The sequence below is a fragment of the Pteropus medius genome, unplaced genomic scaffold, assembly GCF_902729225.1.
Source record: "Pteropus medius unplaced genomic scaffold, Ma_sr-lr_union100, whole genome shotgun sequence".
NCBI classification, from domain to species: Eukaryota; Metazoa; Chordata; class Mammalia; order Chiroptera; family Pteropodidae; genus Pteropus; species Pteropus medius.
Window position 1 is genome coordinate 2,456,754 of NW_024355523.1, and position 1,108,184 is coordinate 3,564,937.

The 1,108,184-nt window shown below is 35.1% G+C and overlaps 7 protein-coding genes, 2 long non-coding RNA genes and 10 pseudogenes across 24 annotated transcripts; 8 read left to right on the plus strand and 11 right to left on the minus strand.

Moving 5' to 3' along the window:
• Positions 1–8,524: 8,524 nt before the first annotated feature.
• Positions 8,525–22,983, minus strand: MSANTD4 (Myb/SANT DNA binding domain containing 4 with coiled-coils). 7 transcript variants are annotated; one of them, XM_039858735.1, is made up of 6 exons: positions 22,855–22,975; positions 22,455–22,587; positions 22,068–22,160; positions 16,821–16,965; positions 11,127–11,737; positions 8,525–10,769 (listed from the first exon to the last, which is right to left on the minus strand). In XM_039858735.1, the coding sequence occupies exons 5-6, from the start codon at positions 11,586–11,588 to the stop codon at positions 10,194–10,196; spliced, it is 1,038 nt and encodes a 345-aa protein (XP_039714669.1). In that variant the 5' UTR covers positions 11,589–11,737; positions 16,821–16,965; positions 22,068–22,160; positions 22,455–22,587; positions 22,855–22,975; the 3' UTR covers positions 8,525–10,193. The 7 variants fall into 7 exon arrangements, with proteins under 7 accessions (XP_039714669.1, XP_039714668.1, XP_039714671.1 ...); XM_039858734.1 differs by lacking the exon at positions 16,821–16,965; XM_039858737.1 differs by lacking the exon at positions 22,455–22,587 and having other exon boundaries at positions 22,855–22,957.
• Positions 22,984–35,662: 12,679 nt separating this feature from the next.
• On the plus strand, positions 35,663–35,781 carry LOC120599704 (uncharacterized; annotated as a pseudogene).
• An 11,508-nt stretch (positions 35,782–47,289) lies between these two features.
• KBTBD3 (kelch repeat and BTB domain containing 3) lies at positions 47,290–72,693 on the minus strand. The gene is made up of 3 exons (XM_039858768.1): positions 72,476–72,693; positions 55,854–56,098; positions 47,290–52,037 (listed from the first exon to the last, which is right to left on the minus strand). Exons 2-3 carry the CDS (start codon positions 56,072–56,074, stop codon positions 50,435–50,437), a joined length of 1,824 nt encoding a protein of 607 aa, XP_039714702.1. The 5' UTR covers positions 56,075–56,098; positions 72,476–72,693; the 3' UTR covers positions 47,290–50,434.
• LOC120599705 (uncharacterized) lies at positions 60,465–60,580 on the plus strand (annotated as a pseudogene).
• Positions 72,694–72,738: 45 nt separating the features above from the next.
• On the plus strand, positions 72,739–97,550 carry AASDHPPT (aminoadipate-semialdehyde dehydrogenase-phosphopantetheinyl transferase). Its single transcript, XM_039858769.1, has 6 exons — positions 72,739–73,070; positions 74,674–74,899; positions 85,742–85,863; positions 86,483–86,644; positions 93,518–93,589; positions 95,377–97,550. Exons 1-6 carry the CDS (start codon positions 72,888–72,890, stop codon positions 95,539–95,541), a joined length of 930 nt encoding a protein of 309 aa, XP_039714703.1. The 5' UTR covers positions 72,739–72,887; the 3' UTR covers positions 95,542–97,550.
• Positions 97,551–143,237: 45,687 nt separating this feature from the next.
• LOC120599655 (uncharacterized) lies at positions 143,238–604,834 on the plus strand. 4 transcript variants are annotated; one of them, XR_005651960.1, is made up of 6 exons: positions 143,238–143,334; positions 252,133–252,234; positions 357,929–358,024; positions 358,868–358,912; positions 593,460–593,524; positions 603,525–604,834. It is a non-coding gene; the product is annotated as an uncharacterized LOC120599655 (long non-coding RNA). The 4 variants fall into 4 exon arrangements; XR_005651961.1 differs by lacking the exons at positions 593,460–593,524; positions 603,525–604,834 and adding an exon at positions 536,998–537,298; XR_005651959.1 differs by lacking the exons at positions 593,460–593,524; positions 603,525–604,834 and adding an exon at positions 437,861–438,184.
• Positions 401,485–426,370, minus strand: LOC120599656 (uncharacterized). The gene is made up of 5 exons (XR_005651962.1): positions 425,905–426,370; positions 425,547–425,606; positions 409,068–409,171; positions 402,830–402,891; positions 401,485–401,865 (listed from the first exon to the last, which is right to left on the minus strand). It is a non-coding gene; the product is annotated as an uncharacterized LOC120599656 (long non-coding RNA).
• Positions 504,559–766,043, minus strand: GUCY1A2 (guanylate cyclase 1 soluble subunit alpha 2). Of its 2 annotated transcripts, XM_039858726.1 has the most exons (8): positions 765,255–766,041; positions 737,658–737,719; positions 729,932–730,053; positions 696,268–696,986; positions 605,560–606,045; positions 583,736–583,879; positions 537,117–537,271; positions 504,559–518,507 (listed from the first exon to the last, which is right to left on the minus strand). In XM_039858726.1, the coding sequence occupies exons 1-8, from the start codon at positions 765,567–765,569 to the stop codon at positions 518,300–518,302; spliced, it is 2,211 nt and encodes a 736-aa protein (XP_039714660.1). In that variant the 5' UTR covers positions 765,570–766,041; the 3' UTR covers positions 504,559–518,299. The 2 variants fall into 2 exon arrangements, with proteins under 2 accessions (XP_039714660.1, XP_039714661.1); XM_039858727.1 differs by lacking the exon at positions 605,560–606,045 and having other exon boundaries at positions 765,255–766,043.
• LOC120599707 (uncharacterized) lies at positions 540,607–540,718 on the minus strand (annotated as a pseudogene).
• On the plus strand, positions 592,753–592,872 carry LOC120599701 (uncharacterized; annotated as a pseudogene).
• LOC120599703 (uncharacterized) lies at positions 594,720–594,838 on the minus strand (annotated as a pseudogene).
• On the plus strand, positions 600,668–603,380 carry LOC120599654 (endogenous retrovirus group K member 24 Env polyprotein-like). The gene is made up of 2 exons (XM_039858728.1): positions 600,668–600,866; positions 602,051–603,380. Exon 2 carries the CDS (start codon positions 602,052–602,054, stop codon positions 602,937–602,939), a length of 888 nt encoding a protein of 295 aa, XP_039714662.1. The 5' UTR covers positions 600,668–600,866; position 602,051; the 3' UTR covers positions 602,940–603,380.
• Positions 749,553–749,671, minus strand: LOC120599711 (uncharacterized; annotated as a pseudogene).
• Positions 766,044–776,298: 10,255 nt separating the features above from the next.
• On the plus strand, positions 776,299–776,417 carry LOC120599692 (uncharacterized; annotated as a pseudogene).
• A 50,941-nt stretch (positions 776,418–827,358) lies between these two features.
• On the minus strand, positions 827,359–829,143 carry LOC120599683 (UPF0538 protein C2orf76 homolog; annotated as a pseudogene).
• Positions 829,144–902,894: 73,751 nt separating this feature from the next.
• Positions 902,895–903,012, minus strand: LOC120599702 (uncharacterized; annotated as a pseudogene).
• A 56,487-nt stretch (positions 903,013–959,499) lies between these two features.
• CWF19L2 (CWF19 like cell cycle control factor 2) lies at positions 959,500–1,051,938 on the minus strand. Of its 6 annotated transcripts, none has more exons than XM_039858759.1 (18): positions 1,051,772–1,051,938; positions 1,050,154–1,050,264; positions 1,049,288–1,049,410; positions 1,043,613–1,043,726; positions 1,042,736–1,042,858; positions 1,037,014–1,037,107; positions 1,032,126–1,032,241; positions 1,028,340–1,028,992; positions 1,017,865–1,017,961; positions 1,016,085–1,016,174; positions 1,001,974–1,002,090; positions 1,000,254–1,000,391; positions 978,309–978,521; positions 975,021–975,137; positions 968,297–968,452; positions 966,357–966,437; positions 961,094–961,195; positions 959,500–960,319 (listed from the first exon to the last, which is right to left on the minus strand). In XM_039858759.1, exons 1-18 carry the CDS (start codon positions 1,051,874–1,051,876, stop codon positions 960,176–960,178), a joined length of 2,694 nt encoding a protein of 897 aa, XP_039714693.1. In that variant the 5' UTR covers positions 1,051,877–1,051,938; the 3' UTR covers positions 959,500–960,175. The 6 variants fall into 6 exon arrangements, with proteins under 6 accessions (XP_039714693.1, XP_039714694.1, XP_039714696.1 ...); XM_039858760.1 differs by having other exon boundaries at positions 960,176–960,319; positions 1,042,736–1,042,855; XM_039858762.1 differs by having other exon boundaries at positions 960,176–960,319; positions 1,032,126–1,032,226.
• LOC120599670 (geranylgeranyl transferase type-2 subunit beta-like) lies at positions 992,147–993,604 on the plus strand (annotated as a pseudogene).
• Positions 1,051,939–1,097,707: 45,769 nt separating the features above from the next.
• LOC120599662 (rho GTPase-activating protein 20-like) lies at positions 1,097,708–1,108,173 on the minus strand. The gene is given in 5 exon segments (XM_039858748.1): positions 1,097,708–1,099,336; positions 1,099,338–1,100,256; positions 1,101,295–1,101,409; positions 1,102,568–1,102,757; positions 1,104,940–1,108,173. Coding segments are annotated over 5 exon segments (1,359 nt in total). The 5' UTR covers positions 1,104,984–1,108,173; the 3' UTR covers positions 1,097,708–1,099,245.
• Between the last annotated feature and the right edge of the window lie 11 nt (positions 1,108,174–1,108,184).

Below are 1,108,184 nucleotides of genomic sequence, written 5' to 3' on the forward strand. Positions count from 1 at the left end.
TAGAAGGATAGGAACATTGAGAAAGTCTTTTCAATGCCAAAGTGAAACTCCCAATGTACAACTAATGCTAGACAAGCACAGCAGAAAATCTTATACTCCTACCACAAGCCCAGTACTGGTTAGCAAGCAATGCCTGTCTACTAATGAGGGGCAGGATAAGAGCATGGAGAGATGTCTCTACTATGGGAAAGATGGGAAGGAATGGCTGAAAACTTACAGAAGGAACAGGGACACAGAAAACCCTCTTGCACCTCATTCTCCACTTAAACCCAGGGCAACAGCAGCCCGCTACTAGATGACTTCAAAGCCTACAGTACGTTGAAGGTAATGATAGTAACAACAAGATCCAAATCCAGCACAACCTCTAACGAGATTTACTCAACCTCTCCTCAAATAAATAAATAAATAAATAAATAAATAAATAAATAAATAAAGTCTTGACAAAAAAAGAGAAGGGCCATTTACAAATGTAAATACTACTTATCTTATTTTCTACTGTTCTTATACCTACAATGTTCAGTATTTAATCAAAAATTACAAGGCACATACAAAAAGGAAAAAGAAAAAAGAAAAGAAAAAATAACACTGTCAAAAAGTAAAGTAATAAACAGAACTATACTCAAAGATTTAGATGTTGGTTTTAAAATAAATGCATTAGGAAGAATTCTAAGATGACCCCAATGATGAGAGCACTTATAAAAACTCTTTTAGTTGAGAGTGGGCAAGTCTCGTGGATATGAGATTAATCATAATCTTATACTGTCATTATATGACAAAAAGGATTTTTTTCAGATGTCATTAAGACCCTTAACCAATTGAGTTCATCAAAAAGGAGATTGTCCTGGGTAGGTCTCACCTAATAAGGTGAATTCTTAAAAGGGGATCTAGAAGTTGGAGATTTTTAAAAAGTCAGGGAGATGTTCAAAAGGAGACATGGATATTGGGTATCCCCCCAAAATGCCTGTTAATTAAAATTTGTCGTATTGCTCGTATAATACTTATATCACAATAGTAAAAGATTCCAGATTTCTCTTTCTTTCAGGACAGACTAGCATGGCTTTATGAGGCAATAACTCCACTTATTTGGTGATGTTTAGCCAAAAATAAAAACCAAACTCACAATTTATTAATGTGTATTTTAACAAGTATGGTAGACAGATACTACCAATACTATTTTGCTTACACTGAAGCAGTACTTTTACTAAAGCGGTCTTTCACATCTTGGCCCACATTAAAAGTGTTAACATTTTATCAGCACAGTTGTAGTAAACTGGAAGATAACTTTTCTTTTTCATCAGATAATATGTTTAAAGGCCTATCCCACGATTCCCAAAACGGGTGAGATAATCTCTTCAAATTCTTGATAGATGACATCAACCAAAAATGCTATTTGCACATGAAGGTGATTTAAAAAAAAAAAAAAAAAAAGTTTAAACCATTTTTACAACCATTCAAAATTTTACAACTAAAATTATATTTAAAGGCTATAACAAATCTTCCTTTGGTGGACAAATATTATGTTGAAAGTTCTTGCTAAAATGTGAATAGATTTGAATTCAATCAAACTTTTCTTATACCAAATATTTTTAAATAATGATGCACTATTTTGAAGAATGTATATGCTTTATACTGTCAAGCTGAAGCTGGTTCGGATGCCATTAATGAGCATATGTGCTACAAAGGGATGGAAGAGTCTGATAAATGTTTATAAGGACAGAGATTCTTTGCTGCTGCAGCTGAGAGCTCTGTTTAGTATAGCCTCCCCCTTCTCTCTCCACTTTCCAACCATAGATACCATAGTAAGACTTTGGGAGAGGTGCAGTGATCCTTGGGCATCTCTTCCAGCAGTTTTAGGGGCCACTTGTCCACAGTGGACACTGCAGTTGGCTACAGTGTCCTTTGGCCCTGCTTATACCTCTTGGCAAAGCAGCAAGTTTCAAATAAATCAGCAGAGTCTATAGGACTTATCCTCAGAGGTGCCTTTCATGAGGCAACTTCTATTTTGAGGCCCTTCATCACTATCTCCAGGGCTGAGGTATACTTGGAATCCATTCATGAACAACTATTAGTACACATTGCCCTAAAAGTAGAATGATAATGCCAGATGCTAAGAGCAATCCACATGATATCCTCCTAAATCTTGCTAATAAATAAAACAGTAACAGCGGGGGAGATGGTGCTTGTAGCAAAGACTGCTATTGTCCCACGACATCTATTTTCTCCTTTCAGAATAATTGAATCCCAAACTTTGATTGTTATCTGGGCACATAGCCAATTCCCAGCTTCCCTCTGTGGCCATATTCTGTCACTTAAGTGTCACTTGAAAAACTGGATGCCTTCTAAGGACATAGCTTCCCCTGAAGCCCTCTCAAATAATAGTTCTTTTTGTTCTCCTATTGGGTCTGAAGGTGGGATCCATGACCTTCTCACTCTTTATTACTGCCACAGGATCATTATTCTTCTCTTCTTCCTAAAAATCCAGTTCCATTGAAGCACTTAATATTTCTTCCATTTATTGCAGTTATCTACCATCTTTCTGGTCACTTCTCATTTATTGAAGATTCTAGCCCCCGACTTTCTGCCCTTCTATGTACATTCTTGTCAGTGCTATTGATTTCAGTATGCACATAGAGAAGTTACTCCATTCATGGATTCTCTGGTCCTTGCCCACATCATGGCCATGGTCCTCTTTCCACCACTTGGGACCGCCATCACAGGCATGCAGTCCATGTTTTGCACTCTACATAGAGGCTATAATGAACACCACACCGTATAATGAGACTACAGTGGCCATCTAGGACAGGGGTCCCCAACTTCTGGGCTATGGACTGGTACCAGTTTGTGGCCTGTTAGGAACTGGGCCGCACAGCAGGAGGTAAGCGGTGGGTGAGCAAGAGAAGCTTCATCTGTATTTGCAGCCGCTCCCCAGCACTAGCATTACCATTTCAGCTCCACCTCAGATCATCGGACATTAGATTCTCATAGGAGCACTGGTCCCTGGTGCCAAAATGTTGGGGACCACCGCTCTAGGAGACAGGTCCTTCATGATGCTGATGAGTTGTCAAACAGCTCTGGAACCATGTAACCTTGGACTTTCTTTTGTAAAATCATAGATTCCCTTATTGTTTGAGTCATTTAAAGTTAGTTTTTTCCTTAATTACAGCCAAAGGCATCCTAAATGATACAAAACAAAGTTGAAATAGATGTACCACCCATTATTAAGTAATGCCCAGATCTGTATTAAAACAAATCAAAACATCTGCATGGGGAACAAAGGATTGGAAGGCAAAGTAGTGCATTAATCCAAATGAAATAATGATAAATTTGGGATAGTGTGTTGACAATGAAAATGGAAAGTAAACAGAATAAAAAAATATTTAGAGGTAAAATCTATAAGACAATTATGATTGATTAAATCTGTGTGAAAGACAGGGATGAGTCAAAAGACGAATGCCAGGTTTCTAGCTTAAACACCTGGGAGGATGATATTATTATTTATTGAGATCTTGAGCAGTGGAGGAGGACCAGGTTTGCAGCAGACCATTAGTTCAACGTTGGATGCGATGAATTTGAGGTGTCTGTGAAACATATGAATGTAATGAAGTAGAAGTTTGGGCTAGAGGTGTAACTTTGAGAGTCAGTATATAAATAGTAATTGAAGCCACCAGAATGGCTGAGCATCTCAGTAGAAAGAGTAGAGCCATTGTTTTCAAATCTTAGCGTGCATGAGAATCACCTGAAGAACTTATTTAAAACATAGATTGTTGGACATAGTCTCAGTTTCTAATTCAGTAGGTGTGATGGTTAGTTTTCTGTCAACTTGGCTAGAAGGTCAGAAGCCTCACAGTTCAGGAGTCTAGAAGTCTGGCATCATGGTGTCAGCAGGGTTAATTCCTTCCGACAGATGAAGGGAGGAGAATTTACTCCATGCCTCCCACCCAGCTTCTGCTAGTTACCAACAAGGGCATTCCTTGGCTTATAGCTGCATCACTCCAATCTCTGTCTCCATCTTCTTCCCTGTGAGTAATCCTGTCTCTAAATCTCTCATAAAAATACAAGTCATCGAATTTAGAGTCCACCATGATCCAGTATGACCTCATCTTAACTGGACTACATTCATAAACACTCTATTTCCAAATAACATTACATTCACAAGTACCTGCTGTTAGAACTTCAACATACCCTTTGGGGAGACACAGTTCAACCCACAGGACATGGTTTTAGAGAATAGAAGATGGTGTAGGCTAAAGAACCAGATTGACAGAAAGTGTTGAGAGCCCAGATGGGGCTCTGAATTTAGAGTAACACCAGACCTCCTTGGTATGTGAGTGAAATGGTGGCCAGGGAATCTAAGTTGAGAAAGAAGAGTCGTGAGAGGAGACATTGGAAGGGGAATTAGATTACAAATCCTGAGTTTGTAAAACATTTGCAGTAAGCTAGAAGACTCGAGAGTTGTAGTCACTGAATTGGTGTTTGTATTTGCTGTTATGGAGAAGCAGAGGTGGCTCAGCACAGAATAATACTGTGAGACAGAATAGGTGTTTGAGATGAAGTAAAAGAGACAGAACTGGTGATGAGGACAGGGAACAAAGTGGACAAAGCTTTCGAGGATTCTCCACCTAGACACCAAAGTTATCTGGGAAGTTGCTAGGATGACCAAGGGTAGAGAAAAGATGAATCAATGAATGAGTGTGATCAAGAAAAGGAATGAAAAGATGACAGTGATTTTTGCCAGTGGGTGTCAGCCTCAAAGGAGCAGGATTTTTTTTTTTTTTTCATAAAAGAATGAACAATAATCCGGAAACACCTTGGGAAGCAGAGAGGACCTAAACCCAACAACTGACCCTCGTCTCATAGTAGGGCATTAGAGTACATAGCGAGTACATATAAATTAAAATCTTTGCCATTTTGTTTATTTGTAGAATCATCAAAAGAAACAGATCTGGGTCAGGACGCAGACCATCTTTAATAGGAAAGAGAATCTTCCAAATGGTACGATTACCTCAGGGAATGCAAGGCCATGCCAGGTCCACTCTTGGTGTAAGTGCAAACAGTATAGCCAATGAAACAGTCACAGAATACACACATGGCTGCCAAGGCCCACTCTCATGGGTTGGGAGCCGTACGCAGACAGGTGGGAAATCAGTCATAAGCTGGGGAGACTGATGTTGCCTTTAGCATTTCTATTCAAGATTTTTGGAGACTTTGGAAGACATAATACCATTTTATATGATAAAATATTCCACTTTTATTCAGTAAAATTTATTTTAATATTTTTAAATTATGGTAGAGAGTTGCAGACATGATAAAGTCTCTAGATCTGAAAAAACTTTGCTGAGTGTCACTCTAGGATATAAAATGGAAAAATCAAGGATGAAAGCAACATGATCAAAGAAAAAAGGAAGATGCATAGAGTATTTGGAGAGCAGCTTGACAAACATTAATTATGTTGGTAAGAGAAAATCTTAAACAGAGTAGGCAAAGAACAGTCAAGGACTTTATACTTGATACAGAAGGAAATGGGAGACTCATTTCAGGTAGGACGTAATTCATAATACCTTTAAGCTGCTATTTTTAAACTGCATTTTCACGTGTTAATTTTATAATTCCTTACACGATGAGAGTCAAGCAGGGGATATGTACCTGATGTAATAGAGACAACAACAAGGCTGAGACACCTCCTGCCCCACATCATCCAGCTGGCAAAGTGGAGCTGGGGCTGCACCTATGGTTTTGCCAGAGCTCTGCTCCTCTTCCACTTTTCTATACCCAGTTCACTCTCTGGACATAATGAAAGCAGTATTTGAGGAAATGTATTCTGGAAGTGGCAGACAGAGAAGATTAGAAAGGAAGGCACTAAGACAGGAAGCTGCTGAAGTACAGGTTGCCAATGCTACTATGCTAGGAAATACATGTGAGGTTGCAGGAGGTTGATCTGAAACATCAAAAGAAAAGACAGGACTTGATCAACAACTTGGATAGGATGAAGACGGCAAAGGATTAGAACAGGGCCAATCCAATCAACCCAGTACAAAGAATGCCACTGCAGAGGGAATTTATAGATAAGAGATAAGGTAAGAGATAAAGAAGCTAATGAATTTGGTTCTAGCATTCTTCAGGTATTTGAGAAAACAGCAAAATATACAGGGTGAGATATAACAATTGGATGTACTCTTTAAAGTTGTTTGAATGTTAGAACTGGAAATTTAGATTCAAAAGAAATTGACATTAGATGAGTTTTATATTTAAAATTTAAGAGGATGGCTCACATCGGAAAAATAAATGGTAAACAATAAAGGGCATTCTCTAATGAAATTCACTGTCAAAGGTCTTAATTTCCCAGAATATATTTATAAAAATTCAAATTTACTCATTGTCATTGCTCATTTCTTCCTAGGCTCAATTAGAACACCATGGTCTCAGTGAGTGCCTCCATCTCCAGTGGTCAATTAATCTCTTGATTTAAGCAGTCAATTAATTTATCAAGTAGTTATGTTCTTCAATTGTCTTCTTGCTATACATAAACTAATCCCTTTCCATATGCATCGGGGGAAATTTTCAAAGTGATACATTTGACAATCCTCATCTGGATTTTAATTAAGGCACTAACAAAATGTTACCTGGTATATTTGTGTATAAAAAATCAGCACGTGTCAAAAAGAATTTAGATGTCAAAAAAAGAAAGAGTATTCTGGGAGTTTTAGAAGTTATTAATTTCAGGTCTTAGGATAGTGACTAGAAAGCCTTGACAAATTAAAAGTTATATAAAGTTAAAAAATACTTTGGGGGAAATACAATGTTAAACCAAATGCAAAGCAACCCAGTGAAAATAATTTTGAGTTCAAAACAAAGAAATTTAAGGACAGAGAGACAGGTAAAGGTAGCTATTAATTTAAAATAAAATATTCTAGAAACACTATGATTTGCTTTTATTTTATACCCAAGATAGAAGTGACAAAGCATGAAGAGGTACAAAAATGAAGAAAGGAGAAGCAAAATAACTTAAAATGGACAAACTAGGTAGAAAATGAAAGAGGTAAAGCAAGAATTCTCTTCAATTACAAAGACTATAGTGTTCATTCACAAGAAAAAGTCTGAGAGGACGCTTTATCTTCAAATTTATGGCCCCTCCTTCTTCTAAATCAGCATTCTTACAAAATGGAAAGAAAGGAATTATTGATGACCACAATAACTATAGAAGTTAATGTCCATATTAGGGCATTTTGGTCCACGACAAAAGCTAAACTGGGTAAGCTACCAAGACCATTGGTATAATCAGAAGTTATCAGAGGCAAACCAAAAGGCGTGTAGTAGATTGACTGCAAAAATGGCCATGATTCCTCACCACTCCCTGTATCCCTATCTTTGGCAGAACAGCTTCACAGCTCTTCCTGTCAAGAGATGAACTTTATTCCCCATATTCTTGCCTCTAGTCTAGCCCTGTGATTTATTTTAGCCAATATGGTATAGAAGTGAAGAGACACCTTGAGCATCTCTGCTTTCTTTCTTGAACTCTTCTCATCCTCCTTAAAACAAGCTCAAGCTAGCCTGTTAGAGGATCAAACATCATAAGAAGAACTGACGACCCTCAGCCAATATCCAGTTAACCCCCTCAGAAGGTGAAACATCTAGCCAATCTGCAGCTGACCATGAGACCCAGGTAAGATCAGAACCACCAAACTGATCTCAGCCTAATTTTCTCTAAAATTGTGAGCAACAGGAGCCACCAAGTTCTGAGTGGTTTGTTACACAGCAACAGTTAACCAGTAGGACTCACTCCAAGTAGGCCCACCACTTCAGAAATGCAGCAATTAAGTTTTCTACTGGAGTGAACCAAACCAAACTATCTATACCTGGGGCAGGGTTAAGAAACCGGAAGCTCTTCAACAAAAGTCATGGAAGATATTAAGGTTTTTTTTTTTCTCTCTTACTTTCAAGAACCTGAGTGCTCCATCCAAAAATAATAGGGGCTATCCCCATGCTTATTTCTAAGAAATTGAAATCTACTGATCTTAAACCTAACACTAGTATCGGCTTGCATTTAAGTGGCGTTTTACAATTCGCATACCACTTAAAAAAAAAAACAACTAATAAGTATAAACAGAGCTGGTATCATTAAGCTCATTTTATAAATAATCAAATCACAGGGGCAAGTTAAATGACTTTCACAAGTCGAAAGTGGCAAAGCTACAATACTTACAACTACACCTACAAACTTTCACTACTCTTCCTCAGAGCTCTTATACTAAAATCTTGGGTCAGGATTGGTATATCATTTTTAAAGTATTTAGTTCATTAAATTAATGAGGTACCACTTCTTTTCTTATAAAAGGAGGCATAACATTACTTAGCTTAAGGGTTGTTCTGAGGAGCAAATAAAATAATGTATAAAAAGCACATAACACAATGCCTAACACAAATGCTAGGCTCCCTGTCACCATTCACCATGATAAGGCTCTCATCCAGACTTGATAATCTCAACCCTCATAGCACAGAGCATCACTTGAAATGATAAACTTTCAAATAGTTAGCATAGGCAAATTTTATTTCTATGGTAGAAGCATTTATTTCAGTAATAGAAAAATAACACTATTTCAAAGTCAAGGTAACTAGGCAGAACTATATTTTTTCTTTGTATACCTATATTCAAATATCACATATGGTTTCAAGACGTTCTTAAATTAACAAGGAACAAATGCAAAATCAAGGTAGTATCTGTGAACAGAAGAGATGTATTAAAGCTACATAACAGCCCTGGAAATCAGGAAATACAAAGTGATCTCGTGCAGTGATTCTTAACTTTAGTGTACATTAAAATCACCTGGATTGTGGAAAGAGCACCTTCCGGAGACTGAGGGCAAATCATCAAGTTAAGCAAGCCCTTGGTTTCAGAATAAATGCCAAAGAGACTGAAGATATAAACTTTGTTCCTCAGGGAGGGGCAAAGATAAAAATACACCACAATATATGAGATCAGTCATTTATTCACTGTGTGACTTCTCTGAGCCTTAGATTCAGAAATAATATTAGATATACTACTCTCAAGAATTATTCTATAGATTAGGTCAGATAGTGCTTCTCTAATTCGTAACACACAACTACTATCATTATTTCATCATCATCATCTGATTCAGCGGACTTTCTCTCCTGACCCTCACTTCTACTCCCAAACAGCTACTATTTATTTTAAAAATCAAATTCACTGAGTTCAAGCTCACGTATTACTGGTACCATTTTTATATTGGTATCATCTTTACTAGCTTCAACCATTCATTTTCATTACAATTTCAGCACATGGTTGAAATGATAATTTTCTAAACTGAGAAAATGGATTCAAAGAAGAAAGGGAACTAAAGCTTAAAAAATGTGTTGCTTCTAAAACATCAATAGCTAGATGAATCAACTGCTTTTCAAAATGACCCATTTTAGACAAACTCTGATGTTCCTTACACTGTTTATTTATTCAGTTCTGAATCTTGGTTTATAGATGGAAACATGAGAATAAAATACCTATACTCTTCATCATTTCCTATAATCTATATACTACACAGTAATGTTTCATAGTTAAAGTTTTTGGCCATTTAAGTAACTACCCACATAAACATCTGAGGTTTTAATATTCTGAAACTATAAAACAAAGCTATAGAGGTGCACAGTCAGGCTAGGAAAGGGTTCCTCACCCTTAGCAATACTGACATTTTGGGTTAAATAATTCTTTTTTGTGGGGGGTTGTCCTGTGCATTGCAGGATGCAGGCATCCCTGGCCTCTATCCATTACACGCCAGTAGCAAATCACCCCAGTTCCCAGTTTTGACAACCAAAAATGTCTCTAAACATTGCCAAATGTCTTCCAGGGGCAAAAATCACCCCTAGCTGAGAACCACTGAGCTAGAATTTTACATAGATATAACTGTAATCTCTGAGTGCACAGATTATACAAGCTCTATGTAATTTTACTAATTTAAGTACAGCACAATAGTTTCTGCTATACTGTTTAAGCTAGGGCACATAGTTTTTATATAATACACTACTTAAGCATACAGTTACCCACATATAACTATCTTTTTCCTATTGAAAACACTGACATTGAATGGGGGGAAAAACATAACTAATCCTGCAACCATTTTCCTATTACCCAATATAGAGAAAATCCTATGGTTTACAAAAATTTGCCAAATGCAGACCTAGATAAATCACTGCAAGTGTCCTTCCTTCTGAATTCGAAGTCTCTCCTTCTCTACTTGTAAGCGTTCCTTTTCAATCTGTAGCTTCTCTGATTCAAATTTCAAAAACTGCAGCCTATCTTTTTCTAGTTGCAAGCGTTCTCTCTCAAGTTTTAACTTCTCTGTTTCTATGTCCTGCGGCTGAAGTATGGACTTCTCTCCTTGACCAAGTTCATTCTCCAAGGATGGCTTCTCTGAGTTGACTATCTGCAACCTCAACTTCTCTCTCTCAATCTGCAGCCGTTCCTTCTCCAACTGAAGCCGCTCATGCTCCATGTCTAAATGCCGTAGCCTCTCTTTCTCAATCTGCAGGCGTTCCTTTTCTACCTGCAGTCTTTCAGCCTCGATATCCAGCCTTCGTTTTTCCAATTCTAGTTTCTGTTTCTCTATGCTTACAAGCACATGGGGCTCATCATATGCAGACTTCGATGGTGTTGAGTTTAGAGTGAAAAACTCATCAATGTGGGGGAAATCAGGGAGTTCATTTTCCCTCCTGGAATCTGGGATGACTGATGACAGTATTTCTTCCTCCTCCTCAATTTCAAACTAAAGAAAAGAGAAAAGCAATTTTCAGTATTATTTCTATGTCATGGTTGTTAACTTATCCAAATAGTTCTTAAAAGCTTTTTGTATTGTTTGAGGACATAAAACCATTTACTTTGAATCTTGAATAATATTTACAGTGAATTACTTGATGTCACTAATATTTATAATCAAAGGAAGTATATTTAGGTGAGAAGAGATTAATGCTATAAAGAAAAAGTGGAATGAGTTGGTTATGTGCTATTCTTAAGTTAGCTTGAAAATTTGGGACCTTCTTAACTGCTCCTGGACTATAAAAAAACTCCCACATGAAAACTGAAGAAATTAAATGAAAAACAGGGCTCGCAGGCTAATACTTACTTCAGGACTCTGGGGATCTCTTTCTTCCTCTTCCACTTTGACCTCAGTTAAGGATCCACCTGCATCCCTGAAATCTGCCACATTTTGCCATTCAAAATTTGTATCATTTCGGAATCCAATCTTTTCGTCTATCTCTTCAGTAAGAGAGTCATCTAAATCGGATGTAGGGAGGGGAAACCCCGAACCAACCAGTTTAATGTTCGCCTTCATCCTCTTTCTCTTCATAAGCGCTCGCCAGTCGAGATACCTTCTTTTCACTTCTGTCCCTGTCCTCTGTTCTCCTTCTCCCACAGCGTTCACACACTGCGCGATCTCCTCCCAAGCCATTCGCTTCATCACATTAATTGTTGTATTGAGTTGTTTGGAAAAAATGACTTCTTTCCTTTTTGTAATTTCTTTCAAAAGGGTCTGAGTTTCTTGAACACTAAAATTGCTTTTTCTCTTCCTTTTCAACTGCTTCATTTTTCTAACTTAAATGCAGTTTTACTGTAAGAGATGTGAAAAGAATTTGAGAAATGCTACAAAGTACAAAAATCAAAGAGAATCCCTTGTTGGCACTTTGTTTAAATCAGTTTTCTGTTCATTAGTAGCACAGGCAGGCTGGATAATTCCTAAAGAGAAAAAAGTAAAAATCGATTAACCCACAACTTCTGCAGGGTATCTCAACCCAATAAGCTTCATACATAATGTTTTAAAAAACACCTCTGAATATGGCTCAAAACTGCCTACATTTCTGTCTTTGCCAGCACCACCATAATCCAAGATGCCATTTTCTCTCACCTGGGCTGCTATAATGGTTCCTAATTGCCAGCATTCAATCTTGACCTACTTCCTACTTCTCTAATTCCCTCTCCCACTCTGCTCTCCCCAAATGCATCTTTCCTACCCCAACACGGGCCTTTCAGTCATCAATTATAGTCCGGCTGTTTCCTTGTTCAGGGCATTCGTACACGCTGTTCCCTCTGCCTAGGAAATGGATTCACCCTTCTTGGCCTATTTAATTCTTCCTCACGCTTCAGCTCCTAGATTAGACACCTGTTTCTCAGCGAAGCCTTTCTCAACAAGTCAAATTACTCTAACGGAAGCTATGACTACAAAACTTCCTTTCTTCTTTTTCCTTTTCTAAATATGACACTTGTGCTAAACATATAGCCAAGAGTCCTTCTCTTCCCCATTTCACTAGAAGTTTCATGAAAGCAGCAAGGTTTCTGCTCATCATCTCCCCAGAGCCTAGCAGCTTCTGGCACATGGCAGGCGCAGCATAAATAATTTTTTAATGAATGAATTAGTCGATTTGCCAGATAACCACTAGTTTGAGATATCAAAAAGAAAAATAACTTCAGACTCCGTAGAATAATTTTAGAGGAACATGGAAAGGCTGGGCTACAAAAATCAATAAAATTCAGAAAAGTTAAGACAATGTAATCCGATCAAAGAAATGACAACTACTAATATTTTACTACTTCTCAAATTAAAACTCATTTTTAGGCTAAACCTAAATAAAATTTAGGAATAAAATTTCCTAAAACAATGAAAATATTTTAAGGATACAACAGAATTAAAAGAGTAAGGCAAAAGTGGCAAGGATTTTCCTCAGCCACCCCATCTAATTAATCAGTAAAAGAAAAAGATCACCAATTAAAACAGGGAAAAACAAAACAAAACAAAACAAAACAAAAAAACAGTAATTCTTAAATGCTGTGGGGACCAAAACACATTTCATGGTTCTGCCCTTCAGTGCTCACCATATCTTCACCCTCCCCCAAACTAAACACATAAACAAAAGCTCCTAATACCAAACAAAATAAGGCTGGATGCTATATTTGTTTCTAATTAATGCTTTTAATTGTTTCTCTTTCTTTGAAGAACTTCTCAGTACTTCGTAATGTAATCTCCTGGGCCATTTTAATAGCAGAGTCGAAAATCATGATATAGGCAAGTAACTGTACTTGGAGTCTCTATGAAATTTTAAGATAGTAATGTGGCAAAATTTTAAAATAAATTCTGAATGGGAAAGATCCTCTTGTTAACATTCTTTCAGGTGGATGCAAGGCAGAATGTTTCTCCATTATCCAAAAACTCATTACCAGAGCACCTGAAACTTGTGAGAAAGGCAAAATTTTCAGGCCTGCCCCAGACCAATTGAATCAGAAACTCTGGGAGTGAGATCTACTAATCTATGTTCCAATAAGCCCTCCAGATGATTCTAACACATGCTAAAATTTGAGAACCACTGTGCTAGACTCACAGAAGCCAGACAAATGCTTAACACACTTGAATCTCGCACACTTTGATTTTAAGTCTTAAACGAGTGCATCTGATTGGCAGAATATAAAGCACATCCAAAATCCTCATTACAATGGAGCTGGGAAATATGGTTTTTCTGTTATCTAGCCTTGCATTATGGGAAAGTACACTAGGAAGCTGGAAAAGACGTTGAATGAGTCTTTTCCTTGGAAAAGAGATTTTAAAAGCAGGTAATGGGGAGAAGGGCTCAGAAAGGGATATATACACAAACCATGTTTTCTGAATTCAAATTCACTCGCTGATCACTATGATAGAACTTACTGTTCCTCTCCTACACAATAAAAGGGTAGGATGAGATTGCTAAGGTCCCTTCTAGCTCTATCATTGTATGATAATAAACATTTCCTATCAATACAAAGAAAAATACCAAATATCCATTGAGTTTCACATCCTGTCATTGAATCCCCACCAGAGCACTGAACGCGAGATATCAGCATTTCTATTTATAAATAAAAATCAGAGAAGTCAAATAATTTGCACACTACGCAATTAGTTTAAATGACAGAAGTTATATTCACGTTCCCTTATGACACATCTTCCACTTTATTAATAGCTTGTGAAAGCTAAGCTTTAGCAAGGTACTGCTTAGGTTAAGTTTTGAGGTGTCTTAGAATTTCAAAAAGAGCAGATTCTTATCTGAAAGATTCTTATGTGAAAGGTTTAGATAAAGTTCTGTAAGTAGGCAGAAAAACGCTTCAAAGGTTTAACCAATTACCATGTTTTCTTTAATACCTTAATCTCAGCCAATTTAACATTTTTATTAGTGTGAAAAATATTTCCCTGGTAATTGGTATTTCAAATGGTATCTTCCACTGAAGTAAAAACAATGGAGTTAAGCTAACTAAATTTAATTGAAAAATGAACAAATCTTTTCTATCACTATTTCAGCCTTTTATTTTTAAGACTTAAATGTGGACGCAAATTCCTTATTTCTAAACTCTAATAAAAAGGTGTTTTTTATTATGATTTCACTAATTTTTTTGCAATTTTTCCTTTTCAAGTTCCCAGTAATCTTTATTCAACTGACTCTGTATGTATCTAATAACATCACCAAAAATATGTCCATCACTATATCTTTTTGTTTCTAGTCACTCATGTGGCATAATCATCTCCTGAACTAAAAATTCAAAAGAGCGGAAAATGAACTCTCAGGAAATCACTGTCAATTTCACATACCCACAAAAAGGCCAAAGCATGCAAAAACAAAGACTACAAGCAAACCATTTCTAAAGTAGACTTCCAAAATTTCCCAGTATTTAATAATAAAACTGAAATCCACTAATTTGGAATGTATAATCAGTGGCAGCACTTTTGACCCTTATAGTCATATATAAGCCTATTGTCACTAGAATATAAGCAAATGTACTCATAAATTAAAATATCACCAAAAGAAGCAGTATAGTACAGTGGCTATGAGCACAAATTCTGTAGTCAGATTGCCTGGGTTAGAATCCTGGCTCTGTCACTTCCGAGCTGTGTAGTCTTAGTGACTTTAACTATCTGCAAGTTCGTTTGTAATATAATAATGTTACTTCATAGAGATACCGTAAGGATTAAAGGACTTAGTAAAATATGGAGAATAGTTTCTGGTACTCACTAAATAAGTTTCCTATTATTGCATCAAAGGCAAAATCTTTAAATAATTTTGACAAAGGAAACAGAAAGGTCACAATAAAACTGGTATTGTTCTAGTTCTTAGGTCAAGTGGTAGGTCTGTGGGTCTTTATTATTAGGCTTCAAAACATATATGCTATATTAAGGATATGTTAGGGCCTGCTGGTGTGAGCTGGCAAAAGTCAACTGTGTACTTCACTTTCCAACTCTACATTAAAAGATGTCATGTTACGAGCTAGAAATTGGCCAACGTGGCAGTATTTATACTACAGAAATGGACAAATGTTATAAACTAGAATTTATTTTGTTGAGTGGTGAGGGAGCTAGCTGGTTTACTTACAGCTACATTATTTTTGCATATTTCAAATATTACCTAATAAAAATTTAAAAAATGAAATATTTTAACATCTATATCCAAGTCAATTCAGTGAACATTCTTGAAGACTTGTAATTTTAGAGAACCATATTTAATTAGCACTCTAGCCTAACATTCCTTATGACTGGGTAACTATTCAGCTTTCTTCCAGAGACTGAAGAATACACATAAGGTACAATATTTATAATCCACTTAAGAAGTGAAGCTGAAACAAAAGAAATAAACAAATTGGACCACATTAAATTAAAAAGTTGTTGTACAGCAAAGGAAACAATCAACAAAACAAAAAGACTGAATGGGAGAAGATATTCACTTATGATACATCTGATAAGAGGTTAATATCCAAAATATATAAAGAACTCATACAACTCAACAACAAAAAAACAAACAATCCAATTAAAAATGGGCAGAAGATCTGAACAGATATTTCTCCAAAGAGGAAATACAGATGGCCAACAGATGAAAAGATGCTCAAGGTCACTAATTATCAGAGAAATGCAAATTAAAATCACGATGAGACATCGCCTCACACCTGTCAGAATGGCTCTCATCAAAAAATCAAAAAACAAGTGTTGGTGAGGATGTGGAGAAAAAGAAACTCTCATACACTGTTGGTGGGATTGCAAATTAGTATAGTCGCTATGGAAAACAGTCTGGAGGTTTTTCAAAAAATTAAAAATGGAAATACCTTTTGACCCAGCAATTGTACTTCTGGGTACTTATCCCAAAAAAAGCAAAACAATAATTTGTAAAGATCTATGCACCCCTATGTTCATGGCTGCACAATTTACAATAGCCAAGATATGGATGCAACCTAAATGCCCATCAATAGACGACTGGATAAAGGAGTTGTGGTTCATATATACAATGCAATATTACTCAGCCATTAAAAAAAAATGAAATCCTACCATTTGCAACGACATGGATGGACCTAGAGGTTATTATGCTGAGTCGAATAAGTCAAAGATAAATACCATATGATTTCAATTTATATGCAGAATCTAAGGAACAAAAAAAAACAAACAAATCAAAAACAAACTCACAAATATATAGAGGACAATCTGGTGACGGCCAGAGGGGAGGGAGGTTGGGGAGCTGGGAGAATGGAGTGAAGGGTTAGAGAAGTACAAATCAGTTGTTGATAGATGGTCATGGAGATGGGAAGCACAGCATAAGGAATGCAGTTAGCATTGATGTAATGGCTAAGTGGAAAACCAGAAGAGAGAAGGAGCAATTAGGAGGATCATTTTATAAACTATATTAATGTCTAACCACTGTACTGTATACTTAAAACTAATAATATAATAAAAAAATTTTTAAAAATCACCAAAAAAAGGAAGAGAAGCAAACAGATTTATATATAATTAAACCAGCCCCAAAATACTACTTCTTAGTACCTATGTTGCAGTATACTTCAAAGAATTACTGAAGTCGAAACTTGGCCTTTTCCTTTTTCTGCCATTTGCTCCATCACTATGAAGATCTGAGACATATGCAGCCGATCTGCTCAAAAGGCAGTATGTTCAGTATGGAACACCGTGCCTAACAAATATGAGGTAAAAATGTAATTTAAAATAAGAAATCGATTGAAGGATAGGGAAGAGAGAAGTAAAAAAAAAAAATAACTTAAATAACATTGGAAATTCTACAGGCAAAGTATATGTTTAAAAGAAAAAGTCAGCTCAAGTCAGTATAGGCAAGAAGCAGTTTATGAGATTAAGTGAAGACTTTAGATAAACTACCCAACCTATAGTACAAATGGTTAACAAGTTACACAAAAATCTGAAAAGAAAATTTTAAGTAAACAGGTTATGTTGCTACTTAGGCAGTATGGCCAACGATGAGCAGGTTATAAGACATATTTTCAAAACAGAATCAGCAGGTTAGATGTTCTTAAAAATAGAACAGAGAATTAAGGTTATATCAAATTCCATATCAAATTAAATACTTACCATGTATTAAGAATGACTTTTTGTTTCCAAAAGATATAAAATGGCTCAGCTCATTTAAATAGTTCTTTGAACCATTTAAAAAGCACTATCATATTTTTAAGGCAAAAGCATGGTAGAAATACAAATATTCATTAATAGGGACTGGATGAATAAACTATACTATAGCCATATAATGGAATATATGTGATAAATGCCATATGAGAGTATGAATATAGCTAAGTGTAACATTATTCTTGTGTAGATCCTAGCGTTAATGTAAGTCAACAAAATCAGAAAGGGAAATGTGTATGTATGTCTATGTGTGTGGTCACACTCACAGCAGCTCAATTTTCAACTTAGGAACAGGTGTAGACAAAATATGCTCTGCTCTACAATAGGTTTACTCTCTGTCCACCACCAATCACCAGCTCTAGGGGTCACATAAACAATCATTTCTGTCTCAGCCATACAGCTGTTCATTAGCCCAGAGAACATTTGTTTTATTTTACTTTGAGGTGATTAACATTGTTAAAAATACTAATAAGAGATTTTTATTATAGAAAAAGACATTTTTCTAAATCCCTTAAACCCAATACCCACAAATCTGTTGACTTAAAAAAAAAGCAAAGTACACATATATGGTTAGAAAAAGGTACAAAACAAAGTGAAAATTTCTCTCCACCACCAATGTAACATTAATATTAATTTTTTCAGATTCTTTCCAGAAAATTATACATTTATAAGAGCATATATGTATCTATGAACACACATTATGCATTACATATATTATATGAATACATATTCTATTCACAATCATTAACCAAAAGGGCAATGACTACTGAAAATGTTGAGACGTAAAAGTATAAAAAAGAGAATTAGTTAAAAACTGAAAAATTAGATGTATAAGAATGACTCTATAGGACAAATAAAGAGACAAAGAGGGAATTATGAATGTAAAAACTTATCGGCTTCTATAATAAAAAATAATCGAGATGAAAAAAATTAAGAAATTGAAAAAAATTCTGAAGATACTGCTAGAGCAGTGTCTCTCAAACTTTGTGTATGAATTGCCTGGAGTTCTTAAAATGAGGTTCTAATTCAGTAGGTCTCAAGAGGGGCCAGTGATTCTATATAACTGACAAACTCTCAAATGATGCTGATGCTGCTGATCCTTGAGCTACACCTTCAGGAGCAATAGTTTAGGCTAGTACAGCACTGTCCAACAGAAATACGTGACCTACACATGTAAGTAAAGCAAAAATGAAACAAAAAAGGTGGAATTAATGTTAATATATTTAACCCCATATAGTCAATGTATTATCATGTCAATATATAATCAATATAAAAATTATTAACGAGGAAGCTCCCATTCTTGTTGTTAACACTAACTCTTTGAATCCACCATGTATTTTACAGTTAGGGCACATCTCATTTTGTATTAGACACATTTCGAGAACTCAATAGCAGGTCTACAGCACATCAAAGTCGCCAGAGAGCTTTTTAAATATAACCATTCTATAACCATTCCCCATCTCTGACCAATTAAAACCATCTTTGGAATAGAACCAATAGAAGCAGGCGCTGAGAGTTTAAAAAGCTCTCCTGTAAATCTAAAGCATTCTCTACACACACACACACACACACACACACACACACACACACATAACTATGTGAGGTGATAGATCTGTTCATTATCTTGACCTTGGTAATCATTCTGCGATGTGTTATGTATATCAAATCATCATTGCTGTACAGTTTAAATATATACAATTATATTTGTTAATTCTTCAAAGCTAATAAACCCTCTCCAGGTGATTCTCATTTGCAGCCAGGATCAAGAATCTCCCTGCTAGAAAATCAGTGTTAAAAGCTTACTTGCTCGAATGTGTAGAGAGGCAAGGTGGAGTGCAAGTGCTATAGCTAGCTACTAAGAAATTTTCCTTCAGAGATCAGTAAGAAAAGGCCTCATCTGCCACGAAAGACTAACAACATAGACAAAACTGGTCTCCTTCTAGAAAAATATGCCCAGTAGAATGTCAGATGCAAGAAGAATATGCCTAATTGTAAAGACCAACTCATACTCCTATTTATTGGAAACACATCAAAGGAATACAAACTAAGTCAATTTAGACTTAAGAATCTGACTGCTCTTTTGAGAACCAAACTTCCTTCTAAATAGAATGTCTTTAGATGCCTCCTTATATCTTTATTAGAAAGAATTAGGAGTATACATCAGAAACAACCATTATTAGATTGAGTAATTAAGACACATTGCTTCATTCAATATGTATTGAGTGCTTAAAACCTTCCAAAGCTTCTCCATACACTTAGGAAGTAAATTTTCTTTCCCTACTCTTCCTCTCCCTTCTACTCTCCCTATTCCAAACCCTATCTGAGCCCCATCTCCATGTCCACCTTTGCCAGTCTTGTCTGTCACCTCCAAAACCAATCACAAATCCCCAATCTACTTTCCCAACTCACCCTCTCCAACACAAGTGGGCGCAGAGACACACACAGTACCCATCATTTTGAAATTCCTCTAAATTCTAATTAGCACTGTCCAATAAAAACATAACAAGTCATATATATGGTTTTAAATCCTCCAGCAGCCACATTAAAAAAAAGAGAAACAGGTAAAAATTATGATATACTTTATTTAACCTAATATATCAGAATATTATCATTTCAATACATAATCAATATAAAAAGTAATTGAGATATCTTGCATTCTTTTTTTGTACTAAGTCTTTAAAATCCGGTGGGTATGTTCCAGTACATTTTACAGCTCAGTTTGGACTAGCCGCACTTCAAGTGCTCAATAACTATATGTGGCTATTGGCTACTGTATTAAACAGCAGGGTTCTAGCTTTCATGATCCCTGCCTTAGGACAATCATACATGCATTTCTTTAGCCCATTCCCCCAACTTTCATGATCTCTGCTCTTCTGTCTGGTCAATGACTACTCATCTTCAGCACTTCAATGTCTGTTCTAGGATGCCTTCACTGTTCCCAGTCACCTAAATCCAATGTCTTTGCGACATGCTTCTACTATCAAGCTGTATTATAATCATTTATTTTACATAAGAGGCAATAAGGGATGAAAGAAGAATATATTACTCCTACTATCAAATAATGTATAACCAAGTAAAACCAGTAAAACGCATATGCATAAAAAAATTACGTGAAAAATTAGACTGGAGACTGTAAATTTAAAGTTGTGAATATGGACTATGTAGGCTTGTACATTAATTCTACCACTTACTGACTCTGTGATCTAAAGCAAATACTTAACCTTTCAAAATCATTTCCTCATCTGTAAATGAGAAATATGTAATAGATTAATACTCATGTTTTGAGGATTAAATGATATCATCCAGTAAAGAACCTTACAACGCCTAAGATCTAGTAAGCTCTTAATAAATATCAGCTATTATCCATTTCCTAGTAGTGTCTGGACACAGTAAGTGACTATTTCTTTACTAGAAATAATGCGAATATATGACGAGTGCAACAAGAGCAGTACTAACAAAATACCCTGGGTGCTCAGAAGGAGAAATCTTTGGTGGGATCAAAGAAGGTGGTGAGAAGGAATTATTAGTATTTGATTTGGATCTTATAAAACAAATAGACTAATGAGGGTCGGTATAAAGGGGAGAAACTAGGTTGGGGCCAAATGTCAGCAAATTAATGTTGGCTTAGTAAGACCCTATACTTTGCTAGAAAACTTACTGCAAGAGACAAAAATGTATCTACAAAAGTTCACATATTTCTGAAATTCAAGCAGGTTACCTTTTAAATGGAGGCAATGTTACTGTAATAATATATAAACTATAATAATATAAAACATAAGTACATAAAATATCAAGTAATGACTACAGTTGTCAAGAGAATCCTAATTTATGCAGATATCCATCATTAGATTTTGCTGCTCTTAGACTATGAGATCAATTTAGTAATTGGATGTGGTAAATTTATTGGCACATGGCAGAAATAACAGCTCTTTTAAAATATGCCTGAATCAACATATTTTTAAAATTTTGGCAGCAGGTTATTTGCATGTCCTATTTTTTCCCAACAATTTGTAACTCTATACCTCTCTTACAAAAGTGATCCCTTTGTCCCTGTTTTGTTAAATTGATAAACTATTTCATAGACAAAATACACTTTAACACACATTTTTAACCTCATTGAAATTGGTATCAGGATGTATCTTAGATTTCCAGTCAGTTATGGCTAACTTGTGTAAAAATATTTGACATCTTCTGATTAATATAAGGAAGTATCAAAATCAATGCACCTTGAATTGAAATTTGGTAGCTATGCTTACAGGAATAGAATCTATCTTTCCAGGAATTTTCTTTTCTGTCCTCTCCTTTACATTTTGATACTCATATCAACAGAGCTTCGGTTTTATGACATCCATTACCAAATAATTTGCTGAAATATTTATTGAGCTCCTACTATGTGCCAGGCACATATTCTTGGTGTTAGGGATATAACACGTTATAAAATGTGAAAAAATACCATTTTATATGTCAAATACTATCCTTTTTATATTGGTTGTCTTCTCTATCTTTACAGAAGGAATTCATTAGTTGCAACCTCTAAAAATTCATAAATCTTCCATGCCCGATCAGAGAGAACAGCCATTTTCCTGAAATTACAATCATTCTTTACTGGTTGGAAGTTCGTATGATAAGTAGTTCACTTACGTAATCCTTGTGAAGATGATGTACCGCCAATGGCATATTATAACTGGGAAATTTTTTTCAAGGACTAACACTTGAGAATGAAGTTCCTAAATACTGCGTGGTAAAACAGAATTAAGAGGTCTGAGGAAAATCAGGCAGTAAATTCTCGGTCCAAAAGAATTTTTAGGTAAATTCATTAGACTATTCAAGAAGAAAAGGACGAAATCTGTAAAGTTCCCCCATCCCTTATCCCAGTCCTCTTTAAAGTGTGTACCCCAATCCGCTCCCATGTTCTTACAGAAAATTTACTTCCGTGCCGAATAAGATGCTCTTCTCTAAAACTTGTGGTACGTAAAAAAAGTAAAGTTTACTTAGGGTCGTCAGTTATCAGATTAATAAAGTACTCACTCCCCTCCCTGCCGCTTCCTTTGGGAACACCTTGTCACAGCCCCTGGGAAGAATCGAAGGAGACTGAATTCCCGGGAGGCCTCCCAGGAGCAGGGGGCGCGCACCAGACTCGGTCACAACGCAGCGGCTGCACCTGGTGGGAGACGTAGCAACCTGGAAGGAGGTTCCTCTCTCTGGATACTAAATCATAGTTCCGACTAGGTGCCCAGAAACTTGCGCTGCCTTGTTTCAGCGGCCTGGGCCCGCCCACCCTCCCGGGTCCGGCGGCAGCCGCCGCCACTGGTACTACTCCCAAGCGTCGCGGTCCCGCTACGCTGCAGAGCCAGGGCCAGAGCCAGCAGCGTGAGGCCAGTCACCTGCCGCTGACCCCGTCGGGACCCCCCGCTGCGAGGGCACCCACCGTCAGCAGAGACGCCGCTTCCCTAGCCGCCTCCTTCTGGACGGAACCGCACACCTGCGACCCGGCTGCACCTCCGCCCCGTCGCCTCCAAGGGGAGGTAAGAAAAAAAGATGCTTCATTGATCCCCTCCCACCTACTTTGCCCGCCCACCCCTTCTGTCACCTATTGGCTAGCGCGGCTGCCACTCGTTCTTTGCGGCTTGCCCATTGGTCCTGAGGGTATTGCTATTCTGGCTGACGGCCCGCCCCAGGTCTGGCCTCACAATGGGATTCGAGTCCCAAACCGGTTCCGGGTTAGTGCCCTTGAATACCGCCTCCTTATGATTTGCGGCCTCCCGCTCTGCGCTGTCTTTGGCACCCAGCTCTGTCAGTCAAATGGGCTTTAGAAAAGAATTGGCCTCTAGCGATCAGCCTACTGCGCTGTTCCGCCTGATTGGGACACTGGCGCTCCATCTCCAAACTCTACACTTGTCCCTGACCTTCACCTTTTAAAAGGGCGAAGAGGAAGTAGGACCCTTACATTTCCCCAGCTGGTTCCTTGCCCAGCGTCTCTTCTGCTCAATCAAGTGCAACCTAGTTTGGCCTCAGCTATTTCTCTGAGACTGCCCCTGCCAAAGGTCACTGGTGATTTCTTTATGGCTAAATCTAGGCGTCACTTCTCAGTCCTTATCTTACTTGACTCCTCAAAAAGCATTGGACTTGTTCACTGTTTCTTCATTGTTTTCCGTAACATGTGCTTTTGGTTTTCCTTCATCTCGATCCACTTTTCTGTCCCCCTTTTCAGTTACCTCTTTTGCTGTCATCGCTAGTTCTTGTGTTACTAATGGGTCTGTCTTCCCATTGACTTTGTTCGGGCCTCTATTGAGATCCTGAATTGTATCAGTAGCCTCCTAACTGGGCTCTTAGTATCTTGCTAGCCTGACTGTAGTCCATTTTTCATGCTGTAGCCAAGACGGGCTGCTTAAAATTCTTTAATAGAATCACACTAATGATAAACTGCTGAGTCTTTACAAGAGTCTTCTGCTTTTCCCTCAGGCTTCATCTTTTATCAGCATTCCCCCTTTTCCTTCTTCTTTCTTCCTTTCCCCAATTCCTTCGCCTCTTTCAGTTCCTGTACTTGACAGTGGCTTTGGAACTTGGTTTGCACTGCATTGTTTCCAAAGATTTCTGTTGGTCTCCTTTCTGCTATGCCCAGGATTGCCTTTAGAAGTTATTTTCTGCAGGAATTCTTCCTTTCTTTCCATTCACTTTATGTCCACTTCTAAGTTGTCCCTCTAATATAGGTTTTCCGGATAAGAGGATGCTCAGCTAAATTTGAATTAAAGTAAATTCATATAAATAATAAATAATTTTTAGTATAAGTAGGTCCCGTGCAATATTTGGCATCGTGTATTTTTATTTGCTAAATCTGGCACCCCTTCCAGCATGCTCCCATCACACTCAGTACCTTCCTTCTGACAGTTCTTACATGTTCCATGTGGATGGATTTTTCTTGTTACTGTTGTAATTTCTTTGCCTAGCACAGTGCCTAGAATATAATAGGCACTCGAAACAGATTTGAATAATGGAATATTCTGGATGAATGGTGAATCCTTGCTGGATATTCCTGGAAGAACTCTTTTCCATGAAGTAGGAAATACTTGTGAAAGATGCTCTTTGAAATGTAATGATCAGTTTAATCTTTCAGACTTTTACATAAGATTTTGTGAATGAAGCCTGTCTATACTTTTGTCTAAATAGAACAAAAATAAAATTTATTGTTTTGGAAAACCATGAGAACATATATTTTCCAGTTTTGTTTTTTGCATGTGGTAGGTGTTTTGGGGTGAGTGCAGTGAGATAGTAAGAGAATTATGTATCCCCATTATGACCAGACAGACACTTTCCCTCTGTCCCCTTGCAGAGTCTGTTCATCATTTGAATCTATTTATTTACTTCTTTAATAGGGATAAGGCCTAGAATCAGTATGTTTTAAGAACCTTCTGCTTTCATGTCATGAACTCTTTAAGCTTTCCGCAATTAACCTCCATCTCCTTGCTGATTCCAAGACCTTTTCTAGATATCCTCACTATTTTTTCTCAGCTATATCTTGTTTGAGTGGATGTGGATCAACAAGGGAGAGATTAATGGTAATCCAAAATGCCTACTATTAGTACCCAATTACCAACCTGATAATCCATTTACTGATTCGGTTTTTGTTAACATTAATTTCAGGCTAGAGATTTGACCGAAAGGTACCTGTACACTTATTTATTCCAGAATTTACCTGTCCAACTGTGGTTGCCACTAGTCAGATGAGCCCTTGAAATGTGGCTAGTGCAACCAAATAACTAAATTTTAATTGTATTTAATTTTAACTAATTTTAATTTAAAAACATTCAATTCAGTGACTAGATAACTTCTAAGTATGTTTGGAAAACTTGAGTTATGTGAATCTACTTTTTTCAACTAAATTTTTTGAAATTTAAATAAGATTGAGTATTTCTGATAAAAAAATTAGCATCTGAACTGGGATGCGCTGTAAGTATAAAATATACACAGGATTTCAAAAATTTAGTATACAAATGTAAAATGTCTCGATAATTTTTATATTGATTATGAGTTGCAATTACAATATTTTGCATTTTTAGGTTAATGAAATTATATTATTAAAATTAATATTTCCTTTGTTTTTTTTAGTTTTTAAAATGAGACTAATAGGAAATTTAAACTTACATATGTGGTTTGCATTATATTTCTATTAGACAATTCTGTTCTTGATTGTGCCTGGTCACAGCTTATTAAAAGTCTTAGAACAAGAATATAAGTTAACTAAAATATTTCTATTTTATAGGTTATTATGTAACCAAAGGGAAAGAAAAAAAAATCACTTTTTTTCATGTCACATCTCTCCTCTAAACGCAATTTAGTTCAGAATAAAACCTAGCGAACACATTATAACATATACCAGAAATTGCATCAAACAGTATCATGCTGTTTTCAGTCTCCATTTCTGCCTATGTACATGCTGTTTCCTCTTCCTTTGTACATGCCCTGCTTCCTCATCTTGTCCTTATGACACACTCATTCTCCTTCAAAACCTGCTCTTCACTGACAACCTTAGAATAGATTTTCCTTTTTTAATATGAGTTTTATGCTTATACACATTCTATTTATATATCATACTGTATTGCTACTGCCTTTAACCTTTTTATCGCTATCACTTAGCGCATTACCTGGTACTTAGGCTGCCAAAAATATATTTGATGAATTGAACTGAACAAGATAAAACTCAGTCTGTTTTGTCCTCTGTGGTGTTCTACCAAATTCTTTGCAATTTTCATCATCCATCTGGTAAATTATAATGGTTGGTAAAATGACATGGAAAGCTTTTCATCAGCAAATTTCATGTTTCTAAAAAATTTACATTGAATGGAAAGCCAGTATGGTTCCTATAGAAATTATTGCAATTTTTCTTTAGATTTTATTTTTCTTATAGCTGAGAAAAATAGGAAATGTTAGAACACGAGCTATTTAAAAATGGTAATCATAATAGCTAGAAGTAGCATTGGTAGCTTTTAGTCTCAAAAGTCAGTCTGGTATCAAATCTTGAGAAGTAGATGGGTCTTGGCATTCCAACCAGTATCAACTGTAGTTAGGTTGCTATTTTTGTTTATGATGGGAGGATTGGTTTCTACTGGGATAGCCTATGAAATAACATGGGCCAGCGGTTATTAGGAGGATCATTACCAATACTTTTTTAGTAAATCATCCAGTTCTTCATTCCAGTACACCTATAAATGAAGTTGCCCATGGAAGAAACGATCAATTATAAATCTAGTCTTGCAATTTGGAACATACGCCCTGGTGACTTCCTATTTGGATCTCATTTTTAAAAATTGCTTTTGGTATAGACACATTTTTGGTTTATGTCTCCTGTTTGGCAGCCAAAGGGGCCTCTTGTTGAATAATTTAGTAGTTTTGTAGGATGACCACTCTTTTGAATCCCCCGTGGGATGAATTTTAGTTATGCAAATAGCTTATATTTTAAATCACCCACCCCAAATACATCCTGAATATTTAGCGAAAATTAATCTTGCCCTTTTTGCATAATATATTAATAAAAAATATATTAACAAAAAAGTATAATCTTTACATTTAGTAGTAAGGATTAATCATAATGTTTTCTGAGTTTAGGATATTACTGTGACTTTTTGTAACCTCCTGCTGTGTTTATGCATGTGCGTACTTGAGTACCTTTTATACGACTTGTACAGGTTTTTGGAGTTGGGAGGTTTTCCTTCACTGGCCAGTTCTCTTTCCTCAACTCCTTTAAAAAAGAAGTATGAAATACTATTCTATGCCAAGTATTGATCTAAAGACTTCATATACATTAATCTATTTAACTATTACAATAAACTTATGTAGAAACTTATGTAGAAAGTTATTAGTATTCCTCACACTTTTTTAGATGAGGAAACTGAGGCAAAATGATGTTAAATTGCTTTCCAAGATTGCAGATAGTAAATAGCAGAGCTAGAGTTTAAACTCAGATAATCTATACACTTAAACCTCACATTGTACCATCATTCAAAATGAATGTGATTGCTTACCTGCAAGAAGATTACTTTAAAGGTAGTCAAACATTTGAAAGATTTTTGTGGAGTAATGGGATAACAAAACTCCCTCCACAAAACACCATCTTTTTCCTAACATTTGTTGGACTGTGTTGTGAACTCCTCAAAGGCAGAAATCATGGCATTTGTCTTTCTTTTATCCACAGCACCTAGCACACCTTGCATTCCTGTTTATTCTCAAATAAATTTAGGTTTTGGGTAATGGAATGGACAATAGTTATATAATTCCGTTGAACCAGTAGCTTTAGTCAATGAATCTATCATTAGTTAGCAACTGATTAAAAGCTTTCCAGTACTGCATTATCTATCGCTTTTACTTCACTTCACCAGTTTCCATGGAATACCCTCTAAATACCACAGCCTGTTTTGTCCACAGTCAAATTTATTCTTGATTTTTTTTTCAATTCAGATTTTTTGTCTGTGGGGAGTAATAGAGGTTGTAATCAATATACAGTAACAATAATACAAATGTAAACAGGATTTTGAGTTGGCTTAGAAAACTTTCCTTGGGTTACTCTACTCCTTTAAATTTTTTAGAGACAAGAGCTTTGATTCTTGGCATGACTTTTTGGGTGGTTCAACTACAGAAGCAAGAGAAAAGGCAGAGGGAACACAGGAAAAGTGGGAAGAAAAGCATTTCACAGGATCCAGAAATAGGGAGTACCTCAAGTTTTAACTTATCCCACATTGCCAAATACTGCCTTTATACTATTTAACACATTACATCAGATATATGTCTATATTTACAAATATGAAAATACAGATTTAAACTATAGTTAAGATGGATGTGGGGAATCATGGTGAGTAATCACTTTTCAAAATAATTCTAACTTTATACGAAGATAAATCCAAAGACTATTTTATTAATTATTATACTTTTATTTATAGTCTGTATTGTTTCATTTCTGTTCTTAGGATGTTATCTTTTTATCCCTATTTTAGAAAAGAGAAAGCAAGTCCAAAATGACTTGTGATTTGTCTAATCACTAATTAGTGGTCAACCTGAGACCAACCACATCATGAGTCTGCTAGCTTCTGCTCTGAGTTCTCTCCACCATATTGTGTTCTACTTCAAAGAGTCATGTCCTGCCACTTCAAATAGCATGTTCTTCTACATCAAATTATATGATTTCTTGAAAACTTCATGACTTGAGAAACAAAAGATGAAAAATGTATGACAAAATAGACTCACGTTGTATCCTTTCCAAATTCCTCCCATTCTCATGATTCCTAACTTAAAACACAACAACCACTGTACTTGCTAGATGCTTACTAAGTACTAGACACTACTGAGTATATTATACATATTATCTCTTTAAAGAGATTTACGGTTAAGGAATCTGAGGCATGGAATTTAGGACGTATCACCATTTTATGAAAAAGGAAGCCAAGGCTCAGAAAAGTTAAGAGGCTTACTCAAGATCACATAGCAAAGAAGCAGTGGAACTAAGATAGCTCCTTGTGATTCCAGCCCCATGCTTCATCTAGCTGTTATGAATTCTCTTAGCAATCAACATTCTTTCTAAACTACTCTAGAGCTGAATAAACATTCAGAAATCAGTGGCAACTTGTACAGCTGTTGATAGTCCAAATAAGCTGATAATATATCAATAACCCATTTGTCATAAGCTATAGGTCATATAAAACATCTCTCTCAGAATTTTTGGCTGTCTTCTTTCAGATTCCTCTGTCTACATTTTTATATTTTTTTAGTTCTTATACTGCCTCAAGTTCTGTTATACTATCTCTAACTTTCCTCTTTAATATCCCTTCTATACTGCATTCTCACCACTCCCTACTTTTCCTTCCAAACGTCTTCCTACTTTTTCTCCATTAATCAAAAATGTGTAACTGAAGTATGCTTCTACAATTACATACAATAATTTAATAATAATGTAATAATATTCTGGTTTCTATTAATAAATTTAAAAGTGGATGAATAGATCATATATTTTCTTAAGCATAGAAGCTCTTCAAACCCTCATAAGAAGCTCTTCAAACCCTCAAGTAATTATTAACTTTTGTGGCCCTTTAAGTGCCGTTATTCTGTTTATTTCGCCTAGAAACTAAACAGATTCCTCTTAGCCATTAATATTTGATGTTAAATTTCAGTATCGCATAAATTAAAGCTATTTTTATACATGTTTAAAAGGCTGATTCTTAATAACAAAACTACTTTTGTTGTACTTTGAGTTTTTCCTCTATATTTTTGTAACTTTTAAGCATGTTTTTTAGTTTTATTAAAGTGCAGTAAAGTGTGTCTCGTCTATGTCCTAGTGCTAAAAAACATTCTTATATACCTTGTGCATTAATAGTACTGGCCCTCTCTCCTTCTTGGAGCTTGAAAGTGGCTTTATGAGCATCGGTTTTTATTAACCCTTAATAACTCCCTATGTGGGGTACTCAGAATTAGCTCTTATCCATATGAAAAACTAAAGCCTTTGAAATAGACCCTTACAAACCAGAAAACAGCCCTTAGTTTTGGAACACCTCTGAGACAAACAACAGGAGACTAAACTTTGAGAAACAGTGCTTAATCATTCTTCCTGCAAGTTTTATATAATAAATTGGAGAGGAGATGCTCATGGTGTAGATAAGGTGAGGAACCGTGAAGAGAGGTTAAAGGTAGGTGAAAAATTTTTTTTAAATTTTGATTTCTGAGAGATGATTCCATTCATTACATAGGTAATTATAAATTGATGCTTTTTCTTAGAACACTTAGTTTTGAACTTTTGTTTTTCTTCATCTATAAATCTTTTAAAATGTATATCTAGAAAGTAAGGAATATGATGTTATCACAATTTATACAATTAACAGTTGTTACAATCAGATCATTATTAGTGATACCCTGCCAGATAAAAAATAATGTGGTTGTGATGCTTTATTTTATAAAAGCTCCACAGAAAACTGATAATAGATGTTTTAAATATTAAGGTGGGAACCACTGAATCACAAGAATGGAAGGTTCTCTACAGATTATCTTGTTCCAATAACTGAATGTTTTATCCCACCTCTCCAGCACCACTAAAAATTTTCTACCTAAATTTTCTCATTTCTGTCTGAGTTTCCCCAATTCCTTTAATTCTCATAACAGGATTTCAAGCCTCTTTACACCTTGGTCCTTCAGAATACTTTTAGTATTCTTCCTTAAAATGTAACATGCAGTATTAGAGCTATGAAATGGATATCTCCCTAGAGAATAATCAAACCGTCATTTTCCTATTCTATTAATGAATTCTAAGATTACTTCAATCTGTTGTTTATCTATTTTGATTGCCATATTTATTCTTTCAGCAGTTTATTGAGGATCTACTATGTGAACAAATCAAACAAAAATCCCTCCTCATGGAGTTTACACTCCATGACCTATATCATCGACATATAAATGTATAAGTCTTAAATTTATTTTGTATTTTTTTGAAATCTACTCATCTAGATTCCTGCCAGCTTCACACTCTCTATAAGCCACTTTTTGTCTGTGTGATGTCTGCCTCTTCTCTATTCTGAAAGCATTTTTAAAGATTTTGTAGCTTTTGATGCGTAAGGGTTACCTTTCTTTTATAAATCTTCAAATGGAAGCATTTTTATCCACATTTTGCATTTGTCATTTAATTCAAAATTATTTACTATTTCCTTCCTAAAAATAATAACATCAAACGAATGAGCAGAACTATAGTGAGATGTTTTAGAAAACAAAAGAACAACAACAACAAAAAATCAAAAGACACAGACACAAAAGACACAACCTCGTCCCTTTGAGAATGATGAAAAACAAATTATGCACAAATGGAAGAAGAACCTAAGTTAATTGCCAAAACAATAGCAGTGCATTACTGAGGACAATTATTAAGAAGAACATCACCCAGCATACTCTATGTTGGCCAGTTGTTTTTACTTGTTTTCATTCATGCATGTGGACTTTGGACATTATTTTAAATTATGCCATAAAGAAAGCCGAACATGATTTTTGTTTTATGCAGAAAACAAAATGATCTTGCAGAATCACTGACTAAAGTCACAACTGTTATTTCAAGGCACTTCTCAAAAGCATGAGGCATTACGTTTGCTGGGAACAAAGATACCTAAGGTCATCTGATTCAACATAAACTAAACTACAGGGAGCTTCACAGCTAACAAAGGAAGGGCCTTGTTAACATTCTAACATGACTGGTATTTCTTCCTCCTCCAAATCTAATCTTTTTTTATTTTCCTCCTTTAGTATTTTTTTAAAATGATTACATTCCATGTCTTCTGTGTTCCAGTTCTCAATGTCTTTTGCCTGTAGAAAGGAATGGTCCCCAAATAATCTCTCTGCTCCAAATCATCCTGTTTAATGCTGTTGAGATTCTCATCTTGAAGCATAGATCCCATCTTGTCACCCTGTTCCTCATGAACCTCTCTACCTCTTATCCTGCTTTCTATTGTTTCTTTTCCATACTAACATCTCATTTACAACTTCTGAGTCTTTAGGAGGTAATTTTCATTTTGTTTTCTTACCACAGCTAAGTTCTTTGTCTCTGCCATGTGAGGCTTTTTGTCTCTCTGTATTGTTTGCTTAGGGGAGGGGGATATGAGAGAGGATGGGGGTCTACATGTTTTTAGGCTGTGCTACATTCTAATGAATGAGTAGGTTCCTGTCTCTTTGGCAGGAAGGTAGATTATAGTATCTTGGACAAGCATTGAAAGTTAGCGAGAAGAGTAGACAGGACAGTAGAGTCTGTCTGGCAGGACAAAAAAAAACAACTCATGGACGTTATAGGAGGAGGAATAAGAAATGGTGAAGAAACAGCAGGCATAGTTGGGGATCTGGTAAGTAGTAAGCTGGACCTCATTAGACAAATGGGTGTCAGGATCACAGCAACACAGGGTTCATAGTAGAGGCTGTATAAAAAGTGGGTTTGGGCCATTTCTCTAAGCATAATTAAGCTTCATTAGGAAAAGCAGTACAAGATACTTTACAGTCAGTGGTTGAATTAGAAATTTAATTGGATATATCTTAGCCATTAATATGCAAGTTTAAAAATCATATGCATTTATTGATTATTTTTTGTTGTTCCTGTGGAGCAGTTATGTGTGGTGAAGGTATTACTGGATATAGATTAAAAGAGATGTGGGTTTGTGGAAGATTATATTTTCCAACAATGGCCCCAACAATATCTCCCATGCCTTGTGCTCTTCTGCAGTGTGATCTTGCTACTCCCCCATTAAGAGAAGGAGTCTATTTCCCCTTCTTGAAACTGGGAAGGTCCTGTGGCTACCTTGACAAAAAAACAGAACAAACAAAACCAAATAACAGCAACAAAACCAGCAGAAGTCTCGCTATGCCAGTTCCAGACATAGCCCTTAACTGGCTTGGCAGCTTCCATTTCTGCCTCTTGCAAGGCAGTGCCCACATAAGAAGTGTGGCCCCTCTGATACTACCAAGCACGTGAAAAGTCCACATGTTGTGGAGAGGTGACAGAGGATAAAACGTGATGTGTAGATGGAAAGATGCCAAGAGGCACTGTGGTGGCAGACATGTGGGTGGAAGTTGAATCCTTACCATCTACCCGCGCTGATGCTTCTTGTATCAGAAACAAACCAAAAAGCCAAACCCTCTGGAGTGCCTGATTCACAAAAGTAGAGAGAGGGAGATACTACAGTGGTTCTATACCACTAAATTTTGACGTATATTGTTACATAGCAATAGATAACTAACATAGGGTTCTTGTTCCAATTCAGTCATTTAGTAATTCAGTGACTAAAGAAACTCTTTGTCTACCTTTATAAGATGTGGATGCTGATTCTTGCCAATCTACCTCATATACTTGCTGTGGTGTTCAAAGGATAGGTAAAAGAATTGTAGAGGCGAGATATTATTATTGCTCCTTGAAAAATTTCTGTATGTCTATAATACTTATTTCTGTGTGCCTGTCTAGGTATGTTTTCAGAACATCATGATCATTTTTTCCAATTATAAACATAAATATTTGAGATTATGTCACTGTGTTCCTTTTGCAGCCTTTCTGGTAGCTTTTAAGTTAGGAGAATTGTCTTTTATTAAATGCAGAAATTACCCTATTATGTTATTTGAATAACAATCTTTCAATTACTAGCATTTTCTCTTACGAATATATTTTACATTGCAGTTGAATATGATTAAAAAGCACCCCTACATTTTTAAGTCATCAAAATGATTTTCCAGTCATTTGAACAAATCATAAAGCCTTAAAAGAATGCTATGGCTCATTGTTTCTTGACTAAGGTAATTTGAAAGAGGAAATAAAAATCAATTGTGCTTCTCTAAATAATAGAAAAGCAAAAGAGAAATCAAAAAAGCAGTAAAATTATATTGGCTGTTTGTTTTTATTTCCATAGAGTAAGCATATTTTGAATTTATAGTCAGCTGAGAGACTTAATCTGAAGAATTGGTCAATAATATAGTTCAATCATTCTCAAACTTTGAGGCATTCCAGTTAATAAATGAAAGGCTGACTTTTCAATAATAATTCCCATGATTGATAACCTTATAATGTTGAACAAAAGCTAAATTTCTTCTAGTTATAAAGTAGAAAACATTGTCCAAATAAAATTTCAAAACTGTGCTATTTCCAACTATGGTTTCTTTGAATTAAGTAAGTGTTTTAGTCAATAATCTGGTTAATAAAAGTTTTCATAGAGAGGTAGTGTAGGTTAAAGAAAATAGTTCTAGGTTCTGTCCTGAGCTAACCTTCTTACTAGTTGTATGTCTTTAGGCAAGGTATACAACCTCTAAGCCGCACTTTACTCAACTCATAAAATGGAGATTACGATATCTATATGCTTAGGGTTATGATGGTTAATAATTGGTTAATGGTCAATAATAATTCCCATGATTGATAACCTTATAATGTTGAACAAAGGCTATGAGGCACTTATCATTATGCTTTATATCTCAGAGCTTTAATTGGAATTTGTTGCTTTAATATGTATGTTGGAGGGAGAACTGGCCATTTTGCTGCCTGTGTCACTACTATCAGACTTGTCACTGTTATAATCACTGTTATCCACCTTACTCCCATTACTTGTTATTGCTATTGATGGTTCAGAGGCAGACCCCTGGAAGGGGTTATTGCTATTGATGGTTCAGAGACTCCTGGAAGGGTAACTTCATATTGTATCTTTACTTATAGTCTCCTTTTTCTAGATAAGCTTCCCTTGAACTTGGTTAGTAGAAACTTGAATCCTGCCCCAATTCATCCTCACACCTGAACTTCCAGAGGTTGAGGCAACCAATGCTGCTTCCCTCTACCTTGCCCAACAAACACAAAACACACTTCTTTGAGACTCTTAATTCTAGTGTCTCTTATTTGACAATCCCAAAGTCTGTAGGCACACGTGAACAGGACTCCAAGTGACTTACCCCTCCTCATGGAGGACTTTCCAATAGGTGCAAACCCTCTCCTAAAGCCTTAGGGACACCGCATCTAAAGATTCCAGATAGCTCGTAGATGATTTTCTACATGGCAGTTCTTCTCTTGGCACCCTCTAGTCTTTACTCCGAAGTCACCTATTATATCAAGTCAGAGATCAGATCTAGGGTCAAGCTTGCTTTGAGAGTATCATAGGGCTGTGAAGACAGCCTAGTAAAAGATGTTTCTTTTTTTTTTTTTAATTAATTTATTTTGGGGGTGACAGTGGTTAACAAAATCCAGTAAGTTTTAGGTGTACAATTTAACAGTAAGGCATGTATATATTGCATTGTGTGTTCCTCTCCTATAGATAGATTTCTTTCTGTCACCACATATTTGACCCATTTTATCCCATCTACCTCCCTCCTCCCCCTTACCCTCTGGTAACCACTAGTCTATAGTCCATGTCCATGAGTCTCTGTTTGTTTGTTCTGTTCGTTTGTTATTTTTAGGTTTATATCCCACATATAAGTGATATCATGTGGTTTTCAACTTTTTCTGTCTGGCTTACTTTGCTTAGCATGATTATCTCGAGGTCCATACACATCGCAAAAGGCAGTATTTCATCTCTTCTTATGGCTGAGTAATATTCCATTATATATGTACCACAGCTTCTTCTTTGATTTGCCTTTCTAATACAGCTAAAAATAAACCAGGACAAAAAAAGGAAAAGAAAGCAGTGCCTTGAATTTTATTCCACTTAAAAGAAAACATTTCAGCAAGCAGGCCATATACATATTTGCATCTTTAAAAAATTAAATCGGTCTACAGCCATGCCACCCTGAACAAGCCCGGTCCCATCTGATCACGGAAACTAAGCAGGGTTGGGCTTGGTTGATATTTGGATGGAAGACCACCTAGAAAGACTAGGTGCTCTAGGCATAAAAATACATACATACATACATACATACATACATACATACATACATACATAAGGGATTGTAAGCTGACAAGGTCCTTGCAAACTGTGAGGTCAACCAAGGGTTACCTCATCTAAAAAACAATAAAAATAGAATAAAAATAAAAATAAGTAAATAAAATAAAAATTAAATCAATGCAGTAATCAAACAAACCCACTAAACTATGAAACAGCAGAGCTACAAATCTATGTTGTCTTTAAGGAATAAAATGTTCAGAGGTAAGGCTGAGTCCTTGATTTTAAATAGATTTAACCTGGCTAAAACCCTTTGTCTATGCAGCCTCTACTACTAAAAATACATGATGGTCAAAAATGCAATTTATTTTACCAAAAGATACCAGAACAAAACATAAAATACTATTTTTAAGAATGCTGAAATATTATCATTAAATGTTTACAGAGCATCCACAAGATGAACTGTATTGTAATGTACTTTGGGAACACTGTAATTTTAGTAATAGCAATCCTTGCCTCAGAAAATTTAGAATGAGATAAGCAAAGAAGCAGGTAAACATTAGGTATAATATATTAATTTATTTAATATTAAGTATAAAAATTACTTCTTAGATCATTGAGCAAAGCTACTATTTAAAAATTAGGTTACTTCATATTATTCTCTTCATCTTTAAATTGTACCCTAAATTAAAAAGCCATAGAATTATATTTGGAAAGAAATATATAACTTAAAATGTTTAAATTAGAAAGAGAATCAATAATAAAAACTAAGCCTTATATGGTGCTATTATGGGCCTGTTATCCAAACTGTTCTGTATGTGTTAATGCACTGAATTCTCAAAACAATCCTATGAGGAGTGGACACTTCTATCATTCCCATTTTTCAGAGGAAGAAACTGAGCCACTAAGATGCTTAAGAGCTTAGCAATACAGCCCTCTGGCTACCTATATCAAATGAAGGGAATTAAGAGTGAAAGAAGAACGACTTATTCAAATAAAAATAATTTCACATCAGAAAATTGATTTTTAAATCTATCGAATGTTCACAAATACAGAACAATGAAAGCATAAGATAGAAAACATTAGTTTAAGAAAACTATGAGTTTTGAAAATAAAATTTTTTTTATAGGCATTTTTCTGATGAAATACCTGCTTTAAGCCATTATGGATTAATACATTAGCAGGAATTAGATTATGTAGCAGATTTTTTTAAGATAGGATATAGATAAGAAAAATAAGATAAAGAGAGAAGCCTAGTGGAGGGAAAAGGGTCGTTAACCTTTTTTGATAATTTAGTTTGGAAATGGCCTTAAATAAGATACGAGTTACCTTCAGAACATAATTTCATCACCTGAAATAGTTAATATTGGCTATCAAACTGCTCTATAATATATTTAAGTTGGTTTGGTATTGGTTCTGATATTGGTACAGATAAATATGCAGGTTTCTAAAACCTTATCTAGTTATTCAACAAATATTTATTAGTCACCTATGATGTACCAAGTACTGAGATATATTGTGAAACAAAATAGACAAAGATCCTGGCCTTAAGGGAACTTAAAGTCTATCAGAGGTAGGCATAAAGTATAGTTATCTGGTATGTTAGAAGATAAGCAATGCACGGGATAAAGGAAGAGCAGAATGTGAGAAGTTGGAGACTTTAGGGATAGGGGTATGGTCACGGGTTTAAACGGAGTATTAGGGTAAGCATCACTGAGAAGGTAACGTTTAAGCTGAGCTTGGAAGGTGGGAAAGAATTTAGCCATGCAGATAGCTGGAGGAAGAGCATTCTTAGCAAAGAAAGCAGCCAGTGTAAAAAAGCCCTCTGGAGGAACCGCTTATGCTGAGTGAGTGAAGGGGAGAGTAAGAGAAGTCAGAGATAGGAGGGAATGGGTCCACTGTATGGGCTTTGGTTTTCTCAAAGAGATTTGGAGCTATTGGAGAGTTTTGAGAAGAAGAGTGGAATGATCTGACTTACATGTATCTTAATGGTGTCAGCCTGAATGCTGTGTTGAGAACAGACTGTAGGAGTAGTAGTGGAAGCAGAGAGACTAGTCAAGAGGCTATTACACTAATCCATATGAGAGATGATGGAGACAGAGGAAGTGGTGATTCTGGTTATTGCCTGAAGGGGTAACCTACAGGAATTCTTGACAGATGGGACGCAGTGCTGAACAAGAAAAGTCGAATGGCTACAAAACATTTGGCATGAGGAAATGGAAGGGTAAAAATGCCATTACTGAGTATCTGAGTTGTAAGAGAGTGTAGGAGTTTAGCTTTGGAAATCTTATGTTTTTCATGTCTATCAGACATCAAATGAGATAATATGTAGGAATCTTGATACATGAACTTCAGGAGCGGTGTAGATTAGAATTATATGTTTGGAAGCCATCAGCAGATGGATGGTATTTTAAGTCTTTGACTTAGATGGGATCACCCAGGGATTTAGTGTAGATGGGAAAGGTAAGTCTTAGAAGCCGATCCCTGGGGCACTCTACTGTTAGGAGCTCAGGGAGAAGGAGTCAGCATAGGAGACTAAGGTGGAATGAGGCAGAAGGAAAGCAAGAGGAGGGCAAAGTTCTCAAAGTTTCATGAAGAAAATACATCAAGAAGGAGAGACTGATGAACTAGGTAAAAACCTGCTGATAGGTAAGGTAAGAGAATTTATCAAGAGACTAATGGTGGTCTTGACAAAAGCAATTTGGGCGAAATGGTTGGCAAAAGCCTGAGAGAAGAAAAATAAGAAATGTATGCATACAGAGAAATGAGGCAGTTGTTGGAAGGTATATGGAATCGACATGGTTGTTTATGGCTCAGAATGATCTATAAAGATGGGGAAATGGATTCTGAAGGAGAAAGGAGCAAGAGTTGCTGAAGAGAGAGGGGATGTGATGTGCTGACAAGTAGGGAGTGGACACAACAGCAGTTCCTCTATTGTGGAAAGGGGGAAGGCAGAATATATGGCTTAAGATGCTGGTAGATGAGTAGATGTCAGTGGTAGTGGGAACTCATAGAGAAGTATAACAAAACAAGAGAGGGGTAAAAATTTGAACATGTAAACATGGGATTGACAGTGGAATTTAAGCAATTTTTACCTCACAGTGTAATTTTACCTTGCTCCTGAAATAAAGGAGAGAGAGAGAATATACAGGCAGAGGTTTGAGGAAATATGGCTGCCAAACAAGGATAGTACATGGAATGCAAGATGGTGAAGAGAGATGAAGTGAAAAGAGGTCAGATTCTGACGTATGTGTACTTACTTCCTAGAGAGAAATTACAGTTGAATTTGATACAGTGGTGATTGTTAAAAATGGCACTCAGTGAATCCTGCCTCTCTGTTTCTGCACCCTTTACAGTATGTCTTTGCTATTTGCTATGGAATCTATTCCCCACACCTGAATCTGTGCTATTTTGTAAATTGCTTTGACCAATTAGAATGTAAGAGTGGTGACTGGGATATCCAAAGCCACTATTGAGTCCTTGTAGCTTTGCTGCCAGTCAGAAGCCAGGGACCATGAAAAGAAGTCCAGGCTATCCTGCTGGAGAGAGACCTCTTGGAGAAAAGGCCCTAGAGCAGTGCTTTCCAACAGAAATTTCTGCTGTGATGGAAATACTCTACATCGTTGTCCAATGTGGCAGCCACTAGCCACACATGACTGTTGAGTACTTGAAATGTGACTTGGGACTAAGAAACTAAATTTAGCCACATGGAAGAGAACTGAGGTGTCCCACTGACTGCCAGCACCAAGGCACCAGATGTGTGGTGCCTCCAGCTGTAGGTGAATCTCTCTAGACAACACCACGTGGGACAAAGACAAGTTGCCCCTGCTGAGCACTGCCCACCACAGAATATGAGCAATAAAATTGTTTTACAACATTAAATTTGAGGTAGTTAGTTATGTAGCAATAGAGATAACTAATAGAGACAAGAGTCTTGCCATCCTATGAGGACCTGTCTGGTAGCCAGCTGGCCTTTTTTAGGTGACACCTTAATGCCATGTGCCTTTTCATTCAAATTGTGATGCTGTTATTCTCCAGAAATATTGACTGCACCTAGGCCCCTGTTTAAGAAATGAAAGTGCTTGAAGTAGAATGTGCAAGAAGAAACCATTTTCATTTATTAAGCATCCAGGCATTCATGTGAAGATTTCTCACTCCTGCTCAGAGAAATCACTATGATACAAGGGAAGTTCATAACCAGGAGATCCAGGCCTGGCCACTGGATTTGAATGTCTCTTCTTTGACTCAACAGAACCGGTGAGTTCATATCTCTCCTATTCCCCATAAGATACTCTACAGTCTTTTTTTTTCCCCCTCAAGGACATAGATTGTCATAACTCTTGGCCATATATAAGTGTAGACTGCTTAAGGCCAGAGATGCTGGCTAAGGAGAGCAGGGTTGAGGAATGACAGTTTACAGCAGCTGTTGATCTAACTTCTCTTATAGAATCACTGGTTTCTATCCTTTAGCCCTCTCCTTTCCACTGAGGTCCTGACCCAGTATTGTATAGATTCCTTCGATATTCCCGGTCACATGGAATTTATACTATTTGCCTCTGCTTCCTTTTACTTCCCCGATGCTGCATTAATTACAGTTGCAGGATCCACAAGGGCACTTAAATTATTGAGAGATCATTATACATCAGTAGAATTTTTTGTGACTGACCATCTCCATTTTTATTTCCAAATATAAATAAACTGACCTCTGCATATTTTCTTAAGTCATGCTATTTTGGTGAGGATGCATGCTTGGGGAACTGATGAGAAATGGTAATTATACCAAATTTACCAGGTGCAAAAATATTAAAGTAGTATTCTGCATGATATCTGAGTGTTTGCCAATATGTCACATTATATAGGGCTGGATACATATACAAAGGTGGGAGATTATTGAGAAAAATATTTTTGGATTTCCTTCATTCAAAGATTTACACATTTTCTACATTGCAGTTTGTTAAATATAAAATATTCAATAGATTCGAAAGACTTGTAGACTGCTAAGAGCTCTCACCTATTTTATAACTGCTCTACGGTTCTGTGATCTGGTTGTCTGACCTCATGTGTGTGCAGGAAATCTGGGCTTCATTCACCATCTGATATCAGCCACAACTTGAGAGCTGTGGGTCAAGGAGCAAAAGAGATTTCTCACCTGGGCAGGGCAACATGGAAACCACGGAAGTGACTAAGGCTCAAGGCCCTGAGAGAGAGAGAGTAGAATACAAAACTGGGGCCAAATCGAAAGTGTTAGCAACAGAGATCATGCAAAATCAAATCTGGAGACACTCACAGAAGCAGCTAGATGCTCAGTGAGTTCAAGGAGAACAGGGAACACATTTGATTTTCTTGCTATTACACCTCAAGCCTAGTATAGTGATGGCACACATTAGGAACTCAAGAAATGGTTGTTGAGGGGCAGGCAGAAATGGGCATTTATAAGTTTGAGGAGTAGAAGAGAACACTGCCCCTTCTTTTTCCACATCTTTTCACACTCCCTCACCTTCCACGGTCTTCCCGATCTTAGTCTGACTTGAAGAATAGAACATTGGGCTCCAGGTCAGTGCCTAGTACAACCACAAGTTCTCATTTCCTGCCAATAATTTACTCATTCATTTATTTGTTCAATTACGTATCTATAAAATAAGATAGGAAGGAATTACAGGAACTCAGTGGTTTCAAGGAAAGTAAAGAAAGAAAACCACAGTTGAGACAAATTACCCAGTCCCTGGTCCAGCTATTCCAATTCTCCCTCTCCTTTTCCCTCCCCACCCACCCAAAAAGAGAACAGGGAAAAAAGGAAAGAAAGAGAAAGAAATGATTGTTGAATGAATAAATGAATACATGAGGAACTGAGAAACTTATGATTGAGCTAAAGAGGGAATGTTTAGGGCCAAGCCAAAGCTAAACTGTGTAATAGGCAAAGTTCTGCTTTGTACCATCAATTCCATCCCCCAAGGTAGAACTGGATACTTTTCAGGTTTAAAATTTTATCTCTAATTGTACAATGTGTAGCGAGACTGTGTAGCATGTTGGAAAGGTAGGGGAAGATAGCTGCTGCTGGAATCAAACAAGAAAAAAGGGAGGAGACAGAGACACTTACTGAACATTTTCTCTTGCCAAGCCTGTCACATAACACTGCTTGATTTAATTCTCATTTTGTGGGAGGTACAACTATTATCCCAATTTTAACAGTAAAGAAACAAGGGCACAGAATCTTTAAGTAACTTGCCTTGCTCACTGATAATAATTACTTGCAGTGCCTGTTAAAAATTTGAGTTCCCAGGACCTGAATCTAGAACTTGCTAAATCAAAATGTGCAGGAGGTCCTAGATTTGGTATTTTTAACAGGCACCCAAAATAATTTGTTTTTGGAAGCAAGATTGAGAAACACTGCCTGACACTGTATATTCCTGGTAGACATCCCATTATAAAAAGTACTGGTTGGAGCTTCAATATTTCACTTATCAATGGAAGACATTTAGATGCTTTAAACTATTCAGTAATTTTCTTTGTAAAAATCCTTAGAAACGAGAATGCATATTAATTTGTGCATGTAAGAGAAATGTGAACTGATTTGTTAAAAGTTTGTTTAAAAAGGAGCTATATATAGTTTGAATTCCAATTAATGTTTCCTAACATAAAAGAGTAGTTTGTCTCTAAAAGGAAAACATTAAGGTTAATTGGTTTTTTAAATCTTAAAACCCTTCAGGGAAAGACTTTTCTTGATTAAAAAATTTAAATTCATTTTACAGCATACATTTTGGTCATGGTTAGGGAAGGGGTAATTAACTTCCCATGGAAGATTCACTAATTACCATTAGACTAAAATCAGGTTCAACAAGCCTTGAACTTAGAAGAAAAGCAAAAATATTTGTCAGGTGCAGTGGAATCTAACACTATAAATACTAGGATGATCTGTTTAATGTTTATGTCTAATTCTTGTTTTAAGATTGCTCCCACAGATTTCTTGAGTTTTTCATGAATAGTTTGCTATCTTAGATTTAGTTTCATTAAGCTTATGGAAGTCTTTAAAATTAAAAAATTCAGTAATTGAAAAGAAACTTTATCCTGGAACCATGGGTTTCATAAAATTATTTAACACATAATCTGCAGTTTTACTTAATTAATGTTCGTTAAGTAGATTGGTTGATGATGCAACACCTAAAAATTCATCATTTTATAGTTTCCAAAACTTCAAAACACTTATTTTGGAACTCTGTATTCATAGTGAAAAGAGCATTACGTTTTTAGGATTATTTTCTCTGGAAAAAATATACATATAAATCAGTTAAAATCTGTATATTGGCTAAATTGCTACAGTTTTTGACAAAAGCTATATTTTATAACTTACATTATAAAAGCATGAGAGCCTGTAACACGGGATGAAGTAAAATCTTAATGATTAGAAAGGGGACAAACCACTAGTTCATTTGTTCTTGGCAATTTGTCTTCTGTTAAGTACGAAGATTAAATTTTGTCATTGAGGGGCTTTTTTCTTTTTTTCTCCTATAGTGGGCAGAAAGGGGCAAGTTCAGGCAGGTTCAGAATTTTGGGAAAGCACTTCAAATGCCAGAGCATCAGACCGAGATTGTTAACTATTCTGTTTAATGACTTAAGAGGAAAGCTTCACTGGGGGCCTGAGTATTAAAATGTTTACTGAGATCTTTGATTTAGGGGAGCATCCCCCAAAACCCGGTAACAGGCCAATTCTCTACAATATCCTTATGTTTTTAATAAACTTTGTTAAAGGCTTCTGTCTAGGAGGACTAGAGAAGGGGGCACGGCAGTGTTTGAGGGCGAAGTGAACTGCAGAAAGCTGGAGGCACGTGGAGAATTGAAGATAATAAGGGAAGAAGTCCAGAGCAATGTTTGGACTCAGGATTAGTGAAAGAGAACCAGAGCGCCTCAGAAATTCAGAGAAGACCACTGGCCTTAGGCAGTCATGTGGGAATAGGGCCAGAGTTGGTTTTTCAGGGGTTAGGTTTCCAAGAAGGAACTCTGTTTCAATCTGGGTGATAGTCTAGAAGAGGGATTTAAGAGCCAAGGTCATAATAAATTATGGCTCATCACATAGTAAAAACAAAAACATGACAGAAAACTGGTCTATCCAGAAAAAGAAAAAAAATCATGGGAACTAGAATTAAGAGAGTGTCTGTCTAATGTAAACATTTAAAAAGTCTTTTCATCGTTTCATTTAGCCTCTCAGACTTTGACCCCTTCACTAGCTCCACTCCATGAACATTTGGGCATATGAGGTAGGAAGGAGTCCTGTACCCTCCCTGGCAGCTGGCTGGTCCTTGTGGGCCTGGTGTCCAGTAAAGCAGGGTTGGCCAGTAATTGCTCCTGTACATTCAGCTAGCTTCTGTGGCTCGTGGACATCTGGTCTGTTTTTTCTTAGCTCAGTCAAGGCCTGGAGTTCTCTCCTTACCTATGAGTCATCTCAAGTCTAGCTGGTATTCTAGTCTTTCAGACCAGGAGGTCCACACTGAAGTCTTATATTACAGGGTATGTCATCACAGTTAAGAAGCCCCTTCTGAAAATCCCCCCGCCTCCACCACCACACTTTCAAGTAATTCTGAGACTCATCAGAGCCACGCAGTCATCTGGGGGAGGGGGCGGCAAGAAAATGAGAATCTTAGCATCCACTTTTTTCTACCTCTTTTATTTCTAATAACAGTAAATACAAACAATATATTCTTTTCTGAGATACATTTTAATAAATTTGTAATTATAGAATTGCAATGTTTTACTACATGGTTAATATGGACTTGCAAAAATACTCTATCCAAGTTACTATGGTTAATATGGACTTGCAAAAATGCTGATTTTATTTTTCATATCATATGGCAAAAGCCCACATCTCACTAATAGGGAAATGATGTAAATTACTTGATTATGCAATATAAGTAGCTTTGAGCACTATTCCCCCAAGTGGAAAAAACGGTTATTAAAGCTATTATGTTCTTATAGGAGAAATGGGGGTTCCATATCTACTAATGAAAGTTGCAGTTGTTGTCTTATCTATTATTGCCTTTGAAAGGAAACAGAAAATTAGATATAAATAAAATTTGCTGAGAATGAATAATCCCTAAGCACTAAAAATTAGGTAGGTAATAACTTTGAATCTATAATTTCACTTTTGAGAACCAAATATACATATACTATACAATTATACAATCAACTGTACATGTTCTCATAAGGTGGGCAGTGCGCTATATAATGCAATTTCATTTTCAAGTAAAAAATGCTTCATTATTAACTTTTCCATATACTAACAAAATATGAAGTTGTATAAATTACCTAGCCCAATTTCTCAAGACTTTAAACATAAGATAACAAATATCACAAAAAGAAATAACATGTACATTAATAGATTACTAAAGTACAGTTGTGATAGCATTCTAAAATGTAAAATTCTAATGTAAATCAAAACACTTTCTGGATGAAAATACTTGCAAAATGTACAGTTATATCAAACCCATTCAGTAATAATATAATAAATATATTTTGCTTTACATATTGGCTCAATAGAATATCAGTGTTTTAGATGACTTATTATATGCAGGCACTGTGCTAATTGCTAAGTCTAGAAATGATGAATATATGTCCCTATTCCTAAGAGTTTCCAACAACATGAAGAAAGACATGTAAAGAAATATTTACACCAGTGTCATACTCAGAGAACTGTACTACTCTGAGTTTTTCCAGCAACCTTGTTACCCTTGGAACCAATAGCATAATTCGTTGAGCTAGTTACAGTTATGGTTGGGAATGTTGTCAAAGTTAATAAAATGAATCAGGCTACCTGACCCACAGTTACTTAATAATGGCATTGTTTTATGGAAATATCATACTCTATCCAAGTAGACTAACAGCACAGATGAATCTCCAAACTTAGATTGTTATTACCATAAGGCTGGTCTTTATTGATTTGTGGGCAAATTGTCCTCTCATTAACCACCAAGGAAGTGACTGCTTGGGGATCTTTTATAGAAGTGTTTTAAAGTTCTGAAAACTATATCCAATGACAAATGATAAAAAGACTTACTAAAATTTGGCTTTAGAATTCCTCTCACCCAAAAATATGTTTGTGATTATATTGTTTGGGGGTAGGAGAGAGAGACAGCAAGGGTCTAGCCCAAACTGGATTTACAGGACTAGAGAGCTGGTTAAAGGAATGAGTTGTTTGAATCATCAAGAAGTTCTGCAATGCTGGTCAGGAGCAACCTACCCAAAAAGGCGCTAGAACTAGGACAGACGCTGTTATACATGAAGTGGGTAACTCGGCCATTGTGGCAGGTTTTAACATGCTAAGCACTTAAACAAGAGGAAAATGAGGCCTTTTAGAGAAATGAGAGACATGATACGGTTTCAAATACTTGTGGAGACAGCAACCAAGACAAAGAGTTGGAAGTGATTACTGGAGGAAGAGATGCTTTTAACGTTAGGAAGAACTTTCTAATAGAACTGTTCGAAAATGGAGGTAGTGAGCTTTACCCCTGAAAGCACTGAATTAGAAATTGAAAAAAACAATCATCTATCAAGGGTGTTTTAGAATTTAGAAGAAGTTTTTATACCAGTTCAAAAGCTATATTAGATTCTAAGGTTATTTTCAAGTTTGAATATGAATCTATGATTTAGAAGTTATCTTTTGATAAGTGGTTAATAGTATCATCCTCTGATTAAATTCCCTATTTAGATATTGAAGTTGATTAAGCATCATAGTGTCATAAAATATAACTTACTTACAAATATATCCTGATTTTTAAAACATATTCTTTCAAATCACATGATAACCTTAACTAGAAGCACATTTAGCTAGAGAGCTACATTTGTGGTAAAATAAGAATAATAATTCAGGAGAAAATTTTAGGTATTGGACTTTCTATTTACTATAAAATAAAAGAGGGCCTATGGTAAACATAAAGAAAAATCCATATTAGCAAGCTTACTATGTCAGCACCATTTAGAGACTTTTTCCTGAGTAATTAGAAAAAGAAAAAACAAAGAACAAATTCCCTTTAATAAGAATGCTCCTGAAATGATGTAGTTTTAAGGCTCAGGTCCTATTGAAGTTTTGAACATGCAGAACTGTTGAAATCAAGTTACTCAGAATGCCTAAAATGCAAAATAAATAAGAGGAGGAAGTAACTAGTCATACGTCAGAAAATTATTAAGATAAAAACATGTAAATAGAATGTAAAAATCTTTGGTTGTGCATTCCGTATTTGGTTGTGTAGGAATTTATTGGGCTAATCATCTGCCATATGCCAGTTTTGATAACTTGTTTTATTCTAAATATGGCTTTATAAAGTGGAATAAAGTTGTTTTTTACATTGAACAGAAGTATTCCCCATAAATTCCAGCCTTTGTTTTTAGGTTGCCCTCCAGAGCAGCCTACTGGAAGACATTTTTGAGTTTTACACATTCAATTTTAAGTATAAAAGAGATTCCAGACACTGAGTCCAATTAAACTGAGAAAGATGATCTAAAAGTAACACTATATATTCAACAATATATTTAATCATTACACTATATTTATTGCTTCCAAATTCCCAAATGCAAACAAATATTTTCCTCTATCCTTGACTTTTGATTTTCTAATTGTATACCTTGAGCTAGGTATGCTGAACACATATTCAATTGCTCTTCTTGGTATCTGTGAAAATGAAATCATGTTGCAGGATGTGGCCGCTCTCAAATAATATTCAAGCTTTCAAGGGTAGCATGTAATGAATACCAGTGATAAAGACCTCTTTCTCTCCCCAAACCAGAATGTAGTTAATTTTGATTATGCAAATATTCTACATACTGCTCAGTCACACAGGCAATAGATGAACAAAAGGTGCTCCACATTTTAAATGAAGTTTGAAGATCGTTCTAGGAATGTCCATTAACTTTGAATTGATCTCATACAAATGTTGAATTTAATCCTTTTTATAGTTAATAATGCCATATTCCCACTTTCGATTTTAGAAGACATTTCATTAGAAATTTTTTTGCGTGCATAATCCAAATGTAGTGGAACAAGACAAATGATAAAGGATTAGAAATGTTAAACAGAATTTTTCCACAAGAATGAAAGCAATCTGGATAATGAGCACAATCATTTTGTCTCTTACACGGTGGCATTGGCTGAAGGACGGTAATAAAAGGAAAGCAGATTTTAAAGAAAAAAAAAGACCAAGGGAAGAGGCTATTGAAAAAGGAAGATTGTTTCCTCTTACCTAACCCTATAGACAGGAAAAACAGCTCTTTCTGGGGGTACTGAGACTTGCATTCAGAGATCCAGAATGAAGCGAGAGGCCAAAATGATAGATGTGGTTCTTGGACAATAAAGCCACTATGAATGGCAAGATCAGAATGATACAACCAGTTCAGCCACTGACCATGTGTGTGCATGGCTGGCTTCTTGCAAATTTTGAACCGGGGCAGACAGATCAAATATAAAGTTCTACCTTTTTAAGAAGATATAAAATTGGAGAGAACAAGATCAATTATTAACAGAGCTAAGCCCAGCACAGAGTGCTCTTATGTCAAGGAAAAAGAACAGTAAATAAAGGAAGAGTTTGAGGATTTATGACCTGACAGAGTACAGTTATAACTGATGAAGAACACCAGATACAGATGTAAAGGGATGGCAATAAGGGAAAATAATTAACAAATAATTGCAGCAATTGTAGAAACTAAGACAGAAAGCCTTGCACATTAGAAAATGTATTAAATCAAATGCAGAGGGAGCCAGGTAGGCCTTGATAACAAGGATACTTCCAGAAACATTACCATAAATCAATGGCCAATGAGAAGAATAGTGGAAATCAAGACGGTACAATAATGAAACAAGATCAGGGATTCTATTTTGCTTTAGTCTCTCCTTTTTGGAAGAGATGAACATTTCTTCCAAAAATGATTAAAACAATATTTATTTTAAACATATTTTAATTATATATGCTTAAATTAATAGTTCAGTAATTCCACGTAGATATGTCGCCCACTATGTTATGGTCTTAATTTGTTTTCAAACCACCTCCCACCTCGCCCGCCACAAACACACACAAAAGGGCAGAGTGAACTAAGGTAGGCAGGGGTGAAGGCCACGAATTCTACAGAATACTTTTTATGCAACTGTCAGCTGATTAGGGACAGTCCCTGATTTTGGAATTGCATGATAATGTAATCTAATATCTTGTTCTATTTTGAAAAATATATTTGAAAACTATGCTTGTATACATTTATATGATAAACTAAAAGAACCTTCACTTAAGCATATTTCCACTTTGGAACATACTTCTAAAGAATATGTATACTGACAAAAGATTAACATTTACTACAGAATGTGGGAAACATTTGATTCCAGAAAAATCCAATCAATACATTACCTGAGCTGTAAATCAGGGGTCTTAAAACCTAAATATGTTTATATCTTCTAAACTGATTATACATATCCTCTTGCAAATCAGAATTATCTTGGCTGAGAACAAGGATGACTGATACTTTTCCATTGTTTGGGTTAAAGATGATTAAACACCTAAACAGATATAGGTTGTGAATACTACTATCAATACCAAAAGCACAGTTATTTGTTTTAAATTTAGAAAATAATTCACTAATTTGCTAAAGTGGTAAACCAACATGGTGCTTTACAGTTGGTATATATCATGACAGAAAATGTATATGGTATTAATTTAAATGCTGAAATTCCTTATCGGACCTCCAATTTGGACATTTAAAAGTTTAAGAAATGAATGAATAATGATCCACTTATCTAGAGGTCTGATTTTCTACATCCTCAATTATGTTGGAACCCAGCAATGATACAGAAAAAGTATTTTAGCACTTCCATCCCGGAATCCAAGAATTTCACTCAGTGGGTGAAGATAAACTCAGGTCAGGTGTAACTTAGAACTAATAATTACATCATTAATGTTAATTTACTGAGCTTGAGCCAGAAAAATAAGAAGAGAGATATAATACTGTTAGAAGTGAAACCAACTGACACTGAGAATAGAGTCAGCAATTTTAAAAGCATTTCAGTAACAGTTGATGACATTATGGAATTATAACATTACGCTCTTAAGAGTTCAATCATAAGTTAAGCCATATTTAGTGTACAGTTTAGAACATTTTAGAAAAATTTCTGACCAGACTACAGCGAAAGAAAAGGACTTTAAAGAAGTTAACCAATGATTCGAAAGGACAGGAATTCAATAACTCTTATACTTGTAGTAACAAGGTAGAATTCTCCCCTCTAATTTATTTTTCACTTCATATAAAGTATAAATAATTCATTTTTACTACTCAAAGGGATTTCTCCCATCTAAACAGTACGAATCTGTGAACTTTATTTCCATTTGTCTTTCATGGATAAAGTACTTTAAAAACCAAAACACCAAAGCCAAGTTTTATTTACATACGAAAATACTAAGTATACTGGATTCGCCAAGATTAAATTATATTCAGTATATTTGGTAAAATGTATTTTGTATATTAAGTTTCTGGGAATCACTAATTCATATATCATGTACATTCATTGTAATTCTCTAATAGAAGGTACATTTTATCTTATTAAGATGGAAAGACCTTTTACCGACTATTAAGGTTAACAAATTCACGGTAAGTTTTTAGACTTGGAAGAGTTTTAGAACGTCTAAGCAGACAGTACATTTAGAAATGATTAGAAAACCATGGGTCCCTGTATTTATTAAACTGAATCACCTGGCAGTAAAATTCAGTTAAGGCCCTTGGCATTGGTGACACTTCTTCCCACTCGGACCTGCTGCTGTGGTAGACCTGCACTTCATCTGTGATTTCATCTGGCGCGTAATCACCACCTAATATATAAATTTTGTCTTCAATTCCAACTGCACCTGCATTAAAGCCTGCACATTCAAAAGATCCTTCGCCCTTCCAAACACACGTATCTGGACAGAAGCTATAAACCTTATAGGTGGAAAGGTCACATATATACAGTGTGCAGTTTACTGGGACAGCTTTAATTAACGTTGCATGAAAAAACTGCCCAAACTCTGCTACTAATTCAGACCACTGATCAGTTGTAGCGTTGTATTTAAAAAAGCAATCAAGTGATGGATTAAAGGCATCTGTAATCTCTACCTCTGATCCAAGAACGTAAATTACATTTTGGCATGCGCTGGCCTCAGGGTAGTATATGCCCCTGGGTAACGGGCTGACAGATGTCCATTCTTTGGAAAGAGGGTTGTAAGATTCAACATCTAAGAGACTTTTAATGTCCTGAGATCCTGTAGTTTTTCCACCTATGACGAACAATCGATTGAGAGCCATGACCGATGCATGCATCGTTCTTGGTGTTTTCATAGCCGACACAAGGAAGAAGTCATTTTTGACTGGACAGTAGCACCAGGCTTGATCAGTGGCATCGTGATATGACTCTGCGATATGAAGTCGAACTGTTCTACAACACGGCCCTTTGCAACCACCTGTCAAGAATATTTTCTCTCCATAACTTGACAGACTAGATCCTGGCAAATCAATCAGGTGTGACTGTGGCAGTATTTTCCACGAATCAGTTTTAATATTATAGCAAAACGTGTATTGATTTTCTCCATTTTCCTCAGTTTTATGAACAAATATGTATTTTTCAGTTGTGGATGGTCGAGCATCAGGGAAGAGTCCACCAGAACCTTGCACACACTTAATTGCATCCACGATTATGTCAAAACAGTTTGTGCTTTTGAGTAAACACTCTTCATTGAACAGGTAGTCTTGAAGTGTCTCCTCAGATAACTGATGTAATCTCACCTTTTTAATCAAATAAGGCAGATGCTTTTGCCTTGATTCTAAGTCATATTTAGTCCAACTAAGGACAACTTTCAGTACAGTTTCTTCTTCAGGGACATTTAATTCATCTGATTCCAGACATTTTTGCAGTATTCCAAAATTCATCTCTAAGAAATCACTAGATTTAAATAATAAAGAAAAATGATGTTGTACAAAGTATAATGCATGATCAAACAAACGGGTAGAGCCATAGCTATCTGATATAGATAATAACTGTAAACAGTTGACAATATTAATGCTTTTTATTAAAAAGTCACTGCAAGCTTTGGATAGGAAGGAAACTTGAAGAAATGATGACAACTGGAAGAACATTTCTACATTATCATCTGTTATCTTTGTTTTTCCAGTATAGGCATAATCAAGAAATGCTTTTACTGCTTTGGAGGACAAATTAGTAATAGTAACACTTCCACCATCTCTTTCCTTCATGTTTACTTCAAACATCGCCCTGCAAAAATAAAGAACACAGAAGAACAAGTAGACTGAAATATTTTATTCTATGATAATTTTCAATATTACCTTAAAAAGGTTTCCTTTACCCTTAGATTGATTTAAAATATATTTATGAACTATATTTTAAAAGCATCCTGATAAATTATTTAAATATCTAGAACAGTAATATACCATACTAGTAATCTGTAAAACACATATTACATAACTCTCATATTGCAAAACATATACATTATAGCTGAGCTACAGCAACTAATCCAAAGAAGGCTATAAAAAGATTCAAATTTTGTATACTGATCTAATGTTCTCTTATTCATAAAATTAGGGTAAAATCTCCCTATTGGCTGAATTTATTTATGGGTTAATTCGTATCAACTCTGTAGGTGATAATCAAAATTACTTAAAATACATAATGCTTCTGGGTTTAGAATTTAAAAGTCTCTTTCAAATTAATTTTCAATCTGGCAGGAGCGAGATCTGTGAAAGATGTAATACAGTGAGATATCAGATGTTTCCAATGAACCTGTCTGTGGGGGGAAATCCACCAAATGAGATAAACACATGTCTAAAAAGACACATTTCATTTAGCACTTTAGGAAAAAGAGAATGTTATTTCATAAAACTAAACAATAACAGTGTACCACATCCAGCCAAAAAGACTAAAAAATAAGTTTTTGTAGAAATAGCCAGAGAGAGATGGAGTTGGATCCCCATCTCCATGAATATTTAGACCAGCTTGACAGGTCTTCATAAGTTTTAATTTATTCCAACATGGTAAAGCTGACAGAATATAAAGAATTAGAAAATTTTTTGGCTGAGTTTCAGCAAAAATATAAATTATTTGGAAATGATGGGGTAGGAGACTAAGATATATTTTACTATTGGTTTTGATAACAATATTTTCATTCATCCTATATTAACTTCGTATCCAGAGTTATTCATATTTTACACCTTAAACAAACCATTATGGTGGTTGTCAGTGGAACAGCAAACAGAGATTATGAATCAAGTAGAAAGAGCTACAACAAAGAACTAAGGGACTGCCAGCTGAACATTCATTAACACTGTACATCAGCTGGTTTGGGTTCTGGTTTGATATCAGTTTGTATTTGTGACGGTATTGTCCAGCATACCTATGTGAGCGGGGCCCCTAGGTGTACAAGTAACCTGGGGGAAAACCAATTCCGTTCTTAGAGTCTACTCTAGAGAGTAACTGAAGCTATGAGAGACTAGCTTCCAACTGAAAAATATGCAGGGGCTTCCAAATACAGAATACCTCTGAGGAAAGGTAGCCGTCCCACTAAGCTACTCGGTACTTCTCAATACAAAAATAATTAGTTACAAAAATCATATACATGTTACACATTATGTAGGGTATTGCAATAATGTATACCAAATTAGAAATATAAACTAGGGATGATAATTATATTAGGTTGTTAAGACATCTATAGTCAATTTAAAATAATATTAAGAACATGACCTGTAGAACCTGGCTGCCTAGGTGGGTACCTACCCTCTACCACTTATTAGCTGTGTGACCTTGGGAGGTGAATTTAATTTCACTGAGCTTCAAATTCTTCATCTGAAAATGGGGATACTTGCCGTACCTATTTCACTGAGTTGTGAGAGGAATAAATGAGTTAATCAATGCAAAGTATTAGCTATTATTGTTGTTAAGAAAATAAATGTTTTCTATCAGATCCAATGTACTTTTAATATATCATCAGCTTCCACATTTTCCTTGAGAAGACACATGTAAGATCATGTTTCTCTACTTCATTCTACTCATCTTTAAAGTATCCAGATGATCTCAAATTTATTATAAAGTGGTTACAAAATATGTGTGATTCCTTTTCAATCTTGTCTCCAGTGACTTCACATTTCTATCATAATTTCCATTTTCCAAAAACATTTATAAAGGGCACTTATCATGCATTATGCACTTTCTGCGATTTTTATTTTATATTTTTCTTCCCAATACTCCAGTGAGTTTGATCATAACACAAGTCTTATGAATTAATGGCTTTATCATACAAGAGTATAAATTATAGAATTTCCATCTACATTTGTACATTAGTAAAATACTATATAATAAAGGATCTAGGTCACTATAGAAACATTACATGTAGAAAATTGTTTAAATATATTATGTTTTAATAGTAATTTTAAAAAATTTAAAACAGGTCCATAAAAAGCTAGGAGTGGGCTGAACAAAGCACTATGGACAAAAATTATCTGCAGATACTTAATAACTTCAGCATGAAGAGTAGGACTGCCAATTCAAATGCTTACATTAACTTCTTATTTTGTTAACATGAAAGCATTATAGGGAAATCAAGCTGTGCGTTCACACCAGATTATTTCCATTTTTTTCTTTGCTAGGTTTGAAAATAATAATAATAGTAGCTAACATTAATTGAATGTACTGGGCACTGTCCTACCATTACTTATACATTATGTCACTGTACTCTCATAATGATGAGTTAGGTTCTACTTTTATTATCTTAATATTTTACAAATAAGGAAACAGGCTAGAAGAGGTTAAATAATTTGCCTAAACTAAGGTCACATGTCTAATGAGTGGTAGAGCTGGGATTTAGATTTAGGGCATGTGTATTAAGAGGCCAAGTACTTAACCATTATACATACAGTCTCCTCTAATGAAGAGGTGACATGAAAGATAGGGAAACAGAAAAGAATTACTTAGAAGAAAAGCTGGATTAGAATAGAAGTGAGAAGAAACTGGTGGAACCTGAGAATGACAGAGAATAAGACCAGTTATGGCCCCAGTGGAGTATAAAGAAGAATAATTTAGGTTACCTCGGAGAAGAAATGGAAAGAAAAAAAAAAGACAAAGACATACAGCCTAATTAGGCAAACAGCTAGTAAAATTTGTATTTATACATTAAATATTAATCTGTTTCTATTGTTTATTTATTAGAGATTTAAACCCTGCTCACTTCAAATAAAAATTGCTTCTAACATTGAATATAATGCAAAATACTGAAATTACAATTTAAGTTTATTAGAGCATGACTAGGAGGGCGGAAGTCCAGGAGGTAACTAAAAGGTCTGTGTTTCTGACCAAGAGGCCACAGAGGATGGGTGATGTGTCTGACCATTAATTTGAAGAATCAGAAACCTGATGTCAAAAGAGTAGATTCTTACAATGTCATCATGACTAGGAAATTCCCTGTAAGACAACTGACATGTTCAGAAGGTTGCCCAGAATTAGAAGAAGCTGGGTGCTCTCCAGAAATGCTTTGGAGGTACTTCTCCCTACTATAGAGATATCTTTGCCAAAGAGAGAGAAATCTTAAAATCCTCTGGGTTTGAATCCTTTTCCCCATTGATACAATACATGACTGAAATGTGTTTTCCTCTCAGATTCTTTGTTTTCTTTGAACTTTGTAACCCTAACCCTCTCAGACTCTTCGTTTTCTTTGAACTTTGTCTCCATTTTGGATCAGGAAGTCCTTTCCTCTTTTTCTAAGTGATACAGTACAGGGATCCCCCCAAATAAAACTGACTCCAGATCAAAACTGTTTTTCCCCTGGAACATTTCAAGAGATTAATATTCTGTGGAATTTCAGGAAATGCTGGCCAGGAAAAACCTAAGCTTTACAAAAGTAGTCTTAAATTTTCATACTTAAAAATTATTGGTTAATGTAGGTTCTAATTAGCAATTTTTAAGAATTAAAATTACTGTTGGGCTCCGGAGGGGTTCGAGGGGGTGAATTGAATACACTTAAAAAAAAATAACTTAATTATCCGTATTATAAAATCTGAGGCACAGATAAACAAGGTAAAGTACCTGAAAAAGTCACTGCATGCTGCTAACACACAACGATGACATGGGATTATTTCGTCTTTCATAATTATTTTGAAATCATAAAAGACATTTTGTTCTCTAAAATTCTGTAGTACACTTAAGATTTTCTGTCCATGATCTTCTGACACAAGGAAACTGTTTATCTTCTCAGATGGAATTCCATTACATGAGCTTCGTTGATTGAAATCATATGAATTATCCATAGCCAATTCAATCTGTTCTTAGACCTGGAATGAAAAAAAAAAATTGCTGATGTCAGTAGAGTTCTAATTAAATTTCAGATCCAAAATTTGTACTTATGGTGTCAATTACATGAAAATGCTCACTAAAAACAATCATAAGTACACTTTGTTCTAAACATGACATTTCGTGACATTCAATAATAAATTCCTTTTGAATTTTCATAAATATTGTGCTCACTGGAATAAAAAGTATATTATTGATGGATAAAGTTCAAGGCTACATAAATTTGTTAAGTAGCACAATTTATAAGTTGTATAAATTAGGTTATATAGAATATCACTACATGACCAGTCTTGTTATATGTAAGAGCTATTATTTACATAGTAGTTACCATTTGGGTATATGCCCAACCCATCTCTCTCCCCTCTCATCTATTTTCTTCTGGTAACAAAACAGATGTTAAAATGTTGATCTTAAAGCACAGGTATATGCCTTCTGGGATTAGACTTTTAAAAGAAAACTGATTTTAAAATATCAAAGTGTTTTACTGAATTAACTAGTTATGGCCTTTACCAAAGAAGAAAAGGTAAGCGTTGGTCCACGTTGGTCTATTTGAAAGCAGGAAGGAAAAGAGCACATAATATTATTTCAAGAGGCCCTTTAAACATGACGTCAAAAATTCCAGATAGCTGAAGGCCAGATAATTGTGACTTCCCCAAACTGCAAATTCAGTTCTAAGCATGAAAGTTTACAGCACCAAAAGTGAGGAAATGGGAAGCAGAACAGAAAAGAAAACTGGGTACTAGGGGAGCCAAAGAAATAGAGAACCCTGATTCCTTAGTATATTTCTGTTATGGTTATCAATTGCTTTGCAAATCACCCAAAAATTAACAGCTTAAGACAACAATTTATTATCTCTTAAGGTTCTGTGGGTTTAGCTGGAGCTACTTGCTTGGGGGTTTTCATATGTTTAGGGTCGATGGTAGCTCTGACTGAAGTCATCTGAAGGTCTGACTGGGTTAGAGGTCAATATGGTTTCTTCATTCACATTTCTGATGCTTCAAATGGGATCGCTAGAACAGATAGGGCTCTGTCTCTCTCTTGATGCACCATGTGACTAGCTTATGCTTTCTTATAGCATGGCAGTCTCAGGGTATTTGGACTTCTTACTTGACAGCTTGGTTCGCCCACAGGGGAAGTTTCAAGATCAGGTGGAAAACAGACACCGGAGAAGCAGTCTGAATGGTTCTGCAGCATCAATCCGAGATGTGATCTAGGACTGGGACAATCTACTGCTGTGTACAGTAACCATGAGCCACATATAGCTATTTAAATTTAAATTACTTAAAATTAAAAATTTAGTTTCTTAGTTGCTCTAGACATATTTTAAGTGGTCAGTAGACATATGTAACATGAAGGTTACTTTTACGTGTCAATTTCACTGGGCCACAGGGTGCCCAGATATTTGGCTAAACATTATTTGTAGGTCTGCCTATGAGAGTGTTTCTGGATGAGATTAACATTTGAATTTGTAGCCTGAGTAACACAGAATGACCCCCTTAATGTGAGTGGGACTCATCCAATCCATTGAAAGCCTGAAAGAAACAAAAGGCTGAATAAGAAAGGGTTCTTCCTCTCTGCCCGTCTTTGAGTTGGGACATCAGGCTTCTCCTACTTTTGAACTAAGACTTGGACTGCAACTTTACTATAGGCTGTCCTGGGTCTCCAGCTTGCCAAATGCAGATTTCGGGACTTCTCAGCCTGCACAATCACATAATTAAATAAGCCAATTCTCTATAGTAAATCTATCCATCCACCCACCCACCCACCCACCCCTCCAACTGATTTTCTCTGGAGAACCCCCAACTAATATATGTGGTTAGTGGCTACTGTATAGTACAAATATAGAATATTTTCATCATCACAGAAGTTCCATTGGATAGCTGATATACTATATTAAGAACAGTATGCCTATATAAGAGAATGCGTGTGCATGTGCACGTATGCAGGGGGAAGTAATAGGATGTAATTGGTAGGATTATTGGGAAAATAAGTTAGTTACAGTAATTTTGTGAGCATTGTTCTGAGTAGCTGTAAGCAGAGAGACATTAAGAATGAGAGTGGGTGTCATGAAGGGAAAGAGATAATGAGAGGCATGGGGACAGTTCTGAAGAACTGGGTGTTATTCCCAGTCTATTGCTCAAGTCTAGCAATGGACTAGAGCATCAGTAATCCATAACAGCAATGTAGGGTCTTCCCTTCATGGCCTGCTTCATAGAACCACAGAACTCGTTGGGAGGCTCAGTCTTTACACCCATCCAAGTTAGCAAAAGTGGAATGGAGAACCTAGAATTCCACCCTTGACAGGCTACAATGAGGTGCTTCAACTCTCTTCCCATCCCCTCAACTAGAGTGGTGTCAGAGAAAGCTGAGTGGGAAGCCAGGCCATTAATCTCTGCTGGGTGGTAACAGTGTCCACCCACTTCCTGCACCATAAGTGGTGATTATGTGGTATGGGGGGAGCCTGAACTTCCATCACCACCTGGTGGTAACAGGGCATTCCTCCCTCTCCTTACTTATACTGAGTCAGAGGCCTCGTGAAGAGTCAGGATTTTCATGTCACTCAGCAGTAACATGGCTACCCTCACATGATGTCAGTGGAGACCATGTGGGTAGCAGTAACAAGGTACCCCTCTGTCTCCAAGCCAGAATGGTATCAGAGGATACAGAGAGGGAGACATGAACTCCCAGCTCTGTCTGGCAGTAAAAATGAGCTCCTCCTATCCCAGGTGTCAAGGTAGGGGAGGTGGAAAATCTGGACTTCTACCACAACCTGGAAGTAGTGACTTTAACCCAACAGAGCAGTGTCAGAAAAGACCCTCTAAAACACAAGATTTAAATAAGATTTAGTGTCTTGCAATATAATATTCTATATATCCAAGAACCAAGAATATGTCAAACTCAATGAGAAAAAACAACCAACAGATACCAACACTGAGATGACACAGATGTCAGAATTATCTGCCAAGAATTTTAAAGCAGCCATCACAGAAATGCTTCAATGAACAATTATAAAATCTTTTAGACAAATGAAAAAATAGAAAATCTCAGCAAATAAAAAGAAGATATAAAGAACCAAATGGAAATTTTAGAACAGATATAGTAACTAAATAGAATGGAGGAGGAAAAAAGGAAGAGTCAATGATCTTTAAGAGAGAACAACAGAAACGATACAATCTGAACACTATGTAACACAATGAAAACAAAAAACAAAAAAACAGACTGAAAATAGAAAAAACAGATTGGAAAACAAATGAGCAGAGCCTGAGGAACATGTGACTATAATGAAAAACCTAACATCCATGTCAACAGAGTGCCAAAAGGAGAGGGAAAAAAAAGTAGGACTAAAAAAGTACTTGACGAAATGATGACTGAAAATGGCCCAAATATGGCAAAAGATATACACTTATAGATTCAGGACTCTAAGTGAAGTCAAAACAAAATAAATCTAAAGAAATCTATGTCAAAGAACATCACAGTCAAACTTCTGAAAACTAAAGACAAAAAAAAATTTTTTTGCAAGCAGTGAGAAATGCCTCAGCTATAGGGGGAAATCAATTGGAATGACAACAGATTTATTACTAAAAACTATGGAGGCCAGAAGGAAGTGACATAATATTTTTCAAGTGTTGAAAGACAAGAACTGTCAACCCAGAATTCTATACTAATAAAAATATTCTCTGGGAACGTAGGGGAAATCAATACATTTTGAGATAAGGAGAAAAACAAGAGACTTTCTCATGAGCAGGCCTACTCTAAAAAGGTAGATAAGGAAGTTCTTGAAGCAGTTGAATGATAAAACAAGGAATCGTATAGTATGAAAAAGAAAAAAGAACAGAGTAAGAGCAATATGGTTAAATTCAATAGACTTTCTATTTCTTGCTTTTTATAATTTAAGATGTATATTTGAAGCAAAAATTATAACATTGCCTAATGTGGATCTCAATGTATATAAAGAAATTATTTTCAACTATTATATAATGAGGATATGAGGGAGAGTAAAGAGAAGTAAAAGAGTGTAAAGTTTCTAAACTTTACTCAAATTGGTAAAATGTTTACGCTGGTATTGTCATAAAATATAAATCATATACATATACACACATATATATATTTATGTAAATGATATAATACCTGGAACTACTAAAAGGTTTGTACAAAGAGATACACTCATAGTCACTATAGCTTAATTAAAATGAAATTCTAAAGGTTCATGTAACCCATAAGAAAGCAGGAAAAAAAGAGAAATTAAAAACAGAGAGATTGGACGTGGTTCCATAGTGTAGCGGTTAGCACGTCTGCTTTACATGCAGAAGGTCCTGGGTTCGTGCCCCAGTGGAGCCATGGTCCATGGTCTACGGCCATGCCACCCTGAACAAGCCCGATGTCTGATCTCGGAAGCTAAGCAGGGTCGGGCCTGGTTAATATTTGGATGGGAGACCACCTAGGAAGAACAGGTGCTATAGGCATCAATGGCAATCAATCAATCAATCAATCAATCAATAAAAACAGAGAGACTAAACAGATAACAACCAAAAAGCAAACTTAAGTACTAACATATCAATAATTGTTCTAAATGTAAATGGTCTATGTATACCAATAAAAAGACAGAAGTTAACAGCGTGTATTTTAAAAAATGACCCAACTTTAGACTTCCTACAAGTAACTCACTTCGAATAGAATAAGAGGTTGAAAGTCAAAGGATGAAAAAAAGATAGACTATGAAAGCGTTAATTTAAAATAAAAACAAATGTGGCTATATTAATATCAGATAGACTTCAGCAAGAACTATCATAGACAGAGAGGAATATTACATGTCAATCCACCAAGAAGATATAGCAAACTTGAACGTGTATGTACCAAACAATAAAGTTGCAAAATATGTGAAGCAAAAACTGACAGAACTGAAAAAAAGACAAATGTACTATTATAGCTGGAAATGTTAACTGCTCTCTCTCTAAAATTAATAGAACAAGAAGACAGTAAATCAGCAGTGATATAGAACTTAACATCATCAACCAACAGAGTCTAATCAACATTTATAGAAAATTCCACCTAACAACAGAAAATTCCACCTAACAAACAAGAGTAACCATATTCTGACCCACAAAACAAGCCTCAAATGATTTCAAAGAATTGAAATTACACAAAAATATGTTCTCTGACCACAATGGAATCAAACTAGAAGTAAACAAGAAAAAGATAACACAAAAATGTCCATATACTTGGAAAGTAAATAACCCACTTCTAAATAATCCATGAGTCAAAGAGAAAGTCTTAAGGGAAATAAAAAACATTGAACTGAATGAAAATGAAAATACAACATATCAAAATGTGTGAGATGGAGCTAAAACAACACTGAGAAGAAAATTCATAGCACTAATTGGTTAAATTAGAAAAGGAGAAAGGTCTGAAATCAATAGTCTAAGCTCTCACTGCAAGAAACTAGAAAAAAAAGGACAAACTTAAGTCCATAATGAAATATTACTACTCATCTGTTAGAATGATTGATATAAAAAAACAGTGTTAACACCAAATACTTGAGAAGATGCAGAAGTACTGGATCACTCATACATCTCTAGTAGAAATTACCTGACAGTTTCTTAAAAATCTGAACACAAGATAGTGATCCCATCTGGCTAGGGAACTTGATGCACGCTTTTGCCCGATTAGAGACCCTGAACAATCAGCCTTGCTGGCTTGGAGCCTGTTTTGCTGTCTGCCTGGGTAAGGAAGCTAATTCTTAGCCCTGTCTACTGCTGAATGCAGCCCTCAGCCCCACCCCACCAAGAAACCTAGCCAGAGCACATAAGAAACTGAATAGTCAGGCAGCACTTGAGTAGAACACCTGGCCAGAAATCCTGCCTGTCTGGCAAAGCTCAGGCGATGAACCCATCTGACCAGGGAGCTCAGTGTGCAGTTTTGCCTTATTCAGATCCCCAGCAAGCAAGCCATATGGGTTTTGGAGTCTGTTACACAGATCTGCCCAGGCTGGGAAGCAAATTCAAACCCCTTCTACCAAAATCCCTTGGTAGCCTCCAAGCCTACCCAACCAGAAAGCCTAAGAAGAATATCCAGGACATTGAGAAGCCCAACCTACAGCTCTGTTTATAACAGCACTGGAGCAGAGAGCCAAGCCAACATGACACCACCAAGGGAAAGTAGTAAAGCTCCAATAACTAACCCTAAAGAAATGAAGATCTACAAACTGTTTGCAAAGAATTCAGAATAATCCTCTTAAAGTTTAGTGAACTACAAGAAAACACATACAATTAAACAAAATGAGGAAAACAATGCATAAACAAAATGAGAAGTTCAACAAAGAAATAAAAACCATTAAAAAAATAACCACAGATATCTTAGTAGAAGATACAAAGTAGAAGAATACAATGACTGGCCTAAAGAATTCAATGGAGAGCTTAAAAATCAGACTCAATCAAGCAAAAGAATCAGTGAACTAGAAGATAGGGCATATGAAACTACCCAGTTGGAGGAACAAAAAAGGGGAAAAAAATAATGAAAAAGAATGAAGAAAGTCAACATCAAAAGAACAATATATATATATGTGAAAAGAATGCCAGGAGGAAGAGAAAGAGAAAGAGACAAAAAATATTTTAAAAGCCATAATGCCTGAAAAATTCCAAAACCTGGGTAGAGAAATGGATATCCAGAGTCATGAGGCCCAAAGATCATTCCTCATAGCGAATCAGCCTGAGGGTCAATCCTTCTCACTGACACTGCAACAGCAATCAAGGCTCAACTACAACAAGAAGGTACACACTTCCCACACAAGGGACACTCCTGTAGCACCTGGCCTGGGTGACCAGGGAGACTGTGCCACTGGGCCACACAAGACACATACTACATAAGGCCACTTCTGCCAAAACTAGGAGACATAGATCTACCTAATACATAGAATTAAACAATCAGCCAAAATGAGGAGACAAAGAAACGTCCGAATTGCAAGAGGACAAAAACTCCAGAAAAAGAACTAAACAAAATGAAGGCAAGCAATCTACTAGATGCAGAGTTCAAAACACTGGTTATAAGAATGCCTGATGAACTTATGGGCAGAGTAGATGAACTCAGTGAGAACTTTAACAAAGAGATAGAAAACATAAAAAAGGAGATGGAAAACATAATAGGGAGCCAGTTGGAAATGAATAATACAATTTCTGAGATGAAGAGTATGTTAGAAGGGATCGACAACAGATTACATGAAGCAGAGGACTGAATCAGCTTTTTGGAAGAGGACCCAATTAGGAAAGCAAAAAGAAAAAGAATTTTAAAAAAATGAGGATAGTTTAAGAGACTTTTAGGACAACATCAAGCATACCAACATTAACACCACAGGGGAACTAGAAGGAGAAGAGAGAGAACAAGGGATTGAAAACCTATTTAAAGAAATAATGATGGAAAACTTCCCTAACCTGGCAAAGGAAATAAGACATATAAGCCCAGGAATCATAGAGTCTCAAACAAGATGAACCGAAAGAGGCCCATACCAAGACACATCATAATTAAAATGCCAAAGGTTAAAGACAAAGAGAGAATCTTAGCAGCAAGAGAAAAGCAATTACTTACCTACAAGGAACTTCCCTTAAGACTGTCCATTGACTTCTCAGCAGAAACTTTGAGGCCAGAAGGGATTGGCACGAGATATTCAAAATGGTAAAAAGCAAGAATCCACAATCAAGATAATTCTACACAGTGAAGCTATCATTTAGAATTGAAAGAGAGATAAAGAGCTTGCCAGACAACAAAAAGCTATAGGAATTCATCACCAACAAACCACTATTACAAGAAATGTGAAAGGAACTACTTTAAGAAAAAAAATAAAAAATAGGAATAATAAAATGGCAACAACTGCAAACCAATCAACGATTACTTCAAATGTAAATGAATTAAATGCTCCAATCAATGGACATCATAGAAATACAAAGAATTATAAGAAAACACTATGAACTATTAATATGCCAACAAATTTGACAAACTGGAAGAAATGGATAAATTCTTAAAAACATGCAATCTTCCAAGACTGAATGAAGAAGAAATAGAAAATTAGAATAGACTGATAACTAGAAACTAAATCAGTAATCAAAAAACTCCCAACAAATAAAAGTCTTGGACCAGATGGCTTCACAGGTGAATTTTACCAAACATTCAAAGAAGAATTAACACCTATCCTTATCAAACTATTCTTAAAAACTGAAGATGAGGGAAAGCTCCTGAGCTCATATTACTAGGCCAGCATTACCCTGATTCCAAAATCAGTCAAAGATATTACAAAAAAAGAAAATGATATGTCAATATCTCTGATGAACAAAGATGCCAAAATCCTCAACAAAATATTAGCAAACCAAATTTAGCAATACATTAAAAAGATCACACACAATGGTCAGATGAGATTTATTCTTGGGATGCAAGGTTGGTTCGATATCTGCAAATAAATTAATGTGATACATAACATAAACAAAAAGAAGGAAAAACATTATATGATCATATCAATAGATGCAGAAAAAACATTTGACAACCTATAATCCATTTATAATAAAAACTCTCAGCAAAGTGGGAATTGAGGGAACAATACCTCAACCTAATTAAGGCCATATAAGACAAACCCACAGTTAACATCATACTCAGTGGTGAAAAGCTAAAACATTCTCCTTAAGATCAGAAACAGGATAAAGCATGTCCCCTTTCAGTACTTTTATTCAACATAGTATCGGAAGTCCTAGCCATAGCAATCAGATAAAAAAATAAATAACAGGCATCCAAATCAGAAAGGAATACTAAAATTATATTTTCAGATGACATAATACTACATATATGGAACCCTAAATAGTCCACCAAAAAACTATTAGAACTGAGAAATGAATTCAGTAAAGTAGCAGGATACAAAATTAATATTCAGAGATTGGTTGCATTTTTATATACCAATAATGAACTGAGAGAGAAATTAAGAAAACAATGCCATTTACAATTGCATCAAGAAATAAATTACATAGGAATAAATTTAACCAAGAAGGTAAATAACCTGTACTCAGAAAATTATAAGACATTGAAGATGCAAATAAATGGAATTATATACCAGGCTCATGAATAGGAAGAATTAACATCATTAAAATGCCCATAATACCCAAAGCAATCTGCAGATTCAATGTAAGTCCTATCGAAATAACAATGGCATTCTTCACAGACTAGAAAAAATAATTCTAAAATTTATATGGAACTACAAAATACTCCTAATTGCCAAAGCAATCTTCAGAAGGAAGGACAAAGTTGGATGTGTCACGTTATCCGATATCAAACTATACTACAAGGTTATATTAATCAAAACAGCATGGTACTTACATAAAAACAGACACATAGGTTAATGGAACAGAAATGTGAACCCAGAACTAAACCCACACCTATATGGTCATTTAATCTATGATAAAGGAAGCAAGAATATACAATGGGGTAAAGACAGTTTCTTCAATAAATGTTGTTGGGAAAACTGGACAAATATACATATATAAAAAAAAAATCTGAGTCATGTTCTTACACCATATACAAGAATAAACTCAAACTTTAAGTCTTTAAATGTAAGACACCAAACCATAAAACTCCTAGAAGAAAACAAAGGCAGTAAGCTCTCTGACATTGCTCTAAGTAAAAATTTTTTGGATATGTCTTCTCAGGCAAGGGAAAGATAAGAAAAAATAAACGAATGGGAATACAACAAACTAAAAAGGTTTTGCACAGCAAGGGAAACCATCAACTAAATGAAGAGACAACCTACTGAACGGGAGAAGATATTCATCACTGATATATCTGATAATGGGTAAATATCCGAAAAATATAAAGAACTTATATAACGAAATACCAAAAAGACAATCTGATTAAAAAAATGGGCAGAGGACCTGAATAAATCTCCAAGGAGGAGATTCAGAATATAAAAAGATGCTCAACATCACCAATCATCAGAGAAATGCCAATTAAAACCACAATGAGCTATCACCTCACACATGTCAGAATGTTTATTATCAGTAAATCAACAAGCAAGTGTTGACGAGGATGTGAAGAAAAGAGAACCCTCATGCATTGTTGGTGGGATTGCAAACTGTTGCAGCCTCTATGGAAAACAGTATGGAGATTCATCAAAAAATTAAAAATAGAACTACCTTACGACCTAGCAATTCTACTTCTGGGTATTTATCTGAAGAAATCTAAAACATTATTTCAAAAGATACATGCACTCCTAATTCACTGCAGCATTATTTACAATAGCTAAAATAAGGAAGCAACCTAAATGTCCATCAACAGACAAATGAATAAAGATGGTGTGTGTATACAATGGATATTATTACTTGGCCATAAAAAAATGCAATCTTACCATTTGAGACAACATGGACAATGGACCTAGAGTATTATTATGCTAAGTAAAATAATTTAGAGACAAATACCATATAATTTCACTTATATGTGGAATCTAAAAAAAAAAAAAAAAAACCAGACCAGAAACAGACTCAAAGATACAGAAAACGAACTGATAGTTGCCAGATGGGAAGGGGTTTGGGAGCCTGGGATTAAGAAATACAAATTGGCAGGTACAAAATAGTCACAGGGAGGTGAAGTATAGCATAGGAAATATAGTCTATCATATTGTAATAACTATGTATGGTATCAGCTAGGTACTAGGCTTATCAGGGGGATTCATAAGTTATATAAACACCTAGCCACTATGCTGTACACCTGAAATTAATATAATATTGAATGTCAACTGTAATTGAAAACAATTATTAAAAAAGATAGTTCAAGAAAATGGTAACCAAAAGAAATGGGTAGTTATGCTTACATCAGACAATATAGACTTTAAGCTAAAAATGGCTAAAACATACAAAGAAAGTACTATATAATGATAATAGGATCAATCTATCCAGAAGATAAAAAAATTGTAAATATTCATGCACCTAACATCAGAGCATCTAAACATATAAAGCAAATACTAACAGAACTAACAAGAGAAATAAATGGCAGTACAGTAACAGTTGGGGATTTTAATACCCCAGTTTCAACAATAGATCATCCAGACAGAAAATCAATAAAGAAACATGATTTGAACAACATTATAGATCAAAGAGAACAGATATATATAGAACATTCTATCCAACAACAGCAGAATAATCATTCTTCTCAAGCACATACAGAACATTTTCTAGGATAGAGCATATGTTAAGCTGCAAAGCAAATCCCAGCAAATTTCCAAAGAGTAAAACCATACCAACTATGTTTTTCGACCACAATTGTATGAAACTAGAACTGAGTAACAGGAGGAAAACTGGAAAATTGGCAAATATATGGAAATTAAACAACACACTCTTGAACAACCACTGTATCAGAAACAAAATTAAATAGGAAATAAAAAAGTATCTTGAGACACATGAAAATGGAAATACAACATACCAAAGCTTAGGAGATGTAGCAAAAGCAGTTCTAAAAGGGAAGTTTATGGCAATAACCACATTCATCAAGAAAAAGGACCTTAAACAACTTAATTTACATCTGAAGGAGCTGGAAAAAGAAGTATGGGAATTACAAAAACTAGAGTAGATATAAAAAAAATAGAAAACAGGAAAATAATAGAAAGATCGACAAAACTAAAAGATGGTTTGTTGAAAAGATAAAGTTGACAAACCTTTACCTAGACTTACAAAAGAGAGAACCTAAATAAAATTATAAATGAAAGAGGACAGAACTGACAGCACAGAAATACAAAGGATAAGAAACTACTATGAACAATTATACTCCATCAAACTGGACAACCTAGATGAACTGGATAAATTCCTAGAAACAAGTCTGAATCATGAAGAAATAGAAAATTTGAACAGACCAATTACTATAAAATTAAATAAGCAATCAAAAACCTCCCAACAAAGAAAAGTCCAAGATCAGATGGATTCGTGGGTGAATTTTATCAAACACTTAAAGAAGAATTAAGGCCAGTCCTTCTCAAACACTTCCGAAAAACTGAAGAGGAGGGAACACTTCTTAACATTTTACAAGGCCAGCGTTACCATGATACCAAAGCCAGACAAGGCCACTACAAAAAAATAAAACTACAGGCCAATATCCCTGATGAATATAGGTGCGAAAATTCTCAATATGATACTAGCAAGCTGAATTCAACTGCATATGAAATGGATCATATGCCATGATTCATCCCTGAGATGTAAGGATGGTTCAACAGATGAAAATCAATAAATGTGATTTATCACATTAATTTTAAAGATAAAAATGATATCATCATCTCAATAGATTCTGAAAAAGCACTTGAAAATTCAACACACATTCATGATAAAAATTCTTAACAAATTGGGCATAGAAAGAAAATATCTCTACACAAGAATAAAGGCCAAATATGAAAAGCCCACAGCTAATACAATACTTAATTGTGAAAGGTTGAAAGCTTTTCCTTTAATATCAGGACTGAGATATGGGTGCTCACTCTTACCATTATTCAACATAGTACTGGAAGTTTCAGCCACAGTAATCAGGAAAGAAAAACAAAAGGCATCAGAATTGGAAAGAAGTAAAACTGTCTTTGGAGATGACATCATTTTATATATAGCAAATCCTAAATACGCCGCCGAAAAAAATGTTAGAACTAATAAATGAATTCAATAAAGTAGCAGAATAGAAAACCAATATATAAATTCAGAAACTATTTCGACGTTCCAGTTTTGTTCTTGTTCAAAACACATAGAAAATGCAAAATAAACCTCACATCGTTTTATTTTTGGTATATATGGGTCCCTCAGTTTTTAAAAATAAGTTGAATGAAGACGAAACAGCTTAAAGTTACCCAAACTTGAGACTTTCAAAAGGATAAAAACTGTATTTCTGTAGTGGCATAAGTCTTGAGAATACCAATTTAAAAAATCCCAACAAACATTTTTATATTAACCTGTTATTAAAAACATGTATATAATTTAGATCTTGTATTAGATTAAATCAATTATTGTTCATGAGTAAAAGTTGAACCTAATGGTATATATATAATTATCTTTTATATAAATATAGTGACAAAAGGCATTGCAATGATAACTGGAAGTGAAGTTACTATAGATCACATTAGAAAGTTTACAGAGTAGCTATTCTTGTGGCAAGCACTATTCCAGATATTCAGCATACAGCCAAACACAACACAGAAAAGGTCACCACTCTGAAGTACCCTTTAGGATGGTGAACACACACAGACACTACCCCCTCTGCAATATCAACTATTTCTCATACCATACTGGACATTTTCCATCAGTGTACAAATTCTAGTATTTCACATAAGAAACAAACATCAAACGAACAAAAATCTATCCTTTGACTTTTTATTCCCCTCTAGCTGTCATCCTATTTTTCTACTGCCTAACCCAGAAAAACTTCTTTAAAGAATGATCTATAGTAACTTCACTTCCAGTTATCATTGCAATGCACTACAATCAAGTTCCTCTTTCTCCACACTAAAAGTGCTCATGTCAATGTCACCATATTACCATCTTTTAGTCAATGCTAACTTCTCTCTCCTTAGAAGGACTCACACTGTCAAGTAGTTCCCCTTTCTCTTCTGTGCTAACACTCTTCAGGTTTCCTATCTTGCTGGTCTGGCCTTCTCATTCTAATTAAGAGTCCACATAGCACCGAGATTGAAGGGCATGAACTTCTAGACATAGCTCTGAAAACAGATTGGTTCAGGAGTGCTCAAGGGATGAAGAAAGACAATGTTCCCCTATCTCATTCAGGATAGAAAACTAATCAGTATTTCCAGTGGGATATGATGGTGGTTCAGACTAGAGTGTTAACAGTGGAGATGGGAAGAAATAGATGGATTTAATCTCTGTTTTAGAAGTAGAACAAATAGAATTTTGGGGTCATCGAATATAGGAATTGAGAGAAAGGTGGAATCAAGGTTTCTTCCTTGAGTAACCAGTAAAATTATGAAGTAATTTACTGAAGTCCTGGAAAGGAAGTTTTGCAATGGAATCAAGTTTAAGCTGTTAAAAAAAAAAAAAAAAAGCTACTGAACATTACCTAAAAAAGTCACCAAGTTGTACAGAGAATCTCATTTGATGGCTTTCCACTGAAATTTACACCTGGGAGAGGTTATATGATTTACCCAAAGTCACAGGGCTAATTTGGTGGAAGAACTGAAAATAGAACACAACTCTCAGAATTCTAAGAAGCCACAGATCAGGACCTGGCAAGATGACTACTCCTCGCAAGCTTGCCAAACCTCTATCACGTTAGTCCTTTCCCCTACCTAACCAATGCAATAAAAAATGTTGCAATAAGTTTTTGGGTTTACTAAATATGGTTAGGCAAATTAACTGCACATATTTCCTTAAGAAAATGAGGAAAGTAGACAGAGTATAAATATCAGTGTTAGCTTGTGAAAAGAGTAAAATCTATTGCAAAAGTTCATCAAAAACATTAACCTATTTGTAAAATGTAAGGTATACATGAAATTCCCTCTCATGTAGTTTACATTTTAATTGGCAAGTTAACATTCAAATCATTTGGGACAATAGGTGTCCTAAGGCCGTACTAGAAAATTGCCAAATGAATTATATAGACTATATTTTAACTTTTAAAAATGTACTCTGGAGTACATTTAACAAAAGATAAGGTTTGAGCTAAGCCACGAAAGACAAGAATTTTAAAAGTAGACAGGGAAAGGGATTAAAGAAATCTATAGAGTGTCCAAGAGGGTACTAGGCTGGGTTTGGGGGTAGAGAGTGGGAAGAGTGAGCTTTTTAGATTTGTTGTGCACAGACATTCTCTTTGGTTTGACATTTGAGCTCAGACCTGAATGATACGGAGGAATGTGATGATGGGAGGAAAGAATATTCTAGGCAGAAAGAACAAGTACAAATAACCACTACATTGCCTGCCTGTATATTAGGCTATATAGACTGAATACATAGAGCTTAGTTCAGTGGTAAAAGAATGGACTATGAATTCCTAAACCCGAATTTAAATAATTCCACAAATTCTTTCTGATCTCAGTTTCTCCATCAGCAATACTAATTACTGCAATTAGAACATGTGAAATACATAGAATATAGAAGTGTTTTGGAAACAAAATATACCAAAATTATAAAAATGAGTTCAAAAAGACAATGGAAAAGTTATATGATACTTACATACATTATGATCATTGTTGATACCTTATACTTTACATATCTATACATTTTCTCATTTCAATTTTTTTGTACGTTTTATCTGCCTTGCCAGATTGTAAACTCTCTGCAGGTGGTAAACAGATCTTAAATATGGCACCTGACACAGATTTTCAATGGTATTATCTAAATTGATATTGTCAATCCAGTAATTCATTTTACAGCCCTATGAAGATTTGTCTGTGTGTTCAAAATCCCATTTACCTTCTAAGGACTGGAGAGGGCTCAAGTTACCACGAAAAGCTAATGGAAACAAGTATAGATACAAACTCAATAGAATCCATCTTAAAGAGGATAGGAGTAATCCTCAGATAATTGTATTAATTACTGCTGCTAGCCTTGTTTGGCATTCTTTGGCAGCCAAAGGAAAAGGGAATCTGAATCCTACAGTGTAGCATTTAATCTACCATAGACAGGCATTTACAATCTGCAGAAATCAACTTCTCCCTAGACCAAAAGCAGAAAGAGACTTTAATCACGAGGACTTTCATATAAGTCACTTATATAGGCTACATGGAACAACTGTGGAAATGAAGACATCAATACGTACCTTCATAAAGTTTAAGAAAATAACTGAGCAAAGGCACAGAGTAACTCTGAAGGGCTGCTGAAGTTATTTAACTTGGTTGTGCTGCTTTTAAAGCAAGGACCTCTGATGTGGTGGAACCACTGGTGCCTCAACAATAGAATCCTCAGTATTCTCCCTAGGGCTCTGGTCCAGGCTTGGCAATCACAAAACAACACCTGGGTCACTTGATGGCTGTAACAGGGGTCAGCATTAGCCCAGCTGCTCGATGGCAGCCTAGGATTCAGGCGGGGCGGGCGCCTGAATCCTAGGCTGCCCCAGCCTCCGAAGGGGGGTTTCAGGGTGGGTGGCTGCTTAGGGTAGGAAGTGTCCTAGGTGAGCAGGGGCTCCAACCCAAGGGGCTGGGGGTAGGGAGTTAGATGGCAACTCAGGGCCACCGTGCAGGGAGCACCATGAAGACCCCTCCCGGCCGCGGAAACCTCTCCTGGCCCAGAATATGAAGGGGCAGCAGAAGATGCTGAAGCCAAGGGAATAATCTTCTGTGGGTCATAGGTGCCGATCCTTGTCCCCAGAAATAAGGCGCTATCATCCCACTACTCCCACAGACCCCAGAGATTACCCACCTGCAACTGCAGTCTCGGAAGTCTCCACCCCAGTCTCTCAGCCTCCAGAAGACTGATTGCGATTGGCCTGCACCACTGTCCCGTTAGCACTTCTCTAAGTGCGAGTGGCGTAACTATCCGGCTCTAGGCCTTGGTCCCTCCCTTCGCTCGCCTCCGAAGCCCCGCCCCGCATGACGTCACACGTTGCCGCAGAGCGCAGAGGCGGGTCTCTGCCATCGCCCGCAGCGGCTTTTTCCTAGAGCAGGAGGCGGCGGAGTTGGGGCGGGGAAGTGAAAGCTCTCGGTGGGCATCGGGCCCTTGGACGTAATGCGACGCCCCGCCCCCTCCGCACAGGCGCAGGGAGAAGGGGGTGGGGTCACGTTAGTGTCCGCGCCATCAGGCCCGAGGTGTCGGCGAGTTACCTTCTTAGTGCATGGTTTTACCCGCCAAGAGATTCTGCTTGGTGCCAGCAATGGAGGGTGTGCGCTGGGCCTTTTCCTGCGGCACTTGGCTGCCGAGCCGAGCCGAATGGCTGCTGGCGGTGCGGTCGATCCAGCCCGAGGAGAAGGAGCGTATTGGCCAGTTCGTCTTTGCCCGGGACGCTAAGGCAGCCATGGTACTACAGGTCTTTGGTATTTTGAGCCGAGGAAACAGATGTTGGGGGAGGTGGGGTGAGCCATGGAGAACCACCCCACCCTCCCTTCCTAGCGTTGACGCCCGCGTTCTAACTCACTTGTGGGCTTCTGCGAGTTAGTGGTTGGCGCTGCCAAATCTGTGCGCACGGCCCGGTCTCGAGGGCCTTTGTAGTCGCTTAGGAGGCCTCGATCTCTGTAAAACTTAGCCCCTCCCCTGTCGTAATTGAAAGTAGAAACCCTGTTAAACCATAAAATAGGTGGGATTTTTTCCTCGTAATGCATATTTTTACATTTTTATTTGTTATCAAATATTTTTTTCTTGGCATGGACCCATATCACATCCTTAGTCTGCCCATTAAATATCCCACCACTCTTCCAAGGGCACTTTGCACATGGTAGGCCGCCCAAAATATTGACGGTATTACTTCGTTTGTCTTCACACACCCAGGAACGAAGAGGCCTAGTCCAGCTTCCTTTTACCAGTGAAATGGAAGCCCAAGGAGGGTTTAGTCTCAGGCATATAGCTTGGGAAACAGTATTTTAAATCGAAATGCTTATTTTAGTTATGCATTTTTAAGCACAAATGGGAATTTGGATTTCAAAATTCTATATAGTGCAGTTTGAAGCAGCCAGTAATTACCATCATCATTGCATTTCTTGACAGTCATTTCTTGAAATTGTCCCTATGTCGCAACACGTTTTCATTTGAAATGTAGACTAATTGGTAGTTTTTGAAGGTATGTTGGTGAATATTTTTTGTACTTTTTTATAAATTGTAAGAAATTATGATGTTGAAAGTGTTAGAGTTTCTATAAGTCAGTGTTAGAGTTGAAAATAAACTTGAAAGGTATTTTACAGAATATTATATACTTTGTCATCTTATACCCTTGAACATTTTTGTGTGATTTCGGTAATTTCTTAATTTATTAGGTGGAGGTGGGAAAGAGTGGATGGGGTATATATAAAAAAAGGTAGGTCATGCATAGCTAATGGTTGAAACTGGATGGTGAGTATATGGGATCTAGAAATACTTGCACATATGCATAAAGATCTAGGTACACCAGGTTTGCTCACTGGAGAATTTTGTAATAGCAAAAACTTGAGCCAGCCTGAAATGTCCAGTAATGGACAAATCAAGTTGTAGTTCCTTGATAACTATGAAAATACTATACTACAGTTAAAAGTGCACAGGCCAGATTGTTAACGTACAGACATGAAATACTCCCCTACTCAAGTTAAAAAGGTTATACGTGGTAGAATACTGCATGTGTTAAGGTCTCATATATAAGGTCATGTAGACAGCACAAAAGCTTATGCAAATGAACATGTATTTAGCTACTTAGAAAAAAGCCTGAAAGAATGCCTACTAGTTAACATTGGTTACCTCTTGAGGGGAGGGAATTACTAAGGAGAAACTTTAACTTTTTCTTTTATCCTCCTTGCATTGCTTAAATCTTAATGCAGTTTATTTAATTCTTACATACTTTTTTAAATGAATATTTTAGAAACCACAAAAAATAGACTTTTCTTTGTGTGTTACAGGCAGTGTACCTATACATACCAAACGTTTTATTTACTTAACAGGCTGGTCGTCTGATGATAAGGAAATTAGTTGCAGAGAAGTTGCATATCCCTTGGAATAATATTCGTTTGCAAAGAACTGCAAAAGGAAAGCCAGTTCTTGCAAAAGACTCATTGAATCCTTACCCCAATTTCAACTTTAACATCTCTCATCAAGGGGACTATGCTGTACTTGCTGCTGAACCTGAGCTACAAGTTGGGATTGATATAATGAAGACTAGTTTTCCAGGTAATGCTGAATTTTTGTTGTACGGAATAAGGTATCTTGTCTCAGTTCTTACCTACTGAGTAATCTCAGGTCAGGAGATGTAGATATTTAAGTTTAAAAAAAATGCGCTCAACACATTCAAAGAGAGTGTATTTGAGAGAGCATATTTCTGAGAAGGGTATATTTCTTTGAATATTAACAGACTTCTACATAAAGGATAGATTCTCCGTTATTGGGGAGTCATAATGCTTTGCCTAGAGGCAAAGTGAAAATGTAAAAATTGTCTTTTTGATTTATGCCTTAGCTTGTTAAATAAGACTTACTTTGAAACTATTTTTGAAGACTTAAATTTCATAAAAAATAGTTTTTAATAGCTTAATTTGTCTTAAGTAATAGATGTTAAATTGGACCTGAGTCAGTTTTGAGTAGCATTCTATTCAAAACAATTATATTGTAAGAACTTTGTTTCACTTAAGTATTTCTCAGAATCATCATTAAGTTGTTGATTTGTTTAAAAAATAATCTCGATAAAGTATATTGTTAGAAAGAGATAACATGTATTTGTGCTATATCTAAATACAGCTCTTTGTAATACATTTATATAAGTAAACATGAAGAGCAAGCAATTAAAATATTTAAGTTGCTTATATTTTGCCTCAGAAATTTGTAATCGGTGGCTGTAGGAACTGCTACCATTGTGAGGTTGAGTATGCCCAGGCAATTTTACTAGAACACAGGTTCTCTTAACTATAATATTCATCATCACTAACAATTTAGTGAGCACTTACTGTGTACCAGAGCATTTTAGTAAGTGCTTTACATACTCCAATTTAATCGTCCCAACCACCCTAAAATGAATATAGTATTATTTTTTATGAAAAGGTATGTAACAGGCCAAGAGGAAAGCTGTTAATAAGAGAAACATCTTCCTAATTTCATAGTGCAATTTCCTAATATCCACATTATCTCAACCTCAGGATCTTTGCTATGTTTCCCTGAGTCTGGAAGATGTGTATTAACTTTATCTCCCACCCCCATTACTGCTTTGATAACTTATTTACTGGTTACCTTTCACCTTAGTTTAATTATTTGTCAGGATGATCGTCTTATTTATCAGGATAATGTCTTTCCCCTGGTCCTTATAAGCCACACAAGAGCGGAAACGATGTTAGCTACATCTGAGTTTGGTCACTATCACATCTCAGCACTTTACATAGGTCATAATAATGCTCAATGAGTATTTGTCAAATGAATAAATACTCTGCTGCTGCTATAGTAAGGCTTCAGAGCATTGCTGTGAATTTCATCTCATGGTATCTTTACCTTGAATCTTCCTGCGGCTACTTTTTCTCTGACTTGCTCATAAACCTCTCTGTTACAACCCTAGTCTTTGCTCAGGAGGTTCTACTAGCAATAATGGGTTCTTGACCTAATCCCTGGATAAACATCAAGTAATTTTGTTAACTTCCTGAAATTGTTTTATTTTGTGTGTACATGTGCCTATTTCTCAGGCGAGAATCTGGTTTTCGGCATGGTCATAGAAGGCTTATTCTGAAAGAACCACTGGTGTAGAGGGTTAGAGTGAGCATGGGAACCGGGCCATAAGCTTTCATAGTTTACTGTCCTTATATGAACCTTTCCTAAAATCAGAAATTATCAGAGAGGCCATTGTTATTTAGAATGCTATCAGCATAATTATACAATAATGGTTGGCTCATCAGGTTGATACCTGTCTGGATATTATGTGAGACGCAGATTTTACCACCAGTTGTCTTGACGGACAATGTTGGCTTTGGTCAGTACTGGATAAACAACTAATTACTAATTGAAACTTAATAAATGATAGCATAATTGAGCATTAACTGTAGAGTCAGTTTCCTGTTAATTGTATTTTATTAAGATATCTGCGCGGCCCCCCACCACCTTCGACATTTATTAATCTTATTTGACTAATCACAGTGTCCAGACCTTTTCCTATTCTTTGGCTGGTGCATTGCCAAAAAGCTACGATGTTCAGTAGAACATAGGGCAAGAGATCATTTCTGATTGTCACTGGTATTGTTATTGTGTCACTTACTTCTGAGGTACGAATGGACACAGCATTTCTGAAGGTGGGAAGTAGACCCTGGTTTACTTCACTGGAGATTCATTCAAATTGCTCTGTTTATCAGAATAAGTGGGGAGATTGAGCAAGAGTTGCTAAATGATGGAGGATAAAACGATGGACAGCAACAAGGGAAATGTTGTACTTTGTATTGGACATTGTTATTAGATTGTCAGCTCTCAAGATTGAGTCAGTCTTTGGTGGCATCATTAGGATATTGAAAGCCTCAGTGCCATTACTCCCATTTTGTCTGCAGATAAACATATAGGAACTTGTGGCATCTTTCCTTCTTGTCACATTAGCCATTGCTGCTAGGTGGAAATCATTTCCCTCCCTCTCCCAGTTCTCCTATTGCAACTGTGGCTGCTGTATTAATGGATCTATGAAGCTGTGGGTTTCTTCTTTTAGCCTGTTGCCCACAATTAAGGAGATGATTGCAACCACCACTTTATTCTTTGCATAATGCAGAAAGTCACCTTACACAAAATTAACTGATACATAGTTGGCACTCAGTAAATATTTGTTAAAAGAATGTCTAGATTAGAGGGATAAGATATTGGGGACCCTAGTATAAATAAACTGCTAGTGCATTACATTTCTAACCCTGGAGGGAAAAGTGGTTTGTAGGTCATAATTTGCTGCACCCAGTTGAGAAATTTTGGTTGTTTTTTATTTTTTCTAATTTTTATCTACCATTTATCATTATTTATATATCATAAGAGCATAGCTGTAAGGACTGTTCAGTTTGTTTTCTTCCCATATTTACAAAATAAGGCAAGACAGATACAGTATAAAAATTATTTAAATTTGGGAAAAGACCAAAAAAAATTTTCCCCATGATTATACCTTTTTAACTTTATAAATTTTTCTGAATGTTAATTGGCAGCACAAAATGACTCAACATTTTGAGATTTAATACCAGTTTAATAGTTTAAAATGACCAGTATTGTAGAACCGTTTTCTAGAACAACTGTTATGTAATTTAAGTACAGTATGTATAAGCACGTGGTGGTATTATGTTATAGCTGGGAAAGTCTTTAGGCCTGTTTCTTGCTTCCTTCCACCCTACCATCACCTGTACTGTTTTCATGGCTTCCTAATTGGTTTCTCCTTTTCACTTTTGTCCGCACCCAGTTAATACATTCTCTGTACAGAGTTGGAGTGGTCTTTAAACAAACTAATGGCAGTTTTCTTAAAACTCCTCAGTTGGTTCATAATAATATCTAGTCCCTTTAACATGACCCTTTTGTTTTGTTCTCATTTATCTCTCAAGTTGCATTTCTGCCTGCTCCCTTTGCTCACTGTTTTCTGTCTACACGACATCTTTTATGACCTTGAATGTAACGGACTTTCATGTCCAGAGTCATTGCAAAAAATGCTGATACCTATGCTGTTCTCACTACTTTTTCCTTGGGTACCTAAGACTGGAAGGGTAAGTAGCCAGTGTCTCCTCAGCAAGGACTATTCTTCCTTATTAGGTAAGTCCAGGAACCATGTTGTTTTGTTTTTGCCACAGTATACCTAGTACCTAACAATGTCTAGCAATAGCATGTGTTCAATAAATATTGAATGTACAAATGATAGTATCACTTTCACTTAACATGCTACATTTGTTTAAATGAAAAAATGGGAACACAACTACAATGAAAAATGTTTTTTAAATCAGATGCTAGTTAGAATATAAACTGTTCTCATCAGTGAGTTATGATTAAAAATAGTTCTTTGGAGTCTTCTTCTTTACTCTATTTATCTCTCTAGCCTTTTCTCTCTTCCATTTTTATCTCCCTTAGATTCAGTTTTCAGCTTTGTTGCTGCTGCAGTCTGTTCCACCATCATTTATATCTAGGCTGATCTACATTCTTCTAGATCTGCATTTTGCAGGATGTGCTTAAGTAAAGCATTTTTTTAAAACTTGGAGATTCAGAGCCTGTAAATAGCTTAAATAAGTCACACTTCCCTTTGTACTTTGAACTCCTTACTGAAAAACCAGATTACCAGCAGGTTTTTCAGGTATTCCCGCTTCCCAGTTACTGGATAGGTCTTTTCTACTGTACAGGGCATTTGAGTGGAGTCACAATGTAGAACTAGTAATTACTGAGCAACTCCTATGTGTGTGACACTGTGTTAAATGTCTTCTATGCATTAGAAATTTCATTCACTTAACCCTAGGATGTAAGTACAGTTGACCTTTGAACAACTCGGGCACTGATCTCCCATGCAGTTGAAAATCATGTATAACTTTTGACTTCCCAAAAACTTAACTGCAGTCATCCCTTGGTATTTGCGGGGCATTGATTCCAGGACCCCCCACAGATACTAAAGTCTGCACATGGTCAATTCCCTTATATCAAATGGTGTAGAACGCTGCATACAGTTGGCCCTTTGTGTCTACACATTTCCAGCCTTGGATTGAAAATATTGTTTTCAGTCTGCAGTTGGTTGACTCCACAGTTGTGAAACTCGGGGATATGGAGGACTGACTGTATTTATTGGAAAAAATCTACATATAAGTGGGCCCGTGCAGTTCAAACCTGTGTTGTTCAAAAGCCAACTGTACTATAATTATTTTATAGACTAGATTAAGATACTTGCCGAAGACGATTCAGTTAAACAGGAGATCATGGATTTGAACCCATACTACAAAACCCATATATTTAGGCACTGTACTCTACAATATATGGCTTCTCAATGTTAGATTTTATTGATAACCTGTTTAAGGATTTGCAAGTACAAAAATCTGAAAAAATCTATGGAACTAGGGTAAATGTAGTTAAAGTTTTCATGGAAAAACGTATCTAAGATGAGTATGAAAAATATAGTGAAACTCGCCTTGCCATTTTTTAAAACTTATATTAAATTTTATAAGCAAAAGAACAGACAGCTAGGAGAGTTAAGAGTCCAGTATTTATATTATCTTTTGAATTTGGTTATATTTTTTGCTATATATGAATTTTATTTTGTATTTAATTAAATATACCTATCTTTTTCTTGATAATTCTGAATTCTGTCTTGTTTGAAAAGAAAATTGATAAAAGATTTACTCCTACTCCTAGGTTATGAAGTCTCCTAGATTTTGTTCTAAAATTGTCATTTTTTTAACATTTAAATCTTGAATTTCTCTAGAATTTTTTGTGTATGTGAATGTAGTATGTTTTACATCCTGATGGCTAAATAATTCTACCACCACCAGAGTTCGATAGATTAGGAATAAACATGTAAAATGCATGGAATTATTAAAAGTGCTTAATAAATGTCAGCTCTAAGGTGGTTGTGGTAGTTGTTATATGTATAGAATGTTGTGTCAAGAATGGTGGTCAGGATATTAAAATCAGCAAGGATGCTTATTAAAAGTGTAGATTCCTTGAAACCACCCCAGACCCCCTGAGCCAGAATTTCTTAGATACAACCAAGGATTCTATATTTAAACAATTTTCTAGGTTATTGTTAGACATATTAATATTTGAGAAGCACTTTATTAAATGTAATTTACAGAGCCAACAAAGAAAAAGGTTGTAGCCCACTTTTTTTATGAGTGAAATAATCAGAAAGCCATTAGATCCTTGTCTCACACTACACAACAATATAATTAGAGTTAGGTTTTAGTAACACTTTCTAGAACACAATAGAATTGTATACTTGGTAAGACTTCATAAGGAGGATACCCTTTAAGTGTAGAAGGGCAAGAAACCACAAAATCAGCAGATGTGATGGATTTCACATTAAATCGTTTCCCTCACAAACCGGGGAATATATTTGTGGCAAATATGACAGATAAAGGTTAACATTGTTAATATATAAAATGTTTGTAATCATTGATAGGAAAACCATTGAAGACTTATTTGATGAATGGACAAAGGACTTGATAAAACAATTTGCAAAAGCGGTTATACCTTTAACAATAATAAATACTCCTGCAACCTTAGAGCTAGCATTTATTAAGTACTTACTAGTTCTGGATACTTAACATGTTTATTACCAACTCTTTGGTTCTACTTTATAGCTTAGGAAACAGCTATAGAAATGGTAAATAAATAACATTAAAAGAAGTTATGAAGCCAGGATTTGCACATTTGACTACACCATCATAACGTGAAAGGTCTTAAGAGTGTGTGTGTGTCTGTATATAGGTTAAATTCTTCAGTGTATTCGTTTCCTAGGGCTCCTAATAAAGTACCACAGACTTGGTGTCTTAACAACAACTGAAATTTATTCCCTGACAATTCTGAAGGCTGGAGTCAATCAAGGTGTTTTCAGGGCCATGCTCTTCTGAAGGTTCTGGGAAAGACTTTTTTGCCACTTCCTAGTTTCCTGGCAATCCTTGGCATTCGTTGGCTTGTGCCTGTATCTCTTTAGTTTCTGCCTTCATCTTCACATGGTCTTTTCCCCTATATTCTCTTTGTGGGTCTAAAAGTTTTTTTCTTAAAAGGACACCAGTCTTTGGATAATAGGGGCCACCCTAATCCAACATGACCTCAATTTGATTATATTTCTTGCAAAGACTGTTTCCAGAGTATGTCACATTTTGAGGTTCTGGGTGGGCATGAACTTGAGACACTGTTTAACCCAGTATAGTCCATCCTCTGTGCCCCCAAATTACATTCATCTCTCATACAAAATCAGTTTACCCCACCCCAGCATTCTTAATGTTCCAGCATTAACTTTAAATCCAAAGTCATCTAAATATCAACTCAAAAAGTTCCTAATCTCACCATTTGATTCATCTAAATCAGATATGGGTGAGACTGTGTATAATCCCTTATGGGGAAAGATTTCCATCAATGAACCTGTAAAACTATTGAACAGTCGTCTGCATCTAAAATACAGTGATGGACCTGGCATGGAATAATAGATATTCCCCTTTGAGGGGGAAGTTGAAAGAAAAAAGGCATCATGGGTCCCTAGCAAGTTGGAAACCTAGCAGAGCAAATTACATGAGGTTTCAAGGCCTGAGGCTCCCTGCTGTCTTCTGGTCCCTCAGGGTGGCCCCACCCTTTGCCCCTCTAGTCTGCTTTTGGAGTCCTTCCCTTTACTTGAAGGATGACACAGTTGCAGCCAAGTAGCCCTAGCTCTGTAGGCCATTTTCTTGCCTGTGTATGTTGATACATGTAGTTTTTGATAAATGGACATTTAAATAAACAGAGTAGCTGCAGTTCAGGACTGCCTAAGTAGAGACTTTCAAGCCTAGGTCGACATTTCAATCCAATGCTTTTTCTGCTGTAAATCACTTGTGCTGAGGGTTCAAAGAGCTCCTTTGTCAGTAATGTACTACAGGCTTTGTGCATATGGTTTATGGAACCTATATTAGTTCAGACATTTATGTTTTATTCTAGGTTTGTACCTGGATAAATTCCTGGTCATAGCTGATAAATCCAGCATTATTGTGTACATATTCAAATTTTAGAAGACTGTCACTTCCCATGCAAGCGAGATTATATGTAATCCAGTACTTAAAAAATGAAACTCCTAGAATTTCTAATATGATTTATTCAAAGCTAAATTTCATTACTTCAAAGCACGCAGATGGACATTACTCAACTCTCCTCTGAAATAACCAGTCCCTCTTCTTTAAGAAAACTGGTAAACTTTAACTGAAATACTATTTATATCGGTGACCTTGTTTTGGAGAGAGATGGATATATAGATGAGCTTTCAGGTTCTAGTACCAGTAGGATTTTTTTTCCCATGGACTTGAAATAGCAGCTAAGGGTGTTGGCTATAAATTATTTTGTCGTAGGTTACTAAAGTATGTTTAATAAGCTTCCTCATTGCTCTGTGACTTTAATTAGTTGATATTGCTGCAGAACACTTAAGTTAGTATGTAACACCGCTTTCCCCAAAGATTAAGCTTTAAGGTGGAAGATCTGGTTTTTTAAAACTTGGTTAGTAGTTCTATGTAAATTTTGCTTCATTTTATCATACTTTGTGTATACCTCAGTTCTTACCTGTGCAGTAGAATGATTAAAGTGAAGATTGTACCAGACATGAGTGAATATGTGATGGTATTAGGAGGCTTTACCAACTTACGTCTCTGATAATTGTGCTGTCTTCTGATAGTTTCAGAGATAAATGTGCTATTCTGGTATTTCCAACTGTTTTTTGGTTTTTCTTTTTAATTTCAATTTCCTTGATAGTACTTGAGTACTCACCCTGTGTATTTCCACCATAATGCCACAGTGTGGCGCTTTTGTGCTTTGGCAGAATATTTACAAAATCATCTTTTTCTGTTGCTCTCAAACCTCTTGTGGAATAGATAAGATGCTCTCAAAAGTATGTGAAAACATGCACATCAGGTAGTTTTAGCTGCACATAATCAATTATATGATTGCTTTCTAGTGATTGTGCTAGATTGCTTTTTATGTTAATCAGTTTGTTTTTTATTAGCATGCATATTTAAATTTTTTTTCCTTGATTGCCTTATCGTGTTTAGTTAAAAATCAGAGGGCTTCTTGAAGGTTATGAAATTATAACTTGAAACCAGCAAATAAAATGACACTATAGATTACAAAAAGCATCTTTTTAAATTTTAGGCTTTTTGGTTGGTATTCTGTTAAACTACAGTTCCACTCAAAATTTATAATGCTGTCTTCAACATCCAAGATATTATTTTTCTTATTATTATTATTTCCACTGTTAGTGCCAGATTCTGTTCAAGAGGAAACAGTTCATGATTTAGGTAGATACAGTTCTCTCAGTATTTAAAATCTTCAGATTTACTTACATCACTTTTACAAGTTTGCTTGCTTTACTTTCTTTAGTATGTAATTTGTTAAGCCAGTATGTACTAGTGATGCTTGTGTTTTAACAAGACTGTTTTTATTAAGAGCTTTAAGGAAAGTGTAGAAGAATAAGCACTATACTCTCAAAGGGGTTCATGGCCTCAAAAGGGTAAGAATCCCCTGCCCTGAGACTCCTAAGATCACAGTTTAATATTTCAGCGACGTTCCATGAAGTGACTAGAACTTCGCTGGGTTACTTTTAGGAAATAATTTTTTATTTTAATATGAACAAATAAAAACAATAGACATTAATTGAATTCATAAAATGGATTGTAAAGTTATTCTTTAGAAAAGGACTAAGAAGTATAGTTAGATGAATTACATGAGTCTAATGAACTTGAAAATAAATGAGGATCTTTTTCTTGAATTAAAGGACCACATGTTATTGTAAGGCCTTTAGAAATATTTCCTGGCTAAACAAGAGGAGACTGTTTTGACTGTTTTGAAGTCAGGATGTTGGGGCAATCTTAATTTTGAGAGAGAACTGGCTATTAATATTTTCTGCCCTTGAGATAACTATGGGAAAAGTACTTGGTTACTGTAGGAGAAACTGTAAACTCTCTATGAAGATAAGGGCCATGTCTGTTTTCTCATCATGATATTTCCAACATCTAGCACTTGGATGTTTTTAATGTGAATAATCATAATAGGATTTCTAATTGTTTAATCCTCGTAGTGTGAGTTAGTAATTAATAATTAAATGCCAGTAAAGCATTAAATAGAGGGATTTGACATCTTTTTTTTTTTTAACCCAGACATACTATATTGGCACTTGTCCTTTTTTTAGAGTTGTAGTCAACCAGTTAAGAATGTCAGATTTTGGAGGTGGATATTTTAGAAATGAGAGTTGGAGTTAGAGTAGACAGATTGTTAATAGAATCTGCAGAGGGACTACCTTTAAGAGGTTTTCTGGAAAATAATGGGGCAGAAGAAAACTTAGGAAGTAACTTACAAGTAATAGTTAACATTCGTTTATTCATATAGTAAACATGTGGTTCACCTACCTTGGGCCAGGCTTTCTGATAGACCACTTAGGCTGTGAGTGTGTAAGGGCAAGAAACGTGACCCATTTGTTTTAATCATTAGTTCAGTACGTATTTGTGTAATATTTGTACATATTCTGCATATTTGCAGAATAAATAAATGAACGATGATAGTTCCTGCCTAATAGTAAAGGTCAATAAACACATAATTCTAATATTTAAAAAAATATATAATATGAAAGTCGTATGTTTTCATTTGTCTTAACCCTTAACTCTGGGAGTCAGATTCTTTGATTCTTTTATTTGTCATTTATTTTTAGAATGCTATGTGATATTCTGTCATCTATGAAACAACTAGGGATATACTTCAGATTTTTAAAAAAATAAGCCTATTTCATAGCATCCCCAAAATAATAGAAATTAAAATATTTTATTTGGAGAAGTCAAATTAGAAAACATGTTAAAACAATTATTTTGAAGAAAATAAGTGTATGTTTTCCAATCATGATGTTAACTTAGAATAAAAAAACAGTTCTTAGCTTTCTACCTATTTCCAAAAAACTTATAGTAAAGAAATTGTTCTCTTTTTGTACTGTTATATAACAATGTAAAATATTAAACCTCAGGATAGTATTACTTTATTTTAAGAGTTCTTACATGGCTTTCTGATATTCTATCATGTATAGGAAGTTTCCTTCTAACTAGAATTTAAACATGTTTGGCTTTTAAATTTTATCAAAATTTTTGGGGGTTGTCTACTGATATAACCATATGGTTTTTCTCCTTAATTATTTAGTAATTCATGGATTTTCACTGTTTCTATTAACCTAACCTTTTTCTGGGCTAAACCCTGCTTGCCATTGTGTGTTATTCTTTTAATTCCCAATTTACTTTGTCACTATTCAGAAGTAAGGTTGGCTTATAGTTTTCTTTTCTGCGCTATTTTTAACAGATTTACTAATAGAACTGCAATTTTTAATTCTGTTTCCTCAATTGACAGGTCGTGGTTCGATTTCAGAATTCTTTCATATTATGAAAAGAAAGTTTACCAACAAAGAATGGGAAACAATCAGAAGCTTTAAGGATGAATGGACTCAGCTGGATATGTTTTATAGGAATTGGGTATAATTTCTTTCACATTTTGAGACTAAATGTTTGATGGTTTCATTATCTTTGCTAAAAATAGAAAAATTTTTTGGTTACCTGGTAGTTCATCCAGTGTTGAAGTACATGTCATGACTTGGGAACTTCATGATTTTTTGGTTTACCTTATTACATTATAATGACATTTAAAAATTTTTAACATACATTTAACGCTCAATTACAAGGTATTTTTGAAGCTAAAGCAAGACATCTATTTATTACTCTTTATAATGTTTAATGTTTTCTATCTTAAAGGAGCTTAAACACATGAAGTCTTATTTAACAAACAGAAAATTTACTGTATGCCAAAAGATATGACTGTAAGCCCTTTATAAGTTGGCTAATTTAATGATCATAACAGCCCTATGAAGAAAGTACTGTTGTAACAAACACATGAGAAAATAGAGGTACAGGGAGCTTAAATGATTTGCCTTAAGATCCACAGCTGGTTTGTCTTCATGCTACTATCAGAGTGAAAAAATAGCTTATAACCATAATGTAGTGTAGAGTTTAAAATCCAGATGTGTTGGGCCTGTAGATTTTACGAAAATTCTTATTTATTAAAAGCTTTAAGAGAAAATGTTTCTTTGTATCTTAGGCGCTGAAAGAAAGCTTCATAAAAGCCATAGGTGTTGGACTAGGATTTGAATTGCAAAGGCTTGAATTTGATATCTCTCCATTAAACCTGGATATAGGCCAGGTTTATAAAGAAACACGTTTGTTTCTGGATGGAGAAGAGGAAAAAGAATGGGCATTTGAGGTAAGAAATATATCAGAATTGCTGTAACTGTAAGAATTTCCTTATTTTGTACATGTATGTGAGATTAATTTGGAGCGGCAAGACACAGCTGGAATCCAGTCCTGGTGCTCTGAATGTGATGTCACAGATACTCTGAGAACATAACATTTAAGCTGATACTTAATAAGTCCTAGTGAGTTAACTAAAATGGAAAGGGAAAAGAGGCCCTGGAATAGGAAGATCTTTTGTGTATAAACAACCAAAAGAAACTGTTTGGGCTCTATCGTGATGAGGAGATTTAGGGTTGTCTGGTAAGATCATTCAAACCGGTTATGGGCTGGGTTAAAGATTTTAGTCTCTTTCAGTCTTTGGTTTCTGTCACTAGCAATTCTTGGTTGCTAGTGAGAGAAAGCCAACATAAACAGATTTAAGCCACATTGCCATTATTATAGGTTATTAGAGTGTTTCATGTCACTGGGCCTCAAAATTAACTAGAATTAGGGACTGGAAACTCAGAACTTTTTAATATTTTACTTTTGCCTTTCTATATGCCCTGGCTTTGGTTTTCTCCCATCCCCTTTCTCATTCTATACACCAGCTTTTTTAACTTCTGTGGTCTGTGTGGCAGGAAACATGGCTGCCACATGTGTACAGTATAAAAACCCACAGAGGTTGGTGAACTCCCTTTCTGTTCCAGGTCCTAAAGTCCTGGGGAAAAGACTCCCTGGCCTAGCTTGCATCAGGTGCTTATCTCCTGAGCAATCATTGTAGCCAAGGAAGTGCTTTTCTTTGCTCGATTCAGCTTTTGTCAGGTGCCCAGAGCCCGGCAAATGGGTTGTATAATAATGTGGTCATTCCTGCAGTTATCACCTGAATTGTGTGCAGAGAAGGTCAATCCTCCGAATAAAGAATTAATGATGAATGGATAAAATATGAGGTGTTCACTAATTTTCTCAAAAGAATTTCACAGGTGTTAAGTAGAGAGTGATAAGATCAGATTTGTATTTAAGACCAAGTCCTGTCTGTGATGGTATGTGGAAGTTAAGGAATTGAGGTGTCAAAGATGTTATGTCTGTTCAGTGACTTACAGGACCATCAATTGAGAAACTGAATATTAGAGAAGAAGTGGGATTTAAGTTTGAGATGCCATAGACACATCCAAGTGAAAGTGTCAAGTAGGTGAATAGAATGAAGGGCTGGGCCAGAGGGGAAAAACTCATAATCGTTAACATGTGCATGGTAGTTGAAGCCATGGGATTTAAAGTTGCAGTTGTGAGATTACCTAAATTAGAAGAAATACCCTAGAACAAAGTCCTGAGAATGCTAACATTTAAAGGTGGATTGGAGGAGACCAAGAAAGAATGACCAAAATAATTAGAAGTAAAATAAGACAATAGTGTTAGGGGATCCAAGAGGAGAAAGTATTTTGAGAGAGCTGTGTCAAAACTGCTAACATACTAAATAAGGTAGGAAGTCTGTCAATTAAAGAGTGAATTATATTTAGGATACTATATTTTAAAAGAGTACAGCTTTTTAAATTATAACCAAAATTATTGTAAATTGCTTTAATACGTAAAGGGGTAAATCTCAGCCATTTCACTCGTGGGAAATCCTATATTGTTAACAGTGCCAGATGGAGTAGGCCTTGTAGCAGGGTGAGGAGGGAAGAGTCAGTGATTGGGCCAGCTGTGCTTCACCTTTCTGGGTTGCAAAGTTGTCTGAGTTCCTGAGGACCAAATAGATGCTATGGAAACTGGTAGCCATTAGGCTTAAAGTGTCTTGAAAGGGCTTTACTCAAAAGGAACTCCAAAAGAAAGCGGTAGTGAGCACTCCACTGTGTATTATTTGCCAAGGGCAGGAACTAAAAGTCAGGCAATGGTACAGAACTAAAGAACGAACTAGTTCTTTCTCTGATAATTCTACAGATGCCACCACCCCATAAGATAAGCCAGCATTTAGATACTTGATATGACCCAGAGTTCTAAAACTCCAAGTCAACAATAGCATTGGTCATTAGTTTGCCCTTTTCCTCCAATTTTGTTCCACTCTGCCACCTACCTCTGGGAAACTAGAGTGGAAGAAGAATAAGAATAGAAGAGCAAGATGAGGCCAATGTGGAGATGGTGCATTTGTTTTAGGATTGAAATGGGGTTTTTCTTTAAGCCGAATGTGACTGAAGAGTTATGGTGTTTGCCTAAAGGCTTGTTCAGGAGCTGAGAAGTGAGATCCATCAGGGCAACATTTGAAGGTGGCCATAGAAGAATAATTAAATTCTTTACTAAATGTCTGAGTGTTTTGTTCATTGTACCAGTTACAAAAATAAGAAAATCATCTATGTTAGGTGCGTATATTTAAGTGTAGATGGTTTATTACACTGTAAACAGGCCTGGCGGGGAGAGTGAATTTAACAGAATGAGTCTGGTGGGGTGGGCAGCCAGAAACCAGAGGTTGAAGGGGGCGATGATGAATGTAGAGCCAAGGGAGGCATACCTGGAGTCGAGCACAGATGGGAGGTTCCTGTCAGGGCATCTCCAGAACACCCCACAAGTTAAGAACCAGCCTTTGGGCATGGAGTTGAGGAAGAACTGCGATTTCAGTGTGTAACTGTGGCATGAATGATCTTCACTGCCCTTTCTTTCCTCCCTTCCCATTTTCACTTGTACACACTGAATTTACCTACTCTAGAACTAGAGGCAGCCTAGTGAGCAGAGGGGATCTGGAGTTAGGAAGAGAAATGAAATCAATCCTTTTCCCTATTGGAGGCTTCCAAACCTGAATTAGGTTTGAGCTGGGTTGGTGAGAGGAAGAAGTACTTTTTGAGGTGAGAGTAAAACTGTGGATCAAACAGGACAAGGTATCTCTATCCAGAGTAACTAAGTTGAGAGTGATTCAGAAGTGACTAACAGTACCATTTTATGAGATCTGTTCAAGATTTCATCCAGAGAAAGAGAAAATGAGTTGTTAGAACTTGTTTAAAGGGAAAGGGCAAGAGAATTCCCCCACTGTGGATTCTAGCTCCTTTAGTAAACTGAAAACAAGGTGTACGAAGAAGGTTGAGTCTTTCTCTACTTTTTACATGTAACTCCAGATGAAGAACTGCACAGGACAACTTGGCAGCGAACTGCTTCATTTCCTACTGTGAGATACCACTTCCTGAAACAGCCAGAGTCGTGACCAAATACCATTAGGCCCATGGCGAGGTTTTATTCTCATGTGTATTTGGTGACTGTCTTTAAGTACACAGGCCTTAAAGAAAGTATTATTGCCTGGGAGACAGGACAAATTCCTAGTAAGCGCTACATGTTAGAGACTGTAGTGTTTATTAATTAATGCATATAGCCAGTGAATAACTGAACTACTTCAGACTTATACATCTTCATAGTGTGAGATCTGGTTAGCTAAGCTGAAAAAAAAAAAGCCCTAGTTCTGCAGGCAACATTAAAAGAATGCCTGCAGGATACCAGAAATAGGGGCGAGGCTGCATATATGTAACCTTAACTCCAGGTGTGCTTCTGGAAGGTATCTACTGGCACTCAAGAAAATGATGCAGAAAGCTAGGATACTGTCCTCATTCAACAGAACTGAAGGACAGTGCCATCATATGATATATGGTAAAATTCTACATCCTAAGAGCAAAAAGAGCATTTATTTCCTTGAAGACTCAGCATTGTAAGTGAAAAATTATAAAGAATATGAAGATTTAAAAAATATCTGCTTAGCGTATTTAACAGCATTCAAGAAGAGAGCGTATGTATCTGTGAAATGGAAGCCAAGACCCTTAAGTAGAGAATAGGCTCTTCATTAAAAAGCTGTTAGTGGAAGGTAATCTATGAAACCATCTGTAAGTGTACCGAAAAGAGGACAAAACCCTTGAAACTCACTTAAAAAATGCACTTCTTTGCTGCCCTTTAAATGTGAACATTTTCCTAAGTATTCCTCTCAGGGATCTACACTCAAAATTAGTAGTCTCAAACACTCTACCTTTCTGTGTATAACTAGCAGGTCTTTAACTCAAATTCTTCCATTCTTCAGATGCCTCTATTTCTCACTACTGTGTATTTCTGTCTTAAGATTCCACAGACACCTCGAATTCTGCAGATTGCTCTGTAAGCTATTCTCTTTTTCCAACTTTGCTTTTTTGATGGTACTACCATCCAGGATAAAAAGCCCAGACCCATTTTTGGTTCCCTTCCTCCTCCTCCCCTTTTCATACCAGTCTGTCTAGTTAGCAGTGACATGCTTCCTTTTGAAAACTTGTGGCCCCTGCCACTTCCCTAGTGTGGGCACTTTTTGCATATGACATGGACTAATACGGATAGGCTCCTGTCTGGGTTTCTGTTCCATTATTTTGCTTCAGCCTTCTTCAGTCTTCAGCTGTCATTTCCTTAGATATGCTCCATATTGCAGCCAAATCACAACCTGCTGTCTGTTATTCCTTGACTATCCCCAGCCCGCTTCTCTTTATATTTGTTCTAATTCTTCCATGACCTCCCTTATAGCTACACACACACACCACCCACCCAGTTACCCCCAGTCTTCTTCCTGCCTTGTCCTTTAACAACTTATGCCCAAGCAAGGGTGCCGTCTCTTTATTTCCTTTATGATCAAGGTTTCTTTCTTCCTTATGACATACCACATTTTGCCTCATAATCTCTGTATTTATCTCTTTGTTTTATTTCCCCCAGTGCTCCTTGAGGGCAGGGGCAGTAGCTTATTTAGCTTGAACATAATCAAGAATTCATTGTTTATTACAACAAATTCAAAGGATTTTTCACTTACCTGAATATCGTTTCTCACACTTGGAAAAATAATACTCTAGAAAAAACAGGAAATATTATTCCAAGAAGAATTTTATATTTGTATAGGTTCTTAATTTTTATAACCAGTTTCTATTAAGAAAGTTACCACCAAAAAGTTTCAAATGATGCAATTAGATGAAGTAGAAATTCTTTATTTTTTGAAAGGAAAGTGCTTTAAAAAATAGAAATGTTAACATTTATGACTGATTGATTCCATTGGGACCAAATTGTGAAATTTGAATGTTTTAAGTTTTAGCTTAAAATTTTATTTCACTTTGTTCATAAGGTGGAATCACATATTAAGAAAAGGACATGTAATTTTACTGAAGCAGAATAATCTTTGTAACCTAATGCTAAACTATGTCTTAAAAAGATAAAATGTTCTTGGTTCCTTTGGGTTTGTTGGAGATTATAAAGACATTTTGTTATTCACAATAAATTTGTGGATAAATATAAGATTAGGAAAATCTTGAAAATTTAGAAAGTATAAAAATTAAACTTAAAGCTTAAGTTCAGTAGCATTGAATGAACTAGCTTACCTAGCTAGCTATAAGTCTTGTCCTGCGCAGAAAGAATTTAGGGCAAAGTTCATCCCCTCGTGGAGCTTTATTCTAGTGGGGCAGTGAGTATTAATGTTTGATAACTGAGCTGTTGTGAAATGGCTTTTCTAGTTTTGCTCTTGTCATATTTCATGTATATATGATACTGATGATGTCTGAGTAGATAAATCTTTATTTTGAAATCAATCTCATTGAAATTTGGCTTGTAACAAGATAAGTAAATAAATATAGCAGGGCATTTTAGTGGATAGGGTGAATGAGAAAACCGTTTATTGCCCACGATTACCTCTGATATTCACCTAAGGTACAGATACTACAGAACTGTGCTGATCTAAGTGGTTTTCCTAAAGTATAACCAAAACATCTCTTGTGTGTTATAATGTTCAGTGTAAAGAATGGGAGAACCAGGTATCATAAAGAATAGTTTTGTTTATAATAAATATTGTGAGCTTGTTTTTAAAGAGAAAATAACTTTGATCTATTAAATCTTTTCTGATAACTTAGTTACTTATATTTTTTCCTCTTTAAACATATTTTCCTAAATTTATCCTTACCGAATTTCATTTTCTGCTCATTTGGATATAGTAAGGTATGGAGATAAGAGGGGAAAAGATGAACAGTCTTGAAGTAATACGATTAACGATTGCAATTTCCTATTTCAGCTGATGTCTTATGGAAGAATGCCTTAGTAATGTGCTTTTTCAGTGACACTTGCTTAGTTTTTTTATAGTTGTTCATACCTTTCTCTGGTAACTGCTTTAACTCTCTCCTCCATTTTGTCTCATACATAGGGAAAAATAGGAAATTACATATTCTGTTTCTTAGCTATAAAATTCCACCATGGTTTTTCATAGGCTATAGTATGTAGTTGACCAAATGTTTATAAACCAGTGTTGGCAATCTTAACTTTTTTTAATGCTAACTTTAAGCATATACAAAATTTATGTCACCAGTGAGACAGATGGCTATCTAGATGTGCTTCTAAATAGGACACTTCATCTATGTAGGCTGCTGTTTGAAAATGTGTCACATAAATCTAATCATTAAGAAACATCAGACAAACCAGAAATGAGCAATAAGTGTCCTACTAGTAAAAGGGGGAGAATTGGGCTTCTATTTTAAAATATTCATATCAAAGGAAAGGCTAGTGAGACATGACAACTGAAGTATTTGACCCTAAACTGCCTCTTGTACTGGAGGAGAGGAAATGCTATAAAGGACATTATTGGATTAATTCAAAAGTTTGGAATGCAGATAGTAAATTTAAATATTATTTCCATGTTAAATTTATCAGTTATTAACTACTCTTGTTATGTGAGAGAATATTTGTTGTTGAAATATATCTTGAAATATTTTAGATTAAAGGGTCAAAAGTATGTGACTTCTTAAATGATTTGGGGTGGAAGGGTATGTGTGTATATATGTGTGTGTGTATATATATGTATATACAGAGATGTTGAGATTTTTTAAAAAATGTAAATAAAAGTCTAAGTTTACATATTTAGTAATTTATTTTCTTACCTTTTATTTTTCAGGAAAGCAAAATAGATGAGCACCATTTCGTTGCAGTAGCTCTTAGGAAACCAGATGGATCTAGACATCAGGATGTAAGATTCCTCTGACTTCTATTTTAAAAGCATGAATCAGTGTTGTTTGTTTTTTATTGGTAGAAATAATCATTTCGTTTATATCAGGTTAGAAGGGGTTTTTGTTTGTTTTTAGGTTATAGTTTTAGAAGTGGTTTTTATCAAATCCTTAAAATCATCTGCGATTTCACAGAAAATTTTAAGTATGCTTTACTTTCAAATATTTAAATGTTGCAAGAAAAACTTTGGTAATACTGCGCTAATGTTTATAGTTGAGGTACTAGCATAGTTGAAATTCAAGAAAATCACTTAGTCATCTTAACAGTGGTTTACTTGCTGGTGAATTGGGACTGTCTTAAATATAAGGGTACCAAGTTGACAGGTTGTGAGTAGTAGAATTATCTAGCAAATTAAACCCCTTTTCCCTTTTATAGTAATTTTAAATTATTCCCAAAGTTATAATGTCAAACATCTGAGGGACCTTCTGTCACATTGTGGAATAACATCAGTCTCAAATCTTCCAGTCAAAATCTGTTTTTACTTTCTTCTGCTGTTGATTGGTAAGTGGAGGGAGAGAAAAAAAACACTTAGGGTCAAGGACTCTCAGCCTACATATAGTTGCCATATAGTTGTGATTCCGCAGTGGTATTTCAGAAGTACTGATGATGTTAGAATAATCGAAACTACATGCATATCATTGTTTTTAGGGAATCCATGTGAGAGAATGTGGTGTGATCAATATATACATCATTCTCTCTAGAAAAATAGCTCAGTCCACAGACCATGCCTTTAATAGATTAACAAAGGATTAAAATTCCTCATAGATTATCTTTCTTAGAAAGGGGTGGCATGTTAAAATTGACCCCTGTTATCTGAAGATATTTTGATCCAGGTTACCTGTCTTTGTACCTGTCCTACCTTACCTCCTCTCTACCTTCCATACAAATAATTTACGTTTCCATAGAGCTTTACATTTTTTGTAACGTGCACATGGAGTACTTCCTTTATACTTCAGTGGAGGGAGCCTATTTAGGCAGCATGACATAGTGGGAAAAAGACCAGGATGCTATTCAAAAAGACCTGGGTTCCAGGCCCAGGTCTGTCATTTAACCTCTGTTGAGCTGGTGCAAATCGGTTGGTCTTCCTGAGCCTGAATTTGCCCATCTATAAAATTGAGATGACCGTATCAGCATAGTTGTGAGATAGAAGTCACATAAAATAGATACTGACCTTGTTAAAGCATTATTTAAAACCCAAGTAGAACGTATAGAATGTTAAAGAAGGTCTACATTGGGTTGAGTTGTGAACAGGGGCACTATCTCAGAGTAACAACTGTAGTTTAAATTTAGTGTCATACGATTCATTCCTAAAGAAGTGTTGCATCTCTATATGGTTATGGGAGTTTTACCATATCTACCCTCTAGAGTATTTCTAAGAAGTTTGCCTAGTGCCCCCTGCTATCAAAATAACTCACTTGCTTGTCACATATTTTGGGATCCCTTTTAACTCATCTATTGAATCAGAATTTTTGGATGTGTGGCTCAGTAAGTCTACATTTTAAACAAATACCACAGGGTTTTGTTAAGTACAGAAAGCTTGAGAATTGGGTTATTTTATATTTTTCTTAATTTGTTATATTGGCAACACTAATAAAGGGAATAAAAGCAGTCATCTAGAAATCCTGTGTTGTAATTTAATATTACTAAAATGTAATTTGGTCTTATTTCTTATATTTTCTCAATTGTAAAATTGATCATAAGATTAACATGCAGTGTAACAATGAGGTAATCTATTTTTATCCCTTTTAGGTTTCATCTCAAGATGATTCTAAACCATCCCAGAGGCAGTTTACTATTCTCACCTTTAATGATTTAATATCATCTGCTGTTCCTATGACTCCTGAAGATCCTTCATTTTGGGACTGTTTTTGCTTCACAGAAGAAATTCTAATACGAAATGGTACAAAGTCATGATATGATAAGTAACAAAGGGAAATCAAAACTTTGTAATATTCTGTATTCACTAAAATATAAATGCCTGATAATATCAAATTTCATTTCACAAAACAGTTTAAAAAAGAAAAAAACATAATTTTTCCTACTAAAAAAGCATACTCCCAGTTCAAGATAGCTTGGTAGAATACATGTTTACCTTTTCTTCTTCCCCAGAACTGCATTGGTTTGACAGAAGAAATAGAAAGGGAGACAGAATCTTAAAGTGATAGAGGCATACCTCATTTTATTGCACTGCGTTTTATTGCGCTTCACAGGTGTTGCATTTTTTTTTTTTTACAAATGGAAGGCAAGACCTCTCACCAGCAAAAAGATTATGACTCACTTGATTACAGTGGTCTGAAACTGAACCTGCAACGTCTCTGAGGTATGCCTCTACATGCTTATTTTAGAAAAAAAAGAAAATGCAAATATGCAGAAAGAAAACATTTAAATCCCCATCTTTCAGAGAGAACTGTTTCAGAGATAACTATTTCTAAAACCTGGAGTATCTTTCCAGACCTTTTTGTTGGCCGATAAGTTCACATTATTATACCTGTTTTTTCTTTTAATGGGAACGTACTGTTTTGTTATTTTTTCCCTCTTATTTGCACATCTACTGTTTATAAAAATATACTTCTGTGGCATAACTTTTACTGGTCTAAGTATTCTCTTGTGTGACTAATATCAGTTAGGATCAGTGGTAGCAGTGCCCAGATATAATTACTTAAGTATCCGAGGACATTACCTCACATAGCACAGTTCAGAGGTGTCATTAAGGACACTTTTTTGCCTCGGCCTTAGCTTGTTTTGCCTTAGGCTTGTCTCTCTCCTGGTCATAAGAGCTGCTGCTGTTACTTCCAGCTTTACATCTTCATAAAATTGCCTCTTGTTTTTTTCAGTGAGAAATACATTTCCCACAGACCCCCAGAACATTTTCCCTCAGTTTCCTTGACTCAGATCGGGTCACTGTGAAAGTCGATCTGACATAATTAGTCTCCATGGGAAGCAGACTCTTGGTAAAAAAGCTAAGGCAAGGTTGGGGGAATGGCTTTGAGGGGAAGCCCACTGCTTGCCAAAAGGAAGATGTGCCACAAAGTTCTTCTTCATTTTTTTTTCCCACTTTATTAGACATTTTGATTGTCTTCAGATTTTACTGTAAGCAGTGGTGCAATGAATATCCTTGTAACCACATTTTGATGTACATGCTTAATTATGTTCTTGAGAAAGTTTTAGGAAGTGGAATGATTGGTTCAAAGGGATTAAACATTTTTAGAGCTTTGGTAAGTATTGTCAAATTGCTTTCCAAAAAGGTTTTCCAATTTATGCTTCCAGTTTTATATGTATGACCACCCTGTCACGCCCCATCTACATACTTCCTGGTCAACTGTAGATACTTTTTTTTTTTTTTTTAATTTAATCTTTGCCTAAATAAGTGAAAAATTGTACCTTAGTTTTTTTAATTTGTATTTCATTACAAATGAGGTTAATACATCAGTGTTGTTACTGGTCGTTTGTATTCCCTTTTTATGAACTGCTTGTTTATTGTCTTTGCCTGTTTTTTTTTAGTAAATAGGACTTAATTTAAAGTGGGAACATAATATATAAGATGCCAAGACCATCATATTGATGACAGAATTCTAGTATATGGTTGTAGTGCATGTCTTGGGGAGTTAGTCTTGTTCTTGTTAAATATCAAGAAGTGAAATAATTTCATTGTTTCTGTTACTAAAATTGAAGGTTGTGTGTACATTGAATAAAACTAGATACTTTGCTTAGTAAAAAATTGGAATGTTTTATAATTTTTTATTTGATTAAGCATGCCTGAATATTACAATCATAGTAAATAATGTTTTAAAAAGGCAAAGTAGCATTTATAATAGAGGAAGCATTGTTATCCCTAGCATGAATGTAATTGTGATATGAAAAACTATCATCTGTCTTGTCATTATAATAATAAAATGAGTAACATTGAATTTTTATGAGCCAAATACTGTGCTAGATTTTGTTTTTCTATTTCTTAATCAAAGTTACACATACAAATAGTTTAAAGAGTCAAATAGATCTCAAAAATTTTTTTCTAAATGAAAAACACTACTACCTTCGTCTTCCTATTTCCTGTCACCAGAGCAAGCTTTCAATTCTTTTAGCTTATTTTTTGTTACTTATAATCATACCTCCAGATAACATGCATGTATTGCTTTTGCTTAATATAAAGCTTCACTAGTCTGTCATTACACATTCCCTGTGTACTTTTTTACCTAGCATAATTATATTGTAATTCAATGTTTACATTATTAACTGTGATTAAGAATGTTTATTAAGATTATGTAATGTTCTACACAGCTTTCCCTATACTGCATTTTTGTTTTCCTGAGTTAGTAATTGACTTTGCATAGATTCCTATGTACTTCTTGCTAATTCAACCCAAAACTCTACTAGATCTGTGACTTCTCTATATGTTTAGAAATATCAGTCGTTCCATCATTTTCATATATTTTCTTAAATCGTTCCTGTTTTGTCGTGTCTAGACTTCTTACCTTCTGTGGCTGGTGCGCAGCTGTCATCCATGAATCTCCTTTCACCATCCTCTCTTATGTTGGATTTCCTGACTTCCCATTTTCTACATCATGTCTTTCTTGGATTTACTCCATTTGTGAGGATCATACCCTCAGGTAGCTTCTTGAGAGCAAAAGGAACATAGGAAATTAATTTTTTAGACTATCTGAGGAAGGGGCAGAGTGGCATAGGAGATGTAGCTGCTTCTGTTCTCCTCCACAACCAAAGCCCAACTATGGAGTAATTGGTGCTGCCAATCGTTGAGTTCTGTACTGGGCTAGACCATAGTACTGTTTCATATCCATGTTTTGCTGAGTCCAAAACCATTCTTTACATTGTACCATATTGCCAAATATGTAGCTTTATTAGTTTCTTGCATAGGAACTCTGATGGATTGCTTTTTAAAACAGGACTGTGTATGTATGTGTGCATGTATGCATATTCACATACACCTTGCTTTTCAAACTCAAGAACAGGATAGATTTGGACAAATTTGCAATTAACTTTTTCACTCTCTCTACTACTCAGTATCTGAAACTTAGAAACTAATTAGATTTAGGTAACTCAGTAGCCCCTCACTGGCTGAACTTGCCATCTGAACTTAAAAATAAATTTATAAATATTATATATGTGTACATATATATATGTATGTATGTATGTGTATATATATATATACACACACACACATATATATACACACATACCTCTTTGATCGAAAATATGCCTGAAAACTATTCCATTTATTAGTAATCAAAGGGGATGTGAAGAGAACTAAGGATTTCATTTTATCGGGAAAATAAATAGTGACTGAATTTGGGATTGGCAAAAGTCTTTGGACATACCTTCAATTAACAACTTTGTCTTAGGGCATGTATATCATAACAGCTGACTTCCTTTACAAGTGCTTCACATGTATCAAGCAGTTCAGTCCTCAACACTGAGTAGGTTCAGTTATCCTTATTGTACTGATGGGAAAAATAAGGTGCTGAAATATTAAGCAACTTGCTTATTAGAATAGTGGACTCAAACATTTGAACCAAACAGTTTAGACCCAGAGCTTGCACTCCACTGTACTAAATTCATTGGTATGCTGGCAAATGTGACAACGAGCAATCCTGGAGCAGGGGTAATGGGGTCTTGGGAATCCTTATTTGTAGCTTTTGCTGATTTCATGAAGTAATGCCACATGAATAACACAACACCTAGGTTTAAATAATGTGATTTTGCCATATTTGCTTCAAATTTTTGTTTTTCCTCACAGATGGAGCTAAACACCTCTCATCCCTAGTTAACCCTTCCTCCTTCCCTCTCCAGGAATACTTCCCTCACTTATAGTTTTATGCATTAAGTACTTGTGTGTGCATCCGTAGTCAATGGATAATATTAAGTCCTATATTTCCTATTAGGGTTGAAAGATCAGAGTGGAATCTCTTTGGTGTTCCTTAACAGTGCAATAGTGTCAGAATAATGAGCTCACTTAAGTTCCCAAATTCTCAAAGGTTATTTATACTCTTAAGGGTAGGCAGTGGTATTGCAAGGTTATAATTGCATTTTTTTTCTCAATTTTTGGAAAGAGTCTTTTACAATAAAAGCAACGTAGACACTAGTAAGTAGAATTCAAACTTGTACACATTTTAAGACAAAGGGCTTCAGAAGAATTTTCCTGTATACAGTCACTTTTAGAATCATTTTTAAGTGGAAAATTTGGAAAGAAACCAACATTAGGAGAAAGAAGTAACATTTACTGACTAAACAGAGGTAGAGAGCCTAATGCTTGGCATAATGTACCCCTTGCAGGTCACCTTCAAGAGAATGCCCATGCGCTAGGTGTAAGGCCACTCTTCTGGCCTAGAGCCTAAGCAGTAGGCAAATGGAACCCCAGAACTTTGGTGGTATTGACAGTACCCTATTTTTTCTGTTGATACTTAGCATCCCTCCTGTGCTCTTTCCAGTATTGCATGAGCAGGAAGCCTGCTAAACTGGCTATTCTTTACCCCTCTAAATCCACTCCCCTCCGCCCACCCTGCTCAGTATTCCATGAAGTTGACTTCTATGCACTATATTCACCAGAATCCCTTTTCCTTGAGTTTTGCAAATGGCACAGGCCATTAGGAGAAGACCGAGTGGAAAGGAAAGAGGTGAGGGTGTTCAATTCTCTTGCCTTTTTCCCTGCCATGCAGTGATTTGGAAGTAGCTGTGTTTGTCTGCATCACAGCTCCCAACAGCCCTTTCTTCCAGATGTAGATCTCACAGGTTCAGGAACCACTTTTTCTTGCTTTTAAGAGTAGAGTCAGTCGTCTTTCGCTCTTAACTAGCCCAGGATGCTTCACCATCTCTTGTAGGTTTCTTTCATCCTTGCTTATAATCTTCACATTTTCGGGTGTACCATCTGTTTCTTGCTGCAATCCTGAATAATACAGTAATATGTACCATGAGCGGTCCCAGGAAACAACCTCAAAGTGGGATTCTGGGATTGGAGTTCTCACCTATTTGATACAAATAACTTTGTCAGGGGAAATGGATACTTGCATTTGGTGGCAAGAGATAATTTCACATTTACTCAAATTATCACTAGTGGTGGTGTGGGGTGATGGAAGACGGAGAATTGGAGGATCAAGTGGCTGAGGCATTTAGTCGCTATGGTCATGGTGGGGATTACAGAGAATGATGGCTGGTTGTTTTGGATATTCAAGGTATACACACAGGAAAGGAGATAAACTGAAAGCGAGGGTGAAACATTAGAAAATTTATGGCAACTAGGGGAATATCTTGTCTTTTGTAGCTGAAACAGCCCCTTCTGTCTGAGGGAAAGTCTTACCCCACCCACTACATCCCCAAGAAAGAAAAGGTGTCAATGACTGCAGCTAAGACAATTCTCATAAGGGGATATAAGATCTCGGGCTCCATGTCTACCATCTATCTTTAACTCCCGGAAAACGATAAATGGATGCCAGCATATCCCAAACAGAAGTACAAGATTAGGACCAAACAAAGGCATCTATGCAAAAGAGTTGTAGGATATTACTGCTTTGTGTTGGTAGGAGTCTGGGGAACAAGTATCAGACTCGACAGATTCTAAGAGTATTAAACCAAAAAGGATAATGTAATCCAGGCTAGATGTATTGATAACATATCAAATCATATTTCACACAGAAATATGATTTAATGTATTGGCTTGAGAACCTGCAAATGGTGTTAACAATGATTCAATGGTTGCCTACTGTCAACTAGGTTGAAATGTCAGAACGTTCCTGGCATGCTATAAAGAGAAAAGTCCATAGTCCTAGGGAGGGAGGAATGGTTATCTGAATTAGTTTCACTGGGCTGAGATTAAGATGTCAGCAGGGCTATACTCCCACTGGAGGCTCTCGGGGAGAATATGTTCCTTGCCTCTTCTAGCTTCTGGTGGCTGCCAACATCCCATGGCTCTTGTTTACATCACTCCAATCTTTGTCCCCATGGACACATTGCATCCTCTTCTGCATGTGTCAAATTTCCCTCTCCCTCTCTCTTATAAGGATGCTTGTGATTGCATTTAGGGCCCACTCAGATAATCCAGGATTCAAGATCTTTAATCACATCTGTGGTCTCTTTTGCCAGGTAAAGTAACAGTTACAGGTTCCGGGGATTAGGACTTGATATTTTGTGGAGGGAGGGCATTAATCAGCTTACTACAATATGTCCTTCAACAGGTAAATGGCTAACCTATGGTACAGCCATACCATGGGGCACTAAGTCAGCAATAAAAAAGAATGAACTATTGATGCACATTACAACCTGGATGGATCTCCAGAGAATTAGGCTGAGAAAAAGCCAGTTCTAAAAAACCAATGATCCTATTTGTATAACATTCTTTAAATGATGAAATTATAGGAATGGAGAGCAGATAAGTGATTGCCAGGAGTTAAAGAGGAGATGGGGCAGGAAGGAAGTGAGTATGGCTGTAGGAGGACAACATGAGGGAGATGTTAATGTTATGTATCTTGATTGTATCAATATTGAAATCCTGATTGTGATACTGTTCTGTAGTTTTGCATGCAAAGGGTACACAGAATATCTCTAGTATTTTACAACTGAGTTTACAATTATGTCAGAAGCTTAATTAGCACATGATATCACTTATATGTGGGATATAAACCTAAAAGCAACAAATGAACAGGACAAATAGAGACTCATGAACATAGACAATATACTAGTGGTTACCAGAGGGTGGGGGGAGGAGGTACAAGAGGTAAGGGGTCAAATATGTGGTGACAGAAAGAAATCTAACTGGGAAGTGAACACAGTGCAAATGTATATATGCTTTACTGTTAAAGTGTACAGCTGAAACTTATTGGATTTCATTAACTAGTCACCATAAAAAAAAATAATAAAAAAAAGTTAAAAAAAAAAAGCTTAGTTAGAAACTTCCTTTCTTCTCAAAATAACAAGCGTTTTTTTTCCTGACTGAACCCAGACTGACATAACCCCCATCTCCTATTCCCTCAAATTAATAATCTCCCACCACTGTTTGCCCATGTCAGTCATCGCAAGCCCATGATTCTCAGTTCATCCCTGAGGTTGGTTGCTATCCACATGTGTTTCCATCTCCCACTCCTCACCATCTACTGAAATCCTTTTATAGTGCCTTCAGGAATGCAGGGTCCATCATTAGCTGAACCCTCTTTATCCTCAACCTTTTCTCTGACATTCCTTTCACTCACCTGCTCTAATTGACTCTCCTCTGAAGGCACCATTTTCCTTCCATTCCTCTCAAATGTGGCTGTGTTTACTCCCACCTTCCTATACCACTCAGCCTGGAGGTGGCACAGGTGCTCTTTTTGTTCCTTAGTGAAACCTTCAAACTGTTCTCCTCCTTTCTCCTGTTCCTCATGTCATCAATCTATACCACCCACCATCTCTTCTTACTGCAGTCATGTGTGGATTGAGGCACCTGCCCCTATTCCTTGGCTCACTCTCCACCACATTAAACTCGGTGACTCTAATGAACATATAGGTGATCAGTCCAATATTCTAGCCTCTCAGGTCCTTGACCTCTCCTCCAATAATCTTATTCTTCATTTTACCTCAGCTTCTCTCCTCCACGAGCAATCCCTGGACCTTCGTATTAGCAATGACTGTAAACTCTCTATAATTTCATTATAAGACATCTCGCTTTCCATACACCATTTCCTATCTTTTTAGCTCACATCCTCTGCTAAATGAACTCCAGTAATCTTTTACTCTCACTGGATTTTTCAATTCATTGATCTTGCCAGTTTTACTATCTTTCTCCTTCATGTTCATTCTTTCTTTCTTGTTCACTTTGAATTCTAGGATCAAATATTAAAATATTTTCCTTGCATATACCATTAACTTCCTCACCCTTCTTTTGTTAAACATTTGGGTAAACCACAACCCCAGTTAAACCTACTCTCTGCTTATTTTGTGCCTGAATTCACATAACTGAACCTGGCTAGAGAAAACTAGATTACTTTAAATTCATGATTATCGACCACAAGCAGGGCATCGTTACTACCCAGTGAGTCGTCATACTACATAAGTCACTCAGTCTTCTATTTCATACCTTTTTCTAAATATCTACTTCATATCTTTTTCTTTGTTAAACCCTTGACAATTGCACTAGGTTATTCTTCAGCTGATGACATTACTTTTTATTTCACCGCACAAAAATTAAAGCTTTCAGAAAAGATCCACAAACTCTCCACAACATCACATCTGCCCACCTTCCTATATCTGTTTCCAGCTTCTCGCCTGTTACTGTAGGTGACCCATGTTTCTAACTAAGGCACCTCCGAACCACCTCCCATCCCCTCTTACTAATCAAACATGAGGCTCAGCAGTTCTTCCCTTTCACTTCTGTATCACCGTTTGTTTCTTCTGAACTAGATCGTTCTCTTCAGGATACCAGTTGTTTCTCTCTTCTTAAAGTTAATAATTAATCTCCATCTGGTACCACCCATTTTTCTCTTTTTACATTATGATATTGTACTCAGTAACTGCAAACTCTCTTCTCATTCTCTCTTAAGTCTAATTCTAAGTAGGTTTTTATTCCCATTTGTCCATAGAAATGATTCTTATCTAATTTATGACTGATAGTCACATTACTAAAGCTAATAGTCAAGTCTCAATCGCCATTTATTAACTAATTGGCACCATTTTACAGACACAGTTAATTATTCTCCTGTTCTTTTTTTCTTTCACCAGGTTTCAAGGACATGATAGGTTACTTGTTCCTCCTCTTACCCCACTAATCTTTGCTTATCAGTGTCTGTGTTGGTTTTTCCTTATCTTCCTAAACTGTAGAGCAGCCTAAATCTTGATCCTTGTACTTCATCAATTTTCTACCTATACTCACTCCTTTGGTGATCTCATTCAGTCTTAGGCTTCAAATCTACTGACATGCCAGTGCCTTCCAAATTGTCTTCTGCTCAGACCTCTCCAGATCTCTTACCTGTCTCCAGACTCATAACTCTAACTGCCTACTAAATATGCCCACTTGGTATTCACTGGCCTCTGGTACTTCTCTGACATCTATTATTCTCCCTGTGTTTACTGCAGCCATACCAGCCTCCTCCGTGTTCCTGGAATATGTCAGGCACACTCCTTCAGGTCTTTGCACTTGCTTTGCCTCTGTCTGGAATGTTCTCCCACATATCCACATGACTCACTCCCTCATTTCCATCAGATCTTTACTCTGATGTTACCTCATTAGTAGGTCTCTTCCTAGCTACTCTATCTGAAATTGAAAGCTGCCCCTCTCCTACCCCCACACTCTAATCTCCTTTCCCTACTTTATTTTTCTTCCTGGTACTTACCATCTTCTATTTTCCTTTTTTGATTACTGTCTGTCTCCTACTCCAGTCCCTGCCATACTATAAGCTCCATGAGGGACAAGACGTTAAACTAGTTTTGTTTACTGCTGTTTCCTCAGAGTCTTAGAATAGTGTCTAACTCATATAAAAGTTCAGAAAGTATTTGTTAAATGAATGGATGTTGGGATTTTCTATTAGTTTGCTAGGACAGCTATAATAAAATACCACAGACTGAGAGGCTTTGCAATAGAAATTTTTTTCTTGTTCTGGATGCTATAAATTGACATCAAGGTGTCAGCAGGATTGGTTCCTTCTGAGACCTTTCTCCTTGGCTTGTAGGCGACCACCTTCTCATTGTGTCTTCACATGGTATTCCCTCCATGTGTGATGGTATCCTAATCTCCTTATGAGGACACTAGTGATATTGGATTAGGGCCCACCCTAATGACCTCATTTAACCTTAATTACTTCTTTAAAGACCAATATCTAAATATAATCACATGGGAAGTTAGGACTTTGACATATGAATTTTGGGGGGCACAATTCAGGTTCCTATCTATATTACCTATTTAATCACTTCCTCAGATGGGTTATTTCTGTTCCCCTTTCCCCTATTATTTGCTCACACAGTACTGACATCTTTCCTTCTTTGCCTTTATCCCAATTTGTAACTATATAACTACATATTTGTGTAATGTCTCTCTTTACCTCTAGACTCTACTGTGTTAATACTTGAATTTTGTTCTTTTTAAAAATATATTTTTTATTTTTCAATTACAATTGACATACAATATTATATTAGTTTGAGGTATACAATATAGTGATTAGACATTTATATAACTTTCAAAGTGATCACCCCAATAAAGTACAGTACCCATCTAACACCATACGTAGTTATTACAATATTATTGAATATATTCCCTATGTTGTACTTTACATCCCTATGACTGTTTTTATAACTGACAATTTGCATATCTTAATCCCTTTCCCCTTTTCACTCATCCCCCAACCATCCTCCCATTTGGCAACCATTAAAATGTTCTCTGTAACTATGAGTTTGTTTCTGTTTTGTTTGTTCATTTATTTTGTTTTTTAGATTCCATATCTGAGTGAAATCATGTAGTACTTGTCTTTCTCTGTCTGACTTATTTCTTTCAGCATAGTACCCTCTAGTGTGCTGGCTGGAAAATTACTGCTTGGCTATCGCCCATGGGAACATAACATTCTAACAATAAGCTTTCTGCTTCTGTATCCTCTCTTGCACACCCGACCTGTGGGTTGACAGGTAGTGAATAGGAAAAAAAATAGACCTTTGTGTTTAAGACAGAATGAGGAATGGGATTTAGGGCTTAAAAACCCTGTACCTCTACAGTTTGGGGCTGCTTAATTTGGGGTCTGTGTACCCCTGGCAGATTTCATTCTTTTTTTTTATGGCTGAGTAATATTCCACTATATATATATATATATATATATATATATATATATATATATATATATATATATATCACCTCTTCTTTATCAGTTTGTCTATTAATGAAAACTTAAGTTGCATCCATATGTTGGCTATTGTAAATAATGCTGCAGTGAACATAGGGATGTATATGTCTTTTCAAATTAGTGTTTTGGGTTTCTTTGGATAATTAGCCAAGAGTGGAATTGCTGGGTTCTTCTTTGTCTCTTGTTATAATCTTTGTTTTAAAGTCTATTTTGTCTGATATAAGTATTGCTATGCCAGCTTTTTTCATTTGCATTTGCATGAAATATCTTTTCCATTTCTTTATTTTCAGTCTCTGTGTGTGTCTTTCAACCTGAATTGACGTTCTTGAAGGCAGCATATGTAAAGGTCTTGTTTTCTTATCCATTCAGCCATCCTATCCTTTGATTGGAACACTTAATCCATTTACATTCAAAGTAATTGTGATAGATATGTAGTTATTGCTAGTTTATTATTCATATTTTTGATCTTTTTTTTTCCTTTTTCTTAAAGAAGTCCATTTAACATTTTTTGTAATACTGGTTTGGTGTTGAGTAACTCCTTTAGCTTTATCTTGTTTGGGAAATTGAATTATATTCTTAACTCGAATGTCATAACCTTCCGACAAGGTAAGTATGATTACTCTCATTTTAGTAGTATATAATTTGAGGCTCAAGAGAGATTAGGTAATGTTTCTGAGGTCGTTTATTAGTAAATAGTGTCATTCTGATTTTAATTTAGTTCTGATGGATTCAAAACCCGTTTTCTTTCCTCCACCACACTGTCATCAAGATGAATGGCAAAAAGCCATACTTTTGCTTTACATATTGTAACTGAGACTGCCTTTGAAGCAGATATTACATTTCAGAAAATAGGATTAAGTACAGAATCTAAATAATTATACCTACATGTTGAATTTGAATCTTTTATCTATATTTTTTAACTGCTGCAATTTCTGTTGATGATCATCTAAATTTATTCTTCCCTTTGCAAAATTTAGCAACTAAAAATATTAAGAAAGTTTGTTTCCTTATTAAAGTGTCAGAATTATACAATGAATTCTTAATATCAAGGCAATAGCTGTTATTTTATTCTAAAATATAGAAGAAAAGGTCATTGCCTTTGTTATAAGAGTTTAACATATGTTCTTGAAGACGAGCCAGAGCTCTGTTGGTGAAAAACCATAGTAGGCTGTGAAAGCCAGTTATTTATAGTTTGGAGAATATCATTCTCTTTTTGGGTGTAGCTGATTGTTTAAAATAATAAGTAAAATTTTTCTTCATAGATTTTATATTTTAGAATAAGCTTCGCTGTGAAATGTATTTTATATTTGCATTGAAAAATTTAATTTCATTGGATATGAGTTGAGCAATCATTAACTCGACAGGAAAATAGCTGTCAATGATATGTAGTTGGAAATAATATAGGTCACGCTGTGACTACTTATAACTGTTGAACTCTTGTTTTCATTTGGCATTTTCAAACCCCGCTCTGAATTTATTGATGTTGATCAAGTGGACATTTAATGGTAGTTTTTAAATTGGCATCAGGGGTGCAGAAAAGGCTCTTAAACTGAGTATAAGAAGCTGTTTATTAGTTTTCTCTGTGTATGTGTAGCTCCTAAAAAACAAAACTAGACGATTATTCAAATAATTTTATTTAAAGCAAATGTACACTGTAAATGAGCTAAAGACTTAGATAATAAACAGTACACTTGAAATATGATATTAATTTAGGGATTTAAGCTGAATCTAGAATAAACCTATGGACGATTAAATACTTACAATGAATGGTAATTAAAACATAGAAATAGCCCGAATCTTTAAGCATAAATTCCTGTTATTTCCTTAGGAACCCCTCATAAATAAATGAGTCCAGTTGACCACTAAGTTGAATGAAAGCGTTAATCTTTTAGTAACTTGGGAGAGATAAGCCTTCTGTTTAGTAGAGTTTGGTTTGAATCCTTATTGAAGACCTGTTTTATTCAATGATCAAATAATTAATTTGAAATTTATCTCTTTTATTTGGATATTCAGGATTAAACTAATCAACCTTGAAGCAAATGAATTAAACCATTGTAGAATTGAGCTAGACTAGAAAAGCCAGATCCTGGAGTCTTGATAAAAGTAATTTAAACATCCCTTTTCTTCAAAAAAAAAGAGAGGAGGGGAGGAGGGAAGAGGAGGAGGAGGAGAAGGAGGAAGTACAATTCTCGGATGATAATCATCAAATGGAAGAGAGTTTCTGGGGTTCCAAAAAAATGGCATGTGATTTTGGATGGAGGATACAGCCTTACTAAATCTTCTTTCACAGAAATCATGGTTCAAATATCAAAAATGTGTCTGTTGGAATTGGCCGTTGCAAAACTGACATTCTCTGACTTTGGGCATGATGAATTTACTAAAGAGAAAAAAAATGTTTATCTCGTTCTGGATCTTAATCATATTTCTATTTAGAATTATCATTAAAAATAGTATTTCTCAAAATAGTTGATAAATTATAAGTCATAATAAATTTGTGACGTTATCAAATAGAAAAGTGTTCCCAAAGCAATTATTTCACATTTTACAGAAAAATGAATCTTTTATATTCTTAGTTCATTTATGTTATATCTCAGTTGCTTGTGTTTTATATTCTTTTTAGTGTGTGTGAAAATGTGCAGTGTTTGATTATTTAAAAGCTTCACTAATTTAGAAAGAGCCAGTCAGAAACAAATGTAATACATTATGTTCAAAGTAATCATGCAGATTTTCCATCACGAGAAATAATTTATTTATTTCAAGTGGATTTTTCTCTCTTCCTTCCTTTTCTTTTTAACAAGTTGAATCATAGGAGACTATTATCTTTCTGCTAACCTTGAGACAAGGCAAAAGCAGATTTGTTTCAGAGCACATGGCCCATATTTATGAGGTACCTAGGAAAATGAAAAAAGCCACTTAGATAAAAAACTTGGTGGGGACTCATGATGGTCAGATTTTTCAACAATATTCTATTAGGATATCTTTTTTTTTTTTTTTTTTTTTTTACCAGTCTGGTTTTATAAAGTGGCTTGTATTTTCTGGTTATAAGAAAGAGTTTTAAGTCTATGTATTCACTAATAAACTTTTGTCCATTGTGTTTATACCTACCAGAATTGTCTCTCTAGCAAACCAAATTAAATTATGCCATCACCCTGCTTGAAAAGCAAGATTAGTTCCTTTTTATCTTGTGAGTTCAAGTATAAAATCCATAATATGGCTTACAACACTTCAGTCACAAACACTTCATATCTCTACTTTATTCCACTATACTACTCCTTAGCCATGCCTGCTCCTCACTGCTCTCCAAACCCTCAGACCATTCACTCTCTGCCTCTTCTTTCTCTGTCTTTTCCAGCTGATTGGTCTCATTTAAATTCATCACCACTAATTTTAAACACGTTGTGGTGCTGCCCTGCAACCATACTATATTTTTTTGGTCCGCTCACTCAGATGACTATCCCATACCTTTCTTTCTCTCCTCCAACCTCTAATACGTCATTCTCGATCCTTACTCTCAGCTGATTACCTTTTCCCTTATTCCATTGAAAATGCAGAATCACTCAGAAGAGACCTTCCCAGAGCTAACCTTCATCACATCCACCCACCTCACTGCATCTATTCTGTTCATTCTGCCTTTCTTCTCACTGGTAGAGAGGTATTGTCCATGCTCCTGCCCAAGTCCATCCCCTTGGCCTGTACACTAGATTTATTTTTTTCTCCCTTACGTAGAATGTCACTTTGGCAATTTTCACCTCTTTGGAATGTCAGTATCCTTATTTTGACTGTATAATCACCCAAACACAGAAACATGTTATTGCTTTTCCTATTTTAAAAAAAGAGTTTCTCTCTTGATTCCATCCCTCACCCTTGGATACTGTCCCATGTTTCTGTTCTTCTTTTTTCTGCAAAAATTTGAGATACATTCATTATCTACAGTTTCTCCCATTCATTAATTTTTGAACCCACCCAAATCAGGCTTTTCCTCCACTCCAGGGTCTAAACCATTTCATGTTGATGTACATATTCTTAAACTTAGCTGTTCCTGTAATGATAGAACTCTAAATATATGCTTGATAAGTGAATGGACGAATGACTAAGTACATGGATGGACAAAGAATTTCTCTTTTAGATTATAATGTTATTGCTACTGGTCATACATTTTGTTTAAACAAAAACTTTATCAAGAAATGGTTTAATATTGAAGGAGGGATTTGTGGCAAATATTTTTGAGACAATCATTTTTTAAAAACATTGTTACCATTGGAGTGATCGGAGTTCCAGTAACACACACATTTCTAGGTCCTTTTCACTGCCGAAGAAATGAATTTCAACCCAGTGAACATGAGAAATATTTGTTTATTAAAAGTATATTATGAGGTAGAAGACAGGTCAGGCCTAAAAACGGCTAGCCACATGGAAATGTGGTTACATACCCCTAAGGAGGGGTATGGGTTACAGCCAGGGATGATGGAGATCTGTAACCCTGGGGAGGGAGATGTCTGCGTTATATTTGGGGGCTGTGATGGGGTGGTCCTAAAGACATTCCTGGGTGATTGGCAAGTGAGGTCACTTTGAATGACACCTGGCTGCTATATAACTTTGCCTACTGCACATGTGCTTACCCAGAATTCAGTCTGTTATCATTAGATTCATGAACTTCCAGGCATAGTCATGAGGTTATAATGATGGTATAATGAGGCTGAAGTTAGGGGCAGTACTTTCTGCCCATGTGTTTGTAGCTGGTTTAGGCCAGCACCTTTTATGGCCTTTGTGCTCTAGGATTTTGGGTAATTTATAACCCTAAAAGTGAGATATTTCTGGGAGGTCCTTAAGGAAGGTCTTCAAGGGAAGTTTCTATGGTTACAGAGCTGAGCCCCTATTCCTTTGTTCCCCTGTTGCTCAAGTCTGACTAGCTACCTAACATTATGTTTAAAAAGATGTTCCCCTTATACAAAATAGGCATCTAATACACATATGTTAAATCAATTGAATTGGATTTTTGGAACAGTGGAAAGCATCATTAGTAGAAACAATAGACTTGGTTATAGTCGTATTTTTGCCACTGACCTTGAACAAGGAAGTTCAAGGTCAGTGGCAAAAATTTCTAAAGTCCCTTCTGGCTTTTATGTTCTACAGTTTTATGAATTTACAGCTGGAAGTAAACTCTATACCTATTTTCCAATGAAATTAGTGAGAAAGGCAAACAAAAACTCAGCCCACTCAAAGCACAGCCTCTTTCTCCAACAAGTAAATATGAAGAGTTCTCTCTATCAGACTCTACTGGAGATGAATTATTTTGCAATTGGTGCACTAATCTCAGGAAAAGCTAGTGCTTGACCTTTGACTCATGTTAGATGTAAATAGAAACTCATATACTTTCTGTTGTTCAAATGGAACTAATAATTTTAACACCTTCAGAAAACTTTATAGATTGAAGAGTTCCATGGGACCAACAATGAAACTGCAATACAACCTATTATCTGAAGGACTTTAAGGCTCCATAGCTAAAAGAATAAAGTAATATCTTGGTAAATCAGGCATATATGAGGACCATTAAATCTTTCTACATTGATAATAAACTTGTCAAAAATGCCATAATGATGTTATGTTGATTGATATGGAAAATTCTACAACATGAGAAATAGTTGATTTATTTCAAGTTGTTCTCCATATAACTTATCACCACAAAATCTTATACTGATTCACTTCCTGGTATTAATTACATAATGACGTATATGTATATATTCTGAAACTCTATTGTTATAATTTAAGCCCAAGGGCCAGATTTAAGCTCATAGGCCTGTGCCCTGCAGTAAATTGAATGCTGCTAGCGCAGAGTAGAGCACAGGTGTGATGTAATCAAAAGGGCTTAGAGTCTTCATCAAATAAGCCAGCAAATATTTGGACTGTCACTTTGAAGTGATTTTCAAAGCAAACCTCAAAAAAAACAGTGCTTTGCAATAGTATTTGGGGTTCAGAAAGTCATGTATAACTAGGCTATTAGGTTTGCATTGGTAAAAAACATCTAGTTCTAAGAACTCAGGAAAGAGGGAAAAAAGCAAGCCCAGCCCCTAGTAGTCCCAGTGACTCCTAGGATAAACTATTGTCTGTTAATATCCACCAGCTGTGGAGAAATGGTTGTGAAACTTTAGGAAACATCTGGGAAACGTGCAAAAGCTGCAACTGCCAGGTTTTCACTCTCAGATTCAAATCCAGTAAGGCTGGGATGGGGTGTGGGAATCTGCATTATTAACAAGCATCCCACCAAAGAGAAAACTCGTTAAAAATAAGGAGCTATTTCCCTTGTAAAAAAGAAAATTAGTTGTTGTGTAAAGACTTGGTTTTCCCAAGAGAATAGAAAGATCTCTTTTGTATTCAACCTCAGACTTTAAAGGCAGTACATATATAAGCATAGTGACCTCAGGTTCTCTTTTAGAAATTTGTTCCAAACAGAAAGAATGTTCGTTTGTTTATTTTAAAGTTATGCCTTGTTGTCAGCTGAAATAGAATTTTTTAAAGGATGCTTGAGAAGTTGGAGCTAAGTTTTGCAGCTCAATCTTCCTTCCAGTTTGAATTTTAGTGTAGAAGCAAAGTTTATTCATGTATTTATTTCTCAGTTACAATTTAATTATGTTAAGCCGTACTTTATTCACTAAGGGTATCGAGATGAACAAAATAGTCCCTGTTCTCAAAGAGCTTATAATCTCTTAGTGGATGATACACATATAAATAAATAAGTGTAATAGTGTTATTGATGTTATTATAAGAACATAAGCCTGGGATGGTTGGAAACCAAGGCCCGAGTCAACTCTCTGGGTGGGTAAAGAGTCACTGGGAGGCTACATAAAGAAATCGATGTTTGACCCGATTGTTTTTTCCAGCTTTATTGAGATATAATCGACAAATAACATTGTGTAAATTTAAGGTAAATAATATGATGATTTGGTACACACACATATATATATTGTGAAATGATTACCACAATTAGTTAACACATCCAATAACTCACATAAATATTGTGTGTGTGTGTGTGTGTGTGTGTGGTGAGAATATTTAAGATTAAACTCTTAGCAACTTTCAAGCATTCAATATAATATTGTTAACCTATGGTTGCCATGCTGTACATTAGATCCCTAGAACTTATTCATCTTATAATTGAAAGTTTGTGCCCTTTGACCAACATCTCCTCATTTTCCCCATTCCCTAGCCCCTCGTAATCACAAATTTACTCTGTTTCTATAAGTTTGACTTTTTAAGATTCTATTTAAAGGTAATATCATATAGTATTTGTTTTTCTGTCAGACTTATTTTACTTAACATAATGCACTCAAGTTTCAACCACATTGTCATAAATGGCAGAATTTCCTCTTTTATGGTTGAATCATAGTATATGAGTGTTTGTTTATTTATTTATTTATTTATTTATTTATTTATTTATTTATCGCATCGTTTTTATCTATACATCTGTCAGTGAACACTTAGGTTGTTTCCACACCTTGGCTATCGTGAATAATGCTGCAGTGAATATGTGGATGCAGATATCTCTTCGAGATAATAATTTGTTTCCCTTGGACATATATCCAGAGTGGAATTGCTGGATCTATATTTCTATTTTTAATTATTTGAAAAACCTTCATATTGTTTTCCATAATAGCTATACTAATTCACATTCCTACCAACAATGCACGAAGTTTCCCTCTTCTCTACGTTTTCATCAACATTTAGTATCTCTTGTCTTTTTGACAATAGGCGTTCTAACAGATGTGAGGCAATATCTTATTTTGGTTTTGATTTGCATTTCCTTGATGATTAGTGATGTTGAGTACCTTTTCCTGTACCCATAAGCCATTTGTACGTTTTCTTTGGAAAAATCTTTGAAAAAATGTCTATTGAAATACGTTGTCTGTTTTTAGATTGGATGTGTGTATTTGTTTTTTGCTTTTGAGTAGTATGAGTTCTTTATATATTTTAGATATTAACCCCTTATCAGATATATGATTTGCAAATATTTGCTCCCATTCTGTAGGTTGCCTTTTCATTTCCTTTGCTGTGCAGAAACTTTTTAGTTTGATATAATCTTACTTGTTTATTTTTCTTTTTGTTGTACTTTCGTTGTCATATCCAAAAAAATATTGCCAAGATCAATGTCAAGGAGCTATTTCTCTACATTTTCTTCTAGGAGTTTTATAGTTTTATGTCTTACATTTAAGTCTTAAATCTCCTTTAAGTTAATTTTTGTGAAGGATGTAAGATGAGTCCAATTTCATTCTTCTACGTATGGTTAACCAGTTTTCCAAGCACCATTTGTTGAAGAGACCATCCTTTCCCCGTTGAGTATTCTTAGCTCCCTTGTCAAATATTAGTTTTATTATGCATAGGTTTATTTCTGGGTGCTCTATTCTGTTCCATTTATCTATGTATCCATTTTTTATGTCAGTGCCATACTGTTTTGATTGCTTTAGTTTGAAATCAAGAAGTGTGATGCCTCCAGCTTTTTTCTTCTTTATTAAGATTGTTTTGACTCTCCAGGGTCTTGTGGCTCCAGACAAATTTTAGGACCGTGTTTTTCTATTTCTGTGAAAATGCCATTGAAATCTTGATAGAGATTACATTGTTCTATAGATGGCTTTGGATAAAAAAAAAAATTTAACAGTATTAATTTTTCTGATCCATGAACACATGATATTTTTTCTATTTGTTTTTGTCTTCTTCAATTTCTTTCTTCAGAACTTTGTAATTTTCATTGTACAGCCTACTATCTCTAGAAATGCAGGTGCTACTAGGCCACATAGACTACGTAGATCATCCAAATGCCCCTGCCCCTATTCTTGCAGCAGCCCGTGCAGCCTATAGAGACGAAATGGGGAAAATTCCCTCTGATGTCTAGTATATAGATGAGTCTAGTCAAGGCAACCCACCCACATGAACTGCAGTTGCTACTCAGCCCAACACTGACATCATTTGGATGGAGGCAGGAACAAACTGCAGCAGCTAGCAGGCTGAACTCAGAGAGGTTTGGCTGATGATTACTCATGAGCCCTAGCCATTAACCCTTTGCACTGACAGTTGAGCTCTTCTATAGGGATTAACACTATGGCTTAGACAATGGGAAACCGAAGGGTGGATGGTCATAAATAAGCCCTGAAGGGGTCAGGATAGGTGGAAAGACATTTGCGTTTACTATAAGAGCCTGAAATAGTCTTCACTGTTTTCCATCTCCCGATTCATAAGGTGCTGACACCCCACGGAAATCAGAAAGCTGAAGCACTAGCTCAGGTATGATATGAGCCTTAACAACTGACCTTAGAGTAGATAGAGCAGATTGAGTACATAAGAAGAGCCACCACAGTGGCGCCTGGGTGGAATGGTACATTGCCAAGGATACTGGATTGCCCTTGAAATACAGTGACTTGGTAATTGCAGTAACAGCATCTCCTGTGTGACTAAACAATGCCTAAGTCAACTGCTAAAGATGTCTGGAGCCATCCACCTGAGTTTCCAACTGGTGAAGGATTGGCAAATTGATTATAATGGCTCCCTCTTTCCAAGGGAAGGCACGGTGTCTGCTCTAACCAACCTTTCCACTTTTGCCGCTCATACCAGGTTGCCACCATTAGGGTATTAGAGAAGCTGAGCACTATGCATGGATACCTCAATGAATACACAGCAATTAGGGGTCACATTTCAAAGGTCATGTTATGCAAGACTGCACAAAAGAACATACCAGTGAATGGAGATTTTATCTCCCCTACAGCCTGCAAGCAGCAGGGTTGATAGAAAGGGACAAGGAAATATTGAAGCAGAAGATTAAATTACTAACAGATAAAACCACAGTGGCTGGATGAACTAATGTATTGTCACAGGCTTTAACACATTTGAATGATCAACCAGGAAGGCCTCTTGCCCCAAATGCCAGACTGGGATCCCCTGCCAAGACACCCAGTGCTATAAAGGTACGGAAGTCATGGAAAACAGCCATTGCCCTGACTCTTACCGCGAATCAATGTGCTATGCTGCTGAGAACACCAAGTCTCTTCTTGAATGGGAAACACCAAGATGAGTCTCCTAAGTAATACCCCTTGATTATTAAACCTGCAGCTACCAATCTTGAGTAGTCTACCTCTTTGGTCTCTCCTTGCCTGACGTGTACAGGGGCCAGTTTGTGAAACAACAAAATTTATTCCTAAGTATTTTATTGTTTTTGATGCTATTATGGATGAGATTATTTCTTTTTCAGGTAGTTCATTGTTAGTGTATACAAACAACTTATTTTTGTGTTATTTTGTATCCTGCAACTTTACTGAATTCATTGATTTGTTCTAATAGTTTTTTGGTGGAGTCTGGGTTTCTGTATATAAGATCATGTCATCTGCAAACAGACAATTTTACTTCTTCTTTCCTGATTTGGATGCCTTTTATTTCTTTTTCTTGTCTGATTGCTATGGTGGGACTTCTAGTATTTTGTTGAATAGAAGTGGTAAGAGTGGGCTTGTCTTGCAAAAGCTTTAAATTTTTACTATTGAGTGTAATATTAGCTGCGGGCTTGTCATATATGACCTTTATTATGTTGAAGTACATTCCTTCTACACCCAATTTGTTAAGAGGTTTTATTATGAAAGGATATTAAATTTTCTTAATTTTTTGTGTCTGTTGAGAAGATCATGTGATTTTCATCCTTCATTTTGTTACAGTGACATATCACATTTATTGATTTGTGTGTATTGATTCTTTCTTGCAACTCAGGGGTAGTTCTTTATTTTATCACGGTTTATGGTCCTTTAATGTGCTAATGAATTCAGTTTGCTAGTATTTATTTATTTATTTTATTTTATTTTTTCCCCTTTATTATTATGCCCCCCCCTACTTCCACCCTTGACCTATGGATGTTGCCATTTCCCCTTATGAACTGGATCTCTGAAGGCAGGGCGTTTCCTCCCGCATGCTCGCAGTGTATATTGCATTTCATGTGTACTACCCAAAGTCAAATCTCCTTCCGACACCATATGTTTGACCCTCTTTGCCTCTGGTAGCTCCTCCTTCACCCTTTCCCTCTGGTAACCACTAAACTGTTGTCTGTGTCTATGAGTTTTTGTTTGTTTTGTTCATTTGTTGCTTTCAGTTTTATATCCCACATGTAAGTGAAGTTTGCTAGTATTTTCTTCAGAATTTTTGCATCTATGTTCATCAGGGATATTTTGCCTGTAACTTTTTTCTTTTTTTAGAGTTGCCTTACCTAGCTTTGGTGTCAGGGTAATGCTGGCCTTGTAAAATGAGTCTGAGAGTGTTCTCTTCAAATGTTTTTGGAAGAGTTTGAAAGGAATTGGTATTAATTCTTCTATAAATGTTTGATAAAATTCACCAGTGAACCATTTGATTCTGGACTTTTGTTTTTTGGGGAGCTTTTATATTAATGCTTCAATTTCCTTACTAGTTATTCGTATTTTAAGATTTTTTATTTTTTCTTGATTGGTAGGTTTTATAGTTCTAGGAATTTATTTGCTTCTTGGTTGTTCGGTTTGCCTGATTCTTGAAAGTGTTTGTTATTGTTGGGCTAATGGGAGAGAGAAGGTAGTGTGAATGAAGCAGCAGAAAGATACAGAGATAAGAAATAGCATGGAATGTTGGCTGTCTATGTTGAGTGTAGGTAGATATGGTGCAAGAATAATTAGCTTCTAAGGTTGTGTCTTCACAAGTTGGCTGCTGTGAGGGCTACAATGGAATATAAGTGATAGGCTGGTGGTCATCAATAATTTATTAGGTAAGAGATTTGAATTTTGTTCTTTAGATTATCGGAAGTCATTGGAAGGCTTTTAAGCAGTGCATTACTTTGATGGTTAATAAAGATTAGTATTATTACTTAAAAGTCTTTCCTCAAGCTTTGCTTGAATTTCCTATGAATCAAAAAAGAAGATTTAATGAAAATGTTAAATCAAATGCTTCTCCTTTCTGATATACTTGTTTGTCATCCACAGACAGGTAAACTAAAAAGTAGCTGCTGTCTAAAAAAGAAGATGAGCTTATTCATTGATAGATCAACCCTCTCACTGTCGGGTTACATGAAAGTGACCAACCTACCTGTTTATCGTTTTATCCATATGGAATTAACTGTTCTATAGGGTACCTCTTTGCTCAATAAAAGCCTTTAGAAGTATTTAAAAGCTCATACATCTTAATGAGGCTGACTTCATAGATGAGAAAAGTTCAAAAAAAATGCCTGAAAATAAAAAGCCATCTGCTTTCCCAAAGATTAATTCTAATCCAGAAAATGCATCCAGCTCAGCATTATGCATTCTTTACTCGTAACAGCAGTGACTATAGAAAGACATTGCTTAGACATTAGTGCTCAAACTTTAGGACTTTTTATATATTCCTATTTATTTATGTTGTCTTGAACATTGAAAACCCAATATAGACTAGAAATACCCTGTAAAATTAGACACAGCCAAATGTATTGTTGTTTCATTTGATTTATATTATACTCATTTAGTTGGTTTACCTTCATACAATATCTTTGTAAAGCTAGCTAGCATTTATCATCTCTATATGCGGAAACTCCATGAGAAACAATTCAAAAGGCAGTTCTATGCTGGGTTCTCTGTTTACAATGCCAAGCATAGCTGAAACTCCTTAACAAAATATATGCATCAAAAAGAAATTCTGTGTATGCAGTGCAAAGCCTGAAGGGATAAAGGTAAAGATAAACATGAGCAGTCTAAGCGATGGCTCCCAGACTAAGTCCTAGGCAAAGAAAACACAAGCTGAGACTGCTTCTGGGGCTGAGCCTTGAGTCCTTTCAAAGACTGGGGAGGACTTGAGAGTTCTGGTTTTAGGATGGTAAGAAGAGTAATAGACAAAGCTCTTATTGAATAAAGTGTTTATTTGATAATCCAAAGATACCATAGGCATGATCAGCAACTCTTTGGCCAATGAGTGGAAGAATAAGCATAGATTAACTACTTGTAAAGTTTAAGTTTATTATCTTAATGACAGTCGACATTTCAGATGAGATGCTAGCAATAGAAGGATAGAGAGGAAGCTCAAAATATGAACTATACATTGTAATCTATAAAGCTGATCTTTAGAAATTATATGTTTTTGAGTAGACATTTGAATGTTTGTTTAGAGAATATATATACTTGAGAAATATACTTTTGTTAAGCTTTCTATTGTTCCATTAAACAAAATGTTTTGCATGTATTTATATTAATAAATATAAAGTTACACTTTTTTTCATAAAAACTTTGATTTGTTGGTATGCAGAGACTCTCTTGTGCCTCCCTAATATTCATCAAAGTTGAACTCAACCAATTGGCAGATGTATTAAGTAAGACTCTTTAAGTTGCAAGGGTCAGAAACCTAACTTTATCTGGTTTATGCAGAGGGAAAAAATAGCTCAGATACTTTGGAAGATGACAAGAGCTAACAATTGTTTTGTATCTACTATGTGTTGGGTAAGAACCTATACTCTCTTATCGGATGGACTGGGTGCTATTCTTTGCTTTGCTACTTCCTAGCATTATGACGTTGGGCAAGTTACTTTCTCTTTGTGTCTCAGTTTCCTTATTTATGAAAGGAAGGTAATAATAGTACATCATAATATCATTGCAAGGATTTAGTGAAGTGATATATATAACATGCTTGGAACAATGTTATCATCTCATTAATCCTGATAACATCCTCAGTGAGGAATATATCATTTTATAAAGGAACAAAAGGCTCAGAAAATGTAAGGGATTTGCCTAGGGTCACAAAGTTAGGTAAGATGGGGCTTCTTTCTACCTCTCTTTGTTGGCTTATGACCAGTGATAACTGTACTTCGAGAAGGTTAACTTGGTGAAAGATTGTAAATGAGTTAGAAAGGAGAGAAAAGCAGCCCATTAAGAGGCTGTTGTTCAAAGAACAAGTGTTGGCAAGGATGTGGAGGAAAGGGAACCCTCATACACTACTGGTGGGATTGAAAATTGGTACAGCCATTGTGGAAAACAGTTTAGAGGTTTCTCAAAAAATTAAAAATGGATATTCTTTTTGACTCAGCAATTGCACTTGGGTATTTATCCAAAGAAAACCAAAACAATAATTTGCAAAGATCTATGCACCCCTATGTTCATGGCAGCACAATTTACAATAGCCAAGATATGGAAGCAACCTAAATGCCCATCAACAGATGACTGGATAAAGAAGTTATGGTTCATATATACAATGGAATATTACTCAGCCATTTAAAAAGTGAAATCCTACCATTTGCAATGACATGGATGAACCTAGAGATTATTGTGCTGAGTGAAATAAGTCAGACAAAGATAAATACCATAGGATTTCACTTATATGTGGAATCTAAGAAACAAAAAGAACAAACTAATCAAAACCAGACACACGAATATAGAGGACAATCTGGTGATGGACAGAGGGGACGGGGATTAGAGGTCTGGGAGAAAGGAGTGAAAGGTTAAAGAAGTGCAAATCAGTAGTTGATAGATGGTCATGTGGATGGGGAGCATGGCATAGGGAATGCAGTTAGCACTAATGTAATGGCTAAGTGGAGAGCCAGAAGAGAGAAAGAGCAATTAGGGGATTGTTTTATAAACTATATAAATGTCTAACCAATGTACTGTATACTTGAAACTAACAATAAAATTAAAAAAAAAAAAAGAAGCCATAGCAATGATTCATCTAAGAAATCATGAAGGTCTGAGTTTGAATAGTAGAAACTAGAATACATAAGATAGGATTGATTTGAATGATATTATGAAGATAGAGTTGTTAGACCTTAGCAATGAATTAGATAATAAAGGAAAAAGATATTAAAGGCAACTGTGGCAAGAATGTGTATCTAGCAGCTGTCATAATCCCCAATGTCTGGTGTATAACAGATTTGCAGTTAGGGATTTTTTTGATTGTTTGTTTTGTTTTTTCCAGTGAATGAATGAATAACAATTAGACCATAAGTATGAGTGTCTAGGAGCACTGAGTTGTAAGAAAATTTAGGAGAAAGAGCAGGTTTGGGAGGGAGGCTGGTGAGTTGCATTTTAGGAGTAGTTATTTGCAGAAGCCAGCAAAAAATCAGGTGATTCCCAACAGACAGTTGAAAATATAAGTCTGGCGCTTATGTGAGATTTCAGAACTAGAAGTAGAGACTTAGGAGTCTTCTGGGTGAATGTGAATGTTGAACCATATGATGAATTAATGTTTTCAATGGAGAAATACCCAGAAAAGAAGGACAAGGGAAGATCAATTGGGCAAGGTGAAGGAGGTGGGATACCTTGAGGTGTGTGCATAGGAGCAGCCAGAGAGAGTGGAGATGAGCCCAGAGGGCAAGGAAGCCAGAGTACCCAGAGCTACTGCTTAGAGCCAGGCAGCATGAGGTGAGAGAGTCCACAAGAACTGAAGATGAGAAGGCCATTTTTTTCCAGAGCTGTCTCAATAATATAATGGGAATGGAAGCTAGATTTCACTGGGCAGAGGCATGGATAGATGAGGTTTGCCAGCTATTGAAGTCATCTCCTTCCCACTGTGCCAGGTGTTTTCAATGGCTGGGCCTTTGTCAGACCGCATTCACTTAGACTCAAACTCCAGAGGTAAAAGTCCCTCCTAATAGTAATCACCTTACTATCTGAAAATGGCAGGAGAGAAAAGAGAGAAGCCCACAAGATAGGTGGGACATGTTTATAATCTCTTCGCTCTTCCAATCAAAGTTTGTTTTGCTATTTTGTCCTTGATCAAATGCAGAAAGACCAAATAAAGAAAGACCCTGAGTTTACCAAAGTAGTATTAAAGAATGTTTGTCAGGAGTGGGAGATTTTAATATGGCCAAGAACCATGTAGAAACAATGGTAACTTCAGGGTGGACCATGAGGATTTTGAGTTTCTGAAAGACAACCACATGTATTAAGTCTATTGGAGTGTTGAAATGAGGATCTGTGGTTTAGGAGAGAGGGTCAGCAATAATAACCATTTGATTGCCAGTCCTGTTGTTCCTCCTTCCATAATTGGTACCTGTAGACCACATCTCCGTTTCTCTTTGCCTTTGCCATGACCCCATTCCATGCCCTTATTACGCTTACTGAGACTATAACCAGACAGATGCCCTTTCCCCCAGTCCCTCTCTTCCCCTTTATCCTTTACATACTGCTCAGGTTAATCTTCTGGAAACTCAGCTCCAATCAGTGGCTCCAGTGGACCATTATATATATTAGAAAAGCCCATATACCCAACAAAAAAACTTTTTTTTCTAATTTCCTGTTTCCCCCCGCTCCCATGACCTGCTAAATGTTTATTTAATGATAAAGGCCTACTTTCGATCTTCCCCCATCCAATTTTGCAATTTATAATAGTTGAAGCAGGTTGAGAGGCAAGGAAGCATCTATTTTCCCTCTAGTTTGAGTGGAATCTTTTTTTTTTTTTAATACATAAAAATTTTATTGCTAAACATGAGGACATTTTACTTAGTAGAATATTATTGGGGTTGTACATAATGTGTATTCATTTTCTGTGGAGATTTACACACATATTTTTATGCATCACAGTTCGATGTAATAGCACCAGAAAGAAAGAAAAAATAACCCACCATCCTTAATGCTATTTTAACAAAATGTTTTAAATTATGTTTCTTCCAGTTAATGGTTTAGAAAGAAAAATGGGGAAAGTGCATGCATTTTACTAGAATGAGCCATCAGAGACCTAAATAAATGGACCAAATGAGTTTGTTTGAATGTTTCCATTTACACAAGATTACGCATCCAAATAAAACTGTGTACATTTATTTAAATATGTAATCGAGGAGCTGAACATTAGTGGCACTTATTGCCAAGTGTAACATCCCTGGTTTACACATGTGGGTACCTCAATGTGTTGTTAAAAAGCAGAAAATAGTTCTTTCTATATGCACTTTATGCAAATTTCACAGCTATTGCTATTGTTCATCGGCTTTATTGCTTCTCATACACAAGGCACCTGCACATATTAGTAGTAATGTTGCTATCAAAAAGAAGGCTATATTCAAGTTCCTCAAGTTTTCTGAGCCTTTGGGAAAGTTTGAGTTCATTCATCATCTTTCATTCAACAAATGGTACCAGACACTGTGCTGATACTAGATTAGAAAGGCATTTGAATCATCTAGGCATTTTATTTTATCTTTATTTTTTATTATTTTTTTTCATCTAGACATTTTTAAGTGTCTTTCCTACTGATCTCAGTACCGTTTGTTGGGATAAACCTGTCCTGGTCCATGACTCAAATCTTTTTAGGCCACTGACTTGTTAGGCCACCATTTGGTTGTTAAGACAATGCTCTAGGGAAATGCTTGTGCTATCGTGTGCATGATGTGGCACAAAAGTATGAATGGGGACCCACATATGTAAATATTTAAAGAGTTATCAACCAAATTAACAGTGTTAAAAAAATAAGTTCTATTCTCTTACCTTGTTCCTCTCTTCACAATGACTAGAGGCTGCATTTGAGTTAAAAATTCTTGGGTTCCTCAGAGTTCTATGCTGGAATGTGGCAGCATTGGGGAGCTAGCCCCTGGCCAAGGCCTGCAGCCTGCTCCATTCTTTGCATCCCTTGGCTGTGTCATGCACCACAAGGGGCTTTACATTCACATGAGTGGATACTGTGGCTCACACACCCAAGCTCTGTCCATGCTGCACGAATAGTTATCCCAGGCCTAGTGAAGAGACCTGAATAGACCCTGGAAGTAGTTTTTGGCCACTTGGGAAAAAAATTGGGGTTCCCGTGTTCCTGGAAGGTGATCTAGAAGAGGGGATGAATGAGGCCTTGTTGATGGAGGAGGATGAGAGCTCTCTCCCTATACCACCAAGTGGATCTCCGGACTGAAATGGAGATTTCTGGATAACTTGTGAGCATAATGTACTCCTCTTGCTTCTTAAGCACATGAGTATCCAGGCCTTAACTATGGGTACTTCTCTGGTCCTGTTTGGCCTTTTTTACACAGCTATAACATTAGGTGGAAGCAAGTGCAAAGAAGAAATTATATACATGAAGATTACTCTAACCTTCTTTTCTCCTGCCACCGAACTCCATCCCACTGTGGTGACACAGACCTAGTATGACTGAACCATGTTTGGAGGGAGGGGTTGTTTTGGCGTGAGTGCTATCAGTGTGTTTGTGATCATGAAAGATCACTGTGCAGTAAAGACGCAGCTCTTTCAAGGACTTGGGTTCTGATGACTTCTGCCTAATCTGTTTCATTAATGCTGAATAAAGCGTGAACAAAGGAAGGTTGAAGGAGAGCGAGATAGCAAGCTGACGGAAAGATACTGCTAGAGAAGTACAATTACTGAGGGATTTTCAGGGTTAAAATAGAGGTAGTTTCATTTGTATATTGTTTAAAAGTAATATGAATTAATATGAATTATCAATAAAGAAAACCAGTTGACTAAGATATTGATATTGAATAACTGAATGATAGTAAGAAATGCATATACCAAGTGATACAAAGCTATGCAAATATGTCTACATGACAAAAATTTGTGAGTAAGTGACATGAATTAACAAGATAATGATGTGATGATGATGAAGAACATTTATGGGGTGCTTGCTTTGTGCCATGCACTGTTTTAAGACCCTTACATATGTCAAGTCATTTAGTCTTTACAAAACCCTCGAGGAAGATACAATTAGTGACCCCAGTTTTCAAATGAAAAATAAAGCACAGAGCTATCCAGTAATTTGAATGAATAGTACAGATTGTAAATGTTAGAGCCATGATCTGACTCCAGAGCCTCCACTTCAAACCACTACGTGTAGAGACTGAGGTGTCGCCATCAATGAATTAGGGTAGAGTATCCTCTTTTTTTGTTTTAGTCTTTTTTTTTTTCCTTGTTACATAAATAAAAGAGTGGTAACATACTTATCAATAAATAGTTCATTTCTTTTTTTTTAGTTTATCTCTAATATTTTTCTCTGGGAAGTTTGTGGGCACCATAGTTCCTATTTTTCTCACCCACTCCTCTTCTCTTACCCCATCTGTTGCTAATTTTGTTCCCACTGTTTGTCCTCAAGATCTCCATTTTGTCCTTGACCCTTATTAGATAGATCTTGGGCTGGAGTGAGTAACAGACTCCAGAGCCCTTCATAGTGGTTATAGTGTTATGACTGGATTAATTAATGGGAAAAGCAAATTTGATTAAAAACAATGTTGATTTGAGGGAAGATTAAAATTTAGGACTGAAATATTGACACAAGGGGAAGGAATGGTATTTGATTCCCTTTTAATTCTTTTAATACTTACTGCTCTACTGAAGTTCTCTTTTTTGTACCATTTTTTTTGTATTTTATATGTTTCTAGGAATGTTTCCATTTCATCAATGTTTTCAAATTTTTGGTGTATGGTTGTTCATAATAGTTTTTATTATTATTTTTAAATGTCTGCTGTCTCCTTTTTTAGTTTCCCTTTTCATTATTGAAGTTTATTAATATGCATCTTTCCCCCTTTTTCTCTTGCTTAATCTTACTATGAATATGTTTGTTTTATTATATTAATCTTTTCAAAGAACCAGCATTTGGTTTTGCTAATCTTCTCTAACCTTCATTATTTCTTTTCTCCTTTTTTTGTCAGGATGTGGAGGTGGGGGGATACTCTCTGTTGTTCTAAGTTCAAGTTCTTGAGTTGAATATATAGTCATTAAAAAAACTTATTATGGCAACTTTCATATATTTTATATATTATTTTATACGCTATATAAAATAGATAACAATATATAAAATATTATGTGCGTATATGTGTATATAGACACATAATTTTTATATACACATGTATATGTGTATATATACATAATATTTTATATGTACGTATACACACACAGCTTTAGCAATTACAGTCTGGACAATCTACTCTCCTCTCTATCCTGTTCACGTCTCTCTTCCCTCAGATTGATTTGCAGCAAACCTTATATACCGTATCATCTAACCTAAAAATATCTACACATTAATTTCCAAATATAGGGATTCTTTTTTGAAATGTAACTACAATGCCATTATCCCTCCTAAATGGTTAAAAACTGAGTGATATCTCTTCTTTGTATTTTATTTTATTTCATCTTAGAAAGGACACATAACATGAGATCTGCCCTATTAGTAAATGTATTAATGCTCAATACAGTATGGTTAACTGTGGGTACAGTGTTGTGTGGCAGAGCTCTAGCACTCATTCGTTATATGTAACTGAAACCTTATTTTTGTTTAACAGTAATTCCCATTTTTCCTCTCCCCCTGGCCCTGGCCACCACCATTCTACTCTCTGCTTCTGTGAATTTGACTGTGTTATATACTTCATGTAATGGAATCATGCAGTATCAAATGACTTGCTAGGTCCCTCTTATTTTGCTTTTGCTGCATGTGCTTTGACACCATATCCATGAAATAATTGCCAAGACAAATGTCATGAAGTTTTCTTTTAGGAGTTTTATAGTTTTAGCTGTTACATTGAAGTCTTCAATCAATTGTGAGTTGATTTGGCGGATATCCAGTTTTCCCAGCACCATTTATTGAAGACACCGCCCTTTGCTCATTGTGTATTCTTGGCACCCTTGTTGAAGACCAGTTGATCAAATGTGCACGGGTTTACTTTATTTTATTTATTTTTTATTGTGTTTAATTGGTCTATATGTCTGTATTTATGAAAATACCATACTGTTTTAATTATTGTTGCTTTGTAATATATTTTAAAATCAGCATCTGTGATGTCTTCAGTTTTGTTCTCTTTCTTAAAATTGTTTTGGCTTTACAGAGTCTTTTGAGGTTTCATATGAATTTTAGAATTGCTTTTTCTGTTTCTGCAAAAAATGCTATAGAAATTTTGATAAGTATTATATTGAATCCAGATTACTTTGGGTAGTAAGAACATTTAACAATATTAAGTCTTCCAATCTACAAACACTGAATATCTTTCCCTTTATTTGTACCTTTAATTTTTTTCATCGATGTTTTGCAATTTTCAGTGTACAAGTGGTTTACCTCCTCGGTTAAGTTTATCCCTAAGCATTTTATTTTTTTTTGATGCTATTATACACGGGATTGTTTTCTTAATTTCTTTTTCTGATAGTTCATTGTTAGTGTGTAGGAATGTAACTGATTCTTCTGTGTGTAGATTTCGTACCCTGCAACTTTACCAAATCATTTATTAGTTCTAACAGTTTCTAGGTGGAATCTTTAGGGTTTTCTACATTTAAGATCATGTCATCTGTAAACGAAGATAGTTTGACATCTTCTTTTTCTATTTGGATGCCTTTACTTTTTTTTCTTGCCTAATTAATGTGGCTGGAACCGTGGCAAGAGTGAGACAAGGGTGGCATCCTTGTCTTGTTCCTGATATAGGAAGAAAAGCTTTCCATGTTTCACCATTCAGTATGATGTGGTAGGCCTTTATATATGACCTTTATTGTGTTGATATATGATATAATTTCCTTTTATTCCTTAGTTTGTTGAGAGTTTTTATCATGAAAGGATGTTGAAGTTTATCAAGTGCTTTTTCTGCATCTATTTAGATAATCATGTGATTTTCACTGTTCATTCTGTTAATATGGCATATCGCATTGATTGAATTCCATATCCCTTGCAGCCTAGGAAAAAATCCCCACTTGGTCAGGTGTATGATATTTTTTGATTTGTGCTTTTGAATTCATTGAGGATTTTTGTATCTATATTCATTGAGAATATTAACTGGTAGTTTTCTTTTTTGTAGTCTTTTTCTTTTTGGTATTAGGGTAATGCTGGCCTCATAAAATAAGTTTTGAAGTATTCTCTTTTCTTCAATTTTTTGAACAGACTTTGAGAAAGATAGTTGTTAATTCTTGAAATGTCTGATAGAATTAATCAGTGTAGCAATCTGGTCCTAGGTTTTTCTCTGTTGGGATATATTAGATGACTGATTCAATCTCCTTTTAAATTGTAAATTTGTTCAGATTTGCTATTTCTATATAATTCAGTCTGGGGAGATCGTATGTTTCTAGGAATTTATTCATTTATTCTAGGTTATCCAATTTGTTGATGTATAATTATTCATAGTAATCTCATGATTTTTTTTTTATGTCATCAAAACTGAGTGATGTCTTAATATTTAATTTCCCTAGTCTCAGGATTATTTTTACAGTTCATTTGTTTGAATCAGTATTGAAAAATATTCCCTACATTGCAATTTCTGAGATGTCTTTTAAGTTACTTTTGATCTACATATTCCCTCTCAATTATTTTCTTGCTATACATTTGGTGAAGAAATTGCATAGCTCCTGTACTTTAACTTGCCCTGCAAGTTAATTTGTTTCATTTTTGCTTTCAAATTTTGGAGATTAGTTTTTTAATTTAATTTTCTTTTAATTATGAAAATTAATAGTTACAAAGTCAATTTTATAAAACAAGATATATTCAGATAATTTCAACTTTTATCCCTGTTTGCTCCACCTCATTCGTTTTCCCTCCTTATAATTAAACATTTAAAAATGTTCTTGTTTATTCTTCCATTTAAAAACAATAAATAAGTACTCTGTGGCTTTTGCTGATTGCATCACTGTGGTGTCGTTTAATATGTCCCTCTGTGCCCTTCAATTCCTGTAAATTGGTAGATAGATCTAGGACATGCATTCTCAACAGGGGTGATATCACCCTCAGAGAAGTGAAAATTGGCTCTTTGGAAGTTGAACAAATCTTACTCTTTATCTATCTCTCTCAAATGTTAATATATATTGTTTTCATAACCACTAACATTAAATTAGAGAATTTCCCATGCGATTTCATTTTTTAAAAGAAATATTCTATTTAATGTTTTCAAATATATAAATGTTTAAGCTCCATTTCATTTTTATATAGTGAACATAATATTAACAATTTGACTTTTATTGCTGATTCCTTTTTTCTTAACATAATCATCTATTTTTGTGAATCTTTTGTAAATGCCTTACTTTGTCGGGTATGGGTTTCTCTTTCTGTTTGTGTGTGTGTGTGTGTGTGTGTGTGAGCACCAACATATTCATAATATTGTTCAAATTCTTGATGTCTGTTTATTTTTTATCTCTTTCATTTATCTATTTCTGAGATGGGTGCGTTAAAATCTCAAATTATTATAATTCATTTATGTATTTCTTTCTGTACTTATAGCACTTGCTGTTTGAAATTTTTCAAGCACCATTCTTAGATGCAATGATGTTAATCGGGCTATATTATCTTGTTCTATTGTTACTTTTACCAGTATGTAATATTCCTTTGTATCATTTTTTACCTTCCTTATGTTTTGTCAGATATTAATTGCTTTCTTCTGTTTCATTTGCCTAATAATTTAAAAAATCTTTTCATATTCAACCTTTAAAATTTTTCTAAGTTGTTTTGTCTCAAGAGAATCTTGTATATAATGTATTACTGACTTTTTTTTTTTTGGCCATTCTGAGACTTGTGTCTGTTAATTGGCAAATTATACCCATTGATATTTATTGCTATTACTAATATAGTAGGACTTATTTTTGACACCTAATTTCATATTTTACATTTGCTGTACTTTTTATTTCTTTTTTCCTCTCTCCCATTTTCAATTAAACACATTAAGTTTCTTCTACTGATATAAAAATTTTTATTTCTACTTTCATTGTTGCTATACAATCTATTCTCAGTATAGCATAGGAGGAATTCTTTCAAAACTTAAGTAAAACATGCCAGTTCTGCACTCTAAAACTTCCAATGCCTTTCCTATTCACTCAGATAAAAACCAGTCATTAATTTGTTTGAGTGTGTAGTACTTGGTTAAATATTACACTTATACAACCTGATCCCATAATAATTAATCAACCTCATCTCCTACACCTCTCCCTCTTGCCCATCAAATTCTTGCAACTGTGCTTTGCTTGCTTTCTTCAAATGCTTTAGGCATCTTGTAGCATCTAACAGCATCTTTACACTTGCTGTTATCTCTGCTTGAATGTTTCTCCCTTATATATCACTTGACATATTCCCTCACCTTTTTCAGGTCCCTGCTCAGATATCATCTTTTCAATGAGGTTTCTCCAATTATTTTGTTTTCCACATGACATAGACTATCTTTTTTTTTTTTTTTTTTTTTTCCCATTGCAGTTTTCACCACTGGATATTCTATCAATTTATTGCATCTCTCTCCCACAAGAAAATAAATCTCCATGCAGGCAAGGACATTGTTTTGTTTCCTGTGGGCTCTCCAGAGACTAGAACAGTGCCTGAAACATTACAGGCACCAAATAAAATATATATTATGCAAAAAAAGAATGAATTTGGAAGATTTGTATGCCAGAATCTTCAGGTCTTTAAGGTCTGCAGCTAGATGTAAGAATTAATGTGAGTTTGGATGTCAACCATGCCATGTGCCCCTAGGTGGTCTGTAGTATCTATGATCTTATATGATAAGATGAGTTGCACTTTTTTTTCCTCAGTGTAGTAGAATTTTGAAAACTTGGTTTTCTGGAAATATTTGTATGGCAAATCGTAATTATTCTAAAAAGATATTCTTGGTAACAGGAGAGGAACAAGATCAATGTAAAGTAGAGGATCAACTCTGCAGTCCACTTTCAGGATAGTTAATTATACCATGAGTTAATTATACCATGAGTTAATTAGATCCATCTTAAATAAAGGGGAAGTCTTGTTAAGCCAAGTTATAAAAGCATTCGGTTGGGTTTGTTTTTGACAACATGGAAGCAATGATTGAATTCCTGTAGCCCTTTTAGAATGTATTAAAGCTTGGATCTGGTAAAATGCTTTATAGATATTTATAAGTCAGATAGGCACATGCAGTGGAAAGAATATGAGCTTTGCAATTAGATTTGGATCCCAATCTTAGCAACACTACTTCCTGTTTATCACTGAACAATGAATTTGAACTTTCTGCATGTCACTTTTCTCATCTGTATCGTAGGGAAACTGCCACAATGGTAATGTGAAGGCCGAAAGTGAATGTATGCAAAAGCACTTAGTATGGTACTAGACATATAGTATCTAATGATAATAGTTAATATTTAGTGAGAGCTTATGTCTGTATGTTTACTTGTTTATTTCTCTTATCGACCCATTCCACAGGTAAGGAAACTGAGGTATAGTTAAGTAATTTACTCAAGTTCACAGAGGTAATAAGTGTTAGTGTTGAGTTTCCTGAATCCGGAGCCTATATCCTTAACTACTATACAATAATGCTTCTTGCTCAGAATAAATGCTAGTTTCCTTGACTTCTCTCTCTTCCTCCCCCTGAAAACTATTAAATTAATAGAAGCAGATTAAGTACTATGTTGTTTCCCCTTAATATTGTTGTAGATGTCTGGCATAGTGCTTGTCTGTTAACTAACATGCCAATAAACTAAGGAAAGAACATAAGAAGATGGTCAGGGTGAGGTCAGGAGAGAGGCAGGAGCCACAGTTCTCCTTTGTCTTTTGTTGTGAACACAGGGTCTAGGATCTAAATTTCCTTTCTGATAGTCACTAGCCTAAAACATGTATAGTTTGGCTAACTTGAAATCTTGGCATATTTTTAAACAGTAAAGGAATAGCTTCCTTTCATTGAAAGGATTTGGATGAAGAGAGCTTAACTGTCTGCCCTCCGATAATATCATGTATCATTTAGTGGAAATATGGAATGGTTAATTTTTAATTAGTCCCCATTGTTTAGCGAGCTGTTAAGTAGAATGGTTAGTGGTTAATGCTACTTGTTCTTTCCTGCGCCTTTAGTAGCTTTCCTTTCAAATTAACTCTCGGACTTGTTGGAAATATTAGATCCAATGTTTTTATTTTATCATTTTTATTACCAGAGTATATTTTCTAATTTCTTTCACAATTATTGTTTTCATTTTTGAATGTTTTGAGTCAGTTTAATAAAAACCTAAGCTAGATTGCACTTGTATATGGGCTGTGGCATTTTAACTAGATGGGGCAATGAGTTGATTTTCAGTAAAATGTTAGGCCTTTTATAGAGCCTGCAATGTTCGGTTACCTTAGTCCTCTGGAGAGATTAGATTTTCCCAACAGATAACATTTGTGTTTGGCACTGGGGAAGTGAATGCATTTGGAAATGAATTTCTTTTTATGCTTATTGCCCAGTTATTTCTTTATTGTCTTACAGGCTCGGATCTGATTTTACTGATATTACATAAGTTCCTCTAAGGGCAGAATAAACAATAAAAATTTTATTTACTTGGTTATTACTCAGATGACCAGGGCTTAGAAGACTTAAATTAGGATAAAGACAGATTTCAAAATATGGATTCTGTTAAGTCATTACTATCCACAATTAAGTGTTCTGGGGTTTCTGATAGTTTGGTTTTAGAATACAAGCCTTCCACATGAAAAGGCAAAAAGAAATGAAGACCCTCCAATTATGTTTCAATTCATTCAACTAATATCAATGTGAATAAAATAGACAAGAGATAATGAAAAACAAAACAAAATAAAACAAAACACCCAAACCAGCTATTGCGAGCTAAGAATTGCTACTAATTCCTGCTCTTGAGTCCTAAGTAGAAAATGGCATTAAAATTGTTCATTAAGTACATGTCTATATGTTTTCATTGTGTTTAGAAAATCTTGGATTGCCAAAACATATTTCCCATAGAACCATAAGGACAAGCTAATGAACTGGCTTGGTAGTGGATGGAAGAGAAAAAAATGAGTACAGAGATTCTAGGGGCTCCTAAGATGCTGATGATTATTATCGGATGCAAGAAAGCCATCTTTCCTCCATTTCTTTAGGTAATGAGTGGAAGTCATGAGTGGGTACAATGAAGACAGAAACAGATGTAACAAGTAGATAAGTAGCCATTTACAAATATTTTCCATTTAAAAATTAGCTGGACATGAAAAATGCATGATATGACTTATTAAATAAAGACATAGTGTCTTTCATGGGAAACATAAAATAATGCTAAATATGAATTAAAACTATGAGATGCATATTAATTTATTAATTTTTTATCAAATGCATGAATAGAAATAGAAGTTAAACTAGTTTTGGACACTGAATTAATAACAATATATAGCTATTAAAAAAAAGAGACAGTTGATATCGTGAAAAGGGTATTAGATTTAAAGTCTGTTTATTTGTGTCCAGCCCAAATTCTTTCTCTTATTATCTCTGTTATCTTTGAAGAAGTTCCTAAACATACCTGAGTCTATATTTCCTCATATTAAAAATGTGGCTATAATAATACACACATCATCATCATCATCATCATACTTATCTTATAGTGCTATTCAGCTATATATTAGATAAATTAATATAGAAGAAAACTCTTATATTAATGATCTTTAATAAATATCATTTCTCTTCTTTCTTCTTTTCACTGGTTATAATGCATAGCATTAGATTCATTCTGTAATGAAAATGGTATATCAATAAAGCTAGAATCTCAAACATGTTCTTGCCTACACTATAATTAGAAATTACATCTGAGAAAAAAAGCAATGAATTATGATGAATCATCTTGGTGCTATCATTGGTTTTAGTGTAATTGTTCATTAAGCCTTTAAAATTATTAGACTTTGTTAATTAAAAAGCCTTTCCTGAAGTGCAATGAGGATGCTTACTCATGTCAATGATTTACAATGAGATCCTTTCTATTACAGATGTTACAGCTTCATTTACGTAGTTGGGATAGTTAGCTGCCATATACATCATGTGCTCACTGTATCATGAAGTGGCTCCAACACATCACTGTAGATTAAAATGTGCTTTTGGAATCAGTATTAGGACTGGTAAAGAGAACAATGTTGGGCTATTTATGTGTTAATTCTTGGCCACAAGCAAGATTAGTGTTGGAAGAGAAGAACACAGGTATCAAAATTAAACATTTTTGATTTTACTTATTGGGCACATTATGATATCTTCTTGCCCAGAGAGAGAAGAGAGGGTGAATAAGAGAGTCAATCTCTAGTTAAGGCAAATGCTGTGCTAAGAAAATGTTAAATAATTTTCTATGTTTTGGTGTAAAAACCATAACAGTTGATCTCCTAGCAATTTATCTGATTTTATCATTCAATGATGCTTTTAAGGGACTTCATACCCTCATTAATAATTTTTAATGAAAACTGCCATGGTAAATGGAGCAGTACATAGACCTACTATTGAGAACTTCTTATCTATCAAGGGCTATGAATCACAGAGTGGGGAAAGAAATCAAACTAGGGTCAAAAAAAATTGAAAGCCATATATTTTGTTTTATATAGGAAAAATTAACTTTATTGGGGTAACATTGGTTAATACAATCATATAAGTTTCAGGTGTACATTATGATTTGACATTTGTATATTCTATTGTGTGTTCACCACCCAAAGTCCAGTTTCCTTCAGCTACCATGTATTTGATCCCTTTCACCCTCCCCTACCCCTATATTTGACCCCCTTTGCACTATCTATTTCCCTCTTCACCCCACTAGTAACCACTGCTCTATAGCCCTCTGGTAACCACTAGACTATAGTCCATGTCCATGAGTCTCTGTTTGTTTGTCCTGCTCATTTGTTGCTTTTAGGTTTATATCCCACATATATGTGATATCATTTGATTTTCAGCTTTTTCTGTCTGGCTTATTTCGCTTAGCATAATTATCTCGAGTTCTATCCATGTTGTCACAAATGGCAGTGTTTCATCTCTTCTTATGGCTGGGTAATATTCCATTGTATATATGTACCATAGCTTCTTTAGCCAATCACTATCGTAGAGCACTTCTGTTACTTCCATGTCCTGACCACTGTGAATAGTGCTGCTATGAACATCAGTGTGCAAATATCTTTTTGGATATGGGTTTTCAGGTCTTTGGGGTAAATACCCAGTAGAGAGATTGCTGGATCATATGGTAGATCAATTCTTAGTTTTTTGAGAAACCTCCATCCTGTTTTCCATAGTGGCTTTACCAATTTGCAGTCCCACCAGCAGTGTATGAGGATTCCTTTTTCTCCACCTCCTCTCCAACATTTGTTATTGCTTGTCCTATTGGTTATAGACATTCTAACAGGTGTGAGATAGTATTTCATTGTGGTTTTGATTTGCAGTTCCCGAATAGCTAGTGATGTTGACTATCTTTCCATATATTTGTTGGTCTCTAGGGAGAAGAGTCTGTTCAGATCCTCTGTTCATTTTTTTGATTGGATCATTTGTTTTTTTTGTTGTCGTTGAGTTGTATGAATTCTTTGTATATTTTGGATATTAGGATCTTATCGGAGGTGTTGCTTTCAAATTATTTTCCCATTCGGATGGTTGTTTCTTTACCTTGTTGAAGGTTTCTTTTGCTGAGCAGAAGCTTTTTAGTTTGATGTAGTCCCATTCATTTATTTTTGTTTTTACTTCCCTTGCTTTTGAGGTCAAATTCATAAAATTCTCTTTAAGATCAAGGTCCTTAAGTTTCATTCCTATGCTTTCTTCTATGCATTTTACTGTTTCAGGTCTTATATTCAGGTCCTTAATCCATTTTGAGTTAACTTTGGCGTGTGGTGATAGAAAACAGTTTAGTTTCATTCTTTTGTGGGTAGCTTTCCAGTTTTCCCAGTACCATTTATTGAAGAGGCTCTCCTTTCTCCACTGTATGTTTTTGGATTTTTAGTTGAAAATTATTTGCCCATATAAATATAGGTTTATTTCTGAACTCTCAATTCTGTTCCACTTGTCTGTGTGTTTCTTTTTCTGCCAATACCATGCTGTTTTGATTACTGTCACTTTGTAGTAAATTCGTCATGCAGAGTGATGCCTCCAGCCTTGTTCTTTTTTCTCAGGATGGCTTTGGTAATTCGGAGTCTTTTGTGCTTCCATACAAATCTGATGATTTCTTGTTCTATTTCTTTAAAAAATGGGATTTTGATGGGGATTGCATTAAATCTGTATAATATTTAGGTAATATTAATAAAGAATTAACTTTGTTAATTCTTCTAAGAACACAGAATATCTTTTTGTTTCTTTGTATCTTCTTCGATTACTTTTAATAGGGTCTTGTAGTTTTCATTATATAGGTCCTTCACATGTTTTGTTAAATTTATTCCTAGGTATTTTATTCTTTTTGTTGCAATTGCAAAAGGAATTATTTTTTTCAACTTCTTTTTCTGACACTTCGTTGTTAGAGTATAGGAATGCTATGAATTTTTAGACATTGATTTTTTATCCAGAAACTTTATTGTATTTGCTTATCTTTTCTAGCAGTGTTCTTGTAGAGTCTTTAGGGTTTTCTATATAGAGAATCATGTCACCCGCAAATAGTGATAGTTTGACTTCTTTGTTTCCTATTTGGATGCTTTTTATATTTCTCTTGTCTGATTGCACTTGCTAGGACCTCCAATGTTATATTGAATAAGAGTGGCGATGCTGGACAGCCTTGCTTTGTTCCTGAACTTAGAGGGACGGTTTTTAGTTTTTCACCATTAAGTATAATGTTGGGTGAGGGGTTGTCATAGATGGCCTTTATTATGTTAAGGTACTTTCCTTCTAATCCAATTTTGTTAAATGTTTTGATCATAAATGGATGCTGTTTCTTGTTGAAGACTTTTTCTGCATCTATTGATATGATCATACGATTTTTATTTTTAAATTTATTTATGTGGTGTATCCCATTAATCATTTTGCGTATGTCAAACCATCCCTGTGCCTCTGGGATGAAGCCAACTTCATCGTGGTGTATGATCTTTTTTATATGTTGCTGTATTCGGTTGCCTAGTATCTTATTTAGGAGTTTTGCATCTGTGTTCATGAGAGATATTGGTCTGTAGTTTTCTTTTTTGTGTTATCTTACCAGGTTTTGGTATCAGAGTAATAGGCCTCATAAAATGAGTTGGGAAGGATTGCCTCCTCTTCGATTTTTTGGAAGAGTTTGAGGAGAATAGGTATTAAATCTTTGAATGTTAGGTAGAATTCACTGGTGAAGCCATCTGGTCCTGTACTTTTACTTTTTGGTAGGTTTTTGATGATTGTTTCAATTTCCATACTGTTGATCAGTCTATTTAGATTTTCCAGTTCTTGATTCAATCTAGGAAGGTTGTATTTTTCTAAGTACTGGTCCATTTCTTCTAGGTTATTAAATTTGGTGTTAGATACTTTTTCATAGTGTTCTTGCATGATCCTTTGTATTTCTGCAATGTCAGTCATAATTTCCCCTCTTTCATCCCTGATTTTGTTTACTTGTGTTCTTTCTCTTTTTCTTTAGTGAGTCTAGCCAGGGGTTTGTCAATTTTATCAACCTTCTCAAAGAACTAGCTCTTTGTTGCATTTGTTTTTCTATTTTTGTTTGTTTGTTTGTTTTCAATTTCATTTATTCCTGCTCTAATTTTGATGATTTTTTTCTGTCTGCTGACTTTAGGCTTCATTTGTTCTTCCTTTTTTAGTTTTTTAAGATGTAGTGTTAGGTTATTTATTTGGGCTTGTTCTTGGTTTTGTAGGTAGGCCTGTAATGATATGAACTTTCCTCTTATGACCGCTTTTGCCGTGTCCCACAAGTTTTGATATGTTGTACTATCATCATCATTCGTTTCTATGTATCTCTTGATCTCTTTTTTTTTCTTCTCTGACCCAGTTATTCTTCAGTAGCATGTTGTTTAATCTCCATGTATTTGTGGTTTCTTCTGCTTTTTTTTACAGTTGACCTCTAGTTTCAAAGCATTATGATCAGAGAATATGGTTGGTATGATTTCAACCCTCTTATATTTGTTGAGGCTCTCTGTGTCCCAGTATGTGCTCAACTCTTGAGAATGTTCCATGTGCATGTATAAGCAGCTGTTTTGTGAAGAATGTATAAGCAGCTGTTTTGTGATAGAAAGCTCTGTAAAGGTCAATTATGTCTAGTTGGACTAAAGTGTCATTTAAGGATGTTATTTCCTTATTGATTTTCTGTTTGGATGATCTGTCCATATTTTACAGTTGGGCATTTAGGTCCCCTACTATGATGGTGTTTTGGTCTGTTTCTCCCTTTAGTTCTGTTAGTAATTTTTTTACATATTTTGGAGCTCCCTGATTGGGAGCATAGATATTAATAAGTGTTATGTCTTTTTGGTGCATGATTTCCTTTATCATTATGAAGTGTCCCTCAGTATCTTTCTTTTTTATTTTGAAGTTTATTTTGAAGTTTATTTTGAAGTTTATTTCATCTGATATTACTACCGCTACTCTCGCTTTTCTCTGAATGCCATTTGCTGGAAATATCATTTTCCTCTCTTTCACTTTGAGTCTATATTTGTCTTCAGAGCTGAGAGGTGTCTCTTGGAGGCAGCATATGGTTGGGTTTTGTTTTTTGATCCGTTCTGCAATTCTATGCCTCTTTATTGATGAGTTCAGTCCATTTACATTCAGGGTGATTATTGAAATATGAGGTTTTCTTATAGACATTTTATCTTTTGCTTTCTGATAGGTCAGTGTTTCTATTGCTTCCTTGTCCTTGTGTTTCTGTTTTCTTTATTTTGGTTAGCTTTTGTAGGTTTTCCTTCTGTTCTTCTTGTTTTATGTTACATATTTCGTTTCTGAATCTTTGGTGTGTGGTTACCATTACAAATATATAAAGAATAGTTATATATATACAGTCATCCGTTTTCTTCTGCATGTGCCTTATCTCCATTCCCCTTTGAGAATGGGGATCTTTGAATCCTCCCCTTTTCAGTCATTGTCTCAGTTTGTCCCTATTTATGCTGAACGTTCATTACTATCTTGTTATAACAATTCACTTCTTATTATTTAAGCTATAATGCCCTGCTCTTAATAAGGGTTGCACTCCTCTGCTACTATTTGCCTGATAGTCACTTTACTCCTAATTATGTATTTGTTGTTGTTATTGTTATTTTGTGTTAGATGAGCTGACCCCTTTCAGTATTTCCCATAGTGCAGGCCTTTTTTGTAGAGTTCTCTCAATTTTTGTATGCCTGGAAAGGTCTTGATTTCTCCTTCATATCTAAAGGAGAACTTAGCTGGATACATTATTCTACGCTGGTAGTTCCTTTTACTTAACAGTTTAAGTATTTGTTTCCATCCCTTTCTGGCTTGTAAGGTCTGTGCTGAGAAGTCCGATGATAATCTAATGGGTTTTCCTTTATATGTTGCCGTTTTCTTCTCCCTGGCTGCCTTGAGAATTCTATCATTGTCATTGATTTTTGATAACTTTAATACAGTGTGTCTTGGTGAGGGCTTTTTGGGTTGAGATAATTGGGTGTTCTGTTGACTTCTTGAATTCCAAGCTCCAGCTCATTCTTTAGATTTGGGAAATTCTCGTCAACTATTTGTCTGAAAATGCTTTCTAGTCCCTACTCCTTTCCTTGCCTTCGGTAATGCCCATTATTCTTATATTTCCTTTCCTGATGGTATCAGCTAGTTCTTGTATTTCTCTTTCATTATTTTTCATTCTTCATTTTCTCTCTTCTTCCTCCTGATTTATTTCTAGATTTCTGTCTTTGATATCACGAATCCTTTTCTCCATTTGGTCGACTATTTCCCAGGCTTGCTATTTCATTTTCAACTCTTGCAGTGTGTTCTTCATCTCCAGAATATGTATTCTGTTCTTCTTGAGGGTTTAAATCTCCTTGCTGTGCTTGTCTAGTTGTCTTTTTAATTCCTGAAATTGTTGACATGATTTGTTTTGGATCTCATTGAGATATTTCAGAAGTACCATTCTGAATTCTCTGTCATTTAAGTCGTATATTTCTATGACTGTAAGCTTATTTTCTGGAGATTTTTCTCTTTCTTTCTGAGATGCCTTGTCACCTTGGTTGTTCATGGTGTTTAATGGACTATTTCTCCTTCTGGGCATTAGTGGAAGTGTATTTTGTTGTTTTTCCAGAAATAAGGTTTATTAAATAAGGGTCTCTCTTTAGCCTGCTGCAAAGAAGGCGCTCTTCTTTTGGTTTCTGGTAGGTGGCTTCTAAGCCTCTTGGATTCCTAGCAGTTTCGGGAGTATTTGCTCAGATGACCCTGGGGCTCCATGATGATAGGTCTTGGAGAGTATGGGGGGAGGGGCCCTCTAGGTCAGGGGTTGTGGCTGCAGCTCAGCCTTGGTTTTGCAACTTCTGCCAGCAAAAATCAACTGTTGTTTCTCTGTGGTCCCATCCTGCTTCTCTGCTTTCTGACCTGATGACTGTGCCCTGCAGCTGGTCGGCCACAGCTCACAGCTTTCCAAGGCAGAGATGTTCAGGAAACTCTCTGCAGGAACTCGGCTCTTTCTCCTCTCCCCTTCCTTCTGCAGGGAGCTCCAGAGGCTGCGAGAGGTAGCTTCAGTCTTGTCAATGTTTGCTTAGATTCCCGTGGGGCTCCACAGTGATCGGTCTCAGAAAGTATTGGGAGAGGGGACCTCTGAGTTGTGGCTTGGGGACTGCAGCTCAGCCTCGGTTTTGCAACTGGGGCCGGTACAAATCAGATGTTGTTTCTCTGTGGTCCTATCCCATTTCTCACTTTCTGCCCTGATGACTGGGCCCTCTGGTTGGCTGCGTACAAGCCCCGGCAGTTCCAAGTAGGGCTGTTAGGAAAGTCACGGCAGCATCTACCCTCCCCCTCCTCATGCAGGGAGCTCCAGGGGCTGTGAGAGGCAGCTTCTTTATTTCTCCCAATCCACAGCCCGATACCTGAGGATCTAACCTGTGGTAGCTCTTATGTGCAGATCCCACGCTCAGACATGCTGGTGTGCAGTTTGGGTGTTTTTGTTGAGTTTTAGATGTTCAGCTTATTGTTGTTTCAAGGGGAAAGATCTAGGGACGTCCCTCACTCTGCCATGTTTCCGCCGAGTGTCCTAATGTCACTTTTTAATGCAATAAATGTTAATACAATGCTATTTATCATACTACATAAAATTATATTCTCAGGATAATGTTCTATATAGAAATATCTATTATGTCTGTTCAATATGTATCTGTCTAGAACACATACATATGTATATTTCCTATATTGTATAAATATAGGTTAGCAGATACTAGAAAAAGACTAAAACATGAGAGATCTTATCATGAAAAATATCCAATGGGAACCTGAGGGCATGAATAATTTCAAGGTACAGAAATAATCGAAATAATATTGCAAAATGATGAATCAGTTTATTATATGCATACTAATATATACTGAGCAATCACAGAATCATTTTGTAGTTTTCTTGACAAAAATGCATAATCTGAATCTAGTATTGAGGATATGATTAGACAAACCAAATTGAACAACAATCTGAAAACAACTGGATTGTACTCTTTAAAACATAGTGTCATGAAAAATAAAGACTGAATAATTACTCAAGATTTTAAAAAAGACCTTGTTTAAAGTCTTACTATACAAAAATAACCTAGAACAGGTCACAGATCTAAACATAAAATGTAAAACTATAGTGGTTTTAAAAGCAAATGTAAGAGATATTCTTTGCGACCTGGGATTGGGTAAAGAATTCTTAGACATAGTACCAAAAGCATGATCCTTAAGAGAAAAAAAAAGTTAAATTGACTTTTATCAAAATTAAAAACTTTTGTTCTGGGAAAGACTGTTAAGAAGATGAAAAACTAGCTACAAACTGGGAGAAAATATTTGTGAATCACGTATCTGACAAGGAACTTAAATCTAGAATATATAAAGAAAGCTCAAAACTTGATAAGAAAATAAACATACGATTAAAGAAAACAGGCAAAAGACTTTAAAAGACACTTCACCATAGAGGATAGATGGATGGCAAATACTCGTAGAAAAAGATGCTCAACTTCACTAATCAGGGAAATGCAAACACCAAATTGATACCAAGAAGTGGGTGCAGCTGTAACAAATACAGATGTGAATTGATTTTGAGATCAGGCAGTGGATAGCAAGGAAACAAATTGGAAGCTCAAAAGATTGTAGCCTATGTGTGCCTGTGGAAAATTTTTGTAAAACTATTACTTGTAATAACATAGAAGCAGATAATGTACCTGATGCCCTTGTGGTTTTAGGTGAAGAGGTTAGGAAACAGAATGTTACTTGTATGCCTTAGTTTTTAATAGCTTTATTTGGCCAAGGTTCTAATAGAAAGGAAGGAGCTTAGGAAAGAACCGAGAAGTTTGCAAGTAGGGATGGAAAGGAACAAAGAATACAGAAATTCTGGGACTTGACTGGTTGAAAGGTGCAACTGTGTTTTATCTCCAACTGGTTAGGAACAAGGAAAAACAGAAATACTTTAAACAATAAGGGCTGATTATGACTCCGCTTTGGGAAAAAGACCAAATCAAGTATGTGCCTGCCATGTATCCTTTGTTCAAACCTTTATATGGATTAAGTAGAGAGGAGGGCAGTATATTCCTTTAGTTTTATAAAATCAGCTCAGAGACAAAGACTAAAGAATTGTTCTCACAGAATGCGAATAAGTTAAAGTATCTGTTGTTAATATAGAAAGATATATATTACAAAAATAATTGGGTGTGATTACTGGCACATGAAGCTGATTGTAAGTCTAGTAAGTAAAAAGTTTTAAAGAGGCTCTTGCTATCAAGAGTTGCCAGCCTGGATTAAAAACAATTATGATGCCAGAAAGCTTTTTCTGACAGTATTTAGACTGAGAAATCTACCTAGCCCCAAAGGACTGCATATTCTTCATTGCTGTCTTCAAATATGGCCAAGGAGGATGTTGAAAAAGGGAATACCTCCTAGAAGGCTAAGGAGAAGCATGGATAATGGAGCTAATCCAAAATAGCAGAACCTGGCCCTAAACAAGGAATATTCATAACCCCAATGGTAGGAGTTTATTGAAACATTTGCCCAGTGATGTCTTAGCATTACTGTTAACCAACAACTACTGTGCCTTCTACTTATTCCCTTTGTTAAATGGGAATGTTTATCATAATTATCCTCTATTCCTTCATTGTTGGATGTGTGTAGAGAAGATAACTTTTTCATTGTTTTATAGGTGTCTGAACCAGGAAGGCCTAAATCTATTATAGAGACTGCAAGAAGATCCTGAATTTCAAGCCTGGTGTCATTCATTTTGTGTGAATAAAAGAGGTAAGCAACTGTTTGTGACCAGAAGGGTGGATTGTGTTAGACTGAATTGTTTAGACAAAGAAAACATGTATTGCCTTCTTTTAAGACATTGGGCTTGACCATGTGACTTGCTTTGGCCAGTGGTTTATGAGTCAGTGTTACTTATGCCACTACTTGTTTCCTGCATGAGTCTTGTTATTTCTCTCTGCTCCAAGAGTAGCATGTCTCATATAGGTTCTCCTTCAGTTTGGGTCCTGAAATGAGAAAACTTTTGGAGTAGCACTGTAGCTGACCTGCAGCCAACACCACATAAAGTAAGTGAGGCAGGCATATGTCGTTCCTATAAGATGTTGAGACTTCGAGGCTGTTTGAAACCTACTTATTTCACTTGACTCTTTTTCTTTCTGATAGTTCGTCACCAATGCTTCCAGTCCACTCAGTCTAGTCTTAATTTCTTCTAATGTTTAGAGTCTAATTCATTCTCTTTTCTCCATACTAGTGATAGTAATATTTATCCTGGTCAAAATGTAAAAAGGTGATCTTTTGCTGTTAGAACTAAATGTAACTCCCCCAGATTGGGGGTATAAGTCTTCTTTCTCTTTTCTCTTCAGCTATCCAAACTAAACTTTTACCATTTTCCTCTCTCTCATTGTCTCCTAAATTCTACCATATTTTATCCACCTATTATTTCTTTCGTGCCCTCTACATTGATCACCTTCCCCACTATTTTCAATAAATACTATTCCATCCTACTTACATGTGGTCAACTCACCTACTCACTGTCTTCCCTCTATAGGTCATCGTAAATGTCTTTTTCTAGGACCCCTTTCTCGACCTACTAAAGCTTGATTTCCTGCTCTTCTCTGGTGTGGAAGTATCTCTCTATGCTTACTTCACACTCATAATCATGACCTGCAATTTCAAGTTTTCTGGCTGTCTCTTCTCTTGACTATAAACTCCTTAAACTCATGGACTTTTGTTTGCCAGCTGCTAGTACCAACTTGTCTTCATAAATATGTATAGGATGAGCAGACTTCTACTAGACAAAGATGTAGCTGAGACAGGAGGAATCAAACAGTTGCCTTCTGTTGATATATTAGAATTTTAATTTCATAATACATGTGTGAATTATTCACTTTGTGAATCCTCTGCAACAAAAATTTAAGTCTAGGCTAACTTTACATCATATCTCAGCCTGATCTGGCACCATCTTCCTTCATTAACACTATGCATCCAGGTATCATAGAGAAGAGACAGACATTGGAAGGGCCACTAGAGTATAATACTCTTATTTTTCAGATGAGGAAATTACTAACAGTGTTAGTTGGTGGCTGAAATGAGACAAAAATGCTTTGCACTATACTCTTATGTCTTTAAAATATCATATTGTCAAATGTATCAGATGAATTCCAAAATCATCCTAATCAAATTTGTATTACATGAATAATAAATCCTTATATTCTTGCAGATTATTAAGAACAATGAGGTCTCAATGAGGTCTCCTTACACTTGTATAGAATTTACAATTTATGGGGGACTTTCATGTACATTAGCTCACACAATGACCATTTGCAATAGGCAAGAATTGTTATGCTTGGTTTTCTGTCCTTTTACCTTTTGTGACAGCACATTGTTTTGATTCTCTTTTGATTCTCTTCCAATTGCTATAAGACTTAGACTTCTTCTAAGTATTTAGGCTCAAAGAGAAAGAATGACTTATTAAAATAAAATGTTAGTAAATGATGATGTATGAAAAATATGTTGTGTTGTCTTATGCCTAATTCCAGGTTCCTTTCACTATATCTCTAAGCATTTCTATAATCAAGAATTGACTCCTAGATAAAAGTTGTACTAAAATGAATATCAAAGTCCAAGACTTAAATGGTTCATGATGTAGGCTCTGAATCTCCATTGACAATGTAGCTTGTTAAGATATTGACTTAGAAGTTCTAATATGTTCAGCGTTCCCAAATCAATCATGTTGTGCTAATTTAGGGACTCATGTTTGCTTTATGCAGGACAAATTCGAGATGTTTTAATAAATAAAATCACTGAGTCAGATAAGTTATATTATTGAATACCACTGTTTTCTGTTTTATACTTTTAAGATATCATGGAAATATCTATTCTCTATTTAAACTCTCTGTTTAAACTTCTGTCCTAAATAGTTACTCGTACTGAATAAAAGGTGATTTGAACATTTTTAACATTCTTGTCAATGCTGATCATCTATATGGTATGGTGCCAGACACTCAGCATTTTACTCTAGATTTAAGAGGCTCTTGAAGCTCTTTAGAGACTCAGTAAACATTACATCAATACACACACACACACACACACACACACACACACACACACACACACACTCACACTCATACAGATTTAGTGATCTTACTGGCTTTCTCTCAATGAGGGGCTAAGAGAGGCTATATCATAAGCTCCATAAAGGAAGGAATAGTGTCTGTTTTGTTCCCTGTCATATTCTCAGCACCAGTGTGCCTTAATAAATAGCTATATTAATCAATGCATATGTGTGAAATTAGGGTTATTTCTTATTGTCAGTACAGACCCTATAAGGCTTTCTTGGGGAAGAGAGAAAGAAAACACAATAAACTTTCTGAATGAGTTGAATTTATAAGGATTAAATGAGTTATGTATGTAAAACTTTTAGCATAGCACCTCATATATGTAAGGTTGCTAGATTTAACAAATAAAAATACATGATGCCCAGTTAAATTTGAATTTCAGATTCTTTATCTAAAATCGAACATATTTATACTAAAAATTATTCATTATTTACCTGAAATTCAAATTTACAGGAGCATCCAGGCAACCCTAGGCATATGTTAAGTGCTCAATAAATACCAGACAACTCTATTTCTGCTGCTACTACCATCTTGCAACCTGAATTTTATTCCCAGAACACTACAAAACTAAAGTGGTAAAAAATTCATGCTTTGTTGCAGACCTTTGAGGTAATTATCTTTGACCTATCTGGGGTCTCTGTTATTACAGACCACTCTCACTTGGCTTTCTGTTCCTGTACCTTTCATGACAGCACATTGTTTTGATTTTCTTTTGATTCTCTTCCAATGACTAGTGAGAGAGGTCCCCAGATCTCTTCCCTTGAAACAACAATAAGTTGAGCATCTAAAACTCAACAAAAAAACACCCAAACTGCACATCAGCACATCTGAGCATGGGATCTGCACATAAGAGCTACCACAGGTCAGAACCCTGGGTGTCAGGTGATGGACTGGGAGAAATAAAGAAGCTGCCTCTCGCAGTCACCAGAGCTCCCTGTAGAGGGAAGGGGAGGGGAGGAGGTGGAGTTAGTTCCCTGAACAGCCCTGCCTGGGAGAGCTGGGAGGTCCTCGTGGCTGGCATCAGTGCCTAGTATCAGGGCAGAAAGCAGAGAAGCAACAGTTGATTTTTACCGGCTGTGGTTGCAAAATTGAGGCTGAGCTGCAGCCCCAAACTCTCAACCCAGAGGGCCCCTCCCACAGTACCCTCCGAGACTGAACACCACGGAGCCCAAGGGGAATCTGAGCAAACGCTACGGAAACTGTTGCTGACACTGACAGGGACTGAAACTGAAGGCAGCGAGCATGATAAAATATCTATAAGGAAAAATAAAAGGCATTATTAAGACTTTATATAAAGCAGGGATCTAAGAGACTTCGACACCACCTATTGGAAACCAAAAGAAAAGCACCTTCTTTGCAGCAGGCTAAAGAGAGATCTTTATATAATAAATCTCCTTTCTGGAAAAACAACAGAATACACTTCCACTAATGCCCAGAAGGAGAAATAGTCCGTTAAACACCATAAACAACCAAGGTGACAAGGCATCTCAGGAAGAAAGAGAAAAATCTCCAGAAAATAAGCTTACGCAAAGAAATATGTGACTTAAATTACAGAGACCTCAGGATGATACTTCTGAAACAACTCGATGAGATCCAAAACAAGCCATATTGACAATTTCAGGAATTAAAAAACACCTAGATGAGCAGAGCAAGGAGATTGAAACCCTCAAAAAGAACCAAATAGAACTTCTGGAGAAAAAGAACACACTACAAGAGTTGAAAAAAGAAATAGCAAGCCTGGGAAATAGAGTCGACCAAATGGAGGAAAGGATCAGTGATATCAAAGAGAAATCTAGAAAGAAATCAGAAGGAAGAAGAATGAAACCAAAGAATGAAAATTAATAAAAGAAAATACAAGAACTAGCTGATATCATCAGGAGAGGAAGAATAATGGGCATTATTGAAGGTGAGGAAAAGGAGCAGGGACTAGAAAGCATTTTCAGACAAATAGTTGACGAGAATTTCTCAAATCTAAGAAATGAGCTGGAGCTTGGAATTCAAGAAGTCAACAGAACACCCAATAATCTCAACCCCCAAAAGACTTCACCAAGACACATTGTATTAAAGTTATTAAAAATCAATGACAAAGACAGAATTCTCAAGGCAGCCAGGGAAAAGAAAATGATAACATATAAAGGAAAACCCATTAGATTATCGGACTTCTCAGCACAAACTTTACAAGCCAGAAAGGGATGGAAACAAATATTTAAACTGTTAAGTGAAAGGAACTACCAGCATAGAATAATGTATCCAGCTAAGCTCTCCTTTAGATATGAAGGAGAAATTAAGACCTTTCAGGACATATAAAAATGGAAAGAATTCTCCACTATGAGGCCTGCACTATAGGAAATACCGAAAAGGGTCAGCTCATATAAAACAAAATGACACACACACACAAAATTATTAGGAGTAAAGTGACTGTCAGGAAAGTAGAAGCAGAGGAGTGCAACTCTTACTAAGAACAGAGCATTATAAGCTTAAATAATAATAAGATAATCGCTATAGCAAGATAGTAATGAATGTTTAGTATATATAGGGACAAACTGAGATAACAATGACTGAAAAGGGGAGGATTCAAAAATCTAAATTCGTAAAGAGGAATGAAGATAAGGCACGTGCAGAAGAAAATGGACAACTGTATATATATAACCATCCTTTACATATACGTAATGGTAACCGTGCACAGAAGATTCAGAACTGAAGCATATAACATAAAACAAGAAGAACCAGAGGGAAAACCCACGAAAGCCAACCAAAATAAAGAAATAGAAACACAAGGACAAGGAAGCAATAGAAACACTGAGCTATCAGAAAGCAAAAGATAAAATGTCTATAAGAAAACCTCATATTTCAATAATCACCTTAAATGTAAATGGACTGAACTCACCGATAAAAAGGCACAGAGTTGCAGAATGGATAAAAAAGAAAACTCAACTATCTGCTGCCTCCAGGAGACACATCTCAGCTCCAAAGATAAATATAGACTCAAAGCGAAAGGGTGGAAAATGATATTTCTAGCAAATGGCATTCAGAGAAAAGTGGGAGTAGTGGTACTAATATCAGACAAAATGGACTTCCAAATAAAAGTAAAGAAAGATACTGAGGGACACTTCATAATGATAAAGGGAATCATGCACCAAAAAGACATAACACTTATTAATATCTATGCTCCCAATCAGGAAGCCCCGAAATATGTAAAGCAATTACTAACAGAACTAAAGGGAGAAACAGATCAAAACACTATCATAGTAGGGGAAAATCAATAAGGAAATAACATCCTTAAATGACACATTAGACTAACTGAACATATTGACATTTCCAGAGCCTTCCATCCAAAAACAGCTCCTTATATATTCTTCTCTAGTGCACATGGAACATTATCAAGAATTTACCACATACTGGAGCACAGAGATAGCCTCAACAAATATGAGGGTTGAAATCATACCAGCCATCCTCTCTGATCATAATGCTTTGAAACTAGAGATCAATTGCAAAAAGAAAGTGGAAAGAACCACAAATACATGGAGATTAAACAACATGCTACTAAAGAATAACTGAAAAATAGAGAGATCAAGAGATACATAGAAACGAGTGATAATGATAGTAGAACATATCAAAACTTGTGGGACATGGCAAAAGTGGTCATAAGAGTAAAGTTCATATCATTAGATGCCTATCTCCAAAAACAAGAATGAGCTCAAATAAACACTTCATCTTAAAAAACTAGAAAAAGAAGAACAAATGAAGCCTAAAGTAATCATCAAAATTAGAGCAGAAATAAATGAAATTGAAAACAACGAAAGAACAATAGAAAAACAAATGCAACAAAGAGCTAGTTCTTTGAGAAGGTTAATAAAACTGACAAACCCCTGGCTAGACTCACTAAAGAAAAAGAGAAAGGACACAAATAAACAAAATCAGGGATGAAAGAGGGGAAATTATGACTAACATCGCAGAAATACAAAGGATCATGCAAGAATGCTATGAAAAAGTATATAACACCAAATTTACTAACCTAGAAGAAATGGACCAGTACTTAGAAAAATACAACCTTCTTAGACTGAATCAAGAACTGGAAAATCTAAATAGACTGATCAGCAGTATGGAAATTGAAATAATCATCAAAAATCTACCAAGAAGTACCAGATGGCTTTACCAGTGAATTCTATCAAACATTCAAAAATTTAATACCTATTCTTCTTAAACTGTTCCAAAAAATCGAAGAAGAGGCAGTACTTCCCAACTCATTTTATGAGGCCTATATTACTCTGATACCAAAACCTGGTAAGGATAACACAAAAAAAGAAAACTACAGACCAATATCTCTCATGAACACAGATGCAAAACTCCTAAATAAGATACTAGGCAACCGAATACAGCAACATATTAAAAAGATTATACACCACGATCAAGTGTGCTTCATCCCAGAGGCACAGGAATAGTTCAACATATGCAAATTGATTAATGTGATACACTACATAAACAAATTAAAAAATAAGAATTATATGATCATATGAATAGATGCAGAAAAAGCCTTCAACAAGATACAGGATCCCTTTATGATCAAAATACTTCACAAAATTGGTATAGAAGGAAAGTACCTTAACATAATAAAGGCCATCTATGACAAACCCTCAACCAACTTTATACTTAATGGTGAAAAACTAAAAACCTTCCCCCTAAGATCAGGAACAAGGCAAGGCTGTCCACTATCGCCGCTCTTATTCAATATAACATTGGAGGTGCTAGCAAGTACAAACAGACAAGAGAAATATAAAAAGCATCCAAATAGGAAACGAAGAAGTCAAACTGTCTCTATTTGCAGATGACATGATTCTCTACGTAGAAAACCCTAAACTCCACAAGAACACTACTAGAAACAATAAGCAAATACAGTAAAGTCACTGGATACAAAATCAACGTTCAAAAATTCATAGCATTCCTATATTCTAATCATGAAGTGTCAGAAAAAGAAGTTGAAAAAATAATTCCTTTTGCAATTGCAACAAAAAGAATAAAATATCTAGGTATAAATTTAATGAAACATGTGAAGGACCTATATAATGAAAACTACAGGACCCTATTAAAAGAAATAGAAGAAGATACAAAGAAATGGAAAGATATTCTGTGTTCTTGGATTGGAAGAATCAACATAGTTAAAATTACCATATTTCCTAAAGCATTATACAGATAAAATGCAATCCCTATCAAAAATTGGCATTTTTTAAGGAAATAGCACAAAAAATCATCAGATTTGTATGGAAGCACAAAAGACCCCAAATTGTCAAAGCCATCCTGAGAAAAAAGAACGAGGCTGGACTTCAAATTATACTACAAAGTGATAGTAATTAAAAGAGCACGATATTGGCATAAAAACAGACAAATTGAACAGAATCGAGAGTCCAGAAGTAAACCCATATTTATAAGGGGAAATAATTTTTCACAAAGAGCCAAAAACATACATACAGTGAAGAAAGGAAAGCCTCTTCAATACATGGTGCTGGGAAAACTTGAAAGCCACTTGCAAAAGAGTGAAACTAGACTGTTGTCTATCACCACACACCAAAATTAACTCAAAATGGGTTAAGGACCTGAATATAAGACTTGATATAATAAAATGCATCGAAGAAAACACAGGAATGAACCTCAAGGACCTTGGACTTAAAGAGGATTTTAAGAATTTGACCTCAAAGGCAAGGGAAGTAAAAACAAAAATAAATGAATGGGACTACATCAAACTAAAAAGCTTCTGCTCAGCAAAAGAAACCACCAATAAGGTAAAGAAACAACCATCCGAATGGGAAAATATATTTGTAGGCAACACCTCCGATAAGGGCCTAATATCCAAAATATACAAAGAACTCATACGACTCAATAACAACAACAGCAAAAACCAAATGATCCAATCAAAAAATTGACAGAGGACCTGAGCAGACACTTCTCCCTAGAGGACATACAAATGGCCAACAAATATATGAAAGGATGCTCAACATCACTAGCTATTAGGGAAATGCAAATCAAAACCACAATGAGATACCATCTCACACCTATTAGAATGGCTATAATCAACAGGACAAGTAATAACAAATGTTGGAAATGATGCGGAGAAAAAGGAACCCTCCTACACTGCTGGTGGGACTGCAAATTAGGACAGCCACTATGGAAAGTGGTATGGAAGTTTCTCAAAACACTAAGAATTAATGTACTATATGATCTAGCAATCCCTCTACTGGATATTTACCCCAAAGACTTGAAAACCCATATCCAAAAAGATATTTGCACACCAATGTTCATAGCAGCACTATTCATAGTGTCCAGGACATGGAAGCCACAGAAGTGTCCTACAATAAATGATTAGCTAAAAAAGCTGTGGTACATGTATACAATGGAACATTACTCAGCCATAAGAAGAGATGAAATACTGCCATTTGCGACAACATGGATGGACCTTGAGATACTCATGCTAAGTGAAATAAGCCAGACAGAAAAAGTTGAAAATCACATGATATCACTTATATGTGGGATATAAACCTAAAAACAACAAATGAACAGGACAAACAAACGGAGATTCATGGACATGGACTATAGACTAGTGGTTACCAGAGGGGAGGGGATGGGGGAGGAGTGAGGAGGTAGATGGGATAAAGGGGATCAAATATAGGGGACTAGGAGGAGTGTGAATTGGGTAAAGGGGTTCAAATATATGGTAGTTGAAGGAAACTGGACTTTGGGTGGTAAGCACAATAGAATATATAGATGTCAAATTATAATGTACACGTGAAAATTATAAAATTGTATTAACCAATGTTACCCCAATAAACTTAATTTGAAAAAATAAAAAGTAATAAAAAATAAATGGCTTGCTTAGCAGCAATGTATTATAACTGCGCTTAAATTTTATTTCATTTCTTTAATACATTTTTTTCTGATCAGGCTGGTTTTGCCCAGATAATGGCATTGTGTCTTACTTGCTTTTTCCACTCTCTTTACCTTTGTATGCCTGCTCCAGTAATCATTGAGCCTTAGGACTTAAGATTTATCGAGCCTCAGGTCTATAGTCATGGGGACAATAAGTTTTGGTTATTCTAAGGATAATATCTTAGCCTTAGATGCATTTCAGCCCCAGGCCCATCAAGGCAGAATAACAACCCTACCTGCCAGACTGATTCCAGAACCAGACACAATGATCAATTACACCAGGCCTGTCCAGTTGTTCAATCAGTAGCACCCATGCTCCCAATTCTCTTAGTTTCCATGACGATTGAATTTTCTCTATATAATCTCTACTGCCGAGACAAGGGGAGCGGGGACCAGGTTATTAAGAGCATTAGCTCGCCTGTGTCTCCGGCACTGGCAGCTCCCTGAAATTAATCCTTATTTTCTTTGCTGCAAATCTGCCAGTATCTTTTCTTCTTCTTAGACACGCACAGGCAAATGTACCCTGGTAACAGTATAACATTATTACTCCAAACCTTCAGCAAAATTTGCTAAACACAAAAATGTCTACAACTGGTTGATATGGAACAGATACAGAAAGGAGACATGGGTTCTGAGGCAGGAAAGAGATTTCACCTGAAACAAATGGAGCCGGAAGTGACCATGAGTATGCAGGCTCCTGGAAATTTGGAGAAATTTTAGAAACGATATTGAATTTTCTACATATTGAGACCTGAAATTAACTATATGTAAATCTCAAAGAGCAAAATAACTTCAGCTGACATTTGGGTGACATTTTTTAATAGGATCGTAGAATCTGTCTCCACTGCTACACCCCTTAGCAACTCACATCCAGGTGACAGCCATTGCCTCTTGATGGGTTCTCTTGGCCTCTATTATTTCTATCTACACTATCCATTCATTCTACACATCTGTCTTGATTTTGTGGACTCCAAGTTTGAAGTCCTGTTACTGGTTAGCTGGGTGACTCTGAGTTGGGTTCCTTGGTTTCTCTCACCCTAACACAGAGAAATTGATACAGTCAATTCCTGGTTTTCATTATTATACATTTCTGTAAATGCAAGGCCACATAACAGCTGCATATTGAAAGCTCTCTATGTTTTGCTTACTTATAAACATGACTTTACTCTTTATCTCCAGCAGATGGGGCCAGGGAAAGGATTTTGCCAGATTCCAAATCCTTTGTGAGGTTTGCTTAAACCAGCTGCTTTATTCAGTTTCTCACACAATCTTTACAACAGCCCCATTAAGTAGAAATTACAATCCCTGTTTTGTGAATGGGGGAAAAAAACTGAGGCTTAAAGCATTAAGTATTTTGACCAAGGCTGCATGAGCTAGTAAATGGGAGAACCAAGATTAAATCAGAAGTCTTTCTGACTCCAACTGCCATGCTCCTTCTATATTATGTTTTCTCCCAGGAGAAGAAAAATGCTTGTTTCAGCTATGTTCCCTAGACAGAAAAGCACTGAGCTTTTTTGGAGATTGCAGGTGAATTGATGATTAAGCAAATTAATCAGGAAAAAATGAAGTGTAAGGATTTTAGTGGAGTTGCACAAGCAGATCAGTGAAATGCAAAGTGGCAAAAAGCAGGAGCTCTGGGTACTTGTCTCTCTTAGCTCATGGAATTATTGTGAGAATCAAAAGAGAATTGTCAAAAATGCACACGAAGTATAAAATACTCTCCAAGTATGAGGTTTTATGATTTGAGTTATTGTTGTTTTTGAAATTATTCTTTGCATTCCCTTTTGTGCAGTGATTTCTTTTATAATTGATTTTTTAAATGACCCATTTGATTTCCCAGGGGAAGTATTTACTAGCTAACTTCATAAACCTTACAGTGGCAGGCAGATGCAATGCATGGCAGCAGCAACTTTGCACTTATGGGATAGCTGGAATCCAGGAGGAGATTCTATGGGTATAGGTGCCATGGAAATACAGACAGGCAGAATTTGACAAGTTCTAAGCGGAAGGTGCATACATTTAGGTCTGGATTTTAAGTACCGTTTTTGCTTTCGAGGCAATGACATTTTATGATAGTAGAGGGAAAGCAGTCACCACCAAGCTCTATCCTTGTCAAAATCCTGTGGTGTGCTGGTAATAGGCAGAATAAAGATTGGACGGTTTTGGAAATAATTAGTTTTGTGGACTCCAAATTGTGCAAAAGAAGCAATCTGGAAGTATTAACTTTTTTCTTTGTGAACTTGATAGACATTTATTATTAAAAAGCAAGGAAATTCATAGTTATCAAAGGAATGTCCCATTCTCCAATTTCCACCTTTCGTCACAATCCCACTGTTAAAAATTTGATATGTATTTTTCTAGCATTTTAATCTATTCTTTTTCTATATATTAATATATTTAAATTGACTATATTATGAATAGATTTAAATGATAAAAATAAATATATACTTGTAATTTATTATGTGTATCTATATAAATGAAAAATTGGACTCGCTGTTCTGATTTCTGTTCCATCCACTTACAATACTGTGAACATTTTTTGTTACTATGCTCAGCCATACCTCATGGTAAAAGCAATTTTAAAAGCTAGTTTAGAAATAGTGACAGAGAAAATGCAAAGTAATACTTTTCAAGGGTTGGGGAAAGCAAGAAGGGGAAGAAAATGAGTGGGAGAAATGACAATAAACAGAATGAGTTGGACAATTGTTTCTCTTTCTCTCTGCTTCTGTGTTTTATGCTTGGATAGATTTTTATTTACAAGGCGAAGTGCCTCGAGGACAAATGTGTGCGTCTAGTAAGTTTTTAGAGGTAGTAGTTTTATCATTAAAGCAATCTCCAGGTAAAAAGTTAAGAGAACAAGAAGTAGAAAGAACATGTGGGAAATCAAAAGCCAACAATTTTTTTTCTGTATAAAGCCTCTTGCTAGAACCACCCAATCTGTACAGATATCATTTTGGAAATAGGGTTAATTCATGTTACTGCTATTGCTTTGCTCACAGTTGAATGGAAAAGCACCCTGTGAGTTTAGCTATATAAAAACAAAAGACACTGCTAGAAAACTTGAAATAATTTTCTTAGGGAGGAGTAAAGTTCTCAGAGATGTTCTTTATGGAGTTAAATTTAGAATTTCTGAAAGGTCTAAGAACTAAGGTAATGTGAAAATAATTCTTAAAGGAAGTTTCTACATTGGCCAACTGAAACTGTAAATTCAAATGCTTTTTTACTTTCTCCTCTTGAAAATGACTCTGGAGATAAGATTAATGAAGTGTTGGAATTAGCAGTGTGATGTAAGAATTGTCATTGGCCCCTCTAAATATAGCCTCCTTGAGCTGAAGTACAGGGCCAACTTTTTCCCACTGTTTGCCTTCCAGAGATTTCTTTCCAAGGCGCATCCTTAATACTGAATGCAGATGGGGACAATAAAGAAATTCAGCTAAAAGTTTTCAGACATTTAATTGAACTGGTAGGGAGTGGAATGGGAATGGGATGTGGATTATCAACCAAAAATTAGCCAACCGATAGGTAACCAAATGCCCGGGGTGTACTTATAATTTAGCTGTAGAGAGCAAGCTAGCAGGAGATGACTATTTAAATAGAGAAGTCAAACAATGACTTGAAGATCAATGGTAAGATTTGAGATTAGAGATGATTAAATCTTTATGCCTTGTGGTGCTGCGTGTATTGGACAGATTCTAAAGAAGCCTCTAGGATCACTGTCTCCTGGTACTCACATCTCTGTGTAGTCCCATCCCCTCTGTGTAGTCTCATTGAGCATGGGAGGAACCTGTGACTTGCTTTTAACTAATAGAATGTGGCAAAGAGAATGGAATGTACAGGATTATGTGTATCTGACTATGTTATACAAAATCATAACTTCCAGTTTGTAAGGAGACACTTTTCTCCTTGCTGGCTTTGAAGAAGCAAGGTTCCATGTTGTATACTTTCCTTTGGGAGAGCCATATGGTTAGGAACTGAGGACAATCTCTGGCCAGCAAGAAACTGAGACCTTCAGCTGGGCAGCTTGGAAGTGGAGGCTTTCCCGGTAAGAGCCTCAGATGAGAACTCAGTCCTGGCCAGCATTTTCGTTGCAGAGGATTCAATTAAGCAATCCCTGGACCCCTGATCCATAGAAACTGTGAGATAATAAATGTGTTGTTTTAAGATGCTCAGTTTGAGGTAATACTGTTTGTTATACAGCAATAGATAACTAATATACTGAGGCATAAAACTTATAGTTTGACATCTGTTATCATCTAATTATATCTTAAGATCTTTTCCAAATGTAAAAGGCAGGAGGAAAGAATTCTAGGGCCTATACTAAATTTCTCCCTGCCAGTTTAACTTATTTCTGTTCTCCTCTCTAATTCCTTCCAAAATTTAAAAAATTTTATGCTTGTTTTTATCTTTTTCTTTTAGCATTTTGCCATACTAATGTCTCATGTTTATTTGACCAGCCAAAAGAACCTTGAAGGTGGAGGAAAGTTTCTTTCTCCCCCACATGATATATTGTGTCTCTCCCTTTTTGTCTTCATTTCTGTTATGGTTTTACTTTTTTTTACATTTTTTTTTCCTGAGCTTTTTCAGTTCATGTTTTATCTTTTACTTACTTTCTCATTGCTTTCTCTCTGCTTTTCCTTCTATTTCTCTTATCTCCTGAATCATAGCTTTACTTCTTTACAAAACGTAATGTTTTGTTATTTTTAAAATGTATTGTTAAAGACACGGTCACATTTTCAACTGTTCTATGATGACATTTTTCCCCCAGCTTTTTGTCCTTTATCTGGCTTTTGTTTTTCCTCCTATTTCTATGTTCTTTTCTGGTGGTGGGTTTTTGTAGATCTTGTGCTGGTTCCTTTTTGATTATCCATTTTTTTCTCCAGCTTTATTGCAGTATAATAGACAATTAGTTGATCATATTTACATTGTACAATTAAATGAGTTTTTTCAGTTATAGTTGGTATACAATAATATATTCATTTCAGTTGTACAGCATAGTGATTAGAGATCTATGTAACTCATGAAGTGGTCATCCCACTAAATCAGGTACATATATTTTACAACATTGTTGACTATTTTCCTTATACTACACTTTATATCTCCATGACTATTTTGTATGGATCCATTTGTACTTAATCCCTTTGCCCTTTTCACCATCCCCCCACCCCTCTAGGCACTCTCAAAATATTCTCTTTATCCATGAGTTTGTTTCTGTTTTTGTTGTTGTTGTTTATTTTGTTCTTTAGATTCCACATATACATGAAATAATGTGGTATTTGTCTTTCTCTATCTGACTTACTTTATTCTGCACAATACCCTCTGGGTCCATCAAGGCAACATCTTTTTCCATGCCCTTCCTTTTAGTTTGTGTGTGTCTTTTAATCTGAAGTGAATCTCTTGTAGGCAGCATATGTAGGGGTCTTGATTTCTTATCCATTCAGCTTCCCTATCTTTTGGTTGGAGCACTTAACTCTTTTCCATTTGAGGTACTTGTTGATAAATATGTAGTTATTACCATTCTTTATTCATGTTTTTGATACACGTTTTTTCTTCTTAAAGAAGTGTCTCCAACATTTCCTATAATATTAGCTTGGTGGCGATAAATTCCTTTAGCTTATTTTTGTCTGGGAAGCTTTATCCGTCCAGCTTTAAATGATAGCTTTGCTGGATAAAGTATTTGTTGATAAAGTAGTTGTTGATGCTGGGTTTTCAACACTTTGAATATTTTGTGCCAAACCCTTCTGTCCTGCGAACTTTCCTGTAAGAAATTGGCTGCCAGTCTTAAGGGAGCTCCCTTGTAGGTAACTAACTGCTTTTCTCTTGCTGCTTTTAAGATGCTCTCTTTGTATTTAATCTTTGGCATTTTAATTATGCTGTGTCTTGGTGTGGGCATCCTTGAGTTCAGTTTTTAGGGGATCTCTGAGCTTCCTGGGGTTGTATGTCTATTTCCTTCATCTAGTTTGGGAAGTTTTCCATCATTATTTCTTCAAATATATATTCAACTTCTTGTTCTCCCTCTTCAGATACCCCTCTGACACAGATGTTGTTACTCTTAATTTTGTCCCATAGGCTCCTTAAATTATTATTATATTCTTGGTTACTTTTTTCTTGCTGTTTTGGTTGGGTGTCCTCTATTTCGGTGGCTCGATCCTCTTCTTCATCCACTCTGTTGATTTCCTCTAACATGCTCTACATCTCAGATAATGTACTCTTCATTTCTGACTGATTCCTTTTTATAATTTCCATTTCATTTTTATTTTTTTTATCTTTTTGTTAAAGTTCTCATTGAGTTCATTTACACTTCCCTTAACTTCATTGAGCATCTTTATAACCAGTGTTTTGAACTCTGCATCTGTGAGATTGTTTGACTCCATTTTTCCTTGACCTATGTTCTGCTCTTTCATATGGTTTTTGCTTCTTTGTCTTCCCATTTTGGCTGCCTTTCTGTGTCTGTTTCTATGTTCTAATCAAAGCTCCTAAGTCTCCTGGTCTTATTAGTGTGGCTTTGTGAAGTAGGTGTCCTGTGGCACAATCCTGAGAGGGGTTCAGCTGCAGGGCAAATTTAGCCACAACCTGTGCCCCTCTGGGGTCACCTGTTAAGATTCAGCAAGCAATCCACAGATGCTGAGCTTATAGTTGTCTCAAGAAGCCATGCCAGAAACTGAGGTCAGCTGCCACCAGTGCCACCAGAGTGAGTCTTGGTGCTGCTTGGCAAGTGGCACAGGACTCGCCAAGGACACAACTGAATGTGGCTAGGGTGGGGCTGTGAGTGGGGAGAGGCAGAGTTTCAGAGAATCCTCTGGGCACAATGACCTCTATTATCCAGTTCGATGATGTCTCAGCTAGAGAGGTGCTGAGTTGCATACTGAGAGCTGGGAGGGCTCAACAGAGGAACAATGGGAACCGACAGCATGTCTGCCCGGGAGAGATGCTCACCTCTGGCCCTCACTCTGACAACTCAGTGTCCCCCATGTAAGTCCTTGGTGACCCTGGTGCAGCAAACCCGCTGCTGGTGCTTAGAGAGAGCCGGTCCATCACCAGGAAAGTCCAATCACAGGCCCGGTCTCTTTAAGAGGCATCTGCAGTTACCAACTCCAGCTGCTCCAACTATCATAACCTCTGTTCCACTCAGCCACTTGGGACCAGCCTTGTGTCTTGGCCCTCTCCTACCTCCAACTGTTGCAGGGTGATTGCTTATTTCTCTCTCTAGCAGTAGTGCTTCTGTTCATGTAGACACTGAGGCGACTCTCCTTGATGTTTGCTCTGTGCTTCCATCTCCCCTTTGATGTGGTTGCAAGAGAGAATGAGTGAAGCTTCCATCATCTATGTCATTTTGCCTGGTTCTCCCTTTGATTATCTGTTTTTGAAATAAGTGAACTTTTGTGTGTTTGCCTGAAGCTCATACTTGGGAGGGCCACAACTATGTTCCAAGTTAGTCAAAATTTTTATGATTTTGTGTACGTGAGTTTGTTTGGCCTTTACTTCTTCCCAGTCAATGGATAGAGGTAAAATCTGTGAAGTCTTTTCTCCCCTTCTGTCTCTGAAATAGATGGGTTAGTACAAGTATGGCTCATTTATATATGATTCTTCCTGTAGTCTCACCTCCTTTGCTTCTCAGAACTAAGTGGATCCAGGGAAGCATCTGCTGTCAGTTGTTCATCTTGTTCCTCTCATCACAAGAGGTTAGGTTTTACACCTCAGGGTATGCTGCTTTCCTTTCCTTTTCTTTCCTTTGAGAAGCTTATTTTGCTTGCTGTTTCTATTCCACTATGGCTTTCTCTGTCTATTTCTTCCCACTCACATTTCTACTCTATCTTCAGTTTTTGACAGCTATATACCACCTATTTTGTGTTTGGGGTTTTTAGCTTTTCTTTGTTTTCACAAAAATTGGATTAGTGATTTCATTTCTTTTTCTCCTTGTTGGTTTTGGAAGATTGCCGAGGAAGAAAAAAGGAAAATGCAGACTTTAAGTTACCATCTTCAAACTTGTAGTTATTCCATTATTTATGAATGTCTTCTATATGGCAAGTTCTATTAGGGTGGCTATTACAAGTTACAAGTTATTTGTAATCTGGAAGAATCTGATATGGGAAGGCTTATAAATTAATTGAGATATTCTTGTAAAGGGTGGCATTTGAACAATGAGATAAAAAAATTCCTTGAATAGTGACATTGCCTATCTTATACATTGATTTTTTAATTAGTTTTGAAAACTTCTGGATTTAGTTCTATAACTTACACCAGTAACTCCTTTATGACACCTCATGCCTTATGGTAATGATCACTTTTAGTTAATTTAGATATTCTATATAAAGCTTTTCATCTAAGCCCTGGTGAATGATTAGTATTCAATAAATGTTAGCTTTATTTGCTGTTTTTTATGCTTGTCATCCATTGACTACTTACAATAGCCTGTTATTGTTCCTATTACTGAATGAGGACACTGAGGATCAGAAAGTTAAATAACTCACCCAAGGTAAGTGGCAAAAACAGGTGTCACACCCAGATCTGCTGCTTATGTAGCCCGTGCCCTTAATTTCTTTTTCTTGATGTCTATGTCATGCTGCTTGCTTCGAGAATCATTGAGAAATTGACTAGGATTTCTCTTTTAAAAATAAAACTATCCTTGCTCCTTTGTGCTTTTATTGGTTTCCTTTCTTCAGCCTTTAAAACCAACTTTATGATAGAAAGCATCACCTAGTAAGTGCTTGATTACTGTTTATGTCAATAGAAAGATTGTTTCTTGTTTCTTAAAACTGTGTTTGTACTTACATATCCCATACTTAGGACCTCCTTTTGTTTCACAGTAACATGGCTTGGTGAATTCCTGTCTATTCTCCTTTCCATGGACCACACTTTCTCTAGTCTCTAGTTCTCCTTTTTCATAGGCCTCTCCTTTTTTTCCCCCCTCTCCCTCTGATCTCTTTTAGCTTTCAATCCCTTGAAGGGGTAATGTCACATTTTTAAGCATGATGTGAAATGATGGCCTCCATAGTCCACAAGTCAAAATATCTACAAGGCAAACACATTTTTCTCTTGTCGATATGGACCTCTCAGTAGAATATCATGCTGATGGGTTATTCTAGCAAAGTCACTTTTTATTCACATCCTTCAGAGAAGCAAGTGCTTAGAAGGGATCAGGTATGCAGATTAATGGGGAAATTCCTGTGAAGGTTAAAGGAGGAACAATTAGCAGAGAAAACCTTGAGGCCATGACCCAGATCTGGAACCCGTGAAAGAAGACAAAAGAAAAGATTGAGTAGGGAAAGTCTCTGTTAGGTGCTATTCTCGAAAGTTTCATTCAGGTTGAAAGGGGTCCCTCAGCCAGAGTCAAAGTTGCTGTTTAGAACAATCCTACATTGGGTAGGAAGGGGAGAGAACTAGTTTTCCTGTAGTGCTCAGTCTTTGCCTGCAAGAAGATTGGCTGAAGCATGGCTTCAAGCCTTACAGGGAGCAGCTCTGGGCAGTCAGCCAACTATGCTTCTTTCAATAGGCTCTTTTGAAGATAAGCTAACTGCATATCTCCCTGGCTATCATGCCACTTTACTCCCTCTTGGCAAAGATGCACTTACAGCAATAGGCTAAGAGTGAAACAAGGGCATAAAAGAAAACTTCATCTTGTCCCATTTATTTAACAAAAATGAACTCATTTTCATTTTAGAACTAGGCAATTAGACTTAAATTTAGAAACTTGGGCAAAGATGGCAGTATTTGGTATGTGTGTTCGGGAAACAGAAAATCGGGTGACTCAGTTTAGTGTTCAGGAAAGCGTTGGCCTAGCTTTCCAGTCCAGAGAAGACGTAGAGAGCAGAGGGCACAATTCCCTCTGACATTTGAGCCGAAGCATCTTCAACTGGTAGGGACTTTGGCTTCTGCCTCTTTTTTACACTCAATTAGTTGTCCTGAGTATATTGGGAAGTTGAGACTGTCAACCCATTAAAATGGCCAGGAAACAATGATCAGACAAAAGTATTTATTCAGGTTCAAAGAATTGCAATTTGAGGTACACAATCCAAATAATGTCCTACTAGGGAGCAATATCTGGGGTTCTTAAAGGGGGGTGGGGAGGAATGTTTGCATAAGTTGTTTACAAAGAGTTTCAACTAGTGTTGACTGCAGAAAGTTAGTATTGGTTAAACAAGGTAGTTGCTAAGGCTGTCACTAAGCAAAAGTCTGTAACTAGCAAGTTGCAGGTGTTCTTTGCAAATCCTTGGAATATTTGTGGTTTGGCCTAGATCAAAAGTTCATGGTTCCACCAAGTGAGGACATGCATAAGGCCCATCTCCTTAATAGCCTTCTGGCTTCATTTTAAAACCCTTGACATAATTGATTCCATTTTATTTCACCTTTCACGGGACAAAGGGGCTTGTATAAATTAATGTTTCTCATTATAGGACTCTCAAGATTAAAATCTGTAGTTTGAGAAAGAGGAGCTTTTAAAATAGAAAGAATATGTTTGGTTTATAAAAACACTCTTATTTTTTTCTATTTTTAAAGTATAAAATAATAAAAACTAAAGCTATTTTAAAACATAATTGCCTACCTCAGGAAAGGTGTCTTCTGCAGTGCAGGAATTCCTTCACAGCTGCCACCAAAAATAGTTTTCAAACAAGATGACCTCAAGGCTTTTTTATTCTTTGCATTTCAATTGGGAGTCTTAGAAAAGAGGACATTGAGTGCAGAAGGAGCCAATTCACTTTAAAGTTTATTCTTTCTGCCTCTCAGTGTGCCTCCCCATGAGATGGAAAAATCTCAGAAATTATTTTGTTAATTTGGCCGGATAAATAGAAATCGACTGATGCTAAACCTCTGTATATGAGAGAAATAAGGCAAACAATAGACCAAATTTTCAAGACATGAGCATGACCAAATATATACTCCTAGATTGCATGAGTATTTTCAAAGCTTTTTTTTTTGTCTTATTTACACACATTAATAACTATTTCAGTGATTTATATTATATGATTTATTTTTTCCCTACCTGTTCATAAAATACTATCTGCCTGTAGTAAGGGGCAACAAAACAAAACAAAACAAAACAAAACAAAACAAAACAAAACCCCAAACCTTTCTAATCTACATTTTCACCTAAATGCTATTCTAATTTACTATAGAGAATTGATTTATTAAATGATGGGAATTAACTTCTATGATGACAAAGAGTGGGTAAAAAAAAGGTCTTGCCAGTTTTGGTACTTAATAGTAAAATATTGTCCTATGAAAGTATTTGTCACGAAGATTCTTCAAACGGCTCTTGGTGAGACAAATCATATTAGCACTTAAGCATACATTTTCCTACTATGAAGATAAATGCTCTAATTTAATCTCATTTATCTAGCAGCAAGAGTTTCCTTTCTATGACATTTTGTTTTAGTGATATTCTTAATTATTTAAGAATTATTTCCCTAGCTTCTGCTCTCTCTCAATATTTCTTCAGTTATCACTTATATGATTCTATAGGATGTTATGTGCTGTCTTTTATTTAGATTCTCATCACCCTTGTCTTTTAGCAACTTTCTGAATTTTATTGCCTATTACTCACTGGTTAAGATCCTGTATATTTTAATAGCTTATATGGCTGTCCACGACAATGACCCTTGCCTATGTCTCAGATCTCACTTCCAGCCATTCCTTGTTGAGCATTTTATATTCTGATTTGCTCGTGTTTTCTCATATTCATTTTGCTGTTTTATGCTTTGCTAATGGTGGTAGCTTAATAGATTCCTCTTCCTGTTCCTCCTCCCTCCTTAACCATTTGTTCTATTTTCTTCAACTGACATACTCCAAATTATTTTTCAAACTTTAGTTCAGTGGTTGCCTCCTTCTTGAAGCCTTCCACGATTCCTTAATTTAGGATAGGGGCTCTGCCTCTGTATTCTCAAGGAAAACTCATACTTCTGACACTTTCCACATGTAGCGATATCATCTTTTATGTGTCCATCTCCCCCTAATGAAAGCAAAATTCCTGGGCCAGGGATCATATCTTATTCATCTTGCATTATACTCCTAAGGATGTGCCTGACACATAACAGGTGTGCAATAAATATCTGTAGAATTAGACTTCAGTTTCCTCTACTCCCTTTGGTTTCACACACTAGTGTCCTTAATGTTCTAGGCATCTGTATTTTTCAAAATAGAGTTTTTTTAGGAAATGTGGCTCGCTTGGGCATTTTGTTAACTCTGGATAGTGGTTTACCCAGTGAATTTAGCTCTCAGTTTTTCAGTGGTATCTCTCTAAGTCACATAGAGAGGCCTTTAGACTCTTTGGGAAATTACTGTACACTATGTGGTGAGCTCTAAAGAGTATCTGGCAGTATGATAAATAGAAAAGCAATATGGTTCAGTGTTAAAAATGAATCAGGCTTAAATTTTAATCTTTTTTTCTGCTGATGACTACAGTGCAACTTTCAGTGAATTGCTAGACTCTTTTTATTTATTTTAGGTAAATGAAGGTCTTAGCAATCTACTTCACAAAGTTATTGTGAAAACCAGGTTAACCGAGTGACTCAAAAGCCTCCAGCAAGTATATGCTTCCTTAGAAATTCTTAGTAAAAATGTAATACAATGACTTTTCTATTGATACTCATTAATGCATATTTTAACAACCTTATTGAGGTATAATTTATCTATCTATCTATCTATCTATCTATCTATCTATCTATCTATCTCTATCTATATCTATATCTATATCTATATCTAATCTATATCTATCTATATCTATATCTATATCTATATCTATATCTATATCTATATCTATATCTATATCTATATCTATATCTAGAGAGAGTACATGTTTAAAGGATACAAAATGATGAGTTTGGACATATCCATACACCTGTGATACCATCACCACCACAATCAAGTTAATAAACATATCTATCACCTCCAAACGTTTCCTTGTGCCATTTATGTGTGTGCATGTGTGTGTGGTAAGAATACTTAACGTGCGATCCATCCTCATAACAAATGTTTAAGTGCATGATACCATGTTGTTAACTATAGGCCTGTGTTGTACAGCAGGTCTCTAGAATTTACTCATCTTGGAACTGTAACTGTAGCTTTACATCCACTGAACAACTCCCTCCTTACCGCTACCCCAGTCCCCTGGCAACTAGTATTTTATTTTCTGCTTCAAAAATAAGTTTAACTATTTTAGATACCTCATATAAATAGAATCATGCAGTATTTGTCCTTCTGTGACTAACTTATTTCACCATGTTTTCCCAAAGGTGGGATTTCCATGTTGTGCCAAATGGTAGGATTTCCTTTCATTTAAGGCTGAATAATATTCCATTGTATGTATATGCCACATTTTTTAAAATTTAATTTTATTATTAGTTTTAAGTATATAGTACATTGGTTAGACATTTATATAGTTTATGAAATGACCCCCTATACCACATTTTAAAAAATTTGTTTATTTGTCAATGGATGTTTAAGTTGTTTCCATATCTTGGTTGTTAGAATAATGCTGCAATGAACGTTGCAGTACAACGTGATTTTGTTTCTTTTTGCTAATGTGTTCTATGAGTCACTATGAGTTTTGAAATTTCCCCTTTGTCAGATGTATGGTTTGCAAATATTTTCTCCCATTTCATACATTACTCTTTCCCTCTGTTGATTGTTGCTTTTGCTGTGCAGAAACTTTTTATTTTGATGTATTCTCACTTATCTATTTTTGTTTTTGTTGCCTGTGCTTTTGTGTGTCATATCTATGAAATAATTTCTAAGATCAATGCCATGAAACTTTCTTCCTACGTTGTATAGTTTCAGGACTTCAGTAAGTCTTTAATCCTTTTGACTCGATTTTTGTGTACAGTGTATGATGAGGAGCCAATATCGTTCTTTTGCATGTAGATATCCAATTTTCCCAGCACCGCTTGTCTTTGCCCATTGTTTATTCTTGGCACCATGAAGATCAGTTGACTATATATGTGTGGGTTTATTCCTGGGCTTTCCATTCTGCTCTATCAGTCTGTATCTCTATCTTAATGCTCATATATTGATGATAGAAATTAAATAAGATAAAAAGAAATGGAAATATATCCCACGTTCATGGACTGGAAAACAATATTGTTAGAACATCCATACTAGTCAAAATAATCTACAGATTTAATGCTGTTCCCATTAAAATCCCAGTGGTTTTTTTTTTCTTTTTTGAAGAAATAGAAAAACAGTCCTAAAATTCATATATAACTACAAAAGATCCAGAGTCACCAAAGCAATCCTGAGAAAAAAGAACAAAGCTGGAGGCATCATACTTCCTAATTTCAAAATATATTACAATGCTACAATAATTAAAACAGTATGGTACTCAAAACCCATCAATTCCAAATTGTACCAGAACAAGTATAATTAGTGTTTAGATATTTTCTGAATATTACACTTGAGGGATATAAGTTAAAATAACTTGATGGAGTGTTTTCCCTAGACATAATTTTCACTCTGGTTGACTCATTCTGCAGCTTTGCTGGGATCTGATTGGACACCAGATCATAGAACTGAGCCCATATAATCTCTTCTTGAGAGTGAGGAGGGAAATTGATAGAATCCTTCAGAGAAGAATGTTCTTCATCCTCTACTTAAAAAAATCATTGTTATTTTGTAATTATTAAAGAATCTGATTCTAGCTATAACTAGTGGGATTTGGTCAAGTCATGTTCTTGCCTGGGCCTGAGTGTCCTTATCTCTGTATTCAGAAGGATAGGATTGATGATTTTTAAGCTTTAACATTTTATGAGCTTTAAGGCAGCAGAAAAAATTGAGCTCCACAAGGAGATGGCAACAAAGAGGTTGTCTGGGAACATGAGGCAAAGAATCCATGTAAGTGTCTCCCATGGCCTTTCCACTATGTGCCGGGCTGGGCACATAGTCAGCTTTAGATAGAAACATCAAATGTCCAGGTTGACCGAAGACAACCAGAGGTTCTGTTTGAAATGTCCACAACAGATTTTCTCCCAATGGCTTGCCAAAGTGTTCAGAGGCTGTTTGTCTTCTTTAAGGCCCTGGTAGGCAAAAATAAAATGAATAGGAATAAAAGACAGTTGAAAGCACATACAGTAGATTTCTATCTATGGATTGTATATTTATTATTTGATGTCTGGTTTCCTGGCTCACGCTCCTATAAGTGCCATGATAACAATACTAATGATAATAACCACTAAAACTTATAGAATATGAACCAAGTGTTAGACATTCTTCTGATTATAAGAGTTATCTCAGTTAATTTTTACAATAGCGTTATGAAAGGCTATTTTAGAGATGAAGAAACAGAAACAGAGAAGTTGAGCAATTTATACAAGGTCAAGTTCTAGTAAGTAGAATTTAGACCTAAGTTGTACATCCAGAGTCAATTCACTTGATCACTTTGTTATACTTTCTCCTTGAATGACTAGATTATTGGGTTGGCATCACTTAGTTTCTTGGTTTCTGTGCTTAAAATTGACCCATTTACCAATTTTTGCAGAAATAGAAGAACAGTTGTTGACTGCAGCTTGCTCTTTTTTCCCCTTGTCTAAACTCTGTTCTTTTGATCAGCACACCTATGTACTGCTACATTTGGCCACCTACCAGTCCTGGGCCTCTTTCTTCCACTTTACTCTCTGGTCTCAGGAGACAGCTGAAGTTCCATTATCAAGAAGTAAAGGTATGGTTTATGGATAGAGAAACCCATAGAAAGCAGCACATCACCTCATGAGAGTCAGCGTGCCCTTGGGCAAATCTCAGCTTTTTTTTTCTCTTTTACAAGACAGAGTTTGACTTATAGAGATAGCAGATGCTTGGTTTATCAGTTACCTGTGGCTGCTGTAACAAATCACTACAAATTGCTGACTTCAAACAATAGACATTTATTTTCTTACACTTATGGAGGCCTGAAATCGAAGTGTCAGAAATGCTATACTCCTCTGGAGGCTCAAGGGGAGAATCCATTCTTGGCCTCTCCTGGCTTGTGGTGGCTGTCAGCATTCCTTGATTTGTGGCTGCATCACTCTCATCTCTGTCTCTGTGATTACACTGTCTCCTCCTTTTCAAATTTCCCTTTGCCTCAGTGTTATAGGGGCACTTGTCATTGAGTTGGGGCCTACCAGATAATCCAGGATAACTCCTCTAAATCCTTAACTTAATCACATCTTTTGCCATAAAAAAGTACTTTCACTCTGTCACCATATAAGGAAATATTTATAGGTTCTTAGGATTTATATATGGACATATTTTGGGAAAGTCGCCATTCAGCCCACTACACATGGTGAGTCTGCAGTCACTCTTCTTTATAGGCCCATGGCAGACATTGCTAATTGTTTATTGAACTCCAATAAGCCTCAGACTTCTCTCAGTATAGCATTCTGGGCAGCTGCTATTAATTGGCTGGTGCTTGCTTTGAAGATAAAATCAGTTTTCTTGATGTAGTGTGATAGTTTGGTATTCAGACAGATTTGATTGAACTTAACTTAACCCTGCCACTTAGTGAATGGGTGACTTTAGGCAAACAGAATTTGTCGTACTTACTCTGCAAGTTTTGGTGAGAGCCAGAAATGACATAAATAAACCCCCTTAATACAAATTATTGCATAAATCAGTGAACTCTAGAGGTAGATGAAAGGTAAAAATGTCCTTTGACTTAACAGAGCTGAATGTTTTGAAAATAGAGACACCTACATTTCAATATTCAGTGACAGAAAGTTATCATAGGTTAAAGACTATCTGCCAAACACTTTTGAACAACCATTAAAAAAGCCCTCCTCAGCTGGGGAAGAATAATTCTAAGGATAATCATTGTGTTGAGATATTTTTGGAAACAGAAATGGTGGGAAGCTCCTTCAGTAAAAATATTTCTATAGGAATTTTATTGGTAACAAAACAATTTTGCTCTGTAATTGATTGGCATGCTGATTTTAGCTAAAACCTTATTAGTCACATGTTGATTGTTTAGAACTAGAACTAGAAGACTTAAAAGTGATCAGAAAAATTACTTAATACATGTATAAAAATCTGTGATCTTTGAACATAAATCATTTTCTTCTGAATTCCTCTCATTCTATTATACCTCCTCATCCCAAAGTTTTACATTGTACCATATTATTTCTATTCCTATTTTCATACCCATTTCCCCATATGTGTTAGAAAGGACGCACATAGAAAGAGCAGAGCTATCTATTTTATAACCTTCTGGACAGCATTATTTGAACTCCATGTGGGCACTTATGAGATGCTAATTGCTACTGCTGAGCAGATCGATGTGCTCAAATGGGAAATATAAGATGATTGTGCCTAAGATCCCCTTGGACCCCGCCCCACTGCTCCCAGGCTCATGCTTCCAGGGCCTGCTGGCTGGGCCTGGAGGACTGGGGCATTCGGGGTGGGGCGCTGGCAAAGAAAGAATGGGGTAGTTTTGGGGGTGAGTGGGGTATTGGGGATGGGCTGACTACCTGCCCAGAGCTACAGAGGTGGCTGGAGCCCCCACACAACTCCCTCGTGGGCCCGGGCCTCCGCACCATGAACATCTCAGGGTACCTCCAGGAAAAGGTGATCCCCTTGGACCATGCATCATGCCCAGTGCTGGACACTCCACCAACTCCAGCGAGAACATGTGCACCACCCTGAACCCCACTGGCTCAGGTGCTGCAGGGTTAACTTTCTGCTCGGCCCTAGCTGGTAGGTAGTGCCCCAGGGCCGCCCTGAGTACAGTGGAACCTCACAACGGGAACAGATCACCAGGCTCAGGCAACATGGATGGGTTGTTAACGAGTGTCCATACTACCCCTCTGGTGCCGTGGCTGGCCTGAGCAATGCCCTGGGCACCCCCATAACAACGGCAAGATGGCGGCTGCCGGGACCTTCCTGCACTGATTCCTGAGCGAAAGTGTAAGCGACTACATTGACTGTCCCCGCCACTGTGGCGTCGGGGGTGGTGTGGGGACTAGCAGGCAGACCCCGGTATGTCTGCGGAGGGGCCCAGTACTCGTCCGGAATAATTACTAGAGTGTGATGGGCAGCAGCGCCTTGCCCACTGCCAGCCATGGCTTCTGCCCAGTGCTCCTGCCCAGGGCCAAGTTCTAGGGGTTTGGTTCTGTAGGGTGAGGGCATGAGGACACGCCTCGGGTAGCTGAATTCCAGGTAAAGATTTGGACAGCTCAGAGGCCCCACACTAAGGATTCTCATTTTATAAAATAACATTAGGCCCTCAGAGACATTCTTTCCTGGATGGATCCTTTGCGCCATTTCTGTTTCGTCCTGGGGTCAGAGTGCCTTGGGGACCTCCTTTCCCCTAGACAGCAGAAGAGTGGGGGGTCCCATCAAAAATGTAACTTGGTTTTGGTTTTTGATTTTAAAAAAAGAGGAGGAGGATTGTGCCTGACAGGAAGTACAGACAGAGAGGTGTTTAGAAAGATTGTGGGCTTTGAGGGCTGCAGACCTGGATTCAGACCATTAAAGTTGCTTTCCAAAGTTGAGCAACCCATGACAGAGTTGTTTTGGAAGGGACCAACCACATGGTACTGTGTTTGGTTCATAGCAGATATCTATTATCTAAATTCTCTTTCTCTCCTTCCTTCTGGATAGAAAATAAACAAAACCAAAACAACACGCATATTCTTAAATCAAATAAAACCAAAACAAAACTAAACCAAACATCCTTATATGAATATTTAGATCTTGCAACTGGCTTCTCTGTGTTTTTTAGAATTTTTTTGAATCAGTGTTGCATTTCCTTTCATAATAGAAAAAAAAAATCCATAAAAAGACTAATAGTTTGATCAGGTGTCAAGATTGCTTAGTATTATTCTTCAGTGGGATATCATGCTTTTTGTAATGCCTGCTTTGTTCGTAGCTTTGTATATCAGTTTGCTTTCTAGGAGTTTGAGTAATTTCATATCCAGGGGATATATTAGCTATAGTTAGCCGTTTTAGCTATATGTTGTAATCACTAATTCACCAAATATTGTTCAAAATATTTATTGAATAGAATGTTGAAACAAATAGATCTTAGGTGAGTAATTCTGAAAGCAGATTAAGTTTCATTCTTCTATCCCCACACTCATATTTTCATTCATTCAGGCCTATTTGTTTAAATTAGTTTATTCACTTCATGAATGTTTATTAACTGGATACAATGGCAAAGCATAGAAAATTAATCATATCTACATGCACATTCAAATATATATGTGTATATTCAAATATATATACATAAATATATTTAAACATATATTCACATGTCCTACCCATTTGAATGATTTGTAGTAGCTTGCTGAAGCTGAGATTAGCAAGTAAAACACCTGAAAGTAATATAATATAGAATGTTAACTGTAATTGAAAAAAAGTTAATAAAGAGCAAACAGTAGCACAGTACAGTGTAGCGGTAAAGAGTTTGTCTCTGGAGTCAAACAGGTCTAGGTTTGATTTCTGGTTATAAATCCTGACAAAGGTAAGAAATATATTTGTAGCCTCAGTCAAACTACATAGAAGATTCATGTGCTTGTACATGTGTATGTATGTGCCTGTATTTAAATCAGTAGAAAAGGAAGGTTTGATTAATAGCTGATTCTCAGACCTATAGTCTGGTGGTATCCTCACTTCTAGCTAGACCTTGGACGTCCTGGTTGTCTTCACTGGGGAAAGCCTCTTTACTGGGTTAATTTTCCTTAATTGAAGCTAGAGCCATTGTAAACATGGTCCTTGTTTTGTCTTTGTTCTCACTGGTTCCTCTATGCTAAATCCCCAGCAAGACATATAGACAGTCTGGCTTCAGTGTCACAACGTTCAATTGGCAAATATTACATTACATTATGAAAATCTGAATGTTGAACTAAATCAGAAACCAGATAAAGGGCTGATCAATTTATGTAGATGGGTTGCCTGGCTGTATTTTGGAGAGATTTCTCTTGTTCAAATTCTGAAAGAATAATAAGGGATTGAGACCTCAGAGTTCATCAGGTATCCTCATGTAGTGACAACTTTGCTTTGAAAGGATTAAAAGTAGATCTTATACAGAGTAACCAATCTCTGAGTTTGAGAACTCTCAGGAAAAGTTAGAGAGAAAATGTCATTCTCAAGAAAATGGAGATTAAAAAAAAATTTACTACTTTCCATTAAGGGAATATGAAAACAACTCAATTCAATAAACAATTTAAGTACACACTATATGTCAGACATCTTAAAAGCACTGGAAAATGAACATGAATAATATCCAAACTCATTATTTCAAAAGCCAATAATATAGGGAAAGAATCCTCATCTTTTAGAGGTTAACTATTCCTCAAGGTATCCAAATAGTTGATGAGAGGAAGATTCTCTTTATAGGAGTATTTAGGCTAATGAGTGAAGAATATATAGTAGAGTTAGATCATATTTTACAATGCTGTTATGGGCTGAATTGTGCCCTTCCTCATTCATATTTGGCAATAAGGCCTATAAGGATGTAATTAAGATTAATTGAAGTTATAGGACTGGTGCCCTTATTTATTAGAAGAGAAAGGGACACTAGAGCTCACGCTCTCTCCCCCATATAAGCACACAGTGAGAAAGTAGCCATCTGTAAGCCATGAAGAGAGTTCTTGCCAAGAACTGAGTTGGCTCTAACCTTGTTCTTGGACTTCCCAGCTTCCAGTACTGTGAGAAAATAAATTTATGTTTTTGAAGTCATCCAATCTATGATATTTTGTTATGGCAGCCCTGGTAGATAAACAAAATCACCTAATGAAATAATACTCCTAAGCAATGATTTTCAATGACTGCTAATGTCACAGAAAGAGAGAACCAGAAAATACATGTCTCATAATAGGGGTAGATATTACTGCCTTTGAAGTAGTATTGCCAAAATTCTTACCTGAATCTGTTATGTTTTTTTGGCCTACCACTTTATGGTAAATGCAAGGGGGTCAAGAAATGTTTTATGTGGCAACACGGTTGTATATTTGAAGAGGAAAATTAAAAAATATATAATTCAAAATGCTAACCAGCTCCCTGTTCTGCTTCTGTAAATATGCTTGCTGTATGCAGGAGCTCTTGCAAGAGCTCACTTGCACTTTGCTGGACTTGTAAATGTAACTGTACCCCTAGCAGCTCCCGTCTCCTGTAGCATATTGTACCCCTGGCAGCTCCCCGCTTCCTGTAACAATTTATATCACTTTGTACCGGCCCATAACCCATAACATCTCCCGCCCTTCCACCAGTGTTACTATTTGCAACCATAGCAACTCCTGCTGTTTGTCATGGTCTGAGTTCAAACTAACCAATCGGCTTGTGTAAAATCCCTGTATATAAGAAATGTTGCAACTGTGATCTGGGCCCAGATCTTCAGAGCCCTAGCTCCTCTGGGACTGTGTGTAATAAACCTGAGTTCTCCTTTTCTCCGAGTTACTGCTTGATTTTTCGCTGGTCTAACTTTGGAGCTTTTCCACAATATATTCAGCAAAAGCCTGGCTGTGGGAAACTTAATAAGACAGATGAGCCACTTTTTTCAACACAAACATTGTAAGAAAGACAAAAAGAATATGAGAGAAGAGGAATTCTCTGGATTATAAAGAAATATATCTACCAGTTGTGGCTTATGGGTTTTATTATAATCCTGATTCAAATGAGTATACAGTAAAAAATATTTCTGAAACAGTCAAAGAAATACGAATACTACCAGGATATTTAATGATCTTAGTGCATTAAACAATTACTAGCAGTGAAGAGGAATTTTTCACTCAAATGGCTAACCTTATAATCAGCATTTTGTTCTGCTTCTGTAGATACACTTGCTGCATAGGCAGAAGGGCAAGGTGACCCCGAAATTAACTAAAGACTCTTCCTCTCTTTTGCTTGTTTGTCTAGATAACAGATGTATTTGGCTGAGTTCCTGTTTGAAAATCTCGCACTTTGTAACTCTTTGTAACTGCCTGTAACCCATAGCAACTCCGCACTTTGTAACTCTTTGTAATTGCCAGAGGACAAATTAACCAGTCCACCCATACCAACTGCCAAATGTGACTGCATGGATAAGCCCTAGAAAAGCAAAGTTGCACCTGAGCTTGGGGCACAGATCTTTAGAGCGCTAGCTCTTCTGGGACTGATCTCTCTCTATTTCTCTATCTCTCTATCTATCTCTCTATCTCTCTTTCTATCTATCATCTATCTATCTTTCCATCTATCTATCTATCAATCATTTATCATAATCTATCTCAGAAACTCCTATACATAATAAAATTAGGCTGAGGGTGACACTATTAAGAGTGTACCTATATACCAATAATAAAAGGCCTATACTAATTATAAACAAAAGATTATATTCATCTGTCAGTGAAGCAAAATGTACAGCTGTTCATTTCAGGACAGCCATACATATCTCAAGTATAGCCCAACTTTCTTCTGAAATATAGTGAATTCACACATGCCTTCTACTTTAATCCAAGTACATAAGAAGCACTGTAGGTAGGGTCTACATTTGAGGCAACTCCTCATGAGGCCATAGGTGTGGGTTGGCAGAGAGCTAGCAATGCTGAAAGAATAGGCCACTGGGAGTGTATGCCATCTGCTCATGCAATTCAAATTTACCTTTAGGACCTGATCAAGTTTTATTTTATATGTAGCAATTCTCTTCGATAATGGCATATTGCCGAGGGTGATTTGCTCCCTAAAGGAGACTCCATTCCAGTCTCCTTTAAGAGTGACTTCTTGACCTGGGGAAACTGTCAAGTTAAAAATCTACATATTCTAGACTCTTTTACAACTAGGTTTTAGAGACAATCACACGGGGTTAAGAAGAAATAGGGCAAAGACCATCTTCTATCCCTGTTGGTTCTTTTCTGCTAGGAATCAGCTTGGTGGAGCCATAAATTCTTCCACCGGGAGTATTCCATTGTTTAGTCTTCATTGTCTGGGTATTGAGAGACATTTGTGGTGATGGTGACTTTCTGATTTTGGCTCTCTGATTCCTGGATTGCAGTTTCTATTGAGTGCTCTTGAACTCAGTTGTGTAAGTGGCAGACTCAGAGGTAGTTGTTTTCTAGAGGTCAATTATATAATATTCTAATAATTAGCTATCATCTATCCATGTGTGCGTGCACGTGTGTGCGCGCGCGCGCGCACACACACACACACACACTAGGTGGGCTTCACTTCTGGCTAAGAGAATTTTAGTGAAGACTAGAAATAAAGGAAGAGACATGAGAGAATCAAGAGCTGCTTAAAGAGATGAGCTTTTCTAGCTCTATTGTCAAATAAGCCTAGTTTTCAGAAATGAAGCAAAGAGTGATTAAAAAACATAAAACTCAGTCCTCTGTAGAAATTACTTATTCTTATAATGACATGTAGTTTAGAATTTTGTAGGCATTCTCTCTCTTTCTGTGTGTATACACTTATATTATATGTGGACTTCTCCGATAGACAAAACTTGAGAGTTTAAGATATAATAAAACTCTTTTTTTTTTTCTGCTGCTGAAGCATAGTAAAAAGTTCAATCAATGCGATGCATTGATTCCCAGGAAATAAATAGGAAACATCTGAGATCAAATGATTATAGGGACTCTGAGAAAGTAGGATGAAGTCAGGATAAAATGAGATAATAGAGGTGAAAACACTGAAAAGTTAAGTTTGTTACATAAATATGTTGTGATTGCTGTACAGATCCAGTCAGTCCTTTCCTACCCTATGTTGACCTATCCTGTTTCTGAAAAGACCATAAATTTGGGGGCAGAAAGGGTGAAGGGAGCTTGGTGTGGTGGGAGAGCGGCAAGACGTGCTTGTGCACCCATTGAATACTGTTTTTGTTGTTGTCGTCGTTTAATGTGGTCTTGTTAAACACATAAATACTAAGCCCTATTGGCTATTAGAGCTAAATGAGTTGAAGGCTCATCCTTGTGATGGCTAGTATAAAAATCTGGGTGCTAGATATGTGGACAAACTACTTCCAGGAAGATTCTGGCAGCTTGGTTTTATCGTTGGGGCAACACAGAGGGAGAAGGCAGGGAAGTATTTGCTCACTAGCTCTTTTAGGTTCCCAAGAGGATCCTAGTGTTAGGTAGCTAATCAGACATAAGCAACAGGGGGACAAAGGAATAGGGGTCCAGCCTAGAGACCGCCCAAAGAACACCCCAATGGCACTAGGCAAAGAATTATATAGCAGCCAAGTGTCAGTCAAAATGATCTTGCTTGCCAATCACCTAGGAATGCCTTTGGAACCACCCATCGCAGCCCATATATAATGCAGACATTCCCACTTCTGGGTCCTTTTGTAGCCTTTTTGGCCTTTTTGTGGCCCTTTTGTGTTGGTTATTGTGGTTACAGCGCTCTGTTACAGCTCTTCACTGAAACTGTGTGTCTCATTGGGGCATGCTTTATCTTTCTAAGATATATACCTTTAATAATTTTTTTTCTAAATCTCACTGACCTGTGATTCTTCACTGCGTCAATGAGGAAGAACCGAGGAAAAATGCTAACAACACTTCTACACTGTTATTCCTCTCCCCACCGTTGCTGTTGGGGTGACACCGAACTCTGATGGGCCCCAACAGTAACACTAGTCAGCTCTAAAATGCAGGCTGCTTAGAAGCTGGACTCTCAGGCAGCAGCTGAATCTGCAGTCAAATCTTTTTCAGGAAAAAACTGGGAGATGGGTGTTTTTGCTGGCTCTCTCTGTGTTGAGCCCAGACGGGGATAGCCATGGAAACGTGGCTCTATTTAACTACTGCTTTTTTGTTTGCTATGGCTCTCAGACCTAGGTGATTTGGGGGCCTGTCTTTCAGGTGTCAGCCTGAAAAATTGAGGTATTATATGTGTGGTCCAAACCCTGCGCTTCTCAGATAGAAGTTGGAAGTTGGTTCTCTCCCCATCGTAAGGCTCTGTGCCAGGTGTTGGGTTTATGGTGATCGTGCATCTCAGCCTTTCCTACCCATTTCATTGTGGGTACTTTCTCATTCACCTAATGTGTAAGAGTCACTCAGCTAGTTCCTAGATTTCTGTCAGAGGTAATTGCTCTGTGTGTAGGTGTATACTGGGTGTGTCCTTGGAAGAAAGGAAAGTCAGGAATCTCCTGTGTCTTCATCTTAGTGACGTTACTCTCTTGGTGAGTATTATTTCCCCATGTGCACTAATATGTGTTAAATGCACACACCTCTTTTCCATTTGGTTCTTGGGCTAGATCCTTAAATAAAGATTGGGTCTCAGGGTGAGAGAGGACATGCATGTCCTCCTCCAAGCAAACCTGTCCCTCCTTCTTGGACTTCCTTTTGTCTATTTGTTTGTCTTACTTTGTGGGTGGTTACTGTCAAAGAGGGCAGTAAATGATTCCACTCTATCATGGTGATACTGTGCTCCTTTTTTCTCTAGAGGGCACCAGTCCTCTTCCTGAGGGTTCTCCCTGCCATCTTATGTTTACCTAGGAGTTTAGGCTCCTACCCCCTTTCCGAGTGGTGTCCTGATGAGAAGCTGCTGTGAGCTGGGCTTAACACTAGCCTCTTCCACTGTTTTTGAGCACTCCTTCGGTAGAATAGCAACCTCCTTTGGAGTCTTGGGAGGGTCAGGAATATAAACTTTCTTGCCTTTAATCATTTTAAGTAATGCTTTAGCTGGTTCAGATTAAGAGTTGGGGTCTTAATATTCCTCTGGAGAGAGCTAGAATGACACCATTATCAAGAGCAATTCAAGTGAGACAGCAGTAGCTGCATGCCAGCTGTTTACAAAATTACCTTTCCCAGCTACCTTTAGGGAACCAGCTTCAGCCTGTTGTCTCTGCCTTGTAGGTACATTTACCTGCCATAGCAAGTTCCAAGGACAGGGACTTCCTCTGTTCTCATAATACTCAGACAGATCATTGGCCCAGTGAGATCCTCTCCTCCTGCTAGAGCCCACTCTTGGTCTAGAGACATGCACTCCTTTTTTTCTGTTCAGACCCATGGTCTTACCATGTCTGGCGTCTGCCTAGAGGGAGACCTGAGCAGGCAGGCTGACCTCCTTTCTTGGAAAACTCATTGCCTCTGACCCCAAATCAGTTCTGTTGAAATGGGTTCACTCAAATACTGGCCCTACTGCTTGGCCAGACTAATGAGGCATAAGGGGAGACCGTGAAAAAATATGGTGTAATGAAGCATAGAGTAATGCCACGCCAAACACATGTAGAAGCATTTTAAATTTGAGTCCCAACCGTTTGAGGCTGTTCAGGATCATTTTGCCAATTGATTATCCTTCTCATTATGTGTTCCCAAATCTGTTTTCTGATCACCAAAAATCCCATCTTGGTTGCCAGTTATAGGAAATAAGTTTAAAGGATATGGGGGGTGATCCAGGAAAAAATTATGACCATATGGTGGCAGTAGCACATACAAGCTTTATTTGGTATGCTTTGGCAGGTTCGACAGTGGGAGAAAGTAGCTCATGGCAAGAAACTATCCAGAGGCTATGGGGCATAGGGTGGCTATCCAGAAGAGGATGTGGGCAAGGAAAATACCAGGGGTGAGAAAGGTCAGAGAGGGGACTCACGTGTCTAGGCAATGTCCCTCAGCAGCACAGCAAGGGATCTCCAGGTCAAAGAACTTGGAAGGGCAGCCATGGTTTGGAGTCTTTATGGTGTGAGGTTTAGCTTATTTATTGTCAGCAGATGTTGGGAGAGGTTTTACAGTATATGTATGTAAAACAGACAAGATCTAAATGGCTAAAAGTATGCTTGCTTGGGATATTTCTAAAAATAATTAGATGTGCAAAAATTTTAGTTCGTTGCCAGTGGGCTTTTGAGCTAACAGGTTTCATGTCGCAGTGAAGAAATAAATGACCCAGGGGCCATATTTGGCTCATTTATATAATAGCACCTACTTTAAAGAGTGTTTGTGAGAATTAAACATGAATACATGTGAAGTGCTTAGCATAGTACCAGATGCATACTAAGAATACGACAAATGTTATAATTCTTATTGTGTTACAATACTCTGCCAAAATGGAGCTTATGAAAGAGAAATAAGAAGAAAGCAAGCACCAAAACTGAATAAAAGGTAATAAGTTGGCAGGTCTTATTAATTATTGATGGACAATTAAAGGAGAGGCAATAAAAGAAGCATGCTGTTCTTTAGTAGAATTTCAGTCTTTTTTCCAGCTAGAGTCAATGTGTTCTGGGTATTGATTTGTGAATTTGCCACCTAGAGGCAAATTCACAGAGATATGAATTTTCTCTGAAAAATTTGCTTAGCTATGGGTTTTAGACTGGCTGAAAGACGGTTTTCTCCTCATTCCTCTCCAATTCTTTGTTAGTAAAAGATGCCCATAAAGCGTCGACAGAGCAATGGTGATTTCTCCATGAAATTGTCCGTTAAGCAGAACATTTGGTATTTTTGTTAAATAACCATGGTTTATTATACCAAATAAGTGGTGGTTTGCTAAATCTCTTGCCCAGAAAACTGTAACACATTTTGGCTATTCTACAAGCGGACTGCCTGCTAAGTATGTCCTGCATCAACTTTGAAGATAAAAGAAAAATTTCATGGCATATCAACAATAAATCCTAAGTATTGAAATTGTGCTGTTGCTTGAGAAGTTTGCTATTTGGAGTTTGAAGAAATACACTTAGAAAGAGATTTTGTGATGATTCAAAGAAAGTTATTTCTAATCCTTTGAGCTTTTCACACCTGTATATTTTTGTGTCACCTAAGTTTTTGAGAGTTGTCAGGTAATAAGATACTGCACCAGCTCAATCTCTATCACACAATGCTGCTTGTCCTCTTCCAGGAAATAACTCATTTCACGCTCACAAATGAATCCAACCCACATTTTCTAACTTCTTGGAATTAGGCTTTCTGTTTTTCTAAGATTACCTGGTTCAATGACCACCCACGAGAAGAAAAGATTCCCACTAAAACCTTGGGCTTATTGGCTTCTCTGAAAGGTGTCTATAAGACCTAATACACACCTGCTTGAGGCTTCTCCATTGGAAAATGGAGTTAGGCATAAGCTCTCAGATTTGAAGACAAAAGGGACATGATTTAAATAAGGATTTTTGTCATTTAACCTTTCTAAGCCCCATTTTCCTTGTCTGTTGAGTTAAAATGCTAATTATATAAGAATCTCTTGAACATGATGATATATGTTAGTTCCCCTCCCTCCATGAGTATCGTTCATCACATGCAATACATTCTGGTTCTTTTGAGAAGAAAAAGGGGAAATTTTAAAGGACATAGGTAGTCAGGGAATATATTGAAGGATTAGAAAAGCAGGTTTGAAGCTTTTCAGAACCACACTCCAGAAGAGCTATAACAAAATTTCCCTGCCATTGCCGCCCTTACCTGTTCCTTGGGTGCCAGGAACTTGACCTTGCTGCAACTGTGAGATAGGCTAGGAGGATGCCAACTTTGCTGTTCCCTTATGCTGTCACCTATATCAGCAAAATGATGTCCCACTTAAGGTCTCTTTCTTTAGGTTACTAACTTCCCGATTGAAGTCCTGCATAGGTATTTATAACAAGTGAAACGTATGTCTCATGCCTTTATCCAGCAAGGGTACTGAGGAGCAAAATGTTCTGGATTTTACCTTGTGAAGATGGGACTCTCAGGGAGGATATTTATTAAAAGATAGGAAAGGTAGTCAAAAGATGCTGGATTCTTTCTACTTCTGTTCCTTAGGTCTAATAATACTAATAACCATCTTTTGTCTACATTTACTAAGTACTTAGCAATGGGCTAAGTGAGACTACAAATATCCCCCACTTTGCAGATGAGCAAATAGAGGCAGAAAGAGATTAAATAGTTTGCTTATGGTTGGTGAATGGCAGAGCCAGGACTTGGACCTCTGTCTATCTGATTCCAAACCCTGGAAGGGAAATCCCTATATGATGCTGTCTCATAAGTCTAAAGACTCTTCCACTGTACTTAAATTCATTTCCTTTTCTTAAGTCTTACCCCTAGGCTTATGTCTCTGATAGTGCTATTTATTCAAAGCTAAGTCCACCCAGCAGCCCTCCCACTCTGCAGAAGGGATTTAGGAAAGTAGGTCAGATAAGCACATAGGCTCTAGTGAGACTACGGTGTGAAGAAAACCATTTTGGTGTCATACACTTCATTTCGAGATGCTTTAATACAAAAGAATGTAAACCCTCTGTTTATGTTTCCCATCCTTGCCACCCACCAACCCCCACCCCACGGAGCTGTTGAACACTGGGCAGTGAGAAAAGAAAAAAGTCAGCGCATCATTCTGGCTTGATTTCAAATCCAGGTTTTGTCAGTAAGTGACAGTGTCAGCTTCGAGAAATGATTTACTGCTCTGAGTCTCAGGTTTCTCATCTATAAAATGTGTGTAACTTTCTGAGTTATGGTGAAGATGGTACCTACTGCGATATTTTGATCCTCTTCCTCCCCCAAGCATCTTAGTCCATTTCCTAGAACACAGAGTCTGAGACAGAGCTTATCTGAGCACACTTTATTAAAACCCCAGAGATGCAAGAGTGAGAGTAAAAGGAGGGTGAAGCAGAAAAGGAGGGAAAACGAATCCAGGAAATGTGTTATTAAGCTGGCCATAGCTTCTCATTAACACACTGGTGGTGGCTCAGCCCTGCAGAACATTTCCAGAGACCTTCTGGAATCACTGAACCTCAGAACAGTTTGTTCATGAAAAAAATAACACTTTACCATTTGGATTCTTCCTACCTCCTGTTGCATATTGATCACACCTTCCCCCTGAGACATTAACTGCCCTGTATCTCTGGCATGTGTGGTGTGATTCCTCTGGGCAGCCTCTGGAGAAGCTGGGGTAGAACCCGGATATCAAAGATGTGGAATCTTTTCTTTTCTCTCCATTCCTGAGACAATGCCAAAGCCCAGCTCCCACCTCGGAAGAGGGGGGAGTGCAGAGACAATGATGACAGGGGCAAGATGACAGTATCAGTGCCGGCTTTATGTTCCTGGGAAAAAATATGAGTCATTGTTGACCTGCTCTGGCAGGGAAGGAGGCACATGGCCAGGGTCTAGAGGACAGGCAGTGCTGAGCACATCAATACGCTATAGACTAGGCCAAAAACACTGTGTTCAGCGGATTAGCCATTTTAGGAGTCATTGGCGAAAGCAGCACTGATCCTGCTGTTGAAGTTGGGAACCCTTTCCCTGCTGTTCCTGTTGTCAGGGCACAGCAAGGCTGTATTCTGAGATGTACTTGTGACATATACTCACTCTGGATTTTGACTCAGGAGCTAGTGATTTCAAGAGGCAGGGACTGCACAGAAGCCATTCTAGTGAGGAAGAGGCAGCATGAGAAGCTGTATCAATTTCCAGGGACCATAACATCAGGTGTCCAGCGTCAGAGATGTTTGTGCTCATTGGTGGCAGTATCTTCACGAGTTTGGATGTCATTCCTGACATTTCCACACTCCAAGTCTGGTTCTCCCAACCTTCTTGGAAGATCCTGTCAGATACTTATATCATCTTTGTGTTTATGTTTAAATTAGCCAGGGTTCCTATATTTAAAAACCCTGACGCAGTGATGACACAGATGCTTTATTCCTTACTCAAGCATCTATGTCACTGTATGCCTATCTTTTCTGGGGGGAAAACATGAGAAGGTGAAAATAAAAGGGATAAAAAGGACAATTCCTGGCCTCCAAAGGCTAGAGACCTTGGGGAGAATAACAACAAAACTCCAGCAGACACAATATTTGGGAGATAGCAGAGGAAGGAGAGCTGAGTTTCTCTTCTCCTTCAAGCTCTTAGACTGGAAACTTATTTCCCCAGGGTAAAAAGATGAAGGAAATATGAGAAAACCCCAAACCACTTGAGATGATATTTCTGCCACTTCCAGGGAATAAGCTCTCAAGGCAGATGTTAACTTGAGCGATATGGGAAAATAAAGACTTATTTGCACCTGAGTGTGTGGCCTGAAATTTATTCATGTGTAACAATAAAAAGAATCACACACTAAAAATTTCACCAATGTTTGCATGAGTTTAGCATAAAATGAGTGCTCAGTGAATAGTGTTATTTTTATTTTACTTATCTCTAGTGAAAAATGGAGAAATGTGAACTCTGCTCTGGCTACTTGGCAAAAGGAAATCTAGATACCTTGGGTGGTGGCGTGTTCTGTAGGGAGAGGAGCATCAATGCTCCTGAGAAATCTCACAGTCACTAAATCTCACTAAGTACATTTAAGCAATAATTTATTTGATTGGGGGAGACAGACAACAACAATCTGATGAACATCCCATTCTTTTTGTCTTATGGGTACTAGGTAATCACAACTGTAACCTATTTCACATTTGCTTCTGTAACCTATTTCACATTTATTAATCTGGATGTAAGTGTTAATGGAGCCATCAGAGAAGAACCTATAAACTCGTCCCAGGGAACCATTTGTTCTCTGAGGAGAGGCCACACTTTTAAAAATATCTCATTTAATCCCTGAAGTACCCTCGGTATATCAGTCGAAACCCCTACCAACTCCAAAAGGTAAACGGTATCAGCCCCATTTTAGAGGCGAGCAAAAATCCAATCTATCCTAGGCAAATTGGCAGAGCCAATAACAGGTTTGTCCGATTCCAAAGCCAGCATATTACATAGTCTCAGATTTAATAATTTGGTTATCACAAAATAGATTAAGTGAAAAAGGATATTTGAGTGCATGTCTTAAGATAGGGAAATAAAAAAAACACTGATACAACTATAAAGTGGAGGCAATAAGCAGTGTGTGGGAGAGCCCTGCAAGTATCAGAGGAGGGGTGATTAGACAGAGAAAAAGGGATAGGAATATAGAGGTATATTTACATATATGTATTCAGACCTATGTATCTACTATACATATATATGTGTATATATACATAGATGTATCATCAGCTTTCTGTAAGTTAAATGACTTAAATATGATATGCCTATCAATTCCTGAACAAATGTGAGAAAGACCAAAATAAATATAATAGACTATTGAGTGTGTTTCCAAGATGAATGAACTCCTAAGTATGTTGGGGTGGCTTTGCAGGGTGCTTGCTTGGAAATAGAAGGTTGAGAAAAACTTAGCTCAAAAATAATTTATTTCCATATCTTTATCTTTGGAAAATTACTAGCGACTCTTACAAATATAAATTAGCTGGCTCCCTTTTAGCGTTGTAGGAAGAAAATATTCTTCACTTTGAGAAGCTCAGTAGTCAGCAAAAATGACAAAAATGTGATTTTCTTTGTTATTTTATTTAATTTTGGGCCATTTTTGTTACTCAAATTTAATTGTGCCACTGTAACTTGATTTTATTCTTTTAGGGATAGCCAGTCCTAAAAGCATACATTTTCCAGTGGAGCACTGAGAGTAATGAAAAGTGAGGCAATTCAAATGTGGAATAGGCCACTAAGTGCCACACACTGGTCCATTGTTCTCCTTGCGGATGAGTAGTACTCTACCGGGGACTCAGTGTTGGTTGCTTGCAGGTTGGATGTTAGGCAGCAATAGTAACTAGATAAGACTGAGAAAGCAGAAGTTCATACTGGTGAACTCGTGTAATTTTCGTCTCTGCCACCATAGCCACTTGATTCATGTGCTCATTTTATCATCACTGGTTGCCAATGATAGAGGTTAGAAGACAACTGGCAAACATATTTGTCTATTTGGTCATGTATTGCCCGTTTCAAGATCAAATCTCTCTTGTAGGCATTAACATGGGGTGCAAAGACCTCCACACTTTCTGCCCAGTACTATAAGTTCCTCAACATGCATACCCAGACTTCCTTGTCCCATATCTTCCAATCTTTTTCCTTTTAGGTTCCTGACCAGTAGGCCAGGCTATTTGCCACTGCCCATGAGTTAGTACATATTCTAATCTTGGGCCATTTCTCTTGTCACTTAGAGTAGATGACCAGATATACACTACTGAAGGCTCTACCCCACGGGAGGATTTTTTTCTTATCGCCGTCTTGCAAATCCACCCCTGAGTGAGGCTCTAGTCTTGCACCTATATATCAAGGCTATATATTTGTAAAATTTTCTCAGACTTTGTTTTTCCTTCAGCTGGTTGTATGGGTTGAGAGAGAGGGATGCTGGAGAAACAGTCATGGGTGTCATGGGGGTATGGACTACTGGTGCTATTAATATTTGATCTGAGATGTACCTCTTCCATATTAAGATGAATTTTAGATGGGTCTGCTCAACTTTTTGATTTGGTCAGTCTGACAGGATCCAATTCATGATAGGCAATTCCTGCTACATGGTCTTTTGATCTCCCATAGTTAACTTCCCCCACTCTATCAGTTTCCAGGAAGCACAATGTCTGGTGGATATTTTATGGAGTTCTACAAGGAGCATAATGTTGGAGTATCAATGGGGGGAAGCCCCTGCAGGAAAATCACAGAGCAGATCTCTGGGGCTCTGAAGTAAAGCCATGCCACTTATAGCAAGGAATTATATACATTTTGAGAAAAAAATCCTGTGTGTTTTCTGGGCTGAAATAGGAACACCAGTAGAATGTTGCATAGCAGAGGCAGTGAATGGAACTTCTTGACTTGTTCTCATTCTCAGACGGAAAATGTTCACTATTTCACCATTAACTATATTTCCTGTATGATTTTTGTAGATACTCTATCAATTAAAGGTAGTTTCTTCTCTTCTTCATTTGCTAAGAGTTTTTAAAATTGTTAATCTTGATTTTTATCAAATGCTTTTTTGGCATCTATTTATTTTTATTTTCATTTTTTTTAACATTTTATTTTTTTTATTTTCCCCCTACCTTCTGATAACCACTGGTCCATTGTCCATGTCCATGAGTCTCTGTTTGTTTGTCCTGTTCATTTGTTGTTTTTAGGTTTATATCCCACATATAAGTGATATCATGTAATTTTCAAACTTTTCTGTCTGGTTTATTTTGCTTATTATGATTAGTTCAAGGTCCATCCATGTTGTCACAAATGGCAGTATTTCATCTCTTCTTATGGCTGAGTAATATTCCATTGTATATATGTACCAAAGCTTCTTTGGCCAATCATCTATTGTAGGAGACTTCAGTTTCTTCCATGTCCTGGCCACTGTGAATAGTGCTGTTATGAACATTGGTGTGCAAATATCTTTTTGAATATGAATTTTCAAGACTTTGGGGTAAATATCCAGTAGAGGAATTGCTGGATCATATGGTAGGTCAATTCTTTGTTTTTTGAGGAATCTCCATACCACTTTCCATAGTGGCCTTACCATTTCCCACCAGCAGTGTAGGAGGGTTCCTATTTCTCCACATCCTCTCCAACATTTGTTATTAATTGTCCTATTGATTATAGCCATTCTAATGGTGTGAGATGGTATCTCATTGTGATTTTGATTTGCATTTCCCTAATAGCTAGTGATGTTGAGCATCTTTTCATGTATTTGTTGGCCATTTGCATGTCCTCTAGGAAGAAGTGTCTGTTCAGGTCCTCTGCCCATTTTTCGATTGGATCATTTGTTTTTTGTTGTTATTGAGTAGTATGAGTTCTTTGTGTATTTTGGATATTAGGCCCTTATCAGAAGTATTGCATGCAAATATATTTTCCCATTTGGATGGTTGTTTCTTTACCTTGTTGATGGTTTCTTTTGCTGAGCAGAAGCTTTTTAGTTTGATGTAGTCCTATTCATTTATTTTTGTTTTATTTCCCTTGCCTTTGAGGTCAAATTCATAAACTCCTCTTTAAGTCTAAGGTCCTTGAGTTTCATTCCTATGTTTTCTTCTATGCATTTTATTGTTTCAGTTCTTATATTCAGGTGCTTAATCATTTTGAGTTAATTTTGGTGTGTGGTGATAGATAACAGTCTAGTTTCATTGTTTTGCAGGTGGCTTTCCAGTTTTCCCAGCACCATTTATTGAAGAGGCTTTTCTTTCTCCACTGTATGTTTTTTGGTATTTCTGTTGAAAATTATTTACCCATATGAATATGGGTTTATTTCTGGACTCTCTATTCTGTTCCACTTGTCTGTGTGTCTAGTTTTCTGCCAATACCGTGCCATTTTGATTACTGTTGCTTTGTAGTATAATTTGAAGTCAGGAAGAGTGATGTCTCCAGCCTTGTTCTTTTTTCTTAAGATGGCTTTGGCGATTCAGGATCTTTTGCACTTCCATACAAATCACATGATTTTAGTTCTATTTCTTTAAAAAATGCCAATGGAATTTTGATGGGAATCGCATTAAATCTGTATAATGCTTTAGGTAATATGGTCATTTTAACTATGTTAATTCTTCCAAGAACACAAAATATCTTTCCATTTCTTTGTATCTTCTTCAATTTATTTTAATAGGGTCTTATCGTTTTCATTTTATAAGTCCTTCACATGTTTCGTTAGATTCATTCATAGATATTTTATTACTTTTTGTTGCAATTGCAAAAGGAATTATTTTTTCCACTTCTTTTTCTGACACTTCATTATTAGAGTATAGGAATGCTATGGATTTTTGAACGTTGATTTTGTATCCAGAGAGTTTATTGTATTTGCTTATTGTTTCTAGTAGTGTTCTTGTGGAGTCTCTAGGGTTTTCTATATAGAGAATCATGTCATCCACAAATAGTGAAGTTTGACTTCTTCGTTTCCTATTTGGATGCCTTTTATCTTTCCCTTGTCTGAATGCACTTGCTAGGACCTTCAATGTTATATTGAATAAGAGGGTGATAGTGGATAGCCTTGCCTTGTTCCTGATCTTAGAGGGAAAGTTTTTAGTTTTTCACCATTAAGTATACTGTTGGGTGAGGGGTTGTCATAGATGGCCTTTATTATGTTAAGGTACTTTCCTTCTATACCAATTTTGTGAAGTGTTTTGATACAGCATGGATGCTGTATCTTGTCGAAGGCTTTTTCTGCATCCATTGATATGATCATATGATTCTTTTTTTTAAATTTGTTTATGTGATGTATCACATTAATCAATTTACATATGTTGAACCATCCCTGTGCCCCTGAGTTGAAGCCCACTTGGTCGTGGTGTATAATCTTTTTAATATGTTGCTGTATTCGGTTGCCTAGTATCTTATTTAGGATTTTTGCATCTGTGTTCATGAGAGATATTGGTCTGTAGTTTTCTTTTTTGTGTTATCCTTACCAGGTTTTGGTATCAGAGTAATAGGCCTCATAAAATGAGTTGGGAAGTACTGCCTCCTCTTCGATTTTTTGGAAGAGTTTGAGGAGAATAGGTATTAAATCTTATTTGAATGTTAGGTAGAATTCACTGGTGAAGCCATCTGGTCCTGTACTTTTACTTTTTGGTAGGTTTTTGATGATTGTTTCAATTTCCATACTGCTGATCAGTCTATTTACATTTTCCAGTTCTTGATTCAGTCTAGGAAGGTTGTATTTTTCTAAGTACTGGTCCATTTCTTCTAGGTTATTAAATTTGGTGTTGTATATTTTTTCATAGTATTCTTGCATAATCCTTTATATTTCTGCCGTGTCTGTCGTAATTTCCTTTCTTTCATCCCTGATTTTGTTTATTCGTGTTCTTTCTCTTTCTCTTTAGTGAGTGTAGCCAGGGGTTTGTCAATTTTATTAACCTTTTCAAAGAATCAGCTCTTCGTTGCATTTGTTTTTCTATTTTTGTTTGTTTGTTTGTTTTCAATTGCATTTATTCTTGCTCTAATTTTGATGATTTTTTTCTGTCTGCTGACTTTAGGCTTCATTTGTTCTTTCTTTTTTAGTTTTTTAAGATGAAGCGTTAGGTTATTTATTTGGGCTTGTTCTTGGTTTTGGAGGTAGGCCTGTAATGATATGAACTTTCCTCTTATGACCGCTTTTGCCGTGTCCCACAAGTTTTGATATGTTCTACTATCATCATCATTCGTTTCCATGTATCTCTTGATCTCTTTTTTTTTCTTCTCTGACCCAGTTATTCTTCAGTAGAATGTTTCAGAACTCACTGAGTTTTTTCAGAAGTACCATCCTGAATTCTCTGTCATTTAAGTCACATATTTCTATGTCTGTAGGCTTATTTTCTGGAGATTTTTCTCTTTCCTTTTGAGATGCCTTATCACCTTGGTTGTTCATGGTGTTTAATGGACTGTTTCTCCACCTGGGCATTAATGGAAGCGTGTTTGGCTTTTTTTTTTTCCCAGTAAGAAGTTTTATTATATAAATCTAGCCTGTTGCAAATAAGATGTTTTTCTTTTGGTTTCCAATAGGTGGTTTCTAAGCTTCTTGCATCTCTGCTTTATATAAAGTGTTAATAATGTCTTTTTTTCCCTTATAGGTGTTTTATCATGCTCGCTACCCTCAGTCTCAGCTCCTGTCAGTGTTAGTGACAGTTTCGGTAGTGTTTGCTCAAATTCCCCGGGACTCTCAGCGTTCTGTCTCAGAGGGTATGGGGGGAGGGGCCCTCTGTGTTGGAGGTTGGAGGCTGCAGCTTAGCCTCAGTTTTGTAACGGTGGCTGGTAAAAATCAACTGTTATTTTTCTGCCATCCCTGCTTTTCTCCTTTCCTTCTTTCTCTGCCTTCTGCCCTGATGATTGGGCACTGCTGCTGGCCGCGTGGAGCTCACAGCACTCTCAGGCAGGGCTGTTCAGGAAATTCGTCACTCCTTCTCCCCTCCCCCTTCTCCTAAAGGGAGCTCCGTCTGTGAGAGGCAGCTTCTTTGTTTCTCCAAGTCCACCGCCTGACACCTGGGGTTCTGACCTGTGGTAGCTCTTATGCGCAGATTCCATGCTCAGACATGCTGGTGTGCAGTTTGGGTGTTTTTTGTTGAGTTTTAGGTGTTCAGATTATTGTTGTTTCAAGGAGAGAGATCTGGAGATGTCTTTCACACCGCCATGTTTAATCCAATCTCTCTTGGCATCTATTGAAATGTATTTTCTTCTGTAATCTGTTAATATGAAGAAATTCAACAATTTATTTTTAATATTAACACTCAGTCATAAATTTCTGGGATAATTCCTGGTCATGAATTTTACACATAATTGGTTTTGAGATAACAGTTTGTTTAGCATTTTTGCATCAGTGTTCTTAGATACTATGAGCCTGTATATCAGGTTTTCGCCCCTTGATTCCCAAATGCCTCTTCTTTATTTGTGATACTGGAACTCAGGCTCTGAAACTGCATGTGGGACATCGCTGTTTTGAAGTCTTTCCGCACCATTTTATTTTCTATTGACTGCTGTTTCTGTGTTGCCCACGGGTATCTTCTCAAACTACCAGCCTCAAAATGCTAGCCTCGAAAATGAATTGTGAGTGGTCCTACTTTTCCTGTCCTCTGAAATTATTCTGGTAAGATTAAATATTTATTACTTAATAAATATTTCTTAAGTAATAAATAATAAATAATAAATAATAAATAATAAATAATAAATAAATAATAAATAATAAGTAATAAATATTACTTAAGTATTCAGTATTGAAGCCAAATGAATCTGGAACTTTCTTGTGGAAAGATGTTGTACAGTTGACCGTAGAACAATATGGAGGTTAGGAGTGCCAACCGCCATTCCAACCCTGTGCAGTTGAAAACCCATGTATAATTTTTAACTTTACAAAAATTTAAATACAGGCTTCCCTCGGTATCCACAGGGGATTGGTTCAAGGACCCCCATGGATAATTGAATCTCTTTATATAAAATGACGGAACAATGCATACAGTTGACCCTCCACATCCATGGATTCCCAGCTGTAGCTTGAGAATACACAGTGTTTTCAAGCCACGGTTAAATCCACAGATGTGAAACTCGTGGATGTGGAGGGGAGACTGGACTACTAACTCAGTTTCTTTAACAGGTATAAAACAATTCAACATTTTTTTTCTTGAGTTGGTTTTCATGGGTTATATATTTTTCTGGTAATTTGTCTATTTAATTTAACTTTTCAAATATATTGGCATAAAGTTATTAATAATATCCTTTTATTATCTTTCAGTGTTTGCAGAACTTAGTGTAATATTCTCTTTTTCTCTAACCAATACTGGTTATTTTTATCTTCTTTACTTTTAAGAGGCTCCTTACCTATAAAGAAATGTTTAATAACATAAAATATTGCATAGATGTGGCAATTTGCATGACACCTAATGCCTCGGTGGAATGTAATTGAACTCTGTCCACAGTAGGAATTCAGAGACATATTGACTTGTTTTCTATTCCGTGGGTCTTACAAGAAATTTAGAATGAAGAGGGAAATAGCAGGACACAGAGTGTAGAAGAAATATGTTGGAGTTTCAGAATAGATTGACTGAGCTCAGAATGATGAAAGAACTAGTAGGTCCATAAATTAGGCTCACAGAAACTATACCAGCAACTTGAACAGGAGACATTTATTGTAAATAATTACTAATTATGTAAAATATGTTCAACTTTATAAAAGTAGAAAAGAAATGCAAGGCATAATAAAGGTAGCAACTGCAGAAAGTAGCTAACACTCATGAGGCTGAAAGAAAAGTGAGTAATGAAGGAATTAAGAAAGATAAGAAGAGGGCCCTGCAAAGCTGAGGTTCATACCTCTCAGTAGAGGATATGGCTGTTGCAAAAACATGCTACCAGTCACTCTATTGAAAAAGAAATTTGTTGGAGATCCCTCAGTGCAGAAGTGTGAGAGCCACCACTGCTTTCCTAAATTGTGCTGGGACCTGCTCATGATGATCCCATCATTGCCACCGAGAAAAGAAAACCGGGAAGAAAAAAAGCCCTTTCTTTCTCCTCCAGGCAGGCACTCTCCCTCTAGCGATCCACATTGGCAGGGCCTAACATTGACCTAACTGGCAAAGGAGAAATGTAATTTGCAGTTTGAGCTCCAGAATCACAAAGCAGAGCAAAAGAAGGGTAGGACCTGAGGGGCAATAACTTAATAAGTGGTACAGTTATCAAGTTTAAAGCTGTGTCTGACTAGCATACTCAATTCTAAAACCCTCAATCCTGGAATGTTTCTGCAATCTAGGAATTAGAAGACTGCCATATAAGAAAACAAAATAAAACAAAAATGGTGTGACAAGAGATCTGAAAGCTCTCCTGAACTAAACACTTTTGGGAAAGGTGGTCACATGAAGCAGGAATGACCCTCTGCCAGCAAAGAAGACATTAGAGATTTATATGAGATAGGCAGCTGTATGGATAGTGTAGTGGCATAAAAAATGGGCAGTTTAGAAGATATTATCAGTGGTTTGAGAAGGTCATTGTGGAGCAACATGGCAGTAGCAGTCGATAGAGTAGAAAGTTGGCAGCCCAGAGCAGAGAGACTGCAGAACAGCAGGTAGCAGCTCCGATCAGCTGTGAGAGCACATCTCACAGCACATATCTATCCTGGGTTCACCCATACACTGAAGGTACTGATTTCATCTCATTATGGAGCAATAAAGGTCACATTCCTTTTTTTCTTCTACATGCAATTTAACCTGCTCTGAGCCTTCTTCTCACATCTGGCTATAATAAATTTAATTTCAGTTACTTCTTTAGTTTTCTTTTCCACAAAGTCTTAAAACAAACTCAGGCTTATATGGTATCACAAGAATGATGTCCATTGTCACCTATCTTTTGGCTTCTTCTTTTGCTACCTAATGTTGCTCTCAAACTCTGGTTTTTGTTCTAATGAAAAACCTGACTCTGGGAATACTCAGATATCCTGGTCACAGGAACACTGAATTAACTGCAGACCCATCTCTAGGTTCTCTTGCTGCTAATCTCTCAGCATATGGTCCAATCTTTGCACTATTTTAGAGCTACCTTTTACTTACTACATAGGATGCAAATGCAGGATGTGTTCTATGTTTTCACCATTTCCTGGGATCTGGTAGTAAGGGAATAGGCCCCAGTAAATTTTACTCTCTGTCTCATATATTCAATATAATTTGCTTATATTTCAGCTTAGGCTTTTCTTCACCTTCAAAACATTGGGTGATGACTGTCACCTACAAGTTCAATAGCTTCTGCTTTGGGCCTTATGAGGCAGCAATGGGAGTATTTCACTCAGATCTCCCTTCAAGAGAGGACCTGATGCAAGGAATTTAGTTAGCTGATAGGCTCCAACTGCTGCAACATCAGAATCCAGTCCTCTGTTTACATCAGTGTTTCACTCTCCTCAGTTTGCTCCCAGTTAATGATGGAGTATGGTAGGGGTACCAGAGCTGGGCCATGCTGCCCACTGCTGGACTTCTCTAATGGACGATCTTTGTTCTGGGGCTCTATATTGACCTAGATAGGACTTTCTTAGAGCTTCACTGTAGTCTTAGACTCTTTTTACCCAATTCTCCTGCATTACATTTTCCCCTCACATATGTCAGACTTGCAATACAGTCTGAGATGATACCTGTGGGCCAACACGGAAACAGCAGTCAATAGAAAATGATTTACACCTGTTCCCTCTCTCTTTTATCTTTTACAAGATGAACTGGTATGTTTAAATCCATCTTGATGTTCACATTCTGGAGGATCTGAAGTGCCATGTCCTGCGATATAAAATTTGTTAGGACTGCTCCCCAATTCTCTTACCTCACTTTTCCTTGCATCGTAAAGCTCGGCTGCTTTATTAGGGGGAGCAATTATACAGCAACAGTGAAAACAGAAACCAAATTAATATCTCATTAAACCATACTGTCAAATAGGCAAATATAGTATGTACTAGAAAAATTGTCTATGTATGTTAAGACCTAGAAACCAAGGTAATTTATATTTTCATGCAAAAATAGGAGAAACAAATAAAAGAGACAATGGAAGTGAGAAGGCATTGCTCACGGCTAGTCACTATGGTCTTGGAAACCTTTCTCTCACAAAATTTAAAGTGGAAGAGATATGAAGAATAAAGATCAAAATGAATGCTAATAGTTAGTCTGGGTCCTGTTATAACTTTCAGATGATGTCATTCTGACAATAATAAAAGAGGTGCCAACATATAAAATATATGAAGATTATTCTTGGAACAGGAAACAATAAAACAAAGTCATATAAAGCAGAAACGAAAGGAAAAATGATTGGTACTGAAGATACAAAAGTGGAGAATGATCCAGTAAGAGTGATTGGTATTTACTTCAAGAAGTACAAAGCAATTGAGAAGTGGGAAAAAAAAATATTAAATGAGTATGTGTAGATATGTATTTATCATAGGAAAATAGACAAGGCTTATCAATCAAATTCTTCTGCCAATTTACCTATATTAACAGTGCTTCACGGTTGCCATCATTTCACTGGTGGTGGCATTTTAGAAAATCAGTGAAAATTTGGAGAAATCTCACTTTTCCGTCCCCAAGAATGGAACTAGGTATTATCCTCTCTAGCTGTCATATGTGTTTTTACCTTTAACATAATAAGAAGATTTCAGAGAAAGCAGGCAGGGGCAAACTTCAAATTCTGACAACTCTAACTGAAATACTGTGAGAAAGGAATGCTCTCAGAAAGAAAAGATTTTTGAAAGCTGAAAAAGAAAATATTACAAAAATGCAGAGAAGGTAGCATAATAGAAGGGTAAGGCCAAGGGCTGATAATAGGAAAATATGTAAGGGAAATCTTTACTTAGAAGAAGACGGACTTTAGGATGTGGACAATGAAAATATTTTTTAAGGGACTGCAGGGAATTGATCCAGGATAAAGTGAGTGTGTCATGCACTCTGTCTTACATAAGTGCTCTTAATATAGGTCAAGGTCAAAATCCAGGACAGGAGAGAGACAGTCTTTCACAAGAGAATGCCACTGAGAAGAGGAAACTCAGCAACACATAATCTTTGAATGATTCAAAACTAAAAAGAGTTTGAATTAGTCAACTACAAATATTAGGACAAAAGTAGAATAGGTAGAGATAAGTGAAGAGGCTTTAAAATGAAGAGAATGAGGATGAGCAAAATTCCATCTTGGGAACTGAGACTTTCTGGAAGAAGAGAAACATGAAAGTCTCCAAATGTATAAAGAAAAATAAAATACATAGAAAATATGATGGTAAATTGGGTGAAGTGAGAACAATGACAATTTGAGTATTTATAAGAAATTGATGTTCAATATTTATGGAAATTTAGTTGACACCTAATAAATTCTGAACATGTTAGGGAAAAAACTTCCCTATTTTTTTTCAAAAAACATTTCTGAAGGTTCTACTATATATATCTAACTCAGTTCTGAGTATACACCAATGAATGAGACTGCCTCCTTGTCTGAGATGGAATTCAGATATATAAACACTTTAGGACAATAAAATGTTTCACGCTCTGTGATGAGGTGTATCAGTTTTCTACTGCTACTATAAAAAATTACCAAAAATTTAGTAGCTTAAAATAACGTGACTTGATTATCTTATAGTTTAGAAATCTAAAATGAGTGTTGGGGCTAAAACCAAGATATTGGCAGAACTGTATTACCCGGGAGGCACTAGTGGAGAATCCATTTCCTCCTCTTTCCAGTAGCTACAGGTTGTCTGAATTCCTTTGCCTCTTTCCATCTTCAAAGCCAGCAATGGCCAGTTGAGTGTTTTTCATGCTGCATCACTTTGACACTGAATCTCTGGTCTTTCTCTTCCACTTATAAGGATCCATTGAGCCCACCCAGATAATACAGGATAACTGCCTCTATCTTAAGGTCAGCTGATAAGCAACCTTAAATCAATTTACAACCTTAATTGTCCTTGCTATCTAATAACATATTCACAATTTCTGGGATTAGAGTGTAGATGTGTTTAGAGGCCATTACTCTGTTTACCACATGAGAAGATTAACAGGATATAGTGAGGGAGTTATTCAATAATTATTTATTGAACACTGTAGGTGTACCTAGTATGTTTTAGATACATTAACATTGTGTTTTTTCATTCTAAAAACATTGAGAGCTTATTGGAAGTTTTTGTATAAGGAAGAGATGTGGTCAGTTTTGTTTCAGAAATAAATTTTGATTTTAATGCATAAGATAGATTAGCAATGGGGATAGACTGAAGATATAGAAATCAGTTAGTATTTCAATATATTTCAATGGCACAGATGAAAGATGAATTCTGAGATACGAGCAACATCAAATATAAAAGGAAAGTAAAATTGAGGAGCTCAGTTTTGTAAATCTGAAGACCTGTGGAGTTTGATATATCTGTGGACTTTCTAACCAACAGTGTCCAATAGTTGTCTTTTGTACAAACAATTTATAAAGTTTGGACTAGATATAATTTTACTTTAGAGTGATTTCTAACAAAGAAGAAAAATGGAGAATATCACTGCTGTCTCCCTTCTGTAGTCTTCCTAGCTTTCTCGAAAGCAGAGTAGGGAGAACCTCCTCACTGTATTTGCAAATGCAGATTAATCATATTATATTGAAATGTTATGCTTTCATGTATGTGTTTCCCTGGACTTTGAGCTTTTAGAAGTTAGTGATTTTTGTCTTATTTTTCTTGGCATTTTCATCACATAGCATAGTATACAACCCAGAGTAGTCCCCAGAAAATATTTTGAGAAAGAATGAATACAATGCAAGATGGGCTCTGGCTAGTTTGCCTACCATTTAAAGAAGGGCTTCAGTAGAGCAAAAACCTGTTAAGTATAAAGTTAAAAGAAAATGAGTTATAAAATATCCTGAGTGAGGAGATATTACAAAGAAGTTGGGATTGAGTAGTTTCATTATTAGCTTCTTTTGGAGCTTCTTTAGAAAGGAAATGAAGAAACACCTCTAATTTGTTTCATGAAACTGTCCTCAGTATCTGGATGTGATTGGCACTGTGACAGAATTCAAATTCTGGCTTCTATTGTTTATCAGGAAATTAGAGAAGATGAGAGGATTATAAGTCAGTGCAGAATTTGGACTCTTATGAGAAATCAACATTTGGAACACAGTATGATCTTGTAGCAGGTTAAGTGGATTAGACAGCTGTTTGTAGAATGAAATGAATATAATCATTGTATTTAATTCATCTGGCATGTAGCTCTTTCCTCAGATATACTGAAACCAGGTCAGGCCTAACTGATGGGACATTAGATGTTTTTAAATCTATGTTTTCTAAATTGTTGTTTAAAGATAAAATTACAGAATCTCTATGTACTCTGTGGGACTTGCCCACTAGCTTTTCAGTGGCAAAATTTCTCTGAGAAGAATAAAAGTATCTCTGGAAGCCTGTTTTCCTTGACCTTCTATGTGTGTGGGATAAGAGAGTTTGCAGTCTTTTGAGTGTCAGTTCATAAGCAGTGAATGCTTCCTGTCTCAGAGTTTTCCAAAGAAGCCAACATATGTGGTAGCTAAGATGATGACTGACTTTGAAGAAGACAACTCATAAAGTCAAAGGCTTTCTTCCTACTATTTTGCTAGCAAAATAATGACCAGGGCTCTGAAAGTGTCACTACCACTGACTGCGGCTTCTACAGGTAGATCAACCTGTCCAGTTATTCTAGTCAATTTAGTTATGCCAGAAATTCAGTTTGCTGGATTGGTGGTAAGATTGATTGAGCAGTCTGGCTAGGCCTAGGTGGGGTGCTGAATGAGTCTTTATTGCTTTGCTTTATTTGCTTCACCTATATAAACATAGCCTCAGTTTTACTCCTGTGAGATGAAAGAAGAGAGAACACATTTTAACGTGTTAAATATTTTAATTCCTGTCTCTCTATAATGATATAAAAAATGTTTTGAAATTATGCTCTGGCTCTTCCTTTTCTATCCTCTACCAGTGTGCAGAGGGGTCTAAATAATTCTTTATGCATTGGGAAGTGGTGATGAATCATTATCTTTTGGTCCTCTCATGCCACACATGCCTCTGGTTGGCTTCTGAGTTTTTTTGAGAATAGTATTCATGGTGTTTCAATTTCTATGGAAGACTTTGGAAACCATACACAAATGGGATGTTGTGTGGAAGAAGAATTAAACTTACTCTTTTTGGCTCTTAAATTTAGAACAAAAATAGATATGTATGTGTCAATTCAGTTTTCTAATTTCAATATATGTTAAGAAATATATATTGAGTGACAACCATATGCTAATACTCTGCTGTACCTAAAGATATGAAGATGAATAAGATTCTAAATTCCCTCAAAGATTTTAAAGTTTGGTAGGAAAGTCAAGCGAATAGAACTACAGTAGCAACACAATGAGATGAAAGGTATTTAGAAATATCTACACAACACTATAGGAGCACAGATATCTACCAAAGAGTAATCTAATTTAGAAGTTCAAAGATGATTTTTCCTCTATAATCCAAAAATATCTACTCAACAGCAGAATGTTTTTTTCCTATAAGAAACTTGGTTTCCTGTTACTGGAGCCTTGCAGGACATTTGGTTCTGTCCAAAATGTCCCCTGAGACATTTGGTCCACACCAAAAGATCCTTGATATTTACTCCTGTCCGAAATGTCCATGGAGACATTTGGTCCATGCCAAGGGGGACTTGATCCACGGTAGTATTTTTTAATGTATTAATCCTGTAAACCAAAAGTACAAATAAATTTAATGGGCTCTTTGAACTCAGAGATGTTTTCTAAGCATGGATGTTTTGATAGGACCAAATATCAAGGACCTTTTGGCATGGACCAAATGTTTTAATGAATGTTTTGGATAGGACCAAATATTCATTAATCTTACTAGAGGTTTTCAAGTAAAGATTAAACTGGAAGGATAAAACATAGGAGGAGGAGATGGTATATGGGTTAGCTGTGAAATCGATGGTCTTTTTAAGTTAGAAAGTTAAGGATTTTTTAATCGCCAGTGTAAGGCTTAAGTTTAACTAGTAAAGCCCTGTATAAAGTCAAGAAATTCCTTTGATGAGGTTGAGCTTCTCACTGCCTGATACTCCCTTTCTCCCTTCCCACTCCTCTGCCGGATACAACTAGTAATAATTCTCACTGAAGAGGACATTGAAGTCGATGCGCTCTATTCCTATTACCTTGCCTCTTCTTCTACTTCTAAGGAATCTCAGTGACTCAAATTCCATCACAAATAGCCTTTTCTAGAAACACCTTTCATTCCATCTTCAAAATGATACAACATATGTTAATATGAGAAAACTGTACTCTGTATTCAAGATTTTCACTATCTGATTTGCATCTGAAAGCATTAAGAATTCAGGCCAGATAATTAGATGTTTTATTTTTTCAAGTTTAGGATATTGCTTTGAGACAAAGATTAGTCCTTAAAACAGTAGTAACATTTATTGGCAAAGTGTGCTCATAGATAGCACACTTTTAAATTAGGTTTCCTGCAACTTTCAGTAAGATGCAATTTCTGCTTCCTATCTCTTTGCTCCTGAGACTCTTGCTAATTTCAACTCAGGTTGATAAGGGAGAGACAGAAATCTAGATTTTTTTTTTTTCCATAGATTTTCTTACATTGGGCCTGGGATGTGATAGTATGAGGAAGGGCATCAGGGTAGCAGTTTTTTGTGGGAAAGGCTTTGGCAAGCTACTGCATTTATTCCTTCATTGTGTTGACCAAGCAACCTCCATGTTTAAGACTCTATTAAATCCTGCTCACGTGAAGGAAAGTCAAATGGTTCCTGGTGCCTAAAAGTTCATAATCTAAGGCAATGCGGACTCTTCTTCCTATATATTTCCTAGAAACTGAAAGAAAGGAAGTTGGGCTGGTGTATTTCAATGTCAAGTTAAGATATAAACTTTATGATATATCTCAGAATGCGGAGGGAAAATTAGCACAGTCAAACCAAAAGTATTAGTTCATAAGAAATACAAAGTACACCAATAGGAATGTTATTCCTCGTATAAAATCAGCTTATGTAGAGAATCATCAAAGAGGAATAAATCCTCAGAACATCTAGTTACTTTGGAAAACTCTGAGATGGGAAAGTAGCAACATTCCAGAACAGAAGTTCCCACCATTTCATAGCCTCCCTCCATCTGCAGGATCAGGGCTCATCCCTCACCTTTCTTCCCTCCAGCCCCCACTGCTGGACACCACAGACTAGACCCAGCCTTTTTGCACAGCAGCAGATACTTGGCAGAGTAGTAAATCATTGACATTCTATGACTAATAATGAAAATTTTGTAACACATAACAGGGGTATCGAGACTGTATTATTTTTATAGGAATGCTTGGGTGAGATTGTGAGATAGAGAATAATGAGATAACTGTATATCAGAGGGCATCAGGTACATTCTCATGGGGTAGTCTTCCCTAATAGGAGAAAAGTCTCATCTTTGTGTGATAGTAGGGATCTAAGTAGCTATATTCATGACATGATGCTTGATTAATTCCTCCACTACTTGAAGCCATTCTATAAATGGCTTCTTAAACCATTAGCGGTATCCAGTAGTTATTTGATTCAGAGAAAGATAGAGGAGGCAGTATAAGGAATATCCTACTGGGAGGAGAAAATCTTCTAGTTATAGACATAGACCCAACTGAGAGAATTATGAAATCGTTTTCCAAATTACTCCCTTTCTTGATAATATCTATAGAAATACCATATGGGTGAAAGTGATAAATAAAAGAACCCATCGCATGGGTTATATATTAGACCCCAAATGGAAAATGCTAAACAAGTATGAACAAGAGCCACAGGAAAATCGAGGGTTCATTTACATCTTTCAAGACTCAAGTTAGACATCACTTCCACTGGGAAGCCTCCTTTGAACCCCCAAAGTATTTATCCTCTTCTGAACTCTCATGGTACACCATATATAGTGTATATTTATGTGGTTATACTTGTAGATTTACTTACCTATTTCCCATTCATTTATGTACCACCAAAACCTAGCACAGTGCTTGATATAGAATTTGTGCTCAATAAATATTTGTTGAATGAATAGATTACAGGAGTTGAAGGGTAGACTGGAAGTGAAGATATCAGATACTAATGTATGCAGAAACATTAGGAAATTAAAAATATTATCTAAGTGAGTAATGAAGGTCTGAACTGGTAATGGAATGAAGATCATGGATATAAGAGAGATAGGCTAGGAAATAAATAAAATTTAACAGTCTATCTCTACATGAAAGGAGAGAAATGACCTAGAAGACTCTGAGGTTGTGAGCCACACTCTGAGGTTGTGAGCCAGAGTTGGAAAGGCAACTGACTTCAAACACAGAAGCGCAAGCTTGTTTAGTGTGCAAATTGTGATCAGATTTGGTTATGTCGAGTTTAGAGTATTATTGTAATGTCCAGTTGTATATGTCTCAATTGTGTATGTGGGGCTTGAGTTTTGAGTGTGTCTATGGAAAGTGATGAAAATTTGGTAAACACCTGTAGAATATGGTATTTGAAGACATGAGAACCTATGAATTTACTGAATGGTAAACTATACATCGAGAAGAAAATAGGATCTATGATAGAATTGGGGCAATAGTGCATTTTATGGATTTGAAGAAGATGAAGACCCAGAAAAATGTCAAAGAGACCCAGGAAAAATCAAACTTTATCTTGATCAAAGGTAAAAAATAAAGAACTTCCTTAAGCAGATAAGTGCCCCAGCTGGTACAGGCTGGACATAATACAGATTAAATGTCAAAGAGACTCGGTCTTCTCTCTATTTTGCACTTAGTGGGAGAAATTTTTAACTTTTGAAGCAAAAAAAGAACAATACAATTTAAAGGAGTGATATGCATTTTTATAATAATGGTGATGGGAATTGAGGTTAGTTGCTAATTAATTACTCTGTTTTGTTGCATTTATAGTAGGCCACTTTAAGGCCCATGGTACATTGGAAAGTTTATTGGCTTTGGAATCAAATTTGCCAGGGTTTGAATTTTATTTCAATACTAGTTAGTTATATGACATTAGGAAATTTACTTAATCTTTTGAATCTCAATTGACTCATGGGTAAAATGGAGATAGTAATGTTTACCTTGCAGTACTGTTGTGAAGATTAAGATAATATATATTAATTACTTATCATTCGTAGTAAATGATAAATACATGTCTGTCCTTCCACTTCCCTTTGTCCCAAAGTCATTTAACTCTCATGGAAAGTCTCTAAAAATATACTTGCGTGTTCTTTTGCCTTAATATAAAAAGGCACTAATCAGAACGTTATAGGCATTAATGGAAGGGTATTGGAGAAGTTTGCAAAATAAAAGACAGCTGTAGGCACTAGGGAAACTCTATGGAAGCATGACTAGACTGGGATTTGTATAGTTGCTTCTGCCCATTCTCCAGTTTCTAAGGATAAAGATAGGTATAGAGAAAGAATAAAAGTCTGTAGAATGGGAAGAAAAAATATTTTTCAAGAGCCACTGAAACCTTAGCTCAAAAGAACAAGAACCAGAAAATCAGTATTTTTAAGATGCTTCTTCTATTGTTTTGTTTTTGCTCATCTGTGCTTGGCTATATTCTCCTATTGTAAATGGATTGAGTCTAAATGCGAGGAGATGTGGTTTGTTAGCAGCCAAATTATTTACCTTCTAGGTCTGTGAGAAAAGGAAAGCACCAGCATTAGAAAATTTCTGGTGAAGAACTCAACTGATCTAGCTTACTTCTTCCTATGCCCAATCCTGCAGTAATGACTGGCTAAGGCTATAGGGTCCTAAGACTCTCCCAATTTGAGCTGTGAACGCAGTTCTATGGATACTGAGAGTGAGGTCTGTTACCATAGTGTTGGAGGAGTTCATTGAGAGGACGTGACCACGTATTGACCCTAGAGCTGTATTGGGGCAATTGGAGGCTCCCCCCGCCCCTCCTCCCCTGTCCTTGGAACGTACTCTCTATCCACTGTTTCTGAGCTAGGAGCAGTTTCAAGGAAGTAGGCTTGAAAGAGTAAGATGTTGAGACCATCTGGTTGGTACATGTGTATGAACCCAGTTAAGAGGGCCTCCATATAAACTTTTAAGATTCCGGTGGGTGTGTGCAGAGACCTTACTTGTCTTGTGGTCACTTGCTTCATAAATGAATTCCCTTGCTTATTAAACCTGCCACCTTTTTCCAGAATTTCTTCAGATACTTTCATATGCTTATTCTTTTAGCTAAACTTTAGAATAATTTTGTCATTGCAAATTATTCTTTTGGTGTTTTGATTGGGATGATATAAACTTATACAGAATTGAACTTCCAAACTAAGAACAAGTATAATTTAATCAAATCTATTGTGACCTTTGTTACAACTTGATAATTTACTTAGGACATTATTGAGTTTATTTCTAAGAATTTTAATTGCTATTATTGTTTTCGTTGCTGCTGTAGATAGAATTTTGTCTTGCATTGTTGTCCAAATTATTTATCATTTGGATACGTTTTAACACTCATTTTCTCTAATAATTTTATAGCTCAGAATTTATAGTTGTCTACTCATCTCTTCTGCAAATAATGATAGTTTTCTATTTTTATTGGCTAATTCTTACAAAACAATGTTAAATAATATTATAAGGCAGGTATCCTTTTGTTTGCTTTCAAATTTAGTGGTAATGTTTTTAATATTTTTGGCTTTTGTTTTTATTTTATACTTAACTATACCAAGAGAATGTGTTAGTTATAACAGTGGGTATAAATAACAAAATTTATACCCACTAAAAAGTCCAACTAAAAGTGACATAAAAAGGAAAAAAGCTATTATTTCTCATAATACATTAGAAGGCAGAGTTCTAGAGTTAATTTGGTGACTCAACTCTATCATCAAGTATTCAGGTGCCTTCTATCTTTCTGTTCTGTCATCCTCGGCATGTTGATGCTGTCATGCCTTATGGTGGCAAGATGGATATTGTAATTTCAAGTATCACATATAGGTGCAAGAATATCTGATAATAAGAAAAAGTGTGTTTCTTCCCATGTATCTTGTTAATTAATGAGGAAAATATTTCCCTAAAGCTCTTCAACAGATTTTTTCTTATTTCTCACTGGCCAGGATATTGTGTTTACATACGAACTCACCCGTGGCAAAGGAAAAGAGATCAACCACTCTGATAGATATAAACTAATTATGATTCACTCCCTGAAACTAGGAAGAGTGTGATCGCAACCTCTGAACACATGGAATAGTGCAGCACTGGACCAAATTAGAGTTATGACTGTTAGAAAAAAGAGGGCAAGGGTAGAATAACTATTAAATAAGCAACAGTGTCTGCCACAGGGAATTCCCCACCATTGTTTCTCCAGAGAATTTATCAGTGGTCATTGTAGGTGTTTTCAAATGCCTTTAGGCAAGAATTAAGCTGATCATATCATTTTCTCCATTTACCATTGATAGGAAAGAATAGATTTTCTAAATTTAAACTATTTTTTTTCATTTCTTGAATGAATCCAATTTGGTAATTGAATATAATTTTAAAAATTCATTTCTGGATTTTATTTGTAAATATTTTAATTAGTTTTTAAAATAAATATTTATGAAATAGTTATAGCATCATGGCAGCATAAGATGTAATATTTGTAACCCCTCTCAACAACAAAAGTGCCTTTGAGGGAGCTGTGAGATCCAGCTCTAAATGCCGGGGAACCTGGGAATAGTCTTTCCCACTTGAGTGTTGGTTAATGGGCAGATAGACTGTGGTCCTGGATTTAGACTCTGTGGTATCCTGTCAACAGGCACCAGATTCTCTTGGCTGATGTCCAGGAGCCACTGAAAAACACTCTCTTAGACAATAACCCATCGACAAGAAAACCTTTTTAGAAGTCCAGGTTTCTGGAGAAGTTTCAGCACACCATTGCAGGGGGGAAAAATGAGCTGGGGCACATTGGAGTGGATAAGAAGAAGAGTGTGCCTTTACTTGCATCTCTCTCACAAAGTGATGCAGCTTAAGGCCAAGAGAGATCTTCCTCTGCACCTGATTTCTCTCACAGGGGAAATAGCGAGAGTGTGAGTGAGCACATGGCTTCCCCAGCTATGCAAGATACTGCCAAAAGGGCTCCTTTCTCTCTAGCCCTATGAAGAGTACTGAATGATGAGCTATGTGACTAGGAACGGGGAAGAGACTAGGAGAGCAGCAGATAGGATATTTGGAGTGCATTAAAGGGATGTGGATTTTACTAACTGAGTGGCAGACTCCATCAATAAACCTGCCATTAACCACCGGCATGCCTCATTCACATGTCTCTCAAACTGGCCCATGGCTGCCCCAGTGTTCTATGTACCTCACCCACATACACTCCCATCCTGTGGCTGGCTCCTTGTGAATGGTCCCAAAGGCAGTGGTGAGAGTGAGCTTTGGCAGACAGCCAGAAAGCACATAGAGAAAGCTGGCCTCGATTTGTGAGCCATGAAGAAAGCATAAACATGAGTTTTGGCACTACCTTTGGGAAAACAAAAGAGAGACTCTGTCAGCATACAACCCTGTGCATTTTAGGATCCAGAGAAGGTATGCAAGCTTAAGAATTCTGGCATAAGAAAGAGTAGGAAGCATGAAGTTAGGTCTACCAAAGAAGATCTGAGATACCCTCAGAATCTCTAGCAGGGCTGACAGAAACGATCTGTCTCCCAAAAGCAGTTAGTAAAAACTACAGGAAGTAACTGCTTCAAATGCCAGTGCAGTAATGCAAAACTTTGAGGAACATGAAAAATCAAGGTAACATGACACTACCAAAGGGTCACAGTAAATTCAAAGACATGAGATCTGTGCTTTTTCTAGTAAAAAATTCAAAATAGCCATTTTTAAGGAAACTCAATGAGCTATAAGAAAACACAGATAATTCCACAAAACCAGAAAAACAATACACAAACAAAATGAAAAGTTTTACAAAGACATAGAAGTCATAAAAAAGAACTAAATAGAAGTTCTGAAACTAAAGAATGCAATGAATGAAATAAAAAAAATGTAATAGAGATCATCAACAGTAGAATGGATCAAGCACAAGAAAAGATCTGTGAGATGGAAGATAGGAACTTTGAAATTATTCAGTCAGAGGAGAAAAAAAGAATGAAAAAAAGTAAAGAAATCCTATGTCTCCAATGGGAAACCATGAAAAGAAAAAATCTGTGAATTGTTGGAGTTCCAGAAAAAGAGAGGGAGAAGGGGCCAGAAACTTATTAAAGGAAATAATAGCTGACCATTTTCTAAATCTGGGGAGAGATTTAGATATCCAAGTTCTTGAAGCTTATATATCACCAAAAGAAAAAAAAAAGCAACTTAAATTAATGATCTTTAGAAACACATTATAATGCAAATGTCAAAAATCAAAGACAGAGAATTCTAAAAACATCAAGAGTGAAAAAAAAAAGTTATAACTTAACAAAGGAACCCCTGTAAGGTTATCAGTGGATTTCTCAGTAGAAACTTTACTGGCCAGGAGAAAATGGGATGATATATTCAAACTACTGAAAGAAAAAAGGCCAGCCCAAACTAATTTACCCAGTAAAGCTCTCCTTGAGAAATTAAAGAGAGGAAAAGACTTTCTTAGGTAAACAAAAGCTGAGGGAATTCATTACCACTAAACTGGCCTTATGAGAAATGCTCAAAGGTGTTCTTTAATCTGAAATGAAAAGATGCTAATTATAGAAAAGTAAGTGGTTAAATGGTTGGTTATCTGAAGTCCAGCAGACCTCTCTAAAAAAGGAAACTTCATGGATAAGGTGGGCTAGCTCTTTTCCTAGTTGTCTAGCTTGCAATGTGTTTAATTACATTATAGTCAAAGAGCTAATTGTCAGGTACTTACACTCCACCAAGCCTCATTGTTACCCCAACTTTGTGGATGAGTACTGAGTTCCTGGTGTTCCAGGGGGAAAATAGTAAAATGTCTGTGTAGGGAACTCCTTACCCCAAATAAATAGTGATTTGATAAAGCTAGACAGAGTGATTTGATAAAGCTATGACTCTTCATGTTTTTCTCTGATTCAGAAGAGAGAAAGCATGGGGAAAAGACTCAGATTTGGATAATACATAAAGGCTTGGCATAATTTGGAGCAAAACCCCCTAAACTTCTGGAGGTACAAGTGGAAGTACAAGTAGTACAAGTGTGTTAGTCAGGGTTCTTCAGAGAAGTAAAACCAATAGGAATGTGGATATTTTCTAAGGAATTGGCTCACACGATTAGGGAGGCTGAGAAGTCCCACAATCTGTTGTCTGTAACCTGGAGGCCCAGGAAAATTGGTGGTTTAATTCCAGTTAAGCCGAAAGGTTTGAGAACCAGAGAGGAGCTTGTGTAAGTCCCAGTCCAAGTTCAGGAGAAAGCAAATATCCAACTCAAGCAGTCAGGGAGAGTGAATTCTTCCTTTTTCTGCTTTTATGTTCTATTTTGGCCACCAACCTACATTGGGGAGGGCCATCTGCTTTACTTGGTGTACCAATTCAAATGCTCATCTCATCCAGAAACACCCTCCCAGACACATCCAGAAATAATGTTTAGCTAAATATCTGAGCATCCCATGGCCCAGTCAAGTTAACCATCACCAAAAGCAAACCTTAATATTCCACTGGAAAACCTGTATCCTCTCAAAGCAGATAAAGCTACTGACAAATTCAGTACTGGGAATTTTAAGCAACCATTGCTCAATGCTCCCACTATGTTGCCTAGATGTTTTTCAAGGACAGCACAGCTCAGCCTGCCAAGTCAATGGTGCTATCCTAAGAGTGAAGAACCAACCAGAAATTGAAGGTCACTCCCTGTAGGACACAGACACTTAACAGGAGAGAGTTACTCACAGTACAGCAGTTTGTCAAAAAATGCAGAGGAAAAAACTATCAACTGCAGTGATGCAAATACTTAATTGTATTCCTTTCCCAACTTGCATAAAACAGACATGTAGAATCGATAGTGTAATTAGCACCCAGGATTCAAGTATCAGGAAGGCTAAGAGTAGGGCCGAAGAAGACTAAGGGGGTATGGGAGAAATATATGTAGGGATACTTTTTTTTTAAAGGCTGCTTTATTTTCCTAGGGCTGCCGTATCAAATTACCGTATATCTGGTGATATGAAACAACAGAATACATTTTTGCTGTTCTGGAGGTCAGAAGTCTGAAATCAAGGTGTTGGCAGGATCTTGCTCCCTCCGAAGGATCTAGGAGAGAACAATTCCTTGCCTTTTCCAGGTTCTGGTGGCTCCTGGCATTCCATGGCCTGTAGTAACATAACTCTAATCTCCACTTCTGTCTTCACATGGCCTTCTTCCCTGTGATTCTGTAGGTCTTTTACTCTTTTGTACAGACATTCTCACTGGATTCAGGATCCACCCTCAACCAGTATGATCTCATCTCAATTCTTACATTAATTACATCCACAAAGATGCTATTTCCAAATAAGTTCCCATTCTGAGGTTCTAGATAGACATGAATTAGGGGAGCATTATTAAACCCACTACAAAAGGACTACTAAGAGAAATTATGAGCCATTTATTATTTAAATTGATCTTTAAATTGATCAATAAATGAGCCATTTATTATTTAAATTGATTTAAATTATTATTTAAGAGAAATTATGAGTCTTTTATTATTTAAATTGATGGCTGGTTTCTGTACTTCAGGTCTCATAAAACAGAAATGAAAGTTTTGGCCCACCTGAGCGCTTATTTTGAGGCTGTGGGGAGAATATCTTGGCATCCCAGTTTTATGCTCATTCAGGTTGTTTGCAGAATTTAGTTACTGTGGCTATTGGACTGAAATCCCATTTTCTTGCTGGTTGTTGCCTAGGGGTCATTTTTAGCTTCCAAAGGCCACCTGCAATCTTTTGCTCCTGGTCCTCTTCCTTCTTCTTCAAAGCTAGCAATGGCAGGCTGAGTCCTTCTTACACTTGAATATCTCTTCTGGCTTCTCCTTCTGCCTCACCTGTCCAAGTTCCCTTTCCACCACAGGTTTCTGCCTTCTTTCATCACATCTTCCTCTGATTCCAGCCAGGGAACGTTCTCTGCTTTTAAGGGCTCATGTAATTAGATTGGGGCCACCTAGACAATTTAGAAGAATCTCCCAATTTTAGGGGCTCTAACCTTAATTATAATGGCAAAATTCCTCTCACAATGTAATGCAACCTATTCAGATGTTCCAGGGATTAGAGTGTGAACATCTTTTAGGGATGCGGGAGCATCACTGGCCTACCATGCTTAAAGTATTCTATGGTTCTTTGTAACTATCCTCAATTATACATATTTCTAAGCTTCATATTTGTGACAGGTTTTTGCCTACAGAATCCCGTGGCCTGTTTACACTAAAACACTCCAAGGATATTGATAATATTTTTGCTTTTGATTTTATGTTTTTCCTTCCCTTTGCACTAGTAGACCCTTATTGGATATTTGTGACTGAGAGCCTAAAGAATAATATTAGTAATCCTCACTCACCTCTCAAGGGTGCTTTGAAGATTGATGTTCCATAAAAATTCTAAATTGAAATTTTAATTAAAGTGTGTATGTGAGTTAATGAGATTGGGGATCAGATTTCCAATTTAGCTAATCCACTGGATTTTTTTTTCAAAACTACAGGATTAATTATTTTTTTCCCTGAGAAAGTCTCATAGTATAAAAATTTGATGCAGTTCATTATTTTTCTGTTAGTGAGCAATTTGAATAAAAATACTGAATAAATATTATTTTGAATTATTGAAAGAATCACTTTCACTTTATTTTAAAATGTAAAATAAAAGTAGAAATTAAAACATGCACAGTATAGGTTTGTGTTTGTCTTTGCTCATTTTCAATGGCTCTGTCTACAATTTCCATAGGACAATACTTATATGGGCTCATTAGATTTGACTTGGTAAACTTGCAATTAGTGAGATATACAGGCTCACTTTCTCAATAGTTCGAGGCTTACTTTAATTTTAGATTTTATTATGGCTACTTCAAAAACTTATTAAAAGCAAGTTAGTATAATTAAACACATTATGAGACCAAATTCTTAAAAATAAAAGTTAGACACAAATATAGCCGAAATCATTATTTTTGTATTTCTAAAACCACATTTTCCATCTAATTTTATTTGCAGGGTAGATTATCAATATAGATATAAAATTAGGAGTTGGATCATTGCTATGATTTAAACTTACCTCTCCCCCCCCAAAGTTGTAATAAAATCTACTAAGTGCATGGAAATTGAGGAATGGGCCGAGTTTGATGTCTGGCTTTTAGGGAGAACCTTCACTTTTCTTGACTTAAGTCTCCAGGGAGGGTTTCAGTTGAAACAATGCTCTGGCTCTCCCCAAGGAAGGGAGAACGACTTACCTGATTAGTGAGATTGGGAGAAGAAATGTATTTAGAGTCTCCTGGGTATGCCTTTTTTTTTTTCCCTTTAGAACCAATCTCACTGCTCCTTCATATAGTAGACTCATAGGGAAAAGGTGGGAAGGATGGTGGTTTTTCATTTGTGAAAGTGACCAAATGAATGGGCCCATGTAATTCTATGAGGCATAATTAATAAGGGCATTTGGCTGTAGATCTAAAGAAACCTTCTACAATCAGCTTTTTTTTTTAGTAATGTAACTGACATATTGACATCTATCTCTCTAGCTATCAAGTTTCATTTCTTATTTGTTCTAACCAAGGAAGAAAAGATTCAATTTATTTATTTATTTATTTATTTATTTATTTATTTATTTATTTATTTTTAAAATCCCCAAATAGGCATCAGATGTGTCTAAGAAGAAATGCATTAGAGATTGAGGTGGCTCTAAGGCTGTAAAACATCCAGGAATTCTCAGAAACTGTCAGGAAGAATTTTGGACTTCCAAGGCTATGGAATTAGGGATTTGAAGCAAATTTTAATCAGACCTTGGTCAAATTGCTTAAACGTTTAGCAATTCAGTTTATTTATCTACAAAACAGGGATAACAGTACCAATCACAACAATTATACACACACACACACACACATACACACACACACAGAGCTTTGGAGAGAAAGCAAAAGATACATAGAGGTCCATAATGGTTATTTATTATTTATTATGATTATTATGATTACTATTATAAGGTCAGGGAGGCTGTAATTGACAATTAAATTGCACAAAGAATTTAAAAGAAGTAGGTAAATTGTTAGTACTGGACATTTAATGTAGGTAGCTGCAGGCAAGCACTAAATGCAGCTGAGTTTTCTGGCAAAATGGCAAACTGGTCAGCATTGGGTTATGTAGCTGTCACCAAAGAAAGAAAACATACTTCTTTTCTAAAGATAATGTTTGGTTTCTTTGGCATAAAAGGCACATTCTGTATTCTGGCCACCAAACTTAATCAGACTGTATTTGGTGAGAAGCTGAGAGAGATGGAAGATTCCAAGGATCTGGCAGAACTCGGGGACGTGTTATTTTTAAGGACACCTTTGAATACTCCAGTTAAAGAGGTGAGTGAAAGGCATAGTTACTAGAAAAAGTCTGGTTGCATGTCAAACTAGAAGAGGAGATTATAAACAGTAAAAAGGCAGTAAGGTAGGTAGCTAGAGGACTTGGGAACATAGAGCAGATGTAGACCAGATGAGTTTAGACTATTTGAGAACAAAATCTAATTACCTGGCTTGAGACCGAATATTTCCTCTATGAAATAAAATATTTGCCAGAGTATGTGCCAGAATGGCAACAAATTCTTGAAGAAACAACAAGGGCTTTCTCAAGAACAAAATAACCTTTTTCTATGTTCTGTATCCCTTATTTTATTAAGTCAGTCATTCATTTATTTCTTACTACATATTCATTGTTAGATATTGTGGGGAATATTGATGAAACAGAATACATGTATATTAACCTTCAAGTAGTTTCTAGATTATGTTTTGGAAATACTGTTCATTTGAATCTACCTTTCATGAACGTTACAACACTGATTATGTCCTGTGGGAAACACGGTATGAAAACCTGCTCCTAATATCCCTGGGGAGAAAAGCACCTGGAAATATCAAAGGTAAAATCAGTTTATTTTTGCAATATTCTAGAGAGGAAGAGCACTTACTTCTCAAAAAATTAAAAATAATTATGGCCATATTGTATATTGAGTGCAAGTACCACAAAGATGAAGGTTCCTAAAGGTTGCTTTCCCCATATTACAGTGGTTCTATGATGCTTCTACCATCTTTAGATCATGATCGTAAGACTTAAAATAGTCTTACAATGCAAATTTCAATAATCTACAGAGTTTATACAGACTTGCAATAGTCTGCAGAAGCTGAATATGAGGCTATTCAGTGAAAACTGTTATGGGCCAGCTCTACTTCCTGTGTTCATTTACATGAAGGATTTCCACTCAACTCTCCAGTATGAGAAGTGACATTGGTTCCCACCTGTTCCTCTTCTTGGGAGGAGTGACTGGCACCCAATGGATCATGCAAGCTGGGACATAGGGCCATTTTCTTGAAATGTGGCCTATACGAGTCATTGCTCTTAGTTTATATCAGTCCTGCCTTTGCTCAGGGAGGGTGTGTGTTCTCGCTTCCTCCTCCTTGAGATGGCAGATAAGGTAGGCCGCGTTTCTGGTAGATCAGCTCTGTTCTCTTTGAGTTTTTCCACTTGACATATGGTGGAGACTTCTGTGTCATGTGCATTTCAAGTCTAGGTTGTTGGAGAGGGGGAGAAGATCCCACTATGCTTTTCAGTTTAGCTTTCCTAGTAACAAATACCTGTAAGCATATTTTGACCCTCATTTGGTTCTTTAGGTTGATTTTCTCTTGGTTAGCAACTAGATGGAAGGAGGGAGTAATGGGTTAATGAGTGCCCAGACCTCCAACAAAGAATACAAAATAGGTTTTAACCTTGATTCTGCCCATACTCTCTATGAGATTTTGGATCAGTTACTTGGCTTCCCTAAGCCATGTCTATTTACTGAGAAAATGTCATATTGCAGGTGAAAATGCCCAACCCAGTTAGCAGTTTTTAGTTTGGTTTTCATAAATGTCGGCCTCTTTCTAGCTTTCTTGCCCTTCGACTCTTGCCTGGCAGGTTTACTCATATAGCCTTCTGCTGAGGAGGGTCTATTTCTCAGCTTTCTATCTGCCTTTAGAAATGAGCAGCTGGAAAAAGTGAGCTATTTAAGGCCTGTCTGAAGTACTGTGTACATGAGAGGAAAAATAATCCAAGAAATTGGTAATAGCCCCAGACTTCTTTCTAAAATAAAATTGAACCCAATTCCAAGTTTTTGACATCTTAAGACATTTTATTACTTTTTACTCAAGCTTCCTAGGGTAATTCAGCACTTAAATTTTCATAACGAATTTAAATGATATGTTGGTAAAAATCTTTCTGCAGCTGGAACTAGGAAGTCACTGAGAGCTGACGTAATAACTGATTTGTGGTAAGCATTGAATCCTTTTGCTCTTTATCTAGAAATGAATAGTTTAAAAGTTATTTCTCTGCAATACAAATGTTATCAATTTCTTTGAAACACAATTACATTATTTTTTAACTTCAGTATTGAAAACATTTAATTTAAAACTGGAGATTAATTTCATGGAGGGAGGGCTAGGATTACGTTTTATTTAGTAAATAAGAAGACATGATAGTGCTCTCACAATCCATGAATTTATTTAGGGATGGTTTTCTTGAGATAAGTTCTCTTTATCTGAAAGATTCCATCGTCAGCTATCAATGTGTCTAAAACCCGTCCAGTGTTTCAGTCTCAACTAAGGACTTGCTTCGTACATGGAACTTTTTCTGACAATTCTAGGCCAAATGGTCTTCATATAGCTGAACTCTTTTTGAACCTATAGTAAGTTGCACAAAGAGTGGTCCAGCAGATAACAAATATTCTTTTAGAGTCAGATCCGTGTTCACATCTTGGCTTTTAATTTATTAGCTGTGGATCTTTGGGAAAGTTAACTCCTTTAAGATTAATTCCTTAAATATAAAATAGGGATAATAATTAACTATTTTGCTGTAGAGATTGAATTAAATGATTGTATAATATATTTGAAGTAGCCAGAAGAATTACTGATCAAAAACAATGGACCCATTCTACTCATTCATTAATTTATTAATTTTATAAATATTTATCAAGTAACTATTATGTGCTAAGTACTATACTATGAGTTGGTAATAAAAAGTTAAAATAGAAAAAATCATTTTCCTTAGGAGCTCACCAGTTAGTGGAAGATAAATTAGTAAAGAGGAATATTATAAAGTACTAAAATCCATGATAGATGGATGTGTAGGATGCGAGGAGATATATTGGAGGAGTGCCTAAGCCATCAAGGGAAGGAGTCAAATGGGAAGAAAAGAGGAGAAGGTCATCATGTGTAAAAGAAACAGCTTGTATATGAGCAAGAAAGTGAGAAAAAGCCTGTCCTATTCAGTGCAAATTTCATAAATTTTAGCTTAGCTAAAGCATGGGAAAATTGGCAGTAAGTGAGATTGGAGAGGTAGGCAGAGAGCCCCAGGACAGCAGCATTAAGGAGCTTAAAAGTAACGTTATGGACTTGGAATTTTATACTAAGGGAAAAAACATGAATGGATTCTAATCTTGAGAAACCAGATTAGATTTACATGCACTTTTAGAAAGATAAGTGTTAAATTTGGTGGAGAATTTATTAAAATGGAGTTAAAGGGGAGGTAAGGAAATTGATTAAGAAGTTGTTATAGCCTAAGTTTGAATGATGAAGGCCTGATTTAAGACACTAATATTGGCGATAGATAGAAGATGAAGATTCAAGGAAGAGTAGGTTTTGGTGAAACATAAGGGAAAAGAATGAGTAATAGATAATTCTCTTATTAACAGTGTTAGGTCATATAAATTGGACCATCATAGGCAAGCATCATTAAGCTCTCAATCCTAGTAAATTCTCCTTGCTTTGCAATTAGGGGGATCATTTTGTAAACTACATAAATGTCTAACCAATGTACTGTATACTTGAAACTAATTAAAATAAATAAATAAATTTATTTGAAAAATTGTCTTTGCTTTGATTCCTGATGCATCTTCTGTTAATTCTGATTAACTTGTAATATTCCTAAAAGAAGACTGTGCTAGTGGGGGTGATTCGAATAGACATTTATTTGGCAGTTATAGTTCTCACTGTAAATTAATACATTTTTATTCTGGCTTAACAAATCAGCCTTATAAATTGGTCTAATGTAAACCTGCCCATGAAAAACTTAGCCAGTCTTGGTATGCTGACAGTATTCGATCTTGAGCTACTAACAGTGACCCAGGACTGAGGTGAATCCACCAAAGTAATGCCATTCTGTGAGGTGAGATATGGGGGACTCTGGAAGATAATCTTACCATCATTATTTAGTGAGATGCTGTAAAAATTTCAGCAAGTATGAATTCATATCCTGAGTGTGATTTGTAGGAGAAACAGCTAAGTCTCATAGGCAGCTAGATAAAGGCTATGCTAATTAGGATAAGTAACACTTGCTGTTGCAACAATCCCCCCAAATCTCAACATGTTAACTCAGTAAAAGTTTATTTCTTGTTCATGCAAAGACCAATGTAGATGTTTCTGCTTGGAAGCCTTCCTCGTGGCCATTTAAGAACAATGGCTTCTACGGTCTTGTGATCTTACAATTTCCTAGGGCTTCCAAGTCTCCTAGATTATCTGCATCCACTGGCTGATGGGAAGAGAGAAAGTAAGGAAGACGCATGGAAGGTGTTTTGTGGCCAATCCTAAAGATGGCTCATCTCATTAACACTATATTCTGTTTACAGAATTCACTCACATGGCCATATCAAACTACAAGGGAGGTTGAGAAATGAAGTCTAGCAGTATACCAAAGAGATAGAGGAAATGTTTGGGTGGACTCTTAGATGAATTCCACACTATTTTCTAGCATTACGTAAGCAATATAAGCCTACTTTAAACTCTTTATTTTAGTACTAAAAAGAATAACATCAAGGGTTATTCAAATAGCATATATAGAACTGGAAAAAAAAAATGGAGAGAGTGACTGTGAACTGTACATTTGAACTTTTCCCTGAATTTGTATCTTCAGAAAGGCTAAGACCATACCCCACAGTTCTTGTGTGTCTTAAGTACAGCCTTATGCTCTGAGGCTTCCCTCTGGTTCTACTTTTAAAACTTCTCATAGGTAGAGGAGCTGATGAACTCAGGCTCAGTAGGATGTTAATGACTGATACAGCTTAATATACTAGTTTCCTAAGGGAATTTGAATTGTGAGAAATGCAGGAAGCCATAACTTAAAGGAATGAATCTCTGTAAATTTTTAGACACCACTGAGTAGATGGAGACATAATTTTATGAGAGTCAGAGATGTCTTCTTGTTGACCCTGTAATTATATCACAAAACAGCTGCTAAGACTCCCTGCTGTTGACAGAGCCTGCACTTAAGAGACTAGACAAGATAAGGCTGAGCTGCGAAATTATGAAACCGTTGGAAAATCTTCATGTGAGAACAACATGGGGCAATCCTCTCACCAAAATAGCTCAGAAATCCATGTCAATCAGTTACAGTGAGCATCCAAGAGCCTCACTCATAAATCACAGCAACCATCCGAGGACAGAGGGAAGATAAAGAGAGATGGGGATTATGACCTTAGAAACAAAGGGATGTAAAATGAGGTTGTCTAGGCTGGCCCTCCAGGACAGCAGCATTATGGTGGGTTCAGCATGTTCCTGAGCCTTATCTTGACTTTGTTGGTTCCTACAATTTACCTAATTGATGCATCAGGCTTGAGGGAGTGGTTCAGGTCTGAAAAATCATACTATCTCAACTCACAAAGGACTGTTTTACAACCAGACACATTATTTATTTTATAGAGAACTATGGTTGGCAAGAGGACCTGAAAATTAATGTCAGTTGGTTAAGGCATTCTCTCTCTGGAAGGAAATTCTCTGTAGAAGGCAGCATAATGGAACTTGCCATTCAAGATTTTGCACACAGAGCTACAGACCCAGAGAATCTAGGCTTTGAAGACTACTTGCTTTGAAACCTGGGGAATATCACTTACCCTTCATGAGCTGCAGCCTTTTCATCTATAAAATGGATTTAGAAAGAGTAGGCTGAAAGAATAAAATGAATTTATATATGCAAAGTACTCACCATATGACTGGCAACTAGCTAGATATTTTAAAAATCTGTAATGGATTTTTAAATCTATAATGAAACACATAGGAATTAGGGGGAGAATCTGTGGAAAATGTCATTGTTCTATAATCTACGGAATCAAGGGAAGCTGATTATTGTCTGCTGGTCAGGTCACCATCTCCTCTAAGATGCCAAAGACACATTGACTAGTTCCTGATCATTGACTTCCTTCTTTCTAGACTCTGTATAGACAATAACGCATTCTTAAATGTGATGGATTAGGTCTTCCACTCTGTTGCATGCCAGCTCAAAGCATACAACAAAGCCATGTTGATCGGCCTTGAGCGCCAGATTACTGACAAATACCACATTCACAAACCATCTCAAGCAGAATTATTGCTGTAGTTGATTAAGTGTGACCATTGTATGCTCATTCTTACCATTTCCAAACATAGTGGGTGGCTTTATCTTATGTTATAGCACTTTATATACTGACTGTGGAGCTTAGTATGTATTTCTGACTAATTCAATTTGTCTTAAAAGGGTGAAATAAAGTTTAGTTACAGTTAACAGAAAAGGTCCTGGCTAGTTTGAGCAGAAAAGTATTTCATACAGGGAATTAGTCTGTGGCAACATTGTTCAAAATGGTAAAGAAACAGCGGTTAGGCTGAGCCTCTGGGGATGATTGCACAGTAAAAGTAACTGCCGAATTGACCCACCAAGAGAGCTGCCAGTCCTGTCACACTTAAAACAGACAGAGAATTAGGAAGCTGCTATTTAAACTGCTGGTTCTAGGTTTATACCACCTTGACTATAATCCAGGAAGTTAGTGCTGAAGTTTTGGCTCTATCCCCAGGTGCCTGCTGAAATCCACAACAGTAATGGGTGGCTCACATACTGCTTCTATTTAACTCATTTCCGAAACAACTCTGTGTGCTTGTATCTGGCATAATTTGTCATATCCATAACCAAATATGCAAGAGAGTCTGGGAAATGTTGTTTTTAGCTTTCTAGCCTTGAAGGATAATACAAGAAGAATGAGATAGATGTTGAGTGAGCCAATCAGCTGGATATGCCCCAGGGAAGTATCTTTGTAACAAAGTAATAATTTCAGGTCCTTCAGAGAATATAAAGATGAGTAATCCAGATTCTATCCTTGAAAGACCTATAATCTAATAAAAGAGAAGTGATTTTACATTTTGGATTGCTTCCTCAAGAATCTGGGAAGGTTTTCTTCCTAGGTATTCATAAAGTGTATTTCTTCTATCATAACTTTAACACACAGTATTGTAACTGCTGGTTATTTTATCTATGCATTTAGTGGGCTATTAGATATAGAAGGCAGGAACCATGTCTATCTTGCTTACTGTTAAATAGCCAATGTTTAATCCAGGGCCAATAAATATATGTTGAATGGGTAAACGAAAAAAATATTTTAAGTAGGAGTCAAAATTACAACCTTTAAGGATATAGGTATTGATTCGTAATACCATAGAATATTTTCTTCCTGCCAGATTTCAATCTTGTCTGTAGGCTAAATTAGAAGACTTTTCACAATAAAATGAACACTGATAGTAAGGGAATATATTTCCTAATTACAGCCCATCAGTACTAAATTCTCCCTAAATGACAACTGCATATATGTGGCTGAAAATACTGGCTGCATTTAATTTTCTTTTGCTAATTGCATGAGAAGTTAATAAAGAGAAAACTGTTGTGCTACCTGAGTGAAGCCACTTGCTAGTTGGTATGAAAATTAGATTCATAGTCAAGGCTGCCCATTCTGAGTTACTTCCGGGGAATAGGCAATCCAAGATGTTACTGGATCTGGGAAGATGCTCTGTATTTATAAATAATATTGGAAACATCATTTGCTGCTGCTGCTACTACTACTATTAATTTACATTTAAAATGTATGGTAAGTGTGAATCATAGGGCTTAGTGCTTTCTAGTTATGATCTCGTGTAATTCAATTTAATTTAAAATCACAACAGTTTATGTGGTGAGATGCTATTTTATCTCATTTTGTAGCTGATAAAACTAAGGCTTGGAGAGTTTAAATAATTTGTCCAATATTAAGAAGTTAGTGATCTAATAAGTAAGCTCACAAAGCCTGGTCTCTCTGATACCAAAATTGGCATTCTTAACTCCTAAGAATTTCACCAGTAGGTTTTCTTATTGTGTAAGAAAACTCTTCTAATCACAAATATTAACAGTGTATGGTAATCTCCCGCTTATACGATGCTTTTCTACCTGGCAACTCTTTTTAATCCTCACACTGTCCATGAAAATTATTCCTACCTCCACTCCACAGGTTCTCAAATAGAAACTTAGAATGAGTAGAGTTAAGCCTCTAATGGAGGTATCATGATTAAATGCTGATCTTGTAGCTTTTCATTACACTCCCTCCCACAATGTAAAGTAAAGACCTGCAGGCTGTAATCTTTTCCCAATGGCTCCCTGGGACCCTGCGGCCACCAGAGCTGGTGAGCTGATTCTTGGTTATCATAAGTGCAACCATCATGGCACATGGAGCCTTGGAGAGGGACATGTACATTGAACTCCAGTTTAAAAAATCTCACGCTTTTCTAAAATGACTTGTTATCCATTTTGTCCAGAAAAGATTCTGTAGTCTTTCCAGTGTAAAAAAGTCACTATTTTAAAAGGAAATCTTGTCTGAATTTCTCCTACTATAATTGAGCCCCACTTTTTTTTTATTGTCCACTTCTCACTGAAAATACAGAATAACCAATAACTGCCATTAAATTTAACCTTCCTGTATGCTCTTGAGGATAATTACCAGTTAAACAGAGCTTTCTCTGGGAATGATTTTTGAAATAAAAATATTATTGACTCAGTACTTTTGAGGATATTTGATGTATCATCCATCTTAAAAGATGTATGATAGACTGTTCTAGTTTGACTAATTTAGTTTTAAGAAATTGAGACTAATTCAGATTTTCTCAAATGGCAGAGAATTTGTTGTATGAAAATATAGGCATGAGACTTCAGAAAGAGCCAAATAAACTCAGAAGAGTGGGAGCCGAAGGATGGTTCATGGTCCAAGGTGGCTTAAGTGATCTCAGCAGCTTGAAATATATGGCTTTTCACTCTAGGGCTCCAACTCAATGTTACGCTCCATGTGTCTGGGCTTCCTCATAAGTTTAGACTGCTCTTGACTATTTAACTTATTCTTTTTGTATTTCTTGGCTGCAATTCCCATGAGGGATAATATGAATTTCTTTAAGGCAGACTATATCTAGCTTTGGGTCAGATACTCAGCACTCATACAACGAGATGGCTCTTCTTCAGTTGCCCGGAGCTGCTGGGTTGCGGCATCATATGGTGCAAAATATGGCTGTCCCTTTAGCAGAGGCCATGGGCAGAATCATTTTCAATAGAAAGAACTGTAAGAATGGCAGATTATTGTGCTAAGAAAAAAGCAGTTTATGTAAACTAGCATGTCCTGTTGATTCTGCCTTCCAGATATGACATGAATCCATCTGCTTCTCTTTCCCCACTGTCACTGCTGTAGTTCAGATCGCCATTATCTCTTGTCTTGATTATAGCAATAGCTTTCTTATATATGTCTCTACGTTTTATGGTGTCCCATTCATTCCATTTTCAATTCAGCAGTCAGAGAGAACTTTCCAACACACAAATCAATCTGATTTCTTCCCTGCTAAAAGGTTCCAGTGACTAGAATAAATCACACATTCTCTGGCATGACTTATGAGGCCCATGCCAGCCCTACCTAAATTTCCAATGTCATCTCTGAGCCGTCTTCTTCTGCTCTGGTTTAATCATTCTCCCTTTACCGTGAACCTTTTCCTAATCTATTACCTTAACTTATAAAGCACTTCCCCACCTATTTACCTGGTAAATATTTATTCATCTTTAGGTCCCAGTTTGGGTTAGTTGTCCCTCTTAGCATCCTGCATTTCCTTTATCATAGAATTAAATATTAAATACCTATTTATTGTGTTCTGGTGAAAACTCTAAGTCCCCATACATAAGGGTTGTTACCTGTTATCATTGGCTCTCCTAGTGCTCTATCAATAAGAGAAAGAGGTAAATATTTTTTCATGGGATAGTAATGAAATCCATATTATGGGCTGTCTCATCTCACATTACACCCATTACCATCTTGGTTTTGCTCTGGCTAGCCTGGTCTTTTCTCAATTCTTTGTGGCATACTCTCTCCTCCCTTTCCATTATCCCCTGTGTTTGCCTTTTCCTCTGCCCAGAATACTCTTCTCCTTTTGCCTGGGTAGCTGCCACTTTTCTTTCACTTCTTCAAGAAGTATTTCCTGACCTTACTCCTCATACTAGATAAAATCTTCCCTGGCTTATGTTCTTATAGCATCATATACTTCTTCACAATATTCATCCTAGGTCTAATTTTACATTTATTTTTGCAACTATATCTGTTTATGGTTATCATTAAAGTCCCAATCCTAGCATAGTATCTAATAGGAGGGGAAAATATTTACTCGATAAATGAGTAATTTTTAAAGTAATGTTGCCAGATAAAACATGCCATGGACATAGTGAATGAGGTAGTGAAAACATCAAGTTTTCAGAAGCCAGTTACCAGGTGTAGTAAAAAGAGGATGAGCAACAGTTAAGTGTCAAGGATTTGAATCTCCACCCCACAAATACACTAGTTCTGTGATCTTGAACATGTTACATCATTTCCCTGAATTTGAACTTATGTAGCGGCAAAATGGAGATTACAATGTTTTCCCTTTTCTGAAAGTTAGAGGAGATGAAACAGGTAAATATCTCTGAAGGCTGCCATATAAGGCACTGATATTCTCATGCAAAGTTTAACATCCCTCAAGGTGAAGTATCAGAAAGCATAGATCAGAGCATAGTAGCTCTCAACATTCAACAATGGCATTATGGTGAGAGAGACAAAACTAAGAAAGTGTTGTGATTTTTTTTTTTGAGTTTGTTTCAAACAGAAATCCTTTTCATGCCAAATCAGAGTTGCTAAGCTAGTCGTTGAATGAATGATATAAATGTATTGAGCTCTATGTTAGCCCATTTGAGAAATGAAGAAATTGTAACAGAATGCTTAATAATCATTCCTTTGTGGTTGGAGCTGATAAAGGGGATCTGGAAATTCTCAAGAAGTTGGTGTGAATGTGAAAAATCTGCCTCCCCTTAGCCACATTAGATTCTATGGTGGATTCTATGAAACTGAAAAAAGATTTGAAAGTAACTCGTATTTTATATATCTTTAATATGAAGAGCTTAAAGGACTTTATAATAATAACCCAATTTATTGAAGATGCTAGAACTTAAACCAAGTTACTTACATTGTTCATGTCCTTTAAGCCCCACCAACCCTTTGAGGTAGGCACAATTATCATTCCAATATTATAAGGAAATCATAGATAGATTAGAGGGGAAATAACTTACCTAAAGCCATTCACTCTTTTGTGTCCGGTATTCAGCCACCTATGCAACTAATAAGTAAGAAGGATCTCTTCTGTGCTTACTCTGTGCTCACTAATGTGAGAGTTAGGAAAGAGTACCAAACAGCCTAGGGTGAAATTACTTAAAACCATTTAAGTCAAATCCCGTGATCCTCATGTTACAGAAGGAGAAATTGAAATCTGAAAATTACGTCCCTTGACTGAAGTTACACAAAGAAAGGCAGATTGTGTACATGTCGGATCAAGAATAGTCCATAGCAGATAGTAGGGACTCAATAAATAAGTCTTAATTGATTGATCCAGCTGTATGTTCCTCTCAGTGGAGAGCTCCGAAGGAAGGATCTGGTGCTGATATCAGAGGAAGAATTCAGGGACCCTGGATCCTGAGTTCTCTCAGAGAAAGTGATTTTCCTCATCAGTTTCCCACATACCCAGGTTGATGTCAAACTTCTTGGTGTCAGCTACAGACAATGGTAATGAATTTTCTCTTCAAAATATTGTGGAACTCCTAGGCTTGGTAATGGTTTTCACATTAATCAAATATTGGACTCTCAAGTTTCTGAGACTACGGTAAGTGTAAGGCACACAGATAGCTTTTTGAAGATGCAATGAAATTTACATTTATCAGTGTTCACAGACTAATTAATTACAGAGTGAAATTATGTCCCAGTTTTATATAAACACATCAGTCCTTTTCAGCAATCACCCTTCCCATTCAAGAAAATCCGTATGCAATTATTTTCCGTCAGGGTAAGAAAAGTGAGTCTCAGATTCAGTTCCCCTTCTATAACTGCTGTCTTTCCTTCTGTAAGATGAGCATGGAATGGGATGGATGGTAAAATAAATGGACTATAGAGGAAGCACTCAGGCTCAAGCAGTCTGGTTGGTCTCAGTTCAAATCTCCTGAGCAATTTATTTACCCACAAAGAACCTTATTAATAAAATAGAAATATTTGTAATACTCCTCTCATTAGTACTCCGAGGGTTCAATTAGTTAATCCAGGTAAAATCCCTAGCACTTGTTTATTGAGTTCCTGCTCCCAGATTTCCATATGTCTCACTTCGTACCTCCTACGGATCCTTGGTTAAATGTCACCTTTTTAGTAAGGATTTCTATTTAAAATTGCCACACCTTACTCCACTGAAATCATTACCTTCCTTCCTTGTTTTGAATTTCTCTGCTTAATTTATCTCTCTCTGACTTACCTTTATTTGTTTATTCCCCTCCCTCCACAAAGGGAATTTCAGGACAGTAGAGATTAATGCTGTTTGGATCACTCATTGCTAGATCCCTGACATCTATGTACCTGGTATATATTAGGTGCTCAAAAAATGTTTGTAAAATATGTAATAAAGGTAAAATGTTTGTGAAAAATTGAATAAGGGTATGTCCTTTAAAGATGAAATAATTAGGATTCCCAACAATATATGATAGTTTAATTTGGAGGCAAGTGAAATTTATATGTCTCTTTGTGACACCTTCTCATTTAAAAATGAAAAATCTAAAGAAGAGATGGAAAGGGAACTACTCAAAGCCCACCTGCTGGTTAAAGCTCATGCTTCATGAACCAAAGTTGTTTAATCATCCAGGGACTATTTTTCCTGTTCCTTCTCACAAGTCAGCTTCTAAAGTTAACATTAGATAGTCTCATGTTAAAAAATAAAAAAAAATAGAAACAATTTATAAATACTAAACTCATTAAGTTCTGTTTGTTTAAAGATTCTTTCTTATTTGTCAGTGAATCTTCCCTATGTTTGTGGTCAAAAATAGCCAGCTCCCTACTGATGGCTAGGCCATCTGTTTCACAGCAAAACTCTATTGAAAGCCCAATTAGTCCTAATCCATGGAAAGGTTACTGTTCTAGGTCATGTAATATCTTCTGTCAAATGATATGTTGAAATATATTCTGGAAGGAGACCAAGAGGCAGCACATGAGATTTATAGTCTTTAAATCTTTACTTCAAATGAACAAAATACAGAATTCTCCCAGATCTGAGGCTTGACTTTTATCCTAGACTCTGAATTCTACTGGCTCATTAGCTTTAGATAGTGGGATTTTAAAGTCTAGAGCAAGATCAAAGAGCTGAGCTCTTATCACTCATAGTACAAGTCTTTGTGTGCTCATTAAGGTTTTTAGATTTATTTTAGGAAACTAACATTTCATAAATCAAGGTTGACCCAAGTTTGATGGGTAGTAAGTAACCTAATGCTATAGCCTGAAACTATGGAATGTCACTGCAAGGACCATCTTCCTTAGATGTTTACTTTTAAGGGAGTCTCAAGAGATTTGCAAAGCTTTTCTGTGTTTTTGTGTATTTTCATATAGTGTCATATTCTAATCAGAAAATTGGTCCTAGTTCATGTTACTGCTACCTAAAGCATCGCAGAATAACATCTTGGAAATATCCTCCCCCAACTGACCTTTCTGATGATTGTTCATTCTATAAGCTTGGTGATCAGATCAACACTTGTTACATATTTTTTTCTAGTTATTTGTTTTGTCTTTTAGGTCCTTCGGCCACACATCTAGCTATGAGACAATCCATGCTGAACACCTCCAAACATTGCACTTCAAGTTTTAAATGATTGTGCACTGTAGGATTGATTATGGATCTGCTACATGTTTTCCATAGGAACTGTAACTCTTCATGGAGAGAGGCATTTTCCAAAGGCCTGGACTGGTATATTTAGTAAGCAAAAATAAGAAAAGGTTTACATGGAAATCACCAATGATATGAAAAAAACCTAACAAACAGTAGAATCTGAGTTTTAATTCTCATTAAGGTGTCCCAAAAGTTGTGTTTTAGACTTAACCAGTCTACTTAATAGTTATTGAGTTAGGACCGTGCTAGATAATTCACATAATTATCTCATTGCACCATATAAGAACCAAGTGAAATAGATATTTCTCGTCCTTTTAGGTAGACAGGCACCAGAGCCTGAGAATAGTTAAGCCACTGTGATAGAGCAAGGATTCAAATCCAACCCAGGTTTTACTCCAAATGCTGAGGTCTTCTCCATTATATTGTATTGTCTCTTTCCATTGACTTCTCAATTTTCTTTTTAGGTCAAACAGGTGTTGTAAACTAAACTAACATAATAGAACTAATCTTATCCTTCTTCTTTTTGTCTTTGGTTCCAGGTGTCAGTGCTTGATGCTTAAATGAGTGGGATGGCCCTTGAGGCAGAGAGATACCTTTCTTCCTCTGTGCCATTTGAGCACTTTTTATAAACTTAACTTGTCTTACTATGACATTTAGCATATTGTGTTATCATTACTTGTATGTCCAAATAGCCCATATGAATTTGAATGTCTCTGGAGGTAAAGGATGATGACTTATTTCTATTTGCGACACCTATATGAACCACTAGTAGCCACTATTTGGAAACTGAACCGAAGACTAAGAGGTCATAGTGTTGAATCAGTGTTGTGAATACTTTTCTCATAGGCACTTTGAGAAGCAACAGCTAGCTCACGCCCAAGCTACAGTTTAACTCTCTCCACAGAGCTGAAATTATCTCATATTTAACATTCCCTGAATTCCACATCCAGAAGAGTTCAGGGTTATCAATGTGGTATTTTCTCAAAATAGACCCAAACTGTTTTCCAAGGCTCAAAATTTAGAAGTGTAGGGAATATTCTGCCATAAGTGTTTAAAAATGTCTAGTCACACACACAAATTATTTAAAATTGTAGAGCATTCAGTCTGGGAGAGACATAATCATGACCTTGTTAATCCAAAGTCAAAACTGAGTTCCAAAAGGTTAACTTCTTTGTTTATGATATCATAGGGTTTTTACATACTGTTCTCATTTTTATTCTTGTTTCTTCTGGAAAATTTACTGGGTACTATGCTTCTGAAAATCATTTGGTTTTTCTGGAATCTCCTTGTGGACACTAACTCATCTTTCTTATTGGAAGCCTCTATTTTTATTTCTTTGCAGCTATGGCCAAGCCATCAGAAAACGGCTTCTGATGTTAGTTGATCAGATTAACATTTTCGTGAGTCTGCTATGGGCTAAGCACTGTGCCAGGGGAGTTTACAGAGATGAGTTAGTTCCAGACCCTCCTGGAGACCATCTTCTCCCTCTTCATATTATTCTAGTTTTCTTGGTTCTGTTAACATTGTTAGAATATATATTCTAGTAAATTCTGTTTTAGGTAAAATTCTAATTCTTTATATGTTCTTTTCTACCATCTGTTTCAGACCTTCCATTAATTCACATTATGACTTTGAACATATCACAGAGAATGTCTCACTGTCATCTATCCACATGGTGACAGAATGAAAATGACCACACATGGGATGCTGCCATGTAGATGGATCCCACTGGGTTGTTTGAGGATTACAACTGAAATCTTTGGTGTAAAAATTTTGTTGTCAAGAATGAAAACACATGGTAGGAACTAGTAACTCACTAGTGCCTTATGTGCTCTACAACTTTTTTAAGGGAATTGACTATCTGTTCTGTTCGACATTCCCTCTTTGAAAAAATATATATTGCCGGCCCTATGTCTAATAGGCAGTTAGAACTTGGTCTCCCTCATTTCCTATTTCTCTGTTCTTTCACCTTCTCTGAAGTTATGCAATCTGTTGGTCTATTACTGTGTGATTTAGTGGCAGGAAAATTTGTGACATCTGTCATTAATTAGCCACTTTACTATTCTGGGGTGCATTAGTCTCAGTTATAAAAAAAGGGAAATACACTTAACCAAATCAGGATTTAGGGTCAAGTGATCTGGAGTTTATTTCTATTCAGTGATTCTTAAATATGATAGATAATGAATACCTTTGATGCAAGACCCCTTAGCCTCTGATTCTTTTTCCTGTTTCAGTCTCTAACCTATAAAACCTTCTTGAGGTTCATTTACTTAAGTCTCTGCTATGTTTCAGCTCTGCTCCATGTGTTTATATACAATTAGAATAAATAGTGGCTTGGATTTGTCTCCTTTATCTTTCTCTCTCTCTCTGACCTTCCTCTCCACTTTTTCAGCATGTTCTTTGTTCCCCCAAAAGTTCCCCAGAGCACTACTCTCATACGAGACAGATAAAGGACATAGTAAGCGAGCCGTATAAAAGACATAGTAGTGACAAAATTCTGGATAAGAGTATCTTTCTTGACTCTTGTACAGCTGTAGAAATTAATTTCTAGGTCTAATAGGAATATAATTTCACATGCTCTATTAACTTATCCCACAGAGAGGGGTAGACAGAAGAACTACTTCCTAGCCGACACCTTGCTTGATAACAAAAGAAACAGAACTTCACTCAGAGAGTTTATTAATACCTAAAATTCCAAACATTCTTCACTGACATTGTGCCACTGAGCTTTTCAGGTGGTGGCAGGTGGTCTGGGGTTTGTACATTTTCTAGCTGCTACAAGAGCACCTCAAGGTAAAGATAAATGGGAAACAAGTATAGCAGAATGAATGAAAAAGGCTGGGTTTAAGAGGAACACATCAAAGTCTTGGCAGTTCTTCCATGAGTAACCTCAGAGACACTGTTGAAGAACTAATAATCCACTGAGGATGGGAAGAGAAAGTCACCTTAATAAAATGGGGGTTTGGTGTCCTTCTGCCTCCTTTGTCATTGACCTTTTCTTTCCTTGAAACCAGAATGTCTGCATTATGGCTCACTTTTTAATCTCAATTGATTGTCAAATAAATTCTTCAAAGATGTTAGTTAGTCAAGAGCTTATGCCAACATCATATTTTTGTGTATTTCTTCATATTTTTTCAAAGCACTTTTACCTACTTTATTTTATTTACTTTTTGCAACAAACTTATGAAGTATTTTCATCTCCACCTTAAAGATATGGAAACTAATGTTCGGAAGTTATTTACCTAATATCTCAGTGTCAAATGTAATCAAGTTTTTTCATTCTTATGCCCACCCTTTTGTTTCCCTCTTTGGACTACTTCTGGAGTAATTTTCATTTCAGAGGAGACAGTGAGCCTTGGAATGAGATGGTAGTTATGGAAAAGTGAGAAACAAGGGAGAACATCTTCATTCATTATTTCTTCAAATCTCTTCAGGCATCAGCTAACTGTATTTGCCTTCCTTCACTTCCTGTGGCTGGCTCCACCCATCTAATCTCCATAGGATTTACTCAGTTACTTAGGCAGAATTGAATTGGCATTTTGGAGCCACTATTATTATTTATTCAAGTCTTTGAGACAATTTTCGAATTTAAATACTTTTATTATTGATGGCAGATGAATTCAACTCCAGGCCATATCTGATAGATTAGTTACTACCTCCTTGAAAAGGATCCTAAAACTGTATCTGAACTCAGCAGAAACACATCATAATAGATTATTGATGTCTGCACAACCTCTGTGTGGAGGAAGCAGTAAGAAACTGTAGTACTTACAGTGTATTAACCCCAGAATGGGTCCCAGAGATCATGTACTCCAGTCTCCTCAATTGACAAATTAGGGATCCAAGGCTGAGAGAGAGGAAGAGCCTCATCTCAATCTCACTAACTAAGTGCTGTGTCACTTAAATGCAAAGGGAAATTTTGATCTGGTATTGTAGTTTGATTTCTTAACTTGATGTAGAAAGTTCTAATGACTGTACAAGGAGTAGAAATATCTTCTGCCTCATCATAAATTCCCTTTGAAAATATCTTTTCCAGCTTTCCATAGTTCCTATACTCCAGCTATCACAAACTTTTCTTCCTTTTCCCCCTGTCGTTTGCCTTACTCGCCTGAACCTGTCTTTATAGACTGTGCCTCATACTGTCAATTCATCTTTCCCCAGTCTCGTCTCCATTAAAATTGATCTATCCTATGTCCCTTGTTATTAGGTCATTGTGTCACACACAAAAATTGTAAAAGATAAGCATTGTTTAATACCCTACTTCTCCTGTGGCTTAATTGAGTTATAAAAATGGGATTCTTAGAGACAAAATGCCTTCATCGTCAGAGAAAAATCCCAAATGATTGGAATTGGAGTACCAGAGGAACCTGGCTCTTGTAAGGCATGAGATATTTTGGTGGAAAGCAGTCATCAAACCAGGGCCAGAACTGATTGTATACATACATTAGTATATTTTGTTTCATCACTTCATTCACTGAAACTTCCAACTCTTTGTTTCCCTCACTTTGGTATGGTAACTCTTATTCATGTCCACATTTGACAGCTATAGAATCAAAGACATGCAGAAGCAATGACTTATTTGCCCTGTTTCTTGGAAAATTATAGGCAGCGCTGGGATGAATGATTGTTGCTTGCAGTTCCATAGCCACCTCTCTCTGCTCCTTAGCCTACAGAGCTATTCTTCCTACCTCTTTCAAACACCAATTTTTTTCATCAGTCTGCTCTATAGAGGCTCAGTGCACTTCGGTAACATATGAAAGTACTGCGTTCCCAATAGTGATATTTGCTTTTCAAAACTACTGTGACTCTTTAGTGGATACTATATTCATTTTAAACTCCTACCCTTTATTTAGTCTCAGACAAAGCTTCCTTCCAGCATGAAGACGTGGACTTAAAACAGAACCATTTATCTGGTAGTACTGGAACACAGAATATGAACAGACAAGCACTGTGTTACCCTGTCAGCCGTGTGAACTCTGTTTAGATCAAGTTGGTGGTCCTGAGAAATGCCACACATTCCTGCATCTGTGGCTGTGGTAGGGTGTGGTAGTTTTGCTCAGGAATTACAAACCTTGTGTTAATGTCAAAGATTATAGCCAAGGTTCTACATACCAGAATAAATTTTTTACAAGTCATCTTTGGAGTACATCTAGAACCAAAATTGCCACTTTTGACTTATGAGGTAGATTTCTAATTCATACAGCAACACAACAAATTACATATATCTGTTTAAAAGATGAGAAATCCAAGACTTGGGGATGTTACATTGACCAGGATTGTCTGCCACTCATCAAAGATGGATTTGAGATTTGAACTCAGTTCTCTCTGACCCCAGATACCCTATTTTTTTATACTAAACCACTCTGACTCCTATAATCTGTATGCAATATGTGTGACCTCAACCTGTGAAGAGACCAAAATAAGTACTACAGAGTTTCCTATATTATATTTTAAAGAATTAATTAGTATTCTACAGCAATATTTGGGCCAGCGTGAGCTGTGAAACATAAATAGTGATTAGCAAACCTGAACTGAGAAGAAAATATGCAAAATTAAACTCTCTTTATGATACAACTTGAGTAACAATGTGAAGGTCACTCTTGCTTCAGAATAACCCATCCTGTTGTCTTGGACTTCCATAAAATTAGTGACTGTCAGAACTAGAAGAAATCTTAGGTATCATCCATTTTATCAGTGAGGAAACTAGACTCAGATTTGCAAAGTGACATCCCAAGATCTTATAACTACTTAGTGTACAAACAAAAAGTCATGGCTTAATGCCTATAAAGCTTTTAGTTATCTCAAAGTCTTGATTAAATATGCAAGTAGCTAAGATACGCATTGAAAATAAAATCATTATATGTCTCTCAGATTCACAGGTAGTAGCTGTTTGATTTATTATGTTGATTTGGAGGCTGCATCTAGAATCAGTAGGAAAGAGTGCCATGATTCATTATCGATGTTTGTTATACCTACAGGAAGTAGAATATAATAACACATGTGCTACATAGTATATTTTTCTGACTTATAGAATAAAAAAAAGAACTAACCCAATTCCTTATTAGCAGAGTGGAAAAAGTCCAGCAGTAGCATCAGAAGACCTGCTTTCATATCCCGACTGATCTGGGTCCTTGGACGAATCACTCAATATCTTTAAATCTTAGTTTCCTGCCCTATTTCATATACCTGTGACAATTAAAAATAGGTAGCACTTGAGGATATATGTTGTAATTTTAAGAACTACTTTTTATCGAGCCAATAAATTACCAGGCCCAGAAGTGGGGGAAAAGAGTTCAAATTTAAGGCTGGAAGATATTACTTTCAATCTTTGCTGGAGCTAGTCATGTTGCCAAAATTGACCTAAAGTACAGGTTTCACCAATCATGACTGGGTATTATAGTGAAGAATTTAGCCATATTGAGAATGCTCTGAGTTTGATCTGATCAAACAATGGGAGGAAAAGGATAACCTTTTGAGAGGCTTTATTAACTTTTCAGGTTCTTGGAGTTCTTTTCAATACAGACTAATTTCCTTAGGAAACTGATGTTTTCACTCCTGTCCCACATCAAGGGTGGGGTGGTTGAAATTCATTCTAATGGTTCAATTTGAGTGAATGCATACTCTACTCTGGCCTGGCTTCCCAAGCCCTGTAGAGTCTGGCTCTGGCCTTTCTCACACATCTCTCCTTTACTGCCCAGCCAGACTCTTCTTTCCAGAGGCGTCTGCCTCTTTCATACCTCCATCCTTTTTTGGTGCCCCCTATCTTTGTGGAAACCAGCTCCAATGGCATCTTTTCAGAAACCTCAAAGTCAGCATCCTCATAACAAAATCCACATGGTTTTCCTCCAAATCTTATGTCTCTCCCAGTCTTCCCCATCTTCGTCAGGAACTTGACACTGAGCTGTACTTAACACTTCCACATTCTTTATACCCCATTGGTCTCTTTGCTTCCTAGAGTTGGAAAGATCCTTCCATTATAGATCTGTTTATATTCCTTTAGTGGCCCAGTGCTCTCTGGAAATAGAACTTACAAGTCCATCCAAGGTCTGTGCTCAGTCACATCTCTTGGTACTTCTTCATGCTCTTAAGCTAACATTCTGAACTTAGTTTAGTTCCTGGAAGCCACATCTTTTTGTTTGTTCATTTGTTTGTTTGTTTGTTTGTTTGTTTCACTTCAGGGTCTTTGAATACACTTTTCCTTCTGTCTGGAATGCTTTGCTGGCTTCTCTTCACCTGGCTATTTTCTATTTAATCTTCAGGTTTTAGCTTAATTGTTAGGTATTCCATTCGGCATTGCCTGATGCTCTGAAATAGATTTGGTCTCCTCCTTACACATTTTCCCCAAACACTGTTTATTTCACTATCATCATATTTTACCATAATTTTACATTCATTATTTGTCTTTGTCACTAGTATGTTACCTCTGTTAGGGTAGGGAGCTATGCTTGTTGTGTTTATCACTGCCTCCATTATTTCTAATTGCTTACTTGTGTTCAGTAAGTACTTATTAAGTAAATGAGTGGATGAGTGAATGAATGGATAGATTCTTCCCATCTCGGTGAGTCTTGATCACACCCTTCAAAGTGCTTCTTGAAGACCTAATCTATAAACATTTTTTACAATTCACCATCCTTATGTGATATTTCTTTAGAATTTTTAAGTATATTATTGGTTTCACTTATGTGGGACTTTTTTTTTCTATTTTGAGTTGTAGCTATTGTTATTCTTTGTCATCCCCTTTAGTCTCCCAAGAAATAGCATATCTCGTATACCTTGATATAGCCTCCTAGTGCCTAGCTTGGGGGCCTAGTGCATAAGATATTTAAGCAATACATGATTGCTTAAATAAACTGAAAAAACTGCTCAGGTAGGACTAATTCATAAACTGCAGGCATTTTATTGATGTTGAATTCCTTTAGACAAATACTTTTCAGTACATAGTAAGATGATATAACTAAAGCTTTTCTCCTGGTTTTTGGCATTTCTGTAACAATTTTAGATAATACAAGAGAGATGATTGCACTTTGGAAATAGACCTACCTGTATGCAACAGTTTCCAACTCATAAAAATCATGACAAGAATCAGTGACTACTATTTCTCTATTTTTCAATGTACAGGTTTATTCCAAAGATATCATTTCTTATAATACTTTCACCCTAAAATGGCTATGAACCTTTGTGCATATGCAGATAATCCCGTACAGAATGTTTTATTTCCCGTATTAATGTGTATCTGGAGACTAGATAAACTCTAAAATTCCTTCTGATTTTGAGTCTAGGATTCTATATGCTAATTTATTAAAGCAGGAAGCCAGCCTAGAGCTTTGGAACACATACCAGAATCAGGACACATGAGTTCAACCCCTAAACCTGCTGCTTATTATAATCTTAATATTGGCTAAATTCATGCACTTGACTTTTTCTTTTCTATCCTTTTTTTTTTGCATGCATTCTCTGTTCTGGGAATTGAAGATGTAGTAATGTAAAGATAAAGTCTATTGACAAAATAACCTAGCCTCTTTGAACTTTAGTTCTCTCATTTGTAAAACACAGTTAAAAGGAGATATGGGGTGCCCTACCAGAGAGGTGACTAACCCAAAGCTTTTGGGATGGGCTTGTTTGGGAATTAGAACTGGGGCTTTCTAAGTTATAAAATACTGGGTTTGAGTCTATTAGTGCTTGAAGGTCCTGCAACTATGTAAGTTATTGAGTTTTTTTCCCCTTAATTTAATAAGCTTGGTCTTCTCCAGCAGGCTTAGGTAGGAGCTTCTTTTATTTTGCTTTCCCTAGCTTATGTTTAGTGTTTGGTAGATTACCTTGCATATACTAGGCATCTAACATTTGCTAAGAAAGGAAAGAGCTCAGGTTCTAGCATCATGTGGAGCCACTGCAGAAGATTCATCTGTTGTTCTGCTGTGAGCCTGATCTCAAAGATACCAGGAAGCTTGAATCTTCTCAAAGAAACTAAACTGTTTGCTTATTGTACCTCTTTTTGCCCAAAGAGCAGCACTCTGAGTAACATTTACTCTGCCTCATGACTGGGAAACAGCACAATTAAAATAGCTTTAATCTAAAGAGCCCTGGCCAGGGGACCCTCTTCTCGAATGTAACGCTGGGGTGTGGGCACCTATGCCTTGAAAACTGGCAGTATGGGGAAGGATGTGGCCCTTGCAACTATGACCACTACTCAAGAGAGACTTGACCCAAGTTCTTGCTTTGAACATGATATGCTTAGTTGAGCTTCCAGAAGTCAGTGCCCCTCAGCCATAGTTAGTTTGTTGACATGCTGAAATTGCATATGAAAGTCCCCAAGGACCTTTAGGCAGAATAACAGGAAGAGTGGGATCCATAGAGGTGGATAGATTGGACTTTTGGTTTTCAGCCAGAGTTCTAGAGGCTCAGAATTTGTGATGATGGGGATGAATTAGGGAACATTTTTTAGACACAAAACTAAATAAAATGACTCCTAGGCATAGAAACAATGAATAACGAAGTGTTGTACAAGCTGTGAGGAGGCTTGCAAATATGTAAGATTAAGTTGTGATCCATTTAAAAGTGACACTGGGTTATTTACAGTTTTATCTTGCTATCATAACCTCATCCTGTGCCAGTTCATCTCCTGCCCCCTCAGGGATGACTGCAGTGATGGCCAGACAGACGGAAAGGATGTGAAGCCTGTCTGGTGAAGAAGTGAAACCATTTTTCTGGTCTAAGTTATTATTTTAGTTCATTTCTTTTTCTGTTTCTAAGAGTTTACAAAACTTTAGTGCCCCTGAATTTTTCAGCTATCCTGAGTGGTTTAACTTCTGAATGCTTTTAGTTAATCATAGTTGACTGTAAGGAAGAGTGTTGACCTATTTCTATTTAAATGGTAAACTAAAAGGAGAAAGTAGGGAAATGTCCACATTTAGAAGTCAAGTTTATATATATTTCCTGTGCCTATTTCCTTTTTTTTTTTTTTTTTTTTTGCATTCATTACATTGTGTAATTATTGCAGCAATCCTGCCACATAGGTATTATCATGTTTATTTCACAGGAAATTAAAATGAAGCTCTGAGAGATGTGCTAACTTGCCAACTTACACACATGTTAAGGAGTGTAAAAGAGAAATACATACAGCCCCAGTCACTGTGGGTCTATGGGGCATTCTGAAACACAGTTGTTTATGGCAGTTGTTCATCATAAATCCATATCGGCCAAAAAAACTCTCCATCTGCTCCTTGCCTTGGCTGTCAGTCTTATAAGATATGAATTTGGCTGTGAGGAAGGAGAAAGGAGAAATCCTGCCAGCTACTGAACCCCAGTTGACCTGAATGTCTTTAGAGAAAACTCAGAGGCAAAGCACCCAGTGAAGCTGGCTGTCAGGAGTCTGGAAAAAGAAATTGAGGTGCCAGGGTCTGACACAAATCAGAGAATCAGCGATTTCCATGTGCAGTGGGGTGTTGGGCTGTGGACATGTGATATTCTCTGGCAGAGATAGTGTCACTAAATTTCTCTGAGGAGCCTGCAAGAGATTAGAGATATGTCAGAAAAAAGGAACGTTTTAAATCAAACAAAAGGGCTTAGAAAGTAGATGGATATGTATATTAAAAGAAACAAAGATACTTTGAAATTAGTTTAATGAGAATTGGCCCCATTTTAGAGAGATGTCTGTGTTCTCGAGTTCAATAGTAAGAGTAGTAAAATATATTTTCTGATTCAAAGGCATTCGAATTGTCATTCTTTTGAGAATGCCATTAAATTAATTTATGCACAAAAACCAAAATAATCCTTCTGTTAGTCCCTTTTTATTTGAAATAATTTTATGAAAAGGAAAAAGATGTTCAAGTTTTAAGTCTCTCCATCATTTCAAACATCTTTTTGCATCTTTAATGACCTAATTTTAAAATTGATTATTAAAAGTTAAAAAAGAAAACTAGCATCTCTAAATATCAAGAAGTGTAGACAAAGTGAGAAAACACTTTTTAAATGGCAAGTAATCTATTTATAAGTCTTTATCAAGGTAAATTTCATAGAGTTAAGTTCTATTCTAGAACTCAGTAGAAACTTGCAGAAATCTGACACTGCTAAGCTCTATGGGTGATATGAAGAAATATGTGATATAATTTCTGCCATTAAGCAGTTTGTGGTCTGTTGATATGCACACTGAAATAATTAAAAAGTAACATCTGGCAGAATTTGATTAGATTTTAGAGGAATTATTTGCGATAGTCAGCCAGAGACTGCAGAAGCGACCATCTTCTGAAATAGAGAAAAATGATTTCATGGAGGAGGACAGATTCAGTGGAATCTTGAATGAAAGAGAAGGTGTAGAAAAATAAGAGAAAGACATTTCAGGCTGGAGGATACAAGAGCAGAAATAAGAAAGTTATAAAACAGGTGGTGGACCATGATGATTGAAACTCAGGATTGGTCTAGCCATGGGGGGCAGCAGGACATAAGCTTACATAGAAGGTACATGGTAAACACTCATTATGTGTTTGTTGAATGAATATGTACCTCATACACATATTTTTTCCTGAATCTATGATCTTAGAAAACTTATCAAGCTCTCCATTTGTAATCAGGATAATTCCTCATTTGGAATCAGGATAGCAGTCTAATTAATTTCATATTTCTATTGTGATTAGTAAACCTATATAAAGTACTGTAAGGTAGTTACAAAATAAACACTCAAAAAATGTCTTATTCCCTGTTGTATTTGCTTAACATTTGCTTAAATATTTTTGTTAAATGAATAAAAGAATTCAAGAAGTAAGCAAAGTCAAGGAAAGGAACGGCATATTCTACGCATAGTGAATAAATTAGTCTAGTGGATTTAATTTGTCCTCAACCTCTGTTTGGTCTCAACACTTGCAGAGATCAGCTCCAAACTATGCAGCTTTTGAAGACAGTATAGGAGTGTGAATCTTCCTTCTAGAATTAAGTAATATTATTATATATCCCTCTTTCCCACAATTAGGCATTCATGAATTCCTTAATCTGACACACCATGATGTTATATATCATTCTCAATTTCACAGGTTTCAATGGTTTTATACATCATCCTACACTCCTGAGTACTGAAATTTCTTCAGTGGGCATCACGGCTTTCCTGTGCCCTCCTCTGCCTTCTACTCCTGCACAGAGAATTGAGCCAGTGGGCAGTCCTGAGCTTTGCTTTTAATCACTCTTTCCAATATGATCCCCCTTTGGCTGAGATCACTGCTCTGAACCTAACAGTGGTATTTTTTACTTCCCTGTCACTGTACCCCGCTTTCAGCTTTTCAAGCACTGTGCAAAATCAGATACAAGATTGTTATTTCTTCATTCAGTTCACAAATTTCACAAATATTTATTGAGCATGTACTTAGTCAGATACTTACTCTAGTTGTTGGAGAGAGAGGGGGAAGTAAAAATAGACACGTTCTCTTCCCTCATGAAGCTTACAGTCTTGCTGGAGTCATAAACATTAGTGGAATCAATTCCAATAAATGTGCATTTGCAACTATGATAACTATCCATTACAACTTATATGTTTTTTGTAAATTGGCTATTCCCAGTCAAATGAATGTACAATTAACATTGTCTTGCATTCTTAAATTGATTTTCTGTGCCATTTTGTAATGTGTGTATATTTTGAGTATGAAAAGGAAAATTCATAGAACTTAATGATTGATTGTATTCATTAATCCAAAATATAATTACCCTCTACTATATTCCAGGCTCTTTGGAAGGATTAATAAGTAGAATGAGAAGAGAGGAGGGCCAGGATTAGAATCTTGGGGGTTGCAAGCTCTTGAAGAAAAGGATGTCTGAAAGGGCAGGGAGACCAATACTTTATCATGGAAGATGAGAAAGGAGAGCTTGTCCAGAAATGAATAGATTGCTGTATCAAATACTCTGTGAAAAAGAAGGAGGACATGAACTAAAAAAATATCACTTAGATGAGCGACTTAGAGTTCCTTGGTAAAATGAGAAAGTGTATTAACCAAACGGAATTTCTTTTTGTCTTATCAAAGAAAAGCTATTGATAGAATCCTGAAGATGCTCAGATGATCAATTCTGTTTAGATAAGGAATCTAATGATAAATTAATCATGAACTTCTAAAAAATGCTTCTTGAGAAACAGGATTATATTTTGTACCATCTTTGAATTTCTTACAGTGATTGCACAGAGTAGATCTTTATATTTTGAAAAGAACTATGTGTTTTAGCTGAGCTAAATATAATTTAAAAATGAAACAAAACTGAGTTTCTAAATTTGTTCTTGATATTCACCATCATTTGTCCATATTTCCATGTAACTATTTCCCTCTTCTAATCAGGGCTTTCTTTATGATAGTGTTCCATGAGTGTTATGAAAAACCACCCTGTAAGTGACCAGATCCGTTTTGATAACAACTTACAATTAAGGTCTTGCTTTAAACCTAACCTGGTTTCTTCCTGATACATTTTAAACCAATTTCTGAGGAGATATGCAAGTTCTTTGTTTCGGAGATATGCAGCTTCTTTGTTTATTTATTCTCTTTGTTGATTTTCTTAGTTTCTTTCTCACCTTAGTGTGCTATGTAAATTTAATAAGCTGTTTACTCCAATTTCTTAGGTGGAGTGATAGATATCCCACCTCCTGCACAATGAATGTTTCCATAAACACATTTTCTCAGAGGAGATGCCCAGGCACACACTGCCTGTTCTTTGTTTCCCATTATTTCAAGAGCACCATTCTTTGGAGGGTGCCAGAGATGAATTGTTCATATAGTTTGTTTATGTCTATTAGCATCTGCAACAGCAGGAAGCACACATACTCCTTTGCAGGATGGTCTTAACAACATTTCCCAGTTAAAGCAATTCAGAAATGTCCTCTTACCTTGGATACAGAGGAACAGTTCTTCTTACTGGGTTTCACTCATGTGGAAACATTCTGGTATAGAGGTGACCTCCATTGCCCCAAAGAATGTATAATAATTTTTTTCCAGTATTGTTTGCACTGATCCATCCATACTCTCCCTCGCTATTGCTCTTTTTCTTCATGATCAACGAAGCCATAGGAAAGCAGTTGGCCAAGCGATTGCCTTAAGTTTAACAATAAGCAGGTAGTAAATTACTAAATGGAGGGTTCACCCCTGAATAGAGAAAGAGGAATGGGGCAGCAGTGGACATAAGTGAATCAATGAATGTCTTGATGTTTGATTGTGCACTCTCAAATTCTCTCTCCATGACCATTATTGTTTTTGGAACATGGTTAGAATCTTGTGTAATTGGTCTCCATGCTTTTTAGTTCAGTGTCTTCTAATTGATGCTCTATTCTGGCAGGTTTGCCTTTCTGAAATTGCATCTAATCACATCACTCTCTTGCTTGTAATTCTTAATGGCTGCTATAAATTCAAGATATCCAGCCACAACTCAAGACGTTCTCACAATCTTCCTATTTCAGAGAAAATAGAAACCCTAAGGTAGAGGCTTCCCACCTTCACTCATTCAATCTGCTACCATTTAGCTTCATCCCTGATACAGCACTGGAATTGTGGCTGGATCTAATGGAAACTTTTGGTCTTTATATTACCTAATATCTCAGTATTATAATAGTGTTTCCCTTAAAAACACCCTCCTTTCTCTGCCTCCTTGTCACTTTACCTCTCTGATTCTCTTACCCACCCTTCTTTACAGGGATTTTCTTCTTTATATGTGCTGCTCCTCAGACTCTTTTCTCATTTCACACATTCTTCGTGGATAGAAAATGGCTTCAATCTGTAAGCTGGAGGCCCCTAAATCTATTTTTCAAGCACAGACGTTTCCTAAATACAGACACATATAGTCATTTCCCTACTTGACCTCTCGATTTCAATTTCACACAAGTACTTCAGACTTAATGCATACAAGACAACTCATCTTTCCCCGCATTGTGTTCTTTTCCCTCTATACACTATTTCAGAGAATGATGCAATGACCTAAATAGTCGTTCTAGTCAGAAATCTGAGCATCCTCTTGTTCCCTCTTTCTTCATCCCATACATGCCATCAGTCGCAAGGTCTTGTTAAGGTTATTGCCCGTACATTTCTTAAATTCATCTATTGTTCTCTCTGAAGTTAAAGGCAGAGGACAAGAAGGTTTTGAGTTATTTTTCTTGTGTATTCCTTTTTGTTCTGGGCTCTCAAACTTTAATTACTTTATAAATATTGATTAGGCTACCTTCTTCTATATTCTTCTCAACTTGTAGGAGGATAATAGTACAGAAATGGGAAATAAGTAGACTTTTATATGTAGACTATAACATATTTTGTATCAAATAATAGAATGCAGCTTATTTTTAAAATCTTTGAATTAATGAGGAACCAATAAAAATATAAAATATGGAATGATTTATTTGGATTTTCAGTGATAAGGATGTTATTATGGGAAGCATAGATTGGAGTAAATGTTCAGGGAAAAAAGTTATTTAGCAAAGAGGCAAAAGGGCCTGAATTAGGACACAAGCAAAAAGAACTTTGGATGTATATAAAGGAAACTTTCTCTCTTTTATATAAATATACCTATAAAGTGACATAAAGCCTTTAAAATCTACCTTTAATTTCCAAAAGATATTTCTCATAATTTATCTCCTTCTTACTAGCTTTTTAGGAGATGGGTAGGCTTTATCTTTTTTATCTGTTTAGCTAGATTCCACACCCCCCTCCCAACTCACACACACACTTTGAGTAACTTTTGATTGAATATATTTAATTTTCTCAAGAAAATAAAAGAACATAATTGGAAACCCATAGCTACCATGCAGACTTTTGACACTGCCTCAAATAAATTATCAGAAAACATATATTTTCACCTGAAAATATATTTTCACTTCAGGTGAAAATATATTTTCACCTGAAGTGAAACTGTGCTCCAGAATTTCCCAAGTATCATGCTCATCCAGAAGTTTAAATAAGAAGCCCTTCTCAGCATCAGTAAGAACTTCTTAGTTTTAAAAAGTGCAGAGTTTTTTTTTCTTTTTTAATGTTGAGTTCTCTTATGGGCTGAGTACGATGGTGCCAAATTGTTTAAAAATTTTAAATAAATCTTGAGATAAGTGGCAGAACAAAGTGAGAATTACTCCTATACATAGCATTGCAAGAACCTAGGAGCTCTAAGGCATTGAAGGGAACTATAGGTATCTGGGTGGACAAATATGCAAACAAACAAACAAACAAACAAACATACAAACAAAACCCAGGCTGTGTGAATGAGACTTTTCTGAGTTAAGAGCGTGGGTTTTATGCAGAAAACGATTATCTCCCATTTCTTAATATTAAATCTGAGCACTCAGCAGAGTTCATTATTTAGTGCACGCTCTGGGATATATTTCACACTGAGTACTCTTTGAAACCTGAGAAAGTAATTCAGTCATTTCATACTAGGAGCCTATTAAACTTTCTAGAGTTTAAATATGAAAATTTACAAAGGACTACTCCAATGCAACCCAGATCTTTGGTGGTTGGCCCACAATTGATCTTAGTACATAGACACCAAGGACAATTGCCAGTTGCCCACTGCTCTAGAGCGAATGGACCCAAGGAGGCCGTGGGCTTGGGTGGGAGATGTGTAGAAAAGGTGGTTCAGGGCAGTGTGATCTTGAGAGACTATTACAGAAACTAGGCTGGACCTTGGATAATGATGCAGAAGCAGAGATAATAGTTGAAAATATCAGCAATTAGCTTAAATAAAGAGGTGTGGTGAAGTAAATAATAATAAGGAAGTATAACACTTTCCACTTATATAATATTTTATATTCTTCAATAAATTTTATTGTTGGCTTTTACTTGTATATTTAAATTGTATAAATCATTAATTTTAAAGCGGAGAAAATCATCTCCAGACAGATATGCTTAGTAAATGCTTATTACTTGAACAAATTATGTATAAAAAAGGAAAATTAACACTTGCATTTTGTTTTTCCCTTTTGGCTACATTAGCCAGACCAACTGTTGCATTTTGTACTGAACAAAAATACTCTAAACATTTCCAACAGAGGGGGGGATCTGATACAGAGAATGAGTTACACAGGCTTTAGAAAGCTGAAAGAGAAAAGGGGAACACAGGTAAGACAGAGAAGATAACTGCAGAAAAAGGGATGAGGTACTAGAACTTAGGTACTCAGTTCTCTGAGGAAGATGCATCAGTGACTTTTGCTGACACCTCTGAGAATGAGATGAGGCCAGTCTGGGAGTGCTGGGGGCAGCCGAAGGCTGGAACCAGCTGACAGGAACAACAAAAGCCTAGTCCTGCCTTTCTACTTCCTCCTTCTAGTCACGCTCTAGTGTCTCCTATTAGCAGAGACCAATAAGAAAGCAGCTAACTTTGCAGTCTCTGAAATGTAGGGTAGAGGACAAGGATGAGTTTAGAGCTGAAAAATGATATGTAAAATTCTGCACAGGTATTGTTTAAAGGAAAAATGACTGCCTTGAAAATAAGACCAGTGATAAATTACACGTAAAGTAGCTGCTGTCTAATGGGTTATTTTTTTGGTCGATGGATTATCTCAACATTTATTGAGTTTAATTTTCTATGCTATTTGAACCCCAACATTAATTCTTTAAGTTACACTGACTCGCTCCCCAGGTGAGATAGCTCTTTCAGCAGATAGTGGTCTTTTTCACCTTAAATGCTACCATCTTCCCATAGCCATAACACTGAAGTTGTGACCACTTTTTTGGAAACGGTCACTTCTGATTACCATGCCTGTAGAAAAAGATTCCATCTCTCTCCTGGTTATGAATAGATAGATAACCCTCCTCCCTTGATTGTTACATTGCCAATGCTTCCTTCTCCTCTTGCTTTTCCAGCCATGGTAGGTCAACAGTGTTGGCTGCTGCCTCTCTGGGTCCAGCCTTTGCCTGTTCCAGCCCACTTATGTGTGTATTAGATATGACTGTTTCCTAGCAGTTAATTCCCTCTGGTTGGAAGAAGTGTACAATTGAACAGGTGTGTTTAATAAAATTCGAGATTATTTTACTTTCCATAATCTTCACATCATTTTATGTTATTATTTCTGGGTCTTCCAAATATGATTATACCTTGCATCAGTAAACTAAGACAGCTCTTCTAAGGAAAGACTACCTTGTCAAACTAAGCATGCATTCAGTCAATTGTGTAGCTTTATGCTAGTAGAAATGGACAAGCAGGATGGATTAAAAATAAAGATCTGGTACTTTTACATCTTAGGATTTCTTTGTGCTAAGTTTCCTGGAAAGGAACTTGATCCCCAGAATCAAAACTACTGATTTTAAATGTTGGCTCAGAATCAGAATCATACCTGCAGCTTTAAAAAAATGCCGATGCCCAGCCCTCATTCTAGACCTATTAAAGAGAATGTCTAAATGTTGGGTCCAAGTATATATGTAAAGCTCTACAGATTGCTTTGTTGTATAGTCAGGGTTGAAAATTACTGTTTTTTTTCTTTTTTTTCTTTTTTCCTCCTGGGAAAGTATAAGCATTATGTAACCCAGTATTGGCTGCTTTGTGTTGTTGGCTTCAAAGAACTGATTCAATGAATGTAAGCCTGAGGATCTTAACACCATGTAGCCGTATAAAGTACCAAAGACTATTTTCCTTATTGGTTTGTTTATTTTTTCCTTCTGGTGCTGCTTTTGGCTTTCACTCTCTCAGATGGCTGAGAATTAAGTCATATAGCAATATATATTCCACTCGGTTCTGTTGTGTGGATGAAAGCTTCCCTCAGGTGGCTGGGGTAGATGATAAAGTCTATTTAGATAGCAGCTCTGGACTCCGTGATATAAACTGTAATCTACAGTGCATTACTCAATAGGTTGTTGATGACTGTATTTATGGAGCTCTGCAAAACCTCACAGCTGAAGTACAGGGCCCTGAAATCCCTGAAAGGAAAGACGTTTCTGTTCCAGGAGACTGTATTGGACATAGATGTGGTAAGGGCCTACTCAGTGTCTACAAAAATAGAGGACAGGCAACCTGTTTCAAGGAGTTGAAGAAATTGGCATGCTATGAAAATAGTCATGTCACAGAGAAATATAAGCAATTATCTGAGAGAACAAAGGAAAGTATGCAGCATTAAGAATAAGAAAACAGCTCTATTGAAGTACTGGTTTCTGGGAGAAATAAGTACTTGGGAGTCAGCTGTCAAGGCTATGTTTAGCCATTACCAATTAAACCACCGGGCCAGCTTTACCAGCAAGTATTCAAAATTGTACTTTCTGTTCAGGAATGTAAAGATGGCTTAATATAAGGAAATCAACACATATAATACACTACGTCAATAGGTGAAACCATGTTTGTAAGGCTCTGACAGCTGCTGAAACACATTTAATACAAATAATTTACTATTTAAAAAAACCTAAAATAATAATAAAATGAGTCTCCCATACTTTAACGAAGAGCGCCTAAAATAATCCAGTGCTTACAAAGGCATAATGAAACATATACTTTCATTTATTGTTTGTGACAATGTAAATTGGTTAACAACTTTGGAAAACAATTAAATATATAAATTTCATGATGTATATATATTTACTTTGATTCATTAATGTAAATTATGTCATTCTTGTTTCCAAAGGAAAAAAAGTCAAAATAAAAATGAAAGCTCTAAGCACAGAAATGCAAATTCAAGAATTATATATTGCAATAATGAAAAATTGGAAGCAACCTAGGTCAGCGATTCCCAAAATATTTGAGTGTTCATGCCTTAGAATAAAATTAAATTTGAGCATACTTCACCTTTACATATTTAGTTATATATGTATAAATTATATGTATGTACTTGTGTTAATATTTTATGCGTAGCATATAGGCATATCCAAAAAGTAATTGAAAAAGGATGAATTTAAAATGTTATTATTAATACTATTTTATTTTAATAGGAGCATTGTGATTGTGAATATACTTTAAAATTTTAAAAATATTTGTTCGACATTTTATATTTTAGCAATTCCATGGTCTGCTCCTAAGATTATTATTTTTGATACTTTTTTAAAAAGTCAAGCTTATTGAAGCAAAATTCACATACAGTAAAATTTACTTTTTTTTAAGTGTACAATTTGAGTTTTGAAAAATGAGTACAATTGTCACCACTACCATAATCAAGATATAGAACATTTTCCTAACCTCACTAAGCACCTCCTCCAACGCTGAGCCTCCTTTCAGAGTCTGCCCCCATCCCTAGCTCCTGTAATTGCAGATTCAACTTTGTCCCTATAGTTTTTCCTTTTCCAGAGTCATGTAAATTGTACCATTTTTGTGCCTGCCTTCTTTCACTGTATCTTTTGTGTCTGGCTATTTTTAAACAAAGCACAATGCTTTTGAGATTATCTTAAGTTGTCGAATAATCAGTTTTTCCTTTTCATTTATGAGTTGCATCCCTTGTATGGATATATAATTTATTCATTCACCAGTTGATGAATATTTTGTTTTTGACTATTATGTATAAAACTGCTGTAAACTTTTATACATAGTCTCTGTGTGAACGTGTTTTTATTTCTTGTGGGTAAATACCTAGGAGTTATATTACTGGCTCATACAATAAGTACATGTTTTCCAAAATGCACATACCATTTTGTATTCTCACCAGCAATACATGAGCATCCTGGTCCTCCACATCCTCACTTGCACTTCTAAAGTAACCTTTTTTCTTAAAAAAAATTTTTTTTGTCATTGCGATAGGTATGTGTTATGGGCTGAATTGTTTGCCCCTGCATTCATATGTTGAAGGATTAACCACTGATGCCTTAGAAAGTAATTGTATTTAGAGACAAGGCCTTTAAAGAGGTAGTAATGGTAAAATGAGGTCATATAGGTGGACCCTAATCCAATATGATTCTTGTCCTTATAAGAAGAGGAGATGAGGACACAGATAGCAGAGAGGGAAGATCATAGGACAACACAGAGAGAAGATAGTATTAATAAGCCAAAGAGAGAGATCTCAGATATTGGAATTTTAGCTTCTAGAATTGTGAGAAAATAAATTTCTGTTGTTTATGCCTCTGTAAGAAAGAAAAATTTGCCACACTCCCCACCTCCCCCCGCCCCCACACCCAATTTTTCTCTCTGGTATGAAGATCATTTTATTTTTAAGAAACAAAGACTTGGGAAGAAACTTTGACCTTCCCTGTAACTGCCTAAAAGAATTTAAATTGAGGGTCTTTTCCAGGAAATAGAGCTATCATCAGAGATATGTACAAAGAATGCAGGCTGAGTGTAATGGGGGAAACTTGACAGGATCTAGAGATCAGAGTTCATTCTATGTCCCATTGTCTCTTCCCGGAGACATTTGTTCACCAAACATTTGCTTCTGGAAACATTGCTTTAACAAAGAAACATTTGTTTACCAAACATTTGCTTTTCCATGTGAATTACTTTCCTTATCTTTGAAGTCCCAAACCACTAACTCCTCCTTAGCTCAAGATGGCATATAAGTCTTAATTGTCCACCTTGCTCTTGGGTCCCGAATCCTCATGGAACTTCCATATGTATGTAACAAATTGAATTTAATTATTTTCATCTCATTAATCTGTCTGTCAATTTAATTCTTAGAACAGCCAGAAGAGACCTAGAAGGGCAAATAAAAATGTCTTTTTCCTCACCACCCATTCTGTGGTACTTTGTTATTAGCCCCAATACAGTGTTAAAGATATTTTACTGAAGTTTTATTTAAATATTCTTAATAACTAATACTATTGAGTATAGTATATATTGAGTTTTGTGTCCATTTCAGTCTATATTCTGCTTTGGTATTATATCCGCTCAAATCCTTTGCCCATTTATTTTCTTATTATTGATTTTTTAAATGTTTTTTTACATATTCTGAATACAAGTTCTGTATTAGATATGTAATTTACAAATATTTACTTCCAGTGTATAGCCTGTCTTTTGATTTTCTAGATAGTGTGTTTTGAAAAGTAGAGGTATAATTTAAGTCTAAATAATTATATTTTCTCACTTATGGTTCTTGCTTTTTATTGTTGTTTTCAATTTTTTACAACTTTATTGAAGTAAGATAAACTGTACACATTTAAGGATAATTTGTGACATGTATACAGCCTTGAAACCATCACCACATTCAGGATAATAAACATTTCTATCACTCCCTCCAAAAAGTTTCTTCTTGTCCCTTTGCAAACCTTACCTCTCTTCATTCCATCTCCAGGCAACCAATGACCTGCTTTCTATTACTATAAATTAGCTTGAATATCTTAGTTTTTGTATAAATTAAGTCACATAGTATCTCCCCTTATTTTTGCATGGCTGTTTTTACTCAGATAAATGATTTTGAGATTTATTCATGTTGAAGCATGTATTAATAATTTGTTCCTTTTATTTCATTCATGTGTTGATTGACATTTGGTTTAATGCTTGTCACACTTGAAAAAAGTTATCTCACTAAGGTAACTTGACTGCGGTGGAATGTAATATTTATTCCATTTGCTGAATTGTTCAGTTTTTCCAAACTGCCCACCAAATAATAATTGGTTTTGTTGAAATTTCAATCTGTCCTCACATTAGTCTGTTGACATTATGAGTAATTAGAATTCATTAAATAATAACATTTGTGATAAGTGTGTGAAATCTGAAGAGGAATTTTCTACTTAAATGACTAACCTTGTAATCAACTCTTTGTTCTGCTTCTGTAGACATGCTTGCTGCATAGGCCGAAGGGTAGGGTGACTTTGAAATCAACTAAAGACTCACCCTCCCCTTTGCTTGTTCTGTCTAGATAACAGATGTATCCCCTTTGCTTGTCCTCTGTAACTGCCCGTAGCCCATAGCAACTCCCACGCTCTATAACTGGCTGAGGACAAATTAACCAATCGGCTCCTGCCAACTGTAACTGCATGGATAAGTCCTATAAAAGCAAGATTACCCCTGAGCTCAGGGCCAGATCTTTAGAGCGCTAGCTCTTCTGGGACTGCAGTGTAATAAATCTGAGTTCTCCAACTCTCCGAGTATTGCTTGATTTTTTGCTGGTCTGATTTTTCTGCAACAAATCCACTGACATTCTTTATTAAAGAAAGATGTTTTTTGCTGAAAGAGTTTTAATCAGATTAAAAAATTCTGTTTCTAATTGTTTCAGTCATATAGGTAACAGAGATTTTATAGGTAACACACATTGTTTTAGACATTAAAATTGCTTAATGATTAAAACATTTCCAAACATTCTTTTAAAAATGTCTTCTCCATGCAAATCTTTTGAATATCAATTGCTTTTTCATTTACTAGTAAAATGTCATCTTGAAGTTAAATATTTTGTATATGTTTTTCTGAAAATATTTAAGTGGCAGATTATTTACTTTAATTTTCATTCCACAAACTTAAAAAAAAAAAAGAGCTTGTGTCTTTTTGTAAAAGAAAAATGAGCAATGTACCCTTAAATTAGCTTGACAGATATCTTAAGTACTTGCCACAGAATGTCCAGAGAAATATTTTTATGTTATAAAAGATTTTTAAGGTGGTTTCTTATTTATCATTGTATATGCTATAATTTGAAGACCTTTTGAAAAACATAAAATTAACCACAGTAACATTAGTAACATCCTGTAGCACTTTATGAATATAAGATTTCAATTTGTGTGCTGAAAAGACTGACTAATGATACGATAATTTCAAATACGTAATTACCTCTGCAATTTTATCCACATTTTTTTTTAAAGAAAATAGTACTTAAATTGGTTGTATCAACAGTGAGTACATTCACACAGTTTTTCTGTAATTTTTTTTTTTTTTGATAATATATCTTCTCCAGATCTTTCCTTTAATAACTCAGAGAAAGCTACTGCATTCTTAAAACAGAAGCTGGCAAATATCATAAACTGAGACATTGTTTTTAACTTGCAGCCAACTCTACAGCAAACCTCCTACACTGTGTAAGTGTTCTAATACTCATTTTGTTCAGATCTTTAGCAGTGTTGTCTATGAATCTTCCAACACTAATTAACAACAAAAGAAATGTTTCACTATGCTATATTCTTCTTATTTCAGTCATTTTTAAAAATCATGACATGACAGGAAAAGATATACTCCCCCAGTAGTATGTAAATTTTGTTTTTGTTAAGTAGGACACCCAAAAGATGGTCTAAACTTCATTTCTAAGTTTAGCATAATTTTGTAAATACTAAATTGAATTTTGCATGACTATAAACACTGGTGGAAAAATGATATTTTTTTAACCAAATTATTGTTAACTCTTATTAGAACATTGTTGATTTTTATGTATGAATGTGGCTGATGAAGTAGAAGTAGAACTGTCAGCTTTGCTGTTAGCTATTTACCACAGATCTAGAATTTCAACAGGGAGGAAATGTATATCTATTCATTGGCATCTTATTAAGTTAATAAAATAATAGATATGATGCTACATAGAAAAATGTGTAACATAAGTACTAGGTCAAAAAACTAATCTATGAAACTTTATGTGCTTTATAATAACAATTAACTTAAAAGACAGGAATAGAATATAGAAAAAATTAAAAAGCTCTACAAGGGTGTTAAGATTAAGAATATTTTGCTTTTTTCTTGGGACACTTTTTGTGCTATTTTTGTTTTATTGTTTAGAATTTTAAGGAGGCACTTTTGCATCATATTTTCCTATTTTCTTCTTACAGAAAGTTTTGAATCTGCATGAAAGTTTTGAATCTGCATGAAAGTTAATTTACCTTCCATATACAAGTACACACTTTCTTGCACCATGACCAATACTGGATTTTATAATTCTTTTCAATCACTGCTAATTTGATCAGGAAGGAAATTATATTGCAATGTTTTCTTTTCTTTATTTCTGTGAATACCAGTAATGTGTTTATAGACTGTTTGGTTTCACCTTTTGTTAATTATCAGAGTATGAGAGACCTCCAACTATGCTGTACAAGATAGTTCTCACTTCATATCAGTGCCAGGTGTATGTTTTTATTTTCCATATTTCCCTGGCATTTTATGTGTTTATTTTTCAATCTATGCTTGTATTTTCTTTGCGGTCAAATTTGGATAACAGGTGGCATATAGTAGTTCCTAGATGCTTTACAAATAATTGTTAAATGAATGGATGAATGAATAAATGCCCTTTATACATTTTCTAATGGAGTATTTAGGTTTTGCTTACGAATCTGTAAAACTTTCTCTGTATTAGAAAGAAACTCTTTAGGCATATGTCACAAAATTTTTAAAAATCTGTCACATTATTTTTATTATTTATTTTAATTTGAGAAACAATGAAATTTCATATAGTTATGTAGTCAAATGTGTTCTGTTTATGGTTTCTATATTTGGTGTTTTGCTGAGGAATTCTGTCCTTTCCCTCCAGTCCTTCCTTTCCTCCTTTGTATTGTTGTGTGTGTGTTTTTGAGCACATGGAGCTTAGTGTAGCAGGGTGAGATGTAAGGACCTGACTTCTCTCCAACCTGGAGACTTCACTGTACCAGCACCACTTACTGGATCATTATCCCTTGATTTGAAATGTAGTCTCGATGATACATCAAGTATTTACATATATTTAAATCTGCTTCTGGGCTTTCTCTACTCTGCCATGGAACTAATTGTAGTAGTGGTTTTGATCTTCTTTAGTGTAGCTTTGTTGTATTTTTAATACTCAAATAAATCTCTCTTTCATTTCTCTATTTTTCTATTGAACTATTTTTACTTTTATCCTTTCTGATGAATTTGGGGAATGCTTTTTTCATGAAAATTTTCATGTAAATGGGAATAAATTCTGTATACCTTAGATATGTTTGAGCCTTCAGCAAAGATTACACCCTCTGCCCTACGCTTTTAGACCAGAGACCATCTCCTAGTACCACTCCCTAAGTTTTAGGAGAGTTTTAGGAAGCACTGCAGACTAGTTCTCTAATATATAACATATTCTATGGGCTCTTAGATTTTGTTTGTTTGGTTTTTAAACTTATGAACTTTCAGAGTTCTTTGAGGGGTTTTTAAGTTGAGATTTTAATTACCTTTTCAGTAGCTGCTTGTTTTCATTTTTTATGGAAGATTTTGAAAATTCATTTCCATTTCTATTTTAAATAAGCTATAGATAATGGCTGAGCCAAAAGTACATTCACGAGGATGGTGTGTGCTTTTGGAAAAGATCAAGGATGCCTGTTTTTCTCTGATACCTCTAACCGGATGCTTCTTGTACCCAAAATAGATCCCTGAGGCTGGTCCTGGATGAAGCCTTTAACGCTAAATGCAGTCAGCCAGGAATAGTTAAAAAGGACATAATAAAACTGCTTGCTGGTTTATTGCTGTAGGCTTGCAGGAAAACTAGTCCTAATGTGCTCTGGGAAATTTCTTCTACAGCATGTTGTCTTGCCTCCACTTTTAAGATTTAATCCTAAAAAGTACAGGAGCATGCACTAGAAAAATGCTCTCCTATCTCTGGAATCATCTGACCAGGAAGAAGGGGCATAACCTTATGTCTATCAGTGTTCTAAGTGACTTTAAGGCAGCTTTATTCAAAGTCTTAACATATTTTGACCTTTCAAAATAAGAAACACCTGGTCAGTACATCTTTGGCAATAGGTCCCGTTAAATATGACGCAGGGGCTTCTTTTGTTATGATCGCTCTCTGACATAGAGATTGATAAATATGATGGCATAAATCTCACAAATGTGTCCACAGTTTTGTGCTATGTTGCTGCCCCGAAACTCTGACATCCTGCAGACCCAAATCAGATGGGCCTGTTGTTTGTTGCTTTGATTTTTCACACTGACTGAGTGACCCAAAGCAATTTGCCATAAAGAGGTTTTTAAAAAGTCTTAAATAATCATCCTTTCCTGGTTTCCCTTCTACATAAAAACTCAAGAGACACAGCAATGACAGTATAAATAAATGAATCTAAATGAACTGCTTCAACAGTTAAAAACAACAGTTGCCTTGAAAACTAATCACATTCACTGAATGGAATAGTTTTTAGTAGGCTTCCATATTATTATTATTTGTAGCTTTTAGAGCTTATTTGTCATCATTTCTTTCTTACAGACATAGCTGCTGATTTGCCTGAGCAGCCCATGGGGCACCTGCAGCAGCTTCCTGGGCTAGAAGGATTATGGCTCAAAGGCAGCTAGTGGCCTGGCTTTACAGGTAAGGTTTTAAAAACAAATTAGTGCAAATGCTTGACTTTGTTTATCGTTGTTTTTCTTTCCATTGAATTGTCTCTGATTTAATTTCTCTGCAGTGTACACCCTGGTTTGAACTACCTCTATTATCCAACTTAATTTGTGATTTGTTACAAAGTCATGGCTCTGTTATGGTGGTCTAAACCAGGGGTCCCCAACCCGGGTGTCATGGACTGGTACCAGTCCATGGTCTGTTAGGAACCGGGCTGCACAGCAGGAGGCGAGCAAGCAAAGCTTCATCTGTATTTGCAGCCGCTCCCCAGCACTAGCATCAAGGCCTCAGCTCCACCTCAGATCATGAGGCATTAGATTTTCATAGGAGCACCGGACCTTGGTGCCAAAAAAATTGGGTACCGCTAGTCTGAATAATCCAGCTCCAGAAATGAAACAGCACATTCTCCTGACTTCAGTTGAGGAACAAATGTTTGAGAGATTATCAAGTATAAGATAAAGAAAAAATCACTGAATTAAAAAAGTCAATATTGTTTTTAAAACTCACACTTTTAACAACTTAGTAAGTATATGAACATTTACTAACTGCCAATTATTTTCCAGGCACAATTTTTTTAAAAAGCCAGGCAGAGATAATAAACAATTGAATTCATCCTTTCATCTCCAGTCATTTACACAATTTACTCCCTAGAGAACAGAAGAACTTTTTTATTATTTATTACAAATTTTTTCAAATACTTCATGAAAGAAGATGGATTATAAAATACTCTATACAAATGGTATTTGGCATTTTATGAATTCTTTTAAAACCCAAGTCAGTTCAAGTCACCCTTACACTAACATCCTTCGGGACATCCCATCCGATTCAGATCGAAAGCCAACAGTGAGCCATATGCCCGTTTTACCACGGCCCTTCTCTGATCCCAGCTCTCCTGCTACCTCTTCCACTCTTGGCTTTGGCCACACTGACCAGCTCCCTTTTCCTGGACCCCATCCAGGTGTGTTCTGCTGCCAAGTATTTGCACTCACAGTCCTTTTTGTCTAGAAAATTCTTCCTGCAGGTGTCCACATCATTTCTTCCCTCCCTTTTCAGAGAGGCCTCCTGAACCACTTTATTTAAAATCACGACCTTGGTATCACCCCTTGACCCAGACACACACTGCCCAACACCCTCCCCTGCTTTATTTTTCATCATGGCCCTTATTTCTATTGAGTATGATAAGGTATTTATTTATTTACTTGTTCACTGATTGATTTTTCCACTGGAATATAAGCTCAGTAAGGGAAAGATTTTGTTTGTTTTCTTCACTGTAGTATCTTCAATGTCTACAACAGTGTCCAGCCATGGTCAACATTAAATTAATATTTAATTTTAATAGTTGTTAAAAAAAAAAGCAAAAAAGTAGAGGTAATGGCAAACCATACTGGGTGTTTTTCATGTTGATCTGATCTTTGTAAGTAGAAAGGAGAAGTTGATAGAACAAGAGTGAAGATGATATTTATACATTTAATTCATTAATTAGTTAATTAATTATTAATATATGCCCTGCCTAAATTCTAAAACTGATATTTAAAAAAAGATATAAAATAGTACTAGAAATGGGAGGGCAACAATTATTTTGAACATTTTTTCTTAAACTTTTTTACAACATTAATACCTTTTATGATGAAGGCTATAAGCCCTTTCTTTAGAATAATGCAAATAAATACATATCACACACACACACACACACACACACACACACACACACACACACACACAAATATTCCAAGGGTTTTATGAACCCTTACCAGTTCATTCATGGTGTAGGCAGAGGTCCCTAACCTTTTTTGGCACCAGGGACCGGTGCTCCTATGAGAATCTAATGCCTGATGATCTGAGGTGGAGCCGAGGTGGTGATGCTAGCACAGGGGAGCAGCTGCAAATGCAGATGAGACTATGCTTGCTCGCCTCCTGCTGTGTGGCCCAATTTCTAACAGGCCAGGGATCCTGGTGCAGAGACACGGAGAAGTATACCACATGGCAAAGTTAATATAATTGCTATGATTCAGCACCAAATTTTATCTGACAAGTTAAAAAAAATTTAAATAAAAACGGCAAGACAATGAATTCTTTAAGGAAAAAGAAGCAGTCAGGGAAAAGCGATATAGTTGTTACACACGTAGTCTGTGCATCATCTTATCCTAGGCTTTTAGAATATGTCCCATTTCACAGAATTCCCATAACACTCATTTGAGGAAGTTATTATTATCCACATTTTATATATAAGGGAAGAAAGAGCAGAAATAGAATTTGAATCCAGTTCTCTGTAATATCCAAAGGTTATGATCCTTTAAATTTTAAGTCAAAAATAAGTATACCAGTTTGTCAGTGAGGAAAACACATTGTGTAGGGGTGTGTGTGTGTGTGTGTGTGTGTGTGTGTGTGCATGCACATGACACTAAACCCTAATAGATTAGAATTTTCTATGGGGTAGGAAAATAATGGCATTTCAAGTTTCCTCAGACCTCTTTTCACTGGGCAGATTATAGATATAAAACTTGGGGGGCTAAGAAGTTTAATGTAGCAATTAACTTTTGTGTACTTTGATGGTAGATGCTGTGTTTTTATTTCTGACACATTTTCTGCTATCTCAAACCATTCTGCTTTGTATATGGAAGCCACTCAGGAAATAGCGGGCATCTGACTGGTCATATTTAGGTCATTTTAGATGTCTCAGAATCTAGTATATGTTAAATAACCTAGACATCTCATTTATGTTTGGAAGGGGTCTTGAGAAATCCAAATGCATAGCCGCAATTCATAGCAGCCAGCATTTTAATAGCTAATGTTAATTGAGCACTTACTAAGCTCTAGGCTGTGTTTTAACTTCATGAATTATCTTTCAACATCCAAACCATCTGTCAACTGAGCCAAAATAGACCGGTCAGTTCTGTCAAATTTTATTCATATCAGCTCAATCAAAACCACCCAGTCAAAATGAAAATTGGATACAGTCTTAAATCTACTTCCTAGAGGCCAGAGTAGAACTCATTTATATACTGTAGTTTCAGCTATTTTTCTAAGGCCCCAGTTTAAAATGATTCAGATTATGGCGAGACAATGAAGTCACCCTCCCCTGCCAAGCTGTCCTGTCAACTTCTTTCCTTCTAGGAGTTTGGCATCTCTTTAGGCAGATTGCTAATGATCAATCAAAAATAGAGCAACTGAGGGACGAGGCTCCAGGAGGCATCTGAAATAACAACAGCCTTTCATAAGCAAAACCTGACAGGTGGAGACTTGGCAATCCTACACTGAAAAGGGCAATTGTCATGTTGCATGGCTGATTTAAAAGGATCTTGGCATTTTGTTATCATATTAAGAGGAAACCATTAGTGAGAGTAACCTTTTAATATTAATGCAACTTACAAATCTAATTATTGCTGAAATTCAGCACTCTACACTGTAAAGACATTTGTCTAGATTTTTATTTAAAAAGAGAGATGGAGTTCAGTCATAAATGTATTCAAATTCATGAGATACTGGAGCTCTAGCACTCTAACTACCCACCCATGCTCTGTTTACATACTAAAATAGCAATTTAGGACGGGAGATGTCTTTTCAGTTTTACTGACTCCAGAGAGTTGTTGGGCAGGCTCAGTGCAAAGCTGTGTAGTTCGGGTCATTTTTGGCTATACCTGGTTTACCTAGCAAGCCTATATATTTCGAGTTGGCTTCATCTCAACAGATTTACCACTGGACCCACTCCTGCCTCACTAGAACAATCACAGGTGGAACTGTAGAGGACGCCCTGGTGCTGGGTTGAGGGGGGTGGTGGGAGGGGGTGAGATGAGGAAGGTGGAGCTAAATAAAGATGAATCTGCCAGTGACAGAAGGAGCAAGGACTAAGTGAAGAAAAAGACGACAGAGACGCTGGCATAACTGCGGAGCACATTCTTGGGTAAAATATTCTAGCTTTTGAGTGAAGCAAGCTTCGGAATTATGTTGGCTTGTAGCACTGCTAGGAAGAGTTACAGTCTGAGAGTTATATTCTCTATAGCCAATACAATATTAGAAGCAAAGGTTTCACTTTTCTTTGGACATTTGTATCAAATTATAATTGCATGAGCAGAAAGTTTAGTTTTTAAGCATTAGAAGAGTAAATTATAGTTTTTAAGATGCACCCAGGATTTTGTTCTTATTCTGAAAAGATACTTTATTACTCACAGTTCCAAGAGGAAGGAGCCATGCCATGCCACGCAGGGACACACTAGAGAACACTGAGGTTGACCATAGGCAAAAAGAGCAAGGGGGGCTTTGGAAAAGCCTTTATTCTGGTTTTCCAGGGAAGGAATGGGTGAGGCTCAGTAAGTAGGCTAATCAGGTTTAGGATTCACTGGTTTGAATATAATTCCACGGGTAAGGAGTTGGGGTGGTACTGAGGTTGCTTCTAGTTGTCAGATACCCAGCCTCGAGGTAGTCAGGACTGGGGAGTAGTGTCTCACATTTTAAGAGCTGATAAAAGGGTGGGAGAGGTTAGGCTTTAGAATGGTTAGTTTGCATATGAAAGGCATGCTCTGGGAAGAGTCTTTTTGCTATCTCTAAAATCTGTTAACCCAGAGAGGAGCAGCCCTACCCTAACCAGCAAGGTCCTAGTTGTGGAAACATCAGGTACAGAAAATGGAAAACTGTAGTTAATACAGTTATGATCGGCCTTCGCTGTTCTCTTTCTTTCTCTTTACACATGGAAAATAAGTGTACCAGGAAAATAAACACCACCAATCCTATCTCCTAAGGACCTCTTGGGTGTCTCTGCAAGGAGAAAGCCAATGTTGCCTGGTTGCACGACAGAAGAGTAACCAGTTCACTCTGATTTACTCAAAATTTGGGCCTACTTGGTCTGGAGAGAATCTTGAGCCTCCATCTGGCAGGTACTATGGGTGATTCTTAGATGAGAGATCTTTGCCAATGGTCGGGCTCTGATGTGCTATAGGAACAATACGCCTTATAGATGTGGCTTTGGGACACTGCCATTTCCATCTGAATATTTTCATGAAATATACAAAATAAACTCTTATATTTTCACTATTATAAAATTATCAAGAAGTATTTAAAAAAACACTCTTTGCTCGAGGTTTGCCTTTTCCTTGACTATCATCTCCCTCTGATATCCATTCCCCTTCCTCCACCCCATCCATTAAGTCATTCCTGTAGTGTTTATATTTTCAAAATGCTCTTATCTGTACTTACCTGGAGGAAAATACGTTCCATTACTATCTAAATTCTCTCTTTTCAGATACAGCTAAAGTTTCACCTTCAAGTTGTTCATTCATTCAGTTAATGCTAATTGGGCACTTAGTCTATGCCAGCATTGTTTTAGAGTAAAGCCAGGAACAAAACAGATAAAAATACCTTCCTACATGGTCCTGAGAGCCTAAGGAGAGAGTCAGACAATTAAAAAAAAAAGCAAATATATAGAATGCCGGATGGTTAGTGTCATAGAGAAAAATAAAGCCAGAATAGAGAGTTTGGGTTAGAAGAGAAATATTGCTACTTTATGTAGAGTGGCAAGGGCGGTCCCTCCGTCACTGGTAAAGTGAGCTTGGCTCTCTTGTTTTCCATGTAGAGGGAACAGCATATGTAAGTTCTCTAAGATGGTAATGCATTTGGAGTGTTCCAGGAAAAGCAAGGAGGCCAATGTGACTGAAAAAAGGTGATAGAAAGGGAGAAGAGCGGGAGATAAAACCAGACACTGATGGGCAGAGGATCGGGAAAGGAAGATGTTGGGCCCTGCCAACCATTGTGAGGACCTGTGCGAAATGGAAAGATATAGGCGGGTTCTGAGTGGTAGAATAGCATGGAGAGATTTACATTTTAACAGGACCATGCTGACTTCAGAGAATAGTTTACAGGGGTTAAGGACAGCATTTAGGGAGCTTTTGCCATATTGCAGGTGAAAGATGATGGGGGTTTAGGCCAGTAGTAGAAATGGAAGGAAGGAGAACAGTAAGAGTCTGGATATAGTTTAAAGGTAGAGCCAACAGGGTCTAGGTGAGACTTGGAATGTTGGAAGAAAGAGAAGTCTAAAATACGTTCAAGGGTATTTACTAAGTAAATGTAAGAATAAAGTTTCCACTAATTGAGCTGGGTAAACCTGCAGGAGGAGCTACTTACAATGGAGTAGGTAGGTGGGCGAATGGAGGCGATGACTGAAGAGTTCCACATTAAGTTCCACATAGCGGTTAGACCCATAAATGGAAATGGTGAGTAGGCAGTTAAACATACAAGTCTGGAGTTTGGGGAAAATATAAATTTGGAAATTATATAAGTAGTAGTTGTAGCCATGTGACTGAATAAGACCACATAGATAGTATAGACTTAAGAACATCCAAACCTGTAGAGAATTTTTATAAGAGATTATTTGAGCTGAACCGAAGACATGCCAGGAAGCAAGATCTCAAATCCTTGCCATAATGGATAATGACAGTTCGTTTTCCAATTTTCTCTTAGTTTCAGGTATACAGTACAATGGTTAGACATTTATATAATTTGTGACGTGATTCTCTGATGATTCTCGCACCCATTGGGCACCATACACAGATGTTACAATAATAGCGACTCTATTCCCTATGATATACTCTAAATCCCCATAACTGTTTTGTAACTATGAATTTGTACTTTTTTCATCCCTTCATCTTTTTCTGGATGACAGTTTTACAGTTCCTTTTATCCTTTTGGCATTAAAGAAGGAACCGTAAGGAAGATTACATGAAGGCGAGAGAAAGCAAGAAGGAGAATTAGATTACAAGATAGTTAATGATTGAATTTACTATCTATGATTGGATTACAGAATAGTTAATAAAAACTTATGTGCTTTCTTAAGGGTAGTTATGCTTCTGAGGGCTCTGAAAAAGAGGATTACTCCTGCATTTCAAAGATGTGTTAACCTAGATGCACAAGAGCAATGAACAGGACTTGCTTAAAGCAAAGATAAACCTTTTACTAAGCAAGTTATATGCCTGGCATGAGATTACTCACCATGACCTGCCCAGTTAGGAATTTACAATCAGATCACCCTGTGAGGTTACTTTGTTAGATTTATTACAGTGCCTCTTTTTTGTCTATGCTGCTTAAAATACTGTCCCAGCAAAGGTGCTCAGTAAGTGTTTACGTGAGAATAGGTGGGTACATTGTGACATAAATACCTGCAATATACTGTATTGTACTACTTTGATATTGTTTCATGGATAGATTTCTAGTTTAATCAATGTTGAGTGAAGTGCTACTAATCACACATCTTGAATGAGAAGCAGGAATGAAGTGAGTGCTAAAATGCCACATGATACGTGTGTGTGTGTGTGTGTGTGTGTGTGTGTGTGTGTATTACATGTGATCTTCTTAGTCCTGAAAACAAAAGACAAAGGGAAGATTGATTTATTTGCCTGTCTCTCTTCCTCCCTAGTCTATGATTCCACGTTGCCAAAGGCCATGCCTATTTGGTCTCTGTATCTTCAGTACAAAAACAGTACCTGGAGATTAGAGGCATTAAAAAAATGTTTATTGGCAAGCATGAATTAAAAGATGAATGAAGAGTAAGTGATAATACAGAAGGGGTAGAATCTTTGAAGAAAAGCCCTTTATGAAATTTGAGTAGGTCTTGGAGACTTGCACTGGTTTTGAACATCCAAAACTAAGAAAAATTATTTTAAGATTCTGAGTCTCGAAGATTGTTTTATTTAAATCTGTTGCATTGAGGATTCCACTAACACCTTAAGCACATTTTCTTATAATTGTTCTTCACAGCTCACTGATCATAATAATTTAATTTATTATTAACAGGAACATCACTCACTATAGTTAGAATTCCATTATAGTTTAACAACAATAAATCATTTTCCACTAAAGTTAAATATCACCAAAACTTCTAAGGCAATACTCCTATCTGATCTTGGTCCTTGGTCCCATAATGACAGTGTTGCTTTGCAAGCCTGAGTTTAGGGTTTTATGCTCAGTTGATATCCACTTCAAGAGGAAGAGCTGAAGACGCATATTCACCTCTGGCTAGATGTTCTGACTTGACCAAAATCTACTTCCAAGTCAGGATCTGTTTTCTCAAAGGAGAGTTATTTGCTAAAGAGCGCCATATAGTTTTGCCACAAAAATCTTAGGAAGCTGTACTGAGATTCTCCTAGGGATACTTGCTCCCTATGGCATTCGAATCTGCTGCAGACTCTGTAAGCCCCATCAGGTCTGCAGGCTCTGGAGTCCCCAGTGGTGGGGTTGCTTATTGCAGTCTAAAAGAGCAAGAGAGCTCCTCTTGCCCAGGGCCCACTGACTAAGTCCCCTCCGCTTAACTAAATTATAGACAGATTTCTTCCTGACTGTAGGCCCTTGACCTACCTTTTCTTAGAGCACTTATTTGAGAGAATTTGTGATTATAGATTTGTTCTCTGCCACTTTGGAATATAAATCTTCTTCCAGACTTTTACCAGCTTTACCATCTATAAATGTCTTTGTTAAGGACCTGGGAACCGTCACTTTGAAATATAAGTATTGAAGCGGATAACATCCTTATCTTCCAGTCTCTGTGGAGAGTAGAAGCCTAAGTTCCATATGCAACAATTAGCAGACACAGATGGTCTAATCACATTGACCAACCTCGTCTTATGTCTTCCAGTACTTTTCCACTGGTTCACTTGAGCCCTTAAAAGTCCTTCCTCTTTTTATTTCAGTAGAATTGAGTTTGATCTTTCTCCACTATTGCAGTAGCCTTGAATAAAAGTTTCCTTGCCAGTTTAACTCCATCCAGCGCAATTTTTCTTTGACCATTGAGAGCTCATGCATTATTTGGTAAATGGGTTAAAGCAATATCACTGAATATTGTATGTGTTGCCTAGAAATATAAAAGAAAAAAGAAATGAAAGCCCTCATCAAATATTGTAACATCATTCCCAGTAGCTTGAGCAAGCATATGAACTCAGAATCTGTGCTATGTACATTCATACTGATAAACTCTGCCCAGAGTAAAATTGTGTTTCTTTCTCCTTTGTCTAATAGTCTCAGGATCCATCACTGCACATTTCCCAATTTTCTACTAATATAAATTAGCAAAATTTTACAATTCTTTTGTTATGTATGTCTTCTTATAGGAGGGAGTCTCTCTATACTTGCTCCTCCTCTAGATTTAACTTTGGATATAGGACTAGAAAAAATGAAGGGTGGCAGTTATAGGCATAAGAGCAATTGATAACCTCAGGCAAGATAATTATTTCAGGTGAGATCAATATAGAGTTTTCAAGCTAGAGAGCATCATACTATTCACACAGGGAAGAAGGAGTTGTTTCCACTAACCAGGGTTGGAGGGTTCATTGATTTGGGGGATTCAGGGGATTCAGATTCATCTGGATTGACCCAAATCACAGGGCCCACTCTTTTACAACTGTCCCACTTGTCACATAAGCGACCTGGCAAGGCAGTGAATTTTACTTACCTTGTAGTAAAGCAACGCCAGATCTGGCTCTTCGTCTAAGTTTCAAGTTATAACAGCCCTATAACTACAAGAATTCAGAGGCTTTTAAAGGGAATTATAAAACCTCCCTGTACTTCTGACCATGTCTTGAAGCAAGAGTTGTAAACATTAGTTGGTTATTTTTGTAGCTCTCAGTGCAGGGTGAAGCAGCTATCTCATCCCATAGCATTTATGTATCACATAATAATTGTCTATTCAATATCATGTTTAAGCATACATTTGATTCACAGGACCACAGGTCATAATCTTAAAAAATGTTTTGCCACTTTAGGACTTAGACTACTTGTGTCCTAATCTCTCTATAACTGAACTGTTGCTGCATTCGAACCCAATTAAATGGGTAACCAAACAAAAATTAAGAACATTTATTACCGGAACCCTTAACTAAGAAAATTCTAGAAAAATATATTTTAGGAATAAGGAAAATCTCAGAAGGTGATCTGAAATACAAAAGAGAATAGTGAGCAATAGTATTAGTAAATTTCTAGGTAAATTTAAACAAACATTGTGTGAAAAATAATGATGACAATAATAATAATAAGTATAATTTGAAAGATTAAAAATCAGAAACAAAATAGTGACAACAGTACCACATAAGTGTAAGGAAGATAATTAGAATTTTGTGTTCCAATGTCTTTGCATTGTTTTGGGAGGGTAAGATATTAATTACCTTCAAACTTAATTAATTATGCATAACCACACTTGAAGGGTAACCACTGAAATAATAGAAATAAACTGTATAACTTCCAAATCAGTAAAGGAATAAATGAAATATGAAATCAAATAAAAGCATGTTTTAATTAATCCAGTAAAACCAACAAAAGAGAGAATAGAACATAAACAATAAATAAAATAGAACGTGCTAAGATAGTAGAAACATCACCAAATATATCACTAATTACAGTAAATGTGAAAATACTAAGCTCACTACTTTGAAAAGAGAGATTCTCAAATTGAGTTGAAAAATAAGTAGCTATGCTCTATTTAAGAAATGAGAGGGAAGTAAATGAAGATGGTCAAAAGGTACAAACTTCCAATTATAAGATAAATAAGTCCTGAGGATGTAATGTACAGCACGGTGACCACAGGTAACACTGCTATATGATATATTTGAAAGTTGTTAAGAGAGTAAATCCTAAGAGTTCTCACCACAAGGATAAAAACATTTTTTTCTCTCTTTCTTTTTTTTTGTGTTTATGTGATATAATGGATGTTAACTAAAGCTTTTTTGGTATTTATTTCACAATATAAGTCAAATTATTATGTTGTGCATCTTAAACTTATTCAGTGTTGTGTGTTAATTATATCTCAATAAAACGGGAAAAAATAAAAAGAAATATGCATAAACATAGTTGAAGAGTTGGAAGCAAAAGGAAGAAAAAGTATGATGGACAAGTACTGCCAAATGAAAGATTCAGTTGCTATGTCAATATCAGATGAAACAGACTTTAAGAAAATAACAAACATTAAAGAGAATTGCTACAAAATTATAAAGGATTCAACTCAACAGGAAGATATAACAATACTAAATATGTATAATTTTAAATAATATGGCCTCAAAATCTATAACAAAAAATTGATAGATTATTGAGATAGCTAGACTGAGATATTTCAGTATATGCCTCCCCTACTTAATGCAGACCTCAAGTTCAGCTCTGGAAGCTGGACTGGGTCTGGAGTTAGCCTCTAGATTCCAGAGCAGGAGTCAGCCTTTGCTTCCAGAGAGCTCCTGTTGCTGACTCCATTCAGGTGCTGTTTTTTTTCTCTTTTAACTTATTTTTAATTGTTTTCCTTATTATCTTGTGATTCAGCCTTTCGGGACATTTGGTCCCATCCACAATGTCCACTGAGACATTTGGTTCACACCAAAATGTCCTTGATATTTGATCCCGTCCAAAATATCCATGGAGACATTTGGTCTAAACCAAAAGGTTCTCGATATTTAAATCCTGCTTTTCTGCAAGATTCAAACCCCAACCCATCTACCTAAGCCCATGTACCATTAAGGCTACTAAGGCAAGAAAGGTTATTATTGGCAATATGGCCAGAACACAAATATTGAACCAATAAAACATGATAGTATTTTTTATCTATTAATTCTGTAAACCAAAAGTATAAATAAATTTGAACCAGGGATGTTTTCTGAGCGTGGACATTTTTGACAGGACTGAATGTCAAGGATCATTTGGCATGAACTAAATATACTCATGGACATTTTTGATAGGGCTATTTTGGCGTGGACCAAATATCCCTGTGGATGTTTTAGACAGGACCCAGTGTTTGCTAATCACGATCCAGTAACGTATTACAAATATAAATGCTATGATTTATCCAGTCGCTACTTGTATTGGAGCCAAAAGGGCTTTCAGAGAATCTAGTCTGCCTTGATGCTGGACTAGATTCACGTCTTCAGTCATTTCTTTACTGTATCTCCTTGCTTTCAGTTATATCCCCTCACTAATTGAATTCTCATTCTAAGTCCAAAGTGATCTTTCTAAAATGTGAATATAATCATGTCACTTACCCTGCGTAAAAGTCTTCTACGTCTTACCATCACGTTGAAAAATCTCAGTCATCTTAATCTGGAGAAAATCGTTCTTCAGAAACTGGCCTGTCTGCTTGTTTTACCAGCATCACCTTCTTTGAGCTCAGTGCTACAAGGTTTAAATTTGGAGCACCCTGGGACTCTCCGTGGTCTCTCAGCACTCTGTGTGTGCAGATGGTTTTCTCTGCCTCTAAGGTTCTCCTCCCACTCAGGACAGATATTTAGTGAATCTCCTCAGCATGGCCATGCCGGTTGTTAAGATATCAAAATGTTCTTATGCAGGTTTGTGAATTATCACTACCCTGTCTTCTTCCACAAGATTTATTGCTGCCCTTCCCCCACCCTTAGTCTAACAAATCAAACACCCTTAGTCTAACAAATCAAACACCTTGCTCCAGAGCTATGGCCTAGTTGGTTAATGCCTGGGCTGTCATCTGCTAAATCTTTTGAATATTATCCCTGCTCCTGCTGCTTCTTTTCTAGGTGAATTCTTGTGCTTCAAGATTCCAATAAAGCATCTCATGGCCTTCTTTCCTTACTCCTTCTTCTTTGTTGCACTAGCTCTCTGTGCCTACCTCTGCTGTTTTCTGTCACTGGATTATGAATGTCTCTCTGACATGTGTGCTCCTTGAGGACAGAACCATGTCTTAATTATCATGGTATACGTTGTTCTTGGCACCAGCTTTTGGCATATCATCAAAGTTCAGTGGACCCTAGGATTTTGTGCGGGCTCCACTCTTTTTCTTACTTGAAGAGAGAAAAGAGATTGAAAACGTGTATAACTCAGTCTTGCTTTGAGCATGAGGGAAGTAGCTGCAAGTGGTCTTTTTCTGGAATAGGTAGTACTAGTAAAGGGAGGTGTCTCTTCCTGGGCAGGAGACTCATCCCAATTTGAGCAGGAAAAGAGCACCCATAGAGCATTGTTCGTATATATTTCACATATAAAAATCATTTAGAATGATTTCTGATTCTTCACTGAAAATCTGGATTGTCAAACATAAGGATGAAAAAGATACACTGTGGGCAAAAATATTGTACTAGAAATTTAATTTTACCTTGGGAAGGTTTTTAATTTTGAAGATATTTTCCCTTAGATCTCATGCCTCACTGGAATTGAAAGGCTGGACTGTATTTTCGCATTGCTTTTGTTTTTGGTGATTGCCATGGTAACATAGACATATTCCAATGTATAGGCATTTTTAGCTAATCTTTTACTTGAGGAAAAATACCAAGGAAAATGCAAATAAAGCAAATTGTTTCTTTTGTATAGGTTTTAAGATGTTCGACCATTAACTTGGTGCCAACTAAAAGAAAATAATTTCTCCTTTCAGTAATTAAAAAAGGGCAAAAATGTATTTGTTTTAAAAGGACTTCTAAAATTCAGAGGAGTGAAAAAAAATTCCGATACCTAGGATGATAGATGAGAAAATTGAGTACAGAATAAATTAAGATTCAGAGAGGTATGTGACTTACTTTATAGTCACACTGAGTAGTAGAGCTCAGGTGAATGTTTTTCCTTCACGTCATGACCTCGTGGATGGCAAAGAAACTGCACTCAAAGAGGCATGGCTGAATTTTTGTTACAAAGGGTCATGCTGGTTTATTTGCATATTGATTCATTCATATTGAATGCTTAGTATGTGCCAGGCACTATGCTAGGTTCTGGGATTAAATGAGGAACCAAACAATTATGGTCCCTGCCGTCACTGAGTTTATAGTCAAATGAGAGAGACAGACATTGACATATAATTCCTCAAATAAATATGTGATTAGGTACTGTGAAAAAGGCATGAAGGTACAGTATCTAGAGCTATGAAAGCAGGTAACATGTGGACTTAATATAGCTCAAGGGGTTAGAGAGAGTCTCCTTCATAAAGTTATATTAGACTTGAATCCAGAAAATTATTATCTAAGCACTGAGTGGGCATAAGGGCATCCAGGCAGAGAAAACTAAGGTAAGGTCCTTAGAAGAGACACTTGTGGTCTCTTGGGACAGGGAATTCTGGAAAGTGTGCATGATGAGTGCTGGAGAGTGTGTTGGGGATGCAGTGGGTGTAAAGCTGAACCATAGGCGGGAATAGTGTCTTCTAGACACTCTTTTGGCAGCCACTGGAGAGTTTTATGTAGGAGAAAACAAGGATCAGAGTGATGGTTCCCCAGTCCTCACACTGACTGCTGATAAAGGGTAGAAGTAGATATGGGAGCTAGCTGGGACATCTTTTCAGTTACCTGTGTGGTTACCGATAGTAATTTTCTTTAAGGAGATGACAGTGGAAACTAAGTTAAGTGGATAAATTAAAAATACATTTTGGAAGTATAAGTAAATGAGACAGTTGGGAAATAGGGAGAAAGAAATGTGTCAAGGATGACACCAGTAAGTCTTTTTCATAATCAAGTCACCTAAACAGTAGGCCACTCTCTTGACTCTGGGTTTAGCTTATAAAAAGCATTTCCCATAAAGACTTTCTGGAAATTGCTGTTTAGATTTTGAATTGGTGACATGTAAGGAGAAATATTTTTGGCTTGTAAGAAGAAAGCTTTGGCAATATTTATGATAATATTTATAAATACTTTTTAGAAAGTAGAGTTGTTAGCAAAAGCTTTTTCTTGGTATACATAACCAACCTGTTATGTATACACTTATAGAGTTCTTTTCAGGAGTCCCTATAGCAAATAGTAAACCAAACTACAAAATTTATTCTTTTTCATCTTCCTTCTGATGAAAGTCAAAGTCTAGTAAATCAACAATTGTGCTACTTGGCCATATAAGATCTTTCAGTAGCTTCTTAATCTCTTTACGTTTATGTTCAAATCCCTTAACTTGTTTAAAGGGCCCTTTGTGATCCAGTTCTTGATTATTTCTTCTCTCATTTAGGATGTTTTTAATTACATATATCAGAAACTTTAGCTCACACTGACTTAAATACTAATATGGGATTCATTTACTCATATTACTGTAAAATCCAGAGATTTGGTGAGAATCCATTTCTGTTTCTCTGTGATTCCGCTGGGTACCTGCCTCATCTCCAGGCTTTCTTTGATGGGCAAGATGGCAGTGAAAAGAAATATGATAACATTTCTTTCTCATTCTTATCTAGGAGGTTAAGAGGACATTAATTCCTAAAACCCTGAAAACAAAGGCCCCAACTTTATTCCAAAAGGACCAACCTGATCAAATTGCATTGGGCCAGGCAGTTAGTTTCTTCTGATTGGTATAGGACAATCTGGGCCCACTTGTGGTGCTGGTGAGTGTTGATGCCATCGCAACTCATGATTGTCACAAAATGGAGAAGGACAGTTTTTCTTAAAGGAAAATCTCTATACTTTTGGAAAGTGAGAGGGGGAGATTGGATGCTGGCTAGACAATGAATATCTATACACCTCCATCTTTTTCTCACTGCCTCTGCCCCTGAAGGATACATTCCACCCATACTGAAGTTTTAGATCCTCAAAAAGGCCATAAAGTTTTTTTCTTTAGGCCTGACCTCATGCAATTTCCTTTGCCTGGAGTACTTTCTTCCACGCCAAGATAGCTGAGGAGGTGGATGTCATAAGTAAACTGTTTTTCCAATTGGCCTGGCCATTGTGGGCAGAAGAGTGATGAAGTGATATAGATGGATATGAAACTGTCCAAGATACAGTCAGGTTGATTAATTTTTTCATAACAGCAAATCAAGTGCTATTTCTTTGACAACTCCCATTTGTTTTCTTATTGTTATATAATCCAAAGAGGTGGGTTGTATCTTTGTTGATGTCGGTCAGCAAAGATTAAAGTGTGTGGCAAACCATTTTGAGCTCTGTTAGGTAATGCCTTCAAAACTCAGGCTTCTAACTTCAATTTGCTTTTCAGATTTCCAAAGGAATGACTTAACCAGCAACGGACAGAGGTTGGGGATGTGTTCAGGGGATGCTCGATAGCCCCGATTCTCTTCTTCAGCCTTAATTATCCATCTGGATTTTAGACAATTTATTGTATTCTGAAAATTCCGAATAGGTGGGCTTTAGCAATTGAAATGGGGTTAAGCAATGGGGGCTTTGGACAATGACAAAGGCAGAACCCAAAGAGCACTTAAGCCGTAAGATTTTATTTAATTCTCATGATACTCCTGAGAAGTAGGCATTATTAGTATTATTGCTGGAACTGAGCATCGACTGCTGGGATCAGGTTGATACAAGTGCAGATTGAGGATTGGGTGGTGCAGGTAGGGGTGGGCATGTGTTTTGCATGAGTTGGTTCACATGTGGGGATGTGGGGAATAATGCATGTTAGAGGACAGTGTATTGGTATTAGTGGAGGACCTAATAATGTTTATTAGAAGAGAGCCAGAGAAATGCAGATATGGTAGAGTTATCTTTAGTGATTTGGTGTACATAAACTGGTGCTTTGGATGCAGCAGTCAGATAATGAAAAGGATGGGACGCCTAGTGCCCACATTCTGGTTTCTGAGTGCTCTGGCCTCAAAAGAATATTAAATGCCTTTTTATTTCAGAGTTGAAAATTGCCAGGTATAGCAAGAAAACTTTGCCTGCCATACAGCGTTTATTGGTAAGGTCCAGGCCACAGGTGCCAAATCTAATGACTGCAGTGGCCAACCAGATAACATAAATGAACAAAGAGAGAGGAAAGTAAAATAGTAGGAAGTGGTGAGGACTTTGGAAAACTGGAGGACATGTGCTCTAGTCGGAAGTGCTACTCAGCTACTACTACTCACTTTTAACATGCTGAACGTGAGCCCAACTTGTCAGAGCTTTTAATTTATTAATATAAGTCACAAGTAATGAATTCCAAAGGTAAAATCTTCTAGTTCTTAACGTTGGTTCAAATGTAATAAACTACTTTATATGTGAAACAGACCCATCTACTTTTAACCAACTGCCCGATTCTGTAACTTCTGCTTTCTGCCCTTCAAGTAGTGAACTGTGATCATCTGAGACAGGCAGGAGGTGGTAATAGTGCTGTTACCAAGGGGAAGGGGAAGGGAGGACCAATAGAGGAAGGAGTGCTTATGGGATTCCGTAGGACTGGCACAACGAAGGAGTGACAGACTCTGCAGGTGTCCAAGACTCAAGTCCTGTTCATCTCTAGAGGTGCCGTCAGAGATTTAGGCATAAAGCCCTGTTGGCTTGGAAATCTCAGCAAAATTCCCCAAGGTGGAGTAGCTTGGCAAGAATGGAGCTGCTACTACAGGGAAGCTTCCGGCTTCCTTCATATGATTCTGTGGACCTGAACATGACATAGTGAATTATACTCTGGACTAAAAGCCAGGGCTTGTCCTCATTTCTTCAAAGTGTGGAAGCTCCCAGGCTCAGAGCAACCTCCGGAAGGGAGAGGCAGCCACTAAAAAGACTGACCCAAATTTCTTCATAGCTTCGGAAGGAGGTAGGGCTTGATGAGAATGTAGTATGGTTAAGGAAGATAAAGAATGTGGCATTCCATGCACTTCAAAGTTGGAGATAGGACAGCAGGGGGTTCGTGACAACTTCTGGGTGGGCCAGCCCCAAGGAATCATATCTGAGCCCTGTGGAGAAAGGGGATGTGGCTGAAGCTGAAGGAGTGATTTTTATTAGAATCACATTCAGTGTGAGAGGAGAAACCACACTATATTGTCCAGAGTGATAACAGTTGGGTGGAAAAAGCATTCTCAATTCCAAGATGCCCCAAGGCAACGATGCTTGACTACTCAATTCCAGGGAATGACATACTGACACTTGATCGTCTGGATACCCTAGAAGCTTGGGAGACGGCAGTTTTTAAAATGCCAGGAAGGAGAATCTTTGGAATGGACATCAGGGTTTCACTTGATGCAGAGAACAGGTAAAGATTAATAAAACCTAAAAGAAACCAGTTTAAGTGAAACTGAAACCCCAGAGGCGTGGATGTGGGGAGATTTCGGGGAGCAGGGATGACAGAGTAGGATACCATTTAGTATACCATAGCTAACAGATATGGTTTTGATCTTATCTGAGATACACACAAGCACTTTCAAAAATACATGGATAAGAATTTGATGAAGTCTTATAAGAACATGTAGGCAAAATTAATGAAATTTTAATAATTACTGTCAGTGCAGACCTGTTATATTCACACACGAGTGACACTGGAGTACACTTTAGTTATACTTCCATTTTATGTCTTAATAAACATAATCATTACACTTAAGACACTTGCTTAAGGTGGCCTCATGTTTTGTGATAGAACTAAAATTTAGATTCTGTACTCTTCAAGTTTACCATTTACTGCATTATACCTTTGCTACTTTTCAACCACATTTATCAGTTTATTTTTTATCTCAAATATAGCGTTTCTTAGGAAATGCCTTATAATGAGGAGTATGATCATATATACTTTGAGATTACTTAAAAACCCATTGACTGTACCTATTTTAATATATGTTGGTATAGTTTGAATACTTTAAACAAAATGATTTATTTACAAATTAACAAAGAACATAGTAACTAAATGGAGTATTAGAAACTATAAGCCCTGTTTCCAGAAAAATAATTGTAATAATCATGAAATGTCACATTAGCATAAATAAGGTGGAAAGCAGGAAATAGAGATTCTTAAATATTTCAAAAGATGAGCAGTTGTGGTAAGTATGCAAATGCAGACTAACCACTCTCAAAGAAAAACATCATAATTCCTCTTTCCTAGGATACCTAGCTGTGGTTTGGACATTATTCCGTCTCCGGTACCAATTCCTTCTCTTAAAATTAAAAATGTCTAATTTTTCTTTTAGGTTTTATTAATCTTTACCTGTTCTCTGCATCAATGCTCTCCAGCTGCAATAGCCCTGCCTTCTGGGAGCCCCCAATTAACCTTTTTGTGGTCATTGTTAATATTCTGCTGGCCACCTACGTTCTTTCTTCCCCCTCATTCTTCCTAGACTCAGGTAAGGTGATTTAATGAGGAATGTCCTTCAAGATCGCTGACCTTGGTCATTCATAATTCAGGTGACTAGGGCATGAAAACTCCTTGTCACCTGGAACTGGCTTAATATTTGTCTTGTACGATAGCCAACATAGAATGTATGTAGTAAGATTAGAAACACCATTTGTATGCATGCAGCCTCGGTCTACTGTTCTAATTACTGAGGCCTGCCATTATTCAGATTGATGAATTACAAAGCATTGTGTTTCCCATTAAAACATTCTGACAATAAAGATGCCTCAATAATTAAAATGCTTTACTCTGGATTGAATATAGATAATCAACATCAGATGTTTAGGAAAAATACAAACAATAGGAAGAATGGAAACAAGAATCTTATTCAGAAGATTTAACTTCTCAAATCTCAGTCTCTTTATCTGCTAAAGTATGACCGGCACACAGTAGGCACTCAATAAACATTTGTTGAATGAAATAAATGAATGTATATGCATGTATGAATGAATAAATACAACTGATTGCTCTGCTTAATTCCAGAGCTGTAATAAGCATAAACTGAAATGAAAATTGGGTATATATTGAAAAACTATATTTGTTAGACTTGGATTCAGATCCTGTCTGGACTTTACTAGCTATATCACTATGGGCAAGCCACTTAACCTTTGCACAGGACCTAGCGCATGATGAGTTCTCAGTAAGTGTTATCACTCGTGAAAGGAGTGATATATAATGCAAGGTGTTCTCATATTTGTCATCCGGCATCTTCGAAATCTAATAAACGTTTCTCTGCTGGTCTAGCCATCCATATTCCACACAAACTTTTTTAAGTGACAGAGAAATAATGTATTTTATTCTATAAATATTGCTCTCTTGAGCACAAAAGTGAAACATACCAAAAACTAAGATAAAAACTAGGAGGTGCAAGCCACTGATGGTCTGATATCATATGCTGGCTATTTGGATTTAGTAAATAATTCTTCATGAAGCTCATTATGAGCAGGGAGCTGCCAGTCATCTTCATAGCTCAAGTGTTTTATGGAGCTGAGTCTGGTGATTTAGTACCAGACATTCAGAACAGGGCTGGCTATATGGCTCTGCACAGCCCTATGGTCGTAAATATCCAATATTCATTATTGGGTGTCTCTGAGCAGAATGTCATTCACATGAACTCACTTGTCGTATTGAGCAGTTTTTAAGGCAAGGGTATGGTTTCTACATATTCCATAGGTTTATTTTTTTCTAAGTACAAAGGACATTTGAGACAAAATGAAGCAGCTTGTACAATTTTATGGGGATAAACACTACCCTTGCCTGTCCCTCTCTGACATCTCATTAATTTTTCAATTCTTATTGAGGCCTTTTTAATCTTTAAAGAGATTTTTTTTCTACTTTATTATTATAGTGCTGCTCCAGTTATCTGGCGATGCCAGTAAATAGGCTGCATTGTAAGTAATGTTTTCCAGGTATCTGAAATGAAGCTTTTGGGGGGCCAATTTACGGAGGGAAAAAATAGTAAACCTGGGTAAATGTGGATTTTTCACATCTCGTGCCATCAGAAATCCTTCTTCCGCACGCTGAGCATAATTTCTGATATGGACAGTTGTATATTTGGTTGTTTCCCCCAAAATACAAAGTCATTCAATTGCTAGGATTTTAGAATTACTATTTTTGCTTTCATAATTTTTCTGACTGCTATTTTAATTAAAAGCCTGTAAATTATCACTTTTTGCTTCTACTGAGCCATTTGCCTCTAGTCCTGACTGCCTTCTCTTTCCTAATTTACTGCTTCTTATTTCTTCTTTCTTCCTTGTTTCCTTCCTCACTATTTTCCTTCTTCAAAAAACGGTTGTTGAGTGGCCTACTATGGGCCTGGGCTGTTCACAGTGTCAGTGGTATAGTGATACAGACAACATTCCTTTCTCCTGGCACACACAGCCTCATGATGATGGAGATTTAACATCTGATGTGTTAATTGATTCTAGAGGCAGTCTAGTGGGGGACCAAACTCATAATTGATAATTAAAATTGATTGATTTGGGAAATGTATATCAAGAGATAAGGGAGCATATGGAAGAGGCTTTATTTGGATAGTATGTCAAACAGGAATAGAGAGGTTTAAGTAAAGAGCTAAGAAAGTCCCCTTAGATTAAAAGGTATCGCCGTTAGTAAATAGATTGATGTTGTGACAGCTGTTTTATCTGCTTCAACTATTTTATTTTGTTAATTTTCTGAGTTTGCTAGGTTTTGTGTGGTTGAGCAATTGTGGTGTAATGTTATACTATTTTTTTTTTTATTGCAGTAAAGTTGGAAACTAGTCCTTACTTTTCTTTCCCACTGCCCACCCCAAATCATGAGCTTCATTAGTGAGGATGTCTGTCTCAGGAGATAATGTATTTTGAAGATACAAAGTCATGGATCTGGTATCTTTTGTTACTTTTCTGGGACAGAAAATGTAGAGTAATTGAGAATCCTGATAATTCCTCACGAATCCTAGCAATTATAAAAAAAATCAAATATAAATTTAATTTCCTTCCATGCATTTTACATTTTAGATGTGGTCTGAAAGGTTATTTTAATTTTACATTTCTGTGTCTGGGTAGTTTTACATTTTGAAGGTACAGTCACAATTGACTTTTAAAGGGAAACCAGTATGGAACACCATCCTCATAAGAAAGCATTTAATTGTGCCATCCAGTTGCAATGCCTGAGGTTTCTTCTTCCAAGTTATGCTGAAACTTTTTAAAGTAGATGTCTTAGAAATTCTGTGCCCTTGCAAAGAAATTCCAGGTTCCTTATTATTGAATTCAGTTCTTATTCCTGAGATTCCAGCATCTCTAAATAGAAGATAGGTAGATTAAAAAAATAGAATGATTGTCTACTTTTATTATTTTCTTCCTTAGACTCTTTTGGTTTTAATCTGTTATTTATATTCTGACCTGGCCAATCACTTTCTAGTCATTCTTGTATTCTGATATTTAAGGTGACATTTTTCTTTTCTATTTTAACTATGTTCCCCAAGTTTTGATGTTCAATGTTATCATTATCACTTAATTCTAAATAATTTCCACCCTGATTTTCATTCTGATTTCTTTGATGCAAAATTTTTCAAAGAAGTGCTCTAAAATTTGTATTTGGGGTTATCTTTTGGTTTTTTATTTCCAATTTTTTTGCATTCTGTTCAGATAACCTGACTTCATCATACATAGTTAGCATTTCTTGAGAATTTGTTTTGTGGTCAAGTACACACTTATTAATAAATCTTTCATGTGTGTGAAATGAATATGTATCATTATCTACAAGTTAAAATCTGACCAGTCATTCAAGTTTAAAGATCACTTCCTCTGATCCTAATCAACATTGTTCCTATTTTATGTTCTAGGCACATGTCTCGTGCACTCTTCCAGACTATAAACTCATTGAGCGGAAGGACATGATTTATCTAATACGGCACTTAACTCAGTGCTTTGGACATAGCAGACTCTCAATAAATACCGTTTAAATGAATTAGTGCCTATTTCAAATGAAACCATCATCAGTTAAAAAGGATTATAGCTCTGATTATTTCCCCCCTCTCTACTGATTCTCAACATTTTTTTTTTTCAATTTGCATATTTTTGGTGGGTATCCTCTTCCCCAAAAGACAAATGTCCGGATCGTCTTATCTTCTTGTATCTAATTATCACAATAAAACAAACTAAGGAAGGCTTTTTCTCTCCCTCTCAAAGTACGTTACTGTTCTGAGACTTAGGCATGCATTATATTTATTAAATATGCTTAGGAAATTCTGTGCTTATATCACATTGTTGGACAACACATAGGCCATACAAAGGGTTAGCTTCTAGAGCAGCAGTGTCCAACCTTTTTGGCACCAAGGATTGGTGCTCCTATGAGAATCAAATGCCTGATGATCTGAGGTGGAACTGAGGTGGTGATGCTAGCGCTAGGGAGTGGCTGCAAATACTAATGAAACCTCACTCCCTCACTGCTCACCTCCTGCTGTGTGGTCCAGTTCCTAATAGGCCATGGACCTGGTGTTGGGAACTCCTGCTCTAGAGTATGTGATGATCTAAGTGTGCTTAGCGGTAGGCAGAATATTCTTGAAGAATAACTTGTCAACCCTTTTAGAGTGAGGTGCTGGTGCTCCCTTACAGAGGACAGGGAAAATATCTAATGTGCCACAGATTTGGAAGAACCTCTTGCAGCTAATCAGGCTTCCACCCCTCTGTTCTTGGAAAAAGGGAGTGTCGGGTTTTGTCTGGGAGTTGCCCAAAGGAAGATGTCCTCACACTTGACTGCTCAACATTCTTAAAGGCAATATTAAAGCTAATGTGGCAGCTTTAGGAGCATTGAATACTATGTATACATAACTCAGACACTCAAAGGCCTGATTTTCTGAACTTAACACACTGTACATTGTTGCTTAATGCCGGGAATCAGACGACTTTAAAGAAATGCATATTGATGTTGTAGATCATTTTATGTCATATTTTTTTTTCACTCCTCTGACCTTTCTTACCATGAAAAGAGATACTTCTCATGAAGTTAATGCATAGTCATTAAAGGAAACCCCAAACTGAATAAAATGACATTCTTTATAAGGCTTATTCAAAGATGATGATACCTCAAATATGAAATGACATTAGAAAAGCCAATAGTAAAAGAGTACAATTATTTTAAAGTGGATGTTTACAGAGAAAAGGCTCAGGTTAGCAGAAGCAAAGAAGAGGTGACTTAGAATGATTTTATGTTGCATTAACTTTCACAACAAATTTGTTTCTGTATGTCATATTTATCTTATTGTTTTAAAGAGGCTTGCAGTTTAGTGGAAACAAACAAACACTGAACTCGGTGTCCTGACAGATTCTCCTCCAGGCAGGGTGATTAACTTTCAGTGTAACCTTAGAGAGCATCACCTCAGCTGCTGGACCTTGATTTCCTCATTTGTGTGTCTGAGGCCAGTTGCAGATCTGAGCATTTAGGATACTGATCAAAGGGCAATGGTGGTTCCTGTCTCACTGAGTACTCATGATGTGCCAAGCTCTGAGCTAAGAGCAGTTCACATAAACCACCATATTCAGTCTTCCTAGCAGCCCTGAGCTACCTGAGCTCCAGCAACCAGTTCTAGTTCATTGAGCTGGTAAGTGACAGAGTTAAGATTTGAATAAATCTGTACTACTTACCACTATACTATGCTGCCAGGACAATGAGGGGAAAAGCTGAGTTGAAGAGTTGGAAGGTTTTATTTTGTTTCTTTAAAAAGGGTTTCCCCTCCCCCTTTCTCTTACTAAGTTAAAATATTTAAAAATATATGTTATACATGAAAAATTGTATTTCTTGAGGAATGAAGAATTAATGTATACATGAGACTCAGTAGCCAAAAGTGTATTAGAGAAAGATTCAGAACACCTGCTATCTACTTCCCAATCTGGCATTAATAAGTGTTGGTACCTTAGGCAAGCCACTTATGTCCTCTATGTCTTAGTTTCCTCATTTGCAAAATTGAAATGACTATATTGTCTTGTTGAACTAAATGAGACAATGTACACAAAATACTCACAGTCAAAATTATAAAGTAATAACAAAGTAAATTATTCTATACATATTCCATGTATTCCTTCTTTTGCCAACCTCCAATTCCTATCCTCTCTGAGTACTGCAAGGAGAGAATGGAGAATTTGCATTGGTGAATCAGGTTGGTGGTGTAAATTCCTGAAAGATTAGCTCTAACTTTATCTGTGCTTCTGGCAAATTAATCTCAATAAGACAGGAATTTCCGGAGAGCTTTTAAGTTTGGATCATAGTACTGTGATGAAATTAGATGTCTAGTGGCAGGGTAACCCAGGGTAATTTAACTTTGCTAAATAAGGGATGGAATTGCTGAAAATGTCAAAAGGAAAGGAACAGAGAATGATGACATCACTACATTGCAGAATTCATGCAATTTCTCTATTTTCTCCCTTCTTTGTGGTTAATTGTCAAAGTGTTCATAATAGGCAGACTGCAGGTGATATGTAAACTCTCCTTAATAAGTTTCTCCTATAGACTGAATGTTTGTGTCCCCTATTTCCAAATTCATATGATGACACCTAGTCCCCAGTGTGATGGCATTTGGAGGTGGCGCTTTTGGGAGGTGATTAGGTCATGAGGATGGAAACTTTATGCGTGGGATTAGTTCCCTTATCAAAGAGACCCCAGAGATCTCCCTTGTCCCTTTTGCAATGTGAGGACACAGGGAGAAAAGAGCAGACTATGAACCAGGAAACAGGCTCTCGCCACATGCCGAATTTGCTAGCACCTTAATCTGGGACTTCCCAGCCTTCAGAACTGTGAGAAATGCATTTCTGCTGTTTATAAGACACACAGTCCATGGTCTTCTATTAGATCAGTCTGAACGGACTAGGAGGTTTTCCTCAGTGCAGCTAAATTTATTGTCAAGTGAACTGGGATTATATATAATAAATAAATCATATAAATCATATTCCTCAGCTATGAGAACTGGAGATAAAGTTATTCTCAACCAAATATTGCTCTGAATTAACCAGTGAAAAGAAAAACTCAGCCCTCATTGGGGAAGGATGATCATCACAGCACACTTATTGCTATCCTTTTCTTCTTTAGCATTGGTATTCATTTCTGAGGGCTGCCATAACAAATTACCACAAACTAGATGATTTAAAACAACTTTCATGGTTCTGGAGTCTAAAGCCCAAAATTAAGCTTCTACCAAAGCTTCTAGGGAGGGATCCTTCCTCTTCTCTGTCAGATCCTGGTAGCCTCAGATATTCTTTGTCCTGTGGCTACATGCCTTTTTTCTCTGCCTCTGTCTTCACATGGCTCTCTTCTCTTTGTCTGTGTCTTTACTTTGCATTATTCTTTGCATTGAGCTATTTCCAATCTTTCCTTTTCTCATCATGGCACTGTTCACATTGGATTAGGGCTCACTTTAATGGCCCTATCCTAACTAGTGCTATCTGCAAAGACCATCTTTCTAAATAAGGTCATGTTTCGGGTACTGTGGGATAGGACCTCAACATATCTATTTTGGGGACACAATTTAACCAATAACAAAGCTTTTGCAGGTCTTTTGTTTGAGAAGGCATGGAAGAGTTTAGGAAAGTTAATGAGAAAAGACAGATGAAGGAATTTCAAGGTCAAATTACATTTTGGATGGACAGAAATATAAATTTACCTGCCATTTATCTCTACTCATTTTCTTTGTCTCAGCCTACACAGAGTCCTGAGAGAAGATTTGTAGAAGCCTTCTGGAGGCAGAGAATTTTCTGTGAACAATTATCTCTGAAACAGTCTAAGAAGGGATTAAGAGCAAGAGATTTAGAATCAGGGAGATTGAAGGACCAATACTGCCATTTACTAAATGTGTGACTTTGACCAACTTGACCAACTTCTTCAAGTGTCATTTTCCTCATCTATAGAGAGGATAATAACAATATATACCTCTAGGATTTTTGTAAAGATTTTCTAAGATAAAGCATGTAAAATGCTTGTAATAGTGCAACAATTTAAGCACTAGAGATGTTGTGTATGATTATTTCTCCGGCCCCACAATCAGGATGTGGATTTTTACCTTCTTAAACAGACCCTTCTGTATGTGAGTATTGTAATTAATTAAAATAATATTTTAACTGTAGTTGTAATCAATTTTAAAAGTATTTTAAAATATAAACATGGCTGTTAGAAATCATGGGATCATAATTCCTACAAGAACACCAGTGTTGAAAAGGCAATTTTATTATATGTGAATTGAGAACGTAAATGAGATAACATTTAAAGTTGTTTTTTTTCTTAAGTAATTCTCAAACCAACAGTAGCAAACAAAAGTAATTTAGCACAGAACAAGTATTTCTCTAGACATATTTTGTCAGTTTATTTTTCCTCATAATTTGAGAACCAGTTTTATGATTTTTTTAAAATTTCCACTTTCTTTGGCTATTTTATATGAATGACAAATACCATTTCATTGTGATCTTTATTGTGTTCAATAAGAAAGACAAGCTTTGCAAAATTCTTTTGAAATAAATCATTTCCAAATTGGCAACAATCCTTAAATCCTACAATGTCAAATGTTGGCAAAGATTTGAAATAATGGTACTGATACATAAATGGTTCAGAATAAATGTACACAGTCCTCTTGGAAAAAAATCATTTCCAGAAGAAATAATAAGTGCATTTTTAAGTTATAAATTATTACTCCTTATTGAAAAGGCTAATCTAGTCTAAAGCAGAAAATATATTCATTCGTAATGTTTTAAAATGATAATTATTAGAAAAGATATATTCTGACTATATTTTGGCCTAAGGAAAAATTAAATTTGTCAGAAGAGGAATATGTTATTATAGAGAAATAATTAATAAAGAGAAATGCTTTGCGTATCTATATGTGACTACAGAGAGGAATTTTAGGAGACAGAAAAATGTAGCAACTCCTATTATCTAATTTCGTTTGAGCACATTAAGATGTCATTGGTATTCTCTGTATTCTCTGAAGCCAAAATTACTTTGGGCCGAAAGATATAGTCATCTTTCCTATAGTGATGTGTTCTACCCAATTTTCTTATTTTTGCATCTTTTCACTTAGAATGCAGAGATGTTCATGATACCAAAAAACAAAAAGAAAAGAAAAGAAAAATCATCTGCTTTTAGAAAAAATCCTTTAGGTACTCTGTAGTTTCACTTCTCATGCCAAATATATTGCATTCTTCATTAAATAAAATGTCTTTTTTTTTTTTTAAATTCTCTTTTAAAAGTGCAATTTCTTGTCATTTCCTTTGATTTTTTGACTTAAAGATTATGGAAAGATTTTTTTCCTTACTGAAAATAAATTTACTGGTTTTCCTTTGCAAGGATGGTTTTAAATGAGACCATATTACCTTTACGAGAGGATATTATTAGGAACATATGCAGTCCCAAACTTTATTTCATGCTTAGGAAACTGTGACATATGTCCCTCTGGGTTCAGAAAGGGGTAGGTTCTCCTGTACTCCATTCCCTAAAATTTCATTTTCATGATCACTAGTCTGTGTGCTCCATGAAGGCAGGGAGCATGTCTTGTTTACCATTACCAGCACAGTGCCTCACACAAAGTAGAATCTTAAAATATGTGTGGTAAATTATGTCTGTTTTTTATTCAGGGCAAGAATGCACGAGCACAGCTGGATTGTCTTTAAAAAATTTTTTTTAGAAGACTTTACTTAGTGCCATGCAAAACAACCAACCAAACAAAAAAAAAAAAACAGTTGCCTACAGCATATCTGACTTCTTAATCCTATGTAGATATTGATATTCAGTTACTTGACACCAACTGAACATTAGTTCAGGATAGGAGTCAGTAAGTGAAGGACTGTCCCCCTATTTCCTATGTGAGAAAAGTCAGACCACATTAGATTCCTAAAGGGCTGCAGTTGCCACACAGCTTCATAATGGCAGCTGGATTCCCTGTTTCCCCCTCTTGATAAAATTGGATATGGAACATACCTTCCATCTAGAAGACCAATGTCCAATGATGGATAAATATTGACTTCTTGAGAAATTCTATACTAGGCTCTGCAGATAGAATGAAGAAGTAAATTTTGGAACATTGACACAGTTCCTTTATATTGTAAAGTTCTCTAATTTGCTATTTCATTAAGTCCTTCCTGACTTGAGAAATGCCAGTACAATCCATGCCACAGCATAATATTTACATAGAAAAGTTTTGACTATCTGGGTGTTTTGGTTGGGATGACTGAGGTCAAAATGTCTGAGCCCCTTTAGGCTGCTACCATTAATATTCACAGAGACAGGAATCACGTTTTTCTTTCTCCAGCAGGTCTTCTTCAGAGTTATGAGCTGAAGAACAAAGAGAGAGATCTGGGCTAAATGAATAGCAAATAGAATCACTGTAATATACACAACAGAAATTAATATTTTTTTCCATGTGGCTTTTTTTGTGTGTCTTTTGAAACCTTCAGAAATCAGGCATCATATACATAAAATTTTTAATATTCCAGATATTTTCAATAGATAAAATTATATTGATTAACTTTTAATAAATAGCAACTCATATTAAAAATTAAACTGCATCTTTTAAAAATCAACCCACTAGAGAATACCATTTATTTATAGCTTCCTCTAGCTTTCCTACTTAAGATTCTAAATTGAAAGCCTTTAGTGGATGGAAAAGTTTTCATGTGGGCAAGACACCAAACAAATTTTGCCCAGAGGCTGGATTGTTTTATGTATCTGTGTTCTTCGAGTCTGCCATTTTAACCACGCCACTCAAATCTAACAAATTCTATAACCCGCTGTGAGTCTCTTCATAATTATCTTCTCTCTTATATGGCTGTGAAAGAAAACCATTTGGGCACTGTTTCCAGATGTCTACAGTTTTATAGAATGTTCTTCCAGGTAGCAGTCTTTTGAATTTACTTTTCTTTGTCACACAATGCAACTTCTTTTTTAGTATTTATTGAGCAATAGGATTTTTCAGTTTCTATAGTAGGTTATGATTCATTGAATCTTTGAACACTTTTGTACACCTTGGTAAATAGAAACATTAAAAGGCTTGAACTCTCAGACATAATCTTGTATCTCTAGGAAGGTCACTTGAAAGGTTAATTAACATTCTTCCCCAACTCTATTGAAAAGCATTTGCTTTATCAGAAGAGAATTCTTTTGCCTCCATGAATTGAATGTTTAAGCTGGAAACGACTGTAGAAATCATATCTTTTAACGGAAGACACAGCTGCAGCTTGGAAAAGTGAAATGACTCCTCTAAGACTACACAAGTTAGAAAGTAGAGCCAGGACTGGAACACAGACGGGCTGACAGATTAAATGAGTTCTTCAAATATTTGTCATAGATAGCAGGACATGGACCCATGTTTACTTTATTTTTGTATGAGATTGTTTTTTCTGTGCTTTATTTGTAATCACACTGAAAATTCTTCAGTCAACTTTATGGTGAGTTCTTGTAAGTTGGTAGCTTGTTTAAAATGTCCATAAGGGTGGCAATGAGGACTGGAAAGTAAAAAGCCAAGAAAAGTTAGAGGTCCATTCATCTAAGTCAGTTAAAGATGACAAAGTTTATAAGGGCCTGTCCTTAGGTATTGGATGCTGTGTTTTGAGTTTGTGCATTTAACTAAATATTGACAAATTGTCCTTGGATGCAGTTGTACCTAATTATACTCTCACAAACGAACCCTTATCATGTGCTCATTATGTGTCAAGCATTGTACTATTTTGAACATATCAACTGATTTTGGTTTCACAGTAGTTTTACACATTTGGGTGCTATTATTATTACCCTCATTTTAAATATAAGAAGACAGAGGTACTAGGAGATCGAGTAACTTGTTCAAGGTGAATCAGCTAGTAAATATCAGAGTCAAAGTTTGAACCTCAGTAATGTGATGCTGAATCGCATACACTTTACTTTTCAGTACAAGCTGCTCCATATCCTTCCTCCTCAACAGTTACAATTACCAGAATATTTAATTTTTGAGAATATGATGTGTGTGAAGCTGTATTCCTTTTAATTTTACATTTTGCTAGTTAATAGTGAGTTTGATTTTTTTTTCCCATAAGTTCATTGATTTTTCTCCTTGTGTATTGGCTATTCGCATTTCTGTTGGATTGTTATTACATGCAACAGTTTCTTATAAATCCTGAATATTCATTCTTTCTTGGTTCTAGGCATTGCAAATAATTTCTACTAAAATATGGCTAAATGAACTTTTTTAATGATTTGTGCTTTTGGGGGTTATTTAAATAATTCTTCCCTGTTCCAACATTCTGAAGATATTCACTCACATTTTTTATTGAAAAATTTTAGCTTTTACATTTGAAAATATATTTTATTTCCAATTCAATATTATTTATGTGATGAGGTAGGAATCTGGACTTTTAATATGTATATAATTCATTATTACTGCAACATTTATAAAATAGATAATCATTTCCATACTTATTTGTAATGCCATGTCTATTTTACATAAACATCAACTTTTGTCTATCCTTGGACCAATTACATCTTACTTATCATACCTTTATATTACCTCCTGATATTTATTGAAGTGAATCCCAACCATTTAGTTCTTTTAAATTGTCTTGGTTATTTTTGCCCATTTGCTGTTCTTTCTGAATCTCAGAAACTGTTTATAACTTCCAGTAAAACCCCCATTGATATTTTGATTGGAATTATATTGAACTTATAGAATAACATGCAGAAGACTGACATCTTCAAATTTATGACTATATCATATCTCTACATTTATGTAGGTCTTTTAAAAAGTCTTCTCATAGAGTGTGATACATTTCTACATAAAAGTTTTGCATATCTTTTATTAAATTTATTTTTGTCTGTTGCATATTTCTATTGATATTATCATTATATATTTTAAAAATTATGTGATTGTTGATGGCGTGTAAGAATTTAGCTGTTTGTAAATTATATTATTTTCCAGCATCCTTGTATACCTCTTAAAAGTCTAATAATTTTTGATAGTCTCTTGAATTTCCCGTGTAATCATGTTATTTGTGAATAGTAGAAATGTAATTTCTACCTTTCTCATCTTGAAATATTTTCTTCCTTTTATTTTCTTGCTGTACTGGCTGGTACAATGTCAAACAGAACTGGTGATCATGGTTATCCTTTTCCTTTTCATGATTTTACATAGAATGCTTATAAGTTTTACCACTGAATATAGTTCTGTCATGAATTTTTATTACTTTGTGGGCTATATAGAAAATATTTTTATGTTTCTGTACAGTTAGGGCTTTCTGAGCAAATTTTACTGAAACTTAGAACTTGGACTAAAAGAATAAACCTTGGGGGCTAATTTAGGACTGATTTGATAATGAGAAACTATCTTGAGAAATTTACCTTTCCAGAGTGTGTGTTTACTTTTCAAGTGGGGATTTAGATTCAGGACCATGGAGATATCCTTTTGCTGGTAAAGCTGAAGACTGTGATCTTCTCTCTCTTTTCAAGGGATTTATTTACATTCGAAAGGATAAGAATAAAGACCTAGGATTCTGCCCAAACAGAAAAGAATTTTCACCCTTCCTTTCACAAGGGGAGAGGAGGCTTTTTCTTTCCTGTATAAATGCCCATGTTCATAGTTTTGAGATTCCTTGTCTGCAGCAGACCCCATAATATGTAGAATTTATCATCAGGCTCTCATCGCCTCACCTCAGAGATAAGACTGGAACCAATAGAAACTGGTACAATTATTTGTTGTAAGGAAATAATTTTCTCTGCAGAAACCTTGTGTTTATATTCAGTATCATGTTATTAAATACAGATATTGAAAACATTTTATCAGATTAACAAAAGTCCTATCAAGTCCCAGTTTGCTGAGAATTATTGTCCTGGATAATATTAAACTTTAGCAATTGCTTTTCTGAACCTATTGAGATGATTATAGATTCTCCAGAATTTTAACATTAGAATTTGTTTCACCTTGTTTGAGTCCCCTTAACATCAGCCTATAATAATTTTTACTTTGTATAGTCAATCCTTGTTTGGGTTTTTTTCAAATACTTACTGTTTCTTAGTTTCTAATTTTGTTTTGCATCTCAAGTCTTAACTTCCAGATTCATTTTCTTTTTTCTTGAATTATGTCTTTTGTAGGTTTATTCAAAAAACAACTGTTAGTGGAACTGTCAGTTTTTATTTTAAAATGTTTTCATTTCTGTTCACTTCTGTTTTTTGATGTTACAGTTTTGCCATTTTTAAACCAAGTTGACAGTTATTTTTCTCTCAACAATTTAAAGATATTCACAGATGATTTGGTGTCTGTTATTGCTCTTAAGAGAGATTAATACTATCAGTCTATTACTTTTCTTTGCAAGTAATCTGACATTTTTCTTTGGTTGTTTTTATAGTCTATGCCAATTGTGATATATAGTATCAGTACAGCGGGTTTAGGTATAGAATTAATTCTGTTAATTCTTCTTGGCACTTTTGTGCTTTGTGAATCTGAGGCTTTATTAAGTGAAAAAATTAATAATTGTTAATTTTACAAAAATTGCTTCTGCCTAATTTTACCCTAATTAAACTACTTTTAGTCATATTACCAGGATTTTTATTTCTGTCAACTATATCTGTGTAAACTTCCTGCATATTTTCCTCTTCTTCATGTTTCAGTTTTGCTTTTTTGGGGTATTGCTCTTGTTCATTTTCTATTTCACCATTAGGTTATTTTTTAAATATATCGATTCTTTTCTTCCCCCAAGTATCTTATTTATTTCCTAAATTTTGAGACTTTATTTCATACTTTTAATTAACAAACACGTTTGTTTTATATTTGTATCCAGTAGTTCTATTATCTGAAGTACTCAGGGGTGTCAACATTTGGTCTATGCTTTGTCCATTGAGATTGATCATGTTACTTATAATTTTTTATTTTGGCCTTGTTTTCAGTGGGGCTTTATTTGTGTGAATTTTGTGTGGTCAGACTCGCGATTTTATTCATCAGAGAAGGTTTATATTAGGTCCTGCTGGATTTCTTTTTTCTCACTTCTCTCATTCCACTAAAAAATCTTTAATGAGAACCTACTACACATGTGACACTTTGTGACACTTTTCCAGTTGATTGAGATATATTATTAATTAAAAAAGACAAAAATTACTGCTCTCTTGGCACTTACAGTTGGTGTGGAGGGAGGGCAAGTAATAAATAAGTAGTTATCTCTTTTATGTGGAGAACAGTAAAAGTGAGTCAGTATTAAAGAGATTGGGAGGAGGTTGCAATCTTAAATTGGATGGTCGGAGACAACCTCATTGAGAAGCTGATATTTTAGCTTGATTGAGTGAGAGATTTTGCAGTACACATGTATGGGGAAAGAGCATTCCAGATGAGGAGTAGAGGCTGCAAAGAGGCATTAAAGTGAGGAATATGGCTAATGTGTTCAAGCAATGAAAGAGAAGGCAGCATGGATGAAGGAGAGCCCAGTAAAGGTGAGGTCAGAGAAGTAATGTCTCTTTTTATTAATGTATTGGTTTAGGGGTTCCTGTATCTCACAGGCAATAGATAGCTATACTTTCAAATCATGTAAGAACATATTTTGATTATCCAGAGGCTTTTTATTTTATGATTTTTAAAAATTTTCTTATTTAATTTCATTTTTTAAAATTTAATTTTTTAATGGCTAGTTGCTCTGCCTTAACAGACAAGCTTCTCCTATATCAACTATTGCTGGTCAGTGAAGTTATAGCACTTTCAGGGCTGAGAAACTTTCCAGACAGTTTAGTTTCAACTCTTGATCTTGCTCAAAACTAAGGCCTATTTTCCTATCCTCACATAGCCAGTAAAACCTATGTTCCTTTGCTCTCGACAGTGGACAATTCTCCATGGTGGCCCCAATATTAGCTCACACTAAACACTTCGATTTTCAATTTCTTTTTTGTTCCTGACCTCTGAGGATTTCTCTTACTTTCTTGACATCTGAAATACGAATTTAAAATAATGTTTGTAATATTTTCTCCACTATCGTGAAGGTGATTTTCAAAAAACATTTCTATAGCCTTGTATTAAGTGCTTCCAGAATATAAGCACATCAGAATGGTATAGGGTAGAGCAGAGAGATGTAGGGGATTTTGCATTTGCCATAGCACAAGCTTCCTGAGCTGTCTAGAGGAGGCTGTGCTATTTGAAGGGAAATGTTTTAAAATAGGGACTTGGGTCCTCTTCATAAGGCATAGTCAATGTGAGAGATATACTTTTGAAATCACAGTGTATTTCGAAAACATTTTATAAAGATGAAAGAGTCAAGGGAAATATGAAAAGGGGAAATAGGATTCAATTCAGTCATGTTATTATGCATACATACTGAGGATCCCTCTTTTTCTGCTTAGCCATTATTTTCTTTTGGAAGTAATGGTATCTACATTATTAACGTTGCCAACTGGAACAATCTTGATTCTTAAAAGAGGGTCCAATTGGATGGTTTTTTTCACTTTGATTTATATATTTGTTTTGGCTATTCCGGAATGCGAATATATGCCTATTAAGTATTAAGGGTAACATAGGCTAAATTCACCTAGCTTGAACTTGGGTATCAATCAGAAAATTCCTATTTGTGAATCACAATATTGTTTTTTAAACTGATTAATGCTGAACAGCAGGAAAAGAGGATTTATTGGCACAATTTAAAAACTTTTCAAGTCATTTAAAGAGACCAAATAAATCCTTTTCACATCTATGTGTTTTTCTGAAAATTTTGCTCTGTTTTTATCGTAAAGAACAAGAAAGATACCCAATTTAAAAAACGTTAGAAAAATATAACACATGGAAATATGGTGAGTTCTACAGCATGCTACATTCCAGAAATAAATCCGTATTTCTCATATAACCAAAAAGGGATGCGTTGCAAAATCTCTTGTGAGATAGCAGAGGAAAGCAGATCCAGTCAGAACTGAAATGGAAATAGTTTTTAATCAAATGCAGATATTGAAGGGATTAATTCAATCTATAAACCATAACAGGGCACTTTAACAGGCTGGGTTTTAATCCTATTACATGGAAAGAAGGTACATGCTAAGCTGGAAATTACTGCAATTACCTACACTAGTGATTTACAGAATAGGCAAGAAAAAAGTAATGAAACCAATTTCTTTCTCACTTGCACTGGAGAGATCCTTGCGTCTTTGAATGTAGAAAATGGTAGACGATTACAGTGAAGGGATCTAATGCTAAAAAACACTACAAAGATATTAAGAAATCTAATAAAACAACCTGAGCAGAATAGGATGAAGAGAGTGAAGTAAAAATTTGAGAAGTCATGTTTATAAAACCCTGTCTACAAGAATTTGTTGCAGACCACCTGTACTGTGCAGCTCCTTTTGCCCCTTCATCCCTTCATTTAACAGAGGGTGTGTGGCATCTTATTAGGAAAGATAGTATGGCTCATGCTCTTTGAGCCCAAAATTCACCTGTTGCCTCTCTGTGCATCTGAATTAAGGTCATCTTTTTCTTTTTTGGCCACTCTTATGGTTCCTAAAATAGACAATATTTTTGGAATAAAATGTTTTCTGTTTTCTGTTTTCTAAGATTGATAATTCTAATGAGATCTTTTATATATTTTAAAAATCATTCTTTGCTAGGAGGAAATTTAGTCATACTATGTTGTAAAATGAGCCTTGATTGGAGAGAAAATGCGTGGTTACAATCAGATACTTATCCTGTTTAAGTTACTGTCTTAATCATGCCCGACCTGGGGCATCTATATCTGGGTCATAATTCCTTTTGTGGCAACTCTTTCAGAACTTCAGTACCTTACCCATGACCTCCTAACTTAACCCCTCTAGTCTGGTCCCATTACATATGGTTGCACCTTCTCTCCTTCCCCCTTTTCTTTTCTTTTTTCTTTTTTTAGAGAAGAATATATACACATATGTATATATATAAAGTTGCCTTTTTAAATGTTGATTCTCTTTCCCATTCCTGATATGGATTCCTCCTGAAAACATGGGCTCTGTGAATCTCCCTCCCCACTCTTCTTTTGATCTCTCCTTCCCAGTCCTCCCGGCCCTCCCGGCCCTCCCGGCCCTCCCTTCCTCTGCCACCACACTCTCATTCACTCACAGGGAAATCTTTCCCAGTTAGAACTCCTCAGTTATGGTAAATATCTCCTCCCAATGAGACCTTTTTATAAGTTTTGCCTTTGCTTAGAAATGTGGAGAGAAATATAGAACAATATGAACATAAGTTATTTGTTCTAAGAGGGACTTACCTGCCGATCTATGAAAATAAATCCCCAAGGATGATAAAGAACAAAATCCACAGAATAAATTTGAAGATCTAATTGGTTTTGTTAAATGATCTGTGAATCAGGCAGCATCTCATGCAGCAGCTAGAAGGGTGCTACATGAATGGTTTTTATAGGAAGAAACGTGGGACAAGGAAGCTATTATTCTTCGTGGGGGAAGGGAACAGCAAAGGTTTTTATCATGCATATTGCCTCTTCTTTCTATGGGATAGAGAGGGCCCACATGACAGATTGCCTCCATGGTATTGACTAGAAAATTCCAGACTGTTTGATTAAGATTACATTTCTGGGAGATGTTAAAACAGCAGTTAGATCAGGTATTAAATTTAGGTTTGATAGAGGCTGGAGGGCAGGAGGTGGAAGTATGGGGGTGGAGAGAATCAATCAATCAGTTAATCAAAATTTGATATCATGGGATTTAGCACAAGTGACACTATTTTGGCTTTTCTCTTTAACAGGGAAAACACAGCTTAAACCAAGAGCTCCTGAGTCACTAATTGTAAATTTACCAATCTTCCCATTTAGTCCCATATCACACATATCACAGTTCACTTAGAAGAAATTACTATCAAATTTGAAAATGGTTGAGTAGAGGATAACCTGACTCTGGAGTTCTTAATCTTATAAACCCAGCTAAAGTCTAATTACCATTGACTATTGGATTTCAACTGACTACTGGCTTGCTGAAGTAACCAAACTTATAACTTACCTGTGCCCTATGCTGTCTGTTAAATGAGAAAGGCTCCCTTGTGAGATGGCTTCCCATGGACGCTTGGTGGCTCCACTGTTCCCCCCACGGGGGTTCTTATGCCACCATTTTGTTTAGGAATCTGTTTAAGATTTCCCCCAAGTCACCCAACAGCTACCCCCAGTGGCTCCCCTTTTTGGCTTCTGAGTTCCTTAAGATCGTGGCCCAGCAGGATCAAAAGAGCAGGTGAAGTAAGGTTATTTTGTGGCTCTTTTGTTATTTTCTAGATAGAGGTAAAGACTAAAGATGTTTCGCTTTTTCCATTTTGACGGATGTCTTTGGATCACACCTGTCTAACCCGTCCTGAATTTATTAAGGTTTGCTTTAGCAATAATAGGGATTGAAGAAATTTGAAACTTAAATATAATAACTACCTGCCATGACTGGTTAAACACATGACAGTGATGCCACAGTGCTGTGATACTTCTCATTGATCAGAACATCTTCTTCCCTAACTTCTGCAGTCTAATTAAAATCAGCCTCCATAGCAGTTCTTTCACCATGTCTTTCTCATATCAGTTCATTCCATCTGAACCTCTTGAGATTCTAAAGCAGTTTTGTACCTTCAAGGTCAAGGCCTGACATAGATTACTTGAGCACAGTCAATTATCACTCACTTGCTCACATGCAATTATAAGAAAGTGGACTTTCAGCTAATTAGAAAGAGGCTGGTCAATCCATCAAAAACTACCTTATGCTTAGAGGAAATATACACATGTAAAGAAATATAATGTTATATGAAAGCCTATTTTTCAAATAAAGAAATATATTATGAAAATTATGAATGTTTCAAAACAGGGCTGGAATACCTTTTTTATTTTTTTCAGGGTGAAATGATTTCTTGACAGTCTATCTGAGATTTAGAGTTCCCCATTATGCTAATCATATTTAAATTCCCCAGGCAAAAGAAGGGGAAGAAAAGAGCAGGGCTCTTCTGCTCTAACTTGCTGAATTTCTGGAACTCTGGAGTTGTGCCTACTTTTAGGGAGTAGCACAAAGAGGGGAACTAAATTTGGTGTCCAGAATAGAAGTAGGTAAAATCTAGAGCCAGGTAAATAGATTGCACAAAACATTGGTCTCGTGGAGGACGGGAAAAGATGAACTGACCAGAGGCCCAGGAACTGTGGTTGGAGACAATGTGACAGAGTGAGTGGGTTTTGGAGAGTAGATAGTAGGCAGAGGAAGGCTTCACTTTGAAAAGCCACTTTGGGAGATAAGGGAGCTTCTAACTGTACTGGGTAGATGAGCTTTCCTTTATTTTGACTCAAGGCTTGAGATATGTTTTAGAGGGTAGGACAGGAAGCTAATTCCAGTTTTTAGTCCTACCTTGGAAGCTCAGTGGCATAAGTGCTCTCGAGGACACACAGGGTCACTGAAAGTTGGCAGAGGAACTCACCAAAAAGATCAGCCTTGAGAAAAAAAAAATATAAAGCATCTTTACTCTCAAATAGTATGTCACTTAGGTGGAGGTGGGGGGTGGAGTTGGGGGACATCCACCAGCTATTTCCCACCTTTTAAGTAAGTAGTTCTTAAAATGTGGTCCAAGGAACCCTGAGATTCCCGAAACCATTTCAGGGATCCCACGAGCTCAAAACTACTTCTGAATAACAGTAAGATATTATTTGCTTTTCCTCCATCTCATTTTCTCATGAGTGTACAATGGGGTTTTCCTGTGTGATACGGTAACAGATAGAATGCAGAAACATATGAGAATTTGACTATTTTTCATTGTCATTTGTTTTTTGCAAAAAATATAAAACAGTGTCTCCTTTATCACTATATATATATTTTTGTTTTAATTTTGTTATTCATAAAAAATACATTACTTTTATGAACATGTTATATATTATTTTAAATAAATTTTAAGGGCTTATTTTTATTTTATTTTATTAAATCTATTGGAGAGACATTAGTTAAAATTATATAGGTTTCGAGTGTACAATTCAATAATACATTATCTATATATTGCAATGTGTGTTCACCATCCAAAATCTAATCTCCTTTAGTCACCATATGTTTGACCCCCTTTACCTTTTTCTACTCCCCTCTACACCTATTTCCTTCTGGTAACTACTATAGAGTTATCTGTATAAATAAAATTTTAAAATATTTCTGTTTTAACTTCTAATATGGTTTACCACATAAGCAAAAACTTCTGGGATCCTCGATAATTTTCATGACTATAAAGAATTCTTGAGAGCAGAAAGTGTAGGAAATGCTGCTTTAGGTCTGTGCCTTCTCATGCTCCCTGTTCTCACGGTAGGTTGAGTTGGCATCTGGTTCTGGGGTATAGTGTTGAAGTCTCCATGTGGGCTCTCTTTGATCTCTCTCCCCCTATCAGCCTGTCACTGATGTCTGATTTATTACCACTTGTAATTTCTTCATTTGGGTTAAGTAATATAATATCATGATCAGCACCTGTATAATAAGACATTAGGTCAGCAATTGCCAAACTTTAGAGTACATAAGAGTAATGTGAGTACTTTGTCAAATGGAGGTTACTCATCCCTTGTTCTTTGAATCAGTTTTGGAAGGTGGGGCTCAGAAATTTGTATTTTCACATGGTCTTTGGGTTATTCTAATTAGGCAGTTGGAGGGACACACTTTTTAAATATAATGACCTATTTGTCTTGTTTACTGCATGATCACCAGCTACAGGAAAGTGCATAACATATAATGAAATTTAAATAAATATCTGCCAAATGCAGAGATGCGGTGATATTGCTTCAGGTGCAAAGGGCAGAGAATCTCAATAACTGCCTGGTGAGACTGGCTTCAAGGAGGCAGGTGCAGATGTTGAGATACAGAATCCAGGAAAACTTCAGGACACTGTGAGCCTCAGGAGGGAAGGGAGAGGAGAACAGAGAAAGAGACGAATAGAACAAACATCGGTGACTGAGTCCTTACTGTGGGTCTGACATTACACTGAGACTTTACATAATTCACCTTCTCTTACCTCTCACAATGACCTTGAGAGAGGAGTATTATTACCTCCATTTTGCTCTCAGAGGTAGTCTCTCCTCACCTCCTCCCTCCAGCCTATACCAGAAGTGCTTAGGTGAGATGCTTGACTATAATAAATAAAACATTTTACTCATTCCTTCTCATCAGTCCTCTTCATCTGTCAGTTGTGAAAGTGTTCTGAAGCAGGTTCAGGAAATTTGGAAATGACTCCCAAACATCCAGTTTTCCATTTTCACTATGTTTATGTGTTCGCTTTCTGAATGCAAATCTATCCGTCACTATTACCAAATCCATGAGTTCCTGACACTGTTTGGGTCCATTGTCTGATTAGATTGACCACTTCCACTGCTACATGTGTCCAGAGAGGTGATCCCTTCAGGTCCCGTGTAGGAAAGGTCTCATTTCTTACCGTATCTATCTACATCACCTATCTACATCTTACTACATCCGTTATGGCTCAAGCCACTCCACAGGAAATCTACTTTCTGTTCTCCTTCAGATAAGGTTGCCATATTTAGCAAAAACCTCAAAACAGCAAAATTATGATGTCCATTTAAATTTGAGTTTTAGCTAAACAATACATATTTTTTAGTATAACTAACTTTGTTCCATGCAATATTTGGGACATACTGATACTTAAAAATTCATTTTTATCTGAAATTCGAATTTAACTAGAGGGTCTTGTATTTTATCTGGCAACTAACTCTTCAGGAAAAAAAATAGTGCTCCACAACTCCTTTTCTAACTTTACTCCCAAGAGCAGCATTGATTTCCCCTCTTTGTTATCTGTCTTTTAAAAAGGATCTGCACATTTTGTGAGAGAAACATTTATCATGTTGTTGCAGGGGAAACTGTAGCTCAGAGAGGTCAATATGCTCAGAGCCAGACCCTGAGCCTGTGGTGGACCTTGGGTCCACCTGTGCCTGCCTCCAAAGCTTCTTTCCTTTACTCTTCCTCTAGACTACAGATTGCAATGGGGAAAAGAAAGTATTAGTCAGATTCTACCTTTTTTTCATATATTTTCCATTGTCTTTGTGTTAATTAAGGAATATTTTAAGTTGCTCAAACAAAGAGACCAAAGTATAACATTACAATGATGGGTGGGCAGCAGCTCAATTCTAGGAGATCATTTTAAAATCCAGGTTTCTTCCATTGAATTTCTTCTTCCTTGAGGTCACCACTGTGCCCTCATTCCAGATCCAGGGAGGGCAAAAGTATAAGCAAGTCCAGAGCAAAATATCTTATTTTAAAAAGTGTTATAGAAAGTGCACTTTCCACTTAGGAGACATGCCATCTAATTACATATAATTGTTCTCTTTAGTCTGTTAATGTAGTTAACTAGTTAATATAATTTCTGGAAATTAACCAATTTTATATTCCTGGAATGAACTCAAGTTAATATGCTTTTCAATATAGTTACAAAGTTGGCTTGCTAATATTTTGTTGGGACTGTTGCATTTAAGTACATGAGTGACATGGTATAATACTGTTGCAGAAACAAGACCGACGAGAAACCAAGCACCACTGAGAGTTGGAGAACTCAGGTTTATTACGCCAGCAGTCCCAGAAGAGCTAGTGCTCTGAAAATCTGGGCCCCGAGCTCAGGGGTAACCATACTGTTATAGGGCTTAACAAGCAAAGGCAATACATCTGTTATCTAGAAAGAACAATCAAAGGGGAGGGTGAGTCTTTAGTTGATTTCAAGTTCACTCTGCCCTTTGGCCTATGCAGTAAGCATGCCTGCAGAACAAATAGCTGATTACAAGGTTAGTCATTTGAGTGGAAAATTCCTCTTCATTCCCCTTTTGATGCCCTTTAAATTCTTATAGGGCATCAATCTCCTGATTTCCTGGCCTAAGGGCTGATATAGGGTGGTCTGGATGTCACAACCATTTGTAATTTTATGGACTCTAGGCATGAGGAGACAAACATGACAAGACAGTTCAGTATACAAAGACCAAATAAGAGCTATGAAGAACATGAGGAGAGGACCTGCAAATGGGAGAAGCCCACATCCCCAACTCCATATTCTGGACCCGGACCTCCATGACTCATTCAGTTGTTGGTGGATTAAGGCGTACCCCTTCTAAGGTAGGATGACCTCAGTGTCTTTGCAGGCAGAACCGGAAACCCCCTAACTAATTTTCCTGCCTAACTGCTTTCTAAGAGCCATGAACCCCCTTATTAGTATGGATGTTGAGGGATAGGAGGTCTCTTCTCTTCTTCTGTATCTGCTTCCTGCTGAGAAGGGTCATAGTCTCTGCCTACTGGGGTTTCATGGAGCTCTTTCTCTTTGTCTTAATCACACTTTTTTCTTCAATGAATTGTCAGAGAGGTTAAAACAACATAGTCCTTTAACTTCTTCACATCCATGGTTATCTCTGAGTAATAGACTGTCTATAGCAGCCCTGTTTTCAAGGATAGGTTCTCTGACCTGTCCTAAGGTTTGGGTCTAGACCCCAACTTTTGGAGCTTTCTTTGAATATTGGGCACAGACCAAGTTTTGAAATGTATAGCCAGGAGTGTCTGGCCCTCATACTTTGGGCCAATGTTAGTATATTCTCTAGAAGTCTCAGAAAACTGGTTAAGGCAAAATAAAACACAGACATTATTTTGATAAAGCATGGAATCATTGTTTTCTACTCAGCAGATTTTCCCATAATATCAGTAGCAGACCAATAGTCTAAGAAATCATTTAAATTTCCAATCTTGTTTAGCTTAATCACATAAAATTTCTCTCAGGATTTTTCTTCACAAACTTTCTACCACTTTCCTCATTCTTTCAGTTTGCCTCTTCCCACTCATTCAGAAATAATCAGCTTTAAGACAAATACCTTTCCTTCAATTCCCCTCAAAATAAATCTTCATACTTCATACCTTCTGTTACGAAAACATTTTCCTTTCCAACATAATTAGAATTTTAAATGAACCACCATATTACATATAACACAGACAAATATAGATCAAAGGTCATGCACATACTCATTTTCCCCATCATCAGTATTTGTAACTTCCCTGAGGGTGTATAACTAATTTCCTCAGGGAGCAATGAAATAGGTGGGATCCTGAGAGAACTCATTTCCCCCTCAGAGTCCGAGGGTGAAGGGGGAGAAAATTTCTGATTGCCGAGATCTCTGGGAAGGCACTCCTATCATTGGGCCAGCTAATAAGTCTGGGTCTTGGTGAAGGAGCATAGAAGCTGAATTTTTACTGGTGTAGCAGTCCTGGCTTGCCCGGGCTTGCCATTCTAACAAGCCACTCGATTAACTTGTTGGTATTCTTGAAGCATTAAAAGTCCGGGGGGTCTACACCTGAGTTATAATATTGCTCCTTAGTTAAAATATCCCATCCTAATAAAGAAGCGGGGTAGCTTGGAACTACTAAAAACTCCTGCTGAAAGATCTGATCTTCAAATTGGCAGGTCAGTGGTGGAGTAAAATGGTTGACCTTGCTTTTCCCTTCTACTCCTAAGATAATTGTAGTTTGTGAGGAGAGTTTTCCTGCAAATGCTGGGAGAACAGAATAGGTTGCCCCTGAATCTAAGAGAAATTGAATTTGCTTACCCGTTATGTCCAGAGTTACCTGGGGTTTCTCAGGAGTGATGACCACATTCCCAGAAAGGGGCAGTGAGGATGGCCCTGGGTCTCTTCAGTCACACAGTTCCTGGTCCTGGGCTACTAGGGTTTTGGCTGGCTGCCCTCCTCTCTGGGAGTGTGGACAGTCAACTCTCCAATATCAGGGATTAGTACCGGTTTCTTTGCATTTGTGGCAGGGGCTTGGGGGCTTTTCAGTACAGTCCTTTACCCAATGTCCTACTTTCTTACATTTGAAGCAAGAACTCAATGTCTCCTTATTCCCCGGTCTCTTAAGGGATGCTTGTTGGGTAGCGAGGGCCTGGCCAATTGTGATAGCCATAACCCTGGCTTGTTGATTTTCTTTATTCTATTCTCTAACCCTGCAGGGGAAGTAGGATCTACATTAGTATACCTCCTAAAGGATTCTTCCAGCTGGCTAAAAAAGCTGACCGGCTTCTCATCTTTTTCTTGAGTAATGGTTCTAAACTTCTCATAGTTCACGGCTTTTGTATCTTTTTTTTTTTTCATTCCCCCCATGAGGGCCTCTAGAAATGTGGCGCATATAGCCAAGTTTATAATTTGGGTATTAAATTACAATCGGGATCAACTAAGAGTACATCCTCTGTTCCAGGGGCATGGCCCTGGGGATTCCTAGCAAAGGCCTCATCTGCTTTCTGACGGGTCGCTATTAGAATCTGGTCCTTTACAATGATTGTTATACTATGGAGCCACGGATGAGCCCAATTGGACCCATAGCTTTTAGGGGACCTTAAGGGTGCCCAGCTGTGGAGCTACAAATTTGTACCTGACTGAGTCAAGCCAAATAGGTCGCCCATTCACTCACTCATTCACACAATGGGTTAAAACATTGCCTACCCCCTTTTGGAAGACCCTTATGTCTTCGCTCCCTTGGAAGACCCTGATGTCTTCCCACCCTGGGGAAATCTTGATGAGTTTTCTCACTGGGAAGACCCTGACCTGTGTCTTCTAACCAAAGACAAGGTGATCGAGCTCCTCTTCCATCCAGAGATGGGACCTGACTAGAGGGCTGAGCCCTGGGTCCTTATCTTATCCTGTGGTTGTTCCTGGTGAGTTGGTCCGTCCTGCCTATGAGTCTGGTAGGGGGCTCTGCCATTGTGGGAGTCGGGGCACTGGTCCTAAATAGAACCCAGAATACTATCAGGTGGTGTGCCTCCTTGTTCGTCTTGGAGCACCCTGACCCCGGCCTGGTTGAGCCACCAGACCAGCGGCTCAAAGGGCTGGCATGGTTGGAATCTCATTGGGGCCTCTAGAAATATTGCCAAAACAAGACCAGTGAGAAACTAAGTAAGACTCAGAGAGTTGTATAACTCAGGTTTATTACACCAGTGGTCCCAGAAGAGCTAGAGCTCTGAAGATCTGGGCCCCGAGCTTAAGGGTAATCTTACTTTTATAGGGCTTAACAAGCAAAGGCAATACATCCGTTATCTAGACAGAGCAATCAAAGGGGAGGGTGCGTCTTTAGTTGATTTCGAGATCATTCTGCCCTTTGGCCTATGCAGCAAGCATGTCTACAGAAGCAAAACAAATACCTGATTACTAGGTTAGCCGTTTGAGTGGAAAATTCCTCTTCAATATTTCTTTTTTATATTGCCTGTAACTAATTTTACTATCAAGTTATACCAGCCATATAATGTGTGGCATAATATATATTTCTATTTTCTTGTCTCAGAAAGGGTTTGCGTAAGTAGAATTTATTTTGAAAGTTTGGTATAACTCTGTGGTAAATGCTTTTGGACAGTTTTTAAATGTTTTTTTATTTTTTAATAATTTCTGTTTTTCTGTTTAATATTGAGTCAGATTTCGAAATTTCTATTTTTCTAAGAATATGTCTATTTTGTCTAAGTCTTCTAATTTATGGCATAAAAACTTTATAGTATTATTTTATCTCTTTTAAATCTTTGTTATTTTAAATATTGCTTATATGTTTCATTTCTCTTTCGATTTCTCTCTTTTTCTTAGTCTTACTTGAGGTTTGTCAGTTTTATGAATGTTTCAACTTTGTTTTCTCGATCCTCTCTATTGTAGTGTAGGCTTTTTTAAAAAAATAATTATTGCCTTTCTCTTCTTTATTTAATTCTATCTTTTTTAGTTGATATTTTTCTAACTTTTCAAATTGTATGCTTAGCTTACTGACTTTTATTCTTTTTCTTTTCTAAGCATTCAAAGTTCTAAATTTTCTTTTGTATTGTTTTAGCTACAGTTCAAAAGTTTCGATGTAGTTTTTTGTTATCTCTCGGTTCTGCCTATTTTGTGATTTCCTCTGTGATTTCACCTTGGCCATTTAGTCATTTGTGTGTTTTAAAATTTCCAAATTATGAAGTTTTTCTTCTTATTAATGTATAGCTTGGTTATACTCAGAGATTATGGGGGTGGGCATGATCCTGAATCTTTAAAATCTTCACAGGTTTTGGCCCAAATTTTCACTTTATTGTATTTGTTTTTAAATGACAGCTTCTTTTGGAAACATTTATCTCAAGAATTAAGAGGCATTAGTTCAAACTCCTGTGAAACAGTTGCATTAAGTGCCTGGGCTGTGAAAATAACTCCCCCAGTATTACATATTATATATTACATATCCCGTTTTTCTTCTAACACCTTCACAGTAGCTGTCTTGTTCTTGACACATCTGAGATCTAAGCAATGCTCCGTTACCATCTTGGGGACAATGTGCTGAAGCACACCCCTCTAATACAACTTACCACCTGAGCTCCACTCAAAATTCTTAGGGCAGTTATTCCATTTATGCTTTCAATCTTTGGTCACTACTGAAAAACATCCTTCTCATACCTGTTTTTTTCCTCTTCCATCCTCATTACTCTCTGCTGCTTCTCATCCTCTGATTCCCCTACCAACTCTTAACATCTTCTGGATCACAGAATTCTCTTTAAACCTAAATGATGAATGTCTTCAGAGTCCTCTTGCTAATCCTTATCACTCTTCTGAGATGGTACATGAAGAGGAGTTTGGGTCTAACAACTAGAAGATTGTTGGTTTTCTCTTTATAATCTGTAGCTCCATCCTGTTGATTTCTCCCCTTCCCGCCCCACCCCCGCTGCCACTCCACCTTTATTGAACTATTATTGACATATAACATTGTGTAAGTTTAAGGTCTACGACGTGTTGATTTGATATGGTTATATATTGCAATATAATTATCTCCATAACTTTAGCTAACACCTGCATCACATCACATAATTACCATTTCTTTTATGTGGTGAAAACATTTAAGATCTACTCTGTTAGCTATTTTCAACTATGCAGTACAATAATGTTAACTATAATCACAACTGTGCATTGGATCTCCAGAACTTCCTTCTCACTGGAAATTTGTACCCTTTGATCAACATCTCCCCAAATTCCCCACCCTCAGCTCTTGGTAACCACAATTCTACTTTCTATTTTTATGAATTTGGCTTTTCTAGATTTCACGGATAAGTGATATAATACAGTGTTTGTCTTTCTTTGACTTATTTCACTTAGCATAAAGCACTCAAGTTTCTTCCTTTTTGTCACAAAGGCCAGACTTTCCTTCTTTTCAAGGCGGAAGATTTCAGTATATACAGTCCACATCTTCTTTATCCATTCATCCTTTGACAGACACTTACTTGTTTCCATATCTCAGTTACTGTGAATAATAATGCAATAAACATGAAAGTACAGATACCTTTTGATATCCTGTTTTCACTTCTTTTGAATATATACCCAGAAGTGGGATTGCTGGATCATATGGTGATTCTATTTTTAAATTTTTTGGATAATTTCTATATTGTTTTCCATAGTGGCTGCACCAATTAATAATCCCACCATCAGTACACAAGGATTCTCTTTTCTCCACACCCTCACCAGCACTCGTTATCACTTGTCTTTTACATGAAAGCCATTCTGACAGGTGTGAGGTGATATTTCACTGTGGTTCTGATTTGCGTTTCCCTAATGATTAGTGATGTCAAGCACCTTTTCATGTACCTGTTGGCCATTTGTGTCTTCTCTAGAAAAGTGTTTATTTTATTTCTCTGTCCATTTTTATATTGGATTATTTGTTTTCTTCTATTATTGAGTTTTATGAATTTCTAATATATTTTAGAAATTAACCCCCAATCAGGTACATGATTTGCAAATATTTTCTCTTATTCCATAAGTTATCTTTTCATTTGGTTGATTGTTTCTTTTGCTGTACAGAGCCTTATAATTTGACATAGTCCCATTAATTAATTTTTACCTTTGTTACTTGTGCTTTTGGTATCATATCCAAAAAATTGTTGCTAAGATTAATGTCAAGGAGTTTTCCCTTATGTTTTCTTCTAGAAGGTTAATATTTTCAGGTCTTATGTTTAAATCTGTAATCCACTTCAAGTTAATTTTTGTGAATGGTGTAAGATAGGGGTCCAATTTTATTTTTCTGTATATGGGGTTATCCAGTTTTCCCAACACTATATTTTGAAGAGACTCAAGGATGCCCCAGTCATACAACTCTTATTCAACATAGAGTTGGAAGGCCTAGCTAGAGCAATCAGGTAAGGTAAAGAAATAAAAGTCATCCAAATTAGAAATGAAGTAAAATTATCTTTATTTATAAATGATATGATCTTACATATAGAAAATCCTAAAGACTCAACCAAAAAAAAAAAAATGTTGAAACGAATCAACGAATTCAGTAAAATTGCAGGATATAAAATCAACATATGGAAATCAGTTGCATTTCTATACACAAACAGCAAAATATCTGAAAAAGAAGAAAACAATCTTATTCACAAAAACAATAAAATTCTTAGAAATAAATTTAACCAAGGAGGGGAAAGATATGTATACTGAAAACTATAAGACTTTGATGAAAGAAATTGAAGAAGACAAATAAATGGAGAGATACACCATGTTCATAGATCAGAAAGACAAATATTGTTAAAATGTTCATACTTCCCAAAGCTATCTATAGATTCATGCTTGTCAAAATTCCAATGGCATTTTCCATAGAAACAGAAAAAAAAAAAACCCCTAAAATTTGTATGGCGTCACAAATGATCCCATATCACCAAAGCAATTCTGAGAAAGAACACAGCTGGGAATCACACTTCCTGATTTCACACTATACTACAAAACAGTATGGTACTGGCATTAAAAATAAACATATAGACCAATGGAATGGAATAGAAAGCCAAGAAATAAACTCCTGCCACATACCATCAACTACTATTTGACAAGTGAGACAAGAATGCTCAATGAAGAAAGGATACTCTGCTCCCTATCCTTTTCAAACCATTATAGCAGTGCTTCAGTTATCACTTGTCCCTGCAGAGAGATAAAGAATATTCCTGATTGTGGCCCGAGCAACAGACTGTTCACAAATGACCAAATTATGGGCAACACAAGAATGATATCCTCCTGTCTTTGCCCAGGTGCTGGGTCAATCTTCAGACCCGTCCTTGAAGACTGAGCTAAAATCAGTCTTCTGGCAATTCTGCCAACTTACATGGAGTTCAAGTGCAGTTTATTTCGACATGCTTTTTTTCCCCCAGAGATTTCTATGAATCTAATCCCTTCACTACAAGGCAAACCAGATAATCTTTCTTAAATGTAAATCTAGTTATTTCTCCCCATTAATTAAAATTTTCAAAGTTTCCCTAACACCCTCAAGGTAAATTTCAGATTCCTAAAGAATGGTTTACTAATCTGGCATCTTCTGGCCAAGGCTTGTCTTTCAGATTTGGCGCAGCTCCATGTTCCATGCTTTTCAAAGCTCCATCACTGTCAAACTCTCTACAGTGTAAGACCAGCATCTGACTTATTCTATAGTGCTTGCACATGCTGGTCTCTCTGCCTGGAATGCTTCTCCCTATCTCCCCACTCGATTACCTCCCACTAATCTTTCAGGTCTAGATATCATTTCCCATAGGAAGCTTTCCTTGAAACACCTTCTCCCCACCAGTTCTTGAATAGGTGCCTCTCCTGTGTGGTCTGAAAATACCCTGGACATCCCCTATCAATGTACTTACTACACTATATGAAAATTGAATGCTCGGTGCCTGTATCCCCATTGGACTCTAAGCTCTGTGAAGGTAGTTCACTATTGTTTCTCTTGTGTTTGGCACACAATAGACAATAAATCCTTGAAGAATAGATATTATGCTCAAAATTCTAATGGTTTAATACAGATTGAGAAAGATTTGGTTTATCTGCATTAAGTATAAAAGAGGAGGGTGCTTTTGTTCTGGGTCAGCTAGATTTAGTTTTTAATCACTTAACCTCTGTGAGCTTTGTTTCCTACTCTCTATAAGTTCAGGAAATAATCAATTTTCTCAAAGAGATATTTAAAAAATTGAATGGGATAATTAAATATGAGATTGCTTTATAAAGTATGAAATACTCTACAACTGGAATGTGTTATTATAATCAGATATTCTAGTTGATTGACTGATTGCATATGAACTAAAGATTATTTCCATTTAAATATTTAAAAGCCAAGGATTTATGTTTTTCTCTCAAAACTGCTAATTAGGAAATTAAAGGTTTAACCCTTTACTTAAGGGAATTTTGAGCATTAGAGACAATTTTTTTTAAGGAGGCAGAATGGATCATGGCATGGAGATGGGAGATGGGGAAATTGATTAAGCCCAGTGATTTGGCATTAGTAGCTTCTGAGGAGAGAGGAAGCCCTGTCTTTCCAGAATACTGCCTTTGTTCTGCTCCAGTACGATGGGTCAGCAGACCTCTTTTATACTTGAGTACTTTCTCAAACTTTCTCTTCCTGAGTAGGTTATAGTTTCTCCTCATGTCACCTAACTGTAACCCATCTACACTGTTTTCTCTTCATCCTCATTCCATCTCTATCTTCATTCCCCATGTATTTTGAGATATTGATATCAATATCAATATCTATATTCATTTGATAACATTTGAGATAGACTTTCAAGTCTTTTATATTGTTAACTCCCATGTTTCATATCCTAGAATATACTCCAATGCTTCAAGTTTCTGTTCAAGGATTACTTACCTCCATAGCGGAATTAGTGTTTTAAACGTTTATCACTTGGAGTCAAGTGGACACTCTTGTGTCACAGTAAGAGCAAAACCTACTTTCGGCCTTTAATTTCATCACAGAAACTCTGGAGAGAAGAGCTTGAAAACTGGCTTACCCCATCGTTATTTCCCTCTTCTCTCTCATGTTGAAATAAGGGGACACTGAGCTTGAGAAGTGTAGCCTATCCCCCTTAGTCCACACTTCTCACTTTACGATTACAAATTCCTGTGAGACCATCATCTTTTCACTAGGCATTGCCTGAGATTTTCAGGGTCTGTTTACTCTGGTCCTCTGCACACATAAAATCTTTTTTTGTGTGTGATGTGTGTGTTTCTTGAGAACAACCGCAGAGCAATGCTTCATGGACAGTACTTATATGACAAGTGATTCAGGAGAATCTAATTGGTATTTTCACTTAAGCAACTTTGCAATGTTACACTAGGACACCAGGTGTTCTGTTTTTTTGAGTATCCTAAATGTTGGATGGAAGAAATGCTGAAGAAGCTTTTAGGACCACAGGCTGAGCCCTAAGATTCCAGGGTTTAGAATCCTACACCAGGATCATGAGCTAGTGGTAAAATAATGACTTTTCAATCTTTTGGGTAGAAAAGAACTTATCCCAATGTTTAATAAAGTAAAAATGTTTGAGCTTTGTCTTGGGGGCGATAGTCTGGGCCAGTAGGAGGGGTCCTATTTAGTTAGACATGTGCTGATATAAATATCCTACAACTCAGCCTATGGGAGACTTGAGAATAAATTGGCCGTGGTAACATGTGTGTGTGTGTGTGAGAAGACAGAGAGAGAGAGAGAATGAGAGAGAATGAGAGAGAGAGAGAGAGAGAGAGAACAAAAAGGCTGTGAGGAAACTTACAGAGTCAAACTATCTCTGGGAAACTAAGTAAAAGTGCTACAATGCTTGTAGGGATGACACTATTATTTTAAAGCAAGATTTCTCAGCTTTAGCACCATTGACATGTTTAACCAGATAACTGTTGTGGGGGGCTGACCTGTGCATTGTAAGATGTTTAGCAGCATCACTGGCCTACTCACTAGATGCCAATAGGATCTGTGAATGTTCGTGACAAATACTACCTTATTTGTGACAACAAAAAATGTTTTCAGAAATGGACGTGTTTCCTAGGGGCAAAGAGGTTCCCGTGTTGAGAAACACTGCAATGGAGGAAACAGTCTGTGGCAAAGACTGTTCCTTGTCTTGGGGAAGTGCTGCCAGCAGTGGCAGCTGTGGTAGCCAGTGCTGAAATTTCCACATAATGGAGGCAAAAGGGGCTTATTTTGTGTGCATGTAAAATAGGCAGGAAATAGGGAAAAAGGCAGCGAAGCCAACATTCTGGTGTGACCTCAGTCACTGGGCAGGACGGTATGTTTTGAGCTCATTACATGATTCATACACAAGGACGATGGGAGAATGAGGGGTGGAAAATCAAGACAAAATCATCTTCACAGAGAAAAGAGCACATGAACATAGAAGCCATAATAACAGCATCCCAGGGTTCTAGTTTTTTATGCAGCAGTTTACTTTATAGTCTGTACTTCGATTAATATGAACAATATTATTGCTATTAATTTTGATTATGGAGATCCAGCACTCATGTCTTAAAAACTGCAGAATAACTTTGCCAACTTTCCTTTTTTTCTAGATAGTCCTCCTCTCTTGGTTCACTTTGCATTGGTATGTTAATTTCAAATGAATCAATAAAAATGGAAATGTTAAATTAATTGAAAAGACATTTTTACATGGTTTGGAAGGAAAGTACCAGTATCCCGAATCAGCACAGAACTTGATAAAAACCAAAATCACCGTATTTATCCACCTTGATGAGAGGGAAATTATAAAAGATATTCTAATAGGAAAGTATCCTGAATAACATAGAATCCAGTAGCAATCCAAGTCATCGTCATGTCCATTCAATCATCCCATAGACTCCTCATGATTCCTGTTTAATTGGGGATGGAAAGACAAAAGGGAACTATAATGCAGGTGTTGTTTCTGACCTAGTTTCTGGTGGAAAAAGATTCATGCTTATTTGGGTCCTGGCCGATCATCTCTGTCCTACCTGTGTCATGTTCTCCTCCAACAGTTAAAAAAGGAAAGTACTCCCATACTTTGATTCTGATGTTGAATATAATTCAGGTTGGATTTTGTCATAAAATTCTTTTAAATATAAACCTCAGCTTAATTTCTCATTAATCTCTCCATATACAAATTATTTACTTACAAAATGTAAAAGAATGAAAAGGCTTAAATGAATAAAAATTAGAAAAGAGAAAACCCTCAAAAGGTTAAAATTACTAATGGTTGTCATGTTTCTATGTCAACTTCATATTTTCAGGCAATTTTCACAATAAAATTGTCTATCACATCTATTTTAGAAGAATTTTTACAATAGACTTCATTAATACTAATATTCTACCTCCAAATATATTTCCATATTTGTTCGGAAGACTTTCGAAGGCCCTGCACGTAGTTGTTTTTTTTTCCTCTTACAGCTGTACTTGTTAATAGTGAATAAATGACTTATTTTCTCACTTTCAGATTGATTTTTTTTCTTTAAAGGGTGTTGCATGGTAACATATGGTAAAATATGTTAGAAGAGATTTCAGCTTTTGACACAAATTATAAAATAGAAATTCAAAGCTACTCTTGCCATGCATTGTCATTTCAGCCTCTCCATGCTCTCTTTCTGAGTTGTCCTTATTGCATGTGGATTCTAGGTTTCCAGGATTATCTTGCAGTTTTAATTCTTTTAAACAAGCATCTCTCCTAGAAAAAGACGGTGTGCTCTTGCCTATGAAAACCCGAAGGTATGTGCACTGTTCTAAATTCTCTCCCGAGGGCTCTGCAGTGAGGCAGTTGCATAGCTCCCTGTACTTACTGTAAATACCAAGGCTGCTTTTGACTCACACTATGCCAGAAGCAAAATGAACATGACACCATCGGTTTGTGGAGGCGGGGCACGTGCATGTTGCCCACATCCTCCTCCCCCGCTAGGGTACTGATATCCTTTTGGGAGGTTTGTAAGCTTCATTTTAAATGTATAGCATAGAAGTGTAGCTTCTTATAGTAACCTATGAGCTGATAAGGCATTGTGTGAGAAATGACTTTAATCAATATAAATGCAAAGGGTGGTTATTAAGCCAGGTCCAAAGACAGGACCTTCTCATCTCTCTCTGGTTCCCAGAAAAGGGGTTAAGTCCACAGTGGCCACAGAAAGTCAAATGTAAAATGCTTTATTTTTCACTGCAAAAATTACTTCAGATCGAGATTGTTAAAAAAAGAGCTGAGCTCCAAAGACCTACCTGTAGGTGCAATATTAGTGTGATGGTTTATGAAAATAATTCTGGGCAGCTGCATTCTGGGCAGCCACCTAGATTCAAATGTCTCCTCTTGGATTTCTGACTTGAACCTGACTAAACTAATTTACTCTGAGCATGAAGTACACTATTCACATCACAAGAAATCACAAGAATATACTTAAGTAGATATAATGCAGCCTTCCCCTGGGGCTAGTTTTGCTTTGCTCTAGACAAGAGCTTGGCTTCCATCTGGAAAGATGTTCTAACTTCACTGTTGGGCCAATAAAGCCCAAATAATGTGAAATGGCATAAGCTTTTAAGTAAGTTCACTGGAAAGCGAAGCCTGCAGTAAGGAGTGGAAAAGGAACACTAGAAATGCAGCCCCAGCCTGGCCAGGCCTTTAATTCAATTCCACAAATAGTATTACTTCTGAATTGAAGAATAGTGTGCTGCTTATGGCAACAGACTTTTAAGTCAACAAGATGAAGGATCAAATCCCCAGCTGGCCCCCTTAGTCACTTAGTCAAGTTATTTAACTCTTCTAAACCAATCTCCTCATAAAGTGAAGAAAATCATACCAAGCTCACTGGGTTTTTCTAAGGTTTAGATAATGTTTAAACACATATGTAAAGCATTAGGTCAATGAAAATGCTGAAAAAGTACTTACCACAAAGGTTAGTATTTGATAAGCACTAAGAAAGTGATAGCATGTTTTTACTTCCCTTATTTCATTAGGCCATATTAATAACACTTTATATTTTTGTTTTAGTATGGAGTAATTAAGCTTATCTATAGGCAGTAGAGAATATACAGAGTGTAAATTTCACCCTAAGGAGTGTTAAGTGTGATAAGAGAAAGCATATCAAACCTTAAAGATATTGGGCTAAGAGAATATGGTATTTCTAAGTGCAGTGCCAAATTATTGTCAAAATAAGTCAACATTTGTAATTTCTCGTGGAATCAACTCTTAAGGGAGAGGCAGGAGAGCAGAGTGGCTGAGTGTAGTCTTCTGAGGCTGAATTTTCATGTACCAATCCAAACTCAGTCATTTATTAGCTACATGATGCTGGACAGGTTATTGAACCTTTCTGTGCCTCAGTTTCTTCATTGACAAAATGGAGAATAATAGTACCTACATCAGGGATGTGAGGAGTAAATAATTTAATATAAGTAAAGCACTATCAACATCGTCCTGGCACTTAGTGATTGTAAAACATTAGCTAGTAGTAGTACAGAGATGATTTTAAGTATTCTTGAATTTTTCTGCATCTCTGTGTCAAAAGGTGATTGAATTATAAAATAATATACAATGGTTCTCAAACTTTGACATGCTTCGTTATCGCCTGGGAATCTTATTAAAAATTAGAATTCTTGGTGACTCTGATATGCACAAAATTCAAAAACCTCTACCGTTATGGAAATATGGAAATACTAGATGTATTAGTCTGGATTCTCCAGAGGAACAGAACTAATAGGATATATGTATTATAAACAGAGAGAGAAAGAAAGAATGCTTGTTTGCTTGCTTGCTTGATTGATTATCGGTTTACCCAAATATGGAGGCTGAGAAGTCTAATATCTTCAGTTGGAAATCTGAAGACTCAGGTGAGTCAATAATAGTTCTAGTCTGGGTTCTAAGACTGGAGAACCAAGAGAAATTCCAATTCAAGTTTGAGTCCAAAGGCAGAAGACAGATCTCCCAGCTTGAAGACAGCCAGGCAGAGTAAGAGAATTCTTTCTTACTCAAACTTGATGCTATTCAGGCCTTCAGTGGATTAGATTAGGCTCATTTACATTGGGAAGGGGAATCTGCTTTATTTAGTCTGCTAATTCAAATGTTAAACTCATCCAGGAAAACCCTACCAGACACCTGGAAATAATGTTTAGCCAAATATCTGACATTCTGTGGCCCAGTCAAGTTGACACATAAAATGAACCATCATACTAGATTATGCATCAGAATATGATTTGTAGTCTCCAAACTGCCAATTATCATTTACTATTGTGTACCGAAGGAAATTATAATCTATTGTGCCTCGATTTCTCTTTTGTGATATGGAGATAACAATCTCTAACTCATTCTAACTGAGGAGTAAATGAGATAATCAAAATTTATGCATGAAACAAATTTGTAGTTTTTGAAATATTCTAGGATGTTAACAGTATTACCTTATTTGCATGTAATAAAATTCATTTGTTATAATTATTTGTAATCTACCTTGTTTCAATAGTACATAAAGTGCAATAACCACACAGAGTCACAATAAAATAAATTTTTCACCAGCCTATACACATTTTATTATTTAGGTCTGACAGCCAGAAACAAACACAGTTTTGATAGGATGGTGAAAGTAAGAAAAATATGAAAAGGTTGGAGGATAAAGATTGATTAATATCTTCTCTTACAATGAAAATTTTGTTGTATCCTCAAAGAAAAAAATATTTTTCACTCTCTTTCCCATGGTTTATAAATGGAAATAGTGCCTGCTATTTAGGAATAATGACAACAATTGTGATATTAAAATATAATTAGAGTATACTGGGAGTTTAATAGTGAATATATCATCTCCTAATTCAGTGCTAGAGATGTGATGTCTTAAAGCAGAATAATTCAAAAAGAAATACCATCCTATAGTTTCCTTATAGATTGTGTCCAGCAATTCTCAGTATTTTTTATTTTTTTTTCTCTTGAGAGAACCCCACCTCATCGATATGTTATGTTCAGCTAACTTTCTTCTTCAGACCAATGCCAAACTAATCATTCCTATGCTACAAATAGAACTAGAACCCCGGAAACAAGAGTATTGGAGACCTCTTCTCCTCCCCCCAACTCAAGAGAGGAGAATTAGATGGGAGAAGTCTTGATAAATTTGAGCTTATAAAATCTTTTAGATATCTTTCTTTGAGTAAGGGTTATGACCCTATAGGATGGAGAATGTCATGAGCCACCGAAACTCCTAAGGAAGTTTTCTGTAAGTTTTCTGATTCTTTCCATATCCTTTCAAATTACCTGTGAGCCCTAGAGCCTTTCCACAAGGTCTCTGGGAGGCATAATAAATGCTTCATTGCTAGTCAAGGTCTTTTCTGAAATGGTGATTCCTGACTTGTGAGTCCCTTTTTGCTTAATAACAATAATAACACTCAGATGCCTGGATCCCAACCATGGTGTCAGAGCGTGTGCTTCACTGAGTGGGTGGCACAGAACAGTACAGGCCGTGATTTTTGTATCAAAGAGCAGAGTTGAGGGAGATCATGTACCCTAAACTTTTCAAAAGGAGAAAAAGTCTTCCAAAAACAGATAGAACCACCAAAATTATATAAAATCCTCTGTTAGTTGTGAAGAATAAGCTAGAATTCCATTTGCAGCAGTGTATTACTTATAAATGTTTCAAGATAGAAAAATTTACTAAGAACAATTTGATAAAAATTCACTGAAATGATATATTTCAATCTTACTACTTGTGGAGAGGCCCACCCCACGTTCTGTGTATTGTGTCCATCCTCCTGCACCAAAAATTAGTCATGTACATTTGGAATACAGAAATTATTTTTTTCCTTTAGAGGTGGGACAACCAATATTTATAGATGTGAAATTTAATTATTTAATACTTTAATTGAAGAATTGAATTTAATTATTCAGGACGTTAATAAATTTCATTGAAATTCCTCATATATCATTTTATTTTAATGTTATATTTTCTTACATTATAAGTAAATGTAAAATTGTTTTATCTCATATGGGATTCTTAAATATTTGTTATTTTAGTGATTTTGAATCTTTCATTTCATATTTTACCACCAGATGTAGTTTTTTTTTTTTTTTTTTGTAGTTTTTGTCCAAATTCTGAAGGTCACAGGCTTTTTATTGAATTCTCCAGCCCTGATTCAGCACTATAAGATTTATGGTTTGTTCTAGAATTCTCCTCTTGCTTATCTGTACTTTCTTCCTCTGACAATGAAAAATCTGGCTCCCATTATCTACAATTTATTTACTCACTTCTTTAGTCATAGTAAACATGTAAAGTAATTTCAGAATTGCTAACCCAGACCTCTGTGAGGAAAAAAATGATCAGAGTACACTGTTTACATAGAGTTCTTTTGTCTTTAACCCTACAGCTTCCAGTCAAAACACCATTTCCAAAGTTAGGTCAGATCTTTTTTCCCTCAATCCTTCAGTGAGATTGCATCATGCTTTCGTAATATAGTTAGATTCATTTCTCACTATCTGCATTTCACCCTGAGATCCCCTGCCTTCCTGGCTGATTTTTAAAATTTGGCGTACAGCAAAGTCCACACATTTTAATGTATAATTCTATGGGTTGTGACAAATTTATAAAGTTATATATCCTAATGGATATATAACTCAGTACCATCCAGAGCTGTTCCACCGCGTTAAAAATTTCCTGATATGTAGTCCATCACTCTTTTCCTCTTCTGACCCTTGACAACAACTGACTGATTTTCTATTCCTATAGTTTGTCTTTTCAATTATGGCATATGAATGGATCTAGCTTCTTACACTTAGCAAAGTGCATTTAAGATCTATTCATCTTGTTCTATGGATCAATAGCTTGGTCCCTTTTACTGCTGAGTAATATTTCACTATATGGCTTACCAGTTTATCAATTCACCTATGGAAGAATTTCTAGATTGTTTCCAATTTGGGGTGATTATGAAAAAAAAAAACTGCTGTATATATCTGAATGCAAGTTTTGTATTAATTAATTAATTAATTTATTTATTTAATGAACACAAGTTTGCAATTCATTTGGATAAATACCTAGGTGTACGATTGCTGGGTCATATGGGAAGTGTATATTTAACTTTACAAAAACTGCTAAACTGTCTTCCAAACTGATTGTACCATTTTTGCAGTCCCACTAGCAATGAGCAGTTTTTGTTGCTTCACATCCTTGTCAGCACTTGCTATCATCAGTTTTTAAAATTTAACAATTTTAAGAAGTTATAGCAGTATCTTATTTTTATTTTCATTTGCATTTTCCTAATGATGACTGATCGCGAGCATGCCTTCATATGCTTACTTTTCATCTCCATACAATCTTTTGTGAAGTCTCTGTTTATATCTTTTGCTTCCCTTTTATTGGGTGTTTTATTTTCTTATTGTTGAGTTATAAGTGTTCTTCACATATTCTGGATACAAATCCACACTCATATGTGGGATTTGCAAATATTTTCTTCTGTCTGTGGCTTGTCTTTTCATTTTCTTAGCAATGTATTTTGAAGAACAAAACCTTTTAACTTTAATGAGGCCCAATTGATGAATTTTTTTCTTTTGTATGTCATGCTTTTGGTGTCATATCTAAAAACTCATTGCCAAATTCAGGGTCACACAGATTTTCTTTTGTTTTCTCCTACAGATTTTTTAACTTAGGTTTTACATTTAAGACTATGATCCATTTTAAGTTATTTTTTTTATGAGATGTGAAATATGTATCGAGGGTTATTTATTTATTTGTTTTTATGACAATGTCCGATTAAAGACTATTTTTTTATCCATTATATTGCCTTTGGACCTTTGTCAAAAATCAGTTGACTGGATTTATGTGGGTCTATTTCTGGGTTGTCTATTCTGTTTTACTGATCTGTATGTCTATGTTTCTGTTAGTACTATACTGTCTTGATTAAAGAAGCTTTAAAGTAAGTCTTAGAATCAGGCAGTGTAACTTCCTGAATTTGTCCTTTTTCAGAATTTTCAGCTATTACAGTTCTTTGCCTTGCTATATAAATTTTAGAATCAGCTTGCCGTTATCTACAAATTCTTGTTGGAAATTTTACTATGATTATATTTAATCTATGCATAAAATTAAGAATTGGCATCTTAACAATATTGACCCTTCCAGTCCATAAAATATATTTCTCTATTTATTTAGATCTTTTAAATTTCTTTCATTAATATGAAATCGGGGTACATGACTAGACAAAGATTTGGCCATAATACAAGCTCTTGCCCTCAAACTTTCAGTTGTTCTCCATAATTCTGTAGGAAGACTCCAAACTCCTTAGAATTAAATTTACATTGTGACCTCTAATTAACTTTCTTAACTTCTACCACAATTTCACACCTTTGGCTGTAAGTTAACATAAGATTTAATTCAATAAATAATTTGAGTACTAATGTTATATGTAGACACTGTATAAATTCTGGAGTTACAAGTATTATTCTTCTATCATTTAAATTCAGTGGTTAAAGTGACAAGTCAACAGACAAAATATATATTTAATATTACTAATGATAATAATACCATTTATTTACTGAGAAGCTGCAATGTAGATTCACACTTAATGTTAACCACAATCCTGCAAAATATATATATATATTTTGTGTGTATATGTGTGAGAAAACAAGTTTCGAAAGTTAAGTAACTTGCCTCAGGACACATGCTAAGAGACAAATTTAACATTCCAATCTAGACCTATCTAACTGAAGCCTGCCATCTCTCTATAGGCCACGCTACCATTCAACAAATGCAGGAACTTGGGTTGGCTTGGAACATTGGGAGATTTTATAGAAAAGTAATGCTTGAGCCTCTGGTTAAAAGATGTAAGATTTTGGATACAGGTACTGTGTGTCACATATAGCTACTGAAATTTCATTCTGTAGTCAAGGTCCAACCATGGAAGGGTTCCAAATAGAGGAACGATATGAACAGATACATGGTTTAGAAAGACCTCGTTAGCAGCAATATGGAGGGCAAGAATATGGACTAAGGCTGAAAAGTCAGTAGATAACTTAGGGGACCATGAAAATATTGCAGATGATAGATGATGATCCAAACTTGGGCACTGCCTATGGGTATGGAGAAAGGAGGGAAGATGAGGGAGGTGAATAAGAATTAGTATGACGAGGATTTAAAAGTAATTTGATGGTGAAGGCGAGGGAGAAGTAATTTGATGGTGAAGGCGAGGGAGAAAGCATGAGTGATCCTAGGTTTCCAGGCTGAGTAACTGAAATAAGGGACAAAGAGTAGGTTTGAGGAGTAAAGAGGAAACGAGATAGCTTATTTATGTTAAGCTAATGGCCCTTGTGCTGTATATATGGTGAGAAAGATGTCCAGCAGAAATGGAATGCTTGCTGACATTTGCATCCAGTCTTCCTCTTTTAACTTACAATAAAACCTACTCTTTGAATGAAAGATATCTATTCTAAAAGCATATTTTGGTTTTAGAAGTATAGTTATAGAAGGTAGAATAACATAGGGGCTTAAGGATATATTGCAGTGCATATTTTCACGGTAATTGCCCAGTATTACTTTTTTCTCTCTGTTGCCAGTTGAGCTGTCTTTTCACCTCAGCCTGTGCTTAGATGCTTATGCCTCTCTGGGAATGGTCTTCTCAATCCTTATGTTGCCTGATCAACCTTCCCAGTGCCCAGATGATAGGAGACCCAGAATGATGGCCTTTTCCTTTTCTGAGCCCCGATTTTGACCATCCTTGGGAAACCTGCCCCTTCAACCTTACCTCAGGTACTCTGATTGAGATAAATCTTTTTATCTCCCCACTTCTCTAGGGAATTTTTATTCAAAGACATTTCATCTCCAAAGATTGGATGTATCTACATTCTCCTTAATGGAGCTGGGATGACTTCGTAAAAATGTATATGTGATCATGTCACTTTTCTAAAAATCTTTTAATGGATCCACATTTCCCAATTGGATAAAGTCCAAATTCCTCAGCATTATATGCAAGACTGTGACAGTGCTCTGCTTTCCCTTCCTGAGCTCATCTCTTACCAGTGATATACTATGATTCAGTCAAATGAATTTTTCCCTAACCACATAAGATTGTACTAAGTGCTTCAGCATATTTCTTAAATGTAATTTTTTTTGTTTATTTTTCTATATTCCCTTCTACACTGTAGGTTTCCTATGGGCAGAGGCAGTGTCTCATTCTCCGATATATCCTCAGGAGCTGCCACAGTGCCTGGAAAATAAATACTTGAGTTTAAAAAAATGAATGAATGAAGATGCCCCTGTGTTTATTTTAACAAGACTACATCACCCAGTATTTATAGGGGTTTTAATATAATGTGGGTCTTTGGATTTTTCAGGCTGTTGTCAATTCAGCAGTGCAGGAGGTCATACAGATACAGAAATGAAAGGTTCAGAAGCATTTTTATAGAACAAGACAACATTTTCAGTGATCTCATTATATTACATGACAACAAAAAGAGCAATAATAGCTTAACTGGCCACCTACGTAATGAACCTTCATCCTTCTTGTCAAAATGGCCTTGTAGGACTATGTGGAGTGATACTGCACCCATAATAGTAATTGAAGAAAGATGGAAGGCCCAGAACTCATAAAGAATAGATGAGGCATAAATTGGAAGCAGGCATGTGTGGCAACCATAGTTAAAAGGAGCACAGAAATGAATTAACTAAGTAAAAATGAGATTGGCTAAATTGCCTGTCACATAGTTGAGACCAGTGCAGCAAGAGTCATCTTGGAATCATTATGACAATGCTGCATATAGACAGGTTGAAAAACAATATGAGTAATGGTTCCTTCTATTTAACTAGGAATAGTCTTAGTTGAACTGAAATTTTACAGTTTTAGGTTTACAGGCTCCAAAAATTCACATGTATAGGTTTCCTGAAGGCAGAGCAAGCTCTACCTTTAGATGTAAAATCAGGTGGACAATCCATATACCACACCTTTGAAAATACTTGACCAAATAATTGCAAAATTTGATCTAGCTTAGTGGAATGGAAAGAGTGCAGCTGTGGAGCCTTTTAAGGATAATTTTAAATCACGTCTTTCTGTTTTCTAGCTGTGTGCTCTTTGATGAACAAATTACACAACTACTCTTGGGTTCCTTATCTGCAAAATGGGACACAGATCTACCTTAATGATGTCCTGATATAATACTGGGAAGAAAGTACTGAGCATGTTTTCTATTTAGAGCAGATTTGCCACAAAAGTATCACTGCAGCTGCAACCATTTGTTATCACTCTGCCATTCCTGAATCTTTTCTTTCTCCCCCGCATCAGGAAACAGAAATGCTTTCAAACAGCAAAAGTTTTCCCTTGAACATATTTGCATGAATAATAAGAAAATAACATCAGATGAAGAAGTTGAGTGTTAATTTCAATGCCTAATTCCTGTTAAACCCTCATTATTTTCCTTCTTTCTGTTTTCTGGTATACCATATACACGAGCACATGGACTAGTTCTTGTATTAATAATTACATAGGACACTTTCATCATACAGTTAAGACTAAAATAAACCCTTATTAGGTCAGCTTTGTTTGAAAGAAAGTGCTATAGATTCTTGATTTCTGATGATAATAACCTTTAAGCTTAATGGTTTGAGTTCTACAAAATGTAAAATCAGTTGAAACTATTGTTAGTTATTAACTTTTTAGTACAGATCAGTTTCTGGTTCTTTCTTGAGGGCTGCTTTTAATAGAAAACTAGCAGAGGGCACTTGGAAAGAGACTGACAGTGCCGAAGCAACAGCCTGCCATAGTTGTTGAGAATCCAGATTAGAGCCACCCAAAGGTGTCATACTTCACTGCTATAGATCCCTCAATTCACTGCTATATTTTTATCCTGTTTCAATAGAAGATGTGCAAAAATTGGTAAACACTGTGTGGAACTGTAAGTAAATGATATTAGTATTCTACAGAACAAAGCATAAAGCTGCAAATTTTCACTGTGTTTTTCACTAGATTCTCTGTCAGTATAGATTTTTTTTTTTTTTCAGAATGGGGACAGAGTTGTATATTCTGTATTTCACTTTGACCCATCTTTTCAGATAAATACACATCTAGGTAATTACTATCTATGTTTTATCATGTTAACTTGAGAGCATGGTATGTGTTAGGAATTCAGAATTGAATTGAATTCTCCGGCATCTGAGTTTTGCCCTTCGATGATATGTCCCATTTTCTGATAGCACTTTAGTGTCCACTTATGTTGTTTAGATGTTAGAGATGGCCTCTACATTTTCAAATCTCTGAATTTCTTTTACCTGTGTTGCAATTGAGTACAATCATGTAGGACAATCATCTGGTCCTACATCTCCACATCTCAAGCCTCTTTTTCCTGTTTAATATTTATTTGCAGAACCATTATTATACATCATTATAAGGCTTTTCACAATCTTTCTTACCACTACCACCATCACTGCCACCACCATTTTGGCCCCATTACTCCTACCCCCAATGCATCTCACTTTGCATCTGTAGTGAATTATTCCCTTTCTTTGAATGTGTGTCTTTTTCATATCTCTGTATGTTGTCTCTTCTCCTGATTTCCAGGAAAGCTCTTGGTCATTTTTTTTTCTTAGACCTAGAGAGCCTTCTCTTTCTTAAGTCCCTGGTCCAATGTCATTGCTCCAAAGAAGCTCTCCTAATGCCCATTCCTAGTCAATGCCAAAAAACTTGCTTCTCTTTTCCTATTTTCCTGGCAATTTGAATATATTTTATTTTAGATATTAATCATTTTGAATATGTTTTACTTGTCTTTTAATATCACTAAAATATGAACACTTAAAGCAAAGGGGTAGTGTTTAGTCATCTTTGCTTTCTCCATTACAGAGCTGGCACACACAGGGTGAACAAGGACTGTCTGAATGTAACTATTGAGGCTAGGAACTGGAACAACAACTAATTTATGTGATACATTTATGTCTTTTCATACCACCATTTCTCAGGTACATGGTGTTCTTTCCCCTCAATCTGAAGAGCTGAAATAAAAATAAATAATTTTTAATAAATCATTAATGTTACATGGCATTAGACTGATACCAAATTTCACCTTTCCACAGAGACTTTGCATTCTTCTCCATTAAGATTCTTCACAAGTAAGCTCATTATCATATGTTGCCCTTAGAAATTAAATCATTTTACAATTATACCTGAATTACATGGGACTAGGAGAGTCACAGTGGTTTTCACATTTTAAAATTAGATTTTTCTCTTGATCTTTGAACTGGGGCCTGTCTAGATTTAGAAAAACACAATTTTAGCAAAGTTGTTCTCATCTTCTGTTTTAAATTAGAAAGATGTGATCAAGTCAGTTATTGTGGATTATAATAGGGCCAGTTTTTCTTACACAGGGAACTAGAGTTGGACATAATCAGTACTCCTAGTGTCCTGCTCTCCAAGATGGTTGACATTCACACAGCTTCAGTCTGTCCTGAGAAAGTTTCAGGTGGTGCTCAGGAGAGGAAGAGCATGGTGGTGGGCTGACAGGACCAGAGAGCCAGCCAGTCACCATTTGCTAGAGCACCTCTCCAGATCTGTTGTCACTTCTCTTATTTTACCCTGTGTACTTAAAACAAGTGGGCCCCCAGGTATTTCAGAGCCAGAACTCAGATATATGAAGCAAAGTAAGAAAAAGCGGGAAACTCTTTTGTTTCTGGGCAGAAGAGTTAGCACAGTAATTAAGTAAAATATTGTTGAGCTTCTACATACCAAGCATATTAGGCACTGGGAACAAATATGTCAGAGGTTCTTCTCTGAAGGATCTTAAGTGTAGTGAAATGTATAGGTGAAAAACCAAGAAATTGCACTGCAGCATAAAAGGCACAACACAAGATTCCAGAAGGTCAGCTAGGTAAACACTCTTAAATGAGTCTTTGCATAATGAAGGAAGCCTTCCTGAAGGTAGTGAAATCTGACAAGACATAAAGCAAGTGGTGTAGTTAGTCAGAAAGAGGTGGAATAAGGGTGCTAAGCAAAGAGGGGAGAGAAATCATGGTACATAGTGTTAAGGATCCTCCTGCAAGTCACCCAGGGGTGTGGAGGTGGAGCCTGGGTTTTATCGCTTTTAGCCTGTGTCACTTGTCTTCTTAAAAGCAGGAAGGCCTGGCTTTGGGTGTTAGTGGCTGGACATGAGCTGAGAGTTGGATTTGTTGTGCATGAATCAGGGTACATTGGAGGGTTTAGTCTGCCACAGAGAAAAACAGCATGCATATAATAAGCCAAACTCTGTAAAGGAAGATGAACCTCAAAAGCCAGGACACACACACACACACACACACACACACACACACACACACACACAACACACGCACACATGACCAACTCCTATAAGATCAGATTAGCGTTAGAAATGAGAAATGGAAACAAGGAATATGGCAGGCTAAGAACACTCGTGGAGGGTTTGGTATGATTTATTTAGTCATTCAGGTTCTTGGCTTGTATGATGGCAAGTACAGCCTCCGTATGTGTACTAAGCTGGCTAATAACTGAGATAAACTCTATTCAGACTGCCCCACGAAGATCTAGAAACAGTGTTATAGGCAGTGAGAATAGTAAATGAAAATAGCCTCAGCAAAGAACGAGGTTAAGAAGTGTGAGGGCTTAAAAAAAAAAACAACAACAAAAACAGTCTTCTGAGGAGGATTGTAGTAGAAGAGGTAGAGGAGAGAGGTGATGGGGGATCCCATAGGCCAATGGGAATGACTTTGGGTTTTATTCTACTGGTAATGGTAAACCACTGAAGGGTTTTATTCTGGGTCTGATAGGATATCATTTGTGCTTTGAGATCACTCTAGCTACAATGTGGAGAATGACCATATGGGGGTAAAGTAGAAGCAGGGCTGATCATAATAATTCAGTTGAAAGATAGTGGTGGTTTTAATGAGGTAGGATTCTGCAGTGGAGATGGTGAATCCTGACTCCACACCTTGTAAAATGTCCGACACTGGGAAAATAACCTACCTTCTCTGAGTTTCTAATTTCTCACCTATAACATAGGGTACATACAACACTGTGCTTCCTTCATAGGAATCTGATGGTTAAATGAATAAGGTATGTTAAAGTTCTAGAATAGTATCTGATAAACAAGAGTGTTTTATCCACAATCTTTTCTCCTTCGAAGTGCGTATTCTCATTTACCTTCTCAGAGAACTCCTAGGTTTATCATGGAGAAAATGTCTTCTGAACCACAGTCCTAATCAAGGGGACACTAAGAAGAGCCCTGATAATTATGGACTCTGGTTTTCAAGAGTTCCAAAAACCTGGCCCACACAGCAATTTTCTCAGAACATTTTCATCAATAAATAATATAGGAAGCTATGATTCAGAAAAGTCAGAGATTCTGAGTGTAGGAATGGAGTTCATTTGAATACCTAATTTAAGAGATGAAAAAGCTGTGGCCGAGAGTGGTTTTGACAGTATATAACTGGTTAATCTTTACTCTATGAAAAGGTATATTGTTAAACTAGTATAAGTCAATAAATTTTGATCAGACTTCTACATGTGCTTAGCACTGGGCTAAATAGTTTTCAAATAATAATTTAAAAAATGAGAAAATGATGTTTAGAGCTTTTCTGCATTTCTCTCTAGCCAAATGGCAAATTGTTCACTTATTCTTATTTAAATCATTCCTTCATAGATAACTTAATCCGTAACAGTGTTTCTAGACCACAAATACTTTTCCACCAATTACCACTCATCAATTCTGAACAACCGCCAGCCATTGCTGTGGGTGCTGTCACATGATTCATTCTGTTCCATCTGGTCTCAACTAGAATAAGCACCGCAAAAGCATCAAATGTTGGGCAATATCTAACTTCGTTTCTAGAAAGTCTCCTTAAAATAAAAGTATATTTGGAGTTGCTCAGTCATCTTAATTTAAGCATTTTGTACAAAATTGTCTTGGGAGGATTATGATCTCTAGGAGATATTTTTGCCTTGAACCACAATCAGTTTGGAATTTTACCTAAAATGAGTCTAACCTCTCACCCAGGGTAGTTACATCTGTGAATATATTTTATCAGACAACTTCTTTGTCTGCTTGAAAACCTCTGTGATTGGGAAGCTGATGTATGGGTCCTCCAGGAGGAACCTGATTTAGTGGTTAGAAGGATTAGCTGTCCTTTTGTTCTCCTTCCAACAGTACCTCTTAGGGGTCCCATTGCTGCTAGAGGTTCTTATGTGGCCTGGCAACTGGTTGAGGTTTTCTCCATGCTCTAGATCCCAGAAAATCCTAAACAAACAAATAGAAATTCTCACTAGAAAGAAGTTATTAGACATACATACACGTACATCAGGCTGGATATTAGCCCTCAATTAGAAACCAAGCAATAAGTTCAAAGTAAAGTGTTTGTATCATGTAGATTTGCTGATAACAAACCACCTTGAAATTTGGTGACTTATTATGCATTGTGCTTCTGAATTCTCCTAGCTGGGATGAATGGACTGGCTGGAGTGGCCAGGGCTTCTTTCCATGTCTTTCATGAATTAACAGGCTAGCCCATCACATGGTAGAAGAGTGCAGCAAGGTCTCCTGAGGCCCAGATTTGGAAGTCGTACAGTGTTGCTTCTGATGGATTCTATTGGTCAAAGAAAGGAACAAGATTTGAGAAGTGGGGAAGGAGACTCTACTTGTTGATAAAAGAATCTAGGGACACCTTGCAATCTACAACAGCATTCATAACTTTTGCCTTTAACGCAGATGCTGAAACCCAGAGAAAATCATCATCTTCTTGTGGCTAATTTACATATATCCGCAAGCTATTTGTCTTAAGGCACTTACCATAAGTTAGTAGGTATTTCTGTAAATATGGGAACATAATACCAGCATAGCTGGCATAAGTCTTGCCAGTGTCATAGTTTGGCACTTCATTAGATTCTGAGACTAAAACAGACGTACCTCCAGTGGCAGTCTCTAGGTTATAGCTATCTTATTAATGAAAAAAAAAAATGGATCTAGAAATAGAATTATGCCAAAAAGAACTCTTGTAAGAATTCTGTTTTTCCCTGCGAGCTTCATTAAAGAAAAACTCTTGGCTGTATTCTTTATAAACTAGTCCAACCACTAACAAGATAAACTTAAAAATACAGTGTCAGCACTTTCAGCTTCAGGCATTTTATCCTCATTTCCCTGGTGCTCATAGGACAAAAGAACCACTTTTCTTGGCGAAATTGTCCTTTATTATCCAAGGCTTGGACAGCATTTCTGGCATCCCATTGCCTTCAAATTATAGAGGCTAAACACTAATGTCTTCAAAAGTTGTTCTCAGATCTTTTTGATTGAAGATCTCCTTTGGCACTTTACAACATTTTCACAAGTCACTTCCTCTCCATTTTAAAATCTGTTGTTCCTAATTTTAACCTCTCCAGTGGAGCACAGAATGTCTTTGCCATCCACCTTCATCAAGATCTCAGTAAATACGGAATGATGTTAGGTATAAAGTAAAAATTTATCTACTTGGTGTGATTTGAAGTATTATCATTATCCATTGATATCTTTATATAATTATTTTTGGTCATGATTCCTGATATTGTCACCATTAGTGAAGCAGTATTTCTTTTGGAGTAGTCAGCTCATTGCATGGATTGGGATATTATATATTAATTAATCCAGCTAGTTTTGAGGAAATGGAACAAAGAAAAAGCAAAATGGAGAGTGTGAAGAGTTTGGAATTGAAAACGGTAGAACTGGGTTCTATATCCCATGGAGCAGCATCCCCAACCAGGGACCAGTACACCAGGGACCAGTGTTCCTATAAGAATCTAATGCCTGATGATCTGAAGTGTTGCTGAGGGAGTGACGCTAATGCTGGGGAGCAGCTGCAAATGAAATTTGCAGATGAAATTTTGCTTGCTCATCAGTCGCTCACTTCTGCTGTGCGGCCCAGTTCCTAACAAGCCACAGTACTGGGATCCCTGCTGTAGAGCTACTAACTAGATGGCTGACCTTGTTTGAGCACTCACCTCTCTGGGTCATCTGCAAAATTGAGGCTGTGAACAAGGGGAGCATTAAGTTTCTCACCGTTGGTGAGACAAGAAAGTGAGAGAGAAGAGGAGCAGGAACAGAGTCATTGCCAGGGCAAGGCCTGCCGGAGATCTTGATGGGTGCCTTGGCAATCAGGGTCCACATCAATTATAGGACCCTAAAGAGAGTGACTCTAAAAAGAAGAAAAATAGTAGGGAAGAAAAGGCATTAAAGGTAAATGGGAAATTTTGCATTGTCCAGTTCAGCAATTATTGAGCTCCTACAATGTGCCAGGCACTGTGTTGGGTGACAAATCTGAAAGAATTTCTGGATCAAATAAGTCATAAAGAAACTTACAAAAATAGATAATAGCAAAATATTATTGCTATGGACTAAGCCATTTTTTTGTTGTTAACCTTTAAGAACTGTTTTATTTTTTCTGCATATAAAACAAACTTCTGATGATACCAGTCACTGCATGAAACTACTGCTTCATGATCATTTTTTCTGCTCATGGCACAGCTGAAAGAGTTAAATGATCAGTCCGTGTTGGGATTCTATTCAGATGCAAACCCCTAAAAGGCAGGAACTCTTTATAACTACACAGCTCACAGTGGAGGTAGGCTTTTGCTTTGTTATACCCTGATAATGAAGATGACTTAAGTGTTGGGAAGCCAGTTGTTTATCCCAGGTAGTATAAGAACCTGGAGAAGGGAAGAGAGAAAGATTTCTGAAGAAGATAACAACCTAACTAAGTCTTGATGGCTGAGTGGGAGTTCTTCAATGGAATAAAGAGGGAGAGAACATTTCAGGAGAGCATTTCACAGAGAGGAAAGAGCAGAAGCCAAGGTGCTGAGACACAGAAAGCACAATATATGTGGGAAACAGCCTTGTGACAATAAGCCTGCAGTGTAGCAGATGAGCTTCTGGGCAACAAACTCCATGGTTTTGACTGTTGGTATCATCATGTGTTTTGCCATTTTGCTTTCTGGGTCTCAAAGACTTCAATTATTTATTTCTAAGATGTAGATGAAAGAGTCAGCTACATACTAAAGTCTCCAAATCCTTATATCCAGTTTATAGATGGACAAGTTAATCTGGGGAATTGGGACATTTTAAGATCCCTGGTTGGTCTCTGAGCTCCCAAGTAGTGTAGCCAGAGACAAAATTGAGCAGAAAAAGAAACCAGGGCTCATTTTCCTAGTTTCAACAGCCTACTTATCACTGCACAAATATCAGTTTAATTCGGTTTTAAATATTTAATAGTCTCTCTCATATTAAAGGCATTTACATTTGCATCTGAACTTTCATTTTGACTCTACTGCACAGAGAAATTAGGAAATTCACTTCCAGATGGTTGCCTCAAATCAGAGTGTGCTCTCAGAGGTAGCCTAGCAATCCAGAATTCAGAGTCTGTTAAGTGTGCTGAGTAAGATCAGATTCTACTGTCCTAAGTATTCCTGACCCCATAGCTCTGCAGTCCAGTTCTTACTTAACTGATCTATTTCAGAGTCTACTGTGTACCTAGTATTGTGACACAGTGGGACCAAACAAGAGAATAACATCTAGTCTGTAGTATATAATATTTATCTTGTTACAGGAGAGGATAGCCTTGCCACCTTAACTAATTAAATAAAAATTGAGATAAAAAAAAGAAAGAGATTTAGTGAATTGCTGTGTAATATCATTTAGACCTTTAAAGGGAATCCCTTTCACTGGTTTGTGAAAAGCCCAGAACAGAAACAGAAAACAAAAGTCAGTTTCATATACTGTTTTGCACACTGAATCTGAGCCAGGTGGGGTCCAAGTTTACAGGGATTAAAATGAGTTTTCTTGATTGAGAAGCGAGGTCAACTTTTAGATGCTGATGGATGGGATGGGCAACAAAAGGCATCTTAGGTACCATATAACACCCTACCAGATGAGGTTGGAAACCAAGTGGGCAGGGTCCATGTCCTGATAAGGAACTAAAGCCCCTTCTAAAATCAAATCTGGGAGGTGGTGCAGAGAAATAAACATGAATTAATTATCATCCTTTTATATTTTGCATCAAATTAGTAAATATCTTAACTTATATTAAATGAATGGCGAACAGGATTGGTATGTTTCTATGTAGGCTTAGAAGGGACAACAGGTTGGAAGGGCCTTACACACCCAGGGAGCCATTTGAAGACATTGAACCTCTGGGGTCTAAGATGGAATGAGCTCCAAGGAAAGAAAGCAATACAATTCTGCTCACTTTAGTATTGGAACCAATATATTTATTGTCCGAGCATTTCAGTAAATAGACACTGTAGTTCTCATAACAGGAAAGCTTCTGTTGGTAAACCACTCCTCTGCTCATTCATTAATTTAACATAATTTCTTTTAATATCCACTCTATGCTAGGCTCTAAGGTGCATGATGTGGGGTTTAGGGAACCTCATCCCCAATCCGTGGAAACTTGTGATAGAGCACTGGTCTTGCTCCTTGCTCTGTCCTTCTCAGCTTGCTCCCTCTCCAAGATTTTATTCAGGTCCCTATTCTGAAATTATTGCTAGAAGCTTTAAGGAACTATGTCTCTTCATACATCAGGCAATAGGATATAGGAATACAGGTAAATAGTGTATAATTTCTTCTCTTAAGAAGTCATTCCCCAGGAAAAAGAATAAATGTACAAACAGGAAATTCTGGTACAAAATGGTTAGAGCTATGAAAATGTGCAAGATGAGTTGGAAGGTAGAGTGGAGAGAACAGAACCAAGGAGACCAGCCAGCTGGCTGCTAAACCAGTCAAGAGCTAATGGCATGAAAGAGGGTGATGGTGGAGAGAACAGGTGGATCTCAGGCTTTTAGATTTATCTTGTTTAGATTATGGCCATACTCAGTTCTTACTAACACATGGATCACATGTATCTTGTACTGATTCCTTTAGCCAAGTGCCACAGTGTTAAATCACAAGAAGTAGAAATCGGCACCAGATTTACCAATGTTTTCTTCTAAACAATTTCAAGCCAGGAGATCCAGATTTATGGAAGAACTATAGAAGTTCCTAGAACTGACTGATAAAAAATACAAAAGACCAGATCTGGAATCTTCTATAGTCTCACTCTTAAATAATTCAACATCTCACAGCATACAGTTGTGATTTTTTATAGCATGATTTTGAGCAATTTTATCTCTATCATACTGTTGGGAGGTTCATAATGTCCTGGAGGAATTTAAACTCTTATCTTACCTTTCCCAATTCAAAATTTTGAAAGAGTATTATTTAGTGGGAATTAACACATGCAAAATATCATATGCTACCCAAATCTTCAGCATTTACTGAACGTTCCCTGCCTGGTGTCTCCTAACTCACAGCCTGCCAGTGATGGATGGTGTAGCCCTAAATACTGTCTTGGTGTGGGCGTGTGTGTGTGTGTATTGTGTGTGTATGTGTGTGTGTGTGTGTGTGTTTGGAGTGGAAAGAGAAGTCTTTAAATTCCAGCAGCCTATACCTCATACACTTAGAGTTATTTCAGATTGAGCAAGAAGAACTAGTTTGTCCTTGGCATGGGCTGTAATAGAAAGATAATCTGCATGTTCATAAGACTGCACTGTGGTTTTAATCAATGAATTGTCATTTTTAAAGTTAAACCCAAAACAACATAATGTTATATCTTCTCTATTAGTCTTCTCTTATGGATTTTTGCATTTTTTAACATAATAGGATGAGGAACATGTTGAAATATACATGGCCATGCTTTCTATGCTGCAGCATAACAGTCAGTATCTCTGAGCTTGACATAAAATGTCATAAATGATACAGGAACTATCAAGCAGCATTTCACTGCATTTGCATAAAGTGAAAGGTTCTTTTTCACAAATCGTGCCTCCTTATGTAAGCTTCCCTTTCATCTGTCAGGATTGATAAGCTTTTGCATCATAATATCAGTGTTCACCTGCTACAATCAGGACAGTTTGCAGCAACATTACTATGGGATAATAGATTTTGTTTTTTTACTGTTTTGTGTTAGTGCGCTTATTGACAAACCTATGGTTATTAAAATAAATATATACCATTATAATTATTTCTTATATATTTCTTAATGCCTTAGAGTCACTGAAAATTATTTTTTTTTCTTTTTTAAAGCATGATGGTGATATCTGACATTCCTAAAAGAGTTTTTATCCAATTTCATAAAATCTCCTTATTTTTTCCAATATGTGTAAATTGTTTATAGTCTGGCACATATTGCTCTTATTTAAAAAAATTAAATGAAACAAAACTGAGGAGAATAGCACAGAAACGGTAAATAAGCTTAGCAATGGGAAGAACACTAGTGACTGTTACTGACCAGAAAACAGCCTGGAGAAGTAAAGGAAAGAATGTGGAAAATAGGGAAATAACTCATTCTTTAAGTTCTCCTCATATTTCCATGATAACTTTGCTTTTAGTAAAATAATTTTTATGTTTATGTTTTCTTGAATTTTTTTTGTACGAAAAGAAACTGCCAGCATCTTTATTCATATTAGAATATATCGAAGTCAAATTCAATATCACTATTTCAGTTTTTCATGTTTTGACTAGATGTCACTCTACCTGTTTGATGGTTCCGCGTGTGGATGTATTTGACCAATGGACATTTATGAAGCTTTTGTTTATGTAGTATAAGAGTCAGGAATTGTAAATAAAAACAGCAAGCAGGAGAATCCCCTTAGTGAACATTTACAGAGTGATCTCATTCTGGTACTCATCTTAAAAGTAATTGACTTCTTATTGTGTATGGAAAAGCAATTTAAAAACTTTGATTATCCAAAGTATATTTACAAAATGTTTACTTAATCATGTTTTTCTCTCACTGTTGTAGACTGGGTTCCCTGGAAATGGACTTGAGATGGAGCTGTGCATTCAAGTAGTATAGTTGGACATGTTCTAAGAGCAAAATTTACACGGGATTGAAAGAAGCTGGAAGGGTGTAAGGAGAAATTGTTTCTGGCAATGACAGCAGAGACTAGTCACACCAGGAGCTCTGGAGCGGGGGTAGACTCTCAGAATGTTTCCCATTGGGCCTTGGCACCTCCACTTCCACTAGTCATTGGATATAGACTGTCCCTGGGATGGGGTATGATCATGGGCTAGGAAGCTCCCTTTGGGTGATGGCAGTTCCTAAGGAGAGACACAGCAGTAAACTACCAGAAGCCAATTCTGCTGGCAGCTGCAGGGATATGTAGCTTTGTCTTGAAGGGGAGATCTAGGCACCGTATCACAACATTTGGTACACCCACTGAAAACTCCAGACCTGGTATTGTTCTTTTTGGAAGACTTCTATTAAAGCTTATAGACATTTGAGAGTGAAAACATTAAACTAAGAAGTGGTATGGAATTGCATGTTTCAAAATCGATTCTTTTAAAAATATGGTCTGTTAAGACTCCCATAGGATTTGTGGTGGCTTGTAGTTCTGATTATTCTTTTCCTCTTGGTTGACCTCAGTGTATTGGTCACAGCTGCCTCTACCTTGACAAATGCTTGAGACACTGAAAAAATTAGCACAAGGTTAGTTCTAATCGAAATGGTGTCTATTATTATTTTCTTAAAAGTGCCTTAGCATAGGCATTATTATTATAAAATAATTTAATAACAATCTTGGTAAATGTAGAAGTGAGTTTAAAAAATCAGTTTTGAACTAATTTTATTTGGTCTGAACAATAGACAACTTTCTGGTCATCTAATACTTATTGAATATCTACCTTATGTCAGGAATTATAAGCATTCTGATATAGGAAATCAGAAATGATTTCTTATTCTTGGAGAGTGTACAAGCTATTTGTGACCATAACAGATTTATGTCACCAATATTGGTAACCCTCTGAAAGATGGGATTATGCCATATTTATGTACAAGCTCTGTGACAGTTCTGAGGTATTGATAAGCCAGTTCATTTTGCATAAGCAAGAAAATCTTTGTGGAATATATGGCCTTTGATGGATGAAGAGAAACTGCATGTTTGGAGCCTGGGGAAAGTCAGTGTTTCTAGATCTGAGAAAGAACTTGAATGAAAACATGAAGATAGAGGTATGGATATTCAGATCATGCAGACCTTGGGATACCTTAGGAATTAAATATTAGACAAAGAAAGGAATACCAGATCATTGAGGGCCTTGGATGCTGGGCTATGAATTCAGAGTTTTTAATAGACAACTGGGAGCTATTGAGGACTTCTGACCCGAGGAGTGAAAAGAATTCTCTTGGATTAACTCTACATAGTTATGTTTGTTTTTCCCAATAATGCTCAGCTATCTGAAACACAGAGTTCTTAATTTCAAACCACTACACTAGCATTTGTTCTTCACTTATTATGTGCTTAGTAGCTCAAGATCAATTTCTAGTATAGTTTATCGGTCCACTTAAAAGTTATAAAGAACACTTACATTTCCAACTTAAATGCCTTCTGAACGATTTTTAAAGCAATACCTCTGGCACTTGTAAATCAACATATCCCAAACTACTTACTGATAAATCTCACATATCTAGCAAACATACACACACACACACACACACACACACACCTCTTCCCAATCATCTGGTTTTTATCACAATTAATTGTGTAATGGAGAACAGTATGCTATTTAAAAAAGCCTACCAGTGAGCATTTCCACCGTCTAGAAATTGAGATATTTTGTGCTTTTTTTATTTCCTGAGAAAACACTGAAATAAGTTTTCTGGTTTTGCCAATACAAGGCTCAAATTTTGACAAAGAAGAGGAAAATTTTTCTGCAGTAAGAGGTTGTCTTCTTCAGGTAGAAATATTGTGATGATTTTAATCATTTTTTCCTCAGGATCCAGGGTATTTGGGGATTTGTTACAGTGAGTACTTTGTGGATGACTGATAAATATTTGTGGATTAAATGAATGAACAGCCTAGTAAGGTAGCTACAATTAGTTATTACCATTTTATCGTTGAGGAAAGTGAGACATAGATAGATGAAATAACTTCTGAAGAGTGTGCAGTCAGGAAGTGGCAGATCTAATACTTAAATTAGTCGATCTAACTCGTCAGCCCATGATCATAACAACATTGCAATACAATGTCTGAAGTTAGGCAGGAGGGGTCCACAGAGCTGGCATAAGCAACAGTCCTGATCCAGATATGGAACTGGATTTTCTGCAGTTAGGCACCATGGGAGTTTCACATATTTTATTTGGCTGTCAAATGAAAAGATGATTCCAGAAGGATGAGCACCTGGGACTCTGAGATCACCCAGGCCAGAGTACTGATGACATATTTGACATATTGTTTACCCCTCACATTCAGTCATTTGTCAAGCCAATTCATTCTTTTTTTCCTGTTTTCCCAATTTTTCATCTCCTTCCTAGTTTCATAACCACAACTATAAAGTCAGTGCACTGAGATAATTTTAATGGCATACTAAATGTCTATCTCCACACTTATTTGAATTGCAAACACTTCTATCAGAGAACTCTCCCTTTTCTACAGTCCATGAGTTCATTCCACACATACTCCCAAGCTTGTATCTTTTCCTCTTTCAATATGTTTTTAAAAAATCTTATAAATTTTCAATCGTGTTTTCTCTTTCTTGCTTTTTTAATAAGAACAAGAATTCTTTCTTTTTAGGCAATTCCTCTACTTGTGATTTATAATAAATTATTGCCATCTATCTTAAACTTAAGGTAAATTAAAATCCTTAAAATAGGCATGTTGCTGCTAACTACATATCTATCATTTCTCATTTTTATAATTACTTTTCTAACCAAAGTACTGTGGCTTTTATCCTCTCTTTTAAGTTTATTAGATTTAATCTGTAACTTCAGCCTATGAAAATGTTTGATAAACTTGATTTTTTTATGCAATAAGCTCACTACTCTACTCAACTCTGAATTATTCAATAAACCATTTGCACATCCAATCGAATTATCTAACAATATTTCCAAGATTCTAGGGAGGTGGAGTATGAACTGGAGATATAATTAAAAAGTCTATAGTACAGGCTGGTTAAAAAATTGCTCTTAGGGGCCAATTCTCTTCTTCTCTCCTTTCTCATCACTTGCCGCTTCCACCATTAACATTCTCTATCCTTCTGTTCTCATATGTAGACCGGAGATTTTGATAGTACCTACGTTATATGTATTATGAAACAAACGAAACAATGAAGATAACTAATGCATGTTAACTACTTTTATCATAAGTAATCTTACTATTAATACAAATAACATGAAAAGGATGGCACACATGAAAGCCATGATTATGGTAGAGAGATTTATGCCAAACAGCTTATATGAGTCCAGTTGGTTATATTATGTCATTTGCACATTCAAAAGATATCATCCCTCCATGGCTCACTGAAGATGCAAAGTCAAAAAACAGAACAGAAACCACCACTAGCTGTTTGCAAAGCTTTTATGTTACCTAAATTTACAGTCTTTCCTTTGAGGAACTTAGCTAATTTGGCAATTAATCTGAATCACATTTTTCTGAGGTCAGTGTTATGTTTTCATTTGCAGTATTAGCCTGTTCCATGGACTATTTCTGTCCATATTGTTGTTGTGGATTTCAATTAAACATGCAACAGGAAACATGACTGCAATGTGAATGGTCCTTGCACTTGACCAGATTAGGCACCTTTCCTTCATTTAGCATGGGGAGGAAATATACTTGGTACTTGAATACTAATATGAACACTTAGCTCTTTATCTGTTATTCGAGTTATTATAGAAGCAAATATCTACAATAAAGGCTAATTTAACAGGCATACAAGAGATTATTATAGACTTTTTAATGTTTCCATATTAATATACCATATTAATAACATTATTTAAAACTAATATACGAGCTCCTGTTTATAGAATATACAGAGATACAGAATTAGAATAGAAAATTAATTTGGCTTTCTCTCTGTTCTTCAGTATAGCGGCTAAAAGAAACAGTCTTTTGCATACTATATTCTAATTTATATTAACAACATTCTACAGATTAATAGGTTAAATAACTGAGTTATATACAACATGCAGAGGAAAATACGTGCTATGAATAAAGTTAGCTATCATCTATCTATAGATATAGATGAGAGAGAGATAGAGAGAGAGAGAAAGAGAGAGAGAGAGAGAGAGAGAGAGAGAGAGATATTCTCAAATCATTATAACACCCCTGCAAGATAACTTTTATTATTTCTATTTAAAATTAGAAAATTGTGGTTTGTGGGCTATAATTTGCCTAAAATTACAAATCAAAGACTTAAAATGTTTATGTGACTTAAAAGTTTTCATGTTATCCTTTAAAACATGTTTCTTCTGATTTATAACCCTCTCAAATAGAGTTCACCAAGATGTAGCTGAAGCCTTGATAAGGTTATATCTTTCTGACTTTAAAAAATAGTATTAAGAATTGGAAGAAGTATAAAAATAGGAGGTGCGGAAAAAGTGGTGATAAACTGAATTTGCTAAGAATCCATCTGCTACTAAATACCTATATCTAGCATAAAATATATTTCATTGTTTTTCTGGGCCATAGTTTTAAGGGAGATTGCAAAGGGGCTAACAGACAAATAAACAAACAAATCAGGAGGTTGATTCTTGAGAAGTAAGATCTAAATTAGGCTTTCCCTGAAGGCGAATGCTAATAACACTATAATCAGACTAGGCATTGCATTAGCTACAAAGTGGAGGAACTAAACCCAATCTTCTTGGAATGAACTCAGAAGGGTAATAAAATACTCCTGGTCTGTAGTAAACCAGGCTTTAAAATGAAACAAAAGTTAACTCCCCACTGAAAGAAAGCATCATAACATTAGTTCTCCAAGATTTCTATAGATTAAGATCTGTGCCCCACTTCCAATAAAATATACCATACACACAAGAAAATCAACTACCATGAATGAGAGTCACACACACAAAAAAAAAAAAAAAAAACTTAGACATTAGAATTTTCAGATAGGTCATATAAAATAATTCCGTATAAAATATTTGGAGAAATAAAAGATTTACAAGGCAGACTAGGTAAACAGAAGTGATCAAAAGTGATTCCGAACAGATTTGAAAAATACAAAACAGAACATTCATCATAAAACTATGATAAAATAGAACTTTCATCATAAAACTATGATTATAAAATAAAAAGTAAATAAATGAGTCATATCAGCTATAATTGGACAGAAAATTAGCAAGCTGAAAAATAGATGTGCAGAAATAACACAAAATACAACAGAAAGAACATGAGATAAAAGCTCTGAAAGAGATTAAGATTTGTGGAAGAGTTATAGCACGTGTTTAATTGCATTCCCAGAAGAAGAGTATGGAGAGAATAGAAGAGAGACAACATATTAACACCTCAGTGGCTTAATACAATGAGAATTCGCTATTAGCCAAGGTGATGCTCCCAGTTGTCTGTTCTTTATTCAGTGAGGCAGCAGTCTAAGCTGCTTTGGTCTCGATACTCTTTCTGCTATCTTGACTCAAAGTCTTCATGTTTGCTTTGGAAGGAGAAGAAAGAATGGAGAACTACACAAGAGCTTTTCACTTTCTCAACCTGGAATGACACACATCTTTCACACTCACATATCCTTGACCAAAACAGTCCCAAAGCCCCTACAAAAGTATGACAATTAGACTGAAAACAGATTTCTCAATAGCAAAAATTAAAGTTAGCAGTATGTAAAATAATACATTTAAAGTGCTAGGAGGAAATAATTTTCAACTTGGAATTGTGTTCCTAGAAAAAAATCAAAATGGAAGATAGACTACATTTTCAGATGAAATATATATATAAAGAGGTTACCATAAATAAGTCTACACCAAGGGACTTGCCACAGAATGTATTTCAGCAAGAGAATAAATAATCTCAGAAGGAAGGTCCATGCTTCTGGAAAAAAAGGTAAAAAGGAAATTGATGAATATGTAGTTAAAATTAAACAAGTATTTTTACATAATATCTAACTTGTGAAATTTGCAAAAATAAATTATTGAACAAAATGCATCTAAAATGTGAGAGGACTGATTGGAATGAGGTGTTATGTATTTCCTTATGTTATTTGTGGTTGGAAATTATGATACTAGTTTTATACATTAAGTCGGAATGTATAATAAACCGCTAAGATAAGCACTGAAAGAATAGAAAGAGAAGGTATAGTTTTAAAACCAGTAGAAGAAAAGAATGGATTAAGAAAAATAAACTAAAAATAAACTAAGCAAAGAACTCAAAAGGGGTAAAAATTAGAAAAAATAGAAAACACAAGAAAAAATGTGAAGCATTGATTGGAAAACCCCTCCCACCCTTCCAAACACCAGTTATATTCTATTTACAAGTACTCATGAAAAAAATCCAGATAGTAAAGGGATGGAAATAGCACATTAGTCTTCAATACTAACTAAAAAAGCTTGGGGGTGCAATACTAAGTTTACAGAAAACTGACTTTAAGATAAAAGGCATTTTAGGAGGTATTGAAATGCTATTGAGTCAAGGAGATGAAACTAGTATAAATGTGTGTGCATCTGAAATAACATAAAAAATAAAAATACAAAACCAAAAGTTCAGTCTTTGACACTAACAAAACAGCTTAACCCCTGTTGAGATTAATAATAAAAAGGAAAAATCACAGATAATCAATATTATAACAAAAATATTGATAACCAAAGATTCAGTAGGATCTAAAAAGATAAGAATATAATACAACTTTATATCAACAAAATCTATTTAGACAAATTACTAGGAAAAATGTAACTTACCAATGGTTATTCAAGAATAGGCTCAATCACCAATAAAGAACTTGAATAAGTAGTTTAAAATACTCTCCCCTTCCCCCGCAAAAACAACTAGTGTACATGATTTTAAGGGCAATTTAAGGGCAAGTTCTAGCAAACTTTCATGGAACAGATAAATGTAACCCTTTACAAAATGTTTTAGAGGAAAAATGTTTACAGTTCTCTATTCATTTTAACAGACAAGTTTAACATAACAAAACATGTGTGGCAAGTGGAAATTACAGACTAATCTTACTTATTAATATAGACCAACATTCTAAACAGAGTATTAGCAAATCCAGCCATATAAATATAATTCATTATAAGTTGAGCCTATTCTCTGAATAAGTTGAGTTCAACACTAAAATTGTTTAAAGAAAAATAAAATTATATGATTACCTCAAAGAATACAGCAAATGTGATTTATAAAATTCAATTTTTATTCTTAATATATGAAATTCTTAATATATGAAATGTCAAAAGCATTCTATCACTGCTTCTGTTAAACATTGTACTGGGAGTACTAGAGGTATTATATTAGTTAGTGAGGTGAGAATTGGAAAGAAAGGAACAAATGCCTCATTAATCAAAATATGATTATTCATATAGACAAACCCTAAAACTCTACAGGCAAATTATCAGAAATATAAGAGAGGTTGACCAGCTAGTTGCCTCTGAGATCTATATACTTAAATCAGTTTTATTTCTATACACCACCAATACAGGAATAGAAAAGGTAATTTTAAAAATATATCACTTAAAATTGCAATAAAATATAAGGTTCTAGGAATAAATCTAGGAAAAGATGAGCAAGACTTAGTCATGAAACTTTTAAAATTTGTTGAATGACTTTAAAAAAGAGCTAAATAAATGCAGAGTTATTCTGTCAATGAAGAGAAAAATTGGTCATGTTACACTTTTGGTTGTTTTGGTAAATTATCACAATTATGCAATTTGTATAGACTTTTACATTTATATTCATTGATTATGAAAACAGCCTCTTGATTTTAAAAAATTTCTCTATTTTGGTTATTTTTTACACTTTTCATTTAATATCTTATGTTTTGAAAATACATCTGCATGATTACTGAAAATTAGAATCGATGTTAACAGTTTAGTATAATTTCAATCTTTTAAAAAGCATACCTTGTGATCATTATTTAGTGTATCTTACAATGGTAGGAAATGCCCGGGGGAGTCAATAAAAGAATTCCAGGTATGTCATAGAAATCAGAGTCCTGATTCCCTTGCAATCTCAATCTTCGACATGCACCTTACTTTCTGGCCATAGTAAAATTTGGAAAATAGTCCTCATAAAATTAGTGAGATACTTGTTAAAGCTTTGAAGTGTATATCCTTTTCTATCCAGTGTATATTGAAAAATTCATCTTTCACTAAACCAACATTCAGCAAGTTTGTTCATTATTCCACAGATAACGTTTACACAAAATTTTCCCCACATTGGCAATTGAGTAGAAAATAGAAAAAGAATAGTGAACCAATTTATGTAAATTCAGAGCCACAATTCTTTGCTGATAAAAAGGTATTTCCTTAAAAGGAAGTGAACCTCAAGTTTAAGACTGACTTTTTATAAGGCAATATGGAAGAAGCCCTTTATATTATGAACAGATCTGATTTTATGTTTTACAATGAACAGACTTGATTTTTTTGTTACCGAAAGGAAAGGATGTCTCAAAATTAAAGCTGGGCAAAGCTATCAGAATGTAGAATAGTATATTTTCCAAAAGAAAACTCCTCTTCCAACAATCATACACATTCAGTACTAGGGGAAGCAGCACTTTCCCAATACTAACATAGCTTTTACACTGAAAAAAGCTTTATATTATCTTTTATTTTTCTTTTAAGAACTTTAATACATTAATTAAATCAAAAAAGGCTAAATTTATTCACAACAGTCATCTCTCATGGTTAAAACTTTGCATATGCCCTATTTTAAAGCAGTGCTATTAAACAGAATGAGCATAAACAAAGGCAAGCATTGTTGCAAATTTTATGTGCATTAATGAAAATATACAGTATGACTGCATGGGTGCTTCTGCCTGGACAGGAGACATTGGAAAGTATGTCACTGGTATCCAGGGCTCTGATGCACAATGATAACACTATTGATGCATATGCCAGCAATGTCCTTGTTTTAATATCTAAACTGTGAGGAATGGGTTTAGTGATGCCTAGCACAGATTTAGAGAGTGATTAAGAATATGTATACAGAAATCAGATAATGACATCAGTAATAGTACTAATGATAATAACATTTTCCTATATGCCAGGTACTCTGCTAAGCATTTTTAAGATATTATCCCATTTAATCTTTGTAAATCTCTTCTGAAGTAAATATTATCCTCACTTTACTCATGATAAAAATTGAAACTGAGTGGGGCTAACTTGCCCTTGGTCATATAGCTAGTCACTGGCAGAGGATTCAAAAGCATATCTGTCTGACTCTGAAGCCTGTTCTTTAACCACTATGCAGGACTAATTTTTAAAATATGCACATAAATAAATAAACATAAAACTATGAAAACAGACCAGAATGGAAAAATATCAAAGGAATACATTTTTATAGGTGAGTAACTTTAATACTAGACTGTATAATTCAAATTCAGACACATGATTTTACTGATGTGGATATTTCTCTGTCTCTCTGTCTCTGTCTCTTTCTCTCTCTCTCTAGTACCTTTCTATCTATCAGCTATCTGTCTGTCTGTTTGTCTGTCTGTCTATCTATCATCTATCATCTATTATCTATCATCTATCTATCTTCTATCATCTCCTATCTATTGACAATCTATCATCTATCATTTATCAATCTATTTGTATCTATCAGTTATCTATCATCTATCTGTATGCATAGCTATCATTTACCAATCATCTAGCTACCTAGCTACCTACCTACCTACCTATTTTACCTACCCAGTATCTCTTTCCCTTCTTTCTACACAAATCACTACACAGACATGTTAGGAAGCTTGGATAGAGTAACTCACTTTCTTAGCACAGTGATTAGACTAGTGATAGGAACATGACCCAAGCAGAGTCAATCAGAATCTTTTTGGTAGAATTGATCTGGGGAGGGGAAGAAAAGCATCCTTATTCTTCTGAGTGTGTAAGTGCAAATGGTTACATAAATCTGTGGAACCGCCCTTAGTCAACTTTGCTGCTCAGGAAGAAAGCTTACTTAGGCATGAGGCCAACAAAGTCTGGATATGAGCTAAAGAAATAGGTCTCATGATATCATTTGAATCCAAGAGCTAGCTGCATTAGGAACTCATGATACCTCTTAGATGTCCCAGTAAGATAAGTTGAAAATACCTTTTTTTTTTTTAAGGTAGTTTGAGTGGGTTTCTGTCCTCTCTCAGAAAGTGCTGTCTCATTTCCACTTAAACTTTTACATTTTGCTGAAGATTCCATACTCCTTCCTATCTCCACCTTTTGTCTGTTCTGATATCTCTTTCTGCATTGCCAGTCCCCAATCTTCTTTCTGGCAAAGATGAATAATGTAGAGTATCTGTGAATAAACAATTTGATGGCTTTTAATGCAAGTTAATGTATATGTTGAGCTAACAGATGCTATTCTATCTGTATGCTGGAGAACAAAGAAGAAATAGCATATAATTAACTAGTTATTTTTCCAAATGTCATGCCACTGGAATATCAAGCATTAAGCTCTAAAATACAAATAGATTCCAGCAAATTCAGTCTAAACATAGTTGATCCTGCTCTAGCTACATATCATATAAGCCTGCTTTAATTCTTTCAGACTTTTCTACTAGTATTTGATAAACACCTATTCCAGAATTCCCGAGAGTTATACTAATCTATGTGTGATATTCACCCAAGGAATTTACTCTGATGTACAATATAATCTTTGATTATTAACTGATACTTCTGCTTAGAAAATATCTTTAACATTATTATTTAAGTAAATTTTAACATTTTAGTGGCCAATTAGTAAATTGGCTGCTTTATTAACAATATTTTTTAATGATTTAAAAATGTATATTCTAGTAGAATGAAAAGTATGTCCTTCCTACAGGCTTCCTGTAGTATTATTGTAAGAGGTATTAATACTATCACTGTGAAAACAGGGGATATTATTTTACTCTACATGGAAATTAAATCTGCAGAATTATGAGGCATATCGTGAAATTCTCAGTGAACAGAACCTCTATTGAGTAGCAATTTTTAATTAGATGCACAAATATTAAGAAACTGTTGAGTCAATAAATAAGAGAAATGAAAATATCATGCATAGTGCTTGACAAAGAAGTTTTTTGGTTGCAGGTAGAGTGAGTTGAGAAGAGAATTAGTTTTAAGATTTTTAAAAATTTATTGGGGTGACATTGGTTAATAAAATTATATCTTTTAAGTGTACAATTTAATAATATGTCATATGTATATTGCACTGTATGTTCACCACCCAAAGTTAAATTTCCTTCCATCTCTTAATTTTAAGGTGTTTTGAAAGAGGAAATTTTTTCATACATCAGATTAGGAAATAGAAGTCTTCGATTTTGAAGAAAAGTTGGCTCGATTTACTTAAAATCAAGAAAGGGTTTCTATGCAAGAAAGGAGTACTTTGTGGGAAAAGTCATTGGTGAAACTTAAGAATTAAACGTCCCAACTCTCAATTATGATTATTTATAAAAATTATTTATTTAGAGATTGTGACTGAAGTGCTTCCAAATTCCTTGAGCAAGTTGAAAGTAGTTTCAGGAAAAGTGGTTTTGTGGGTTATTTCTGAAGATTAGTTGGAGCACAGTGAAGATAAGATGAAAATACAAGTCAGGCAGAAGGGCATGTGAAATTCGGGCAAGATATGGAAATTGTTCTGGGAAAATCCTTCAGCTTTTAACCTCATTGGATTTCAACTCAAAGAAGTCAGTAGTAGTTTCCTTCCTTACAGAATAACTGAAGATTTCTTTTTCACAAATGGAGAAAAACAAAGACACTGGAGACTTATAATCAAGGCATATAGAGGAGATATTGTTTGATATATAAGATGGAGTAATTTCATATGTGGTTTTAGCTTCTAGAATTTATTTGATTTAATACTTTACTTTTCTAATAAGCCAAACGTATTTGTCTTTTTATTAATTTGTCCATTTTTTCTCCTACAATTTTGCTGTTTGGGGTTAGAGACAACTAAATAAATCAAGAAATTTATATTAAACAGCCTAGTCAGGTACGCCCTACCGCCTAGCTTCCCACTGATGTCGCCATTACCTGAAATGTATAAAGAGTTTTTGAGCTTTTCAAAGATTAGGTGGAATATAAATAGCAATGTGATAGAAGGAAAATTGGAATGTTGATGGAAGCAAATGTAAAATATGTGTTATTGACTTGAGCTACGAACACATTCTGAAACAATAAATGTCTCTGTGATGCTCAGCAGCTTTATGCAGATTGCGCCAGAAAGGAAAGTGATCATTCAGAGCAGCTGAGGAGAAAGGAGATTGTAAATCAGAAAATAGAACTTTAAAATGAGAAATGTTTTGTAAGACAAAACAGTAAAGTCAGGAATGATTTTTCAGTGATCCTGAGTTTAGCCACATAGATATCCATCCAAAAAAATTACATTAAACAATGGATTGTATGAACATGAACACTACTGATTGAAATCAAGACTAAGGAATACCACCTTCAAAATTTCTATAGAGTTTGGAAAAAAAAATTTTCCCACCTCCCTATTTCCACCAACCCTTCAATTCTGAAGTAAAGTAGGGATCTATAAAAAAGTTTAGCTTTTGAAACTGGCTAGAAATAGATTAATTTTTCATAAATAATCTGGGTGAAATAATATTAAAGGATAATTTGATGAAATATTTAATAAATAAAATAACCAATCCCACTGAGTATATTAGACAATATCTCCAAAGGCATCCTTTTGAACACAGTCTTAATAATGGTTGATTTATACCTTGTTTTATCCATTGATAAGTTAATCAGTTTTCATAAGAGCACTAAAGGAACTCATTATATAAAGCAACAATTCATCAAATGTTTTCGTAAAGTGAGGAATTAATTTCCTATTATGTTTCATAAAATTTTTATTTTTATAAGAATTTTTCTTATAAGAAAATACAGCTGGTCTACTTATAAGTAGACCATTAGATATGGAGATGAAACAATATGGTGAGTTATATTTAACTGTGTATTAGACAGAGATGTGAATTTTAGTCAGAAGATGTCCACTGTATTAGGCCACCATAAAGCCAAACCTAAAATGTTAACAGGGTCAGAAAATGTCAATTAGTAACCAAAATATTACTCCTGTAGAATTCATAATCTCTCCTGTAGAATTTACTATCTATATTTCATTTACATTTCTATTATTTTAATTCTAGTATCTTTGTATTCATTTTTTATTTTGAAAAATTTTTAAAGAAAACTTTAAAAAAATACACAATGTATACTCATATACCTCTCACCTAGATTCAGCATTGACATTTTGCCACTTTTACTCCTGTGTTTTTACATGTTTTCTCTCTGAATTATTTTTATTATTCTTTTTTATGCTGAAAATAAAATTTGGCCAGTGAGTATCCTTTTACACTAGGATCTATGTACACACAGACACACATACACACACACTTTTTAAAAGTCATATTTGAAAGTAAGAGTCTGACATGGTGTTTTGTCCCTAAGTAGGTCAGCAAACACACCCTAAGCATAAGCTATTCTTTGACATACAGGAATATCATTATTACCATTATCACACCACAACAAACAATTACGATCCATATTTAAATTTTCTCAGTTGTCCACAAATGTTTTATTTTTTTTCGTGAATTTAATTTTCATGATATTGAAATTTTTTTAGTCCAGACCAATTGTCTTACAGAATGTTTAACACTTGAAATTCTTTGATCGTTCCCCCCAAGATTAGCTCCAGGTTAAAAGTTGTTGGAACAAATACTTATGTAATGTTGTGTCTTCTTTGTGCTGAGGCAGTAATTGCCTAAAGAAACATAAGGCCAGGTGGTCTCACTATTGGTGATGCTCAGATTTATCATCTAGAGTAGTGAGTCCTAGATATCTTCATTTTAAAGATACGTTTCTCTTGTGTGAGTAACAAGCCATCTATTTGGTAATATTTTGAGATGGTGTTAATAATCTACTCCCAAATAGCTTTTCAACCAATTTTGTGTGTACATGTATATGTTAATTTGGATTCATGAATTCTTTTTGCTCAAGAATAATTTTTATTATTCTTTTAATTCTCAAAATATCTCACCTATTTCCAGTGGAAGTCCCTTCGGACAGGCTCCTGTATTGTTCTTCGTTAGTTTTTAAGCACTTCTTGGCTTTCTGAAATAGCACTGTCATAGCTCGTAGCTGACCCAGGTCAATCATTTCTCCAAGAGGCTTTGATTTTCTTCAGTAGGGATTGGTAAATGGAAACCAAGATCTGGGCTCTACATATGCTGTTGTTACTCTAAGTATGCTTATTATTATTAGGCCATTTCAGTGAATGGAGCTGGAAGATACATATTTTTTAAAAATTCTGAATTTATGGTGGTTACCAAGGGTTGAGGACAGGGGAAGGATTGACTGAAAAGTAGAAGCATGAGGGAATTTTTGAGAGGTGAAAGAACTGTATCTTTATTGTAATGGTGGTTACATAACTCTGTGAATTTGTCAAAACTCATAGATCTATATATTAAAAGGAGCACATTTTTAAAATAGACTTACATTTTTTAGAGCAGTTTTAGGATCAGTAAAATTAAATGAGAAGCACCAAGATTTCCCGCATACCCGTGCTCCCACACATGCACATCAGCATCCCCACCAGATGATACATTTGTTATGATCAATGAAGCTACGCTGACACATCATAATCACCCAAAGACTATAGTTTACATTAGGGTTTATTTTTGGAGTTGCACATTCTATGGGTTTAGAAAAACATACAATGAGATTTATCCACCATTATAGTATCATGTAACTCATTGTCCTTGTTCAAAAGTCAAAACTAAATAAGATGAATTATACTTCCATCCCTATCCCATACATTCCATTTCTATGTCACTTGCAAAAATCAGCACATACTTTTATTTCTCCTGTTTTACACAAAAGTTAGCATACTATGAAACCTCTTTTTAACCATGCTTTATTCATCAACAACATACCTTGGAGATCATCCCATAATTCATAGAGATATTTCTCATCCTTATTCACTACCACAGAGCACCCAACTGTGTGAATGTGCCACAAATATTTAATCAGTCTCTTGTTAATGAAAATTAGTATATTTCTCATATTTTACTATAATGTATAGTGTCACAATGAATAATCTTGTGACATGTTTTATGTTTATGGAGGTTTACCTAGAAGTAAAAATGCTGAATCAAGTGGTAAAAGCATATATCGTTTTGTTAGACATTTCCAAATTCCTCTCTAGAGCATTTGTAGCACTTTACGCTCCTACCAGCTATGGGAGTGATGAGAGCACTGTTTTCCATAATCCCACAACCTCACCAACAGAGTATATAATTAACTTTGGCAATCCGATATATGAGAAATTGTATCTCAGTGCACTTTTGGTTGACCTTTGGTTGACCTCACAGATTGCAAGGAACTTGTCATTTTACGATCCCTTATTTTTTTTATTTTTTATATCTATAGCACCAGGTCTTCCTAGGTCGTCTCCCATCCCATCCAAGTACTAACCAGGCCTGACCCCGTCAATGCACTTTTAATTCATGTTTTTCTTGAGTGACATTCAGTGTATGTAATACCTATTTTAATATATTTTCCTGTTCACATATTTTCATTGAAGATTGTGGTCTTTTCCCCTTGATTTTAAGATGTCTTTAAGTATTAAAGAGATTAGCCTAATTGTCAATATAAATTGCAAATATTCTCTCACCTCACCTACACTTTGACTTTATTGTGTTTTATGCAATAATATTTTATTTCTATGTGGTAGAATTTATCAATATTTTCTTTTTTTCCCTAGATTTTGAGTATTAAAGAGATTAGTATTAAACAAGTTAAAAAGCCTTTTACTATACCTATACTCACACTCAGTTTTATAGAGATTTTTTTCCTAGTACTTTTAAGGTTTTATTTGTTGCATTTAGATCTCTCATTCATTTGGAGTTTATTCCTGTGTATGATCTGAGTTATTGAAACAGTTTTATCATTTTTAAATGACTATCCATTTGTTACAACCTATTTATTAAAAAGTAATTTGAGACATCACCTTCATTATATAATAAATTTCCAAACATATTTAGGTCAATTTGGGGGACTTGTATTCTGTTCCAGTGGTTGTCTATCTGTTTGTATACCAATTCAACACTATTTTAACTTAAGAGGCATTGTAGTATGTTTTAATATTTGGTAGGGCTAGCCAGTTCTTATTCCTGTACCTCTCTCACCCCACCCTGTTTAATTGTGGGTGGTGGGGGAAATCTCAATTTTCTAAAATATAATTTGTCTCAAAATGATACAAGCCTCATAATATATGAGAAAACTAGGAGGCTCAGAGTTCTTCAGATTTTCTGATTTTCTTTCTATTTCCTGATGCTACAGTTCTACTGGTGTGGTAAGCATGTGTTCAGTCTTCCCATTGAATCATCTAGCAATAAGGATTTAAGAAAACCTATGAAGGGCTGAAACATCTGCACTTAGAAATGGAAAAGGAGGAGGAAAAACATGTAAAGGCAGTACAGAAGGCCTCAATAAAGTTTGCAACCTAAATCTTTTTGTGACTCCAATCCTCATGGTTCTGTGACTTTCCTCTAACTGCTCTTGGCCGCCCTTACATGTTCATCAGCAGGGGAAAGGGTGGGGTCGGGGAAGCAGAACCATTGGCTTAGGCCTGTTATTGAGGGATCACCTCATTCTGGTTCAGTTTGAGTTCCTGCAAGCCACCAAGGCCTTAGTGAGACACTCAGAGGAGATGAAAATATGTTCATGCTAAACAATAGATTTAATTAAGTTTTTGTGCTTATTATCAGACCTACTTTAAAGACTTTACATATATCAACTCACTCAGTATTTGTAACAACCCTATGAGACAGGCACTATTATTAGCCTCATTTTAATAAAAGAAAACAGAGAAATGAAAATCTTATGTAATTTGCCCAAGGCCAAAACTGTTAAATGACTGAGCTAAGATTTAAATCCAGAAATTCTCCCTTTTCTTGTTAAAGTGAGAAAGAAATGAGAAAATGGGAACTAGTGTGGGGATGATTAAAAATAAAAATCATTTTTAATAGAGGAATACACATGCAGGAGAAAGAGAATGAGATAGGGAGGAGGGAACCTTCTGGAGTGGCAACGACCTCAGCTTTGACTTTGTTCTTAAAATGAACAAAGCAAGTCATCTAATTCATAGGCAGAAGTGAGATTCAGAGGTCCAGTAATGTTCATTTCTCCCTGAAAAAAAAGTCAATAAAATTATAATGGGTATTTAATAACTTTAGATTAATGCCCTGTGACAATTTCCTGATATCTAAAAGCCCTGAACAATTTTGGTCACTTGCTATGGAACAGAGATTGCCTATTTGGGTTAGGTATATGCCTCACTCATAGAAATTTCAACTGCTGCTAAAGACAGTCACATCACTAGTTTCCTGCAGAAAATTCCATTAGTTTGTGCGCTCAGGTATTCATTATTCTTTTGCTTATGTTTAGCAGGTTGGAAAAAGGAGAGAGAGCCAGCTTGGGAGAAAAGAATAAAATAAAAATTGAAACTCACATAGGAAGGCAGCAGTGGGAATGGTTCCCCAATCTCTCTTATTTGCCTCCCCAGCAATCCTCATCTCTGTTTTGATTATACCAGATACCCTGACTATGTGCACTCTGTTCTGTCCTTTCACACACCCTGTGAAATACCCTGTTAACACCAAGACTTTGTGTTGCTATTCCATCTGTGTGGAATCTCTTCCCCTTTCCCACCCACCAAAAGCTTATGTGGAATTCATTTTGTTCCAAATTAAAATCCTACCTCTTTATGAGGATATTCTGATCATCTTCACTCAGAAGAGATTTTTTACTCCTCTGAACCCCACTAATATATTATTTAGACCATTTGTGCAGCATTTAACAAATTCTACCTTTTTGTTGATTTGTATAGGTTGCACAACTTTTCTTTGATGTAGAGATTGGTAGTAATGGTCTTTGCTTGCCCAGTGTGCTGGGACTGCCAATTATGGTGACCTGACCCTCTGCCACTACCAGCTTCAAAAGCAGGATAAGTCCATGACTCAGGCTCACTGGAAACGTCTCTGGAATCAATTAATTTTCAAGGGGAAGAAAATACCTGAAAATACGTGAGCATGGATCTGTTGGCAGCTATTTTGCCAGCTAATCTTAGAGTGGCAGCAATCAAAGAGAAGCAGAAACCAAGAGAGAGAAAAGGGAGCCTGAGTCCCGATGACATTGTTTGAGCTCCTGGACCAAGACTTGTCTCGAGTCAGTTATCTGTGCTTCCCAGTTCCCTGTCATATTTTTTCTTTTTTCCTTTTTGCTCAAATCCCTTTGAGTTTAATATTTCTAGTTTTATCAGAGTCATGATTAATAAACTCTTACAGATTTATAAGTATCTTAAGATGGGGATTGAGGTCTGACCTATGTATTCTTCTTCCATCCAAAGTTTGATATAGGCAGTGATGAAAAGGAAGGAATTGAGGAAGGAAGGAAGGAAGGGGGGAGGAGGAGGGAGGGAAAGAGGAAGGAAGGAAAAGAAAAGGAAAGAAAGAAAGAAAAAAGAAGAAAGAAAGAAAAAGAAAGAAAGAAAGAAAGAAAGAAAGGAAAGAAAGAAAGAAAGAAAGAAAGAAAGAAAAAAAGAAAGAAAGAAAGAGAAAGAGTTATAAGAGAAAGAAAGAAAAAAAGAAAGAAAAGAAAGAGAAAGAAAGAGAGAAAGAAAGAAAAAGAAAAAAAGAGAGACAGAAAGGAAAAAGGAAGGAAAGAAGGAAGGAAATGAAGGAAATAAAAAATAGCTGAAGGAAGGAAGGAAGGAAGGAAGGAAGGAATGAAGGAATAAGAAGCTGAAGGAAGGAAGGAAGGAAGAAGGAAGGAAAGAAAAAGAAAGAAAGAAAAAAGTGAATGGTGCTTCATACTACTGCCTTTAATTCTTTCAGTTTTATGCACTGGAAAAATCAGAGCTTTTGGTTTCTACTCCAGCTCATTGAGTTTGTACCTAGGTTTCCTCAGCTTAGTATTTGTTTTACTAAGAATCCAGCCTATTCAATGGACTACTCTCCCTTCTGACATGTTTTCCACAGTGATAGTTTATCTGTGAAGTACGAAATAGCAAGCAATTCTGCTAGTTTGTTTAAGGCCCAGAAAATGAAATGGCAGGCATTTTAAACAAATAGATGGATGTGAGTGAGTCACAAATGCTCGGATGCATGGTTGCACACATCATACACATATTTCAAGGCCTCACATGTATCATACTTCTCTCACTTTTTCCTGGTTTCTTTGGTTCTCTAAATCTTTATAATACTTTTTCCACATCTTGATTCTTTATTACAGTTTTATGAGATATATTTAATGGACCATAAAATTCACACATTTAAAGTGTGCAGTTCAGTGGTTTTTAATATGTTTAGTGTTGTGGAACCATCACCACTATCTAATTGTAGAACAGAAGGAAACCGTGTACAAATTAGTAGTCATTCCCTATCCTTTAACTCTCCTAGTCTCTGGTAACTACTAATCTATTTTCTGTCTCTGGATTTGCCTGTTGTGGACATTTCCCATATAGAGAAACATATAACAAGTGATCTCGTGACTGTCTTCTTTCACTCATTATTACGTTTTCAAGATTTACTCATGTCGTAGCATGTATCAGTACTTCATTCATTTATACTGCCACTGAATATATAGTCTTAAACTACTTCCTCTAAACTCATTTTCCCTTCTGAGGAAAATGGAATTGTTAATATGATTCCTTCACTGAATCACGCTGAAGGTAAAAAAGAGCACACATGAAATAAGTTTATAAAGTTATTCAAATGTTAATTTTAATTGTTCTAAAATTCATGCTTCAATTTTGATATTATTGCTCTATCCCCATGTGAAGAAAATAATCAGTGATGAGAATGGATGTTAAGTTATTCGAGGTCATATTTATAAGGAACACAAAGTAGCTCCTCAATTAATGATTATTCTTGCTCGGGTTTGCGTTCTGTAAGCTCAAGGTCATTGCATCTTGAAGAACCAAGTTCAGCAGGACTCACCAATGTCTACCACAGTCTTATTTTTTAGGAAGGTTTGGTGTGTATTTAAAGTCCCATCATTATGACATACATTAATATTTTATTCAGTTAGATTAGAGATAAACTGTATTTTATAAATAATCTTTGACAAACATACACACAGCTGTGTTTATCCTAAGCACTACACATTATGACTGAAGTAAAAATGAATAGAGGCTTTCATGTAATGAAGCAGAGTGACTCTAGCTTTCTCCTTGGCACCTTCTAAACTATTTCAGCCTATCAAGAGCAGAAATAACTTTATTTGAAATCAATATGGGTCATTTAAAAGAATAAATAAAGTATATTGGGAAGGACATGAGCGTGAACTTGAGCACTGGGAGATTTCCACTGCCTCTTTTGTAATTATGTACATCCCATTCTCAAGCGAGGATTTGGTGCCTTTCTGATTTTAAGCTAATATTTTTTCTTTAATGTCATTGGACAACAATGTTTATAAAATTTGATAGTATAAAAATAAAATATCTATAAAAATAGACATATTTCATATAACCCTTTTTGAATTCATCACTCTACCGAGAGTGAATTATACTTTGCCTATAGACAAAGTAAAAACTTGCTGTATCTATTTGATAAACTCTGAAATTAGAGACCATTGAAAATTCACCCAACTTAATGTCGAGTAGAGCATCAAATACAGATGAACAAGCATTCAGTGATTTTTTTATTATGAATAGTGTCAGCACTACCTCTCTTTCTTTAAAAGGCCAACAGTTTTCATATCCTAGATTAAAAGTAGGCACTCGATAAATATTTGCTGAATAAAAAGGTAATGTGCAAATTAAAAAGCATTAGCAAAATGAAAATATTGAATCACTGCATAGTAACACAGTAGTAATATCTCCAAGTAACACAGATATCTTCATTAGTGATTTGCAATTTCCTACACATAACAGCAACAAAAGGTAATCTCAAATCCCCAAAGAAATAAAGATCTTCACTAAGATTATTTTCCCAATACATATAAATCTAGAAAAGAGATTTTACCTGAAGCACTTCCTACAATGCCTTGAATATTAACATGATGATGTAGGATTAAATTAAAAAATTATTCAGAAAGTACATATGTATTTGTGCACAGACGTAAATATGACCTTTCAATATTTTAACAAGAGGGGATATATTTGGTTATATTTTTCTCTTGTGCCATTCATCAAAGAATCATATTATTTCTTGTCAGGGAACTGGCAGTTAGTCATTAATTTTAATTAATTAGAATGCTTCAAGTAATCTGGAATGTTTTTGCATTATTAACCATTTTAGCATCACTTGAAACTTTCCCTTTAATGTCCTCAGAATTATTTAACATTTTCATTTTTAAACAAATTCCCACAAGTGTTCATCCCTTCAAACTGAATGCCCCTTGGGAAGCGGAGAAAAAAACAGCACAAACCACTTCCTTCTGACCCCATCAACCAGCCAGATCCAGAATCATCACAGCAGCTGAAATAAGTCCACTTACACCTATACACAAGAAAAAAAAAAAGTTGTGTCCACAATAATTTTCTTTGAGTAAATTCTAAAAATAGCATATGAAATCCATTTTTCCATAACATCATGTTTCCATCTACTCTGGTTAATTAAAGTCTATACAGTAAGCAATGTCATATATACTTAGACAGAGCATATAAGCTATTGAAGTTATTTTCCAGAACCTTGCCTATAAAGCATTTGGCACATGTACATCACATTTCTAGTAAGATGGACTGGATGAAGATATTCTGGTTGTTATGAATTGTTTGAAATAAATTTATATTTCATTTAATGTAAATTTTATGGAAAGGATAATTTCTTCATTGTTGTCTGGGAGTGATAATCTGATTCTCTTAACTGAGTTAAGGATAGTTCTGTGTTGAAAGTAACATGTTGAGGCAAGTATTAAATGAGAGCAAAGGGATTTTTATGAATAAAAGATACACAGTTATGCAAACTCAGTGAGTGTGAAATGGAGAATAGTTGGGAGTTTAAAGTGAAAACAAATTATAAATTAAAAGTCCCAAAGAGTAAGCTCTATTTAAGAAAACCATAAAAGTATAGTTCATAGTGCTCACTAGTTTACTAAAATGTATATAGCCCCATAAAGGCAGATACTTTTGTTTGTCGGAAGCACTACTATATCTTCAGTGTTGAGGACAGTGCTGGGCATGCAGTAGGTGCTCAATAAATATGTATTGAATGAGTGACTTACTGAGGCCAGGAGGTAGCCTTATCCAGAGGCTTCTTCTAGGGCTGGTGGCTCAATGTAAAGATGTGGAAAGTAATAGAGATGGGATCCAGTGTTGGGAAAACAGATCTAGGATGGATATCCCACTGATGAGGTGACTTTTTTCTCCTGCATTTTATTCCAGTACATTGTTACAATCAAATTTCTTCACTGCAAGTGATCTGTAAATAATTCTTTTCTGCCAGTGTGTGAATTGCAGATTTAATATTGGGATTAAAAGGATAGAGTGCTTCAAAAGAAGAAATCCTTGAGCTTGGTGGAAGAAGAAAAAAATACAGGTAAAAAACTATCTGAACCTAAAGAAAGAAGTAAATTGCAAAATTTATTTCTAAATTTATCCCCAACCTTTTTCTGAAGATTACCAAAATAAATCTTTAGATGAAAAGTGTCTAATAGAATTTTTTTGACATGAAAATGTTTTACATTTCCCTATTAACACTTAAAATGTAGCTAATGCAACTGAGAAAATGAATTTTTCATTTTAGTAAATACTATTTAATTTGAGCTCAAATAGCTACATATGGCTATTGGCTATGTAGTATTGGACAGTGCAGGTCCAAACCTATGTTGCCTACAGTTGTGTGTTTATTGCTGGGATGGAAGACAGAAGGCCATGACATCAGAATTACTTTCTGCTAATTGGTGCCAGGGTCAAAGAGGGCTGATGCTGGGAGGTACCATAGTTCGCAGCTCTCAGTTGGATGCTTTTTCAAATAAAGAAGTTTTGTTTTCTTTTATAAGAAGAAAGCAAAATCAATCTTTGCGTTATCACATAGTATTAGGTCATTATATAGGACCTAAAGAAGGATATAATAAATCAAGCGTTCCCAGAAATGCATTTTGTAAGAGAAACAATGAGGGTTTGTGATTTTTAAGATGAACAGGGAATGTTTGGCTTTCAGTGTCAAAACAGCACTTGGATTTGCAGCCTTACCTCTAACCTTCAGATCTGATAAGCAAGATAAGAGGAGTTTATTGCCAGACCTCGGAGCTGTCAAGTCAGGGTCAGATGAAGCATGGCATTCCTCTCTGATAAAGAATAAAGTATCTGCAGAGAAAAAGGGCCAATTCTATTAGACCACACACAGAGAATTAAGTGGGAAGAATTTCAAGCAGCAATCTGAGATATTATAGGATAGGAGAACAAACAAGGGAAAAATGAGCAAGGGTTGGTTTGTGTTTGTGCATAAGAAATAAGAAATAAAATGGAAATCGGTGTGTTTTTATTTAGAACATGTCGTAGAGAATGTGAATTCTCGTAGTCTGTCCTGGTGAGAGGGACGATAAGTACCTCTTCTGAAGGGAAATTTGACAGTTATCCAAAACTCAAATGTGTACATTTTTGACGTAGCAATTCCATTGTTTAAAGGGTATCATAAGAAATAATCTTAACTGTGCAATGGTATAGCTAAAGACAATTGACTGAAGTGGTAGTTATTGCAGCATTAATTATAATGGTGAAAAATTATAATTGAATGTCTATCAATAGAAGGTTGGTTAATTAAGTTATTGTTACTTCCATACAAAAGAACATTATACAATCATAAAAAAAAAAAAACATTGGGAGATGCCTGAAAAGTATGAGGTTTTTATACCCATACAAATTGTTTTTCTTCTTGTATATGTATATTTTAAAAATATTCTTCAATATATTTTCTTAAATATATTTACAAAATATTTTCAAATACATTAATTTTAAAATAAAAAGACAAGTTTTTTTTCCAAAATGTTCATATTTTGTTTTACCAAACAAGTTTTTAGCTATTCTGTGAACTCTTTCCTAACTTGGTTGTCAAGGAGATCCATGGTATCTTGTATAGTGGGCAAAAATAACCTTCTTTGGCACCTCTAAAAAGCTCTGCTGCCTACAGAACTAGGAAGACCTTAAACTATATAACCAGTCAATAAAAACTATAGTTAGTGTATTAGCCTCTTTATTCACTTGTGATTTTCATTTGGCTCATGAGGATTCATTCCTGCCTACTCATCATCTTTAATAAGCAAGGTCCTACTTCACAGCTACTATCCTACAGTTACTTGGTGCTGATTGTTTCCTATTTCTCCTTGGAGAGATCTGGGTCCCTAATTAGATAGTAGCAGTGAAAATTTGCAATGGATTTTCTAGAGAATATGGAATCAGGACATTATAGTTCCATTGCTTCTGTCTCTGCAACCCCATTTCTGAAGACCAAGAATTTGACTTCTCAGTTCTTTCCAACAGTACTAAAACAACAAAAAGGGAGAGAAAGAGAGACTAAAGCAAGCCAAGAAATCCAACTGGTACTCTAGATAAGGGTCATGGGAAGGACTGAAAGCAGAAATCTCGATGCATCCTCATTTGTTTTGATTGCTCATATTGAAAACCACAGCCAGTTTTCCAATCTCCCACCTCCACTCTGGCTGGGTTAAAGTGGTATGCATTAGGAAGCTTTTGCAGAAATGAAATTATAATGCCAGAAATGAGCCTGGAAAGAATGTTCTCATATCCAAAGGCCGTGTCAGATCTTTCTCATTTTTTTTTTGGTAGAAGCCAAATCCCATGAAACAACAACGCATATTCCCAGGAGTGATAAGACATGCCTTTCTTATCAATGTCACTTTGGTTAGAATGTACACGAGTCGTGGGAATATCCAAAAAGCTGAATCTACAGCAGGAATGCTGATAGCTTAGCTAGACGTCAGCTTATACCAGTGTTAGTATGTAGTTTAGAGACTGTAGGTGTTTTCTTAATTCTATTAGACAGCCAAAGGTGCCACCTGACAATGACTTCTAAGTTACTCTCATAGTCAGGTCCTAATGGTATAGGCCCTCAAAACATTCCATACATATACACGGCATATAGCACATCTGAAATCACATGTTCAATATCTGTCTTTCCTACATCACTGTAAGTCCCTCCTTTCAAGAACTATGCCTTTTTTGTTCACTGTTGTATCCCTTGGACCTGGTTCTGTGCCTTGGGCAGATGATATTCAAAATCTGTATATTGAGTAAACGAATGAAAAATGTTTGAGAAAACCTGAAAAAAGAAGACCTCACTGAAATGGGATAAGGGTTAGTGCTGATAAGATCACATGCCCAGTACAGAGTACTATCGGTCTATTTATTGATACTCTCCATTAAACTGGAAATAGTAATTATTTTTATTACTGATTGAGAATCTACAATATAAGCCAAGTCCTTTTCATTCCTTATGCCATTCAATTCTTATAAGAACTATGCGAGGCAATAATTATGTTTCCATTTTGTGGATGAAAAACTGAAATACAGAATATTTATGTTATGTAAGATCAAGCTGCAGAGCACATAGTAGGCTCTTGCCAACGACTTATTCAAAAAAAACGAATGAAATAGAACAACTGGAATTTTGCCAACGACTTACTCAAAAAATGAATGAAATGGAACAACTGGAATTTAATCAGTTCTATGAATCCCAAGGCCTATGTACTTTTCATTCACTGTATTTCACTCCCTCCCAGAAAAGATATTTAGATGAATTGTGCCTGCAGAATGTATGTACCTCCATAATACTGAGCTAACTATGACTAAACAAGTTTTTGCAGAGATAGCTGAGTTGCTTCGGGAGTGGTACTCCCACCTCCTACATCATGAGGAAAAGATGAGCTCAAAAAGATGGAATGAAAATTCATTGGGGTGAACTTACTGGGTAAAAACCTTGGGAATGACTTTTCCACCTTCCAAGAGCAAAGCACAAGAAACTCTACTAAGGGTTTCAGCATCATCCCGATGGGAGTGAAGAGCAGCACCCCCGCAGTCTAGTGGTTGGGAACAACCCTCAAATAAATAGCAAGGAAGAGGTACCAGTAGCAAGACATGGCTGAGGCCAAAGCACATCTGAAAAAGAAGGAGCAATTGTGGGAGAAACACCTCAGCTGGATTCAACTGGACTCAGCTGAATCCTAGGCAAACACCCAGAACTAAGGGACTAGTCTTTAACATCCACGTGTAATTAGTTGGATTTGTCATTTTTTAAAAATTCATTTTAAACTAAAACAACAACTCTTTACCCATTTCTCCCACCTTTCACTTGCCTCTGCCCACCTCCCCCCACTTCTGGCAACCACGAATCTATCCTCTATATTTATGAGTTCAGGTTTGTTTGTTTTTGTTTTTGTTTTTTTTTTAATTTCACATATAAGAGAGATAATACAATATTTGCCCTTCTCTGCCTGACTTATTGCATTTAACATAATGCCCCGGAGGGTCCATCTATGTTCTGGCAAATGGCAAGATTTTATTCTTTTTTTTATGACTAATATTCGTGTGTGTGTGTGTGTGTGTGTGTGTGTGTGTGTACACACAAACACAATTTCTTTATCCATTCATCCATTGGTGGACACTTAGGTTGTTTCCAAATTTGTCATCTGCGCACCGGTGGACTTGCCTTCAGAAAACTTGGGAAATGTAAAATCCCGGTCAGGCTTCTGATATTGGCTACTGAGGCCTGGTTCTTGGGCTCTGGAAACCTGTTTGGAGAAAGCTGACCTGGAAGGAATAGGTGGTTTAGGGAAGAAATGCAGCTTCTAGTGGTTGGGGCAAAGTGAACTTAATTTCTCTATTTCATTTCTTCCATGCTTAGCTCTAGGTCATTGGTTCGGGTTTCTGTGCTCCCTTTAGTGATTGAGCTTACCTCCCACATAGGTCCCTATTCCGGAAGACAAATAACAGGGAAAGAACTCATTGCTTCATGGCTGACTTGAAACAGAGACCAAGGACTAATAGTTGAACTGAATTTAGTGATTATGGGCTGAATTGTGTTCTGCCAAATTCATATATTGAAATCTTAATCCCCAGTAACTCAGAATGTAACCATGTTGGGAGATAAGGTATTTAAAAGGTAATTAAATTAAAATGAGGTCTTTATGGTGAACACTCATCTATTATGACTGATATCCTTATAAGAAGTGGAGGTTAGGGCATAAACATGCTTAGAGGGAAGACCATGTAATGATACTGGAAGAAGAGGGACATCTGTGAGCCTAGGAGAGAGACATTAGAAGAAACCAACCTTGCTGACAACTTGATCTTGGACTTCTATACTATAGAACTATGAAAAAATAAGTTTCTGTTCCTGAAGTTACCCAGTCTGTGTCCCAGTCTCTGGGACTTTGTTTTGGCAGTCCTAAGACTAATATAGTGGTCCAAAGGTCTGAAGATATTGCGTGAAGATTGAGAGAAGATGGAACGGGAACGGGGGGAATTATGGACCACCTCTGGCACAAATTTTGCCTGCATAAGTAAAGGAAGTCATCAGATTTTGGTGTACTTTGAACACATGCCAAAACAGAAAGTACAGCTGTTCATAAAGAATATATAATGGAAATGACAGTCATGGCTATTTGGAAATATTTATTATAATGTTATCCAGTCTGTTTCAAGTTCTGTACAAATATCGTTTCTTCAATCCTCATAACAGCACTCTGAGGCAGGAAGTCTAAGTATCCCCATATTATAGATAAGGAAACAGTCACAGAGGGCTAAGTAATTTGCTCAAGGTCACCCAGCTAGTGGAAGAGCTCAGGTTCTGACAGATGAATAGATTAAATTAGGCTCAGAGGTGTTTAATGGCTCAAAGGTGTTTTGTAGTTATTCACACTCATAAAATAAGCAAAGACATAGCAGATATGGGATGTCTAATCAGCTCTTCTACATTCAAATGTTGTCTTTTTACCATTCCTCCCAGACTGCAGTGAGTCAGTCAGACAAATGACATTATGCACCCTGTGTGTTTTCACCGCTCCTCTGAAAAGGAACAGCCTGTTATAAACAGGAGCTTTAAGACATTCGCAGTGGTCAGCTAAAGATGGACTCCTTCAATTTTATTTTTGTTTCAACTTTCTTCCTCATTTCTGAAACCCCTCAGAGAAAACTTTCGGCTTATGTTGAGTATTTATTATATATGATTAATCCTAGAACTGGAATGCCATGATATAAGGCTATAATCTTTAACTACTGACTCATGCCCAGCTGGTGCTTAATTTGTATTGCAACCAGCAGTGTAGAAACATGTTTTTTTTTTTTTCAGCCTGAGTAAACATGAATTCAGGATCAATATAGATTAGAAACTGTTTACAATTAACAAAGCATGAGTTCTATGATATTATAGAGGAAAAAGTAAAGCAAGAGTTTTTATCTAAAATTTATCCAAGTGTTGAAATGCCTGAATAAGTTGTTACAGAATTATAAAATTGTATATTAAATGTCTTCTAGATGTACCTGTGTTAAAACACACATACACATTCAGAGAAAGAAACTTTTTGAGAAAAAATATTTGTTTTGATTAAGGATAAGATATTTGGTGAAATTATCAAGCACATTACAAATGAGCTTGAAAATGACAAATGTTTTTGTGTATATGTAACCTCATCCCTATTTGTGTGACAATAACTGTAGATTTCATGTGTTCTATGGAAATCTTTGCGAATGGGCTGAACTTTTAACCATGTATTTACTCACTTATTCAATCTTCTATTTATCCATTCAAAAATATTTATGGCTGGCTTACAGAACTGGAGGTATGGCAGTGAATATGACAAAACATGTCTCCTCTGCCCCAAATCTTAGCGTTTAGGGAGGCAGTAAGTCATCAAACAATCAGAGGAATGCAGTGTTGATGAATGCTATGAAGGAGAAGTAAATGGTTCTGTAAATACAAAACAGCTGGGCCTAACTAATGCCAAAACAAAATTATTTCTCAGATTTGTTTTAAGAGGTGCCAGTAACTAGGAATGAGAACTGAAAAAAATAGGCGCACATTATACTACAACTATTTCCTTTCACTACCTTTATAAAACTTATTTTTGTAGTTGCCTGAAAATATAGACTACTAGCTTAATGGTCTTACAAATTGCTTATTCACTATTATTCACACTGCCATCAAGTTCACATTAAACCAAGAAGAAAAATGATTTAAAATTTTCTTCTCCTGTTTGGTCCTCTGGACACTCAATGCCATCATTTGGATCTGTCAGAGCACCTTTAGCAGAAGAGAAATCAGAAAAAGGTTGCAAAGTCCAGCTACTCTCAGCCCTTTCCAGACTCCATTCATTGTTTTCAGATCTATTCTTACTCATTTAGCTGTTGATTTCATGGGGTCTGAACTGTATGTCCATGACTCAAAAGTATGGTTCAGGAACAGTGAGCTGCTTCCTTAGAACTGAGAGTTAATTTAGACTCTTTGAAAACTAAATTGATATTTTTTCATGTGGAAACAATGAGTTCTTTCTTAGTCATCTTATGAGTAGAAAGTCATTTAATGAGTAAAAAGTAATTTATCCAGTAAATGTATGAAGCTCTAAAAAAGGTTTAAGGGAAATAGGGATGGGTGGGAGTAAGGGAGAGAGGAAGAGAAGTAGATTTTGAAAATCAATAAAAACTACTATAAGCAAAAGCATTTCTTTTTTACTAGCTGACTTTGCTTTGTCAAACTAAGCTCTAGCCAGATAATCATAGTTACTGTATAGTAATGAGATTTTTTTATTGTACTGTAACATACCCCAAATAAATTTTATTAGAACTTGTTATTGATATGTAACAAATAGCAGAAGCTCAAGCTGTAATAAGCCAATGTTTTAATATTTTTTCTCAGTATTTTAAAGCATTAGTATCTTTTATCGATGTAAATATCTGAAACCTGTCTGTTGGAAAAATAAGCAAAAGGGAGAAGAAGTTAAAGATATTTCCATTTGAAAGCTTGTAATTTTAACAGCAACTAAGTATAAAAGATAAGACCTCTACAGTTTTCTAACTCTCTAATGTCCAGTCCTGAATCCTATCTAAAAAGTGCTGCATGACCTAAAAGAGGGACTAATAAATGATTCACATTTAGCAGAAAATAATAATAATAATAATAAAATATTCAGATTTTAGCTTCTGGCAGATTGGAAAGATGTATTTTTACATTGACTAACCTTTACTCAACATTAAATTAGAAAATTAGACATATATTATTAGATGATAAAAGAAAATCAATGAAAAGACACCAGGAGTATAAATTCATGGAATTCAAGCAAAACTGTATCTTATTATTATGGTGAAAAATAAGCTACATGTGGATTAAATAAAATATATATTTTATATGAACTTGAAGAAACTTGTAGTTTATTGAATATGTAGCCTTGTTCAAAATGCCAAGTATTACAAATTACTGTTGCAATCACTGTTTTGCTCCAAGAGAAGGCAATTAAACAAGAGTGATGTGGTTTAGAAATAGGAAATTTTGAAGACCAATGACTTTATAATAAAATTTAAATGAGGTGGAATAAAATACATCCTGGACTGAACTCAAGAAGAGAAGGATCTAAATACTAACTAGCTTTTTGGGCTAAGTTCACTTCAATAAGCATGAAAAATTGATATAATTATGCCTTTCTACCCCCAGAACAAACAAACTAATCTATAAGAAGCTCTTCTTGTCCCTCAGGGTAAAGGTAATGAAATTCACAGGATGATTTCAAGCCCTAAGCTCATGGTAAATGGAAACACCCGATAAGGCTCCATTGTCACCTACCACATGGAGGTATGAAATAGCTGTTTCTCTTCCCTAATTGGTAGAGATAATTGAGAGGACATGAACATTGAAGAAAGAAAACGGTCTACTGAGTTACGAATCCTTTGGGGAAAAAAAACTTTGTATCGTATCTTCAGTCATTTAAATCGGTGCAACTCTTTCTGAAAGGAATTGGTTGCTATAAATCAAGGCTCATAAAAATGTTTAAATCCATTGATTTAGTCATCTTATTTATTCTAAAGAAATAGTAGAAAAGAAGGTAAAAATCCTATGTGAAAAGATGCTAAATTATCTATTTATTACAAATTTCAGTATAATAATATACATAGTGGAAATAAATTATATATCCAGAAATAGCAGTGTACTCACGGTACTCAGGAAGAATACTAAGCAGTCATTTAAAGTTATTTTATTATAAAGGTTGTGTGGCTACATGAATAAATGCATACAATATTTAATAGAAAAATGTAAATATTTTATATACAAGATAATTGCAAATATATATGCAGAGAAAAAATGTAAAGGAAATGCAAAAAATATTTACTAAATGTTGACTTTGTTCCAAGTCTTGTTCTAGGAATTAAGAGAAAACAGTGAAAAAGATAAATAGGGCATTATTCCCTTGACATTTACATTTAGCAGAAGAAAATAAAGAAAGAAAGAACAGATTGGATAGTTATAGGGGCTATGAAGAAAATGATTTTGATACAGTATCTGGGGAGGGGGTTATTTTAGATGGAAGGGTCAGGGGAAACCTCTCTGAGAATATAGACTGTAACCAGAGATCCCGAAACTCTGAGGTCTCCTCTTGGCTTTGTGAGTAACAAGTCTTGTTATCTCTCACTCTTTCAGGTCCTCACTACCAAGTGGAAGTAATGATGTTACCTGCCTCTGAGAGTGAGTCATTCTTGTGTTCACGGGCTAAGATTTTCTCTTGCAGGAACAGAGTGACTGGAACTCCAGCTTGTTTGCTACAAATTCTACCCTCCTATGTTGCATTTCTTGGGAGCAGTTATCTGGTCAGCCAGCTTTTAGAGGCTCAGCCAAAGACCTGTTGACATGAGTGAGAGCTCTTGAGTCTCCATTTCACCCAGTCTCCAGTTAAAATCAGAACCAAACGCTAACCCTGTGTAGCGACTACTCAACCTTGTACTGCATTTGAGATCACTTCCTTTTTCTTTTGTCTCCCCACTGTTCTCTTTGCATGCTTCTTTCTCAGGCAGGTTTCCTCCAATGTTGAGCTGGGGGATTCAATCCTGAGGAATCCCTCACAGAGGACTCAGATGCTAGAGTCAGCTGCCAGCTTTCCTTACAGGCAGACTATACACAGTGGGGTGGAACGAGGAACTGTGAAACAGTTTGCCCTGCTGAGCCTAGCAGCAAAAAGAATAGAAAGGCACTTTCATACTGAAGATTTTTATTAGTTTTCCTCATGTTAAACCTGGATCCTCCCACTCATCCCCCACCCTCCCATAAATGGTAAACTCAAAGGCCATGTGGTCGTAAAGCCATTCGAACTGGTAAAATCCAGCAGTGAGATGATGATGGCCTTGATTTGGGCTCCTGTTTGTAGTGCGTATGTGGAAGCAGCCCAGGTGTCTATCTCTTGTAAAACTCACAAACATTTCTCTCTGTCTTTCCACTATAATGGCCTGAAGTACTTCAAAGAGAGAGCTGATGAAATAGGGTTTTAGATCCACCCACCAGACTGGGAGTTTGCACAGAGCTACAGGCTGAGTGGGTAGTGAGTTGCCGATATTATTGAATGTAAGGGTGATCCCTCATTTGAGTTGAGATTCATATTACTTTTAAGAGTATGAAACTTGTATTGGTGAAGAGACAGCACTCTTGGCAAACTTGAAGGGTTAAAATAATGCTGTTCCCTAAAACCTTTCCAGTCATACACAGGCTCTCTGTAGCCAAGCCAGTGTGTGTCTTAGCCACAGAGACAGACTGCTCCCCGCTTGCATGGTACCCACATGGGAGGAGGGAACATGTGGATAGGGATCTGGGTGGAGAAGGAATGAACGATAGGAGTGTTGTCATCTGGTGGAGGCAGATGGACCTCACCAGGAGGTCTGGAGGGATCAGTCTTATGTAGGAGTTCTCTGCAGATAACTTACTGATCCCCAGATAAATTCCTCTCCCTAGTATGTAATGTCTGAATGAATGCATAATCTACTGCATTGCATTGAAAGCCATAAAACTAGTCAGGTGTTCTTGCCCGGTATCATTTGTCCTCTCTAATCCTACTGAATCTTTAACAAAACAGTAATAATTCTAATAATAATCTATTTTGCTGGACTTTATTTTTATAGGTGTTTAAAAAAACTAAATGTACTATGATAAATAACAACTTAGAAAATGTTTTACACTTTCTGTGTACAGAGTATCTGGTTTTTAAGAAGATTTGAGATTGAATCTGCTTAAGTGTATTCACCACGGGTAATTTTATACATTTCCTCCCCCTACCTTCTTTGTCTTTATATTTGGCTGTTTCTGAGACCGTGGTTGCCTCACACCTGCTTGATATTCTAGCTTTGTCTCATCTTATCAGAATGCTAACACTGTGCTCAGTGCAGCTTCAGGTTGCGACTTTTAAATAACTGTATGGAGTTGTTACAAGGATATATACTATATTGCATTGTTTAATTTTTTTTTTTCCCACAGAAGATACTCTTTTGGCATCTCTTCATCTTTCTTAGTTTTATTTTGCTGTGAATATAATGTATTCTATCAATCCATGAGTCATTTCAATCACTCAGAAGGCTGTGTATTTAAAAGTTGTTTGGCAAGGAATCAACATAATGCATATTCAGTCATCTGGGCCACCATCTGTCACAAATACGTTATTTGGTTACCACTAACGCTTTGATACGGATTAATTCATAGGGCTTTATAAGAATCAACCTTAGAACAGAACCTCGAAATGCAGTCTGTCTGTTTTGCTACAGCTCGTCTTTATAATAAAACTCAGACACACAGATTTGTTGCTTTTTCTGTGCTTAAAACATCAACTTGGGCAAAATCACTATTATGGATTACAGTCTGGTTTGCTTGTATTATATAAACATAAGCCAAGTATTTCACTGAGATTGTTCAATTTATATATATCATCTCAGTCAGACTGGGCTCAAAATCTTACCTCCTCCCAAAAGTCTTCCATAATTTTTACCTGCTTCTAAAAATTTTTGGCTCTATCAACAGAGTACTTTTACATGGAATGTGTATGAGATTTAACCAAGTGTACCCTAATGGGAAGGTTTGGGGGGCTTATTTAAATGGTCACATCTTATAGCTTCTCTACGTATTGGTGGTGTGTTCTTATGGGAGCTTCACTTCAAAGATGGCCTTCAACAATTTCTCCCCTCTGTATGTTCATGTTGATGGTCGTCACATCAAGAAGTAGAGCTTTGTTTTCACTCCCTAAATGTGGACTAGCCGACAGAAAGCAGAAGTGGCATACTGGGATTTTTAAACCTAGGTATGAAAAGGCCAGCAGTTTCCTTTTGAAATGTTCGTTATCAGGACGATCCCTCTCAGAACCCAGTTTCCATGCTATGAGAAGCCCAGGCCACATGAAGAGGCCATTTTACTCCAGTTGACATCCCCAGGTGAACTCCCAGCTTAAAACCAGCATTTACTGCCAGTCCACTTGACATTCCAGCTAAATAAGCCCCCAGATGACTACAGCTCATTGCTGAGAACACATGGAACAGAAGAACCATCCAGCTCAGCCTAGTCAACGCAAAGAACCATGAGAAATAATGAAGTGGTTGCTCTTTTACAATATTAAGTTAGACGTTGGATAATATTAAATAAATAAAACCCTGTGCCTACAAGGAAGCAGAGTCTCCAGTGGGCAGAAATCTTCTGTGAGGAAAAAAATATTGCTAATCCTAAGAATAAAATTTACCAAGAAATTTCATGGCCCTATCAATAATTGGGGTTTCATAGAGAACCAAAACTCTATCAGAGTTCCTTACTCTGGGACAGGAGGAAACAGATGGGGATTCTAGGAATATCTGCATTCTTGCTCATATCAATATTATTTCTGTACTTGTCGATACATGATTTTTATATTTGCTTTGTAACTTTCAGCATTTTCTTCCCTTTCTACATTACAAGCTATTCAGAATTATGGGAATAAGTACAAGTTTCTTCCCAGAGTGTAACATTGACACTATGCTTGGGTCTCCTGTAGCCTGTTTTTCTTCCTATAAGATGGGAATAACGATACTTATTTTGCAAGATGTGTAAGGATGAAGTGACTAGACAAGTGTTTTATATAATATCTTAAATATACTTTCAAATTTATGTTTTATATCTAGGGTCTTGCTATATTCTTTTCTTTTTTCTTTGTCTTGTATATTATGAAGACTTGACATGTTTAAATGATAAAAATTTTTATTTAGGTTTGGAAACAATGCGATATTTATTACAATTTTTTCCTGGAGGGGGTTTTGGCAGTATATAAATGGATACTATTTGCCTCGTTTGATAAATTATAGCAGCAGGACAAACTGAACGGTCTCAAGGCAAATAGTTTCCTGAAGTGAATATGATTAAACTCAGTAGGGGGGTGATGGATCACTGACTCTCCTAAAAGTTTGGATACACAACCGTTAAAATGGCCTTCCCAGCCAGGCAAGGCTAAAGTATTACAAATGACTCTGGTACATTGTAATGAAACTAACCTGACTAGGTCTCTTCAGGAAACAGGATTTTTAAATGGTACCTTTTTGTAACCAAGTACAACACTGAGACTTGTAGTTTCTCATTGTACTGTTTTCTCATTATTTATAAATTAAATGCATTTAAGTAATTCAGACAATAGTGTCTTGTGAACCATTAGAATTGAAACTTTAAAAACTGTGAGATATTAGTATCCTTCTAACTTAACATGAGATGCAAGAAACCTGAGCTCTTTGTTGTCCAAACTTACCTGTAAGGAAATTATATTTGTCAACTTCTCAGATCCTTCTCCATGTCTCAGAAAGTGAACTCTTCTGTGAGGAAAACTCTCTCCCAGGATTTCTTGACTTGCATGCCATTAAAGATAAGTGAGTCAGTGCTCCCAAATAATTTTACTACTTTTAAAGGAGCCCAATATATGAAAATTTAACTAAACAGATCAGCCTGGAGTTGTTTTAATATAAAAGAATTATTTGCCTTTTCTTTTCCTCTAAATGGCAAATTTCTTTGAAGTTTTTGAAGATGAACTCAATTTCTGAAACATACAGGGAACACGTGAGTTTTTCAGGCACGGCTGTGTATTTTATAGTTCAAATTTATGTACATAGCTGGATACTATTTAGGTATTTGGAAGAGCAGGTGAGTTCTGAGTACCTTCCCAGAGAACATGATCTGGAGGCACACAGGGAAATGAACCAGGGAATAAATCACAGGAAATAATCACTGGACTCACTATTCCTCAGAAATAAGTTGCTTCCAGATTGGAAGGGGGACGGGTCTTTCCTGCACTTCCAAAGTACCTGAGCCGACACTGTGATGTACAAAGAAGAGCTAAGGTTCTCTTTTCTGCTTCAGTGCTCTTTATTTGACTTTTCATCTACCTGGAATGCTTTTTCTCTCAACTTTCTCACCCAGATTCCTATTTATTTGTCAGGTTTCAGCCTAAATGTCACCCCTTCAGAGAAGTTTTCCATCTGAAGAACATCCCCACCCTCTCTGTACCACACCTCTCTTCATTTACCTTGTAGCGGCTCTTGCCATCTATAATCCATCTTCCCACTAGGATATGACCTCCCCCAAAGCAAAAATTACCTCATTGATCTGTTTACAACCTCAATTCAAACACAAGAGTATTTACATGAATATTTGTCAAATAAATGAATGAATGAGCCTTAGATAAACTTAACAAGTGTATACCTTCAGAATGTGCTTATAAAACCTCATCATCTACAAAATCATGGGAGAAAGGTAGTTTGTGGATACACGGAGACTCTTTAGGGAGATGAGATTCATTTCTTAATTTTATGCATGTGGTTGCCTACTTTGTAGATTTTCTTTGGTTAGCTTTAGATTCCAGAACACCTCCTGTCATCACGTAGAACATGTCTTGATTGCCTTGCTCAGCTCTGATTTGATATGTGCTCTCTAAACACTCAATTTAATATTAGTTAATCCAGACATAATTGAGAAGGGAGATGAGCTGCTACTGGTACAGATGCACGTATCCCCCAAACAAAAAACAAACAAACAAAAATAATGAGCAGGGAAAATTCCATGTATTGCTGTGAGAAAAAAAATGGTCTTAGAAACAAAAGATCTGAGTTTCAGGCCTTGCTCCACAGCTTGTATTCCCTTAAAGTCACATGGCCTATTTGAGCCTTAATTTTGTTAACTGTAATGTGTTTGTTAACAAATTATGTCCTAATTTGTTCTCAGAGTTTCTGTGAGAAATGCATGGCATGGAAAGCACTTGGAAGACTGCAAACTCTCTATCCATAAAAGGAATTGTTTTTAAAATATAATTTAGATATTAAGTTCCATAACATGTAAACAAAAGCCTGCGAAGTGAGAACATAGCATTATACACAAATCCCACCTTCTCATATGGTCCTGGCCACTGAGAAAGTCAATATTATATGTTTTTCCAACAAACATGTATTAAACATTTCTATGTTCCAGGCTTTAGGGTAGACATCAGGGGACTATGATGGCATAGTATCTGTCTATGTAGCTTACAATCTAGTGGAGAAGATGAGCTGGGAATAGCAAAAGCATGCAATAAATTCTACGTCAGGATTAGTGCTAAGGCAAATTCCAGGTACTTAGGGAAGGGTATGCAAAAAACATTTTTTTCTGAAGGAAATATGTGTGATCCAGGACCTGAAGTAGTTATAGGAGTAATGAAGTTAAAAGGTAGAGGAAATAATGCTTTAAGAGAAGATGGGGTTTTTAAAGTCTAGGAGTGAACATAAGAGATCGTAGAGGTTTTGAGGAAAATAGAAATTGTAGTTATGGATGAAGCTCAGTGTATAAGGTGGGAATTAGAAGGAGCTGAGGTGGGGAAGCTAGATTGGAGCTAGGAACTAATGGAATCTAAACTTTATCGTGAGGTCGATACAGGGATCTCGAAGGATTTCAAAGCATGGCAGTAAAATGAGGTTTTATTTTAGAAGGGTTACTCTGGCTACAATATAGCAAATAGGAAGAGTGGAAATGTTGCAGAAAAATCAGACCAGCAAGAAACCAAGCACCACTCGGAGAGTTGGAGAACTCAGGTTTATTACACTAGTGGTCCCAGAAGAGCTAGTGTGATGAAGATCTGGGCCTTGAGTTCAAACGCAACCTTGCTTTTATAGGGTTTATCCACGCAGTTACATTTAGACAGTTGGCATGCACTGATTGGTTAATTCGTCCTCAGGTGGTTATAGATGTGAGAGTTGCTGTGGGTTACAGGCAGTCACAGAGCACGAGATTTTCAGACAGGAACTCAGGCGATGCATCTGTTATCTAGACAGAACAAGCTAAAAGGGAGGATGAGTCTTTAGTTAATTTTGAGGTCACCCTGCCCTTCTGCCTATGCGGCAAACGTATCTACAGAAGCAGAACAAAGCTGATAATGTTAGCCTTTTGAGTGGAAAATTCCTCTTCAACACCAGGGATGTAAGTTAAGAGGAGTCTAGGCAAGAGATTGAAAACAGTGATGTCAGTGGTGATGGGGAGAAATTTAGGTGCTTAGTTTAGTGAGAGAGTGAGACTATATAGTCTCAGTCTCCCCTGCTCTGCAGTTGGTTGAGGCTACCCCTTTCATTCTAAGGTTCAGAATCTCTAAATACTATTGCTCCTATGTTTTCGGACTTCACACTATTTCAAACTCTCAAGCAGGTAGTAGAAGAAAGCTGCAGAGTGGTTTAATTATTTTTATTGGATCTATTTTTAAATATCCCATTGGACTTAGGAAGGAAAGAAACTTGGTGCATAAGAAATTTTGTGCCTGTGGCTTCTTATTCAGAGAAGCATATATATAAAAACTGCACTTTTTGTATTAGATGTGAAATGTGTAAGTTTCTATTTATCTATAAGGTTTGGGGGCTATTTGCTAACTTAACCAAATATTTAGCATTAGATAAATTATAATTGTTACTCAAACTGTTAGAATGTAGTAAATATATTTGATGCTAAAACACTTAAAACTATTTACTATTTTTAACTGATTAGGATTTATGGATGCAACAGTCATTATATAAACATTACTTCTTAAAATTGTGGATGTCAAAGGAATGAGAGGTTGTAATGAGAGATCTCCATTAACAGTAATACCTGCCCTGCAAGAGGCTTGTTTGAATAAATCCCTGCTACTGCCCATCTCTTTTCATAAAAATCATGCGTGGAATATATTAAAATGTAAAGATGTATCTGTCTCTTTGTACTTTTCAGTTGCTTAGATTCTAGGTAAGTATTAAGAAAATCCTAGAGTGAAAAAGTCCAGATAGGGAACTTAAATTTTTAGAGAAAAGAAGTAATGGAATAATAATAGTAGTTACACTTATTGAGCATTTACTACTTGTAGACATTGACAAATAAGTGATATAGGTGGAATTTGAACCCAGGTGTACCCTTAAAGTCTACTATAGGCCATTTTCCTGAATTTTTAAATTAGCATCCTACAGTCCACAATATGGTCTAAACTCACATTTTTCTGGCTTTGTGTGGGCTCACATAATATATTCTTATTTGTCAAATAATTGCCAACATTTTAAAGTCAAGTTTCTTTACACATATCTTGAAATTCTAGCTTCTTTTTAAAAAATTGTGAGGCATGACCTAGGTTTCTTGCAGAAAAACAATCAGTTGGAGTTCAGCTTCAGTATAGAACAGTACAGTACAGTGTAGTATAGAGTAGTATAGTTTAAAGTTTATATTTAGTATTTTTCAGTTTAGCATAATTCTTACTAATTCCTATTGCATTTCTATCACTGAAGCCAAATGTCAGTTGCCATTGATGATGAATGCTTGCTTTATAATTTTGCTAAAGAATTAAAAAGTGTTAATAACTTGTTATGTATTCATGTTTCTCCAATGTTAAAAAATTCAAAGAGGGCTGCATATTTAAAGAAAAATGAGAGAAAATATACTTCTTCGAGCCTTTGAAAAGTTCTGCTTATTTACATGAATTTTTGGCCCACTGAATTTGTGATATCTTTCCAGCCTTCTTATTTCACTCATTACAACTTCAGAATGGAGGCCCAGAGAGGCCCAGAAAGGATGCCTGAATATTTTTAAAAGCTCCCAGTACTCTTAAAGTAGGTTGAGACTCACTGGGTTACCAACACAGCTGATTAGTGACAGAACTTGGTCTCTGGTCCTAAGTATGGAATACATGTAGATGACTCATGGGAGCAGAGAAGCATGGCTGGCTGTGAAGCCCGCCCCAATGGCAGGACAGGGGAAAAAAGACCTTTTGTGTTTTCCAACATTTTACGTTGTTTAAGCTCTGCTTGTTTCTGTTTACTCTGTTTTGGCAAATATTTTTAAAATCTTGCCAATTTAACACAGCCACTAGCCTATTTATAACAAGACTGCAATTGGGAATAACTGTGTCTAATATTGGTGAGTCATCATCTCTCTCCAGCAAGAAAGACATAATTCACATATAGGGGAGTGATGAAAAGGTGAACCATTTCTTACTGGACTAGAAGTTCAGAAAGTTACTGAGTCATTTTTTCTTCCTAAAAATCAAATGAAAGTATGCTAGAATAAATCTTACAGGGTCCCTCTTATTGACAGCCAAGGGAAGCAAAAACGAGACTATGTAAAAGTTGAAAGGAAGCAAAGAGCTCCATTTTCCTATAAGCGGCAAGTGCACAGGGCATAACAGAGCCTTAGGCTTCCCTCAAGAATTTCACACAGCAGTTTGGGAGATATACTGACAGCAAAGGGAATTAAGTGAGGAATCTGTCTTAAGAGTGGCTTAACTCTGATCTAGCATTTCTCTATAAAACTGATACCTTGTGTGACTGATTGAACATATAGTGAAGATCTGGATTTCATGGTCAAAAAAAAAAAAAGAGAGGCATATCAAATTGACCTGTTTGTTTAAATATTTAACTCCTGGAGGTAAAGCCCTTGAAATTGGTATCTAATTATCAGTTCCATTATGAGCAAATTATTGATCATGTTGAAGTATTCAACATCTTTCAGTATTGATTGATCACTCAATTTGGAGAAAACACAGAGCTAGGCACTCTGGGTTAGTGTCAACTAGTAAATGCTTACTATGATTTCTGAATACCCATGAAATCTCAGAATATTTTAGTGGAGCATCTTAACTTGGTGGAGGAAGGCAGTAGAATTTGTGAACACACATAGTAGAACCACTTAGAAATGTTTAGCTTATAATATTAAATCCCCCTTGTATACTATACCTTACATCTCTGTACTTCAAATGTTTGCATGCAGGGATAAAAGATTTCACAAGTGAAATGACCACACCTGGGTTTTCATGGGTCGTTCTAGTCTATGGAGTTCTACCTATGGATCTAATTGATTCATAGATGAGAAGTGATTTCTTCCATACATTTGCACTCATGTCAATTGTACAATGATTAAGTTATCAATGATAGAATCACTTAGATTTGATCTGAATCTTTGCCCATGTGTATACAAGCTATGTAACCTAGAACAACTGGCACAAAGTTCATAAATTTCAGTTTCCTCATATGCAAAATTGAAATAATAATAGTCTCTACTAAAGCCATTGTGAAGATTAAATGAGATAATATATGTTTGAAACAAACAAATAGTACATGGACCACCATCAGTACTTACTATGAGATATCATCTGCATCTTCATCATTACCATCAAATCTTCACCTACCAAATACTGATTGTGTATAAAAATGTAGCTTTCATAGCCTCTTCTTTTTGAAATCTCTAATCTTTGCAGTTGGAATTTATGTCTCTCTCTGCAACTTTCCTTAGCACTTTGTTTAAACCTTTATTACTCTAAAACAAAATTACAGTCTGGCTTTTAACAGAGAATTTATTTCCCTAATATACAGTGAACTCCTTAAGAGCAGTTTCCATATCTTATTTTTATCTCCATGGGACATATTAAAATAAATGATAGCCAGAACAGGTTTGTTGTATTAAATGCTTCTAGATGACTAGATGCTATTTCTAAGTTGGTCTTATCCTTCTACTACTGAGCACCACTGTGATAAAGATATCTATGATTTAATGAGCTTACAAAAGAAACATTTAGGAAAGGAAAACAGAAAGCAACAACCAGAATATTCATGCATTTTAGTACTATTTATTCCTAGTTGTAAAATAATATTAGAAAGTACCAGAAAATGTCAATAAGTAGAAAAAATATTTACTGATGACCCCTTCACTACAAAGCAATTACAATCTGTTTTTTGACATATGCATTTTTTAGTGTTTAATATATTTTTAACAAAGGTAAAATCACACATGTGTATGCATAACAAAAAATGTTATATTCTCATTTCACTTAATGTTAAGTTAATAAACCCTTCTAATAAAATTAAAATCTCTGCAAACATTATTTTTAATATTTACATAGACAGTCATGTCATTTGTGCATAGAAATTGTTTTATTTCTACTTCCTTTTCAATTTTTATTCTTTACTCTCTTTTTCATTGTGCTGGCTAGAACTTCGAGAACTATGTCAAAAGTGGTAGTGAGGGACATCTTTTCTGTGTTTTTGATCTTAGGAGAAAAGCTTTCAATCTTTCACCTCTAAGTGTGATTTTAACTACAAGTCTTTTTTCTTTTAATCAAGTTGGTCAATTTTTCCCATATTTCTAGTTTTCTGAGAGATTTTATCATGAACATATGTTGAATTTTTTAGATGCTCTCTGTGTGTGTGTTTGCATTAATTGAGTTGATTTTTTTTCTTTAGCCTGTGACTATGGTGGGTTGACTTGCTTTATTTCCAAATATCAAACATGCCTTGCATCTCTGGAATAAATCCAACTTGGTTATTGCCTGTAATTCTTTTTATATATTGCAGAATTCCATTTGTTGATATATTTTGCTAAGATTATTTACATCTTTATTCATGAGGGTTATTGATCTGTAGTTTCCTTTTTTTGTTCTGTTCTTGTCATGTTTTAGTACCAGGGTAATGCTAGAGTCATAAAATGAATAGGGAAGTGTTGCCTCTTCTATTTGCTTGCAGAGGTTGTGTAGAATGGATGCTAATTCTGTTTTAAATGTTTGGTAGAATTCTTCAATGAAACGCTTTCAGTCTGGGAATGTACTTAGGAGTTTCTAAATTATTAATTAAATTTTCTTAATAGTTATAAGGTTATTCAAAGTATATGTTTTTTATCTTTGTATTTTTGTCCTTTTAAATAAATGCATCCATTTCATCTGAGTTGTCAAATTTGTGTGTGTAGAGTTGTTTGTGTATTTCTTTAATATCATTTGGATGTCTGCAAGGTCTGTGTTGTTATCCTCTGCCTTATTTCTGATGTAGATAATTTGTATCTTTTCACTTTTTTCCTTGTTGGTCTTGCAAGAGGTTTGCCAAGTTTATTGATCTTTGTAAAGAAGCAGATTTTTGTTTTGATTTTTCTCTATTATTTTTATTCATTTATTTTATTTTATTAAAATTATATGTATATCTCATTGTGTGCTCACCATTTTTATTAAAATCATATGTATATCGCATTGTGTGCTCACCATCCAAAGTTAAATTTTCTTCCATCACCAAATATTTGACCCCCTTTATCCTTATCTACATCCCCCCTCCCACTTTGATTTATTTTTCCTCTTATCTTTATTGTTTCCTTTCTTCTGCTTTTTTTACATTCATTTTGCTCTTACTTTTCTATATCTTGAGGTGACAATTTCCTCTTTTCTAGTGTTAAAATTAAGTGTTGTTAATTTACTTGTTAACATTGCTTTAGTTGTTCCACATATTTTAATATTTTGTTTTGTCTTTATTATGCAGTTATATGTATTTTTTACTTCTCCTGAAATTTTCTCTTCCACCCATGGAGTATTTAGAGTTGTGTTCATTAGGTTCCAAGTATTCTGAGATTTTTATATAGTCTTTCTATTTTTAGTATCTAATTTGATTCCATTGAGGTTAGAGAATACACTCTATGATTTTAATTCTTTTGTAATTCTTGAATTATGTTTTGTGGCCCAAGATATTGTCTATCTTGGTATATGTCTGTAGGTGCTTGAAAAGAATGTGTCTTCTGCTATTATAGAGAGTTCTACAAATAACAATTAGATTCTATTGATTAATAGTGGTATTGCATTCAATATACTTGCTGATTTTCTGTCTAGTTATATAAATTATTGTGATAAGGTGTTAAAGTTCCTGCTTATAACCAGATTTGTCTATTTCCCTCTTCAGTTCTATCAGTTTTTCATATTTTGCAGCTCTGCTGTTTGGTGCATACAAATTTAGTATGACTTTGTCTTCTTAATGGATTGAACCTTTCATAATTACAAAATGTCCCTCTGTCTCTAATAAGTCTACTTTACCTAGTGTTAATATAGCCACCTCTACTTCTCTTTGGTTATAGCTGCATGATGTATCTTTTTACATTCAACTTGCCTATATCTTTATATTTTAAGTTCTTTTTTGTATACAGGCTTATGTTTTTTAATTTACTTTGCCAATTTTTGTCTTTTAATTTGTGTATTATACTTAGTATAATTATTGTTATATTCAAGTTTTTTATTTTAATATTTGCTCTCTGTTCTCTGTTTTTTTGTTGTTGTTGTTTGCTTGTTTGTTTGTTTCCTTTTTCTTGATTCTCTATGGGTTATAGACATACCCTCTCCCTGTGGTGTTTGGCTGGAGTACAGCAGTTATTATCTATCTTGCTATACTGCCTCTTTCCTGGTCCTTTTGCTGGAGATAACAGGCTTATTTGGGCTGTTGTTGTTGTTGTTTGTTTCCATTAATGTTTCTGGTTCACTGGCTTCTTCAGCTGTAAGTCTTGGATATACAAGGCAAAAAGAAAACCCAAGGAACTCATCACTATGTTGTTCCATGGGTCCCAAGTTCCCTAGCTTATCTGCATTCTTCTCTCTACCTTTCAGAGCCCTCCTAAATTTATCTATACATTATGTCCAAGTTTTTTAGTTGTGCTTAATGAGATAAAACAGGAGAAAGTGGATCTATCTACTTTCCCAGAAATGGAAATCTAAACACAAATATTTACATGGGTAAGATCTGTATGTTAACAACTACAAAGCATGGATGTAAAAAGTCTAAGACCTAAGTAAATGGAGAAATATACAGTGTCCGTGGCTTGGACGACTCAATATTGTTAAGATATCAATTCTATCCAAACTGATCTATAGATTCTGTGCGATCTCAATAAAAATCTCAGCCAGATTTTTAATAGAAATCAACAAATTGGTTCTAAAATTCACATTTGAAAAAGAATCTAGAATAGCTAAATAAAATTTTTTTAAATGAACAAAGTTGAGGAATTCACACTATTGATTTCCAGCCTTGCGATAAAGCAACGGTAATCAAGACAGAGTTGGTCCTTTTGCCAACTTTGGAAAAACACGTACATTAATGGAAAGTAGTAAAAAATCTAGAAATAGATCCACGCATCTATGGCAATTGATCTTCATAAAGGTATAAATGTAAATCAATGCAGAAAGAATAACCTTTTTAACAGCTGACACTGTACCTGTATATAAAAAATTAAATCAATCTATAACTCACTTTATATACAAAAATTAATTCAGAATCTATTACAAACTTAAATGTAAAATCTTCACCAAAGAAGATATAGAAATGACAAACAACCATGTGAAAAGGATCTCAATATCATTATACATTAAGAAATAGAAATAAAAACCATAATGAAATACCATTTAGAACTTAGATAACCTTAGAATGGCTTTAAAAAAAATCTGGTGAGGTTATGGAGCAACTTAAACTCTCATACATTGATATGAAAATGCAAAATGGCACAACAACTTTGAAAATCAGTGTAGCAGTTTCTTATAAAGTTAAATATAAACTTACATAAGACTCAGCAATCCCACTTCTAGGTATTTGCTCAAGTGAGATGAAAACATATGTTTATAGAAAAACTTGTTCACAAATGTTCATAGAAGCTTAATTTATAATTATCCCAAATTGAAAACAATCCAAATGTTTATCAACTAAAGAGATAAGGAAACATAGTACACTATGGGACACTACTTAGCAATAAAAGGAATAAATTACTGATGCAGGTAACAATATGGATGAATCTCAAAAGCTTTATATCAAGTTCAATTAGCCTGACTCAAAGGGTTACATACTGTGTGATTCTATTTCTATTACACTGTGGAATAGAAAGAAAAAACTGGTAGCTGGTTTCCAGGGACCAGGGTAGGGACACAAAGTAATTTCTGATTAATGGAAATGTTTAGTATCTTGATTATGGTGATAGTTCTATAGGACTGCATGTGATTGCCAAAACTTGTGTAATTGAATACTAAAAAAGGGTAAATGTTAAACTCCAATTAGAAATATATTTTAATAGTCACCTGGATCTCAGTATTATAGGAAAAAATGGATATATTGAATTAAAAAAGCCTCATAAAAATCAGAGTTAAAGCATGATATTTGTGACCTTCAGTGCTCAGTACCTTGTAAGTCACTCAATAGCTGTTGAATGAAGTTTTTGAGTGGGAAACAGTTCAGTCATATTTCCATCTTGTAGCAGCAGCATCTTATAAGCAAAAGAATTGTGGTTAACTTGAATATGTAGATGCCTATTGGAAAAAAAATACTCCATGCAGTGTCAATCATTTTCAAAGTGAAACACTCTAGGACACCATTATCATGAAATATTATGAATCTCTTACTCATTGTTCAAATTTTATTGATTGGATCATCTGTATTGATTGATTTTTTAAATTATGTATCAGAAATAATATGTAAGTACAGAAGTAAATTTACCTGTCATTTAATAAACAATATCATCTTCTATTAATAGATAGGTTTTAAAAACCCCAAAATATTTTTAGTTCCATTATAGTTTTCATGAGCTATTTATCATCACTGAACTTTATTTTATTTTTTCATAGTGCCTTAACTTGAAAAGTATTAACATTGCTAAAGAGGAATATTTCATTAGGGTCTCTTTAGCTCAAAGAGGCTTGAACAAATTTCAGATAGGCCAATGCCCCTTTGCTATTCTTGGGACTGTTTGTGAAGTGTCAAGTACATGACTATTGAACAGAGAGGGCTATCTATTGATAGGTTACTCAGTAGTCAGTTAACAAATATTTATTGAGCTCTTTCTCTGTAAATTCTGCAACATGGACCTCATCCCCATAGGCATAAAAGTCTGTCCTAGCTGTCTGCTGGAGTTGCACACTACCACATATGGCTGTCTGGGTGACTCAACCACCACTGCTTAAGCAAATTATGTTTTTATTTTATGCCCTAGGAACATAAAGGGGAAAAAAATATCAATATTGTCTTCACCAACATAAAAAAAAAATGCTTTCAAGTGTCTAGGAACTTTTGAAATCTGATAAGAAGTATAATATAGTAAAAAGAGAATGGCTTTGAAATGAGACCAACTTGGATCCATATTCTAAGTTATGGGGCTGTATTTTGCTTTTATAATTTTCAGATTCCTCATTTAAAAAGAGTAAGTTATAATATCTTCCTCATAGTATTGTGAGTGTCAAATGTGTAATATTTTTGAAAGATGATGAAAATACAGATTCTAAGTAGTAACTTATAGTTCTTTATCCCTTTCTCTAGGCCTGAACTATGGGTTAGGTTTATCTTTGTGGACCTTATGATTGGGAACCTAAAACAAGCACATAAATACACATTGAAGAACATAGTATAGCCTACAGGCACCTCTTTGTAAGTTGTCTGCCCCAGAGTGTATTCCCCATCTCTCTGGAATTGACCCCATGATCCATATAACTGTTTCAAAACCTGCAAAGTTTTTACATGATCTCCTCCAGCTACATTGCCTTCTATTGGCTCAGAGGAGGCCCCTAACCCAAGAGCATTTGATTTAGAACAGCATCAATTCCTCTCTGTGGTAGAAGCTGTATAATATGAAATCTGGAATCAGTTTTGGTTGTTAAACCCTTCCAAAATTCCATGAGCTAATTTGTTTGATTTTCTGTCACTTTTCAACCAAAGTCATAACTGCCTCTAAGTTACAGATAAGAATTATTTAACAGAGAAGTGACATTTTCAAACTTGCTTTTTTTTTTGAAATGGTAGAAAGGAGTTTGGATTTAAATGAAGAAGCTGGCCCAGAGAGGACATGTGAATTATCCAAGTCACAAAGAAAGTTCTTAAAGTTAAGACTAATTTTGTTTTTAATGATATTTATTATACCATACTTCTATGTACTGTGTGATGGAGTGCCACAAAAATCTAGAACAGGGAGTTCTGTGGCTAAACAGAAAAAATTTTTTTAAGAAAAAAAATCACAAGCTTCTCCCACAGTGACTCAGATATTACAACTTTGCTTCCTTGGTGGTTTTTTTCATGAGGAGCACTGGCCTACAGAGGAGGATGAGAAGCTATGCCCTGCTTAAGCAAAGGTCTTCTACAGTTGATTCTCACTTGATGATTGTTTGATTTTTCTTACGCTACACAAAATTGACAATGTGAAAGATGCAGAATTGACAGGGTTTAGTAACTGATTTTATGAAGGGGAAAAGGATAAGATAGGAGTAGAAATGATGCTCATATCTCTGGCTCGGGTTGAAACTTATTGAAATTCATAGAGCTAAGACGCATAGTAGTATCTCTTCAGTTGCAGCCACATTCTTTCTCTGAACATCATGCCCTTTTCCACTCCTGGAAGGCGTGCTTGTAGTACGCTAGCCTACCTCCCTGGGCCATAATTTATTAAATAGGGATGAACAGTCAATTCAAACAAAGTCAATGATATTTTTTCTCTAAGAAATTTAGACTTGGACTGAAGCTGTTGCTAAAATTGAGAACATATGATTTCAAATGGAGGTGGTGTTGTCATCTACTATGTGTAGGGAGAAAAAAGGAAGTTAGTCCTCAGAGTGAGAAGAGTCAGATATACATAAGGAAGTAGAGGAGAGGGAGGGAGGGAGGGAAGAAGAAAGGGAGGGAAAATGTAGCTGCCTTGTTTTCCAGCAGTTTTTCTGTTCTTAGCTTTGAATCACTGCTGTGTCTGGCTATTCTCTGTAATCATTGTCTCTGTGATATATATATATATATAGTTGACCCTTAACCAACATGGATTTAAACTGGACAGGACCATTTATACACAGATTTTTTTCCAGTAAATACAGTAAATGTATTTTCCTTATGATTATCTTAGTAACATTTTTTTTCCTCTAGCTTTATTGTAAGAATACAGTATATAATGCATATAACATACAAAAGGCATGTTGATTGACTGCTTGTGTTATCGGTACAGCGTCCAGTCAACAGTAGGCTATTAGTAAAGTTGGCCCTCCACATCTATGGATTCCCAACTGTAGATCAGTAATTGTTTTTGAACAACAGTTGCTTCAATCCATGGATGCAAAAACTGGGGATATGAAGGGCTGACTGTAGTTAAGTTTTCGGGGAATCAAAAGTTATATACTTGGATTTTCACCTGTGTGGTGGGTCGGCACCCCTAACCTCTGTGTTAGGGTCGACAGCATATTATACCTTTGAGAGGTAAGGGTTATCTTGACTGATTCCTTGCAGGCTGGACGCAGAGAAGGAGTTGGACTCTGACAGACCTCCATGGAAATCCACTATGGCCTAGTGCTTAAAGCAATTAACCCTGATCAAAAACAAGGCTTGGACCCAGCTCCTGACCACACTAACAAAGGGGCTGGGGCCTCCCAATCATCACTACTCTTGTGAACACCCAGCTGCTAGATTGCCATATTGTATGGCTGCAACAAAAAGGCTTGGACCTACCCATTCTGTGGTCACACTAGAGGAGAGATCAGTGCTCACCCCAACATGGGTATTGAGCTGGCAGGATAAAGAAACACAGCCAAAAGACTCAAGTCCCTTCCTTGCAGCCTGTCAGTTGAGTTTGCTTTCTATCTCTGCACTGACCTAGAATGTTATGGGCGACAGTGGTTGCTGCTCCCACGTCCAAGAGCTTTCCCCGAGTCAATACTATTGCATCAGCTTGGTATGTTCCTATTTATGGATCTGCCCTTGTTTTCTACAACAATCTTTATAATGCCTCTCCCTCTTTTTGCTTCAGATATCTTGTGGTTTCTATTATTATCTGCCAGAAGCTTAAAGAGAGCAGGGCATAAATATAAATGTCCATTCTAATATTCCATATTTAGTAAAGGTCACTTCTGTGGATGGCTACAACTCTAACTAAAGCCAAGTGAAAAAAAAATTATTAACTCTTGGTAGTCATGAAAGCATATAGAAATGGTGCCTAAATGTGCTTTTCTACAGTGCTTCCTTGTGTTGTTCTTTAACTGATAACCTGAAACCGTGATCCAAGGAGGTGCAGAGTTGTCTCCACGGATATGGACCTCCACCAAAACTTCAGAAAGTATCGAGAATCAGTGCTCTTGCTCATGTGTTAAAAGGCCTAGTTGACTTCATGGTGGGCTGTGATCCAGGGACTCCTCAGTCCCCCCACCATTTTGTGAAATATTACTTCACCCATTATGAATTCTTACCATGGTAACAGCCCAGAATATAAACAAGGCTTTTCCTTATGTATTTACTCTGTCTCCTGTGAAGTGTCTCAAGGGTATACTTTATCCAAGTAGTTTAACTTTACCTACAGAGCTACTACTATCCTTTTTACATTACAGTAACTTCTCTGTGATAGTGCTCTTCTTACATTTATGATAGATATTTTGAAATTCATCCACATGATGATTTTGATTCTACCACCTAAGTGGTGCCAGTGGTTCTAGATCGGGACTTCTCAGAGAACCATTAGAATTTCCAAGGTGTTGGGTCCATGGGCAGAGGCTGAGAATTACCAGTGATAAAATCTTTTTAAAGTTTCTTAAAAGAATTTTCGCTATTTTTCTTACTACAAAGTAATATACATTCAGAGTAAAATTATAAACTATAAAGTATACAAATTTTAAAAAATACTTTAAATTTCACTAAAAATAGATGAATTGATGGCACTTTAAGGGAACATATGTACATTCCCTTAAGCAAGGACATATAGATAGATAGATAGATAGATAGATAGATAGATAGATAGATAGATAGACAGACATATAGATAGATAGATAGATATACATATCTTATATATATATATAGATATCTTAACTGTTCACTTTTCCTTTGAGCTCACTGTTTTTCTTGCTGTACAACATTCTTGAGTTCTTGTGATTGTCAGCAAAAAAGATTTCATTCTTGTTTTCTTAAAAAAAATCTTTGTTTTCCCTTCACACCCACTAATCAATGATAATTTAGTTGGATATAGAATTGTAATTAAGCATTTTGAAGATAATAATTACTATATCATTTTCTGTCATTTATTATTCTTCATGAGAAATATGCCATACTTCTTATAGTCATTCCTTTGTCTTATTACTCTAGCATTTTTTAAAGAAGATTTTCTGTTTTCTGTTCATTTGTTTTATTTTGTTTTATTTCATTCTATTTTTTAAGTTAGGGATTCATTGCATGTGACTTCGTGGGGTTTTTTTTGTTTTTTGTTTTTGTTTTTCTGTTTAATCTTGGCATTTTCCTCTAAGGATTCAATCTGTCTTCAAATTTGTCCATGGTTAATTTTTTGAACATTATATTGTCTTTCAAAACATTATTAAATGTAACTTGGCAATTCCCATTCTGTTCTTCATATCTCATAACTACTCTTTTGTATTTTCAACAATAGAAAAAATAAAAGAAATTTCCCTATGCTGCTTTCTGGATAATGTACTCATATCTATTTTTCAGTTCAATAATTCTCTCTTCATTTGTATCAACTCTACTGTTTAAATAACCACAGACTGTTATTTATTTTTATTTTTATTTTTATGTTTTGCATTTCTAGGCTTCCATTTTACTGTGCTTTAAATCTGCCATTTTGCCTCATTAAATCTATTCTTTTCTAATCTTTTGAACAGTTTGAAAAATTTATCTTAAAGTCTCTTTCAATGGCCCTATTATTCTGTTGTTCCATGGGTTTTATATTAATTTCTTTGCTTTAAATTCCAGCATGTCTCACATTTTAAGCAAGATGTGTAGCTCAAAAATTGCATTCTGCATGAACTGTCATTTCCATTGCCACTAGAGCCCCAGCTAAGCGGCTCAGCTTTGTGCCATGTCCTTGGACTGAGCAGCTGAGGCCTCCAAGCCCTTATTCATGGAAGTGACAACTAATCCTGGACTCCTGTATTGATAGTTCCAGATGCTTTTCTGATCATAAGCCCTGTAGCCCCATGTTCAGCTATTCCATGTGGTCATTAGAACCGCTAACTCAAAGTCTATATACCTGGTTAATCTTCTCACTCCTATGAGTTACCTCTTAAATTTTGGCACTTAGTTTTGATTCTGCTTATTTATTTTATAAAATAATATTTTTTCTATCATTCTATTTATGTGAAGGGGAAGGGGTATTTACTTTTTAACTCAGGTCATAGTGATAAAAGTCTCCATGACAAACTCTTTAGATTTCCCACTGACATCTTTAATTCTCTAAACAAAAGTACAAATTAACTAAACTATTGTTTAACTTTTTATTGAATAAAGACAAAATTGTTCTAGTCAGTTGTGTTACTTGTTATTGTCAGTCAATATTAGCTGAGATAACTAAAGGAGGACTACATTCATGGAATATTTGGTGTTTTTTGCTAAGGCAATCTGTTTAGACAGGAGGATATAATTTTGACTATGGCCCGATATACAAGATGGATGGTTGATTGCTGGCAATAGATTGATTTCCCAATGGATAATCGATTAATATTAGCAACTAAATGTAAAGAATTCATTTGTTCCATTTGTTAAGACGGTTTAATTCAATTGATATTTTAATGGTATCTTTTTTTTACCTCATGCTCAATATTAAGTAGAGGTAAACAATCATCAGGATGGATAAAAAACTGGTAATATAAAATGGACATGGCCTATGAATAATAGGTTAAAATTAATGTTGATTATATCTTCAAGAGGAGACTATTTGTTTCTAATTTTTTTCAGTGGGCTTTCTATATATTAATGAAGTCAGTATTGCTTGACCTATTTCTATGGAAATAATTTTGTTGAATAACAAAGCAGTTCGCATTAAATATCTCATATCTCATAGAAAAATACTAAATATGTATATTCACAGTGCTTTTCTGACAAAGTTGCCTAAGTACTTCACAATCAAATATATTTGCTTTGCACTGGAGGGGTTAAGGTTTAAGAGGCTAAATATAATGTTCAAGTTTACATAGTAAATCAGTAGCCAAGAGGGAAAATGAGCCCTTCATGGGCCTCATCCTGTGCTCTGGCCTGAACACAGCATATCATCAGCATAAATCTGCTCAGAGCATTCAGGTCCTTCATTAACTAGGTCATGTGGATGTGCCTGGAATGTACAGTGATGTTACCAAACACTGTGGAATCACAAACAGCAACACTGAGTGAAATAGACCATGAAATTTCAGATCTCCAAACTGAAAAATACATTTGCAAAGGGGAAAGAGATAGAGTGAAGAAGGGCATTTCCTCATTCTACTAAATCTCAAAGTTTATAAACTCCTAACCTTGATTGATTATTTTAATTTCAGTTTGATCATAATGAAGGGAGCAAAAATATTAAAATAATCACATAAATATATCAATAAGCAGATATTTTTATTATGTTGAAGTAATGGGGAAAAGGTTTTGATAATGTGGTACTTTTGTTTGCAAATAGGCTTGAATATTCTGATCCCAGATTATTATCGATTTTTCTTTTATTAAGCTACCAAGTAACCTGGAAGAGCATAAAGTTGGTCTTTGAAGTCTGATGTTTGATTCTTGGCTCTGCTTCTCACCAGCTTTATATATTCTGAGCAAGCCATCGAACTAGCAATATTGTATATTTTCATTTGGTCAGGTATATCCATTTGTTAAAAAATGCCAAATATATATTAAGATGTGTGCACTTATCTGTACATATGGTATATGTATGTGTGTGTAAAATATTGACGAAAATTATCTTGGTTTATTTTTTGAGTGACACAGTTTTATTGTATAAAATTTATATAGTATAATCCAACTTTAATTTAAAAGTTTTAAAGCCTAAAGTCATACATTATTGTAGAATAGATACAAAGCTGAGGATTTATGAGTTATCTGGGGGCAGTGGGAACAAAAAAGGAATTGAGAAATTTAAAGAAAATGTTCTATTATATATGTGTATATATATGTGCATGTAAGTAGTTATATATGCCGATATATAAACACATGCATGTATATGTGTACATATAAACACATGTATATACATTTATGCATATGTATATGTACTATATTTATATTGTATCATCTAATAAAACATCTTGCTTCTATATTAGAGGTATGTGCCTGGGATATTTTCATATTAGCACATATAGATTTACCTATTTTTTTTTTTTTTTGCTACTACAAACAATTTTTAATTACACTATCTAGGATAAGTTCCAAAAAATGAAGGCGATTATTCCTAGGATATGACCATAATTTCCAAAGTGACTGTACCAAATCGCATATCTACTAGAAATACGTAACACTTCCTGTCAATGTTGATTTTATAACATAATTTTTTATCTGAAAGTTAAAAAATAACTCTTATTTCAATATGGTTCACACTTATAAATTATCTCTTCAGATTATTTCTCCCTTTTTGTGTGGTTGTTTATATTTTTCTTATTGATTTGTCTAATATATTCTTTTGCAAATAATTTTTGGTTATCTAGTGCTTGTTTTTTAATGCTGTTAATATTTTTCTATCATACAGGGATTTTAAAAGATAATATTATCAAATAATAATTGTGATGTGCATATTGTTTAACAGATATTTCCACCAAAAAGTTCATAAAATGATCATTATAGTTTCTTGTAATAGATTAATAACTTTTAAAAGTATTTCTATTGTAATTTGTTTTAAATTTATTTTCATGAATGATGTTAGGTATCTAACATTTTGTTTATTTTTATGGTCCTTAATTAAACAAAATTATATTAATTATAATCCTTTGTTCATCACATCTTTAAACGTTGGTCCAAGCATTTTGTTTGCATGTTTATTGTTTTTCAGTAATATATAAGTACTATTGAATCAAGTATCAAAACAAAAATAGGATCTTTTTTTAAACTAACATACATCTTTCCCTATGCTTTCTTCCACCATCCCATCCTTTGCCACAAGGAGAAATTTATTCCAAATTCCGAGTTGATCATTCTTTTTTTTCTAGTATACCTTAAAAAGTAACCTTATTGAGGTATACATTACATTCAAAATAATTGCACCTTTTAAATGCATAGGGCAATGATTTTTATAAATGCATATACTCACTTATCTATCTCCTTGATCGATCTAATTATAGACCATTTACATCTCCTCAGAAAGTTCCATCATTCCCTCTTGTAATCAAACTCCCCAGACTCTCTGCCATAGTCAATTACTGATCTAATTTCTACCATAATAATTTAGACACATGTCCCAAATGTCAAAAAAAAAAAAATGGCTTCTTTCTCTCAGTATAATGTGTGTGAAATTCATCCATATTGTATGTAGTAGAAGTTTGCTCATTTTTATTGCTGAATAGTAGTTTACTATACAAATATGTATTTGAAGATGTGCAATATATTATGTATTACATTTATATAAAAATATTATTGGAACTTTTTTCCCCAATTTTGGGCATTATGAATAAAACTGTTATGAACAGTCACGTATCAGTATTTTTATGGGTGAATGTTTTTATTTCTCTTGTATAAATTAGAAGATGTGGAATTCCTGGCTTACACACTAAGTGTATTATTTAGGTTTTTTAAGGAACTGCTAAATAGTTTTCCAAGGTTGCTGTACCGTTTATATTCTCACCAGCAATGCAATGAGAGTTCCAGTTGTTCTAAATCTCTGCCATCTTCTGTAATTGCTAGTCTTTCATTTTAGTCATTCTTGAGTTTTTTTAAAAAGTGATATCTCAGTACAAGTCTGATTTTCATTTTCATATTACTAGTGACGCTGAGCATTTTTTGTGCATGTGCTCGTTAACCATTTGTATAATTTCATTTGTGAAATGTCTGCTTAAATCTTTTGCTTTCTTTATATTGGGTTGTTTGTCTTCTAATTGACTTATGAGAACTCTCGATATTCTAGGTAAATCTTCTATGTCAGATATATGGGTTTCTATGATTTTCCCCTAGTCTGTGCCTTAAGTTTTCATTTTCTTGGTAGTATCCTACAAAGAGTATATAGTTTTAATTTGATGAAATCCAGTTTACCAATTTTATCTTTTATGTTTTACGCTTTTTAGGTTCTAAGATATTTTTGCCTATCCCAGGCTGCCAATTTTCTTCTCTTTTTTATTCTAGAAGGTTTATGTTTAGGTCAATAATCCATTTAAAATTAATTTTACTTATGTTGTGAAGTAGAGATTAAGATTAATCTAGTTTCTAGTATGGATATCCAGTTTCTCCAACTCCACTTAAAACAAACTCTCTTTTACTCATTGAATTACATTACATTTTTGTTGAAAATGGTTTCAACCTTTTAGGTCTTTTTAAAAATGTAAATCTTAGAATCAGTATGCAAATTTTTATAAAAATATTGCTAGGATACTTGATTTCGATAGCATTTTATTTATAATTCAATTTGAAGAGGATGAACATCTTAACAATAACGGACATTCAGATTCATGAACATATTATGTATCTCCATTTGTTTAAGTTTTCTTTAGTTTCTTTCAGCAGCATTTTGTACTTTTCAGTGTGTAGTCTTCCACATGGTTTGTCAGATTTATCTCTATTTCATGTTCTTAATTCTGTGTAAATATAATTTTTATTTTAATTTCTGATTATTCACTGCAACTACATAGAAATGCAATTGATTTTTGTATATCGATCTTAGCATACAGACTTGCTAACCTCACTTATTAGTTCTGGTAACCTTTTGTCAATCCATTGAATTTTCCACATAGATAGTCATGTCACCTACAAATGAACAGAGTTTCATTCTTCTTTTCCAATATGGATGCATTTGAATTTTCTTTTCTTGCCTTATTCACTGGCTAGGACTTGCCAGTTCAATGTTATAATGGTGGAGGCTGACATCTTTCTCTCGTTCTTAATCTCAGGAGGAAAGCATTCAGGATTTCAAGTTAAATATAATGCTAGCTAGAAATTTTTCATAAATGTCTTTTATCTGTTTTAGGAAATTTTCTTCTATTCCAAATTTGCTTAATTTTTTTACTGGTTTTTAAAGGTTTTTTTTGTTTTCAGGAGAGGACTTACATTTTGTTAAATACATTGTGGTTTCTATGTTGGATTATCACAATCCTCTTCATGAGGAATACTGGTTTGTAGTTTTCTGTTCTTGCAATGTCTTTGGTTCAGTTTTGGGATTAATGTAATGCTGGCTTCTTCAATTTTCTGGCAAAGTTTGTTTATAATTAGTATTATTTATTTCTTAAATGTCTGCTAGAATTGACCAGGGAAGCCATCTCAGTCTGGTTTTCTCTGTGGTAAGGATTTTAACTCCATACTCAATTCCTTTAATAGATACAGAACTATTCAGGTTATTTATTTACTCTTGAAGGAGCTCATGTAGTTTGTCTGTAGTAGAAATTCATCCATTTCGCCTAAAGTTGTTGAAATTATTGACATTAAATTATTCATAATATTTCTTTATATCCTTTTAACATTTGTAATAATGTCACTTTCTCTTCCTGATATGGGTAACATAGCTTTTTTCCCCCTTTATCTATATGGCCTGAGTTTATCAATTTTATTAATCTTCTCAAAGAAACAGTTTTTGATTTCCTTGATTTTCTCTTTGTTTGTTTCATTGATTTCTACTCTGATCTTTGTTATATTCTTTCTTCTACTCACTTTGAGAGTTTCATTTGATCTTTCTTTCCTGGTTTCTTAAGGAAGAAATGGAAATCATTCACTTAGACTTTTCTTCTTTCCCAACATAGGTATTTAGTACTCTAAATTTCCTACAATTCCATTTTCATTCAGTTCTAACTACTTATTAATTTGTTGACCTGTGAAGTTTTTTGCTTATTTGTTTGGTTTATCTTTTTTTTCTCTTGGGTTTATCTTTTTTTCTCTTGATTATCTCAAGATAATCTTTAATTATCTTGAAATTTTCCTAGGATTTTTCATCTTCCTGTTACAGATTTCTAATTTAATTCCATTGTAGTCAGAGAATGTACTTTGACTCGAATCTTTTTTAACCTAGAAAATGGTTTATCTTGGTACACATTCTGAGTTGGTTGGATGAAATGTCCTATAAATGTCATTTAGGTCAATGTGATTTATTGTGGTTTTCAAGTCCTCTGTATGCTTATGATTTTCGTTCTATGCTTTTTTGTCAGTTTTTGAAAGAGGATATTAAAATCTCTGACTCTTATTGTGGCTTTCAGTTCTATCAGTTTTGTTTCATGTCTTTTGGAGTTGTGTTATTAGGCGCATAAATGTGTAGGACTGTCATGTCCTCCTGGTGAATTGACCCCTTTATTTTTATGCAATAGACTTTATCTCTGCTCATATTCTTTGCTCTGAAATTCACTTTGTCTTATAATATATAGCCACACGAACTATGTCTTGATTTGACTAATGTGGTATTTTAGTTTCCTAGGAATTCTATAACAAATTAGCAAAAATTGGATGGCCTAAAATAAATTTTATTTTGTTTACAGAGTAAACAAAAATTTACTCTGTAACAGTTCTAGAAATCAGAAGTCCAAAATCAAGGTGTCAACAGGATTGGTTCTTACTCTAGGCTTTGAGGAGCATCCGTTCCATGTCTGTCTCCTAGCTTCCAGTGGCTGCTGACAGTTCTTAGCATCTTTTGGCTTATGAGCACATCAGTCTGATCTTAACTCCATAGTCAAACAAAATTCCCCTCTGTGTGTCTCTTTTTCCTCTTCTCCTCCCTTATAAGGACTTACATTGGATTTAGGACTCACTCTAATCCAGGATGATCTCATCTCAATATGTTTAATTACATCTGCAAAGACCCTTATTCTAAATAAGATCACATTCTGAAGTACCAGATGGACATATTCTTTGGGTGCTACAATTCAACCCTACTACATATGATATAGCTTTGCCTTCCTTTTACTTATAACCTATTTGTGTCTTTATATTTAAAATAAGTCTCTTGTAAGCATGATATAATTGAGCCTTAAAAAAAAACTAATTAGCCAATGTCTATCTTTTATTTGAGGTTTTAGATCATTTATATTTTATGTGATTATTGATATTGCTAGGTTTATATCTGTCTTTTTTTCTATTTGTTTTCTATTTTCCCATCTGTTCTTTCTTCCTTTTTCTCTCATTTTCTTTCTTGTTTTAGATTAATTATAGTAATTATTATGTTATTTATTTTCTGGTTTTATTTTACAATTTTATTCTTGCTTTTTTCTCTGAAGATTCTAAATTGATTAATTTATGTTTCTGATTGTTATATAAATAAAAACACTAAGTTATACACTACAGTGGATTTCCTCAAAGTCAAATAATAGCAACATGCTAACTTTTATATAGCATCTACTATGAGCAAGGCACTATTTTAAGTATTCTACTTGTATCAATTCATTTAATACAGTAACTCAGTCAAGTAGATGCTATTTTATTTATGTTTTATAGATGAGAAAACTTGGGTACAAGGAGGTTAACTAATTTTCTTAAGGTCACAAGTAAATACATATCTTGGATACAAAACTAAACAGTCTGTACCCAAAGATCGTGTTCTTAATGAGAACTCTGGTAAAGCTTTCTAACTGACCTTGTTGACTGTTCTTGTCCCTTGAGTGAAAATTTTTTTTACCTTTTCTTTTCTTTCCCTTTCCTTTCCTTTTTCCTTCTTTTTTCTAATTTCCTTTTATATCTGTTGATTTGATGGTTGCTTTCACCTAGACACTGTCCTTAGTTCCAAGTCTAAGTATTTACATTGGTGTTTGGGACTTCTTCTTTTTTTTTTTTTAGAGTGCCACAAATCTGAGTTGTCATTCAGCAGCAGCTTGATGCAAGCGAGTCGTGGCTGAACAGCTCTCTCTTCTCCCTTCTCATAACCTAGACAGAGCTTGATAGAGGCCACCTCTCCAGAAGAAATTTTTAGCCCCCTGACTTTGGGTGGAAATCATGACTCTCTGAACCTGGCTGTGTTTATGTGTTAGCTGTGGGTCTTTTTGGATCCTGGTTCCTTGTATCCCTGCAGGAATTGAACTCTTGGCAACTTCTGCTGAATTCAAGTTCAGAAGTCATGCAAGTGTTCTATTTCAGCACCTTTTAATCATTCCCATCCCCTTTCTAAGTCAGTTATTATTATATCTATTTTGGCAAATGCAGATAGTGGTCTTAAAATAGCTAAGCAACTTTCCTGAAAACTGAGGCTCACAGAGACTAAAGTCACCTAGTTACTAATAGTCAGAGGCAGGTATTAAATGGAGAGAAGCACAGTTCAGCAGTCTGTATTATTCCAGTCTGTTATGCATCTTTTAAAGACATAGATATTAAGAGTTTACCCTAGGCCAGGCCTTTGGAATTCTGCAGGTTAATACAGTTCTTCAGATTCAAACATAATCTCATATACTCTGGTGGAAAGATTTCTCCCCTCATTGCTTTTCTCTGCTTCATTGCCCATAAGGAGGGCAGTGGCAGCATTTTTAATGAGAAAGATGGTAACATGATGAGATTAAAATTAGGGTCAAAAACTGAGCAGGGTCATATGCACATGCGTTAATGAAGGCAATGAGAATTTATTAAGTACCTGCCTCTAGAATAGGTTAGAAAGATTCATTATATTGGTGGGATAATCTTAGCAATGGTGCATAAAAATACTATCCAGCACAGTTAGTCTACACATCAGCCCAGAAGGGACAGATCATGAAGAACAAGGAGCATTATGGAGCATCCGTATGGTCAGGCTTCTTTCTAGGAATTTTACATCTATTAATTTGCTTAATTCTCTAAAAAAACATTAGGAGTTGAGTATTAGTGCATGATTGTTATCTCTGAGAAAACTGAGGCTCACAGAGACTAAGTAATTTGCTCATGATCATGCAGTAAATAAGTAGATAGCAGCAGGGTTTCTCTGATTCCATATCAAAAACTTTCTCTTTTTCTCTAGCTAGGTTGCCTTTTTCTATTTTCTTATCAGGCATTTGATAAAAGACGTCTACTTTTTGAGAAATTATTTTTAGCCTTAAAAGGGCTATATTTTCTGTTAATATTGGTACATGTATTGGTCTTAGTTCTTGGACTAGACACAAATAGAAACTGCCCTGTAACTGATGAGACTCCTTTCAGTGACCTTTCCTGAGTTAATTTCTGTGGCATCAGACCCTGAAATTACCACCAAAGTAGAACATGACCTAGGCTAAGCCAATTACAGGGCTCATCCACCCAGACACAGTGATTGGTTCAAGGGGTAGGTGGATACATGAACCTCAGCAGGAAAATTTGAGCTCCTCCTTAGATATGACATGATAGAGAGAAGACCCATAACTCCTGGCATCAGAGCAAGCTAAGGTCATTTTATCAAGTGATGGAGAAAGTACATGTAGAGTAAAGACAACAAAGCCAGCAAGCTGAGAGAAGCATAAGTGTATGATGTATAATTTCCCAGTCTCTGGATACAGACATCTCTAAGAATAAACCTCTTCTTGCCTGTCCATGTTTGGGTTACAAATACAAAACTATTTTCAGCTGAATTTGTGTTCTTTGCAACCAAAAACACCCTGCCTGATATAACTTATTTCTGAAGAAAATAACTAAGTTCAAATGAGACATCATGGATCTTTTGCCCATGGAATATTTTTGTTTTGTCTCTACCCCTAACCTCGCAAAGAATAGTAGTGATAGAAGATGTTTAACATGGAAGTACTGTTACTTTTATGAATGTCATACCTTTTAGATTATACCAGAAAATGAAAATTCCACACTTCCAACTTAACCCTTCTCCTCAAATAATACAAAGAAAGAAATGCTTTGGAGTATGTGGGCATTTTCTGTGTGACATTGCCAAGGACTAGGCAAAAATGAGAAGGGAGAATGGGTTTTCCCAGAATTAGCCACAATGTCCGTGCTCATGTTTTTGGCTCAGGGAGTTGGCATGGTGGGCAGGAGGGCCTTCAGCTGACCGTCAAACGACCAGAGGCTGCTGATTTTTTTTCTTTTCTTTTTTTAAAGAGAAATGTCTTTGATTTTCCCTGTCAGAAACCATGAGGGACAGTCTCAAGGGTGGGACAATTCTGTCCTAGGCCACTTCAGAAGATGTGAAGTACTTCTGCGAGGAAGATGTCACTGGTGAATCTGTGGGTGGGACAGTATTTCAAAGGTCACCCAAGGGCTACATTAAAGTGAGTAAAGGTGAAAATTCAGAAAATAAAAGCCCCGAAGTGTCCTCTAAGTCTGTTAAGTTGCCTCATCTTTCAAAGAGATGTGGCCGCTTCTTCATGGCACCTTTTTCTCCCCTGGAATACACCTGCATCCCTTCTCATTTCTTTTAAATCTTCTCTGAAATAAAAAGGGTTTTTTTTTTTGTCACTTACCCTGTCCTGAAATAATTTATACAGTTAGTATCAACTTTCTCTCTTCTGCGCACCAACTGTATTGGTGAGTTGCCCAGTCTTCCCTGGATTGGCTCTCAGGGAAGCTCACTCTTCAGCTCACTCAGTTCTCTGGCCTCTTTCCCTCACAGTGCTATTATAACCAGTTAATTGTCAAATAAAATGGACACTACTTTCCATATTTTACCTGATGTCTGAGAGATTATTTCCTCCTTGGAACTCTTTTCTTGGCACTTGTAATTCTTCCTTGGTACTTTATTTCTGTAGTTATTCCTCAAATTCATTTCCTGCACTCTTTATTCTCTTCTATACATTAGTATTTTTCTAAACTTATTTTAGTTCTTTTCACATTACTCTCTTCCTGAGCTGTCCTATGTAGCTTAGCTATATGCTGATGACTCCAAACCCCTCATTTGAATGCCAGGTCCATGTATACAACTGCCTATTGGACGTTCCTAATTTAGGGTTTCCAACAGAACATCAAGCTCAGCTTCTTCAAATCCAAACTCATCATTTTTTGCATCACTTCAAAGTTCTTCTTTGTCCTATATTTCCTATTTAAATGAATTCTAGTATACAGTAATCTAAGATTTTTCATTCGCTATCATTTCCAACCTGTTAAGGCTTTTCAGGTTACTTCCTAAATAATCCTTAAATTGGTTCCCTTCTTTAAACTCCCTCTGCTTCTCTCTTAGAACACATCCTCATCATTTCTTAATTATTACCATTACTTAATTACCATCATGCTTAACTGTTTTCCTCCCTCAGCTTTGTTTTCTATCATACTATCAAGATGAACTTTCAAAAATGGAAATCTGATCAGATTCCAGTCCTTCTAAGAAGCCTTCAATGGTTCTTTTTTGTATAAAATCTAAATCCTGTGATGTAGTGATGCAGTGGCCAGGGCACTTCTTTGGTTGGTCCCTGCTAAACTCTCCAATGTCATCTCCTGCCTTTGTCACTACACTTTATACTTTGACAGTTGAAGTTCTTAGACTTTTTCATATCTGTGGAGAAGGGACAGAGCACAGTTTTTGCTTCTTTATAATATACAATTTTATTTTAAAATGAAGAGCCTGGTTTATTTTTGTTCTCTGTATCTAATTAGTTCTGGAAAGATAATATCATAAACCCATACTATATTATTCTAATTATGTTAGAGTATGTCAACGAACAGTTTAATATATATAACAGTAACAACATTTTTCATACTTCAATTGTATAAATTTACAAAATGTATTCTTCATCATTAGCAGCATCATCCACTTAAAAAAAAAAAGAGAGACAAAATTAGATAATTGGAGTAATAAGGTTATGCCTATGGGCAAGATTTGGTTAAATGTGTTTTGGGGTCATGGAGGAACTTCCTGAACTGGAGAAAGGAACTATCTGAAAATGAGATAGAAGTACATATTTTATTTATAATTTTGTAATTTTGAACTTAATAATATGATGTTTATATTTGAAGGTATACTAAATTGGCCATTAGCAGCCAAAAATAAACACAAAGTACATTCACTGTGTCAAAAAGTATGTACAGTCCATAAAGATTAAAATATTTTAAAAAATTATTTCTTGAACTTTAGATAAATGAGAATAATAGCATAAACAATTTATTAATAATAATAACAATAGAAATTATGGAGCATTCATATCCTGAATATTTACATCCATTTAAATCTCAAAGCTTTCATAAATTAGGAAACTGACCTTCATAGGAGTAAAATTATATCCCAAAGATCTATACAACTAAAAGTGGCAAATCTTGGATTTCCCTGACTTCCCAAAGCACTAATTATAAAATAATTTAATTATTATTCATAATTGATGAATATTGAAATATCTCTGTGAAAGAGAACAGATCATATAAAAGTGAGAATCAGAAGCCAAGAAAAAGTTGCCAGTAATGAGTGTTGAATTGTATATACTGAATCAGTACATGACCATTTCTGATACCAGCACATTGAGACAGATAAGGACTATGTCATTCATAAGTTGAACCTTATGTTTTATTTGTTATATTTTTGCCTATATAGTTTCAAAGAAGTTTTAACTGTTATGAAAATTGTGTATTAGAAAAATAGAACACCCCGTTAACTATATAAACAAAAGCTTTCATGCTAAAAAAACAAAAACAAAAACAAAACCCTTTCTTCATAGCACAAATAGTTTTAGAAAAGCAGAATACCAGATGATAAATGGTTTCCTGCTTTCTATGTCTTTAGGAAGAGAACATTGTTTTCAACTTCACAACAATGGATTCAATATTTTCTTTCAGATCTTCTTTATAGAAGTTCTGAGTTCACCTGAATAAAATTCAATTTTTTTTAATCATAGACATTATTTTTTGTGTGTGGCTTTAAAAAACAAATTCTGTAATGTAAGTGAAATGGAACAATTATCCTTAATTTCCTAGTCTAAATTGAGGACAAAGAATTATTCTTGGAAATGCCAACATAGATTTAAATTCATTGGATTACACGAACTGTACTTTTTAAGCTTTTAAATGATGTGACATTTTTATTTAGCACCAATCCAGAAGTGACCACAAAATAAATGAGCTTTCTGATTTTGCAGCATTTTATCATTCCAATATAAAAGTTTTCAGAATTATTGCTAACTGAAGAATACGAAGGTAAGTTCATAGAATTCATCTTTGGATTTTCAAATCTTTTTATCCCTGCAGCTCTTCAAATGCTTTCTTCAATTCATGAAAACGTCAACATATAAAGCACTTAAAAGTTGTGCTTCCCTGAATGAAGGGGAAGTGGGAGATGAAAGTGGAAGAATCCCCTTTACAGTCCTCTAGCCCATGAAGTGGTCTCTGAAAGAACTCAGCAGAGCTTCTACGTGTCAAGGAGCACAAATAACAAAACACGCTACCTCAGGAACTAAGATAGTAAGAAATCTACAGGGAATTCAAGCTAGCGTCTTCACACATTTACAATACTCTGTATAGCTTCCTTGATGTGTTTTGAACTCTGTATCTGGTAGATTGCTTGTCTCCATTTTGTTTAGTTCTTTTTCTGGAGCTTTGTTCTGTTCTTTCATTTGAGACATGTTTCTTTGTCTCCCATTCTGGCTGACCCTGTGTTTGTTTCTATGTATTAGGTAGGGCTGCTATGTCTCCTGGTCTTAGTAGAGTGACCTTATATTGTAAATGTCTTGTGGGGTCTAGTGGCACAGTCTCCTTGGTCACCTGAGCTAGGTGCTACAGGTGTGTCTTTTCTCTCAGTTGTGTATGCCCTCCTGTTGTAATTGAGCCTTGGTTTCTGTTTGCATGTCAATGGGAAGGATTGACCCTCAAGATGATTGATTGTGAGGACTGGCCATGACTACAGCGAAGGAGTTGTTCAGGGACTGACCATATAGAGCAGGATTTGCTTTAGCAGGGCTCTGGTACCGGCCCAGTCTCTCCTTTGGGTGTGTCATCTGTGGAGGTGGCTGGGTGGTGCTCTGGCTCGGTTGGAAGCTGGCCACCGAGTATGCCACCTCAGCGCCTCCTGCTATGAGACACAAAGTGATCTGCAGATTTCTTCTATCCATGTGAGTCTTGGAGATGCTGGGGAGAGACTAAGCCAGCTGCTGCTAGTGCTGGGCTTGGAGCCACTTAGCAAGAGATGTGGGGAATACCGAGCCAAGATACTGCTTGTTTGAGGTCTGTGAACCTTTGAGAGATTTTTGGAAAGTCTGCAGCATGAGCCAAAACAGACTATGTGTATGGAGAAACTACAGGAAGTGGTTTGGGTAGGCCCACAAGTTGGATGGGCCCACAATTTAGGTGGGGCAGCGTCTCAGAGAATGACCAGGATAAGGCAAATGGTGTTAGCCAGGTTGATGGAGACTTAGATATGGTGCCTACCAGTGTCTGCACGCTGAGATGGGGGAGAGCTCACAAAAGATTAATGGCTTCCACCAGCACTTCTGTTAGGAGAAAGTGGCCCCTACACTCCTTTCTCTGAAACCAGATAATTCAGTTCCTTCTCTATGTTCCTGGTGACTTTTGAACTGCTGCCTCAGCACTGGAGTGCAGAGTGAGTCTGTCAGTAAGTTTGTAGTGTCTCTTTAGGAGAAATATCTGGGACTCCAGTTGCCCTCCATCTTACTCAGCTGCAATGTCCAATAGTATTCACAGCCAGAAGTTGTGGGGGCTTTTTTTCCCCAGCACTGGAACTCTGGGCTGGGGAGCTCTGTTTGGGGCTGGGACTATTCTTCAAAGATGTTCTCTGCAGCCAAGATATCCCTCCTGATTCTCATGTGGGTGTGGGACCAGCCACTTTTGCATCTCTATCCCTCCTACCAGTCTCAATGTGGCTTCTTCTGTGTATCCTTAGTTATAAGACTTCTGTTCAGCTAGACGTCAGGCAGTTCTCAGTGACAGTTGTTCTGTAGTTTAGTTATAAATTTGAGGTTATAGTAGGAGGAAACGAGCACAGTGTTTACCTACTTCACCGTCTTGACTGAAAGCTGAATATTAAAAGTTTTTGTAGCTATATACAATATGATCAAGAAGCTAGAGGAATGATTTAACATGATAATATTGGCATGGAAGATGTAAACAACTCAACAATCTAGAAATGGAAAGTAAAATTAGATAAAAAATACACTGGATAATATTAACATCAGATTAGACATTACCAAAGAATTATGTAGCAATAGAAATTGTTCAAATGGAAACACACAGAGATAAAATATTTAATGATGGAGTGTCAGAAACAAAATTTAAAGAAACAATGCCTGAAAATATTCTAAATGTGTTTAAAACAATAAACTGATGGATCTAAGGAGCTCAACAAAACCCAAGGACAAGAAACATGAAGAAAAATATACCAACACAATTAAAACTAGTGAAATTCAGTGATAAAGAAATAATCTTCAAAGCAGTCAGAGTAAATGAATATATTATATACAGAGGAATCAAGATAGGGATAACAGACAATTTCTTGTGAGAAATAATGCATACTGAAAGAGAGTGGGACAATATCATTAAAGTACAACTATCAACCTAGAATTATTTAATCAAAAAATAAAAGCCTTTTAATAATGAAGGGTGAAATAAGGACTTCTTTAGACATCCAGTAGTTAAAAGAATTCATCACCAGCAGATCAGAATTTCAGGGAATGTTAAAGGAAGCTCTTTAAGCAAGAAATGATACTAGGAGGAAATCAATTTTATACAAAGAAGCATAGACCACCAGGAATGATAATTACTTGGGTAAATATATAGACTATTTTTAATTATTTAATTTTTTAAATAAAATCAACTTTTTAAAATAAAATAATAGCAATAGCATATTTGCAAGATTATAATTATATAGAAGTATCATTATGAAGATGTATAACAGCACTACAAAAGCTAGAAGGGAAGATTGAAAAACTGCTGGTTTAAGTATTTTAAACTGTATGTGACATAGTATACTATCATTTAAGCTAAACTAAAGACATATACTTTAAACTTAGAACAACAACAAACAACACAATAAATAATAAGAAATACACCAACAAAAGACATAAAATGAAATTATAATAGTCAATCAAAAAGAATACAGGAAAAAAATGAAATAACAAATAGAAAACATATAGCAGTATATTAGTCAGGACATGTGTGTGTGTGCGTGCGTGTGTGTAATTGGCTCATGAAATTATAGAAGCTGGAAATTCTAGACCCAGTAGACCATATAGTATAGCTCCAGTATGAGCCCAGAGGTCTGAGAAGCAGGAAAGTTGATGGTTTAAGTTCTAGTCTGAGTCTGAAGATCTAAGAATCAGAAAGGCTAATAGTACAAGCTCCAGTCCAAGTTATATCCTCAAACTTCGAGATTGATTTAACCTTTGAAAACCAATTTAATTTATTATAATAACAGTTTAAAAAAGAAAAAAAAATCTCTGGTCATCTCAATAGATTTGGAGATAGTATTTGACAACATTTGATATTTATTATCTATTTATGAAGACAAAATATTTATGATAAAATATTTTAGCACATAAAGAATGGAATAGAATCTTTATAACAAACCAAAACTAGCATCATATTTAATAGTGTAGAACTAACTGCTTTCTTCCTACTCAAAATCAGGAATGAATACCCATTCTCACAAATGCTTTTCAACATTGTACTGGAAGCTCTAACAAGTGCAATAGCTAAGAAAAAAAAGAATGAATCTAGATTTAAAAATAAGATAAAAATTGTGTTTATTCACAAATGACTTGGTTGTTTACATAGAAAATCCTATGGAATCTACAGAAAAAGCTATTGTAACTAATAAGTGAGTTTACTAACATTACACAATACAAAGTCAATACAAAATATCATTTGTATATTTATAAACTACCAATTTAAAAATCTCATTTACACAATAACATCAAAATATAAAATTCTACAGCTATATCTGACAAAAGATGCACAAGACCTGAAAACTAGAAATATTGCTGATAGAAATTAAGGAGGATTAAATCACACACACACACACACACACACACACACACACTTTTACTGTCCTAATGGATTGGAAAACTCAATATTGTTAAAATTTCAATTCTATTGAATTTATTTATAGCTTCAATGCAACTCTAATAAAAATTCCAGCAGAAATTTATAGAAATTCAAAAGTTGATTCAAAAGAAAATGCAAAACAATTTGGAAAAAGATCAGAGTTGGAGGATTTACGCTATCCAAGTTCGAAACTTAGTATAAAGCTACTATGTAATCATGACAACTGGTGTTGACATCAAGGTAGATCAGTGAAATAGACTAGATAGGCCAGAAATAGATTAACACATATGTATGTTACAAATTTCTTATGCCTCCCCAAAATTTGTATGTTGAAGCCTTAATCCCCAATGTGATTGTATTTTGAGATAGGGCCTATGTAGAGAGAATTAAGGTTAAATGAGATCATAAGAATGAGACTGTTATTTAGTAAGATTAGTGTCCTCATAAGAAGAGACATCAGAGAGCTCAAAGGCAGCTATTTGCAAGCTAGGAGGAAAGCTCTCATCAGAAATCAAATCAGCTGGAACCTTGATTTTGGATTTCTAACCTCTAGAACTGTGAGAAAATAAATTTCTGTTGTGTAAGCCACCCAGTCTAAGGTATTTTGTGTGGCAGCCTGAAAAGACTAATATAACAAATATAGTCAACTAATTTTTGATCAAGATGCAAAGGAAATTTTGTGAAGAAAGGATAGTTTTTTCAACAAATGGTGTAATAGCAATTGCATATTCATATACAAAAAAATAATAAATCTCAGTCTATCATATACCCAAAAATTAACTCATAGTGGGGTATAGACTTAAACGTGAAATATAAAACTATAAAACATCTGGAAGGAAACACGAGAGAAAATATTTGTAACCCCGGGTTAAGGAAAGATTTTTTAGATATAACACAAAAGGACAATCCATGAAAAAAAAATTGATGAAATGAACTTCATCAAGATAAAGAACTCCTGCTTTTCCAAAGGACATACAAGAAAATGAAATATAAGCCACAGATGGAGAGAAAATGCTTGCAAATTATGTATCTGATAAAGTACTATATTCTGTGTTTTTTTAATAATATTTTTTTATTTTTATAGTTGGCATACTATGTTATATTAGTTTCAAGTGTACAACACAGTGATTAGACATCTATATAATTCATGAAGTGATCACTCAATAAATATAGTACCCCTCTGATACTGTACAGTTTTTACAATATTATTGACTTATCCCTTATGCTATACTTTATATCTCCATTACTATTTTGTAAGTACTAATTTGTACTTCTTAATCTCTTTCCCCTTTTTCACTGACCTCCCCCCACCCTAACACTGCTGCCTTCTTGTAACCCTCAAAATGTTCTCTGTATCTATGGTATTCTGTGTTTTGATAGACTTTTTGTTACCATAATAAAAGTTAGGGACAAAAAGATTAGTTTGAATGAATTCATCTTTGATCCTATTATCTTGGGTCGTTACTTTTAGAACTGATCAAATTCACTGGTGAAAAACAACCCATCTCCAGTCTCTGACTCCTATGTCATTTTTGGTGATATCTCAAAGATTACTAAAATGGTTTTGCAATCACAGTTGCAAAAGTTTTCAGTGACCTGATGAAGAATGATATGAAGAAATGAAGAAAACCTAGGAGCAGGCTGGGCAAGTTTCTTCATCATCCACAACATTGGGTTTCTATTTTGTAGGATTTGAGAACAGATAATCTCTAGATTCCTTTCTAATGTCTAATCCTATATTTTTGATTATAAGAAAGAGTGCTCGTCTATTTGTGGTTGTTACATTTGCTCATCTTTGCTCCTAGATATCATTAAGTGTATGTTTAAAGCCCCTGAGGATAAGAAGTCATAGTGGGCATACTGGGCAAAATCAGCTACAGGGATATATTTCTTATAACTAAACATTTTTGCTTTAAAGATCTTAAACTATATGTGAGCTAAACTCTCTTCATTGACCCAGTGATCACACTATGGCAACTGTTGGCTGGCTGCAATTTTCAATCCATTTTCTATCTCCTCCTCCTTATTCTTTAAATCTTTTATGTCTGATCTTTGGTTTGAAAGGCAACATCTCACTCAATTTACATTTCTAATACCAAAGTAATTCTTATGCATGTACATTAAGCCTGACAATATTTATTTGCATGCAGAACATATGTTCAAAGGCATATACATAAGCATATCTGTTATACCTTTCCCATTCTGATTGCCTTGTGTATAAGACTGAGCCTCTTCTCTCTTTTATCACAAGCCCCTCTTGGACTGAGCAAGCTGGAAATTCAGTTTTATTTTAGACCAGCTTGAACACAATGTTCACTCGAAGAGCATTTACTGCTACTTAGTTGATATGAAAACATGAAAATAGAAGGTAGGCACAAGCCACACCTTAGCCATTGCTTTTAATTTGCCAACACATGCAGCCTCTGCAAGAGCAGTTAACAAATGATAGGACTGAATTAGGTGTCCTCTCCTTGATGGAAATTTTAATGAAGTGGGTAATGAACCAAAGGTAGAGAGAATCAGGCAGAAAGAGAAACTAAATGCATGAATAGTTTGGAAACATATAACCCATCAGAATGCCTGAACTAAATCAATGAGTCCTTGATATATTTCTGAGCAATGAATATTTTTAATGGAGTCATTGCTGCTCTCTTAAAAAGAACAAAACCAGAGAAATATACCCTCACAGTTTTAGAAAACTAGTCTTTATCTAAGTCCTCTTTCCTGCGAATAACTAATTTCCTTGAATGTTAGAATGTCGTATTTTCTAAATGCTAGAAACTCAGAGCCTACTAGAGAAAGCAGGAACTTGAAATTTTCAAGGATAATTTTTTTTGCTACATTTACGTCCACTGCCATTCATGTTTAGGTTAACACAAATAGCAACTGTGTCAAATGGGCAAATATACTCCTTACGCTGTGCAGCAAAAGTTAAACTGTGGGTGACTAAAATGTGGAAGGAATATGTAGAGTATCAGACTATTTTTGGAATTTTGTTATTAACAGTCTTTAAATGTGCCCTACTTTTCTAAGTCTGCTCCTTTTTAGGTAGAAGATTCTAATGAATTCTTTTGCTAGGAATCATGGAATTTTACAGCATATGTATAATAAAATTTTCATTACATGTAAAATAAAGTTTCCATATATATAAATTTGATGTACATTCAAAATCAAACAATTCATCTTGGAAACAAAAGAGGAAATTCACATATAATTTCAATTTAACATGATTTAGCATATAGGCAGTTCGAAATGATAAAAAGATCATGGTCTTTTGGAATAAAACAAGCCTTGATATAAACCTAGTTTTGTTATTTATAAACTACAACATTGAGCAAGTAGCTAACAATCTCTCTGAGACTCAGTGTCCTCATCTGCAAATTGAGGTTAATCCCTTTTTACGTCATTATGTATTTCCAAAAATTAAATGAATTAATATAGGTGAGAAACATGGGGTTTTATTTTTTGGAAACCTATAAATGAGACAAAAAACAGCAAAAATAAAAAGAATTCAGAAAAGATGTCTAACTGGAGAGACAATATTGGTAATGCTTTCCCAATAAAAAAATATTAAAAACATCTCATGGAAACTAGATAGAACAGTGGTGAAAGACATTAATCATTAATATGTATTTACTAGAAATTCTATTCTGTCACAAGTAGAGTTCTTTTTTTTTTTTTGTCTTGTTTTATTGATAAATTTAGCTCTCTGAAGTTTGTGGCATAAATATAGGAACGTGCCGTTCTAGACTCCTTTCTGATAAACAAGGAAGAACCAGTTATAGTAAAGTGAAAATGAAGGCAATATTACAGGGAAAGTGGCCATGGTGTTCTTTAGTTTTGTTGTTGTTGTTGTTGTTGTTATTGTTGTTGTTGTTGTTGGCATTCTTTTGTTTTAATAGTCAAGAAAAAGAAAATTGGGACACGCTTTTAAAAAATTTACTGTACAAAAATCCTTTCAGGAGATATTTTCAAAAATAGATTCCCTGATCTCATTCCCAGAGAGCCAAGAGTCTGAACTTGAAAACTCTTCCAGGTTAATCTTGTGTTAGCTAGAATTTGAAACAGCTGACTAAAACAACAGAGTATCAAATACTATAAGGTTCATAGAAAAACATAAATCTATAAAAAGAAATAGATCTAGAAGAATGGAAGATTCTCAAACTGAATTCTGATGAGGAAGGAAAGTGGGAGATCTATAAATAAACTCAAAGGCACTCACATTTTCAAAGGACTTGCACATAAAGTGGAAAGAAAGGTATTTTAACCAAGGACAGTGATTAAACTTTGAGGATGGCGAAAATTTGCATGAACCAGATATTCAGTACTTGGGACAGACAAAATAATGTTAATTATCAAAACAAGTGAAAAAGCACTCTCAGCTCCTTTTTTTTTTCTTCTCAATTCCTATAAAGGAGACTGACCTTTCTAACTCGACAAAATAGAACAGATTACTAGTCAAATATCATTGCATAATAGAAACTTCAAAATCTCATTAGCATATAGCAATAAGCATATATTTATTTCTCTCTGACATATTCCCAGCTCATGCTCCTCCTGGGACCAACAACCTTGCCAGTATATGTTCTTATGAGAATGGAAGAAGCACAGGAGGGCATGCCCACTCATGCATGCCAGAGTTGATTCCCTTTTTGTACAAGGTCTGCTTATATTTCATTGGCCAAAGCAAGTCACATAGCTGAGCTCAGTATCAAAGAACCTTTTTTAGAAGGAATCTCCAACTTAAATTACAAAGGAAATAGAGGAAAAAGTGAAAAGTTAGGGCCAATCATTTAATCTACCACACACCCTAGTAAAATCATAATACGATGTCTTTTTTTATTTTATTATATTATACAATGTAATGCCAAAGATATTAAAGGTTTTATTTTTAGACAAGGAAGCTGATTTAAAAAATGAAACCTATGTCCTGAACCTAAGCTCAATGCTCTCTCCAGTGGAAATATACTGCCTCAAAATACTCAAGGCATAATTACTGTTGTTGAATATTCAAAGATTTTTAGAAAATATTTTGAAAATGAGTTTATTTATTCATTTAGAATTCTCTAGTTCCTGCTATGTGAAGGTATAGTGCTCTAGCAAGGGAAATAGCATTCTTGAAGATTTAATAGCAAGCGAAATAGCATTCTTGTTGAATATATAGACCAGTGACATTGTTTTAAAAATGAAAGACATATAAACTTTTCCAAATACTTTATTCAAATGTGTTTTATTGTTTATTTTCTATGAAAAAGAATTAATAAAAACACAGTAAATAAACCTTTAATAAAAGTAGAGATTTTTGAGTCAGCTGTAATGAGGGGTTCTGTGTTATAATGGAAAGAAATGGATTAAAATCAGAGCATGTGATCGAAGAACTGGAACTTTCAGTCTTACCCCCTGGCCTCCAGGGAGGGAAGAGGGCCTAGAGGTTGTATCAGTCACCAATGGCCAGTGATCTAATCAGTCATGCCTAAGTAATGAAGCCTCCATAAAAATTCAAAAGGGCAGGTTTCAGAGAGCTTCTGGGTTGGTGAATGCTGGAGATGTGGGGAGAGTGGCAGCTTGGAGAGGATGTGTAATCTCGTGCCCTTTCCTCATACCTTTCTCTAAGCATCCTTCCATCTGGCCGTTCCTGAGTTATATATTCTTTTATAATAAACCAATAATCTATTAAAAAAAAAGACAAAAACAGAAGATGTGCATTATGGGTAATAATCTGTCCCTTACAAGCCCTGCGGACAATGAAAAAGTGATTTAATTACTCTCAGCTTTTGTTCTCATATTAGTAAAATTGGGATAATATCTATTCTTCCTACCTCAAATAGATTTACGTATCAAACCCATGAAACCTGTAAAGTGCTTTAAAATTGAGGCACCGTTAAAAAGTGATTAAACAAGTATCAGAACACATAACATGATGGTTGAATTTGCTGCCATAAATTTAATCTGGCACTTTTCTGCAACTCGGTGTTACTTCTCTAAGCTCCAAGGTTAGACAAACTATTTCAAAGGACTTTTTAACTACTATGACTCTACTTCTATAAACAATTACCCCCACCAAATATTTCATTTTCTGTAGACTACTAGAGAGTGAATTTGTTACCATGTTGCAGAAGGCTAATTGAATATCAAACACTGACATACACTTCTGTTTAAGCATCCCATATAGAGAAAATCAGCTGACTTCACTGCTGTTTTTGATAATCTCTTACTCTGGTGAAACTAGATACTGTCCACTCCTTTGAAAGCTGGCTGAAGTTACTTAAAAGGAGATCCATTATTACTTATGGATAAATTTTAATTGGGAATTTGCATTTCATTTCATTCTAAGAGCTTACGTTCATAGACTTCTATGAACTTAACGTTCACAGACCAAGAGCCTCTCAGATCAGTGAAACGAAGATGCCCCACAGTCTTTTCCATCATTACTCTGCACCATTGTAAATGGCTCAATTCCAAGAGCATGAATTTATTCTTATTTGCCTCTTAGTTTTTTATCTTTCTGGTCCTCAGTAACCTCCATATAAAGCACCCCTTCCTGGGTCATATTCTTGATCTTGTCGTCCCCAAACAATATACTGGGTCTAAAATATCTTCTTCTCTGAATACCACTGCTAGTCCTTTAGTTTACCTAGTGTGGTGGTCCCATTCCAGCAACTATTCACTCACTGGAGACTTCTTCTTTTTTCTTTTCTGTATTTATTTTTAAATAAAAATTTAAATTTTAGAATAATTTATATTTATAGAAAAAATTCGAAGAGAGTACAGAGATGTCTCATATACCCCACATCCAGTTTCTTCTATTATTAATTAATATCTTATGTTAGTATAATATATTATTTACAATTAATGAATCAATATTGATACATTATTATTAACTAAAGTCTATACTTTATTCAGATTTCCCTAACTTTAACCTAGTGTCTTTTTTCTGTTTCAGAATCCCATATAGGATATTATATACATTTAGTCATCACATCTTCTTAGCCTACTCTTGGCTGTGATAGTTTCTCAGACTTTTCTGGACAGTCTTGAGGAATACTGGTCTAGTATTTTATAAAATGTAGATTTGTCTGATGATTTTCTCCTGTTTAGGCTGATGTTATGATTTTGGGGGAAGAAGAGCACAGAGGTGAATCATGGTTATTGTCACAACATATTAAAAATATGTATTATCAACTTGACTTATTGCTGTTGATGTTAACTTTGATCACCTGGATGAAGTAGTGTTTGTTAGTTTGCTTCAGTGTAAAGTTATATTTTTCTCCCTTTCCCATACTGTACTCTTTGGAAGAAAATTACTGTGCGCAGCCTACACTTAAGGTGTAAATAGTTATACTCCTTGAGAGTGGAGTATCTATATAAATAATTTGGAATTCTTTGCCATTGTAGTTTGTCTTTTATCTCCCATGTATTGATTCTATCATTTGTTTACTTCAGTATAAACCTATGAATACTTATATACTTATTTTATATTTTGGTTTATAATTCAGAGTTACATACTTATTTTGTTGCTCCAATTGTTCCAGCTTTGGTCATTATAAGCTCTTTCAGTTGGCTTCTGTGTCCCTTTGACATAACCCTTCCCATCCCCGTCCCTTCCCACATCATTCTATTTTCTTTTTAAGCACTTTCTTATTTTCTAGCACTACAAGATATTCCAAGCTCATCTTGCCCCAGTCCTAGAATTAACCATTTCTCCAGAAGCACTGGTTCCTTTTATTGGAGAATGGTATTAGAAAGCAAGATCTGCATACTATCCTGAAGACTTAATTTAATTTATTGATGCACCACTCTCTCACTATGAATCAACCTCTGTTTTTTTCCTCCTAGTTTCTGATTTCCACTCTTCAAATGATTACTTCATGTCTTCTTCTTTCTCCTCAAACTTTATCACCCTGATCCCTTTCACCTTTACTTGACGATCTTCTCTGACATTTTCTATTTTGTTGAGAAAATTTATTTAAAAAGAAATCTCCCTTATTTTCATCACCCAAGCTATCAACCTGTCCATCTTTATCCAGACTATTTTACTCTATCCAGTGCTGAGGTTGAAATGTCTGCATTCTGGAATCTGAGGGAGTGAGAAAAAGGTGCATTTCTTGTTATTCTGTGTGCAAAATGCCACATATTCTCCTGGTTTTCAATGTTATCCTCATCCACAGCTATTTCTGTGTTTGCTTTTCTCAAGTCAATTGCTCCTCTGGTTCAACTTCTCTAAGCAATAAACTTCCATCTTCTGCCTGGCTTGAGATGAAGCATCATTGCTACAGGAAGAAATGGAGTTCCAACTGTTTCAGTGCACTGCCAACTTCAATCTTGGGAGATATCTAGTACCACCACTTCCTGAGCCTGTCTAGGTTCTATGATTTGAAGACATTCCTTTGGGCTCTGTGCTCTCACTTTATCTCACTTCTTCCATCCAGTCTATACTCTATCCCTGATCACTTACATTTCACTTTGTTTGTCAAAATCAGTTACCATTCATAAGTATGCTTTTCATACTCCAAAAATTTTTACCTGCTATTTTCTCTTCTCTTGATCTGTAGAATTTATAATTTTCGTATTAATTCACTATCATTTTAGTGAGATTTGGGAAAAGAGATTAAATAAACATGTGTGCTCAATCTACCATGCTTTATCAAAAGTCTTAGTGAGATTTAGAAAATCCTGCCAAATTAACCCTTTTATTTAATCATCTATTTTGTCCCAAACTTCCAAATTCCATCATCATTGCTAGGCTTGAAGGACCAACATCTAGAGTGAGAAGAACTTTTGTCTTTGGATCCAAAGAGACTTTGGATTTGGATATTAGTCCTTCTGTCTACAGCTATATAACATTGAAATTGGAAGTTTAAACTTAAAATAATAGAAATTCTTTTTCTTACAGTTCTGTAGATAAGAAATCCAATATCAGCATGGTGGTAGGGTCGTACTCCCTCCAGAGGCTCTAGGGGAGATTCCATTCCTGACCTCTTTTAGCTTCATCATTCCTTGGCTTATGGCTGCATCATTCCAATCTCTGCCTCTGTCTTCAGATGGTCATCTCCCCTGTGTGTGACTTTTTGCTGCTTCTCTCTTTTAAGCATTCTTGTAATCTCTCATCTCAAGATTCTTAACTCAATTTCATCTGCAAAGACCCTTTTTCCAAATAAAATAATATTTACAAGTTCCAGGGATCAGGACTTGATATCTGTGGTAGCCATTATTTGGTCTACTACAGTAGGTGTGTCAGTCAGTGCGTTTGCTTGCAAACAACGGGAACTGACCCCAGTTACCTTCGAAAAGCAGGAATCTATAGCAGGATGACATTGGAGGCTCACATTAATGGAGACTAGAAGGTTAGTTTTAGAATTGGTAAAGAACAAAAGGATGGATGTCCAGAGAACAAGCAGTAGGTACATTATGCCCCAGGACAATATCGCTATGAATAAAATGTAATGCAACCTTTGCCTTTGAGTTCTTTGATCAAGATTCAAAGTTTTTTGCAAGAACAACTGGTTATCTTAGCACAGGTCACATGTCAAGTCTCAGGTTCTCAAGGGGCAGGAGATTGAGGTACTTCCTGCTACAAAAGAGAATCCCAAAGTAAAAGAGGAGAGTGGGCTAGATGTTAGGCCATAAAAATAAGTGAATAGTAAATAAATAAACAAACAAATAGACACATGGAAATTAACATAAAGAATAACTATATTTCTAAATTTAAAAAGATGAAGAAATGGGTAATAAATTCAATAAGCGTGGGAAATAAGATCAATTCCCAGGGCTGTTAGCTCCATAGTTTATATTCTTCTCATTCAGTGATGTTGCCTTCTGCTATAACAAAATTCACATTATTTATGGAAGAATTTTACAGTAATTAATTAATTATATATATTTTCCCTAATTCACAGGATAAATAAATGTCAAAAACTTAAGGAACTGGTTTGAATGTGAGTTAGGCTCTCCTCCCTTATAGAATATAAAAACATTCAAACTTCAATATTCAAATAAGTATTAAACAGTACCCTCTTAAATCTAATTCTGAAAATTCTATTTTTTTAAAATAATACAGTCATTATTCAAAGCAATTTTGGAACTCCTATTTTTAGTATAAACACCAGAGTCCCCATATTGCAAGTCTGTGTCTTAAAGACCAATCTTGCATGCTTAAATTATATTATTGTGCATACCAAAATATTTATTTTAAATGACATTCTGGGAAAAAAATAATAATGGTTTCAATAACAATTTTTGGCATAAATTTTAATCTATAAGAAACTGGCCAAAAAATGCTGTTTGCTGCAGGAACTACTAAATTCAGATTTCTAGTTCTATAAAAAGTTTAAAGAAGGGGAGACACCAATTTTTAAGATATTCATGACTTTCCAGCTTTTAAAGAAAAAAAATCTCTATTTTATAATTTAAAAAACTAGAGAGTTTATAAACCTTTTTCTAGATCTTAGAGCTCATAAACAGTCAGAATTTTAATTCTAGACTAATGCAAAACATGTGTAAATTTTGAACTTAAAAAAGATGAGAGAAAATGGAGTTATAGCTCAGTTTTCTTTGTAAAAATGACAATATAGCTTGTGAACCACAGCTGAGAAGAAAAATCATGGTATTTCTTTTTTCTTTTTCTTTTTTTACTTGTTTCTCTTACTTGATGCAAAGTTGAGAGACTCTTTAAGCAGAGTGCTGGGAAAGAAGAGCCAGATTTCAATAGCAAATAATCCCTTTATTGTGTACGAAGAAAAGCCAAACAAGAATTATAATTTAAAACAAATAGTGGAAGAAGTATTAAATTGCATAAGTTCATTCTTTCTATAACAAAATATTCCTTAATAATTCTAAGTTTTCTTGTTTTAATGAATATATCGCTTGGCGATTTTTTTTAAAAAACAGTATATGAGAGGGAAAACATTCTTTTTTCCTCTCATTTAGTTAACTATTAAATGATTCTTTTTTTTTTTTTCAAATTAAATCAGGACATGTGGTTAAGACTTGACAGAACACAATTTTAAATATTTGAAAATTAAAGTTTTCTGGGGTAACGTTAAACACGTACTTAGTGGCCTGTTACACAACTAGCTCAATACTTGCTATTCCTGCTGCCTAAATGCCCAGCCCCTTTTTATCTGGTGTTTTCTATTCATTCTTTACACCCACCTCTATAAAACCTTATTCAGCTTTGCTAATTACCATGATACTTTGTAATATTGATGCTATCTGAATTATGTTATATTTATAAGCCCGTTCACACGTGTCTATGAGTACTTCAAGGATAAGAATCATGTATTATAAAATTTTCTGTTCTAAATGACAAATATAGAACCTTGTGCAGCTAAAGTTATAAATATTTTTTTAAGTGGATACAGGATATCTGAGTGGGTGAGAGAGAAAAATTAAATAAGCAAAATTCTATCTTATTTGAGATGGGTGATTGAATATACTCATTCATGAAGTCAATCATGTTTTATCATTATTAAATCTAGCTTTTGTTTTCTATATGACTTGAGTTTGTTATCTTCTCCATGTTGCTCAGAAAATGGTAAGAACAGCAAAAAATGAATATAAAACAACTTGGAATTTAAGATTAATAATAATCTCTGCCAATGATTCAAATCCTCCCACACCAGTTCCTAGAACCAACTAAATACCTGTGAGTGAAGACTTCACATCTGAACTGGGGAGTTCAGGGCTCAGAGTATGATATTCAAGTGACAAACACAGAGCGTGTTTTAACTCTTAACAAGCTGAAGCCTTTCCTTGTTACTTAGCAGATTTTTCCCACTATAATACAAAGGCCTTGGAATCTGCAAAGTTCTAGGTCATTGGAACTAAAGATTTACTTGTGAAAAAACTATTTCCTTGTTTTTCTAAAGTTACAAAGCAATAATTTTTTAGATATTTCATCTGAGGTTTTGGACTCACTCTCAGAGGGAAAAGTGTGGCGAATAAAATTCCTGTCATTGTAATGTTTTTGAGATAATGAAAGGCAGTTGTTTATTTTTCTAAGTATACTGAGACCTCTGACATCTATGTGAACTGGTAGCTTCTTTGTAAATATTTATAGACATTACAAAAGTCATAAGGAAGCAAATGAATATATATATTTTTATCATGTAATTAAAGCAAAGTCTGTAAATCCCCTACTAAATTATTCAGCCAGGGAAACATCAAAACCATATGTTTAGGTGAAAATGATTGTTAAGTCAATTAGTAGAGAATCAAAACATATGCTATTTATATCTAACTGAATTTATATCCAGTTGAATTAAGCAGAAATTTTCTAAGTTTGCAATGCTGGGGAGCTTATAACACACTAAATTCACCTATGATTACTGAAAAATATCTGATCTTCCTTCTAACATATAAGCTACTTGAAGACATAGATCATTTCTCTTCTGTTTGTAGCTCTGTTGTCACTATCTAGCTTTATATGTAGCCACTGTCAAGTCTTGATATAACCCCAAAGTCAGCTTTTTCTTGTTCCTTAAGGGCTAATTTTTTGCTAATAATTTGGGGGAAGTAGGATACCGTTCACCTGAAGCTCTCTTCTAACTTACCACTTAATCACTGCTGCTACACAACACTTGATTTCAGATCTAAGAGAAGAAATATAGAGAATAAACCTGGAACATTGTACACCAGAAAATAAGAAAACCATTAAAGGGAAATGAGGTTTTGTCAAAATGACACATGAGCCAAGTAGAATAGACTTTCACTATCCAAAGGTGGGACAATTTGAGCAACAAAAAGAATAACAACTATGATTGATTAAAACACATTTAATGTACAAAAAGCCATGCAGTCATAATGATATTTTAAAGAAAGAAACAAACCAAAACTCAATGGACCTTGGACATTGGACATCCATTAAGGATTACCTTGGCACCAATTCAGTATTCTGAAAATTGGCAACTGAAGAGAAGGAATTAGCATTTATCTTGTCATTCTGAAGTAAATTGTGTTTCAGAGTATCCCATAAGTTCTATAGATGCAGAAAAGAGTTTCACATAGAAGTAGTTAGTTAATAAATGCAGAAAGAATCATAAAAAATCATTATGCAATCCCTAATGAAATAACTGGTTTAGTAAATGTCATCAATAGATGATAAAATTATTAAATGTGAGGCTCATAAGTAATTCATTGTCTAAACAGAGACACTTTGTGAGCGAAAGGTATACTGTTAACAGTTATGCCAGGAGAATAAGCATAAATTGGCAGAGATATGTCAGATCCAGGCAGAGATATATCAGATCATCTTATGCTGGGGAACCCGAAAATGAAGAGAACGGATGTTACTGACTTTACTGATCAATTTTAGCAGACTATAAGTAAGTCAAATGATACCATGGGAAGTATTTATCCTAATCCAGAATATGGAGCCTGCTGCAGTTCTTTCAACAATACAACAGCATTTTAAAAAATGATTAAAATAGATTTAAAAGAGATTAAAACAGGTTTAAAGAGACTTTTAAAAAGTACAATTCAAATAAATTAACTGAAAAAAAAAGCATTTGGTAGAATAGTTGGGTAAAATTTAATATAAATTGGGCATTAGGTTATGTTAAAGAATTGTTGGTAAGTGGAGAGGTAAGACAATGACATTGTGATGGCATAAGAAATCTCTCCTTCCCTTTTCTGGAAATGTGCTAAGGTATATTTAGGAGTAAAAGAATAATGTATGGAAATTGTGTTAAACTACTACAGCTAAAAGTACGGGGGTGAGTAAGTGAAACAACTTTGGCAAAATATTGATTGTTGACGGTAGGTTTGTGAGTAAGAATTTGGTGTACTCTCAGCAATGTTTCTCCACATTTCCCATCCTGTGCACTATGCCATGGCCACCTTTGTTCATGTGCTGTGAGCTAGCAGTTAATATAGGCAATCCTTGAATATCCTTTGACCCACACATCACTTTCCCAACCTACTACTGCTAAAAATAAGTTATGTCAAACTTCCTGAACAGATAAAGGGAGGAGAAACGAAATGAAATGACCAGACAAGATATAGTGCCTCTCTAACCTATTCTAACATCTATTTTGTAAAATTCCACCAATATTTTGGGAAATTGATGGTAAAATATGCCTTTATAGTACTACATTTCTCCGAGTCTGAGTGAAATCGATAAATAACATAGACATCACACACACACACACACACACACACACACACACACACACACACAAAGCTCTCAAGGATTATCATTAATACTCTACTGTTTCATAACCTCGTGAGGAAAAGAAACATGTCATTGCTTCATAACCACAACCCAGCTTCTATACTAGTAAACTGGTCTTTTGTATTATTATGCAAAGTGGTGATAGTTCCTTCTCTTCAGCAGCATCTTGGTCGAAAATATGTTTTGTTAGACAGTTTAGAAATAATAAAAATGTTCATCCATTAGCCACATACCCTTTAATGACATATACAATAGCTATAAATAGATCTTGTCATGGGTTTAACATTGTCATTTGTAAAGACCCAATTATGTCCTCGGACCAGATGCTGTCCTTTTCTCCAGTCTGGTGTTGAGGTGGGGAGATGAGTTCCAATCTCCCAGTTATATTAATTTTAATCAAATTAAGTTAAATTAAACTGAAATCTCTGAAAGTTATGATCTTTTGTAAAGTTTGAGATTTGAGCAGTAAAAATTATTTCAGGGAAAGTAGCACCAAAATTACCAAAATGAGGACAAGTACTACTCCAGTTACTTGAGGGAATGAGAGAGACTCTCCAGAGAATGTTGATTCTATTTCAGCAGAAACATTGGAAGCCATGGAAGCAAATTCAAGCTGTTTGCTAATGACTGCCTACATGAGTATCAAAGCTGACCCTGAACTATGTCCCACAGGGTCACAGAGTTATGTATATTTTCTGTAACCTAAGATTTTTTCTTAGTGGCCTGGGAATTGGAATGAAGTGTGGATTTAGGATGAAGTGTCATACCTGGTGTGTCACCTTCTTTCATAGCAGTGGCTTCTGAATCAACTCCAGTAACCCGATAATAGGCACCGGGCTGTGTCCTATGTTTAAGATCTAGTGCCATGAAGGAAGCTTAACATATGTTATGTAGATAAAATAAGCCTAATCATATGAAAAAATCAAATAAGGAAAGTCAATATGAAAGCTAATTTTAATACCAGCAAAAGAAGGAAAGCTTTGAAAATTAATGTAATTGTCAACACAGAGATAGGAATAGTAAATTCTGTTAAGAATTAGAAGTGAATAAACTCTATTAATCCCAGTGGGCCAGAAAGGCATTATAGAAGAGAAGGGATCTGAGTTGGCTTTGTAAAAGAAAATGATAGAATTTAAAAGAGAGAGAAAGGGGAGAGAACTCCAGATAGTAAGAAGAATGTGTGAAAAGCACTGAACAGCCAAAGACATTTGACAGTTCACAAATAAGCTTCCCTGAAGTAGAGAATTAATGGGAAATGACAATAGAAAGATAAATTGTGAATGTCTTCTTGGGTTCTCTTGCATAGCACCTTCCAAGCATTCAGATCCCATCCAGTCTTGGGTACATATTAAACCACATAACTCAGTAGCTCACTGCAAAATAGTCAGAGCTGCTGCCGTTGCTGTTGCTGAACACGGAAAGACTGTTCTCATAAACCAGTAATCTTTTAGCTAGGCCTTGTCCAACCATTTGCCTCTTGGTGTTTCAGAAACAAACAAATCTTTCATGAAATTTCCAAAACAAGCCTATTCCTAATATGATTAACATGTAAAGAATTCAAGACAATAGTTTTGAATAGATTTATTTTATTTACACTTCAGACTTCTAATTTTAGTGTAACTTCTCCATCTCCAAACTAGTATATTGATTAATTTTATTTACTGCCTCCTACTTTTTTATTCATGTCTAATGTTTCTCATTGTTATTTATTTTTACTCTGTCCAGTGCAATCGAGTTTTCTTGTTTTGTTCATTGGTTCAGGAGTTACGTCAGTGACTGTTTTTTCTGAGATGGGCTGATTTAAAAATATGGGCCCTGATTGTTTTAGCTAATTGCTTTTAACAATTTACTGTCATGAAAAACTTTGTTACTTTTCCATTAAATGCACCCTTAACTCCAAACAAGCAAAGCATTATTTGTCATCCCTGACCATGATACAGCCAACCTTGCCCATTGAAAGGATATAAGCAAAGGAATGTAGGTTACATTAAAACCTAATAGGATCTTTGGTTGCTTAAAGTTGATGGCTCATTTGTTTGCAATGAACAAACATCCTCTCGCACTAGGTCAAAGAAAGGATAGTTTATTCTATAAATACCAATGAACTGGAAACTAAACATTAACAGAAGCTAAGGCAGCCTTGGGGACTGGCTACTACTCATTTTCTCTCTGTTATCACAGGGTATCCTCTTTTAGCTTCCTGCTGTTCTCTGTGCATATGCCCTAGGCACCCCACTAGATCAATCAGGGGTTTTTGCAATTTCAAAAATTCTGATTGTTCCAGATTTCAACTTTACCTTGCCTTCACCATTCCAGCCTAGACTCCTCCTCATGGGATTTCTCCGTGCAAATGTTACCTTCTCTTTTTAGTAGTCTCAGTCCAAGAATTCCTGGACAAGAAGTTGATGGCCTCAGAATCTTTTCACACTAGTCCATGGATTTCAAATTATGGCTCATACAGTAATCTGCTCATTTTTTAATTGACTGCTCGTACTTGGGTTGCGTCCAACCTTTGTCTGATGGTCTGTGACTAAGGGGGCCAGGATATTTTGGTACAAAATTTCCGTCTCTTCACGTCTCTTCAGCAGTGCCCTAGGTGGAGCTGTTTCTCTTTGAAGAGCAAGTAGACATGGAAAGCCTTAAAACCTTTTATGTAGAGATGTGCCACAGTCTCTGAGAAGTGGACTCACGAAAAGAGAGTGGAAGGACTGGATTTTGTATGTACCACGGGAAGAAGAGATTCTTACATCATGGTCAATCTTAGGAAAAATTGAAACAGGCAGTCACTGTTGTATCATTTTAGGTGTTCTGGTGAGGCTTTGGATCTTGGTCATGGTTTCTTCATTCAGACACTGAATGATACCTGAGGATGCTTTGAAAAAGCTTCCTTCTGAATAACTAACTCCTCTCCAGCATTCCTAACAAGTAGTCATCTTGTCTCACCTTGGATACCACCAGTGATAGGGAGCTTATTTAAAGAGGCCACTACCCTTCTAGGGAGCTGTTAGCCGTGAAAAAAATAGCATCTTCACTTAGATTCAGTATTTATGTTTTATTATGAAGGATATTTCATGAGTGCTCTCAGTTGCTTATGTACTACTTAAGATATAAATAACAAAAATAGATTCTGAGGGCTAAAGCACATAGTGAAATGTATTGATGGAATATTTCTGTATGTCACACAATCCAGAGCAAGCTTGGGGAAAACAGAAATCATAGTATCCCTGGGAATATACTGAATGGCAATTTGTAGATCTTTCCTCTAAATACTGCAGGTAACATTATTTGATTACCAATAACTCCCACCCCTGTGTTTCTGAATTTAAGGTTCTGAATTCCTAAGATGGAATCAGTTGACTAAAAATGGGTAAGTTGCCCACCTTTCAAGAGTGAGCTATGGCTACAGGATCAATTGACAGAAATATGGCATCTTGGAGTGTCCTTGAGGGAGGCGGGCAGTTCTCAGAGAAGGGCTATGCAAAACACACAGTAAGTAGCCACCACAGGCAAAAAATTAAGGACCATATTCTTTCATATATTTAAATGTCTCAGTGATCTGGTCTGAACATCTATTTTCAGCCTTATGTTTTACTACTTATTTTCCCTCTCTAGTTCTTTATTTGGGTCACACTGTGTGACGTGATAGTGACTAATGATATCATTTGCCATCACACTTTTTTGCCTCAGCTCATACTGTCCCTTCTACAGGAAAACCACATCCATAACTGTCTCATCAACACCTCATTTGAATTTTTAAATTTCTATCAGTTAGCTTAAAAATGTAATTTAAAAAGCAAATTGTGTCTTACCTCTTCTCAATCTCATCTATGCTTCCCAAAGGCAACAATTTCAGCTCTTGTGGCTGCTTCTGATATAGGACAGGGCAAATTCCCTGAATGGGGGGAAGCCCAAGCCCTGCATTGAAAGAGAGAGAGAGAGTTCTTGGCTGAACACAAGAAAAATTCAAATGTATGCCAGAGTCGGAGTCAAAAGGGAAGTTTATTAAAGAAGGGATAACGCTTCATAGAAAGAGCATGATGTCCTCTCAGAGGCAGAGAGTGAGAGAGCCTGAGAGAGACTCAGAGAGACAGACAGAAACAGAGACAGTGATAGGAGTAAAGACACTGAAAGAGACCAAGAAAAAAGACTGAGAGGGACCCTGAGTGTATAGGGAATTCAGTTCATATACCATTTTTTAGTGTCTGTGAATTACAGTTTAAAGACTTTGTTCACTCATTTTCCTTTGATGGAATTGACATAGAGTACTGAAAGGATAAGAGTATGTAGCGTGAAAAGGTAAGAATACGTAGGATGAAGTCCTGCTGGCAGTTCCCAGCCTTTGATCCATAGGTTCTCCATGGTTTTAGCCTTAAGGAATAGATGATTTATTTCATTTTGTGTAGGGCACAACTTAAAGACTGTTTTCTCATTTTCCCCTTACAGTGTAGGGAAATGGTTTGTTAGCAATCCCAGTAGAAATCTTCCTTTGTTCTGCAAGTGGTCTGGCTATAAGGCAGATCAGCATATTGCAGTCTCTGAATATAGCTTGATTTAACATTTTAGTTCTCTTGCCTCCTCCTTACATTATTTCTTTTAATATTTACATCTATATTGCCAAATAAAATATTTACACTTCTGTTTTTGCTCTTTATATTTTTCAGTTTCACACACTCTTTTGACCTCTCACTTTGAGAGCTTCCTCCTCTGTCATGTATACTTTCCCTCTCTTTTCCATGCTTCCAAGATAATTTATATGTTTATGAGTTTTGGTTTAATAATTCCTCAGTGTGTACATTATTATAACAATGTAAATATTATTTACAATGAAACCACATATTATATATTTACTTACTTGTATGATCTTTTCTTTTCCCTGGAGTAAATAATTAATTCATTCTTAGTTGCTTAATTTTCTATGTACTTATTATTAACTTATCTATGATTTCTCTACCATAAGTAGAAATGTCCCTGATATGCTTAAACATATTGAATAATGTATTCATTACATCTTTTTCTTTGCAATATTTCTTTTGGAGCTTTCCTTTCTTCTAGTACAATCTGGGTAGGCTGCTTCCTGGAACTGTGGCAGCCCCGTGATCCTTGGACATCTCTTTACCATCTTGGAGATTCTCTTTCCCTCTCCTCTCCAGTTTTAGATCCAGCATCTTCCTCTCTCTTGGTTTATGTCCAGTAGCTACCAGAGAACAAGTGGATTTTATGATGGAAAACATCTTTATTCTACCCTTACCTTTGATTATTTGGGCTATAGATAGAATCGATGTTGAAAATTATTACTTCCTCAGAAGTGTTAAAGGATTGCTCCATATTATTTTAGCTTCAACATTTGCCATTATAAACTTGATGGCATTCTAATTCTAGATATTTTGAATATAATCTTTCTCTCCTCTCCTCTCCCTCCTCTTTTTACTCTCATGTATACTTGTATCTATTTCAGATTTTAAGATCTTCTCTTTGCCCACAGCGTTCTCAGATTTTATGGTCTATGTTGCTATGTGCCTTTTCTTACCCACTTTGCCAAATACTTGATGGGCACTTTCAGTCTGAAAACTTGCAGGCTTCAGTTCTAGAAATTTCTTATTTATTATTTTGAACATTTACTCCCTGTATATAGCTCTATTCTTTCTGAAATTCTAATTTTCAGTTTTAGAATCTGTAGGATTCATGTTACATTTTTCTATTTTTTTCTCTTTTCTATCTTGTTGTCTTTTTGTTATTTGTTCTTCTTTCTTGGGGATTTCTCCATGATATGCCCTCAAAGAAAAGGATTTATAATGAATATGCGTGTGTTCATGTGTCTAGGATTCATAATGCATAAATTGTAAATATTTTCCAACAGAATGTCTCTCTAAAATCTTCAACTTGATATCTATAATTCAAATTCCACCTTCAAGAAAGATTTGTTAATTGGTACCTCATCATAATGTACTGCTCAGAGTAGCAAAATACTTGAATCAAAACCAAGAAACAGACTTTCAAAAGGAAGACTAAAGCTGTTGAAGTTCCTGGTTGTATTGCCTTTTATTTAACATGATTCTTCTACTGAATAACTTATTAAGAAAATTAAAATGGCCATTTGTATTATGTTCTCCAAAAATCCATTTATTACAGGCTACCTTGTTTCACAAATAAGGAGGCAAAAAGAGTCTTCGATTCACATTTCTTTTGTATTCCTTCTTCAACTCCAACAACCCAGCCCATCAGACAGCACAATCATGCTTGCTTCTCCTCCCTGCCCTATCAAGGTGCCCTTCTCCAAGTAATTGGAGGTTGACAATTATCACTATCAGATAACATATCTGCAACTTGCCAGAGGCCTTCTTTTCCTAATGCCTTAACACAGAAGATAGAGATTAATAGTGGCACGTGCAATCACTCATTTCTTCAGGAGTAAATTGGAGGGGGAACATTTAGAGCCTCTGAGATCACATTACATAGAAGCAACCATCTAACTCTTCTACTGTATGTGTAGCTGGAATATAGAAAGGTGAAAAAAAATTGTCTTCCCCCAAAGCCTGCCTCTTCTTGAACATTTTCTTTTGGTGAATGGCTTAGTAAAGAGTATTCTCTAACTCTTCTCTCTCATTCATATTATTGGTCACCACGTCCTATAATTATACTTCCTAAATATCTCTGGAAATTTTTATCTCATCTTGTTTCCATTGACATTTGCTGATTCTATGTAGTACTAATTCTTTTCTGAATTACTACGGTAGCTCCTCACCCCCAGCCTTTCTTCCATTCTATTAATAATATTTGAATCTATGTTATTGTTAAAAAATTCACAACTGACTGTGTCCACTCCCAGTTTAACTTCTTTTTAGCGGCTACGATTACTTATTAAAGAAAACTCAAACTCTAAACCATGCCACTGAGACTGTTATGAGATGGCCTCTTATAGTTCTTCTCACTCCTTACTAACTTATATTCCAGCCAGGACAGGCTACATCATTTGTGGGGCTCAATGCAGAATGAAAATACAGGTGCCTTGTTCAAATATTATTAAGAATTTTAAGATGATGACAGAAGAGCATTAAACCAAGCATAGGGTCCTTCTAAACATAGAATTTCTTTGAGTGTGTAAATTGCATGCTCATGAAGCCAGCCCTTGCCTGCTTCCTTTGCCTGCTGGCCTTCCTCCATCTTTACCTGGCTAAATCTTGCTGTTTCTTTTAAACTCAATTCAGTTATCTTAAACTCTGGAAATGCTTTTCCTTTCCTGTCCCCTCCTCTTACTTCTAGCTTTGATTAAATGTCTCTCTAATATGTGCCTATGATCCTATGTACGTACCTTTGTGGTAGATTCTGTCATTAAGTTGTTTATATCTTTGTCTCTCAGTCTTGGGACCTGTGATTTTCTTCTTTACATCCCTAGAGCCTAGGACAGTTCTTGGCATACAGTATGTGCATAAAAAAAGATTGTTAAATATAAAGTAAAAGTAAACTTATTTTAGAAATAAAGTTCAGAATTTTATTGCAGCGTTTTATTTTATGAAGTATAATTCTTACCTTTGCACATAAAATGCATATTTTGCTGGCATATATCAGATACAGTGTTAAAACAGTCTTCACTATCTGTCATGAATTAGAAGAAATAATTTCACCTTTAAAATTGATAGGAGTCTCTATTAGAGCTATTAAATAGCCAATTTTAACTCAACCTTTTGATGCATCATATTTCAGCCTAGTGAATAATTAACTTTTTAGAAACTGCATATTTTAGAAATACTCTAGGGCTTTTTTATTTATGTGCTTATTTTTAGCATATGTTTCTTAGCTCCTTGCTAATATTTTCAGTGGCATTTAATGTTTAAAATTTATCTAAGAGCAAGAGAAATGGATCTAAGAGTATTTTTCCCTTTACTAGGCTATAGCTGCTTTTTGCTGTTGTTGGAAATAATGTTAGTTAATATTTACATTTGAATTTTACAGAAAAATATTGTCTCCTGTGGAGTCATTTGGACAAATACAAAATCTTCTTTGAGTTAGTTATATAAGCTGTCTCTTTTATGCCTATTTTAGAGATGGAAAACTAACTTCTTAACATGGTGATTTCCCAGATTTACTTACTGATAATATTTTCTCAAGAATAACCTAATAAACCAATTAATTACTCAAAGTATCCATAGCTGAAGTGTTTTCTCCATATGTTGCCTTGCAACTACATAAAATATCAATTATTCATATATACGAATACCTATTTTTAGGCTTCTGATTTGTTCCCTTGATCTATTTTTCTATCTTGATGTTAACACCTTACTGGTGCTCTATTATAAATCTTGAGGTAAGACAATGTAACTTCTCCAATTTTGTTTTGTTTTTTTTTCAAAGTTGTTTTGGCTATTGTAGGTTGTTAGAATCAGGTTGGATTTTTTCACCTTCACTTTACTGGAAGAGTTTGTATAGAATTGGTGTTAGTTCTTCCTTAAATGTATGGTAAAATTACTAGAGAAGCCTAGAGGGTTTTTTTTTTGAAGTGAAACCTGGGAAGAATTTTAACAGTTTCTTTACTAGATATTGTACAATTTCTTTACTAGATATTGAGTGATCAATGTAGTCTATTTCTTCTTGAGTGAACTTTGATACTTTAGTGTCTTTCAAGGAATTTGTCATTTGCCTCTAATTTGCCAAATTTAAAGTTGTTCTTTACATTTATCTGTGTTCTTCCTGTGTTTTTCATTTCATTGTGTAGACCTAGGTCTTATTTAGAATTATTTTTCTTCTTCAAGGACTTCATTTAACATTTTGTGTCATGGAGGTCTGCTGGTGGTGAATTTATTTAGCTTTTTTATGTTTGAAAAAAAATTTTACTCCACCTTTATTTTTGAAATAAATTTTCACTGATTAGAAGGAAATTCTAAGTTGACATTTAAAATTTTTATTTACCTATAAAAATGTTTCACTGCCTTCTAGCTTGCATTGTTACTTATATAAAATCTGCTGTCATCCTTATATTTTCCCCTTTATATATAATATGTCTTCTCAGTTAGCTTTTAAGATTTTCTCTTTATCTCTAGTTTTGAGCAAATTGATTATGAAGTATCATGATGTGCATTTCTTTATGTTTCTTGATCTTGGGGTTTGTTGTTCTTTGTGAATCTGTGGGTTTTTAATTTTCTTCAAATTTGGAAAATTTCCAGCCTTATTTAAATACTTAAAATAATTTTATGTTTTTCTCTTACCTCTTTGAGAATTCCAATTACATATATATTAGGGTTCTTGAAGTTGCCCCACAATTCAGTAATTCTCTTTACATTTCTCTTCAGTTTTTTTTTTCCTGTGTGTTTCATTTTGGATGTATTTTATTGCTATTTCTTCAAGTTTACTACTTGATTCTTGTACAATATCCAATCTGCCATTAATCTCCTCCAGGGTATTTTTCTTCTTAGACATAGATTTATCTTTAAAAGTTTGATTTGCATTCCTCTAAAATATATGTCCTGTCTCTATTCAATATGCTCAACCTTTCCTCTAGCTTCTTGAACATATGTCCTTTTCTATTAATTTCATCAGATTTTTTTTCTCTGTCCTTATAAAATTTCCTCAAAAGCTGGTTCTTATAAGTTCTCAACTGAGTTCATGATGAGGACCCTGTGTTTATCTCTAAACTGATCTCTCTGTGTAGCTTCCCCATTTTCAGTACTCTACCTGGTGAAAGAGTTGCTTTGGTTCCTTTCAACTTCTACAACCCTACCAAAATCAAAGTCACTCACTTTCTACACTCATTTTCTTTTTTTTAACCATAATAATATTTAATGTTTTTCAAGATAAATTTTAAGCAAAAAAACACAATGAGATGCTACTTTGTATGTACATTTGCGGATATATACATTCATTTTCTTAATGATTTCATTTATTATTATATTAAAATGTTTTTCTATACTCTCAATGTATATTTTAAGTCTAGTGCATTTATCTGACATCTTCGACTATCTCTTTTATAACATCTATAGTATTCTTTATAATATAAAACATAGGAAGATATAGTTAAAATACTAAATTATCACATTTTTAAGTTTTTCTTTATATTATATTTATAGGATTGTATGTATACATTTTATGTATTTATGTACATAAAGCAAGTCTACTACCGAACTGGTAATTCTTCCCATTGGATGTTTATGCCCAGCTATCAGTTATTTTCTAACTACTTGTATTTAAGTAATTAAGGCAATGATTTGAACAAGACCAAACTTCTTCAAGGCCCTACTGTCTCTATAGCTTTTAAAAACCTAAACTGTTTTTATTTTTATAAATGTCATAGAAAGCATATTTTCCCCTCTTTTCTTTTGTTTCTAATTCTATTTTGCTTTATTTAAAACTTTAGCTGAATAATTTATCTTTTTCATTAGCCTACATTTTCAAATTTCTCTCTTTCTTCAGGATTTCCTTCTGCATTTAACTTTTCCATACTATGAGGAAAGTCACAGCATAAATCACTTATGAAATAAGCCTTCTACAAATGTTGACAGCCACAATGGTATTTTTAGGTAGAACTTGTAACTCTGATCACTGACAACAAATTTAAAACCTTGGCATCATGAGCGGCTGCTTTTTATTCAGTAATGATAGCTTTGCTTTTAAGCTATTTTCCATCACTGATGAAAATATTAACCCAAACTATGCCTAAATAAAATGTGCATTTGAGATCAGTATTATTCATTTAGATTTCTAGAAGAGAAAGCAAATAATAAAACTAGTCAAATAAATAAATTTATTAAATGTTACATTATGATAAGTGAAAAAGACAAAATTAATGCAGAGAAATAACCACAAGGATTGTTTTTAAGAGGGGGTAATTTGAGATAGTGTAGGCAGAGATGGCCTTAGGTTGATATAAATAGCCTAAAGAAGGTGAGGAAATTCAGTCTTATAGTTATATGGGGAAACAATGAACAGTTGGAACAGTAAGTCCAAAGGTACTTGCTTGGAATGTTTGAAGGGCAGCAGAGAGCCAGGTAGTTGGAGATGAGTGCCTTAGAGAATAGTGGGAGACAAGAACAGAGAAGTGAATGGGTTAAGACAGGGAGCAGACCGTATAAGTCTTTCAAGCCTTAATAAGAATTTAAGCTTTTTCTCATGGTCAGTTTAAAATCTATTGGGTAGGGGGGATGGGGAAGGGAGTGTTCAGCAGAAAAATGGCATGATCTGATATAGATTTTGCTATGTACTGAGTGTTTGTGTTTCCCTAAAATTCACATATTGAAACTCTAGTCCCCAGTGTGATGGTATTTGGAGATGTGGCCTTTGGGAGGTAATTAGTTCATGAAGGTGGAACCCTCACGATAGGATTAGTGCTCTTATAAGAAAATAGATACAGGGTGCTCGCTTCCTCTCTTTTTGTTCTTAGCCATATGAACACAACTAGAAGGTAGCTATATATAAACCAAGAGTGGGGTCTCACCAGACCCTAGATTTTGGACTTCTCAGTCTCCAGAACAGTGAGAAATAAATGTTTGTTGTTTAAGCCACCCAGTGTGTGGTATTTTTATAATAGTAGCCTGAACTGACTTAAGATAGGTTTGAACAGAATCATTGCATGACATATTGAGAATAAACTATAAGTAATTAAGGATAGAATTAAGGAGACAAATTAGGGTACTATTGAAATATTTAGTGAGAGTTGATGATGGTCTGGGCTAAAATGTTAGTGGTGGTAATGGTGAGGAATTAATAGGATTCTGGATATACTGATGCATTTGATATAGGCATGAGAGAAAGGGAGGACTCAAGGGTAACTGAGTCTTGAGTGATGGGAAAATGAATTTGTCATTTCTGTCTTTCATAAGACAGAAACACAAATTGATAAATTAATTTTGATCATTAGGTTTGAGACATCTAATGGTTTATGCTGAATGGATAGATGAGTACATGAGTCTGGAGTTGAGAGGAATAATTCTTACTGGAAATGTAAATTTAAGAATCATTAGCATATAGATTATATCTAAAGCCATGATTCTGAATGAGGTCACCAAAGAAATGGTATAAATTGAGAAGACAGGAAGTGTATGCACTAAACTCTGGCACATGATGACAACAAGTTGGTAAATTAGAAGGAATAATTTAAAAAGTAGAAAGAAAACCAACAGAGGGTTCTGAAAAACCAGTGAAACAAATGTTTTAGGAATAGGAAGCAGGAAATAATCAGCCATGTCAAACGCCACAGCTAGGTAGAGTATAATGTGTAATGAGAATTTACTCTTGATTAGCACTATAGAGGTCTTGCTGACTTTGATAAAAGAAGTTTTAGTGGAGTGTTATCAGAGATAGTAGATTAGAATGGATTTAATATAGATCGAGACTAGGAAAATTGGAAAAACAAGTGTAGAAGTGTTTTCCAAGGATTTTTGCTGCAGAGAGAAAAGAAGAAATGGAGCAGTAGCTGAAAGGGGACGTGAAGTCAAAAAGGAATGTTTTAAAGAGATATAAGTAATAAGTGTATGTTCATTGTCTAAACATGATCCAATAGGGATGGAAAAAGCTAATAATACATTATAAAGAATTGCTTTGATATATCCTTGAGTAGAGGAAAGGGGATGTGATCTAGTGTCAAAGTATAGGGTGTGGTGTTTATTAGGGTTACTGATACTATATTCATACAGAGAGAAGGGGAAGCAGATTCCATGGACGCAGATATAGGCAGAGAGAGAAATGTGCTGGTGGGAATGTATAGAAATTTATCCTAAATACTTCTACTGTATTCCCAGTGAAATCGAAAGGAAGGTCATCAGCTGACATGGCAATGAGGAAGAGATGTTGGAATTTGAGAGAAAAGAAGATATGAAATAGTCACCCAAGAGAGTGAGAAAATATGTGAACTAGACAAATAGAGTAGACAGCAGTCAAATAAGTTGTTATTTGAATTCAACTTTTGTTTTGGTTTACAAAAGTGGATGCACAGACATGAAAAGGGGGGAAAAAGTGGAAGATGTAAACAAGGAGTAATTATACAGACCAACCATGGCATTTAGCAAGATATGGAGGGAAAAGAGGGCTTGAGAGTGTAAGAGACAGTGAAAAGTGATAAGATAAGTAGATTTGAGCTTCCTTGTGGTGAAGAATTATTCGAATTTGGAAAACTGGAGAGAGTAAGCTAAGTAAGAAATAATGGTTAAAGAGCATGGTGCTTGAAATTGAGTCTATAGATAGGATTCAATTACTGATAATTTTCTAGTGAAAGGATGTGCCCATGGGAGGGAACACCTCAGGTAGGGTGGAGGACAATGTTATTGGAAGAGAAACGGTCAAGGGACTGAAATTAATGTAGATAATGTCAGGATATATCAGTAGAGATTCTATAAGCTGTCTCTTCCCTAGCCTCCATACTCCTTTCCTCAGCCATAGTTAAAAGGGATACCCAGAACTTAGTGTGTCCTGGCCAGACCCTTATAACCATCTGTCTTGTGACTATCAGGACTTACCATTCCTTTTCTTCCTGTTTACATACGTCACCACAAGAAGCCCAAGACTTCCTAGTCATCCACCAACCTCCAGTCTGTAATTCCCATATGGCTCTGAACATTTCTTTTTCTGACACCATCTTCCACAGTTTCTGAACTCCTTTGCCTGTATTCCCTGGATCTCAGGATCAGTCATCAGCAAAATTCCTATGGGCTCAATATCTTTTTCATTTTCTTTCTGTAACTTAAACCTGTCTTTCCTCCAAGGATTGCTTCTCCATTGGTCCTCTTTTAGTGGTAGTTGTTTTCTCTCCCATACCCCTCATACCTCTGGACCTGTAGGTGGTGGCTCCTCACTGCCTCATCCACATCACTCTTCTGCCTTTCTTCTTACAAAGTACCAGCTTTAAATCTCATGTCATTAAACAATGCCACCATAAACTTCCTGTTTTAGTGATCTGCTGGGCCTGTGTAACTCCCTCTAACTCTGAAGGTTTTAGCTAAATGCCTTCTTCTCTATCATATTCACAAACACTTCTATCAAAATCCTTAATGACAAATATCTTGCAGTATCATGGCCTATATTATATTTGGTTACCATGGTTCTGAGTTGGTGGAGCTACATCTCTCTTGGAACTCAGAATGAGGGACTAGATGCCATCTCAAGACTTTTTTGGCACAGCAAATACAACTTGGCAGACTGAGAAAAAAGGAAGATCAAGTGTCCTAAATAATTGTCTGTAAATATTTATTATAGTGAATGATTTTCAACCGAAGGTTATTTTGCCTCCCAGGAGACATTTGGCAATGTCTGGAGACATTTTTGGTTGTTACAACTTGGGGCGAGGGTGCTTCTAAGTGAGCAGACGTATCAAGTGAGTAGAAGGCGTGGGTGGCTACTAAACATCATGCAAGCATAGAACAACCCCCCAACACCCCGCCCCAAAATTATCAAGCCCAGAATATCTGTAGTGCTGGTTGAGAAACCCTGGTTTAGGGTGATGAGTGTTCTACATTTTAAGATTTTCAGCTATGAAAATGCAGTGATTTTTATCTCTTTCGTCTAAAGTAGGACACAGATTTAGATAGAAGTGTAGCAAATACTTTAAAAAACCCACTATAACCTCTGGAGAATTAAAAGATTTTTAAAATATAAAAAGATGATGTTCACACTTTCAGAGCCTCCAGGTTTTTAAAATTTCCTTCCTTATGAGTATAGAAAGTGTAACTAGGTGTTTTATCCAAAGTCGAAGTGGGGCTTAGTTCATGACTCCAAGTTTCCATTGTTTCTTCATAGCCTAAGGGGCTTTTAACTTAGGCTTTGTTCCTGGGCTTCCATTTAGAAGAAAAATATTTTCAAACAGTGTGATGCTTTTGGCACACAGAATCTGTCCTATTCGTCAACCAGGCTGACTCTGGCCTGGTCCTTTGAACTGCTTTAATTAAGAGTGGGTGGGATAAGGTTGTTAACTTCATTTCTAGCATTACTTTATCGAATGACTGGCTCAATCCCACTGTCACTCATTCATTTGTTTTCATCCATGCAGCATTCATTCATCCATTTATTTCAAAAACATTGAATTTCTATTATATGCTAAACAATGTGTTAGCAGTGGGGATACAAGAATAAGTAAGAAAAAGTAGTGACTTCAAGTTGATTTCACTATAGTGGAGGAAAAAAAACCCAGAAATTGCAACAGTTTAATACAGTAAGATAAATAATAAAATGTATTATGATAGCACAGAGAGAAGGAGAGGCTTACAGTTCTGCTTGTTGTTGGAAAGGAGTCCCAGCAGATTCGCAAGATGAAATGATACCATAGCTGAAATTCGTAGATACAAAGAAAGAGGAATGTAATATTTTAGGGGTATTTATCATGAACCAATCCCTATGTAAGGCACTTACTGATCTTTTTCTTATGTAATCCTCACAGTAACCCTGCATGGTACATTATCCACATTTTGTGTATGAGGCTATAGAAGCTGTGATATACTGATCAGGAGTCCCATAGAAATAAGTAGTAGAACTGAGATCTGACTTGACATAAATTCCTTTCATATTTCTTCCAATAAGCCAGAAAGAGAGGATATGTTTGAACACTGAGGATGCAGTGCACTCACATTTTGCCAGGTATGCCAGACTTTTCTTTCTCATTTAACCTGCCTCACATATAGCTTCTGAAACATCTGAGCCCCCACTCCTGAGATAGCTGACTTGACCCACAGAGAACTGATCAGCAGGCAGAGCTGAGTCAGTGAGGTTATCTTTCAAGAATGTGAAAAAAAAAAGAATATACTCACGATGGTGTACATGTGTAATGGTGTGCTGCTCTGGTAGGTCACTTTATGCTGAGGCAAAGTAGACTAGAGACAAAGGAGTGAGCCAATGTCATGTGTGAGCCAATACGCTATAGGATCAGAAACCATGAGTAAGCAGAGAAAACTGCCAGAGGAAGAAGAAAGGGAAACAGAGCAAAGCCTCTGGAGAACAAAAGACAGACAGTAGCAGCTATAATTCTTGAAAGCCTTTTGTTTCCCACCAAGTCTGGCTGTACTCCTTTTCAAAATCTTACACTATTACCCTTCTCTCCACCACCACCACACATACAAACCTTTCACTGGAGCTAAAATTTTATTAGATTTCTTTTAATAAGAATAAATTTGAACTAGACCAACACTAGTAGAAATACAGAGCTATGATATAATAAGAAATAAGTGGTTTAGAATCACTGGAGCCGAGTGGGCACTTGGTCTACGCTAGTGAATCTAAAGAGAGAGGAGGCCAGGGAAGGACTGTGAAGTGCTTTCGATGTTGGGTCAAGGATTTGGACCTTATTCTAAAAACTTTTGGGAGCCTTTGAATGCTTTAAAGCAGCTCCTTGACCTACAGTAGTTGGTTTATTTATCCCTTGTATCAGCAACACCTGGCTGAAACTCGTTCAGTTTATATTGGACAAATATTTGTTGTTATCAATGAAAAAATTAAATGAGAGAAATAAAAATAACCAGAGTTTAGTGCTACATCACAATTTTACTGAGTAAAATCATGAATGCAATCTAATTCTGAAGAACTCTGGGGATGGGTTGAGTATTAAAGGAAAACTGGGAATAAGCCGACAGTGAAACATGGAAGTTACCTTACCAACTATGATATGGGAGCATGAGACAGCATTGTATGTGCACTAAGTGATGAGTAGCATGATAGAATTTTAAAGAGCAAAGAAAGAGTTGCAGAGGGTGAATTGTGACCAATCAGTAGGCATTTATTCCAAGAAGATTTTGTATGACCTGCTAACAATCTTGAACATTAATGTTCTACTTTTCACAAAGAATCACTGAAGGATTTTTCCATAGAGGAATTAATTCATTCACTCCCACAAATATTTATTGAGAACACAAAATAAATACTACATTCCAGGTATTATTTTTGGTGTGTGAATGTATTAGTGAACAAAATAGTAAAACAAAAACAAACACCTAGTGGAATCTACATTTTATTGGAAACACTAAAAATAAACAATGATAAGCAAATGTATAAAGTATTAGAAGTGAAAGCATTGTTAAAAATGAATTAAGTTGGGTAAGAGGAATTAGGAGTGCTGGTGGGGAGCGTGCTACAGTTTTAACAGGGTGGTTAGTCCAAGCCTCACTGAAAAGACAATGTTTGAGCAAAGATGTGAGGGGGATGAGGGAGTAAACCTGGCTAATACCTGGTGGAAAGACACTCTAGGAAGGAGTTTTCTCCAGCCACTACAAATAGTCTGAAGCAAGAACATGTCTAGACAGTCAGGAACAGTCAGGAGAACTGTAAGAATAGAGCAGAATAAGTGGGATGGAGAGGAGAAGGAGATAAGGTCAGAGAAGGAATGTAAGTCCAGATTACATAGGGCCTTATAGTCAGACATGCATTTTAAGGTGGTTATTCTGGTAGCTATACAGAAGATATATTTTAGAATAGTAAACTCCTTAGGATAATTTTGGTTCTAAGTAATAGAAATTACTATAAGGAAATTTATTAGGTTATATTGTGATATCTGAAGGTAAAAAGTTTACAACAGATTAGATGTTGCAGAAGGAAAGATCTGTAAACTTAAAGATGCACCAATATACTATCCAAAATAAAGCGTAGAAAGAAGAGGAAACTAGAGGGCGTGGAGAATTAACAGAAGAGCATTGACTTGTGGTGTCTAATATATGAGTAATTTGAGTCAAATAGGTGGAAGAACAGAAAATATTTTTTGAGAAATAATGAACAAATTTTTTTATAAATTCAATGAAAACTATAAATCCAAGACTCAAGAATTTCAGCAAGCCTCTAGCAACATGATGAAAACCACACCAAGGAGCATCATAATCAAATTGTTGAAAATTGATGATAAAGAGAAAATTATAAAGGAATTAGAAAAAAGGCAGAATGCAAATCAAAATACAAAGTTAAGGTAAACTGTAGACTTAATCTGAGAACCCATGCAATCAAGAAGACAACTGAGAGAGATCTTTAAATATCAAAGGAGAAAAATAAAGTCAACCTAGATTTGCAAAAATACCTTTTACAGATGAATGTGAAATAAAAACTTTTTAAAACAAACAGGAGCTGAGAGAATTCATCTCTACTAGACTAGCACTACAAGAAAGGTTAAAGGAAATTATTCAGACAGAAGGAAAGTTCTCCCATATAGAAATGTGGATCTACACAAAAGAATGAAGATTACCAGATGTGGTAAATGTTGATGAAAAAACCATATTTTTTCATCAAAATATTAATTAGTTGTCTATCTCACATCACCTCCATTGCTATCAGTCTGTTAGCCTCCTGCACCAGGCCACCATCGTCTAATAATCGCTTATCTAGATTTTTGCATTAGTCTCTTAATTGGTCTCCCTGGTTCTGCCCTTACTCCAACAGAGTTTATTCTCAACACAGCAGTGAGAGTTTTAAAATGTCTTGCAGATTGTATCATCTTTCTGATCAGAATCCTCCAATGTTTTCTCAGCTCATTTACATAAAAGCTAATCTTCATAATACTTACAAGGCCCTAATACACTGGCATTATCTCTCTCCTTAGCTCTGAAAACTTATTTTAGAGAACTCTCCCTTTCATTTATTCTATTCAGCAACATTAATCTTGTTGCTAGTCCTGGAAGATACCAGACATAGTCCTGTCTCAGAGTCTTTATTCCTAGTCTCCACTCTACCAGAGCACTTTTCTGCAACATATCTACCAAGCTTAGTCCTTCATCTCTTTTGCTTTTTACACAATGATACCTCAGGAAAGCCTTCTTTGTTCATATTTTAAATCACACATCCCAGCCTTAATATTTCGTCCCTTCCATGTTATTTCTTAAGTTTTACTTTTTAGAGCAGTTTTAGATTCGTTGCAAAATTGAGAAGGTACGGAGATTTCCTATAGACTCCCTACCCTCACACATGCACAGCCTCCCCCATCATCAGCATCCCCCACAAGAGTGAACATTTGTTACAATTCTTCTATGTATTTTTAATACAGCATTTATTACTTTATTTTGTTTATTATCTATCTCTTCTACTAAAATATAAGCTTCAAGATAAATCGAATGTATTCTCTGAAAATTTCCTGACTCCTTCAAGAACAGTTACACTCTCAGCTTCTCATTCAGGCCACACTGTATGAGAATTCCCATTGACTGCATCCTCACTAACACTTGGGATTATCAGTCTTTTTTCTCTTTGGCCATTCCAGTAGAAGGGGAGGATTAGCCCTGACGGATGGGAGATGTTGTTTCAAGACACCACCGGGTCCTGAAATCTATGCTATGGGACAAAAGCACCGAATACACACACAAACAGGGAAAATGCCACTATATACTATACACTGAACTTGTAAAAAAAAAATTTTAAATATGAAATTCACTTAATCATATCTAGACTTCTCTAGGTTAAGCATTCAACTGAGTGACAAAGGGATAAAAAAGTGGAAAATTATGATGAATTGATGACACGAGACAAATTATTTCTCTTGTTCTTCAGTAGGCACTGACAGAAAGTCCTTGTCAGTCTTTGGAATGTGAGGCAGATAGTTATTAATTTCATACTTTAGAAAAATTTGAGTTTTTAGAGTTCAATTATTTAAATTGTCATAAATTCACTACAGCAACTTTTAACCAGAAAATTGTGTAAAGAATTCCTAATGTATTTTTAAAAATATTATTTAAGTAAAATTTAAATATAGGAAATAGCATACATTATAAAAGTACAGGTCAATCAATTTTCATAAATTAATTACACAACAGTAAACATTGTGCATATCCAGAAGCAAAATATTTCAAGCATTAAGGAGTCTCTTTAGTGTTCTACTCCGTTGTCAAGAATAATCACTATTCAGACTTCCTCCTGATTATTTTTGCCTATTTTTTTACTTCATATAAGAGAAATCAAATAATATTTACTATTTTGGTGTCAGATCTCCTTTGTTCAACCTTACATTTATGAGATGCACTCACGTTGTTGATTGTAGTCATAGACCGTATATTCTCATTGCTGTATAGTATTTAACAATTCATTTACCCATCCTATCAGTGGGCAATTGTGTATTTCAGTTTGGAGTTATTGTACTGCTATTAACATTCTAATGCATCTCTTTTGGTGAATGTGCACACACACAATTCTGTTCGATATATATCAAAGAGTGGAACTGCTATCTTATGAGTTAACACAACACATGTCTTTAGCTTTTAAAGGTACTATCAGTGTTTCCATTTTACTTCTTACAATGAATAGTGTTTTTGATTACAGAAAACAAAGTATTTTACTACCTGGCTATTGCAAGGATGTAGGTAAGCTGCTGATATGTGTATAATTTATTTTGGAACTATACACCAGAACAAACTCTCTTATTAGTTTTATTGCTCTCAAGGATCATAATTCCATACTTCCTGTTGCTCAATATTTGTTTTATATATTGTTGCCAATATCCCTTTTTTCCAACTTTATTGAGAAATAATTGACAAATTATAACTATTTAATGTATATTAATTTTATATATTAAATTTATATAAATTTAATTTTACATATAACTTATGTAATTATATATTAAAATTTTTCTATATTTACATATATATGAATTATTATCAAAATCAAGATAATGAACAAATTCATTATCTCACATAGTTAACTCTTTCTTTGTGTATGGGTGAGAATATTTGTGAACTATTCTCAGAACTTTCAAGTATACAATATCATTTACTATAGTCTCCATGCTGTATATTACATCTTTAGAACTTATTCTTCTTATAACTAAAGTTTGCACCCTTGACTTACATCTCCCCATTTCTCCCTCCCCCAGCCCCTGACAACCATCATTCTATTCTCTGCTTCTATGAAATCAGTTTTTTTTTTAATTCCACATATATCGTTTATACTTTTCTAGTTATTTACAGGAGGAGAGAAAATCAGAATCTAGACAACTGGAAAGATAGTCTTTGTCTTTATTTTCTCTCAACCAGTTTTGAAGTTATCTATGCAGAGGTCTTGCATAAAATTTATTTATTCTTAGATATCTGATGCTTTTTAATGCTATTATAAATCACATCTTTAAAATTTTTTCATTCTATTTATATTTTGCTAGTATATGCAAATACAATTGACTTTTAAATATTAACCTGGTATTCAGCAACCTTGCTAAAATAAATGATTAACTCTAGTAATATAACTGTAGATTCTCTTTTATTGTCTTAGTATACAATTTGTCATGTTATGGATTGTCCAGAGTCTGACTATAAATCAAAGACAGGATTAGAGAAAGGCTTCACAGTGGTGGTAACACACACACTTAACTTTGAGTGATGAGCAGGAGTGCACCAGTTAGAAATAACATAACTGACATTTTAGGCAGAGGTAACGGTCTGTCCAATGACAGAGAGAATTGACTGGAAATGATGGATCCTGAGACTTAAAAGACATGCAGGGAAGGTGGTAAGAGCTGCAAGTAGAGAAATAAATGAGAACCAAATGATAAAAGTCCCTGTATGTCAAATCAAGGACTTTGCATGTTTTCCCACTCAAATTTGAAAGTTGTTAAACTATTTTTCACCAGGAGAGTAAAGTAATGAGTTTGAGATGTAAAAACTCCACTCTTGCATCCAGTGCAGTCATATATGACCACAGACATTATGTTTATACAATTCCAGGATGCCATTTGCCTCTACTGCTATGTAAATGGCACCCTCTGAAGTCGTGTGACAAGGCTTATGGAAGCATAGGAGATAGATTGGAGACATGTTCCTGGAGACAGGGAAACTACTGTGAAATGTAAACAGATCCAGACTTAAATAAAGAGAGACTTTATTTAAAAGACTATTGTAATGGGAGAACACGCTGACTAAAAGATCTGCAAGTATCTTAAGGCTCAGATAGAAAAGGGTCTTTCTTATGTAATAACAAGGCTAGAAAGAACCCAAATGGAGGCGGGCAGGACAGAGACTTACCTCCCTCATCATTAGATGCTGCATGGGAGGGCTCCTACGGAGGAGCAGTGCTGGATTAGGGTCACAATTCAGAATCCTTGGGAGGGGGACAAACGTTTTAGCTAATCACCGATGAGGCAAAAATTTGGAGTTATTTGGCAAGTCTGTATCTGACCTTGTCTTAAGGTAAACAAGGGGATTGATTATTCAGGAGTCTTATCTACAAAGTGATGTAGGAATCCTGGCTTTTTGCCTTAAATCATTTCCTGGAACACAAAAGAGGGATCCCTTTAAAGATTGATGTTTTCCAGGATTATGGGGGTCAAGTAAAGTTTAAAATTATCATTACATAGGAGATGCCTATAAATGTTCAGGTAAAAAGTCACTGGAAATTAAAATATTTAAAATTAAAATATTTTAGGTATTCACGCCCCTCTTGGTTTGGAGCCACAATAAGTGTCAACAAAGTAACATCCTTAATCTGAGAGAAGAAAACAGAATTAATGGTTTCCCCTGGAAAAAAATAAATGTCTCTGCCTCCAGCTCTCCCCTCAGTAGATCCCCTTTCTGTGGTTTTACCATGCCCCCGAAGTGCAAGAATAGTGATGCTGGCAATTTAGATATACCAAAGAGAAACTGCGAAGTGCTTCCTTTAAGTGAAAAGGTGAGTACAATAGATATTTTGGTAAAGAGACCATGTTCACACTTTTGTTACAGATTTTGGTATAATTATTCTATTTTATTATTATTTATTTTGTTAATTGCTTACTGTGCTAATTTATAAATTAAACTTTATCACAGATATGAATGTATAGGAAAAAACATAGTATACAAAGAGTTCAGTACTACCCAAGGTTTCAAGCATCACTGGGGGTCCTGGAACATCCTCTCAGATAAGAGGGGATGACTGTACTTCCAGTAATCACCTCTAATTATGCCTTCAATTGAGACAATTAGCAAATAATTACAAATTCAGTTTTTTGGTGCTATTTAAATTCTGAGATTCTGTGTTAATTTTGGCAGCTTATAATAATTTATTTTCCTCCTCTAAAAAAAAGGTTTAGTGATCTCAAAACCTTGCTTAATAGCCATTGCATATTAATGAATTGCAGACAATTAAGACTAATTTTCAAAAAGAAAAAAATAGAACTACTTTAATGAGACCACTGAGACCACAGGGTTATAACTGAACAAAGGAAGCACCCTGAAACATTTTATAAATATTTGTTTACATTCATAATAATTGAATGCATTATTTTGACACAATTATAGTTAACTATCCAGCCATACAAAATGTTGGTATATTTCTTGAGATAAATTTAAAAAAAAATACTTATTTGCTCAAATATCCTGCCTTCAGATATTACTGTATCTTCTTAGAGTCCTAAGTGCTCTTATATGTAAATTTTAAATGGAAGTTCGCTCTGTGGGCACAACATGTACAGTCACATCCCACTAATCAAACCAATAAGATAACATATATTTAATTTAGACCCTTACTCTCGAAGTGTGAAAACAGTAGCTTTATCACCCAGGAACCTGTTAGAAATTTAGAATCGGGGTCCACCATAGACCTCCTAAATCAGAATTTGCACTTTTAACAAGATCCCCAGGTAAGGCAAATACTCCTAAAATTTGAGAAGCTCTGTTTAAGCCCAAGGACATACATCTCAATCACTTTAAAAAATGCAACTGCCAAACTCCCAGGCCAGGTTTACTGAAAGCAATTCCCTAACAGTGAGATTTAAGAACTGCTAAACATTTTAACAGGTGATTTTTATAAAATGCCAAGACTAGGAATTACTGATCGAAGAGAGTCTTCAGTGACACAGTGATTTACCTCTGACCTTAATTTGCTAAACCATATAAGCAGAAAGAAAAAAATTAAGCTATTAGATTTAATGGGCTCCCACACACAAAGGTCCAAATATAGACAGTATCTCAGTGGGATCAAGGTTGTCTAAAATCAATATTTGTATAAACAGTTGCACATTAATAATTTTTTTGACAAGAAAAAATAAATGAAAGAATTCTTACTTGCTGAGTATTGAGCAGCCAATGTGCTCAAATTTTAATAGACCATCTATAGAAGTTGGGTTAGAGTTGGCTAAGAAAAAGTACAACAAAGTGACACAAACTTGTAAGAATGTAGTATGATTATGAACACCCGAAGTCTATTCTTCATTTATTCTTTAGTTCTTCTCATATATCTATTCTGACAAATATTTTGTTTTATTCAATGTACTAAATGTGGACTTCTGTGCCAGGCACTGAAATAAGCTGACATGGAAAAATGTGAACGCAACATACACACACATTTTCACAGCTACATTCAGATCAGTGAGATCTGTACAGAGGATAGAGCCATTGCTTTGATAGAGCTATAATTTTAACAAATGACAGAGTAAGTAGAGTGACTCAACCCTTATTTTACTTCTCTCTTCTCTGCCATTAAGAACAATATACTAACAGGAAAGGGTAGATCAAACATTGCATAAAAGGAGTTAAAACCCAAAAAGGAAATAGTTATTAAGAGAACACATAGTTATTATAAATTGTCATGCTGGCAAAATTACCTGCTAATGCATGGTAAAAACTTAGAGGTATGTTCCCAGAAATACTGCAAGCATAGTGAACGTTACCACCGCAAGTGATACTTGCCTTGGAATTGTGACTCCCAGTACTTGCCTTTTCTACTGCACCATGCTACCACTACATCCCTTCAATATTCTTTAGAGGAATTTCCTCTATAAACCTTTTTGTTACAAACGGTACAAAATGGCATTTAATCTGGTTGAAAATGCTATTAATTCAAAATTAAGGGATAATTAATACAAAATTTGTGAGGTTTTAAATCTGTTATTAATTATGGGTTACATTCAGTGGTACACTGGAGCTAGTTCCTACAAGCTCAGGAGAGCTGATTGCATGTTTCTCTTCCCAGACCTAAGTTCAGCAACATCCCATTGGATAGCTTGAAATTGGCCATGGTGGGAGTGTTTACACTTACGGAGATCAGTACAAGTTAGGGTCTTTTTTAAAGAGCTGTTTTCTGGTGAGTAATTGGTTAAGACCAATAAAAACCGCACTGCAGAAACAAAAATTCAAGCAAACCTAAAAATTGTTTTATTTTCATGAGGTTTTTTTGTTTTGTTTTGTTTTTAAATACCAGCTCTTTCTTTTCCAGCTTCTATCATTCTAATAGACCTTTATAGTTTTCCTGGATAAGATATTGCAATTACCTCCTTAATTCTTGTAACTCCATAGATTAACTAATTTTTATAACTCCATGGATTAATATGAAATAAAATGTTTCTGAATATTGTATAAATAGATTCATTCACTGTATATTCTTTAATGTCCGGCATCTTTTGTTCAACATTATGCTATTGCAAACTATCCATATTCTTTACTGTATATTCTTTAATGTCTGGCATCTTTTGTTCAACATTATGCTATTGCAAACTATCCATATTGTTGCATTAAACTAGTGTTTATTCATTTTCATTGACCCTATATTATACTATAATTTTTTTCCATCTACTGTTCTTAGACATTTGAATTTATCTTGTTTGAGGCTATTACACTGCACATTTATTATTTGCATTTCCATTACTATCCATTTTTAGATCTTATTGTGATTCAGTTCAAAATATTTTCTAATCTTTCTTGTAATTTTTTTATTGAACCCTGAATTGTTTAATAGTACATTTCTTAATTTCTAAATGTAAAGGAAATTTTTAGTTATCTTTTTAAGTTCTAACATCACTCCTTTCCACTACAATCAGAAAACATAGCTGGTATGATTTGAACCCTCCTAAATCTGTTGAGACTTGCTTTTTGATGTTTCATATTGTCGATCCAGTAAATGTCCCATGTGCACTTAAAAAGAATGAGTGTTCTGGAGCTTTATATACAGTGTTGTAATAGTCAATTAGGTTAACTTTGTAAATATTGTGTTCAAGCATTCAATAGTCTTGGTGACATTTTTTGTTTGTTTTTTTCGTTTATTAGTTACTGAGAGAAATTTACTTAAGTTTTCCATTATGAACACGGAGTTGTATATTTCTCCTTGTTTCACTTAATTTTTTCCTTCTATTTCTCTCCTCTCCCCTCCTTTCCCTTTCCTTCCCTCTCCCTGTCCCTCTTTCTCTCTTTCTTTCCCTCTCCCCCCACTCCACCCCATCATCATACTAAATTCTGGATAATCTTCTCTTTCTCCCACCCCAGAACTCATCCCCAACATAGACTACTCCCTGCTTCTTGTCTTTGATCTTTCTTTTATTAAAACTAATTTGAACGAAGATGTTTAAAATTTCCTATTGTATCTTTTCTGCTTTTGTTTGTCTTTTGTTTGTTTTGTTTTTTACCCTTTTCAGGTAACATTTTAACAATGGTTTTCATTTTGGTAAATTCAGAATGGAAAATACCTTTAATCTAGTAAGATGAGATAACAAAATAACCGTAGATGATGCTAGTGATAAGCTTGAGATTTTATATGCTGGAGAGAGAGAAGAGAAATATCTTTATCAAATTACTATACATTAAGCAAATGGGTAGAGAGAATAAAATAATCCAAGTTGCTTTGTTCATATTATCTCAATCATCTAAGTGATGGAGACCTCAATGGCATAGTTCTCTCAGAGATGCATGAAATCCCAGAAAGTCAGCTTTCACTCAGACAATACCTTAGAACCACCTGGTGGTCTGAAAGAACAATCACTGTCTAGACCCAATATTTAGTGCAGATTGCAATTTTCATACATACATTTCTCATTCATTTGATTCAACCAGAATATTTTCCTTCAATCTTTGGATCTATAGGGTGATTAAGTCTTAGCTTTCTCTTTTATAAAATGTGAACAGTTATTTTACAGGATCACTGTGAAGTTTAAATAGAAAAACAGATGTATGTATCTAATAGAACCCAGTGTACAGCAAATATTCTGTTAATGAACTATTATGTTTAGCCTCTAATTCTTGAGCCTGAAAGTAATCTCTCCCACCTCTGACCCACCACAATATTTGTATGACTTCCTCTATGCCTAATCTTCTTTCTTGAATACTATCAAAATAATTTCAAAAAGAAGCAGACTGCTTGGGTAGTGAGGCCCTAGAAGTGAAGGAGAGTAAATATTCTCAAATCTCTTCTGATTTCTTTGGAACTTTTGGTGAGACAAGTAAAAAAAAAAAAAAAAAAAAAAGCATTTACAATTTTGACAGCATAGGCCAAGTGAATTGAAAGAGAATTTCAATTAGCTATTAAATACCTGGAGTCTTCATGACACAATATAGTATCCCCAATGCACACAAGGAAATTTTTTTTGTAGCCCTGTCAGAGCCCAACATACTGACATCTGTAAATTTGGTAATGATCTCTCAGCAGAAATGATGGCCTGGAGATAATAGCCTTGGCAGGTAAGTAAGTCAACCATGCTGCCAAAATACTTTCATAGATTGCATTCATCCTGCCATTCCAAGTGGCTTCCTATAATTGTTTACATCTATTTTTAAGTCACTAGAGGAAACAATTCTAGGAGTAAGAATTGTCATGAGCTTTCCTCCCAAATCACCTCTTTCAGGGAAACACCAGCTACTTCCTTTGGTTAATAACTGTCTCATCTTTGTTTGGCAGTTGGCCACAGCTACCTCTAGAAGATCTGCTTCTGAGTGAGCTGTATCCCACCCAACATATGGTCTTGAATCTGAGCCTGTATGTTCACAGCTTTGGACAAACATCTAATCAAAGACTACAGAGGTGTGAGATCTGGCTTTTATTAAAGGAATTACTTACACTGAAAAACTTGCTGGATTGAAGCTGACTGGTTACTCTGTCTCTCTCACTGTCCTAGTCTCTATTGTCTGCCCTTCTAAGTCCCTCTCAGTGCCTTTATTCTGCCTCTCACTGTCCCTTGCACTCTCTGCCTCTGAGAGGAGACCAACTCTGTCTATGAAATGTTACCCCTTTTCTAATAAACTTTCCTTTGACTCTAAAAAATAAATAAATAAAATAAATAATAATGATATTATTATTATTGTTATTATTATTATTATCCAAGTTCCACTTGCCTCACTGAATTGTAGAACCAATACAAAGCCAGTAGAGTCCTAGGAGTTCACGGATTCCCAAGGTTTTATAGGGTGAATCATCATTCTTACCTTCTGTCACCCAAATCCATTGCAATAACAAGTTTTGTCAAATTTACCTTCCAAATACATATTGAATATACATACTCATTTCTCTCGATCTTCACTCTCTCTATCTGTCTCAACTACCATCTTTTCTTTTTTGGTCTACTTTAATGTCACCTACTATTCACTCCTCCCCTGCTCAAGTCATCTCCCACACAAAAGTAGCAAGATACTGAACCTAACATCCTTTACTGACTTCTTTTATTTAACTCCAAACTTATTATCATGTCCCACATCTTCTCCTTTATTGGAATGTAAGTTCTATGAGGACGGAGACTATATCTGTCTTGTTCACCACTGAATTATAAAACCTAGAATTAATTAATGGAGTCAACCCAACTGGAATCCAGCCTTCTTCATAGCAAACTTACCATAGCATCAGTGGAGTAGACTCCTAGCCCATTCAGGAAACCCTTATTCACATAACACCCTGATGGCCAGAGCCTCAAAGCCTGGGTACAGAACATTGGTGGTATTGTCCCTGACCCATTTTTGCAGCATAGAAAGCAATAGGAGATTTACTAAAAGCAGTGTCCAGAGGGAGTTCCAGGCTGGACACAAACTGAAAATGAGTCAGCAAACCAAGCAAAGAATAAAAAGGTACAGAGACAGCTAAAATGAAGAACAAAGAAGAGCTTGAAAAAAGAAACAAATCTTTTGAATAAGATGCTGGAAAATGAGGACATGAGAAATTCCTGATCTTAAAGGTAGAAAAAAGTCATCGACCTTTTTAAAAAGTCGATACTCATAGTACGAGTCTGCTGGGAGTGTTAGGAGCAGAGGGTGCATGTTTCCAACCCTCATCATCATCTTAAAAGCCACACAATTCGCTTCAAAATGAACTTCCTGTTTACTCACTCACCACCTATTCATTCATTCATTTATAATACATTATTTATTGAAAATTTATGAATATCTTCAGAAACATTGAAATACATGAATAAATCTTATTTCAAATATCCCTGCTGTCCATCTAAAACAAGCAGACTGATGTTCCCATTTCTAATATTCTTCCTTCTTCTTGCACTCATCACTCAAGATTCATCCAAAGTCTTTCTGTCATCTAGGATTTTCTAAATTTTCTTCTGATTTTTCCTTATCCAAGCTCCTTTTGTATGTACGGTGGGCTCACATCTTTTAAGCCTTGAAGAGTGGCTATCTGTGTTATTTTCATACTTAATATACCTTAGGAACTGGTATGTTTTATTTTATCTGTTGTGTTTTTCCTGTGGAACTTAGCTCAGACATGGACAATTAGTGTGTGATAAGTGTTCAGGAAATATTTCAAATCTATTGGATTGTGGAGAGGGTCATTATCTCAGATCAGAACTCTAGTAGAGTTAGTTCTCTTATTCTCTAGTTAATTTGGATGTATGAGAAGACCTTTCTCAGCAGTTTTAGACTTTTATTGCATCTGTCTGCCAGCCAGAACCCATTTCCCTGTTCTCCCAACTGAATCCTAGATAACCCATGGGCTCACTGAGGCACAGTGGATTCCTATTTATAACATTTGGTTCCTGGCTGCTTTGAATCTTTTCCTGTAACCAATCTAGGAATTCACAAACTTCAAAAGTAAATACATTTTAAACACACACACATATTTATTTAGAGACATTGATAAAATAGCATTTTTTCAAGTTTATTATACTTTTCTTTTTTATTTTAAAAGTAACACATGGACATTAGAAGTTTTTGACACAGAAAAGAAAATCTTTATAATCCTAGCTTCTCAATAAACTTCACACTTTGTGAATATGTTTGCATTTTGGTACATTTCTCTTCATCCTTTTTTATCTCTTCATTTTGAAGCCTGCCTTTTGTTTTTCCACTTCATATTGAAATCTATCATGACATACTTAGTTGCCTCATATTCTTTGTTATCCTCTTTGTTTCAAATCCATCAACTTCCTTTGAGAGGATTAAATGAAATAAAAAGGAGGTACGATATACTGAATATTATATCTAAAACACTTTCTGTATTGTTGTATATCTTTCTAACAATTATTTTTAATATTTCTTTGGTATTCTATGAACTATATGTATACTTTAACTATTATTAGTATTGTAGCCAGTAATTCATGTGCAGAGGCAGTGATGCAAATAAAGCTTCCTTTCATTTTGTCTTATGTAACTGGCCTCCTGCGCCCAGACTTCTGTTGTCAGGTCACTCCCACAACAAACACCTGCAGGATGTGGCTCTGTCGGGGATAGTCAGAAGAGGCATATCAATCTCAGGGAAAGGAAAGGGAGTGAGGAAAGACAACGCAGAATGAAAGGAACTCTCAAGTGGAGTCCTCTTCGGGTTCAATTGCTTTTGCAGCTTTACTCTCGCTCTTAGTACAAAGTTGGAAGTGTGACATTTTAAAGTTAGTTTTTATAGAAACAAATGTCAGGAGAGGTGAGTCATCCTAATATCTCTAAAAATAAACCCAGGTTGTCAAAGAAATCAAAACTTTGCCCTCGAGCTTAGCCAGCGAGAGAGCAAGAGACGTCCTGCCGTGGGCTGTGCAGCTGCTTGAGGTAATCCCCAAATCTAAGGGCACTACAGGGCTGGACAGGCTGAAAATAAGCAAAAAGAACTTGGGTTTTGGGATTTAAGTGAAAGTGGCCTTCAGAAAATGAAGGAGAATTGAGAAGAAGAGAAGCGATTTGACCGTTTCAAACGAGGGCCAAGTTTGGCCTCCTAAGATTCCCTCCATTGTTCAGGTTTGAAACGTAGTTTTATCAGCAGCCCAGAGACTTAGCATGTGATAATGAGCATCCATAGTGGTCTGAGTTCAGAGAGAGAAAAAAAATCTTTTGAGTCCTCAGTAGATACATCGAGGCCAAAAGGAAACAAAAACTGAGTTCCAACTGTAGAGACTGTAAAGCTGCCTATTTTCTTTTTCCTCTCATATTCCTTCTCTGCAGCTCTCTCTACCATTTCAACAGTCACCCAGATGGTCAGTATCCTTTAGCGTCCCTCCCCAGGCCTGGCCACTGAGTAACTGAACACTTCCTCCTGCCTGCTCTCTTGAGAATATCAAGTGGTCAAGTTGGGGCGTTTTTGTTTGTTGGTTGGTTTTTAAAACCTCCCTGACCTGTGCTAGGGGCTTATGATACAATGGTGAGCAAGTCCCTGAGCCACGGAGCTTGCATTTTTATTATGAAAGGCAAACAGTAAACATATTTACAAATAAATATGAGGTATAAGTTCATTATCATAAAGATAAAATAGGATAAAACAATAGTGATTTATTGAGTATGGGTTGGGGCAGGGAGGTCTTAATTAGAGATGTCCTTTCTTTCATTTTATATATATCACACATGCATGGATGTGGTATAAATTCAGAAATTCAAGAAAGTATACAATAAAAGGGAGCCTCTCTGCCATGCAGTACACCTCTAGGAGGCAACCACAGATACTGGTTTCTCAGATATCCTTTAAAAGGTATTCTATGCATATGCAAGCATAAATTAATTTATATACCTATGTGATTATATTTTATTATGAAAACTTCTAAATATATAGCAATATAGTATGAATTCTATAGTAAACACCCAAATGCTAACCACTTAGATTCTACCATTGCCAATTAGCAGTATTTTATCATTTATCTATCAATATATCTATCCTTTTATCTATCTATCTATCTATCTATCTTATTTTTCATGCACTTCGAAGTAAATTGCAGACATTACTAAATAACTCCAAAACACTTTGGCATGTATATTGTCAACTAGAGCTCAATTTTCAATTTTTTTAACTGTAAACTTGATATGCAGAAGTTTTAAATCTCTTCTAATCCATGACCATATTATAACTCCATGTTTATTTGGGTCTTCTTTAATTTCTCTCATCATTGTTTTGTATGTTTTCATATTGAGATCTGACACATATTTTCTTAAATTTATTTATGTGTTTTATATTTCTTGATGCTATTTATTCAATGTCGTACTCAATGCTAAAAGACTGAAAGCTTTTCCTCTAAGGTCAGGAATAAGACAAAGATGCTTGCTTTTGCCACTTGATTCAACATAGTATTGCAAGTTCTATCCAGAGTAATTAGGCAAGAAAAAGAATAAAGGGCATTCAGATTGGAAAGAAAGAAGTAATATTTTTGTTTGCAGATGACATGATCTTATATGCAAAGTTTCAGGATGCAGAATCAACATGCAAAAATTAGCTGCGTTTCTATACACTAATAATGGACAATCAAAAAGGAAATTAAGAAAACAATTCACTTACCATAGCATTAAAAAAGTACTTAATAATAAACTTAACCAAGAAGGCAAAGACTTGTACACTTAAAACTACAAAGATTGCTGTAAGAAATTAAAGAGGACACAAATACACAAAAAGACATCTCATGTTCGTGGACTAAAAGACTTACTTATTTAAATGTCAATACTATTCAAAATGGTCTAAAGATTCAAAGCAATCCTATCAAAATCCCAATGACATTTTTTTACAGAAATAGAAATATTTATCCTAAAATTTGTATGGAGTTGCAAGGACCCTGAATAGCCAAAATAATTGTTTTAAAAAAGTTGGAGATCTTTCACTTTCTGGCTCCAAAACTTCCTATAAAACTACAGTTATCAAAGCACTGTAGCATAAATACAAATATAGAGACCAATGGAAGAGAACTGAGTGCTCTTAAATAAACTCTCACATATATGGCAAATGATTTTCGGCAAGGGTACCAAGACTGTTCAGTAAGAAAGAATAGTCCTTTCAAAAAATGGTTATGGGAAAACTGAGTATTGAAAACTATGCAAAAGAATACTGTTAGATCCTTAGCTTACACAATATACAAAAATTAAAATAGATCCAAGACTTAAATGTAAAAGCTAAGACTGTAAGACCCTTAGAATTAAAAATAAAGCTTCATGCGTGACATTGAACTTGGCAACAATTTCTTGAATATGACACCAAAAGCACAGGCAACAATGACAAAAAAATAGATCAATAACACTACATCAAAATTTAAAATTCCTATACTTTAAAGAACACAATCAACACAGTGAAAATGCATCCTACAGAAAGAGAGAAAATATTTACAAATCACGTATCTGAGAAGGGATTAATGTCTAAAATATATTTTTAAAAATCCTAAAATTCGACAACATAAACATACCTGATTTTTAAAATGGGTAAAGGGTTTGAATAGACAATTATGCTACCTGTTATTCAATAACCAAAAATTAAATAATTAAAAAAAAATGAGTGTTGCTATAGTTGTGGAGAAATTGGTACTCTTGTATGCTAGTGGTCAGAATGTAAAATGGGGCAGCTACTATGGAAAAGTATGGCAGTTCCTCAATAAAATTAAAAATAAAATTATCGTATGATCCAGCAATTCCTCTTCTAGGTATATACCCAAAAGAATTTAAAGCAAGGACTCAAATAAATATTTGTACATCCATGTTTTTATCAGCATTATTCACAATAGCCAAACGTGGAAGCGACCCAAGTGTCCATTTATTGATAAATGGTATATGCATACCATGGAATATTATTCAGCCTTAAAAAGGAATGGAATTCTGATACATATTACAACATGTATGAACTTTGAACGCATTACGCTAATTGAAATAAGCCAGACACCAAAGGATAATTATTGTATTATTGCACTTATATAGGGTATATAGAATAGTCAATCCATAGAGACAGAAAGTAGAATAATGGTTACTAGGGACTGCTGGAAGAAAAATGAAAGTTACTCTGTAATGGGTACAGAGTTTCAGTTTGGGATGATGAAAAAGTTCTGGAAGTGTGTAGTGTTGATAGTTGTACAATAATGTATATGTACTTAATGCCACTTATGTTATATATTTTATTACAATAAAAAATAATGTCACAGTGTAGGGTTAGGATAGCATAGGGGAAATCTCTATATCTTCATCCTAATTTTGCTGTTAACCTGAAACAGCTCTCAAGAGAGTAGATGGGAGGAGGGAGAAGGGAGATAGATGGGGTAAAAGGGGTCAAATATGTGATGACAGAAAGAAATCTAACTATGGGAAGGGAACGCACAATGCAATATATATCTATATCTATATCTATATCTATATCTATATCTATATCTATATCTATATCTATATCTATATCTATATCTATATCATCTATATATATCTTACTTTTAAATTGTACACCTGAAACTTACTGTATTTTGTTAACCAATGTCGCCAAAAAAAAATTAATTAAAAATAAATCAAAAAAAGAAAAGAAAAACGTCATGCTAGCTGGGTTTCTTCTGATTGTCCCTTTGTAAAGTACAGGGTTTGAGATGACTATTACAAGATTTTGGTTATCTGGTTGTTCTACTGTTATCTTCTAGGAGTTTTATAGTTTTTCATTTTATATTTAGGTCTGTGATTCATTTTGAGTTATTTTTTGTGAAGCATGAAAGGTTTGTGTCTAGATTAATTTTTTTGTTTGTAGATCCAGCTGTTTCAGCACCATTTGTTAAAAGAAACTATTTTTATTCTACTGTATTGCCTTTGCTACTTTGTCAAAGATCAGTTAACTATATTTATCTGGGCTATCTATTCTGATCCATTGATCTATTTGTCTATTCTTTCACCAGCACCACACTATCTTCATTATTGTAGCTTTATAGTAAATCTGGAAATTGGGTCAGATGAGTCCTCCAACTTTTTTCTTCTCTTTCAATATTTTGTTGGTTATTTGGGGGTATTTTGCCTTTCTATATAAACTTTAGAATTAGTTTGTCAATATCCATAAAATAACTTGCTGGAATTTTGGTTAGTATTGCATTGAATCTATAGAGGAAGTTGAGAAGAACTGACATTTTGACAATATTGAGTCTTCCCATTCATGACCATGGAATAGCTTTCTTTTTATTTAGTTCTTTATTTCTTTTATCAAAGTTTGTACATTTCCTCATCTTGTTTCTATTTTGTTAGATTTATACCTAGGTATTTAATTCTTTCAGGGGTGCTTAAGTAAATGATATTGTGTTTATAATTTCAAATTCTACTTGTTAATTGCTTATAGGAAAGTGTTTGACTTTTGTATGTTAATCTTGTATCCTGAAACCTTGCTATAATTTTTTATTACTTCCAGGATTGTTTCATTTATTCTTTCCAAATTTTCTGCATAGATGATCATGTCATCTGTGAACAGAGACAGTTTTATTTCTTTTTTTCCCAGTATTTATACCTTTATTTCCTTGTTTTTGTTCTATTTATTTAGCTAGAAATTCCAGTATGGTGTTGAAGAGGAATGAGGAGAGAAGACATCTGGCTTTGTACCTGATTTTAATGGGAAAGCTTTGAGTTTCTCAAAATTAAGTATGATAACTGTGGGGTTTTTTAAATACATTCTTTATCAAGTTGGAGAACTTCTTTTCTATTCCTAGTTTACTCAGTGAATGTTGGATTTTGTCAGATACTTTTTCTGCATCGTTTGATATGGTCATGTGATTTTTCTTTTCTTTATTATTCTGATGGATTACATTAATTGATTTTTGAATGTTGAAGCAGGCTTGCATACCTGTGGTAAATCCCACTTGGTTGTGGTATATAATTCTTTTTATACTTTATTGTATTCAATTTGCTAATGTTTTGTTATGTTCCTGCATTTTTGCATCAACAAAGAGAAAAAATCTGGACATATGTTAAAGCTTTGAAGCAGGAATCAGAGCGGAGAATGTGATCCTGCTTCCACACACTAGTCCTCACTATAAGATCACCCAGAGCTATGAAAATAATGACTTTTGGCTGAGAATAATGAATATTTTGTCCTATAGATAGGCTCTGATTAGATTAGGGGGCCTATAAAAAGTCTTTTTAAAATTTTTTGAATTTATTTTTTATGATCTGTTTCATTGTAAATTTGCTGTGAGGTAACAGAACTCACGAAGATTGGGACAAACATGCTGAAAACAAGATTTTCTGTATCTTTAGGTTCAAACATTATATGTATCATAAAAATTAGGAGCTGCTTTAAATAATAGGTTAAATGCTAAACAATTTTTTGGCTTTGTTAACTTTATTTGTTAACAAAATTTGGCTTGGTTAACTTTATTTCTAATTATTTATTTAAATAATAACTTTGGATTCAAGTGGTAGACGGTCGGTACCCATGTACCTTCATGAAATAGACTGAATTTACATGATTTTTTTTTTTTTGACTAAGATGCCTAAAGTACTTTTACAACATTATCAAAATGTTTCATCAAATGCCATTTTAAAGGGACTAGGGACATCTTTTAATGGGAAATGGATGACTCAGAGGTAAAAAATCTCCACTATATTACAAAATAAATTAGAAGTGGACACTTTAAAGAAAAAAAGGTTATCACATTCTCAAATAGAATATACTTTATGTGATTTAAGAACTGCTGAATAGCTCTTTCTGCTCCAAATTATTCTTTTTTTTTTCAGTTTTTTATTCTACCTGAAATTCTGACAATTGCAGATTCATTTCATTCAGTATGAAATAAGAAATAACTCTAGAACTCTGAGTCTATTGATTGTTCATACATTTATTTGATTTAGTTGAATCAAATTTCTTTTTTTTCTTTTCCTAATTGAGCTGAACTGTTTTAAAGAAAGTGATCATGAGTGATGGGGAGTGAAGAAATGAGAGATAATTGAAAAGACCGGGGCATTTATAATGCTATCATTCCCCACTCTAAGGCAGTGGTCTGAATCCTAGCAGCGTATTAAAACTACCAGGGGAGCTATTTTAAATGATACAAAACCAAACCACAAAACAAAGATCAATGCCTAAACTCTTCATCCCTCAAAGACAATTATACCAGAATCTTTGTGGTGGGGCAAGTTTCTTGTGTTTCTCTTGTTAAGGTTCTCAAGGTGGTTTTAATTTAACATCTGAGATTGTGAACCACTCTTTCCATGCTAACATACAGGTCATACCCTATTCCAATTAAATTAGAATCTGGAGCAGGGGAGCTAAGCATTTGTGTTTTGTTTATTTTTTGTTTGTTTGTTTAGATTTCAAAATAATTCCACTGCAGTGAAGTTAGGAATTAACTGCCCTTGAGTTTATGTCAGAACAACCTAGAGGACTAGTCAGAACAAAAATTCTTGGCCCCACCCTTGGAGTTTCTGATTCTACTGGTGTGGAGAAGGGCCTGAGAATTCCTATTTCTAACAACTCCTCAAGTGAAGCTGATAATACAAGTGTGGGAATGTACTGGATAGGATCACTTTGGAAAACTGTTTAGTATTAACTGCTAAAGGTAAAGTTACGCCTACCCTACCCAACAATTCTTTTCCTCAGTATGTGCCCTAGAAAACTTTATATTTTTATGCACCAGGAGACATGTATAAGAATGTTTCTTAGCCATATTATTTTTAATGACCAAAAACCAGACACGATCTAATATCTGCAAGCAATAGAATGAAAAATCAATTTATGGCATGTTCTGACCATGATATAACTAACGTGCACCATAACAACGAATAAGCATGTCTACACACAGAAATATGGATGATTTTTTAAAATGTAGTATTGAACAGAATAAGCCAGACCTATACACACAAAAAACACATAAAATATTATTCATTTATATAAATTTAAAAGAATATTGACAAGACTAAAAGACCATTTTTTAGGAATTTATATTTCAGGGTTAAATCTATTTTAAAACTCAAGTAAGAAGTTGCTTTAGTGGTTTTCTTTGATGGTAACAAAGTATCTTTATTGGGAAATGCTTGCGGGGTCTTCAGAGTAATGGCAGTGACACATGTCTTTACCTAGGAGATAATTAGATAGGTGTTTTTTTATAATAATTTCAAAAAAATTTTATGTCTATAATATTTTACAATAAAAATAAATCAAATATCAATCAAGAAGGCTGGGTAACTAGTAGAAAAATAAAATACAATCAAAACTAACTTAAAAGCTGAAATAAGATGAATTTCAAGTTACCTATAGTAAGGGAAATTTTATTAAAGTCAAATCTATGAACTAAGTAGAATATATTTTTACTGTTTTGTTTATAAAGCTAGAAGAAAATGATTTTTAATGATTTTGAAATTTTAGGAGAAAATAGTGACAACTGGGCCTTTTTTGTGAGACATTGGTTTATACCCGTTGTCCCAGTGTAATTATTAACAATACCCTTTCATTCTCAACGTGTCCTAATTTGGACAATATATTATAAGTATTTGTCTATTTTTAGCATTCTTTGTTAAACACCTGAAACGTTAGAAAAATATGTCTTTCCAATGATGCATTTTGGTTTAGGCAATAAGAATTTCAACCTGGGTAAAAACAGAATGGTCTCTTCATATATATATGGTTTTGCAAAAACATGCATTTCCAAAGTCATAGCATTTCTTTTATAAACTTTTTTCCTTTCCCCACATCTAAAAGGTTTTGCCTAATTTAATGGTTTCACTGAAATTAATCATTTCAAGTGCTTACACCCACCCTGCCAAAAAAAAAAACCGAGCTGATTCCTTAAGAGAAACAATGAAAAAAAGGCCAAGTACACCAAGACCCCCAAACTTAATGATTAAGTATTTAACATCTGCAATGCCATCTGCTTTTAAATCTGTCATTTTCAGAAGTTTTTCTGATAATCATTGAAAGTTGAAATCATGTGAGAGAAGTACAAGAAGACAAGAAACGGAGACAAGAGTCAAAGCATAAAGAGGAATAAAAACCTGTGCTAAGTTTCTTCTAACTTGAAATTCCTAAATAAAGTCTCCAAGTAAAACACTGGGAACATCAAAGTGTTCCCACATAGTCACATCCTCCTCTTTTCCAGCCCACTCTCGAGAAGGAAAAAGCTAAAGCTTTCAAATCATATTGAAATAACTCAGCAAAATTTATTAATACTCATCTAATTCTTAGGCCCTCAGGATAAACTCTCATTGACGTCAGCAGGAGATTTTTTGTGTATGTGTGCAGACAGTTGTGAATCCATCTCAATATGTTTCAACTGTGTTATTTAGAGCATTGCCATTTTAGGATGGAGCTTCAAAGGCCTTCCCTACCACTGCTAGGAAATTGGCATTAAGAGCCCCACATCCCCAGATGTAATGACTCCCTCCTGGCTGTTTCTGAAGGATGCTGCTGGAACTTTGTATCTGAAATGGGGAATCTGAAATGAAGGTACAGGATGAAAGTTTGCCTGGAAACTTTTCTTTCACGGTCATTGTCAATTGAAAAGTGTAAGTACTAACTAATAGAAATGATGTTGCTCAGGAACCAAGAATTCGTTTATACACATTCAAGCTGTCTGTGCACATATAGACTGATTTGAGGAGGGGGAACTATTTAACTTCAGCCATAGACCTTTTTATAAAATAATACCTAGGATTTCGTTGCAAGGAACAAAAGCCCATTTAAGCCAGTTTAATTTATGCGGAATTTAGTTGTAAGCTAAAATAGGAAACCTTACAGGCATTTAAGGATTAGAAATGAGAGCCAAGCCACATGGGACAGACAGGGGAACAGAAAAGTCTGTTGTACAATCATTCTATGTATTTCTTAAAGCATGAGATTCTTCTGACAGTCTGCTTCTTTCTTTCTTTTTTTCTTTAGCTTCATGTAGTTCCACATTCTTCTACTTGCCCTGATATTTCAATTCAGTTGTCCACTATCATCTAAATAATAGCCCCTGTGTCTCCAAGTGCAATTTCTCAAGAAAAGAATCTATTAGTTCATCCCAGTCTATGTACTGGGTCTCGTGTTTGCATTCAACCCTAGCCTAGTCGGCTAGTGGTGAGGAGTCACTTCTTACAAAAGGGGCGGTGAATGGAGTACATTCTAGAAAATTTAGTATGGACTGGATGGGTTCTCCCAAAATGTCTATATATGGAGATTATTTAAAATTACTATATTCTGATGGACTTGTGTGTAGATGCCCAAAGTGCTGGCTCCTTTTTATCTTCCAGATCAATATAAATTCAGGAAATAAATGACCAACTTTCAAATAAAAATGTTGAAGCTACAATGGGAGTTTTCAGTCTCTTAAAATGGAAATGTATTTTAAAAAACTGGATGATGTCTCTAACATCCTTACCTTTCTTTACTCAAAAGGCCTCTGACGTTGGATTGCTTTCATCCCCCTAATGAAGGTTTATGTATTTTTAACATGTTTCTGTTTAACACTCTCCCCCTGAATCTAAAATGAAGAGCTGCTTATATATTACATTAATAACAACAAGAGCACATTTGGATTTTGCCAGAAAATGCCAGGATTTTTGAAACATGATACATTTAGGTCCTACTGAGCTTCTGAGAATATATTTTGAGAGCCAATGGAGAAATAGAAATCTTAATGTTTGGTTGCCCTGTTTTTTAATAGCTTTGATCTCATCTTTTAGCTAATTTTTTTCTCCAAATTTAGAATATTCAATTTATTTTCTCTTATTGAAAGAAAAATAAGTATTAGTTATTTTTTTGATCTCTTTGAAGTTAGCTTTTGCAGAAATTCTATATTCTGACCTGTTGCTTGCTGCTAGAGATTTACAGAGGGCATATCCGATCCATTTCCAGGAAGAACAAACCAATTAATGAATTCTAGGAAGATGAAGAAAAGTCAACAATGCAAAGTTAGATTTCCCTCTTTTCATATGACATATTTCTTGGCTTTAGCTTTAATATGCAGGAGCTGAAAGTTTGGGGTGTACAGTAACCTGTGCTCAAACTCCAAGTTAACAATTTGGGGCTTGAGCCTAAGTACAATGGAAAACAAATCATATGTTCTGTACTAGGGATGATGTGACCTCATTTATGTTAAAAATAATGCTGGAAGGGACTAGAGAAGATCAAGAGTTACAGTGCAGTAAAGTGACTTTAAATTACAGTAGAGGCAATGAGAATGGGGGATGTGGATTGATTCAGGACAACTGAAGATGTATTCAGTCAATCAACAAGTTCTATTGTTTAGAGTATAACAGGAAAAAAAATAACGATTTGGGTTAAAGCAGTTGGTGCATTGTAGTGTCGTTTGATGAGATAGAAGATTGAAGAAAGAGGGTGTTTTGGACTGAATTGTCTCCTTCAAATTCATATGTTGCAGCCCTAACCCCTTATATAATTGCATTTGGAGGTAGAGTCTTGTGAGGATATTGCAAAAGTTAAATGAGGTCATAAGGAGTGAACCTAATCCGATAGGATTAACTCCCTTATAAGAAGAGGGAAAGACATCGAAGTTCTCTCTCTCTCTACCATCTGAGGACATGGCAATTAGGTGGCTATCTCTAAGCCAGGAAGAGTGTTTTCATCAGAAACCCAATTGGCTGAACCTCAATCATGGACTTTTAGACTCCAAAACTCTGAGAAATAAATTTTGGGGGGTTAAGCCACCCAGCCTATGGTATTGTGTTATGGCAGTCCAAGTTGACTAAGATAGGGGCTTTGAAGGATGCCTGTAGATTGAGATGGATGTGGGTTCATTGATATAATGGATCTGGGGCTCAGAGTGAGGTGTAAGCCACAGATCAAAATCTAGATATCATTAGCATTTAAAGGTTATCTTGAGTCGCAGATATAAAGGAGGTAATCTAAAACAAGTCTATAGACAGGGAAAAGAGAAAGAACCAAATCTTGAATACCTATTATAAATAGAGTTTGGTGCAGGAGAAGTATCCAGCCGAATAAAGTGAAAAGCAGTGGCCAGAAAGCTAAGAGATTTGTCATCAAGACTTTGTGATGTTAGGGAGACCAAGAGAAGAAAGTAATAAAGCAGAAGAGTACTGATGGATTATGCCGATTATTGCTGAGAGGTTAAATAAGAGGAAGATGAAGAAGCTTCCATTAGATCTGGCAATATGAACATCATTGGTGACAACTGGTGAGAATAGTTTTGGTATAATGGTGTGGTAGACTCCATATTGAGTGAATCAAAAATAGGGAAGTGGAGGCATATTTCATGGACTCGTGTGTGTGTGTGTGTGTGTGTGTGTGTGTGTGTGTGTGTGTGTGTGTGTGTGTGTGTGTGTGTATTATAGTTGACTGTGACAGGAAGCAGAGAAATAGGAAGGTAATTGAATCTAATGTATGTTAATGACTCCCCTGGGTGGATCAGGTCTAGGATGAGCCACATTAGTTGCTACTTAGGTAATGAACATGCCTCTATACCTAGTACCCTAGAAATTGTATAACAAAGTCTTTCGCTATCATCTCTTATGAACAAATTGCTTTTGACACATTTATTTTGGGGTTATGTTTTTAAGAATGCACTTCATTGCTATGGCAAGAGTTGTCTACCATTTCTTTGAAAATGGACTCCTTTTATGTCCTCTCCACAGTCCTTTTAGGAAGTAGCTCTGTGCCCCTGAATCCTGGAAACATTGTTGAGTCTCTGTGACTTACTTCCAGACCCTTGGAGTAGGCTTCCTGCCTCTCTAGTCCACTCTCTACCTTCTGCTTCCTGAATTTCTTTACATGGATCTTAGCCCATTTTCAGTGAATTCTTTCTGCATACTTCTAGACCTTCATATGACAACCTGACTTCCTCTATCATGTTCCATTATCTGGTTTGGACCTCTTTTGGCCACCTGCTCTGATTTTCCATTACAATGGCATCCAGGCCACCTATGAGCTAAACCCATAATGAGTTAAGAGCTCAAGTGCCGTGGAATGAGAGAAGTGGGCATAATGACCATTCATACCACCTAATAGCTATGAGTCCTTTGCCCTGTTTAGTTCTCTAAGCCTGGGATCTTTCCCTGTAAAAGATGCCATGAATACTAAATTAAACACTGTCTAAAACATTCACTTAGAACAGACCAAGTTCTGAATTAATGGTGGCTACAATTATTATATCCAATAGTGACCTAAATAAATTACTAAGCTGGCTTCATTTTCTGTCTGGGTTTTGTGATGTAATTTGTGTTATTAAGTTTGCCGAAGTCTAAATAATTTTAAAAGGATGATTTTTAAATCTGTCTCACCTTTTCATTTTAGAAATCAATAATTTTAAGCAGTCTATAACACTATTCAAAAAGGTAGTCTGCCCTTGTGATTGTTTTGTGATGTAACTCTTATTTGCAAATAGAAGAAAAGGTCTTTATAAATGACTTGTTGGCCATTCAATTACTTATTCAATTACTTATATGACATCTCTGGACTCTAGTGAAATCACATTCTCTACAATATAGAGAAAAGCACTGATGAAAGAAGAGTAAGTGATGTGATCAAGGCCTCCCAGAAAGTCAGAAACAAATGTCAGGTTATACCACGGCATTCTTCTCTCAGAGTCTACTTCACTCTAGTATCAATTAAATACTAGGCAACCTGTGTCCAATATGAAAATAATGCAACCATATATGTAATTTCATTTTTAAAACGTTTTGCAAATATAATTTTAAATTTTCTACTAGCCACTTTTATTTTCTTTAGTCACTATTTTATTAGTTTTTTTGTCAGCAAAAAGATATATAAAGATTGACATAATAGACAATTCACTCATTTAAGTGTACAATTCAATGCTTTTTAATATATTCATAGAGTTGTGCAACAGTCACCTCAGTCGATTTTAGAACATTTTCATTATCCCAGAAGAAACCCCATACCAGTTTGCAGTCAATACTCATTTTTCCCCAAATCTCCCACCCCGGCCCTAGGCAACCATGAATCTACTTCCTCTCTCCATGGATGTGCTGCTTTTATTTAGCAAAATATGTTTAAGTTTTATGGATGTTGTATTGAGTATCAGTGGTTCATCCTTTTTTATTCCATCGTATGGATACATCTCACAGTTAGTTATTTGTTCTGCTGATGGATATTTAGGTTCTTTTCAGTTGGGTGATTATGAATAAAATTGCTATAGACATTCTCGTACAGGTTTTGATATGAACATAATTTTAATTTCTCTTAAGTAAGGACCTAGAGGTAGAATTAGTGGATCATAAGGAAAGTGTCATATGTAACTTCATAAGAAATTGTCTGTTTCCTAAAATGGCTACACTGTATTACATTCTCGCCAGCAATGTTTGAGAGTTTCAGTTTCTTCATTGTTATTAGCACTTAGTATGGCTAGTTTTTGTTTGTCTGTTTGTTTGTTTGCCAGTCCAACAGGTGTGCAGTAATGTAGCCAATTTTAAAGTTAAAAAAGGGTGAAATTAATTTTAATAATATATTTTTAATCCAAGGTATCAAAATTATTATTTTAATCTGTAATAGATATAAAAATTATTAATATGATTATATTATTTTTCATACCAAATTTGGAATCTGGTGTGTATTTTACACTTATAGTACATCTCAATGCACATGCTAAATATTCACATTTCAAGTGGAGTAGGATTCTATGAAAACAAAGTTGCGTTTAATTGAAAATATTTTATACTGCTTCAGTTTTCAACTTAAGTTGAAGTATGTTAAAATTAAATAAAATAAAAATTCGGCTCCTCAGGTGCAGTAACGACATTCTAAGTGCCCAGTAGTTACCAATGCCTGATGGTTACTGTGTTGGACAGCAGAGGCAGTGACGGTCCCCATTCGCTCCCACCCACAGCACACGATCACCTTCCCAATCTCTAAACCATGGGGCACTGTAAGGGATACAAACTTACTCAAGACTAAACCATATTTGATGCACCCATGATAGCAAAGGAACTTGGAGCAAGTTAAGGAGAGTGAAAATTAAATCTATTATTGAAGAATGATGAAATGAATGCTTTAAAAGATATAAGCACTAAATACTATGGAATCACCAAAAGGGGCACTTAATCTAACATGAAGGCATTAAATATGGTTTAGTCTCTTCTCTCCCAGAACTGTGAGAAAATAAATTTCTGTTGTTTATGCCACTTAGCCTGTGGTATTCTGTTATGGCAACTTGAGCTGACTGAGACAACCACCAAATCAAATCATTTCTTTGACTAGAGCCTCAAATTGAGAACAAATGTGGATGAGGCCAATGTTGCTGGCTCCTCCTTGGCACATCCCAATTCAGAAGAAGAGCACTAAAGTGGTCCTAGGATTGGAACTAAGACATCTTGAAGATCAGTTTCTGAATCAGGCATCCTGTTTTTGTCCAGATGGTGCACTTCTTAAAGAAAAAAAAAAAAAAGCCAGGCTTAATCAGATATTCTAAAGATAAAGTCATGGTTATTTATTCCAAAACTATGTTTTGGAAAAAGTCAGGAATTGGAAGGCAGAGTGTAGAAAGAACCAGTGGTAAATTGCTGTGACTTCATTCAAGCAAAAGGCCACCTCTTTTGCAAGTGAAAAAGGCATGTGTTTCTCTTTGGAATAATGGCACCTAATAATTCCTCTAACATTTGTTATGTGTGCTCCATATACCAAGCACCGCACTAAATGAAAGGTACACAGAATGAATAAGAGCTATTTCCTCTATTTAAATAAGTTAAGGTATATATGTAATAGAATATCATAGAGTTATTTAAAACAATGTATTGATATGGGACAGCATCCATGATAGTTTTAAATATATTAAAATTAGCTTCGGACCAATTTGAATACTATTTCAAGTATGTAAAGGATTATAGAAATCTTAATATTATAAATATAAATGCATATGCATAGAAAATTTCTGGTAGCATACACATGAATCTGTTACTGATTTTAATGGAGGGTAGAATTGGGCTGGAGATAGGGAGGATAGAGAGATATAATTTCACTAAATACTGTGTATAGTTTGGTCCATGAAAAGTTAATGAATTCACAGTCTAGTTATAGAAGAGATGAGTAACAATAGATGCAATAAAGAACTCTAAGTGCTAAAACTGAAATATGCGTAGGGTTAAGCAAGGATATAAAGGAGTGTTCGATTTTATATGGAGTGGTCAGGAATTACTTTTGAGGGGAGTTATGCATGAGCTAAATTTTGAAAACTGGGAGATTAAAAAAGGGAGCAGGGTAGCAAAATATCAGAGATAAAGAACTAGAGGTACGAAGCGTCATGGAATGTTTGAGAACATGCAGGTAGTCTTCTACACCAATTTTAATTAGCTGAATATATGGGGTCAGTGCAGGGAGGTATGGCCATAAATGAAAGTGATGAAAGAGGTGATAGTAAGCATATCTAAAATTTAATAAACCATGTTTACTGTTAAATACTGTTCTAAGAGCTTTATTATTACAGGGGACAGTGAGGAAATTGAGACAAAATTTCAGAAAAGGTTAAGTAAGCAACACTATCAAATAATTCTTAAAGGATCAACCATTACAAGCCTGGAAAGCGTTCTTTGCTTTGACTATTATGAGGTTGTTGGTTACCTCTAACACAGGTTTAGTGAGTTGGAGAATGACAGGCACTTTGGCAAATGGTAGTAAATGATAGGGCTACAAGATGGTTTATTATCTTGGGAGCTCAGGTGTCAGGTAGCTTGAGATACAAAGTGAAATGATTAATTAATTACCTTTGCCCCACGTGTAGGCTGGAAGTGGCTTAGTAATGCTTCTCAGTGAAGAGAACACCCCACAGGAAGTTGTAAGAAAGGAGACTGACCTTCAGCTGGTAGCTCTGCAACCCATGGTGGGTGGGCCTTTTATAGCTTCACGATGTGTAACCAAAAAGGCTGGGAGGATCTGAAGGAAAGGACCCAGATCATTGCAAGGCCAAAAGCAGCTCAGGTAAAATAGCCCTTGAATATAATAGTTCTCTTTTAAAAGTTTTACAAGTAATTTAGAACATCTGCCCTTTAAGGATATTTCTAGGAATGGACATCTAAACAAATTTATGTCTGGTTCTATCCAGAGCTATTGTTCCCCATAAATGGCTTCTTGTGTCTTAATTCAAATGTTGCATTGAATTCATTTTTGATATAATGGTTAAGAACTAGGCCTTGATTGTTCGACACCCTTCGAAACGATTCCTTAGCTAAACTTGTTAAAAGGACATTGTGATGAATATTAAAATATGTTAACAGAATAAAAATTGTCTGGAATTACAAAAAAAAAAAAATGTAGCATAAAGCATCAGCCCATTTGGACCCAAATCCTGGCTTTGCCACTTGGCTAGGTTACTGGACTATTTCAAGTCTCCATGGCTATGCCATGAATTGGGAAAAGTATGTGAAATATCTCATGAATTTTGTTTGGAGATTCAATTGAGATAGTGTGTTTATTTATATATTTATTTTAATTAATTCATTTATTTTTTTAATTGAAGAAATGATTTAATTTTCTCCTCATCTACCTCCCCCCACCTCCCTCCCCTCTGGTAACCACTAGTCCATTGTCCATGTCCATGAGTCTCTGTTTGTTTGTCCTGCTAACTTGTTGCTTTTAGGTTTATATCCCACATATAAGTGATAGCATGTGATTTCAACCTTTTCTGTCTGGTTTATTTCTCTTAGTATGATTATTTCAAGGTCTATCCATGTTGCTGCAAATGGCAGTATTTCATCTCTTCTTATGGCCGAATAATATTCCATTGTATATATGTAACACAGCTTCTTTAGCCAATCATCTATTGTAGGATAGCTTCCATGTTATGGCCACTATGAATAATGCTGCTATGAACATCGGTGTGCAAATATCTTTTCGGATATGGGTTTTCAAGTCTTTGGGGTAAATACTCAGTAGAGGGATTGCTGGATCATATGGTAGATCAATTCTTAGCTTTTTGAGGAAACTCCATACTGTTTTCCATAGCGGCTGTATCAATTTGCAGTCCCACTAGCAGTGTATGAGGGTTCCTATTTCTCTTCATCCTCTCCAACTCTTGTTATTACTTGTCCTGTCCATTATAGCTATTCTAACAGGTGTGAGATGGTATCTCATTGTGGTTTTGATGTGCATTTCCCTAATAGCTAGAGATGTTGAGCATCTTTTCAAATACTTGTTGGCCATTTGTATGTCCTCTAGGAAGAAGTGTCTGTTCGGGTCCTCTGCCCATTTTTTGATTGGATCGTTTGGTTTTTTTGTTGTTATTGAGTTGTGTGAGTTCTTTGCATATTTTGGGTATTAGGCCCTTATCGGAAGTGTTGCTTGCAAATATATTTTCCCATTCGGATGGTTGTCTCTTTACCTTGCTAATGATTTCTTTTGCTAAGCAGAAGCTTTTTAGTTTGATGTAGTCCCATTCATTTATTTTTGCTTTTACTTACCTTGCTTTTGAGGTCAAATTTATAAAACCCTCTTTAAGTCTAAGGTCCTTGAGTTGAGTTTCTATGTTTTCTTCTATGCATTTTATTGTTTCAGGTCTTATATTCAAGTCCTTAATCCATTTTGAGTTAATTTTGGTGTGTGGTAATAGACAACAGTCTAATTTCACTCTTTTGCAGGTGGCTTTCAAGTTTTCCCAGCACCATTTACTGAAGAGGCTTTCCTTCCTCCACTGTATGTTTTCGGCTTTTTTGGGGTCAAAATTTATTTGCCCATGTAAATATGGGTTTACTTCTGGACTCTCGATTCTGTTCCACTGGTCCGTGTGCCTGTTTTTCTGCCAATACCATGCCATTTTGATTACTGTCGCTTTGTAGTATAATACGAAGTCAGGTAGAGTGATACCGCCAGCCTTGTTCTTTTCCTAAGGATAGCTTTGGCAATTCAGTGTTTTTTGTGCTTCCATACAAATCTGATAATTTTTTGTTCCATTTCTTTAAAATATTATTGGGTTTGGTTTTTGATCCAATCTGCAATTCTGTGCCTTTTTATTGGTGAGTTCAGTCCATTTACATTTAGGGTGATTATTGAAATACTAAGTCTTCTTATAGCCATTTTATCTTTTGCTTTCTGGTAATTCCGTGTTTCCATTGCCTCCTTGTCCTTGTGTTTCTGTTTTCTTTGTTTTGGTGGGCTTTTATGGGTTTCTCTCTGGTCCTTCTTGTTTTATGTTATATACTTTGGTTCTGAATCTTTGGCATGTTGTTACCATTATGAATATGTAACGAATAGTTATACACACACACACACACACACACACACACAGAGTCATTCTTTTTCTTATGCACATGCCTTATCTCCATTCCCCTTTGTGAATTTGGATCTTTCAATCCTCCTTTTTTCAATTATTGTTGTTTCGGTTTGTCTCTATGTATGCTGAACATTCATTACTATCTTGCCATAGCAAATCTTTTATTTTAAATTTTGTAATCCCCTGTTCCTAGTAAGGGTTACACTCCTCTGCTTCTATTTGCCTGATAGTCATCTTACTCCTAATTATGGTTTTTTTTGTTTTGTTTTGTTTTTTGTCATTTTGTTTTAGGTGAGCTGACCCCTTTTATTATTTCCTGTAATGCAGGCCTCATGGTGGAGAATTTCCTCAATTTTTGAATGTCTGGAAAGGTCTTTATTTCTCCTTCATATCTAAAGGAGAGCTTAGCTGGATACATTATTACACTATTCTTGGCTGGTAGTTCCTTTTATTTAATAGTTTGAATATTTGATTCTACTCCTTTCTGGCTTGTAAGGTTTGTGCTGAGAAGTCCAACGATAATCTAATGGGTTTTCCTTTATGGGTTACCATCTTCTTTTCCCTGGCTGCCTTGAGAATTCTATCTTTGTCATTGATTTTTGATAATTTTAATACAATGTGTCTTGGTGAAGGCCTTTTTGGGTTGAGATAATTGGGTGTACTATTGATTTCTTGAATTTCAAGCTCCAGCTCATTTCTTAGATTTGGGAAATTCTCATCCACTACTTGTCTGAAAATGCTTTCTAGTCCCTGCTCCTTTTCCTCGCCTTTGATAATGCCCATTATTTCCTCTCCTGATGGTATTGGCTAGTTCTTGAATTTCTCTTTCATTATTTTTTATTCTTTGATTTCTCTCTTCTTCTTTCTAATTTATTTCTAGATTTCTGTCTTCGATATCACTGATCTTTTCCTCCTTTTGGTCTACTTTTTTTCCAGGCTTGCTATTTCATTTTCAACTCTTGCAGTGCGTTCTTCATTTCCAGAATATCTATTCTGCTCTTCTTGAGGGTTTCAATCTCCTTGCTCTGCTCATCAAGTTGTTTTTTTAATTCCTGAAATTGTCAACATGATTTGTTTTGGATCTCATTGAGTTTTTTCAGAAGTACCATCCTGAATTCTCTGTCATTTAAGTCACATATTTCTCTATCTGTAAGCTTATTTTCTGGAGAGTTTTCTCTTTCTTTCTGAGATGCCTTGTCACCTTGGTTGTTCATGGTGTTTAATGTACTGTTTCTCCACTTGGGCATTAATGGAATTGTATTCTGATTTTTTTTTCCAGAAAGATTTATTATATAATGGTCCTTAGCCTGTTGAAAGAAGGTGGTTTTTTTTTTTTTTGGTTTCTAGTAGGTGGTGTCTCTAAGCCTTTTAGATCTCTGCTTTATATAAAGTCTTAATAATAGCTTTTTTTTTCTTATAGATATGTAATCATGCTCGTTACCCTCAGTTTCAGTTCCTGTCAGTGTTAATGACAGTTTTGGTAGCATTTGCTCAGATTCCCCTAGGGCTCCATGGTGTTCGGTCTCGGAAGATATGGGGCGACAGGCCCTCTGGATTAGAGGATGAAGGCTATGGCTCCTACTTGGTTTTGCAACCACAGCTGGTAAAAATCAACTGTTTTTTCTCTGCCGTCCACTTTTCTCTGCCTTCTGCCTTGATGACGGGGCACTGCTGCTGACAGCATGGAACTCACAGCTTTCCTAGGCAGAGCTGTTCAGGGAAGTTGTCATACTTTCTCCCCTCCCCTTCCTCCTATAGGGAGCTCTGGCAGCTGCTAGAGGCAGCTTCTTTGTTTTTCCCATTCCACTGCCCAACACTCAGGGTTCTGACCTGTGGTCGCTCTTATACACGGATCCCAGGCTCAGATGTGCTGGTGTGCAATTTAGGGCTTTTTGTTGATTTTTAGATGTTCTGCTTATTATCATCTCAAGGGGAAAGATCTGGGGACATCTCTCACTCCGCCATGTTTCTGACGTCCGAGATAGTATATTTAAGGGCCTTCGCAGAAATGTCATGCAGAAAGTATGAACCTTCAGAAAAAAAGCTATATTCTATTATTATTATTTTAAGAATTTATCACTTCATAATTTTATCTGACAAGTTTTGCTCTCATGAACTCAGCATAATTGTTTTCTGGTGCCCAGCTAAAGGCATTCCCAGGTTTTAATAAACATTACAAATGGTAAGCCATCCGAAATCCTTTTGGCTATATGATATATTATTTTTTAAATCTAATAACAAATAACTAACTGTATAGAGAAATTCTTCTATTTACTGTGACCTTAGACTCAAAACATAGTGAATTTATGTATTACCTATTGCATACTTTAAATGTATTTGAAATATTCCTTTGTGATGATTTGTGATTAGCATGGTATAATAGAAAATGTGATTTTCGTTTTGATTCTTGGAATTTCTATTTACTACTTCTATGGCCTTGTAAGATACTTTAAAGTAATGTGCATTAATATATATTGAGTACTTACTATATGCTGCTGTATTTCTAATTTGATTCTTTTAATACGTCCCACAAATAAGTACTAATAATTCCACTTTATGAATGAAGAAAGACAGAGACGTTATATCATTTTCCCATCATCACAGGTAAGAGGAACTAGGATTTGAACTCAATTCTATGACACTACAAATCCCACATTCTTTACCCCATACTATGTACTGTCAATAAAATGAGGCTTAAGAAACTTGTCTTATAAAATTATTATGAAGATGAGTGATAATGTATATAATTTCATATGATTAACTCTGTAAACGTTAGTGATTTTTATATTCTCATTTCTGTGAACCATAGTAATTTTAAATGGAAAAAAACCCTGATATTTTGGAATTTATGATATACTCATGGATTTCCTAGTACCTTTAATTATAAAATTCATAGTGTGGACAGAATCAGTACTAGGAACATTGTACATACTGAAGCATTGGATTTTAAATAAGGATTAGGGGTGGGAACACCCATTTAGGTATTTATAAATAGTGGGCAGAGTCTAATTTTTAAATTTCTGATTGCACATTTTACCCAATGTTCCCTTTGTGTGAAAGAGGAAAGACTTGAAAATTCCATTAGAAATTTTAATCAGCTTAACAGGAAATTCGTGTGTTCTTTTTAAAATGCATTTTTTTATTCAAGAAAATCAAGGTATATTCACAATCTTTTGTTCAACCCTCAATACTCTACATGACCTCCTCACATACTGGACATTTTATTCTTCATGTTTTCCTCTTTATTTTTACCATTTCTATTTTGGGTGATCTCAGTGAGCACTTAACATGAAACAAATAGCATAACATTTTCAAATACATCAAATTATGCCAAATGAGATGCAATTTGCCACATGTATTTTAAATAATAAGTGACTGTTAGCATTGTTGTGTTTGTTTGACTTTAGAAATAGATAAGGAATAACTAAATTAACGTATTTTACTTCACACCAAAAAAGTTCAGAGAACTGTGATGATTAATGAACCATCCCCCAAACCCTATAACATCCTTATGTTCAGTCATTGCTACATTACCAAACCTAACACAGAGGAGCAAAGGTGCAGGATATCAGTGGGTCTTGTCTATTTCATGGGTGCTGCTCCCAGCCCTGCCAAGAGCTGGCTCTCATGCCAGTCTCAAGCCCTCCCTTTTAGAACCTTATTCCTTTAGTCCTACCACTACTATCCTGCACTTCCCATGAAGTTCCCCAGGAGCAAAACAAACAAAAAAAAAAACCAAACCGTATTGAAGTTTATGTCTTGCGTGAAAGAGAGAAACTTTTACTTCTGTGTAATTTTAGATTTACTGTACCCCATCAATCAAAGATGTGTGTCCTCTTTGATGACCACTAACCATGCTCATAGAATTTGAATATAAAGTTAGAATATCTACTTTAAAGTTATGCCAAAGGACTCTTTCACCCTCCATAAGTATAGATGTGTTTGCCTTTTCATGGTGTGCTTTACTTGATAGTCCCCCTATCTGTGCCAGTAATCAGCATTGCAAGCCTATTTCTCATCTATAATTAATAATTAAAATAGCCAAAATCAGCTCTTTTAATTCAAATTTGGATTCTGTTATTATATGTAACTACATATTTTGAAAAATCAGCCAGTATTTTTCCAACATGTTCTAAATCATCGTAGTATTTTCTACCTTTTCTCCCCACTCCCTTTCTTCCTTCTTTCTTTCCTTCCTTCTTTTCCCTTCTTTTCCATTATTTCTTTTCTTCCCGTTTCCTTTTCTTCTCTACCCTGCTTTCTTTTCTTCTGTTTCTTTATTTTTACCCTTTCTGCCTTTCTATGTTCCTATCAGTATTTTATTATGTGTGTTATATCAGGCAAGATCTTGTCATGAAGAAACTCTTAATCTAACTGACCGTCTGATTATTCAGCTCACTCAGTAAACATTAATCAAGAAAATCTTAAAATGACATTTTTAAAGTACTGGACAAATCTTTAATTTATTGCTTGCATACAATGAAGAAAACAAATACACACACACACACACACACACACACACACACACACACACACATATATATATCAGGATTTTTTTTTTTTTGCATTCTAAAGTAGATTTGTGCCCATAGTTCAGAAGGCAATAGGTCTTCAAAGAATCACAATTTTCTTCAAATTATTGGATTTTGTTAAGAAAACTAGGCAAAGAAAATTACCTTCCTCACAAAGCTTTCGTTAGACAGAAATAATGTACCTGCATCTACTATTTTCATAGTGAAGATGCTAACATTGAAATGCTATATTTTCTCTATTCATGCTTTGCTTCAAGAGGTGTTCATCTACTTTTTTTTGCATCACTAGTACTGCAGGTTGTGATTTCATCAGGACAACATTGCCAAGTACTCTCTTAAATGAAATTCAGGGGAAATGAGCTAAACGTAAGATGTTGTTAGTTTGCCCGTGCCAATCTTCTACTCACAAAATTTAAGTGCTACTTGTCTTTGTAATTGCAAATGTAGAGACACATCTTTCCTCTCCTAGAAGCATTAGATCATTATCAGGCAAGACAGCATTTGAATGTTAAATTATCACCAATCCATCTTTGCTGTACAATTTGCTCTACAGTGATTTTGGGGGTGCTCAAAAAGAAAATAAATTTTGGCTTTCTTTTGATTCAGGTAGAAATTATAAGAGTGGATTCAAATGCTACTGTTCTTTTTGCAAAGACCAAGAAATTATATGCAGTGATTTTTAAAATGCACACTCCATGTAAAAACGAATAAATTGTTAGATTTTGACCATTGATTTGATTTTCCTTTCCCCCCCCCTCCCCCTAATGCTAAGCAATTTTCAGAGATCATCATAGTTGTCAAGGGGACAAATGTCAAATGGAAGAATGAGCAATAAAACTTCTCAGTAAAGACAGGCTGGAGGTGAGGGTAGAAAACCACCTCCTTTATATTTCATTTGAAATATATAATCATGAGCATGTATAAGAGCCAGTGCTTTTATGCTGGTGAATGGCCTCTTTGTTTCTGCTTCCTCTGATGAAGACGAAGTTGAAAATGGTTACTTTGGAAAAGTAATCTAAACATTTCTTCAAATGGATTAAAGGTGGTTAAAAGTCTTTCTTAAAAATAATGTACAACAAAATAAAACAACAACAAAAGAAACAATCTGTAAAAGTTTGACATAGTCTTAATCAAAAGCATCCTGGCCTTTTTTATCTCAGGGAAAAATTTAGTTTAATTTAATAGATTTAGGATACATTAGAAAACATTTCTAATTAAGCTAAGATAAGATCAGTTAATTAAGCAACCCTTGATGATATCTGTATATGTAGGTTAAGTAACATCCAAATATTGGCATTTAAAAAATATACATTATGAAATTCAGGTTGTTTTAACTAGCTTTTAATTGCATAATACTTAACAACACTCATTAATACCATTTTAAAGACTTTCTTAAAATTTAAGACAATATTGATTGCAACATCCACTATTATTTTATGAACTACTAAGAAAGACAAAAACTCTGCCAAATAAAATATGGAACAATGCATTAAAGAAAATTTTGTATGATGCATTAACTGTTCTCACACTTATTGCTTGAAAATTACTTTCCTCTTTTCTGCAGATCTTAGTAGTTTCTTCTGACTTTGTGTCAGGCAATTCTTCTTCACATGTCTTATAAACAGAATGTAATAGTCTTGTATACTCATGAGTGTCCTTCTTTCTTTGATCTTATAAAGCACTCAGTTTTTCAAGATAACATGAAGTTGTGGTCATTCTCCCAACAATGGAATTTGCTTCATTCTCTTCTTTTCCCATGTTCTTTTGAATTTAAAAAATTTTCCTTTTAATATTGAAACACCATGTAATGTTTTAACTTCTTTAAATAGCAATTAAACCTAACAAGGGTAATAGTGATGATATTCATAATGCTAGAAATATGCATAGCTATGTCCCGGTTCATCCTTGTAGGAAATGAAAACTAAGGCATGACTACTATCTAGTCAGAAACAACAGTAGGCACCGTAGGTTTTAAGATGCATTTTTATTAATGAAATAAGAAGAATAAAAATAATATAAACTATTTATTTACTCTGTAAAAGTAAATATTCTCGTAAGAGAAAAAATGCATACATCTCATAAATATATTAATAAGAACTCTGGATGTACAAAGGAGACGACCATAAAAAAGCCACCATGGAGTTGACTGTTTGAAAGCAAAGGGCCTAGAGGAAGTAAATAAATTCTAGAACACTTCCTGCAAACTCAAATCTAAAAAGATATGCCAATATAAAAGACCGATAATGTATAGAAAAGAGTGCTGATACTTTGCTAAAAATGTTGGTGTTAAAAATATTAGGGTGGAGAGGAAGAAACTGAAGGAGGCAGTGTGGGGGAAATGGTAATCATTTGTTACCAGTGGTAATTATTTGTTACTGAGGGACTAAACCACAGTTGCCTGAAAAGCATAGTCTAGGTCAGGGGTCAGCAAACTTCTGTAAAAGGCCAGATGCTAAATATTTTAGACTTTGCTGGCCACATATATTCTCTGTCACATATTCTTTGTTTTATTTTTGACCACTTTTTAAAGATGTAAAAACCACTCTTAGCTTAGGGCCCTATAATAAGAAAGCGTGGGCAGGATTTGGCTCTCTGGCCTCAGTTTGTAGACCTTGGTTTAGATCAGTGGTTGTCAAATTTTAGCATGCATCGGAATCATCTAGAGGGTTTTCCTAAAACAGATTGCCTCCCCCAGAGTTACTGATTCAGAAGGTCTTGGGTAGAATTGAGAATTTGCATTGCTAACAGGTTCTTAGTTGATGCTGATGCTGCAGATTCAGGAACTACACTTGGAAAATCACTGGTGTAGAGACAAACGTGGCTTGGAAGCAGTAACAGATTTAGGTTTAAATCCTCACCCTTTCACTCACCACTGATAAGAACTTGGGCAGCTCACTGAACTCCATTGAAATGTCAGCTTCCTCAGCAATAGGATATAGAGAGATAGAAGGTCCTTTTCTAGGCTCCTAAGAAGTTTCAATAAGATAATCATAGAGTACTTAGTGCGGTGGTTGGCAGAGTGATTGCTACATATATGTTAACCAGTACCAGGTAAGAAACCATTTTGAGGAACCCAAAATGCAATTTTAAAAGAAGTTATATTCTTTCACCCTATACCAATTTATTTGAGGTAAGGGACAATATCAGTAAGTTAAAAGAATGATAAAAAGAAAGTAGCATTGTAGGCATTAGTACATGTGAAATGGCATGGCATCTTTCCGAAGATAGATTCCTGGAATAAATGGCTAGGTTTGTTATAGTCCATAAGCAAAACTTGCGATGAGCTGCACGCATAGCAGGCTGGCTGTTCAAGAAGTGAAACATCTGGGAGGTTCTCCTGCAGTAGAATCATGGGACTCAATTCTAATGTCTTAAGCAGCTGCTGATATTTCCTTGTCCTAATGTTCCAGTCACTGAGAGGCTGCTCGAGCAATGTTTCTGCTACCTCGTGCAGCTGTTAGTTGGAAATGCCCCCTGATTCTGTTTGGGGTTCATTTCTGCTGTGTGGTAATGCCAGTAAAGAAGTAAACAGCTCAGTTATCAAAGGCATCTTTGGGAGTTAGTGGAAAATGGCCCACTTCCACCAAGACACAGATAAAAGGAGTGGGCTCCCCACGTTAAAGAGCTGGCCTCTTCTCTATTGTGCCTGGTGAGTAAATTGTGCTGACCACAAACAATCAAAGGATGAATGAACTTCTCCTAGCACCCACTTTTAAAAACACTCATGGAAAAAAGCCAATGGATTCATTGTCCTTGCCTTAGACTACTATCATATGAGTGTGCATCTTCTAAGGCAGCTTTCTCACATCTAGGCAATTACCTGGAGATAAAAGACTACAGAATTTGGGTTAGATAGGTCTGAACATACTTTATGAATCCACGGGAAGATCTTGGCAAATCATCAAACTTCTCTAAGCATTGGTTTCTTCCACAATCTCTCATGCTTTAATTATTCTAGTTTCATCCTTTAAACTTGCCCTAGTAAAGTCTACCACCCAGAGTATATTTTTTGAAAAATAAATCATATCACTTCATTGCCCACTTAAAAACCTTCTGTGGCTTCATAGACACTTGACATTTTATATTAATTCCTTATCAAGACCTGCAACATCGGATCAACTGTGAGCAGAACCACAGGCCCTATTGCAGACCTTTTGAATCAATTACTGTTTTTTAACAAGATCCCCAGATAATTCATATGCACATTAAAGTCTGAGAAGCACTAACCTATAAGGCCCTCCTCATCTCCCCATGAGTGTCTGACTTCAGCCACCCAACCTCTCCTTCATTACTCCAGGTACTCTTTCAGTCCTAGAATAAAAGCAGATTAGGGCCTTTGCCCTCTGCCTAGAATACCCAGCCCCCACATTAGCTCATGACTAGGCCCTTCTTGTCATTTAAATCTAAGCTTAAAATCTGCTTTCTCAGAAACACTATTCCTTTGCTTTTTTTCTTATTTATTTCCATCCACTAGAATATAAGAATTATGAGATGAAATCTGATCTCTTTTGTTTTGTTTTGTTGTTCTATCCCCAGTGTTTAGAATAGTGCCTGATATATAATTTTTGATCAATAAATAATTTTGAATAAATCAGGAAATTATATTTGCCTCTTAGGATTGTATCGTGATTAAATAATGAAGTATCTAAGAAACATTAGTACATAGTGGTTGCTTACCCAATGTTAGTTCCCACCCCTTCCCTTTCTCCTCCTTCTTTTGCATATCAAATACTGGCACACGGTGGTGCCTAGATTGTACAGAGATGACCTCTGAAGAAATCTAAAACACTTGAGACCAAGATCTTGCGAGGGTCTAGTAATTTCATCTCTATTGACTTCTTTGAGCATCAGTTTCTTCTTAAATCAATCCCTAATAATTTTCTCTAATAGATGGATCAGAAGCACATTTAGGAAAAGAAATGGCAAAAAAGGGAATAGAGGTATTTAGATGGACATAGCTACACCCTTTACTTGCATGGTCCTACTTCTTAGGTAAGGAAAATCTTAACAGGAATATGCGGTGTAAGTGATCATTTAAATATAGGAAACTTTGAGTGCTGAGAGTTGGAATCTATTCAATTTATTCATTTAATTTTTCTGATGTTTTGGCTGTTATAGAATACAATGTGTGGTAAATATAGCCTATTATCTAGCTATGGTATTTGAAACACTTTACTTTCAATATGGTAGAAAATATGAGGAAAATACTGGAGGTTTAGAACTAAGGGAGTGAGTAATGCTAGAGTATATGAAATGTCAGGAAGTGAATGAAGCAATGTGAAGATGAGAAACAGTTTGGAGAGAGCCTTGTAGTGGCAAGACAATAGGCTTTAGAGTTAGATGAATATAGGTTGGAATTGTTTAGTAATTAGGTAACTATGGAATATTACTTAATCCCTATAGCCTTTAGTATTCTAATCTGTAAGAAGTAGAAGATATTAATACCAGCTCACAGAGGTGTAGGATGAGATCTCCATGTAAGAGCTTCATGGTATACATGGCAGGCATAGCACTTGGCACACAGGAACCAATACACATTAGCAATTGCTATGGTTATTGAGGGTCAGGAAAGAGACTAAGAGAGCAACATTTAATCCGCTTCCCCATAACAAATACATGTAACCTATTTTAAATGCCCCTGTCTTTCTTTTCTGATACCCTCACACTTTCCTCAAGACACGCTTCTCCAATGACTGGATGGATGGGTCAGAAACACAGTTAGAAATGGGCATAGTAAAAAAAGAGAAGAGACCAGATTGCAAGGTCCTTTTTGTGCCTTGTCCAGATGATGAAAGAATTCATTCCTATCACCAGATACAATTGGCTGCCCCTGGAAGTAAATGTCACTTAAAACAACTAGAGAACACCTATGAAAGCAATGAAGGAGAAGCATGAGAGTAAATAGAGGAATAATTTTAACTTCATTGGAATCAGGTTTCTGTGACTGCTATATTAATTTCAAAAGCAATCCTTCATTTCCCTGGAAAACTAAAATAAGATTAATAATCCACTTGATATTATTTGAAAAATTAAACCAAAGTAGAACACAGATAGAATATTTTAACATTATCACAATAAGTGTATAATCTATATACTATAGAACAATGGGCATTGATATTTTATTGCAATAAAATGTCTGATTTTTTTTCTTCTCTCACTCAAGAGGGTTTCCATTAATTATGTTGGTGGTAATGTCAAAATAAATTTAGCTTTTATCTGTGAGATTTTTTTCGCTTATTTTTTTTACTATGATAATAATGAGGAATATCCTAAATATCTTCCTATCTCTCTTCAAAAACTTTAAATTCTATACTGTTTATTTCTCATTGAATAATAGAGCTATGAGCTATTTAGAATATTTCACTTACTCTCTCAGTAAATTGACATAAATCTGGGAAAATAATCTGTATCATTTTTGATAAAGAAATAAATGTACTAGATGTACCATTAAAAATAATCTAATCTGACCCTTACATTTTTCAGTGAGGTCTAAAAACATGAATGACTTGCCAAAATATACAAGTATTTGGACTATAGCTGAGATCTTTTTTACACAAATCTTATTCCAAGCTCCTACATGACACCATATTGATTCTTTTTGCACAGATATGAATTATACTTTATATAACAAATATTGGGGACTCTAGGATTTTAAGCTTGAATTCTTGGTAGTTTACCCCAGGCCTGGGGTTAATTCTAAAACATGCTAAAATATAAACCAGTGAATGTCATTAAATCTCTTAATAAGAAGACGACTGTGTCATGAACACCTTTATAGACAAAGTATATTAGTTCCCTACTGCCGCTATAATAAGTTACCAGAAATTTAGTGGCTTAAAATGAAACAAATTTATTATTTTGAGGTTTTAGAGGTCAGAAGTCCCAAATCAGTCTCAGTGGGCTAAAATCAGCAAAGCTGCATTATTCTTAGATGACCTAAGAAAGAAACCATTTCCTTGCCTTTTCTAGCTTTTAGAGACTGCCTGTATTCCTTGGCTCAAGGACCTGCATCACTCTGATCTCTGCTTCTGTTGTTACATTTCATTCTCTGACTATAATTCTACTGCTTTTTTCTTACAAGGACCCCTGTGATTACATCAGGCCTACTAATGTAAAACAACATAATCTCTCCATTTCAAGACTCTTAATTTAGTCACAAAAGTCCCTTTTGTCATGTAAAGTAATGTATTCACAAATTCTAGGAATTAGGATGTGGACCTCTTTGAGGGGGTGGGGTCATTATGAAGCCTATCACACAAGAGTACTAAAAATCTATCAATTCTTGCCTTCACCTAACTGGCTCGCTCTGTAACAAATTTGTGCTGTAATTACTGATGAAAGGGAGGGTGGGAGCAGTTCACTTGTGTTTCCCCAACTCCTTTCATTCTGGGCAGGCTGTCTAGTTTGTTGTTATTTTACAACAAAGCAGCCATCTATGAGAACTCTCACCTAAAAATTTAACCTGTAAAGACAAACCAGCAGTTTCCCTATGTGAGTTTTATTCACCTTTGCCACATCTGTATGGGGTTGATATTGCTTCTATTCTATTCTGCAAAACCTGGAAAGTGTTGGGTCTGACTACTAAAATGAATGTTTTCTGTGGACAACTGAAGTGCTAGCCAAAGAAAAAAATGGCTGTTGAGAAGGGATTGCAGATTTTCTTAGTTAGGCACATCCCAAGTGCCTGTGTTACATGATCAACACTCACGGCCCTCAGGAAAAAATATATGGGTTCTGAATCTCACCCTACATTCCATATACAGCATTACCTTTTACAAAAATTCTTTATAACATGAATTTCTATTTGGGAATTATACTTAGATTTATTAAATGTTGGCTCCCTTCCAGGCACTTGCCCTAATTCTAAGGATACAAAAATGGGTCAGCCATTCTGCCTTCAAGAAGTCATTGTTTAATACAGTGGTTTTAAAAGTGTGGTCCATGGACCCATCAGCCTCACTTGGGAACTTGATAGAAATGCAAATTCTTGGGCCTCATCCAAGACTTATTGAATCAAACTCTTGAGGATGAAGCGTAGCAATTTGTGTTTTAATAAGTCTTCCAGGTGATTCTGATGCATACTATGGTTTGAGGTCTACTAGGCTAATGTGTGAGATAGAAACATACAGTTTGCAACACAATGTAATCAATGCTGCAATAACAGTGTTGAGTATGCGATGCGGAAACACAAATGAACTGGTTACAGGGGAAGTTAAGCAAGTTTCACATCAAAGATAACATTTGATCTGAGTTTGGAAGGATTAGTAGGGAACTTTCTAAAGTTGTCCTTAAAATCTTGATGTATTCTGAAACTGTTGCAGTTCAATATGGCTGATGAACAATATGTGTGGGGTAGAGTAAGGGCAGATAAACCAAGGAGTTAGAAAGGAGTTAAATTTTGAAGGACTTTTTATGTCAAGCTAAAATTAATGCAATGATTATATTTACAGTTAGAAGAGTCTGGCACCAATATGAACATGGATTAGAGAGAGTAGATATCAGTGGCAAGGGTATCAGGTAAAAGCTTAGTGCAAAAGTAAAAATTAATGAGAAAGAGCCCCTTAACTATGGCAGCTAATAATTTTTGTAACATTTTATTATGAAAATTTTCAAACAAAAAGCAAAGTTGAAAGAGTTTTAAAGTGAGCACCCATATATCCACCCACTAGACATTACTGTTAACATTTTACTAAGCCGGCTTTGTTATATATCCATCGGTCTGTCCATGCATCCATCCATCCATCCATGCATCCATCCATCCACCATCCATTCCTCTATCCAACCGCTGATCCATTTTATTTTTTGATTTATTTCAAAGTAAATTTCAAACATAATTTGCCTTTTGACTGTATATATTGGCATGCATATTATTCACCAGACAGAGTTTAATATTTGATACATTTTTACCTTTTCAGGTAACATGTATGTATAATAAAATGCACAATCTTAAATGTACATTTGCTGAATTTTGACAAATTCCTGTACTTCTTTAACCTCCATCAAAATATAAACATTACCTTTACTTCAAAAAGTATACCACTTCCCATCAATTCTTATGTCCACTCTCAGAGGCAAACACTGTTCTGATTTTCTTTCAACCATAGATTTGTTTTGGCTGTTCTAGAATTTCATATAAATGAAATTATACAATACGTACTCTTGTGTAAGGTTTGTCCCATGCACATAATTTAATTTTGAGATTCACCCATGCCATTGTATATATCAGCACATTCCTTTTTATTGCATAGTGGTACTCCTTGGTATGAGTAAATATATCACAGTTGATATCCATTCTCTTGTTGATGGACATTTGAGCTGTTTCCAGTAGTTGGAAATTACTAGTAAAACTGCTATGAGCATTCTTGTACATTTTTTTTTTTTAATGAACACATGTTTTTTTTTTACTCTTGAGTAAATACCTAAGAGTGGAATTTTAGGATCATAGGGCTAGTACATGTTCAATCTTGTAAAAAACTGCGAAATCATTTTTAAAGTGGTTGTACTCCATTTACACTTCCACCAAATACTGTGTGAGGATCCCGGTTACTGTAACTACATACAGACTTCATTTCTTTAAGATAGCTTTTTCTCTGGTTTAAAGAGGCTCTGCCCAGTAGAATGGCATTATCATGCATTTGCTTTTTTTCCACTCTTATTTTCTCACCTTTGTATGCCTGCTCCCTTAATCATTAAGCCTTAAGACATAAGGTTAATCAAGCCTAAGGTGTATAATTTCGAGGACTAAGGATAACATCTGGGCTTTAGATGTGTTTCAGCCCCAGGGCCATTGAGGCAGAACAGCCCCATCGGCCACAGGACCAGGCCATGGGACCAACAGAATGACACCATGGCTGATACCAGAACCAGATACAATGATCAGTTACCCAAGCCTCATTCAATCAGTAGCACCCATGACCCCCAATTCCCTTAGTTTCCATGACTACTGATTTTTCCCTATATAATCTATCCCCTCAAAACACCCAGGGACCCAGGCCTTTGAGCGATAGCTTGCCTGTGTCTCTGGGACATGTAACTCTCTAAAATTCTTACTTTCTTTGCTGTAAAACCTATACATATCTGATTAACTTATACACAAGCAGGCAGGCAGACCCATTTTGCTCAAATAACATTACCCCATGTTCTTACTAGTTTTGCAGTTGTCAGTCTTTTAAATTTTAGCTATTCCGATAGATCTGTAGTGGTATCTATTTGTGGTTTTAATTTATATTTTCTTGATGGGTAATAAGGTTGATCACTTTTTCATGTGCTTATTGGTCATTTGTATATCTGCTTTTGTAAAGTATCTTTTCAAATCTTTTACCTATTTTTACTGGGTCATTTGTCCATTATTATTAGTCATAGGAATTCTTTATATATACTGAACACTGATTTTGTCAGATATATATTTTGTAATGCCTAGTAATTTAAGATAAGCATGTATAACAAAACAATATTGGCTGCCAACAGTGTATTAAGAAGAATTTTGAGATTGTAGAAATATTGAGCAGGAAAGCACACATGATTAATTATCTGCCTGACATGTGTACAAGACAGAAAACTAATATATGTATTTTTTATATTCTTGCCAGTACAGACTGAATGTGTCTTAGTCAGTTTGGGCTCCTCTAACAGAAGATCTGAGACTGGGTGGCTTATACAACAAACATTTATTTTTCACAGTTCTGGAGGCTGGGAAGTCCAAGATCAAGGCACTGGCAGATTTGGCATCTGGTGAGGGTCCACTTTCTGGTTCATAGATGGCACCTTCTCTTTGTCTTCACATCATGGAAGGAGCAAGCTAACTATCTGAAGTCTCTTTCATAAGGGCACTAATCCCATTCGTAGGTGCTCCACCCTCTTGACCAATGCACCTCTTAAAGGCCGCACCTTCTAATACCATCACATTGGGCATTAAGTTTTGTGGTACAAATTTTATGGAGATACAAAAATTCAGTCTATAACAGGAAGATAACAGAATGGAAACAAATTTCTGAGGTAAAATACAGAGAAAGTGATCACAATATAGATTATGGGACTGAAAGAGATGGAATAGTTAAGTATGATTTTAGATTGCTAGCTTATATGCTTGGGTGGACTTAGCTGTAACTATAAGAAATAAAGAAGAAAAAGGAAATATAATGAGTTTGGTTTGGGTATTGTTATATTTTGAGATCAGTTTGGACATGGAAGTATAGATGTCTAATGGGAAGTTGGACATAAAGGTCTAGAACTCCTTATAGATGACCTATTCTCCTCCTCATTTGACAAATTAAGAAACTAACATTCTGGAGAGAAAGAGACACTTGATCAAAATTCTAACAACAGATCCATGTGTAGAATCCAGGGCTCTTTGCTTCTTTGGCTTGTATTTCCCCTACCACTCAGGGCATTCATAGATGGCATTCCCACAGCTGAAGTCAGAATTTTAGTTCAGAAACAAAACTTTATTTGGTAAACATTTAAATCTTTTCTCCAAATAACAGCACACCAAAGGAAACTACCAGATGTATTCCTGCAGTTCATTAGCTGCTTTAGTGCCAGCTGCTGAGTTTGCTCACCTGTGGTGATTAGAGTTCAGGTTGTTTCAAATGATGCCAAGTGCAGTTTAAAGTTATTTGGCTCTGTAATATTTTGCTCTTTAAAAGAGAATGAGATTTAGATGCCAATATGGTGTAGCTTTAATTGACTAACTGATATGAAACAGACTTGCCAAAAACAGGTGTTTCCTAAAGCAAATGCAAAAGTGAGATAAACAAAATAATGGCTGTGACCCCTCATTGAAGCATGTTGGCTTCCCACATGGAAGCAGAGGAGACATGTGAAGTGTCATTTAATCTTGATTCTGATTCACGTGCCAACAATTTCATGCCTACTATTCTTATGGAAGTCTTGAATTCCACTTTTCAGTTCCTAAAAGCAAGACCAATAACTTCTTAGTAGACTGGCCAGCAATACAGACTTGATCCACCAATTGTATTAACCTGCAGTTTTCAAGCTTTATTGATATCAATTCATTTCCAAGAATCAATTTAGAATTCTGAGATTTAAAAAGAAAGTTCATGAATATAACTTTATTGTAGGGAATACTGTAAGTTCCAGATGGAGGATATTTCATAAGCACAAATAAAACAAAAATATAAGCATACCAATTGGGGAAGGGTTGATATTGTGCTATGGCAGCAAAAATTAAAATATTATATCTATCTGCTTATTACAGAGGTATCTCATCAGTGAGTAGAGCAGTACAGAATTTATTTAAATTGAGATTTCAAATGAGAATTGAATAAGAATTCTAATTAAATACAATCCCAAGTCCTCTTCTAAATTCACTCATTTTCATAGTCAGTCTATGGTTCATCAATTCAAAATAGCCACCTGTGTCTCTTCTTTCTCTTTCCCGCACCTTTAACTCAAATAGAAACAAATGCTCAAGTAGAAACAAAATTATCTGACTTTTTAAATAATAATAATAATACACTTAAGGAATTATTTTTCCTCATCACCTTAGATCACCAATTGTTTGAATTTCACCATTATAATCAGGTCCCAAAATTCACTTAATAAATATTTAAGTGCCAACTGTGGGCTATGAACTGTCCTACGTGCTGAGAATACGGCAATAAACAAAATAGAAAGAAAAAAATCTCTGGTGCCATTGAGTTTACATACTACTGGATAGTAAGTAATATTTATACAGTGCTTATTCTGTGCTAGTCATGTCTTAAGTGTTTACATGTACTATATTAACTCATTTCTTCTTTACCATACTTTAGTGCCTCATTGTACAGATAAAGAAACAAGCACAGAGAGGTTAAGTAACACACTTAAGGTCAGAGAGCTGGTAAGTATCGGAGCTGGAGTACAAAGTCAGACTAAAAATTGGAGGCGGGGTACTGTTGCAACAAAAACCTAAACGTGTGGCATTAGCTTTGAGAATGGCAGCATACTGAGGCCAAAAGGCCTCAAGGTTACTGTCAAAGGAGGCTATAAGGGTAGAGGAGAAATTTTCAATGAAGGTTGCCATAATAGTGACCCATATAATGTGAGGACAAATAGTTTGATAACCTTGTCATCTGAAGAAACATGGAAAATAGAAAATATACCTAATAAACTTTGTAGATTTTGCTAAGGAAATTTCCAGGCATACTATTAGAAGTGCCAACTTTTTTTCTTTAGCTGCACTTAATAAGATATGACTATAAAAAATAAAGTAGGAACTGTTCAGTTTTCAAGCAGATAGAGGAAATATTTCCAAGTCAGAACCTTCTGGGTCCCTGGCAAAAGATACTCAAAATGTCTTAGCAGAAATATCAAATCCAGATTTTTAGTTAAAATGTGATTTTAAGGTCAAGAACTCAAGATTCTTTATTGTTAGAAAGAACTTAAGACTTATAGACCCTCTGAGATAGATTTAAGAGCTTTAAAATTTTTTTAAAGGTATGTCATAGCACCTGACTCTTGATCCAATGTGGAGAGGGACCTATCTTAAAGAGATATATGGGTATGGCTTTATCTAATAGAGCAAATTATGATTTGAATCACAAGAAAGCACAAAGCACAAAATATTTAAAGAAATTATATGAATGAAAAGATGAGAGGCCATTCAAAATGGGGCCCCTAAGTCCTTATGGACAGGAGGAAGGCTGAGAAGGCTATGAAATGGGTTATTTCTTATGGAAATGAAGAATGATTCACAGGCTAGAGCCAGAAGCTTTGTGCCTGGAGCCAAAAGGCATGGAGAATGACTTCTGGGAATAGGAATGGGCCTTTATCAGGAACTGGCAACATATTCCTGGATGCAGTTCAGATTTGTTAAGAAACTGATATTTGCCTCTTGTTTTTTTCTTTCTCCTTTTGAACAGAAGTGGCTACTGTGGTTCTCTTGTCCCTTTCTCATCACTGTATGTTGGGTGGTGATTGGGAAAGGCAGCATATAACATCTCTTTAGTTCATGTCTTCACATTGAAAGGACTCATACCTAAAGAGCTTTATCCAGGGCTGGACCTAATTTAGAAGACAAGATCCTAGAATCCAAACCTTACACCTATGCCATATTAGAATGCGAATTGAGGAGGGGTGTTTTACGTGAAAGTTACATGACTCTTGGCAGCCATATGGCAGACTGAGGGCCCAACTCCAAAGCTAGCTCCCTGGTAAATGCTTCCTGACATTTATACTCGTGCAAAAATTTTTAAGACCTCTTTCTTTGATTATTCCTTTACCTAGCATTCTGTTCTTGATTTATGAATACAATATCTTCTGTAGTCTGCCTAAAGATACTAATTTGAGTCATTTTCATTATTTTTAAGGGCAAAGTTTTTTTTGTTTTTTTTTAAGCTTTTATTCCTAACAGTCATTTTCATTTAAAGCGATATCCCCTCTCCAACTCTGAATTAACTCTTGTTTTACTTAGGGTCATTACTTTTCTCTGTGTGTGTGTGTGTGTGTGTGTGTGTACTATGTTTTTTTCATGTTGCAACTTTTCTCCAATTAACAGCCGGGGTTAGGTTGTCCATTTGTATTTAAATATTAGACAGTAAATAGGCTGACTGGAGATGTAGATTGAGGCTTGTCAAACAGCAAGACTTCATTTTAAGATCACAGTTATTTCCACCTCAAGACATTTGAACTTATTGCTCCTTCTATCTGGAAACTCCTTGGGAGGATGTTGTCATGCCTAGTTTCTTCTGGTCACTCAAATGTTTCCTCAAATATCCCATATTCTGCCATGCCTTCCCTGACAAAAGTATTTAATGTTACCTACCGCTATCGCTACACACGTACACACTCTATCTCTCTACATTATATTCTTATTAGGATTGATTACTATTTTAAATGATCCTGTTGGTTTGTTAATTTCATCTGTTTATTTGGTTAGCTATCTCTTACACTGGAATGGAAATCTGTAAGAACAGGATTTCATCTGCTTTCTTTACCACAATGTCCTAGTACTTAGAACAAGGCAATGCATATTGCATATTCTTAATAAATATATGTTGAGAGAATTAATGACTAAAGGCCTAGTCAGCCATTTTGATCTGGAAGTCTCACATACATATCTTAACTCCTATCAGTACCCTAATGCAACTTTAAGAAATGTTATAATACTGTTGACATCTGCTATGAAACTCTGTTCTTATGACATTACTACCGGATCACAAAAATACAGGCTGAGAAGACTATGTTTAGCAGATTTTTTAAACTAAAGATGATTTCATTCTGCAGTTGTCTCTTAGAGCAGACTGAGGCATTGAAGAAAAGAGCACAAGAATTAGGTCAGAACACCTGAGTTTGAATTAGGGCTCTGTCATTTATTAGTGGTGTAACCTTATTCAGTAGCTTAAATTCTCTGAACCAGTATCTTCATATGCAATTTGAAGATAATAATGCTCACATACATAGTTGAAGTTCTGTGTGAAAATATTCACATAGTGCATGTCATAAAGTGGAGACTTAATGAGAAATCCTTTACCTCGTATACTATATTTTATAATTAGAGAGCAATTCTTTTATGTTTAATTTAAATCCTTTCTGCTTTTTATTCTCTATTGTTAATAGAGAATGAGGCTTAATTCAAGTTTTACATTTTGTGGTTTCATATAAATTTTAGGATTATTTGTTCTATTTCTATGAAAAATGCTATTAGAATTTCGATAGAGATTGCATTGAATCTATAGATTGCTTTGGGTAGGATGAGTATTTTAACAATATTAATTCTTCCTATTCGTGAGCACAGAATCTTTCCATTTGTTTTTGTCTTCTTCAATTTCTTTCATCAATGTTTTATAATTCTCAGTGTATAGATCTTTAAAGTCCTTGGTTCAATTTACTCTTAGGTATTTATTCTTTTTGATGTAATTGGAAATGAATTTTTTCCTAATTTTTCTTCCTGATAGTTCATTACTAATGTATAGAAATACAACAGATTTCTGTATATTGATTTTTATCCTACAACTTTACTGAATTCATTTATTAGTTCTAACAGTTTGGGGTGGAGTCTTTAGGGTTTTCTATACGTAATATTATGTCACCTGCAAATAATGACAGTTTTACAATATATACAAATATCAAATCATTATCTTGTACACATGAAATTAATATAATGTTGTATGTCAATTATACCACAAAAAAAAGTTTTACATTAATTTTCTAATGTAAAGGGACAACCTGTTTTATAAATAAAGTTTTATTGGAATATAGCTATGCCAATTTTTTAAAATATAATCTATAGTATGGCTGCATTCATACTACAACAGCAGAATTGAGTAGTTGTGAGAGAGATTACATGAAAGCTTAAAATATTTAGTTCTGGTCTCCTGGAGAAAGAAATTTACTGATTCTTGTTCTAATCCATTGTCAACTTAACTTTTAAGAAAATATAAAATTTAAAACAGAATTTCTCTCTTTTAAAAGTAACTGTCTTCTTTAAAAAAAAAAAGCAAAAATGTGTAGAAGTCTCAGGCTATTGACATACAAAGAAAAATTCTCTTTAAAAAGCTAATTCAGCAAAATCTAAAAAGCTTCTTCACAGCAAAAGAAGCCATCAACAAAACAAAAGGGCAACCAACAGATGAGAGACGATATTTGCAAACAATACCTCCAATAAGAGGCTAATATCCAAAATATATAAAGAACTCATATGACTCGACAACAAAAACACAAACAATCCTATTTAAAAATGGGCAGAGGACTGGAACAGGTACTTTTCTCAAGAAGACATACACATAGCCAACAGATATATGAGATGTTCAACATCACTAGCTATAAGAAAAATGCACATCAAAACCACAGTGACATACCACTTCACACCCATTTGAATGTCTCTTATCAATAAGACAAGAAATAACAAATATTAGGATGCCTAGAAAAAGGAACCCTTACACACTACTAGTGAGAATGTAAATTGGTACAGCCACTATGGAAAACAGTATAAAGTTTTCTCAAAAAAATTAAGAATAGAGCTACCATATGACCCAGCAATCCCTCTTCTGGGTATCTACTCGAAATATTTGAAAATATTTCTTCATAAAGACATATGTACCCTTATGTTCATTGTTGCATTATTCACGGTAGCTGAGACATGGTAACAACTTAAGTGTCCTTTGATGGATAATTGGATAAAGAAATTGTGGTACATATATACAATGGAAGATTACTCAGCCATAAGAAAGGATAAAATACTGCTGTTTGTGACAACATGATTGGATCTTGACAGTATCATGCTAAGTGAAATAAGTCAGATGAAAAAGGGCAAGAACTGTATGATTTCACTCATATATAGAATATAAAACAGAAAACAACAAATAAATAAACAAAACAAACAAACTGATAGATACAGATAACAGAATGAAGTTTACCAAAGAAGAAAGGACTGTGGAGGGGATGAAGAAGGTAAAAGGGGTCAAATATGTGGCGATAGAGGGAGGCTAGACTTTGGGATGATCTACTGTAGAACTGTACACTTGAAACTTATATAATGTTATTAACCAATATCACCCCCATAAATTTAATTTTTTAAAAAAAGAAAAATCTTAAAAATTGCAGTTGTTCAAGGGAAGGAATCTTCTCTGTGTAGAACAGTGGTTCACAACTGGGAGCAATTTTCTCCCCTTTGGATATTTAGTGATGTCTGCTGATATTTTTTTGTTGTCACAACTAGGAGTCAGGGTACTATTGACATCTAGTGGGTAGAGACCAAGGATGCTACTAAATATCCTGCAATGCACAGGATAGTTCTCCACAACAAGGAATTGTTTAGTCCCACATGTTATTAGTGCCCAGATTGAAGTTGAGAAACCTTAATATAAAATGGGTTATATACATGAATTAATAGTTCCTTTGGAATCTGTCATTGTTTCTAGTATGGGTTCTAAAACTTTTATGTAAGCTGACTGGCTCTCCAAGGAGAATCCAGACATTCACCCAAATAAATCTGCCTTCTATTTATGACTTATTGTCAGGTAAAAACCATATGATTATTTTTCACTGGGACACAGATGTTTTAGTTGTTCCCACATTCCCTCTTTCCAGGTTGCAGATGGTTGCACCTTACCAGATTCTCAGATCTCTGCCAGCACCTGAAGCACTGGAACAAACTTCCTCAGCCCCTAATGCTGTCCACTGTCTGGAAATGCCAGCTAACATTGATGTGCTGCTGCTAGCCATCATTAGCCAGCATTTCCTTTATTCTCTCCTTTACAGGTCAATTCTAAATATAGGCTAAAATCTTTGTTTCTTCTTCTAATCAGGTAATAGAGGGAATAAGAAGCAGTGAGCACTCTGTGGAAATTGGAAACAGTGTTTTATCCCCAAAATAGCATTCAGACACCTGAAAAATGCTTTGAGGAGAACATAATAGTTATAATGAACATTTATTACATATCATTTTCTCCCCATGGAAGAGCAAATTGATAAATGAACAATTTAGTGCATCCTCAATGGTTTCATCATTAAAAATGTTTTTATGCAAGGACTCTGCTAACAAAGGATCTCTGTGAACACATCAGGTGCATAACATGCCCCAGATCTTCTTATGCTGCCTCTGAGTTATATCTGGATTTTCGTGCTTCAATACCAAGCTCGATTCATTTCTAGACACAGTATTCTATGGTTATGATGTAAAATAATATCTTACTCTGAGTCTATTGTCTTCTTTAATGTCACCAGTATTAATCAAATAGGTATCCAACAGTTCAAAGTTATTTAAGTTCATGTGGTTGACTCTACTCTCCCTTCCGATACCAGACATGCATAAACAGGAAGTACAGCCAAGCACTACTGGGTTATACAAAGTTCTGTGGCTTGTCTACTGTATATGCTAGGGTTCTCCAGAAAAACGAAACAAATAGGAAATCTATCTATCTATCTATCTATCTATCTATCTATCTATCTATCTATCTATCTTCTATCTATCATCTAGAAAGGAAGAAAGATTCATTATAGGGAATTGACTCATGATAATGAAGGCTGAGAAGTTCCAACATCTACAGTACAAAAGCCTGCAAACCAGGAGAGCTGACGGTGTGAGTTCCAGACTGGGTCTGAAGACAGGAGGAAGCCTCTGTCCCACCTCAAGACTATTAGGCAGAGAGAGCAAATTCTTTCTTCCTCGGCCTTTTATTTTGCTCAGGGCTTCAAAAGATTGGATGAGAGCTGCACATAGTAGTGAGAGCAATTTGTTTTTCTCAGTCTACCAATTCAAATGTTAATCTCACCCGAAAACACTTTCATAGACACACCTAAAATCATGTTTAATACAACATCTGGGCACTTGTGACTCAATCAAGTTTGCACACAAAAAAATTAAACCTCAGGTAACTTAATACTATTAAAATAGCTTAATGCTATTTAAAAAAAAATTATGGAATAGGTTCAAAAAAATATAAATACAAATATGTGTATATACCCAAAATTTAAACCAATTTTCATGCCAACAACAAGTTAGGTAGGAGGATATTCCCCTTATAACAAACACTTGAGAAAATATTTAAAAATCTGTTGAAACAGATTCTAGAGAATAGCTTCTTTCCACTCACTGATATTTTAATTTTTCATAGCTAAGTTAAGGACTGATTTAATCTAAAGAAATTAATCATCGATATTAGAATTTTGGATTATACAGCAACTGAGGTGAGGTTAGCTCTTGGTTGTGTGCCCTGGCTGTTGATCAGGTCATCATTAAGCTTTGTCTTCCACCTCTGCTCTGTATCTCATATGTCTTCTTGGTGATGGGTGGAGCAGATAAAAATAAGATTAGTTTGATAGATCACAGTTCTGGAGTGCCACATTCTATTAATGACTCAAGACCCTACCCCTAATTCAAGGACTGATATTTTATAGTCATTTCAGAAGGCAAAATGTAGAGAATTGGCTTGTTAGCAGAGAGTGAAAAGGGCTACAGAAATTCAAGGTCATTTTTATTATGCAGGAAAAGTGGCAATGATGCATCACCATACTGAAGTCTAGAAAGTCTGGATAAAAACAAACATTTGCCAAGAGTGTAAGAAAACTACTTCAGGAATAGTTCTGCAAAGATCCAAAAGAGACACCCGTTAGTACCCAAGTCTCTGTGTCAGATAAACCACTTAACCCCACTGTCAGATAACAAGAAGAAACTAGCAGGTGCATTTAGTGGCTAGTTTGAATTGAAAAAAATAGCTCACTGCAATTCCTTTTGGTAGAGAAATATCCTATTAAATCCAATATGGTTAAAATTTATTTTGAAAAAGTTTAAATGCAGCTAATTCTAGCCAGCTACCAACTCCGTGGTTTCTTCTTCCAAAATAACGTTTGTATAAATATCTCAAATTATGACTAAGGAGGGTCTAGAATACTCAAAGAGATAGCAATCGCATGATTCACATTGATTCACCAGACAGCTTACTTGGACCAAACATGATCAGGGATCTAAAATGATTTCTTAAGAGATTTCTGCAGGGACCAGGTAACATTTATAAGATAAGCAATCATGATATGATAAAATAGGAAGTGGAAAGGACTGGTGGGTGCATAGGTGCATTCAACTCAACTTTGTCATTTAAATATATTGTGTGATTCAAATAACACACTTCATGCCAGTTCATTGGTTAATGAACACTGTAGTTGAAAGAAGTCTTTAGAGAATCTATAAGTGCACTAATAATCGTATGGTGGCGAATAATCTTTAAAGGATCAATCTTTAAGAATTATCTATAGAGCTGGTGGTCTCTTCATTTTTTAAATAATCTTGGAAGAAGCAAATCTTCAAATTATAAGAATTTATTTAAAAATCTGAGCTAGGTTCATTAAAATAAGGAGAATTGTTCATATAAAATACCCCCCGAAAACATAGCAGTAACCTTCATAATGCAGATACAAAAGAGAAAATAAATAATAGACATATAAAATAGGTGACTTTAACACATTTTTCTTGATCTTAGAAAGCTCAAGTGTATAGCATATTAGTAGCTGTATAAAACACTAAAGATTTTCATAAAGTGGCTATTCCAGTTAAATATAAAAACCTAAAACACAGGTAATGGAGAGTATACTGTTCTTTTGAGTATACATGGAACAATTTCAAAAACTGACTATCTGTTTAGACACCGGAATCCTCTGGGATAGACATATCAAGAAAATGAGTAGGCCATCCATTAATTAGGAGAAAGAAAGTATATATATTTGACAAAGTTAAGTCCACAATATATAAAGAACTCTTGTACTCAATAATAAATTTTTTAATTGAAAATTGTTAAAGAATAATTCCCAAAGGAGTGGTCAATAAGCACATGAAATAGTTTCTAACCTCATTAGTTATCAAGAAAATACATATTAAAACCACAGTGAAATACCACTACACATTCACTAAATTGAGAGAAACTGACAATAAAATTGATAACATCAAGGGTTGATGAGGGTGCAGAACAATTAGGACATTCATATATTTTTGGTGGGATGTGATATTGTAAAACTAACATAAATTATTTAAAATTTAAATATACATCTACCCTATGACCTGGCAATTCCACTTTTAGGTATTTACTCTAGAGAACAGAAAATATACGTCTACAAAAAGATTTGCACAGAATGTTTATAGCCATTTTATTCAAAATAGCTAAAAACTAAAACAACAACAACAAACTTCAACAGGAAAACAAACTGTCATATTCATCTAATGAATTTCTATTCAGTAATAAATGGGAATAAATTACTGATATTTACAACACGATCAATAAATCTCAAAAACATTATTTTGAGGTAAGAAGCTAGATAAATAATGATTATTACTCAATATTTCAATTATATGAAGTTCTAAAACATAAAACTGACCAGTTGCAGTGGAAATCAAAGAGGTGGTTATCTATGGAAACTGAGAACTGATTACAAGTAGACATGAAAGAACATCTGAAGTGATAGAAATTTGTATATTGATAAGACTTTGAATTATCTGGGTTTATACATTCACCTAATCTCTTGAAAGTGCACAACTTAAGATGTACACATTTCACATTGTATAAATTACATGTAAAAAACAAATACGAACACAAAATTATAGGTGAAGCCAGTCTGGCAAAAACTTGTTGAATTTGGCTGATTGTCATATATGGGTTGTCATTGTATTATGTTCTGTTCTTTTGTATATTTGAGAGGTTTAAAATAAACCTTAAAATCAGTCTTATTGTTACCTCTTGTTATATTATATGTATAAAACACGAAAGAAGCAAAATTTCAAAATGGAATGTCATGCTATTCCTTCATCTCCATTGAGAAAAGGTGAGAGTCTTGTACCCAAACTACTGAACATCAGAATTGAACTTCTCTCCACCTGTCTTCCAAGAATGCTAATAAGCCCTTAGACATGAATTCAACTTTTTGGATTCTTTGATCATGGCAATGTCAGTAGGTGGAAATAGATTTCTTCTTGTAATCTCTATTAATACTATAATTCCCTTAAGTAATGATATTTACAATGATGATGAAAATAATGTTAAAAGAAGATGTAGGTCTCTACCTATAATAAAAGCAATGCATAAAAACAGTGTGCTTGTATACAAAGGCTACTTCAAAACAAATCTGTTATTCCCTTCTTCCTAGAGGTTGTCAGTCCTAACCTCTCCTATATAAATTCCAGAGCTTCCATGAAGATTATTCTGTTTTACCTTTAGCCCTCTCTATAACTCAAGTGCTTCTGATAAACAATTCCAGTGCTAGATAAGGGTAGTTATGAAAGGAGATGATCCTTTCTGTCCAACTCCAGATACTTGATATGTCCCAGTTGCTCCCTTTTTATATCAGTACTTTGGAAGTCAGGAAAGCCTAGAAAATTCTGTGCCTGTATTATGTTTACAAACTGTGCCCAAGCTTCCTCAAAACAAATCTCTCTTTGCACACCCTGTCCTCATGAGCAGGTGTTGAGATTTGGAGTCATAGGGAATCATTTACCTGAGTATAGAACATTTGCTTTAAACAGAAAATACTTTGTCACGAAGTATTTTCTAAGCACTTCTCTCAGCAGAAATATTCCCAGTCTTTATATACTTTTATATACTTTTGACATTTCCAGGCTCTTTCTTTAACATCTCTCTGGAAATCTCTTGTTCCTTTTGGTTCTCTTTGAAGACCTACAGTTTATTCTAGTTGTAGAATGTCAGATTCTTGCCTAAAATTAACTCCTCATGAAAGCATTGTTTTTCTAGATTTCAGAAGGAAAACTTACACTTCCAGTTTCTCAACTTTCTATCATTTAATTAGAAATAGCTAACTTTTTGCCTTTCCTTCACATATCAATATGTATACTTACCAAGAAGTTGTGAAAATTTAAAAACATGAGTTTAAACAAAACGTATGTTAAATCTTATTATTACTTTCATTTCTACTTTGATTTGTTTACACATGCATACAGAATAGTATTTAGATGATAAAATTTTAATGCATCCAACGATGGGCTCATAAGTAACTGAGACTCTGTCAGCCTACATTTCTGTTCAACCACTATATAGTGCTACTTAACTTCATTAACTAGCCTTGAAGCACTGCAAGAAATTAAAAAAATATTCAAATAAAAAAATTTCAAAAACATAATCTTCATTAATTTGGATAAAGTTTTAGAACTGAATATATTTTATTTGACATATTTGTAACCTGGAAATTTTTAAAGTGAAACTAGGTCTTAAAAATCTATTATTTCCTCATTGTACTATGGTAGAATATAGCCCCATTATTTTTGACTCCATCAACAGTTGTTTATTGATTATCTTCTATGTGCCAAAGACTGGGTGTTAGACATTAGAAAAATTAAAACGATGCAACCCCTTCTCAAAGTTACTGTGCATTTTGCAAGCAGATTATACAATCATTACACAGTGCGATAAATACTATGTAGGTACAGGTAAGGTGGTTAGTATTCCTTTATGTGGACCTGGGAAAGAGTTCACAAAGAAAGTAATACTTCAGGTGAATTTTGAAAATGAGTCAAATTTCACAAGTCAGAGAAGTAAGAAGACCAGAATATCAAAATATTATATGATACTCCCTATACTTAGACATGATATCCTTTTCTGGTCTTATTTCTATTTTTACTCTTAATACATAATTATTATTATATATATTTTAAACATATAAAACTATATAGAGAATAAAATAATACAGGTGTCCTACCTTTTTGGCACCAGGGACCAGGGCTCCTATGAAAATCTAATACCTGATGATCTGAGGTGTAGCTGTGATGTGATGCTAGCGCTGAGGAGTGGCTGCAAATACAGATGAAGCTTCACTGCTTGCCCGCCGCTCATCTGCTGTGCGGCCCTGTTCCTAACTAGCCGCTCCAGTCCATGGTACCATCACACCATTTAGTTTTAGCAGATCCTCTCATTTTTGCTGTATTTGCTTCAGATCACGTTCTTTTAAGAAATAAAATATTAATTCTTACAGATAAAGTGACACCTTCTGGGCACCTATGGCTGATCATTTCCTTTACCAGAGGTAACCACTATTCTTATTTGAGGTTTAACCATGTTGATACATGTAATTCTAGTTCTAGCTAATTAGAATGATATATAAATATATCATACTTTATTTTTGTACATGTCTTCTTTTGCCCATATACATGACTTTCTCCTGGATATAAACTTAGGTTTGGAATTACTGGATTTAGGAGAAGTGAGTATCTGACAATTTAAGTTTGCTTTCTGTCCTTGCCAAATCTTGGTTTTTGTGACACTTTTATTTTTTATTTTTTTGCCAACATCTGGATTTGAAATAGGAATATCATTATTGTCTTAATTTGCATTTCTGTGATTGCTAGTAAATTTAGCACCCTTCATATGTTTCTTGGTCATTCGTATTTCCTCTTTTAAATTAATCATTCCCATGCTTTCCTTTGTTGTTTTAGTACCTAATTACATATTTGTCTATCCCTAAATTTAAATTAATCTGCTTTCGAACTTTATGTAATTAAAATCATATTATATACAATTTTTTGAAACTTGTTTCTTCTGGTCAACATGTTTTAGAGATTTATCAATGTTGCACCTGTTTTATTTTATTAACTTTATGTACTTTGTTACAGATCATTTTAAGAACAGACCATGACTGACTTAATCTTCCCATTGTTGATGAACATTTGGATAGTTTCAGTTTTTTGCTTTATAACAAGGCTTCTGTAAACATTCTTGAACCTGACTTCTGGTACAAATGGGAAAAATTTCTCTCAGGTATACAAATGATAGTGGAATTAATAGGTCATAAGTTATAGATATGTTGTATATATTCAAATGTAATAAGTGATGCCAAACTGGTTTTGAAAATAGTTTTACTGCTTTACATTCCCATCAGAAGGAAATGAGCCTGTCCATTCCTCCACACACTCTGGCCATCATTTGATATTGTTTGACTTGTAAGCAACAATAATTTTGCCCATCTGTAGAGTGGAAATGGTTTCACATGGTAAATTTACATATCTCTAATTGTTCATGAGATTTTGCATTCTTCCTGTGTTTGGGTCAATTGTACTCTCTTCTGTGAAATTTCTTTTCCTTATGCTCATTTACCAATTAAGATTTTTTTGTTTGTTTTCTTTTCTCTTTTCTTTCTTTTTTTTTTTTTTTTTTTTTTTTTTTACCATTTTCTTACTTATTTGTAGGAGTTCTTTATTCTGGATATAAACGCTTTATCGAGTATATATGATGCAAATTTGTTCTTCTATTTTGAACTTTACCACTTTCTTTGTAGTTCTTAAAATAAACAGAATTCCATGTAAGTAAATGTCCCAGTATTTTTCTTTATGAATTATACTTTTTATGTCTCATTAAGAAATCCTTCTATAATCTGAGATCATAAAGATTTTCTGCTCTCTTCTCCTCTAAAATTTTTATGGTTTTGCCTTACATATTTAAAGCTTTAAACTATCTGGGGTATATGTTGGATATGATATGAGCTAGAGATTTGATCTAATTTTTCTGCATGAATATTACAAGGATCATTAGAAAAGCTTTACAGTTTTGAAATCATGAAGTTCAACGATTTATGGGTCAAAGAACAAACTGTAAGGGAACTTAACTCATATTTAAAACTGAACGATGATAACCCTTTGGAATTTGTTGAGACATATCATAAACCAGTGTGGTATGATTTCAAACTATTTTGTGCACTTAAAGAGTATTCTGCAGCAATTAGGTAATGTATTATAAATATGTTTTTAAATGTGTTGTTCAAATATTCCGCATCCTTATAGATCTTTTATCTGCTTGATCCATCAATTACTGAGTGACGTGTCTAAAAAATATCTTTTACTATTATTGTTGATTTTCCTATTTTACCTCAGTTCTGCCAATTTTATTGGCATATATATGATATTATCTTATACATATAACCTTTTTTTACTAAGTACAAGTCTATCTTAAGGTGAACTGAACATTTTATAATAAGAAAATAACTTTCTCAACATCTAGCAGTGCTTTTTGCCTAAATATTTTTCATAATATAAATATAGCTAATTTTTTAGTGTAATAGTCATTCAGTATATCTTTTTTCTAATCTTTTACTTCCACCTCTCCATATTTTTATATTATAAACATATTTTATATAAATAACATTTAGATGAACCTTTTCCCACAGTCTGACAATCTCTTCTTTTTACTTGACCTTTAAATTAATTTCCCTTTATTATAAGTAAGGATATATTTGGATTTATTTCTAATATTATTTTGTGCTGTTTTCCCCAGCATTTTCTATGTTTTGTTATTTTTATTTTCTTGCCTTATTTTGAATTAAGAGACTTTTATTTTTCACTATATTTTAGCTCTACTAATTTGGTTATTTTATAATTCATTTCTATTATTTTAATGTAACTATAAATTATATATATAATAAATATATGTGTGTGTATATATATACATATATATGTATGTATGTTTCTGTGTGTGTGTGTGTGTGTGTGTGTGTGTGTGTGTGTATCACCAAAATCTCAGGTTAATTCAGACCTTATTTAACCTCTAGCAAATAACACAAGAATCTAATCTTAGAACATATAAAGATATATAATTCCTCCATATTATCCCTAATTAAACTATCCCAACTTATATACTGTTGTTTTCAGATATTCTGTTTTATCTTATATTTTATAATGCCAAAATATTGTTGTAATAGCTTTATTGACAAATGGTTTTTTATATTTATCTACATTTTCCCACTTTCTATTTTTTTGGTGGTTGTTTAATTTGGAGTCTCATTGTTATCATTACTTTAATATTTGGATTTATATGCATTGTACTTTGTATTTTTTCTTAATCACACTTTTTCATTCTCTTTTCTTGTTTCTTGATCATGGTTTCTTTAGTTCCCTTTCCCACTTTTTTTCTCTTTCTATGTTTGGCAGTTTTACAAGTTATTTCTGTTTTTGTTGAGTTTACCTTTGAGTTTTAATAGGCATAACTGGTGTAGAAAGCCTAATGTTAACACTTATATCATCCTCTTAAACAAGACCTTAAAGTAAATAAGACCTTAAAGTACTTAACTGTGATGATTTACTCCCATCTTACATGTCATTACTTTTTATATGACTTCTACTTTGATATTTTTAAATCTCTTATATTAGCTTTATGGTTACTATTTGCCTATATGCTTGTTTAGATTTACCAAGTTATGTATTAATGTCTTTATCCCTTATTCTTCTTATGTCTCAGAAAGTCTTTCTGAGATTGTTCATTTTTTCCAGAAGTATATTCTTAAGTAGCTCTTCTGATGAGTTCATCTTTATGCAAAAAATGTCTTTATTCTGCTTTAATTCTTGAATTCTAAATTTGCATTCTTTTTCTCTCAGCACAGTAAAATATGCCAGCTGCTTTCTGGCTTATGTTATGGCTACTGAGAAGCATGTTGTTTGTCTAATTATTATTTCATTGCAGAAAATCTATTTATTTCCTCAGGTAGTTTTGAAATTCTGTTCCTAACTGAGATGGTTCTATTATGTTTACTGAAATCAATAACCTCTCCCCCTCCTTGTTTTTTCCTCTATTGTTTGTTTGTTTTCCTAGTGGCAGTTTCCCCTTACTTCGGTGTTTTAAAATTTTATATTATGAGTTAAAATTTGGGAGTGTTTATCTATAAGAATTCATTTATTCCAGGTTAAAGTGGTGTCACTCCAGAGAAGATTTGCATTTTATTATTCATTTATTCATTTACTCATTTACTTACTTACTTACTTATCTATCTATCTATCTATCTATCTATCTATCTATCTATCTATCTGTTTGTTTGTTTATTTATTTATTTATTTTGGATAGGCACACACAAAGAAGTCACTACAGGAAAATTTTTATAGTAGTATAATTTAAAAATCCTGAATGTGGTCTGTGGTTATCAGTTCTTAGGGGAAGCTAGTGTTTTGGGGCCATCTGAGCAATACTGAGATAGAAAAACTTCCTCCATGCAACGTTCGAGTGTAGGGTGGATTTTTTGTTGTTGTTGTTAGTCCTCCATTTTAGGACAATGCAATCCCATGTGAATTCTGGCTTTATCCTGAAATATCCAATTCCCTATGGCCTATCCTCTCATGCCAGTTGGGTGTAAAAGTTCCTAGCTAATGAGACCCTCCTGGTTTAACTACCTCCTTTTCCCCTCTCCCCACCCCACTATAGGGCTCTGCAGCATTAGCTCCCATTTTTCTTATTTTTGACTTTTAGTTCATCTTACATTTTTCATTAAGCTATCCATTTTATCCTTCATTTCTAGTTTTGTTTAAGAAAAATATTTTCAGGATTTCTCCTTTACCACAGTGCTGGGAATAGAGGTGTTCCCCAATTATATTCCATAGAATTCCTACTTACCCTTCAGATCTCAGCTCAGAAGTTACATCCTCAGTGATGTATTCCTTATCCCTGTTACACGCTACCACACTACGTTGTAAGTTTTCCATTTCACATTATTTGTAATTTGTAATTGTACATTATTTTTCAATTCTGATTAATCTTCGTTTCTCCCACAATTTATTCAACTCTATCACGAGATAAAATATGTATATTTTTCTCACTCATAATGGTCCTAGAGCCTGGCACAGTTCCAGGCACAAAGTTTGTATTCAGTAAGTATTTGATGAATGAATGAATGAATGAATATGGAGAATCTGGAGAAGGATAATGAAAAATTAACACATATCAATCAAGTGTCGGAATGTAGGCTCTGTAATATAAGATGAAGCTGATTTCGAGAAGAAGAAAAGAGCCTAAAGGAAAAATATTGTCTGCTGAAAGTGTTGGAGGGAAGAGAAACGAACTGATGATTAGCTTTATAACTTACCAGGTGATTTTGGAAATGTTGCTCATCCTTCATTATTTTTTTTGTGACCGATAATAATGCTTGCCTGGTAAGGTTGCTATGAACACTAAGTAAAATAAAGAATATAAAGTGGCACTTAGCACATAGTACAGATTTATTAATAACCATAGTCTTTCTTCACCTGGGAAACTTTAAAAAAGAATTTACTTGTATTAAAAAGAAAGTTAGACTCATCCTTAAGAAATCACTCCTAAGTATAAAGATGTGTAAGAATGGGCTGGTGAGCATGGGGGTGAATTGTTGCTTCTGGAGACCTACCTGTGGGGCTGCTGTGATTATGTGCAGTGGATTTGAGTCGTCCTGTCCTGAGGTATGGGGTGGTTTAAGTGGCCATTTAATTCTTTCTACCTATGAGTCTTGATTAATTGCACATGTCCAAGGAGAAGAGCAAAGTTTTCTTGAAGAGTTCTTTCCCCTTCAACTGACTGACAAGCTTGTTTTACATTTAAGTGTTAGTATCAGGTATTCAAATTACTTCTCTCTCTCTCCCATAAGCACTAATATCCTGAGATTTACATTATCTTAATGAGGCATCTTGATAATGAAGTGCTTCACCTGTGATCCAGAAGAAGAAAAATCAGCCTTCTGGCCATATGGGGACAGCTGTTCCCACAAGCTCAGTGTTCTCATTGAACATGAACTTCTTTCCCGAGAGAGCATGCAGGACTCTTCCTAGCTGAAAGTTGAGGAGCAAAGGAAGAGGGAGAACTTTAAAAAATTTTTAATATCTCTCCTCATGGTAGTTTCTATACCAAAGTCCTTGCCCTCAATGCAATAATTTAAAAAGAGGTATGATTTTGCAGAGATATTAAATCTCACTTTACATTTTGTCTCCTCAGAGAGTTGACTTTATGTATGTACAGAGCAGAAGGCTACCTCGTGATGTGATTTAAAAGACATTATAAACTACCCTTCATTCTGAAATGTAAGTCTGTGCAATATTTCACCATTGCAGTCGATTCCTACTTTGAAAATACAGATACTCCTGGACTTATGATGGGGTTACATCCCGATAAACCCATTGTACATTAAAAATATTGTTAAGTAGAAAATGCATTTAATACACCTAATATACTAAACATTGTAGCTTACCCTAGCCTACCTTAAGCATGCTCAGAACACTTACATTAGCCTACAGTTGGGCAAAAGTATCTCGCTGCTGCAGCCCAGCACCACAAAAGAGTATCTTACCCCATATCACTAGCCTGGAAAAAGATCAAAATTCAAAATTCAGTTTCTATGGAATGTCTAGCCCTTGCACCACTGTAAGGTCAAAGAATCCTCAATCGAACAATTATAAGTTGGGAACCGTATGCATATTAAATTTGCTACACTGGGATATCAGATGTGTATAAAGCAAGTTGCAAATTCTAGGTGGCCCATAAGAGATTAAATAATCCTGAAATATTTTGCACTCACACTATTCTTTCCAGCCAATCAAGTGTTACATGAATGTTCCTGTGGCAATGAGCAAACAGTATAATTTATTCTCTCTTTAAACCATGATCGGTTTAAAGCACAGTGAGAACACAGTATTCCTCTGGTCAAAACCATTACTTTAGATTTGTTTCAGGCTTTACATCTACACAGAACAACATCTAGTGGAAAAGAGAGGGTCTTCTCTCCTTCTCTTCTTCAACTGAACAAAAATGCTGTCAAAGCCATTTGGTTCCCACGAGGGAAGCCAGTGTGAGGACTAAGCCAATACACAAAGAAGGGTGGAATCACGGAGAAATACAGCTTTTGTTTACCACACCTGAAGCCTGAAATCTTAGTTTCAGGAGCCAATATGGTTTTTTTAACCTTAAAGACAAACAAACAAACAAACAAACAAACAAACCCCATGAGTTGAGATTCTGTTACTCGCTAGTATACCCATCTAAAAAGACAGAATTTGCTTTTTAATTGTTGGTTATTAATGGATAATGGTTCTGTTCTCTTTTAGTTTCCTAAGATTGGTGTAACCTTATTCCAATATACCCCACAATGGCAGTAAAGGGTATTGGAGGGCAGCTAGGGAACATTTCATTGAGGAATAGATAAAAATGCTCATTCTGAAGAACAGTTTTTCAACTCGAATTGATTTGGCTTCGTGAAAAATTTTCCTTTTTTCATGAACAAAGAAAAGTTATTACAGACAAGTGCTGCACCAGGACCAGTGCTTGTCTAGATAAGAGATAACTGCATGTGCAATATCCATAAGTTCAAGAACTAAGATACTTTGGGTGAGCGTGCAGGAATAGTTTCTAAAGCAGATACTTCAGGATTTGGTGATAGCGAGCACGTTCTGTGTTATATAAAATCATGCCACAGATTTATCTGATGTCACCTCAACTACAAACTCAGTGACATTTTAAAATTAAATCCTCTTGCTAAAGTTTAAACAGTCCTTTAGGTAAAAATGTCAAATTTATCCTCAGGGTTGTACAGCAGCACGCCTCTAATACATAGTCTTTAATATATTAGACCAATTGTTCTTGTTCTCTTGCTGCTTATAACGATGAACTCTTGTTGGTCCATTAGTTATTAATTAAGTATAGATATAAATATATAATTATGAATGTACATACAAAATCTGTAGTTTGCAAGTGATTGATCCCTCTCAAATTGTTCCTGTACTTTTACTTGTTTCAGAGATGTTTTCCATTTCATCCATTCTTTTATTCATTCATACATTTATGAATTCCACACATATTTATTGAAACCCTACTATATGTAAGGTCCTATGCTAAGGCTCTATTTTTAACATGAACTCTTAAACAGATTTTGTTTTCAAGGAGCTTAGAGTATAGCAGGAAGATAAGACTTGAAGAGCTATCACGAGAGAATGCGTTACATTTCAAAAGAGAGGCTCGAGCAAAGGTATGAGGCTTCTGGGGTGAGAGGGATTATTTCCACTTGTGAAAGTAGGGTTGGAGGTTAGACATGATTTCCTAAAGGAAGTGGTATTTGGAAAGCATCTCTCAGAATGGTGACACAGCTACGGTGAGACTGGAGGAAAGCACATTTCTATCTGGGAAGAAAGTATTAGCATAGAATATGTGCCCAAAATAGAGTGGTTCAGTTTTGGCAGGAACATAATGTAAGTGAGGATGCAAAGTGTGAATAAGAGTGGGTCTTGAGAAGGCTTGGAATGGTGACTAGACTGCATGTTCTACAACAGCAAATGATTCGAAACTATTATTCAACAGAAATAACAAAGGTAACACTTCTCAGGAAGAAACTAATAATGCTCTGGGAATTGTTTATTTATTTACTTATTTACTATTTATTTTATACCAAGGGAAGAATTGCAATATAGCAGTAACTATCAATTCACATGTACTAACCTTTCATTAAATTTTTCTCATTCATAAGAATTTACCTTTTTTAACCTCAATATGCTTTATAAAATTTTTTCAATTACAATGCTGTTTCTTAAACTTATCCAGTTTGAAAAAAATCATCTGAAATGTTTATTTTAAAAAGCAGCATATTACAATTGTTATAACTATTTAATGTTATATTTAATAGACAATATATGTTTAGATTTACTTACATTTTTCTTCGTTCACTATCTGTTTTTCCATCCTCGACTATCCTTCTGGGTTCATTTTCCTTTTCTTTTTTCAATAATACACTTTTTAAAAGCTTTTTATATTAGTTTTCGGGTAGTAAACTCTCTGTGTTTGTATTGACCTCATTAGCATTTTAAAATATAGCTTTTCTAAGTGTACCATTCTAGAATGACAGTTATTATTTATCAACACATTGAAAATACTATTTTATTGTCTCTGGCTTTTATTATGGCTATCTGCTGTCAGTGTGTCATTTGTATGTGATCTTTTCTCTGTGTCTACTCTTATGATCTTCGTCAAAGCTGATATTATGCACATTGCCACAAGTGTCTAGTTCTGGACTTCTTCTTATTTATATTTCTTAGCTAATGTTGTGCTTGATCGTGTGGATTCATATTTTTCGTTCATTCAGGAAGATTCATAGTCATTACTGCTTCAGATATTACTTTTCCTTCATTTTCTCTATTCTCTCCCTCAGGTCCTCTGGTTAAACTTAGGTTAGATTTTTACATTGTCTTTTATATCACTTGACCTCTCTGCCACATTTTCTACCTTTTTATCTCTCTCAGACATTTTATAGTGTTTTCAGATCTATCTTCCACTTCTAGTTCATCAGTTTTCTTTGATGGCATTGAAACTGTTTAACCCATCTGCTCTTTCATTTTGTTTAATTTCAACCATTTTTTAATTTCAACCATTGTTTCATTTCAACTCTTTTCATTTATAAACCTATTTTCTTCTTTTTTAAACCTCCCTAAGTCAGATTTCATTGTACATCATTTGCATTTTTGTGATGCCATCCTTTATTTCTTTAAATACTCCATTCGTATTTTGCGTACTGAATCTGAGTCTCCAGTATCTGACGTCCTTGGTGATCTAAATCTATTTATTATTATTATTTTTTTCTGACTCTCATTCTTGATGGTTAGTTTCTCTGTACATTTTGAGATTATTAATTGTTGTCTTATTTCGATATTATTTTATTCTGAGGAAAATTTTGGAGCCTGAATTGTGTATTCCATGTGAGAGAAGGTTCATGTGTTTCCACAGAGATCCTGGCAGTGTCGCAGACCTGAGACTGCTTTAGCCCCTTCCAGGATCTCAGATATAATCCAAACATCTCAGGTTCAGCTACCTCTCCTTGCTGCTAATATAAAGCTAAGTTTCCAGACTTTAGTGCTGATATTGGCACTTACCCTCAAGCTACACCATCGTAAGTTTGCATGTACAACTTACATCTAAGTTTTTAGCTCAGTATTTTTGCTTAGGCCCCTTGGATATTTGCTTAGGCCCCTTGGATATTTCGGCTCAGCAATGCTATAAAAATTATGTTTTATGCAGGATCTACATTTTCTTTTTTGCTTTTCAAGAGGTTCTGTTAGAGTCTCTAAGTTGTCCAACTACTAGAAGCTGAGTGATAGGTTATTGTCTGTAGCACAGCAGCTATATGGGAATAATCAAAATAGTTTTACCAATATAGTTGAGACAAATCAGAATATTATAGAACAAAAACTAATTTGGCATCTGATTTGTCTAGATTAGTTATCTATACTGATTCTTGCTACTTTGTGTTGTTTGGATACAACCTAAAATATTGTATTAATAAGATGTTTAAAGTATTCCTGTTTTGCAGAAATAATTGGGCTAGTAGGAAACTACTACTATGTAGCTCTTTTTAAAATTTCTATTTTCTTTATTTTAATATGTTTTAGTGTGTTTAAAGGAAGAAGAGAGAGTTGATCCATTAAGATATTAAAGACCTGAAGTAAGACAATAGATGCCACTTGTCTAGTCTTTCATTAGTTAGTCTTTATCCATTTATGCATGATTACTTTCATATAGATTTATTTAATCAGCTTATTAATATTTATAGAGTGTCTACTACATGACATGTGCTATTCTTCATGGTAGAAAACACAGCAAGGAACAAATGGAAATCTCTGCACTCAGAGATCTTGCATCCTATGATCAAGGCTTAAAAAGGAAAAGTAGTAAAGTAAATGATATGATAGTGCTAGGGACAAAAATAAACCTTGGAGGAGAAATAAAGTATGGCAGGGGTTATAGTATTAGATGGGTAGATAGATTCACTACTTCTGAGCACTTTACTAATGAACCTTGGAATCAGAGCTAATATGTCACTGCAATAATCGGGTGAACAGGTTGTTTAGGAAAGCTGGTACTATGTGCTGAATTGTGTCCTCCCCCAAAGTGTGTTGGCATCCTAATCTCCAGTATCTCAGAATATGACCTTATTGGGAGATAGGGTCTTTACAGAATTAAGTTAAAATGAGATCATTAGGGTCCTTACTCCAATGACTGTGTTCTATGAAAAAAAAAAAGGGGGAAATTTGGACACAGAGACAGACACGTACATAGGGAGAACACCATATGAAGGTTAGAGTTGGGTTGTACAAGCCGAGAAACTACCAGAAACTAGGAGAGAGGCGTTCAGAGGGAGTATGGCTCCACTGACATCTTGATCTTGGACTTTAGGCTTCTACAACTGTGAGATGATAAATTTCTGTTGTTCAAGCCATGCAATTTGTAGTACTTTGTTACAGTAGCCCTGACAAACTAATACATCTGTAATTCATTGTAATTGAAGCTTAAAATCATGTAGGATGATAGTAGATGATGAGCTAAAGGTTCTAAAAGTACTTATAACCTACGATAAGTCAGGCAGGCAGGTTTTATTTAACATATATAATGTTTTTTATATGCCAGTGAATATTCTAAGTTCTTTGTAAATATTAACCAATATGTATCCAAATAGCAATCCCATTATATAATTTCATTTATTATTCCCACTTTAAAGAAGTGGAGTGAAAATTTGGTCATGCCATCTACTTCTACTTCCCCAGAGAAGGAAAATATTCAAACAAACTTTACATGACAGTGAAGATATTCTTGAGCCTCATATGAGAAATTTTCTGAGGTTTCCTACAACACATGTACATATATGCAATTTTTAAAGTCTCTTTTTTTGGTGATAGTGAAAGATGCAGGAAAAGGACATACCCAAGATGAGAACACCTGTGTTCTAGTTCTGCCTCCACGTTTCTTTGGACACGTTGCTTAACTTTTTTCTGTCTCCATTCCTACCCTTGCTCTTACTAACTGGGCCACTGTAAAATTAAATCACAAAATAAATTTAAATTTAAAAAATAAATATCAAAAAGATATAAAGTCTCTAACCCATAGTTTGCCCTAGGGGTTTATATTTTGAGGGAATATCCCTTCGATATCCTCCAAATAATGTATTAATTTATACACTGCTTGTGAACATTTAGATCTAAGAAACTACTTAAATTATTTACAGTATACTTGAAAGGTTTTGGCATCATCTTATTGATATGAAAGGTACACATGTAACCTAGTTTCAAAGAAATAAAAAAATTATATCAAGCGATGATTCATGTTGGATAAACATAAAACTAACCAAATATTAGTCTTTTAAGCAAACCTTTAGATTCACACTTACAGATTGAACTATGTATTAATCTCAGGACTCTTCCTTTAATTGACTGATGGCATAGAACCTAAAATGAGAATTACATTCATTAGAATGATAGTGAATATAATCAGATTGGATGGGAAAGAGTGGTGATGGATTCTTTTCACCAGGATTCTAGCATGGAGAAGTTGTTGGTTTAGACCAGGGGTCCCCAATTCCTGTGCCATAGGCTGGTAACAGTCCATAGCTTGTTGAAAATTGGTCTGCACATCAGGAAGTGAGCAGCATGCAAGCGAGGCTTAGATTATATTTGCAGCCACTCCCCAGCGCTAGCATCACCGCCTCAGTTCCACCTCAGCTCCACCTCAGCTCCACCTCAGATCATCAAGCATTAGATTCTCATAGGAGCACCAGTTCCTGTTGCCAAAATGTTGGGAACCGCTACTCCTTCTGGTCCAGGTATCACATGGGGCTTTGCAGAGTAGCCTCTTCGGCTTTGGCTTTCTCAATTTCTTCCTATAAGAGCTCATGCTTATTGTCTGGGGCAGGGCTGGGAAGCAGGTACCATGATGTTTTCTCATTTTCCAATTTTCATCTGTCTTTTCCCACAGAGCCCACCTTCATCTCCTCCTCCTCTTTAGCATATGATTACATTTTTTATAAAAATCATCTCATGTAAATAGACAGCCAGGCTCATTCGTCCAATTTTTCTTGAGCTTAGCTGGGACACTCTGTGGCTTATTTAATATAATTGAGGAACTAGACATTTAACACTTATCCAGGAGAAATGTATTAATGTATTAAAACCAAGAACGTACTGAGATGATGTGTAGAATACATTTAAATTTTGATTAAGAGGTAGATCCAAACACTTGTGTGGTAGAATGGGTAGCAGCACTGAGCTGCACTGTCTGATGAATGTACTCCTAGTTACTTCCTACTAACAGATACTTATTTAGCTGCATAAATAAATCTTGGAGACTGTAATTTAAAGACAGTGAATATTGTAAACTTGCCTTTGGAAGGAGATGTAACTGGTCTGGTCTTGCATAGTTAGCTCTTTATTACAACAACAAACTTCATTAGGAATCCAGAGACTGAAGCCACCTGAATCACTTATGCTGTCAAAAGAGGTTTCTACAGAATTCACTTAAATCAACAAATTCCCTGCCATCCATTTGTAATTTAAAAACAGAACACGTGATTTTAAGTTGGCCCCTCAAGCATTCTGTATGATGAGACAAAGGCTTATTAGTCATAGATCCATTATCAAATAACATTTGAACATGTAAACCATTGCTTTCTTTGAAGTGAGAGCATCAGACAAATTACATGTTAAAATTTAAAAAAAAAAATCGATAACTCTAAAAGAGCTTCATTTTGTCTTAAAAGAGACTCAGGCCAGTCTCTTCATGCTGTGGTTTAGCAAGAAGGATGAGAACAGAGTTTTCCTCCAATAGAAATCTAGGCTGACAGAAGTACAATTGTTAAATGAGATAGGAATATTTTCTGATTGTTTTCTAGCTAATAAATCACATACTGGGATTAATCTCAAGTCAGTATAATTCCAAATATCACACATGTGAACAATAACGACTTGCGCCTACTTCTTTGCATGTATGGTTCTGTAAGCATAACCTTGAACTAAAAGGCACAAATTCATATCAGAATTTGGTGAACTGCTTCTGTACTTAGAAAGTTGAAATGTCACATGCATTGCCTCTTCATAATGGAAAATGTCCTAGGCTGGAAGTCTCAAATTGGAAACCTAAAACTGAGTGTAATCTGTTCAGTACTGGGATGATTAGGGGTTTCTTACTTCCCTCATTCTGGGTCACTGCAGTTCTTTTTAAATTAATGTAGGAACCTTTATTTTGGCACTTAGCATATACCAGCTTTTCTATTCAACTAGATTGTTAGCCTCTTTTTACATGCCTGGTACATATGTGGGATGGGTTTTGTCTCCTGAGAAATTTATCCTCTTATTTGATCATGGTGGTGATGACACTGCAATGAGTAGAACTCACTAACAGGAATCTTTGTAGGGGTCTATGATCTGGTCAGTATATTTTATTTGTTTTCAGAGACTAAAAATTAATTTGTTTAGAATATCTCTGTCCATGAGAATGAAAGAATCAAGACAACTTTATAGCTAATATTATAAGCATGGTTTCTGAAAGATTCCAGCTCTGTTTTAAATAGAGAGACACAGCCTTAAGCCTGAGGGAGTTTAGAATATTTAGCTTAGGTATTTTGAATAAGATAATAAATAATCTCAAACTAAAAATATAATTATGGTTGTTAGTGGTTCATCAAATCCTTACCCTTTTTCCTGGATACATAGTTGGAGTGCATTTTCCATCTTCTCTTGAAATTAGATGTTGCTGTGCGATTAAGTCTAGAAGTAGAAATGTGAATGAAAAGGATCCATGCTGTGTCCATGCCTGGCCTAAAAATTTCTACTAGGCAGAGCCACATTGGCTGGGTTCTAGAATAACAGTATGAAGCAGATTTACTCCAACTAGGAACATTTCTATCCTGATACATGGTAAGAAAAATACATTTATTGCATAAGGTCTCTATTTGTTTATATTTTTTTCCTAAGTGCAGCCTACCTTATCCGAAGCAATATGTAGACTATAAAACTTTAGAGGCAAGATTTTTTTTTTTTTTTTGAGATCAAAAAGTGGAGGACATATGCAAGGTGAGGCCAAAACGTTTGGGGAACCTGGAAGGTAGATCATCTGCCCTCAGAGTCTGCATCTCTAGAGAAGGTTGTGTGGGTGCCAGAACACTAGTGCATGTTGGCTTCTTCTTGCTATATTTGACAAGATATTAAGAGAAGGAGCTGAGCTTAAGACAGACCTGGGTGATTTGCACACAAAATTTGGAGAATGCTAATGACTTTTGTACTCTCAAGAAAGGAGACAAGTCTGAAAAAGAATTAAAGACAAATTGAAGTGAGCAACTGAGACCCATTAAGACTTCTCAGTGTAACAAAAGGACTCAGTCTTACAACACAGCTCAGATTAAGAGGGCTGTCTTCCCTCCTGTAGCTGCCATTGAATTTAGAGACAATCGCAAGACAAAGAAATAAGGAGCTCAGCTTTTTCTGACTTATTTCTTTTAGCCCAATAATCTCAAAATCTAGCCAGGTTGTCGTGAATGGCAGTATTTCATCTTTTCTTGAAACCTATATAATTTTGTTAACTGATGTCATCCAATAAATTTAATAAAATAAAAAAGAAGGCAAGAATAAGAACTTTATCTAAGAGAGAACCTTGGTTTGGGATGCTGGCACGTGGAAATGACTGGAAACAGATCGAGCAGAAGCCTTTTAAATTTTAAGCAGATTATTTTGTCGAACAACAAAGATTAATATGATCCTGTCCTGAAAAAGCCTGTGAGTTTACAACAGTGCCACAACCTACAAATGTGCAGCAGGGAGTAGGTTGTAAAAGCTGTAGCTCCCAAAGAGAACTTATTCTCAATGCCCACTTCGTAGGTTGCTCTGGTATGTAATGGACCAAAGAAGTACTTCCCAACAAAGAGAGCCAAACACCATAGATGGAGCCAGAGTCCACAGACAATGAATAGAGAGATTCCATAGTACCTGCCCATCATGCTATGAACCAGGGAAACGTCAATGTGTTTTCTTCTATTTTCTGAAAGAGAGATTTTATTGCAATATGCAGTTATCCTGCCTGTGTGTGGTGTACGTCTGTATGTGTGTGTACACACTTCCTTTACTTCTGCCTACTCAGTGTCACTTCTCTTATGGTTAGGAAAATAATTAAGTGGCATGACTTCAAAGCAGCAGATATCAATAAGACAAGGGCAGAAGAGGAGAGCAGCTCTGTCTGTGAACACAGGATGGAGATTCCCTTGGGAACTGTTAGAAATAGCCGTGTATGGTTGAAACCAAGTCGTTATGGAAGAGAAGACAAGAAAATAACAGAGATGGGTTAATTTTACATATGTACACTGCTGGAATATAGGAACATTGGATTAAAATGGTCTTCTCCTTATAGGTATGCTGCATCTAACCAAACTGTTGGATGGGGCACTGACAGGCATTCAATGGGCATTTTATTGACATTTAATCATCACAGTAAAATGATCCCTTTTCTCTGTCTACCTTTTCAGGAAAGCAACTGTCTGACCATAAGACATGTGACTCATGACTTTTTTGTGTGATATATATTTAGAGAGCATGAAACTACAGAAATTGTGACCTGTGCTGCTGGGTTTTGTAACAAATTTAAGAGGATATTTCATATTACATAAATAATTCAAAATTGGCCCTGTGTAATATTGTTTCAGAAGCATCATCAGCCATAATGATAATGCATTGAGAACACTCCATTCATTTGTTCCCCATTCTTTCATTTATGTTCATCCATATCCTTAGTCATTGTCATTCAGAGTATGAAAAAATATGCTAAAAAGAATCTATAGACTCATCTTTTTTGGTATCATTTATTGATTTAAATATTTTATGTGACAGTTTGGATTTATACAGTAAATAAATGCATGACTTAAACAGAGTTTTGTAATGAATTTTGTAAATATAACACACAACTATCATTCCCACTTTGTTTTATAAGAATCTCAGGTTATCACTCATTTTTCATATATAAATTTACCTTATTCTGCAGTCTGTAAATACAAAGACATTTCTCATAATGAAACATGCTATTTACATTGTGCATGATTTAGCATAATTATAAATAAACATAATCAAATAAGTAAAAAGTGGTGTAACATGAAAAGCAAAAAAGATACAGTGGATGTTTATAACCCTATAAGTGCTTGCATACTTTTACATGTACTAGTATTCTTAAAATTCTAGTGAAATGAGGCATATTTTATGATTTCAGTTAGAAAAAGTTTCTATAAATCTGTACTACTGGATAAAGGAAAATATTTAAAAATATAATATGAAACACTAAATGAAGCTTTTTTATTAATGGTACAGGTTTAAGAGTGCATTCATCTTTTTAAAAAAACAAAAAACAAAAAACAAAAAATAGCTTGAAATTTCAAAATATATGCAATTTAACCATGCCCTACAGATATATTAGTATATTTACCTGGTATTATTCAATGACATTGTAATTTAAATTTGTGATAACTAGGTGTTTTAAAATAAATGATTCACAAAGTAGAGTTTGATAGCAAAATAGCAGATATACAATATTATTTACATTGCAAGCCAAACCAAAAATTTAGACCCATGAAATTACAGCAAATGAATTGGAAAAAACATTAAAATAATTCATGTATCTGGTTTAGTAAAACCTACCCCATGCAGAGGAAGTGAATGAAAGCCTAACACATTATAACTGGGTTTTTTTAATTAAGAGAGTTGGGAAACCTATTTATTATTTATAGTGCTGGAACGTTTGATGGAAATGCATTGGCTGTTTATCTTATGCAATTAAATGAGCAGGCAAGCTTTTTTTTTTTAATCTAAAGTTCTATTTAGGATATGAGACCCTTTGGTTTTATAAAATGGCTACTCACAGTTGAAGAGTCAGAATTCAGGTAGGTTGATTTTGAAATGAAGAATGATATGTATTATTTCTGGAATGCACTTAATTGGTACAATTTAAAAGCATAATGAGAAATGAGAGTTTTGTCACTTGATTATCAATGTTGTAATGTAGTTACAGGCAGCTGTTATAAAACTTAAGACTCTTCCAAGGCAAAACTCTCAGGAAGATTTTTTTTTTTAAATAAGGAAAACACTGTTCATCCAACTCTAAGAAAAATCAGAAAGTCTTTCTCCCCATGGACCATTTATCTACTCGAACCTAACCTGACTTCTCTAGTATGCATAACCTGCCATGATAATGTGAATCAATTTCCACAGAGTCAGAGTAATTTTTGTTCATCTCTAGAGTCTTAAAGAAGACAATGATGAGTAGCTTGTAAATTTTGCCAATCTGGGCCTTACATATCAATTCAGCAGGAGGCAACAAAATAGAAGGAAGAAATGGGACTGTGGATCACAGGTGTTTAAATTTCATCTTAATGTTTTCTATTTTCCTCAACCATATTTCTTCTCTTTTTATTTTCATTATTAAAAATGTTTCCCTCAAGAAATAGAAATGGTAAGGTTATTGAAGGTCAGTTTTCTTCATTTGAACAAGTATTAAGATTGTCTATCATTTCAAGACAAAGATTTTACCACAGAAAACCACAAGAAGGGAGTAATTGGTATTTTCATGGCTATCAATTTAAATGGTAGCTGCCTGATTTTTTCCTCACAATTTCAAAATAAATTAATCAATGCGAAGTACATAAAAGTTGATTAACAAAGAATTTCTTCCATTTTAAAGTTTTAAATTTTTCTGGATTTTTCATATTCCTTTCTTTGTGTGACTACCTGATTTTTTAGAATAGAAGAACTCTGAGGTGTATAAGAGAAGTCCAAATGAGAATAAGAACAAAAAATTCAAAGGTATTTTACTTAGTGAAGCATATCTTTCCAGAGAGAAAAAAAAAACTGTATAATTTCTATATGATTTTCTGTTAATGAACACAAACTTGTGTCATGGAGACAACTTCTTAAGTAGTTATAATCTAATAAGAATACACTAACATAAAAAAAAACATGAACAGAATAAAATGTTCAGGTTTGGAGATTAAAGATTCTTTGAATCTTGTTCAAGACTTGTTCAAATTATTATAGTGTCAAGGATGCCTGAAACGGAAGGGCGTACTCTTCTGTCTTCCTAATTTTTATTCTTTTAAATAAAATATATCACTTCTTTTTCCTTACGAATCAAAGACTCCACTAGAAATTATTGAAATTTTCCTGAAAAAAAAAGGCTTTGGTTTGATATTTGTAAATGATTGATCCCTTGATATATCATAAAACAATCCAACCTGTGCCTTTCTACATTTAAGAACATGATAATTTGTTAATTCTGGTGAATAAGTCAAAACTGTGGTTATAAATAGCTATCTAAATATGCGCTAAAATCTCAAAGGCATTGGGATAAGAAATATGAAATGCATTGTATATTGCTTTTTCAGTACAGTAGACTTATAGAATTGATGGCAAATGTTTTCAAACCTCAGAAAAGAACCCAAAACACCATGTTATGTCAAACAGAGTTATAGAGGAGAGTACAAGAAATAAGACATTTATCAGTTCTTTCTAGATAAAGAGCCAGTAGACTCAAGTGGCATTTGGTGTTCATCTTCTTGGGAAGTATTTTTTAGAAAACAATATCCTTACAAATAGAAGAAGCTTCTTTTCCATTTCAAACTTTAGCAGTGTGATACCCAAGTAAAATTTTAGTGTTTGAAAATAAGAGTATTTTTCTAAATTAATGTGTTTGTAGGGACAAAAAAATGGGAGGTTGTCCAAAAAGTTTGGCCCTGATGCTTCCTGTGAGTGTTTAAATTCAGTGAAAAAGAACAACATATGTATATTTTTTAGACTCATGTTTCTCTTAATTGATGAAGCTAAGGTCTTGATTTTCTCAGTAATTTCTATTCCCAAATAATCTATATCTAAATGTTCATCTTTTTTTCCTTACTTCATGAATCCACAGTGTTCAATCATGTGAAAGTGAAACAGGGAGGCCCCAGCCAAAATACTAAAATACTATTTTCACATCCTTCATAAGAGCAAGAGCGAGAGTGAGAGCAAAGGAAGGTGGTGGGCAGAGGGAGAAGGAAGGAGGGAAAGAAAGACGGAATAAAAAAAAGAGAGAAGCTGAGGATACTGACAATGATTAAAGGCCTAATTAGTTTACTGCATGTAATATCTATACCTAGAGCCCACTAATTTTACATTCACCAAAAGTCTTATTCAGAAATAATATCAAACTTTTTTGATATTCAAGTTATAGCCACACTTGATATTTGGACTCTTGTATGGTTCTCATTGTCATAAAGATTGTACTAATGTTTAATTAGATAATACAGCAAATATTCATTGAAGACATAGCACCGAATTTTCCTGAAGGAAAACAAATTCTATACTGTTGGATATATATAAAGCAAATTTTATTATATTCTGTTAAATATGAATACTGTGTTTAAATATACAGTTGACCTTCAAACAATGTGGGGGTTAGGGACATCAGGCAGTTGGAAATCCATGTATAACTTCTGACTCCCTGAAAATCAGTTGTCCCTGGGTATCTGAGAGGGATCGGTTCTAGGACCCCCGCAGATAACAAAATCTGCAGAGGCTCAAGTCCCTTATACAAAATGGGGTAGAGCAATTCATAGTTGGCCCCCCACATCCACAGATTCCTAACCGCAGATCAAAAATACTGTTTTCAATCTGCGGTTGGTTGAATCTGCAGATGTGAAATTCAAGCGTAAAAAGTGTCAACTGTATGTTTATTGGAAAAAAATCCGTGTATAAGTGGACAGTTCAAACCCATGTTATTCAAGGGTCATCTGTAATCAGTGGGCATTACCATCTATTTTCAGGTTTCTTCTAGGTTAGCAAGATTGGGCTCTAGGTAATTTTAATATAAGCAAAGTCTGAATTTTCTCCTATTTTCCCTATTGGTGTACCTTCTTTCTCTTTGTTGCAGTACAGCTGAAACAGATTAAGATTTCATATATGCTCATAAAATGGGATACCTCCTATAGTCGAATTTTAGTAGGAGAATTCTTTTAGACCAAAAAAAAAAAAAAAAAAAGTGTTTTTAAGGATCAAAAGAAAAAGCAATGAGTACTTATTATTCCAGGTCATAGAGTTATATAACAAATGAAAAGGAAGGATTTTATAAGGGCCTGGTAATACACTTGAAATGAATTAAAAAGATAGAAATAATCATTTTGGCTGCCATCTACTCATAATTATCATTTTACAACAAGAGCAAAAATTAAAGAAATTGTTTGAAAAACACCCTGAATTACTATAGTTAATTGTATAGTCATCTAGTTTACCTAGACCATCTTGGCTAGAATGAGATATATCATAAGAATTAATTTCTAGTCAAATAATATAAAAGCAATGTATCTGAGGCTCCAAGTCAAGGTTAAGTTTTGATTTCAATATGGCAATTTATACCAATAAAATTTAAAGCGGGGTTTCAAGTCGTTGAAAAACTGTCTGGTCACGCCAGTATTTTGTTTCACTTTAACTGTGACGCTTTGAATTAAAAAAGCTAAATAAAGGAGGGGAAGCTTTTAAATGATTGTACACAAAATTATTGATACAGATCACCTCAGTCTCGAGATAAAGCCATACTCTCTTGCTAGCCTTGAAAGTTAGTGATATTGACCATAAAGAAATGTTTCTTGGGAGGCAATAATAGAACTGTTCTAGGAGGTTTCATTGGGTATGGAAATGCATAATAACTTGTTAGAGGTGATGTAAAGGTATACTTGTTGTTCAAATGATTTGAACTTAAATTAGCTTTGCCTTAGATTTTATTGAGAAGTTTGAGATGCTCTGTTCTATATCCTAATGTGAAAAATTCTCAATACAGTGTTATTTGACTGAATTATCCTTAAGCTTTATATCATTATAAATAGTTTATTATTTTAAGTAAAAAGAACGTTACCAAATATACAGACCATGGCTCAATACCACAATTTATAAGTTTGTCTTACTTATGACATCTTCTACAAATTTATTTCTTGCCATAAACAAAAAAACATGAAGGAAAAATAATTTAAATGTAATTTATACTTATGTGTTATTTCCAGGGGATAAAACCTTAAGGGGTCCATCAACAAAATTATTTTTCTTTCTGTGTTGAACTTGATACATTCAGAAAAATTTCTAGTATTCTGACTTTTGCATTTAAGTAACTTGACTCTAAGGAGAAAGCAAATCTTCTAAATTTTTTTAACTGATAATTCTGATTAAAAATTGTTCAGGTTTGTTTCCTCCTTTTAAAATTTCTGTTCTAATCTAACTCTGCTTGACTAATTACATGACGGAAAAATCTTTGATGGATTGTAAGAGGCTGCCTAACCACTTTTAATTTTGGAAGACAGAGTGCAACTTCATCTCTCCCACAGAATACCATCAGGTGCTCCGGGGTGACTCTCTCCCAGGCTCCGACTCCCTGGAGCATCCCCGAATGAGATGGATAGGCCTATGGCGTCATAAAGGCTTTTATCTACTCTAAAGTTGAGCACTTGTCTCGCTAGCAGCCAAATCCCAATTTGAGAACAATGTGAAAAAGAATATGGAATATAGTAAAGCCCCAGAAATAATTTTATAGATTTTAGAACATAGAATAAATATTTCTCATTCTTTGTGATTAAATTTTCTTGCTGGGGAAAGATATAGTTTTTAAAATGTCAGAATTTTAAAAAAGGATGTATAAAATCGAATTGTATTTTTCTCACTGAAATTTAGCTCTTCCAGGCATGTTTTAAAAGGAAAAAAATGTTTTGTTTTACTATCACTTGCACACTGATAGTCTGTTCTTTTGTGCTAATTTTAGTGGCTTTTCTGTGACATATGGCAGAGCTAGTATTTGGCCTTCTTTGTCCCTTCGGTCCAGATGTTCTGACACTTTCATTTACCTTCATCAGTGTAACCAAGACTAGTTCTATCTGCCACCTCCAGAGAGTTTCTATATATAGCTCTGTGAGTTTCTAATCCCAGTTTCACTGATAACGTACAGCTGGCTGAGAGGTTGACATTACCTCCTAAGAACACTAAAAATGGCTTGTGAAGGATTTTTCTCCTTTCTTTTTAAAATAAGAATGACCAGCAGCCAAATAGCTCATTTGGCTTTCATTAAACCACACATTATTAGGAAAACTGCCTTTCCTTTATGAGTATTTATACCTTTGTGAAGAAAAAAATGAAATCTTTTTGCTTACTCTCATCTAAAGCTCCTGCTCATCCCACCCCCTCAATCGGAGGTGGGATGTGTAACTGCTGGGCAGAGAAAAGGGAAGAACTGTCTTTAAAAAGTGAGGTGATGTGAGAAGACATTTTGCACAGTTCTGATTTTACCACAATTAACACACCACTGTCCTACTTGTATTTAATTGCTTTTAATACACCACAATAAAATACATTTAGTAGGATCCCTTCTTGATCTCCAAATAGTGAAAAGGCTACAGAGGAAGATTAAATATAAACTGAATCCCTTATTTTTAAAATATATATCAAAAGAATCAGAAACAAGCTATTACTTAGGCTTGCCATTTAATTCTTTTGTCACTTCTGCTTTCAAATAATAAGCAACAGTACTTAAGTCTAACATTAAGAATGATCTGATCAGCAACTAGATGAATTAACTGAGAGGAAAAATTCACTGTAATTTAATAGATTCAAATTAACTATTTTCATCATTTATAACAATCAAAAAGAATGCTTATTAAGAGTAAGGCATCCAATGATACATAAAAAGATAACTGTCAAAATTTTCTCAGTGAATCAGCAATCCTGTTTGCTTTTTATAGGAGAATTTTCTAGATTGTTGGCAGGAGGATGCTAACTTAAGTTTTGCTGTGGATAACAGAACTTAAAATACTAGCAAACCCACCACCGTTCCAATTGAGTTCAGATCCATGATTAGAAGAAAGATTACCCAGCTAGGCAATGATAGGAGCTATAAACTTATTTAGAGGCTTAGCAATGGATCCTAAGCTTATATGACTGCTGTATAATAATCCGATGCTTAGAAGATCCTCAGTATAACATAATTGCTTTTAGCTGTAATCCTAATATGTTATTCTAAATGATGGAGGGGTAATTTATTAAAAGTGAATATTACTGACTGTGCCACATTTGATTAAAATTATATTTTAAGAAGTAAAAGTAAAAATATAAATTATTCATTTTGAAATTTGCAAGCTTTAGTACTATCATCAAAACAGCTGAGAAGTACAGGCTATTTTCAATATGACTAGATAATCATTTTCAGATGTTTATTAATTATGCTATAAATGACTTTCAACCATATTGTGAAGCCAAAGTGCTATCATACTTACTAAACGTTTGCCATCATAGGAAATGGTGGTAATAAGCTCTTTTTATCTTTAATCTTTCATCTGCTAAGACCTTAACAGACCAACAGTTAAATTAATTAACTTGTCCCAAGACCAATCTATATTTTTGCAAAGCCTACATTCTCAATCAACTCATCCAACTTATGTTCTACTTTACTAATGCATCCATCCTCGACTGTTCCTTATTATATACTACAAAAATCTGAAAATCTGAGCATTATACACACACACATCTCTTGAGAGGAATAGAAAATCATATTGTGATAGATATTTTTAAAATTACAACAGAAATAGTCTGATAGGAGTGTATTACTTATAGCATATATACAAATGAATGTCTTTTGAGATAGACTAAGCATGTCATTTGCTCAGATAATTTTTATCTGAATCATACTTGCTGCTCATTTTGCTATAGTAGAATGGTGACTACCTTTTAAAAGTCCACATCAGCTATGTTATTGCTTATATAGAACATGTTTCTGTTTCCCTAAAAGTTCTATGAAGTGCACAGAAGTGCAAGTTTCATATGGTATCATCACCAAGGCTTAAATTATTGCTTGAAAGGTTGTTTATAAGGTATTGCTAGGGAATCATTTTTAGCTGAATGTACAGTTCAACATGAAAAGTACAGAGTGAGACTAAGTATTAAGTTGGTGATTTTTCATAACTTAACCATCAAAGGATTCAGAAATAAGGCTGTCACTTCGACATTTGCGTCTTTGTCCAAAAGTGTATAGTTTATATATCTGTGGTGAAGATCAGCAAATATTGTAACATACTGCACAGCTCTGGCAGTAATTAAGAAAATGGTGCCATGTCTAGCATTCCTAATAGCCCTATAGTGAGCAATATTCATCCCTCATGCTTATCAGTGTTGATTTCTGTCTCTAATAAGTTTGAAGACTCATACTCAAGAAGCAGACCATAAATTTGAAATCAATGCTAAATTAAAACTTGTGAAACAATGCTATGAAGCTGAGAGCATTTAGCCTTCAAAATAACTACGAATGAAATAACATATTTCTATCTCTGTCAACTTGTATTTACTCCTAGTAATTGGGGTTATTTGAATACCCTTCAATGATTCCCAAGTCTGGCTATATATTACCATTACCTAAGGGGATTTTCTAAGTACAGATTCCTAGGCCGCACCTGTGACCTACTGAATCGAAATCTCTGAAGGTAAAGCCCAGTAATTTGTATTCCTAAAAGATTCCTAGGTAATTCTTATGAAGCCAGCTGGATACTGCCAAGCTAAGTTGATCCAATGAACAGCATCATTTCTTAATGAGGATGGGATGGCAACAAGAGACTAGACTGAAGCCGTGTGGTCTGCTCACAATACATTAGAGATAAAAACAAACTTTACTTCTCTACACCCAAAGTCCTTCCAAAATGTCACTTCTTTAATCTGAAAATAGCTACATTCGACACATACACACACACAATATTCATTACTCTATAAGACTAAAACTATTTTATAATATGAGATCAGCTGTGATTTTTTCTGTTATAAATACATTGATGACATTTTTTAATGAAAGGAAGGAAAGAAAAAACAAAGGAAAGAAGGAAACAGAAAAGTGGCAGGACAATAATACTTAGGTTTCAATTGTTTGAATCAAGTGTGAGGAAGGAATTTTGCACACTATCTCAGTATATTCTGACAAGATTTATGTTAATCTGTATATAATATCAGTGTCTGTTCTTCAGTCACCCCCATGAGGATGCTGAAATTGAGTCCATAGCTGGGGTCAATTTATCCATTTAACAATAAAATTTGTTCAATCATTTTAACACAATTTATGCGTATGTTAAATCAGCTGGTTGTGAATTAAGTATATTCATATCAGAGCTACCCACAAAGGATCATCATTCAGAATAAAATATGTTAAACTTTAAAAAGTCTCTCACAAATCATATTTTTCAGGCTGTATCTAATAAGATATGTTTATAGAACCTCTGAAGTGACAATTTTTGTGAATATCTGTAATCTCATATAAGAAATAACCAGGTTACAATATAGGGCTTGGTTCTTGAACTTCGAGTTTATAGGTGTTATTGGCTGAAAGGCATCTGGTGCCAACAAAGCCTATTTAGAGTCAAATATATTTCGTTCTAAAGGAACATTCAGTGAAGTTATAACCATGTGCTTGGAATCAGACTGTTTTTTGAAGAAAAAGCAGAGGGAGGAGCTGTAGATGTAAGTAGTACCCAGCACAACTGGAAATGGTTAGTTCACTTCAAAAACACATTGTTACTTGGGTCTGAAGTTGTGTAGATCTTCCTATGAGCTTGAAATGGGCATCAGAAACTCATCTTGTGGCCATGTTAGGTTCAGAGGTTCAGAAAGGATGGTGTTTGATAGGGCCAGACCTGAGGGGCTGGGATGGTTTCCAGTGACAGCATGGAGTAAGAGAGGGTCTAGGCATGGGCTACATAGTGCTCAAAATGCATGACAAGATAGAAACCTATGCATAGAAACTTTACTTTCTGATCCACAACCCACCCTCGGCATCCAGGAACCCAAGGAGCCTTTGAGAAATATATTTAGTGATGGTCCTAATTTTGAGCTCCCTCTCTATACTTCACAGCCTCATATACACTATTTCAATTGGTAGCAATATAATCCTGTACAAAACACTAAGCCTCTTAGTTTTCCAAATTCTCTGTGGCTTTGCCTTTTGTATGTATCAATTTAATTTTGCTTTATTGCTGGAACCCTTTGTGAGTGCTTTTAAGTTGTTGTCCTGTTTTGCTCTGTTTTTCTTGGAGAGGCACACACTTCTGCATTTTCACAATAAAACACTATATACTTGATACCATTGTCACTGGACAAGAGGAACAATTGTGAGACCGTGAGAATTCATGTTTGAAGTGCTAAATCCCCAAACTCACTCTCAAATCTAAGTAGGTCATAGTTCACATATAATCAGATATTAAAATGGAAACCCCAAATAATTTAAAATATAAGAGATAAATATTGAGGCAGATTTTAAATAGTTGGGTCCTTCACACCACACTACACAGTCAATAGACCCAACTATATGTGTTCTCCAGGCATTGAGTATTTTTCTTTTTATTATGGCTAATGTTACCTATTTATTAAGGTTCATAAAGCAACATGGCACAGATGTTTTCAGTACATACGGGGGTTTCTGACTTTGTTAAATGCCTGATTTATTTGCAAATGATGACAATTTCTCTATCAAAATGACACTGATGCCAATGAAAAGCTTGGATACTGATGGCTAGTCATAAAGTAACTTCTTCAAATTCATTGTTTGAAAGAAAACTAAAACAGAGGAGCTGTAGGTGCCAAATTATATTTAAAATATCCCTTTTAGAGGGGGTTCAAGCCATTTTCCCAGTTTAATACCACTTGATTTCTAATGAGACATCCACTTAAATTCCTTTTAATCCACCACACTAAAATGCATGATGTGTGTAATAGTTTGTAGGTGAGAATTCTATATAGATGTTAGTCAGATAAAGTACCAACTACTACTCATTGATATAGTCACAATTTCTAATGGAAGATATGTGGACTGTATAATATAGGACAAAAATATAATGCTTTTCCACAGCTTCTAAATTCTATGACTGCAGCTAGAATGAATAGCCATTTTAAACAGTATCTTGCAAACATATATAGCAACAGTATAACTATAATAAACTGTACTAGGTTGGCAAAATGGTAACAGATTAGACCATTGCCTCAGTCTATAGCTTCAACGATATATTTAGATTATATTATGTAAAAAATGTACTTTTTATTTGGTCTGTGATATATAATACAGATCTCTGGCATAGTCTTCATTGTGACCTTTGTGACAATGTAAACAGCCACTTCTTCACTAAGTAAAATTATTTAAACTAAAAAAGAGTTTGTTATTCTTCTGACAAACTGAATGTATATACAGTTCTTGTCTTGGGCTGTATTACTATCACCAGATCATAAATGGTGATTTTCAATGATTATTTTAAAATATGCTCCCCATAGATGATCTTAAGTATAGAGAGAATAGCCATATGTTTAGAGTAGTTGCTTAGACAAATCTTTACAAGAAGCAAAGACGGATTGAATGACTCCTGAAGTCCTTTTCAGCCTTACAGTTACAGAACACGTTGTTTACCACCAAAACATTTATTGATTTACCATATCATAATAAGCTCTAAGTGACTGTGCAGTATAAGCATAAGTGACTTCAGTGAGCTTGATTCTCTCTCCATGCTCTTGTGCTATAAGAAGTCCATCAGTGTAGCTAAGGTGTTTCTTATTCCAGGCATGAGGACTGAGGTGCTCCTGGCCTGTTCTGTCCACACTGACTGTATACCTGGCCCCAGTTCCCTGTGAAGGGAATGCGTTAATCTTCCTATCCTCAGTCTACACAGCCACCTGTAAACACTGTGGCCTTTCACTTTATGTGGTTAAACAGAGACCTAGACTCAGGGAAGAGAGGAAAAGGCAAGGATTCAGAGAGCTAAGGGCCTAGATCTTGTCCCACAGGAAGCATTGCACTAAGCCCCAGGGCAAGGACAGAGTTCAACAATTATGACCTTGATCACCATTATAACAAATACTTTGCATATCTAAGTGTGTTTTCTAGCCACACATTTAGAGAACTTAAAAACACTAATTAATAAAGCCTTACAGACTACACTGGACACTAGTGAGTAAGCTCCTTGGCTGAGTTATGTCATTACCAAATTATAATGCAGCCAAATTCCCTGACCGGAAGAAGAAATATATTGCATTTGGTAGACATAAGCTGCCAATGAGTGTGCCTACTGGAGTAAGAAAATGGCCACCCCAAAGTTTTAAGAAAAGAAATACTTCAACTCATTAATCTCAATAGAAACTTAGGTTTTATATCTGATCCAAATAGAAGGACTCTGGGCACTGTGCTCCTAATTTCAAGGTGAGTCTGTAATAATATTTTCATGCGGGGTTAATTATTGGAAACTGGTCCTCATTTTAACAGAACATGCGATGAAAACCTATCTGTAACTATGGTGACTACTGGGTCTGAAGGTTAGACCTACTTCAGTGTTCTGAAAGTGATTCACTGACTGAAAAGCCACATCAATCAAACTGCAGAAGAACATTTTTTTTTTTTAATTTCAAAGCCATGACATGGATTTTTTCCTTGCTTTTTATTATGCAAGAAGAAACGACACCCTACACCTCTTTTGCAGTAATGCCGGTGTCTAGGAATTCGCTCCCAAGAGTGGCCTTAGGAGGCAGCCATTGGGAAGTGGGGGGAGGAGAGAGCATGAACATGTCATTTCATAGGATACTGTTTATTAGAATGCAGTTTAGTATGTTGCAAAAACTACCTATATTTGTAAGTGCTAGTTGCAAAAGGTCCAGTATAGAGAGCATTTTATTTTAACTGATATTTGTTAGAAGATGGCAAAAGACCTTTCTTTAATCTTGGTTACAGATATATCTGCTATTAGGAAATTCCATTTCCTCTGGATTCTATGCTACATTAATTAAATCTAAAAGATATATTTACTAAGCAGACATACAATGTTTTCTCAACATCTGAAATCCTTGGTTATATGTATTCTCAGTCCAAGCACTAATGTCTCTAGACAAGTAAAACTATATTCAATTAATAGGTTAGAGTTACATAATATACCAACTATACAGTAGCAGATTCCGAAGATCTAATAATGTTGTGTGAAATGTAATTATCTAGAAGAAGAGACATGTATAAAAATAGGTAATATCCCTAAAATATTTTGCTGAGTTACAGTTCTTCCTGCCAGGAAGTTTACCACACTGCCATGATATATGTATGAAATGTCTATTCAGAAAAACAAAATTAGAAAATATTCTTCACATACCAACTCACTAAATGTAGGAATATATAATCAAAACTGGCTCTCAAAAGTGATACAAATATATAGGGAAAGATATCTGTATGTGTGACAAACAAGGGAACGTGAAATCTATATATTGGTTAGCTTCGAAAGGGGACCCATACTTATAATTAACATATGTATGATCAAAAACACTCATATGGATGGACACGCCTCATTCCCCCCACACCCTCCAGTTTTTTTATTGACAGTCATCACCCACCTTTTTCTAGGATTATTGCCTGACATAACAGAAATTCCGCTGCTTGTTCTCAGCAAAGCAGTGAAAGAGAATCTCTCTCCACAGTTCTGCTGGGACCCATGTTCTGGGCTTGTGCTTTTGGAGGAGTCTCTGATCCATCGCAGGTCTCAGAGGCTTGTCTCCCGGAGGAACATGGTGCCAATGTTGTAGGAAACCTTTTTTATTCTTGATGAAGAAAGAGAAGGCTTTGGCGGCTTAGGACCAGTCCTTACCTCCAGGAAATAGCAGATCCCAGGGATTTCCTTTGGAAAGTTGTCTGGAAGCTCTTCACGGGACCGAGGAATGAACGTGAAACTTTCTTCCCGTTTTAATAATCTAAGAAGAAAATAGAGATAGTGTGAGTCAAATAAGCAGGAGAGATGTGAATAAATGGACAGAAATGTTAAAGATTCAGGAAGCCAATCAATGGTTGTGCTGATGTCAATACCTCTATTCCTTTGTATTGATGTGGCCATCATAGGATTCTAAATATTTGGAAATGTTATTTCTCAGGAAAGATCCCTTCATGCTACAATAATAATAAAAACACAAAGCTGTTCTCAGTACTACTTGAAAATATTTGTTCAAGCTTGATTTCTTTCTAAAGAGCATTAGTTGAAAATATTGTTCAAATTTGATTATTTCCCTAAACAAAAGGCTAAAGAAACTGCATAATATAAGTTTTTATTCAAACATGAAAGGTTTAACCTTTATGTTTTTTAAAACCTGCCCATATTCTAGAGCATTCCTTCAGTTTTCTAGATTCTCAATAAGTTTTAAATGTGTGCCCTTTGTCTCAGACACGTAAATCAAGTCTTTAGTTTTGTAGAACAACGTTCATGACTCCGATGTCTCTGATATTGATGACTGACTTCTGACAATACGCATTTTCTAAACTCAATAGCATTCTTGGTTCAATAGCTTAATTCATCCCTTCCAGTCACACTTAAAGACTCTTTTCCAGTACACTAACACTGGAGATTTACTCTTGTCCAGTTCCACGAAAAGTTCAGTTTGACACTCAGACCTAAAAATGTGACCCAGCAATTCTATCTATCTATCTATCTATCTATCTATCTATCTATCTATTTATTTATTTATTATGCCTACAGCACCCGATCTTCCAAGCTGGTCTCCCATCCAAGTGCTAAACAGGCCCGACTCTGCTTAGCTTCCAAGATCAGATATCTGGGCTTGTTCAGGGTGGCATGGCCATAGACCATGGACCGTGGCTCCACTGGGGTGTGAACTCAGGACCTTCTGCACGTAAAGCAGACATGCTAACCACTACACTATGGAAACAGCTTCCCCAGCAATTCAATTTAGTTCAATAACTCATAGGCAGTTTCTTATTGCCCAAGAAATGTCTCCTAGACACTCTTCAGAATATAATGATAAGTAGAACACAACCAAAGAAGCTCAAAGGTTTATTGACAGAGACAGAAAATGAAAGAAGTAGAAAATAATAACTAAGTAACAAAAACACAGTAATAGAAAAGTAATATGAAACAAAATGGGCTATATATCATAAGAAGGTAGATATAAATGGTGTTGAAGTCTAAAAGAGGAAAAATGTTTGCAGGGGAGGACACAAAGCCTTTATAGAAGAGATGGTGCTTAAAAATGGGAAGACTTTCACCAAGTGAATGCGAAGTACAACATAATCTAAGGTTTAGACACCAGAAAATTATGAACAGGTTCAGCACGTTTCCAACCATTTGATAACATCACAGAATAAGGTAAGAGTGAGAGTTAAGGCTGAAGTAGTAGGTTAAGGCAAAGTTTTGAAACCCTAAACTAAAAGTTTAGACTTTATTTGGAAGGCACAGTGGAACCAAATTCATCACCCTTTTCCTAAAAATAATTCATCCTCGTAAGACAGGTTAATGTTAACAAGTCATGCAATGTAAGAGATGGGCTGGGTAAAAGAAATCATTGTGACAGAGAGGAAGCAAAGTCAAAAAAGGCAATGAGTAGAGGGAGAACAAAGGCTGTGTGAAAATGTAAAATTATTGCACGAGCAATGATAATCATCTATACACTAAGGAAAAGAATAAAAAATAATCTTTCCTTTTCAAACATCATTAATGGATAAAAAATATTCTCTGAAAATAACAGTTGATGGTTCTAATAACTACTACAATATGAACAATCTACATTTACTTTTATGAAACAGAGTTGTAATATTTTGCTTTGTAAAGGATTTAAAAATAGTTCTAATTCACCATTCCTTAAAAAATATCACACAATGATTATATTAACAGGATATAAGGAAGTGGAAGTGAGGCTCTAACATTTCAGAATTCTTTCAAATGCCTTATTTCATTTCATCCATATAACATAATCCTATGAGAAAGTAAAATATGCTCTTCTCTAACACATTTATGGAGGGTGAAAGTGAGTCCAAAATAAATTAGAGTGATTTGCTCATGGAAGAAGCAAGACAGTGGGCACTGACACTGGAATCCAGCTCAGTTAATTCCTACTCAAGCTTAGCCCTACAGCAAATAATAAGACTATACTAATATAGTTTCCACCACAAAGCAACTAAACTGAGATAGAGGTGGAGAATTAACGACAATCAGAATGGAAGATGTCAGTACTATGTGATTTTTGTTTTCACAGCATTGATTTTCTTTACATATACAATATAATCGGTCACTTCAGATATATGTTCAGATTCTCTAAACAATAGTTTAACTTATCAATGAATTCCACAATGACTTTGCTTAGCTCAATTAGAACGATCATTGATGTACACATGTGGATATCAATCAGTGATGCCAATCAATCAATAAACATTGGCTGAGTGTCTGTGACATGCTAAAATAAAATAGTACTCTTAATGGAGGAGAGTAAGCAGGATGCACTGAATGATTTAAAAAAAAAAAAGAAATAGTGATAGAAACAAATTAGCAATACAAGGCAGTATATGGTACTACACATGATACGATCTAAATTTTCCTAAATTCTGTAGGAAAAAGGAAGAAATGATGGCTGTGGATTTTAGTACGAAAGTCAAAAACCAGAGCAATAAAGTTCACTTCCACCGACAATAAAATAGACCATAAGCTTAATCTTTCCAACAAGTTTCCTTAAAGACCCATAATCAACAAATGAGAGAGAGCTACATTTCCCTCTCCCAATACTTTAAGCTCTCTAATTTCTCTTTCCCAGCTTGCTTGCTTCACCAAGGTCTTTATATTTTGCTATAATTGAGATTTTCTAACAGTGAAAAATAAATTGGGGTTACATCTATGAACGTACTCATAAATGGCTAAAAGAAGAGTGTGCTAGCTGCTTCGGATGTCAGGACTTAAATAACTCACTGCACTTTGCTGGGAGGAAACTCTTCACAATAAATTGATCTCTTGACATTTTAAATACATCTCATATAAACCATGCTGAAAAATCACAGAGACAACAGTTTTTATGGAGTTTTATTTTTGTTCGAGTAAACATTTTGGTGTTAACAAACTAAATACAGTTTTATATTTCAATAATAAAAATGAGAGCACAGAAGAATAAATTGGTCCAGGCTTCTGTGATACCCAGGAGTTAGTAACCTTTGTATATATGAACAGTGAAGTACAACATTCAGATAATTTCCAGCAGGACAATCTGAATGAGTTATGAGTGAGTCTGTGTGGGAGGTCAGGGGAAACGTTTCACACAGCTTGCCTGGTGATGACATGAGTCATGGTTCTGGGTAAATGATCAAATGTGCATACAGGAATTAGGAATTTTAGACAGTGATCACCCCCAGAACTTCTGATCCCCTCTGAAATGCTTTATTAAGCCCAAATCCCAGGGCTGGCTCTAAAGCTCTGCCTAACAATCCATTCGTTCAGCAATTTAGGACTGATATGGAAGCTTAGATTCTACATAAATCTAAATTAATCCCTAGCTGTAATCCCCAACTGGTTGATATACAACCTGGGAGTTTCAGCAAGTTGTTTAGTATTAGGAAGCCACACAAATCATAGTTTACCTGCCTGTCACCCTTCCTTCTCTCAACAGAGTTTTTTTACATATTGATTTTCAAGCTGCTTTGGATCAATGGGCGGCCCCCAAGCATGCAAGAAGCTTGATAGCATGGAGGTGCATGGAGCTGCTCCCTCACCACTGCAGACATGAAGCTGCTTTCTGATTCACTCAGCTCTTGTTTGAGTGCCCGTTTTCCCATGTTTTCACCAACTAACAACTGTTGTTGGTGTTTTTTTTTTTTCCTTGGGTAGGGGGTGTGTTTTGCGTGTTTATTTTAGTCTTTCTCTTTCATGTTAAAAGTGTTCAACAGAAGACTAACATCCTTGGAAGTCTCTAGTTAAGTGTGAAGTATTAAAATCTGATTGGATTTATGAGTGGCAAAATTTTGTGGAAATGTAGGTTTCCCCTGACCATTTCATTAGGGCTCCCAAATATCCATATATTTAGTGTTTTCCCTTGGACCGATTTGCTCAAGAAACAATGTTGCAATCATTCCTGTGGGATTATACCTGGCTTCCGTAATTCTGGAAGCTGAATGAAGGAAAGAGGCTGGGAATCTCACTGATCAGTATGTAGACTTTTCCTTAATCCCCTTTATTCACCTGCCTGCGTTTAGAGCCCCTTTGGCTCAATATCTCAGAAAAACAAACCTCTTATATACTACTAGAGTTCCTCCCCCCGTCCCCAAATCTACTTTTTTCTTACTACCCAGTTGGAAACTACATTTCCCAATTTCCCTTGCACTATGGTTCTGAGTGATTATTAGGTTCCCACAATTAGATTCAGTTGCCCGATTTGAGTGGCAGAAGTGAAATAGATTCTATTTTCCTTTGACAACTGACTATTAACACTGGCTATCAAGATTACAGTTTTACAGAAGGACCCAGTTTCTAGCTTCCTAAGTGTGAAGAAAGTGGCCCAGTATTGGTGGCTTTTTCAACTGACTGGAATACATATTTTGGCATCCATTTTTCAGCTTCCTGATATTCAAAGGCTGGTATGGCTGTGGCTCCAGAGGTGGGAGTTTCCCCGACTAGTCAGTTTTATAGTTTGGGTACATCATTTCAAGATATCCAGCTTGGAACCTGTTCTTTTATCCGTTCCATGGATTCTATAAGCATATCATTCCTTGCATTAAATCTTTCTGTTTAAAATATATGGAGTGGTTTCTACTTCTTGTATATTCTCTGGAGTTTCTCTAGTCATATGTTTAACCTTGTAGATTAATCCTCTAATTAGCTTTCTCTTTGTCTCTGTCTGTCTGTCTCTCTCTCCATGTGTGTGTATAATGCTATTTAGATTTAGAGCGAATATGTTTGCTTCTTATCTGTACCCTTTTCTGTAGGACCTGAGACTTCAGCTTTCTCTAATGTACTAAGCCAAATACCACTCATGTACACATTTTCCATCTGCATGTCTTCCATTAAGTTCTTTTTCATTCCTTGTATGTACATGCTGGAAGAGGTTTATACTTCTTTTATGGCTTTACTACCATTTCATTATTGTTTCGGAAGAGATTAATGATAAATTCAGGTGTTCCATCTGCTGGGTTAAATTAGAAGTTTCTGTTGTTGCTAATTATTCATCTGAATATCTTTTTGCCAAGGAATGTATTTGGACTAATTATAATGGAATTAGATACTATGTCTTAGAGTGTTGGGAAAGGATGACAGTTCTGAAAAATGAAAATGAAAAAATGAAGATTCCTTGTATTTTGTAAGTATTCTGTAGTTCCTGATTTTTTCCTATTCATTTTCTTCTTTCTACCTGAGTGGAAGAAAAGAAGAAACTGTGCTCTGTATTTCTGCTTTGTGCTTCACTGCTCCAAGATCTGATGCAGTTTGAAGATAGGCCCAGTGAAACTATAGTTATTGAGTCAGGTAGGCAGCATAAAATCCTCTGAAATTTAATGATTCATTCTCTGAAAATAACACTTAAGTCCAAATAAGGAAAGTAAGAATCGAGCTCACTGTGAAATAAAACAGAAGAAGGATCTCACCAAATTATTATGCTTTTTAAGGTTACAAACATTTTAAGTTGCAGATTTCATGGCAATTTTCTAAGATTGTTACTTTGCAGATTTTAAAATTCAGGCTAATGGATAAGTTATCAAAAAGGGATACTTTCCCTGTATGGTATCCTGAAAATTTTAAGGCAAGAAGCCTCAGAGACACTACTGTGACACCCCACCTCATTTCTTTCTGCAATCACCCTGAGTTAACAGTTAATAGCAAATCATACTTACTATGGATTTCATAGTCTGAATACTTAGTGTTTGCTAGAGCATGCACATTCTGACATGCATTTCCTGTTTGACTGCCAAAAGTAATGCTTGTTAAATTCTTGAATTTCAAAATGCTGAATAGCTAAAGATGATTCCACACGATTGGCTTCTGCAGACATTGTCAATTTTGACCTTTAATAGCCTAAAAACTCCCTTTAACAAACTAAATATCAATAGAATTTAAAATTCAAAATACTAAAAATTTTTATGTCTACAGGCAGAACTTAAAAAAGAGATGACAAATGAGGGATTATAAAAGATAACTATAATTAGTACTTATAAATTAAACAACTGCCTCACATTTTTTCACCACTCTGACCAAAACTCTTTCTTAAAAGCAAGTTCATCACTGTACTGATCTTTCTGTATAAAAGACAAGGGACAGAGTAGAAAGAAGAAAATATGCACATTTATTTTTTTAAATGGACAATCTTTCATTGATTTCATTACAAATTAAAAAAAAAATAAGACAAATCAATTTTGAAGAATTTAATGTTTTATATACTATGTATTCCTGAACCAATCAGAAGTAGAATTATCCTAGATAAGCTGTAAGGAGAGCGCAGACTTGTAATGGCTTAGTTCAAAAGAGGGCAAATCAGAAAAAAAAAGGCAAACATTTTTCCTTTTCTTCAAGAAAAATTTTACTGTTCTTTTTACCTCTTCTTGAACAATGTTTTACAGCAAACATTTCTTACAAATTCCTCTAACATGCTGTTTCTCAGAAATACTAATTTTTGCGGAGAGCAACTATGGTAAGGTAGTAAATAGGGACGAGACAAGCAAAGAGGTTGGTAGGTAAACTCTAAATCTGATCTCTTACATTTTAGGGTCCCGGTCCCATATAGGTGGGATTGGAACAAATTAGCTCAAGGCACTGTTTAAGTTATTTAAATTCTCTAGTTCTCTCAATTTCCTTATAGAAAAAGAAAGATTTTGATCTAATTTATTTCAAAGATTATTTACATCTCTAACGTTTAGTGGAGGTTGAGAATTTAGATACTAGTCAGATTATAGAGGGTCATAGAAAGCAACATGATCAAACATGTTAGTTTTAGATTTGCAAATCTGAAAAAGTCTTAAGTAAGATCTTCAGAGAAAACATTGCTGTGTTGGCCAGTATCATGAAAGCTGATTATAGAACAATTTTGTTGTAGTAATGGGTGACTAATGCACGAGCATCTTTGTACTTTAATTAGAGCCATGAAAAGGATTCTTAAACATAGTATTTAGAGCAGAAATTTCTCCTAGTGCAGTTACACACAAAAGAACAATGAGAAGAACTGACTGATAAAAGATTAATAATGTTTTAAATAAATATTTTATTTTGAAATAATTTCAGATTTACAAAAGTGCTGCAAAGGTACTATGTACAGTTGAGTTCCTCTAAATTCTTTACTTGTTTTTCCCTAATGTTAATATTTTTCATAACCCTAGTACATTTTTCAAAAATAAGAAATTAATAAAAGCATAATATTATTAACTAAATTATAGATTTTATTCAGATTTCACTGCTTTTCCACTGATGTCCTTTTCTGGTTCCAGAATTTGGTATAACATTTTTGGAAATAATCTAAACTTAATCATCTTTTTTTTCTAATTCATGAGGAGACAGAGGAAGAGATTATTCATGTGACTTCTCTAGGGCTGTAAACTAATTAGTGGCAGAACAGTAATGTGAATTTCAGTCTACAGATATCTTTTATTTGGTCATTCATTGATTTAATAATCCAGTAGCAGTTCTTAACACTTTCTGAATTATAGGCCACTATGGAAATCTAGTGAGAGCATTAGAAAAACTTCTTTCCAGAAAAGTACACGTATGAGTACACACACAAAGTGTGTCAGGAAACTCAAATACACTTACCCTAAGACTTACTTAAATGCTACGCAACATCCCATCCGCCAACAGCACCACTTTTACCCATGTTCTACCTTAGATTTCTGTATCAGATTTTACTTGAATTGGTTCCATAACCACAAAATGTCTAAAAATTACTTTTCTTCATGGCCTTTTAAGCTAAAATATGAACATCTAAAAAAATTCAGAAAGTGTCCTTTATCTTTTATAATTGCAAAATAAACACTGACCTCTAGATCACTTGAAATGATGCCATTTTTTAAAGAAGAAAAAGAAAAATGTGGGTCGGTTTTCCCCCTTGCATTAGATTATGCTTAATTATCTTAGTAACTAATTTTCACTTTACCATGATTCAAATAATGTAGAGAGTTTAGTCAAACTTGGCATTATTTATAAACATTGTTATTTGTGGCCAATAAATAGCTATTACTTATAATTCATAGAAATTCCTTTTTGTGTGAAATTAATGTGTCCTTATAAGAACTATTGACATGAGCCAGATTATAATCAACCAAACCATAAAAAAATCAATTATCAGACCCACTGTTTAATTTCCTATATATGAAATAAAAAATAACCATTGTTACACAGTACTATATATATATTTTTGCATTGATTCTGACAACTACTTTAAGCAATCAGACCTATATAAGTGAGCTAATAGGTAAGTACATACAATTTTTACTATAAAAATAACTGTAATATTATATTCTGATCCTAAAAGACCTCACTGTTATGATCTTAAATGTACTGGTAAATATATGGAATGATTGAGGTGGGATATTGTAAAGGTCAAAAAATTAGGCCAGATTTATTTTTAAAAATTAGGAAGGTTTATGATTTCCAATCCTTAGAATTATATTTTCTGGGGAAAATGCTACTTTGTGCAGCAAGGAGACAAAAGAAGAAAGAGCAAAATCAAAATGTCTAAATGAGTAAAATATCTCATTCAATTTTGCTAGATGTGACTTTTATTGGCACATTTAAAAGGGTAATATTAATGTTGCCATCTGTAACTGGAAAAACAGAAATATAACTCTTGAGGAATAGCTCAGGTTTTCCTCTTGGGAAAACTATGAAGTCATTTGTCTTTACTGATTATTTTTCTTTTGTAAAATATATTGCCTACTATTTTGGTGCTTCTATAAAGGATAAGATGATCAATAAAGTCACTTAAAAAGACTGATAGGACAGTCTTTTAATCAACCCAAATACTTTTTATTTTCTTTAAATAGCAAGTCACTTGTACAAATGAGCATTTTGATTTTTTAAAAATAGGAGGTTACAAGTAAACTACTAAACAGGAATTTCTCGAAGTTTGTTGGATATCTTTCCCCATATTAAGTATAGGAAGACAAGTATTTACCGTATAGTATCTCAGTCTTGTATATTGGCAAAAGAATAGAAGCAGATTTTCTAGCTAGTGTTTTTAACTAGAATTTATAACTTTTACATGCAAAGAAAAATATACCTAAGAAACTTCATGTTTCTTTTACTACTCCATGCATACCTCAATATACTAGAAAGATGTATTCCTCTAAATTGTCTATGAAGTAAAATTCTGAATAGCAAGCCTCTATTCCCAGCAACTTTTATTATTTGCATTAGACACAAAATGTTTTAGCCTCCCAGAAAGAAAACAATCTTCTGTTTAACTTGGAAGCCTCTATTTGCCATAGCTTTATTGTATACACTCGTGTTTAGATCCAGAGTTAGAGATACTGATATGGTCAGAAATTTGGAGACACCAAGTAATTATTTTAGGAAGAACATACCTCTTCTTTATTACCCTGAGTATGAGAACTCCAGGAAAGCAAAAGTGCAACCTGGGCATGTTTATATTTACAGAGACAGGAAAGGAGATTAGTGGACATTTGGTCCTGTCTAAAATGTCCATGGAAATATCTGGCCCATTGCAAAGGTCCTTGATATTTGGTCCTGTCAAGTAGTCCATAACACTTATTGATATTTTTTGTTTATAGGATTAATACATTAAAAAAACTGTCATGTTTTATTAGTCCAATAATTGTGTTGTGGCTGTTTTGCCAACAATAACCCTTCTTGCCTCTGTAGCCTAACTGGTAACTGCATATGGAGTCAAGTAGATGCATTGGCATGGACTAAATGTCTCTGAGGGTGTTTTGGAAAGGATCAAATGTCCTGCAAGGGGAAAGGAACAGAATCTCCCTTGCTTGCTCCCTATCACTCTCTTTACCATTCTCTAGCAGAGTCATTGTTAAAGACTTAATGTCTGTGTCCTTGCAAAATTCACTTGTGGAAACCCTACCCCTCAATATGAAGGTGTTAGAAGGTAGGGCCTTTGGGAACCAGTGAGAATTAGATGAAGTCATGAGGGGAGAGCACTCATGAACAGAATCAGTGCCCTTATCTGAGTCATGAGAGCACTTGTTTCCCCGCTCTTTTTCACTGTGTGAGGATACAAGAAGTCAGCCACTTGAAAGCTACAAAAGGTCTCTCACCAGAACCCGACCATGCTGGACCATGATCTTCGACATCTAGCCTCCACAATTGTGAGAGATATATTTCTGTCGTCTATAAGCCACCTAGTCTATGGTACCTTGTTAGAGCAGCACGAAATGACTAGTTCAGTCTTGTAGCAGGTTTGTCCTTTCAGGAATCTATATCTTTAGTTTCCAGAGCACTCATCTTGCAAAAGTCCTTTTCTTCCAAAGATTTTTTTTTACATAATTGATACATTAAAAAGAAAAAGTATGCTTAACTCACAGGCTTGTTTTGCTTTTCTCATTTTATAGTTGATCTACTTCTGGACTTTTCAGAATGCCTATTTTTCATTCACTGTGAAAGGCCCATCTTCTGTTAAAACTAAGTTGTCTTTTAAGAGCTGCTATATAAACAGTTCACCATATCGGGAGATATACAGTGGAGCAGGATAGGGTAGTGGTTAAAGTGCAAAGATGAGCTAGTATAAGTAGGATTGGGACTATGGTTCTAGGCAGATCTAGTCCTTCGATTTTCCCCTTCTAGGTGGAATAATGCCCCCACACTCGAAAAAATATGTCTATTTCAGAATCCCTGGAACCTGTTAGCAAAGATGTATTAAGGTGCAGATGCAATAAATGTTGCTAATCAGCTGACTTTAAAATAGGGAAATTATCCTGGATTGTACAATGGACCTGGTGTAATCACAGGGTCCTTAAAAGTAGAAGAGAATGGCAGAAGACAAGAATCAGAAATAGACATGACAATGAAAGTAGTGTCAGAGGGGTGCAATATTATTGGCTTTGTAATGGAGGAAGGAAGTCATGAGCCAAGGAAAACAGGTGTTCTCTAAAAGCTGGAAAAGGCAAGAAAACAGATTATCTCCTAGAACTTCCAGGAAAGAATGCAGCCCTGATGACACCTCGATTTTAGTCCAGTGAAACCCATTAAGACTTCTAGCCCAAGAAACTGTAAGATAATAAATTTGTGTCATTTAAGTCACAAAGTTTGTGGTAATCTAATTAGCATATATGTAATTATGTACCTTCACTTAAATTTGGGGATTTTTTTTTTTGCATTTGAGATTTATTTTCTTTCAACCTTAAATATTACATACATACACCAAAAATTATATAGCTGCGATGTGCTAAACAGCATCCTCTTAACCTGGAGCTTATCAAAAGCTTAGAAAACTTGTAAACCTCTGGGCCTGTCTGCGAGGGCAGGGACGCCACTCAGGCGACCTCTCTGATCAAGCCTGCAGTTTTGTAAGCTAAGGGCTGACAGAAGGCCCGGTGTTCATGGGAGAGAGGGCTGGCTCGCCTTGTGCAGTGAGCTACAGGCCACCTCCCAGCGTTGGCATTTCATAGTGGGAGGGGTGAAGTTCCTGGAGAGGCCCTAGCACTTGCCCAGGCCTTGGGTGTGTTGCTGCTCCTGCCTCCTTGGGTCCTGGGACCTGACCGAGCAGCGGGCAGACACTGGCATCAGGTCAATTTGGCTTCGAGAAAATAGTTTTATCACATGATTATTATTTAGTCATCCATAAGATGCCTTTGCAAATAAAAATTTGTAGAAATAAGCTGCTTACTAGCTCAGTACTGAGTGATAGCTCAAAATGCCTTTGCTCAAACTACCAAACCCACTGTTTCTTTGGGATTGCCAGATGAGGTCTGTAATTCAACTATCACACATCATTCAACATGGCTAAACTTATAAAATACAAGACTCAGTTCAGGAATAAGATAGTCTATTCCTTCATGGAAAGAACAGAATGAAGCAATAAATGAATGTCTAGTATATTCCAAGTATTAGGAACTTTATAAACATATTTAATCCTGACAATACTCTTCTGAAATAGGTACCAATTTTAAAAATGAGAAAACTAAGCCCAAAGAAATTAAGTGGCTAAACTTCACAGACAATAAGTTTTAAAGCCTGGATTCCAACCTTGGCACTCTGATCCTGGAGTTTGTGTACTTAGACACTACCCTATCTTGCTCCATTGTACATCCCCTGATATAGTGAGCTGCTTATACAGCAGTGCTTAGAAGGCAAGCTGGTTTTAACAGAAGAAGGGGCCTTTTTAGTGAATGAAAAAGACATTCTGAAAAGTCCAGAAGTAGATCAACTATAAATTGAGAAAAGCAAAAATGTTCAAAGTTTGAGGAAAATTTCACATCAACGTAATTAAAAAGTCTTTTTGCATTTTTAATTTGCAAGTAGCAAGGAAATCTAATTAATGATTTTCTCAGGCAAATCATTAAATTATTCATGCCATTTCCAAGTTTGCTGAAACTGTCCTTAATATAAGCAAGTATTTTAGTTTCACAGATCAGTAGCTTGATATTAAAAGACAATTGTCTATAATGTGTGCATTATTTTAAAATTTGTATGAGTGGGAACAAAGATGGGTAAACATCACATTTATTAAAGTCAAACTCAAAAAATTCAAAACTCATTAAAGATTTCTGTTTGTCCAGAAATAAAACTAGCAATAAAGTGATCTAGGAGAAGAGGAAATGGTCCTTAGGCATTACTGCATGCAATAAGATGACTCACACACTAAATCTAAATAAATGAAGATCATCATATAAAAGTTATGGCCCTGATTTTAAAATAGTTCCCTATGTCAAAATGAATTTTGAGAAAACAATATCTGATCATTTCAACTCTAATATGAAATGGAAAGTAACCTAACTTATGTAATTACAGGTAAGTAATGTTCATGGAAACACTTTGTAATAATTAAATAGAAAAAAGAAACATAAGTGTTCATCAATAGAGGAATAGATGGATAAAAATTAAAATATAGTGTAGTCATACAATGGAATGTTGTATAGTAATTAAAATGCTGAACTAAAGATATATGTCTCAACATGGATAGATCTTAAAATATGAAATTAAAAAAAATAGAGAAAGATGCATACAGTGAAAAACCATGTACACAAATTAAAACATGTAAAGTAAAACTGCATACTTTATGAATATATATGAGAAATTTAATGTATAAAATAATTGACTTTTAAACACACCAATTCATGAGGGTATTTGTCATAAGAAAGTGAGGAACATTTTTTTGATTAAATAATAACTGAAGCAAATATAATAAAGTGTTAAACTCCAGTGATGGGATTTTGATGGGAATTGCATTAAATCTGTATAATGCTTTAGGTAATATGGTCATTTTAACTATGTTGATTCTTCCAATCCATCAAAATCTCATCGACATTTTTTAAAGAAATAGAACAGAAAATCATCAGGTTTGTATGGAAGCACAAAAGACCCCGAATTGCCAAAGCCATCCTGAGAAAAAAGAATGCGGCTGGAGGCATCACTCTGCCTGACTTCAAATTATACTACAAAGTGACAGTAATCAAAATGGCATGGTATTGGCAGAAAAACAGACACACAAATCAATAGAACAGAATCGAGAGTCCAGAAGCAAACCCATATTTACATGGGGAAATAATTTTCAACAAAAAAGCCAAAAATATATAGTGGAGAGAGGAAAGCTTCTTCAATAAATGGTGCTGGGAAAACTGGAAAGTCACCTGCAAAAGAATGAAACTAGAGTGTTGTCTATCACCACACACCAAAATTAACTCAAAATGGATTAAGAACCTGAATATAAGACCTGAAACAATAAGATGCATAGAAGAAAGCATAGGAACTAAACTCAAGGACCTTGGACTTAAAGAGGATTTTATGAATTTGACCTCAAAAGCTAGGAAAATAAAAGTAAAATAAATGAAGGGGACTACATCAAACTAAAAAGCTGTTCAGCAAAAGAAACCATAAACAAGGTAAAGAGACAACCATCGAATGGGAAAATATATTTGCAAGCAACACCTCTGATAAAGGCCTAATATCCAAAATATACAAAGAACACATACAACTCAATAACAACAAAAAAACAAACGATCCAATCAAAAAATGGACAGAGGACCTGAACAGACACTTCTCTCTAGAGGACATACAAATGGCCAACAAGTATTTGAAAAGATGCTTAACATTGCTAGCTATAGGGAAATGCAAATCAAAACCACAATGAGATACGATCTCACACCTGTTAGAATAGCTATAATCAACAGGACAAGTAATAACAAATGCTGGAGAGGATGCAGAGAAAAAGAAACCGTCGTATACTGCTGATGGGACTGCAAATTGGTATGGCCACTTTGGAAAACAGTATGGAGGTTCCTCAAAAAGCTAAGAATGGATCTACCATATGATCCAGCAATCCCTCTACCATATGATCCAGCAATCCCTCTACTGAGTATTTACTCCAAAGACTTGAAAACCCTTATCCAAAAAGATATTTGCACACCGATGGATGTTCATAGCAGCATTATTCACAGCGGCCAGGACATAGAAGCAACTGAAGTGTCCTACAATAGATGATTAGATAAAGAAGCTGTGGTACATATATACAGTGGAATATTACTCAGTCATCAGAGATGAAATATTGCCATTTGTGGATGGACCTCGAGATGATCATGCTAAGTGAAATAAGCCAGACTGAAAAAGTTGAAAATCACATGATATCACTTATATGTGGGATATAAACCTAGAAGCAACAAATGAACAGGCTAACCAGAGACTCATGGACATGGACTATAGTCTAGTGGTTACCAGAGGACTATAGAGTAGTGGTTACTAGTGGGGTCGGGGAGGAGGGCGGAGGTAGATGGGGTAAAGGGGATCAAATATATGGTAGCTGAAGGAAACTGGACTTTGGGTGGTAAACACACAATAGAATATACAGATGTCAAATTTTAATGTATACCTGAAAATTATATAATTGTATTAACCAATGTTACCCCAATAAACTTAATTTTTTAAAAATAATAAATAAATAAACAAATAAATAAATGGAAAGAAAAAAGAAAAAGAAAACTCCAGTGATGGGCTCATGGGTATTATATTAATTCTTTTAATTTTTAGTACTTCAAATTATTTATAAAATTGTTCTCTTTTAATCAACTATTTAAATATTTTAGGAGAAATATATTTGGAATAAATTATTCAGAAAGTTATTTCAATTTATTATAATATCCAAATAATTCACTCTCTCAAAGTTTAACAATCACATAGTCTTACTAAAACTAAATTGAATACAAACCTCTCTGAAGATTTCAAGATCACCAGACAATACTGGACATTTTACAGGAAAGAAAACTGAAAATTTCGAGCTCTTGTGAGCTTAACACTCAATTTCATTTCACATATTCTTATTTGCTCTAAGAGAGTGCAATTTTGTCTCCTAACAGGATGTCCCTCAGAAGTCAATCCTGGCATTTCACTCTAAGTGTCCTAGAAAGGGGAGTGTATTCTATACTTGTGGGTTCATAAATTACCTGTGCAGCTTGGAATGCAACAATTATACGTGGCTGAAGTGTCTATAGTGGGTAAATAAAATCAACAGAAAGTACTTAGACACCAAACTTATCCAAAATCTGAAAACCCACTCACACTGAGATTAATAACTAAATTTGATTTTCTAGAAACCTGCCAGGAGCCAAGGTGTTTTTAATGGCATCCTAGACTAAAATCGATGTCCAAAGGTCATTGAATCCAACCACTTTTCTGAAGCAAGGGAAGACAAGTTGAAATAACAAATGTTGGGACTTTAGGGTTTTAGTAGTCCGCTTCCATGAAGATAATGGGGATAAGATTATCTACTCTCAGTCACTGGATTGCTTCCCCTCCCCATCTCCTAATCTGTTTTCCTTTCTACAACCCTAGTGATTTTTTTTAAAGCACGAATCTGGTCTAGTCACTCCTCCACTTAAAAGTCTTCAATATCCTTCATTGTTCTTAGAGTTAGGTTGAAATCCCTTAACTTGACTTAGCAGCTTTGGCTGATCTGACTTCAGTTTATTTCTCCATCCTCATTTGAGCCCATTCCTTCATATGCTCTATTTTAATTGTTCACTTGGTGCTTCAACCATCTAGTCTGTGGTCTCCATGAGGGCAGAGATCGTATTTATTCTATTCATCATTGTTACATTAGTGCTTATCATAGTGTTTGGAATATAGTAGGTACTCAATAAGTATTTGTTGAAGAAGGGAAGGAGGGAGGAACACAGGGAGAGGGAAGAATAAAGTTATTTTGAGGATAGATGAAATGAAAAAATATGTTTATAAAATATTAGTAGGAATTATATGATTCGAAGCTAATCAGAGAAACTATCTTTTAGAAAATACATGGCAGCTCAATGTGTCTATCTTTGCTTCTATTGTTTGGGGAATCTAGGGCAGACTATAACAAAACACAATGTTTCAGTGCTTGCAGTGGTTGAAATGATTCGGTCCTTCAGACCTATTGATCAGGGATCATCACAAATTTAATTAATGTGAAAAAATTATGAAAACTCAGAGACAGCACCAAAATGCACAGACCCTGTGTGGCTTGCGAGGTTTCCTTTATTGGTCTCATGTAAACAAAGCCAGCTGCAGCTACAATGACTAAGCTCAGGGCACGGACTTCTCATTCAGTGGATTCATTCTTTCTACATCATTTTTAAAAACTGAGTTTCCACAGCAGCTGTAAAGCTATACTAAGTTACACAAACATGAAAAGTAAGTATAAGCATCATGATGGAAAAAAATCATAGCCATGATAAGAGGCTTTAGTTGAAGTGGTAGAGCTTCAGAACTGTTTTCTCAACTCGTGGTCTAGAACACAAAGTATCAGAATCACTCTCTCAACCTCTCTGATGCAGAGAGCTTGCCAACGTTCAACTTAATATGGAAATTATTGTCAGATCACTGATATTATGCCCAGAATTGTGTTAGGAAATTGGGAGAAAATTAAGAGGTAAGCCTTATTCAAATACCCTAAAAATGACCCGTAGTTCTTAAGCAATTTTCTCTTGATTTGATATTTGTAATTTCAGTCCCCTTTCTCATCTGCTCTTCGGGAATCTGAAAATACTTGTCTTTCATCTAAAATACTTTAACTTTCCTCTATATAGATGTGATATCAAAAGTTTCAAAGTATTCACATTTTGTTTGTTATTATAATCAATTTTTGTTATCTATATATTTAAGTTTTCTGCTTGAGGATGTTTTTGTAGCCATGTTAATTAAAAAATGTCGCTGGTCACTATTTATACCTTACAGTTTTACAATATGATTTCTAAGTCATATATATCATGGTACTAATGAAAGAGCTTGCTTATTTCACTTAGCATAATACCCTCTAGGTTCATCTACGTTGTTGCAAATGTTAAGATTTCACTCTTTTTTTTATGGCCGAGTAATATTCCATTGTATTTATATGTACATCTTTATCCAATAGTCCATTGATGGGCACTTAGGTCACTTCCACATTTTGGTTAATGTAAATAATGCTATGGAGACTGGATAAAAAAGGTGAAGTTACAAAATAGTCAAGGGGACGTAAAGTACAGCATAGGGAATATAGTCAATAATAATTGTAATAACTAGGTATGGTGCCAGGTGGGCAAAAGACTTATTGGGGGATATTACTTTGTAAATTATATAAATATCTAACCACTATGCTGTATACCTAACACTAATGTAAAATAATATTAATGGATAAAAAGAGTAAATAAAGAGCTTGCACAACAATGTTTAGCATAAAATCAAAGTCTAACAGGGAGGAGATAGTCATTCTATTTTCTTATTTTAGAGAGGTCCATCTTACTAATGCATTTACTTATTAATTCAACAAATATTTATACAGTATTTATGATGTGCTAAACATTTTTGTAAGTTCTGGGGATATAGTGATGAGCCAAATAGACATGATCTCTGCCCATGTGAAACTTAATATCTCGTGGGCAAGATGACATCTACCAAGCACGTGATAAAAATGAGTTCTGCTCTCAAAAATGTATAGATTTGTCAAATATGATAAATAGAATTGTAAGTTTTACTCTGCACCCAGTATATATTTCACTTAAGGGAATCCTTATTCATTATTAAAGCAACAACAACAAACAAACAAACAAAATCCCAGACAAACTGCCTTCTCTATGTCATTCTTTTTATTTTTTATAAACATTGAGGAATATTTTTAACATATTAGGATTCCTAGTGTAATGCAGACCCTTAAAATGTACTCTCCTGTATTTTAAACAGGTATATTTCAGAATAACAGAGACTGTGGGAAATGACAAACCTTTATTTACAACTCAGTCAAGTCAGGTTTTCATGCACTCTCAGGATGCAAATAAAAGTTTGTGTTACAAATTGCTATCTTTCAGACTGGGTGGATCTACTCATATTATCTTAGAGTGACAGGATCGAAAAAGGTCTTACAAATTACAGGATATTAGCTCAAGGCATTGCCAAAGACAGGAGAAGGAGACAAGAGAGCACTTACTGGTAAGTGGTTGGGCTGACATTGATGCGCCGAGGGTGGCTTCCTGATTCGAATTTGCTTGCTAGTGTGACATTATTTCCAAACAGGCAATATCGTGGCATTCTTACCCCAACAACTCCAGCCAGCACGGAGCCCGAGTGAATGCCTATCCTCATCTAAAATAAAAAAATAGAAAAAAATTATATATTTACATTTTCACTTGATATGCAATTATTCGCATGAGAGGTACTGCCGATTATGTAAACGGTTAAATTAGCCCAATATCTGGATGAACATGGACGTTGAATGTAAACAGTTAAATTAGCCCAATATCTGGATGAACATGGACGTTGAATGAATAGATTTATTATAGAACAAAAATTCATTTAATATGCTATACAAATCTGGTCATGTTACAAGTTAAATTGTTTCATTTGCACATAATATGCTCTGATACATAGAAAATGTATTATTCTCCTTCCCGTTATTTATTCTCACATAAAACTCTAAATTTCCCTTCATAGCATTAAATACAATTATAAATTAAATATCTACATTTTGTTTATTTTGCTTAAATTTGGGGTTTCCCCATGAGAGAATAATCTATATCTATTTCCTTACTGCTGAATATTCAGCACTTAGTTCTGTACCAAGAGCAAAGAAGGCACTAAATAGTAAGTGATGAATATTGAATAAATTTCCTAAATTCCCCAACATCCATAAAAATGGAGGTATAGGAAATTCAACCCTTGAGTCTGTTGAGAAGAATCATTTGAAAACCTCGAAGAGTAAAATACATGCTGTATATTTTACTCTCTGAGAATTCGATAAATATTAATCTGGTCTGTGCCCTGAAGGAGCCCTCAATGTGTAGTGATATACACTTAAATAGTAATGTACACTTAAATAGTAAATTACTTAAATAGCAATATACACTTAGATGATGGTAATAAAGTTGTATTCACATAATCTACACCAAAATAACTGAATCTAATGGTGACTAAGTAGAAGATGATATTCTCATTTCTAGGAGTGTGGGTAACTCTGGGAGAGGGGAAGGAGTAATGACCCCTAAATGCTATCACCGATATAGTTGTGAGGATAAAAAGTCACTCTTAGACTAACCCTTGTCATAGGACTGGAGACTTGTGCACGTATCAACCCATAATAAGACAGGTTGCAACCAATGTGATCTAGCTGCAGTTCCTAATAACCTCTTCATCTACTCTTAAAAAACCGACTTTAAAATTTATTTGGAAATTCAGTATGCTAGGAAGAGCCATGATACATTTGAGAAAGAAGAAAGAAGTTGAAATATTTGCCCTATGAGGTATCAAGTCTTTGTATAAACATATCCAATTTACAGATGATATAATACTAATACACAAAGACATGGACTACTAGAAAAAATAACCCAGAAAGACTTCCATGCATATATAGGTGATTGATAAATGACAGAGTTGGAATTCTGCTTAGTGTAAAAAGGGTGGTATTTCCATTAGTGTGTTCTGGATCAACTGTGTCTTCATGTGAAAAAAAATCCAAGTAGAGTAAAGACCTTAATATAGAAGGTACAACTTTACAGCTTTAAAAATAATTGTTTTAATTAAGATAAAGTTCAATCTGCAGTATCAGTAAAGCCCTAAAATATAAACACCTAAATACCATAGATTTTTATTAGTCTCTTGTTTTTGAGGTTTGTTCAGTCTCATGGATCTGTGGGTTTTATAGTTTTCATCAGGTTGGGAAAATTCTAGGCATTATTTCTTCAACTATTTTTTCTATCCACCCGCCTCTCCCAGAGACTCCAATTACATGTGTATTAGGATGCTTGAAGTAGTTTCACGGTTCGCTGATGATCTGTTTACTTTTTTATCTGTTTATTTTGGATAAATTCTACTACAATGTCTTCAAATTTACTAATCTTTTCTTTTGTAATGTCTAATCTTTTGTTAATCTAGTATATTTTTCATCTCAGACATTGTAATTTTCTCCTCTAGAAGTTCAATTTGGAATTTCTTTTTATCTTCAGGTATCAAATTAGCTTTCGAATATTTGGAATACAGTTTAAATAACTATTTTAATACTCTTATCTGCTAATTCTAACACCTGTTTCAGTTCTGTGTCAGTTTTGATTGATCTATTTTTCTCATCATTATGAGTTATATTTTTCAGTTTTTCTGTATGGCTAGTAATTCTTGGTTGAATGTTAGATATCATGTTTTTGACTGCTTATTGCTGGATATTTTTATATTCTTATACATATTCCGGATCTTTAGCCTACAATAGACTTGCTTCCGATTAAAAGACACACACAGACTAAAAGGAAGGGAATGGAAAAAGATATTGCTTTAATGGACCTAGAGGATATTGCACTGAATGAAATGGGTCAGATAGAGAAAGACAAATATTCCGTGATTTTACATACATGTGGAATCTAAAAAACAAAATCAACAACAACAAAAACAAAAGTGGGAATAAATTCATAGATACAGAGAATATTTAGAGGGATACTAGATAAGAGGGCAGTTGGTGGGGGGGACAAAAAAGGGCAAAGGGATTAAGAGGTACAAATGGATAGTTGCAGAATAGACATGGAGATGTAGAGTGTAGCATGGGGAAGATGGTTAATAATGTAATAAATATGTAAGGGGGAAGAAGGGTACTAGATTTAGTGGGGTGATCATTTTGTGAGTTATGTGGATCTCTGATCACTATGTGCTATACAATGTACACTGGAATATTACTATATGCCAACTATAATTGAAAAAAAATTCATTGAATTGTACAATGTAAATACAAGCAACTAATTGTCTATTATATTTCAATAAAGACAGAAAAAAATGCTGAGAATATTCTGGAGCTTTGTCTTGAGATGCAGTCAAGTTACTTGGAAACAATTTTTTCCTTTCAAGTCTTGCTTTTTAAGATTTCTTAGCCAGTGGCTTGAGCAGTGTTTCAGGTAGGGCTAAATATTCCCCACTACTGAGGTAAGAACCCTCTAAGTATGGTACCCGGAGCCCATGATTTATGAGTTTTCCAGTCTTTCTGATGGGAATAGACATTTTTTTCAAGTCTTGTCTAAATACCAAAAACTTTTTTCTCTAATCCTTTCAGACTTTTCCCCCACTGAGCTCAGGTAGTTTTCTAACATACAAACAATAACAGTACTTTGCAGAACATATAGGAGGCCCCTGAAGAGAACTCTGGTGGTGTTTGTGTAATTCTCTCCTCACTGGTACTCTGTCTGTAACCTTTAGCCATCTTGGTCTCTGTAGACTCTCAGCTCCATCTCTTTAACTCAGGGAATTTGTTGGGTGCCTCCTGGTTTGCCCCTCTCTGCACCACAGCCTGGATATCTCCCCAGGCAATACACCAAGGAAATCACATGTCTCGCTTATTTGTTCCTTTTATTTTCTTCTTTTTTTTTAGGCGAGGCAACTCTCACAGATTGCAAGGACCTTGTCAGCTTACAATACCTTATCTATTATTTATTTATTTTTATTTTTTATGCCTACAGCACCTGTTCTTCCTAGGTGGTCTCCCATCCAAGTACTAACCAGGCCCAACCCTGCTGAGCTTCAGACGGGATCGGGCTTGTTCAGGGTGGTATGGCCATAGACTATTTGTTTCTTATCTCTCAGGAATCATTGTCTTCCATTGCCTAGTGTCCAATGTCATGAACATCATTTTTGTTTGTTTGTTTGTATATTTTGTCCAGACTTTTAATCATTTAAGGTGGAAGTGTTAGAGTAGGCAGATAGACAAATGTGCGCAAGAAGGTGAGAAAGCCACAGGGGCACAGATGTGGTTGCCATGGGCCTTGGTGAACCTTAGAGAAGCTCAAAACCCACAACATCCTGACCCAGAGACACAGGTGGTCTTTCCCACTAGGCACATGCGCAAATCAGGCCCTGTTCACCTTTGGCCTAATTCTTCCTTCATTATACAGCTATTATAATAAATTAGCATTGAGATTAATGCTGTACCCATCATGTCATGATGCCATGACAGTTCGGTGAAAACCAAATATTGCAAGAAAAGAAGTGTCTCCTGATTCCAAGAAAAACCACCTTCTTTCTACAAAAAGACCACCCAAAATTACGAATATTCCACCCCCTAGTTAAACCAGTAGATAAAGTCCAAACTCTGTGAAAATACAACGGTGCAGCTCACTCTTGAGCTTTCCTACTTTCTCATCTGAGAATGTACTTTTGCTTTTAAGAGTGAACATTTGCTTCCAATAAGCCTGAGCTGTTGCTTCATCGCCTTCACTGTTTGTCTGTGAATTCTTTCTTGTGACCTTGATAAGATTTTGGTTACCTATCTGGTGATGGAAGTATAAATCCAATCCCTATTAGTCCATATTGACTAGAAGCAGAAATGAGATACAATTTTTTAAAGAAAATAAACTCTCTAAAAAAAAATTTAGGCCTATTTCTGATAAGAAATTGTCTATTTAGATTTAAAGGTGAAGAAACAGCTGAATCATAATATTCATTTTAAACAAGATAAGTGTAAAATATTTTTCTCTACAATGTTATAATATTATATGTCTTCGGGTTTCTGCTTGCTTTCAAAAGGTTTATTTATATTATATTCCATAGTGTAATACAAGCTTGCCTAAAAAACACCCAAACCTTAGATACTAAGATAGTCAGTCTAGGCCTGTGATCACTACAGTAATTTTTATTCTGCTTTTTGTTTGAGAAAAAGACTCCATACCCTCATCAACTAATAGAAGAAGACCTATATATTTCTACTTCTGTCTCCTTTTAAAAGACCTGAAGCAATTTTTTTGTTGTTGTTGCTTTGTTTTCAAACCAAATGGTCAGAATGAGAATGATTATAGCCTGAAAAGTGCTAAGGATAAAACCTCTGATATCCTTGAAGGGGTGGATGGAGAAATGGTCATTTAAAAAGACCCTTATCTCTTAGAAGGTCACCTTAAACATGCACAATGATATCAACAACTGCAAATATAGCACAGATTCATTATCACTGTCACTACCCTAAAATGGAACAGGACTCAGAGAATTATTTAATCTCAGAAGTAAGGAGAGACATCATTGAGAACTTACAAGCAGAATCACCAGACTCTGCTTTCTTTTGCATTTCTTTTGACAACTTATCAAATATCCCAGGAATTTTCGCCTATATAAGGAAGTCACTGATTGCCTCATTCAGAATATGCCAAGAGCATCTAGCTGTTAGACAAAATGGAAAGATGTATTTAACAATCAATGAGGGATTTAGATTCATTTCAGCAAGATTTAACTTTATTTAAATGAGTTAACCAAACAGTAAAATTTGCATCCTTCTTTTTAGTATGCCCTCGCTAAACAGGATTGTTTTGCACTAAACCAGTGGTTGTCAATTGGGGCCACTTGTGCTCCTCAGTGGACATATGCCCCTCAAGACAAAATGTCTTGAGACATTTTTTATTTTCAAAAAATAAAAATTGGGGGTAGGAAGCTGCTACTGGCACCTGTTCAGTAGATCTGGAGATTCCCAGTACAGCTTCCCCACAGCAAGTGATTTTCCAGTCTAAAATATCAAAAGTGCCAAGGATGAGAAACCCATGCACTAAGCAGACCCCTGGCAACCTATAAATACTTAGTAGACAAACACACACAAAAATGAAATAAATGCTTCAACTGGATCAAAGCTTTGATGAATTACACTACCCTTCACTTTTTAGAAAACGTTCATGAAAAAAGTTTGTCCTAGAGATTTATGGAAAAACACAATAACTTTAGCATCTATCCTGAGGTTAGATTATCTATTAATCTCCTATATCTACGTGAAATGTATGAAATAATGCAAAACTCTGGAACAAATTAAAATCCCTGATTATCAAAGGATTCAGTTATTCTCATAATACTCTACTGATTATTTCTTAGTTGAGGCATATAAACTGCATTTTTAGAAAACATTCCTCCTACAACTTTTAAAAATAGAATGCTTATATAGTTTGACCTCAGCTAGCCAAAACTTCCTTGGTTTTGTAAAGAAGGAACATTAGGGTTGAGAGGGCAGCATAGATCCATTAGTTCAGCTCCCTCATCTTACAAATAAACTAAAGTCCAGAGGAGCTCAGTGAAAAGAGAAATTAATGTTAGGGTCAGCTCTAGACCGGAGGTCATCTGGCTCTGGGTTCAGTGCACTATAAAAAATGCACAAAAGGAAATAACGCCTCAGGCTGTTTCTACAGGGCACATCAGACTAAATCAGACAATAAAATAAAATCAGATTTAATCTGGTTTGCCTACTCTCTATACATAGAAGATTTAGCACTTTCCAAATGAAACTCAGAAAAAGTAAGTTATACATTCATTAAATCTAACATCTTTCTATCCTTCTTCCACCTTCTTCATCATGCTTCTCCACACTAAATCTTTCCTGACTGATCTTCTACTCTTCACACCCCAAAAATGCCTAGCATGGATTGCCTCAACCCAATATACGACCTGAACTCTGTACTAAGTACTCAGAGTATAAAGGGGGAACAAAAGAGGTATATTCCTTGCCTTCCTGGAGTTTTCATTTGGTGTAAAAGATAGAATACCTGATTGAAATCAATAAATGCTAAAAAGTTAAAGTGTAAAAGAGGGCGGGCCGGTGGGGGAGAGGGGCTGACCATTCTGGGAGTCTCCCTTGAGGAAATACTCTTTGAGCTTAGTTCTGAAAGAGAAATGGCTTTGGCTAGGTTGGGGCGGGGAGCGGCAGTGGGAGAACTATAATTGGATGGGTGAAGGGAGAGCATCCAGGTAGGGTGGAAATAATATGCAAAGAGGCTAAAGCCTAAAGAACTCTGGTACATTTGAGTTACTGAAGGAAGGCAAGTCAAGGTGGCTGTTGCTTTAAAGACAAAAGAAGAGAAAGGCAGGCAATGAGGCTGAGAGATCATATAGAATGAGGTTTCTCAGTCTTAGCACAACTGATGTTTTGGTCAGATCATTCCTGTTGAGGAGGAACTGTATTGTGCATTGAAGGCTGTTTACTGTCCCTGGCCTTTATTCATTGAATGTCAGTTGTAGATTAAAAGCAGAGGTTATGTTTTGGTAGTGTGGTTCCATACTCTAAAAGGTACAGACTTTATATGCAATCCTAGCTCCACTCTCTACTTAATGATAGTATTCTCGAGTCAGTACCACTATGTTTCAGGCAATTCATTTGCATCTATTCTCAGCCCTGAAAGTTTTGTGAGACCGACTCCACCTCTGGCCAGGAGTAGGTCCAATATGGCAAGGGTATGTCAGTTCTCCATTATCAGCAATAATTTAAGAATGAAAAGTGATCCAATGCAAGCCAATGAGAGAGCAGATCTCAGAAATTATGTGAGAGCCACAAGACACCCTCTTTTCCCCAAGACAGTGTGGTGTATGTTTGTGAACAGTGTATATAGTGAGTCCTCAACATCGCTGATAGGTTTTAGAACTGCCGCAAAACAATATATAATAACCCAGTTTTACCATAAGCTAACTGATATAAACAAGAGTTAAGTTCCTACGAATAAAATAATGTTATTCAAGAACCTGCTGTTCAGTGTTCCAGTGAACAACTGGTGCCATTTTGGCACTGTGACTAGGGCCTGGAGCTGCAGGGAGTCTTGTTGAGCCTGAGGAAGCCAACTCTGGTTAGGCAAACCAAAGAGAACAAAAGAGAAGCCAAGTTCATGATAGCATCAATTTTGTAGCTACCTCCAGCCTCATGTGAAGCTATTCCTACCTCTGGGCTTTACAGTTATTTCAGTCAATGCATTCCTTTATTTGTTTATTCTGTCACTCTTAAGTCTTTCTTTTCACTAGCTATGTGAATTTAGTCAGGTTAACTAACCTCTCTGAAGTTATTTATAAAATAATAATTATAATACCCTCTTGTTGCTGTTAGCGGAATCAAATGAGATAAACTATAGGCCTGTACTAGGCACTCAAAAAAATCAGTTCCCTTCCCACACCTCCTGGTCACCACTGCATTGCTTATAGTGTCAAAAACGATGCCACATACCCATTTACAATTCAGTAAGTAGGTTCACTAATTCTGGAATGTCCAAGTCAAACTGAAAACATGATTAACATTGTAGCAAGTTAATAAATACCAACTTGTGTTGAAATGGTCATGTTTCAGCAAGACAAAATGTCCAAATTAAAAGAGAAAGTCTATTGTAGAAATAGCCAGTTAGCTGTTTATTCATGTTTGCATTTAAGTATTGTTCTTAGATTTATGTGATTAATATTTTAAGCTTTTGAAAAAAATTTTAACCGTTTTAATAGTAAGGAGATTAAAATAAAATTATACACGTTGTTAGGCAAGAGGAAGAAAAATAAGTACTTCGTCCTTTACCAGTATTAGTAACACGTATTACAAAGTTTTCTCATAAAATATTCTTCTATATAAAATTTTTCACATTTTTTGTCTTGTACTTTTATTAATAAGCAACATTTCCCTCACAAGAAACAATCACTTACTGTTTTAAATTATAATTTCAAAAGCTTAAGATTCTTAGTAAGAATACACTCAACTCACGTAATCTATGTAGCTTTTACAATTTCTCCTTGTTTCCCCAAGGTGCAAGTAAACAAAGAAAATATCTCCGTGGATATATTGCATTTTTCCTTTTATCAGAGGACTCAGCCTCCAGTCTGATGGTGTCAAAATGTCACATTCTCAAGTAATATGCTTGGACAAATAGCACTTTGGGAAAAATGTCTTACTATGTTTATTTTGAACAATCTAGAAGTATCATTCTAGATAAATTTCACTTTATATAAAATATTTGACAAAAAAATGGTTCTCATCACTGGTATGGTAACATAATTTCAAACACGATATGAAATATAGGGACTTTTATAAAATAAAACTTGGTGAAATTTTAAATAATTGGTACTCTAGAGTTAGGGAGAAAAATGAGTTTGTAATCTTATTTTCATTTTTTGATGGGGAAGAATAGAACCCTGAAAAAGAGATTAGGAGGGCATGCCTGGAATCCTATGGTGGACGGCACACTGTCAGAAATTACTAAGGGGTACAGCAGTTTGGCTCAACGTCACCACTGCCTTCTAACAGGGCACTGATTAATGTGTATGAAATAATTTAAATACACTTGATATCTAATAAAAGATTTAAATTTGACCCAGGTTGTAGGAGTGTTATTATTAAAGCCTATAAGCTGAATCTAAAACTTTTTGTACAGAAAAAAATGCTTTAAGAATTGTTTTTCAAAGTAATAAACTGATTTAAAGCAATTAATGTATGTAAGTTAAATATGCATATATTTAGAAATAACCAGTACATAATTTAGCAGTTGAAAAACACACCACTTTGTGCCAGAAATATGGACAGTTTGTATATCATTTAACAATGTAGTATAATTTAAATATATATGAAACTGCTTATTATAATAAAGAGTAACAGTGTAATTAAAAGATGATAAAGATACTTAAAGAATTTAAGAAAGTGATTGACTTTTTTTTTTTAAATCAGTATTTATTTTCATTCTAGTATGTAGAAAAGAATTAGAAGCCCTTTTCTAACATCCAATCTTTGGCTCTCTAGCCAATGATACTGAGGAAATACTTCCTTACAGCATTAGTATCACAGATCATTCTGTGATATTTTACTTAGTCAACTTAATACATCTTTATTGTTTAAATGCACAGATTGAAATCAACTTCTTACTAATATAAAGCATTCCTTGTTAATGGCTTCATGTTTAACGAAGTCTGTTAACTGCTAAAATTTCAAAGCTTTAGAGGTTCTTATTTAGAGACTACTACTAGAAAATACTCCTATTGACTTACTAATTCTTCCTGTTGACTAACAGAAATTGTTTTCTGTCAAAATGCAGATCTTAAAACAATAAATAATCTGGGAAAAAAATTTCTATTACAAAAGAAATTTTACAATATTGTATATTCAGAAAATGATTTAAAATGTCTTATATATGTAGAAATGCAATCCTTTGAAAAGAGATGAAGGGATATATGAAAAATTCTAATACTATGAAGTATGTATTTACTAATTTATGAATTAATACATATAAACTATCAGAAATTTATTATTTATTTGTTTGTATGTTTATCTGAATCTTATTCTCAAGACCAAGGACCAAAGTCAACCAACAGAATAACTTTCCTTTCAACAAAAATATCCCTAAGTTTGAGAGTTTTTGATAATAATGGGGAAAATGCACAATTTCAAAGAATGGAAAACAAGGACCGCCTTTCATTCCTCAAAGGAAAAGTAAATTAAAAATGTGGAGACTTGTTTGTCTTTTACTCATCCCTTCCCTTCCCTTCCCTTCCCCTCCCTTCCCTTCCCTTTTTTTCCTTTCTTCCAAAGGTTATTACATAACAATTCAATCCCAAACACTCACTAGGCATTGCAGATGATACAAAGGAGTGAAAGACTTTATTATTTTCCTTCAAGGAACTTGAAAGCTTACAAAGTTAAGTAAAGAAAGACATTTTTTTTCCTTAAGAAAATATATATGCTCAGCAAATATCAATTCCAAAATTTTAGATACTGAAATTATTATTTTGCAATTTTACAAAAATTAAAAATAAAACTTGCAAATATATGATTTTCCACTTGCAGATCACTTAATGAAAATAAAAACTTCCTCTATGAGAAAATGGCATATATTATAATGATGTCTATCCTTACTGTTGAGAATTGAATTTCTTCAGGGAAAATTTAGTTCATATAATGTGTAAAAATTTCTATACCTCAGACAGAAAAAAATGTATTTGATAGATGTGTAAGCAAAAGAGAAATTTAAAAACTAAGTTTGATTATTAAACACCAATAATTATTATCCTCTTTTGTAAGCCATACCTTTTTGTTTGTTTGTTTATATTATTAGAATAAACAGCATAGGCAAGTTTACCTGCAAGAATAAAAGTATAGTAACAACATTAAACTCCTCAGTTACAATGTAAAACTCTTGGCTACACATTAGAATCAATTTGGGGAGTTTTAAAATTGCTATTTTGGATCTCACTTCCAGAGATTTTGATTTAACAAGTATGGAATGAGGCTTGGGCACTGGGACTTTTAACCTTCTCTAGGATTTCTAATGCACATCTAAAGTCTGAGAACCAAGTGTAGAAGGTCATTTAAGTTTCACATATGTATTTATGAATTATCAATACTGCAGGAGCTAAGTAGTTTATGTAGCTCTATTCTTTCCCAGCAGATGGTTTTAGCCAGCCAGCATTGTACAAATGCCTTCACATTCACAAACACATATACTACCTTTCAATTTTAAGAAGGAAACGCAATATTCCATCTTACTCCCAGGTGACAATATTTCTGCATATCTCTCAAAGACTTTTAAAGCAATAAAAATATATGTTTAATTAAAATATTAGCAAACAGGGTAAAACTGTGAATATGCCTCATACTTAATGCATTTCAGACTTAATGCATTGGAAATAGGTTTCCTTGAGACTTCAGCACATCTGCTTTGGCATGGGTAGCAACTCAAGTTTATCTACAGCATTTTATATGGTCTCACATGCTTGGGGCAATGAGACTACAAAGAGAAACTTCATCTTGAAGTGTTGGTCATTAGAGGAGCCCTAGCAACATCATGACAGCTTACGGATGCTGAAAGTAGTGTTGCCACAGGCTTTGGATTCTAACCCATCACTTATTTGTTGTATTATCCTAGGCAAATTGCTTCTCTAAAACTCATCATCTACATATACTGTGGCGATAATAATAATGTGTACCCACTTAAGTTGGTATATAATAAGCATTCCCTCATATCCAATATAAAATATTCTGATTATTAACGATTATTGGGAAAACAGTGGTCAATTTTATTTATTTTCCCATAATATAATGGCTAGGAAATTTTCTGGTTCACTTTACTCCACAGACATAGAAACTGAAAACAAAGGGTAAATGGCTGGCTAAAAAACACAACCAGTGGGAACTATTAGAGTCCAAAAGAAAACATCACTCTTATGATTTTTACTAAATTAGTCCTTCTATCAAAATATCTTGGTCATTCTCTTTCTTAATCCCTTTAAAAATTTTAGAGATGAAAAGTAAATAATGATAATTTATGTTTATACAAACCTCCATAAATTCTGCTTAAATAGTTATATAGCATTACCAAAGGAACAGAGGAAAGTGTTTTCTGGAAAAAATTTTTTAAGATTTTGAAAAATAACAAAAAAGCTACAATAATAAAATTCAAATGTAAATCGAACCGCTATATAAAGCATTAGGAGACATGATTACCAAATGTAAAGTGGTATCCTTGATGGAGACATTAGGACATTAGGGAAAAATTGAGAAAATTTGAACAAAATCCAGACTTTAGTCAATAATAATGCATCTACATTTGTTCATTAATTATAACAACAGCACCATACTATTGTTTAGGGAAAACTGGATGTGGGGTATTTGGGGACTCTTGATACTGTCTTTGCAATTATCTTGAATATCTGAAACTGTTATAAAATTAAGTTTATCTAAAAATGTAAATTACATGCTTTGCAACCAATAAAAAGACAAATTTACAAATGTTTCTTATCTTTAAAATGTTTCTTAGTTTTAAATTCAGATGGTAATAACTAACTCAACGGATTGTGATGTGGAATAAAATAACTGAATATGATAATGTAATGATAGTTTACAAATCTTAGAAAGAAATGGACTTAGAAAGAAATGAACCAATTAGCCAACCAATCAACCAACCAAATGGTAACAGCCCTAAATCCTTTGATACATACCCTAATTCTGTTGTATACTACTGTTGTTACCAACATTTACTCCATTTGGGCGTTAGGTGGCGCTCATGCTCGTTTTACTGAGCAAGTTGGCTCCTTACTATGGGCAATAGATATATGGACTGCAGATGTGTTTGGAAGATCTGGCCCAATATTAATTTTAGGGGTAAATTTCAAAGCAAAGTTAATTCCCATAATAAGATTTAACAAAACCTTGGGTTGGATGACAAAATTCTAACAATGAACAGAACTGAAAATTAAAAAATCATTAAACAGTTTTCATAAATCCTAAGGAGCTCAAAGGTAGACTTCAAGGCATCCTCAAAATCCTGAATTTGTGTGTGTATGTTGCATCCACGGTGTTTATCAGCTTTTCAAATAAGTCTATACATTCCCCAATATTCGAGAACTATTATTTTAATATCCCTTTCAGTTTCAAATCATTTCTGTGTCTTCAATATCTGCCACTGAATTTTACATTTAGTATAGTCTTAAAAATTTTATGGAATGAATGAATAAGTGAATTGAGTAGAAGAATGAAAGGACCTTCTATGTTGGGTACATGTGTCATTCCTTCCCTTCCTCTAAATACTTGCAGCATTCAAGTATTTGGATACTCATTCATCTTTGTATCCTTCACTGATATTTGCAAACTCAGAATGAAAAGCACCTGTAAACAAGAAACCTTGAATCGATATTTTATACCTAATCCTACTTCTGCCTGTCACATTAGTGTCATAACTGATAAAGAAACAACATCTTAGACCTCAAAAATTGTTATCTTTAGGTCTTCCCAAATTTGGCTACAAATTAGATGAAACTAGTTAATGACAACAAAAGAAAATAAAAAGCTTAGTCACTTTTTATTTTGAGGCTAAATAACCACTCAAAGCTCAAGTTCTTTTAGTGCTGCTCCACTCCAGCTGTGACATTTTTATTTTGATGGTGTCCTCTAGTATAAAATAAAAGAATAATAGATTCTCATGAATCGATGAGTTCATGGACTAAAATAAGTAATCTGATTTCATGAAGCCTCTGCTTTTAACTTGGGTTTTGAGAAAAAGCTTGAAGTTCAAAATTGAAAGCTCTGTACTATTTATTTGTAGTTAGCCTGCCATTGAGCCTATCCAAGCAAAAAAAAAGGAAAAGAAAAAGAAGTCAGAACTTTCTTCAAAAAGGAAACCAGACAAATGAAGAAACTACACAAGTAATCATCAAAGGCCAATTCTGCGTGTGTGGTGCGCACAATGTCAATTTTAAGGACTCTCTTAGCCCCTAAAACCCCTAAAACAATTAGTGTATACTGATTTATTTTGTTTTGACCCCATTCCCCTGACACATGAACTTCAGAATTAGAAATGTGTAGTTTTACCCAAACCAATCTATATAAAAATGAATTTCTGATTTATACTTTGTGTTTATTAATGTATGCCTTTATAAAACTATTAAAATATATACCATTATTTTGATATATTTTATTATGGTAGCAAGTCCCTGCAAATCTTTAAACACACCAATCTGCTTTACTCCCCTGGGCCTTTTTGTTGCTGTTTACCTGCTTAGACTGCCTTCTACCACTTGTCTGTGGTAATACTCATCATTTTCATAGACCCAGCTTAACCATCATCTATGCTCCATGCCTGTGCATATGTTGTTCTCTCTGCTTTCCTCAATTCTTGATCTGTATGGATGGCTTCTCACCTTTCAGACCATAGTTTAGAACTCACCTCCTCCAGGAAGTCTTTCATCGGGGAGTTAGGTATCCGTGATATGAACTGTATTCACTGTATTTCCCTAATAATTACTGTACTTTTTAAAAATTCTTTTGTCACTATCTATCTCCCCTGCTTGGTACTAAACTCTGGAAAAACACAAAAAGCATCTACATTTCTGTTATAGCCCCAGCACCTTCCTGCATGTAATGGTAACTCAGTGAATATTGAAGCGCAATATGAATTTAAAGCACTTCTTTAAAAACCTCAAAATATAAACTAATATGGCTTTTGAATTAGATTTTGTAAATGTATTTTGTTTTCAACTGTTTCTCTTCATAAAAGGGATATTCTAAAAAGTAATTTTAAGTAAAAAAAAATCTTTCCAGAAACTTGCCTAAGATATGCCTCCATTCCTTTTCACTCTTTTTTTAACAAAACAAAACAAAACAAAAGAACAAACAAAACAAGCTAAGTCAAGTCCAGTGAGTGTATCCTAAAAACGGTACCTGCCCTGTGGAACTAACCAAGGACTTCCTGTGAGAGCTAGACACCTGTAGCCAGGGACACAGCGAAATGTGGCCAATACATCTACCTTCTTATTGAAACATATAACTGTGATATCTATTTGAATTCAGTAAGGAGCAGGACATATATATCCTACAGTTATAAAAATTATACCAAATACTTCCATTTTAAACATATTTTGTAAGTTATGTCAATTAGGTAATGGTATTATCAAAACAAAAATCAATCTATGATAGATTTTTTTTGTATAAAGTAATGCATTTCAATTTGTAATTATTTTCTGTCACAATATTAGTAAAGAGTATGTTCTCATTGAAAAGAGTTAGAAATTTCAGAGTACTTCAAACCAAATACTGGAAATGGTAAGATATCAAGTTATTTTATAGTCTTAAAAGGTAGTTGGTGACAGATATCTGCATGTTTGATTAAGTGCCTGAATCTTCTGTGACAATCACAATGGCAGCACTAGACCCTATGTCTTATACCATATAATTTCTGTCTGCCTTTTATATAGCTATGCATGGACTGTGGAGTACTTTCAAGGGGAAAGAAAATCTTGCCCAGTATAATTCTCATTTTTTTCAATAGACATTCAAGGGCAGACCATAGATTTCAAGCATTATAAGGACTTCAGATATGATTCTGAAAGCCATCAAGAGTATGACTCAGTCATGTCTATCTTGTTTATTGTGATAACCCTGCACCTTTTCACAGTGCCTGGCATATAAATAGGTGATTGATAAGTACATATGCAAACAAGCAAAACTTAAGTAGTAAAGTGGCAGATTATATTTCTGATTTAGAATATTAATAGGGACTACAGGATGGAGAATGACTTTAGATTTATGGCTGAGCAAGAAACACTGTAGACTAAAAAAGTTTTTAGTTAAATTTGAGAGGTAATGATGATGGAAAGCAGGAAACTTATTGGAGAGATAAGTAGGTGGCAAATTGACAGGACTCGGTAACTGGATGTAAAGAAGAGAGTTATAAAGAAGGATGACTAAAATTCTGGATTAATGTGTTAGTGTCATGGATTAAAATAAGAGCTAAAGAAGGAAACATAAGTTCCTTTGAGTGAAGATGGTGGGAGAACATGAGTTAATTTGAATTGCAAGATATCAGCTTTGAAGTAGTTCTAGAAACCATGGCTGTAGCAGACTAATCAGAATGGGTATCATGGGAGAAAAAAAGAGCTGAATGAATAGTTTTAGAAATTTAAAAGATTCATAATCAGCATAAAACCAAGGACCTGAAGCCAAGTTAAAAGTCTGAAATACTAGAGCAGAGCGGTAGTGGTTGTAGGTCAGAGCAAAATGGAAGGACCAAATCAGCAAGTGGGAGATACATGTGAAGTCAAGTTTACGGCAATGGAAAAAAAAAAAGAGGCCTTGATAGCGAAGCAAACCTGTTAGGGCAAGAGTCAGTTCCTTAGAAGGGCCTGCCGAAGGTCTGGAGAAAGTAAAAAGCAGGTAAAAAGGCCATTCACATTATGGTGAGCAAAGAGTCAGGGGCCCATCCTGATTATGGGAGACCAAATTCAAGAGATGTCCTGAGAGACACAGCCATTTTGAGAGCTTCCCTGCTCAGAGGCCCCTGCACCAGGCTCATGGAGTCTGGCAAACAGTAAATGTTTATCAAAAGGAATTAAATCTATGAACATGACTTGAGTTGGATACAGTATTCCAGAGTTTAATATAATATTCTAAAAACTAAAAGGCTACCTTTTTTGTAAGCCCCTAGTTTAAGAATCCACCCCAATCTTAAATGAATCATGTTCTAATTTAGAAATCAGGTCAGAAATGAATAGCCAAGAAAACCATGGGTATACAATATACATCATTTTTAAATAATGAGTATACTTATCTGCCATCCATTCTTGCATTAAGTGAAGGAAATATAGTTTGCTATCACTCAGAATTGAAAAAAACTCAGAATTGAAAAACGTACTGAAAACAAGGAGGTTGAGGAATGTGCGAGGAATGAGGTATCGAGGAATGAGGAAGTTGGGAAACTTTCATTTAGCAAATGTCTTCCTGTGAACTCAAATGGATGTTTTTTAAATTATCAGAACTGTTCCCCCTTGAAGAATTTAACTTTATCTTGTACACACTTTCCCCACCCTCATCCTTTTGACTTCACATTTTCTTAGATATTTTTGAAAGACATACTTATGCAAAGTAATGGGCAGGGTGTTTCTTTGTCATATAATGAGCTTGTTTTATGAGCTATTTCAAGAGCAATTGTGAGCTCATATTACTGCATGAAAACAGAGCTTGCTAGGACTTCCTTAGCCTTCAAAAATTATAATTTGCCATCCCAGAACAATCAGGTGGGGGATAGGGACAGAACACATTTCATGGTCCATGAAAAAGCAATCAATTATATACTTAATAAAAAACTACATTTAAGTTTGTACTTATATTGTCGAAAGTGGATAATGATTGACTTCTCTTTGTCAAACTGTTATATTATAAATTATGCTTCTACTTTGATAGTTCCAAAAAGGTTATCTAACCAAATATTTTGTTTGTTAGTTTGTTTAAATCATGAATGTGAACTGCTTTGTATAAATTATTTAAAATACAAAAACTTTGTTAATCATGAAGGAAAAGGATAAATTTTGTTAGATTTGGGAGTAAGAAAAACAAGTTAAGTTCACCATGCTTTAACAGAGTCTATAAAAAAGAAAAGGAAAGATTGAATTATTTGGCATAGATTTATCCCTTCTAAATAGTTCACAGAAAGTGCAACTAGCAGTTACTAGAATATAATATTCAGACTAAAAATTATTGAGCTCTTATATTTTTATGTAATAACATTTATACTTAAAAGAGTCTTACTAAACCCCGTGATGATTCTTGGGGAATGTGTAGTGATATGTGTACACACACACACACACACACAAACACACACACTCTTAAAAAAATGAAAAGTTTTAATGTTTTGCTTTCTTCAAAAATATATTGTTATTAGCCATTTTATTATTATATCCCTCATTAAATTTTTAAACGATAAAATCTTATCAAGTATCTATTATAATTATGATTTGTTGCTTCGTATCAGTATTTCAGTGGACTGATGTTTTAATATTCAAATGTTTTTATGACATGGCATAAACATTAACCAGTGTTTATTCCACAGCGATAAGTGCTAGTGGATACTTCCTTTTTAACTACTCACCAATCTGTACACAATAGATACCCAATAAATAATGACTAACCATATGTAATGACTGTCCTAATATGCAACAGCTACTCTCAGAATAAACTATATCTCAACCTCAGCTCCTCATGGTCTCTGTGAAGTCTTTCATTGGGATAACACATTCTGTCTCTTGCAATAAGTTCTTCAAGAATCTCTTAAGTCCTACCGTGGTTCTGCACTAATGACAGCCATAAGAATATATTTTGAGTCCAGAAAATATGTGTATTATCTAAAGAAACTTTAATTTATATCCTTTTTATTAGGCTTTGGTTTTCAGGCATATATATTTTCAATTATTTTTATAGTCATCAATATCTGTTAGAGAAACACATGGTGAGTTTACATCTTTCACTTTACTGTTATGATTAAAAAATAAAAGTATTTTCTTTTTGGCCAAACATTCAGGCACAGGCTTGGTAAAGTGGAAGTCAGAAGTGAAAGCCACTGAAATCTGGGAGCACCTAAGATATGATCAATACTGAGGCGCAGCAGGTTATAGTGGGGAAAAGCTGTGCGCTAAAATGACCTAGATTTGATTTCTGGCTCTGCCACATATTACTGTTTGGCTGAAGCATGCCACTTCATTTATCTGAGCCTATTTTATTTGTAAAATGAGGAAATCAAGGCATACTTTATAGGGTTGCTGTGAGGACTAAAATAATTAACATTGCACATAATGCTTGGCATGAAGTAGACGATGTTTAAATGAATGAATGAAGATTATAGTCAGGGAAGTAAGGTACTAACCAAAATGCTTGTCTATATTCTGTCTTCTTTCTCACTGTAAGTGAAACTCCTTTCCGTATGCAGCTCCATTCAGCTTCAACTCTGATCCAAAAACTGCTGAATGGAGGTGGGAAAGGAGAGGGGTTCATGCCTCTGGAGATTGAAAAGTCACACTGATACACCGAGTGAATCAAAGAACATGGGTTAAGAATCAATATTGTGACATTTTTATTTGCATATATAAATAACCATGACTGTGTGGTGTATAGCTAATATCACTGAAGTTGACAATGATGAAACAATAAGGAAATTATCCAGGAGGGAAAGGTTTGTTGTTTGAAGAGATGAGAAAGTTTTCCAAGGGAACTTAGAGAAATAAAAAAGCATCATAGAAACAAGAATGTTAAGGGTACCCATGAAGAAACAAAAGGGCACTTTGGTTAGAACCGTTTTCCATACTGAGTTTTGCAATTAACCATTGTCTCTCAAGATATCAAAAGATGTTTTATAAAATTATATATGTGGGAAATACTGGGTTAAAATAGTGAAACAAATTTCTTAACCTTGAGACTTTTCAGAAATTTTAAAATGCTAATGTGCTTTGCGAATCCTCATGTAGTCGGCAGCATTTCCCAAAGTTACTTCATCGCCAAACTTTCATTTCATATGACACACATGTTACATCATATGAGACAGATTGTTGAGGTAGGCATGGGGCTCCCAGAGAGGCTGATACACCAGCAAATTTTGTATTCCTATACATGAAAAAGCTTATGGAAAGTTTATGGCTGACGTGAGGGTTACTATCCCCTTGGTCACTTATGCTTTAACAGTGCCCTTTTAGTAGAATTCATTATAACAGCAATGCTTGTGGATTCCTGTGGCAGTGATATCCTTAAACACAATAGCTGACGGTAAGAAGAGGTAGCCAAAGCTCATAGAAGCTTGGTGGGATTTCCCAGATTCTTAAGCTCTCATTTCCTCCAAAGAAAATGAACAAATAGAAAAGAACAAAGTAGTTTCTTTAAAAAAAAATTGATTTTGTGAGTAAGTTGGGTGGTTGAATTATTACGACACACCTTCAGAGCATAAAAATTACAGGTAATTTTCTCTTTTCTAAAAGGTGATTATCATAATAGAGCTCTGCTCTTAGGAGACTTAAAGCTCTTTCTTTATGAAAGGAGAAAAGAGTTTAAAAATGACAACCGTCAAAACAATAAACCTGAAACAAACATAAAATGCAAAAGGATCCTGAGATAATACTAGCCAGCAGTAATTACAGAACAAACACACAGCTGGCTCTGTATATATGCATGCACCTATGCAGAATGTATATACTGTCTCCGCACTGTATATACATGAATTGAGACAGTGGGAAACAAAGCAGCTGAGGGAAAAAGAGGAGACACAGCACCTCATTATTCAGTCCTTTGTTGTTACTCCATTCATACTCTTGGGAGCTAGATGTTCTTTACTCATTTGTAGATTATAAAATACTGACAGTGAAATTCATAACCAAGAAACATGATTTCTTAAGAATTCAGTCAACTCTTAACTGACCTTGATAGTACGACCTTTATTTATAAAAATTTCATTATACATGAATCCGGATCACATAATTTTAATTATATTAATATGTTATTTTTCAACTTCTAGTAAATTAGTTTATCTTTTCAGCCAGTGTTTTTCCAAACTATGGGTTTTGAAATTAATTTAGAGAGTTATGAATAGCATTTTTTAAATTAAAAAGAACAAAAGAGAACGGAATAACGTAACATAGTATAGAAAATATCAGATTGCTTTGTACATAGGAGGGGTAAAGAGTACCTCACAAATTTTTGTCTCTGTATGTCCAGTAGAATCATATTATTTTTTCTCATTGTTGTTCATAAGGAAAAAAATATTTGAAATCCCTTGGAGTGATATTTGGGTGTCATGTTTTCATTCGTGCTGTTGAGAAAGTCATGTTATAAGTACCATGCCTATCATTATCCTCCTGGTGTCCCACTTTGCAGCTCCTGCACCCACCTCTGAGTTCAGCCATAGTTGTAGCAGACAATTCTAAAAGCTCTTAGACTCACTCTGCATTGATAACTTCTTGCCTCAAGTACATCTGATTTTTGTTTGTTTGTTTGTTTGTTTACTTTTTACTCTGGAGTTTCTCTAATGCTGCAGAGTCTACTGGGGTTACTGCAGCCTGGAGGTGAGAGGAGCTAACGCCCTTGGGTATTAACTTTCAGCCCGTATAGGATAGAGACTGTTTTTCCCTAGTCAGAGAATTTTAGAGGAGGAACTCCCAGGAGAATCAAGTCCATATTGCTCACAGGCATGTGACCTTGAACATGTAACCTTACATTGTCCTTTCCTCTTTCTGTGTCTCACTCTCCACCCTCATTCTTGACCCCTGGTATCACCCGCCAAAAAAACCTACCTACATTCAAGGCCTTATCTTAACTCTTGTTTCAAGCAATTCAAGCCATAATGTCTACATTTAAACTTAAAACTATCAAGTATTAAGTTGTGAGATTCCTTAGAAGTTGTCTATTTCTACCATCCAACTAGCATTAAGTTTCTAATAAAGGATCTTCTATTTATTTTTGGAATAGCTGTATTTCCAATTAATTTAACAGTCCTAACAGTTGCATTGATGTTGAGTAGTACATATTTCTTAAATGTCTGAAAGGACAGTGTACAAAATTCATCAAATATTTATCATACAGCTTAATTTTTGTGAGAATATTCTAGAAAACTCTATCTATAATTGTCATTAACAAGTAGAAATAAGAAATATAGACCTGAAAAAGTGAGGTTTGGAGAAACATGGCAGAGTGAGTGACATCCCCAGATCTCTCCCCTTGAAAGAACAATAAGCTGAACACCTAAAACTCAACAAAAACACCCAAACTGCACACCAGCACGTCTGAGCGTGGGATCTGCACATAAGAGCTACCACAGGTCAGTATTCTGGATGTCAGATAGTGGACTGGGAGAAATAAAGAAGCTGCCTCTCGGCAGCTGCCAGAGTTCCCTGTAGGAGAGGGGGAGAGAAGAAGGTGCAGCGAAGTCCCTGAAAAGCTCTGCCTAGGAGAGCTGTGAGTTTCATGCAGCCGGTGGCAGAGCCCAGTCATCAGGGCAGAAGCAGAAAAGCGGTCAGCAGAGAAAACAGTTGATTTTTACCAGCTGCAGACACAAAACTGAGGCTGAGCCACAGCTCCCATCCCCCAACTCAGAGGGCCCTTCCCCCCTCCCCCTCCAAGACCGACCAGGAGCCCAGGGTAATCTGAGCAAATGTTACTGAATCTGTCACTAATACTGACAGAGACTGAGACTGAGAGTAGTGAGCACAATCAAACATCTATAAGAAAAAAAAAAAAAGGCATTATTAAGGCATTATATAAAGCAGGGATCCAAAAAGCTTAGGCGCCACCTACTGGAAACCAAAAGAAAAGTGCCTACTTTGCAACAGGCTAAAGAGAGACCTTTATATAATCTTCTTTCTGGAAAACAAGCAGAACACACTTCCATTAGTGCCCAGGCAGAGAAATAGTCCATTAAACACTATGAACAACCAAGATGACAAGGCATCTCATAAAGAAAGAGAAAATTCTCCAGAAAATAAGCTTAAAGACATAGAAATATGCAATTTAAATGACAGAGAATTCAGGATGGTACTTCTGAAAAAACTCAGTGAGTTCTGAAACGAGTCACACCAACAATTTCAGGAATTGAAAAAAAACAACTAGACAAGCAGAGCAAGGAGATTGAAACTCTCAAAAAGAACAGAATAGATCTTCTGGAGATTAAAAAAAAAATAGCAAGCTTGTGAAATTGAGTCGACCAAATGGAGGAAATGATCAGTGATACTGAAGACAGAAATCTAGAAATAAATCAGAAGGAAGAAGAGAGAAACCAAAGAATAAAAAATAATAAAAGAGAAATACGAGAACTAGCTGATACCATCAGGAGAGGAAACATAAAAATAATGGACATTATTGAAGGTGAGGAAAAGGAGCAGGAACTAGAAAGCATTTTCAGACAAATAGTAGATAAGAATTTCCAAAATCTAAGGAATGAGCTGGAGCTTGTAATTCAAGAAGTCAACAGAACACACAATTATCTCAACACAAAAAGACCTTCTCCAAGACACATTGTATTAAAAGTATCAAAAATCAATGACAAAGACAAAATTCTCAGGGCAGCCGGGGAGAAGAAGATGGTAACTTATAAAGGAAAACCCATTAGGTTATCTTAGGACTTCTCAGCACAAACCTTCCAAGCAGAAAAGAGTAGAATCAAACATTCAAACTATTAAGTGAAAGGAACTACTAGCCTAGAATAATGTATCCAGCTAAGCTCTCCTTTAGATATAAAGGAGAAATAAAGGCCTTTCCAGACATACAAAAATTGAGGGAATTCTCTACTATGAGGCCTGCACTATACTGAAAGGGGTCAGCTCACCTAAAACAAAATAACAAAACAAAAAATTACATAATTAGGAGTAATGTGATTAGCAGGCTGATAAAAGAAGAGGAGTGCAATCCTTACTAGGAACAGGGCATTATAAGCTTAAAATAAGAGATTTGTAATAGTAAGATAGTAATGAACATTCAGCATACATAGGGACAAATTGAGACAACAATAATTGAAAACGGGAGGATTCAAATATCCAAATTCGGAAAGGGGATTGGAGATAAGGCACGTGCAGAAGAAAATGGACGACTGTATATATATAACCATCCCTTACATATACATAATGGTAACCACGCACAGAAGATTCAGAACTGAAGTATATAATATAAAACAGGAAGAACCAAAAGGAAAAAACCCATAAAAGCCAACCGAAATAAAGAAAACAGAAACACAAGGACAAGGAAGCAATGGAAACACTGAGCTACCAGAAAGCAAAAGATAAAATGGATATAAGAATACCTCATATTTCAATAATCACCCTAAATGTAAATGGACTGAATTCACCAATAAAAAGGAACAGAGTTACAGAATGGATCAAACAACAAAACTCAATCATATGCTGTCTCCAGGAGACACATCTCAGCTCCAAAGACAAATATTGACTCAAAGTGAAAGGGTGGAAAATGATATTTCAAGCAAATGGCATTCGGAGAAAAGCAGGAGTAGCGGTACTAGTATCGAACAAAATAGACTTCAAAATAAAAAAGGTAAAGAAAGAAACTGAAGGATACTTCATAATGATAAAGGGAATTATGTACCAAGAAGACATAACACTTAATATCTATGCTGCCAATCAGGGAGCCAAGAAATATGTAAAGCAATTACTAACAGTACTTAAGGAAGAAACAGACCAAAACGCTATCTATCATAGTAGGGGGCTTAAATACCCCACTATCAGATATGGACAGATCATCCAAACAGAAAATCAATAAAGAAATAACATCGTTAAATGATACATTAGACCAACTGGACATCATTGACATTTACAGAGCCTTCCATCCCAAAACAGCTGCTTATACATTCTTCTCTAGTGCACATGGAACATTCTCAAGGATTGACCACATACTGGGACACAGAGATAGCCTCAACAAATATAAGAGGGTTGAAATCATATCAACCGTATTCTCTGATCAGAATGCTTTGAAACTAGAGATCAACTATAAAAAGAAAGCAGAAAGAACCACAAATACATGGAGATTAAACAACATGCTAATGAATAACTGGGTCATAGAAGAAATAAAAAGAGAGATCAAGAGATTCATAGAAATGATTGATAATAATAGTACAATATATCAAAACTTGGGGGACACGACAAAAGAGGTCATAAGAGAAAAGTTCATATCATTACAGATCTATATCCAAAAACAAGAACAAGCCAAAATAAACAACCTAACACTTCATCTTAAAAAACTAGAAAAGGAAGAACAAATGAAGCCTAAAGTCAGCAGATGGAAAGAAATCATCAAAATTAGAGCAGATATAAGTGAAGTTGAAAACAAACAAAGAAAAACAATAGAAAAAATAAATGCAACAAAGAGTTGGCTCTTTGGGAAGGTTAATAAAATTGACAAACTCTTGGCTAGACTGATGAAAGAAAAGAGAGAAAGGACACAAATAAACAAAATCAGGGATGAAAGAGGGGAATTTACAACTGATATCGCAGAAAAACAAAGGATCATACATGAATACTATGAAAAAGTATATAACACCAAATTTAATAACCTAGAAGAAATGGCCTAGTATTTAGAAAATACAACCTTCCTAGACTGAATCAAGAAGACCTCGAAAATCTAAATAGACAGATCAGCAGTATGGAAGTGAAACAATCATCAAAAACCTACCAAAAAGTACAATTCCAGGACCAGATGGCTTCACCAGTGAATTCTACCAAACACTCAAAGAAGATTTAATACCTATTCTTCTCAAACTCTTCCAAAAAACTGAAGAAGAGGCAATACTTCCCAACTCATTTTATGAGGCCAATATTACCCTACTACCAAAACCTGGTAAAGATAACACACAAAAAGAAAATTACAGACCGATATCTCTCATGAACACAGATGCAAACATCCTAAATAAGACACTAGCGAACCGAATACAGCAACATATTAATAAGATTATACACCACGATCAAGTGGGTTTCATCTCAGGGGTACAAGGATGGTTCGACATATGCAAATCGATTAATGGGATACACTATATAAACAAATTAAAATTAAAAATTCATGTAATCATATCAATAGATGCGAAAAAAGCCTTTGACAAGATACAGCATCCATTTATAATCAAAATGCTTCACAAAATTGATATAGAAAGAAAGTACCTTAACATAATAAAGGCCATATATGACAAACCCTTGGCCAACTTAAACTTAATGGTGAAAAACTAAAACCTTCCCTCTAAGGTCAGAAACAAGGCAAGACTGTCCACAATCGTCACTGTTATTCAATATAACAGTGGAGGTCCTAGCAAGTGCAATCATGGAAGAGAACAATATAAAAGGCATCTAAATAGGAAACAAAGAAGTCAAACTGCCACTCTTTGTGGATGACATGATCTCTATATAGAAAACCTAAAGACTCCACAAGAACACTGCTAGAAACAATAAGCAAATACAATAAATGTTCTGGATACAAAATCAACATTCAAAAATCCATAGCATTCCTATACTCTAAAAATGAAGTGTCAGAAAAAGAAGTAGAAAAAATAATTCCTCCTGCAATTGCAACAAAAAGAATAAAATACCTAGGAATAAATTTAACAAAACACGTGAAGGACTTATATAATGAAAACTATAAGACCCTATTAAAAGAAATTGAAGAAGATACGAAATTGGAAGATACTCCATGTTCTTGAATTGGAAGAATCAACATAGTTAAAATGACCTAAAGCATTATACAGATTTAATGCAATCTCCATCAAAATCCAGTTGGCATTTTTTAAAGAAATAGAACAAAAAATCATCAGATTTGTATGAAAGCACAAAAGACCCCGAATTGCCAATGCCATCCCGAGGAAAAAAAAAAACAAGCTGGAGGTGTCACTTTGCCCAACTCAAAATTATACTACAAAGTGACAGTAATCAAAACGGCATGATATTGGCAGAAAAACAGGCACATGGACCAGTGAAACAGAATCGAGAGTCCAGAAGTAAACCCATATTTATACGGGCAAATACTTTTCGACAAAAAAAGCCAAAAACATACAGTGGAGAAAGGAAAGCCCCTTCAATAAATGGTGCTGGGAAAACTGGAAAGCCACCTGCAAAAGAATGAAACTAGACTGTTATCTAACACCACACACCAAAATTAACTCAAAATGGATTAAGGACCTGAATATAAGACCTGAAACAATAAAATGCATAGAAGAAAACATAGGAATAAAACTCAAGGACCTTGGACTTAAAGAGGTTTTTATGAATCTGACCTCAAAAGCAAGGGAAGTAAAAGCAAAAATAAATGAATGGGACTACAACAAACTAAAAAGGTTCTGCTTAGCAAAAGGAATCATCAGCAAGGTAAAGAGACAAACATTGAATGGGAAAATATATTTGCAAGCAATGCCTCTGATAAAGGCCTAATATCCAAAATATACAAAGAACTCATACAACTCAATAGCAACATAAAACAAATGATCCAATCAAAAAATGGGCAGAGAACCTGAACAGACACTTTTCCCTAGAGGATGTATAAATGGCTAAAAAATATTTGAAAAGATGCTCAACATCACTAGCTATAAGGGAAATGCAAATCAAAACCACAATGAGATACCATCTCACACCTGTTAGAATGGCTATAGTCAACAGAACAAGTAATAACAAATGTTGGGGAGGATGTGGAGAAAAAGGAACCCTCATACACTGCTGGTGGGACTGCAAATTGGTACAGCCACTATGGAAAATAGTATGGAGGTTCCTAAAAAAGCTAAGAATTGATCTACCATATGATCCAGCAATCCCTCTACTGGGTATTTACCCCAAAGACTTGAAAACTCATATCTGAAAAGATATTTGTGTACCACTGTTCATAGCAGCATTATTCACGGTGGCCAGGACATGGAAGCAACCGAAGTGTTCTATGATAGATGATTGGCTAAAGAAGGTATGGTACATATATACAATGGAATATTACTCAGCCATAAGAAGAGATGAAATACTGCCATTTGTGACAACCTGGATAGACCTCGAGATAATCATACTAAGTGAAATAAGCCTGACAGAAAAAGTTGAAAATCACATGATATCACTTATATGTGGGATATAATCCTAAAAGCAACAAATGAATAGGACAGACAAACTCATGGACTCATGGACATGGACTATAGACTAGTGGTTATCAGAAGGTAAGGTGGAGGAGGAGGTGGGGAGGTAGATGGGGTAACGGGGGTCAAATATGTGGTGACAGAAAGAAATCTAACTATGGGAGGTGAACACATAATGTAAATATATATATATGCCTTACTATTGAAGTATACAGCTGAATCTTATTGGATTGAGTTAACCAATGTGACCATAATAAATAAAAATAAAAATAAAAGAAATATAAAGGAGATCTGAAGATTTGTTTGTTTACTTGTTTGTTTGCTTTGAAATGATGTGTTTCCTTCTATCTATTTTTATAACTACAAGAGTGTGAAGTCTGGGACATCAGAATTATACAACTAATTGCCCTAGTTTACAGGGCAGGTGGAGAATGTTCAAAGCTGGTGTAACCAAATGTACTCTTCAATTTTACCCGTAATTCTTAATAGAATCACCAAACTACTGATCTTACTAAATGCACAGTATGCCTTTCTTCAAAAGTTTATACATGGTGACCAAAGGAGACTAGCATTTAGCTGGTGAGCACATAATAGAGTATAGAGATGTCATATTATAAAGTTGTACATGTGAAATTCATATAACATTATTAACCAATGTTACCCCAATAAATTTCATAAAATTAAAAAAAATATTATAGAAAGGGTTGAGTGTCACATAATTTTTAGAGCAACATTATCTTCTAAAAGGACTGAAAAAATATCTCCCAACCAAATGAGACCTTTAAAGAGAAATGTATATGACATAAATTTAGGAAGTCCTCAAAATCTATAAGCAAAAATATCATGCAATACTATATATAAAAAAATGAAATTTTTTTATATATAGTATTTAAGATCAACAAAAATCACAAGTGTTGGTGAGGATGTATGAATATTGAAACCTTCAAATATTGCTGGTCAGAATGTAAAATGGTGCAACTGCTTTGGAAAACCATTTGGGAGTTCCTCAAAAAGTCATATTCCTAAGTATATACCCAAGAGAATTGAAAACAAGTGTTCATGTAAAATCTTGTACATGAATTTTCATAGCAGCAGTATTTATAGTAGCCAAAAGGTGGAAACCAAAAGATCAGTCAATTGATGAATGGATAAACAAAATGTGATATATACATACAATGGAATATTATTCAGCCATGGAAATGAACGGAGTAACAATACATGCTACAACATGGATGAACCTTGAAAACATTATGCTAAGTGAAACAAGCCAGTCAGAAAAGGCCACATACTGTATGATTCCATTTATATGAAATATTCAGAACAGGTAAATCTATAGAGACAGAATGATTAACAGTTCTCAGAGGCTAGGGAGAAAGAGGGGACATGGAAAGTGACTGCTAGTGAGTATAATGTTCCTTTTTTGAGGTAAAGAAAATGTTCTGGAATTAGATAATAGTGATGGCTGAACAACTTTGAATGTGATAAGTATAGTGAAAACCACTGAACTGTTAATTAAATTTCTTTTTAAAATTATGGTACTGATGTTCCTGTATGTCTCGTACCATAACAGAAGGACATGAGACAGCAAAATGCCACATGGAACACAGATGCCAAAGCTGTAGTTCTTAGAAATGCATGTCAGTCTCACTGTGAAACTGAGTGATGAAAACCACATCTATTCACATGACTTAGATGACATCCAATATAGCATAGCCACATGGAAACATCTAGCACTAAATGTACCAGTGATAACAACGTAATAAAATATTGAATATTTCAATGAGTTATTACAAAGCTAAAATTCTAAATTCTAATACAGCCCTTGCTGCAGTTAGAAAACATAGTATCAATGCAAATTGCATAAAAACACAGAATGACACTACTAGAAATGAAATGAACTATGCAGCCCTACAAATGGTTGCTAAATAAGAATAAACTATTTTATTTATACCAATCACCCTACAAACAAGGCATTTTCGAGTCTAATGGGTTTAGCACCATAGTAGATGTAGAAAATATTCTATTTTTTATCTTAAATATGTTCTCGTTCAGAAAGGCAGTTTCTTTTTTTAATTTTTTTCTCCATATATTTCTTTTCCTTTAGGAAATATTTTCAAGGTGTCCCTGAATTACAAGAATAGAAACATACTTGATAAGTCTTACTTGTCAGTCAAGTTGACAGCTATAAAATAAAATTAGCTATTCTGCTAAACTTTAACTTTTAAGGATGAATTTTTAGCTCTGGAATTTAATCACTGAGTGCTTCTTAAATGAAAAGATGATGCCTGGTTAATTTTCTCTATGTGCCACTGCATATTAATTCACATGTCTCCTCTTTAAAGATACTATCCTAATAGGAAAATGTTGCTCTGCAAAATATTTGAATAGCTCAACCATTGGTGCATTTTGTACTTTTCACAGCAAAGGCTTAATAATGACAATTTTCATAATAGTCAATGAGAGAAAGGGCTAATTATTCAATCTTTAGTAACTTCAGTGAATTTTGAAAGTCGTCTCTAGATTCAAGATATCAAAATGTATACATATCAAAAGAAAAAATGTGCTCTATCTTTAGATCCTTGTCAGCTTAGGCAGTAAAAGATGTATAGTAGAATTGGATATGATCAGCTTAATTAAACCTAGTTTGTGAAGACTCTCTTCTAAAGTTTTATGCTCTTTGGTTAGGGTCACTCATCTAGTCATGAGATTAAATCACTTCTCTGATCCCTTAGAGATTCCTTTCCTGGGACCTGACACAGGACTTGGTTTCCAATGTGTCTGACTACTGACATGAATATTACTATGTTACATCCCAGGGTCCTGGGCTATGGTTACTAATAGGCCACATGAAAACACCCACAAGAATTTGATGATTTATTTTAAAAAATACACTTCTGTCTTTTTAATTTAAAACATAAAGGCGATGTTAAGTTCCCCAAACGTTATTATACTGGGCTTAATTATAGAATGAAATTATAATTATAATAAATTGAAGTTTTCTATACCTACTGGGTATCTGGTATCAAGCACACAATAGTGTCTTGATAAATATTTTAGATGAAAAAGCAATGTATGAAAAATAAATAAAAAATGAATAAATATATATTAGGATATCATTTTCTCTATATGTCAGAGAATACTAATGAATACTCTGCATTAGTACTTCAGTTTAAATTTAATTCAGCCAATATTAATAAATTGATTGCACCATAATGTATAAACAAGACGTAGTCCTAGAGATGAATGTTCTTACAGTCTAGATCATAATACACAGGAATATATATAAATAATTTTCAAGATTGATAGGTTAAATATCAACAGCTAAGTGTGACAAAAGTTATAAATTTCCTAAAGAAGAAGCAAACAATTACCATTAAAAAGAATGTGAGTATTGCAGATGATCTAACAGGAGTTGAGCTGGGCCAGAAAGGATCAATAGAATAAGAAAACGAACAAACAAAAACACAAGAGAAATAGAACAAATAGAACAAAACAATAACAGCATGGCTAAAGTAAAGTGGCAACAATGTACAGAATAGCAATTAGTCTGGTATGTTTAATGCCATAATATTATGGTAGAATATTTTTTATTTAATTGAATAAAGGTTTGAAAAGATAGCTTGGAGACAGATTAAAGGTAATGATTAGGATGTTGTCCTTATTTTATAGGCAAGGGAGAGCCAACAGAGTGACTTCATTGTTGTTTGGTTACAAACAGAGAAGCAGAACACAGCACAGCTAGAAGGAAAAGTTTTAAAAGAAAATGACAATTTTGTGTTAATAATAGAGGATATTTTGTTGATACATGGGGGCCATTTGAGGGGAGAGATGAAAGAGGGAAAAAAAAAACCTGCTTGAATAAAGGAGTATGTTGGAGAAGGATAGGAAAGAAAAATTGAGATAGTTCATATTGATGTATTCTATCATTTCATTTAACTAGGAAAGAAAGGGTCTCTTGAGAATAAAAGTAGCAATGTTAAGAGACAAACTTAAAGGGAGTGAAAAATATTTACTACTGTCATAGGTAGGGAATAATAGAATAACATCCATGAAAATTTAGGGACCAGATGAGTTCAAAAGGTATGCATTTTTAATGGATATTTAATTATCATAATTATATCATTTCTCTGATAATACTCATTAATTCCAGACTAAAAATTTATATTTAGGTAGTCCAATATGATGAAAGATAAGACAAGTAAAACTAGAGGGTTGTCGGGAGCAATGCTGAGTGAGAGAGGAAACAATGGAATCCTGGCTAGATAAGGTAATACGGATTGGATTGTGTCCTCCCCAACCCCAAATTCATAGCTAAAATCTTAACCTCCAGTACCTCAGAATGTAACCTTATTTGGATATAGTGTCATTGTAGATGGAATAGGTTAAGATGAGGTCATAATGGAGTAGAGTGAACCCCTAATTCAACATGACTGGTATCCATATAAAAAGGTGAAATTCAGACACAGAGACAGGCATGCATGCAGGGAAAATGCCATGTGAAGTTCGGCGTTATGCTGCCACAGCCAAAAAACTACCAGAAGATAGGAGAGAGACCTGAAATGGATCTTTTCCTAGTGCCTTCAGAGAGACTTCATGGCCTTGCCAACACCTTGGTCTGAGACTTCTAACCTCCAGAACTGAGACAATAAATTTCTATTAAGCCACAAAATTCGTGGATTTTTGTTACAGAGGCCATAGCAAACTAATACAGAATGCAAAATAGCCAAAAGATAAATAATAGACTGAAAAACTAGAATGAAGTTCACAGTGATCAGTGGAAATGGTAAAATAGGAAGTGGCAGAAAGAAGAACAAGAGCTTGTGATTAAGGAAGGACATGTGGAGTTGAGATTCTAGAGTTGGAACAGTTCTAAGCTATGATGAGTTCTGAGGCATGGCTGTGTATAAATTTCTGAATTGGGTTGATACAACATGCTAACATAGGACTATCACTTATGTGACCACAAATTTTTATAATGGTCATAATTATTCCTTAGGCTAGCTTCTAAATAAGTTAATAATAATGATATTTGGGAAAAGTGTGTAAAAATACTCTAATTTCTTTGACATATTTGTTGATGGCAACAAATATAAGAAATAATGAAAAAATGTTCAGATCTGAAAACACATCACTACACTCTATTATTCTCAAAAAGGATGTTGTTAAAGATGAGATGAAAAAGGCATGGGGATACAAAAGGATATTCATTACATATTGGTGTTTTCCTTTTGCAAGCTAACAACCAACCCAGGTTAACAATAGGAAATGCTGAAGGTTAACAGAAGAAATCTACTTGTTAACTTTGACCAAAGTCTAGTGAATAGTTGTCCCAAAAGCATAATGAAAGGCCCTACCTAGCACAGAAAAATTCAGAACTGGAAAAAAATAATTAATAGTTTTTAAAAGAATTAAAAAGAAACAGTAAAAATAGTAATACTCTGTTAATATTTCTATAATATACTATATAATATGTCATACATTATATATAATATACTATAATAATAAGAAAAATGACACTCAAGAGGTCAAAATAATTGGATCCTCTGCCAGATTTGTGCAATGTTTTCTACTTCTTTCATATAATCACCTCAAAAACACCCTTCTATCACAATGAACAGTTGCTGGAAAATACAAAAACTTCACAACTATCTCTTCTCTTTCTGGTTGGCCTTATCTTCTTCATTAGCTTCCTTGGTACATTTCAAATATTGAGATTCCATTGCTAACTAGTTACAGCTGTTTTATTGCACCTGGAATGCGAGAGTCATCCTCCAAATCTTCTCGTACAATCTTAACAATTACTAATTGTTATTTATAACTGAATTTCCTAAGCTCCTATATAATTACCCTTTGTAATTTACCTCTGGTTAGTTCTGGCTAAAGTAGACTATAAGCAAAAAAGGAAGGGCATTTTAGTCCCAGTTCAGTAAAGCCAAACACTTAATTTAAAGTCACAATTGTATTGCTCTACCAAACGGCAGCAGCAAATCACAAAACGTTTGGAGTCTTCTGACAAATACAGTTGGTTCTAGAATCTTGCATTAATTTGCCATCTAAGCAATGCTATAAAAATGTTTCTGGATAGAAATATTTCTTTTTGAGATAATTTGTCAAATCAAAATACCAATCTACTTGAATACACTAATAACTTTTCCAACTTAAAATAAGGATTAGTCATTTCGGAGCAAATATTTGAAGGCATAAACAATCTTAGAAGTGCTAAACTGAAAAGGAAAGCTTTGCCGTGGTTGTTTATGGCTGATATGTTATACTTGGACTTCTGATAGAGTGTATATTTTAAAAGTACGGTATGACTCTTGCTTCCCTGGGCACGCCTTTTTAATCATAAGATGTGCGTTTTCACAAACTAGAGTTAAAAAAATAAAGAAAAAAAATTACAGACAATAATATTTGGCTATAGCTTGATATAATAACACAGCTAAATAGTGAAAAATGATTTCAATATAGCATAAGATACTCATTTTATAGATTAAGACATCACACTATATCATAACCTTATAATATATACTCTCAATACTGGTATAATGAAGTAGTTCCACTTCATTCCACATTGTACTTTCGGCAGGAAAATTATTAATTTTTGTCTCAGTGGTAAAGGTGAAATATAAGCATGAAATACATTTAGTAGTTTTTAAAAGGACATGGTCCTAAACATGAAAATTTAGAATAAGAGAAATATGAGAAAATATGAGAAAAGGAATGGAGACTACAATAAATTTGTATAAACACCAAAATTCAGTATACCTACTTGTACGCCAGGTAAATTACATGGCAAAATATTTGAAAATATAAAAGGCTAGGGAGGAGGAAACAAACTCAGAAAGGAACGTAAACAGAATTAGGAGACTGAGGACAACACACAAGTCTGTGGAATTGACTGAAGCCTCGTGAGAAATGCATCTTGTGTTTTCTCTCTTCTGTGTCTGTACCTTTTCTTAGGGAAGATGCCAAGCATGTCGAAATGACCAAACATAGGCTACTGACTACCTGACATAGCTTTCAGATAAACTAATAATTAAAGCAAACAAGTTGAATGGAATCTTGGAGTCTGAAAATCTGGGCAACTGATTGAATTTCTGACTGAATGGATTTAAGTGACCAGATGTTTTGGTATTGTGTAGAGAGAATTTTGACTTAATGAGAACCAAGAAAAAAGCAGATTAGTGTTTGGCACTCCTGCAGTTAGTCTGCAACTCAATTATGTAGTTTTGCACATGAGAGAAATTCAGTAAATGCTTGCTGGCTGAACGATCAAACTATTTTATTATAGTCTTCACTTCCAGTCAGTGCTTTGGTTATTGTAAATATAAAAGTGATCTTGGATAACTAAATAAACAAAAAGATCAACTGATACCATCTGGAAAATATGTCCTAAAGAGCAATATTTCTTTTGAATTCTCTGTTATGGTTTCAAATCTCTCTTTTCCTGGTTTTGGATTATTATGCTGCAACAAAGAGGAGATCATATCTTCCATTCTTTATAAAAAACTAATATTACAGAAGTTCATATTTCAATATTATTTCCAATTTAATTTTTTCTTCAGAGATTTTGAAATTTTATAAAACTACCAATTTTTGGCTCCTAAGATTAAATGCAGACATAATTATTATTTCAACATCTCCAAGTACAGTTATAGTCAGTAGAGTGTGCCTCAAATTAGAATGCCTTCAAGTGATTACACTGCTATTACATCTGAACATTTCTTTCTTAAGGAAGAAAAAGAGCAATAATTTTTTCAAGAAAGATTAAAGATTAGTCATAAGATTAGAACTCCCATGTTGTAATTATGTCATGGGAGGCAGTGTAGAGTAATGGTTATGAGCACGGACTTTGAAGTCAAACAGATCTAAATTTCAGTTCCGAATCTCCTGTTAGTCATATTTACCTACTTGCTCTTATTTGACACTAAGTCCTTTTACCTGAGTCATGTTTTTCTCATTTGTAAATAAGGACAATAACATCTGATTCATAGTCTGTGACTGTTGTAAGATTTACATGATAAGATGGAGTACAAACAGTAGCTCCCACTCCATTTGCACTTTGCTTTCTGATGTTTCAGTTACCTGGAGTCAACCAAAACCATTAAATGGAAAATGCCATAAATAAACAATCCATAAGTTCTAAACTGTGAGCTGTTCTGATTAGCATCATGAAATCTAACTTTTTCTCATTCTGGCCTGCCTGGGACATGAATCATCCCTTTGTCCAGCCTCCACCCTGTAGCTGCTCTCCGCCCATTTAGTCCTTAGTAGCCACGTGGGTTATCAGACCAACTGTCGAGGTAGTGTAGTGTCTGTGTTCAAGTAACCTTTATTTTAATTAATAATGACCCCAAATATCAAGAGTAGTGATGATGGCAGTTCAAATCTGCCAATGATAAGCCTTAAAGAGCTCCTCTTAAGTGAAAAAATGAAAGTTCTCGACTTAAGGAAAGACTGAGGTTGCTAAGATCTATGGTAAGAATAAATTTTCTATCCTTGAAATTGTCTAATTTATAAATTACACTTTATCATAGGTATATATGTATAGAAACATCATAGTATAAATAGGATATATACATATATTTCACAAATATTAAAATGTGCTTAACACACATATAAATGTAAATAAATTAACTACACATGTGTCTGGGAGGGAGGGGAGTAGAAGGAAAGGGAGAAGAGTAGGAGATGATAGGAGGGGAGGAGAAGGAAGGAGACAGAGGAGACAGATGAGACAGATTGAGCAGGTGTGCCCACACTCTAGCTTAGCATAATGCCTGGAACATAGTAAACACTCATGAGAAGCAACTCTTGTTAAGTATTCAGGTAACAATTCCACTCTGGGCATTCTGATGAGGTATTAACATGTTTGGTATAAGGAAGATCAAAGTGTTTTTTCCAAGCAGATACACCCATGTTCAAATTTAGTTCTGCAATTGTTTAGCTGCATAATCTTGGTAAAATTATGTAAACTTCTGAATCTCAAAATCTTCAAATGTAAAACAAGATTAATAAAACTTATTTTGCAAGATAAAACATATTAAACACTTGGCCCAAATTTGACATATAGAATGTATACAGTCTATATTATTTTTTCCATGTTCTTACACATGTTCTTTAACCGCACAATGTCTTACTTCTTGAACTTTAAAAATACATAAAAACTACACAGGGCTATTGTGTAGATTAAATGAGATGATATATAAACTATCAAAGCAACCACTAGCACATACTTGGATTTCAATGTCTTTCAACTCCACTTCCCTAGATTTATACAAAACCTACACAGACACCAACATAACATAGGTCTGAATGTACAACATCTTACATAGTCTCTCTAAGAAAAATTTAGTCTTTGCCAAATATTTCTAAAAACTCAACAAAAAGCTGTCAATATTAAAACACATCACTGAGAGAAATCCAAGAGTCAATTTCCACTTGCTATTTCCATTTGCTAACCAAGTCAGTCATTTACAGGTGTTGGTTCCATAGAATATAATTTCTGGGAGGGTCGGAGCCATATTCTGTTTGCTTACCTTTATATTGCCAGTGCCTAACCAACTGTCTAGAAAACAGTTTTCAAAAACATTTGTTGAACCAATGAGTAAAAGTCACTCCTAGCGAAGCTTCATCAGGATCATGGAGAGTCAGGTTTCATCTAAGTTGAAACGACAAACTGCCTCCAAAGTAAAAGCTTTTCGTCTTCTGGAACATTCAGTGTATAGTCTGGGCCTACCTTTCTACCAACCTGCTGATTATATGGTCATTTGATTGTCAAAATAACTCTGTTTCAGCTTCAACAGGTCTCCCACCGGGAACTATTTGCATGTATTTTGGACATCATTTTTAAAATTACCATTTCCCCCAAAGAGTAAGGTCTGAATTAATGAGGTTTTACTAAATTTATATTTCTATGGTTGGTTTCACCTTTGAACAAACACATTAAAGGCAAGTGATAAAGCAGAATATTTTCTTAGAATTGAATCTACATGTAAATTTGATCTTGTAACATTTGCACACAAGGTGACAATTTCTGATGCAGTAGGAAGCATTACAAATGTGCAGAAATCAATTCAGCCATTAGGAAAAAGCAAGAGTTGCTAAGAAACCATATTCCAAATAAGGAATATTATACTGGTGACCCAGACAATTACCATATGCCTGACATGACACCAACACAAAGCTTAACAGATTTTTAAAAGCACTGTGACACTGAATCGTTCACACCATACTTGCAACTCAGATAATTAAAGAGTGGCCTTTCAGTGATGCAAAAATTCATTTGTAGAAACAGGAAAATACAAAATCGAAGTGAATTAATAACAATGTAAGATACTTCCTAAGTCTTACCAAGTCTCTCCTGCATATCTAGGATGCATGTATGTCTGTGGTACACAGTGTCTCATGACTTCATTTAATTGAAGTCCATTCAATTTTTAAAAGAATCTACCTTTCAAATAGATATATTCTCTTTCTATGTGTTTGTATATCCAGAGGGGGGAAAAAAACTTTTAAGAATATATAGCAAAATGTACACTGTGGTTATGATTGGTAAGTAAATTATAGGTGATTTTGACTATGCCCTGTCTGCTCATTTTCAGGGGTCATTTTACTTTTTGTAATTTCAGAAAACTAATAAAGTTACTTTGAAATAATTTTTAAACTTTTATTTGGAGCTAGATACGAGATTTTGAGACAGAATAACAAACCAAAGACATAAAACCTAACACTGTGGTTAACGGGGAGATAGCACATTCCTGTCTTACATATTATTCTATCTTGCTATTTTCACATCATTTTTGGTATTGTAAGATCCAAGTTGCTCATGTTGGCATATGTGCATATGACAATTAGGCATAAATAGAGTAAGTTAAACGGGCAGCAAAAGATAAAAGCTCTCTTGCTCAATAATGCCAGAGAAAAGAGACCATATTCCCAAAATAATGGGCTAACCTACCCCCAAATGTGTTAGTGAAATCATATCTTAATGTCTCTTTAGGAGTGAGAATTGGCAGGCAGAGATTCTTATTCTTTACATAAAACTCAGATAAATAAACACATGACCTACCTAACTGCTTGGAGGCTTCACTTTTGCAAAGCACACCACACAAGAATCAAATAAAAATGAATGCCTTTACTAACACAAGTTTTAGACTTTTATTAGGACATTGAACAAATAGAGAGAGCACCCTTAACGCCTTATAATCCCTGAAGGGGGCACTCTCTGGAGACAGACTAAAATAAATGAAATAGATTATAACCTCTTTAGAAGTACTTACCCCATAATGATATTATTTAACAGAAAAACTATAAAATATTTAAACCATTTAAACTAAAGAATGTATTTCTCTCCTTAAAGTGTAGAAGGGAGAAGACTGCTACACAAAATCAAACTGAGCAATTTTGTATTTTACATGCAAAGCTTTATTCAGATGAATTTTGCTTCTTGCCCCTTGCTTGGTGTTTCCTTTCACTAACTTATTATTACTATTTTTTCATGTAGGAAAAACATGCAAATACCTTCACAAAAGAACTGCTTGGAAATCTGTTTGACAAATATAAAACTCTTCAGCAAGACCAGAACTTTTAGAAATGTGTGCCTAATATTTTTTTCATTGACTGAAAATATGGTTAAAAGTCTGTGACCATATTATATTAGAATCAGTCATGATTAAAGATAAAAGCTAAAATAAACTAGCAATGGAATCTATCTCATCAACATACACCATATGTAATATTATGTATTAAATCATTATGCCGACATCTCATAGAGGGATTATAAAGTGTTAAGGGTGCTCTCTCTCTTAATGTGCAGCTCTCCAGCATCATGCCAGAAGAGTAGAGTAATTCTATGCTTAAAACAAATATTTTATTCAATATGTAAAAGCAATTAATTAGAATATAAGACACAATCTTTGAATTCAAAGACTACCCTACGAAAAACATAAATATAACATTTAAAATATGTAGCTTCTGCATTACAATCCACATTAAAAAAATAAATAAAAGGAAAATAAACAGAAAAAAAAAACAATGGAATAAGATGGATAGTGGATGTTCCCAACTCAATCTGGCTGGTGATCTTAATTGTCTTTTTCCCTTCTACCCACACACATATAACTGAACATATCTTTCTTACCCTCTAATTAAAAAATTAATCATTTTAGTGCAATTCTCTAATATGGATTACTTACTTTCATTCTCTTAAAGAGAACATCTAGTATAAACAAATATTCTTGAACACTAAAGCCATGAAAAGTCTAACATAAAATAATGAAATACTAAAAACAATAGGAAAAATTTGACAATATAAAATTTGTTTAACATGCGTTTATTTATAAGTCTATAGAGTATAACAATTAAGAACTCTGGCTATTTTTTTATTCTTCTTTTGAATAATTCTTCATAGAATTATTGTGAAACTTAATTAAAAGAGTAGTTACACAGAAAGCACTTCGAACTGTGAGCGCCTGGCATACATTTAAGTGCTTCTATAGATGTTATTTATTGTTATCCTTCATTAGCTAGTTTAAATACAGTTAGATGCTTCTGCCTTTTCTATTTAAAAATATCATCTGTAACGTGGGTTGAAAATAGGCATTAATCTAGATTAGAGCAAATTATTAGTAAGATAAAACTCTTATAAAAAATATACATCACTTTGAACTTCCATTTCCAGTAAAAGCAGATTATATAATTTGAGCAACCCGCTGAAGGTCAGCTCGCAAGGCAATAAAAGAGTATTGCAGCAAGATATGAGCGAAGATGAACTTGAGGAGAGGTGAACACGAATTTCAGGGTGCTTTTTTCTGCGATGGGCATCTGCTGACTTCAGAAGTGACTGAGAGGTGAAAAAATGAGCAGGACTTCTGACAACCTCACAAGACTACAGGGACAAAAATTGAAGTCCACAGATTGCCAAGGGGAGGCCTCAGTAAATCCTTCATACTTTGAGATGAGACCCTGACAGGAAGCACCACAGGTATCAGGGTAATACCATCAACATAAGGTGAATCAGAAGTAAATTGGCCCTCCTACACACTGAAACCGTGTGTAGGTTTCAGCAATCCCTTCCGGTCAGAAGCACATGTAAATTTTCCTTATAGGAGGTTAACATCATTCTCAGTCTCAAATTATTTCTATGATTTTTTACATATAATGTCCAGCACTCGAACAAAAAATAATAATAATAATTAGGCACACAGAAGACAAGCAACATGACTAAAAATTAAGTGAAAGAACACACAATGTAATACCACAGGGGCTCTAGAGAATGGATGTATCAAGCCAAGAGTTTAAATTAATTATGGCTGATACGTTAAAGGAAATAAATAATATGAAAGTTTGTCAGATAAATGGAAACTTAAAAAACAATAAAATGGTATGAGTGACATTAATTATTAAATGGATGAGCTTCACAGATGATTTTCATAACCAATTGACAGGAGTATCAGTGAGCTGGAAGATAGAACTGAAGAGAGTATACAGACTTAAATGCTGAAATTAAACAGAAACGAAATACAGAAGAGATTCTGTTGTAACCTTATCTACTGGTAAACTCTGAAAAAATACTTTAAACATATTATTTTTAAAAAACATAAATACATTTCTAGTACCAAATAAATTCACAAGTAGAATGTAGATCTATTAAAAATATATTTAGTCATAAATTTTACCAGTAATATTATATAGTATTTTTGTATATTATTGCTATTGTAAAACAATGATTTACTAAAACTGTCACTCTCTAGGAGATGTGCATTATCTAGAAGATTAAAAGTAAATTAAAATGTGTTTCTTGGATAAACATGAGAAGCAAAGATAATTGGGCTCAGTATCTTAACAGGAAATTCATATAATGCCTATGTAGCTCTTTCCGATCACTTAGCTTTATCTCCTTAGATGTAGATTCTGGAGGGAGGATATTTCGAATAAGTATTCGCACTTCAGGATGCCTAGTACTAATGAGAATTTTATAAATAACCAATTATCAAAGAATCACAGAGAATTAATTCATTATCAAATACTTTTTTTTTCTTTTTTCTAAACACAATCTTGGGCTATAATCTCATGAGATTAATTAAATATTGCAATATTTGCAAAAAGCAAATCCTTTCAAATATTAAGATAACAACACCAGGTTTCCTTTGTAAATAACAACTATTTTAAAATTAATTGGAAAATATTTCGTAATCTCAAAAAATCCCGTAAAGCCTTAATTGAAGCTTAAGGAGCTAGATTTAATGTATTACAGTGCATGTAAGTTGTACATTAATATTCCTGCCGTTGAACTAGGTAGTGAGAAGAAACTCATAGCATTACTCTGATTTACAATTGAGATTGCTAAACACGTTAGTATTACAACATGATTATACCACTTTTTTTATTCTATTTCACAATCTCTCTATAATTGCCTCATTATAAAAATGTACTATTCTCTAAACTAATGAAGAAATTTTGCATTTATATGTCTATGCGATGAAATTCAATGAAAATACTTTTTGAAAACTGAAATCCAGAAGTAAAATTTAGGTACCTGGACATACTCAGCCTTCTTCGAAAGTTTTAAATCATGAAAATACTTCTCTTTCTACAATGTTTAATCACATATTCTAGTCAGTCCTCAACCCAGCTTCTCCCTTCTTAACCACTTTTTAAAAAAAGAATAAAGCACAAACAGTAATAAATGTTTTGTTATTTTAATCAAAGAGTGGTTAAACTATTAGTAAAAGTCTTTCATCACTAAAAACTCTATTCATAATACTTCGTTAAGATTAAGTTTACAAGTTAACGAACAACATAAAATTACGTAACTTTCTAATGAAATCACCATAGAGCTAGTTTAAACAGAGGGGAGAGAATATGAGTCTGATTTTACTTTTCTTCAATTGTCTATTGTTTAAGAAATAAGGAAATCAGATTCCCTCTAGGGAGGAAAAAAATGAAATATGCATAATGCTGGCATTTCCATATATTTAGCCAGTAGAATAAACATGTTGATAAATTACAAAAAATTCTTAATCATTATTTTTAAAGGCAGTCTTAAAGTCACTTTGGGCTAAATTTTCAGAATTTATTGTATAAATAGACCATATTTGTGTATGTTTAGTAGGTACAGTCTAAACTAGCCTCTGAGTTTCATTAGAGTACTTATAGAAAAATAATTTGCTTGAATATTATAAACCGAAGAAGTTTTGCTTTTTTTTTAATTTAAAAATTAACCCAGCCAATTTTCCAGTAATGATTCAAGGACATTCATTACCAATCATCTGAAAGCAAATATAATTGATAATTCAGGTTCCTATTTCCATCATGACAGGTAGCTCAAAAACTTATAGGCATATAAAAATTATTAATTTACTTTTCAAAATTTGAGAGGTTTGGGGAATTTTCTTTTGAGCAATTATTACAATTCGAATAGCTTAATTTTAAAATAGCCTAAGAACTTAGATAGTTTGAAGTAAACAATTGGCCGATCACAAATCTAATGAACTCTGACACCCAAGCATTTTTAATGAAAGATTCTTCTAATAAATTTAGAAATGATCCATGACACCAAGGTAGGAGCCAATTCCAAATCAAATTAACATGTCAAAAAACAAACCCAAACAATTAAATAATATAAATAATATAAATTAATAATAAAGCTAAAATTATTAAGGTGGTTTTATTATTTTGAATTCCCTTTCTGCTTTCTTATTAAATCTTTATGGACATTTCCTCTTCTGATTCAATAAGACTGATTCATAAGACAGAGCTAATGTTATATCCTGCAAATGAAAATATAGGTGAACACACTGTAAAACAGAATTCCCTGGTTTTGTTCTTTGGTAATTTAACTTTGTTTTGACAATGCTGAATCAATACAAATGTTGTATCTCCTATAAAAGAAAATCCAATATAGAAAAACAATCCCAAATGATAACATGACCTAACTGGTAATCTTGAAAATTTCAGAACCAATAGAAATTAAAAGTAGAATGTATATATTTACAGTTTGCAGCAAATCTGAGGCAGCATTCCTTTTGCTTGTTTGTTTTTCCTGACATTGGCAGAAGTGTCATTCACATACTTGAATAACTCGATAATTATGTCCTGAGAGGACTTAGATTAGATTTTTTTTAATGTTCCTTGCTTTTGTTTTCACCTCTGGTGGGAGTCTTTCTCTTTACTCTTTTTTTTAAATTGTCAAATGTAAACATGTGTGAACATAAAATGAGTAATTTTGCACTATAACCCCTATGTTCACTTCCCCTAAGGCATCCTTCCCTTTCCCATTATCTTCTTTCTTTCTCCTGGAGTTATGCAACATCTTGAATTTTGTACTAATCATTCTTTTTCTTTTACACTTTTCCATCAATGCAGGTATTTCTAAATAGCATACTTTTCAAATTTTCCTAGTTTTGAAATTTAATTTAATGGAATAATACTACAGCATTCCTCTGTGGCTTGCTTCTTTTGATCAATATTATTGTTTACATTCATCCATGTTGATGTCAATAGCTGAAGTCATTCATTTACCCAACTCTATAGTATCCTAAGGCATAAATATATCACAGCTCATTCATACTATTAAAAGAATATTACAGTTATTTACAACTTGAGGCTATTATGAAAGCATTGCTGTGAATATGCCAGTGTCTGACTTCTGCTACACATGCACAAGTATCTCCCTGGGGTAAACATCTCGTAGAGGGTTATAGAAAAGGCACAAATTCAACTTTACTAGTTAATGCCAAGGACACTGTATCATTTAGACCTCCATCAGCTATATGTGAGATTTCCTGCTGATCCAGATCATCAGTAACAGTGTCACTGTCAGACTTCCAAAGTTGTGCCAAACTAGTAGGTGGGAATGACATATTATGGTGCTATCAATATAAATTAATCTGATTACTGATAAGGTTAACTGAAAGTACTTCTATTGGTTAAATGTGTTATGAAAAAATCTCCTAGTTTGTGACTATTTTTTTATTCTCTATAGGTGTTCTTTGATAAAAGGAAGGTTTTCATCTAAATGTAGTAAAATTTATACACATTTTCCGTTATGATTTGACCTGACTAGTTTAGAAAAAAAACTGTTCTCTAAGTCAAAAAATCCTAATTATAAATTTATAGTTTTATAGTATGGCCTTTCACCTGGAATTGCTTTATGTGCAGACTCATGGAATAGAGATGCAATTCTAATATTTTTTTCCACATGGATAACCAATTGTCCCCAAACCATTTATTGACTAGACCATCCTTTTCTCACTGATCAATGTTACCTTGGTCATTTATCAAGTCTTTTTCTCTGATGTACTGCAGTCTCATTAAGATATGTTCAGTTTTGGATTCCTGATTTATCTTTTGTTGAATTCTTTAGGATTACTGAATCTGAAGACTGACTAATACTTTTAATAGTTCCCCAAATTTTTCCTTTCTGCATTCCCTCTATTAACTCCATTTGGAACCCCAACCGAATATACACATTACATCTTCTCACTCTCTCCTTCATGTCTCCTACACATTTTACATTTTACATTCTTATTCATATTTCCCCATTTTTGATTCTCTGAACTCAGTTATAGGTAATTTCTTTAGTCCTAGCTTTCAGTGTACTAATTTTTGTTTGTTTGTTTTGTTTCAGTTATGCCTAATCTGCTTTAAAACTCATCTAACTGTGTTCTTTTTTCTTTAAGTATTATGTTGATTGCTTAGAAGTTCTCTGGTTCTTTTTCAAATCTACTGTTTCTCCCTCACATTCTAAAGCTTCTCTTTTATTTCTTTAATTATATTAAAAGTTGTCATTTTGATTCTGTCTGAAAATTTTGATATCTGACAACACTCCAGATCTGTTTTCCTCGTCTACTGTTTCTGCTGGCTCTTGGCCATAGTACTTTGTTTTCCTATGTGAGTCTGTGTCTTTTTGTTTTTGTTTTACTTTGTTTTGTTTTTTAATATTAGCTGCTCATTTCCCAGAGTACTTTATCTGTGGAAATTCTTTGAAGATGGGATTGAAGTTGATTTCCTCCAAGCAGGAAATAGTGTTTCCCGGTTTCCTACTCTCACTGCTAATGACGGAGCACTTAATTTAAATTCACCACTTAAATTTTGTTCAGTCTACACACATAATGTGATTAGCACATTTTTCTCTTTCCTATGAGTTCAGTGTTGTGCTTAATAGTCTTTAAAAAATATATAACAAATATTTAACACTGCATTTTAATAATTTTAATCAGAAGGGGTACTCAGGTATCTAATTTGCCATAATGCTAAAACTAGAAATGTACTCCCACTTTGAGACTTTTTTCCTTCTATTTGTTTAATTCATAGTTAATGAACTGTTATAGAAGAGCTCGCTTAAATTCAAAGTTAAGATTTCTGGTTTATAAGGACTCATAGTAACAACACTTCTGGAATCCATTGGGTTCTGTGACCTAACGTGACCTAATCTTTTTCCAGAGGTGGATCTTATGTTGCAGAGAGCCATCAGTACAAAAAACAGGACAACACACCAGAAGCTACATTTCCATTTTTAAAGTTTCCTCAGTTACTGGGCTCTAGCCTCCAAGCTCTGTCACATATAAATTACAAAAGTAACCCTGGGGCCTGAGTCTTCATGAGGACTACCTGTACACTATGCACAGGAGGTTGCCCAGGTCCTCCTTTTTTTGCCTTTTTGTTTCTTTCTTGGATCATCTCTTAGACTCTGATTCTGACCATCATTTTTGCTTGTATTTGGTGACTTGGTCACTGACATCAAGTTCTTGCACTTGGTTTAATCCTTTAGCTCCTTTTCTCCTCCATAGTAATTTGCTTTTCACACCTTTTCATATTTTAGACCATATTCCTGGAATATATGAGTTATTTCTACTTATTCTTCACCCTCCTTGAACATCTGACTTATCTAGATCTGTAAGTTACAGTACATAGAATTCAGAAGTGATTTTTTTTTTTGTCCCTTCAGTTATATATGCATTATACTCAAGAATGTTGGGAGGATTACCTGGATTGGTCTTCCATCAGGTGTCAGCACCTCTTCTGAAAGTTCCATCATCTTTAGGGCCATCAGAGCAATGGGTTTAGCGTGGCACAGGCTTTTTCTGTGGAGTCCTGCAGCAACGCAGTATGCATCACCTATTGTTTCCACCTGCAGCAATCAGACAAATTAAATGCAAACATATGATAAGAGCCAGAAGAGAAATGATCATCTGCAATCACAAAATGTTGCTGAAAAACATGTCAGCAAAATATCGATAAATTAAGCAATTAAACAACTGAGTGTAATCACAGCAGAGTTTGCAAACAGCCACAGTCAAATACTGACATCTCACTCCAGGGCTGTTCATCAACATTATCACGATAGATGATCATTGAAATCAAGAACAACTGTAACACAATTATTCCTGTGAAAATAGAATTGTCAGTATTTTACTTGGACAGTTTCTAACTGATGACTTTATTCAAAGCCACTCTGTTGTCTCCTTCAAACCTTCAATATGGGTTATATTTGACAGATGAGAAATTGATGTGCAAAAACCTATCCATAATCCTATAATTAAAAAGTTAATGGGCACTGTCAAACTCTTGCTCACCCTGTTCTAACTCTATGGTCAGCATCCATTCTGAATGGCCATTGCTTTTGTTCAGTATTTTAAATAATTATCTCAAGTTAAAACCCCCAACTTCCCAAAGCATAAATATGGCATAAAAGTTAAGCTTAACTTATTTTCAGAGAAAAGTTCACTAGTTATTCAAAGTAAATATGATGGTAAAATCCTCTAGAGTTCTAATATTTTAATTAGAGCAAAGTGATGAAATACTGTATAAAATGCCCAATTTCAATATTACCTGTTCTCTGAAGCCCTCCATGACCCTTTCATTAGTTCTTCGAACTAATCTTCTCTTCTATTCTGTTTCAGCAGCACTTTCCAGATCTCTTTGCTATATAGCTTCATCATAAGCTAAAATCAATATATATCTATGTATAATCAATATGTATCCCCAGCTATGATTTGAGCTCTTTAAAAATGAGACCATGTATTTTTCACCTCTATATTCATAGGGCTTATCATAGTGTCTAAAATATAGATATTTAATAAATATCTACCAAATGAATAAATAAATCCACCACGTTTACTATGATTACAATAACGTAATTCTATCATTTGCTCATTTTTACCATTTGTTTCAGGATCAGCATGTAGATCTATGTGTCATGTAAATCCGTGAAGGAAAAAATTGCCTCTAAATCACTGGAGATGCTTTTATTATAAATATATGAAGAATTATAAGATATTCTATTAATTAAGATTTAATTGCTATAACTAAATTTCATGTGAATTCATTCTAACATTATAGTATTAAAAGATGTATTGCATTAAATTCAGTAAGCACTAATATGGAGAATATGATGAGAATACTTAAGAAGTTCATGGGATGAGGAATGCCAGAATTATCCCTCACTTATTAGAATCTCATCAGGAAATATGCATCAACAGTGATTTCAATACCTTAGACCATAATGACGTTCAAAAATTTCACTTTAAGCCCTGTTTTCTGATGCCAAAAAAAATGGAAATGAAATCATTTGGTGAGAACAGAAAGGCAGTGACATATGAGTTGGCAAAGGTTTCATTCTAAGTACTAAAATATACTTCCCTCAAAGAATCCCCACTGAGAAAAACACCCAGCAAATAATAAAGATATAATATGTGGCCATTTACCATTTCCCCCCTGGAAAGACAAAATCCTTTGCCGATTCTCATATTTATCTCTTCCTTTTGTATTTTTGTATAATTTTAAAATCTAAAATACTGTTAGCTATGTATTTGAAACTAACTTCTAATTTTCAGATAGTAAGACACATAGGCAGTAAACTATTCATATCAATTGAATTGTTTCACAGTCACTCTGAACATGCATGCTCCTGGACCATGATCTCTTCTCGAAATCCCTATGGTCATCCTCCTCCTCAGCAGCAGTAGCTCCAGTATCTTTTCAGCAAAAGTTTATTGAGTTACATTAAATGCATATTTCTAGAAATTGCACCAAAAGAATAAAGATTAATTACATGTTGCATTTTCTCCATAAGACTATGTAATGTAATATATGGAGAAGATGGACCAATATGTTACTGATTGATAAAATACATAACTTCAATGAAGTGTAAAATAAAAATGTGTACAATATAACAAAGTAATATTAAAATCCATACATGATCATGTAAGATTTTATACCATTGCGTTTCCAAATATTTGAAGTCAAATTAACTATTGGAAATAACAGAATCAAAAAATAGTCAAGAAATAGACATCAAAAAACAATGGCCCCTATTAAGACGTGAAATTCTCACAATTATTCATAAACACTCAACATACAGAAAAAATCTAAAAGTCGTTGCTTCTGTCATGGTAGGCTAGATTATGTTGCAGCAGCTATATAACCTCCAAATCTTAATGCCCTAAAACAACAAAGGTTTATTTCTGATTCATGCTACATATTCATGTGGATTTGGGGTGGAGGAGAGAAATGCTGTGCCATGCCTCTTCACTCTAGGAATGAGGCTAGTAGAACCTCCTCACCTAGAGCTGGGTGTAATGGCAGAGTAAAGATCTGACAAATGACACGCTAGCGCATACAGCTTTCTTCCAGATGTGACGTTGATAATTCCCTGTCAAGATTCTTTCACCAAAGCAAGTCACATGGTCATGCTTAACATAAAAGAGATGGGAAAATGCAACCAACCAGGAGCCCAGAGAGGAGGCAGAAATATTTGGCAAATAGCATTAGTGAGTGTGTGAATGAATAGGTAATAGCTTAAAAATTTTCAAATACCCTGATGTATGTAAAGTGCAAGCAATATGTCTGTGTGATGTTTTACTTTCCTTGCAGATGCAGTCAGCATCTTAATCTGAAAATCTCGGCAGAAATGCTACCACCTTAGTAATGCAACTTTCCATTAAAGCTCCATTCTTCTCTCTTCTCCACTCATCTATATCTGGTCTATACAAGTTTAGCAGAATTAAGTAGATATGACCATCTTAGTGGATTCTCTTTAAAATAATTAGTTGACTTTGCCTCATAGGGAGCTGTGAAATGAAAGCATTACATATCAATTATAATTACTCTTGAGGATGTTTCCTTGAGTTAAACAATAGCTAGACAAGTGGCCATCATAAACATGCTACAAAAAAAAAAACTGTCCATAAAGTTGACCAGGTTTTGAATTCCTTTATAATTATCTCAGTATTTTTTAAATAGAATTTAAACACAACACACACCATCAAAAATAGTTCATCTTATTTCTTTTCAGCATCTCCAACCTGTGCTTGAATGACATTAAATTTTTAAAAAATGGCTAGATTAGGCATGAAGATGGAAAAGATAGTGCTTATGCAAATGTCTGAAAACCTTATATACTTTTATGAATGTAGAAGAGGAGGTTTAAGTACTAAAAATATTGGTATAACTGTTGTCCCACATATTGTTGTTATAGCTGCTTTGATCAATTAAAGAATTCACCTATCTTGTGTATCTTCTTCTCAACACTGTATAATCAAAACCTTCATATTATTTCAGGAATAAAGGTGGTATAAATAAACTTCTTAGACTTTTTTGTTTGCTTTATCTTAATCATTTAAAATAATTTATTTTAACTCCTAATAAAATCTCATTTTCATAACATTCTTCTCCAGGTTTATGCTTAAGAAATATCTAGGAGGTTTCTCTGAAATTTGGGCTTAGTGGAGAGGAAGAAGTGCGTGTTTTTGGGGATGGTGGTGGTAATATTGGGGCTGGGATTAACCTAATAGAACACTGCATACTATAGGACAATTCATAACCCAGTCCCATGGGACCCAAACCTACATCAGCCCTAAAGTCCTAGGTCTGTCTTCTTTTAAACTTTCTGAGACTTGTGAAAGAGAGTTTGGGGGATGGGGCATAAGAGGAGAGGGTCAGAAAACTCTGGCAAGTCTATCTCACTGGATAGCTTCCCTCTCTCCCTCTGGATATTATCAAGACGAGAAGTAAATTTAAAAGTCTGTTTTTCTATTTGTTTGCTTTCTGGTTTGGGGTTCTAGTACTTTTAGAAACAGAAAGAGGGGACAGGGATGAAGGGAGGGAGGAGAGGAGAGGTGCTGGAATGAGATATAGGCAGACAGATGAAGCTCAAAGATGAAAAATGTCTCTTTTTACCTCCTACCTTCTCACAGAGCACTTGGTCACCTGGTCACAATCAGGTGAGTAAAAGGGGGCTGGCAAACATGCCACATAATTCCTGGGCTCACTGGCTGTAAGACACTTGATTATCAGAAAGGATACCATATTTATCCTTGCTGTGAGGATGGAGCCACACCTGCCGGTCCAATCACCTATCATTAGGTATGGTTCCTAAGTGACAAGGAAAGGGGAATCAGGGTAGGACTTCTCTGATGGTTAGAGGGGCCTGAGTTCACAGCAGTTCTGCAGGTCCTCATTGACTAGAAACCAGGGCACAGACCTTCATGAAGGCTTATCAATAGCAGAACAGGAAAAACCGGACTTGGGTAGATTTAGGGGCACCTTAACTTTTTTTCCTTCACTTCACCCAGGCTCAGTAGCTCTCCACTGTTAATGTCTCTTTTGCCTGATACTTAGCAAGGTGGATGAAATAGGTACCTGGCCAAAGATGAAAAGCAGGTGGTGGTAGCCAAGCAGAGAACTTAGGGCCATGGAATGTCCACTAGACATACTTGAAGATGAGTAACTTGCCATAGATAGCAAGCGTGAACTCAGCTTTTAGTTGTTCTTGATGTTGTGGTTTTTGAAGATATACTGATCTTCTTCAAATATAACTGAAGTTCCTACATCAAAAGCAAGTAGGAAGGACCTGACACAGACAAAGGTTCAAGCAATGCAGACAAAGGCAGTGCAGTCTTCAGCATCATTTTTTGACTTGAACAAAGTGATGGTCATGCTATAAAGGCTACATTCTTGAAGTCGAGAGTACTGAAGGTTCAGAGGAGCCAAGGTGCAGAGAAGCCCGCACACACACATCGCTGTTGGCCAAGCACAGGTCCAACAACTGATGGCAGGTAATCTGGAGCAGGAACAATCTCCAAAGGTAGAGTTAACCACATTACTCCCCTGATGGCTTGAGTATCTCCATAAGCCTCTCTGCTGAAAGTAGTCTGATTTCCCTTCACATAGCAGGTAGCATTGCAGGAGTTGGGCCACAGAATCCCTTTAATAATAACAGCAAATCTCGTCAGATTCTAGAAGGCCGTAATCTGAGCTACAGGTGATGTCCTGCTCTTGCAGATAAAGGACTTAGAGCATGGGGTCCTGGTCATATCTTCAGACTGGGAAGAAATGCTACTTGTCCAGAATATCTGACCTTATATTCTTTAATGATTGCCTTGTTTCTGCAATAGGAGTTTGTTTTTAAAAAGACGTTGAACTTGTATCCTGTCCTGGGATTTCTGAACTCTTTCACTTTTAACTGATATGAACCTCAGGAAATCTCCATTGTGGCTTTTAGGCATGGCTGTTGGGTAGGATTACTCCAAAAAGTAGTGTCTCAGAATGTGGGTATACTTTGAGTGATGAATCTTGTACCCGCACTCAAGCGCCATGGCATTTACCCAAACTTGGGCTCCAGCTGGAGGAAGACCCTGTGTCAGCCTGAGCAGTCACTGTCTCCAATTCCAGACTCAAGAAAGTTTGAAGAGATCGTATTTAGGGGCCAGGGCCTTACCACCTGCTTTACCTCTAAAACTTTGTTTTTCTTCACAACCTCTATGCCTTTCCCCATGAACATCACTTCATCACCTTCTCCTCTACTTCCTTCTCCTCCACTTTTTCCTTCACCAGCATTCCTGTTTCTCCACCTGCTTTTCATCCACCACTTCCATTACTTTCCTCAGCTCTTCTGCTGCCAAAGATGGCATATTCCTCTGTCATCACCTTTTTAGCCAAACCACCACACAAGGTATTGCTTGAGACCTCTACTCTACTGTGAACCACATGTCTGTAGGGCATTCCTCCCCTACCAGGGTGTGGTAGAGGGGCCTTCTTCCTGAAAGCAGAGAAAAGTGAGGCATCACAGGTGATGACTGGCAGGATGGAGCAGCTTGGAAATTGCCACATCCCTGCCACCTAAATCTAAGGAGGGGTCACAGGTCAAAATGCTTAATAAGGATTTTATTAAATGTTTTAAATTGTATCTAATTTCTTCCCTTAGGAGTTCAAATTGTCCCCTAAGCAAGTTTTTCAAATGCAAAACTCAGGACCACCTGCATAAGAATTACTCAGAAGGTACTTGTTACAAATTAGATCTGCAGGCCCCACCTGGATCTACTAAATTAAAATCTAGGTATAAGGCCCAGCTATATGCATTTTCACATGCTCTTAGGTGTATTTTGTGATTCTCAAAGTTTGAAGACTTCTGGTATATGATGTTAGTTAAAAATGTTATAATATTCACCCAGATATTCATCTTTTCTTAAGAGCCAATGAACTTTCAGAAAGGAGAAAAGTTCCTCTACCCTGAACCCCAGTCATTCCCATATACTCCTTTTCTCTCTTCCACCCTACCAATGAGGGCAATAAACTTCTCCAGACATTTCCTTCTTATTTGTCAGAATTTTAGACCACAACCCCTAGCCCCTCCCCTCACTAAATGCTGAGAATCATCTGGCAGAGTAGGTATTCAGTGATCTGAAGAAAGTTTGTTGAGTTCAATTAAATACATTCAAGTGAATAGTACATAATGGTTTAGCAATTCAAATGGAAATAACTTTAAGAATTTACTAATAAAGCTACTTCCAAAAATATCCCTTCGTTCCTTAAAAAAAAAAAATCTATCTAATTACATTCATTTTGGTTGATGTTTCTGACCCAAATACTACTTCTTTTAAGAATGTCTCTACAGTGCTCAGCTGATACAGAATTGAAAAGGAGGTCATCGATATAAATAGAACAGTTATTTGGCCTGAGAACTATTCCCAAATGAGGGAAAATAGATTCCAAATGACTTCCTATCAAAGAAAGCTCTTCTCCTGATAAAACTCTCAGTAGATCTATCAATGTAAATTCCAGCTCCTGCCCAGGAATCTCAATCATGTAGAAAATATTGTTGCTAGGCCCCAGGTTATTTATCATAAAGGTTATTGAATACTGAAGCATGTCAGCAAAGAAAAATATATTAAAATACTCAGTCAAAATTTCTTTCTAAATTCTTAAGTTAGATGTGGGAACTGAATTTTTTTTTTTTTTTTTTTGCTGTACAATAACCTGTCCTCTAAGATCCTTAATAATAAGGCTCCGATTTTTCACTTTCATCTACCACTATCACTTTAATTTATTCCATGCTCCAATCAAAATAACTCGATGTTCTTTGCAAACTTTCTGTACCTCCCACCACTGTGTTTATACTCAAAATCATTGCTCTACCTGGAATCCATTCATTCAATCTTTACAAAAACAATTATTGAGTCTTTTATTTTCACAAAAATTTTTCCAGGGATTTCTGACTTAGAACTTTAAACATGTTCCCAGGGAATGATACATGTCTGCTATATTTTTCAGTAAAGACATAATGAGTGCTAAATAACATTAGGTGATGTCATGACACTGAATAGTTTAAGATTTACTATAAAGCTATAGTAATCAAGACAGCGTGATATTGGTGAAAGAATAGACAAATAGATCAGTGGAACAGAATACAGATCCCAGAAATAGACCCCCATAAATACAGTCAATTGATCTTTGACAAAGGAGAAAAGGCAACATGTGGAGCAAAGACAGTCTATTCAACAAATGAACAAATGATTCTGGAACTACTGGATGGCCACATGCAAAAAAAAAAAAAAAAAAAGAATGTAGACACAGACTCTATACCCTTCAAAAAAATCAACTCAAAATGGGTCACAGAATCTAAATGGAAAATGGAAAACTGTAAAACTCCTGAAAGATAACATAAAAGAAAAATAAGTGACCTTGGGTATGGTGATGCCTCTTAAGATACAATACCAAAGATCTATTATCTATGAAAGAAATTCTGAAAAAAAGTAACACTGAGGAGACAATAAAAAGACTAGTGCTTACCTAAAATTGAGGGGGTCGGCGGGGGCGGGGGAAGGAATGAACAGGTGGAGCACAGAGGATTTTTAGAGCAGTGAAAATACTCTGTATGAAAGTAAAAGAAATTACCTCCCTTTATACCCCCAGATTAAATAGAGTTTAGAAAACAAGGCTTCCCCAACCCCTCTTCCACGAGTCAAATTTGTCACATGCTTCCATATCTATCTTTCATTGCATATCTTTTCCGAAAGCATTCCCAAACCTTTAATAGGAAATATCTTTGCTTCTTTTAGAAACCAAATAAAACTTGACTTCTGCATCTCTTATTCTGCAATAATTTGTTTTCATACTTTCTTTACTATCATCCTTTCTAAAGTGCTAAGTCACTTAACTTTGAAGGCAAGGATAATATCTTAGTTATCTTTTTTAAGTCCTGCTGGGGCTAGTGCAGTGCTAGCATAGTAGACACTAAGAGAATTATGACTGAGTCAAATTGTATTATAAACATCTTTATCAAAAGCTGAGTTGATGTGTAGATAATGTGTAAATTATCTTTCAAAATCAAAGTCATTGTTACATGTCTCCAAAATATGTCTATTCTATCTACTCAGATTAAGTCTACATAATGCCAAAATAAGAACAAACTCCAGTGATCAGGTGATTTGCATGAACAATAGAATGGAAGTATTTCCATTAAGTAGACAAAACTGACCATTTCCTTCAGGGTTCCAACACTGGCTCAAGTCTCTCATAGACTTAAGCCTTGTACATACCTTGCCAGCCAAGTTAATGCTACCACTATCTCTCCCTTAAATCATGGCAATAATATCCTTATGTTCTACTTTTGTCTAAAAACCATGCTTTCACCTTTAAATCTATACCCTACACTACTGTTTAAGTGATTTCTATAAAGCAAGTCTACTTGTACCACACCTCTATTCAAAATCTTCAGCTGGAGTCTACCACCATGCTACCCTGAACAAGCCCAATCCCATTTGATCTTGTGAAGCTAAGCAGGCTCAGGCCTGGTTAGTACTTGGATGGGAGACCACCTAGGAAGACCAGGTGCTGTAGGCGTAAAAAATTTAAAAAATAAAAAATAAGGTAGTGTAAGCTGACAAGGTCCTTGCAATCTGTGAGGTCAACCAAGGGTTGCCTCACCTAAAAAAAAAAAAAAAAAAATTAAAATTAAATAAATAAATAATTAGTTTTTAAAAAGTCTTCAGCTGAATCACTCCTATGATTAAGACCAAAATCCTTGAAATGGCTAGAATATCTACAGGTTCTAGCGCCTAACTACTTCCGGATCTTTATCTCGTACTATTCTTCTCTAGTCATGTTTCACTACACTGATTTTCATTTAGTTGTTCCACTTTTAGTTATTCATCACGTTCCTTTCTGACTCAGAGCCTTTACATATTCTGAGCCCAATGCATAAAATCCTCTCCTCTCACCATCCCTTCTACCTGGTTAACTCCAACTCATCCTTTATTTCTCAATTTAAAAGTCGCCTCCTCAGGAATGCCATTCTGATCTCTTAGACTAAAACAGGTGTCTCTATTACACTTTCTCATAACACCATGTAATTTTTCTTAGTCATTCTCATTGTGATTTATAATTACATATTTTTGTGAGTCTTGATTATTTACTCTCTTTCTCATTAGACTGTGAACTCCATGAAGGCAGATGTCATGACTTCTTCACTACTCGGTGTGGTGCCTGACATATGGTAAGTGTTCAAGAAGCATTTATTTAAGGTATAAATGGGTGAAAGTGGTTGGTCAAGTTGTGGACCTCCTTAAGATCATGCTGTCATGAGACCTCCCAGATCATACTTCTGGAATGGAAAAAACCTGAGCAATGCTAAATCTATTACCTAGCAGCTTTGTAACCTCAAACGAGTTGCTTAACTCTTTTTAAGTTTCATTTTTTTACTGTGAAAGAAAGATAATATCTATTTTGAAAAGTTACTGAAAAGATTAAAGAAGATAATTTTCTATCTCTCTAGTGATAATAGTAATTTTAATTAATTATTAACTGACTATGTAATTACTTGCTTAATGTCTATCTCCAATGTGCAATTATAAGAATCTAAGAATACAGACCATGCCTCTCTTATACACCATTATGCCCAATGCCTACCTTAGGACTTAGAACACAGAAGCTAATCAACAATTTTTTGCTGAAGATAAAATAAATCAATAAACATATATAAAGAATTTAGCATGATACCTGACACATATTAGGCACTCAACAAATATCAACTCGTACTATAGACTGAATGTTTGTGTACCCCCAAATTCATATGTTGAAATCTAATTCCCAGTGTTATGATATTTGGATGTGAGACATTTGGAAGGGCTCCACCCTCATGAATGAGATTAGCGTCCTTATAAAAAAGAGCGTTCCTTGTCCCTTACACCATGAGAGGACATAGCAAGAAGACAGCCATCTATGAAGTAGGAAGTGGGTTCTCACTAGACACTGAATCTGCTGACACTTTGATCTTGAATATTCCAGCTTCCAGAACTGTGAGAAGTAAATTTCTGTTGTTTGTTTATCAGCCATCTATTTTATGGTACTTTTGTTATAGCAGCCTGAATGAACTAAGATAATTCCTTTCCCTCCCTTCATGACACATTTCCCAGACACTCTCTCTAGCTTTGGTCTTTCAATTGCAACAAAAATATGAGATGAATACTATTTTTTTCATTTTACAGAAGTAGAATCTGGGCACAGATAGATTATATAACTTAAGTAACACAGACAATTAAAATTAGCTTTTCAGGCTTAATATCTAATACCTTTCCCCCTACACTTAACTGTCATTGCATTGTCAATGCAACCTCAACAGTCCTCATCTGGCTCCTTCCAGATGGTCAAAGGACTTTATTTATTTATTTTTATTTAAAAATTTTTTTTAATGCCTACAGCACCTTGTGTTCCTAGGCGGTCTTCCATCCAAGTACCAACCAGGCCCAACTCTGCTTAGCTTCCAAGATCAAACAAGATCGGGCACATTCAAGGTGGCATGGCCATAGACCAAAGGACCTTTTTTAATCTAAGGGCTGAAATACGCCTTGTTGTTTATGAGTCAAGTGACACTAGTAATGGCATTTGGTAAGTGGAAAAAGGAGAGGCACAAAGTTATTTTTTTATGACAGCAGAAAAATAATCTATATAATATTAAACTTTAAGTATCAAAAGAAAATATAAAATTAAAAATATTGCTTTGGACTATCTTAAGAACAGCATTATCTTAATAGGCAGCTTTCATAGATTCCAACATACGGATACGCACATGTGCACGCATGCACTCACACACACACACACAAACTGGATGAGCAGTCTCATAAGAATTTTGCGTTAGCTAATTTTTTTACAGTTTTCCAGCTTACTCAAAGTCATGTTAAGCATTTCAAAGTCTGAAAAATGCATCAAAATGTATAAACATTTACAACCAAATACTTGAATTTAAGACAAAGTTAAATTATCACTGTTCCACTTTAAAAGATGTTTACAAAAATAAATAAACTCAAATCATTTCAAATTCGTCACATATGAATAACCTATCAAGTATTCAACAGGGATGATTTGCACTTTGGGAACATTTTCCCAACAAACTACATATAGCTCCAACATTCAGTATTTAGAATCTTAGAATCTCATAGAATGAAGTGACCTTTTGAGAATTTCTTTTATCCCACTAAAAAATTGTGGTTTATGTTTGAATCACTCCAGTGATCAGAGCATACGGCTGCAGACAATTTATTTCATTGTTAGGATGCTGATTTTCATAAGGATCTTACACTGAGCTAAAATTCTTTTTTTAATTTCTGCATAAAAATCCTCTTTAGCCTCCTGGAGCCAAAGATAACAAGTCTTTATGAAGTCCAACACATATTAAAAACTAGTGCAGATTTGTTAAATGCCTTTAAAAAGGGACCCTCTTATATCCTTAACTCTAGGCTAAAATTCAAATTGTAACTTAAAAATTCAAACCATCTCCAACTATTATGTCAAGGGCCTCTTGTTCATAATAGAGGTCTTTCGCTATTAGCTCTTTTCACTCTCTGAACAAACCTGTGACATACCATTGTTCTCATTTTAAAAGTATGCAATTTGCCTGGTGATTGTCAAAGTTATTGGATATAGGATACCAATTTATGAAGTCTGCATGCATAAATGCTAGAACAATCTTTGGTCTTAGTTCTAAATATAACGAATTGGGAACATTAGCTATCTGATACATGAATGATTTCAAACACTGTTTTGAAAGGTGTACAAAATAAAAGTTAGTTTCACATACTCTTCTGATAAAGGTGTTAGTGACAAGAGCAAACATACAGTTTGCTTTACATTTAATGAGCTTTTAGCTGAATCAGAACTAAATTCAAATAACATCTCTGCCACTTACTGAACACATCTTTGAAAGGTATGTAACAGCACCTACCTCACATGGTTCTTTTGGATAATAAGATATCACTATTAAGGCACCTAGCACTGTGTCTGGAACACAGTTTGTATTTAGTAAATGCCAATTCCATTCCTTTAGTTCCATTTTGCTTTAAGGAATTTGCACTTTTTAAATCACTGTTGTTAATTGGTAAGTAGTGGGAAGATAATCGTATGGCATTTCTCCTACATAACAGCATTAATTAAAGGTTTGGTGAAAAAGGTAATATAAACAATCGAATTCAGTAAGATGTGCAGATTGCATTCAGGCTATCCTATCAAATAAAGGAGAGGTCTCCTGTCTAGATCAATTTCTATTTTAAGAAACTCATCCAATACCTGGGTATTATAAAACTTGATGGGAACATAACTGACAAATTCATATTCAAAAGCTTGCCAGAAATCCTCTGCTAAATGACCTCAGGGTAAAATAAATGATTAGTTAGTGACAATTTTTTAAGAGAGAAAAGTTGATATTTTTAGGTCAAGTTTTTTAAATAAATATATGGAGTAAATAATTAACTAAGTAGTAAAACTTAAAATTGCAAAATGTACACAAACTAAAAGATAGTTTCATATACTATTTTGATAAAAGTGTTAGTGACAGGAGCAAACACACAGTTTGAGCTCAGAACTTAACTTCCTTACAGTTTATTGATACACAAAAGAAAGACATAAACTCCATAAGACCAGTGAAAAATCTTTCACTTACATCATAGAGTAACATTTATCCTCATAGATAAAGGAAATTCTAGCAACACGAACCTAATATACTAAGAAAACTTGCTAGAGATTTGTATCATAAATTTCCAGACTGTTTTTAGAATTGACATACTTTCCATGGTGTCTTAGTGCATTCAGCCTACTATAACAAAATACCATGGATCGGTGGCTTAAAACAGGAATTTGTCTCTCACAGTTTTAGAGGCTGGGAAATCCAATTCAGTTTGGGTCACTGATGAGAGCTACCTGTCTGGCTTGCAGATGGCCACCTTCTACCTGTGTCCTCAAATGACAGAGAGAGAACTCTGGTCTCTTCCTCTTCTGATAAGGACGCCAATCCCATCAGGGAAACCCTTCCTTATAATCTCACCTAAACCTAATTACCACCAAAGGGTGCACCACCAAATACCATCACAGTAGGACTTGGGGTTTCAACAAATGAATTTTGGGAGGATGCAAACAATCAGTCCATAACATTTGGTATTATAAAAATCAAAAACATTAATCTCTTAGCAATTGCCAATATTCTTTAAAAAATTAAAAATCAATAGGGACTTTCCTCCCTATGTGGTACTTCACATCCCTATGACTATTTTATAACTACCAATCTTAATCTCTTCACCTTTTTCACCCAGCCCTGCCAGGTGGATAGGTACTAGACTAATTGCAGGATCACTTCATAAATTATATAAAATGTTTAACCACCTGAAATTTATATGGAAAAATATTGAATGTCAACTCTAATTGAATGAATGAAATGAATGAATGAATAAATAGATAGATAGATAGATAAGTAAGAAATAATAAAGAAATAAAACAAAAATCAACAGGGATAAAAATAACAGCCCTAAAATACTTTGAAAACTTCAGCAAGACACTTTATTAATTTTGATTTCCAAATTATTTTAGCCTTCTAACTGTTACAGAATTTGATACAACACTAAAAGAAAATGTTCTCTGAATATAGAGGGAAAAGAATTAAGGATGTCATATCAGAATATAAAAAATAAACATTTTAGGTTCAGTTGGTCATTGACATTGCACAAGTCAATGTTACTTAAAGAAACACTGTCAACTTTATAAATGTCATATTGTAACTCAGGTTATTCAGATAAAAGTAATCCATGAAGACAGACTATGGATCCATCTTCAAGAATGAGGATCCATGAGGACCCATTGAAGATGATACAAATAATGTATTTCAGGGGGCTCTCTCTCTTGTACCCTACTCTTACCTCTCGTTCTACCCTTTGTTCAGTCTTTCTCTGGTATACAATGTAATTCTAATAACCTGAAAAAATGAATCCAAGCAAATGAGCATTTTTTTTTCCTAATAAGCACTGGCTACACAATATTTATATATGTACAAATGCATGCATATACAAGCACATGCATGTAAAACATATACCCACTCACCATATATACCCAGAAACACCAATTTGAGAAATGACAGTTAACATTTATATTTACTACCATGGACCAGACACCATAATAAGCATTTTACATATATTTCGTTTAAAAGCTTATAAAATGTAACTACGTGGTAGTTAAAATTAGTCTCTTTATTTACAGATGGTGAAACTAAAGCACAGAGGTTAAATAAGTGGTTCAGGTGGAAAGATGAGAACTCCAAGTAGTGTACTTAAGGTAGGGCTGGGATTCAGCAGCTGTAGTCGAATGGAATGAGAGGAACATGAAAAAGGATCTGTCTTTCTCCTTGTTTCTCCCTTATCGCCAGCCTAAGTGCTTGCCAAAGGCAAAAATATAAATGAGGCAAAACCCTTGTCAGGTAATTTTTGGGCATTATGGTATTTTGAAACTGACAATATAATCCCCCCAGTAGAAAAGATATCAGAACAGAATGCTTATCTATGACTTTCACCTTACCTTCTAAAGCATATAAATTAGTTCTTTTCTACTCATTAAAATTGTGCTAAAAATATATACTAATTTCCATAACATTCTGTAGGCTTCTATTGGAGTCATGCCTTGTCATCAAATGAGCAAGTCGAAAATGTTTATTGACTGAGTGAATAAGTGAGTTGAATATATTTTTTTTACTTCAGAAATTCCTCTTTTCTATACTTATTAGATGATACTGTTACATAATTCCCAATAAAATAACAGCAAAAAGTAAATGGCACTAATGTTGATGGATTCTACCAAAAAGAACTAGAATAAATCCTTAGTGGCTTTTCATCTGAAAAGTGTATGCACTGATTATTAAAGCAGAAAATATGTAAATCTTAGGGGAAAATGAATGAGCCACTCTTTACTAAATGGACCTGGTATTTAGTGCTGAGAAATAGAGTAAAATAATATATACATATTTATGAAATTCCAAGAATAACCTAAGTTCCTAAGTACTTTAAAAGGCTATTTTATCATAAAATAAAACAAGGGGGAACGAAAGCATTTTTTTTTTTTTCCTGCAAAATCTAGTTCACAGTGGAGTGATATCCTTGAGATTCTGCTTTATTTTCTGAAGCGTAGCTTAAGGTCCAGTGAACAGCCGGTTTTAAAAGCTCCATATTGTCAAATGTCAAGACAAATCAAAATCCTTGAAGCACAGAGTTTTGTAGCATCGTAACTTTATGTGAGAAACGTCTGCTTTCAGCTTTTACCAAGGAGCTTAAATATGGGATTCAAGTCTGATACAGCTCCTCCTCCAGTTTTTCACTGCCAGCACATCAGAGCGAAGCCTAGGAGGTCATCATCAAGAAGTCTGAATCCAAACGGTTTGCCTCACAGTCACTTCCCCTAGGATATTAATGTAACCCACTGAAAACTGAACATGGATCACCGTACATGTAAACCTTTCTATCATGGATATTTATCCTGTTCACTTCTGCATCTGGTATTTATTTTCAAAATGTACAGGCTTTTCCCCACAAAGTAGTCAAGGAGTTATAGTTAATAGGAATCAATAGTTAACAGACTAAAAAAGACTTCAGCAGAATGATCTAATTATATAAATTAAATGAAATGTACATGATCTTAACAGTTTTTTAGCCCTTTTTTTTGGTATTGTATTTATGAGGTTTGGAACTTATAAAGTCAACACGACATTTTCATTGGTCTTTAGAGATCTTCAGAAGAACTCAAGGTATCTAGCAATTTTCAAATTGTATTAAGGCCAACAGAGTCCTCAAATGTAGTCTATTCATTTTAAGAATGGGTGGAAATAACCTGGTAACTCTAGCATCTCTGTGGGTCTAATTCCTGTTTGGAGATTTAAAATCTCTATATCCTTGGATGAAGTTGCCACGTTTGGTTCCCCTTTGACTGTGTAGAGGGGGTCCTATGCATTCTCTGGCTCTAAGTCTAGTCCTGGCCAGGGAAAAGACTCTGGTTCTGTATCAAAGTCTGCCCTGATTGTGGGGAGTCACTTATGGACATGTGAAATCGTATAACAAGGAACAAGGATATTTGTGTACTTGGCAACAACGTAAGAAGTTGAGATTGTAAAGCGCTGGGAAAAACCAGGAGGTAAATGTTCACATAGCAATCACTGCAAATTCCTTGCTACAGTTTAGCAGAGAGTTCTGAGTTGTGAGAATCTCATTGTTCTACTAGATATAGTAATCTGGCTAACCTTGGTTCTTGACTACTGTCTTTCTTATTGTAATGTTATAAATAGTGTGTTCTAAATAAACTCGGGGACACAGACACAGCTTGAATCTGTGCTCCCTCCTGCAATTCTGTCTGTCTTCTTTCTTTTCCTCAGTCCATGCTCCCCCTTTCAGGTACCCTCAATTACTTCGTCGGCTGGCTTCCGACAAGTGGCGCCCGAACAGGGACCTGAACACGGGGGATAACAGCTAGGACGTGCCGCAGAGTAAGGCGTGCGCACGCGGAATCTGGGGGCCTAAGAGTCCTGTAGGCGGCCAACCGTAAGTACGCTGGAGTATTGTATTATAGAAACTGAAACAGAAACTTAAAGAAGTAAAAATGGGCCAAGGAAATAGCTGGCTGCTTTTTGTACATATGCTTAAAAATATGCTTAGAGTAAGAGGGGCCAAAGTGGGCCAGCAACAATTAACTAAGTTTTTGCAATTTGTAGAAGAAGTATGTCCCTGGTTTCCAGAAGAAGGGACTGTAGATTTAGAAACCTGGAAAAGGGTAGGACAAAAGTTACAAGACTATTATGATGCCCATGGGCCGAGTAAAGTGCCAGTGGATACTTTTGGATTATGGACATTGATAAGGGATTGCTTAGATCCCAGGCACGAGAGAACTCAATGGCAGGAACAAGGCAAGGATGCTTTTACTGGCCCTGAGGCTCCACCTAATCCTGATATTGCACCCACTGCTCCACCGCCTCCTTTTACTTCTCTCTTTTTTGATGAGAATGAGGAACCTTTAGATCCAGGAGATACTGCTCAGTTAGAGGATGAGGCAGCTAAATATCATGAGGAAGAAGAGGTTGAACAATTAAAACAGAAATTGGCTAGTTTGTCTTTGCAGATACAAAAGCTTGCCATGGGGCCTCAACCCTTAAAAGTGCCAATTTTTAAAGTTCCTCAGGATCCACCGAGGTCAGGGGGAAGGCTGACTCCAACTATAATTGCAGGCTTAGATCCCCCTCCTGTGAGTTTTGCCCCTGTTGGACCAATTGGCACACCCCTTTGGATTAATCAGAAACCAATGCCTCAAACAGGGTTGCAACAAGGGCTGCAGCAGGCTGCTTCACGGCTTTTAGGGAACCTAGAAGCCAGTTCTCTGCTGGTAAAACAGCTGGCTTATGAAAATGCGAATTCTGCCTATCAAACAACAATCAGACCCTTTAGAAAGAAAGAAGACTTAAGTGATTACGTTAGGTTGTGTTCTGACATAGGGCCCTCATACTCGAAGGGACTTGCTGTGGCTGCTGCCCTGCTGGGAAAATCCATGCGGGAAATGTTATCTGACTAGTCGAACAAACATGGCAAAAAGATGCCGTGATACCCTCAACCCGGTTTCTCTACAAATTCTTTCTGATGCTCAAAAAACTGAATTTCTGATGCTCAAAACTAATCGACATCGCCCCGACCCGGTATTAATATGGGGACAAGGGCATGTTTGTGTTTTTCCACAGGATGCAGAAAATGCCAGGTGGTTGCCGGAGAGGTTGGTCCATTTTGCCGCTCCACCAGACACCCGGCGGGATGACCTTAACCTTGATCTTGCTGAGCCTGGTGATGGCAGCTGAGGGTGCAGTTTACTGGACATACTTTCCTGACCCACCTCTCTTACATCCAACAATGTGGCAAGGACCAGAGGTCATTGTGAAAGTGAACAACACATCGCTGCTGGACATGCCATCCATGAGGAGGGTGAATGGACTAATCGTTACAGGAATACTTGCTATCGTATCTCTTATAGCTACTGCTGCCACCACTGTGGTGGCTCTCTCACAAACTGTACGAACTGCTCATTATGTCAACGATTTGTCTAGAAATGTTACTTTAGCATTGGGAACACAGAAAAATATAGATAGAAAATTAGAACAAAAGTTAGATGCTCTGTATAAGACAGTGGAATACCTGGGTGATGAAATCCAGGGTCTAAAAATTAGATCTCAACTAGAATGTCATGTAAAATATCATCGGATCTGTGTCACATCTAGAAGATATAATGAGACCAGTCATGACTGGGATCGAGTAAAATATCATTTAAAAGGCATATGGCACAATGCTAATGTATCCTTAGATTTAATTAACTTGCATAAAGAAATACAAAGACTTAAAAATGCTAAACCTCTACAATTTGACGCTGATAAATTGGCCACTGAATTTTTGGATCACCTTAAGGGCCTTGTCCCCTCATGGTCTTCCTTCTATCAGCTAGCTGCTTCTGTTTTGACCAGAGGAGCCTATGTAATTGTTGTTTTGTGCCTGCTTCCTTCTCTACTAAAATACTTCATTAGTGCTATGTTAAAACTTCAGGCCGACCTACATCATGTAAGACTTCGAAATACGGCTTAAAAGATAGACATCTCCCTCCCGCGGGGGCTGGTAGTCAAAGACGGGTAAGACTCCCTCAGAGACTGGACAACCTAAGTCAGGGCATGCATGAAGGAACGCACGTACCGATGATGGGTAAGTTCCAGATCTGGTGAAGGGATCACCTAAGACAGGCACAGTCACCTTGCGCCAGAACCAGGAAGGTTCGGGCATTTAAACAATAAAAAAGGGGGAGATGTGGGGAGTCACTTATGGACATGTGAAATCGTATAACAAGGAACAAGGATATTTGTGTACTTGGCAACAACATAAGAAGTTGAGATTGTAAAGTGCTGGGAAAAACCAGGAGGTAAATGTTCACATAGCAATCACTGCAAATTCCTTGCTACAGTTTAGCAGAGAGTTCTGAGTTGTGAGAATCTCATTGTTCTACTAGATATAGTAATCTGGCTAACCTTGGTTCTTGACTACTGTCTTTCTTATTGTAATGTTATAAATAGTGTGTTCTAAATAAACTCGGGGACACAGATACAGCTTGAATCTGTGCTCCCTCCTGCAATTCTGTCTGTCTTCTTTCTTTTCCTCAGTCCATGCTCCCCCTTTCAGGTACCCTCAATTACTTCGCCGGCTGGCTTCCGACACCTGATGCTCATCTTCATACTTGCGGCCTGAATACACTATCCAGCTTCCAGTTCTAGTAATCTAGTACCCTTGTGCCCAATCCCAAGGTCTCAGGTCCCCTAAGAGTGAGTCTGGATTTCTGTTCTTTCTTACTTTGCTGGACTCAGCTTTCATACCTGGAGAAAGTTGAAGGGTCCTCCTGCTGCATAAAGGAATGTCTGCGCTGCTTTGTTAATAGGAACTTTGTGTTGTGGCTTTTCAGATTCTTACTGCCAGGTTCTCTGATCTAATAGAATTCTGCTCCTGGCATTTCTTGGCTGCTCCATCTTTTCTTTCTACCCGCTGTCCCCAACTCCAGCCTGAAACTGATAGTCAATGTTTTAACTCCACCGATATTTTCAAAATAAGTTTGGGATTTGAGATGGGAATGCCCCTCTACTCCCAACCCAACAGAGAGAAGTATTTTATTACTAACATTTTTCAGAGTTACCTTGGAAAAGTGATTTTAAAAAGAAGAGTCACTATTCAGTTTCATTATTTTTAAATTATACCCCTTATTGCCTGCACTTGGGATCATCGATCTCATTGTCTCCTTCTTAGTACGCTATTTCTCCACAAGAGGAATTAAGGGAGAAGATGCCAGCTGGTTTCTGAGAAAAAAAGGGAGGATGTCAGATGGAAGAGTCCCCAGCTTCTAAGATGCAGCTTCTGAGAACTCTGAACTATTTGCTACCAGAAGGGAGGGGGGGTGGATTTGGGTAAGGTGGTCAGAGTTTTTTCATTACTTGACAGTATAGCTATAGTTATTGATCATGTAAACTAGCTTTGAAAGAGTTTCTACTCTTTGTTTTTATTATTTGATCTTTGTCTAGATCATAGCCTAGGCTTGTGGAAATACTGGAGGCTTTAGAATCATCAGACAAGCCTCAGTTCAAGTTCTAATTTATGAGCTACATTATCTGATTATTTAACCTTTCTAAAACTCAGTTTCTTTCTCTGAAAATGGAGATAATGTTAACAACTCCACATTAGTGATAGGAGATTAAATGAGGTTATACTTTATTCTTTTCTAATAAGCACGGGATGTACTGTAGTTAGGTACATACAAAAACCTATAAGATAATCACATAATACATACTCCCATATGTCCAGATACAACTTTCTGAGAAATCATAATGGCAGTTAACATGTACATTTACTGTTATATACTGTTTTAAGCATTTTGCATATATCACTTCGTTGCAATACACTGTAACTATGAACCTTATTGTTCACTACTGTTTATACTAAATGTACTTGCTATCCTTCATAAAATAAAGCCTTGAGCCCTGACATTGTACAATCCACATGAAATTCTATATAAAGTTACAGAGTTATTCATTAGGTGGATATAAGGCTGAATGTCTATAGATATTGTGATGGTGTAATAAAAAATTAATAAATTTGTTATTAATCAAATCAGACCTACCAATAGTGATTAGAGCCCTTTTTCAGAACTCTTCCATTATTTAGCCTGGAAAATTAAAGTACTTCCACTAAAAGCCATTGGCCATTTGGGCAATAGCTAGAATCCTCACATGCGTCTTTCGGTATTAGAGGGAATTCAGCAACAGTGCAGTGCAAAACGCTGATGAACCATGGTTTAACTGATAATGCAATGCGTATTTCAGCACAATTTATTGTTTCTTTTTAACCGTCAACATAAAATTCTTAGTTTATACTGGAATCCCACTCTCTCAGACATTATGTGGTTAAAAGGCCTAGTATTCAGCAAGTTTAATTTTTCAATACTGAGCAATATCATGACTCACAGTTACCTATCGATACTGTAAAGAGACTCATAATAAAAGTTTACTCATAAGGCAGAAATACCTATATTCTGTCTAAAGATTTCTAAATTGAAGAGATATCTATCTTTTACTATCAAGTTTAAGAAAAAAAAAGTATATCCTTACAATTTAATTAAGATCACAATTTACTATTAAAAAGTATTTATATATAAGTAACTAAATCCCATTACCTTATAAATATCCAAAAATCCACACTGGTGATCAAATCGAGTATACAGTTCATTCAGCATGCTGATCACTTGCATGGGGGTACACTGGGCACAGATGGCCGTGAAGCCAACAATGTCTGAAAAGAGCATGGTGACATCATCAAACTTTCTGGCCTGCACTTGCTGCCCTTGCCACAACTGCTGGGCTACATCGCCAGGGAAAATAGAATATAGAAGATCCACTGTTTTCTTTTTCTCTTCTTCCAAGGCCTGGTGAGTTCTTTCTAAAGTTGCCTTTAATTTATCCATCCTCTTCTTCAAGCCATCTTGGGCCTTTGCCTGCTCGCCAACCAAAATGACGTCTCGGGTGGCATCATGGATGGGGATGTCCGAGAGATGCAGTCCCCGGCCCATGAGTTCATCCAACTTGTCCACACATGGAGAGCCCAAGAATAAAATAGAATTTGATTCTGGGACGTGAATCATTTGTCCTTTGATTTCCATCACCTGCAAGTTTAACATGGAATTTGGATCAGTGCTCTTCACACAGTAGATTCACAAAAGTTAATTTATTATCTGATGAAGAGGAAGAACAAGAAATGTTTTATTATCTATCCTGACTTTCTGCAGTCATACAAGCAAATTTAAATATTATTTACGGCCCATGTAAAATTCATGGTTCCAAACAGAAACATTTGCTTTGTCTCTCATTTGGCCACTTTCTAAAGATAATGATGAAATAAAAAGTGAGATCAATGAGAAATGAAACAGAAAAACATTTGCATTCAAAATGAATTTACACCCAGGTATATCATGAAACTGGTTCATGAGCCAGTTCAAAAACTTTCAACCTGCTTAATAATAAAAGAATTAGAATAAATCTATAAAAAGAACCACATTCAACTGTTATTAAAATAACACTCAGAAAATAAGTCCAGGAGATTAAAATAAATCAAAATAATTGTCTGGCCTCCTATAAGCCATGTTTCCACTGGTTATAGTTCTTTGAACATATAGTAGTATTTGCACTGACAAGATTAATGGACAATTCACTTGGCCTTAAAAATAAATATTTAAACTAGAGGTATTAAGCCACTATTATCATTCAACTAGAATGTTCAAGATAAGCTAAAAATAAACTCCTAAAATCAAGGTAGTAGTAAAGCAATTCAGTTAATAAAATAAATAATATGAAGAAGTAGTAACTTAAATCTACTCCTCCTTCCTGTGCTCTTGGACTGGAGAATTTGGGGAATTGATGTTCAATGGAAAACTCAGTGAACACAGGTTTATGTAATCTTAGCTCAGTGCCCTAAGAAACACTCAGAAGGGATGAGCACTAGTGGAAAAGGAAGGTGGACTTGAGATATGGCTATCTAAATGTAGTTATTTGGGTTAGAATGAGGTATCTCAGTACACCTGGATAGGAAGGTGGTTGTAATTATCTGGAAAGAACAGCCTAAGCGCTAACCAACCGAGATGGTGCATGCCTCAGTTTCATCTTTGTCACTTTCCATTACTACGTGGAACATAGAAAATAAATTTATATTTCTTTATTCTTTGTAGTAGAAAGTAGAAAGGCTAGTTGATGAAACTAGAGGCATAGAACAAATATAGGGTGAAACTATAGAGATTTGGATTTCTAAACCTGCAACTATGTTTTACTTTATTCCTCCAGCACAAATCACCAAGATTATAAAGAAATAAAATGAATTTTTACTTGATATATAATTTTTTGAAGTAAAATGTTCACTTTGTCTTATGTAAAATTTCTACTAGCATTCAGTATTTCATCCTTTTATACATAATACTCTCATGTATTCATTGAAGTATTTATTGTTTTCTATTTACAAGTATGGCTCTGGGTGATAAGCATAAATAGATAAAATAAGTTTCCCCCGCTTTCAAAGATATCACCATATGAGGGTAGGGAGGGAGCCAAATCTATATAGCACAGAGAATAGCATGAAGAGTCCATTTCAATTCAAAGTGGCTTCTCAAAAGACTGCACACTATGGTTTGAATATAAAGAAAATAATTGTTCTGAAAAATATTTGCGGATTATTTTATATACACCTGATTTGCTTTTGGTGGGGAGCAGTGTTGCTAATGATATATACCTTTCCCATTGTTGGACTATTAAAGGCATAATAAGGAAGATACTCATAACGCAGAACTTCATAGTAAAAAATTAGTGTATTAATTTTTTCTTAAGATTTAAGGTAAAAGCAAACCTCTGATGCTTATAGATTTAGACTTCCATCTGGGATCTTTTGCATCATCCCCTCTCCTTCCTCATATTTCTAATTATTTTTTTCTTCTTCTCCATCTTGCTTTCTTCCTCATTCTCCTCTTTGTTTTCTGGACTTAAACATTTTTTCAACATTCTCTCTTCGTTTGGTCTCTCTCATCACTGGTTTTCCTCATTTTCCTCATTAGTTCTTCCTTCCTCTTTTTCTTTCTCTTTTCTATGTATCAACCTCCAAACTTCCCATCACAAGCGGGCCTTTTTTTCTTTTTTGACTTTGCCTCTATCTTTTATTTTAAGTACGGAATTAGTATATGTGTATATGTATAGACGTAATAAATAAGTTATGTTTATCTTTAACTTATAAAGAAGCGGAATTGAATGTTATATTCTTATTGTAAAAATGTAAAACATAAATATACTCTTGATTTATATGTGGCCATCAGTTCATTTTTTAAAAATCTCTAAATTAGCAAAGCCTGAGAGAAAAATAAATAATTGCTTACCTCCTATGCTACAGAAAAACAACTCGTGGAAAAAAGCCCAAATATACACAGTAAACAACTTCCTTTTTAAAATATTTTTCATCAGTGAATTTTTTTCCTTATTTAATAATTGGGCAAATTCGTTTGGAGAATTTGTGTCTCTGTCATTAATGCAGTTTTATTTTAATTGGAAAATAACATAAATTATTCTTCTTGAATTGTTTTTGTTTCATTATAATTATAGATTCAGAAATTTACTGTGATCTGCATTTATTAATTTAGCAATGTGCAAAACTATTATAGGAATTACTTTTTTATGTAGCGGAAACAGATTTGTATAAAACTGGATTACATTGAAACATTTAAGTTTCTACTGCATCCTAATTATATTAAATTTTTAATTAAATAGCATAAGCATAAGAAAAATAAACCGTCTTTAAATCTATCAGATTTCAGAAATTGGTAAGCATAATAAAGGGGAGTATTTGACTCTGGGAAAAAGGGTCAAAAATCATCCTATATCAAAGCTTGGTTATCAAATTCTGTTAAAACTACCTGCGTTGTTTCTATTTTTATGCATAGGTATCTCTATGAGAATATTTGTGCCACTATAATAAAAAATTAATTGAAAATTAAGTATGTCCAAGTTATATAATTGTATACTACACATTCTTATATTTTTGTATGTCCTGAACATGGACTAACCCATGCTCTCATGGAGATTCAAGTTTTATAAAATAATCATTTGTATCAGTGTTACATAATGGTTAGGAAAGAAGGATTTGGAAGAAGTCAGATGTAGATTTGAATTCTAGCTTTCCTGACATTTAAGTGTACAAACTTGCCTAAGTTAAATTATTTGTCCTTTCAAAGCCTCAGTTTCTTTATCTATAACATGGAGATGATAATGATATTAATGAGGATGGCGTCTGTTGGCAACAATCCATCTGTTGAGTACTTGCTATTAGCTAAGTACTATGCTGTACACTTAATTTACATTTTGTTACTAAATTTTATTTTATGCTAGCTATTACTACCTTCATTTTTAGATGAGATTTTGGGAGGCTAAGAGACTTACTAACAATACACAGCTAATAAACAGCAGAGTCAGCATTCAAACCCAAGTTGGATTGGCTCCATACAATATGCTCTTAACCACTGAGGAAGCATGATGAATAAGGATTTTTTGGGGGGATGGAAAATGACAATTCTAAATATTAATCAATGTCATGTCAAAATAACCTTAATGAGATGTTCACAACAAGTAGTTTAAAGAGAGAGAAGTTGTTGCTATTGGTGTAGATAAAATAGCTACTTGCTTGCCTATCTACTTATATTCAGATCAGTAAAAGTCAATTCTAGGTGTGATTTCAGATCTTTCAGTTCTCTGGAATATAATTTTTGAAAACATAAACAAAATGATAAGTCCCTAGTCTCCAGAAGGGCCTTTGTTTTCACAGAGTAACATTTGATTTTGACAAATTAGCTCCAGAAAAAAAAAAAAGTAGGAGATGACAAGTGCCCAGCCTGAGAAACTCCTATATCCTCACAGCCCAGATTTTCCCTTTCACAAGCCCCTTCTTAAGCCCTCACGTGGCTGAAGCCACCTGCAAGAAGGATCCTACCAAAATAAGCACCCAGCCAGGAAGTGCTCTTTACCCACATAAGGAGGAGAAAAAACCTCCACCTTCACATAAAGGCACCAGGATACTTAGCCTCAGGGAGTTAGTTCTGCCCCCTCAAGCAGCATTAACAAGAATGTTAATGGAAGCCCAAGAGGTATAACATAAACATGAAAACAACATCAAAGACATTCTGAAAATTACCTTGTCTTTGCACCTACAGTCTACAAAAGTAGGCCAGGACCTAAGCGTCAAATATAAACAGGGTGGCTTCATGTTAAAATAAAAAAATTAAATAGGGTCTAGTGACTTTTAACATAATAGCCAAACTGTCCAGGATATAATAGGAAGACAACCATCATAATGGAACCAGGAAAATCATATCATGAATGAGAAAAGGCAATCAACTGATGCCTGCACTGAAATGAATCAGATATTAAAATTATATGTCAAGAATTTTTTTAAAGCCATCATAAAACATTTTAATAAGCAATTATAGATTCTTTTGAGAATAATAAAAATTAGAAAATTTCAGTAAACAATAGAAGATATAAAAATAATCAAATGGAACTTATAAAACTGAAAAATACAACAAAAATAGAAAATTTAATGAATGGGATCAAAAATAGAGTGGAGGTGACAGAGGATAGAATCAGTGAACTTGAGGATAGTTCAACAGAATTTGGTCAATCTGAACAGAAAGAGAAAATAGACTGGAAAAAAAGAGACCTGTAAGACAATAACAAAAAACTCGACATTTATATCATGGGAGTTAAAGAAGGAAAGAAGAAAGAATAGTATTGAAAAAGCATTTGAAGAAATAATGGCTGAAAATGTCTCAAATATGATGAAAGGTATAAATCCCCAGATTCAGCAAGCTGTATGAACCTCAAGTAGGATAAAGTCAAAGAAATTCACTTCAAGCCACATCATTCTTAAACAATTAAGACTAATTTCAAAGAAAATATCTTGAAAGTAGCCAGAGAGAAATGATTTATTACTTATAGATAACACTAATTTGAATGACAATAGATTTCTCATCTGAAATTATGGAGGCCTAAGAAAGCAGCACATTTTTTAAATATCAAAAGAAAAATAGTGTCAAATGTGAATTCTATATCTGGGAAAACTATCTTTCAAGAACAAAGGGGAAATAAAGACATTTGCATACAAAAGAAAACAGTCTTTGTTCTAGCAGACCAATCTTTAAAGAATGGCTAAAGAAAGATCTTCAAACAGAAAGAAAATAAGAGAAGGAGTCGTAGAGTATTAGGGAGGAAAGAAGAACAGAAAGACTAGAAATATGAGCAAACACAATAGATTGTCCTCCTCATGAGTTGTCTAAAACTTACTTGATGATTGAAACAAAAATTATAATACCATCTGACACCATAAGTATCCTTATAAGAGAGGAGCAGAGAGAGATTATACCCACATACACACACTCAGACACACACACACACACGCACACACCAAAGACAATGTGAAGACAGACTGAAGTGATATAACCACAGCCAAGAATACCATGGCATGCCAGCAGCCATCAGAAGCTACAAAAACTGGAAGAGCCAAGTGACAGATTCTCCCCCAGGTTCTCAGGAAACAGCATAACCCTAGCACCTTTGATTTCAAATTCTAACCACCATGACTATGAAAGTATAAATTTCTGATATTTACACTATGAAGTTTGTGGTAATTTGTTACAGTAGCCACAGGAAACTAATACAGGTCGGAACAACAGAATCAACAAATAGGATCTAACATATATAAGATGATCTACCCAACAATAGCAGAATACGCACTTTTTTCAAGAGCCCATGGAATATACACTAAGATAGATCATATCCTGGACCACATAAAAAAATACTACAACAAATTTTAAAAATTAAAATTATATAGAAATGTTCTCTGATGACATTGAATAAAACTAAAAATCAATAACCATAAGACATGTTCATAACAGAAAAAGAACAAAACAATAGAGATGTATTTCAATGGACGAATAATTAAACCAAATGTGGAATACTACTCAGCAAAATAAAGAAATATTCAATTGACACAGGCAAAATTTTAGCTGAATCTGCAGGCAATTATACTGAGTGAAAAATTGCTCGGTAGAAGAGTTTGTTTTCCTTGCTTACTTATTTTTATCATTTAATTGTTTGCGTTTTGATTCTTAAAATATAATTATCCAAAGAAATAAGATATTTTGAAACAAAATGAATTTTCTCCCAGAGGGCTACTGACTTTTTAAATTTTCAACCTAATTTCTGCACTTACAATAACCACAGTTTTAAAAATTTGTAAAAAATGTTTTTATTTTCCCTGAAAAGAATTTTTCATTAACTATTCTTATTTAGAGGTAAATAAAAATTCTTAAGTCAAGTATACTAAATATAATTTGACAGAAATTAAAAAGCATTCATTCATTTATTTATTCGTTTGTTTTACAAATATTTACTTAATATCTATGATCTGTCAGTACTATGCTAAGCACTTTAAATATGCAGGAATTTATGTGGAACATCTCTGCTTTTTTTTTTTTTTTTTTTTACTGAATTGAACAGTAAATCCAATAGCAAAGTATATATGTACCTGGTGTAATATTAACATCTGAGGTTAATTATGCTATTATTTATTCTATAGATGCTGCCTTTCTGAGATGAGATGTAATAAAATTCACATTGTTTATTGCTTAATCAGCAAAAGAAACAAAAACATAACCCTTCAGAGATTTTACCTTTCTGTGCTTGCTTTATTTCCTCTTGCTTGTATTTAGTTTCATTGCTATTCTTTAAATATCAGAATCCATTCTAAAAATGGATTTGAATTCTGTTTTGATAGATAACCCAGGAAACCACATAACCAAGTCTATTTAATGTTCCATGATTAGATGCCACTTTTCTTTTTAAATCACAGCAGGTTCATATTATATTTAAAGAAAATAGATTCATGCTTTATAGCTGAAAAAAGTACATCAGCAAATGTTTTGGCATTCCATTGTGCAAATTTTCCAAATGTGAAATGCTTATGTTTTGCTTTTATATTCTTTATTCATTTTTTATTTAACAAGCACTAAATTTCACACTACACGAGGAATATTAAATGGATATGCAATTTTTAATACTTTGCATACACAAACTGCCTTTTTCCCCAAAGGGTACAAAGGAATTTTATTTTTTATCATAGTCACACAATCAGTGAATCACACACATTAAAGGAATAGCACTCAAAGTCTTCCTTGCTTCAACACTTGCAGTTAGCCTGCACCTCTGTGGTGCCTTTGTCACCACACTGTTGCTCACGCATCCCATGGGAGATTTTGGTTATATTTCTATAACATCCAGTTTAAAAACTACACTTCAAAAGGCTATATTAAAATTTTGGAACCACCACTAAAATGCTCTGCAAAGACAGGTAATTCTACACTCTTTTAAAAGAAATATTACAAAAATGATTCTGCAGAAAGCACTAACACATAGTTATATAAGGTTAAATAAAGCCTCCTCATGGAACAGAGAGCCATTTTAATGTGCAAAAACTATTGGCCACTCTGCACAAACCAATTGAACATGATAATATTCTGATAAGACCTAAAACAACAACAACAAAAAAAACCTACCTCCAATTATATGTTGTTTATGTGTGTGTATGTGTGTGTTTGTATGCACTTATGTTAAAATATTTATTTTCTCATACCTCATTTCATTCCTGTGAATCAGGAGTAGGGTGGAAGATCAGGGATGGCTATTTAATATATTGCTTAATAATAAAAACAGTGATTTCTCATTTTGACTCAGTTGCATTAAACATTTAAAAGAAATTAACTAGAGTCTGTGCTTAAACCTAGGTTGGCAAAGCCCACTGTTACACACTGAGAATCTTGGCTGTTGAATAAGCAGAATTAAGTGTATTAGAGTGCAGAAGAAATTTTCTAATGAAATAATAGGGCAGTTGCTTAGTCCAGGGCATATATCATGACTAAAGAAATATGGAGAGCTACAAAATCTCATTTTTATATAGGGGATTGAATTTTTAAAAGATGATTTTTATTCAATAGATCTTTCTGTGATGATGAACATATGTTTCATATGACTGAAGAAATTTTAAATTTTATTTGATTTTAATTAATTTAAATTAAAATGCATATAGCCAAATGTGGTTTCTAGTTTCTGTATTAGACAGCGTATCTCTGAAGTAAAATTTATGGCTCCAATATTCAATCTATCATTTGGTCTGGATATTATTTTTCATTTGTTTGTAGGTAAGAAATGAAGTAACATTTGGGTCGCATGAATATTTTTTGCTCTTAACAATGTTGAAGAGAAGCTTTGAGAAAAAATTATGTATAAGAACTTCACTCAGTACTAAAGATAGAGTTGAGTTTAAGACAGTCATGGTCTCTGCCCTCCTGGAGTTTATATTCTAACAGAGGATAAATATATACATTATTTTTTTTAAAGAATGGATATGTTATGGAGAGTTGAGAGACACTCTTGCTATATAATAAATTGAGCCTGATAAAAATATTTTCGAAGCACTGGTGATCTCTTAAGAGGTAAGAGAGGTTTCCAAGGACACTCCTACATACACACACCAGAAAAAGGAACAACTGAATCAAAAGAAGACAAACAAATAAATAAAAATTGAACCTTGATCTAGAGCCCTGACATGGCAGAGAGAAGCCAGGTTGCCCTAAGAGCCCTGTGGAGAGAACACTGCTATCTGGATTCTGAGATATGAGACATCTGTAAGGTTAAGGAGCCTAAGTTGGAGATTCTTGAACTAATGATCCCCCTCAAAGAAGCCTGGAATGGTCCTTGGTCACTGGCACCTAAAACTTCTCTAACTTACGCTCTTGAGATTCTCAATATGATTAAGATCAAGCAAAGAAACAATGAACACAAGATTTAGATCTCTGAAACCTAGACTTTGGGATTGTCAGGTTCAGAATATGGACAAAAGCACCAAGAGATTATAAGGAATGAGCAGGCATTAACAACTTGGAATATATCATAATGGGAATGATAACAGTATTTACCTCAAACAGCTGTAATGGTATGAATATAAACAAGCCTGTATACCATGTTGAGCACAATACATGGCACGAGTTAGCCTTCAACAACTGTAAGCTAATTTCATTGTAGATTCTGAACCTATCTCAAATCTCCTGAAACGGAACCTCCTGTTGCTGGGCTCAGAAATTGATTTTTTTACAAGACCGAACATATGAGTCTGAAAACTGGTTAGACATGGGAATTATTGTTTTATATATTTTGCCCAGTCTGCCCATCTCAGAAGCATAAATGAAGAAAATGAGGCATGGGGAGAAGAGACAAACTAGATGGGTTGCAAGGCAAGTTGGTAAAAGGGCAAGGACCTGAGCCATATCCCTCATCATATTCAGCCCTCCCGTAGATGTTTCACTGTCAAAAAATATGTTTGAATAAAGTAAAGAGTAGAATGTGAAGTTCAGTGATGGCTCAGCACTAGGACATAAACGAGTCCATCAAAGAGCCTACAAATATATTAATTAAAGGTGAATAATTAGCACACTACTGTATTTGATGAGAGGAATTATGTTTAATTTGTTATCCAATTCAGAGATTTTAATTTCTGGAAGTATCTTTAATATTTGCCAAAGGTCTGCTTGCCAAAAAAAATCCTATTTGTGACCCAATATTATCTCCAAATTATCCCTTGGATTTGTACAATATGTAGAATTTTCAGAATGTTTCCACAGACATTGCTGCATTTTGCCTTCCCAATGTTATAAGAAGCACACAATCGGGGTCATTGTAATTGGGAAAGCTCAGACCAGGGAGGGTTGAGTGAGTTTCCAGAGACCACATGGTTGATAAGTTAGGAGCCCTGACTGATGCCTGGACAGCTTAGTGTAGTGTTCTTCTCATTCAGAGTGCAGAAGGATGAAAGGAGCGAGAACTCTGAAACTGATTTGAGTTTAAAGCCTAGTTCTATCACTTGGGTGGCTGAGTAACTATAGGTCTCTCAGGGCCTTAACAACCTCATCTGTAAGATTTTGATAATAACAATTCTAACAAAGTAGTGTTTGGATAAAGTTTAGGTTAGATAATATTTACAAAAGTCTAGCCTAGGACCCACATATGCATGCATTCAATAATTACTAGCAATTATTATTATTATTGATATTAAGCATTGTGACAATGATAATGATAGCTTGGGTGGCGCTAGAGATACTACAAATAGGAAATAATAATAATGCAATTATGTTGAAGAAATTATGATGATAATACATTTCATGAAGCTAGAGGCATAGAATATGGAATAAAAATACATCCCTTTATTCACAGCAGCATTTTCAGTAATGGTGAAAAACTGGAAACAACTTAAATGTCTATAGACGGACTTCTACTTAAATGAGTTATGTTCCATCAATTTAAAAAAATTTAATAAATTTAAATACAAAATGTTTCAATAATTAAAACATCACAATGAAAGCTGACTTTGCACAAGCAAAATAGCTTAGATACACATCAATAAAATTTGTCTTTATAAACATTCCCATGAATATGAACAACGTGTAATAATCTCTTGTCAAGATAATAGCATTTAAGTAAACAAATATGTTTTGGAGGCTGTTCATTATAGTGAAAAGATAGGAGTTATTGGGATATGGCAAGGGAAATGTTCCAAGATGAGTGAAGAAAAGTTCAGAGGCTCAGAGAGCAAAGGGAGCACAGCACATTTAGGGTGCTGAAGAAGGGCCACTCTGATTACAGCAGAGAGCAAAAGGGGTCTGACCAGCATTTAGTCAGGGCAAGGACACAACTGAGTTATGACCACTGAAATGCGAGCTTAGCCCATGTGATTCTCCAGTTTTTTTACTCTCTCTTCTGCAACCCTACAGGCCATGTGTCAAAGATGGTGGCATCAGAAGAAGTAGTCAAGGTTCTGAAGTCTCACTTATAACAGGGATACTCAGAGAGACACTTAACCTCCCTCAGACCTATGATGTGAGCAAGAAACAAATATTTACTGTATTAACAGTCCTGGATTTAAAGATTGTTACAGCAGCTAAATTTATTTACCTTGAATAAATACACCATGTCTTAGTAAAAGATCACTTTAACTCATCTCCATCATTCACTTGAGAAGTGGTGTAGACCAACACCTCCATGCTAGAACCTTGGTGAAAAGAATCCATCACAAATCTTTCCCATTCGACTTGATTATATTCACTCTCATCCTAATTAATATAATTCCCATTTTAGGTTCTATGTCATCAGTGAATTAAAGGAAGAGTTCTGAGATTAAGATATAGTTCAATCTATAAGTCTGAATCTAAAATTTTGTTTAGAAGACTAATATTTGGTTAGTTATGCTTCTCTAACATGAATCATCATGAATTATAGCTTGATATAAATTTTTTATTTCTTTGAAACTAGATTACATGTGTATCTTTCATTCCAGTAAGATACTGCCAAAGCCTTTCAAATATACTGTAAATAATTTAAATGGCTTCTTAGATTTAATGTTCACAAACAGTATAAAAATTAATATATTATTTGGAGGATATTAAAGGGATATTACCTCTAAAAATATGAATTCCCAGGGCAAACTATGGGTTTAGCTTAGAGACTTTATATCTTTTTGATGTTTGTTTTTAAATTTAAATTTATCTTTTGATTTAATTTTGCAGAGACCCAGTTAGTACAAGCAAGGCTAGGAATGGAGACAGAAAAAAGTTAAGCGACACGTCCAAAGAAACATGGAGGCAGGGCTAGAACACAGGTGTTCTCATCTTAGGCATGTCCTTTTCTTGCATCTTTCACTATCACCAAAAAATGGACTTTAAAAATTGCATATATGTACACGTGTTATAGGAAACCCTCAGGAAAATCTATATGAGGCCCAAGAACCTCTGCACTGTCGCGTACGATTTGTTTGAATGTTTTCTTTCTCTTGGGAAGAGGAAGTAGATGGTGTGACCAAATTTTCACTCCGCATCTTTAAAATAGGAATAATAAATGAACTAACATAATGGATTGCTATTTGGGTACATATTATTTGCTATTTACAAAGTACTTAGAATAGTCACTGGTATATAAGAAACATTATACATGTTAAATAAAACCTGCCTGCCTGGCCTATTGTAGGTTATAAGTACTTTTAGAACCTTTTAACTCATCATCTACTATCATCCTAGATGATTTTAAGCTTCAATTACAATAAATTACAGATGTATTAGTTTGCCAGGGCTACTGTAACAAAGTACCACAAATTGCATGGCTTGAACAACAGAAATTTATCATCTCACAGTTGTAGAAGCCTGAAGTCCAAGATCAAGATGTCAGTGGAGCCATACTCCCTCTGAATGCCTCTCTCCTAGTTTCTGGTAATTTCTCGGCTTGTACAACCCAACTCTAACCTTCATATGGTGTTCTCCCTATGTATGTGTCCGTCTCTGTGTCCAAATTTCCCCCATTTTTTTCATAAGAACACAGTCATTGGAGTAAGGACCCTAATGATCTCATTTTAACTTAATTCTGCAAAGACCCTATCTCCCAATAAGGTCATATTCTGAGATACTGGAGATTAGGATGCCAACACAATTCAGCACATAATACCAGCTTTGGGGAGGACACAATTCAGCACATAATACCAGCTTTCCTAAACAATCTGTTCATCCGATTATGGCAGTGACATATTAGCTCTGATTCCAAGGTTCATTAGTAAAGTGCTCAGAAGCAGTAAATCTATCTACTCATCTAATACTGTAACCCTCGTCATATTTTATTACTCTTTCAAGGTTTATTTTTGTCCCTAGCACTATCATACCATTTACTTTAAGTCTTGATCATAGGATGCAAGATCTCTAAATGTAGATATTTCCATTTGTTGCTTGCTGTGTTTTCTACCATGAAGAATAGCATATGCCATGTAGTAGACACTCTATAAATATTAATGGGCTGATTAAATAAATCTATATGAAAGTAATCATGCATAAATGGATAAAGACTAACTAATGAAAGACTAGACAAGTGGCATCTATTGTCTTACTTCAGGTCTTTAATATCTTAATGGATCAACTCTCTCTTTCTTTTTCCTTTAAACACACTAAAACATTTGAATAAAGAAAATAGAAATTTTAAAAAGAGCTACACAGTAGTAGTTTCCTACTAGCCCAATTATTTCTGTAAAACAGGAATACTTTAAACATCTTATTAATACGATATTTTAGGTTGTATCCAAACAGCACAAAGTAGCAAGAATCAGTATAGATAACTAAACTGAACAAATCAGATGCCAAATTAGTTTTCGTTTGTTCTACAATATTCCGGTTTGTCTCATATATACTGGTAAAAGTATTTTGATTATTCCTCTATGGCTGTTGTGCTACAGACGATATCCTATCATTCAGCTTCTAGTACTTGGCCAATTTAGAGGCTCTAAAAAAACCTCTTGAAAATCAAAAAAGAAAATGTAGATTCTGCATAAAACATAATTTTTATAACATTGCTGACCTGGAAGTAAGTGAAGCAAATATCCACGGGGCCTAAGCAAAAATATTGAGCTCAAATTTTATATATGAACTGTACATGTAAATTTAAAATGGTGTAGCTTGAGGGTAAGTGCTGATATTAGCACTGAGGTCTGGAGACTTAGCTTTACATTAGCAGCAAGGAAGAGAAGCCGAACCTGAGATGTTTGGGTTATATCTGAGAGCCTGGAAGGGGCTACAGTGGTCTCAGGTCTGTAACGCTGCCAGGATCTCTGTGGAAACACATGAACCTTCTCTCACATGGAATACATGATTCAGGCTCCAAAATTTTCCTCAGAATAAAATAATATTGAAATAAGACAACAATTAATAATCACAAAATGTACAGGGAAACTAACCTATAGGAATAAGAATCAGAAAAATTAAGAATAATAAAAATAAATAGATTTAGATCACCAAGGACATCAGATACTGGAGCCTCAGATTCAGTATGCAAAATATGAATGAAATGTTTAAAGAAATAAAGGATGGCATCACAAAAATGTAAACAATGATGTGCAATAAAAATTGACTTAGGGAGGTTTAAAAAAGAAGAAAATAGAAGCTTTATAAATGAAAAATGTAATGGCTGAAATTTAAATGAAATGAAAGAACAGATAGGTTAAACAGAGTTAGATGCCACCAAAGAAAATTGATGAACTAGAACTGGTAGATCTGAAAACACTGTAATATGTCTGAGAGAGATGAAAAGGTGGAAAATATGGCATAGAGGTCAAGTAATATAAAAGACAGAATGCGAAAGTCTAACTTAAGTCTAACCAGAAGACCCGAAGGAGAAAAAAGATAAAATGAAGGAAGAGTAATATCTGAAGCAGTAATGACTGAATTTTACTGAATGAATGGAAAATATGAACCAACATGATCATGCACAATATCCACTAAGAAATATAAATAAGAGGAAATCCAGAACTAGACATTTGTAGCAATGTGCAAAATGCTAACTTTGACAAAGTTCATAAGTAAACAGAGAGAAAAGATCACGTACAAATGACACACTGACAACAGATAGCCGTAATAGTAGCCAGAGACAATAAAACAGTATTTTCAATGGGTTGAGAAATAAATAACTGTCATTCTAGAATCATGCACTTGGAAAAGCTATATTTAAAAATGCTAATGAGATAAATACAAACAGAGAGTTTACTGAAAAAAGAAAAGGAAAATGAACCCAGAAGGATAGTCTAGGATGGAAAAACAGATGGTGAACAAAGAAAAATGTAGGTAAATCTAAACAAATATTGTCTATTAAATATTAATAACAATTGTGATATGCCACTTTTTTATAAGCATTCCAGAAGATTTTTTTAACTTGATAAGTTTAAGAAACAGCATCGTAATTGAAAAAGTTTTATAAACCATATAGAAGTTTAAAAAAGTAAATTATTATGAATGAGAAGAATTTAGTGAAAAGTTAGTACATGTGAATTTATAGTCACTTCTATATTGCAATTCTTCCCTTGGTATAAAATAAATAGTAAATAAGTAAATAAATAAACAATCCCCAGAGCATTATTAGTTTCTTCCTGAGAAGTGTTACCTTTGTTATTTCTGTTGAATAATAGTTTTGAATCATTTGCCTGTTGAAGAACATGCAGTCTAGTCACCATTCCAAGCCTTCTCGAAATCCACAATTATTCCACACTTTACATCCTCCTTTACCTTATGCTCCCGCCGAAACTCTATTCTGAGCAGATATTCTATGCTAATTCTTTCTTCACAGATAGAAATGTACTTTTCTCCAGTCCCACCATGGCTCTGTCACTATTCTGAGAGATGCTTTCCAAATGCCACTTCCTTTAGGAAATCATGTCTAACCTCCAACCCTACCTTCACAAGTGGAAATAACCTCTCTTACCCCAGAAGCAGCATGCCTTTGCTCAAGCCTCTCTTTTGGAATTTAGCGCATTCTCTCTTGTGATATCTCTTCACATCTTACCTCCCTACTATATTCTAAGCTCCTTAAACAAAATCTGTTTGAGTCAGCATTAAAAATAAAGCCTTAGCATAGGACCTTACATACAGTAGTGCTTCAATAAATATTTGTAAAATTCATAAATGCAGGAATGAATAAATGACTAGATGAAATGGAAAACATCTCTGAAACAGGTAAAAATTCAGGGACAATTTGAGAGGGATCGATCACTTGCAAACTATATAGATTTTGTATATACATTCATAATTATATATTTATATCTATACTTAACTAATAACTAATGGACCAATAAGAGTCCATCTTATAAGCAACATGAGAACAAGAACAATTGGTGTAATATATTAAAGACTATGTATTAGAGAAATCCCACATTTACCAAGACCAGAGCCTATTACATACAAATTTTCCTGTCCTTTCATGATTTGAAAAGTATCTCCTTTAAAATCATTTAAAATGAGCCACCGAATCCATAAAGCCTGAAAACAGGACTTTGTAAGTTTCAAGAAATCATTCTTTCAATCGTTTTTATTCATGTATAGTTTCACATGTCTGAGAAATAACATATTACCTCTCATCTGCACCAACAACAGTATTGTCATTGGAAGAAATAAAGTGTCATTGATTGTACTCTACAGTTTTTTTTGTGTTAGTATCCATCAGGTCGATTGTAGTGGTGGAAAAAAGAATACACTTGGAAAAATAATAATATAGAGAAACAAATGATTGGCAGGCTCCCCAACACTTTTGACAGTGTTCTTATGATGGCTTTTTACAATAAATATTTATATGAAATGATAGTGTCTGCATAGATGATTCTAGCTCAAGAGGGATGCTGCATGTCCTTTTTTCACTTTGCTAGCATTCAGAGAAATGCATATTGGTCATGAATTACCTGCTCCAGAAGGCAAAATGACTGCATTGTCATAGAAGTATCAATTGGCCGAGATAGTAGAAGAAGGAACCTGAAGGTAAGTGCTATTACTGATAGATTTCATAATTTTCAGCAATAGGCATTATACACATACACACAGATAGCCATTATATTTGCTTCCTATTTGTCAACATTATTCTATGACATTTTTTCACCTTACTTTTGGCAATAATCAATTAAATGTGATTTTATCTTTATAAACTTATTAATAAAGGATATTGTCATAAATTTCCTTTAAAAAGATGTCATTATATTCATGTACAGCAAAAAATGACAGAAAAGTCAGATCAATTCCGCTTTTTTTCTGTATTAGAGGAAATAATTAAAACGAGGAAAGTGTCGAGAAAAATGCCTTTCTGTGCTTATTTATCAGAAAAACACCAGAAGTAGACAATAAACTAAAGGTTTAGCTGAAATGATAATAATAGAAACTCAAATATTTTATATTCATATCATTAGTTAAAATAGTTCAATAGCTTCACATGGCTTTACTATACAGAACAAACACCATGTTTCCTTTGCGTTCTCCTCCAGTTATGATAGATTCCTTTCAGGTTCTTTTATCTCTGGGCCTTCTGAATACATGAACTGATTTTGCTGAAGCCTCCAGCACCCACATATATACACATTCTGACTTCCACTGCTCCCCTCAACTGCCTTTCACCATGATTACCTTCCATTACCTGGCTGACTTCCTATTTATGTTTCAGATCTCAAACGCCTCAAAGAGGCTTCTTTTGGTTCCCAAATCTAAGTAGAATATATCTGTTATAAATTCCCAAAGAATCTATATTTCCTTTTTCATTAGACTTGAACTATCACTAATATCTATCTTTCCAACAAAATTATAAATTCTACATTAACAAGGACCATATCATTTTGAATTATTTTTGTGAATTTTAGTCCCACAGATATTGTCTGATATACACAGCAGGTACTTACTAAATATTAGCTGAATGAATGCCACTGAACAAATTATTCCATTCCATATGTATATTCTAGATGAATTTTATATTTTCACTTTTAACCTATTTCATAGCTCCCAGATGATGGGGACCATGATTTATATTTGAGTGTCCTTAATAGTACCTACCACATAGTATGTGATAAATAAATACAGATTAACATCATTTTATTGTCTAAAATTTTCACAGCTGAAGAAAGTATAAAAATATCTCTCCAAAGTACACATGCTATATCTCACTGTTCCTTAGAAAATTCTTCTTGATGTTTAACATACATTTATACATATATATAAATATACAAGTACATAAATGTATATGCAAAACAAATAAAACAAACATACCTTTCCATTAACATTTTACTTTATTGCCTGTTATCCTAATTACAAATCAAACCACCTTATTTACTGTGTTTGATATTCTGAGTTTGCTCCCCAGCATCACTTTCTAACCTTCTGTGCACTGTTCTGTGCCCCAAGAGGATGAAGTGTACAGGCTACATCGATCGGCTCCTTTGCACTCTGGTTTCCAGTTGGGTTTGGCCAGTGGTAGTCATTGGCAGATGATCGGAGCAGGAGAGGAGAAAAAGTATGGTTTATTTATTCTGGTTTATACCATGCTGATCTGTGGTTTGCAGTGGTTGTGTCCTTCCACCTAAGGCAAGAGCTCCTGTAGTTGGCTCTTCTCACAGTTAAATCTCTGTCCAGGTACCATTCCTCTCTTTGCTTCATCAAGATTAGGAATGTTAATGGTTCCCACCATCGCTGGTCCTTGGGTACTTCACCATCCCTTATTGGTTCTCTTAACCCTGCCAACAAGTCTGTAATCATCCCTTCTATTTAAATAGTCTCTTTGATTATCTCTGTCGTGTATACCATCAAGTTCCTGCCAAGCCCCTGGCTGGTACACTAACATACGTAAAGATCATCATACAGTCCTCACTTTGAGTAATGTTGTAGAGTAGACAGGGCATTGCACTGTCTGTGAAATAAAATAAAGTAAAACCCCTCTTGATTCCAAGGCTATAAAAATGGCATTGCTGCCACTACTTGTTCTTGCCACTGAGCTTCCAGCTGAGAGTTGGTCAGTATGGTGTGTCACAGAAAAAATATATATATATCATTAATTCCTGTGGGTTTACTAGTCCAGTAGTCAGTTTTCCAATGGAGTCTCATAAATCTCAAACTTTACTGGAAACGTATCACTGGGGTATATACTAGAATGCACATTTGGATTCAGTGGGTGCCACTGGGGCTTGCGGTTCTCTATTTCAAACTAGCTCCTGAGATTCTGCATCTCTAACCAGCTGATGATGCTGGTTTTAGACCAAACTTTGAGTATTAGGGCCCTTGGATATCTGTGGCAATGCCTCCAAGTTCGTCTCAGAAGTATGGGAAGGCTGAGAGGATGAACTTCTCCCCTGCATCATTACTTTCATCTGTCTTACATATTATGATTCCAAGTAAGATTTAATTCCAGGCAGAAACATGGTTTTATTTCTTTGAACATTCCTAAACTACTAAAATACTAGCCTAATGCTCACTTTTCAAGTGGGGTCAATAGGTAAGATGATTTACCAAAGTCATATCTAGTTCGTGACTGAGACACAACTAGAATCTAGGTCTTCTGCACTATAGCCAGTTATTGTTACCACTTTACTGCCTTTGATTTTTTGTTCTCCCTTCTCTTCTTCTGAGCTCTATTTTTGAATGTCACATTACTTTGAAAATTGTGAAAAAAATCTATGTATTTTCACATAAGTTGTTGAGTCCCGGCATTATAAGGCCCATCTTAGGGCATCTGGAGCTTTTCAGGGAATGGGGTGTAACACTGAGCCCCTATCTTGTAATCTTGTTGGAAGGCACTCTTAAAATAACTATCTTATAAAGATAGATATTATCCTAAGTAATGTTTTCAAATGCAAATAAAAAAAAACAGTTTCAAATTTGGCCAATATTACCTTTCCTCTGTATTCTGAAATCTGTGGACATACATATTTTTAGCCTCTGGACCCCATACTGTCTGCCATTCTGTTTACTTGATTCTCTAAAATGCACTTTTCTAAAAATGTAATACAAGAACAGAAAACATTCAAAGGATTTTTTTCCATCTTTTTATATAGTGTATATATTTTTACATTAGGATCTATACAAAACCCAAGAAACATTTATTATCAGACAAATGCAACAGTTTGGATTGTCAATATTTACTCATATTCATCTTCAATTTGGCTATGCTCACTGAATATAAAAATTGAAACCTTACTCTGATCTGAAGCCCTGACATGGTTGGTTCACTTTTCATCTGGTGACTCATTGCTCTTGAATGCTATTCCTTCAAAATATTTACATTATGTTTCTTGTATCTCATAACCAGTAAGCTTGAAATTCACTTTTTAAATGTGTGGCTAAAGCAGAAACATGAAAACCAAGCTTGGACTTTTTTGCTCTTTTCTAATATTATTGCCATATATCAAGACATACATTCAACAAACTATGCTTCTTTTTAATATCTTGCCACCCCGCAAAGAGTATAATTTCCTTCTACAAATGAGCCCGTTTAACAGCTTAGAGTTAAAGGACTTGCGCTACAAATAACAAGCTTCAGAACAGTATCAAGAATAGTACCTAAATAATAAAATCATGGAACTACTTCTGCTTGTGAGTCTCACAAAAAAGACGATTATTACATCATCTTTCAAATTACCTTTTAGGTAAACATTCCAAGAAAAAAAAAAGGCCTCATGCGGGGAAAAGAAGAGCAAATCTTTGCCATCGGTAGGTTATGTTTTGCTCATGCTATTGTCTTTACTTGGCATTACCTCCTTCAGACTCCACATGTTCAAATTCAACTCATTTCCCAAATTGGAGTTACTTCTTCTTTTCCTAAAGGTCTTCATCTTTAACTGCACGTTAAAATCACCTGGAGATACTATAAAATATCAATGTCTGGGGTCCACCCCAGACCAAGTAAATTGGACGGCAGCTGGCTCATGTTTCACAGAAGCAATATTCTCTTCTTATTTAAAAGAGCAAAGCAAAACAAAAACAAAACAAAAAGCTTGAGGCAGACATTATCTAAAATACTCTCAATTTTCCTGAAATAAATCAATTTCTGAGTCCTCAGGGTATTGCTCCTCATCTTTTGGAATGGCTTTAATATTTGCTGTTAATATTAATACTTGTTATTTGGCATTAATATTTAATATATCTTTCTTTTTTACTTGGAAGAAGAGAAACATATGCAAGGCTTAGTACTGGAGAAAAACATGTTATGTGGATTTTCTTTGTTTTCCTTAAAGATTATTCACATGTTGGTTGAACTCTCCTCCTATATTGGAAGAAGTTAGAGAGTAGGTTATCTGTGTTCCTAGTTTTCATCAGACATCTATCAAGATTGACATCTTCTTTATTAAAGAGATCTCATTCTAATTCAACAGACAAAAAAAAAAAAAAAAGGAAGCCCAGCATATTTGGGGCATCATATCCTTAATAAGGTCAGAGTTGTGCTTAAAAAGATACCCAGAGGTGTAATTATCCGAAAAAACTGAAAACGCTATTTCCAAGGAACATGTGTATCCATATGTTAATTGCAGCATTATTTACAGTAGACAAGATATGGAGGCAACCTGGGTGTCCATCAAAAGATGAATGGATAAAGAAGAGGTGGTACATATATATAAAGGACTATTAACTGAGCCATAGAAAAGAATAAACTCTTGCCATCTGCAACAATATGGATGGATCTAGAAGGTATTGTGCTGAGTGGAGTAAGTCATGCAGAGAAAAACAAATGCCATATGATTTCACTTATATGTTGAATCTAAAGAGAAAATTAACAAAACAGAAACAAACTCATAGATATACAGAGAACATTTTGATGATGGCCAAATGGCAGGGGAGTTGAGGGGGTGGGCAAAAAAGGGAAAGGGATTAAGAAGTACAAATTGTTAGTTACAAAACATTCATGGGGATATACAGTATAGTGTAAAGAATATAGTCAATAATATTGTAATAACTATGTATGGTGTGAGATAGGTACTAAATTTATCAGGATGATCTCTTCGTAAGTTATGTTAATGTCTAATCACTATGTAGTACACCTGAAACTAATGTAATGCATGACAACTGTAAAAAATAAAAAAGACTCAGTGATAGAATTAGAAAATCTCCATTGTGCTACCGCCAATGTAATAATTGATTCAAGCAAGTATCATTAATGAATACGAAATCCAATGAGTGAAAGGTTGTTGGAGAACAGAATATATTCACTGATCTAAAGTAATAACCCACAGATAACTTGTTAATTAACACATGAAAGTTACGTATTTAATGGAGAGATCTAACAGCCAACGCCTTAACCAAGTGATCTAATTTGACGTTTTAAAGAATGGCATAAACTGATATTATGTGCCTCTTGATGTGATACAGTAGGAAGTACACAATATCACTTATCTACTATTCTTGCTCAAAACCTTTAACCTAATCATATTCATGAGGAAATAATCAGAAAAATTCAGATCACAGAATTCTTAAAAATAAGTTATAGTCATAAAAACAAGAGGCTATTTATAATAAAGACAAGTAATGAAACATGAAAACTAAATGCAATGTGAGATATTCAATTGGATCCTGAGGGGCATAAGGATTCTATGATGGTTGATGCATGGTAAGGAGACGTTCAGGTGAAGTGTTTCAGATAGGCTTCCCGGACATTCTGACCTCTTAAACAGTACATGACACCTGAGCTTACTCTTTGCTCCTTATACTGCCCAATACCTATTCAGAATCTAATCATTTTGTATTTTCCTCTTATATTTCTGAAATAGAGAACTAAACAAATAAAATATTAAACTATTCAAAAAATATAATATAGGAAACTTTCTGTGAAATAAGGAGAAAATTCGACCTTCAGATAGAAATGGTACAATGTATCAGGGGAAAAGGTTATTAAACTTCAAGTTTAAGTGACAAATTCTTCAGGTACTCAAGTAATAATAAACCAAGCCCCTTCAAGAAATCAAAATCAGGCTACTTTCAAACGTCCCTACAAGAGCATTAGATGCCGGAAAACAAAAAGTTGTAGGAGAAAAAAATATAACCCACAGTTATTCGCCCAGAATAATTTACTTGACTTTCCATTATGAGCAGAAATAATTTTTATAAAAACCACATTATATACATATATGTAACATCATATACATATATAATCATATGCATATGCATAAAATGAAAATGATCATAATACCTTCACTACAAGAGAGTTGTAAGAAATAAACAGAATTTTGTACATAAAATGTCTAGCCCAAAGAAAATGTTTAATCAATAGTACACATTGTTAATATTTTTATTATTTAAGACAACTAAGACCTGCACACACATAACTGCAGTATAAGGCAAAATAAACAAATCCAAGAGAGCTCTGGGGACCCAAAGGAAGGAGAGATCATTTAAGGTGAGCCCCATCAGTAGAGGCTTCATGAACAGGTGACACTTCATTTCTAATGCCCTTAGCAAATTTCAATGGTACAAAGATAAACTGTTAATTAAAATTTGAGTCTGTGGAGGAAGAGTACTAGAAAAGTCTGAAAATCCATTGTATTTTCTTCTACTTCAGCAAATGTTCCTATTTTTTTTTTTTCATGGAATGAGGCTAAAGGAAGCATAAGCAAAATAATAAATAACGTTTTGAAAGAAACTATAAGAAATATACAGTTTTGAAAATGAAAAATGCCACTCATTTATTAAATGGGATGGGCAAGAATATGATAAATGACTCTAGAAAGTTACAGAGTTTCAACAGTATCTTTTAACTGTCCCTATGAAGGTCAACTCTAATCTAATTACCAGAACAGCAGCTACTGCAATAGGAGTACAGGAAACTATGACAAAAGAGGGAAGGATATGGATGCTGATTACTGAAACTAATTAAATGCATTTGAATCTGTAGGCCTAATGATGTTTATTATGCAGACATTTAGAAATGGCCTGAAGGCATCACAGAGCTCTACAAGTCATAATAGGAAAGGCGTGGAAGGCTGGTGAGAAATCTGAAATAAGTTTCCTCCTAGTTATTGATTAGATTTTGTTTTCAGGATTAGACAGAGGTATATTAATGAATAGAATGTATGCCAATGTAAATAGGTCAAAAGCCATTTCATAAACAGTAAAAAATAAGAATTCAAACAAGCAAGCGTAGAATTGGTACATTCATACTATAAACATAAAATAATTGATTTACAAACATTGTTAAATGAGTATTATACTCTTCAAAGCAGTACAAAGTAACACAAACATGATATCCATTCATTCATTCACTTGCTCATTCAAGCAACATTTAATTTAATGTTCAACATGTGCCTGGCAGTGAACCAAGATAAACATTTGTAATATTGCAAAACTCAATCAATTTTTATAACTGTTAATGGTAGCATGTCTTCCTGTCCTGAGAGTGGATATAATTTTAGAAGTAACCTAAAGCGATTCTGACCTAAGTCTAGAATAAACTGCTTGACTAATTTGAGTAATATAATTTTGGTTACAAACCAGATATGATTAAAAAGTACTAAGGTTGTTTACTCATGTAATTTGCATACTGGCTTTCACAGAAATTTCAAAAGAAAAAGTCAAAAACAGTTTATAACATCACCATTAGTGAAAAAACTGTGTTGCCTGCCAAAGACCTCCTATAAAAGATGTTTATTTAGATGTTTGGTCATTTATTGAAAATTCCATCTTATTGCTCTATTACACTTTGCATATACAGGATACTTGTACAATATGAAATATTTTCTGCATTTGTTTTTACTTTTAAAAACTTATGGAAGGAAAAATTGTATTTTGAACTTTATTCGGAATTCCAGGAAGTCAAAGCCTTCTAGGCCAAATGTATTTTATTAAGAGCTGCCATTTTCTGTTCAAAAGCTAGCTACTAAATGATGAGTCTTGTAAGAGGGTACAGAGCATCCTTAATCTTAACCCATTCTAGAATTTTCTGAATTATCCATAAAGTCTACTCACAGGAATTAATGCTCAACTCCTCTTCCCTGGTGTAGAACCTGGCATATAAACTATCCAACACTTATTGATTAGATCATAATGTATAGGGAACTGTTAGATCTTTAAAAAATGTTTAAAAGTTCTGTGTTCTAGAGACTTCTAAATTACAAATTTAGTTGAAATACAGAAAATATATTTCATATATGTAAAATATGAAAATATACATGTGTTATGTAAGCCTACACAAGCCCACATATGCTAAGTGACAAACAAATTCTAGAAAAGGAAGCATTACAGAGGTTCAGAGGAGGTAGCAATTGGTGGTTCATGGTTTTAGCTGTTGCATTTACAAGTGGGTAGATAGGTATTATGGTAAATTTATTTGATTCGGTGTATTCTGAGGAATAAAGTAGAAAAACATGGGCTTCAAAATGTAAATCATCTTTTCCCCAAGCACCAAAACTGCATTTTAAATCTTTGATCAAATATCTGCAGCTTTGTTTAGAATAATTTTATAATGTCCCAAAGGAAAAGGTGGCCCCCACATAAGACTCTCTTGAGAAATACTTGATGTAAACCAAATATATCTTATAATGTCAGTAAACAGAACTAATAATCAACCTCACTCAACTAGACATAATATTTAGAAAACTTAGGGAAAATGTCATAAGCAAGAGTCATGATATACAGATGAGGAGACTCCACTGTCCTTATTTTTAATAGTTTTATTAAGACATTATTCACATTATCATAAAAATCACCCTCTTAAAATGTACATTTCAGTGAATTTTACAGTGAATTTCACCGCATTGTACAATCATCATCACAAACTAATATTAGAACATATCATCCCCCCCCAAAAAGGAAAATCTTCCTACTTATTAACAGAGAATCCCTGTACCTCTCTTTCCCTCCACCTAAGCCTTAGGCAACTATTAATCTACTTCTTGTCTCTATAGATTTGTTTCCTCGGGACATTTCATGTAACTGGATCATATAACATGCTTTCCTCAAGAGCTTTATTGTTTTAGTTCTTATATTTAGATCTAAGATTTTAGTTTATTTGTTTATTTGGTGTGAGCTGGGGTTCCAAATGCATTTTTTTTGCATTCAGCTATCCTATCCAGCTGTTCCAAAGCTATTCATTTAAAAAAGACTATTCTTCTCTATTGAATTATCTCAGCACCTCTGTCAAAAAACAACTGACTACAAATGTGAGGGTTATTTATGGATTCCCAATTTTATTCCATTGGTCTATATGAAATTTTATCCTATTGGTCTATCCTTATGCCAGAACCATACTGTCTTGATTATTAGAGCTTTGTAATAAAGTTTTAAATCAGGACGTGTGAGTCCTTCATATTTCAAGTGTTTTAGCTCTTTGGGTCCCTTGGATTTCTATATGAATTTTAGAATCAGCATGTCAATTTCTTTAAAAAAAAACCACTAGAATTTTGATAGGGGATACATTGAATTTGTATATCACTTTAGGTAGTATTGCCATTTTAACAATATTAAGTTTTGCAACCTATGAACATCTTTTTATTATTAAGGTCTTTAATTACATTAAAAATATTTTATAGTTTTCTGTGTGCAAGTCTTGTACTTTTTTTTGGTTATATTTTTTCCTAAGTGTTTTATTTATTTTGATGCTGTTGTAAGTGGGATTATTTTTTTAATTTCATTTGGATAGTTCATTGATAATGCAGAGAAAAGCAATTGATTTTTTGTATAGTGATCTTAGATCTTACAACTTTGATTAAGTTGTTTATTAGTTGAAATTTTTTTTGTGGATTCCTTAGGGTTTTTCTATAGAGTATCATATCATTTGAGAATAGAGATAGTTATATCTTTTCTTTTCCATTTGAATGCCTTTGTACTTTTTTCTCAGATAATTGTCCTGGTTAGAAACACCAATATAATGTTGAATAAATGTAAGAGTAGACAAGTTTGTTCCCAAAATTAAGAGAGAAAGCATACACTCTTTCACCATTAGTTATGATGTTAGCTATGGGTTTTTGCAAGATTTCTTATAGTAGGTTGAGGAAGTTGTCTTCTATTGCTAGCTCACTGAATGTGTTTATCATGATAGAATATTGGTTTGTCAAACTCTTTTTCTGCATTTATAAAAATGATTGTTAGATTTTTGTCATTTATTCCATTAATAGGGTGTATTACATTGATTGATTTTCAGATGTTAGACAAATCTTGAATTCCTGGGATGAATTTTAATCAGTCATGGTGTATAATCATTTTTATATGTTGTTGCACTTACTAGTATTTTGTTATGGATTTTGTATCTATATTCAGAGGGAACATGGGCCTGTGCTTTTATTTTCTTTTGATGTCTTTGCCTGGTTTTGGTATCAAGGTAATGATACTGGCCTCATAGTATTTTTCAGAAGTTTTCTTTCTTCTGTTTTTCAGAAGAGCTTGTGAGAGTTGATATTTATTCTTCTTTAAATGTTAAATATTATTCACCAGTTAAGTCCGGGCATTGCTTTGTTCCATTGTCATTTTATAAAAGTAATAGAATCACAGAGAAAAGAGAGGACCTATATTTTTTTCTTAATTCTGCAGTTCAGAAGCTATATGACTTTTGATAATCTCATTTTCCATGTCCGTAATTTAGAGGTAAAACCATCCATTTTATCTATTTTTAAGATTAAGTGAAATGATGGATGTAAAAGCTTTGTGTAACCAGAAAATGCCATTCTACTCTACCCTATTATGTTTAGTATTTCTTGGCTCGACTATGGAAAATTCTGTCTTCAGATAGTCAGATTTTCCATTAAGGATCTAAGAAGCATGCCTGGCACCTTAAGCTACATCTGTGGGGCAAGTATCATGGCAATTGCAGTTTTGTTCACACTGTACTGAAATGAATGTCTGTGGCATGTTACCCAGCTCTTTTTTCTTCCCATTACTCTTTCTTCTAAATGCTACAGTCAAAAGCAGAAGTTAGAGCTCTGCCAATTTCCCTACTTGCCAATTAAATTGTCTTTATGAGAAAATCAGCCATCACCTGGATATTCTTTTCACTTAAACAGAACAGGAAAGACTAATTCCTATAATGCTTTCAACTGTTAAGAAAACAAAGCCAATCTCCAAATACCTGATGTGTTTCTCCTAAAATGGACTATTTACTACTTAGAGAATTAGCTAAAGGAGCTGCTACACATTTGTCTATATGTCAGAATCTAGTATTTAGTGAATTAACATATTTATTTCTTTAACCTTAAGAATAAAGTTAGTCCCTTGTTTACACACAATTACATAAAATTAGCCACCACTGCTTCTAATATCCTACTCTCCCAACCTCCAACACACCTCACCTTTTTCCTAACCCTTCCCTCTACTCTGGGTCTCATTGCATCTGCCAACGAGATCATATTTTTGGGAGAATATATGCTTTAGAAGAGGAAGAAAGAAAAAAAAATGACAGAACGATTAAACTTCTGATTGCAGAAGCCGAGATAAGCCTTCGCGCACTGCCAATCAACCTGAATGATGTGCCACAAAAGTACCTTTTCCCTATATTGTCTATAGCCTTTACTTCAATTTATTTCCTTGCTGACATCTTCAACAATTAGATTAGATTGAAGAATATTTAAAAATCTCTTCTTAAAACACAATTCTTGAAGGGTTATAGCAACCAGTGATTCATATCTCAGAAAAAAATTAATATAATTAAATTGCTTTCCTTTCAAGGTCTACCTGAGTTCTATCAGCTATATTGAACAATGAATAATTTTACTTGGCAGAACACAAAAAGTAAATTAAGAACATTTTGCATGAGAAGCAATTTGTAAAATTGAAAAGAGTTGGCAGGATACCATAGCACAGTACTTGGGGCACTATAATGGTAACAATTATCACTTACTTAGTATGTTCTAGGCACAATTCCAAGTGAGTTATTCCATTTAATCCTCTTGACAATCTTATGAAGTAGGTACCATTATTATTTTTGTTTTATAGATGAGAAAATTGATGTTAAGGGAGATTAAGAAAGTTGTCTGAGGACACACCATTAAGAGGTAGAGAGCCAGGATTTAAACTTAGGCCTGTCTGAACTCAGAATAAATTCTAAATGTCTATGATTGGCCCCCTAAAGGCTGAAGAACAGAAGTGTTAAAATTTATAAGATAGATAAAGATGAAGTACAGATAGATGGGACTATTCCTCAGAAAATCTTCATTGGTATCAAATATTAGTCTAGTCCTAGATCTAAGAAACAGCTAGCAAAATTATTATGCTGCCCCACACATACTTCTTGAGGTCAAATTTTAGTTAGGTGCATACAATCTCTGGCCACTTTATTTACTTAATAGGCTTTTGTAAAGTAAACTGGGGGCTTAATAAGTTTTCACATCATTTGCATAGACAATTGCTATCTAAATTGCAAACAGCTGATCTTAAAATGATCCATTGGCACCACAGCCTCTCAATAATTGAGGATTCCTTGACCACATATAAGCATAAGTAGGTTATGAAATCTAAAAAGTCTAAATTAAAATTGGCTCTGGTTTCCTTTTGTCATAATTTTAGGGACTGTACTTTATTGTTATAATAATTTGACCTACTACTGACATCATGTAAAATTAATTAACAAATTCAGATTAAAATGAAAGGTAATACCGCAATAATTGTAATGTGCTTACATCTAAAATTAGGTTATCAGACACATAATTACGAACCAAGATTATTCTGAATTAACATCTTTAAATCCGAATTAAGTCTTGTTTTAAGGCTTTTTTTTTTTAGTAGGAACATTTAAACTTCCCTAAAGAATAACAATTTATAACCAACAGATGATAATAGATATTGTCTCATACTTAACTTGAGCTGGCATCCACGCTAAATTTATGTATTCATTCTGCTGAATCTCATGCATATATTATCCCTAGCCTGTTAAAAAATAAATTACAAGAAAGGACATAAAGCCAATGAATTTTTACAATGGATTTAATTAATTACTAAATCCATAAAGTTTACTAATCATCTATTATGATTTTAAAAAGCATGATTAAAAAGCATGATTGAAAAAGACAGATTCCTGTTCATTCCTGTATTTAATGAACTTACATTTGAAAAAGTGAAATGAGATTATATAAAAAATAATACTAGTAATAAAACTAGGTAGAGAGTGACATAAACTAGCTCAGATGGGAAGAGTTTCATCTGATCAGCATAAATAAGCTAAATAAATTTCATGTACTAATACATGTAAAAGTGCTTAAAATCACTTTTAATAAAAGTAGCAATTATTGCTATTCAACATGTCCAAATTTTATGAATTTTTTAATTTAAGTTCATATGTTTAAATACCAATATATGTTTCCATTTTAACATTTGGGGTTAAAATGAATTTATTATATATACATATACTGCTCTGCTATTGTATATAGAGTCTCCTGATCATAAAACTTTTCTCAAAACTCAAGGTAATAGTACTGTATCCTTGAAACTAATTAAAATAAATTACTTAATTAAAAAAAAACTCAAGGTAATCTTGTGAACACTGATATTTGTGCTGAAATGCAATACAATAATGCTTTTGAGGGGAAAAAAGAAGAGAACTAACATGAATTAAGTATCTAGTAATTACCCAACACTTTACATATTTTATCAAATACATATTTTAGTGTCCATATCATTAGAGTTCCTGCCTTCTAAATTATAGGTATTTTCCTTTATAGCTCCATTGACACCAGGTTTTCCACCATCACACTTGCTGTTATTAAAAACAACTCTTCCTACCATAGTGCATTATAACATATCTAATCTGTTGTAGACTGAGGAACCAGACAATCACACATAGGAAAGTATTTTTGAAAAGACCAAGTCAGGACTTAATTAACTCTATTAAAGTACATGGGAGACATCGATTATGTGGCCTATATAATTTGACTTCTCAGAGCTTTTTGCTCTTAGCTGAGTTTGGAAAATTCGAGGTTGTCATATATCACAACTCCATACAAAGTGTTCATGTCTGTACTTTCCCTTATTGTTATAATGGTTGAATTAAACCACGAAAATTAAAAGAGTGTGTCTTCTGTTGCTGCCACTGGATGTGTAATGCCATCATGAACTGCTTAAAAATACCCATGCTAACCCTCATTTCAGTTTGCCTCCAGTCCAAGGGATAGTTTACAGATCAGAAAGGAAAGCTCCATCCTTCCTACTATAAAGGCAAATGTAAGGAGAAGAATAGAAATAGGAGAAGGAAAAGAAAGGAGAAGGGAGAGGAGGAAGAGGAGGGAGGAGAAGAGAAGAAGGATGAAGAAGAATTTTCTTTGTTTATAACGAGAAAGGGGGGCAGCTGCCTTCTCTTCTTCTTTTGAAAGACAGGGGTGGAGTGGGGGGAGGGAAGGACTGGAGTCCTTGCTCTAATCTAGTAGAATGAAAATGAATCTCTCCAAAGAGGAGATAAGCCCCAGTCTCTAGTTTTAAAATGCAAAGATTTCTCCAAGGATGCAGGACTCATCACCCCTTGAAACTTAAGACATATACTTTCAGAGTTAACCTAGGAGACTATTTTAAGATGGAACAGAAAAAAAATATAAGTTTTATTATATTTTCTTAGACTTTGCTGTATAACTTGTGTGAAATGTCATCCTGACTTCCTGGTTTTTGTGGGCTACCTACATGCATGTACTCTCCTGTTGTTTACTGAATAATTAATTAATATTCTTTTTTCCCGCATTGATGTGGATAGCTTTCTTTTTGTTGGTAAGAGTTTTTGCTTACCGATACACTTGCAATTCATCAGACATATCTCAATCAATTCTCAATACTAAAATAAATCCCCTCCTCTTCAGATGAATGTTTGGGCTACATCATCCAAGAGTTGTCACAGCTATCGTTAGCATGTTTTTCGGATAGTACATCCCTAATTCTGAAGGCGGAGATGTGTGTGAACGAATAGGTTTTAAAATTGGGATTCCCTTTTATACATTATATATTCAAACTTAAAATATGGTAATTGCAATTTTTTCTTGAACAAACAAGCTATTAAAATATGAAATGCTCAAAATCAAATATGAGGAAATCACTCAAGTTTAAAAAATTTTTTCTTCTATCTCATTTCCCTGTTTTATTCTCTTAACAATGCTTACTGTTATCTAAAATTAGCTTTTATTCTACTTTTTAAAATTAAAGTATAATTTCCATATAGTAAAAATTACCATTTGTAATATACAGAAAAGAATTTCTTTATACCCTTTTTTTTTTTTTTGTAAAATAAAACTCTGGCAAACTAACAGTGAAAAGAAGAAAATTTCTAAAAGCAAGTATTATGTATGTTTTTTTGGTTTCCTCCTGATTAAGCACTGTAGAAAAATTTTTGCTTAAAGACAGCATAAACTAAAATTGAGGAATTATGTAGTTGGCCCCGTTCTTTCTCCTAAAAGGCAGCAAGCTGTTGTAATAGTATACACAGATGTCCTTAAGTGCACTAAGAAAGCAAAACAGAGAGAGCACCAGTTGTACTACCCATCCCATCAAGAAAGTTAGAATGTTGCCTTTTTCAAGAGAGGCACTGTTAATAGTGGAAAGAGTGTGTGTATTGGCTTGAAGTCAGAGACGTGTGTTGGAATTAAATACCTATTACTTACTGACCTCAGACAAGTTATTTAGCATCTCATTTGTAAAATGGAAATACTAGTATTCTTTCATATAATTGTTAGCAGAAAATAAGATACAGAAAATAAGGATAATAGTTTCTGCTACAAGCAAGGGGATTAAATAGTAGTTGATATTATTATTGTCGTTGTAATTACTGTCATAGTTATTATTATTATTTAGCCATCTTCATCATCCCAGACAGAATCATCTCACTCTCCTCTGAACAGCTCTTGAATTTCATGTTAACTCTTTTTAAAGAAATAGCCATTCCTATGTGAAAACTGGAGGAAGCGGTACCTCACCGAAGGAATAAAGAAATATCTGAGTTCTGTTTGCATCCTAGAGAACACCCAGAGACAGATAATAATTGCTTTCTCCCTTAGGAAGTTAATGCTCTATTATACAGTTTTGCTAGAGTGACTGGAAATTCTGCTCCAGTCCTTTCCTTGACCGCAAATTAAGATAAGAAGTGAGCGGGAATAGGAAATTCTCTGGGTTCTTTTTTGAGGATTTGGATCGAAGAGATGGGAGGCATGGAAGGGGCTTTGTAAACTCCCCTAATCAAATGTCTGGCTGGACTTTCAGGTACATCAGCACAGGAAACTTGGTCAGTATAAACTGTTCTTTGTTTCTATGCTTTTATATTTTCTATCTCTTTTTATTAGATTCCTAAAGAAGACTTCTTTTGAAAAAATTCTATACTTTGTGAACTAAGGAAAAGAGGGATTTTTCCAGCTTGGGGACATTTGTGAATTATGTGTGACCAGGGCCTATGGTGGCTGTGGCTGACCCTGACTATGCTCATTCTCCCTGCCTGGGCCTCAAAGATAAACTTGTAATTAAAAAGGTATGTAATAAGATGAAAACAAAGAGAAGTAAAGGATGATCCTAGACTTATATCTTTTTTACATAGGATTAAAAAAAAAACCCCTCTTAAGGCAATTATCACATATATGTGACTTATTTCCCCTTGTAGAATGCAGATCTAGTGGGGAAATTACCTTTGTCTCATTCACCTTGATCTCCTCCACAACACCTTACATGCAAATGCTAGTATATATGGGTCAAGCCTTATAGAATTTGTGGGTATTCTTATTAGCACATATATTATGAGGTAATATGTGTGGTGCAAAAGGACCTGGATCAAGAAAATCTAGGATCTAATTCTGGCTCTGGTACTGTTGAACCCATCTGGGCCTTCATTGTCTCAAATTAAAAATTGAATTGGGTTATCTTTAATTCAACTTCTAGCTCTGAAGTGGAAGGGAGGGAGGGAAGAAGGAAGGAAGGAAGGAAGGAAGGAAGGAAGGAAGGGAAGGAAGGAAGGAAAGGTAGGAAGGAAGGAAGAAGGAAGGAAGGAAGGAAGGAGGGAAGGAAGGAAGGAAGGAGGGAGGGAGAGGAGTAGGTACTTCTCTTATGAGAGAAAACTCAATCACAAAAAATTCCCTAAGGAATCATACTTGTCATTTAATGACTTTAATATAGGGCTTCAGAGAATGTGGAAATCACTGTTACTATTTAAAAGACAAATTTTGGTGAGTTGAAAACAATTTGGAGGAAAAATGAAATTTCCCATGTCCAGCTAGATGCAAGAAAGAGAATGTGGATGAATCATTGAAAATTACCTATTTCTAATGTCATTCTGCAGGTTTGTCCTGCTGTGTTGTGTTAGCACATCTGTATCTTTTATTTGGCCTGTGGTAACAATAAAATTTCTCTCTTTATTTGCTAAAGCTTGAGCATCCCTCCAGCTCCTAGTCTTTTAATTCACAAGGTGAAGAGCCAAATCAGTCATTTAAAATGCACAGTATCAGTGGTGTATACTTCAATAGTTTAGAATTGCTATCTACTGCTCTATGGAATAACACAGGAGAGAGTCTTTTCTGAAATGCAGATAACAAGAATCTTATCTTGCCGTAACAACCTCCAGCAATGAATTACGTTGCTACTAGTTGATAGTAGTAAAACCTTTCCAATACATGAAATTCATTTTAAAAGACAGCACAGATCATATCTGTCCACTAAATTTCCACAAGCCCATAAATATTGCCTTCTCATATGTTTAAATGTTAACTAACTTTTTTAAAACCACTTTCTATGTACTTCAACACATTACTGAGTTTCCCCCAAATTCATTAAATGTTTGAATAACTAATTAAAAATAAAGTGCTACTGAGCTCGCTCCTTTAAGAAGCTAAAATATCTGATGGTCCTCAGAAAGAAGCAATTATTTGTGTTTACTATAGTTTGTTTTCTATGATAGTATATAATCACTTTTGAAACATCATCCAAAAGATACCATGTGATAAACACTATACAGGGAAATAAAAGAAACATGAAGGTATTTATTAGCCTGCTATAACAATCTCAATCTTATTTTCTACTATCCTGTAATGTGAAGACATTATAGAACCTGGGAGATAGACAATCAGATACCAGCATCAAGTATGAGCAATAGAGGATCTCCAATAAGGAAGAGAGAGCAGAGCACACACTAAAGCATAATACGTTTCTAGTTGAGATTAACTAAGAGGTCATTTTAATTTCTTAGTGTGTATATTATCCTCTAGAAGTAAAATTGATTCAGATTGGCTAATTTTTAGTACTGTCTCATCCAAGATCCAAATTACTTAACCAGCATCTTATAACATATTGAACATAAAATGGAACAAATTAAATCCCAGTTGAAGGTCCCAACATGAATGCTAAGGGCCATTATAACACTTTATAAGCAAAACTCAAGTTTAATAGATTCCTCAGAATAAGTTAAAAATTCCAAAACAAATAGAGTTAGACCACATGAATTTTTAATGTAGACCACTATAAAGTTATTTTATATCAAAGACTAGGATATCAATATATTGGTTTAACTACCATATCTAAATAATACCTGTTCTAATTTTTGAAGCATTTAAAACAAAAAAGAAAGGAGAAGAATTGGAGGGGATTAAAATGTTTTTACTATCTTATGGTAGCTCGAATTCCAAATTTATTAATGAATCTCTTTAAGAATTGCCTCCCCCTACTATCACTCCCCAATTACCACCTCCACACGAAAAAAATAAATTAATAATAATGAAAATAATAATAATTATTAATTAATTAATTAAAATCTCTCTGGTCTGGTTATAGATACCCAGAGCAAATTAAAAGGAAATCCTGGAAAGTCTATCCCTCAGGTGAGTCACAACTGTCGATTTGATCTCATGAGGTCCATAATAAAACACTGTATAAAACTGGATAACATCCAGGTTAGGGACATATTCTGAAATCTGGTAGCTAAAAAGCCATGTCTGTACTTGGAAAAGGCAAGACTAAGTCAGCAAAGCGGTTGTAGTAATCACATTGAATGATAATTTATAATTAAGGAAAATTATATCTCGCATATGAAGCCTAACAAACAATACAGTTTATTGTAAATACTGCTTGCTTGACAGTACATAGAGACCCCACAGGAATACAATGCAATTGAAAGATAAATGTGATTACCATAAACACAGTCCCTAAAATTCTGTGTGAACATAGCATAAAGAGAGTTTTTAGAACATGTTTACGCTTAATTATAAATATTTAATTATAGACACATAAAGCTCATTGAGAAGTGTCCAACTCTATACAGATCAAGGAGATTAAAGCATAAGTTCTTTTTATATTTTAAAAAGAATGTTTAAAAAATTCAACAATTCCAGTATTGCCTCAGTTCCATCCTTTGTTACATGAAAATGTTGAGTCACTGATTTGTTCCGGAAGAATTTCAGAGCAGTATTAATCAAGTAACTAACTTCCAAACAAGAATCTTCTTATATAGTTCTTATGTTATAATGATCTTACTATATTAATAACATTGTTCAAGAAAGATTGCATTAAAAGAAGTGTTTTTACATGTGAATCCCTTCTCATTTGGTATATAGATGGCCACCGATATTTACAAAGACTATATTTTTTAAATGGTTCTCTTCAAAAATATCTGAAATCCAATTCATGTTATCGGAACCAAAAGACTGTTCAAAATTTCAAAAAAATAAACAAGAATCATCATTAATTGAAGCACTGGGTCTAAATAGCACAATTAAGAATTACATAAGTACATGGTATAGTTTAGTTAATTTCAACTGGAGTCCATCTTTAGTGTCAACAAAAATAAACAAATTTATAAGTGTTAAACTGTTCAACAATAAGTATTTTATCCAGTTACAACTTCACAACGTTTTTATCACGTCTGTGATATCAGTGCTGCCCAGTATGGTAGCCACTAGCCACGTGTGGCTATTGAGCACTTGGAATGTGGCTTATGTAACTGAGGAACCAAACTTTTAATTTAATTTGATTTTAATTAATTTAAAATTAAAAAGCCCCTTGTGGTTTTTAGCTACCATATAAAACAGTACGGTTCGGTTCATTAAAAACTTGTATAACTTATTACGTGTTAATTTTACTCTCTAAAGGGAATAGCTCAGCCTTAGAAGTGATTGATGACCTATAGAGACTTAAAATCGAGGAAGAAAAGAATGTAGTATTTTTAACCCACCACTATATCTTTAGTAATTCTCAGAATTCCTGAGTAATTGTTGTATGAGTTAATACATAAATAATGCTAAAAGATAAAATAAAAAAGCAAAATATTCCAATTTCACTGCTATTTTACTAAATCTTTGCTATCCACGTGGATAATCTTCAAACTGGAAGGAAGAGAATAAACCTGAGAGCAGACTGGCAAGATCAGCTCAATCTCTTGCTTAAAACACGCTCATGAAATATTTCTTTCCAAATGGAATCTATCCACAAATAAATATTTTTAGCAAAAATTTAACACATTGTGTTATAGAATATATTTAGTATATTTTGAGTTATAACTAAGAATTATTACATAATTTAAGTTCTTTCGTATTTGAATTTATCTTTAGCTCTAAATAGCACAATTTTCATTGCCATAGGTTAATAAGAAAAAAAATAGGTTGCATTTATGCTAAGTGAAAGTGAAAGAATATCAGGAAACCTGATGGCGAAGGTTTTACAATGGTTCGAATAGAAAAAAATGGCACCATAATTGAATTATTACCCGACACATGGTAGTAAAACCTACAGTGTAGCTAATAAGGCTGATCTATTAGTCTGGCTGCAGTTTTTAAAGCATTTAATTGGAAAAAACTATGATTTTTGTTGAATTATTAGATTTTTCTAAATTATCTTGTTAAGTAGTCAAGCTTTGCCTCTGACAGTGTTACTTTGTATTATTTCTTGTCCAGCTACAAATATTTTAATGCTAAAGAAGTATATTGCTGTCATTGAGTTCCACGAAATTGTATTAAATTGCTAAATATGCTAATGGTTTCTGGCAGATTGGAAAATCTCAGAGGATAAGTTATGTATTTTCACCCAAAGGTTCAAAAGAGCATGCTGTTTTTATCAATGGTGCATGGACAGGAGAAGAGATATTACTAAAACAAAATAAAGCGCTAATTTGAAATTTTTAAAAAACACGTAAAGTATGGCAGATGCAATTTAGTTTCAGAAAAATATTTATTTTCACATAACAATATTTTTTAATTGAGTATGATTAGTTTTATGGATTTTTTGGTATTTAATTTATAAATATATATTTTACTACGTCATTGTATATGACTTATATGCACAAGAATTCTAGGCAGAATTCTAGCCACTTTTATGTTTGTACATAACTTCGTACATAATTAAGGTTAAAATAAAAATAATCTAAATCAACACTGGGATCAACAAGAAGTTGTGTTGATTTTTTTGTTATTTCTATATGTTTCTTCTCCTGTGAAAAAGTTTGCTTTATTACTCAAATTTGAAGGGGTTAAGATCATTTTAATGGTTGCCTATGAACTTCAGGAAAACATTCAAGATCTGTTATTACTATGTCTGGCTAACTTCTGCAGCCCCCTCTCTTTCCTGACATTGACCCTGCATTCTAAACATATCTACTTATCTAAATTCCCAGAAAGCTTTTTATTCTTTCATATCTCCATGCCATATAATATTCTTTCATTCTTTTGGTTTAGTTTTAATTAATAAATTGATTTTTCTTTTTGGCTTAGGTTATGGCTACACATCCTATTGTATTCAGACTGAAATTCAGTGCTATTGTAAGCTTTTCCAGATAGGCCTATGCTTGCTTTCTCCTAAAACTACGGGTATTCTTTTTATACTCCAATTGTATTGACATTTTAACTGGCTTATCACCCTCATTTATCCATAAATACTTTAAATCCAAGGATTATGTCTATATTTCCAGCTTAGTCCCAAATACATAGTTAGCAATTAGCAATCAATAGTTTCAAATGAGTGAATAGTGGGATAACAAGCATCTAACGACTTGAAATTTGTGTAAGCCCAGAGGAATTGTATCCCACAGCATTAAAATATATTTAAAATATCATTATTAATCCACTTTCAATAATCTTTGTTGAATCATATTAAATCAAAACATTACCAGAATAATTAAGATGAGTATATACTGGCCTAATTTCAAAAAGGGGGTGCAAGTGAGTTTTGGACCTTGCATCCATGCCTAGATGTATTAGTTTCTAGAGCTGCTGTAACAAAGTACCACAAGTGGGATGGCTTAAAACAATAGAAATTTATTATCTTACAATGTTGGAGACTAGAAGCCCTAAATCAAGGTGCTAACAGGGCCATGCTCTCACTAAAAGGTTAGGGGAGGATCTGTTCCATGCTTGTCTCAGCTTCTGATGTTGCTGGCAATCCTTTGCATTCCTATGCTTGTAGACACATCACAAGATCTCTGACTCCATCATCGCATGGCATTCATCCTGTATGACTGTACCTGTGTCTCTTCTATTATAATGATATCAGTCATGCTAGATTAGGGCTCTCTCTAATCATCTCATATTAACTTGATTACATCTCCAAAGACTCTAGTTCCAAATAAGGTTTCAATCACATGGAAAATGAAATGGAAATTTCTAGGACTCCACCGAGGTTCATTAAGAAAAAAAAGGAGGTCCAACAAACACTATTTCCATTTGCTTTAAAGTTACTACACTGCTTAATTTGGATAATGTCAATGAGATAGTGTACTTTAATTTTAAAAAGCATTTAGCATAGTCATGATGGATTAGGAGGATAGGAAAATACTGAATTCAGAACTGATTAGCCAAATCCCCAAAATATTGCAATTGCAATTGCATATTTTGCATATTGTCAGTTTTGATGATCTATAATGCTCTGCTACAAGATTCTATAATCGTCTTTTGAAATTCTATATTTTTATCAAAAATTTATATCAAAGTATGTTTATCTAACTTGTACATGACTAAAAAACATAAGGAGCTGACATTATAGAAAAACAGAATAAACAAAATAAAAATGTAAGCATCTCTACAGACAATGATGCTAGACCAGAATTAAATTTAAGTTAATTGAATTGAATAAGGATATATGTAAAATCTTGTCCATAGGTTCAAAAAGCCATCTGCATAATAACAAGATTGGGCAGAATCACCCAGTAGTAGATCACATAAAAGCGACTTATGGGTTTTAAAGTCAATATATGCTAATAATATAATGTAATTAACAGTGACAAAATAAAAAATTCTAATACAATCATAAGTCGCACTTAGACCTACTCACAGAATCTGGAAAAAGGTCAGAACACTACTACACACAGGGTAGGCTAATTCTCAACTGGACTAGCCACATTTTGAAGCTGGAATGTTGTAAGAAGAACAGGATGAATTGGTGAAATGAATAGAACTTTAAGTTTGGAAAACAGAATGTAAGAAAAAAGCATCTTTAAATATCTGAAAGACAGTCATATAAAAGAGCAATTACACTAATTTTAAGTCATGTTGTTGAGAATATGAATAGTGGAAAAAATCGGAGGCAGATCTCAGCAAAATATATAGACAAAAATATTTGTCAATAAGCACCATTCAAAATTGTAATTGCTGCTTTGTGAACTCTGGATGGAATCATTTTGACCGATGACCGATTTAAGTCTCAGCTCCTCAGAATGGCGTGCACACACACACACAGAGCATCTATTAGTACAGTCTTTACCAATGGCGCAGTTTCATTTCATGCCAATCTGTTAATAATTCTCCAAATTGTCTGTGATCTTTCCATGTCTCAATGGCTTTGCATAGTGTCTCTTCTGCCTGGAATGCTCGATATTGTCTAAGCTTCATGTTCATAGCCTGGCTCAAATGTTACTCTTCACAATGACTTTTCCAGCTTCTGCCACCTATTAGATTTCCTACTCCAGTGTTCTATACCTTGAATATACACATCTATTTTACCCTTTATTACAGGGTATTGTAGTCTGGTCATTTCACTAATCTCTCTCTTCTATTAGATTGTGAGTTTCCAGGGAGTGAGGAGAGCTATCTCGATTTTATCCCTCTCTGATGCCCAGCACAATGTCTGCTAATACACAGGTAATCAAAAAATTTTTCCCGAATAAATGCTGTAGAGTACATTTCCCTACTGAGTAAGATATTGTATTGGATAACCTTTAAGAGCTCTTTAAAACTGAATAAACTGTAGAGCCTTTGTTCATAGTAGGATTAAACACAGAAACCAAGTAGTCCAGGAATTGATTAATACAGAAATAGCAGGCATAAGTGTTGAGAAACAAAATTGGCAAACATGCAGAGGTCTGATATTAATTAAAGGCTGGTCTAATTATCTATACAAGAAGAAAATTTTCAAATATTCCCTACCTCTGCCTACCTCATTATCAGAGCCTCAAAGCACCATAATTCTTAATACTCATATATTACATAGTGACTTTGCTTTATTCTTTTGGTTTTTCCAAATATTATTTTCAGATATTTCCTTAGTGTCACTTTTGTTTAAAATTTAGATAATCTGTCGACGGCCATATCACCCTGAACGTGCCTGATCTCATCAAAAATTTAGGTAATCTACTTTAAAAAAAAAAATGGCTGAACCTACACTGGCATAAAAAATCTCAGCAAACCAAAAGAAGCATGGCTATTGTTAAGAGCTGGCAACAGAATTACTCCCTCTGTCTCCTTTGTTATATGGGTGATGAGAACAGAAAGCTATTAAAAGAAAGAAAAATTGACAAAATATTGCAATATTTAATCTTCATAATATTTATTAGTTTCTAAGCACACTGGATGAGAATTATGTCTGATTCCTGTCATTTACTGGATATTATGCATTCAATAAAATCTTTTAAGAGTCTTATAGCGAAACTGTCTTTGTTACTCTAAAAAAATGTATATCAGGTATTCTAAAAAATATATCACTACTGAAATATAGAGGCGAACCATAATGGTAATAGATAAATTGGAGCCAGTCACCTGCCCATTCCTCTAATTATATAAACAGAAAAAAATATTTGAGAAGGGGATTATCAACCAGAAGAGGATTCAGCCCTCATTAAGACAATGAAATTCTAGTTTCCAAAATATATTCATTGGTGCTACTAATAATGGTATCATATTTGCAGAGATTTTGACTCTGCAAATTATCAGGCAGTAGTGAAGAAGTTCAGCTCACTCCTACTGAGAGTACAAAGTGAGGAAACTAAGGGCAAACACTCTGAAGACCTTGGTCAACATTCCAGAGAAAGACCTTGGAAAGACCATGGAGCCCAAGTGATATTCAGGGCGTTGTATATGTATGATATTAGAGTGGGCTCTTGATTGAAACTGATAGATGTACAACTAAAATCAGCTTAAACAGTGAAGAAAATATACCGGCTTATAAAGCAAAACTGCTATGAAAAATTTCGGCTTCAGTCGTATTTGGATCTAGGGCTCAAATAATCTCACCAGGACTAAAGCTCTCTTCTTTTTACTGACTTTGTTTTCCTCTGCAATGGCTTCATTATAAGAGAAGCTCCCTCTAATGGCAACTTTCAGCAGGCCCAGACTTAGATCCTACTAGCTTAACCACGCCAGTAGAGAGTGGTTGCCTCACTGCTAGTAGTTCTAGTGTAAGTCCCAGGCCTAAATCCTCATCGACTCGAGTCATTACTCTGACACTAATTGGCCATTAAGAGTGGGGTTAGGGGAAGGGCAAAACTCATGGATTGTAATAAGGAAAAGATGGGATTACCAGTAGAAAAAAAAGGACAGATGCTAGATAAGCAAAAGCAATAAATAGCTATTATATGTGCAGTCCCTTTCCCTTCTGATGCCAGAGCACATGTGGCTCTTCACACCGATGTTAAATATAATTAGGACTCTGCTGCCTTACAACCACATCACAGAAGATATTCTATTACAGTTAGAAAGGTGAATCCTTCTTATCCAATTAACTGTTGACCCTTTTTCAGGTAAAAGCAATAAAAATTTCCGTTAAGATGTAAAGTAAGCAATCTGATATGACTACTTTCCACCTAGGAAGAATGCATTAATATCACAAAGATAAGAATTAAGGAAGAAAATTTATAACAATGTCAAAGAAGTAATTTATCATTCCTTACATTAAGTTACTTTCACATAAACAAAGGAGATTTCTTCAATGGAGAAAAAGAGCCCCTTAAGAATAGCCACTGGAATACAGATGTTAAGGCAGAAAGATGATGAGCAAGCAAAGGAAAAAACATTGGCTGACAACTAAGTTAGAGCTTTGCTTCAGAGACTAACATGTTCATGAAAGACAACTATGACTATGGTCCAAATATAGATAAGATCTCCAGTTGCTGATTTGTGAGTTTAACAACTGCCATTCTAATTCTAATTTAATCAATCAAATTATATAAGTGTAGTAAGTGTTCATATATCTAAAGAACTATGCAAGGAAACACATCCAATTATGCGTTTACCTGTTTCACTGCATTTAAACCTCTCTGCCGGCTCTCCTACAAATCCTACCCAACATATCTCTTATAAATACCGTTTCACAACATCAGATGCTTCTCAAAAACTTGGAATGGTTCCCTGGTTTTAACTGCATTAAACTTAAATCTCCTGTTCTAAATTTTAAAGCACTTTGTAATTCATACCTGTCTACTAGCAATTCTATTTGCTACACTCCTTAATATGTACTCTGCAATTCATTTCGATCTTTTTATTGTTCAGTTTGTACGCCCTATGCTTTTTTCTATCTCCAGAATTTTGGTCATGCAGATTCCCCACTGTGGTAGAAAGAATAATGACCCCACAAAGACTTCCATGTCCTAATCCCCAGAACCTGTGAACATGTTGCCTTACATGACAAAATGGATTTTGCAGATATCATTAAGGATCTTAAAATAGGGAGATGATTCTGGATTATCCAGCTGGGCCCAATACAATCATAGAGTTCTCATAAAAAGGAGTCAGGAGGGTGCCAAGATGGAAGCAGAGGTTGCAGTGGTGCGCACCAAAGATTCAGTAGAAGGCCAAAAGCCAAAAAAACGCAAGCTAGAAAAGGCCAGGAAACAGGTTTTCTCCTGGAACTTCCAGAAGGCAGGCAGACCTGCCGATACCTTAATTTTATCTCCATAAGACTCTTTTTGACTTCTGACCTGGTAATAGCTTTGTATTGTTTTAAGATACTAAATTTGTGACAATTTGTTACAATAGCAGTCACAAAGTAATATGCCCACCACCACCTCCTTCAATAAACAATAATTTTCAACACTATTCTGTACAAAGCCTTCTCTGACCTTTTCAAGGGTTTAATACAGACCAGTCTTTCTTGTTTAGTGTGTTGTCTTGAGTAAACTCTAAGCCTTTTGAGAGAAGAGATCATCAGAGCTAATGCTTCACATTCTCAACTGTAGTTATGCACTATGTGTACAATGCATGCTTGCTGATTTTGTCATATTTGTATTCATTAAGCAAACATTCATCATGATTCACACAGAGTAATCTGCCAGTATCTGTGGAACTTTAGTATGAAGAACAACTACTGTCCTTGTCCTCTCGATTCTAGAACAATATCTTGGAAGTGATAAAACATAAACTAACTAAAGGAAAATCCAGAATAGGCTAAGTAAAATCACAGAGTTTAGAAGGAAAAGTTTTAAGAGTTTAGATGTAGAAGAGTTCATTTTGTTGAGGGATTCAAAAACAATCTCCTGGGGGAGGTGGCATGTTGCCCCACTTAACGTTAACATGTCTATGTTTGATGTCCTTCTTTCCTATCTACTTCCCTCACACTAATAATCTTCTTCATGACACTATCTGGTATTTTTATTTAGTTTGAAGATTGCCTCTGTGAGACAAGGATAGGTCTATAACAACCTATCTCTCTAAAAAGGCTTTGATTCCACTTCTCTCTAGCTTTCTCTTTATTCTTACTGTTTTCCATTGCCATAGCCTAACACGCATATGTACATTATAATTTATAACTACCATTTTCATTCGCATGTTCCCCTGTCAGTTTTCATTAGAAAGAACCATATTGTCTTGCCTCCGTCCCTTCACTAAGCCACGAATAAGAATTTTAAAAGCACCTATGGAACACCGACCTCTTTATCAAGAAACCGTGTACATTAACATGGATCTATAAAGTGTCATATCAATTAAACTAATTTTATAAATTCATCTGTTATTCAACTAAGCTACATAAGTCATAAAAAGTGATATGACTAATTTCAGAGCATTATTCAAACTTTCTTAAAATATAGTAAATATTTCATAAAACAGGTTCAACTGTAAAAAAATTTTGGAAAGAGTAAATTAAAGAGTCATAGATTTCTTTACTGTACAGCTTCATAGAGCCTTTACTACACTAAAGTGCATGTGAATCTACAGGGGGGATTTAGAATTCAAAATTGGGAGTGTTACTTTACCACAAAATCCTAGTTTTATTGTTGTTGCTTGTTAAGTTTGTTTTGGTTACATTCATATGAGCATTATTGGAAATGATACTTTAGGAAATATCAGTTCAGTGGAAAGGAAACAGTGAGCTCTGAAATCTTAGTACTAGCTCTTCCATTAACTAGTTGTATAAATAAGGCTTCTGTGGACTATAATCATTTCCCCACTTATAATTGAAAATTAGATCATTTCTGAGGTTCCTTCCAGCTCTAACCTTCTATGATTGTATTTTCCCTGGATTAATCTAATTGTCCAGTGTTTCTGATTGTGTTCAGACAATAAACAACAAATACTTTGACTTCCAATTACTCTTGATTCTAGAAAAGTCACCTCCCTTTTAGATGCTGGAAAGCTTATATAGTAACTTTAACTTGATATACATATAAAGCAGAGTTACTTCATAAAGGTTCAAAGGATGGATGAATTACTAATTATTTATCACAAAACATATTCTTCAAATGATGGTCATACCTCAGTCAGTCTCTGACTTCATGAATTGTCATGTTTATTGTTTTTGTTTTTGTTTTACATTAAGTCCATTAAGATCCAAAATGATTATACAACTTGCTTGCTTAGATTCACAAAACTAGGAACTATTAAGTCAGCCATATAAAGTATTCTTATTAAAAATTTACATATGAAAAAGAATAAGACTACAAATGCTCCTTTACCCATCATCCATCTAAAGAAATGAGATGTTTTCAGTATGGTTCAAGTATCCCCTTTCAGACTACATTCTTCCTCTTCTCCTCACAGGCAATCCACAGTACTTTCAATAGTAAATAAAACAAAGAAATAAACAAGGAAAGCTCTGAAGTAAATACAGTTGCAATCAATTCTACAGAATTGTCCCGAGTAATTTCTGATATATCAATTTTATTGACTTAAATATCTTCTGCATGAACACATATTTGTTTTATAGGATTTTTGAAGTGTTAATCACTCATAAGAGAGTGGTACATGTTATTATATAATTTGTGTAAACATGAGTAAGGAATGATACAAACATCATCACGACATATGAGAAGAACATCCATCAGGATCTCTTGATGACATCCCAGACTTTGCCCTGATCTATCAATGGCAAGGCCCCTAGCATGATGAGTTGCTTTTCTTCCACTGGAAACTTTGCCAAGCACCTTTCTCTCCCTCTCTTCTTCTCTCCCTCCCACCCTCTCTCCTTCTCTTCTTCCTTTCTTCCTTCTTCAATTCTTCATTTCTCATATTTTTCACCAAAAATATGGAAAAAAATAAAAATAAAAACTGCCTTAGCATTTCACACTCCATTTCAGTACATAATATCTGGAGGTGGAAGGTTAATAAATGTATCACTGTCATCCAAGTAGCCAAAGCTTGTACTCAAATTTATTACATAATTTGTGGAGATGTGGAGATGATAAAGAGAAGACACAGTGAATGGGATAGGATTTGCATTGTTCAAAATGGAATTTTACATGAATTAAATTACTCAGATGATTGTCAACCATACATTTTTCTTTTCCGTAAGCTCTTTTCCAAAATGTTCTTGCAAGAATTAACAAATTCATGATATATAACAAATAGCTTAAAATGAGGTGAGGATGGAGGTGTGGGAGGAATAATCACTAAATTACTGTTTCCTATTGGCTAGGTTAAGATGAAATGTGTGATATGAGAGATGTACAATATCTAATGAAAACAGACACAAAGTATTTCCCTAAGACTTTATAAATTAATCCACATCAGAAACTATCTGGACCTAGGGCTGAGCATGGATGTTCATTCTCATTTCACTCTGCAATTTCCCATTATCATTTCACAGAAAATTACACATGTCGAAAATATACATTTTTTGCTATTGAAATTTACCCCCAAAAGTATCTTTAGAAATTTACTTCCACAAATAATAGACTAAAAATACTTTGTATTATTTGGAAAGACCACTGGAAAAGAAATTATACACGATGTCATCCAGAGCAATACATGGCATCAGCTCAAAACACCATGATTTGAGTCAGCTGTTCAAAGTGATTGCTTCATTTTGCATTTATAATAATGATATGTACCAGAGACACTTCAAACATGAAAGGCCCCCAAAGGCCTTCTCCAATATAATCTCTACAATGCCAATAAAATAGTCATTAGAAATTCTAACTCTACTTCTGATCTTATCACATTCCACCTTAAAACCCTCCAACGGCTCTCCGTTTCTGTCAAGATAAAGTCCAAATAACATAGCCAAGTAAACAGGTCCTTCCTAAGGAAGCTCTGCTAGTCCTCTCCTACATGCATCCCGTATTCCAGTCTCATGCAGAAGAATCTTTCTCTTCTGCAAGGTAGATTTCAGGGCCTGGGGTGATGTATTCCAAGCAGAAGAGGAAATTAATAGTGCAAGTGAGAGTAATTGAAATGATTGGCATGAAGTCCAGGCTGGGTGTGAAAAAAAGTGAAGGCAGGTGGGGATTTGGTGGCCAGATAAAAGATGAAGCCAAAGGACTGGATACCTGAGTGTAGGTGTAGTGGCTGAGAGACAATGGGAAAAGTTTTATGCAAGAGTAAGAGCTTTCACATTTTGAGATTTAAGATATCTTTGTCTCTAGATTATGCTGTTTAAACTGAGACCATATAAATGAAGACAGGAAGGTCAATGAAATCAAGCAACTATGACAACAGCGTGCTGGATGGGTCATCTAGTTGAACAGTGAGTAGAGCAGACTCCCAATAATTATTAATTACTGAACATCTGTACAGGGCATTAAGGATGAAAGAAATCAGAAAATGTACTATCCATGTTCTCTAAGACTGTGGATAAGAGGAAAAATTCAATTATAATATACTTGATGGATATAATATAGGTAGTGCCTGTCACTCAGTAGATACTTAAATTTTTATTGAAAGAATAAATATGTGTATAAAGTCCTAAGGAAGCATGAAGGAACTGACCCAGCAAGGGCAAAAGGGGAATGATTATGGAAGAGTATCGTGGAAAGACACCCAGAGGAGGTAAGATTAGGAAAAGGTGGGAAAGTAGAACAATTGTTTTCATTTCTCCTGTCTTTTGCTTTCTTTTAAGTGCTGTACTTTTATAGCCAACAGGTATTTGTACCAGGATAAGTATAATGATTTAGTAAATATCTAATTCATTTCTGATTGCTGGATAGCATGGTTACACCAGTTGTTTGCTTGTCCCATAAGAATAGTTAGAAAAGTTAATTTCCTTGGTGCTATATTCTTTTTGATCGTTGAAAAAGCAATTGATTTCCTTTCCAAGTTGGCATCTTGATATATCTTCCCACTTGGGCTCATTCCCTACAATTCTTTTAAGATTTATTGAGGACAGGAAGATCAGGGTGAGTTATAGGTTGTACAAAATGGCTATTCGAGACAGCAAGAAAAGTTCTCTTTAAAGGTACAACTTATTTTAATCCTTATTACTCTTTATGTAAAAAAAAACTCCAAAACTGCCCATCAGATAAAAAGAAATTGTTTGCAATGCACTGTATCTCTTCTTCACATCATACACATAAATTAAATGGAAACTGGGTCTTACAAATGTCTTGTCATTGCCATACCTCTGAATTTGTGTTTTCTATCCCTTATTCTTGTTGATAATTTAAGGTTATTTAACAATATTCCCAGGGTAAAATATACTTTAACTCCTGTCTTTCAGAAGATAATAACATTATACATTTCATGGAAGGTTAGACATCATATTTTCAGTATATTTATTTTTTGTTTTCTCCAGGGTGATCTCCCATGTGTTTAAAAAGGCCCAGAAAGAAGCTTAAAGAAGGAAAAATTAATTAGAAAGTCAAATGACAGAAAATAAATGAGTTGGTCATGTAACAGATTCTCATAAACTTCTGAGGAGGTAGAGAATCCTGACTTCCTAATCTCAGATTCCTAAATCCATAATGCATGCTCCAACCTTTTGTCTCAAGTATTTCAAAGTCTATTTCTACTGTCTCACAGTTCACTTCTGCAGCAAGGAAAAATCCAGTACTAACACATTTAATTGAGGACTTTTGAAACCTGAATAAAGATGAAACATATGATTTTATTTACTCAGGTGCTATATTGTTTTCTTTTTTTAATTTCAAAATCTCAACATGTCTGCAAAACTATTGCATGTCTTGGCCGTTTCACCTCCTGCTATCCAATAAAATTCCAGTCATTTTACAGTATCAGTAAATGACATCTTGCATATGTGGTTTTATATATTTGCTGGAAAGCGCTGAAAGAAACAGAAACCTATATTAGAACGACGACTCCTTCAGTGTGACAAAGTGTATTAATTTTTGGCGTTATGCAATTTATTGTCTTCAGAGGGTTCCTTAATGAGAATTTTTAAATTCATAATAGAAAAGCAGTTACCAAAAAATACAAGTTTGCAGAAACTTTCAAACTAAGAGCACATTTTACATAAAGAAAAATCTCTTAACCTCTCAAACCCTCACTGCTAAAATAATGCATCTCAAATTATATGCCAATATTGTTTCCATTATATAGTTTAGTATCATTACCCAATTCAACTTCACCTGCTCCAGGTTGACTCTCCTAATTTTATCATCCCAATTAAATAATAATAAATTATCACCTGATCTCCATTGCCATTAAATCTAACATTGTATATTTTCCTGTTTTCAAGGCCAAAATCTATTGATTTCTTATGTCCAATAAATCTCCTCCATTAAAAACCAACTCTCCACTAAATGTTTCTCTAGTTTTAAATGCATTTGTGACTGCTTAACCAGCAACCTATCCTAGTTAAATCCAGCAAATTCTCCTTTATTACACTTTGCAATCTTACGACCTAATAATAATACCAAAAGGACATCAGTAATACAACGCTTTTTTGTTCTGCTGACACTCTTCAGAATGTTGGTCTGGCTCTTTGGTTAATTCCTCTTCACTCCTTCACCCTATAGCTTGCGTCCTTTAGAAGCCTAAGCGTACAGCCATTATTATATTGCTTCCCTATTCACTCTTTAAAAGGTGCAAGATTCTAATGTCCTCTATAGCTGATGGTTCATGACCTTAATCTCCCACATTTTAGCACTGTATTTCTTGCTGGCCACAAAATAGTACCACTTAGATATTATGCTATTTTTTATGTAAAATTTTTATCTAGTTAAGTCACCAGCAACACCAGCAACTGCAGTCTTGACAGCTCTATGCACTGCATAAAAACTATATAAAACACCATTTGAAGACCATTAAACTTCTGATCAAGATAGTTATTTAAGTTTAAGCTTAGAAAAACCACTAAAGTTCTATCATATAGCAATGTTAGACAAAACATAACAAGAGAACACTATAATGTCATAACCCATTAAAGAATACTTGGGTGGTTTCCAGGTTTGGGCAACTACAAATAAAGCTACTCGAAACATTCCTGTGCAAATATTTATATAAACATTGCACTATTTCCCTTGGGTACATTCCCAGTAATGAAATTGTTAGGTCATACGGTAAGAGTATGTTTAACATTATTAGCGATTGCCAAACAGTTTTGCAAAGTGGTTGCAAGAATTACATTTCCACTAGAAATGCATGAGAGTTCCGTTTGCTCCTCATCCTTGCCGACATTTAGTACTGTTGATCTTTCTAATGACTCATTTTGCAGTGGTATGTGATTGTGGTTTTAATTTACATTTCCCCGATGACCACAATATTATCCTTTCTTATACTTTTTTCCATTTACAAAAATGTTTGAGCAACACTTCTGCCCACATTTTGTCTTTTTATTGATATAAAGGAATTCTTTATATATTCAAAATGTAAGTCCTTTGTCAGAGGTATTTATTCCTAGTCTATGGATGGCCTTTTCACTTTCTGCCTTTTCATGAGAAAAGTTTTACTTTTGATGAAATCCAATTTAAATAGATTTTTGTTATTGTTAGTGTGTAGTACACCGTGTTTAAGAAAGCTTTGCCTTCTCCAATATCACAAGATATTTTATGGTATCTTCTAGAAGTTTTCTAGTTTTAGTTTTTACATTTATGTTTATGATCCACCTTAAATTAATTTTTGTTTAGATGTGAGATAAGTGTCAATGTTTTTTTTTCCCCCCCCATATAAATATCCAGTTATTGCAGCACCATTTTATTTAAAGTTCTTCTACTCCTTACTGAATTGTTTTGGTGCCTTTGTCAAAAATCAAATATTTCAAAACTCTCAATTCTGTTGCACTGATCTATTTATCTATTATAATGCCAATACCACACTATGTTAATTACTGCCACTTTGAAAGAGGTCTTGAATCTGGCATGTTCTCCAACTTTGCTCTTTCTTTAAGACTATCTTGGCTATTCTAGGTATTTTGCATTTTCGTATAAATTTTAAAATCATCCACTTGTACAAAAAAGTATCTGGATTTTGATTGGGATGTATTGAACCTACAGATCAATGTAGAAAGACTGGCATCTCAATAATAGAGTTTTTAAATCCATCAATATCATATATTTTACAATTATATACATCTTCCTTAATTTCTCTTAGCAAAATTTTGTAGTATTTAGTACAGAGGACTTGAAAATCTTCTATTAAACGTTTTCCTAGGTATTTCCTAGATATTATTCAATGCTATTAAAAATGATGGGGTTTTTTACTCATGGACATGGGCATGGACATGAACAATAGTGGTTACCAGAGGATGGGGGGGAGAGGGAAAGAGGAAGGTAGATGGGGTAAAAGGGGTCAAATAGGTGGTGACAGAATGAAATCTAATTATGGGAGGGAAACACACAATGCAATATATATATGCCTTATTGTTAAATTATACACTTGAAACTTACTGGACTTCGTTAACCAATATCACCAAAAAAATAATAATAATCAGTTTAAAAAGAAGAACCTAAAAAAATGATAGATTTTTTAAAATAATTTATTTATTTTTATTTATTTCATTTCCCAATGGCCTACTGGTAGTACACAGACTTGTCCATGGTGACAGTAAAAATAACTACAAATTTAAGGATAATTTTCCATGATTAACACTACCTCTCATTTTCAAATCTGTCTCCCATATTCTGGGCTGGTAATAGTTTTGCAGTCATCATCTTAGCTTGATTATAATGAAATTTTTAAAATCATTTCTTGCTTCTAGGATTGCCAAATAAACACCAAAATTATAGCAGAATTATTCTTTTTAATTGATAGAAGTTTGCTTTCCAAAGGATACTCACATCAAATGCTTCTTTCCGAAAATATCAGAAAACTATTTTAAAGGGTGCTTTAAGGTGATTTGCTCTTTTTGACATTTCAAGTATATAAACCAAAGCCAGATATAATCTTTGAAAAGATAAACCAAAGCCAGATATAATCTTCGAAGAGATAATTTTCGAAGTTCTCTATAGCCCCAGGGAACTAGAGCATCATATATATGACATACTTTTGGACAAAGCCAGGAAAGAATTTGACAGTGGCAAGCACCACATATTTATTTGTAATTGTCGAATCAAAAGTATGTTGGCTAAAGGCATTCGACTGAATTCAAAATGCATAAACTCTTACAGAATAAAAGACAAAGTATTTGTTGTTTGAAAAATTCTTTGGTATTTTGGGGAAGAAATATTCCAACAAATTATCTTTGTACTTTTTGAGTCATATAATATCCCTAAGCTTTAAACCAAATTTAAGTGGCCTCTATATCAAATACAAAATTATAAATTACAATATGAGATATATACTTTAAAAACATATGGAGATAATTTCTGGTTTCTGGTCCAGAATATACGGCATCTGGAAGTTAACATTCTGCCCTGATAACAAGTAAAGTTCTGAACAAACTAAAACATCAACAACTCTTCTTAAACTCACAGGAGACATGAAGTCACAGAGCAAATTGCTGCTCCCAGAGTTCGAGAGACAGACAGGTGAATACAGAGAATCACAACAAACTAGAGCAAAAACCCATTAGCAGAAACCTTCATAAGAACCAGTGCCAGGGTAGGAAAATATGAACTGTAATTGAAAAATCACTAGAGACTCAATGTATATAAGTCTGAGAGATTAAAAACTACAGGGGGGTTCCAGCAGAGGGGGACTCCACACTGTTGTTGAGTTTTACCTCCCACAGCTCTACCAGGTTCTCATAGTGAATATCAGAGAAAAAATCTACTGGTGCTTCCAGCAGGCAGAAGGAAAAGGAACCATTCTGAAATATACCAGAACATTCTGTTCTTAACAAAGTCTGCCCACAGGAGAAATTGTTTTAACTGATCCTATCAGGCGAAGTTTTATCAGTGCTTAACTGACCTGGAGAAAGGGAAATACCCAACTCCAGGTTACTCTAGCCATCTGGTCCCACCTAAGGTGTGTATGTGTCGGGGGCATGGGAGGTGGGGGAGACAAAAACTGAGACTTATGAAGTTCGCAGTCAATAGACACAGGCTCACTAAAAGACTGAGATCTAATCAGAAAAATATGGAATGCTTCCTCTTCTGTACACCTCACCACTACCTTAGTAAAGGCCTATTTATAGCAGTTCCTTTTATCCGGTACATCATATCTATCAAGAAAACCTTACAGGCATACTAAAAGGCAAAAAACACAGTTTGAGGGTACAAAGCAGCCATCAGAACCAGACTCAGATATGATAGAGACTTTGGAATCATCGGACCAGGAATTTAAACAGTTATAATTAATATGCTAAGGGCTCTAGTGGATAAAGTAGCTATCATGCAAGACCATATGAGTAATGTAAGCAGAAAAATAGATATTCAAAGAAAGAACCAACACAAACTGCTAGATCAACAACACTGTAATATAAATAAAGAATGCCTTTGATTAATTAATAGACTAAACAAAGCTGAGGAAAGAATCTCTGAACTTGAGGATATCTCAAAAAAAACTTCCAATAATAAAAAAGCAAAGAAGAAAAAGATTGAGAAAAAAAAGTCCCAGAACAGATTATCTAAAAACTGAGGGACAGCTATAAAAGGTGTAACATACATGTAATGGGAATACCAAGAGGAGAAGAAAAAGAGAAAAAATGAGAAGAAATACTTGAAACAATAATGACTGAGAATTTATACCAAAATACAGATCCAGGAAGCTCAGAGAATATAAAGCAGAATAATAGCAAAAAACAAAAAGACAAAATACACACACACACACACACACACACACACTACACCTAATTATATCCTATTCAAATTATAAGAAAAAAAGAAAGACAAAGATAAAGAAAAATCCTTAAAGAAGCCAAAGAGAAATAAAAAACTTTACCTATAAAAAAGCAAAGATAAAAGTACATTTGATGTTCCTCAGACACCATGCAAGAAAGAAGTGGAGTAAAATATTTATATGGTTTAGAGGGGAAAAAAAATTTACCAATCTAGGATTCAGTGCCCTGTGACATTATCCTTCAAAAGCGAAAAAGAAATAAAGACTTTCTCGGTCAAGAAAAAATTGGGGGAATTTGTCACCTCATAAGAAATTTTGAAAGAAATTCTTTAGAGAGAAGGCAAATAATATAGGTCCAAAATTTGGATCTATATACAGAAGGGAAGAGTATTGGAGAAGGAATAAGTGAAGATAAAATAAAATTTTTAAGTTTCATATCTTAACTGATCTAAAACATAATTTGTTCAAAATAATAGCAACAATTGATCTGATTATGTATGCTTATGTGTTGGTGAAATGAATAATAGCAATGATACACAGGATGGGAAGAAAAATTAAGAATAAGTTATGATAAGAAAAATCAACCTCTACTATGAAAGCTAGCTGACTCATTCAAAACATATTTTTAAAAGATCATTAAACTTTACTGCATTTCCTGAAAGAGTTTAAATGAAAGAATATAATCTAGAAGAATATATTGTAAACATAAAAGTGAAAATGTCCTGTGTGTAGAAAATTTAGTAGCAGCCAAAAGCATACTGTTTCCATGGAGTGATAAGGAAAACAAGTGTGGGTGAATTTCATGGATTGTAAATTAATTCAGGCATAATTAAATAATTTGGACTGTCTACATTAATGCCAAAATAACAGTTACAGAGAGAAAAGTCAAACAACCAGTTGTTTAATCTATGCTGTGTTAAAAATCATATTTTCTCTTCACAGAATTGAAATAAAATATTTGTAGCTGTCTCCTTAAATAAAGAATAACTGGGAGTAAGTATTTCTAGAAAAACTTTTGATAATCTGATGGACTTTCACCCCATAGAAAGTAATCATGTACCGAATTTTGCGTATTAGTAATTCAGGGGTTTGACGAAGCCTTGAAATATATCCATATGTCTTAGATTAAGAACCTATGATATATGTAGTCAATCAATGTATGGTGTTTGGTAACTGGTATAATGTTTTCACAAAAATACAAGCATAATTATTAACCTATTAACTATAGTTTATTAACTATAGTATTATTAACCTATTAACCTATTAACTATAGGATCAATTTAGCTAAAAAACTAAGAATAAAATGTACTTGAATAAACATAATGCCTATATTAAATCTGAAAAAGGCTCTTTGGTGTTTCTAATAATATGAGTCTTTTTTGAATAATTTCCAAAAACATCTTTATCTCCAGTTTTTCTGTATACTCATGAGGTTCCTATATAATTGTTAGTACATTTTAAGAAAATGTATAAAACTTTTCACCAATAAAAAAATCAGTTTATTCCTACCCTTAATCAAAACACTGTGCAAGTAATATTTTTCCAAAAAGCTACTATAATTCTTCTAAAGTAAAAAACTAGAAATTTTAGCTGTAAAGAAAATAAATATTTCCAGTGCTACAGAATTTGGGAGTTTTTTAAACAAAAAGTTTTACTTTTTCAAGATCGAATAGAAAAGCTAAAAAGAAAGAGTATGATTTCTCTTCTTGGAATTCTTAGGCCTAGGAAATCTATGTGGTCCTCAGACCTCAAGGAGTTTTAGAAATCATATCAGGGAACTAAAATGGTAAAACTGTTTTAAAATAATACCACGCTATTATTTGCTTTTTTCGCTGTGCTGATATTTTCACACAGAGCGCAAAGGCAGTGGTGGATAAAACTGCTGGCACCTTAACACAAATCAAGGCAGTGGCCCCAAACTGTACCAGATGTCCAGGAGTGCCAGTTTTCCATTATAACTGTGAAAGCATCTACATGGATCTTGATTATGAAACTATGTCCTGCACAGACAGTTCATATATAAAAGCTCTCACCCAACTTCGAACATGTGTCCAACGAAACGCTGTCCTCAAACTTCGATTTCATTCTTTAAACTCCCAAAGGATACAAAATGAATTTGTATAATACTAAATTGATGTGACCAAAGTCCCAAATACAGGAGAATGCTAAATAAATATTATTTAACAATTATTACAGCCATCGAATTATAAATTTTTTCATTACTGATTTCTGAAGCTTCTCAAAACCAGAGTCAATTTCATTCTACTGTTCTTTAGTGCTGCCATATCAAATTTTCTCAGTTCAATTGCATTGCCTCTCTATCTTAATTCAATCTTACTTTGACCCTTATTGAACTGTCTCTAGAGAAACAATGGTATGGAATTTCTCTGTATTACATTTCAGCTTTACATGAAATATTATGGCATTATACTGCACCAAAACATAAAAGCAAGACAACCAGTAACCTTATAGAATTTCCCGTGGAGGCCAATAAATTTCAGTTTACCACAACAAAGAAGTATTTGTTTCTATAACTTTCCCACAGTCAATTTGGACTTAACTAGAACTAAACTTCCTTTTCAGAAAAAAAGCACGAATCTTTGGTCAGGGTTCATTTTAAACCATCATAGTTCTCGGGCCCTGGAGAAATCTGCAGTTAACCACTCAAACGCAAGCCAGGTTTTTACAACTTTACTACCTAGTTCGAAATTTCTAGATACCATTCAAATGGAGATTCATAATTTTTTTATTACGACTTATTTTTTAGAGCAGTTTTATGTTCACAGAAAAATCAAGTGGAAGATACAGAGATTTCCCATGCAATCCCCTGCCCTCACATATGTAGAGCCTCTCCCATTATTAACATCCCCCACCAAGGTGGTATATTTGTTATAATTGATGAACCTACTCTGACATCATAATTACCTAAAGTCCACTGTTTACATTACCCTTAACTCTTGATGTTGTACATTCTATAGGTTTTTGACAAATGTGTAATGACACGTATCCATATTTATAGTATCATACAGAGTATTTTTACTGCTCTAAGGATCCTCTGTGCTCCACTTATTCATCCTTCCCTCTCTCCTAACCCCTGACAACCAATGATCTTTTTACTGTCTTCATAATTGTGCCTTAATCCAGAATGTCATATAGTTGGAATCATATAGTATATGTAGCCATTTCAGATTGACTTCTTTCACTTGATAATATGCCTTTAAGGATCCTCCATGTTTTGTTATGACTTCATAACTTATTTCTTTTTACACCGAATAATATTCCAGTTTGTATGTACCACAGTTTACTTATCCATTCACTACTGAATGACATCCTGGTTGCTTCCAAATTTTGGCATTTATAAATGAAGCTACTATAAACATCCATGTGCAGGCTTTTGTGTGGACCTAAGTTTTCAAATCCTTTGGGTAAATACCAAAGAATGTAATTGCTGGATCTTCCATATGATAAGATTATGTTTTGTTTCATATGAAACAACCCAACTATCTTCCAAAGAGCCAGTACCATTTTACATTCCCACCAGCAATGAATGAGAGTCGGATTTTTTAAAAATAGAACTCCTGAGTAACTATGGTCATGTAAATAGCAAAGGAGACAAGGAAATCGCCAAGAGCAGGAAAGGTACAAGAAAATGACAAAGGGTCTTCTGTGCAATATATTACCTCTCTTCTAATTTACCATGAAACTATAGCACGGTCACGATTGGTAAAATTGTCTATAATTGCTTCTAAGCCTTCTTGTAAGAATACTCACAACATAATATCCCGTAATTCTCAAATAATATAAAGATGACATAGCTAATGTGGAACTTTTTTATAGGCTAAGAAGCATTTTCCCAATCCAGCTTCTATGCCCTTTTTAAGTCACAAACTATGGCTAAATAAAGGAAACTGAAGTAACCAGAATTATTCTCTTCTTCACTAAACAGAAAACTATCATCTCTCATTGCTATCATAGTTTAATCTAAGACTCTAAGCAACCAAACTTATTTGATAGCAGACACAAAAACAGCTATGGATGTTAAAGGGCTTTCAAAAAAAAGGAGAAGCTAAACAAACTTTTCTCCACTGACCTACACCACCCTCAGAGCAAAGCAGTAGCTAGTTGTCCACAATGCAGAGGAGTTCTGCAGGACTCTACCTACTTCTCACCCAAAATGGAGATGAATGACATCCTGGAAGTGTTTATCACAAGTTTTCACTGTTTTCCTTACCTCCAATGACAATGGCAGTGTTTAAATTCCTATAATATTGCCTCGATAGTCCATTATGGTGACTAAATGTTCAGAACATGTAATCATTATTTTGTTAGTAAATATCTCTATCCCAGTAACTCAGAAGTTTGTCATAATTATTCTTTGAGATGCACTTTAAAAATCAACTTCAGAATTGTTTCAAATTCTTACATATATTAATTTTGATATACAGGGTTTTTTGTTGTGTTTATAATGTATAACAAATATTGATCCAACCATTGTCCTAATACATTTTCAAATGCTAAGGTAGTTGTTAAAGAAAGCTAGACAAAGATAAAAAATTTTTCCATACTTATGACCAACCCTGTGTTTTATGTAATTCCAAAATCTATTACAAATTTAATTTATTGGATCTGAGAATGAAGTCATAAAAATAAATGAGAAAACACTGAATTGCTATGACATATCTCCTTGAAGAAAAAAATGCATGATGCCAATTGATATTAAAAATAAGAGCAGTTTTCTAATTTTTTAGGTGGTTCTGACTCCTGGAATGGCTCTACTCTGGGAAAAAAAAATAGTATATTAAGACATATACTATTTTACATTTCAGAATTCTAGCTTACTAAGTGTCTCAAGTCTGAATTAGATAGCAAAATAATTTCATTTCCTGAGTGTCAGGAAAGACAGGAAATGATGCACAAAGACTAACCATGATATAAGGCACTGAGATGGCTAGAAAAAGCAGTTGCCATTTCATACAGTTCATTAGGAGTCAGCAAACCTGGAAAGATACAACCAATGGCTCATTTATGTTATTTAATGCCTAAACACCCTAGAACAAAAATAAACTGTTATAAAATGATTTCTAACGGAAAGCTGACTCATAACTCTGTCTGACAGCATTAATTAATATGACAATCACTCTGATGTCAAACTTAGTGTCTTAGTCAGCTCAGGCTGCCATAACAAAATACCACGAACTTGGTGGCTGATGAGAAAGTTATATTCTCATAGTTCTAGAGGCTGGAGGTCTGGGATCAGGATGGCAGCATGGTTGATGCTGGTGAGAACTCTCTTTCTGGCTTGCAGACAGCTGCCTTCTCTGTGTGCTCACATGGTGGAGGAAGAGCTCTGGTGTCTGGTGTCCTGTTCTTATAAGTGCACCAATCTTACAGGATCAGGACTTCACCTTTATTACTTCATTTAACCTTAACCATCACCTTGGAGGCCTTATCTCCAATACAGTCACATGGGGGATACATCTTCAATATGTGAATTTTGGGGGAGAAGTAATTGATTCTATAGCACTTAGAGAACTGAAATCAATGTCACTGGGAGAAAAGAAGTCCAAATAAGTCAAGGCCCATTTGCCTGGGACTATTTTAGTATAACTAAGACATAGCTATGGTTATCTTTAAGTAAATAAGTTTATCCACACAATTTTAAGAAGGTATAAACTGGGTTTTAAATCTTTCTGACACACTGATAAAATATAATAATAAGGGAACATTTACAAGCATTGTACAGAAACTTTAATATTATAATAATCACCTAAGTATTAGTGCATGTACAACAATATGCACCAAAAATGCAGTAAAAATAATTCAAGCTTGGCTACTAAAGGCATCATTAAAGAGACATTAAGTAAATGAAACAGGGCTTTCTTGTTAAAATCTCAAGAGACAAAAGAAACAGACACTATCGAGTGTATTCTCCATTACTTAGACCTTTTTTTCTGAGTCATGCACTGAACAGTGAAGAGCTCAATTAGTCTCAAATTAATCTAAAAATTCAGTGTAATCTTAACTAAAATTCTAATTTAATACTGTATAGAACTCAACAAATTCATACTCTTATTCATATGGAATAATAGAGATCCACAAATAACTATCATTTAAATAGATATAAAATATATAGCACAATAATATTTATGTAAGTATGAAACCCACACAAAATACCACAGGTTGTACAAGGACAGACCCATACATAAAATAGAAAACTGACCATGAGATGTAGAGTATGGAAGTGGGAGCTAGTGATAAAGAAGAAATGTTAAGTAACCAAAGGAATAAAAAACAAAAAGAAGGTCTTGACACAGACTAATGATAGTAAAGTGTTATAAACTGAGGATGTAAAAAATATCATTAATTCAATTCTCCTATTTAAAGCCATTTTTAAAAGTAAAAAGTTAATAAAATCAAATTCTTTTTTTGATTAAAGAACACTTTTAATAGCATTACTTGTTGACTTACAGCATATAAACAGGTACAATCAATTCATTATGCATTAAGAAAACCAGTACTGTCCCAGGAGTCCTTTGAAAATTACTCTGTATCTAAAAACATAAAATAAAATAAATTTGAAATTAGGCTTAAGTCAGACTACCTTAAGATACATCAATAAGAGATGTGTGATCTTATGTCGAAAAAAAAGGGATAGAGGATGAAAAAATACTTTTAGGAATTGCTATTATACTGTAAAAATTACTAAAAAATAAAAGAAGAAAATGGGGCAGAGAAACAAAAAAGTCTCGGTTGTATTTTGAATGTGAAACTATCCAGCGAGAATAGTAGAGAGTAAAAAAGGGACAAAAAGCTATTGCCATCCAACAACAGAACTTTTATTTATGGAAACTAGTAATGCTACATGGTAAATTTCATACATAATTGTTTTTAATAAAATTTTATTTTGAGATAATTATAGAATATGCAGTTGTAAGAAATAATAGAGATTTCATATGCCCTTTACCCAGTTTCAATAACGGTATCTTGCAAAATGATTGGACAATATCACAAACTAAATATTGACATTGATATAATCCACCACCTATCTTGTTCTGATTTTCCCACTTGTACTCAACTGTGTGTATTTAGTTCTATGTAATTTTATCACCTGTATAACTGTGTATCCACCAGTCAAGATGCAGAATAGTTCCATCCCCATAAGGATTCCTTGTGTTGACCCTTTATAACCACACTGTCCCCTGCTTGCCTCTCCCCATCCTTAACACAGCAACTACTAACCTTTTCATTTTTTCTCATTTCAAAAATGTATATAAATATAATCATGCAGCATTTTACATTTGGCGATTGTCTTTCACTGGAGATCCATCCAAGTTTTACATGTTATGACAGCTCCATCCTTTTTATTGCTGAGTAGTATTCCATGATATGGATGTACTGCCAGTTTTTTAACCATCAATCCGTTAAAGGACACTTGGGTTGTTTCCAGCTTTTAGTTATTATGCATAAGGCTGCTATGAAAATTCTATATAGGTTTTTGTATAAACATGAATCCTTATTTCCCTGGGATAATACTCAAGAGTGCAACTGCTGCATCATCTGATAATTGCATGCATCATAGGGGTACATTTATTCCTACTGTTGGGAAAGTAAACTGGTAAAAATTCTTTGAAAATAAAATTAATAATAGGTGTTAAGAACCCAAAATATATTCATACCCTTCCAGTTGAAGAGGAATTTTCACTCGAAAGGCTAACCTTATAATCAGTTCTCTCTTCTGCTTCTGTAGTTATGCTTGCCACATAGGCCGTGGGGCATGGTGACCTCGAAATTAACTAAAGACTCATCCTCCCTTTTGCATATTCTGTCTAAATAACATATGTAACTGCCTGTAACCCATAGCAACTCCCAGCTTGTAACTCTTTGTTACTTCCTGCAATCATAGCAACTCTTGCACTCTGTAACCAGCTGAGGACAAATTAACCAATCGGCCCATGCCAACTAAGCCCTATAAAAGCAAAGTTGCCCCTGAGCTCGGGACCCAGATCTTCAGAGTACCAGCTTCTCTGGGACTGCTGGCATAATAAACCTGAGTTCTCCAACTCTCCAAGTGGTGCTTGGTTTCTCGCCAGTCTGACTTTTACATTTCTGCAACAGTGATATTGGTTAACGATATCCAATAAGTTTCAGCTGTACACTTTAACAATAAGGCATATATATGTTTACACTGTGTGTTCACCTTCCATAGTTAGATTTCTTTCTGTCACCACATATTTGACCCCTTTTACCCCATCTACTTCCCCCCTCTCCCTTCCCTCCTACCCTCTGGTAATCGCTAGTCTATTGTCCATGACCATGAGTCTCTGTTTGTTTGTCCTATTCATTTTTTGCTTTTAGGTTTATATCCCACCTATAAGCGATATCATGTGATTTTCGACTTTTTCTGTTTGGCTTATTTCACTTAGTTTATAGCAGCATTATTCACAGTGACCACGACATGGAAACTGAAGTGTCCTATAATAGCTGATTGGATAAAGAAGTTGTGGTACATATATACAATGAAATATTACACAACCATAGGAAGAGATGAAATGCTGCCATTTGAGACAACATGGATGGACCTCAAGATAATCATATTAAGTAAAATAAGCCAATTATATTTTTAAATGTATGTAAAAGGCTAAAAGAAAATACAACAGCATTATCATAACTTTCTCTGAGTTATGTGATTAAGGACAGATTTAACATTCTCCTAAATAGTTTATAGATACTATTATATTACATATTAATATACTCAATTACATATGTATTAAGTCTCCTACAAAGACCAAAGAGAACTTTTCATAAACAGAAACAAAAAAAAAGTCAGAAATTATTTTTAAGATGTTTAAATTGAAAACTAGTTATAATAGAGTGCATCTTTGTCAAAGCTACTGGTTAGGTTTGGCTTAAGATGGCCATCCATCACTGTGAATCCATGACCATTAATTGTAAATCAAAATCCATTCCCCACTTCTTTCTAGGCACAAGACTAGAATCCATTTCTCTGTTTCCTTTGCAGTTAGCATGACTATTTAACTACAAAACGTGAATGGAAATTATGTATACTGTTCCTACCTCTGGCCCATAAACCTCTCTTACACAATATTCCATGCTTTTTCCCCTTTACAGGAGCTGAAATGGCAAAGACCCAACAAGCCATGCCTCAGCTTGGGTCCCTTAATGACTAAGTAGAGCAAAGTCCCCTCCCCTCGATTTGGAACATTTGCCAGTAACTATTACTTGAGAAAGACTTTAATTTGCTTGAGCTATTACATATTGGTGATGTTTTTATGGCAATGTACCCAACCCTAGCTAATACAATGACTCTGAGGGAAGAGGACTTGCACTAAAGCCAATCAGCTGGATATATGAGTACAGAGAAAGTTATCTAATTGTGTCATTGGTTGGCCATAATTTCCTGAAATTTCCTCCAAGGCATCCACTATTAAGACATATGCAGACATATATGCCTGGCACATAGCATATGAAGTTCAGTATGTATTTGTTAAACGAAAGAAAAAAGTGGAGAAGGGAAGAGAGAAGGGAATAAAGGAAGGAAAATGCACCTGAAGAAGGAAAGCAAACACACTGAATACAAATTGCACAATTTTAAAATTGTGCAGGGCTAACCTCAATATATGTACTAAACACGAAATGTATTTAAAATGTTTTAAGTTCTCACAATGGCCACTTCCTCTAAAGACTACTAGGAAACCAAACCCAAAGTAAAAGCAAATTCTCTACTATCCAGGAAAATGGTAAATGAGCTATCTGAAAGCCACAGATCACGATAAACCCTATTTTAACCACTTTGTTTAAACTCTTTCTCCAATTTGTATTGCAGGTCCTTATTCTTCTTCCTTTTTGTACTCTGAGAAGACATCAATTAGCAAAGAAATAAACAAATCAAAGCAGCTGAAGTCAAAGCAGAGAATTTAAATAATCTTCAGATTTGAAAATCATCCTTTTAATGTCCAAACATTGGTTTTGTATGTAAATTACAATTTAAAAAACCCAAAGGCTATAAGGCATAAGCATTTCACAAAATAATACCAAGTTCTGTGAATAGCATCTAATATTGTTGTTTATCCCCAAGAAGAAAAGATCTCATTTTTTGTACAAAAAATGACCTATGCTTTGAAAATATTTTTAAATGTTCATTTTAAAGCAAACTATTGAAAGTAATACATAATTAATATGCATAAAATTAGCTTAAAAATTGAGAGATTTCCAAAATAAAATTTTAACTTATACTATATAATCATTTAGTTCATTTTGGATGACAAAATTACCAAATATTCTAATATATCTGGTACTTCAATTAATCAATCATTTACATCAGACTGGTTGCTCTATTTAATAGTAGGAGTATTTAAAAAAACTGATATGTTTATTGTTAAGAATTAACCTGAGGAGAAATCCAAAACTGCAGAAAATCTGTATTTCACGGTCACTTGCCTATTATTGTTTATTCACTCCTTCAGCAAACTAGCTGCTGGAAAAAATAAAAATGAATACAAGTTTTACACTGTAGGTCACCTGAACACTTTATAAACACTTTATAGTGCAAATTAACTCACAAGTTTTATTAATTCGTACCTAAATTCCACATCAATTCCTATCTTTTTAAAAAATCAGCTTTCAATGCAAATCAGTCCTCAAGAATGCGAAGATTAAATTTTCTCAAAACAATTCCATCACAGCTTAGAATACTGCCCTCCACTTAAAAATATGTTTACATACTTGTTGAGCCATACACTCATTCATGAATATTTCCAGCATTTTGAAAACACATTTGTGGAGGGAAGGCCCAAATTCCATTTAAACTCAAGTCTTTCCCTCTGGCTCAGATATTCTCTGTATGTAAAAGAATATTCTCTTCCAAACCACATAAATAGCTATGAAGGACAGAAAACAGTGTAAATCTCTAATCTAGAGTATTTTCCACCTACAGACACTCATGAACTAAATTTTCCTCTTCAACCTGAGAACTATGGTAGGGTAAAGTTTAACTCTGTGATTCTCTGTATTCAATCGTAAGGAAGGTTTGGGAAGTAACTCAGCACAACCTGTCAGTCGATAGATGAAATGATTTTTCTAGGCCCTAAGAGCACTTGGATGCTAAAAAAAAAAAAAAAAGCACATGAAATATCAACCAATGAAGAGAAAAAGCACAGCACTATACAAAAAGAAGATTTTTAACGTATCATTTAATGTATGATACCTGTTGTTTCCCTGTTTGACTAAAGTTATGTCTACATAGCATTAAAACGACCAGCTGAGCAGTTGTTCAAATCAACTAGGAGCTTGATCTGCCTGCTTTCAAACAACCTACACTGATTTCTACCACTGAATTTCTCATAACAACCAAATATTTTATTTTTGCATCACGTAGACACATCTGTTTACAGTCAGCAAACACTCCCTAGAGACATTTGCCAAATCCAGAGAACCACGTTAGCATTCTGCACACAGTTATAAATGTAAACTGATGTTTTGCTTGTGTCATGGGATAGTTTTTTAATAAAGATATCTAAAAGCACCCAAATGTTTCATCGCAATTTTTCTGATCTCTAAAACACACACACACACAAAGTAAAGCTCTTTAAATGTAAATCCAATAGCCAAGTGAGACCAGATACGCATAAATCTAATGTGCTATGTAAATGTTGCTTCATCTCAAAATTACTTAAATTAAAATACTAGAGTTTATCCCACTAAATTAGTCTTAAATTCCAAATGGATTTCCCATAAGGGAAAATACCCTATACTTGAGAGCAAAAATATCTTTAGCCACAGTGTAGAAAGTAGTAAACTTGATTCAGTACAGCCCATCATGTATAACGTGGGCTAAGACTTGAGAAGTGCTAATGTTTGTCAATTGTTGATCTGTATCAGATAAAGGTAAAGGACAAAAATGCTATTAGTAGGGGAGACAGGCAGGTAAAACAAGCAATTACAGTATAGCAAGTACCGCACACCAAATGCTCTTAACATACCCTGAGGGCATCAGTGCCTACACAGGGTTTATTCCAGGGACATGCCCTTGAACTTACCAAATCACATCACCTCATATCTATTCCCAATAAATATTCATCCACAGCACCACTATGATCTATATAATTCATGTAAAAACAACTCTACTTAAAATTTTAATAGTGATAAACAAAATTCGGGGGCAGATTGTTCTAGTAGTATCAGCAAAAATGATAACAGCCAAGTTTAGTTGCCTTCTCATGCAGTAAAAAGCCTTCAGCTGGCATGTCATTTCTGTTTGATTCTGAGATATTTTAAGACTATTACTAGCCATACCATATCCAGCAAGTGCAAATACAGTGATGACAAAATTAAAAGTGCTAATAAAAAGAGAAGTACGAGGAAAATTAAATAAAATCAATAACATTTTAAAAACAGAAAATCTAAGAAACTGAGAATGTTGTATGCATGTTTGGAATTTTCCATTAGTAAAAAGTATTTTGAAGGACAAAGAGTAAGTCTCAAGGGGACTTCCAGTTTCAGCACTGAATGTAAAGAGCTTGGAAGTTGTCACTGTCTTCAAACAAGAAAATGCTGAACAAACTGAAAATCAACAACTTCTCTTGGATCAAATAATACAAACAAGAAGAGAGTGAAGTGAAATGTTAGTGTTGAAATTTTTAAAAAATATATTAACTTAGACTTCTATATCCAGTGATACTTTAAAAGTAAAGGAGAAATAAAAACTGTCTCAGAAAAACAAAAACTAAGGAAATTCATTGCCAGCAAACCTGCCCTGCAGGAAAATGTTAAAAGAAGTTCTTCAGGGAGAAGGAAAATGATATAGGTCAGAAACTTGGATCTATATGAAGAAAAAGTATTGGAGAAGGAATAAATAAAGGTGAAATAAAATCACATTTTTCTTACTTTAATTGATCTAATAGATAACTCTGTTGAAAGTAATAATAACAATGTATTGCATAATTATAGCAGGTGGATAAGAGAAATAAATGAAAGCAATGTTATTAAGAACAGAGAGAAAGGAATTGGGCATGCTCTGCTGTAAGATATCTCCACTACCCATGAAGCAGTATAGTGTCATTTGAGAGCGGACTTGGATTAGTTGTAAATATATTACAAATATATTACAAATCTAAGGCAACCACTAAGATTAAGTCACAGCGCACATGAAAGTGTCATGTTTATGCAATCGACAATTTATCAGTGAGAGATGAAAAACTTTTGAAAGTGTGACTAGAACTTTGCATATTTGCAGGCTTAATGTTAACCCTGGGTAAGGTAAAAGCTTATTCAAGAACAAAAAGAAAATGTGGTGACCATCTTGCTGGGGATTCAGTAGCCACTGAAGCATTTCTGAGTCACTTCTGGAAATCATCAAAAAAAAAGGGGGCTTCTTGGTTCGACCAAAATTCAATATAGATGAACCAGGTAAATCAAGTGAAAAAAGATCATGCTTAAATTTAAGATATCATACTATCATATATTTTTAATCTCACACCTATTTGTTGTAAATGCATTTGGATATTATGCTCTGAATTTCCTTCAGCCCTTTGGACTCATCAACAACCCCCCAAAAAGCCTTCTGAAATCTAACCTGAAATAGAGGAGCTTCTCCATACACAGCATTTTTCATCTGCCGCAGTAAGCACCATTCTCGTTGCACAGATACGAGAAGGAGGGAGCTCACAGGAACAAGACACAGAGTTCAGATACACTAATCAGCACACCCAGTTGTGCCTATGTTTATAAAACAATGGCTTTCTAACATTGGTCACAAGAAGCAGTCCTGTGATTAAAAGCAAAAGGACAAAAGATTTATTTGACAGTTTAGTCAAAAGCATGAAGTGCTTTTTAGGTTAAATATTAAATTGAGACCACTTTGCAAATCATGAGTGACAGCAGCTGTTACGTCATCTGTTTATTATCTATGTAGTTGCACAGGAAAAAAAATTTGTTTAGCAAAAAATAAATATTAAATATTTCTTTGTTACAAAATTATAAGTCTATTCATATAATATATAGACTGTCTCTTATCCTCATTGTTATAATGAAGATAATAATACCTATCTTATTTGGCTGTTGTATTAAACGTAAGTAAATCAAAGCTGGTCATCCTGAGCCTGGATCATAGCGTAGGCTCTCAATTATCAGCAGTTATTCTTATGGAAGTGATTTCAAGATGTTATTTACTTTCCTGCTTAGAGAATACTGGATAAACTAGTTCATTCCTAAACTCAGAAACAAGTAAAGGTAAACAATATACCTTTAGGGATATGTACATTATTAGAAGGCCACTGAAAACAAAACAAAACATAGGAATGATAATATCAAACCCAGGATGATTATTTCTTACTGGGTGGAGTACTGCAGAATCAGAGGGTGAGGCAAGGGAGTGGATTCAGAGAGTTGCCCAGTAGAAAACTGGGAATGTTTACATTGTTACATTAGGGAGTAGATTCAAAGGTTACTTTTTTTACTTTAAGCTTCATAACTTACATTTATATCATATATATCATATCATTTAGTTTGTATGAAATGTTACTTAATAAAAGATTACTTAATAAAAAGATAAAAAGCAAACTTCTAATAACATCTAATTGTATTCAGGAAAAAAATCTATTCCTCACTTTGAAGATTTTTGTCAATCTGCCCCAAATTTAACACTAAAAACATATTTAAAGCTGGAAAAATCTATCCAGTTATTCACACTTCTAGACAAAGGGCAAATCTCATAAAAGTAAAAGAAGTGAAAATAAATGTTATAAAATAATTCTTCGGTTTAAAGACAACGTATTGATAATTATTAAGATTTACTAAAATTTAATATATGTTTTTAATTAGACTGACTAAGTTCCAAATTAACAACAGTTTGGGGGAGCCAAAAGAAATAGATGATATGCAATTCATAATATATTATTTTATAAATACTTTTAAAAGGCAAACATTTAAATGTCTATATGCCTGACATATATTAGATGATCTATAATTTATGAATGAATAAATGAGCATGAGACAAATTAATGAATGAAAAGTTAATTATTGTAAAATAATGTATTTGGACTTTTTAAATGAATTTTGATCATGGTTTCTTTTTATTTACTACATAATGTTTCCTTTAAGTGAAGTCTTCCTAAAATACTGACTGGTGTGTCTGTATGGGGAGGACAGGGAGAGAGAGAAATTCTTTTCCATTTCAACATCTTTTAGAATCTTATTCCAGTAAATTATACCTTAATCTTTTCTAGAACTTCTGCTTTTTACTTTTCTAAAGTCAAGGGTGTTTATTTAACTCCATCCAGTGTTCCTTTTCTCAGCTATTATCAATTCTAGGATGATAAGATCACGTTCTTTCAAGATTCCTATCATCCTTTCTAGAAAGAAATATGTCCAGAAAAATTTTATTTTATCAATTTCCATAATTTTTCATATGTTCTAAAAGATGAAATTTTCATCAAAGCAAGTAAAAACATCCATATCATATGTTCTGCTTTCAGTAAACTGCCGGTAGACTTTCGACTGGCATCTGGAAAATTGAGGTGCCTACATCTACCTTAGCTTTGTGTTAAATGATTTCTGTTAGAAAAGCATCTTCTGACCATCTTCTGTTTGAGGTCTATTCCCATGAAATCAACACTTTAATTTATCTCTCTTTAAAACTGTACCTGTAATGCCTTCATGTTTTGAGATTGATTTTTTTACATAGGGATGTACTTCTTTACTAATTTTGTTTCTCTTGGATCTGTTTTCCAAAACAAAGTTTACTTTTCCATCGAGCTGCAATGCTGCTAAGTATTAGTAATGATAACCACAGAACTGTGATGTATGAAAACTTTCTATTTCAATTTATTACTCATAAACGTGCATCAGTATGCATTTTTCATAGGCTGTAACATTTGTTCTTGACTCCTCTTTGCTGCTTTTTCTGTCAGGTATGGTACAAAGGTATTTTCTTTCTATGCCTTCTGACCTCTGGTTTTCTACACTTGTCTAAGCTTAATTTTTACTCGCCACCTCAAATTTCAGTTAAAAGACTTCTCGGTTAGGTCATTTAGTAAGCTACTAAACACATGCCTTGGCATCTCTGTGAGCTGTACCCTATTCCTTTCCAGAATAACATCCCCTGATATCATGAGCTACAATGTGTAGAACACAGTCCTGGTCTTCAGCACCATCGATTATACCTGGCTCTTCTCATGTTTCTTCGTTTTCCTTTGACACCACTCTTGACTGGCACGAGAACGACAGTAGTTCTCAGTATACTTAGGATCCTATTCTCTATATCAATTAGCTGGTTCTGTTCTATTAGAAATGATCGCAGTCAACAGTGTCGATGAATGTTAGGAGTATGCACTTCTCAGTCTTCCAAGCCATAGTTTGCTTTAGATGCCTCCATGGCTCTCAAAAAGAAATCACACACTACATTTAGTACCTCTTCCTTCTAGAGTTCGGAAAAGGATCACTTATAAATTGTTGTGCTTGTCAATCCTTCTACGATTCTGTGAGTGAGAGCTCCAGTGCTAGGGCCACGAGATCTGATTCTATAGTTCGCTATTTTCAAAGGCCTAAAGAAATTACTTTAGTCCATTGAGCTCCAATTTCCTTATTTGCAGAGTAAAGAAAAAAGTTAAAACATCATAGCATTGTTGTAAGAATTAAATTAGTCACAATTTGTATAGTTACCATTTCTTGACCCATGGGATATATCTACTACATGTTGAAATAATTAAAGGCATGGTGGGGGTGGCAGTCCTTTAATGAGATCTCATTTCCTCCTTACCTTTCCTTTTAATTTATGCCACATCCTTCCACTTACTTACCTCTTTTTTACAAAGGTGATTCAAACACATGGCTGGTGAATGTCTTAGGCAGGGAGTGATGGCACACACGTTGACTGGTCACTTATAAACTTCTCTTGGTTGGTGACCATTTCCACAGTGTCTCAAGCTGAATTCTGTCTTTATGACTCCTTGAAAATTGCCTCTTTGCTGCACCTGTTCACCACAGGATGGCTGAACTTGTGTGAACACCAGTTTTATATTAGGCTCCTATGTGCTAAAATCTGCTACATGTCAGGGATCATTGTTCTCAGACAAGTGCCAGTCCAGCCTATATAGGCAAATGTACACTTTAGAAATCAGCTCACGCAGTTCCTCATCACTTCTGTTCTGCCAGCTGGCTAAGCTCCTATTCTGTTGACTCCTAACTTACAAGTCGCCATTTTCTCTTGAAAATCTTCCTTAAAACAACAAATATACAGCATGTTTATTTTTAAAAGTTTAAGAATTTTAGTTATTATAAAGGTGAAAAGGCCATTATGTAAAAAAAAAAAAATTTAATAAAGGTGCGACAAAAAGTAGAAACGTCACTCCTAGTCAGCTATGCATTTGTTTATTTAGGGCAATGACTCATAAGAATAACTTAACAGTTGTCAACACTAGTCCACAAATATCTCTTAGCCTGCTTTCTAGACCCAGTAATATTTTAAAACAAGGGTAAATCTTTCAAGAGAAAAGAAACTTTTTTTTCTGGACCAAAAATTTATAGTCGCCCAGGAATTATTTTAGCCATTTATTCCCTTTTGTTCACTTTTTATCAAGAAAAGGCAAGGAATAAATTTTTCTCTTATTGGAAAACCAGGTAAAATTAAATTAAAAGAGAATGAAAAGTGGAGAAATTGTAGACCAAGAGCAAGTCAGTGTCAGCAGGGCTCTGACCAGCGAACTGAGAGCACAGAAAGGACAAGGGGCAGATTTCATTCACTCATTCGTTTTCATTTGATGACATTTATTGAGTATTTATACTGCACCTGATACTGGCCTTTGTATTGGCATTAAAAAGAGGACAATGATGTGGCTCATCACTCAATGAAGTGATACTGGACAAATTATACAAAAATAGATGCAATAATGTTTGTGCTTTGCTGTATAACAAGAAAATTAAAGACGTATAGTCAAAGATTATTAGAAATATCGGCAGAGTACTGAGGGGATTTAAAGATGGGTAGTTGTTTAGTTTTACTTGAGAAAATGAAGAAAAGCTTCATAGAGAGTAAGCACTTACTGAATATTGGAAGATAGCTAGCAATTCATTATCATATGGGTAAGTGAAGTATAGCAGAAGACAATGCAGTTTCTTTGTTTACATCTTTTCTTGAAAATTCAGAGACAATAGAAACAGACATCAAAGCCCCAGGGACTAAATTCCAGGTAATTTAACAATAATAATGATCAAAAAGTATGTAACCAGAGAATATGAAGAAAAAAAATTGATTTATTGTTTAGCAGGGAGAATTTTATGGGTGTTTTCTGAAGAGAACTAAAAACTCTGTGAAGTCCATCATGAATATATATAGAAAAAGAACTTTAATCTGTCAACCATGTAACAATCACATAAATGTATTTACTAAGTTCACTTCAAAATACTTATAAATAATTAAAACAGGGTAAATAAGTTATCCAAGTAGAAAGAAAAAATATTTTGATATTTTATATGCTTTGAACAGATGTATTGTAATTATGATTAATTAGAATCGGTAATTTCCTCGGAGCACATATAAATATAAGTGAAGATTTTTATCATGGTGAAAATGGGAAGTATATACTATAAAAATACCAAAAACATTTACAATAGCGTCATGTGCATTTTTGATAGGATTTCCCTACTGGGTTTTCTCCATTTCCCTTCCATTTTTGAAGACACACTAAAACAGAAAGAATATTTAATACATTGAAGACAGAGTCAGTCTTCAAAAATATTTCAATAATTGGATCAATAGACTAAAACTAAGATGAGGAGATTTAACAATGATAAATAATTTACGCGAAGACAAAATACAAAGGCAAACAGAACTGATTTAAAACAGTTTACTTCAAATGATCTGGGCATGGTAATTTACTATCAATTCAACATGAATCCAAGGCATAATGTGCCCTGATTAAAAAAAAATAGTGTCTTGCATTAATGGAAGCCTGGTTTCAACATCAAGTACTCCTAATCTTTCCTGGCCAGATCCCATCTAGATTACAGCATTCACTTCAGGACCCAGGGACAAAATGAGAGCCTGTCCCTTGGAGGGCAAACTGGATGATAAAATGTCTGAAAACCATGTCACATGAGCCAGAGATTAAGAAACTAACAATTCTTAGTCTCAAAAAGAAATGATTTAGAGTTACAAACAGTTGCTTTCATGATCTTTCAATGTAAAACTTGAGAATAGGTCAGGCTGTCTATAGTTGCTCAGGACTAGAACTGATGCACAAGTCAGATACCACCCAGAATTAGGCTGGAACTGAACTAATTAGCAGGCAGAAATGCAGACCAATTGCTTTACTTTTATCAATTAAAATAAATGAAAAAGTCATTAAATTACATTCCATCAATTCAAAATTTATAATATAACAAGGTGGGTAAAGTATAAATTTATTAGACCCCATTAAAAGTGCAAGTAAAATTGTTATTTCCGGGCAACTTTAATCTATTAAAAGAAACTGAACCATATTCAATGGTTTAAACATTGCAAATTGCTTGTCATTTGGATCATATAATTTCATACGCCTCTCATATAGCTATTAAAGTAAGTCCTGTAAGCTGCTTCTTGTTAACACTATGTTAGCAGTTCAAGTGAGTAGTAAAACAATTGTTGGTTTCTTTCACAATCCTGAATAAAGTTGACTGTAACAAAATTGTATTTCTTTATAAAAAATATGTGCTTCAAGAGTTCCCCTCATTTAGACTGTCCTTACTGCAATTACTCTCCAATAATGGTACTTCAGTGCTTCATTAACTACTTAAAGCAAGGAAATTCTAGTAATGAAAAGCAAGGAAACTTCTGCTTCCTCTGAAATTTTTATTGTACTTAGAATCTTATGACAAACACAGTTTTTATTTTTCTTTTCACATTTTAACATCAACTCCATACATGTAATACGTTCTAAAACCAATGAAAGGTATAAGGTTATAAAGTCAACTGTTATACACTCTGCCTGATTCAGTCCATGTGCAATGTAATGTAATTATGTGACACCATGGGAAAAGCAAGGAACAGGGCATGAAAGTCACCTATTTTTAAATCTTGTTTATGGATTTCTCATCATTATTTCCATGTTCACAGAACTCAACTTCCCATATCCTGAATTGCTCCAAAACCAGAACGTGAAACATGATTTCTGCTCCTACTGGACCTGACCAGAAAAATCCATCAGATATTTCCACACTTCTAGCCAACTAGAACATTCTAAGATGTCCTTTCTTAATATTCCCAGGGATTCATGCCAGAAATGTGATCCTCAAGACAAAATGTGATCCAAAAAAGGCTTCGAAGATGATTAAAAGACAAAAACAATTCTAGTGAATACTGGCCCCTCTTTTATGAAGAAAATGCTTTAAATAAATCTTTTAGCATCTTCCTTGACTAATACGATCATGTCATTCTCCTACTCCCAATTTCCTTCTGCAGTTCCTCTACAAAGAAACAATTATTCACGCTTTGATGGTCCCACAATATAATATTCATATCTCAATTTTCTTGTCTGTAAATGGGACAAGTGATTTGATCTTATAGGGCTGTTGCAATAATTAAATGAGACTGTGTATACAAAGTGTTTAGGCTAAGGCCTTGTTCATAGGAAGCACTCAACAAACAGTAACTGAGCAAACAAGCAAAAAAACAAATAAACCCCTTCCATTTTAGCAGTTACCACAATGTATTGGGCATTTACTACAATGAATTTAGTCTTGCCCTTCACGAAGGTGGAAACTCACTAACCACAGATGGCTTTTCCATCACTGTAGCCTAAACATCTAGCACAACTAGTACAAAGTAGGTTCTCAAGAATTAATGAAGTTATTGAACTTATTAAGAAATATGCTTACTTCTTTTTCCAAGTAGGATCTTTTAATCGGATGCACAATTCAACTCCAAAAAAAAGTATTTATTCTATAAAAGTTAGAAAAGTGCTAAACTCTTAACATTCCTACTATTAGCTTTTGCGTAGCTTACTTTCCTCATGAAAATTATTCTGAGACAGATACCAGCTGACAGGGTGCTAGCACCATTGTATGTAGTAAATTATCTCTATAAAATGCAAACATCTGCCCTCTTACTTTAAAATGTTAGGGTGAAAGAAGAATTTGAATTGAGGTTCACGCATGAAATAGTTTGATATATCCCTCGTAATAAAAGATAGAGTTTTTGTGAGTTTATTCATTTAGTCAATGATTGATGCCTACCTTATGCCAAGCACTATATGGGGTGCTAAAGAAATACAGGTGAATAAGATATACTTTCTGTTCTTAATAAACTCACAATTTAGTAAGAGAGACAGACACAGAAACAAACAAAAAAAAAATACATAATATGGATAGTGAGTGATAAGAGATTCCCTGAGGGCTAGAAATGTGACATATTCATATGTGCATTCTCAATATGCTTATAATGAAATAAGTGTTCAATAAATGGTCTTGAATTGAACATAATTGAATAGATGTAGGCAGCAATGGCACATCTGAAGAGAAATAAAGGTAACCTCGGGTCAAAATTTGGAACACCCATTGTAAAAACATGCTAGAAAATAAAAGAAAATTATAATAAGACTGAATTACTTATGTTATGGGCAATGATTGAAATTAAACTAATAATTATAAATGAGGACCCATTATCAGGAAATTACTTCATTAGAACTTTATTTGTAATTCTTTTGATTTCATGCCAGGCAAATTGTAATGACAGAGAAGTACTATTTAAATAACCAAATTATTTTCCATTAATAGTGAAAAGTTTAAATATAACCACTAATTAATGAATATATTTTATTTAATAATATATAACTATTATATATAAAACTATATATAACTTTACAAAATACTGTCACATATATCTCATATTTGACCTTAACAACAAAATGGAATAAATTAGAAAACCATTCAATCACTCCCTCAGCAAACATTTCCTGAGTGCCTGCTGTATGCCAGACAATGGTTAAATACTAATGGTAGAATAATGAAGAAGACTCAACGTATCGGACTGACAAATGAAGGGAAAGAACATGACATAGATGCTGGGTCATGCACTCGACTAGCCCAGATGAATTCTCCGGACTTCGTTTGAAGGGCTAGAGTCACACCCCCATCAACATGCCACTGTCAATCGGACACTATGAAGAGGTAGTATTAATGCAATATTATGGGAACTTTTTAAAAAAACATGACCAAAAAATGCACTAAAAGCAAAGTTTTTTTAAATTTTGATTTTTTAGCAAATACTGAGATATGAAATGGAGAAGGTAACTATATATCAAACTTCCATTGAAGAAAACAGGAAGAATGATAAACTTAAGTCTAAAAATATTATGTAAATCAATCAAGATGGTATTAGAATTTCCTACAATTTTATAACAGACAAAAAAGAAACTTAAATTATTTCAATTTTCCAGAAGTAGCACACATATTTTTCTTTATACCATAAAAAATATATAATTGCCAATAGCATAGTTGGTCATCATTTATACTTACGCTTATAAGACAATGAAAAGAATTACCTAAATGTGACATTTAAAAAGAAATTTAGCTTATCTCAAAGAAAGAACATTATAAGTTCAGACTGACATTAAGTCAACGGCAAATTATATCTTCCATATTAATTATGACCTTTATAGATATTTATATCTTATTTCCCAAATTGATCTTAGACTCTGTAAGAATACAGAAGTTATGCAGTTCCTATAACAGTCCCTTTTTCAATAGTGCTAAAAAAAATACACTGTTTGATAGTCCTTCAGCAGAATATGCTAATGAAGTTTATATGAGGCCATATATTATAGCACAGACGCTGAAGTCTGACAAGGTTCAAATATAGCCTTTGGCATGGACTAGTTATATGACCTTCGAAAATTCTTCTTACTATCTTTGTACTTTAGTTTCCTTACTTATAAAGTGGACCTTAGTAACAGTACTTACCTCACAGAGTTGTTAGAGAAATTAAATGAGATAACATATTTTAAAATGTTTAGAAGAGGGCCTGGCATTAAATACTCAGTAAGTACACATCATTGTTACCATCATAATCATTATCTTTAAAGGGTAGCAAGAAACTACTATGTAGCCTGTCAGGCATTTGCAAACTATTTTCCCAAAGTTCATTAAAATCCTGAGAAAGTTTTCAAACAGCTTAGTCCCTAAGATCATGGGTGGTGTGTGTGTGTGTGTGTGTGTGTGTGTGTGTGTGTACTGAGATGTTTACCAGAAACTGGAAGTCACCAATTTTAAAGAAGTTCATGTTATTTTTAAACTTCAATTAATTTTATTAATCCTTCACAATAACTGACATACAAAACACATTTTCCATTGTACCTCACTGGTAGGATTTTAGAGTACATTCTCTTCTCTCCCACTGCCAGTCAATTCTATACTACGATGTATGAAACATGTTTTAAATTGTCCTTAGTTCCAAAAGGTAGATGATGTCAGGGATTTCAGGCCTTAATTTAAGTTAAATAGAAATGGACTTTTTAGTGTTTTGATTAATTCTAGTGAGAAAATAATTGGGATAAATAATTAGATGATAATGATTTTCTTCTCTAATTTTGACAAGATGAATAAAATTATTTTTGACATTTTATGTTAAAGAAAAGTATCTTCTACACTATAATATGTAATAGTTTACAAATAAGTCATTGATTGGTCTGATCAACAACCTTTAGAATCCGTGCTATCAACACTAGAAGGCTACTTCTTAATCATAAAGTACGCTTTTGAAAAATATAGTGAACCTTATAATATGCTAAAAATAGTGTCTTAGTCAATCCAGTTTGCCAAACCAAAAAAGTCAAACCAAACATTAAAACGACAAAGGAGAGAGATAAAATTGGGGAGTGGAGTACCTCAAATAAAATAAATTCAAAATCTTGAAATAAACCACAAATTTTGGTGATAACCATTCCTGAGTAGGGCAGGGAGTGAAGGGAATACAATCAAAAGTTAATCCAGGAAATCCTCACACCCATGATAGTATGATAAGTAAAAGTAAATATAATTTAGGTACAATGAGCCAAGAATTATTAAGGGTAAAAATGGGGAAATAATAAAGTACTCAAGTCAATTTTTGTACACATAACAAAAATATTTAGAAATTTATGAGAATATATTTCCTCCTTCAGGAAACAGATTAGACCCTTGTACAGGTTGTAAAGAACATTTCATACTAGACCCACTTAACCATTTCTTTCCCTTGAAATTATTAAATTAATGGTTAAGAGGAACAGAGCAGATGTATATATACTGTATATTTAGACTTTAAGAATACTCTTAAATACATTTTTTAATTAAATTACCTTTTTATTTTTTTGAGTAATTTTATGAGTTTATTTGAGCCAAAACTGATGACATACACTGGGGAGCAAGATCACAAATGCTCCACTAAATTAAGTTACTTTAAATTGTTATCTGATAGTGGTGAGAAGCTAACTTAGAAATTGAATATTGGTGATGCTTACAAAGTCACACCAGAGAACCGTGGTTCTCTTCAAAAAAATGTCTGGGTAAAGCAAAGGAGACCAAACTGTATATAAAATTTCCAAGATAATAATCTTTAAGAAAATTAAAAACATTTTATAGTGTTCAGTGTTCCCTATCAGCAACAGAAAATTAGAGTCCTTTTTCTCACTTAAGGACAAAATTATTTATTCTCTTCTGTAATTTAGTAGTGGATTCAAGTTTAAAAAGTCATATCTATGGGAGTAATGTTTAAATAAGGCAAGATATGAATAAGCTCTAGAGATCTGCTGTACATCATGCCTGTGGTTATCAATATTGTATTGTACATTGAAAAAATCTGTTAGAGGGTGGATATTTTGTTGTGTTCTTACCTCAATAAAATAAAAGTTTTTAAAAAGTATCTACATACATGGGAAAACTGACAGACTGAAATATCAAATCTATAAAATACATAGTCCCATAAAATCAAAAGGATGATAGAGAAACAGAAATCAGAACCTGTAAATAATTTATTAGAGATATTTCTTTCTGTAAATTAATGGGAATAAGCAAGGATTCTAATTTCATAAAACTTTACATCCTTTTGAGTTTATATAAAATATTATGTATAAAATAACATCTATATTCTTTCACAAAATAAAAAACTTGTAGTATGGAAAAAGTCTCTAAAACCACAGAGCAGAGTAGAATGGTAATTAAACCACTGAAAACAGTTGTCATAATTAGTCTCATAAAGATATTAAGATAAGAAATGCAATCATTTCAATGTACAATGTTTAGGATTTCTTTCCAACTCTCATTAATTGAAGTTCAAATATTAGAGCTACATTTTTTATTGCATTCATAATAACATCTAAATTAGGAAATATGGAAATGCAAGGTACTATAGATCATAACATAAGTTTTTCATATATGTACATGGAGATAGATTCCTTCATACCTTTCTTAAAGTGGAAAGAAGGATTTTGAAGCTGGTGTTGAATAGTCAATAGAGTCATGCATTCATAATTTTGAGATGTGTGAACTTGAAATCTCAATCCCTTTAAGGAGCTATACATGTTATCATGATCACTCTTAATATCAACCATCAACATCACAGATAAGTGTGTCTTGATAAGTAATACAATTCTTGACTTCTCCTTCAGAGAGAAAGTTTGGGGATCAACTTTCTTCCTCTGCTTGTCTCCTGGAATGAGATAAATTTTGACTCCCTTGAACCTCCATGAAAAACACACACACTGTCTTCAGTTAATGGAAAACTGAAAACAGTCAAGATCATTTAGTGATTCAAACATAAATACTTTGATTCTTTTCAGAAAAACAAAATGTGGCAAATTCTGCACATTCTCTCACAAAATAAATAATTCTGTTAAAAATGATCAAGAGTTCTGGATCATATTTTTTAATTACAATAAAAACAGATCTATCTAATTAGAGATCAGAGTCTTTAACTTCCTACATATTAAAAGTGTGAACACTGGCTTTATATTCTCTATAACTAAATAAGCCTAAATAAATCTTGTTAAAGACACATATACTAATGACTTGTATACAATTTCAGGATTTTCTAAAGGTCCAATTTCATAGATGTTGAAAAGCATAAATAAATAGTTTTCTCATAAAGCAATCCTATAACTTGAAAATGTTTTAAAGACAGTTTTTACTATGTTTAATTATTTATAATAGATCACAGAAATCAAGTTTTCATTGCATTTTGAAGAGTTGAAATTGGCTGCTAAACTTGGAAAATTCAAATACAAGGGGCATTTCAAAGGTATTTTGAGTTGAATTTTGAAGGGCATCATGCAATTAGTTTTGGAAGAAGAGGGATTGCTAAATAGAATTACAGCTTTTACAAACCTCTCTAGTTCACAAATTCATTAAAATAGAATAAATAGTATCCCTCTTCTATTTGATAACTATTCAAATATTGAAGGCAGTTTTTACTTTTTTCTTATGAATCTTTTCATGTAAGGCACTTAAAACAGTGCCTGGAATATTGAAAGATCTCACACACACGTGTGTATGTATGTGTGTGGTGTGTCTGCTTTTTAAATATTAAACCACATTAAAAATAAATGATATTAAATTTTAACAAAGAGAGTAGGGCTTAATCAAAAGTAAAGGAAACCACCTAGGGAATGTTAGATAAGTTTGGTGGTAAAGAAGTCGTAAACATATCTGTGGAAATCAGAAGATTGTGATAGTTATTTGTGGCAAGGAAAATGGGAGAGAACAAGAGAGGACCATTGGCCATGAGGCTGGCAAGAAAAACAAGTTTTAGAAAGTTAAAGTCACTCAGCTTTAAGTGACTTTGGAAAGGTCTGATCCAGAGACTATATCCTTAATCACACACAATGCTGTCTTTCAACACTATTTCTGTTCTTGTTCAAGAAAGATGGTCAACCAAGACACATTGTTTCATTCAAAATTATAATAGACACCATCATAAAGCCTACTTTAAAAAGGAAAACTTAAGTCGTGATTTAAAAGTTGCTAAAGCAATCAAGAACTAATTGTGAGGGTGGCTCCATAGTGTAGTGGTTAGCACATCTGCTTTACACGCAGAAGGTCCTGGGTTCACACCCCAGGTGGAGCCACAGACCATACCCCGGGTGAGCCAGGTCGGGGTAAGCCAGGCCCAGGTGCAAGCTGTGAGCGCGTGGGAGGGGACGCCCCGCCTTCAGAGATCCAGTTCTTAAGGGGAGGTTAGATGTGGAAATGGGGGACGGGGGTAGAAACATCCATTGGTTAGAGGCGAAAGTGCGGGGGAGTAGGAATTAAAGAGAGGGAAAAAAAATTAAGTCGTGACCTGAGTTCTGGAACCCAATCATACCAAATCTCAGAATCCTTGAAGAGCAAAAACATAATGACAAAAGGAGATAAGAAATCTAGTGTATTATGTTCCCATGCCTCTAATATCTTTTTCTGTCTTGAATATACTTCAGGAAGACAGAAGGCCATTACTATGACTACCTAAGCTATCTTCCCAGCATATTGATAATGGATTAACAGTCAGAATCTGGAGTCCTCAAGTGAATATAGGGTGAAAGTTACTAAGATAACTGCTGTGTGTTCTCTTAGGTGATGCATCCTATGGTGTTGTCATAACAACACTGAATGTCAATAATGTTTTTCTAATGTTCTTGAGTGCTTAATTGGTCCATAGAATTCAGTTGTTGCTCAGAGAAAAAAGGAGGTCTAAAGGTACATACCAGCCTTGTGGTTCAACTGCAACTGCTGGGTTACCATATGGCCACACAGAAAAACTCTCTGGGTATACAGAGATACATCTGTCATTTCAACCTAAGCTATGAATAAAAGCATAAAGCTGAGTGAAACATGTAAACAGTATAGACTGATAAAAGCTAGACTTATATTTCTATATAACAAAAGTTTCTGAACAGAAGTTTCTCCATAAATATTTTTACAGGAGACTAAATTGAAGATTATACAAGACTATTACATAGGAAGTAACAAAGATAGGGGTATTAGATGTGCCAAAATATGTTAGATTTCTATTAAGTAATCAGAGAAAATATGACACAAGAAATAACTAACTGCCCTACTTTTTAAAATCTTAAAAAAATGGTAAAGACTAAATTGGCACATATTACTTTTTAATCAGAAAAAGAGATTTTTCTATATACAATTACCTACAACTGTATAACTAATGAGATTTATGGGAAAAAGTAAAAATAGGTACACCAAATGTCAGTGGATATTTCAAGGTATTAATAATAAAAATAGATGTTTTTGCCTTAATGTTCTGCATTTTCAAATTTTGTACAAAGTATTAATTATTTTATGTTAAAAAATTAATAAAAGGAATACAATAACACTGAAAAAATATGATTAGAATGTACAGTCACCACAAAAAGATATAACTCTATTTTAAAAAGTAAAAGGAAGAAAGAAGAAATTAAACTGCATGAGCAAGGACACGAAATTTATCGCATGGTACAACAATGTAACCACTTTAGGAACCCTTTCTGTTACAAGATATGAGAGAATTGCATGAACCTTATATGTCTCTTTTAAAAGATCACATGCCATTTTCTCAGTGAGGTCTCCTCTGGTCAATCAATCTCTTCAACTTCTAAGACCAGTCACTCTCTATTACATCACCATGTCTTATGTCCTTCTGAGAAATAGATAGGAATAACAATACAATTAACAACTAACTTCTCATTGGAAACGATAGAGGCCAAAAGAGAGCAAATTGTATATTCAAATTGCTGGTAAAAAATACTATCAACCGAGAAGTCTGTATCCAGAAAAACTATCAAAAATGATGGCGAAATAAAGACATTCCCAGATGAATAGAGTAATAGAACCTGTTGCTAGTAAACATACTGCACAAGATATACTAAAAGAACTCCTTGAAGTTCAAAGAAAATTCATGAATACATGGAAAAATTAAAAGCACTAATAATGATAAATATGTGGATAAATATGAGAATATATAAATACACTTATAGTTTTCATTTCTTTTCCTAATTCCTTTAAAAAATTGTCTATATATAATTACATATAACATATAATTGCAATTATATATTATACATACAATTATTACAATTATATATAATTTGGTTTATAATAGGTAAATAATACTACAAAAGGAGGGAGAGAAAAAGGAAGGAGGAAGGTAAGATTAAAAGAAAGAAGAAAAACTATCTCAACTCTCAGATTCCATGACCATGTAAGTAAAAAGTCCTAAAAAATCCATCCTAAAAACTGTATTATCTATTCTATATTAAACTGTTCTAATATGAGTTAGTAAGGTCATAGGATTCAAGAAAAATATACAAAAATAATTTGTATTGCTATATAAAAGAAAATTTTAAAACATTCCATTCACAGTATCATCAAGAAAAAATAAAAATAAATTAACAAAAAAGTGCAAGGTCTGTACACTAAAAACTGTAAAATATTTTGACAAAGATTAAAGAATATCTAAATAAATTGAGAGATATTTTCATGGAATGGAAGACTCAATATTGTTAAAACGGCTATTCTTTCTAAATTGATGTATAAATTCAGTGCAATCCCTATCAAAATACTAGAAGCTTTTTTCAGAAATTGGCAAGTGGATCCAAAAACTTATGTGGAAATGCAAATGACCTAGAATAGCTAAGACAAATTTTGAAAAAGAACAAACTTGGAGGACTTAAAATACCCAATTGCAAAACTTAACTTTGATACAGTAATCAAAACATTATATTATCAACGTAAAGTTAGATTTTTTTAAAGAAAAAAATAGAAAAGCTATAAAAATTTTATGATTATTGATTTTTGACAAAGTTGCAAAGGCAATACAATGTGAAATGATAGTTTCTTCAACAAAATGTACTGAGACAATTAGATGTCTATATACAAACAAACAAAGAACAACGACAAAAACTTAGGCCCTTATGGCATACACAAAATGTGCCTCAAAATGGATCACAAACCTAAATGTAAGGGCTGAAATCATAAAACTTCTAGGAGAAAATCTCTCCAGTCTTGAGTTACAAAGATTTGTTAGATATCATACCAAAAGCATGACCCATAAAAAGAAATATTGGTACCATCAAAATTTAAATTGTTCTTCAAAATAAAGTACCTTTTGAAGTGAATATAATATCCAGAATGTATATTTTTTAAAACACAATCCAAGAATAGGAAGACAAACAACACAATTAAATATGGAGAAAACATCTGACTAGACATTTAAGCAAAGAAATACCAATGGCCAATCAGCACAAGAAAAGATGCTTAACATCTTAGTCATTGGGGAAATGTTAACTAAAACACAAAATACCACTTTGCACCTATTAGGATGGTTATGATCAAAAAGAGTGACAATACCCAGTATTGGTAAGGATGTGAAGAAATTTGAACCCTCACACATTGCTGGTCAGATGTGTAATGGCATATCTCTTTGTTAAAGAGTGTGGCAATTTCTTTAAAAAGTTAAACATACTTACCATATGACATAGCAATTCTTCTCTTAGGAATCTGTCCAAGAGGAATTGAAATATATCCAACACAAACTCCTGTATGCAAATGTTCATTGAAACATTACTCACAACAGTCAAAATTTGGAAGCAATCCAGTGTCCAGCAACTGATGAATGGGTAAAAAGAACTGTGGTATATCTATGAAATGGAATACTGTTCAGTACTAAAAATGATCAAATTGCTCATACATGCAATAATATGGATAAACCACAAAAACATTATGCCAGAAAAAAAGGCATTTATGTGTATGATTGCATTTATAAGAAACGTCTAGAAAAGACAATTCTATACAGATGAAAGTAAGCCAGTGGTTGCCTGGGGTTGGGAAGAGGAGCAGGGATTAACTGCAAGTGGGCTCAGAAAGTTTTGGGGGGTAATCAACTGTTCTAAAACTGTATTGCTGTGATAGTTACACAATTATATACCTTTACTAAAGATCATTACACTATACATTTACAAAAAATGTTAATGTGAATAAAGAGAGCACCGTTAAAAATGGTGAGGTAGACAATGCATTCAGTTTAGCTTTTAATTTACTGATACTTAAGCTACCAGCTAAAACAAAATGATTCGAAGTTTAAAAGGTGCAATTAAAGTGAAATTTTGAACAAATTTTAACTAAAAGGGCTAATTTCTTCCCCTCTCAGAACCTACAACACTGGAACTAAATAACATCTGATCTCTGGTAGGAGGCACCTACTTTGTAAGTTCAGGTCTGCAATCTTTCCAGTTAACAAAAATAAAAACACGGCAAAAGGTACACTTTAAGCATGAGAATCACTATAAGGAATATATAACTCACGTGTAATTATCTACCTTACCATCCGCCTATACAATGACTATATAGTAACAGCACTATACAGTAATTCTAACATTATAATCATTGAAAAAAAAATTGAGAGAGCCAAGATGAACTTCATAATGTCTGCGTCAGAATGTCAATTTGTCTAATCTACTTTAAAAGGCAGTTTATGGTCAAGGAGCAGTTCTAGAGAAAAATGAACATGAAAATTAATATTAAATATCACATTTATAATTACAAGAGCCAAGAAAATTCAGATAATTTTGAATGAGGTTATGTCTATGTTCTACAATATTATTTATAGAGAAAGTCTTAATGTCATTTTGTCCATCACTAAAAATAATGTTCAATATTTGAAATTATCTAATATTATGATCTAAACAGAGAAGAAAAGCTCACATTTTTCCAAATTAAATTAATTAAAGTTGAAGTCAAGTAATGTATTCTTGACAGCCAGGCAAAACTTGGCTTTCAACAATATCATTATGGTATGGTAAGATTTGTTGATATATTTTAAACTTTTCAATCATCGTGTCAGAAAAAGATGGGCATGTGTGTAGAAAAGATAAAGGAGCATTCTGAAAATTGATTTGACCAGAGAAAATCAGAGGTTAATTCTTCCTTTATTCTTTGAAAATTATTTCCCGAAATTTGTTTTGCAGCTTCTAATTAATGAGACAAATATGAGGATAACTCTGGGGATTGAAAAAGAAATGTGTTGTTATATTTTTCTTCAGTTCCAACCCTGAGAACAAAAGTGAAGATGAATAACAGTGCTATTGCTCTGTCGTAGGGATGATGTATTTCAAACGCTGGACTCCTTCCATAATGTTATTAAAGTTCTTTGAAGCGTTGCTACTAAGAAAAAATGTCAAAAGACCTCATTTTTCTCAAAATCCATTGCTGTTTCAGGTTGTGCCTAAGTTAATGAGTCCATTTTATTTTTGAAGCCACTAGCGCAGCAAAGTGCTATAACAAGTGAACATAAAATATACTAGTAGACACAGGTAATAAAAATTTGATTCCAAACTTTAGTGAAAAGGAGACTAGGGATTTTAAAACAGTGATAGTCTATATAAAAAGCAGATCCAAGCAGAGCTCCTGTAGAATAAATGCCTATGGGGTCTTCTAGTCTTTACTAAGAAGACAGGAAGCAGGGCCCAAGTCACGTTTTGTGAAGATGTTAGGTGGACTTGATATTTTTCTAAAATTATTAAATTTAACGGCCTCCAGTACTTACTTCTATATGGCAAGAAGTAAAGAGAAGAACGGATAGGAGGAATGTTACAAGTGGAAAGGAACAATAATAATAAAAGTGGTAGAAGTGATAATAATGAACATTTATTCAACGCAACCCAGGAGCCAAAGATATAGTAAGAATTTTACATGGGGTATGTCATTTAATCCTCACAAATAACATTCTGAGTTATTTCACAGCATAAGCTTCTGGAGAATTGTTTTAACTTAGTCTTGATAATAGGATGCACTCTCTATGGTTGAAAAGTCAAATTCCTCTCTGCCTCTTTAAAAACGCATCTGAATTCATTGAATAATAAGATGGAATCAACTGACCTCATATAAATTTACATATGTTAAGGATGACTTACAAAGGACTAAAAATATTATTAGTCTAGGTTCTTTAATTTCCAAATGAATAAATCTGAGGCTCAGAGATTTCAGGGACTTACTGAGATCATGATTGTCAGAGACATCTCTCTCCCAGTCTGTTGCCACTTCCCTCACACATCATGACCTTACAATGCAGAGAAAGAAGTTATGTGCCGTTACTCTGATTTCTAACAGCCTTACCTACAAACATGCTCCCTTCCATAAAAACAAGCTTTGGAATTTACATCCGAGAGTCAGATTTATATGACCAAATATTAACATCTAAACTGTATATTGTATTGTAAAAAACTTTTCCTCAAACTCACCATAAAGCCTCAAAAGAGCTATGTAATAAAATTCCAAATTTTCAGAACAAGATCAGATTTTTTTCTAGGATTAATACGCATTTATTTGAAAAAAAAAAAAAAAGAAGCTGCAGCATGGGCGACACAGATTCAGGAAACAACCTGAATTGTGTTCTCAAAATAATATTAGATTTGAATGACCTGAAAGATACACAGCACAAATTAACATGAATTCCCAATTCGGTCTTAATTCCCAATGCTGAATCTGTTTTTTTTTTTTAAATAATGAACCAATTCATTGATATTTAATGCCTGACATCTGATAAGGAAAGATGATAAAAAGGAAGTTGGGCTTAGGGAAAGATAAAAATACAGAAATGCCATATGGAGAAAAAAGAAAACAGAGAGAGAAGAATATGTAAGGCATGAATGATCACTTAGAGAAGTTGTAGAGAGAAGCAAAAAATGGGAATCAAAGCTTGCTAAAGCAATCTGGAAGAGTTCCTTCTGACCTAAAAATTAAATTAAAGCCTGGCCACAATTATTGCATCAGATGCCTCTCAGTGACATTCTTGCTCCTTGATAACCCTTTTGTCTTTATAACTCATTACTACAGAATCAAGATGTAAATTCTTTGGAACTAGGGAGGTGGCTTTCTGTGTCATTAATATCTCACTAAACTGCTTACAAGCATGCTCTACCTCTAGTCAAGCAGTAAACCATTAAATAACAATAATACAAAATGACGAAGATCACGGTTTAGCAAAAGCATTTCAGTTCACTCTGCAAATGATTTACTGTCATTCGGCTGCACATTAGCTTTTATTTTCTGTTTGTTTGTTTGTTTTGGTGGCAGGGTTGGTGGTTCAGTGGTATTAAGTGAACAGCCAAAATAGCTAAATTATCGTGAAAGCCTTCACTGTTAGACTAAGAAATATCTCGAATTATTAAAAAATAGCACTTCTTATCAAAGTCCACTAAAAAAATTAGAAACTCCAGACAACATGGAGTTATTAATAGGAACAGCTAGAATGTGGAAAATAATGAATATCAACAGAATCATAATTTTTAACCCTGATTTTCTTTTTTCTTTCCATGTTTTAAGAAACTACAAATTTGGAATTTGGCAACATAATAATTCAAAAATGTTATTCATCTGGTTATGACTCCATGCCACAACTTTATTGACTATAGTTTCCATTTGGATCAACTGTAGCCTCTCAAATGTCTCAATTTGGCAAACCCAAGTGAATAAGCTCAAATGTAATAAGCATAAGGAGGAGAGGATTGTTATCCTTATTCTAACTAAAAATCCTGCCTATTGCTTTATTTTTAAACTGCCACTAACATCTTTAAATTATAATTGTATCTTCTCAATGAGCACAGTCTCTTATTATTGGAACTGGCAGGGGGCCTTGACATTTGAGTCATCATTTCATTATGTCTATTTCTTACTCTGGTATATGAATTAAACAGAATTACAAGCCAGAAGAAATGAGGGGGGCGGTGAATTTGAAGCAGTAACTTTAAATTGAATTATTTTTTTGCAAATCTACAAAAAATATAAAGTAATTAACATTGGTAATAATATATTCTACTTCAAAAATATTAACCTCAATTCTAAAGGCCAAAGATGTTTCAAATCTTCCTAGCCAAATATTGAACTTCTGTAAAACAGAACCAAAAGCTTTAATGTTCCCCACATTACAAAGATAGAATAATTTCAGTTTTAAAGTAACTACAAATATAGACAAAAATACACATTTAACAACTTTCTTCTAATCTAAAGAGCTTCAAAATAGGTAGCAATTATTGAATGTTTATTGCACATGTGAAAAATGTTATTTAAAATGTGTCATCAAATAGGAATACTAATAACTCATCTAGACTAAAACATACAAATGTGCCAAACTGGAATCTTCAGGCTTTTCTTTAGATGTTTCAAATCACTGAACTTATATGATGAAAACATTACTAAATGAGTCTTCCTAAATCATCTGATTCAGTCATACTGATAAATGTGTACCTTTCCATTTTTCTTAAATATTTTGTTTAAAATTTTTCCACTGAATTTCAAAATCATAAAATTTAATCAATTATGAAACTAATGCTGTATAAAATCCTCAAAACTGTCTTCGACATTGCTTATAGAAGGCTATTTCTTCATTTATTTTCTTACTGCAAACATTCCAGGATATGTGTAGATTATTCACTCACTGAATTTTTAATTGTTTCTGCAACTCTTCCTTTTTTTAGCCTAGAGCAACTTGTTCATTTCTGAAAGCAAACAGCTTTCCCCAAATGCTTGGGAACAAGCTGGATAGCCTAACAGAACTTTACTTATCTTGCAACAAAATATTGAAAAGCAGCGCTTCTGAAAACTGAATGTACATTCAAAAGTCTACTCTGGAAATTAACGTTACTTTTCCCTTTAATCACCAAACGTACATACCTGAAATAGTAATATAAATAGTAATGTCTGATTTTCTCTACATTTTATTTTTATGTTAATGTTGTCTTTTTTCTAAAAAAATATATTACCTGAGGAAATACGTTTGTTCAAAACTATTTAAACAAACTATTTTAAGATGTATTTCTGTTGTCTTTTCATCATTCATTTATAATTTATGATTTATAACCCAGGCTTTCCCACGAGGGAGTTAAAGAAATTTACAATAAAGATTTCTAGTGTCCACTGTATTCTCTCGAGAAGTAAACATGTTCTAAAGAAATGAATCTCTGTTTCAATACTAAAATTTAGTAGAAGTCCTGAGATAGTCAATTCATTTCCAACGTTTAGAAAATATATTATTCTGCATTTTAAGACAAAAAACAGCATGTAAACCAGATGTTCCTAGATTAAGAAATTTAGAACAGAACATATCCGAAGTGTAGCTAGCTTTTTACTTATATTTATCTAAGGATAAGGCAAGCAAGTCCCACAATGTTGAAATCAGTCTTATTACTTCCTTCAGTTTGACTTCGGTCAGTGGAAATATTCATGGGCTTATATCAGCTTTTTAGTGAGTCCTATCATTTTTTTTAATTACTATGGCTTGTATTAATAAATGTCTTCTATTTATATGCTGAAATAAATCACTAGAAGATGCAGACACTATGAAAAATGGCTGGGAATAGGGCCAAATGTTATTACATACATCCAGGGACCAGTAATTTTCTAAATGGCACTTTAAGCTCTCTTGCCTAAATAATTACAAATACGGCCAGCATGTAATTTACTGAAATAATTATGCACTCTTCTAGTTGTCGCCACCCATCTCAAGTTCATGGTCACTTACCTTGTCTTTATTTTCAGTACCAGAAGCCTCAGGCTTGGTCCTAATCACAAATGGGGTAGACAGTCGCAGCAAGACCCTTTCAAAGGTGGCATTAACCTTTGGAGAAACAATCTCGAAGCAGTCCTCAAACTTGAGCACTTTGTGAGTGTCACATCGGAGCTGCTTCCTTAGGCCTTCCCCCAGCTGAAGGACTAACATGTGGGGATCGAACATCAAGTGGAAAGGGAAAGCTCTGCAGAAGGTGTTGATGCTAATTCTCAGGTCCGCAGGAACTTGGGAGGTTCCTTGTGGAAGGTTTTTCGTGATGTTAGTATTTTCACATTCTTTGATAAGGAAAGTAAGACAGCTACAGTTGCCTGAGTTTGAACTATCAGAGCACAGTTTCTCATTTGCAACCTGTTCCACTTCCACATCCAGCCGATAGATCTTCTTTCCTGCAGCCTTAATCATCCCCAGCATTGCAAACCCCACAGTATGGTGAGGGTGGAAGTAGTGAAGCATAAGAGTACCTTCAGGGAGCTCTTTGCATAGGAATGATGGTGACTCCAGAGTGGCCTGTTTTCCGAAAGAAGTTCTAATGTGTTCCAACAAAGCATCAAAGCCATTAAAAAAGTCCTGCAATGTGCCACCTACAGCTCGAAGGACTCTCTCATTCTCATCAAAGCAAATATTAAAGAACTCCTCACCAAATTTTTCTTGAATTTCCTCAAACTTCAAACCTAGAGATAAATGGGAAGTATATGTTAGAGAAGTATAATATAAATAATTAAGTTTATAGCTTTTAAATGCTTATCAAATGAGGTAGATAGCAAATGAAACAAGAAAGATATTTCCCTTGAGTTCACAAATTTCTCAGATAGGTTAATTCATTCATTTTAAGTCTGAGAATATAAATTTCAGTTTACCTTATAGGTGCTTCTAAGATGTTAATGAGCATAAACTTTCTTGTTTGTTTTTAAATACGTTATATTTTAGCAGTTTTAGATTCACAGCAAAATTGAGCAGAATGTAAAGATATTTTCCATATGCCCCCATCCCCCTCCACACACAAGCTCCCCTCCCCCTCACTATTGATATCATGGACTGTAGTGGTACACTTGTTAGAATCAATGAACCTGCATCGATACAATATTATCACCCAAAGTCCACTGTTTACACCAGGGTTCACTCTTGGTGTACATCCATGGTTTATAACAAATGTATAGTATGGTACCATTATAGCATCATACAGAGTAGTTTCACTGCCTTAAAAATCCTCTGTGCTCCACTTATCCTTTTCTTCCTCTCCAACCCCTGGAACATTAACTTTTTAAATGCTGCTAATCTAACTTTTCTTTCAACACCCTACTACATTTGCTATAATTGGCAAAAATAACATATTTTCTTAATGATTTCTCTCATTGTTAAAGGCTCTTTCTAGAAGCAACTATAAAGTTGTCTTTATATTTTGTCTGTCCAGTATTATCATCTTACTTATCAAAATTCATTTGGTAAGTGGGAATGTATGGTACAAGACTAGGGAAGGGCATCAGGTTATCTAGTGTAAACGGAAGAACTTAAGTTAGTAATCTCAGGGGAAGTCCTGCAAGTCAGCTAGACCCCAGGGAGAGACAGACAAAATAAGAAATTAAAAATGTCAGGACTGTAGAATGCTTTGAATTCTTTCACCCACAAAAGTGAGAAGAGCCAAGAGTGGAGGAGAAATATAGTTAAAAGGCCTTCGTTAAGTTTTCTAAGCTCACATTCACTCCTAGATGCTGTGGCAAATGAACTCTACCTTATAGTAATGAAATTATACTTAAAAATATACACACACACACATACACACACACGCACACACACACACACGATGCATTATGCAGAAACGGAGGCACATGTGACCAAGTAGATCCACCCTTGAAGACGATCTGAGGAAATATAAGGAGAGAATTATTGTCCAAAGAAGAATACAACAGATATAAAAGAGTTAAGTCTGTATGCTAAAGAAAGCTTCTATTAGAGTCATTCTATTGCTTCTCCTTTGGCTTTGGTTACGTAGGAGAGCAGAATTTTGCCACCTCAAAAATACGTCTCTTTAGCATTAGGATTATTTTAGGTTGATTATTTTTAAGAAACAAAAGACTCAAGAAGGGCTCTTTACCTCACTGTTAACTGCCTAAAAGAATCTAGATAAAAGGCTTGGTCCAGGAAGAGCTATCATCAAATAACTACAAAGAATATAGGTTAGGTGTTGCAGGGGGAACTCCTCAGGGCTTAGAGACCGAGTCCTCTCTAAATCCCATTGACACTGCATGGCCCCATAAACATTTGTTTTTCCATCTCCATGTGAATTTCTTTCCTTCCTTTGAAGTCCTAGACTCCAACCCCATCTCCTTAGTTCAGAATGGCATATAAGCCCCAATTGCCTGACCACATGCGAGCCTCGTATTCTTATAGAACTCCAGTACACACATAATTAATTGGTTTTTCTTCTGCTTGTCTGTCTCATGTCAATTTAATTCTTAGAGCAGCCAGAAGAATCTAGAAAGGTAGAAGATTTTTTCACTCACCAACAGCTGAAATCAATATAATAGCTTACATATTCACATTCCTTTGCCTAGTCTGCTCCAGCAGGTCCTGAAAATCAGGCAGGACTGGGAAAAAGACCAAAAGTCACTTTACTAGTGTCCTGTTCGTGTGCAGAGCAGTCTAGGCTGTCTATGGCTTGGTTTGTTGTTCCCACCTACTATTACCTAAGGGTTCACCTCATCCAGAAGTGAGAGAATAAAACAAAGTCAAAATATTATTTTGCAAATACAGTAAAAAAACATCAAATATTTTTGAAAGCAAACTATAGGGTATAAACACTGTGATAGCCAAGTTAAGGGTCAGTTTGATAAAGAAGTTCTTAGAATCAATGTAAAATGAAAAGAAGTAAAAGTCTAAGTGAAAAAGAGTCCCTAATTAAGAAGCATTTCATATTAATTTTAGTTTCATAGATTTTATGTTCAAGACAAGCTGAGAAAGTCACCTATTAAGATAAGAACATCAATCACCACTCATCTCACATTGTCACTTTACAAGATTGCCCTTCAACATATATTGCATTCACTAATACTAATACCAGCCAGAATTGATAATGACGGCATTTATCTGTCCATTTAGCTAGCGTGGGAGAAAACAAGATCGATGACATTCACTGCAACTTGGAGCCTGCTCCAACTGTTCCATTGAAACCACTTTTATAATTACTGAAACCAACACATACTGTTTTGTCCTTATCTTAGTTAACCTTATTTGTTGTTTTTCTTTTAATTTGATCTATTGATCATCTCTTCCTCCTAAATCTCCCTTCTCTCTTGGCTTATGAAATCACACTTTCCTGGTTTGATTACTGTCTGAAAATTCCTTCACTAAAACTTCTTCCTATGTCAAATCCTTATATCACCATCACTACACCATAACTAAAATATTCTAATACATACAAATTAATGTCCCCTCAAGTGCACTGTTATTTGTTACTATAAAAAAATTTCAATTATGAAATTCTAATTAGAAACTAAATTCAGAATAAATAAAAATGCTTGTAATCTGACTCTATTGGATGAACTACAAAATCCCACGTACCACTGAAAATATTCCACAGATTGCTTCTATACTTAAAGAGTTGTATCTTAAAAGGATATAGGGTCTTTATGTACAGCAAGGAAAAATAGAATTTCTTCTAATTTGCACTTTTTATAACATTGAAAATGCCTTCACAGTTATTAAGTAAAGAACACAGGTATAAATATAACACAGTAAGTTTATGTTTTATTTCCAATGCCATAATCCTAAAGAATCATCCAAAAAATAACAAGTAAATTCACTAGATGCAACAAAATGAAAACTACTCTGTGAGTATAGCATTCTATCAACTAGAAATCCTTGCTGCCTTAAACAAGCCTTTCTGTACTTTAAGGTACAAGGATTATTAGTTCTCAAATAATGATGCGAAAGTGACCTGTATCAATAAAGAAAAACTGAATTATTTTGAACATTACACTTAAATACTATACAAAGTATTTGTATATCCTTATACGAACCGCAATATTCAATTAACTAATAAATTTTTTCCTCACAATTGTTAAACTGTACAAAATCAGAAAATAAAAATAAAATTTTGAGTTTGAAAAATTGAAACTAGGGAAAGATCACTTCAACTTTTGGCAAGTATGCTATGAATCAATAGTTAAGACTTCCATTTTAAACTTTATCTCAAAATGTAGAAAGTACAGAGGAAACAGTTCAGTTCAGACAATTGGTGCAGCTCTCACTCCTAAGGTTCCACCCACGATTGATGCAAACCCCCTACTTACAGTAAATCATTTGAAACATATAGACAATGCTCATCTTTTCATATCACAAAATGCTATGACAGTTTGACATTTGGGTCTATAAGAATACATTTCCTCAAGACAAAATGTCAGAATTTTAAGTTACTGTTAATTCACCTCTTTTAATGAAATGAATAGCCTAAATGCTGAGATTTTCAGCTATAAATGAAACAGTCTGTTCACTCATGACATAAATCTTTTGCCTTTCACCTGCTGTCCATCTGACTTTACATTGCGCACTTCTTGAGGACAAGGACCTTATCCCATTTATGTCAGCATAACTAATGCCTGGCACTTGGAGACTTAGACTTCATTCACAGAAACTAAACATTCATCTAAGTATTTGTTTGATAAATATAATCAAGTTTTTAAAGTTGCAGTTGTGCCACATCTAAGGATACCAAGACAAGTAAACACATTGTTTTCTCCATGGGCCTCTACAGATAATTAAATTACAATGTGATTGGGCTATAGTAGAGTCATGCTGGAGCACCTATGGAGGTATGAAAAAAAAACTCTGACTTTCTCTTCAGGGAGATAACGTTTGAAAGGAGACTTGAAGAAGAAGTGGGTTTTAAAAGGCTAACAAGACCAGACAGAAAAAGTTGAAAATCACATGGTATCACTTATATGTGGGATATGAACCTAAAAGCAACAAATGAACAGGAAAAACAGAGACTCATGGACGTGAACAATAGACTAATGGTTACTGGAGGGTAGGGGAGAAGGGGGAAGGGAAAGGTAGATAAAGGGGTCAAATATGTAGACAGAAAGAAATCTATGGAGGTAACACAGTGTAAATATATATATATATATATATATATATATATATATATATATATACACACACACACACACACACACACACACACACACACACACACACACACACATGCCTTCACTGTTAAAATGTACAGCTGAAACTTATTGGATTTCATTAACCAATGTCACCATGACAAATAAATAAATAAATAAATAAATAAATGGTCGACAAGGAAGAAACAAGCATACTAGCAGATGGACAGTAATGGAATACGGATAAACCAGGGAAGTGGAAGACTCTTGCATCGTCAGGGAAGGGAGAGTAAGTGGATAATGGCTGAGCAGCAGGAGTTAAGGGGGTGGGGTGAGTTGTTAATTAATCAGCAGCATAGAAGATGGACTTAAGGGTGCCAAAACCACAGTCAAAGACAGCAGCCAGAAAAATGTTGCAATGTCTTAATTAGGCAGTACCAGTAAGAATGGAAAAATGAGTGCCAAGCAATGTGCCAAATTTTTCATGGATTACTTTATTTAATATTTTAAAAACTTTCTATTAAGTAGATATTTTTAATTGTTCTCATTTTACAGGTGAGAAGTGTTAAGAAATCTGCCCAGATTTACACAACTTTAGGTAGCAAAGCCAGGTCTCAAAGTGAAGTTTAATACAAAATCTTGTCTAATAAGCACAGTGTCAAAAGAGTAAAACATCTGTATGTGGGGAGGGGATGCACGTCTTGTTCATCATATCATCAATGCCTAGCATTTGTCTTGACAGTCGTAGGTGCTTGATATTAGCTGGATGTTGAATGAATTAATGTACCACCAAAGTCAGCAGAAATAAGTTACAAGGAGCAGTCAACACGTCAAATGCCACAGTAAGGTCAAGTAAGATAAGGACAGAAAACTGTAAACTGGATTGGTTAGAACTTTGGGGACCTTTGACAGAGCAGTTTCAGTGGAGGGGTGGGGGCAGAAGATTGAGTATAATGGTTTTGCGGAGTGTGTGGCAAAGTGCAGAAATAGAAATAATAGTTTTTAGCTGAATCCATAGTATTATCTAAAGGCTAAAATTACTTATTACATAAAATTATAACAAATCTGACCTCTATATGGAAAGAGAAATGGTCCCCTATTGAGAATTAAGTGAATAAAGAGAGTTACGGCACCGAAGATATGGCACGAACTGGGGTTCTGGATTTTCTAAGGTGATACCTATTAATAACAGAGAGAACTTAGTGTCTTTCTAGGTCCAGAGACCATACTTACCACCCAACAAGGGCATCAGTCTCCACTAACATGAGAAAATACCAAAGCGAGAGCCATACCTTCAAGTTGCTTAAACTTCAACTGAGGAGCTAAATATTTTGCCAACTAGTTACTTCTGTGAACTGTAGAAACAACATCATTATTTTTTGATTAATTACTTAAGCTTCATCAACATAGTATCTAAGTAATGTAACTATACCTCAGGTCCAAACTGAAAAGATTTCAACATTTTAAGGTGATTATCTTTTTAAAGAAACAATTACTTTTTTCCAGCTTTACTGAAATATGATTGACATATAACACTGTAAGCTGAAGATGTACAAAGTGTTGATTTGATACTTAAATATTGCAAAATGACTGCCGCCACAGTGTTAGCTAACCTCTGGATTATGTCACATAATCGCCATTTCTTTTTTATGTGAGAACATTTAAGATCTACTCTCTTAACAGTTTTCCAGTATACAATACATTATTTTTAACTACAGTCACAATACTGTGCATTAGATCACCAGAACTTATTCATCTTCTAACTGAAAGTTTATACTCTTTGACCAACATCTCCCCATTTTCCCCACCCCAGCTCCTGGTAACCACCATTCTACTCTCTGTTTCTGAGTTTGACTTTTTTAGATTCCACATATAAGTAATAGCATACAGTATTTGTCAAGAGACAATTATTTTACCTAGCAAGACCATAAGACATTTGTCAACTAAGTTTGAAACCTAGATGAGACTTTTATAAAAATATTCTAGTGTCATGCCAACCTATGAAGTTGGTTTTCACCCCCTCAGAAGAGATTAAGGGTAAATATTATGTATACCTAAATACTAACAAAGGACAAATGTTGAAAAGAAATTCCACTGCCCAAATTGTAATTTTAAGGGATATTTTTTTGAATCTGATATATCAATAGTTTCATTTGAATCTTAGTGGAGTGAGATAAAACCTTTGTAGTTTCTGAGTACTTTATAGTTCAGTAAGTAACTGAATATACTCACTGAACTATATTTGTTCTTAATCTATCAAAGATTAAACAGTGATTTTCTACTATTTTAGAGGCTTATAATTCTCCTTTTGCTGCATCTGTGGCACCTGTCTTGCTACAAAAAGAACACAGCATATCTCATATATCTACTTCTAAGCATAGTTGAACTGAAATTGCCTTAATATTTTTAAAATTTGATTAGATACTTAAAGTTAACAGGACATATATTTAGATTTAAAAAATGAGGTTTTTATATCTTTGATCTGACAAAGAATTTGCTAAGCATAGTAATAGGGGAAACCTTCTAACATTAATTCTTGAATACCCAAAAGAATAAGTATTATTAGAAGCATAGTAAGTGCTTCAGGCACAAAAATATTTGTAATGGTAAAGTTTACAGTTTGTATATTTTGAGAATATGTCAAGGTATGCTTTAAAATATACATAGGATATAAAATTTAATAGTGAGAAATGTGACATAATGGAGATGAAGCCAAACCCTGAGTATTGTGGAATACTTTTTTCACTCAGAAACTACATCTAAAAAGTAAAGCATCAGAAAATATACTCCAACATTATCAGTTGTTACTCCTTCCTTTCAAAGAGTAAAGCGCATCTTGTGCCTTTCTTATGAAACAGCACACATTCCATTGTATTATAGATATTTGTCTATGATCCTTCTGTTGACTGTAAACAGATTTAGTAGGACAATTCACAAAAAAGTAAAATCTCTAAAAACAGCATGATTTAATATGAGAAAAAGGAACCAATGGAGAAAGAACTATGAGTAAACTAATAAGAAAAAGAATTTCTCTCTCAGATGTAGAAAATCCTGAATCTACTGATGGAAAAGGCACAAGATTCAGCCAAGATTACTGGTAAGAAAACACACAATAATACACACACACACACACACACACACACACACACACACACACATGGAGTTACAGATATATAGACATATGATAATGAAACATAACCTGCAAATTTGTAATAGAAATATAAATGAAGATTACTGATATAGAAGAAGGGAAACTACTGACAAATGCCAGTTAAATTTTATTCATAATCTGGAACTAAACAATCTCAGCAAAACCCAGGAGTTGGGACACTGAAGAGAAACAGGAGGGAGCTGGGGAGGAGAAAAGTAGCAGCATTCTAAAAGTCCCTTCTGAAAGGGATCTAGGTCACTAGAGGAAAACTACATTTTACTAGGGAAATAAGTGACATTTTGCTTTAAAATAATGAAAAACACATGGATCTAATTTTAGTAGCAAGAAAAGGAACATAACCAATAACACCATGGGAAAGTAGAACAGAACCTTTAAACTACAAAGGTAAAATATAAATTTATATATTGAATTCCTATATAGAGAGAATTTCAAAATGAAATTCATACATAATGACTTTCAACATGTTCAAAACAGCAAAAATAAGGTAAAGAAAAATTACATAAAATAAATAATTATCATTAATCAAGATGAAAGAAAGAAAATCAGTCAAGTATGCATTTCACTAAATGTAAACAAATACATTCTCCTATCAAATGACAGAAATTCTCACTCCGTCTATAAAAATTACACTTACAAAAACCTTTTCTAGAAAGGTTGAAAATAAGCAGTAGACAATAAAATTCCAAGAAACAACAAGAAGAAAAAAGCAAGAAGGGAAAAGCAATATCAATATCAAGCACAACAAAATTAAGATCAAGAGTGCTCATCGGGATAAATAGACATTATACAAAAAGATCATAATTTACAAAGATCGAGGAGATATAAACCTGCATAAACCAAGCAACATTGCCACTAAATGTATATAGCAAAAATAATTAAAAATAATTGCTAATGAGTATTAATTTGTTTATGGAATGATAAAAAATGCTCTAAAATTGATTGTAGTAATAATTAATGGCTATATAACTATGAACTTTCTAAAAACCCACTGAACATCAAACTTTAAATGGGTGAACTGTATGTATGTGAATTATATTTCAATAAAGCTGTTATTATATATTAAAAATGAATGAACTCCTTACAATTATAATTATAGCAGAAAATTTAATACACCTCTCAGGATCAGATGGATTTAACAGACAAAAAAGCAAAATCACAGAGAAATTAAATAAAAGTATGTACAATAAAACAATCAATAAAAGAAAAACTTAATACAAATAAGTTTGAAGTGAAAAACTCTAAATAGCCCTTTTCAGAACCAAAAACCTCAAACATTAAAAAAGTAGTCATAAATAAGTAAATATTAATGACAAAAATGAAAACTAATAAAAAGGTAGAGGAAGAATAAAATTAAAATAAAATTTTGAAAGTAAAAAATTCAAAACATGTATATATACATATATGCGTATATGAGTATGTAAATATATACATAGTATGTGTATTTATATGTATATGAAGAAATTACAAAATTCGCTCAAGTACTTAGCCACAAAATTCTCATAATTTCTAAGTAAAGATTTTGCAAATCGCATTTTCCAATAGTAATAAAAATAATAGTAATCACTTAAAAATAACAAAACAGTGACCAAAAATCTTATCTATTTAAAAGTTAAACAATACACTCTCTTGGATTAAAGAAAAAAATCAAAATTGAAATAACGACTTCTAGAAATCAGTAAAGAGGAGACTACTTCATTCAAAACCTTATGAGTCACAACAAAAACTGTACTCAAATAAAAATAGGTCATAAATATTTTCAGCAACAGAAAAATAAATAAGCTTGCAATTAAGAAAAGTATATCGAGCTTAAAAATTAATTGACGAAAACTGAAACTAAGAGAAAAAAAGTAAACTAAATCAGGAATGAGAAAGAAGATACAGGCACATATTAAGAAATAGAAGAATCAAAAAAATAAAAAAAAAAAGCCATACTACTTCTGCCAACAAATGTGTAAATGGATAAATTTTCTATCAAAATACAAATGAGAAAAATTGATCCAAAAAGAATTGGGCAACCTGAGTTCTGTCTAACCTTTAAAAACAATTAGATAGTTCCAAAGTTACTTAAATATTTCCAGGCCATAGAAAAAAAAATTAATACTACTCAATTCTTTTTATTAAGCCCACATAACTTTAATGCCAAAACCTAACATAATATACTAAGACTAATTGATCTTATGAATATTTACTAAAATAGTAGCAAATAGAATCTAGCAATTTATAAAAGGATGACATCATGAATAAGTGGTGTTTATATCAGAAATGAAAAAGTAATTCAATAGTAGAAAATCTGTCAGTATAAATGATGACATTTATACAATTAAATGAGAAAATAATATGATTGTATCAGTAGGTTCCAAAAAGTCTGAAATTCGACAGCCTTAATAAAAATTTTGAGTAAAACAGGTATATAAAGAAACTACTCAAATATAATAAATGCTGATTTCCAAAAACCAGAAGCAAAGCTTATACTAAATAGTAGAATACTAAAAATGTTTCAACTAAATTCAGAAATTTGACAAATATGCTTCCATCAAAATTGTTATTCAATATTATATCGGGGGTCTAGCAAATGCTATGAGATACGAAAGTAAAGTACTATATGCTTAGAAAACCTAGAAAGTCTTTTAATCTCAAGGCTCTTTCTTGCTTCGGTTTTTTGTTTGTTTGTTTGTTTTGGTAATCAAAACATTTACAATATATATTTTATAGAAAATAACTACTAGAATTAATAAGAAAACGTAGAAAATAGGTGAATATAAAATAAATATAGAAAGAATACCTTTTCTGTATATTAGCAGTGAGGATCAAGAAGTAGCAATGGGGAAATATCTTATTCCAAGTAGCAATAAAAACTATAAATCATAGGAATATATTTAATAAGAAAAGCATAGAACTTATATTAAGAAACCCAATAAAACTTAACACAGGATACAAAAACTGAGCAAACTGGAAAATATTTCATATTTTAGAATAAAAAGACCTTATATTATAAAAACATCGATTCTCCCAAAATTTATAGGTAAGTTTAATGCATTTCCAATTATAATATCAACATGTCTTCTTACCAATAGAGTAATTTTAAGATTCACATGGAAGAATAGCTCCAAAATGCTTGATTAGGAAGATCAAATATTACCATAAATAAAATGCACTATAATTAAAATTTGTATTTCCATAAGAACAAACAGACTATTGGGTCAGAATAGAGAATGAGTAAATTCAGAAGTAAATCTATGTACATAAGCTTTAATATGTCACAAAATGGTATTTTAATTCAATGGAAAAAGAATGGCTTATTTAATAAACGGCACTAGTGATCTGGAAAATAATAAAATGGAATCTTATCTCACACAATAAAACAACAAATATCAAATTCCAGATCAATTAAAAGAAATTTCAAATAAAAAAAAAAAGAACAGAACAGTTAAGTATTTTAGAAGAAAATCTAGGAGAGTATCTGTATGCCTTAACCAAAACTGGCAAACATACAAAAAAGACATAAAGATATTTGATTTTGCATGATATAAAGCTAAGTAAGTTAAAACTATCAGAATAATGCATAGAATACAATTTTATTTTAGTAAAAAATGTGTGTGTGTGTGTGTGTGTGTGTGTGTGTGAAAGAGAGACAGACAGACAGACAGACACAGAAAGAGACAGAGAGAGACAGAGAGCGCGAGCGTGAGAGTGATGCACTCCCTTGCCATTCTTCGAGTTAGTCTATTCCAAATATCACTACTATGTTTTAGGTCACCACGATCAATAATCTAGTATTATTTCAACAGCCTCTTAACTAATTTTTCTGCTTTCCAATTTCTCTGCAATCCATTCTTCATACGCTCTCTTGAAATCATAAATCTTATATCATTTCTCTGCTTAAAGCCATCCAAAAAAAATGGGCAATTACCCATTGCCTTCAAAAAAAAAGTCCAATCTCAGCAGAGCTTGATTCAGCTCATTCTCATCTCTCCCAATTTCCACACTTCAATTCTGTACACAAGCCATGGTGAACCACTTGGAGTTTCCTAAACATGCTCAACAGTCTCTCTTACTTCCAGGCCTTCTGTACATTCTAGTTTGGGGTTTGATTTGTTTGTTTTTAATAGAATTCTGTTTTCCTACCCACCCCACTTAGCTAGTTATCTGCTTAGACTCATCTTGCTGATCTTTACACCTAAATTCTTCCAGAATGCTCGCCTTGACACTCCAAGACTGAGACAGATGCTAGGCTTCCAAAGCACTTTGTTCTTACTCCCATCCTAGCATTTATCACACAATAGATGCTGGTTTATTCACCCACTCAACCGGAGGTAACCTCTTTGAAGACAAAGATTATTGTCTTGTTCACCACTTATTCAGTGCTTTATTTAACAAAATGAGAACACACCTGCTCTGTATCAGTCTCAGAGCTGAGCGCTAGGCATACTAGAGAGATCAGAACAGACATGGGTCTCACCCTTATTGAGCTATGTGAAAGATAGAATCCAGTAATTTTGCACACAGTCTCACAACTGTACAAAGAAAACACATGATAACAGGTGTTATGATAAGGTGCAGAATGCTATCAGAACATATAACAAGGACCTAATGTAATCAACTGGGTCAAAGAAAGCTTCCCTTAAAAAGTGACACGACTGAAGATAAGTAAAAGTCAACTAGGCAGCCAAGAAAGAGCAGAAAGGGGAGGAAAGAAAGCCATTCTAGAATAAAGGAACATTATGCAAAGGTCCTGGAAAAGAAACTAATATGGAGTGTTTGAGAAACTAAATGAACACCACTAATCCCTGGCACAGGGCTTGTCGTCACCCTAATCCCTGGCACAGGGCTTGTCTGTAGAGAATTTTTTGAACAAATAGATAAAAGAATAAATGGATTAATGAATGAACAAATAAATGCAGCTGTGTGTGACTAACCAGATATCTACATATGATGTATATATTACATCATATAACATATTACATATTACATATATATTACATCATATGTATAGCAGATATACTCTCTTATACAATGTGTATAGGTGTAATTTTTCCATTGCTGTTTTTCATACTCTTCAATACTTGATGGCAGGCCTTTTTAGCATCAGGAAGTTATGCTAAATGACTAATTTAATAGGTGTGAATGCTTATTATTTGACAAATTCTTGTTCTTCTGCCAACAAATAGCCAGAGGTGAGAACAAAAATGGGCAGACTCAAGACAGCACATGTGTAATTAGGCAGCTTTATCAGGGCTCTGTGCTCTGCTTACTGTCAGATTCTGACCACCTATCAGGTGACTAAAGGCTCATCGCATTTCCAAGCCTTCCTCGCCCAGCTCCCTGGCAAGTTGCTGTGGAAGACACCGAGCCAACAGCCCAGCAGTAGTGTGGTGCATATTCAATGAACGCAAACACAAGCTAATTACAAAGAAGAGCTGCATGAGCACCCATCTCAGCCCTGTGCCCACACCTGGCCCATGCTTCTGAAATGCAATCTGCCACATTGTGAAAATATGGCAGTGGCTCACAGGCTTTGCATCTCTCTACAGAGATGTATTCTCATCATTTCTCTTATCTGCACTTTTACCAATCTTTTTACCTGATGGCCAACAGGGTAGGGGAGGGAATTACTACACGCAAATACATGGATTCTGGCTTCTGCTGCTGCTGACTGGTTCTATTCAAATTGGAGGCAACAATAGTGGCAGCAGGAGAGCATAATTTCCACAAGAATGGATCCTCAGAGGGTTTCCTTAGAGCTGTTAATCACTTCTAATGCCTCTAATTGTTACGCTTTTTACAGTCGCTAAATTGTGATTCACCCTCCTCAACTGCTCCAACCCAATCTTGGGAGCTATGCCTCTGTCCAATTTGTAAAGAGATTAACTTTTGGAATAAAAGTTGTCTTGTGGTAAAGAAATAAGAATGATGAAAATTCAAAAATTTTTTACAACCTTCCTGTTGAATTAGGTAATACTTAGTCAAAAGCCTAAAATATGTATTCCATTAGCCAAATAGCATCAGATTTTATGTGTGACAGAAACTAGCAAAACATCATGCATCCATGATGTAGCTATTACAGTGCATGTGACAGCACTTGACAACATGCACAAATAAGCAGTCCTAATACTTTTATACTTTTAGAGGATGACAACACGTGACTGTATGCTTATTTAAAAGAGAATCTGTAGATACACCATTTCACATAATGTCATGCATGAAGATGAGTGTACTGGAACTTCACTGGTAACTCAGCCCAACTTCCCTGAAAACACAGTGGTCCTCACAGATAGTCATCCTTCCTCTGCTTAAACACCACCTGGATGAGGCACTCCTGAAGCTTGCTCTTCCAATACTGTCTCTACTAATCACAAAGTTGCTTCCTTCTTCCATCATGGCAAAATCTATTCCTATAACTTTACTCAACCAGTTCTAGTACATCCTCTGTGATGATTTAGACAAATCTACCTGCTCTCCTCACAGAAATCTTTTAAAGTATCTGAAAATAGTTCTTAGTCTTCTCATCTTAACTTTTCAAAGAACTAATTCAAAATGCATTAAAGGCAGCTCTAGAGAACAATTTTATGTGGATTTGGAAAATGTGTACCTTAGAAAATAGACACATGGTATGTGTGATTTAGAAGGACATTATGTGTTATGATTTGGAAGGAAACAAGAAAGCAGGAGAGATCTAGGAGATCTATTTCAGGTAAGAGGAGCTAATGTGAGCTGCTTTTATTCCAGGGCGATAGTCTTTTATGTATATGTGCTCTAACTTGGGAAAATGGATAACTGTATTTATTCCTCCTCACTAGACTACACATTTCAAATGGTTTTCCAGATCATATTTATTTGTCATGCTCCATTCACATTTTTCACACTCAGTTCCTCTTTGATCATGCGCATTTAAGATGTTGGGCTGGGTAGAGAAGCAATTTAGGGCTATGAAAAAAAGTATCAATGGCACATGTCGGGATTGAACACATAACCACTGTCTCTTTTGCTTCGTAAGTGAGGCCACCCTAGGAATGGCTGAAGCCAGCATCTTAGACAGAGTAACTACTCATAAGTGTTACTATCTCAGAGTGAATCTGACAGGGACACTGAGCTGTTTATAACACTACATCCGGACATATCCTACATATAGGACAGAAAGGAAAGCCTGAGACATGAAAGAATTAATAAAAATAGTAATCTTTAAAAATTGGTAGAGAAGGAGACAATATACACCCGAGTTCTTCCATTGTTGTAAAAGGAAACTATAATTTGTTTGGTTTCATGGTTTATTTGGTAAAACGGTTATGTCCTTATGAATTCTTTTACTTCTGTAGCACAGCTGTGTTCATTTTTTGTCTCCTTCCAGTTTTTATACATCCCCACACACATTTTACATTGTTGAATTCATAACATCATCATACACACAAAAACACTTTGTGTTTGGCTTTTTCTTTTCACGTAATATTTCATCTCTTGCAGAAGCTAGGAGAATTTACAGCCGTAAGCTCTAGGTTGAGTCTCGCTCTGGAAAACTGCCTTTGGCTGAAGAGAACTACCTGGCCTACTGTCCTGTCCTGTAGTAAGCCGAAATATAAAGGCTTCCTTGCCTCTATGTGGGCAATTCTGAAGAGATCTGCTGAAACCTTTTTTGTGGCTGCATCACACAGCAGTTTCAACTTCTCCCTCTCCCATCATTCTACTTTCTTTATATTCTCAAGGGGAAACAGTCTGGTAAAACTATTAAGCTGCAAACACGTGTTACCTTTTTTGAAAAAGGATGACATGGAGAATGAAGTTGTAAACCACAAAGGATTATTCTCAGGCCTTGAAATCTAATGTGGTTTGCCTGGTTGGGTCATCGATCCTGAGGGTACCATCTAGTAGCACTCTTGAGCATAAATCTCCATCTCAGGGTCTGTTTCCTGGGGAATCATAGCTATGATAACATCATAAACAGTTTCTCACTGAAATAGCTGTTTGATGTTCTTATAAAAAGATTCATCATACTTTTTGATTGAACACTTCCTTATAGTTGGACAATTGGTTGTTGCCAACATTTTGTCAGTATAACAAGCATTCGATAAACATCAATCCATTATTTGATGTTTCTTCTTGTTCTGAATTATTGAATTATTTCTTTTTAAAAAATCTAAAGAGTAGGCCATTACTAAGATAAAGATATGAAGGTTTTCAGTCTACTGATATTAAAGCTTTATAGATTATATAGTATTGTAAACATAAGTCCAGTAGTAAGATATACTACCAGGATACTAAGGAATTGAGACAGATTGTTTTATACATTATGGTATCTTTGACCCAAGACACAGTATAGGATGCTTGAGAGGCCCAAAGAGAACAGAACAGTCTACAATTAACTTTGTAGCTAATTCTACTATATTTGGCAGAGTAAATCAGAAACAACAATGCCAGCACTCTGTACAAAATAAATATTTGTTGAATAAATGTATGAATGAATAAATGAATACTCAGGTTGCTTTAAATTTTAATTAAAATTCAAGAGTGCTCATTAATGTAGAAATGTAGAAAATGTACATTAATGTAGAAAATATGGAGTGGATACTGAGAGGCCTCTGGCTTTAAGTTCTTAAATTGTTCCCATTCCAAAACGAAAGTGATGGTGGTGGTAACAGTGATAGCACATGTGGGCATGTGTTGGATCCTCTTTTATGCTGAAGCTAGGAGAGAGACTAAGAAGGAAGAATTGCAGAGGAGTAAAATAAAGTAATAATTAAGAAAAGCACTCATAGTCACCTAGAAAACAATAAGCAAAGTTTGTTATTAACACACCAGGACACACCCACAAAATTAACAGAAAGGCGTGCCAGAGATTGGAAAATATTAGTGAAAATCCAAATCCTTAAATTCGGAGCAGACGAGAAAGGAAGATGTGAAGTTGTATGCGGTATATCTAGTTTGATACACTGGCAGATCCTACAGACATAACATAAGAATTATTCCCTGTCCTCATCTTTTAAAATGATCACTTTATAAATTACATAAATGTCTAATCATTATGTTGTGCACCTAAAAGTAATACAATATTATATGTCTACTGTAATTGAAAAATTTTTTCTAATTTTAATTCCCCAAGAATCATTTCTCAAATTAGGCGGATCTCTCAAAGCCGTGAGAGCAAAACTTGTTCATTCCGATCTGCGCCCTGTCACTCATATTCCCTCCCTTGGAATCTCCAAAAGAGAGCAGCCCCCACTGGGCAGGCACAAGTAGAGGCGACAAAGAGAAGGGCAATTTACTTTTTAGAGAGGAAGGCAAAAAAACAGAAGCAGGAGAAAGGAAACTATACCAAACGCTTTATACTTATAGATATTTTAATATTTAATAGGTAAGCTTATAGCTACCTCATCTAAAAGAGATATAAAACAAAACTGTCTGAATTTGGAGGTCTTATTTTTCCCAAAAACTTTTATCACTTCCCTGACACTCTTTAACTCCTAAGGAAAACAAAAAGATATATGAGAGATCTTTCTTAATATTCAAAAGCAAACAAAAATGCATTACCCAAAAGGTCATCTAAATCTAGTACCTGACAGGAAAAAAAGGTCATAAAGCTGCAAGATTTTGAATTCACACACAATGAAAGATGTCACACTCTTTTCAAAGTACCCCTTTAGTATGCTGCAGAAAAAAGTCATAATTAAAAGTAAAAAAAATAAATAAAAATAAAAAATAAACAAACAAAAAAACATGCTGGCTTTTCTCTTCTGGGCCCACTCCCAAGGCTTGCCAGATCATTGCTGCTATTTCCTTTCTAGTTTCCAGAAGGATGTCAAAGGTCATCATAGTTCATTTTTTTCTATCCCACTAACAGTGACAGTTGGCCTGGTGCCCTAGAAGGCATAGGCATTTGAGGTTTTTCTTAGCCTATGACTATGGTAACTTTGTTCTAGGCACTCAGCTCTGTCGTTCTAAATGCAAATCTCACAATATGGGCAATGTTCTTTTTAAACAATGACCAATAAAGTTAAATTCTGCTGTTTTCAGATCCTACACTCCAGTGAAGCTTACTACTAACATCCTTGTTTCGCTCATCAGAACTATCCAAGGATTTAACATAAATAAGATTGAAGCCAAGAGAAATAAAGCTCCTATTTGGAAATGCCAAAATTTATTCTATCCCATAAGTCTCTTCTATCTGCCTAACATTTATACACTGTGAAAGCAGGGACACTGGTTTGTGAATACCACTGTACTTGGATTTTTGCTTCCTATTAGCAACTAGATTCATCCTATCATTTAATTAAAGATTTTTTCTCCAAAAGATTGGGGTTGTGAGGTCCACAACAGCATAAAAGTGTATATGTTAGTGTATGCAAAGATTGAGAGAGTGAGAGAGGGAAGTTAAGGAGAACTTAAGAGGACCTCAGATGACATTTTATCTACCTCGTATGTTTGCTTATGGTCCCAAAGTTTGAAATTTGAGGATAATTCACTTAAACCCCACTATTTCTATACAATTAAGGTTTTAAAGAATTTAATATGTATCTAAAATGAACACTATTATTTAAACTGATACTTCATTTGTTTATTTCAACAAGAAGGGAAATGAATATGCAGCATACAGTAGATGCTTGGTCCTCTTATTAATTTAAAAATCTGAGCAGTGGTAATAATTTTAACCATATATAGTTATAGTCACAGGATTTTCCATCATCTTCTAAACGGTTCACTTTACACTCTTATTAGCTTGATTTAAAAAAATCGAGCTTCTTAGTGTGAGTTCCTGCTTCAAGTGAAGATTCTATTTAACTAATTGTACACATTGCCATATAGAGAAGCAGAAAGCACTACTGCTAAATATAGAAACACTTTTATAGCACACTGCAATATTACCTAATGACTGATGACAGACTGTGAAAACTAAGTTACCTTGAGTATTTAAAATGTCAGGAAAGCAATCAAAAACTCAAGAGTCTGCAGAAGAGATTATGTCAATGATTGATGAGGCTTTTGAATTCAGGGAGAGTGTTTGGGAAGTCCAAAACTGTCATAACCTAGGAGTAAAAAAATTAAAGAAAGGAGTATGTCCCAGTATAGATATCACTCACTATAGTAACAAGAAAATAGGTAACAAGCAATAGAAGGAGGCAGCAGTTTTATCACTTTTATTGTTCTGGAATGTATGTTATTATTCTTGAACAACATTTTCTTATGTGCAGAAGAATAAATAAAATGATCTGAAACATGAAGGAACTTATCACCTATTGTGATATCAAGTGCCCTGGAATATTAGATAAACAAAGTGGGACTATGTTCAGACACTAATCTAATTTCACCTTCAAGGTCCATATCACTAAATCAGGTTATAAGTAAGACCATGAAACTTGAGGAAAATAAGCTCCATAGATGGGCTCCAATCTGGACACTGATTATGTAGAATTGGGTGCCTTCAGGGATAGTGGTAGAAAAAGCAAAATCATTTAAGTATAAAAATAGATTACAAGCTCTTAAAACTCATTTATGTTTGTTTAGTTTACTTTTGAAATTTTTTAAATTAGGGTTACAACCAAGTAAAAATAGAAATTCCCTTTGGACTTATGATTTATTTTAAATATAATTTTATTCAACAATTTTTAGAAATGTTTCATTTTAATATAATTTCACTGAGAGGAAAGTTACAGTAATAGTACAAAAAATTCCCAAATTCTTTTACCAAGATTCACTAATTTGTTAAAAATTTACATCATCTGCTTTATTATTCTCTCTCCCCTTCCCTTTCACACACACACACAGACACACACACACACACACATCTGAAGGTAAGTAGCAGACATCATACTCCTCTACCCTTAAATACAAAGATGCTCCCTTACATAAACAAAGTACAATTATAAAGATGAGGAAATTTAATGTTAGTACAATACTATCTAATCCACATTCCATATTTAAATTTTGCTTATTGTCCTAATGTTCCTTATAGCTGTTTTTTTTCCCTAGTTCAAGATCCAATAAAGGATCATCCACTATTTGTTTGTCTTGTGTCTTTAGTTTTCCTTCCTCTAGAATAGTTCCTCAGTCTTTCTTGGTCTTTAAAAAAATATTTCTTGGGTATCTACCTTTCTAGGCACTCTGCCCTGTTGATGTGGTAATGAAGGGTTAAACATGGCACTTATCCACCAGGTACCCACAGGCAAATTGAAGAGAAAGATAAGTAAATAATTAGGAAGCACATAATAAAACGCACTATAATAAAAGTATAAGCTGGATACTTCTCATTTTTATCAGCTCAAAATCCTTGCCCTCTGGATCTTTTTTCCTCTGGAGATAGAAAAATACTTCTATAACCAGAGTCATCACTGGCAAAAGTTATTGATAAAATATCTTTAAATTCAAGGAGTCGGCCAAAGTAAGAAACAGGAATGATTCTTTTAGGTGAAAGATATATTACAATTATCATTTATTTTCAGAAACAGAAATTTTTAACATGGTAATAAAGACCTATGCTCCTTTTCTGAGAAAGCTAAATTCAAATCTAATTTCAATCAGTTATTAGCTTTGTGATCTTGAGTAACTCACGATCTTGGCCTTATTTCATTTGTAAATGGCTAACTATAGAGTTTAACAAGGAACAAAATAATATATGGGAAAGTTTTTTATAAATAGTAAAGCACTATGTGATTTACTTATATGTATATGTATATATGTGTGCATAGATGTACTTATGTATATAGGTATATGTGCATGTATGTATATAGAGAGACAGAAAGAGAATGAGAGTAGAGAAAGCTTAAGGATGCATTTGATATCTGGATTTTTTTTTTTTTTATGATAGGGTTTCCCTCTCACCACATAAAAGAGTTTTGAATCTCAAATTTCTCAGTCTATTTTGGGATAGTGCTCCCACTTCTCTTGGGATGGCTGTTTTCCAGTGTCCACACACAAGCAGCCTTTGATTTTGTCCACTAAGCAGAGAAGTTCTATTCCTTGTGTCATATGACTTCCCATGAGCTTCAAGACTCACAGTGCCAGGAGAGCAGAGATTATGTCTGCCTTGTTGTCAAATCTCTAGAACTAGCACAGGCCTGATACACAGAGAGTACTCGACAAATATTTGTGAAATGGATAAACACAGTAGGACCCTGTCCAGCCCAATATACTATGACTCAGCATCACTGCCTCATTCTTGAGGCAACTGCTACTCAAACATCAGTCAAGAAACCAGAACTTTCATCAACTTCTTTCATATCAGGGTAAATGATGTGAACATTGAAACAACAGAAACACTATAGAACTGTAGAAATACTATTAGAATTGCTTAAATGAATTAAAAATGATTATCATTAATATATTTATTATTTATGCCCTTGTCACTCTCTTTTATATTCTATTCCATTATATTTCTTCATAACACATATCACTAGGAAGTTAGCATTTTTTTGTTATTTGTGTACTTTCTTTGTTGTTGTTGTCTGCCTCCCCACTTTGTTTTTCTCTTTGTTGATCCCTAGGACAGTACCTGAAAAAAGTAGATACTCAATAAATATATATATTAATGGAAAAAAAGTACTTGAAAAGTGTTTCTTTAATAAAGCAAATATTCTCTACCATATTATATATACATATCTCTGGATCAATAAACCTTTTCCTATAGTTAATACAATAAAATTTAGTTCAGCTAAAGCCCCAGTGATCATTTAGAACCTTTAAAGAAGTTTTGTAGATTCGAAACAAGTTAGAGGCTCTTGATAACTCAAGGTGTCATCTAAAAAATTAAGCGTAAATATGGCACAAAAGCAAAAAGTAATGACAAATTAAGAGAAGTAAACTTTTAAATGCCTCATAGATCTGCAGTTCCTTTTTATTAATATGTAGAATTGAGAATCAGAAAAATGAAAAAAAGAGTATGATAACAAACAAAAAAAAGAGATAAATGAAAAACAGTCTGAGGTACTAAAAGTGAATGAAAAGGTAAAAGAAGTGTTGTAATATTGTAGGAATACACGGAATCAGGAGAAACAGGATGAAAAATAGAAAAATTATGGCAAACCAGGCTATTTTCAGTCAAAGTTTTCCAGGCACTAATCACTCAGTGGAACAACACATGAGAAGCAGGATCATTTGTCACTGTTCTGCTTATTCTCTGGCTGAAATCTTTCTGGCCTCTCCTTTGTAAAGATCCTCTAATGATGCTGCTTTATGAAAGCTCACAGACAAGTATAAACTTCTCTTTCCCACAGCAGCTACAAACTCACTCTATTGCCCACTTTATTCCTCCTCCCCCTAGGCTAACTCTGTCCTCTGGTAACTAATAGGATTTCTAGTCTTAGTAGTAGTGGAGAGAAAAATGTTACTACTTAAGCCGGCATTGCATTAAAACTATGTGTAACCCACTATTTCTTACATCAGTTGAACAAAAATCCACCACACATCTGTGCAAAGTTAATGACATAGAACGAAGAAAGGGAGAGAGCCACCCGGAACTAGATATGGGACCTACCAGGAACTAGTTATGCCCACTTACACAGAGACAGGAGGAAATCAGAAAAAGACATGATATCATAAATGTATGGTGCAGATGGTGGCAGCCTAAGCCAGCAGTCCTCAGCATCAAGGAGATTTGGTACAGATAAAAAAAAGCATGACTAGAACACAGAATATCTAGCAGGAAGCAAGCATTAAGCCTGAATCCAGAAGACAAAGGGCAGTGAATGGAAGCAGGGCCCCAGTTCCTGTTTAGGGTTCAGAAGCAGAATTAAAAGTCTTGAAGAGATGTGGAATAAGTAAAAGGAATTGAGTGGTGTACAGTGCAGCACCCCACTCTCAGAAACAAGGCAGAATAAGAAATCCAGATTCTAGAACCTCAAGTAGCAGTAAGTATAACTTGGTACTAAATTCCATAAGAATTAAACTAAAGCTTCTTAAGCATCCTTGCCTAGAAGCGGGACAGCTTTAAATTAAGGTGACAAATCATGGCTGCACACTACAATTATCTTGGGAGCTTATTCTTAAAACTACAAATTCCTACTACCAATCACAATATCTGAGTATAGTGTCTATAAGCCTCTTTTTTTTTTTTAATGTCTCCAGATGATTCTACTATACAATCACTAGTAGAATCCACTGTTCAAAGGTCTGAAGTAGAGATAATTATTTCTGGGATTAGGATTCAAATCAATAACCCAAAATATATCTCTCTAGAAGGGCAAAAACAAATTCATCAATGTTAAAATAAAAACTGATATTTTCAGAGTTGGCTTTTCCTCTTTTTTCCTTGTCTAACTATGGACAAAGTTCAATCCTGACCAGTATGTATGAGTCAGAAATTACTTTAGCATTCTTGCTGATGAAAATCACATCTGCTTTTTCCTCAAACAACTCCTGTGAGTGTGACCCATTGGTTTCTCTTCATATCTGTCACCAACATTCCTCTAACTTCAAATGAAATTCTCCCCCACACCATCAATGATTCACCTCTTCTGTGAGGACCTGCAGCTGGTTCTTCTGACTCCCCTTCTCTACGTGGGAAGTAAAGTCCAATCCTTCATATTCCCAACCATTCTCTATTACCCAACAACCTACTCCAACTGAATCGGCAGCATAACAGTAGTAGATAGCAATGAACAGGCTGTCCACATAGGCTCAAATAAAATTCATTTATATCACAGGGGAAAATTCTGACTAGTATTTCCAAATCTATATCTTTTCTCTTCACCCAAGAAAATTATTATTTCTCATCTTAAAGTTAAAACCACATTTGGTGGAAATAAAGAGCAAAAAACATGATAAGTCAGGAATTGGAAGTATGGGCTCAGTTACACAACATCTGAAATGAATCTCATCTCACTTTAACTACCTACCATCACAGATAACATTAAAGGGAAAGAGAACTCCAAAACACCTACAAAAATCATCCACAATACATAATTGTCCATAGTTTGCTACATAGAAAATAAAACATTTGAGAATCTTTTATGCAGGGCTAATGAAAAACAAATTGAGATTAGTATTTCTGCTTTTTAAAAATAGACTGACAGTGAGATAATAACCATGTTATCTCATATGTACCATTTATATATATCATATATAAAAGCCTTAATTTGACTAACATCTTGATTGTGACTCAGAATATTCTACTCATCAAATTAATTTTAATAAGCTGTGATAAAAATGCTATTAAAAACACTTAAAATTGACTGAAGTGCTGAACTCAAGGCTAATAAGAATGACAACTCATCTAGCTTAGAATCGAGAATTTTTCAATTTAATTCTAATCTTACTTAAAATTTTCGTTAATTTTTTGGGCTATATAAACAGCATGTTATTAAAAATGTATTGTTGAGTCAAGGCTAGAATTATGCAAAGAACAATAAAAACAGAGACATAACAAAATGGGCCAAAAGTAAAATTTGACTCACAGGTAAGAAATGATTAATTTAGTAAATAACAGTCAAATAAAAAAGAAGAAGTAAGAGGAAGAAGGGAAGTAGTGTGTTCATTTGAGCTAAAGATTCAAAAGGAGTAAAGGCAAAAAATAGTATTTAAATTCAAAAAGCAAATGGGTGAAATTGCTATGAATTTACTCCATGAGACAGCAACAAAAATGACCTATGAGTTGGACATATGAAATAATATGGGCCCACAATCATTTTTCATATATATTAAGGAAAAAATAAACTTTCTAATTCAAAGGAAAAACAAAAATAACGATTACTCTTTTGTAATAGAAGCAGTTGAGGAGGGTCAATAAGTAATGCAGCAGACTCTTACATCAGAGCCTTAGTCTTCCTGCCCTTCCCAACAAGCTAATGGCATGACCCTATACAAGTAGCTTGACCTATCTGTGCTTCTATTTCTTCTGTTCTAAATGAGACATAATTTTTTCCCCCATTAGGAGTTTTGCAGATATTAAATAGAAGTGATACCTATCTCCTGAGAAAAGAGCAATAGGAGATATTTTAAGAGGCTTGAGAAATCTGCTTATGAGTAATAAGAGTTAGAGTTTAGTGAGTTGACTCACTGACCACTGACAGTGTTGAAAGGAATTATACTACAGCAAGCTGGGGACTAGGAGAGCATAATGATATTAACAAAGACAGTTTGTGGCATCTTATACTTTTAACATCTTCAAAAAATAGGATTACAAGTCATACCATTTCAAAGTTACACCCAAATTCCTAAAAGATTTCATTTGCTCTGTATAATGCTGGCTAACTCTATTCCGGGAACTTATTTTTAGCAAATCAAAGAAAAAGATTCCACTTATCTGTACCATGGATCATTTATGCTAAAAATCTGACTATGAATTTTTTAAGCAGTATCTAAATTAAGTCATAAAATCTTGGAAAAGCACTCAGAATGACAACACAGGAAAACAAAATTTTTATAGTTTGCATGCTGAAATTGTAAGGAGAAGGCAGGTGCTATTTTTGTTTATTAAAATGTCGAGGGAAAAAGCACATCTACTAGAATGACTAAAATCCAAAAACTGATAATACCAATTTCTGGAGAGAATGAAGAGAATGGTACAACCACTCTGAAAGACACTCTGATAGTTTCTTACAGAGCTAACCAAAGTCCACCAATTACAGTTCTAGGTATTTTTCTAACTGGATTGAAAATTTACATCTACATAAAAATGTGCAAAGTGAATTTTTATAGCGGGTTTACTCATAATTGCCAAAAACAGAAGCAACCAAGATGTCTTTCAATAAATGAATAGATAAGCAAATTGTGGTACACCCATATGAAGGAATACTATTCAGAAGAAAAAAAAAAAGGAATGAGCTCTCAAGCCACACAAAGACATCTATTAATTTTAAATGCACATTGCTAAGCAAAAGACACCAGTGTGAAAATGCTACATACTGTATGATTCCATTTATATGACATTCTGGAAAAGGCAAAACTGTAGAATGGCAAAAATATCAGTATTAGCCAGGGATCTTGTGTAAAGAGAGAGGTGGGATTGAATAAGTGAAGCACAGGAGATTTTTTAGGGCAGTGAAATGTATCCCTCATGATACTGTAATGATGGACACATGACACTATGAATTTACCAATACTCATAGGATTGTACAGTACAAAAAAAAACCTTAATGTATGCAAATTTTAAATATATAGAAATAACTCTGTATTACAAATGTATGAAAAAATATCAGTGAAGGTGATGGAGAAGAAAGGTGCTGACCTACGTACCCTGGGAAATGAGTGGAGTCTGCAAAACTCCATACGTTAACTCTGTACTCCAAAACTGCACATAAACCCTGTGCTCTAGTTGACAAAACTGCTTCCCAAGGGAGTGTTAACAATTCTGAAACAACTACATTACACTGAATTCAATAATTAAGTAGATAGATGGCTAAAGAGAGCCAAATTCCTCACTACCTGGAGTAGGAGTTTACAGACAAGAATGATCCATCCATATGGTAATGGATTAGAGTTGGACACATAGGTATGAGCTCATATTAGCATAATATAGATATAGATGGACACATACAGAAATATTTATAGATAGGCAAATAGACAAAAGTTAGTACACACAAACATATTTCCTTGCTGTCAACTGAGAGAGCCTAGAAGCAACAATATCACAACAAGATCTTGGTTTCCATCACCATTCTCCAATCAAAGAAACCAGGACCCCTTGAAGAAATGACTAATTCTAGGACTGGGGCAGAAAATAAACAAAATGAGTCTGGAACATCTTATAGTGCTAAAAAGTAACGAAGTGCTCAAAACACACATGTGTACTTGCATGTTGTATCTACACAAAAACATGTAAGTGAATTTTTATAGCAGGTTTATTCATAATTGCCAAAAACAGAAGCAACCAAGATGTCTTTCAATAGGTGAATGGATAAGCAAACTGTGGTACACAAACACACACACAGAATGATGGGCATATGTCGAAGTGCATAGGAGACAACTGAAAGAGCTGACCAGTACTCTTCAAAACTGTCAAGATTATCAGAAACAAGGAAACTATGAGAAACTGCCATGGCCAAGAGGAGTCTAAGGTGACATGACAACTAAATCGAATGTGCTATCTTGAGTAGGATTCTGGAACAGGAAAAAGACAGGTAAAAATTAAGAATATCTGAATAAAGCATGGAATTCAGTTAATAATAATGTATCAGTACTGGTTCATTAATTGGGACCTGAGAACCATCTTAATGTAAAGATGACATTAATAGGGGAAATGAGGTGAAATACATGAGAATTTTGTTCACAAATTTTCTACAAATCTAAAACCACGCTAAAGTTTAAAATTTATTTTTAAAAACTTAGAAGAAAAAGTAAAACCCTATCTACTGAAAAAAATCAGAAAAGAGGATAATAGACAGTCTGACGAATTTAGAATGTGAGATGTTGCCCTCCCACACGAAAAAGAGGTGTTGGACAGTTACTAGTCATAGGGAAACAATACATTAGAGATAAACTGATACAAAAAAAAAAGAGTAATAAAAATGACTGTCATGCTTTTCCAGTAAGGAGATAAGCTAAAGCAATGTGGAGAAATTTAGCAGGAAAAATGGGAAAAGGCTTATCCTAAGTTTCAGGAAAAAAAAAAAATGCTTCTAAAAGAAAAAGAATATCTATGGGAGGAGAGAAAGCGCTCCACATTTCTGCTCAATATACTTGTATCTTCTAAAACTGATCTGCATAATATAAGTATCAGTTTTTATTAAAGTGTTTATTTTGTACATATTAGAGGCAGTGTCCACATTCAGTGGTCTCATTCCTTTTCAGGCCTACCTACTACACCTAATCATTTCAGGAAAAGTATGTAGGCAGAGAGCAAAAAACAAAAGTTCTTTTCAATTTACACAGAACCACTATCTAAGCTCTCTGTTAGGAATTATTAAACAAGATACAGTGACCATATTCCTTAACTTATCCATTAAAAATATCAATGGCATCAGAAATACAGCTTTTTGCAAGCTTCATGCCAGGCCAGTGACATCTAAAATTAAGCTAAGCCACCTATGTACCAAGATCAGCTTGAAATCTTGTAGCCAAGAGAACTGGTATAGTGTTTACAACACAAAACTATGAAATCATGTTTGTGTCATGATGGCAAACACCATTACCCTTAATTTGCATTGCCAACACCTCAAATCTAATGAAAAAAATACTGTTTCTAAACTGAAAATGATCCAAATTACAATGAAACTGCACTCTTCTCAATACCAAAGAGAAATAGTCTTAAACATTTTTGATACTGCTGGTCACATACAAGCAAGTATCCCAAGTAGATTTTGAAATAGTAATAAACTAAGTAAAACGTAATATCATGACAATTCTCATAATTCAGAGAACTAGAAAGCTTTGCGCAATAAGGATTAGAGGGGTGATGCAAAATCAACCTCAGCCCAACAACTCTGGAAGGTAACACGAAGCAGCGGAAAGAACATGGGGTTAGGAACCAGAATGACATAGGTTTAAATCCTGCTTTTGTGGCTTGTCATCGCTGATGAAATAACTTAACAAGTGAACGGCTCTCAGTATTAGTTTCCTCATCTAAAAAAAAAATGAGCAAAATTGACCTCCCAGGTCTGATGCAAACATTAATTTGTGAATATTCAGTAATAAAAGCAAACACTTAGGCAACATTTGTTATATATCAGGCTGTTCTAAGTACTTTAAATAAATTAACTTATTTAATCTTCCGAACAATATTAGGAGGTGTGTAATTATATTATCCCCATTTTACAAATGAGAAATATAAAGTGTAAAAGATTAAGTAACTCATTCCAGTTCACATAGCTAGTAAGCAGAGAAGCACAGTCTAGCTTGTTCTCTGCTCTAAATCACTACATTACAACAGCGTTATCAAATCGGGGCCCCTCTAACCACCTTAACTCCAATTCATTTCAGTAAAATACTGACACTATTTACTCTTAATGAAAGAGAAAATTGGTCAGTTAAGAAATTACAATAACAAAAACTATATTGGCAGAATTTATTTATTGCTATCAATCTTAATTGATCAATAAAAACAGTAAAGGGTTACTGCAACCAACTAGTTCTCCAAGATGCTAAATATGTTAAACATATTTCAATTCAATAAACAACTCTATGATTAAGAGTTATTCTGAGAAAACCTCCAAGGTAATTTTAACCTTATGTAAGGCTGACTAATTCTTCAGTTTTATGACCAATTAAAAGGCTGCTAAATGCACATTCCAAATCACAATAAAACCAAAAAGTACATGCAAGTTAATATATAAGCAACAAATTATTGCTTATAAAAAATAAACAACGACAAAAAGCTCCATACCAGCTAACGATTCTAGAATCTGTGGTACTGTATGGAGAGTTCTGCTTTCACAGTGTTTCGATGTCCCTGATACCAGGAAAATATTGTGAGGTATAAGCCCCAAAGGTCGTCTCCTCTCTTCTCCTCACTAGCACTTCCCCCCAAAAAAAAATCCAAAAGACCTTTAAAACAGACAAAACTTTAATGAATATTCTTTTACAATTCATGTCCTTCCTGATTATTTTGAGAGAAAATGCACTTAGCAAAGGCAGTATAAAGCTATACTTTGTTAATACTTAATAAACAACTGAGGTTTACTAAACCAGCAAAACTTAGTTTGCTATAATTCATCATAAATGAATTACCTAGAGCTCTCACTTTTATTTGATTCCTATCCTACTGCAGAATGACTTTTCCCACACCATCTCCTCCATCTTATAGCTCTTAATGCTCTACACTGAAACACCCACCACCCCTTTAATAATATTAAAACTGAAGTAGTCATAATCTTTGTTTGTTTTATGTGGTATTATGGCAAAGGGAGCTATGCATTTTACCATCTTTCTCCCTTAACTCTCCCTACTCATTCTCTGTCTCTGTCCCCGCAACATCACCTAAATCCATGCCATAGGAACAGGTGGCAACACTTTAGTAACAAACATGGTATAGACCCTTTCGTGCTTTATCACAGATGCGTTGTCACCCATTCAACCACTACAATTCCCAAGAAAATAATGCCGCAACTCACAAGCGTAGAAACACATTTTTGTTACTTAATTGGAGCTAAAAATAGGCTTTGTAGATTATGGTTGGAAAAGGTTTACATTTTTCAGACAACTAAAATTAGAAGATCTTTTTGGTATGCAAAAGACTTGTACCAAATAAAGCAATAAATTTAACACTACAAGTCTCTAGCAGGGAAGGCATGGTTCACAACTATATTTCTTTGTATAGCCTTTTTCCAGAGTTTAAAAGCCTCTTTAGAATGCTATACTACATTATCACAGAGTAGTATACTGCATTATCACAGTGCCAGTGCACCAAAATGAGATGGAGAGATAGATGACAAGAAGCAGTCAGTACTTAATATCCCTAATTTGTAAATGATGAGACAGAAATAGCAACAACTGGTTTCTAAGCCAACAAAATAAAAATAAATGGCAAAAATGTTGCTGTCTGGAAATAGTTCTTTCCCATTATTAGCCAGGCATGGACCACTCTGTAATGAGCATGTGTTTCCAGGGAGTCCTAGGAAAGCAGCTACAGAACAAAGGCATGACACAGGCATTGCGGTCTTCTTCAACAAGCTCGCTCTCTCTCTCTCTCTCTCTCTCTCTCTCGTCAGGTTCCTCTTTTTATACCATGCCAACCGCTAACCCCAAACTTCAACCTGAGAAGCCAGAAAATAACCAAACTATCTACAGGAGTTCATGCAGAATCAATAGAGATGATCATTTTGAAAGAAGTAAAATTTGCTATTTTGATCATATTTTCTGACCCATGACTTAAACTCTCTTTTGATAATAGATGAAGTATAAATAACATACAGACACTACCAGTCTCTGTCACAACCCTGTAATAGGTTAAAAGGTGAGAAAAATATGTATTCCCCAATTCCAGCCCACCAATGTTCTAACCATACTCCCCAAGGGTGATTAATATAAACCACAAAGTTGGAAAATTGCCCTCGAGCATCCACAGAGAAGGTTTTCAGGTATCAATATTTGTCTGAACCTGGTGGGAACTATCCCTCCATTCCAAACCCCCATACCAAAAAAAGGCTTCCTTTCCTATACAGTTTTTCTGTCCAGTGAGTTGATTGATTCTTGCATTCTCATACATGATTGCACAGAAGAATTTAAATATAATTTTTTTAAAAGATGAAATCTAAGCAAGCCAATATTAATCATAATTCAGTGATCTGTTAAAAACAAAGCTTTCACTGATTATGACCAGTAAAGCTGTTGGATCCATGTGGCAGCTGGTCAACAGGTGGTAGGCATTTTGTTTTATTCCTCAGAAATTTAAATTCTACCAGACTGTGCTTTTTTACATTTAAGGAACAACCATAATTACTTAGTGGGAAAAAAATGAGACCTAATATCTCTTTTCTAGAAAAATGTAATATATATGGAAATACAAACCCTGTTATACAGTCACCTTCTAAATTATAAGCATCTAGCTTAAAACTACTCATTCCTTAATGTCATCAGATAGCACACTATCTGCTGCTCTTTCCACTCATACTTAATCTGCATCTCATGGCAACGTTTTTTAATTAAAAATTATTGGGGTGATATTGATTAATAAAATAAAATAAATTTCAAGTGTACAATTCAACAGTATGTCATATATATATATGTTGTGTTTTGTATGGACAACTAAGCTGTGCTGGGCCACAGTGTCATCTGGTGGTTACTCTGTCAAATATTCTGACCTAGAGTTTTCTTGTATGAATGGTGCACACTCATTTGCAAGTCATGGTTCAGATGTCATCAGCACCCCTCATATATTTATCTAACTTGAATATCTCATGCTCCCTCTAACTTGCTAAAGCTCTGCATGGGGAGCATAAGGAAAGGAGATATGAGGGGCAGGGAAATATTTAGAAACTGGATAAGTAAAGGGAAACTTTCCAAAATATTAAATATCCTTCCACCAACATTCTAATACATCTCTCTTAGCGGAACATTGTCTCACCTCAACCCTTGAAAATCACAATGTGTCAAGAGAAACAGATGTTACTGATGGAAGAGTGGTTGAAAATACAATATCATAAAACTGAAAAAAACAAACAAACAGCTCTTGGGCAATGCCCATCTCCATCCTCCCTTTATTATCATCCCTCATATTTTCAATAATAAGATTGCTTAGGTAGTATGACATTCTTATAGCTGTACTAAGATTGAGATAAGTAAATCTCTGGCCTTCTTTTTCACTGTTCATTAGTGTTTTGCATGCTATTATTATAGATAAACCACTTATATCTATATGTATCCTCTCACAAAAGTTCCATGGTCTTAGTATAATATTTTGTGTTTACAAAAGTGATGTAGGATAAAAATATAGTCATAGATAGCTGCAGTCCCAGCTTGAGCGTAAAAGCCAGGTTTACCTCTGGGAGTCAGATATGTTTAGAAAAATCTGGTAGACTCATGGGTTGAGGTCACCTGAAATCTGTTTCTAGAAGGGACTCAGATGTCTCCAGGGAAGGTACTTACTCTAAAAGGAAAGAAAAGCAAACAAGTTTGCCCCAGTCTCCATCATCAGATTCTGAGGGAGACATGATTCTACTTCCATATAGTCAGTCACTAAGATTTGTTCTTCCCTACCAACACCCTCCGCCACTCCATAGATTCCTATCTGAGTCATAAGGAAAAAAGGATGATTCAAAAAAAAAAATTGAAAGAGGTATTTTTCACTAAAACCCTCTGTAAGACATTAAGGCAAAATATATTCCTGCTTTAGTGTCTACTTTGCATACAAACAACACAGCTCTAACACCCCAAGAATATCAGATAGTAAGTTAATACGATAACATGGCTCATTATGGGACCTTAATGTTGTAAGATTTGGTGCAGTTTGCAACAGCATCCCTTAGTTATTTTTGGAGCATCCAAAAACAGCCACCCTGTCATAAACACTAATATCTTCAAAGTAAACACACACACAGCCACATGCAGGGCACGAAGACCTCAGTAGATGACCTGTCTCACTGCCTCCGAGTCCACTATGAGAACATATGATCCACCCTCCAGCCCCAAACAGGACCTCCCAGAAATAAGGAAGTAATAGTAATAGAAATAATGGAGTATGGGCTTTGAGAGGACAGATTAAGAGCCAGAGAAATATGGATTACAGGAAGCTAATCATACTAACATAAGAAAAGTTTCTCTGGAATGTATTTTTATTACAATATTTCTCAATATCCAGGTAAACGTCATGCGTGTAATTTCCACTTAAACATCTTCAGGAGTGTTGAAATTAAATCTCTTGAAGACAAGGTATTAATTTTCCATAGCTGCCACACCTCTCATTTGTAAAAAATTAGAGCATTTACACCTTTACTTTTCCTCTCCCCCTCGCTCAGTCTCTCTTAACCATATAAGTATATAGTTAATATACCGAGTATATTAGCAGTACACTGAAGAATTCCTGAGACGTCTTCAATTTCCTCTTTGTTGGAATGGTCTGCATAGGAGCATCTGTTAGAGATATTGTGGAAATTCTTTTCTGCATCCCTATAACTAAGAAGAAAACAAAATTAGCACATGGAGACATTTTTTAAAGCATCTGCGAATGTACTCATACGCATATGCACAAGCACACATAGTCTACGCTCTTAGCATAACATTTTAACATAACCAAAGCTTTAAGACAATTTCTGACATAATCCACCATTAATATCAGCATTAGTAGTGTGGACCTGGTATCAGAGACAATCATTAATAAGAAAGCTACGTTTGAAAAAATAAATAAATAAGGAAAATCAGAAAATATATTAGCTTTGTAAAACTAATGTTTCCTTATCTGAGTGTTTCATGGCTGTTGGTAATCTGTTTCTATAAAGAAGCTGCCTAGAAAAAGAATAAGTAATAGTACTAATCTGGTATGTTGGCACTGTATTGAAAGTAAATATGTCTTTTTTTTTTTTTGAAAGCAAATATGTTTTAATCTCTGTCACAGACGGCCAAGAAGATAGTAGTATGGTACATGGATAACAAGTAGGCAAATAAATTGTTTAGAGTCTGACAGAATTTGAATCATGGTCCTACCATTTTTATGTATTAACATATAATTAATATACAATAATATTAGTTTCCGGTGTACTACGCAGTTATTCAACATTAATATACATAATGAAGTGATCAACATGCTACATCTCATAACCATCTGTCATCATACAAAGTTGTTTCAATATTGACTATATCCCCTATGCTGTACATTATATCCCCATGACTTATTTTATAAATGAAAATTTGTACCTCTTATTCCCCTTCACGTTTTTTTTTTACCATTTTCTACTTGTGAGACTTTGGGCAAGTAACTTAATCTCTATCAGTCTAACTTTCCTCCTTCATAAAATGGAGATGCTTCCTAGAGTTCTTGTAAGGGCTAAATGACAAAATGCCTATGTAATCAGATATTAACTGGAACTTTTCCAGTTGCCTCTGTATTAGAGCTAAGACACCAAGTTGAAGACAACAGGAGCTAAATGCTCCCACACTCCAAAAGAGCAGCCAGAAAGACCAGACATCTCCTTCAGAACTTAAGAAGTGACTAAACAGCCACTGCCACTGTCACCCCACCGGCACCTTACAGAAGCAAAGAAACAGAAAAAATCCAAAAGGAAATCTTCAGAAGAGTTAGTAATTGGCCTAGGAAGAGAGGGTTGTTGTTTCCCCCTCCTCTATGAGAAAAGGAGACAAAGGGTATACTCCCCGTAGAAGCCCAGTTGGTGAGAAAGATGTCCACCATGACTAAATTTGGGGGTTGCTTGTCTTATTTCTCAGTGAACATCTGCTAAGTAATTCTGGATAATCCCTCTGTGCTTGACTGGGTAGAGGAAGAAGGTTCCAGAAAGAGTTATAACAAGGAAAAGAAATAGATGCTAATTGGGAGCAGACTACAGTCTCACCATTTGGCAAGGCAAAAAGAAAAAAGAAAGAGTATCCCATGAATTAGAGAGGTGCCACTAACCGAGGCAAGCTTGAGATGTCCCATTCCCCCCTTTTCCTAATCTAGAGACTGCAGCCATGGGCAGGAATCCCACTAGCAAGACCATGGAGTATGTTTCTCAGGTCTAGGCATGGGCATCTGAAACAAAGCAGATCCCACACTTGCATCACACCCAAGAAACAACTATTACAACCACCAGTGAATTCAAAAAGCCTTCTGCCATTTTTTCATTTCATTCTTTCCTGATACAACACCTTAGGGGAGAGAGAGAGACCTAGAAAAGAGTGGCCTGAAGCAGAGGAATGAAAAAACCACGTCATTATCCTCTCTACACTGCATTCCAAGTTCCTCAGCCCTAGCCTGACCTAGGAAAAGAGAAATATAAGAGTGAGACTGGATATGAGACTGAAGATTTCAATTGGTCTGTAGTGGACTTTATAATCCCTCAAAGTATTCGAAAGATCTGCCCGAGCTAATGTCAAAGGGGACTCATCCTAGCATGTCTGAAGTGATTGGAGAGAAAAAATCAAATGGTTTTATGTTTGCATACCTCACTGAAATCGGACTCCAATAAACCAGTTAGGCAAAATGCTTACTACAGTTTCTAGAATGCAGGATTCACTCAATAAAAGGCAGAATGGGAAGCACAGGTGTTAAACACAAATACAGTGTTATTTTTAAATCAAGCTCTACCATTTTCACCAGAGTGACTTTGGACAAAACATTTTCTCTCACACCCTCAATTTACTCATCTGTACCATGATTCTATGAAATAGATGTTTAGGGGTAATAAAATAACAGATGTAAAGTGCTTAGTATATTGCCTCAAACACAGGAAACAATCCAGAGATATTAGCTTTCATCTAACTTCTTGAACTTTGTTTTTATTCAATAAGATTGATAGTTAGCCTTCCTAAACCGATGAAAAAGAAGCTAGATCATGTTTTAAATAACATAATTTACAGCCACGAAATCTGACCATGGGAGCATAAGTAATATCCTTGAAGTTTGTTTCCCAGAATAATCAGGATTCACTCACTTCTAATTTCACTTCTAATGTTCTATTGAAATTATTCTAGTTTAATCCCTATTCAATTGTCAAAAGAAAAAGAGAACAGAAGGTTGGCTGTATAAAACAAACACAGGGCCCACAATGATAATTGGAGTAATAGAACTTAATTTTAGATGACTAAAGGAAATGGTGTCCCAGGCCAATGTGAGGTTGGCAGCAGTCTTACCCACGGTACTAGCACAATGATGCTTATTCTGGCAAAAAGCATTAAATTAATGGCATGATTCTGAATACATATTTCTTTGTACTTTAGTGGTTAATGAATGAACATTACATCTCAGAAAGACTGATTATCATGTATTTTCCAATCATAGTTTTAAAGAAATCTGCTTTGTCTACACTGCCATAGTAAGTAATCCATTTTGTGTGTGTGTGTGTGTGTGTGTGTGTGTGTGTGTGTGTGTGTGTGTATGTGTGAGACCAGTAAGTAATATATGGTAAACATGAATCAGATCGGTTGGGTTAGGCACGCTAGAGGCAGAACTTTAGGTTAAAAAAATAATCTAAACTCTGTAAGAAGAAAGTTGTAGCTGGTACATGAGCTGGGCATGTCTAGCTCTTGATGCTAAACAACTGATTACAAACTTTTAAAGGCTCAAGGAGAACAGAGAAAGGATAGACAAGGAGGATAAATGGAAAGGCAATCAACAAAAATTGCAGTATATTGATTATCTTTGTGTATGAGGCACTGCATTATCTACTTTATATAATATGACAATACATTAGTATCATGAACATTTCATTTAAACTTCACCCCAACCATGCAATTATTCTCATTTTAAATATGAAAAAACTGAGGCTGAGAGGTTAAGTAACCTGCCCAAGATCACTCAAAGGCAGAAATTGACTTTAAGTCTAGTAAATCTGGTGTCTACTTCCAAAGCACATTTCTCAGTTCCCTGTTCTATACTACACAACAGAGATGCGCAGAAAGAAGGAAGGGCAAAAGATAATGGCAAAGATGACATCAGAAACAAATGTCAACATAAACCAAGTTTTCCTCAACACTGAACTCCTTTAAATTCCTAAGGGAACCCTGCCTGTCTTCTACCTACTCTCTGGTTCCTCACAATTCTTTCTGCCCCACATTGCCAAAAAACCTAATCTATTCCCTAGAAACTTGAGTTAAAGTGGCATAAAGATGTATACTCAATGCCCTTTTTTCTCATTTCAGGTTGAGGGAAGAAGACTTTGCTACATGAACAAGAAGCTATCCAAGTAAAAATGCTTGTGCAGAATTTATACAATAATCAACACTTACCACAAAGTCAATCTGACACACATTAAGCATAAATGGAAAACCATGCAGAACATTAAGCATAAATGGAAAACCATGCAGATAAATCAGTATAATTTGGCTATAAAGAAAAGGGTCCTGGATACCAGAACTATAATTTTAGAACTATAATGGGCGCTGGAGATTATTTCAACCCCTCATTTTATACCTCCCTCCCAAGCCTACTTTATTCTTTTATCCACTATATACCTACCTCTGTGTACATATTTCTAGGGTGCAATTTATTCATTTGTTCACACTCCTCCCCCAAAAAACTGTTAATCCCTCCTACATATCAAGCACTCACAAAGGTGGAGGAATATAGAAATAAATAAGATAAATAACCAAAAAATAAACAAGATAACATAAGTTAATGATAAGCACTATGAAAAGTAATAATAAAGAGTAATATAATATGATAAAAAATGATTGGGGTTGGAGACTTGAGGTGGGGGATGGAGGGCTACTGTAGATTAGGTGGTCATGCCCCTTCTGAAGAGATCACATTTAAACAGACACCTAAATATATAAAAAGAATAATCTACACGAACAACAGAGGACAGAGCATTCCAGGAAAATGGAACAGTACATGCAAAGGCCTTGAGACTGAGGAAACTTGGTATAGTCGAGAAACTAACAGATGGCTGGAGTAGAGTGAAATAGGGAGAGTGGAATGAAATCAGAGAGGTAAGCAGAGGACAGATCATAGGAAGAGTTCAGGTTTCATTTTATCACAGTTAGTCATTATATGGCTCAAAAAAAGAATTTCAAAGTGTGGTCCCTGGTCTAGCAGCATCACCATAACCTGGGAACTTAGAAATGCCAGTTCTCGAGTCCCTCTTGGATATACCTGATCAGAAACTCTGGAGGTAGGGCCCAGCAATTTGAGTTTTAACAAGTCTGACGGGTGATTCTAATGTAAATTACACTTGAGAACCACTGGTTTAAAGTAAGAAAGTGGCATGATCTAATTTTTAATCACTTCGCTGCAGTGAAAATATGTTAAGGGACAGGAGTGGGAGCCAGAAAACTAGATAGGAATCTTTAGATGAGAGATGATGGTGGCAGTGGAGACAAAGAGAAAATTTATCACATTGCATGAATAAATTATTTCAGCACTCATTTTGCCAACTTGAATGGTGTCTATGAATAAATGAATGAGTGAATGGGTAAGTTAAAGAATAGAATAAATGTTTAAAGATAAAGTTGCTGAGGTACAGAGATGCTATCTTGTTCCCTAACATGAGGCTCCATCGGCTTCTCCCTCCCAATCTTCCATCTATCTGCATGAACCTCTGGACAGCTCTTCCCTGCATTCAAGTCTGGATCTTGGAGACTGAAAATGCCTCAGAGAATTTCTATGGGCTACAGCTATATAAATTCATTAAAGAGCAGAATCATACAATCCTGGGGCTCTAGTAAATAAAGCAGATCCAAGGACAGAGTTTCAAGGGAAAGGAAAGGGAGGATGGGAAGGTGAGTGGGTCAGAGGTTGAATCAAGAAATTTAAAAGAGGACTAGCTTCCACTACATTATTGTCTGGATTCATCGCCCTAACCCAAGGCATCTAAAAGCTGAATTACCTCGAGACAAGCCTTAGGCAAAGCCAAATTTTAAGGATTAGGAAAAGCATCTCTTTCCCACCCTAACCTCCCCAGAAGTATGTAAAATAATACTTGCCAGCACTTATTCTCAATGGCCTGAATTCTTTTTAACTTTAACTGTAAGAAACACATTCCTTTTCACGGAGATAAAAAGCCTTTAATTGCATTTTCTTAAGAGAAACTACAAATAGGTGTGAATATATTTTAATCCAAATATTAGTGGCAACAGATGCTCTCTTTTTCAGTATTTAAAGAGAAAGAGAAAGCAGAAAGATGAAGTCTAAAAGGCAAAAGAGGGAGTTGGGCACAGAAGCCACAACTGAAGGGAAAAGAAAAAGTCAAGAAAAGCAAATACTCTGCCAACTCCTCCTTTCTGTCTTCATCAGCATGAGTACGAATAAAGGAAGTGAACAAAGGTACTTCAAGTCCTCAGTAGGCAGCCAATACCCAAATGAAAATATGCTGATTCATCTATTTGGAACCAGTCGGACATTAAAACACCCTTTATATTGGAGTCGCATGCCCTGTCTGTTTTCCTTATACTGTGTCTGCATTAAACAGAACTAGGAAAGACCAGGTAGGCAATGAACAAAGAATCACCGCCGCTACCTCTATGTAGACAGAGAGAAGAGGAGAGTTAAGGCAGTAATTTAGGTAAAAGAGAATTTTCTGCTGATTATGGTAATGTCTCTTTGGTTATCTATTTGATCGCATTTATAAGATTTCATTCCAATTTGCAATGAAGACACAGTTTAGTTCATAAATGAGACTATCTAATAAGTTTTTATTTGATTTTAGAAGAGAGAGGGCATTCATAACTCTAAAAAATGATTTGCATTTGATTCTAGTTTTGTCAAAAAATATTAATAACGGTGATGGTGATAAACCTAAGAATAAATATGTAATACTTACCACATACTAGGAATGGGTCTAAGTAAATTGATTAATTTAATCCAAACACCATACTAGGAAATGAGAGTGATTAAGTTTTATTTTAGAACGTGGGGGGAGAGATTAACTTGACACTCTTTATCTCCGTTAGGATAAACCATTTAAAATCCCTAATGGCCTCAAACTAAAAGCCATCTCATGAGTTTAAATAATATGTTTTTCCTAGCACTGCACTCTTGAGGATTGATGTGACAAAGTTTCAAAGCAATTCCCTTTGAAATGACAATTAACATAATTATCGAGCACTTCAAGTGCATGGCATTGTACTAGGTACTGAGATTATTTTTCCACTAAGTTTTCTTCCCTTTTGTTTTGTTAAAAAAAAAAAAAAATCATAACAAAAATATATTCTTGATCTACATGGCACTGAGTACTAGCCATAAATGTTAAATGAATCCCAAAAGCATTTTAAGTGGTACCAGGGTTTAAATCAACTCCTAAAAAGCTTTTAAAATCTTACAAAGATAAATCAATGTAGCACAGAGAGAATATTAAGGTGAATTAAAAATACGTATTGTCTCTAATGTCATTGAATTTAATTTAAATAGCTAAATTGTATTGGAAAGTGAATTCAGGATTTTGTATTTGCCAATTGCTTTCCACCATAGTCAATCAAAGATAAACCTTACACTCACTTGGAGCTTTCTGTTTACAAAATACTTTCATTGAAATGATCTTATTTAATCATGACATCTAAACCTTGATTTAGTTATTATCATCCTCAACCTTTACAAAAGAGATAAAGTTCTTAAAAGTTCTATATGTTGGTGAGGCTGTGAATTACTGTTTTTCGACCTTAAGTCTTACTTTACACCATATCACAAGGATGTCAAGAAATTGGGGATAAAAAAGAAAAACACGTGGCATGTGACTCTAGCTAGAACAATACCTCTCACTGAACCATATTAAGCTTGTAAAGATTGTGATTAAGCTTTACCGAAGGATTCTAAAATCCCATTTAAAGTTTCCTGGTTGATATTATTAAATCTTACCACATTATTAAGGCAAAATTATGAGATTCAATGAATGAGAGGGTAAGAACGCAAAGAAAAAGCAATGCCAAAAGGAATTTCATTTAAAAGGGTTAAACACAAATAAGCCAAAGGAAGTCACTCCCAGGGCTCCTTGTGAGCCCCCACTCACACTGAGAACACAGTCTCCATGAAATAAGGTTGACCTGGGTGGCAAAAAACCACATGCTCAACAGCTATGTTTGAGTAATTATCTTTAATTTGCCCCCAGTAATGACCGAAATCCATTTTTACTTACCCAATAACTTGATGCTCATAATACTGCAATGTCCTCTTGAGAGTCTGCTGAATCGTCTGAGGCTACAGAATAATAATAATAATAAAAATAAATCATCAGTAAATCAGTGCCATTCCCATTCTGAGCATCAGAGATATGCTCAGATATGTACCTTCTGATTTATCTCATAAGAGTTTTGCTTTACAATATTAACCCATTATGCATTTTGCCATGTATTTTCCCCACAGGAACTAATAATATGAGGCACACAGCAATTACCCAGAATGTTCCAATTTCAAATTTGATAGCATTTCCTAGCCATATTTTTCCCAATTATTTTGTACCGGCTATTAAGTTCAGTAAAACACTCACTGGCTGCCTATAACAGGTCTAGGCCTTGGGGGCAGTGAGGAGTGGGTGTATCAAGCATATGCAGGTCAAACCAAGGCAAGCATGACTATCTTAACAACCCAAGAGATTTCAAGCAAGGGTTCTGGAACCTCCTAGGGAGGCCAAAAGTGCCCTGGAAAAGAAATGGGGTCTGAAGCAAATATCTAAATAGCTCATGACTGAATTTTATAATCCTCTCCTCTCCATGACAACTGAAGATAGAATTTCTTAATCCCAGATTGCAAAATTATTCTTAGACTTACTTAGGCATCAGAGCCTAAACTTGGGAGTTTCAGATCTAGAGAGCCATGAAAGTGACACCAAGATCCCAAAACATAGATTTTGTTAACAAATTATGATAAAAACCAAATTCTCAGTGGTAAGAGTGTATATTTTTAAAATAATAAAAAGTTGTAGTCAATAAGCACACGCACACACAAAAAAAGATACCAAAGGCTTATCAAAATATTGATCCATTATGACTGTGGGTGAACTTTAGGGGAATATAAATTAGCACAGATCCTTCAAGATATGAGGCAGCGAGGAAGTCTGGCGATCTAGCAAGCTGCCACTCATTAAAGCGAAGAACCCAGACAGGTCTAAAAGGGTCATTTGCAGAAAGAGTCTAGCACAGTGTGATACCTAAGAAGCAGTTAAGAAATACCAGTTTATTTCCCATCCCTAATCTTTCACAGCGGCTGTCTTTAAAAACATTTAATTTAGAGGAGACTACAGAGGTTGTTGTCAAGGTTCACTTGAACCCCTTCCACGTTCATCTTTTTATGAGAACGTCCAGGATAGACATAACAATCTCCCTCCCTAACACTCTTCACAGTTTCAACATCCTCCTTTGACGGATATAGTTGTTGTAAAGAACTTCAATTAAATCAAGAGCATCCACTGAGATCTACTCTACACTACCATTTAGGAGAACCCTTATGAACAAATGTAAGACCTCAAACACATTCTTCACTTTAGCCAAGCCAATTCAGAAACTAATTTTAGAAGGAATCGGCCCCCCAGTGTTCAAAGAAAGAAGCACAGGGCCACTTCTTTTAAAAGCTGTTTTTCATTTTTACCAGGTAAGAAAGATGAACATGAGGCCTCAAACTGACACAGATGTTTCTATTCATCAAGATAAAATCAAAGAAGAATAAATAGAATGTACCTAGGAAAGAAAAATAATTCCTAACGGGGAAGCAATGGCACTGTTGAGAAAACTAAAAAGGATGAAAGGGGCACAGCAATCTGAGAGCACGGGAAGAGGATGCTTTAAAACTCAACACACAGCCAACATAAACCAAGTCATTATCAGTCACTGGCTCAGTACCCTTGGGATCTGGGCCTCTTGCACTAGCTTGGCAGTTTCTGAGCAAAGATAACTTTCTCTTTGGCTCCATGCCCTAAAAGCAGTGAATATCCACAGGGGGATTATCCTTCCAATAACCTCTGGTCACAAAACATGGAACAGAAAGCAGAAACTAGAGTACACAGGGCCAGTTAAGACCAGAATGACCTCATTTGTACAAAAGGACATTTTTTTCCTGTACCAGGAATTTCCCAGTCATTAAAAAGCACATGTTTGTGGAAGGAGTTAAGCCTTTTAAAGAGCTGACTTTTTCTTCTGTGAAGCAATTACTTTTACTCCCCAGCAGGAGTTAAATTTATAGTTTCCAAATACATTAAAAGGAAAATGTTCTCTGGGCACTTTCAACAAAGCTTCAACTTGGTAAAGCATAACATTTATATACTTCCTGTTGCTTGCCAAAGCCAGTGGGTACATTCTCATGGTCTAAACTGCAAGCTTAGAGGCTGACTGCAGAGTATCTCCAGATCTTTACCAAGCCAAGGCTCACTTCAACACAGACCCGGCTCCTCTGAATGTCATCTCAGCAGATTCACTAGAATCTTCTTCAGAGTTTGCCTGATTGCTCAACTCATGGCTCTATGTGAAGATGTGAGAGACATTTTCACATAATCTCTGGGTCTCTCTGACCTAAATAAAAAAGCAAGAATTAAAGACCCACATGTGGACCAAAGCCTTCCATAGGGGTGACTTCTGCCTTGACAGTCATAGGGTCCATTTATTAAGCGCCCACATAGGCCAGTAAAGATCAGTGGGAAAAGCAGGGGCTATAAAGACATGCATGCCTTCTCTCTTATTCCTTAAGAATGCAGCGCCATACCTGTTCCCTACTCAACAGTTCCATCTAACCTTCTATAGGCCAAGATCCCATTCCTCTCATCTGTATCTTTCCTTTAAGGAGGAGTTCAGAAAAATGGCTTAGAAAAGAGGATTTAAGGTCAAGCTGAGTTCAAAATCTAGCTCTATGACTCACTAGATGACCTTGGGCAATTTACTTAAGCTCTCTGAAATAAGAATCTTTATGTATACATTATTCGTATAGGAATTAATCGAAATAAAGCAAAGTCTCTAGTGCATAGTAGATGCTTAATAAGTGATAGCTGTGACCATGCTCAGCTGGAAAACATAGTTCTGCCCTCAAGTGGACGTTAAGTTAGAATGTCCACCACACGAGTATAATGTTTCGAGATACTTATCACCTAAAAAATCAAGAGACCCACCACTACTGCTAATGATGAGAGAATGGCACTGATTCCAGTAGACAGAGGAAAAAAATAGAAAACTGGAAGCCAAATTTATATTTCCAATGAAACTTTCAAATCAGTCTAGAGAGGTGGTGACAAAAGCAGAATTCTCAAAATTAAGACTGAGGAGAAACCTAAAGCCAGGCCTACAAGTGGGAAGGACAATGAAGCACAAAAGCTAAGGTCAGGATTCCAGGCATTATGTTTTGTAATTAATAAGAAACAACCCATGAACCTCCTTCTTGGAACACAAAGAAAGTACAAAAGGTGAGCTGTGTGGCCTAATAATTGTATAGCCATATGCTGGAGGATCTGAGAGACAAGGATGGGGAAGGAGACAAAATCTAATATTCTGATCATAAAAAGAAAATCAAAAAAGGTGTGTGATTTTTCTCTGCTTCCCCCAAACTAAGATATAGATAGTGGCCTCTTATTGTCTTATTCCTTGTTCAACACAAAGAAGCAATAGATAGGAAGACAGCTGAAAAGAGAAAGCAGCCATTTGTGTCCTACACACATATTATCTGGGATTCAAACAGAAGTTACCCAAAAGCCTCCATCATGTGGTAACAAGAAGCCATCTTCATTTCCAGTCTCATTAACACTATTTGGCCAGCAGTAACTGACCCTCACAGACTAAAAGTTATGCTCATGAAAGGTCATGGGATCCAAAAAGCCAGCCATAAAACAGTCCCAACAGAGCCAGAGAAATGATCCCTGAGGAGTGGGAGGAAACAATTCCCAGCAGCTGGCCCTGCAAGCTCAGACAGCTCTGCAGAGGCTCCCACACAGTCCCTGCTCTGGATATCCATACCAGATGGTGCGGAGATCAGACAAGAGGCAGGGAGTCAAGATGTGTGTGTGTGTGTGTGTGTGTGTGTGTGTGTGTGTGTGTGTGTGTACCATGAAACACAGTTGTCATCGTACACAGTACATGTTCATCAATTTTACAGAGATGAAGAAACAGAGGCTCAGATTGGTTAAGTACGTATTCTGAGATCACACAGCTAGTAAGTGAATAAGTAACTGCTATCAGAATTGGCTTCAAAGTGTGTGTCCTCTTACCAATAGAGGCGTTGAGGATCCCTTTTGCCTTTAACATTATGTGTCTCTACATTCTTTTTTGATATACACAGCACTTCATCTTGCCAAAAACAAACAAAAAATCTACAGATAATTTTTAAAAATCTCATTTCTGCTTTATAACACACATCCCTAAGCTATAGAAATAATGGCAACAATATGTCTGCCTTTAAAGAAACATCCATAAATAGCTATGTTATTTTATTTACTTAAACATGAGAAAAATATATATCAATGTCAGAAACTAAATGATATAGATATATATGTAATTACTACTGCTCTAAGTCAATGGTCAACACTGTAAGCACATTAAAATCACCTGGAGAGCTTATAAAAAATAACGATACCTGAGCGCCGCTCACAAATTTTCCAATTCAACTAGTCTGGGGGACCCAAGACCAATATTCTATAAGCCATACCTAAAAAAGTCAGCATTAATGAGAGGAGTTTGTACAAATATCAAGAGACATAAGCTTCTGAGAGATGTTCGCACATAACTTGCTAAACTCAACACAGTGCCATTTATTATCTGTCACTAATGGCTTATAATCAAATACAAATTTGTTAGATAAACAAAGAATTATATTACTTGAGGCATAAATGTAGGATTTTTTTTAATCTCCAAGTAATTCACTCCAGTGCACTTCTGTCAGCATTCAATTTTGTTCTGACATGTACATAACGATACAACAGCTAGTGTGACGTGACTGTTGTACTTACTCTATGAGAGGCAGTGCTTTATGCCCAATACATATAACAACTCCTTCGATTTTCACATTAACGTTATATGATTTCTTATCTCACTGAAAGATGAGAAAACTAAGACACAGACAGTTTAAGTTGTCCTACGTCACACAGATAAAAAGGGGCGAAGCTAGGGTTGAAACGCAGGTAATCTGCTCCAGAATCCAAACACATAATCTCCAATCTATACTGCACATAATATTTAACACTTTGTATTTGTTTGAGTACTTTACAATTCACATTTTTAGGCATATTATCCCAACTGATCCTTACACCAATCCAATGAAATAGAGTGGCGTTATCACCACTTGACTGAAGAACCAAAGTTAGAAAGATAAGAAGTCCTCTTTTACCAAAAAAAAAAAAAAAAGCATCTCTTCCATTAGAATACTGTCTTCAATAAGAAAGCATTTTTTCATATCGACATAAAAGTACAGAATCACATGGATTCAAATTAATTGTTGCTTTTTAAGAACAAACTTAACATTCTTTAAACCAAACCTGTAAAACAAAGAATACATAGACAGAATCATATTGCCATACACAAAATCATGGATTAAGTCTTATCTTAGATGTACCTCCACCTTCTCTTCCATAGCTTTCTCTCATCTTATGGCTCACCTCTTTCCTATCCTCTGAACAGCAAGTATATTTATGCTGCATTCTGATAGGCCAAATTTCCACCTCCACATCTAAACTCCCAAAACAGGTCTCCAAAAATCATTATTGTATATTCTTTCCTTCCTTCATCAAAATTTCAAATGCCCTCAATACTCTGACCTGAAACGGTGCTCAGGAGAACTCATACTTCCATTTTCTCAAAAACTTGATCCTCAGTCCTCATTCAGGTAGATGATGGTATGAATGAGCTTCTCTACATTGTATAAGGAGGTCGGAACTACTAAGGGTGGAATTTGGTAAATAGGCTTGTCAGTAAAGATAAACTGAGGAGCAAGAACCCTTCTCATCATCCTCCAAATCACAATATAGAGATCACTATTTTCTCCGCAACATAAAAGCGTTTTTATTAGGACATGATATGCCAAATTCCATCATTTAAAGTGATCAAAATTATAATGTTAGACACCCTATGTTCATAGCTAGGCCCATAGACACCAATGGATTAAATTACATGATTGGTATTATTAATAAAACCAGTAAAAATAATGTCACTTCAAACAACCAGATTACTTCTAAAAGAGATATAATTGTAGTAATCATCAATCTTACTAAATACCCAGACATAATATTCATGTTTCCAGCTTCTGACTAAACTTGCTACATATAAACCAAAAAAAAAAAAAAAAAAAAGGCTGCAAATTAAATATAGAACTTTGAGTCAGGACCTCTGTATTTCAAACCCAGCTGTGCTACTGACCTTTTTATAAAATTAGCCAAAATCTCTTCACCTGGGAGTAAGAAACCTTGGGGGAGAAAAATGTCTTTATTTTCCCATCTGAAAAAAATTATAAGAAGTTTGTAGTTCTCAGGGTTATTTCGAAGTAAAGCATTGCAAACTTAAGCACTTGTAAACAGAGGGTCAGAACATATTGGTGATTAAACCACCTTTCAGGAAACTTGAAAGATCATTTCAAGTGACTGACACCAGTACTATGCTAAACAAAACTGGTAGCCTGGACAATTAATTACAAGAGGCAAAAATAAGTGTGCTAAAAGAAAAACAGAGCTAGAGATGCATTCTAATACAGAGTTCTTCTACCCATACTAGTCGAACACATGCATAATTTCATCCAACCTCCACTTTACTCTCTTTGTGAACACAGGTAGACATCCTAGCAATCTCAAGAGAGCTTAAGATGAAGGCTGATGTTATGTTAATTGATCCATAAAGAGATTCAAACTGATAACCTTGGTCTTATTAGAAATATGTTCTAGTTAGCAAAACACAGTAGTTATTACCATTGTAACTGAATATGCTTAACATATAATCAATATGATGATTATGTCTTTCCATACAAAGTACATCTGCTTTCCAAGTATTTTCCTCTTTCTAATTTTAATGTCTTTCTAAAAATAGCCATTGAATTTGATTTGACACAAGACCTAATACCATCAATACTGATTTAAGCTGAAAACATATATTCCTTGAACTGAAACGGATCCAAGGGGTTATTTATTAGTCCTTCTCTTACTTTCAGGCAAGAGCACATGTAAGTCATCCAAGAATTTCTAATGTTTTCGATGAACTCCGGAAAATACTAACACCACCTTCAGTTTTTATATAACACTTTACAGTTTACAAATCACTTCCTTTCCTTTCATCTCATTAGATAGTCAGAAGAACCTCGTGAGTCTCAGATATAATTAGCCACATTTTATAGGTGAAAAAACTCAAATTTGGAGAGGTCAAAGAGTCTCAGTTGGAAGAGCCACCAAGGAGACAAGGACCTAGGTCTCCTGTGTTTTTTCCCTTCAAGCTGCTGCCCCCATTGGTAATATTTCACTTCAGTGACTATCAAGAAATACTTCCATGCACCTAACTTAAATCCCTCATTAACTTTCATTTTTTTCTTTAATGAATATGAAAACGATGTTGTAACATTGTTTCCCCAAATTTGTAAATGTTATTGTCACTTAAACGGCTCTGGTATGATCATTAACTTCTTAATAGGAAAACTTTAAGAGAAACACACTTCACTGGTCACCATCTTGGCCATCTTGGCTGGCTGATTACAAATACTAACTACGAGACAAAAGGGCGCTGCCTCTAGACACCGTCTCAAGAAAATGAATCATGCTATACTGCAAACATTTGAAGGGGCATGGCTCCAATCCTGAACCATTAGACCAAACAGAATCTCACAGATGGCATAGGGCTGACTCAGTCTACAAAGTGCAATAAGGGTAAACTTTCCAGATTAAATACTATAACAGCAGTCAACAATGTTAAATGTTAAAAATGTCAAATGCTGGGCCAAACATGTTACATGCAACAATTCATTTAATCCTCACAAAAATCTCATAAGAGGAAGAAGTATCACCCCAATTTTATAAATGGGAAAACTAAACCTAGAGAAGTTAAAAAACTGTCCAAAGTCACTTCAGTAGTGTCTAAGTCTATGTGTGTTATCTATATCTGATGGCCTCCAAAAGCCAAGCTTTTAAGCTGCTCATCTAAACTGAAATACATAATTCTATCTTCACCAAGGCAGAAAAAGTTATAGTTGAAAAGAGGTAAGTCTTGGCTAGACCGTGTGATTTTGATACAGCCTTTTATTTTTCTGAATCTCAATTTCCTTTTTTTTTTTAAATAAAATAGGGATATTCCTAGCATAATTATTTCTCAAGATTGTTTTAAGGTCAAAATGAAATAAAACTATAACATATTATACAAATATGTATCATATGATGATTCTATGGGGAAAAAAAAATCTCTTGATGAGGAGGTAGTCAAAAAATTGTTAAACTGAACTAAACTGACCATGTCTAACACCCAGGACTGTTGCCAGGCCTCACAGCCCAAATATGCCAATGAGACACTGCACAGCTAATTAGTGCCATTTCAATTTCAGAGTACCATACTGGAGAGCAATGGCCCTCATGTCAGGAAATAATCTCTAGCATTGTAAAACATCTTTGCAGCCACCACTTGAGCATTTCCAAAGAATTCCATATTGTTTCCAGTACTTGGGAGCTATTGTGAGGTGTTTCTCAACAAGAACTCAGAAACAAGGGAAGTAATATTTCTGCCTGATAGTTAAATTATAAAATCAACACATAACACAGGGAACTGGTCAACACTTAAAAAAAAAATGGCTTAAACAATAATTTGCAAATAGGTGACAGAGAATTACCTCCAATCGTGACCCAGGAGATAGCTCCAGGCAAAGTGGGCCACAGAGTAAAGAAGTAACAATGTAAAGGAAATGAAACCAGGAAGGGTATGAGGAAAGCAGGTGAAGTTAAGAGGGAATCTATAAGAAAGAGAAGGGAGGGGAGTAGTTCATGAAACATTATATCTAAGACTATTCAGGGGCCCTCTGTCACACTGAGAAAGATTATTCCTAAAGTAAGGAAATTCTTCAACTATCTTAACTAAAAAGAGAATCTTACCAACAGATATGGAGTGTCAGGTCTCATTGGCAAGGCATTCTCTACAACCAGAGAGCGCCTCCAAGTAGATTGAAGAATTTGGCATGAAATTCATTTCGTTTTGGCCCTAAATAGATTAAAGCAAACTTTTGTTTATGACTTTGTTCCTCATGTAGCCAGAACTGGTGAGAAATGTGCTGAGCATGCAGACTTTGAGTAATAAGCCTCATTTCACAGTTACTGCTCACTGTAAATAAGTAAATTGTCATTGAGATGCCAACTAAAGTGCCATGGGCATTTTGTTTAGCCAGTCAGTGGCTGAGGGTCTAATTATTTGAGGACACTGACAAGAACAAGTTCTTGGCGTTTAAAAGTTTCACATGCTGAAACAGAGAGAAACCATCAAAATACTAGCCAGGTGGGTCTTGCTCAGCTCTACTGCTTCAAATTCTCTTGGAAGATAAAGCTCAACAAGAAGAAGACTAATACTTCATGACATGCAAAGTCTTATCTTTTTTCACGTAACTCTATCTAAGCACATTTTTTAATGGAAGTATCACTCCATTATATAATAACTGTTATATTACTTCCTCATTTCATCTAATAAATTATACTATACTGAGATATGTACATCTACCAGTATGTACAATTATATTCAGTCTATGGAGAGAAACATATACCTTCATGCATGTGACTATTTCTATGATAATCATAACTTCTTTCATATTCAGAAATCAAACTATGCACAAGTAGTGGCATTGCTCTTCCCAGACTCTGCAGCATAAGTTAAGCTGCTAACAGGGATGGTAACTTTTGTCATTCTGCTCATAGCTGCCTCCACCCATGGGAGCCTGGAGCATACAAACATGACAGTGGACAGGCAAAATAGGTCAGCGTAGAGGCAGATTCCTGATGAAGAAAGATCTCTTTGTCATTTCTGTGTTGTGTGGACTCATAGCACAATCAGGAACTAAACAATTGGCAAGTGGAGTCAAGATTCAAGAAAACCAACAGGAAATTGCTACCAGCCACCCTTTGGCAAGTCACAAAGTAGGAAACACATGGGATGCGAAATAAGGAGTCTACACTGGACAATACTGTAAATTTTAACAATTCATGGACATATTGAGAGACATGTTATGGTGGAAAGAGCTTAGGATCTGAAGCAGGAGAACTGGGCACTAAAATGTGGCAAGTTATTATTCCTCTCAAGAGGCTTTTGTTCCTTTACCTTTAAGTTGAGCCTAAAATTAATCCTTTCCCTGCCTACCTTATACATTTCCTGGGTCAATCAAGGTAGGATAATATGTATTAAAAACATGTTTTGTAAACTCTAAACAGATGCCATTCGTTACTTGTGGCTTTTCTATATAGGAAGTATAGGTTAGCACAACATTCTCTCACAGTCGTGAAGTGAGAATTAAGAAGAAAAAAAATAGTATCACTAATGCCTTACGTTCTCAGATATTTAAAAAACAGCATAGTTGTTTTCAAAATTCTCTTCCAATTTGCTTAACACTAAAAACTATTCAAAATAAGCCATCTTTCACAAAAATGACCATCATAATGTGAATTGCTATGGAGTTCATTTTAGAACTCCAACAAAAGACATCAAAACTTGCTCATATTAGAACCAAATTTTTACCCCTACAGTATTTCTCAGCCATTCGTTTGTCTTGTTTTCTAATGGAAAATTACTAACTAGGAAAAGAAGACAGTAAAAGGATATGAGTAAGAAAGAAATATTAAGAACAGCTGCCTACAGAAGGAAAATGTTTCTGGCATAGTGTTTCTTTTTCAAATTCTTTCAAGAACACTACATGAGTTTTAAATATCTTGTTCTGCCATTCAGTTTCACATATAACAGTCAAACATTGACCCACGGGAATCAAGTACATACATTCACACCAAACAACAGGAATTTTAATGACATGATGCTTAGGAATGAGGTACTGATTAGATGTCATTCACCATTTTCCATTTTTAAAAACCATTTCGATTTTCTTGCATGCATAAGGGCTCTTAGCTGGAATTTCCAAAGCAAACGTAATGCAGGGGCATCCATAATTGGGATAACACTTATTAATCCGTACATTATGCATATTAATAGCAAAATCTCTGGAATCTCTAAGCATTATAAAACATAAAGACAATATTAGCCCTACTTAAGTCCTATGAGCCTTATTTAAAATGAACCCTGAAGGAGTAGTAATAGTGCTTTAAAATAACAGAAACTCATTTATGATAAAAAAAAATTAATATAATGCCACATACTCAAAGATGCTACATATTGTTTTTATCTTCCAATATATTTGTTATTCCTACAGACTGAGAACATCAAATAATTTACTAGAGCTAGAGATCTCTTGATAGCTGCCAGAGAAGCACCCAGATATAACCACTTCTATATAGTTATCAATACATGTCAGAGCCTTGCGGGGCCAGACACCAGATTTGATTTTAGGAGCACCTAGAGAGTATCTCAATTCCATCCATTAACCAATTCTCACCGAAAAAACTTACTTTCACTCATGCAAAGGTGCTTAGAATCAAGGGAGGTAATTTTCCATTAATAATTTAACTTGATTAACATGCTACGGTATTAAAATGTACATAGTCCAATTTGTCTGGTGAGACAGACTGACAGACTCAAAGCAGATTTTGTGGCATGAGGTTTTGATATAGGAATCGAAAGTGAGAGAGAGAGAGAGAGAGAGCGCGCAATTGAAAATAACAGACTACTAAAAGTAAATGTCCCTACTTCACAATTTTTTCTCAACCTTAACCCATAACATATCAGAAACTAGTATAAAATGCCAAGGCATAAACTTTTAGATGCTTTACTCTGATGTGCTTTTGCATCTATTAGTTACTCTGGAAAGAGTAAAATAATAAACTTTGTTATTTTCAGTTTTTAAGATGTTTTCAGGCAGGTGTATCAATTTTTTTTTTTTTTTTTAAGCAAGGCAACCCTTGGTTGACCTCAAAGATTGCAAAGACCTTATCAATTTACAAACCCTTATTTTTTATTTTTTACATCTACAGCATCTGGTCTTCCTAGGTGGTCTCCCATCCAAGTACTAACCAGGCCCGACCCTGCTTAGCTTCCGAGATCAGACGGGATCTGGCTTGTTCAGGGTGGCATGGTCATAGACAGGCAGGTGTATCTTGATTTGATTTACAAATAACATAAAGTATCTAAACATCTTATCTAATAGGTAAAACTGTTAGTTTGATCTTATGTTTGGATTCATAGACATGGTGTAGACTCATATTTTATAGCTTAACAATGGTAACATTTTTATTGACCTATATTTGAAAGTGACTTACTCATATGTATTCCTTAAAAAATTATTGTGTCTCCTGGGATAACTTGTAGGAAAATGTTTTTTCAGTAACATATCCAATGGAATTGTTGATTTCTATAATCACAGTCATCATTAATGCCATTAAGATGATATATCCCATTGCTATAATCGAAATAATTGGATATCTATGTATCTGAGACCTAGATTTTTCTCAATAGTCGAACATACTAGCCAATAATGAAAAATTACACTTAAAATTTTAGTATTTGATTTCTTCCATCTTCCCCAACTCCCATCCTAAAAATGCAACTGAATAAGGAGAGCACCACCCAAGTGCTTAAAGAGCCAACAGGCAGCTTCATATACCACCACAATTCACAAGTTAATCTTTTGCAAGCTGCGGATAAATCCCACCCATTCTCCTTCAGCAGAAAAGTTAGGTTTGTACTTTACAAGCACACTTTTGGAGAAAGAATTTAATTCAGAACAAAAGGGAAGACTGGTTTTCTTTGAAAGTGTTTATAATGGCAATAAGTTAACACAAGAAGGGGGAAAAAGAAACGTTATAGCTTGCAAACATTGTCAGATCCACAAAGCCTTCATCGATCTTTATATCAGGAGAAAATAATAAATCTCTCTTCTCCAAGATCCATACTAGAAATTCCCTCATATCTGTCTGAAGTTTCAAATGGAATTACAATAGTTCGTAGAGAGATTTACTCTCTTCCTCAGTCTGTTCCATTATAAAACAATCATCTCATCATTATCACTCCTTACAACAAATGCCTTTGGAGGTAGATTTCTTTTTAAGGAGGAAAAGACATTTTCAACTTATGGCAAATTTTTAAAAGACACGAGAGTAATTATTCCTACTCCGGATATACATTAAATGGCATTTTTAATTTTTTAATCCAATGGCAGAGTCATTTCTCATCTGCCCTATATAATCAATAGTAGATAAACACATAAATACATTTATACTTCTATACATCCATCCAAACATACATATCAATGATAGATGATAGATAGATAGATGATAGATAGACAACAAGACAAAATAGACAGATTTCAAAATACTATTAAAATAAACTCGTTTATATGTGTAAATACTATGATTAAAACACAACTTGTAAGAATCTCTGCATCCTTTCCTTTCTGCAAAACAAATAAATTCCCTAAGTTAAAAATCAAATATTTGGTAAGACAACATTCAAAAATCAAGATACCTTTCATACACGAATTAAATCAATCACACAGGGAAAAATAAAATTGGAAGACAGATGGAGGGTGACCCTGAACTACAAGAGCTGGACATTAGGCACTTAAACAGATGTTTTTTTTTTCTTTTATTGAGGTCTACGGAAACATCGAATTAAGATCACAAACTTCTTGCTAGTACAGTGACAGATTCTTCCTAAATTTGCCATTGGGAAAATGTGAATTTTTCTTCCTAAAGTTCTTGTTTTCCCTTGGGAAGACTTTACCCAAGAAAGAGATTGGAAGAAAGATAAAATTTTTCTGAAATTGCATTCCTGAAATGTTCACAACAGAATCACAAGAAAAAAATGGGGTGGGGGAGGATTGTAAGTATTTTCCCCATATAACTGACACATCTCAAATCTCTGGCACAGAAAAGGCCAACAACAAATATCTGTTTAATGAACTAATGTTGAATTTTTTTCAAATATAGTTAGATCACACAGGATAACTTATTCTTTCCTCATAATACATAATGTAAATTGACTGGTATAGCAGATTACAAAAGTATTTCAGGAAAATCCAGCTTATTTTCTAAAATTCTACAGATGACTACAGCCATTTTCTGCTCCATAGACCTTGTGTTCCAACTCAGTACACAGTAAAGTCAACCATGCATAGTGGATAGATAGTAAATATATGATAAAGGAATAAAAATAATAGGACACAATTGTTTAAATTTGTAGATTATTTTGTCTGTTTTTGTTACTGTAATTGATTTTATTTTTCTAAAGTGCATTTGATTTATCATCTTATTTGCTTGTTACCACATTTGTGTAGTATAGGTAGAATACATATCTTTATAAATTTATTCATTTAACAAATATTTATTGATCAACTATTGTGTGCCAGGCACTAATAGATTTGAGATCTGCAGTATATAAAATAGACAAAAATTCTTGCTTAATGAAATCAAGCAAAATTTACCCAGGAAAGAAAAAGGAGAGAACCAAGAAGCTACATTTGATTGTGTATGTCCTGCTTGGCCTTATTTTACCTTCCATACCACATTTCAACTGTGTAAACTATACTCAATACAACAACAAAGTAGAGACCTACGTACTTGGCTCCTAATCCTCAGAGAATCCAACCATTAGAGACTTTTCTTTCAGTGTCAAAAGAACTCTAACACTAAACAAAGTCATATCAGATATGGTGAGGGTAAGAACAGGGCTTATGTATATATAAAATATATATCTCAAATTACCTTTAGAACTGAAAGAGAGAAAGCTAATACAAGCATAATTCGAAAACAGTTCCCTCCACCTGGTGTTCAATTTATAAGCTCCTACCTTTAGAAGGATAAGAAAAAATCTGAGGTTTTCATATTGCTAAAACAATCTAAAAACGATCTGCAGGGGATTATACGAATGAAAAAATGTACACTTCATGACTTTAGCATAAAATTTGTGAAGGATGAATTAGCAACATTTCTGGCCTCATTTGACACATGGTCAGTGCGGCTGCCATAGTTAAGACACACCCAGAGAACTGCAAATACCATGGCGGTTTAAATTGAACAATCATTAGATATACAAAATTACTGACCAGTCACTGAGTTAAAGTGATAAAATCAAGACAAGACTGTAATAAATTAGGTATAAATAAAACCAAAATCTGACAGCTGCCTTTGCACTATACTCCCATCATGCCATATTGCATTCCTCTTGGGTACAGAAAAAGAAGTATTCTCATTCTTGGCAAAGGAGCTAAAAAAATGCCTCTAGATAACCCCATCGTTTCCCAAAGCCTATTCATGTCTCTCAGATTTTTTTACTACTCTGTTACCTTCAAACAGTCTCCCCTTCTTTAATTAAACTTAGATGTGGCTTCACAGGCCCTGGCAAGTATCTCTCTTTATTTTTATTGCCAAATGTCTTGGATGAGAAATGTATGCCCATCATATCCTTTGTTTATTCATCATATATTCCCTTATTAAACCTTGTTAAATAGGTTCCTATCTCAGGTGCAAGATTGACACTGCTTTTCTAAAGCCACCAGCAATCTGTCACACTGGGTTCCAGAGTACCATCCTTAAATTGTCATCATTATTTCGCAAATACCAACAACTACCGCCCTTGCTCCCAGATGCTTTCCAGCCACCTCCCACCCCCACAAACAAAAAAAGCATCCTGACATTTCATTCTTCTGGTTCTTTTTGTACGTTGCTTCTCAATTCTCTATTGTTCTTATTTTTCTCTCTCTTTCACTCGAGAGCTTGCCAGTTTTCAAGATATTAGTTATTACCTCCATGAGCTCTTACCCAAACTCCAATCCCAAATCCTCAACAGTTTATTTATTGAGCAATTGCCTACAATGTGACAGACACTACACTGAGGCTGGTGATTCTCCAAGAGTTTACAGAGTTCACTCTCCAGAGCTGACCATTTGCACTTAAATTCAGAAAATCTAAATCCAAGGTTATTGTTATATTTCTTCCAAATACTGCCTTCCCAGTTTTGCTCTTTTATTAAGGTCATCACAGTTCTCAAACTCACTATCGCAGTTTAGGTTCCCTGAGAAGCAGACTCTGAAAAGATTAGCATGCAGAAAGCTTATTAGGGAGTGCACTTGGGATCAATACTCATGAAAGAGTATAAAAGGAAGCAGAACTGGGTAGAGGGAGAAGTTGGACTATGCTGCAGTCTCAGTGGAGGCCTCAGTTGACCCTACAGGGAGTTCTAATCTCAGGGTTGGCTGAATTAGGGGTGGGGGCCAACCTTCACACCCCATGCTGATCAGCCACTGGAATGAGACATGACCTTGATCAAGGCAGCTTTCTTCAGTCCACGTAATACATACTGGGGACTGACAGTTGAGGGCAACTGTCAGCAGTGCTCCTAGCATTTAGGTGAATAAGTCCTTCATTCCTAAAGGCATCTAGGCACTATATCACAATGTCCACTACACTCACAGAGGCTTGAAACATATAATATAGTGAAGACATACAGAGACTGGAGCTAAATAACAAGATTCTAGTCTTATCTCTATCAATAATTAGTAGTGCTCATAGGGAAATTACTCAACTTCTCTGAATTTCTCATAAGATTATTTTTAAAATTCAATGATACATATTATGAAAACACTTAAATGCTGGGTCTGTAATACTTGCCTAACACCTGTTAATTCTCTGTCTTCAACCTTATACTTTTTTTTTTTAACTATGCTCTTTCTTTTACAAGTGCTAAGGCTTTTCTCAAAATAACACTAATTCATCCAGTCAATGAACATGTATTAAGAACCTATCTCTTGTCAGCATTATTCTAGGCATTACAAAGACCAATGTGGGTAACTCAGACAAGTCCCTGTTGTTGCAAAGTTTAAATTACAGAAAGGAAATACAGGTAGGTAATACACAAGTACACGAGTGTATAAAACAAATAACTTCACATAGTGAACACTATGATGGACATGAACAGTGATGTAAGAGAGAATTGTTGGTGAGGGAAGGCTACTGTCTGATGAGGTGATACTGAGAAGAAATAGGAAAGCCAAGAAAGGGCTAATTATGTGGAGAACTGGAGCAAGGGGGCATTTCTGACATGGAGAATAGGACAAAATTCCTGAGGCAAGATGACACTTGTCTGGGATGTGCAAGGAGTATATTATAGAACTGTGAGTGAAGCTCAGAGTATAATGAGGTAAGGTAAGAGAGGTCTTGGTACCTTGTAGATCATGGTCATAAGTGTTGCATAAGTGTTGTATTTAAATAGAACACGATATGTAGAGCACTTGCTACCATGCCTGGCACATGGTAAGGGCTTAATGAAAAACACTGGTATTATTACTACCATCATCATCATCACTACAGTTTAAACTGGTCTCTCCACATACAGACCTTTCCTTCATCCACACATCCTCCACATCATGCCAAATAAGGAAAGGTTGAGGTAGGATGAGGGGGAAAGACAGAAAGAGTAATGGAAACAGCCATTGTGCATATTATTTGGTAATCTTTAAAATGTGATTTTATATTTTTTAATTCCAAAAAGACCATGTCAAATTTGTCTGAATGCACCACTTCATAAGTGTGTTTAATGCATATTGAGTGCGTGCTAAATGAATTAGTAAGTCCCCATTTGCTAAATAAATGCTGTCCAAAGGGATGAACGTGAGGAGTAAGTGAGTGAGTGAATAAATAAGTAACCAGTAAGATCATATTTGTTTTTAAGATTTCTGGGAGGGAATTTCTGTGAGATCTTTTAACCTAAAATGCTGTACAGCCAAAAATGTTCAAAGTATTTCCCATGAAAAGTATGAGAGTACTCAATAAGAATTATAAAGAAAGGAAATATCTAGAGTTTTTGCCAAAGATTGTCTCTGGAGGTAACAGGTATCAGGAGATGTGATGACCGATATGCAGATGAATAAGATAAATGATAAGAAGGGGTTGAAGAAAGGCACCAAAATTAATTAATCATTTACTGTATTCCAAATACTGTGCAGTATACATTTAATCTTCATAATCCTATAAATTATTACTTTATAGATAAGAAACCGAGCCTCAGAGAAGCTTATCCAAGAATGCACAAGATAACACAGGAGTTAGTGTCTAACTCCAAAACCTGTTCTTTTCCCAGAATGTAGAGAGAAAAGGAATCTGAACCAAAGCCTTGGTCTTCAAGAAATCAACATAGTAGCACAATGAAGTAATTAATAATAGTAAACACAATGTCTTCAATTCATTGTTCACATTTTATTACATATTTACCTTTGAGTGAGAGATTAGTATTATATGATTTCAGAGATGGGAAACGAAGACAGAAAAATCATTTCCCCAAAGTGAAATTAAAATAAAAATCAGAATGCAGCATTGAGTTGCATTATCTCCCTTTCCTCTCGATACTGCGTGTGTTTGTGTGTGTGTGTGTGTGTGTGTGTGTGTGTATGCGTGCCCCTACACAGACACACAAACACACACAGAGGTATTTTTCAAGAAAAACAAGACAGGTACATTAACCAGATTACGCACAGAACCTAAATGGTAAAGAAACTTTTTGTTAAAATTCAATACTAATTTGCCTCCCTTTGCCTAAGAGACACTCTGGTAGAGTATGAGAAATTAAGTATGCATATTAACTCATTCAGATCACAAAAACCATTTAGTTCCTCGGTGTTTCCAAGCAGAGAAAATTTCCTGTTATGAAGCATTTGATTATCTAAAACACTCCACTTACCAGGATATCCACACATCTATAGCATGGTGATAATTAAGACTCATAATAATGACTCTGAGCAACTAAAACACATAAGAGAGTCTTTGGGATTATCAAGGACTGATTAACAAAATAAAAGGTGTTTAACTCTTAAATGGATTTTATTGAATTTCATCTACTCACAAATTGATACTGCATATGTGATAGTTTTTACTTCATCAGAATGTCGGATTCGCTAGAACTAATTTTTACCTTTTCAGATAAGAAAATATTGGCTATGTTCCCCAGTACAATAGGAAATCTTTTGGTAGCCACATATTACTCTAAATCCCATAGGTTCTCTCATACTCAAGAAGCAATAAACTATCAAGTCTGAGCCAAGATAATCTTATTGTATAACAACTAAGGTCCATAAATAATGCATTGAATGATGTAACTGAATATCCTTATATTTTTCAAGATTTAGTTCCAACTTTGAAAACAACAGAAATATTCATCAAACAGAACTTGATGAACTGCTAATTAGTTAATCAAAGACTAACTAGTTATCAGTTATCGATTCTGGTTTGGCAGGAGAAGACTAGCCTGGAGGACCAATCAGCTATTCTAAAAGATTGAACTGAATAGTGAAAGAATAAAACCAAGATATATATTAAATAAGTTTAGCATCAGATCTGTGTCCGATACAGAAAGGCTAGAAATGCCTTTGAATGTTAAAGTCTGCTCCATTTGGCATTCACACTCATTATTTCCCAAAACATAAGCTTTCACTCCCACAAATTGGTCCCAAACAATCTAAGCTCAATCTGATATGTAGGGTTTTTAATATACAATGAGTACCTTTACCACTTTATACCTCTGCAAGTCATAATTATCTTCTCAGTTTAGGCTACAAATTCATTATCTTCAATATCAGCTGAACCCTCAAAAAATATCCCATAATGCTCTACCCATTCCTGGTCAGTTTTCCTCTCCATTTCTTAACTCAACAATTTCTAAATTTATCACTCTTCCCAAAGACTCTATCCCTCTAGTACCATTATGATGTTTATAACAATTACTGTAGGATAGATATGTAGAAGTGCAGATTTTTATTTAGTAGAATGTTTAATATCACAGGATTTCCTATCCATTGCAATAATAATGAACAAAACAGCATGGTAGAGATACCACTTCTATATCTTATAGAGATACACATCTCTTTAAGAGATAGTATACATTTATAGGTGACAGCACACTCCCGTATTGGGTATTTTATTGGAGCTTCACAATAATCTGTAGATTTTGTACCAATTATCTCTAACTTTGGTTAGTATGATTATCTTAAAAATGCCTGTAGACGCAGTATCAATTTGGGGAGCAATAACTTAGTATTCTATAAGTAAAAATGGAGTGACAAAAAGCAAGATGGGTGTATGGGTGTGTGTGTGTATGTTTGTGTGCGTGGGTATGTACACAAAACTAATCAGAAAAACCATTCTCCCCGTGTTAAGTTGGAGGGTTCATGAAGGATCATTGCGTGAAGAAGCATAGCCATAAAGGAATGGAAGTATGTTTTAGAATATTTTTATTTCCTCCACTGGGCACAGCAGTCTTACACATGACAAATATAGTAGTGAATGGAAGAAGAGTCAAACAGACTTCAAGGACTTGGAATTAAGGTAACACCAGGACTTCCACACAGGAGCCTCCTCACGTGACAGATTGATTCTAGAGTTCCCTGCAAATGCAAATTTCTTCAAATGTTGAATCACCATTTATTTAGAGAGTTCAACTAGACCCCTAACCAACTTAGCTACTGAATGAGAGAAAGACTAATTGGCTAAGGATGTAGAGATTACTAACCATTGTTATATATTAGTAGGGTTTGAGGGACAGTTCCATATACCTGATATCTGAACCTCCTATTGCTTCCTTTCTAGGAATTAAAAAATTTCTGGCCTCCATATATGTTTTTTTTTTTTTCCCTTCACCTTTAAAAAAAATTTTCATAGGGATGTGAATAAATCATTGCTCCAAAATGAATCAGTAGATGGAGCATTCGAGAAATGTGTGTCAATCTCACTCCAAATAAACACAAAAGCTGATGGTACCGTCAAATCGACCCTCCCAATAGCCCTTCTCCCTTCTCCTTTACCATCGTCAACACTTCTGAATACTTATTTTTTTATTTTGAGAAAAAGAGCCACAGCACGCTTATAGCAATGATGTGTAACCTATTGAACATAAACTGAGGGGAGCTAACAAAGCATCTTCAGGAAAAATGGGAAGAGAATCCACAATAATGAAAACTACATACAGTGAAACCTCAAATACCTTCCACCACACAACCAACAAGATTATTCTGAACACAAAAGATACAATAGAATGTGGCTCCAAGTTACCACCTTTATTCTGTCCCTATTAGGGCAATAAGTGCCTGGATATATTCACCCCAAAGGAGCCACTGCCAGGATCATTCATTCTAAAGCAATTGTCTGCAGAGCCCACTGCATCTAGCTAGATCAACAATCCTGAAGGTGTGGAATTCAGCCACCTTAAGGCACAACTTTGGTGTGCTTAGCAATCACTTGGAGTTTTGTTTAAAAAATAAAGTCTAGACACCTCCCTAGAGCTATCAAACCAGATCCTCTGAGGAAGAGGCCCAGCAATCTGCATTCTTACCATTTTCTGCAGGTATTTCTTATGTTCACTGAACTTTGATAACCACTAGCTTAAATAAAGAACTGTTTAATAACGTCTCAAATAAAGCCTTATGGGAAATGATTTCTCACTGTTCTATTTATAAGAATGTTCACTCTTTTTCAATTCTCCACAACAGCCCCACAAATCTCCAGCCTTCAGAGATATTTCCAGCTCCCCTACTTCCTAAATCACTCTAGGCTGGAATTTTCAATTTTATGAGGTGCTGTGAGCTTATCGCACATAATTCTAGATCTACGGATCCTGTCCTGAAGTGATATTTGATATTGGTACAAAATCTACTGGCAACAGTAGCCCCCTTGCTGACAAACATTTCTTTCTCATTTGAAAAAGAATTGTGCAGAAAATATAAGCAGACTGGAAACTGGAGGAGACTGGAGGTGAGAGTTGTTACATTTACCTAACTTCTTAAAATACAAGTGGGCCACCCAACGAACTCCAGAAGGAGGTACTATCCCATCTGCTCTCTTTTAACACAACTTCATTCTCAAGTTTTGTTTTAAATGGCAGATATAAGCAAATTCAAACAGGTTTGTATACTTGAATATATTGCTCACAGACTGAGTACAAAATCTAAATATATTGTTTGATAGAACCAAATATAACAAAAAAACATCAAAAAGAAGTAATGTAATTAGATAATAAAACAAAAACATCCATTAATTTATTCTGATTTTATTGAATATCCATTAGGTACCAGGTACTGTGCTAAATATGAAATAAACATAAGAGTGTTGAGGTTAGAGTGATAATTTAAAAAGAGGAATTTTAAAGTTTAAGCTACATCACTGGCTCATATATTAAATAGGGGCCCTAGTCAGCCTTGCAAATATTCTCCCCGCTTATGCCACTTAATTGTTTTTCTTCCTAGATGTGTGTGAAGTTCAAAAAGGGATCACTACACCTTACCTTCTTGCTAACTCATGGCGAATAACATATATATCCAGAAATAATGCATTTAGTTTACTATCATATTCAATAAAATATAGATTTATTTTACCTTGAGCTCTGTATAATAGAGGCAATAGGAAAAAAGCAAAGGTGAATGAAAAGAGCAATGATGATATAAAGGGGAAAAATATATAATATTCAAATACTCTTCCCACACAGCTCAGAGTCCTTCAAGGCAGATAAATTACATACTGAAAAGAAACATGTAATCACTCATCACCTCTACCTGCTAACTAATAATCATGGATGTTATTCCCCATTGTCAAAATTTAGCTTTAAAATAAAGGCCTAACAATTGAGCTGGTAGCCAAACAAGAATAGAGCACTGTACACAAAACACAAATGCCATCACCCAGGTAATTGCTGCATCTCACAGCCTAAACCTTTGAACAAACATACAAATTAGTTTGAATGCAATGCATGAGGAACATTTGAAATTCTCAGGCAAATGAAATAAGCAATTTCTCTTCCACCTGTCTAATTTTTTTCTAATTTAAAAATAATTTGTTGTGAAATACATTCGACTAAATGTATTTGTCCTTGTATCCTTATAAAATTTATAAAAGTGGTTTTCTAATTGCCACATAGCATTCTGCAGTTCGATAGAAATGTTTGAATCTGCAATGATTAGGTACACTTGTTGACACACACGAGTGATAGCCAGGGAGCCAAAAAGGGACTTTGGTTTTAATTTTTTTAATGGATCGGCTGGGCAACGACAACAAAATAAATTCATTCTTATCACACTTTTTTCTTTTTCAGGTACATTACATCAGTTAATCTATGAACGCTTTCAAAAAGGTTATAAGCAAGTAAATTATTAAGGAAAAAAAGTTTAGATCATTTAGAGGCATTCAAATTTGATTGAAATTAATAGATCTCAGCCCAAAACTATCATTTATTGAGTTCAAGGAGTTTTACAATGAATATTGCTCCTCTTTCACAAAAAAATCTGTGAGATTGTTACTATTCCTATTTCACAAAATAGGAAACTAAGGCTCCGAGAAAGTAAGAGTTGGTTTTTCCAGGGTCTCACATTTAGACAGGTGCTCAGCAAGGAGTTACTCAAACACATGACTTTGAACCTTTGTGTTTTTAACTCTGCCTTGTCATTTCTCCATGTTAGGGATGAGCAGAGAAAAGTAATAAATGGCCATTAAAATCTGATTTCAAATTATATCTTCCACAAATGTGAAAACATTAAACTGTGGGAATACATTTTGTCTAATTTTCTAATTGTAATGAATCTGTTACTCAGAATTTTGTTAGCCAAATTGATCCAGATGTAAAAAACTTCAATTAAGATACAAAAATTTATCAAATATCCTACCTCACAAATTATTTTATATATTTTTCATTATTTACATGCTAGTTACACTCACACTTTTTAAATGGTTTATACATATCATAAAGTTAATTGTATTTAATATCAAGAGAGGCTAAATATGTACTTTTAATGCCCTTTCACCTTTTCATAGATAGGCATGTATCAATGTAATTTGCTTTCCCAAAATAATGAAACTATTTTTACTTTTTTGCTACACAAATCCAGGCTTTCCTTCATTTTTTTCTTTGCTCACTGTTCGCTCACTGTTTCTTGGATTCAGTAGCTCAGTAGCTTTCCTCTCTTTATCTGTCATCCTTCCAGTTCTGTTACTTTTCTTCCTGCCATTCTGTTCTCTGATAGCTTCTGAAGTCTTCAAAGCCACCTGCAATGTTGTAATATCCAGTAGTTCTCTGATAAGAAATCTAGAGAAGCCTTGCCCTTGACTTGGTCTCCTGGAATATCTTCACTAACAGGCTGCCATTAGCAAGTCCCAAACCAATATTAAAGTGATAGAGTTCTAAGCAGCTCTCATTTATAAGAATAAAATAGAAATAAATGAGTTACTAAATTCACCCTTGATGTAAAATCCCCAGCTGTTTCTCCATATGTGTTCCCAAGTAAATTATTTCAAAATAAATAGCTAAATGAGTGATTTATGCATCTTCAGTCAGGTCTTTAGGGTTATTTTTATTGTTTTGGCTGCACCCCAGAGATTCACAATGAACAAAACTGTCCAAAGTGGATGATAAATAAAACTTACCCTAGACATCCCCAAGATGATTGGAGTTCTTATGTTTTCCCTCAATACAGTTTCCTTAAAATAATGGCTATAATTAAAGAAGTTTCATGATATCAAAGACTGGGATTTGATTTTTTTTTTGGCTATTGTGTTACCAGTGTTTTGTACAATACTTGCCACATAGTAGGTCCTCAAATATTTTTTAATAACTGGGTGGAATAAATAGTATTTTGATGCTCCTAATTACAGAAGTAATCTACTACTCCTCAATGTTTTAAAACTCATAATATGTGCTTGTTTTTCTTTCATATGCCATTATGACAGTTTATTGAAAGCTTGACAATACATTATATGTCTCTGTAGAGTCTCAAAACAGGGCGGAAGACTAAATATAATATCTTACAGGTGAGAAGGATCCTGGAGAGTTAAAATAACGTACACAGAGATATAGAAATGTTTAGTTGTCCAAGGTACAATAAATAAGAACCAGGTCTCCTGAATTCCAGAATTCTTTAAATTTCATCAATTCGATTTATTATTGAAATGGTATAAAGTTTTATAATCTCTATAGACAACATCAATGTATATAAAAGTGACTTTTAAAATATCAAAAACCTGAGTTCGAATATTCCATTGATCAAATAGTGTAATTACTTGGCAATATCCTAGTGTTTATTAAATTCATTTCCATTTTCCTGCTTGCCAGTTATTCTGAATAAAGAACAGATCTCCAGTGATTGAGACAACATTCCATTATGAGACCAATAAGAACAAGGGAGTTTCCACAGCAAGTGTAGTTTCTCCTGAAGTATAGTGTAACGGAATGCAAGAAAGCTCCTAATACTCAAAACAACTATAAATCCTCATCTAAGCTCTGGTGATGGCTCTTCTCAGAGATTTTGTTTTTTAAGTCATTTGGCTCTAATAAAAGAGAACAGAGAGGACATAATCTGTCTCCGCAAGTGTTTTCAGAGTTTAGAATCCTGACAATGTAGGAGAATGAACGTACTAGAACTTTTTGAAGCACTGTTCTAGCTTGCCAAATAAAAGAAAATGGGGATGGGAACCACAGAAACAAGTCACCACTCTGAAATATAACTTCTGTTTTCTTTGTGTTACTATGTGTATTGGTGATACGGTTAGCCAATGAGAATTTATTTATACATGCCTTATGATGTTGAAAATCATAAGTTTACACTATATTCACCTGCATGTTCTCAACATTCCAACTGACAGACTTTTTTTTTTCCAAAATAGAAAAGGAATTACAGCATGGAAAGTACATATAGCTGTTGCATATATTAGATCACTATAATTATTTTCGAATTTCTTATCCTGAAAACCATTACCTGAATATATGCTTTTTATCCAACAGAAATCCAGACTCATTCAAATTTGACTTGTAAAGGGAAAAATCAGAGAGTATTTCCTCCCTCTTATTCTGGTAGTAAATACCTGAGTTCTGTTTATTTTATCTACTCCTCACATAAGTTGTTGAGAATAGTCTTAGGTTAAATTGGCATTACCAGAGGCACTGCCATTACTTTTTAGAAATTCGTAAATTCTGATTCTTAGGCAAAAAGAAAACTCCAGGATTATAAAAACGATTCCTCCAAAATTAATCATTGCCGTTCATAAAATCAGTGTATTCAGATATGAATCTGTTGTAGTGAAGAACTAGTATATTGCAAAAAATGTGGCTTTAGGTACTGGACTCCTTTAATTAAAGGTTTATTTATGTTCAATAACTTGCCACATCAAATAGTTCCTAAAATTATGCTCCCTGAGAAATACTTGCAGTGAAGAATAGCAAACAGTAGCCAATCCATTCTGAGTTTTGTTTCCTAGATTATCAATGGAAGAAGTGGCAGAAAGGAAAATCGAAGGGAAAATATACGAGAAAGGGAAGATAACTGAAGAGTAGTTTCACTGCTAAAAAGAAAAAGTCTTTCTCCATTAATGAAAGGGCCACCAGGATATTTGTAGGACTGCCTGATACCAGTCAATACCTAGACCCTTAGGATCCCAGTCCTTCTCAGGTCCCTCCTACCATCAATTGCAAGAGAACTTTCAAAAGGGAGAATCAAGAGTAGTCAAACAAGATCAATGTTCAGAGTCACTTTGGAAACTTTAAAGAAGTACAAGTCTCAGAGAAGGGTAGGTGAGTAGGTAAAAGTGCTGTCAGGAGCTGAAGTCCTTGTATCAAAGGTCAGGGTGAGAATAAAAGGTGGATGGAGGTTTGACGTTACATCTCCTGATTCTAGCTGCAATGGTGTAGATTCCTTCGAAAAAGAGGTCGTACAGACAATGACTGGAACAGAGGTCTAGTATTCCAACAAATGGTGAAAAACAAAGGTAGTCAAAATGCCTGAGCAAGAACGAGCAGAAGAGCTCTGGAAAGATGTCTAGAAGCAGGGTCAGTCTGGGGTACACCTGGAACTGCTGACATTCCAAAATAAGCACAAGTTCAGAGGACCAGGAAGGCATTTATTCATTCAACAGATATTTATGAAGGTCCTAATGTAAGGAACGCACGAAAAAATGAGGGGGGGGGGAGGCACTGAAGAATACAGAAAAAATGAGAGTGAAGGTTCGAGGTACCGGTGCAAGAAATACCTGAGAGGTTTAGAAAACCAGACACCAGGGTTGCCGGGAGAAAAAGGTTGAGCCAATAAATGCCCAGTGAATAAGGAAAAAGGCCATGGGATGGGGAGAATACAAGAGATGAGAAGTTTTTTTTCATCAGAAATCAATTCGAAAAGTATCTGACAGCCAGTTCCTGAAGACTGGAGGAAAAAAGATGCAACACAATGCAGATAGTCTGTGGAATTCAAAGATGTCAGAAGAGGTCACGCTAAGACCAAGAGAGTGTGGGAAAAAAGGAGAGGAAGAGTTTCCCGGAAGGGGTAGGGGCCCCTTTGGGAGAACGGAGATGAAAGGCATGGAAATGGGAACTGTGCCTGGGAAAGTTTGGGGAAAAGAAAACAGGTGGGTGTGAAGGAGCACTGGGGCCGTCAGGGTGAAGTAGGGTGCAAGGCTGGAGGTGGGCAGCCAAGTCCCCCGAATCAGGAGACCCCGGAAGTGCGAAGTCTGACTCCTTTCACGTGCTCTAATGCCCCCTTCCTACAGAGCCCAGGGGTCGGGGTCTCCCCGGGGGCCGGGAACCCGAGGCCGGGCTGGGCGAGGCCGCGCCGCCCCCCAGCGGTCGGCTCTGTGCGCGCGCCCTGCTCGCACGGCGCCAACTTTCCCGATCCCCGTCCTCTCCCGACGCGCTGGCCCTCCTTCCGCCCTGCTCACCGAGGGTGCCGTCAGGCGGCTGATGCTCTCGCCCAGCGAGTCCAGGTTGACCCGCCTCCGGCGCTGCGCCCTCCTGGCCCCGGCCGTGGCCGCGGCGGCGGCGGCGGCGGCGGCGGCAGCGGCGGAGGCAGCCGGGGTCGGGGCGGCGGCGGCGGCGGCCGCGGCCGCGCTGGGCTCGGGCGGCCCCGGCGGGCTCCGGCTGCCGTTCCAGCAGAGCCTGGACAGGGGGCACTCGCCCTCCTCCTCGGGACTGGTCTCCAGGTAGTCGGAGCCCAGGGAGCTGAAGGACTCGGACGAAATCTTCCTTCGAGACATGCTGCTGGCGGCGCTGCGGCTGCCGAGGCGGTGGCAGCTGGGCTGCGGGCGGCGGCGGCGGCTTCGGCGGCGGCTTCGGCTGCAGCGGGACCCACGAGCGGTGGCGTTAGGCGCGTCGGGGCCGCGGGGCGCTGCGGTCGCGCTCGGCTGGGAGGGAGTCCCCGGAGCCGCGGAGCCCCCGGACCCAGCTGCTCATGGCGGGAACTTGAGCGCCGCCGCACCTTGGGGCCCGGGCTCGGCGGCGGCGCCGGACTGGGCTGGGGGCGGCCGCCGCCTCAGCTGCTGCTCGCGCGGCGCAGCCTCAGCGCCCGCCTGGGTGCATCGCCGTGCGCCGCGCGCCCGCTCCCGCTCGCGGGGAGGCTCCGAGTGTGTGACCGCGGGCGGCGGGGCGCGGAGGACTGCGGCCCGTGCGGTATGGGAGGCAGAGGCTTCTGCCGCCTGCGCGCCTATCTCGCCCCTCTTTCTCTCTCTCCCCCGCCCCTCTCCTCCCGCCCCTCTCGCCGTGCTGCCCGCCTCCCTCCGTCTCCTTTATGCACCCCCCCCCCCCCCTGCTCTCCCTCCGCCGGTATCACGTGTCGCCATCATACTCATTGGGAGTCTCTGCCTCGCCTGTCGCCACGTTTCAGGAGCAACGAGGACACTTTGTTGCTGTCCTCTGCGCGCCCTCCCCACTCCCACCGTCTCCTACAAGGAGGAGGAGCGCACCATAGCTCGGATCAGACCAAAAGGCCCCAACCCCAAACGCCCTACCCCTCGCCTTCCGGAGAGGCGGCTGGGGTGCTGACGGGCCCCGGCCGGCGCTAGACGGGAGAGCGTGTGGGGCCAGGAATGGGAGACCTTCTTGTGGAGCCTCCTCAAGAAAGCCTGAGAGCGCGAAGTGGGGTTTAGGGTCCATATCCGTCCTTTCCCCGCCTTCCTCTGAGTTTATTTAGCAAGTTCTGAGGGAGAAAGGCCGAGCTGTCCAACCTTCCCATTCCAGGGGAAACGCTTACAAGGGGAAAGGAAGGGGCAACATGTTGGCACCCATCCTGCTGGAGCAGCTTGCGGGGACGAGTATTCGCTTCAGGAGGCCGCGTGCGCTCGGAGCGAGCCCAGAGCCGGGCGGCTGTGAATGAGGACAGCGTCGGCCCAGCTGAGAGCGTAGGGCTCCTGGCTACCGCCGGCTTCCCACTAGTGCTGGACAGCTCCACTTGCCACCTGCGGCGGTGTTTTCGGCGTAGCAGACTAGGGGGCAGTTCCTCTGCAGACTCCACTAACCTAGGACCGGACTGGGGGAAGACGGGGGCGTGCTCCTATGTCCCTCATTTTCCCGGCTCTTTGCGCCAAATATGCGATATGTTTGCACTTGGCTGCAAATGCTGCTTAGAAAGCTAAGGGGAGTGGGAGAAAGCTTTTCCAATGCAAGAACAGACGCGCCACAGCGCGAGCACAGCTCTTGCTGAGAGTTTGCGGTGGAGCTGCTTCATTCCAAAGCTTGCCTCATGGCAGCAGCTCTCAGCACCCAGCCCCAATGCGCTTGCTTTAGTTCCAGAAAAGCCTCGGACTTGTAGTGACATTAGGGTAAGCAATGGGAAGAAGGGGCATATAGGAGTGTCCCAGCAGAGCAGAAGAGCACCTTCCCCTTCCCTGGAAAGAAAAGTTCAGAACTCTGGCTTTAGCACCGCAATTATACAGAAGCCAAAGCGGTTTTTCTTGTTGTTGCTGTTGTTGTTGTTGTTGTTGTTTTTAAGGACAGGTCTTCCCAAGGTGAAGGCGGGTGGTTTGTGGATTGTGTTTATTTAAGAACAGACAAACAAAAAGCTCAAACCAAAACAACAACAAAAACCAAACCTTTGCTGTACCCCGCCTCCAATTTGCTTTTAACACTCAGTCTTCCCAATTGTTTATGAGGGCCCAAATAAATATAAATACTGAGGTCTTTTTATATTTTAGAAAAAATGCACTCAAATTGTTGAAGAGACATGCCTTATTCTCAGATTTTAAATAGGCGTTAAAGATATAAAAATATGTCCTCATGCTTCCCTTCAAATACATATTTATGTGTGTATGTATATATATATGAGTGTGTATATATATATACATATATATGTGTGTGTATACATATGTGTGTATATATATATATATACATATGTGTGTGTGTATATATATATACATATATATGTGTGTGTGTGTGTGTGTGTGTGTGTGTGTGTGTGTATCTCCTTTCTCAGCCTGCTGAGTAAGTTGCTAACTGCATAGTTTTTCTTCTTAGCAGAGGAAATTCAGGACTCTTTTTAATGTTGTTGTTGTTATATTAATTTTGATCATGGGATGTATCAACTGTTGATTTCCCTGTTACTTCACTTAATTTTATGTGCATTTCTTTCCAATGAAAATGACACAAAATTATATTTTTTACCTTAAAGAATAGTCATTAATTATGCTAAAAAAAAAGTTTCACTGGTCTTTTTTTCTGAAATACAATGGATGGTTCCTTTGAAAACTACATTATAAACTTTGGGGAAATTGTTTAATATTCTTTCTGTGCAGTATTGATTACAGCATAATAAGTTGGAATTCTTAGTTCTCATCTTTAGTAATGATAATGTAATTGTCAAGTTCTTACAGCTTCTATTAAGGATACGAAATAGTATTAGGGCCTTCACATTCTTTCAATAAACTACTGTTACAACACACGTGCACACACACACACAAATGTTCTATTATGGTAATGGTAAATAACCTTTGCACTGAACTTAAAACCAGAACTTATACTAACCATTCCAATTCTTGTCTCAAAGTCAAAATGACAGTGCTGAGCAATGAGTATCATTTATTTCCAAAATTTACAAGAAGCCCAAGTGTCTTCCTGTTTACAATGGAAATTTATTGCCAGAAAGAACTCTGAACCTATGGGACATTTTTGCTTTGTGTGAACCATTTGAATCAAAGACTCTATAGAATCTAGACAAATGAAGTAGTCTTATAATTTTCAGTGTGAATTAGCCTGCCTTGGATCATTATTTTCCCACTGATTTTTAAACTGCAAACAAATGAAGGCCTAGATATAGACAGTCTATCATCTGCATTGCTTTCAAGGGTTTCCTTTTGTATTTCCTTTTGTATTTCTGTTTAGGAGCAGGGACAAAAGCTCTCAAGATGAAGAATACTGTGTTCTATATTTGTATTAACTTTTTTAAAAGGAAGAGAATAGGAATAACCTATGTTCCATAAAAAATAAATAAATAAATAAATAAGCCTTAGAACTAGTAAAAGGAATCCAAACAGTTTGGGAAAGAGTAATCCACTGAAAAGGAAGACTTTGTGCTCTGATGTTAGGAAAAGAAACTTGCATAGACTCATGCCCAATCCAGTCCTGTTGGACATGTTGTGTTTCAAAAAAATTCCTTAAAGCCCAGTCTCCTATTGGAAAAGGGCAATGCAGGAATGTACTTGGTTTGTTTGTGAAGTCTGTAAGGGCACCTGAGGACTCAATTCAGGTTGATTAAGCAGTGGCAAGGACTCAGAAAGTAAATTCTCCACCTTAAGAAAAATGATGGCTATTTCCCCTTTAAACATAAAACAATTGTTGTGATGCCTTACCTTCATATGTAGCATTGCTATTTATAAACTCCTTTCACTTCTTTCGCTTCATTTAATTTGATTTTCATCCTTCCTAGAGAAGTAGTTAAGGAAAATTCACCTCTGTCAAATTCAAATAAAAATTCCAATCAGTCCTCACTCCCAAAATTCTTTGCATTTCAGAGCTCTAAACTCTTTCCTAATTTCTTTTCATCCATCTAGTCTCCAGGAAGAAAACCTGCAACATCTGCTTAAGCGTTCCTTGGAGCAAAGCTCTTGCCTGATATCATGAGACTGTGGAAATGTCTCCCTGTAGTCAGTCTTTACATAAATCTGGCAACTCACAGAACCTGTACATGTAACATGAAAGCAAGTTCTCTAGAGAAATATGGGTCCATATTTAGTAGCTGGTGAACTCTTAACTAGGGCAAGGTTTTCTGGATTGCTAACCTAGAAAATTACACCCATACACCTACTCCTCACCTGCAGGTTAACCTCATGTACATGTTCCCTGAACGAGATCTGTCTACACCTCCTACTTTCTCATACTCTCTTTTTAAAAGAGGGCAAACATACTTTCTTAGTGAGAGACTGTAACAAACAAGGGTGGAGATACCATGCTTTAATATTCTTGCATAATTTTGTAAGTAAAACAATGTATTAAGAATGAGATCAAAATGAGAATCAACTATTTTGTTCATATATAAGGGACACATGGAAGACAATGCAACTAACTCATCATTCTATGGTTATATTTTATCATAAAACCATTCTCAAGGGATAAAGGACTTGTAAATCAAAACAAGAGTTGGGTGGTGGCAGGGAGGAAATAAAGAAAAGCAATAAAGTTAATGCAACACTTAATACAATTTGTACCAGAAAGATATTTATGAATTAGCAGGATGGCCACCTTGTTTTGATGCCACCATATCCAAGAAAGCAAGAAAGAAGGAAAGTAATCAGTGTCTTTTGCTGCCTCTGGCAGACAATAGTCCCTTACATGGCCTTAAGTGACTGTAAGTGGCTTTGTATTCTCAACCATGCACTGCAAAAATCTATCCTCTGAGGAGAGACCCTATAAGTCAATGCCTCCTACAATTCCTGACCTTTTGTTCTTCAGCATTGTTAGCACTGTACACACTTTTTAAAGTTGAGATTCTTTTTCAAGTATTAGGTACAGATTATTTGGGTAGATTATTTTACCTTTCCATATGTATTTTTGTAAACCACAGTATTATCTTTATATATCTAATAATAGTAATGTTTTGTCAATAAGTGTCTCAATTGTCCATTGTAGCCTTAATCATTTTCCTAAGTACTTTTTCCACTTTGTACCCAAACCTTTTGCTTTCCAAATTATTTCCAAACCTTTACCTTCCAAATCCATATAAGTAAAAATAACATTTGTTGAGAACGTACAATGGACCACGGTCTGTTTATTTATTGCTTCATTCAGTCTTTACAGTGCCACAATAGGGCATATTTTCCCATTTTACAAATATGAAAATTCTTGCATAGAGATTTAAAACATCTCTCCCAAAGTCATGAAGCTGATAAATATTAGTCAGAATTCCAATTCTGGCTCCTAAGCCCATGCTATTTCCACTGAAACATGTTTCCTGCCTACCTCTTATAATTGCCCTCATATGTCCTAAAAACACAAGAAAAACAAATCTGAGAAGTTAAAGTCACTGTGTGAGTGGTTTATTGCATTACAAATAAATTATATACAGAATTAACACATTGGAATGATTCTCTGGAACACAATGTCATAGAAAAGCACTGAACTGTGCAGAAGCTCTACCTTGTAGTAGCTGCTCTGCTAATAACTAGTCATGTGACCAAAAGCAAGTTGCTTAACCTCTCTGGATACAGACCACTCACCTCTAAATTAAAAGGATTGGGTAAAACCTCTAGGGTATCACCAATACCCAATATTTTATAATTTTTCTACTTGTGGAGTTCTTTATTTTTTTTCCAGACATATCTTATGCTTAGGAAAATTTCCTCTTGCACATCATAAGGTCAGCTTCTCTTTTTCCTTCCTATTGTATCCTTTATGAGAATGCAATTCTCCCACAAATCCCTTCTTTAACTGCCTAAAATGTTTTCTTTATATGAAGCAGCCATGAACATGGCCCACAGAATTAAATGGATAAAAAAAAAAATTCAACTCAATTGTATTTGGTTAGATGTTCACCATCTCCTTGTCTTTTCATAACCTAATTCTTCTGTCTGCTTTATTATATTATAGAAAGAAATTATATCTTCCTGTCTGCAACTTACTAAGCTTGGCAGCTAACAAGAATAAGTATGACTTATCAATAAGAGTGTCTTGATGTAATCTTGTTAATGTTAATAGACATTTACTTAAATATTTTCAATTCATCATGAATATACAACCTGTTATTTATTATTTTAAAATAATGAATCTGTTCATTAAAATCCAATCTTAATGTAAATACTAAAATTCTTAAAAATTTTATAAACATTAAGAAAGAAATGTTGTGCCCTTGTCACTAGATATAAAATAAAGATTAACAAAATGTTACTAATAATGATTAAATGGCAATGTACTCATCCCTTAAAATAATTAATAGGAAAAAATTTTTGTTTAAGAAATTAAGAAACACCATAATTTATACTAATGCTGTAATCATTTCTGAAAAGCATTTCAAAGTGGATATTGAAATGAGTAATCTCATCAATGAATAGATTAGTTCAAGACTGAAAAAACAAGTTTGTGCTAAAATAATTCTAAAACATTTCTCCACCAAAAGATGTGAAACTTTTAAAATAAAACATACACTTACTCATGTTTGTATGTTCTCCTTACAGTGAGCAAAATGAACATTAATCCCTCTTTTAATGTACAAAAATGAACAGGCATCTGTACCGCCACAGTGAACAAAAATAAAAACATTTCACTTCTCAAACTCGCATGGGGTCTAATTAAGGCCACATGATGAGAGGAACCCTTGTTTCCAGATAAGCAGCATGTAACTGTGAAGACAGTCATTCCAAAGCCCAAGTCCTCTGCACCGAGACCCCACAAGTGACTCTGTTTCCCCCAAGGCTATGCAGACTGGAACTATGTCTGCTCAATTCGATAAGATCTTTGCACTTCTATCTCAGAGAAGAAAATTCCCAAATTTCTTGGTTTTCAAGTTTTCTAAGTAATTTTTAAGAGCACCCTAGACCAAGAGAAATACTTAATAATTCGATCTACAAGGCAGTCATGTCCACAAAATTTAGTATGCATTTATATCCTAACAACTTAGTAGCATTTGAAAATATATATAAAGTGGAAAAAATAATATTTAATCTCATTCTTAAATAACTGACATTATTTAATTAATTATTTTAACTAATTAAGTTGGGCACTGCATAGCTTCTCAAACCTCGGGATGAGATTTGACATTACCTCCCTTATTTTCCATTCCACACTGATTTTCATGGTTCTCGCTTTTTATCATAATGACTTCCAAAAACTTACCTTCACAAATGTATGAAGTAAATCAAAATAAAGTAACACAATCCAATGTTAAAACTACAAACTACCTCAAGCTAAGAGACTGCTCACTTTTCAACAGATGCTTAGTATTGCTGTGTTTCCCTCAAATTTTTAAAACGTCCCTCCACATCCTCCACAGTCACTACAGCATACCAGGACCTGTTAGTTCATAGTTTGAGAACTGTGTCTGGTTACTCAGCCCTTAAGTTCTCAGAAAAGCTTGTCTTTTATCTTGATTATAGACTCTAAATGTGCAAATAGACAATAAGAGCTTACAAATATAAACTGAAAAGTATACATCTTAATGTCGTTTACTGTTATAATAAATCTGTGTTCATAATGTTACCCAGATTGTGATTTATGTGTAGTACATTGTTCTATAATTTAAAAAATTATAGTGTTTCAACTCATTAACTATCAACTAAGCTTTGAATACATAATATGATACTAAATAATTTAGAAAGACACAAAATTATTTGCTTTTGATATTTCTTATACATATAATCTTTTTACGAGGGCTATATCTGCTGATAGTTTAGTAGGATAATATTATTCTTTGTTTGAAAAGAACAAGAAAGGCAAGTATAGAGTTCATTATTCCCTATAATTTCTATTGTCAAGCAGGGGGAAAAAGATACTTTATTGCATTTGTTGATAGAGAAACAAAGGCATGCCAAGATTGAGGAACCTGTCCATGGTCCAATGGCACATAGTTAATCACAGGTAGAGATCTTAGCACTGCAAAATCTCATTTCATAGTTCCGTTTTAGAAGTCTGTCTCTAAGAAAGACTGGGAGATGGAAAGAAAAATCTAGCTCATTATTTATAGAAAATATCATTTGAGTTGTTTTCTTAGATAGTTAGAATATGTTTGTGTTAATCCAGTTAGACACATACAAATCATGGCTAAAGTAACTCATCCATACCCATTCATCTCAACATATATGTGAGTAACTGAAAGTTTAGTATTAAACCAAGCACAGTGGATTATAAAGACAAGACATAGTTCTGGCCTTATTATTTAAGTTAGTTTTTGAGGAACTTTTAAAGTTACAAATGGTGGCTACTGCCTTATAAAAATGTACAGTGTGCATGGAAATTTGGGGCATGACTTTTGATTTCAAAATCATTTAAAATTTGTTTTCTCATCCATAAGTAATGAACACTCTTAGTTGTGCTGTCTATGCATAAAGGTCCCATTTGTTAAAATGTTCAGTAATATATTAACCAGTGCTGTTCCCTAGGATGCTCTTCTTCATATTCTCTAATAAGCATAAGAAAAAAATAATATCAGATGTTAAACGGCCATACAAAATAGTACAAGATCAGATGTCACATGGAAAATAAGTGTTATATTTTAAGAAAATGAAAGATGAACTTTAGATATCACCTTATGAAGAAAATGGGACTTGAATTAGCCTTCAAAGAATGAGCAAAATTTGAATAGATAGAAATGAATGAATTGGGCTTAGAGAAGGGAGAGAGTATGTTGCATTTATAAATATTTAGGTATGCCATACAAATGGATCAGAAAATGTATACTGAGGAATATTGAGAAACAGAATAAGAAAGTAAAGACCAGATTGGGAAAGGCTTTACTACAGACTTTCTTTGGCAGTCATTAAAAAAGTAATTATTCTAATTTTAGACCTGGGAAGTGACATAAAAAGACTATGAAAGATCAAGAAAAGCCTCCATTTATCTATACGGTTCATTATTCCCAAGAACATAAACCAGCAGGGCAGACTGCCTCAGTTGCATGCCATTAAAACTAAGGTAGGTGATCTCTTTGTGATCTCCCCCTTCACACACACACACACATGCACGTACACATACAACCATTTTTATATCATTTAAATTTGCGGCATATTATCTGCATATTATCTACATATTATCTCCTATGATATTGTCCAAGAGTATAATTCAAGTCAATAAAGTACACCACCTCCCTATTTCAGCTTCCTATTGTCTAAAATGGCAAATTTCCAGAGCGCATTAGTCATTAATAAACCAATAGGAAAAGCTACCCTCCACAGAAACTACTTTTTTAAATGGAACCTCGAAAGACCTTATAAGTGCCACTTCTGTATTAGGGTCAGTGATGAGTCTCATACTTAAGAAACAGACCCAAAAATCCTCCATTTGGTGTCCTAAGACAATAACTTGATTGACTCAGTGAAGAGGGTTCTAAACCAGACTGGTCAAGAAAAATCATCCCACCTTGACTCATACAAATATGTTGTATGGTCTTACATTCAATCTAATACATTGCCCTTTTCTATCGGAGAAAGATCTTGAGCTTACTGCCTTTGGTTTTCAACAGCTGAAAGAGAATATTCATCCACACAAACTGAAAAGATTGGCTCTTAGGACTTTCTTGTCAGTTAGTGTGCCAAAGCAAATAAATACTTTGAAAGCACTGTCAGCCAGATCCAGGAGGTATTAGAGGCAAGGAGATTAGAGAAAGAGAGATGACTGTATGGATATTGAGATTTGTAAAGATGACTGTGGGATGTATGGAGGGAGGGAGGGGATATCATGAGGTTGGCAATAAATACAATCCTAAAACAAAAATTAGCCAACACAAGTGGAGACCCAGTATTTGTAATGACCAGACTGGAATGATATTGAAGTGGTGGCTAAGTGAGCTCTCCAACTGTGCACAATATGAAGAAGAGCATCCTAGGGAACAGCACTGGTTAATATATTACTGAACATTTTAACAAATGGGATCTTTATGCATAGACAGCACAACTAAGAGTGTTCATTACTTATGGATGAGAAAACAAATTTTAAATGATTTTGAAATCAAAAGTCATGCCCCAAATTTCCATGCACACTGTACATTTTTATAAGGCAGTAGCTACCATTTGTAACTTTAAAAGTTCCTCAAAAACTAACCTAAATAATTTGGTTAGAATATAAATGCAAATGCCCATACAAATATCACAATTGATTACTTCCAAAATGTTTTTTAACATGATAACTTAAAGTTGTTTGAAACTCAGATAGCATTAAAGCCACCAAAAGGAAATGCTCGACTTGTTCTCTGTTCATAGTTTTTTGTTGTTCTTGCTTCTTCATTTCTCTTAGTTTACATTATGCTTGAGTTTTCAGGAGATTATGTAAGGAACCATACAATTAATTGTCTCCAGGCTGATGAGGTCATAGATTCTTAGTGTCCTTGTTTTCCAATTATTTTAGCAGAATTTCTTCCTCAGTTGTTCCCTGCTCTATTTGGTGTTCTATTTCAAAAATGAACACCTTTGCTTTTTGGTTTTTGCTTTTTGTTAGTAATTTTCCATTAGCAAAAACAATATCTTATTTTTATACAAATGACATAATATAATTTCTATGAAATCTGGCCAGATTTAAAAGGGGTAGTCACTAAAATATAGTGTCAATGTACAAAATGGATTACATCTTCATACAATGAGAATTAAGTAAGCATGAGTAAATGTTTGACAAATTTGACAAAGCTATATTATCACTCAAATTCACTAGAATATAGCTATTAATAACAACGATATTAGATTATGGCAAGATTCAATGTTCTAAAACAAAGCTATTCATTCTTTTCACAAAGAAAAATAATCTTTTTTTATTCCAAGTTATTAGTACCCAGTTTCTAAGATACAAAATAGATATGCTCCTGTCTATGACCATGCTACCCTGAACAAGCCTGATCCTGTCTGATCTCAGAAGCTAAGCAGGATTAGGCCTGGTTAATACTTGGATGGGAGACCACCTGGGAAGACCAGGTGCTGTAGGAATAAAAATAAAAAAATAAAAATAAAAGATTGTAATCTGACAAGGTCCTTGCAATCTGTGAGGTCAATAAAGGATTGCCTTGCCTAAAAAAAAAAAAAAAAAGACATTCCTGATGAGTAAATTGACCAGTTGGAACAAGTTATTGGTATTTTCATGCTTGAATTGATACATATACAAGCAAGAAAAAGGTTTTACTTCTATCATTAGTTAGTTATAAAAAAATTTAAATGTATGAATAAAGGTCCTTTACATACTCTCTTCATTATACCTTCCACTTATTTATATTAAAAGGGAAAAAATAGAAAATGCTTTCTTAAAGGTAATGAATGCACCCTTCTTTCTATTAAACATTAATTTCATGATTTATTTTATTTTGTTATTTTGTATAAAGCAATTTCTTATTAAAACAGGAATGCGTAAGAATGGTATTAGTTTGCTTTTGTTCAGCATGGTAATTGCCTCTAGTATGACTGTGTAAAGACTTAGAGATAATGGCTTCATGCAAAAAACACAGATAATCCTTCTGATTTTATTGAGAAATACAATAAAACATTAATTCATTCCTTCATTCAGCAAGCATTTATTGAGTAATATTTTGTGTCTGCCACAGTACCAGATATGGCTAAGAAAGAAGAGGCATAAAACATAGTCTTTCTCTTTAAGGACACAGCAAGAGAGTTTTTAAAAACTGAAGTTTAAATATCTAAAATATACACAATGCAATATATATATGCCTTACTGTTGAGTTGTACACCTGAAACTTACTAGATTTCATTAACCAATGTCATCATAATAAATATTATAAATACATACATACATACATACATACATACATACATACATACCTTCTTAGAGATGAAGGTGTCTAAACTGAGTTTTAAAGAATAAATGGGGCTTTGAAGGCAGAGTTAAGAGCAGTGTATTCCAGGCAGTGGACTAGCTAGGGTAGAGGCACAAAATTAAGAAACAGCAGAAATATACCAAGAAATACAAGGAGTTTAAAGTTGCTGGAGTGTAGAGTTAAAAGCAAGACTCAATAGACTACTATGATAATAGGAGGTAGACAGGTCCCAGATCACAGAGAGCTGTGTAAATCTCATTGAGGAGTCACATGTGCATATTATGTGACTATGTGAAGAATCAACTTGAAGAGCCAAAATTGTTACCAAGGAAAATGGTTAGGAAGCTATTTGTGTATCAGAAAAAATATGAGGAATTCAATTAGAGCAGCAGAAGAAGCCAGATCCATGTTTAAATCTCAACTCTCTCGCTATGTAATCTTGAACAAGGTCCTGATCTTCCTATGCTTCAGTTTCATCTGTAAAGATGGTATAAATGCTTACAAGAATTATATGCTATCATCGCATTTTGCCAAAGAGGACAGTAACAACTGAAATAAGGATGAATTAGAGGGACAGATTAGACAAATACATAGACGTTAACAGGACATGTTGACTGATTTAATATGAGAACTGAGAGAGGGGTGAGATTTAAGAATGACCCCATGTTTCAATTATGGAGACTATTAACTGATAATAGAAAACACAGGAAGAGAGAATGGTCTAGTGAAAATGATAAGATCTATATATTATAATTGAATTTGAAATAGATCCAGATGAAAATGTCTAGCAAGTATTAAACATATGGATCCTGAATGCAAGAGAGAGAGAGCTGGGTAGGAGATACAGATATGGAAGTCATTAGCATTTAGGTTTTAATCAAAACCTTAAGCATGAAGGAGATGACAAGAATGTGACAGACTGACTAATGATCTCCACATCCTACTCCCTGGAATTTATTAATATGTTACCTTATGTGGCAAAAGGACTTTGTAAATGTAATTAAATTAAGAAATTTGAGATGGGGAGATTATTCTGGATTATCTAGATGGACCCAATGTAGTAAACACAAGGTTCTTATAAGAAGAATGCAGGAAGAATCAGAGTTAGAGGAGAAGGTGATGACAGAATCAGAGATTTGAATGATGTATTTTGAAGATGGAGAAAGAGGCCACAGGCCATGAATACAGGGAGCCACTAGAAGCTGAAAGAGACAAGAAACATATCTTCCCCTCAGTGCCGCCAGCCCTTGTGACACCTTGCCTTTAGTCCGATGAAACTATTCTTAGACTTCTGACCTCCAAAGTCTAAGAGAATAAATTTGTGTTGTTTTAAGCCACTATGTTTGTGGTAATTTGTTACATCAGCAATAGGAAACGTATACACAGAGAGAATGCTGTGCAAATAAAAATAAACAAATATACTTGAGCAACGCCAACATCTAAAAAGGATGGCTCTCAGAGAGAAAGTTCAGACAGGGACAAGGAAGAATTAAAAGAAAGTCATGTCAAAGAATTTTAGGAATGGAGGACTCAATAGTGAAGCATGGCAAAGCAGTCCAATAATAACTTTTTTAAATGTACAATATTCATTAGGTTTAGTAATTATAAGTCTTTGGAAAACTTAGAGTAGTTTTAGTGAAGTATAGAAGCTAGTCTGCAATGAGTTGAGCAAAATGAAAGTAAGGATATGGAGATATCAAGTATAGATTATTTTATACTCTACCCTTATTTATGGAGATAATATAAATATAATAGATAAATATATATCCCCCAACTACTACAACAAGTGATAATCAACAAATAAAGGCCCTGCATATCCAGATACTATAGGATAGCAGAGGTGTTTGAACATATTCAGGATAAGAATCTATAGAAGAAAGAGAAAAAATGAAACAAGTACAAAGCCTTACAATATAAAGAGAGCACAGAAAAAGACATTAAGGCCAAAGCAATAACAACAAAAAATAAGTGGTAGAGAGTAAAACTCTTAGATACCTAAAATTAATTATGAAAGGAGAAGAAAGAAATAGACATCTTAAGGACCTTAATACTAGTAAACATTGCTGAAATAAAGTGAGCAGTGTTGCAGCAGAATCAGGGTACTTTGTTTTAATGAGCTAGGTGGATAGTTGAAGAAAAGTGGAAAATAGCTATGGGTATATAAGCAAGGTTTTGTTTATAGCTTTATTCTATGAGGTTTTTTTAAGTGGTGAAAATATCAAGACTTATTAGGTAAAGAAAAAAATACAGTCATGTGCCTTATAGCATTTCAGTCAATGATGGACCACATTTATGATGGTAGTCCCAAAGATCATAATGCATCTGAATTTTCTGTAAAAAAAAAACAGAAGGATATGTGGTTCAGGGGGAATTTTATTTTTCTGACAAAAGCAATATCTTTGGAGCTTACCAATAGATTCTGTCTCACTCACAGCACCTTAATCTTGAGGGTACAAGTTATATTTCAATCAGTCAGCCACTGACCTGTTTCAGCACAGAGAGCTTGTCTCCCCAGTGCAACATACTCAGAGAATGTGACAGCTATCCCAGATCTAGCTTTACGGCCTTTAGAGTACATGGCTGTAAATTCTTTGTTAAGGACTTAAGATCCTGTACAAGGACAGAGATACATAGGAGATACCTTAACAAGTACTAAGTGCCACTGCCACTTTAGTAAAAGCTTTCTGTGACAGCGTGGAGCCAGCCCGTCCCTGAACTTTGGAAATATTTTCAAATTGTAATAATGTAAAGCACAGATACATTTTATTTTTTCCTTCAGTTCAATGCCAGAGAGAGCTCTTTGTGCCAGAAAAGGTCAATGAAACCGAAAATGAATTTCCAAAGTCAGAATAGTGAATCATCAGTTCTACTCGCTCTTCTATGTTAAATGCTCTCTTTTTAAATGAATATCACAAAGTTCCTTAATCTGATCACTGCTCCAACATGCAGTAGCCAAATACATTGCCTTGACATTCCCTATGTTTCTTTATCTCTCCATCTTGATTTCTTATTACTGCTGATCCTCAGGCTGCCTTTCACTCCCTTCTGACAGTCACTATTGTGGTGGTCTATACTCAGGCAGTTTCTCTTTGATTATTTCCAATCAGTTCAGCCCACATCCCTGTTCACAAAGTAGCACTGACAGCTTTGATGTTCGATTTGTAACTGTCAGAAGAAGCAGAGGGAGGCAGTGTTTATAAAGTCTACAGCAGTGCACAGTAATGTCCTAGGCCTTCACATTCACTCACCACTCAGTCACTGACTCACCTAGAGTAACTTCTAGTCCTGCAAGCTCCGTTCATGGTAAGGGCCCTACATAGGTGTACCATTTTTTTATCTTTTATACCATTACTGTACCCTTTCTATGTTCAGATATATTTAGATACACAAATACTTATCATCATGTTACAATTGCCTACAGTATTCAGTACAATAACATGCTGTGTAGGTGTGTAGCCTAGGAAGAATAGACTTAGGTGTGTAGTAGGCTATACCACCTAGGTTTGTGTTCTTGCCTTCTATTATGTTTACACAATAACAAAATGGCAATGTATGTCTCAGAATGTATCCCAGTCATTAAGAGGTGTATGACTGTAGTCAAATATGGAAACATAAAAAAAGAAAAAAGATGGCAGATAATTACAGGAATAGCATGAAGAATTAGTGGGAAAAGTCCTTGTGGTAGAGATAGTTTTCAGATTAAAATCTTGAAGAAAGAGAGATGAAGAGTAACTAATTCTGTTTGGAAAAATAAACATGAAAATATAATTCAGCCATTTGAAAAGTTAGCATGATGGTCTATCAATGATTTGTCAAGTCTCTAGTACCTATGTCTACCAAAAAAAGTACTGCGTAGGTATTTTCTATCAAATTTTTTGATTTCTATAATATTGGTATGCCTTTCTGTATTTCATCCTGAAGTATTTCCTAAGCCATTGTGAAAATTCTGCTCTATTTAAAAAAAAAAAACTCCATAATATAACTTAGATTTCATAGAGAATTTTGAATTTTATAGAAGTCAGTTAAATTCATGCTCAGCTACTCTACTAAACTTTGACTACTAAAATCTTTAAAATACAAAGGGTAGCTATATACCATAATGACTTACAGTATAAAATTTAAAAAATAGCAACAGAGAGAAAAATAAGCCTTTTGTACAAAAATTGATTGGTATATGAATTCATTTGTATTATAAATGTATGACATAACCTCACTAAAAGCAGGAGGAACTTATCTAATTAATTTAGAAAATGGTGTTTTGACTGAAAACTGTAAGACTAAAGACAAAAAGAACTGTACGTAAATATAGTATGCTAGTTAGTAAATTTATTTCTTACAGGAATATCAGTTAACAATTCTGGAACTACTTTATGTATTTACTAGGATTGAAAAAATATGTGAATAAATGCTAGATAAATAGGATAGAGATTTCTTATTAGCAAAGAAAGAAATTACAAATAAGTAAGGGGGAAGTCTAGTATAATCCCTGTGGTATAAACTCTTGTTTAAGATAGATATAGATAGATGGTAGATGATAGATGATGATAGATGATAGATGATAGGTGATGATGATAGATAGATACATGATAGATAGATAGATAGGTAGATAGATAGATAGATAGATAGATAGATAGATAGATAGATAGATAGATGAGAGACATTTTAGTTTTTCCTAACTCTGTCCTCAGAGAGAGCCTAGAGGCAGTGATACCTCAGTAGCAATTAGCACACCCAATACTCAGATCTTGGTTTTGAAATACAAATTTCCAGTAAAAGGAACCAGAGATCCTTGCAGAGATGGCTGGTTCTAGCACTAGTGCAGGGAAAATACAAGATAAGTCTAGAGCATCATCTAGTGCCAGAAACTAAAGAATCACTAAAATGCATGCATACATATATATATATATATACATACACACATACATACATACATACATACATACAGAGTATATATCTCAAAAGAACACTGGAGCCAACCTACAAGAGCTTCCAATGGCCAAAGTTGGAAGAATTTGAAGAAAAAATAATGTATTATTAGACTATAACCCAAAGTATAAAATAAATATCCATAAGTCCATAACTGATATAAATCAGTTAATAAATAAAGGAGATAAGATGTAAGTTATCCTTAAGAAAAATTCCAAATAATATATGTAAGTATTTCCCACTCCAAAAGGTGGAGCTTAATCTCCAATCTCCCCTTGCCCCTTTCATAGGCATAAACGTGTTGATTATGAACTGGACTTAACCACCCACTTTCAAAGAATAGAGTATGAAAAGGGAAAAATAGTAACCTTACAATGGAAAAATTTGGCAGATACCACCTTACTCAGGTGATCAAGGTTAATACCACCAGTGATAAGTAATGTTGATATAATGTATCCTTAATATGATGGGATGATAAGGGCTCTCTAGTTCTGCAATATTTGTCCCCCAAAACCATAACCCCAGTCTAATCATGTGAAAAGCATCAGACAACCCAAACTGAGGGATTTTCTACAAAATATCTGACCAGGACTCTTAAAAACTATCAAGATCATGAAAAATAAGAAAAGACTAAGAAATTGTCAACAGATCTGGAGAATTAGCCACGTTAATTTTTTAGTTTTAACAAATGTACCATGATTATATAAGTAGTTAACATTAGGAGAATCTAGATGAAGGATATATGGAATCTTTGTATTATCTTCATAACTTTTCTATAAATCAAAACTTATTATTTTAAAATATAATGTTTATTTTTTATAAAGTTAGTTGGCAAGTTTTTAAAATGCAGACTTTAACATTTGAGATCTTAAAATGCAACCACAGTGATGAGAAATTTTTTTAAATTCCAAGATCTAAATATACTAGTTCCATCATATATATCAATGACCAATAAAAGTTTGCCAAAATGTTTTAATGACCTACAGTAGCAATGAGTTCTACATCCTCCTTTCAGTAGATATGTTCATCCTACTATGAGAAGTTCTAAATAAAGCTCCATTTCCAGCCATAATTAAAAGGTTTCAAATCAGAATATCCCATCCATAAGTGAGTCTGAATAGAGGGCAAAGTGTAAAGGGTATATTAAATGTTAGGGTACTCTTCAGGATGAAACGTCTTCTATATCTAGGTTTAATTACTCTGATAGAGTATGATCAGCATTTTAATATGGTCCATAAGAATGAGACTAAGAAGAGGTTCTGGGCTCTGATAATTCCAACATTCCATCATCATATAGACTTTTCATAAAGTTTAAGCTAACAACCATTTGGGCTACACTAGCTTAATGCACCACATATCTGAGGGCTTTCGCTGCTACTACCTGCACTTTTAATGACTTTTACCTCCCTTTCTTTGACCACTGCTAAACATGAAAGACTGATCATCTATTGCTTCTCACCATTTGTATCATCTCCATGCTACTTTGTTCTTCCTGTCCAAGATTCTTCTTTTCACCCTTGACCTCCCAAGTTCTTCCCCCCATGCCCTCTAGGGCTCTAACTATACTGTTAATAATTGGGTTAGGTGCATCTTTTCACAATGAAATACTACTTTATATCCACTAAGATGGCTAAAATTAAGACTAGTTATACCAAATGTTGTCAACTATGTGGAGCAACTAGAAACTTTGTACACCATTTGTAGGAGTATAAATTGGTATAACTACCTTGGAAAACTATTTGGCAAATTTTTGTAAAGTTAAAAAATATATTTACACTAGGATCCAGCAATTCCATTTTTACATCCAAAAGAAATGAAAACGTATGTCTACAAAAAAAAATGTGTACAAGAATGGTCATAGTAATTGTGTACAAGAATTATCATTTTATTCATGATAATCAAACATTGTAAGCAACCGAAATGTCCATCAATTGTAGAATGAACGAGCAATTTGTGGTATATTTATACAATAGAATATTACTCGCAATAAAAAAAAAATCACATATTGATACAGCTAACATGATACATGAATAAACTTCAAAAATGCTACATTGAGTGAAAGAAGTCATACATAAATGGAAGTATATTTCATTTATACAAAGTTCAAGAAGAGACTAAATGAATCTATAGTGATATAAATCAGAATGCTTGCTGGGGGTAGAAGGTAATTGGGGAGGATCAACTTAAAATTGGCTGAAGGGCCATGAGGGGACTTTCTCAGGTGGTGAAAATGTCTCATATCTTGACTTGGGTGTTGGGTACACAGATAAATATGTTTGTCACAACTCATCAACTGAAAACTTACTTGCACATTTACAAAACTTGATAAGGAAAGAACTAATGTCTATCTTATTAACTAATATATGCTTAGTACCTAGTCCAGAGCCATTGTTAAATGAATGGTTGGTTGATTAATGAATGATTACCAATATAATTTTATTTTTTATCAATACTTGGCACATAAGAGCAGATCCTAAATCCTTTGGATACACACCCTTTCCAACCCAGAATATTACTTTAGTTCTATCTCAGCATGTCTAGCTCATCCTTCTCTAGTCATAGTGGTGGGAAGAGGGACAGGAAATGGAAAAATACCTCTAGCATATTAGTTATCTAATAAAAATCAGAGAAAGTTGAAAAAGTAGGGAAAAAAAGAAGAAGAAGGAGAAAGAAAAGGAGAAAAAGCTAGAGGAGGAGGAGTGGGAGGAAAGAGGAAAAAGAAGTGGGGAGAAGGAAGAATGAAACAAAAACTAAAAAGAGATATTTTATCTTATGGAATGCTATCAAAATTTTTTAAAAGCGCCATTTTATGTTATATATGCATATCATAATTAATCAGTACAATAGTTCAGGATACCTATATAGAACACACAAAAATGCAAACTCGCTATTAGGCAAGAAAGAAGTATATACGTCTACTAAAACAGATATCTGGAAGAAGAAATACTTCTTCCAGAGTTGTTTTAAAATATTTCAATTACTAGTTAAAGCACATAAGCTTTACATTGTTACAAACTCATTCCCCCCCTCACAACAGCAGCAACGGCAAAAATAAAATTAGGTAGCCTTTTGTTCAGTGAGATCACAATGATGGTCTTAAAATTTAGCCCCATCTTGTGGCAGTCTAGATAACTATAACTAAAAGCTCTCACTGTCCTATTGTGCTTTTGAAATTATAGGCATAAATGATACTATTCCCACTTATTTTGGTGTGCTAAGGGAATGACATAGCCAATGAGTGAACAATTTTCTACTCCTTAGCTATATAATAAAGACATTCAAAGGTGTTTGTGAACTACTTTGAATTCCTTGAACAAATCATTTCCTTCAGTATAATTTTCACAGAAGACCAGGGCTAAATAAAACAATTCTTCATGTAACTTTCCTCTTCTGGTTCACCAAACTAAAAGCAAGAAAGCTCAAAGGGAATCTTTGGGAACTAGGTAAAGAAAGTTAAACCATTCAAAAAGAACAGAATAATGTTATTCTACCATCTCCATAACCATTATAATTTTGGAACAAATGACAGTTTACAAAGTTATTAAGGAAGATGTTTTGACAAAGAGTCATGCTGATCAGTGACATTCTGCTAAAAAATAAAATTGGAATTTATCTCTTTTTCTTTTTCTTTTTACTTTCAAAATTATGCAGAAAAATACATTTTTTTACTGTGTTTTGGCAATAAAAGCTCTGCGGTTTTTGGAAATGTCATTTAGAAATGTCTTTAGCCTGACCTTCCAATGCTAAATGAAATCTATTCTGTGCAATTAAAGATAGAAATATTTTTTCCTAATTTAGATGATTAACCATAGTATGATTCTGAATATTATGATTGCTCATATATAATTATCAAAATGAGAATTATTCATGCATGGCCATAAAACTGAATTTGATTGAATTAGATATTTCGGTAATTTATAAAAATATTTGTATCTGGATCTGTCAAGGTGGTCTGCAAATTTAAGCATGAAAATAAATGTGAATTATGAACACTCTTTAAGTAGTATTACCCAGTACTCAATATACTGCATCATTGATATGATATAAAACCACACAGTCCAAGAACCCCTTTCATATGCTATCTATTTAACTTTAAAAGAAAGAATATGTAACTAATGTAAAAAGCAAAACTTGGAAGAAAAGTACTCTTACTTGATGCAAGAAAATAGGTTCCTAAAATATCATACACAAATTCTTTACAGGTTGTGTAATATTTTCATATGGAATTAAATGGTATATTTAGTCATATATTTTCACAGATGTTTTATTTTTATTTCTAATTGATCACAAGTTGACATATAAATGTACTAAAGTATCCATACCTTAAGAGGTACCCACCTAATGACATTTTGTTGAAAAAAGAATAATTTTGGAATAAAAAGGCTCTTCTTATTTTACCAGCTTAATGCATTTAATTGTCCTTTATAGAATTTCTTAAAGCAAAACAAATGTATACTGCTAAAATTCCCATAAATTTCTCATCACTTCCATAGAGAAATAAATCAATTACCTGAAGGTTATTCTGGAGATCTAATATACAGTATGTTAACTACAGTTAATAATAAATATTATATTGTATACTTGAAATTTGCTAAGAGAGTTGATCTTAAGTTTCCCCCCCACACACACACAAAAAGCCTTAACTGTGTGTGATGGATATGTTAATCAGCTTGATTGTGGTAATCATTTCACTATATACACATATAATATATATCAAAAGATCACGTGTACACCTTAAATATATCCAATTTTTATTTGACAATTACAATCTCAAAGGAGTCGGGGAGAAGTCAGTCACAAAAGACCACATATTGTATGATTACATGTATATGAAATGTTCAGAATAGGCAAATTTATAGAGATAAAGGTAGATTAGTACATGAAAAAGTGTTCAACATCAGTAATCATCAGGGCAAAGCAAAAATTGATTCTTCAAACATTCTTTCTGCTCCTTTTTGAAATATCCCTTCAATGAAATATCTCCTCACGCCTGTTAGAATGGCTGTCATAAACAAGATAAGAAATAACAGGTGTTGGCAAGAATGTGGAGAAAAGGGAACACTTGTGCACTGTTGATGGAAATGTAAATTTGTGCAGCCACTGTGAAAAATAGCACAGAGGTTCCTCAAAAAATTAAAAACTAGAACTACCATATGATCCAATAATTCCAGTTCTGGGTATTTACCTGAAGGAGATGAAATCACTCTCTGTCTCTCAAAGAGAAGATCACTGCAGCATTATTTATAATAGCCAAGACATGGAAACAGCTTAAGTGTCCATCAATGGATGATAGATAAAGAAAATGTGGTATATTACTCAGCCATTAAAAAAAGGGAAATTCTGCCATTTGTGACAACATGGATGGATTTCAAGGGTATTATACTAAGTGAACTAAGTCAGAAAGAGAAAGACAAATACTATATGATCTCATTTATATGTGGAGTCTAAAAAGAAAAATGAACTCATAGATACAGAAAACAGATTAGTAGTTGTGGGGGATGGGATAGAGAGGAATGGGTAAGAGGGTCAAAGGTACAAATTTCCAGTTATAAGTTCTAGGGATATAATATACATACAACATAGTGAATATAGTTAATAATACTGTATTGTATGTATGAAAGTTGATAAAATAGTAGATCTTAAAAATTCTCATCACAAGAAAAAAATGTGTAACTATAATGATGGGTGTTAACACAAAATTGTGATAACCATTTCATAATATATATATATATCAAATCGTTATGCTGTACATCTTAAACTAATACAATGTTATATGTCAATTATATCTCAATAAAACTGTAGAGGGAGTAGATTAGTACTGCTTAGTGCTGAAGGGAGTGTTATCGTGATTGATTGCTTATGTATACGAGGTCTCTTTTAAGGTTGATTTGTATACCTAAAAAGAATTGTATGGTAAGAAACATATTCATATAAAGCTATAAAATTAACTAAGGGCTTCTTTTTGAAAAAATGAATGAGATTTTATTTATATATCTTAGATATTATTAGAATGTATGTGTGTGTGTGTATGTGTGTGTGTTTCCACCAACTTCTATTTTACAGTTAGGTATAATTCTTACACTTTTCACTCTTCCCAAAATATGCAATAAAATCTCTTTCCTTTCCCCTTCCTCCTAGCTTCTGCTCTCCTCTCTTTTCATTCATCCTCTGATTTTTACCTTCTCTTCCCCCATCTCTCTTCTCTGTTTTTTCTTCCTTTCTTTTACTAGCAAATAATAAAAACTCAATAAATGGTATGATTCTTTTACTCCATTCCATCTCTCTTTTTCTCTTTATAGTCCTCCGTTTTCACTTACTTCCTTGTCCACACTATAAAACTGACTAAATAAGTAACTAATTACATATTAAAATCAAATTTAATGATAGTTCAGCACAGAAGAAATGTATTAACAGAGTTTCTGATTATAGAGCATTTAAAAAATACTTTAAAATTATATACATACAGTCAAATCTCATATGTGGTAGTTATGTTCTGTGAAGTTGTTGGAAACACTGAATTAGCAAATGTTATAATTAATAAAATATGTATGAGTATGAAACTTTAAGATAACACTCTGTGGGGAAAATGGAATAAAAACACAAGTCTAAGGAAAAGAAAGAATGATGAATAATTTATGATTATTAATGAACTTGTCCATGTATTTTGCAACTAGATAATGGTTCCAGTATACCATTGAATACATTCAAAAGGCTGTTGTAACTGTTTTCTAGTTAAAGTAGAAACATTTATAATATGCTGGAAATATTACACTTGAAATTATTAAACTTATGATGAAAAATTTTACATATCTACTTAAAAATGCATGAAGGGGTACAAATTGTTCAAAACTTGTAGGATGTACATGTCCAAAATGTTTAAAAAGAGAGATTTGAGCCTGATTTTGAAGCTGATGTCTCAGAACAGGTATATGATATTGGATAAGTCATTTATATTCTTGGATTCATAGTTTCTTCATATTATGGGAAAACATTTATCTGAAGGAATTACTCTGAGGACCTACATATGGTAAATATAAGAAAATTCTGTATAACAAATTATTTATTATAATTATAATTAATGGTAAGGATATGACAGCTCTGTGATCCTGGGACATTGGTAATTCAAAGTTGCCTAGTCTAAGTACCTGTACTCCTAGTGGACTGTGAAGGCATTAATAAAAGTTGTAGAGCTGGTCTTCATTATTTTTAAAAAATAACTAATGGGAATTATACTTTATGTCTCTAAAAAGTCAACAAACCCCGACTAAAACACCAACTTTTTTCTTTTGTAGCTATAATTCTACTAACCGATCAGAATTATTGAATTATGACTACTGTTATTAATTAAAATGGGAAGAAATTTTACTTAGTACATGCAATTTGACAGACAACAATTTTCAAAATATGGTATGCTTGACAGAGATAGGGAATAAAAGCTATACTTAATGTTTAAGAGAGAAGAAAACTCTTGGTAACCATGGGTCGCTGTTTAAAAACATCAGAGCCTGCCAGGATTTTGCCACATCTCTCTTGGAGATACAGTATTTGCATTTCTCTCCAACACATGAAAAATGAGTCTGTGTTGGGCAAAGAGCACGCCTTTTAAAATCTAAATGAAGACAAATCTATGGCTATTTATAGAAAACAATAAGCTGATGGCATGTAATTAATTGTACACAGTAATGAAGAGATGCTTTTGTAGCTCGAGAACATTCTAAGCTAGGCGCTTTCTCAGTCAGAAGAGACCATATCACACATTCCCACTTGGCACATACAAAATCACCCTTAGCTCCTTGTCTACATTTTGCATTCTTATACTGTTGCAAATGTGACAGATCAACAACGGAACAAACATAGACAACAGATTGACCCAGCTACTCGCCTGCAGCAATGAAACTAGCTTGGCCAAAAACACAGGAGCCGTGCAGCGATGACTACAAAACTTCCTCAGTCCCAGGCCTGATGTCGGTAATGCTTTCTCTTTGCCTTTGTGCTTGCCTTTTTTTTTCTGGAAGTGTCTTAAACCTGCACCTGTTCCTGTCATAGGAATCATTAACGTGATCAAGAGAGATACACAATGACTATTAAGAAACTAAGTACTCTTCAGTCAGTTCACACAGAGAACTTTACGAATAATTGCCACATTTGAGTCAGGTTTATCAAAGAGATGGAGAAAATAAGTGCTCGGCCACTGAGCATTCAAAGGCTCTGGCAGGCCTATGGTTTGTATGTGAGGAATACAATTTAGTGTTCATAGTCAATCACAAGTGGTAATGCTACTTTGAAGACCACATTAAATACACTAGTAAACTTGGCATCATGATACTCATACTATGAACTCTAAGCCTTGTTCTTTCACTACCATTCATTTGAGCATGTTGTCAAACTGATAAGACCTCAATGAAAACATCTCTTTTACATGAAGTTCCAGCACTGTATTTATTAATTTCTTTCTACAGATAAGGGGCTTGTAGTACAAGAGATTAGAAAGAATTTTATAACATTCTATTGATGGTGATTAACAGAACAAAAACTAAGCCTGCCTCAGCCACAATTTAATGTTTTTCTTCCCACACGATAGCCTCTTCCAATGGCATCATTAGATAAAAGGCCCAAATTATAGGCTTTTTAAAAACCATTAAAACAATTAAAGAGCCAAATCATACTAATCTTATGACAGTTTCAAATTTTTAAGACACTGACCTCAGGAGTCGTACCATCACTCCTTCCATGTAGAGCAAAGCTGAAAATGAGCAACAGCAATGAGAGGCAGAATGTGTGGTTAGAAAAAGCAGTGGTGGCCAGTTAAGAATCAACAGAGCTTGGTCTGAATAAGAATGTACAAAGTTTTATTCATTTTAAAATTTTTGGTCATTAATGCATGAGAACAAATATCTTCTAAAAATCTAGTTTTCCACACAACAAATCTACGTGCTAACCATTTATATACATCATAGCACTTCACCTTTTCAGCTAACAATTATGCCTTTTTTCTTTACCAATTCACTTCCTGCTTTGTTCACAGCAAATTATTTTCACCTTTTCAGTAATTATTTGTATGATTTGTTGAACAGATCATTCCTCAGCCTGGATATCCTTCTTCAAATGTTAATGTTCCTTTTAAATTGTGATGTGGTATTTACTAAAACTTTACTTTTCTACAGTATAAAAGAAAAAATAACTAACATTTTTGAGCCCCTCCTTTGGTTCCTGGTCCCAATTTCGACATGTGAGGAGAAACTAAAATTGATTTTAGACTGCAATAAAGATTAAAAAGCCTATATTTGAGCCAAAGCAATTTCAGCCCGGGAGACAGAGACTACTAACACAGCAATCTAAATTATGTTACACCAAGACAAAGGGGAAGCCACGTTTTATAGTTCTGCCTAGGTTCTAAATTTGGTCCATTTTATGTAAATGAGGTATCCAACTTGTGTAGTTCTGATTGGATGGGGCAGGTCTCAGTCCATTGTTAGAAAGACAAAATGAGGGTTTCCCTGAAGTGGTTGACTCAGATGGTGTAAACAAGTGAGGCAAAGTGCAGGAAGCCAAGTGTTCAGTCTGAGGTTATTCCCAGAACACAGAGTAGGTGAGGAGTCTCTGTCAGCAAATGGCCACTAGGCTCTTATTTATAAAATGTGGACCCTAAGTTGACCATAGGGAGTCCATCTCAGCAGATAAATTCCTTCTGAGGGTTCCTATCAAAAGAATCTTTTCTTCCCAGGGTCCACACCACCATACCAACAAACAATCCTGGGACACCTGCAGGATGTCCAAGGAAAATTCAACTGAATTCTGACACTATGTACCTGGGGATAACTTCAGGTTTCACAGGTTAAGGGTTCAGACCTACAAGACAGCTCCTCATCACTTTAGACACCAGTCACAAACCTGAGCTGTCACCTATACTTCTGACCAACGGGCTATAGATTGGGAGGTTCCAACGACCTCCGCCTTGTAATTTAGATACCAGTCATACGTCCAGGTTGTTACCTGTACTTCACGTAGACTGTTTATAAATCAGAGGTTCCTACAACCTCTTCCTTGAGTTCTATTAATTTGCTACAGCAGCTCACAGAAATCAGAGAAACATTTTATTTATTAGATCACTGGTTTATTATAAAAGGATGTAACTCAGGAACAGCCAGATGAAAGAGATGCATAGAGCAGGGTATGGGGAAAGGACAAGGGATTTCCATGACATCCCCAGGCACATTATTCTCATCTAAATCTCAATGTGTTCACCAACCCAGAAGCTCTCTGAACCCAGTCCTTTTGCGTTTTTATGGAGGCTTTATTACATAGGCATGATTGATTAAATTAGGTCTTGGGCAATTGAGTCAAACTCCAGCCCCTCTCTCCTTCCTAGAGGTAAGATGGAGGAAGGCAGGGGAGTGATACTGAAAATTCCCAAACCCCTAATTACAGTGTTAGTTCTCCGGGCAAATAGTCCTCATCCTTAGGCACAGTCCAAAAGTCACCTCATTAATGCAACAAGACACCTTGATTGCTCTCAACTCTTAGGAAATTCCAAGGGTTTTTAGAAGCTCTAAAAACTTATAATATTTCTTATTATAAATCACAATACCTTGAAAGTCAAATATATATACTTCTTATTATAAATCATAATATCATAGAGCTCTTACAATGTGCCATTCAGTATGCTACAAGCTTTATAAAAATTATTATTTCTTATGATGCTAATTTAATCATTATTATCTCAGTTTACTAAAGAGAAAAATTATGTGCTAGGAGCCTAAATAAGTCCTTAAGTGACTTACAGCAGATGAAGAGCCTAGATACAAACCCAGATGTCTTTGAATCCAAAGCTTTTGCTAGAAGTGATACAACTGAGTGATACCAGTGAAATATGCCATGATATTTGGAATGCCATAATATAATATACGCCATATTATATACCTTATCTTTATGAAAAAGAAACATTTTTTTTCAATGTTTAAGAAACATTTTCTCCTCCACATTTTAAAGTTTCTAGAATCAGGAGGTGTCTTAAAATTGGTGTAGACATCTAATATAGCTGTGTGACCTTTATCCTCCCTAATCCCTGCAAAAAAAAAAAAAATGCTATTAAGTGGCACATTATACAATTAACGCCAAAGTAGAAATGAGGAAACATCTGACTTATGCTTGTTTCCAGGTCTCATCCACCTGTCAGCCTCCGGATAAAAGAATATCAAAAATAATAATGCAAATTCTAGCAGCTGTTGCCCCAACAGACCTTGGCAATACCTCAGCCCTCTGGAAAATGCCCTCAGGGTGTTCACAGTGCCTATCTGGGCTGAAGCACAGCTTATATCCCCATGTTTCACAGATACTGTTGCTAAAAGAGCTTCTGTAGCATATGCCTGGAGCTTTCTCTCCATAGGGTCTGACCATTGAGCCAAGCATAGCAGGAAAAGGAATGGATTCCATTTTGGCCTCCCTACCATGCCTATCCCCAGATGCTACTGTAGAAACTGACTCTCACTCTGATTAGAAAATAAAATCAAATATTTTTGCAGCATTATTCATGAACATTTATGGAAACAACCTAAGTGTCCATCAATGGATGAACAGATAAAGAAGATGCTCCCACCTCTAGTCTGGTCTTGTCTGTCATGCCACCACTGTGTCCAGTGCCTGGTGCATAACAGAAGTTTATTAAACATTGGTTGAATTGATGCATGAGCTCACTGATATTTTTTAAATAATTAATTGAATGAATATGCCAAGGGTCTGGCATGGTACCTGAGATGTCCAGAAGGCACAATATCAGGGAGTTCCCTTCCCCATCTCCTTAATGTCAAATAGAAAAATGTCAAAATATCTGAAAGAGAAAGTTCCTGAGAAGGAAATTTTGCCAAAGAAATAATTAAGCTAAAAACCTATGAAAATGACAAATAGTTTATATGGCTATGAAAATTCTCAGAAGAAAGGCTAAAATTTTTCATCTTTTTTTCTTCAGGGACTTTCCAGCTTTTTTTAAGCAGATAGAATGTTTTTTTGTTATGTAAGCAGATATTGGAAAATATAAAATTAATGTCTACTTGGCACATTCGCTATCTGGACTTGTATTACTTGTCTAGTCATGTTCTCCATGACCCTCCAACCCAAGCTCCTTGTCCAACCAGACCAGTACACATCCTTAAGCTCCATCTCAAATGTTCCTGTAGCATTGATGGCCTGAAGCCAATGCCAGGCACCAAGTGACCTCTTGGTTGGGACAATCATAAGCAAGATGTGAGAAGGGGCTGGAATGGCCATTAAAAACACTTAATGCCTTTTTAAATATTATAGTCAATAAACTGCAAAGAACACAATGAACCCTTTAGAAGCATTTAAAACTATATATGAGTGTGAAAGGATAATGTGAAAGGGAATTTTTTGCAAAGAAGTAATAATTTAATGCTAAAGTTGACTATCGTCCTTTTAACAATAAAATTTATGATTATAAAGTTTCAGTTTCTCAAAGTTTTCTTCCACCTGAATACTTTAACCATTTTAATTCTCATTCCCTTTCTTTCAATATAACTTGCACTTCTGTACGGGAAAAAAGGAAAGCTGTGCTCTTTAGAGAAAGTAGTTAATGAGAATGATTTAAAGATAGTAGAAAAATATTTAACCACACATTTAGTGTGACTCAAATGAATGTCAAGCTCTGATATATGCATGCCATCTGGCTCATCAAGGCAGAGAAATCTATAACCCATTGAAGATGATAAAGGACAAGTTGCACAGCATGATAGATATTGGCAGCTTTGAGGCACTTCTGTCATTAAATAAATATTATTTTAAACATTATTGCAGAAGCACTACTAGTATAAAATAATCATGAAACAGAGAGTTTTGTAGATATGCATGTACAATTTTATGTAAGTATAATCATAGCAGAATACATTCTATATTTTTCATACAACAGAAATGATAAACATTTTTCCAAGTGTCATTCATAATTATCGTATTTCATTATCATACAAGATTCCACTAAGGAGATGAACCATAAATTATATAACTTTCTTCTTCTGGTATATAATTAAGGTTGCTTCTGTTGTATCTTTATTTTGAGTTATTTGAAAAAATGTATATGTGAATACAACTTTTAAAATTTTTTCTGTGAATTATTTTCTTTATAAATGATCAATATTCATTTTAAATGATTCACTTGTTTACTCAAGAAATATTTATAACTTATTATTTTGTTCAATATGCAGATAAAAACACTTGCTCTGAAAAGATTTCTCTATTCCTCACTGCTATTCTTTACTAATGTGATGAAACCTATAATGAATGTGCTCGTGAAGAAAAAAATTCCTTGATATCGAGAATCCTGTAGATTAGATTTACTCTCCATCCCCAAGTTTCCCTTTGTATTAGTCCACTTGGGCTGCCATAACACAATACCATAATCTGGGTGGCTTGAACAACAGAAATTTATTTTCTCAGAGTTTTGGAAGCTGGAAGACCCAGACCAAGGTTTTGACCTGTTAGGTTTCTGGTGAGGGCCACCTCCTGGCTTGTAGATGGCTGTTTTCATATCATGTGCTCACATGGCCTTTCCTTGGTATGTGCGCACAGAAAAAAAGCACAAGAGAATGCTCTAGTATATCTTCTTATAAGAACACTAATCTTATTGGATCAGGGCTCCACTCTTACAAACTCATTTAACCCTAATACTTCCTTAGATGCCCTGTCTCCAAATATAGTCATACTGTGGGGATCAGGGCTTCAACATATGAGTTTTGGAGGTGGGAGCAGGGGGAGATAAAGATTCAGTCCATAACATCGCACCCATACACAGGATTGTCGTATCATGTTAGGCAAAATTATGACCTTGAAATCATCTTCATTTGGAGATTAAGTATAGTTTAAGGATATGCATATGAGTGCCAATTAGACAAAGGGTAGACCTGTGTTGGTTAATATTATGTGTCAACTTGTCTTAGGTCACAGAGTGCCCAGATACATGGTTCTGAGTGTTTCTGTGAGGTGTTTTGGGATGAGTTTAACATTTAATTGGTTGACTGAATAACACATATTGCTCTCACTAATGTAGATGGGCCCCAACTGTCCTGAATAGAACCAAAGGACCCCTGCAACCCCCACATAAAAGAAAATTCCTCCTGTCTGACTGCCTTGAGCTAGGACGTTGATTTTTTTTCTGCCTCAGACTCTAAATGAAACATCAGCTCTTACTTAGTCTTGAACCTGCCCACTTTCAGACTGAAACTACATTATCAACTCTTCTGAGTCCCCAGCTCGCCAATTACAGATCTTGGGACTTGTAAGCCTACATAATCGCAAAGAAAAATCTTTATAATAAATCTTTTTATATATGTAAATATATATACACATCCTCTTGGTTCTATTTCTCTGGAGAACCCTGACTAATACACCCTTTCTTCAAGATGGTTTGTCAAACAGATTTAAACATCCTTAAACTTAAACTGAAACCTGCCTTATTTAAGAAGTGGTTGTGGTAGTAACTAAGACTGACATAAAATGCCACAGTCCTAAAATCAATAAAATTATGGATGCAGAAATATTTAGCTCTGAAGTAGAACCATGGTAGAATTTTGAGAATTAGACAGAGCTCTATTCAAGTTCAAGTTTTCTACTTCACTTTATCCATAGCAGGACCCTCAAAATTATTTAAAATCAAGTGTCATAACCAGATGCAACCTTATCAATAATTTAAGACAAACCTCAGCTTTGGCGGTTTGCAAAGCAACAAATTGACTAAGCCCTGGCCTTTTCTTACTTCAGGCACAAACCCTCAGAATTTATCCCCTCTCCCTATCCCAATGTAAGACCAAAGGTCAAATGTATATACCTGGAGAGAGAGATAAAGAATAAGACAAGAACAACATAAACATGAATTCAAAGCATACCTAGAATAAACATTAAATTTGTTCTATATTTTAGCCTCAAAGCACCAAATCACCTTTGGCAAAGGAACAACTTTTTAAAACCATGGAAGAATGGGGGTTTTCAAGTCATCTTCTTTTCCAACTACTGCCTGCAAGGAAGGTCAGCTTAAAATTACTAGGTCTAGGTCATCTGATCTCTTTGACTCACAGGTCTGGAAGAAAGTTTTAAATGTTAACATAGAGAAATTCTTTAAAGGAAAAGCCATTAGAACAAGTAAGATAGTTTCTGTAGATTTAAGGGTAAAAACAAAGAGAGGCAAAACTGCTTCTTTTGAAAGTGCACTGCTCACTCCCAAAAAGAGACACTTCAATCACCAGTGTCTCTAAACTATGCACCCACAGACATCCTGAAGAATGTGTTAGATAATTTTCAGTATCACCTTCTGGACTCAGAGAATGTGCAATACACATTTGTTTATTGATACAAAAACTATCTATTTATTCAACAAATATTTATTAAAGATTTCCTTTTCTTTCATTCTCTCCCACATCCAAAACTCTAGAACCTCCCATCATCAGTGCATCCCAACACCACCAGCTAATCTCATCTCATGGTGATTTTCTTTCTTTCTTTTCTTTATAATTTATGTTTATTGTTTAATTACAGTTGACATATTAGCTTCAGGTGTACAATGTAGCGATTAGATATTTGTATAACATACGAAGCAATCACTCCAATAAGTCTAGTACCCACCTGCCATGGTTTTCAAAGACGTCTTTTATAGGGTTCCTACATGATTTGCTCTTCCCAAAGTATTCTAAGTTCCAAACATAAACTCTGACATCTCTTCCCCAACACACACACACACACCACACACACACACACACACACACACACACACACACACACACACACACAATACACACCTTCTAGCTCTTCAACTAAGTGAATATCACATTCAGGCAACTATGCTGTGAATTACTACAAAAACTTTACCTACAGGAGAGCATATGAATTTTTAAATATTAATAAGTGGATTATGAGGTATTTTGGAAAAGGGATGGTAGCAAATATATTTTGTTCTCAACAACTACCACCCACATGCCACAACCTCCATCACACACAGATATATACACACACATTATAAGGATTAGAACCTTAGGAATTAATTTGGAAATGTGTTTTATTTCTAAAATGTTGTCAAACTTGTTTCTAAAATAATAAATCAGTGTTAATCTGCAAAGAGAATGTAGAAGAACACTCAGCCTCTCGGAAAAATGAGAAATATTTAAATATTCCATTTTATCTAGATATCTAACTAAAAGGCAGAAATGAATCATTCCTCATCACTATTAATGTAGTTATCATTGTCATTGTCATCATCATCATCACAGGCTCTTTAAAGGGGAGATGAAAAGGAGTACTGTCTAGTCTATACAACCTTCTAGAACTCTTTGGGTTACCTTAATCACAGACTCACAAGGTTGGATACTATTCATTTTTCTCCCTTTCCAATTAACAAAATAATTTAGGTAGATCTCAAATTCACTTATCACTTTTTAATCAGAAAGATTAAAAAGAGACAGTGAGTCCTCTTTGGTTTCAATTGCCTATACCTTTGGCTGTATATCAAAAACACTCCAGCACTCAATGTTGCCATCATAATTGTTCAATAATGTGGCTTGTAGTATTGATTTCAGTAAACAGAATCTAGAGAGCCTAATAGATTTTTCAGATTTTGTGAATGATAAGTAGATCCATTTGGTCATGTCTTACAGTGTAATAAATGTCTGGGCCAATTTCTTTTGCCTTTGTACATACAACATCTACTCTTTGTCTAATACAGGCTTAGAAAAGAATTAGAATTGACTAATGAAGAAAAAGTTCAAGCTACAGCACCTGACCACCAGGATGGGAGCCAGACTCTGAAAAATGATTGGTAACTTTTGAAGTATTCATTCACTCATTCATAAATATTATTCAATGATTCAAAGATATTTATTGAGTACTGACAATTTGCTAGGCATTATTTTAAGGGCTTGTTATACAACAAAGAACAAAATTAAACTCCCTGCCCTTTTGGAGTTTATATTCTAACAGGAAGAGAGAGAAAGAGAATAAATGATAGTTATAACAAAGAGGTAAGTAAATATACATAGCATGTTAAAATGTGTTAAGTATAAGTGCAATTTGGGAAAAATATAGAGTACCATGAGAGGGATAGTAAGGTGAAGAAATTGTTTAGGTAGGCAATACTGACATTCAAATAAAAATGTGAAGGAAGTGAGGAACTTTGACATGTCTGGAGATTTCAAGGAATGTAATGGAAGCCACTTGGCTCAAACAGGCTGAACTGAAATCTAAGTAGTAGGAAAGGAGGTCAAAAAGGTAAAGGGGAGGGGTTTGGTATATAGATCATGTAGGGCCTTGGAGGACATTGTAAGAATTATGTTCTGGGTAAAATGGGGGTCACTGATAAGTTTGAGCTGTAGAGTGACATAATCTGACTAATGTTTGAAAGGATTATTCTGGTTGCTATGTCAAGAATGGAGTGGGGGACGAATGGAAACAAGGAGATCTGTAAGGGGGCAATTTCAATAATCTGGAGAAACACAATGATAATAGCACTGGGGATAATGAGACAGGGTCTGATCCTGAATTTATATTGAAGGTAGAATCAAAAAGATTGCCCGAAAGATAGGATATTGGGATTGAGAAGAAGAAAATAATCACAAATAACTTCATCTGGGTTGAGCAGCTGTGTGAAAGGATAGTGCTGCCACTAATTGAAATAACTTGTAGTTGGAGCAGGTTTGGGAGGACAATGAGTTCAGTTTGGGACAAAAAGGATGGGAGGTCTCTAAGTGAATGTGACAAGTAAGTAGTTGGTACATATGTCTGGAGTTTAGAAGAGAGGTCTAGATTGAAGATATACAATAGGGAATCACTGTCATCAAGAGATTGCCAAAGGAGTATATGCATATAAAAGAATAAAGAGGACAAAGAAATGAGCCACAAAAAGTTCTAAAATTAAGTGGTCAAGGAGAAAAAGAGGATTCAGCAAAAACAGGCTATAAATGAATGACTTGTAAAGTAGAATAAAAACTGGGATAATGCAATGTGTTGGAGGCCAAAGAAGAAACTATAAGAAGCAGAAGAAAGTTAATGATTTCAGAAGCTGATGAAAATTCAGTTTAAATGAGAAATGAGAACTCACTACTGAGTTCAGCAACATGAAGGTTATTGGTGACTTTGACAAGAGTAATTTAAGAGAAGTAAAAGGAGTGAAATATAAATGGAATTGGTTTAAGAGAATAATTACAAACAGTGGAAACAGTGAGTATAAACAACTATTGTGAGCAGTTCCTAAAAAAAGAAATTTAAATAAATAGGTCTGTAGGTGAGTTTTTGTTTTGTTCCTTTTTAGTGTATGTGTGTTTTAAAGGAGAAATAACACTTTGTTTGTATGCTCATGAGAATGTTCCGGTAAAGAGTAAAATGTTATAATGTAGGAGAGAAGGGGAGATGCTAGAGCAATATTTTTGAGTAGCTGAAAGGGACAAAAGAGGTGCATAAGTAAACAACTGGCAAGACTGGTTTTTTCCCAATTATAGTTGACATTTAATATTATTTTATATTAGTTTCAGGTGTACAGCATAGTGGTTAAACATTTATATAATTATATAATTCCCCAAAAAGTCTAGTACCACCTGATACCATACATAGTTATTACAATATCATTGACTATATTCCTTATGCTGTACTTCACATCTCCATGACCATTTCATAACTAACAATTTGTATTTTTTAATCCCTTCACCTTCTTCACCCAGACCCCACCAACGCCCTCCTATCTAGCAATCACCAGTTTGTTCTCTGTATCTATGAATTTGTTTTAAATAATACCATAGATATGTAATTTATGGTAATGAGAGAAAGCAGAAAATGTGGGTGTGAGTGTTGGTAGGTGAGCAAATGTGGGAATGGTAGTTAGTGTACGATCTTTTCTGAGTGCTTCAATTTTTTAGTGAAGTAAAAATTTTATAAACTGAGGGTAATGGAAGAGGTGATGTTAGATGTTTGAGGAGAGAAAAGTTCTGAAGTATTATCTAGAGAGTATAAATGAAAATACCAGGAAAATATAGCAAGAGTGCCAAGCAGCATTATAGGAATGCTTATGGTTCACAGACATGAATTTAACAAGAGAGTTAAAGGAGTCAAAGACTATACAAGGGAATGATTATAATAACTGGTTATAAAATAAAAGCTGGGTAAGGAAGGAAAAGACAACATCAACGGGGTGAAGATCAGTGAAAAGGAGATAAAACCAATCAATATGTTGGTGATTCTAGCGAGACTAATGAATCAGAATTGGAGTGTTAACAGGAGTAAGATGGAAAGAGAAGATTCAATAGAGATGATAGAGAGCTTGCAGGTATTGCAATAACAAGATCTCAGGTATGTGCTGCTCAGGTAGAGTGGAGGACAAGACCATTGGAGAAGATAACTTCAAGGAATGACACTGCAGGTATTAAAAGGATCACATTTGTTTTAAAAAATGCCAGAATTATAATGAGCCATATTAGGGAGTTCCAATTAGGCAGGAACTAAAATGGTGGAAAAAATAAGGGGAAATGCTACAGAAGTGTGAAGATGGAAGGAATAATGAGTGGTAGTAGGTAATATAATCTAATGATACAAGAGTCAAAGATGGAAATTTTTAGAAAAGGAAGAGTGAGTAAGGTCTAAAAATAATAGTGGAGCGAAGAGAGCTCCCATCCCATCTCCAGTCCTTGCAGGGCTATGGGAGTAAACACAACCATCATTTAGGATGACCATAGAGAAAACAGGGTGCTCTGGGGAGGGCCAGGATTCTGTTAGAGCAAGGAGAAAGAGGTTTTCGGAGAAACAAGATACAGAAAATTTCACCAATAATAGAATGAGATTTTTTTCCCCTAGAATTGGCTTCTTTTTTTAATGCTTTTTATTTTATCTTTTATTTTATTATTAGTTTCGAGTGATTTTCAGAGGGCACAATGAAAGGATTTCAGAGGAGGAAGGAGAAGATAACATAATAGCAGGAAGGAGAAGATAACACAACCCAAGTGCTTATGAGAATTTGAATCGGGACAAGGGAAACCCGGTTCTAATGAAGATATAACATGGATAATGATTATAATGAGAATATTCCTGTAAATTCAAAGCAAATAGTGTCATGATGATGCTGTGACTGCTGGAGAATGGGTGATAATATAATAAATATGAATTCACCATCCAAATTTAATCCATCGAATTTGGCTTCCACCCCACAAACCCACTGAGATCTTCCTATGAAGATCACCAATAACGTCCAAGGGCCAAATCCACTCCTCGTATCACTCTCACCAGCTTTTCATAGAGTTGACTTCTCACTCCCTCACAGAATCTCCTCTCTTGGCTTCAGCAATGCCGCTCTCTCCAGAATTTTCTTCTCTTTTTTTTTAGTCATTATTTCTCAGCCTCCTTTGTTGGCTCTTTCTCTTTCCTTTATCCTGACCTAAGTGTCAGAGTTTCTCAGGTTCTTCTCTGGTGGATCTCAATGACTGAAAAAACATCCAAGCCAGATCTTAGCTCCAAACTCCAAGTTAATATATTTAGTTACCAACCCAACAGTTAGCTACAAGTAGATGTCTCTCAAACATGTCATACTTTACATGTCTAAGCTAGCAGATTTTATCTTACAAAACACCTTTGCCACCAACTCAAACTTTCTTCATTTCAGTGAGTAACATGACATCCACGCAAATGCAAAAGTAAAAAACCTAGGAGTCAGACTTGATTCCCCCGTCTTTTAATTGTGCCATGAAATCTAGATGCCATAAGAAAAAGAACTTGATAAATTTGACTACCTGAAAATTCTGGATAGCAAAATATCAAGCTGGAAAACATTTGTTACAATATTGCTAGACATAGTTTCTTTAATTACAAATTAGTCATTTCACAGAGAACTCACATAAATCCGTAATGAAAAGAATAACCCAGTAAAAAAATGATTAAAATATATGAACAGAGAGTCACAAAGATACAAATATAAAAACATATTAGCATAAGAAAAAACTCAATCTCATGCACGATTAAAAGAAATTCATTTCAAAAGGCATCGAGATATCATTTTCTATTTACAAAATAGGCGAGAACTAAAATATTTAATGATATCCAGAGTTAGGAGGGTGCAGGAAAACAGGCACTCTCATATACTTGGAGGGAGCAATTTTAAGTTAGCAAAATCATTCTAGAAAGACAATTCACCAATTTTTCAAATTTTAAAAACACATACTAATGTCACTCAATAATGACACCTGTAAAAATGTCCCAGATTTATAATCAAAGATGTTTTGGTCAGTATTGTTATGACAGAACAAAACGAACAAACAAACAAAAGAAATTCTACAAAAATATCGATCAAAAGATCAAAAAAGGAAAGATTGCCCACTCATAAAATAGAATAGTATGCAGCTTTTTATAAGAATGAGATATTATTTGAGCATTGCTATTAAGTGATAGTATAAAGTACAGAACATAAAATAAACTTGACTTTGTTTTTATATACAAATATTTAATAGTTGCATAAAATTTTGAAAGAAATGCAAGAAAATATTTAATAGTGACTATCTTGGGGAAAAGGGCAAAAGTATCAGAGTAAGAAAGAAAAATATGTGTGTACGCAAATGCATGTGTGTGTGTGTGTGTGTGTGTATTTAAATGTAAAAACAGAACTTCTTTTAATCAAAATATCATTAGACTATCAGAGCAAGAAAGATTATAAATCATTTACTTTTTGCATTTTTATGTATTAAAATACAAACTAAGTGCTATACAATTTTTTAATCTATGCTTAGAAATGATCAAAAAAAATTTTTTAAATATCTTTAATGGCTCCCTATATGTCAAGAATATGGTCCAGGGTTCTTACCATAGTCTGAATCCTGGACTCTGCATGATCTGGGCCTTGTGTACCACCTTACAGCAATCTTCTTTGCTACTAAACAACATCCTCACTGTATTCTTTCATTTTCTCAAATATGCCATAGTATTTAGAGCCTCGGGACCTTTAGATTTGCCACTCCCCCACCAGATATTCTTCCCCTGATTTTGTGTGGCTAACTCATCTTCCTTTAGGTCTTGGCCTGCCATCTCCTCAGGTCTTTTTCTAGCTACTCTAATGAAAGATGTGCCCCACCCCCCGCCCAGCCCCAATCTCAATTATTAACTCAGGTCCTGGCTTGATTCCTTCATATTACCCTATAGTTCTTTTATTTATTTATTTATTTGTTTGTTTGTTTGTTTGTTTGATTGTTTTCTGTGACTTCTTTTTAGAGAAGGGGCTGGACCTTCACTGGAATATAAGCTCCTTAAGGATAGGGAACCATGTCTGTTTTGTTCACTTTTGTGTCTATCACAAATGTTCAATAAATAGAATGACCATATAATTGATCATACAAATAGGGACACTTTTGAGAAAAAAAGAGAGAGATTAATAATTCTTCAAGGGTCACAAGTACAAACAATAAAGTCCAGATAAATTTAGAAATATGCTCACCTTATCAAAAAACACTTGAAAAATACATCAAAGACTATTGATAATGAAAAGCTTAAAGATTTCATTGGGAAGAAGAAACAACTCAAAACAGACAAATATTAAGAATTTGTTTTTAAAGTTATTTCCTGATCTCATCTTTCCTTCTCTTTATGCTGTTTCTTGTTCCTGTTATGTATAAACCTTTTGGGTTAACATTCAAATGTAATTTAGACAGCTAATCTATAGGATTTGCCTCAAACTATAAATCTTCTCAATTTCAGTTGCTACCCATTTACTGCGCTTGGCTGAAAAATAATACTATGCAAACAATTCTCAAGAAAACATTCCTAATTTAGGCTTTCTCAAGGCAAAATTCAGAACCTCACCTCAATATGTTGCTAATTTCCCTCTAAATTGTGATAACCAAATTAATGAGAATCAATTTTAAACCCCACTGCTTGGCCAAAATAAATTACAAATCAATAAAAATTTAGTCACCTATCTGCCATGATCATTCTTATTAAATAACTCAGCATTCCATATTACCTTGGAGCTCCACCCATTTATCAAAGCTATTACACATACACACACACACATACTCCTCACTCACACACTGAATAAAAGATAGCTTACAAGAGTATAATTCCTGAAACTATAAGATGTCTAAACATCTTAGTAAGACAGACATATTGCTTCGCAAATTTTTGAGACAACAGCCTGGATTAGATGAACTCAAATTCAAACCAGTAAGTATAGAATTATCTAGCTTTTTCCCTTCAGTTTCTGATCTTTCTAGATGAGGCCAAAGTTACCTAAGTTACCAAAGTTACCAAAGTTTTATAGGGATTAAATGGAGATCAAATAGCAACTAGCACACTATCTGACATATAGTAATTGTTCAATAAATGTTAGCCTCTTTCATAGTTATCTCCCCACTGCAAACCTCCACAAGATACCAGCATCATTTTCACGGGCCACATCAACCTAACATGGTGCTTTGGGGTAGGGGGGAGGCTTGTAAAGGAAGAAGAGCTGGAGGGGAAAAAAGGGTGACAACCACAAGGGCTTCCACTTTCCCTGGGGAACTGTTTTGCTTTCTCACTACTACTGCCTGGGTACCCTCCACTCTGACTCCAGAGATCTTTTTCTTAGTAGCTGAAACTTCCAGATACATGATGATCTGACAAGCCAAAGTAATACAGGCACATTTTTTGCATTTTAACTTGACCCTAAGATATAAATTATACTTTCACTTTTTAAAATATAAAGTACTATATGTAAAAGAAACCAATCCCTCATCCTGAGAAGGTCTGAGTAAATTTCTTGAGAATCTGAGAGGGGATAAAAATCAAAGGTGGCCTATCAACAGTGGTATAAGGATCGAAGGTGGGTTGAGGGTTTGTATGGAATAAGAATGCAAATATCTGCTGGTGCTGCTTGATGACTTCACAAGCTAGAACCTGAAGGTTGTTATAATGTCATGAAATCTCCATGGTATCAAATCAGACACATCCAAGACCAGTCCTGTTTCAGCAACTTCCATCAAGACTAAGGATGCTGAGCTTGTGACAGCCTCCAAGCTCATCATCACCACTGCTAATGACCTCTCCACCTCAACCACTTTGATCACAGAGCTCAGACAGAAGAGAAAGAATTGTCCTTCTGACAAGGCTTCCGAAAGGGTAGCCTGGTCCTTTAATTTTACAGCACTTTGGATTAGGCTGAAGTCATTACCATTTAAAGGACACACCGCTAAATCTTATTCAAGTTCAGGGTTCCAGGAGGAAGCTTAGGAACTATAATTCTTGGGTTTACTGGTTGGTAGCAGCATTGACTTTTCCTTCCCCCACACTTCTTTTAAAAACTTCAGCCCCAGTGTTTTAGAGTTCTTCCATCAGTTATGTTTGTATAGTCTCGTGCACATAGGACTCTTGGTAGATCCCCTATTTTCCCAGAAATCTTGAGACAGCAACTCAGATTGATATTCACTTGCTGGTACTCTTACTACCCAAAATAATCAGCTCCAAACTTTAAAAATACTCTAAGGGAGTTAATAACTGACTTGAAATCTTGTCAAATGTATTTACAACTCCAATTAATATTTTAATGCAAAATATGAATGTAATTAGTAATCCATATTTGAAGTTTCTATTTGTCTATGTAAAGCTCCAGCTCAAAATATTTTAGTATCTGTTCTTTCTTCTAGCAATGTTAAATGAAGCATTGAAAATTCAGCTTTACACACACACTTCTTAAAAAATAAATCCCAGAAGGATATAATTATTTAAATTCAATTTCATAAAGATTGTAACTGCTTGAAAAAAGGAAAATAATTATAAAACTGTCACGAATATTTTTGGCTAACAATATGCAACAAAATAGAATACACTAAATCCTGTATGTAAGTAAATTATTTGCTCTCAAGATGATGCATATTTAGGTTTGTAACAACTTCCTGCTCCAGGGCCTCTCCTTAGTGACAATAAATTAGTAATAGAAAGAGGTCAAATGAGGTATAGGTGGCAGTACATTTTATCTTAGAATTGGCAGAGATCACATGAATAAATGGTATTAGGTTGATTTCTTTTCATTCTTGGCTGCATTGATGCATTTTCCAGTGCTTCATTGTGTCTCTCTTAAAGTACATTCTTGCCTTTTCACAGGCCTCTTGAGTTTTCTGTAAAATATGTCAGCTCAAATCTTCACACCTCTTTGAAGTCCTCTACACCTGGAATGATCACCTCTATGTTCATCCTACTCACCTAAAGTTTTAGCCCAACACCAGCAGGAGGAATAATAATGTGCAAATAGCTCTGGCTTTGAAGCCAGGCAAACTTGAATATTAATTCTCTCTATAGCTTCTATCTATGATTCCTTGAATCTACCTATTACCATATCTGAATTTGTTTCCATATCTTTAAAATAATGATGATAATAGTTATTTCACAGTGCTCTGCTCCTGTGAAGATTAAATAAGCTAGTATAAAGAGCATCCCTAGTATGGTGCTACCAACCTCTAACCTCTAGAGAGAGTTGCAGTCCCCACACTGCCTTCGTGGTCTTGAATAAGACTTATAGTAGTGTCAGTTAAACATTCTTTACTTTGGTCTGGCCCTAGATGCTGTAAAATTAGTGATGATGATGAAATGTAGAGTGACAATCACATTGAACAAGTGAATTACTTCTCTGTTAAATAAGTTATCATCAAAGATCAAGGTTCCTGAAGTTTTACTAACAGAAGACCAGGTGACTGCTCTGTGATAGTAGTCATTTTTTTGAGTTCCTGGATTGGCAAGACACTGCTGCTCTCTCCTCCAGTTTTTTCCAAGTTAGAAAAAAACCCCATCACCTTTCAGGAGTTCATATCTAAAAAGCACATCACTGTGCTTCAGACCATGTTTATAAGCCAATGCATACTTAGTGCAAATTCAGGATGTGGCTTCATGGAAAACGTGAGTGGAGAGCATGATCCAAAAGATCTATTGTCACTGGTATATTTGTCCAAATTCTACCCTTGTCCAGGTGAATGCAGTGTATTTAGAACCCGGTGCATTCCCTGGATCATCCCAGTATTTACAAGTCTTCCAACCTAAGCATGAATATTTCCCTAAACATTAGTTCAGTCCTTTGGAAAGCCTGTCAGGCCACAGTGAAATACACTAATGTATTAAATTTAGAAATGTTACCCTTGGAGTTTGCTAAATGTTTCTCTTGTGATCTGAAGGAGTTAATATGACAAGCATGGCTTAATTTGTAATTAGGGTTGCATTTGAGCACTGAAGGTAATAAAGCTCTTTATATTGGCATCCTACTGACAACTTAGTAAATTTTGAAAACACTGCAAAGCATATAATGATTTTTATCTTGTGCCTGGAGAACTAGAAATAATATTTAAATACCACTACAACTCAGAGATTACCAACAGAAGAAACATACTGTTAATTTGAAAGCTAAGTATCTTTGCTTCAAATGCCAGAAAAGATATATCACTATTACTCATGAGAAACCAACCAATTGCAACCATAAAAGACAAACTAGAAAACCATGATTTTCAAGCTATCATTAATGGAGTCCTGGGATCTCTCAGAGATGCCACCAAGGACCCAGAGGGAAGGAAAATGGAAAGTCAACTAGGCAATGCTCTATGTCCTCCACAGCTGGGTTTTTGTTTCAGTCAAGGCAGCTTGGACTTGATCTGTTTTACACATTGGACTTAGCTTAAAATGTCATCTAAAATTGATAATATCCAGAATTGGCAAGTTTATAAGAAATGCATTTTGTACATTATAGTTAAGAATGAAAATTATTACAACAGTTTTGGAAGACAATTTGACATAATCTCTGCAAATTTAACTAAGAATATTTTCTGTCCCCAAGATTCTATATTTGAAGTACCATGATGGGCTCATAGCTGAGTCTGGTGCAGCATAAGCTTGCAGAGAGCAGTACATTTATTAGGAGAGTGAACATTCCTTGACTTTAAAATGATATAGCTCCTGATTGCTTTTGTGAATTGAATTATTATTTTCCTGTTTTGAAACATTATAACATGCATGCATGTACAGAGTTTCAAGGGGAGACTACATACAGGACACTATTTATCATTCACTGTACAGTAATTTTTTAAAAGACCATAGTTTACATAGTTAGCAAAACTCAGCCTGACACATAGTACAGAAAATACATTTGCTGAATAGATAATAAATGTTGAGTGATATGTAAATATGGTAAAGTATCAACTATGCATAGTTCAATGAAGAAAAAGTGATGACTGTCTGCTTCATAGTGTAACTGGAAATGCTCCTTTAGGAAAACCAAATAGCCAGTGGACTGTTACATACTCTCTCACTCATTTTTGACCCAAATTCACAAAAAAAGAAACTCCCCCAAAAAATAAAAAAAATAATAAAAAAAAGAAAGAAATGGGTCAGGGATAATGACAAATTAAACAGATTGTTCCAATACCATAAAAAGAATTCTAAGATATATACCTATGACAGTAGTAAATTCAAAAATATTTTCATCATCATGAGGACAAGAGCTATTTAACACCTCTAAGAAAAGGAAAACTATGTACAGTTAGTTGTATACTGTCAGTTAGATATTGTCACCGAAATTATAATTTTCAATATTTAAAGGGATAGCCCAAAGGGAAAGTTTGCCTGTCTGAAACATAATTTTCTTTGACACATTCTATAAATATTTTTATATTTAGTGGACAAGATACAGAAATAGTTTTTTATTACATGCCCAGAGAAACAAAATCTATACTACAATGCCATCTTCACTGCACTTCTACCAAGAAGTGAAATATAGGTTTAATACCCTATGTATTATCTCAAGAAAGTCAGGAAATATATCTATTTATATTTTATATTCAATAGTTAGTATAGTATTTGACACATGGTAGATGTCAACAAATATTTGTTGTTAGATGATGCTCCCAAAAGTCACTACACACACTCTACTCAGTATTTTGTCTTTTTTTGCTCCATTCTCACCAAACAGCTTTATTCAGGTATAATTTATGTACCGTAAAATTCATTCAGGTGGTAAAATTTATATCCTTTACTGTACAATCTCTGAACTAGTATTTGCAAAGCTCCTTCTACGGGGCACCAGGCTAGAGTGTCCATCTTAACTACTTTCACACAAATCATGCTACTGTCACATCACTCCTCAAACTAGCTATTGGCTGGTTCAACAAGAAATGGATTCCATACCCAAAGGCAGCCAGTCCACAAGTATCCCTTAGCCCATGAGGTGAGATAAATAGGAAGGTTCTGCCCAGTAGGGAAGATGGTGACCACCTGTACATATCTTTCTCTGAGACAGTTTAAACTTGAGAAATAGAGAATTGAAGACCTAGAAGTTAAACTTAAACACCCAGAACATAGCAGAGACAAAGTGTGAAGCTGTCATCACACTAAAGGAGAGAATCTAGAATCACCACTATGAGGGATGAATGAGAGTGTCTGCTTCCTAGAGCTGAAAGACTATTCTAACCTAACTCCACAGAAGAGTGAACAAGCCCTAACTAGTAACTGAGGCACAAGTTTTACCAAAGTTCACTGTTCAACTAGTGCTGCAACTAGTCTCCCAAGGCACCCTAACTATAGTTGATCTTGAGCCTGGTTATGCCCATTTTGGCAAATTTCCTTGCCCACAAAACTCTTTGATCACATCGTGTAAGCACTGGAGGCTATTCTTATTGCCTTGGGCTGCTAGCCAGACTGGGGATTCAGTGATTTATTTCCCTTGCAAATCATTGTCAAAACTATTTTGCTTTTAATGAAAATGATAGTAGCAGTACCTTACATTTGCTGAGCATTTATTCTTTACCCAGCCCATCTTTTTTCAGATTGAATTTTTCTAAAGAATCAAACAAAGTAAGACTAGTCATTATTCTTATTTTACAAATGGACTAAGTCTCCGAAAATATTAAGTAACTTGTCCAAAGGCACATAGCCAGTACGTAAAGTCAAAATTTAAGCTAGGGCTGCCAGATGCCAGATCCAAAACATTTAACCACTAAATATGGCCTTGAATATATTCAAAGGGTATATTCAAAGGGTAAAGACCCCTGGACTTCCAAAGCAGAGTTAAGGTCAAGGGAGAAGCTAGAAAAATACATATTGGAGTCTCTGGTGCTCTGCATGAATTTAAAAAGGGATTGTGGCTTAATAGAAACTGAACCACCTTACAGTTCCCTTGAGATCTAGCTTTGTGTAGAATCAATTCTTCGGCAAAGGCTAACTTTGTGATAGGAATTACTGTCTTAATTTCTGTTTATGACCTCACAATAAACTCCTATTTACTTAAGGTAGCATGAGGATGTCTCAGCTCCTTGAAACCTTAAAACAAAACAAACAAACCAAATATTCAAAAACGAACTAAAACATATGCTCTTGCAAGAGAAATAAAGAATGGATAATAGAGCAAGGAAGACAGCAAGATGGTAAGCATAGCGATTATATCAGTCAGTATCCCAGCAGGAAACAGCTGGAACACTCAAATTGGAGATTCTGAGGAGAATTTAATAAAGGGGTTATTTACAAAGGTTTAAGCAGGCATCAGGGAAATCACATGTAATAATGATTCTATTTACCCTCAGGCCTGAAACAATGAGGGAATAAAGGGGTAACTAGATCCTGGAGACAAAGAAAATTATGTGGAGAGGGCCACATGGGAGTCACCGCTGCCTCTCATTATTTGAGGAGGAAGCAACAAGCCCAAGGTAACCCTGAAGAGTGGGAACCAAGGAAATAAATACTGTGACCTCACTCTCTTCCACCCTCCAGTCTCTGTGATTCTCCCTGTTAACCAAATTCAACTTGAAACCAGAGAAATAGGGAGCCTGTTGCTATAGTTCAGCATTCTGGAGCAAAGATAGGATGGAGAGTGGATATGAAAGAGAAAATTGGAAGATATCAGCATGGAGTGGTAAAGATTAAAGGTTTGTAGGAATCAGACTTAAGAAAAAAGAAGAGAAGTTGTGCCAATATGAAGTAGGCAGTTACACTAATCTGTCAGGTTAGTGAAGAGGGACCCACAAATTCCCTTTATGCCACCTTCCTTTGGCTCCCCTCTTCTTTTCACCTTGGGTTCAGTACTCTCTCATGGCCTTTACGAGGTCCAAGGACATTTATCAGTACAGACCCCATTATAAGACTGATTGTAATGATTTAGTTTTTCCAACTTTATTTTCACTGTTAAAAAATTTTGTTCCTAACATTTAAAAAATTAACATCAATTCTTCTCAAACTCTTCCAAAAAATCAAACAGGAGAGAATGCTCTCAAACTCATTTTATGAGGCCAGTGTTACCCTGATACCAAAGCCAGATAAGGACACTAGAGAAAAAGAAAACTACAACCGATATCCCTGATGAATACAGATGCAGAAATTCTTGACAAAATATTAGCAAACCAAATTCAAGAGCACACCAAAAGGATCATATGCCATGATCAAACAGGATTTATTCTTGGGAGGCAAGGCCGATTCAACATACACAAACCAATAAATGTGATTCACCACATTAATAAAATGAAAGGTAAAAATCATGTGATCATCACAAAAGATGCAGAAAAAAACATTTGACAAAATACAACATGCTTTCATGATAAAAAAAAAAAACAACTAATTGAGTATAAAAGAAACATACTTCAACATAAAAAAAAAGAGTACATATGACAAACCCATGTCATATTCAATGGTGAAAAGTTGAACACTTTTTCTCTAAGATCAGAAAAAGTTCCATATTTAAATTACACAATATCACAGGTGTAACAAGATCACTTAAAGTCAGTTTGCATTTTCAAGAATGTTATATAATGCGATGATATGGCAAAACATAGACTCTTTTTTTTATTCGTTTGTTTTTGGTCTTCCTTCTTTCACTTAGCACATTATTTTGGATTCATCTATGTTACTGTATGTATGAATAGTTTGTCATTGTTTATTGCTGAGTAATATTCTATTGCATGGATATATCATAACTTCTTTATCCATTCACTGTTGCTAGACATTTGAGTTATATTCAGTTTTTGGCTATTACAAATAAAGTTGCTATAAATACTAATGGAAAAGTATTTCTAGAAACATATACTCTCATTTATTTGGGTAAATAATATAGCATAACTAGCAGGGCGATATAATAAGTATATGTTTAACTTTTTACAAAATTGCCAAAATGTTTTCCAAAGTGGTTATACCATTTTATACTCATATAAGCAACATAAGATAGTTTTAGCTGCTCCAAATTCTCACCAACACTTGGCATTGTCAGCTTTTTTGGGCATTCGAATAAGTATACAGCGGTATATCATTGCAGTTTTAATTTGCATTTTAGGGATTGTTTATTTTCTTATTGCTGAGTTTTGGGAGATTTTTATGTATTCTCAATATAACCCCACTGAGGCCAGACAAGAACTACTTTTGAGTAAAGAATAATTACTAGGAGTCTGTCAGATGTGCAACTTGCAGAGCTCACTAAGGGCTTGAAATTGTTCAACTTTCTTCAAGTCAAAGTGCAGAGTGTTTTGAATATATTGTGTAGTCACATGATATCTCAAAAGAATCATGAATTAGATAGGGGTCTAAATTGGCCCATCGAGAAAGGGCCTTCTAGACCTGCTTGAAAGAGCTTAAAAAAAAAAACCTTCAAAGGGGTCAAACTTATGAAGTAATGTAACTTCTAATTTCTTAAAAGAAATACAAAACAACAACAATGTAATATTCATAATGACCATAATTAAATAAAAATTACTGGACATATGCAAAAGCTAGAAAATATCACCCACAACCAGAAAAAAAAAATCACTTAATATAACCAGATGTAGAAACAGCAAAGATAATGGAAATAAAAGACAGGAGATATTAAAACAACTATTTTAAATATGTTCCATATGCACAGGATGTAAAAAGAAATTATAATACAGAAAAAAGTGGGAGAAAGGAAAAGACTCAAAGGAACTTCAAGAGGTGAAAAGAAAACATCTGAAATAGATTAGTCATTAAATGGGATTATCAGCATATTAAATATTGCAGAAGAAAGTATGATTCACCTTAAAGACACAACAATAATCATTCTTCCAAATGAAATGCAGAGAAGAAAAGACTGAAAAATAACAGAATCAGTGACTTGTGGAAATTATTAACAGGTCAACTAAATTTATTTAATTAAGGTCAAAGAATGAGAGAAGAGTGGGAATAGAAAAAATATTAATAAATATTTACCAGAAAATTTCCAAATTTGATAAAAACTATAAACCTGTGGATCCAAGGTCAAAGCCAAAGAACTCTGAACTGAATAAACAAGAGAACACAGCCTATGTTATAAGCTTAACACACACAACACACACACACACACACACACACACACAACACACCAAAGCAAATCATAGTAAAATGACTAAAATCAATGATAAAAAGAAAATCTTAGAAGCAGAGAGATAAAAACACATTATGCAGAAATGAATAAAGATAAGAATTACATCAGAAATCTCATCGGAAACTATGCAAGTCAGAAGACAATGGTCTAAGATCTTGGAAATATACATTCAGCCAAAATATCTTCCAAAAAGAGGTGAATTGACTTCCAAAATGAGGGATTAAAAACATTCCTGAACTAGTTCTCTCATGAATTTAAATTATTCAGAACTCTGAAAATTTATCAATGCCACAAATAAACTGAAAAAAAAAATATGTTTATTCAAGAGAAACTACTGAACCTTGATTAAAATAGTAGGATCTGTGACATTTTAATTTGGGGCTATTTCCATCCTCCATCCCTACTTCCCCACTCTACATACCTACTGCCAATGGAGAGGCTGCTAAAAAGCACTATCCTCAGAGCACAGTAAATATTTTTAACAAACACAGCTCATTGAAAAATCTTTGTTTCCAGGATGTTGTGAATATTTGATTTGACTAAGAAGTCATCTCAGAGGGGGAAAAAAAGCCCAGGCCCCAAGCCCTACCAGAAATAATAGCAAAGTGTCGACAACACTACCCAAGGCTGTGATTTCAGTTGAGACAAACAAGAGCCTGGTTATGAATTTGAAAGAAAATCCTGGAAAAATCGATGGCCATAGAAAATTTTGAAAATTTCTCGAGTAAAGGCTATGTATATGTACAAGGTTATGTGCGTAACCAGAAAAACAACAAAAAAACAAACAACAACAACAACAAAACAGAAAAAGATGTAGGTTGCAGTCACTCTGGCTGACCCTGAGAACCTGAAAAAATAGAATGTGAAAGCTAAGGCTGTTTCGTTAACTGCCGGAAGTTTGAAGGTGTGCCTCCACACACAATTACCCTTTATAAGGAGTGGAAGACTCATCTATAGCCAAAGCATTTAAGCAATCTTCAGACTGATCATTGGCCAATCACTGAATTACCCTGACCCAGGAGTGACCTATGTTTAAAAATAAGAAATTATAACTTAAAATTTTAAAAATCTAGCAAGGAATTCAATAGCTGCATACTGCAGAGACTATAGAATCTACAGAAATTGTCCAGGAAAGTTGCTAAACAAATAAGCAGCAACAAGAAAAACAACAAAAGCCCAGAAACAACAACAAACTCAAGAAGAAGAGAGGTGTCTGATACCAGTATTTTTACAACATATGATCTAAAATGTCCGGTTTTCAATAAAAAGTATGAGAAATAGAAAGAAATAAGAACATTTTCTACATTCCCAGTGGTAGAAACAAAGACAACAGAAAATGTCCTTAAGGGTTCCCAGATTTTGGAATTACTTGACATACACTTTAAATCAGCTATATTAAATATGATGAAAGAATTCAAGGCAACCATGCCTAAAGAATTAAAAGAAACTATGAAAATGATTTCTTGTCAAATAGAAAAATAGAAATTATACACAAAAGAGATAGTAATCATCTATCTTATAAAAACAGAAATTCTAGAGTTGAAACCGTAATAACTGAAATGAAAAATTCAATACAAGAGATCAACAACAGATCTGAGCTGGTAAAAATAATAATAATAAAAATCTACAAACTTGAAGATAGGTCAATAGAGATTTACAGTCTGAATAACAGAAAAACAAAATAATGAAGTAAATGGACAGTGCCTCAGAGACATGTGGGACATCAGAGCAGTGAAAAAAAAAGAGAGAGAGAGAGAAAATTCACACATTAACAATATCAGGAATAAGAGAGGTCCATCACCACAGATCTACTCAAAGAATAATAAGAGATGAAATGGACAAACTCCTTAAAGTACATAAACTACTAAAGCTCACTCAAAAAGCAAAAAATTTTGTTTATGAATTAATTATGATGAGCATGTGTTATTGAAGATGGGTAATAGGTTCTTGAGGATTCATTATGTTATTCTCTCTACTTTTTTATAGGTTTTAAAATTTCATTAATTAACGCTTTTTTAAAAAATAAATAGATACAGCACAGGGCAAAATGAATATTTCTCAAACATTTAGCTTACTCTAACTAATGAGATTCTATGTAGTCTCTAATCTTCTACCAGGAAATTATGTGGCCTTAGGCAATCTAGCCAACTTCATAAATTTCAGTTTCTTAATTTGCCAACTGAAAAAATTGTTCTAAATTATAAGATCCCTTCTAACTCTTAAGTTCTATGAATTCTAACACTTTCTATAAATTTTCCTTCACAGAACTCACAGGTTATAGTGTGACTACATTTCTGGGTGTGAATATTGCAGAGATTATTGTTTGATGGGTAGGGGTAAGAATCCACGAGTTACTAATGACTTCCTTACTAACTGAAAAGATACAAACCAGAACATAAAACCCAAATTATTCTTAAGTAATTTGTTCTTTATATTTTCATATTCCCCTGCTCCTCTCCCTCTTCCTCTCCATTTTCTCTCTCTCTCTCTCTCTCTCTCTCCTTCTTTCTCTTCCTCTCCCTCTCTTCTCTTTCTCTTTCCTATTTCTTCCTTCTATCTTTCCATTCCCCCATAATTTTGCCCTCTCAAGTCTATCTGCTCAAGAAAGCTGTCTCCACAAATTTTTCTACATAAATGATTGGTGGACCAATAATCCTTGAGTAAACAAAAGAACATATTAGAACTCTTTATACAAAGGCAGTGAATTTTCAAATGTACTTAAATACATAGTTTATTACAAAGTATATAGTTGTATCTATTTTAAAAAGTATTTAGATCTGCGGCTAAACTACTTTGAAATGCTCTTTTAATATAAGAAATCATACAAATGATCATTTCGAGTATATAAGAAATAATTTTAGGGAATAAAATATACAAAGTTTCTAGAATAACATCAAAGAATATATATTTATAGTCAAACACACACATCTATGTAGTAATTTTTTATTTGTACATGAAAGGTTTTATGATCTATGCTACCCTACAAATAAGTATTTTTGCATATTTAGGTATGTGATCATTGATTAGAATGTTAGAGTAAAAACAGCTTAACAAAAGGAAATAAATAATAATAGCAATGTAAACAACACTGATTAAAAGTATTATTGTAAGTCCGTTAGTAATTTATAATGCAGCAATAACATTCTTAATTTCTCTACATCGTTTTCTCCATTTGATTTCAGAATTCTGCTAAAAACTTGAACATCCAAAACTAAAGGGAAGAACAAAAATAGAAACATAATTCCCCTGCATTCCAAAACGGTAAAGATCCCCTTCCCTCCCTCCAGTCTGTTCTTGTAACATTTTGCCTTCACAGTGGGCTACACCACTCCATCTTTGTTACAAATGCAAGAAAAACTTCTGAAAGCCAGGCATACTGAATAGAATAAATTTTCTACTGAATAAGTGATGAGATTATATCATCCCTTTTATTTTTGCTTCATTTTCCCCTCACAGCACTTATTTTAACTATTTGAATTGCTTCTTTGCAGTGATATCTACCATTTGAACAGCAGGCTTATTAAAGGTTGACTCTTTTTATTCCTACACCATGAATCTGAAAATAATTTTCTGCTAATTACTTTCTTAAAGACCAGATCTAAGAGGGAACTCAAGCATCCTTATTTTCCCAGGCTTCAGCTCTACCAAGATTTCCTATTTTATAAAAACAATTCTATTGTAGACATTTTGTCAGCTAATAATATCTTCATGAAGTTAACTTTAAATTCCATTCCACTGAACTCAACTGCAGCGGTTTCCCAGGTTTAGTCTGACAGAGCACAGAGAAATAAAGAATACATACTAATATTACAGTATTCTGACTGCTTATTGTTGTCATCGTCATCAAGGAGAGTGAAAATGCAATATACTTCATTTACTCATTCACCCAACAGCATGTGTGCAGCACCATTATATACTTTGGCATATACAAAATAAATTTAAGGCAAAACCTGTGTCCTTGCATACAAGAAATTATTATATTAGACAGACAAGTCATATGTATCATTTTGGCTATTTGAAAACTTAGGTCAATTTTTCAAATCTGAGCAAAATATTAAGTCGTATGTGGAATTACCCATTATTATTAATTAATATTAGTTATTTAGTACCATAAAGGACTATTACAAAAAAAAAATCATTGTCAACAATTTTGAATGACTATTCTCTATCTTTTCGAATTGACCATCTTAGCCTATAAAGAATTCTGTTCTTGAAAGGGAAAATATTCCCCTTGATTCATTTATAATTATTAAGCACCTAGGCATCTGTTCCTAGACATCAGGTTCTAACCAGGAAGGAGGATGCACATATATAGAATACTACCAAGCCCAAGGTAAGTGATAAAATAAGAAGACAATCAAATAGTGTTCTGGATCTAGCATAAAATATACATTTAGGGTGAAGAGTGAAAAGTGTGTATTTAAGTACCTGGAAAATAGATATATTAAATGCTGAGCTTTCTGGCAAAATTGGAATTTACCAAATCAACTATAGAATGGAGAGTTAAATTAGGTCCTTACATATATTATCGATTAAGAGAAACAGAATATGGTATAATAGAATACTAATTCTGCATGGAATATTGTTATCTTCCTTTGTGATTCAGAAGGATTCAGTCCTTTTGAAGAGGAATTTTCCACTCAAAAGGCTAACCTTATAATAAACTCTTTGTTCTGCTTCTGTAGATAAGCTTGCCACATAGGCCTAAGGGCCGGGGCCACCTCAAAATTAACTGAAGACTCATCATCCTCCCTTTCGCTTGTCCTGTCTAGATAACAGATGTATTGTCTGAGTTCCTGTCTGAAAATCTTGAGCTCTGTGACCGCCTGTAACCCATAGCAACTCCCAAGCCACCTGTAATCCATAGAAACTCCCCTAGTTTCTATAACCACCTAAGGACAAATTAGTCTATAACCACCTAAGGACAAATTAACCAATTGGCCCATGCCAACTATAACTGCGCGGATAAGCCCAATAAAAGCAAGGTTGCATCTGAGGTCAGGGCCCACATTTTCAGAGTGCTAGCTCCTCTGGAACCGCCGGTGTAAAAAATCTGAGTTCTCCAACTCTCCGAGTGGGGCTTGGTTTCTCACCGGTCTGATTTTTCTGCAACATTTCAGGGTTGTTCAATTACCCAAAGTCATAATAATATCATCAAATCCCTTTTCATAATTCCTTCTCCTCTGGGGCCAGCTCCCAGAGAAACATGTTCTAACTACCTGGCCATGGCCCTGGCCATTCTATGCAAGGCTGACTGGTCTGAGAGTAGACTCCCTGATACATATCAATCTGTCCTGAACATTAAAAAAAATTTTTCATTGCTCTGAGTAACTGTGATGATTCTGCTCTAGATTACAAAGAGGAAAATTTATAACCTTTGCTGCTGAATCCCTGTATCAATTCGTATTCAGTCATAAGAAAAAATCCACACCATTAATTTCAACAGAGAATTTTATATGCAGAATTATTACTAAGTAGGCACTGAAGAACTGGAAAGGTGAAAAGAAAATACAAAGATATCACGAAGATATCACAGAGGTAGCAAATTTAGGAAGTAAGTCCTATGGGACTGGGGAAGTGAAAAGAAGAGCCTGGAATTGTTAGAAGTTAGAAAACAATTCTATGTGTTTCTGACACTCCTGAGATGGCAGTGGTGAATAGGAGACTGCCTAAGGGACATTGGTGCTTGAAGTTGCAGGTGGATGAAGAGAATTCAATTTGGAAATGCCTATCTCTTAGAGTAGAGGTAAAGAGGAGTCTCATATTTTGGGAGTCAGGAACTGAGAGAAATGGCAAAAGTGACGCAACTTGAAAAATAAATTCTGAATCCAAAAACATGATTTCTAAAGTAAACTCTTTTGGTAAATGAGAACTATGCAGGAAATGACAGAAAGAACTTGTGTTGGGATCAAAGGCTGATAGTAACTAAATAGCTGCCAGAGGAGTTGTATTTCCTGCGGCGGTAAAGTTCCCAAAGCTCTTGGTGTTTACCCCTCACAGAACAGAAACAGAACTGCCTACTTCCCCACACGCACCCGCAAAGTGGAAAACAGTTCCTTGAGAGGCTCTATGAGCTGAAATTTCAAGAAGCCAGAGAATAAAATGGAAGCCTTTCTGGGGATTGAGTATAGGAGTATGAGAAGACCTTGGCATCTCAGAAGACAGATCTGAGTATTAAATCTCAGCTCAATCAGTAGTAACTGATTGAAATACCTTGGGAAGTTTTCTTTACCCTTCTTGTGCTTCAGTTTCATTTTTTTACAAAAGAAGGATTACAATAACCATTTTATAGATTGTTGGAGTGATGAAGCATATTTAGTAGAGTCTCTGGCTTTCCCTAATGGTAGACCCAAATATTCCCACTGGAGGAGGAACCACGGTATGGATAATTCCATAGGACGATAATATACTGAAGAGGAATTTTAATTCAAAAAGCTAATCTTACAATGAGCTCTTTGTTTTGCTTCTATAGATATGCTTGTCTCATAGGCCATGGGGCAGGGTGACCTCAAAAGTAACTAAAGACTCATCCTCCCTCTTGCTCGTTATGTCTAAACAACAAATGTAACTGCCTGTAACCCATAGCAACTCCCAAGCTTTGTAACCATTTGAGGACAAATTAACCAATCGGCTCATGCCAACTAAGCCCTATAAAAGCAAAGTTACAACTGAGCTCAGGGGCCTAGATCTTCAGAATGCTAGCTCTTCTGGGACTGCCATCATAATAAACCTGAGTTCTCCAACTCTCCGAGTGGAGCTTGTGTCTCACTGGTCTGATTTTTACAACATTTCTGCAACAGCTCTATCATTGCCTGAGGCAGTCCCATTCCGAAGTAGCCTCTTTTCCTGTTTGTTCAATCATTCAACGTACATTTACTAGGTTAACATTTTGTGTCAGTCAGTAAAACTTGAATACCACAGTGAAAACAAGTCATAGTCCTGATGGTGAAAGAACTAACCAACCATGCAGCTGAGGAAAGCACAAGCAAGTACATGGACAGTCACTGATGGTTAGCAGCAAGTCTGTATGCTTTGTGAAGACAAGATTTCATTAAAGCAGCTAAGCCAAAATTGTCAGCTCTCATCATATGGAAAACAAGAAATCTACGTGTTAAATGTGATAAGATGTATAAAGTGCCCAAAATAGATATATTAAAGTAACCAAAAATGTGTACTCCCTCCTCCACTTCCCAGAGATTTGTCTCCAATTCTCATGAACCTATGATGTTTTCTCATGTCTTCAGTAAACACAAGCTTTCCTTGACGGTTTCACTCTCTTTATATTTCATATGAAATAAGTCCCCAACAAACACTCCATTTTCCAGAGTTGTTTCCGTGCACTGGTCCCGCTCTGATCTTTTTCTCATCTAAAATGGGGATTTCCCTAAGAGCTTTTTTTACCAATGGAAAGGCCAGGAGGTTACTATGTGAATGTGTGTAAGAAATGTTGACTTCTGGCTTCCGTGAGAAGACAGCATTTGACTTCTTTCCAAAACAACTCAATCTGTGGAGAGCATCAAAGGTTAGTGGGTCACTTTGTTGTGCTTAAAGTATTCCTGGCAATCTTATTTGGGAAAAAGAAAACATTTTCCCTCTGAAACTCAAATTACTCTAGAATGGGACTTTTTATATATTGTGTACATTGTAATGTGTCTGTAAATTATCTCCAATCTGAGTTCACAAAAGGAAAGGATGGCAGTATGTAGTTTTTAACAATTGCTTTCAGCTTTCATGTCCTGATCAAGATCAGTTTTGATAATTACAACTTACTCTCTCTAAAATTCCTTCCATATTGAACTGAACATAATATATTCATTTATTCTTATAAATAATGATGTTATATTATCTCATGATGTTTTAAAGTTGTCCTTCAGCCTTTGGCCATTTTACGCATGAATACAGTTAATTTAACACCAGCTAATTCATAGCACTGTTATATACAAAAGCTACTTTGGATTCAGGTTCATTATTCTTCAATTTAAACTCAAGTCTTTAACTTTAAATAAATTTAACACTTCCTTAACTCATTGGAATGACAACTGATTTACTTAGTGGTCTACTAAATACAAGCAAAGTTCTGAACTGAATGAAGAAAGAAAAATGGGAAAGAAAATAAAGGTTGCAAATATGGCATGCTTCATCACAAGATTTTAAGAAAATTACTTTAATCATTTGAGTTGTTCTGTATTAAATAGACTATTTAATTTCAAGGACCAGTCACCCTTAAATAATGAATTCTAAAGTTTAGAATTTAGCTAAACTATAGTAGTCTCCTCTTACTGGCTATTTCATTTTCCATAGTTCCAGTTGCCTGCAGTCAACTGCAGTCCTACAATCTTAAATGGAAATTTAATAATTTTCTTCTTTTACATGTTTAAATTCAGTCAATTAAATAAGCATATATTCTGACATTGAAATCTTTACTTTGCTTCTCCACAACTTCCATATTATTTTTTTGTCTAGAATTTTATTCCATCTTGTTTTTAAAATCATTCAAATTAGTATTGAAGATAATATTTTTCACAGTCAGTGTCAATTTAGATTTAACTATATGTTGACTAATTTCCTTACTCAGCTTGGTACTTTCGCATCTCCTTCTTAATTCATTTTCTTTTTTATGAAATATACTTTTATTAGATTTTTCAGCGAGGATTGATCTGTGATTAGTAAGCTCTCTCAGTCTTTGTCTTATTTTCATTCTCATTCTTGAAAAAAATAGTTTAGACTTGAATAGAATCCTCAGCTAACAGGTATTTTTTGCTCAGCATTTTCAATATATTATTCAGTTATACCCTGGCTACTACTGTTTCTGATAAGAACTCTGGTGTCAATCTAATTGGTCCTCCTTTCATATAACTTGCCTTTTTTTTTTTCTCGTGGCTTTTTTAATGATATCTTGTTCCTTGAGGTTCTGCAAATTCATTATAATGTATCCAGGTTTCTATTTATTTTTAACCATCTAAAGAATTCTTAATTTATGAAAAATTCTTAGCCAGTACTTCTTTTCATATTATCTGTCCTGTTGTTCTCCATGTCTCAATCATGTTTTAATATTTTCGATCACTTCATTCTGTTCTCTGAATGATTTTTTTGTAGTGCCATTTTAGGATCATTAATTCTGTTTAGTTGTATCAAATATATTACTTAATACATTCACTCTTTTCACAGAGTGGTTTATAATGTTTTTATTACTGTGAGCTGTTCTTCTAGGAGCATTTTTTCCTATACATTCACAAGTACTCCGGATGGTAAAAGTGTCTCTTCTACAAAAGTTCTGCTTTTCTACTTACTGCAAGAGCTCCAAAATTTTCACCAGTCCTAGACCAGTAATTTTTGAATAGCTTTATTAAGGTAGAATTAACATGAAAATAAAATTCACATGATTAAAGTGTATAATTTGATAAATTTGAAAAAAATTTATACATCCATAGAGCTATTACTGTAATCAAAATAATTAACATATTCATCACCCAGAAGAGTTTCTTGTGTCAGTTTATAATCCCTTACTCCTGACCCAGATCCTATGCCCTCCTCCCCAGGTAACCACTGATCTGCTTTCAGTCACTATAGATTAGCTTGCATTTTCTAGATTCACCTATGCTGTTATTTTTTTAATCAATAGTTGGTTTCTTTTTATTTCTGAATAGTATAACATCGTATGACTGTACTACAGTTTATCAATTCACCTGCTGTGGACACAAGCTGTTTCTAGTTTGGGGCTATTATAAATAAAATTGCTATGAACATTCTTGTACAAGTCTTTGTATAGACCTATGCTTTCATTTTTCTTGGGAAAATAGGAATGAAATATTAGGGTAATATAGAAGGTATATATTTACATTTTTTAAATTTCCAAACTTTTCCAAAGTGGTTGTACAATTTTATATTCTTACTAACAGTGTATGAGGGTTCCAATTCATCCACATACTCATCAACACTTGATAAGTACAGTCTTTTTCATTTTAGCCATTCTAATAACGGTATAACCATATTTCATTGTGGTTTAATTTGCATTTATTTCCTTAACAACTAACCGTAAGTGTGTGTGGCGGGGGGCATCCCTAAAGCTATAGTCCCAGAAATTTTTTGCACTTTTACAAGTCTACACACAGCTTCTAGCAAATCATCACAATTACCATTTAAGTGATCCTACCAGAATTTATGGCTCCAGTGGTTTCTGTTATAGGTAAACAGACTTTGGTTTCTGTATCTATCTGGATATGTCTGTCTCTCCAGACTTTGTGGTGGCAGTTTGCCCTGAAACTTCAGTTTGCTAATAGGTCCAAGAAAAGTCATTGATTCCAGTGTGTCTAGCTATTTGTCACTGTGAGGACGGGAATGATGACTTCCAAGCTCATTACATGTCAGAGTGGAAACTAGATGTCTATGGAAAGGTTTAACTAAAGTTTTTAACCAAAATTTAATTTATTTGATAGATTATGGGCTATTTTGGTTATCTTTTTTCCTTTCGTGAGCTTTAAAAGTTTGTATTTTCATGAAATTTGCCCATTTAAGTAGTTATATCTATTGGCATAATCATTTTTTATAATATTCCCTTAATATATTTTAATATCTGTAGAATCTGTAATTATGTCACCTATCTCATTTCTCATATTAATGCTTTGTATTATCTTTATTTCCAGATTACTTTGGCTAGGGGTTTGTTGATTTTATCCTCTCATATAATCAACATTTTCTTTTATTGATTTTCTCTATTTGGTTTCTGTTTTCGATTTATTGATTTTTCATTTTGACCATTATTATTTTTTCTTTTGCTTAACTTAGGTTGCATTTGCTTTTCTTTATCTAGCTTCTTAATAAAGTGAAAGTTAAAATCATTAACTTAAGAATTCTTTTTCTTTCCTAATAAAGTTTTTTAGTGCTGTAAGATTTCCTCAATACTACAACTTCAGCTGCGTACCACACATTTTAATATGGTCTTTTAATTCCTATTTAGTTCAAAATATTTTTAATCTCTTATTGTTTCTTTGAATTTTGTATTACTAAAAATATGTTATTTAGTGGTTTTGTTTTTGTTTCTTACTGAAATATAATTAACATGTCATTATATTAATTTCAGGTGTAATTATTGATATTTGTATATATTGCAAAATGATCACTACAATAAGTTCAGTTAACATTCATCTTACATAATTACAAATTTTCTTCTCATAATGAGAACTTTCAAGGTCCACTCCTCTAGCTATTTTCAAATATGCAATACATTATTATTAGCTATAGTCACCATGCTGTACATTATAGCCTCATGACTTATTCATTTTATAACTGAAAATTTGTACCTTTTGATCCTCTTCATTTATTTCTCCCATCCCTCATTCCCCACCTCAGGCAACCACCAATTTCTTTATCATATTCATGAGCTCAGGTTTTTTTGCTTTTCGTTTTTATTTAGATTTTTTAATTTTTTAATTTTTTTTTTTTTTAGTTTTTAAATATTGTGATTCTTTCTGACATCTTTCTGTTATTGGCTACTTATTTAATTTAATTTAATTTAGTTCAGAGACTTGACTTTTTAAAATGTATTCAGACTTGTTTTATGACCCCAAATAATATCCATCTTAATAGTGTCTTGTTTGCACTTGAAAAGTATTTGTTGTTTGATGGAGCATTTTATAAATGACACAGGTCAAGTTGGTCAGTGGTCTTCAAGTCTTTATAGTCCTATGATTTTTCCGTCCACTTGTTTTATTAATTATTGTGATGGGGTGTTAAAATGCCCAAAAATAATCGTGAACTTGTCAATTACTTTCAGTTCTACCAGTTTTTGCTTTATTTATTTTGGAGCTCTGTTGTTAGGTACACAAAACATTTAGGAATCTTACGTCCTCTTGAGAAATGGACCCTCTACGGCATCATGACATGACCGTCTTTATCCCAGGTTATGCTCTTTGCTCTGAAATCTAATTTGTCTAAAATTAAAATAATTACTCCACCTTTCATTTGATCAGGGTTATTGTGGAATATACATTGTGGCCATCCTTTTATTTTTAATCTAGTTGTATCTTTATATTTGAGGGGTTTTTTGTAGGTTTCTTATAGGCAACATATAAAACTGCCCTGCTTTTCTTTTTTAATCTAATCTGACAATCTCTACCTTTTGAATAGGATGTTTAGATCACTTATATTTAATGTGAGTTTTGAATATCTGTGGGCTTATACATAGTTCTGTTCTATATATTTTATCTGTTCTTTGATCATTTTTTCTCTTTTTCTGCCTTCTTTTGAACATTTTTTATTATTTTGTTTCATCTCCTTTTTGGCTTAATAGTTATAAATTTTATGCTATTTTAGTTGCTGCTTTAGGCTTTATGTCATGCATTTTCAATTTATCACAGTTTACTTTTATGTGATATTTTGACATTTCTTTTATAATATAAGAACCTTAAAGAAGTTCTTTACAAAAGTTCTTTACCGAAGTTCTCCTCTCCCAGCCTTTGCACTTTTGCTTTCATACATTTTACTTACACTATATTATGATCCCAATGCATTATTACTTTTCATTTAAAAGATTAATTATCCTTTAAAGAAAAATTATTTAAAGACAGAAAAGTCTCTATATTTACCCATGTAGTTAACATTTCTGCTCTTTCTCCTTTCTTAGTGTAGATCCAAGTTTCCATCTGATGCAATTTACCTCTGCTTAAAAGACTTCTCCTAATATGTCTTGCACTGAAGGTCTCTTGTGTGAAGAAATGCAAATTGTGTATATGTGAAAAATGTCCTTTTTTAAGTCTTTTTAAAAACTTAAAGTCTATTTGTCAATTTCAGAAAAAAAAAACCTCACTATTGAAATAAAGAGTTTAATACAGGTATGCAAAAAGTAAACCTCGTGACATTTTCACTGGGATAAAATGGGATTAGCTTTGTAGTTCTTATGATCTTCATAGAGAATGCAATTTTAGTTTCATTGGTGATTCCAGCTGCTTTAAGAGTGCTGTCTTCTTTAACAGGAGTCTGTTATCATCTTCCAAACTCAGCACAAGTTCATTTGTCTTTGATTTATGTTCTTGACGAATGATAGTTTTAATTTCTGAATGGTGGTGGCAGGCAGGTCCTTAAAGGGACATGTTATTTTAGAAATGCTATAAATTCCTTTAAGCCTTGGTCCAAACTACCTCCGTGATATACTACAGGCTTGAAATTGTGATCCTCAAATGAAGGAATGAGGTAAACTGTAATGGTCACTTCTTTGAAAGAAATTCCTTTCAATCCAGCAATTTCACTCATAGATGGATACCTTACGGAATTTCTCACGTATGTGCACAAAGAGAACTCTGCTGATATATCTCACATATCTCATTTTACTCTGAGACCCAGCAAGTGAAGTCTGTGAGTAGTCAAAATTGGTATCCCAATAATCATCTTTTTTGAAGAATATTTTTGATGGATATATAATTCTAGGCTAACAGGCCTTTTTTTCCTTTCAGTACTTTAAAGATGCTGCACTTCTACTTTTTTTGTTGTTGTTTCTGTTGTTTCCAATGAAAAATGTGCTGTCATCCATATTTTTGTTCTTCTGAACATAATGCATATACTTTCCAAGTGATTTTGAGATTTTTTTATTACTAATTTTAAGCAATTTGATCGTGATGTGACTTGATATAGTTTTCTTCATGTTTCTTGTACTTGCAGTTCATTGAACTTTTAGATCTACATGTTTGTAATTTTCACCAAATTTGGATATTTTTCAGCTATTTTTTCTTCAAATACTTTTTCAGTTCCCCCTCTCCATCTTCGTCTTAGGAGACTGTGTATTTGGCTTCTTGACTTTGTCTCATAGTTCACTGATGCTTTTTTACTTTTAAGTATTTTTTTAAATTTCATTATAGATAGTTTCTACTATAATGTTTTCAAGTTCACTAATATTCTGTGCTCTATTGCCTAAAGTTGTTAACCATACCCAGTGTATTTTTTATCTCAGAAATTTTAATTTTCATCTCTTGAGGTTTGATTTGCTCAATCTTTCCTCCAGCTCTTTTAACATATGGAGTACAGTCATAATTAATCCTTTTAAAGTCCTTTTTACTAAGTTTACCATTGTGTTATTTCTGAGTCCATTTATACTGATTTTTCTTCTCATTAAGTGTTGCGTTTATCTATTTCTTTGCATGCATGGTAATTTTACTTGGACACCAGATACTGTATTTTATACCTGTTGGGTGCTGGATATATTTGTATTCCTATAAATATTTTTGAGCTTCATTCTGGGACATAGTTATTTGAAAACTGATACTTTGGGATCTAACTTTTAAACTTTGTTACATGGAAATAGGCAAAACTTAATCTAGAGTTAATTTCCCCCACTACCGATACCTCATTAGTTACTGGTTTTTTCACTCTGGTTGTTGGCAATAAACATTATTCTTAGTCTATGTGAGCTCTAGGCACTGTTCCTACTACTTATTTGGGGTATCCTTTCTCCACACTTTGGGTAATTTCCTCACATGCATGTATTGATTAGAACTGTATTGTGTATTTGAAAAGATATCTCTGCTGATTTCTGGAGTTATCTCTCTATGTAGCTCTCTTCTCTGTTTTTTTTAGTTTTTTGTTTAGTTTTGTTTTGTTTTTTGTTTGTTTTTCCTACAAACTCTAGCTGCTTTAGCATATCCAAACTTGCAGATCTGTCTCCTCAATTCAGGGAAGAGGTTTCCCCCTTCCTGAGCCTTGTCCTGGAAACTTTTCCCAGGCAATAAGTTGAAGCAATCATATGGCTCATCTACCTTTTTCCCATGCCTAAGGATCAACATTCTTAATTGCCTAATGCCCAATGTCTTGAGAACCTTTCATTTATATATTTTGCCTGTTTTTAGAGGTTGCAGATAGAAGGGTAAAATTGTCCCTGTTATTCCATCTTGGCCAAATGAAGAAGGCTTCTCAGAGTACTTTTATGTTAATTACTTATCAATTTGGTAGACTTGCACCGTGTTTAATTAAATTTAAACTTACAGCAGTGCCTTCCATGGACTAGGGTTAATTTTGTGGAGATGACTTTTTCTCACCCTGTTAGATTCTTGAGCAGATGAACAAAAAGAGATCTGCATTTCAATTTCCAAGGATGGTTTGCAAAGACTTTTTTTTTTTCAGTTTACTTTTCAAAAATGAAGCAGTTCTTTGATAATACCATCAAATGTGGCTTTAGCTTGGAATTTGGAAAAATCATTTTACTTAAGTTTGCAGATGGTTTTATAAGTTTCTTGGTCATACCATAACACTTTTTTTTAAGTATATGGAATATAACTCTTTTTATAATCTATAGTTTTGTTTTGATTTCTTCTCTGCCTTTAACATCAAAATGTATCATTTTCATACCAGAAGCAATGCTATGCTTATTTTGGAAAATTTTTATTTTATGGGAGAAGTTTCTGTTCTTCGAAAATGACATGGAAACCTCTAAGGGTCCATACTATGTTTTTCAGAGTTTTAAAAGACAGGTCTAGGGTTAAGTATTTTCAGAAAATCCCTATCTATATTATTTTAAGCTTCTTAAGAAGGTCATCACACTTTATTATCCAAGCTCATAAATCCTTGTTCACTATGTACATTTGGAATAGTCTTTGGAGTTGTAGTATTTAAATTACTATTATTCTAAGATACAGATACATCTTTTATGGTTTGTTTTTGTGATGTAACTCATATAGTGACAACAAAAGGTATATTCAGTAGGCACGACTATAGCTTATAAATGATGTAAAAATAGGCTAGGCACTTTAAACTTCACCCTGATTATTGAATATTAAAGAAACTGATACATGCAGTCCCAAATCGCTCACAGTCCTTCAGAACATAGTAATTAAAATAGAGAATAATATATTTCTCTAAAAATATAATCTTACATTTAAAATCTATAATGTTCTTGTGTGAACTTATCTCATCATCTTTTCTTTTAAAATTGCCAAGAGCTTGCTGAGTACTCTATAGCCTTACAGAAATTCTGATTGGCACATTAGCCACATTTTAATAAATGCTGCCTTAGAAAATTCAGTAAAACTATAGACTCTTTCATAAAAAAAATGCACAAACATTCCTGAAATCCATTTGCAGATCTCAGGCTAGGAATCACTCTTACTGGTGTTTACTTCGATTAGAGCACAGATCCTCGAATGAATGTGTTATGGCCCAGATAACAGTTTCTTTTGCTCCAAAGCCTCCAAATTTCTGAAGAAGGAACTGCCTGAGGTTACTTTTTCAAAAGGGGATTGTGACAGGGCAAACAATTACAATTCTAAGGGCTGTTCAGTATGAAAACCAAAATGAAAAAAATCTTGCACAGTCAGTTTTGTAATATCAGGCATTGTGGCAGTCAAAAATCATTCACAGGAGATTGATTGCCACTTACATGTAATCAGTTTTAGAGCAATAGCCAAAGCTCTTTAACAATAACAGACTAGAAATTACTAGAAAGGCTGCATGATAGCTCGAATACTAGAAAGACCAGAAATAGGTCTCCCTGAGCGAGGCAATGATGCTTTGACAAAACAAAAACACAAAACCTGATATAAGTCTTTGGGTTTTGACTATGGCATCAGTGCAGTCGTTCTTGGAAACCAGCCTTGGTTAGACAAGACTAGAAAGAACATTTAGCCAAATCGTATCCACCATTCAGGTGTTACAGGTTTTAAACTCACTAGTCACTATCCACATCCATGCTCCTTTTTAAAAGCAAAAAGATAATATTCTTTTCAAATGACATTGTACTCTGATAACTGTAAGTAAAGAAAAAAAAAACCAACACTTCCTTTAAGGTTGAAATTGATTTCAGTGTAAAATAACAATGAAGCAAAGATGTTATGGATAGAAATTATTTAAGTTTTATTTTACTACATATGTTACAATTTAGTTTCCCAGTAGCCATGTGGTTTGAGTCCTGCCCCAACTATTGATCTCAAATTAGCTGACTTTCATGAAATATTAAGATGCCTTATTAATATCTCCAAATGCAAGTGGACATCTTTCAAAGATACCTTTGAAAGACTTCAGGAAGTTAATTGTCCTCCCTACCAGACACATTGTAGTACTTCTAATTCATGAAAATTCTGCCATTCCGGGTAATAAAGCAGCCTACCCTTTTTCAAGGTAGGAAGAAAATTGAAACGAGGTCAGAAAATTCAACTCCTCATTGCAATATTTACAACATAATACTATTAGCTTCCAGAGCCTCTAACTCAGTATCTCACAGCTGGATAAATTAACATATCCTGGTTATAATGGGAACTTTCTAAATCTTTATTACTTGGTGACTTTTTAGAGCAGTATGAATAAAGTGTTTATGTATTAGCACAGATTTTTCCTATTGGCTTCATTCAAAGTGTAAAACTGCCTTGGTATGAGTAAGAAGGAGTGAAAAGTTTTAAATATTCACAAGCAGCAGGCACAATGTTCCAGAGCCTGGGGACATAATAGAGACAAACTGAACCATTCTATTTTGACTAATTCAAGAAAGTATCTGAAAGATGCATATAGGATATAAAAGACTTAAAAATATAGTAACATAGCAAGTAAGTGTGATTGGATCTGCTGATTTGAGAGAAGAAAGCACTGGTTAATTGGTTTAGTCAGGTCTCAACCTTTTGCTTTGGAAAACGTCTTGGATTTAGGTCAGATCTGAGTCTTAGCTCAGCTCTACAATTATCATCTATATGATCTGAGGCAAGACACTTATATTCTTTGATTCAGTTCCTGAAGAAATGATATAAACTCCTATGACAGTTATTGGAGATGCTATTTTTAAAAATAAAATAAAGGCACCCAGAGTCTAAGAAGATAGATTTAAGTCTTGGCTCTGATATGTCTAAATTAATGTCTTTGAATATGTCACTTAACCTCTCTGAACTTCAGTTTCTTTACACCATATATAATAAGATTTCTGGTGCTCAGGTAGGCTACTGGAAGGCCAGCATACACCGTATCCATACCAAGGGATCGGGACTTGAAGAACAAGAGCCAGAAATTATCTAGTCTAAATGGACAGTGGACACTGGTATGTATCTGCAACAAGGAAAGTTCCTGGAAACTGGTAAGTAAATTGTAACTTTGTGTATTTATCTAGTCCAGGAATTGGTAGTCTTTTTCTTTTTTATCGGCTGGTTTAAGACAAACTGTTTGATAATCTGTTTGATAAGGTAAAATGGTGATCTTTGCAGGGCACAAAGGGGATCCATGTTGAGAAAGTCACTGCCAAATAGATTTGGGGTCTGGTCTATAAATCAAAGATTCCTGCAGAGTTCTTCATAGTAAATTTCTTTCCCCCATTTTTTTGCTCTCCTATCTCTCCTCAGCCAAAATTGACCTAGGCATGAAGAGAAAAAGATGCTTTTAACATCCTAAAGTTATCCAAGGTGGAATAACAAAGGTTTTGTTTAGTGGTTTTTGTCCTTTTACAATGTCTCTTCTGAAACCAAAACTAATAAAAAGAATGAGAAGCAAAACAAACAAAAACAAGATCAAGAATCTGCTCCATCTCCAATAACACTAGAAAACAACTACAAATTCAGGTCATAATCTTTGAAAGACAATGTTCAAATACAGTACAATTTGGACCAAATTCAGGAAGGATGTTGAGAACAGACATGTCTTTGTAGAATTCTGGTAGTGCCCTAAATCAACCTAAAATGGGTACAAAATTGATGTAACAAACCAATGATTCGCTGTTTGAACTAGCAAGATCTAGGAGCCTGGGCAAAAAGAAGTTCACTGAGCTAGGGAATAGAAAAAACAAGACATAAAGAGAACTTACTTAAACTTGCCATCTTTGAATGAAGTAGGCTGTCAGTGAGGCAGGGTAGAAGACAAGGAGTAGTGGTAGTCCATTTTGTAATATATAGAGAGGATAATACTAGAATGTCATTTTAAGGGCTAGTGAGATGCATAGTTTTGCTGTTAGTCAGGCAAACCACCACATGGCCTACAACAGAGATATAACTGAAAGACCCCATGACCCACATTGTCAACGATTAAGATTGCTTACTGCTCCAGCTTGTTCCTTTTCCCTTTCCCTTGCATTATTTCCCCCTTAAATACCAGGCATAGAAAATTTGTCTCTCTTTAAAGATAAGTGATGTCCGAAACAGAAGACTCAATGTTATTAAATTGATCTATAAATTCAATACAATGTTGAATGATAATCCCAACAGGCATTTGTTAGAAATTGAAAGCTGATTCTATAATTTACATGAAAAGGAACTATAATAGCCAAAACAGCTTTGAAAAAAAGCAACGGATTTGAAGAATTTACCCTGCTTAATTTCGAAAAGCAACACTAATCATAAACACTAAAATAGTATGGTATAACTGTAAAGATAAATTGATCAATGAAACAGATTAAAGAGTCCAGAAAGGGACTCACACCCATATGGTAAATTGATTTTTGACAAAGCTGGCAAAGTATTCTAATGGAAAAATAAATAGATAAATAGAGTTTTGACTAATATGTAAGAACTGTAATCAGTATGGACTCTTCTCATACCCTCACACAAAATTTAAATCAAAATGTATCATAGATCTAAACCTAAGAACTAAACTATAAAATTTCTAGAAGAAAACATGGGAGAAAATTTTAGTTATCTTCACTTCATAAAGATTTCTTAAATATGACACAAAACCACAAACAATACAAAAATTCAATAAGTTGAATTTCAGCAAAATTAAAAATTTTGGATTTCAAAAGACACTGTCAAGAAAATGAAAAGAAAAGCCACAGGCTGGAAGAAAATGTTTGTACAACATGTATCAGACAAAAGATCTGTATCTAGATTATATAAAGAACTGTTGCAACTCAATGAGAAGAAAAGAGTCCTAATGAGAAATATCGGCAAAAGACTTAAACAGATGCTTCACCAGAGACAATATACGCATGGCAAATAAGCACATATGACAAAGCTCAACGTCATTAGTCATTAGGGAAATGTATATATTAAAATCACACTGAGGTCTACGGCCATGCCACCCTGAACAAGCCCGATCGCGTCTGATCTCGGAAGCTAAACAGGATCTGGCCTGGTTAGTACTTGGACGGGAGATCGCCCAGGAAGACCAAGTGCAATAGGTATAAACAAACAAACAAACAGACAGACAGATAAATAAATAGATACATAAATAAATAAATAGAAATAAAATCACAATGAGATACCATTCATTAGAATAGCTAAAATTTAAAAACCTGATCATACTAAACGTTGTCATTATGTGGAACAACTGGAACTCTCATATATTGCTTGTTGGAATGTAAAATTGTACAGCCTCATTGAAAAATAGTTTTGTAGCTTCTTAAACATACACCACATATCTATGAGCCAGCCATTATACTCCAAGTGTTTAAGAGAAATATAACCAGATATCCACACAAAGACTTGTATGCAAATGTTCAAGAAAGTTTTATTTGTAATAGCCAAAGACTGGAAAGAGCTCATCAAAGGTAAATGGATAAACAAATTGTGGTATAGTTGTCCCAACTTATCTGCAGGGGAATATGTTCCAGGGCCCTCAGAAAATACCTAAAACCCCAGATTGTACCGAACCCTATATATTCTGTTTTTTTATACATACATAACTGTGATGAAGCTTAATTTATAAATTAGAGTAAAAGATTAACAACAACAATAATAAAATAAGATAATTATAACAATATACTGTAATGAAAATTATGTGAATGGCTTTGGGGGCCATTATTAAGTAAAATAAGGGTTACTTGAACATAAGCACTATGATTCCATGACAGTCTATCTGATAACGGGGAGGGCTGTTAAGGTACTAACTGGAGGGTAGTACATACAGCATGTATACACTGGACAAAAGGGTGATTCACGTCCTGGTAGGACAGAGCGGGACAGCATGAGATTTCATCACACTCCTCAACATGCTACACGACTTAAAACATTTACATTGTTTAGTTCTGAAATTTTTCATTTAATGTTTTAAAACCACGGTTGACCATAGGTAACTGAAACCATGGAAAGTGAAACCATCTATGGGTAATTGAAACTATGGAAAGTGAAACCATGAATAAAGGGCGGATGGGAGGACTACTGTAGATCCATAGAAAGGAATACTACTCAGTAAGAAACATTAAGTATTGATACATGTAATAACATGAACAAATCTCAAAATAAGTATGAGCTGAGTGACAGAAAAGAAACATAAGAAAGTAGTATGTGATTTCACTTATTTAAAATTCTAGAACAGGCAAAATAATTTATAGTGCGGAGAAGCATATGCTGGGGCGGGATGGGATGGGCCACAAAAGGGAGAGTTTACAAAGTGGCGTGAGGGAATTTTTAAGGACATTGGATATATTAGCTTAATTGTGGTTATGGTTTTAGGCATGTATCATATGTCAAAATTTATCAAATTGTACACTTTAAATAGATGCAGTTTATCAAATATCACATGCTCCATAAAGCTGAGAAAGAAAGTGGTATTCCGAGTATATGGCTCTCGAGGTTTGTGAAACACATTTTAGATAATTTTATAAACTTACGTAATTTATAATAATTTGATAATTCATAACTATGTCTATTACTGATCATTTCAAATACAAGAGAATTAATTGCAAATTTTCTTTCCTTTCCTCTCTCCTTTTTCACCTTGAATTAAGCCCTGTTTGACACACACAATAAAAATTCAGAGTAACTTCTGGTGGTTGAGAGAAGTTTTATTATTAGTGATCCCTGCTGCAGTTGTTTATGACAAGCTTGAGTTACACAGAAGTGTTTCTGACACTTTCTAAATCGAAAGACAACACAAAGCCTCATTTCTCCAATATACAACAGCCCAGGATCACATATATGTCATAATAAATATGAGATAAACTGAACTATTAAAAGGAAACTATCAGACTTGGAAAATAACCCCCAATATTTCCTGTCCATAAGAAATGCATTTGCAGCAGTCATTTAGAAAGACTGAAAGTTTAAAAAAAAAAAAAAAAAAGTGGGCAGACTCATACTAGGAAAATACATAGTGGCATGAGGGAATTTTTAAGGACATTGGGAGCACACAAGGAAACTGGGAGTTAAATATTAATATTAGCCAGGGTTTAAAAAGAAAAAATGAGAAAACAAGGGGCAATTTATACTAATAAAGAATAAATTTTTATAAATTTTGCTGCATCATACAATAGTATCATCATTCGAAACGCCAACCAAAACAAGAAAACAACAGAAAGTAGAATAATATTAAGGTACTTTTAATTGACTTCTCTCAGCATATAAAAAATTAAGTACATAATAAAAATAAGTAACACTGTAGAGAAGAATTTCTCAAAGCATGGTCCAAGGATCACTTGCAGCAAACTTTGCTAGGATTCTTATGAAATAATGTATATTCCAAGATCCTACACTGGCCTATCGCATCAGATATTCTGGGAGTGGTTCTGAGAAATCTGCATTTTAGTAAGCACTTTAAATGATTCTTACAGGGGATATATATTATATACTTAACATGGAAGCAACCGAACTATCCTACAACAGACAATTGGATAAAGAAACTATGGTACATATAAACAATGGAATATTACTCAGCCATAAGAAGAGATGAAATACTGCCATTTGCGACAATGTGGATAGACCTTGAGATAATCATGCTAAGCGAAATAAGCCAAATAGAAAAAGTTGAAAACCACACGTTATCACTTATATGTGGGATATGAAACTAAAAGCAAAAAACGAACAGAACAAACAAACAGAAACTCATGGACATGGACTACAGACTAGTGGTTACCAGAGGGTAGGGGAGGAGGGAGAAGGGAGGAAGTAGATGAGGTAAAAGGGGTCAAATACGTGGTGACAGAAAGAAATCTAACTGTGGGCGGTGAATACACAATGCAACATATATATAAACCTTACTGCTAAACTGTACACCTGAAACTTACTAGATTTGGCTAACCAATGTCACCATAATAAAAATTAATTTAAAAAATTATATACTTAATAAAGTAGTACTAATTAAATATACACTAAAAAGAATATATAATTTATAATAAAATGACCATAGAATATTTATAAAAATTGACCAGAAAGTGTCATTAAATCAAAAATAGATAGAATAAAGACCACATTCTTTTCAATTATTTTTTAAAAATATAAAAGCTAGAAATTAATGTTTTTAGAAAGAAAAAAAAATAATCTGACCAGCTGAAAATTTAAAACTCTCTCATAAGCAATTTGGGCCAAAGAGAAAAATCAAAACCAAAGTGTAGAAAGTTTAGAAAATAAAATGCTAGAGATGTACACAACAGAATCTATGGAATATAATTAAATAGGGTATGAGACATATTCATAGATATAAATACTTAATTACTAAGCAATAAAGACAATAGTAAATAAAGTATAGTTCACCACATTAAATTAGGGGTGTAACAACAAAATAAAGCCAAGGAAAACAGAAAAAAGCACTTAGTAAAGATAAGAGATTAATGGATTGAAAAGAATTCATATTGCATATAATATTCATATTGCATATAATAAACACTAAAGCTGGTTTTTAAAAAATAGTACAACACATACCTGACATAATCAAGAACAAAAGATGACATATTGTTTGATTCCGTTTATATAAAAGTTTTAGAGAATCTAAAGAACAAAAAGAACAAACTAATCGAAAAAAGACTCACAAATATAGAAGACAATCTGGTGACAGCCAGAGGGAAGGGGGATTGAGGAGGTGAGAGAAAAAGGTGAAGGGCTAAAGAAGTGCAAATTAGTAGCTGAGAATATGGTCACTGGGATGGGTAGCACGGCAGAGGGAATGTAGTCAGCAGTAATGTAAGGGCTAGGTGTAGAGCCAGGAGGAAGATAGAGTGATCGAGGGGATCATTTCATAAACTATATAAATGTCTAACCAATGTCCTGTATACTTGTACCTAATAATAAAATAAAATAGAATGCTAAAAAATGTTTTAGAAAAGGAAAAACTAGAGACAGCATATTAATTATTCCCTGGGTCTGGAGGTGGGAACACAAATTGACTACAAATGGGCATGAGGGAACTTTTGGGACTAATAATTACACAAATTATAATTACTAAAAATTACTAAGTTGTATACTTACATTAGATAAATTTTATGTTTTGTTATATCTGTACTTCATTAAAACTCAAAATATGTTCATAACAGATCCCACCTACTGTAGCAATAGAAAAGAGAATACTTACGTGATGGTAGATTTTGTGAAGGGCATTGGTTTCTACGTGATGGTAGATTTTGTGAGGGGCATTGGCTAAGACTTATATGGATAAAGAGATATGATTTGTTCTTGGATAAGGGGAAGGTTATGAAATATCCTTGAATGTATCTATAGATTTAATGCAATCTCAACAAAAAGTAAAATTTTTGTCAATCACATTTAATTGGGCAAATTACAATTGTTCATTAATGTTTGGGATGACTAGTTAAGGGGGGATAAAATTAAGTCCCTACTTCATATCCAAAACTATAATAAATTCCAGATGGAGAAAAAAAGGGAGAAGATTTTATGTGACTTGAAGTAGAGAGAGTAGCTCTAAATTCAAGCATACACATGTTCACAGTGTGTTACAGAATAATAAAGAGGCCAGCAGGACTGCAGTAGAGAAAATAAAGGAAGAGTAAGAGCAGAGGACGTCACAGTTGTACTAGGAGCCAGATATTGTAAGGCATAGTAGGTTCTAGTAAGAATTTTGACTTTTTTTAAAGAGTATCATGAGAAACTAGTGGAGAATTTTGAGATATGATGCAACTTACTTTTCAAAAAGATCATTCTGAATAGACTTCACAGATGCAATAGCAGAAGTAGAGAAATTGGTTAGGAGATACGGCAATAACCCTGACAAGAAATGATGGTGGCTTAAAATAGGAGAATTGCAGGATCAAGGTAATAAAATGGATGAGATTATGACATTCTGGACATTAAGTTGTTACTGTCATGGGATGAGATTTTGGAAGCAGTATAAATCTAATGTAAGGTGAGATGAGTGCATTTTGCATATTGCAGGAAAGTGAATCATAAAGGCCAGACTGTGGTAGCCACCCTCTGAGATGGCTCCCAATGAACCCCACCTTCTGGTAGTCATACCCTTGTGTAGTCCCCTCCCACATTAGAGTATGCCAGAATGACAGTATGCCATTTCTGAGATTGTTATAAAATACATTGCAGCTTCTGCTTTGATATTTTTCCCTCAGATCATTTGCTCTGAAGGAAGGCAGCTGCCTTGTTATGAGAAGCCTGAGTGGTAAGAACAGAGGTGTCCAATCGACAGCTGCCGAGGAACTGAAGCTTTGTGTTAACAGCTTGCTGAGTGAGCTCGGAAATGAATCCTCTGGTTCCAGACAACCCTCCAGATGACTGCATCCTCAACCAACATCTGGACCGCAACCTCCTGGGAGACCTTGAGCCAGAACCACCAAGCTAGAATCCTGACCCACAGAAACTTTGAGATATAAATGTTGTGTTAAGCCACTAAGTTTGGGTGTAATTTGTTACATAGTAATATGCAACTAATAGAGAGCCTCTTAATCTATTTTATGTGCACTTTGTCCATTTTTTAAAAAGTTTGTTTCCTTGTGTCTGGAAACTATATTCTGGGCCAACTCACTCTATGTCCTGTTTAGAATTTATTCCATTGTTTGCATTTTTTATTTCAATAGCTATATTATTATATATATTATTACTTCTTTTGTATCTTGTTTCAAACTTTCTGGTTCTTTTTAAATAAAGTCATACCTTCATTTAGGCTTTCAACATCTTCAAAATACTTATTTTGAATTTTTTTGTCAGACTGTTATAATATTAAATTCATCTGGATTAATTTCAACTTCTGATTGTTGGTAGTCTTTTTGAGTTTGGGGATCTTCATTTTCAGCCTTATTTTGAATGGGAAGTGTGGGTGGTTGTTTGTTTAACACATATTCTTTTTTACCTCCCCATCTTTTTCCCTCCCATCCACTAAGCTAGTTACACAGTTAGCTCGATCTGGGCTTCTGGGTCACTGAGCCAGAACCAGGGTTTAAGTGGACTTTTCGAGGTAACTACCCCATGATAATATTGAGACCGTAGTAAACCAATTTATAAAGCCAGCAAATGCCTTTGTTCATATTCTTAGAAAGAAACTGTTCAAATCCTCCTGCTTCCTAGGACCCTCAGCTGAGAGCAGCAATAGCCCGTGGCATCAGTTCAGAGCAGTGTCTTGCAGCCTCTTCTTATGTGTTGATGGTTACAAAGAGTCCCACTCTGGTGCCCGGTTTCAAGCAGTGGGCATGAGCCTTTCCTCTCAAGTGGAGTCCTTTTGGTTCTTCTTATCACAGGAGCTCAACTCTCAACTTGATTAAAAAAAAAAAAAACCTAGTTTAAGAAATAACAAATAAAGCTGCCACCATCCATGTTTAGAGCCCTTCCTGAAGATAAAGTGGTTAGAGATAAGTCTGTGCTCATTGAAAACACAATTTCATGCCTTCCAAGTAATCTTCACAAGTTATGCAAAGGAGAGCCTTTTACTTAACACATACCTGCTGTGAGGGGCCCTTTAAAACTTCAAAATCACACAATGTTCTTATCTTGTGAACAATGCAATGCCACATGCAATGCCCTTAACAATTTATATGAGCATATTGTCTATAGATGAGTTTTTCAAGCATAAAAAAGAGAAAGTACATTTTTTTCCTTCCTTCATTTTGTCAAGTCTTATTTATGTTCCCATATTAAAATGTGTTTACAAGATTCATCACAGTGCTACATAGCGATCATACTTTAATGCATGAATGCATAGCTTTTTGCATTTTATCACCCGCTTGTGTTCATTCATGTGTCTATCCATTTTCATCTTTGAATTAATCTTCCCATAAATGATGATTAATAAGATTTTAGATGTCATTGGAAAGTGTGATGTCCAATTAACATTAGAAGCGTTTCTTATATGTGAGGAAATTGTGCGTGTGCGTGTTTTTGTATGTGTGTGTGTGTGTGTGTTTGGTTTTAATTTAAATCATGTCATTCTCTATAATGGTTTCCATTAAATACCTGAAATCTCAAAAGGCAAGCCTAAGAAAATTTCCCAGGATGCAACGATGCCAAAGAATAATCTAAAGACCCAGTCATGGGGAGGGGTAGTGATTTATGATTGCTCAGGATGATGGGCTGTACGATAAGCCCTTGGATGGAGGTAAGCTGTCTATGTCTGACTTTACTGCTGACCTGTATTCCATGTGCATGCTTCTACTTGCTCATCCTTCTAAGCCCAGCTTCTGTGGCACTTCCTGCCTATGCATTTCTCTGATCCTCACTCAGGCAAAATCAGTTGTTCTTTCATATGAACTTCTACAGCGCCACATGCATACCTGTATTTTAGGTACATTAAATTCTCTATTTGAATATACAATTACTCCTTAAACTGAACGCACATCTCAAGGGCTAACTTCTCCATGAGTCAGCAAAGAAGCTGCTTGCTATGGGAAGTTCCCTGACTCTCCTAGGGACACAGATTCTCCTTCCCCAATGTTTCCACTACTCTTGATAATAACTTCAATTATAGCAATTATTATAATAAATGGTTTCTATGTTCTCCTCACTAATTCATCTCTTGAGGAAGAGAATATGATTTTTTTCAATCAACACTTTATCTCTCGTCAGTCTTCAAAAAATATATACTAGGTCTTCAAAAAATTATTTATTTTATATAAGAATTAAATACACATATACATACATATCACAAAAAAAGGAACTATTTTTATTTTTGTACTTCCTGTGTTTGTGATAGTGCCTGATATATAACAGTGATATATAAGAGGTGATCAATAGATGTGAGTAGGGTTGAAGTAAAGAGAATTCACTCTTCCTTTTACGAGGTTGCTATTGGTGGAGTCTTCCTACAAGGTATATTATATGGGTCCCAGATAGTGCGCAGACTGAATACTAACCTTGTACGCAGAAATTATATGCCCTTAATATTGAAGAGTGATTTAGAAAATACCTTTTCTTTTTCAATTTATACAGTAGATAGAATCTTCCTAACCATGGTAGTGAAAATATGTAACAGTGTTCTCAGCAATGACAATGCAGAAACTCAATAGATTTAGTCACTCATAAGTTCCTATCTAGCTCTAGTATTGCACAATTGAAATTTACTAAAAAAGTAAAACCTAAATGTTCACACACACACACACACACACGTAAATATATATAATGATGAATGTGTTAATAGACCATGCCTTTCTACTTAACAAAGCTCAAAGTTTACATCTTTGGAAAAAATTAACTGACACTTATTGGAATGGACGTTTGTTTCTAAATGTGGAAGCAAGTTCAATTCTACAGAATGCTACATCTGGAAGGTTGCTATGATCAAAGGTTTACTATATTGGTGTAAGGCTCTGATATATTGCACTTAATAATATAGTTGGAGAGTCAACACAGAAACTTGGTTTTTACTACTATTTCAGATTTGCTATACATGAATATACATGCTCAGCAAGACTTCACTGGTTATACAATTTTCTTTAGCTATCCAATTTTATAGCCATATTGTTGACTCATATTATCTCCAATAAGTTTATTGAGTCTGAAATGTAGATTCTAAGCTTCACACTATCTGATCATTATCTCCTAGTCTCATCAAAATATCTCATACATTGACTTCAACTTACTTTTCATTATCCATCACTTCTCTCTTTTTCACTTCCACCTGGGTAACCACTCTCATTTCTCTTTCTATATTATCCTAACTTGAAAAATCTCAATTCTGTTCATACTCAAATGTTACTTTCTCAGAGTCATTATTTGAAGTGGCTGAACATGGGTGGAGGATAATAAAACACTATTCTGACTGATCTTCATTTGAATTCATGACCACCAATTTTAAATGGGCACATACCATAGCCTGGCTCTCCTATTATACTTTCTTAACATACGAACTCTCCTACTCTACAAAATAACCTTTACACAACTTTTTCTCTGACAATTCTCTTTACCTTCAGATACTATACTCAGTTGATAACCTTGCCTCAAATTTCGCTGAAAAAAAAATTTAAAAAAACAGATAAGAATGTCATCCGCACCTTTGGCCACCTATACCCAGATTCTCTGCCTTTCCCCTCTATTATTGTGTATGAGGGATTTGTGCTACTATTAAAGCCACCCTTCCACTTAGGGTAGGGGTCCAATTCCCTCTTGTTTTCTCAAGGATTTCACTCCTTCAATTTCCCCTCCTTTTCTCACATTAATAGTGTTCTCAGAAAAATAGACTAGTACCCTTTATTGTGTGTTGACTGACTTTTTACTCCACCTGAAATTCTATTCTGGTGAAAGAAAAATGAATCCTTAAAGAGATTTTTGCTAGTGCTATTATTTTCTCAATATGTTCTCCCTATCCAAAAAAGTGTGACACCATCTTTACTTTTCGGCCATGCTATATAATAAGAGCCATGTCATATATTGAGAATAGACTGGGAAGAGGATGAAAACAAATGACAATTGAATACCTTAGAAGTTGCTGATCATAAACAATTCAAAGACAACTTAGTGACAGTTTAAACTTGATCCTCCATTTTACATAAGCAGCATATCTGTAGGTCTCTGTAAAACCAGGTTGGCTTAAAGGTTGAGCTTCAGGCAGCTCCAGGAGAAAAGAGTTTTTCTTGAGCAAAGGTGTTGTGTCCAGAGGCAGAAAGGGAAGCATTAAGAATCTTTAAATTATGGTTGTAATGCTAGACCAACATGTACAACATGTAGACATAAACAGGTAGAAAAGACTTGCTGTCATTATTGCTGGATTTTCAGTCATCCACACATAGTGCTGAACTATTTTAAAAGTCATACTAGCTATTTTTGCAGTTGCAGTGGAACATATCAAGCTTCTTACAAAATTATCAACATAGTCATTATTGTCATTGTTAGAGAAGTAGAATAAGAAATGAAAACTGGCAAAAGAATTCTGGTCTTCAAAGTCACACACACACACACACACACACACACACACACACACACACACACACACACTCCTACCAGTCCTTATAAGTTCTACTTGCTGACCTATCATCAGAGAAATTTTCTTAATATGCTGATCATAAAGAACAAAATTCAAATTATAGGAATAAGTTTCAGTTGTATAATCAGAGATTACAAAGGATGGGACCTATATATAAAAATATGATGGACATTACTATTTCACTAATTTTATAAGGTCCAAATAGGATCTCATTCAAAGAAGTTTAATTATGAAAGTTCAAAGCAATTATTGCCATATGCTATGCTGTGTTGGTTAAGATTCCTAGACTGCAAGAAACAGAAACCAACTGTAGCTAGAGCAAAATAAAACCAGAAAATTTATTTAGAGGATAAGAAAATACCATGACAAAGTGGATTTATCTCAGGCTGTTTAAACATTTAAAAGTCAATTAATTTAACCCATCACATCACTAGGCTAAAAAAGAAAATCACATGACCATATTGTTGGATGCAGAAAAAGCACTTGACAAAATCCAATATCCATTCATGATCAAAACTCTCAGTAAGTTAGAAATACAAAGGGACTTCAACTTGATAAAGAATATCTGCAAAAAAGGAATAGGTACCATCATACTTAATAGTGAGAAACTTGGAAATTTCCCTTTAAGATCAGGTACAAGACAAGGATGTGTTTCCTCTCATCATTCCTTCTAACATTTTATTGGAATTCCTAGCTAATTCAATAAAAAAAGAAAAGGAAATAAAAAATGTATATATTGGGAAGGAAGAAATAAAAACTGACTTTGTAGATGACATGATAGTCTATGTAAAAAATCTGAAAGAACTGACAAAAAAACTCCTGAAACTAATAAGTAATTGATATGCAAAAGTCAATTTCTTTCTTATATATCAGCAAGAGACAAGTAGAATTTGAAATTAAAGACAATGCCATTTACTTTAGCACCCCAAAATATGAACAAGGCAGCTAATATTAAAATAAATTTAATAAAATAGGTACAAAATCTATATGAGGAGAATTACAAAACTCCAATGAACAAAATTAAAGAAGACCTTAATAAATGGAGAGAGTCAATGTTCATGGATAGGAAGATTTAATATTGTCAAGATGTTAGTTCTTCCAGCTTTAACTCATTCAAAATCTCAGCAAGTTATTTTGTGGATATTGACAAAATGGTTCTAAAGTTTATATGGAGAAGCAGAAGACCCAGGATAGCCAACACAAAATTGAACCCGTTAAAACTTACTTTACAGCTATAGTCGATAAGACCCTATGGTACTGATGAAATAATAGATAAATAGATCAATGGAACAGAATAGAGAGCCCAGAAGTAAACCCACATAAATATGGTCAACCAATCTTTGACAAAGGAACAAGGGCAATATGATGGAGAAATAGTCTTTTCAACAAATGATGCTAGAACAACTGGACACCCATATGCAAAAAAAAAAATCTAGTCACAGATCTTACACTCTTCAAAAAATTTAACTCAAAATGGATTTAAGATCTAAATGGAAAAATGGAAAATTGTGAAATTCCTGGAAGATAATCTTTCTTCATGTATTCAGATTTTCTGTTCCAGCATTTACACCCCTGTTATTTCCCAGAGGAGATGACTTTGGGTGTGGTAATGTCTTTTAGAGACAACATCAAAGATATAATTCATGAAGGAAATAATTGATAAGCTGGACTTCAGTAAAAATAAAAACGTCTCTGAAAAAGCCAATGTCAAGAGAATGAGAAGACAAGCCACAAACTGAGAAAAAATATTTGTAAAAGGTACATTTGATAAAAGATTGTTATTTAAAATATACAACAAACTCTTAGAATTCAAAAGCAAGAACACACACACACACACACACACACGCACACACAAAACTGACTTAAAAATGAGCCAAAGACCTTAACAGACATCTCACCAAAGAAGATATACAGATGGCAAATAAGCATATGAAAAGATGGTTCTATCATATGTCATCAGGGAAATGCAAATTAAACCATCAAGGAGATATCACGCACCTATTAAATTGGCCTAAATCCAGAACACTGACAACACCAAATTCTAGCAAGAATGTAGAACTGGAACTCTCATTGCTGGTGGGAATGAAAAATGGTCCAGCCACTTTGGAAGACAGTCTGGTGGTTCCATATACAACTAAACATACTCATATCATATGTTCCAGCATTTACACCCCTTGGTATTTTCCTAAAGGAGTTGAAAATATGTCCACAAAAGCCTGTACATGGATGCTTATGGAATTTTTATCCATAATTGCCAAAATTTGAAAGCAACCAAGATGTTCTTCAGTAGGTGAATGGATAAATAAATTGTGGTACATTCAGACAATGGAATATTATTCAGTAAAAGAAATGAACTAATTCAAAACAAGAAATGACCTATCAAGCCATGACAAGACACAAAGAAATCTTAAATACATATCACTAAGTGAAAGATGCCAATCTGAAAAGGCTATATACTGTATGATTCCAACTATATGACATTCTGGAAAAGTCAAAACTATGCAGATCAATGGCTGTCAGGGGCTCATAGCGGTGGGGGGGGAGGGAATGAATAGGTGGAGCCCAGAGAATTTTTAGGGCAATGAAAATATTCTACATGATACTATAATGATGGAAACAAACCCATAGAATGTACAACACCAAGAGTGAACTGTAATATAAACTATGGACTTTGGGTGATTATGATGTGATGGTGTAGATTCATTGATTATAACAAATGTACCACTCTGGTGGAGGATGTTGATAGTGGGGAAGGCTGTGCATGTGTGAAGGATATGGGAATTCTCTGTACCATGCCTTCAGTTTTGCTATGAACCTAAAATTGCTCCAAAACAATAAATTCATAATTTAAAAAAAAATTCAGAGAGGAAGCATATAATTATCTAACATTTGTCAAATACCTGGCCTTTGGGTAGAAAGCTCAATGCATATGTTTAACATTTCAATCAAATTATACCCAGTGAAGATATGAGGTTATTTGGAAATGGATATTAATGAACCAAAAATAATTAACAATTAGGTACAAAGAGAATATAATAAAAAGTTCTGTTCATACGTACTATAGTGTCTTTTCACTGACACTTGTATTGCTGAATCAAAATGTGGACATGAAAGTTTATTTAACATTCATTAAACAGATTAAGGACATTCTGAGTTTTTCTAGTTATGTAGCTATTGTCTAATTAACAACTAAAGATAATTAATGATGTTAATATTTATACTCTTCACTTATGTCACCAATTCCTACGTCATATTAATTGGCATTTGAGCCACAGGAAATATGTTTTGAATTGAACGCTGACACCATCATACTGTTGTAGGTTTTTTTAACTCAAAGACCTATTGTCCTGTTGACACATTAGAATTTTCTAATTGCATTTGCTTAGAAACATTACTCTGAAATCATGAGAACTTTGAATAGGTAAATGTTATGTCTACTTACACAATTAGAAGAGAAGTTATAAATGTGAGTTCACTCTCTAGGGTACTTCTCAATATCTTTGTGAAGTTAATATATAACAAGCATAACTACACAGACATTTGAGTTTAGTAGCTACAAACTATTGTCAGTATTCCTGAATTTAAGAGAAAATAAAAACTACCTTGCTGACAGGCTCATAGCTAAGAACACTGGGCTCTTGAACCAAAACTTGCAGACTGTGTCCTTTTACTTTGCAGAATTGTAAAATAAATTAATTTTTGTACTGTTTGACGTGTTGAGTTTATTAGATAGTATTTGGGTTTATGAAAAAAGGGAAAAGAGCTTTGAGGAGAGGAGAGGTGAGAGAAGAGAGGGAGAAAAAGAGAAAGATGAATAAATTTTAGGAACATAATTACACTATGTTGTAAAGCATTGTTAGGAAGAAAGAGGTGTCCAAAGAGGCCCCTAAAATGAATACGGCTTCTTCAATATGTTCTTATTTATCCATAATATTTCCTCCTCCTCCCACTGAAAGAACATGTAGAAGGAAAGGTAAGCCCCGGGCATAGCAGCAGTCACCAGGGAACCATTAGGATAACATAATTCACACAAAGACAGCATTTTGTTTTACAGCTCAGATGCCAAATCGCCCTTAACAGCCACTGAATGAATCACTGGGTGTCTTTCACCTTTCCCTGGATGCAAAATTAGTTTTTCTAAATTCTTAATCATCCCTCCTGGCAATACTTCAGAGAAGAGCCTTCCCCAGCAGCACTTAGTCTAACTAACCACCCTGGATTTTGTCTATTTAGACATTCAAAATACAGTAGGCCTGCTTATCCATGGTTTTGCTTTCTATAATTCCAGTTACCAGCAGCCAACCAAGTTCCAAAATATTAAATGGAAAATTCTAGAAATAAAAAATTTATAAGTTTTAAACTGCATGCCATTCTGAGTAGTGTGATGAAATCTCACCCTCCCACTCTGTCCCACCTGGGATATGACCTATCCCTTTGTCCAGCATCTCCATGCCGTATATGCTCCCTGCCTGTTAGTCACTTGGTAGCTGTCTAGATTAACAGAACGACATCCACAACTCTGACTATGGAACAACTGGTCACGGTAAAATGAAACCCAAGAAGCATGTGACTTTCATTACACACAGCTCTTGTCACCTGAAGTCCAGGTCTTCTCTTTGATTCCCAACTGTGTGCTTTCTCACACACACATCCAATTAATTGTCATCCTATTAGTTTTATCTCCTAAATATTTCTCCAGTATCATTAACCACCTTTGCCTTCATTAAAGTTTTTATTTATTATTCCTTCCTGAGCTACTAACAACTACTTCCTAAATGACCCCTTAATCTAGTGTCCTATTCAATGCCATTTCAACCAAATGACCTTTATCAACCTCAAAATGTCGTGTAGCTTTCCTGTTTAAACTCCTTAAGGGCTCCCCACTGCCTACAGGATAAGTCCAAACTTATTAATAAAGCACACAAGGTCCTCCAAGACCTGGTCATGCCCAACTCTGCATCCTTACTCTTTACCAAAGCCTGCATCGCATCACTTTCTAATTCCCTGAATATATCATACACTTTCACACCTCATGCCTTTGTTCATACTGTCTTTTTGTCCAATTCCCAATTCCCTGCAGAGAGCTTCTGAAAGGTCTTCTCCCTTATTTCTCTGTCTTTGTCTACCTCCTTTCATCTTTTAAGCCTCAATTCAGGCCTCTCTTCATCCTCAAATCCTTTCCTCACTCTGAGCACAAACACCCCAGGAGTCCCTCCTCACACCCCTCCAACCTGTGAGCATCCCTCTGCACTTGCACTTGACACAGACTGTAATGATCTCAAATTATATGGAAAAGTCTATTTCCTCTACATAAGGGCAGAAATTATGACTCCATATTCTTTGTGTGCCCACACCCCCAAAGTGCCTATACATGTTTATGTTAAATAAATGTAGGAACAGTTGCTATATGGCATCTTTCTTGTAAACTCCAAGCTTTTTTGATGCTGCTGCCCCAGCATGGTACCACTGTCCATTAAGTGGTTCAAATTTAAAATAAATAAAATTAAATAGATGCGATTCCACAACTGAGAGTATCTTGCTTTGAGTAGGGCCAATACAAAGAAAATGCTTCTACCTTAATATAGTGTTAAAGCTACAGAGTGGTTTATATCGAGTGTAATCTCTGTTTCTACTAAGGGAGAAAAAACCATAATCATCATGAAGTCATATAAACTCAGGAGAGGGAAGTCATTTTGTCCAAGTCCCAGACAGCACAAAAATAATGAAGCCATCTTAGCTTGCAGGCAGGCCTCTCTTATGTTCTTGTCACCCTGTCATGGAGGTAGATGGAGGTACAGCTATAATTAGGTAACTCAGCTCCTTATAGCATGTACTTGTTCTTGTAAGAGGCCCCTTTTTCCTTCTTACTTCTGTGAGAGAACAGGTGACAATGGTATGAAAGCCAGTAGGCCCACTTTAGAGGCAAAAGCAGCAAAAGTCCAAGTCTCTACCCAAGGAAGTACATGAATCACTCTCTATGTTTACTCGCAAGTGCACCAACTTTAATGGTCTGTGCATCTGCAGGTATCACCAAGCACTAGTTTATTGGATGTAGTAAGACAACCAGGACTTGAGTGAAGGGAGGAAGGTAGAAGAGGAAAAGCACAGAAAGTCTTTAGGAGGTTCAAATAAGGTGAGTCATTTAAGGGGAAAAGTTAAAAAGTTAAAAAAGTTAAAAAGAAAGAAAGGAAAATTTGTTATATGAATTCGTGACCTATATAGTACAGAGGAGGAATATAGGACTTTTGTCAAAGTGAGAGGATGTTCTCCTGGCCAAGGGGATTGAACTCATCTTCAGGTCAGCTCTTCCAGCTTGGCCCAGTTTCTGGGTTTTGCACCTCTGCAGCTTCCATGTTGTAGATGCAGTGGCTTTAATTTCAATGGATCAGGGACAGCAATGAAGACAGTTTGTTTGTTTGGTTTTTTAATGCCCTTTTTAATTATTACAAAAGTGTTATATGTGTATTATAGAAAAGCATTTACTACAAATAAATAAGAGGAAAAACAAAACTCTTCCATAAACTCAGAGACCAATGCATATAAAGGATAAAAGAATTATAGTACTTATGAAACTTGCTTTTCAAAGTTAACAATAGGTTGTGAATGGTTGCCTATGTTGTTAAGTGTTCTTTTATAATGTTATTTTTAGTGGCTGAATAATATTTCCTTGTACAGATGTACCATAATTTATTTAACCAATTACGTACTGTTGGGCACTTAGATTATTTCCAATTCTACCTATTAGCACTTCTATGATGCACATCCTTACAGATAAAACTTTGACAATATATAATAATTGCCTTAGGAGAATTTATTGCACATAGAATTACTAGGTCAATAATATGAATGTGCTGAAACTAATTATATGTAATATGTATGTAAATTGCCCTGCAGAAAGGTTAAGCTAATTCGTACTCCTACCAGCAGGAGATTAAAATGCCCATTTCCCAATTCCCTGCAGAGAGCCTCTGAAAGCAGAGTAATTGAAAATATTTTACAAAGCTCCTACTTAGAAACCAGTCTATTGATCACAGTTTATTTACCCACTTGGATTCAATTCTACAATTATAGAGAACCTTTTCTGTGCTGAACAACATAGATAGAATCAACACATTTAATTAGTCTAATAATGCTCTAATCAATTTGACCAAAATAATCACATTGGCTGATCTAGAAACACCATTAAAAATTATTTTTAAAGTATTTTATAGTTAAACTCTCCATTTTGAAATTCATCTTCTCTGTTTCTGATGCTCATTCAGCCTCTGCCCTTCAGAGAGTTCATTACTAGACATACCCATACCCAAGTTCAGAGCCTTCGGTTAAGGGCAAGATCTTTATTATATTAAATCCAAAATTTACCTCTATAAATTCCATATATTAGTTCTATTTTTACCTAGGGAAGAGCTCGTGTCCTCTTCAAATATATCACTTGTTCTTCAAATAGCCCCAATACCTTCCACATTTCCTTATGTAACATTTCTAAGATCTTGTTTCAGCCATCTGGAACACCTACAATAATTTTTCCTTCTCTTTCTTACATCCTGGTGAATTCCTGTATCAAGGAGACTTCCTTCAATATTCAGCACAAGTATCACTTTCCTTGATGCTTCACCCACCTTACAACCTGTTCAGAATTAATTACTTCCTTTTCTGTATTCCTATAGCATTTTGTGCATATCTTGAGTAGAAGCCTTTGTTATTTAATGTTTTAATTATCTGTTTGCATAACTGTCTTCATGGCTCACCTGTGACTTCTTTGAGGATAAGGATTATGTCCAAAGCACCTAAAACAGTACCTGTTAGATATGGTAAGTACTAAAAATGCATACCTCCGTTAAATGAAATCATAGAATTTCACAATTTAGTATGATGAGATATGTTTATAAACTATAATGCAACACAGAATCTACAGGAGGTAGTAAACATCAGAGAATGGTTATATGAGGTTTTACGAGATGCAAAAGTAAGGCAAAAAGGTCAATGGCCTTGAAAACCAAGCTGAGGCTTCTTACTATAGACCATATGGACCCATTTTGAACAGAGTGTGCAGAAGACCTCAGAGGTAGGAGTAAAGAAAAAGTCCTTGAACAAGCTAATAAGGAGTCTAAACCAGGATCAATAAGAACAGGAAGAAAAGGACAGATGAGGAAACTACAGAGAGCGAAGCCTTATATTTGGTTATGAATGAAATGATAAGGAAGAAAACTAATGACAAGGAAGAAAAAAGGAGAGAAACCCTCCAAGGAGTCTGGGTAATTAGGATAAATCCCTCCCTGAGCTAATAATAACTACTAATAACAGTTAGGTAACAATCTTTACTACCCAAAGATTGCAAAATTATAACTCTTGGGAAGATGAAGCTTACAGATATGGATTTATGGTTCATATACTGAGTTAACTTTTTTATTTGAAGGCCTTTGAGGTGGTGTGTTATCTTCAGTAGACCACAATTGCCACTACGTCCTTTTGTGTTAGACTCAGGGAACTTCACTCATTTACATTTCCTGCCTGGACCCTGTAGGCATTTGAGTTTGTGATATCTAGCAATAATAACTGAAATTAAAAAGTCAAAAGTAGAAGGAACTAGTTTAAAGCAAATCTGAGCAACTCAGTACATTCTCAACATTCTTTCAGCATCACAATCCTTGAGAAAAATGAAATCTTACTTGAAAGTCCCACATGTAAAACGGCAAAACAGAGTTGCTCATTAGTTGAATTGGAGAACTGGGGTGCTTATTCTCACACCCACTGGCCCCACTCTCAATTAGCATCTAAGGTAATTTCATGAACCTTAGAGATCTGGAAACCGTGATTTGAAAACCCTTGAGATAAATGATAAATTGATATTTAGACATACTGTTTTTGAGGTATCAGCAGATCCACAGGTGAAAAGTTTCAGCAAGCAACCGGACAGAGAGGAGAGAACAGGAGATTGAGAGAGAGTTAAGATCTGGATACAGATTTTGGAGCCATTAGTAAGAAAGTGATATTTGAAGCCAAGGTAATGTATGAGGTTAGTGAGAAAATGAGTGGGCAGAAAGATGAAAAAATGCAGATAAGAATAGGACTTTAAGGAATGCCTACATTTCTAAAGAGGGTGAAGGAGGAAGAATCAGCCTGGTAAACAGATGAATAATCTGACAAGAGTAGGAGAATCTGAATAGTATAAAATATTAGAAGTCAAGGAAGCAGTTTAAGATAGAGAAAGTTGATGCAGAGGGTTGGGTACACCAGGAAAGAAGATGGGATTGAGGAAAGGTAATTTCTTAGACCACTCTGAGACTACTTAAAATGTGACCCTCCAAGGAACAATGTTATAATTATGGTGGGGACAAGAGGCAGCATGTAATTGGGATAAAGAGTGAACAGGCAGAGTGTCTACTCTCTTGAAATTGTGAAGGTCAAATAAAAGGTATAAGTAATGTGATAACATGAGGGCCTAGCTAGGAATATGGAGAGGTTGCTAAGAAATGTTGAGTTAGATGAAAGTCAAAAACATTTCTATGGCAAGTGAATGCTTATATTCCTTTAGTACAACCCAGCAGAAATGTAAAAATGTACCCAAGCTGTCCATAAGTAGTTCCTGAATTATTATAGGGGTAGCTAGGATGGAAGGACTAATGAGGTCTTCTCAAGCCCTGAATGTCTGTGGTAATGTCTCAGGTAAAACCTCAAAGCAATTTTCATATATGCTTATCAGAAATTATACATCAATAAAGGGATGAGAGCTTGTTTTGCCTATGGAGAGACAAAGGAAAAGGAACCACCTCAAGACGATGAAAGCAAGTGAATCATATGCAGGCTCAAACATTCTTCCAGAATATGTCGGTACTTGCTATGATAATTTAGTTCTGCTCAAAGTTGTGAGATCATGGTCTGGTTTAAATCCTTGTGTAATAATACCCATTTCTTTATGTGAGCTGTGAATACATCATATCCAGGGCCAATACTCATAAATGTTCATTGCTGAACATAAATAAAATTGGAGGGCGGTGGGGAGGAGAGAAAGAGAAAGAGAGAGAGTATGTGCGAGAGAGAGAGAATATGTGTCTGAAAAAGTTAGCCTGCTGTAGAAAATAATTCTAAGTAATACTGTAGTGATGGTGGATCAGAAGAGACATTTTCCTTTGTGAAGGGCAGTTCTTCTGATTGAAGCTAAGTCCAAAATGAGAGAAACTGAAACATACTACATGGAATTCAGAATCCTGGAATTGTAATCATAGAGACTATAATGCTAATATTTTGATGATAAAAATGGTAACCGTCATCATTTACGGATTCACTATTACTCTCCAGGCTCTGTCTATACCATGTCTCATTTAATACATATAGAAATCAATTAAAGCAGGCATCTCAAAACAGAAATCCACAGAGGTAAAGTAAGTGACCAAGGTCACTTGGTTAATAAGGGATAGAGTAGAATTACAATGCGGATCTCTCTTATTTACATGTCAGTGGTCCTCCACGAGTCTGAGTCCCCTGGCATTAGTGTTAGAACCCTCTGCTTCCCACATGTGAGCTGACTGAGGTAGTCCCACATCACTCTTTGAAGGGCAGCCTTTTTCCAAGAGACCAAATATTATTTGGCAGCATTCTGCCTCTGGAGGACTGTCTGCATCATTGGACCAGGCCACACTTTATGTGTCCCAGAAAGGTAGACTATGTCATTGAAATAAAGATGCAAAACAATTTCAGTCTTGGAGCAGCACCAGACAAGAAAGCAACTATGGCTGGTAATCCCTGATACCCTGAAGAGTTTCCAGATCAGCAGGCTGATTTTACCCACATGGCGATATTTAAAAGGCAAGACCATCCTTGTAAGAATTAGATATGTATGAGGATTTTTCACATGAGAGACAATAGACATCTATTTATTCATACATGCTATTTTTCCTAACAAAGCCGTGGAAGGGAAAGAAGGGAGGGGTTCCACTGCACACTGTGCTGTCAGGAGTCAAGGCATGCAGAGATCTCCCCACCCCCCGGCTTCAGCACAGTACGGAGCACAGATGATTAATATGGATAGCATGGGTAGGTGGATAGGATTTTACTCCTGCTGCCAAGGCTTACCAAGTGGTTTCTTCCATGCTGGGCTGGTGTGAATCCCAAGTTTTTATCATTTTAATTTGAAAATCTGCACAAATTTGAATTTTTATCATTTTATTTTGAAAATCTGTACACTGAAGTTTGCAGCCCTGGTATATTTGACTCCTCCTGCCAAAGTATGTCCCACACAATGTGATAACTACTTAAGGGAAAACAAACCACATTAAAGATTATCCAGTCCTTCCCTGTGTGCCTTAAAAGGAAGGAGAGTGGCTTGCTGGTCCTCACTGTGTTGCAAAGATGAAAGTACTCTGGTTGGGACTGCAATAAAGCTAAACTGCTTGTCTTAATTCAGATCAGGAATGGACACAGATCTGAGATACAGAAAAGATTTGGGGCATCTGGTTGGGTGTGGGCAACAGGAAGAGATGGAGCAGGTGAAGAATGAACTGGACCAGTGGTGTCATAATAGCTGTGACTATATTTCCTCATCAGTAAAAAACAGGAAACCAATGATACTGTCCAGCACCAACATTCCATGAGTCAGTAAACAGTCCACAGAAAGACTACGCCCTTTAGATATGCCACTACCTTTCAGAATAACCAGAAATTTTTACTTCTTAACTAAAGAAAGATGGAGCTCTACTAGCCGACTTTCTTATTGCTGCAGTATACTAAATAATGTAAAAAAAAAGACTGAATATAAGTAAATGATTAAATAAATAAATGGGGAGAAGAGACAAATCTCCAGTGCAGAAAAATTCCAAATTATGTAGATTTCGTATCCTCAAGAAAATGGAGCATAACTCTTCACACTTTAAACAAGGGTTGTGCAATTGTTAAGGGTGGAAAATTTTCAAGTGAGCCAACTAGCTAAGTCAGCTACAGGGAAGAAATATCTTTAGATACCAGAAGTTGTCCTACTTGCTTGTGTGTGGTTTAGGAAGTGTATTGTATAAGATGTAAAGATGGCCAATGTCTGCTTCTGTAATCCATTTACTTGTTAATTAAGGGTGTTGTTCCGAGCAAAGATATGCTAACAGCCAACTTCCACTTCTGTAATCTGCTTGCTTGTTCAGGAGACCACCAGGATATGGCCTTAAGCTTTATCAGCTGCCTCCTCTGAAAGCTCGGGGCTGAACTGGAAGACAAGGTAGCAGAGTACACCCAATCAGAACAACGAAATGAAAAAGGAATTTTAAAAAACGAGAATAGTTTAAGAGACCTCTGGGACAACATGAAGCATAACAATATCCAGATCACTGGAGTACCTGAAGGAGAAGAAAGAGAACAAGGAATTGAGAATTGATTTGAAGAAATAATGACAGAAAACTTCTCTAACCTGGCAAAGGAATTAGACATGCAAGTTCAGGAAGCACAAAGAGTCTCAAATAAGAGGAATTCAAACAGACCTACACCAAGACACATCATAATTAAAATTCCTAAGGTCAAAGACAAAGAGAGAATCTTAAAAGCAGCAAGAGAAAGAAAGCTAGTTATTTACAAGGGTACCCTCATAAGAATGTCTGCTGATTTTTCAAAGGAAACTTTGCAGGCTAGAAGGGACTGGCAAGATATATTCAAAGTTATGAAAAACTAGAATCTACAACAAAGAATACTCTACCCAGCAAGGCTTTTGATTAAAATGGAGGTGAGATAAAGAGCTTCCCAGACAGGAAAAACTTAAGGAATTCATCACCAACAACCCAGCATTAAAAGAAATGTTAAAGGGACTTCTGCAAAAAGAGAAGGGGTAAAAAAGAAAATAGAAAAACAAATACGAATAATAAAATAGCAGTAACTATGTACCCTATCAGTATTACTTTAAAAGTAAATTGATTAAATGTTCCAATCAAAAGACTTAGGATAGCTGAATGGATAAGAAAATAAGACCTATGCATATGCTGTCTACAAGAGACTCATTTCAGATCAAAGGACATTCATCTACTGAAAGTAAAGGGATGGAAAAAGATATTTCATGTAAAAGGAATAGAAAAAAAGGCCAGGGTAGTGATACTATATTAGATAAAATAGACTTTAAAACAAAGGCTATAATAAGAGACAAAGAAGGTCATTATGTAATGATAAAGAAATCAGTAAATCAAGAGGACATAACCCTCGTAAACATGTATGTACCCAACATAGGAGCACCGACATACATAAATCAATTATTGACTGACATAAAAGGAGTGTCAATAGTCATACACTCATAATAGGAGAATTTAACACCTCATTGACACCAATGGACAGATCTTCCAGGAAAAAAATCAACAAGGGAAAAATAGGCCTGAAGGACGCACTAGACCAGATGGATTTAATAGATATTTTCAGAGTATTTCACCCGAAAGCAGCAAAATATACATTCTTCTCAAGTGCACATGGAACATTTTCTAGGATAGACCACATATTTAGGACACAAAACAAGTCTCAATAAATTTAAGAAGACTGAAATCATATCAACCGTCTCCTCCAATCACAATGGTATAAAATGAAATCAACTACAAGGCAAAAACTGGAAAATACACAAACACATGGAAGCTAAATAAAATGCTACTAAACAATGAATGGGTTATCAATGAGATCAAGGAAGAAATCAAAAGATACCTAGAGACAAATGAAAATGAAAACATAACAACTCAAAATCTATGGAACACAGTGAAAGCAGTCCTAAGAAGGAAATTCATAGCAATACAGTCCTATCTCAAGAAACAAGAAAAAGCTCAAATAAACAATCTAACCTTACACTTAAAAGAACTAGAAAAAGAACAGCAAACAAAGCCCAAAGTCAATAGATGGAAGGAAATAATAAAGATCAGAGCTGAAATAAACAAAATAGAGTTTAGAAAAACATTACAAAAGATTAATGAAACCAAGAGCTGGTCCTCTGAAAGGATAAACAAAACTGATAGACTCTTAACCAGACTCATCAAGGAAAAAAAAAGAGAGGGCTCAAATAAATAGAATCAGAAATGAAAGAGGAGAAATAACCACGGACTCCACAGAAATACATTGGATCATAAGAAAATACTACAAGCAATTATATGCCTACAAATTGGACAGCCTGAAAGAAATAAACACATTCCTAGATACATACAATCTCCCAAGACTGAGTCAGGAAGAAACAGAAAATCTGAACCAACTGATAACCACCAAAGAAAGAATCAGTAATCAAAACCTCCCAAAAAACAAAAGTCCTGGACCAGATGGCTTCATAGGTGGATTTTATCAGCCAAAGAAGAATTAATACCTATTCTTCTCAAACTATTCCAAAGAATTCAAGAAGAAAGACTCCCTAATTCCTTTTATGAGGCTACCATTGCCTTGATTCCAAAAGCAGACAAAGACATTACCAAAAAAAAAGAAAAAAAAGAAAGAAAGAAAACTATGGGCCAATCTCTCTTATGAACACTGATACAAAAGTCCTCAACAAAATATTAGCAAACAGAATTTAGAAATACATTAAAAATATCATACATCATGATCAAGTTGGATTTATTCCTGGGATGCAAGTTTGGTATGATATCTGCAAAACAATTAATGTGACACACCACATTAACAAATTGAAAGATAAAAACCATATGATCATATCGATAGATGCAGAAAAAGTATTCAACAAAATCCAACTTCCATTTATGATAAAAACTCTCAGCAAAGTTGGAATAGAAGAAACATACCTCATCATAATAATAAAATAATAAAGTCCATATATGACAAACCTACAGCTAACATAATACTCAATGGGGAAAGGCTAAAAGTGTTTTCCTTAAGATCGGGAACAAGACAAAGATGTCCAGTTTCACCACTCCTCTTCAACATTGTATTGGAAGTCTTGCCACAGCAATAAGACGAGAAAAAGAAATAAAAGGTATCTGAAATGAAAAGGAAGAAGTAAAACTTTAATTATTTGCCAATGACATGATACTATATATAGAGAACCCTAAAGATTCCACCAAAAAACTGTAAGAACTGATTGATGAATTCAGAAAAGTAGCAGGTTACAAAATAAATATTCAAGAGTCAGTGACATTTTTATATATACCAATGGTGAACTTTTAGAAAGAGAAATTAAGAAAACAATCTCATTTACAATTGCATCGAAAACAATAAAATATCTGGGAATCAAATTACCCAAAGAGGTAAAAGACTTGTTCTCAGAAAATTATGTCATTGAAAAAAGAAATTGAAGAAGATACAAATAAATGGAACCATATACCAAGCTCATGGGTAGGAAAAATCAACATCATTAAAATGGCCATACTACCCAAAGCAATCTATAGATTCAATGCAATCTCTATTAAAATATCAAAGGTATTTTTCAGAGAGCTAGAAGAAATAATCCTAAAATTTATATGGAACTATAAAAGACCCCGAATAGTCACAGCAATCTTGAGAAAGAAGAACAAAGTTGGAAGTATCACAATACCTGATATCAAACTATACTACAAGGCTACAGTAATCAAAAGAACATGGTACTGGTATAAAAACAGATACATTGATCAATGGAACAGAATAGAGAGCCCAGAAATAAATCCATGCCTATATGCTCATTTAATATATGACAAAGGAGACAAGGATATACAATGGAGTAAAGATAGTCTCTTCAATAAATGGTGTTGGGAAAATTGGACAGATACATGCAAAAAAATGAAACTGGACCATCTTCTTACACCGTATACAAGAATAGACTCAAAATGGATTAAAGACATAAATGTAAGACACAAAACCATAAGAATTCTAGAAGAAAACATAGGCAGTAAACTCTCTGATATTGCTAACAGTCATTTCTTTTTGGATATATCTCCTTGGGCAAGAGAAACAAAAGGAAAAATAAACAAATGGGACTACATCAAACTAAAAAGGTTTTGTATAGCAAAGGAAACCATCAACAAAACAAAAACAATTGACTGATTAGAGAAGATATTCACTAATGATACATTTGATAAGAGGTTAATATCTAAAATATATAAAGAACTCATACAACTCAACAATGAAAAAACAACAATCCAATTAAAAAATGGGCAGAAGACCTGAACAGATATGTCTCCAAAGAGGAAATACAGATGGGCAATAGACATATGAAAAAATGCTCAAGGTCACTAATCATCAGAAAAATGCAAATTAAAACCACAATGAGATATCACTTGATAGCTGTCAGAATGGCTATCATCAGTAAATCAAAAAACAAGTGCTGGTGAGGATATGGAGAAAAGGGAACCTTCATATATTGATGGTGGGGTTGCAAATTGGTACAGCTGCTATGGAAAACAGTCTGGAGATTTCTCCAAAAGTTAAAAATGGCTATACTTTTTGACCCAGCAATTGCACTTCTGAGTATTTATCCAAAGAGCACCAAAAAAAAACAATTTGTAAAGATCTATGCAATCCAATATTCATGGCAGCACAATGTATAATAGCCAAGATATGAAAGCAACCTAAATATCCATCAACAGACAATTGGATAAAGAAGTATGGTTCATATATACAATGAAATATTACTCAACCATTAAAAAAAATGAAATCCTACCATTTGCAATGACATGGATGGACCTAGAGTTTATTATGCTGAGTGAAATAAGTCAAACAGAGAAAGATAAATACCAAATGATTTCAGTTGTATGTGGTATCTAAGGAATAAAAAGAACAAACTCATCAAAAACAGAGTCACAAATATAGAAGACATTCTGGTGACAGAGGGGAGGGAGATTGTGGTCTGGGAGAATGGGGTGAAGTGTTAAAGAAGTATAAATTAGTAGTTGATAGTTGGTCATGAGGATGGGGAAAATGGCAAAAGGAATGCAGTTAGCATTAATGTAATGGCTAGGTGGAGGGCCAGGGAAGAGAAAGAGCAATTAGGGGGATTATTTTATAAACTATATAAATGTCTAACCTATGTATTATATACTTCAAACTAATAAAATAAAATTTTTAAAAAAGTAAAGTTTACTTTTAAAAGAAATTAATCACTGAATAAGGAATAAAATGCTTAAGAGGGAAAGGCAGAGAGTTGTAATAATAATAATAAAAAAAATCCATTGTGTCTCCTTACTAGTTCTGTGTCAAGCCGGCTGCCTAACCTTTCTGGACCCTCATTTCTATGTCTATAAAAGGCAGTGTAGTGTTATGGTTAAGGAACATGGGCTTTGGGATCAGATGGTCTTGAATTTGTGTTCTACCATGAGTTTCTGAGGCTCGTTGTCTGAGGAGAATATTGCCTACCCCATAGAATTCATGTGAGGATTAAATGAGACAGTGTGGTTGGAAGCATTAAGATAAATAGCAGCATAAAATTGTGAGGAATTAGTCACTAGAGGAAGCTGGACCTTTGTAGGAATAAAGCCCCGTAATCACTTATACGAATGGACAAATTATGTCAGGTGTTGTCAGCAAAATGACTTGTTCTCAAAATGAAGTAGCAGAAAAGGCAGAGACTGTGAGACTAAACCTGAACTTTTATAGACAGGGATTGAGAGAGCAGTCCTTTTTCTCTTATCTCTATCAAGCCCCAGGTCTGATCATCTCCACTCCTAGGAAGGACTAGAAGTCAATGAGATGAAGTAGAGCTGCTTGTCTGGATCTTTAGATGAAGAAGAAGCCAGCAGCACTGTCTTGAACATTTTATAAAGAAATCGACTGACGATTTCATTTATTTCAGCTGCTATATATAAGAGCACATTTTATCAGTAGATGTTTAAATCTTCATTCCTTTCAGAAAAATGATTGCTCCACCTTCTTCTTTAAGACCACTCACTTCACGTTTGAAAACAACTTTGGAGGAAAACGAAATGTTTTCCAGAGCACATTGGAGTTGGAGCTTCGGTAGTAAGTTTCTCCGTCTAGCTTCAGAACTCAAGTCAAAGAATGTACTCCAAGAAGAACTTGGTCTCTGCTCCCTCGTTCCAAGAAACCAAACATCCAGGAGCACTAAACCAATGCTACCCTGAGTCCCCACTGCCAAAGATGGAAAATTCAGGTCAATGCCTAGTCTCTGAACCCTTTGAAGTTTACATAATCCTTCATAAAAATTTATCCTCATCTCTTTCAGCATTAGAATACACAGTCTTTGGCAATCTTTGGTTAAGATCACATCAGGATCATGGAGGGACCTCAGCAGTTACAACTCCTCCAATATATATTTTTAAAAAAATGATATAAAAATGGCTTTGGAATCGGAGAAGCTGGGGTTAAACTCAGCTCTGCCACTCGTTAGCTGGGTAAACCTTCGCACAGGTTGCTTAACTTCTCTGGGTCATAGTTTCCTTATCTCTAGAAGAGCAACAGGTTCTTCACAAGACTCAAATTAGATGATGAATACAAAGCACCTAGCACAACGCTTGGAGCACGTTCAACATTCAATAAATATGTTTATCTTAATAGGAGCTTTCAGTGAAATGGAGATGATCCCAAAAGTCTATGGAAATTTGCCTAATATGGGAGGCAAAACCAGGTACAGAAATGGAGCCTAATATAATTTGAAATTAGTTGGTTGGAAAGAAATTAACTCTCAATGAGATTGTGAATCATTCCAGTTGGTTGATTGCATTTATTCCAAGTCTAGTCATCATGATTTTAATTTACAAAATGATATATGAGTTGCTTCTGAGAACTAAGAAAATAACACAAGGGCAGTCCGCTCAGTCTCTACCACTCCCTCCCACCCTCTACCACCCGCAACCCATGACCCACATAGCCATCACCAACCAATATCTCTCCACTTTCCCTGGAGCCCTCACCTAGCTTCTTACCTCTAGAAACAGAATTTCTTCATATATATTGTCATGACGGAAGCCCATAGGCCCAGAGAGGACCTCATCTGTTCCTTCCACAGGTGACATATGTCCCCGCCAGGCACTTCAAACCAGAGCCAGTTCTGCATTGAGGAGTTGACACAGAACTCCACTCCCTCTGGCTAGTTCAAAACATGAGTGAAGCCTGAAGAATTCAGGACCGATTGATAACAATTTCAATCCCCTGAGGCTTACTTGTTCCTTTTTAAAAATTTTTTCTTCTACTTACCAGCTGCTTCTGTTTATAAAAGGCCAGAGATACATTAGCACCATATGTCTTCTGGTTATCTGGTTGTCTAATGAAAAATGTATTTAAAGAATTTATCAATTCCTAACAGAAAGGCTAGAAAGGGAATCAATCAGCCTATACCAAGAACTGAAGTTCTGGTTTCCTGCAGACATTTCAATGTTTCAGTTCCTTTCCTTAAGTGAAGCTATAGTTATGTAGCCACAGGACCTTCCAGCCTATTTTCTCTCCCTCTTTAGGTTTGTTTCTGGTGCCTGGTGTGGAAATTTACACCTAGTACATTAAATCTAAGGGAACCATGGACATAAGGGAAGCATTGTCCTGAATTATACTACTAGTAAAAGTATAGAGGCTTGATATAAATTTTAAGTTAGAGTTCTTCTGTTAAGTTCTGGGGATATATTAGCTTCTGATGAGTAATACATGCTTATATAACTGGCTATATATTGAGAAAGGTTTAAAATGTAATCAATGTGGTTTTTTTGTTCTTGTTTTTGTTTTTTTTGATGGATGGACTTGGATACTTTGCTTCCAATTTATAAATTAGAGATGATTGTTATTTAGTACTGCCTGTGAATGACCATAAACTCTACTCTTCCTATCAAAAGACTCTAAAATGAACTGGCTACCTACAGATAAAGAAACTACCTCCCTTGATTTGAACTTAATAGTTAACAATCTCAAGTGCTTACTAGAGAAAAAGAAGCTTGATACTCTCCCAGTACTTGGTTCATGTCTTCGGCAACTCGTGGAATTATAGTTAATACGTCTTTTGCCTGGTTGTCTCCTTACACACTGTGAATCCTTCAGCAAAGAAACTACACCTCTATATGTATCCCCAGCATTGAGCACCATGTGTGGCACAGGTGGCAGGTAGCATGAAATAGGGAAAAACCCAAGACAGAATTCAGGTTAGGTAGATATTGTCATAGTCAAGGCAAGTGATAAGGACTATCCTACAAAGAACAATGGATGCCACAAGAATGACAAAATTGGAGGCCTGGTCAATGGCTCTCTCTGTATAACCATAGCACCCTGTTCTTTCTTGCCTAAAATCCCCACTGTGTGTCACTCTCTAGGCTGGGCAGCAAAGCAAGACATAAGATCTCTGGAAGTCCACTGCTAAAACATGTTATCTAGGAACAGCTAGCCCTTTAGCATCTTGCATTCTACATTGTGCAGAGAACCAGCTGCAGAACCTTCTCTGCATGCAGGCAACACTGAGCAATCTAAGTCCTGAGTACATTCCCATCCCAACACATTATCTAATGCAATATAGAAGCATGAGGTCCCAATATCACAGACAATCTCACCTCTTCTCTTTTCAATTCCCACTAGCTATCAGCCTGCCAGACCCACTGTGGTGTTTTATAAATTCAGCTCTCACCACAGATACACAGATTAGGGAAAGGGAGCACACGCAGCAGAGATCTGGCCTGAGCTAAATGCCTCTCCAGTGCTTCCGAAAGTGTGACATCTCATCTGATGTGTGTTAATTTCAGCTGCACACAGTCCCCTGGTACGAGGAGCATGTCCCTGCTTCCTAGCCAACCTATTACCTCTGAATCCTGACAGTCACGCTTCTTTGTGCCTAACTTGTCCCAGCTACAGCAGGAAAATACACTATCTAGTGCAACTGTGCAAATGATGTTATCTGGAAAGCCATGTGCTTCCTTTAGCAACTGTGTTTTCTAATAGCAATAGCAGGAGCCATAGGTTTGTTGGTTTGATAGCTTTTGTTTTAAAATAATTTGCAGTAGAGTATGCAAAATATTTTAAATGACATGCTATCCAGTTAAGTAGTATCTAACCTAGAGGCCAAGGCAATTGCAGGTTAGCTAGAAAGGAGTTCAGGTGTATTAGCTGAAAATTCCTCTGAATCAGAAGATGGCAAGGAGGTGGAAACCAATAGTGACAGTTACACTTGTTGACTCAGCTGTCCTGAATTAATGACTATATTTATTAAAGATTTTAATATCCCACACTCAGGATGTTGTAAAAAGTTGCAAAAATGATCTTCCCGAAACCAAAATTCTTAAGAGAAATTTCAATTCATCACATTACAGCTGAGAATTCTTTTTTTTTTAATTTTCAGCTTCTTTTTTTATAATATGCTCCTAGAAGCAGGAAAATACCATTTATTTCCTTTCCAGTTTTAGCCTGTTCCACTTAGCAGGCTATGAATTCTTCCCTCCTGGAAGATCCTGGTGGAGTAAGAGCAATGATGGGGCTGTTTACCTTGGGGTTTTGAGGTGCTGAAGTCGGTGGTGGGTACCTCTTGGAAAGCAAGGCAGTTGTCATGGTTGATTCCCTTTTCTTAATGGGGTGAGGGTGCTTGGGAAAGTGGCAGTACCTCTCTGACTGAATATATTTTAGATATTCAGAAACAGTTTTATCTATATAAACCAGCGGCACTCAGCTTTTTTGGCATCAGAGACCAATGCTCCTATGAGAATCTAATGCCTGGTAATCTGAGGTGGAGCTGAGGCGGAGATGCTAGCCCTGGGGAGCGGCTCCAAATATAGACGAAGCTTCACTAGCTTGCCCTGCATACCTTCTGCTGTACGCTCAGGTTTCTAACAGGCCACAGATGGGACCAGTACCACTCTGTGGCCCAGGAGTTGGAGACTCCTGCTATAGGCAACAAGAAGCAATTCCACTTTTAAGATCTATGGTAAAAGAATTTTGCTCTTTAAAATTAGAGACAGCTGAGGATAAACAGGGATTGAGAAAAATGAGTAAAGGTACTCTCATCTACATGACTTAAACTGATGGAAATGGAATCAAAAAATAATTAAATGGCTGTTAGTTAGCCTTAAGTAAGGGACTAGTTTAGGACATTAGATTCTTCTCTTTCTCCACTTTCCCTCCCTCACATCTCTTCTTTTTACCAAACTCTTCCCTTTTCCTTCTCCTCCCCTTTAATTTAATGTAACTGGAATACAAAGCAGAAATCAAAGAATAAGCTCTATGGTGAGACATTAAAACTTTAAAATGGAGAAACCCTAAATCTGTAGCTCTTGAAGGGTATTGGGGCAGGAGCAAGAGTAAATCCCTGAACAGGGTAAATGTGAACTTTAGAAGTTCGCCACGCACCTTTTCCTGATTGTTGTCTCACTCTCCCTCCCCAGACGAACCTACAAGTGGCGGTGCTGCTAGTGAAACGGGCCACATACATGTCGAAGCTGCATAGATCAGCCTCCCCCAAGCAGATTCTTTCCCCAACACCTACCTCTGGCTTGTCCTCTGTAAGTTTCTTCCCTGCATCCCAACTTCCTCTACCCCACTCCTGTCCTCTACGGTCCACTTCATGACTGGTCACAACCTGGAAATTCTGGGGCCACAAGTCCAATCCAAAGCTTGGTCTCCTTTCCTGGCATCTGCTCCCTTTTGAGAAAATTACTCTTTCATCAAGCCTCCACTATGTAATTCTAGGTCTCATGAAGAAGAAACCCACTGAATGGGGCTCACAAAACCACAATCTCACCTGAAAGTTGTTCTTCTTTTAGGAGTTAATCTTCATCAGTTAATTCTTCCGGAAGTCTAGGCTACTTGAGGCTGACTCCATAGAAAAGCTGCAGCAAGAGGGTTTCAGGTAAGCTTTGACCTTCCAAGTCAGTGTGAGGTGCTGAATGAGGTTTCTGCCTAGTGTTCTAGGGAGTAAACAGAAGCATGCCAGCACACGTGCACAGCTCCCCCGCCCACACACGCTACACCTCCACAAGACAAACATTTGTTCTCAGAATCAGTTTGATACTGACCTGTACTGAAGAAAGATTATCTCAGCACTCACAATCTCCCTGTCCCTGGATTTTCATTCTTATGCAGGCTATGACTTTGTTCAACCTCTCAGTTCCAGGGCTTCTCCATATAAGGACATGGGTCTCCTTAATCATATCCATTATTTAAAAGCTTGCAACAGTAAGATAACACTTCTTCCTCTATAAAATTGAGAGTAAGAATATGAGGGAGCAAGTACTTATTATAACACTTGCTTGGAGTAGAAATTTGGATAATCTCTTTGGAAACCAATTTTTCTCAAATTTCCAAATGTCCCCACTTATATAATGATACTGTTCATCTGTGTTTGTCATGATATAAAACAGGAAGAAGCAATTAAAATTTCCACCAATAGAGCACTAATTAAACACACTATGGTATATCCCTACTTTAGAATAATATGCAGCTATTTAAAAGACAGATGTCAATTTACATAGACTCAGAGGACAGATCTTCAAGCCATATTGTAAAATAAAAAAGGCAATTATAGATACTTTAATGTCATTTATATTAAAAAGGATGTTTGTGTATATAGATAGATAATCATAGGAAATTTCTAGAAGAACCCTGTCTCGATCAATTTCTGGACAGAGAACAAACTACCCTACATATTTCAAATAGAGGAATTTAACACAACAGATGATGAAAAACCTGAGAAGCTAAACAGCATAAGGTAGATAATATTAGGTTTAGCAAAAGCAATAAGTCACTACTACCCCTAGGCTAAAGGAATACAGGGAGGAGATGGTGCCACTAAATCCCAGGGTCTAAAGCCACCCAAAGGAAGCTGGAACCATGATGGACCTCTCAAAGGGAGATGAGACCACAGATGAGGTGTAATTGCCTTAGAAATATCACCTGAAGCCGAGGTGGGTCTCTCCCTCTTTCTACTTTAAAGTCTTCTGTCAGTGTATTCCATTGGCTGACACTTCCTGGAAACTTGAGGATGAACCAAAAGATGGAAAATGAGTTCTCTGCAATACAGAACAGAGGAGAGATGGTATTTGAGAGCAAACAGGCAAATGACTGGCAGAATATCACAGTAACTCCTTGGCTGTGGTTACCTCTTGGGAGTGAAACTTTGGTTTAGTGATGAAGGAAGGCCCTTCTTTTGTACTTGTGGAATATTTTTCAAAGCACATACATTATTTTCAACATAATAAAAATTTTAACATACTAAATTGCTGCTTTAAAAGAATATACATTTTCATATTGCACCACTTAAGATGCTTTATGACAAGTACTCTCCCCTCTTAAGAGGCCAGGTGCCCAAATGATCACTCATCTCATTGCCAAGACTCCACAGTTGCCAGATACAACCACAGGGAACTGCCCAGTTGAGCAGAGGTGAACTTCAGCATGAGGAATGAGAAATGTGTACATTTTCAAAATTAGGCAACACTCCCTCTTCTTCCAGGCAAAGAAGGTGACCTTTCAACTCTGGCACCATGCAATGAGTCAGACTCCCTGACTGCAGTCACTCCTTCGATATGGCTCAGCAGCCAGGGACTTCTGATGGAGCCATTTTCAAATGGATTTTGTACAAGTAAAAAACATTGCAAGAAATTTTCTCTTTGTGGGTATGGCACTAAGAAAAGACTAAAGTTTACTTTTAGGGATAATTTTGTGATTATCCAGGTTCACTATATGTACCTGTTATGCTTGGGTAATGTGCCTTAAAATAAAATATCAGACCTGAAAAGGACCTTGGAACACATCTTTTTTAAATAACAGCTTCATTGAGACATAATTTACATGACATAAAATTCACCTTTTTAAAGCGTACAAGTCAGTAGTTTTTAGTATATTCATGGAGTTGTACAACCATCACCACAATGTAATTCAAGAAAATTTTTATCAACCCCAAAAGAAACCCTATACCTACTAGCAGTCACTCCCTATTCTCTTCTCTCTTCAGTCTGCGGCAACTACCTATGTATTTTCTATCTCTAAGAATCTACATATTCTAGATATTTTATATAAATGAAATTAAATAATATTATACAATATGATATATCTTTTGTGACTGGCATATTTCACTAAGCGTAATGTTTTCAAGGTTTATCTACATTGTATTAATACAAAATTTCTTTTCACAGCTGAATAATATTCCACTGCATAATATAAATATAATATATTTTGCTTCTCCATTCATATAAGTTGCTTCCAATTTTCCAGCATTATGAATAATGCATCTATGAACATTTGTGTACATATTTTAGTATGGAGCATGTGTTTTCAATGCTCTTGGATGTATTCTTAGGATTTCTGGGTCATGTAGTAATTTATGTTTAGCTTATTGAGGAACTGCGAACTATTTTCCAAAGCAGCTACAACATTCCATCCGCAATGCACGAGGACTGCAACCTCTCTACATTCTCACCAATACTTCTTATTACAATATTTTATAATTTCAGTTTTCAATGTATGTGTTTTATACTTTTTCCTAGTTTTATTGAGATGTAATTAACATATAGCACTGTATAAGTTTAAGGTTTATTATTACAGCATAATAATTTTACTTACATATATCATGAAATGACTACCACAATAAGTTTAGTTAACATCCTTCATCTTATATAGACACAAAAAAAGAAAAAGAAACTTTTTTGTTTTACGCTTTCGTTAAATTTATTGCTAAGTATTTTCATTCTTTTTATTCTATTCTAAATGGAGTTTCCTTCATTTTTTAATATCTTAATTGCGTTTCTTAATTTTGTTTTGAATTTATGATTGTTAGTGTATTTTCCTGTATCCCAATAATTTTGGTATGAACTGACCCTCTTATAAGGGTCAAGAAGATATCCTTCTTTTTCTCTAGTCACTTTTTTTGTTGTTAAAATCTATTTTGCTGATATAAATATAGCCACTTCTGCTCTCCTTTGAGTATTGTTTGTATGGCTCTTTTTCTATCCTTTTACTTTCAAACTATTTGATCTTGATATCTCAAGTGTGCCTCTTGTACAGAGAAGATAAGATAGTTGGATTGTTGGATTACATTTTTTATTCATTTCTGCCAGTCTCTAACTTTTGATTAGAGTGTTTAGTCCATTTAAATTTGATATAATTACTGGTAAGGCAAGATACATTTCTGTCATTTTGCTATTTTGTTTTCTAAAAGTCTATGTCTTTTTTGTTCCTTTTCCTCCACTAATGCTTTTATTGTGTTTAACAGATATTTTCTAGTATACTATTTTAATTCTTGCCATTTCCTTTGAGATTTTTTGAGTTACTTTGTAGTTACCCTGGAATATTAAAATTAAAATCTTAACTTAAAACCTTCTAATTCAGATAAGAATTTTTTAATTTCTATAGTATACAAAAACTTTGCTGCAATATAGCTTTGGCCCCACCTGCTTTGTACTCTTGTTACATACAAATCACATCTTTATACATTAAAACCCCATCAACACATTTTTATAATTATTATTTTATGCAGTTCTTTTTCAAGAGAAAAAATTGCAAAATACACTTATACTGTATTTTATATTAATCTATGTAGTTACCTTTACTACTGTTCTTTATATTGTGTCTATTCACATTACCAACTATTGTCCTTGCCTTCTAGCCTGATGTGCTCCCTTTAGTATTTCTTGTAGGGCAGGTTTGATAACAACAAAGTCTCTCAGTATTTGTTTACTCAGAAGAGTCTTAATTTCTTCATTTTCGAATTGTAGTTTTTCTGGATATTGAAATTCTGGTTAGCAGTCTTTTCTTTTAGCACTTTGAGTATGTCATTTCACTGTTTTCTAGTTTCCATGGTTTCCAATAACAGTCAGCTGTTAATGTTAGCGAGAATCCCTCATACATGATGAGTCACTTTTCTTTTTGCTTTTAATACTCTCTCTTTGTTCTTGATTTCTAACAGTTTGATTCTGATGTGTCTAGTGCGGATCGCTTGGGTTTTTCCTATTTGGTGTGCGCTGAGTTTCTCTGATGTGCAGATTAAGGTTTTCATCAATTTAGAAAGTTTTCAATAATTAATTCTTCAAACATTCTTTCTGCTCTTTTTTTTCTCTTCTCTCTTTCTGGGGTTCTCATTATATAGGTGTTGGTATACTCAATGGTGTCACAGAGACTTCTGAAACTTTTCTTTATTCTTTTTTGCTTTCCGTTCCTCAAACTGCATACCTATTAATCTATATTTAAGTTCTCCGATAAAATTCTTCTTCCTGCTAAAATGTAGAGTGTGAATTTAACATTTCAGTTATTGTACTTTTCAACTTCAGAATTTCTATTTGGTCCCTTTTGGTAATTTCTATCTCTATATCGATATTCACTATTTGGCAAAACATTGCTCTCATACTTGCCTTTAGTCTTTTAGTCATGGTTTTCTTTAGTTCTTTGAACATATTTAAAATAGCTGATTTAAAATCTTTGTATAGTAGGTCCAATATCTGGTTTTCCCAGGGATAACCAGATTGCATTCTATTCATTGCATTTTTTCTGTGTAATGGCCATACTTTCTTATTTCTTTGCATGTCTCTTAATTTTCATTAGAGACTAGATATTTAAAACAATATAGCTATTATTTAAATAATATATTTTAAATAATATAACATTCAACTTAAAAATATTAAAACTTTTAAAAAATATTGACTAAGGATGAATAAATTAGATATATTCTGTGTTTATGGATTAAAAAACTTGATATTCTAAAGATGTAAATTCTACCTACATTAATCTGTGGAATAATGCTATCAATCAAATCTTAGTACAGTTTGTTGAGGAACTCATCAAAGTAATTCTAAAATTAACATTAAAGAGCCAACGCCCAAGAATAGTTGAGAAGAATCCTATAAGAGATTTGTTCCACAAGCTATCAAGATTTATTATAAAACTATAATAATTAATGTAATTTATTGAATAAGACCCCAAAAGGCATCAAGCATAAAAGAAAGATTGATAAAATTGATTACTTTAAAGTTAAGAATGTCTAAAAGAACACCATAAAGAAAGTGACAAATAACAAGAATTCAGGAGACAATGAAATGGGAAAAACAAGGTCCAGTTGTCAAGGGAATATTGACATTTCAAACTAATGCTTATAATTGCTTGTTCACTTGATATGTATTCCCATCTTTAGTCTTCAAAAAGTTTAACAGCTGGTAAAATTTAATTTCTATTTCTCAGTTTATTGATCACAGAATAGAGATACTGAAAGCCATAGAAGTGAAAGCCTACCTTCAAAGGGAAAAGAAGGAAATGAATTTCCTACATGCCTCCTATGCGCCACACACTTTCATTTACATTCTCACATAATCATTTTTCTCATTTAATCTTCATTATTCCTTGAGCTTCGCCATTACCTATTCTTTCATAAAGTTAAAGAAATGACCTCTCTGAGGTTATTTCCAGGAAATAGAATTAAAAATAATGACTTGTTTTACTTCAACATTCATGTTCATTTCACTTTATCATGTTGCTTTGATATAAATTTCTTATAATTCATTGTCCTTGGGAAGACAAGAAAAATCTGTACGAAATTAAAGAAAAACAAAACAAAAAGTAAACTAGAAGATGATATTGATAGAATTCCACTTCTACGAATCAATTTGGGGAGAATTTACATCTTTACAATGTTAAGACATTTTCTTTCCATGAAAATGTCTTTCCATGAATATGTCTCTCCACATATTTAGACATATGTAATAACTTTCAAGGAAGTTTTTATATTTTTATACTTTTCTCCATACATGTCCAGCACATGCTTTTAATTATTTTCTGTTTATTTCTTATAAGTAAAAATCCAATTCATTTTTTATATTGGTCTTATTTCCAGTCACTGTAGCAGATGCTTTTGTGCTCTGCACCACATTTTTTTCATCTTGCTTCCAATTCCAGCACAATGGCAGTGGGCAATTTGATACATATTGCCAGCATCCTACTTTAAATATATACTGTGATGTCTCTCCACCGCTTCTCATCCTTTTGAGGGGCATTTCTAAGTCACATTCTACAGAGATCTTCAGAAGGTCACTAGTGGGATTAAACTCCAGTTGCCCATAACAGTGACTAATTCAATAATACACAATGTATTGAATTTTTTTACTCCCTATCTCATTCTTCCAGCTACTTCACTGCTGCTTCTCTGAGGTCACTTCCTAAATAAATGACATGCATCTCAGCTCCTTCTCAGATTCCACTTTCAGGTAAAATCAAAAATAGTCACCATTCTAAACACTTGTCTCATTTCTAATAATTCGACGTAGATTCTTCTGCACTCTCTATGTATTCAATCATAGTACCTTTGTATAGTGGATGATTTGTTAGTTCCAATGCATTTTGTTCAATATCTTTTTTTTCTATGCTAGCTAGGTAACAATGGATATTTTTATCTTATTTCTAATTTTAAAAGAAATACTTCAAACATTTTTTTCATTAATAAGGATGTTTACATTCTGTTTTTGTGAGATATCTTTTATTAGGTTAAGAAAGTTTCTTTAAATTTGTATTTCACTAAGGGTGTGTCTTATGAAAGGGTGTTGATTTTAAAAATAAATTTTCTGTACCTTTTGAGATGATTATATATTATTTTTCTACTTTTACCCGTTAATGAGATAAATGACATTTGGAGATTTCCTGATAATAAATCACTCTTGAATTTCTGTGTTAGACCAAAATTGTTTATGATGTATTGTTTTTTATAAACTATTGGATTTGATTTGCTAATTTTTTTAAGAATTGATGCATTTATATTCACAAGACAGATTTGCTAGTAATTTTCTTACACTATCCTTGTGTTTTCTAGGCTGCGAAAGAGTGTATAAGTTTGGAATGATCTTTTCATAGAAAGTATATTTTCCTTGTATTTGCCTTATAAAAAAAAAGAGCCTTATGATTTAATTTATTTAATGTTTGCTGCCATCTGAATTATTTCCCCTCCAAATTCACATGTTGAAAACCTAACCACTAGTGTGGCCTTATTTGGAATAAGAATGTAATTAAGGTTAAGTGAGGTCATAAAGATAGAGCTCTGATTCTATAAGATTAGTGTCCTTATAAGAGCTGCCAGAGAGCTAATTCTCTCCTTCTGCCATGTGAAAACACAGTGAGAAGGGGGTCATCTGCAAGTCAGAAAGGTTTCTCACCAGAAACTAAACTGGTCAGCACCTTTTGATCTTGCGCTTCCTAGTCTCCTGAACTTTGAGAAAATAAATTTCTATTGTTTAAACCTCCTAATCTATGACATTTTGTTATAGCAGTTGAGCTCACTAATGCAATAGTTATAAAAGTATTCAGCCTATTTCTTTTTAAGTTTTTTTAGGGATTTATTCAGTCAAATTTATTAGTATATATCACCTGTCCTTTTATAGGTGATCAGAAGCCCAGAGAAGTTAAGTAACCTCTTTAAGGACACAAAGTCAATTAGTGGCTTGACTGAAAAAATCAAGTTTTTTCAAATCATATTTTTGGTTAATAGTACTTGAAAATATACCTGCACAAAGAAAGCTTTAATGAAAAATGCTGATTCTCCCAAAACTAATGGACTAGAAATTTTAACTTTTAATTAAATGTTATTTGAGATTGTATATTCAACTATTATAACCTTTGGCAAAAAGTTTAATAATTATATTGTACATTATCCAGCTCTTTTTCTTTCAAACATTCTCAATGCCTAATCCCCAAAGAAGAGAGAGCTATCATATGGGCATTAGTGAATTATCTTTCCATAACATATTTCAGAGCTATGTGTGAATCAGTCAAAAATCATTTTTTTCAGATGAGGCTGAGGCCACTGATGACATAATCAATCTCTACAGGTAGCTTGTAACATGATGGTGTGTCATAGTCCTAGCTAAACATAAACAAAGCTGGGAAAATAGCCAAATTTGCGCAGTAAGGATCTGTTGGATATTAAAAGGCCAAATCCAGACATGGGGTTCAGGGATTCACTTTGATTATAGGGAAAGGAGTAGAAGCCTGAGGGAAGACTGCATCTATGAAAATATAATGTAGTTTCAGAAGTGTGAAGAGAGTGAAAAAAATCCATTTCCTTGATAAATCCTTCCCTCAATTTTGTGCCCTTAAAGTTAAAGGCAAAAAAAAAACCCTGAAATCTTCAGTCAGTTAGATAAAGATGGAGCCTCATCACACCTGCAAACCCCGAGTCAGGTGTCTGTGTTCTGGGGGCCACAGAAAATTCAGGAGCTTAAGAAACCTGAGAAGAAAGAAATGAGATGGATAAGAATGCTAGCCACTGTGGATACATTGTCAACTCTCGGCCTGCTGCTCTGTGTACCTCATTGCATTAAATCCTCTCAACCACCAAATAAAATAACTGAAGCTCTAAGAGCTAAAATCTCACAGCTTACAAAATATCATACAGATATCACCACCACTGGCCAGAAAATGGACTTAGATATTTCCAGCCCCACTGCAGAATGAATGAAGATTCTTGCTACATTGACACGCTACCTTCATTTTGAATCAGAGATGGAGCAGAGGCATCTATTGATAACTGAGCACTCATCCTGACTTCTGGAATGGAACCAGAGAAAGGCAAAGACAAAAGATTGGCATCTCTATATTTGGCAAAAAGCAGAGTGTTTAGTTATCTATAACAAACCATTGTAAGACTTAGTGGCTTAAGATAATAATGATTTATTATTTCTCAAAATTCTTCAGTCTAGGTAGGCTTCCGCTGGAGTTTCTTCTCTTGGGGTGGGATTATCCAGGATAACTTTTCTCACATGTCTGCTACCTTAGTTAGGATATCTGGAAGCACTGGAGCTGTTCTAGTTGTGCTAGCATCTCTCTTGCTCCACGTGGCCTCTCCAATAGAGTAACCAGACTTCTTTACTTAGTGGCTCAAGACTCTGAGATTGAAAGGTCCCAGAACATAATAATTTTCAAGCCTCTGCTTGTGTTGTGTTTGCTACTGTCCCACTGACCGAAGCCCAGAGACAATATTAGAGGAAACTACATAAAATGTAAATATCAAAAGGCATAGTATAGTATACATGCTGTAAAATCTGAGCTAGAAGTTAGGTTCTTCTTTTTCCTATCTCAAGTAAAGCCATAAAGTTCAGGAAGACAGATCGAGCAGAAAAGAACTGAAAGGAACCTGGAGTCAGTCCACCTACTAAAGATGGCCTGGAAGAGGATTAAGAGGCCCTCAACTATACAGCAAATTTCGGGAGTTCCCCTGTAGCCAGGTCAAATATCAGCAATAAGTATTAGTCTAGGACATCAGCCAGTCTCACAGAAGACATAGCAATATGAAATCCAGAAGCAAATGATATTTAGGAATCAAAGAGGCAGGAAAATTAATCTCAAAAGAGATTAGATCCAACTACAGGATTCCAATTCCTCATAATTTCAGGTCAAGAGGAACTAAGAACATAGGAAATATGATGATGGCACATCTTTCCCCTCTGGAAATAGAGACAGAAGTGCTAAGATACTCAGAGCCTAAGTAATAGACAACAACTTTGTCTCAGATTCTAGCCAGAATCCTATTTTATGAAAATGTAAAGCACCATCAGAGCTATACTTGTTCAAATATGGCTTGACTTTGAATCCCTGAGCCTGGTTTGGTGGTGCTTCAATTCCTCCAGTTTATAAATATGGCTATCCTAGACAATATGGAGTGGATATATGGCTTTTTCACATTAACACACCCTTTCTTTTAAAGAACCACCAGTAACTCATCATGCATGGTTTTGATGTAGTTGCACCTGGCACTTCTCTATTCCATAGTGACAGCAATGGGCATGTGACCCAGGCCTTGTCAATAATAACTATCCTTCCAATGAGAGAGATTTATCCTAAATTTTGAGCCTCTGTTCTAAACAGGGACAATCAGAGTCCTCTGGGATTAATTTTTATTCATGGGAAATAGAACTTTCTTTCTGTTGAGATTGCTGGTGTAAGAGAATGTAAATCTGAATTTGAGTAGTTTTCTCTGATACATGGAAAATTGTTCTATAGGATAAAGTGAAGCAGACACAAGTACATACAAACAATAAAAAGAGCAAGTCTTGTGGCATTCCCTGGGGCTAGACCTCCTAGGGCTCTTTCTTTAACACTGTGAGTTATGCCATTATCTTTTCTAACACATGAATGACTTTATGAGTCTGCTCAGGCTACTATAACAAAATACCACAGACTGGGTGGCTTAAGCAACAGAAATTTATTTCTCACAGTTCCAAGGAAGTCTAAGATCAAGGTGCTGGCCAATTTGGTTTCTGGTGAGCTATCTCTTCCCAACTTGTAGATGGCCACTTGCTTGCTGTGTCTTTACATGGCCTTTTCTCCATGCATGTGGAGAGAGAGAGAGAGCTCTAGTCTTCCTTTTTTTCTCAGAAGGACACTATATCTTATTATATCAGCCCTTCCCTAATGACTTCATTACTTTCACAAAGGCTCTATCTCCAAATACAGGATTTAGGGCTTTGACATATGAATTGGGAATGGGGGCACATACATTCAGTCTAGCAGGAATAAATCTACCCTTTCCCAACAATGAATGTGTTTGTGCCACTTACAACCAAAAGAATACTTATTCAACAGAGAGAAGGGCCCTCATAGATCCCATATCTGAATTATAACTTCAATAGATATGTATTGGTACATCTCCTTTCCTAGTACCATTCTTTAAAGATGGAACACTAGGTGATTGTTTCATTTACTCAATGGCATTTTTTTCAGCACCGATTATTTCTCAAGTGCTAGGAAATAGAAAGTCAAGAAAGACACAGCTGCCTTCTTCGGAGAACTCCCTTCCTCTCCTTTATATCTCTCCATGCACATCCACATATGCAGCTGGAGGCATTCCAATTTTCAAATCCAGTTCTATTCATTATTAAAAACTTGGCAAAACTAGACAGTAGTGTAGACTGTCAAGGAATAAAATTCATTACTCATATAGCAACTAAAATAAACAGCCATAAATCACACCTGACAAACCCAGGCTCTGCCCAATTAGGAAGTTTTCTTCTTTGCTTTCTGCTGGGCAGAGCATCTGAAATAAAGAGAATCTTTAAAGAATCCAGAACCATGTACCCACTGATCCTCACATTTACAAAAGACAAAGACCTTGCTTATGAAGATTGTGCCTTTTTCCCGTGGTATATTAATCTTCAATGAGACTAGCCAATTTCTCACTTGGAAATTCCAAATTTTGTCATGAGATTGCATTTTGCCTATTATTCTACCAAATGAAGCTGAATTAAGAGGATGGGATTAAAACAGGGGAAAGGGAGAAAATCATTTCCCCTCTTTAAATATTGGATCTAAAAGGAAAATTTTATTGCTCCAAGTGATCTCTTGCAATAAAAACAACTTTATACTAAAAAAAACAAAGTAAAATAAAATTTTCCTATTTTAAGCTTTTTGGACACATGAAAGAGAATAGCATATAATAAAGCCAAAGAAAATTTCCCCTAATAAATAGAGCAAAAATGTTCTTGCCATTTCTAGCAAAACATTTTTTATTCTGTTTCATATATATTATGTACATAATATGTATATATGAAGGAAAAGTTAAAACTGTCTTTGTTCACAGGCAACATAATTGGCTATGTATCCTCCCCTTGCTTACCAGTTAATTATCTGTATGTAAATGGATACATGACATACACTTGTCAAACCCATAGAACTTTAGAACATAAAGAGCTTGAGCCTTAGGGTATGAAAAAAATTAAATCATTTAGGAGGTCAGAAGATCCCAGAAGGGAATGCAGACTGTGATAAGAGAATCTAACTGTATAACAAATGTGTGAATCAACCTCACTGAAGGGGCAGGGGGAAATGATGCTGACAAGTAATTTTGGAAACCAATGGATTCTGTAAGACTAAAGACAAAAGTAACCGCACATGTATTCTAGTTAATAAAGATACTTTCCACAGAGATAGGGTTTAACAACTCTGATGCTATTATAAGTGTATACTGGAATTGAGAAATTAAGTAAATGGATGGTGGATGATGAAAGTCAAGTTTCTCATTGCTGGACTGGGAATTTACAGATAGCAGGGAAAGAAGGCTAGAGTGATAGATTAAAGCTGGAGACATCAGAATAAACTCATGCTTATCTTAATATAGATACAAATAATCACATATAGAAATATTTATAGATATATATACATACACATGTTAGTATACATCCAAATATATTTCCTTGTAAGGCCAACTGAGAGCCTAAAGAACAATACCTCAGTAACAATGAGCCCGATTAGTTTCTAATGCCCACATCTTAGTTTCTAATACCGTGTTCCAATGAAAAGAACTAGATTCCTTGGGAAATTGCTGATTCCAAGACAGGACTGAAACAGAAAATACATAAGATAAGCTTGGAGCATCTTGTAGTGCCAAACGTAAGAAAATGTTACAAAATGTTACCAAAAAAACCACCACCATTTATGGTATTAAGTATGTTAAAGGGGCACAGGAGACAACTGAAAGAGCTCCCAATAGCCAAAGATGGAACAATTTGAGCAAACAAAAATAAAGTAGTACTGGATTATAACCCAATGTATACAATAAATATCCATGAGTTTCTGTTGATATAAATAGTGAATATATTAATAAATTGGGAGAAAGAGACAAGTTCCTAATGCAGAATTCTATGTAATTTATGTAGATACTCTACTTTTAAGAAAGTAGAACTTAACACCCCACTCCAGTTTGCGCTGTGCATAGCAATTTCATTCCAAAGAATATAGTATGGAAATGAGAAAAAGGAGTAATTTTACAGTGAAGCATGCTGACAAACACTACCTCAGGCATGTGACAATCAAGATCAACATCAGCAGCCACAAATTATATTGATAGTATGTATCCTTGCTATGATGTGATGAAAATGGCATTTAATCTCTGTGATATTTTTCCCCAGATATGATAACTTCATTCTAATTAAGAGAAAACCATCAGAAAAATTCCAATAGAAGTGCATCTACAAAATAACTGACCAATACTCCTCAAAACTATCAAGGTCATCAAAAACAAGGAAAAATCTGAGAAAATGCCACAGCCATTTGAGAAGAGCCTAAGGAAAAATAGACACTAAATTTAAGATGGTATCCTGAATGAAATTCTAGAACCAAAAAAAAAAGAGTAGGGGACATTAGGATATAAACTAAGGAAATCTGAAGTCTATATACTTTAGTTAATATATCTATATTGATTCATTAATTGTAACAAATGTACCATACTAACCTAAGATATTAATTATGGAGAAACCGAGAAGTATATGAGAGTTCTATGCTACTTTTGCAATTTTTCTGTAAATCTAAAACTGTTCTAAAATATAAATCTATAAAAAAATGTGTGTACCAGCCATCTTCGTCAGTCTTCATTAGTTTTACTTGACCCCCTAGTTCAAATGTTCTTTGGACACTAACCAGAAAATCTGTGTCCTAATCCTCAGTGGGAAGAATTTGTCCACTTTAGATCAGATGTCTGGCCTGCCTGAGTCTAATCAACAGTGTCAGGGGGTGTCTGGGCACACAGCTCCTGCTCCTAATGTTTGGGACATGAGATCAGCTTCTCTGATGTAAAGTAACTAACATGTCCACTAACTCAACCCAACACCCCAAATTAGAAGAGAACAGGCCCATGGGAAAGGCTGAGGAGGTTTGGATAATTTTAGAGCAAGAAGTGGTCCCTTAACCATTCAAATAAAATGAGGTTACAAAATGGTTATCTTCTTATTCAATCATTTCGTCTTCATTTATTAGTTGTAATATCTTCCTGTGTCAAATACATGGTTATTCAATGTACAATTTATACATAAAAGACAAGTCTTACCTTTCTCTCCATTTATCAATTTTCAAAATAAAGAATTGATTTCCTAGCATCTTCTAAAATTCAATGAGGTTTTTTTTATTTTATTTTAGTGTTAATACAAACTCTTGGATTTAAACATATTGATGTATTTCAACCCACTACAGTTATTGTTCTTATTGATGTTCAAAATTATATCATCTTTAGCCAGCGTTATCCTACTCAGGTTTATTTTCAAGTCCTTTGTGTATACTATATTAGTCTTTAATAGCTTTCTTGCTTTCTGATGATATAGTGTTCCAGACCAATTTACACGTTTCCTTTCTCAGATCTGGAATCAGTCATTTTTTCAAGAAGTCCAGTTTCTTTTTAAGGAAAAGCAACATTTAGAGAAATAATGCGGGTGCTGGTGAGTTTGTTGCTACTAAAAGGTACATATTTTTAAGATAAAATACGGCAAAATAAAAAATTGACACTTTCATTTCAAATTCATTACAGAATGACAAGATTTTTACTTAACCCCATCAACAATTAAATTTTTATGTTCCTTCAGCAATACCAAAACTCTTGGCTCTCCACGGTGCCAACATAATTGTTCCTTTGCTTTATCACACAAGCCACCCACAACCGATGCTCTAAATATAATTATTGAAAACAATTTAAGATGTCTTTAGTTCCTTTTCTACTGAAGTATATCTCACTAATAATGTACAGATTACTAGGTTCTAAATACACTTAAAATAATTCCTTTCTGTTTTTTTATGCCACCAATGCAGTGCAATGTTAATTTCCCTTATTTCATTTTTTTAATTATTAAAAATTGCTTTTTAAATTTAACTTTGTTTTATAACTGTAGAAAACATTTAAATGGTTTCAAATAAGGTTTTAAAAAAGTTCCCATCAAAGAAATCTAGGTTATATACTCCAACACCTTCCCTCTCCTATTCCTAACCATTCATTAAAGTTTTACCATTTGTCTTTCCACTTTTTAAATTTAAGCAAATGTGTGTTTCTGCCACCTTTCTTTGATCTTACAACAAACAATTTTCAACCTTTGTTTTACTTAAATGATCCTAAATATTATTCCATATAGTAAATAAAGAAATTTCTCTTTCTTTCTCTTTAGCTGCATACTGTTCCAGTATATGAATGTTTCATAGTTTACAATACCTTATTGATAAACATTTTGGTTCTTTCTAGACTTTAGCTATTACAATTAGTGCCTGAAATAATAGCCTTGTTTATATATCTTTGTATTTAATTTTGTATGTGATTCTTGGGATAGAATCCTAAAGTAGAATTGCTGTGGTCCCCAAGTTCAATATCAGTGAATCATTATATATATATACTTTATATAGAGATACTGTTTTATATATATAATATAATTGTATACATACTGTTTTTAAAGATAAGTGCATATAGAACAAGTTTATATATTTATTGGTCGATGAAAATATTGTGATCGGAGACTCACAGTACCTTACCCTGTTAGAGAAATGACCTAGAATCCCAGAATTTTTTCTAGTTAAATGTTTGCAGCGACTTTATGGAACATAATTACCATGAATAATGAGAATCAATAATATAAATATAAATATACATACAAATATATAAATTTTTGAAGAGGTATTTTGCATGTATGTTCATAAAGGACACTGGTCCTAATAGTATTGTATAAATTGTCAATTAGATCAAGCTAGTTTGTAGTGTTCACATTTACTTCCTTTGCTTGTTCAAATAACTACTAAGAGAGAAGTTTTTAAATCTCCAATTATTTTTTTTATTTCTCTATTTCTTCTTTTAGTGCTGTCATTCTTCTCTTCATGCATTTTGAAGCTACATTTTTTAAAGTAAGATGTTTGAAATTTTATATCTTTTAGATGAAATGATATATTATGAAGAATTCCTCTTTATATCCGGTAATACTTTTTGTCTTAAAATGTATTTCATCTGAAATTAATAAAGCCACATTACCTTTCTTAAGATTAGTATGTGTATGATATGTATTTTTCCACTTTTTCATGTTCATCTTAATCTGTGTCCTTTTATTTAAGATGATATTTGTTATAAACAGAATATAGTTGGATTTGCTTTTTTTTAATATACAGTCTAATAACATGCCTTTTAATTAGAGTTAGTTCATTCACATTTAATGTAATTACTGATATAGGTAGGTTAATTGAGTACATTAGTATTCTACTTTAACTTTTATATTGGCTTTTAATCTACATCTCTTTGTGTTTGTTGTTTTTTGATAATTGCTCCGCAGATTACAATATGAATTGTTAACCTGTCACAATCACAGTCTAAACTGAATTAATGTCATTCCAATGTAAGAATTTACCATAGTAAAATTCCTTTTAAAGTTTTTTACCCTTCGTATCACTTTTATCATACATATTTACCTCAAAACATAGTATAAATCCCACCAATACATTTTTATTATTTTGACTTTTAACAATCAGTAATCTTGTAAGGATATTTTAATGGGTTTTTATAAGGCACATATTGACCATTTCTAGTACTCTGCTTTCATCTGGGATCATTTCTTTCTAGCCTAAAGAACTTCCTCTTCTATTTCTTGAGGGTTGTTTCTGATAGCTATAAATTGTCCCAGTTTTTTATCTAGAAATTTTTTTATTTCTTCATTTTAAAGGATATTTTTACTTGATATAAAATTCCAGAATATAGTATTGTTCATTTATAATATTGTTTATTTCTATAATTATTCTTTTCAAGAATTTTTAAACATTTGGATTTTTTATTATTCTAATTAAAATATTTTTTATTCAGACCTCTATATTTATACCGTTTCAAAACTCACCTAGTGACTTTTGCATTTTTTAAATTTTTTGGTTTTGAATAATTCATCTCTCAATCAAAAGAATCTATCAAAGAATTACTTTGAGTAATTATTTTTTATGCAGTTTTACAAAACCGGCCTATTCTAAAGCTTTGACTGCATTAAAAATCTATTTGTTACCTTCATGTACGATCATGAAAGGCACCTCTACTGAGTACTTTTTCTTTATCTTGCTTCACTTGTTTTAATGACATAGTATTTTAAAAGTATGAAGTCAGCCTGCTTCGTGTTCTTTGCATAAAAACTAGACTTTATTTTCTACCTTGATGGTCATGGATTTTTTTTCATTATTCTTAGAATGTCAAATGTCTTCTCTGATGCCTAGCTATAGATGTATTACCATTAACATTATCTAGAAAACCATGATTCCTTATAATTTATAGACTTAAGCGGAAATACTATATCTATTTTAATGCATATTAATGCTTGCAATCTATGTATGTAATATTATTTAGGAATACTCAAAATTTGTAGACTCTCCATTTATCAACTTTTGTTATTGTTTTGTTTTCTATCTTTTTATATTTCTGTTTCTACTTTATGAAACTTTGAAAGTGTTTCTTCATCTCTGTGATTTAATATTCTAGTGTCAATTCTGCTTTGCACAGATAATTTGATTTCTCTTGTCTATATTGAAATTCTTTGCATTCTTTTCTTCATAACAACTACCTTCTATTTCATGTTGTCTTTTAACTCAGACCATTTTCTCTTTATTATTAGTTACTCATGCTTCAGAAAGGTCGTACCTTCAAAACCTTATCTGAGAACACTAAATAGATTACCTAGCTATTCTATTTCTTATCATAAATAATTTTTAGAAGCATACTCTCCCTTTGAATTTTATGGTTAACATCACTTCTTCTTGGTGTTGTATGATATTTCATAAACGTAATTATTTTGCTTTACTTTGCTTATTTTTTTATATTCATGGTTAACTGAGTTGAGACCTAGTTAAGTCTCGTGTTGTCAACAGACACAATAAATTGTGTGTCCTCAAGTGTCTCCTCATTGGGCATTTGTGCCATTAAATGGCTTATTTCAAATCTAAACTTAGAAACATAGTAATAACTATATCCCAAATCCTATTTATGATGTATAGCAAGCATTTATCCCTTGTGGCTCTGCTGAAATATTATCCTTTGCTGTTAGACTCTCCATATCAAGTAATAAAATATAAATCCTAGGAGGCAAAGAATTAATGCACATCTTCCTCTCCCTTTGTGTTGTGTTCTGGAAGCTGCAGTATAAAATTGATATAGAAAGAGATGATTGATTTGATTGGGTTAAGTAGGAGATGGAATACTGAGACAATGGTATGAACTTTTAATGTTTCAGAAAATATTCTCTGCATAGCATGGGGGTGACCTAACTGATTAGTATACCCCTTTTGTTTTTTCCTCTAGGAAGACAGAGAAAATGAGTCAAAACCTTCTCATGCAGAGAAGTATTTCTAGAGAAGTATTTCTCAGTTGAATAACCTAGAAAAGTACTTCTCAGTTGAATCTGATGAATTTTTCAATTAATAGAAACACCTCAAATGCTAGCCTACACTACACTCTTATCACTCATTTCCAATGCTGCTAAAAATTTATATATCTTCAAAGATTTTTTTTAAAGAAAATATAGAGAAGATAGCATCCCACTACACTGCCTCAGAATTTCCAATGGTCACTTGTAATAGAATTAGTGTTTCCACATTTTTTACTTCCTCCTACTGACAGTCACTAAATACAAATTTCCAACCTGTTTTGTCTTTAAGTTTAGATATGTAATGCCAAGAATTAGGGAAGATTTATGAGAGAGATCCATATGTATGGAATTGACATCCTGATTCTCAGTGACAGAGGACAACCTCCAGGAAATAATAAATGTTACAGCCTGTACAGAAATTAGTCCCTTTGCACAGAATTCTCTGCCCATCTTCAGACTTGTCAGCAACAAGGAATAAAAGAGTGCACGATTATAGACATTTTTTAAAGTTGAAAATCAAATGGCTTTTAAGAAACATTAAACTTGCCCTTTTTTAATCTTTTGAGGACTAACTTGAAGTCATCCACCTCCTCCAAGGAATGGTCCCTTCAGAACTCCTCATATCCTTAGCAACAAGGTCACACTGTTTAGCTCTAAAAAGCAAAACTGAGTAAAGTACTTGGTAATAGTATGTTATGCTGGATTTGAAATACAATGACACATTTTATCCTATATTTTTTACAAAATTCTGAAATATGATTTTATGTTTTCAGTTAAAGTGATTAAAATAAATAAATAGATTATTCTTTGGAAAACTTTGGAGTCATATCTATTACATAAGGGACAATAGTAGTATCTGTTTCAGAGTGTTATGTGAGGGCTAAATAAGACAAGATATGTAAAACACTTAAATAAAAATAAAATAAATTAATAAAGTCATTGACAAGAAATACTAACTATATCATTATCGTTATCACAAAATCACAAAATTATGTTTACATAATTAAAGGAATTAAAAAGAAAAAAGCAAAACAATGAACATATAGTTTTTGACTTAATCATATTTTTTTAACATCGAGGTTCTTGTTCTTTTATTTATTTCTCTAGTCCACAAAACACCAAACATGATTTAAACCAAGAACAAAAAAACTGCTTTTTCCTTTACAGACAACATATGATGGTAATTTCATATCTAGCTCTCTAGACTGTAAATTCTTAAAAAGTAGAGATTATACCTAATTATTTCTCCATATAACTAAGCCTAAAACCATACATATGGGCAACCAGCTGAGCCATTTCCTGAGGATGACACTGCCTGTACAGTCACATCACTGGAAGAATTTGTCTATCTGTTGTGTATATTTTCAGCTACTTAAAACTCAGTGGAACTTTACAATTTGTGCTAATCAGATATCCATCTGATTTTGCACTTGCTATGAGTCAGAAAATATAGTAATTGCCAGGGAGACGACCACAAGACATAGCCCCTACCTTCAGCGATTTCACAGTCTAGGAGAGGGAATAGATTGTAAAAATAAAAAATAAATCACAATTCAGTGTGACAAGTGCTTTAGATATTGTGAATAAAATTTGGGAACGCCCTAGCTGAATTGATGGAATTATGATTAGCCTGAAGAGCAAGTAGAAATAGGGTGCCCCACATGCAACCACCAAAACACCGCCGAGTAGTTGACATTTGGACAGTGGTGACAGACTGCCTGGGTTTCAATCCAAGCTTTGCCAGTTATTAGTTGAGTGAGCTTTGGCAAATCATTTGACTCCTCAGTGATTTATCCATAAAATGTGAATTCCATTAATTTCAAATTGTAAAGTTCCACTGAGTTTTAATTTCTAATTAATGGAATTATGAGGACCAAAATGAGTTAAGTAAAGCTTTTAGTAGGCCCTGGTACACAGCAAGCCCTAGTTCGGTGTTAACTTTTATTAGCACTATTATTATTGGTTTTCTTTCCCCCAGTGTCCTTCCTTGAAGTTTCCAGTCAAGTAATAATCTTCCTTGCACATGCTTACATCTCGGGCACAATCAGGGCGGCTAAAGCTACAAGCATGAGAATTCACTTAAGCCTTATCTGAAAAATGGACCAACTAATGAGCAACTTAAGGTCGAAAAAGGAAGGAGTTTATTTCTTCAAACCACTTTAGAGACAAAATATTCTGCTGAATAGAACATGAGTGTTTGAGAGGACTTCATATTAAAGCTGAAGTGTCAGGTATGACATTTTTATTACAAGAAATCCATGTAACCCAGGAAGTTAAACAATCATCAATTTATAAAAATCATAAACAGTTGTAATTCCACCACTCAGAACAAAAGCACTGTGGCATTTTGGTATAAATGTTTCTAGCCCTTCTTCTATACATGCACATCCTGGCAAAAATATATCTAGCCTTCTGCTCATCTTACTAACTCCAAACATACCTCCACTTAAACGTTCTCATTTGTAATAGTTTGTCATTTGATTGGCCAGAGTTCAGAATGGCCACTGTGCCATATCTAACCAGTGGACCAAGTTATGATGCGTTAACGACCTCAAGCATTGCCCCTTGTCTCACTTCTTTCTATGACTGTGATCAAAAAACCAAGGACTGCACAGGTCTTGTGTGAATGAGTGAGTGAGTGAGTGCGTGAGCAAGCGTGAAACATCTGCTCTGTATCTATAACTAAACAGATAAGTTAAACCAGGACAAGGTCTGCAGACCCAGCCATTTTTGATTCAGGAATCCTCACTTAAAGATCTCTGGATTTAAGCATGTCCTCCTTGTTCTCCTATTGATCTTTAACAAAGAGCTCCCAGGATGAACTAGATGCTTATCCAGTTACTAGTAAACAATCCCATCCCCTGTTGTTCCTTGAGTATCACTTGCTTGGTTGGAAACACTTAAGAAAGTCACATGATCAGCATGGCAGAAACCTGGCATTCCTGCATCCCTGATCATAATACTAGGAAGCAGCATCGAATTCTCACCTTTTGCCTCTGACAATATACACAAATAAACACATTTATTTTTATAAAAATAAAGTGGTACAATACATGTCATCTTATTAACTATAACATAAATAGTTGAATGATCAATAACTCAATTATGTTTTTATATTAACTCAATCATTTTTATGTGAACTCGATCATATTTGTATATTTTAAACCATATCTACTTCCCCATTAAAATTTTTTACTTAATTATTTTAATGACTTTGTTAGGTGAGTACAACTACAATTTACTGAGCCAATCCTCTATCGTTGGTAATTTAAATAGCTTCCAATCTTTGTTCAAAACAATGTCTCAGTGACAATCCCAGAACATGCATCTTCGTGATTGTGCCCAGTATGTTACACCCAATGAATATATTCTTCTACTCACCATGGCAAATATACATGGTATCCTGCCATCCTTTTTGACAAAGCTTGACTTTCCCTGATCTGTATCCAGGCAGCTAGATAACCACTCTGCCTTAGATAAAACTGCATATGAGTGGCCTGAGCACCTTGGAGCTCCAAAATGAATTAATTAGTCCTGATCTTGAATTTCTAACGGGCTCTCTGGAACAGAGGAAACCACAGAGCTGCATTTAGTTATCAGAGTCAGGCCAGACAATATGAAGCACAAACAATAAGCAGAGGGGAAAACCTAACTGAGGCTGATTTAACATACCTGCTGAAGCTCCTGTTGTCCAAGCTGCTAGATTAGGGGCAGGTGTGAGGGTTAATAATTACTGGACCTCAAAATCACACTGGGCCTGGTTGAAAGGACATGGGGGATATTTTGGAAAGTTTTTCAGTATGTAGCTAGAGCCAAAAACTAAAGTAATTCTCCTTTCCAAATTTATATCTCCCTCGTAAGTGCAGGTGACACAAGAGATAGTTTTACATACTAAAGTTTCCTTTAATGGACACCATGGAATTCAATCGTCCCAATTCAAAAAAACATTGCCATAGATATTGTGTTTAAAATAAATAACAAATATATTTATAAGTAATAATAGTAACAATAATCATTATCATCATATTTTAAAATAATTATCTTTCAAAATTCATCATGTGGGAGAAAAAAATTCAAAGCCAAACAGGGTTGGGTGATCTCCATAAAGCAAGCTAGGGAATGAATGAGTATAGTGGGCACTTGAGCAGAATTTCCAAAGATTTGGGCCACTGTTGTGTCCTCTCCAATCTTCAGAATTTTAAAAAGTCATACGGGTTACATCTGAGTTTCTGCCTATGCATTCTAACTTCTTCCTTCTTTTCATTCCTTTTCACTTAAGAAACTGTCTAGTGCTCCCCTGATAGGATTATAGTCATCTTGCCTCCCTCACTGTAATGAAAGACATATGACCCAGGCTGTCCAATCCCCCTGGAGATAGTGATTAGCCCAGAGGCAGGAGCATGACCCAAGCACAGCCAATGATAATCTTTTATTGAAAACCAATAGCGGGGCTGAGAGAGAATTTCTCTGCTTCAGAGATCATAAGCCTATGGACCATGTTAAACATACAGCTGATAGAGGACATCTTGATTATTTCATGGAAAATAAAACCTTTCAAGATACTCAAGTTCTCTTTTTAAATTAACAGACTTTGAGGTAAATTTCTGTCTCTTGCAGCTAAAGGAATTGTCATCCAAAAATCCTAAGATCATTTGATTTCTGCAAGAAGTCATCTGCCTCAAAGAAAAGGTTAATGTAGAACTGATAAATTATATCATAATTCACTTATAAGTTGGCTATAACATGGAAACTTGGTTCTGGTTTGATTTATGTGTTCTAGGATTACTTGCGTTGAGGAATACATTTGACCTAATATTCACATTTCTTCTTGGGGAGAGCACTGACCAAACTGAGAATAATCAATGCTTCCTTTATTATGTACTTATTCATTGAAACGACTGCCTGACAACTTTTACCATCTTCCTCAAATTCATTTAACATATGTGCTCGATCACATCATATTTATTTAAATAGAAATTTCAAGTGTTGTTCTTGTCTTAAAATTTTTTTAAATAATTGTAATGAGAAGGGAAAGGAGAGTTGTGGCTTAATGGGTATAGAATTTCAGTTTTTTAAGATGAAAAGCTCTGAAGATCTGTTTCAAAATGATGGGAATATGCTCAATACTACCAAACTATACCTTTAAGAATGATAAAGACGGTAAATTCTATGTTATGTGTTTTTTACTACAATAAAAAATAATAATAGCAAAAAAACCTAAAATGTGTTTTAATACTTTGTAGTGTTACAGGCTGAATCCATTTGAGATAGAAAGATATATTGTTGGATAAACTTTCTGAAAAGCACCTGGGAGGGAGGCTGAACCCTCAGGACCTAGTGCTGGCACCACTGTTTCCCAAAACAAGGATAAGTATTTTGCATAACAGAAGGCAAAAATGTCGAAGCTCCGTGGAAGAAATCCAGGACAGAGATTAAGAAAAAAAAACAGTAAGAGGAGCACTTGGAAGAGCCATTGAGAAGCAAGGTTGAAAATGTCCCAGGTGATGTCTGGATTAAAAAGGTTTACAAGGCATTTTTTTTTTTGTAATCTGATTATAATCAGATTATAATCTCCATAGTAATTTATAAAAACAGTTTTAGCACTAGTTCTATTTTATAGGCAAGAAACTAATGCCCAGAGAAGCGAGGCATGTTGTTCAAAGTCACACAGTAATAAAGGTTGAGCACAGTCCTCTAACTGAAGATCCCATAGTCTTTCCACATATATTTCCATACTGTCCTCCACGGAGACTGTGCAAGTCCACAAACATACTCTCTTTAAAGGACTGCACCTGTCTCCTAGTGTCAGCTCAAACCATGCATCTATGCCTAATCTTCAGTGTGCAAAATTTGGAGATTAACATAGGTATTATCTGAAACTGAGTTCTTTTGAATGCAAGAACCATGATGCTATTGATCTTTAAATTCCCAGTGCTGGTCTCTTTGCAGATATTTTTAATATGTTTGTTGAATATATGCCATTTTAGTTTTATGCATTTATGTGACCTCTCATTCTGACTTTGTAGGATATAAAATCATTCATTTCTTTATTCTAACTTTCAAAAAATTATTTTATTATTTTATTATTAGTTTCAAGTATACAGTACATTGGTTAGACATTTATATAGTTTATAAAATGATCTCCCTAATTGCTCTTTCTCTCCTCTGGCCCTATACCTAGCCATTACATTAATGCTAACTGCATTCTCTATGCCATGTTCCCAATCCCCGTAACCCTCTATTAACTAGTAATTCATACTTCTTTAACCCTTCATCCCTCTCTCTCAGCCCCTCAACCCCTCTTCCCTCTGGCCATCACCAGATTGTCCTCTGTGAAATCATTCATTTCTTGATGGCATTCAGTAAATCCCAATTTATTAGATTGAGTTTTATATTGCTTCCTTGATCTTCTTGGGGTTTTACAATCTAGGGCTTTATTTCACATATTATCTTTTCCCTTAAAGATATTGTCTATCCTCAAATCTCTTACAATAGCGACACTAAGGAGAGCCAACTGATATGAAGTACAATCATCAGAATTAGACCACTAAAACACTGAAGTGCTTTAGTCATCTTCCTTATATTTTCCTACTAGCTTAAGCGTAAGCTTAGAATCCTTGAAATGCATTATGTTATTTTTAAAAACTCAAATATTCATTTTATTCTTTTTCTTTTCATATAATCCTTGAAAGACGTTTAAAACTTGGTCTCCTTTGAAAACTTTTGCATTGATAATTCGCTGCCTCCAAACAGTTCAAAGCATTCAGCTTCTGACACTGCCTGGGTTGCATTTGTATTCTCTTACTTGGGATATGAGAGAACTTTTGTTCTCCAGGAATAATCATAAAAATCTAGACAAGGAAAAATAGAAGAAATGACCATGTGTCTCCTTGAGGCAGAATGGCAGCGTGGAAAGCATCAAGCTCTTGAGTTTGTTTTTATGATCTTGGACCAATTACTTCACCTCTCTCAGCTCCATTTACTTCACAACAAAAATAAAATGTAGGATTGTGTCTTGAAGCCATTTAAGTTCTGAGGCGATGCCTCAAAGAATGAAGGGGTGACCTAAACTAGAAATAATGAGGTCTCTCCATCCAACTCCACCAGAGAAATTCACCTTGGCCTGTTTTATTATTGATTGGACTTATGGGAAAGATTAAATTTGACCAAAAAAAAAAAGGATTCCATGACTAAAAAATATGTGAAAACCACTGATCTACCATCCCTTTATAATTTAATATACCTTGTCTCTAATGTCACTAAAAACTAAAATTTCCCATTGTACTATTCATAACTATAAGGAGTGAGCCTACCACTGCAAGTTCATTATGCATGTGTGGTCTTTCTATCCGAGGGCATTTCATAGTATCTGATAGAATTAGTTTTAAGCACTTTGCCAGATGTTTTCAAGTTCATTTAATTGACATGTATTTGCTTCCTTTATCAATTTGCCGCCACTAGCCTGTTGTTATAGGAAGTACAAAAAGAATGCAAGGAAGTCATATGGTATAGGTAATTCTATATAAATGTTTTTGCTACATTGTTTTTGCTTTACATTTATATAGAATTACCTATACCATAGTTTCAAGCTATAGCATAAGAAATATGTGTTTGCCAATGCTGATGCTACCACTGATGAATGTAAATTTGGTCAATTTCTTTAACCTGTCAACTTCAGGATTTTTACCTACAAGATGGAGAGGAGAGAGTGTCTACCTCAAAGGGTGGCTTTTTAGGTTAACAATATTTAACATATATCGAGGGCTTAAAATGTGCTAGGTACTCAATCAAGACTTTTACAAGTATAATCTAATTTTTAAATTGATCCTCACAACAACCCAATGAGATTATTCTTAGCATCAATTTACATGAAAAATAATAACTGAAGCACAGAGAAGCACGTCCAAGGCCACACAGCTGGTAAGCAAAGGAGCTAGTTTTTAAACTAGAATCCACAAACAAGACCTCTGCAATATCACATAATGTGCAAGCAAGCATCTAACGCACTGCCTGGAGCTGAGCAGGTGCTCACTGACAACAAATTCCTTTCTATCTGACACAAATTCCACTCTCTTTGCTGTGTGGGTGAAGATGTTGAGTAATAAAAAACAACACAGTATATACTAGAAGCCACAGTAAGAGCTTAAGCACACATACATACTATCCATTCTAAAACGAAATCAAAAAAGAAAACAAAGTGTCTATCAGTGGGAGAAATATATTAAAGAAGTGGATTTCTAGCTGCGCCCTGCAGAAATGGGTAGTTGTGAAAAGACAGGAGGCAGGTCAGCATTTCAGAAAAGCAAAAGAATTATAAGCAAAGGCATGGAGCATAGAAAACATGGAGATTGGGGGAAGAGAAGAAAGCTGGAGATATGCATGATTGTTCTGATGTATCTTTACAGACATAACCAACTTTAGGCAAATATAACATAAAAAAGAAAGATCTGGATTTTCAAGAAAAAATTAGCAATCATCATTAAGCTTACAAAAGTACTCCGCTTCTCAGAAGAATAAACTAAAGAGGTTACCTTGAAATAATGAGCTCCCTTCCAAATTTAAGTGTTTGATTTTCAGAAAAAAAATTAACTTACATGCTGTTTTTAAATATATGTTAATTCCTAAAGCAGTGAGATAGATGCATGTTTGTTTTAAGAAGAGAAAAGTTTCCTTTAACCAAATAATTTATAAGATCTCAATAGATAAAACAGATTTTAAATAAAAAAAGCTGCTCTGGCTGAAGCCAAAAATGTTGAAAACTAAGTCTTGCCTCCCATGTAATCCTGTGGAGCCTAGATCAGCAAGCAAGAATCCTTCAAGAATGAGTAACACCTCTCTCTAAGCTCAAGTGATTGTGTCAATTCTCCCTGTTCTCAAAAAAGTGAACTATCTGATCAGCCTCTCTGGCTAATGTTGGTTGCGTAATGTTACTACTGCCAGGGTTTGAATTCAAACAGCAATAATGAAAATGGAGGGAAACAGTCCGGGGCTCATGCTGCCTGTGCCACTCAGCCAATAAATAGACTGACGTAGGAGTTGGGATATTTAGAATAAGTGCTTATTGTCAGAGCACCAGTGATCTGAGAAGGCAGCAGGTTAACACCTTCGAAACTACCTTCCTTTCTCAGTCTGGCTTAGCGTGTGTAAGGGAAAATCTGGACATTATTCCAGGGGTTGCATGATGGTTCCAGGAGTCTTTTATGCTTCCTCTGGCAATGTGGTCCTCCAGTGGTGTTAGCAACCCAGGAATAAGGATAGGAGTACTCTGGAAAGAATGCTAAATCAGGAGGATTGATCAGTAAGCAGAAAGGCATTAATCATAAGTTTCAGGGCAACTTTCTATGGCAGGAGACATTCCAAGCCGATAGGGACAATCTATTGTTAAGCTATATGACAAGGAAAAGTGAAGCTGGGGGCACTGTGCGCCTTCTACTATGGGAGTCCCAACTGGGCCCTTCTTCAATAACAGATGGCTGAAACCTACCAACCTGAAGCCAGGTAAAGTTAATATAAGCCCATGCAGTATATTGTTTTGTTGAGTAGTATTTTGCTTGCCTTTTCTATTTCTGTTTTTTCATTAATGTGTGATAGTTGCTTTTCACACTGATTCTTCCAAGTTAAAAAAATAAAATAAATGACACCCAGAGAAAGATGGGACAATGCCAGGTTTCTTCATGAATGTGGGACAAAGTCAATTGGATTTTTTCTCTATATACTTTCATTGATAAACATGACTTTCTGATCCATTTTGATAAGTACGCCTCACCTAAGTTCTCTTGTTGACTCTCGTTTTGTGTGGAATTACCCACTACATCAAAAGAACAGAAAATTAGCTCTTCTGCAATATATAACAAAATCAGGCACTTGAGAAATTCAGGTCTGCCAATTGCTAGATTATTAAAAACTGGTAACAGAAGAGAAGCAATTTCCTTTCTCTAAAAGCAGGCTCTATTGGGCCCTATAGAATTGCTTCACTAACAAATAATTAGAACCCTCTAGCCCTACTGAGATGCCTGCATAAAATGAAATTAAAAGTGTAGTCTTATCTCCCTCTAAAAGAAGGAGCCCATCCACACAGGCATTCTTAATTTATCCGCATGCAGATTTTTAGTATGGCAGAAATTAATAAGGAAATCACTCTCTCTCACTCCTCCATAGAATAGTCCTGTTTTGCTCTTCCATTACAAAGGGGCCATTACATTTTTATAATCAAGAAGTCATCTAAGGTATATAGATTATGATTTTAAACCTTATCCAGAAAAAAGAATGACACAATGGGGGAGGAGAATGAGCATAGAGGGAGAATGGAATAAAGAATTGCTCTAACGCTGAAGGTTGGAGTTTTGTTGATGGACCTCCAGGAATGTCTTAGAATGTGGGCTATAACTGACTGGGAGGCATGAATAGAAAAATTCTTTTTCCTCTAGGCCTAAGAAAGAAAAGCAAGTTGAGATTTTTCAACAGGAATGCTAACAAGAATGTGGAAAGCAGAGAAGATGCAAGAGTATACAAATAGACGGGTTTACAAAGCAGACTTCCACTTCAAGTATGACCTGTGCTTGCCCAGTCTTCATCAAATCCAAGCGTGAAGATGCTGTCCTGTCCGGGTCTAGGGCGGCATATCAACAAAGAGGAACTTAAATATCCATCTCGGCATCTACAGGATGAAATAGGCACTGTTGGCTTTAATTTCTAATTACTCAGAGAATTGTTAACGGTTTTCCACAGGGCCCACAAAAGTGATTAGGCCATATATGGAACTTGAACTCTTAGATTTTCACCTTTCTGTTCATCAGCTGTCAACAGGTTTTCTGGATCTTAAGTTTCTTATGTAGCAGGGAGATCCAAAGTCATCTGGTGAGCTGGTGGTCCACAAGAGACACTGATTAGGAAAACATTTAAGAAGGACAAAGATTCTATCCAGGTGAAAGACATGTGCATGATATAGTACAAACTTTCCCAGGGAAGCATAAACTGTGAGAGAAAATGTGAAAAGACAGTTCTTACAAATTTGGGTATGAAGAGTTTAAATAAAAATTCCGATTCACGGAAGCCTGAGAGACACGTAGTGGTGGTGGTGCCCAAGAATCATCGGCAACTCAAGGAGGACTCCATTTACAGCTCAGTCTCAGGGCTGAGACCTCCCTGAGGCATTTAATATCACCCTCTATTGTGACCTAGGACAGAAAGGAAGAAGCAGCCTGTGAAAAGAGAGTTTAGAACGCTCAGATCATGGATGGAGCTGCAGGAGCCCCTCCATCAGAGAAGCCATTTCCAGGGTTATAAGTAACATGGAGAACAGCATTCTGCAGACTTCATTAAAGAAGGAGAAAAGCAATACCTTGTGAAGACACCATCAACGATGGCACTTTGAACCCTTCATTTCCCTTTCATCATTCCCTACAATTTAATAAAGTGAGTGTGGACATTCAGCCTCGCTCCGCCACTTTAAAAGAACTCTTAGAAAGGGCTTTGTCCACACGTGGCAGACAGCATCAAAGAGTCAGCGCCCCATTTGAGGCAGGAGTGTTGGCAACAATAATCTAAACAAAGAAATCCCAAAAGGAACTAGTCAGGAGGGGAGGCTGGGTGAAGTCCACTAGGAAGTTGTCCTCCCAAAGCAAAATCTGAAGATTTTGAGCTGTATTTCTGAAGGAAGACAGCTTTTTTTTTTTTTTTTAATACTCTATCTCCAAACTTGACACTTTTTGCAAGATTGAATTACATGGGATGAAATAATCTTATAATATTTGGGACACTTTAATGCAAGATCAGGCTCTGTACAGAACTCCATACATTAATCATAGAAGAGTGAGTGTCGCTTTTCCTGACATAAGAATTTGTGGAAGAAGGGAGCAGGATGGGAGGGAGGATGCTACACAAGCACACACACAAGTTGCTGCTAGAGTAGGCCTGGAGCGAGGCCACAGTATGTGGGGTGCATAGTAGGGAAAAAAAGCAATAGTGCCCACATCACCCTGAGCCCTTCTGCTGACCAAGCAGAAGGGTTGAGAGCACAAAGGACATCTTAGTCCAGCCAGTGCAGGTCCTAGAAAGCTCCAGAAGCTGCAGAACAGGCCCATCTTGAAGGAAGTTGAGAGAAAAGGAAAGAAACTAGCCTGTGGTATCAATTTACTATCCTCCACGCACTGTGCTAGGCAGTGTACCTACCAGAGAAGTTTACCACTAAGCCCTTCATGTCCTCTTTGTTAGTCATCCTTCTACTGCCTTCCAAGTTCCCTCACCCCCCAAGAGTCAGGGTCCTCAAGTAATTTCTTGGTGAGTCCCATTTGCTCTTCCCAGCAAAGTTACCTATGAACTTTTCCTGATTTGTTCCTCCTTCCCTCTTCCAATGCCCTTTTCCAAGTTCTAACTAGGTAACAGCTAATAGGATCAAGCATTTGATGGATTATATAATGTATTATTGAGTTTCCTTTCCCAGACCTTCAAGTTGGCCTGCCAGAGCCTTCAAGGCCTTTATTTCTGATAGAATTGTTGGTCCAATAATAAATTAGGAGATCGAAGAACGTGGCTGTTTAAATCAGTTCCAGGTGCCTCAGTTTAAAATCTTGAAGTATTGAGAGGCCGTGAGTTTTCTTTTAACATGATAGAAAAGGTCATTAGAAACATAAATCTCACTTAAACTAGATTCCCAACCCTCGCTGGGAACCCTCTGCCCTCTCTTCTGTGGCTTTTGGCTTATTCCCGTCAAGTTCTTATCTACAGAGTGGCGATTTTGTTTTTGTTTTGTTTTGCCTTTGTGTTTGCAAAAACAAAATAAACATCATCAGGAAAATTCACAGGAGCATGTTTGTTTTACAAAGGTTGCCTCTTGAGAGGACAAAAGAGTCAAACATCATAAAGAGAGCAATTAGGAATCTGTCCTTGTGCAGGTAGAAGTGTAGTTTAGGATGTGAACTACTGATGCCAGCAAGGTACGCCCAGCCTTCTTATTACAGAACTCTAAAGTATACCAAACTGAAACTATTACATAATAAGGAGCAACTTAGAATGTAGCTAGTTATCAACCCAGATTTTATTCTCCATGCAAAAGGTACAGTATGCCTCTTGGGAAATGCAAAGAAGCAGAGATGCTATAAATTGAAGTTTAGAAGGACTTTTCCAAAATGAAGAAGGTTTCTAAAATACTCTAATAGGATAATAGTTAAGATCCTGAAATCACTAACTATAGGATTTTATATTCACACAGCACTAACGATTCAGGCTCCTACAGGGAGTTAATCTAGAAAGTAAAGAAACAAACTTGAATTTGCCACCCCCAGGGCAAGCTGAGAAAGTACTGTGATGAAGTCAACACTGGGAGCTGTCCCAAATCAATCACATGTTCAATTTTCTTACCCACATAATCCTGGGTACATATAATCCTCTCTGAGATTTCAGAAAAAGAGATGAAAAGAGTCCTAAGAATCAGAAAGCATGATCGGAAGGGTAAAAAAAAAATCTATAAGTATGAGGAAATATGGCAAATGTTATTTATTTTTACTTCTCTCTACAATGAGTGATCAAGTCTAAGATTTTTCTTATCTGAAAGTATCCAATATCCTGCTGCCAGCTTTATCTTCCTCAAGAAAAGATCTGATCATGTCACACATAAAGCAGAAAGCCTCCAGGCTGAACAAGCCTCATTCTTCTAATTGTATCTAGAAAAATCCATCCTCCCTGAATGCTGTCACGTTTCATATTCACTGAGAAAAGAGGAGGGGAAAACAATGAACATGGACATGGAGACCTGACATATGTTAGACTCTAAACGTCCCAAGCATTAATTCAAGAATTCTCTCTGGATTTTTATCAAACACCTCACCTATTAAATTTCACCTGGAATTTAATTTCTAAGAAAAATGAAATCCTGCTTTCATCCAGAACACTTTTATTCTGAAAGTGTATGATTTGGTTCTTTGAGACCCAATGCTCTCCTTTAAAAACAAATGTTCTCTAAAGCGCCCTAAACTCTCCAGACATAAAAAATATATAGATTATTCATATAATATATAATTATTCACATAATATAATATATATCATTCAAAGGTAAATGAAAAGGAAGTCATTTATAATAAAATAATACCTTTTTTATGTTTAAAAATCACATGGGACATGGGATATGGGACAAACCTCAACTGTACCAATGTCTCATATACTGTAAGCTGTCTAGCAGCCTTGCCTCAAGTCTCTCTAATGCCAGTAGCTCTCCCAATCAAGACAACAAAATCCTCCCACGAATTTTCTAAAAGCTCCTACCAGCTATTGACATAGCTGGTCTAAAAAAACTGCCTGCCAGTAAAAACAGCTGAGAGTGAGAGGTTAACTGCCATGTTGGAGGCCCCATTTCACAAGGAAAGTAACTCGACATCATCCAACAGCTGGGGCTTTTGCTCTAACTTCTAAATTGATCTTGTAATCCAGTTAGCCCTGAATAAAAGCTTTTAAAAATAGTGTCGATAAGTGAATGAAAATCTCAGGATGAGAAGTAAAACCATTCAGAAAAAATTGGCTGTTATGACACCAGACATTTGAATATTTCCAAATATAGGCCTTTCATCAAATATCTAAGTAATAGACATCCAGATAACATAAATGATGTTTCATCTAGATTTTTTTCAAGTTTTAAACACCAGAGTGAAAATCTATGTCTGATACCGGTCAGTACACATCTGACTCAGTAAGAGATGCCTCCCACAAATGGAAACAGATAGCTTTTATAGGAAGAAGTTTACATTTTCATTATGTTTTCTGAACACCTAACTTCCAACACAATCTTAACCTCTTTTTAGATGTGCTATATTTCCAAGACAGCTTTCATTCATACATTCACGCATTTGTTAATTCATTCATTCATTTTTCAGAATTTACTGGATACCTCTTACAAATCAGTCACTCTTCCAATCACATAAAAATTAATGACATGGCTACAGCCATCCAGAAGCTCAAACTCATATTAAAGAGTCAGACATGAAAAATAATTATGACCCATACAATGCTTTAGTAATACAGTTATATACTAAGTTCAGGATTAACAAGAGGTAGCTTAGGGTAAAGGTTCTGGAGTTAGGCTACCAGATTCAAACCCCAGTCCTTCTATTTACTTTGTAATCTTAAGCATTTTACTGTGCCTCATTTTCCTCAGCTGCAAAATGAGAATAATAATACAACCAATAATTGTATCTACTTCATAGGGTAACTGAAAAAATTTTTTTAATTTAAAAAAAGATATCTATAGAACAAACAGATCACATGCATCAAATGCCTATTATTATAATGAGTGCAGATAGATTGTTATAATGAGTGCAGATAGAAAGGATTGTACTTTAATGTTCTGAAGGGTAACAAAGGCTTTTCCGGAAATTTTGCTCAACACCCTAAATATTGAAAGAGTTTTCCAAAATAATGTTACCCTCCTCCCAATTCCTTTGCCAGTTATCAAGTGTTCTGGGCAAGAACAAAAATTTATTTAAAGATGTTGAAACAATCTGATTAGCCTTTGATAAGAGAATAGCTAAACAAGTTAGAAACCTTTTTATTCTTGTTCACCACTATGTCTAAGGACTAGCACAGGGACTCAACTGCTCGTTAAATGAATGACTGGATCAATGGAACATTATTTAGTGCTTAAAATATCTATAAGTCCTTGTTTAATCATATAAAACCCATTTATTAAAAGAAAAATGGTTACAAAACAGAAGAGTGTGACCCCTGTTTTTGTCTTTAAAAAGTTTATCTATTTATATGAATATATATGCATATATTTTGAGAAAATACACACCAAAGTAGTAATAATCTCTTAGTAATCAGACTATGGTTGGCCTTTGCTTTCTTTTGTAGTTTACTAAATTTCACTTTATCTTTTTGCAATAAGCACGTATTTCTTTTATATACAGAAAAAAAAGAGAATAAAACTAATTTAATGGAACACTAATGAGCAGCTAAGTGACCAAAGGTAAAGAGAAAAAAAATAGTAATAAAGGATAAAAATTATCGCAAATCAGCCATTGGCCTAGTCCAGAATTGACTATTACACAGATAAATTGTTGAAAATTATACTAAAATCATATATTAACATTTCTGCATTCTCTAGTTAATTATCTCTCTACTGCCTTCTGTATCCACTTTGGTTACCATAAGAGCTGGTCTTACTACTTTATTTACACTATTAAGAATTATTATTGCTAGTCCATAGTAATTGACCATTTCCAATAGATTATCCATTCCATCTTGGTTTAAAAACTAAATACTGAAGCTTGAAATTTTTTTATCTCTTTAAGTTACTTCTCTATGTATTTCAGAGCTTCCCTGTAATAAGGATCAATCAATATCTTTATCCTTAGATTATAATAAAAGAATTATGAATTAACTGGGTCCAAGGGCCTTCTGGCAGTTCAGTGGATAAAACTCCCAATGGTTTGATGTCTCTTTTGAGCAAGTGAAAAATGAACTGCATTACCTAGCTTGTAGGGAGAGGACAAACTGTAATTACTAAAAATGACAAGTCAACTATAAAGAAACTATAGCAGGTGAATTCACTTTTGAAAAACTCTTCTATTAGAAGTTTCCATGCACAGTGTATCAAAAAGGTCTGGATTTAACTCCTTGGATTATTGGCCTGTTGAATACTGCAGTGAAAGAGTGAAATGGAACATTTGAGGAAGATGCAGTTTCTTTGTGAAAATCAGAATCTTGACTGGAATTTCCAGTGCATCATGCCACACAAGGACAGCTTGATGAAACAATAAACGCTACTCTCCATATGTTAACAGAAGCAATGTTTTGACAGTCGATGGCATATTTTACAGGTCTGAGATCTCCAGGATCATATTAAAGGAAGGATTTAGTCTTGTTTCTATGGCAACCATAACTACACCTTAATCCTGTTAAGCAAGACAGTTTGCAACATGGTATCTTATTCAAGATGAATAGTCTTTGCAATACATCATTGATAAATTCTTCAGTCTGGATTTCAACATCTGCCTGAGAAATTTCTAAATCTGTAATGTTCCTGTGAAAAGGATCAACTGGCCACAGTGCAAGCAAGCTCTATTGCACTCAGGCTCATAGGCCAGAAATCACATTGGCCTCTACTTTAAGGAAAAGGGATTCTGCCCAGAACCCAGGAATAACATTTTTACTTTAAACAACTGATGAGACACCAGCATTTTCCTAATTAGCTTTTATTTGCATTTCTTTGAATTTCTCAATTTTTTTCATTGCAAAGAGATTAATGCATTTAAAATTAAATTGGTTTGAGAATTAAGAAGCAGAAAACATGTGTTCTCTCTTCTATCTATTAGTTAGGAATATTTATACAAGTGCACTAGACTATGTCTTTTACTGTTAGATCACCAGTACCTGTCACAATGCCCAGCACTTAGGCGATAAAGCAGTAATAATAATATGACAGCAATATAAGCCACTATTTTTATTGAGAAACAAAGGTGTTCTAAATAGTGTGCTTAATAAATTATTCTATTTAATTCTTTTCTTTTTTTTCCCTTGCCTACAGCACCTGGTATTCCTAGTGGTCTCCCATCTAAGTATTAACCAGGCCTGACCTTGCTTAGCTTCTGAGATCAGATGAGATCGGGCACGTTCAGGGTGGCATGGCCGTAGATGATCCTATTTAATTCTTAACTAGAGCCTTATGGTAGATGCTTTGATTAGCTGCAAAGCACAGATAAGAAAATTGAAGTTTAGTAGGGCCAAAAAACTTGGCCAGCATCACACAGCTATTAAAATAGCCAGAAATGGAATTAAAAGTTTGGTCTGATTCCAAATTCTGTGATCCCGACACTGTGCCATTCTGCATATTGCTAAATGAATGAATAATTAATGAATGTAACTCCTCTAAGCTTTTGTCGCCTCATCTCTAAAAAATTGTAGATGATCCCTACCTCACAGAGGGTGTGTGATGATTCCATGGTTTACTTTATAAGCCATAAAGAACTATAAAAATTTTAGCACTGATATTAATTATTATTGGTTCTCTGTATTTGTAAACAAGACACTATCTAGATACAACAAAAGAACAGTGCTTGAACTTCTTTTTTTTTCCATGTGGATAAATTGCTTTTAATAATAGTGTCTTCAGAGCATCGCATATATATTGAATTACAAAAAAGTATGAGTATAAGTTGGACGTTAACCCTAATGACAAAGTAGCTCTTTTATATATTCTTTTATATATTCTTTTATATATTCTTTTATATATTCTTTTATATATTCTTTTATATATTCTTTTATATATTCTTTTACCTTATCTCTGTACCAAGTGCCTACAAATCTGAGAACTAGTCTCCATCAAACTGAGAGCATCTTTTAGCCAGAACTGATTACCATCGCAAAACAAAAGGGAATCACACGGTGGCAGTATTCATTGTGGAGAAACCGGTTTCTGCTGATTTTAAAAAAGTTCAGGACAGAGCGTATAAAGTAGTAGCAGCCAGGTGGGAAGGGAGTTGGGGGATTGGGCAAAAAAGGATAAGGGATTAATACAAGTACAAAATAGCTGTTACAAAATCGTCACAGGGATGTAAAGTACAGCACAGGGAATATAATCAATAATATCGTAATATGTACTATTACGATATGTACTATTACGATGTCTAGGGGTACTAGACTTATTGGGGGATCACTTCTTAAGTTATATAAATGTCTAACCATTATGCTATATACCTGAAACTAACATAATATTGAATGTCAACCATAATTGAAAATTTTTTTTGATTTTTTAAAATGTAATGAATAGCACAAGAGCACTTAGCCGATACTTGTTAAGTAATTGATGACATGGCTGATGATGACATGTATCATTGTACACACAGATGTTCGAGTACCAGAGACTGCGCTCTGTTTCTGGTGACGGTGGGCACTTGTAAAAGCTGTCACTCTTTGCAGGCCATTGTGCTATGAGGGCGAACCTTCAGATACTAGAGCGGAACCAGAAAACCAAAGACCTCAACAATTCTACTTGATCCTATTGAGCTGAGTGAGGCTGTGACCAGCAGAAATTTGGGGACAGAACTGAAGCTGGTGAGACAAGCAGTATAACAGATCCAGCTTTAATTTCCAGTTGTATGGTCTTAGATAAACTGCTTAACACATTTTGGTTCCCTAATTTGTAAAACAGAAATAATAACAGTGCCTGTGTTAAAAATTTAAAAAGAAAAAGTGTCCAGAGTGGTATGAAGAAAGGGCTCATTGAATGGTAGTTGTCATTATTTGGGGAATTACCATATTTATTTTCTCAAATGAGTATCTTATTTTTTTTAATCAGCTCTTTGAGTTTGTAAACCAGACACCCTCTAAGTTGGGAACACTACCAAGTACATGAATTGACAAAAACTATTTTTAGACATTCTTCAAAAGGGTGCTTGAGTTTTCTATGTCTGGCCTATCATGTATCTTCTGTATTTCTAGAATGTGAAATGACGATGACTTCGTCTCTTCGGGAAATTCACAGCAATACTCAGAACACAGTAGATGTTTAATTATTGCTTATTAAATTCATAAATGAAAAAAGTATCATTGAACTCAGTTTATTGCATTCACTGGAATAAATATATACTTAGAAACTTAAAACCAAAATTTTAATAAAAGGTCTTCTGATCATTTGCTAGTATCAAAATACATTGCTCTCAAGGAAGAGGAGGGCCTTCTTTTCAATATATGGACTTATGGGCAATATTTCTTATCCATGACTAAAAGAGGGAGCTGGACCCAGTGTCAGCAGGAATTACAAAGCAACACAGAACTGAGTATTTTGCTAAGGCCAGTTGACTCCAATTCATAACTGACTCTGTTTCCCTGATTGCAGATGGTGAAAATGCTATATACTATATTCAACACACCAAAAAGTTCAAGTTAGTGTCATTACTATATAATCTTTGGAAAATTAATGCTGCAGAAAGCATAGTCCCTGCATCTTAACATTATTAAATCACAAAATTTTAGTGTTGAAGGGATCTTAAGGATCAAATTTTATCTAACATCCTCATGTATAGATGAACAGTGTGAAGTCCAATGAGCTTAAAAGCTTTTCTGTGATCATAGAGTTAGCCCAGTGACACGGCTAGAACCGGAATCTAGCAAAACAGTAATAATAAAATTACCACGTTGTGAGTGCTCACTATGAGCCAGGCAGTACCACCTAGCACAGCTCTTTCTGCCATAAGAGTCTTTAAAAAGGAAGAAGCATAGATTTGGCAAAAAATTTTGCCTCCATTTGTGAGGAAAAAAAAAAAGTGGTTATTTTTGGGTTTTGGTTGGGTTTTTTTGTTTTGTTTTTGTTTTTTTTTTTTTGATATGGCAAAAAATATCATGAAATTCCTGTTGTCAGTACTTTATCTATTAGGGATTCAAGGTCCTGACATTAGAAACCACTTTCCCTTTTAAACATTTGCATATCCCTTAGCAAACATGAGAATCCAAACAATTCTTATATGGCATGCGCTAATTTAAAGAGGGTATGGTCTTAAAGAGAGGATTCTATTGTTTCTAAAGTGGAGAAGATCTGCATGGGAGGTAACCACAGAACGACATGAGAAAAGATAAATGACACAAGGCTGGAAAGTGAAAAGTCACTCCCTTTCATTTCCTGTCCTTACATCCACCTACCTTCCAGAATCTTCTCCTAAAAATGTAAAAGGATATGCCCAGGAAAATATGCCTTCAAAAAGTTTAAGATAAATGTGTGAAGTAAGGTTTATTCCAGACCAAGTCAGCTACCCTGTCTAGTTTGAGCTACTTTAGAAGATAAATTAGCTCAGATCATGTTGAAACCTTATTACGGTGCCTGTCTCGGGGAAGTCGTGTCAGTGTACTGCTGCTGGCACTTCTGGGAACTAACCTCCCCTGAAAAGGGTTGTACAGTCCAGGGCAAATCATGTTATAGCACATACTTTGAATTGCTGCTGTGTTTAATCAATTGTACTCTAGCATCGATATTTTACAGCATGAAGGAATAGTAGAATTAGAGATACGTTAGACTTGGGAAAACTTTTCATCAGTTCAAATTTGTTTTATCATCTTGTCCATTTTCAAAAGCCCAGGATTGACAGTTATTTTTGCCTTCAATCTAGCCATCCAGTTGTTTTACTTACACTTTCTTATCCCTTCCAGATGTTCCCCTGCCTCCTATCAGGTTGGTCTCTAAACATTTCACAAATAAACAGAGAGCAACCTGGTCTCCATGTCTTTTCTGGCAAAGTTTCCACTTCCTGAACATATCATTTGCATTTTTCCTCTGTAAAAGTGATAATAATGCAAGTAAACTCATACAGTCCCAAAGGCCATGATAGAAAAAAGCAGTAGCACCATTTCTGCACCCTACCCCATCTCATTTCTCAGAGAATGTTTAATTCTTAGCTGTTTAAACACTCTACCTCTACATTCCTAAATAATTTATGTATACTGTTATCTCTTGAATTTTAAACATTATCTATTGACTTGCTCTTCCAGTAGAAGAGAATTTAGTTCTCTTACTATATCCTCAAATATTTTAATCACAAATTTAGTCACTATTTGACTGTGTTAAAATTGTTTATGTTTAGCCAAGCAAACTATGATTATGGTTCCTTCCTTGTACAATTTTTTCCCCTAGAGTTAATAATTACCTCATTTTTTCATTAATTTAATTTCTTAATTTCTTAATTTTCTTTCCACATCCTCCGAAAGCTCTATAAAATGCCACTTAATAAAATTTTCCTCTTGGTCAAACCTGTCAGATAACCTACTAAGCCCATTTCTCTCCTGGAGACTTCTTTCCTGGAGCCCTCCCTTTCCCTATGTACTCTGGACTGGCTGGTTCCCGCCTTGGTATGAACTTAAACTCCTCTTTGCCCCTCTCATGTTGAGTTCTCTTCCCAGACTCCATTGTCCTCCTCTTTTTTGCTTTAGCCTTCACTTTAATAGAGCACTTCTTCTAGGATCTTCCTGAAATAGGGCACTTGGCAGCCATATTTTTGAAATTGTTCATGCCGGAAATATTTTTATTCTAATTCACACTAGAACAATCATTTTGTTTGGTTTAGAATTCTATGATGAAAATTATTTTCCTTCAGAATTCTGAAAACCTTTTCCACTGTCTTCTAACATCCAGTGTTGGTATCGAGCAATATAATGGCATTCTGATTCCCAGTCCTTTGTGATCTTTTTTCCTTCTCTCTGGAAGTTTTCAAATCTCTTTTTAACTCCCATGTTGTGAAATTTCATGATGCTGTGCCTTTCATTCATTATACTGGGTATTCGACAGGCATTTTCAATTGACAAATTCATATCTCTCAGTCCTAGGGAAATTTTTAAAATTAATACGTTGACTCTTTTCTTCCCTCCTTCTTATCTTCTGGAACCTTTCATTTCGATGCTAGAGTTCCTAGACTGATCCTCTAGCTTAGTTATCAGCTCTCCTATTGTCTACTTCTTTTAATCCACTTTCTAGAAAAGTTCTTATGTTTGATATCCTCTACATTAGCGGTCCCCAACCTTTTTGGCACCAGGGACCAGTGCTCCTATGAGAATCTAATGCCTGATGATCTGAGGTGGAGCAGAGGTGGTGATGCTTGCGTTGGGGAGCAGCTGCAAATACAGATGAAGCTTTGCTCACTCGCCAGCGGCTCACCTCCTGCTGTGGGGCCCAGTCCCTAACAGGCCATGGACTGGTACCTGTCCACAGGCGGACTGGTACACTGTTACCCTTTTTTCTGCCTTTCTGCAACTTCTTTAGTCCAATGTTGAATTGATCCTCTAATTTTCATAACTTTTCTTTATTGTTCATACTTTGACTCTTTAAATCTCATGGGAGTTTTAACTTTTACATGTTATTATTGTTTTTTTTTAATTTTCTAAGAGTTCTTTACTGTTTCTGATCAACTTATAGCATCCTAAATCTTGCTTATAAATACACACACACAAAAAAGTCTCACCTCTCTAGGCCGCTCTATCATTTCTTTTACTCTCTGTTTTTGTTTTCTTTTTCACTATTGCTTATTTTGGATTTTGTTTTTCGTTTTCCAGAGCCATCTGGGGAGACAGACCTCATCTTTCCATTTTTGCACGTTTACATAATTCCTCAATTTTAGGTCTGATGCCTCAGCGCTGTCCACCTCTAGGTCTAGTGTTCCAGAGCTCAACTAAGGAGGGTGGGGATGTGGATGAGGAGAGGCAATTACTATGCAGAGTGAGGATTCTCGCTTTTTATACAAACTTTCCAATAACCCCATCTTTTCAGCCTCTTAACTCATTACCCTACCTCTAGCTCACACTTTCTTGGCACCTGGTATATCCAATTACTAAACTTTCTAGGATACAGCTGAATGAATTGGCTTGTTTCTCATCGAGATCCTCTCTGTATGCACCTGAGCTTGACTTCCTCCTTGCCACAAACTTACTTACCATTCCTTCATCTGCCCTTCATCCTCATGTGCTGGTTTAGATACACCTATTTCTTGTTTTCCTCACTATTTCTTAAATTTTGTGTTTAGTTTGTTTTTTCTAAGTGGAAGAGGAGTGGAAATATCATTATTCAATTTTAAAACAATTATTCTCCTTTAAAAACTTTTACAGGATACTCTGAGTCATATTTTTCTTTCCCTTCTCCCAAATCTTAAAGTCAGAGCATAAGTGACCACTGAGTTTTCCAGGTGTTGCAGACCTTGTCTGTGCCATTTCACTGTGATCTAGTCAACTTCCGCTTCCATCTACTCTTCTCTGCTTGAGGAAATTTTCTGGCATTGCAGAAGGATGTTCTACCTGTGTATACATGGCAGTCTAGAAAGAATAGGAAATTATCATCCCCTAGAAACATGAATAACATTTAGAAGCTGATGTAGAAATACCCCCAGCTCCTTTGTCTCTGTGGTGAGATAATACTGGTTTGCGTTCTCTTTTTCTTTTTCTTTTTTTCATAATTTTTCCACAGAATTAAGCTCCAGTGGCTCACGTTGGTGGATGGTTTAATAAGACCCACTTAGGAGGGCACCAAATCTAAAGCAATTGGTAGCCTCAGTGCTCCTAAGAAGAGCCTCAGGAATTGAATCGCTTAAGGCCGGATGACAACCAGAACTCCACTGCTGTTGGCAAGTGGAGTTTTGATGATGCCTAGCATGCTATAGCATCACTGTCATCTGAGGTGAATGGACAGGCACACACTAGCTTGTGCAATCTACCCAGCATGTCAGATAGATGGTAATTTGAAGCAGTATGGAGTTGGTGGGTTGCTCTTAAGTGCCACTGATCAGTGAAGAAAGAAAATGACAGGCTCAAGTCATACCAGCTAAGGTAATAATAGAAAACCAGAAATCCATCTAACTATGATTAAAGGGACCTTTAACTTTAGCCCAGAGTCTCAACCTCTTGTCTCCAAGCCAAGAATCAGTAAGTGGTCTGAGAGTAGCAGTGGCATGGAGCTTACTTTATGTCTGGGAGAAAGCCTTCAAACTCTGGCTTCCTCAGCAATTCTCCAATGCCTAAAACACTTTTTTTCTATATTTTACCTGACTTTTACAGTTTTTCTCAGTAAAAGTATTTGTCTGCCACAAACTAATCTATCATAACTGTTTTTTACTTATTCTTTCTATAAAAATCTGTTCTTTCATATTTCAAGTAAGTTCACCAAAAATTGGTTCATCGCATATACTAAAAATTCTACCAATAGTTATATTTAGAGTGGACTTAGTGTTTCAGGACATTTGGAATTGGGTTTTGAAACAGTTTTTATTGTGAGAAATTGTCCTGGACTTACAGAATATTTATTACCTTTTGCCATTTCCCACTAAATGCCAATATGTCCCAAACATTATGGCAAACAAAAGATTTCACTACAAATTTTCAAATTCCCCTGACATGAACAATGTCCTTCCCTTAAGAACTAATAGTCTATGACAAATATTGTAACCCCTTGTCAGGGATTATTTCAGGAACCTAGATATCAGCACTCAATTCATGGTATTTCTCTAGCATAAGTTAATGGCCCAGAGGTAGGCTCATGATCTAAATTGGACCAAAAATTGACTCATTTCATCATAGTGACATTCTTTGTCTCCCCACCCCCTTTCTCTCCCTTTCTCTCTCTCTCTCTCTCTCTCTCTCTCTGAAAAATAAAGCATATAGCCTTGTTACACTATTAATAGTGTAGTGTATTATTCCTACAATGAGAATTATGTTTATAGTGGCACCAGGTCTATAGATGGGAGACTGAAAAAAAATTGCCTTGGTTTTGATGCCATGGTTGTGCTGCTAAATCAACCAACCTTAAAGCTCACCCCATCTCTGAGCTTCCAGCTACATGAGATAGTTATGTTATTGCTTAAGATAGTTTAAGAAAAAGGCTTTCTCTAATTTTCGGTTTAAAGTGTATGAACTAACAGTACTGAAAAAAGAAGCTCAGTCTCTCCTCTGTTATACTGTTGTAGGAAAATCAGACTGACGAGAAACCAAGCACCACTCGGAGAGTTGGTTTATTACGCCAGCGGTCCCAGAAGAGCTAGCACTCTGAAGATCTGGGCCCCAAGCTCAGGGGCAACCTTGCTTTTATAGGGCTTATCCACGCAGTTACAGTTGGCATGGGCCAATTGGTTAATTTGTCCCCAGATGGTTACAGAGCTCAGGAGGTGCTATGGGTTACAGACAGTCACAGAGCACAAGATTTTCAGACAAGAACTTAGGCAATACATCTGTTATCTAGACAGAACAAGCAAAATGGAGGATGAGTCTTTGGTTAATCTCGAGGTCACTCTGTCCTTTGGCCTATGTGGCAAGCATATCTACAGAAGCAGAACAAAGAGCTGATTATAAGGTTAGCCTTTTGAGTGGAAAATTCCTCATCAATACTAAGTAATCTAGGTCTGACCCCAATTTACATGGTGTATCCAGCACAACAAAATCTCTGCCTTCCTGCGGCCAATTGGATTATATTATATTAAGGTTTTCAAGGTAAATAGAAATTTATATACACATAAATGCACACATGCACATACAAAGTATCTATATTTGAATTTATTATAACAAATTAGCTCACACGATTACGGAGGCAAGCCAGTCCCAAAATGTAGAGGTGAGTCGGCAAGCTGGAGGCCCAAGAGAGCTGATGGTTTCATTCCAGTCCAAATCCAAAGGCCTAGGAACCAAGTGAGCTGATGGCATAGTTACTATCCAAAGGGCAGCAGGCTCCAGACCCAGGAAGAGTCAATGTTTCAATTTGAGTCCAAAGGCAGAAAAAGAAGTCAATGTTTCATTCTGAAGTCAGCTAAGTAGGAAAGAACTCTTTCTTACTCAGGAAAGGGTTAGTTTTTTGTTCTATTCAGGCCTCCAGCTGATTCTGAGGGCAATCTGTTTTAGTCAGTGTTGGAGGAGGTCAAATGGAGGATGTGACCTCTGGTTGACCTGAGAGCTGGACCCAGGCAATCAGTGGCTCCTCACCCTCTCCCCTGTCCTTGGAATGTATGTTTCACCCACCATTCCCACACCAGGAGCTGTTTCAAGGACACGGCCTTGAGAGAGTAAGGTGTTGAGACTCTCTGGACTAGATATGTAACTGCACACAGTTAAGGCCTGTATATAAACTTTTAAGATTCTGGCTACGTGTGGAGATCTACTCATCTTGTGATCACGCAAGACAAGCTGTGTATGTTAAGTTTCCTTGCTTATTAAACCTGCCATTTACCAATCTTGAGTGGCCTGCTTTTTTTTCAGTATCTCCTTGTGCTCCATGTTTGGGGGCTAGTTTGGGAACTAACAGTCAGACCACTGGTTTAAATGCAAATCTCATCCTAAAATACTCTCACAGAAACATCCTAAATAATATCTGAACACATATCTGGGCACCCTGTGACCCAGTCAAATGTCCGCATAAAATTAATCATCACAAGCAAGAACTTTCATAAGTCTTATTCTACCTCATCCAAGCAGCTTACCAAATAATTATTGCCAACTACACACCAAACTCACCCAAGAAAAGTTCTGAATCAATACTTATAGTATGTCTTGTCTCCTTATAGTGTGGTGGTATTTTAGTATCCCTTATAAATTGATGGCCAGCCCATTACCACATGGACCTGCTCCTTATCTGGCTCTGCTTAAAGTGTTTTAAATAATACTAGTTATAATCACAGCTATCTCTAACAAATGAACAATCAAGGAATATACTATGACGACTTTTCATTCTAGCTCTTGAAAATCAATCTTGGAATAACCAAAAAATATTCTGAAGCTAATCAGACTGTTAAATTAGTAAATAAGCTATTGTGTACAAATTAAACCAGAAGAGAGCAGATGGGAGGGGGAAATGACGTAAATTCCCCCTAAGTAGATAAATAACTCCCTCTCATCAGAAAGAGATAGCAATATGGATCCGTAAGTAAGGGCAAGTTGTGTCTTGTTTGAAGTGGAGAGAACTAAAAAGGGAGAGAAAGAAACTGAATAAAGACCACTTTTTCTCCGCTCTGGTCCTCCAATCATTTTATTTCTCTCCATCTCTCCTGCCATTCTACACCTAAGGCCACCAGCATCGTTCCCCAGAATTACTGCATTAGCCTCTTAACTGCTCTCTTGGCATCCTGGATTGCATCCATTTACTATACTGCAGTCAAGCATTCTTCCAAATTATGACTATGGTCTGGTTATTTCCATGCTTCAAACTCTTCAATAACACCTTTTATTCTCAGAATAACATCTTAATTTCTTATCAAGACAGACAAGGCCTTCTCAATCTGGACCCTGCCTATCTGTACATCTGTCGTCAATTTGGCACTGCTTACACCTTATGCTTCAGCCATTCTCAAATATTATCAGTTCTAGGAAGGTACCATGTTCTCGCTCATTTTTAGATTTTGTAAATACTTTCTTTTTTTACTTATGATTTAGTTAGGTTTAAGTTGTGTTGCTAGGGACAATGACTTACACAAGTTTATTTCTTGCTCACATATTCAAGTCGCTACCTAGGGTTGTTGTGGAAATTCTGCTACAAGGTGTCAGGGCTAAGCACTATCTAATTTGCTGTTCTGCTTTACATGGCCTCCATGCCTAAGTTTACTCCAAGGTCTGATATAGTTACTCTAGCTCCAGTCACAACGGGATTGCACTGAGAAGAAATGAAAAATGGGGACGAGAAGTACATGTCTCCTTCCTTTAAGAATATATCCTGGAAGTAGCTCCCACAATTTGTGCTTATTTCTCATCGGCCAAAATATAGTTACATGTAAGACCTAACTACAAGGGAGGCTGAGAAGTGCGTTTTCCGTTTTGGGTAGCCATGTGCCTAGCTAAAATTCTACATTTCTATGATTGAAGAAAGGGAACATGGATGTTAAGAGACAATTAGCAGAGTCTGATATCACCTGATCTCCACTCTCTTTTCTGCCACTTAGCGTGGCTATCTCTTGAGCACTGTAGGTCTCAGCCTCACTGTCACCTTTTACAGAAAGCCTTCCTGAATCCTTACCTCAAGTTGAGGTTAGATGTCCTTCTTTTACACTCCCACAGTCCTCAACCCTCCCCCCACCAGTCAATCTACTAACTACTCCCTCAACATACACTGCTGTGGACTCAATGTTTGTATCCTCCCCAAATTCACATATTAAAAACCTAATGCCCAAGATGATGATATTGGGATGTGGCAAATATGGGAGGTGATTAGGTCATGAGAGTGGTGTTCATATAAAAGACTTGAGAGAGCCTTCTCATCCCTTCTACCATTTAAGGACACAGCAAGAGACAGCTGCCTATGAACTAGGCTGCCTATGAACCTCACTAGATACCATATTTTCTGGTGCCTTGATCTTGGACTTCCTGGCCTCCAAAACAGGGAGAAATAAATTCTGCTCTTTGTAAGTCACCCAGTCTATGGTCTTCTGTTACAGCAGCCTGAATGGACTAAGTGGTTTGCCTAGGTCATAAAACAGTAGGGGGTGCAGTTGGTATAGGAACCCAGCCAATCTGTCTTTAGAGTCAATTTGATGCCCTGAGCCGCTTCATTAAGTTTACCTCAATATTTCCCCACTAATTCCTGTGGGGGCAGTAAATTGCCAATCTCAGTTCCCATTGCTTTCCCATTACCTAGCCCAAAGCCTAACACTTAGAGAGGTCTAAAAACTATTTGTTAAATCAATGAAAAGGCAAATAACAAGGTCTCTCACCGCAATCTGCAGGTGGCCTGTATTACCTCCAGGACCCAGGCAAATTATACAAGATAGAGTGGCTATAGCTTGATTTATAATGAGATCATGTGTTCCAGGCCTTTATTTAACAAGAGAAGAAAGAGAAACGGAAAAAAAAAAAACAAACACCTCACACACACAATAACTTCAACTTGTTTTTGAGAGACCTAAGGCTCAAATCTTCTGAGCCCTTGTCCAAGGTACCATATAGGCTCTTGTATGAGAGGTACAGCTCCGAAATTCTGAGATATTAAACCCATAGGTAAGAAGACCTGCTTTAAACAAAGTCATTCACAAGAAAGTAAGGGACCCAACCAGTCTCCACAAATCTGATCTCCTATGGCCGTTTATCTTTTTGACAATCTAGATATAGAACTGCTAGTTTCACTATAATGTCAAGTAATAAAACATATCTTAAATAAACCTTTTCAGAATGCAGTTGACTGTTTTATAGCTTTGCTTTCTGTGTGTGTACTCATTTACTTTCTGCTGGAAAACCACAGTGCTTTTATATTCATTGCTGTTCCACAGACTGAGAAACCAGGACTATACCCTATCCTTTGGGAATAAAGCGTCAAGCTGTCTCATTCTTAGCCCAGCTGAAATTTTATTGCTTTTGGTCAAAGATCGCTATGAGAGTCACATCATTTATATGACCATTTTAAAAAACCTAAGCACATTTTCCCAGATATATAAATGTAGATACATATTTGATGAGTTCCTACATTATTTAGAGCAAAGAAGAAAAGTCTAAATGTGATTTAATAAGAACTTCTAAGACATCCAATCATTGTGCTGGAGATATGACCTAAGGGCTGGGCACAATGAAACTGAGACAGAGGGAGGAAAATTGGATCAGAGAGAATTCAAATTAGTCAAAAATAAACTCCTCTGTTTCACCACCACTCTTAGCTTCCCTTTCGTTCCCCACTCCAGCTCCACTTCACACCTCCACTCATAAGCCTATGTTAACAAGCGAGGTACAATTAACATCTTGGATTGTTTTTTCCAAGAGATTCCATATCTGAGCATTCCATTTTAGCACTCAAACTAGAGTACAAGTCTCAAAATGTTGAAAACATAATTTGCATACAAATAGAGTGAGCATTAATGCAATACCAAAAGAATAACAAAGTTGATTTGAAGAGAATTTGAAAAACTAAGATTGTTATTGTAAATGGAAAAAAGAAATGCTGAAATTAGACTGCTATATTAAATACAAAATTGATTATTTTCTTTCAGGGCAATAAAATCCGAACCTTTGGTGTTATGTACTCTACAGAAAAGGGAAAATATAATCTAAAATTATCATATCTTATTAAGTTTACAGAATTGTTTACTCAATTGTACCAAGTATATTCTTTTAAAGAGTCAAAGGATATTTTAAGACCCATTAGACGATGCTCTTTGCACGATATTAAAACTTCACATAATCATCTCTTTGCCTCAATTCTATTGATGCACCTCAGCCAAAGTTCACCAAGAATACACCTACAGTTGAACAAGTTGGGTTTATTACTTGTTGCAGTGAGAAAGAATGCTCACTGTGGGGAACTATGGGGTGTCTCAGTAAGAGGCTATGAGAAAGAACCTATTGCAAGATTTGGGTTGTGGTTAAGTATTTGGGATAGGGGGGTCAAAGAAAGCCAGGGGTTTGCCCTAGTTGGGTGCTGTCAGAAAGCAGGGGCAGTTCTATGATTGGGTGTCTCATTAACTCTTATCTGTAGGAGAAAAACTAGAACAAGGACAGTTATGATTGGTAAAGAAGCAGCGGTCACTTATTTTGGTCAAAAAGGGATATTTGGTATTTTGTAAGTGGCATAGTGACCTTGTTTCTGTCTATCCTTTTAAAAAAAAAATGGTCTTGTTTTGTCTCATTTTATCAGAGTATTGTTGATCTCATTTTTCTCTGAGTGAACTTGTCTGAAGTTGAAGTTCTGTGAAATTGGTTATATCTAAGAGAAGAAGAACACAACCTAGTCGTGAATGCCAGGCCATCTTATAAATGTCAGTAGCTGATTTCTTTCTTTCTCATTTCCAACTTTTGGATAATTTTTCTCAGCACCATAAGTACGTGAATAAATGAATGACTTGCAGGAATGAATTTAATTGAGGAAAATAAAGTAGCATTCATCACATCCAAGAATTAAGAAGTAAAATTCAAATCTGCTCACATTATCATGTCTTCATCATTATCAAGAAGAGTTGCCTTTTTAACATCCCACCACCTCAAGGAACACCTTCTCTGGCAGCATCAAGGACAGTGCACGGTAAAGATCAGGCTGCTAAAATCTGCTAATAGCTTGATCCCATTGACACAGATCCCCCTCATCTTTCAGATAGGACGGCCCTTTCTTAGTGATGCCAACAGGTGAAAGAGGCAAGACCACATGGGTCAGTGAGACACTAAGTGTATTTACACTGGCTCAGCTGCAGCAAGCACAGTAGGAACACTCCATGCCCAGAAAGTTCCCAATCACTCAGTCTCAACACTTTTCTCTACTGATCACCAAGGTTACACAAATAATATATAGTAGAGACAGGGCTCAAACCCATGTCTGTCTGACTCACAACCCCACCTTTTCTCTACCATTATAAAAAATCTCACTTGATTAAAAAAAAATAATGAATGTCATTAACTTTTCTCTTTTTTGAACAAAAGTTTAATAACCAAACTAAAGAAAATGTTTTTGAGCATGGGCAGTTAGAAAGTATAGGACAGTCTCTGGATGTGCACCACAAAGAGAAAATAAAGATGAAGCAAAATATCAAATCACATGTTTGGCTTCCATGTGAGTTCTTTGCCTCATTCCTATCTCCTCAGATATGACAAATTGAGATCCTCTCTTGAGCTGTGATCCAGTTGGGGGCCCCTTAAACAGCAGGAGATTAAGCGAAAAAGGGAGTGTTGTGAAAGACCAGATGAGGCATCTTCCAACTCTGCACTGGGTTGGAAAATAAACAACTTTCCCAGTGCTCTTCCTTACTGAGTGTATTTTTCCTTGAGCTGCACACTATCTTCCTCTTTCTGCTAAAGTTAAGGGATTGAGGGACCCAGCTCCTTCCATAACTTTTTTCGGGGCTGATGGAGCCCCGATCTCTTAGCATCTAGCCTCAGTGTTCCAATACAGATGCTGAAATCAGATGAGGCATGAGGCTACTTTTGTGGAACCTCAGAAAAAACTTACTTCAAACTTGGGGTGGGAGAGTATGTTTTCCAAAGAAGTGTGTATGTGTGTGTGTGTGTGTATGTGTGTGTGTGTGTATCCACACATACACACACACACACATACACACTATATAACACACATACACAACTACATCTCATTTCAGATACTCTTCTTACACCATGACACTGACACACTTCCATTGAAGTGTGGCATCTATATATGCCCCCATTGAATCTGGGCTAATCTTTGTAATACCTTGACCAATCAAACATGGTGAAAGTGACATTGATTGACTTCTAAGATTATGTCATAAATGGAAATATGACTTCCACCTGTCTGTATGTCTGTCTTTCATGTTTGCTTGCCCTTGGAACCCAGCTACCAGCTTCCTTTTGAGGAAGCACAAGCTACGTAGAATAGCCACATGTACATTTTCTATTTGACACAGCTGATAGCTCTAGCTAGGACCCCAGTCAACAGCCAGCACCTACAACCAGATGTGTGAGTGCTTGAGACTCCAGATGATGCTAGTCTCTAGACCTTAAGTATTCTCAGACATGTGAAACAGAGGCAAATTATTAGCATTTTACCCTATCTGAATTCCTGACCCACAGATACAATGAGAGATAGTAAATGATTATTATTTTAAGTGATTAGGGTATGAATTATTTGTCATACAGCAATAGATAATACAGATAGATTTATCAAACAAGTCCTCTGAAAAACAGAGATATGGAAATCTTGAAACATGACTCGAATGTATACTTCTTCATCTCCTCTTTCTACTGCTTGTTCACACATGAGAGAATATGCAGAAATTTCTATCACAGTTTTCTTCAGGTTAATTATGGAAGCACTAAGTGTAAAGTTAAAAAAAAAAAAAACCACCACATTTGCACATTTGTTACAACCAGACTCTCAGAAAATAAACTAACTTCCATATGATTACAGTGTCCTCTTAACTAATGCAATTGTCACACCAAGTCCTTGATTCGTTCACTGTACAGTGGGAAATACTGCAAATATAAAAATGTCAGTCTCTGAGGTACAAAATAAAAGTTTGATGTGAGATTTGGTTAAATTGATCTCTTCATCTCTTTAGTTCCTTAAAGATTTTCCTTTGGTATCACCAATCTATTTTTTCTTCTTCCAGGAGCCTAGAAAGTGGTGGGGCAGCCAGCCGGGCCTCGAGAGCATCAAGAAATCCTCTACTCCGAATAAGCCAGTGTCAGACACTCTTCTTACAATGTTTCATTTAATACCACATGAACCCTGTGCAGTTGATTTAATTCTCATATTACATATGAGGAAACTGAAGCACAGAAAAGTAGGATGGAGGCTCTTCCCAAATACATTTAACTTAAAAGAATTCAAATATACAGATTCAGTCAAAATATAAAACAAAATACTTATTTTTAACAATGCCCATGGTTCTAGACATTTCACTGAATGAGCATTTGCTTCAGATGTCAAACAGTATCTCAAAGAGAAAAAATTTAACCTTAGAGAGTATATGACTGCACAGAAACACTTGATTTTGTACTGAAAGAATATGAAGAAATGTCAGAAGTAACTTCGACTATGCACGGTGACTTGAAAATCTTACCTTAAACATGATCAGGCCCCCACGTGGTAGTAATTTGCCCAAGGTCACAAAACTAGAAGATGGTAAAGCTAAGATTCAAACTCACATCCACCTGACTCAAAATCCATAATTCATTTCACTGTGTGTGTGTGTGTGTTTGTGTGTGTGTGTGTGTGTGTGTGTGTGTGTGTGTGGTTTATAGATCCACTATTTTACTTTACAGATTTACCTTACCGCCTGCTTAGAGACAACACATCTGTAATCATCATCAGAAACAATACATCCATAATCATCATCGTCAGCATTGGAGGGTCAGTGTAGAATTCTGGTTAAGAGCAAGGGTTCTACACCCAAGCTGCCTGGGTTTCAATCCCAGCTCTGCCATTTACCTGCTGTGTGAGTGTTCTGGTTATTTATTGTTATGTGATAAGCCACCCTAAAACTTTGCAATTTAAAACAATTATCAGTTATTGGCTTTCATGGTTCAGAGGACTGACTGGTTGTAGCTGGGTGGTTCTTGCTTACAGTCTCTGATGCCATTGCAGTCAGATGTTGACTGGGGCTATAGTTGGTCATCTGAAGACTCCGCTGGGTTAAACATCCAAAGGGGAAGCTTATGGTGATCATCCAGGGCACATTCTCATGGGCCTCCCACTAAATTCTCAGGCTTTTTACAGGTGACTGGGTTCAGAGAGGGAGAGCCCAAGAGCAGATTCCAAGAACACTGAGAAGACTCTGTAAAGCCACTTATAAACTAGCCCTGGAAGTCATGTGACATCACTTGTACTATATTTTGTTGGTCAAACATGAGTCACAGCAGCCAGGAGAGATTCAAGGTATCAAGAGGCATGGTTCGTTAGAAGACTTACCTTTGGAGATAAACTACCACAGTAACCTTGGGCAATTCATTTCAATCCTCTGTGCTTCATTTTCTCCATCCATAAAATGGAGAAATACAGGTGACTACTTGGTAGGGCTGTTGTGAGGAGTCAATGAAGTAATACATGTAACATGGTTAGAGGAGTACTTGGCATATAACAGGTACTCAGTGAAAGTTACATTGCTGTTTGTTATTCTCTCTTAGGGACACCATGCTAGGTACTGGGATCCAGTGCTCAGTCATATACTACAATGCTTCTAGAGACCGTCACCAGGGCCATGATCATTCTTGGACAGAGATCTTCACAAGGGCTTCCTGGGGACTTTTTGTTATGTTCTTTAAGGCTTATTCCCACCATGTACAAATGCAGAAATGCCACCACTTATGACTTGTTGTAAACATAGACTCTCGATGAGGATATTTCAAAGCCAGCCACACTCAACAGGCTCTCAGCCAGCAAGATCAAGGAGCATACTCACCAACTGTCTTCACAATTTTAAACATGGCTCTAAGTGAATCTGTTTAGCAATAAACTGTCTACTATCTACTCCTGGACCCAAGCTGAGAACTTCTGCTCTTCTAGAGGTCAGCTTCAAAGACTTGAGGGCAAAAAGGGACTTTGTGGTTCCCAGGAACCTTGGCCCCAAGCTTGAGAACTTTCTGTACAACTGGCCTGCTGAGGTTCCTTTTGGAAAAAGAAGAAAAAAATTATGCCAGGCTCTACACAGCTGAAAAAGCTGCACAGTTTTGAGGGAATCCATGGCATAGCTGGCCCATGGTCACATCCTCTGTGCCAGTGCAAATATTTTTCTCAGGCTCCTGTCACATGGACTTGTGGCATCAAAGCCTAAACATAGCTGTAAGGAAGGTAGACCCATTGGGCTAAATATGGAAGCAGTGCCTACTGCAGGTTTATCTTTTCTCCTTCTAGATTCCCTCAGAACTCTTGGAGCAGCTGGACATTGCTGTCCATTTTAAGGAGAGTTACCAGTTCATCGGCCTCTAAGTGCTCAAAAGATCCTTGATGAAGCTAGCCTTTTCAGTGAATGGCCCAGATTAGCACTGGTGTTGTGGAAGTTGAGACGCATCAAGGTGGACTCTCTGCTCCAAAATGCTTTTCTTCCAATTACCATACTGCCTGATGTGCTACCAGATGTGCTGTATTAATCTTAGTGCTATGCCTTCTTGAAAAACAAAAATTTCCTAGGTTGAGTTAATTCATTATGAAATATTTGTCAGAACTCCAACTAATATTTAAGAAAAGAAGTGAGGAAAACAGGAAAAGAGAAGAATAGATATTTCTTGACTAATATGAGCAATAGCAGGAAAGGCAAGGGTCAAGCTGGACCTAAGAGAAAACTGCAAGCAGAGGCTTGACATCTGTAGGACTCTCTAACTCTCAAATGTGTCAGCTTTTTATCTTAAACAAAGTCTTTATAATTGCAAACCTGAACACTAGCATTTATAGGCTTCTACAGGTTTCTATTCTTTCACTCTCGATATCAGAGAGGAAAGAGACTCTATTCTCTCCTCAATGTGTTAAAAAAAAATCCTAGAGAGGACTCTGATTGGCCAGTTTAGAATAAGTTTTTATCCCTGAAGCAATCACTGTGTCCAGGAAGGCAAAGTCATTAGAAGACTAAAAATGCTCATCTATATATGACTGTGGGTCCAAGGTAGAAAAGTGATTCATGAAAGGAAGAAAGCAAGAGTGTCAAAGAAGAAAGAGGTCCTGGACACGGACTCTCATACAATCACTAATATTCACAATAGGTGTTATCAGCCAATAACACTTTAAAGTATTATTTTATCAAATAAATTTTAGTTGAGACTAGTGGACTGAAGGAAAAAGAATGTTACTGGTGGTGGGGGAGGGGATAAGAAAGAGGTAATTTTGAATCAGAATTTATATATATTTACAAATATTAACTATAATTTGTATGACTTTATGTAAATACATTTGCAAATCTTTTGGCAAACCATGTGACATAATTTTTATCTAGAATATATAATTATTGCAGTCCTCATTTCAAACAAGGCAAAAAAAATTAGATGTGAGAGCATCAGTTGTCGGTATAAAAATGCTATGGGTGGAGTAAGGGTGGGACGAAGTGGGGTAGGACCAGAAAGGAACAAAGAGAACAAGAAAGGCAAAATGAGAGACTCTGAAAAATAAACTTCAAAGCCATCAGTTTTGCCTTTGACTAACAGACCATTTAGGTTTTTAGATCTATCTGCTTTTGCATGCTTTCCCATTCAGTAGCTTCAGTTTTTCTCCAGGAAAAAAAAAAGTATCTAGACACATTTCTGTCATGCCTCATATAGAATTACAACGTTCATATGTGACTAGATTTGCAAATCTAGTGCTACCTGCTTCCATTTCTGGCCTGAAAACAGCACACAACTCCAGAGGTTTTTCAGTGCAAATCTAAGCGCTTAAAAGCACTGCACATCTGAGAAGAATCGTAATGAAGCTTGTCTATATTCTTCTTCAACTTTTTCTGAGAAGTTTCATGGAATGATAAGAATTAAGACAGAAAAGATTTACAGTTTACTGGCTACATTTTGCCAAATGATATTTCAAACTTTCTTTAAAATATCTTAAAACTCTTAACCTCCCACATGAGGTAAGACCATGTAAACCTCAATGTTTACCTATAGAACAAAGAGCTAAAATAATTTTATTTGCTTGGTGTTCACCTGTACAATGACTATGCACAGCGGAAGCACCAAATTCCACTCTCCTGTTATGTAAATGACAATCATGTAGTAATAGTAGCAGGCACAGTGGTCCTGTGCTCGGCACACAGGAGTGATAATATTCATCCTCCTGTCGAGGAATGAATTTCAATAATTAGGGATTTCTCAAAATGTCTTCCATCTTTGTAAAAATCACTATGTCCAATTGGCCTTGTCAAAATGTCCAGGTCAATATCTGTTTCTTAACTGGTTTCCTCGTCTCAAAGGAAAATCCGCCCCTGTCCCTATTTAAGGTAATATGTTTATCTGCGCTCTGAGACCACTGCTTCCTCTCCTTCAGCATTCCTTTCCCCACTCCCTCATCCCCTTCAAGTCTTTTCCCCACCAATATCTTCTTTCTTCTCTCTTCAGTCTCTCCTTTCTTCAGGCTCTTTCCATTCACTTCCAAAGCACATTTAGGTCTCTAACTGAGCTCCCTGTGAAGAGGAAGTTGTATTTTCCTGTACAGAGACAAGCACTTTCTTAGTAAAGCCAACATTTTGGGGGTGAAGGGGGAGTGGGTAGAGGAGAGGAAAAAGAGAGTGAGTGAACACAGCAGCTGTTGTGTTTTCCTTAGAAGATGTTTTACTGAGTCCTCAGAACTTTACTTTAGCGCAAGTTGAATCTTGCTCAGGTCAGTGCTGGCAGAGGAAACAGTGTAAAACTTGAGATGAGAACCATACACGTGAAGACACAGCTGAAACCCAAGACATTGACAAGCTCCAGGCTGCATAAATGTCACTGAAACTCAAAGAAAAAAAAAAAACTCTTTGTCGTAACAAATATGATCCCGGTATAACTACATAATTTCCAGGTTGATACCAACACGAGTGTCGGTACAAAGTGATAATCATGTGGCAAGTTGGGGAGATGGTGCCAGATTCCTGGGCTATTAGAACAGAGAGATTTCCCTACATTTTTGGATGAAATCTCAAAACAAGAAATATGCGCTATTTCTAAAAGGTCACCTTCCTGCCATTCTCCAACAGATAAATTTAAATTGATTACTTTGTAAATTGAATTATATTTTCTCAATGAATGGCAATTACCAAGAGGCTCTTTTTCATTTATAATTGATCTTCAATTGGCTATTTGTCTTTAGTGCTTTAGCTTTTAGTTTATCTTCCCTAGATCTCTCTTGTCAAGTGGCTAATGATCCCTGAACAAGAATTTAAGGAAAGAAAAGACTGCTTTTGTAAGAATTATGTTTAATTCAAATAATAAACCTTATTTCTTCTTCGTTTATGTTACAGTCTAATTTTTTAAATGTAATATGTTTTCTTAAAGACAAGTGAATATGACAAAGATATTTGGGGCTGGGGGGGCAGGGAGGGGGAATTTTACTGCATCATGTTTCTAAATCCATAGGAAGAGTTTTCTCTCTTTCCAAAGCCTCAGGATAAAGAAAAGCCAAGTTCTGCCTTAATCTTGGCATTCATTTTGAACAAGCAGCCTGACCTAGTTCTCTCATTTAGTGTCACAAAGTCCTCTGAGTACCTGCAGAAAAACAGGTAAGACCAAAACCCATTTACTGGATACCTAACATCAGACATGTGTATAAACATGCATATTTTAAAGTAAACATTTTATAAATTTTAACATAATCACAGACTCAGATATGCAAGAATATAACTTACTTTCCTTATAATTGGACTTTGCTTAGTTTCCAATATCCCATTTTCACTAATGACAGAAAACCAAATCTTGCAGTTCAGCATAAATTCAATCATTTCTGATTTATAACTCAAAATGGCTCTTTCTGAGTTAAAAATTCGGTAAATTTAAGATTCTCAAGCTTCTTCTTAATCTTATCTTCTCTTTCTTAGGCATAGAACTAAATTATGCAAAAGGCCCAAGGGCTTTGTATCATCATGGTTTTACGGGAGAGGGTCCTGAGGCATGACAAACTGCTAATACTGGCCTCTGTTCAGATGGCCTTGGCTTTTAGCATCTCTTTCCACTGTACTTGCTGTTCATTGTTCACCATTCTTCCCTAGACACACCCCACAGGTTCCTCTGTGGCCACTTCATCCTCACTGTGAGTTAGCATCTCTCTCCCTCTTGATGCTTTTAAAGATTCTTTCTTTGTATTTAACCTTGGACATTTTAATTATGATGTGTCTTGGGTGACCTCTTTGGGTTCCTGGTTTGGGGGACTCTCTGAGCTTCCTGGGGTTTTATGTCTATTTCTTTCACCAGGTTAGAGAAGTTTTCCATCATTATTTCTTCAAAGAGGTCTTCAACATCTTGTTTTTTGTGTTCTCCCCTCCCTCAGTAACCCTATGACATGGATATTGTCACATTTAATAGTGTCCCATAGGCTCTTTATATTATTATTATAGTCTTGGCTTCTTTTTTCTTGCCATTCTGATCACGTGTCCTTGCTTTCCCATCCTCTGTATAGGTCATTTGATCCTCTTCTTCATTCACTTTGTTTATTCCATTTAATATACTTCTCATCTCAGATGATGTGTTCTTCATTTCGGTTCCCTTTTATAATTTCCATTTCCATTTTTATGGTTTTTTATTTCTTTGTTCAAGTTCTCACTGAATTCATCTACACTTCCCCTAAGTTCATTGAGCATCTTTATAATCAGTGTTTTGAACTCTGCATGTGTTAGATTGCTTGACGCCATTATTTTTGGATCTCTGTTCTGTTCTGTCATATAGTTTCTGCTTCTTTGTCTTCCCATTTTGGGTTCCTTTCCATGTCTGTTTCTATGTACTAAGCAAAACTCCTAAGTCTCCCAGTCTTATTAGTGTGGATTTGTGTGGTAGCTGTCCAGTGGCACAGTCCTGAGAGAGTTTCAGCTGCAGGCCAAATTTAGCCCCACCCTCTGCCCCTCCAGGGCCACCTGTTAAGATTCAGTAAGCAATCCACAGATGCTGTGCTTATAGTTACCTCAAAAGGCCACACCAGAAATCAAGGCCAGCTGCTTCAGTGTGAGTCTAGGCGCTGCTGCTCGGCACATGGCACCTAAGTGAGGATATACCTGAATGTGGCTTGGGTGGGGCCACAAGTTGAGGGAGGTGGAATTTCATGGAATCCTCTGGGCTGAGCGATCTCTGTTATCCAGTTTGACGACATCACAGCTATGGCTACGCTGTGTCTGGCGCACTGGTAGCGGAGAGGGCTCAACAAGAAACAATGGATACCTCTGACACTTCTGTACAGAGCGAGTCTCACCTCGGCCCTCACTCTGACAATGTCTCCCTGTAAGTTCCTGGTGCCCCCTGCGCAGCCGAACTGGCGCTGGTGCTCAGAGCAAGCAGGTCTGTCGCCCCGAAAGTCTGTTCATGAACACGGCCCCTTTAAGAGGCATCTGCCACTACAGCAGCCTCTATCCCACTCAGTCTCTCTGGACCAGCAGCCTTGTGTCCTTGCCCCGTCTTACCTTCAGCCATTGCAAGGTGACTTCTTAGTTTTCTCCCTAATTGTATGGCTTGTTCATCTAGATCTCAGGTGATTTTCCTTGCTATTTGCTCCTTGTTTCTGTTACAACTTTGATTTGGTCACCAGAAGGATGAACAGAGCCTCTATCATCTATACCATTTTCCTCCCTCTCTCTATCATATTTTTATATTGAAGACTGAGATTACTCCCATCAACAAAGATTTTTGAGACATGCACTCTTCTAGGCTCTGGGAATTGTCTATATTCATGGAACTTGCACTCTAGTTGGGTGACATAGATAACAAACAAGTAAAGGAATGAATAAACAAGATGATTTCCAATTATTGTAAGTTTTATGAAGTAAATAGAGTGATATTATGAGAGATTGGAAGAAAGAGGGGAGATCGAGGAAGTTACCTCTGAGTAGGTAGCATTTGAGCTGAGACCTAAAAGATGAAGGGAGCCAGGCATGTGAGGAGCCAGGTCTTTCTAGAAAGATAAAACAGCAAGTGCAAAGGCCCAGCAGTGGGAAAGAGCTCCATAAGTTCAAAGAACAGAAAGGAGGTCTATGTAACTAGAGTATCATGGACTTAAGGGAAAGGTTAGGTAAGGAAGCAAAACCAAATTGTATGGCTCCCAGCAGGCTATGGCAAACTGCTTGAAGTTTTTTTCTAAATAACATAGGAATGCATTGGTGAGTTTTGATCACAGAAATTACATTTGTTTTATGCTTTTTAGAGACTGCTCTCTTTGGAGAATGGCTTATATGGGGAGTAAGAGCGAGATATGGTGGCGTTCACCCAAGTGCATAATGAAGATTTTAAAAAGTAGATAGATTTAATAGATTCCCTCAAGGAGAATTTTTCAGCTCTCTGTGAAAGAGGGTTGGAATTTCAAATTCTCAAATAATATAATTGTGCCATTGTTATTCCTCATTAATGCCAACACTGCAGTACCAAGAGCTAACCCACAAATGCTCTTGACATCACACTTCATTGATTATTAAAGGCTCTTGAATAGCTGTCTGAAGGAAAATCAAGACCATCAGGAATGCTAAGATAAGGCCAAGCATCTCACCAGCACGTCCTTTATCTCTAACCCTTTCTGATCTAAAGAATACTTATTAGTTCTCATATCCAAGCTGCATGAGACTACTTGAAGCATAAGAATGCTTATGCATTCTTATATTCTTATATTGTGCAAAATAATTTGGTGGTTACTAGTTATGTGCTATTTTAAATACAAATATTAGAATTGTTTTGTAAAATCCAGATTGATTTCCTCCTTTAGCTTTTGCTCACCAGATAAATCACCCATTTAGAGTTTTAGACTAATACATGTTTAACTCAGTTCTGCTTATAAGCAGGCCATTCTATATCTGAAATAGCAGCTACATGAGAGAGTAACCAAAGTTCCTTTGAAGAACAAAGCAAAAAGTATATGAAGTCAGCAAGTAATAGTTTCTAAAATATGCGAAGGTTAAGGATATTACTTGGAGGTTAGTTAGGGGTTTCCTGTTGGTAACTGGAATAGAGTTCTCATATTCGCGTTATGGTTCTAGTCATTAGCCCACACAAAAACTGATAGTCAAATGGAATTCAAAGCACTTGACTGCATTAATTGATCTAGCAAGTGCTTGAGGACTTCGCAGGCTGGGATTGGGCTGGCCTGGAAAACGCAGCTTGCATATGAGAATTCGAGGTCTTCCTGGGAGACATTCCAGAGAGAGCCTGGCCTGCAAAGCACATTTAATCTATCTCCACGTCCAGCTGCACAAACCTAATTGCTAGAAGAATAAAGAAGAAAAAAAAAGAAATGGGCCCATATTGTTTTTTTCAATGCCTCTATCCCCTTTCCCCAATAAAAATGTTATCCAATGAATACTCCCCAATTGTGTCAGCTACTCTTCCTACCTTCACGAGGTATAAATAAATGATTAAGTAGAGAAGCGTTCAGTTCAATGCAATCCTCTCATATTAAGGAGAGTAAGAGTTTCCCTCTCTATTGAATACTGAAAATGGAAAGCTGCAGATTCACCCTTATCGCCTCTTCAAGAGTGCAGTGAACTATAAGGAAGATTTTAGAAGAATCTGGTGCAGTAGTGACCTGGATAAGAAATTTACTGCATCCTTAATCTTGTATATAAGCACAACTTCATTAAAGCTTGGCCCGGAAGATAGAGATCTTTGAGAAGGGTAGCGTTTGCCATTCCCTCACTCCTCTTTCCCAGCAAAACTGAGGGTCTGTTCTTGGCACGCTGCTCTTCTCTCTTCCCACATTCTCCACAAAACATCCCCTACTCTTGCATTACTGTTTTTAAGCTGATGACTCCCAGATCTTTATCTCCAGCCCTAACTACCCCATGGTTTCAGACTCATCATCCGACTGCCTGCCAGACGTGGTCATTAAAAGTTCCATAAACATTTCAAAATCAACACAACCCAAATAGAATATTACAGAACTTGTGAACTCCCCTGCCTGTTCCCATTCCAAACTGTTTCTCCTCCTATATTCCGATTACTGTTAATGGCACTTTTACCATCTACTTAGGCATCAAGCCAGAAAACTCAGTTACCCTAGGATACCAGCCTTCCTGACACAGTCCATATCGATGGCCAGGTTCTGCTGATTTAACATTTTACATGTCCTTGAATCTTAACTCCTAACACCTACTCTCGTTTGGGTCCTCCTCAGTTCTTATCTGAACTGCAAAAGCAGTCTTCTAGCACATCTCCCTACCTCTAATTTTGGTTCTTTAAACTCATCTCAACAATGTCATCTATCTAAAGTGCACATCTGACCTCCTGTGCACTAAATCTTTTGGCAATTTCCCATTCCCCACAGGGTGAAATACAAGCTCCTTAGCACGGCAGATAAGCCTTCCAACACCAAGTGCCCACCTACCTTTTAAACCTTATCTTTCTACTTCACTTTTTAAGTTCTACTCAGCAAACCACTTGTTCCCACCACACGCCATGATCATTCAAATCTCTATGACTTCATAAATGGTCCTTTGCCTAGAATGTCTTTTCTATCTTTTTTCTCCAATTTTTTTCACCTATCATGAGTCAGCCCATGTCATTACTTTCTAGAAGCTTCTCCTAAACCTCCAGTTTCTTCCAAGTGCCCTTTCAGCCTGAACTTCTATGACACCTGCATTTATCTCTTTTACTAAATGCGCGATAGTGTACTCAGATGATCTATGCACATTTCTGGGCCTTTGGAGAGTCGGTCACTAACAACCCTCTTTGTTCCACCCAAATTAAATATCAAGTGAAAAATAAAAGAGCCAGGAAGATGGAAACAAAAATATCTCCTTTATTACTGATAAAGCCAACAGTGGAGAGTGTAGCAGAGGTCTGTAAGCCAAGCGAGCTGGGTTAGACTTACCCTGAGCAGTTTCTGGTGGTTCTGTGATTCCACAAGCCTCCCCCAACCCTCACCCACATGAGGATCTGCCTGCCCATGAAAATTCACATGGAGGAGTCAGGAAAAACACATACTTTCTTCAGGTAAGCATATACCAAAGAAAAGAAGAAAGAAAGAGAGGCTGAATCGCTTGGGCTCTTTTTTCTCAAGGAGAAGCCAGCCCTCCTCACCCAGCTGGAGTGAGAGGACGAGTTGGGGAAAGAGGCCATGAGTGTCACTCTAGTGGGGCTCCCTCCAAATGGAAACACAAAGCCAAAGAAGTGAGGTTTACCCCCAAATATCTCTCTCCCCCAATAGATGGTAAGCTCCTTGAAGGCAAGACCATGTCTTATTCCTCTTTGCATTTGTAAACTGGCCTCAGTGAATTAGCTTGTTGAATTTAAATGTTTCCTTAGCTATAATTATTAAAATCAATTTTGGGTAACAGTGCCTGAAGGCAACACAGAGTCAAGGTAAAGGCAAAATATAGAATGGTATCTAGCCTAAACTGGGGATTATTTTTAAATGTCTGCAACATAATAATAGAGAAGAAGGAAATGGGAAAATGTAATTGGAAATGAAAATTAATACAGTCATTATAGAATTATTGGTGATGTTTTTAATAAGTAATATTTCTTCAACATAATATTTTTGAGGAAAACATTTTAATACATAAGGCAGTTTAGTGGACATTTATTTTTTTATCTACTCAGAATAGCACCCTCCTTCTTCTGTGAAACCGTTGCTTCTCTCCAACTAGATGACTTGGTAGGAACTGCCAGACACCATACCTTAGTCCTAGGCAGAGGGATGGGCACTTGATCACAGCCAGACCAGAATCCTGGATAATATGGGCAGGTGACAGGAAGAAGACTCCTATCAGCATCCCTGTTGTAGAAAGGTTTGGTGTGCCTCATAAATGGTATGACACCTACATGTACTATCTGATTAGAATTAAGTGTAGTTGAAGACAAAAGTTTCCTCAAAAAAGCAGCACCTGTATCATTTTCCTCTTCTTTCTCATTACCATTTTTCTGCTAGTGTTTATGAGAACAGCTGCTCGAGCCCTGTGGATTTGGGCACCTCTTTGATAGACAGTAGAGAATTCTGTTAAACCACTACCACCGGACCCCAGTGCCCTCTTTCCAATTATCTCTGGGAGTCTCTCAGTGTTCCAGGTATCTCTCAGTGTTCAGCAAAAACTCTAGCCAGCCAGCAAATGGCCTCTCTCTCTCTCTCTCCATCACATGTCACCGAGGGTGCTCTGGCTCAGTCCCAGCTAAGCAGAGAGGTCACTGTTCCCAATGGCCCTTCTGAATGGGGTGCAAGGAGTGAGTGCCCCAGCTCAGAAGAATGACTCTATCAAAGTTCCCTGAGGTATTTGAATAAGGTGACCCGGCCACATACCTGGGTTGAGAGCCCAGCCTTGTTCTTTCCTCACACCTGGAGAGCCCAGCTTCTCCTCAGCAACTCCAGGTCATAGCCAGATGATGCTTGTTTATACCCAATTAGAAATGTGAAAGGCCCTTCAATTGAGTAAAGTGCTTATACCTTGGTAGCTAGTGATGCGGAAAGTACATTAACACGAATTGTCTCCATTTGTTTGTTCATTTTTCTTTCGATCGTTTCTCCAAAAGTGACTTAGAAATAAAATGAAAGTTAAACTTTCTGAATTGTACTATTTAGGAAAACTGACCATTATCATTTTGACCATGGTGCTCTGAAGTGTGTTCTGTGGTTAAGTGAAAGAGAACGCTTCTACTTTTTATAAATTCTTAGGGAAAATAACTTCCACTTTTTCGTCACAGCCTCAGTTTTCATGATTCCCAACACTAATGTATGTGAAGCTGTTTCAGGTACAAAAGAAAGGTCATAAGCACCCATGGTCACCCATCCTCAAAAAAGGAAAGTTCTGTTGCTGTATGTCAGAGTTTTCGTTCTTAAGCCTGTCATACAGCTCTAGATAATTCTTCTTGCGATGGACATAATTGAGTTCTCTGAAAACTACAGAATATCTCCTTAGAGTAAACCGCCTAAACCCATCAGGCTTTCTACCAAGGTGTTTGTGTCCAAAGTGCTCAAATATATTATATATAACCTTTCTATATCAGTTCTCTCCAATAGAACTTTCTGTAATGATGGAAATGCTTAATATTTGTACTGTCTAATATAATAACCACTAGCCACATGGGGCAATTGCACACTTGCAAATGTAGCTAGTGACACTGAAGACTGAATTTTCAATTTTATTTTATTTTAATTAATTTTAACTTAAATAGCCACATGTAATGAATGACTACCATTAGACAAGACACTTCTATAGGAGAAAAAAACTTCCTTTAAAGTTACCAAGGATTCCAAACTAGGTAACTACAAATGAGTAAATAATATCAAATTAATTCTACTCAAGGCTTTCCTTTAAAATGCCCATAATAAATAAACAAAAATGAAATGAACTTGTAAGTCTGAGGCATCGGAGATATAAAATTTCTTGAAAGTATAGGTTTTTCTAATGTGTGCATAGATTCTAATCAGATCAACACTATGTATATTTTTAGTTAAAAAAAATAACGCTTAAAATTACTTTCCAAGTAAAACTGGTACTCGAGGAAGATGCTCCCCATACTCCCTCTAGTACATATATTCCATTTGGGGAAACATGGGATTAAATGATGGGCCAAAAGTAATAGCAAGACAGAGCACAGGGATATGCAGTTTATCTGGCCCCAACCACCACTCCTGTCTTCTTAGCTCAGGCCTGCAACGTTCACTACCTTCCTTTTGCAGATTAAAGAGAAAAGAGGTAATTCAGGAGCTAAATCTCATTCAGATTTGGGGAAATCCTCAAGACGTCCGCTATGGCGCGCTTTGGGTCCCTGTTATTAACAAAAAGTTAAAAGGTAAACACGGGTAAAAGCCCAAGAAGGGCCAAATATTCCCAGATGATGGTGTGAAGTGGCTCTTGTGTTCTGTAGGACAAAAAAGTTCTATCTGGACAGTTTTCAGTGGCTCTTTTCATCAAGGCACCCCGGGCTGCCATGTTACTGGGTATCTCCAGTTAACTTGAATGAACGTAGCTTATAACCTTTATTTGTAATAAGGTATAATTGCAAATTAGCTCTTCCCTAGAGTATGTACATTTTTATAAAGAGAGGCAGGTAATTATATGTGTAGCTATGTTTCCAAGTAGAAAGATCAGAGTGCTCTGAGAGTATAAAACAGAGGATCCAATCTTGTCTAAAGTACTTGAGATAGCCCCTGTGTGACTGTCACATTAAAGTGGGAGCTCGAATGGTAGGATTTGGCAAGGCAAAGACAGGAAAGAAAAACATTCCAGGGCAGAGTAATATAATAGCATGAGGGAAGAATAAAAGTTAACAGAGAGTGTGTGGGGGTTGTTAAAATAAATTCTGTTCAGTAAGATTGTTAAGAGAAAGGAAGAGTGGTACAAAAGAAGGCTGTGTATATGATTTGGAGAATGTTCTGGTATATAGCTACTCAGGCTATTCAGGCTATTCGAGATACTTCTGAATTCAATTCAACATGTCTGGGAGATTAGATAGGTATTTGCTCTGGAAAGCTCCTCATTCATTCAATGGAACCATGATCCCCTCAGCAGATAACAGGTTTTTTCTCGACCTCTTTCATGTAAACAGGAATCTATTTTCCAGAATGCCTCGTCCATATATATCTACATTTGTTGGGTTTTATGCTTTAAAAATCTGTAACAACCTCAAATTGAATTGCCTTTTGAAATCATTAAAGATTCCCATTCAGAGGCAGACAATCCAGGGTCAGAATGTGTGTCCTCCTGGATCAGATTGTACCAGCAGAATTAAATAGGGGACATCGCTCACATTCTGCATGCATATCAATAAGCCAAAGGGAAAAAAAAAAGATTACTGCCTCTGATTGCCTGAAAATTAATGCAATAAGCCCCTATCTATAATGTTCCCCTTGGACACCTGTGAATGGGTTCTAATTATATGAAAGGGAGTCTATTCTCCCTGGATGGGTGTATATAAAACACTCTGAAAAAAATTCTGTTTAGGCCTCAAGAGATGTAAGATTGCCAGAGGCCTGCCCTCCATAATTAGCTTGGAGACTTACTCTTTCCTCCAGTGGAAATCGGCACTCTCCATGGCATAAAGAGGTAGATGCTTTGGCCAAGGTTGAACGAGTAACCCAGACAGAGCTAGATAAATAACAGATTTTCTATTTTGTGGGCAATGCTTAAACCAGAAGGCCAATCACTGCGCTGGTCCCTTAGCATAGCGGGATTATGAGTAATTTTTTTCAATACTTTTCAGATATTTTAACAAGTAATTATTATTTCTATAGACCAAAAAGACCCCACATTTTAAAATATTGACTCTGTTAAACTATACAGACCTCTACTAGCGATTTTTATACCTGGGGATAGGGCTTATCCTATCTTCACCCTCCTTTGATAAAAATAAATAGCTCCATTAGGATTTTATAAGACTTCCGGTCAAGATGGTGGAGTAAGTGCTGTGCTCACCTCTCCCTATGTCTACATCAAAATTACTACTAAATTATGGAACAACCACCTTCTAAAACGTCAAGACTGGTAGGAGGGGACATTAAAAAGGCTGGTTCCAGGACTGCATGCAGCAATTAAGAATCAGGAGTAATATCTCAGCTGCAGAGGTCCCCCCTGAGGAGCAAGGGGTCCCAGCCCCATACTAGTCTCCCCAGGCCAGACAATCAGTGCCAGGAAGAGTCGTCACAACATCATGTTGTGAAAATCAGCAGAGGTTCTGTGTGGGTGAGTCAGAGGGCCGCCGAAATCCAGGCATCCTCTTAAAGGGCCTATGTAAGACTTACTCAGTGATGAACTCACTTGCTCTGAGCTCTGGAGCAGCAGCTTGAAAGGTACCAGGGGCATATGCAAAAGGAACTGAATTGTCTGGCCACAGGTGAAGGTTTGAGCAGCAGCTTTCTCTGGAACTAAAATGACTGCAGGTATCATTTTGTCCCTTTGTTGAGCCCTCTCACACCCAACCGCAAAGCCTGCAGGGGGCACCATTGTTCCTTTGCTGAGCCCTCCCTCAACCCAGCCTACAGGTGCAGGCAGGTGCCAAATCTGAGTCTCCATCAAACTCGCCACACTCTGGTAATTCCCTGAGACCCTGACCCACCAAATTCACACACAAGCCAGAACCTCTTTCAGCAGCTGCTACTCACAAGCAGCTGGCCTCTGCCTGCACTGTGGACTTCCCTAAAATATCTGAAAGGTTCACAAACCTCAAACAAGCAGTGGTTGGCCTCACGATGCCCTCTACCTCTTGTCAAGTGGCCCTCAGCCCAGTACTAGCGGCAGTTGACCTCGGTTTACAGCTTAGCCTCTCTTGGGTGCCTTCTTGCTCAGCATGGGCAGCTACCAACCTCAGTTCGCTTTGTAGCTCCTACTAGGTAGCCCAAGGCTGGACACAGACAGCAGTTGGCATGGGTCTGCCCCGAAGCCCCTCCAAAGAGGCCCCAGAACCAACACACCCAGTGACTGGCTTTAGACCACACCAGAGCACAACCCCAAAATAGTATAATATTGAATGTCAAGTGTAATTCAAAATTTTTTTTTAAATAATAAAGAGCTCAAAATGAAAGAAAAAATAAAATAGTTCTATGACTGAAAAAAAAAAAAGATTCCGAGAAATAGCTACTATTCTTATTTTACAGATGATGAAACTAAGGCTCATAGAGCATAAATAACTTGCCAGGGTCATATTTTAGTAGCACAGTAAGGGGGTCAAACCCATGCACTTCTGATTTAAAAGCCTATGCTTTTTTATTAAGGTACAAGTTTATCAAGCGTTTAAGTTTCTGGCATAGCATCTGTTTTAGTTGAAGCCTGGCCATGGCGAGTAAAGAGAAGCTGCAATCTTCTATGAAGGGCAGTCGACCACTTCCAAAGACCCAGAAGTTTCAGAGAAACTTGGAGCTTTATAGTTCTGAGGTGCATCTACCCAGAAGACCCCAATCCTAATCCCAGGGTCTCCTTACCAGAGCCCTGATTTTGGTGCGGACAATTTTGTGAGACTGAAAATTCAGCCTTCTATGAAGTTCTGTCAATTTGCAATTAGTTCTTGGGCCTGGTCTTTAGCAGAATTGGACTCTACTGCAGGAGATGAGGAACATCTTTAAAGACTGTCAAAAAGGCCTCCAGCTTTCACATTGTGTCTTAAACTGGTAACTAATTGACATGAACTTATTGTTTCCTCTCTTCGATTTAAAATAGTTCTTAGCAACAACCAACCAATTCCACACAGTTCAATAAAATAGAAACATGTATATAAAAATGTAGTATGTGGTAAAGATGGAATTTCAAATAATGTGGAGAATTCTGAATTGTGCAATTAATAGTGTTGGAATATCTATAAAGCAACACAGTAAGAGCCCTACTTCATATCATATCGAAATAAATTACATATGTAATTAAATGTAAAAATTCAAGCTTCAACAAAACTAAGAAAAAAGCATAGGTGAATATTTAAATAATGTTGATTAAATAAGGCTAAGTATTTAACAAAAGAAAAAACAAGATAAGACCTATCTTATAATTTTGTCAGTTATATCTCAATAAAGCTGAAAAAAAGTTTGACAGTTTTAAGTAATTTTTAAATTTGTCAATAGTTTCTTTTAAAAAGTATTCCTCAAAATAAAAACCAAAGTACAAATTGCAATGTTCGTAACAGACGTGACATGTAAATGTGTGTGTGTGTGTGTGTGTGTGTGTGTCTGTATATAATACCTATATCCTTATAAGGGCATAAATTTTTTTAGCTACCTGTTAGAAACAAATAAATACATCAGTATAAATACAGTAAATGGTGAAATCACAAAAGGAAAACTTTATATGCCTAAAAAACATATGACAACATATATAACATATGGTTTTAAATAAATTCAAATAAAAAACACATTAGTATTTACTTGTCAATTTGGGAAAGGTTTTTTAATAATTATTTCCATTATTTCCATGGAAATTTAAAACAACCCAAATGCTTAATAATAGAATATTTCCAAGATATACAGTTGTATATTCCTAAGAACAAAATACTCTTGAATTCATTAAAATTACTTATGATTCAAAATAATAGAAAATGTGTTCATGCTATTTTGTGTGAAACACCGATTTCAAAACTATATGGATTGTATCACCCAATGTTTTAAAAAGAAATGATGTGTTTGTGCATAGAGAAAAGACCTAAAGGATATGTTAACAATGTTTTTTATAAGTGGTGAAATAATTTGATGAGTTTAATTTTTTTTTTGTTTATCTAGGTTGAGTAAATGTCCTAAAAGGAGCATGTATTTTTCTGAAATGAGATATATAGTTATCATTTATTGGGTTTTAAAGGTACAATCTTCCAAATTCCCCTTAATTAAATGATCATGGGGGTATTCAACCACACTCATGATAAAGTTTTGGGGAAGAATTGGGGAAAATGCAAACTGGATAGGGAACTCCAAATAGCTCATTGGAGAGTCTAGGTGTGGGGTTGGGAAATCCTGAAAGGCAGGTCTGGACTTTCTCCTCCCTGCCCTAACACCTGGCTCTCGCTGCACCACAGGCCTGGCCTCACTTTAGTTGAACAGTGGCTTCTGCACTTGCTGGAGCTCACATCAGCATGACTCCCATTCACAGCCTCTGCATCAGGATATCGGCCTTATATTAACACTGTAGCCTCAGAAGGAAACTGCTTCCCTGGTGATGACAGGTTTATTGCATTGAAGGTGAAGGCTCTGAAAACTTCAATTAGGACCAGACAGAATTCTAACAAAAGCTCTACAACAGTTAGGCAGGAATATGAGTCATCAAAACTCAATATTATGAAAGTTTCACTAGGGATTTCTTTCTCCTCTGAATGACAAGTATAACAAAGGCCTATAAAATAAATGACAATAATCTGCAGCCTTTTTTTTTCTTCGACTAATAGAATTGTTCAGATTGCCTCCCCACACCCGGGCCTTAAAGCATGTATGTCATGAAAACTACCTTTCAAGGGTTAATGAGGTTTTATAGTTGCCTGTAGAGTTACAATATGGCTACCGTAAAGACATTTTTCAGCTGGGCATCACGCATGGCCAGTTAAGGGAGATTACTTTCTGGAGAAGCAAAGAGAAGCTGCTTTCTGGACCACTGCTTTGCCATCCCTGAGACACAGAATTCCATAGAGCAAAGCAAGCGAAAGAGAATACAGGCTATCATGGCAGCCCCCCAAACTTGCTACCCGAGCATTAAGTTACCAGGATTTAACAGAGTGGTCAGGCCATTCCTGATAATGCTGATGCTGTGTGTGTATATTGGGCTTTTTGCCAAGAGACAAGCTTGAAAAATGAGTGACCTGTCCCATCTAGTCAGGATTCTTGGTTTACAGCCTAGTAAACAAGAGTAGAACAACTGGGTCATGAAGGGGTTTGGTATAAGATTATTATAGGCAGTTTTGGAAGGGAATAAGTTTTCTGTTTCTTTCTCTTATTTATTTGACAAAACATTAGCCATACATTCACTTAAGTGCTGAAGAGCTAGAACAAGGAAAGCAACGTGAGGAGGCCAATTAAAGCATGGAGTTGGTTCATCAATACATTTGACCAGCCAACACCTTCAAGACCCTCAAGGGGCAATCGTCAAACTTTATAACAGCTTACATTTATATATCTGTGTACTCAAACATATAAATTTAGAATTTATATTATCTTACATTTTCAAGTTTAAAAAAAAAAAAAGAAGGAAAAAAATCTGAGAGATTAAATGACTTGCCTGGTCATTTAAGCAGCAGAAGCAAGTCTGGAAGTCAAGGAAGATGTTTTCTACTCACATTCATCAGCAAGTAAGGAAGATATGTTAAGCATTCTGTCTTTTGGGTAAGAAACACGTATGTGGAAGACAGCACTACGTAAGCCTTCAGAATCAAGCTTCATCATTTTCAATGACATTTACAAGGCATTGTAAGCTTTAAGGGTTACAAATACAAATAGGATATGATCTCATCTCTCAAGGAGAGAATTAACTGACAGGAGGGAGATATATATAAATAATCATAACAGAGGGTAGATGATGACATTGTAACAAAAGAACAGAGTTTAAAAGATATCATTGAGGTGATCTCTCAACAGTAAGATTTGGACAGACGTAGAAAGAGGGGAGTTTTACCAGGTAAAACAACAAGAAGAAATAAGTAGGCAGGAGTGGAAAAGTTCAGGGCATGTTTGGGAGAGTGTCTAGTTTGACTGGAGGTCAGGTTGCTCTTCATAGCCATTTGGACCCAAAGCACAAATGCACCTATAGCTTCTCTTTGGGAGATCCCCCAGGTAATACATAACAACCTTAGAGTTGCAGCTGGGCTCTAATCCTGTCTGGGTTACTGCTCTGATGGCAAATCCTGATGACACTGAGCAAGTAACTTCACTATTCTGTCTTGATTTTCTCATTGGTACATGGAAACAATAACACTGACTTTGTGGGATGTTTGGAATATTTAGTCAACCCACAAATATATGTGTGGGTGCACTGTTCCGTGCACCACAGACAATGCAGTGAACAAACTGAGGCTGGCCCTTGCCCTCTAGAGATCTGTCTAGTAAGAGTATCAGATAGCAAACAAATGAGAGCTATTTATCTTCCATTAACTAGCTTTGAAGGCCTTTCTGGAGTCCTCCTTCCTGCCTCCTCCCCAACCTAAATTAAATCTCTTCCTTTTTTTATTTTTCCCTCATAGCTGTACATTCTTTTCTTTCAAGACACTTGTCCTCATTTTAAATCGTAAGTTTATTTCACCAATAGCTAGATGAAAAGTAGGTGAAGAAAGTTCCAAGCAGAGTATGTTCTGACAGCACGCTGACGTGGAAAAGATTTTGGACCTTTTGAGGAACTGAAAATTTAGTGTGGATGGAGTGCAAAGCAAGGGGGAGGGGAGGGTGGGATTTAAGACATGGTTGGGGAAGCAGGCATGGGTCAGAGCATGCATGATTTTTTAGACCAGGATTAAGAACTTTTCATTTTATTTTCATAGCCATTGGAAGCCATTAATGGTTTTAAGCCTGTAGTTTTTCAAAGATGATGACATGAGTGAACACTGACGTTTCCTACTTAGCAGTTATTCCATTTCCTCTCAAGTAAAGGTGAGACTGTCTCAGCCCCAGACAGCTACTGGTTCATGTCCCAAAAGGGCAAATTGGAATGAACTCCAGAAATTCATTTTAGCAATTAGAGGAGAGAGAAATCCCTTATTGTGTCCAAAGAAGCATGCAGGCCCAGGAACTGCCACCATGTTGCCGTTAGAGGGAAGCCTGATGAGGATGACAGCAGCCTACACAGGAGGTCCCGGGTGAGGATGAGCAGAGAGATGGGGCAGCGGTCTTGCTGGCATCGAAAAGTCCCACTGAAGCCTGCACCTCCTGTGGATTCAATGGGTACCCGAGCCAATAAATTTCTCATGATTAAAAACGAATAATTAAAAGAACATTAGAGCCTAAATGGTGACCTTAACTGCAGAGCTCATTAACATGGAACTTGGGAAATGGGAATCTAACCAGGTGACCAAAAAAAGTGAGACTGCAGGCAAAGGAAGTAGGTTCCAATAGCCTACGAGGTCTCTTGAAAATGGAAGATAATTTGGAATCCAGCTTTTTATCAATATGCACACAAATGCTCTGCTCCCAAGTCACCTCTTCTTCACATGCTGCTTTTTCTAGTTCCAACTGGCTTTCTTGCCCTCCACCCTGTATAGATTTTTTTTCTATATAATAACTTTTCTTTGCAACTTTGGCTTACTTATTCATGGCCCATCATGGCTTTTGGATCCGCCTCTTTCAATAATATTTTTCATCAGCTTCAGATTCCACTTCTGACTGCCTGATTACATCCGTAATGCCTGAGAACCCAGGCAGTCCAGCTCCTTCTTCTTTGCGCGCAGCTTGTCACAAGTGATCACCTCACAGGCCTGTGGGTAGACAGCCCTTGGGTCATATGTAACAAGAGGGGGGATTCCTTGACTGCCCCCTTCATTTACCTGATAGGCATTTGCCACCTAACCACACGCCAGAGTTGGTAGGGGGAAAAAAGCTAATACCTTGGAATCTCAGTCCAAAATATTGGTTTTATGATAAGGAAAAGTTTTTCATTTTTAAAGGATTAGAATGCTATGAGTCTCTGGTGTCCTTGAAAAGACTTTCTTTTTACCAAGAAATAATCATTTACTTCATTAGGAAACAAAATGAACCGTGCAGATGAAAATTGTGAGTTACTCATTTGGAGACTAATTGTGGGAGAAAATAAAGTCTGCAATCGAATGTGCATCTGCTTAAGAGCAGAGTGTCTGTGATACAGCCAAGTGTGCTTTCTTTCCTTTTTTTTTACATTTCTCTCCATGCTTTTGAAGTAGATGACATGTAACTATAAATCCAAGAGCATTTCCCTTATTGCTACTAGGGCCCAATAGAACTCAGGCACCCAAGCTTCTTAGAGAAAATTTAAGAGAACCGTGGGATCATGCTGCCATAGATGCTTGTGAGTCTGGCATCTGTGTTGCATTATTGTCTCTAGTCTGTTTTATTTGCAGATGATTGCCATGCTTTTAAAAGAAGAATGTACTATATTATTCAAGCAACATCAGAAACTTTAGTTCCAAGTACCTTTCCATATAGAATATTGTTCCTGCTTTCCCTACTACCCCTTTCTTTCCTTCCTCTCCAATCAGCTCTTCCTTTCCTCAGCAGCCAAGTAAATTGTCAAAGTTAGATCCTATCTATGCTTCTTCCTCCTTTCCCCGTCTTGCTACCCAGTCACCAACTCTCCCCTGCACCACCCCGCCCCGCCGGCAAAACAGCAAACCTTAGGAGTAGGTAAGAGAGAGGTGAGGTACTCTCCTCACAGAGGGACAACCAAGAGATTGGATCTAGTCACAAGTGTGGCAAGTTCTGATCATTGTATTTGTTTGCCTAAGGATCCCGTCACATTCTAGGAGCTGATTCCTGCTATCCAAATTCATAAGACACTACCATGAAGGCTGATTTAATTTAGACAGAAAGCAGACCTTATTGGTAACTGAAATACTTATGAATACCGTGCAGGGCACAGCCCTCCCTCCACCCCTGTCACCTCACCTCCAGCTGTCATATTACTTGGGAAACTGATATGTCACTGGAAGATTTGTGGGAAGCATACTATCCCAAACAAAGAAATTTGGGTGATGTTTTTGGTTTTATCCTGACTCCAGTAGGTAGTGCAGCTTTAACGTAACTAGAAAACTCATGTCTGCCAGACACAGTGTCTCTGCGCCTCTGACAATGACAGATTAGCAATCACAAACTCTTCCTTAAACACTTGCTTTTTCAATGTTCCTTAACAGCTACCAAACACTTCTGTCATTACATGCCCTCAAGATAGACATGTCACTATTTCCAAGATGACAGCTTATCTTTCATTAGTTACATTCTAAATTGATGCCTGCTTTCATTCAGTGGAAGCACCTTAGGTCCCTGGCTGGTAACTAAGAAGCTCCCTGACCTTATGAGAAACACACATCAAAATCATTTCCTCCTGAAAAGATTTCCACAGATAGACAATCTCTTTAATTTATGATGCTTCATTAATTTTAGTTTCAAAAATTGTCATTTCCTTACTTTCCCCCCAAATACTTGGAAGGAACATGATTCTGAATCTGCAGCTGAGTTCAAACTGTCTTGAGTGTGCATATTGTGCTGGACACTGGGGTAGGGGTGGGATGTAGAAAAAGCAGACAAAGTCCTTGCCTTCAATACATGTATACTCTGGAAGTAGAAGACATGTCCAAAACCAATGACAATAATACAAATAGCATACAGCATATAAAAGGAAGGGGTCAGAGACGAGCTACTCTAAGAGTTCAATGTAGACAACCTCAGGAACTTGGCACTGGTAGGCCCTCCAAAAAGATATGTCCATGCCCTAACCTCTGGAACCTGTGAATGTGACTTTTTTTGGAAAAAGGGTCTTTGCAGATATAATTAAGGATCTTGGGATCATCTTGGATTACTTGGGTAAGTAAGCCCTAAATCCAATGACAAATGTCTTTATAAGAGACAAAGAAGTGAGAAGATGATATGAAGACAGAGGCAGAGATTGGAGTGATGTAGCCACAAGCCGAGGAATGCCTGGGGCTCCAGAAGGTGGAAAAGAAAAAGGAAGAAGTCTCCCCTAGCACCTTTGGAAAGAGAGTGGCCCTGCTAGCCAACACCTCGATTTCAGACTTTCAGCCTCTAGAACTAAGAGAAGAAAGATCTATTGTTTTAAGTCACCAAGTTTGTGGTAATTTTTTTACAGCAGCCAAGGAAACTAATACAGTCCATTTGCCTGCGATACCCTTTGCTCCCCCAGCTCCTAAGATCTTGGCTTTAATATAACTTCCTCAGAGAAGCATTCTCTGATGTTTGACCCAACTAAAGCTAAATTAGGTCCTCTCCTTATACTCTTATAGCCAGCTCCATTTACTTTTCCTTCCTAGTATTTATTCTTACCTATTTGAGGCAGAAGAATTTATTGAGATGTTAATATTTGATTTTGTCTAAAAATCCCCCTATTGTGCTCTTCAAAAAGAACTGATTTTGTTCTGCTTTGTTTCCTTAATCCTCACCCACTGAGGAGATCATATGGAGACACTTACAGCAAGAGGGAAGCAGCAGCCAGGAGAGATACAATTCCCCAGGAATGGGGAGAGGAGCATAGTACACATTCCATTGCCTACCCACACCCAAAAAGGCAGGGAAACTACCAAGAAAACCACTGGACCTCAGGCACTGGAACTCATGTCATCACAAGGACTCCCAGCCTTGAGCACAGAGTATTGGACCACAAGGGACCCTGTGAGATACATCAGCAAGATCAAGCGCAACCAGGTGGCCAATTACTGCATGCAACTTCCTAATGTTTTGTGCTACAAATGAGTAGATGTATCTTCTGGTAGAGGATGGAGGGAGGTGTAAGGAGGATAGGCAAGTATTACTGTTGCTTCTTGCCAGGGTACCATATTGTAAAATGATGTTAAAATGGGACTTTTCCTGTTTTCTCAGTTATGGCTGATATTACAAAGCTAAGAACAATTAAGTACCCACCCATTCCAAGGAGAGATACCAAGGTTTGCAAAACTCTTTAGAATGATCTCTAAAATCTAGTCCAACAAATATTACCCATCACCCAGGAGGGATACTTCATAGTAGAATTAGAGATTTTATGCTGAGGATTTCTTTAGAAGGGAAGTTGTCTGAGTGCTATGGTATAACAGCCCTTCCTTGTAAAGGAGTAGAGGGCTTCAGGAACACACTGAGACGGTGACATATTTCTCCCGAAGTTGGAAGGAGGTAGGGACATGAGATATTCTAAAAGCGAGAAGCTGCCTGGGGCAGCCTTTGGTGACAAAAGAAAGAACAAGGACTGCTTCAGGAATAGCTCTGCTTCCAGAATTCATTAGTACCTCCCAAGATGCAGACTCTGGGAAAGATAGGTGATTTTCATCATTTTTGAAAAATCCCTGCCAAGAAGATCATCTTGAGGGGCTGAGTGACCCCCAAAAAGGAATCTGTGTAGGATAGACCACAGAAATTTAGAGCAGCAGTACCTGTATTGGAGAACTACAGGAGAGGAAGCCCCTAGTAAGGGGATTCTCTGAAGATTCCTCAGAACTATCTTCAAGGAATTGCAGAAAAAGGTCAGCTTTGGGACATCCGACACCCCCAGAGGGACCTGATACCAGGTTACAAGTAAGAGCTTTTGTTTTGTTTTGTTTTGCTTTGCCCCTTGCCTCTCTTTACTCTCCCGTGCCAGCTGTGGTGGAGCCAGTGGCAACTTAGCGAACGGAGCATGACATAATTAAAGCAGCACCAGGATCGCCTTTCTACTGCAGGTTTTGCCATCTGGGCAGGCTCAGCTTAAACAGGGAAGAAACTTTTAATTGGATGAGACGCTGAAAGTTATATATTAGATTGGCCTGCACTTTCAATGCCTAAAAAATGAAATTATTCATTAATATATAAAAATGACTTGCTAAAGCTATGAGATTTACCCATGACATCATCCAGAATAGAGAAAAAAGATGCACTGAATCTTGCTTAAAAGCAATAGTGTGAAAGAATAAAACTGCTTTCTCCTTGTATCTTTCTCAGTTTAGCTTAGACGAAAGCAGGTACAGTTCCATGGGCTTCTCCCCGACAGTGATACCAGTTTTAGATTCTGCAGAGCTGTAGTGGAACTCTTGCTTGGGTTCAGAGGTTACTCTCATAGTCACAGCCCAAGGACAAGCTGGGGCCAGTAACCGTATGCACTGTGACAGGGTCAGTGTGACCCTAAATGCAGCACCTAGTCACTGCCTATCTTTCCTTTTCAGGACTAAGGCATTTTCATCAGCTACTCAAAATTCAGTAAGGTCTTCTTATATCCACATCAAAAGATGAGGTGACCAACTTCCTTCGAACTGAAAGAAACCCTGAAAGTAGTCTAGTTGACTTAAATTTACGTAAGTAAGCTGAGGCAGCCAAGTGACACTTCCCAGAACAAGATTTGTTTCAAGTGACCTGTCCTCCCCACTCTGGGTATTTGAAGAATCTTTCTTCAATGAGCACCCCATATATTTCTGCTTTAATGAGCTACCTGTTACACCTATGATTCCTTTAAACAAGAAAGAAGAATATTGTTTTTAGTTGAGAGATGACAGATTGAGTAAATAAGAAGAGGTAGCTCAATAAAGGTATGAGATCTAGACAGGCTAGGAGAGGAGGGAAGGAGAAGGAAAAACATCAAAACACATCTTTGATTGTGAACCTACCTCCAGATTCCATCTGCCTAATTTTAGTTCTCAAAAATGTATCATTTTTGAAACTTAATTCTTTGCTGAATTTAAATGGGACAAACAGCCTCTACTGGTTGTAACCCAACTGCAGCCAGTTTTTTCTCACGTCATTGCTGAGTGTGCTGAAGTGTCATGGCTCTGTGGTATTTCTCTGCTGCAGGAAACCCGTGAAAACAAAAGGGGTGTGTTGCTTCATTATAGCTTTCCAAGGTTCATTAAATAAAAATAGCTCTAAATGAAGTTACATTAGAAAGCGCTCACATTAAATATCAACTGCTAATGAGCACCTTTTTAAGACTGTCCCCTATAAAGCAGAGCTTGTCACCCATTAGCAACTGTTTTTAAGATCAGCTAGAGAAAAGAGTGGCTTTTCCCTGAAAATCAGGGTGGCTTCCCATGGAGATAGATGTCAAATTGTGCAACCAGTTTACTGAGGAGTAAATTGTTAGGATAAAAAAAAAACACGTTTTTTTTTCCTCCCTAAAACTGCCACCCAATGATACTATGTCACATCCATCTTTCCTCTTAACTAGGTTCCATAACATTTTAATCACTTTTGGTTTTCGAAAATGTCCTGAGAATTACAAAGATGTGTTAAGAATCAGTTCTGTTCGTTTTTAAACTTTAGTTTCATACATGATTAAAGCTCTTCCTCTGCCCCATTCTTTCCTCAGTCCTAATTCAGGCTTGCCTTATGGTTCTAGCAGCGTGTCGTGGAGGATGGAGCATGGCTGCTCCTCACACACCACCTTACACTCCCTCTTCCCAGTCAGGGTAGGCAAGAGGAAGACAGAAAAACAGGTATCTCTTTCCTCATCTGAGCAAGGTCTCAGTTCTCTCTGTGGGTATCTAGGATAGAGATAGTGGGCTTCCTGTGGGCTGGTGGCCACTCCAACCACTTCTGCTAATTAGGGGCCCTCTACTCAGAATCAACTCCAGGCCTCGGCAGTCACTGGGTGATATGGCGACATCTTGGGCACCGTCAGCCCATGTGGAAGCCATCCTCTCCGCCTCCAGGTAGAGAAGCAGCTTTGGCCTCATCTTTGCTTGTAAGTTCTTTCCCAGAGGTGATGCCTTCCTTGATTCTTTTTCCCCCTGCTGTGGTAACACAGAGGCAAATTAGCAGCCCCACTATTTAGACAAAGGCCTATCTAGGGGACAACATGCCGGTCTTTCTTCCTATGCTGTCCCTCATCTTTACAAGTGGCTCTATTGGGACCCTTCTCCCTTCACTACAGGAACAGATGACCCCCCTATTGCCTCTCTACACCAGCAGGTCTTGAAGGGAGAAAATCTCCTCAGATACACTGCATCGCACTTCCCAAAGGCAGCCTCCCCACTTGCAGATGTCTTTATATCAAATGTGAGGAGTAGGAAAGGAGAAAAAGGCAGTTGGAGAAACAGAGGCAATGTTAGGCCAATTCTTTGAACTAGATTTTTTTTTTTGGTAAGCTTTATGGATAAATGGCTGTGCATTTTGGCAGTTCTCTGGGTTTAGACTATTAGTATATGTAGACCTTTTTATTCTTAACTCTGAAATCCTGGGACAATGGAAACCTTCTCACATGACATCCTGATACAATAGTTTCCATGGAATAAATGCATGAAAAATATATTGTATTATATAGTTTTTAATGATTCTAGAAAGACTGTAAATGTTAAAAATATTACATTCTATTCTTCTTTTTTTTCTTGGCCAAGTAATTTGATGATGGAGAAAGAAGTGGTTGGTGAAACCACGGTGTACAGAAAAAGCCCAATAAACATACATGCACACATACATTTATATACATACATTTGAAGTTGCATGTCAAATACATCACATATTTGCATTGGGAACAGTGGGGAATCTAAAAGACCTACTTATAAGGATTCACGACCATTTCTTCTGGGTTACAAAAATTCAAGTGATTCAACAGGGTTCTCATGGTATATAATACCCATTTCTGTCACTGGCAACATCTCTATAACTGTATGCTCTTGTTTTATATTGGTATTATTCTCACTTTTATTTTCTTTTTTCCCTCTCATTCATTTGATCAACATTTATCAAGTACCAAAATATCTTTAGAAACAAAGACAAATAAAACCATCTCCTCCTTCAAGGAATCCCCATTCTAGTGGGAGAAGCATACACATAAATCATTAAAATATAAAAGTGCAAGAACGAAGATTTGCACAGGGGACATAATTGGCATTCAATAAGCACTGGTTGAAAGAATAATGAATAGGGAAGTGAAGTGGCACCCACAGTGACTGTAGACAGGGTAGAGTGGGAAGTGATCTGAAGGAAGGAGTATTCTAAGAGAACTAACATTTGTGCCAAGTCATATAAAGGATTATAAACTGCCTTTTTCTATAACAATATACTGTGAACATTAATCCATGTCAATAAACTTAGCTCTGAATCATTTTTAACAGCAGCATAGTACACCATAAGAGAAACACGCCATAATTTAACCATAATTCATACATATACATGTAGATTCCACTTTTGCATCATTTAAAACACTTAATGGCTACACTTGAGCACTTGTGCAATTATTTTCTTAGGATAAATATTTATAAGCAGAATTACCAGGTCAATGAATATGCACACTTAAAATTTTGAGTGTCCTTCAGAAATGTACTAATTTGTACTCTGGCTCAACTCTGACTCTTGTCCCCCACCTCTCAACGCCACCCAGCAAGACACTCACAGCTACTTTCTGCTGGGGACCCCTTACTCTGGTTGGTAGTCCACATCAGCAGGGTTGGAGTGTCCATGGCAGCCACGTGACCTGAGGGAACTCACGTTATCTTTCATCTTCCAGTGCAGGCTGCTTTTGTGTCCTGCTGTCATAGCACAGGCAGTTCCAGACAGCTTCCTGTATTCCAGATCCTCCAGACAGGAAGTGATTACTAGTGTCAGGTTCAGGTATGCATTCAAACTCGCGGGGATCCATTTTAGCACCTTCCAAGAACTCTCCACACTCCGAATCTGCAGCCATTGCAGGATGGAGCTAGGAATTTTTACAGCTAAGTAAGTCTCTAGCCACTGAGTTAAATACGTTTCCCTTCTTGCAAATTCCAACGTTTCCCTCTTGCACGTCCCAATTTCTATGAGCCATTTCCTTGGAATCCTCTAACACTTGGCTGGAAGGGGAGAAAGGACAAAAGACAAAGCATTCTCTACTCATACAAATTCCTTAAGCAAATCGTTTTTGACATCCCCAGTCACCTTCTACACAGACGGGGTGAATGATGGATACCTTTCTTCCATCTTTTTGCAGATCTTGTGTGGATGAGTCTAGTGATTCTTCTTACAAAGTGTGGGTATATCTCCCTTTTCATCCTTAGCTTTGAGGTTTTAGTTGAAATTAGGAGGCAACAGCATATGTCCCATTTAACAGTCTATTATATTTGTTAAAAAATTTTGACAGTTCAAGAATAAAGAATTTCATTTTGGCTCTGCTACTGACCAGTGTGATACACATTTCCTCTATTTCATTTGATCTTAGCTACTAGGTATCCAGAAGTCCTTTGGGATATTCATAACTCTTCTTAGAGACTGAGAAGAAAATGAAGCCAGAAATGGAGCCTTAGTATTAAAAATCCCTTTCTATTTTTGCTATGTGTGAGTAACCAACTTGAACCTGTTTATAAACTAAAGACTGGGGAATAGGTAGATCCATTGCATTTCTCTCCTTTGATACCTTTTGGCTAGGAAGAGCTTTTGAAAACTAAATATGGCCAAATAACAAATAAGTGATCAATAACAAAGGCCATAAGTTATGCTCAAGTGCATTCATTTCTTCCCAAGTCAAAAATCTGGTTGGCTAGGGTGGGATTAGGGGGTTGAGAAACAGGAAACAGTGAGCAAAGTATCCACTCAATTGACAAGTATTTACTGAGCACTTATTAAATGTCAGGTACAGTGCTAGGTGCTGTGCTCTACTTACCATACTAAGATTTGAATATTATCTTTGGATTTGTTAATTAAAACAGCAGCATCCTTCACTTTTACAGATGGCAAAATTCACCACTGTTTCAAATATGTAGCTTTCCTACATTTCCTAGCAATAAATGGAAATTAGGATTCAGGCCATGTTATCCAATAAGATCTGTGAATATGTTTGGTCAATTAATATTCCTTGTCTGGATGTGTAGCTTATGAAGATGTTGAGTATAGTTTCAATACAGCTGTGAAGCTAGGAAGAACTTTGGGATGCTTTTACTTTGCGAGCAGCCAAGCGCATCCTGTCTGACTCTGGGTGTTGCTTCATTAGCCTTCTGAACTCAAGTTCTGTTTGCTCAGACAGAACCTTGATCAGGCCAGAAGGCTGGCTGGTGACACCGTGAATGGGAATATTTTTCACAAAGCTGAGAATGGAAGAAGGGCTTCTGGCTCAAGAAAAGCTACGTTCTTATAAAAAATTACAAATTCTCATGGACTCCACTTAGGGCTTTTTTGTATTAGATCCATTTCCTCCTAATATGCAGGGGATGCAAAGGGATCGGGGGAGAACTGGTTGGGACAGGCTGGGACTGAACTTTAAGATGCAGAAAGAGAGAAGACAATTTCACCATTGCTAAGTTCTTATTTCATAAAGACATTTAACAACTGGGTATAAAAAAGAACAAAGCTTGTAAATATCTATTTTTATGTGCACCTGTAATCAGAAGTAATTAGACAGCAAATACCAAATAGAAAATTTGAAGGAAAATATTCATTTTTTTTATTGTTTTTTTTCTTAGATGCATCACATTTAGAACAGCTTTTCGGCTAGCAACCCCCGAAGGCAGCTTTCTTTGAAGTTTGTCAGTACTGTTTCTTTGATTGAGTGAACATTAGTTCAACTTAAAATTTGCAGTTGAGTTGCAAATTTTATATCCCTGGGATAAAATCCATCAGCAATTATTTACTAGGCATGACTACGTTAAATAAATAATAAGTATTAGCTCATAACATTTATTAATCTATAGGATATAATTATATATAAATTATGATGATGAAACAAGACAGGATTCCTACTCTTAAGCTTAGTATCTATGTCAAGAGATACCATTCTTTAACTTGTTACTTCTTACAAAAGGAGGCAAATGGCTGCTTGAGGAATAGATATTTAGGTTTGAGTAATTGTGGGAAAAAAAAAAAAAGTCCATTATTAGGCCAAGATCATTCACAAAGTATGTGAACGTATTCTATTGGCTTAATCCTAAGACAGATACCATCTTTCCAGGTGAACTTGTCTCCAAGCATTTTAAAGCACTGCATCTAATTCTAATTCCAGGATCCTAGGTCCTTGGTGAGGACGACCAGAGTTTTGACGCCGGTTCACAGTGCCTGAGTTCAGTACAGGACCTGCTTGCTGTCCAGACATCTGCATATGAGCTTTATCTTTACATGAAAGCAAGACACCTTACATAATTCTCATTAGTGCAGATGGCTGTTCTGACTCCAAAAGCCTATGCATCATTGCAAGAACGGTTGCTTTAATTTCCAAAGAAAACACCAAATAAAATGTTTTTCTTTAAATTAAGGAAGTAAGGTTTCATCTGATGCATGTTGTCCAAGTGACAGAGTATATCAGGCAGCTGAGTAATTGGCCTATAGTATGGATATACTTGAGAATGGAATTTACCGTTTTTCATCCTTGGTCAGGTCATGAGTTGAAATCACAGTAGGAGCACAAGGCTGTCAAGGACACAGCTAAGAAGGAAAATAGGATTGTCCCCTGGAACACTCATACCCAGCCAAGAAAATATGCCAAATGGGGCTTAAATGAAGTTTTCCTGTCCATATTTCACAAGTTCAGACCAACAAGAAAAATAATTCTTCCCCTTCCTTACCATGCCTTCCACTATACTTTATCCTTTAGATGAAATACACTAGAGTCATACTTGTACTGATTATGATCATGTCCACTGCACTGGATGATCATTCAATTACTCAGGTGAGCAAGCAGAAGGGAATCTGAATTCAGAATCAAAGACCAGGATTTTCATTTTGGTTCTGCTACTAACTAGTGGTTGACTCTGGACAAACTGCAACCTTGAGCTTGTTTTGCCATCTGTTAAAGATAATACACGACCTGCCTATCTCGTACAGCTATTATCTTTTTCTCTTTCCCTTCGTAGTCAAGCTTCTAGAAAAATGGAAGTCACAATTTTGACTTTCACCTCTCCCTAACCTTAAATTGACCCTCAACTGAATGCTCTAAGACCACTGCTATCAAATATAATGCTGTCAAATATAATTGCTGTCAAATATAACCCTTTACTTACTCTTCTGATTCTTTGGACAATATTAAACACTACTGTTCTGAAGCTTTCACAGAAATCCACTTTCATTACAGTATCCTTTCCATTCTCCCCTTTAATATTAGTGTTCTTTATGGCTTTGTCCTTGGCCTTCATATTTGTTATTGATTTTTTCCAGTTTTATTGAGATGTAATTGACATATAACATTGTATAAGTTTAAGATATGCAACATAATGGTTTGATATATGTACATATTGTAAAATTATAAGTTAATATCTATCACCTTATATAGTTACAAGTTTTTTTTAATGAGAACTTTTAAGATGTACTCTTAGCAACTTTCAAATATACAATACAGTGTTGTTAACTATAGTCACCATGTTGTGTATTACATCCCCAGAATTTATTTCAGATCATTTTGGTTAATTTCATCCAGGCTGTAGATTCAACTATTATCCATGGATGGATGACATTCAGATTTATCTTCAGCATCACCAATCTCCTGAGGTCTATTTTACTTTTGGAAATATCCTCCTGAATGTCCTAGAGCAATGGTCCCCAACTTTTTTGGCACTAGGGACCAGTGCTCCTATGAGAATCTAATGCCTGATGATCTGAGGTGGAGCTGAGGTGGTGATGCTGTGCTGGGGAGGGGCTGCGAATATAGATGATGCTTCCCTCACTCATCCGCTGCTCACCTCCTGTTGCGTGGCCCAGTTCCTAATAGGCCACAGCCTGGTCCATGGCCCAGGGGTTGGGGACCCCTGTCCTAAAGCTCTCAAAATTCAAAAAATCTAAAACCAACTTCATTTGGTTTATCTCTCCTGACCACTCCCCAAACTGTTTCTCCTCCTGTGTTCCTTCTATCCACCCCAAATCTGGTACCCATCTATGACCCGTTTTCAAAATTCTGTTTACAAAATATTTCTCAAATAGATCTTTAACCTATTATTGCCACTTCCTTGGTCCATGTCCTTTTCATCTCGAGTAGACTGTATTGCAAATGCCTATAAACTAATCTCCCTTGTCTTAAGTCACGTCCTTCTGAGGCATCCTCCACATGAGTGACAAAGTGGTCCTTCTAAACAAATCTGATCTCGCCACACTACCTTAAAATCGTTAATGATTCCCCTTACCCACAGATAAAGTCCTAACTTGTGAGTATAGAACAGATGTCCCTTTATGTCCTGGCTCCTTGCCATCTCGCCAGTATCAGTGCTTGGATCTCCTTTGTTCTCACCTTGGGTTACATTCTAAAATCTTTGTCATCACTTCCTATATGACAACTTGATGAATTTGCTCTAGGTTGTCCCTTCCTGGAATGTTCTCCCTTATCTTCTGCTTATTTAAATACCATTCATCCTTCAAGGCTAAGTTCTCACATCATCTTCCTTGGTACATGGTCCTTGACCTTCCTCCTGTTCCCATCTACCTCAAGTAGTTTAAATTCCTTCACAATACTTTGTGCATACCTCTATTCTAACATGTTACCCCATATTGTAGTTGTCTTGCTATCTAAGCTTTTCTGAGGATGAGAATTATGTCTTGCCTATTATCGTAATACAACCCTATCACAGCAAGGCCTCAGTAACTCCTAGATCTGCCCCCACCATTTGCTTCTTTTTCTAGCATTTACCTGGTTTTTCAACCTTTGTCTCCCACTTAGATTCTCCCTCTCAGCTTAGCTTTCTTGGATCAACAACCTAATTGGATGGTCTGCCCCAGTGTGATAGAGATCGGCCTAAGGTGGCAGCCTATGAAATCCTCTATGCAGCTCCATGCTTACAGAGGGTAGTGTTATCCAGTCCCAGGTTCCTAGATGAATAGCCCAAACCCAGTGACCCCACCTGTCAGGTGTGGGAGACAAAGGAGAGAGAAGGAGAGGCTGGGGAACTTGGACGGTTATTATCTAATCTTCTAATAGTAACATTTAAAAATATAACTCTTTATTAAGATAGTAGGTACTCTGCTAACAAGCATCACTGCACAGCTAACAGGATAGAAAACCAATGAGTGAATTAGAATAGCTATAGGAAAAGAATAGCAAGGTATGGTTTAAGAGAAAAAATGAACATTGTTCTCATCCTGTATTCCTGTATTGTCTATTGTGATGCAACTGGAAGAATGAGAATGTCTGAAGTCAGACTGAACTGTCATCTATTATTCAGCTTTGCTAGATTGTTGCTGAAATGCACATGAAGCTAAGTATCTAATTAAAATGTCAGACTATTTACTGCCTACTCTTAGCTTTGAAAGACAATGAATGCTTTTATAGCAATGTGTAAACTAGCTAACCGGAAAATGTAATGGAATAAATTATAAGAACACACTCACTGCATACTTCCAAGTCAATTCGAGGCTCAATAGTTTTATAGCAAATATGTTAAAATAAAGCATGTAAATTAAAAATCCTAGCATTTGTCATTGTTAGAAAAATAAACATGAGAGATTTTCTAGACTTTGTCTCTTAACAATAATACATAATTAAGCATATTTCAGGTTTGTCAGGAATTCAAAAAGAATTTATTAAAGGAATTCAATATAGCACTCACACCTAGATTATAGTCCTTCTGGATTATAGCTCTGAAGGCTTCTGGAAAATGTTTGAATACTTGCCAGCATCCTGCATCATAAAAAAGGGTGGGCATAATTATTTTCACTTCCAAATCAAAAGATCCTGAGATATTAGAAATTCCTTTAGATTTTAGGTTGAGACTTACCAGAACTCCTTTTTCTGTCATCTAGGCCTAAGAATTATGCTTGTTCCATAGCAGAAAGAACCTATGGTCTTTGGAGTCAGAAAGATGAGAACTTGAATGTTAGCCAATAGGACTACTGTGATAACTGTACAAAATGTGAACTGCTCGGCTCCACAGGGTGCTGGCTCCTAGGCTATGATGTAATATGCCCCCTGGAGCTGGGCAATGTGCTAGCCTTGGTTTGCCTTCAATTGCCTGGTACTGGAAAGGCAGAAAACATTTAGTGATCAAGACGTGAGGCTACAATAATTGCAGAGAGGCTGGCAATAAGAATTTGGAGTCAGCTAACCAAATAAGTGGTTTTGCCTACTCTAAGATTTCTTGTTATATGAGATAGTTAAGTTTTACTTCACAAGTCAGTTAGGTAATCTAGCTGCATCTGAATATATTCTAACCATTTCAGTATTTCTCTCTTAACAAAAGACTATATAATTATAATCCTTAAGAAATCTGATAAGCTCTGCTCTTCACTTCGCTTATTTGGCTGACAGGCTCACTTTATCAGTAATAACACATATGTTACTGTTATTTCCCAGAGAAAGGTCATGTGGGACATCTCCTAAGAAATCTCATCAGGTTATACTCAGGCATCTCTAGGGGTATCTCCGAGATGCTCACAGTCCAACTTATCACCTCTACTACTCCAGGCCCCTGGCTGACGTCTGCTACCCATTTGGCCACAGAGGGCGCTTCCTCATTGCTACAGTTTGCCTACCATGCGAATGGTCACATACATTCTAAGAAAATATCTTCTAATGTTCCCAAATTTGCCACGTCTGAGGGCACTAGAGCACCAGTTTGTTCTATATAGAAATGGAAAGGATAACAATAATTACAAGTTACTGAGCACTTACTATGCCCCAGGCCTAAATGATTTACACAGACTATCTCGTTTACTTCCTATAATGACCCTATTAATATGTTACCTGATTTTACAAACAGGTTAAGTAACTTGTCCAAAATTGCAAAACTAGTGGTGGGATCCAAAGTCAAATTTAAACGTGACCCCACCACGTCTAGCCTCCTTGCCCCACTGCACTGTTACCTAGGACACTAAGGAGAAAAGAATGCTAAATTGGGAGTTCCCACGGAGGCTCCACCATAAAATAGATATCAAATTCCATAATGATTTGTCATGATTAGGTGCAAGCTTTGAAAGAAAGTCACATCGAGGATATAAAAGGATCAAGGTAGTGGAGAGTCAGAGAGGATTTGTGAAAATATTTGAAAGAGCAACTGGGGACTGTGAGAACCACCCATTCCCCAAAGCTGAGAGGCAAAAATGCAACTCTACTTCCTTCGCCTCTATTCTGCAGAGAGGACGTTAGTGGGATCACTCGAAAAGCTTGACAGGTATCTTCTGAAGTCTGGAAGGAACAGTGGACTAAAGTCTGATACCTGCCTAAGAAATCTAATGGCCTCTCTTCCATTACAATGGGACCAGCTGGGTGCTCCAATGGTCAGCGCAAAGTAGAGACATCTGTGTTGGGACTGCCCTGCTCTCTTCAGTTTTATGAGTCAAAACATTAATGAATGTTTTCCATGGACCAAATGTGGGCCCAGTAGGGGAGAGAGCCAGACTGGGGCCTGCCAGAAAACTAGAGCTGAGAGGCAAGTGACAATTTAGAAAGAGAGTTCATCACACATGACAGTCAGCATGCCCAGCAGGGAAGCCTCCGAAATGCCATGAATACAGCCACAGGACAGTCAGCTTTCTACAGCTGTCAGACTCAGAGAGTTTGAAGTTACCTTAAGACCTATTCAGTGAAACTCTCTGTCCTCCTTTCCCCTTTTCCACTCAATGTTCCAATTCCATCTGGAGGAGTCATTAGGTAAGAGTATTTAGTAAAGGAGGGAGGAAAAAAGATCAAGAAGGCAACCACACCCTTTTCTAGGGAAGGTAGGGGCCCACCTACTATAGGCCCTAACTAGAGAGCAGGAAGTCTGTATCTTGGAATGAAGAATTTTCTAATATACTGAACATCTTAAACCATGGAATCAGGACAACTTAGAGTTACCTACATGTGTTATCTAATACTAATCAGGAAAGCTATGAGCCTGCCCAAGTTTCATCCAGGGGCATGGGGAAGACGTCCTCCATTGTATGAATTTTAAGAAACTAAGGGAGACTAAATAAATTTCATCCAGCAGTGCTGTCAACATGACAATACACAAATAACACACTGGTGTCTACATCTCCCTCAGCAATCCTACAAGAAAAAAAAAAAAAAAACAGCTTCGACTTTTACTAGGTCCTTATTCCTTCATGAAGCTTAAAGAAAATCTGTGGCAACCAAGTGGGAAAACAGACACTCTACGGTACCTTTACCTGTAACTCAGGTACCTACTAATTCTCCTTCCTGATATAGCCCTAAACTCAAAAACCTCAGGCAAATTAATGCACACAGATTGATGCTTCATGGGTCTCTCATCCACTCAGCAAACACACAGTCATGTTTTAGCTGCACTGATGTCTCAGGGTAATGTCCCTGCTACATGAGCAAGGGGTTAACCCAGTTGTTCGCAACATGGGCAGGACCACCCCCTAGGGGTGAGTCTAGAAATCTATGAGGACATTTAAATTATTCTAACAGTGTAATTGTGCCCAAGAATTAAGGCACTGAAAACGTGATCTTTTGTTCTTTTATGTTAGGGCATTCTATCAATCTTTAAAATTTCATGTGTAAGTAGGTTTTATTATCTATGGATTTCATCCAAGATGGCATTAAAAATATTATGAAAATGAGAACTGAGTCTGATATAATTAATAACTAGATTCACACTACTTTATATTGTTCACTCAATCTCATTCTCTGATTTGTATACACATTTCCAAATTATTTACTTTGAAAAATTTCACACATTCGGGATTTGCAAGACTATTATTACATTAAATACCTGTTTGCTGTTCCCCTAGATTCACTAGTTTCAACATTTTGCATCATTTGCTTTCTCTGCATATATACACATATTTTTTTTCCCTCAACAATTTTAGAGCTACATGCAGCCTTTGATACTTCATCCCTAAACAGTTCACCATGTATCTCTCCTACAAAATTTGATGCATAAAAAGCATTCTCCTACATAATTTGATGATTACACTCAGGAAATTTAACAGATTAAAAAAAAAAAAACTAGAATCTAAGATAGTCTCTTTTCAGATTTTTGCCATTTGTTCCAATCAAATTTTACCAACTGTTCCTTTATAGTTGTTTGCTTTTTCTTATACAAGAATTAATCAGGAAACATGCAATAGTTGTCACATTTCTCTAGTCTCTTCCAATATAATCAGGTCATCAGCCCCTCTGTATCTTTCGTGTTATTGTATTAATATATATCTAGCTCCTTTTGGGCCCAGGCACAATTTAAGTCCAACTGCCAGATTAGCAAGAAGCTGGATGAGCAGAATCTCATCACTGCTATGTAATATCTTTTCAAAGAATATACCTTACTAGAGGCAGGTCTTTGAACTCAAAAGCCCCCTGAGAAAAATAGTTTTTGTCTTCTGAAAGAATATGTTACCATGGACATTCAAATTCCTTGATTGCTGATTTGCTGATTATGCCCATTTGGTTCTTATTTAGAGTACTTAAAGATGAATCTTAACAGACCATAAATAGCTTGAAATACTTAAGGTCTAAACACTGAGTTTATTTCCTCTTGCTAGAAAAGTAAGCTCCTCTGAGTATTATGAACACCTTGTATAGTTGTACAGAGATTCTTAAAATTATGCTAGCTAATAATTTAATACATCCAGTGCTAGAAAATGAATTGGGAAATAATTTAAATCCTACTGATCTTCCCCATGGGAATGGGACAGATTCCTAACTAGATAACATGAAATCTGACACAAAATATTTAATATCTCAGAGAAAGACCACAGAGCCCAGCAATTGTAACAAAACAAGAAACCATCTCAACAATACCTCCTCTCTCCACTCTTCCCCACAATTTCCTCGGACTACAAAAAAAAGTAGAGATTATATGAAATATCCAGGCCTCAAACTACAGAGCCAACTAGAAAACAAACTGGTCCAAGTTAAAGTGTAAAGAAAGTCAAGTGATATCATTTTTGATAAATGTTCAGCACAGACCTCCAAGGAAAAGCAAGATGAAAAGAAAATATCCTGTTAACTGCATATACGCAAAAATTGTGTCAAAGAATGTATAAATAAATTGGAACAAAGCATGTAGACAACAAAAAACATGATTAGAAGAAAAATCACACAAAAGAAATAAATTTTTATAAATTGTTTCTTAAGGAGTTTGAGGAAAGTCTAAATAATAAGCAAAAGCTCAAAAACAAGATGATTTTTAAAAAATAAGGGAGATCACTGAGCAAAAATAATATGGAACAAATATCACTACGTAATCAATTAATAAATTAGAAATAGCAAGAAAGAATAGGCAAGGCTAAAAAAAAAAAAACCAAGTTGACTTTATGCCTATTTACTCGACGCCAAATATGAATTTAGATCAACTCAAAGGAATGCAGAGTACTAGAAAAAGCAACTTTAAAACTATTACATTTCAACTCATATGTGAAATTTTATAACTACAGATAGACCATAACATTTTTTAAAGATACTAACAAGATAATGAAATGTCAATATTAAAATCAATTATGTAGAGTTATGAGTTACTCTAGAGTATGCAGCATACCGATTCTAGGTATTCAACATTTCATGACAAAATGTCAAGGTTCAACTTCAAAAAAGTAACATCTTTGAAAAAGAGTTACTACAAAAATATCTTCCATATAAAAAAAAAGTAGAACTCTTACACCATGGCCATATTTATAAGTATATAGTTTTCTCTTGACACCAAGTATAAAAACAAAGAGAAATGAAAGACAACAGAATGTGCTTCTGACATTTAGAGTACTCTACCACTTAAGATTTTGTAATAATACAATGCAAAAATGATGATTTGGCTAAAATTTTTAATTTTTATACAAACCCCAAACAACTGTAAATTCTTTCTTGGAACAATTACTCAAAGTATCAAAATTCAAAGACACCATTTAAAAATCTAGAAATAAAAACAAATCATGAACATGTTATAATTCATTTAACTCTTTATTACCTTTGGGACAATCTTTTTCCTTCAATAAAAGAATATACACAGTGATATATATGCTACTGGTAGAAAATGAAGAGTTCTATAAAATGCTATAAGAAGAAATCTCAATTATTACTGAATATGCCAATTCTTAATTTAAAAAATGTCAAAGTTAATCAATAGACTTAACCTTGAAGCTGACCTACTTCCCTCTGAACCAGCAATATGCTATACACTTCCTAGATAATGCTTCAGAAAAGTCTTTGTATATATTCACTGAATAGTTCAGAACATCAAGATGGAGGTACAGAACAGGAACGTGAACAGGTCACCCAATATATCCGGTTCTTATTCCCAGGTTACGACAATCAAGGCGATAGGAGCAGGTGGGGAAAGAAATGACACAACCGAATGAGGCACAGTCGTCTGGGACCCACGCAAGACTTCTTTTCCCTATGACCCGAGGGTCAGTTGGTTTAATTAGATACAATAGAAATAAAACTGAAAGGATTCTGAAGAAGAAATAAAAATGAAAGATATGACTCAACATTTTTTACTTTTGGTAAAGTCAAATGGTTTCCACCACTGAGCAAACTGCAGTGCTTTCTTCCTCTGATCCTCAAAGCTTTCCCGGATTCCCTTCCTCCAAAGTCTTGGTTCTATATCCAGCATCCCACCAATGATTTCCTTTTCAAGAATGAGAAAAATACAAACATATGTATGTCTGAATACTGAAAATAGGAATGAAACTATTTATTTATTTATCTTTCTGTACATGGACACTCACAAGCATAAATTTGATTAATTTTGTAGCTAACAGCTGAGGAAGAGAATCGTGAAGAAAATAATAACAGAATAATAAGCAGATAAGATCCATTCCTTTTAGGGGTTGGGAACGTGACTTAAAATGAAGGTGATTTATAGTTTTTAATTCTTGGTTTACTTAGATTAGTATCAAAATATGTTTTTGATTCCTTAAAAAAGATCTCCAACTAATAGAAGAAATTGGTTTATAAATACACTGCGTAGCCGAGAGAACATTAGCCTGCGATTCAACTGCAGCTGAACAACAAAGTTAATAATTGCTACATGTTGATTAACTTTTTCTTCAAACTGTTTTACCAGAACAGCTAATAAGGACCAAATTAATTGAATTTCACTTTCTCTTCTTCCCCTTTGCTGCCTCTGGTAGATGTGCTAACAAGCAACAAAATAAACAAATTGTTTGACAAGCAGACACAGCCAAGATTACAGGGTTTGCATAGTCAGATGTGACATCCGGATGTTATAAATATTCTGGGATAATTTTATTAATAGTTTCTATGTTGTTCCTCTAAAAATTGGTTAGAACAGTATTCACCAACTTCACTGTATATTGTGACGAAAGTCTTGACTTACCTTCAAAAAAAAAAATGTTATGAGTTGCTAAACTCTGGAATTTTATTAAATTTGTAAGCATACCTTTCCAAAGTAACGAGGAAATTTGTGTTGATCTTCAATGACATGGGCAAACCCTCCCTGGAGGCCAAAATCCACAGAGAAGTAAGGCAAGCCTTTGGGTACCTAAATAAATAGATAAATCACACATGAATACAGCATGAAATCAGAAAGTCATGCTTAATCCTTCTTCTTGCTCTCTGACATGACAGTACTTAAGCAACTCTCAAGACAAAAGTATACAATAAATTTCCAATTCTAAAAGATACCAAAGCAATGACCTTTCTTAAGTAAAATATTTCACTTGGTAGCCTTTCAACCAGATAGCTCTAACATCCAGCAATTATAATTAAAAACGATTATTTTTGATTTGGGGAAAACAGGAAAGTAAGGGTATTTTTAAAAATATTTAACAGCAGAATAATTTTTCCTTAGACTACACAAACAGAGAATGAGGATACACTTTCTTATATTTTCCTCACAATGTAGAATAGGAAGAGGGGCCTAGTCATATTTAGAGCTTTGTTTATAATATCCCTGAGGCTTTACTACTATTTATCAAAGATAAATTAAACCTGAAAAATAATAACTTTTTTGTTAACTGGTGATGATACGAGTATAGCAATACTTAGTTTACCAACCACATTTCAAAATATCTCTAGAATAACTACAGTTGAACCCTGAACAATGCAGGAGTTTAGGGGTACTGAACTCTGAGCAATCGAAAATCCATGTATAACTTTTGATGCCAGAAGTACTTAACTACTCCGTATCTGTGAGGGAGTGGTTCTAGAACCCTCTGTGGATACTAAAATAGCATGGATCAATACATACAGTTGGCCCTCTGCATCCACGGACTCCCAACCGCAGATCAAAAACAATACAGGCATTTATTGAAAAAATATCCACAGTATAAGCGGACCCATGCAGTTCAAATCCATGTTGTTCAGGGGTCAACTATATCTTTCCCTCCTTCCCTCTTTCTATACACACACACACACACACGCGCACACACACACACACACACACAGTATTTTAAACTCTATCTTGATTAGAAAAGGTCGCAATTTATTGCTTTATCAATTAAGTAAACTTTGTGTCCTTGCAAGTTTCCCCCTCAAATTCTAATTGTCACTAGAAATCATTCAAGTGAGTCCATTTGTAGTACTATCTTTCTTATCCCCTCATACAGTCAGCATTTACTCATTTTGGCCCCGAATCACATATTTCTACTCAACTTGAAGTATTTTGTATTATGTCCTCAAGAAGGCACAACTTAGAAGTAGACAGTACGGTATAGTGGAAAGAAAGTGGTCATCTTGAAATAATATAAAGCAATTAAAATTAGGGCTAATAAAGAGTTGTTCATGTTACAAGAAAAGCATAAGTAAAACAAATCAGTTTACAAAATAGTATAAAACAAAATGCAGAGAAATGGGCTAACATTTTATGACTTTGTATTTTTTTTTTATATTTTCATGTTTTAAATACAAACATGTATGACCTAGACGATTAAGAAAAAAAAAAGAAACAAACAATGCTCTCAATCCAGCCTGATTCTTATAACTATGTAACCACAGGCAAGTTATTTAACATCTCTAAATCTCATGAGAATTATGAAGAGTTCAGAGGTTTGCAATGAGGATAGAATCGGAAAATGTGCATAAAGTGCATGGCCCAATGCTTGGCACAGACAAGATTATTTGAACATTACTGTCTCCCAAACAATAGTGCTTTTTGTAAAACCAGTGGTAAAAGAAAAAAGGATGGAAGTTTCCATTAGAATATTTTTGCTATGTGAAGTAGATCATGTGGGAAATGTGACTCTGAAGGGATAAAAGAATGTTATAGAACTATATCAACTAAAGGACAGTACTTCAAAGGAGAGAGAACTTGAGGAAGCAATTTGTGATGACAGTGTCCATGCCTTTCATTTGTATTAACTGTGTCTGGCAGAATAATAGCCCCTTAAATATGTTGATAATCTAATCCATTATTGGCCATGAATACCTTACCTTATATGGCAAAAAAGACTTTGCAAATGCAATTAAGTTATGAATCTTGAAGTCAGGAGATTATCCTGAGTTATCCAGGTGGGCCCAATGTAACCACAATGGTACTTTAGGAGAGGAACAAAACTAAGAGTCAGGGAAAGACTGGAAGACCCTACATTGTTGGCTTTAAAGATGAAGGAAGAGACCATAAGCCATGGAATGCAGGTAGCTTCTAGAAGCTGGAAAAGGGAAGGAAACAGATTCTTTCTAGAGCCTCCAGAAAGAATGAAGGTCTGCTTAACACCTTGATATCAGCCCAGTGACCTCTATTTTACACTTGTGATCTCCAGAACTAATAAATCTGTGTTGTTTTAAACCAATAAGTTTGTGGTAAGTTGTTAAAACCGCGTTAGAAAACTAATATACACACCAAATCTCAACGACCTACTGCCTAAGTGCAAAGATGGCACAATGAACACTTTACTACTTTTACACAAAGAACAACTGTTGTCACAAGCTTTTCCTGTTCTCTGCATGCAGGCTGCAAAAGGTATAAGCTACTGTCTTGCTAGAAGAGTTGTCAGTGGGTAGGCATTGCAAAGCCTCTACTACCAAAATATATGCACATTTAGCATTTTCCTTTTCTTGCCTTGACCAGCCAGAGGGAAGAAAGTTGAAACTTTGGTACCACTCTTGAAAGGTACTAATAGAATTATATTTTCTGCAATTACCAGAATTGTAAAAAAAAAAATGTTACTGATGGTAGAAAAACAGTAATATTTGAATTTTCTCCTCTTAAAATTCCAGATGTTACTCCTGACATTCTATAATTGTCCGTGAGTTTAAAGGTCTCTGGGTAAATCCAAATTTTCCCTGAGACTGCCTTTCTTTAGTTTAAAAAAAAAACCAGTCCCTAAATGTTTTAGATGTTTTTCAACTATTGTTATCACAAAATTAAACTTAAAAACCACAATATTTAAAAGTTCAGAAAGAATTCATCCGAAATCTCAATAAAATAGCCTTGTAAAAAATGACTTTTCTTGACAAGTTATTTAATATCATGTAACTTCTTTGTAATGAACATTCAGATGTTTCCCTTATATATTTTCATAAACTTCACACTACACTGCAAAGATATCAAAAGACCCAGAGAAAATCAACAAATGGGCATAAAAAGAAAAGGTTATACTTACACATCAAGGGAAAACATAAACCAACAAAGAATCAAAATGAATTATAAATCTGTGAATCTCTAATAAAAAATAAGAATCTACTGAGGAGAAGAAAATCACCCTACCTCTCTCTAATAAAGCAGGTCAAATACCTCATGAAACTGCAAAGGACACAGAGCTTTTAAAAGTATAATGGGGTTATTTCAGAATAAAAATTATGTTAAAATAACTAAAGACTGTTCACTTCATGCTCAGAAACATTTTTATCATTTGAAAAGGACACTGGAAAGCTTGTTAACCTAAAAAGTGACCTGCTTTGGAATTATTCTTATACTTGAGTTCCCTTCACAATTCTATGCATATAATTACTGAATCCTAAAGTGTAGAAGGACCTCAAGAGGTCAGCAAGCTCACACCCCATCCATTTGCTGTGACTCTTAGATACAATACTATGTGGTGATTTAGAAAAGGTGATTGGCACTGTATTTGAAATGCTTCAAAGTTGAATATACAACTACCATTCCTACAAGTATCTGTATCTGTTTCTTATTCTCCATACTGGTTAAGTTAAAATATTAGAACCCTCTGGGTACTTAAGTACTTATCCAAGTTTTAAAAAACAAACTTAAAACAGGTAGGAGGAGATAGTTTACCAGTAAAAAAAACTGCATACGCAGTGCGGCAAATGAAGAACAATACATTTCTTTTAAAATTTCTACTTTGAAATATTTTCAACTACCATTAAAATCGTGATCTAAAAGAATATTTAATGCATTGGAAATTATGCGAAGTGAAAAACTCAGACACAAAATAAGTGTACATTACATACCTTTTTCTATAGGCTCATAAGGCAGAAGTATATAGGTTATTTAGAAGGAGTTTTGTTTGGTTTTGTTTGTTAAAATATTTTCTGGCCCCATTCGCCAGCAAGGAAAGAGAAAAAGATCATAGAGAATATTTTACCTTTAAATTAAAATTATCTTCAATAATGCAATGAAATTTGAATCTTTGGACTGGGATATAATAAATGTAATAAGGAATCCTATCAGTCACATATATCAGGAGTCTAGCTTTCCAAAAGAAGAAATGGGAGAAAAATATTCTAGTGACATCTCCGAGAACAGGGGTTAGCAAACTTAAAGAAAAAAAACTTGTCAAAGTTTCCATTTAAATAAAATATTTTGGGCTCTGCAGATCATACAGTCTCTTGTTGCAACTCTTAAGTCTGTCCTTGTTACATGAAAGCTCCCAAAGACAATACATAAATGGGTGCAGCTGTGTTTCAATAAAACTTCACTTTTACAAATAGACAGCAGGCTGGATTTCACACACAGGCTGGAGGTTCCCAACCCCTGCACTAAAGTATAAGCTCTCTAAAATCAAGGATTATCTCTATTTTGTTCCATTATGTATAAAAAGCACCTAGAATAGTGCTTGGTAAAGAGGAGGTACTCAATAAACTTTTATAGACTAAATTACTTTTTTAATAAAAAAACAAAAAAGAATCCACAATTCTATTATATCTCTATTCCATTTAATTTATATTTCTAGAAGAGAGGTCATCACAGAAGTATTCAACTTATGTGTAACTTGTATCTACAAGTTGACCCAAGCAAATCAAGATTAAATTATGAAAAATGGTAAAGAAGCTTTTCCCAAAAATTATGAATGTGTTGTCTAACTCACCTGTTTTAAAGAAATATAACAGGGAACCTTTGCATAAGAAAAAACAAACAAACAAAAAATGAGTTCCAAATTCAAAATAGAGCCTCTAGGAAAGTGTTGCTCTCATTATAATTCCATTAACGAGAAAGCCTCTCCCACCACTTGTCCCTCAGCGACTGGGGAGCCCATGAGAGGATTTCTGGCCAAGTCTGATGGCTGTCACAGCCAATTATATGACAGAGGGCCAGAAGGTCAGGAATAAACATTCAGATAAGCACTAGAACAAATATGCATTTGTTAGATCAAGTAGAATGAAAATATTTTCTTCTTCATTAGTTACTTTTTCATTTGGTCACTCAGCCAAATGGTCTCTTTCTCAAGTAAAATGTAGAAATTAATGAAAATCCTGAACACTAGGGTAATTTTTTCATATTGGAGGGAAAAAAAGATACTTACAGACTTTCTGATATCTTTTGAAGAAAGGTCAATCAATTTCTTATTCATAGACCACTCTTCATCAGATTCCATTATGGCTTTCTAAGAAATAGCCATATATTAGTAAAAAATAATACATGTGCAAATACAAAAAGACAGTTTAAAAGTTAAATAATATAGTAAATTAATTGCAAGGTATATTATACATGGTAAGTCATTATTTTGAATAAATTAGGCTTCAATTTCTGTTATTTAAAATTGGAACTTCTTGATTTTTTTTATAATCCTATCTTTAGCCAAGATAATACTATTTTACTCATCCTTAAATCTGGTATTGAAGTTAACTTCAGCTCACCTTAATATGACAGAAACAATCCTTAATAAGACCAGGCAATTTAATATTGCACATAATGTGTGAACATAAAAGTTCAAAAATTCCTAAGATTCATAGAACTCTACTCAAATACACTTAGCTTTACTGCTCTTCTTAAAAAGATGAAAAGAGCAATTTATATGCTTTCTAGCAACCAAGTACTTAAACTGTATCTGGCCATATAACAAAAAAGTAAAATGCAAGGGGAAAATGATAGAAATGGTATTATAAGACTTTCTAGGCTTATAGTATGACTACTATTTATGGAAAAGAAATGTTTAATAGAAAGGCCAGGGTGATAAGTATAAAATAATCTCATTTTGTACAGTATCATTATTAATGGAGCAAATTAACATTCAAATAAGCACAATTTAAATACAACACATATACTGCTGTTCCCTATTAAAAAGGCATGGGATGTTTGTGTTGACACAATAATGTAGCATTCCCTGTGAAACTGAAGCCAAATACAATAAATGCATCTTTAATGAGCATATAAAAGGTTTAGTGTAGAAAAGTGACATATCATTCTGCTAAGAGATGATAATTCTGTCACTCAACATGAGCAACAGTGGCTGTCCTATGTTGTGTCCTATACTTCAATGCCTATAACCCTGATCACCAAAGAGTCTACTGAGGAAGTACCGCCCCCCAGAAAAAGACCACTGAAGAACAATATAATAATTTTTCTCAACTGATTTTGTTTAATATAAGGTTGACATGGATTTTGAGATTATCTGGTCTATCCTCCTATATTTTAATAGCATAAGTCTTCAAATCAAATAATCAGATTGTTTTTTAAAATTCCTAGAAAGCAGGTTTTCACCTCTTTAACCTTACAAAGTTTCATAATCTTTTTATTTGAAATTTCACATCAATAAACTTTACCAGCCTAAACAGTTTAAACATTGTACATGCAAATCTTCCTACACCTACCTCACAATGTATTACCTCCTTTTCATTGCACATTGTTATTATTTCATATATGGTTCCACATTTATGTATTTAGTCTATAAATTATAGAGTATTCAAGTCAGTATCAAACACATGCTATTTAGTAAAAGCTGCTTGAATATTATAATAACACTTAATTAAGAACTCTAGTCATTTACTATACATCCAAAAATGTATGTCAAGGTTAGATATTAGTTTCTCCTTACAAATAGCATAAAGAGGTATTAAATACTAAACTTACAGCAATAACTTGTCTCAGCAATTGTAATTTGTACTGTCTATATGTAACTATCTATAGCTCTTGTGAATTTTGGTAAGGTTTTTAGAGTTATGACTATAATTTTGACTTGGAAGTACTTCAAGGTAAAACCCTAATTTTTCATGAGAAATTAAAATAGAAATTACAAATTACCACTTGACAGTATATTCACACTTATAAATAAGCATGCTTTTAAAGGTCAAAATCCCAAATATCTTTCTACTTAAATTTATACAGAATTTTTTATGCTTTACTCCATTTCTTTATATAAAATTTAAGTATATTAGAGGGAAAAAAAAGAATGAAGATAACTGTATTCATAAAACATCACCACAGCAAAAAATAAGTATGCACGTAAAGACTATCTATAAATACCTTAAAATAGATGGGAGCCATATCACCCATTTCCTTTGGGAGAGGAATACATTCATAAACCATATGATACGGTTTCTTCATGTTCATATTAGTCTCTAAAAAGATGCAGTCCAATCCTTTATCTTCAAACATCTTGACCAATGATTTTCTAAACATCTGAAGAAAGGAAAATGGTTACATAAATAAAGCATTTAGAGAAGATGCAAAACACAAAAACAATAATAAAGTACAATGAATCCCTCTAAAATAAAAACAAATGGTAAATATCTGAACTCCATAATGTTACTTCACTTTCTAAATCCTCTACATAATTTCACATATTTAAGCAACATTTTTTAAAACTAAAACTCACTCTGCATAGTTTTACGTGTATTAAATGGTTCCAGTAAACCAAAATAAGAAAAGAAAGCGATAAAATCAACTTCAGATTGTAAAATACGCAGAACTGACAGTAAAATCATAGAAAACATCCATAAGCCCAAAATATGCTCTGAGCAGGTAGGTATCCTTCAATTCAGTAGGAGACAAGCAGAATTCACTTCTAATTGTTTCCGTATGCTCACAGCACCTTCTTTTGCTTATTTCCATACATGTCTGCTGACCTTTCACTTGTAACCTATTTTTACATACAATCCGGTCCTATATGAAAATTGAATATACTAAAGTTGGCAAGTAAGAGTGTTTTCTTTTCCCAAAGAGCCCATCATTATTATAAAATCCATATTTTTTATGACTTTTTACTTATTCACTTATCTATTTATTTATTTTACACTACTAAGCCTGAAGAACAGTTGTTTATAGAAGGTGGTTGGGGTCCAGGATGTTCACATGTATTCACAGGATGTCCCTTGTAATACAGGATGAAGCTGGGGATTAGAAGAAAGAGGAGGAGGCTGCAGACCAAGAGCCAAAAGCCACCTCCACCCATATCACCATGTGTGGATCTCCAAGGTATCTGAGAATTACATATTCCAACTTGGCCTTGTAGAATGTGATGCAAGTATATGTGCCTAAGTAGGAGGACGAGATACTTTTTTTTTTAATTTGTCAGCGTGATTTATAACTTAATATTTAATTAAATTTTTAAATTATGATCCTAGGTCACATGTAGAAATAATACAGAGCAATCTCATGTACCTTTAACCCAATTTACCCCAAAACTACACAGAACCAGGAAATTAATACTGATATTCTAGATACTGAACAACTCCAACACCATGAGGATCCTTCCTGTTGTCCTTTTATGGTCACACTCACTCCCACTCCCCCTTTCTTAAATCTTGTCAATCACTAATCTGCTCTCCATTTCTTTAATTTTGTCATTTCAAGAAAGTTATATAAAAAAACAAAACAAAGAAAACAAAAACAAATTCATAGAACCAAAGGGATGGTTACCAGAGGGAGGAGGTTGAGGGATGGATAAAAAAGGAGTAAGGGAATATCGTCAATAAGACTGTGGTAAGTTTATAGTGTCAGATAATTAGTGGGGTGATCACATTATAAGACATAAAAATGTAAAATCACTATATTGTACACCAGAAACAAATATAACCAATCTAAGACTGTATACCAATTACACAAATTAAAAAATAAATGAAAGAAAAAAAAGAATGTAATATAAATGAATGGAATTACATAATCTTCTGGGGCTGGCGTAGTTCACACAGCATAATTCCCTGGAGAGTCAACCAGGTTGCTGTTGAGACATTGCCTAGTTACTACCACATGGAGATAGAAGTTCAGGTTCCTCACTTTGCCTCTGTTGACACCTACTCTGCTGGGTAGGAGATGAACATTCTGGGTTCCCACCAGGCCCTCACTGATAACATTATCGATCACTCATCACTTTTCTGTTTTCCACTTACTTGATAAAATAAGAGCAAGTAGGTATAAAAAAAAAAAAAGGAATTGAGTTATTATTAATTTGAGGTGAATTAGAAAGGTACCTAGTAAGCAACAGATACGGGACACACACACACACACACACGTATGTGTGTATATATACTGAAATCTCTCTACTTTAGACACTCGATTTGTTGTTTAATTCAAAGTCTGCCAAGATGCTAAATTCAAAGTTCCAATAATGTAAGGGACTGCAGACTTTCTACCTCTATAATCTCATTAGAGGTGACAGTTAGATAAACCATTATAGATGATTATAGATGAATATTTCCCCTTTTAAAAATTCCGAACTTAGGTATTACACTTTATAAAATCCCATTAATAGAAAAAGCACACGCACAACTGAAGCTAAATTACAATAAAAATAATAAAATATAAAATATTGGTATAAATGCCTAAATGGTAAAACTGATCATTCAAATTTTATAAGTTGCCATGCCCTCAACCTAATTTCTGCAGATAAAAACCCTTCTCAATAAATTCTGTGTTAACTACACTGTTTCATTTTCCTCTTCTTAGGCAAACAAGAAGACTAAATGTTCCAGCTTCTCTGGGACTTAGGTGGGGCTACATTCAGCTCTGAGTAATAAATGTATATATAAAAAATTAACTTTGCTGGCTTAAGGTATTGTGAGTTAGGTTTTATTTGCAACAGCAGTAAGAATAGTAAGATGGACAATTAACTGACATCAGTGATATGACTGAAGCTGCTGATGAACCAGAAAGTGACAATATTTAACTCTACTGTTCCCTCCATTCAATTGTATGTCCCAGATTTTGTTCTCATTCCTGAAACTAAAATACAAAATCAAATGGGAAAATAAACAAATTTGGTTTTATAACAGTTTTTTAAATTGTCTCTATTTTGTTAATTGTTACTATGTTTGTGAATTTTTATGTATTATGAATATTTTCAATTAATTGTCATTTAATTATCTAGTTCTGTCGTGAGAAGATAATTTTATATACCAAAAAAATAAAAAATTATTACTAAGATGGTACTATATATTTGAAAACCAAACTTTTTTAAAAGATAAAAAAGCAGCAGTAACAACAATAAAAATTTAGATAATCCAAAGATTATCTCACAAAGTTCCTTCCTTCATGTCTGTTCATAATCCTTTCCTGGTTTAACTGTTTTAGATTCTAACCTGGACAACAGTGAAGACAGACTCAAGATGTCATGCATTATACTGAAAACTCAACAGTACTAAATTAGTAGTGATGCAAGAATAGTTCAATATTATAAAATATATAAACATCATACTAATAGCTTCAAGGAAGAAACACACATTTAAGTACTTCTCTATGTATATAAAAGACTTTAATTTAAAAATATGAGTTTAATGTATAATTTAAACTCATATAATGTATAATGTATAATTTGAAGTTCCCAACTCCATTAAGCAGGATTTCCTCCAAGCTCAATATAATATTTTATACATATTTAAATAATATTCATTTTTTTTAAAGTTACATGATAACTAAACAGTGAAGAAAGTTTTTTAGTTCATTATCATAAGATACCAAAATTATTTTATGCTTCAGAAAGAGACAGAGATCTCATGTTATGGGGATGACATAAAATTCCCATTATTCTGAGTAGAAAACACTTATATCCTTTGGGTAATCAATATTTTCCACATTTCTAAACTATGATTACTCATCTACATTTTTCATTTAGTTAACACACCTAAACTAAAATTATTTCCAACATAGTTAAGTAAACTATACTACAGGGTTTTATAATTCTTAATATTCAGCAATTCACGTTACAAAAAAATCAAGAAATTTGAATAAACAATTTTCAAATAAAAATGTATTTTCTTTAAAAATATTAAAGCTATATAGGATTGATCATGTAATATTAATACTAAAATTATTCAATTTTTTCTAAATAGAATGTCTAAAGTTATCCAAAGATAAATGTTATGAGATAGAGCAGAATATACATTTTAAACTCTATACCCTTCATAGAATGACCCCTTTCGAAAATGACATTAATTTTTAAAACAGCACAAACCTACAAAAACAAAGAGAATAGAGAAAATACACTGAAAATCAGATCAGCCCACATATCTGACTTAAACACTAGAAAGCTGATTAGATACGTGGGTGGTGTGGGGGGGCAGGGAGTAAAGCAGGAATTGTAAAGAAAGCCAAGCTGCACCACAGAATCCTCAAAAGGCTTAGGAGTTGACAGTGCCAAGTAGCCATGGAAGTAGAAGTGAAAGTGTGGTGAAAAACAGATGGCATAGATAAAAGTCTTTTGAAAAAAGCAATTAACATGCCAGATCCCTTCCTCCACACCAGCAGAACACTATAGAGTTATCCTTTGGAGAAGGTTGCTGGGCTGGGGAAACTAGAGAGTTGAAAGTATACAGTCTGAAAAGAGGGGCATTATAGGAGGTGTTACTTAATGTTCTAAAATGTTCAACATTCTGCCACCCCACCCCAGCCTTATTCCCCAACTCAGCTCCCAGAACACTGGCAAGCTGACTTAGTGCTCTAGGCAAAAGATTAAAAAGATTCTGATTAAAAGGATTAAAAGGATTCTAAAGATTCTGACTGGCTCCAAGGAAAAGACCTAAAGGTACCAACACTGGAGGTGTCCGAATAAAATGGCCCCACCAAATCACTCCACAGTGAAGCCTACTGTAGATAAGCACCAAGGGCCCCCACCATCATACTGTTAACTTGGGGTGTTTAAAAAAATGAACCTACAGTGTCTGACTATAACATATGTTCCAGCGTATTTGTCAAACTGATAAGAATAAATTTAAAGGGGACAGAGTTTCACTATATATTTAATAAACTAAAAATCTGGATCTTATTCATTCGAAATTTATGATTATTCCCATATGCTCTGCTAAAATTTATCTTCGCATCTTCTATTAAATATAAGATCTAAAAATTCATTAAATGTTACTAGAGGTTGGTGATAAAAATCACTTGAATGAAATGGTTCCTGTATTAGCAAACAATATATTTTTCAATATTTTTTTAAATACATATATTCCCTAAAAGAGGTGAATGGCTGACCATAAGGATATTCACCAAGGCATAATTAATTTGAGTTTTTGTACATATTTGAAAGTAAAAACAAAAATCCAAAAAGCTATATTTCTTGAAGTAAGCTAGAATTCAGATATTCTGTGTGTTCACTATCTTACAGTAGTTTACAACTTCTAACAATTTTTTTCTTTTATCACACAAAGAGAGCTATTATTTGCATAAAGCGGTTTGGCTTTTCCTCCCTCACTCAAATTTCCATAATGCATATGGCTTATACAATCTGCTAAATTATAATGTAACCTGTGCTAGAATATACCATCCTTTGGGCAAAATTGATAGATGATTTTGTCTCTGCAGTTCTCACAACACCTGAATTATCTTATACTCACGTACTCAGCATATGTTGTACTGAATAAATTTCTTCTTTATCTACCTCAATGTTTTTCATCAAGTAGCTTAATTTCTCACAGAAATATAAAACACACAGGCCAGATTCTTGTATTACTTAGAATATTTTTGGCACTGTATTTTGCTCTAAGTTAAATCAGCTTTGCATGTATAAATTTTTAAAAGGCATTTCAGAAAAGTCCCAAAATAATTCTGAACACCAAATTTGCATACTTTCCATTTTAAATTATTGACAGCACTGGTATGTATTAGAAAAAAAAAATTTCACATCAAATATATTTGTCCACATTCTTATCCTTGTTAGGCCATAGATGCATTAAAATAGTTTGCCCTTTAACTTTCACAGCACAGACTTAAATATTACAGGGAGAAAGAGACTGAATTTCACTGAACGCAGTCTGAATATCTCCTCTTTTAGTATCTTTATCAGCATGATGCAAAAACTAGTATATGGTCTCTTCTGAAATCTTACAATTTTCACATTTTTAAACTAAAAGTCACTATAACACCTACTCGGCTGTCAGGTATTAGAAACACAAAACTAACATTCTCTCTCTCCCTCCCTCCCTCCCTCCCTCCCTCCTCCTCCTCCTTCCTCTCTCTCTCTCTCTCTCTCTCTCTCTCTCTCTCTCTCTCTCTCTCTTCCTTCCCCTTCCTCCCTCTCTCATTCCCTCCCTCCTTCCTTCTTTTTGGTAACCTGTGCTAGATCTTGATGTAATTCAGGTCTTGATATAATTTCACCTATGTTGTACCTTTCAATTTCTTAAAAATCAGCCACACACACACACACAACCCTGAATCTAAACTCTGGGTCAGGTTATGAAAGGAATAGTGAGAGAAAAATTAAAGCTGGTAACAAAATCAGCACAAAAATCATAGTAGCAGAATAAGGTAATAATTCTATTATAGGAAAATATGACAACTGCTGAATATAAATCTCTGACTTCCAAAATTTATTTTTTATTATCTGAAAATATCTTTCCTTTGGCTGTAAGTTATTAGCTTACTATAAGAATGATGATCTCAATGTTCCACAAAAGCATGGCTTAGAAATGTTCCACTGATTTTTTTAAGTAAAAATAATTATTACTTTGTCACAATTTATTTAGTAGACAAAAACTTTCAGTTATACACCTAAAGCTAATATGTTATATGTATATTATATCTCAATAAAAAACAATTTTAAAGCTTTCAAAACATGGAGTACATAAAGGATTATAGTGAAAAGATCCTGATCCATATATATCCGCACTATGAAAATGTATACGAATATTTAAGTTCAGAAAGTAAAATCATCCGACAAAAGTATAAAACTTGTTATAATTTATCACAATAGTTTTGTAAAAATTGCTTGTGAGCATTACATACTGACAATAGCAATGAGCATTATCATACTGACTTGAATTTCCTCCCAGATGTCTTCATCTAATAAGGTAGCTGCTCTGTGGTGCTGCAAAGGGACTATCAGGCAGTGCCCCTCAGTAAGAGATTGAAAGTTGGGTAAACATAAATAAACCTATGGGAAAAAATTGGAAAGGTGAAATGTTATTGCTATTTATTCTCAGTTGCAACAGATGAACCCCTAGTAAGGAAACATGTTAACATTTAATAAAGTATACTTGTTTATAAGCAATATATTTTAAAGCCTTAATAGATATTTAATATTTTAAAAATATTTAAAAAGCCATGAAGATAGCTTTTAATAAACTGGAAATTAATAGCACGTCTCAATTTTAACTATTTTACATCAAAGATTAAGCTTACCCAAGGGCAGAATAAATGACACTTTTTCTTTGATCTGAGAAAGCTGTATGATATCAAAGCCCTTGAAATAATACAATTTTTGCAAGAGTAGAAAAAACACCATGGTCTAGTAATGGCAGAGAAATCTAACTGATGCCTATTAATTCAGGCCTTCCTTCTCTCACTGGCTGAGAAAAGAGAATTAACTCAACTAAGAAAGACAATGAAATAACCTCTGTATGTCTTTACTGCCCTGGTTAAGTTCTATTTGTTTACATACATGTATTACCTACAAGCTAGTGCTACTTTTCCATTATAAACTGTCCTTTTTAAAATTAAAAGGCTCAATTAGTATGTATGTAGTGAGCAAAAGGTATTCGCAGGAGCATAATGTTCTGCAAAAAGGCTTGATCTTATTTTCTGTTACTGTTTGTTGAGATTTTAGCTAGAAATATTTTGTATAGCAGACAATGTATGTTTGTTTAACAAAGTAATGCAAATTTTTTAAACTGCTGAGAAAGGACAAAGTAGTAGATATATTTACTTAAATTTATAGTAAAATCATGACCATATTCACAATTAAATACAGTATCAGTACTGATTCATTAATTGTAAAAATTTACTAATGTAAGGAGTTAACAGAGGAAACGAGTATGGAGTTTAAGGAGCTCTGTACTCTCTTCTCAATATAAATCTACAACTGCTCTAAAAGACAAACTGCACTTTTAAAAAAAGTAAAATATAGTGTTAAGACAAGGAGATGGCTAAATAACTTTTCTTTTCAAAAAATAACGAAGAGTCAGGGACAGCTGATGACCAGAAAGTTATTTAACTGACTCTAATGAGTACAATATTGTTTCATTAATGCATTTGGATTTGAAACATTAACTTCAAATATTAGACATTCAAGCTGAGTGAGAATTATTGAATTGTTTTGAAATACTATTTATCATTTCTGCTTAACTGTACACTTAGAAACTCATTATCAAATATGATTAACTTAAGTAATAACTAAAAGGAATAATTTGTTATTGTTTATTCAGATTAATAAAATAACCTATTAGCTACCATGGAATAAAGAGGCAGTCAGATACTGTAGGAAATGCATTAAAAATAACTAATTGGAAAATGTAGATTGCTTCACAGAAGAGGAAAGCTGAGAGGAATGGGAAAAACAATCTATGAGATAGTAATATGAGTTAAAAAAAACAAAACACAGAAAATGTCTGTTTACTGGCCAATGGTTTCCTTTCATCAGTGAATGAAAAATGCCTACTACGTGATTCAGCCTACAGAAGCAGGAGGCTAACAAAAGTTTTGTACACTTAACCCTCTGTGCTTCCCTGGACCCAGCCTGTCCTCAGTACACTAGGGAAAAGGAAGTCACTGAAAAAAACCCAAACTTCTCCTAAAGCATTTGAAACATTAGGAAAATTTTGTTTAATTTATTCTTACATTTTTTTAAAGATAAGGAGTCAGACTGAAGAGGAATGAAATATTTATACACAATCATAATTATAAAAATGTAAATGTGTATGTAAAGATCTGGAAAAGAAATTAGAAAAAATAATACGAGTTAACTGGTTAAAGTGGAGTTTTTTTAAATTGATTAAACTTTGAATCAAATTTTTACATTCGCCTTTTTCATAAAGTATGGAAGGAGAAGAAAAAGAAGGGTAAGGGAATAAAGAAACCAAAATCCAAACTGATAAACTGTTAATGACCTAAAGATAGTAAAGACTGGAGTTGGAATGGAAAAGCTAATTCTTTGGATACATAAGGGTGTGCATGTAAGTGTGTATATAAAATAAACAAATTAATTAAGGAAAATGTATATGTATGTTCCCAAAACTATGACTTCCTAAGACTAGCATTCATTCTTCTCATTACTTTTTCTCACTCACTTCACTCCAGCTACACTAGTCTTTCTCTTTCATGAATGTCAAGTTCATTTCCTCCTTAAGGCTTTTCACTCACTGATGCCCCTTCCTCAACTATTACTCATTCATATCTTCATGTTACTTGCTCCTTCTCGTCTTTCATATCTTTACAAAATAACTCCTCAGGGAAGCCTCTTTGGCCACCATTTCAAAAATACTCTCCCATCATTTTATTTCATTCCCCTTCCTTTTATTTGCTCTACGACTTACTATCACTTTCTTAAATCAGGAAAATTATTACTCTGTTTATTTTCTGTCCTATTTCATTAGAATACAAGCTCTGAGTCTCTACTTTCCCCAGTAACCAATTAGAGTTTGGCATATATCAGATACATGATAATGATTTACTTAATGTAAGAATTAAATCACCAAATATTTATTGAAATAAGTGACTATTATTAGTGACTATTAAATAAGTGATTATTGAACAAATGACTGTAAATATGCATGTTTGGTATATGATGATGAGTAAAAGTTATCTATGCCTTCGTGGAACTTACAGACTATAGGGGAAGAGACCCAATAAACAAGTAAACCAAAATACATTAAACTTCTTCAAATTATGGGATAGTCTATGAAAAAATAAATAGAAATTATGAGGAAGTAAGGGAAGAAGCAGAAGCTACTTTAGACTGAGTAACTTTGAAGTGATTTTAATACTGAGAATCAAGTGACAATCTTGAAAATAAGTCTGTACAGCTGGTAAATGGCTGGGCCAGAATTTGAACTCAGGTAGTCTGGTTCCACAATCCAAGGCCTTAACCACTACCCAATGCTGTTTCTCAAGAGCAGAACCATACAAAATGTGAGCTTCATATTACTTAAATATTTATATTTACTATAAAGAAGATTCTAAGAATCACGGGATTCTAGAAAAAAAATATTTGAAACACAGAATAAGAGAAGACAGATTCCTTAGGAATCTTATAAGAGTATGAAGAAAGAGATAAACTACATATTCCACTAAATCATTTCTTTAGGGCAATAAATGTTATATTTCCTACCTTAACACCTATTGCAACAATAAGGTGCTTGGGAAATTGAGAGCTGTTGAAACAATACAGACATTTTTCCATTTGTGCAGCAAGACTCCGGTGTTCTGCAATAGCTTGTTTCCTTTGGTTCTCTTCCTCTTCACCAAAACGCTCTCTCTCGGCTGCTTTGGAGACAAACATGTCATCCAGAGTATAATAGTCTCCATCTGTTTTTCCCATAAACTGAAAAATCAAAATAACAGTAGTCGGAAGATATTAGCTAAGATTTTATTGTACTGTAGCACATGGAAGTCATGTTCATAAGTTCTATGATAAAATTCTTACATTAGAAAAAAAGAAAAAAAATGATTAAAATTTAAGCTTGACCTTCAAGGGTCAATCCATCATCATCGTCATCATCACAGCTAAAGTTTACTAATTACTATGTGCAATTCTATGAAATTTGATTGTTTTATACTCCTATGAAGAGGGGATCATTCTCATTTCCATTTAATAGATGAGGAAACTGAACCACAGAGAGGTTAAGAACTAGTTCACTTTAAAATTAGCATATATAGAGTCATATAGAACATAAAACATTTTTCAACTATATCTCCAGGTACCTTCTCCATACCTCCCCAACATAAACTATAACACAAACTATAGATGACATTTTTATAACACACAACACAAATTTTATTTACTTATTTTATTTATGTCTGATTAAAATCCTCGAAGAGCTCTACATTGTGAACAAGATCAAGATCAAACTCTAGTTTGGTCTTTTGAATCACAGAACAGAAAGGTACAGTGGTTAAAAGCTTGCACTCTATAGTTGGAAAGACCGTGGTAAAACTCTATCACCTTGGGCAAGTTATTTAATCTCTCCATGCTCTCTCTATGCTTTATTTCTTCATTTTACAATGGTTATAACAGTATCTATAATAGGGTTATTTCACTTAATCCTTACAACACATGCCTAGCACACAGAAAAGACTCATAATTGTGAGCCACCATTATTACAAATCTTTTCAAGATGTGGCAATGATGACCTCTCCAGGCACATTTGATCACATCCCTATGCAAACTCTATGCTCCAGCCACCCTATTTTCAGTGCCCAAAAGTACAGTTTTCTTCAGGCTTGGCACATATAACTCTCTAATCAATTTTCCCATCAATTCTGCCATTCTGCTCCTACTCATATTCAATCTGAGGCTCCATTTCAGTTGTCACCTCTATAAAAGAACTTCCCTAGATCTTCCATGCTCCTCCAGCACTATAACCACATCAGTCTCATGAGCACAATGTATCATAAGTGCTTATTAACTTGTGTTTTTCTTCCATTAGACTAAGTTCTAAGTTCTACTTAGTCTACTAACTACCAAAAAGAGAACTACCTTTTATCATCAAATACAAAGCAATAGCAAGATGCTTGAATCTTAACTGATATTTTAAAGAGTTGATGAAAGCTGGAGGGCTCTGTGTCAGAGAAAGTAGACTGGAAAGCAAAGAATATTTTGAAGGATAAAGAAGGTCATTTAATAATGATAAGAGTCATACCATCAAGAAGACATAACAATCCTAAAGTTTATGTACCTAATAACAGAGTTTCAAAATATATTACATAAAATTTGATAGAATTGCTGGAGAAATAGACAAATCCACAACTGTAGTCATAAATTTAAATACCTTTCAAACACTGATAGAACAAGTAGAAAATCAATAAGCACATAGAAGACTTGAACAAACTATCAATTAACTTGACCTAACTGACACTGATAAAGATTCTATCCAATGTCAGCAAAATACATTCTTCTCAAGTGCACAGAGTACATTTACCAAGATAAATAACATTCTTGGCCCTAACATAAGTCTCAATAAATTTAAAAGGATTCAATTAACATAAAGTATGTGCACTGAACACAATGGAATTAAATAAGAAATTACAACAGAAAAATATTTGGAAAACCGCCAACTATTTGGAAACTAAATTTCACACTTCCAAATAACCAATGGATCAACAAAAAAATAAAAAATAAAAAAAATTAAAAAGCAGAAAAAAGAAAAAATACAATAGATGCAAATATGTGGGACGGTGCTAAAACAGTACTCACAGGGACAATTAAAGCATTAAACACCTATATTAGAAAACAGGAAAGGACTAAATCAATGTCACCTTTCATCTTAAAAAAACTACAAAAAATAAAGAAATAATAAAAAAATATAAACAGAAGAAAATTTCTAAAATATTATTATTGAGAGAATCAGGTAAAAAGGTTATTAGTTAGGTATTTCTCAGAGCACATCGGCTTCCTTGTCCATACTCGGAACTGATTTTTATCTTCTTTTTCTCCATATTAATCTTTGTATATCTTGCTATTCTTTCAGGTTTGTCTATTTATGTAAACTGCTATAACTTACAAATTATTATTTTAACTTCAGATCTGTATCTCAACTGTAGTGCATTACATTTTGAAAAATGTCAGAACTGTTCACTAAATGTTTTTCATAATAGTGACCAACTATGTGCTAGATATTAATAAAAACTTTAAGTACTCTCTCCAAATATCCCTGGCAACACAGGAACTGTCATTCTCACTTGTACATATTAAAAAGCTGAGGCTAATAGAGACTAAATAACAGTCAAAATCACACTGCTACTAAAAGACAGAATACAGAATCAAACACAGGTTGATCTATGAAATTGAAGAGTGCCAGGTATATAATAAGCCTCTCTCACTTAAGAAATCCACCTTTAAAACATAGAAAGGGTATATCTTGAATATATAGTCTTTGAAGCAGAATAGAGAATTTGAAGAAAACTTAAATTTCATCTAGAATAAACATACCCAATTAGGTTAAGGTACTTATCCAAGAGAACACAGATATCTAATAGGTAAGTAATTATCTTATTTGAAATATATTAGTAGGAGAAAAATACAGACTTTTATATATTAACTGGGCTTTCATATGATATATGATTATATCAACTATTAAAAAAAGTTCATAACTGATCAGAGAATATATTCAATTCAAATGAAATCTCTACATATGAGACAGTGTTTTTATTCTTTACATTCACAAGTGTTGTCAAACTTCTCTGATTTATTCATAGTGTTGAATTAAACAGGGTACAGTCTTGCCAATTGAATCTGAATGATTCTTCAACATAAATGAAATAAAATATGATATTCATCAATCCAAGAACAGTAACTATAATTCCCTCCTCCTAATATCCTCTAATTTTTTGCATTTTTTTCCATTATCTTCTCTTTGGGGTTAGATCCAAAATATTTGAAATTTGTCAGCCATGTACACATCATCTATAACCTTTAGCCCTTTCTATCTTTGGCAACGTAATTAACATTTAAAAAATACTGTTTTAATGGATGGACTATTAACAAATAGTGGAGAATGTATTAAGTCTAAGGGGGAAAAGTGAAAAAAAACTGCTGGAGGAAAGAAGGTGAAGATGACCACCAGACAACGGCCCATCCTCATTTAATTCACCAAGTTCCCCATCATCCTGAAGTAGCCGGCTGGACAGAACAGTGAACTGGCCTTTTCAAGATTTAGTTACAAGTGCTGGCTAGGTGACATTTTGTGATGATAGGGCAATGTTCTCCAGGATGAAGTGTATACTTAAACCAGCATCCAAACCACGATGTTGCCTCTCCCACAGCTGGGATTCACAGGTCTGAGAATCTAGGTGAAAAAATAAGAGTGACCCATCTCACTCTTGACCCTTTTGACACACTAGCAAATTTTTGCTTCTCATCTCTTTGACTTTAGGCCCTACTGGTCTAGAGGTCTTAGTTTCAAAGGGAGGAATACGTCTACCAAGGGACACAACAATCACTCATTGAACTTGAAGTGAGACTGCCATCTGGCCGCTCTACTTCCTCGTTCCACTGAATCAAGAGGCAAAGAAAGGAGTTACTGTACTTGCTGGAGTAACTGATTGACTGTCAAGGGAAAATTGGGCTGCTATTACACAACTGAGGTAAAGTGAAGAATATCTAGAATGTCGGAGATCTTTTGGGGCACCTCTTAGTATTCTCATGGCCTATGATTAAAGTCAATGATAAACTACAACAACTCCATTAAGGCAAGATTGCTAATAAGTGGTCCAGACCTTCGGCAGCTAAGGTGCTGCTGAAAGCAAAGGGAATATGGAATGGGTAATAGAAGAAAGCAGTTGTAAATGCTAGCTAAAACCACATAACCAGTTTCAGAAATTAATACTGTAATAGTTGTAATATACCTTCAATATTTTTATATGAATACTTATGTGAATGTACATTTAAACATTAACCAAAACTTTTTTTCTTTTCATCCCCTTACCATCTAACACAAAATATATTATAATGTAGCTTTGTATTCTATTCCAGAGAAAAGGTTAGCATGTTTTTGGTTGTATATAAGATAGTTATATAATGTTAGACAAAAGCATGACTTTCTTATTTTCTGTATTTGGAGATTAAATACAATTTAAGGCAATATACCAAGGCAATATATATATATAAATTGACAGAGTGACCATGCCTTATATATATATATATATATAAGGCATGGTCACTCTGTCAATTTGACTAGTCTGACATACATTTACCAGAATTCCCTTCTGTTTGTGTTATGGTTAGGGTGGGCAATGAAAGAGATTCTTATGGAAGGCTTAGAGTGCCTGCCCTCTAGACTTCAAGCTCCAACATCAGATGCAAACACAAAAGCCTTAATGAGACTGCTTAATCAACGCCCACAATTTCATAAGGTCAAATCCCTGTATGAAACCTGTATCTGTTATCTCTTAGTAGTTCTGTTTCTCTGACTGAAAAGTGACTGATACAGATTTAACCTTCTAAAAATAGCAGTAACAAGCTGCTTTTGTTCAGGGACTATGCTTGTATATTCTTTCAAGAATGTTCCAGGAATAATATTATTTTTAATATCATTAACCACTGTTTAGAAGTAGTATGTAACAGTACAGAAACTGAGACATTTCAAATGTCAACTAAAATTAATGTAATAATGAAGTAAAACCATTCTTTTTCTGCTTCAGTCCACTATCTGTAATGACTAAATCCAAAAATACTATTTTAGTATGGTCCAATTTGAATGTAGTCAATTATCTCCCTTCTCTAGTCCTATGTCCTGGTTGCCATGTTATGACAGAAAAGTCACTAAATATTGCAAATGGTTCCATTATAAACTCATAGGCTGAACTAACTCTTCAACACGATTTTTAAAAACTCCCATTTTCCACAGTAGCTATTTTGGAAGATCACCATTAAATTCTGTATACTCCCCTCTCACTCTCAGTAGATGGGCTCAAAGAGAAAATTAAAATTAGACACGAATTTCCTCATCTTCCTACCTCCAGACCTACAAAGCACCCAGCAAGCACAGGGCTTGTACTTCTTCCCTACTGCTATAATAAAAGGCACATGTGTTCCTATTCAAATTAATCCTGGCATCCATTCACTGAACTCTAATCCCTTTCTATACACTCTGGATAGAGTCTGCTCAGATAAGTCACTCATAACTTCTCCATTTTTTCCTTTATTATCGGCCTTTCCTTCACTTGCCAACAACTCTTCCAAATCAGAATTTAAGTATTCGAGCATGCTAAAGATTATTCTGTTTTAAATATGCTTTTGGAATGCATTCCACAGTCAAAAGCTAAATCTCTTAAATATCAAGAGAAGAAGTCAGAATTTTATTAAATAGTGACTGATAGCTGATAATAATGTGGGAGATGTCAAATTGTGAATGATATTTAGAATACAACCATTATTGAAAAATGGTAGAATAAGTCCTTCTGAAGAGCCAAATTTCCAAATAGCTATAGGTTTACCACTGATGTATAAAAACATTTCTTACTGTAGTCACTTTGAAAAGAAATGTTCCCAAACAGTATTATAAACATTCCTGCCTTTTAAAATAGAATATATGGAACTTAATCTTTCCCTGATAATACAGGATAATTACTGGGACAATTACTATAATGTGTTATAATTCTAGAAAGGCCCTCTGGAGGTCTGGTTGCTTCTATGCTAGCTATATCAACCAAGACAACCGTGATTTTTTTTAGTTATTTCTCTCCATTTTTCCATCTTATTCTTTGCTCTGTGTATTAAGTCAGCTGTCAGTTCTCATTGCTGTAAGCATTTCTCCTTGTGGTAGTCTGTTTTCCCACTTCTAACCTCCTGATTGTATTATACTTCTAGTCTGAAACTGGATAACCAGGTATATTAGAATTATATATATATATATATATATATATATATATATATATATATATATATATATATATATATATATATATACATACATACATACATATAAAAGTAGGGTTCTTGAGGCACCTTCTCCAGGTAATCAATAAATAGTTGTTATATTTTGAGTAAAAACAGAAAAGCTAGCCTACAATCTATAAATATTTGATTAGCATCAAGAGAAGAGACATAAAATGCTATATTTTAAAACCATGACATATCATGGGGAAAAAAAGGGTTCATATGTTTGTCTTATTCACTGGCCTACAATGACATCCTAGCCAGAAGCAACTTTTTGAATCTTGTTTCTTCTACTACTAATCACCATTTGTACACTGCATTATTATGAGGCTAAAATAGTCACTATAATTTGTTAGAAGAATAAAATAAGGAAATTAATTCTATATTTTCAAAATTGTTTAAGATTATTTCAAACTCAAAGACTCACGAGTAATTATTTTTCGAAGTGGAACTAAAGCCAAGTGGCAAAGACAAAGAAGAGCAAATGATGTACTAAAACAACGTAACTGTGCTTTTGGTCTTCACCTTACACATTCATACTATGTGAAGTATTATATTACCTAGCTCTTTTACAAATAAAACTCTCATAGTTCATAAAGAACTAGCATCATTATCACCTAGTTTGTTGATAAATACTAATTTTCAAGTGTCAACTTCATGAAATGACTAAAAACATACCCATGTTTCAGTTTTTCATATAACTACCAAGCAAGCATACAAGTCAAGTGATGATTAAATAACCATTAAGTTTCAGTTGACAGAAAAATCTCAATTGAAATACATCCTATTGTAGCAATTCTTAGCTGAAAAACTATTTTTAAAAACTGCTCTCTTGTTAAATCACGTACCACTGTAATGCTAGAAACTCACCAGCTAAATAGATATGCCAAATGGATCATAATTTTGTCTACTAACAAAGTCTGTTTTAAAAAAAAAGAACAAGACAAGAAAAACCATGGAATTCCATCAAATTATATTAAAATCTTATGAAATTACATAACAAATCATTCACTTCCAGATGGTTTAAATCCTAAAGCTGATTTCTTAATTATATTTTTCCCTACAAAACATCTGGGAATTAAAACTAACTTATTAGAACTATCAGTTTTTATTGCACAAGAATGAGTCACTTTCATAAGTGATTTCTTCATGGAAGAAAAAAAATCGCACACACAAATTATTATGAAAAGAGAAGAAATCACTGATGTTAAATCATAGAAAAAAAACATTTTATATTTCATGAAAATGAAAACAAAACAAAATAAAAAGCTGGGGTAGCAATACTTATACCAGACAAAACAGACTTTAAAACAAAGGCTATATAGCAAGAGACAAAGAAGGACCCGGCAAACCCACTTCTGGGTACTGATCCAAAGAAACCCAAAACACTACTTCAAAGAGACATGTGCATCCATATGTTCATTGCCACATTATGTACAACAGCCGAGATATGGTGGCAACCTAGCATCTATTAATGGATGAATGGATAAAGAAGAGGTGGTACATGTATACAATGCAATATTACTTAGCCATAACAAGGAATAAAATCTTGCCACCTGCAACAACATGGTTGGTTGGACCTGTTGGGTATTGTGCTGAGTGGAGTAAGTCAGACAGAGAAAGACAAATGTCACATAATTTTACTTACATGTAGACTCTAAAGAACAAAATAAAGAAACAAACAAAACAGAAACAAACTCATAGAGAACATTTTGATGATTGCCAGATGGGAGTTGAGGGGGTGGGCAAAAAAGAGGATAGGATTAAGAAATACAAATTAGTAGTTAAAAAATAGTCATGGAGATGTAAAGTACAGTATAAGAAACATAGTCAATAATGTAATAACTATGTATGGTGTCAGATGGGTACTGTAGTTCACTTCGTAAGTTATTTAAATGTCTAATCACTATGCTGTATACTTGAAATTAATATAATATTGCATGCTAAATGAAAAATTAAAAAATTATTAAAATAAAAAAGAAAACCTTATCTGAAACATTGAAAATGGAAGTGGATATTACTGATGCCATAAGAAGCAAAAGAGATTCGACCTATCAATGAGCAAACTCCTAGGGTAGTTTTTAATTCCACATTCTCTTACTACCTACATAAATAAAAATAAACTTTAATGTTAGCTTTTACAAGCAACTCACAACATTTTTCATTAGAATATTTACATGTCTAAAAGACCTGGGAACGTTATAAGTAATCCCTGTCATCCTTGTTTTGCTGTGCGGATAATTTCTGTATAACACATTTAATAAGACTATTCAACAACATTTATTCACTTTTTAAAAAAATCAGTATTGTATAATTTTACTTTTCCAATGTTTCCATCTGTAGCATTACTGGGTCATGTATATTATGCCAGGAGGTATAAATATCCTGAGCCCTCCCTAAGGTCTTTGCTGGAAGAGGACAATAACAGGAATTAGTGGCAGAACTTGAGAATATTTGCTAATATGGTACTGGCTTATATGTAATTCTATGTATTTGATATTTAAATTAAGGCATGGATTACAGACAAACGTTTGTTTTTTTTTTTTTAAAAGGTGCTATTAAAATTTTGCTAGTTTTATTCAAGCAACTTAATAGTTAATATATTCTCATCATGCTATTTGTTAAGCATTTGAGCTTCTAAAAATATCACTGCTATTTTTGAAACTTAAAAACATATACATTCAATTCTTGATTCTGTGTACTACAAATCAACCACACATTCCAGGAAATTTTCTCCATTATCTGACTATCCCTATCACCACACCTCTTCTTTCTGATAAAACCTGAATGACTATTTCTCTGCAGTTCAGTGGTATGACAACTTCAAAATTTTTTTAGATGTAGAGAAGGTTGATAATAAAAAGGACAAAAACAAAGAGATGAAAGATTGTGCTTGGTTTTAAAATAATATTGTTGCAAAATCAAAACAGGCATTATTGAGAACAACAGAAAATAGAAAACAAGATTCGAGATGAGGCTGGAGAGGTAGAGACCAAACTATTCAAGGTCTTGTTAGGCCATATTTAAGAATTTGGTCTTTAACCTAATAGAAACCAAATGGCATTTGAAATGTTTTAACACAGAGGCCAAAAGATCAGATATACATTTTGGGGGAAAAAAAAAATTACTCTGCCTTCAGTGAGGTAGAGTTAAGAAAGAATTAGAAGGTAAGAAGGAATGCCAAAAAGCACCTGCAACACTACTTTCACAGACCTGGTGTAACAGTGGGAATAAAGAGAAGATGATTGATTAGGAATAGGGGGAGGACAAAATTGGTGACAGACTTGATGTGGAAAATTAAGGAGAAGTGTCACTGATAAATCCTAGCTTTCAGACCTAGGCTAGGTAGTAGTACCATGTACTGATAAAGGAAAAAACTGAAAATGAATCAGGGCTCAGGAAAGGGAAATATGACCATTGGCAAGCTACTCAGTATCTCTGAGCAACAGTTTTTCTTTGCTAAATGGGGTTAATAATACCAATGCTGTCTAATAGTTATAAACATCAGTGTATGTAAAGAGCCTGGTATGTAGCAAAACCTAAAAGAACAGTAGTTATTATTCTCTCCTAGAGCACAGTTTTCAACTAGGGGTGACTGTCAACGGGACATTTGGCAATGTCTAGAGATATTTTTGGTTGTCATGACATGGCGTGAGTGTGGATGCTACTGGCATCGACTGGGTAGAAGGTTAGGGATGCTGCTAAACATTCTACAATAGACAGTCTTCTGATAACAAAGAGTTAACCAGCCCCAAATATCAAAAATGCCACAGGTGAAAAACCCTGTTCCAGAGGGATATAATCACATTGTTGCAGCAAGGAAAGTTCTTTTGTATTCATTGATTATAATGACCATCTACGTGAATTGAGGAGTTAAATTATTAAATTGTTTAATCTTGCAAATAGTTTCCAAATTCAAGCCTAGAAATTGAAGATGTTTGTGAATAGCTAAATACTAAGCATACAAAAATGTCTTCTAACCAAGTAAGTGAATTTGTTTTCCTATTTTGATGTTTGAGTAAAAAAACATGAACTATAACAAACTGTCACCTTATAAAAAAATCAGATACTAAGAAAAACTACATGAAAATTGAAAACTGAAAGCTTTTCTTAGCATCATTATGTAGAAACAATGATTTGCAACAAATATATTTAAGTAATATTGCATTACTACACAGGGCTTACCAACAGAGAAAAACAGATTACAGTCTAATTCTTACATAAGCATTTCAACTTTTATGACAATTTTTAATCAAAATTTTTATCAAAACTGTGAAACTATCTTTCAAACTCCAAGGCCTCAAATGTACTAGAAAAAGAATTAGTTGATTCTAATTACTTAACAGACCAAAATCTGAGAGAACTGCAGACAGATCTCATAAATCTCACCATGGTCAAAAACTAGGACCTGACCACAATAAGATACTACTTCACACCCATTTAGGACAGTTGCGTTTAAAAAGGATTAAAAAAAAAAACAGACAAAAGAAAAAAGATTGGTAGTTCCTCACAAAGTTGAACATAGATTGAGCAATTCCACATTTACGTATACACATCCAGAAGAACTGAAAGCAGGGACTCGAAAGACACTTGTACTCCAATCTTCATAGCAGCATTATTCACAATAGCCAAAAGGTAGAAAATGACCCAAATGTCAATCAGCACATGAATGGATAAAAAAAAGCGTGGTATATACATACAATGGAATGTTATTCAGCCTGGACAAGGAATGAAATTCTGACACATGCTACAAAATGGATAAACCTTGAAAAAATTATGCTAAGTGAAATAAGCCAGACACAAAAGGACAAATATTGTATGATTCCACTTATATGATGTACCTAGAATACGCAAATCCATAGAGACAGAGAAAGAACAGAGGCTGCCATGGGCTAAGGGAAATACAAAGGTGGGAACAGGAGTTATTGTTTCATGGGTCCTGAGCTTCAGTTCAGAATGATGAAAAAGTATGGAAATAGATAGTGGTAACACAAAATCACAGAGAGGTGCACAACATCATGAATGTACTGAATTGCACAGTGAAAAATGATTACAGTATTAAGTTTTTTGTTATGTATATTTTACCATAAAAAAAAAAAAAACAAATAAGATTGAACTAAAGTATATTAAATAAATTCTGGTGTTCCCACCCCTAAGTGATGTTCAGGAAAAAAATAAAATTTGTTATACAGCATAGACTGGATTTAAGCCTAAATCTTTTATAAAATAAACAAACTGAATGAAAATTTATTTTATTCTGTTCCACATATAAGCAAAATATCACCTCTATCAATCTATAAAACCAAACTTCAAATTTTCTTTAAAGGATGTCACAGGAAAATATACATAATTTCACACTCTTGGATTAACTATTTCCAACACTAATTTCAACCCCTTTCCGATGAAAGTTTATGAAAATGGAAATAGCTACCATGAGAACTTAAACAATGAAAGGATGCTGCAATGGGTTGGCAATTTTGACATTCCTTATCTTCTTCTAATCATGCCTTTAAGAAAAGTATGTCACTTAATCTCTTAAGATTTGTTATTAATATTGGCTTACTAAAAAATAAAAAAAGCATTTAAGTTCTACTATATATTCTGGAAATATGTACTTTGTATTTAAAGACTTCCATCAAAAAATATATCAACTCGTGAGTGTCACAAATTCAGGAAAAATAAAATTATCAATAGAAACACAAGCATCCTTTAATAGAAAATAAAATCATCTTTTCTTACAATTTAAAGTAAAATCTTAATTACTTTAAGTCATTCTTTCCCTTCCTGTCTTCTCTTGTACCTTCCATTTGCCCTCCCCTCCAGTCCATTTTTAACACACTATCAGTATAAAAAGTATAAAATTACTGCCCACAGTGCTAACAAAATTAATGAGGAAAGATGTATATAGATCTCATGAAGATGTGCCTAAGTTTACGTTGCCAAGGAAACACTGACGTCTTAGATTTTAAATGGAAGAGTTTATATTTAAAGAAGGTTGGAGTCAAAAGAATGTATTTTAAGAAAGAGCAAAGCACACACCATTTATTCCCAAATACCAACAAATGGCACATGGCAATTGTACAAAGACAATTAAATTTAGGAAACAATCAACAACTATCCATTAACCTGAGTCATCTAAAAGGCAGTACTGTTTAATGAAAAAAGCTGGACTGGGAGTTAAAAGTTAATGCTTCTGGTGCTGGCTTTTACAATTCATTAGCTTTGGGAACTTGGAATACTTACTTAGCCTCGCATGAGCCATTTAATTCTCTTAGTCTTAGTTTCATCATTAGTAAAATGTAGAAGGTTAAAGCAAGATTAGTAAAGTCCCTTCCTACAATCGAATATTCTTTAGTTCTATGATTTTGAAGAAACTTTCAAAAAGTTACTATATACCTATTTTCTTAGGTATATAATAAATACACTGTCACCTATACTCTAAGATATATATACAGTATGATAATAGATGTACATACTCTTCTTTGTCAAGATATTTTTTATTTTCTCCTTATTTCATTAATACTCAGAAAAAAACTGAGAAATACAGAAAGGATAAAAAGACCAACAACCACTATTTCCCTAACCAAATATAAAAATATAATCAAGTTTATATTTGGCATGAGATACCTTTCTTAACCTAGATGTAAGAAAGAGATGGTATTAATGATTTAGTGGTAAAATACAACTGTAAAGAAAGTGAGCATAATCTGAATTTCAGAATTATAAAAAAAGAATGGACAGTAAAAATTAAATAAACAAATAAATATAATACAAAAGAGTAGAATTGAATACAGACCGGAAGTAGTATCAAATTTGCTGTTCAATCCGAAATATTTCCTCTTCTCAGTTTAGGTGAGGACACCAGGTATTACTCTCAAAAGACTTCCCCTGGTCTTTCACAGTAATTTGCACGTCCATAATTACTAGATTCATTTCTCATAATTATTTATTGAATGTGTCTTTTTTCTCACTAGATTACAAGCTTCCTAAAAGCAAGGGTCATGTCTTCCTAAAGTACCAAGTGTATCAGTAGAACACCTCACACACTGAATGTAGTCAATTAACATTTTTTGACTGAATAAACAAATAAACAGGAACTTGATTTATATCAGTTATTACTGACTGGTTACTTCTCTCAAGGCCTTTTAGATCCATTTTCAGAGTAACTTCTAAGTAAAGGAAGGACCCAAATTCAAAGACATTTGCCATAAAAATACATATCATTCTGATATCCTGCACCAAGGACTGACAAACCATGGCCCACAGGCCAAATTAGGCCAGGTACCTATTTTGGAAATAAAGTTTTGTTGGAATACAGTCATACCATTTTATATATCGGCTCTAGCTGCTTTTATGCCACAATAACAGAGCTGGTAATTGCAAAAGGAAGCTAAAAATATTCACAATCTAGCCCTTTAGAGAAGTTTGTCAACCTCTATCATAGACTAATAAAAGAAAAAACACAGGGTAATGAGCTCTTGAGCTCTTTTCACGAAACTATTTAACATCGAAACTATATGCCAATGATATTATTCTCTCTAAAAATGCAGTAAGTCTTTTTGCTCTCAGACATGGGCACATCACGAAAGAATGTTATTATCAAGCCAGATGCACCTGACACCCTATTACTGGAGAAGCATGCAGATTACATATCACATCCTGTGGCTCAAAGGAAGATTATAAGTACTGTATGAGTACCTGAGAACGAGTAGCATCTTTTGGGGTCTGACTATAAGAGATCCCATTGGACAACTACACCGCATAAATAAGGAAGAAATTCTCAAATTTATGAAGTCATGTCAACAAAAGTGGTGGAATAGGTGCTAGCATTGGACATGACCTCATCTTTTGTATACTTTGAGTGCTGCCCAGATTCGTATTCTGTATGTTAGTATTAATGTTATTGATGTAAAGAAAGTTGTGAAATATGTTCAGAGTCTATAGAAAGAAGAGGGTTCTTTTGCTGGAGATATTTGGGGTCCCACTAAGCAGCTGGTCTAACTGGAGTTAATGGTCTGCTTTAAGTGCCAGCATGCACTGGGCTAGTTATATCAGCATACAGAAGCATTGGAACAGAGGGGGCCGGTCTAAAAGATAAGGGCTGAATACAGCGCAGGCTGGAGAGAAGAGCTGCTTCATGGAATGTCAAAATCTACTTTTATATACTAGAGATAAATTAATACGAGATTCTCTTTTTGTGCAGTGACAACTTTGGGTCTATTGGGGAAGCGGGATGTTATTAATGTGGAAAAGGCAATCGTATTTGTTTTACCATGTATGAACTTCGATGGTGGATTTCGTAGTAGACTAGGTTCTGAATCCCATACTGGGCAAGATTCCTGGCTATTACTAAGCAGCTGAATCAAGTAAATTCTGATTCACTCGGCTGGTGGCTTAGTGAATGACAGTTACCTTCAAGAGGACTCAATGCAAGGCCAGAGAAGTTACCAGATGTATGTTACTCATGGGGAGTGCTGGCTTTCCTAAGATAATTGAAAGGCTTCACTGGACTGAGAAAAGAAAAACTGCATCGTTTTGTATTTGTATGTCAAGATGAAGAAACAGAAAGATTTGCAGACAGGCCAGGAGATATAGTAGATCCTTTTCATATTTTATTTGGAATTGCTGGATTGTCACTTTTTGGAGAACAGGTAAACCTATTAGTCCTGTTTTTTGCATGCCTGAAGAAAGACTTAGGAGAGTGAATGTTCAGCAGGAACTAGTGAGCTAGATTTATTGACGCAAAAGTTTCTTAGTGTAGTTTTGCCATCTTAACATTTTTGTATTTGAAGTGCTTATCAAACTTAAAAATGACCACGTTAATATTTTGTATATAAATTGTATTTTTAATAAATTACATAATTATACCTATTGTAAAATAAAGACCTTGTCTTCAGCTTAAGATTTTCTTCTAGAATGCTGTTATTCTAAGTACAATATTTTATGTTTCAAAGCATTTATATTTTCCATAACAGTAATCGTTAGTTTAAGAACTGTTTAGTTGAAAATCTTATTTCTACTTGATTTTCCCACATGCTCCCTTCATGTTATGTAATGACAGTTCATGTAAACTGGTCTGCGTCAATGATAAAAAGTAATAATCCCCATTTTAAATATGAATGAAAATATTCCCAAAAATAAATGGCTATTGAAATTTTGGAGTAAAAAATGCAGTAACAACTACATTAGTTCATACTTTTTTAAGAGTAAAGAGATTAAGCACGGTATTAATAGAAATGGTCAATACTCTAAATACTTTGTTTTTTATAAGCTTTTTAGCATTTCTTCAAATTTCTAGGAAAGCTGATTTTAATTATTAAACATAAAAAACAAAAATTGCTACTATGCTATGGTTAATTATTTGCCATGATGAACAAAATCATAATGCCAAATCAGCATTTTTATAGTAATCTGTAACTCCATTAACTCTACCACATAAATGGTAGGAATGGGCATTACTCTGTGTATTTAAAAAGTTTATCTTTTCTATAAGAAATTACCTAAGATGATTCAAGCCAACCTCTTTCCTTCTGCTATCATATACAAATTCATCTTCAGCCAAAAATAAACAAAAAGACATGATAAAGTTATAACAACTGACTGCAGGAGGGGAAATGGGAGGGCACTTAATGCATTTCTTTGGTTGCTACAACAAAATTAACATCTACATTAAATAATACAAAGAAAATTTGCTCAGAATAAAACGACACCCTTTTGAAAATCTTAATACCTCACCACTACAATATCAATACATAAAATCGATCAATGCTTTTCATAAAATCTGAATTTTATGTCTATCAAGTTTGCCCAGTTTGTAGGTTTACTTATTGCTATTAGCTCTGGCTGATTTCTGCCAAAAATCATTAGGCAATATCTAAATCATATTAAAAATATTTACTTATGAGTAGTGGGGAAAAAATGAATGGACAATGAGAAAGAAACATTTATTGAGTGCCTACTGTCTAAAATGGATTTCTTATAAATCCATTTAGTAAAGATGATTTCATGTGACTATTTAATCCAAAACGTGTCATTTTATAAAACTGGAATATTATTTTGTAAGTTAAAAATTTCTGCTGTAGCTAATATAGCCTGGAAATGAAACTTTTAAGAATCATATGCTACTGATAAACTTTTTTTCTCCAGTTTATTGAGATATAACATTGTGTAAGTTTAAGGTGTACAATGTGAAGATTTGATATGTCCATATTGCAAAATGGTTCCTTAACATATCCTTTACCTTACATAATTACTATTTTTTCATTGTTGTTATAGTGAGACCATTAAAGCTGTACTCTCACAGCAACATGCCAGTATACAATACAGTACTGTTAACTATAGTCACTATGCTGTACATCAGATCATCTTATAACTGAAAGTTTGTACCTTTTGACCAATAGCTCCTCTCTTCACCCACCTCTGGCAAACACCATTCTACTGTTTCTGAGTTTAGTATTTTCAGATCCCATATATACATACAATCATACACCATTTGTATCTGACTAATTTCACTTATAATGCCTTCAAGATCCATTCATGTCACAAATAGCAGGATTTCCTTTTATTTTATGGCTGACTCTTATATATATAGATAGATAGTTAGGTAGATAGGTAGGTAGGTAGGTAGGTAGGTAGGTAGGTAGGTAGATAGATAGATAGATAGATAGATAGATTAGATAGATAGACAGACAGACAGACAGATAGATAGATAGATAGATAAACAAATAGGCAGGCAGGCAAACAGACGTTTATCTATCCCCATCACATTTTCTTTATCCATTCATCTGTTGATGAACACAGGTTATTTTCATGTCTTGGCTATTTTGAATAACGCTGCAATGAATATGGGGGTGCGGATGTCTTCGAGATAATGGTTTTATCTTCTCTGAATACCCAGAAGTGGAACTGCTGGATCATATGGTAGTTCTATCTTTAATTTTTTGAGGAACATCCATACCGTTTTCCATAGTGGTTGTACCAATTTACATTCACACTAACAGTGTATCAGGGTTCCTTTTTTGTCCATATCCTCACCAGCATCTGTTACCTGTTCTCTTTTCGGTAAGTCATTCTAACAGGTGTGAGGTGATATTGCAGTTTTTATTTGTATTTCCCTGATGATTAGTGATGCTAAGTATCTATTCATGTACTTGTGGAACATCTATATGTCATCTCTACAAAACTTTGTCTATTCTGCCAATTTTAAATTAGATTATTTGTTTTGTTTTGTTTTTGTTATTGAGTTGTATGAGTTCTTTATATATTTTGGATATTAAACCCTTATCAGAGAGATGGTTTGCCAATATTTTCTCTCATTCAGTAGGCTGCCTTTTCAATTTGATTGTTTCCTTTGCTGTGCAGAAACTTTTTAGTTTGATGTAGTCCCACTTGTTCATTTTTTGTTTTTGTGGCTTGTGCTTTTGGTGTCATATAGGAAAAAAACATTGCCAAGACCGACATCAAGGAACTTTTTCCCTGTTTTTTTCTAGGAGTTTAATGGTTTGCAGGTATTACATTTAAGTCCTTAATCCATTTCAAGTTAATTTTTGTGATAAGTGAAAGATAGACGTTCAATTTCATTCTTTTGCATGTGAATACCCAGTTCTCCCATCATTTGTTAAAGAGATTATCTTCTCTCCATTCTTGACTCCATTGTCAAATATTAGTTGATTATATATACATAGATGCATTTACTTCTAGGCTCTCAATTCTGTTCCATTGGTCTATGTGTCTGCTTTTATGCAGACACATAGACCAATGGATGCATTTACTTCTAGGCTCTCAATTCTGTTCCATTGGTCAATGTGTCTGCTTTTATGCCAATACCATATTGTTTTGATTACTATAGCTTTGTAACATACTTTAAATCAGAAAGTGTGATACCTCCAGTTTTCTTCTTTCTCAAGACCTTTTTGGCTATTTGGGGTCTTTTGTGGTTCTATACAAATTTTAGAATTGTTTTCACTCGTGTGAAAAATGCCAACAGAATTTTGATAGGAATTTCACTGAATCTATAAATGGCTTTGGGTAGTATGGAAATTTTATGGATACAGGATATCTTTCCATTCATTTGTCTTAAATTTCTTTCACCAATGTCTCATAGTTTTCAGTGTACGGATCTTCCATTTCCTTGGTTAAATTTATTCCTTCCTAAGTATTTTATTGTTCTTCATGCTATTGTAAATGAGAATGTTTTATTTATTTTTTCAGATAGTTCACTGTTAGTGCGTACAATTACAACTGACTTTTGTATGCTGATTTTGTATCTTGAAATTTTACCCAATCATTTATTAGTTATAACAAATTTTTGCTGGCATCTTTAGAATTTACTATATACAAGATTGTATCATCAGCAGAGAAAATTTTATTTCTTCCTTTCCGATATAGATAGATGCCTTTTACCTCTGAGAAGCAACTGACGCAGTTACTCACAATCTCCTTCCTGTCTTCTGAAACACCACACCCTCACTTTTCCTTCTACCTCTGGCTTCACGTTCTCAATCTCATTTTTTAAATTCTTTTTGTCCTCTACCAGACAGTGCTCCAGGGCTCAGTCTTCAGAAGCTCCTCAATAATTTCTTAAGTCCCATGGCTTTAAATACATTTAAATATTAACAGTATCCAAATACATATGAGAAAACTAACAACTACTCGAAACTCCACATCACCATGTGAACGTCTGATGGGCATTTTGTACTTTACATGTCCATAATAGTACACTTGACCTCCTGACTCTTGCAAAATTTGTCCCCCTGCAAAGTTTTTCTATTTAAATAAATGGCACCACCATTGCCCCAAATCCTAATACTTCTCACCAGTTTACTAATCTGAGGCTCTATCGGAATTAATGCAATAACAATGCTAAGTGATTGCCCTGCTGCATGCACAGTTGACTCTCTACATTAACTTCTCAGAGAGCCACCAGAAAAACCTTTTCAAAACATAAGGCAGTGGTTTCCAGTCTGAAGTTTAAGGAGCTGAGAAGTTCTATCCTAAGAAGTACAAAGCTGAACAGACTGAAAAATCTACATCTCTTCTTAGATCCATCAGGAAAGTGACTGCTCCCAAAATCAGATAGATAGGAAGATGGGTACAGAAAATACAATTTATCTGTGCAGAAACCTAGTGGTTCTGTGGGAACCAGTGTTAGTGCAGGAAAACCTAAACTGTAATTGACAAATTGCTGGAGGCTCAGCATAAACAAGTCTGAGAGTTAAAAACTTCCAAGAGGACCAAGTCATAGGTGTCCTCCTTACCTCTAAGAGTTCTATCAAGTCCTAGTAAAGGTCAAAAAAAATCTTCTCCTGGTTCCAGGGGAAAAGAAACCATTTTGAAATACACCAGAGTGTTCTGTTCTTAACAAGGCCTGTCCTCTGCAGAAACTATTTTACTAGAGCTTAGCTTGCTGGGGTTTTATCAGAGCCTACCCTACCTGAAGGAAGAGAAAACACCCAACTACAGCTCCATCTAGTCATCTTGTCCCAACTAAGCAGGGAGAACACTGGGAAGTACTGGTGAAGTTCACAGTCCAGGGGCACATGCTCACCAAGAACGTATGTAAACAGAGAGAAGGAAATTCTAAGAAAAAAAAAAATGCTAGAGATAAAAAACACTGTAACAGAAATGAAGTATGCCTTTGATAGGTTTATTAGAAAATGATGTGGCTGAGGAAAGAATCTCTGAGCTTGAGGGTATGACAACAGAGACTTTCACAACTGAAAAGCCGAGAGAACAAGAATGAAAAAAACAAAAACAAAAACAAAAAACAGAATATACAGGAACTGTGGAACTACAAAAAAAAAAACGTAAATCAAATCATGACACTATCTTACTAACAACCTTTAAATAGCTTCCTATTATTTAAAACAAAAACAAAAGTTCTTACACCATAGCCCGTACGTAATATCTTACATGATCTGATTCAGCTATGTCTCCCATCTCATCTTTTATTTCTCTTTTCTTTTCTCTGTCTAGTGCTTGTCACACATGTCATCTTGTTGTCTTTTAATGCTCTTTCAACTTCTCTGCTTCTTTGTATTTGCTGTTTCTTCTGTATGAATATTCTTCCCTCAGGTATTCACACGAACTACTCCCTCACTTTGGTTCAGAATATACAGAAACATCACCTCCACAGAGACCTTCTTTCAACACTCTACTGAAAATACTACCCTTTCTCCTTCTATTTTGCATTATTCTCTACAAAAATATTTTCTATTTTAGAATATATTATCTATGTTATATAATCTTTTATATCCTGTTTTTGTTCATATTCTGTGTTATCCACTGGAAAAATAAGCTTCTTGAGGGGAGGAACTATGACTCGATCACTCCTCTATACACAACACTTAGCATGGTACCTAGTACAAATTAGGTGTTCAATAAACAATTGTTGGATTAATAAATGACTTGCAATTTTCAACAAGATTTATCTTGTGTATAAACCTGAACAGATTATGATAAGATTACTAAAACTATATTTAATTCAGACTTGCACATAAAGTGGTCTGTCACATTTCTGAGGAAATTTTCATAAAAACATGTCCTTCTTTCTGCACTGAATTTCCAGATCCTAGGAGATTTCGAGTATTTCCTCCAAAACAGAGAAGTAAAATGATCCTAATGGGCTAAATTTAAGATCTCACACAATTCTTGGTGATGGGAAAGAAGAATGGCCGTTTCTATTTGAACCTTTGTTTTACCCCTCCCCTAACAAATACACACACAGATACCTTGATTACCTTTATTCTAGTTTTCACTAAGTAAAATTTTTTCTAGGTAATATATTCACATAGTTTTAAAAAAAGTTTGAAAAGGTACAGTAGAAAGCCTCCCTCCTGTCCCTCAGATACCTAGTTCGAACTCCTACCATCCAAAAGTAAACACTAGTACAATAAAGCAGGAATGGGCACAATTTTTCTGTAAAGGGCCAGACAGTAAATATTTCAACGAAGAATGCTATTTGAAACAAAAATTTATACTACCAATAACAATATATTAATATATATTTTCATACAAATATAAAGTATAAATATAAAATTTTCATATAAATAGACAAGATTATTCCAAAATATCTTCTCTATAATCTATTACTCCAAATATACTCCCTACGGCATAATTATGAAGAACTGGAGGAACATTAAGACAAAATGAACTGGTAACCTAACTAGCAGCATGCTGTCAACATTAAACTCTGACCCAAAACTTTCCCTTAAATGATCGATTAAATATATAATTAACATCTTTATGGAATTCATTTAAACAACTAAACCAGAGTCTATATTTAAAAACTAAGTAAGAGGGTAGACGGGGAAGGGGGAGGTAGATGGTAAAAGGGGTCAAATATGTGGTGACAGAAAGAAATCTAACTATGGGAGGTGAACACACAATGTAAATATATATATGCCTTATTGTTAAAATATACAGCTAAAACTTTCGGATTTTGTTAATCAATGTCATCATAAAAAATTAAAATAAAATTTTAAAAATAAATAAAAATTAAAAAAATAACTAAATCCTAAATGTATATTTCCCAATTAAATCAATTCCAAAATGAATGTTCCTAATATGTCTTACATAAATCAAGATTAGAAAGAACTAGTTCTGTCTGAAAAGTAGATCATTGCTAAATTGAAAAACTAGCTTCTCAAAATTCAAAGGGATCCTAGGAATATATCTTACCTTAGATGCCATTCTCATAAAAAGTTTGTTTTGATTTTCTGCTGTTCCCATCTTTTCATTCTTGACTAAATCATTTAGGCTTAGATTATCATCATCATGAAAGTATCGAACCCTTTCTTTTTCCTCATGGGTTGAAGCCTATGACAAAAAGAACATTATTAATTTAATAAAGATATGAGTCTTTAAAGTATTTTAATAAATTACATATGAATCTAATATTAAATGAAAAATCCCCTTATGTATTATGATCTTCCAGTTTATCCCTATCCTATCTGCTTCCACATATAAGAATTTCAATTAGAATAACACTCCCTACTTTTGCCCCTTTATTTTCCTCTTCCCCGGGGATAGAGACAGGATATTATCTGATTTTTAAGTTTGGAGGAAAAGGCAGAATCGTTTTATCTCTTCTTCTCTCTTCTCTTCTCCTCACTGTAGTAAAAATTCCCTACTCCTGTGGAGGGAAGTATGTGGTTATCCATAGATCAAGAAAGCATATTGAAAACAGGTAAAGTATTAGCAAACCCACTCCGAACAGCTCTATCAGAAATAGAGTTGATATTCTGATTCTTAGCTAAATCAGTCCTGGGTTTTCCTATCAGTTGGTTCCATACCTCCAAGGGGAAAGGGAAAGTGCTCTTTATTTCCTCCCAAATCAAATCTCTCCCACACTGTTCTCACATTCGCTTATACAAGTAAAACCTGCTCTTCAACTTCTTTGAGATCTTTGGAACCACTTGTCCGATATTTTCTCCAACATTACTATTCCTGTCTTCACTAGCTCACATCTCATATTCCTTGATTTCAAAGACTCTCTGGCTCCAGACCCTTAATTCCTGGCCCTCTTATCCTTTCATAATAGTCGAAAAGCAAACCTCAGTCTTGAATGAAGGTGTCTGCTCTCTTTACTCCCAGAGCTAGACTGCTTGGTAGCAACTCAGAAAGATCCCATGATACCAACTGACAATGCATCTATGGATCCCTAGCCAGTTCTGTCATTTCACACAATTCAAACCTTTACTATTCTCCTGCCACTTTGTCCCTCCAAATCCCTAATTCCACCCATTTCATTAGAAGAGGTATCTATCTCATTTCTATTTGCTGAATAAGTTAATTACTATCTCTAGCAGCATAGGTACTCAACAAGCAAATGATAAATATTTGACAGAAAAATTCTGAATGAACAAATCTTTTATGGACCCAATTACCACTTGTACGACATTTCAAATTTAAAACAAAACGCCTAACTTGGGAAAACTGAATACACTGTTTTTGTCATCTCAAGAGCCTCAAGGTACTGCTAAAAACTAATTGTAGAGCTAGAAGATGAAAAAGAGTACTAGGTTTATAAAGAATCATAGCAACTACATAATTAAGACATTATATACATACATACTCCATCACTAGGTCTCAAATTGGCTAACAGAGATAACAGGTCTGGGAGAGCTATGGTAAGTATATGAAAAGAAATGTACATTAAAATTAAAACTGCCTTAAACATTTAATGTCTACATTAAATGTTTAATATGATAACGTAATTTACTACTTTCTAATATTTGTATTAACAAATATTTACTAACCTGTAATAACATAATTTACTACCTTCTAATATTTGTATTATACAGAGATTTCAGAAAATATTTTAAAGTAATCTGTTGCAAAGAAAGCCCCAAGGGGACAAAAGGAATTCTGAATAAACAAAGACATATGTTGAATGTACCATCTGTCTCTTCCTTCTTCCTCCCTTAGATTCCAGAGGTTTCCCTGGCGTGTTCACAGGCCATACTCTTCCAGACTGATCTGTCCTGAAAAGAATCACTTCTTGCTGATCTTCATTCTATAGGAAGATTTGGAAATAACTTTTGAAATTATTGTGAAGTGTGTTGAACACTTATATTTAATAACAAGAAAAAAATAAAAATGATTCTAGCTTTCATATAATATTATGGATTATCTTAAGTACTCTCGACTTTCATTACCCACTATAAAGTAAAACGACCACAATCTTTTCATGGAAAAGGTAGGAAAAAATATCCAGTTTATTTTACTGTTGTTTTTTCTAAAGCAATCATAGAAGCAAACTTCAAATGAAGTTTCATTTAGACAATATTAAAAGACGACAAAGAATCAATATTCAAAGACATAAGACTATCCATCACCTACGTAGTCCGTGTTTCTTTAATTTCAAAAGATCTTACTAAGATTTGATTTTAAGAAATAAAGCAATTAAATGACAAAACAAATTTGTTAAATTAGCCACTCCACACACATGATACTCCACACGATTTCTATTTTTTTCCATTAACAGTCTTGAAATGCTTTTCACATCTCTGAATCTTTGGAAGAAGTTATATCCCACATACTTTTTCAATCCATATCTTTTTTCTACAAATTTTTAGCCAAATACATACACACCCAGTACAGTATAAAATAAGAATAAACTTTATACTATGATGAAAATAGAATGTTATTAGAAAGGTTCTATTCTAATGAAAAAAACATATAAATGAATATTAGATAACTACTTTATTAAAAATCAATTTGAAACAAGACCAAGCAAATTATTCACATTTCAATTTTCTTCTCAAATCAGAATCAATTATTAAAAATCAATTCCATTTAATAAAGATTTAGTTCCCCTGTTGAAATGGAATAAAAAATACTTATCAATTATTGATCTTATTTTCACACACAGTATTAAGTAGATGGTTAAGAATATCACTTCTTTTCTTCAAGTAATTAACATTAATTAATTGTCGTATTTTAAAGGGTACCTCAATTCACTCTCTTACTACATAAGAGAGATGGGCAAAACACTATAATCTGGCTTCTAAGTTTATCATATTGCTAAAGCTGATCTTCTAAGGATTTTCAAATTACTAAATTTAATAAATATTTATCAATTATCATCTTCCTTGATTTGAAAGTATTTGATTCTGTTTATTATATTCTCAGCCTAAAAGTCTTCTTTTTCCGATTTTAAATACTCTACTTTCCTGGTTCTGCTGCCTTACCTCTCTGACTCATTCATTCATTCATTCATTCAATATTTTTAAAAGTGCCTGCCTTACATAGTAACTAAAAGAAATATAGTCCCTGCCTTTGAGAAGCTTATAGCCCATTGAAAGAATTATTCTCTACATAAATTATCAGTATAAAGAAAGTCAATTTCACTTTCGCCTCCATTTTGAGCTACCCTTCAATGCTGATGATTCCAGGATTCCTTCATTTACATCCAGTCTGAAACTTAATTATCACTTGTACTGCCAAAATATTTGTTATGTTATACATAAATATAATTATGCTTTTCCTGGCTGAAAACCTGCAGAGACCCCATATCGTCTAGGAAATCAAGACCAAAGTGTGGCCCACAGGCTAGTGCCAATCTGAGAATTACCAGCCATGAAATATTTACCAGTCCATGATGAGTTAAGCATAAAAAATGAGCTTAAAAACAATCTTAAAGAGTAATCTTATGCTTGTTTAGTCTAAATAAAATTTGGACCTATATATTTTATATTTTATAACATATATTACATTTTTCCACATTTTTTGTAGTGTTTTACAAAACTATTGTCCATGATGCACTGGAAAATTAAAAAAAAAAACAAAAAACATTCTGATCCTACATCAATCTGACAAACACTGCATTAGACAGTGGAATAAAGACCAGGCATCTTAATACAGTATATGAGGCCTACAAATTCAAATACTAAGGCCCTCTTCAAATTCACTTTTTTTCTAGCTCTTCACACTTTTGTTAATTTACTGTGCATTTTGCTTCTAAATAATTTTAGGCATACTTATATTGCTAGACAGTATTCTTTTAAGTAACTACTTGTCCATTTACAATTATATGTCTTTGTCACTTTTCTAGGCCAAAGACCAAGCTATATACTACTTGGTATGTACTGGACCTGGCACAGTGTCAAAAAACAGTGGGTATTCAATAAATGCTTAATAAATGGAATTAACAAACTGGCGTCTCAGATTAACTATACTTCCTAAGCTAAACCACTATCCCTTCCACTTTCCTCTCCTCCCAGCTTTTCTACTTTCTGTTCCTCAGGCATGCCAATACAAAGGACAGCAAGTTCTCCCACTTTCAGAACCCAAGATAGAAATACTGAAAAAACTGGAAACACTGAGTAAGTTCTGTATTTGCTACTACATTAATTCAGAAGTTTGGGCTTATTTAAGAATGTATATCAGGGTCAACAAATTATGGCCCAAAGGCCAAAGAAAATAAAGCAAACCAAAAAAAAAAAAAAAAAAAAAGCAAATATTAATGTCAATTAAGTTTTTTACATAAAAGAAAGACAATCATAATATAATTTGGCTTAACAGTATCTATTTACAGAATCAAGAGATAACTTTGCTTAGAGAAGTAAAAGCCAGAAGCAGCAGCTGACAACTAAAAGGGGCTGGATCCAGTAAGGTCTGGAAAAGGCTCAAGCCATTGTTATTCTTTGATACAGGCCTTTTAGCACCATTTATATATAACACACTGATTAAAAAGAAAAGGAAAAAGCATACGTTGCTTTGATTCAAAGCTGGTATTAAAAATTCTAAGTGTTTGTTTGAAAGCCTTTTTCTAGCATTTTGGAAAGAAAGGAAAACTTCTACAAGATCTTATTTTCCCACCAACTGAGATTTTGCAAGTTTGTCATTATTGAAAGCCATATAGCATCTGTTTTCATTTTTATCTTTTAAATTTTCAAGAAATAAGCAGTTATTGTTCTTAGCATTTTCATGACTTTTGAACACTCTCTACTATATTTCTAATTACGTCCACAGAGAGCAGGTTGTTCACTACACACACAAGTACCTGACCAAGGCAGTGAGTAGATCAAACACCAAGCTACACTACATTACATTAACTGAGATGTTAATGTAATGTAGCTTAGTGTTTGGTCTACTCACTGCTAATTTTTAAATTTATACGAAGACATTCATAGGACTGCATCTGCTCAAAGGAGGCACCTTTATCTAATCTGATAAAGGCACCAGATGTCTCCTCTTTTCAATTTTCACTACTGTTTGTGTCTTCTTGCTATCCTGCATCCCCTCCTAGATCAGTCTTTCTAAAGGCTTACCTATTTTTTTTTTTCAAAGAATAAGCTTCTGCTTTTTTGATCACTTCCGCTTATTTTCAGTTTTCTATTTCAGTAATTTAAGCTTTTATCTAACCATCATACTTCATATCCACTTTTTAATATATTCTCTTTTTCTTTTCTCTTGTGTTGTTATTGGCCAATACCACCGGCAGCACAGTGTGATGGTACGGACGCTAGAGCCAGAACACCCAAGTTCCAATCCTGCCTCATTAGGTAACCTTGCAAGTTATTTAATCACCTCAATTCCCTCATTTGTAAAATAAAATAATAGGGTGTTTTCAGGACCAAATATATGTAAGGTATTCAGAACAATACCTAGATATAAAAGTGATCAAAAAAATATTAGCTCTAATTTTTATCTTTAATTCTTTCTTTCTTTGTCTGAGTTCTGCCTCAAATTTATCTCATTTCACCTTCAAATTTCCTAAAATTTTATTCTTTCTTCATATCTACCTATTGTTTCACTTGATTTTGTTTCATATCTTTTTCTTTTTTACAAATATTATTCTGTTCTTATAAGTGAAGCTACTAAACATACTTATTTTAAATCATTTTAAAGTTGTTCTACCATTTTAAATTTACTTACAGAGAGTATCTATTTCCCAATTATTTTTTACTGTCTTTCCTGGTATGCAAGCATATTTTAAGTAGGTTTATTTCCTTCTTTCCTGTCTCTCTGCCTACTCTGACCACTCGCTGATTGATAAGTTTTGACACTGTCTCCACTCAATCTATTAGGATTCCCAGTTCTTACAATATCACCCATGTGATATTGGGGATATTCTACATGGCTGAAAACCTATGTCTGCTTTCTCTACGCCTCCCATCATAAACAATTTCTTATGAGCTACAGCCTTAATTAAGAATCCAAAAGGCCTTTTCCACACTTATTTTACAGAAACCATCAAACTTGATTCAGGTAGAGAGAAGCTATGAAAGGGGATCTTTTAATTCCCATTATCTCGGATTTTCAATTCTCAGCCGCTCTGCCTATTTTTGAATTTGGATCCCTGCAAACTCCAGCTCCTTATTGTTTTATGTTTCTATTCAGTTTTCCATTCACACAAAAGTATTTATTTTTGAGCCATGTTACATCTCTTCCAATTTTTTCTTTTTATATTTTGGTTGCGATTGCTTTGTTTTTTGTACAGAGTGAAGGCCTCAAAGCATTAATGCACCTCTAATCATAGCACTCAAAATGTTGCTCAATAATTTCCCAAATTCTTTAGGTTGTAGACACCACTGTGCAAACTCTGTATCAATACTGAGGTTCAGAAAGATAAGAGATAAGCCAGATATAAACTGAAAATATATTCCATGACCACATCTTTTAAGTTACTCAAGCCATCCTGTCCATCCTGGAATTCTTCTAGAGCATGCTCTAGAATTAAAATGAAAGCACATATTTATTTTAGCCTCAGTTTTATTTCTTGTAATAGTAATAATGACCTGCCTAATGTCTCTCTCATAAAGCTGCGAATAAAATAGACATTAAATACATTAAACATGTATAAGCTTGAGAAAAATATTAGTGGAAAGGATCATCACTAAAAAAAAGTATGAGTAATATTTTAAGACTACAGTTCAATTCAGAATATCAAAAGCGGATTATTCGGAGACATGTTTAACCACTATCAATTTTAATTTTGTTAGGCAGATATTTTCTAGAGCCAATATAAAATCTGGTTCTAGCATAAAAAAACCAATTCCATTCTTTAGTCTCTTTTCCTTCTTTCATAACTGTTCCTTTCATAATCCTTACATATAAAGCTAGCTATGAGAATATAATTTATATCGTATTTCTAACCACATTCCTTTCGGCATATGCCAGGATGGAGAGGGAGGAGAGGAAAAGATTTAAAACATTTTTCAAGGTTGACTAACATTTTAGAATTTTTTCACATTAAAATAATAAAATTCTTTTAGATGTGAAAAAAGCTTTAGTTATTTGACAGTTATAATATAAATTTAAGGACATTATATTTCATACATTAACAGCAATGAAATCTAAAATCTGCTTCATGTTTTTCCTATTTTGACGATTTTTCCAGATAGAAATTAATACTGACATAATTTTATAAAATTCTAAAATATACCTAATTTTAACAATTCTGTATATAGGTATTATTAAGCCACATTTTACTAATGAGGATACTAAGAATCACATACAATAAATGATGAAGCTGCAGACCCAATTCTAGATCTTTGGCTTCAAAATCTCAGGCTATTTCTATCCCTATACGCTTTCCATTACATGCTATTTCTATTACTCCATGTCTCTAATAAAATGATTTAGTAAAAATTACATTTTAGTAAACCCTGTCACTTTTTGAAAGAAAAAGTAAGCTAACAATGCTCCTTTTACTGGTGATCTGTTTTTTAATTATGGAAAATTTCTTTCACGTAAATGAAAATTTGCCCACTTTCTGACAGAATGCTTGAGTATCTTATTAAGAACTCAACAACAAAACCAAATTTTAATTTTTGGTTTAATATATTTTATGAGACTCTCTGGTTTTGGGATGAAACTGCATAAATAGAGAAAAAAATGCAGACTTTTCATTATTTAATATTCTATTTCACTTAATTCTATTTAATCAATGAACTCATAACACTCAGAATTTCTTTTATATTATATAATCCAATGGCATAAATGTGTCTAAAAAGATGAACAAGATATGGCTCCAGTTGTTAAGGAATTCATAAATAAAATGGCAGAGAGAAAAAGGAGGAGGAAACAAGAGTTTATACAAATCTTCATTTGACTAGCAAGTAAGATAAAGTTAAACCAAGTAGTACTGGATCACAGGGATGGAGAAATGGAGCCATTCCTAGGTACAACTGAACTAGGTTTTCAGAAGCAAAGATGAACAGGTAAAAGAATTATAAGTAAAGAGAAAAACAGTGAACAAAAGCACAAAGATCCAGTAGTACATAAAGATTTCTAAGCAAAGGCACATTCGTGTCTTAGAAAATTTTAAAATTTATATTACATTTTTAAGTTCTCAATATTATTTTAATGGATCTTGTCTCAAGATAAATAACTTAGCTAAAGGAATAAAAAGAGACATAACCTGAGATTCTAACTCCCCAAATTCAGAGTTCTTTCAACTATACCACAAATGCATTTACATTAATTCTGGCAGTAGCTGAAAGGACACTTTGATGAGCAAAGGAATAGTGGCAAGTAGATCACTTGAAATATTACTGTAATACTCTAGGCAACAGATGATGAGGCACTGAACTAGGGCAGTGACTGAAGAAATTAAAAGGATAAGATATGTACAGGAGAGAAGGCAAGGTAAAACCATACTACTTGATGATAATTTGAACGCGCTGCCAGAAGTAGTTAAGGACTTCTACATGGTTTTTAATTCAAGAAAAATAGACAGATGATCATATGATTAAGAAAAGGGAAATTACATATAAAAGGGATGGTTTTATAAAAGCTGAACTTACAAAATACCCATAAAAGTCTAGTAGACAACCGAAAATACTAGTTTAGAGCTCAGCACAGAGTACAGAGCTAGAGTTACATATTTGAGATTCACATTCTCATAAAGATGTTAACTGAAATCATGAAACTAGGAGATATAGACAGGATGAAAATTGAGATTTGATCCTTGTCTACCTATCCAATCTCTTCTTCCTATGTTCTCACTCATTCTTTACTCTGTAACCATTCAAGACAACATACCATTTTTTAAACATCTCGCTCTCACCTTTGCACCGTTACCCAAGCTGCCCTGCCTGTATCATGCTTTCCTGCCAGAGGAGGATGGTAAAGTTCCTCAGGGAAAAGCAAGCTGATTTTTGTTTGTTTAAGGACAATGTCTCATAAGCATACTTGCAAGTAATGGGAAAGGGGCCAACAGAAAGAAACTAAAAGATTCCGTATAACTGGTAGAACTCGTTCCAAAGGGACAGAAAAGGAATGAAATTAGGAACCTTATAAAAACTTGGCCTTAAAGAGAATGCCGTTCCCATTGCCAAATGAGAGATGCAGAAAGATTAATTTTCAGGGAGCAGAGGCAGACATTAAAACATTCCTACCCATTCATTTCTGGTTGGTAGACATCCTTTGTAAATATTCAAACTTACAATCTCTATTTTCCAAATGAAGTAGGAAGCAAAGTACTAAAAGTAAAACAGGGAATCTGCACAGAATGGCAAAAGTTTTGAGTAACTGTTAAAAAAAGTAAAGGTTTTTTTTTTTTTTGGTGGGGGGGGCAAATTTACAGGAAAAAAACCATTCTGAATTTCTTCAGTATCCTTTCCTTAGATTTCAGAAATTATGTTAATGGGACACTGAATAAACTGATATGATTACAATTTCATTAAATGATAAATACTGTATACCATGGAAAAATGCTGATACAATGAGTAAAAAAGATTACAATTATGTAACATTATGCACATGTATACATATTTATAATAGACAGAGACTTGAGGGAAATACCAAAAAGCAAAGTGGATGTTTTTCTTCTGTTTTGCTTTATTATGTTAATTGTTCAAGAATATTTAACACATTATTAGGAAGGGAAAGAATGAAGGGGGGAATCTAGAGGGAAATACTTAAAATTGAATGACAGGATTTGGGGAGATTTTTATTTACTCCTTTATTTTTTTTTTTTTTTTGCATTTTCCAAATTCTACCAAAAAAATGTATATTTTACTTATAATTGGAAGTCTCCTAAGAATAAAAAAAGAAACATATACTTCAATTTATTTTTTCAAGCCCACATACAAAATCACTTTAATGGAAATTTTTCTATTACATGAGCATTTCAAGATAACTTAAATTTTTGTGTTTAGAGCTTATATAACTGTCAAATATAAAATTAATTTTTTCACGGTGGCCAGGACACGGAAGCAACCGAAGTGTCCTACAATAGATAACTGGATAAAGAAGCTATGGTACATATATACAATGGAATATTACTCAGCCATAAGATGAAATACTGCTATTTGTGACAACATGGATGGACCTAGAGATAACCATGCTAAGCGAAATAAACCAGACAGAAAAAGTTAAAAATCACATAATATCATTTATATGTAGGATATAAACCTAAAAGCAACAAACGAACAGGACAGCAAACAGAGACTCATGGAAATGGACAATAGACTAGTGGTTACCAGAAGGTCGGGGAGAGGGGAGGTAGGTGGGATAAAAGGGGTCAAATATGTGGTGACAGAAAGAAAGCTAATTATGGGAGGTGAACACACGATGCAATATATATATGCCTGACTGTTAAATTGTAGACCTGAAACTTACTGGATTTCGTTAAATAATGTCACTATAAAAAAAGTTAATTAAAAAAATATAAAAAGTTTAATTTAAAATTAATTTCAACATATAGGCAAGATTGCTGTTTTATATTTCAAACATCAGCTTATCAATCTAAGTCAAAGCAATTGCTCTAATAATTTTTATTTACTTTAAATAATTTTAAATTGCACACATATACTTAACCTTATTTCTTGCCACCAAATTAAAATTTAATTGAGACTCAGCTCATCTACACTTATTCAAAAAATGAAGATAAATGAACCCACAGAATTTTAAAGAGAAGAAGAAGAAATTTCTCTATATAAAGTGCTTAAAACAAATCTTGGCACATAGTATGCCCTCAAAAAATATCACCCATTACTATATAATTATAGCAGGAATGGTAGTACAATATACGTCAATTAATATCATTGTCTTGAAAAATAAAATCATACCTTGAAATTCAATGAAACAAATTTAGAAATAGAACTTAAGTAAAAAAATAAGATATTAAAAGAATTAAAAAGCAAATTGGTTTTCTCAAGGTAATAATTCTTTATTGAACATATTCCATAGTGTTCAGATGGCACAGATTTTTAAACTAATCCACATTTTATAACTTAATTTTTAGACTAAATTTAGTCTAAATTTAGTTTAAAATTTAGACTAAATTCAAAGAAACACGCATGGATGATTTACTTAGTATTTCTGAGTAGACAAGAACATGATAAATACCATCATTCTTTTCTGATTCATTGTGACATAATTTCAAGTGTTTTTCTTTTGTTTTGTTTTTGGGGTTTTCGGTGTTAAGTTTCACTCAACTAATTTTATTTTCTCTTCCTCATAAATCTTTATTAGTAACTGTCTACTACAATTATTCTGGTCAGAACCTGTTTGGTACCTGCATACTTATTATGCACTATAAAAATGAAAACTATATTTTCAGCTTTCCTAAAAACAAATTAAATTTGACTTCTTATAACTATCTTCAATAACTTGTTACACATTCTACAATATAGCTAAAGCAATTTTTGAATATGTAAAGATAAAATTTACTTTAGAGTTGATTTATTTCATTTCACTTAAAATGTTTTCTCCTTAAATTGCAAAAATACAGTAGAGATATGTAACATCATCCCTCCCTTCTCCTCAAAAAATCCTGGAAAGGGAACATGTAAGGATCAATCTCTTCAAGAAAATATGGAGCAAAATTTCACTTTTCTCTTAAATTTAATTAAAAAGCAGAGAAATAAATGAAATGTTGATGACAGCAGACTTAGTGAGAAAACAACTAATGAGCACTTGGGGGAACAGAAGCAAATTGGTGGAGCAGAAAGGCTGCTGCTAGTCATTCTTCCTTCTCCAAAGAAACCAACTATATGGCTTCAGTATCTGTTGCAGAGTCCTGGTTCAAAATTTGAGACAGTCCACAAAAAATTCATCTCAAAATTCAATCTAAAAAATATACAACCACAACTATCCAAATTAAAAGTTTCTCTAAATTATTACACTTGAGAGAATACTCTTCATAAAACAAAATTAAAAAAACTGTTCCAGAATGCATTAACAATTAAATATGGCCTATAGTCATATGAATGAGTGTTGTTTCCTATTCAATGACTGATGTCTGTGGGGCATCACTCACATCTAGGGTAATACTTAGCAGCCATGTTAAAGATTATTTCTGGGGTATAGAAATAAATCTTACAGATAACAGTCGTAAAGAGAATAGCTTTTTCCTTTGGCAAAGTTACAAAATGCTGATGAAACTCAAGAATAATGGCTATATTCTCAAGAATTCTTTGGATACCCAAATTGCACTGGGCCCTCTTCACTTCCCCCATATTTCTATACTGTTCCTTTGAAGTACTATCAAAATTATAATTGTTTATTTGTATAATTAATACTATTTATATGTTCTATTTCCAAAGAGAATGTTTTCCAAAGGAAAATATGATGTCTGAGTTAAGATCTAAAAGATGAATCGAAGGAACTAAGAAAAGAGTGGGAAAGAAGAATAATATTATAAACGAAGGAAAGACTTTGTGCAAAGGCACTGAGGCAGGAATAAAGCTACATCAGAGGTATAGATGATGATGATGATGAAGAGATAGTTATCTTAATGTAGTAGATAAGGAAAGCAAACAGTAGATTTAAAAAATATTTAGCAAGTAAAATTGATAAATTTGCACAGATACAAGATTATGTTACTATAAAATATGTTTGTATTTCTATATTATCTATAAAATCATTTTGCTTTAATTTAGCTTAAAATGTTTGCAAAAAATAAGCCCTCTAGTAATGCATAAGATACTATTATTTCTAATTGTAGAGCACAGAAATGAGGCATACTTTTGGGAGGGTAAAAAAACAGGCTGAAGTGTGTACAAAGTAGGTCCATCCATTGTACTGACCTATTCTGCTTGGCTGGGGAAGAAATCAGCTAAATGATTACAAGGAGAAAACATTTTTATGCACCTACTCTGTGTCAGGAAACACTATACTATCAAGTAAAGTGTACCTATCAGAATGTGATATGGTAAATAGTGACATAAATGCCAAGCTAATGTTTATTTTAGATTTAAAATATTTGATATGGAAAACTGAGAATGCAAATGACTTCTACAAAGAAGGAACTAAAAAGTATTTTTTGAAAGAAGATCGCTTGCTAAAAATGAAAAGCAAACCATCAACACTATAGATTTTTTAATTTTGTAATTAATTTTTTTCTGTTTTACTATGTTTATAGGGATCCACTGCATAGACTGGGATGCCAAAACAGAAAACCAGTCTAGGCGTACATATATCCTGCGAATCCCACAAATGGTAATACAGTGAACTTAAAAGATCTAAGAATTAGATTTAAAAGACAGTGTGTTAAGGCAATAATAAAGTATGGTCGAACTATTGGAAATACTTTAAGCACCAGTTAAGTACCTGACTTTCTGTCCAAAATGCCACAGGTGAGTTCATCTAGTTATTTAATTATTAGTTAATGTTCCTCTATGATCTTCTAAGCCCTTCAGTTAACTCCCCAATTTCTTTCAGGAGAATGTCCGAGGATTATAGAGCAGCCCGGGGATTATAATAATATATTTCCCTTCTTTCCCAGCAGTGTGAACTAAACTTTAAAGCTGCTCCACAATTATGCTGTGACTTTCATTATTTACTGCAAACAGCTGAATTTTCTGCCCTACTAGGAAAAAAAAAAGTGTAGAGATGAATTCCCTTAGATTAAATGTGTCCATGATGTAATTCCACTAAAGGATGATTAACCAGCAGAAGTTACAGAAGGGCAAATTAACATCTAATATATTAACTCAATGAATTTTATTACTCGGTGTCCAAGTACAAGTTAGATGGAGATGCTATATTTAAATTAGGAAGCTTACTCATAAGAAGGACAGACTAGAGGGTTTAGAAGTTCATGGATCATTTTTAAGATTTACGACAGAAAACTATAGGGCGGAAAATAAATAGAAGATACTTGTACAACAAATATTTCAAGTATTTCTTGGTTATCTACAATGTACCATTACCCTAGACACCAGATATGAACTAAGTATGATTTCATATATCACTAAGATATCAAAGAAATAGCCCTTGCCCTAAATATTAAATAGTTCACGCTCTAAAATGGAAGATAAATATGCAAATCAATATTTTGCCAAGTGCTTAGGGCTTTTCACCAAAGCCAAAATATTCAGCTCGTTGAACCAAGAGATTTACCTTGTTCATATAACCTAATATTATCCACTCTTTAAAAACATTAGCTAGCACAACTTAGTAAAAAGTCAGTTCCATAAACATACTTTATATACTATTGTCTAAGTCATTAATAATGTTAGATTGAAGAAAATTCTATGAAATTTGACTTCAGACATTCTCATCTCCTCTCATGCTAACATTAAATTGTATAAATTAATCTTTGAGAACAGTCCTTTAAAATTAGTTATAACCTCATTATAAACCTCTCAGCACTGTAATGCACCCAATTCAGCCCTTCAACTTTTTCTATCTACATTTACTCTCATGGTGACTTCACGCAGTATTGTAGATTTAAATACCATCTATATGTTAATAACTACCTAATTTCTATTTCCAGCCCAGGCTTCTCCCAACTCTCAACCATATATATCCACCTGCCTACTTGACATCTCTGTTTGTTCCATATCTAAAAGACATCCAAACTCAATATATCAAAAACAGAACTTCTAATTGTTGCCCAAAAAACCTACTCCTCCTCTTTCTACACATCTCAAATAATGGCCACTCTATTCTTCCAGTTTCTCAGGCTAAAAACTGTAGAATCCACTTTGCCATTTCTTTTTTACCTCTTACTCCTCTCCCATCTAAAACATCATAAAATTTCTGTCAGCTCTCCTTTCAAAACATATACAGAAAACATTTATACATATTCAAAATCTAATCACTTCTAACAATCTTCTCAGCTACTATCTTGGTCAAAGCCACTATCATTTCTTGTGTGTATTATTGCAAAAACTTAACTAGACTCTAACTTCCACCCTTATTCCCTTTCAATCTGTTCTTAACAAAAAGGCCAGGTTGATCTGTCAAAATGTATTTTCTGCTCAAAACCCTTTACAGCTTTCATCTCACCCAGAACAAAAGCCCACTTCCTTACTATGACTTTCAAGTTTAATATGAACTGGCCTCCCACAGTCTCCCCAACCTGGATCTCCTAATTCTCTCTCTCTCATTCATGCCACTCCAGCAACACTGGCCTCTCCGTGCTGTTATTCCTACACATAAGACATGTTCCCATATTTGCACCTTTAAAAATGTGTTCCTAATGACTGAAATGCTCTTCACTCAGATACACAGAGATTCACTGCTTTAATTTAAGTCTTTATATCAATGTCACTTTCTCAATGGAATTAGCCTGTGTACCCCAAGCAATCAGCATACCTGGCACTCAAGATCCTCACTACACTGCCATACAGGATGTATAACTTTCTACTATGCTGTAAAATTTATTATTTTTATTATTTATTGCCTCTCTCTCCCTTCCCAAATGAAACTCCAAGCAGGCAGGTGTTTTTATCTACTTTGTTCATTAACAGATGCATGAATGAATCGTGGAACAAAATAACTTGTTTTATATAAAATGGACGCCAAACTCAAGTCTCTCATTCTGTAGGTGTAGAATTTAAAAACCAGTTTGACTTGTATAAGGTCAAACAGTAAATGACAGAGTCCAGAACAAAACCAGGTCTCCCTGGCCTATGCTTTTTCCCATCAGGACACACTGGTGGAAAATAAGAGAATACATATGAAAATAACTTTTAAAAACAAGCATATATACACAAACATATCAATACAGTTATACATACATTTTATATTAAAATATTACCACTGCTAAAATAGCAGTATTACACAAAGCAATTATATACTTACAAAAAAAATTTTATTGCTTACCTCTATCCCAGATTTTTTTGATATCTGTGTTATAGTTTCTTTAAATTTATTTGCCTTTTCAAGTTGGGCTTTAAATTGTTCAGCTAATTCCTTCAAATAGAAAAACAAACAAAATAAGTGTGATATATATAGTTTAATTCCACGCTATCGACTATTTCAAACTCATACAATAGAAAGAAAAATGAATAGTGAACATCTATCTAGCCATCGCCTAAATTCAGTTACCAACTCAAAGTCTAGCATATCATTTTTTAACAAACTTATCTCAGTTACAAACTTCTCAAATATCTGTAGCATTTGTTTATGCTTTAAAAGATAATAATTACGAAGAGATATATTTTAGGAGAGTCTAGGAGATGGAGGAAATATATAACCTTAAGAATGGCACTTTTATAGTTCCTTAGATATTACCAAGTCTGATCCTCAAAATTTCAGTTATTTGTAAGAAGGGAGACATCACAAGACTTAAAATATTACCTTCTTTACTGCTGATAAATAATTTAGATAAAAATTCTGAAAACACTTCATTTTTACTTTAGTAAATCTATAGGAATTTATATGAAACAACTGACATACAAAGCAATAAATTACAAAGCAATAAATTAAATAAGTAGATTTATATGACAAGCAAAAAACAGCATTCTCCACTGCAGTGGTTCCATAAATACAGGAACATTTCTTTTAACATAAATTAACCTCCTAACTTGGTGACTTCTCTCACTATTTTAACCAATTCTTTTGTGCTTTTAAAATTCAAAGAGGGAGTGCACATATGCAAGATATGCCTTTTATTAGACATACAAACTAATAACAATAGACATACCTTGTTTGGCCAAGTGTGTAATATATATCAAAACAGAAGGCTACTTAAAGCTGATTTATATTTGAGTTTGAGATAAGTACATACATATGACCATGAGAGAATCTATTCTATCAAGACATGAAAAACTATCAGACTTTGCTGTTCTGCCATTTGCAATGCAACATATATTAGTATAAAAGGAATGTGACAATATAATACATACATACATATATACATAAATAGATGCAGCTCTTACCAAATCATCCCTGTTTTTATTCAATTCTGTGGTAAATCAGTCTTAATCACATTATTATAGAAATTAAATGAACTAACCTATACAAAACATCTCACACATTATCAGGCACGAATACATTGACTTAAAATTTGAATAAATGAATTAATCATCTTTTCTAGGATCTCATTTTTTAGGTTCCTATGTAAAGGAATTTAAGAAAGTAATACACATTCTTAATAATATATGACTAAAAAAGGGAAAGATGGCAGTGATATCTTTATCCCCCTCAAATATGCTTAATAAGTTAGAAATGCAAGAATAAAGCAAATAGTGGGAACATGTGATATCTTGCTCCTTGGCATATATCTTCAGTTTCACTCAAATAAACTCAAAAAATTTTCAAACAAATGAACGGAGGGGAGGGGAAGAGAGGAAAGGGGCAAGAAAGGGAGGGGAGGGAGGGAAAGGCAGGCAGGCAAGCAGCAAAGTAAAAAAATAAATTAAAAAACATTCGGTTCCCTAGGACCTTAAATATCAGAAATCTGACAGAGAAAGTGGATAATTTAAAAGCAGACAGACAGTACTGTTTTTAGAAGTGTTCGAGAATTACTTTAAAGAATCAATAAGCAGCAGTTATTGTCAAAGTATGCTATATCCACCTGTTAAGGAACCTCCAATATTACTCTTCATAAGTTAAATATTTAATTACTATTCTCCAAAAAAAAACAACATATAAGTCTTACCATATTTCCCATCATCTCTGCCTTGATAATCTTGGCTCCCAACTTGTTCTTTTCATCAACACTCAGGATGTGCATGGACTCATCCTCTGTACTACTTCTGTTTGAACAGGTAAGATTAAGAGCATATGAAATACAGGTACAGTGCAAGTAACAACATCAAGACTCAAATGTTACTTTAATTGACCTCAACAAAACATAAACACAAACAGATTATGATCCATATATATATACACACACACACACACACACACACACACATACGTGTGTGTGTGTGTATAATCTCAACGTTCCACTATAAATCAATAGTTTAAAAAACTGTTACAATGCCATGATAGCTTATAGCAGTTATAATATCTGACCAAAGTCCCAGTAACGATGGTAAAAATATATAAGCAAACTATTCTTCACTATTAAATAACCGCCCACGCATTCTAAAAAAGAAACAAATGAAAAATAAAATAAAAACACTATAATCAGGCCATTATTCTACATATCTGGCAAAATTTCTTCCTCATTCAATAGGATGTTATTGATAATCTAAAAAACTGTAACCAGAAAATGACATTTAACTGCATTCAAATAATAAAAACAATGATCCTGTGCTCTTTTGCAAAGTCAACAATTAGACTACATAAACCAATTTACAACAAAGATTATGTACCAAACCTGTACTATAGAAGCTTTGCAGAAGAAAAATTTCCAGATTCCTGACACATACAAAGTTGCCCTGGCTTACTCCCTTGAGGAAGATTCAAGACTGTAATGCAGGGAGGGTAAACCTAGGCATAGGTAAGAGTCCAAGTATTCTGAAGCATCTAGAGAAGAGAGAGCTTGCACAGTGAGAGAATACCAGAGAACTGCAGGCAGTTCTCCTGAAGTATTCAGCAAGAAGCTACCCAGTCAGGAAAAGAATCCAAAGGGTTAGAGAATAGTTTTCAGCACTCCTGGGAATAGTGCCTGGTCAGAGTAAGAAAAGTCATAATTCACAAAGCACTGGGTAGAGTATTAAGGGTCTTACTTCATTAGTAAGAAGTAATAAGCCCTAGACTAAATGCTGCCCTGGGCCCACCTAACAAATGTTAAAGCAAAAGTCAAAAAGATCAAGTGGTTTCCAATTAGCTTAACATGTCCCAGAACAAAGCTCAAGAATATTTATAGAAATGTAAAAATACCCAGCACTCAACAAATTAAAATTCCTAATATCTAGTATCCAATCGAAGATTACCAGACATACAAAGATAAAGAAAAATAAGACCCATAATTAAGAGAAAAAGCTATCCATCAAAATCAACCCAGAACTGACACTGATATAAGAAATAGCAGACAAAGGCACTAAAAGTTATTATAACTGTATTCCATATGTTCCAAAAGTTAGAAACAACTAAGATATTAAATAAGTTGAATTTCTACAGATGAAAATTACGATGTCTGAGATAAAAAATACACTGGATAGGATTGATGGAACATTAAACTACAACTGAAAATATTAGTGAACCTGAAGCATTAGAAACTATGCAAAATGAAACACACAGAAGAAAAGAAAAAAACTTTTAAAAAATAAAAAGAGCATCAGAGAGCTGTAGGATAACCTTAAATCCTTAATATTCATGTCATTGAGGAATGAGAAACAGAAGAAACAAAGGCTAAAATTTTCTAAATTTGTTGAAAACTAAAAACCTTACAGATCCAAGAAGCTCAAGGAAGCCTAAGTATAAAAAAACTACATGAAAAAAAATATACTAAAGCACATGATAATCAAATTGCTCAAAATTAGTGATAAAGAGAACATTTTTAAAGCAGGCATAGGAGGGGGAAAAAGACAAATTAATGCACATAGAAACAAGGTAAGTATGACAGCATATTTCTCATCAGAACAATACAAGCAAGAAGACAGCAGTAACATCTCTAAAGTACTTTAAAGTGTCAACCTAGGATTCTATGTCAAGTGAAAGTATCTTTCAAAAAAAAGTGAAATTAAGACTTTTTCAGGCATAAAAAAGCTGAAAAAAATGTTCGAGAGAAGCCTCCAGGCAGAAGAAAAATTATACCAGACTGAAATATGGATCAACACAAAAGGAAGAGCAACAGAGATGATGCCTACAAGGGTAAATATATAACACATTATCCTTTTTACTTAAATCTCCTTAACTATTTAACAAAACTAATGACAATATATGAAGGGTTTATAAAAAGTTTGAGTAAAAAGTACAACAACAGTAACAGAAAGGACAGGAGAAGAGAAATAGAAACAAACTATTGTAAAGTTCCTATGCCATAAAGGAGTGGCATAATGTCACTATTCAAAGCTAAAGAAACCACTAAAATAACATACATATATATATATACGTATATATATATATACATATATATATACGTATATATATATGTATATATATATGTGTGTGTGTTATTATATATATATGTTGATATATATATATATATATATATATATCAATAAGAGAAATAAAATAGAATCATAAAAATATTCAATTAATCCAAAAGAAGTCAAAGAGGAAAAAGAAAACAAAGGCCAGGACAAATAGAAACACATAACAAAATTACAGATTTGAACCTAATTATATCACATTATATACAAATGGTCTAAACACCTGAATTATAAGGCAGAAGTTCGGGCCAGAAGGGATTGGCGCGAAATAGTCAGTGATGAAAAAAGCAAGGACCTACAATGAAAATTACTCTACCCAGCAAGGCTATCATTTAGAATCAAAGGATAAAGAGCTTCCCAGACAAGAAAAAGCTAAAAGAGTTCATTGTAACCAAACTAGTATTATACAAAATGTTAAGAGACTTCTTTAAAAAGGAAAAAAAAAAAAAGATCAAAAATACAAATAAAATGGTAATAACTACATGTCTATCAAAAATTACTTTAAATGTAAATGTATTAAATACACCAATCAAAAGACATAAGATGGCTGAATAAATAAGAAAACAAGATCTATACATATACTGCTTACGAGACCCATTCAGATTGAAAGATACACACAGACCGAAAGTAAAGAGTAGAAAAAGATACTTCATGCAAATGGAACGAAAAAAAGCTGGGGTAGCAATACTTATATCAGATAAAATTGACTTTAAAACAAAGGCTATAACAAGAGACAAAGAAGGACCCAACAATTTCACTTTTGGGTGTTTATCCAAAGAAACCCAAAACACTAATTTGAAAAGACATATGCATTCCTATGTTCATTGCAGCATTATTTACAGTAGCCAAGACACAGAAGCAACCTAAGTGTCCATCAATAGATGAATAGATAAAGATGTGGTATATAGGTACAATGGAGTATTACTCGGCTATAAAAAAAAAAGTGAAATCTTGCCATTCGTGACAACCTGGATAGACCTATAGGGTATTATCCTAAGTGAAGTAAGTCTGATAGAAAAAGACTAATACCATATGTTTCACTTATATGTGGAATCTAAAAAACAAACAAACAAATGCACAGATATAGAGAACAAACTGATGATTGCCAGATGGGAGGGGATTTGGGGGATAACTGAAAAAGGGGAAGGGATTAAGTAGTACACATTGGTAGTTACAAAAGAGTCATGGAAATGTAAAGTATAGCATTGGGAATATAGTCAATAATATCATAATAACTATTTATGGTGTCAGATGGGTACTAGACTCATCAGGGTGATCGCTTTGTAAGTTATATAAATGTCTAATTATTATACTGTACATCTGAAACTAATATAATATTGAATGTCAATGGTAATTGAATAAATTATTTTTTAAAAAGCAAAAATTGTCAGATGGATAAGAAAGCACAACTCAACTACAAGAAATGCACTATAAATAAAAATACATAAGTGTGTTAAACATAAAAAAATAGGGAAAAATGTATCATATTAATACATTTTAATACTAGTCAAAAGAAAGCTGAAGTGGCTTCTTTAATATCAAATTAGATTGCAGAGTAAAAAACATCACCAGGGACAAAGTCATTTCATATGAAAAAAAGGTAAATCTATAAAGAGTACAGAAGAATTTCTTAATATATACGCATCTAATAACAGAACTTCAAAATACTGACAAAACTGCCAAGAGAAACAGACAATCTGCAACTACAGTTGCAGATTTCAAGATCCTACTCTCAATACTTAATCGAATATGTAAACAGAAAATCAGCAAGGGTATGAAAAACCTGAATAACACTATCAACTAACATGACCTAATGGACATTCATAAAATACTCCACCCAACAGAATATGCATTCTTTCCAAGCATATATGAAACATTTACCATGATAAACCATATTCTGAGCCATAAAACAGGTTTCAATAATTTAAAAAAATTCAAGTCATATAAATTATGTTCTCTGACCACAATTAAATTAAAAATCATAAAGATCTCTGGAAAATCCTCAACTACTTGGAAACTAAAAAGCACACCTGTAAATAACCCATGGATCAAGAACAAAATCAAAGAGGAATTTAAAAGTGTTTTGAACTGTATAGAAATATAAACACAACAATATCAGAATTTGTGGGATGCTGCTAAAGCATTACTCGGGGAAATTTATAGCACTAAATGCTTTCATTGGAAAAGGAGATCTCAATTCAATAATCTCGGTTTACAACTAAGAAAACAGAAAAAGAACAAATTAAACCCAAAGCAAGCAGGAATAAGAAAAAGTAAAAATAAAAGTAGAAATAAAGTAAATAAAAAACAGAAAAACAATAAAGAAATTCAATGAAACCAAAAGCAGTTAATACAATCAATGAAACTGATAAACCTCTACCATGAACAATCAGGAAAAGATAAAAATTACCAATGAAGAAATGAGAGAAGCAAAATCACTACACATTCTAAGCACCCTACAAAAAGAGACGGCAAATAAGCACATGAGGAGATGCTCAACAAAAGTAGTCATTAGAGGAATGCAAATTAAAACCATGAGATACTGCTATACATCCACTAGAACAGTTAAAATTAAAAAGGCTGACCATTCCAAGTTTCTGCAAGGAAGTGAAGCAATTGAATCGCATACTATTCACGGTAATGTAAAATGATATAACCACTTGGTTACCATATGATCTAGCCATTCTTCTAGATATTTACCCAAGAGAAAAGAAAGCATATATACATACAAAGACTTGTACATAAGTGTTCAAGGAAGCTTTTATTTCTAATAGTCGAAAACTGGAAACAGTCTAAATATCCACACACAGATGAATAGGAAAACGAATTGTGGTATCTTTTACCAATGCCATCCTACCCATGAATAAAAGGAAGTGAACTATTGCTACATGCAACGTGGATGAAGCTCAAAATAATTACACTGAGTGGAAGATGCTAGCAAAAAGTGTGTGATGGATGATCCCATTTATATGACTAGAAAATGCAAAAAAGTCTATAATGAAAGAAAGATAATGAATGGTTGTCTATGGGAGATGGCAGGGCCTGCCAAAGGTGAAAGAGAGGGATTATGAAAAGATACCAGGAAATTTTGGGGGTAATGGTTTTGTTAGAATATACATATTTCAAAATTTACCAAAGTGTGCACTTGATATATATATATACATAGTTTATTATATCAATTATAGCTCAAAGTTGTTTTTAAAACCCCTGAGTAATAAAAAAAAATTTTAAGCAGAAAATCTGTCATAATCTCAAATATAAAGTATGTATCTGTACTACTAGTTTTCCTGAATGCCTACATTTCATCATACTCTGCTGAAATTAACCTGAGTTTTCAACATGCATTCTGAGCAAGTAATAGCAAAATATATGAACAGATCTCCAAATCAAAACTCGACCTAACAACCATTTATGGAAACTATTTTTAAATAGTGGATTCCTTTTGAGCAAAAAATAGAAGTCTTTTAATAGACAGAACTTCAGTTTTTTTAAAAAGACATTAATTTTTGCAGAAACTCTGTAAGAACCATTTCTTCTCATATTGGTGAAAGGCAAGGCAATACTCTGGTGCTTAGACTAAGAAATCTAAAACAGTTCAGTTCATGCAAAGAACCACTAGAAAGTAACATTTTTGTTCCCCTCAAGTTCTGTTAGTCTACATTTTAAAAACCAATTAAGACGAACAGTAGGGGCACTGCATTTGTGTAAGCAAGAGAACATTATTACTTTTTATGTGCTTCTGTGGGTTGAGGTACTGCTTGTATCATTAGTTGTATTTTTTTTTTTGTAAGGAAAATAGTTTTCAATAACTTTTTAAAATTAAATTCTGAGGTACAAGTAATTTCTATTGTATTATAAATATAATTCATTTGAATTTTAGGGGGGCAGGGTTAACTTTCTAACAGGAATTAAATTGTTTATTAGGAGGTGAATAGTGGATGAGGATAAATAAGATGATATACAAGAATTCTGAACATATCTGATCCTAGTATTTTCAATATTAACAGATAACTTCAACATACTTAATAGAACAGTAATAGGTATCAAATAAAGACATTAAATGAGAGTTGTTTGGCACATAATGACTAAAGAATACATTATTTCATCTTGTTAAATAGCACAGCAAAGATACTGCTCTGCTCCAAACAGCAAGAAATAGATCCTTACTTTCTCTAAACATTTATAACAATCAGATGCTCTGAAACATGACATCTGCATTTATCCTACAAAAAGAAAAAAGTACAATCATTTCTCATTTTCTATGACTACTGTTATATTTCAGAAGTCCTCTTCATAATTAATTTCTAAAAAGCAAATCCTAGTTTCTCATTGAAATATATTCTCTTTAACACACACACACACACACACACACACACGCATACGCACGCATACCGCACTTTTCACCCCCCTGCTGAAGACTTTTGAAGAATTAAAAGAGCTCCTGCCCAATGACTTTCACAAACCTTGAGTATATTACATTGCAATTATTCTTTGCCTGCAGACAGTGTTCACAGACTTCCTCCTTTTAATTATTCCTTTCTTACCACTCGTTCTCAAATTTTCTCTCCTGTCAAAGGATCTCATGACTATACTCAAAGCCTTCAGAATCTGGCATCTTTCTCTTGACCTTCTGGGCTACAATAGCAAACTCTGCCAAGAATAACATCCAAAAGTTAAAATTATATAAAATGAGTTAGTTCCTCATTTTGCTGGTTGTCAGATGAGAGGGGGGTTGGGGAAGTGGGTGAAAAAATTCCCCACATTGGCACATATTGTTACACACATTAAGAAGTACACATTAGTAGTTACAAACAGGCATGGGGATATAAAATATAGCATAAGGAATATAGTCAATATCATAATAACTATGTACGGTGTCAAATAGGTACTAGATTTACTGGAGTAATCATTTCTTAAGTTATGTAAATATCTAATCATCATATTGTACACCTGAAAACTAATACAATATTGTATACCAACTGTAACTGGAAAAGAAGTTATATAAATAAATAAATAAATAAATAATAAAACGTGAGTTAGTTCCCGATATTAACTTTATAAAACTAAATGAAGGACATCACACTGGTTTTCGCTCATATTACATACTACTCTAGGCTTCAAACTCCTGAAAATACATAGCTAATATACTTCCCAAAAAAACAAAATTATATACACATTTTATTCTAAGAATAATAAGCTTAAAATTCTTAATCACATGGGCCTCTACTAGAGAATGTTTTTCAAGTAGTTTAGGCAGAGCCTAAAAAAGATAAAGGAAAAGAATGATAAATATCATCACATTAAGAATGAATGAATAGGTGAAAAAAAAGTAAAGAAGAAAAAAGGAATCTAGAAATGATGGAAAAAACTATACATATAACATGACAACTATAAAGAGCTCCCAATTTTAAAAAAAAAAAAAAACAGAAAAAGTAGGCAAAACATGACTAGTTAACAAAAATAAAATAAAAATAAACAACATTTATAAAAATATGCCAAACTTTACCCATACTTAAAGAAATGCAAATCAAAAAAAAGATTGTTTCTCAACTATGTATATGGCAAAGGTTAAAAAGTTCAATACTGTCGGCAAGGAAGGGAAAAGTCATTCTCATACAAGACTGCTAAGATTGAAAATTGGTTAATACGATAAAATATACAAATTCCATTCCTTGGAATTTATTGTATAGCTATATTTAAATAGTGTGCAAAGATACACAGACAAAACTATTCACTGCAGCATTATTTGTAAGAGCAACAAACGAGAAACAACCTAAAGTCCATTAAAGACCGATGAGAAATGAAAACTTATATCTAAGTTTTACAACAGAACATTAAAGAGCCTTTGATGTGAAAAAAATACATATATACAGGCTAACGTGAAAAGATTTTTAAGATATATTGACTGGAAAAATAACAAGGATCAGAATAGTAAATGCACTGTGAAACTAAGTCATTTAATATATATTAAGTTTTTAAACATAATTACATTGTATATGCTATCTTGTAAAAAGGTCACAGACCTAAGAAATGGCTAAGTGTTACACATGACTGAAGATAAAATACATGATACTCAGTTAAATTTGAATTTTGGGTAAACAACACATTTTTTTTAGTATAAGTATGTCCAAATACTGCCAGGGACTTAGTTTTACATGCTATATCTGGCAACTCTAGTTACATAACACTGTGCAAGTCACAACCTCAGTTATCTTAGTTTCTATATCTGGAAAATGCAGGAGTCAGACTGTGATTTCTTCTAGATCTGAAATCAGTTCTACAATTTTTTTCTTAGTTCTAAAATCTATTTGTTGTAAACCTCCCTAGAATGCTGGCATTTTATAAAGAATTCGACATATACCCACAATAATGTTCAGACATACTAACAGTTTCTAACAATCTTTCACTGAATCTTTCCAGTCCCTGAAAACAGACATTCTTCAAGGTTCTACCTTGGTCTCTCAGTTTACACAATTCTACACACTCAGTAATTTTTTTTTCCTTTCACATATATGTGAATGATTCCTAGACTGTTCTTTCCCTCTCCAGTTAATCATGGAATTCACAGAAAGCTTCAAACCACCTATAACATCAAAATTAACAAAGCTAACAAATAGTCTTTCAACCAAAAAAATATAGCTTTCAGTGAGTGCCTGTACAATATATCAGATTACAATTTAAATATGACATACAAACATGAAGCAATCAAAGAACCAGACAGAATACTAACAGAATACGATTGTTTCACATCCTTTGCTTAACTGCAGTTGTAGAAGTCAGATCACGCAAATACTAAGCCAACCCTAATGATATCAGGAAACAAATGCCTCATCCCACTAGCAACTAGGGACTGGAAATAGTCTACCTTCTAGAGTACCTGGAGTGAAACCTTGACAACTTTATATATATATATAAAGTTTTAAGTATTCTCTAATCCCTGCCATGTTTATCTGGTCAATTCAATTGGATTTCTCCTCTGGTTTCCTGGGACCAAAGCCCCCACTTGAACAACAGCCCATTTGACTGGGCCTCCCATCATTCAGTACAGATTTGGCCAGCTTCCTCCCACTGAAAGCTACACACTGTAATTTATAATCCACAACTTCAGATTGAGTCATTAGCAAAAGCGATTTATCAGACTTATGACCCAAAACACAATGCTTAAAACCTACTACTGCCACCACTGAGTTCTATTATTTCCTAAAACATCTTTCTTTAATGTTCCATTCATTTGGTGGTACTTTAGAACATATTTTGATAATCATTCAAGTGAAAGTTAGTCATTATCCTTTGATTATTCATTTTCTATTTATGGCTATCTCCTATAGGCCCAGTCCTATGGCTAAATCAAGTTCTCCTAGGTCTGATCCCAGTCAAGCTGGGTTTCCTGTTCTACTGATCCAACCTTATATATAAACATAATAAATACAAGAATAACAAAACCAGTAAGTGCTACCTATTTTCCTAATCATTACAGGTACAACCACTATCCTACCTATATTTTGCTTTGAAAACACTAACATTAGCTTTAAAACTTGTCAACTGTCAAAAGTAGATTATTTCTCTCTCTGCAAAACCATCGCTCTAATTTATGCTTCCCCCTGCAGGATCTTTCACATGTTTTTCACTTCTATTTGGGCTATGGCAATAAATTTTCCGTCAGTCTCCCAGACCTCCTTTAGGCATGCAATACTTACAATTATGATTATTCTTAACAATGGAGTAATTTCCTTTGAAAGTAATATGGCAACAGTAACAAAATCTACCAAAATATCTCCAGTAGCACATCCAGTTAAAAAGGATTATTAACTCATTCAATTTTTCAGATTGCAAAAGAATAGCAAATTTTGAGCAAATATAGCTACTGAATTCTTCCAGGTCTTTTTGTAAATAATAATGAAATTAAATGCAATCCATAATATGATACTGAACTGATAAATGTGCATATCTTATCCTTTCCATCAAATTTAAGAAACAGGAGATAACTCACATCTAATTAATAACTGATGTTCTAAAAACACAGTTCAGTTCTTTGAATTCTCCAACCTTAATATTCATTTATCGGTTTAAAAAACAAATGACAAAATACCCAGCAAATGACTTTGTGTCCTGTAGGTGTTCTTTTTTCAGAGAGTCTTCTCTCAAGCTTTCATTCTGTGATTTTTCTCTTGCGTCTTCTGAAATGTGCTGATAGTCAACACTGCTACTGGTTTCTAAGGGCTTTCGATTTGAATGTTTCCTCTTTCTTTCTCTATCATCAGATCGACTCCATGATGATAAACTTTCTTCACTGTTCTCTGTGAGTTTTCGAAATCCACAATGCACAGAATCCTGAGTGACCAGTGCTGAGGATGAACTAGATGGTTTAAAATTTCTGCCCTTGTGATGAAATGACAGTTCTTCATCATCAGAGGGTCTTAAGAATTTAGATCTCAAATTTCCAAAAGAAGAAAACTCTTGATTTTGTCTTGGATTGGAGTCTCTTCTATATGCTTCTAAAGACCCAGATCTATTATCTTTTTCATCGCCACTAAAATTATCTTTATTCTTTGTAATATCTGTTGAACTATATCGATCCTTTGAACTTTTATTATATTGTACCAAATCTGATTTTCTACTTCCTTGACAACTTTGTGCTTTATCTGAACATGTTGGTTTCATCCAACGTTCTCGTCTACAGTCTTCTTTTGCGTATGCAGTTTTTTCAGCTTCTTCTAATTTCAACTGAAATATTTCCATTGACTACAAAGGAGAAAAATTAAACAAGATATATAAAATTTAAAAAGGCTCAGTGACTTGTACCCCACTTGCCAATATGTCATAACATACTGTTATGTGGCACAATGAAAGAAAAACCCAAGAAAGGGGGAAAAAAAGACCTATGCAATCATCCATCCTGATATGGGCTAAAAGGTGTCCTCCCACCAAATTCTTCTGTTGAAGTCCAAACCCGTAGTATCTCAGAATGTGACTGAATTGGAAAACAGGGCCTTTAAAGAAGTGATTAAGTTAAAGTGAGGTCCCTAGGTTAGGCCCTAATCCAATCTGACGTCATTATAAGAATAAATTTAGACACACAAAGAGACACAAGGGTCACACACAGAAAGAGAAAATACCATGTGAGAACACGGCAAGAAGTCAGCCATCTACAAGCCAAGAAGAGAGGCCTCAGAAGAAATCAAACCTGCTGATGCCTTAATCTTGGACATTGTCCTGAACTGTGAGAAAATAAATTTGTTATTTAAGCCACCCAGCTCTGTGGAACTCTGCAATGGCAGCCCTAGCAAACTAATATACTACCCTAAAATGAGTACTTAAAAAAAATGAGTAATCAATAAAAAATTACTAAGTTAAAAAAAAAAAATCTGAGAACTGAAAAGAAGAGCTAGTAGGTAAAATATGTAATACAGGAAATAATAAAGACATAAATTTAAAAAAATAATAATTCCTACTGTCAGTGAGATTCAAAGGTTGCTACACTGCTAAAATGTAACAGCCTCTCATGGAAAAAAGCACAGTTCAAAAAAAAAAAAAAGGGCTTGTTAATAAAAACTGTGTCTAATACATGCAGATGCAGTGAATGGAAGAATAGAAAGTACTGAATCCAAATTAGTGAATACAACATTAACCTGGAAATTCTTTATACTTAGGAAAAGTTAGTAAATAGATATAAGGAAAAAAGCCACATGGACAATTAATTCTAAAAGAATTTAATATGCATATTCTAGTACTTCCAGAAAGAGAACAAAGATAGAAGAAAGCATTAAGAAAATAAGAAAATTTCCCTAGCTAATTTTCCAGATCTGAAGGGACCATCCAATACCCCTAGTAGAGAGGAGAAAGTGAAGCATACAAAGGCTCATACATTAAAAATCCTAACTCTTAAATCTCAAAATTCATATAAAAAAATTATTCTGGATCAAAATGGATCAGAGGAAGGAGGGAATATGAGAATGTAAACAAATGTGAATAGGAAAATAAACAACACATTACCTATAAAGGAAAAAAAGTAAGACTTTCAACAATTTTTCATCTACAATACTAAATGCTGTAAGATAATGGAATAAAGATCAAATTTTGAAAAATGTCATAGGGCAATAATTCTATATAGAGAATTTAATCCGCACTCAAACTATTCCTCCCCCGTATGGGCAAAAGAAAGTCATTTTCAAAAATGCAAAGAATCAGAAAGCAAATCACTTACTAATTCTGAGGGGGAGATGGGGTTACTCAGGATCATTAAGCCAAACCATAAATGAATTAGGGTAAAGATCACTAAAAAAAGGGAAGACATGCTATAAACAAAATGGCAAATGTAAAAGTTAAGTCTAAATAATTGTTCTTGTAGTTGTGAAGTTTAATACAATGGTCAAGAATAAAATGTGTATAATAAACTTCAAATTATTTCAATAATATCAGAGAGGGGACATGGGGGATCAAAACATGCTATAATTATCATGTTAGACTAGGCAGAGATAATCTATAACATTTAATTTTTTTAACTATTTTTAAAATATAGATTTAACATGTTTCTTAAATTTAATGACAACATGAATAGAACAGGAATGATGGCAGTGAGGTGGGGGAAATATTTTCATAATGAAAGCAACTCCTCACAGGAAGCTTTTTTCTTCTGATACATAAAATAATGGTGTCTACAATTAGTGACTTCTTAGAGTCAATAAAATATGACAAAATAAAGACAAAAACAGCAATTACCACACTTATTATGTTACATTGTTTGCATAATTTAAGTGGGCTCCAGGAATAACATCTAATTCAAATCTACTAAGTATAAGTAATCTTGGTTAAGTTATTAAACCTCTGCCTGCCTCAGTTTCCTCATTTACATAAAACAAGATAATAAATAGTACTGTTGTGGATATTAAATAAGTTAATTACACAAAGCATTTAACAATGTCTGGCACATGAAAAGCCCTCAAATTATTATTAATGCTCACAATAATCTTATGAGATTGATACTAATAGTCATGTTTTTAAAAAATGTTTTTAAGAAAAAAACATAAGTTTGCAAAATGCACTGTAGAAAGATGGTCAGCACACTGCAATTTAAGAGAAAAAACAAAACCATAAATGTCCCTCTGTTGACAATTATGGTAAAACCATACAAATGTATATTGAAATATTAAAAGGTCACTAAAATCTATATATTTACTGACATCCAACTATGTCTATATTAGTGAAAGAAGCAGGATGTAGTCTATGAGCCTAATTTAGTAAAACTATTTTATCTGAGAAAATATATATGTATCAAAATGTTAACAAAGATTGTCTTAAAACAAAGGATGCTTGCCTGTATTTTAGAAACCTTACTTCCTAAATCTGCTTTTTTCTGGAAATTAAAAAGAGAGAGAGAGATCAATAACTCCTAAAATAGATTATCCGCAGATGGTGAATGAGAGAGCTGGTCCTGAAATATCATGTACTGCGGCATAGTTCCATTGTTTTAAGAGTGCATACACACTCTTAAAACTGTTATATTCCAAAACTCTAGAACATAACAAAAACTCTGGAATAAACCAAAAACTCTGAAATACACCAAAATCTCAACAGTGATTATCTCCAGAAGTGTACTATGGAAGCTTTCCTTATTATTTAAATTTTCGTCACAATGAGAAAATGTTATTTTTACATTAAACACACACACTTAAATTTTATATACTTTTTTCATTATGTCAATTAAAATGTTACATAAGTTTACATAATAACAAAAAGCAGAAAATGGCTTCAACGGTATGTAGATTTGAAATTTAATATCAACTCAATTCAAAAGTGTTTCATGGCACAAAACACTGACAAAGACAATTTCTCGTATAACTCTGAAAATAAATATTTCCTTAATATAAATACTCACCCCATATCTTTCAGCTACAATGTCTTCAAAATTTCTATTTTGTTTCCCAGCTTGTTCCTTCATTCTTTGATATGACTTCCTTAGCCAGCTTAATCCACCATCTTCTATTACTGAAACTAATTTTCATTATTAAATGTCAGTAGTACTTTTCATGTGATAAGACAACATTTATTGCTTTCAAAATGACTTCTAAAGTATAAAATTAAATATTTTTCCTTGAACACAAAAGTCATAAGTGCATTTAAAATTTAACATATATTTGGGTGCCAATATATGCAAGGTACCAAGTTTTGTGACTATCAAGGAAAAATAAAGAAAAGTACCCTCAAAAAAACTGCAATCTAAGAGAATGAGGATAAAAGGCTATAAGTAATAACAATAAAAATAATATTAGATAAATATTACAAAGATATAAAGAATTATAGAAAAATTAGAAAGGAGGAGAATTATTTCTAAGTGGAAGGTAAAATTTCACAAACAAGGCTCAAAAAAATGAGTTAGATTTCTATAAACAAAGTTAAGAGCAGGCAGGGCAGTCTCAAAAATAAATAAGGAAAGAATAAAGGCACAGGCATAGAAGGGAAAAAAGGTACCCCAGATACAGCACAAAAACAAGTAAGGAAATTACAGATGATAATGCTCAAATGTCCATTAAATCAAATTTTTCTACTTTAGTTATAATTACCAAATATGAAAATGTGAATGCCTTCAATGTGCTTTATTAAGTAACTTATGTTTCTTCTACACACATCACACTTTTGATGAATAAAGAAGAAATCTAATCAATTAAATCAAAACTCTTCCGAATTTTCCTTGTCCAAATATGGACTACTTTAGATCCACCCTAGTTCTATAACCAATATAAGTGCATACATATATGCCCCAAAAGACATGTACAAGAATATTCATTTAAAATCTGCAGTAATCCTGGCCTAGAAAACAACCCAAACATTTACCATCAGTCAAATGGATATATATCATAAATTATGATATATTCTTAAAATAGTCTAGCAATGAGAATGAGTAATTACAACTATACAAACAACCTGAAAATGTGGACTAAAGCATCAGGAAACAAAAGAGACATGATTCCAGGAAAAACTGATTTTGGGTTCTAGAAATTAGGATAGTGGTTACTCTTCTGTAAAGAGCATGGGGACATAGAAGGAATGCAAAGAGATCTTCTGGAATGCTAACTATGTTCTGTTTCTCAAACTGTGTGCTGATAACAGAGGTGTTTTCATTCTGTATGAGTTGTGTACTTCCCTGTAAGTGTTAAATGTCAATAGAAAGGTTAAAAAAAAAAAAGATTTTTCAACCCGCAAATTCTAGTCCCTCATTCAAATCTAACAAGTTTATCTTTACTAAGCAATCTGTTCTAAGATTATGGGTCTTTCTTTACAGATCTAAAATACTTTGTACTTCAAAACCTAGATATCTAGTTAACTCAATGATTCACTTTTCATTCAAGTTTATTTTGCCTTCCTCTTTTTTTTTTCTTATTTATATAGTCTACGAGCTCAAAATTAACAATGCAACTACTCAAGAAAGTTAGTGTAATTGTGCAATTTACTCAGTGCTAAGAGAAATCCACCATAACTAATATCTATGTTAATATCCTGGGTATGTAATTAAATTGATTATTCCAAAGCTTTATTTGTGAAATTGACAAAATGCTGATGGGTACAGTAAAACTTCCTGAACAATCACCAATATATTAACAGTTCAGAGAAAAAGAAAAACGAGAAAAAGACGGCTTTTATTGACATTAAGAAAATCTTAACAGGAATAAAAACTTTTAGTAAATTCGGTCATGAGTCAAATCTATAATTTTAGAAATATTTATGTAATAATGTCACCTTCAGTTGATTATGTGTCCTATTTCAAGAGTTTTATTAATTTTATGATTAGATGGCAATAATACAATATTTTTAATAGAAATCAAATTTAACAAGAAAAATTTAATATTTAAAAAGCAAACAAAAAAATACCAATTTGAAGCACCACTGATCATAAAATTCAATCCAACAAATATTTACAGAAATTTACTATGAATATTAAAATCTGTTACCCACATTAGGGAGTAAAAACATGAATAAGATATAGTCCCTCTCTTCCATGTAGAGATAAAAGTTATATCAAGTAGTTACAGTAAATTCATTGGTATGCAGCACTTAATATTAATATATAAATATGTAAAATTACTTTTTGTAAATCAAAAATTAAGAGACTAAAAAAGTGTATGCTTCCATCACAATTAAAAGTTATATTGTTATAGACAAAATACAATCAAATGAATCTGGGCTGCGCTCTCCATTTTTCTCAAAATACAGGATAATATAAAAATAGCAATAAAATAAATATAAGGAGACCTAGATTTTTAGTCTTGCTGCAACTAGTAACAAGTTTAAAGATCTTAAGCAAGTCATTGACATCTTTGGAACTTTGTGTCTTTATCTGTTAAGGCAACTGATTTAAACCACCTTTGAAATTTCTTCCAACTCAAAAGATTCTAAAAGTGAAAGCTGAAAAACAGATGGGAAAAATACATAAAAAGAACAAGAACATAGCAGAAGAGTTTTGTAAGCAAGAATTTCTACTAACTACAATGTATAAATATAGTCTTCCAATGAAGAATCTAGAGTAACTAACCCTGAACTAGAAATCAGAAACCCCGGGTCTTAGTATTAATCATCTGACTAAGAAAATTACCTAACCACTCTAAACCTGGGTTGCCTGAGCTATAAAATTACAATAACATCTACTTTGCTTTTTTCACATGGTTGCAACGAAAATAAACTGACATATAAAAGTGTCATGTAAATTTTAAAATTTTACGAATATTCTCATTACTAAAATACGACTAAAAATAATTTTGTATGGATGCTGAAAACAGTTTACTTACTTTCTCCACTTAATTTTCTCAATCAAAAAATCAAAATTAACGAATTATTTAAAATATGGCACAATAATTGCAAAAAAATTTTTTTGATAAAATCTTCCCAAAACATTTAATCTTAAGGACAAGTATTTGACATCATTGTCATTATTGAGTATTTACTATATTCCATACATTGTGCAAAAAGTTTCTCAATTAACCCTCACAATAACTGTATATAGGTACTATCATCAGTCCCTATTACAGATGAGTACATTGGACTTAGATCAGAAAACTCCCAAAATCACAAAGCTAGTAAGTAGAAAAGCAAAATTCTGATCCCAAGTAGCCCAACTCCAAAGTCTGAATCCTTACCTATAACACTATGTCACCTCTACATACCTCAATACTAAAGTTATGACACTTTCAGGTGCCTGATCATTTCAGCCCTACCATTGGTCTAAACAGAAAAAACACACTATCTGCATATGCAGTAAAATCTACAGATCATATTTGTAAACTTAATTTCAACTCTGGGATCTGAACCTCTTGACGGACATAAGCTGTCATTTTTCCTCTTTCTAAATAAATGTGGGAAAGAAGTGGTGAAAGCATGATATGAAGAAGAAGGGAGAAAGGCTCTTTAAAAGCTTTATGAAAGGTCATTTTTCTCCTTAGAATCTTTTCATTCTGCCATAACAGCCCACTTAAAGATACTACCTAAGGTAGAACATTAGGTATCCTATACTCAGTGAAGTCAAGGACATGCTGACTGCAAATACCTAAAGATTGTGTTTGTCAATTCTAAGTTCTCCCCAAAAACAAATTTATTGACTGTCCTCTGACAATATTGGTGGCAAACTCTTGGATTACAAAATCAGCCCTAAATAGTCATAGTTTTCTGAAAAACAGCATTTCAAAGGGATCCTTGTATGACTAAAGTTACTATTATATAAACTAGCAGAGACATTTCTACCCATGGTAAAAGGCAATAAAAAAATGTTACTAATAACTTTGGTAAACTATTAAAAGTTATTTAAGAATTAAAAAAACCTATAAAATGGCTCTAGAGGCATCTCTACATAAAATACAAAAGAATTTTAACAAATGGCCAAAATAAAAATATGTATAAAAAGCAAGAAAATATTCTAATAAATCACTAAGAGAAAAAGATAATATGATTTAATAAGATAATAGTACTATCTGTATGCTGGGTTAATTGTAGTTAAATAAACTTTTAGATGAGCTGTCAATGTAACACCTAGTTGGCATAAGTATTTTTTAATTATGGTATTGAGTATAATTATGTGACACTTAAATATTTTGTCTCCATCTGCTGGAAAATAACAGCACTATCTTAAGCTCAATACCAATTTTATGAATCCTGGAAAGGTAAAAATTTCTGGATATATGAAATCATATCTGTAATATTTGTATATTATTTTCATGAAATTTCAGACTTAATACTTTTAACATTTTGTTATAGAATGTAACAAACTGAAGAATTATATCCTCACAGAATCATACTTTGTATTAATCCATTCAAAATAAAAACTCAAAAATAAGATTAATAACTATAAAAATATAATCAATTTGCTCCCAAATATATCATCTTCCAATCACTTATAATTTAAATATGGCCTCACGAGACTGCAAACATTTTATCAATGCTTGTCATATGTAAACTGAACCTTTAGTAATAATCAATAAATACTCCTAATATGGAATCATACAAATTTCATATTAGATAATCAATAGTTATTTTCCAAATACAGAAGCAAAGATAAATAATTACAGACTTGATCAAAAGTACAGCATCAAGCAGAAATAGTAAAATAACCAGTAATAAAATTTAGATATAATACATCTCAAAATCTCATTTGGATTATTAAGCATTTTTGGAATACATAATATATCTTGCCAATCTACCAACAAACTCAGTTCACTGCCTTAGAAATACCAAGTTAGAAGAAACGTTTGTGTAGCCAAATCAAAATAGAGAGAGAATACCTTTACCAACTGATGATAAAGTACAGTTTTCTGGTGGAAGACCTGTCCCACCATCCTTCCAGTATGGATTCAATTCTCTTTCCAGCAGTCTGGACTAGAAAAAAACATTTTCAAAAGTTATAATTTAAAAATAACCCTACTATAAAATGTATTAACAAATAATGTATCTGATACTCAGTTAACAGTTGTAACCTTGGACAAACATTTAAAACACTCTTAAGAAACGCTCTTCTGCAACTTGCAGAAAATAATGGGTAAATTTATCTAATGCTTCCATTGAATCCTTACTATGAACCACAACTGTGCTACAGACAAAAGACATAACAATCAATATACCTAACTCAGTTCTTGAAAGCTTATGAGATAATGAGGAATATAGACAATAAACAAGTAACTAACAGTGTTTTGAAGATATAAGCACAGAGAGCTACAACCACATATAATTCAAATTCCTCTCACACTGAAGGATCAAAGACTTCCCAGAGGAAGTAATATGTGCATTCTTAGACGTAGGATGAGCAGAAATTAGCCAAATTTTCTTTTGGGGGGGAAGAAGACACAAAGATGCTCCAGGTAGAAGGAACAGCATGTTCATAAAACTGTAGAGAAAACTAAAAAACAGAGCAACTTCAGAAAACTTAAAGTAATTCAGACTGGCTAAAACTTAAAAGCATGAGTGAGTAGCTGTTAAAAAATTAGGCTGTACAATAATCAGGGAATACGCCACATAAACCATTTTAAACTGCTGTTAGGTTTTATGCTGGGGAGTCATGAAAAAGATAAGCTTTGTATTACATGAAGAGCAAAATGGTTTCAGAGTGGAGGGAAGACTGAGGAAGAGCAAGGTTAGAGGCAGGAATCTAGTCAGAAGATTGTGGCATTAATCAGGAAAGAGATGATGGTAGCCTAATCACAATTCAAGTGCCTCCTGTATTCCAAGTCCTATGCTGGGTACTGGAGGAATGAGTAAGCCAGGCATCAAAATTCTTGCCATCAAAGATACTATGGTCTAGAGAAAGGGAAGAGACAATTAGGCAATATAAATATAGGTAAGTGCTATGAAGAATAAAGGATACCATAAAACCACAAAGTAAGGGTTCCTAACTTGACCTTGAGAAGTCAAAAAATGCTTCTGAGAATAAGGACAATTAATAGAACAAAAAATGGCAATTAGATGGAGAATGGAAAGAGTTAAATGTTAGTTTCCAGTAATATGAATCTACCAAACTATTGAAAAGAAACATGGAAGATTAAAAAAAAGAGGCTTTTAAAATACCACGAGCTGACAAAAAGATACAAAATCTTCGAAGGACAAAGTTTAAGTTAAAGGTTTATAGATAAGCAAAACCATAAGGATTTAATTTCTTTCGTACCAAAAAAGATTCCTTCACCTCTACTACAAAATTTCACAACATCTATAATCAAGGAATTTCTTCCAGTGGTCTTATTTAGACACTCAAAGAGATACACATCAGATACTCAACAAGATAAAAAAAAGGAGGACAACTGATAACAAGATAGAAAAATTATGAAATACTACACACATGCAAAAAACTGAATATATCAAAAACTACAACAAATTAGTAAGAAAACTCCATAAGAAAAATAAGCAAAAAAGATAAACAAGCAGTTCATATTATAAGAAATCTGAATGACCAAAAAAACATGAAAAGCTCTCATAGTAATAAGACAGATGCATATAAAAACAATGAAATACCATTTACCTATTAATTAGCGTGACAAATTTTAAAGTTTGACAATACAGATAGTATGGTAAAGAAACAAATTGATAGCAGTATAAACTGTTATAATCTCTGCAAGTTTTTGTAAAAGAAGATAAGTGCATACTTTATAACTCAGCATTTCATCTAGATATGCACCATGGAGAATCTGCACACATGTGCATGAGAAAAACTGTATAAGGGCTTTCATTTAACACTGTTTATAATAGTGTGTAATAGTGAAAAACAGCAATGTAAATGGCCACAGATTCCAAAAGAAATGGATATTTACAGTATGTCATAATTAGATGATGAAACACTATACAGTGTTTAAAAAATAAAATAGAAATAAAACATATCAACATGAATCAATCTCTTAGGTCTTCTAGTCAAGATGGCTTGTTAAAGTTCCATTCATCACAACCTCCCTGCTCAGGATAAACAGAAAAGATATACAAGATATAAAACTTACTTGAGTTCAAAACAAAATAAATATCTCTGTGGGCCAGAACAGAAATGCAAAGCAGTAAGCAAGCAGAACTGAAGCCACAGGCCTTTTGGGCTCTATGTGCAAACACAAAGTTCTTAGTTCTTAGTTCAATCTGTATAAGATAAACACTGAAAGTGCTGCTGAAACAGGGAAATGAAGCCAGTCTCATTACATGAAGTCAAGGACTGAGATGGGGAGATCTCCTGCTTACAAAAAGAAGTTGGTATGCATCGTTATAATGCTACAGATTGCATCTATAGGTCTGAAGACATAGACACAGACACAGCTTTAAGCATTGATTTTCAAACTTTTTTTGTGACTTTGACCCAAAGAAAGAGTGTGTGTGCATGTGTGTGTCTGTGTCTCCTCAAAACTAAGGATTTAGGAAACAAAATATATCTCTATTATACGTAATACATTTTGATATTTCATATTTTTAAATGGTGATTGAAATAATTTCATCACCCACATTTTGAAAAACATTAGCCTAGAAAACCAAAGAAATGATGTCCTCAAAATCCAGAAGACATAAATCAACATGCTTCAAACCAAAGTTTCAGTGAAGAACCATCACTTTAGACTTACTATCTTTATCCTCACTCTCATTACCAGAATTAACATTTGGCTCTACGGCAACAGCATTTTTTTTTCTCAAACCAAATATTTATTATGTGTTAAGAATATAATGATATGCACAGGACAACACACTCAAACTGATGTGCAGATGTTTGAAAATTGGCTAGTCTCACTAATCTTAATAATTTACTTCTCTACACAAGCTGAATTCTTACTCAAATTAAAATAAAAAATTACTACAGATTATCAACTTCAGAACTAAATCCAGGATTTACAGGGCAACAAGGTAAATTCATGGAGAAAATAATAATAAATCGACGATTTATTATTATTACATTAAATTACAGTACTTTACAGAAAACTATAAGTACTATATAGTAAAGGAGCAAATAAGTGCTGCAGAAACTAAAGGAAGAAGAGATTTATTTCAATCAAAGGAAATATGAAGAATTTCATCATACATATCAAGTCAGGTCTTGAAAGATAAAACAGGAGGCAGAAATACAGAGAGAGGGAATTCACTTAGAAAGAACGAGATGAACGAAAATGCAGAGACATATGAAGGAAAGTAATTAAACTAATTTGGTTGAGGTACAAATTACCTAAGAAAAAGAGTTCAATTTAACGTGTTTAGACTCTATTTGCAGGCAGCTTTTTGGGGCCTTTAAAGGAGAACAATAAATACAGCATCTTTCTTTTCAATCCAGGCCCAGAACAAGTTAGGAAATACAATAAAAAGTATAGGAGATAAAGGACAAAAAGTAACTCTATTGCTGATAAAGCTTAATTGGAAGATAAATTTTCTTTCAGTGAAAGCCAAATGGGACTGTCATCGGAAGCCCACATTAAAGAAGACTTTCCCGGGTGTAAATACCACTCAATCAACCCCACCTCACCTCATTCCCCACATAGTCTCTGCATGCAGCCTGCAGGAAAGGCAGAGGCAAGCAAAGTATGCCCCATTTATCCTTCCAAATTTTCCAATAAGAAAATTTACTCTATATCCTCAAAGACAGAATGAGAAAGGATAAGATGAAATACCACTAGTGGAGCTTCTTCTCCTAGAAAGGAAACGTTGAAAATGATAAAGACACATTCTCCTTAACTTAAATCATTGAAGACTTCTAAACAGAATACCGTGACCAAAATCCTACTTTGAAAAAATTAATCAACATCAACTGTAGGATGCTGAAAAACAAAGAGGTTATTATTGTAATTGCCCATCCAAGAGTAATTTTAGAGCCTGAACCATATCACACCTTAAATGGTTTTTAGTTCCAGGGACTGTCTTCAGTTCATAACACATATTAACTCAGCTCCAGTACAGATGAGATAAATGAGGCTCAGAAAGATGAAGACATACAACTAATAAGTGGCATTCGAACTAGAGCAGTACCAATAGGAATAAAAAAGATAATACAGATGCAAAAGACAAAAACTATGAAAGCGAATGAGTAGATCAATACATGCTGACTTAACTAAATCAGAGAATTTTATATAAGAATTTGTAAGAAAAAAATGGTTAATCAGAAAGCCAAAAATTCAAAAATGGAAAGTTGGTATGACAAGCACAAAAAAGTATTAGATTCTTAGGAAAGTGAAAATTTTATTAAAAAGTATTAAAAGTATTTTATTAATTTTATTAAAAGTATTTCAAAGAAAGACTAATCACTATTTTAATCTGTTAAAGATATTCAAGAGTTTACTATGTTTTATTATTTGTTATAGAGAACAGGCATGAATATTAGCAAAACATAAGACCACAAGCCAGGGTTACCAGACATCAACACTCACTAACAGCAGAGCAAGATTTCACAAGCAAACATGTAATAGCAATGCGTAAAATTAACTTCCAGACTTCATACAGCTCCCCCTTCTTGCTCCACTATCCACTGATTATCCCCTTATTGTACTTTCCCCTTTCCTTTTAGTATGAGTCCCAACTCCTTCAGGACTAACTCAGAGACAAAGACATTTTATAGAACTTAGTCAAGATGTTCTAAAAACTCCTAGCTTCCAATGTTCCATATGGATAGCTACTTAATAAGCCTATACAATTAACCACACGTACATTTTCAGAATTAAAATTAAACTAGAGGAAAACAAAAACAGAAAACAACATTGATCATAGGACTCTTATGTTCATTCTTTCATATTTTTCATTTATCAGTCCCTCTATGTTACATCCAAGGTAAATTCTTAAAGATGACCTTCTAGTTCACTAATTCTCTTTTTGGCTGTATTCAATCTGTTGTTTAACCAACTACTGACTTTCTAATTTCAACTGTAATATTTTTCATTTCTTTAAGTTCTTCTTGGCTTTTTCTCAAATCTGCCTTCTGAATAATCTTTTATTCCTTATTCATGTTTTCTATACCTACTGTTACTGTAATAAAGCTATTAAATATTCCAACAGATAAAGGTTTTATGGGTCTGATTTTGCTATTTATTGTTTCAGATGACTCTCATTCATAGACTAGCTTGTATTTTCATGTATTTTATGATTTTATGAGCTTACATTCCACAGAACTTGTTTCTGGGAAACTTATGATGTGCGAATTGACAGTGTGATCCTAAAGAAAGGATTGGAAGTTACTTCTGCCAAGCACTTCAAGACACTATCAACTCAGTAATACTTTAAAATAAATTCTCACCTAAAGATTTTTCAGACCACACAGGAAGCACAGTTCAAGCCCTAAACCCTTATGAATCCAAGCTATAAACCAAAATCAATATATTTTTAAATTTAATATACCTTTAAACTGACTTCCTACAGAAAACTTATTTTTAAAGAACTTATACTTCATAGTTTTTCCACTAATTTTATTAAATTCCACAAAAAATGATATCTTACAAGGAAAGCTGCATTTAAATAAATGTCATCAGTTTAATAAAGACAAATTAGAAAGTTAAAGTATTTTAAATATTATCTTACCTGTTCAAGAGCTTGGGTTTTCTCTTGCTCTATTTTCTTTACTGTTTCCTTTTCAGCTTTGAATGATGATGATGACACAGTTTTAAAAGACATAAAATCAACAGTCATCCACTCATCCCTCTGCTAAAAATAAATAAGTTATTTCAATCTAAATTGATTAGAACTTAACAGTAAACAGTAGTAAGACTAGGTACTTTGGAGGCATTCAAACCTGGATGAAATTCTACATGACTATCTAACTTAAAGCAAGTTTCTTCATCTCTCTATGCCTTAGTGTCTCCCCTGAAAAAATGGGATAAAATCCCTACCTTTCAGTACTGTTTTAAGAAATAAGCAAGAAAACAGATTTAAGGCATCCAGACCAGTGCCTGACACACAACAGACACTCAAACATTAGGTCCTTTTTTACCTTTCTGTTTTTCCCTGTGGCTATCAGTGTATAAATAGCATTCTTCCTCAGGCATATGAACTATAACCCAAAATCTGTGAACTATTCAACTCTAAGTATTGCTAAGAAAAATGACATGAGGAAAAAGGAAAGAAATATTGTGATTGAACTCTACTAACTATAAAAAGCTTAGATAGAGGTAATAGTACAAGGCTTCAAGTACATAAGGGGAAAGTACCACTTCTCTATCAAAAACCAGAGGTATAAAACCCTCTGAAGGACAAGAATAGAGATAAACTCTTACCTTCTCAAAAAACAAGGGGGGTCTAATGGCTCAGCAAATAGTATTACTGCCAAAATTATTCATAAAAATATATTGTTTCAAAATCTAATTTTTCCACTTATATTTTAATTATCTTTCATCTTTCATTTCAACATTCATCTATTCTTAAAAGTTCATACTTCTTTGCTTAAAATCAGGTGGCTTACCTTAATAGTTTGGTTATCTTTTTCTTTTTCTGACTTTTCATCTTTTACTTTCCAGGCCTTTTCTTTGCCAGAAGTCTGGGATGGAACAGCTTCAACCCATTCATCTTCGGAGCTCTAAGAATAATTAGCATACAAGTGAAATTCTCAGATTTGCATACTTTCATGTAAAAATTCTATGCTGTTGTTAAATAGTAGAAATTCAGCTTCCTAGATAAAATTCTTACACTATATACTTCCCCTTTAAAAAAATTACACTGAAAATTTGAAGAAAGAACATGTAAACTCTCTATTTAGGAATAAACTCACAAAGCACCACTTAAATTATTTCTGTTCTTAGTAGCTTATTATCAAGCCAAGGGAAAGCAAAAAATAAAGAATGAGAACTGCTGGATAGAGAACTCACTTCAGCACAAAGCTACAGTTCCTACCAACATCAAGTAGTACTGACATTTTTGCTTAACCAGAACAAAGGAAAAAACACCCAACTAAAAGAGTTTGCCTCGAAGTTTCAAATTTTGATATCTCCTTAGATCCAAAAATGCAGAAATCTCATTCAACAGCTAGGCTGGAAAAGCACTTTGCTTACTGAGTTTAAACACCAGGTTATTAAATCAGCTAAGTAGTATTTAGTCAACATTCCCTATGTGCTCAGCATTATGCCAGGTTTGGGGTTTTGTTTTCAACAAATTTGTCAATCAACTCCTCTGTTAAGTACAATAATAAGTACTTTCACATATGCTATCATGCTGACTCCTTAAAACAACCCTACATGAAATATTATTTTGGTTTTAGAGGTAAGAAAGGTTCCCCCAAATCAAGTAACTTGCCCAGAATACATGGTATCCAAACAAGAGAACCAGAACAGAAATCAAGATCTGACTGCCTCTAAAATTTATTCCTTAAAACTATACAACTTAAGTGTAAGAAAGATCCTGGAAATCAACCACCACAAACCACTTATTAATAATGCGTAGCAGAGAAATTCTGAAGCCAAGGAAGGAAAAAGTGGGTTTCCTGAATGATATCAATATTTTCATTCCACGAAGTTCCTGAAAATTACCTAACTAGAGAACACAAATCTGTCCAGTAAAAGGTATAATCCACATGATATAAACATATTTGTGCTCTGGCATTTCAACTACCCAGTTTCCCAATGCAGAGCATTCATTTAGGTCTTGATCTAGATTTAGAAAAACCTTAGAACTACGTGTGTGTGTGTGTGTGTGTCCATTGTGTTATTGATGACGTGTGTGTGTGTGTGTGTACTTACAATACTTTAGTATAATTATTATAAACATATTTCTGGTCTACTCATATTTACATCAACAAATCAATTTAGAGAGACTTGGTTCCTGTCTCTTGGTGTTATCCATTAAAGTTTATAATAAGAAAAATTAGCACTTTCATTGGGGAATCGTCAGTTTGCTAAGATCAATCTAAAAATAAGCTGGTGTTCCAGAGGATTCCATCAAAGGCCTTCTTCTAAAACTACAGATTTTATCTATCTACCATATGTTAACTAATTACTTGAAATTAGTAGATAGATTTTATCTATCTACCATATGTTAACTAATTACTTGAAATTCACTAACCAGAGCCATCACTTGCTTCACCACTACAACTGCAATCAACCCTGGAAAAATCCAGTCATCATGATCTACAACTTCAGTTGAGCTAGAGTCTCAAACCCAACCAGTATTCCTCTTACTGGTCCTTGGTCATTTCTCTCTTCTATTCCCTTCACTTATTCCCTTTTGAAGCACTTATCAGTTTTACATTTAGTTGTGTGACTATTTGATTAATGCCTCACTCTCCTACTAAGCAGTAAGTTCTATGAAGACAGCAACCATATATGCTTTTGCCTACTTTGCATCCCCAAGGACCTAGGTTAATACCCTGGCAGATAGAAGGCACTCATTATCTTCTTCAGCACCCTCCTCAGGTTTCCTATTAACTCCCATTTCCCATACTCTCAGCAAATGATTTTTCCTCTTCCTTGATCAAGAAAAATGAGGCCTTAGCTTCCTATCCACTGTCCAACAAAATTATTTATACCTGTGCCTACCCATAGTTCCTATAAACTCTTCCTGTTTAAGTCAGCTCCTCCTCCAAAGATCTTGATCCCAACCATTCCTATTTCTCCAGGACCTTGCTCCATCAAATATCTCTTCCTATAGCTTTGACCAAACTCTCTGTTGACCTAGAAATATGCTCAAGCATTTCTCCCTCTCTTTTTTAGTGGTGGAGGGAAGAAGGGGTACGTTCCCTGACTCTATTCTCCTTCTAGCAGCAGGTTATCTTCCAACATCCATCCTAAGCCAAACTTCTTGAAAGAGTAGTCTACATCCACTGCCTTCACATCTTCACTTTCATTCATTTCTCAAAACTCTACAATATGGCTACTGTCTCAATAATCAACTAAAACATCTTCGAAAGTCACCAATGGCTTCCACTTTGCCCAATTCAGCAAAAATGTTTCTGTCTTTCTCTCTCTAGACTTCTCTGCTGAATTTAGCTGTTAATTACTCACTTTCTTGATTTCCATAACATTTCTCAGTTCTTCCATTCTTTGTTTCTTCTTCATTTCCTTCATGCACTCATTCTCCTTTGCTCAGCCCTTAAATATCAATGTTCCATTCTTTGTCCACTACATTTTTAAATCCCTAAACATGCCCCCTTGGGCTACCAGGTCCATTCTCATGACTTGAACTACCACCAATTGTACTAATTTTTGTCGAAGGTGTTAAGCTGATTCTAAAATTCATTTTTTAAATGGAAGGAACTTAGAATAACCAAAACAATTTTCATGTAGCTCAGTGGAACAGAACAGAGAATCGAGAAATGAACTCACAAATATGTATGCTCAACTTATTTTCGACAAATGATCCAAGGTAATTAAACAGAGAAAGGTTAGCTTTTTCAACAAATGATGCTGGAAGAACTGGAAATCTATACAAAAAAATTAAATGTTAACACTTACTACACACCATAAACAAAAGTTAACTCAAAATGAATCTTTGATAAGCAAAAAAGCCAAAGCTATAAACTTCTAGAAAATCTTCACAACCTTGAGATGTACGAAGATTAGGATTCCAACAGCAATAACTAAGAAAAATAATGAAAAAAGACTATAATTGATAAATTGGACTTCACAACAGAAAACACAGAATGGCCAATAAACATCTAAAACGATGCTTTACATCACTGGTCTTCAGGGATGATTTCACATTAAATATATACATACAGTAGGATGACCAAAAGTACAAAGACTGACAATACCAAGTGTTTGCAAGATGTGGAATAACTGGAGTGCTCATACATTGCTAACAGGAGTGAAAAATGATTCAACCATTTCTAAAATAACAACATTTTCCCATGAGAAACAAAAACGTGCACAAAAGGACTTGCACACAAATATTCATAGTAACTTTATCACAAAACTGAAAACAAAAACTAAAACCAACCCAAATGACTTTCAACAGGTAAACACATAAACAAATTGTGGCATATTCATACACTAAAATGCAGAAATAAAAGGGAAGGAGCTACTAATAACATGAAACTACATGAATTGCAAAAAAAAAAAAAAAAAAAAATTATGTCAAGCTACAGAAGTCCAAAACACAAAAAAAGTCACATTATGTGAATAATTTGTATGAAACTCTAGAACAGAGAAAATTAATCTATAGTGTCCCAATGCAGATACATGGGGGAGGAAGGCGGCAATATCTTAAAGGACAGGGATAAACAGGTGTATTTATCAAACAGTACACTTAAAATGAGAACATTTTATTATACGTAAATTATACCTCAGTAAAGTTGATTTTAAAAGTTAAAAGAAAAAAATAGACCCTGACAAAGTCAAGATAATGCTTTCCAACCTCACATGGATCCTCAATACTGCTCAGCAATTCATTTGCTTTTCATTACCTAAGCAAAGTTATTTCAAATTTACACTATTTCCTCAATCTTTACATCCTACTTCTCTCATATTTTCTTCTCAGATGATTTTATCCTCTACTTCACAAGAGTACCAAGAACAGCAGCAGATACACCGCCAATAATGTTCTCTCCTCCTCCCCATATCTCCTCCTCATTTATCTGTTCTTGCACACATCTCCACAACTTCCTTCCTAGCTCAGAAGAGAAGATGCTTCTGATCAAAGCTTACCCCTTCCTCTGGGACCCTGCTCATCCAAACTTGTCATTCTTTTCAATATTATTTATCCTTCTTTCCCTAAAAACATTTTCTCAAAAAGAACTCCCAGCCACACTGACTTCTCTACTCTTCTGTCTTTCCTTCTCTTCACTGTCAGTATAGACTTCTCTTTCCCTCTTCAATCCACTTTAATATGATGCGGGCACTGAGCATTCATTCAAACTACCCTAAGGTATATGTTATGCAACTGATTAGGTATGTATATATGTATATACTGTATGCTGCAATAAGAAGACTGATGTATATTTCCAGGAGAAAAAGGAAGACAAAAGACAGGATAATGTGTTTCAAGTAAGGGGAAGTAAGTGCCCTTAATGAAATGACAAAAATGTTTATTCAACTGGGCAGATCTAGCCCCACGGGATGTGATCCCTGCATAAACTCAAAGGAATTTGATAAACCCCACTGAAATAAACAAATCTGTATGTCAATTTCTTTTTGAAAGATCACTTACTTTTATCAGTTTCTCAATGGAATCTGCAAGCCAAACCCACAAGTGTAAAAATAGTGTCTTTACCTTCTTTCACAATTTTCCTAACTCCTTTTGCCCTGAGTTACATTCCAAAACAATGTTTTCAATATAAACATTCCTACCATTACAAAATATGCTGGCTACTTGACAAAACTAGCCAGTTGTCCTTCTCACTATGAATTAATAAACTGCATTCTCATATAAGATAGCCTTTCATGAGCCAATTATCATCTTAGGATATAGGACATACTGCCAAAAATTTACTTTCTAAAACTGTAAGAGGACCAGACTTGGGAATATGGTGATTCACTTGAGAGAATAACCTTCGAAGATCATATCTAGGAGACCGATTAACCTTAAACATCTCTAGCCCATCACTTTCTAAGCACAATATACCTCTTTCTTCCTGAAACAATGCATGAAGGTTTTGACTTGCCTTCCTTTCCTCTGTTAAGTCCTCTCATCCCAGAACTGGTTAGACAGAGCAGTCCTAGCATTCTCTTTTGGTCCCAAAAATAAATAAATATATTCTATTTTAAAGATTTAAATGTTAATTTCTATGAAAAAACAAACCGAAGGAACAGACTATCAAATGTCTTGGAACTCTTTTCTCTTATTTTTACAGTTCTGCTCTCTCCTGCTTCTAATTTTTCAACCACTTCTGTTTAATGTGTTTTACTTCCTGTCTGGCTCCACAGTGTTGTTCTTTCTTTTCAGTTTTCCTACGCAATTCATTTATTCTAATGGCTTCAATAAGCAATGATCCCCAAATCTCATTCCATCTTCTTACATTTCTCTGTAACCTAAGATCCGTATTTCCACTACTTCCTGGATATCTCCAAGTCAGATGCTTCCCAGGCATTTTCATATCCTAACTAGTAATATTTTTTTTTAGGTTCTCATATATTTTAAGTTCCAATACATTATTTCTTTAAATAAAATTTTCTCAGGTAGCTGCCTTGGTTAGTTTTAGTACATACTTACTGATGAATTATCACTTGACTCATTGTTTTTTTCATACTTTTGTTTCTTACTCTTTTTTTTCTTCTCTTTCTTTACTTTTTTTGAATGCTTGTCTTTTTTCTTCTTTTTCTTCACAGAGTGTTCCTATAAATAATCATGCTGAAGAGGTTAGAAAGTGAATTTAATTTTATCTTACTTTAAAAGGAAGTATTTTAAGGAAAAAATCTATATTCCAAAGACTTTAAATTTTTCATGAAATGAGACAAGAAATATGACTGAATGAATAAGATCTAAGAAATCTTAACATGCTTCTATAATATGTGCACTACTAATAAATCATAGAGCTGAGATATCTGAAAATATGAGGGAAGTTTTAGTTTTATTTGTAGATTCATTTGACAGATATAATAAAATAAACACACACAAACATATGTGTGTATGCATTTATATGTATATTTCCATCTATGGCCCCAAAAGAATTTGTAAAGATTAGGCATTGAAAATATAGCATAAATTAAAATTATGGAAAGAGAAAACAAGGATTGAGACCAAAAAAAAGCAAAAACATGACATTAAGCTTAAAATGCATACTTCTTCAGATCCTTCATAAGCTTGCTACAAGTGGGCCAGAAATTTGAAGCTAAGCTTTCTACTAGCTAACTCAAGTAACAAAATCTGTCCAATGTCATAATGTCCAAAATATTACAATATATAATCTCTCCAGAGACAAAAAAAACAAAAAACAAAAAACTATTCTGTAATGCCCACTATGTGATATTCATTCTGTAACTTTTGAAAATAGTCTATGAAGTAGCTCCTCCAATATTAACTGGAGTAGCAAAAAGAAGTCAGACATGCTTATAGCAAGTAAACCTGTTAATATTCACCTGTGAGAACTGTTCAATCCGCTCATTCACATCAGGTAGCATCCATGTATCCTCACCCCGAAGTCGTTTAAGTTCTTTACACCTTTCTTCCTTTTCGAAATTGGCTTTAGCCTAAAAAGATGAAAAAAGAAAAATTAACAATTGATTCAACTGTTTTTCACAAAACAATACATTCTCCCACTTTCATATATGTTCTCGTGAATCAAATGTCTGTCCCTTACCAGGAATTTGCTTCTACCAAAGTGTAGGAAAGATTTTTTTTAAATAAAAATACCTCTCTTTCCACATTACCAATCTCCAGCCATTAATCAAGGACAGAATCTTGGGAACTATTCTAGACCTTCTTCTTTCCTTAAGCTTCTAACTTCAATTATGACTTGAATCTCTTTTCCCTTTACCATCCCAGTGCTACTGCCTGAAACATTTGTAATTGTTAGGAGACTGACCTCTAAGCCTTCATCTGCCCATAACCCTCTGCCCACTGCCCAAAAATGCTTCAGGAGCAGTCATCTTTCTAAAAACAAATGATCATTTTAATTTTTATTCATCCTTCAACCTTAGTCAAATAAAGTAAGTTCTTCCTAGGAGGTTGTTCCTGCCATTAATTCTCTCCTCAAACTCTAAAGCTGGGTTTGGTTCTTAAACTCTATACCTATCTTATAAAATTTATCACAGTGTACAAACCATATTCCCTCCAAAAGCTTCCTGAACTATCAAAGAGACAAGGGTGTAAAATATTTATTATACATATATGTTTCATATGTTGAAACCAAAGAATACTGACCTTTTACCTGCCCAAAACTTATCACCCACTCTTCCCCTTTAAAATCTAGCTGTAGGCATTATGCCTTCTTCCTGTCGCCTCTACCTGCTCTTTCTCTATATTTAAACTTGTTAAAACTGTTCCATCTTAAAACAAAACAAATCCTCACTTACACTCTATGACGCTCTCTCCTTCACTTTTCACTTCGCTGCCACACTTACATTTTGTCGGATAATTCAATAGTTTACTTCCTCGATTCTTGATAAGTTAACTCTTTGCATTTCAATCTTAATTTCTCAATCTGTTCCGAAGGGCTAAATTTTCTGGCTCTCTTGTGTCAATCCTTGTTTGGATCAGTAAAGGTTTACAATAAACCAGGAACTGATACCAACAGTACGACAGGAAAATGAAACGGCCAAACCCAATTTACTGCAATACGCCTTACAAGTGTTCCTGAAAACGAAAAATTTCATTTCACAAACAGTAGGAGTGAGGACTGGAGCTGTGAAATACGCCGGGGAAACAGTATTAGCGGCGGAGTGCCTCGAAAGTGCGCAGGAGGTGACGTAAATATCAAGGATGCATTATGTAAAAAGTAGTAACTCAGAGGGAAAAAAAAAACAGGCCTTCCTGAAAAGAAAATGAGCAACTGGCGCCTGCCAGAGCACCTAAGAGGAAGAAGATATTCAAGTTTGCAAGCATCCCAAAGGGAGGCCCCCTTCTGATCAGATAAGGTGAGATACTGAGATGGTGAGAGAAAAAGCGAGGTGGGGAAGGAGAGCTAGAGGCCTAGCTCCCAAGAAACCTCCACCCTCACAATTCTAAACGGTTCTAAAAGCCCCGAACCGGAGGTACCTGGCGCAACACCTCGGCTCTAGCAATCCGGGTCTGCTCTTTACGCTCTTCGATATTCCTCGCACTTTCAAATCTACCACTGGCAGCCGCCATACTTGTTATCATCGTAAAGCTAGGAAACCGTCACGGAATCTCAGTTTACGACTGTCGTAATTTAACAAACAAACCGGACTTCCGACTAGAGAGAACGGGCGCTGCTCCACCAATAGAACATGCGCAGAAAGGCTCTGGCGTTTACTCTTAACACTAGGTTTTAGAGACTTGAAAACCAAGCTGAGCTGTTACTTTCCTTGGTGTAGTGGCATAGCCCTGAGCAGGATTAATGTCATTGTACATTTATTACGCGCTTTTCACGATACCAACAGCATTCTCACCTATTTTCTTTTAAAATCGCCGGAGTAAGTTAGAAACTCGTAGAGGTTTCAAGTCCGTACATCTCAGAAGTTTCCCACCAAAGTGCCCTTCTCGACAAAGAATTTCCCTGTGCTGGAGCAGTGGGCTGAAGGGAGGCTGGTCAGAAGGGCAAAATTGCTTTGAAGACGAAATGTTTTGCTTTGGTGGATTTTCTTCCCCAATATATGACAAAGTCATATACTCCATAATTTATCGGTGCTGTTATAAATTTTACATTATTATTTTTTCTCTGACCTCATATTATTTTCTTATATGATCCAAGCATTTTTCTTATACGATCCAAGCATTTTTCTTTATGGTGTGCAATTACCTATTTGTGTGACTTTTCTTGTTTTATGTTTGTATCTCCCAAACTTTATTTCATGAAGAATAAGACATTCTGAAGTATTCTTTGAGGGTTTTGAGAACAGAACACACCGAGTTCACATAATCGTAAAGATAAAGAGGCTGGAGAATAATATAAACTAGCTACTTTAAAGGCATTAAAAATAGTTAACATAAACCAGATTAGATAAATATGCTTTCTTTCCAGGTTTTATAAGCTTAAATTTGTGTTTGCACGAAGCTTTCCCAGGAGTTTAAACGTTACCAATCTGAAAATCTTAACCTTGAGCATGTAATGTTTACTTGTTGGACATATAAAATAGAACATATTCATTGTATTTTGATACAGAAAAGAGAATTTTAATTTACAAATTGACCTTGAAATATTTAACCCACTAACTGTGCCTTGACTGATTTTGTCATAACTCAAATAACATTAAAAGTCTTTTCAGATTCTTTTGGGATTCAGAAAACATCCATTGCTGCCCCCTTGCATTAATTATGAGACAAGTAAGAACAAATAGCAATTGTAGCAAAAACATGCAAAATTATATGACAAAAACTTTAAATCCTACTCAAGACACAAACTAAAGACTAGAAAAAATGAAGAGGTATACCATGTGCTTGAAGAAGAAGGCTCGACATCATAAAGAAATCAATTGTTCATAAATTAATTTGTAAATATAATGCAATACCAATAAAACTAACAACAACAACAACAACAAAATGAGATCAGGGATGGGAAGTAGGCTGATACAGAAAAATAAGGAGAAAGCAAGTTGTCTTCATTAATTGCATTTGGCCACACATGATAGGAATCCATGGTTTAATTAAACAAGGGGTAATGTAATAAGGAGCCTGAAGGTAGCTCTTACAGGTTTGGTGCAGTTGCTGAAGGAAACAGGTTGTTTTTCCTTTTCTGCTTTGTAACATTTAATCTGTGACTTAAATTCTTCACAGTCAAGAGGAATGCATTGCATTCTTCCACATCTATGCATAGCAGCTATAAAAATGTAGGAATAAGAGGGAAGAACAAAGGGCAAATAGCGTATGCCAGCTAAGCCTACCTCCATTTTTATTGGAAAAAAATGATCTTTCCTAAAGCCTAGTCCAGTTTCTTCCATTTAAATCTTATGAACCAGAAGTAAGTCCCATGACCACAGCTATATAACTACAGAAGAGTTATGAAGATTCCAGGACAATTATGTTATGAATGACACTCAGCTTGGATTTGTCTGAGGTTTCTTTTAGACTCAGGTTAGGCATCTTGAGCAGAACTATTACAGAAGTCTGACCCATTAGTAGTGCTGTTAACACTGATCTTTTAAAGTGTGTCAAACTTCTTCACTGCAAAGTTATTTTTTTTTTTTTTTTTTTTTTTTTGCAATTAACAAGTATTTTTTGAGGCGTTCTTGAAACTATGCAAATTCCTCCTCAAACTTTCAAATTATTCATTTTTTATACCAGTATGGACTCATGATTTCTGTTTTATTCAGTAGACTTATATTTTTATTCAGAGGGTTAATACATAATACATTATTATCAATATTTATTTTGATGCTCAAATTGTTCCAGGTTTGACCAGTGACAGTCCCTTCAAGCTCTAATCTTTTAGAGCAAAGTTTGAAATCAGTCATGGGGAAAACAGTATCTGGATACAATTCTGGCACTACTGTTGCTCATTGCTAGGAGGATTTTGTTATCCCTAGGCCATTACAAGGGACAGAGCTAAAGAGAAAAATAAGTTACAAATTTGTACAGATATTTCCACTTCGAATTGAAGATTGACAGATTTTTATCTTTGATTTTATATTTGTATCACTACTCATTAAAATTCTGGTTCTTAATGATATTAACATAACTTTTATTCTTATATCTACATTTTCAGATATATATCAATAATGTTGCTAACAATAACATAACCAAATGCAATTTGGTATTTATTTGAGATTATTTTTGTCCCTAAGATATATCCCACCAGTAATTTATAGTAAAAATACATTTTACAGTCACTTAAAATGATTCTTCCCAGTGTGGTTATGCCACTTAGGTTCACTTGTTACTAGTATTTGCTTTTCATTTTATGGTTTGCTGGCGGGGGTGGGGGGGATATTTAATTTTGTAAAAGCTATATAGTCCTAAGTCTAAACTCTAAAAACTCTAAAGGTTTTATCCTTGTCTCAAACTTTCTCTCCTTTTCCCTATGTAAGCATATTGTGAAGAGTTTGTTTTGTGCCTCCATGACGACTTTTTGAAAATGGGTGTATCTTTCATATACATATATCTAATCTTTCTTCGTGTGCTATGTTTCCTCTCTCGTTTTTTAGTATTTATTTTGGTATTTAGGAAGGTTTACATGTTTTTTTCTAATGGTTCTTTCATATTAATACTTTTATGTACAACCCTATTCCCCACTTTTATAAACAACTATTAATTTTGTACTTTGAACAATAATTAGGTTAACTAGTAATTCCTTCTTACCATCTCCCCAGTATCATTTTAAAGATAATTTGAGTCTTTATAAATACCTAATATTCTACTTTGCATTTACTTCTCCCTCTATTTTTAATTATATTACATCTACATTATCAGAACATGTAATAATTACATAGTATTCTGTTATTTTTATCCCTATTATTTAGTCTTTGTTCTATTTTTACACATGTTCAGTGTTCACCACTAGTCATACCAAAGTTTTTCCGGTCTATTCTCGAGCCTGGGAAAGGACTCATAGGGACAATATTCTCTGAGTTCTTGCGTGTTTCTAATAGTATTTCTTATAGCCTTTATGCATGATGGTCAGTTTGGCTAGCTAGAAAATCCTTGGCTACAGTTTATTTTCCTGATATCTTAAAATATTTTATATCATTGTTCTCTGGCGTAAAGTGTTGCTATCAAAAAGTTCAATGCCAATCTGATTTTCTTTCTCTTAATCGACTCAGTCTTTTTGCCTATAGATACTTTTTTTTAAGATACTTTTTTTCCTTTAAAATCCAGTAGTTTTACTAGAATACGTCTCATTGTTGGCCATTCCGGGCCGATTTCCCAAGTACACACTTTGTACTTTCAATGTGTAGGTTTAAGTCTGCTTTATTTAAGAAAAGTTTTCCTGAATTATAGCTTTTATTATTTGTTTTGTTTCACTGCTTTGATTTTTTTTCTTCTTCTTGGATTCCTTTTAGATCTTCCTTGACTCTCATATATAACTGTCACTTTCAAATCCTTTTTATTTCCTTCTTCATTTCTGTTTGGTTTTCTTTTTTTTTCACTTTTTTCATTCTTTATTTTCCTTATGATATTTTCCATGATATCTCTTTCTGAAATGTTTTCTTTGATTTCTAATTTTCTCCCAATTTAAGAATTCTTTGTATGTCTCCCTGTCTCTAGCCATCTCATATCTGAGCTTCTCTAATTCCGATTTACGTATTTCTCTCATGGCTATTTTTTTAATTTCCTACAGCTCCATTTAAAATATTACATTATAGTTTTCTTCTACTTGATGGCTATATTTTTCTGGTATGTCATTTTTTATCTGTATGATAGTCAAATCATTATTATTCTATTTTTTCCCCTTACGATATCCTGTATGAGATTTCACCATAATCTTTTTCTGTTGTATGGATTTTCTCAGACTTTTAGAATGAGGATTTGTGGTGCCAAGATAATTTACTTCATGGATTATGCTTCATGTGCACTTTTTCACTGTTGCCATGACATGAAAAAATACAGCCTCTATGTTTTTTGCCATGTCTCCTTCATGCTTTATATGTCCAGCCCCTGGCATCTCTTCCACAAACATCTGACCCTTCTTTCTCCTTTACCAAAAGAGTTCTTGCCCTGACCTATACATGTTCTATTTTTATCAGTTTCTCCTCTATATGGGCTCTATCTTTTCTGGGAGTTTCTGAGAACCTGGAGGAACCAGACCAACTCAACATTCTCATATCTTACTTCATCCCTTTATATTTGATAAAAGGTTAGAGCCGGTGGAGCCCCTCCCAGATTGGACAATTCCTCCACTTTGAGTTGGGTGTCCTGGTGTTGAAGTGAGTGCTTGTTGCTGATTTCAGGTTCCATAGTCCTTGAGACACTCAGAAGTGCCCTCAATCCTTCTCCTTTTGTTTTCATACAGTTGCTGCTTCCTTATAGCTCCTGAAGTTGTAGATGATTTGGCCTCTTCCACTCAAATTCTGAGATTATTGGGATACTTTCTTGTCCAGTGTTCTTTAAAAAGTTGCCTTCTTAGTTGCTCTATTTTTGTCAGGAGCTTTAGAGAGATTAAAAAAATATGCCAACTCTGCTGCGATCTGCCCTATCTTACACAATCCTTTGTTTAACTTATGTTTTCTTGTTGGGTTGTACCTTTTATTATCACGTATTATCTCCAATTGCAATATTTAATGTTTCTGGCCTTGAATTGATATTAGTATTACATTGATATTAGTATTTTGACTTTTTTGTCATTTTATTATAGGCATATTTCTTTTACTCAATATATAGCTGAATGTTGATTATTTTTACCCTATCTTTTAAGAGAAATCAATGCAATCACATTTAGTGTAATAACTGATATACCAGATATTAGACTTTCTTGTTTTATGCTTACTTCAAATTTTACTCTGTTCCTTCTTTTACCCTTTCCTTACTTTCACTGGCTTGGTCAAGTTTTCTCTCATTGATTTGAAAATCCTAGTATGTATTCTAGTTATGCTACTAGTTATCTTACTGCTCTTATCTAATATAGCTAAACATTTATATCTTTATTATTAAGTAAAAATGATAACTATTCATACATCCTCACTTGGATCATCTATTTACCCAACCTTCTCTCTCTCATTAAAATGAAGCCTTTCCCCACCATCTCCAAATTCAAACACATACACATTCCTGAATGTTCTAAATTTTTAAAAGTTATTTGTAGAATATTATCGTTTTCCTTTACATTATACCTCGTTGGCTTCAAAAACTTCTTCCTTAGAATTTCTAAACATCATTACCATCAATTTGGATTTAATTATATGTTACGTTTCCTAGCTCACCAATCTTTCCTTCTTTGATTTCAAAATGTGTTTTTTTTATTATGTAACACTACAATACAGTTTTCACTAAAAATATAATTTTTACATTGCTAAAAATTTCTAGCAATATAAACTCTTTATCTCTCTCCCCACTTTGCCCCATATATTTATGTCTATGCATATCAATTTGCATATATAAATGGGATTATATTATATATATTGTTGTGAAACTTGCCTTCTAATCTACCAATTTACACCACCATCATCAGCATATGACAGAGTTATAGTCTCAATCCTTCACAAATATTGTATATTACCAATTTTTTAACTTTTTGTGAAATGGATAAGTGAAATTCAAATGCTGTATTACTGTTCTTTTGCTTTGCATTTTCCTGATTACTTTTGAGGTTAATACCTTTCCATATGCATATTCAATATATTTATTTTTTAAATTGCCTCAGACTGTATTTTTATTTTTATAATCAGCTCTTTCATGAATCAGGAAATAGTTTACATAAATTATGTGAAAAAGGATCCTATATTAATTAGATTAGACTATACTGTGGTTAACTAATCCGTAAAATTACAATAGAAGTTTATTTCTTGTTAACAGCCCATGGTAGGTGTTCTTCTCAGTGCGTGATTCTGCTCTACGGAGTCATTCAAGAGCCTGAGCTGCTTTCATCTGTGTCTCAGTCATCACCTAGGGCATCACTGTTTGGCATCCAACCAATGGAAAGAAAAAAATGTTGGAGAAGTACACCCACTTCTTAAGAAACTTAAGCTAGAAATGGAACACATTACTTCCGCTCATATAACATTGCACTCATATAGTTTATGGTATGTCTGTTATGTGATATAAGAAATTCAATATAATTTGCACCACACTTTCACATTCATTTTACATTTCATGTTAATTTTAGACATCACAGGGAAATGCTCTCTCATTTTCTCTGTCTTCCTGGACTGGACAAAAAGATACATTTTGTTTGTTTAATATTTTAGAACAGTTTTAGAGTTACTGAAAAATTGCGAGGATAGTACAGGGAGTTTACCCCACAATCAGTCTTCCCTATTATTAACAACTTACATTAATATTGCTAAAGTCCATACTTTATTTAAATTTCCTTAGTTTTTACCTAATGTCCTTTTTCTGTTCCCAGCTCCCACCCAGTTTATCACATTACACTTAGTTACTATGTCTTCTTAGGTTCCTTATGCCTATGACAGTTTCTCAGACTTTACTTGTTTGATGACCTTTATGATTTTAAGGAGTATTGATCAGGTAATTTTGTAAATTGTCTCTCAGTTGGGATTTTTCTCATGATTACTGTTTAGGATGTTAACCTTGACCCCTTGGCTGAGGTCGTACTTGTCAGGTTTCTGCACTGTAAACTTCCTCTTTTCTTCTCTCCCTTTCCATACTACACTCTGGAAGAAAGTTTCTATGTGCAGTCCATACATAAGGAGCAGGGGTTTACCCTGCAACTCCTTCAGGGTGGAGTATCCACATCAATTATTTCAAATTTTTCTGCATAGGAGATTTGTCTCTTTTCCCCTACTTATTTATGCAGTTATTTACATCAGTATGGACTCGTGGATATCTATTTCATACTTTCAGTTAAAATCCAATACTATATTTTTCTATTCAAATTGTTCCGGCTTTGGCCACTGAGAGCTCTTTCAGTGGGCTCCTTATCTCTTTTATATGCTCTCATTATTACAGGGTTTTGTTTTAGTACTTCCTTATTTTCTGGTGTGACAAGAGGCTCCAAGCTCATCTTATGTATTTCCTGCTCCAGTTCTAGAATCAATCCTTTCTCCAAAAAGCTCTGGTTCCTTTTCTTGGAGAATAGTATTAAAAATCAAGATGTTCAAGCTGTGCTCATCGCTACTGAAGTGCTATTCCTTCTAGGCCCCCTAACTGACAAAGACAAATATGTTTACATGCTAACCTATGTGTGTACACATGTCTGTAAACATTCCTATATTTGACCATCTTATCTATATTAAGATAAACATGAGTTCATACTGATGTCACCAACTCTATTGCTACATAGATCATTCTAGCCTCCTCCCCTTATCTGTAAATTCCCATTCCAGCAATGAGAAACCTGGCTTCCACCATCTGCCATCCATTTACTTAATTGTTCAGCTCAAGTTTATCAACTAGAGAAACAGTGCTTATGTATAGTTTTTTACTTTAGTCTTACAGATTCCACTCATTTCCAAAGTTACTTAGATGAGCACCTTTTTCTTCACCCCCTTTGGTGAAGTTGTTTCCTATGTATGTAACACAGATTCTTTTGTGTTCCCACATTTCATCCTTGAATCCCCATACCTCCTATTTAAAAACCCTGCATACATTGTTTCACTTTTGTGCTGTATAGTTTCAAGTTTTCACAAATGCATAATGTCATCAAGCTTCCAGTAGAATATCATAACGAATAGTTTCACTGCCCTGAAATATCCCGTTTCACCTATTCAACCTCCCTACTTTCCCCCAAACCATTGCCAATCAGTGCTCTTTTTGCTCTCTCTATAGTTTCACCTTTTCCAGAATGTCATAGAATTGAAATCATAAAATACATGGACTTTATAGACTAGCTTCTTTTACCTAGCAATATGAATTTAAGATTCATCCTTGTGTTTTTCATGTCTTGATAGCTCATTTTTTATCATTGAATAATATTCTACTGTATGGATATACCATAATTTATCTATCCAGTCATCTGTCAAAGGACATCTTGGTTGCTTCCAGTTTTTGGCAATTATGAGTAAAGCTACTACCAACATTCACATGCAAGTTTTTGTGTGGACATAAATTTTTAAATCAGTTGGGTAAATACCTGGGAGTGCAATTGCTGGATTGTATGATAAAACTTTTTTTAGCTTGAAATAAAGTGCCAAACTGTATTCTAAAGTTTCTGCACCATTTTGTATTCCTTTCAACACTGAATGAGAGTTCCTGTTGTTCCTTGCCAGTAATTGTTATTATAAGTATGAGGGATTTTAGCCATTCTAAATGGTATGTAAAATACCTCATTGTTATTTTAGTTTACAATTGCATACTGACAGGCGATGGTGAGCATCTTTTTATATGCTTATTTGCAATCTGTATATCATTTTTGGTGAAGTGTCTGTTCAAATCTGTTTCCTTCTTGTTGAGTTTCAAGAGTTTTTTTAAATGTATTTTGAATAGAAGTCCTTTATCAAATATGTGTTTTGTAAATATTTTCTCCCAGTCTGTGTCTTGTCGTTTTGTTTTGTGATAAACTTCACAGAGAAGTTTTTAATTCTAGTAAGTCCAACTTATTTTTTTCTTTCATGGATTAGGCTTTTGGTGTTGTATCTAAAAACTCATCACCAAGTCCAAAATAACAGATTTTTTTCTTTGTTACCTTCCAGAAATATTTTATATTTTTGTACTTTACATTTAGGCTTATTATATATTTTGAGTTAATGTTTGTGAAAGGTATAAGGTCTATGTCTAGGTTCATTTTTTGCATATGTTTGTTCAACTGTTATAGCACCATTTATTGAAAAGACTATCCTTTCTTCATTGAATTGCTTTTGCTCCTTTTTCAAAGGTCATTGACTCTATTTGTATGGATTATTTCTGGGTTTTCTATTTTGTTCTATTGATCCATATATCTATTCTTTCATCAATATCATGCTGTTTTGATTACTGTAGTTTTATAGTAAATCTTGAAATTGGGTAATGTGAATCTTCTAACTTTTTTTTTAGTATTGTGTTGGCTATCCAAAGCTTTTTTCCTTTCCCTATAAAATTTAGAAGCAGTTTGTCAATATCTACAAAATAGCTTGCTAAGAATACTGTTACATTTTTTTATAGTCTATACTTTTAGAAGACTAGGTTTTCCAAATATTGAAATATATTATGATATTAAATATTTGTATATTAAATATAATTCTTCAAACAAGGCTAGAGATTCTGATATGCCCCCTGAGGATGTGAGCCTCTGATTGAGTATTCCTGAATTAGACCTTCCATACCATATAGAAATATCATTTGTTGCTATCAGTCTTTTCACAATCATAGCTCCTGAAGGTAGCTTATCAACCAAACACATACAGGATTTAATATGCACCAGGCATTGTTCTAAGTACTTTATAAAAGTGAATTCACTTAGTCCTTAATACCTCTGCTATAGATGTTATTATTATTTTTATTCTTCAGATGAGAAACTGGGACATGGAAATGTTAAATAATTTGTAAAGTTCACATAGCTAATAAATTACAGAGCCACTCTTTGAATTCAGATAGTCGCTCTCCCTTGTATGCTTAACCACTATTCTACATTGCCTATCAATGACAAATGAGAAACTTCACCCTTTAATGAATCATTTCTTGCCTGTCAATGAGTGAAAATGGTTTGATAATAATTTTAACAAACTAAAACATTCATTTACTTAGTCTATAAACATCTGAGGGGTTCACCATGTACAAATTATTCCCCATATTTTTTCTACTACTTTTTAATAAATACAGAAACAAATTAATCTTAATCAAACCAAATGAGTTTCACACTGTAAAATCTACTTGATAGATTTGCATGAAAAAAAATAAAATTATAAGTCAGAGAAAAGCCTATAAAATTTGATCGCTTAGGCTCAAAATTTAAATGATTAGACATTCTTTTATGTTTGTTCCATTTTAATATGACCACCCCCTAATATGATTATATCTAATCTATATTTCTCCAAGATAATTACTAATACACATCCTAGAACCAGGCACTGAGAGGAGAATAAGGGTTGTGATTAGGGGCAAAAATGTATCTTCTTCTCATGTCATTCCTTTATTATATTCCCTTAGTGCAAGTTCTTTGGTGATGGCATTTATCACAACAAAGGATTACAGCAGCAAATGACCATAATGACATTTTTCTTTCTTGAAAACTACAGTCTATGAAATGCTGCTCTCTTGGCACCAAAGAACTCATATTTTTTCTGAGTAAGATTTGACAGCTGTTGTCTATATCAAATATAAAGCTTAGAGATTTAAAATTTTCATGCTCAGTATTCAGAACCAGAAACAAATGTTTTATTGATACTGTTTATACATATGATCACTAACTCAACCTATACCTTCAAGAATCAGCTAAAAAACCACTTCTTCAAATGAATGTTCCTCACCCCTCAAGATTGTAATTTTCCCCCATACCACCTTTCCTTTCTTTTGTCATATCACTGTATTCCAATACAGGCGAAGCTGCAGTAACAAAGGAACCCAAAAATACAGCAGCCCAAGTGAGACAGAAATTAACCTTCTGTTGTATAATGGTCCAACTGTAGGAAGCTAGTTAGAGACAGGTAGTGGCCTAACTATCATGCAGAGGCCCAGGTTCCTTGTTGCTTGGCTGATCTCTAGGGCACTGTCCTCATCTACAAGATCAAAATTGGCCCAGCACCACCACATCTGCATAGCAGCCCATTAGCAACTCGTAGCTATTGAGAATTAAAATGTGGTTAGTGTGATTGAGAAACTGAATTAATTTTATATTTTATCTCCTTTTAATTCATTTAAATTAAAATAGGCATATCTGATGAGTGACTACTAGATTTTTAGTTTCCTTCATTTTGCTTCTAGAGAGTGCAGATACAGGACATTTTCATCATCACAGAAATTTCTATTGAAAAACACTGGTCCCCTAATTTCAAAGAGGAGGAAACTGAGTTCTGAAGAAATGAGTTCTCTTACCCAAGATGACTCCTAGAGGCTCCTGATTTTTCCTCTTCCCTTCTTCACATCAGAATAAAATAATATAAAAGAGTTCTACCAATGGATACACTTTATTCATTCTTATTTACACCATTAACTGAGCACCTACATACCAAATGCTCTGCTAAGCCCTGTGGCTATGAGGACCTCTGCCCTCACTGAGCTTCCATTCTAGCGGACAGGACTCTTTTGTCACCCGTCTTTAACCAGTCTCCTATATCCAGAAACTCTAAATATGCATCTCCAACCCCTCAGGGGCCAATAAAATATTTATTTTCCTTTATTCTGCACATATTTTATGCATTAAATTGGGTGCCTTGAAGCAGGCAGAGATAAATTGAAAGAACAGCAGCAACTCTTGGTTCCCTCATTCAGCTCTTCTTTGGTACCTGTACAATAGGCAGACATGTAGGAATGATGTACACGTATACACACATAGAGAGAGAGGAATAAAGAGCAAAAAACTGAGATCTTTATTTTATTCTCATCTAGGAAATAAATTTAAAGTATTATTTATGGTTTTAATGATTTGTTCATTTTGTTATTAATTTATTATTATGTATTTGTTTATAATTTTAATTTTACTTATTTTAAAAATTTTGTTCAATCATTTTTATCTTATTTGTTCATAAGATAGATTTTATTTTTGTTTTTATTAAATCATTGCCTTTAAATAATTGTAATAATCAAATGCAAGTATAAGCTAATGAAAAGAAAAGTGGCTCTGAAGTGTTACTTTCCTGAGACAGCGTGATTTTTTTTTTTTTTTTTGGCTTCTCATGTACATTGAAGATCTTTAATAGCATGCTAATATTTTAATTTTGCCAGAGTTATCCTCTTTTAGAGACATTATAACCTTCTCCAGATTTATCAGGGAAGACTGATGAGGACATTTTTAGATTCGTTACCTTATGGCAATGAAATCCCAAGAGTTCTTCCATCTTATTTTTTTCCCCCCTGTCCAGGACACTGAATGATTGGAGTCAAACAACCTTTCACTCATTTATTCAACAAACATGTATCAAGCATAGAGAATGTGTCAGACACTATATAAAAATCTAGTCTACAAAGATGAAAACCATTGGCCCTATCTTCAAAAGCATAAAGTCTAGCAGAGAAAGCATACAAGTAAACCAGAAATTACTCACTGACCTCTTTGCTCTTTCATGAATGTACCAGGCAGGCATGTGCAGGTCATTTGCACATGCTATTCCCTCACCCTGTAGTGTTCTGTCTAAATTACCTAGATATTTATACAGTTTCAACAAAACACACCCAGAGAAGTCTTATTTATATCCCTGTACCCTCACTTCCCTATAGGTAATCATTTTTATTAGCCTTTGGTTATCCTTTTTTTATTTTCTTTTTAGAATTATAAGCACAAAAGGAAGCATACCAGACATTATGTTCTTTAAGATGCAATACAATAGGAAGTACATAGCATCACTGACAAGACATTTCTGCCAAAAACAAAAGACCCAAAAAGAAACATGAATTCAATCCAGTCTCTAGTTCTAACTAGTTTATTAGAAACATGGGAACTAGAGAAACAGGTTAAGGGGCATTACATGGAAGTGATTGACCAAATCTAGAATCACAATAGATAAATAATACATCCTGGAGCTCATATCTTTTCCTGATTCCCTTTTATAGCTGCATAGTATCCTATTACAAGAATTTATTCATTTATTCACGGCCTGTTTTCCCTCCACCAAAAATAAATTTTATTAGAACAGGGATTTTAGTCTATTTTTGCTCCAGTGCTTAAAATAGTGTCTACCATAAACACATTTCTGTTTAATGACTATCAAGGCATGTGGTGGCTCTGACAGAGGAATTCCTGGAGTGATTAGGACTATAGATGGTAGGACAGGTTGAGGGATGCTCCTAGTTCAGTGTTGAGGTTTCTGAAAAGGCTTTCCATTGGTAGTAATTCTAAACTTAAACTGAATCTTGAAACACTGTAGGAGCAGGGCAAGGGGTGGGAAGGGTAGGAGGACTTCTGGGTAGAGAGCACAGTGTAACTAAATGTACAGAGGCACAAGAAAACAAGGCACATTCAGGTGAAAAAATAGGTGAACTGACTGCTCCCTATCTAACAAATTTTCTAGGAGTGATTAGAATGATCCCTTCTGACGAAGCAACCTTGGAAAACTGCTTCTTTGAATGGCACTCCAATACCTGATTCTACTCCTAGGCTTCTTCCTTGAAAAATCTACAGAGGTTGAAGGTCTAGTGCTGCTCAGGCCTGGGTACAAGAGGAGATTCCATCACCATGAGAAAAAATGCTTCAGTCATGAGATTATCTCCCACCAAGGGACCAAGGGACCTCCTCCTTTGTCTTCTTTACATGCCAATAAATAGTTCTCTGCATCAAGAGGCTGGGCATTTTGAGTACTTAATTCAATTGGTTCATGTAGGTAGAAAAGGGAAGATTAGGATAGGCTATTTTCTTCTTTGCCTCTGGCAACTCAGGGATATTTAAGACATATATCTAAAGGAAGAGCTCTGATAGGTAGCTAGACTTATGTGTCAGAAATAAGAATTTTCAAAAAGCCATATGCTTTTCACTTTTCTAGGATATGAATTCCATTTTTTAAATTCCAGAGTAGATTTTAAGCAAAAAAAAAAAAAGTAGGTTTTAAGTAAAATCTTCTCTTGGAGATTATCTGATTTCATTCACTTTATTAGGGAGGCTGCACACTGCGCAGCTCGTACATCTCAGGCGAGGTGACAAGACAAGACAGATGCCTGGTACCTAAGGCATACAAGAGAGTATGTCATAAAATATCGTCTAACCACTCTGGTACACTTTACATAGTGATCTTGTATCTCTATCAGTCAGAGGGACTTTGGAAGATCATTTTATCATTGAGAAAGAAACACCCATAAGCCTTTCTACTAAAAGAATCACAAGAAATGGACACATCAGGCAACTAAAGGCTAGATTTTGATACTTCTTTTCTTGACATTCCTGCCCCCACCACCACCCCATCATGCAATGTAGGGGAAAGACCACTGGGTATTGTTATTGCTATGATCAGAGCTGCTTGCCCATGCCCTGGTCCACCCTCACGTGTTACCTGAATCTTCATGTATTTCACAATATCTACTCTGTCCTGTCCCCACCACCATGTAAAGAGATATGCAGACTGGTAAGGCCTGACTCCTGATAGATACTGAAGGAGACAGCCAAGGCTCAGGGGACAATACAAGTGAGATGAATAGGGTGTAAGAACTACACAGATACTACCCCTCCACTGTCTCTCTCACCTGATCTTCCACACACTGCGACTTAGTCACATGAGACTCCTTTCTGTTCTCTTTCCCACCCAAGGCCTTTATACTCAGCATTCTCTTTGCCAGGAACTCTTATATGATTAGCAAATTTTGGTAATTCATGTCTCAGACCAAATGTCTCTTCCCTGAACCTTCCTTGACATTACATTCTAATTACCATACCCTGACACTACTCCCCAATTACTCTATCATATCCTTCTGTCTTATTTTCATTAGAATACTTGACCTCTACTTGCAATGACCTTGACTATTTATTTGCTTATTTGTTTGTGCCCTACTGTATCTCTACCTCTAGCAAAGCACCTGGCACATGGGAGCTCAACAAATTTCATGAATAAATGAATTTATCTAAAGAAATGTATTAATCTACTTACAGTATAAAAACACTCTTTTCAAATCTCTTTTATTTCAAATTCATGCTAATTGTTACAGGAACTCAAAATTATCAGTTCATAGAATATCTCAAAAACATTTTTCTTTAGATTGTCCAGTCTGCTAGATGAGAGAACTTGTTTAAAAATGTCTACCCTATCTATATATTGAAGTCACATTTCTGTAGGGTTAAATTCCATTATCCACAAATAAGGCTAATGTCAAACACAGTCAAGATTATCCTTGAAAATCTTTCAAATCGTCATTAAAATACAGGTATGTGGTCTGGAGCAAACAACCATATATGGGAATATACATGTATTAATATGTAATGTGTACAGTAATATGCAACTTCACCAGTTCTCTGCATGTCTTTGAAATTGAAACATATCATGTAAGTATAATGACCATATGTTCCAGGATTCCTGGTGAAGTTATTAATAGCACTCCATTTTATTTTTGAAGGTGTCCCAGTTTGGATAATAAAGCACATGGTTACCATACCATTAAACCAATCTTAATTCTTTGTCAACATAAGTCTGCCTATCTTTAAATGAAAGTAGAATTAAAAGGAAAGCTAAGAGTCTTTTCTAACAATGTGGTGAATAACCCAGATTTAAAAGTCTCTATTTTCCAAATAGCAAAAAGAAAAAATAATTTTAAAAATGAGGATAGTTTAAGAGACCTCTGGGACAACATGAAGCATAACAATATCTTCATCATAGGAGTACCAGAAGGAGAAGGGATTGAGAATCTATTTGAAGAAATAATGACAGAAAATTTCCCTAATCTGACAAAAGAATTAGACATACAAATCCAGGAAGCACAAAGATTCCCAAACAAAAGGAATTCAAATACGCCCACACCAAGACACATCATAATTAAAATGCCAAAGGTCAAAGACAGAGAATCTTAAAAGTGGCAAGAGAAAGGAAGCTAGTTACTTACAATGGTACCCCCATAAAAATATCTGCTAATTCTTTTAACAGAAACTTTTCAGGCCAGAAGGGACTGGCAAGAAATATTCAAAGTTATGAAAAACTAGAATCTACAACAAAAAATACCCTACCCAGCAAGACTATCAATTAAAATGGAAGGTGAGATAAAGAGCTCCCCAGACAGAAAAAAGCTTAAGGAATTTATCGCCAACAAGCCAGTATTACAAGAAATGTTAAAAGGACTTCTGTTAAAAAAAAAAGATGGGGGCCCATAAATATGAATAATAAAATGGCAATAATGATGTACCTATCAAGAATTACTTTACATGAAAATGGATTAAATGCTCCAGTCAAAAGACATAGGGTAGCTGAATGGATAAGAAAATAAGCCCCATGCATATGTTGCCCATAAGAGACCCACTTCAGATCAAATGACACAAGGAGACTGAAAGCAAAAAGATGGAAAAAGATATTTCATACAAATGGAAATGAAAAAAAGCCAGGGTAGCAATACTTACATGAGAAAAAATAGACTTTACAAAAAAGGCTATAATAAGAGACAAAGAGGGGCATTACATAATGATTAATAGATCATTAATCATCAATACATCAAGAGGACATAACCCTAGTAAACATATACGCACCCAACATAGGAGCACCTATATACATAAAGCAATTATTTACTGACATAAAAGGGGAGATCAACAGTAATACACTCATAGTAGGAGACTTTAACACGCCATTGACTCCAATGGACAGATCTTCCAGAGAGAAAATCAACAAAGAAATAATAGTAGGCTTAAATGACACACTAGACCAGATGGATATAATAGATATTTTCAGAGCATTTCACCTGAAAGGAGCAAAATATATATTCTTCTTAAATGCATAGGGAACATTTTCCAGGATAGACCACATGTTAGGCCAAAAAACAAATCTCAGTAAATTTTAGAAGACTGAAATCATGTCAATCGTCTTCTCTGATCACAATGGTATAAAACGAAATCAACTACAAGAAAAAAATTAGGAAATACACAAACACATGGAGGCCAAATAATATGCTACTAAACAATGAATGGGTTAACAATGAGATCAAGGAAGAAATCAAAAGATACCTAGAGACAAATGAAAATGAAAACACAATGATTCAAAATCTATGGGACACAAGAAAAGAAGTCCTAAAAGGGAAATTCATAGCAATATAGGCCTACATCAAGAAATAAGAAAAAGCTCAAATAAACAATCTAACCTTACACTTAAAAGAACTAGGAAAAGAATAGCTAAAAGAAAAAGCCCAAAATGAGTAGAAGGAAAGAAATAATAAAGATTAGAACAGAAATAAATGAAATAGAGTCTGGAAAAACAATACAAAAGATTAATGAAACCAAGAGCTGATTCTTTGAAAAAATAGCGCTGATAAACCCTTAATGAGACTCATCAAGAAAAAAAGAGAGAACTCAAATAAAATCAGAAATGAAAGAGAAGAAGTAACATGAACTCCACAGAAATACAAAGGATCATAATAAAATACTACGAGCAATTATATGCCAACAAATTAGACAATCTGGAAGAAATTAATACATTCCTAGGAACATACAATCTCCCAAGACTGAGTCAAAAAGAAACAGAAAATCTGAACTGTCCAATTACCACCAAGGAAATCAAATCGGTAATCAAAAAGCTCCCCCCAAAACAAAAGGCCTGGACCAGATGGCTTCAGAGGCAAATTTTACCAAATATTCAAAAAAGAATTAACACCTATTCTTCTCAAACTATCCCAAAAAATTCAAGAAGAAGGAAGGCTCCCTAATACTTTTTATGAGGCTACCATTACCTTAATTCCAAAACCAAAGATATTACAAAAAAAGAAAACCATTGGCCAATACCTCTTATGAACATTGATGCAAAAATCCTCAACAAAATATTAGCAAACCGAATTCAGCAATACATTAAAAATATCATACACCATAATCAAATTGGATTTATTTCTGGGTGTAAGGTTGGTTCAATATCCACAAATCAATTAATATGATACACTATTTTAACAAATTAAAAGATAAAAGTCATATGATCTTATCAATAGATGCAGGAAAAGCATTCAACAGATCCATCATCCATTGATGATAAAAACTCCCAGCAAAGTGGGAATAGAGGGAACATACCTCAACACAATAAAGGCCATATGTGACAAACCTACAGCTAACATCATACACAATGGGGAAAGGCTAAAAGCATTTTCCTTACGATCAGGAACAAGACAAGGAGGCCCACTTTCACTACTCCTATTCAACATTGTATTGGAAGTCCTAGCTACAGCAATTAGACAAGAAAGAGAAATAAAAAGTATTCAAATTGCAAAGGAAGAAGTAAAACTGTCACTATTTGCTGATGACATGATACTACATATAGAGAACCCTAAAGATTCCACCAAAAAGAAATCGTTAGAACTGATCGATGAATTCAGTAAAGTAGCAGGATACAAAATTAATATTCAGAAGTCAGTTGCATTTTTATACACCAATGATGAACTTTCAGAAAGAGAAATTAAAAAAACAATAGCATTTATAATTACATCAAAAACAATACCTAGGAATCAAATTAACCAGGGAGGTGAAAAACTTATTCTCAAAAAATTACAAGTCATTGGAAATGAAATTGAAGAAGATACAAATAAATGGAAGCATATACCGTGCTCACAGGTAGAAAGAATCAACATCATTAAAATGACCATACTACCTAAAGCAATATGTAGATTCAATGTAATTTCTATCAAAATACCAATGGCATTTTCAGTGAACGAGAACAAATAATCCTGAAATTTTTATGGAATCATAAAAGATCTCAAATAGCCAGGGCAATCTTGAGAACAAAGTTAGAGGTAATACATTACCTGATAGCAAACTATACTGCAAGTCTACAGTAATCAAAACAGCATGGGGCTGGGATAAAACAGATACATTGATCAATGGAACAGAATAGAGAGCCCAGAAATAAATCTATGCCTATGCACAAACTAAGAACTTACCGGAAACAAAGTGCATCACTTTCTGAAAATACCAGCAAGAAGTTTAGTCTATACACAAATCTATGGCTATGACAAAGGAGGCAAGAATATACAATGGCGTAAAGACAGTCTCTTCAATAAATGGTGCTGGGAAAATTGAACAGATACATGCAAAAAAAAAAAAAAGAAGCTGGACCACCTTCTTACACCGTATACAAGAATAGACTCAAAATGGATTAAAGACTTAAATGCAAGATCTGAAACTATAAAACTTCTAGAAGAAAACATAGGCAGTAAACTCTCTGATATTGCTACTAGTAATTTCTTTTTGGATATATCTCTTTGGGCAAGGGAAACAAAAGAAAATATAAACAAATGAGACTACATCAAACTAAAAACTTTTTGCACAGCAAATGAAACCATCAACTAAATGAAAAGACAACCTACTGAATGGGAGAAGATATTTGCTTATGATACATCAGTTAAGGGGTTAATATCTAAAATATGTAAAGAGTTCATACAACTTGACAACAAAAAAAAAACAAACAATCCAATTAAAAAGTGGTCAGAGGGCCTGAATAGATATTTCTCCAAAGAAGAAATACAGATAGCCAAGAGAAATATGAAAAGATACTCAAGGTCACTAATCATCAGAGGAATGCAAATTAAAACCACAATGAGATATCACTTCATACCTGTCAGAATGGCTATCATCAGTAAATCAAAGAACAACAAGTGCTGGTGAGGATGTGCAGAAAAGGGAACCCTCATGCACTATTGATGAGATTGGAGATTGGTACAGCTACTATGGAAAAGAGTCTGGAGTTTCCTCAAAAAAATTAAAAATGGATCGACCTTTTGACCTAGCGATTGTACTTCTGGGTATTTATCCAAAGAAAATCAAAACAATAATTCATAAAGGTCTATGCACCCCTATGTTCATGGCAGTGCTATTCACAATAGCCAAGGTATAGAAACAATCCAAATGCCCATCAACAGATGATGGAATAAATAGTTATAGTTCATATATACCATGGAATATTACTCACCTGTACAAAATGAAATTCTATAATTTGCAACATGGATGGACCTAGAAGTTATTATACTGAGCGGATTAAGTCAGGTAAAGAAAGATAAATACCATATGATTTCACTTATATGCAAATCTAAGGAACAAAAAGAACAAACTAATTGAAAACAGACTCACAAATATAGAGGACAATCTGGTAATGGCCAGAGGAGAGAGGCATTAGGGAGCTGGGAGAGTGGGGTGAAAGGTTAAAGAAGTACAAATTGGTAGTTGACAGATGATCACAGGGGTGTGGAGCGTAGCGTAGAGAATGTAGTCAGCAGTAAGGTAATGGCTAGGTGTAGATTCCGAGGGGGTAACAGAGTAATCGGGGGGATTGTTTCATAAACTACATAAATGTCTAACCAATATATTTTATACTTAAAACTAATAATAAAATTTTTAAAAAGGCTAAAAAAATAAAAGTCTCTATCTTCCAGCCACTATTATAATGATGTAAAGGCATTAGTGAGGTGTTCAATGCATAGGTTCTAAAGCCAGACTTCCTCAGTTAAATACTAACTCCGCCCCTTACTAGCTGGGCTGGTTTACATAATCTGCTTCACGCCTTGGTTCTCCACCTGTGAAATGGAAATAATATATACCTTTTAGAACTTCTGTGAGAATGAAATGAGTAAAGGTATACAAACCTTAGAACAGTACCTCTAACATCTAAGTGCTCAATGTATATCACCAACAATTATTTTTAGACTTCACTGAGGCCTTATCACACTCTTGTCAATTACCTGATGCCACACTAAATCATTTTCCCCCAATATTTATGGCATGTATCCTTATAGAGTTCATTGCATTCATATTTACAAGTCGTGTAGGAAAAAAACTTAAAAAACCCTTTCTCAGTAAGTCTATATGCCAGTACTTTGCCAGAATGGCACAGATCAATGTTTTTCAGTTTAACACCAGACAAACCAGCTATAGCCTATATTTAGAGATCATGTTGTCCAAAAATCACTTTTACCTCATCTGGTCCACATTAGCTAAGTGCTTTAATTTTAATTAATTGATTTACTAATAATTGATTTTAAGGTTAGAGACGTCACCATGGTGAACTCTTTCATTATTTTCTGTTGTTGTAGTAGAAATGGTTTGAAAATATTCTCTCCCCCTATCTGACATACCCTGACTGCTGTGGACACTAGAAGTCTGCCACTCAAAAAGTTCAGCTCCACCCAATATTTAACCAAAGTCTAAATTAGCAGGATATTGGGAGCACTTCATGTACTAAGGAATTATATGACTACTGTTTCACACAGCATCTGGTGTTCCTGGGTTGAATCTGACACAGTGAATGCCTTCCTTTTACATCTGTTTTCTATGTGGTCTATCTGCACAACTAGTCCTGCCTAGTTTCTAATTTTTCCTCGACTGGTGTACAACTGGGGCTGGATCCTAAGACTGAAACCTGATCCTGAGTCTCAGCTCAATTGAAGGGAAGGTTTGGGATCTCCCCTATCTACCAGCTTCTTCCCTGGGACCAGATAGATGCTTCTTTTGTTATCTCCCACACTATTCTGAAAAGAACTCCCAACCTATATGATTCTGATCCCTACCAGATTCCTAAGAATCCTGATTGTGTTCCCTTTGGCCTGAACCCCTTGGATATTGACACCTGGCCTAATCAGAGCAGAATAGGTTAAACTTCCTTGATCTTGGTAACTTAAGAATGTTGTTTCTCCATGGAGGTGGCCATATCTTCTGCCTGTTAGTTTCTCCCAGCTCCTGCTAGTATTGACTTGCATTTTCCACTCAATAGAAACACTGGTATATTGCATGGCAAGGGGTCAAGATAATTGATCCCTCCCATCTCAGTGAGTTTGAGACTTCCACTATTTTGCCAGGTAAGGCTTTCTCTGGTTTAGAACCTAAGATGGCTGAGCCTACAGTCAATGGATTTTTAGTCTTCTAAGCGAGGAAGGCAGGGAATAACAAACTATGAATTTCTATTTTCTCATGCAAAAAGTTCATTGTATTTTAAGTACCAATCAACTCTTAATCATCCATAGTAATGAAGGGGCATAAGGACATATTTCTATACAGCATTGTCCTGAATCATATATGTTTTAGAGCACAATTATTTTTCCCAGAAGCAGATTTACTTTGCAAGTTATGCTGTACTTGTGATTTCATTAAAATGAGTCTGCTTTCCCCGAGCACTGTGCCTTATAATCATATGAGGAGACATCACAAAAGCCTGTTTGCTGTCAGGAGCCAGTCTGTATTGGCTTAGATATTTAGAGTAGATGCTTACTACAGAAAAATCCCATGCATCTATTGAAGAGTCGGTCATTGTGCCTGCTTTAGACATCATGTAACAATATCATGTGATGGGATTAGGGTGGAAGTGGGGTATAATCTAGAGTGAGGCATTGACTATGTATGGTAATCAAACACTAACAAGAGAACAACCTACCAGAAGGGAAAAAATTAGAGAAAATATTTATTCAATGACAACTTGATGCCATGTTCACATGTTTAGGGACCATGGTTGTTTGCTTCATAGTGAAAACAATTTTATGCTAAAATAGTTAATCGAAACTTTGAGAGAGGGTAGAGAAAGAGGAGAAAGATAAGATGGGGATGAAGAGGTGGAGGAGAAAAGCTCACATTTACTGAGTGTGTTGTCCATGCCAAGAACTATGCTAAATCAATTTAAGTGCATTAGCTCTTTTAGTCCTTGCAACAACCCTATAAAAAAGTTACTATCGCGATTCTCATTTTACAGTCTAGCAATACAGAGAGCTTAAGTTATACAAGAACCAAACATTATTCTGATTTCAAAACTGATATTGTTACCCACTATTTATTTTCTACTGCTTTTTGCAGTAGAAAAGGCAGTAATGTTAAGTATAATTGTAATAAAACATTGAAGAACATTTAAAAGAACATCAGTATAATATTTTGTGCAATGATTGAGCGCTTTTAATATTTGATAAGAGATGATTTGGGTGCTAAATGGAAACTAGGGGTAGATAGTGGAAAACATATTTATATTTCTATCTCCATTTTATTCTAATCTTGATTACTTACAACAGATCAAAGCAGATTATGTTTTTAAAAAGTGTCCTTGCTTGGGGCTGAGGTGAACTACATCTGAGGAAATATCATGTGATAGAGCCTAGAAGAGGGAAAAGCTAAGAACAAGCATTAGCCATTGTCCAAGAGGGAAAAAAAAAAAAAAAAAAAACAGAGAAAACATTGACTTGTCAATCACCAGAGAGATGTGATCTGTTGATGTTTTGTCAATTCCTATCATTGTATAAGAGAAATATTCCTCAAAACTCTTCAATTATCTTTGCTAGGATTCCCAGGCTGTCACATGGCATAAATCCAGAGGATACCATTTCCATTTTATTCCATGAATTCCACAAGAATCTTTTGAGGACTAATGCTATATTCCAAGAACCTTAATACTAACAAACGTTACTTGTTGAAGTCTAGTCTCTAGAAAGAAATGTCTTCCATTATACAGAAACAAAAGGGATTCTATCAGTCCCTCATGACCTTAGATACTGAGACAGTCTCCTGCTCCTGATCAACTCTGGCCTTTCTATCAAAATTGAGTTTCTGGACCTACAAACCTGAAGCCCACCCCTAGATTATGATAATCACTGGCACACCCTCCACTTTAAGTAGGAGGTCCTGTCTGAGTGGCTACAAGTCTCTTCATTGCTCTATAACTACAACAAATTTTTATAATTCCCTACTTTATATTAGTTATATTAATTGAGTGCATTAGTGAACAGGGAATGATCATGTTTACTTTTTGAGATATCTAGCACCTCTCTAGACTTCTCAAAAAGTAAACATGGTCATTCCCTAGTAAGTTTGTAATTTAAAGGAGCAACTCTCCAAGGGAAAGAATATCAATAGTGCCTCATATACTCATATACTACGAGGGTTTTTTATACAGAAATTTGAGTGCTACCACTTCTCTATTGTTTCCACTTATTTCCTCAAACTCAAGCTTATTTTTCATCATGACCTATCATCTTGAAGGAAAATGCAAAGGTCTGCATTGTTTTCCTTTTATTTATTAAAGCACTATTTCCCATAGGCCACAAAAACCTGTATAATTCATAGTGTCAACGTATCTCTAGAAAATAAGTAGAATAAATTTAAGAAAAACAATCATAGCAATAGGAAACCCCTTCTTTTTTTTTTTTGGCTAAGATATAGCAGATTTTCCCTTCAAAGTTCCTCAGCTCACATAGAGTGGTTATAATACAGATTGAGAGTTCTTGTCGCATCTGATATCCAATTGCTTTCATGAACAGATGTCACTGCAAAAGATAGCATCTACCAAAAGGGGGAAAATGTGAAAAGTAGAACATGGCATGATGCTCTTTTAAATATTTTATCCCTTAAGCCAGATTTCCAGAGAAGTACTCCTGGGTTTGTGATAGCCTGCTGTATTTTACATTTTCACTTAAGGTTGAAATTTCCTACAGCAGTGCTGGCCAATAGTACTTTTGGGGATGATGTAACTGTTCTATATCTGCACTCTCTAATATGGTAGCCATAGCTACATGTGGTTATTGAGCACTTGAAATATGACTGATTCAACTGAGAAACTGAAGTTTTAAATTTTATCTCATTTTAATTAATTTAAATTTTAATAGCCACATGCGGCTAGTGGCTACCATGTTAGACAACACAGCTCTTGAAGAAATAAGAGTTTAAGAAATTGTGTGTGCCAGACAACTATTGCAAAGTCCTCTCCCTCCTTCCATGGCACTCCACACTAAAGAACAATGACAATGTCACTCACGGCTTTCAGGGCTGGGGGATAACAGTTTGTGATTTCTTTCTGCCATTCAGTGAGCTGTAGGAGACCAACCATTGCCAAAGACGTGGGTATATTTACAACCATGGATGCTGCTTCATAAATAAATCCTTGGCTTATATAAAACAGGTCTTCTAAGTGTGATTATATTTACAAATTGGGTTTAGCAACAGTTAGATACTATTATACAAAATACTCAGACAAAATTGCTTTTTAGCACATATCAAAGTTTTACCTGATCCACTAACAAAAGAACAGCTGGAGGACAAGATCACTGGAGTATGTGAACTACTATAATTTATAGTCGGTTAGGAAAGAAATGTTGAAATAAGATTCTAAATAAGATTCTAAAATAACATTTGTTACTTTCCTACAGGGCAATAAAATTGTGATCTTTGGGGTTATCTTCTCTATTTGGCCCAAGATGGAAGAAGAGACAGAGGTGGAAAGGGGAAAGGGAGTTGGCACCTCAACTCAGGAGTAACTGACACTGGATTTATCTTTTTTAATACCCAATGTCTCTTTCAAACATCTGACTTCTCTCAAGGATACCAACCATACTCTTTTGCCCTTGATCTCACGCATCAAAGTAGTTGCTAAATCTTTTTATAAGATTTTCAATTATTCCTTTCTTTTCCCTCCCACTGCTAACCTTCTTATTATTTCATTGTCAAAATCAGTTAAGCAAACGAAAGTTTTCTATACTGTTTAAGATTCAGGAAAACTTCTCAAATCACCTTTTATCTCTGTAATAAGTTGTTTATTAAACACCACAAAGATAAATAAAGCTCTTGTATGTCATGAATACCTTGCCGCTTTAAGAAAAGCTTAGTAAGTTTTACATTTTTAAAATCAATGACTACATTTTAAAATCACCTTTAATTTTCACATTTACAAATGTTTTCTGATTATAATTATATAATTATCTGAACAATGTTTAAGAGCATTTGAAGCAATTAAAAGTCACCAGAGGGCTTTAGTCTGTTGGAAGAAAGAACAAAGGGAAAGAGAAAAAAAATAAACCAATAAAACATCAAATTTCTGAGTGCTAAAAGAATTATCTTCTTTTCTTTTTAGGTTAGGAGGTTACAGATCAATTATTAAAGTGGAAAGCAACCAAAAATACATTCATGTTGACACCTTTTTTTTTTTTTAACTTCAATATAGCAGTCAAGCCCTACAGTGCTTTGAAGTTGTACATCTTCCTTAAAGAAAAGCATTTTTCTGATCTTATTTTTTAAGAGAGTCTTATATGTTTTTCTTTCACTTCATTCATGGACTACTGTGCTAGCCCAACAAGTCTCCTTGCGCCCTGTTCTGCCTTCCCCTCTCTCAGCCCAGACCATTTTATACACCTCGACCACATTAATCTCCCTGAACTGCTGCTCTAATTTAATCATTCTGCTGCTCTAATTTAATCATTCTGCTGCTCAGAAAACTATTAGGACTCTGTTCCTATTATATAAATTCCATTTTCCTTAACTAGTGTGCGAAGCCTTTTATACTCTTATCCCAACCTCTCTTTCCAGCCTCATGTCCCATTCCCTCCTACCCCAAATGGACAACACTGTCTAGAATAGTTCTCAGCCAGGCCTGCCCATTAGAATCACCTGGGGATGCCTAGGCTCCAATTCTCAGAGGTTCTTGCTTAACTGGCCTAGGGTGTGGGCCAGACCTTCACATTTTTAAAAGGCTCCCCAAATGATCCTGACCAGTGCACTGCTTTAGTCAAACCAGACTTTGAAAATGTAGGTATGTGCATTTCTGCTTTCAACTCTTTGTAATTCTCCCACCATTTACACCTATTGAAATCCTTATCCATTCTTCAAAGTGTAGCTAAAACACCACCTCTTCCATGAATTTCTTCCCTGGTTACCTTAGCCAAATGTTATCGCAGCCTTTCTCTAAATTTCTACAATAATATGTTCCACTTATGTCATCTCTTATTGTTATAACTAATCAATTATCATTTATTTAGGTCTTTGCAATTTACAAAGTTCTTCCATAGATATCTCCTCTAATATTTTTTACTCACTGTAGAATGGAGGCTTTATCTCCCCGCCGTTACTGATGAAGAAACTCTGACTCAGAGTGTATGTGTTTTTTATCCAAGCTCACACAGTTGGTAAAGGATATAACTGAAACCTGAACCTGGGTCTCCTGAGTTCAATGATCTTGTTAGAAATATTAAAAACAGAAACAGAATTAAAACCCTTTTTTATCATGAAAGCACGAACATCACTTAGAGAGCCTCTCAAAATGCTCTTACACCTGGGTCCCAGTCTCAGAGTTAATCTAGTTTCTCAGGCCCAGGAACCAGGATTTCCATCAGGCAACACCAGGTAATTCTTGTGCAGGTGATAAGGGAACACATTTTGAGAAAAACCGCTCTAGATGATTACACACCATATGGAGATTGTAGGAAAACCTCCAAAGGCCTGTTTTACCCATGTAAAATGATAATTCAACAATAATTAAGAATTAATAGAGGGAAAAAATTTTTTTTGTTTCAGTCTAGATCATAGCCCGTGTGCCCAAAGAGTATTTTCTCTGTAACTGTGAAAGTTGCTTCTTAAAACCACATCTGTCTGTTTTTCCAGACCGGCAGATAATGGGCTGACCAGAGTCCGCTTGGTGGTCAACACAAACCTCCTCCCTCTGGATTGTGACAGGTATGTTTGCTTTGCATTCCTCCTCTGAGAAACACAGAGGTCATTTACAGCATTTCTCATTTCACAAGGGCTTTGGAGGAACTCATTTGGCTTGAAGTTTTCAAACCCAATTTCCCTCATGAGAGGTTCTTCACTCACATTTTGTTCAGCTGACTAGGAAAATGGATTAAGGCTTCCTGGAAAAAACCTCTGCCTAGATTAAAACCACCTGCTTCTGTGGAAAAAATTTCCAGTATGATATCGTTTCACAACAACCCTGACATTCTGAAGAAGTTGTCTTTTTAATATCACCCAGGATAAAAACTGTCCTTTGGCCAACTGGCATGAAGTTCCTCCTGCAGGTCTAATACATTGACAATATCCTGGCTTGTATGCGTGAACTTTGTGTAATCCAAGAAGGTTACTTGGGTCAATTCATTTCTCAAGCAGAATTTTTATGAAGTTTATTTTCTAACTGAAGACATGTAGATTTCTCATTCCTTAAGGGAATCTTCCTTCACCTGTGTAGCATTATGTAGAAAGAGGACAAAACACTGTGTCAGATGAGCCCTAGTGTCTAGTTTAAACTGAATTTTAAAGTAGAGCAGAGGCTCTCTATTCTCTTAATCACCACTTGACTTTAGAGCTCAGAGAACCTGTCTTTTCCTCTCCCTACCTATCAGAATCCTCTAGTTTCTGAGGAAGATCAGAAGTGTCCGACCAGTAATAACAATACCTAGTATAAGCTTATGAGGTATAGTGCTGTGTCTTTCTCTTGGAAAAGAATTTTTCTCACTCCCAAGATGATACCCAGGCCTTTCAGTTCCCTGGAAAGGAAAGTAGGAAACTAACTTTTGGGTTTCAGGCCCAAAGGGAGTTAGTTGTGTCAGGTGTGGAGATATCCACTCCACACCTTTCATCCTACTCTGTGCCCCCAGGAAGTTGACCTTCGTGGACTGCATCTCTGGGTTCCTTTGCTTTCTGGTTTCCTCGTGGGTTCAGCCGATGAGAGACACAGGCAGGAGAAAAGAGAAGTAGATGTATTTCGTCTCCTGACTTCCCTACCCATTTGCCTGTTAATTAAATAGACTGCTGTCAGCAGCTCTTTCCCACAGTTACCCTCTCTGGGCTCCAATAACTACCCCCTTTCCCCTAACCTTGTTGCTTCATGCCTTAGGAGAGTGATGCCTCCCAGATGTTGCCAGCCATCACCTTGCTCTAATGGTTTCCCTTAACCTTGCCCTCACTTCTGTATACAGTCTTTAAATTAAACTTTCCACTATTACCTAATTTGAGTGTGTCATCTGTGCTATACGCTGAATTCCGACTTATAGAGAGCAACCCTTAAACAGGCCATGTTTAATGATATTGGACTTCCTAGTAATCTAGATGTAAAGAAGCTAAGGCTGGCTTTAATCAAATTTGGAAAGTAAAGAACAGAGTTCTCAAATAAGATAATAAGTGAGGAAAATCTGATGGATATATATCTAACTTTATAACCCCAAAATAAATACCTTCTTTTCAGATGCTCAGACATTCATAAAAACTCACCATATATCAGGCTCCAAACCCGGTTTTGATAAATTATAAAAAGTAGAACCAGTATAGATAACATTCGCTTATCGCAAATACAATAAAAGTAAAAAAATATATATATATGGAATTAAACAAATTTATTAGAAAATCAGAAAATAAAAGTTTCCATGGTGCCTGGAAATTTTAAAGCCCTTTTATGTAAATAACTCTTTAAACAAAAAGGAAACATTAATGGAAATTGTTAGATTTCTTAAAATCAGTCATGATGGAAACATGATATTATCGGAATCTAAAGATCTTCGATGAAAATGGAAAAATATAAAAGGAAAAGAAAATAAACAAATTAAACATCTGCTTCAAAAGGAAAGCAGAAGCAAGTATATTAATGAGTTAGGAAACAGAAAAACAGTAATACAGAATAAATCCAATAGCTAGTTCTTTGGAGAGAAGTTCAACAAACTACTAACTGAATCAAATGATAATAGGAGTAATAATGGAAAAACAAAATAAGAAACAAAAGATCATTTTGTTCAATCCTGTGCAAATAATTATGAAAACTTGTGTAAAAAGGATAATAGTCTAAGATAATACTGTAGCCCAGAAGACGCAGAAAACCTAATTATATTCTACAGAAAAAAATACAGAATTTGTCAAAGAGCTAATTCCCACTCAACAAAACAAACAAAACAGCCAGACTACTTCATAAAAGAATTCTACCAACCTTTTAAGGAACAGATGATTCCAATGCTATTTAATGATCTTAGAACTTGAAGAGTCACAAAGAGAGAAGTGGGCAAGTGGAAAGAAAAATTCCAAATTGGATTTATGAAGGAAATAGAACACTGATGTTAAAACCTACAAAGACTGCAAAAAAGAAAGAAAGAAAGAAAACTACAAACAATTCTCATTAACAAATCTCAATGCCAAAATTCTGCTTAAAATATTATCCCATTAAAAGAAAAAGTACAACATGACCAATGTAGTTCTCTCAAAAATTAAAGTGATGCAAAAGTACAATCAGAAACATGGTTGAGTGAGAGATGTCTCCAGGTCTCTTCCCTTGAATCAACAATAAGCTAAACATCTAAAACTCAACAAAAAAAACACCCAGCCTGCACACCAGCATGTCTGAGCATGGGATATGTGAATAAGAGCTATCACAGTTCAGAACCCAGGAGCCGGGTGATAGTTTGGAAGATGAAAAGAAGCTGCCTCTCACAGCCAGAGCTACATGCAGGAGGAGGGAGAGGGGAGAAAGTGTGGTGGGTTCCCTGATCAGCCCTGCCTGGAAGAGGTATGAGCTCCACGCAGCAGCCATGTCCAGGAATCAGAGCAGAAAGCAGAGAAGCGGAAGGCAGTGAAACAATAGTTGATTATTACCAGCCACAATTGCAAAACGTGAGGCTGACCCTCAGTTCCCAGCCCCCAACTCACAAGGCCCCTCTACCCGTATCCTCCAAGACCAAACTCTGCGGAACCTCCAAGGGAATCTGAGCAAATGCTACCAAAAACTGTTGCTAATACTGACAGGGACTGAGACTGAGGGTAGCGAGCGTGATTGAATATTTATAAGAAAAAAAAATTATTAAGACTTTATATAAAGCAGGGATCCAAGAGGCTTAGACACCACCTACTGGAAAACAAAAGAAAAGAGACTTCATTGCAGCAAGCTAAAGTGAGACCTTTATATAATAAATCTTCTTTCTGGAAAAAAAAAAAAAAGCAGGATACATTTCCATTAACCCTTAGGCAGAGAAATAGTCCATTACACACCTGAACAACCAAGGTGACAAGGCATCTCAGAAAGAAAGAGAAAAATCTCCAGAAAATAAGCCTACAGTCATAGAAATATGCAACTTAAATGACAAAGAATTCAGGATGGTACTTCTGAAAAAACTCAGTGATTTCCAAAATAATTCATATCAACAATTCCAGGAATTGAGAAAACAACTAGATCAGAAGAATGAGTTTTTTGGCAAGGAGATAGAAACCCTTAAAAAGAACCAAATAGAACTTGTAGAGATGAAGAACACATGGAAATAAATGAAAAATGAAATAGCAAGCTTAGGAAATAGAGTCTACAAAATGGAGGAAAGGATCAATGATATTAAAGAAAGAAATCTAGAAATAAATCAGAAGAAAAGAGAAACCGAAGAATGAAAAATAATGAAAGAGAAATATAAGAACTAGCTGATACCATCAGGAGAGGAAACATAAGAATCATGGGCGTTATCAAAGGGGAGGAAAAGGAGCAGAGACTAGAAAGCATTTTCAGAAACATAGTTGACGAGAATTTCCCAAATCTAAGGAATGAGCTGGAGCTTGGAATTCAAGAAGTCAACAGAACACCCAATTATCTCAACCCAAAAAGGCCTTCACCAAGACACACTGTATTAAAATTATCAAAAATCAACGACAAAGATAGAATTGTCAAGGCAGCCAGGGAGAAGAAAGTGGCAACGTATAAAGGGAAACCCATTAGGTTATCATCGGACTCCTCAGCACAGACCTTACAAGCCAGAAAGGAATGGAATCAAATATTCAAACTATTAAATGAAAGGAACTACCAGCCTAGAATAATGTATCCAGCAAAGCTCTCCTTTAGATATGAAACAGAAATAAAGACGTTTCCAGACATACAAAAATTGAGGGAATTCTCCAATACGAGCCCCACATTATAGGAAATACTGAAAGGAGTCAGTTCACCTAAAACAAAATGACAAAAAAACCAAAAACATAATTATGAGTAAAGCGACTAGCAGGTAGAGACAAGCAGAAGAGTGCAACTCTTACTAAGAACAGAGCATTATAAGCTTAAACAATAAGAAGAGATTTGCTATAGCAAGATAGTAATGAACATTCAGCATACATAGGGACAAATTGAGATAACAAAGACTGAAAAGAGGAGGATTCAAAGATCTAAATTAACAGAGGGAAATGGAGATAAGTCACATGCGGAAGAAAATGGATGACTGTACATATATAAATTTCCTTTACTTATTCGTAATGGTAACCACATACCAAAGTTTCAGAACTGAAGTATATAACATAAAACAAGAAGAACCAGAGGGAAAACCCAAAAAAGCCAACCAAAATAAAAAACACACACATGCACACACACAAGGACAAGGAAGCAATGGAAACATCGAGCTACCAGAGAGCAAAAGATAAAATGGCTGTAGGAAAACTTCATATTCAATATTCACCCTAAATGGAAATGGACTGAACTCACCAATAAAAAGGCACGCAGTTGCAGATTGGATAAAATAAATAAATAAAAAGACCCAAACATATGCTGCCTTCAGGACACACATCTCAATTCCAAAGACAAATATAGACTCAAAGTGAAGGGTGGAAAATGATATTTCAAGCAAATGGCATTCAGAGAAAAGCGGGAATAGTGGTACTAATATCGGACAAAGTAGACTTCAAAATAAAAAAGGTAAAGAAAGATAATGAGGGACACTTCATAATGATAAAGGGAATCATGCACCAAGAAGAAATAACACTTATTGATATCTATGGTCCCAATCAGGGAGCCCCAAAATATGTAAAGCAATTACTAACAGAACTAAAGGAGAAACAGACCGAAACACTATCATAGCAAGCAACCTAAATACACCACTGTCGGATATGGACAGATCATCCGAACAGAAAATCAATAAGGAAATAATATCCTTAAATGACACATTAGACCAACTGGACATAATTGACATTTACAGAGCCCAAAACAGCTGCTTATACATTCTTCTCCAGTGCACATGGAACATTCTCAAGGACTGACCACATACTGGAACACAGAGATACCCTCAAAAAATACAAGAGGGTTGAAATCATAACAACCATATATTCTGATCATAATGATTTGAAAATAGAGATCAACTGCAAAAAGAAAACAGGAAGGACCACAAATACATGGAGATTAAACAACATACAACCGAAGAATAATGGGGTCAGAGAAGAAGTAAAAAGAAAGATCGAGATATACAGAAATGAATGATAATGATGGTACAACATATCAAAACATTTTGGAGATGGCAAAAGTGTACAAAAGAGGAAAGTTCATATCATTATAGGCCTATCTCCAAAAACAAGAATGAGCCCAAATAAACAACCTAACGTTTCATCTTAAAAACTGGAAAAGGAAGAACAAATGAAGCCTAGAGTCAGCAGAAGGAAAGAAATCATCAAAATTAGAGCAGAAATAAGTGAAATTGAAAACAAAGAAACAATAGAAAAAGTAAATGCAACAAAGAGCTTGTTCTTTGAGAAGGTTAATGTAAGACAAACCCCTAGCTAGACTCACTAAAGAAAAAAGAGAAAAGGCATAAATAAACAAAATCAGGGATGAAAGCAGAGAAATTACAATGGACACCACAGAAATACAAAGGATCATACAAGAATACTATGAAAAATTATATAACACCAAATTTAATAACCTAGAAGAAATGGACCAGTACTTAGAAAAATACAACCTTCCTAGACTGAATCAAGAAGAACTGGAAAATCTAAATAGACCAATCAGCAGTACGGAAATTGAAACAATCATCAAAAACCCACCAAAAAGTAAAAGTCCAGGACCAGATGGCTTTACCAGTGAATTCTACCAAACATTCAAAGAAGATTTAATACCTATTCTCCTCAAGATCTTCCAAACTATCAAAGAGGAGGCAATACTTCCCAATTCATTTAATGAGGCCAATATTACTCTGATACCAAAACCTGGTAAAGATAACCCAAAAAAAGAAAACTACAGACCAATATCTCTCATGGACACAGATGCAAAAATCCTAAATCAGATACTAGCGAACCAAATACAGCAACATATTAAAAAGATCATACACCACAATCGAGTGGGCTTCATCCCAGAGGCAGAGGGATGGTTCAACATACGCAAATTAATCAATGTGATACACCACATAAACAAATTAAAAAATAATCATATGATCACATCAGCAAATGCAGAAAAAGCCTTCGACAAGATACAGCATCCATTTATGATCAAAACACTTCACAAAATGGTGTAGAAGGAAAGTACCTTAACATAATAAAAGCCATCTATGACAAGCGGTCAGCCAACATTATACTTAATGATGAAAAACTAAAAACCTTCCCTCTGAGATCAGAAACAAGGCAAGGCTGTCCACTATCGCCACTGTTATTCAATATAACGTTGGAGGTCCTAGCGAGTGCAATCGGACAAGAAAAAGATATAAAAGGCATCCAAATAGGAAACGAAGAAGTCAAACTGTCACTATTTGCAGATGACATGATTCTCTATATAGAAAACCCTATAGCCCCCACAAGAACACTACTAGAAACAATAAGCAAATGCAATAAAGTCTCTGGATACAAAAATCAATGTTCAAAAATCCATAGCGTTCCTATACTCTAATAATGAAGTGTCAGAAAAAGAAATGGAAAAAATAATTCATTTTGCAATTGCAACAAAAAGAATCAAATACCTAGGAATAAGTCTAACAAAAACATGCGAGGACCCATATGATGAAAACTATCAGACCCTATTAATAGAAATCGAAGAAGATACAAAGATATTCTATGTTCTTGAATTGGAAGAATCAATATAGTTAAAATGACCATATTACCTAAAGCATTATACAGATTTAATAAAATTCCCATCAAAATCCCATCGGCATTTTTTAAAGATATAGAACAAAATATCATCAGATTCACAGGGAGGCACAAAAGACCCCAAATCACCAATGCCGTCCTGAGAAAAAAGAACGAGGCTGGAGGTGTCACTCTGCCCAACTTCAAACTATACTACAAAGGGACAATAATCAAAATGGCATGGTACTGGCAGAAAAACAGATGCACGGACCAGTGGAACAGAATCAAGAGTCCAGAAGTAAACCCATATTTGCATGGGCAAATAATTTTCGACAAAAAAAGCCAAAACATTCAGTGGAGAAAGGAAAGCCTCTTCAATAAATGGTGCTGGGAAAACTGGAAAGCCACCTGCAAAAGAATGAAACTAGACTGTTGTCTATCACCACACGTCAAAATTAACTCAAAATGAATTAAGGACCTGAATATAAGACCTGAAACAATAAAATGCATAGATGAAAACATAGGAACTAAATTCATGGACTTTGGACTTAAAGAAGATTTTATGAATTTGACTACAAAGGCAAGGGAAGTAAAAGCTAAAATAAATGAATGGGACTACATCAAACTAAAAAGCTACTGATCACCAAAAGAAATCATCAACAAGGTAAAGAGACAACCATCGGAATTGTGAAAATATATTTGGAAGCAATGCCTCCGATAAGGGCCTAATATCCAAAATATACAAAGAACTCATACGACTCAATAACAAAAAAAAAATGATCCAATCAAAAAATGGGCAGAGGACCTGAACAAAGACTTCTCCAAAGAAGACATATGAATGGCCAACAAACATATGAAAAGATGTTCAATCTCACTAGCTATTAGGGAAATGCAAATCAAAACCACAATGAGATACCATCTCACACCTGTTGGAATAGCTGTTATCGACAGGAAAGTAATAAGTGTTGGAGAGGATGTGGAGAAAAAGGACCCCTTATACACTGTTAGTGAGACTCCAAATTGGTACAGCCATTATGAAAAACAGTATGGAGGTCCCTCAAAAAAACTAAGAATTGATGTACCATATGATCCAGCAATCCTTCTACTGGGTATTCACCCCAAAGACTTGAAAACCCATATCCGAAAAGATATTTGCATACTGATGTTCATAGCAGCACTATTCACAGTGGCCAGGACATGGAAGCAACTGAAGTGTACTCAGTCAATTGGATAAAGAAGCCGTGGTATATATATACACAATGGAATATTACTCAACCATAAGAATAGATGAAATACTGCCATTTGCAACAACGTAGATGGACCTCGAGATAATCATGCTAAACAAAATAAGTCAGAGAGAAAAAGTTGAAGACCACATGATATCACTTAATGTGGGATATAAACTTAAAAGCAATAAACAAACAGAGACTCATGGACATGGACAATGGACTAGTGGTTACCAGAGGGGAAGGGGGAAGGTGGGAGTGGGAAGGTAAATGGTGTAAAAGGGGCCAAATACGTGGTGAAAGTAAGAAATATAACTATGGGAGGTAACATACAATGCAATATGTATATATATGCCTAACTGTTAGATTGTACACCTGAAACTTACTGGGTTTTACTAACCAATGTCACCATAATATAAATAAATAGATACATAAATACATAAACACATAAATAACTCTTTAAAAGAGTACATAATGTCATGAAAAAATATTCCAATAAAAAAATAAGATTTAGAAGGAAGGAAGGAAGGAAGGAAGGAAGGAAGGAAGGAAGGAAGGAAGGAAGGGAAGGAAGGAAGGGAAGGAAGGAAGGAAGGAAGGAAGGAAGGAAGGAAGAAAAAGAAAAAAGAGTCCAGTAAACAGGCTGCGTTAAGGGAAATGACATGATCCTTAAGGCTTCAAAGCAGGAGTGGTCTCTGTTCTCTGCCTGGATCTGAGAAATGAGAGTTGGTAGGTAGGAGAGGCAGCAAAAATAATAAGCCTGCTGCTGGGTGTCACATTACATAGCTGAAAGGAAGCCGTGGAGTAACTAAGAACATGCAAAAGAAAGATCAGAGAGAGCTATTATTATACAATATGCTCATTGCAGACAGACAGGCGGCATTGGCCCTTTATCTATCTTAACCTCAGATTACCAGAAAGCCTTTATTGTAGTCTGGTCAGTCGCTCAAAGGTACAGGCTGAGGTGAACTTCAGAGTCCCTGTAAATCCCACTTGGGAAACATCTGAGACTTTTTCAGGTTATAGAACAGACACACTCAGTCCTCAGCCTAGTTATCAGCTCAAACTTAGCTCCTTCCTGTTGCCCCGACCCTCCAAACCAAGCACCTCAGACCACCAGAAGAGAGTGGGGAAATGGGGCTGCTGCCAGCACCACAAACAGCAACACGTGCAGGGCCCCAACCTGTGCACATACTTGGCAGGCACTACCTAGACTCACGCCAACTTGAGCGGGGTAGAAAGTGAAAACTCAATCCTTCAAACAGTTGTCTTGTCTACACGACACTTAACCAACCAGTTATTTGCATTGGTGCCACATGGCACCTAGAGCTGTTTTGACTGAAACCAGCTACTCTGACATTGGGGTGATCACTTTGTGAGATGTATAGATATCTAATCACTGTTGTACACCTGAAACTAATATAATATTGTATGCCAACTATAATTGAAAAATAAAAAATACTATGAAAAATATTTCAAACCTTTAAAAGAAATAAGCCCATTTTAGCTCGCTATTATAGTAATTTCTCCATTGTCTTAGCTTAAATATCAGGATTGTTTTCAAAAGATTTGCCTAATAGCATTGGAAGCGAAAAACAATTCAACAGTTGTAATTTCTGGAATAATTATTGACAACTATGTGTAGCTAGGCAGGATTGAAAATTACTATCTTATCCTGTTTTCAGTTCGAAACAGAAGAGTAATCAGAATAAGTTAGGAGAAGGTTCCTGTCACTGTAGTCACTGTGAGGTAGTAGCCCACAACAGAAAGCCTTGCAGTCATTCCTGTTTCCAGACAGATTGGGTATTTCTTCCCTTTTCTCTCCTCTAGTAATACCTCATTTTCTACATTCATTCGCAGAGCCATACGTGAGGGAACTCCTTAGACCCGGATTGGGTCAAATATAACTGACTCAGCTGAGACTGGGAACTGTTTTAGTGTGCCCCACTTTTAAAGGACCAAGTGTTGTTTTCTCCACTGTCACGGCTCTGAGGATATGTATGGCATCAGTGGGTGGCCCTGAATGGAAAGCATTGCAGAGGGAAGGAAGCCGAAGCAACAGGGCCCTGTGCTTGCAAATGAGGGGATGAGAAGCCAGAGCTGAACAGGAACAGATCTTCAGCTAAGAGTGCTGGGCATTTGAGAAACGTCTTCAGGAAGCTCGTCTCTGTGTCACAGCCTGGACTCGGCTTAACCCAGTTGTGGGTTCTAAGCACGCCTTGAATGACCAGCTTCTCAGGCAGGCAAATGCCAGGGTGAGTGTGCTCCATGGAGAGAGCACTGGGAAATGCCCTGCCACCTCCTAACTGTGGAACCTGTGCCAGACGTGGTCTCTTTGAAGGTCGTTTGAGGTTGGCCTGTGATTTCTTAGGTTACATCAAATGGCTGTGATACTAGATAATATTCTTAATCTTTTGACAAAACCTAGAGACAACAGAAAGAAAAAAGACCGCAAAATCCCTAAGACATCAAGTTAATTCTCCCTCACCTGCTCACATATAAGTGTTTTCAATTTTTTGACAGTTTTTTCATTCACCACATTGCCAGGAATGCTCTTGCCCTGGATACCCACAAAGCTCACTGCCTTCCTCCTCTCATTTCCTTCAACTCTTTACTCAAGTGTGCCTTCTCAGAGAGGCTTCCCTGGACACCTGAACAAAAATCGTACCCTCACCCTTCTGTTCCTGCCACTTCCATCTCCCTTTCCTGCTTTACTTTTCTCCTTTTCACTTCTCGTCATCTAATACAAGCATACCTCAGAGATATTGCAGGTTCAGTTCCAGGCCACCACAATAAAGCAGGTATCACAATATAGTGAGTCATAATCTTTTTGCTGGTGGAGAGTCCTGCCTTCAATTTGTAAAAACTCAACATCGTGAAAGCACAATAAAGGCAAGTGCAATAAAACGAGGTGTTCTTGTATACTAAAAATTTTCTTATTTGTCTTATTGTTTTCCCCACTAGACTGTAAGCCCCACTGGGGCAGGAGTTCTCCCTGGTGCAGGGTTTGTTCACAGCTGTGCCCAGCCAGGACAGCACCTGGCGCATTTCAATATGCATTTGTTGAATGAGTTAATAATTGTTTTCTGTCCTTTAAGTAGAGCAGATATCTTCATTTTACAAATGAGGATATAAGGCGGTGTTTCTATAATTCCGACCCCCAAGATCTTGGGGAAAAAAGTACAAAAACATTTCTAATGACTAGGTTTCTGTTTTTGTTTTTCTCTCCTGCAGGTGTGACAGGAGTAGGCTAGATTTGAGCATAATCCCTCCCCCTGTGGGTTATGCTCTGGTAAGTAGTTCTCTCTGTTAAAAACAGAATGCTCTGGGTATATTTCAAAATGACTACTTTTCACTACTTGCTGGAAACACGCGGGGATCTTTTCTAACCACCACTGTGAAAACCCAGTAGAGCTACTGGAGGTAACACTTACCAAAGCTGGTGGCCTGCTAAGACTGGGCACATTGTAGCTTTGAACTCTCAAACGTGTCCACACTGAGCCTCCAGCAATCCCGCAATTACAGTTTAAGTTTTCCTCTCCAAGACTTATTCCCACGGAGGTTTCCGGAGGTTTTGGCATCTGGGCTTCTGCTCTGGTAAGCTGTGGTACTCTGTATCCAGTTGTCTAATTTTGGGGGCAGCAGTTTTCCCTGTGACCTCTGTTCTTTGATGGATCTGGGTGGTTGATTTCGTTTGTTCAGCTTTTTCGAAGTGATGACTTTGAAACACCTAATGTGGCAGACCAGACTATTTTTTTAAAATTTTACTGTTGAGTTTTGAGAGTTCTTTATGTATATTCTAGATACTAGTCCTTTGTCAAACAGATGGCTTGCAAATATTTTTTCCCAGTCTGTAGCTTCACATTCTCTTTACATGTCCTTTAACAGAGAAAAAAATTTTAATTCTGACGAGGTCCAGTTTATCATATTTTCCTTTTATAGATCATGCATTTAGCGTCAAATCTAAGAAATTTATGCCTAGCCATAGATCCTAAAGATCTTTACCTGCATTTTTCCTAAAGATTTTAGTTTAAAATTTACATTTTAACATTGTTAAAATAATTTACATTTTACATTATGGTTTAACATTTACATGCATTTTGAAAAATTCATTTTTGTGTAATTTATGAGGTTTAGGTTCTATTTTTGCCTTTAGCTATTCAAATGCTCCAGCACTATTTGTAGAAAAGGCTGTCCTAAATCCATTGAATTCCTTTTGCACCTTTGTCAAAAATCAATTGACCATATTTGTGTGGGTCTGTTTCTGGGTTCTCTATTCCGTTGGATTGACCTATTTGTTTACCTCTTCCCCAATACCATACTGCTTTGATTGCTGTAATTATATAATAAGTCTTAATATTGGATTAATATTTTATTCTTCTTTGTCAAGATCGCTTTGCTATTCTAAGGCCTGTGCCTTTCCTTGTATTTTTAGAAGAAGCTTCTCTATGTCTAAAAATTCTTTTCTGAGATTTTGGTTGGAATTGAATTAAACCTATATCAGTTTGGGAAGCGTTAACATCTTTACTATGCTGAGTCTTTCAATTTATGAACACTGCAAATCTCCAAATTCATCTAGGTCTTATTTGATTTCTTTCATCAGAAAAAATTTTGAGAATATATATCCTATGCATATTTTTTTAGATTTATATCTAAGCATTTCATTTTCTTTGGAGTGATTATAAATGGTATTGTTTTTAATTTTATTTTCTGCATGTTTATAGCATATACAAGTATAAATGACTTTTGTGTGTTGATCTTGTATCCTGTGATCCTACTTAAATTAGTTTTTGGTTCTAAGAGTTTTTTGTTGTTTTTTAGATTCCTTGGGATTTTCTGTGTAAATAATCATGTAATCTGCAAATGTTTAACCACCCTGCATACTTGGAAAATAATTCCACTTGGTCATATTATGTAATTCTTTTTATTATTGTTGGATTTGGTTTGATAATTTTTTGTTGTTGTTGAGAATTTTGGCATGAGAGACATCGTTCTGTAATTTTGTTTTTGTATCGTCTTTGTTTAGTTTTCTTATCAGGGAAATATTGGCCTCATAATATGCATTGAAAGAGTTGCCTTCTTTTCTATTTTCTGGAAAACATTGTGAAAAATTGGTGTTAATGTTATTTTAAATGTTTGTTAGAATTCTCCAGTGAAACCATTTAGCCCAAGAGATTTTTCTACAGGAGATTTTAAATTGTGATTTCAATTTATTTGATTATAGGGCTGTTATGATTTTCTATTTCACCTTGGTTTGGTAATTTATGGTTTTTGAGGAATTGTTCCACTCTTTTAAGTTGTCAAAGTATGAGTGTAAAAATTATTTGTAGTGTTCTCTTATTATCCTCTTAATAGCTGCAGGATCTTTAATGGTATAGTGTTTTATTACTGATACTGGTGATTTGTGGGCTGTTTTGCCATCAGACTTGATAGAGGATTATCAATTTTATTATTTTTTTCAATGAACCAAACTTTTCTATAATTGCTTTTCTCTAGTTTGCCTAAATTCAAGTTTATAGATTTCTTCTCTACTCTTTCCTTCCTTATGCTTGCTTTGGGTTTATTTTGTTCTTTTTCTACTTTCTTGAGGTAGGAAGTGTATTGATTTGAGATCTTTTTAAATGTAAGCATTGTTATAATTTTTCCTCTCAACACTGTTTTAGCAATATCCCACATATTTTGATATGTTGTGTTTTTTTTTTTTAATTTAGTTCTAAGATTTAAAAACATTTCCTTTCAAACTTCCTCTTTGTCCAAGGGATTATTTAGAAGTGTTCTTTGCTTTCCAAGGGTTTAAAAATTTTCATTATCTCTCTGTTATTGATTTCTAGTATAATTGCATTGTGGTCAGAGAACATACCCTATATGATTTCAATTCTTTTAAAATGCTGATGTTTGTTTCATGGCCCAGGGTATGGTCTATCTTGTTTTATGGTCCATGGGCAATTGAAGAGAATATGTTTATTTCTATTATTGAATGGAGCATTCCATAAATGCCAGTCACATCCTTTTAGTTCACAAGGTTAAGTTCTAAGTCATTGCTGGTTTTCTCTCTAGTTCTATCAATTGTTGAGAAATATGGAAGTCTTTAACTATAATGGTGATTTTGCTTATTTCTCCTTTCAGTTGTCATTTTTTTACTTTACTTATTTTGAAGCGTTGTTGTTTGTGCATATATACTTAGTATTGTTATGTCTTCTTGGTGGATTGAGCCTTGTATTGTTATATAATGTTCCTTTCTGTCTGTGGTAATTTTCTTTGCTCTGAAGTTTACCATATCCATTTTTAATATAGCCACTCCTACTTCCTTTCAATTTTAGCATGATGTATCTTTTTTATCCTTTTACTTTCAACCAACCCATGTCATTGAATTTGAAGTGTTTCTTGTAGATAGGATATTATTAGGTAGGTTTTTCTTTAATCCACTGTCAATCTTTGTTTTTTGATTGGTATATGTAGATCATTTATATTTAAGGTAATTCTTAATGTTAGAGCTTAATCGTGCCATTTATTATTTGTTTTCCTCTGATTTTCAGCGCTCTCTCTTTTGCCTTCCTGTAGTTTAAACATTTCTTTAGGGGCCCATCTTGACTTACTTATGGTATTTAGGAGAGATGTACTCTCCAAATGTAGTGTCTGTAGTTGCTCTGAGTATTATATATTTAGCATATCACATTCTACTGGTATCAATGTTTCACCACTTAAGTATGAAAATCTCACTTCCATTTAGGGTCCTTTGTATTTCCCACTTTAAAATATCATTTTCTTGAATATCAAATGTAGTTAGACTTTCTGTTTCAGGAATCAAAGATGACTTATAAAACTCATAAGTATTATCTATCATTATGTACTCTTATTTCTACTTCCTATCATCCTTTCTTCCTTCCCAATTCTCCAAATTTCCTTCTTTTAGCTTTTACTTTGTTTAAAGAACTTCCCTTAGCCAGTTTTCAAGTGTATGTGTGCAAGTGACACATTTTTTAAAGGTTTCCTTCATCTGAGAATGTCCTTATTTCCCCTTCATTCATGGATAGTTTCATTGGACGTGACATTCTGGACTTACAGTTCTTTTAGCACTTGGTAAATGTATCACTTTCTTCTGGCCTTCATGGCTTCAGATGATAGATCTGATCATGTAAATTGGTGTGCTTTTAATAGGTAAGGTGTCATTTCTGATTTCAAATTTATTTTTGTCTTTAGTTTCCAAACATTTCATTATGATGTGTTAAATCAGTTTGGGTTTCACTTACCTTCTTAAATATGTAGGTTTGTGTCTTTCATCAAATTTGGGAAGTTTTAGGCATTGTTTCTCTGAATACTGTTTCAGCCGTACCCTCTCTCTCACCTTCTGGAACCTCTATGAAGTTAAAACGTTTGTTATTGTACCACACGTCCCTGAGGCTCTGTTCACTTTTTTTGTTGTTTTGTTTTGGTCTCCTCTCTGTTCAGACTATGTAAATTCTATTTGTCCTCAAGTTCTCTAACTCTATCCTCTGTCATCTCCACTCTGCTATTCACTCCACACAATGAGTTTTTAAATGTTATTGTATTTTTCAGTTCTGTAATTTTCATTTGGTTCTTTTGTATAACATGTATTTCTTTGCTGACTTTTTTTTGCATTTGTTTCAAGATAATTTATATTTGGTTGTTGACATATTTTTAAGATGCCTGTTTTAAAATCATTTTGATGTGTCAGTTGACTTTCCTCATCGAAGTTGTGATTTTTCTGGTTCTTGGTGTGACAGGTGATTTTCAGTTGTGTCCTGGATATTGTGTCTATTCTGTTAGGAGACTCGGGCTCCTATTTAAATCTTTTATTTTAGTAGGTATTCACCTTGTTTAGTTTTAGCACACAAGTCCTTTCCTGTATTTGGGGGTTGTGGGCCCAATGAGTTTAATTTTAGAGGTTTTGTAGTGCAGTTTTGATCTGATCTCTGCTAGAGAGACCTCTTCGTCCTATAGCCTGAGACAGCTCTGTCTGGGTGCTTTTTGTGGTGAGATCCCTTCTGTCTAAGCTATCTGGCCGTCCCAGTGTCTTTGGGTGGGAGAAGGGAGACTTAGGCTTGCTGGGGCAAAGATGCTTCCCAGGTTGAGCTGCTTGTTGTGGATGAGTCCCTATTTCTTTTATTACCTGGTCACTTGATTATCTTCCGGTGGTGGGGTGGGCACCGAGGCGGGGAGTCTCAGGCCTAGCAGTAAAGGAGGATTCTCGCCCTGGCCACTTGTTAGTGGGGTACTCAACTATCCCTCTTAATGGTGGTACTTGGCTTACCCAACAATGTCAGAGGGATTCCAATTGCTCAGGAGTAGGAATGAGCGTATCTGGGTGGCCTTCTGTTGCTAGGTTGTGAAAGCTCAGGCCTAGGTCACCTTCTATAGAGTGAGGGATGTAAAATGCTTTCCTACTGAGTTGTTTTTCCAGTCTTAGGATTCTGAACCAATTCACCTTTCTTATATTACTTCTTAGGATTCTTTGGTTGTCTTTTGCATTACTTTGAGGATTTATGATTATACTTAACTGTATTGTTATACTTAGTCGGGAGGAGCAGGGAGACACCATTCTGTACCATTTTGTCTGGACAAAATTTTCAGCCCAATTAATTTTACAATTATAGCTTTCTCATTTTTCTCATACTGAATGATTTTCTAAAATTGGAGATACCTAATGGAGACACAGTATCTTGTTAGCTTTGGATTGAATTTCCATATATAACTTGTGTCTGCTTTATTATAGAAGAAGTGTTATTATAATCCTTATTTTAAGGTGAAAGGGTAAAAAAAAGCCTTGAGTCAGAATGAGGTTCTAGCTGATTGTTCATACTACATAGGGCTATTGTGATCATTAAGTGTAAAAATACATATGTAATGCATTGATCGCCGGTGCATATAGGCAACAATAAGTGCCTAATAAACATTATTGTTCCCCTTCTTCTACATGGCCCAATTTTTCCCTGAGTTGTTTAAAGTCCCTGAAGACAGAAATGATCTGTCTTTTTTCACCTTGTATCTCTCTAGGGCCTGGAACAGTAGTACCTGGCAATAAAAATTGAACTGCCTGAATAGCATTTATGTCATTTGTAACACCTCCATCTCCTCCTAGCCATCTTTTCGAATTTCAATGACCTCCTTGTGATTTTGTTTCTTACTTGAATTAGCTCATTATTGGCTTTCCTCCCCCTCTATTCATTCCTTGTGCTTTTAAGCAATAAGCTTCTCTGTGCTCATGTGTTTTGATGATTCTCTGTTTTCCAGTCATCCCAATGCTTGGGCAAAGATATAAACTGTTTTCCTCCTGAATTTTAGGCCGCAAAATCATACCCCTGTGAGCTGGTAGAGGAGTATTTCTTTATAGCACCCATTTTACTGGACCATAAAAATAGGCCTACCTCACAAATGGGAGAAGGGAGACTTAGGCTTGCTGGGGCAAAGATGCTTCCCAGGTTGAGCTGCTTGTTGTGGTTGAATCTCTATTTCTTTTATTGCCTGGTCACTTGACTATCTTCCGGTGTGTGTTGGGGGGGGGTGGGCGGGGCACATATTTTGGTGATGATATCCACATCACCAAAATAGCTATTAAAGAAAGCTAACACTTCACCCAACTTTATTGTTTTTTCTTTGTATTGAAAATAAGCAGTTTGCAAAGACTTCCTCTCAAGTCATTAAAACATGACCAGGTAGGAAAAGATAGATAAGTCCAACACTTAACTGCCATAATTTGGATTAAGATACATAACATTCCTAGAATTTCTTTTCAATAAACAAAGTATGCCATTAGCCCCAGGAAACATTAGATCTTTTCAATTCAATGTCATGTCATGTAAAGTAAACACACACAACACACACACACACACACACACACACACACACACACAAAACACTGATAATTTCTTGAATCCAATGTTTTTATTTAAGATTTTTTAAAAAGTAAAATGATCTATGTATTTCTGTAAAATATATAAAGAAATTAACAACAATGTATGTGTATACTGCTTGAATCTAATTGATGACATTTCTAATACTTGAGGTTGTGGTCTTCATTGCTCAGTTAGAACAATTTTTCTGTACTAAGGTAGTATATATTTTTGAATCTATTTGAAATGTTGGTTAAACATACACCAACTGAACCTTAATGAATTCTGAGAAGGCAAAGATGCAACATTGATGAGTAACCAGTAAGATTTAATAAGTTCATATGACCTGAGAAGTATTGATTGATGTATGAGTATGGATCAGAAGTCAACTGGGTACTCTAGTCAGAACGGTTCAAATTTAGGTAAGAAAATCTCATACAATCAATTAAACTGAGTTGATGGTTCTTTTGATAGGAGAATATAGGAACACAATAAAAATAATGCCTAAAAAAAATGAAGACTGTGTCTATAGCATGACTTGTTTGGTAAATATGGTAAGATTAGCAAAATATAAAGGCAAAAAAACTCTTTTCTAGAAAGATGGACCATGGCTGATGACAAAATGCTCAAAGTTCCAATTCATCATTAATTACATTTTAAGACATTTCTAATGTTAAGGAGACCATAGGGGTCATTAACTAAACTCATCAGTGTGGAAAAAATGGCTAGAATGTTATTTCGTTCAGTAGGGAAGAAATTTCTTCCAGAAAGACTCCAAATCATTGGAGCTTCATTCACAGTAGCAGTGCTGTATTGTACTACTGGTAAGGGGAATCCCTGGCCTTTACATATTGTACTCCAAAAGATGTATATGAGTACTTAGGAATCTGAAGAATGTAACCTTTAGAACAGGGAGAGAGCATTTCACATAAAGTTTCCTAGTAGCTCAGAAAAATAATTTGAAATAAGCTACTTTGTGGGCCTACGGTAGTTTGTGATGTTGGGGACAAACATTCAACCAAAGACATTTAACCACAATAAGAATCCGATGTTTACAAGAACAGAAACTGAGCTAATCATGGACATAAAGACAGGAATTATTATGACTCTGTTGTATAAAATACCTGGGATAGGTAGCATAAAGATAATCATCACTAATACTTTAGGACAAAAGAATTCTCTTTATGGAGAACTTTTGGCAAAAAGTTTAGACTGAAACTGGCTCTTTTCCTTTGGAATGGGCTTTTCTAAATCTGCTTTTTTATCTTTCAGAATTAGGTTTTTATAATTCGCTATAAGAGTAAAAAGAGAAAAACTCTTTAGTCATTGTTGCCAATGACTAAAAGTAAACATGTGAGTAAACACCTAACTCCCTTTATTGCTTTTATAGAGAATTATATAAACCTAATTCTAAAAGCAAAAAGCAGCTTTGAAAAAGCCCATCCCAGATGAAAAGAGCCAGTTTTAGTCTAAACTTTTTGCCAGATGGTCTCCTTAAAGAGAATTCTTTTATAGTCCTAAGTAATAGCAATGATTATCTTTATGCTACCCATCTCAGGTATTTTATACAATGGGGTCATAATAATTCCAGTATTTATGTCCATGATTAGCTCAGTTTCTGTTCTTGTAGACATCAGATTCTTATTGTGGTTAAATGTCTTTGGTTGAATATTTTTTCCCAACATCACAAATGACCGTAGGCCCTGAGTCCGAGTTGGATACATTAATCAGATGAAGGGCAGGCTGAGGTTTTTGCGCCAGGCAGAGTGTCAGAAGTGCCACTACTCTCTCCTTCTTCTTGTGTCTTCAGGCTGTCTTCCACCAGGTTGAGTGAAGAGCTAACGTGTTTCTCTGAGTCCTGGCTACAGCACTCGGCTGCTTGCACAGCTTCATGGCTTCTGGCTTCTGGAATACCAGGAGCATGTGGAGGTGGCTCTGTACGTCTTCTGAGAAAACCTCTCTTTTTTTCTTCTGCTCCATGTATCTTTGTTTTCTTCCTTAAAGACCAGTTTTTTAGAGTGGCCATGCTATTTCTTAACCACGCGATTGGACGAGAAGGTGAGGGACACTCTATGCTCTCTTTATTTAGATGAGTTAGGTGGCTGCTGGCCTGCCCAGATGAGGAAGCAGGCATTTCATAACTGTAAAGGTCAGAAGAAACTTCTTCCTGAAAAGTGTAATCAGCTGTTGAGGAACTCTCTGTAGGTATCAACATGAGGTATTCAGCCATCTGTGGTAAAACGCCGTCTTGTGAGCTCGCTGATATGCCAGATGGGGAAGTGCCTGGGGAGGACACACTGGAAGAACTAGTGCTTGGGCAAGTGTTTAAGCTGGATGGTAAAATCTCCTCCGTGTCTTGGTTTACGGCATTATTCTTGCCCTCCTCGATGCCCATGACCAAACTCTGATTATTGAGCTTTTGCCCCTCCATTTGCTGGTCATCACTGCTGGGCTCTGATTCAGGGATGAGTTTCACATTTTGTTCTTCACTATCAGATGAGCTTTCCTTCTTAACTTCTTCATTAGTCGTGTTTTTCTTCATATCAGTGCTCCCCTGACCATGTTTCGTAAGCATCTCATTACGTGGAGTTTCAACATCCTCATTCATATCATTTTCTAAGCTGTCATAGGAGGAGTCATTCATTTGGATACAGGGGATATCTGTCAATAAATCAAACCATGATTAACATTGTTGCTTACCAATACATACTGCCTTTAAAAAAAGAACCTATGCTGCTTAGTTTAATTCTCTTTTCATGTGAATTGTTCAAATTCCTACTCTCAAGAAAAAAGGATCTTTCACAATCTTCTCAATTGTTAGTACAGAATATAAAATAAAATTGTTGTGGTATATTAGATTATCTCAGTTTCAGAAGAAATGGGCTTTCCTTAAGTAAGATTCCCTCAAAGCAATGAGACACATAATAACATCAAGAAATGGCAAGAAACATATAAAGGAATCAGTGCCGGGTATACCTAGGTTCTGAATAAGACTTCCTTCTAACATGGGTATAATTAACTCTAGTCTCAGGGTAACCATTTACTAATTCCATCAATTTCTCTTTGACAAAGTTCTTTAATATCCATTACTTATTTAATCTTTAAAACAACCTTTAAAGTTAGACATTATGGTTATCCATGTTTCATAGATGCAGAATTGAGGTGGAATAGAATAATTTGCCAAAGGTAACATAACTAGTAATTGGTGGTATAGGGATTCATATTCTGGAAGGTTAAATGTCTTCAAGTCTCCCCTCTACCTCTGCCATGATGCTAATTGTTTTTAAACTGTTTCAAAGTGCCTTGGAATTCTGAGGTGCCTCTGGGACCACTAAGAGGAAGGAGAGGAAGAAAAAGACCAGGCTTGCCTCTGGGTCTTCTATTCCAGTTTTAACTACAGTTGTTCTACATGTATATTAGCATTCCTTGTAAAGTTTTATTTAAAAAAGGGTTAAAACCATAATACCATATCATGCTGCCATTAATAAGTTCTTGAAGTTTGGAATCTAGCCTTATGCCTTTCTTAACCCCACCAGTGTGAACATTAGCAGGCTTTCTCAAGAAGGAGCCCTGGACCCACTGACTCAACTCAGAGGCTCCCTTCACCTGAGCTTCTGGGCTCTGGGACCACAACTGTCCCAGCATCTTCACAGACATGTGTCTCTTTCTCACAAAAAACAACCCAATTATTCACAATACCTGAGGTATCCTCTTTCTTTTCAAAATCCTCTGCAATCTCTCCCATGAGGGAAGTGATTTCCCCTCCAAATATTTGATGATATTTTTCAATTATATACTGAATAAGTTGAGAAACCTGTAAAAAAAGGACAAAAATGAAATGCTACTTTTCGTATGCATATCTATACATCACATTTCATATATGAATCCTGATTTTAACTAAAAAGTGCAAACGAATCCCAAGAAAAATTCACATCTGCTTTAAAATATACAAAACAGTTTCCTCTAAAAACTATGGCACTGTCAAGAGTAATGTGGGTATAGAGATTAATTTTCATCAGTGGACTAAAATTATTTGTGGCCGTGGCCTATATGCTAACATATTATACCAATGGCTTTGTTTCAAAAATTAGGGTTGTTTTTAATATTCTCCATAGAGTGTCTGGGTGAAGAAATATACTTTGTCACTAAAATCTATAAAGCAGCATTAGATAAAGACTTATGAAATGCATTTCTTATGTAAAAAGCAGTTGCCATAAGCTCGGGAAGAGGGCATCTTCTGTGGGTTTATTGTAAAGGAGAGAGATAGTGGGAGAGAAAACTTATATTTTGCCTGAGTGGTCTCTATCTATGCATTTCCTTCCATTAGGCTCCCTAACTGGAGGTGCTTGAGGTAGATGTAAGATTTCACTAGGGAGCTTTGTGCCTCCACTGAGATGTACTGGAATCCTTCTGTAGTTTTCCTGCTCCAATAGCTGAGGTAAAGGAGCAGGCAGAATGATGGGCGTGAAGGGAACTAACATCCCTAAACCCTATATTATGGGCCAGGCACTACATGAGTGTGACTTCAAGTAACCACTGTATGAGCTCCGTATTATCACTGCCTCCATTCTTTAGGTGAGGACACTCTGCATCGCTGTAACAAATTTTGCCCAAGATCGTACATCTGGCAAGTGGTGGTGCTGAGAATTGAACCTTAGCTTGTTTGACTCCCATGTCTTTATTTCTTTTTTTAAATCATATCAACTGCTTTCTTATCACTCTATGGTTTCAGTCAGTCATAGTGTTTTGCATCTTTAAAAGGAAATGAGAAGTAACCCAACTTTTCAGCTTAAGAAATCTCTTTTCTATAGTCTACCAGAATAGCATAAAGACTACCAGAATAGCATAAACTACTCATTGAACTCAACTTTATAAGTTACTTAAGAAAATGCATTTCAGAATTAATACCCAAATTTTAGGTTCAAAATGGGGATTCATTCTCCCAGGGCATAAAAATAAGAAACTTCATTACCTTTTTCGTAAACGCGCTCTCTAATTCTGGGGTAGAGGAAGTTGCAGGCCAAAGGATACTAGGTGCAATACATATGGCTAAGTTACATGCATTCATTTGATTGTGCAATGACTGCTGCTCGATGTTATGTAACATTCCGAAAAGATGTCTTATGAGAACGACATTGGCTCTCGGGAGCTGGTCTAACAACCTAAAGATAGAAAAATGTGCTCTTTAAGCCACACATTTAATAAAACGTGTATAAATAATTAGGCAACCCTCACTTTGGTTCCCCATGCAAAGCAAGAACACAGTCCAGATATGCAACAGTTTCTGTTAACATGGCACCATGCAAAGTGAGGACTGCCTGTATAGAAAGAGAGGAAATAAGGGTAAGGACTTTATTTCATACACTGTTTTCACTACCCAATGAAAACATAAAGGAATGCAGAAAAATGGCCTATCTAAAATGCCACCTGAAGTATTTACCTGAAACTAGTACAATGTGTTTTCACTTAGGCAAATCCTGTAACATTTCAGAATATTCTCAACCCAAACCCCAGAGAGCTTTCTGATTGAATCAAACAATCATTAAACTTAAAGTGCTCCTTTATTTCCAAGCAGCAACACAGGAATTCCGCCTCTTGGTGGGAACCCAAACTTCAACTACTAAGGCTTCCTGGTCGATACTGAGAGCTCGTCCCCTTTTCTCTCAGCATCCAAGGTCCATTTTGTCCCAAATCTCTAATCTCACTGGTATCACTTTCACATATAATCAAGCTTATCACAGTATATTTCTGATTGTTCCTGTTTATAATCAATGAGATTTTTAAATTACCATTTGCTGAAATATATATATATAAAAGGTTGTTGCTTTTTTCAACAAGAACCTGCAAACTAGGGGAGAAAATCAAGTAATTTGATTCCCGTAGCAGAAAGGCATTTCTTCAGTACAATGAACAAACAATGAATACAGTTTCGTAGAGTTAAAATATGAAAGATATTGAAAGGGATCCAAAGATTACTGAGTGTATTCAATGGAAAGTAAGGTGGTGTCTATCTAGCACCCTATTTTGGGTTATCTGATTTATGGAGGCGTTAAGCCTTGAGATAATTTTACAACTCTAAGTTGTAGATAACTGATAGCCGTGTACCTAACCCTTGGATCATAGAACTGAAAATTCTGTTTGGTGGAGAAACACATGATTTCTTTGTGCCCTCCTCCCACTCCCAATGCCCCAGTAGAGAAAGCCAAGTTTGCAGCTATTTGTAAATTCATTTCAGCATTTCTGATTCAACTACATATATTGCCTTTGAAATCTCCTTTGAACTGCTTGCAACACCTTACTAGTTTTCATTAATTAATGATTTAAATAAAATCTTTCATATGTGTTCATTTTATATGAGTCATAATTTTACTTTTTTTTTTTTTAAAAAAGAAATCATCCTTTAATAGCAGGTTTTAAAGTTTTAGACAATGAGATTCAAGTATAGAATCTGATGTTCACTATCTCCAAGTGGTTTCCACCTAAACATAGTGGAAGCAGAGACAGTAATTTGTTACATGACTTTGACTTCTGCTGTCCCCAACACTTGTTTTACATTCTTCTATAAATAAAAGATGTCTATCAATCGCAGTGCATGGATAATCATTCATATTTGAAAGTTGCTCAAGAAGAAACTTGTACTAAACAAGCATATGGAAAAAATGATATTGGGATTCTTGGGTTTTCCAAGACCTGGAAGTATTTCCTTTCATTAATGGACACTTATTCCCTCCTCTCCTATAATGCAGGACATAGGGCTGGTTGAGGTCTGCCAGCAACTTCCCTTTGTGTGAGTACAGACAATGCATTCTTTGTGATTAGATTAAAATTTTGCAACTCCCTTTTTCCTTGACACTTTTTCAGAGTTAACTGCCTCTCTGCAGTGTTCCCACAATACCCTCCTTCACATATCTCTTTTATAATATTGATTATACTGCACTATAATTGTAATATTTGCTTTATCTATATACTCTACCAGACTGCTGATTCCTTGAGAGAGGAAATTTTCTCTGTATGAATTCAGCTGGTGAATGAGATATGTAAGGAATTGTCTGGTTAGTTAACTATTTACCAAAATTAAGATCATAAATCGTCACTTGGGTTTACAGCATTAGCTGTCATTCTAATGGATTTCAGCTCCTCTCAGATTTAGACATACAGAAGGTATATGATGGTCAAGTAGTGCAGGCAGAAAACCATAACAATGAGAGTAGTTTGCATAAATCCATTTTTAAACTGGTCCCCATGGATGTGATTTTGATAGTCATCATTCCTTTAATAGACAAGCTTATAAAATTTAAGTTTCTTTAAAGTATTTTTGAGACACGACCAAATTAGAATAATTACCTTTGAATTGCATTTATTTTTTCTTCATCATTTCCTTCATCCATTATACAGATCCAACGATCATAGAGATCTGATGAAAAAACACTTCCTGGAATATTTCGTAGAAAATCCTTACATAGAGGGAAAAATATAAATTTTAAATCATTATTCTCATGCTAAATATGTACTGGAGAAATTAGATGAAAAGAAATGAGTTGAAATTTGTTGAAAACTTCAGTTAAGTCTTCCCTTCTTTGGAACACACAGATCTCTATGCCACTTCTCCACTGATGTGCGCATATTGAAATACATTTTGATTTTTTTCTAACAAAAACCAGAGGAATAATTGGAGTCTGGACTCTAGTGAGAAAGGTAGAAGACAACTCTTTTGGGCTGAAACCTCCTGTCTATGTACATTTTAGCAAACGAATACGAGGCCTAGCAAATCATCCTAAATTCTTTTCTCCTCTTCTCGATCAAACTAGTTCAAAGAAAAGCACAAAGATATTTCTAAAGCTCATAATGTCATGATCAGTTATCCAATCATTCTATACATATTCACTCATATGTGCCAGGCGTCGCTTGAGGTGCTAAGGATAGAGCAGTGAATAAAACAAAGTCTCTGTTATTTTCACACGTTATATTCCAGTGGCATTGGTAAACAATTCCATCTAGAGATACTTAGGGTTCCTCCCTGTATTTCCCATAGACGGGTTCTTACATATGAGAGAGAAGAAAGCCTTCCAGGCAATGGCTGGACTCTGGGAACCTGGGGAAGCACCCCAGTTTCTCATGTACATTAAATAACACGTCCCCAGCACATCATCCTTTCTGGCCTTCCTGACCCTATTTTGCTGAGATCACTGGTGGGGCTGGTGTGGTGGTTCTCATTCTTGCTCATTAACATGGAGACAGGTGAAAGTTTGTAATCAAGCAATTTTAACTCTTGCTGGAAAACCCAAGCCGCAACTTTACCTATGCGCTTTTTACAAAAGGCAACACACAACTTGTTACTTATGTGTCATGTTTACATCACTACCATGAAAGCTGTGATACCTCATCGTTACAGTAGGCTGATCACAGGTTCACCCCAATGCCAAGCACAGTCCCAGACACAGTAGCGGTTGTTACTGAACCATTGCTATTTGCCATGTGGACAAATATTAATGAGGGACAAGGAAAGACCAACTAATTACAATCGACATTCTAAGATAATCTGGAAAACCTCTTTGTAGTCATGGTACCTACCATGATACAAGTTTTTAAAAGAGCAGTGAACAAGATGATTGATTCAAAGTCTTTCTTTGTTCTGTTACATGTTCTAGTAGAAGTGTACCTGGATACTTGTGATCCAGAAGTGTCTTCATAAAAGTTACCTCTTTTTGGGCAAAGCTATTGATTTTTCCTAATTCCAAACTAGTTTTAGTTGCTACACTTACTTTAAAAGTCAGATTTAGAATAGGCAAAAATATGTTATTTTAAAGTGGAGGAGTGAAAAAAACTCTCTTTAAATCTCAGTGGAAAACATACTTTTGATCTCTCATGAAGAAAAACATCATTAAATCTTAAACCTACACTGGAAAGATAACTTGTAACATCTCAATGAACTCTCGGCAGCTGGAATTACAATTTGCAAAATACAACCACCATCACATCTGAGAAAGGATGGGAGCGCTGGTTCTGAATTATAATCACCACCTCACAACACTCGACTGAAAGTCTCCTCCCTCTAAAGCCAGAGCCCAGGTCACCAGCAGAACTTTCAAGTTCATTTGAGATGAGATTCTTGCAGGGTTAAAAGTGAACTTTCCCTCAAAGGTCTGATGGATCAAAGTTACAGTGTCTCCAGCAATTTTCTTTCAATTAGAGTTTGAAGAGTTGAGCTCACATTTATGCAAAACCAGCATAAGAAAAAAATTAAAGGAAAACTTAAGTACCACTTCCAAAGTCTTAAAAAGAAGAAACAAAAAAAACAAAAGCTCGATTTTTTTTTTTTTGCAAAAAGCACCTTCTTTCCTTCTTTCCTGCAACTAATTGAAAGAAATGAGAGTAAAATGCAGTTACACGATTATAAAACTACTTAGAACCAATTTAACTAGACTTTTCAATCATTTGATAAGTTTTTGTCTTTTGCTTATTTTTTACAAGTAACATTCATGCTATTTGAAATACAATCAAATCCTTCTAGAATCCTACTTCTGTATTACAGCCTTGACAATTTAGCACAAAAGTTTTTAACAAGTGTGGTGCTGTAAAGAATAGCAGAGTAAGGAACATTTTTGAAAACAGAGGCTTTAACTTCCTAAATTAAGAGATGGGAGAAAGCATCATTATATGATTTTTTAAAAAGAAAACTTTATCTAGTACAGATATTCTTGACATATATCTGGCAAAGCACACCAGACATATCCTTATTATATTCCAGGATTGAATAGTTATCACAAACTCCGTGCAAAATAGATTAGATGACCCTAACTCCAGCTCTTTAGCTCTTTTAGTGATACTTTATTGCAAAAGCCCACAGCAAGGGTTGTTGAAGAGCAGACATGGTCCATTTACCAAGAAACACTGTGCACAAAGTCAGGAAGTAAGATTCCATAATCAGCTGACCGGCCAGCAGGAGTAGGGCTATGTGAGGGTCTCTTTCACCATGTTTCCCTTCATTTGGTTTTTATGCTCCAGGCACTGGGATGCAGGCCCTGGCAAGGTGCATTCGCACCCTGCTGGAAGCCTGAGGCAGGTCTGCAGAAGCTAATGCTGGGGTCAAAAGCTCTGCTAAAAGCTGGTTTTGACTCTACGTTTTCCAAAAATGGGAGGCATTTCCAAGTTGTGGAGGAAAACAGTCTAGAAGAGCTGTAACCCAACTTTGGATGTGACTTAAGGAACCGTGAGCTGAAGAGTAAGAACCATGAAGAATGTCAAATGCGGGAAGGGTTTTATAAAAGAAGAGCCAGACGCTGGAGTCACTCCTACTCCTCTTTTACTTCAAAAGGCATCAGCAGACAGGGGAGGCATGAGGACTGCATAAACGAATGAAGTTTTCAGTGGTTTCGGCGAGCAATTTTTTTCCCGTTATTAGGGAAATGTTTATTACGGTAAACTTCTTCAAAGTTTAATAAAGTTCATTTTTGAAAATTTTGCCTTTATTAGGAAGTAGATTGTGAGGAAATCAGCATAATCAGGATGTTTGTTTTTGTAAACATGCTGAATGTGTTTTGGTTGTTTTTAATCTAACTCGAGTTTTTTTTTGTTTTTTTTTTTTTTTT

Excerpts from the sequence above, each read along its gene's own strand:
- CWF19L2 (XM_039858759.1), bottom strand. The coding sequence starts at position 1,051,876 with ATGATAACAAGTATGGCGGCTGCCAGTGGTAGATTTGAAAGTGCGAGG. Across the intron at positions 975,138-978,308 it reads TTGTTGCAATAGGTGTTAAG|GTTTATTTATGTTTACCCAA; the intron begins GTAGGAAATATA and ends TTTTTCCCATAG. Across the intron at positions 961,196-966,356 it reads CAAAAGATATCAGAAAGTCT|GTACCCAAAGGCTTGCCTTA; the intron begins GTAAGTATCTTT and ends CTATTTATTTAG.
- KBTBD3 (XM_039858768.1), bottom strand. The coding sequence starts at position 56,074 with ATGGATAATTCATATGATTTCAATCAACGAAGCTCATGTAATGGAATT. Across the intron at positions 52,038-55,853 it reads GCATGCAGTGACTTTTTCAG|GGCGATGTTTGAAGTAAACA; the intron begins GTACTTTACCTT and ends TTATTTTTGCAG.
- AASDHPPT (XM_039858769.1), top strand. The coding sequence starts at position 72,888 with ATGGTTTTACCCGCCAAGAGATTCTGCTTGGTGCCAGCAATGGAGGGT. Across the intron at positions 85,864-86,482 it reads ATATGTTTTATAGGAATTGG|GCGCTGAAAGAAAGCTTCAT; the intron begins GTATAATTTCTT and ends TTTGTATCTTAG. Across the intron at positions 86,645-93,517 it reads AAAAAGAATGGGCATTTGAG|GAAAGCAAAATAGATGAGCA; the intron begins GTAAGAAATATA and ends TTTATTTTTCAG.
- LOC120599654 (XM_039858728.1), top strand. The coding sequence starts at position 602,052 with ATGCAGAAAATGCCAGGTGGTTGCCGGAGAGGTTGGTCCATTTTGCCG.
- GUCY1A2 (XM_039858726.1), bottom strand. The coding sequence starts at position 765,569 with ATGTCTCGAAGGAAGATTTCGTCCGAGTCCTTCAGCTCCCTGGGCTCC. Across the intron at positions 606,046-696,267 it reads GTACTGAAAATAAAGACAAG|GTGATGGAAATCAAAGGACA; the intron begins GTAAGTGACCAT and ends TTAAACTTGCAG. Across the intron at positions 518,508-537,116 it reads GTCAGCCCAACCACTTACCA|ATTATTAAAACGGGAAGAAA; the intron begins GTAAGTGCTCTC and ends TTTTCTTCTTAG.
- MSANTD4 (XM_039858733.1), bottom strand. The coding sequence starts at position 11,588 with ATGAAGCAGTTGAAAAGGAAGAGAAAAAGCAATTTTAGTGTTCAAGAA. Across the intron at positions 10,770-11,126 it reads GAGATCCCCAGAGTCCTGAA|TTTGAAATTGAGGAGGAGGA; the intron begins GTAAGTATTAGC and ends TCTTTTCTTTAG.